At 38.1% G+C, this 1,082,715-nt stretch overlaps 6 protein-coding genes and 1 pseudogene across 11 annotated transcripts; 4 read left to right on the top strand and 3 right to left on the bottom strand.

Moving 5' to 3' along the window:
• The first annotated feature begins 64,981 nt into the window (after positions 1-64,981).
• LOC150079789 (uncharacterized) lies at positions 64,982-90,044 on the top strand. Its single transcript, XM_090383849.1, has 3 exons — positions 64,982-65,461; positions 80,549-80,678; positions 89,928-90,044. Exons 1-3 carry the CDS (start codon positions 64,992-64,994, stop codon positions 89,964-89,966), a joined length of 639 nt encoding a protein of 212 aa, XP_090239975.1. The 5' UTR covers positions 64,982-64,991; the 3' UTR covers positions 89,967-90,044.
• A 34,763-nt stretch (positions 90,045-124,807) lies between these two features.
• Positions 124,808-126,869, bottom strand: LOC150079788 (cleavage and polyadenylation specificity factor subunit 3-like). The gene has a single exon (XM_090382577.1). It carries the CDS (start codon positions 126,867-126,869, stop codon positions 124,809-124,811), a length of 2,061 nt encoding a protein of 686 aa, XP_090238703.1. The 3' UTR covers position 124,808.
• A 3,285-nt stretch (positions 126,870-130,154) lies between these two features.
• LOC150079787 (cleavage and polyadenylation specificity factor subunit 3 pseudogene) lies at positions 130,155-135,777 on the top strand (annotated as a pseudogene).
• Positions 135,778-142,551: 6,774 nt separating this feature from the next.
• On the bottom strand, positions 142,552-194,488 carry LOC150079786 (alpha-N-acetylgalactosaminidase). 2 transcript variants are annotated; one of them, XM_090383695.1, is made up of 8 exons: positions 194,464-194,488; positions 187,677-187,869; positions 181,470-181,644; positions 181,192-181,366; positions 175,127-175,221; positions 166,056-166,217; positions 162,714-162,911; positions 142,552-143,326 (listed from the first exon to the last, which is right to left on the bottom strand). In XM_090383695.1, the coding sequence occupies exons 1-8, from the start codon at positions 194,480-194,482 to the stop codon at positions 143,027-143,029; spliced, it is 1,317 nt and encodes a 438-aa protein (XP_090239821.1). In that variant the 5' UTR covers positions 194,483-194,488; the 3' UTR covers positions 142,552-143,026. The 2 variants fall into 2 exon arrangements, with proteins under 2 accessions (XP_090239821.1, XP_090239822.1); XM_090383696.1 differs by lacking the exon at positions 194,464-194,488 and adding an exon at positions 194,129-194,257.
• A 44,924-nt stretch (positions 194,489-239,412) lies between these two features.
• Positions 239,413-904,084, bottom strand: XNP (ATRX chromatin remodeler XNP). 3 transcript variants are annotated; one of them, XM_090383634.1, is made up of 28 exons: positions 903,939-904,084; positions 875,503-875,537; positions 856,521-856,576; positions 837,695-837,790; positions 811,137-811,249; positions 785,577-785,658; positions 760,721-760,830; positions 742,309-742,393; positions 738,413-738,632; positions 716,737-717,049; positions 692,983-693,129; positions 650,715-650,856; positions 637,581-637,837; positions 605,141-605,321; positions 585,554-585,691; positions 549,534-549,709; positions 532,738-532,986; positions 491,413-491,525; positions 481,631-481,710; positions 450,146-450,302; positions 442,842-443,054; positions 417,152-417,329; positions 368,910-369,080; positions 327,749-327,923; positions 317,410-317,513; positions 281,580-281,690; positions 265,711-265,821; positions 239,413-240,071 (listed from the first exon to the last, which is right to left on the bottom strand). In XM_090383634.1, the coding sequence occupies exons 1-28, from the start codon at positions 903,939-903,941 to the stop codon at positions 239,556-239,558; spliced, it is 4,332 nt and encodes a 1,443-aa protein (XP_090239760.1). In that variant the 5' UTR covers positions 903,942-904,084; the 3' UTR covers positions 239,413-239,555. The 3 variants fall into 3 exon arrangements, with proteins under 3 accessions (XP_090239760.1, XP_090239762.1, XP_090239761.1); XM_090383636.1 differs by lacking the exon at positions 903,939-904,084 and adding an exon at positions 903,376-903,446; XM_090383635.1 differs by lacking the exon at positions 903,939-904,084 and adding an exon at positions 903,158-903,244.
• On the top strand, positions 576,696-583,067 carry LOC150079785 (dnaJ homolog l(2)tid, mitochondrial-like). The gene is given in 5 exon segments (XM_090384010.1): positions 576,696-576,995; positions 577,141-577,284; positions 577,947-578,001; positions 581,843-582,115; positions 582,118-583,067. Coding segments are annotated over 5 exon segments (1,722 nt in total).
• A 237-nt stretch (positions 904,085-904,321) lies between the features above and the next one.
• On the top strand, positions 904,322-1,073,075 carry LOC150079783 (uncharacterized). 3 transcript variants are annotated; one of them, XM_090382694.1, is made up of 10 exons: positions 904,322-904,855; positions 937,484-937,632; positions 952,686-952,754; positions 960,883-961,131; positions 970,919-970,963; positions 980,623-980,715; positions 992,258-992,389; positions 1,034,953-1,035,110; positions 1,060,236-1,060,453; positions 1,072,926-1,073,075. In XM_090382694.1, exons 1-10 carry the CDS (start codon positions 904,512-904,514, stop codon positions 1,073,005-1,073,007), a joined length of 1,539 nt encoding a protein of 512 aa, XP_090238820.1. In that variant the 5' UTR covers positions 904,322-904,511; the 3' UTR covers positions 1,073,008-1,073,075. The 3 variants fall into 3 exon arrangements, with proteins under 3 accessions (XP_090238820.1, XP_090238819.1, XP_090238821.1); XM_090382693.1 differs by having other exon boundaries at positions 1,060,233-1,060,453; XM_090382695.1 differs by lacking the exon at positions 992,258-992,389 and having other exon boundaries at positions 1,060,233-1,060,453.
• The last annotated feature ends 9,640 nt before the right edge of the window (positions 1,073,076-1,082,715 follow it).

The raw sequence follows: 1,082,715 nt of genomic DNA, 5'->3' as shown, positions 1-1,082,715 counted from the left end.
GATGGAAGACAGAGAGTGTGTTATGAGAACCTCATAAAGCAATGTACTTGGAGGTTATACCCTCCTGGGTATAACCTCCATGCACAAGTACATGGTGGATGACCACTCAGGTGTGAACCAACGTAAGCAGGGATTGAGGTGTGGCACCCACACCACATGGAGGAATGCCGCCCCTCTATGTTACCAGGCAGTACCAGGTGGTACTGTCTGGTACTGCCAACTCTCATCAACCGGTGCAATACCACCACTTTGCTTATTGGAGGCTTCAAGTGGTGGAACCCATGTTTAGTCTCTAGAGCTAAGTTCCAGTCAACTCTTCCCTATCTCTTCCATCATGCAGTATGATTGATGACTTTTGAGGTTATGATGAACATCGTGGCGAGATCCAATATTCCTTACATTTCGAGGGTACAGCTCTAAAACGGTGTTCGCAGGTCGGCCACTAGTTAGTACACTGGACTGAACCTATTGGTAACTCTTTAGAAGGCTTCCACATCAGCTAGTGTATAATCTTGCTACCTCTACTCTACCAGATAGTGACTGGAGGGAGTCCGAGTAGTGTGTATGCGGGGAGCATTGTTGAGGCCACGTTATGTCAAAGATCTGGGTATATTCTTACCACGTGTACGCCATATCCAAAAATTTCACTACTTCATACAGCATGTCCCACCCACTTTTTCTTACTATTGAATACACCATGAATTGTCAAACTAATAGAGCAATCTTATCTGCGAAAAGATCTAAACCTCCCAATCAATTCCTAATTCATTTCACAAATATACGTGGTCTCAATTCTAATCTTAACGATGTCCATTTCCACTTGCAGTCTGCCAAACCCCATGTACTTTTTCTGACAGAATCTTAGTTATCGGTTGATTCAACTACTGCTCATCTCAGATACCCAAATTATTCGCTATATGATTCCTTTCACCTCAAAGGTGGTACTTGTGCATATGTCCATCCTGATATTCCCTGTAAGAGACTTGGCAATTTGGAATCTACTCTCTTTGATCTTCTCTGGCTTAAAATCTCTCTACCTCATTGTGTCAAATTCATCTGTTGTCTCTACTGTTCTCCCAACTCCACTAATCACTTGGAGCTCTTTGACTTCCTCTCTTTGCAACTTGACTTTCTCCAGTCCAACTTTCCTAACAGTGAGGTAATTTTCCTTGGTGATTTTAATGTTCACAACTCCAGCTGGCTTCTGTTTCCTAGTCACACTGACCCAGCTGGTCGAGATGCTGAGGCTTTTGCAATTACTAATGACCTTGCACAGATTGTTCATTTACCCACAAGAATACCGGACAATCCTAATCATACAGCCAATACGCTTGATCTTTTTCTCACAAACAACCCTTCTAAGTACACGTTCTAAATGAGAGGTCCTTTAGGCACTTCATATCACAACTTGGTGATTGTCTCTTCTCCAATGGAGCCTTTATCCCATGGCTATTCCCAACCCCGTGCTGTTTGGCATTACAAGAATGCAAAATGGGATGACCTGCGAGATTTCTTTTCCTTGGTCGGATTACTGTTTCAAAACTTCTGATGTCAACGTTTGCTCAGATCGTGTCAGTGAAATTATTCTTGCAGGAATGGAATCCTTTATCCCACACTCCACTTTAAAATCTCGTCCTTTATCTAAACCTTAGTTTTCCAATAAATGTGCTAAGGCTGTTCAAGAGAAGAATGTTGTATATCGTAATTGACATGTTTCTTCAGTTTCATTTTCTGCCTACACCAAAGTTCGCAACAATTGTAAAGCAGTTATTAATCAGTCCAAACTAGAGTTTGAACAGGCTAAGAGTGGAAAACTTGCTTCTTTCCCTAATGGTAGTCGAGTATTCTGGTCCATTGCCAAAGCTATTATCACTTCAGCCAAGGATAAAGCTGACGCTAGCATCCCATTTTTCTTCCAACTTATATATTAATGATCTTGGTAAAACACCTCCCACCATTCCCAACACGCTCCATTCAATGCCTCCTGTGGTCTTCTGTCAAAAGGATGTCAGAAGGATTTTGACGAATCTTGATGCTAAGAAAGCTCGAGGTCCTGATGGTATTTCTCCACTTGTTCTCAAAACCTGTGCTCCTGAACTTACTCCCATTCTTTGCCGCCTTTTTTCACTTTCTTATTCCAATGGTGTTTTTCCTTCTACTTGGAAATTTGCTCATATCCAGCCAGTTCCTAAAAAGGGTGACAAATCCTTCCCATCCAATTATCGTCCCATTGAAATTACTTCTACTCTTTCTAAAGTAATGGAGAAATCAATTAACCGCCAACTCTTTAACTACCTAGAAACCTTCCATCTGATCAACAATCGCCAGTATGGATTCCGTCAGTATCAATCCACTGGTGATGTTCTGGCTTATGTTACCCATTTATGGACCAATTCAATGGAAATGTTCGGTGAAACACAAGTAGTTGCTCTTGACATCTCAAAGGCTTTCGATCGTGTTTGGCATAAAGGTCTTCTAAACAAGCTTCCATCTTATGGTTTGCCAACTGTTTTTAGTAATTGGTTATCCAGTTTTCTCTCTGATCACTCACTGATGGTGATGGTAGATGGCTCTCTGTCTTCTAACTTCTCCACTAATGCTGGTGTTCCCCAAGGTTCAGTTCTTTTCCCCACTCTTTTCCTCTTGTATATTAATGACCTTCTTCCATTGACTGGAAATCCTATCCATAGTGTTGCCGATGATAGCACATTGCATTCCACTTTCCATTTTGAGAAACCTTGTCCTGCTCAATCAGCTTCAACTTCTCGAAAATCTGCTACCAATTCCTTAAATGCCAATCTTCAGGTAATTCTCCAGTGGGGCAAAGGCAACTTAGTTGATTTCAACTCTTCTAAAACTCAGTCTTGTCTTATATCTCGCAAAAAGGATTCTTCTGCTCCTATGCTTATCTTTAGTGACACTCCGATTTCTAGGCAAAATGATATATATTTCTTTTGGGGATTATCCTGACTTCTAATCTCTCTTGGCACAAGCACATTACAAATATTGCTTCCTCTGCATCTAAAAAACTTGGTTTTCTCTTTCGCTCTCAGGGTTACGTTTCTTCCAAACAGCTGCTCACTCTGTATAAATCGCAAATCTGCCCTGCCATGGAATATTGTTCCCACATCTAGGGGTGGTGCCTCCAAAACCTCTCTCAGGCGTCTTGATTCCATTCAGAAGAGGGCAGTTAAGTTAATTAATGATTCATCTCTAACAGAGTCTCTCCACTCGCTGTCTCATAGACGTACTGTTTCTGCTGCATGCCTCTTCTACAGATACTTCCACGGGCACTGTTCTTCTGAATTGGCCTCTATAATTCCCGCTCTTCCTTTCAAAACAGTCAAAACACGTGCCGCCACCAGCCAACATCCATTTACTGTCCAACTTCAAACTCATGGAACCAACTTTTCATCTTCCTCGTTTTTTCATTCAACTGCCGTTTTCTGGAACAACCTTCCTTCATACGTATTTCATGAAAATTACAGTCTTCAGAAGTTCAAGTCCAATGTCAACAAATATCTTCTTTTGCCTTCTCAACCTCCAACACAAGCACAGTACTAAGTACAATAGGTTCTAATACCTCCTATGTTTGGGGTTTACATAAAAAAAAATAATAATAAAAAAATAACGGGATAATCACTTAAATGGATGTCATACTTAAATTCCATTTTTCCATTTATTCCCTTTATACTTAAACTAATGAGACTAGTAATAAAAAAATAAAATGCTTGGGATGATTATAAATAATCAGGAAGCACACAAAAATAAACCAGTCTGCCATCCAGTCACTAGGAGGGGCTAGTCAGGGTAAGTATAGATTACGAGATATCTTTGGCTAACAATGCAAAAAAAATAGCAAAGAATTCTTTGCTTATATAACACTAGAAGAAAAGGGATAAACAGAGTTGGTCCACCAAATATGAATGGCAGAACTATTGATGATCCTATTCAGATTGTTGAGAAACTGAATTTTGCATCTACATTCACATGGGAAGAAGTGTTTAGAGATGGGTATACCAGAATTCTACCAATTTATAACTGGGAGTTAAATGATTTTGTGATGGCTGAAAGGAAAATGGAACAGAAATTAAGGCTAAAAGTAAATAAGGAGCCTTAGGCTTACAGAATTTATACAATTATATTAAAAGAAACAGCAAAAAAAGGTAAGCAAGCTATTAACCATACTTATGAAAGCAACCTCGAATTCAGGAGAGATGTGTAATTTTAGATGTACTAATGTGTTCCTTATTTACAGAGGGGCGATAAAAGGGTGAAGTGAGTAATAAAGACCTGTAAGCTTAATTTCTCTAACAGGTAAAATAATGGAGTCAAGGGTTAAAGAAGTAAAGCAAAATCACCTTCACAAAATGCAGTTATATGGCAATCACAGCACAGATTTCTTAATGGAAGATCTTGTCTGACCAATTTGATTAGCTACTTTGATATAGTAACAAAGAAACTAGATGCAAAAACAGAATCCTGACATCATATACTTATCATTCAGTAAATATTTTGATACTGATCTACATAAAAAACTGCCATAAAAATTGGAGTAGTGTAGTATTGGGAAATAGTTTGTGCTCTGAATATAGGGATTGTTGAGTAGCAGAAGACAGTGGTTATTTAATGGATACTGCTCTTCTTGGAATAATGTCCTTAGTGGAGCCCCTCCGTATTTATTAACAATACTAACAAAACAGTGGCATATGAAGCTTAATGTGTGTGTGCAGATGATGTGAAGGGTGGCAGCATAGTTAATGACAGTAATCAAGGTATGCTATTGCAACAAGATCTCTAAAATTTAGGCAAATGGGTTGAGAAGTGGAAGATAAAGTTTAAAATTGACAAATTCTTCAAGGTATGGCATTATAAGTTGCAGTAATCCTAGCATAACATACCAATTATGTATTACATTCAGTAGTGGAGAACAAAAAAGACATTGGGATAATTGTGCAGTAAGAAATTGTTTTCTGAGGCAGCTAGGGCAGCTCATGTGGTGTTGTCAATGATATATAGAAATTATGCAGTACTCAAGATGTTGCCTGACCATTGCCTTATACTGTTCTTCTGAATTGGCTTCTATAATTCCCGCTCTCTCTTTCAAAACAGTCCGAACACGTGCCGCCACCAGCCAACATTCATTTACTGTCCAACTTCAAACCCACAGAACCAACTTTTCATCTTCCTCATTTATTCATTCAACTGCCGTTTTCTGGAACAACCTTCCTTCATACGTATTTCCTGAAAATTGCAATCTACAGAAGTTCAAGTCCAATGTCAACAAATATCTTCTTTCGTCTTCTCAACCTCCAACTCAAGCACGGTACTAAGTGCTATAGGTTCTAATACCTCTCGTGTTTGGGGTTCACATAAAAAAAAAAATATATATATATATATATATATACAACAGGATAATCACCTCCTTATCCCTTGTAGCAAAATTCCTGTATGTCATTGACAAAAACCTCATGTGCTGCCCTGTCTTCCTGTTTGCACTGCTCAGAGAACTTCATATCTGACTGCACAATTACCCCAGGTCTTTTTCATTTTCCACTACTCTGAGTGTAGAGTACCACACAGATTATATGTTACTGTGGTGTATGCTCCAATATGCAGTACTTTGCCCATCTTTCTAATTTTTCTAGACCTTGTTGCAGTAGCATACTGTCATTTCTGTCATTAACCAACCTGCCAAACTTTATATCATCTGCAAACTGAGACATTAAGCCTGTTATACCTTCATCAATTTCATTGATAAAAAAAAGAAATCAACAAATGGCTCAACATTGAACCCTGGGGCACTCCACTAATAACATTAGTCCATTGATTGTCAGTTTTCTTTTTCAACTATCCCTTTATCCAGGGCAGTAACTTGCCCCCTAATGCTACACTGCTCCAGTTTGTACAGCAATCTTTTATGTGCAACAGTATCAAAAGCTTTCCTGAAATCCAAGTAAACCCAAGTATATAATATCAAAATTATTTTTTGCATCCAATTCCTTTGTTATTTCATCATACTAATCTTGTCTGACCAATGCAATCAGATTGATCAGACAAGATTATCCCTTAATAAATCCATCCTCTGTCTGCACTACAATTGCATGCCTGTCTATATGATCCTGCATTAATTATTTAACCAGTGACTCCATTATTTTCCCTGGAACAGAAGTTAAACTAACAGGTCTGTAATTACTTGTCACCCTTTGATCCCCTTTGTGAATTTGTGATAATTTGCACATCTCCATTCTGTGGGGACTTCATCTGAATCCAAGGGTGCTCTCATAATTATTAATTATGGCTAATTATCTACATTTGTCATAAGTTTTTCTTCTGCCTTGCTTTACCTTGAATATTCACACTTCCAGTAACTTTAAATGATGATTTTCTTTTGCTAACAATGTGTTGTATGCAAGTTACCTACTTTTCATACCATTTAACTAATTTGCATGAGTGATGTCGTAGTGACTTTGCCATTGTTTTACTGTATTTCACCACCATTCATTTTCCTGTTTTACAGCAAATAAGAGTTTCAGAAGTGGGTGATTCTTTAAATTGTAGATAATTCATTAAAAAGTTTAGTGGCAATGATTTATATAATGGTGGCACAGTGTTGTTTTGTTAAGTATACGAAATGTAGTAAATTACAATAAGAAGTAATTTGTTACTTAGTATTTACAAATTTTAAACTAGTTGCCTTTCTCTGTACTCTTTACAATGAATCTATCTCCTTCCTAAAATGAGATTTCCAAACATATTTGCCCGTTAATTCAGATGTGGCCTTTATACAGTGGGATAATCATCTCTGACAAAGTTCCTTTATGTCATTAACAGAATGTCATGAATTGTTCTAGCAGCCTGTTTGCACTGCTTACAAAAATTCATGTTGACCATAATTAATTTAAATAAAGCCATAAATATCTGTTCTGCAGTATTAGAGCCTATTTTGAATTTTTATTTTGCCTACCTGCTTGCTTTTTTTTTTTTTTTTTTCTTTTTTTTTTTGTACCTGAACATCAGAGCTTTACTAAACAGCATCTCTTAATTTTTTAAAATAATCACACATCACACTTACTTATTTATTTGAGGAAACAAGATTTGTCAGTACCTAAAACATCTGGCTCCTTTGACTGGTTTCCATGTTATATGTTTGATTCATTCACTGTGCTTATTTGCACTTAATTCATATTATTCAAGATATATTAGAATCAAATGCAAATTATTGAAAATAGGTAACTGAAACAAAGTTTTCCTAATTTTTTTAAGAACAACTATGCTTTGAGATTTATCTGTTTAAACCTGCTCAAATAAAATGCCTAGGATGGATTTTTAGTAGAAACAATTTGACCATGAACTAACCTTAAACTTTAAATTTTGTTACTAAGCACATCTGTTGCTAATGCTGAGAAAGTTGAGGAACTAATGGAGTTCAGGTAAAATAAAAAGTTCAAAAAATTAATACTTTTAATTTAGTGCTTTTAGTATTAGCCATAAAGTACAAGGAAGCCACAGGCTTTTGTTGCACCAGCCAAAAAAAAAAAAAAAAGAGAGAGAGGGAGAGAAAGTAGATAAGAAAATACAAATCAAATTAAGTGCTTACCTCCTCACGTAGTAGATAACCATCCAGTTGACCTTTGAATTTCTTCAAACTGTCAGCCTCAACTACCTTCAGAGGCAACTTCTTCCAGTAACCAACAATTTTCTGGCTAAACAAAAACTTCCTACAATTTGTCTAAACCTGTTACCCCTGTAATTTGAATTTATGGTTCCTAGTTCTGGAATTCTGTATAACGGTGAAAACTCAAGGCTTCATTCGTTTTACTAACACCTCTTTTGGAGGCGATTATCCCTTTGTGCAAGGTCATGGTCAGGCCACATCTTACGCACTACACACAGGTCTGGAGGCCCACTCAGGAAGTATGCACATCTGCTGGAACCAGTTCAAAACAATTAAGTTAGAAACAAACAACCATACAAAACACTACTGCACATGTACTAATAGAAACTAGTAGCCACATGGAGAACTTAGTTGGAACTTCTTGCACAACCTGGTGCTGAGGTTATGAACTAAAGGCATTACTTTTCAATTTGCCTTTGTATGTAGCAAGGTTGTGGTGTAAATTTGTTACCATTAAAAGTGAAAACTAAAGAGTGTATCCCATTGATAATATGATAACTGAAAGCATGTTTTTCTTATTTCTTAATTTCAGAATTATTCTAATTTGAAGATATATCTCCCACAAGAAATGGCATTCAATCCTCCAAAGGTACAGTGAAGAAAATATTTTATGATGAATTTTTTATATCTGTTCTCAGAAGTATTCAGATATTTATTTTTAAAAAGCATGAACTGACGTGCTGTAATTTGCTGTATCTTTATTATATTTTATACACTTTCAATGGAGGAATTTTCTGATAGTATACTCTGAGTTTACATAGATAATTCATATAAATGTGTATTTTATTAACTAGCCAAGAATTATGGGAAATTATGCAAGGTGATTTGATTTATTTTTATGAGTAATATGTATATATAAATATTAATATATTTTATATGTAACCAGAAAACTGTAGAATCCAGCTTTGTATAGAATGACTAGAAAAAGTATGAAAACAAAGGGAAAAAAAAGTTTTTTTTTTTTCAATAGATATTGTATCTTGATACTGTATCCTGATACTGTTATGTAAGCAAATCACAGTTCCTAACTTTTATATAGGGGCACAGGGTGGGAAACAACACTCTCACTGCCATATTTTGCTCTAAATGAATCAGAAGAGATATGAAGTGACAGCCAAAGTTATAATGGATATACCATATTTGACGGCATATAAGACGCATGGGCATATAGGATGCACCCCCATTTTAGAAAGGAAAATTAAGGGAAAAAAGTTTTAGTGTATTCAGGCATTTAATATTTATTCTAATGTATTATATAGTATCAGTGTAAATACACCATAGTTAACCCATATATTTGAACTACGTATGTAGCATAGAGGGCGTTTTAATTGTATCTCATAATGTGGTTGCCTTCGCAACGAGATAGCTACTATTGCATTACTTCAAATAAATATCGCTTCTCTAGTAGAGAAGACTACTGTTATTTATTTTCAGCGGTACCACCACCCAGACGATCGTTTTGAAGCTGTGCGGCTTCATCATCAGTGGGCGGGCAGGTACTCAGGTAATACAACAAGCCATCACAGTTGCAAAGTTATATCCACATTATGAGAGATGCCAAAAGGGTGTAGTGGTAATGTATTTGGAAAATTAAATGCACAGGGCATAATCCTTATGGGTTTTGATAATTAACTATATAGTATCGGTGTAAATACACCATATTTAACCCATATATTTGAACTATGTATGTAGCGTAGAGGGCATCGTTTTAATTGCATCTCATAATGTGGTTGCCTTCACAATGAGATAGCTACTATTGCATTACTTCAAATAAATAATGCTTCTCTAGTAGAGAAGACTACTGTTATTTATTTTCAGCTCGTTGTGAAGGCAACCACATTATGAGATACAATTAAAACGATGCCCTCTACGCTACATACGTAGTTCAAATATATGGGTTAACTATGGTGTATTTACACCGATACTGTATAGTTAATTATCAAAACCCATAAGGATTATGACCTGTGCATTTAATTTTCCAAATACCACCACACCCTTTTGGCATCTCTCATAATGTGGATATAACTGCGCAACTGTGATGGCTTGTTGTATTACCCGGGTACCTGCCCGCCCACTGATGATGAAGCCGCACAGCTTCGAAACGATTGTCTGGGTGGTGGTGGTGGTACCACTGAAAATAAATAACAGTAGTCTTCTCTACTAGAGAAGCGTTATTTATTTGAAGTAATGCAATAGTAGCTATCTCGTTGTGAAGGCAACCACATTATGAGATACAATTAAAACGATGCCCTCTACGCAACATAGGTAGTTCAAATATATGGGTTAACTATGGTGTATTTACACCGATACTATATAGTTAATTATCAAAACCCATAAGGATTATGCCCTGTGCATTTAATTTTCCAAATTTTAATGTATATACACTTGGTCGTCGACTTACGACCACAAAAAAAATAATAAATAATAAATAAATGAATAAATTAATAATAAATCAGGAAGTCACTACTGAGGACACCCATAATCCAGATGAGGAGGCACATCAATGACGGGAGGCCTGAGGACACCACCAGGCACATACACTCAGTCGCTTTCAAGCATCTGTTGCATGTGGTGTATTAATTAAAATTCTACTGAAATACCCATAAAATGTTTAGTAAAAGGAAAATGCCTTCATCTACATATACGCCAGCTAAGAAGTCAAGGAAAACTATTGATTTAGAGTGTAAAATGAAAGTTATCCAGCAATATGAAGGCGGAAAGAAAGTGAATACGATAGCACATGATTTGAAGTGATCACATTCCACGGTATCGACGATACTTAAGGACAAATAAATAATTCGGGAAGCTGTGAAAGGTTCTGCACCTATTAAGTCTACAATTTTAACCAAACAATGACAGGGACCCATCCATGAAATGGAGAAATTGTTGTTTATGTGGATGGAATATTTAATACAAAAAAATACACCCATGAGCCTTCACACAGTGCAAGCGAAGGCTAGAAGTTTGTTTCAGAGTTTAAAATCACGCACCGGAGGCGATTACGCAGAAGATTTTCAGGCTAGTACTGGGTGGTTTAAGCATTTTAAAAAAAGATTTGTTTTGCATAATGTACATGTCACAGGAGAAGCAGGAAGTGCAGATGAAGATGGAGCCAAAATATTTGTTGATAGTTTCGACTCTTTAATCAAAGAAGAAGGTTATCTACCGGAACAAATATTCAACGTAGATGAAACCAGCTTGCAATGGAAACGCATGCATAATCGTACGTACATACACCAAGAAGCAAAAAGGATGCCAGGATTCAAAGCTTTTAAGGATCGGTTATCTTTGTTGCTTGGTGGGAATGCCACTAGTTTTAAGCTGAATCCTTTTCTCGTTTATCATTCAGAAAACTGTTGTGCATTTAAGCACATCAACAAGCACACACTGCCCATTTACTACCGTTCAAACCCTAAAGCTTGGATGACTCAAGCACTGTTCGAAGACTGGTTCATGAACTGTTTCATTCCCCAGGCTCGTGAATATTGTGCAGAGAAAGGTATCCCTTTCAAGATTTTATTGGTTATGGACAATGCCCCTGGCCACCCCCCCTCATCTGGACGACCTTCATCATGATGTTAGAGTGGTTTTTATGGCACCTAACACAACTGCTCTTATTCAACCCATGGATCAGGGTGCTATTTCAGCATTCAAGGCTCACTTATCTCAGAACGACATTCGCACAAGCCATCGAAGCGATAGATTCTGATGCTGATTTATCTTTGCGAAACTTTTGGAAACAGTACAACATTCTTCAGTGTATCAAGAATATTTTGACTGCATGGGAATATGTAACAAAGAATTGTATGTTGGGAATTTGGAAAAAGTGTCTAAAATGTTATGCGAATGAACTGAAGGATCTGAAAAAGGAGAGGAGCTGGAGGTGATTACAGAAAAAATAGTTAAACTTGCAAAAAATCTTAAATTAGAATGTGAAATAGAAGACGTTGAGGAGTTGCTAGATTGTGAGACAAAAGAACTTTTGGATGAAGAGTTGATTGAATTGGAAGCACAGAGAGTGGCACAAGAAAAAGCAAGAGAGGAAGAAGAGAAAGAAGAAGAGGAGCCAGAAAAGAAATTCACTGCAAAGGGTTTATCAGATTCTTTTTCACAACTGAATAAAGCTCTCGCCAGTTTCAAAGCAATGGACCCTAATGTCGAACGATTTACAAAGGTTGAACGTATCATTCAAGATGCTGTACGTTGCTCTCGTGAGATATATGAAGAAAAAAAGAAACAAACTGTTCAAACAAAGCTCAGCATGTTCCTCGTCAAGAAAACATCTCCTACCTCAACCCAAGAACATGACCCTGACGATCCACAACCCAGCACAAGCAAAGATTAAAAATTGATTTTGTAAATTTCATTTGTATTAATTTTTATATTAATTTTAGATTGTATTTTTGTGTTTACAGTATTATTTTTCACATTGTGTACAATATAATCATAGATTGTAGTTTATATTTTTATAAACAGTATCAATAAATAAACCAATTAAAATGTAGAGAACGTTTGAATTTAACCTCATAGAGAGAGAGAGAGAGAGATAGCCTAGGCATATAAATGAAGGTATGTACAGTATCGCTAAGTAAAAGATAAAAACATTACTGTATTTAAAATGAAAAATAAAAGATGATAAAAATTTAAAAGATTATAAAAATAAATTATAAAGATGATAAAAAGATTAGAAAGGTTAAAAAATACTGTTAATAAATATATGGCCGATATACGACCTGTCAGTCAGAACAGAAGTCGGTCGTAAGTCGACGACCAACTGTGGTAGAAAAAAGCTCATCCTAAACATGTGATCAGAACAGCAAGAAAAATACTAATACTGTACAGGCAACCCCCGTATAACGCGGTACTTCTACAACACAGTTTCACTCTAACACGGTTGATAAATTGGGGCAAACCTTGCATAACATGGTATTTTTGAGCATTTTTGCAGGGCAAATCCTGCTATATTGGATGTAATTTTTCAACATTTCCATTCTTTTTTGTGAATCCCCGCTGTTGACTCTAGTTGTTATGCAAAAAAAATTATTGGGAAATCCCCATATTAGGTTCTGTGCTATTGAACTTCTGCTTGTTTGAGACCACAAAAAATTGACTTCGAAGTGTGCAGTTCATGACTTTTAAGGTTTTTGTAAGGTTATTTTCACTTTTATTTGATCATTTATAAATTTTTCTGGGTATGTATTATTAAATTTTGTTCTTAAGAACCTTATTGGAATAATTTCTTTGTTGTGAATTAAATTCCAGCCCTAAATTATGCGTAAGGAAAGTAAAAAAGCACCCCTCAAAAGACATATTTCAATTGTTGACTGTATTGGAATCATAGCTTTATGGCTCAAAGAAGTAAAACCGTCAACATTAACTGCATGTTGAAAAAATATATGGCCAGAGTCAGCTCATTTAGGAAATATGGTCGAACCGGCAGAATATGGAATCAATGTGATAGTAGAACTTGCTAAGTCGGTAGGAGGGGAAGGTTTTGATGATAAGACTACTGAAAACATTCACGAATTACTGGTAGAAAAAGAGGCTGTCAAAGCGGATTTGGTGGGAATGGCATCGGATGTAAACCAAATCAATTAAGAGGATGATAGCGCAGATCAAAATTCTGAACTTCCAAATTTTATACTAAAATTGTATGCGTTCCCGTATTTTATACTAAGTGTGTGCCTTCCCGTACACTTAAAAAGTGTACGGGAAGGCATACACTTAGCTGAGCAATTAGAATCTTATTTTTTGAATGCAGATTCTTTGACTGAAAGGAGCACAAAGTTCAAAAGGGAGCTTCGATCATGCTTAGCTCCATACCAAGGAATTTACAAAGATCTATCAAGCAAATGCAAACAAACCGAGATTGCGGATTTTTTAAAGAGAGCAGAAGATACAAAAAATGTAGATGCTGCAGAAGAAAGTTCAGAAGGTGAAGATATTCTGCAACAGAGAAAATGTTTTCGTTTGATTGTGCTTAGTAGCAATGAAGAGGAAGAAAATTAAATGAACGTACGTTATCTGAAATATATGTATTATAATTTGTAAGACATTTGTTCAGTTATTACTTTTTTTAATAAAATGTAATTTTCTGATTTATAAAAATGTGTATTTTTGTTAGCTTTTGGAAAGTAATACCCCCTTTTTGTACTGGTTTTTAGTCCCGTATAATGCAGTTTTGCACTACACTACGTTTTATAGGAACCTAACTACCATGTTATACGAGGGTTATCTGTATAATAATATATTATTTAATTATTATTGTTAATTTATCAATACAGCAATTTAAAAAAGAAATAAAAGAATCTTAGCTACATTAGAAAATATTTTATATGAAGCAAACTACCACTAGAATTTAAAATGAACAAAAAGACAGTGAGGGAATGGCAAAAAAAAGTGTTCTGCAAAGGGAAAGTTCAGTCATTTTGAAAACCAAAAAAATCATCGCCTTCGCCTTCAGATCCCAAAAACTCTTCCTCACTAAGGTTGGTATCACTGTCTTCAAATAACACAGTGACTTCAGTGCCATCAAAGGCGTTACTAATTCCAGTCTTCTTGAAAGATTTTATAATTATTTTACCACTTATATTTCTCCAAGATTCCTTAACCCATTCACGCACCTGTGCAATGGTGGGCCTCTTCATTCTTCCTGTGGATGTGAGGTCATGATCAGGTTCTCTCATTCATTTGTTCCACTGTTCTCTCATATTTTGCTTAAATCGCTTGTTTATGGACACATCCAAAGGCTGCAATTGGCTTGTCAGTCCACCAGGAATGACAACTGCCTGTGTATTCAATTCCCTTACCCTCTATTTACCCTCTTTTAAATGACTTCAGTTCTATGGGCTCTGAACTGGTCCCAAATGAGAAGAGATGGTTTCCTTAAGAGACCACCAGGATGCCTTGCCCCTATTTTTTGGGGCCATAAATTCATTACAGATTCGTCCATCCATCCTTTTGGATGAACATGAACAAATACACCTTCTGGAATTTTTTCCCTTGTTGGAGTTTTTCTTTTAAATATTAAAAATGGTGGTAGTTTTGTGCCATTAGCACAGCAGGCCAAAACTACTGTGTAATGTGTTTTCTCATGCCCAGTGGTTTTTATTGACACCATTTTAGACCCTTTGATATTCACAGTTTTGTTGGATGGTGCATCAAAAGTTAGTGGGACCTCGTCATATTTCCTATTTGGCCAAGTTCGAAAGAAGTTCGTTTTCATGCCTTTATTACAAATTTATGGAATTCCAGTATTTTTTCTTCATAATCTGCTGGTAACAAAGGCCCTCTCACCCTGATACTGATGAGGGAGGACTCATTTCCGCATATAGGATGCAGGGTGATTTTTCAAGGAATTTTTTCGGAAAAAAAGTGTGTCTTATATGCCATCAAATATGGTATATTCATTTCAACAGCTAGTTAGGGTGGTATTCGTTCATATCAAGATAGGTTGGGTGGTAATATTTCTCCCCTGTGCCCTTGTATAAAAGTTCGGAATTGTGATTCATGTACATATCATACGACGATTGTAGTTTTCCTAGATATACATCTATGGAGTGGGGGAAGCAGGATTTTTTTTTTTTTCATGCTCTGCCCAGTCACAATGCCTAGGAATTTTATATATTACCTAGGCCATCGATGAAAGCTTATTTCATACTTTGCCAGTAACATACACACAAGGAGACTTGCCATCCACTTACCATATGCAAATATTGAAAAGGTTCAATGTGCAATTTTTCCTTAAACAAATAGACTATTCAGTCACATTATATAAATGCTTGCAGCGAATTAGATCATCCATCTCCAGGGACTGTCAAACAGATTAAAAGATCCTTGGGGGTGATTTGTTATATAAAATTCTTAGAATTTCTCAACAGTCCCATTACAAACTGACTTGAAAGAATGGAAAAGAAGATCAGTTTCATTGGATCATGGAAATACAGGAGTCATTTAAAAAGTAAAAGACAGCAGTAAGTTCTGTTGCATTTTAAGTTTAAACAGCCATATTCCATTTCTCTACAGACATAGTCACTATTATCTAGAAATTTTTACAAGCAAAATTTTCTAAATAATTGAACACATACAAGTTACTGTACCACCATAGAGTAATTTAATTTGATTATATTGTGCAACTTCTACAATTGAGTTGTGTTTTGAGATGTTTAATCATGTATTAGCAATATTCATGCATAATTGGATAATCTCTGCTGATTTCCAGTGTTAAAAAAAAAAAATCTTTTTTGTTTTGCTTGTTAAAATTGAGTGATCATTTTTAGAAAAATGATTTAATATCAAATTTTGCTTGAAGTTGGGAAATTCTATAATAAAGACAGAGTTATGTTTAGGACAACAGTTTTGAATGATTTAAAGAGGCCAGGATGAATTTCAGTGTTGGTGAATAAAGTGGTTATTACAGGTCAATCTACACTTTTTGTACCATCAGATGTGTCAATTCAAAATTTTGAATGAAAATTAAAAAAACAGATTTTTTTGCCACAGCTCCACCTAGCAAGTGGTTCATACACTGGGTTCATACACTAAATATACAAATATATATATTTGTATATTTAGTAAATATACAAATATATTTATTTTTATTATCAGTACAGAGATATGAAGCTAATAGAGTTTATAACTTCATCATAACTGCTTATGGCAGCTGATATATCAGTACCACAATTAAGAATGGACTGTGCATTTTTTGTGATGGCATACAGGGTCATACTTGCAACGTGTGTACCACTGGTCATGTACACTATACCAAGACCACAGAAAGTTCAAACATGTACATAGTAATGACTATACCCTTGTATGCAGTGCTATATCTATTTATTTACATTTGTAAACATTGAGCATAACCTTAACACTCTCATTGGCATACTGAGAATTTCAAGTAGTCACACTTTTTTCAAGTAGTCACACCTGAAGATCATTGTGAGAGCTTTAACAATGACCTTAGTGTTTTATTTTTCAATATCTTTTATGTTTGTTTTTGATCTCCTTTGGCTCAAAATCTCATTCTGTAAAATACATTTGCCATCTCTATCTCTTATGATTTTTTTTTTCAGAATAGTCAGTTGGTAAACAGACCTATCATAAAGAGGTTCTGGTTTGATTGCAGGAAAAAAAAAAAGTCAGAAAGTTTATTTTATTACTGTTATTTACTTATTTCATTGGTATTATTTATTTATTGTTCAATTTCTTATTACTTATTTATTTGTTTTATTACTATTATTTTTTTAGTCTTAATTAATGAGTTAGAAACTTGTGATACCAGATCACCCATTGACCCATGGATCTTTGGTTTCTGCCCACTGATATACACCTAGACTTATTAAATTTTCAGGTTTCAAGGATTAGAAACCTAATCCTTGAAAGATTAAGCAAGAATTAGAAAATTAGTGCAACAAAACTGGTTCAATGAATAAAAAAATTCCAATATATTTAACAGATATGTCATGAAAAGAATACTGTAATGAACTGAAGGCTAAGCTGACTTTAATGTAGCCCTGTTTAATAAGTTAACAAACTTATGATTAGTATCTGAGGTCTTATCAAAAAGTTAATTAGGGTACATACAATGTTTTTATATGCAGTTCCCTTCAAATTATTATTATTTTTTTTTTTGAAAACCCTAAACAAGAGAGGTATTAGAACCTATTATACTTAGTACCATGCTTGGGTTGGAGGTTCAGAAGACGAAAGAAGATATTTGTTGAGGTTAGATTTGAACTTCTGTAGACTAATTTTCAGGAAATACGTATGAAAGAAGGTTGTTCCAGAAAACAGCAGTTGAATGAATAAACGAGGAAGATGAAAAGTTGGTTCCATGAGTTTGAAGTTGGACAGTAAATGGATGTTGGCTGGTGGTGGCACGTGTTTGGACTGTTTTGAAAGAGAGAGCGGGAATTATAGAAGCCAATTCAGAAGAACAGTGCCCATCGACATATCTGTAAAAGAGGCATGCAGCAGAAACAGTACATCTATGAGACAGCATGTGGAGAGACTCTGTTAGAGAGCAGTCATTAATTTACCAAACTGCCCTCTTTCGAATGGAATCTAGAAGCCTTAGAGAGGTTTTGGGGCCACCGCCCGAAATACGGGAACAATATTCCATGGTAGGGCAGATTTGCGATTTTTACAGAGTGAATAGCTGTTTGGAAGAAAAGTAATGCCGAGAGAGAGAGAGAGAGAGAGAGAGAGAAAACCAAGTTTTTTAAATGCAGAGGAAACAATATTTGTAATGTGCTTGTGCCAAGAGAGATTAGAAGTCGGTAATCCCCAAAAGAGATATATCAGCTTGCCTAGAAATCAGAGTGTCACCAAAGATAAGGATAGGAGCAGAAGAATCCTTTTTGTGAGATATAAAACAAGACTGAGTTTTAGAAGGATTGAAATCAACTAAGTTCTCTTTGCCCTGCTGGAGAATTACCTGGAGATCGGCATTTAAGGAATTGGTAGCAGATTTTCGAGAAGTTGAAGCTGATTCAGCAGGACAAGGTTTCTCAAAATGGAAAGTGGAATACAATGTGCTATCATCGGCAAAACTATGGATAGGATTTCCAGTCAATGGAAGAGGATCATTAATATACAAGAGGAAAAGAGTGGGGGGAAAGAACTGAACCTTGGAGAAAACCAGCATTAGTGGAGAAGTTAGAAGACAGAGAGCCATCTACCATCACCCTCAGTGAGCGATCAGAGAGAAAACTGGACAACCAATTACAAAAAACAGTTGGCAAACCATAAGATGGAAGCTTGTTTAAAAGACCTTTACACCAAACATGGGCGCCTCAGTAGCCAGGTGGGAAGGAGCACCACTGCGTAGCATATGCTTCTTGATTAGACCGGGGTTCGAGCCCGTCACCACCAAATACGGAGGATGCGGAAAGGTCAGGGAATGACCACTGCATATTCCCGGAGCAATATGGCCTTAGTTGCTAATGCTCCTAAAAACCAAAAACAACAACAACAACAACACCAAACATGATCGAAAGCCTTTGAGATATCAAGAGCAACTGCTTATGTTTCAATGAACTTTTCCATTGAATTTGTCCATAAATGGGTAACATAACCAGAATATCACCAGTGGATCAACACTGATGGAATCCACACTGGTGATCATTGATCAGACGGAAGGTTTATAAGTAGTTTAAAAGTCGGCAGTTAATTGATTTCTCAATTATTTAGAAAGAGTAGAAGTAATTGTAATGGGACGATAATTGGATGGGTGGGATTTGTCGCCCTTTTTAGGAACCGGCTGGATATGAGCAAATTTCCAAGCAGAAGGAAAAATACCTTTGGAATAAGAAAGTGAAAAAAGGTGGCAAAGAACAGTAGTAAGTTCAGGAGCACAGGTTTTGAAAACAAGTGGAGAAATACCATCAGGACCTAGCTTTCTTAGCATCAAAATTTGTCAAAATCCTTCTGACATCCTTTTGACAGAAGACCACAGGAGGCATTGAATGGAGCATGTTGGGAATGTTGGGTGGTGTTTTACCAAGATCATTAATACATGGGTTGGAAGAAAAATTAAATGCTAGCAGGTTAGCTTTATCTTTGGCTGAAGTGACAACAGCACCATCTGGTTTTTACACAGGCGGGAGCAGACATGGGCAAAAGTTGCCAATAGCTTTGGGAAAAGACCAGAATGCTCGGCTACCATTAGGGCAAATAATAAGTTTTCTGCTCTTAGCCTGCTCAAAATGTAGTTTGGACTCATTAATAACTGCTTTACAATTGTTGCAAGCTTCGGTGTAGGCAGAAAATGAAACTGAAGAATTGGAAATAAGCCAATTACTATATGCAACGTTCTTCTCTTGAACAGCCTTAGCACATTTATTAGAAAACCAAGGTTTAGATAAAAGACGAGATTTTAAAGTGGAGTGTGGAATAAAGGATTCCGTTCCTACAAGAATAATTTCACTGACACGATCTGAGCAAACGTTGACATCAGATGTTTTAAAACAGTAATCCGAAAGGAAAAGAAGAAAAGAAATCTCGCAGGTCATTCCATTTTGCATTAGCATTAGTAGAGGTATATGATACAAGGTGCCTCCATAGCCAGGTGGGCAGGAGCAGCAGGCATAACACATGCTTCTGGATTTGACCGGGGTTCGGGCCCGTGACCACCAAATACGGCGGATGTGGAAAGGTCAGGGAATGACCATTGCATATCCCCGGAGCAATATGGCCTTAGTTGCTAATGCTCCTAAAAACCAAATAACAACAACAACAACAACAAATGATGCAAGAAAGCAAGCTTATGCAGCATCAGCAAAAAAAAAAAAAAAAAAAAAAAACTCCCATTTCATCCCTCCTCCGTTCATTCGAAATACCTGTCCAGCTGAGCCTTAAATTTATTTAGGCTATCAACTTCCACAAGAGATGGAAGTCTGTTCCACCAACCAACTACCCGCTGGCTAAAGGCAAATTTCCCCACATCTATCCTACATCTGTCTTTCCTCAATTTGAATTTATGCACTCTCAGGTGATTATTCTGAGCAAGAGGAAGGATCCCATCTGCATTGAGCATGCTCAAACCATTCAAAGCTTTATACACCTCTTTCAGATCACCTCACCAGTACCTACTCTCCAGACACTGTAATTTGCAAATCTTAAGCCTTTCTTCGTAAGAGCAACTCTTTGTTCCATTCACTAATCTTGTTGCCTTTCTCTGTACTCGTTCCAGAAGTTCTACATCTTTCTTGAAATGAGGCCTCCAGACCTGTATGCAGTACTCAAGGTGTGGCCTGACTATTGCCTTATACAAGGGAATAATCACCTCCTTATCCCTGCTAGAAAAATTCCTGTATATCATTGACAAGACACCATGAGCTACTCGTGCAGCCCGTCTGCACTGCTCAGAAAACTTCATATCTACCTGCACAATTACCCTCAGGTTCTTTTCATTCTTTACCACTGTCAGTGTAGTACCACAGAGTTGATACGTTGCTCTGTTGTTACTGTTTCCTATATGTAGTACTTTACATTTGTCAATTTTAAACTTCATTTGCCACCTCTCAGCCGATCTGCTCAACCTTTCCAGATCCTGTTGCAGCAGCATACAGTCAGTAGTGGCCTTAACAACCCTGCTAGCCTTTGTATCATCTTCAAACTTGAACATTAAGCTTGATATACCATCATCAATATCATTTATAAATACAGAAAACAACAATGGACCCAACACTGAACCCTGAGGGACTCCATTAATGGCGAGCAGTGTCCATTGATTACCACTTACCAATCTCTGTCTTCTCCCCCTCAACCATCCATTTATCCATAGCAGCAATTTGCCTCCAATGCCACACTGCTCCAATTTGTGCAGCTGTCTTCCATGTGCAACAGTATCAAAAGCCTTAAGATCCAAATATATAATATCAAAGTTATTCCCTGCATCCAGTTCTTTTGTGACTGCATCATAGTATCCAATCAAATTGGTCAGTCAAGACTTTCCCTTCCCAAGACTTTCCCATTCTGTGTCCGAGCTATAACTGAAGTCTTGTCTAGATCATCCTGCAGAACTTCTTTACAAAATGCCTCCATTAATTTTCCTGGAACAGAAGTTAAACTCACAGGTCTATAATTACTTGTGTCAGCCTTTGATCCTCCTTTGTGAATTGAGGTCACATTTGCACATCACCAGGCTATGGGTACCTCCCCTGAGTCCATAGAAGCTCTCATAATTATGGCTAAAATTTTTCTTACTTCCTTTGCTGCCTCCTTTAACATAACTGGATAGATTCCATCCACTCCGGGTGCCTTTTTTATATTTATCCTCAACAATTTCTCCACCACTTTCCTCTCAGTTATTACAAAATCATCTAGCTCACTGCCCGAATTTACTTCACCTCTGGCATTCCCCTTCCTGAATAACTCCTCATGTGTGAATGTAGATGCAAAATACTTGTTTAGTTATTCAGTGGACCAATATCCAGTGGACCAATCTGATTCATCCCTTTCCTTCTAGACTTTACATAGGTTAAGAACTCTTTTCTGTATTTCTTTGCATCCTTTGCCAAGGATTTCTTATAAGAATTTGTATGCTGGATTTGTCATGATTAAACCCTCAAAAACAAATTATCATTATGGGTGATTTTAAAATATCTTATCCCAAGCATTCTGCTATTTGGCATAAGCTAACCAAAGAATTTGAGATAATTTAATGCGTGTCCATCTTCACTTCCTTCGCCCATTTGCAGGCATCTCTGGCCAGAGTATTTACTAATGGTTCCATTTCAGAACCCTTTACTTCTGTGTTCATTAAATTTAAATCTGACCCACTCCCCTTTGGTCTTTCACTACACATTTCATATAAAAGCCAATTGTACATCCTCTACCAGTCACCCAGTCTATCACTGTTCTTCAAATCCAAACAAAGGACGTACCATGTCTTTAGATTAAAACAATTACAAGATCCTTATAGGAGTTTTCTCTGAATTCCAATGCTACTTCATTGAGGAAAAGAAGATGACTTACTGAATTTATAAAATAAAAGGCAATTCAAGGCAAAAGAATATCTTCTACCAGTGTGAATTCTGAGGTTGCTAAGTTTGATATTAAAAATGGGCCGATCATGTTCTTTAGTGTGCATAACAAAATCTGACTTCTTTAACCCTTTTGATCCCAGTCTTCAAAGAGAGAATCTTTAGTCATGTCTCTTCATTCCCCCTTTTTTTTTTTTTTATGAATAATCTTGGGCTCACCTCTCATGTGAATGTTGTTGCTTGCTTTCTTTCTTTCTTTCTTGTGTCCACCATTAGTAATTGTACTTTTTTTCAATTCCTACTATTAGTTCACACTCTCCCTATATATATTTATATATCTTGTTCAAATTTTCAATCATTAATAAAATACTTTTTATTCATCCACTCAAGTTCAAATAAATTTTTTTAAACTTGTAGTGGATGACACTTGATGTTAATACAGTTTTTTCAAATATTAATTCATTAATTCAATTTAATTAATTAATTTTAGTTTTATATGGGAGAAAAAAATTTCTCTTATATAAGATATTTAGCAGGATATAAATTTAGGAATAAAATTGAAATCAACAGGCAGTAGCTCAATCGGTAAAATGCAAGGATTTCAGTATTTTTCACGTGAAGGTGAAGAATGCGAGTTCAATTCTTACGAAAATCAATTTTTTGATAAATTTTTGTTATTCATCCACTCAAGTTCAAATACATTTTTTTAAACTTGAAGTGGATGACACTTGATGTTAATACAGTTTTTTCAAATATTAATTCATTAATTAAATTTAATTAATTAATTTTAGTTTTATATGGGAGAAAAAAATTTCTCTTATATAAGATATTTAGCAGGATATAAATTTAGGAATAAATACCGTCAGTGGCGAAGCGTGTAGATCGCTGGAAAAAAATTTCTTTTTCAGATTCTTTTTTCATTCTGGGTTCTAGTCTGAGTCAAGGAGGGAACAAAATGGAAAATGAAACATGTGAATAAAAATAATAGTCCAACACCATATATAGAAAGGAAAATGGAAAATTGCAAGGAAATTCGCTTTCTATTTTGCCACTTAATATTGTGATTCTGTCATATGTATATACATATTTATATTAATTGTAATTATTTAATAAAAAGTAACTAAAATAAAATTTTTCTTTGTTGACCTAAGTAGGAATTGACTTTAAAATTTTTTTTTTTATATTACTTGTTTTTATCTATTTATTGAACTAGGCAATCCCAGCCAGCTTTTCTGGCAACCCCGCCACCTATTTACAATACTATACCGATCATTTCAAACATATACTGCTACTAGTTGGTTACCATCCCTGACATGTAGAGCCAGCTGCAGACCTACTATCTGTATACTGATAATACCACATAGAGAAATAGAAAAGAATAGCAAAAACAGGAAAGAGAAATGAGAGAAGGAGAAAAAAGTAGGAAAGGAAAACAAACTCAGTACAGAGTTTGAGGCAACAGCAATCAGTAAGTCTGTACATTCTGAAGCAAAACCTAAAAGGTCTTTGGCCTGCTCCTGACCAACTGCAGTATGTTCTGGAATGATGGACACAATGTGCTTCAGACAGAATGCAATGAAAGATGATTCAGTTTGCACAAGTAGGTTTCATGTTCTTATATGAACATTCCTGATAAGAGTGTCTGCTCTTTGCACAGTGAGAACAAACTATTTCCTTTACATAACAATGTCCCACTTATCTCCATAGTGAAGACAACTGTACTGCTGATTTTCTCCAAAGTGATCAACAAGCCCAGCCAGCAGAAGTATCTTTTTGCATCCGTTTGAAAAATTGTGGATTATCTATGAGCTTACTTAAAACTAAACATTTTCTCTTTGAATCCCACAGCTGAATCATTCAGCATGATAATTAATGATACTAGTATTTCTTTATCCAGTGAGATAAAATTATTTGGCACCATCCTTGGTCAAAAGTTTTCCTTTCATTTTCAGATTAAATGGCCTTGCCTAATGCAAAATATATATATTTTGAAGGCCCTCTAACAACTTAAATTGGATTGAAAAGAAGTTTTGGTCTATAAATATCATCAGGAAATACTTTTTACCTAACACAATGCTCCTTCTCTGTGTAATGAATATTTGGAGTGCTGCGAGACTAGCTTTGATCAGTATTAAAGACTGTGAATTCTGGATCCTCAAATGGTGTTTGTAGAAAGCAGAATTTACACACACACGTGAGGACATGTACAAATGTACACAGACTACTTCAAGATCACAACTCATAAAGAGCTTTTCATGCTCCTTCATTCTGCATCAATGACCGACAAGTATTTTGACTCCTTTCTTGATCTGTTAGCAAAGACCCCTTTTTTTGAAATCAGATTCTTCACTGCCTGATGCATTTCTCCTCCATCTGTGCAAAGCCTTCCTGTTAGAACCTGTACTTTATCCATATTAAAGGCATCTAAATGTTTCTATGTGATTAAAATGGCATCATTCTTAGGCAAGACCCTTGGGTTCCAAAATGCCTTCTTGGACTTGTGCTGTATCTCATTTGTAAACCCCTCTAGATGCCTCTTCTGTTCTAAGATCACCATTATATAAATAAAAGTTCATCTCCATAAAGCATCCCAGACGTGCTCAGTATAATTGATGGCCAGAGGCCAGTATAATTGATGGCTGATAAATCAATTTGAATAATATCCCGCTTCTGTGTAATTTGTTGACTAGCTGAACCTAATGCAGAAGACTGTTATTGTCCATGAAATGAGTTCAGAACCTATGGCACCTCTGGTAAACATCACACGAGCTATAGGTTCTCATTGATACATCTGTGAACAGTGAAAAATCTGGAAATGGCAGCTTTTTTTTTTATCATGATGCATTCCTAGACCATTGAGCCATTGCCATAATTGAAATCTTTATCTTGACTCATCTATAAAGAGAACATTGGCTAATAATTGTCTTGGCCCTAGAAACTTTATCAAATATGCTATCCTGTGTGGGGGGGGAGAGAAATAAAGAGAGAGAGAGAGAGAGAGAGAGAGAGAGAGAGAGAGAGAGAGAATTCCATGAACATCCATTCCTATAATTACTACTGTCATAAGAAAAAGCTGCCTTATGACAGTAATAGTTCATCCTTGGATGTTATTGCTCTTAGCATTAGTAGTGGCATATGATGCAAGAAAGCAAGCTTATACAGCATCAGCCAAAAAAAAAAATTTCCCATTTCACCCATCCATTCACTCTAAAAGTTTGTCCACTTCTTCCTTGAATTTATATAAGCTATCAACTTCTTTCTGCAACTTTCTTTCCTACATTTGAATTTATGACCCCTCAGTTGTGTAATCTGAGCAAGAGGAAGAATTCCATCAGCACTGAGTTTGCTCAAACTATTCAAGGCCTTATATACCTCAATCAGATCACCTCACAGGTGCCTAGTCTCCAGATGCAATTTGCAGAACTTAAGCTATTCTTGGTAAGAGCAACTATTTGTTTCCCTCACCAATCTTGTTGCCTTTCTCTGTACTCATTCCAACAGCTCTACATCCTTCCTAAAATGAGGCCTCCAAACCTGTATGCAGTACTCAAGGTGTGATCTGACCATTGCTATATACAAGAGGATAATCACCCTTAGACTGACCAAAATTTCATGAGGCCAAAACAGTACAGGAAACAATGAAAACAGAATGATGAATGAGCTGATGCTTTCAACCGAATTCCAAGTTTTCTCAGCATCCTTATGTTTCTGGCTACATAGATGTTGATTAATGTCACTCCTACCTCCATGAGCAACAGAAAAATAAACATTACAACGTTGACAAACCACTTTTGTTTTATTACTATACCATTTATCCAGTGTAATAAATTTGAATTCTTTTTGAAGGTCTTTGTTAAATGTGCAATTTATCCTTTTTGACATTTTAAATTTTGAGGCTTAAAACTTTTAAAATTATAAAATCAAAACTTTCAAGTGTGCCGTATGCAACAATCAACAAGCACACAGAACAAATGCCGACTACAGACTACTGATCAAAAATGGACATTAAGCCTAATATACCTTTATCACTATCATTGAAAAACTACTGACACACAACACATTGTTGAACTGATGTTAAAGGCCTATGACAAAAAATTGTCGGTCTCTTTCCGTTGTGCTGATAATTACCAGAAGATGGAATTCTCGGCATTCAATCGATGCACCTCTAACAGTGGTTACACAAATGATTACTACCTATGATGGCAGCCATCCTACAATATAATCATGATTATAGGTTATGTTGTGCCAATATTTAAGCGTTTTTTAAAGTTAAAAAAAAAATAAATTGGTCAACTACTGAATGCTGGGCACTCAGGATGAAGGGTCCATAGTCACGAACAGTCAATAGTGTAGTATTTCAAATAGAGAGCTTTATGCTAACTGCAAATAGTTTCTAGTACCCCGGCTTGGCCTACAACTGAGGAACTAACGAAAACGTTGTCTATTTGAGTCTTTCCAGCTGTTGTGAATGACAAGGGTGGGAGAAGCGACTCTGACTTCTTCCTGGAAAAGCGATTAAAGTCTTGGGGAAGAAGCGACTGGCAGGTGAGGTCCGTGCAAGACTCTGCGCAGGCACCTCCCCACCACTGCCATCTCAACACTGGCTCTCCATGCCGGGACAATTCCAGTTTTGAAAATTGTTAAAAAATACTTCTCGTCACAAAATTTATAAATGACCTTTATAGAATTATTAACTAACTATTTAGCAAACTTTTTGTCACCAAAAGGAGAGTTACTTAGTAAAATGTAGCACGCTATCGAAGTGCAATAAAAATTTGATTTTTTAATTTTAACACAAAAAGTAAATGATAAATTTCAATCTGAATAGTTTTTCCTTGATAAGCATAGAATAATGCATAGCTAATGTGATTTTTAAATTTTTAGCTCGTTAGTGATTGAAATAGAGGGGGGGGGACAAAAATTATACACATTTTCCTGTCTGGTGCTGCTATTTTTAATTTTAAAAATATTTTAAATTTATATTTTAAACTTCTTTCCATTGAGCTCTTTCCAACGGTGTATAATAAGCTATAGGTTGTCAAAAACATTTTGTACCCCCCCCCCCACATCTGAACCCCCATTTCTCAGACAAATTTTTGTCAACAATGATCAATATGGCGTTATGTCAGTGCACGTGATATACAAACCCATGCAAAATTTGAAATCAATAGGTTGAGTGGTTCCAGAGATACAATGCTGTGATGGACAGACAGACAGACAACCGAGTGACATTATAAGGGTCCTCGTTAGACTACGGACCCTAAAAAACTGGAAAAAATGATATTTTTCCTAAAACGATGGGACGTCCAGGACATAGCAAAAACAGCAGTGTCTCGTCGAAAAACGGGAGATACTTGTTCATCAGAATTCTTGTATATCATTGAAAAGATCTCATGAGCTGCTCTGGCAGCTTGTCTAAACTGATCAGAGAACTTCATTTCTGACTGCACAATTACCCACTGGTCTTTTTCATTTTTCACTACCCTGAGTGTAGTACCACCAGTTGGTAGGTTACTCTAGGGTTTCTACTACCCTTAGCATTTGTCAATGTTAAACTTCAGTTGCCACCTCTCAGCACATCTGCCCAACTTTTCTAGATCCTGTTGCAGTAGCATACTGTCATTAATGTCATTCACAACCCTGCCAACCTTCGTATCTTCTGCAAACTTGGACATTAAGCCTGATATACCTTTATCACTATAAATGATAAATATAGAAAACAACAATGGGTCCAATGCAACTGTGGAGGACTCAACTAATAACATTAGTCCATGAAGAGCAGTGTCCATTGATTACCACTCTCTGTCTTCTCCCATTTAACCATTCCTTTATCCATAGCAGCAACCTGTCCTTAATGCGATATGACTCCAATTTGTACAGCAGTCTTCCATGTGTAACACTATGAAAAGTTTTCCTGAAATTATTTTTTGCATCCAGTTCCTTTGTGACCACATTGTAGTATCCAACCATATTGGTCAGACAAGACTTCCCCTTAACAAACCCATGCTGTGTATGAACTATAACTGCAGTCTTGTCCAGGTGATCCTGCAAAGCTTCTTTAACTAGTGACTCCATTATTTTCCCCAGAACAGAAGTTAAACTAACAGGTCTGTAATTACTTGTGTTGCTCTTTGATACCCCTTTGTGAATTAGGAATACATTTACACATCTCCAGACCATGGGGGCCTCCCCTTAATATAAGAATTTTCTTATAGTTATGGCTAAGGATTTGCTTACTTTATTCGCTGCCTCCTTTAATATAAATAGGTCATCATCATTAGCCCATTTTCAATCCACTGCAGGATGAAGGCCTCTCCAGCAACTTTCCAGTTCCTTCTGTTTTGAGCACTGGCCATCCATTTACTTCCCAAAATCTCATGAATTTCGCTTATCCATCTCCGCCTTTGTCTTCCAGGTTTTCTTCTAGCTCCTCTTGGGTACCATTCTGTTATTTTCTTAGTCCATCTGTCATCATGTCTTCGAGCTATGTGTCCTGCCCAAGACCATTTTAGTTCTTTAGTTTTGATAAGAATGTCCTTTACTTGAGTTTGCTGCCTAATCCATGTGTTTCTCTTCTTATCTAACAGTCTGATTCCCAGTATAATTCGTTCCATTCTTTGCTGTGTAGTTCTCAGCTTCTCTTCCATTCTTTTGGTGAGTGCCCAAGTTTCACTTCCATAAGTCATGGTGGGGAGTATACATTGGTTCATTATTTTAAGTTTCAGGCAAATTGGGATATTGCTCCTCAGTATGTGACTATATTTCCTGAATGCTATCCATCCAAAATTTATTCTTCTCTAGACTTCCAGCCATTTATAATTATTACAGCTAATAACTTGTCCCAGATAAGTATATGACTCCACCTTTTCAATTACTGCTCCTTCAATCATTATGTCCCTTTCTGTGGCAAACTTGTTCATCATTACGTTTGTTTTAGCCATATTCATCTTTAGTCCAAAATCCTTACTAACTGTGCATAACTGATTAAGATTTTCCTCTAATTCTTTGGGATCGTGGCTTATGACCACAATGTCATCTGCAAATCGTAAATGGTTTAGGTACTCTCCGTTCACATTGACTCCTTTCTGCGACCAGTCTAATATTCTGAAAGCTTCCTCAAGGGCAGCAGTAAACAGTTTCAGAGATATTGTGTCTCCTTGTTGAACTCCTTTCTCGATTTTAAATTTCCTACTGTCTTTGTCTTGTCTAATAAAGGTTGTAGCGTTCTCATATATTTTCTTCAAAATCATAGTATATGGGGTATCTATGCCTTGTTTTTCCAGTGCCCGAAACATTGACTTATGCTGTATGGAGTCAAATGCCTTTTCATAATCCACAAATGCCAGGCATAATGGTGTTTTATATTCATTTGCTTTCACCATTAGCTGTGATATTATGTGAAGGTGATCCATAGTTGAGAATCCTATCCTAAAGCCAGCTTGCTCTTTCGGTTGATTCTCTTCAAGTATTCTTTCTAATCTGTTAGTAATGACCCTTGTGAACAACTTGTAGATATGGGATAACAAGCTAATTGGTCTATAGTTTCCAATTTCTGATTTATCTCCTTTCTTATGCAGCAAAACTATGATTGCATTATTCCACTTCTTAGGCGTCACACCTTTTCTAATGCACTTTGTGAAGAGCCTTGCCAGTTTTTGTGTTATATCTCTTCATCCCGGTGTACATTTCTTCAATACATTCCTTCAATTTCAGTGTACATTTCTTCAACCTCTTCATCATCATGGCTCAATGTTGGTGCATAAATAATTATAACCTTTAGCTTGTACCTCTTAGAAATCTTGAGTATTAGTCTTAACACCCTTGGTGATGTACTTTTGAATTCCAAAATGTTGTTTTTTTAAATCTTTATGGACCAGAAACCCAACTCCTCCTTCACTCCTTTCACTGTTTCCATTGGTGTACAGCAGATTTCCGCTTGATAAACTTATAAGTGATCTATCCATATAAATGGATAAATCCCATCAACCCCAGATGCCTTTCCTATGTTTAACTTTAACAATTTCTCCTCCACTTTGCTCCCATTTATTATAAAATCATACTCACAGTTAAAGTTTGATAAACTTATGGCCTCCCCTTCCCCTCAGAATTCCTCATGTATGAATGTAGATGCAAAATACTTATTCAGTGTGTCAACCACCTTTGGTTGACACACCTTTGGTTGACAACTACGAATCATTGATATCAATTGGACCAATCTGATTCATCCCTTTCCTTCTAGAGTTTACATAAGTAGAGAAGTCTTTACTGTTTTTCTTTGCATCCTTTGCCAAAGATTTCTTGTAATCTGCCTTCGCTTGCCTAACCTCCTTTGTGACTTGATTGCAGATTAGCTTTTATCTACCTTAGGCTTCTGTGTCACCTGATAGCTTATGTGCATCCCATACATTTTTCTTCTCTGCCTCATTAGTTCATCTGACATCGATTTTGGCCAAAACTTGAACAGTATTTCTTAGTTGGTATGAAAAGCCTAGTTGCTTCCAAGATTAATTCCTTGAATGTTTCCTTCTCATATAAAATTTGCTGTTGGTAACATCGTCAGTTGGTCCCACTGCATAGAATTTAAAAACTGTGTGAGATCACTGTAGTCTCCTTTGCGAAAGCAAACCCTCCCCCCTTTCCTTTACCCCTGATGGTAGTTATCACACATCAATACACTTGATCACTGCCACCGAGTGGTTCCTTTATCTGCAGATTCTTAATGCACGAATAATCACTTCACTGCTGATAATCAGATCAAGGGTATTACTCGCTTTTGTTTCCTCTTGAACATGCTGCTGTAGGAAACAGTCATCCAATAAATTCACCAAAAGTCTTGCTAGTCTGTGAGTGGCCAATCCACAAGTTACAGTCAATATCTGGAAAGTAAAAATCCCATTATAAAATATTTTGATTTACTGGCTTAATCCATTTCTTTGCTCAGTTGTTCATTGTATGCATCAAAGTCATTAGGCCTATATAACACATACATACTCTCATTTTTACTTTCCCACTGCTTATGTCACACCACTACCTTAGATCTTATGTGTTTCTTAACTAACAGCATAACCCCTCCTCCCTTCCTATCCTGTCTATCCTTCCTGTACACATTGTACTCCCCAAATTCCAATTTTGCATTCCTTATATCTGTGAGACACCACACTTACATACTCTCATTTTTACTTTCCCACTGCTTATGTCACACCACTACCTTAGATCTTATGTGTTTCTTAACTAACAGCATAACCCCTCCTCCCTTCCTATCCTGTCTATCCTTCCTGTACACATTGTACTCCCCAAATTCCAATTTTGCATTCCTTATATCTGTGAGACACCACATCTATGATATCCCGACGATATCTGCCTTTGATTCTAATAGAAGTAGTGCAAGAATTACTTTCGCCTCTGCCAGCGGCTACTGTTAATCTGTTAGTCTGTGTATCCCCCCCCAAGCTAGCAGTTTTCTGACCCGCCTAACACTGCCTCAATAGTCAGCAAATATTCTCGCACCCTTTCAATTTAAGTGTATCTCATCCCTGTAGAAGCAGTCTCTCCTGTTAACAAGCACAGACGAGCCCGAGAAAAATTCTACCCCATGAGCCTTGAAAATCTCTCCAGGGCCGAAATGATTGACAAGGCTCTCATCATATACTCCCTCCTCTCGTGTCTGGGCAGAATTGCAGACACCTTCAAATTCAACTTTAACTCGCAGCTTTTTTTCAACAGTGACCTCTACTTGTTAAGTAATTATGCCTCAGCTAATGCTAATCTCCTTGTTCCTGCTGTCAAAATCTTTGTATAATTTGCAACCAGGCTAAATAATATAGGTTGTCAAGTATTGGCATAATTTGCAACCAGGCTAAATAATATAGGTTGGCAAGTATTGGCAAGGTTAGCTAGTATTGGCAAGTATAAGTTGGTTTTGGTCACCCACCATTATTCAAGCTCAAATCATTATCAAGCTTTAACAGCTTCCCTTATAATCACTTGTCTCTGATATTCCAACAATATCCACCTTTGTTGTCTTTACCAGCACTTCAAATTTATAAAATTTATTTACTGTACTCCTGGCATTGGTGTACATGCAAGTATACATGCACCTATTCTTACTCTTAGTTACTCTAACACAGCCCATGTATTCACTTGTTTCATGATGACTCAGCAGTTCTTGAAATCCACAGCACCTTGCTTTCAAGGCTGCTGCTCATTCCAGTAGAAGCTGTGCAAGAATTCTTTTACCTCTACCTGTGGCTATTGTTAATCTGTTCATCTGTGTATCCCCAAGCTAGCAGTTTTCCGATCCACGTAACACTGCCTTGATAGCATTATCAAATATTCTTGCACCCTTTCTACTTAAGTGTATTCCATCCCTGTAGAAGCAGTCTCTCCTGTTAATGAACACAGACCACACTGAGAAAAATTCAACCTCATGAGCCTTGCACAATCTCTCTAGTGCTGAATTGATTGACTAGGCTCTCATCATATGCTCTCTCCTATCATGTCTGGGCAGAATTGGTGACACTTTCAAATTTAACCCTAACTCACGACTTTTTTTCAACATTGCCCTGTAATTGTTAAGTAAGTCAGCAGATCTCCTACTCTTAATGCCATTGGTACTAACCTGTACAACAGTATCACCCTTTGTACTCTTAAAAGATGATATCTGCTGTACAATGTCATCAACATTTGCCCCTGGCAGACATTTCCTGTTCCACCTATCCTCTTTGCACAATATATTTCCCATTTCCCTCACAATTGAATCACCAATAATAACTACCTTTTGTGGAACCAGTGCATTCTGTCTTGAAGATTGCTGCTGTGTTGGCTAATGCACAAGAGTAAGACCTGGCATTGAGTTGGGCAGCTGAGTTTGATTGGCCTATCCATTTTAATTCCTTGAAGGGCATCTACCCTACTCCTCAGACTCTCATAGATGCTCATCAGAACACTGAGTCAGCGCCTAATTTCTTACATTTCATACACCTCTCTTATCTTTTGATGTTTCTACCATAATCTTGAAATTACCATTCTTGGCATTTTATATATCTGGCCATCTCAGATTGCAACCTATCATCATTCTGCTAATAGCTGTTCTCCTCTCCACATCTTCCAGACATCTATTTACTATTCTATACTGAATAGAAAATCATAATGTGTTAAATCAGATGAGGGGGTTGCATTTTGTGTAAAAATTTATACATTACATTTAAAAAATAAAAAAACCTATGTCTAACAGGTTTTTAATAATTTTAAAAAAAATAAAAAACCTGTGTGTAACATGTTTTTTAATAAATAATAAAATGTGCTTATAACAGTATACCAGAATGCTTCTTTGTGCTCTGTTAATTTCTGCCACACAAAATTAATTTGTGTGGTAAAATGTCTTTGAATTAATCTGAGTATAATTCCAACTAACTAATTTTTTCCAATAAGTACATCCTAGTGTAAATTTAATCATACGTTTAAGTTAAGTCAATCTAAATATCATTTTATCAAATTATTATCTTGTATAAAATTTTATGATAATTTTTTGTAGACTATTGTAGAAATAAGAACTCTGATTATATCACAGAACCAAATGCAGCAAATTGATGCAACATTTAGGGTTATACTTGGCAAGGCACAATTCTGCTGCCTGAACACCAAGGTATTCCAACAATTAAATTAAAATAAAACATTAAAAAAAATTAAAAGAAACTATGGTGACACTCACCCTTAACAGCATTGACTCCTCACGCACTAAAGAAAGAGTACTACTTCCACAATGAATGAAATAAAATATAGATATAATCTTCAAGCACTGTTCCTTGAAGGAATATTTGCACTTGTGGATTCCAGAAAGGTTATATTTCAGTTATTTCTGCTATCCAGCAAAAAGTCAATGGACGTCCCTAGAATATTTAGATTAATAGTGTCAACAAATGAAATATGATACTTTTGGAATTCACAAGTCTGATTTTTCCTGAAGAAGTAGTTGCTTGTGAGTTCCCTGTGTTTATTTTATTTCATTTGTTGTGGAAGTGGCACGTTTCCTTAAGTGAATCAAGAGGATTTATGCTGCTGTGGGTTATTGTCTTTTTAGGTTCTTTTCTTTTTATTTTTATGACTTAAGTTTATTAGTATTAGGGCTAATATTAATCTGACCAAATGGTATGCAAAGTTGAACTAGCGTTTAGGTACCTCCTTACATAAGATACTAGACCAAATGATATAAGGAAGCAAACTTATTTTGCACCAGCCAAAAAAGAACTCTGAGTCAGTTTGTCCATTTCTAAAATGTAACAACCCATTCCACCTTGCCTATCAGATTGTTAGAGTATATTGCATTAAGGTACCTAAATTACACTTTTCCAAGTATAATCTTAGTCATTTCATTAATTTGCTGCATCAAGTTCCATGGTATAATTAGTGCTCTTATTTATTTAATAGTCTGAGACATAACTACATTTGTCTCTGTGTTAAAATTAATTTTGTTTAGAATTTTAATCTGTGGTTTTTAAATAGGAACAGGTATTTGTATGTATTTTACACTATACTGCATTGAATTTGAAGAAATATTTTGGAAAACACTTAGCAAAGTACAAAATACTTTCTTTGACTTATTAACTCTGTAGCCAACACCTTGTGAGAATTTGTAAAAATGCAGTAAAATAAAATAGAATATTTTTTTTATTTCTTTATTAATTTTTATTGTTTTATTTCATGGCATTTTATTTTAAATTCTCACTCCGTTTGCAAAGTTTTTGTTACAGAGAAGACCAGATTGTCTCAGCAAGCATTGTACACCTTAGTAAATGCTTTTCAAATATTCTTTCAGATTCAACACAGTGCAGCATAAAATATACAATTGTAATTTCTGCATATATCCTTGATATACAATTCTATATAGGAACAGGTAATTTTTATGGGTTGAAAAAAATATACAGTAAACAATTCTTAGACTTTTATAAAGTTGTCCTTACTGAATTATTTTTATTCCATCATGTGCACTTTCACGCTTCGAAATAACAGAATAATTTGTTTCATTGTTCAGAAGTGTGGAATGGAAATTGAGAACATGGGAACCATTTTCAAAATGGGTTCATCGGCAGATAGGTCAGATCATTCATCAGAAAATAAATTAACAAGTAACAGAAATGTGAAAGGTGATAATATAGATTTGGAAAGCAATCTGGATATCAAGGCTAATAAGGAAAAAAAATACACATCCAAGGAAAATGATGGACCACATGGAATATCTAAAAATAATAGGTTCGTATCTAACTGCTTCGATTTTAGCATGGCTTTTTATTCTTCTTTTAGGGATGCCTCAGGACTAGTAAATAATACTTCATATTTGGATTATATAATATGTTAACTGTAAATGGTCTTCATATGATTAAGATATTAGCTCTTAAGTCAGAATATCAGAAAAAGATAGTGAATGCACGGTAGAATATTATTAGAAGACGTCAGTTTAAATTTAGCATTTGATAAAATTGCATAATTATTATTAATAATTACTTAATATTATTATTATTATTATTCAAATGAGCATTATCTTTACAAAATAGCATATATACTCCACAAACATCCGTGCATGCCCAGAGGAAATGTATTTCTGTATGTGAGTTTCTAACATTAAGAACATAAGGATTACTATGATACAATTGATTAGTTTCCAGTTAAGTACATACATTAGTTAGTGTGAGCATGTTTGCAATTAGGTATACAAAGTTGATTTATACAGTTATGCCTATGTCTATACTCAACTCAGGAAGAGGGATCATTTTAAGTGAGAATCCTTGAAACTATTAATAAATTTGAGTAGTTTGTTGTTTGTTATTTGGTTTTTAGGAGCATTAGCAACTAAGGCCATATTGCTCTGGGATATGTGGTGGTCATTCCCTGACCTTTTCGCATCCTCCGAATTTGGTGGTGACAGGCTTGAACCCCAGTCTAATCAAGAAGCGTGTGCTACGCACTGCTGCTCCTTCCCACCTGGCTACGGAGGCACCTATTTGGGTAGTAAAGTGTAGGGCGTATGCACTCTGGTGAATACTATCACTGCCTGTCACCATCAGCAGGCAACACAATGCATGCACAATGCATGCACAATGCCACACAGTAGTTCACAAACACAGCATTTAATATTCAGAAATATATGTTTATTGTAGGAGTTTATCTGAAAACTTTAATTGGTTAAAACAGGGCAAAGTAATGTTTGTGCATGGTCTAATCAAGAAGCGTGTGCTACGCACTGCTGCTCCTTCCCACCTGGCTACGGAGGCACCTATTTGGGTAGTAAAGTGTAGGGCGTATGTACTCTGGTGAATACTATCACTGCCTGTCACCATCAGCAGGCAACACAATGCATGCACAATGCCACACTGTAGTTCACAAACACAGCATTTAATATTCAGGAATATATGTTTATTGTAGAAGTTTATCTGAAAACTTTAATTGGTTAAAACAGGGCAAAGTAATGTTTGTGCATGATTTGAACATCATAAACAACAAAATTAGTCATCTGGAAGCTTTTGAAAAGGTTTGGGAAGACTGGAAATATCAATGTTCCACAGTACATTCACTGTTTATTTGTTGTGATTGAGGATTGCATTTCAGAAGTTTGTGTGAAATTGGAAGCGTCACTATTAAACTTGTGCAACAGGGCACAAGTTTAATAGTGACATAGCAAGGCTTATTGAATATGTTTTAGAGATGTGAAGAAGTTCAGCATACTTCCATGCAAGTTGTATCAACTGCAGCCAGCAGAGCAAAACAAAACAGCAATGTAAAACAAGCTCATTACATTGAATGGCTGAAAAAAAAAAAAAAAAAAAAAAAAAAGCTGTAGGATGTCACTTTCTTCTCTAATGAGGCATAGTTCCATCTTTCAGAGTGTTTAAACTCTCAGAACATTTTCATATAATTAATATGATTAATGCAAAATCCTTGTGTTATGTAGGAAACTTTCCCAAACCTCCCCATAGTAGAAGTGGTATACACAGTCACTTAGTGCTGGATTGTGGAACTCATAATTCATAAATGCCATACTCTTTCACATTTTGACATTTTGACATTTTCTTTGACATATTGACATTTTCTATCTGTTTCTTGGATATCTGATTGAAAAGGAGGTTACTAGAACATACTAACTGCAGCTGATAACTCTCAGCAGTACATAGACCATTAGTTGGTATTGGTAGTGGCAAATGATGCAAGAAAGCAAACTTATACACCATCAACAACAACAAAAAAAAAAAAAAAAAACTTTCAATTTCACCTATCCATCCCTTCCAATAGTTTATCTAGTTCTTCCTTGAATTTATTTAGGCTATCCACCTCCACAAGACGTGGAAGTTTGCTCCATCAATCAACAACCCACTGGCTAAAGGCAAATCTCGCATATCTGTTCTGCAACCATCCTTCCTCAATTTGAATTTATGCCACTCATGTATGTAGTCTAAGCAAGAAGAAAAAAATCCCATTAGCATTGAGCTTGCTCAGTCCATTCAAAGCCTCAAGCACCTCGCAGGTGGCTAGTTGCCAGATGCATCTACTTAGAAAACTGAAACCTTTCTTCATAAGAGAACCATTTTGTTCCCCTCTCTCATCTCGTTGCCCTTCTCTATACCCTTTCAAGGATATCAACATCCTTTGTGAAATGGGGCCCCCAGACCTGTATACAGTACTCAAGATGTGGCCTGGCCATTGCCTTATACAATGGAATAATCACCTCCTTATCCCTGATGGCAAAATTCCTGTATACCATTGAAAAAACTCCACGAGGTATCCTGGCAACCTGTGTACTTCATATTCAGAGGACTTCATTTTTTAAAATTTTTTTTTTTGTCCTCGCCTTTTTCCCATTATATATACGGAGTCAGCGTTTTTATTATTTTGGCATGCAATTTACAGCACGATGCCCTTCCTGATGCCAACCCTCACCCTTTATCCAGGCTGGGGATATGCGGTGGTCATTCCCTGACCCTTCCGCATCCTCCGTATTTGGTGGTCATGGGCTCGAACCCCAGTCTAATCAAGAAACGTGTGCTATGCACTACTGCTCCCGCCCACCTGGCTACGGAGGCACCTTTCAGAGGACTTCATATCTGACTGCATAATTACCTTCAGGTCTTTTAAGTTTTCCATTACACTGAGTGTAGTCACTGAATAATTACTGCTGATAGTCAGATTACCCTGACTTCTAATCTCTCTTGGCACAAGCACATTACAAATATTGCTTCCTCTGCATCTAAAAAACTTGGTTTTCTCTTTCGCTCTCGGCGTTACTTTTCTCCCAAACAGCTGCTCACTCTGTATAAATCGCAAATCCGCCCTGCCATGGAATATTGTTCCCACATCTGGGGTGGTGCCCCCAAAACCTCTCTCAGGCTTCTTGATTCCATTCAGAAGAGGGCAGTTAGGTTAATTAATGATTCATCTCTAACAGAGTCTCTCCACTCGCTTTCTCATAGACGCACTGTTTCCGCTGCATGCCTCTTCTATAGATACTTCCATGGGCACTGTTCTTCTGAATTGGCTTCTATAATTCCCGCTCTCTCTTTCAAAACAGTCCGAACACGTGCCGCCACCAGCCAACATCCATTTACTGTCCAACTTCAAACCCACAGAACCAACTTTTCATCTTCCTCATTTATTCATTCAACTGCCGTTTTCTGGAACAACCTTCCTTCATACGTATTTCCTGAAAATTACAATCTACAGAAGTTCAAGTCCAATATCAACAAATATCTTCTTTCATCTTCTCAACCTCCAACCCAAGCACGGTACTAAGTACTATAGGTTATAATACCTCTCGTGTTTGGGGTTCCCATAAAAAAAAAAAAAAAAAAAAAGATAAAGAATATTACTCTCTCTTGTTGCCTATCTAATAAGCTGCTATAGAAAACAGTCATCCAATAAATCCACAAAAGTCTTGCTAGTGTGTGAGTCAATATCTGGAAAATTAAAATCTACCATTATAAGACATGTTGATTTATCAGCCCACACTGTTTCTCTGTACAGGTGTTCATTGTACCATCAGAGTCATTAAGCTTATAACATGCTTGCTCTCACTCATTTGAGCTTGCCCACTGCTTTTGTCACACCAAATTGACTCAGCATTGCACTGGCGACCTATGTCAATTGAATGCACTGCCTTAGATTATATGCTTCTTAACTAAGAGTATAACCCATCCTCTCAACTATCCTTTCTGTACTCATCATCATCTCTCCATGTTCGAATTCTGCATCCCTTATATCTGAGTGGCACCACCTCTGATATCCCCACAATGTCTACTTTTGATGACTTGACTAGCACTTTAAATTCATCAAATTTATTTACTGTGCTCCTAGCATTGGTGTTCATGCAAGTACACCATGCATCTATTCTTACTCTTAGTTACTCTAACACAGCCCGTATATTTCCTTGCTCTAAGATGACCCACAGCAGACCTCGAAATTCCCAGTACTTTGCTTCCCAGGCTGCTGCATGTTCCAAAAGAAGCAGTGCAAGAATCACTTTCACCTTTGCCTGCAGCTATTGTTAATATATTAGTCTATTCTCCCAAGCTTGCAGTTTTCCAACCCACTCAACACTGCCTCAATAGCATCAGCAAATATTCTTGCACCCTTTCTGTTTAAATGTAATCCATTCCTGTAGAAGCAGTCTCTCCTGTTAACAAGCACAGACTACACTGAGAAGAATTCTACCTTATGAGCCTTGTATAGTCTCTCCAGTGTTGAATTGTGCAACAAGGCTGTCATCATATAATCCCTCCTGTTGAGTGTCTGGGCAGAATGCAGGCACTTTCAAATTTAACCCTAACTTGTGACTTTTTCTCAACATTGTGCTGTTCTTGTTAAGTAAGTCCACGTATCTCCTGCTCTTAATGTCATTAGTGCCAATATGCACAACAGTATCACCTTTTGTTTCCTTAAAAGATTATATCTGCTCTACAGTGTCATCTACTTTTGTCCCCTGGCAGACATACTGTGGTACTATTCCACCTATCTTTCTTGCATAATATATTTTCCGTTCCCTGACAGTAGTCACCGATAATAACTACCTCCTGTGGGACCAGCACATTCTGCCTTGGGGATTGCCACTGTGTTGCCTGATGTGCAAGTGTGAGCTCTATGTTGAATTGAGCAGCTGAGAGCTTGATGGGCCCATTTTAATTCCTTTGAGGGCATCTACCCTACTCTTCAAACTCTTGTAACCACCCAGAATGCTACATTGGGACCTAATTTCTTTGCACTACTTACCGAACATACATGAAGACATTCCTCTTGCCTGTTTCATGTCTGTTCCAGAACATGAACAGACATGAAACTAAACCAATGTTTCCATTTAAGTTGCATTTAAGTATATTAGTTTACCACACTAAACTAATATACTTAAATGCAATAATAGCACTACGCTGTTCGACAATTATGTTACATATTATATAACATAACTGTTATTATATTATATAACATATAATATACATATTATGATACATATTATGTTATTGAGTTTACATTATATGTATTATTCTATAAACGTTACGTTATGTGTTTCTTGGATACCTAGCTGAATAGGAGATTGCTAGAACATACTAGTTGCAGCTAATATCCTATCTTTCACTTATTAAAATATTTTTGAATGTAAGCCCAGTAAGGGAAATTTAACGTCATTTTGATTTTGGATATGGTGTAACTTAATCTGGAATTTGTGTTTGCCTATTTGAGTTGGCAGACATGCCCACACTGGCTTTGTGCTATCCAGGCACAAACCAAAAAATACTTACATACAAAAATTATAACATCATAAAATCTGGTATACATAGCTCAGTCACAATTGAATAAACAATGAAAGCTACAATAGAATATTTAGGAATATGCAATGCAAAATAAATAAATAACATTAAACATTACACAACAAAAGAGAGATAAAAGAGCTGCCAAAATACATAGCATTTAATATACAAATGGAGAACAGCTGCATCACAAAGATAATACTCGGAAAAAGTCTCATAATAAATTGAATTAATAATTTTTTTCTGTAAGTTGTTACACATAACAAAGAGGGATCATTTATTAATGCCAACCAGGGACCAGAAAACATTCTGTCAGTAAACTTAATCTGATTTTCTAACAACACCAATTTAGGTTTTTGCTGGGTGTTTTTAATAGGAATATGCTAGGGAGTTACTGACCAGAGAGGAAGGCACAGCCATTCCTTTGTTATTTGTATTTTTCCTAATTATTTTGGAGAGAGTAAGGGAAATTTAACGTCATTTTGATTTTGGATATGGTATAACTTAATCTGGAATTTGTGTTTGCCTATTTGAGTTGGCAGACATGCCCACACTTCTGAAGTATATAAGAAATAGCTTCCATTATAAAAAAATATATAGTCACATTATTGTTGTCATCTGTTGATGAGAACATTATATTCATTATATATATTTTATTTTTATTTTATTTAATCTTTATATATAGTCATTATATATTTTTTTTATAATGTGAGCTTTAGACATGTGGATCACACTTTCTGTTTAATAAGCCATATTTTTTTCAAAATGAGGAAGCCCTCAGCATTTGTAGGTGAGATTCAAACAGAAAAAAAATTTTTATCAATCAGTAAACTCAAGAAATATAATAATCAATCTTTCTCTCATTTGGGAAGTGCATGGTTTGTAAAGGACTATCACTCCGCATTTACCATATATGTCACCTCTTCTTCCTGTGATACTACATCGAGGGCTAATTCTATAATCCACATTCCAAAGGAATGAAAACAGCAACCCACATACCACTTTAAAGGTAGTATCTTTCATCATTCCCCATGATGTATAGATGTATATTCAAAATGGCAATGTTCAATTTCAGCACTTTTTGCATATAATTATTACACAGTGTGCCTTTTGAGACACTGATACATTTTACTGTCAATTTTCATTCTCCTTGCGCATGCTCTCCCACCTGAAGTTACTAATAGTTTCAAGGTTTTCGTTTCAGTTTACAATACAAAAATTGAACAATAGCTGTTAGTATAGCTACCTTTTGCTACTATGACAGTTCCCCATTGCACTATTATATGCTGAAAATCAAATTTCAAATGTAAGAAAGATCCACTCAGTGATGGAAAACATAAATTGTCTCCTGCAGGTTTGCTCTTTCTCCTGGTGTATGTCTGTGCAGCTACCTTCTCTATCACATGCTGACATTTTTCAGTAAGGGTTATAGTTGATAATGTTAGCAGGCTACTTTAAGCATGAAACATTATTTTATTGCATACAATCTTTGACCTAACACAAGTCAATTATGTGTTATATTGTTAGAAGTAACAACAGAATATTGATTTAAGTAATAATTTTAAAACCTTTTCTTGCATGATAACATTATTCACAGTCTTCTTGAAATAAATATTATCCATTTGATGGATATTGATCCCTTCTTATAGGAATTAAACAATGATTCAAAACCTGGATAAAAAGCATGTTGCTAGTTAAAAATTGAAATTCTTACACACACTTGCTAAAAATGCATCCCTGAACCATTTGACTACATAGGAGTTTCACTGTTTCTTGAAAACAATCAAAATATAATTACTCAAATTTCTGCCATTTGATGCTTCATCAGAGCCATGAAAGTTAAACTGATTTATTAGAGAAAATATTTCTGCTGTTGAACATGTTTAAAAGAAAAGGAAAAATAAAGTGGGCTATTAAAGTTAGTTTTTTTTTTTTTTTTTGTTTTTTTTGCTGATGCTATATCAGCTTTGCTTCCTTGCATCATTTTGTCAATACTGATACTAACATTAGATCTATTGGTGCATTATATGAAAACCACTTTAACATGTTTCACATACATTTTATTAATATTGGCTTTTTCCTAAGATGTTAGAAGAACTAGCACTTATAAATGGCCTTGACAATTTCTTCCCATTAACTTCACTCAAGGTTGCAATTAATTAGTTTCAAGTACAGCTGGACCTTCCCCCAAAACTAATTTTTCCTCTCACAATACATGAAAGCAACCTAGAATTTAGCAATTTAAAGGTATGATGTGCCTTGTGACCTCAATTTCCTCGGTACTAATTTTAAACAACTCAACTTCTGGACCAAATTAAGATTTCTTTATAGTTTTTAAGAACTACTCTATTCAACAAATAGAATAGTTCTGACACATTGTTTGCTGCTGACTTTCCCTAACAGATGGTTTCTTGATCATTATATAGGAAGTAGTAGAATTATATCACATTGTTGAGACATTCTTTGTGAATAACTTGTGGTAAAGAGAAATTCCTACAGTGTTAATTTAATCTGTGACTAGCAGAAAATATGCTGAATTGTATGATTTAATTAAAGTTGGCATGATCTTGTTCTGATGACATCACAAAGTTATATTTTGCATAAAACTGTGTTAAGGAACTATGATCATTTTAGCTAGTATTACACAATTCCAAAATTATATTAGGTATTGCAATGTCTTCTGCTTTAGTATAAAATGATATTTAAGTACATTCAGGCAGTCAACTCCTAAACACTGATGATACTAAGGTGATAGTACTAAGTCAAGAATACAATTCCCAATAATGAATAATCAATATGCCATGGTGGTGAATATTCATATGCTTATCTATCATATGCTTTATCTATATTCATATGAATATAGTATTAGTATTAGTATTAGTATTAGTAGAGGCATTTGATGCAAGAAAGCAAGCTTATGCAGCATCAGCCAAAAAAAAAAAAAAAAAAACCCACTTCCACTTCCCCCTCTGTTCGTTCAAAATACCTGTCCAGCTGAGCCTTAAACTTATTTAGGCTATCAACCTCCACCACAAGGGATGGCAGTCTGTTCCACCAACCAACCACCCGCTGGCTAAAGGCAAATTTCCGCACGTCTATCCTACATCTGTCTTTCCTCAATTTGAATTTATGCCCTCTCAGGTGATTTTTCTGAGCTAGAGGAAGAATCCCATCAGCATTGAGCATGCTTAAACCATTCAAGGCTTTATACACCTCTATCAGATCACCTCGCTGGTGCCTAGTCTCCAGACACTGTAATTTGCAAAACTTAAGCCTTTCTTCGTAAGAGCACCCCTTCGTTCCATTCACTAATCTTGTTGATCTTCTCTGCACTCGCTCCAGCAGCTCTACATCCTTCTTGAAATGAGGCCTCCAGACCTGTATACAGTACTCTAGGTGTGGCCTGACCATTGCCTTATACAATAGAATAATCACCTCCTTATCCCTGCTGGAAAAATTCCTGTATATCATTGACAATACTCCATGAGCTACTCTTGCAGCCCGTCTGCACTGCTCAGAGAACTTCATATCTGCCTGCACAATCACCCCCAAGTCCCTTTCATTCTCTACCACTGTCAGTGTAGTACCACAGAGTTGATACGTTGCTCTGGGGTTGCTGTTTCCCATGTGTAGTACTTTACATTTGTCAATGTTAAACTTCATTTGCCACCTCTCAGCCCATCTGCTCAACCTTTCCAGATCCTGTTGCAGCAGCATAGTGTCAGTAGTGTCCTTGACAACCCTGCCAACCTTTGTATCATCTGCAAACTTGGACATTAAGCTTGATATACCATCATCAATATCATTTATAAATACAGAAAACAACAATGGACCCAACACTGAGCCCTGAGGGACTCCACTAATAACATCAGTCCACGATGAGCAGTGTCCATTGATTACCACTCTCTGTCTTCTCCCCCTCAACCACCCCTTTATCCATAGCAGCAATTTGCCTCCAATGTCACACTGCTCCAATTTGTGTAGCAGTCTTCCATGTGCAACAGTATCAAAAGCCTTTCTAAGATCCAAGTATATAATATCAAAGTTATTCCCTGCATCCAGCTCTTTTGTGACTGCATCATAGTATCCAATCAAGTTGGTCAGGCAAGACTCCCCCTTAACAAAACCATGCTGTGTCTGAGCTATAACTGAAGTCTTGTCTAAATGATCCTGCAGTGCTTCTTTAACCAGTGCCTCCATTAATTTTCCTGGAACAGAAGTTAAGCTCACAGGTCTATAATTACTTGTTTCAGCCTTTGATCCTCCTTTGTGAATTGGGGTCACATTTGCACATTTCCAGTCCATGGGTACCTCCCCTGAGTCCAAGGAAGCTCTCATAACTATGGCCAAGGGTTTGCTTACTTCCTTTGCTGCCTCCTTTAATATAACTGGATAGATCCCATCCACCCCGGGTGCCTTTCTTGTGTTTATCTTCAACAGTTTCTCCTCCACTTTACTCCCAGTTATTTCAAGATTCTGTAGCTTACTGCTAGAGTTGAATACACCTCTGGCATTCCCCTTGCTGAATAACTCCTCATGTGTGAATGTCGATGCAAAATATTCATTTAGTTTGTTAGCTACCTGAGCAGGATCATCAACAGTTGACCCATCAATATCAAGTGGACCAATCTGATTCATCCCCTTCCTTCTAGAGTTTACATAAGTAAAGAACTCTTTGCTGTTTTTCTTTGCATCCCTTGCCAAGGATTTCTCGTAATCTGCCTTCGCCTGCCTAACCTCCTTTGTAACTTGGTTGCATATCAACTTGTATCTATCATAGGCTTCTGTGTCATGTATTAATTTGTAAGTATCCCATGCATTTTTCTTCTCTGCCATATGCCTCATTAGTTCATCTGACATCCATTTTGGCCTAAACCTTGAACAATATTTCTTAGTTGGTATGTAAAGCCTAGTAGCTTCCAAAATAAGTTCTTTGAATGCTTCCCATTTTGAATTTGCTGTTGGTAACATCATCAGTTGGTCCCACTGTATAGAATTTAAATACTGTCTCAGTCCATCGTAGTCGCCTTTACGGAAGCAATAACCCTTCCCTTTACCCCTAATGGTAGTTACCTCTTTCAGTAAATCCCACTTCAGCACACTGTGATCACTGCCACCTAGTGGTTCATTTATCTGCAGATTCTTAATGCATGAAGAATCACTGCTGATAATCAAATCAAGAGTATTACTCCCTCTAGTTGCCTCCTGAACATGCTGATGTAGAAAACAATCATCCAATAAATCCACAAAAGCCCTGCTAGTGTGTGAGTAACCAGCCCCCAAATTCCAGTCAATATCTGGGAAATTAAAATCTCCCATTATAAGACTCTCTGATTTACTGGCCCACTCTATTTCCCTGTACAATTCCTTATTATACTCATCAGAGTCATTAGGCCTATAGCACACTCCTACTTACTCTCAATTTTGATCTCCCAATGCTTATGTCACACCAAACTGACTCAACACTGCACTGTCCAGCGATGTCGACTGGCTTCACTTCCTTGGTTTTTATGTGTTTCTTAACTAATAGCATAACCCCTCCCCCCTTCCTATCCTGTCTATCCTTTCTGTAGACGTTGTACTCCCCAAATTGCAGTTCTGCATCCCTTATATCTGTGTGACACCACGTCTCTGATATCCCAACAATATCTGCCTTTGATGTTTTGAGCAATACCTCAAATTCATCAAATTTATTTACTAAACTCCTAGCATTGGTGTACACGCAAGTATACCTGCACCTGTTTCTAATCTTAGCTACCCTAACACAACCCATGTGTTTACTTGTACCACAATGGCTCCCAGCAGTCTCTGAAATACCATGCATCTTGTTTTTCAGGCTTCTGCTCATTCTAATAGAAGCAGTGCAAGAATCTCTTTCACTTCTGCCAGTGGCTACTGTCAATCTATTGGTCTTTGTCTCCCCCCAAGCTAGCAGTTTTCCGACCCACCTAACACTGCCTCGATAGCATCAGCAAATATTCTTGCACCCTTTCTATTTAAGTGTATCCCATCCCTGTAGAAGCAATCTCTCCTGTTAACAAGTACAGTCCAGGCTGAAAAAAATTCTACCCCTTGAGCCTTGCACAATCTTTCCAGGGCCGAATTGATCGACAAGGCTCTCATCATATACTCCCTCCTATCGTGTCTGGCAGAATTGCAGACACTTTCAAATTCAACCCTAATTCTCGGCTTTTGTTCAACAGTGACCTGTACTTGTTAAGTAATTCTGCCGGTCTCCTACTCTTAATATTATTAGTGCCAACGTGTACAACTATATCATCTTTTGTGCCCTTAAAAGATGATATTCGCTCTACAACGTCATCAACCTTTGCCCCTGGCAGACATACCCTGGTCCTGTTCCACCTATCTTTTTTACAAAGCATGTTCCCCGTTTCCCTGACAATAGAGTCACCAACAACTACTAGTTCCTTCGGGACCAGCGCATTCTGCCTTGGGAGTTGTCTCTGTGTCACGCGATGCCCAAGTGCAAGCTCTGGCGTTGATGTGGGCAGCTGAGAGCTTGATGGGCCCCTCAATTTAGTTTCTTCGAGGGCATCCACCCTGTCCTTCAAGCTCTCATATAGGCCCACAAGAACGCCGAGTTGTTGCCTGATATTGATACACTCCTTGCATCGCGCACACACAAAGACATCCCCCTTGGCAGTATCATGTCCCGTACCCGATTGCTCTGCAAACATCAAGCAAACAGTGCATTTTATAAGGCTGTGAGTCAGAGGACAACTGCACCCCTCAGTTCTGCTCTGAGCCACAGCGCTTCCATTAGCTTGAGCCTTTTGCTTTGCTGCTCTGGTCTGAGTCATGATTCTATTAATTTATTAATTAATTATAATTAATTATGTTATGTTATTAATTATGTTAAATATAATTAATTATATTACGTTTGTAATCTAAGTCGTTATATGTATTTATTTAAACGTACAATTTAACTGCTAACGAAGTTCAACTAACGCTATCTAGTACGGCATACAACTATCGTATCACAATGGCGGGAAAATTTACGAACGGTAGCGGAGTTGAAACACGTGGAAACCTTTACCGATACTTTTATGCAATTACAAGGCCGAGTAAAGAATAAGAGGGATCTGGATTATCTAGTGTATAATCCTGCTGCCTGTAATCTGCCATTGACTTTGCAATCTGACTGGATTAATGTGTATAGTTTGTATGGGGGGGGAATGCTGAGAACATGTTATATTAAGCAGTTAGGTATCCCCTGCTGTGCAAGATAAAGCATATGAAAGCATATAGATAGATTCATATGAATATAGATAAAGCATATGAAAGCATATAGATAGATTCATATGAATATAGATATTCATTTTCATATGCTTATAAACTTCTTCTGTCATACAGTATGATCCATCAGTTTTGAGATTGAAGGCATAATGCTGACCAACATTCATTACATCCAAGGGTATAGCTGTAAAACTGTTTTTGAAGGTAGGCTGTTAGGTATTCCACTGAACTGAACCTAGGTTATGCACTAAGAGGGATCTGGATTATCTAGTGTATAATCCTGCTGCCTGTAATCTGCCATTGACTTTGCAATCTGACTGGATTAATTTGTATAGTTTGTATGGGGGGGAATGCTGAGAACATGTTATATTAAGCAGTTAGGTATCCCCTGCTGTGCAAATGACTTGTCTAAAAACTTCGTTGCTTTGTACAAAATGCCCCTTCCCAACCTTTACTTCATCTGTATCAGTGCATCATAAATAGTCGGGTTAATATGGAGCAAATTTATCTATGAAAAGAAAATATGTGAAATGAAAGTTCAAAATGCTGCTATGCTACACTTACTTTTTTCTGATAAACTGTTTTCATTTTTCTTAATCACCACTCATCCCATTTTTCCTTATTACTTGCTCTATCACTCTTCCTGCTTTAAAGGTGCTACATAAAGGGTATATAGTCTCCTCTTTTTGACCTATGGCTCAAAATCTCTTTAACCTATTCTGGTAAATTCATTTCTATCACTTTCCCAATCAATTTTGACTTACTTTCTTTTAAACTCTACTTTTTCTAGTGAAGTTATTTTCCTCAGTGATTTTTATTGTTTCACATTTCCAACTGGCTTCTATTTTTTTAGTTATGTTTTTGTTTGTTTTAGGACCAGGTTATGTCTACTGGAGGCAAAAGTTGATAACATTGTAGAGCAGATATCATCTTTTAAGAGCACAAAAGGTGATTTCATTATACACATTGGTACTAATGACATTAAGTGTAGGAGATCTGCAGATTTACTACGCAAGTACAGGTCAATGCTGAAAAAAAAAGTCATGATATAGGGTTAAATTTGAAAGTGTCTGCAATCCTGCCCAGACACAATAGCAGGGAGTATATGACGAGAGCCTTGTTAATCAATTCGGGCCTGAAGAGATTGTGCAGGGCTCATGGGGTAGAATTTTTCTCAGCATGGTCTGTGCTTGTTAACAGGAGAGATTGCTTCTACAGGGATGGGATACACTTAAATAGAAAGGGTGCAAGAATATTTGCTGATGCTATCGAGGCAATGTTAGGTGTGTCGGAAAACTGCTAATTTGGGTGGATTCACAGACTAATAGGTTAACAGTAGCCACAGGCAGGGGTGGAAATGATTCTTGCACTGCTTCTGTTGGAATGAACAGCAGCTCAGAAAGCCAGTTGCTGGGGATTTCAGTAACTGTTTAAATGCAAAGTACTGCATATGGGTAGCAATAACCGAAGAGAAATGCACCAACTGCGTGGTACTACACTCAGGGAAGTGGAAAGTGAAAAAGACCTGAGGGTAATTGTGCAGTCAAATATGAAGTTTGCTGAACAGTGCAGACGGGCTGCCAGGGCAGGTCATGGAGCCTTGTCAATGATAAATAAGAATTTTGCTAGCAGGGACAGGTAGGTGATTATCCCATTATACAAGGCAATGGTCAGGCAACACCTAGAGTACTGTGTACAGGTCTGGAGGCCTCATTTTAGGAAGGATGTGGAGGTGCTGCAGCGAGTGTGTGGAGCGGCAGCAAGATTGGTGAGGGGAACAGAGGGGTGCACTTGTGAAGAAAGGCTTAAGTTCTGTAAATTGCAGCACCTGGGGAGTGGGCGCCTGCGAGGTTATCTGATTGAGGTGTATTAAGGCCTTAAATGGGTTGAGCAAGCTGAATGCTGATGGGATTCTTCATCTTGCTCAGACTAAGAACCTGAGGGTACACAGTTTCAAATTGAGGAAAGATAGTTGTAGAATAGATGTGCAGAAATTTGCCTTTAGCCAGCAAGTAGTTGATTGGTGGAACAGGCTTCCATCTTTTGTTGTGGAAGCTAATAGCCTAAATAAATTTAAGGCTGAGCTGGACAGGCATTTGGAATGAATGGAGGGGTGAAATGGGAGGGGTTTTTTTTGTTTTTTTTTTCGGCTGATGCTGCATAAGCTCTCTTTCTTGCATCATATGCCTCTACTAATGCTGGAGGCCGTGAAACAAGTAAATACATGTGCTGTGTTAGAGTAACTAAGAGTATAAACAGGTGCATGTATACTTGCATGTACACCAATGCTAGGAGTATAGTAAACAAATTTGAAGAATTTGAAGTGCTGGTTAAGACATTCAAGGTGAATATTGTTGGATATCAGAGACTTGGTGCCACTCAGATATAAGGGATGCAGAGTACAATGTGTACAGAAAGAATAGGCAGGGTAGGAAAGGAGGAGGGGTTATGCTGTTAGTTAAGAAACACATACAATCTAAGGAAGTGCATCCAGGTGACATAGATGGACAGTGAATTGTTGAGTCAGTTTGGTGTGACATAAGCACTGGGAAAGCAAAAATGAGGGTAGGAATTTGTTATTGGCCTAATGACTCTGATGGTTACAATGAACAGTTATACAGAGAAATAGAGTCGACCAATATATCAGAGTGTCTTATAATGGGGGATTTTAACTTCCCAAATATAGACTGGAACTTGTAGATTGGTCACTCGCACACTAGCAAGACTTTTGTGGATTTATTGGATGATTGTTTTCTAACGCAGCATGTTAGAGAGGCAACAAGAGGGAGTAACACTCTTGATCTGATTATCAGCAGTGATTATTCATGCATTAAGAATTTACAGATAAAGGAACCACTATGTAGCAGTGATCACAGTGTACTGATGTTGGATTTACTTAAATGTGTAACTACCATCAGGTGTAAAGGGAAGGGTTTTTGCTTTTGTAAAGGTGACTGCAGTGGTCTCAGAGATTTTTTAAGTTCTATACAATGGGACCAACTGATGATGTTACCAACAGCAAATTCTAAATGGGAAGCATTCAAGGAAGTAATTTTGGAAGCTACTAGGCTTATTGTTCCAACTAAGAAATACTGCTCTAGGTTCAGGCCCAAATGAATGTCAGATGAACTAATGAGACTCGTGGTAGAGAAGAAAAATGCATGGGATGCACATAAATTATCTGGTGACACAGAAGCCTATTGTAGATACAAACTAGTCTGTAATCAAGTCACAAAGGAGGTTAGGCAAGCAAAGGCAGATTATGAAAAATCTTTGATAAAGGATGCAAAGAAAAACAGCAAAGACTTCTTTACTTATATAATCTCTAAAAGGAAGGGGATGAATCAGATTGGTCCATTTGATATCAGTGGTTTGACTGTAGATGATCATTCTTAGATAGCTGCCAAACTAAATGAGTATTTTGCATCTACATTCACACATGAGAAGTTATTCAAGGAGGAGAGAGCCAGATGTTTATCAAACTCTAACAAGGAGTTAAATGATTTTGTAATAACTGAGAGCAAAGTGGAGGAAGAATTGTTGAAGTTAAACATAAGAAAGGCACCTGGGGTGGAAGAAATCTTTCCAGTTATATTAAAGGAGGCAGCAAAGGAAGTAAGCAAGCCCTTAGCCATAATTATGAGAGTATCCTTGGGCTCGGGGGAAGTCCCCATGGACTGGAGATGTGCAAATGTATCTCCAATTCACAAAGGGGGATCAAAGGGTGAGACGAGTAATTACAGACCTGTTAGTTTGACTTAGGTTCCAGGTAAAATAATGTAGTCACTGGTTAAAGAAGTATTGCAGGATCATTTAGACAAGACTGCGGCAATAATTCAGACACAGCATGGGTTTGTTAAGGGGAGTCTTGTCTGACCAATTTGATTGGATACTATGATGTGGTCACAAAGGAACTGAATGCAAAAAATAATTTTGATCTCATATACTTGGATTTCAGGAAAGCTTTTGATACTGTTGCACATGGAAGACTACTGTACAAATTGGAGCAGTATGGCATTAAGGGTAAGTTGCTACAATGGATAAAAGGATGGTTGAGTGGGAGAAGACAGACAATGGGTACTGCTTTATGTGGACTAATGTTATTAGTGGTGTCCCTCAGGGTTTGGTGTTGGGCCCATTGTTGTTTTTTATATTTATCAATGATATTGATGAAGGTATATCAAGCTTAATGTCAAAGTTTGCATATGATACAAAGGTTGGAAGTGTTGTTAATAACAGTAATGATAGTATGCTGCTTCAACAGGATCTGGAAAAGTTGGATAGATGGGCTGAGAAGTGGCAACTAAAGTTTAACAATGAGAAATGCAAAGTACTGCATATGGGTAGCAGTAACCTCAGAGAAATGTACCAACTATGTACTGTTACACTCAAGGTAGTAGAGAATGAAAGAGACCTTGGGGTAATTGTGCAATCAAATATGAAGTTTTCTGAGCAGTGCAGATATGCAGCCAGAGTAGGTCATGTGGTCTTGTCAATGATATATAGGAATTTTGTGAGCAGGGATAAGGAGGTAATTATCCTCTTGTATAAGGCAATGGTCAGGCCACACCTTGAGTACTGTGTACAGGCCTGGAAGCCTCATTTTAGGAAGGATGTAGAGTTGTTAGAACGAGTACAGAGAATGGCAACAAGACTGCTGAAGGGAACAATGGGGTGCTCTTATAAAGAAAGGCTTAAGTTCTGGAAATTGTAGTTTCTGGAGATTAGGCACCTGCGAGGCAGTCTGATTGAGGTGTATAAGGCTTTGAATGGATTGAGTAGGCTTAATGCTGAGGGGGATTCTTCCTCTTGCTCAGATTACAAACCTGAGGGTGCATAGATTCAAACTGAGGAAAGACAGTTGTAGAATAGTTGTGCAGAAGTTTGCCTTTAGCCAATGGGTGGTTAATTTCTGGAACAAATTTCCATGTGTTGTTGTGGAAGTTGATAGCTTAAATAAATTCAAGGCAGAACTAGACAAACATTTGGAATGAATGGATCAGTGAAATGAGAAGGGGTTTTGGAGGGGGGGGGCTGATGCTGTATACACTTGCTTTCTTGCATTATGTGCCTATGCTAATGTTAATGTGACACCCATAGAGATTCTGGAACTTTTGCTATTATTAATGGCCTCACATAACCTCTTCATTTACATAGTAGGAAGCCAAGTAATCCTAATCATATACATCTAATGATCTTTTCTTCACTAAGAACCCTTCAAAGTACACAATTAAGTGCACAGAATATACAGTTAATGTCATTTTTCCTTTAGCACCTCAGATCGCAATGTGGTGGTCTCTTCTCTAGTGACTTTACCATAGAAATTCTCATCTTCTTCTTTTTCTTGTTGTTTGGCATTATAACAGTACACTATATGATGATTTGCTTGATTTCTTTTCATCCATTTTCTTGACTGGGCTACAACTTTAAATCTTTGATCAATCTTGCTCAGATCATGCCATTTAAATTTTTCTTGTAAGGATGAAATTCTTTATTCCTCATTCTGCTATAAGTTCTTGTCCTCCTTTATTTAAACCATAGTTTTACAAAAAAATCTTGTTAAGATTGTTCAGGATAGGAATATAGCTTATCACAATTGGCTTGTATCCAAAACTCAAGATTAATTTTTAGTTTATACTAAGCCTGTAACACTTATAAATGAAAGATGAAACAGTAAACCTTCGATTTAGTGGACTTCAGAAATAATGGACAGCATCAATATGAGACACAGTGATGCCTCAGTCTGATTGTGTTTACCATCTGCAAAAATATTTTCATAATAAAGCAGCAGAGTGCCAAGGGGTCAGAATTTACCCCCTTCTGAACCTTGAGCAAGACCTTGAGAGCTCTTCATATTGAATAAGCTTTACTCAGAGTTTCTACTGCTGCTATTTGATACAGCAAAATTTAAGCTCTTCGCTATATAAATGCAAAATAACTGCAAAATTTTAAGTAAAATTTTAAGCTTTTACTCTACACAATAAGTGCAGCAAAATACAGTATTACATTGAATATTTTTTATTTCACAGTACACCACTTTTTCATAATATTCTGGTAACTTCAGTGGCTGTTTATTTCTTTGTTTAACAAGCAATCAGATTTATTGGGCAGGTCTTACCATGTAGTCCATTAAATGGAACATTTACTGTGTTATAAAATCTAAACTTCATTTTGAAAATCCCAAAGGCAAAAATTTCCAAATGGTCGTTGCCAAACTATTGCCAAAACCAAACAGATTTTTTCTCCAAAGTTTCTTTTCTCTATAACCCACTTTATATTTTCAAAAGTACTATTTTAATTGGTTACAGTGATGCTCAGCCATTAGTGCATTCACTTTTCATTTTTATCATTTAAATGTCATTGATCATGTTAAAGAATAAAAATGTTAGTAAACTGGTTCTCATGCCATGAAACAGCATGCAGTTATAGGATTAAAAGAAAAGATTGTTATTTAGACAAATTAAATAATGTTAATAGCACTTCCTCAATTGCACTTAAATATGATGTTAATAAATCGATTATTCGTCTTATCAAAAAGGGTAAAATTTGAGAAAATTCATTCTGCCAAGGTTACTAGCATTAACCATTTGTGAATAGTTTTCCGATCACCTGAAGTGAGTTTTTCAAGGAATTTGGAAGTTTTGAAAAATTGAAAAATTATGTACATAAATGTTTTAAAATATAAATTTATTCCCATTTTGACTTTATAGCTGAACATTAGAGTGAGATTATTATAAAAAAAAAAATTAAAAATTTTGTAAAAAATGATAAAAAAATAAGTTTTTATTCATTTATTTATATATTTTTTATGCTGTAATTATCTATATATGTACATATACAGGGTGTCTCAAAAATATTGGTACAAACGTTTAGGGGAGGTAGGTAACATCTAAAGGAATATGAATCACATAGGAACCCATAACCGGAAACGTCACCGTAAGTCGGTAGACGAGACGGCGCTGTTCATCAGTTCGCGAGAGGGAAAATTTCTGGTTTACTCATTCAAGCATTAGTCGCCGCACGAAGAGCATGCATCGACATGCGAACTGTGAGCTGGCAGACATGCACCTAGTGTATGGATTAGCAGAGGGCAATGGACGAGTCACTCAACGAATTTATGGAGAACACTTCCCAGACAGACATGTACCGGACCACCATTTGTTTGCGCATGTGCATCAAAATTTGTGTGATTATGGGTCATTTAGAGTAACAGGAGTAGTGCGGGCAGGCCACATTCGACGCAAACTCCCGCCATAGAAGAAAGTGTGTTGAATGCCGTCCAGAATAATCCTACTACCAGCACACGTGTCATTGCCTCTGTCTTAGGAGTGTCTCATTGCAGTGTACAGCGTGTCTGGCACGACGATTCCTTACACCCCTTTCATCTCCAAAGGGTTCAGTTATTGCTCCCCCAAGATCATCCTGCACGTGTGGCTTTTGCGCAGTGGTTTCTCCAAGAAAGTGTTCAAGACTTGAATTTTCCAGCTTATGTTTTAGTCACAGATGAGGCTTATTTCACTCGGGAAAGCATTATTCAATCAGCACAATGCTCATGTATGGCTCACGACAACCCACACGGTGTGCGCCCCCATGCAGCACAACATCGCTTCGCAATAAATGTGTGGGCAGGTATGGTCGGTGACTGCTTAGTCGGCCCATACCTGTTAACATCCCGCATGAACTCCGCTAAATATCAGATCTTTCTTGAACAAGTTCTACCAGGGTTACTTGACATTGTTCCAGTAAATGTGAGATGCAACATTTGGTTTCAACATGACGGGGTGCCTGCCCATTATGGAAGGTGTGTTCGTGACCTTGAACAGGTGTTTTGGGCTTCGATGGATTGGCCGTGATGGACCCGTTGCCTGGCCCCCACACTCACCTGATTTATCGAGCCTTGATTTCTTTTTGTGGGGGCCCTCAAATCTATCGTGTATGAATCACCTGTGGAGACAGAAATGGATCTCGTGGTGAGACTCGTCTGCGCTGCTGCTACTGTCAAAGAAACTCCAGGTGTGTTCGACCGTGTCCGCCAATCCACGCTGTCACGCATGCATCGCGTCTCATGGTGGAACCTTCGAGCATCTGTCGTAACATCATGAAATGTATCCATCTCGTACTCCATTGTTAATATTATGTCAAATAAATGTTTGCCACTAATTACTGTCTTGTGTCATTTCTGCTTCTTGTGCCTCTGCTACTACTTTCCCGTGACGTTTCTGGTTATGGGTTCCTATGCGATTCACATTCCTTTAGATGTTACCTACCTCCCCTAAACGTTTGTACCAATATTTTTGAGACACACTCTGTATATATACACTTGATTCAGTCATCAACTTATGAATCTGAATTTCAGAGAATTTTTTCAATTTCAGCTTTTGTAAGCTAACATCATCTTGATCCATATTGAAAGGTTGTATCCTAATATAAAAGTGAATACCTGTTATTGGTAAACAGGGCTAGTAGATGTGACCACATATCTGTAGAATAACCATTGTTAATAGAATGGCTCCCTATCCCTCAAGACTGTGTGTGTGTGTGTGTGTGTGTGTGTGTGTGTGTGTGTGTGTGTGTGTGTGTGTGTGTACAGGAGGGAGGATTCAAAAAAGATTTGTATTCAGCCAGAGGTAGTTGTGATTGAAAGTAAATTTATTTTTTTGTTTGATACCTTGAAATCTCTGTAGCAACCACACAAATTTTGCTTTCAATGTGATAATTCATTTTTTTTTTTTTTCTTTGCACTGTATGAAGTGAAGTATCACAATGGATAAAGTGAAATACAAATCAGTGATTTGGTTCCTCTTTCTGCAAGGGAAAATACTCAAAACAATCCACGAAGAAATGATCACTGTTTATGGAGAAGACTTCCCAGGTTACAGTGTTGTTGCACATTGGTATAAACGATTCAAATGTGGAAGAATCTTAAGTGCATGATGAAGAAATCCCAGGATGCCCAGCAACTGCTGTAACAGAAGAGAGTGTTGCAAAAATTGCAGCATTAATCCTGGACATTTGCCATATTAGTGTCAGAGAACTAGCTGCAGAGCTCCAAATTAATGTAGGGTCTGTGGAATACATCAAAAGTCAAATCATCATCAGTTACATATGAGTAAATTGTCTACTAGAGGGATTCCCAGACTTCTGACCCCTTATCAGAAGAAGGAAAGGGCACAGTGTGCATAAAATGTCTTTGATATGCCAGGAAAAGCAAGAAGAGTTTTTTCTACAGCTAGCCACCATGGATTAAACTTGAATCCATCACTATGATCCCAAAACTAAACAGATGTCAAAACAATGGAAGCATGCAGACTCACCTCCCCCCCCCCAAATGGCAAGGTGATGCTGTCAGTTTTTTGGGATCAGCATGTAATACTAACAGATTACCTTCAAAAGAGCTGTACTATGATGGCAACATATTATTCCAAGCTCCTCATAAAGCTACATGCTTCTATAAAAGAAAAAAGACGGGGAAAGTTGTCAAAAGGTGTGTGCCTGCTCCACAATAGTGCCCCTGTGCATTCCTCACATGCTGCAGTGAGGTGTGCCAACAAATATGAGTTTGAAATATTGCTGCATCCTCCTTATTCTCCAACCTTGCACCCGCAGATTTCTTCCTCTGAACTCATTCTTTATGGAAAACAGTTTGTTGCTAATGATGAGGTGATTTCTGCTGCTTAGTTGTAGTTTGAAGGACAGTCAAAAGACTTCTACAAAACTGGTCTGCAGAAGTGTGTTGAAAGCAACAAAAATGTGTCACTTTTGTGTGGTGACTATGTTGAAAAAGTGTAATACATCGTATTTGTTTCAGCCCTCTATCACAACTACTGGATGAATGCAAATCTTTTTTGTACTCCTTCATATATATAGACATAATTTGTTGATACTACACTAAAACAATCTTCAAAAAAAAATAATAAAATAATATATATACATTAGAGTGTCGATAATCAGAAATAATTGGGACCAGGGTAGTTCGGACTTCCAATTTGTTCGGATTTTCTAACTTATCAAAAATACTGTTCTGGAGACTAAAATAAAAAAGTTTAGTAAGTTTAGAAATAAAAACACTAAGTTGTACTTATGTATTTTTATTCATGGGTAGCAAAATAAATGGAACTTTCAGCCACAGTATCACATATACAGGGTGTCTCAAAAATATTGGTACAAACGTTTAGGGGAGGTAGGTAACATCTAAAGGAATGTGAATCGCATAGGAACCCATAACCGGAAACATCACGGGAAAGTAGTAGCAGAGGCACAAGAAGCAGAAATTACACAAGACAGTAGTTAGTGGCAAACACTAAGTAACATCGTTTCATGATGTTACAACAGATGCTCGAAGATTCCACCATGAGACGCGATGCATGCGTGACACCGACGCAGCATGGATTGGCGGACACAGTCGAACACACCTGGAATTTCTTTAACAATAGCAGCAGCGCAGACGGGTCTCGCCACAAGATCCATTTCCTTCTCCACAGGCGATTCATACTTGATAAATCAGATGAGCGTGGGGGCCAGGCAACAGGTCAACTACGGCCAATCCATCGACGTCCGAAACACCTGTTCAAGGTCTCGAACACACCTTCCATAATGGGCAGGCACCCCATCATGTTGAAACCAAATGTTGCATCTCACATTTACTGGAACATCATCAAGTAACTCTGGTAGAACTTGTTCAAGAAAGATCCGATATTTAGCGGAGTTCATGCGGGATGTTAACAGGTATGGGCCGACTAAGCAGTCACCGACCATACCTGCCCACACATTTATTGCGAAGCGATGTTGTGCTGCATGGGGGCGCACACCGTGTGGGTTGTCGTGAGCCATACATGAGCATTGTGCTGATTGAATAATGCTTTCCCGAGTGAAATAAGCCTCATCTGTGACTAAAACATAAGCTGGAAAATTCAAGTCTTGAACACTTTCTTGGAGAAACCACTGCGCAAAAGCCACACGTGCAGGATGATCTTGGGGGAGCAGTAACTGAACCCTTTGGAGATGAAAGGGGTGTAAGGAATCGTCGTGCCAGACACGCTGTACACTGCAATGAGACACTCCTAAGACAGAGGCAATGACACGTGTGCTGGTAGTAGGATTATTCTGGACAGCATTCAACACACTTTCTTCTATGGCGGGAGTTTGCGTCGAATGTGGCCTGCCCGCACTACTCCTGTTACTCTAAATGACCCATAATCACACAAATTTTGATGCACATGCGCAAACAAATGGTGGTCCGGTACATGTCTGTCTGGGAAGTGTTCTCCATAAATTCGTTGAGCGGCTCGTCCATTGCCCTCTGCCAATCCGTACACTAGGTGCATGTCTGCCAGCTCACAGTTCATATATCGATGCATGCTCTTCGTGCGGTGACTACTGCTTGAATGAATAAACCAGAAATTTTCCCTCTCACGAACTGATGAACAGCGCCATGTACCAACTTACGGTGACGTTTCCGGTTATGGGTTCCTGTGCGATTCACATTCCTTTAGATGTTACCTACCTCCCCTAAACGTTTGTGCCAATATTTTTGAGACACCCTGTATATATAGCCCTTGAACAAAAATAATTAATTTTTTCCTGCACCATTTTCAAGGTGCCTCCGTAGCCAGGTGAGCGGGAGCAGCAGTGCGTAGCACACGTTTCTTGATTAGACCGGGGTTCGAGCCCATGACCACCAAATATGGTGGATGCGGAAAGGTCAGGGAATGACCACTGCATATCCCGGGAGCAATATGGCCTTAGTTGCTGATGCTCCTAAAAACCAAATAACAACAACCATTTTCAAACTTCATTTCTTTATTGTCAGATCTCTCTCTTTTCAGCAAGAGTAGTTGAGTTGGACAGCATTCTGTTTGTTGATCATTTGTTGATTCTTCATTCAGTTTGTTTGTCGATTTTCACATGTCATTTAATTTTGTCTATTGGTAAGGTAATAAAAGTGTAAATTGGTGCTTTATATCTTCATTTTTATAGCCCGTGGATAATATTTTTCAGATTTTCACTTATTAGAATTGCTGCTTAAAAGAATCAAAATCCAATTCGAAAATATGATCACAATAATCGCTGCTTACTGTAATTATTTTATGGCACCATCGTAAAAAAAATAATGATAATAAATTCTGGCACGTTCAGATTTCTGATGTTTTGAATTATTGACGTTCAGATTTTTGACTCTCTACAGTATACTCCACAGCACATAGGAAATTCTACCCATGTAAATTTGCTGTTTCAATTCTTTGGATTAGTGGTAAGTTAAAAGCAGTATTTTTTTTTCTTTTCATGGATACAAGTATAACTTATTTTGATTGTTTAAAAGTCGTGTTTCTGTATTTTCTGACTAACCAGGAATCTAATTCCTCTTTTCCCATTTCTTGAAATACTCAGTTTGTGGTTTTATTGTCTGTGCGAAAGAACTGGTTCAAAACCCCTGCAACTGGCAAGGAATGATACTTGTGTATGCTATCAAAAAGCACTTACTTTGTCTCCTTTTACTAGCAAACTGTTTTATATCCTTACTACAAACTGTTGTATTGGCTTGTGCATTGGTGCACATGATTTATCAGTTTTCTTTCCCAAACACAAATTTTGTAGAGTAGTATTGACCCAAAGCAATGGACAGTGGTGCACATATGTTAAGGACTTCACCATGTTTTGAAACAGTCAACAGCATTTAATCAGTTATCATCAATGAGAACATACATTTCACTTTCATTATCATAAATATCACTGGCAGCATAGATAAATTAATATGTGTGAATGTACATATGTTGTATAACTTAATCATGTTTCACAGAATCCTGCCAGACCTTAATAAAATGTATTGTTCCCATTATCATACCTTATTATACTAGGTCTGGAGTCCTCATTTTAGGAAGGATGTAGAGTTGCTAAAAGGAGTACAGAGAAGGCCAACAAGATCAGTGAGGGGAACGAAGGGGGGTCCTCTTACCAAGAAAATGGCTTAAATTCTGCAAATTTCAGCATCTGGAGACTAGGTACCTGTGAGGTGATCTGATTGAGATGTATAAGGCCTTGAATGGGTTGAGCAGGCTCAATGCTGATGAGATTCTTCCTCTTGCTCAGATTATGAACCTGAGGGAACATAAATTCAAATTGAGGAAAGACAGGTGTAGAATAAATATGTGGAAATTTTGTCTTTAGCCAGCGGGTAGTTGATTGCTGGAACAAACTTCCATCTGTCATTGTGGAAGTTGATAGCTTAAATAAATTCAAGAAGAACTGGACAAACTTTTAGAGCAACTGAATGTGTAATTTTTTTTTTTTTTTTGGCTGATGCCATATAAGCTTGCTTTCTTGCATCATATGCCTCCACTAATGCTAAAGCTATTTCTGTGTGTCTTCCCTCTCCCCATTCAACCTGACCTTGGGTGGTATACTTCCAAGTTTCTACAAATTTATTGTGCTGCACCCTAAACAGGCATGTGTCAAACCTAAAAAGGCTGTAGTACAATACCTTAGCATATCATAATGAGTTTTTAGTTTTTATTTGTTCAAGTGCATGCCATCATAATTTTTAATGCATTAATAAGAACACTTAATAGTTAGGGAAGGACGTTACGTGGTTGTTTTCCATTAAGATTATTACTATATTTAGTACTACTCTTATGCCATGTGAAATTAATAATATAGTATTAATTTCGCTTGGCAGAATATATTACAAATTGTATTTGTAATATATTCATATTTGTAACCCTTTCTATTTTCTGTTTCCCCCAACAGCATGGTCTGATGACGAGTATCGGTAAGATGTCTGAAACGTCACCTTAATGTATAGTAGTTTAGGTGAATAGCTTAATAAACTATATTATTAATTTCATGTGGTATAAGAGTGGTACTAAATATAATAATCTTAAAGAACACTGAACCCTTTCAGCAGTAAATTTGCTGAACGTGTGGCCTTGGGACAGCAAGTTCTCTGATAGAAGTGGAATGTGAATGGTTTTTTCATGGAATTTTTAAATGTTTTAAAAATTAAAACTTTGTTCATAAATATCTTTCAAATATTAATTTGTTTATATTTCGACTTTATATCCCAACATTAGAGTGAAATTATTGTCAAAATACATCAGAATTTTTTTTAAAAAAAATTTTAATTTAAAAAAAAAATATATATATTTTTTTGATAGATTAATCTACATCTGTTTAACAGATATAGATTAATCTGTTAATCTACTCTGTAGATTAACAGATTCATGTTAAACAGAGAATTTCAGCTTTGTTAAGTCCAAATCAGACAACAGTCACCAACAGAGATGTTACCTCCTCTTCCTAATTTTAAAAGCTATATTCATTAGTTCGGCGGTGCACTATGGCCATAGTTGCCGAATAATTCCGAAACAAACAAACAATTATTAGTTCGAAACATAGATAAGAGATGATAGCCAATACTGGAAGATTTCAAGACAATTCATACGTAATTAGATACAATATTTGAAGCAACCGTGAAAAATGTAAATATATTTCCATACTCTGGAGGCTCACACGAGTTATATGAATATACAGTCAGTCCTCGTATAGCACGATAATTGTGTTCCTAGAAACCCTCGTGCAATGCAAAATCGTGCAATATAAACAACAGGCCCTATGGGAAAAATAGGGTTAGGTGCCGACCACCCAAGATTGAACACACATTTGTAACCAAAACATTACCAAACACAATAAATTATCATAATAAAATACTTACGTATTTTATTGCAACTATTACGTAATAAAATATTGTTAATACTTTTGCTTCTATCGTAAGCAAACTTGTTTTTTGTTTGATTTTCTATCAAAACAGATGACAGCCGTTCCATCTCTTCCAATTCTTTGTGCCATAATCTAATGGATTTTAATTACACTTTGAGTTGTTCCTGCTATGAAAGTTGTTTTTATTTTCTCTACATTCTTTGTAATTCTCGGCGTTGCTTTATTTAGGGCTGTAGCACGTGCAATATCACATGGTCTTTCATTTTGCTCAAAGCGTTTCACAATTTCATATTTTTTCTCTATATACAGAGGCGGATTGGCCATAAGCCTTACCGGGGAAACCCTGGTGGTGGGCCGGAGGCCATTGTGTGATTTTGGCCATAAATGCTAGTATGAGGCCACTACAAATTTTCCCGGGTAAGATTTTTTGACCTAGTCCGCCTCTGTTTATCGATATTGCTTTTCTTTTTCTCTCTGAATCTGTAGTGTCTTCAACAGGACGCTTCCATTTCACACCTTTCAGGTATTTTACTCATTTTTAGGGAATAAAGCACAATTACAAAATGAGGAGGCATGCTTGATACACATAAACAAAGCTGCGCACATGTAGCACCTGAATAAACAACACAGTAAAGGCAGAGATACACTATTAACACCTCGCATTTTACTAAAGCACATTTCTGGGGGTTACTACCATAAGACAAAAACAAATTCCAGTTGCATTTCTGCTAGTGGAATCTGTTACAAACTGGTATTAAACTCGATCTAATGGCATTTGCGATAATACCGATAGCTGGACTTGTGGGGGTTTTTTACCTTATTATGGTGAAATGTGTTTCCCCTTCACTGATATAAAAAACAAAAATACATTTTCAGAATCTTCTCTTCATTCCTATCGTGTTGCATTCAGTTGGGGAGATTCTGCGTTCAACTGCCATTTCTTACAAACACAAAGGCGAATCGTGCATAAGCGAATTCGGTTCGTGTTATATATGATATCATTCCCCTATTTATAAATCGTGTATGATCGAATTCGTGTAGTGTAAACACATGTTATACGAGGACTGACTGTACATGTGTACTCCTGGAAGGGTTAAGATGAACATTAGTTGTTTTTAAATTTAGAGTCAATACTATTAATTGAGGAAATTGCTTTATAATTGTTAACTTAATCAAGGCTAGAACTATTGATATTTTACGTTAGAATGACCAAAGATACATCCCTTGCACTTGCTTGTTTGTTTGTTTGTTTGTGTGTGTGTGTGTGCGTGTGTGCATGCACGCGCTGAATAAGAAAATATATCATTAAATATATCTTTGTAAATCTGGAAAATAAATATAACAATTTTTCATTATTTCTGTAGGAATGATACTTTAGTACGAAAAGTTTTCAAGAATATCAATACCCAGAATACCCCACTACTGGGAAACAAATCATTGGATAACATTTCTAGCACTCTTGTTGAAAATGACTTGGAAGCCAACTCAGTAACAAATGAGAATAAATCCTTAAAATCAAAGGAAAAAGGTAAATATTCTGGTGTAAAAATAATTCAAGAAAGATTGACTGTGGAGCCAGATTTAGCAATTGACCATTTTAAGAGCAACAGTAATAGCACACAAATTGTGAGACGTCGCCAAATGCCAACAAATGTACAGACTAAAAATCCCCTATGTACGAAGTCATCTGGTGAAAGAATTGGTAGAAATGATTCTCTTAAAGGTGAGAGCACTAAAATTGAAGAAGCCAAATATAAGCCAAAAAAGCACGACAAGCATCTGAAAGTTGAAAATAGGTATAAGGGTCCAAATGAAAAATCCAAGTTCAGGCAGCAGGGAAAAAAAGGAGGTAGGAATGCAAAATTTAAGGGGTATCGCACAAGTATTAACCAGAAACGTTCAAAGAAATATAGGAAAAATAGTAAATTGAATGTTTATAATATTAGGTTAAATTCTCTTGAATTTAAACAAGACTATACAAATGTTGATATTTGTAAATATTCATCCCAGACAAAAAAGCATGGTAGAAGATCAAAAAGTGAAGAATCCAAATCCAGCCACTTATACCTTACAGCCATGCATTCGGGTTCAAACTCTTTTGAAGGGAATCTACACCAGAAAAGTGTAGGTTCTCAGATTGCCTCTAGGCAACAAAGTATTGAAACAAGGAACAGCAATACTAGCCGAACAAATTCTCGTGTTCAGAGTCTTGTAGAACAATCTGAAAATAAAGCAGTGTGCACCAGAAAACAGTTAAAACAAAAAGACTTTAATGTAATGCATTCGAACGAAAGTTTATCAAATGTTACCCATTCTTTAAGGCAAAGAAGACATAAATTTAAAGATATTGAATCAGATGAAAACCACTCTGTGAAAAGGAGAAGATTTTCAGATACCAGTTCCACCCCTTCCCAGAATGTACAGAGCAAGTCCATAAATAAACTCAAGTTGAACAGTTTAGGTGTCAGTTCAAGTACTGCTACTTCTAGTGACAGAGCTTCTCATGACAAACATGGAAAGAATAACAAAAACAATATCAAACCAAGGTAAGTGATTTGGTTTTATTGCTTTTAACAAGTCAAAAAATAGGTACTTGCATAACCACTCTTTATAATTATGATATAACCATAATTAATGCAGCACAGAAGTTAATATAATAAAACGTATATAATAAAATGTATATCAAGTATTTGATATAGTTTCATTGCACACAAGCTTCTGGCTCCAGTGTGTAATGACTGAATTTGCCATCTGCTGTATATAATGTATATACTTTTCTTAATTTTATTCTTTCATACTGTGTAGTTTTGATAATTATCAAGTCAATTCACATATTTTCATTGTTTGGATATAATGATTTGCTTGTACCTTGTGCTAAACTTGTGGAACAGATGTTTGAGATTCTTTTCATATAAGCTTAATCTGCCTGTAGTTTGGCTCTGTGCCAGCTAAATTATTAAAAAATGCCTGCTGCCAGTCAACTGTTCTACTATTGTAGTATTTTCAAATAACATTCCTATTATGTTAATGTTGAAGATGATTATCTCCTACAAGTGCTAGTCAATGAACCCTCTTTTAAATTGTTATGATTCTGCTGAAAGACTGGTATACCCACTGCCATGGAATTCAAGTAGTACTTGCTCTTTCATAAATATATTAATTTTATAACCCCCGGCACCTCCGTAGCCAGGTGGGCAGGAGCAGCAGTGCGTAGCACACGCTTCTTGATTAGACCGGGGTTCGAGCCCGTGACCACCAAATATGGAGGATGCGGAAAGGTCAGGGAATGACCACCACATAATAAAAAAAAAAAAACTACCCGCTGGCTAAAGGCAAATTTCTGCACATCTATCCTACATCTGTCTTTCCTCAATTTGAATTTATGCCCTCTCAGGTGAATATTCTGAGCAAGAGGAAGAATCCCATCAGCATTGAACATACTCAAACCATTCAAGGCTTTATACACCTCTATCAGATCACCTCGCAGGTGCCTAGTCTCCAGACACTGTAATTTGCAAAACTTAAGCCTTTCTTTGTAAGAGCAATCCTTTGTTCCATTCACTAATCTTGTTGCCCTTCTCTGTACTCGTTCCAGCAGCTCTACATCCTTCTTGAAATGAGGCTCCAGACCTGTATACAGTACTCAAGGTGGCCTGACCATTGCCTTATACAAGGGGATAATCATCTCCTTATCCCTGCTAGAAAAATTCCTGTATATCATTTACAAGACACCATGAGCTACTCTTGCAGACCGTCTGCACTGCTCAGAAAACTTCATATCTGCCTGCACAATTACCCCCAGGTCCTTTTCATTCTCTACCTCTGTCAGTTTAGTACCACAGAGTTGATACATTGCTCTGAGGTTACTGTTTCCCATATGTAGTACTTTATATTTGTCAATGTTAAACTTCATTTGCCACCTCTCAGCCCATCTGCTCAACCTTTCCAGATCCTGTTGCAGCAGCATATCGTCACAAGTGTCCTTAACAACCCTGCCAACCTTTGTATCGTCTGCAAACTTGGACATTAAGCTTGATATACTATCATCAATATCATTTATAAATACAGAAAACAACAATGGACCCAACACTGAACCCTGAGGGACTCCTAATAACATTAGTTCACGATGAGTAGTGTCCATAGATTACCACTCTCTGTCTTCTCCCGCTCAACCATCCTTTTATCCATAGCAGCAGTTTGTCTCCAATACCACACTGCTTCAATTTGTGCAGCAGTCTTCCATGTGCAACAGTATCAAAAGCCTTTCTAAGATCCAAATATATAATATCAAAGTAATTCCCTGAATCCAGTTCTTTTGTGACTGCATCATAGTATCCAATCAGATTGGTCAGGCAAGACTTCCCCTTAACAAAACCATGCTGTGTCCGAGCTATAACTGAAGTCTTGTTTAGATGATCCTGCAGTGCTTCTTTAACCAGTGCCTCCATTAAGTTTCCTGGAACAGAAGTTAAGCTTACAGGTCTATAATTACTTGTGTCACCCTTTGATCCTCCTTTGTGAATTGGGCCGACCAGGCTAGCCGAGTGGGTAAAGTACCTGCCCGGCAACCCAAAGGTCGTGGGTTCGATTCCCGCCTCGGGCTTGGATCAAAGTACTGCAAAAACCTTGGGAGGTGCAATATGGCCACAGAAGCCGATGCGCCAACAACTACCAAATCAATCAACCTTTGTGAATTGGGGTCACATTTGCACATCTCCAATCCATGGGTACCTCCCCTGAGTCCAAAGAAGCTCTCATAATTATGGCTAAGGGTTTGCTTACTTCCTTTGCTGCCTCCTTTAATATAACTGGATAGATCCCATCCACTTCGGGTGCCATTTTTATGTTTATCCTCAACAATTTCTCCTCCACTTTCCTCTCAGTTATTACAAAATCATCTAGCTCACTGCCAGAGTTTACTTCACCTCTGGCATTCCCCTTCCTGAATAACTCCTCATGTGTGAATGTAGATGCAAAATACTCGTTTAGTTTGTTAGCCACCTGATCAGGATCCTCAACTGTTGAACCATCAATATCCAGTGGACCAATCTGATTCATCCTTTTCCTTCTATAGTTTACATAGGTAAAGAACTCTTTGTTGTTTTTCTTTGCATCCTTTGCCAAGGATTTCTCATAATCTGCTTAATCTCCTTTGTGACTTGGTTACAGAGCAGCTTATATCTATCATAGGCTTCCATGTCACCCATTAATTTATATGTATCCCATGCATTTTTCTTCTCTGCCATATGTCTCAGTTGATCTGACATCCATTTATGCCTAAACCTTGAACAATATTCTTAGTTGGTATGTAAAGCCTAGTAGCTTCCAAGATAAATTCTTTGAATGCTTCCCATTTTGAATTTGCTGTTGGTAATATCATCAGTTGGTCCCACCATATAGAATTTAAATACTGTCTCAGACCACCATAGTCACCTTTACGAAAGCAAAAACCCTTCCCTTTACCCATGATGGTAGTTACCTCTTTGAGTAAATCCCGCTTCAGCACACTGTGATCACTGCCGCCTAGTGGTTCCTTTATCTGCAGATTCTTAATGCATGAAGAATCACTACTGATAATCAGATCAAGAGTATTACTCCCTCTAGTTTCCTCCCGAACATGCTGATGTAGAAAACAATCATCCAATAAATCCACAAAAGCCTTGCTAGTGTGTGAGTGACCAACCCACAAATTCCAGTCAATATCTGGGAAATTAAAATCTCCCATTATAAGACTCTCTGATTTACTGGCCCACTCTATTTCCCTGTACAGTTTCTTATTATACTCATCAGCATCATTAGGCCTATAGCACACTCCTACTCTCAATTTTGATCTCCCAGTGCTTATGTCACACAAAACTGACTCGACACTGCACTGTCCAGTGGTGTTGATTGGCTTCACTTCCTTGGATTTTGTTTCTTAACTAATAGCATAACCCCTCCTCCCTTCCTATCCTGTCTATCCTTTCTGTACACATTGTACTCCCCAAATTCCAGTTCTGCATTCCTTATATCTGTGTGACACCACGTCTCTGATATCCCAACAATATCTGCCTTTGATATTTTGAGCAATACCTCAAATTCATCAAATTTATTTACCAAACTCCTAGCATTGGTGTACACGCAAGTATACATGCACCTGTTCCTATTCTTAGCTACCCTAACACAACCCATGTGTTTACGTGTACAGCAATGACTTCCAGCAGTCTCTGAAATACCCTGCATCTTGTTTTCCAGGCTGCTGCTCATTCCAATAGAAGCAGTGCAAGAATTATTTTCACCTCTGCCAGTGGCTACTGTTAATCTATTAGTCCTTGTATCCCCCCCCCCCAGTTTAGCAGTTTTCTGACCCACTTAACACTGCCTCGATAGCATCAGCAGATATTCTTGCATTAAAGGCAAATGCTGTTTTGTCAACAACTTGCTGGTTGGACACTGGAAGACTGGAAATGAGTGTGCTAGTCAGATGAGTCCAAATACCTGGTGCAACACCCTGACAGACACCTTCGTGTGTGGCATAAGCAACATGAGTTTGTAGATCCATCATGCATAGTCCCACCATTCGGGCTGTTTTGTCAACAACTTGCTGGTTGGACACTGGAAGACTGGAAATGAGTGTGCTAGTCAGATGAGTCCAAATACCTGGTGCAACACCCTGACAGACACCTTCGTGTGTGGCATAAGCAACATGAGTTTGTAGATCCATCATGCATAGTGCCCACCATTCGGGCATATGGCAGTAGTTGCTCGATATGGTTTGTTGATGATAGCCTGTTGTATTCCACCTTCCAGTTTGAGAAACCTTGCCCTGCACAAAAAGCTTCATCTTCTCGAATATCCATTACCAGTTCCCTAAATGCTGATCTCCAGGTAATTTTCCAGTGAGGCAAAGATAACTCAGTTGATTTCAATCCTAAAACTCAGTTCTGTCTTATATCTCACAAAAAGGATTCTTCTGCTCCTGTTCTTATCTTCGATGACACTCAGATTTCTAGACAAGATGGTTTATCTCTATTAGGGATTATGCTGACTTTTAATCTCTCTTGGCATAATTACATCACAAATATTGCTTCCTCTGCATCTAAAAAACTAAAAAAAAAATTTTTCCCTTTCATTCTCAGCATTTCCTTTCTTCCATAAAGTTACTCACTCTGTACAAATCTTAAATCTGCCCTATCATGGAATATTGTTGTCATATCTGGGGCATTGTCCCTATAACTACTCTCAGGGTTCTAGATTCCATTCAAAAGAAGGCAGTCAGGTTAATTAATGACCCGTCTTTAACAAAATCTCTTCACTCCCTGTCTCATAGACATTCTGTTTGTGCTGCATATCTTTTCTGCAGATACTTCCATGGATGCTGTTCGTCAGAATTCACTTACATAATTCCTCCTCTCTCTTCCAAACCACTCTGAACACATTCACTTACTGTCCAACTTCAGACTTACAGAACAAATTTTCTTCTTCCTCATTTATCCCTTCAATTGTCATTATCTGGAAAACCTCCCTTCACATATATTTTCTGAAAATTACAATCTACAGAAATTCAAGTATAATGTCAACAAGTACTGTCTTTAATATTCTCAACCTTCAACCCATGCACAGTACTACTATAGGTTCTGTTACATTTCGCATTTGAGGTTTTCATTAAATATATACAATATATATATAAACTAAAATAAAATATATGCCAGTAGCATGGCAAACCAGTAGAGGGAAAATGAACATAACCAATAAAATAAAAGTAAAATGGGGGGGGGGGGAATAAAGAAGAAGAGGGTACTGTTCCTAAGCAGCAACATTCCTAAAATAATTTAGAAAATATAAGCCAATTCAAAAGAAATTTAGTGGCGCCCTGAAGGCACCCATTTCCGAATTATGTGAAATCTCACTAAAGTAGAAACATGGACTACCAACAATATGTGACCAAATGAACTGAAAATAATAATTAATAAAATAAAATAGACTGGCCATTATGCCCCATCTTGACGGAGGACCACAAGGCCAATAACAGTCAGGGAATCACTGCATTTCGAACGTTAAACAAATCCATGCAACAACGGAATGATACTAAAATCAAACTGCTGATGCAATAGATTTGCATAGCGATGGTCCTTGTACAGTGAAAAAATAATAAGATATTGGTCGAGACTACTAGTATATATATATATATAAGCTAAAATAGGATATTTGCCAGTAGCATGGCAAACCAGTAGTTCGAAAATGAACTCAACCAAATAAAATAACAGAAAATAGGGGGAGGGGAATAAAGAAAGAAAAGAGGGTAATGTTGAAGCAACATTCCTAAAATAATTTAGAAATTTAAGCCAATTAAAAGAAATTTAGTGGCGCCCCTAGTAGGCACCTGTTTCCAAATTATGTGAAATGTCACAGCTGGAAACATGGACTAACAATATTATGTGACCAAATAAACCGAAAATAATAATAAAATTAAATATAAAAATAATTATTTTTAATACTTTTCTTTTTTGGATAATGTATTTCTATACTATTTTTTATTATTTTTCTTATTTATTTTTACTATATATTTTTATTATTTTTTATCTCTCTATTTAATTTTTGGATTAATTGGATTATATATATATATATCCTTTGCCCTGATGTTTGTAATTAGAAGTCTTTTCAGGCTTGAAAATGCATCAATATTTTCATATGAACTGATAATTATTTTAAAAAAATGGCAGTTCTGATCACTTCAATCTTTATAGGCATACTGAGGGTGCCCTTTCTGCTCAGTTTAAGTATTTGTTTTAATTAATAAGCTGGACTATACAGCATTCTGCTAAAGTGTCTGATTATTTGATTATTAAATGCAGTTAATAACTTATGATAATAATATTTATTTCCTTAATTCTTATTAATTAATTATTTTAATTTAAATATATTACTTATTGTAAATTCCATTGAAATCAGTTCTGTTGTGTAAACCATGCTGATATGCTGTCAAGGCATAATGATGCTGTTTTAATATTATTATTATTTTTCTTGCTTTGGTAGCACATGAAAACCCTCTAACTGGTGGCTGTTTCTGGGAATTGAATGTGCTATAGATGCAGGTTCAATTCAATAAATATTATACATATATGTAGATTATATATAAATTTAACTGCTTTATATGCTGCATATCACTTCATATAGAACTGTTTCTTATTCATAAGTCATCAGGGATTCATCGGTCAAGACTACCAGTAAATTTTGAAATAGTCACTGCAGTGTACTTTAAACAAATACTAAACTGCCTTTCAATATGTTATTTGCTTAAAAGTAGTGGGTTTTTTTTTTCTTCTTTCTTTTGGCTGCCAGGGTTTATTCTGAGCAACAAAGCTATAAGATTACATTTGGCATCTGAAATTTTTCTGGGTGCTAAAGGTAAAGATGGTCATCAGTTTATTTGTTTTTTTTTTTTTTTTTTTATTAAAATATAACTGGTCTTCAGTATTTTTATCATGTTAAAGATTTCCTCATTCATTGTCACTTTTTTTTTTCTTTTTTTTTTTTTTTTTTTTATCCAAAAATGTTTAAATCATAAAAATGTTTTTTTGCAAACAATGTTTTCAAAAAAACATTGAGATGGCATGCATATCTTTGATAAATCACACCATATAATAGAAACTGCATATTTACAGCCCATTCCATTACTTCAGTTGTTCATTCTTGGTATATGAAGTCAGAGTGTTAGGAGTATTAGAATGGCCAGATCATCAGGTGATGCAGATAGATCTACTTATTTGTGATTTCTCTGATGCTTCACATTTTATCATGTCCAAAAGTAGAGGACATTGTGTACACACACATTGCATTAGCATTTTTTTTTTTTTTTTGATTTGGTAGTTGTTGGCGCATCGGCTTCTGTGGCCATATTGCACCTCCCAAGGTTTTTGCAGTACTTTGATCCAAGCCCGAGGCGGGAACCGAACCCGCGACCTTTGGGTTGCCGGGCAGGCACTTTACCCACTCGGCTAGCCCGGTCGGCTCATTAGCATTAGTAAAGGCACATGATGCAAGAAAGCAAACTTATATAGCATCAGCCAAAAAAAAAAAAAAACTTCTCATTTCACCCATCCACTCACTTCAAATGTTTGTCTAGTTCTGCCTTGAATCTATTTAAGCTATCAACTTCTACAATGACAGATGTAGAAGTTGATAGCTTAAATTATAGCTTAACATTGATTATAAATTAAATTTACATATGTTTTTTAAAAGGGTCCAGAATTAAGTCCAAGAATTATAATCCTATTAATGGTTATAGGAACTTTTTAGGAATTTTCATTCTATGATGAATTAGACCCACTTAATCTTGAGTGAGATTCTTAATTATTATGATCCTCAACATTTGCCAGTCCACTGTTGGATGAAGGCCTGCCCTAGATCTTCCTGCCAGTTTTTAGTTTTGTATACTCCATAAATGTTTGCATTTCTTTTTTTATCTCATCTCTCCATCTTGATACTGGCCTTCCCTGACTTAAATTACTACCCCCTGAGGTCTGTTCACTTGTCTTAACCATTTTTCCTCCTCATTACACATCCTTTCCATTTCCATTTATTTTCTTTTATCTTGTCTGTGACTCTTGTTTGCTGTTTTATCCATTGATTTCTCTTTTTATCTAGTTTTATTTCTAGCTTAACTCACCCTCTGTGTTGTTTGTAGCTTCCTCATCTGTCTTTTTTTGTCAGAGTCCAGGTTTCACCATCATGTGTTAGTGTTGGCAGTGTGCACAGGTTATATAACATCCTCTTCAAACAAGGTGGACATTCCCCCTTTTGAAAAACTCCATATGGATTAAAGGCATGTCTTCCCATTGATATTTGTGATGACATTTCTTTGTCCATATTGTGAATGTTATCTGTTGTCCACCTGAATTAACCATTTATAGCTGCTTTTGGTTTACTTCAGTGTTTTGAGTTTGTTACATTTATTGCGTATCACTTTTGATATATACATATTAATTTTTAGGCTTATGTTTATGCTTTCTTTAACTAATTTGTTGGTAATGTCTTCAAGTTCTTTAGTTGATGCTATTAATACAGTAATGACATCAGCAAACCTTAGGTTATATAATATAAATACAGTTATACAAATATATAACCATAGGTTATTTGTTTATTGTTCAAGTGAAATTATGAAAATTATTTAAAAAAAAAAAAAAAAAAAAAACTTCTTACTTGTAATTTACCTGTAAGCAGTCATTTCAAAAGTTACATAAATGGTCACATGGGGCTTTCTCAGAGCCCCATTTACAGTATGTCCATTTATGAATTTTTCAGTTTTTTTTTTTCTTTGTTTCCTAGTTAGCAATAGCATGAAAAATCTAAAAGTTGAACAATCATTTGTTGCAGTAATTATTTTTTAAAAAATAAAATATTTCACAACCTAAATGTTTCCACAGAATGTTTACTGCAACCTTTATAAATTTATAATATTGCCACAAATAAATATTTCTGTGACTACTCTTTCCTCATTAGTAATACAATAAGAAAATACTTATTGTATAATACTAATGAGCCTGTCTCATATATAAAAAAAAAAAACATTTATCATAAAGGCACTAGTTATTTCTTTAAGAAACTGAAAACAAATGTGCATTTATTATTAAGTGTATAATCAGTTACATATTAATATTTCATAGTAGTTATTAAACACTCTCTTGTTCTTCACCTCATTTGAAAATTTTGACATCATGTCCAGTATTCCTCTATCAATGTCATTTAAGAAAATAGGAGTGGGCCAAGTACTGATCCATGAGAGAGCCGACTTCTAATCCCAGCCCATCTTGAAGTGTAACTGTTAATTATAATTAATGTTTACACTTTTTGTGTAACCTTCATAATAAAGGTTACACTTAACCTCCAGTTGTGTAGCCATCTGTAATCCATCCAAGGATTATGGTGTGGCTGCACAGCAGGATCTTAATCTGTAACATATTGGGATCTTACCTGTGCAATCCCAGTATGTTCCAACTTATATTGCAGTCTCTCTGTGTAGAATCAAGTCAGATGCTTTGCTCAAGTCCAAATAAACAATGTAAAGGTATTTCCTACATCCAACTCATGAGTAATACTGTCATAATAATATACGAGGTGAACAAGATTTTTTCCCTTTACATAACCGTGCTCTATTCTCTTGAAAAAACTATATTGTGTATTGCCAGATAGTGTATTGCATTCTTAATCATTGCCTCCATAATTTTTTCCTACTACTGAAATCAGGTTGATTGGTTTGTATGTACGCACTTCATTCATTTTTTTTTTTTTTTATCATATGATGTGAGCAATACACGAAGGAACCAGTTTTTTCCTGCTTCCCTCGTGTATCGTGGCTGTGAGGTCCAACCGGAGAATACGGCACCATCGTAATATCCAAGCCCGAGGCGGGATTCAAACCTGTGACCTTTGGGTTGCCACGCAGGCACTTTACCCATCCGGCTAGCCCGGTCAATCATCTTTAATGCTTATCCAATCCAAGGGAATGCCCTGAATCTGATAGCATTTTTTCAGTGTCAGTTTGTGTGCAGTTTATTTATTTAATTTAATAATGCATTACAGAGGATTAGCTTTATTTGCAATGTATATGGTTTTTTTTTTTTTTTTTTTTATATGCAAACCCGAAACACAAGAGGTATTAGAACCTATAGTACTTAGTACCATGCTTGGGTTGGAGGTTGAGAAGACGAAAGAAGATATTTGTTGGCATTGGACTTGAACTTCTGTAGACTGTAATTTTCAGGAAATATGTATGAAGGAAGGTTGTTCCAGAAAACGGAAGCTGAATGAATAAACGAAGAAGATGAAAAGTTGGTTCTGTAAGTTTGAAGTTGGACAGCAAATGGATGTTGGCTGGTGGCGGCACGTGTTCGGACTGTTTTGAAAGAGAGAGCGGGAATTATAGAAGCCAATTCAGAAGAATAATGCCCATGGAAGTATCTGTAGAAGAGGCATACAGCAGAAAAAGTACATCTATGAGACAGCGAGTGGAGAGACTCTGTTAGAGATGAATCATTAATTAACCTAACTGCCCTGTTCTGAATGGAATCAAGAAGCCTGAGAGAGGTTTTGGGGGCACCACCCCAGATGTGGGAACAATATTCCATGGCAGGGCGGATTTGTGATTTATACAGAGTGAGCAGTTGTTTGGAAGAAACGTAATGCTGAGAGCGAAAGAGAAAACCAAGTTTTTTAGATGCAGAGGAAGCAATATTTGTAATGTGCTCATGCCAAGAGAGATTAGAAGTCAGGGTAATCCCCAAAAGAGATATATCATTTTCCCTAGAAATCGGATGTCACTAAAGATAAGCTTAGGAGCAGAAGAATCCTTTTTGCGAGATATAAGACAAGACTGAGTTTTAGAAGGGTTGAAATCAACTAGGTTGTCTTTGCCCCACTGGAGAATTACCTGAAAATCGGCATTTAAGGAATTGGTAGCAGATTTTTGAGAAGTTGAAGCTGATTAAGCAGGGCAAGGTTTCTCAAAATGGAAAGTGGAATGCAATGTGCTATCATCGGCAAAACTATGAATAGGATTCCCAGTCAATGGAAGAAGGTCATTAATATACAAGAGGAAAAGAGTGGAGGAAAGAACTGAACCTTGGGGGACACCAGCATTAGTGGAGAAGTTAGAAGACAGAGAGCCATCTACCATCACCCTCAGTGAGCGATCACAGAGAAAACTGGATAACCAATTACTAAAAACAGTTGGCAAACCATAAGATGGAAGCTTGTTTAGAAGACCTTTATGCCAAACACGATTGAAAGCCTTTGAGATGTCAAGAGCAACTACTTGTGCTTCACCGAACTTTTCCATTGAATTAGCCCATAAATGGGTAACATAAGCCAGAATATCACCAGTGGATCGACACTGACAGAATCCATACTGGTGATCGTTGATCAGACGGAAGGTTTCTAGGTAGTTTAAGAGTTGGCGATTAATTGATTTCTCCATTACTTTAGAATGAGTAGAAGTAATTGCAATGTGACGATAATTGAATGGGAGGGATTTGTCACGCTTTTTAGGAACTGGCTGGGTATGAGCAAATTTCCAAGCAGAGGGAAAAACACCTTTGGAATAAGAAAGTGAAAAAAGGCGGCAAAGAATAGGAGTAAGTTCAGGAGCACAGGTTTTGAGAACAAGTGGAGAAATACATCGGGACCTGGAGCTTGCTTAGCATCAAGATTCGTCAGAATCCTTCTGACATCCTTTCTCAAAATCCTTCTGACAGGAGGCATTGAATGGAGCATGTTGGGAATGTTGTAAGGTATTTTACCAAGATTACTAATACATGAGTTGGAAGGAAAATGGGATGCTAGCAGGTCAGCTTTATCCTTGGCTGAAGTGACAACAGAACCATCTGGTTTGGACAGAGGTGGGAGCAGAGATGGGCAAGAGACCAGAAGCTCGGCTACCATTAGGGCAAGAAGCAAGTTTTCTACTCTTAGCCGGTTCAAACTCTAGTTTAGACTGATTAATAACTGCTTTACGATTGTTGCAAGCTTTGGTGTAGGCAGAAAATGAAACTGAAGAATTAGAAACAACGATATGCAACATTCTTATCTTAAACAACGATATTACGATATGCAACATTCTTCTCTTGAACAGTCTTAGCACATTTATTGGAAAACCGAGATTTAGATAAAGGATGAGATTTTAAAGTGGAGTGTGGGATAAAGGATTCCATTCCTGCAAGAATAATTTCACTGACACGATCTGAGCAAACGTTGACATCAGAAGGTTTGAAACAGTAATCCGACAAAGGAAAAGAAGAAAAGAAATTTTGCAGGTCATCCCATTTTGCATTCTTGTAATGCCAAACAACACGAGGTTGGGAATAGCCATGAGATAAAGGCTCCATTGGAGAAGAGACAATCACCAAGTTGCGATCTGAAGTGCCTAAAGGACTTCTCACTTCGACTGTGTACTTAGAAGACAGTTGTTTGTGAGAAAAAGATCAAGCGTGTTGGCTGTATGATTAGTATTGTCCAGTATTCTTGTAGGTAAATGAACATTCTGTGCAAGGTCATTAGTAATTGCAAAAGCCTCAGCATCTCGACCAGCTGGGTCGGAGTGACCAGAAAACGGAAGCCAGGTGGAATTGTGAAAGTTAAAATCACCAAGGAAAATTACCTCACTGTTAGGAAAGTTGGACTGGAGAAAGTAAAGTTGCAAAGAGAGGAAGTCAAAGAGCTCCAAATGATTAGTGGAGTTCGGAGAACGGTAGAGACAACAGATGAATTTGACACAATGAGGTAGAAAGATTTTAAGCCAGAGAAGATCAAAGAGAGGAGATTGCAAATTGCCAAGTCTCTGACAGGGAATATCAGACCGGACATATGTACAAGTACCACCTTTGAGGCGAAAGGAATCATACAGCGAATAATTTGGGCATCTGAGATGAGCGGTAGTTGAATCAACCAATAACTGAGATTCTGTAAGAAAAAGTACATGGGGTTTGGCAGACTGCAAGTGGAAATGGACATCATTGAGATTAGAATTGAGATATATTTGTAAAATATATTTGTAAAATGAATTTTTACAATATTTGTAAAATGAATTAGGAAGTGATTGGGAGGTTTAGATCTTTTCGCAGATAAGCTTGCTCTATTAGTTTGACAATTCATGGTATATTCAATAGTAAGAAAAAGTGGGTGGGACATGCTGTATGAAGTAATGAAATTTTTGGATATGGCGTACACATGGTAAGAATATGCCCAGATCCTTGAACATAACTTGGCCTCGACAATGCTCCCCGCATACACACTACTCGGACTCCCTCCAGTCACTATCTGGAAGAGTAGAGGTAGCAAGATTATACACTAGCTGATCCGGAAGCCTCCTAGAGAGTTACCAATAGGTTCGGTCTGGTGTACTAATTAGCGGCCAGCCTGCGAACACCGTTTTAGAGCTGTACCCTCGAAATGTAAGGAATATTGGATCTCGCCACGATGTTCATCATAACCTCAAAAGTCATCAATCATACTGCATGATGGAGGAGATAAGGAAGGGTTGACCGGAACTTAGCTCTAGAGACTAAACATGGGTTCCACCACTTCATGCCTCCAATAAGCAAAGTGGTGGTATTGCACCGGTTGATGAGAGTCATCTACCACCTAGTACTGCCTGGTAACATCGAGGGGCAGCATTCCTCCATGTGGTGTGGGTGCCACACCTCAACCCCTGCTTACATTGGTTCACACCTGGGTGGTCACCCACCATGTACTTGTGCATGGAGGTTATACCCAGGATTACTAACAGTCCCACCATCGTGAAGGTGCAAGCAGAGGGTTTGGCTGTCACAGACCGTCCAGACTTTGCAGAAATTGGGTCCACTTGACTTGAGTGTCACCCGAATATCAGTTCCATCAGCATTTTGGACTCCCAGGTAGCAAGTACAGCTTGTCTGGCATATCTGAGAGAATGTCTGTGACAACCTCAAGGACCAAAGTATCTGAGAATACTGTTAATTCAGTTAGTAACACTAGTTTCCACATAAATAATGATACTCTCTTTAAATACCCCCCCTCCCAAAAAAAAGTTTGGTAACTTGTCAGTATTAGCATCAATTATAACCTCCAGCAGGTATTACTCTGACCTAGTCCACCTATCTTTATTACAAAATCAAATCAAAGTGGGGCATGATTGGCTTTCATAGCCAGTTGTGCCCCCAAGCTCCCCCACCATAGAAACATTGCTATAAATTGAGAATGGCGATTCCAATTGTTTTTAAAATTTTAAACTTATTTAGATTGTTCTCTGGACATACATTCCTATTAGGTTTTGACAGGTTAATCCATTTTCCCTGTGTCTATCCCCCCCCCCCTTCAGAAGTCATCATCATCATCAGCCATTTTCAATCTACTGCAGGATGAAGGCCTCTCCTGCAACTTTCCAGTTCCTTCTGTTTTGAGCATTGGCCAGAAGTATTGTTACTTAATTCCCACCTCATGATTACCCATCACTTGAATATCAGGTGATGAAGTTTTGATAAATGCTCTTGAATACAGTGTTAGAAGTTTTTAACCCCTGAGGTATTTGATAATCAAACATGCCTGGAATGTAATGCAGTGCTTACATTACTTAACTTGTTTAATTACTGTCATCATTGTGAATATGATATTTTATTTTTCCCATATCAATCAGGAAAAAATAATGAGAAATGTTCATACTTATCCACATTATAAACTTATCATGATTGAAGCATGAAAATCATCAGCCTGTGCAATAAAGAAATAAATAATCATTGTTGTTGTTATGATTTTATTTTTGCAGTACTTATAGTATTATTGACCAAGAAAAATAATGAGATATTTATGAGTATGCCAAAAGGGTTTAATGAATTAGAATTAGTGATTTCCCCATACCTCATGCACAACTTTCTGTTGAAACTTGGTAACCTCACTGAAAAACTCAATATATGTGATTTTATATTGTATGTACTATAAAGTTGGTGCAGCTTCAACTTTTCAATTTTTTAACCTGTCTGATTTATTTTGTCTTTTTAATTTATTTCAGTAAAAAATATTTTTGTTAAAATTATATCCAGTTAATAGCTAATTTGAATGGATTTTATTTACTTTTGTACCTTTTATCACTTTTAAGGTGATTTAACCCTTTTTCTTTTATAAAGGGAAACAAGGTTATCTAGCAGTTCAAGAAGTTGTGCACCCGAGACAACAGGAATATCTCAGAGGGAATCTAAATCTCTACCTCTCAAACGAGCAATTAGACCATCCTCAAATTCCATGCTTAAGCACTGTGTAAGTTATATCATATAAATATATGAAAATTATTTTAATGATAAAATTTATCATATTATTGGGTAATTTTAAATAAACTTTTCCAGCTCAATATTGAATGTCTTGATAACATTTGTGTCTATACATCTTAAATTTTGTAAGTAGGTAAGTAGAGAGAAGGTGCAGCAATCATTCATTTTGCATATGGTTTGGATCAGTGTAAATAAGCATATTACTTAATATTTTAGATCATATTCTTGATATTAGTAAATAAGAAAATGGCTGAAATTGCAAAAATTAATATTACATCTGAGGAGGCAACACTGTGATCACTGTCCCTGTAGCCTGATTCATTCTGAAGAAACACCAGTCATTATCTACTGCGCCAACCTTTACATCATCTGAAAATTTTGACATCATGCTCGCTATCCCTCCATCAATTTCATTTAAGAAAATCAAAAATAACAGTAGCACCAATCCTTGGGGAACCCCACTTCTTATATTAGTACAGTCTGAAAAATAACCTTTAACCCACAAATGGTTAATTTGTGGGTCACAACCCACAAATCCACAAATGGATTGCAGGATGGCTACAGGATCCTGCAGTCCATCTGTGAATTTTTTCTATTCCAACATTCCAGCTTATACAGCAACCTCTCATACAGGACTGAGTCAGTTGCTTTGCTGAATTTCAAGTAAACAGTGTTCAAATTATTTGCTATATCCAGCTTATAAGTGACTCTATCAAAATAGCTAACCAGGTTAATTAAAATTATTTTCCCTTTATAAAACTATGGTGTGTTTCATTGAGAATTATATTTTTATCTAAGCAGTCCTGTATTGCACTCTTGGTTATTGCCTCCTTGATTTTCCCTACCACTGAAGTCAGACTGACCAGTTGTTATTCACCCACTTTGCTCTTAGAACACCCTTTATGTATTGGCAGTACACCCTTAGAACACCCTTTATGTATTGTCACCTTTCCTGTCCAAAGGAATTCCACCTGAGTTCAGTGATGCCCTCATAATTAATCTTAATGGTTCAGTGAACTCTCTTGCTTCCTCACTCAAGTTACAGAGTATAGGTCCAGGAGCCTTAATGTGGGTCACATAGATCACCAATAGGACTTACAATACCGAGATTCCATGATCCTGAATACCGGGATCCCAGTAATTTTTTCTGGGTATTCAAATCCTGGTATTGATACAAAAATACAGGTTTTTGGTACTAATTTAAAAAATAATTATCCATGATTTATTCACATAAAGGTTATAAAATCGACAACAATAAATCATTAATACTGCTGAATTTGCAAATGAGGAATTATTATACACAGTACAAATGCAATGGAAAGCTGAAAACGTCATGAAACTGTAAGACATAAAATCTTATAAATATATTTCTTTAGTAAGTATTGTGTGTGTGGAAGTAAAGCACTTAAGGAATAACGGAAATATTTCCATTAGTGGCAGTAGGCCTGGTAGTGCAATTAAGGAATATGGTGAACAATGGTATGGCAGGTGCGGAAGGGTTAAAATTAAAAGTTTCTGAACAATAGTTTAATCCCTCTATTACACCGCTACTTGTGGATGCAACACTTAGTGCATTTTGAGAAAGGGTGTCGGTATGGAGCAGTTCAAAGGTATTGTGAACAGGTGATCTTGAGGTAAAAGATGAAAGCATTTTGTTGTGTGGGAAAAATATTCTGTTTTTCCCACCAAAGGAAGAAGAGTGAGTTAAGAATAACACCGTGATTGGGTCAGGTTTAAATTAGATAGGGAGAGATACGTAAATGCATGCAAACCCTTCTGGGGTTTGCACATATGCTTGCCTATAAAAAAGTAGTACAGGGGGCGATTGTAACTTGCAATCAATTCAATAAATAAATAAATGAGAATGAAATAAATAAAGTGCTCGCACCAAAAGAAGGGTTTGTGGTTGTTGTTCAGAGGGGTTGGGTGTAACTAATTCAAGTTACACCCAGGCCACAGTGCTGGAAATGACATGCCTTCTCCAAGTAGTTAACACAGATTACTTAAGGTTAGGAAGAAAAAGAATAATCATCATAACATCTTAGATCTGGTAATGAGAGGAAGGGGAGATACTACACAATCTGGTTTCCAGCAACAGAGCCTTATCCCAGAATTTACAAAAGATAATAATAAGATAGGCATTCTATTTGTAAACACCAGTAACTTCAGGTTTTCCCATTTGCCAAAGGCTGTGGTTTGCATAGGAGTGAAAATTTTACAGTATTGTACTTTACTTATTTTAAGAGTTAACTTAGTGTTAAATTTTTTTGAATATTTTAATTGTTCAAGATAGCTTAAAATAGTGACAATAACTGTACAATCCTACACCAACCATTATTAAATAAATTAGCATTGTGTTGTATTAAAATAATAATGATACAAATAAAATGAAATAAATAGAATGATATAATTACACTGGATAAAACTGATAAAAAAGGTAACTGTCTGTACCATACAATATGGATTTTTTTTAAAATACAATAAAATAAATTACAATAAACACTGTAGATAAAACACAGATGATAAAACCGATAAAAGCACTAAAATACCAAAGCTCTCGGAGGCATCTGCCTCCTTTTTTTAACAGTGAAGCTTGTCGTACAGCACATCCTTAAATAAACTTAAAATAATGCATTTTATTGCAAGATAGATTAAAATAGTACATTTTAATACCAATCAACACAGTGTTTACTGTTTCTTCTGAAATTCAAACATGGATTCTGTTATGAGAGAGAGAGAGAGAGATGACCAATGCTCCAGACAAGAAGGCATCGCTACTGTCATGTATGTCACACAACATATGAAATATAATCAGAATACTGAAGGAACTTACATTTTAAACATGAAAGACTCCTTCACTATGAAATTAAAAGTGCAGACACATATCAAGTCGCATGTAACGTTACAAAATGGAAAACCTCTAGAGCAAAATCTGAAAATTTTCAGATATGAGACCTACTCTTGACATATTCAACTCCCATGTGCCTTAGCTCTTTCTTAACTATCCTGTTATAGTTCAGAATCTCGTAATATTAATTTTAACAGATATTTGGGCATTGCCATCTTATCCGAAAAATGGTAAGTTTGTGTAGAAGTAACTTATCCCCACATCTCATAATTTTTTCCAAGTCACATTTTGACATTATGGCACACACCCAGCAAGTTGAGAAATATATTTTGCATCATAATATGAAAAAAATTAAACAAACAACATTAGGCTTGCATGTTACCTGAGGGTTGTACCTCAGGTAACATGCAAGCATAAAGAGAAAATCAGAGATTCATATGAAATTGTTTCAAGTCTTTAATCCTATCATTATAAATATTTATCGAATGAGATATAAAAACTATTATTTTGTGGAATACACCTTGTTTATCTGTAAATAAGAACAAGAGTTCCATACTTGCAAAAGCATGTAAAAAATTTAATTTAAGTAAGTATATATTAATAATAAAACACACTTTACTGTGTGAAATGTTTAATTAGTTTATTGGTATGCAAAGGATAAATTGATACAATTAGACCCAGATAGTCCCAATGACTAAATAAAATTAGCTGTTTCAGATTTCAGTATAGAAATCCAATAAACTAATTAAATATTTCATGTGGTAAAATGGTGTTTTATTAAAATATTCTTACTTAATAATATTTCCAAATTGAAGAATGCAGTGAAACGTTTTTAGAAATGTGAACAGTTGCAAATCATAATATCTCACATAGAATATGGCAGCATATTATCATTTGTACAGAAAATCAAGGTGTTCACCCATATGGACCACCTTGACCAGCTGAATCATTCTGTTGATTATTTTATTCAGTATTGTATACAGTGGATGTTGCTTATTGTGATCACTTTAGGATTCAGCTAAAGTGACAGCAATAACTGAGGGAACAAGAATGCAGCTGTTCAGTATAGTTTATTGATGCAGAGAAGAAATGCATACATAAAAAGGTGGAAGTGGGCAGAAAGAAAACATTAAAATCAAGCAATACATAATACTTCAATTTGATTGTCCACTATTTGGCATTAATCCTGTCTTTGCCCTTGGTTAAGTTATCCTATATTTATTTCACATGAATATATATAATTAATTAATATTAATTAATAATGTATAATTAATATAATTTCCCATTAATCCTATATTTGCTCTTGGCATTAAGGGCAAGTTGCTACAATGGATAAAAGGATGGTTGAGTGGGAGAAGACAGAGAGTGGTAATTAATGGACCTTGCCCTTTGTGGACTAATGTTGTTAGTTGAGTCCCCCAGGGTTCAGTGCTGGGCACATTGTTGCTTTGTATATTTATCATGATATTGATGACAGTATATCAGGCTTAATGTCGAAATTTGCAGATGATACAAAGGTTGGCAGGGTTGTTAATGACAGTGTGCTATTGCAACAGGATCTAGAAAAGTTGGGCAGATGGGCTGAGAGGTGGCAACTGAAGTTTAACATTGACAAATGCAAAGAACTGCATATGGGTAGCAGTAACTCCAGAGAAATGTACCAACTGTGGAGTACTACACACAGGGAAGTGGAGAATGAAAAAGACCAGTGGGTAATTGTACAGCCAGATATGAAGTTTTCTGAGCAGTGCAGACAGGCTGCCAGAGCAGGTCATGGGGTCTTGTCAGTGTTTTATAGTACAGGAATTTTGCTAGCAGGGATAAAGAGGTGATTATCCCCTTGTATAAGGTAATGGTCAGGCCACACCTTGAGTACTGTGTACAGGAAGGATTTAGAGAATGAGTACAAAGATGGGCAACAAAGACTGGTGAGGGGAGGCGCCTCCGTAGCCAAGTGGGGAGGAGCAGCAGTGCATAGCATACGCTTCTTGATTAGACCGGGGTTCGAGCCCATGACCACCAAATACGGAGGATGCGGAAAGGTCAGGGAGTGACTACCGCATATCCCTGGAGCAATATGGCCTTAGTTGCTAATGCTCCTAAAAACCAAATAACAAACAACAACAAACAAACTGGTGAGGGTAACAAAGGGTTGCACTTATAAAAAAAGGCTTAAGTTCTGCAAATTGCAGCATCTGGAGACTGAGTTGTGTAAGGTCTTGAATGGTTTGAGCAGGCTCGGTGCTGATGGGATTCTTCCTCTTGCTCAGATTATGAACCTTAGGGGGCATAAACTCAAACTGAAGGATGATAGTTATAGAATAGATGTGCGGAAATTTCCCTTTAGCCAGTAGGTAGTTGATTGCCGGAACAAACTTACATCTGTCGTTTTGGAAGTTAATAGCGTAAATAAATTCAAGGATGAACTGGGCAAACTTTTGGAGCGAATGGATGGGTGAAATGGGAAGGATTTTTTTTTTTTTTTGCCAGTGCTGTATTAGCATGCTTTCTTGCATCATATGCCTCTGCTAATGCTAATTTCTTTCAGAAAGTCATCAACAAAAATGAACATATCATAATGTTTCTTGAAATCCCTACAAACCATTTAAAAACAAATAATGAAAGTATTAAAATGAAGAATATAAAAAGGTTAATGCCTTACTGTAAAACAGTCAGATTGGTAGGAGTACAGATACAGTACTTTCTTTCATCGACAGGCATACAAAATTTTTGAAGCAAAATCAGTAGCTAGCTACACATTGTGTTGCAGTTCAAGAACAAATTGCAGTGGTACATAATCACTTTGCTTGCATGTGCATAAACCGCAATATGGCAAAAAAGCACTAACATAAAATAAATGGTAATTTTTCTATGTATTTGTTTACTTCCGATCAGGACTTCATAAAAATGATAACATTATTCATGATTACAATAAGTGGCAAGCACTATATATGAATAATTATTTTCCATACTGCACTACATGCATTCAATTTTTGTAATGGATAACAAAAATCTGGAATTATCCTGTATGCTAAAGATTACTAGTAGTGTATACATTTGATTACTAGTAGTATACATTTGATGTGATAATTCTCATAGTAGTAGTAGTAGTAGTGGCATGTGCTGCAAGAAAGCAAGTGTATTATGAGCTTATGCAGCAATCCAGTTAATTGCTGGAAGTTTGTTCCAGCAATTAACCACCCGCTGGCTAAAGGCAAATTTCCACACAACTATTCTACATCTGTCTTTTCTTAATTTGAATTTATGCCCCCTTAGGTTCGTAATCTGAACAAGTTGAAGGATCCCATCAGAATTCAGCGTGCTCAACCCATTCAAGGCCTTATACACCTCAATCAGATCACCACGCAGGTGCTAGTCTCCAGCCACTGCAATTTGCAGAACTTAAACCTCTCTTGGTAAGAAGATCCCTACATTCCCCTCACCAATCTTGTTGCCCTTCTCTGTACACGCTCAAGAAAATCTACATCCTTCCTAAAATGAGGCCTCCAGACCTGTACGCAGTACTCAAGGCGTGGCCTGACCATTGCCTTATACGGAGGGACAATCGCCTCCTTTTCCCTGCTAGCAAAATTCCTATATATCATTGACAAAACCCCATGACCTGCCCTGGCAGCCTGTCTGCATTGCTCAGAAAATGTCATATCTGACTGCACAATTACTCCCAGGTCTTTTTCATTTTCTACCACCTTAAGTGTAGTACCACACAGTTGGTACGTTTCTCTGGGGTTACTTCTACCCATATGCAGTACTTTGCATTTGTCAAGGTTAAACTTCAGTTGCCACTTCTTAGCAACTGAAGTTTAACCTATAAAGTGTGCTACTGCAACAGGATCTTTTATCTAGATCCTGTTGCAGTAGCACACTGCCATTACTGTCATTAACAACCCTGCCAACCCTTGTATCATCTGCAAACTTCGACACTAAGCCTGATATACCTTCATCAATATCATTGATAAATATACAAAACAACAGAGGACCCAACACAAAACCCTGTGGAACTCCACTAATAACATTAATCCACGAAGAGCAGCACCCATTAATTACCAACCTCTGTCTTCTCCCACTCAACCATCCTTTTATCCATTGTAGCAACTTACCCTTAATACCATTCTGCTCCAATTTGTACAATAGTCTTCCATGCGCAACGGTGTCAAAAGCATTCCTGAAATCCAAATATATATCAAAATTATTTTTTCCATCCAGTTCCTTTGTAACCACATCATAATATCCTATCAAATTTATCAGACAAGACTTTCCCTTAACAAACCCATGCTGTGTCTGAATTATTGCTGCAGTCTTGTCTAGATGATCCTGCAATGCATCTGGTCTGTAAACTAACTGGTCTGTAATTACTCGTGTCACCCTTCGATCCCCCTTTGTGAATTGGGGATACATTTGCACATCTCCAATCCTTGGGGACCTCCCCTGAGTCCAAGGATGCTCTCATAATTATGGCTAAGGGTTTGCTTAGTTGCTTTGCCACCTCCTTTAATATAACTGGATAGATCCCATCCACCCCAGGTGCCTTTCTTATGTTTAAATTCAACAATTTCTCCTCCACTTTGCTCTCACTTATTACAAAATCATTAAGCACCCTGCTACAATTTGATAACCTTCTGCCATTTTCAAACCTTAATAACCTCTCATGTGTGAATGTAGATGCAAAATACTCATTCAGTTTGTTTGCTATCTGAGCAGGATCATCAACAGTCGAACCATCGATATCAAGTGGACCAATCAGATTCATCCCCTTTCCTTTTAGAGTTTATATAAGTAAAGAAATCCTTGCTGTTTTTCTTAGCATCTTTTGCCAAAGATTTCTCGTAATCTGCCTTCGCCTGCCTAACCTCCTTTGTGACCTGACTACAGACTAGCTTATATCTGCCATAGGCTTCTGAGTCGCTTGATAATTTATATGCATCCCATGCATTTTTCTTCTGTCACGAGTCTCATTAGTTCATTTGATAACCATTTAGGCCTAAACCTTGAACAATATTTCTTAATAGGTATGAAACTTTTAGTAGCTTCCACGATTAATTCCTTGAATGCTTCCCACTTAGAATTTATTGTTGGTAACATCGTCAGTTGATCCCACTGTACAGAATTTAAAAACTGTCTGAGACCACTGTACTCACCTTTCCTTTACCCCTGATGGTAATTATATCTTTAAGTAAATCCCACATCAGTACACTGTGATCACTGCCACCTAGTGGTTCCTTTATCTGCAAATTCTTAATACACGAATGATCGCTGGTGATAACCAGATCAAGAGTATTACCCTCTCTGGTTGCCTCTTGAATATGCTGCTGCAGAAAACATTCATCCCATAAATCCACAAAAGTCTTACTAGTTGTTTGTTTGTTTGTTTGGTTTTTTTTTTTTAAGGAGCATTAGCAACTAAGGCCATATTGCCCCGGGATATGCGGTGGTCATTCCCACTGACCTTTCCGCATCCTCCGTATTTGGTGGTGATGGGCTCGAACCCCGGTTTAATCAAGAAGCGTGTGCTACGCACTGCTGCTCCTTCCCACCTGGCTACGGAGGCGCCGTCTTACTAGTGATGTTGGACCTAGCAAAGTAGACTGGAACCATAGACTTTGAGAGAGGGAGAGAGAATAATTTATTGCAAACATTCAGTTGTAAACCTAGACATATTGATTTGTGTTGCAAAGACCATTCATGGCCAGGGGTTTACAAAATAACTGGTCCAGAGATTATAATAAAAATTACAGAGAGAAGTTATTAATTGTAAAAATAATAAAATCTCAGTTACAGGTAAAGATAAATAAATAAAATGATAAAATTGGTACAAATGAAAATGCATGTCATTATCAATGCAGTTCATGAGAGAGAGCGGGATAAGCAGTAGTTGATACTTGAACTTCGTGGCTCAGTGTCCATTATGATCATTTATTTAATCAGCTGATATACAAACATAAAATTAACAGCAAGCCACATATTTTTTCTGGCAATGTATGGACTCAATCATACATGCACACTGTATCCACATGTTACCCTTCACAAGCCATCCCAAAGATAAGTACTCCAGACTAATTTACTATTTTTATTGCATTTTTATAAGATCATTTGAAGTGGTATGATATTTTGCATTGCATCAGTGGTAACCCCCTCCACCTGCATTTTTTTTGTAAGTAGGTATGTAATGTAAGGAATTACATTACATTCAAATAAATTTGATGTCTACCAAGAATAAAACATTAAAATGAGTAGTTTTTGAGTTTTTAATACGATGAATAGTTTTCATTTCCTAGTAGATAATATTTTTAAATCAGCTCCAAGTTGCAGTTTTAATGAATTTCCTTCATTTCTTTTTGGATATTTTTTAAAATAAGAGTTCTCTCCCTTTAGGATGAGAAAAGTGTTCAGCAAAGACAGAAGAGGAATTAACATTGATGAAGTTTTGTTTCCTTTTTTGCTTCATTGGAATTTTCTTTGGAACTTTCAAAAAATCAAATCTTTTGTGTATGTGTGTGTGAATACATAATGTGATGTATATCTAAAGTCACGTGGCTCCTAATTACAGGTGTGCCTTATCTAAACATATGCTGCCTCTGAGTAAGACAGTCTCTGAGCTTTCTTTTTTAATTTTCTGCTATTGTTTTTTTAATATATACAACTTTATTAAGAAATGTTGAAGAAATGACGAAGTATTCTTTCCAAGCATATGTATTTTAGGCACATTTTAGGCTTTCTTTGACTTTAGATTGTAGAATTGTATAATTGTTTTTAGTTATTATCACGACTTTACCTTGAGGTAAATTAGCTTTACAGGCTAAAAATTGATAAGAGCACAATTTTCATCAGTGTCTGTTTAACTTCATATTTCAGTTTTTATAAAACTGCAAGTTTAGTTTTAATTCATATGCATAATCATTATGACTGGCACCACATTAAGTAACTTATTCCATAATTTTTTAATTGGTAACTGAAGTTGTCCGTAAATATCAGTGATTAGAAACTGATGAACAATACATAGCTGTGATAAAGTTTTTCATAATGCTGTTGGATAGTATTGATAGGTCATTCCATTTGCATAACAGTTGCATTTACTAGTAGATTAACACAATATTTTGTTGAAATACATAATTTTAACAAAATAATATGAATTAAAATTTTTATGTAGATAATTCTTCTTTTAATGCAATATTTGCTTTCAATACATGTTAATCCATAATCATGTAATTTTGTATCAGTGAATATGAAACAACTTGATAAATCACCAGCTGACAGCATGGTGCATACTCAAGTAAAATATGGATACATTCACAAAGAGTATGTACTTGTAATTTGATAGACACTTTCATTTCAAGTGTGATAGTCCGTAAAGTGTCAGCCTTCTATTCTAAAAGTACTTTAATTTTTGATACCTTATTTTTTTTATTTTTTTGTCAGTTACCTTCTAATCATTTATCACATACTAAGAAAAAAATTTTAAGAAAATGAACTTTTCATTATATAACAGATGTTATATTTAAAATGGAATAGAGAATAGACAAAGAAAAATGTCTGCTACTTTAAAAAGGTTTGGTGAATGAATTGTATAAGTGATTCAAAACATTTAGATATATCACTATTTTCATTTTGCTCACATCTTTTGCTAAAGTTTTATTTAAAAAACTAATTTTATAACATAGTGTTATAAAAATCCATCATCAAAACATGTAATGTGGGCTTTGAGGAAATGACAACTGAATATGTCCATATGTCCATTGCTTTATTAAATCACGTGACTTTGTTCAAATGGAATACCACTACCTGAACATTACTGTTAAAAGTTGTAGCATATATGTGGTTGTATATGTTATCAATTGCTCATTTAAATGAAAAAGGTGTGGTGTATATTTGATTGCTCTTGATGTGAAGTACTTTGTGTTTTTTTTTTTTTTTTTTTTTGTAAATCATCTTCATGTATTGGTAAATCATCTTCATGTATGGTACATGTATGATTGATATTGAGAAGTTGTTTTTCAGATAAAGTATTTTCAATTAAAAACTGTTAGATTACAAAATTTTGTTATTAGTATTTACAAACCCCTGTGTAAAATTATGCAAAAAAAAAAGTTAGATTTTTTTTTTTTTTTTTTTTTGCTAATCAGGACATGGTAAACTATTACCATAATTGTGTGTACTCAATATCAGAACAGTACATTAGAAATATTCAAAATATTTACTAATGAAACTGCCTCATTACTTGTATACACAGTTAAAATTCTGAGAAATATTGAGTTCATATTTCCCATCTTTGGTCCAAATGAATTAATTAGCTGTGTGTTATGCTATACAAAATATAAAGTTTGATGTAGTTAGCCAAGATGGCTCTTATCCCTGAATAATTTTACCTGCAGAGTGGTAAAAAAATCTTTAAAAAAAACATATAACCTAGAAATTGTGTTTTTGTTTATATATTTATGTATATATAGTATTTATATTTTACGAGTAAATTCTTTTGAAAATAGAATTAATTTATGGTTCTTTGTTGCAACCAGGTAAAGTGGTCCTTAAAAGAACGTATGTTTTTGATCTTAATACAAAAATATGTATTTGGAAAGTTATATTAATAATTTTTGTAGTGTGTTTGTACTCATGAATTTTGAAACTAGTATCTAGTTTTCCCTTCTTATCATGTGAGTTTTAAAATGATAATTATTTTTTGTTATTTTTATGAAAAGAGATGCCAATTCGATTTTTGTATATAGTTTTGCTTTTTATTTTTTAATCCTGTTGCATAAATTTTGCTGCTGTTTAAATTTGACTGTAAGGTACAATTCAATGGTTAGCATTTTAGCTACATATGATTATCATACTTTTTAAACAATAGATATTTTTGGGTTTTAAGTTCCAACACTAGCTTAGTGTGACATTACTTGTACTTGAATTATTAGAATGAAATCTGTATGTAAAAAGTTAAAAATGCACTTGGCTATTGATATTGAGGGTATCTTTTCCTATTATTATCTTATGAATTATATACTCTTACTTCTACAAAACTATTTTATGCGATACTCTCCATAAATTTTCCACTTGCCTGTTAGTGCAGGGTCCTGGAGTAGCTGCTTAGACAATATAGCATTTAGACAGTTATTTAAAAATATATTAAAATGATTTAACTTCTTGAAGTTGCATAAGTTGCTTATAGCAGCAGACTGGGCATTTCTTATCATCTTCATCTTATGTACAGGTAAGTCAAATTGACTTCATGCATTTTAAATAATTGTTTTTAAATGCCAATTTCCTAAGAGACTTCCAAAGAAAAAATTATGGTTGGTTTTTAATAATTGAACTATAAATTGAAACAAATAGTAAATAATCTTAGTCCATGTCCAAAAACCATCTAAATCATTTTCCAGTTGATTACACATTTAAAGATTTCATCAAAAATAGGGAAATATTTATGGTATTAGAATGACCTTATTTTAGCTAAAAATAAAGAAAGTTCATTAATAGACATTTAGATGTTAAATGAAAATAAAAGACTGTTACACCACATGAGAATTTATTTTAAAATATTTATTGAGATGTTACCATGTCAATCTACACTTAATACAGGTTGGCTACATTTCAAGTTTCTGTTGGACCATACCTTCTAAATATTTGATTCATCGGATACTCAATTAGTGATAGAAAATACGTTAGTGTGTCAGATACATTGACAAGGAATACAGATGTTGGTATTGAAAGAAAATCCAAAATATATTATAAGCCTATGCATTTTGAAGAAAAATTTCTTTTGAAAAATAAATCACATTCTATTATAGTAAAAATACAAAAACAGTACTTAAAGATTAAACAAACAGAAACTTTTGAAGAGTCTAATTTTTGTTCAAGTGCTACATTATAAAATACTATTATTACTATACACCATGTCCATGAAAGTAAAGATTTACAAAAAATTTAACCACTGAATGATATAAAGGATCTTTCCATTGAATTTTTTTAATCAGTGAAGATATAAAGATTTTGATTCATTTGTGATTGTTCAGTTTACACACACACACACAATTAGCACGATTAGGCAAATTTCATTAAGATATTTTTTCCAGTGTCACCTTATTGCAGAATCATAGTCACCACTTTGATAATGTTAAAGCATTCAGCTTCAACATTATTGTCTGTTTTCAGATTTAGTTCCAGTGTTGTCAAGAGCCAGCATGGGAATCCCCTAGGATAAGCAGCCTTACTGAGCCTGACTTTCTCCTCTGGTTCTGTTTTCTGTAACTCATAACAGCAATCTGGGCATCGTTTTCAATGGCCCAGAGTAGCTGACCCTCCCATTGTCCCTGTTTAGTTCATAATCTGTATATTCACTAATCCACTAACAGTTGCATTCACTCTCAGCACTAATATCACCTATTCCAATTCTTTTAGAATGGGTGGCAGCATGATTTGTCAAAAATTCATTAAGTGATTACACAGTAGATAGGAATATTGCATTCTACAATAAAAATTGATCTTAAAAACCTGTCTTGCTAATATTTTCCACTTGTTCTCCATGGACTTCAATTCAGCAAGCATGGTGGCCAGTCCAATACAGGAATACCATTTCTAAGTGGAAGTTGCCTTGTGGATTGGAGCTTTGCATTGTTAAAATTGGTAGGATGTTTTTCCCCTAAGATTCAATAAATGGCATGAGATGCCGTTTGAGAAGCTATTGATATGCAGCAGCAGCAATTGCAGAACCTCCTCAGGCTATTACACTGCCACCTTCTTGTTGGCACTTTGAGAATGTTGCCTTGTTCTTTCAGATATCATGACAGTAGAATTTCTATCGTGTAATCCATCAAGGTTGGGCTTTTTGTCCTCATTTCATATGACTTGCTTCCATTTTCCTCTCCAAGTCATGGTACTACACCCACTACATTCTGCATTCTCTTCTTCGTATGGGGCCAGTCAGGTGCAGTTTACACTTCATTTTCCTGGGACACAGTTGGTCGAATAACTGGATTATGCAATGGATAGTAGATTATGGTGTATTAATGTCAGCTTCAGCTACTGCTTGTTAGATACTCACTGCAGAGTTACTCATTCATCACAGTATGACGATACTTAAATACTGCCAGGTGACCTTTCATTTTCCTGTGTCCATATATTCTATCAGAATTAAAGTAGTTTTATACTACTTGCTGGGAATGATGCAATGCTTTTCATTAGACATTTATAGAATGTTCATCTCTGTACAGTTCCTGAATTTGTGCTTGTTCTTATAGAGCAAATGCTTTATCTCTCCTGATTTATTTTTGTCAGTCTTTATTTCTAATAAATGCAACTATTTATAATCACACATTTGTTCATTTGCATGGGACTGTATATTTTTATTATAGAAGTGACTCTATCACTGTGGGACATGTTCATTACTCAGAAATAGATTATTTTATTCACCTTCATTTTGTTTGTTGTTAGTTTGTCTCAAAAATCATTGCTACATACTAAACGCCTCAATTCTGCCCTGGCTCTGTCATTTTGAAACACACCTGACATAATGCATAAATATAATTCAGGTATGGTACATTAGTTTCATATTTTATTTAGTATACAAAAAATTTATCACCTTTTTTATTATAAAAATAATTACCAAATTACTGCACATTTTAGTAAGAACTGTGATTAAAATAGAATATTCCATATTGATTGAGCTGCAGGTTACTCTGAAGTACTGCACTGCACTACAGTTGTTGATAATATTTGTGGAGAGTATCTTAGAATACATCTGATAGAATTATGATAAAAACTTTAGACACATTCCTGAGTTCTGTATATTACTTTCAAAATTTTCTTTATTAACTTGTAATTTGGTGCTTTTTTCCTGTTATTTGTGATTGTTATTCAGTTAGCAGTTAGTGTCTAACTCAAATAATTTTGCAGATTATTAAGCTTACTCTTTTGCATGTAATAAATGGCAAATTACATAAACTTACTTGTATCAGAACTGTTTAGATGATTTTGAGAAAACAGGGATGACATTAAACTTGTGTCCTTAAAGAGTTTAAAAAGATATGATTTATCCTTTGTATCACATAACAGATTGCTAGCAACCCCTGTGTCTTTTTAATTCTCTTAGACTGGGCCTCTACCATTTATATAATAATAAAAGAAGCGAGAAGTTGAATATTTAATTTATTACGTGCTTAACTGTTGACAGACACACTGTTATTGCATGATCTCATCTGCAATTACTTTTATTACAAACCCATAATGTACCAAACTTACTTCAGTTTATCACATAGTACTTTGCTAAACTATAATAAAACTATTTTGAAAAAAAGGTCAGGCTCATTTATTAAAGATGGATTTATAAAACAATAAAATATAATGCTGAAGGTAGGCTTTAATTAAAAATCACCACCTTCATATAGATATCTATATATAACTCATAAACCATTACGGTTGAAACCTTTAATTTTATATCATGTTCATAGTGATAAAACATTTTCATCAAGATTGAATACTTGATCTAATTTAAGACAGTAGCACAACACTTGTAAATAGTGTGCATGCATACACACACAAAATCATGTGCAATTTATCTTTCATTGTTTCATTGGAAGCATCATGTAAATCCACATTACCAGTTAATAAACTGAAGGAAATACCCTTCAGACTAGTTACATTGGCTGAGATGTGCTTTTTGCCAGGTACACCCATTGCATATTTTGAATCATCTCACTGTCATGAAAAATGTGTGATCCATTGTTAGCCAAGCGCATTGTGTAATTGCTGTAAAAATGAATTTAAAACTTTTTTTTGTTTTGAAGCACATTGATTTAAATAAGTCATAGTAACAGCTTTTTGAAAACTGCAAGTTTCAATTATAATACAAAAATTTTTATGAGAAGTTTAAATTAAAACTGTGATATTTTAATTGTAACATTAATGAAAATATAAACCAGTATTCAATATTTAGTGTCTGTGTAAAGTTTTTTTTTATATAATAAAATAAATTCTTAGTTCTGGATTCAGCCAGTAATCATGCTTGAGAAAATTGTATTTCTTTATGTCATTTTAAAAATATTGGGCCTAATACTGCATAAGACTATTTCTGGAAATACAGTTGTGGTTGTATGGTACATTTTATGGTACATGTGGTTTATGTACTTCAATGTTTAAAAGATATTCACAGTGTTATGCTTTACACTGCCAAATATTCATTAATATTTAATATATTTGATGTCTATGTTCTCTAAAGTATTTTTGGTCACATATGAACAGTAATAAGATCCCTTATGCATAGAAAGTATAAAGATGGTTATTTCTCATCTAATTAAATTAGTTGTTAAACTGAGATAAAAAAAAAAAAGATGAAGTTTAATTAGATAGACACCAAAATAAAAACTGTTAGAAAGATGTAGTGTTTAAATATTTTTTACATTTCTTTGTGCTTTTGGCTAATAATGTACTAATTACAATTGCATTTTATCATTAATAGATTAATCTTACATTTATTGTTAAATAGGATGCTGTTGAACGATGGAACTATTAATTTCATTATCCTTGTTTATTTTGCAAAACATTGTTTGAACTTAGATCCCATATCCTTTTGTCATTCTTAACTCCATTGATGTTTTATTGCAAATGTTATAATTTAAATGAAAAAAAAAAGAAAATCAGAGATAATCCAGAAGTCATCAATTTTGAATCATTTACGTTGATGCTTGCTTTCTTTTTTCCCCTGTTGCAAAATTTTAATTAAATCAGTTTTTACATTTGTTAACAGATTAAAGCAAAATCTTTTTTAGTAGTATGCTTATTAAGAAGTTAAGTAGTATGCTTATTAATGCTGTTAGCATATGGGGTAATAGCAGTGCATACTTGTAATGTGTACCAATAATGACCATGTGATAAGTTAAATGCAATATATTTTTGTAATTTCATATATTTTACATGCTAGGTGTATTCAGAGTTAAATGTTAATATTCCTGTTAAAAATTTTATCTCTTATCTCATGAATTGTACAGGGTGTTTCATTAGATCATCTTTATTGTTATTTAGTCATATCTTTTATGTTATATGCAATCACAATAAATGTGTAAAAATTTTAACACAAACTTTGATTAAATAAAGCCACCTTTCAGACACCAGTATTATCTTGATGTGCATTATTACTTATTACAAATTAGGATGTTTCATGTTCTTTAGGCAAGCAGTGGATGGTAGTAATATTGACTTTCTGGGAACTTATATTCATTTATGCTAATTTTAGAATGTGGTTGGATCAACTATCTGATCAGAGTTGATCATCATCAGTTATCATTATCTCAGACAGCACATATATCAGTTATCAATGACTGATATATGTGCTGTCTGAGAGTTATCCAAACTATTTCATTGGGAAGGTGGTATTCAAAAATTGAAATGGGGAAAGAAATAAACTGGAAATATAAATAATTAACTGGGATATATAAACATTTTAAAATGAACCATGTGCCCTACCAAAACTGTTCTAATCACTTGGTTATGTTAAACAAAAACAGATATTTCGGTATACATAGTATCAGTTATACACAAGGCTGGTAATTGGAAGGAGGGTGCCATCCCATAGTTCTCAGGCTGTTGTGATCGTCAATACCGATTTTACCAGGAGTTGGGTCTACCTTCCTAGAACTATGTAAATAAAGGTCACTCCTTCCTCATCCTGAAAAAAAAAAAAAAAAAAAAAACATTTTCACCCCTAGTTATACAGGTATTCCCCAAGTTATATCAGGGATACATTCTTGGAAAAATATGTTTGACTAGTATAGATTGGAAGTCATCAGAAATATGGTGGCAGTATCTGTGTAATGTGAAGTAGGAGGACTTTGTGAAAGTGGAATTATTAATTAATCTGGCTGTTCTCTTTATGAATGGAAGTAACTTTACCTTCATGGTAAAGAAGGTATAATTTCATATTAGTGTTAGTATTGGCAATTTTATGCAAGAAGGCAAGACTTATACAGCAAAAAAATTTAAAAAAAAAACCTTTGTTTGCCCATACCTTCCAATAATTTGTCCAAATATTTAAATTTATTCAAACTGCTCATGTCCACAGCAATAAAGTGAATATTATTCCAACATTTGATTACTCTTTGGCTGAATGCAGATTCCCACACATCTATTTGGCAGCCAATTTAAATTTATGCTCTCTTCTGTGTTTCATTCTAATGTTTAGTTTACATAACCCTTTTAGTCTTATAAGCATCAATTAGATCACCCTCACAGATACCTATTTTTCAGAGACTACAATTTACAGAATCTGTTTTGTTTCATTAGATCATCTTTATTGTTATTTAGTCATATCTTTTATGTTATATGCAATCACAACAAATGTGTAAAAATTTTAACAGAAACTTTGATTAAGAATATTCTTTTGTGCAGAGACAAACGACAAATAATCTTGTTGTTCGTCTCTGCACAAACAGATCTACAACTTTCCTAAAATGAGATTTACAAACCTATATGCAGTATTCCAGATGTGGCCTGACCATTGCCTTATACGAGCTAATCACCTCTTTGTTCCTGCTGGCAAAGTATTAAGATATATATATTAAGAATGCTTTTACTTGAAAGTGTCTTTTGGACCATCTTTTTTTGTATCTGTCAATAAACATAAAAATCTTTCCCACAATGCCCATTATAATATCCAGTGGCACTAAGATGTTGGTAGGCTTCAATGCATGTTCGCTGAAGTTACTTGAAGAAAATAATTGGCATCACATTTGTATTATCAGATATTTTTAATATTACAACATTTAATATTTAAATTTATTCAAACTGCTCATGTCCATGGCAAGAGGTGGAGGATTAGACATACACTAGACTTCCGATTTTCCAGGGATGAATTATCTCTAGTCTCTATAATCCATGGAAGTCTAAGAAAACAAGAGGAAATAAGTGTATCCATAATCATGCAATTTTGTCTCAGTGAATGCAAACAACTCGATAAATCACTAGCTGATAGTATGGTGCATACCCAGTAAAATATGGATACATTTGCAGAGTATATACTTTTAATTTTTGATAACTTTTTTTTTTTTTTTTTTTTTTTGTCAGTTACCCTTTAATCATTTATCACATACTAAGAAAAAAAATTTTAAGTAAATGAGCTTTTCATTATATAACAGAGAATAGACAAAGAAATATGCCTGCTGCTTTAAAAAGGTTTGGTGGATGAATAGATGGGATCCTTTAATTTTTCTGAAACCTCATCCCCACATTTGTTTTCTGTCTATTAACTCGCTCTAATCCTAATCATACTTTACTTTTACTACACATGGTTAATTTTAATTTTTGTTAGAGTTATTTGAAAAGTTGCATCCATGTATATCTGTCATGTTAAAATGGAAATGGGTTGTTCTTTCTCTTGAACAGAAAAGTTCAACTGATACAGGTCTGGAAGCCTCATTTTAGGATGGATGTGGATGTGTTAGAACAGGTGCAGAGAAGAGCAATTAAATTAGTGAGGGGAACAAAAGGAAAAGCTTCAGTTCTGCAAAGTGCAGCACCTGGAGACTAGGCACCTGCAAAACCTGAGTGAAGCATTTAAGGCTTTAAATGGATTGAGTAAAGCTCAGTGCCTGATATCTGTCCTCTTGCTCAAACTGTGCACACCTAAGGGGGCATAAATTGAAACTGAGGAAAGTGGTTGCAGGATGAATGTGTGTAGAAATTTGCCTTCAGTTGATTGTTGGGACAAACTTCTATCTGGTGTTGTTATAATGGATAATCAGCAAAATAAAATTTTGCCATTTGAATAAATTTGAGGAGGAACTAGATAAGCTGTTAGAACGTAAGGACAGGTGATATGGGAAGTTTTTTTTTTTTTTTTTGGCTGATGCTTCTTGCTTCTTGCATCGCTGCTAATACTATACTAAACTTTAAAAAATGTGCTAAAGTGTTAACTTTAATGAAAGAGTACACTATTAATGAGCAAATTATACATGACATGTTAAAAAATAAGGAAAAAATTAATCGTTTTCCAGAGTTACCTATAGTTGTTAGTTGGCATGTCAGAATGCAAATCATTGAAGATTTTAACTTTAATGAATTGGATAAAGTGAAGAATATGCATGTAAATAAATTTATATTTTGTCACTTTTATAAGATATTTTTTTATTTTGCCAATTATCCAGGAAACTTTTTTATTTATTTACTAACCACCATGATAATCACAGATTTATCACATTACCAATTCTTTTAATTTTAAATATATATGATGCTGACACCAATTAATATTTGTAATTAGACTTTTCAGTTCTAGTCGGAATAACAAATATAATTTTAAAAATATGAAAAACACTGATTGGATACTATATTTTAATACATGATGAAAAGCAAAGAAACCAAGGCTGCCATTACCTAGTTGTCAAACAAGAGAGTAAAGTAGTACTGTACACACATTTCAGTTCACTGTGCCTCTAACCAAAGTGTCATCTTGCAAATGACACACAAGTGCTATACGTGTTGCTTTAAAAACAACCACTCATGAACAAAGCTGTTCACAAATGCACAGCACTGCTGTTTATGCATATGCCCTAACTAGTGATGGGTATAATCGATTATGGCAATAATTAAGAGAAAGGGAGCGACTACTACTGAAGCAGGGAGAGGACTTATCTTTAGTTTGGATAACATGGGATCAAATCCCTTCACTCTCTTTTTTTTTCTCTTCAGTTTTCAACCATATTGATTTCATAATCGACTAATTTACATATAATTGATTATATTTCAATTATTGATCGATTATACAATATGATTTCTTGAATACGTCGCTAATTTGCAGAAGTTATTAATTAACTGGACAGCAAAAACGTTTGCCAACTCTATCCTGGACTGGAAAGGCTAAGCCCATTTCGTTGCCACCACACTCACCTCATGTAACAACCGTCAACTTCATTATCATTATCTATTACGAAAGTAACAATGTTCTACTTCAGTTCAGTTCTCAAATAAAGGAAAGAATTGCTCTTCATGAGTAATCACCATTCGTCGGTAATTCTTATGATCAACTTATGAAAACTCCAAGTTCAAATGTTGCCCCACATTCTAACAAGAGAGGGGTATGTATGGAAGTTTATCTGAAAATGCAGAGCACTGCTCTTCACTCTTTTATAAGAAGTAATTTGAACACTACCAAGTTTTTAATTGATTCTTTTTTCAGATATTCTGTATTCGCACATTTGAATATATAAGAATATGTAAGCCGGTGGGAATTTTTGTTCAGTATTTCTAATTATAATTGCAAGAAATTTAAAATTAAAAGATGTTTTTGTCGTAATTAATTTCCTATAAACAAGATAGACAGCACTACTCAAAGCAGAAAAGTTTTGCTACTGACATAAAGAACAGCCAGCACAGCTTGGGTAATCACAAATATTAGCATTAGTAATGGCCATATGGCACAAGGAAGCCTAAGGCTTATCTGCACCAGCCAAAAAGAATGAAGAAAAAAAGGAGTAAATTAATAATAATAAAAAAGTAAATAAAATAAATAATTAATTAATAATAAAAGAAAAGGAAATAGACACCCTATGCATTACCCTCCTCCCATAGGTAACTTACTCCAGTAATTTATAACTTGCTGGCTAAAATAAACTTCCTGCAATCCAGTCTAAACATTCCTGTCCCAGGGAGATGTTTAGATTGGATTATAAATTAGATCTAAACTTTAATTTGTGACCCCTGGTTCTAGAATCATTTATAACCATGAAACTTTCATCCTCATTCATTTTACTTTTGCCTCTCAGAGCCTTAAACACCTCAATCAAGTCTCCTCTAAGATGCCTAGTTTCCAAGCTGTGCAACCACTATATTTGAAGTCTTTCCTCATACGGACACCCTTTTGCAGATCTCACCAGGCGAATTACCCTCTTTGGACTCTTTCAAGAATTTCGTATTTTTCTAGGTGCAGTCTCCACACTTGAACACTGTGTTCCAAGTGTGGTCTAACAATAGCCTTATATAATAGGATTATGACATCTCTACTTCCAAATGTTTGTTAAATCGATAGGACACTGTGGGCTTTCCTTGTAACCTGTCTACAATGCTCGGACAACTTTGTCTGACTGGTATGGTATATATGCATTCAAGGCTTCTGTGATTAATGTTTTAAAGGTATGCCATAATTCAATTGTATTCACTCTCTGCAAAATATCTACCCAGTTAATAGAAGCCATGTAGCAACTTAAGCTGTTGTGATTTCCTTTCCTGAAATTATAACCCATTCCTTTGCTTACTGCTACCTCTCTCTTCATCGTCCACTGTAGAAATCCATGATTACTTCCTGCTACTGGTTCTTGTACTGTCAGCTTTATTATGTCATCTGTTTCATGGGTGATGATCAGGTCTAGAATATTCTTTTCACTAGTACTTTCCCTGACATGTTGATACAAATAATAATCATCCATCTGATTTAAAAATTTTGTCCCTGATATGGAGTTTCCTTCCCATTTGCTCCAATCAGAGAAAATTAAAATCACCCATAATAAGACATTCGTGCTTACTTGCCCATGCCATTTGCATGTAGAGGCTGTCATCATAATCTTCACAATCACCTAGTCTGTAGATTATTCCTACTCTCATTATACCTTTGCTTCCATCTATTTCACACCATGAAGATTCTATACTAGCATACGAAACATCTGAATCTGGGAAAGCTTTTGTCACTCTCAGGCTGCTTTTGATAAAGAGCATCACCCCTTCTATCTACCCTATCTTTCCTTAATACATTGCACATACCATACTGAAACTCATCTCCTATCTCCAGGTGGCACCACATTTCCACAAGCCCTATTATATCAGTGTTACTTGTCCTAACCAGCAGTTCGTATTCACTCATTTTATTGACACTTCTTGACATTACTGTATAAACAATTAAGACTTAGTGTTCTTGTATAGTTAACTACCCTGACACACCCCTTGAAATTATTTAAGCTTGCTTCCCTTGCATTAGTTATCCACTCATTTGAAAAGTTTCTTCCCTCAGAACATCTTGCTAATATTATCTGTTGTGGTAACAAACTAGAACTCTTAGGTATATGCACTTTGACCAATATTGTTAGATAAACGTGTATTTATATTACCCTTGTCCCCTCCCAAACTAGCAGTTTCCCTGAACCTTTAAGGTATCCTCAATGATACTGGCAAAACCCTTGCACCGCCTTTGTTTAAATGTGTCCAGTCTCTACAAAACATATTCCTTCTACCTACAAGTGTGGGCCAAGCTCATAAAAATTTCTCCCCAAAGCCTTGCAGTCCTTCAAGTCTTGAGTTAATTCACAAGGCTTTCAGAATATAATCCTTCCTATCGTGCCTGGGCAGAATTGCAGACACATGGACCTTCTGACCTAACTCGTAACATTTCTCCTATATTTGTCTAACAAATCATCAGATCATGTGTACTTAATATAATTAGTCCCCACATGAATAATAATATTCTCTTTATCCCCCTTAAAATCTGACAATCTGTTGGTGACATCATTAATTGTTGCTCCCAGTAAACATACCCTCGTTCTAGTCCACCTATCCTTATTACAAAAAAATATTTCCCTGACAATTGAGTCTCCTAATAGAACTAAGTCCTTCTGAACCAGAGCAGGTTGCACTTGGTTATTCTCCTCTGGGGCCTTGGTAGGTTACTAATCTTGAGTCCCTGATGAGCTTCCAGTTACATTATTCTCCGGGGCAAGCACCCATTTTTTCTGTGACTCAAATTCTTCTAGCAATGCACCAAATTTTAACTTTAGATCAGTACACTCCATACAATGGTGACAAAGAAAAGAATCACCAGGTGAGCTATGATTATCCACTAAACCAGTGGTTTTCAACCGGGATGCCGCAACAACATTCCAGAGGTGCCATGTAATTTGGATTTAAGTTACTTGAATCTATTTTTAAGTATTAATTTCATGATAAATAGGTACATCCTTATAATTATATTATTATAATAACTATCATATATATATACAGAGAGAATCGGATCTAACAGGCAGAAATTTGAGTAGGGATGCCGTAAAATAAAATAAATTACTTAAGGGTGCCATTATTTAAAAAAGGTCGAAAACCACTGCACTAGATCAATCTTGGAATACGTGCCACAGGTACTGCAAACGATGAAATCATGATTCACCCGGAAATCGCCACCGACTACTTCTGCATGAGTCGTGATATCCTCTGACGAAGTGTTCGAGGTGGATCTTGTCAAATGCATGTGTAGAGCCTCTTGCAGTTCAAATATTCTGAAGAGTAAATTTTGTCAGATTTAAAAAATGTAAATATACTTTTGATTTTAGAGTGTAGGGCCCAGATGAAACCACTCTGTTGACACTGCCATCAAGCCAACCTTGGCTAAAGGTTATTACATCTTGTATATGAGGGCCAATTAAAAAAGTATAGAAACAATCTGTGAAAACTAAGATATCATTCTTATAAGGCAGATGGGGGCAGCAGGAGCCAGCTTGGGCCTCCAGTCAAACAGCCTTACCAAGACTGCCTTTCCCCTCCAGATCTAGGTCCCTGCATGATGACTGGGATGCTGACCAACCTGTCCACCCGTTAAAAGTAGATACTTTCAGTGTGCACTCACCCTTATTCTATTCTTCCTGCCAGTCACAGAAGCATTTATCACACTCAATTTTACCTCCTCATTCTGTTAACTACTGGAGATGGAGATACAAACCTTAGCACCAGTATTCCATTCGTTGTCTTTCAAAAATTAACAAAGATGTTTTGAAATGTCAACTCTACTGTAAACAGGTCTTGATTTTAGATTTGGTAAGATGCTTAACCTAGATATATATACTTACAAGTTCCCATAAATTAATGTATCAAAAATTGTGTGTAAAATAAGTGTTTCATTAATTTCCAAGGTAAATTATTAACCAGACTTAGATGAATTATTTGGACAGGTTGAAAAATGGTATCTGAGATATAACACTGGAAAGTCTTGCACCTGGGTAGCAGCAATCCTAAAGTAACATAATACTTGGGTAGTATGTTACTTTAGTACCAAGGTCATTGATAATGAAAAAAAGATTTGGGAGTAATTCTGCAATCTGATATCAAGTTTTCTGAATATGTTGTTTGTTTGTTATTTGGTTTTTAGGAGCATTAGCAACTAAGGCCATATTGCTCCGGGGATATGCGGTAGTCATTCCCTGACCTTTCCGCATCCACCGTATTTAGTGGTCATGGGCTCGAACCCCAGTCTAATCAAGGAGCGTGTGCTATGCTCCTGCCCACGGAGGTGCCTTGAGGGAGGCAGGGGTCCCAAACATTTTTTTTTTTTTTGGCTAACATAAGCATGCTTCATTGCAAGATTTTCCAAAACATTTCGGCACTTAAAAGTCTCCATGGCTCTGGGGAGCTATGGACCGCAGTTTAGGAAACTGCTGGGTATTAGTATTTGGAAAATGTTGCAATGACCAGAATGAAGACAGATGTTTTTAGGTAATATGTCTTGGGGCAACACACACATTACAGAATGGCACAAGGCAAGCTTTATCCGATAAGGCCTAAGCCATGTCCAATAGGGCCTTATTGAATAAGGCTCTCCTCCAATGTATCACCTCTAATGATACACTGGAGAAGATTAGACATTTCACAGTGGAACTCAAAAGTGGCTATCCCCAGAGGAGAAAGAGATTACCCTTGTTGCTACTGCCTGTATTCCTTACTATCTGATCTCTAATGGAACTCTGAGATCTTAATAGATCTCAGAGTTCCATTAGAGGTGATACATTGGAGGAGAGCCTTATTCAATAAGGAGAATAAGGATAACGCTTGCCTTGTGCCATTCTGTAATGTGTGTGTGTGTCAAGATGGAAGATCCTGTACCCATCAAGGGTACAGGATCAAACATCTGGATTGTGGAAATGTTGTGTAGGAAAATCAGTACATATATTTAAAAATTGCATAGAGGAGCATATTAGAGCATTAGAGACAGCTGATTACAGAAAATCTATGCAACAGTGCACATTTAGGAGTAAAATTGCCAATTTCACCAGGAGGTGCAATCAGTATTGATCATTCACATAGGTATTAACACTGGAAATGGCTTGAGAACTTATGGGTTTGGTCTTTGGAGCACACCACTGATAGAGATGGAGGGGCTTGAATTTTTTTGTGTTCTTGGACATGAAAGTTTTCATTCAGTGTGCTATTGAATGAAAACCTTTTGAGCAAATGTGAAAGTAACTCCCATAAACCTTCAGTAATAGTCACCAAGCCATAATTGCTGTTTTATTTAAGGGTGTTCCATTACTGTAAATTTCACTGTTGACAAAGAAGAAGACAGTTGCCTTTAAATGCTTCTGTGTTTTGGTATTTCCTCACTTTTCACTCCAATTTTATCACTTTATCAATATAATTTTATTAAATTATTCTCTCTTTTATTGGATTGGTGTATATTACTGCAATTATTATGAGCTAACCCCAAAGGCCCACTTGAAGAATGAAAAGCAGCTTTTACTGCTTTGAAATAATATCACCCAGGGGGTTTTATTAAGCAGCTAGATCAGAAACAATATTATATTATTTTTGTATGCACATTTGTATTCCACAACTACTAATATATATCAGGTAGTGTGCTAAGGCATCATTTTAATGTGCAGTAAAATCAAGAAGCACTCAAAGTTTGCAATACAGAATCATTACTATAACATTGTACATTATGAAACCCTATACAAGTATATGCAGTAAAATCAAGAAGCACTCAAAGTTTGCAATACAGAATCATTACTATAACATTGTACATTATGAAACCCTATACAAGTTTCCTAGCCTTGTATTGCCTTTACAAGCTGAATAAAGAGAAAACTACTGTTATTCGTAGAAGGGCATCATCACCCAGACAGCAATGTTTTAGGAATATCTGTTCCCTCCTCAGTGGATAGGAACCAGACTGAAAGAGAAGACAACCTAGAAGTGAAATATTTTAATAATATTGAGAGATGCCAAAAGGTGTATGAATTAAACATGAAGTCAACACTTCCAAAATAGTCTTCTCTTTGGGAAGTGTTACTTGTTCAAAAGTGTAAGGCTAGGCAGTTTGAGATGTTACAGTAATGATGCCCTTATTAACAGGTTGTGTGTGTGTGTAATTCACAGGTCATATATATATATATATAAAACTCCAAATGGGACATATTTCAGAAGCTGTTAGTATCACTTTAGTTTTTTTTTTTTTTTTTTTTTTATGATTTTATTTTATTGTATTTTGAATGTTAAGGTATCTTGGGATTCAGATATCAGAACTGAAGCTTAATTGATGCTTTAGTATACTTTACTAGTTTAACAGTGTTATTTCTCTACAATAATCTTACAGACAACTGTTCCATATTTGTAATTGAGGTACCAAACGTTTTTCTACAATTTTGGCATTGCCATCAATGTACCTGAGAGAGTAAGGATACCATCAGCATTTAGTTTACTCAATCAATTTAAAGCCTTAAACACTTTAATTAAGACTCCTTGAAAATGCCTAGTGTCCAGATGATGCAATTTGCAAAACCGAAGCCTTGCTTGGTAAGAGAAAACCCTTTTATGTCCCGAACTATTGTTGCTGCTCTTCTCTGAACCCATTTCAACAGATATACCTCCTTCCTAAAATGAGGCTTCTGCCCCGTATGCAGTATTCAAGAGATGGCCTAACTGGATCTTGAATACTGCATATAGAATATAATCACCTTCTTGTCACTTCTCACAAAATAATTGACATGAAGTTCTCTGAACCAATCTGCACTGGTCAGAGAACACACCAAAATGTACAATTACCCTTAGCTTTGAGTGTGGTACCAACCAACCAAATGGTATATTATTTTAGTATTTTGCCCATATCCATATAAATACTTTGTATTTATTTGTTTAACCTCAGTTGCCACTTCTCACCTGCCTAATTTGCATTTAACATCATTAGGTCTGGTTGCAGTGACAAAGTCGGATTCCTGTTATGAACCAATCTGCCAATCTTAGTATCATCAGCAAACTTAGACAATAAACTTGATATGCCTTTATAAATATTGAAAGCAATAAGTTGTCCGGCACTGAACTTTGAGGGGCTCCACTATTAACAATCCAAGAAGTGCAGTACTCATTAATAAAGGGAAGGTTACTACCCAACCATCCCTTCATCCATAGCAGCAACAGCCACTAATGCCACACTACTCCAATTTATACAACAGTATTGTGTGAAACAATATCAAAAGCTTTTCAGTAAATATCACAACAATGTAGCTATACAGTAATCCATGCTGATTACTGTATTGCTACATTCCTGTCAAGATGATCCTGCATTACTTCTTTAACTACTGACTCCATTATTTTTCCAGAAATAGAAGTAAAACTAGCAGATCTCTAATTACTCCCTTCACCATTTGTCCCCCTTGGTGAATATGGGAGACATTTACATATCTCCAATCTGTAAATATCCCCTGAACCTAAGGATGCTCTCATAATTATGGCTAAAGTTTACGTACCTCTTTTGCTGCTACTTTTAATATAATATAATTGGATAGGTTCTAATTAACTATAACTGGAATCTATTATATTATTCACTTTTAGTTTCGACAATTTCTCTTCCACTTTTCTCTCAGTTATCAAAAACTCATTTAGCTCCCATTATAACTTAGTATATTTCTGGTATTCCATCCCTAAAAACTTTTTCACATAAGTTGCTCTAGAGACTAAACATGGGTTTCACCACTTCAAGCCTCCAATAAGCAAAGTGGTGGTACTGCACCAGTAGATGAGAGTTGCCTACCACCTAGAAACTGTATAAGCAGGCTTCCTTGCATCATTTGCCACTAGTAATACTTTTTTTGTAACTGTTTTCTGTACCAGCATATTATAAAGGCAACAAGAGAAAGCAGTACTGTTGATCTGATTATTAGCAGTGACGCTGCATTCATTAAGAATCCAAATAAAAGCACCACAAAGTGGCAATGATCGTAATGATGTGGGATGTACTTAAAATACAACTACTGTTGGGGGTAAAGGGAAGGGATTTTCCTTTCATCAAGGTAACTATAATGGTCTTAAATTGTTTTTAAATTTTCTTCAGTGGGACCAACTGCAAATTCTAAATGGGAAGCATTCTAGAACGTTATCATAGAAGTTACTAAGCTTTTTATATCTAATGAAGAGCTACTGTTCAAGGTTCAGACGTTAAACAATACCTCTCAGCTACTGTTCGAGATCAATTTACACAATTGGATGTCAGTTCATTTTACATCCAACTGCCTATATGGATGTGAGATGAATTGATGAGACTAGTGACAGACAAAAACACAGTAATGGGATGGTTATAGATTATCAGGGGATACAACCTATAACCATCCCATGTAAGTATAAACTAATCTAAAATCAAATCATTAACGTGATTAGATAAGCTAATGCAGATTATGAGGTATTTTAAAAATAGAATTCTTTGTATATGTTCTTATTCTTTGTTTATACAAAGAATGAATAGAAGGAAGAATAATGAATAGAATAGAATAGAAGGAAAGGGATGATCCACATTGGCCCACTATATATAAATAGCATTACTATTTATTATCCTGTCTGTGTTGCTGATAAACTGAAGAAATATTGTACATTTACATTTTTAAGAATATTCTACATCTACATTCATACATATTTTTAGGGATGGGAATACCAGGAAACCAAGTTATATCTGGAAGCAAAAATCATTTTGTCCTAACTGAGAATAAAGTGGAAGACAAATTGATGAAGCTAAAAGTAAATAAGGCACCTGGAGCATACAGAATCTATACAATTATATCAAAAGAAGCAAACCCATGGCCAATTATAACAGCATCCCTATATTAGAGAAGGTCCCCAGAGATTGAAGATCTTCAGATGCTCTCCTATTCACAACACAGGATCATACAAAGGCAAGTAATTTACAGAACGCTGTCGGCTTGACTTCTATTCAGGGAAAATAATGGAGTCAGTGCATAAAGAATAATGCAAGATCACCTCAAAAGAAAACATACAATATGAGAATCACCGCAATCTAATCATATACAATGATGCAGAAACAAAGGAACTGGATGCAAAAAATAATTTTGACATTTTAGGAAGGACGTCAATTTGCTTGAGTGTGTACAGAGAAGGTCAACAAGATTGGTAAGGGGAAAGAAGGGATCCTCTTACCAAGAGAGGCTTAAGTTCTGCAAATTGCAGTGGCTGGAGACTAGGCACCTGTGCGGTGATCTGATTAAGGTGTACAAGGCCTTGAATGGGTTGAGCACACTGAATTCTGATGGAATCCTTCCACTTGTTCAGATTACAAACCTAAGCAGGCATAAATTCAAATTAAGAAAAGACAGATGTAGAATAGATGTGCGGAAATTTGCCTTTAGCCAGCGGGTGGTTAATTGCCGGAACAAACTTCCATCTGTCGTTGTGGAAATTGATAGGTTGAATAAATTTAAGGAGGAACTGGACAGGCATTTGGAGGGAATGGTGTGATTTTTTTTTTTTTTTTTTGCTGCATAAGCTCATACACTTGCTTTCTTGCATCACATGCCACTACTACTACATCCTACACTTAAATTTCAGTAATGCTTTTGGCACTGTTCCACATGAAATACTGCTGTACACATTGGAATAGTATAGTATGAAGGACAAGTTACTGCTATGGATAAAGATATGGCCGAGTAGCCAGAACACAGATGTTGGTTATAAATAAACATTGTTTTATTGGACTAATGTTATCAATGTAGCTCCTCATGGTTCAGTGCTGAACCCCTTACTGTTTTTAATATTTACTGATATTGATGAAGACACAAAGTTTAATGTCTAAGTTTGCAGATAATACAAAGGTTGCAGAGTGGTTAATAACAGGTATACTACTACAACAAGATCTAGAAAAACTAGGCATATGGGCTGAGAAGTGGCAATTGAGGTTTAACATTGATAAATGAAAAGTGCGGCATGTGGACAGCAGTAATCCCAGAAAAACAAACTAATAAGATGGTACCAAACTCAAGGTGGTAAAAAATGAAAGAGACATAAGGGAAATTGTACAATCTGACACAAAGTTGTCTGAACAGTACTGATGGGCAGCTATTACAGCTCATGGAGTTCTGTCAATGATATAGAGGAATTTTGCTAGCAGATTATATAAAGAAGTGATTAGGCATCTGCAAAGAGTCCTCACTGAAGTGTTTAAGGTTTTAAATGTACTGAGTAAACTACATGCTGACGGCATCTTTACTTTCTCAGACAACACACACATAAGAGGGCATAAACTTATATTGAAAAACAGTTGCAAAAATTTGATTTCTAAAATATTAAGTGATTATAATGTACCTAAAATATTAAGGTTCAATTACTCCTACAATGATTATCAATGTAGTTTTGATATTTATATATAAAAACAAGAAACACAACATATTAGATTTGAAATGATTTATTAAAAACAAATTACAACACTTAGTGCCATTCATCTTATACTATGGAAAAGTTTATGTTAAAAATCACAACTTCAGTTTTAAACTTTCTTAGGAAAGGATGCCCCATGCAATAGATACATACAATTAGTTTAATGCAATACATTTATAACTAAAAATTCCAGAGATATAGAGGAAACTAAGGAGGTTTGAGTATTAAAGAAGCTTTCTTTTGAGCTTTTCTCGTTCTACAAGACATATATAACATCTCTTTACAGCACACTTCATTGAGCTTGTATTCATGTAATATTCTAGTGAAATTTGGAATACATTTTTTACTTTATAATAAAATTGCAATATACAATAATGCTGATGAAATCTTCCCATTTACAGGTGATTTAAGTTATATCAACAGTTTAATTTCTGCAATATTTTGTTAACATAAATTCTGTAATATACTGTAAATTTAAATTTCATAATCTTTGTGCGGAAATTTGCCTTTAGCCAGCAAGTATTGATTGGTGGAACAGACTTCCATCTTTTGTTGTGGAAGTTGATAGCCTAAATAAATTTAAGGCTGAGCTGGACAGGCATTTGGAACGAATAGAGGGGTGAAATGGGGGGGGTTGCCTGTGCTGCATAAGCTTGCTTTCTTGCATCGTATGCCTCTACTAATGCTAATGTTCAAATTTTACTTAAATTATGGTTACTACAAGATCCACTTACAATACAAAGTTCGGGGACATTACTCAAACCATATGCCTGTGGGCATTTCCAGTATGAGTTATGACTTTGTTTGTATAGCTTGTGGCATGTATTCTAAGGTTGGTCTAGTAGACAGACCAACCATCTGGAAAATATTTTCTTTGCAACCAATGTAAGGAGTGCACCGATCTCAAATTACAACTTGATGCATTACAAGAAGAATTTGAGTCACTGAAAAAATGAGTGCTTGCCCTAAAAACAAACGTAACTGGGAGCTCATCGGGGACTCAAGTACCTCCTGACGTGCCAAGTGATGCACTCCCAATTCTGGTCCCAGAAAAGGATAGTCAAGTGCAGACTGCTCTGGTCGAAGGCAATCTAGCTTTACTGGGAGACCTATTGCCAGGAAAATGGGTAACATTTTTTGTAATTAAGACAGGTGATCCAGAACTAGTGTGTTTGCTGGGAGCGAAAATAGATGATGTTACTCATTAAGGATAAGCATTTGGAATAAGGACATTTGGAATACTGTGTTCAAGTATGGAGACCTCATTAAGGATACCTAAGGGTTAAGGCAAAGGGTGATTTAGATCTGCACTTATCTGATGATATGGCTCAAAGTAATGTTTGCACTCATCTCATGAATTCTTGTTTGTTGCCACAACAGCCAACATTGATAAGATGTTCTGAGGATAGCAATGTTTCAAATGAGGGAGAAGATAAAGCTTGGCATACAAACCTAACTAACTTCAAGGAGTGTGTCAGGGTAGTAAACTATAGAAGATTACTTAGTCTCAACTGTGTCTTCAGTAATGTCAGGAGTGTTGTCAATAAAATAGCTGAATTTGACCTCCTGATTAAGACAACTAATTCTGATATAATAGGGCTAACAGAAATGTGTTGCAACCCGGAAACTGGTGATGACGAGTTCCACTATGCTATGTATAATGTATTTAGGAGATATGGAAGGGGTGGAGGGGTCATGCTTCTTAAAAGGCAGCATGAGCACAAAAAGAGCTTTTGCTGAGTCTGAAGTTATGTCTGCCAACATTGAGTCTATGTAGTCTGAGTTGCTAGAAGCAAAGGAACAATGAGAGAGGGAGCAATCTACAGATCACAAGGTTGTGAAGAATATGACGAGTCTTTACATGCAGATGGAATGGACAAGCAAGTGTGAACGTCTTATTATGGGTGACTTTAATCTGCTCCAGACTGATTGGAATAACTGGAAGGGAAACTTACCATGGGGGAAAAACTTTTATAAATAAACTAGATTATTATTATTTGTACCAGCATGTCAGAGAAAGTACTAGGGGTAAGAATATTCTTGACCTCATCATTACTAACGAATCAGATGACATCACAGAGCTAAAAGTACACAAACTACCGTCAGGAAGTGATCATGCAATCGTCGGTTGGAAGACAAAGAAAGATGTTGTAGTAATTAAAGGTAAAGGCACGGGTTTTAACTTCAGAAGAGGGGACTTGGACAATTTAAGGCACTATATATCATCTGTGAACTGGGAGGATTACTGAGGGATGGCAGATGCATTGGAATTATGGAATAGTTTTAAAGCAAAAATCACAGAAGCCATGAACGCATACACACCTTTAAGAAAATAGTGCAGGAGGAGGATGCTGAAATGGATGACTGCAAAGCTGGCTGGTCAAAAAGAGCAGAAAAAGATAGCATGGGACAGTTACAGAGTGATGAAAAGTACTGAGGCCTACAACAAGTACAAACTGATCTGAAATAGTACCACAAATAAGGTCAGGGAGGCCAAGGCTGCATATGAGAAAGCATTGGCTAAGAAAGAAAAGAATGGGGACAAGGAATTTTTCAAGTATGCGAATACAACAAAGAAGAAAGCTAATCAGATCAGACCATTGTGCACTGGGTGTGGGAAAGTCTTAGATAACCAAGCCGATGTTGCAGATGAATTGAATAGGTACTTTGCATCAATCTTTACCAATGAAAGACACTTCACGCTGAGAAGAGATTGTGTGAGTATGGCTAAGCCATATGAAATTAGTGATGTTGTAATTACAAATGACTGTTTATTAGAAAAGCTTGTGAGCATAAAGGCAAGTAATGCTCCCAGAGTTAATGGCACCTACCCTGTAGTTTTGATGGAGAGCACAAGGGAGTGTATTGAACCATTGAAGTTAATTATTGAGGGCATCTTTGGACTCAAGGGAAATTCCACTGAATCAGAGAAGTGCCAATAAATAAAAGCAGTTCTAAGAGTGAAGTTGGTAACTATAGACTGGTTAGTCTGACTTCAGTGGTAAGAACGATCTTAGAGACAATGATTAACAGTACAATCCAGGGACATTTAGATTGATATGGCATTCTGAAGGATACACAACATGGCTCTATTAAGGGTAAATCATGCTTAACTAACTTAGTAGGCTATTTTGACATCATGCTTAACTAACTTAGTAGGCTATTTTGACAAAGTTACTCATGAGCTGGATTTAGGGAATAATTTCAACACAGTTTATTTGGATTTTAGCAAAGCATCTGACTCGGCCTCTCATGAGAGGTTACTGTATAAGCTTAAACAAGTTGAGATTACTGGTAAGATTCTAAGATGGGTGGCTGCAGGGCAGAAGGCTGTGATTAATGGATATTCTTCAGATTGGTGTAATGTGGGGAGTGGGGTCCCTCAAGGATCGGTTCTTGGACTTGTCATTTTCATAAATGAGATTGATGAAGAAATAGAAGGTGTGATGTCAAAATTTGCAGATAACATTAAAGATTGGCAGAGTCATTAATGATCACTGCCAAGCAGCGTGCTTAAGGATGACTTGAACAGACTTCAAAGATAGTCAGAGAAGTGGTAGCTATGTTTTAATGCTGCTAAATGTAAGGTCTTACACTTGGCAAATAGCAACCTACAAATAAATTATACACTTGGTGGGGTAGAATTGAAAACAGTGGAGGAGGAACGGGATCTGGGAGTTAAAATACAGGCAGATATGAAGTTTTCTGGACAGTGTAAAAAGGCAGCCAGAAAAGCCATGGTGTTCTATCAATGATTTATCAGGCAGATATGAAGTTTTCTGGACAGTGTAAAAAGGCAGCCAGAAAAGCCATGGTGTTCTATCAATGATTTATCAAATGTTATCCAGATGTCATAATCCCACTGTATAAAGCAACTGTAAGACCACATTTGGAATACTGTGTTCAAGTATGGAGACCTCATCTGAAAAAAGACACTGAGCATCTTGAAAGGGTGCAAAGATGGGCAACTTGAATGGTGAGATTGACAGAAGGACAACCATATGAAGAAAGACTGAATATGTGGGCTACAGAGCTTGGCAACCAGGCACATCAGAGGTCACCTAATTGAGGTTTATAAGGGATTAGTACAATGAGTGAAGGTGGAATTCTTGCTGGTATACAGAACTAGTGATTATTAATTCAAATTACAAGGGTTGAGGTTTAGATTAGATTGTAGGAAGTTTTCTTTTAGCCAGCAAGTCGTTGATTGCTGCAACAAGTTGCCTCGCTGGTAGTTGAGGCTGACAGTTTGAATAAATTCAAAGGTCAACTGGATAGTTACTTGTGTGAGGAGGGAAGCATGTAATTTGTATTTGCTTATCTACATTGGTTTTTTTTTGGGGAGGCTTTTTTGCCAGTGCAGCAAAAGCCTGTGGCTTCCTTGCACTATATGATGAATACTATTACCTGACCTGTAGTAAGGGAAATGTGACTTACAGTATTAAAATAAGCAGGAAATACCACTACAAAACAAGAATTCAAAATATTATTTGTTAATTAATTTTTGTCTGAAAGGTGTTTGAATTTTTTTGTTTAGAAAAGGGGGGGACTAGTACTGGCAGTTTATACAAGCATCAACAGACAACACATGTTCACTGATGATACAAAAGTGGACAGAGTGATTAACAACAATAATTGGGGTATGCAACTTCAAGAGGATCTATAAACTCAGCAGATGGGCTGGAAAATGGCAATTGAGCTTTAACAGTGATAAATGCAAAGTACTGCATTCAGGCAGTAATACCAGAATAATATACCTTCTTTACAGTACCAAACTAAAGGCAGTGGAGTGAAAAGATCCAAAATCAACAGTCCAATATGAAATTCTCTGAGCAATGCAAGCAACCTGTAGGAATAGCCCATGGAATTCTGTCAATGATATACAGAAACTTTACTAGCAGGGATAAAGAGGCAGTTATCCCATAGTATAAGGAAATGAGTAAGCCAAATCTAGACTACTTTATATACAGGTTTGGAAACCTCATTGTAAAGGACATATATCTGTTAAAAAAGTTGCAGAGAACAGCAACAAAATTAGTTGGGTACACAAAAAGATATCATTACTAGGGAAGACTGGGGTTCAATAAATTGTAGTCTCTAGAAACCAGGCATCTGCATGGTGACCCAAATGAAGTGTATAAGGCTTTAAAAGGGTTACATAAACTAAATGCAAATGGCATCCTTACTCTTTCTCATATGAAACACATAAGTGGGCAAAAATTAAATTGGAAAAGGAATGTTGAAGAATATATATACTGGTGTGGAAAAAATCACACCAGTTTACCTATTACTTGAAAATATGTACATATAATTTACTATTCTTTCTGTTTTTGGCACTTGTAACTTTTTTTTTTATATACTATAAACAAAAAAAAAAAAAAAGATTTTATTAAATTAAACTAAACATATCTTGAGTATTATCATGAGTAGTATCAAATTTACATAATAAAATTATATTGATGTAGTAATAATAATGTTGTCATTAATGAAATTTATTGATGCATGTTACACACGAACAATGTTGATTTTAAAAAAATTTATGAGTGTACAAATGAGTGTAAAAAGGGTGTACAAATGGAAAGACATTGAGGTGTAAAGAGTGGCTTTTCTACCTTCAAGTAAAATATGAAATAAACAAATGTCATGTAACCTCTACAAGAAACAAAACGTTTTGTGAAGTAAACAGACTACACCATTATTTCTAGAATTTAATCTCTATCATCACTTTCTCACAAACCAAATTCACTCCTTCTTGGAACTTAAAAAAAAAAAAAAAAAATGTATGGCACTTCACAGGAGTGATTGTGGGACCAGAAGAAAAGAATTTTAAAATCAGGATGTTGTTACTAGTGGGAATGTTATAATGAGAGTTTACTGTACTATGCATTAAAAGTTTTTTAAATAGTTAGATAAATATCATATATATTATTTTTAAAATGGACAACTTGATTTCTGAAATTGCACAAACAAATGGAATATGGCTAACAGAACATAATAGAACAAAATAGAATATGGCTAATAGAACATAACAGAACAAAACAGAATATGGCTAAATGCTAAAACTCTCAAATGAAAGGCTGATAGCAAAGAAAAAAAAAAAAATCGATAAGTTAAACCTTCTAAGTTTCCTGCTACATTTAATCAGTAAAAATTCTTTGCTAACACCACATGCTATACTGTCACAAGCAATTACAATTACCACTGGTAACACAAAATACATTGAAGAGCACATACAAATATTAAAATTTAATGAATGGCTTAACTCCAATATATTAAATTACAGTACTATTAATTACATCATCAAGATGATCACCTATCTGCAATACGTGATCCTTCAATAAAGCTATAGCTTGCACAAGTCATAACTATATGATCAGAATCTATAATTGTGTTATAACCCAATGATCATCTGATGCTCACAGAGGCAATGAAAAACAAAAATGGTACAGAACAGGCCTCAACTAGCTATGTAAGTAGGTGCTGTAATTCTTTCCACTTCATCTGCTAAGAATTCTAGTGATAAAGCTTTATCCTCTGAGTGGTTTTCATTTTGACTCCTATTTAAATATTTATATATACCCTATTCCCCACTCATTTGCTTTTTCCCTTACTCTTGCATCTAATTCTCAGGTGTTCCTGCATTCCTGTTTTCCATCAATTACTTTGTGTCCATACTTTTAATATCCATTTCTTGGGGAGGTATCCAGCTTTACATAATTTTGCCATCTTCTGCTATCATGACTTGGAAAAAAATAATTAAAAAAATAAATAAATAAAAAAATAACTGGTTTCTTCCTAGTTAAAGCTTTTGGCCTGCCTGCTGTCTATCCCAACATCCCTGTCCTCTATGTCTTAGGTTATCTGAATACATCTCACTCCTGGTTATGGCACTGTCTGGGTTCCCATTCTAACAGTCTCTCCTTTAACCTACTAATTTCCGAGTTTGTGTGCGTGTGTTTGGTAGTGTTGCTATTTCTGGCTAGCCATGAACACTCAGTAGCATGAATGTTCCATATTTCTGTCCAGAAACATAAACAGTAACTTTTGCTTTCTTTCTTTTTTAACATTGGGATGACTAGGCTTTTTTGTTTTGTTTTTTTTTATCATTACGATATATTTAATTTAAAACTAAAATTTGTTTATAACCTATAATAATTGCCTATATAAATGCTATTAACATATATAAACTGTATTATTAAAACTACTTCCCATATCTGATAACTTTGTAAGTAAAGTTTCATACTCTATAAATTTACATAACTCAATATATTTCTTACAAGTAAAATAACTTAACATATTACTTACAAAAAAAATAATTCGTATATTTATTATGGACCAAATCTGATTCCCAAATGCAATTACTACTGAGCTTACAAGAGAGAATCGCCTATACAAGCATCAATATGATCCTGCTATAAACTGAAAGAAGAAAAACCAAGAAAGGTAGTAACTGTCCACATTTTTAGAAGAATGTGTCCAAAAGTAAAGGTAAACTGAAGCCATTATCAATCCACTGCAAAATAGAAGCCTCCTCAACGATTCACATTGAGGGAAATGGACCATAATCTGCCACACTGGTCCAGTGCAGGTTGTCAGATCAACCGTATTTAGCAGTCTGGGGCTTAAACCCAGTCTACTCAAAGAGAGTGTTACTGCACTCCCACTCCTGACCACTCAGGTACTGTTTCTCCAATGCCACATTCAATGGCACAAAAGGCTTTGCATATCTGCATGCATACATTGTAGGAACTTCAATGTGTAAAATTCCAGATAACATTAGGGCAATCAGGAAAACACTTGTCATACCCTGTCTCACAAGTTTGCGTGAATAGAGAATAATGAAGACTCAAACAAATAACTGGATACTTCAAGAGATACCTTGAAGTCCTTTTTTTTTTTTTTGGCAAGTTGGAGTACCACCACAATGGCATTTAGTCTGGAAATTAGCAATTTAACCAATTGCTAATTTCCAGATGGAACATTATACATGGGGGGGGGGGGTCTAACCTAACCTAACCATTTTAACCCTTACTGTTTTGCTCTTTTGTACCCTAACCACTTTGTTTATCCAGCTGTATATCACAATACCTTTTGGGATAGTTTTTGCTGGTTTTCTATTAGAAATTTCAGAAATCTCCATAGAACAGGGTCAAAATGCCCACCAACATGCCTGTGACTTTTTGCATAAGTGCCACAAGGTAGTAACAAATAATGTAAAATTTTTCTTGGGTATATACAAGATAGAAAAACATTCCCATTATGATGAACAAACAATAATAGCCTTTACAAAGTAACTCAAAATGCAAGAAAAGGTGTTTAAAAAAATTACAGATTTTTAAAATTTCATTTTAGTGGAATTTGAGAGGATGAACTCTACAAATCCCCTTTGCACATAGTTCTACGTTATGATACTTATATCTAATAAAAACATTTAATTAATATATTAAAACTGCTAGCTGGCTAAAATAATAATTTTATTTTAATTTGTTCATTAAACTCACAGAATTTGCTAATTAATATATTAAAATATTAAATACATTTAATTAATATATTAAAACTGCTAGCTGGCTAAAATAATAATTTTATTTTAATTTGTTCATTAAACTCACAGAATTTGCTAGGGCAGTGTTGGCCAATTTCTGTGCATTTGTGAACCAAAGGACAAGTTTCATGGTCTGAAAACCAAACCCTGCCAGTCCTCTTTTATACATACATAATCCATAACAAATATTTGTTATACATTACTATAAACTTGAAAATATTTAAAAATAAAAAAATATTTCTCAGTTGGCTAACTGTATTCTGAAAGCATTCAACCCATAATTCGATAACAAAACTAATGCTAACAAAACTATACAAAACAAATTTTATTTAGCATTTTCAATGCTATTATTTATTATACAATAAAAGGACAATCTAACAATAATCAGTGAACAGAAATATAGAAAATCAGAAAATAAAGATTCTAACAATAATAATCGGTGTATACACATTTTTTTTTTTTTTTTTTGTTATTTGGAGCATTAGCAACTAAGGCCATATTGCTCCGGGATATGCGGTGTTCATTCCCTGACCTTTCCGCTTCCTCCATATTTGGTGGTGACGGGCTCAAACCCCAGTCTAGTCAAGAAGCGTGTGCTACACACTGTTGCTCCTTCCCACCTGGCTACAGAGGCACCTGTATACACATTGGTTATCATTATATTATTTTTATGTTTTAAATTTCGTCCAGTTCACAACTTCCCTTTTATTAATCATCAAAATCCAACAATATTCCATTTAAAAAGATTATAAAAAGGTAATTCCTCATGCGTGTACCCTACAGTAAACAGAGCACAGTAATTTAAATGCACTTATAATAACAGACACTAATAGGAGTTAATGGATGTGACCAAAGGATAACCAACCTGAAGAGTGATCATAACTGTGCTAAAAATTTCTTTGATATATACTGCACTGCTTGACAAAATTAACAGAACAAAATGTTTTTCATGGATATTTTATTGTGAACGATGTTGCTGAAAGCAAATATTTGATATAATAGACACCCTGGCACACAAATTCTGAATATCCAATAGAAATCAATCTACCACCTTACAAAGCCACACATTATGCAAATTATTCATGTCTATAAAAAAAACGGGTTGCAACCACATAACTTCATTCCCATTTTTTTGGCTTTCTCAGTGGGATAGCCACATCTCCATTACTAAGGATGTCAAACATTGCATAAATATGTGTACACTGACTGTAATATTCCTAAGTTTTATTTTAAAGTGACTCTAACAATCAGCAAGTCATTGTCGGTTAGATGATTCTTTGAGATGACAGACAGACCACTGGACGGCTTTAAGCCGGGCAGTCGCAAGCAAAGGTATCACATTGGCTTAATGTGTCACCGTGTCGTCTCAGCACTATGAAAGCAGTTTTGGGAGACAGCAACCATTACAAGAGCTACGTCAACCAGAACAAACCACTATCTAGCTCTAACAGCAAGACAGAACCCTGCTGTCATTAACTGTCTCCTCAGGTTGCTGCAGTCACAGGTGAAAACATTTCCAACCGAACTGTATTAAGAAGGCACAATTCAAGTAGACTCTATGCAAGAAAGGCAGTGGTTTGTATCCCATTAATCCCAAACCACCAAAGAACTTGTCAAAACTGGTGCCATGAGCATGTGACTTGGAGCCCTGGCAAATGGGATACAGTGTTCTCTGATGAGTCCCTTTTTAGCCTGCACACAGATGTTAGATGTTATTTCATCTGGAGACAACCAGGAATGCGGTACTAACCCTCCAACATCAGAGAAAGGGACACACAGTGGAAGTGATGTTCTCGTGTGGGGTGGAATAATGATCACCAGCCTCACCCCGCCATGTTTTTGATAGGGGTACCATAACTGCACAGAGGTACCAAAAACAGATCCGTGTACCCTATATGCGACTTTTTTAGAGGTGCAGTTGGTCCAGATTTTCTTTCCATGCATGACAGTGCATCGCACTGCTCATAGAATGCAAGTGGTGGAGGAAAATCTTGAAACTGAAGATATCCAATGACTGCCGTGGACAGCACAATCACCAGACTTAAATCCAATTGAACATATGTAGGAGCCCATCGGCATTGCATTGCACACCAACAGCCAACTCCTTGATTACTTGGTGAGCTAAGGTCTGCGCTGGTGGAATGGGATTTGTTGCCATAGAATCTTATACACACCCTTATATCAACCGTGATTCACCGCTATAAGGGATGTTTAGCCATTGGAGGAGATCATACGCCATACTGTGTCATGTAACCATATTTTCGAGCATCTTGTATCAACTTTTGTAATGTGACCTTTTTTGGTAATTCTTATAAAACCCCTATAAATGTCCCTTATACCTGTACAAAGTTTCTCGCTGTCTCATGTCAACATTATTTTATGGTACACAACCATATCTTTGTATCACTTATGATACACAACCGTATCTTTGCATCACAAGCTGCACAAGTTACACTACATTTTCTGTGTTCTGTTAATTTTGTCGAGCAGTGCATTAAGACACTTATATTTATTAACTCTGTATTTGTCATGTGATTGAAAATTTGTGCTTTATCTACTCTATCTACACAGCTGAAACTCCTAACACCTGTTGTTGAAAATGGTTTCTTTAAATTAGTTGCAAAAAATTCCAGAAATGTCTGTTAATTATTGCGGAATTAATAAATATTCATGATTAAGTTAAACCTAATTATATGCAAACATTGACGTGTCATGAAGAGATATTGACAGTAATTTCGCTTAATTTTGGCATGCATTTTCCTTCAAATAGTAATGCTCCCTAGCTTTATGACATTGATGTTTGGAATCACGCTGTTTACACATGCACTTCATGTTTCGTGAAGCAAGCACCGCTGTTAGTAATGCACGCTCCTCGAATCAAGGCACAGGTTGAAGGGCATAATTTTTAAATTTGCATTCCTCTCTGATAGGTCCAAAGTGAGTTTTAATTTTCAAAAATTAATTTACCACATATGTTTTTAATACGGGACACGAATTTTTCACAGTTGTGTTCATAAAAGCTTGATATTATAGATGGTATCAAAAAAACAAAACAAACAGTTTTGAATTATTTTTTTGCTGATATTTCGAATTTTCGTAGGCACAGAGGAATTTTGCATTTTCACACCACCAACACAGGGTTAAACAGAATTACCCATTAACCCATGGATCAATGATCTACACTATGGTAAATATGGCAACAAAGCAATGTTATTGGATATGGAGTAGATATTTTTAGATATGTGGTAAAAAGAGGTTTCTAAAACTGGCAACAATTTTTTTTCAATGGATGATTGTGGAACTGCCTTATCACAACCATGTTTTGAAGGCCATTTCGTTGTGACAGCAGTAAGAAGCATTTGAGGAGCAGTACAATATTATTATTTTAGAACATTACCTTGCAACTAAATCATTTTTGCTATGCCAAGGGACATTCATTAATAAATATCCAAACAGGCCTGTACCAAATAGCATAACCACCCAATTCAGGTGGGCACTTCTAGCACATTTTCTAATTAATTAAGTTTAATTAAATTCTGAACTCATTTTTAATAACATTTTGTGCTATAAATCTGGTTGCAATTTAATTGGATTTTTGCAAAATGAGTTACATTTTAACAAGATTAGTGCAAATTATATTGCATTTTAATTGTATCACCTGGTATAATACCAAAATTACTGCTGCTGCTCTGTTTATGATAGGAACTATATCTGTCTGCCATTTCAAGCAGTAATATTTTTGTATAATAAAATCCTTAAAAATAAAATATTTCCTAGTTTTTGGTTACATGGACTGCACAAGAGAAAAAAAGAAATTGGTGGCATGCAGCCAATTGACCATCACTGCGCTAGGTGCTATTATGACAATTAAAAGTTCATTACTCCCCTTCTAATGGTATTTTCACAAGTTGGTTAATCTCCCCCCTCCTTTGCATCAAAGCACTTTGCTTTGACACAATAAAACTAAGAGTGCTAGAAAGCACAACCAATTTTTAACTTAAAATATCACATTTAATTTCCAAAATGTTTAATCTTGGAACTTACGATTAGACTAGGCTAGATCTGCTCTCAATTTTTTTTTTTTTTTTTTTTTAAATTAAAAGCCTTCTCAAGAGTTTCTATCATTATTATAGCAAAAACGTCTTTTGACTATATCTGAATGTTCAGTATATACGTGCTATTTAGCAATATACAATAATAGGGTGGTTTAATGACTATATTTCTAAATACTCAGCTCATTAATATGTTATGTATGTCTTGGAAGGCTAAGTATCTTAAAACTTTTAGACCCATGTTGGTATTTCTTTGTAAACAATGCTAATTTCTCTTAAGTTTCATTATGTTTGGGGATTAAGAGAGTTATGTAGCTTAGTCACTGCTGTATATACCATTTGCTTCAACCCTTCATCTTCCTCACATTTCACATCTTGAGTTCTAACATTTATGGAAATATTTTTTCCATCAACTGTCACAGTCATTTTCTCACCTCTCACAACTTTACTCACAGAATCCTCACCAAACATTTCTAACAGCATTTCAATTAAACATTCAGTAAAATGCATTCTGTCTATTTTAACTACTGGAGGAAGATTTTTTACAGTCAGAGAACCTTTTCCTATTTGTAATATAACAGCAACTATAGCATCAGCATACATGTCGTTCACCGGACTGGCATTCCATTCCAAAGTAATTACAGGAATTTCATAAATGAGTGTAATCTTTTTGAATATGCGCAAAGCTTTTCTACCCTGATGCTCAATAACTTCAACATCTCCAGAAAGTTGATGAAGGAAAAACTGAAGAACTTGTAATGAACCAGTATAGTATAAACTTAATCTCTGGCTTATAGTACTCATTACCATATCAGTGTATTTAGATAGATCTTTCGGTGCAATTAAGTGATAGCTGAAATTCCTTTCAACAAGCACACCAGAGAGTCTATGGCCAGGTTCTGGTTGATCAATAGCTAGGCTACCCATTACTTTAGCAGTTTTTTCTCCACGAAAATAAAGTTCAACACTTTGAGTGTTTCTTGGATTATGCACCTCTATACGAGTATCAGGATCATCTTCATACTCTCGTATAATTGCAGCTTTTAACCTACCCATTTCATTCTGTTCACCATGGACAAGGACAATATGTGGTGGCTTTAGACTACGAATAAATTCGCTAGTTTGCTGATAATCTGTGTGTGCAGAAAATGATATATAATCAACTGACATTTTTAGGGGTAATTTCTGCCCTGTCATCGTATTAATTTCTTCAGGTTCTGACAAAATATGTTTTGCTAAAGTTCCTTCCACACAGTAACCAGCAATAATCACTCCATTTTTGGGATCTGTACACCAGCTTTCAAAAAGTTCTCTTGACAAGCCACTTTGCATCATTCCAGGAGTTGCCATAACAACACAAGGTCCTATATCTTCAAAATGATCAATGCTTTTTAAATTAGAAATATGCTTAAAAACAAAGGGATTATTTATTGCAATCTGATGACGAATTCTTTCATTCATTGCATTAATATATGTCTGGTATACTGACATACATTTTTTAGCTAAAGAAGATGCATAATAAATAGGCATATCGTGTAATTCTGGATGATTTGACCAATACTCATCTAAAATTAGAAGCAATTCCTGTGCCCTACCAAGGGCAAAAACTGGAATCAGACACCTTCCCCCTCGATTTACAATGTCGTGTACTAAACCTGTAAAACGAGCTTCTCTTTCTTCTCGTTTCTCGTGTATATGTGTACCATAAGTGGATTCAATTATTAATACATCAGCATGCACACTTGGAATTTCAGCAGCCATTAAATGCCTGTCTTCCTGACGAGAAAAGTCTCCTGTGTATAAAACTTTTACACCAGCAATTTCTACCATAAACATTGCTGCACCCAATACATGACCTGCATTGTAACACCAAAATTTTATGCCATTCACCTCTTTCTCCTCATGAAAATTAATTGTTTCAACTTTTTCCATGCTAGCTTCGAGATCTGATTCTGTATATAACATTTGCTCAGTTCCTATATTGCTAACTTTAATATAATCTGCCAAAAGCCACCGATATATAGCTTTGGTAGCATGAGTCATAAAGCATCGCCCTCTGAAAGCGGTTTTTTGGAGAAACCAAGGTAAAGCACCACAGTGATCTAGATGAAAATGACTAACAAGTAAGAGATCGATCTCAGATGCCTCAATCAAGTCAACAAATGGCAAAGCATCCATGCCAGACAAACCTGGATGGATTCCGCAATCTAGCATTATTTTCTTTCCTTTAAATTCTAATATAATGCACGACCTCCCTACCTCTTGACCAGCTCCCAGTGGTTTAATGATCAGTAGATCACTTTCTTCTGGTGGAATCTGGCTTTCGGCACTTCGTTTTTCAGCCATAATAATTCTATACAAAAATTACTCTTGACTGGCAAACATATAAATTGGGAAATCAAACTAGGTGTATCCTTAGATATCACATATTAACATATATTAAAATGATGTACCTAAATGTTAAAATGGGGCGATGACTATAACATTATGACCTCTGTACAGCGTAAACATAAATCAAGCTCATAAATTTCGTTACAAGATAAAAAAAATCCTTGAAATCCAAGATAACACAAACAAACATAACCATATGCAAGAGAACCAACGCCGTCTTCCGTCCAAACATTATATATATATATATAGCAATACCCAATATATATATATATATACTGTATATATATATATATATACAGTATATACACACACACACACACATACTGCTCCACAAAATTAAGAGAACACGTAAAAATACCAAAAGGACTCACATCTGGTAAGTATGGGTGGTGTGCCTCTCTCTCTCTCTCTCTCTCTCGGTAATTCAGAATTTTTTTTTTTTTTTTTTTTTTTTGCTGGTGCAGCATAACCCTTAGGCTTCCTTGCGCCATGTAATTATTATTATTATTGTTGCACTTATATAATTTCTCCCTGATGGGGGGATTCCACTCAGTGAAGGGTATTGCTACCAACTACACAGGGTGGTTGTTGTTAAGTTTGGTGTTAACTATTGATCGAGGAACTCTCTGACTATCCTACAGGTGTTCGGGGCTGCGACTTTCTGGAGTTCCTTGTAGGTGTTCTCTGAGAGACCTATTGCTGCTAGACTGCTCTGTAGGAGTCTTTGGTACCATACCGGTGGTCGACACGATGATCGGGATGATCGTTACTTATTGCATATGCCACATCTCCTTGACCTCATATCTCAGGTTCGTGTAGTTGCTAATTTTTTTCTCGTGGGTTTTCTGGACATTGCTATTGTTGGGCACCGCTATGTCAATCACGTAGCTAGCCGATCAGTTGTGCGGGATTGTCCTATCAGTTATTATGGCGCGGTCCCAATATAGCTTGTGGGTTGGGGTCTCTAGTACTGCCTGGAGTTCATACTTGTAGTACTGTACACTTTCTTCGATCAATGGTATTTCTTTGCTAGCTTCTGATGTATTATCCTGGCTACCTGGTTGTGCCTATAAGGGTACTCGATCTGTGCGATCACCTTGCATCCCGCAATGATGTGTTGGATCGTTTCTGAGGCCAGGTGTAATCGTCGACATGTGTCATTGAACACTCCGGGCTCCTTGGCGATGTATTTTCTATAGTTTCTGGTGTTGATTACCTGCTTTTGGATGGCAAGCATGAATCCTTCAGTCTCGGGGAAGAGATTAATAGAATCTCTTCCCCGATTCTACCCCAGTGGATAACGCTGGACATCATGGCAGAACTGAAACTCACCTCAACCATACTCACTTCCTTTTCTCTGCAAATTGACTCACCGACAGGACATGGCTCCCAAGGGCAACCTCCAAACAAAAGAGCAAGCACAGCCTCCGTGCACAATATACGACCCGGACTTGCATTCTGGTTGACAGATCCATTCTCCCAAACAACAACGGAATCCGCCCTAATGGACAATAAATCCTACTCTTCCAAATATCCATGGACGGGACATGGGTCCCTTGAGCGACTACTCAACAAATGCTGCATTAACTGAACTGAATTGACAGACTTATTGAACCTACATCTCCAGCATCAAATGGACCAGGATTTGCTTCTTGAATACTCAATCTTGACCTACAGACGGAGTATACACCAAAAGCGGCGAGCAGCCCTCTACGCATTATCCTATGGATGGTAAAATCTGATTAACTGGACGGGTCCCATTTCCAAAGAGCGACCTCCAAATAGGCGACCAAACTTGGCTCACACGGACATCAGAGAAGAGGAGTTAAATCCTACAAGCGGCTCGATCCTACTAGTCTATACCAAATGCCACATGAACAAATCGCAGTCTCTGCATGCACGCCGTATTGGCGACCTGAGCCAGCTCCCTTGCCTGGCTCAACTATTCCACCCCTCCCCGGCGGGTGGGGGAGGTGACGGTTCCACCGTATCCGCCCCACGCGCCACCTCCTCTGGTGGGGCATAGGCTTTCCCCACTGTAAACTGGAGCTGTCTTCTCTATCGGCTCCATGTCTCTGCCTTCCCCCCCCAGTCTTCAACTCCCCCACTCTACCTGCACGCAATGCCCCACACAATCTAAAATCACCTTCGCCCACTACTTTCGGCCTCTCATTCGTAGCGCCTCCCTGCCACGCAAGCGCATAGAGGGTGTGTATATGTGTATATATGTTTGTGTGTGGCATGTATATGTATATATATATATATATACACCTGTGTGTATTGTATATGTATGTATATATGAATATATATACATATATATATATATATATATATATATTTTTTTTTAAGGTCCTAGTCACTGAAATCTCAGGAAATTAGGTGGCAGGACCTGCCAGAGTAAATCTTAGTCGACTGGTGTTTCCTGGTCTGCCTCCACGGGGCTAAAGTGGGGCAACGTTGGGCCTCAGTAGGGGTCAAGCGGCTAAATAACCAGATGAACAACGGTACACGACACTACACATGTACAATATCCATACACTTTTGAATCTCTGGCATTTCCAGTAAACTGGCACACCCATCACAATGAAAGCAATGCGGAGATGGGGGAAACCCCTGGTGCCGCTTGACACCAAACACACTTTACACTTTAATCTCTTCCCCGAGATTAATAGAGATAAATAGATTGCATTGAAATTAAATGGGAAGTGCTAATAAATGAGAAAAGATAAAATTTAAAAAAAAAGTAAAGTGCAGCCATTATCAACCCACTGCAGGATTGAAGCCTCCTCAACAATTCATGCTGAGGGAAATGGACCATAATCTGCCATGCTGGTCCAGTGCGGGTTGGTAGATCGACCGTATTCAGCAGTCAGGGGCTTGAACCCCGGTCTACTCAAAGAGCGTGTGCTACTGCACTCCCGCTCCTGCCCACTCGGCTACGGAGGCCCGTAGAGAAAAGATATTATGTGTTAAATTTTTGGACGGAAGATGGCGTTGGTTCTCTTGCATATGGTTATGTTTGTTTGTGTTATCTTGGATTTTTTTATCTTGTAACGGAATTTATGAGCTTGATTTATGTTTACGCTGTACACAGGTCATAATGTTAGTCATCGCCCCATTTTAACATTTAGGTACATCATTTTCATTATAATGATATTATGTGATATCTAAGGATACACCTACTTTGATTTCCCAATTTATAAGTTAGCCAGTCAAGAGTAATTTTTGTATAGAATTATTATGGCTGAAAAACGAAGTGCCGAAAGCCAGATTTCACCAGAAGAAAGTGATCTACTGATCATTAAATCACTGGGAGCTGGTCAAGAGGTAGGGAGGTCGTGCATTATATTAGAATTTAAAGGAAAGAAAATAATGCTAGATTGCGTAATCCATCCAGGTTTGTCTGGCATGGATGCTTTGCCATTTGTTGACTTGATTGAGGCATCTGAGATCGATCTCTTACTTGTTAGTCATTTTCATCTAGATCACAGAATCAGATCTCGAAGCTAGCACAATTAATTTTCATGAGGAGAAAGAGGTGAATGGCATGAAATTTTGGTGTTACAATGCAGGTCATGCATTGGGTGCAGCAATGCTTATGATAGAAATTGCTGGTGTAAAAGATTTATATACAGGAGACTTTTATGTTGGAAGATAGGCATTTAATGGCTGCTGAGATTCCAAGTGTGCATGCCTATGTATTAATAATTGAATCCGCTTATGGAACACATATACTCGAGAAACGAGAAGAAAGCGAAGCTCGTTTTACAGGTTTAATACACGACATTGTAAATCGAGGGGGAAGGTGTATGATTCCAGTTTTTGCCCTTGGTAGGGCACAGGAATTGCTTCTAATTTTAGATGAGTATTGGTCAAATCATCCAGAATTACACGATGTGCCTATTTATTATACATCTCCTTTAGCTAAAAAATGTATGTCAGTATAATAGACATCATCATCATCATCAGCCATTTTCAATCCACTGCAGGATGAAGGCCTCTCCAGCAACTTTCCAGTTCCTTCTGTTTTGAGCACTGGCCATCCATTTACTTCCCAAAATCTCATGAATTTCGCTTATCCATCTCCGCCTTTGTCTTCCAGGTTTTCTTCTAGTTCCTCTTGTGTACCATTCTGTTATTTTCTTAGTCCATCTATCATCATGTCTTCGAGCTATGTGTCCTGCCCAAGACCATTTTAGTTCTTTAGTTTTGATAAGAATGTCCTTTACTTGAGTTTGCTGCCTAATCCATGTGTTTCTCTTTTTATCTAACAGTCTGATTCCCAATATAATTCGTTCCATTCTTCGCTGTGTAGTTCTCAGCTTCTCTTCCATTCTATTGGTGAGTGCCCAGGTTTCACTTCCATTAGTCATGGTGGGGATTATACATTGTTTCATTATTTTACGTTTCAGACAAACTGGGATATTGCTCTTCAGTATGTGACTATATTTCCTGAATGCTATCCATCCAAAATTTATTCTTCTCTTGACTTCTAGCCATTTATCATTATTACAACTAATAACTTGTCCCAGATAAGTATGACTCCACCTTTTCAATTACTGCTCCTTCAATCATTCTTTTCCTTTCTGTGGCATCTTGTTCATCATTACTTTTGTTATAGCCATATTCATCTTTAGTCCAAAATCCTTACTAACTGTGCATAACTGATTAAGATCCACCATGAAATACGATAAGGAAATCAGAGAAAGTCTTGATCTCGAACTCACAAAATATGACATACTTCAAGAGCCTACCTTACCATCTTGCATCCCCCAAAATACCACAATAAATTTGGATCTCGTGGAACACTGTACAAAAAAAGAAATCGAGACCATTGTCAAAGCTATAGGAATCAAAACAATTGAGACTTATTCGAGGCGTGACTTAGTACAGATGTATACCGATGGATCCTCTGACGAGACTATCCTCAAGGGCGGAGCAGGCATACACACCACCCTGACAAATACTACAAAAATGCAACAAAGCATAGGTGCAGGCAGCATCGCCTCTAACTTTACATGTGAGCTAAGGGCAATCCTTGAGGCCCTAAATAGTTATATTTCACTAAGAGACATAGACAGAGCCAGAGGGCTTGTAATCTTCTGCGACTCAAGAGCGGCCCTGCTGGCAATAAAACATGGACGCACAGGACTCACACAGGACATTCACCGACACTTGGAGACAGTTCATCAATTGGGAAAGAGCTGCACACTACAGTGGATGCCTGCGCATGTGGGTATAGAAGGAAATGAGGCGGCCGATAAACTGGCAAAAGAGGCAAGAAACTTAAATCACAACACCTCAAAAACCATAACAGTAGATGATGCTAATGCCATCGCCAGACACAGACTCAGACAGAAACATATAGAAACTGATCACCAAATCTGCGAGATAAATGCAAATAGGAACATCACTAAGACCATTGCCAGACTGAGAACTCGACACATGACAGGTATGAAAATTAGTGCGGATGGTACCAGAACTTATAAACTTTGCAGAAACTGCCCGAGAGAATAGCTTACTCCGGAACACATCTTCAGCTGTCCTGCAATTCAGGCGACTTTGCAAAGCATGGACGAATCCCCTTTTCAGGGAGAACTTTACAACGAAAAGATCGTGGACTTAGCTAAAGCAGTGATATCAGCGCATGGCTCAATTTGACTTCAAATGGACACGACACCAACCAACCAACCAACTGATTAAGATTTTCCTCTAATTCTTTGGGATCGTGGCTTATGACCACAATGTCATCTGCAAATCGTAAATGGTTTAGGTACTCTCCGTTCACATTGACTCCTTTCTGCGACCAGTCTAATCTTCTGAAAGCTTCCTCAAGGGCAGCAGTAAACAGCTTCGGAGATATTGTGTCTCCTTGTCGAACTCCTTCCTCGATTTTAAATTTGCTACTGTCTTTGTCTAGTCTAATAAAGGATGTAGCACTCTCATATATTTTCTTCAAAATCATAATATATGGGGTATCTATGCCTTGTCTTTCCAGTGCCCAAAACATTGCCTTATGCTGTATGGAGTCAAATGCCTTTTCATAATCCACAAATGCCAGGCATAATGGTGTTTTATATTCATTTGCTTTCTCCATTAGCTGTGATATTACGTGAAGGTGATCCATAGTTGAGAATCCTGTCCTAAAACCAGCTTGCTCTTTCGGTTGATTCTCATCAACTATTCTTTCTAATCTGTTAGTAATGACCCTTGTGAACAACTTGTAGATGTGGGGATAACAAGCTAATTTGTCTATAATTTCCAATTTCTGATTTATCTCCTTTCTTATGCAGCAAAACTATGATTGCATTATTCCACTGCTTAGGCGTCACACCTTTTCTAATGCAGTTTGTGAAGAGCCTTGCCAATTTTTGCGTTATGTCTCTTCCTCCCAATTTTAACAACTCTAAAGTAACTTCATCTTCACCTTTCTGATTCTTCATTTTCTTTAATGCATGTTCTACCTCATCAGGAAGAATATCGGGTAAGTCGTATGTGTTGCTACTTTGCAATCCATCTTCCCCACTGCTGGCATCATTCCCTCGCTCCTTGTATAATTCTCTTTAGTAGTCTTCTGCAATTTGAATTATGCCTTCTCTCCTGTTTATAAGTACACGATCGCTATTCTTCAATTTTAGTATCATTTGTCTTTCTGTATTACTGCTCATGGCTGCTGATTTAAATCCTTTGTTTTCCCTTAATGCTTGTTCTACTTTTCTTGTGTTAAATCTTCTTATGTTCTCTCTGAGTCTCTTTCTAATGGCTTTGCATAACTCAGTATACTCAATTTTCTCCCTGTCAGTGTTTTTCTTGCTCTTCATTTGTCATCTTCGGTTCATCATGACAAGTGTTTCTTGACTAATTTTTTCTTCTTTGCATTTCTTTTTCCCTATAGGTTTCTTTGGCTTTATCACTTTCAGAAAGTTGTAGTATTCCTCGTCGATATCTTGGTCCTGAGCAGTATGCAGAAGCTCAAACTTGTTCTTAAGTTCCAGTACATACTGCTTTTTCTCCTCCTCTGTTATTTCAAAGACCTTTGTATTATTTACTCGAGTCAGTTTTTTCCTTTCCTTTCCTACATCTATATCAAGTGTACATCTTACCATTCTGTGATCACTTCCAACATTTACCTTATTCAGGACGGTAACATCATTCACAATATATCTTCTGTTAGTGAGGATGAAGTCGATTTCATTAGTAGTTAATCCATTTGGCCTCTTCCATGTCCACTTTCTGTTCACCCTTTTCTTGAAAAAAGTGTTCATTACTGACAGTCCTTGAGATTCTGCAAATTCCACAAGTCTTTCACCTCTTTTATTTCTTTCACCAATTCCAAAATTTCCCATAGTTCCTCTTTCTGCGCTGTTTTGCCTTTTTCCAACCTTAGCATTGAAGTCTCCCATAATAAGTGGGTTTTCTGCTCATCTAGAAGACTCTCAATTTCGGTGTACATTTCTTCAACCTCTTCATCATCATGGCTCGATGTTGGTGCATAAATCATTATAATGTTTAGCTTGTACCTCTTACAAATCTTGAGTATTAGTCTTAACACCCTTGGTGATGTACTTTTGAATTCCAAAATGTTTTTAAAATCATTATGGACCAGAAACCCAACTCCACCTTCACTCCTTTCGCTGTTTCCATTGGTGTACAGCAGATTTCCACTTGATAAACTTATAAGTGATTCATTTCTTCTTGTTTCAGCCAAACTGATGATATTCCAATTCACATTTTCTAATTCCTTTTCCGGCTCTAATATGCTGTCTTCAGCGATGAGTGATCTTACGTTATAACAGGCCAAGTTCGTTTCTGTGCATGGCAGCCTGGTCGTACCCAGAGATTCTCAACACCCTCTGCTTCCCTCTGATCCTCTCGCTGCTGTAAGAGGGAGAGTGAAAGCTGCTGGGGACTGAGGGCCATTTCTTTTGTTGTGCTGTCATATGCTGGAGGGTTTGGTGTTTTCCTCTTCATGCTGACCAGGAGTCTTGAAGAGAACCACTCTACACGTTCGTTGCCACCTAAGTGACATAACAGGGCTTACCATCGAGAAGGTGTGCATGAGTGGATTTTAGGGAGGCAGGCCAACCGGACTTCTCCTAAATCTTCTGTAATAGAGAGATATTGGATCCATCAGTGTTTCAGGCTGAGTGTCTGATAACACACAGGATACCTGTTCCCCTCTAAGCCCCCAGACATGCAATGAATGAAAGAATCCATCATCAGATTGCAATAAATAATCCCCCTTTTTTAAGCATATTTCTAATTTAAAAAGCAGTGATCATTTTGAAGAGATAGGACCTTGTGTTATGGCAACTACTGGAATGATGCAAAGTGACTTGTCAAGAGAACATTTTGAAAGCTGATGTACAGATCCCAAAAATGGAGTGATTATTGCTGGTTACTGTGTGGAAGGAACTTTAGCAAAACATATTTTGTCAGAACCTGAAGAAATTAATACGATGACAGGGCAGAAATTATCCCTAAAAATGTCAGTTGATTATATATCATTTTCTGCACACACAGGTTATCAGCAAACTAGTGAATTTATTTGTAGTCTAAAGCCACCACATATTGCCCTTGTCCAGGGTGATCAGAATGAAATGAGTAGGTAGGTTAAAGCCGCAATTATACGAGAGTATGAAGATGATCCTGATACTCGTATAGAGGTGCATAATCCAAGAAACACTTAAAGTGTTGAACTTTATTTTCGTGGAGAAAAACTGCTAAAGTAATGGGTAGCCTAGCTATTGATCAGCCAGAACCTGGCCATAGACTCTCTGGTGTGCTTGTTGAAAGGAATTTCAGCTATCACTTAATTGCACCGAAGGATCTATTTAAATACAATACTTACGTAAATATTTAATAAAAAATATTAAGTTTCCAGCATGAATCCATTATTCTTATCCAAATTCCAGGTTGAAAAGGCCATTAAAAGCTGTTTTAAACATGGACATATGTGAACAAAAGAATTCTAAAAAAATATTGTAAACGTACGTATATGTATATTATATATTCAAGTTTTTTCAAATTTTATTTCAAATTTGGTGCACTGTAAGCAGCAAATTTGAAATATTTCCCACTTCCTGCAGACTACCGTCCATCCTGACTGAATATTGTTTTGTCTTCCCATCTTTATTAATACAAAAGCAATAACAAATCTTTCAACAATGAGGTGTGGGAAACTGTAGATGTTTATGTATCTTGTGGGAGAGAAGATCCAGTAATCTTGGACTTTAGGCAAACATAATTCAAACCTTCATAATTATATTGCACCTATCATCATATAAGAGTTGTGAAAAGCTTCTACAAGAACTGCAAAAAAGGTGGTGCAGCTCCTATGCAGAACATTTAATTACTCTCAGAAAACTAAAAAAATTCAGCAATTACTACATTAAAAAAATGTGGGAAAGTTATTTTTGAGTAGCAAGTCAGGTCACCACAACTGGAATAAAATAGGTGGTAAATGTGGGCCTGGCAAGCATTATTTACATTGGTATAATGTAACCACGATAAATCTTGGTGGAGGGGGATCCTAGAGTGGTGCTGCTCATTATAATTAAACTCAGTCCATTATATGTAGTACAAAAACCATCAACCATCTCATACCAACTGTGCTGTACTACACTCAGGGTAGTGGAAAATGAAAAATACCTGGGGGTAATTATGCAATCAGATAAGAAATTTTCTGAACATCATTCAGAAAATTATGTGAAGACAGGCTGCAAGGGTAGCTCATGGGGTCGTGTCAGTGGTCCACCGACCCTTGTAGGTGATTATCCCCAGTGGTCAGGCCTTGAACACTGCGTGCAGGTCTGGAGGCCTCATTTTAGGAAAGATGTTGAGCTATTAGAACAAGTACAGAGAAGAGCAACCAGATTAGTGAGTGGAACAAAGGGTTGCTCTTACCAAGATAAGCTTATGTTCTGCAAATTGCAGCATCTTGAGATTAAGCACCTCCAATGTGACCTGATTGAGATGTATAAAGCCTTGAATGGTTTGAGCAACCTCAATGCTGATGGAATTTTTCCACTTGCTCAGATTCCGCAAGACAGTTGTAGAACAGATGTGAGGAAATTTGCCTTTAGCCAGCAGGTGGTTTATTGCTCAAACAAACTTCTATCTGTCGTGGAAGCTGACAGCTTAAATAAATTTAAGGGTGAACTTGACAAACTTTTGGAGCGAATGGATGGGAGAAACAGGAAGGTTTTTTTTTTTGGCTGATGCTATTATATAAGCTTGCTTTCTTGCATCATATACCTCTACTAATGCTAATGCTAAAATGGGCTGAGTCCACCAAGAATCAGATTGGTGACTATCTCAACTCATCACTAATAATACCACTGCTTGTTGCTTCTGGCTTGTTTGCATGTTGTTAATACCAATTCACATGGGCACTTGTGCATAAATGGACATGCAGCTGGTCATGGTGCATAAAGACAGCTCAAAGTTTCCTTTGAACAATGTACCTAGATATAAACTCCTGAAAATCCAGTAAGCCCTAAAGAAAGTAGCCACACTACAATTTCTCGGTGAGACTTGAAAAATACACTTGAATTTGAAAGTTCTTACAACACTGAGCCGCATTCTGCTGCATGGACACTTGGACTTGACAGTCCTTTCTACATATTCTCCAGCCTCATGGGTCACAATGGTCATAATCAGTGGTGATATTCAGCCGGTACGCACCAGTACAGTCATACCGTTTGTTAAAATGTCTAAAACCGTCCATATTGGTTGTTGGGCGGAGTCTGACAAGTTTACTCACCGAGAAAAAAAAAATGTCCCTGTTGATTTTGGCCCACACTAGGTGGGGGAGTGTTGTAGCGTTGCCATTCACACCATAATGTATAATTTCGAGGCCAGTTCCCATAGGTTTGCTTTCTAAGGTTGTTAATTCGGGTGGGGTGTGAACTCCTTGTGGCAAAGGTAAAGAACACCCACACAAGAACTACAAGAAATCTCAGCAAAGTTTACCCGTGAAACTAGTTTGCCATTATGGCATTTGTATTGTTGCTCTCTCAATAAACAGACGGTGGGTGTAATCAGTCTGAAGTATAAGTTGAATCCCTTGTAACCTTCCGGTTTCACTCTTTTCCACGTTAATAGTTTGAGCTGATTTCAGGGCACTAAGCTTGTGTGTGTGCTCCTTAATGCGTGTAGAGTTTTACTTTGTGAGTAGTGTTTTTAAATTGCATTTATAATAAATTGTTTATATCGTACCCCTTAGAATGAAGAGGCAACATAGTTGGGATAAATTTTTGAACATTTCTACTAAACATTCAACGTAAATGGAACAAACAAGAGAGCTATGATACTGTTGATATTGAACGACTTGGAAATTCATCTAACTGTACAACAATTAATACAGCCTGAAAGATTTTCTCATTCTGAGCAGAAGTTAGTACAAAACGCAATAAACAATTTGTATTTCTGAAATGAAAAGCAATTGGATTATTTCAAAAATAAGTATGAATGGCTTATTATTGCCAATGATGTGAATGTGGGATGCCAGTGATGCTCAAAGGCTTTGTCTTTAAGCACTTTCAGTGCTAAACAATTACATATTTCATCAGAGTGGCAATCATGTTCTGTCAAAGCTCACAGTTCTAATAAAAAGAATATGCAATCATAAATGAGAAAAAACTGATAGAACATCATGAGTCAGCTTCACATAAAAAAGCATTACATATAATCAAAACATCCAAAAAAAATATTATTTCAAACAGTATTGACATGGCTAATGAAAAATATTTAAACAGCAATATAAACATCTTTAATACCATTTATTCCATAATTAAAAGCAATCAACCATTCACTAACATGGAACATTTAATAGTTTTGCAAAAAAAGAATAACGTCGATTTGGGAGTATCTTTGCACTCTAGATTTATGGTCCCACTTGTCACCAAACACATTTCCACTGAAATAAGAAAGTTTTTGGAAAGCTGATAAGTCAATGCAGTAAAATTTCAGTTATTATGGACGAAGCTTCAACTATTTCACATAAGAGCACTTTAATAGTTTATTTAAAATCAGAAATTCGAAACTTTGAAAATGTTTTTGTTGATCTTGTGGAGTTAGAAGGAACAACTGAAATAATTTACCAAACTTTGATATCAGTTCTGGAGAAGTATGGTTTCAATGAAAATTATTAATGTGAAAATCTTATTGGATTTTGTGCAGATGGAGCTAGTGTGATGTTAGGAAAAAAGTCAGGAGTTTCTCCTAAAATTTTGGAAAAATTTCCAAATGTTTGAATCTGGCACTGTCTCACCCACTGTTTCAGTTGTCTCTTGATGATGCAATAAGAAATGTAAAACAAGTAAACCACTTTCGGCATTTTCTTGATAAACTATTTTCATACTTCAAATAAGCATCAAAGAGAGTTAAATGATATTTCTAAAGAGTATGGAACTAAAGTACTGAAAATAGGAAGAATATTTGGACCTCAATGGGCAGCCTACAGTGCCAGAACTGCAAAAGCTGTTTGGAAGTCCTATGAAACTTTGTATGTTCACTTTAATAAAAATCATGAAGTGGGAATGGTGAAACATTTCGAAAATGAAAATTTTTTTTAAAAATTTGGCCTTAATTAATGATATCCTAGCAGAGATTTCAATACTCTACAGCTTTACAAGAAAGAAATATTTCATTAATCAAAGCTGATAGATTAATTCATCAAACAATAAAATCAATTGAATATATGAAATCAAATAAAGGATCACATGAAAAATAAGCAAAAGATATTATGAAAAATAAGAAGTATAATATACCATTTGAAGTAAAGCAAAAAATAACATTGATTCCCAGAGAAAAATTGTTTGATCATCTAATACATTTTATGAGAATGCGATTGCTGTTCGATGATGTAAATAAAAAATATAACGAGCTTCTGGGCTATTTCAACCTATTAAACCCTGAAACTTGGCCAGGTCATGTTTGTAAAGCTACATGGATTGAAGGTGAAAATAAATTAAAACAATTAAGTCAACTAATTAAATACAATATTCCAGTAAACGACTTTCGAGATTTTGTTGATAGCAGAGATATTATGTATAATAATGTGCCTAGCCTGATTTTAAGGGCTAAAAGAATCTTAAAAGTTATCGCTGTTAATGCTGTGGAAGCTGAAAGAGGCTTTAGTACCATGAATAATATTATTGAGAATAAACGAAATTCTCTTACTATGGAAACAACAAGTCACCTAATGACCATCAATTTAATGGGGAAATCGCTGGAAGAATTTGATGCAATTCCTTGCACCAAATCATGGCTCAGGCAGGGACATCATCTAGCAAGCGATGATCATGTCAAAGAAAAGGCATCAAAAACAATTTCCCAAAATCAATCAATGATTTGGAAATTATTAGAATAATGTGTTGTTCAACATTGTTGGCTAAAAATTGTTTATTTCAATCTTATTTATGTTAATTAAAATTAGTTTCTTTCTCTTGCCATTACAGTTTGTTTTTCTTATTTTTGATTATCTGCATTCTCTATACATAATTTTATCTTAGAGTACCGGTTGTTAAATAATTTGAATATCACCACTGGTTATAATCACTATCCATCTACACCATGTGGAACAGGCCTCCTTCAAATCCCATCAAGTATGCACATAACTGTTAGGGGCATTTTAATACCGTGGCTGAATTTATGTATATATACATTGTTTTTGATAATATGAATGATTTCTGTTGATAAAGTTTGCTTTGTTTCTGTTAATGTTATTTATAGTTCTCATTAAAAAATCAATCACAGAGAGAGAGAGTCCTGCCTCCAATCCACATAATGGAGGTTAGAAAGAGGCTTCCTCTAGTGTTATTTCTTCAAAGGTCATCATGAAAATTTTGGATGAAAAGAAGTTGCCATGCTGTCATTTTACCTTTGCAAGGGTCTTTAAACATGAAATAGTATTTTCCTGGAACAGTTATGCAAATGATGTTCTTGTAATCTGGCCACATAGCAAGGCAGAACTTAGCCAATTTCACTTGTACATTAATGGGTTACATCCTATAATATATCATATAAACTTGAAACAGAAATTCAAATTGCTGTGAATAAGTGCTTATGATATTTACCAAATACACTTTGCAAAGGAATCAATCACTGGAGTAACCATTCAGATAGTAAATGATTATATTAATAAAATCAATAAGCATTTTCCTGGAATTTCCTTGAATAATTCACGTTATTAATTCTCACCTCTATGTTTGCTATGAGCCAATACTTTAAACAAATTAAGAAAATAATCACAGACTAGGACCAAACAACATACACAGTTCTGGACTTTATGACTGCAGAGAGTCAGCGCACAATGCAGAATGCATTTTTAATTGTACATTTGTGTAATATTTGCTTCTAATAAAATATGTATACAAAGGTTGCAATATGCAGAATTATAAATGTGCACCTTGCCCATTACACTGCAGTGATTTTTCAGAGAAAATTTAGCACTTAACAAAAGTACAACAGTCTACTGAAAGTCTTAGCTCTTTTTCAGCTAGTGCTTTCAAAAGTTTCTGAATTTATGAAATAAAATTATAAGAATATAAATTAAATGGAATAAGGAAGAATTAGTTAAATCAGAATAGAATTTGCAATTTAGAATACTGAACCACAGTCAGTAATTGAATACAGTGAATAATTTAATCAGTGAGTAACACCATCCTCCACCCATATTACAAATTCAAGAGTAACCAAGAGTATTAATCAAATTAAGAAGCAGGGTACTCTTTCAATGCAAGTTCTGAGATAGTTTAAGAACAACACTTGTACTACATTCTGTATTTCTGTTTATACTGCCAAGGAACAATGTTGCCCCTCCTGTGACAGAGCTCAGGCTTAGGCTCTTTGGAAACAACTATGTTAATCCATAAGTCAACCTAAAAAAACTGTTTTCAACTGGAAGTTTTATTTCCTAACACCATCTGGCTGCTTGTTTATATTCAATAATTTATTCACTATTCAGCACATGGTCACTAATTGAGACTAGCAAATGTCTGATAATGGGACTAAATAGTTCTGAAATAGGTACAACAGTGCCTTCAAATTTTTAATGAATAGCAGATTTACCTACTGGGTGTTGTTATTCGATTAAAAATGATATTAGTTACTTTAGGTTGACTCATGGGTTATAGTCATTTCTAAAGAGACCAGGCACAAACTCTGTCCACAATAAAGTCAGCATTGTCCCCTGGCAGTATAGACAGAAATATGGAGCACTGTGTGAACATTACTTCTCAAGCAATAAATATTTATTTGAAAGGCCTGTTTTCAGTACCAGTCTTTATGTGATTAGATGCTGTGTAGTCTGAGACCTACTAATCACTTAATGACTGCAAGAAACCAAGACTGCAAGGTACAGATCTGAACATTGACTAATACCCTTAATGTTTCAATATTTTAAATAACACTGCAGTGCATTGTGTATTACTACCTGGAATTCAAAAGTAAGGTAATATTAATATTTGGTATTTTGACTGTAATTAATCTAATAAATTTAAATCAACTGTTCTTCTACTTAAATGAAAAAACTAATAAGCACAACAATTTGTACAAAAATATTTTTATTTTATAAACAAAATATAATTATAAAACATTTCAAGCAGATTTAATAAAATGCAACTTATCCGGATTCTGCTTATTTACAACAAAACCTTTTGACTCTGTCATGCGAGTAAAAAAAAGATCACAGCAAAAACTGGCCTGGGGCCACACCAAATTGCACAATTTGCAATCCACAGGTAAATGCAAAAAATGTTATTATAATAATTGTAAACTCAAGTGCATTTTACAAATGTCACTATGAAGGTATTAACCATATTTAATATAGCATTTACGACAGAAAATCAATTAGTAGCAATTACTATTTGAATGCTTCTTCCTAATTTATTGAAGTACCCTGAAAAACATCAAGTGATAATTATGATATGTAAGTGGTTTTTATCTAAAACCTTAATTATAATTATAGGCACAGTTTATAGGTCAGAAAAACATAGTACCATACAGTCAACATTACAGTTTCCATTTCCACTCATATCCAACATTTAGTCTTTATACTGCATGTTTTAATTTTATCCATGGAACCTGTAAAGGTCTCCAATGCATATTTAAGGAATATTGTTTTCTGAAGCACTAGAAGTTAATGCAACTGCTTTAATCATAATTATTCCTGTGGGCCTCACAGCAACTTTGAATTTGTCTGTTGGACTTACTTTTCCATAGTCAAATTCCCCAAATACGTCTAACAATTCATAGCCAGCAGGATTTTTCAAGCCTAATTCTGATAAGGTTGTTGAAATATGTGTTGGAGAGCCATCTGTCCGACGATTTAGAAAAACAATGGCATAAGAATAGAAGTTCTTGTGAACCGGAGTGATGGGCCGTTTCCAAATTTCCACCTTGCCATTCTGTTCATTATATAATACAATATATGTATATTAACAACTTGGAATAAATATAAACCAAAAAAAAAAATAAAATAAAATAAATAATAATAAAATTTATTAATTTTCCCATTAAGCACACACACACATGCACACAACTGTTTCAGTTAAAAGACACTTGAGTCTATCTTGCTTTTTTATAATACATTTTGGCTATTTGTCATCTAGACCTTTTTCTGTGATATTTAAGCTTAAATTTTTTTTTAATTTTATGTTAAAATTGGACTAAGAATTACTGCCTGGATTTTACTAATTCTATGTTTAAATTTTGCCTAACCATTTGCTTTTTTTCTCAATGAAAATTGTTCTCCACCCCAGGTTTAGTCTAAAACATGTCTGGCATACTTCTGAAATGAACACAAAATTATTTTATCTTTTGTATAATAATACAAAGGTAGGAAGGTAGGTGTGGTGTGGAAAGTTTTGGCACAACTGCAATTGTACAGCTCATACTGTAGAGCAAACACTCATACTGTAGAGCAAAGATCTCATACAACTGTTGTAGTTCTTTGTATTTTTTAATTTTATTTATATTTGTTTTAGATGTACACAAATGATGAGTTATAACTTTTCCACCAATATCGTAAAATATAAATGGTAACACTTATTCCAATTTTAACGTCAAATTCAAATATTCCAGTCTAAATGTGACAAAAAGGAAACCATTTTCCAATACTTCCTTCTATCTGTATTGCAGATTTGCATTTTTATATAAACTTTTTATTTCCCTTAAATTATCCTTGATGCTTCATATTCTAAATTTGAAGAAGCACATTTCTAGGTGCAACTTCAAATTTTTTTTTATTATCATGATAATTATCTAAGCAACTGAATAACAACAAATTATAAAGAGCAAGATTTATAAATTTATTCATATTTTAATATATAAAATTATTTATTTAGAATATACAATGAGTGATCACTGAATTATAAATGCCTACCTAATATCATATTTGGCGACTGTGCGCACGGATAACAGCCACTATTTGTCTAAGCATTGACCACTAGATGTCTGAAAATGTCCTTAGGGATCTGCAGCCATGCTACCTGCAAGGCTTTCCACAGTGGTGGAATTGATGATTGTGTGTCCATATGCCTCACTTCCCATTCCACCCCAAAGGTGTACAATTGTGAGGTCAGGTGAATTTGGAGGCCAATAAAGATTGGGCTTCACTGTGTTCCTCAAACCACTTATATATACAGTGTGGGTCCAATGACACAGCACATTACTGTCTTAAAAGATCCCATTTCTGTCAGGGAAAAAATGCAACATGGCAGGGTGTATGTGGTCTCCTAAGAGCTGCTGGTAGGCCTCACCAGTGAAACACTGGTCCACACACAACAGGGGTCCTAGTTCTTGCCAGAAAAACATGTCCCACATTAAGTAACCACCATCACCTGCCTGGATAGTGGGTACCATGCATGAAGGATCTATGGACTCTTGTTGCTTGCACCACACAGAAAAGTGTCCATCGGCGTGTTGCACCAGGTATTTGGACTCATCTAACCAGCACACTCGTTTCTAGTTCTCTAGTATCCAACCAGCATGTTATTGACACCACAGCATTCACTGTTGATGATGATCAGCAGTAAGAAGAGGGTGTCTCTTGGGTCATGGAACCCCATTTGTCTCGGTATGCAGCACATCATCATCTCGGATATTGTTCTTGCATTCCCCATATTGTATTGCAATGTCAACTGTTGCACAGTGACCTGCTGTTGAGCCTGTACAATGTGCTGTATCCTCCACTCACCACAAACGTCCACCTCGCATAATCCTTTACAGTTCTGTCGGCAGAATGCAATTTGACCCATTTGACAACATTCTTTGCACACCTAAACCACAGTGGGCAATGGCCAAACAAGATGTGCTATTTCTAATATGGAAGCATCCAACTATGTCCTAAAAATGCTACTTTATCACTTTGACTTGCATGACCAGATGCAAATTACGACTGCTATAGCATACAAAGCTGTTTGGTTTTTTATACTGCAAGCTATGTTTTTATACTCCAAGTCCATTAGAGATGGGGGTCTTAATTTAGTGATTACTGAGTGTGTATTTCTTCTGCATGAGAAGATAACAAATAATATATATAACAACAAGTCATTTGCAACAAGCAGCAAATAAAACCTTTCAATCCCTAATGGAAACATAAGCCAAATACAAGGTAATTGAGAATACTTCAAATTTACAGTTTTTAAATTACTGCTACATGAACAATTACAAGGAATTTACAGGACTTGAGTTGTAGAGTTTCTCTTTAAAGAAATATTAAAATGGCTTACCCTCCTTCATTCTTAAAATAATGAATGGCTATAGTATATATATATATTTTTTTTTTATGAAATCCCCAAACACAAGCAGTATTTAAATCTAGCTTAGTACATTGTTGTTATTTGGTTTTTAGGAGCATTAGCAACTAAGGCCATATTGCTCCGGGGATATGCGGTGGTCATTCCCTGACCTTTCTGCATCCTCCGTATTTGGTGGTCACGGGCTCGAATCCCAGTCTAATCAAGAAGCGTGTATTGCGCACTGCTGCTCCTGCCCACCTGGCTACAGAGGTGCCACACTTAGTACAGTGCATGGGCTGAAGGTTGACAAAATGAAAGAAGATACTTGTTAACATTAGACTTGAAATTTGTATATTTAAATTTTCAGGAAATATGTATGAAGGAAGGTTGTTCCAGAAAACGGATGTTGAATGAATAAATAAGGAAGAAGAAAAGTTGGTTCTGTGAGTGTGAAGTTGGATAGTAAAAGGATGCTGACTGGTTGCAGTGTCCAGACCGGTTTGGAAGAGAGAGAGCAGGAATTAAAGGAGCCAACTCAGAAGAATCGTGCCCATGGGAGTATCTATAGAAAAGTCATGCAGCAGAAACAGAACATCAATGAGACAGAGAATGGAGAGATTTTTTTAGGTTTTGAGAGGTTTTTGGAGCACCGTCCCAGATGTGGAACACTATTCCACAGTAGGGGGGGATCTCAATTTGTACAGAGTGAACAGCTGTTTGGAAGATTGGTTGGTTGATTTAGAGATTTCTTAGGTGCATCGGCAACTATGGCCATAGTGCACTGTACATATCGTAAGAATTTATGCTATTTCCTATCAGATAGAGATAATTGCAAAAAATAGTACCAGCAAGTTAGTTTTTTAGCTAGTTAAAGGATGTGGTATACATTAATCATTTTGAAAAAGGTAAAAATGCTTGAGACATTTGTTTTATTGCCTAAAAGTGAAGCAGTGTCTTCTGTTGTGGCTGGAGTGAAGAGATTCTGGCATTCTCTTGCATATTTTGGGCAATCAACAAGGATATGTTTTATTGAAAGCACTGTGTTGCAGTGATGACACTCAAGGGGGGGGGATCTCCCCTCTTAATAGATAACTATGAGTGACTTATTCGTAGGTGTGCCAATATTACCTCTTTTGTCGAATTGAGCTGAAGCTTGAAAGCAATCGCTCAAGATTTGGCTTAATACTTCAGAGTTTATTGTTATATTGATTTTTCCATGATAATTGCCAATGGTACATGCATTTTGCCTGGATTATTGATATATAGTCTCGATATGGGACTTTCCAGTTGTCATCTGGTAGTAAGACGGCTGATTTTTCAGCATTGTCAGTCAATTTCCTGGTATTCCCATATGTCCAGAGACCCAGCAGAGGCGCATGCTTTTTCCAAGTTCAGATAAAGTATGCAAAGAGGAGGTTATTTCCTTTAAGACTGGGTGGGTGATATTCATGCTGTTTTTCAGGGCTTGAAGTGCACTTATAGAATCTGTAAAAATTATACTATTTACAATATCGGAGGACTCAATATGCTTCAGTGCAATCTGAACTGCCATTAGTTCGGCAAAAAATACACTGAACTCATATGACAATTCATGGGCCAAGTAATGTTTGGAAAAACTGCAGAAATTCAACATGGGCCTCATTCTTTGATCCATCTGTATGCACAACAATGAAGCTGGGGAATTGGTCCACTACTGCATGATAAGGTTGTAAGAACAGGCTACTCTTGTGAGAACGAGGGTAGCCTGTGCAAACGTACATTTTTGCCGCTCCTGGAACAGAGAAGTTTTTTCTGATTTATTTTCTGTTTTATTAGCTTAAATTGGCATATTAACTTATTTTCTAAAGTAGCTTTATATTCCTATTTATGATACTTAGTTTAAAGTAACTTAAATAGAGATTTTGTAGGTATTACTTAGTATCGGAAAGGGTATCAAATCCACGTGTTTACCGTTCGTAATTGCCGCCATTGTTACGCATAATAGATAGAATAAGCTTAATATAGTATAGCATAGTACATAATATTGTCAATTATTAATCTTGTTAAACTTCATTGTAAATTAAATTGTACTTTTAACTATACATATAATGACTTGGGTTACGTAACATAAATAATTAGTAAAAAATAAATAATTAATACTTAACTTGATACGGAAGTTATATAAAGGGATTTCGTAGATAACACTCGATACTGAAACATAAATATAGCGTTATAACTGTGTTGGGATATAAGTTTAGGGTTTTAATTTTGTACTGAAATTTTATTGAAATTAAATCGATATCATGACTCTGACCAGAGCAGCAAAGCAAAAGGCTCAAGCTAATGGGAGTGCTGTGGCTCAGGGGAGAACTGAGGGGGGGCAGTTGTCCTCTGAATCACAGCCTATTAAAATGCACTATTTGCTTGATGTCTGTGGAGCAGTCGCGTATGGGACATGATACTGCCATGGGGGATGTCTTTGTGTGTGTGTGCGATGCAAGGAGTGTAAGGAAATCAGGCGACAACTCAGCATTGTTATGGGCCTATATGAGAGCTTGAAGGACAGGGTGAATGCCCTCGAAGGATTAAAAGTGAGGGGCCCATCAAGCTCTCAGCTGCCCACACCAATGCCAGAGCTTGCACTTGGTCATCACGCAACACAGCGGCAGCCCCCAAGGCAGAATGCGCTGGTCCCAAAGGAACTAGTAGTTGTTGGTGACTCTATTGTCAGGGAAACATGCTTTGTAAAAAGGATACGTGGAACAGGAACAGGGTATGTCTGCCAGGGGCAAAGGTTGATGACGTTGTAGAGCGGATATCATCTTTTAAGGGCACAAAAGGTGATATAGTTGTACATGTTGGCAATAATGATATTAAGAGTAGGAGACCAGAGGAATTACTTAACAAGTACAGGTCACTGTTGAAAAAAAGCCGTGAATTAGGGTTGAATTTGAAAGTGTCTGCAATTCTGCAAAGACACGATAGGAGGGAGTTTATGATGAGAGCCCTGTTGATCAATTCGGCCCTGGAAAGATTCTGCAAGACTCAAGGGGTAGAATTTTTTTCAGCCTGGTCTGTACCTTGCTAACAGGAGAGACTGCTTCTACAGGGATGGGATACACTTAAATAGAAAGGGTGCAAGAATGTTTGCTGATGCTATCGAGGCAATGTTTGGTGTGTCGGAAAACTGATAATTTGGGGGGGATTCACAGACTAATAGGTTAACAGTAGCCACAGGCAGGGGTGGAAATGATTCTAGCACTGCTTCTATTGGAATGAGTCGCAGCCTGGAAAATAAGATACAGGATATTTCAGAGACTGCTGGGAATCATTGGCGTACAAGTAAACACATGGGTTGTGTTAGGGTGGCTAAGAAAAAGAACAGGTGCATGTATACTTGCGTGTACACCAATGCTAGGAGTTTAGTAAATAAATTTGATGAATTTGAGGTATTGCTCAAAATATCAAAGGCAGATATTGTGGGGATTTCAGAGACGTGGTGTCACACAGATATAAGGAATGCAGAACTGGAATTTGGGGAGTACAATGTCTACAGAAGGGATAGACAGGATAGGATGGGAGGAGGGGTTATGCTATTAGTTAAGAAATACATAAAATCCAAGGAAGTGAAGCCAGTCGACATTGCTGGACAGTGCAGTGTCGAGTCAGTTTGGTGTGACACAAGCATTGGGAGATCAAAATTGAGAATAGGAGTGTGCTATAGGCCTAATGACTCTGATGAGTATAATAAGAAATTGTACAGGAAAATAGAGTGGGCCAGTAAATCAGAGAGTCTTATAATGAGGGATTTTAATTTCCCAGATATTGACTGGAATTTGGGGGCTGGTCACTCACACACTAGCAAGGCTTATGTAGATTTATTGGATGATTGTTTTCTACATCAGCATGTTCGGGAGGCAACTAGAGGGAGTAATACTCTTGATTTGATTATCAGTAGTGATTCTTCATGCATTAAGAATCTGCAGGTAAATGAACCACTAGGTGGCAGTGATCACAGTGTGCTGAAGTGGGATTTACTCAAAGAGGTAACTACCATTAGGGGTAAAGGGAAGGGTTATTGCTTTCGTAAAGGCAACTACGATGGACTGAGACAGTATTTAAATTCTATACAGTGGGACCAACTGATGATGTTACCAACAGCAAATTCAAAATGGGAAGCATTCAAAGAACTTATCTTGGAAGCTACTAGGCTTTACATACCAACTAAGAAATATTGTTCAAGGTTTAGACCTAAGTGGATGTCAGATGAACTAATGAGACATATGGCAGAGAAGAAAAATGCATGGGATACATACAAATTAACACGTGGCACAGAAGCCTATGATAGAAACAAGTTGATCTGTAACCAAGTTACAAAGGAGGTTAGGCAGGCGAAGGCAGATTACAAGAAATCTTTGGCAAGGGATGCAAAGAAAAACAGCAAAGAGTTCTTTACTTATGTAAACTCTAGAAGGAAGGGGATGAATCAGATTGGACCACTTGATATCGATGAGTCAACTGTTGATGATCCTGCTCAGGTAGCTAACAAACTAAATGAATATTTTGCATTGACATTCACACATGAGGAGTTATTCAGGGAGGGGAATGCCAGAGGTGTATTCAACTCTGGCAGTAAGCTAGAGAATCTTGTAATAACTGAGAGTAAAGTGGAGGAGAAATTGTTGAAGATAAATACAAGAAAGGCACCTGGGGTGGATGGGATCTATCCAGTTATATTAAAGGAGGCAGCAAAGGAAGTAACCAAACCCTTAGCCATAATTATGAGAGCTTCCTTGGACTCAGGGGAAGTACCCATGGACTGGAGATGTGCAAATGTGACCCCAATTCACAAAGGAGGATCAAAAGGCGACACAAGTAATTATAGACCTGTTAGTTTAACTTCTCTTCCCGGAAAATTAATGGAGGCACTAGTTAAAGAAGCACTGCAGGATCATCTAGACAAGACTTCAGTTATAGCTCAGACACAGCATGGGTTTGTTAAGGGGAAGTCTTGCCTGACCAATTTGATTGGATACTATGATGCAGTCACAAAAGAACTGGATGCAGGGAATAACTTTGATATTATATACTTGGATCTTAGAAAGGCTTTTGATACTGTTGCACATGGAAGACTGCTGCACAAATTGGAGCAGTGTGGCATTGGAGGCAAATTGCTGCTATGGATAAAGGGGTGGTTGAGGGGGTGAAGACAGAGAGTGGTAATCAATGGACACTGCTCATCGTGGACTAATGTTATTAGTGGAGCCCCTCAGGGCTCAGTATTGGGTCCATTATTGTTTTCTGTATTTATAAATGATATTGATGATGGTATATCAAGCTTAATGTCCAAGTTTGCAGCCGATACGAAGGTTGGCAGGGTTGACAAGGACACTACTGACACTATGCTACTGCAACAGGATCTGGAAAGGTTGAGCAGATGGGCTGAGAGGTGGCAAATGAAGTTTAACATTGACAAATGAAAAGTACTACATATGGAAACAGCAACCCCAGAGCAACGTATCAACTCTGTGGTACTATACTGACAGTGGTAGAGAATGAAAGGGACTTGGGGGTGGTTGTGCAGGCAGATATGAAGTTTTCTGAGCAGTGCAGATGGGCAAGAGTGGCTCATGGTGTATTGTCGATGATATACAGGAATTTTTCTAGCAGGGATAAGGAGGTGATTATTCCCTTGTATAAGGCAATGGTCAGGCCACACCTAGGGTACTGTATATAGTTCTGGAGGCCTCATTTCAAGAAGGATGTAGGGATGCTGGAACGAGTACAGAGAAGGGCAACAAGATTGGTGAATGGAACAAAGGGGTGCTCTTACGAAGAAAGGCTTAAGTTTTGCAAATTACAGTGTCTGGAGACTAGGCACCAGTGAGGTGATCTGATTGAGGTGTATAAAGCCTTGAATGGTTTGAGCATGCTCAATGCTGATGGGATTCTTCCTTTTGCTCAGAAAAATCACTTGAGAGGGCATAAATTCAAATTGAGGAAAGACAGATGTAGGATAGACGTGAGGAAATTTGCCTTTAGTTGATAGCCTAAATAAGTTTAAGATCGTGGAAGTTGATAGCCTAAATAAGTTTAAGGCTCAGCTGGACAGGTATTTCGAACGAACAGAGGGGTGAAGTGGAAGTGGTTATTTTTTATTTATTTATTTATTTATTTATTTTTATTTTTTGGCTGATGCTGCATAAGCTTGCTTTCTTGCATGAAATGCCTCTACTAATGGAAATGCTAAAGAAATTTTCTTTATGTAATGTAGATTTATTCAATTGATGGAGGGATAAATCGCATGAAGGTGGAGTAATGTCCCAAGGAGCACAGGAAATTGGAAGGGTATTTGCAACATTATTTAAAGACAGATTAAGTTCTTCTGAAAGGTATTTTATTCGCATACCTAATGGACGGTTAGCGGAAGGGCGGTTTCGGTATAACATGTCGTGCTGGTGAGTATTGGTATTGTTATTTCTGGTGCAAGGCTACTAGGACCATATTGCGCCTATCAAGGGTATGGAGTTCAGATATTGTGATTATAAAATCATGTCAGATGCGATCATATAGCTGCATCTCTTTGAGGAAGAAGAAAAATTCAAGATTTGCATCATTGCTTATAATATGATGAAGTGTTAAAGGTTCTTGAAGATTTCATAGAATACTGAATGAGGCTTTTCTGGCAGCAGTATATAGTGTACAATCAACGAGAATGTGTTTGATTGTGAGAAAAGAGTTGCAGTGAGTACACTTCGGAGGATCGTCTCCTGTGAGTAGATAAAGATGGGTGAGGTGACTGTGACCGATTCGTGCTCTGGACAGGAGGACTTCTTCCCCTCTGTTTACACGGAAACTGGAAGCCCATAACTGTGGTTCAGATTTTATTGTTTTGTTGCATAATCCGCTTTTTCATTCCCTGATATCCCCACGTGACCTGGGATCCAACAAAAGATGACTACTTGCTGGTGTTCTTGGATATGCATCAGCCGAGATTTTATTGTTTCTATTACAGGATGTGTTGGCGAGGAGGAATTTTTCAGGGCTATAAGTGCACTCTGTGAGTCTGTATATATCACAGTTTTTTGGATGGACAGATGGAGGATATCTTCTAAGGCAAGGTTGATGGCACATAATTGTGCTGTGTAACTACTGCATTCAGTGGGCAAGGAAACAGAGATGGTGTTATAGGGAAAAACAGCTGCAGCCCCAACTCCACTTTCAGACTTTGATCCATCAGTGTATACTTTTGTAAAATGTGGATAATTTTGTGTGAGCCATATGGAGTTGTTGTATATTGATATTAGCAAGCGAATGTTTTCCCCAGTTTAGGAAATAGCTGTCACAGGATGCTTTAATAGAAGACCATGGAGGATCTGCACTGTTTGAATCTTGGAGGATTTTGTCAAGATGTATATTCCAGGTTTGCGATAATGCCTGCAATCTGATGCCAGTAGGTTGAACTGCTCTAGGTTTGTTTCTATAGTGCATAGAGAACTGTGGATCATTAAGTATTGGCCTAATGGGGTGAGTAGATATACTTTGAATTTTGGCTGCATAGTTTAGGAGTAACATCTTTCTCCTGAGTCTGAGGGGAGGTTCGTGGGTTTCAATATAAATACTTTGTACTGGCGATGTTCTATAAGCACCTACAGCAATCCTGAGGGCAGAATGTTGAATAGGGGCAAGACGTGCTAACACGCTTTCCCTAGTAGAATCTTACACCGGGGCACCATAATCAAGGCGAGATCTGATTAGGGCTCTATATAAGTGAAGTAAGGTGCAACGATCTGCACCCCACGATATAAATAAAGTTCATTTCTTACTAAGAAATGAACTTTATTAAGAAATAAAGAAATAAAGTTCATTTCTTAGTAAGTTCATTTTTTTCTGGCAAACTGTCCGTAGATGTTTAATGTGTTCTGTAAAGTTCAATTTATTGTCAAAAATCACACCAAGAAGACGAACGCTATTCACAACAGCAACAGGTTGGTTTCTTAAGTGTATTTCAGGATCTGGGTGCATCTTTCGTTTGTTACAAAAATGAATAACACTAGATTTCTGATAAGACAGTCGGTAACCATTCTGTGCCATCCATAGTTCGATATTATTGATTGATGTCTGAAGTTGCCTCTCAATAAAACTTATGTTTTGTGAACTGCAAGAGACCATCAGGTCATCAGCATATAGGTATGAATTCACTGTATTGGGAATAATTTTAGTCAACTGGTTTATTCTTATTGCAAACAAAGTTGCACTAAGAACAGAGCCCTGAGGGACTCCTTCTTCTTGTATATAATGTTTTGGAAAGGACCTGCTGATAGCAAACTTGAAAGGTCCTCTGCTGTAGGAAATTCTGTATGAAGTAAGGTAATTGACCTCTCAGATCCAGGGAATGAAGATCTCTCAGGATGCCAAAATGCCAAGTGGTGTCAAAGGCTTTCTCTATATCGAGACATGCCATGACGAGATGCTCATTTTGAATAAATGCATTCCTAATATTTGTTTCTGCTTTGATCATAAGATCCAGTGATGACCGGTTTTTCCTGAAACCAAATTGATTATCAGATATCATGTTTTGGGAATCAAGGTATCATGTTAGTCTACGGTGTATTATTTTTTCTAGCGTTTTACTTAAGCAGCTGGTGAGAGATGGGCCTATAATTATTAGGCATAGAGAGAGATCTTTCGCTGGTTTGGGTATTGCCAGTACAAAAGAATGACGCCAGGAACTGGGGAATGAATGTTCCATGAAGATGCGATTATAGAATGTCAGAAGCAAAGATAGCGATTTATTATCTAGATGCTGTAGCATTATATTGTATATTCCATCAGGGCCAGCAGCGCTGTTCCTTGCAGTGGACAGAGCCTCTTGAAGTTCTAGCATAGTGAGTGGTTGATTGTATGGTAGAAAGGATTTGGTTCTGAAATTCAGGTGAGATTTTTTGGCTGAAGTCTTAATCTTTTGAAATGATGGTTCATATGCCGTTGATTGAGATAACTGTGAAAATACTGCACCTAGGGCATCTGCAATCTCTGCAGGAGTAGACAGTTCCAACCCGTTCCAGGTGATAAGTGGAAAGGACAATGGGTGAAATCTGCCATTTAATTGCCTGATTTTTTTCCATATAATTCTTACGTCAGTATTTTTATTAATTTCAGTTGCAAATCGAATCCAAGAGTCTTTTTTTGCTTTCTTCCTAATATGGCGGGCCTTAGCTTTAAGTTTTTTGTAGTTTATCAGGTTAGCAGTAGTAGGGTATTTGCGGAATAAATTCCATGCACGGTTTTTTCTTTTTTTGCATTTCTACGGTCCTCATTCCATCAGTAGTTTCTGCTTTTATGGATGCTTAACTGTGATTGGGAATGGCAATAGATACAGCTACTAGGATCTGTTTTGTAATATGGTTGGCAGCTTTGTCAATTGGATGATATTCAATGGTCTGGTTATCGAAGGATACATGGGAAGCGTACTTTGTCCAATCTGCCTTAGAAAATTTCCATTTTGTGCTGGTTTCTGAAGTTATGCAGAGTGAAGTTTGTATTTTACAGATTATTGGGTAGTGATCACTATTGAGTGGATCGTCCAGAGCAGTCCACTCAATACTAGGGAAGAGGATTGGAGAGCAGATGGATACGTCTATTACAGAGACTGATCCTGTTGGGAGATGGAAATAAGTTGGCGAGCCTGTATTTAATATGGTTAGATTCTGTCTGTCGACAAGCATTTAAATGAGTTGTCCTCAGGCGTCTGTGTTGGGAGATCCCCACAATGGATTATGTTCATTGAAGTCACCCAATAAACAGAAAGGGGTTGGCAACTGCACAATGAGATCTTAAAGTTCTTGAAAGGTACAAGGATAACTGGGTGGCAAATAGATAGAAACCAGTGTTAGGTTAATGCCAATCACTATTCGCGTGGCAACAGCTTCAATGGCAGTTTGTAGTGGAATGTGTTTACAAGGGACTCGTGAGTCCACGAGTATGGCTACCCCTCCATGAGCATTAGTGGTTGTAGATCTGTCTTGCCGAAAGAGAGTATAATTTTTTATCGAGGGAGACAACTGAGGTGTTAAATATGTCTCTTGTAAGCAGATTCCAATTGGATTATGGTTCATAATTATTTCGTGGATGTCGTCAATATTTCTGCGAAAGCCTCTGCAGTTCCATTGTGCGATGTTTTTCATTGTTTGGATTTAAATGGAGTAGCTGCGTCTGCTTGCTTTTTGGAAATCTGTTTCAGGCGGTCAGCTTTCATTTTCTCTCTCTTTGAAAAAACAGGTCTGGTTTCTATTTCGTCTTCTGGATGAATTTCCAGTATAGTTTCATTTTCTTCTTGATTGCAAGCCTCATTTGTGTCCATAGCGGAAGAAGATTCAGCATGCTGCTTATTAATGGGATCACAATTTTCTTTTTGAGCGGGTCTTATGGAAGTTGCAGCAACAGGTGGTATCGTGACTGGCATGTTACTAGATTGGTTGAAGTCTGTTGCTTTGAGGACTGTGGTACAGAAGAGAGTATAGATCGAGCCCACTCAGAAATAGAAATGCTTGGTGGTATTGATGTGTCAGTCTGAACAGATATTGTATGAACTCTTTTGGTAGCATCAGCATATGTATGTTTTGGTATCAGTTGCTGTATTTGTTTCCTTGCTTCTAAAAATGAGAGACTTTTTTTTTCTACCTTGTACTTCTGAATTTTCTTTTCATATTTCCATTGGTCTCATGTTTTAGAGAAGGCTGGGTGGTTGCCTTTGCAATTAGGGCAGAGTGAGGACTGTGATTTACATTCAGCTTGGGCATGCTCCTTCGAGCCACAGTTAGGGCATACAGCATCACCTCGACAGACCGTTTGGGAGTGTCCGAATTTCTGACATTTATAACATCTTAATGGATTTGGAATATATGGGCGAATATGGCAGTTCAGATACCCGGCTTTCACCGATGTAGGTAGATTTGGTGAACTAAATGTCAGTATGATGCTTCGAGTTGGGATAAGTTTGCCATCTTTCTTCAGCATAATTCTTTTCACCTGTGTGACCTTCTGATCTTGCAATTCATTTACAATTTCCTCCTCTGAGACATTCATTAGGTCCCATTCTGAGATGACACCTTTGGAGGTATTGAGTGTAGCATGTGGTGACACCTTGACTGGAATTCCACCAAATGTGGAGAGTTTTAGAAGGGACTCAGAGTGTTTGGAGCTGGTGGTCTCAACCAGTAGGTCGCCAGATTTAAGATGTCTCACAATTTTCAGGAAACCTGCTACACTTTCCAGACATTTCTGTATGAGAAATGGAGATAGATTGTCTATGGCCTGATTTGTTAAAGAATGCAAGATCAGGAAAGTTGGATGTTCTATTCTGCAGGCAGCTGTCTTCAGTCTCTTTCTGGTGTTTGTGTCATCATCGGGATGGTGCAAATCCATTGAATTAGGATTTGCTGTCTGGATCGGGGGAAAGTTGTCGAAATCCATGTTTTGCTCCTTTTGTCCCTGGGGGTTTGCTTTACCACCCAGGTTTCTGGCACCGCCACAGGGAGACAGGAGCTGTGCAACGAGGTGACCAAGTGGCTGAATTAGTAAGTTAGTACTAATAGAAAAAGGAAACAGAAAGGTGGTTTTCCTTTCTGGATTTCTGCCTACTTCTTGTAGTGGGAGAGAGCTACTCTAATATAGAAATTAAGAAAACGGTGTTTGAAACTAAAAATATAAACTGATTGCTTAAATTCTCTTTTTAGAAAACTCTTTCAGAGACACACTATAATCGCTTGGCCACGGAACACTTGGCACCCGGGGCCTGCTGGTGAGTGAAAAGTACCTGCCAGTTTGGGTGTTCAGGCATAGATCTAATTTTGTATGCATAGTGTAATATAAGTTGTTGTCTTCTGATAGAGAGATGGGGTTCACATGCTTCAGCATATAAATAAATAAATAAATTTTCTGTTTATACTCCGGGACGACCAAACGGTCAGAGGAGTTTACAAGATACACAGAATACAAGAAACAGCACCGTATTCAGCAGTCACGGGTTGAACCCCGGTCACTCAAGACACGTATACTTATGCACCTGCGCGCCTGACCACTAGGCTACGGCGGCCTTCATAGACAATGTATTGGAGATGTGTGATATGCTCCTGTGACAATGCGTATTGCACTATGATGGATAGGGTCAAGCCAGCAAAGGACACTAGGTCTTGCAGAGTAATACACCGGTGCTCCGTAGTCAAGCTTTGATCTTATTAAGGCTCTGTATAATCATAACAAGGTAACTCGATCAGCTCCCCACTTAGTTGCTGAGAGAACCTGGATATTTAGCTTTTGCTGACAGGAAGTTCTTAGTTTTTTAATATGCCCTAAAAAAGTAAGTTTATGGTCTAATGTGATTCCTAAGAACCGTATGCTGGGATGAACCGCTATTGGTTGGCCATTCAGTTGTAGTTCCGAATGCGGGTGAAGTTTACATTGGCGGCAAAAATGGATGCACAACGTTTTTTGGGGGCAAAGTTGCAATTAATTGCAATTATAAAAAGTGTATCACTGAGTACAGAGCCTTGGGGGACTCCTTCTTGCAAGAATACATGGGATAACGAAGTTTTGAATCTAACCTGAAAAGTGCATTTGTACAGGAAGTTTTGTGTGAAAATTGGGAGATGACCCCGAAGTCCATGCTGATATAATTCACAGAGTATTCTGTACCTGCATGTGGAATCGTAAACCTTACTGATAACAAAGCATACCATGACATGATGTTCCGATCTAAGGAATGCATTTCAGATGGAGTTCTCAAGTCATACTAGAATATCTAGTGTTGATCTGTTTTGTCGGTAGCAAATTGTGCAGCATGTATGAGATTAAAATTTTCTAGATACCATATCAGTCAATGGTTTACCATCTTTTCAAGAATTTTGCAGAGGCAACTGGTCAAGGCAATGGGTCTATAAGCAAGTGGGGTTTTTTGGATCTCTACCTGGTTTAAGGAATGCAAGGACTGTAGCATGATGCCATTTTTTAGGGAATGTATCCTCTAGGTAAAGTCTATTAAACAGATCAAGGAGTGACTGTAATGATTCAGAACATAGTTCTTGTATCATCGAATAGTGAATATTATCTGGTCCTACCACACTGTGTCTAGTTGTTGACAGAGCTCTATGCAGTTCATGGACAGTAAATGGCAGATTATATTGTTCATTCCCTTTTGATGAAAAGTTTAATTTTTGTTTTTCTTTATTTGTTTTAAATCTTCTGAAGGTTGGGATGTAACTTTCTGTTGCTGATGTTTTGGCAAAAGTTTCCCCTAAGATATTTGCAATTTGAGCAGGGTCAGAAACATTCTATCCCCTCCATTCCATGATAGGCACAAGAGTTGTCTGATATTTACCACTCATTTTTTAAATTATTTTCCAAATTTTATGTGTAGGAATTTCTTGATTGATGGTCGAAGTAAAGCGAATCCAAGCTTACTTTTTATTGCAGCGTCTAACATACCTTGCTCTTGCTCTGGCACATTTAAAATGGATAAGATTAGCTGTTGCTGGACTGCGGCAAAATATATTCCAGGCTTTACTTTGCTCTTTTTTAGCTGCACAACATTCGTCACTCCACCAGATTTTTGAGTGTATCGGCAATTTTGAAGAGGATGTTGGTATGGTTTTTTCTGCTGCATGTAGTATTGTTTTTGTGACACATTCAACGGCTTCATCAGTTGGGGATTCTTCGATTAATTCCGTGTCAAATTTAGTCAGTTTTTTATACCTCTGCCAATCTGCTTTATCAGTGAGCCACTGCAGAATTTTAGTAGGATGATAAGATGGCTTGTTTAGTAATTCGATTTGTATGGGAAAATGATCACTGTGCAGTGGATCATTTTTTATTGTCCATTTTAGGGTAGGATATAGGGCTGCTGTACAGATAGACAAGTCAATTGCAGTATTTGTTCCGGAAGGAAGGTGAATATATGTAGGTGACCCGTCATTTAGGAGGAGAAGGTTGTTATCGTCTAAACATTTTTCAATTACTTTTCCTCTTTGATCAATGCTGTTGTTGCCCCATAGCGTGTAATGTCCATTTAAATCTCCCAGAATGAGGAAAGGTGTAGGGAGTTGAGCTATGAGATTATCAAGATCATTTTGTTGAAAGCTATAACTAGGTGGAATGTACAAGGAGCAAATTGTAATATGGATATCAGCAGCTATACGGACGGCTACTGCCTCAAGTGGAGAATTTGCTGGTGGCTAGTGGCTGCACGTGTTCGGACTGTTTTGAAAGAGAGAAGGGGAATTATAGAAGCCAATTCAGAAGAACAGTGCCCATGGAAGTATCTGTAGAAGAGGCATGCAGCAGAAACAGTACGTCTATGAGACAGCGAGTGGAGAGACTCTGTTAGAGATGAATCATTAATTCAGTAAGACCTGTTTGGTAGGTCCTGTCTTCTCTAAAGATATCATACTGAGACAGTTTTGGTGTATCTTGAGGTTTTAAATATGTCTCTTGAAAGCATATTGGTGTATTTAGAGGTGAGATCGTACAGATCATCAATATTGGCACGGAAACCACAAAATTCCACTGAATTATTGTGTTCATTATTAGTTTGTTGTAGAATTTTCAGAAAGTTTTCGTATTTTTTATTTATTTATTTTTTTTTATGTAAACCCCAAACACGAGAGGTATTAGAACCTATAGTACTCAGTACCGTGCTTGGGTTGGAGCTTGAGAAGGCGAAAGAAGATATTTGTTGACATTGGATTTGAACTTCTGTAGACTGTAATTTTCATGAAATACGTATGAAGGTTGTTCCAGAAAACGGCAGTTGAATGAATAAACGAGGAAGATGAAAAGTTGGTTCTGTGAGTTTTAAGTTGGACAGTAAATGGATGTTGGCTGGTGGCTGCACGTGTTCGGACTGTTTTGAAAGAGAGAGCGGTAATTATAGAAGCCAATTCAGAAGAACAGTGCCCATGGAAGTATCTGTAGAAGAGGCATGCAGCAGAAACAGTACGTCTATGAGACAGCGATGGAGAGACTCTGTTAGAGATGAATCATTAATTAACCTAACTGCCCTCTTCTGAATGGAACCAAGAAGCCTGAGAGAGGTTTTGGGGGCACCACCCCAGATGTGGGAACAATATTCCATGGCAGGGTGGATTTGCGATTTATACAGCTGTGCAGCTGTTTGGAAGAAAAGTAACACTGAGAGCGAAAGAGGAAACCAAGTTTTTTAGATGCAGAGGAAGCAATATTTCTAATGTGCTTGTGCCAAGAGAGATTAGAACTTATCTGAGGGCAGCGTGGTTTAGTATAAGTATTAATAGTGGCAAATGATGCAAGAAAGAAAGCTTATACAGCATCAGCCAAAAAATAAAAAAAATTAATAAATAAATAAATAAATTATAAAGATACATTTCACCTATCTATCCCCTCCAACAGTTTGTCTAGTTCTTCCTTGAATTAATTCAAACTCTCCACTTCCACTGATGGATGCTTGTTTCAGCAATCGGCTACCCTTTGGCTGAAGACAAACTTCCACACATCTATTCTGCAACAATCCTTCCTCAATTTCAATTTATGTCCCATCATGTGCATAGTCTGAGCAAGAGGAAGAATTCCATCAGCATGGAGATTGCTCAAGCTATTCAATGCCTTAAATATCTCAATCACATCATCTCCAGGTGCCTGGTCTCTAAATAGATGCTGCAATTTGAAGAACTGAAGCTTTCTTTGTAAGAGCACCCCTTTGTTCCCCCTCACCAACATCGTTACCCTTATCTATACCCATTCTGGCAGCTCTGCATCCTTCCTAAAATGAGGCTTCCAGAGCTGCATGCAGTATTTAAGATGTGGCCTGATAATTGCCTTATACAATGGGATAATCACCTCCTCATCCCTTATAGAAAAATTGCTGTATATAATTGACAAAACTCTATGAGCTGTCCTGGCAGCCTCTGCCTGTCTGCATTGCTCAGAGAACTTCATATTAGACTGCACAACTAGCTCCATGTCCTTTTCATTTTCCACTAGCCTGAGTAGTACCACACGGTTCACATGTTATTCTGGGATTACTGTTATCCATATGCAGTACCTTGCATTTGTCAATGTTAAGCTTAATTGCCATTTCTCAGCCCATCTACAGAATTTTCCTAGACTTTTTTGCAGCAACATACCTTCATTACTGTCATTAACTATCCTGCCGACCTTTGCATCATATGCAAACTTAGACATTAAGCCTGATATACCCTCATTAATATCATTAATAAATACAGAAAACAACAATGTGCCCAGCACTGAATCCTGTGAAACTCCACTAATTACATTAGTCCACTGAAGAGCAGTGTCCGTTGATAACTGTCTTCTTCCACAAAACCATCTGTTTATCCATAGCAGTAACTTTCCATTAATGCTACATTCCTCCAATTCTTACAGCAGTCTTTTATGTACAACAGTATCAAAGTTTTCCTGAAATGCAAGTACACGATATCAAAATTATTTTTTGCATTGCATTATAGTACCCAATCAAATTGGTCACAAGATTAATTATAGCCATATTCCTGTTTAGGTGGTCCTGCATTACCATGTCCATGTCACCTTCCGATTCCCCTTTGTGAACTGGGATACATTTAGCAATCTCCAGTCTGCAGAGTTTATTATCAGAGTTTTATTATCTTAGTACTATTAACAACACTATTTAGCATTGCAAATTATGATTGCCAGTTTTTCACTGATTCTCTTTGTTAATTCTGGAAGTTTTTTCTGTAATCGGATCAATGAATGCAGGCAACATTTGAAATTTCACAAGACTTATGATCAATCCAATTACACAACTGGATATTACACTTTTCATGGAGAAATTATATTTTTAATGAAACAATTTTAATTTCTCGACCATGGTTAAAGCTTAGAAATATTCATGTCTTAAAATTATAATGTACCTGCATGTTATTAAATGGCAATATTATGTGAAATTATAAAGTTTGAAAATAAACATGCTTTTCAATGAGATCTATTTATTATGGGATTGTTCTATTTATTAATTAAATAATATTTATATTATTTATTTATATTTATTAATAAGCATATTTACCTTGAAAATTCTTTTTCCTTGAATTCCCAGAGGATCTTGGTCTATGGCTATTACATGTCGGTTCAAGAGGATTTCTTTAAACTTGTGATCCAGACCACGAAGATCATTAGACATTAACAATGGAGCAGCAAATACTGCCCACATAGCCATTTGAGCCTTTGCCTGTTCATAACTTAAGCCAAAATTTCCTATTATTAACTGCAATAAAAAAAGCAGAATAAAATGAACTGATTACCTTTAATTCAGCATGCATTACATGCAAAGGATATTGAAACATTTTTTCTTAAAGCAATTTAGTCCCACACAACTCTGAAAATACTTCTCAGATTGCTCTTGTCCTTGGGACAAGATATGCTATTTTCACCAAATATACAACTGAGCTCACTATTTATACTTGAATGAATTGATCATTCATGAAAACAATTTTTCCATGAATGATCAAAGGACTAGGCTTTTTTTTTTTTTTTTTTAAATGAAAAACCCAAGCACGAGAGATAATAGAAGCTAGAGTACTTAGTACAATGCATGGGTTGAAAGTTGAAAAGATGAAATAAGATACTAGTTGACATTAGACTTGAATTTCAGTAGATTGTAATTTTCAGGAAATAGGAATGAAGGAAGGTTGTTCCAGAAAATGGATGTTGAAGAAATAAGTGAAGAAGAAGAAAAGTTGGTACTGTGAGTTTGAAGTTGGACAGCAAACGGATTCTACCAACTGGATGTGGAATGTGTTCAGACTGATTTTAAAGGGGGGGGGGATTATAGAAGACAATTCAGAATAGTGTCCGGATAAACAGCTGTTTGGAAGGAAATTAACACCAAGAGCAAGAGAAAACCCAGTTTTTTAAATGCAGAGAAAGTGATGTGCTTATGCCAAAAGAGATTAGAAATTAGAGTAATCCTTAATAGCGATATGCCATCTTGTCTAGAAATCTGAGAGAGTGTCATCGAAGATAAGCATAGGAACAGAAGAAGAATCCTTTTTACGAGATATAAGACAGGACTGAGGTTTAGAAGAATTGAAATCAACTAAGTTATCTTTGTCCCACTGGAGAATTACCTGCAGATCAGCATTTAAGGATTTGGTAGTGGATATTTGAGAAGTTGAAGCTGTTTGTGCAGGGGAAGGCTTCTCAAACTGGAATGCAATGTGCTATCATCCTTTACTTGGAATATTGTGTTCATGTATGGAGACTGCACCTAAAGAAAGACATCGTGCTTCTTGAAAGGGTCCAAAGACGGGTAAACTTGCCTGGTGAGATCGGCAAAAGGGTGTCCATATGAGGAAAGACTTTGAATATGTGGGTTGCGGAGCTTGGAAACTAGGCACTTTAAAGGAGACTTGATTGAGGTGTTTAAGGCTCTGAGAGGCATAAGCAAAATGAATGAGGACGAAATTTTCACAGTTATGTTGTTGTTGTTATTTGGTTTTTAGGAGCATTAGCAACTAAGGCCATATTGCTCCGAGAATATGCGGTGGTCATTCCCTGACCTTTCCATATCCTCCATATTTGGTGGTGACGGGCTTGAACCCCGGTCTAATCAAGAAGCATGTGCTACGCACTGCTGCTGCTCCTTCCACCTAGCTACGGAGGCGCCTTTCACAGTTATAAATGATTCTAGAACAAGGGGCCATAATTACAAGTTACGGGGGGCGATGTTTAGACTGGATTGCAGGAAGTTTTATTTTAGCAGCAAGTTGTAAATTACTGGAATAAGTTACCTACATGGGTGGTAGATGCTGATAATTTGGGGAAATTCAAAGGTTAGCTGGATAATTACCTACAGAAGGAGGGAAATGCATAGGTTGTCCATTTCCTTTTGTCTTATTAATTATTATTATTATTTTTAATTTTCTTCTTATTAATTTATTCTTATTATTATTTGTTTTTATGCTTATTTTATTTTATTAATTTTTATGCTTATTTTATTTTATTAATTTTTTTGTTATTTTCTTTTTTATTTTATTATTTTTATTTTTTTTTTTTTGGCTGGTGCAGCTAAGCCATAGGCTTCCTTGCACCATGTGGCCATTGCTAATACCAATACTAATCAGCAAACCTATGGATAGGAATTCTGGTCAATGGAAGAAAGTCATTAATATACAAAAGGAAGAGTGGGAAAAAGCATTGAACCTTGGGGAACACCAGAATTAGCAGAGAAGTTAGAAGACAGAGAGCAGTCTACCATCACCCACAGTGAGTGATCAGAGAGAAAACTGTATACCCAATTACAAAAAACATTTGGAAAAATATAATGGATGGAAGCTTATTTAGCTTTATGCTAAATACAATCAAAAGGTTTTCAAATGTCAAGAGTAACTGCTTGAGTTTCAAACTTTTCCATTGAATCTGTCTACAAGTGGGTAACATAAACCAGAATATCACTAGTGAATTGACAGTGACAGAATCTATACTGGTAATCACTGATCAGATATTTCAGGAGTGGGTGGTTAATAGATTTCTCCATTACTTTACAAAGATTAGAAGTAAGGGCAATGGGAGGATAATTGGATGGGAGGGATTTGTCACCCTTTTTTAGGCTGGATTTGAGCAAATTTCCAATCAGAAGGGAAAAAAGGGCAATGGGAGGGATTTGTCACCCTTTTTTAGGAACTGGCTAGATGTGAGCAAATTTCCAATCAGAAGGGAAAACACCAGTGGAATAAGAAAGTGTAAAAAGGTGAACTTGTTCAAAAACTTGTGCTCCTTGATTCTCAGGAGCACAGGTTTTTGAACAAGTGGAGACCAACTACACTTGTTCATTTGTAGAGCTTAATTCCTATAGCCATTATTAACCTTGACCATTCATAAATATGCTAATCATGCACAAGTCATTTATTGTTATAAATAATTATTTAAAATTTTTCTCTGTATTATAAATTACATTACTGTTTTGTTTTACACTGTAATACACAATGTTTTTTTTTTTATTTTATTTATATAAATACCACACATTGAAAGAAAGTTTCCTAATAACTGGAAGTACACATTGAACAATGAAAGAAAATTTAAAGCAGAACTTAACAATTGTGAAAATATAAATAATATAAAGAATATTTTTATTAAGAAAATAGTGTAAACATTTCTTAATAAGCTAACTGCTTAAATCCTAAAGAACAAACTAACCAATAAACTGCTGTTAATAATTTTTATATATAATAATAATTCAAAGAAAAAATAGTTGCTTTATTTATGGTATATTTATCTAAAAAATTCACAATTTACATTTGTTTTTTAAACACAGCAAAGACACCTTGATTATTAGATATTCTAATAATCCTAGCTGTCATGCACACTTTAATTTGTCTGCAAAATGAATAACACTGAATGAAGCTAATACCATGTCAGGGTCATTCCAATGCCCTGGTCCTGCATGAGGTACCATTACTTCTTGGTTATCTCCAAAAAAGTCTATAATTTTAAGAATACTATCCCAGGAATCTTGGATGTCATCATAATTCCTCCACAGGTTGCAATGTTCGGCAATAAGACTATAATTGGGCTAAAAGAAAAGAGAAAATATAAACAAATTTAGTTATAAATTAATTTTGCTATAGTCTTTCTGTTTGACTAATTAGAATTAAATTTAAAACACAACAGTATCATAAAAGTGCACTTGAACTGAATAAAATATTTAAAAATGATATTCTTAAAGATACTGTTATTTAAAATACAGGATTAAGTAGCTTTAGAACTTGCAAGACTCGGAATTTTGTACATCGTTTCTACAATACTAGGTAGAAGTTCATTCCAATAATCAATTATTGATTGTTAGAAAAAACTTTAACCAAGGTAATCATTATTCTTTGATTAAAGGCAAGCTTCCCCACATACATTTTACAAGTGCAAACCTGAAGTCTGCTGTAATTTGGTACACGGTTCTTTTTTTCCCTCTCTCTGCTGGCTGGTAGAAAATGCAGTGTATAAAAAAATTCAGTTGAAAGAAGAAAAAAAAAAAAAAAAAAAAAACACAAGTTAATATGTAATGTAAAATTTACATATTTTTATTATTTTTTTTCCCCTAAATCCTATCATCTGACTTAGTATTAAGAAGATCTCATCCGCAACACATTACTAAATGTTCCCGATGATAGGATTCAATGGAAAGATACCACCTAGCAGGAATTCAGTCTATGGATGACAAAATTTGGTTATTAAGACAGTCTGTGGTATTAGTATTACTAGTAGTATTATTAATGGCCATATGGTTCAAAACAAAGAAGCCTAAAGCTTATGGTGAACAAGCAAAAAATAAATAAATAAATAAATAAAATAAGAAAAGAAAGAAAGAGAAAAATAACAAAAATAAAAAAATAAAATAAATAATAAATAAAGGGTAATAGACAACCTATGTATTTCCCTCCTCGCGTAGGTAACCTGGCACCCTCTACCACCCGTGTATGTAACTTATTCCAGTAATTTATAACTTGCTGGCTAAAATAAAACTTACTGCAATCCAGTCTAAACATATCCCCCCCCACAACAACTTGAATTTATGGTCCCTAATTCTAGAATCATTTATAACCATGAAAATTTCCTCCTCGTTCATTTTACCTATGCCTCTCAGAGCCTTAAACGCCTTAATCAAGTCTCCTCTAAGGTGCCTAGTTTCCAAGCTGTGCAACCAACATGTTCAAAGTTTTTCCTCATATGGATGCCTTTTTTGCCGATCTCACCAGGTGAGTTACATGTCTTTGGACCCTTACAAGAAGCTTGATGTCTTTTTTTAGGTACGGTCTCTATACTTGAATACAGTATTCCAAGTATTCTTTGGACCTTTTCAAGAAGCTCAATGTCTTTTTTTAGGTGTGGTCTCCACACTTGAACATAGTATTCCAAGTGTGGAATACTGTGTACAGTAGCCTTATATAATGGAATTATGACATCCTTATCTCAACTAAAAAATGTCTGATAAATCATTGATATGACACCATGGGCCTTCCAGCCTGTCTACAATGCTTGGAGAATTTCGTGCCTGATTGTATCATAAGTTCCAAGCCCCTTTCTTCCACTACTGAATTTAGTTCAACTCCAACAAGTGTATGTTATTTTGGAGTAACTGTTTTTCAATTGTAAGATCTTGCACTTTGCTGCATTAAAGCATAGCTGCCACTTTTCTGACCATCCTTGACGTCTATCTAGATCACTGAAGAAGCTCTGCTTGGTGGCAATCATTAACCACTCTACCAATTTTTATAACATCTACAAATTTAGACATCAAGCCCTCTATCCCTTAATTGATGTGATTTAAGAAAAACAAAAACAACAGTGGTCCTTATACTGATTCTTGGCAACCCCACTTCTTACATTAATGCAAAATGAGGAATAACTATTTATCACAACCTTCTGCCTCCTGCCCTAAAGCCATCCATCGAAGGACTATACTATAGTTTCCCCTTTGTGAATTATAGATACATTTGCACATCTCCAGTCCATGGAGACTTCCCCTGAGTTCAAAGATGCTCTCATAATTATGGCTAAGTGTTTGCTTACATCCTTTAACACCTCCTTTAATATAACTGGATAGATCCCATCTACCCCAGATGCCTTTCTTATGTTTAACTTCAATTTCTCCTCCACTTTGCTCTCAGTTATTACAAAATCATTTAACTCCCTGTTAGGGTTTGATACACATCTGGCCCTCTCCTCCTCGAATAACTCCTCATGTGTGAAAGTAAATGTAAAATACTCATTTAGTTTGGCAGCTATCTGAGAATGTTCATTTACAGTCAAACGATTGATATCAAGTGAACCAATCCAATTCACCTGCTTTTAGAGTTTATACAAGTAAAGAAATCTTTGCTGTTTTTCTTTGCATCCTTTGCCAAAGATTTCTCATAATCTGCCTTCACTTGCCTAACCTCCTTTGTGACTTGATCACAGATAGCTTGTATCTACCACAGGCTTCTGTGTCACCTGACAATTTATGTGCATCCCATGCATTTTTCCTCTCTGCCACAAGTCTCATTAGTTAATCTGGCATCCATTTGGGCCTAAACCTGGAACAGTATTTCTTAGTTGGAACAAAAACCCTAGTAGCTTCCAAAATTACTTCCTTGAATGCTTCCCATTTAGAATTTGCTGTTGGCAACATCATCAGTTGGTCCCACTGTATAGAACTTAAAAAATCTCTGAGACCACTGCAGTCACCTTTACAAAAGAAAAACCCTTCCCTTTACACCTGATGGTAGTTACACATTTAAGTAAATCCAACATCAGTACACTGTGATCACTGCCACCAAGTGGTTCCTTTATCTGTAAATTCTTAATGCATGAATAATCACTGCTGATAATCAGATCGAGTGTTACTCCCTCTTGTTGCCTCTCTAACATGCTTCTGTAGAAAACAATCATCCAATAAATCAACAAAAGCTTTGCTAGAGTGTGAGTAACCAACCCACAAGTTCTATATCTGGGAAGTTAAAATCCCCCATTAGAAGACACTCTGATTTACTCGCCCACTCTATTTCTCTGTTCATTGTACTCATCAGAGTCATTAGGCCTATAACAAACTCCTATCCTCAGTTTTGCTTTCCCAGTGCTTATGTCACACCAAACTGACTCAACATTGCACTGTCCATCTATGTCCATCCAACATTGCACTGTCCATCAACTGGATGCACTTCCTTAGATTTTGTGTTTCTTAACTAACAGCATAACCCCTTCTCCCTTCCTATTTATCCTATCTGTACACATTGCACTCCCCATCCAATTCTGCATTCCTTATATCTATGTGACACCATGTCTCTGATATCCCAACAATATCTGCCTTTGATGTCTTAACCAGCACTTCAAATTCATCAAATTTGTTTACTATACTCCTAGCATTGGTGTACATGCAAGTATACATGTACCTGTTCTTACTCTTAGTTACTCTAACACAGCCCATGTATTTACTTGTTTCATGACTCCCAACAGTTCCTAAAATCCTCAGCAACTTGCTTTCCATGCTGCCACTCATTCCAATAGAAGCAGTGCAAACTCTTCAGATGTAAAGCATATAAAAAGCTAATTTAAGGCTACCTGATGATGATGATCCTCTTTGTTCAATTTGTTTATAACAAGTAATTTTGAGGTTATGTTTCACGATGTTTCAAAATACAGTCCACAAATAAGGAGACAAAGCATGGAATGACAATCAACATTCTTTTCAAGATGTACAAAATTTCATTTACAAAAATCAAAAAACAAAATGCTGATGCTTTCTTTGATAGCAAGGAAATCATTTACAAGGAACTTTATCCATGAGGTAAGACAATGGATAAGGAATACTATGCACAAGTTTTGGATCATTTGGTTAAAATAATTTATTTACTAAGGCCTCAGTTTCCAGAAAAAGGGAGCTGGTTTCTGTTGCACAACAATGTTAGATATTGCACTGATTATCAAGGGGTTTTTGGAAAAGCATTCGATTGTGGAGATAAACCATCTCCTTATTCTGCTGATTTAACTTCTCAGAATACTTCTAATTCCAAAATCTAATCCAAGCTGAAAGGACAACAATTTGACAGTGTAGGGGCCAAAAAGAAATTAGTGGGTCAGTTCAGAGAATTTAAAAATGCTTCCAACATCTCTACAATGCTAGTAGGGCTGTTAGAAACTACCTTGAGTAGTTATACACTTGTACCTGATTAAGGCTATTACTTTGAAAAATACTGAAAGCTCAATTTTTTTTTTTTTTTTTTTTTTTTTTACATACAGCAAAGCCTCGATTAGTACGAAATTCGATTTAGTATGAATTATAAAATGAGACCAGACCTTATTTATCACGAGTCAAAATTCAATCAGTACAAGTTTTTATTACAAATTGCACGAAAAATTACACTTGGGTTATCAACAACTCACACAGCATTGCATCGTCAGTCGGCCTCTGCCTATTGTTGCATGAAGACATGCTACAGCTTGTTATCCTACATATGTGCACGGCACTGTATTATATTTTAAATTCTGATAAACTGACTTTAGCAAATATGGACAAACCAGAAGAATACCTGTAGTGTGAATAATGCAAGCGCAAAAAAGCGGCAGCTTGTTATTACATTAGAACAAAAATTTGATGTAATAAAATGACATGCATATGGCAACAGCAATTCTAAAATAGGCTGAGATGCTGAAATGCATGAATCGATGGAATGTAATATTATAAAACACACAGATGAAATAAAAGAAAAATGTAAAGTTGCAGCAGCTTTTTTGTGGCTTGCAAACAACTACTATTAGGAATAGCAGCATTATAATGATAGAAATGGAGCGCATCTTATCTGTGTAGGTGGAAGACTGCAACCAAAAACGTATTCCTCTTAGCAAAGCAGAAATTGAAATAAAAGCTTTGAGTCTCTTTATGGCAGTGAAAGAAAACAGAGTTCATGCAGAAATTGAAGAAACTTTCATTGCAAGCAAAGGTTGGTTTGACCATTTTAGAAATCAAATTCAGTTGTATAATGTTAAAATTACTGGTGAGTGTCTGCCAGCGCAGATAAAGAAGCTGAAGCTAAATATCCTGATATTTTGAAGAAAGTAGTTGAGGAAGGTGGATACACAGACCAATAGATTTTTAATGTTGATGAAACTGGTTTATTTTGGAAAAGAATGCCATCCAAAACTTATATTTCCAAAAAAGTCAACCTGGATGCATAATGGCTAAGGATTGTTTAACACTTTTATTGGAAGGCAATGCAAAAGGAGATTTCAAATTGAAACCAATGCTCGTTTATTGAATCCTTGCTCTCTTAGAGACTACAATCAGCAATTGCTTCCAGTTTTTTGGCATTCAAATAAGAAAGCATGGGTGACCATAGCTCTTTTTGAAAACTGGTTTTCGTCATATTTTTTGGCCAGCTGTTGAAAATTATTGCAAGAATAATAATACTGCTTTTAAAGCGTTACTGATTTTAGATAATGCCCCTGTTCACCCAACTACACTTGGTACATTGTGTGAGAATGTAAAAGTTGTTTTTTTTACCAGCAAACACATCTTTATTGCAGCCCAGGGACCAAGGAATAATTGTAACATTCAAAGCCTATTACCTAAGAAGAGTTTTTGCATAGGGAATTGCTCGAACATGCTATTTCTTTAATTGACTTCTGGAAAAAACATAGCATCAAAGATGCAATTTAAAATATTTCCCATGCTTGGAAGAAAATAACTGCAAGCAATATGCGTGCAGTGTGGAACCACATTTTGCCTCATTGCACAAATAATTTTGATGGCTTTCCCTCTCAAGTGTAAGCTGTTGTTGAATAAATAACAGATATTGGAAGACGGCTTGGTTTAGATGAACTGGCCATTACAAATGTCCGTAACTTGTCTGAATCAATCTTGGAAGAAATGACTGATAGAGACCTTAATTTAGATCAACAGTGTGCATTTTAAGAGCTGACAACCCTGATGAAGAAGTAGACAATGTGCAAATGAAGGAGTTCACCATCAAAGAATACAAAAAATATTTCAAACTCTGGAAGTTTAAAAACAACCAGTTATGGATGCTGACCCCAATGTTTACTGAAGCATGCAAGTTGCCAAGTTTTCAACAACTACAAGTATGAAGACTTTTTTTTTTTTTTTTTTTTTGATTTGGTAGTTGGCGCATCGGCTTCTGTGGCCATATTGCATCTCCCAAGGTTTTTGTAGTACTTTGATCCAAGCCCGAGGCAGGAATCGAACCCGCGACCTTTGGGTTGCCGGGCAGGTACTTTACCCACTCGGCTAGCCCGGTCGGCTGTATGAAGACTTAAAGAAAGAGAAGACAGTTCAGTCAAGCCTTCTAAAATACTTTAATAAAATGTAATAACATTTTCTTTGCTTAGTTTATAATATGTAAACTTAAATCAGAAATACATTTTTATTATCCTTTGGTAATACTGTACAGCAGGGTTTCCCAAAGTGGGGTCCGCAGCCCTGTACCAATCCGCAAACAACTTATTTGAAATTTACCTACATAAAACTATAAGAAAATTTCCTGAAGAAATGAAAATGTAATAAAATACCAAATATCCAGTTATACTAAAAATACTCATTAAATAAATATTTATTTTCCCAAAAACAGACTCCAAAATATGTTAATTTTATATAAACTTTTGATAATAAACAAAGAAATGAATTACCTATCTTTTATTTATATTTACTGATGTTAATGAATACCTAATTGCATTATTACTGGTATGTTAAATGTCCTAATGGTAGTGTCATTATTTCCTGAACCTATGAGTATAATTATTGAAAATACATTAGTTTATTTGTTTAGGTGGGCTGCAAAAAAAAAAATCTGTAAATACCAGTCCACGCTTGAATAAGTTTGGGAAACCCTGCTTTACAGTAAATACATTAGATAGTATGAATATATTGAAGTAAACTTCTCTTATTATTTTACAAGTAAATACATTAATAAAAAAATTTTGCTTAAAAATTTTTATTGCATATTTTCATTGGGGTGGGACCAATTATCATACTTTATGTGTTATAATAGCTTTGAATAGTACGAATTTGATTAATACGATGGTTTTGCAGGATTCATTATTCGTACTAATTAAGGCTTTGCTGTATATATAGGCTGGCCTCGATTAACGGGATTAATTCGTCCCAAAAGCATGATGCACAAAATGGAAACGCGTTAATCAAATATAATAATCAACAGGAAAAATTATAATTGGTCTGTGACCTTCAGGAATGTCCATAAAGAATTTTAAAAATACCTTTTAAATGATTTTTTAACTGTATACTATGTTAGAGATAATGAAAATAATTATAGAATTAAATATTTATTGCATAAAATACACAATGAAGAAACTATTTGTTAAGGCAATATTTGAACAGAGTCATTTGAACAGTGTTGGCCTTCTTTATTTCATCAATCAATTTCCGAATACCGACAACAATCTTCTCTAGGCCCTGGCTAAATAAATATCACAGAAAACCTCAAACCTTTTGTTTGAGGTACTCTGGAATATGAAAGATTTCATTTAGTACTTTTACTGTTACCTCCTTTGCAGTAATGTTTCCATCTGGCTCATTTAAAAATTAAAATTTTTAAATACAAGTCAGCACGTGACTTTATTAGTGGGAGACAAACAAGTAACCTGTTTGCTTCTGACGGTTGATGGAATGCACCGAGGAGGGCAGCAGCAAATGCTTGTTTATTGCTCATCCAAAGCACGGTAAGTTTAGCATGCAATTCAAATCTTTTTCAACTATCACATAAAAAAAGATCGTGTTAACTGGAAATTTGCATCGTGAAAAGTGGTATACTTTTTTCAAATAGTGGCAACTGAAAAACGCATTAATCGAACTTGTATTATGCAAGGCCTGGCTGTATATATATATTCTAACATCTGGTTTTCTATAAACTGACTCAATCCTGGAACTGTCAAACCTCGTATATATTTAGCTATGTGTAGCTAAAAATATACTATAAAACACAAAAAATATACTATAAAACAACAGATAATATTATGAAGCAAATTAATATATCATATGTATTATAAAAATGTTTTGTTTATTGTAAAAGGCACAAACCAAAAGTTCCAAGACTGGTCCAGTAACAAAGAGTCGGCTTACATCAGTCACAGTAGTTCCCTACAGAATTAACAGATAGAGTCCAAAATTTTTGCTTCTGCTAGGACACCACTGAAACTTGTTTCGTGATTGCATTCAGCACTACCTGTGATTGTCTGGATACTGTAAACATTACTGCATCTTTGTCCTTTAAGCTGCAATTTCATCTTGGAGAATAAGAAGTTGTGAAGAGAGAGAGAACAGGTCAGTGGTGTGCAGAGGTTGCAGAGCCACAGCTAAATTGGTCTTGGTTAAAACTACTGTGCAGATATTGCTGTGTGCGTGCATGCCAGTACTTTGTTGTAGTGCAGCAACCAGTCCTGATTGCACCACTTTTTCTGACATTTTTGCCTAACATCTTTCCTCAAACAACTAAGGGCCTCCAAGTAGTAAATTCTTGATGAACAATTCCCTAAGTTTCAAAAAACATAATAAACATCCAGCTAACAGAACATCCAGGCTGTTCTGAGCCTTCAAGTAGTGTTGAAATTGAAAATTCACTCTAATATCTGCATTCTTTCCATACCATCAACATTAAAAACCATTTTTCAGCATTTCATCACTATCTAAAACATTTTGCTCACTTTGAAGCAAAACTTGATGCAAATTCTTTGCTCATTCACATCAGCCACTATAACAACACTGCTATTTAACCACACTTAAATGATGGTTAAATAGCAATGATCCCTATAAAGACAAAACTCATAAGATTAACCTATAATGAAGAAATACAACAGGACTAAGTGGCAAAAAGCTTTATTGCCCACTGTTTGCTCCTGGTCACCAGTCCAGTAATTATTAGCTCATACATAACATGAGAGCTAAGAAAGCAAAATAATAATACCATAACAATTTCATACCTCCATTCTGGCAACCAGTTGGTAATATGGCCAACTACAAGAATAAACCATTGGCCTTCCAGTTTTATTGAGATATTTTCCCATCTGCACATATCCTTAATAAAAAACAAATGAAATTAAAACAATCTGAAAATGGCATGATGCAAGTCAGATAATCATATATATATAAAACCTTCACACAAACACTGTATTGTTAATAAATGTTTAATCAAAAAAAGACAGAATCAAGAATATTAAGTTCTAAAAGTACAATGGAGCATCTTTAGTTGTAAAGTGAAAATAATATTTATTTATTTTTTAATGAAAACCCCAAACACTGAAGGCATTAGAACCTATAGTAGTTGTTACTGTATATGGGTTGAAGTTAAGAAGATGAAAGAAGATACTTGTTAACATTAGACTTGAATTTCTATTGATTGCAATTTTCAGGAAATATGTGTGAAGGGAGGTTGTTCCAGAAAATGGAAGATGAAATAATAAATGAGGAAGAAGAAAAGGACTGGGCTGGAAAAGACAGAGAGGGGGGGGGGGGATTATAGAAGCCAATTCAGAAGAACAGTGCTCACAGAAGTACCCATAGAAAAAGACATGCAACAAAAACAGAATGCTTATGAGACAGGAAGTGGAGAGACTTTGTAAGAAATGAGTCATTAATAACCTAACTGCAATCTAGAAGCCTAAGAGAGGTTACAGGGGCACTGTTTCAGACGTGGGAACATTATTCCATGGTAGGGTGGATTTGAGTTTTTGTAAAGAGTGAGAGGCTGTTTGGAAGAAAAGTAAAGCTGAGAAAAAAAGATGAAAGAGAAAACCTAGTTTTTAGATGCAGAGGAAGCAATATTTGTGACGTGCTTATGCCTAGAGAGAGAGATTAGAAGTCGGAGTAATACCTAATAGATATATCATCTTGTCAAGAAATCTGAGTGTCATCGAAGATAAGCATAAGAGCAGACCAATCCTATTTGCAAGACATAAAACAGAACTGAGTTTTAGAAGGATTGAAATTAACTAAGTTACCTTTGTCCCACTTGAGAATTACTCTAGTGATCACTATTCAAGAAATTGGTAGTGGATATTCTAGAAGTTGGAGTTGTTTGCACAGGGCAAGGCTTTTCAAACCAGAACGTAGAATGCAATGTGCTATTACTGGAAAAACTATGGATAGGATTTCCAGTCAATGGTAGAAGGCCATTAATATATAAGAGGAAAGAAGTGGGGGAAATAACTGAACCTTGGGGAACATCAGCATTAGTGAAGATGTTAGAATACAGAAAGCCATCTATCACCTTCCACACCAGTAATGTAATCACTAAAATATCAACCAATTGAAGTGCTGCTTTCCTCTTCTAAACTCCATCCATTGTTATATCTCTTATTTCCTCATCCTTCACACACATGACAAAGGTAAAATAGTTCCATACAGTGTCATCAATTCTGGAAACTTCTGAGTTTTTAGTACTTCACCTTTCAATGGAAACTGATTAACAATGTAGTAACAAGCAATGCCAAAGCAATCCCCAACTAATGAAGTAAAAATGATTTTTCTCTTTTCTTGAAAGTGTGTTTACTAAAGTCACCATTACCAAATGCCACACATTATCTTCTTTCAAACTTAGTCTTATACTTTCATATTCCAATGAGAATTTAGTAGTTTTAATTGGCACAAATTTCTTATATTTTATATGTTCTCTAATTGTTTCTTTAAATTCTTTGTACTGTCTATGATAAGGATTCCCAGATTACCTCATTTGCAGCCTCTGCTAAAGTCCTCTTAAATTTTTTCCACTCTTCACTAAAGTCATTTCATCATCACTAATGTCATTTAACTTTTGAGCAAAAAGTTTCTACAATTAATGGGTAGCATTAGCAGCAGCATATACAGTTGTGCCCCCCCCCCCGTATCCGCTGATTCAGTTACCCACAGTTAAACACGGAAAAAAAAATGAAAAAACTTAGCATGCACTACTCGCGTGTCCAATATGATGCTTCCCTTTATTTTTTACAATGTTGCATATGGTTTGGTCACCAACATTATAATGGTTCTTTAGAGATTTAACGGATGCACCGTTTTCGAACCTTTGAATAATTTCAAGTTTTTGTTTAATTTGAAAGCACAACTCTTGCGTTTGCCCATTATTTTCGCAATTTCTAAACAAAAAAAAAAAAAAAAAAAATTCTGACATCCCTGACATAAATAACGAAACAAAATTTGTCCTTTTGCGGTGCAATGGAACACAACAATCGACGCAACACACTAAATCAAACTAAACATTTGGTCTCTTTTTTTGTAGGTGTGAAGACAGCGGGGGTTGCAAGATAACAGCTACACTAATCTCCCAATGACAACTTATAACACCGGTTCTTGTCGCTTATTTACGACTTGCAAAATACCTATTCTAGTTATTACTTGAATTTTATGATTTCTAGTTGATTTTTTTTTTTTTTTTTTAATTTGGAGTCTTGAAGTGTCCCGGTAAATCGAGAGTCTGCTGTACTTTATTATTACCATATTTAATGTTGGTAATGTCTTGATGTATTTAATTTATCAATTAAACTTTATTATATGTATGTATTTGCAAGAAAATCACATTATATATGGGATCAGCAGGTGTTCGCTTGTATCCGCGGTTTCAGCCATCTACAGTAGGTCTTGGAATGTATCCCCCCGTAGATACAAGGGTCTTACTGTAATGCAATAAGCAAAGTTTATACAGTATCAACCAAAAAAATAAAATAAAAATAAACTGCTCACAACATTTGCCTAATCCCTTCTAATAATTTCTAAAATCCTTTCTTAAATTTATTCACTCCATCCACTTCCACAACACCAGAAGGAAGTTGTTCCAATGGCTACTCTCTGGCTGAAATCAAATTTTGTAAATCTATCCAGAAACCATCGTTTTTCAATTTATGTCTTACCGTTTGAGTAAGAGTAAGGATATCATCAGCATTTAGTTCACCCAATCAGATCTCCTCACAGGTGTCTACTTTCCTTCAATTTTGCAAACTGCAAAATTGAAGTCTTTCTTGGTAAGAGTACCATTTTATGCCTCTCACTAATCTTATTGCTGTTCTCTGCACCTGTTCCAACAGATCCACCCCTTTCTAAAATGAAGCTCCCAGACCTGTATGTAGTACTCAGGTCTCACATTATTGACAATTCTGAGAGAATTGTTTGTCTGTTTTATCACTCTTTTTATATATCCTACTTTTGGCTATAATTTTCATTTTTAATTGCCCATCATTGGAAGCGCCCACAATTTTTAATTCAAGATGATGGGCACTTCCATCTGAAATCATCCATGATCTTGTATTCTGCAAGTCATTGTTTAAGATCCTGTTCTAAAATGATACAGTCAATTATGCTTTTCTTGTTTTGTACTATGTTTCTTCCCCATAAACAGGTGGTTTTTTAATGCTGAAATATTGTTTTTGATTAAGTTTGTATCTATAATTAAATAACTTCTTTTAAATATTAGACTAGCCTTTATATAAAGCTACTAGACTTTATATACCGATTAAGAAATATCGTTCAAGGTTTAGGCCTAAATGGTTATCAAATGAACTAATGAGACTCGTGACAGAGAAGAAAAATGCATGGGATGCATATAAATTATCAGGTGACGCAGAAGCCTGTGGCAGATATAAGCTAGTCTGTAATCAGGTCACAAAGGAGGTTCGGCAGGCAAAGGCGGATTACGAGAAATCTTTGGCAAAGGATGCTAAGAAAAACAGCAAGGATTTCTTTACTTATATAAACTCTAAAAGGAAGGGGCTGAATATGATTGGTCCACTTGACATCGATGGTGGTTCGACTGTTGATGATCCTGCTCAGATAGCAAACAAACTGAATGAGTATTTTGCATCTACATTCACACGTGAGGAATTATTACAGCTTGAAAATGGAAGAAGGTTATCAAATTGTAGCAGTGTGCTTAATGATTTTGTAATAACTGAGAGCAAAGTGGAGGAGAAATTGTTGAAGTTAAACATAAGAAAGGCACCTGGGGTGGATGGGATCTATCCAGTTATTTTAAAGGAGGCGGCAAAGCAACTAAGCAAACCCTTAGCCATAATTATGAGAGCATCCTTGGACTCAGGGGAGGTTCCCACGGACTGGAGATGTGCAAATGTGTCCCCAATTCACAAAGGTGGATCGAAGGGTGACACGAGTAATTACAGACCAGTTAGTTTAACTTCTGTTCCGGGTAAAATAATGGAGTCACTGGTTAAAGATGCATTACAGGATCATCTAGACAAGACTGCAGCAATAATTCAAACACAGCATGGGTTTGTTAAGGGAAAGTCTTGTCTGACAAATTTGATTGGTTATTATGATGTGGTCACAAAGGAACTGGATGCGAAAAATAATTTTGATATCATATACTTGGATTTCAGGAAAGCTTTTGACACTGTTGCGCATGGAAGACTACTGTACAAATTGGAGCAGAATGGTATTAAGGGTAAGTTGCTACAATGGATAAAAGGATGGTTAAGTGGGAGAAGACAGAGGGTGGTAATCAATGGGTGCTGCTCTTCATGGACTAATGTTATTAGTGGAGTCCCACAGGGTTCGGTGTTGGGTCCACTGTTGTTTTGTGTATTTATCAATGATATTGATGAAGGTATATCAGGCTTAATGTCGAAGTTTGCAGATGACACAAAGGTTGGCAGGGTTGTTAATGACAGTAATGGCAGTGTGCTACTGCAACAGGATCTAGATAATTTGGGCAGATGGGCTAAGAAGTGGCAACTGAAGTTCAACCTTGACAAATGCAAAGTACTGCATATGGGTAGAAGTAACCCCAGAGAAACGTACCAACTGTGTGGTACTACACTTAAGGTGGTAGAAAATGAAAAAGACCTGGGAGTAATTGTGCAGTCAGATATGAAGTTTTCTGAGCAATGCAGACAGGCTGCTAGGGCAGGTCATGGGGTTTTGTCAATGATATATAGGAATTTTGCTAGCAGGGAAAAGGAGGTGATTGTCCCTCTGTATAAGGCAATGGTCAGGCCACGCCTTGAGTACTGCGTACAGGTCTGGAGGCCTCATTTTAGGAAGGATGTAGATTTGCTTGAGCGTGTACAGAGAAGAGCAACACGATTGGTGAGGGGAATGAAGGGATTCTCTTACCAAGAGAGGCTTAAGTTCTGCAAATTGCAGTGGCTGGAGACTAGGCACCTGCGCGGTGATCTGATTGAGGTCTATAAGGCCTTGAATGGGTTGAGCACGCTGAATTCTGATGGGATCCTTCCACTTGTTCAGATTACGAACCTACGGGGACATAAGTTCAAATTAAGAAAGGACAGATGTAGAATAGATGTGCGGAAATTTGCCTTTAGCCAGCGGGTGGTTAATTGCTGGAACAAACTTCCATCTGTCGTTGTGGAAGTTGATAGGTTAAATAAATTTAAGGAGGAACTGGACAGGCATTTGGAGGGAATGGTGTGATGATTTTTTTTTTTTTTTTTTTTTGGCTGATGCTGCATAAGCTCCTACACTTGCTTTCTTGCATCATGTGCCACTACTACTACTACTACTATTATATAGTTATTATAATTAAAAGGAATTTTTTTTGTAATATTATATGAAGTGTCATGCATCAATAATGACATGATACTATATAAAATCTCATCCCATTATAAACATTTATATCTACAGTGTTAATAGTATCACTACTGACTAGGAAAACAAAATTAGGGTATTTGCTTTCAGAAGGTTATAAAACCAGCAAAACTTCTTAAGCTAAAAGTTATTTTTTCTGTGTATTTTTAAATAAATATTGTCATTAATTAAGGTATTACTCTTTATTATGCTATCTGGTAAAAAAATTTACTCCATGGATCACTTATTTAATTAAATTTAATGTGCCTGCAGATGCTATAATAAATTCAGATTTGTTTTCAATACTGCAATTATTTCAAAAGTTGCAACATTATGCTTTACCAAGAACAGAAAATATCTTAATTTTGCCAAGTAAATCTTGATTATCATTTTTAATTTATCCATATTTCATACAGCATTCACACTAAATACATTTGATATCCAAGACAAAACAGTATACCTTTGTTCATATCTTTAGGATGTGAATGACACCCATCAAGTTTAACATAATCAACATCCCACTCCATAAAAGTCTTCGCATCCAATTCCATATGTCCCACTATTCCTGGAAATCCCATACAAGTATAGTTGCCAAAGTCCTGGTAAATACCAAGTTTAAGCCCTTTGGAATGCATCTATTAAAGAATTTTTCAAAAAAACATTAACAATAAAAAGTTTAGTGCTTATATTTAAATGTAAAAATCATAACTCACATGAAGCATAGTTTATATTACTTACAAAATTTGCTAAAAACTTTATACCTCTGGGAAATCTAACAGGATCAGGTAACAACCTGTGATTAGAGGATCTGTGAGGTGCCATCCAACAGTCATCTATATTTATATAAGTATATCCTGCATCTCTGAAACCATCAGCTACCAGGTGCTCTGCCATTTCCATAAAGAGTTTCTCACTAAAATAAAATAATTTAGATGAAAGCACCTATTTAGTATTATTATACTGCTAGTTTGAATAGAAAATCACATATTTTTCTCAGAATGTCTTATCCAATAACAGGATCTTTTTATATTTAGTACTAAGTATAAATAAATATACAGTACACATAAGCATACAACAAAAAAAAAAAAAAAAATACACATAGGATGCATGGAGATGATATTTTGGTCTTCCACCTTCAGGAAGTCCTCATGGTTCTAATAAAATCATTCATAAAATGGTAGCAGCATTAGCTTGAATAGGCACTAAGCTCCCCCAAGTAGTAATTTAAAAAATTTTTTAAATTACTACTTGGGGGGGGGGGCTTTGCCCTTTGCTCACCAACCCCCACACAAGCTTTTCTACCTAAAATGTGGAGGTATAACAGAGTAAGTCAAATCTTTTCTACACAAAAGACACACCTGTCGAAATGCACTGATGTTCCTCCCCCTCCTTTTTACTCCCATCCTTCAGCTATCTCCCTCAAATCATGCTTGCTTTTTTTTCCCTTTTGTTCTCTTCATCAGGAAGCTCAGAACCCACTGATGGAGAGCAGCCAGAGTACTGTGGATGCCTGGCTCATCTTCCAACTCCCAGTGACAGTGGCGGGCAATGTGGAGTCTCACTAGGGGCCCTATGGCTAAGAAGCCAGCACAAACAACAGAACACAACATTAAACTACACATAAACAACACTTTTCTGGCTTTTACAGAGGTTCTATATTCGTCACAAGAGTACTGATCGTGCAGATGTGGGAAACCAAAGGTGGTGCCTTACCCAAACACTATGCCACTATAATCAATAGCTAATCAGGAAAGGACCTATGTAATTATTTACCTGTGAATTTGTAGTGACGTAATTGCCCAGCCCACTTGTACCACATCCCTCCTCTCCCATTGGCTATCCCACCCCCACCACACAGCATTCTCAAGGTGGAATATATATCACTATGTAATTATTTACCTGCTTTTACATAGGTCACTTAGGAAAAGGCCTTTTGCTTCGGGTTCCATAATGCATGAGGAATATTGTTGCATCCAAAAGAGCAGGACTAAAATATTTAACTAAAATATTTACAAACTATACAAATATTTAAAATATTATAAATGATGATTAGGTGTTTAGCCAGTAAAATAATAATATCTTTAATATAAATAGATACTGAATATCTTTAATTACAAATAGATACTGTGGCTTTCGAGACAAATAGTGTCTCTTCTTCAACAGAAAATGGAAACTTTAGAGATAAAATAATTCTAACGGACACAGTTGTGTGTGCAGTGGGGTGTGTGAGGGCACGAGGTAGGTCATTCAATCATTAAACTGGTGTTTATTGTTGCTGCATGGATGTGCGTAGTTTTTCTCCAGCGCTTGTCTAAATTTAAAACGGTTGTCTCTAAGATGGGGTGTAGTCTCATGCCTTTGCAGCGGTTCATGGCTCTCGAATTACACAATATATTGAGTGACTCTAACCAGAGGCAGTGGCGAAAGTGTCGGGAGTGGTCAATTATTTCATAGTCCCACTTGGGATTGAAGTTGTGGTGGGTGGACCAGAAATGTTCCACGATTGCAGACTGGTCGGTCTCAGCAAAGCGAATCACTCTGTCATGTTAGGCAAGGCGGTCTTGAAGATATCTCGAAGTCCCTCCTATGTAGCAGCTGTCAGTTCTTTGCAGGCTATGCGGTATATTACACTGCTGCGTAAAAGAGGGGTGACCAGGGTCTTTACATTGGAAACTAGAGAACGCAAGTTTCTGCCAGGCAACTGCACACATTTTATGCGGTATTCTCTGAGTATTTTTGAGATCTGGCCTGATATGCCTGGATAGTAGGAAACGTAGGCGGTAGGTACATTGTCATGAGCTGATGGGGGTCTCGGGTAGACTGTGAGCTCCTGTGCTTGCAATAAGCACTTGTCTAATATGTGTGTTGGGTAGCCACAATTGATCAAGTCTGTCCTCACTCTAGAAATCTTGTTGTGCCTAACTTAATCTGTGCTGGAATGGCTCCAAGCCCTGGAGAATAGAGTGCGGGCAGTGCTGTTGAGATGACTAGGAGCATGGCCAGATCTGTAGTTCGTGAACTGTCTGAACCACATAAGCCTAATAGAGTGCGGGCAGTGCTGTTGAGGCGACACATGGTAGGAGCATGGCCGGATCTGTAGTTTGTGAACTGTCTGCACCACATAGGCTTATGGACAGTTCACAAACTGTGAATTACAGTTTGTGATTACAGAGGTGAAAGCGATTCTTGCACTACTGCTATTGGAATGAGCAGCAGACTGGAAAACAAACAAGATGCAGGATATTTCAGAGACTGCTGGGAGTCATTGCGGTACAAGTAAACACATGGGTTGTGTTAGGGTAGCTAAGAATAGGAACAGGTGCATGTATACTTGCGTGTACACCAATGCTGGGAGTTTGGTAAATAAATTTCATGAATTTGAGGTATTGCTCAAAACATCAAAGGCATATTGTAGGGATATCAGAGACGTGGTGTCACACAGATATAAGGAATGCAGAACTGGAATTTGGGGAGTACAATGTGCACAGAAAGAATGGAAAGGAGGAGGGGTTATGCTATTAGTTAAGTAACACACAAAATTCAAAGAAGTGAAGCCAGTCGACATTGCTGAACAGTGCAGTGTCGAGTCAGTTTGGTGTGACATAAGCATTGGGAGATCAAAATTGAGAGCAGGAGTGTGCTATAGGCCTAATGACTCTGATGAGTATAATAAGAAACTGTACAGGGAAATAGAGTGGGCCAGTAAATCAGAGTCTTATAATGGGAGATTTTAATTTCCCAGATATTGACTGGAATTTATGGGTTGGTCACTCACACACACTAGCAAGGCTTTTGTGGATTTATTGGATGATTGTTTTCTACATCAGCATGTTCAGGAGGCAACCAGAGGGAGTAATACTCTTGATCTGATTATCAGTAGTGATTCTTCATGCATTAAGAATCTGCAGATAAAGGAACCACTAGGTGGCAGTGATCACAGTGTGCTGAAGTGGGATTTACTCAAAGAGGTAACTACCGTCAGGGGTAAAGGGAAGGGTTTTTGCTTTTGTAAAGGCGACTACGATGGTCTGAGACAGTATTTCAATTCTATACAGTGGGACCAACTGATGATGTTACCAACAGCAAATTCAAAATGGGAATTTGATTGGATACTATGATGCAGTCACAAAAGAACTGGATGCAGGGAATAACTTTGATATTATACATTTGGATCTTAGAAAGGCTTTTGATACTGTTGCACATGGAAAACTGCTGCACAGATTGGAGCAGTCTAGCATTGGAGGCAAATTGCTGCTATGGATAAAGGGATGGTTGAGGGGGAGAAGACAGAGAGTGGTAATCAATGGACACTGTTCATCGTGGACTAATGTTATTAGTGGAGTCCCTCAAGGTTCTGTGTTAGGTCCATTATTGTTTTCTGTATTTATAAATGATATTGAATTTCTGTATTTATAAATACAGAAAACAATAATATCCATTATTGTTTTCTGTATTTATAAATGATAATGTCCAACTTAATTGGACATTAAGTTTGATATTGATATATCAAACTTAATGTCCAAGTTTGCAGACGATACAAAGGTTGGCAGGGTTGTTAAGGACACTACTGACGCTATGCTGCTGCAACAGGATCTGGAAAGATTGAGCTGAGAGGTGACAAATGAAGTTTAACATTGACAAATGTAAAGTACTACATATGGGAAACAGCAACCCCAGAGCAACGTATCCACTCTGTGGTACTACACTGACAGTGGTAGAGAATAAAAAGGACCTGGGGGTAATTGTGCAGGCAGATATGAAGTTCTCTGACAGTGTAGATGGGCTGCAAGAGTAGCTCATGGTGTCTTGTCAATGATATACAGGAATTTTTCTAGCAGGGATAAGGAGGTGATTATTCCCTTGTACAAGGCAATGGTCAGGCCACACCTTGAGTACTGTATACAGGTCTGGAGGCCTCATTTCAAGAAGGATGTAGAGCTGCTGGAACGAGTACAGAGCAGGGCAACAAGATTAGTGAATGGAACAAAGGGTTGCTCTTACGAAGAAAGGCTTAAGTTTTGCAAATTACAGCGTCTGGAGAGGCACCGGCGAGGTGATCTGATCGAGGTATATAAAGCTTTGAATGGTTTGAGCATGCTCAATGTCGATGGGATTCTTCCTCTTGCTCAGAATAATCACCTGAGAGGGTATAAATTCAGATTGAGGAAAGACAGATGTAGGAAAGATATGCGGAAATTTGCTTTTAGCCAGCGGGTAGTTGGTTGGTGGAACAGACTTCCATCCCTTGTTGTGGAAGTTGATAGCCTAAATAAATTTAAGGCTCAGCTGGACAGGTATTTCGAGCGAATGGAGGGGTGAAACGGAAGTTTTTTTTTTTTTTTTGGCTGACACTGCATAAGCTTGCTTTCTTGCATCATATCCCTCTACTAATGCTAAAGTACCACCTTTGAGGCAAAAGGAATCAATCATACAGAGAATAATTTGGGCAACTGATATGAGCAGTAGTTGAATCAACCAATAACTGAGATCTGTCAGAAAAAGTACATGGGGTTTGGCAGACTGCAAGTGGAAATGGACATCATTGAGATTAGAATTGAGACCATGTATATTTGTGAAATGTACATTAACCTCCTAAACCTCCCAAACACTTGCAAAGATATAGCAAGTGTTTGGGAGGTTTAGAACTTTTTGCAGATAAGCTTACTCCATTAGTTTGACAATTCATGGTGTATTCAATAGTAAGAAAAAGTGGGGGGGGGGACATGCTGTATGAAGTAATGAAATTTTTGGATATGGCATACACATGGTAAGAATATAACCAGATCCTTGACATAAAGTGGCCTCGATAATGCTCCCCACATACACACTATTCAGACTCTCTCTCCAGTCACTGTCTGGCAGAGTAGAGGTAGCAAGATTATACACTAGCTGATCCGGAAGCCTCCTATATGTTACCGATATGTTTGGTCCTGTGTACTAACTAGAGGCCGGCCTGCGAACACTGTTTTAGAGATATACCCTCGAAATGTAAGGAAGATTGGAACTTGCCATGATGTCCATCATAACCTCAGAAGTCATCAGTCATACTGCATGATGGAAGAGATGGGGAAGGGTTGACTGGAACTTAGATCTGGAGAATAAACATGGGTTCCACCACTTCAAGCTTCCAATAAGCAAAGTGGTGGTATTTTACCAGTTGATGAGGAAACAGCAACCCCAGCTGATGAGTCATCTACCACCTAGTATTGCCTAGTAACACAGAGGGGCAGCATTCCTCCATGTGGTTTGGGCACCACACCTCGACCCCTGATTACGTTGTTTCGCACCGGGGTGGTCACCCATAGTGTGCTTGTGCATGGGGGTTACACCCAGGATTACTAACAGTCCTACCATAGTGAAGGTGCAAGCAGAGGATTTGGCTGTCCCAGACCATCCGGACTTTGCTGAAATTGAGTCCACTTTGACTTGAGTGTCACCCGAATATCAGTTCCATCAGCATTTTAGACTCAGGTAGCAAATACAGCTTGTTTGGCATATCTGAGAGAATGTCTGTGACAACCTCAAGGACCAAATATAATCACATAATTTAATTGTGCTTTCCAGCACAATTAAATTATATGTGACAAAGATACATCTCAACTCACAAGACTGGTGAGTGTGGTTGTTTGTTGTTTAAATTTCAGCTTTGGTGTTATAACCAAAGCTGGTATTTAAACAGATACCACCATACTACATGTTGACCCCAATCATTTAATAATCAGTTATAAGAGAACTATGAAAATTATACAATGAATTAGTGAAGGAAGTGTGTGGAAACTATTTATGTATTTATTTATTTATTCTGAGAAAGTTAAACAAAGTAGAATGCATTGTAAGAATAAGTAAACGGTGCAAGGATCAAAACACATTACTTTATAAGAATATGAAGGACAACAATCTATTATTCTAATTAATATAAAAAAAAAAAAAATTAAATTCACTGACCTGATGCAATCATGTGGATCATGAAAACAATCCAAATTACATCTGAAACGCTCCCATGCTAACCAGCCCATTGGTGGTCTTAATGCTAACCCATTGTTTAAACCAGATGTAAACTGCACAAGCAGCAAAAATGATGATACTGAAATTATGAGATTTCTTCTGTTGGTCATGTTCCTGCCTGAAATGTTATTGTCTACAAAGAAAACACATGAAACATAAAGTGCACTAGTTACCTGTATAAGCTATTTTATCTACATATACACATTACAAATTAAAAGTAGTAATAACTTATTCAGATATGTAAGTACTAATATCAGTAGTAGCAAACAATGCAAGAAAGCAAGTTATACAGCATCAGCCAAAAAAAAAAAAAAAAAAAAAAAAAAATTCCCATATCACCTGGCAGAGGTAATATGGGAATTTTTTAGGCTTTAAGGTTGCTAAAGGCTTTAAAGGTTGCTATTAAAGGTTGCTACTGGTCAATTGGTTGCAAAACTGAAGTGGTGTTTGATAGCATGTAAACAACTTTGACATCCAGAGATGTTTTGGCTCCAATAAGGTTTGCAGGATGGCCAGGGCATTGTCCAAGAGAGGAGACATGGCTAGTAACTCATTCTCTTGACAAATATGGATCACAGTAGGGAAAAAATAGTTTGTGTACCAATCAAAGATTTCTTGTGTCACCCAAGCTCTCCTATTCCATTTCCAGTAGACTGGCAACGTGGCTTTGTTTAGGCCCCCTGAGAGCACACAGTATCTGTGAATGGTACACCAACATCGGTTTTAATTTTAAAGTGCCAAGACATTTGTGCCCAGTAGAAGCGTTAGCCTATCTTTTGCAGTCTTGAAACCTGGTGCAGACTGTTTTTCATGGGCAATTTCTTCCAATAAAGCCTGTTCTCATCAACATTAAAAATGAGATACGGAGGATAATTACCCTACTCTACAAATGGCTTGAAACTCTACAGGAAACGCTGCAGTTGCTTTAGCATCTGCACTTGCTGCCTCGCCACTTAATTTCACACAGCAGTACTTATTTCGAGCTTTAAATTGCATGAACCATCCCTTGCTACCTAAAAATGTCTCATTACCACCCTCTTTTTTTTCTTAAGATCTTCAAAAATTGATTTTTATGAGTAATAATAGTTGAGTGAATGGAATGTTTTTTTTGATTTAAGTCATCCACCCACAATGACAATAATTTCACATTATTTTCTAAACGCTTACTTCTGCTATAACTCACTTGCGTCACACTTACTGTCATAACATGTTGCATTCACTGTTTCATTTCATCTGTATTTTTCATTATAGTACTCACAGTTGATGGAGGCAATTTCATACTTCTACACACATCAGAACAGGTCTGACCATCTTTCATTCTATGAATTACCTCGGTCTTTATTTCCAACATGATAGATCTATTTGACTTTTTAGCCACATTTTCACATTCACTTGGCTTTACTGCACTTCTCTTACTAATCATGGCAGCTCTTATTTTATTAATTTAATCAACAATTTTTAATTAAAACTCACAAATTGTCACTGTAGAATGGTGGCCCAACAATAGTACACCAACAAGCAAACTGAGTGTTCCTCTCCTCTATCTCTGGCCACCTATTCCTGATTGGCTCAGATGGTAGATGTGGATAGCTCTCATCTTTGATTGGCTGTGCTGTTTATTTACATCATGTCCAGGATTTATACTTGTGCATTTCTGAAATTTTTTTATAGTTTTTGGATATTTTTGGCCTTCTGGTTTCAAAACCATCACTATTGTGAACTGTTGCAAAACAAACAACTGTAAACCGAGGGCTACCTGTATATACATTTAAAGAACAGACAGGACAGGAGGAGGGGGGGGGTTATCCTCTTGGTTAAGAAGGGCATAAAATCCAAGTCGGGGCATTCAGCTGATATGGGTGGCCAGTACATTGAGTTGGTCTAGTGTGATATAAACAATGGAAAAACAAAAATTATATGAGGAGTGTGTTATAACACACTCATCTGGATTTATTTATCACAGTCATATAGCACATAGACTGAATGACTGAGATGAGTAGAAGGAACAACTCTACGGAGATATGACTGGAACTTTTGGATTTGTCACTCGCACACTAGCAACACTCCTGTGGATTTATTGGATGACTGTTTTTTTATAGCAGCATGTTGGAAAAACAAGAAGAGAGAGCAATACTTTTGATCTGATTATCAGCAGTGATTCTTCGTGCATTAAAAATTTGCAGATAAAAGAACCACTGGTTATCAGTGATCACTGTGTATCGATGTAGGATTTACTTAATGATGTAACTACCATCAAGGGTAAAGAGAAGGGTTTTTCTTTCATAAAGGAGACTACAGTGGTCTCAGAGTTTTAAATTTTATACAGTGGCACCATCTGATGATGTTGCTAACAACTTCTAAATGAGAAGCATTCAGGGAAATAATCATAGAAGCCAATAAGCTTTTCATACCAACTAAGAAATAATGCTCAAGGCTTAAACTTAAATGTATATTAGATGAATGTGTGAGATAGTGGCAGAGAAGCAAAATGCATGGGATGCAAAAAAATTATCAGGTGATACAGATGGCAGATATAAACTAGTCTATGGTCAAGTCACAAAGGAGGTTAAGCAAGCTAAGATGGATTACAAGAAGTCTCTGACAAAGAATGACAAGAAAAGCAGCAAAGACTTCTTTACTTATATTAACAGTAGAAGGAAGGAAATTAATCACATTGGTTACTTGATGTTGATGGTTTAACTATTGATGATCCTACTCAGGTTGCTGACATGCTGAATAGGTATTTTGTATCTACATTCACATATGAGGAATTGGTTAGGGAGGGAATGCCAGAAGATTATCAAACTCCAACAGGGACTCAATGATTTTGTGATAACTGAGGGGAAAGTGAAAGAGAAACTGTTGAAGTTATACAAAAAAAAAAAAAAAGATATCTGGGGAGGATTGGGTCTATTAAATTATATTAAGTGAGGCAAAAAAGAAAATAAACAGAGCCATAGCTATAATTATGAGAGCATCTTTAAATTCAGCAGAGGTCCCTATGGACCAGAGATGTAGGAATGTATCCCCAATACACAAATGGGAATCAAAAGGTGACATGAGTAATTAGAGACATATTAGCTTAACTTTTGTTCCAGGGAAATTAATGGAGTTATTGGTTAAAGAAGTAATACAGAACCATTTAGACAGAAATGTGCAGTTACACTTCAGTAACATAATGGATTTGTTAAGGGGAGATGCTGTCTGACCAATTTGAGTGAATACTATGATAGACACAAAGGAACTGGTTGCAAAAAATAATTTCGATATATATCCTTGAATTTCAGGAAAGCTTTTGACACCATTATGTATAAAAGACTGCTGTACAAATTGAAGTAGTGTGGCATTAAGGGAAAGTTATAGCAATGGATAAAGCATTGGTTGAGTGGAAGAACACAGTGTTCTTCCACTCAACGGAAGAACACTCTTTTATCAATAGACTCCCGTTATTTATTAGTGGACATTATTAGTGTACTCCCTCAGGATTTGGTGCTGGGCCAACCTTTGTTTCTGTATTTATTAATGATACTAATGAACATAAATCAGGCTTACTGTCTAAGTTTGCAGACCATATAAATGTTGGCAGGGTATTTAATGACAATAATGAATGTAAGCTGCTGCATCAAGATCTAGTAAAATTAGGCAGATGGGCTGAGAAATAGCAACTGAAAATTAACATTGACAAATACAGAGTACTAAATCTGGGTAGCAGTAATCCCAGAGTAACGTATCAATTATGCGGTACTACTCTCTGGGTAATGGAAAATGAAAAGGACCTGGGGATAACTGTGCAGTCTGATATGAAGTTTTCTGAGCAGTGTAGACAGGCTGCCAGGGCAGCTCGTAGGGTTTTCCAAAGATATACAGGAATTTTGCTAGCAGACATAAAGAAGTGATTATCTCATTATATAAGGAAGTGGTCATGCCACATCTTGAGTACTGCATGTAGGTCTGGAGGCCTCATTTTAGGAAGGATATAGAGATGCTGGAGTGGATACAGAGAAAGGCAACAAGAGCTGAGGGGAACAAAGGGAGTGCTCTTAGCAAGAAAGAGTTCAGTTCCAATTTGCAGCATCTGGAGACTAGGCACCTGGGAGATGATCTTACTGAGGTGTTTAAGGCTTTGAATTACTTGAGCAAACTCAATGCTAATGGCATTCTTCCTCTTACTGATCAGACTATGCACATGAGGAGCATAAATTGAAATTGAGGAATGATGGTTGCAAAACATCATTGCTCATTGCTCAAAGCTTTCGCAAACTGTTTCATTAAACCCCAGTTTGATGTGCAAGGATGGACAGGTTGGGATTTACCAGTGGTTTATGAACTATGTTCTTTGATCCAGACAACAGACTGTCCTCCTCTGGCCAGAAATGCCCTACAAAATGTAAGGAATTTCTGTGTAGCCATACAGGCATTCTGCTACCTAGGCCTGTGTAGCCAGTCAAAGTAACATGCCTATCACTTTAATAAGTAGCACAGATCAACCAAGCATGTTCCTCATACTTAATATTTGTCAATGATTTCTTTAAGTTCTCATATGTTTCTTTCAAATGCACAGAGTGGGCTACTGGAATTGACTCATTTATTTCCATTGTTGAGCAACACACCTTTGAGACTGCTTTGATGACTCAACAAAAGGTCTCCACTGTGTAGGATTGCAACTAATTCCTAAATAGTTTCATTAAGTCATTTATATTACTACAAAAAACATAGAATTTTCCTCATAAAAGTAATGGATTAGTTCTCTTTCTCTGTGTCTATACCACAAGAAAAATATCCCATGAGCTAGAAGATTTTTTAACTTAAGTCTAGAACCAAGGCATACTGCAGATTCCTTTGGTAAATTTAAATATAAAATCAGATCATTGAGTGAAAACAGTTCAGAGCTAAACTCAATGTCTCTAGGCCTTTATACTTCAGTTTCATCTTCAGACTCTTCACTTTCAGCACTCTCTGCTGCTACATCCTCCAACATCAGTGGAGGGCGTGGAATTGGCAGTTTATCTCCATGTGGGACTGGTCTATTGGCAGATGGAATATTAGGACACACAATGCCCTTCTTACTCTTTGCATTGTATCCCTCTACATTAACTAAATAAAAACAGTCATCACAGTGGTATGACAGCCCCTGCCAAATCATGGGAATTGCAAATGGCATAGCCTTCTTTTTACAAATTTTCCACAATCTCAATGCTTCAACACAGGTTTGGCAAACTTTATGTGGAGCTCATTGTTTACCTTGGTCACCAAGTTTCATTCCAAAATAAGTACAATACAGGAACTCCCCGATTTATGTAAGGGTTGCATTCCGCAAAATGCTACATAAGTCGGAATTTCCCCCATGCTTGTGCAACACTTGCAACTGTGCTTGCTGAATTCATTGAATCAAAAAAGAAATATTCGACAAACATGTAAATAGAATTATTTATTGTATTTTTTCAATTTTTTTATCTCATGCGCAGGAAAAATTACAAAAGCGTGCAATTTTTAAAAAAAATTCAAAATTATAAAATTACAAAAAAAGAGAGGAGACTGCATAATGTCAGTAAGTTTTACCTCTCAAGCATTGTTGCCAGAATCAACATCTTCAGCTGATAAGTATGCCACTGCAGAGGTTGAGGGCTGTGGAGATTTTGAAGGGGGTCTGTCGCTCAACCTTACGAAAGAATATATTAATGGGTGACTGGACGGTGGCTTTTTCCTTTTCATCATAGATTTCTGCGATGTTACAGCACTCCGTTACAGTTTGATAAACTGTAACGTTCTTCTTCATTTTCTTCCCTTAATAACTTCTCATGTGTGAATGTAGATGCAAAATACCCATTCAGATTATTAGCTATCTGAGCAGGATCATCAACAGTCGAACCATTGATATCAAGTGGACGAATCTGATTCATTCCCTTCCTTCTAGAGTTTTATATAAGTAGAGACATCTGTGCTGTTTTTCTTAGAATCCTTTCCCAAAGATTTCTTGTAATCTGCCTTCACTTGCCTAATCTCCTTTGTGTCTTGATTACAGACTATCTTATATCTGCCATAAGCTTCTGTGTCTCCTGAAAATTTATATGCATCTCATTCATTTTTCTTCTCTTCTGTATAAGCCTGCTTCCTTGCATCATTTGCCACTACTAATACTAAAAGAACCAAAATCGTTAGTTTATCGGAAAAGATGAAATAAACACAGAAAAAATATTTAAATTTACACTGAGCCACCTTAAACGAAATTTTAAGAGTATGCTATGGCTAAATATAAAGAGAAAATATGACAGAAAATAAAAAACGTTAATTTTCCTAAAGTAAATTCAAGGAAAATAAAAATACCATGTCGTTTTTCAAAAGGCAGCAGTGACGACCATAAAAGGCGTATCACAAAATAAAATATCGCTTACCAGAGGAATATAAATACTCTTTCTCGCTTCCCAGCACATAATAAATACAACGTTCACTAAAATTCCAGTGGGAAATTAATCATCGTCTGGCCAAATGCGAGGTCAATAATCTAGGTCTAATATTACTGATGTCTGTATTACTTATGACATGGTATCTAATACAGTATTCATAAATACAAATAAAATCAGTATCATTACGTTTACATATAAAACTAATATTGTTTTTATGTCATCACTAACAAGACTGGGAACTTCACATCACGCACTTTTTTTTTCTTTTTTTTTTTATAGAAACAGCAATTCACATATTATTTCAAAAAATTAATAATACTAACCACGACATTTCCACGCCATGGGTAGTGTTGCCAACTCTTAATAATACTTCTCGCTAGCCGCATGCTCAAAATCCGCTATTTTTAACACTTAACCCGCCAACTTTTTAAAATTTCGTTTGGGTTAAATTCTATTAACGGGTGCCATAAAAAATAATGGGTGTCTTAAAAATTTTTAAAATTCCTACATTATGTCCAAACAAAAACTTCCAAATTGCATATCAAATGCAGTTTATTTTGAGGAAGAAGTCAAAAATAAGAACTACCATTAAAGAAAGCCCCCAGGGGCTCACATCTGGTGAGTATGGGCTTGGCACACCCAGGGTTCTGAGCTGGATATCATCATTCTTCTTTTTCTTGGTGATTCCTTTCTACTCTCTCTCTCTCGGGGTAATTCAGAAATTTTTTTTTTTTTTTTTTTGGCTGGTGCAGCATAAGCCTCGGCTTCCTTGCACCATATGGCTGATGATAATAATAATAATAATAATAAGGCAAAATACTTCCTCACGTTAAAAAAATCACTTCCGTATTGATTGTACATCATATGTAAAACGTTTTATTGTCATTATACCGGAGTTGATTAGTTTATGCAGTGGCAATATTGATCACGTGATTTCTTGGTTGGCAAAAAATCACATTTTGCAAAATACAGCTTTTTGTGAAGTTTGCAACCTTGAAATGCGGTTTACGAAGAGTAAATGTAAAACTAATATTATTATTAGCTATATGGTGCGAGGAAGCCTGAGGCTTATGCTGCACCAGCCAAAAAAAATTCCCGAGTTACCCTAATAGAGAGAGAGAGAGAGAGAGTCAAAAGGAAATGTGAAAGTGATTCTTGCACTGCTTCTATTGGAATGAGCCACAGCCTGGAAAATAAGATGCAGGATATTTCAGAGACTGCTGGGAATCATTGGGGTACAAGTAAACACATGGGTTGTGTTAGGGTAGCTAAGAAAAAGAACAGGTGCATGTATACTTGTGTGTACACCAATGCTAGGAGTTTAGTAAATAAATTTGATGAATTTGAGGTATTGCTCAAAACATCAAAGGCAGATATTGTGGGGATTTCAGAGACGTGGTGTCACACAGATATAAGAAATGCAGAACTGGAATTTGGGGAGTACAATGTCTACAGAAAGGATAGACAGGATACGAAGGGAGGAGGGGTTATGCTATTAGTTAAAAAACACATAAAATCCAAGGAAGTGAAGCCAGTCGACATCGCTGGACAGTGCAGTGTCGAGTCAGTTTGGTGTGACATAAGCATTGGGAGATCAAAATTGAGAGTAGGAGTGTGCTATAGGCCTAATGACTCTGATGAGTATAATAAGAAACTGTTCGGAGAAATAGAGTGGGCCAGTAAATCAGAGAGTCATATAATGGGGGATTTTAATTTCCCAGATATTGACTGGAATTTGGGGGCTGGTCACTCACACAGTAGCAAGGCTTTTGTGGATTTATTGGATGATTGTTTTCTACATCAGCATGTTCGGGAGGCAACTAGAGGGAGTAATACTCTTGATTTGATTATCAGTAGTGATTCTTCATGCATTAAGAATCTGCAGATAAATGAACCACTTGGTGGCAGTGATCACAGTGTTCTGAAGTGGGAGTTACTCAAAGAGGTAACTACCATTAGGGGTAAAGGGAAGGGGTATTGCTTTCGTAAAGGCGACTACAATGGACTGAGACAGTATTTAAATTCCATACAGTGGGATCAACTGATGATATTGCCAACAGCAAATTCAAAATGGGAAGCATTCAAAGAACTTATCGTGGAAGCTACTAGGCTTTACATACCAACTAAGAAATATTGTTCAAGGTTTAGGCCTAAATGGTTGTCAGATGAACTAATGAGGCATATGGCAGAGAAGAAAAATGCATGGGATACATACAAATTAACACGTGACACGGACGCCTATGATAGATACAAGTTGATCTGTAACCAAGTTACAAAGGAGGTTAGGCAGGCGAAGGCAGATTACGAGAGATCCTTGGCAAGGGATGCGAAGAAAAACAGCAAAGAGTTCTTTACTTATGTAAACTCTAGAAGGAAGGGGATGAATCAGATTGGTCCACTTGAGATCGATGGGTCAACTGTTGATGACCCTGCTCGGGTAGCTAACAAACTAAATGAATATTTTGCATCGACATTCACACATGAGGAGTTATTCAGCGAGGGGAATGCCAGAGGTGTATTCAACTCTAGCAGTAAGCTAGAGAATCTTGTAATAACTGAGAGCAAAGTGGAGGAGAAATTGTTGAAGATAAACACAAGAAAGGCACCTGGGGTGGATGGGATCTATCCAGTTATATTAAAGGAGGCAGCAAAGGAGGTAAGCAAACCCTTAGCCATAATTATGAGAGCTTCCTTGGACTCAGGGGAGGTACCCATTGACTGGAGATGTGCAAATGTGACCCCAATTCACAAAGGGGGATCAAAGGCTGACACAAGTAATTATAGACCTGTTAGTTTAACTTCTGTTCCCGGAAAATTAATGGAGGCACTGGTGAAAGAAGCACTGCAGGATCATCTAGACAAGACTTCAGTTATAGCTAGGACACAGCATGGTTTTGTTAAGGGGAAGTCTTGCCTGACCAATTTGATTGGATACTATGATGCAGTCACAAAAGAACTGGATGCAGGGAATAACTTTGATATTATATACTTGGATCTTAGAAAGGCTTTTGATACTGTTGCACATGGAAGACTGCTACACAAATTGGAGCAGTGTGGCATTGGAGGCAAGTTGCTGCTATGGATAAAGGGGTGGTTGAGGGGGAGAAGACAGAGAGTGGTAATCAATGGACACTGCTCATCGTGGACTAATGTTATTAGTGGAGTCCCTCAGGGTTCAGTATTGGGGCCTTTATTGTTTTCTGTATTTATAAATGATATTGATGATGGTATATCAGGCTTAATGTCCAAGTTTGCAGACGATACGAAGGTTGGCAGGGTTGTCAAGGACACTACTGACACTATGCTGCTGCAACAGGATTTGGAAAGGTTGAGCAGATGGGCTTCGAGGTGGCAAATGAAGTTTAACATTGACAAATGTAAAGTACTACATATGGGAAACAGCAACCCCAGAGCAACGTATCAACTCTGTGGTACTACACTGACAGTGGTAGAGAATGAAAGGGACCTGGGGGTGGTGGTGCAGGCAGATATGAAGTTCTCTGAGCAGTGCAGACGAGCTGCAAGAGTAGCTCATGGTGTATTGTCAATGATATATAGGAATTTTTCTAGCAGGGATAAGGAGGTGATTATTCCCTTGTATAAGGCAATGGTCAGGCCACACCTAGAGTACTGTATACAGGCCTGGAGGCCTCATTTCAGGAAGGATGTAGAGCTGCTGGAACGAGTACAGAGAAGGGCAACTAGATTGGTGAATGGGACAAAGGGGTTCTCTTACGAAGAAAGGCTTAAGTTTTGCAAATTACAGTGTCTGGAAACTAGGCACCAGCGGGGTGATCTGATAGAGGTGTACAAAGCCTTGAATGGTTTGAGCATGCTCAATGCTGATGGGATTCTTCCTCTAGCTCAGAAAAATCACCTGAGAGGGCATAAATTCAAATTGAGGAAAGACAGATGTAGGATAGATGTGCGGAAATTTGCCTTTAGCCAGCGGGTGGTTGGTGGGTGGAACAGACTTCCATCCCTTGTCGTGGAAGTTGATAGCCTAAATAAGTTTAAGGCTCAGCTGGACAGGTATTTCGAACGAACAGAGGGGTGAAGTGGAAGTGGTTATTTTTATTTATTTATGTTACTTTTTTTTTTTTTTTTTTTGGCTGATGCTGCATAAGCTTGCTTTCTTGCATCAAATGCCTCTACTAATGCTAATGCTAATGCTAAATCACCAAGAAAGAGAAGAATGATGATAGCCAGCTCAGGACCCTGGGTGTGCCAAACCCATACTCACCAGATGTGAGTCCCTGGGTTAAATATGTTTAGATGGGGCTGCAGGAGCGGATTAAGGTCGGTTGAGGCCCCAGGCGCAGAAGAAAATATTGGGCCCCTTAAAAAAAGAGAGAGACAGGGAAAATAAAAATACATGTTAACCATTTTTTTAAATAAATAAAAAATATTATGTACTATTAATGTTTTATTTCCAATAAAATTTGAATATAATATATGTATAATATAATTAATAATAGCATAATAATAATCACAAAAGTATTGAACTAATATGTTCAACTAATTTGTTGGGGTTTTGCGTGGGCCCTTCAGAAGTCGGGGCCCAGGGCGCGCGCCCGGTGCGCCCGCAGTTAAATCCGCCTCTGTGGGGATGTAAGAACCTTGCCGTAAAACAAAAATTATTAGACATAAATCATTTTTTGATGACAGTAGATTATCGTTATCTCAAAATTTATTGTTCCTAAACTTCTGGTCCCAAGATTGGTCTCAAGATCGCACTGCTCTTGATTTAAATATCAATAAAAACACTGTTATTGAAAAATGCAAAGATCTGAGGGAGATCTGAATGATATCAATAATTGATTCAGATAATTAACTAGGGGGGGATTTCAGAAAATGGAATACCTAATCAAAGTTGAAATTGATGAATCAGCATTTTTCAAAAGAAATAGAGGACGACTAATAGGAACACAATTGGTTTTTGGTGCATTCGAAAGAATTACCAAGCGATGTTTTTTTAGTTCCGGTAGAAAATAGAGATAAACAACTCTATTATCAATTATAAGAGAGAGAATAGTGCCAGGTACAAGAATCATCAGTGATGGATGGCCTGCATATAAAGATCTCTACTGAGACATTAATTATACCCATGATGAGGTTATTCATCGCTATAATTTTGTTTCTCCAGATGATTCAACATCTCTTACTCAAAATATTGAAAACATTTGGTTACATGGCAAAAGAAAATTAAGATACCAATTTGGAACACAGGATAGTCTACTAGAAGGTTATCTATATGAGTTTCTATTTAGAAGAAATTTTTCTAAAAAAAATTATTTAATTGCCTTATTTTAGGAATAAATAAATTAGAAAGGTAAATTTTTTTTTTGAATTTTTGATTTTCCCTAATTTTTTTTATTAATTTTTTTCTAACTTTTTAAGCATATATTTTTTATGGTACTCATTGTTTTTTACGGCACGCATTAATTTTTATGGCACCTATTAATAGGTTTAGCCTTCATTTGTTTGTAGGGATTAAAAAAATTATATTATATATAAATAATTATTTAATTTCTGTTTTTAATATAAAATAAATATCTAAATTAAAGTCGAAATTCAATACCTCCTCATCATATGCTTCTTGTGTACTTATTTTGCGAAGTTCTTCAGGTAAAACAATTTTTACAACTCTTTTGAGCCCGTATTGTATCCACATATTTCGATTGGATTCAACATTTTAAAGCTGTGACCAGTCATGTAGTTTGTCCGCGAGTGTAACTACGTATTGAAATTGTTGGTTCCCCTCAGGGAAATTCCTGAATAATATAAAACCGATTCTTCGCTTTATAAAAAAAAAAACTATTAAATAAGATATCCCTACTATGTTTACGATGTACTGTATATCAATAAAGCATTTCAATTATAAAATATTTATATTGTTAAATAAATATTTCTTAATTTAAATGTTACATTGCCAAAATATATAAAATGATAAACATATTTTAAATTTTTACATTTATACTCTTTCCGCTAAAAAATCCGCTATCCGATATTACATATTTTAATCCGCCAAACCTGAAACAATTCCGCTAAAACTAGCGGGAAAACCACTAAATTGGCAACACTGGCCATGGGGACCCATGCATTGTAACGCCCTCTATACATATTACTAATTTTTAAATTTCCGCTTCCAAAAGACAGAGCAATTGCTGGTGGCAGCCTTTTAATTTGAGAAACTAATGCTTTTCATTTGTCTGAGCGTGTTTTGTTTTCAATTAATCACAAGAACAGAAAAAAATTCTAAGGAAAAATGATGCTCACTTTACACTGTATTCTGTTTTGCTATAGCAGGACTTGCATCTATATTTGAAAGCAGAGGGCGGGGGAAGAACGTACACGGAGTTTTTCAAATTATTATTATAAGATTACGATATAGTTTAGGGCTAAAGCCCTAAAGTTAGTGCAATTGCATCATTTCTGTACATAGCCTCACAATATGAGATATACTTAATGATGCCAATTTACTGTATAACTACTTAAATAGTTGGCTATGTATAAAAATCATGCAATGGCACTAACTTATACATTAATTAAACTCTTTACGTAACCCGAGGCTTTAGCCCTAAACTATACCGTAATCTAACATACTCCACGCCATCACGTATCTCTCATATTGTGGATCTATTCTTCGCAACTGGGTTGTCATCATTGCAACACCAGGGCATCTGCCCACCCACCGATGATAGGCCGGTAAGCTTGGAACAGTGCTGTTTCGTTATTGGAGGACGTTCTCTAAGGTATCTGAATGAAGTTTTTCTGGATACTGCAAGTGTTAATTTTAATTCTTTTGCTAACGCTGGTAAAGTTTTCCAGGGTGGGATTAAGTACCTGTGGGCATGGGTTTTTTTTTTTTTTTCTGTTTAAAATGTGATTCTATATACGTGAGAGAACTTTGGAGTTCACTCTGGATACATAGTATGAACCAAGACAGATGATTGATTGAGGGATTAGCAAAATGCGTGAATTTATCGAGATTTCAGTGGTTTACTCTCCTGCCTTTGAGGAAATACTAAATAGTATGTAAGGACTGCATCACTAGAGATACATTGTTGAGAGGTTTTCCTTTTGAAAATCAAATGATAACACCCCCATATGGTGGATAGTATCAGAAAATATATAACTATAGAACGATATCCAATTGAAATGCCGAATATGTATTTGAAAAACTAATTAAAAGAATACGGTAAAGTTACGAGAATAGAAATGCATGCGTGGGAGGGCTTCCCAGAGCATATACGGGAAAAATCACCGTACAAATAGAAATGAGAAAGCCGGTTCCCAATATTATTTATGTCATGGGAAACCGACTACTTTTGAACTATAAGAGGGATAGAGAAAAAATGTTGAAGTGTGGAGGCTCGGACCATTTAGGTGCGCATTGTACGAAACCACGTTGTTTTAATTGTAAAGAAGTTGGGCACATTCAGTGGTGAGCTGTGAATATTTTAACAATGGGCTCGTAGTTTTGCCGACTCTTTGATGTGAAACATCCTTGGGGATTCCTTCCGCGGATGAGTCACTTCCGTGACATCTCCACTGCAGGCATTTTTCGTGACCGGTATGATATCTCGAGTCAGCCTGGTTATCATTCCCCCACCCCCTTCATGATAATACGAGATACGACAGTATCTCGAGTTTTAACTTTTTAGAATTTTTTAATAGCATGACGTCACAATCATACTTCCTGAAGTAAGTATGACTGCAACAATATAAATATTTGTCATATGACTGCAACAATACTTGTCAACAATTTATTTTTTCGTCTCGCATTTTCGTAACATTCCATTGTTAGGTTTCCCGAACAGCTGTCGTTTCAACTACAAGATCGGTATTTTAATCGACGCTGTTTTCTAGACATTTAGATATGTTTGAATCGGAAGTATACATCTCTTACTTTAGTTATCATCAATCCATCTTGTCTTCCAGAAATTATGAAAATTTGCTATGTTCAATAAAATATTTACAATACAAAAGCTTTTATTTCGTAATCAAAATACCTAAAAGAAACGCAAAGGATTAGCATAAATCCATCTACAGCGCGTGCTCGGTACACGCGCCACGTTTTTTATTCGTCTCCCTCATTTTTAATAACAGGAAAATATAATGGATACATTTTTTTCATGATAAAATTTTAATATTGCAAATGAAAAATAACACGAAATATTTCCCATATCACAAATAACAAAAACTGTCACAAAACATTCTACAATATAAAAACAAATGTACATAAAAAACAAACTCTTCTAGAAAAGGTTCACAGAATGCGTGAAAAAATTATTATACAAATATCCGAGAAAATTTTATTCTAAAAATTGCCATGTAGAATTTACTTCTTTATTAATATTTGTTGCCAATCTTCTGCTTAGCTCAATAGCTGAGCGGTGATTTGACGTAACAATCCGGATCTTTTTTTTTTTTTTTTTGATAGTTGTTGACGCATCGGCTTCTGTGGCCATATGCACCTCCAAAGGTTGTTCCAGTACTTTGATCCAAGCCCAAGGCGGGATTCGAACCCGCAACCTTTGGGTTGACAGGCAGGCACTTTACCCACCTGGCTAGCCCGGTCGGCAGATCCGGATCAACCTGAAGCAATGGTTTTCCATTTAGATGTATGGTCATCGTAATCTGCAACGTGTTTAATTGCCAACATTATTCATTCATTCAAACAATATTATTCATTACGCTGAAAGCTCGCTTAGCTTCAGCACTGATAATCGCAATGGTTTCAAAAATATTTCTGGCTTTCTTAATTTGAAAAGAGAATTTCTTTCGATTTTAAAGATAAACTGTCTTCGACAAAATCTCTGAAATCATTCATTTTTATTTCATATTTTATCAGTAAAATTAAATTTCTTATTCGTTTTCACTGTCTTGCCACGGAGACAAGTTCTTCCATCTTCCACAATTCCAGGTAGCATATGTTTAAAATTTCTTTCAATTCCTCAACTTCGATAGTATCATAATTTTCTTCATTTAATTTAAAATTACTCTGTTGCATTAATCACTTATCCCTAATAACCTGTCACGAGGTAATTTTTAAATGTGTTCTTACTTCAGAAACCTATGGCAGATTAGCATTAGCATTTCTGGAGGCATTTGATGCAAGAAAGCAAGCTTATGCAGCATCAGCCAAAAAAAAAAAAATAAAATAAATAAAATAAATAGTTAAATATATAAATAAAAAATAACCACTTCCACTTCACCCCTCTGTTCGTTCGAAATACCTGTCCAGCTGAGCCTTAAACTTATTTAGGCTATCAACTTCCACAACAAGGGATGGAAGTCTGTTCCACCAACCAGCCACCCGCTGGCTAAAGGCAAATTTCCTCACGTCTATCCTACATCTGTCTTTCCTCAATTTGAATTTATGCCCTCTCAGGTGATTATTCTGAGCAAGAGGAAGAATCCCATCAGCATTGAGCATGCTCACACCATTCAAGGCTTTATACACCTCTATCAGATCACCTCGCTGGTGCCTAGTCCCCAGACAATGTAATTAGCAAAACTTAAGCCTTTCTTCGTAAGAGCACACCTTTGTTCCAGATATAAGCTAGTCTGTAATCAGGTCACAAAGGAGGTTAGTCAGGCGAAGGCAGATTACGAGAAATCTTTGTCAAAAGATGCTAAGAAAAACAGCAAGGATTTCTTAACTTATATAAATTCTAAAAGGAAAGGAATGAATCTGATTGGTCCACAATGAATCTCATGGTTCCACTGTTGGTCCACAATGAAGCTTATGGTTCCTGCTCAGATAGCAAACAAACTGAACGAGTATTTTGCATCTACATTCACACATGAGGAATTATTAAGGTTTGAAAATGGCAAAAGGTTATCAAATTGCAGCAGGGTGTTTAATGATTTTCTAATAACTGAGAGAAAAGTGGAGGAGAAATTGTTGAATTTAAACACCTGGGGTGGATGGGATCTATCCAATTATATATTAAAGGAGGCGGCAAAGCAACTAAGCAAACCCGTAGCCATAATTATGAGAGCATCCTTAGACCCAGGGGAGGTCCCAACGGACTGGAGATGTGCAAATGTATCCCCAATTCACAAAGCGGGATCGAAGGGTGACACGAGTAATTACAGACCACTTAGTTTAACTTCTGTTCTGGGTAAAATAATGGAATCACTGGTTAAAGATGCATTGCAGGATCATCTAGACAAGACTGCAGCAATAATTCAGACACAGCATTGGTTTGTTAAGGGAAAGTTTTGTCTGACAAATTTGATAGGATATTATGATGTGGTTACAAAGAGACTGGATGCAAAAAATAATTTTGATATCATATATTTGGATTTGAGGAAAGCTTTTGACACTGTTGCGCATGGAAGACTATTGTATTAATTGAAGCAGAATGGTATTAGGGGTAAGTTGCTACAATGGATAAAAGGATGGTTGAGTGGGAGAAGACAGAGGGTGGTAATAATAATAAGTGCTGCCCTTCGTGGACTAATGTTATTAGTGGAGTCCCGCAGGGTTCGGTTTCGTGTCCTCTGGTGTTTTGTATATTAATCAATGATATTGATTAAGGTATATCAGGCTTAGTGTCGAAGTTTGCAGATGATACAAAGGTTGGCAGGGTTGTTAATGACAGTAATGGCAGTGTACTACTGCAGCAGGATCTAGATAATTTGGGCAGATGGGTTAAGAAGTGGCAACTAAAGTTTAACCTTGACAAATGCAAAGTACTGCATATGGGTAGAAGTAACCCCAGAGAAATGTACCAACTGTGTGGTACTACACTTAAGGTGGTAGAAAATGAAAAAGACCTGGGAGTAATTGTGCAGTCAGATATGAAGTTTTCTGAGCAATGCAGACAGGCTGCCAAGGCAGGTCATGGGGTTTTGTCAATGATATATAGGAATTTTGCTAGCAGGGAAAAGAAGGTGATTGTCCCTCTGTATAAAAATCAATGGTCAGGCCACGCCTTGAGTAGTGCGTACAGGTCTGGAGGCCTCATTTTAGGGGAATGAAGGGATCGTCTTACCAAGAGAGGCTTAAGTTCTGCAAATTGCAGTGGCTGGAGACTAGGCACCTGCGCGGTGATCTGATTGAGGTGTATAAGGCCTTGAATGGGTTGAGCACGCTGAATTCCGATGGGATCCTTCCACTTGTTCAGATTATGAACCTAAGGGGGCATAAATTCAAATTAAGAAAAGACAGATGTAGAATAGATGTGCGGAAATTTGCCTTTTGCCAGCGGGTGGTTAATTGCTGGAACAAACTTCCATCTGTCGTGGAAGTTGATAGGTTGAATAAATTTAAGGAGGAACTGGACAGGCATTTGGAGGGAATGGTGTGATTTTTTTTTTTTTTTTTTTTTTGGGCTGATGCTGCATAAGCTCATAAACATGCTTTCTTGCATCACATGCCACTACTACTACTTTCGATTTTTTTTTTTTTTTTTTTTATGAAAACCCCAAACACGAAAGGTATCAAAACCTATAGTACTTAGTACCGTGCATGGGTTGAAGGAGAAGTATGGGGGGGAGGGGATGCCGGGAACTTTGCTCTAGAGACTAAACATGGGTTTAACCACTTCAAGCCTCCAATAAGCAAAGTGGTGGTATTTCACCGGTTGACGAAAGTCATCTACCACCTAGATTCCTTCAACTTCAACATACTCTCAATTTTAGCTTCATAATTTCCTTCAAATTTTTCAAATTAGTGATAGCATTGATATTTAGAATAATTAATTTATTAATTATTCTAACTCAGTCGATCTCAGGCATAGATAGCAAGGTTTCTTCCCTAGGAACTGGGGTTTTTCTTCCAGCAAACAGACAAATCGACCATAGAACACACGTAATTAACAAACAAGATACAGCTCGGATTTTTTAATTGCACGGATGAATTAATTATTCGGGTGGCTTAAATATAATATAATAATAATCCTCCGACTGGATATGGAAAGCATATTAACTAGTGCCGCTTCTCGGAATGTGGCTGCATAGGTTTTACGGACACCAGTAACGTCGTGGAGCGGTAATCCCTTTCGCGTTTTCTAAAGGACAGAAGTAAGAACAATACGTACAAAGTTGTCTCTCGTAATCCGCCGTTCTACAGAAATTATTTTAAATGTTTCTGTAGAAAACAAGGTGAATTCAAAAAAATTCGCTATGAAGAAGTTCGTTAAACAGAGGTCCGACTGTAATTAACTCAAAAATTAAGAAATTTTAAAATACATAACTGGCTGATTGTGTCATTAAAATGCTGGGGGATGGGGATCCTGCTCGCTCCACCGTAGTTCCAGCTCTCGATAAAAACTGCAGCCATTATCAACCTACTGCAGGATGGAAGCCTCCTCAACAATTCACGTTAAGGGAAATGGACCATAATCTGCCATGCTGGTCCAGTGCGGGTTGGCAGATCTCGGATCTGGATACTCAATAATTAAATTCAGGATTTCATTTGTAAAATAAATAATCGTTTCAACAATGGGCTCGCAAATTTAAAAAAAAAAAACATAACAATGGGCTCTCCCAAGCCCATGCGAGCCCAATATAGCTAACCACTGGGGCACATTATTAGCGACTATCCAGAAGCATGCAGTAAATGTGGAAAAACAGACCACAAAGCGGGCAGCTGATTAGCTAGGTCATATGCAGATGCTATTACTGGAGGGGAAGGAAAGGTCCTTGAGGTTGTCACAGACATTCTCTCAGATATGCCAGACAAGCTGTACTTGCTATCTGGGAGTCTAAAACGCTGATGGAACTGATATTCGGGTGACATTCAAGTCAAGTGGACCCAATTTCGGCGAAGTCCGGACGGTCTGTGTCAGCCAAATCCTCTGCTTGCACCTTCACGATGGTGGGACTGTTAGTAATCCTGGGTATAACCTCCATGCACAAGTACATGGTGGATGACCACCCAGGTGTGAACCAAAGTAAGCAGGGGTCAAGGTGTGGCGTCCACACCACATGGACCAGGCAGTACAAGGTAGTAGATGACTCTCATCAACCGGTGAAATACACCACTTTGCTTATTGGAGGCTTGAAGTGGTGGAACCCATGTTTAGTCTCTAGAGCTAAGTTCCGGTCAACCCTTCCCTATCTCTTCCATCGTGCAGTACGATTGATGATTTTTGAGGTTATGATGAACATCATGGCGAGATGGTATTCCAGAGACTGGAGTCATTGCCGTACAAGTAAACACTTGGGTTGTGTTAGGGGAGCTAAGAAAAGGAACAGGTGCATGTATACTTGCGTGTACACCAATGCTAGGAGTTTGGTAAATAAATTTGATTAATTTGAGGTATTGCTGAAAGCATCAAAGGTGGATATTGTTGGGATAGCAGAGACGTGGTTTCACACTAACATAAGTAGTGCAGAATTGGAATTTGGGGAGTACAATGTGTACAGAAAGAACAGACAGGACAGGAAGGGAGGAGGAGTTATGCTGTTAGTTAAGAAATACATAAAATCTAAGGAAGTGCATCCAATTGAAGTTGGTGGACAAAGCAATGTTGAGTCTGCTTGTTGTGACATAACCACTGGGAAAGGAAAAATGAGAGTAGGTGTGTGTTATAGGCCTATTGAATCTGATGAGTATAATGAGCAATTGTGCTGAGAAATAGAGTGGGCCAGTAAATCAGTGTGTCTTATAATGAGGGGGGATATAATTTCCCAGATATTGACTGGAATTTGTGGTCGGTCATTCACACCCTAGAAAGGCTTTTGTGGATTTATTGGATGATTGTTTTCTACAGCAGCATGTTCTAGAGGCAACTAGAGGAAGTAATATTCTCGATCTGATTACCAGCAGTGATTCTTCATGCATTGAGAATCTGCAGATAAAGGAACCACTAGGCGACAGTGATCACAGTGTTCTGAAGTGGGATTTACTCATTGAGGTGACTACCATCAGGGCAAAGGGAAGGGTTTTTGTTTTCGTAAAGGTGACTATGGTGGTCTGAGATAGTATTGAAATTCTATACGATGGGACCAACTGATGATGTTACCAACAGCAAATTAAAAATGGGAAGCATTCAAAGAAGTAATCTTGGAAGCTACTAGGCTTTTCATACCAACAAAGAAATGTTGTTCAAGATTTAGGCCTAAATTGATGTCAGATGAACTAATTAGACATGTGATAGAGAAGAAAAATGCATGGGATGCATAAAAATGAACAGGTGACACAGAAGCCAATGATAGATATAAACTGGTCTGTAACCAAGTCACAACGGAGGTTAGGCAGGCAAAGCCATATTACGAGAAATCTTTGGCAAAGGATGCAACGAGTTCTTTACTTATGTAAACTCTAGAAGGATGGGGATGAATCCACTTGATATTGATGGTTCAACTGTTGATGATCCTGCTCAGGTAGCTAACAACTAAATGAATATTTTGCGTCTACATACACACATGAGGAGTTATTCGGGGAGGGGAATGCGACAGATGTATTAAAACTCTGGTAGTAAGCTAGATATTCTTGGATTAACTGAGAGTAAAGTGCAGGAGAAATTGTTGAAGGATAACATAAGAAAGGCACTCGAGGCGGAAGGAATCTATCCAGTTATCTTAAAGGAGGCATCAAAGGAAGTAAGCAGACCATTAGCCGTAATTATGACAGCTTTCTGCGAGCCATGGACTGGAAATGTGTAAATGTGCACTATTCATTTACATATTTCCACATTTCAATGGGAGACGCAGGTAATTACAGACCTGTTAGTTTAACTGTTAGTTTAGTTAAAACTGTTAGTTTTAACTGTTTAACCTGTTAGTTAGTTAAAGGAAATTAATAGAGGCACTGATTAAAGAAGCATTGCAGGATCATTTAGACAAGACTTCAGTTATAGCTTGGACATAGCATGGGTTTCTTATGGGGAAGTCTTGTCTGACCAATTTCATTGGATACTACGATGTAGTCGCAAAGGAACTGGATGCAAAGAATAATTTTGATATCATATATTTGCATCTCAAATTGCTTTTGATAATGTTGCACATGAAAGACTACTGCACAAAGTGGAGCAGTGTGGCATTGGAGGCAAACTGCTACTATGGATAAAGGGATGGTTGAGTGGGAGAAGACAGAGAGTGGTAATCAATACACACTGCTCTTCGTGGACTAATGTTATTAGTGGAGTCCCCCAGGTTCAGTGTTGGGTCCATTGTTGTTTTCTGTATTCATTAATGACATATAGACATGTATAGTATCTTCTGTATGGCGGCTCCAGGAACATAAGTTCATCTCCGCCCTGTTACTCCTGTTACTCTGTGATGATACAAAACTCTGTAGAGCGGCCAGAAATGCGTTGTGTTACGTTTGTGTATATTATTTGTTGTTGTTTTGTTTAGTTTTTCTGGCCTGTTTGTCAACGGCAATCTCCTGGAAAGCGTGCCCGATGCCCGTCTACCCCACGAGGAGGTGGGCCACAACTAGATAAATCCTTAGCGAAGCGGAGATAGACCATTACAATCTTTGTCTGCCCTAAAGAGGGCGAAGTCCCGCACCCACTGGAGATAGTGCTATACCAGTGGGTGCCAGCAAATCCCGTACCCACAGCTACCCAAACTTAGGGTACCAGCATTGAGGAAAAAATTAATAAATTAAATCATAATTTAAAAAAAAAGTTAGTTAAAAAAAACCAAAAAAAGTAACATAAAATAAACTAAGATAAAAATTTACAGAGAAGAGTAGGAAAAAAATAAATAACTAAAAAATAAATTTTAAAAAATTAACATAAAATAAAACAGTATTAAAAAAAGTAAATTAAAATAAAAAATATATATACATAGATACAAAGTAAAAAATAAATAAATAATGATATTCATGATGGTATATCAGGCTTAAGGTCCAAGTTGAACGATACGAAGTTTGGCAGGGTTATTAGGCACACTAATGAAGGTATGCTGCTGCAACAGGATCTAGAAAAGTTGAGTAGATGGGCTGAGAGGTGGCAAATGAACTTTAATGTTGACAAATGTAAAGTACTGCACGTGGGAAGCACTAACTGCAGAGTAACGAATCAACTGCGTGGTAGAGAATGAAAAGGACCTGGGGGTAATTGTGCAGTCACATATGAAGTTTTCGGAGCAGTGTAGACAGTCTGCAAGAGTAGCTCATGGTGTCTTGTCAATGATGTACAGGAATTTTTCTAGCAGGAATAAGGAGGTGATTATCTCCTTGTACAAGGCAATGGTCAGGCCACACCTTGAGTACTGTATACAGGTCTGGAGGCCTCATTTCAAGAAGGATGTAGAGCTGCTGGAACGAGTACAGAGAAGGGCAACAAGATTAGTGAATGGAACAAAGGATTGCCCTTACGAAGAAAGGCTTAAATTTTGCAAATTACAGTGTCTGAAGACTAGTCACCTGTGCTGTGAGGTGGTTTGTTTGAGGAGTATAAAGCCTTGAATGGTTTCAGCATGCTCAATGCTGATGGTTTTCTTCCTCTTGCTCGGAATAATCGCCTGAGATGGCATAAATTCAAATTGAAGAGAAAGACAGTTGTCGGATAGATGTGCGGAACTTTGCCTTTAGTCAGCAGGTGGCTGATTGCTGGAACAAACTTCCTTCTGTTGTTGTTATAGAAGTTGATAGCTTAAACATATTCAAAGCAGAACTAGACAAACATCTGGAGAGTGTGGATGAGTGAAATGAGAAGAAGGTGTGTGTGTGTTTTTTTTGTTTTGTTTTTTTTTGACTGAAGCTATATAAGCTTGCTTTCGTGCATCATGTGCGCTTGCTAATGCTCTAGTACGGCGCGTAGGCACATATTTAAAAACCTCACTTTATGTAAACCAATGTGCACTGTCCAATTCACCAACTAAAAATCGGCACGCTCCTGGACCCATTCCAGCTCCATAGACGCGATGAAGTTTTGAGAGTAAAAACAGATCTATCTAAGTTGCTACCTTGCTATTGCCCTAAACAAATGCGATCCGCAGGCCTGTGATCTTGCCGCACACACTAGTTCCTCCCACAATGATGACACGATCTTGACCGTCTTTATTCGCTGTTACCCTGGAGTCTCACAACGTCTCTAAAATTCTACATGCTCACCGGATATAATGTTTACAGCTTCCCAGTAAGAAACTGCTGTCCCTTTTCTCGATGGTAAAAAAGCCCAACTCCCCCTTGTTGCTTAGCGACTTGGTATATCGCATTGCTTGCCATGACTGCGGTAGTTGCTACATCGGGGGATCTGGCAGGAGGCTCCAGGACCGGATCTTAGAACATGAGAGAGCAATTGGGTCTGTTGATTCAGAGCACTCCACTGTCACAGAACACTATTGTTCCTCTGAAGACGATCTTGACCCATGCCGGTATATGGAAATTATCGATCGCTTTCAAAATTACCATCACTGAGTATGGCTAAAATCACTCCACATATACGGTTTCCATGGTAATTTTAACCGCAATAAAGATATATGTATACATCCAATCATGGAGAAGTCTTACAATGTGAGAAACATTGGCATGCACCCCATGTGTACCCCTGCATTCAGAGCCACAAGCATCTATTTTAACCAGTGATTGTTCCTACTGTTACTTGCACTGATGTCACGCTTTGTTTACCTAACCACCACGCCTGGGCATTATTTGTTTCATACTAACGTTTATATTCAGCTGATAAAGAATATTCTAGACTCGAAAGCTACTAAAACGTTTTGTTTATTTTTTTTAATTTAGTCTGAATTTGTACCTGTGTTTTATTAAAGAATTAAAGAATATTACTTTGTTTGTACTTGCAATTTCTTATTTCCGTTTCCCCCGAGGTGATCAATAAATTTATATTTTTATAAGGATCAACAACTTTCTATCCAGTGTGAACAAATTTCTTACTTCCAAAAAATTTATATTTGTGAAGGGATATACTCTATATGCACTTCTATTTTCATGAGGCAGTGAATACATCATTCTTCTCTTTTCTTATTTTACTCGGAGTTTGAAGTACCTTGATAAGATCAATCCCAGTATGTCTGGCCTCTAAACTCAGCAGACCACATCCAAGATTGTTCTCAAAGGAGAACAGTTATTAGTACTCCTAGGTTCATTGTCCTTTGGATACACTAGGACAGGGGTGGGGAACCTTTTTACATTGGAAGGCCATATTTTATTTAACCAAGATACTATTAGACCACGTGCTGAGAATTAAATGTATACAAAAAAAAAAAATAATTCTATAGGCTTATTTACAATTTTAATTATAGTCTGTAATTGTATGAGGAATTTAAACAAAAAAAATTATCGAAAAAATATTCATTTGTTTAGCAAAGACGATAGATAACAAAACTAAAAATGGATGAACTTAGACAACAAACCATTTAATGACATTCTTGCAACTACTTAATGGCAGATAGTAGTCTGATATTTGGTTTCAACATCGTTGAGCGTAGTTTTAATTGGTCGGTCCTCCAAGTGGACCAATTAATCTGAGATCTCAAGCTCATTTTAATTTGTCACATAGGAAATGTGTACAGTAGGTTGTGCCAAAACAAGATAGCGTTCCTGTGTGTGTGTTATGGATGTTTAATGGCACATAAGCTACAATGGCTATAGTGCGCCTTAAACAAACAAACAAGATAGCATTAAACGAGCATGTTGACTTAGACGTGGGTATTCAACAGCATTTTTCCATATTTGAAGAGGATCCTTTGTGTCAAAAAGAATATTAAAAATTCCATCTGTAAGTCATTAGGTGCTTTGGAGACATCAATCAGGTGTGGTCGAAAAGCTAGTTTCAGTGTGAGATCACATTTCTCAAAATTAGGAAACCTTTCATTGTATTCGTCAATCAGGAAGTCTAGAATAGCTGTGTATTCTTTGATGACTTGTTTGTGCCCAGTTCATTAATTACTTTTGCCAGTTCAGGAAAGTGTCCAGGTGAAAACGTTCCAATCGGGGAAGCAAGGTTTTGAAAAAAGGTCAGCTTTTTCTGAAATGCCTGTATTTTAAGCCTCATATCACATATATATTTGGTTTTACCTCGCAAAAAAATATTCAGATCAATTTGCTTTGACATTATATCACACAAAAATGCAATATCTGCAGAATTCCACTTTTGACAATTCACACTGTTGATTAAGTTTCTCAAAAAAAACTTGTGATATTTTTGCAAAGATAAAAATTTGACAAAGTTCCCTTTGGGACAACCAGCGCATTTCAGAATGATATGACAGACCCATACTGAGTGTTCCTACATCAAGCTGAAGCATGTTGCGAAATTGGCGATGTCGTGATATATTTGCTCGAATGTGGGTTATAATTTTTTTTTTTTTTTTGTCCTCGCCTTTTCCCATTATATATATGAGGGCAGCGTTTTTTTTAGTGTTTTGGCATGAAATTTTTACAGCCGGATGCCTCTCCTGACTCCAACCTCACCCTTTATCCGGGCTGGGGATGTGCGGTGGTCATTCCCTTTAGGGCTATACTAGAGGAGCGCTTGAAGGGCGATGTGAACTCCTCCAAAACAGCAAACTACATGTAGCGCTCGAAACATCAGATTGTTTCAAACTAGACGCGGCGCTTCTAACGGGATTTCACTTTTGATTTTACCGCACGGGACTTCTGAGAAAAAAGAGCTATGTCCCTGTCTTCCCATCACCAGACATTATTTCCAGATGGAACATTGACGGGTACTTTCCATCCATTTGAAGGAGAAAACATTCTCCACTACCCTGTAAAGGAGTACTTTTCGTGCAATAAAGAATGTGTTGTTTTATTTTACGAATGTTCATGAGAAGAGACCAGTTTTTGAAGTTTGTAACGCAGCTGTCAATAGAAATATTTTCTTGAAATTTCGTTAGAAGATCAAATATACACCGAGAAAAGGTGCTGTACCGATATTGATCCCTAAAATCAATTACAATAAAGCAAACTTTTTTTTAATCAAAAGCGCATTGTAGCGTTATCACTTTTACACCAATTTTTCCCGTGTCCAGTGTGGCTTCCAATGGAGGAATTTCCTCGATTTTGTGTTAGTAGATGTAATACACATTGAAGAAACGAAGTACGATCTTTTCGTTTTTCAAAAACAATCCGTTGCAATTATTTCGGTCATGTTTTTTATGCCAAGAAACAGTTGCGTGCATTATTTTATTTTTTTTTTCCCTGTATCATGCCGGCAACGACTCTGTACTTTGCGCCTTACTGAGTGCTATCATTGCTTTTACAATACTTTTCAAAAAAGAAAGACATCGAAGTTAAGTTTGAAAGGTTTTCAAAATTCGTTTTGGAAGAAGACAGAGACCTCACGTGATTCTTTTTTGTTAACGCCGATATTAGTTGAAGTGAATATTCTTCAGCAGTTTTTGCGATTACTTTTTTCATCTTATTTAATAATAATGAGGTTCTTTATTAACTTAAATTATGCACATTCGTGATTCCGTACACAGATAACCCACAAACTACCAATAAATTGTCTCTGCAAGAGAACAAACTCGTATTTCGTTAGCTAATTAACCCCGGTGGCCCACATCTGGCGAGTATGGGCTTGGCACACCCAGGGTGCTGAGCTGGATATCATAATTCTTCTCTTTCTTGGCGATTCCCTTCCCTTCTACTTCTGTCTCTCTCAGGGTAATTCAGAATTTTTTTTCTTTTTGGCTGGTGCAGGATAGGCCTTAAGCTTCTTTGCACTATACGGCTAATAATAATAATAATGAAACAGTACTAAAATATTTACAATAAATATAAGGTTCAGAACTGAGCTTTCTGATTCTTCTCATCATTACATAGTTCATCCCAGTTCGAAAACATTTCTTTTCCAATTTGGCCTTTATTTCTTTGCTGGAGTAGTCTTTTAATGACGTGTAGTACAGAGTGCAGAGTGTGTTTAGTGTCAAACGGCACCAGGGGTTTCTCCCATCTCCGCGTAGTATGCATTGTCCGTGTTAAACAGAACACTGTCAATGCCAGAGGTTTAAAGCTATATGGATTTTGTATATGTGTAGTGTCATGTACTGTTGTTCCTCTAGCCATTTAGCCGCTGGGCCCCTAATGGTTCCCAACGTTGCCCACACTCCACCCCGTGGAGGCAGACCAATTTGATGAATTTGAAGTGTTGGGCGCTGACTCTATTTAAAAGTTACAGCTGTCAGTTACAGGCTCCGCAAAAACGATAAGTGTTTGCCTTTTATTTACATGATTGTTGTTTTATATTGTACTTAATACGTAGTCATATAGTTATAGTTACGCTGGTTATTTTTTTATTTTAATTTAGATAAAGAGTTTTTGTGGATTTTACTTACGATAGGTAAAACCGTTATTTTGTTCGATTTTTGTAGCCATTGTTTTTGTATATAGGGAATTCAAAGTTTTTGTAGGGAATTCAAAGTTTTTTATTGAGGTAGCTAGGTAGCTCTAACGCATAATTACATAGTAATACGCTTCACTGTTTCTATTTCATAGTTTCTATTCAAATACTACTGAAATTTAATTTATTGATTTTATTAATTTAAACTACCATGCCCCGAACCCAGAGCAGCAAAGCAACGGGCACAAAGTGGCAGGAGTGTTGTGACTCGGGGGAGAACTGAGGGGGGCGATTCTCCAACGCGTCACAGCCTAAAAAAATGTGCAACTTGTGAAATGTTTGCCGAACTCTCTGGAACGGAACATGATATTGCCATGGGGGATGTCTTTGTGTGTGCGCGATGTAAGGAGTGTAAGGAAATCAGGCGACAACTCAGCGTTATTATGGGCCTATATGAGAGCTTGAAGGACAGGGTGGATGCCCTCGAAGGAAATAAATTGAGGGGCCCATCAAGCTCTCAGCTGCCCACATCAACGCCAGAGCTTGCACTTGGTCATCAGGCAACACAGAGGCAGCCCCCTAGGCAGAATGCGCTGGTCCCACAGGAACTAGTAGTTGTTGGTCACTCTATTGTCAGGGAAACGGGGAACATGCTATGTAAAAAGGATAGGTGGAACAGGACCAGGGTATGTCTGCCAGGGGCAAAGGTTGATGACGTTGTAGAGCGGATATCATCTTTCAAGGGCACAAAAGGTGATATAGTTGTACACGTTGGCACTAATGATATTAAGAGTAGGAGACCGGCAGAATTACTCAACAAGTACAGGTCACTGTTGAAATAAAGCCGAGAATTAGGGTTGAATTTGAAAGTGTCTGCAATTCTGCCCAGACACGATAGGAGGGAGTGTATGATGAGAGCCTTGTCGATCAATTCGGCCCTGGAAAGATTGTGCAAGGCTCAAGGGGTAGAATTTTTTTCAGCCTGGACTGTACTTGTTAACAGGAGAGATTGCTTCTACAGGGATGGGATACACTTAAATAGAAAGGGTGCAAGAATATTTGCTGATGCTATCTAGGCAGTGTTAGGTGGGTCGGAAAACTGCTAGCTTGGGGGGATTCACAGACTAAAAGGTTAAAAGTAGCTGCAGGCAGAGGTGAAGGTGATTCTTGCACAACTTCTATTAGAATAAGAAGCGACCTGGAGCGAGGGGTGTTGGGGGTTTCAGGGACGGATGGCAGTCATCCTGGAATAGTTGGGTATATGGGATGTGTTAGGGTAACAAGGAATAGGCATAGGAGCATGTATGCTTGCATGTATACCAATGCTAGAAGTATAGTAAATAAATTTGATTAATTTGAAGTGTTGGTCAAGACATCAAAGGCGGATATTGTTGGGATAGCAGAGACGTGGTGTCACACAGATATAAGGAATGCAGAACTGGAATTTGGGGAGTACAATGTGCACAGAAAGGATAGACAGGACAGAAAGGGAGGAGGTGTTATGCTGTTAATTAAGAAAAACATAAAATCAAAAGAAGTGCATCCAGTTGATATAGATGGACAGTGCACTGTAGAGTCAGTTTGGTGTGACATAAGCACTGCAAAAGCAAAAATAAGAGTAGGAGTGTGTTATAGGCCTAATGACTCGAATGAGTACAATGAACAATTGTACAGAGAAATAGAGTGGGCCAGTAAATCAGAATGTCTTATAATGGGGGATTTTAACTTCCCAGATATTGACTGGAACTTGTGGGTTGGACACTCACACACTAGTCAGTCTTTTGTGGATTTATTGGATGATTGTTTTCTGCAGCAGCATGTTCGAGAGGCAACCAGATAAAGTAATACTCTTTATCTGGTTATCAGCAGTGATCATTCGTGTATTAAGAATTTGCAGATAAAGGAACCACTAGGTGGCAGTGATCACAGTGTGCTGAAGTGGGATTTACTCAAAGAGGTAACTACCGTCAGGGGTAAAGGAAAGGGTTTTTGCTTCCGTAAAGGGGAGTACAGTGGTCTCAGACAGTTTTTAAATTCTGTACAATGGGATCAACTGACGATGTTACAAACAGTAAATTCTAGGTGGGAAGCATTCAAGGAATTAATCGTGGAAGCTACTAGACTTTTCATACCGATGAAGAAATATTGTTCAAGGTTTAGGCCTAAATGGTTATCAAATGAACTAATGTGACTCGTGACAGAGAAGAAAAATGCATGGGATGCATATAAATTATCAGGCGACGCAGAAGCCTGTAGCAGATATAAGCTAGTCTGTAATCAGGTCACAAAGGAGGTTCGGCAGGCAAAGGCGGATTACGAGAAATCTTTGGCAAAAGATGCTAAGAAAAACAGCAAGGATTTCTTTACTTATATAAACTCTAAAAGGAAGGGGATTAATATGATTGTTCCACTTGACATCGATGGTTCGACTGTTGATGATCCTGCTCAGATAGCAAACAAACTGAATGAGTATTTTGCATCTACATTCACACGTGAGGAATTATTACAGTTTGAAAATGGAAGAAGGTTATCAAATTGTAGCAGTGTGCTTAATGATTTTGTAATAACTGAGAGCAAAGTGGAGGAGAAATTGTTGAAGTTAAACATAAGAAAGGCACCTGGGGTGGATGGGATCTATCCAGTTATATTAAAGGAGGCGGCAAAGCAACTAAGCAAACCCTTAGCCATAATTATGAGCGCATCCTTGGATTCAGGGGAGGTTCCCACGGACTGGAGATGTGCAAATGTATCCCCAATTCACAAAGGAGGTTCGAAGGGTGACACGAGTAATTACAGACCAGTTAGTTTAACTTCTGTTCCGGGTAAAATAATGGAGTCACTGGTTAAAAATGCATTGCAGGATCATCTAGACAAGACTGCACCAATAATTCAGACACAGCATGGGTTTGTTAAGGGAAAGTCTTGTCTGACAAATTTGATTGGTTATTATGATGTGGTCACAAAGGAACTGGATGCAAAAAATAATTTTGATATCATATACTTGGATTTCAGGAAAGCTTTTGACACTGTTGCGCATGGAAGACTACTGTACAAATTGGAGCAGAATGGTATTAAGGGTAAGTTGCTACAATGGATAAAAGGATGGTTAAGTGGGAGAAGACAGAGGGTGGTAATCAATGGGTGCTGCTCTTCGTGGACTAATGTTATTAGTGGAGTCCCACAGGGTTCGGTGTTGGGTTCACTGTTGTTTTGTATATTTATCAATGATATTGATGAAGGTATATCAGGCTTAATGTCGAAGTTTGCAGATGACACGAAGGTTGGCAGGGTTGTTAATGACAGTCATGGCAGTGTGCTACTGCAACAGGATCTAGAAAATTTGGGCAGATGGGCTAAGAAGTGGCAACTGAAGTTTAACCTTGACAAATGCAAAGTACTGCATATGGGTAGAAGTAACCCCAGAGAAACGTACCAACTGTGTGGTACTACACTTAAGGTAGTAGAAAATGAAAAAGACCTGGGAGTAATTGTGCAGGCAGATATGAAGTTTTCTGAGCAATGCAGACAGGCTGCTAGGGCAGGTCATGAGGTTTTGTCAATGATATATAGGAATTTTGCTAGCAGGGAAAAGGAGGTGATTGTCCCTCTGTATAAGGCAATGGTCAGGCCACGCCTTGAGTACTGCGTACAGGTCTGGAGGCCTCATTTTAGGAAGGATGTAGATTTGCTTGAGCGTGTACAGAGAAGAGCAACACGATTGATGAGGGGAATGAAGGGATCCTCTTACCAAGAGAGGCTTAAGTTCTGCAAATTGCAGTGGCTGGAGACTAGGCACCTGCGTGGTGATCTGATTGAGGTCTATAAGGCCTTGAATGGGTTGAGCACGCTGAATTCTGATGGGATCCTCCCACTTGTTCAGAATACGAACCTACGGGGACATAAGTTCAAATTAAGAAAGGACAGATGTAGAATAGATGTGCGGAAATTTGCCTTTAGCCAGCGGGTGGTTAATTGCTGGAACAAACTTCCATCTGTCGTTGTGGAAGTTGATAGGTTAAATAAATTTAAGGAGGAACTGGACAGGCATTTGGAGGGTATGGTGTGATTTTTTTTTTTTTTTTTTTTTGGCTGATGCTGCATAAGCTCCTTCACTTGCTTTCTTGCATCAAGTGCCACTACTACTACTACTACTACTACTACTACTACTACTACTACTGTCAATGCCAGAGGTTTAAAAGTATATGGATTTTGTATATGTGTAGTGTCATGTACTGTTGTTCCTCTAGCCATTTAGCCGCTGGGCCCCTAATGGTTCCCAACGTTGCCCACACTCCACCCCGTGGAGGCAGACCAGGAACATCAGTATTATAGTTAATTACTCTGGCAGGTCCTGCCATCTAATTCCCTGAGATTTCAATGGCTAGCACCTAGGGAAAAAAAAAGAAAAAAAAAAAACCGCTACAGATAGGTGACAGCCGAAAGGAGTACTGGTTATGCGATTTGATGTGTTATTAAGTTTTTGGGTGTAGGGCTCAAGCAATTTGGAGATGGTTCGGACGGTGGTTATAAGTTAGAGAAGGGGAGGGAGACTGAAGGCTGGGAGGGAAAGACAGAGATAAGGAGTCCATAGAGAAGATGATCCCAAACAAGGAAGGCCTCCTTTCCACCTCACAAATAAACTCCTTTGTGTCAAACATCGTCTTCCCCAAAGTATAATAAACAAACCAATTAAGGCCATCCACCCCATGCACGGGGAGAATGTTTCCTCAGGCTATACAAACGCCAAGGCCTACGCGCCTGTAACGCGTCAGAAGACGTTGGCAGGTGTTTTACGCTAGCATACGTCGCCATACACGGCGTTCGAAGTGCCCGTCCAGTTTGCATCACAGAGGTTTGCATGCCATTACCCTCTGCTTCCTGTAAAACTGGGCATTGTTAGGCATCGCCGACGACTCGCCTGTCTAGAATAGCCCTAAAACAGTAGATTTGGCAGACCGATTCTGCTGATGAAGAATACGGTGAAAGTATCTGGATCAGGCTTTATAGTAATCAGGGCGCCTGCGACCCTATTATTATTATTATTATTATTATTATTAGCTATATGGTACAAGGAAACCTGAGGCTTATGCTGCACCAGCCAAAAAAAAAAAAAAAAAAAAAAATTCCCGCGTTACCCCCCCCTGTGTGTGTGTGTGTGTGTGTGTGTGTGTGTGTGTGTGTGTGTGTGTGTGTGTGTGTGTGCGTGTGTGTGTGTGTGTGTGAGAGAGAGAGAGAGAGAGAGAGAGAGAAAGAGAGAGAGAGAGAAGCAGAAGGCATCACCAAGAAAGAGAAGAATGATGATATCCAACTCAGGACCCTAGGTTTGCCAAGCCCATACTCACCAGATGTGAGCCCCCGGGGTGAAATGTTCCGCCAGTAAGAGAAATCAAATTTGCCGCCCCAATATTTGGATTAAAAAATAAAATACGGCGTAAATAAAATAGCATTCATTTATTAAAAGAGAAAATAATTACAAAATATCTCACATATTTAGTCTCTAGAGCTAAGTTCCGGTCAACCCTTCCCTATCTCTTCCATCATGCAGTATGATTGATGACTTTTGAGGTTATGATGAACGTCGTGGCGAGATCCAATATTCCTTACATTTCGAGGGTACAGCTCTAAAACGGTTTTCGCAGGCCGGCCGCTAGTTAGTACACCGGACCGAACCTATTGGTAACTCTCTAGGAGGCTTCCGGATCAGCTAGTGTATAATCTTGCTACCTCTACTCTGCCAGATAGTGACTGGAGGGAGTCTGAGTAGTGTGTATGCGGGGAGCATTGTCGAGGCCACGTTATGTCAAGGATCTGGGTATATTCTTACCACATGTGCGCCATATCCAAAAATTTCATTACTTCATACAGCATGTCCCACCCACTTTTTCTTACTATTGAATACACCATGAATTGTCAAACTAATAGAACAAGCTTATCTGCGAAAAGATCTAAACCTCCCAAGGATTTCCTAATTCATTTTACAAATATACGTGGTCTCAATTCTAATCTCAACGATGTCCATTTCCACTTGCAGTCTGCCAAACCCCATGTACTTTTTCTGACAGAATCTCAGTTATCGGTTGATTCAACTACTGCTCATCTCAGATGCCCAAATTATTCGCTGTATGATTCCTTTCGCCTCAAAGGTGGTACTTGTGCATATGTCCGTTCTGATATTCCCTGTCAGAGACTTGGCAATTTGGAATCTCCTCTCTTTGATCTTCTCTGGCTTAAAATCTCTCTACCTCATTGTGTCAAATTCATCTGTTGTCTCTACCGTTCTCCCAACTCCACTAATCACTTGGAGCTCTTTGACTTCCTCTCGTTGCAACTTGACTTTCTCCAGTCCAACTTTCCTAACAGTGAGGTAATTTTTCTTGGTGATTTTAATGTTCACAACTCCAGCTGGCTTCCGTTTTCTAGTCACACCGACCCAGCAGGTCGAGATGCTGAGGCTTTTGCAATTACTAATGACCTAGCACAGATTGTTCATTTACCTACAAGAATACCGGACAATCCGAATCATACAGCCAATACGCTTGATCTTTTTCTCACAAACAACCCTTCTAAGTACACGGTCGAAGTGAGAGGTCCTTTAGGCACTTCAGATCACAACTTGGTGATTGTCTCTTCTCCAATGGAACCTTTATCTCATGGATATTCCCAACCTCGTGTTGTTTGGCATTACAAGAATGCAAAATGGGATGACCTGCGAGACTTCTTTTCTTCTTTTCCTTGGTCGGATTACTGTTTCAAAACTCCTGATGTCAACGTTTGCTCAGATCGTGTCAGTGAAATTATTCTTGCAGGAATGGAATCCTTTATCCCACACTCCACTTTAAAATCTCGTCCTTTATCTAAACCTTGGTTTTCCAATAAATGTGCTAAGGCTGTTCAAGAGAAGAATGTTGCATATCGTAATTGGCTTGTTTCTAATTCTTCAGTTTCATTTTCTGCCTACACCAAAGCTCGCAACAATTGTAAAGCAGTTATTAATCAGTCCAAACTGGAGTTTGAACAGGCTAAGAGTAGAAAACTTGCTTCTTGCCCTAATGGTAGCCGAGCATTCTGGTCTCTTGCCAAAGCTATTGGTCGCAACTTTTGCCCATCTCTGCTTCCACCTCTGTCCAAACCAGATGGTTCTGCTGTCACTTCAGCCAAGGATAAAGCTGACCTGCTAGCATCCCATTTTTCTTCCAGCTCATGTATTAATGATCTTGGTAAAACACCTCCCACCATTCCCAACACGGTCCATTCAATGCCTCCTGTGGTCTTCCGTCAAAAGGATATCAGAAGGATTTTGATGAATCTTGATGCTAAGAAAGCTCCAGGTCCTGATGGTATTTCTCCACTTGTTCTCAAAATCTGTGCTCCTGAACTTACTCCTATTCTTTGCCGCCTTTTTTCACTTTCTTATTCCAAAGGTGTTTTTCCTTCTGCTTGGAAATTTGCTCATATCCAGCCAGTTCCTAAAAAGGGTGACAAATCCCTCCCATCCAATTATCGTCCCATTGCAATTACTTCTACTCTTTCTAAAGTAATGGAGAAATCAATTAACCGCCAACTCTTAAACTACCTAGAAACCTTCCGTCTGATCAACGATCGCCAGTATGGATTCCGTCAGTGTCGATCCACTGGTGACATTCTGGCTTATGTTACCCATTTATGGACTACTTCAATGGAAAGGTTCGGTGAAACACAAGTAGTTGCTCTTGACATCTCAAAGGCTTTCGATCGTGTTTGGCATAAAGGTCTTCTAAACAAGCTTCCATCTTATGGTTTACCAACTGTTTTTAGTAATTGGTTATCCAGTTTTCTCTCTGATCGCTCACTGAGTGTGATGGTAGATGGCTCTCTGTCTTCTAACTTCTCCACTAATGCCGGTGTCCCCCAAGGTTCAGTTCTTTCCCCCACTCTTTTCCTCTTGTATATCAATGACCTTCTTCCATTGACTGGAAATCCTATCCATAGTTTTGCCGATGATAGCACATTGCATTCAACTTTCCATTTTGAGAAACCTTGCCCTGCTCAATCAGCTTCAACTTCTCGAAAATCTGCTAAATATTCCTTAAATGGCGATCTTCAGGTAATTCTCCAGTGGGGCAAAGACAACTTAGTTGATTTCAACCCTTCTAAAACTCAGTCTTGTCTTATATCTCGCAAAAAGGATTCTTCTGCTCCTATGCTTATCTTTAGTGACACTCCAATTTCTATGCAAAAGGATATATCTCTTTTGGGGATTACCCTGACTTCTAATCTCTCTTGGCACAAGCACATTACAAATATTGCTTCCTCTGCATCTAAAAAACTTGGTTTTCTCTTTCGCTCTCGGCGTTACTTTTCTTCCAAACAGCTGCTCACTCTCTATAAATCGCAAAACCGCCCCACCATGGAATATTGTTTCCACATTTGGGGTGGTGCCCCCAAAACCTCTCTCAGGCTTCTTGATTCCATTCAGAAGAGGGCAGTTAGGTTAATTAATGATTCATCTCTAACAGAGTCTCTCCACTCGCTTTTTCATAGACGTACTGTTTCTGCTGCATGCCTCTTCTACAGATATTTACATGGGCACTGTTCTTCTGAATTGGCTTCTATAATTCCCGCTCTCTCTTTCAAAACAGTCCGAACACGTGCCGCCACCAGCCAACATCCATTTACTGTCCAACTTCAAACCCACAGAACCAACTTTTCATCTTCCTCATTTATTCATTCAACTGCCGTTTTCTGGAACAACCTTCCTTCATACGTATTTCCTGAAAATTACAATCTACAGAAGTTCGAGTCCAATGTCAACAAATATCTTCTTTCGTCTTCTCAAACCCAAGCACGGTACTAAGTACTATAGGTTCTAATACCTCTCGTGTTTGGGGTTCTCATAAAAAAAAAAAAAATAAATAAAAAAAATATATAATATAATGAAGCAAGCAAAAATAACAAAATCATTCTGAAATTCTGGAAATAAACTTTAAATTCTAAATCACAGTAATCGTATTCTATCACAATAATAAAATAAGAGGAAAATTATAATTAAAAAAAAAATTATACAAATTTATGTTTCTTTGCTTTACGAAATCGGAATTTATTAATTATTTCATTTATGTTTATTTTTTCCAAAAGGTCATTATCTATTGAAATTGTCGCAAAATTAGAAAGTCGTTGTTCAAACATTGTCGATCGTAAATAATTTTTGTTTAATTTTAATTTAGAAAAACTCAATTCACCTCAGGCAGCTGAAACTAGTAAAGTTAGAAAAATTTTATACACCTCAATCAAATCACCTCGCAGGTGCGGTGCGTAGTCTCCAGACACCGTAATTCGCAAAATTTAAACCTTTCTTCGTAAAAGCAACCCTTTGTTCCATTCAGTAAGCTTGTTGCCCTTCTCTGTACTCCTTCCAGCAGCTCTACATCCTTCTTGAAATGAAGCCTCCAGACCTGTATACAGTACTGAAGGTGTGGCCTGACCATTGCCTGATACAAGGGAATAATCACCTCCTTATCCTTGCTAGAAATACTCCTGAATATCATTGACAATACACCATGATCTACTCTTGTAACTGCTCAGAGAACTTCATATCTGCCTGCACAATTACCCCCAGGTCCTTTCCATTCTCTACCACTGTCAGTGTAGTACCACAGAGTTGATGGTACTACACTGACAGTGGTAGAGATGGGAAACAGTAACCCCTCTGGGGTTACTGTCAAATGTAAAGTACTACATATGGGAAACAATAACCCCTCTGGGGTTACTGTTTCATATATCTAGTACTTTACATTTGTCAATGTTAAACTTCATTTGCCACCTATCAGCTCATCTGCTCAACATTTTCAGATCCTGTTGCAGCAGCATAGTGTCAGTAGTGTCCTTAACAACCCTTCCAACCTTTGTATCGTGTGTAAACTTGAACATTAAGCTTGATATACTATCATCAATATCATTTATAAATACAGAAAAGAACAATGGGCCAAACACTGAACCCTGAGGAACTCCACTAATAACATTAGTCCACGTTGAGCAGTGTCCATTGATTACCACTCTCTGTCTTCTGCCACTCAACCATCCCTTTATCCATAGCAGCAATTTTCCACCAATGCCAAACTGCTCCAATTTGGGCAGTAGTCTTCCATGTGCAATAGTATCAAAAGCCTTTCTAAGATCCGAATATATAATATCAAAGTTATTCCCTGCATCCAGTTCTTTTGTAACTGCATCATAGTATTAACAAAACCATGCTGTGTCTGAGCTATAAATGAATTCTTGTCTAGATGATCCTGCAGTGCTTCTTTAACCAGTGCCTGCATTAATTTCCCTGGAACAGAAGTTAAACTAACAGGTCTATAATTACTTGTGTCAGCCTTTCATCCTACTTTGTGAATTGGGATTACATTTGCACATCTCCAGTCTATGGATACATCCCCTGAGTCCAAAGAAGCTCTCATAATTATGGCTAGGGGTTTGCTTATTTCCTTTGCTGCCTCCTTTAATATAACTGGATAGATCCCATCTACACTGGGTGCCTTTCTTGTATTTATCCTCAACAATTTCTCCTCCACTTTCCTCTCAGTTATTACAAAATCATCTAGCTCACTGCCAGTGTTTACTTCACTTACGGCATTCCCCTTCCTGAATAACTCCTGATGTGTGAATGTAGATGCAAAATACTCGTTTATAAGCAATGCTAAAAAACTGAAATCGTATAAAGAATCGAAGTTATAAGCATTTGCTAACAAATAAGTTGCACATGGTAACACAGAAAAATACTTACCCTGAGAAAAAAATTAAGATACAGTACCTTGTATAGTACGGTCAGTCCTCGTACAACACGCGTTTACACTACACGAATTTGATCATACACGATTTATAAATAGGGGAACGATATCGTGTATAACACGAACCGAATTCTCTTTTGCGTTTACAAGAAATGGCAGTCGAACTCGGGATTCACCAAAACTGAAAGAAGAGAAGTTTCTGAAAATGTACAGTATTTGTTTTTCATACGATTGATGATTCCAGTCAAGTGGAAACGCATTTCACCATAATAACCCACAATTGCAGCTATCGGTATTATCGCAAATGAAATTAGATCGACTTTACTACCCGTTTATAACAGATTTCACCAGCATGAACGCAACTGGAAATTGTTTTAGTTTTATGGTAGTGATCTCCAAAATGAGTTTTAGTAAAATGTGAGCTAGCTGAGGGGATAATGGTATGTTTCTGTTTTTACTGCTTTGTTGATTCAGTCGCTACACGCTGGCAGCTTTGTTTATGTGATAAACCATTTGTGTGCACAGCAGGGGTGTACCTAATAAAGTGTCAGTACAGTGTATATATGCAAAATAGCACCCTGGCGGCTCACATCTGGTGAGTATGGGCTTGGCAAACCCAGTGTCCTCAGCTGTATATATTCATTCTTCTCTTTCTCCTTTCTACTTCTCTCTCACACAGGGGTTAACTCGGGAATTTTTTTTTTTTTTGGCTGGTGCAGCATAAGCCTCAGGCTTTCTTGTACAATATGTCTAATAATAATAGTAATGTGTGTCAAGTGTGCCTACTCATTTTTGTCCTTTTTATACTAAAATTGTTTTTTCCACTAAAAATACTTGAGAAAAGTGTGAAAATGAAGCGTGCTGGGGAAGATACCACAGATTCAGAGAGAAAAAGTAAAGCAATACCGATAGACTGCTAAAAATTCTTACTGGGGAAAACTTGTAGCGGCCTAATACAAGTGTTTATGGCCAAAATCACACCAGCCCACCTGTGTGTGTGTGTGTGTGTGTGTGTGTGTGTGTGTGTGTGTGTGTGTGTGTGTGAGAGAGAGAGAGAGAGAGAGAGAGAGAGAGAGAGAGAGAGAGAGAGAGAGAGAGAGAGAGAGAGAGAGGAATCACCAAGAAAGATATCCAGCTCAGGACCCTGGATGTGCCAAACCCATACTCACTAGATGTGTGCCCCTGCATATATGTGATATTGCACGTATCGCTAAATAGAAATTTTCGCTATAAAGAAGTTCGTTGATTAAACAGAGGTCCTACTTGCATATGTCAAGTTTTTTTGGCATCCTCTTGAACTGCCGAACACAAGCGACGCTTCCCTTGCCTACCCACTTGTGGCGGCCCTGACTGTAGTAACGCAACAAATCCTTTGCTTTCCTATCTCGTGAAAGGTGCGGCATCTTTTTTTTTTTTTTTTTTTTTTTATGTAAACCCAAAATACGAGAGGTATTAGAACCTATAGTACTTAGTACCGTGCTTAGGTTTGAGAAGACGAAAGAAGATATTTGTTGACATTGGACTTGAAATTCTGTAGACTGTAATTTTCAGGAAATACGTATGAAGGAAGGTTGTTCCAGAAAACGGCAGTTGAATGAATAAACGAGGAAGATGAAAAGTTGGTTCTGTGAGTTTGAATTTGGACAGTAAATGGACGTTGGCTGGTGGCGGCACGTGTTCGGACTGTTTTGAAAGAGAGAGCGGGAATTATAGAAGCCAATTCAGAAGAACAGTTCCCATGGAAGTATCTGTAGAAGAGGCATACAGCAGAAACAGTACGTCTATGACACAGCGGCGAGTGGAGAAACTCTGTTAGAGTTGAATCATTAATTAACCTAACTGCCCTCTTCTGAATGGAATCAAGAAACCTGAGAGATGTTTTGGAGGAACCACCCCAGATGTGGGAACAATATTTCATGGCTGGGCGGATTTGCGATTTATACAGAGTGAGCAGCTGTTTGGAAGAAAAGTAACGCTGAGAGCGAAAGAGAAAACCACGTTTTCAGATGCAGAGGAAGCAATATTTGTAATGTGCTTGTGCCAAGAGAGATTAGAAGTCAGGGTAATCCCCAAAAGAGATATATCATTTTGCCTAGAAATCGGAGTGTCACTAAAGATAAGCATAGGAGCAGAAGAATAATTTTTGCGAGAAATAAGACAAGACTGAGTTTTAGAAGGGTTGAAATCAACTAAGTTGTCTTTGCCCCACTGGAGAATTACCTGAAGATCGGCATTTAAGGAATTGATAGCAGATTTTCGAGAAGTTGAAGCTGATTGAGCAGGACAAGGTTTCTCAAAATGGAAAGTGGAATGCAATGTGCTATCATCGGCAAAACTATGGGTAGGATTTCCACTCAATGGAAGAAGGTCATTAATATACAAGAGGAAAAGCGTGAGGGAAAGAACTGAACCTTGGGGGGACACCGGCATTAGTTGAGAAGTTAGAAGACAGAGAGCCATCTACCATCACCCACAGTGAGCGATCAGAGAGAAAACTGGATAACCAATTACTAAAAACAGTTGGCAAACCATAAGATGGAAGTTTGTTTAGAAGACATTTATGCCAAACACGATTGAAAGCCTTTGAGATGTCAAGAGCAACTACTTGTGTTTCCCTGAACCTTTCCATTGAATTAGTCCATAAATGGGTAACTTAAGCCAGAATATCACCAGTGGATCGACACTGAAGGAATCCATACTGGCGATCGTTGATCAGACGGAATGTTTCTAAGTAGTTTAAAAGTCGGCAGTTAATTGATTTCTCCATTACTTTAGAAAGAGTAGAAGTAATTGCAATGGGACGATAATTGGATGGGAGAGTTTGTCACCCATTTTAGGAACTGGCTGGATATGAGCAAATTTCCAAGCAGAAGGAAAAACACGTTTTCGATTAAGAAAGTTAAAAAAGGTGGCAAAGAATAGGAGTAAATTCAGGAGCACAGGTTTTGAGAACAAGTGGAGAAATACCATTGGGACCTGGAGCTTTCTTAGCATCAAGAGTCGTCAAAATCCTTCTGACATCCTTTTGACGGAAGACCACAGGAGGCATTGAATGCAGCGTGTTGGGAATGGTGGGAGGTATTTTACCAAGATAATTAATTAATGAGTTGGAAGAAAAATGGGATGCTAGCAAGTCAATTTTATCCTTGGCTGAAGAGTGACAACCGAACCATCTGGTTTGGACGGAAGTGGGAGCAGAGATGGGCAAAAGTTGCAGCCAATAGCTTTGGCAAGAGACCAGAATGCTCTCGGCTACCATTAGGACAAGAAGCAAATTTTCTACTGTTAGCCTGTTCAAACTCTAATTTGGACTGATTAATAACTGCTTTACAATTGTTGCAAGCTTTGGTGTAGGCAGAAAATGAAACTGGAGAAATAGAAACAAACCAATTACGATAAGCAACATTCTTCTCTTGAAGAGCCTTAGCACATTTAAGGTTTATTTCAAGGACGAGATTTTAAATGGGAGTGTAGGATAAAGGATTCCATTCCTGCAAGAATAATTTCACTGACACGATCTGAGGAAACGTTGACATCAGAAGTGTTGAAACAGTAATCCAAGGAAAAGAAGTTTCGCAGGTCATCCCATTTTGCATTCTTGTAATGCCAAACAACACGAGGTTGGGAATAGCCATGAGATAAAGTCTCCATTGGAGAAGAGACAATCACCAAGTTGTGATCTGAAGTGCCTAAAGGACATCTCACTTTGACCGTGTACTTAAAAGGGTTGTTTGTGAGAAAAAGATCAAGCGTATTGGCTGTATTAGGATTGTCCCGTTTTCTTGTAGGTAAATGAACAATCTGCGCAAGGTCATTAGTAATTGAAAAAGCCTCAGCACCTCGACCAGCTGGGTTGGTGTGACTAGAAAACGGAAGCCAGCTGGAGTTGTGAACATTAAAATCACCAAGAAAAATTACCTCACTTTTAGGAAAGTTGGCACTGAGAAAGTCAAGTTGCAAAGAGAGGAAGTCAAAGAGCTCCAAATGATTAGTGGAGTTGGGAGAACGGTAGAGACAAAAATGAATTTGACACAATGAGGTCGAGATATTTTAAGCCAGAGAAGATCAAAGAGAGGAGATTCCAAATTGCCAAGTCTCTGAGAGGGAATATCAGAACGGACAAGTACCACTTTTGAGGCGAATGGAATCATACAGCGAATAATTTGGGCATCTGAGATAAGCACTATTTGAATTAACCGATAACTGAGATTCTGTCAGAAGAATGGGGTTTGGCAGACTGCAATTGGAAATGGACATCGTTGAGATTAGAACTGAGACCATGTATATTTGTGAAATGAATTAGGAAGTGCTTGGGAGGTTCAGATCTTTTCGCAGATAAGCTTGCTCTATTAGCTTGACGATTCATGGTGTATTCAATAGTAAGAAAAAGCGGGAGGGACATGCTGTATGAAGTAATGAAATTTTTGGATATGGTGTTCACATGGTAAGAATATACCCAGATCCTTGACATAACGTGGCCTCGGCAATGCCCCCCCCCACCACACTACGCGGACTCCCTCCAGTCACTATCTGGCAGAGTAGAGGTAACAAGATTATACGCTAGCTGATCCGGAAGCCTCCTAAAGAGTTACCAATATGTTCAGTGCAGTGTACTAATTAGTGGCCGGCCTATGAACACTGTTTTAGAGTTGTACTCTCGAAATGTTAGGATTATTGGATCTCGGCACGATATTCATCATAACCTCAAAAGTCATCAATCATACTGCATGATGGAAGAGATAGAGAAGGGTTGACCGGAACTTAGCTCTAGAGACTAAACATGGATTCGACCACTTCAAGCCTTCAATAAGCAAAGTGGTGGTATTGCACCGGTTGATGAGTCATCTAGCACGAATACTGCCTGGTAACACAGAGGGGCAGCATTCCTTCATGTGGTATGGGCGGAACACCTCGACCCCTGCTTATGTCGGTTCACACCTGGGTGGTTGCCCACCATGTACTTGTGCATGCAGGTTATACCCAGGATTACTAAGTCCCACCATCGTAAAGGTGCAAGCAGAGGATTTGGCTGTGGCAGACCGTTCGCACTTCGCCGAAATTGGGTCCACTTGACTTGTCACCTGAATATCAGTTCCATCAGCGTTTTAGACTCCCAGGTAGCAAGTACCGCTGGTCTGGCATATCTGAGAGAATGTCTGTGACAACTTCAAGGACCATCTGTGCATATACTTACTAAAATACAAATTCAGTTTCGCTTCACAGAATATTTTTTGAAGATGGTGAAGATGTCAATTCCACATATCCTTGGCAGTGAGGATACCCCAAAGCCAGTAAATTTACCGCATGGGCTCACATCTGGTGAGTATGGGTCTGGCACATCCAGGGTCCTGAGCTGGATATCTTCTCTTTCTGGATATCTTCACTCTCACTGGGTACCTTGGAATTTTTTTTGGCTGGTGGTGCAGAATAAGCCTTCAGCTTCCTTGCACCATATGGCTAACAACATAATAATAACTCCTCATGACAATGAAAATACGCAGTTATTACATTAATAAAATATAACACCTGCTCTGAGTCAATGGATTCATCAAGGTGATGAAACAATGAATGTCATTGCTTTGGCATATTACATGAAGCTGTTCTGTTATATTACGGACTAATTCGTGTTCATGATCAGTTATGGTCCTCTTTGAAAGAGATAGTTGTTGGTACTTCTTAACCTTAGCTGCATATGACCATCCCACAATTTCAACAGTGCATTCTTTTATGATTTCCACACCGCTAAATGGTTTGCCCCTTCTTCCAAGTATACATGCTACTTTATATGTTGCTTCAGAGATGTCAGTCCCTTGTCCTGACATAGATTTAATTGAGGAAAGCCAGTTGTAGAATAGATGTGCGGAAGTTTGCCATTAGTTAGCCAGCAGGTAGTTGATTGGGTGAAATGGGAATTTTTTTTTTTTTTTTTGGCTGAGGCTATATAAGCTTGTTTTCTTGCATCACATGCCTAAACTAATGCTAATAAAGGCAAAATAATTCATGTAAGGATATATAAAAAAAGAGGATAAAATTTACCTTAAAAATATTTTGAGTTGGTGTTCTGTCATGAAATAACAGGCAGATTTTGCATTTGAGAGAAATGGACAAAAGGTTCAACTGGTACCCCAAAAGGCCACAGATTACCCACCCCTGCACTAGAATTTATATAAATTTTTTAAAGTGAGGTTAGCTGCAGCCATTATCAACCCACTGCAGGATGGAAGCCTCCACAATTCATGCTGAGGGAAATGGACCATAATCTGCCGCGCTGGTCTAGTACGGTTTGGCAGATGGACCGTATTTAGCAGTCAGGGGCTTGAACCCCGGTCTACTCAAAGAGCGTGTGCTACTGCACTCCCACTCAGCTACGGAGGCCACTTAAAGCGAGGTTTCAAGACTTGAATAAAAAATCAAGAACCAAGAATAAAAACTTGAAATTTGGTGGCCTGGGTACTACCTAAAAGTCTTTAATGTTCGGTGAACTACTGAAAAAAATACCAGCGTACGTTATCCTACTGAAACACCTGTGCATCTATAAAGGCACAGATGTGTTCCTAATCACATGCCATGAAGGTATGTACCTGAGTAGGTACAATGGACAGGCAGTTTGTAGCATTCAGAATGCAGTCCAGGGGAATGAGGATGCCGAGATTCCCAGGAAAACATCCACATCAAAACTGTTACCAACTGCCTGTTTCTGTTGGACCATGACATTGTAATGATTAATGTCCACGCTTTGCCACAGAACCCTCCTAGTCTTCGTGGCATTGAACGGAATGTGATTAATTGGAAAAGAGTTTTTTTCTGTCACTAGTCCAGTTGGACAGGCAACTTTAGTCGAGACCCGCTAATTTTCGTAAAATCTGACAAATGATAATTTATTGTTATTTTTCCTTGTAGAGGATCTGCGATCTCATTATGAATTTAAAATAAACTTTTGTGGATTTAAAAAAAAAAAAGGATAGTGTAGGCTATTTTTGGAATATTTAAAGGAATATTAAATTTTAGGAATATTATATATTTTATTTTTAGGAAGAATACTCTTACCTGGGGTTTTCTTCAGGAACGGCTGCACCCGGGTGAGGTGTAATTCGGAAAGTGTTGAAATTGCAATTATATGGAAACGGGATGAAGGAAAAAGCAAGCTTTTGTCCTAAATCCTTGCATGGGGAGTAATTGTAGGCATAAAGGGAGATATCCTAAAGCCTGATGTGCGCTTTTCGTTAATACCATCTTCAAAGGCTGTTGCTCTGTGTTCAAATTGCATGTGTTCTGAGGTTGATTTTCATTTTTTCTGGACGAAAAACCAGTTTCCAGGAAAGGGGGGAGGAAACACCATGCTACCCTTGCCGGAGACCGACTAACTGAGCCGTGTTGTAAAAATACGCATAAAAATTCCTCCCGTCATTGACGGGATTTCGAACTTTGGTCCTTTCCTCTTGGGTGGGGTGACAGTGATTCTACCAACTATGCTACCCATGAGGGCTTCAGTAGTCATATCATAATATGACTACTGAAGCAAGTTCTATTACCACATGGATTCCATTTTGTCAGTTCGACCATATTTGCTGATGAACTGACTCAGGCCATACATTTTTCCAACATGCATTTAATGTTGACAGTTTTACTTCTTTAAACAATAAACAATGATTCTGACACAGTCCACAATTGAAAAATGTTTCCATGCCTCTATCACTTCAGTTTTCCAAAATCTATTCTAACGATTTTCTGATATAATGCCTTGATCTAATTAAAGAAGTTGTACTAGGTGGTAAGAACATTACTTCAATGTTTGGATGGCTTGGCACGTTATCCAATAATAATAACACTTTGAAATCTAGATTTTTTCCACAAGTTCAACAGCACAGAACCTAACTTGGGGATTTCCCAATAATTTTTTTTTGCATACAGCAGGCCCCCGTTATAACGCGGTTCGCTTTCCGCTGATTCGCTATAATGCTCTTCTTATATTATAACCCGTATCTGACTATAACGCTGTCACAGATCACTATAACGCTCTTTTACAGATTGCATTTTTGGCATATTTAATGAAATCGTTTCATTTGATGGAGTCGATAGCTTGAAAATAAATAGCAAAATAGCATTAAAACGTTTCCCACACCAATTTGCAAAATTTTCCCACGCTTAGTGAAATTTTCTCGCATGCTAATTTAATTGCAGTACAGTCACTTGTTACATAGTTCCGAAATCAACATTTTAAAAAATGATCAAGTATATTGCTTGTAATATTTGCGTTATATGCATTTATCCGAAGTCTAGTCATCACTCAGTACAGTCTTAGACATCGTGCATAACAGACAGTTTACTTGAACATTGTATTGTAATTATTGCAACCAACGCAGTTACATTTTCGAAGAGCTAATAATGACTGACAGGAATGAAAAAGCAACGTCTGGGCGCAGTACGAAAACTATAAATGTAAGAAAAAGACTGAATTTGAAAATTAAATTAGACATTGAAGCGATTTGATTCCAGTCAACGACAAGTGGATGGGTGTCATAATTTAGGACTTGCAAGTTTAACTGTAAGAACAATTATAAAAAAATAAAGAATTAATTTTAACAGCGGGAAAGATAGCTGTTCCACTGCAAGCAATTAGGGCTAGGCTGGCTATTAGGATTGAAATGGAAAGACTAATTTTATCGAAAATAATATTCCAATGCCGAATTCAGTTAAGTTAAATATTTAAAAAAAAAAAAAAAAAAAGAGAGAGAGAAAAAAACAGATTAGCCAATATGAGGATCTGAAGAAAACTCGCCTAAAAAAAAACAACGTGGAACCATTTAAAACTGCTAAAGGCTGGTCGAATAGATTTAAAATCCAGGGAGAAGCTGCTAGTGCAGATCAAGGAGCCGAAACTTTCAAAAAAGAACTTGTTAAAATTATTGAAGAGGGATATTATGTGTTATACTTCTCAAATTTTTAACATAGATGAAGCAGGACTTTTGTGGAAACGAATGCCTAAAAGAAATTTCATATTGAAAGAAGAAAAAGACATGCCTGGTTTCAAAGCGGCGAAGAATTGGTTGACTTTATTGTTGGGTGGTAACGCTGCGGGGGATTTAAAATTAATACCCCTTTTAGTTTACTTGGTAGAGGGCCAAAGTTCAACTCAAAATCCACACATTTTTCATGATTAAATTAAATCCATTATTTTAATTGGAATTTTAAGTTTACTTTTGATACGTACGTAGTTAACACATAATTATATACATATGTAATGCAGAATATTTTATATGTATAAATATTTGAATATTAAATATTTTGACTGACATTTGTGCTTCTTTTCACTACCGTTTATTATTGATTAGGAAATATCCTATGGCACCGACCGCAACTCACAAATGCATATGTTACCTTATGGGAAAGTGGCGCTCGCTTAGCGCGGATTCACTTAGCCCTCTGTTTTTCTGGAACGAATGATCAGCGTTAAGCGGGGGTCACCTGTAATGATTAGTGAGCCAAAAGTGGGGATTCACAAAAAAAAAAAAAAAAAAAAAAAAAGGAAATGTTGAAAAATTACCCCCAAAGTAATAGTTTCCCCTCACACAAAAGTTTGGCAACCTCACAATTTTGAGGTTCCCAAAATTCTCTAACTGTATTGTAGAAGTACCGTGTTATATGGAGGTTGCCTGTATAAAACACTTGTTTTATTGTAGAGTATTAAAAAAATTACAATATAACTAGTCTAGCATTCATAATTACTTCATGGGTAAGTCTTACTAAACATTTATGTAATGACATGCATAAAATGAATACATATAAGAATTTACACGTTCAAATTTTTTAGAAATGATTCTGTTTATTATCTGACATCAAAACACCTGTACTTTTAATTGTCAAATATATACAAATATTTCAAATAGTGTTTTATGAAAAAAAGTAGAAACGAGTACATAAATACATTTTTAACAAGGAGAAAGAATAATAAAATTTTGTACAATACTATTTCTTCCCCTTCTTTTCTCTCTCTTACATACACACACAAACATGCTTTTAAATAATTTGTGTGTGTGTGTGTGTTTGTGTGTGTGTGGGTGTATATATATATAAGAATTATGTGTATTTGTTTAAAAAACATCAAATATAGATATGATAATTTACTACAACCTCACACATTTTAGTTTTCACAGAGAAGAGAAATTTCACAGTTACCATAAGGGAAACTGATCTACATCACCTTAATCATAAGAAAATTTGTTACTGTCTTTCCTGTTATGCAAGATACAAGAGCAGATCAATAAGTAATGCACAATTACTGACACACACACACGCACACGCACACACACGCACACACACATGCATAAGGAAGAGGGGGAATTATGATGTACACTTGTACTATCAATTCCTCATTAACACACTTAATATCATTTTACTGCTGTTTCTAGATCTGAAGGTAAGAATGGACAAAGTGACAGCTGTTTTCAGCAACAGTGTGTGATGGAGTTCCTGCTCAAATTGGCTGATCAGTCAGCCATATCTATCCATCAGAAACTCCTGGAAGTCTGTGAGGACTAGACAATTGATTGAAGTAATGTCTAGAGGTGGCTCCAACAGTTTTTGGGAATGTGATTTTGAAATCAAGGGCAAACCAAGGGCCCAAATATCAACTTCTGTTATAAACAGTGCAAATGAAGGACTCATTGACCAGCTCATTCGAAATGACAGGTGCATAACCACCAGACAAGTGATGGATTCTGCAAAAATGTCAAAGAGAAGTATTCTGACCATCATCAACACACTGGGGTAGAGAAAAATCTATTCTCAGTGGGTGACCATATTGCTCACACAAAAGATCATGGCTGTGAGGAAGGTGATCTGTGAAGATCTTCTAGGAGGTTTGGTACTGTTAGCCCTAAGTGCTTTAAAGGGGTCATCACGTGACAAAACATGGCTCTTCCATTATGACCAACAAATCAAATGACAATCCATTAAATGGGTAAACTCGACATCACCAGTAAACAAAAGGCCAAAATTTCCAAATTATCAATAAAACTTATGGTCACCTTCTTCTGGGATCAAAATTGCATAATTTTTATTGATTTTTTTGGAAAGTGGAAGAATCATCAACAAAGAAAGATACTGCTCATCCCTGGAAAAGCTTAATCGAGTTGTCAAAACCAAAAGACCTGAATTGAATTGGCAGGACATCAAGTTTCATCAGGATAACACATGGCTGCATATGACACTGTCAAAGACTGACCAGCAGGCGTGGAGCATAATGCCTTACCTACCCTGATCTCGTTCCATCAGATTTTTTTTTTTTTTTTTTTGTTTGGTAGACTGGAGGCATACCTGCATGGTAAGGTGTTTGAGAGGCATACCTGCATGGTAAGGTGTTTGAGAGTGATTGGAACTCATTTTCGATATTAAACATTGACTAGTATAAACATCAACCTTCCTGATTTTTACCAAAGTAAATCCACTGATTGAAAACATGCAGCTAGTATGGTGGTTCTTACATTGAATGATATTTTCACAAAGTTGAAAAGACTATTTTATGTGTATGAGGTATAGTTACAAAATCTCACATAATAATGAGGTTACAGCTTATAGTGTGTTACTTATTGATCCTCCTCCTTGTATTTAATGCTAAAGAACTGAAGTTTCAATTGGATTCAACAGAGCAAATATATTTTCACATCACAAAAGATATACTAACTGGCAAAGCATATGTGCACATCTGTCTTTTTACATTAAGGAACATACTATACTATCACATTTCAAATCGGAGGGCTTACTATTTATTACACTGAATAGATTAATGTTTTTCCAAACTAAAATAGTGCAAACACATATCTTAGATATTCTTTATTTTTAACGAATATATAAATATCAAATTCCCATGAATTTGCAGATATTATATGGATAGGTTGGTTGGTTGTTCTGTTCAATATAAATAGATATATATTTTTTAAAATAAAAAATACATTTTACATTTTTTATTTAAAAAAATAAATATACATATACAGTGTATTTATAAATATAAATAATATTTATAATAATATCAGTATAAATAATATTTACACTGCTTTTAGCTTACTTTATAGTTGAAATAATTTTTGAACTCTATAAAACAAGCTATACTAACCAAGCATGAAACTATAAGAATGTATATTTTAATTTTTAAATACAAGGCATCACACATAAATAAAAAAAAAATTTGAAGATAGATCTTATTACAACCGAAACAATTAGTGATCAAATTTGACTCCCTCTGGAATTTGATACAAATCAAATATAATTATCCCGAAACATAAAAAATTTCTATATATTCACGGATATTTGCTTCATTTGTAATTATTTATGAGAACAAGATACAATGATGTAAAAAAGAGCATTGCTTTTCTAATCAAGTTCTGTTAATCAAAATTTATGCCTTGCTAATGAACAAGAGAGTTATTATTCAAGCATAATGGCTAAAGGGAAAAAAGATACAAACCAAAAATAGTTACATCTGGACATTTAAAGACTATGAACGACAGTTAAGTTCATTAACAATAATAATGAAAAGTACAGAATCAGCTTTTGAGCCTCAGTTTCTCTTATTTGCACTGTGGTCTTATTTGGCTTCATATTTGCTTCATTTTACAGTATCCATCAAATTCAGTTGTACCTAATCTTTTTTATGATCAATGCATTAGTTTCACTGTTTAAATAAAGTCATGTTCAAATGTTTGATGTCACTATGTGCAATTTGTTTACACAGTTTGTGACATTAATGGCAATGATATTAATATTATGAATTCCTATCCAAGTTTTTAATTTAATACAAATAATGGGAATTTGAACTGGTATGTGAATTTACAAGCTGATAAAAATCAAAAACATTTTGTTCATATTAATAACAGAGATTAAAAACTACTTTTTATTTACTTAGTATTTCTAATTTCTATTATAGGAGGGTGCTCCAAAATATATTTTTTTTCATTAACAAAATGGCTACAGAAATGTAAAACATCCTGTTTTAATACACAGAGCTCATATTTAATGCAGAATATTTCACAGAGAAAGCCTCATTCAGTATTAAAGATGCAGAATTATAAAAAAATATTAAAAATATATACAATGTAGCTGTCCTGAATTTTAGGAAATATAATTAACACAAAGAAAGTTTTCAGAAAGAAAGGTTCATTCTGCATTAACCAATTAATACATTACATTTCCAACTTAAAATTTTTTACAAACATAAAGTTAATATTATTTTTCTCGGTAAACATTTGCAATATAATTACAACTGTTTAAAAGTAGAATAAAGGAACGTTCTTGTTTATACTTCACCTCTGAATATGTCAAAGCTACTTCAATCAGCTGACAAACAATTGATGTAACACTGGTCACTTTATTATTGTCTTTATATTATAACATTTTATAGAAGCAGCATCAGCTGCTTTAATCATTTCATCAATCTATTTCTGTAATAGTAACGGAGGAAATGCTAGCAGGATTATTTGTTGCTGATGTCTGATATTCTCCAGTATTAGGTTCTGCTTCATCTGCTTCTGTAACAATAGGATGTTGTGTGTTGGAGGCATAAGAGTAACCCGACTGGTTTTGTTGACTTTGAAATGTTGAAAATGGTTGGTTGCTACTTGTGAATAGATTATTAGAATTGCCTGTTGCTTTTCCATCATACATTGGTGTAACAGTGACAGATGAACCACTATGATTCTGATTCACTGGTATTTGTACTCCAGTTTGTTTTTCAGCATTAGAAGGTGTGATAACTACATTTCCAATAACAAATCGCTGATTGTTACCTAAATTTACCTGATTAAGTCTGCGTATATCTGACTGACTCTGAGCTGCATTTTTGGAATATGTTTTAAACTGCCCACTTGTATGAAATTGCTGATTTGCAGCAGTGTAAACTGGCCTTCTTTGTGCTGTCGGTTGGTTAGAAGCCTGACGAAATATTGTCTGAAAAATTAATGTGAGATTAATATAATTTTTATATTTTATTTTCTTAACATTTACACCAGAAATTCACAAATCATTCTTAAGATTTAAAATGGATAATTTATTTTTAATATAAAAAGTACTGCAAAATTACAAATACAAAAAAGTCAAAATTATATATAAAAACTTTGATATGCTGTAGCTCAGAAAGTTTACTGAATAAAAATGAACCAAAAAGGTCTTGAATATATTAGACACACAGAAATGGGACATATTACAAAAGTTTAACCGGATGTTCAAAATGTCCACAATGCATATACTAATGACACTGCACATATGTGTGGTGCACATATCAGCTGATATTTTTTCTTGCTTCCTATTATATCATCAACCACAAACCATGCGCTGTTTGTAGTTGTATCATTAGGACAGGCATATGATGCATGAAAGTCAGCTTATATAGCATCTGCCAAAAAAAAAAAAAAAACTTTCCCATTTCACCTATCTATTCACTCAAAAAGATTGTCCAGATCTTGCCTGAATTTATTTAAGCTATCAACTTCCAAATTCCCAGACCGAAGTTTGTTCCAGCAAACAACCACATGCTGGCTAAAGGCAAATTTCTGCACATCTATTCTGGAACTGCCTTTCCTTAATTTGAATTTATGTCCCTCGAGTGAGTAATCTGAGCAAGAAGAAGAATCCCATCAGCAATAAGTTTGCTCAAACCATTCAAAGCCTTATACACCTCAATCAGATTACCTCGCAGGTGGCTAGTCTCCAGATGCAATTTGCAGAACCTAAACCTTTTTGGTAAGAGCACCCCTTTGTTCCCCTCACCAATCTCATTATCCTTCTCTGTACTTGTTCCAACAGCTCTACATCCTTCCTAAAATGAGGCCTCCACCCTTGTATACAGTGCTCAAGTTAAGTACTGACCACTATCACCTCCTTATAAGGGTTCGAAAGTAGCCTGTGCGGCCGCAGCTATTTTGCAGCTCCTGGAGAAGAGAAGTTTTTTCTGATTTATTTTCTAGAGTAGTTTTATATTCCTAGTTACGATACTTAGTTTAAAGTTTAACTTGATAGAGATTTTGTGGGTATTACTTAGTATCGGTAATGGTATCAAATCCACGTGTTACAAATTGTAGCTCCGTTGAACGAGAGGTTTTTAACCGTATTTAGCCAATTTATTAACCAATTGCTATATCAAATTATTATCTATAAGTAGCTATAGACCTAGTCAGGATCCTTAGTTTATTTTAAATTGAGACAGCGAGATTTGGAAGTTAATCAATACTTAAGAGTCCGTAGAAGTACCATTCGTAATTACCGCCATTGTAACACGACAGAATATCCGGAATTCGATAGCATTAGCTTTGTATAGTATAGTGCATTGTCAATTAAATTGTACTTTTAACTATATATATATATAACGACTTAGAGTACAAATGTAATAAATAATTAATACATAACTTGATACGGAAGTTATATAAAGGGAACTCGTAGATAACACTCGATCCTGAAAAATAATTATAGCGTTATAACTGTGTTAGGATACAAGTTTAAGGTTTTAATTTTGTTCTGAAATTGTAATTTTTTGACATTAAATCAAAATCATGACTCAGACCAGAGCAGCAAAGCAAAAGGCTCAAGCTAATGGGAGTGCTGTGGCTCAGGGGAGAACCGAGGGGGGCAGTTGCCCTCTAAATCACAGCCTTTTAAGATGCACTGTTTGCTTGATGTTTACAGAGCAATTGGGTACGGGACATGATACTGCCATGGGGATGTCCTTGTGTGTGCACGATGCAAGGAGTGCAAGGAAATTAGGCGACAACTCAGCGTTGTTATGGGCCTATATGAGACCTTGAAGGACAGGGTGGATGCCCTCGAAGGAAATAAAGTGAGGGCCCATCAAGCTCTCAGCTGCCCACATCAACGCCAGAGCTTGCACTTGGTCATCTTGCAACACAGAGGCAGCCCCCAAGGCAGAATTCGCTGGTCCCACAGGAACTAGTAGTTGTTGGTGACTCTATTATCAGGGAAACGGGGAACATGCTTTGTAAAAAGGACAGGTGGAACAGGACCAGGGTATGTCTGCCAGGGGCAAAGGCTGATGACGTAGAGCGGATATCATCTTTTAAGGGCACAAAAGGTGATATAGTTGTAAACGTTGGCACTAATGATATTAAGAGTAGGAGACCAGCGGAATTACTTAACAAGTACAGGTCACTGTTGGAAAAAAGCCGTGAAGTAGGGTTGAATTTGAAAGTGTCTGCAATTCTGCCCAGGAAAGATTGTGCAAGGCTCAAGTGGTAGAATTTTTTTCAGCCTAGACTGTACTTGTTAACAGGAGAGATTGCTTCTACAGGGATGGGATACACTTAAATAGAAAGGGTGCAAGAATATTTGCTGATGCTATCGAGGCAGTGTTAGGTGGGTCGGAAAACTGCTAGCTTGGGGGGAGACAAAGACTAATAGATTAACAGTGGCCACTGGCAGAGGTGAAAGAGATTCTTGCGCTGCTTCTATTGGAATGAGCAGAAGCCTGAAAAACAAGATGCAGGATATTTCAGAGACTGCTGGAAGTCTTTGCGGTACAAGTAAACACATGGGTTGTGTTAGGGTAGCTAAGAATAGAAACAGGTGCATGTATACTTTCGTGTACACCAATGCTAGGAGTTTAGTAAATAAATTTGATGAATTTGAGGTATTGCTCAAAACATCAAAAGCAGATATTGTTGGGATATCAGAGACGTGGTGTCACACAGATATAAGGAATGCAGAACTGGAATTTGGGGAGTACAACGTCTACAGAAAGGATAGACAGGATAGGAAGGGAGGAGGGGTATGCTATTAGTTAAAAAACATAAAATCCAAGGAAGTGAAGCCAGTCGACATCGATGGACAGGGCAGTGTCGAGTCAGTTTGGTGTGACATAAACATAGGTAAATCAAAATTGAGAGTAGGAGTGTGCTATAGGCCTAATGACTCTGATGAGTATAATAAGATACTGTACAGGGAAATAGAATGGGCCAGTAAATGAGAGAGACTTATTATGGGGGATTTTAATTTCCCAGATATTGACTGGAATTTGTGGGTTGGTCACTCACACACTAGCAGGGCTTTTGTGGATTTATTGGATGATTGTTTTCTACACCAGCATGTTCGGGAGGCAACTAGAGGGAGTAATACTCTTGATCTGATTATCAGTAGTGATTCTTCATGCATTAAGAATCTGCAGATAAAGGAACCACTAGGTGGCAGTGATCACAGTGTGCTGAAGTGGGATTTACTCAAGGAGGTAAATACCATCAGAGGTAAAGGGAAGGGTTTTTGCTTTCGTAAAGGCGACTATGATGGTCTGAGACAGTATTTAAATTCTATACAGTGGGACCAACTGATAATGTTACCAACAGCAAATTCAAAATGGGAAACATTCAAGGAACTAATCTTGGAAGCGACCAGGCTTTAGATACCAACCAAGAAATATTGTTCAAGGTTCAGGCCTAAATGGTTGTCAGATGAACTAATGAGACATATGGCAGAGAAGAAAAATGCATGGGATACATACAAATTAATGGGTGACATGGAAGCTTATGATAGATATAAGTTGGTCTGTAACCAAGTTACAAAGGAGGTTAGGCAGGCAAAGGCAGATTATGAAAAATCTTTGGCAAAGGGTGCAAAGAAAAACAGAAAAGAGTTCTTTACCTATTTAAACTCAAGAAGGAAAGGGATGAATCAGATTGGTCCACTGGATGTTGATGGTTCAACAGTTGAGGATCCTGCTCAGGTGGCTAACAATCTAAACGAGTATTTTGCATCTACATTCACACATGAGGAGTTATTCCGGAAGGGGAATGTCGTAGGTGAAGTAAACATTGGCAGTGAGCTAGATGATTTTCTAATAACTGAGAGGAAAGTGGAGGAGAAATTGTTGAGGATAAACATAAAAAAGGCACCTGGGGTGGATGGGATCTATCCAGTTATATTAAAGGAGGCAGCAAAGGAAGTAAGCAAACCCCTAGCCATAATTATGAGAGCTTCTTTGGACTCAGGGGATGTATCCATAGACTGGAGATGTGAAAATGTAACCCCATTTCACAAAGGAGGATAAAAGGGTGACACAAGTAATTATAGACCTGTTAGTTTAACCCCGGTTCCAGGAAAATTAATGGAGGCATTGGTTAAAGAAGCACTGCAGGATCATCTGGACAAGAATTCAGTTATAGCTCAGACACAGCACGGTTTTGTTAAGGGCAGGTCTTGTCTGACCAATCTGATTGGATACTATGATGTAGTCACAAAAGAACTGGATGCAGGGAATAACTTTCATATTATATATTTGGATCTTAGAAAGGCTTTTGATACTGTTGCGCATGGAAGACTGCTGCACAAACTGGAGCAGTGTGGCATTGGAGACAAATTGCTGCTATGGATAAAGGGGTGGTTGAGGGGGAGAAGACAGAGAGTGGTAATCAATGGACACTGCTCATCGTGGATTAATGTTATTAGTGGAGTCCCTCAGGGTTCAGTGTTGGGTCCATTGTTGTTTTCTGTATTTATAAATGATACTGATGATGGTATATCGAGCTTAATGTTCAAGTTTGCAGACGATACAAAGGTTGGCAGGGCTGTTAAGGACACTACTGATGCTATGCTGCTGGAACGAGTACAGAGAAGGGCAACAAGATTAGTGAATGGAACAAAGGGTTGCTCTTACGAAGAAAGGCTTAAGTTTTGCAAATTACAGAGTCTGGAGACTAGGCATCGGCGAGGTGATCTGATAGAGGTGTATAAGGTTTTGAATGGCTTGAGCATGCTCAATGCCGATGGGATTCTTCCTCTTGCTCAGAATAATCACTTGAGGGCATAAATTCAAATTGAGGAAGGACGGATGTCGGATAGATGTGCAGAAATTTGCCTTTAGCCAGCGGGCAGTTGGTTTGTGGAATAGACTTCCATCACTTGTTGTTGAAGTTGATAGCCTAAACAAATTTAAGGCTCAGCTGGACAGGTATTTCGAACGAACGGAGGGGTGAAATGGGAGTAGTGGTTGTGTTTTTTTTTTTTTTTTTTTTTTTTGGCTGATGCTGAATAAGCTTGCTTTCTTGCATCATATGCCTCTACTAATGCTAATGCCTATCCATGCTAGCAAAATTCCTGTATATCATTGGCAAGACCTCATGAGCTGCTTTGACAACATGTCTGGACTACTCTGAAAACTTCATATCTGACTACACAATTACCACCTCAGGTTGTTTTTCATTTTCCAGTACCCTGGGTGTAGTATCACACAGATGGTACATTATTTTGGGGTTACTGCTCCCATATGCAGTACTTTGCATTTGTCAATGTTAAATTTCAGTTGCCACTTCTCAGCCCATCTGCCCAACTTTTCTATCTTGTTGCATTAGCATTAGTAGAGGCATACGATTCAAGAAAGCAAGCTTATGCAGCATCAGCCAAAAAAAAAAAAACATCCCATTTCACCCCTCCATTCATTCCAAATGCCTGTCCAGCTCAGCCTTAAATTTATTTAGGCTATCAAACTTCCATAACAAAAGATGGAAGTCTGTTCCACCAATCAATTACCTGCTGGCTAAAGGCAAATTTCCACATATCTAATCTACAACTGTCTTTCCTCAATTTGAATCTGTGCCCCCTCAGGTTCTTAATCTGAGTAAGAGGAAGAATCCCATCAGTATTCAACTTGCTCAACCCAACGGGATAGTGCGGCACCATCGTGATATCCAAGCCAGAGGCGGGATTCGAACCTGTGACCTTTGGGTTGCAAGGCAGGCACTTTACTTACCCGGCTAGCCTGGTTGGCGCTCAACCCATTCAAAGCCTTATACACCTCAATCAGATCACCTTGCAGGTGCCTACTCTCCAGGCACTGCAATTTACAGAACTTAAGCTTTTCTTGGTAAGCGTACCCCTTTGTTCCCTTCACCAATCTTGTTGCCCTTCTTTATACTCGTCTAGCAACTCTACATCCTTCCTAAAATGAGGCCTCCAGACCTGTGTACAGTACTCTAGGTGTGGCCTGACCACTGTCTTGTATAATGGGATAATCACCTCCCTGCCCCTGCTAGAAAAATTCCTATTTATCACTGACAAGACTCCATAACCTGCCCTGGCAGCCCGTCTGCACTGCTCAGAGAACTTCATATTTGACTGCACAATTACTCCCAGATCTTTTTCACTTTCCACTTCCTGGAGTGTAGTACCACACAGTTGGTACATTTCTCTTGGGTTATTGCTACTTTGCATTTGGGTAGCAATTTCCATTATCAGTAGCATATTAGCATTAGCATAGTTGCAGTAGCATACTGTCATTAACAACCCTGTTAACCTTCGTATTTTCTGCAAACTTGGATATTAAGCCTGATACAACTTCATCAATATTATTGATAAACATAGAAAACAACAATGGGTCCAACATCAAATACTTGGAGACTTTACTAATAAAATTAGTCGCACGAAGAGGAGTGTCCATTGATTACCACTCTTTCTGCCTTTTCATACTCAACCATCCCTTTATCCATAGCAGCAACTTGCCCTCAATGCGATACTGCCCCAATTTGTACAGCGGCCTTCCATGTGCAACAGTATCAAAAGCTTTGTGAAATCAAAAGCTACATGATATCAAAATTATTTTTTGGATCCAGTTCCTTCGTGATCACATTGTAGTATTCAATCAAATTGGTCAGACAAGACTTCACCTTAACAAACCCATGCTGTTTCTGAATTATTACTGCAGTCTTGTCTAGATGATCCTGCAATGCATCTTTAACCAGTGACTCCATTATTTTCCCCGAAAAGAAGTTAAACTAACAGGCCTGTAATTACTCGTGTCACCCTTTAATGTCCCTTTGTGAATTGAGGATGCATTTGCACATTTCCAGTTCACAGGAACCTCCACTGCATCCAAGGATGCTCTCATAATTATGGCTAAGGGTTTGCTTACTTCCTTTGCTGCATCCTTTAATATAACTGAATAGATCCCATCCACCCCAGTGGCCTTTATTTTTTTTTACTTAAATTTTTCTCCTCCACTTTGCTGTCAGTTATTACAAAATCATCAAGCTTCCTGTTAGAGTTTTATAAATTTCTGGTTTCCCTTAATCTTCAGAAATTCTCATGTGAATGTAGATGCAAAATACTGTTGTTGTTGTTGTATTTGGGTTTTCTGGCACAAGGGCCTCTTGGGCCATATTGTGCCTGTTCGATATTTGCTTATCACAAATTTCTCATGTTATTGTGATCATAGGCTATTATAGAGATTTATCTGTTTCAAATAAGTAAACAGTTCCTCCAAATTTGCATCATTGCCAAGAATCTGCAATAAGGTTATCGGTTCCTTCAAATGGGATAGGGAGGTAAAGGTTGATTTTCTGGTAGTTGAAAGTTGGGGACATTCAATGAGAATATGATATATTGTCAACTGCGACTGGCACAACAAACACCGAGGAGGGTTCTCTCCCATAAGCAAGTACAGATGAGTTGGATGTGAGTGTCCGATGCGGAGCCTTGCTAGAATTACTTCTTGTCGCCTACTTTTCCTGATACTAGATGTCCACAATTTTGGCTCTTTTTTTATCTGCAACAGTTTATTATTTATTTGAGCTTTCCAGAGGTCAGACCATTGCTTCCTACATGATGTTTCAATGATGGATTTGTAGTCGGTGTAGGGCACTGTTTGTTGAATGGAAGTGTTTGAGTCAGGGTGTTTAACGGCGGCGTCCGCTTGTTCATTACCTGGAATGCCTGCATGACCAGGTATCCAGCAGAAGGTAACCTTCTGGTTGGCTTTTTTATAGTAAAATAACTTGGACCGTATCTCTTTAAGAATCAGATGAGAGGGCGACATGGTAGTTTGAATGGCAATGATTGCGCTTAAGGAGTCTGTGTATATCAGAGATTGCTTTATACAGCTGTTGTGTATTCTATCTAGAGCTAGTTTAATTGCAAATAATTCTGCAGTATAGATAGTGCATTCCGTAGGAAGAGACACAGCAACTGAGAAGGCAGAAGAAACTGCTGTAGCACCAATGGCTGCGTCTGTTTTGGAGCCATCAGTATAGATAGGTACTTTATCTGAGTTTTCCAACAAATGAGTTTTATGGAGCTGTTGATAGTTTATATTTGCCAGAGAGGATTTTCCCCATCTTGAAAAGAAATTGTCGCAGAGAGGTGAGAGTTCAGTCCAGGGAGTTTCAGGAGTAGCAATGTCTTGGAATATGTTGTGAAATTTAAGATCCCAACTGATCGTGAGTTCTTGCAGTCGAATCCCTGAGGGGCAGTTTTCATTAGGCTTATTGTGATATAATTCAACATATTGAGGATCAAACAGGTACTGCCAGCTAGGGTGGAATGGCATGCTTTTAATTTTTGCTGCATAATTACACAATAAGGATTTTCTCCTGAGATGCAAAGGGGGTTCATTTGCCTCAATATACAGGCTGTGGACCGGAGATGTTCTGAAGGCTCCAACAGCTATCCTAAGAGCACTATGCTGTATGGTGTTTAGACGTAATAGTGAACTTTTCCTAGCGGAGTCATAGACAGGTGATCCATAATCTAATCATGATCTTATTAAAGCTCTATACAGATGAAGGAGAGAGCTTCTGTCAGCACCCCAGGACTTAGCAGAGACTGCTCTCAGGATGTTCAGTTTTTTAAGACATGTAGTTCGAAGGAAAGCAATATGGGAAGCAAAATTAAGTTTGTTATCTAAATATAACCCCAACAGATGGAAATTGTTAGTGACAGGAATCAGGTTGTTTTTTAAAAATATTTCTGGATCCGGGTGAAGTTTGCGTTTTTAAAAAAAATGAATTGCACTAGATTTCTTTTCTGATAGGGAATAGCCATTCCGCAATGTCAATGATTCAATTTTAGCGATGGAAATTTGAAGTTGTCTGAAAAGATTGGGTTGTAGGTGGATACGCCTGATATACTGGCAAATGATTCGGCTAAGGCATTTGCAATTTCTGCTGGAGAGGACAACTCCTTTCCTTTCCAGTTTAATATTGAGGCCGGGGACTGGACATATTTGCCATCAATTGTTTGTATTTTCTTCCAGATGAGTCTGATATCAGTGTCCTTGTTTATACTAGAGGAAAAGCTAATCCATGCTTCTCTTTTTGCTTTCCTTCTTATTTGGCGGAACTTAGCTTTCATTCTTTTAAAACTAATTAGGTTACTGGTTGTGGGGAATTTGCGGAACAAATTCCAAGCCCTATTTTTTTTCTGTTTAGCATATGTACAATCCGGATTCCACCAGTAATTATTGTGTTTGCTTTTCCCAGGCAAGGACTTTAGTATTGTAGAGTTGGCAGCTTGTAATATTTGATTAGTTATATGTTGTGTGACATAATCTATGGGTTGAAGTTGAATTATTTCATCATCTAACTGAATATTTGAAGCATATTCATTCCAGTCTGCCTACGAAATTTCCATTTGGAGCGACCCGGCAAAGGGGAGTTTACCCATGTTTGCAGCTTGCATAGAATTGGTAGATGATCACTATTTAGTGGAGTTTCAAGAACAGACCACTCCGTATTAGTACATATGGAGGGAGAGCAGATTGAAAGGTCTATTGCACTCATGGGTCCTGTAGAAAAATGTATATAGGTAGGCTCTCCAGTATTCAAAAGGGTAAGTTGGCACACATCGAGAAGATTTTCTATTTGTTTACCTCTTTTGTCGATTGTTGGAGTTCCCCACAGCGAATGATGAGCACTGAAGTCTCCGAGTAAATAGAAAGGAGGTGGTAGCTGGTCTATTAGATTTTCTAGACTTTCTGAGGAGATTGAGGAATTTGGGGGAATATATATAGATGCTATTGTAATAGTCATGCCAATTTCTGCGTGCATTGCCACTACCTCAAAAGGAGTCTGGTGCTGTCAGAAGAACAGGAAGCTAGAGAATTTTTTGAATTTTTTTGGTGAATAGTCATATGCACCTCTAATGGCTTGAATGTTTTTGGCTCTTTGTTCTTTTCCTCCCAGAGCTCGATGTCATGAAAAATTCCATGTTCTTCAAATTTATCATGGAAGCAGGTTATTAGCATTAGCATTAGTAGAGGCATTTGATGCAAGAAAGCAAGCTTATGCAGCATCAGTAAAAAAAAAAAAAAAAAAAACCCACTTCCACTTCACCCCTCTGTTCGTTGCAAATACCTGTCCAGCTGAGCCTTAAACTTATTTAGGCTATCAACTTCCACGACAAGGGATGGAAGTCTGTTCCACCAACCAACCACCCGCTGGCTAAGGCAAATTTCCGCACGTCTATCCGACATCTGTCTACCCTCAATTTGAATTTATGCCCTCTCAGGTGATTATGCTGAGCGAGAGGAAGAATCCCATAAGCATTGAGCATGCTCAAACCATTCAAGGCTATCTACACCTCTATCAGATCACCTCGCTGGTGCCTAGTCACCAGACACTGTAATTTGCAAAACTTAAGCCTTTCTTCGTAAGAGCAGAGCACCCCTTTGTTCCATTCACTAATCTTGTTGCCCTTCTCTGTACCCGTTCCAGCAGCTCTACATCCTTCTTGAAATGAGGCCTCCAGACCTGTACACAGTACTCTAGGTGTGGCCTGACCATTGCCTTATACAAGGGAATAATCACTTCCTTATCCCTGCTAGAAAAATTCCTATATATCATTGACAATACACCATGAGCTACTCTTGCAGCCCGTCTGCACTGCTCAGAGAACTTCATATCTGGCTACACAACCACCCCCAGGTCCCTTTCATTCTCTACCACTGTCAGTGTAGTACTACAGAGTTGATACGTTGCTCTGGGGTTGCTGTTTCCCATGTGTAGTACTTTTCATTTGTCAATGTTAAACTTCATTTGCCACCTCTCAGCCCATCTGCTCAACCTTTCCAGATCCTGTTGCAGCAGCATAGTGTCAGTAGTGTCCTTGACAACCCTGCCTACCTTTGTATTGTCTGCAAACTTCGACATTAAGCTTGATATACCCTCATCAATATCATTTATGAATACAGAAAACAATAATGGACCCAACACTGAGCCCTGAGGGACTACACTAATAACATTAGTCCACGACAAGCAGTGTCCATTGATTACCACTCTCTGTCTTCTCCCCCTCAGCCACCCCTTTATCCACAGCAGCAATTTGCCTCCAATGCCACACTGCTCCAATTTCTGCAGCAGTCTTCCATGTGCAACAGTATCAAAAGCCTTTCTAAGATCCAAGTATATAATATCAAAGTTATTCCCTGCATCCAGTTCTTTTGTGACTGCATCATAGTATCCAATCAAATTGGTCAGGCAAGACTTCCCCTTAACAAAACCATGCTGTGTCCGAGCTATAACTGAAGTCTTGTCTAGATGATCCTGCAGTGCTTCTTTAACCAGTGCCTCCATTAATTTTCCGGGAACGGAAGTTAAACTCACAGGTCTATAATTACTTGTGTCAGCCTTTGATCCTCCCTTGTGAATTGGGGTCACATTTGCACATCTCCAGTCCATGGGTACCTCCCCCGAGTCCAAGGAAGCTCTCATAATTACGGCTAATGGATTGCTTACTTCCTTTGCTGCTTCCTTTAATATAACTGGATAGATTCCATCCACACCAGGTGCTTTTCTTGTGTTTATCTTCAACAATTTCTCCTCCACTTTGCTCTCAGTTATTACAAGATTCTCTAGCTTACTGCTAGAGTTGAATACACCTCTGGCATTCCCCTCGCTGAATAACTCCTCATGTGTGAATGTCGATGCAAAATATTCATTTAGTTTGTTAGCTACCTGAGCAGGGTCATCAACAGTTGACCCATCGATATCAAGTGGACCAATCTGATTCATCCCCTTCCTTCTAGACTTTACATAAGTAAAGAACTCTTTGCTCTTTTTCTTCGCATCCCTTGCCAAGGATCTCTCGTAATCTGCCTTCGCCTGCCTAACCTCCTTTGTAACTTGGTTACAGATCAACTTGTATCTATCATAGGCTTCTGTGTCACGTGTTAATTTGTATGTATCCCATGCATTTTTCTTCTCTGCCATATGCCTCATTAGTTCATCTGACATCCATTTAGGCCTAAACCTTGAACAATATTTCTTAGTTGGTATGTAAAGTCTAGTAGCTTGCAAGATAAGTTCTTTGAATGCTTCCCATTTTGAATTTGCTGTTGGTAACATCATCAGTTGATCCCACTGTATAGAATTTAAATACTGTCTCAGTCCATCGTAGTCGCCTTTATGAAAGCAATACCCCTTCCCTTTACCCCTAATGGTAGTTACCTCTTTGAGTAACTCCCACTTCAGAACACTGTGATCACTGCCACCTAGTGGTTCATTTATCTGCAGATTCTTAATGCATGAAGAATCACTGCTGATAATCAAATCAAGAGTATTACTCCCTCTAGTTGCCTTCCGAACATGCTGATGTAGAAAACAATCATCCAATAAATCCACAAAAGCCTTGCTAGTGTGTGAGTGACCAGCCCCCAAATTCCAGTCAATATCTGGGAAATTAAAATCCCTCATTATAAGACTCTCTGATTTACTGGCCCACTCTATTTCTCTGTACAGTTTCTTATTATACTCATCAGAGTCATTAGGCCTATACCACACTCCTACTCTCAATTTTGATCTCCCAATGCTTATGTCACACCAAACTGACTCGACACTGCACTGTCCAGTGATGTTGACTGGCTTCACTTCCTTGGATTTTATGTGTTTCTTAACTAATAGCATAACCCCTCCTCCTTTCCTATCCTGTCTATCCTTTCTGTAGACATTGTACTCCCCAAATTCCAGTTCTGCATTCCTTATATCTGTGTGACACCACGTCTCTGATATCCCAACAATATCTGCTTTTGATGTTTTGAGCAATACCTCAAATTCATCAAATTTATTTACTAAACTCCTAGCATTGGTGTACACGAAAGTATACATGCACCTGTTTCTATTCTTAGCTACCCTAACACAACCCATGTGTTTACTTGTACCGCAAAGACTTCCAGCAGTCTCTGAAATATCCTGCATCTTGTTTTTCAGGCTTCTGCTCATTCCAATAGAAGCAGCGCAAGAATCTCTTTCACCTCTGCCAGTGGCCACTGTTAATCTATTAGTCTTTGTCTCCCCCCAAGCTAGCAGTTTTCCGACCCACCTAACACTGCCTCGATAGCATCAGCAAATATTCTTGCACCCTTTCTATTTAAGTGTATCCCATCCCTGTAGAAGCAATCTCTCCTGTTAACAAGTACAGTCTAGGCTGAAAAAAATTCTACCCCTTGAGCCCTGCACAATCTTTCCAGGGCCGAATTGATCGACAGGGCTCTCATCCTATACTCCCTCCTATTGTGTCTGGGCAGAATTGCAGACACTTTCAAATTCAACCCTAATTCACGGCTTTTTTTCATCAGTGACCTGTACTTGTTAAGTAATTCCGCCGGTCTCCTACTCTTAATATCATTAGTGCCAACGCGTACAACTATATCACCTTTTGTGCCCTTAAAAGATGATATCCGCTCTACAACGTCATCAACCTTTGCCTGATCACATTGAAAAGCCTAAAGACATGAGCGAATATAGATGGTGATCTACAAGTTACTATAGCTTTAACAGATGAAGAAATTGCCCAGTCTGTTAGCGATAATTTCACCAAGGAGGGGGAAAACGAGGATAGCTGTCCTGAGAGCGTTGGAAGAAACTGGTGCAATTGATTGTGAATATAGAAATTTCCACATAGAATATGGAAAAATCTATAAATAGACTTTGTAGTGATAATTTAAAGCAATCTAAAATAAGTGACTACTGTATTTTAAATTATAATCATATTACAAAGTGTTATGTTTAATTAATATGTATCTTAAGTTATGTACGTAAGTGTAAATTTAGTTTTATTTTGCTAACCCGTACACAATATTCATCCAATTTTCATGTATCATTTAATTGGTAATAAACCTTTGGTAATAAAGTGCAATTTCATGCTTTATATCTTTATTTCCATAGCTTGTGGATACTAATCGTTTATTTTCACTTATTAGAATCAAAATTCAATTTGCAAATGTGATCATAGGTAGTTCTACGAAACATGTAGCAGTGTAATCAGTATCAGCAGAGGATTATAAATTATAGCATTACTTAAGTGATTTAATAATTTAACTTTTCATGTAGATTGTAACGTATGACAGTAATATCCGTAGAGTTTTTAGAATCAGTGATTTGGCATAGATAGCTAGCATGAGAATTTGAACAACGTGGATGGCAATAGATAGTTAAATCTATTATCTTTTATAACTACAGCAACTCTCTGACTTACGTTAAGGGTTGTGTTCCGCGGAATGCTATTTAAGTCAGAATTTCCCCCATGCTTGCGCAGCACTCACAACTGTGCTCACTGAATTGATTGAATCAAAAAAAGAAATGTTCGACAAACATGTAAATAGAATTATTTATTGTATTTATTCAATTTTTTATCTCATGCGCAGGAAAAATTACAAAAGTGTGCAATTTAAAAAAAATTCAAAAAAAAAAAAAAAAAAGAGAAGACAGGCATAATGTCAGTAAGTTTCACCTCCCGAGCATCATTGCCAGAATCAATGGCTTCAGCTGATAAGTATGCCACAGCAGAGATTGAGGGCTGTGGAGATTTAGAAGGGGTCAGCTGCTCAACCTTACGAAAGAACATATTAATGGATGACTGGGTGGTGGCTTTTTTATTTTCATTGTAGATTTCTTTGTAGCAAGCAAGCATATCATTCACCCCCCCCCATTAACTTTTAAGAATCGTTCGCTGCCAGGATCCATCTTCTCAAACCTCACTATTGCCGATGGAATTTCATGAAATGCCACTGCCATCGCTCAGGTGATGAAGCGTCTCAGCTCTTCATTTGGTTCATCTTGAGCTTTGTCAGCATTTTCTTCTTTCACTATCGCTGCCTGCACATCAATAAGTTCTTTGTTAGATAATTCCTTCTCTTCTTCCTCTATTAGCTCCTTCACATCTTTGGCATCAACCTCCAAATGAAGTAGCTCTGCAACTTTTACAATCTTACCTGTAGCCTCTTCATATGATTCATCTTTTTCAAACCCTTCAAACCCTTTTTTGTGCCGTGGGCATATTTTGTTCCATGTGCCATTTAAACAACTTTTAGTAATTTCCACTCAGGCCTTATTAATGTTTAAGATGGTGTGGTAAATATTGTAAGATTTCCAAAAGTCTCTTAATGCAAAATTTTTCTCATCGTCTACTGCAGACAATGCCTAAGCAAATGTTGTGCATAAATAGTATGCTTTTAAATTTGAAATAATACCCTGATCCATAGGTTGGATGAGTGAAGTGTTTGGCAGTAGAATTATGACTCTCACGTTCGAACTGAAATCATCTAGATGTGTATAATGTCCAGGAGCATTATCAAATAGAAGCAAAATCTTGAAAGGAATTAGCATTAGCATTAGTAGAGGCATATGATGCAAGAAAGCAAGCTTATGCAGCATCAGCACAAAAAAAAAACAAAAAAACCACTCCCATTTCACCCCTCCGTTCGTTAAAAATACCTGTCCAGCCGAGCCTTAAATTTATTTAGGCTATCAACTTCCACAACAAGTGATGGAAGGCTGTTCCACCAACCAACTACCCGCTGGCTAAAGGCAAATATCCGCACATCTATCCTACATCTGTCTTTCCTCAATCTGAATTTATGCCCTCTCAGGTGATTATTCTGAGCAAGAAGAAGAATCCAATCGGCATTGAGCATGCTCAAACCATTCAAGACTTTATACACCTCTATCAGATCACTTAGCCAGTGCCTAGTGTCCAGACACTGTAATTTTAAAAAAAATTAAGCCTTTCTTTGTAAGAGCAACCCTTTGTTCCATTCACTAATCTTGTTGCCCTTCTCTGTACTTGTTCCAGCAGTTCTACATCCTTCTTGAAATGAGGCCTCCAGACCTGTATACAGTACTCAAGGTGTAGCCTGACCATTGTCTTATGCAAGGGGATAATCACCTCCTTATCCCTGCTAGAAAAATTCCTGTATATCACTCACAAGACACCATGAGCTACTCTTGCAGACCGTCTGCACTGCTCAGAGAACTTCACATCTGCTTGCACAATTACCCCCAAGTCCTTTTCATTCTCTACCACTGTCAGTGTAGTACCACAGAGTTGATACGTTGCTCTGGGGTTGCTGTTTCCCATATGTAGTACTTTACATTTGTCAATGTTAAACTTCATTTGCCACCTCTCAGCCTATCTGCTCAACCTTTCCAGATCCTGTTGCAGCATATAACGTCAGTAGTGTCCTTAACAACCCTGCTAACCTTTGTATCGTCTGCAAACTTGGACATTAATTGGAATGTTGGTGACGGGAGAAATGTGGCACAACACATACAGTATATCAAATCCTGCCGAAAATGAGGCTGCGTAGCCTCAGTCCGCTCTGAGTGCCCATGCTAATCACGGTTCACCGGCGACAACGCCTACAATCGGCATTGAAACTGGACTTTCATTGATTTGAAAGTCGTCTGGTCCGATGAATCATGTTTCCTGTTGCACCATGTGGATAGCTGAGTATGTGTGCGTCATTTACCTGGGGAAGTGATGGAGCCTGATGCACTGTGGGACGAAAACAAGCCGGTGGCGGCATTGTCATGCTTCAGGCAATGTTCTGCTTGGATACCCTGGGTCCAGTCTTCCATATGCAGGGCACTCTGACGTCTACCACCTACCTAAACATCATTGCTGACCAGATACACCCTTTCATGGCAATGGTTTTCCCCTCTGGCGGTGAGTCTTTCAGCAAAATAATGGGCCATGGCACACTGCCTGGATTGTTCGAGACTGGTTTGTGGAACATGAGGAAGACTTCCAGGTATTGCCCTGGCTTCCAAATTCCCCAGACATCAATTCCATTGAGCATCTGTGGTTTGTGTTCGAACAGCAACTCTGATCTGCGGCATCTCAACCACGGACCTTACAGGAGTTAAAGGATCTGCTGGTTACGTGTTGGTACCAGATACCACAAGATACATTTAGAAATCTTGTAGTGTCCATGCTTTGCCAAGAACAAGCCTGTTCTGGCTGCACGTGGAGGACCAACATCATATTAAGTAGGCGATCAGTATGTTTTGGCTTATCGGCGCAAGTCAGTGTTATATTTTTAATTGTATTGGAAATGAAATTTTAATTGAAATTATGCCTCAGACCAGAGCAGAAAAGCAAAAGGTTCAAGCTAGTGGGAGTGCTGTGGCTCAGATGAGAATTGAGAGGGATGGTTGTCCTCTGAATTACAGCCTTTTCAAATGCACTGCTTGTTTGATGTTTGTGGAGCAATCACGAACAGGACATCATATTGTCAAGTGGCATGTCTGTGTGTACTAGATGTAAGGAGCGTGAGGAAATCAGCAGGCAACTGAGCGCTGTTATGGGCCTATATGAGAGAGAGCTTGAAACACAGAGTAGATGGCCTCGAAGGATTTAAATTGAGAGGCCCATCAAGTTCTCAGCTGCCCACATCAATGCCAGAGCTTGCACTTGAACATCAGGCAACACAGCGGCAATCCGCAAAGCAGAAAGTGCAGTTCCTACAGGAACTAGTTGTTGTTGTCGATGACTCTACTGTCAGAGAAACGGGGAATATATTTTGCAAAAAGGATAGGTGGCATAGGACCATGGTAAGTCTGCCAGGGGAAAAGGTTGATAATGTTGTAGAGCAGATATCAACTTTTAAGGTCAAAAAAGATGACATTTTCGTACACGTTGGCACTAATGATATTAAGAGTAGAAGACTGGTGGAATTATTTAAAAAGTATAGGTCAATGTTGAACACAAGCCGAGACATCAATCCCATTGAGCATCTGTGGTTTGTGTTGGAACAGCAACTCTGATCTGAGGCATCTCAACCATGGACCTTACAGGAGTTAAATGATCAGGTGGTTACTTGCTGGTACCAGATACCACAAGACACATTTAAAAATCTTGTAGCATCCATGCTATGAGATTTAGGTTAAATTAGGGTTGAATTTTAAAGTGTCTGCAATTCTGCTCAGAAAATATATGATGAGAGCCTTGTCAATCAATTTGGACCTGGTGAGATTGTGCAGAGCTCATGGAGTAGAATTTTTTCACAGCATGGTCTGTTCTTGTTAGAGAGACTGCTTCTATAGGGATGGGATACACTTAAATAGAAAGGGTGCAAGAATATTTGTTGATGCTATCGAGGCAGTGTTAGGTGTGTTGGATAAATGATAGCTCAGGGGTATACATGGACTAATAGATTAACAGTAGCCACTGGCAGAGGTGATAGTGATTCTTGCACTGTTTCTACTGGAATGAGTAGCAGCCTGGAAAACAAGGTGTGGGGGATTTCAGAGACTGCTGGGTGTCATCGCAGAACAAGTAAATACATGGGCTATGTTACAGTAGCTAAGAATAGGAACAGGTGCATGTATACTTGCATGTACACCAATGCTAGGAGTTTGGTAAATAAATTTGATGAATTTGAGATGTTGGTCAAAACATATTGCTAGAATATCAGAGATGTGGTAGCACACAGATATAAGGAAAGCAAAATTAGAATTTGGGGAGTACACTGTGTACAGGAAGGATAGACAGGATAGGAAGGGGGGAGGGGTCATGCTTTTAGTTAAGAAACACAAAATCTAAGGAAGTGCAGCCAGTTGACGTGGGTGGACAGTGCATTGTCGAGTCAGTTTGGTGTGACATAAGCACTGGGAAGGCAAAATTGGGAGTAGGAGTGTGTTAAAGACCTAAGGACTCTGATGAGTATAACGAACAACTGTACAGAGAAACAGTGGGCCAGTTAATCAGATTGTCTTATAATGGGAGATTTGGGATTTCAATTTCCCAGATATTGACTGGAACTTGTAGGTTAGCATTAGCATTAGTAGAGGCATGTGATGCAAGAAAGCAAGCTTATTCAGCATCAGCCAAAAAAAAAAAAAAAAAAAACCACTACTCCCATTTCACCCCTCTGTTCGTTCGAAATACCTGTCCAGCTGAGCCTTAAATTTGTTTAAGCTATCAACTTCAACAACAAGCGATGGAAGTCTATTCCACAAACCAACTGCCCGCTGGCTAAAGGCAAATTTCTGCACATCTATCCGACATCCGTCCTTCCTCAATTTGAATTTATGCCCCCTCAGGTGATTATTCTGAACAAGAGGAAGAATCCCATCGGCATTGAGCATGCTCAAGCCATTCAAAGCCTTATACACCTCTATCAGATCACCTCGCCGATGCCTAGTCTCCAGGCTCTGTAATTTGCAAAACTTAAGCCTTTCTTCGTAACAGCAACCCTTTGTTCCTTTCACTAATCTTGTTGCCCTTCTCTGTACTCGTTCCTGCAGCTCTACATCCTACTTGAAATGAGGCCTCCAAACCTGTATACAGTACTCAAGGTGTGGCCTGACCAATGCCTTATATAAGGGAATAATCACATCCCTGTCCCTGCTAGAAACATTCCTGTATATAATTGACAAGACACCATGAGCTACTCTTGCAGCTCGTCTGCACTGCTCAGAGAACTTCATATCTGCCTGCACAATTACCCCCAGGTCCTTTTCATTCTCTACCACTGTCAGTGTAGTACCACAGAGTGGATACGTTGATCTGGGGTTACTGTTTCCCATATGTAGTACTTTACATTTGTCAATGTTAAACTTCATTTGCCACCTCTCAGCCCATCTGCTCAACCTTTCCAGATCCTGTTGCAGCAGCATAGCATCAGTAGTGTCCTTAACAACCCTGCCAACCTTTGTATCGTCTGCAAACTTGGACATTAAGCCTGATACACCATCATCAATATCATTTATAAATACAGAAAACAACAATGGACCCAACACTGAACCCTGAGGAACTCCACTAATAACATTAGTCCACGTTGAGCAGTGTCCATTGATTACCACACTCTGTCTTCTGCCACTCAACCATCCCTTTATCCATAGCAGCAATTTGCCTCCAATGCCACACTTCTCCAATTTGTGCAGCAGTCTTTCATGCGCAACAGTATCAAAAGCCTTTCTAAGATCCAAATATATAATATCAAAGTTATTCTCTGCATCCAGTTCTTTTGTGACTACATCATGGTATCCAATCAAATTGGTCAGACAAGACCTGCCCTTAACAAAACCATGCTGTGTCTGAGCTATAACTGAATTCTTGTCCAGATGATCCTGCAATGCTACTCACAGACTAGCAAGGCTTTTGTGGATTAATTGGATAATTGTTTTCTACAGCAGCAGCATGTTCTAGAGGTAACTAGATGGAGTAATACTCTTGATCTCATTATCAGTAGTGATTCTTCATGCATTGAGGATCTGCAGATAAAGGAACCGCTAGGTGGCAGTGATCACAGTGTGCTGATGTGGAATTTACTCAAAGAGGTAACTACCATCAGGGGTAAAGGGAAGGGTTTTTGCTTTTGTAAAGGTGGCGATGGTTGTCTGAGACAGTTTTTAATTCTATATAGTGGGCCCGACTGATGAAGTTACCAACAGCAGATTCAAAATGGGAAGCATTCAAAGAATTAATCTTGGAAGCTACTAGGCTTTTCATACCAACTAAAAAATATTATTCAGGGTTTAGGTGTAAATGGATGTCAGATGAACCAATGAGAGACATGTGGCAGAGAAGAAAAAAATGGTGGGATATATATAAATTAACAGGCGACAGTGAAGCCTATAGTAGATATAAGCTACTCTGTAATCAGGTCACAAAGGAAGTTAGGCACGCAAAGGCAGATTACAAGAATTCTTTGGCAAAGGATGCAAAGAAAAACAGCAAAGAGTTCTTTACTTATATAAACTCTAGAAGGAAGGAGATGAATCAGATTGGTACACAACTGTTGATGATCCTACTCGGGTAGCTAACAAACTGAATGAGTATTTTTCATCTATATTTACACATGAGCAGTTATTGAGGGAGGGAGAATACCAGAGGTATATTAAACTGTGGCAGTGAGCTAAATGATTTTGTAATAACTCAGAGCAAAGTAGAGGAGAAATTGTTGAAGAAAAACATAAGGCACTTGGGATGGATAGTTTCTATCCAGTTATAGTAAAGGAGGCAGCAAAGGAAGTAAGCAAACCCTTAACCATATTTATGAGAGTTTCCTTGGACTCAGGGGAGGTACCCATGGACTGGAGTTGTGCAAATGTGACCCCGATTCATAAAAGAGGATCAAAGGGTGACAAAAGTAATTGTAGACCTCTTAGTTTAACTTCTGTTCCAGGGAACGTAATGGAGGTACTGGTTAAAGAAGTACTGCAGGATCATCTAGACAAGACTTCAGTTTTAGTTAAGATACAGCATGGGTTTGTTAATAGGAAGTATTGAGTGACCAATTTGATTGGATACTATGATGTGGTCACAAAGGAACTGGATGCAAATAATAATTTTGATATTATATACTTCGATCTTAGGAAGGCTTTGGATACTGCTCTACGTGGACGACTGCCGTTCAAACTGGAGCAAAGTGGCATTGGAGGCAAATTGCTGCAATGGATAAAGGGATGGCTGAGTGGGAGAAGACATAGTGGTAATCAATGGACACTGCTCTTCATGGGCTAATGATATTAGTGGAGTCCCCATGGTTCAGTGTTGGGTCCATTGTTATTTTCTGGATTTATTAATGATACTGATGGTTGTATATCAGGCTTAATGTATAAGTCTGCAGACTATATGAAGGTTGGCAAGGTTGTTAATGGCACTAATGACAGTACACTACTGTAACAGGATCTACAAAAGTTGAACAGATGGGTTGATAGGTTGCAACTGAAGTGTAACATTGCAAATTGAAAGTACTGCATATGGGTAGCAGTAACCCCGGAGTCATGTATCAACTGTGTAGTACTACACTGAGGGTGGTAGAGAATGAAAAGGACCTCGGGGTAATTGTGCAGTCAGATATGAAGTTTTCTGAGCAGTGCAGACGATCTGCAAGAGTAGCTCATGGTGTCTTGTCAATGATATATAGGAATTTTTCAAGTAGGGAAAAGGAGGTGATATCACCTTGTATAAGCAATGGTCAGGCCACGCCTTGAGCACTGAATACAGGTCCGGAGGCCTCATTTTAGTAAGCATGTAGAGCTGCTGGAATGGGTACAGAGAAGGGCAATAAGATTAGTGAATGGAACAAATAGTTGCTCTTATGAAGAAAGGCTTAAGTTTTGCAAATTACAGTGTCTGGAATACTAGGCACCTGTGAGGTGATCTGATTGAAGTGGATAAGGCCTTGAATGGATTGCGCATGCTCAATGCTGATGGGATTATTCCTCTTGCCTAGATTTAATTGCCTGAGAGGGCATAAATTCAAATTGAGGAAAGACAGTTATAGAATAGATGTGCAGAAATTTGCTTTTAGCCAGCGGGTGTCTGATTGCTGGAACAAACTTCCATCTGTCGTAGAAGTTGATAGCTTAAATAGATTCAAGGCAGAACTAGACAAACATTTGGAGCAAATGGATGGGTGAAATGGGAAGTGGTGTTTTTTTTTTTTTTTTTTTTTTCCCTGATGCTGTGTAAGCTTCTTTCTTGCACCATATGCCTCTGCTAATGCTAAAAATGATAATAAGCAGCGCTTACTGTATATACACATTTTTTTTTTTTAAGAAACCCCAAACACAAAAGGTATTAGAACCTACAGTACTTAATACTACCGCATGTTGGTTGAAGGTTGAGAGGATAAATGAAAAAGAAGAAAAGTTGGTTTTGCATTCTGTGAGTTTCAAGTTTGGTAGTAAATGGATGTCGACCAGTTGTGGCACGTGTTTGCACTGGTTTGGAAGGGAAGGGGATTATAGAAGCCAATTTGGATGAATAGTGCCTATGGGAGTATCCACAGAAAAGGCATGCAACAGAAACAGAATGTTTATGAGGCAGAGAGTGTATAGACTTTGTAAGAGCTGGGTCATTAATTATCCTAACTAATTAACAGCCTTTTAAATGGAGTCTGAAAGCCTCAGGGAGGTTAATAAGGGGACACTGCCCCAGATGAGGGAACAATATTCTATGGTAGGGCAGACTTGAGATTTCTACAGAGTGCATAGCTGAAGTGAAGAAAAGTAATACAAAGAGCAAAAGAGAAAACTCAGTTTTTTATATGTGCTGATAAAGCAATATTAGTGATGTGCTTATGCCAACAGAGATTAGAAGTCAGGGTAATCCATAATAGAGATAGGTGATCTTGTCTAGAAATTGGACTGTCATCATTTATAAGTAGAAGAGCCAAAGAATCCTTTTTGTGTTGTAAGAGAGGATTGAGTTTTAGAAGGATTTAAATTAACTAAGTTATATTTGCCCCACTGGAGAATTACTTGGAGATCAGTATTTAAGGAATTGGTAGTGGACCTTTGAGAAGTTTAAGCTTTTTGTGCAAAAGAAGGTTTCTCAAACTGGAGGGTGGAATGCAATGTGCTATCATCAGCAAAACTATAGATAGGACCAACTAATGGAAGAAGATCATTAATATACAAAAGGAAAAGAGTAGGAGAAAGGCTGAACCTTGGGTAACACCTGAATTAGTGGAGACATTAGAAGACAATGAATCGTCTACCGTCACCCACAGTGAGCAATAAGAGAGAAAACTGGATATTACCCAATTACAAAAAACAGTTGGCAAACCATAGGATGGAAGCTTATTTAGACCTTTATGCCAAACATGATCAAAAGTCTCTGAAATATCAAGCATACTGGGATCATATGAGTTTCACTAATCTTTTCCCTTGAATTTGCCCACAGATAGATAATATAAACCATTATATCACCAGTGGATCAACACTGATGGAATAAATATTGGAGATCACTGATCAGAAGACTTTTAGACAGTTTAGGTGTTGGTGATTAATGGATTTTTACATTACATTGGAAAGAGTAGAAGTAATTGCAATGGGACAATAATTAGCTGGGAGAAATTTGTCACCCATTTTTAGGAACTCACTGGATATGAGCACATTTCCAAGCAAAAGGAAATATACCAGTGGAATAAAAAGTTGTAAAAAGGTGACACAAAACAAGGGTAAGCTCAGGGGCACAGGTTTTGAGAACAAGTGGAGGAATACCATCAGAACCAGGTGTCTTCTTGGCATCAAGATTCTTCCAAATTTTTATGACATCCTTTTGATGAAAGACTACAGAAGGCATTGAGTGGAGTGTACTGGGGATGTAGGAGTTGATTCACCATGATCATCAATATAAGAGTTATAAGAAAAGTAGAATGTAATTAAGACAGCATTATCTTTAGCTGAGATCATAATAGAACCATCAGGTTTTAACAGAGGTGGAAGCAGAGAAGGGCAAAAGTTGTGGCCAACAGTTCTGGCAAGAGACTAGAATGCTTGACTACTGTTCAGACAAGAAGAAAGTTTTTTATTCTTAGCATGTTAAAAATAGAGTTTGGACTGATTAAAACCTGATTTATTTACAATTATTGTGAGCTTTGGTAGGCAGAAAATGAAGCTGAAGATCTGGGTGCAAACCAATTCAAGATAAGAATGTTTGATAAATGTGCTAAGGCTATTCAAAGTATGAACGTTGTGATATGCAACAATCTTACTGCAAACAATGTTTTAGAGCTGTACCCTTGAAATACAGAAAGATTGGCTCTCACTATGATCCCATCATAAACTAAAAAGACATCAATCATACTGCATCATGGAAGAGATGGAGGGCTGCCAGTTTTGTTCTGGAGACTAAACATGGGTTTCACTATTTCAAGCTTCCAAAAACTTTTGTTTTGTTTTGTTTTAGGTAATTTTATAATTTTCTTTATCATTACTGTTTTATAATAATATCAATGAATGTTGTAAGCAGGGCCATGGTGATTATCCAGCTGTATAAGGAAATGGCCAGGTTGCATCTTGAGTACTGCAAACAGGTCTGGAAACCACATTTTAGGATGGAGGTGGATGATTAGTCAGGGGCACAAAAAGATATTCTTACCAAGAAAGAGTTACATATTGCAGCATCTGGAAGCTAAGGATCTGCAAGGAGACCAGATTGAAATCTTTAAGGCTTTAAATGGATTCAGTAAACTAAATGCAGTTGGCATCCTTACTTTTTCAGGTTGGCACACATAAGGGGATATAAATTTCAACTGAAGAAGGATAATTACAGGATAGAGATGCAAAAATTTGCTTTCAGCTAGAGAGAAACTGACTGTTGAAATACTTGGACAACTTTCCATCTGACGTTGTGAAGGTAAATAGTTTGAATAAGCCGACCGGGCTAGCCGGGTGGGTAAAGTGCCTACCTGGCAACCCAAAGGTCGCGGGTTCGAATCAACTAACAAAAACAAAAAAAAAAAAAGTTTGAATAAATTTAAGGAAGGATTAGATACATTATTGTTGGGGATGAATACGCGATGTGGGTAGTGTTTTTTTTTAAAGCTTACTTCCTCACATCATTTGCTACTACTAACAATAAAAACTAAGTTACACTAAAATGCAAGTAAATTTAGAGCAAAAACCTTAGATATATATAAGAGGTATAAAACATTATTTTACAAGTGGGGCAATAGCCTCAGTTTTGTATGTAGCAACAAGCTACATAAAAAACTATATTTGCTCACAGCTATACAAAACTGAAGCTACTGTCCTACCACAACAACAATATTCTACAATGTAATGATAAAGAGAAATCCAATATGCACCTGCTGTTGTCTCATATTTTGTAGAATTAGAGAAGTCTGCTGATATGTAGCACTTGATGTTGCAATCATTCTTTCAAGGTCTGGTGGAATAGGTTTATTTTGAGCAATAAGCTGAAAAAAAGAGTTTCAATTATGAGTCAATATGGGAAACTAACCAAAATCTAATAATCAGGGCCATTGCTGATAGTGTTTTTAACATTGTTTTATCATTTTTGTTTTTATTACTAACTCAATCACATGCAATACACTAAACTAAAAAAGAAGAGACACTGACAGATATAATCACATCCTATATTAATCAATAATTTTATTTTAAATGTAATGGAACACTGAAGGAAATCTAGCTATAGTAGTCAGAATATTCAGCAGGTAGCTAACTGTAGAGCTAATAAAATGAACAAATGTCTGCAAATTTTATATCGGTGTTAGACTTCTACTGCTGGTTGACAATAAAAAATGGCAGAAAGTGGAACAACTAAAATACAATCAAAAGAAAGAGTATGGGCGTAAAATATATTTTAACTACATATTTTATTTAAGGTCTAGTCTGAATGAACAAATTTATAACCAGACTATCTGCAGTCAGAAACAGTGGAATAAACAAATCTTCAATCTGATGTAACACTACTGGCTGAATCAGATTGAAGGCAATCTTATCTTTCTTTAAGCATTAGGTGCTATAAATCAGTGACAAATCTGAGAATGACTTTTCTGAGAACAAATTGCCAATTGTTGAAAAATTTCCATTCACCCAGATAATCTTGACAAAATTAGTGACAGGATGGAGGAGACAGATTGGTGAAGTTCATCTTCTTTACTCCATTACAACCCTGATCTTACAATTCATGGATCAGAATGTGACTACTAACTGCACTTTCAGAAGTTTAGGGCTATCCAAAGCCCTCAACTTCTAAAACCATTACTGCCATATAATCACATCAGCTAAATGTTTGGAGGACAGTGATGGAGAAAACAAACCCACTTTAAAGAAATTTTGAAAAGGCTCCAACTTCAGAATGTGATTGATAACTCTGCTGAATGCTACACAACAACGAGATCCTCCAACAACCACGGAAAATATGCCTCAGAAAAGGCTAGGAAACTTTAGATTCCTCTTAGGAGGATGATACCGTCAACGATCCACAGCAGCCTTCAGCTTTTTTTTAAGTACCTGACATGTTAAAGGACGATACTACAAGGAGTAAATTGTTAACTAGTCTTTTTTTTTTTTCTCAGATAAATAAACTAAAAAGAGTTTAGTGATCAAGTTTATGGCTTCTGTGAAACCAATTATCATTACAATATCTTTTGCACTTTTAAAGAACTGATTAATGATGAATATTAATGAATATTAATGGCCCATCGTATGGAGTGAATTGGAATGCCATTCCAGAATAATCACAAATTACAAGTCTTCTGCATGAAAACTGTTAGGAATTTGACATATTCATGTTAACTTCTGTGGACTTAAAAAGTCAGTATACCATGTTCATTGGAGATCAATCAATTGGAGTGAGAAGAGTTTGTGAATTCATTAACACGTAACTTGGTTTTACATATATTGAAAATAATTATTCATATATTTCATTCAGTAATAAAATATTTTTGAAATGTTGACAATATTAAAGGATATTTTCGAACACGTGTTGTTAAGTTAGTACTATGATTATAAGTTTAAAATGCTTTTAATACAATATATATGAATGAGGCAATCTTACCTAGCGGTATGCTAGGTTCTCTGACCAACTTGTCTGCTTCATCTTTCAAAGAATAAAGACGGCTGAACATGGTTAAAATTTGATAGGAAGGCATCAGCAATGCCATAATGTGCAATACAGATCATGCTAATAGACAACACGTTACATTATACAATACATTTAAGAAGCTTATGCTAGAAGAATGGTTAAATACATAGGAAGCCCTAGAGGTAAGAAACTTAAATTATGACTATGGTGAAAGGAACACAAACCAATGTACACTGAGTGGACAGAAATCATGGGATACCTACGTAGTAACAGGTAGACCCACCTTTAGCCCGGATAACGGCAGTCACACAGCGAGGCATTCAGTCCACAAAAGTGCTCCAGGGGTATTTCCATCCATGCTTGCTGCACCACAGACCATAACTCTTGCATTCCTGGGTGGAGGATCCAAAGCTCGAACGGACCTTTCCACAGCATCCCAAAAATGCTCCACAGAGTTTATGTCCAGTGAACAGTCAGGCCATTCCATGGTGGTAAAATCTGCAGAATGCACTTTGAACCATGTTCTAGTCACCACACCTCAGCGGAGGTACATTGTCCTGCTGTAAGAGTCCATTGCACTGTGGGTGCATGATAGTAGTAGCATGTGATGCAAGAAAGCAAGTGTATGAGCTTATGCAGCATCAGCAAAAAAAAAAAAAATCGCACCATTCCCTCCAAATGCCTGTCCAGTTCCTCCTTAAATTTATTTAACCTATCAACTTCCACGACAGATGGAAGTTTGTTCCAGCAATTAACCACCCGCTGGCTAAAGGCAAATTTCCGCACATCTATTCTACATCTGTCTTTTCTTAATTTGAATTTATGCCCCCTTAGGTTCGTAATCTGAACAAGTGGAAGGAACCCACCAGAATTCAATGTGCTCAACCCATTCAAGGACTTATACACCTCAATCAGATCACCGCGCAGGTGCCTAGTCCCCAGCCACTGCAATTTGCAGAACTTAAGCCTCTCTTGGTAAGAGGATCCCTTCATTCCCCTCACCAATCTTGTTGCCCTTCTCTGTACACGCTCAAGCAAATCTACATCCTTCCTAAAATGAAGCCTCCAGACCTGTACGCAGTATTCAAGGCGTGGCCTGACCATTGACTTTTATACAGAGGGACAATCACCTCCTTTTCCCTGCTAGCAAAATTCCTATATATCATTGACAAAATCCCATGACCTGCCCTGGCAGCCTGTCTGCATTGTTCAGAAAACTTCATATCTGGCTGCACAATTAGTCCCATGTCTTTTCCATTTTCTACCACCTTAAGTGCAGTACTACATAGCTGGTACGTTTCTCTGGGGTTACTTCTACCCATACGCAGTACTTTGCATTTGTCAAGGTTAAACTTCAGTTGCCACTTCTTAGCCCATCTGCCCAAATTATCTAGATCCTGTTGCAGTAGCACACTCCTATTATTGTCATTAACAACCCTCCCAACCTTTGTATCATCTGTAAACTTCGACACTAAGCCTGATATACCTTCATCAATATCATTGATAAATATACAAAACAACAGAGGACCCAACACCGAACCTGGTGGGACTCCACTAATAACATTAGTCCACGAAAAGCAGCACCCATTAATTACTACCCTCTGTCTTCTCCCACTCAACCATCCTTTTATCCATTGTAGCAACTTACCCTTAATACCATTCTGCTCCAATTTGTACAATAATCTTCCATGCGCAACGGTGTCAAAAGCTTTCCTGAAATCCAAATATGTGATATGAAAATTATTTTTTGCATCCAGTTCCTTTGTAACCACATCATTATATCCTATCGAATTTGTCAGACAAGACGTTCCCTTAACAAACCCAATGCTGTGTCTGAATTATTGCTGTAGTTTTGTCTAGATGATCCTGCAATGCATCTTTAACCACTGACTGCATTATTTTATCCAGAACAGAAGTTAAACTGGTCTGTAATTACCTGTGTCACCCTTTGATCCCCCTCTGTGAATTGGGGATACATTTGCACATCTCCAGTCCGTGGGGACCACCCCTGAGTCCAAGGATGCTCTCATAATTATGGCTAAGGGTTTGCTTAGTTGCTTTGCTGCTTCCTTTAATATAACTGGATAGATCCCACCACTCCAGGTGCCTTTCTTATGTTTAACTTCAACAATTTCTCCTCCACTTTGCTCTCAGTTATTACAAAATCATTAAGTACCCTGCTACAATTTGATAACCTTCTGCCATTTTCAAACCTTAATAACTCCTCATGTGTGAATGTAGATGCAAAATACTCATTCAGTTTATTTGCTATCTCAGCAGGATCATCAACAGTCGAACCATTGATATCACAAGTGGACAAATCAGATTCATTCCTTTCCTTTTAGAGTTTATATAAGTAAAGAAATCCTTGCTGTTTTTCTTAGCATTCTTTGCCAAAGATTTCTCGTAATCTGCCTTCGCCTGCCTAACCTCCTTTGTGACCTATTACAGACTAGCTTATATCTGCCATAAGCTTCTGAGTCACTTGATAATTTATATGCATCCCATGCATTTTTCTTCTCTGTCATGAGTCTCATTAGTTCATTTGATAACCATTTAGGCCTAAACCTCGAACAATATTTCTTAATAGGTATGAAACTTTTAGTAGCATCCACGATTAATTCCTTGACTGCTTCCCACTTAGAATTTACTGTTGGTAACATCGTCAGTTGATCCCACTGTACAGAATTTAAAAACTGTCTGAGCATGATGGGATGCAAATGGTCTGCAAGGATAGACACGTAACCTGGACCATTCAGATATGCATCTAGAAGTAACAGATGTCCCAATTTGTGCCACTCGAACATGCTCCAGACCATTACCGACCATTCCAGACCAGTAAGGCTCGTGGAGTTGATGGAATATATCCTATAATCTTAAGGGAGGCAGCAAGCGAGTGCACTGAACCATTGAGGCTAATTATGTGAGATCACTAGACTCTGGGGTGATTCCCTTGGATTGGAAAAGTGCAAACGTATCTCCCATACATAAGGGTGGCTCTAAAAGTGAAGTTGGAAATTATCAACCTGTCAGTCTGACTTCAGTAGTAGGGAAAATCATGGAGGCAATGATCAAGGGTGGAATTCAGGATCATTTGGATCGAATTGAAATTCTCAAGGATACTCAGCATGGTTTTGTAAAGGGAAAATCATGTTTAACAAATCTGGTTCGCTATTTTGAAAGGGTCACTCACGAGCTGGATTTAGGGAATAATTTCGACATTGTTTATTTAGGTTTCAGCAAAGCTTTTGACTCAGTCCCACACGAGCGGTTGCTTTGTAAGCTGGAACAGGTTGGAATCACTGGGAAAATCCTTAGATGGCTTCAGGGCAGGAGGCAGAGAATTGTGATAGATGGCAATTCCTCAGATTGGGTTGATATAAGAAGTGGGGGTTCCCCAAGGATCAGTATTAGGACCATTGTTGTTTTTAATTTTCATAAACGACATTGATGAAGGGATAGAGGGCGTGATGTCTAAATTTGCAGATGATGTTAAAATTGGTGAGTAGTTAATGATCACTGTCAAGCTGAACTTCTTCAGAGAGACCTAGATAGACTTCAGGAATGGTCAGTAAAATGGCAGCTATGCTTTAATCCAACAAAGTGTAAGGTATTACACCTGGGAAACAGTAATCCCAAAATAACTTCTTCACTTGGTGGAGTTCAACTAAACCCATTACTGGAGGAAAGGGACTTGGGTGTTACGATACGGTCAGACATGAAATTCTCTGAGCATTGTAAACAGGTTGCAAGGAAGGCCCATGGTGTCCTTTAGCATTAGCATTAGTAGAGGCATTTGATGCAAGAAAGCAAGCTTATGCAGCATCAGCCAAAAAAAAAAAAAAAAACCACTTCCACTTCACCCCTCTGTTCATTCAAAATACCTGTCCAGCTGAGCCTTAAACTTATTTAGGCTATCAACTTCCACGACAAGGGATGGAAGTCTGTTCCACCAACCAACCACGCTGGCTAAAGGCAAATTTCCGCACGTCTATCCTACATCTGTCTTTCCTCAATTTGAATTTATGCCCTCTCAGGTGATTATTCTGAGTGAGAGGAAGAATCCCATCAGTATTGAGCATGCTCAAACCATTCAAGGCTTTATACACCTCTATCAGATCACCTCGCTGGTGCCTAGTCTCCAGACACTGTAATTTGCAAAACTTAAGCCTTTCTTCGTAAGAGCACCCCTTTGTTCCATTCACTAATCTTGTTGCCCTTCTCTGTACTCGTTCCAGCAGCTCTACATCCTTCTTGAAATGAGGCCTCCAGACCTGAATACAGTACTGTAGGTGTGGCCTGACCATTGCCTTATACAAGGGAATAATCACCTCCTTATCCCTGCTAGAAAAATTCCTATACAGCAGGCCCCCGTTATAACGCGGTTCGCTTTACGCTGATTCGCTATAACGCTGTTCTTACATTATAACCCGTATCTGACTATAACGCTATCAAAACTCACTGTAACGCTATTTTACTAGCATACAGATTGAATTTTTGGCAAATCCGTCTTCAGTCCAGTCTGTTTTGAGCCTTTTTTTTTTTTTTTTTTTTTTTTTTGGCAAAAGGAGAAAATAGCCACCATGAAATTAACTACAGTAATTATTTTTTATAATTTCTACTCTATGTACAAAATTGAAACTTTCAATATGCTCTTATTTTCTTGGTGTGGATAGTTTCAAGGGAGAAATTCTTTTTTAGTACTTAAGTTGAAAAAATTTACCATCCAGTGTCATATGTTGTTACGAAGTCTGCATTTTCTGTTCTGACCTGTAATAGAAAGATACTAAAAATAGATTTACTCCCTATCTCTTCTTTTGTTTTACTGTGGGAACTATAACTTGCGAAATGTTTTTCACACAATCAATCCCATGAGTGCTAAATGCGGGGCTGTTTCTTGTACAGTATTCTCTTGTCTTCTGAACTCCTCTGACCTTGTGGTTACCCGAAGTACATAAAATTTGTTTGTTTTACTGTTTTGGAAATTCCATAAACATTCTCCATGAGTCACACCATAATTGATTTACGTACTTTTCCTGCAATAAACAACCATTTGATTTTACTGCACGGTAAAATCGAACTTTTCAGATAAATAAAACATTTGTCACCGTCTTCAGCTCACTTGCCAGAGGAATTCTAGATATCATTCAGTGCATACAGTGTTAGACATACAGACAGTTCACTGTACTCGAACATCGTATCACAATCAGTGCAACGCAGTTACATTTGCAGAGAGTTAAGGCGGATAAGAATGAAAAAGCAACAATGTCTGGACACGGTGCAAAGATTGGAAAGGTAAGAAAAACATTGAGTTTGAAAATTAAATTAGACGTTTTGAAGAGAATTGATTCCGGTCAAAGACAAGTGGATGTGTGCAATAATTTAGGACTGGCAGGTTCAACTGTAAGAACAATCATAAAAAATAAAGAATCAATTTTAGCAGCTGGAAAAACAGCTGTTCCCCTGCAGGCAACTAAATTGACCAGGGCTAGGCCGGCTATTATGATTGAAATGGAGAAACTTCTACATAATTTTATTGAAGACAACATTCAATGTAGAATTCCTTTAAGTTCAATTATTATTAAAGAAAAAGCGAAGATCCTATATGAAGATTTAAAGGAAGCTCACCCCGAAAAAAATGTGGAACCATTTAACGCTAGTAAGGGCTGGTTTCATAGATTTAGAAAGCGCTATAACCTGCACAACGTAGCAATACAGGGAGAAGCTGCAAGTACAGATCAACAAGGGGCCGTAACTTTCAAAAAAGAATTTGTTAAAATTATTGAAGAGGGATGTTATACTGCTCAACAAGTTTTTAACATAGATGAAACAGGTCTTTTTTGGAAACGAATGCCTAAAAGAAGTTTCATATCAAAAGAAGTAAAAAACATACCATGCTTCAAAGCGGCGAAGGATCGGTTAACTTTGTTGTTGGGTGGTAACGCTGCGGGTTTTTTTAAATTAAAACCCCTTTTAGTTTACCATTCCGAAAATCCAAGGGCTCTTAAAGGTTTAGCTAAATCAAACCTACCTGTAATCTGGAAGGCTAATAAAAAAGCTTGGGTAACCAGGCCGCTTTTCATTGATTGGTATGCTGAGTTCTTCTGTCCTGCAGTGGAAAAATATTGTGCAAAAAATAACATTGGTTATAAAGCTATTCTAATCATGGACAATGCGCCAGGACACCCAAGCAAAGAGAGCTTAGAAGACTTGAACAATCACATAAAAGTTTTTTACATGCCTCCAAACACTACGTCTCTGATCCAACCAATGGACCAAGGAGTAATTGCAACACTTAAAGCATACTACATAAGGAACACCTTTTCCCAAGCTATTAAAGCCATCAACACTGAAAATGTACCGAGCTTAAAGGAGTTTTGGAAATCCTATAACATTAAAACTGCCATCTACAACATTTCAAGTGCCTGGGATGAAGTGACTCAGAAAACCATGAATGGAGTGTGGAGGAAAGTTTGGAAAAATTGCATAAAGCATTCCCAGGAACCTGATGATTCCGTTGAAAATTTTAAAACACAAATTGTTGAGCTCGGAAAAGAAGCAGGATTACACGAAATTAATGAAGACATCGTACAAGAGATGATTGACAACGACAGGGATGGCCTCTCTAATGAAGAACTAATGGAAATTATAAAAGAACAAGAGCTTGCTATTGAGGGAGATGATGATCAAGATACTATAGATGAAGAACCGATGAAGTCGCTGACTGCAAAAGGACTTAGTGAAGCTTTTGAACACTTCGAAAAAATGTGTGATTATTTCCGGGAGAACGACCCTGACATGCAACGAAGTGCCAAGGTAATAAGAAATTTGAAGAAAGAAATGAATCCCTACATGATGTTGTACAATGAGAGGAAGAGGGCCAAAGCACAACCCAAAATTGACACATTTTTCAGTCCAAAGATACGAAAACTCGAGAGCACAGGGCCATCGAATTAATAAATTCATGATTTTCGTTAGTTAATTACCTCATAATTATATGTGTATATAATGTAGAATATTTTATATGTACAAAATTTTGAATATTAAATATTTTTAATCGACATTGGTGCATATTTTCACTACCATTTATTACTGATTAGAAAATATCCTATGGAATAGACCGCAACTCACAAATACATATGTTACCTTATGGGAATATGGCGCTCGCTTAGCGCGGATTGACTTAGCGCTCTGTTTTCCCGGAACGAACTATCAGCGTTAAGCGGGGGTCACCTGTATATCATTGACAATACACCATGAGCTACTTTTGCAGCCCGTCTGCACTGCTCAGAGAACTTCATATCTGCCTACACAACCACCACCAGGTCCCTTTCATTCTCTACCACTGTCAGTGTAGTACCACAGAGTTGATACGTTGCTCTGGGGTTGCTGTTTCCCATGTGTAGTACTTTACATTTGTCAATGTTAAACTTCATTTGCCACCTCTCAGCCCATCTGCTCAACCTTTCCAGATCCTGTTGCAGCAGCATAGTGTCAGTAATGTCCTTGACAACCCTGCCTACCTTTGTATCGTCTGCAAACTTCGACATTAAGCTTGATATACCATCATCAATATCATTTATAAATACAGAAAACAATAATGGGCCCAACACTGAGCCCTGAGGGACTCCACTAATAACATTAGTCCACGACGAGCAGTGTCCATTGATTACCTGTCCTATCGATGATCTATCGAACTTTTGCAAGTAGAGATAGGGACGTGATAATCCCATTACGTTAGACCACACTTGGAATACTGTGTTCAAGTATGGAGACCGCACCTAAAGAAAGACATCGAGCTTATTGAAAGGGTGCAAAGACAGGTAACTCGCCTTGTGAGATCGGCAAAAGGGCGTCCTTATGAAGAAAGACTTCGAATATGTGGGTTGCAGAGTTTGGAAACTAGACACCTTAGAGGACATTTGATTGAGGTGTTTAAGGCTCTAAGAGGGATCAGTAAAATGGATGAGGACGAAATTTTCAAGATTATAAATGATACTAGAACTAGGGGACAAAAATTCAAGTCATGGGGGGAAATGTTTAGATTGGACTGCAGGAAGTTTTATTTTAGCCAGCAAGTTATAAATTACTGGAATAAGTTGCCTTCATGGGTGGTAGAGGCCGACAGTTTGGGGAAATTCAAAGGCCATCTGGATAGTACCTTCGGGTAAGGGAAGCGCATAGGATGATAGGTTTAATTTCCCTTTTTTTTTTATTAATTATTATTATTTATTTTTTTGTTTTTATCATTGTTTTGTTCGGATATTTTTATTATTTTTTTTTTTGGCTGGTGCAGCATAAGCCATAGGCTTTCTTGCACCATGCAGCCATTACTAATACTAATACTAATCCACCTGCCTGAACAGTTCCTTGTTGACAAGGCAGGGGAAATAGCTTCGTGCAGTTTCTGTCAGATACGCAACCTCCCATCTGCTTGAAATAACTGGAAATGGGACTCATCGGACCAGGAGACCCGTCTCCAATCATCCAGGGTCCAGTGTCAATGTTCTTTTGCCCAGTTGAGGTGTAGAGTCCTGTGCCATGGTGTTAGCAATGGGACTCTGGTGGTTAGGCAGCTCCCATAACTATTGCGGCTAACGATTGACTAATGGTCTTCGTGGAGACATTTCTGGCACTTCCATCGTTGAAGTCGGTGGTGATTTGTGCCACTGTCGCTCTCTGGTTGGCTGAAACAATGCAAGATGGCCACGTTCATCTACCACCTTTCTCTGCCCACAATTAGATGTTATTAATGAAATGGCATATTCCCGATACGCTTTTGATACTGTTGAACGGGGATACTGCAATTTCTGTACCATCTCTGATATAGAGTGACCCATGTGTCGGGCACCTACTATCATCCTTCTTTCAAAGTCGGTTAACTGATGTTTATCCATACTGACATTGAATTACTGTCTACGTGAATGCAATGATGCAGTGTACCGATATAATCTGCCAAGCGGTGGGTTCGTCCACTAGCGAGAGGGGTGACAGCATAGGGTTAACCAGGAACCCCATAAATTCTGTCCTTTCAGTATACATACGATTAAAGGATTCAGGATATTGTTGTTGATGGGAGACAGCAATAACTCTGATAATAGGATACTTTATATTGAAGACAGTAAGGAAGCCAAAGGTTTGTTCACATATTTTTTTCTGGGAAAAAAAAAAAAAAACTACGTGAATGCAATGATGCAGTGTACCGATATAATCTGCCAAGCGGTGGGTTCGTCCACTAGCGAGAGGGGTGACAGCATAGGGTTAACCAGGAACCCCATAAATTCTGTCCTTTCAGTATACATACGATTAAAGGATTCAGGATATTGTTGTTGATGGGAGACAGCAATAACTCTGATAATAGGATACTTTATATTGAAGACAGTAAGGAAGCCAAAGGTTTGTTCACATATTTTTTTCTGGGAAAAAAAAAAAAAAACAAAAAAAACCCCATTACAGTAAGTGTCAACAAAATAAGCTCTATCATGTGTATCAGCAAAACTTCTGATTGTTTGGCAGATGTCATCATGCAATGATTTGTAATCAAAAAGTTCATACCCTGACTAGCTAAAACATCAGTAGGAAGATGCTGTTTTTAATATATTGTCTACATATTCAGCCATCTGAACGTGTCTAAGGACTCTGCACGATGGGTTCCAAGATTGCTGATGCCTTTGCAGAAGTAATGTCGAATGCAATGCTCTTGCCAACTGTTGGATTTGTGTAATGTGGATTTGAGAACTTTTTGATTGGTTGGTGACAAATGTTGGATGTACCCTGCTTTGATTTGTCTCAGGAAGTCATAAATGAAGTGAAATCGTGGTTTTAGGCAAAAAGTGCAGACTTCTATAATCAAGGCATTAAACAACTGATCCATAGATGGGAGAAATGTGTTATTATACATGGAGGGTACATAGAAAAGGATTAAAGTTCCAGTGAAGTTTCACCTTTCTAAGGCTATTATTTCTACGTAAGGGTATGAACTTTTTGATACCCCCTTGTAAAATAATATCTTTTCGAATATTCTAGAAAGATTGTTGATGGTCTGTTAATTAATAGAAAAAAGTTAGCAGGGCAGCAAAGCCATATTTTGGTAGGAAAAAATGGGAAAAGCAGGATGATTTCTGTATGTATTTTAATTATATGTAATATAATTTGTGGGTGGTAGATGACTCTCATCAAATGGTGCAATACCACCACTTTGCTTACTGGAGGCTTGAAGTGGCAGAACCCACGTTTAGTCTCCAGAGAAAAGATCCGGTAAACCCTACCTCATCTCTTCCATCAAGCAGAATGATTGATGTCTTTTGAGATTATGATGTGACATCATGGCGAGATCAAATCTTCCTTATATTTTGTGGGTACAGGTCTAAAACAGTCTTTGCAGGCTGGCCATTATTCAGTACAATGCACTGAACCTATCAGTAACTCTCTAGGAGGTTTCCGGATCAGCTAGTGTATAATCTCGCTGCCTCTACTTTGCCAGATAGTGACTAGTGTGTATGTGGGGGAGTACATTGTTGAGGCCACATTATGTCAAGGAGTTGGGTAAATTCTTACCATGTGTATGCCATATCCAAAAATTTCATTACTTCATACAGCATCTCCACTGCCACCTTACTCTGAAAACATCATGAATTGTCAAACCAACAGAAAAAACTGATCTGCGAAAAGATCTAAACCTTTCAAACACTTCCTTGTTCATTTCATACAACATATATGTGGTCTCAGTTCTAATCTCAATATGTCCATTTCCACTTACAGTTTGCCAAACCCCATGTGCTTTTTCTGAGAGAATCTCAGTTATCGGTTGATGCAACCACTGCTCATCTCATTGGTCTGAAATATTCACTGTACGATTCCTTTCGCTTCAAAGGTGGTACTTATGCATATGACTGTTCTCATATTCCCTGTCAGGGACTCAGTAATTTAGAATCTCCTCTTTTTGATCTTTGGCATAAAACCACATTCAGTCAAATTAATCTGTTGTCTCTATCATTCTCCCAACTCCACTAATCACTTGGACTTTCTCTCTTTGAAACTTGACTTTCTCCAGTCCAACTTTCCTAACAGTGAAGTAATTTCCCTTGCTGATTTTAATGTTCACAACTCCAGGTGGCTTCCATTTTCCAGTCACACAGAACGAGCTAATCGGAATCAATTACTAATGATCTCGCACAAATTATTTACCTACTAAAATATCAGACAATTCTAACCGCACAGCCAACACGCTTGATCTTTTTCTCAAAAACAACCCTTCTAAGTATATGGTCAAGGTGAATGGTTCTCTAGGCACCTCAGTTCACAACTTGGTGATGGTCTCTTCTACAATGGAGTCTTTCCCTTGTGGCCTCCTCAGCTAAAGATAAAGCCAACTTACTAACATCCTACTTTTGTTCTAAATCTTGTATTGAAGATTTTTGTAAACCACTTCCTATCATTCCCAGCATACTCCACTCAATGTGCCTTCCATAGTCTTTCATCAAAAGGATGTCAGAAGAATTTTGAAAAATCTTGATATTTCACTTGTTCTTAATATCTGTGCTCCTGAGTTACTCCTGTGTTGACTTTTTACAATTTCTTGTAAAAGAAATTGTAAAAAGTCAACACCTTCAAGAATATCAAGAATTTTGAAAAATCTTGATATTTCACTTGTTCTTAATATCTGTGCTGCTGAGTTACTCCTGTGTTGACTTTTTACAATTTCTTATTCCATTGTTGTTTTTCCTTCTGCCTGGAAATTTGCTCATATCCAGGCAGTTCCTACAAAGGGTGACAAATCTCTCCCATCCAATTATTGTTCCATTGCCTCTACTTGTAGTAGTAGTAGTAATAGTAGTAGTAGCAGTGGCATGTGATGCAAGAAAGCAAGTGTATGAGCTTATGCAGCATCAGCCAAAAAAAAAAAAAAAAAAATCACACCATTCCCTCCAAATGCCTGTCCAGTTCCTCCTTAAATTTATTCAACCTATCAACTTCCACAACGACAGATGGAAGTTTGTTCCAGCAATTAACCACCCGCTGGCTAAAGGCAAATTTCCGCACATCTATTCTACATCTGTCTTTTCTTAATTTGAATTTATGCCCCCTTAGGTTCGTAATCCGAACAAGTTGAAGGATCCCATCAGAATTCAGCGTGCTCAACCCATTCAAGGCCTTATACACCTCAGTCAGATCACCGCGCAGGTGCCTAGTCTCCAGCCACTGCAATTTGCAGCACTTAAACCTCTCTTGGTAAGAAGATCCCTTCATTCCCCTCACCAATCTTGTTGACCTTCTCTGTACACACACTCAAGAAATCTACATCCTTCCTAAAATGAGGCCTCCAGACCTGTACGCAGTACTCAAGGCATGGCCTGACCATTGCCTTATACAGAGGGATAATCATCTCCTTTTCCCTGCTAGCAAAATTCCTATATATCATTGACAAAATCCCATGACCTGCCCTGGCAGCCTGTCTGCATTGCTCAGAAAACTTCATATCTGACTGCACAATTACTCCCAGGTCTTTTTCATTTTCTACCACCTTAAGTGTAGTACCACACAGTTGGTACGTTTCTCTGAGGTTACTTCTACCCATATGCAGTACTTTGCATTTGTCAAGGTTAAACTTCAGTTGCCACTTCTTAGCCCATCTGCCAAAATTATCTAGATCCTGTTGCAGTAGCACACTGCCATTACTGTCATTAACAACCCTGCCAACCTTTGTATCATCTGCAACCTTCGACACTAAGTCTGATATACCTTCATCAATATCATTGATAAATATACAAAACAACAGTGGACCTAACACCGAACCCTGTGGGACTCCACTAATAACATTAGTCCAAGAAGAGCAGCACCCATTGATTACCACCCTCTACCTTCTCCCACTTAACCATCCTTTTATCCATTGTAGCAACTTACCCTTAATACCATTCTGCTCCAATTTGTACAATAGTCTTCCATGTGCAACAGTGTCAAAAGCTTTCCTGAAATCCAAATATATGATATCAAAATTATTTTTTTGCATCCAGTTCCTTTGTAACCACATCACAATATCGTTCCAAAGTAATGTAAAACTCCCTTAATTGCCAACTCCTACACTATCTCAAAACCTTCCATATAATCAATGATCACCAATAAGTATTCTGTCAGTGTCAATTCACCTAACGATATGCCAGTTTATATTATCCATTTATGGACAAATTCAATGGAAAAGTTTGTGAAACTCAAGCAGTTGCTCTTGACATTTCAAAAACTTTAGATTGTGTGTGACATAAAGATCTAAACAAACTTTCATCTTATGGTTGCCGATTATTTTTTGCAATTGGGTATCCAGTTTTCTCTTTTGATGACAGACGGCAGAGAATGATATATGCCTCTCTGCCTTCTAACTTCTCCACTAATGCTGGTGTTCCCCAAGGTTCAGTTTGTTTTCTCACTCTTTACCTTTTGTATATTAATGATTTTCTTCCATTGACTGAAAATCCTATCTATAGTTTTGCTGATAACAGCATATTGCATTCCACCTTCCAGTTTGAGAAATGCTGATTTGCACAAAAAGCTTCAACCTCTTGAATACTGACTACCAATTCCTTAAATCCTGATCTCTAGATAATTCTCCAGTGGGGCCATAATAACTTAGTTAAATTTCAATTCCCTCCCTCTCTCTCTTCCAAACAAGTCCAAACATATGCTGCAATCAGTGAGCATCCTTATACTGTTCAAATTCAAAGTCACAGAATCAATTTTACTTCTTCCTCCTCCTTCATCACTAACTTCTGTTTTCTGGAACAATCTTGTTTCATATGCATTTCCTGAAAATTACAACAGAAATTCATATCTAATGTCAAAATGTACCCTCTTCTATCTTCTCAACCTTCAAACCACACATGGTACTAAGTACTATAGGTTCTAATATTGTTTGAGTTTGTTTATATAAAAAAATAAAAACAAACAAACCAGAAATTGGACAGAAAACATTTATAGGTATCATTTATTGCATTTGTAATAATTAAGTTTCTTATTTGTTAAATTAATAAATTTGCATAAAAATTCATAGGAATAAATAAATTAACAATTATTTCTTTAAATGGAGATCATAATAAGGCAAAAATAATACAAAGAAGCAAGAAAGCATCTGACCTCTTGTTTCGTCTTAGATGCATGCAGAAAACGTTCTTGATAATAACCTCTGAGCATTAATAATGCATTCTGTAGTGCTGCAGCTAGCTCTGCCTGAGTCATATTAGGGTTCTGCAAAAAAACCCAAAATAATATAAAATAATGATACAGAAAATAAACTGAGTTAGATATCTGCTTTAAACTGTGTTCATTACTGTAATATATATATATATAAAAAAAAAAAAATGGATGTATCAATAATAATTCAGTTTAATATGAAGAGAGTAATCAACTTACTACAAGATCAACATATATTACTAATTTCTGTTCATAACATTTAAAATATACAAATCTTGGAAATACTGGAACTAAGAAAAATAAATAATTCAGAAAAAAAACAAAACAAAACTGGAGAATACTATTAAATACAAAAGGCATTATTTATACCTCCCAAACATATGTAGGTTATACATGTGATTAACAGCATAATTAGACCTTTGCCTACAAACCTTTATTCATTATAATCTCTGAACTATATCTTATCATTAGGATTTAATTATTCATTTATTTATTATAAATTAACCCTGGGTTTTGCATGTGAAAATTTAACCAGGAATAATTTAAAATTGTTCGTTTTTGTGAGAGCACCACTATTTTCAATATTTTCTGAACAAAACTGTGAAAAGCCATGTTCCATATGAAAAACATATATTTTTGAAGTTAAAACTCCCTTCAGACCTAGTTTTTTTTTTTTTTTTTTTTTATGTGAACCCCAAACACGAGAGGTATTAGAACCTATAGTACTTAGTACCGTGCTTGTGTTTGAGGTTGAGAAGACGAAAGAAGATATTTGTTGACATTGGACTTGATCTTCTGTAGATTGTAATTTTCATGAAATACGTATGAAGGAAGGTTGTTCCAGAAAACGGCAGTTGAATGAATAAATGAGGAAGATGAAAAGTTGGTTCTGTGGGTTTGAAGTTGGACAGTAAATGGACGTTGGCTGGTGGCGGCACGTGTTTGGACTGTTTTGAAAGAGAGAGCGGGAATTATAGAAGCCAATTCAGAAGAACAGTGCCCATGGAAGTATCTGTAGAAGAGGCATGCAGCAGAAACAGTGCTTCTATGAGAAAGCGAGTGGAGAGACTCTGTTAGAGATGAATCATTAATTAACCTAACTGCCCTCTTCTGAATGGAATCAAGAAGCCTGAGAGAGGTTTTGGGGGCACCACCCCAGATGTGGGAACAATATTCCAAGGTAGGGCGATTTTGCGATTTATAGAGTGAGCAGCTGTTTGGAAGAAAAGTAACGCCGAGAGCGAAAGAGAAAACCAAGTTTTTTAGATGCAGAGGAAGCAATATTTGTAATGTGCTTGTGCCAAGAGAGATTAGAAGTCAGGGTAATCCCCAAAAGAGATATATCATTTTGCCTAGAAATCGGAGTGTCACTAAAGATAAGCATAGGAGCAGAAGAATCCTTTTTGCGAGATATAAGACAAGACTGAGTTTTAGAAGGGTTGAAATCAACTAAGTTGTCTTTGCCCCACTGGAGAATTACCTGAAGATCGGCATTTAAGGAGTTGGCAGCAGATTTTCGTGAACTTGAAGCTGATTGAGCAGGACAAGATTTCTCCAAATGGAAAGTTGAATGCAATGTGCTATCATCGGCAAAACAATGGATAGGATTTCCAGTCAATGGAAGAAGGTCATTGATATACAAGAGGAAAAGAGTGGGGGAAAGAACTGAACCTTGGGGGACACCGGCATTAGTGGAGAAGTTAGAAGACAGAGAGCCATCTACCATCACCCTCAGCGAGCGATCAGAGAGAAAACTGGATAACCAATTAATAAAAACAGTTGGCAAACCATAAGATGGAAGCTTGTTTAGAAGACCTTTATGCCAAACACGATCAAAAGCCTTTGAGATGTCAAGAGCAACTACTTGTGTTTCACCGAACCTTTCCATTGAATTAGTCCATAAATGGGTAATATACGCCAGAATATCACCAGTGGATCGACACTGACGGAATCCATACTGCCGATCGTTGATCAGACGGAAGGTTTCTAGGTAGTTTAAGAGTTGGCGGTTAATTGATTTCTCCATTACTTTGGAAAGAGTAGAAGTAATTGCAATGGGACGATAATTGGATGGGAGGGATTTGTCACCCTTTTTAGGAACTGGCTGGATATGAGCAAATTTCCAAGCAGAAGGAAAAACACCTTTGGAATAAGAAAGTGAAAAAAGGCGGCAAAGAATAGGAGTAAGTTCAGGAGCACAGGTTTTGAGAACAAGTGGAGAAATACCATCAGGACCTGGAGCTTTCTTAGCATCAAGATTCATCAAAACCCTTCTGATATCCTTTTCACCGAAGACCACAGGAGGCATTGAATGGAGCATGTTGGGAATGGTGGGAGGTGTTTTACCAAGATCATTAATACATGAGCTGGAAGAAAAATGGGATGCTAGCAGGTCAGCTTTATCCTTGGCTGAAGTGAAAACAGAACCATCTGGTTTGGACAGAGGTGGTAGCAGAGATGGTCAAAAGTTGCGGCCAATAGCAAAAGAAGAAAAGAAGTCTCACAGGTCATCCCATTTTGCATTCTTGTAATGCCAAACAATACGAGATTGGGAATAGCCATGAGATAAAGGTTCCATTGGAGAAGAGACAATCACCAAGTTGTGATCTGAAGTGCCTAAAGGACCTCTCACTTCGACCTTGTACTTAGAAGGGTTGTTTGTGAGAAAAAGATCAAGCGTATTGGCTGTATGATTAGGATTGTCTGGTATTCTTGTAGGTAAATGAACAATCTGTGCTAGGTCATTAGTAATTGCAAAAGCCTCAGCATCTCGACCTGCTGGGTCGGTGTGACTAGAAAACGGAAGCCAGCTGGAGTTGTGAACATTAAAATCACCAAGTAAAATTATCTCACTGTTAGGAAAGTTGGACTGGAGAAAGTCAAGTTGCAAAGAGAGGAAGTCAAAGAGCTCCAAGTGATTAGTGGAGTTGGGAGAACGGTAGAGACAACTGATGAATTTGACACAATGGGGTAGAGATATTTTAAACCAGAGAAGATCAAAGAGAGGAGATTCCAAATTGCCAAGTCTCTGACAGGGAATATCAGAACGGACATATGCACAAGTACCACCTTTGAGGCGAAAGGAATCATACAGCAAATAATTTGGACATCTGAGATGAGCAGTAGTTGAATCAACCGATAACTGAGATTCAGTCAGAAAAAGTACACGGGGTTTGGAAGACTGCAAGTGGAAATGGACATCGTTGAGATTAGAATTGAGACCTCGTATATTTGTGAAATGAATTAGGAAGTCCTTGGGAGGTTTAGATCTTTTCGCAGATAATCTTTCTCTATTATTTTGACAATTCATGGTGTATTCAATAGTAAGAAAAAGTGGGTGGGACATGCTGTATGAAGTAATGAAATTTTTGGATATGGTGTACATGTGGTAAGAATATACCCAGATCCTTGACATAATGTGGCCTCAACAATGCTCCCCGCATACACACTACTCGGACTCCCTCCAGTCACTATCTGGCAGAGTAGAGGTAGCAAGATTATACACTAACTGATCCGGAAGCCTCCTAGAGAGTTACCAATAGGTTTGGTCCAGTGTACTAACTAGCAGCCGGCCTGCGAACACCGTTTTAGAGCTGTACCCTCGAAATGTAAGGAATATTGGATCTCGCCACGACATTCATCATAACCTCAAAAATCATCAATCATACTGCATGATGGAAGAGATAGGGAAGGATTGGCCGGACCTTAGCTCTAGAGACTAAACATGGGTTCCACCACTTCAAGCCTCCAATAAGCAAAGTGGTGGTATTTCACCGGTTGATGAGAGTTATCTAACACCTAGTACTGCCTGGTAACATAGAGGGGCGGCGTTCCTCCATGTGGTGTGGGCGCCACACCTCGACCCCTGCTTGGTTCACACCTGGGTGGTCACCCACCGTGTACTTGTGCATGGAGGTTATACCCAGGTTTACTAACAGTCCCACCATCGTGAAGGTGCAAGCAGAGGATTTGGCTGTCACAGACTGTCCGGACTTCCCAAAATTGGGTCCACTTGACTTGAGTGTCACTCGAATATCAGTTCCATCAGAGTTTTAGACTCCCAGGTATCAAGTACAGCTTGTCTGGCATATCTGAGAGAATGTCTGTGAAAACCATGTACTTCAAAGAATGAAGGAATTAGATTCCAGCTTGTCAGTATCAGGAGCACCTACTACATGAAATGTGAAGGATTCATGTCAAAATGCCCAGGTCAAGGTGTGTGAATACTACACATGGTTTGCAAAGCATGATATGGGCATACTAGTTGAAATTAATATATAATTACTTATGAGCTTCCATGTTACAGGAAAGATGATCTGATTTGTCACTATTGTCAATCGAACATGAAGTAGTAGAAGAAATCAATGTAGAAAATAATAAGAATGTTTGTTTCTGCAAAAACCAGAAAAGTGAAATTTTTGTAAAATTTTGTATTTTATTAATTTTTTTGTACTGTGTTTTTCTTATTGTTAGTAATAGATATATTGTAATATTTATACGATGTTCATTTTCAAATAGAGTAGAGCGTTGAAAATCTGAATGTTGGTAATTTGAAATTTGAATAATCCAAATGAGCCAGCATTTATTTATTTTTTATGCTGGTGCCATAAAATAATTACAGTAAGCGGCACTTACTGTGGTCACATTTGCAAATTGAATTTTGATTCTATTAAACAGCAATTCTAATAAGTGAAAATCAGAGGAATATGATCCAGAGGCTATAAAAATAAAGATATAAAACACAAATTAACACTTTTATTACCTTACCAATTAACGAAATTAGATGATACATTGAAAATCGACAAACAAACTGAATGTTGAATCGACAAACGATCAACGAGAAAAGTGAAATTTTTGTAAAATTTTGTATTTTGTTAATTTTTTTGTACTGTTTTTCTTATCGTTAGTAATAGATACACTGGTGTTCAAAGAAAGTGCATCACCTAGGAATTTCACATTTCTAACCCTCGATGGTATGTCACATTAATGACTAGCATCACAAATAGAAATATAAACAAAAGATATCTATTAATAGTAAAGGCAAAGCTAAGTAATATTTGACAGGTGCTCTCAAATATTCCAAAATGAGCATTTGCAACCTTTATACAACAGTTTTGGTAAACACAGTTTACCAAAACTGTTGTATAAATTATGGCTGAAATGTTATCAGAAGCCCTCAATTTGCTTATCGTTTTAAATGGAAAACCAAATATTCATTTGGTTTTCCATTTCAACTAAATATTAGTGCAAACTAATATTTAGTTGAACCGCCTCCCTGATGACAGCAGCACACCGTCAAGGGTTGACAAGATCAATTTCTGAAGATAATCAATTGATAGTTAGTGGTTCCAAACACGAATCATGGTTCCTGAAGTTCACAAAGAGTCTTTGTTTTCTTTCTGGCAACTGCAGATTTCACATTGTGCCAATAGTTCTCTACAGGATTCAGATTCAGGCTGTTTCCTGGTCAGCTAAGAGTTGTAATGGACCATTCTTCCAACCATTTTTTCACCTGTAACAAATTTAAACACATTACCGTCAAACCTCTAATGCAGAAATGAAGGTAAAGTAACTACAGAAGTGTCTACTTCACTTTTCGCCCAATGACAAGGAGCAGAGTCGTCCTAAAAGATGCAGTTACTTGGCAGGCTGAAATGGTCTCTAATGGTTGGCAGCAACATGCCTTCCAATATAGCTAGGTATCCACTGGCATTTAAGGAACCTTTTATAAAAATGCAAGTGACCTACTCCACAATACGAAATGCACCCCCATATCATTTGGCTGGTAAGGAATTTCACTGTAGACACCATACAGTCTAGATGGTATTCTCACCACGTCTATGGCGAATCGTTTGTCTCCCATCAGAGCCATGCAGGTTGAATTTTTTCTCATCTGAGCAAATAACTGACTTCCACTGCTCGGGAGTCCATTTGACATGCTCCTTACACCAAATTAATCGGGCTTTTTTAATTTTTTGTGTGAAGAGGGGCTTCTTCTTAGGACAATGGGCTACAAGTCCATTTTTGAAGAGGCGTCTTCTGACTGTTACTGCACTTGCTACCACTCCTGTATGTTCTTCCCATTCTCTTTTCAGCTCAGACGAAGAAGCTTTATGGTTTTTAAGGCATAAGAGCTTCAAAAGTGCGGTCCTGTTTTGGTGTAGAGCAGAGGTTCCCAACCTTTCTCGGTTCACGGCGCCCTTACTGTCCCAGTAATTTTTTCACTGCACCCCTAGGCCAAAAGAAATACCTAACACAGTGGTTTTCGACCTTTTAATATATACCTATATATAATAATTTTATTCTTTATATAGAAGTACTAAATAAAGATCAATATAGATCACCACAAAATTAAAAAGATACGGTACAATGGATATTGTACTGTACCCTTTATATTGTACCTTTTTTATAATGAAATAAATATATAAATTTTAAAATAACAATAACTTTAAGTAACTTAAACCCAAATTACACTGCACCCCAAGAATGTCGTTGCGGCACCCCAGTTGAAAAGCACTGGCGTAGAGACTCATTTACATCCGGTTCCTTTTTTCCTATCAGTAGAACCAGTATTCTTGGTTCTGCTGACAGGAAAGAAATCTACTCACTGTCAAAGGATTACAAGATACTCTATAAACAATATGATGGGAAGAACATCCTTATTCATGTAAAGCAACAATAGCACTCTTTCTTTGTGGCATCAACTGCACGTAACTCATCATACCGACACAAGTAAGGAATGACTGCAACTCTTGCAGATCGTGCTTAGATAGCTGAAAGTAACAGCTGATGCAATATTACACCATCACCTACATGTGTCAATCTTATCTGATGCAATCTGTAAGAAATATTGCCATATACTTACATTATTTGGACAATAATTACAATTTTAAAGGGTGATGCACTTTCCTTGAACACCAGGGTATATTATAATATTTATATGATCAATTTCAAGTGGAGTAGTGTCAAAAATCCAAACGTCAATAATTTGAAATTTCAATAATCCAAACGAGCCAGCATTTATTTATTTTTTATGCTGGTGCCATAAAATAATTACAGTAAGCGGCGGTTATTGTGATCACATTTGCAAATTGAATTTTGATTCTATTAAACAGCAATTCTAATAAGCAAAAATCAGTGGAATATGATCCAGAGGCTATAAAAATTAAGATACAAATTTACACTTTGATTACCTTACTGATTAACAAAATTAAATGATATGTGAAAACCGACAAACAAACTGAATACTGAATCAACAAATGATCAACAAACTGAATGCTGTCCAACTCAAGTACTCTTGCTGAAAAGAGAGATCTGGCAGCAAAGAAACAAAGTTTGAAAATGGTGCAGCAAAAAAAAAAAATGCCGTTTCACGTAGAAATAAGCAATTATTTCTGCGTGAAAGTTTAACAATATACAAGTTTGTGCAATAGTACCATGTAAGTACACAGCAAAGTCTAAAATGGCATTGTTTTAGGTATATCTCATATTGCGAATACCTTCACAATGAGTTTCCATGACATCGCACTATCCTGAATAAAGGGCTCATATCTGGTGAGTATGGGCTTGGCACACCCAGGGTCCTGAGCTGGATATCATCATTCTTCTCTTTCTTGGTGATTTCCTTCTACTTCTCTCTCTCTCTCTCTCTCTCTCGGGGTAATAGGGAAATTTTTTGGCTGGTGCAGCATAAGCCTCAGGCTTCCTTGCACCATATGGCTGATAATAATAATAATAAGTAACGCTTCACCAATGGAGAAGACTATTGTTACTTATTCTCAGCGGATGCCACCACCCAGATGGCACCATTTCAAGAATATTTGGCCTATCTTTGGTGGGTGGATAGGTACCCTGGTGATGCAATGACAGCAATTCATTTATTAAGCATAACTGCACAATATGAGAGATGCCTGATAGCGTATGAAATGAATCAGACTAAAATGGTTTTAGGGCTGAAGTCTCAGGCTGCGTGAAAGTTTAACAACATACAAGTTTGTGCAATAGTATCATGTTAGTAGGCAGCAAACTTTAAAATATTTGAAAATGGCACTGTTTTAGGTGTAGCTCATATTGTGAATACCATTGCAACGAGTTTGCCAGAGAGTGAATGGAGGCAGTCTGAGTAGTGTGTATGCAGTGGGGGAAGGTATTGTCAAAGCCACACCATTTCAAGGAGCTGGGTATATTCTTACCATGTGTATGTCGTATCCTAAAATTTCATTACTTAATACAGAATGTCACATGCTGTATTAAGTAATAAAATACAGTCGGCATTCGTATAGCACGTGTTTGCATTACACGAATTCGATCATACACGATTTATAAATAGGGGAACGTTATCTTATATAACACGAACCGAATTCGCTTATACACGATTCGCCTTTGTGTTTACAAGAAATGGCAGTCGAACGGGGAATCACCCCAACTGAACGCAAAACGATAGCAATGAAGAAGAGTCTGAAAATGTATGTGTTTTATATCAGTGAAGGGGAAACACATTTCACCATAATAACGTAAAAACCAACACAATTCCAGCTATCGGTATAATCGGAAATGCAATTAGATGGAGTTTACTACCAGTTTATAACAGATTCCACTAGCAGAAACGCAACTGGAAATTGTTTTTATTGTTTTATGGTAGTAACCTCCAGAAATGTGCTTTGGTAAAATGTGAGGTGTTAATTAATAGTGTATCTCGGCCTTTACGGTGTTATTTATTCAGTTGCTACACGCGCGCAGCTTTGTTTATGTGTATCAAGCGTGCCACCTCGTTTTGTAATTGTGCTTTATTCCCTAAAAATTAGTAAAATACTTAAAAGGTGTGAAAAGGAAGCATCCTGGCTAAGACACTGCACATTCAGAGAGAAAAAAAAAAAGCAATATCGATAAACAGAGGCGGACTGGGTCAAAAATTCTTACCCGGGAAAATTTATAGTGGCCTCATACTACGGTTTATGGCCATAATCACACCCGCCTCCGGCCCACCGTGGTTTCCCCCGTAAGGCTTATGGCCAGTCCTCTTCTGTCGATAGAGAAAAAAATACGAAATTGTGAAACGCTTTGAGCGAAATTAAAGACCATGTGATATTGCACGTGCTACAGACCTAAATGAGGCAACGCCGAGAATTACAAAGAATGCAGCGAAAATAAAAACAACTTTCATAGCAGGAACAACTCAAAGTGTAATTAAAATCCATTAGATTAAGACACAAGAATTGGAAGAGATGGAACGGCTGTCATCTGTTTGGATAGAAAATCAAACAAAAAGCAAGTTTGCTTACGATAGAAGCAAAAGCATTAGCAATATTTTATTACGACTTACGTATTATAATTTATACTTACGTATTATAAAATACGTAAGTATTTTATTACGACTATTTTATTTAATATAATAATTTTTTTACGAATAAAATACGTATTTTATTCGTAAAAAATACTTTTTTAGTATTAAAAAATACTTTATTATAATATAATATTATTTTTATTACTTATTTTAATCTTATTTAAAATTACCCGATTATTTATTGTATTTGGTAATGTTTTGGTTCCAAATGTGTGTTCAATCTTGGGTGGTCGGCACCTAACCCTACTTTTCCCATAGGGCCTGTTGTTTATATTGCACGATTTTGCATTGCACGAGGGTTTCTAGGAACGCAACTATCGTGCTATACGAGGACAGACTGTACAGCATGTATTTCATTACTCTGAATTATCCCCCCCCCACACTTTTCTTACTCTGAATACACCATGAATTGTGAAACCAATATAAGAAACTTATATGTGAAAAGATCTAAACCTCCAAATACTTCCCCATTCACTTCACAAATGTACATAGTCTCAGTTCTAATCTCAACAATTTCCACTTACAGTCTGCGAAAACCCCTATACTTTTATTGAGAGAATCCCAGTTTTTGGTTGATTCAACCATTGCTCATCTCAGTTGTCCAAATTATTTGCAGCATGATTCTTTTCGCTTTAAAGGTACTTTTGCATATGTTCATTCTGATTTTCCTGTCATAAACTTAGTAATTTGGAATCTCCTCATTTTGATCTTCTCTGGTGAAATCTTTCTACCAAATGAATTTGACAAAATGTAGTGAAATCTTTCTACCACATTTTGTCAAATTCATCTGTTGTCATTATCATTCCCCCAACTCCACTAATCACTTGCAACTCTTTGACATCTATTTGCAAATTGACTTTCTCCAGTCCAACATTCCTAACAGTGAAGAAATTTTCCTTGGTGATTTTAATGTTCACAACTCCAGATGGCTTCCAATTTCCAGTCACACAGACCGAACTGGTCAAGATGCTGAAGCTTTTGCGATTATTATATGTATATGATGAGTATATGACGAGTTTGCGATGAGTATATGATGACCTAGCACAGATTGTTCATTTACCTACCAGAATACGAGACAATCCTAACCATAAGGCCAACATGCTTAATCTTTTTCTAACGAACAACCCTTCTAAGTATACAGTATAAAGGTGAATGGTCCTCTAGGCACCTGAGATCACAACTTGGTGATAGTCTCTTCTCCAATGGAGCCTTTCTCTTGTGTCCATTTTCAACCTCCTGTTGTTTGGCATTGCAAGAATGCAAAATGGGATGATCAAGATTTGTTTTCTTCATTCCCTTGGTCGGATTACTGTTTGAAATCTTCTGATGTCAACGTTTACTCAGATCATGTCTGTGTCGATTCTTGTGGGGATGAAATCCTTTATTCCACACTCCACCTTAAAATCTTGTCCATTTAAACCTTGGTTTTCCAAGAAATGTGGCTGTTAAAATGAAGAATGTTGCATATTATAATTTGCTTGTTTCCAAATCTTCAGTTTCATTTCCTACCATCAATCAAAGCTTGCAACAATTTTAAAGCAGTTATTAATCTGTCCAAACTAGATTTCGAATAGGCTAAGAGTAGAAAACTTGTTTCTTGTCCAAATGGTAGCCGAGCATTCTGGTCTCTTGTCAAAGCTACTAGCCGCAACTTTTGCCAATCTCTATTCCAACCTCTGTCAAAACCAATGGTTCTATTGCCACTTCAGCCAAAGATAGAGGTGACCTGCTGGCATCCTATATTTCTTCCAATACATGTATTGACGATCTTGGTAAACCACCTCCCACCATACTCCATACGGAGTATGGTGGGATGTGGTTTACCAAAATTACATAATGCTTCCATCAAAAGAATTTCAATCAACCTTGATGTTTCTCCACTTGTTCTCAACATTTGTGCTTCTGAACTTAGTCCTGTTTTGTGTTGCCATTTTTCACTTCCTTCTTCTAAAGGTGTTTTTCTATTTGATTGGCAGGCTGCATTTTGAGTACTGTATACGTCTGGAGGCCTCACGTTAGGAAGGATTTATACCTGCTGCAACAGGTGTAGAGAGGGAAACCAGATTGGTGAAGGGAACAAACGGGTGCTCTTATTTAGTAAGGGTTGTTCTGCAAATTACATTATACATTATTAGCATCAGTAGAGGCATATGATGCAAGAAAGCAAGCTTATACAGCATCAGCCAAAAAAAAAAAAAACCCCCTTCCCATTTACTCAAAATGTTTGTCTAGTTCTGTCTTGAATTTTTTAAGCTGTCAACTTCTACAGTGATACATGGAAGTTTTTTCCAACAATCAACCACCCACTGGTAAAGGTAAATTTCTGCACATCTATTCTATAATGGTCTTTCCTCAATTTGAATGTATGTCCCCTCAGGCAATTAATCTGGGCAAGAGGAAGAATGTAATCAGCATTAAGATGCTCAAACCATTCAAGGCCTTATATGCAGAGTGAACAGAAATCATGGGATACCTACCTAGTAATGGGTAGGTCCACCTGTAGTCCGAATAACAGCAGTCACATGGTGAGGCATTGAGTCCACTAGTATTTCCATCCAAGCATGCTACACCACTGTTCACAATTCCGTTGCATTCCTGGGTTGTTGTTGTTTTGGTTTTTAGGAGCATTAGCTGCTCAAAGGGGAATGTTCAACTAAGGCCATATTGCTCCGGGGATATGCGGTGGTCATTCTCTGACCTTTCCGCATCCTCTGTATTTGATGGGCATGGGCTTGAACCCCGGTCTAATCAAGAAGCGTGTGCTACGCACTGCTGCTCCTGCCCATACTGCAATAATTAAAGACAAACACCAGCCAAGGAATAAAAAATTTTTTTCCTATAAAAATAATGTGATACACTATCGGGAATATTACAATAAATTACGATAAAATGTTAAAAATATAGTTAAAAATATACCGAAGCAATAAAATTATCTAAAATAAACTGGATTAAAAGCGATAAAACCTGAAGCTTTCGGAGACTGCTGTCTCCTTCTTCAACAGTATACTATCACTGCAATGACACATCCTTAAGTAGCAGACCCATGGCACTCATGCACGTGGTCCATCAGACACATGGTCGGCATTCCCCATGTGCTCCTGCCCACCTGGCTACGGAGGCGTCACATTCCTGGGTGGAGGATCCAAAGCTTGAATGGACCTTTCCACAGCATCCCAAAGATGCACCACAGGGTTCATGGATGGTGAACGGGGAGGCCATTCCATGGCGACAAAACCTGTGGGGAAGAGTCCGTTGCCCTGTGGGTGCACGATGACCATGAAGGGATATAGATGGTCTGCAAGTATAAACACGTAACCTAGACAGTTTAGAGATGCGTCTAGATGTACCAGAGGTCCCAACATGTGCCAGTTGAACATTCCCCAGACCATTACCAACTGTCCAGCTACCTGAACAGTTCCATGTTGACATGACAGGTGCATAGCTTTGTGTGGATTCTGCCACACACACACCCTCCTGTCCACTCGAAATAATTGGAAATGGGATGCATCAGACCAGGAGACCCATCTCCAATCATCCAAGGTCCAGTGCTGATGTTCTTTTGCCCAGTTGAGGAATAGTCCTGTGTTGTGGTGTTAGCAATGGAAATCTGGTGTGTCGGTGGCTCCCATAACCTAATGCGGCTAATAATTGCTGATGGTCTTGGTGGAGATGTTTCTGACACTTTCCTTGTTGAATTGCAAATTTACAAATTTACTCATCAAGTACAGGTCAATGTTGAAAAAAAGTCACTAGTTAGGGTTGAATGTGAAAGTGTCTGCAATTCTGCCCAGACACGATAGGAGGGAGTATATGATGAGAGCCTTGTCAATCAATTCGGCCCTGGAGAGATTGTGCAAGGCTCAAGGGGTAGAATTTTTTTCAGCCTGGTCTGTGCTTGTTGACAGAAGAGACTGCTTCTACAGGGATGGGATACACTTAAATAGAAAGGGTGCAAGAATATTTGCTGATGCTATCGACGCAGTGTTAGGTGGGTCGGAAAACTGCTAGCGTGGGGGGATACACAGACTAAAAGGTTAACAGTGGCCACAGGCAGAGGCAAAAGTGATTCTTGCACTGTTTCTATTAGGGGCAGCAGACTGGAAAGCAAAGTAATGGAGATTTCCAGGACTACTGGGAGTCATAGTGGAACAAGTAAATACATGGGCTGTGTTAGGGTGGCTAGGAGCAGGAACAGGTGCATGTACACCAATGCTAGGAGTATAGTTAATAAATTTGATGAGCTTGAAGTGCTAGTGAAGACATCAAAGGCAGATATTGTTGAGATATCAGAGACTTGGTGTCATACAGATATAGGCAATGCAGAGTTTGAATTTGTAGAGTACAATGTGTATAGGAAGGTTAGGAAGGGAGGAGGGGTTATGCTGTTAGTTAAGAAGCATAAAATCTAAGGAAGTGCATCCAATTGATGTTGGTGGAAAATGCAGTGTTGAGTGTGTTTGGTGTGAAATAAGCAATGGGAAAGGAAAAATGAAAGTAGGTGTGTGTTACAGGCCTAATGAATATGATGAGTATAATGGGCAATTGTGCAGAGAAACAGAGTGGACCAGTAAATCGGAATGTCTTATAATGGGAGATTTTAACTTTCCAGATATTGACTGGAACTTGTGGATTGGTCACTCGCACACTAGCAAGACTTTTGGGGATTTATTGGATGATTGTTTTCTACTGCAACATGTTCGAGAAGCAATCAGAGGGAGTAATACTTTTGATCTGATTATCAGCAGTGATTTTTCATGCATTAAGAATCTACAAATAAAGGAACCACTGGGCGACAGTGATCACAATGTATTGAAGTGGGAATTATTTAAAGATATAACTACCATTAAGGCTGAAGGGAGGGCTTTTGCTTTCATAAAGGTGACCACAGTGGTCTCAGACAGTTTTTAAATTCTGTACAGTGGGATCAACTGATGATGTTACCAACGTTGAATTCTAAATGGGATGCCTTCAGGGACTTCATCTTGGAGGCTACTAGGCTTTTCATTCCAACTAAGAAATACTGTTCAAGGTTTAGACCTAAATGGATGTCAGATGAACTAATGAGGCTAGTGGCAGAGAAGAAGAATGTATGGGATGCATATAAAGCATCAGGTGATACAGAAGCCTATGGCAGGTATAAACTAGTCTGTAATCAAGTCACAAAGGAGGTTAGGAAGGCAAAGGCAGAGTATGAGAAATTCTTGGCAAAGGATGAAAAGAAAAACAGCAAGGAGTTCTTTACTTATGTAAACTCTAGAAGAAAAAGGATGAATCAGATTGGACCACTTAACATAGATGGGTTGACTATTGATGATCATGCTCAGGTAGCTGATAAACTGAATGAGTATTTTGCATCTACATTCACATATGAGAAGTTATTCAATGAGGGGAGTGCCAGAAGTTTATCCAACCCTAACAGGGAGATAAGTGATTTTGTAATAACTGAGAGCAAAGTGGAGGAAAAATCGTTGAAGTTAAACATAAGAAAGGCACCTGGGGTGGAAGAAATCTTTCCAGTTATATTAAAGGAGGCAGCAAAGGAAGTAAGCAAGCCCTTAGCCATAATTATGAGAGTATCCCTGGGCTCGGGGGAAGTCCCCATGGACTGGAGATGTGCAAATGTATCTCCAATTCACAAAGGGGGATCAAAGGGTGACACGAGTAATTACAGACCTGTTAGTTTAACTTGTGTTCCGGGGAAAATAATGGAATCACTGGTTAAAGAAGCATTACAGGATCATCTAGACAAGACTATAGTAATAGTTAAGACACAGCATGGGTTTGTCAAAGGGAGGTCTTGCATGACCAATTTGATTGCTTACTATGATGTGGTCACAAAGGAACTGAATGCCAAAAATAATTTTGATATAAAATACTTGGATTTCAGGAAAGCTTTTGATACTGTTGCACATGGAAGACTGCTATACAAATTGGAGAGGTATGGCATCAAGGGTAAGCTGCTACAATGGATAAAGGGATGGTTGAGTGGGAGACAACACAGAGTGGTAATCTATGGACACTGCTCTTCGTGGACAAATGTTATTAGTGGAGTTCCCCGGGGTTCGATGTTGGGCCTATTGTTGTTTTGTATATTTATCAATGATATTGATGATTGTATATCAGGTTTAATGCCCAAGTTTGCAGATGATACAAAGGTTGGCAGGGTTGTTAACGACAGTAATGAAGGTATGCTACTCCAACTGGATCTAGATAAGTTGGGAAAATGGGCTGAGAAGTGGCAACTGGAGTTTAACTTTGACAAATGCAAAGTACTGCACATGGGTAGCAATAACCGAAGAGAAACGAACCAACTGGGTTGTACTACACTTAGGGAAGTGGAAAGTGAAAAAGACCTGGGGGTAATTGTGCAGCCAAACATGAAGTTTGCTGAGCAGTGCATACGGGCTGCAAGGGCAGGTCATGGAGTCTTGTCAATGATATATAGGAATTTTTCTAGCAGGGACAGTGAGGTGATAATCCCGTTGTACAAGGGATTATCACCTCACTGTCCCTTAATTCTTGAGGGGAACAAAGGGGTGCTCTTACCAAGAAAGGCTTAAGTTATGCAAATTGCAGCGCCTGGAGAGTAGGCACTTGCGAGGTGATCTGATTGAGTTATATAAGGATATTGAGTTGTATAAAGCCTTGAATGAGTTGAGCAAGCTGAATGTTGATGGGATTCTTCGTCTTGCTCAGACTAAGAACCTGAGGGGGCACAGTTTCAAATTGAGGAAAGATAGTTGTAGAATAGATGTGCAGAAATTTGCCTTTAGCCAGTGGGTAGTTGATTGGTGGAACAGGCTTCCATCTTTTGTTGTGGAAGCTAATAGCCTAAATAAATTTAAGGCTGAGCTGGACAGACATTTGAACGAATGGAGGGAGGAAATGGGAGGGCTTTTTTTTGGTTGATGCTGCAGAAGCTTGCTTTCTTGCATCGTATGCCTCTATTAATGCTAATGGTAAAGTGGGCAGCGATTTGTGCCACTCTCTCTCCAGTTGGCTGAAACATGTTAAGACATATGTCGACGGCCATGTTCATCCACCACCTTTCTTTGTCAACAGCACTGACATCGATTTACTGTCGACGTGAATGCAGTGTACCTATATACCGGTGGGTTCCTCAACTAGAGAGAGTGGTGACAGTGTCGTGTTGCCAGGGGACCAGGTTTCACACGAATTCTGTCCTTTCAGTGAACACCTCAATCCGATCACTCTGCAAGTGCTTATTCTGCAAACATTGCAATTTGTAGAACTGAAGCCTTCTTCATCTGAGCAACCGTTGTTCCATCCACCAATCTTGTGGCCCTTCTTTGTACAGATTCCAGCAGCTCTACATCCTTTCTAAAATGATGCCTCCAGACCTGCATACAGTGCTCTAAGTGGGGCCTGACCATTGCCCTATACAAAGGGCAATGGTGAATGGTTTTTAGCTTGGATAAGGCAATAATAATTGCCTTATCCAAGTTAAAAAGAGGATTATTGCCTTAGCATTAGCATTAGTAGAGGCATATGATGCAAGAAAGCAAGCTTATTCAGCATCAGCCAAAAAAAAAAAAAAAAAAAAAAAAACTCTCTCCCATTTCACACCTCCGTTCGTTCGAAATACCTGTCCAGTTGAGCTTTAAATTTGTTTAGGCTATCAACTTCAACAACAAGTGATGGAAGTCGGTTCCACCAACCAACCACCCGCTGGCCAAAGGCAAATTTCCGCACATCTATCCGACATCCGTCCTTCCTCAATTTGAATTTATGCCCTCTGAGGTGATTATTCTGAGAAAGATGAAGAATCCCATTGGCATTGAGCATGCTCAAACCATTCAAAGCCTTATACACCTCTATCAGATCACCTCGCCGGTGCCTAGTCTCCAGACTCTGTAATTTGCAAAACTTAAGCCTTTCTTCGTAAGAGCAACCCTTTGTTCCATTTACTAATCTTGTTGCCCTTCTCTGTACCCGTTCCAGCAGCTCTACATCCTTCTTGAAATGAGGCCTCCAGACCTGTATACAGTACTCAAGATGTGGCCTAACCATTGCCTTATACAAGGGAATAATCACCTCCTTATCCCTGCTAGAAAAATTCCTGTATATCATTGACAAGACACCATGAGCTACTCTTGCAGCTCGTCTGCACTGCTCAGAGAGCTTCATATCTGCCTGCACAATTACCCCCAGGTCCTTTTCATTCTCCACCACTGTCAGTGTAGTACCGCAGAGTTGATACATTGCTCTGGGGTTACTGTTACCCATATGTAGTACTTTACATTTGTCAATGTTAAACTTCATTTGCCACCTCTCAGCCCATCTGTTCAACCTTTCCAGATCCTGTTGCAGCAGCATAGCATCAGTAGTGTCCTTAACGACCCTGCCAACCTTTGTATCATCTGCAAACTTAGACATTAAACTTGATATCCCATCATCAATATCATTCATAAACACCGAAAACAACAATGGACCCAACACTGAACCTTGAGGAACTCCACTAATAACATTAGTCCACGTTGAGCAGTGTCCATTGATTACCACTCTCTGTCTTCTGCCACTCAACCATCCCCTTATCCATAGCAGCAATTTGCCTCCAATGCCACACTGCTCCAATTTGTGCAGCAGTCTTCCATGTGCAACAGTATCAAAAGCCTTTCTAAGATCCAAATATATAATATCAAAGTTATTCCTTGCATCCAGTTCTTTTGTGACTACATCATAGTATCCAATCAAATTGGTCAGGCAAGACCTGCCCTTAACAAAACCATGCTGCGTCTGAGCTATAACTGAATTCTTGTCTAGATGATCCTGCAGTGCTTCTTTAACCAGTGCCTCCATTAATTTACCTGGAACAGAAGTTAAACTAACAGGTCTATAATTACTTGTGTCAGCCTTTGATCCTCCTTTGTGAATTGGGGTTACATTTGCACATCTCCAGTCTATGGGTACCTCCCCTGAGTCCAAAGAAGCTCTCATAATTATGGCTAGGGGTTTGCATACTTCCTTTGCTGCCTCCTTTAATATAACTGGATAGATCCCATCCACCCCAGGTGCCTTTTTTATGTTTATCCTCAACAATCTCTCCTCCACTTTCCTCTCAGTTATTACAAAATCATCCAGCTCACTGCCAATGTTTACTTTACCTACATCATTCTCCTTCCTGAATAACTCCTCATGCGTGAATGTAGATGCAAAATACTCGTTTAGATTGTTAGCCACCTGAGCAGGATCCTCAACTGTTGAACGATCAATATCCAGTGGACCAACCTGATTCATCCCTTTCCTTCTCGAGTTCAAGTATGTAAAGAACTCCTTTCTGTTTTTCTTTGCATCCTTTGCCAAGGATTTTTCGTAGTCTGCCTTTGCCTGCCTAATCTCCTTTGTGACTTGGTTACAGACCAACTTATATCTATCATAGGCTTCCATGTCACCCATTAATTTGTATGTATCCCATGCATTTTTCTTCTCTGCCACATGTCTCATTAGTCCATCTGACAACCATTTAGGCCTAAACCTTGAACAATATTTCTTAGTTGGTATGTAAAGCCTGGTAGCCACCAAGATTAGTTCCTTGAATGCTTCCCATTTTGAGTTTGCTGTTGGTAACATCATCAGTTGGTCCCACTGTGTAGAATTTAAATACTGTCTCAGACCATCATAGTCGCCTTTACGAAAACAAAAACCCTTCCCTTTACCTCTGATGGTAGTTACCTCCTTGAGTAAATCCCACTTCAACACACTGTGATCACTGCCACCTAGTGGTTCATTTATCTGCAGGTTCTTAATACATGAAGAATCACTACTGATAATCAGATCAAGAGTATTGCTCCCTCTTGTTGCCTCACGAACATGCTGATGTAGAAAACAATCATCCAATAAATCCACAAAAGCCTTGCTAGTGTGCGAGTGACCAACCCACAAATTCCAGTCAATATCTGGGAAATTAAAATCCCCCATTATAAGACTCTTTGATTTACTGGCCCACTCTATTTCCCTGTACAATATATTATTATACTCATCAGAGTCATTAGGCCTATAGCACACTCCTACTCTCAATTTTGATTTCCCTATGCTTATGTCACACCAAACTGACTCGACACTGCCCTGTCCATCGATGTCAACTGGCTTCACTTCCTTTGACTTTATGTGTTTCTTAATTAATAGCATAACCCCTCCTCCCCTCCTGTCCTGTCTATCCTTTCTATATACATTGTATTCCCCAAATTCCAGTTCCGCATTACTTATATCTGTGTGACACCACGTCTCTGATATCCCAACAATATCTGCCTTTGATGTTTTGAGCAATACCTCAAATTCATCAAATTTATTTACCAAACTCCTAGCATTGGTGTACACGCAGATATACATGCACCTGTTTCTATTCTTAGCTACCCTAACACAACCCATGTGTTTACTTGTAACGCAATGACTACCAGCAGTCTCTGAAATATCCTGCATCTTGTTTTTCAGACTTCTGCTCATTTGAATAGAAGCAGTGCAAGAATCACTTCCACCTCTGCCAGTGGCTACTGTTAATCTATTAGTCCTTGTATCCCCCCCAACTAGCAGTTTTCCGACCCACCTAACACTGCCTCGACAGCATCAGCAAAAATTCTTGCACCCTTTCTATTTAAGTGTATCCCATCCCTGTAGAAGCAATCTCTCCTGTTAACAAGTACAGTCCAGGCTGAAAAAAATTCTACCCCTTGAGCCTTGCACAATCCCTCCAGGGCCGAATTGATCGACAAGGCTCTCATCATATACTCCCTCCTATCGTGTCTGGGCAGAATTGCAGACACTTTCAAGTTCAACCCTAATTCATGGCTTTTTTTCAACAGTGACCTGTACTTGCTAAGTAATTCCGCCGGTCTCCTACTCTTAATATCATTAGTGCCAACGTGTACAACTATATCACCCTTTGTGCCCTTAAAAGATGATATCCGCTCTACAACGTCATCAACCTTTGCCCCTGGCAGACATACCCTGGTCCTATTCCACCTATCCAAGCTAAAATGATTATTGCCCTATCCAAAAATTACTGTATATCATCGGCAAGACACCATAAGCTACTGTTGCAGACTATCTGCACTAACTACTCAGAAAACTTCATATCTGACTGTACAATTATCAACAGGTCTTTTCATTCTCATCCCTCCTTGAGTGTAGTATCACACAAAGTTGACACGTTACTTTGGGATTACTGCTAACAATGTATAGTACTTTGCATTTCTCAATGATAAACTTCAATTGCTACCTCTCAATCCATCTGATTTCTAGATTTTGTTACATTAGCATACTGTCATTAACAACCCTGGGTGGGGGCTAAAGTAATAAAATAAGTCCACAAAGAGCAGCATCCATTGATTACCACTCTCTGTCTTCTCCCACTCAGCCATCCCTTTATCCATAGCAGCAATTTACACTTAATGCCACACTGCTCCAATTGGTACAGTAGTCTTATATGTGGAACAGTATCAAAAGTTTTCCTAAAATCCAAAGATATATCAAAATTATTTTTTGCATCCAGCTTCTTTGTGACCAGATCAAAGTATCCAAATAAACTGGATACTACTGGTCAGACAAGACTTCCCCTAAACAAACTAATGCTGTAGTAGTAGTAGTGGCATGTGAGGCAAGAAAGCAAGTGTATGAGCTTATGCAGCATCAGCCAAAAAAAAAAAAAAAAAAATCGCACCATTCCCTCCAAATGCCTGTCCAGTTCCTCATTAAATTTATTTAACCTATCAACTTCCACAACAGATGCAAGTTTGTTCCAGCAAATAACCACCCGCTGGCTAAAGGCAAATTTCCACACATCTATTCTACATCTGTCTTTTCTTAATTTGAAATTATGCCCTCTTAGGTTCGTAATCTGAACAAGTGGAAGGATCCCATCAGAATTCAGCATGCTCAACCCATTCAAGGCCTTATACACCTCAATCAGATCACCACGCAGGTGTCTAGTCCCCAGCCACTGCAATTTGCAGAACTTAAGCATCTCTTGGTAAGAGGATCCCTTCATTCCCCTCACCAATCTTGTTGCCCTTCTCTGTACACACTCAAGCAAATCTACATCTTCCTAAAATGAGGACTCCAGACCTGTACGCAGTACTCAAGGCATGGCCTGACAATTGCCTTATACAGAGGGATAATCACCTCCTTTTCTCTGCTAGCAAAATTCCTATATATCATTGACAAAACCCCATGACCTGCCCTGGCAGCCTGTCTGCATTGCTCAGAAAACTTCATATCTGACTGCACAATTACTCCCAGGTCTTTTTCATTTTCTACCACCTTAAGTGTAGTACCACACAGTTGGTACATTTCTCTGGGGTTACTTCTATCCATATGCATTACTTTGCATTTGTCAAGGTTAAACTTCAGTTGCCACTTCTTAGCCCATCTGCCGAAATTTTCTAGATCCTGTTGCAGAAACACACTGTCATTAACAACCCTGCCAACCTTTGTATCATCTGCAAACTTCGACACTAAGCCTGATACACCTTCATCAATATCATTGATAAATATACAAAACAACAGTGGACCCAACACCGAACCCTGTGGGACTCCACTAATAACATTAGTCTACAAAGAGCAGCACCCATTGATTACCACTCTCTGTCCTCTCCCATTCAACCATCCTTTTATCCCTTGTAGCAACTTACCTTAATACCATTCTGCTCCAATTTGTACAATAATCTTCCATGCGCAACAGTGTCAAAAGCTTTCCTGAAATTCAAATATGTGATATCAAAATTATTTTTTGCATTCAGTTCCTTTGTAACCACATCATAATATCCTATCAAATTTGTCAGACACGATTTTCCCTTAACAAACCCATGCTGTGTCTGAATTATTGCTGCAGTCTTGTCTAGATGATCCTGCAATGCATCTTTAACCACTGACTTATTTTACCCAGAACAGAAGTTAAATTAACTGGTCTGTAATTACTCTTGTCACCCTTCGATCCCCCTTTGTGAATTGGGAATACATTTGCACATCTCCAGTCCGTGGGGACCTCCCCTGAGTCCAAGGATGCTCTCATAATTATGGCTAAGGGTTTGCTTAGTTGCTTTGCCGCTTCCTTTAATATAACTGGATAGATCCCATCCACCCGAGGTGCATTTCTCATGTTTAACTTCAACAATTTCACCTCCACTTTGCTCTCAGTTATTACAAAATCATTAAGCTCCCTGCTACAATTTGATAACCTTCTGCCATTTTCAAACCTTAATAACTCCTCATGTGTGAATGTAGATGCAAAATACTCGTTCAGTTTGTTTGCTATCTGAGCAGGATCATCAACAGTCGAATCATCGATATCAAGTGGACCAATCAGATTCATCCCCTTTCCTTTTAGAGTTTATATAAGTAAAGAAATCCTTGCTGTTTTTCTTAGCATTCTTTGCCAAAGATTTCTCGTAATCTGCCTTCACATGCCTAACCTCCTTTGTGACCTATTACAGACTAGCTTATATCTGCCATAAGCTTCTGAGTCGCTTGATAATTTATATGCATCCCATGCATTTTTCTTCTCTGTCACGAGTCTCATTAGTCCATTTGATAACCATTTAGGTCTAAACCTTGAACAATATTTCTTAATAGGTATGAAACTCTTAGTAGCTTCCATGATTAATTTCTTGAATGCCTCCCACTTAGAATTTAATGTTGGTAACATCATCAGTTGATCCCACTGTACTGAATTTAAAAACTGTCTGAGACCACTGTACTCACCTTTACGGATGCAAAAACCCTTTCCTTTGCCCCTGGTGTTAATTATATCTTTAAGTAAATCCCACATCAGTACACTGTTATCACTGCCACATAGTGGTTCCTTTATCTGCATTGAATATAATACACAAATTATATTATATACACGAATGATCACTGCTGATAACTAGATCAAGAGTATTACCATCTCTGGTTGCCTCTTGAACATGCTGCTGCAGAAAACAATCATCCAATAAATCGAGAAAAGTCTTACTAGTGTGTGAGTGACCAACCCACAAGTTCCAGTTAATATCTGGGAAGTTAAATTCCCCCATTATAAGACATTCAGATTTACTAGCCCACTCTATTTTTCTGTACAATTGTTCATTGTACTCATTTGAGTCATTAGGCCTATAACACACTCCTACTCTTATTTTTGCTTTCGAAGTGCTCATGTCACATCAAACTGACTCAACAGTGCACTGTTCATCTATATCAACTGGATGCACTTCTTTTGATTTTATGTTATTCTTAATTAACAGCATGACACCTTCTCCCTTCCTGTCCTGTCTATCCTTTCTATACCCATTGCACTCGCCAAATTTCAGTTCTGTATTCCTTATATCTGTGTGACACCACATCTCTGCTATCCCAACAATATCTGCCTTTGATGTCTTGACCAAACTTCAAATTCATCAAATCTATTTACTATATAGGCATACCTCGGTTAACGTTACCTCTGATAACGAAGCTTCAATATAACGAAGTCCGCAATTTCAAGCCCCACTTAACATAAAAAAAATATTCCAGTTTAATCACCTGAAATCTAAACAAACTGAAGAAATTACGGAAACCTTTGGGGCTTCTCGTGGTTGGTTCGAGAAATTTAAAAAACGGGCCAGGATTCATAGTGTAAAATTAACAGGAGAAGCTGCAAATAAGTTTCCAGGAAAACTAAAGGAAATAATTGAACGTGAAAAATTTCCACCAAATTTGGTGTTCAGTGTTGACGAAAGCAGTTTGTTCTGGAAACGGCTACCAACAAAAAGTTTCATTTCTATTGAAGAAAAATCAGCTGCTGGGTTCAAAGCAGCCAACGACCGTTTAATGTTACTCTTTGGATCAAATGCCTCTGGCGATTATAAATTAAAATTGTTATTAGTTTACCATTCAGAAAATCCGAGGGCGTTAAAAGGTAACATAAAAATGAATTTACCTGTAATATGGAAAGCAAATAGAAAAGCGTGGGTTACCAAGGAGTTATTTATTGATTGGTTTGTTAACCACTTTTGTCCTGAAGTAAAACGGTAATGTCAAAAAAACAACTTTGAAGAAAAAGCTATTTTGTTGTTAGACAATGCTCCGGGACATCCTACTGATCTTAACACGTTGGACACATGCATTCCTGTCAAAGTTGTGTTTCTTCCAGCAAACACAACTTCCCTGATTCAACCATTGGATCAGGGAGTAACAGCATCATTTAAAGCTTATTATCTGCGTCGAACATTAAGCAGTTTAACTGAACTAGAGGATAAAGAGGAAATGACAGTTAAAACTTTTTGAAAAACTACACCATTAAAAACGCAATTGAAAACATTGATAGTTCTTGGAAAGAAGTCACTAAGAAATGCTTAAATGGAGTTTGGCGCAAAATATGGCCAGAAGTTGTACTAGAAGAAGAAAATAACATCCAAGAAATTAGAAATGAAGTTATCCAGATGGCTCAATCAATAGGTTTCGAAAATGTCGATGAAGAGGATGTTAGAAATTTATTGAATGCAGAAGATGATGGTTTTTCAGTGGAAGATTTAGAAAACCTTGTTAGCAACGAAGACAAAGATAATGAAGACGAGGTTAAAGAAGTTCCTGCCGAAAAAGTGTTAACAACCAAAGATTTAAAAAGGTGCTTAAATGACATTGAAAACGTTTTAAATTTTTTTAGTGAAAATGATCCTGATTTAGGAAGAAGTGTTATTGTTAAGCGATCGGTGTTAAATGCAATAACTCCGTATAGGCAATTGTTAAATGAAAGAGAAAAAGAGCATAAACAATCAACTTTAGACTCTTATTTTAAAATGTGATTTCACTTTGTATGTAAGTTGACTGTTTATTTAATAAAACTTTTCTTTGTTCGAAAAAAGAGCTTTTCATTTTCTTTACGTAGGAACGTATCCCTATTCTGGCCACAGTATTTTTACCTCTGAAAACGAAGTTTCGCTTAACGAAGTAATTTCGTGGAACGCATCCTATTCGTTATTCGAGGTATGCCTGTACTTCTAGCATTGGTATACATGCAAGTATACATGTACCTATCCTTATTATTAGTTACCCTAACACATCCCATATACCCACCTGTTTCATGATGACTGCCATCCATCCCTGAAACCGCCAGCACCCCTCGTTCCAGGTCGCTACTTATTCTAATAGAAGTTGTGCAAGAATCAGCTTCACCTCTGCCTGCGGCTACTTTTAAACTTTTAGTCCACGAATCCCCCCAAGCTGGCAGTTTTCCGACCCACCTAACACTGCCTCGATAGCATCAGCAAATATTCTTGCACCCTTTCTATTTAAGTGTATCCCATCCCTGTAGAAGTAGACTCTCCTGTTAACAAGCACAGACCATGCTGAAAAAAATTCTACCCCTTGAGCCTTGCACATTCCCTCCAGGGCCAAATTGATTGACAAGGCTCTCACCATGTACTCTCTCCTATTGTGTCTGGGCAGAATTGCTGACACTTTCAAATTTAATCCTAACTCACGACTTTTTTGCAACATTGACCTGTACTTGTTAAGTAAATCTGCAGATCTCCTACTCTTAATGTCATTGGTGCCAACCTGTACGACAATATCACCCTTTGTGCCCTTAAAAAGATGATATCTGAGTTAATCTGAGTATATATCTTAATATCATCGGCATAGCAGAGTATGTCTTCTCTTCCGTTTGTGCAACAGAGAGAAGACATACTCTGCTATGCCGATGATATTAAGATATATACTCAGATTAACCCCGGCGAACATCTCTCAAACATCAATAAAAAGATCTGTGAAAAATTACAAAACTTAGGATCCTATCTCCATCAATTTGGCCTCCTCATTAACCCTGCCAAATCAGCACAAATTGCCTTTTCTCTGAAGCGCCAACCCACTGAAATCCAAGCCTCTCTAGACGGCATTCCCTTCCCAGTGGTCAAGATGCATACAGACTTGGGAGTCGTCTTTGACTATAAACTGAGCTTCAACCCCCCACATTGACAAGCTCACAGCAAAATTCTGTCAAATGCGCTGGACCACAAAACAACAACTGCTCCACGTTAGGGATCTGGATGTGACTCGTCGGTACGTATACACCTCAGTATACTCCGTCGTACTGTATGCCTCGGAAATTTGGGGGTCCGCGGCCCCTACCAACATCAAGCGCGTGTTCTCCGCCAAATACTGGCTCCTTCGTTGGATCACGCAAAAACATCGTCGTCCACCCCAGCAAAGAACAACTGCGATGGCAATGTCACTTCATTTTGCCCGACTTCCAGATCTTGTATTTGAAAAACGCCTCGTTCTCACTGTCAAGATGACAACCGGAATGGTCTCGGAGCCAAGCATCTGGGAACTGTGTGGCTGGAGGATCCCTCTACCCGGACTGAGGTCAGCTCCCACGCTCACAGCTCACTATAACAGACAATCGCTCAGTGACCGCTTTCTCCCCAGGGAGATGCTCCCCACAATCGTTTCAATTGACGGCGACCTCTGTAGGTTTGTGAAGGATCGGAGGTACCGAAGACAGATCCTTAAGAGCCTGACCTTGGCGAGGCAAAGTACACATTGATAAGGGCAGCATAATAATGCCCAATATATTGTAAATAATGTTGAAAGCACGATGTCTTTATGAATGTGTTGTAAATAAAGTCAACAATATCTTTATGAATATAAATAACATAATTTAAATATGAATATCTTTATTATTTCATTGTAAATACTGTCAAAAGTATACATCCTGTAAATAATCTGACACTGATTCCATTTTATTGTTGGTTCTGGGGGATGAGCCCGAACTTCGATGTGGGCCCCGTTCCCTCAAGGCTATTGTCCACCAACCAATGTAAAACCCCTGGCATTGCTGCTGTGAAGGGTCTATTGTATATACCATGTTTGTATACAATAAAGATTATATATATATATGTTTTACAACATCATAAACTTTTGCCCTTGGCAGACATATCCGTCCTGTTCCATCTATCCTTTTTACACAATATATTCCCAGTCTCCCTGACAATAGTCACCAACAATAACTAGTTCCTTTGGGACCAGCGCATTCTGCTTTGGAGATTGCCGCTGTGTTTCCTGGTGCCCAGGAGTGAGCTCTGGCTTTAAGTTGGGCAGTTCAGAGCTTGACATGCCCCTCATATTAATTTCTTCGAGGGCATCTACCCTACACTTCAAGCTCTCATAGATGCCCAGTAGTATGCTGAGTTGATGCCTAATTTCTAGACACTCTCTGCACCTGGCACACACAAAGACATCCTCCTTGGCTAGATCATGTTCTGTGCCAGAGAGTTCAGCAAACATTTCACAAGTTGCATATTTTTTTAGGCTGTGATGCATTGGAGAATCGCCCCCCTCAGATCTCCCCCGAGTCACAGCACTCCTGCCACTTTGTGACAATTGCTTTGCTGCTCTAGTCTGGGGCATGATATTTGAAATTAATAAGATTAATAAATTTAATTAATTAATTGTCAATACTACGCTATCTAATAGAATCCTAACTGCATTTAGGATTCTATTAGATAGCGTAGTATTGACAATTAATTAATTAAATTTATGATGCATATTACGCTATATAATTATACGTTAGAGCTACCTAGTTACCACAATTAAAAATTTGAATTCCCTACTACTCTATACAAAAACAATGGCTGCAAGATTCACACGAAATAACGGTTTTACGTATATTAAGTAGTAATCTACAAAAACTCTTTATCTAAATTAAAAATAAAAAATAACCAGTGTAACTATAACTATAAGACTATGTATAAAGTACAATATAAAATAACAATTTGATAAATAAAAAGGCAAAACACTTATTGCTTTTTTTGGAGCCTGTAATTTACAGCTGTAATTTTTAAAGAGACAGCGCCCTCTCCATGTCTGAACTATAACTGCAGTCTTGTCTATCCTGCAGTGCTTCTTTAACCAGTGCCTCCATTATTTTTCCAGAACAGAAGTTAAACTAAGAGGTATGTAATTACTTGTGTCACCCTTTGGATTCTCCTTTGTGAACTGGGGTCACATTTGCATATTTCAGTCCATGGGGGTCTCCGCTGAGTCCAAGGAAGCACTCATAATTATGGCTAAGGGTTTGCTTACTTCCTTTCCTGCCTGCTTTAATATAACTGGATAGAACCCATCTACCCCAGGTGCCTTTTCTATATTTAACTTCAACAATTTCTCTTCCACTTTGCTCTCAGTTATTACAAAACCCTTCAGCTCCCTGCCAGAGTTTAATACACTTCTGGCATTCCTTCTGTGAATAACCAGCTTGTGTGAATGTAGATACAAACTACTCATTCGGTTTGTCAGCTACCTGAGCAGGATCATCAACAGTCAAACTATTGATAACAAACGGACCAATCTGAATCATCCCCTTCCTTCTAGAATTTACATAAGTAGAGAACGCTTTGCTGGTTTTCTTTGCATCCTTTGCTAAAGATTTCTCATAATTTGCCTTTGCTTGCCTAACTGCCTTTGTGATTTGATTATAGACCAGCTTATATCTATCCTAGGCTTCTGTGTCATCTGATCATTTATATGTATCCCATGCATTTTTCTTCTTTGTCACATCTCATTAGTTCATCTGACACCCATTTAGGCCAAAACCTTGAACAATGTTTTCTAGTAGCCTCCAAGATTAATTATTTTAATGCTTCCCATTTAGAATATGCTGTTGGTAACATCATCAGTTGGTCCCACTGTATTGAATTTAAAAACTGTCTTTGACTCTTCTACACCTTTAAGAAAGAAGAAACCCTTCTCTTTACCCCTGATGGTTAGTACATCTTTGTGTAAATCCCACATCAGCTGTGATCTCTACCACCTAGTGGTTCCTTTATCTGCAGATTCTTAATGCATGGAGAATCACTACTGATAATCAGATCAAGAGTATTACTCCCTCTAGTTGCTTCCGGAACATTCTGCTATAGAAAATAATCATCCTGTGAATCCACAAAAGCCTTGCAAGTGTGTGATTGAATAACCCACAAATTCCAGTCAATATCTGAGAAGTTAAAATCTCCATTATAAGAAAATCTGATTTGTTGGCACACTATTTATCTGTACAGTTGTTCATTATACTCATCAGAGTCATTAGACCAATAACACACTCATACTTTAATTTTTGTTTTCCCAGTGCTTATTTCACACCAAACTCACTCAAACTGCACTGTCCATGCATTTCAACTGGATGCACTTCCTTAGATTTTATGTTTCTTAACTAATAGCATAACCCCTCCTACCCAGTCGATCCTTTCTGTATGCCCCAAATTCCAATTCTACATTCCTTATATCTGTGTGACACCATGTCTCTGATATCCTAACAATATCTGTGTGACACCACGTCTCTGATATCCCAACAATATCTGTGTGACAACATGTCTCTGATATCCCAACAATATCTGTGTGACACCATGTCTCTATCCCAACAATATCTGTGTTTGATATTTTGAGCAGCACCTCAAATTTATTTTCTAAACTCCTAGTATTGGCATTTATGCAAGTATACATGCAACTGTTCTTATTCTTAGCTACCCTAACAAAGCCAATGTATTTATTTGTTCTGTGATGACTCGCAGCAGTCACCGAAATCCTCAGCACCTTGTTTTACAGGCTGCTGCTCATTCCAATAGAAGCAGTGCAAGAATCACTTTCACCTCTGCCAGCGGCTACTGGTAATCTATTAGTCTGTGTATCTCCCTAAGCTAGCAGTTTGGGGAGATACACGGCCCACCTAACACTGCCTAGATAGCATCAGCAAATGTTCTTGCAATCTTTCTATTTAAGCATATCCCATCCCTGTAGTAACAATCTCTCCTGGGCCGAATTGATCGACAAGGCTCTCATCATATTCTCCCTCCTATCGTGTTTGTTATTTGGTTTCTAGGAGCATTATCAACTAAGGCCATATTGCTCCGGGGATATGTGATGGTCATTCCCTGACCTTTCCGCATCCTCCGTATTTGGTGGTCACGGGCTTGAACCCCAGTCTAATCAAAAGAAGTGTGTGCTATGCACTGCTGTTCCTGCCCACGGAGGCGCCCCTCCTATCGTGTCTGGGCAGAATTGTAGACACTTTCACATTCAACCCTAACTCGCGACTTTTTTTTTTCAACACTGACCTGTACTTGTTGAGTAAATCTGCATATCTCTTACTCTTAATTTCATTAGTTCCAATGTGTAGAAAAATATCACCTTTTGTGCCCTTAAAAGATGATACTGTTCTACAACAATTTTTGCCCGTGGCAGACATACCCTGGGCCTGTCCTACCTATCCTTTTTGCACAAATATTCCCCACTTTCCTGACAATAGTCACCGACAACCACTAGTTCCTGTGGAACCAGTGCATTCTGCCCTGGGAATTGCCACTGTGTTGCCTGATATTCAGGTCCAAGCTATAGCTTTGATGTGGGTAGCTGAGAGCTTGATGGGCCCTTCAATTTAAACTCTTTGACCCTTTGTTTCTAGCTCTCATAAAGGCCGATAACAATGCTAAGTTGGTGCCTAACTTCCTCACACTCCTTACATCGAGTACACTCAAAGATACCTCTCCTTGGCAATATCATGTCCCATTCCTGATAGCTCCACAAACATCAAACAAGCAGTACATTTTAAAAGGCTGTGATTCAGAGGTCAACCACTCCCTCTCAGTCCTCCCCCAAGCCACAGCACTCCCACTACCTTGAGCCATTCGCCTTGCTGTTCTGAGGCAAGATTGCAATTCAATTTCAATACAATTATAAATATTACACTAAACTTATATCCCAATGCAGTAATAACACTATATATATATATATATTGCAGTATCGATTTTAGCTCCTACAGAGTTATGTTATATGTATTAAGTTAAAATGTTAAGTTTGTAATATCTAAGTAGTAATAATAGATGATAAATTTAACTATCTATTGCCATCCACGTGATTTGAATTCTCACACTAGCTATTTGCGATATTATATCTATGCCAAATCACCGATTCTAAACGCACTACAAATTTTACTGTCATACATTATGGTCTACTCGAAAAGGTAAATTCTTAAAACACATAAGTAGTGCCATTTCAATTGCAGTGTCTTGAGACCAGGCACCTCCAGGGAGATCTGACCGAGGTGTTTAAAGCCTTGAACAGTTTTAGGAAGCTGAATATTAATGGTATTCTTCCATTTGCTGAGACTACACATGAGGGGGCATAAATTCAAGTTGAGGAAGGATGGTTGCAGGATAGGTTTGTGGAAGTTTGCTTTCAGCCAGCGGGTGGTTGATTGTTGGAACAGGTTTCCATCTGTTGTGAAAGTGGATGGATTGAATAAATTCAAGGGAAAACTAGGCAAATCCTTGGAGGGCACAAGAAGGGTGAACTGTGTTTTTTTTTTTTGGCTGATGCTATTTAAGTTTGCTTTCTTAACTTTCATAACTCATACAACACACAGAAACATATGCTACACACATTTGGCCCTTTTTGCAGTCTATTGCATCATCACAGAGGAAATGAGGCAGATTTGAACAAATTTTTTACGTGTTACCTCTACCTATACACAGACATGTCCATATGTCCACATGGGAGGTTGACAAAATATGTTTACTTTATGGGTAAGATCCTTACTTGCATCATAGGATGGGGACAAAGAAAATTCAAATTATTATTTTTAACATCACTAATGTTTGTATTCATATTCGTATTGCTTATTTTGCTTGTAGAAATGTACATTCTTTGGTTCATTTGCATGTTTTGTGGGCTTATAAAAACAGGAATAACTCACAGGGGAAAATCCTACTCCATCGGCCTGAGACTGACTAACTAGATCTTGATTAAGAGAATCAGAAATTTCTTCTGCCAATGGGAACTGAACGTAGACATTTCCATGTGCAGCTGAAATACGGGAGAATAGAGCACTTGTGATAAACAGGTACTCTTTAGATTGGTCTAGTGCAGCGGTTCCCCACCGGCAGTTCGTAAACTCCTGGGGATTCCGAAAGTGTCCCAGGGAGGTTCACACTAAAAATTCTGTAATGGCATCTGCTTAGATTTACACAGGTATATTTTCGTAAACTACAAATTAGTTCAATATTAATTTTAACTATTTTGTAATTATTTATATATTTAGTTGTGGTTTGGGTCACACACCCTTAGCGAGTATGTGCGACAGGATATTGGTAGGGGGATTGAGTGTAATATTTTATAATAAAAATTCATAACTATTATATGATTTCAGAGAATATAGGCTTAGTGCTTTGTGATAAAAATATTACATTGCCAAGTCAAAAAAGGTTGCGAACTGCTGGTTTAGTGTTAGCAGTGGGATTTCTCAGGAATTGAAGCTGGGAACACTGTTGTTCCTGTTTTTTTTTAGAATGATATTGACAAAGGGAAAGATATCAAAATTTGCAGGTAATGTTAGCAGAGAGGTCAATAACCAGTGGCCTGAAGGCTATCCAAGTCATCTTTCAGGACATCCTGGACAGGCTCAGGAGAGGTCAAGAAAGTGGCAACTATATTTTAATGCTGCACAGTGCAAGATTTTACATTTGGGAAATAACAATCGCAAAATAACATAATATAATAAGAATAAGGCACAATTGTGAGTTGGAATTCTGTGTCCACATGTGCAGAACACTCCTAAAATTAAGGGCATCTTCAAAATGTCCAAAGATGTGCAACATTGTCTGGTGAGATTGTCAAATGAATAGCATTAGCATCAGTAGAGGCATGTGATGCAAGGAAGCACGCTTATGCAGCATCAGCCAAATAAAAAAAAAAAAAAAAAAACACACTTCCATTTCATCCCTCTGTTCGTTCGAAATACCTGTCCAGCTGAGCCTTAAATTTATTTAGGCTATCAACTTCCACAACAAGGGATGGAAGTCTGTTCCACCAACCAACTACCCACTGGTTAAAGGCAAATATCCGCACATCTATTCTACATCTGTCTTTCCTCGATCTGAATTTATGCCCTCTCAGGTGATTATTCCGAGCAAGAGGAAGGATCCCATCGGCAGTGAGCATGCTCAAACCATTCAAGGCTTTATTCACCTCTATCAGATCACCTCGCCGGTGCCTAGTCTCCAGACACTGTACTTTGCAAAACTTTGTAAGAGCAACCCTTTGTTCCATTCACTAATCTTGTTGCCCTTCTCTGTATTCGTTCCAGCAGCTCTACATCCTTCTTGAAATGAGGCCTCCAGACCTGTATACAGTACTCAAGGTGTTTTTTTGATTGATTTGGTAGTTGTTGGCGCATCGGCTTCTGTGGCCATATTGCACCTCCCAAGGTTTTTGCAGTACTTTGATCCAAGCCCGAGGCGGGAATCGAACCCGCGACCTTTGGGTTGCCGGGCAGGTACTTTACCCACTCGGCTAGCCCGGTCGGCACTCAAGGTGTGGCCTGACCATTGCCTGAAAAATTCCTGAATATCATTTTTTTTTTTTTTTGGTAGTTGTTGGTGCATCTGCTTCTGTGGCCATAATGCACCTCCCTCGGTTTTTGCAGTACTTTGATCCTAGCCCGAGACGGGATTCGAACCCGCAACCTTTGGGTTGCCAGGCAGGCACTTTACCCACCCAGCTAGCCCGGTCGGCATATATCTTTGACAAAACCCATGAGCTACTCTTGCAGCCTGTCTGCACTGCTCAGAGAACTTCATATCTGCCTGCCGAATTACCCTCAGGTCCTTTTCATTCTCTACCACTGTCAGTGTAGTCCACAGAGTTGATACGTTGCTCTGGGGTTGCTGTTTCCCATATGTAGTACTTTACATTTGTCAATGTTAAACTTCATTTGCCACCTCTCAGCTCAACCTTTCGAGATCCTGTTGCAGCAGCATAGCATCAGTAGTGTCCTTAACAACCCTGCCAACCTTTGTATCGTCTGCAAACTTGGACATTAAGCTTGATATACCATCATCAATATCATTTATAAATACAGAAAACAATAATGGACCCAACACTGAACCCTGAGGGACTCCACTAATAACATTAATCCGCAATGAGCAGTGTCCATTGATTACCACTCTCTGTCTTCTCCCCCTCAACCACCCCTTTATCCATAGCAGCAGTCTTCCATGTGCAACAGTATCAAAAGCCTTTCTAAGATCCAAATATATAATATCAAAGTTATTCCCTGCATCCAGTTCTTTTGTGACTGCATCATAGTATCCAATCAAATTGGTCAGGCAAGACTTTCCCTTAACAAAACCATGCTGTGTCCAAGCTATAACTGAAGTCTTGTCTAGATTATCCTGCAGTGCTTCTTTACAAAATGCCTCCATTTCTTCTATTCCAGGAAGTTAAACAACCTCCTGGAATAGATCTATAATTACTTGTGTCAACCTTTGATCCTCCTTTGTGAATTGGGGTCACATTTGCACATCTCCAGTCTATGGGTACCTCCCCTGAGTCCAAAGAAGCTCTCATAATTATGGCTAAGGGGTTTGCTTACTTCCTTTGCTGCCTCCTTTAATATAACTGGATAGATCCCATCCACCTCAGGTGCCTTTTTTATATCAGTAGTGTATCATCAACAATTTCTCCTCCACTTTTCTCTCAGTTATTACAAAAATCATCTAGCTCACTGCCAGAGTTTACTTCACCTCTGGCATTCCCCTTCCTGAATAATTCCTCATGTGTGAATGCAGATGCAAAATACTCGTTTAGTTTGTTAGCCACCTGAGCAGGATCCTCAACTGTTGAACCATCAATATCGAGTGGACCAATCTGATTCATCCCTTTCCTTCTAGAGTTTACATAGGTAAAGAATTCTTTTCTGTTTTTCTTTGCATCCTTTGCCAAGGATTTCTCATAATCTGCCTTTGCCTGCTTAATCTCCTTTGTGACTTGGTTACAGACCCGCTTATATCTATATAGCGGGTCTGTAACCAAGCTTATATCATAGGCTTCCATGTCACCCATTAATTTATATGTATCCCATGCATTTTTCTTCTCTGCCATATACTTATATGAAGAAAGACTTTAAATATGTGGGCTATTCAGGCAGGTAACTAAGTATGTCTTACAGGAAATCTGATCAAGGTCTATAAGGCTTTGAGAGGAATAATAAAATGAATTAAAATGAAATTGTAATGGTTATAAATGATACTACAGCTATGAGTAATAAATTCAAATTATGGGGGAAGTTATAGATTGGATTGTGTAGTTTTTATTTAGTTAAAAATTGTTAACTACTGGAAAAGTTGAGTAGTAATCAGCAGCAACTTTATTAAAAACTAAATTAACACTTGGAGGGGGGGGGGCAATGCAGCAAAAGCCTGGGGTTTTCTAATCACATTTTGCACCATATGACTAATACTAATATTAAACAGCTGTATTACAAAATTAATAAAAGAGCTCTGGAAGAGCTACATAAAGTGATTGCTAATGAGTTAAGAATCATATTTAAATTATACAAAGAAAAATTCTTCCTATGTTTTATGTAAAAGCATGTATTAGACTAGTCTTGATAGAATGAAAAATATATTTTACCTTCTGCTTGATGTTTGCAATGATCTTTACAATTTCACTCTGATAATTAAACATTGATCCACCAAATGTAGTCCCTTTCATATATGAAGCAGTAGCATTCAGGCCTGAAATAAAATATTACAGAAATATAACTTTCCATTTGTCAATATGATAACTACAGGGTCAGGCAAAAAAAAAAATTAAAAAATGAAATAACTACTGTTCAAACTGGTATTGTTATTTCCATTTTTATAATATACATCAAAGCATTTACAATGTGCATTTGAATCAACTTGGGTTTCTTTGGAGGAGGAGAAGACCTATGTTTCCACTGTTTGGACTGCTTCTTTGTTTCTGGCAGAAAGTGATGGACCCATCCATGGTCACATACCTTGCAAGGAATATGCTGAATCAGTTTGAAAACAATTCAAATGTTCACTTGACTTGATACTCATGCATTTTTGATCTGCTGTCAGAAACTTTGGGCCCATCATGCTGATACCTTTTTTATAGTGAGAACATCTGTTGTTATGTGGTACAAACGTTTGGATAAGATGTTGGCAATGTACAGAATTGTCACTCATTGATCACATCACTAGATCATACACGCTGTCAACAACTTCTGGAATGATGGATGTTGCAGGTCTTTTGCAGTGTGGGTCATCTTTCAAGTTCTCCCTCCCTCTTTTAAATTCTGCTGTTCATTTGTTAATCATGTAATAGAAAAGGGCATCCTCTCCCAATATTGTAACCATATCCTCATGGTTAGCTTTTGGTGTTAGTTCCTTTTTTACCAAATACCGGATGGCTGCACAGTGACTGATTTTGTTCATCTTTCCTCATTCACACAACTTGGTTCACTTCAGGACCTATAATTAAAAAAAGATGTTATTGAAATTCCATGAAACTTGGTAGGCTATTATTATTTGAAGTGTTATACATTAAGTACAGAAATTTTTAAAACTGTACCACTACCCTTTCACATTCAGGCCACAAACATTTCAAATCCCTCTCACATGTTACATTCCTGTGTCTGAAAATGGTCTCCTAAACAGCCACCATCATTGCAGAGACAATCCTCTACTCATATTTTCATATGATCCATTACTCTGTGTAATGTTTCTGGTGACATTCTTTCAATTGCATAATGAATTGGTCAAGTGTTCATGGCTGGTTTACATAGACTTTGGATTTTAAGAAACCTCAAAAAGAAATTATGAACAGGTAAGGCTGATGATTGTGGTGGCAAATTTATGTTATTAAAATGAGATATAACGTGGTCAAGAAACATTTCCTTTAAAATGTCTATGGAAAGTCTTGTAGTATATGCTGTTTTACTATCCTGCTGAAACCAGACATTTTGTATGTCGATTCCTTTTTTGATGAAGATCCTCTCTATTTACATATAATATAAATAAATTTTCTGTTTATACTCTGGGATAACCACACAGTCAAAGGATCACAAAATATAGAAAATACAAGGAAGAGCTCCGTATTTATCAGTCATGGGCTTGAACCCTCTGGTTGCTCAAAGAATGTGAACTTATGCACTCTCACGCCTGGCCACTCGGTTATATAGGGCCGAAGTTACTGTGACAGCTGAACCATTATCATTTTCACAAACGTATGGATCGAAAATGCTGAAAGCAGACATTCCACACCAAATGGTAACTTCTTGGATTGTTCATGAAGGTGACATGGATTTTCAGCTGCCCAATATCTAAAATTTTATTTATTTACATAGCAATTCAAATGAAAGTGGGCCTTGTCACTCATGATTAAGTCTCAAATGTGTATTCAAATCAAAAACAAGTACGTGTTGAACTGGTTGCATTATATATAGACAGAACTTTAAATTGATGTTTGGGGACTAAATTGAAATTATGCCCAATGTATATGCAACAGAAGCAAAATTCATAATATAAAAAAATATACAGTTGAATCTCGTTAATACAAAGTTCAAGGTACCAAAATTTTCACGTTTTGTAATAACGAGGTTTGTAGTAATGAGTAGTGTCAAAATTTTTCCTTTTTTTTTTTTTTTTTTTTTTTTTGGAACATACTATACATCTAAGAATAATAATATCAAAATAAATTAATTTAAATTAATAAAATAAAATAATATATAATAAAAACAAAAGCCTTATCTAAACAATATAGTAATAGTAATAATACATTTTTTAAAGATTTTATTTTATTTGTAAGATAAACTAAGAAAAAAGCAATTAACGAAAATGAAAATATAAAATATTGTACAGTATATATTTTGATATGTACAATATTTTAGTATCACAGTAAAAAGAATTACAATCATAATATAAAAGGAGACATAGAAGTTTTTAATAAATTAATCTAATTTAAAGAAAGAATCCAATGGTGTTTGCACAGTTTTTGTCCTATATGCATTTTTAACTACAGCACAGACATTATCAAATGCAACAGTTGTTTCTTTAGCAAAGTTACTGCAGGCCAACACATTCTCTATTATGTTCAATGCATTTTGGACATCTTTTTTAGATGGCAGTGTGTATGCGTCTTCACTTTTGCTGTAGCTGGTAACAAAAACATCATTTTCTTTGGTGCTCAGCAGCTCTTCTTGGTGATGGCATTGCAGTGATAGCAACTTCATCATCCACCCAACAAAATCCATATGCTCCTTCAAATTCCTCCATTTCTCAATGTGGCTATCACTTTCGTCAGTTGGACCATGTTTTTTGACGATATTCTCTCCAAAGCCATTCTTTCTGAAGCAGTTGATTATTACACTTGATGCAATACTGTCCCAAACAATAACAAGATTATGGATAGCATCAATAATCTTGTCATCCAAGCCATTCCAATTTGGCAGAAAATTGTTCCCTCCTTCTACATTGTGGATCAAGTACCTAACCAGCTGGGCTCTGTATGCTCTCTTGAGGTTATAAATAATGCCTTGATCCAGTGGTAGCATAAAAGTGGTGGTATTTGAAGTTAAAAACAACAGCCATATATTTGTAAACTTAAGAGCCACAGCGGATGTGCTGTACAACGATATAGAATTGTCAAAATGTTCCTTTTTTTGAAGAGATTCTTCTGTCTACTCGATAACCAAGACTAAATTTTTACTGTAAGCCAAGCACTTCTGTTGGTCTCAATCACAGGGAAGTTGGTTAACTGCTTTAAAACAGTTTCCAGATTTGGAAAACTTTTCCGAAACTGGAAACTTACCAAAACTTTCCCAAACTTTTGGTAAGTTTTCCAGGCTTGGAAAACTTACCAATCACAAGTGGGCATAGTTTTGTACAGCAATCTGAATTGCAGCATAACAGAACAGTGAGGGGGCTTAGAGGGGAACAGGTATCCTGTGTGTTGTCAGACACTCAGCCTAAAACACTGATGGATCCAATATTTCTCTATTACAGAAGATTTAGGAGAAGTCCGGTTGGCCTGCCTCCCTAAAATCCACTCATGCACACCTTCTCGATGGTAAGCCCTGTTATGTCACTTAGGTGGCAACGAACGTGTAAAGTGGTTCTCTTCAAGACGCCTGGTCAGCGTGAAGAGGAAAAGACCAAACCCTCCAGCATGAGAGCACAACAATACAAATGGCCCTCAGTCCCCAGCAGCTTTCACTCTCCTTCTTACGGCAGCGAGAGGATCAGAGTGGAAGCAGAGGGTGCTAAGAATCTCTGGGTACGACCAGGCTGCCATGCACGGAAACTGAACTTGGCCTGTTATAACGTACGATCACTCATCGGTGAAGACAGGATATTAGAGCTGGAAAAGGAATTAGAAAATGTGAATTGGAATATCATCGGTTTGGCTGAAACAAGAAGAAGAAATGAATCACTTATAAGTTTATCAAGTGGAAATCTGCTGTACACCAATGGAAACAGTGAAAGGAGTGAAGGTGGAGTTGGGTTTCTGGTCCATAAAGATTTTAAAAACAACATTTTGGAATTCAAAAGTACATCACCAAGGGTGTCAAGGCTAATACTCAAGATTTCTAAGAGGTACAAGCTAAAGATTATAATGATTTATGCACCAACATCGAGCCATGATGATGAAGAGGTTGAAGAAATGTACACCGAAATTGAGAGTCTTCTAGATGAGTAGAAAACCCACTACACTATTATTATGGGGGACTTCAATGCTAAGGTTGGAAAAAGGCAAAACAGCGCAGAAAGAGGAACTATAGGAAACTTTGGAATTGGTGAAAGAAATAAAGGAGGTGAAAGACTTGTGGAATTTGCAGAATCTCAAGGACTGTCAGTAATGAACACTTTTTTCAAGAAAAGGGTGAACAGAAAGTGGACATGGAAGAGTCCAAATGGATTAACAACTAATGAAATCGACTTCATCCTCACTAACAGAAGATATATTGTGAATGATGTTACCGTCCTGAATAAGGTAAATGTTGGAAGTGATCACAGAATGGTAAGATGTACACTTGATATAGATGTCGGAAAGGAAAAAACTGACTTGAGTAAATAATACAAAGGTCTTTGAAATAACAGAGTAGGAGAAAAAGCAGCATGTACTGGAACTTAAGAACAAGTTTGAGCTTCTGCAGACTGCTCAGGACCAAGATATCGACAAGGATTATTACAACTTTCTGAAAGTGATAAAGCCCAAGAAACTTATAGGGAAAAAGAAATCCAAGGAAGAAAAAATTAGTCAAGAAACACTTGTTATGATGAACTGAAGGCGACAAATGAAGAGCAAGATAAACACTGACAAAAAGAAAATTGAGTATACTGAGTTATGCAAAGCCATTAGAAAGAGACTCAGAGAGGACATAAGAAGATTTAACACAAGAAAAGTAGAACAAGCATTAAGGGAAAACAAAGGATTTAAATCAGCAGCCATGAGCAGTAATACAGAAAGACAAATGATACTGAAACTGAAGAATAGCGATGGTGTACTTATAAACAGCAGAGAAGGCATAATTCAAATAGCAGAAGACTACTATAGAGAATTATACAAGGAGCGAGGGAATGATACCAGCAGTGGGGAAGATGGATTGCAAAGTAGCAACACATACGACATACCCGATATTCTTCTTGATGAGGTAGAACATGCATTGAAGAAAATGAAGAATCGGAAAGCCCCGGGGGAAGATGAAGTTACTGTAGAGTTGTTAAAATTCAGAGGAAGAGACATAACACAAAAACTGGCAAGGCTCTTCACAAAGTGCATTAGAAAAGGTGTGACGCCTAAGCAGTGGAATAATGCAGTCATAGTTTTGCTGCATAAGAAAGGAGATAAATCAGAAATTGGAAATTATAGACCAATTAGCTTGTTATCCCACATCTACAAGTTGTTCACAAGGGTCATTACTAACAGATTAGAAAGAATACTTGATGAGAATCAACCGAAAGAGCAAGCTGGCTTTAGGACAGGATTCTCAACTATGGATCACCTTCACGTAATATCACAGCTAATGGAGAAAGCAAATGAATATAAAACACCATTATGCCTGGCATTTGTGGATTACGAAAAGGCATTTGATGCCACACAGCATTTCGGGCACTGGAAAGACAAGGCATAGATACCCCATATATTATGATTTTGAAGAAAATATAATATGAGAATGCTACTTCTTTTATTAGACTAGACAAAGACAGTAGCAAATTTAAAATCGAGAAAGGAGTTCGACAAGGCGACACAATATCTCCGAAGCTGTTTACTGCTGCCCTTGAGGAAGCTTTCAGAAGATTAGACTGGTCGCAGAAAGGAGTCAATGTGAATGGAGAGTACCTAAACCATTTAAGATTTGCAGATGACATTGTGGTTATAAGCCACGGTCCCAAAGAATTAGAGGAAAATCTTAATCAGTTATGCACAGTTAGTAAGGATTTTGGACTAAAGATGAATATGGCTAAAACAAAAGTAATGATGAACAAGTATGCCACGGAAAGGGAAATAATGATTGAAGGAGCAGTAATTGAAAAGGTGGAGTCATATGCTTATCTGGGACAAGTTATTAGCTGTAATAATGATAAATGGCTGGAAGTGAAGAGAAGAATAAATTTTGGATGGATAGCATTCAGGAAATATAGTCACATACTGAAGAGCAATATCCCAGTTTGTCTGAAACGTAAAATAATGAACCAGTGTATACTCCCCACCATGACTTATGGAAGTGAAACTTGGGCACTCACCAAAAGAATGGAAGAGAAGCTGAGAACTACACAGCGAAGAATGGAACGAATTATATTGGGAATCAGACTGTTAGATAAGAAGAGAAACACATGGATTAGGCAGCAAACTCAAGTAAAGAACATTCTTATCAAAACTAAAGAACTAAAATGGTCTTGGGCAGGACACATAGCTCGAAGACATGATGACAGATAGATTAAGAAAATAACAGAATGGTACTCAAGAGGAGCTAGAAGAAAACCTGGAAGACAAAGGCGGAGATGGATAGATGAAATTCATGAGTTTTTGGGTAGTAAATGGATGGCCAGTGCTCAAAACAGAAGGAATTGGAAAGTTGCTGGAGAGGCCTTCATCCTGCAGTGGATTGAAAATGGCTGATGATGCTGATGAGAACAGTGAGTCTTTGTTTACTAAATTTTCCACCATGACAAGACTCTCGAATAGCAAATGTTTTTTTTGGTAACAAATTATAAAATAAACCTGTCTTGTCAAGATTAAAAATATCCTTTATGAAATAACATAATTTTATGGATTGATAAATGTTGTTCATGAAAGTGGTTTTGCTGCATGCTTTTCAACAAGTCAGTCATCAACCAATCAGTGGAGATCTGTTCTAAGCTTTCATTAGCAATATTCTTGCAAGGATTTGATCTGTCTACTGATAACTAACAGAATGGAAAGTGTTTTTTTTTTTTTTTTTTTGTGTCATAAAAATGAGCAGTCATTTTTAAAGTGAAGAATTTGGACAAGTCTATAATTGAGATGTTTCAGACATTAAATGATGCTTAGAGATAAGTTTGATCTTATTAAAAAGTTTAATTTAAAAGGTTAAAGGGAAAAAAAAACGGAATTTCATAAATGATATATGAAGTATAGCAACACAAAAGTGACAAAAATGTTCAGTGGGTACGACAGTTTGTTCCAATAGGAAGCTAGCATTACACTTTGGCTTTAGCATATGATGCAAGAAAGCAAGCTTATACAGCATCAGCAAAAAAAAAAAAAAAAAAAAAAAAAAAGTAATTTTCCCATTTCACCTGTCCTTGAATTTATTTACGCTAACAACTTTAGCATTTTAGCATTAGCTTTAGTAGAGGCATATGATGCAAGAAAGCAAGCTTATGTAGCATCATCAAAAAATAAATAAATAAAATAAAACAAAACCCACTCCCATTTCATCCCTCCGTTCGTTCAAAATACCTGTCGAGCTGAGCCTTAAATTTATTTAGGCTATCAACTTCCACAACAAGGGATGGAAGTCTGTTCCACCAACCAACTACCCACTGGCTAAAGGCAAATATCCGCACATCTACTCTACATCTGTCTTTCCTCAATCTGAATTTATGCCCTCTCAGGTGATTATTCCGAGCAAGAGGAAGGATCCCATCGGCATTGAGCATGCTCAAACCATTCAAAGCTTTATACACCTCTATCAGATCACCTCGCCGGTGCCTAGTCTCCAGACATTGTAATTTGCAAAACTTAAGCCTTTCTTTGTAAGAGCAACCCTTTGTTCCATTCACTAATCTTGTTGCCCTTCTCTGTACTCGTTCCAGCAGCTCTACATCCTTCTTGAAATGAGGCCTCCAGACCTTCATTTTGACCAGACCTTCAGTCAAAATCAGACTGTCATTTTGAGTTTATGCACTCTCAGGTTTTTAATCTGAGCAAGAGGAAGTATCCCATCAGCACTGAGCCTGCTCAAACCATTCAAGGTCCTATACACCTCAATCAGATCACCTCGTAGGTGCCTAGTCTCCAGATGCTGCAATTTGCAGAACTTAAGCCTTTTTTGGTAAGAGGATCCCTTCAATCCCCTCACAAGTCTTGTTGCCCTTCTCTGTGTTCGTTCTAGCAACTCAACATCATTCCTAAAATGAGACCTCCAGATCTGTATGCAGTACTCAAGGTGTGGCCTGACCATTGCTTTATACAAAGGGATAATCACCTCCCTATCCCTGCTAGCAATATTCCCGTAAATCATTGAGAAGACCCCATGACCTGCTCTGGCCGCCTCTCTGCACTGCTCAGTAAACTTCATATCTGACTGTGCAATTACCCCCAAGTCTTTTTCATTCTCCACTACTCTGAATGTAGTACCACACAGTTGGTGCAATTCTCTGAGGTTACTGCTACCCATATGCAGTACTTTACACTTGTCAATGCTAAACTCTAGTTGCCACTTATCAGTCCACCTGTCCAACTTTACTAGAATTACTGAAGGAGTAAATTTCACTAAAGAGCTGCTCACACTGGTGGAATGGAACACATAAACATAAGGAAAATTTTTGCCCATGATTCCACAAATTTTACATTTTAGCAAAGAAATTAAATTAGTTCTGATTTTTTAAAGCAGAGTTGAAAGCAGCATATATGTAGAAAGTTACGGATTCCATTTTGCAAACAGATATCAAAGCATTTTGATAACTATCTTCAAGTTTTTGAAATTTAATATTCTTTGCAATTCAGTACTTTTTTTGAGCTTTGGCCTATTTAGTGATAAATGACTCTTTTTCCTGTATATCCAAACATACAGATATATATAAAGGTTTAGACTAACTCTCCTTTGATGCACCAATTATACAATCCTTGGACTCAGGGGAGGTCCCCACGGACTGGAGTTGCGCAAATGTATGCCCAATTCACAAAAGGGGATTGAAGGGTGACACGAGTATTTACAGACCAGTTAGTTTAACTTCTGTTCTGGGTAAAATAATGGAGTCACTGGTTAAAGATGCATTGTAGGATCATCTAGACAAGACTGCAGCAATAATTCAGACACAGCATGGGTTTGTTAAGGGAAAGTCTTGTCTGACAAATTCGATAGGATATTATGATGTGGTTACAAAGGAACTGGATGCAAAAAATAATTTTGATATCATATATTTGGATTTCAGGAAAGCTTTTGACACTGCTGCGCATGGAAGACTATTGTACAAATTGGAGCAGAATGGTATTAAGGGTAAGTTGCTACAATGGATAAAAGGATGGTTGAGTGGCAGAAGACAGAGGGTGGTAATTAATGGAGTCCCACAGGGTTTGCTGTTGGGTCCTCTGTTGTTTTGTATATTTATCAATGATATTCATGAAGGTATATCAGGCTTAGTGTCGAAGTTTGCAGATGATACAAAGGTTGGCAGGGTTGTTAATGACAGTAATGGCAGTGTGCTACTGCAACAGGATCTAGATAATTTGGGCAGGTGGGCTAAGAAGTGGCAACTGAAGTTTAACCTTGACATGGTAGAAAATGAAAAAGACCTGGGAGTAATTGTGCAGTCAGATATGAAGTTTTCTGAGCAATGCAGACAGGCTGCCAGGGCAGGTCATGGGGTTTTGTCAATGATATATAGGAATTTTGCTAGCAGGGAAAAGGAGGTGATTGTCCCTCTGTATAAGGCAATGGTCAGGCCACGCCTTGAGTACTGTGTACAGGTCTGGAGGCCTCATTTTAGGAAGGATGTAGATTTACTTGAGCGTGTACAGAGAAGGGCAACAACAGTGGTGAGGGGAATGAAGGGATCCTCTTACCAAGAGAGGCTTAAGTTCTGCAAATTGCAGTGGCTGGAGACTAGGCACCTGCGCTGTGATCTGAATGAGGTGTATAAGGCCTTGAATGGATTGAGCATGCTGAATTCTGATGGGATCCTTCCACTTGTTCAGATTACGAACCTAAGGAGGCATAAATTCAAATTAAGAAAAGACAGATGTAGAATAGATGTGCGGAAATTTGCCTTTAGCCAGCAGGTGGTTAATTGCTGGAACAAACTTCCATCTGTCGTGGAAGTTGATAGGTTAAATAAATTTAAGGAGGAACTGGACAGGCATTTGGAGGGAATGGTGTGATTTTTTTTTTTTTTTTTTTTTTTTTGGCTGATGCTGCATAAGCTCATACACTTTCTTTCTTGCATTACATGCCATTACTACAACTACTACTTGTTCCAAGATGATATGTGGTCTCTTTGGTGATGTGATTGTTGGACTACACTTTCTACAAAGGGTATGAGCCAAAATGCATCTGAACAAGCAATGGATATAACTATATTGGATTGTTTTTATGATTTGCCACAATATATGACACAAAATGTTGTTTCAAAGCAGGGTCTTTGTTTCTGTTATATGTTGAGTCGTGAGTCACACACACACATATATATATATATACACACACATGAAAAAAAAATAATAATAAAATAATAATAAATAAATAAATTTAAAAAAATACCGGCATTGGCATCTTTAATTATTCCTTCCTTTTCAGCTTCATATTCTGCCCAAGCTGCTTGGCGTTCTTCTTCAGTAAGATCTTCTTCAGAAATGTTTTGAAGAAGAGAATCATGTTCATGGTATGTCACAATCCATTCTTTATGACGAATTAGCAATTCTGCTAATAAGCGATCCTAATATGATTAAAAAGTAATTTAAATATTTACATATATAACAGTGCATTTTGCAGTATGTAGAATATTGCAAAATGCAATATGTACAATATCTTAATGGTACATTGCCTCTATTGGCCTGTAATACAGAATGCAATCTTCACAAATCATGTTTGCCACTTTATTAGTATTAGCCGTATGGTGCAAGAAATTACCAAGGGTTTTGCTGTACCAGCCAAAAAAAAAAATAAATAAATAAAAAAACTATCTAGTTGACCCCCCTCCTCATACATGACATGACAGAAAAGGTTCGAACCCCCCTCCTCATACATGACATGACAGAAAAGGTTCGACAGGCAGTTTATGAGAAATCACTAGCAAACAGAGCAAAGAAGGGGGATAAAGAATTCTTCACATATATAAATGCCAAGAAGAGCAGGACAAACCAGATCGGACCTTTACGTAAGGGAAAGGGGATAGTAATAAATACACCAGCTGCCGTTGCAGATGAACTCAACAGTTATTTTGCATCGATATTTACAAATGAAAAGCCTTTTGTGGCAATGGCAAATTGTGGGAGTGAAGTTAAAAAATATGTAATTAATGATATTGAAATTTCGCAAGATTATTTAATGAAAAAACTTTCGAGCCTACAGACCAGTATGGCTCCTGGAGTTGATGGAATATACCCTATAATCTTAAGAGAGGCAGCAAGCGACTGCATTGAACCATTGAGGCTAATTATGCGAGCATCACTAGACTCTGGGGAGATTCCCTTGGATTGGAAAAGTGCAAATGTATCTCCCATACATAAGGGTGGCTCTAAAAGTGAAATTGGAAATTATCACCCTGTCAGTCTGATTTCAGTAGTAGGGAAAATCATGGAGGCAATGATCAAGGGTGGAATTCAGGATCATTTGGATCGAATTGAAATTATCAAGGATACTCAGCATGGTTTTGTAAAGGGAAAATCATGTTTAACAAATCTGGTTCGCTATTTCGAAAGGGTCACTCACGAGCTGGATTTAGGGAATAATTTCGACATTGTTTATTTAGATTTCAGCAAAGCTTTTGACTCAGTCCCACATGAGCGGTTGCTTTATAAGCTGGAACAGGTTGGAATCACTGGGAAAATCCTTAGATCGATAGAAGGATGGCTTCAGGGCGGGAGGCAGAGGATTGTGATAAATGGCTATTCCTCAGATTGGGTTGATGTAAGAAGTGGGGTTCCCCAAGGATCAGTATTAGGACCACTGTTGTTTTTAATTTTCATAAACGACATTGATGAAGGGATAGAGGGCGTGATGTCTAAATTTGCAGATGATGTTAAAATTGGTAGAGTAGTTAATGATCACTGTCAAGCTGAGCTTCTTCAGAGAGACCTAGATAGACTTCAGGAATGGTCAGAAAAATGGCAGCTGTGCTTTAATCCAACAAAGTGTAAGGTATTACACCTGGGAAACAGTAATCCAAAAAAAACTTATTCACTTGGTGGAGTTCAACTAAACCCAGTACTGGAGGAAAGGGACTTGGGTGTTACGATACGTCAGACATGAAATTCTCTGAGCATTGTAAACAGGTTGCAAGGAAGGCCCATGGTGTCCTATCGATGATCTATCGAACTTTTGCAAGCAGAGATAGGGACGTGATAATCCCATTATATAAGGCTTATGTTATGGAATACTGTGTTCAAGTATGGAGACCGCACCTAAAGAAAGACATTGAGCTTCTTGAAAGGGTGCAAAGAAGGGTAATTCGCCTGGTGAGATCGGCAAAAGGGCGTCCTTATGAAGAAAGACTTCGAATATGTGGGTTGCAGAGTGTGGAAACCTTAGAGGAGATTTGATTGAGGTGTTTAAGGCTCTGAGAGGCATCAGTAAAATGAATGAGGACAAAATTTTCAAGATTATAAATGATGCTAGAAGTAGGGGACATAAATTCAAGTTACGGGGGGGGGGGAATGTTTAGATTGGACTGCAGTAAGTTTTATTTTAGCCAGCGAGTTATAAATTACTGGAATAAGTTGCCTTCATGGGTGGTAGAGGCCGACAGTTTGGGGAAATTCAAAGGTCATCTGGATAGTACTTTCGGGTAAGGGAAGCGCACAGGATGATAGGTTTAATTTCCTTTTTATTTATTTTTTATTTTATTTTTTTTATTTATTAATTATTATTATTTATTTTTTGTTTTTATCATTGTTTTGTTCGGATTTTTTTTTTTTTTGGCTGGTGCAGCATAAGCCATAGGCTTTCTTGCACCATGCGGCCGTTACTAATACTAATACTAATTGATAGAAATATTTTTCATTCTCTAGTAGAACGATGTTACACCGAGCAAGTGATATTGGCATCCACAGACAACCATCATAAGTTGTTCCGATGTGTTTAGTGGTTCAACTGGATTCAAATCGGAGCTAGGAGCAGGCCAGATCATTAGTTTTACATTATTCTTAACAAACCAAGCTATTGTATATCAAGCTTTGTGATAGGGGCGCTGGCCTACTGAAATATGTTTAGTCATGAGTTTTAAAATTGCATCAATGTTGGAAGAACAGCAATACTGAGGTTAGTATTAGCATAGGCATATGATGCAAGAAAGCAAGCTTATACAGCATCAGCAAAAAAAAAAAAAAAAAATATATATATCCCACTTCACACATCCATTTGCTCTAAATGTTTGTCCAGCAATTTCCCGAATTTATTTAAGCTATCAACTTCCACAATGGCAGATGGAAGTTTTTTCCAGAAACCAACCGCCCGCTGGCAATAGGCAATTTCTGCACATCTATTGTACAACTGTCTTCTCTCAATTTTAATTTATACCCTGCTCAAACCATTTAAGTTTTAATTTGAATTTCAGCCTGCATAAACCATTCAAAACCTTATACACCTCAATCAGATCACCCTGCAAGTGCCTAGTCTCCAAATGCTGCAATTTGCATAACTTAACCTTTCTTGGTAAGAGGACCCCTTCGTTCCCTCACAAATCTTGTTGCTCTTCTCTGCACACGTTCAAGCAACTCTACATCCTTCCTAAAATGAAGCCTCCAGACCTATACACAGTACTCAAGGTGTAGCCTGACCACTGCCTTATACAAAGGGATAATCACCTCCTTATCTCTACTAGCAAAATTCCTGTATATCATTGACAAGATGTCATGATCTGCTCTGGCAGCTTGTTTGCACAGCTCAGAAAACTTCATATGTGACTGCACAATTTTGCTTGTAACTTTGATGGAGAGTCCTTTTCAGACTATTCTCCAGGTTAAGAGCGCATCTAGATGAAAACAACATATACGACTGCACATTATCATGGCAGGATATCCTTCTAAACTCTTTCAGAGGTCAGATCCTTGGAGCATGACATCACTGCACCCACTGTTGTACATTAACTTTCCCAATGAAAACTTTGTGAATAGAAGCTGTTATGTTATGTTGTTGTTGTTATTTGGTTTTTAGGAGCATTAGCAACTAAGGCCATATTGCTCCGGGATATGCGGTAGTCATTCCCTGACCTTTCCGCATCCTCCATATTTGGTGGTGCGAATAGAAGCTCATCTGTGAAACTCTCGTTGACGCAATATGATGAATGACTATGCTCTTATATCTTCTAGTAGGGATGTACAAGACCAGTTTATCAGAAATGGAGTAAATGGAGATACCATGCCATCAAAATATGCAATCCTTGATATAAACAATCAACTTTGGCACGGCCAACTGTCTTGCATCTGCATATGATGTTTTAGACAGAGGCCTTTGTCCTCCGTGAGAGTATAGTCATTTTACTACTTGTCACTCATTTGGAGAGACAAGGGTTCAATTACTGCTCAAAAGTCCTCTTTAATCAATGCTGTAGTTAGATGATCTCAGGTGTCAGAAGTAGCATTTTTCCTATGAGCAATTCCAGGTTTTTCAGCCTGCACCACATGCAAACTGCCTTGTGAATGTGCCCTTGTACACCATAATATACAAACTGCATCGATTAACGCGATTAATTCGTCCCGCGAGTGCATTGCGCAAAACGGAAATGCGTTAATTGAATACAATAATCAATAGGAAAATTTATAATTTGTCCTTGACCTTCTGGAATGTCCATAAAGAATTTTAAAAATACCTTTTAAATAACTTTTTATCTGTATACAATGTAAAAGATAATGAAAATAATCATGGAATTAAATGTTTATTGCATAAAACAGCGGTTCCCAAACTGCGCACTGCGGAATATTTTAAATTTTCGAGGGAAACACAGCGATACTCGACATCTGTCGGACACCGCGCGAACTGCTATCTCGAGGTAGTTCACAGTTTCACCATTTCTTATTAAGTTGTTTGGACCTAACTACTAAACGGAACTGTTAGGTATTTCTTTTGGTCTGGGTACACCTTGAAAAAATTACTGAGACACTAAGGGCGCCATGAACCGAGAAAGTTTGGGAACCTCTGACATAAAATACACAATGAAGAAATGACTGTTGCGGAAACATTTGAACAGTGTTGACTTTCTCTTTTCATCAATGAATTTCCGATAGCCGACAACAATCTTCTCTGGGCCCTGGCGAAATAAATATTGCAGAAAACCCCAAACCTTTTGTTTGAGGTTCTCTGCGATACGAAAGATTTCATCTAATTCTTTTACCGTTATCTCCTTCGCAGGTAACATTTTCAACTGGTTAAAAATTTGAATTTTTATGCAAGTGTGCATTGACTTTATTAGCAGGAGACAAACAAGTAACATGTCTTCTTCTTCTGATGGTTGATGGAACAAACCGAGGTGGGCAGCAGGCAAACGTTTGTTTATTGACCGTACAACTCGCGGTAAGCTTAACGTGCGATTCAAATCTTTTTCAACTATCGCATAAAAAAAAGATTGTGTTAACTGGAAATCTGCATCGTGTAAAGCAGCGATTTCCAAACTGGGAGGTGCAGACTAGTGTAAAAGGAAGCGCGAAAAGTTTAACAGGAATGTAATTTTCATAACATAACATATATAAATAAAAAAATATATACATATAAATAAACTTTCATAACATAATATTAAATTTTATAACCTATTTTTTAAAGCATTTATCACCACCTATCTCACTCTAACTTTGATATAAACACGAGATAAACATTTATTTGGAAAAAAAAATTATATTTTGCTGAAATGGATTGATGAATTATGATTGATATGATGTAATGTAATATATATAATTTAGTGCGTACTATATATGACATATACATATAGGTAGATTGCATAGAATAGATTGCATGGTTGAAAATATAGTTTCAGCGGTGTGCTATTGTGTTTTTTATTGTCTTTGTGGCGTGATTACTTTCTGATAATAATCGTTAGTTATTTAGAAGTTGTATTTTTTAAGAATATAAATTTAACCCTAATATTTTTAGACGAATGGATACATTTTTTAACTGGTTAAAAGAGAAAATCCAATAATAATGAAGATACTGATGCTGATACAAGTAAAGGTAGTGGGAATACAAGCAACAGGGAACAAGAAGGTAGAACTCCCAAGACAAGAAAATACGATTCATCCTATTTATCATTAGAATTCACAAGTGTTATTATAGATGGCTTGGAAAAACCAATGTGTTTGTTTTGTACGAAAGTTTTGGCTGCAGATAGTATGAGACCAGGCAAATTAAAACAGCACCTTAAAACTATGCATTCTGAATAAGTTGGTAAGCCCATAGAATTTTTTCAAAGAAAATTAGATGAGTTTAATAAACAAAAGCAAACGCTCAAAAAAAAGTTTCTGTTCCATCAAATGCATTGCTAGCATCGTACCAAGTTTCTTATAGAATTGCGAAATGTAAAAAAACCACACAATAGAAGAAACTCTAGTTTTGCCAGCAGCCATTGATATGGTTAAAATAATGTATGGCGAATCATATGCGAAACAGTTACGACAAATACCGCTTGCTGATAATATAGTTGGCAGAAGAATCGATGATATATCTGAAGATCTTTGCGATCAGTTAGTTTCTCGAATGCGTACTTTGAAATTCGCCATACAAGTAGATGAGGCAACTAAAGATGCTCATTTAATTGCACATGTTTGATATGTTGCAGAAACTAATATAATGGAAGATATATTATTTTGCAACCCCATTCCTGGAAAGGCCACATCCAATGAAATTTTTAATATAATTGACACTTTTTTTGATGAGAAGACATAAAGTGGAATAACTGCATTGGACTCTGTACTGATGGAGCACAGTCAATGTCAGGACACAAGGCAGGTCTTCAAGCATTAGTTAAAAAGAAAGCACCCGGAGTTATCTGGACGCACTGCATGCTTCACAGAGCAGCTCTTGTGTCAAAAAATATGAACGGGGAACTTAACATTTTTACAAAATGTTATTATAAACTACATACAAAACAGTCCTTTAAAAGTTAGGTTGTTTGCAAAGTTGTGTGAAGATATGGAAGCTAATTATACCTCACTTCTATACTATTGTGAAGTGCGCTGGCTATCTCATGCAAGTGATTCAAAGGGTGTTTGAATCAAAGAAGAGATTGCAATTTTTCTTGATGAAAATCATAATGAAGAGGCAAATTTATTTAGGAATGATAACTTTGTTAAACTTGCCTATTTTGGTTGAAATTTTTGGAAAATTGAGTGTTTTGAATAAATCAATGCAAGGACCACAAATGCATTCACTGATTCAAAAAGACAAAGTGAAAGCATTCATAAAAAATTGGAGCTATGGAAATCAAATTTACAAAAAAATAAGTTCGACATGTTTCCACTTTTAAATGATTTCTGTGGCAGAGTTAATATTGAAGCAAACAAAAATCTATTTACTGAACACTTGGATGGTTTGCATGGATGGAATACTTGAATGGAAATACATGGATTAGGCAGCAAACTCAAGTAAAGGACATTCTTATCAAAACTAAAGAACTAAAATGGTCTTGGGCAGGACACATAGCTCGAAGACATGATGACAGATGGACTAAGAAAATAACATAATGGTATCCAAGAGGAGCTAGAAGAAAACCTGGAAGACAAAGGCGGAGATGGATAGATGAAATTCATGAGTTTGTGGGTAGTAAATGGATGGCCAGTGCTCAAAACAGAAGGAACTGGAAAATTGCTGGAGAGGCCTTCATCCTGCAGTGGATTGAAAATGGATGATGATGATGATGGATGGTTTGCTAATGCACTTTTCACATTATTTCGAAGATCTTGATTTTACAAAGTTCGAGTGGATACAGAATCCATTTGTTGATGAACAAGGTGACGAATTTGGATTGACAACTATTGAAAAGGAAAAATTGATAGAATTATCATGCGATACTTCATTGAAACAAAAATTTCAGAGTGAAACCCTAGTTCAATTTTGGTTGGATCAAAGTAAAGAATATAATACTTTGTCAAGCAAAGCAATGCAAGTACTGCTGCCATTCGTAACATCATATTTATGCGAAACGGGATTTCCTGCATTAGCTGCAATGAAATCCAAATATCGAGCCCATTTAGTAGTAGAAAAAGAGCTACGAGTAGCACTCTCCTCAATGACACCTAGATTTGATAAACTTTGTGCTAATAAACAAGCACATCCATCGCATTAAAAACAAATTAATTTAAAAATGAATATATATATAGTAAAACCTTGTTTTTTTTGTCAATTACGTTTTTTAAATTTTTTTGTATTAATGCATTTTTTACCATTTAAAAATGTGTCTATTATTTTATGAAATAAAGGGGAGGAGGTGCTAAGATTAGATTTTTTTAAAAAGGGGGTGTAGTAACATAAAGTTTGGAAACCATTGGTGTAAAGTGAAAAGTGGTATAATTTCAAATAGCGTTAACTGAAAATCGCGTTGATTGAACTCGTGTTATGCGAGGCCTGGCTGTATAATTATAATAATTATTATTAGCTATATGGTGTGAGGAAGCCTGAGGCTTATACTGCACCAACCAAAAAAAAAAAAAAAAAATATTTCTCAATTACCCCAAGAGACAGAGAGAGTCAGAAGTAGAAGGGAATCACCAAGAAAGAGAAGAATGATGATATCCAGCTCATGACCCTGGGTGTGCCAAGCCCATACTCACCAGATGTGAGCTCCTAGGGTAATTGGTGCAATATGGACTAATTTGCTGATGTACCTAAAACCCAACAAAAACAAATGTCTTTTAAAATGTTAATAAGCTTCAAAATTCAATGTATGTGGAGTCGTAACCTATATAACTACCACGTTCCATGTTGGTTATAGATTAGGTCTATGTTTCCGCCACCTTTCCATCTGAACTTATTTCTGTAAACCATGTTGACTGTAAATGATATCTACAGCTTAATTCATGTCTGTATAACTACAGTGGTCTTCTACAATATCTACTTAATAAACAACTGTCAGTGCCCATTGCAAAAATTTCACAACTGATATTTTTCTCTAGCTGTCCTAAAGAAATATAGTTCGTGTTCTGTTGCAATCCCCAATCCTGGATGCATTTGCAGGAGCACGAAAATGCATGTTTCTTCTAAACCGCAAGCAGGGCCCACATGAGTATGGGCGAGCTGGGTGGTTGCCCGGGCACTGATGCTTTGGGGGTGTTGAAGGTTTGAGAGGGTACATATGCTTCGTGGAAGGGGGGGGGAAACAAAAGATTTGGGGAAAGATGTGGAGGCCCTTTCTTTCTCTATAGTGCAGTAAACAGTCAAAAATGCATCAGCCACATTGAATGGCATCCGATGCAAAGGTCCTCTGCCTTTCAAAGATTTTAATAAAAATTGATAGAGAACCCAGGAATACCAAACTAACCGAAAATTTTCTCTCACACCCCTCAGAGATGGATGGACTGAGTTTGCAAAACAATGGCAGCTCCCTTGAAAGGGGCACTTTAATTGCCTTCTTCCAGGCTCTAACCTGAAAGAGGTATCAGGGTAGAGCCTGGTTAATATATGTCTTGAGAAAAACATATGTCCACCCTTCCATTTGTATATCAACTTATTTGCAGCCAAGAAGATTTTATTTTCAAGTATCTTTACTATGGACTAGAGTTCACTGCTCTCATTTGGTTCCTTCTTGCATTTCCATTTATATTTTTTTCTGAAATAGCGATCACTTCTTTCCATGCATTCATTCAAGAAGCTTCTAACTATAAGTGTGTTGGCTGGTTGTCAGCAAGAAGGAAGTGCATATTTTTGGTTTATGTTTAGGAGTCTGCAGTGAAAACATCATATTCTTTCACTGCTAAGAATCAATACTGACACCTGATAAAGACTTTTGAAATTTATAAATAACAATAAATTACAAGATACGTTGCCAAATTTATGGGTAGCATTGAGAGTTATGCTGACAATTCCATTAACTGTAGCAAGTGGGGAAAGGAGTTTTAACAAATTAAAGCTAATTAAAATATTTGAGATCAATGTTGCAGGCAAGATTAAATTCATTAGCAATACTATCAACTGAAAATGATGTGGCTGCAAATTTGGGTTTTACCAATGTCATTAATAAATTTTCTGATATAAAATCAAGGAAAGGAATGCGTTTAATGGAATTTCGTTTGGCACTTGATAAAAATATGACATTTGTTGTTAATAACAAAAAATTCTTCTTAAATTTTTGTTTTGTATTTTTAAATAGTTTTGATGTAACTTGTGATGTAATGTAAAATATATATTTATTCTGTAAGCATTTACTATTAAGTACTGTCAAGTGTCAGTCTGTCTCCAAATTCTTCCACTTCCAGATGGGATACCGATTTGAAATTTGGTATAAATATAGGTGATTGGCTATAATCCTATGTGCATCCTATTTATTTCACACGAGTGGCTGAAATTTAATTATAGAAACTATTATTATTATATAAATTAAAGGCAAGCCTAACTGTAACCCGCTGCTAATATTGTGATAAATGTCCTTATAAAAAATTTACTCTTTTGTAAAATTTTTATTGTTAATATTTTAATATGACAATTAAAACGTTATAAATATTCTGGTTGTCTTTTTTTTTTGCATTTACATTTGTCTTTTTAACTTTTCTTTAGCAAAAATAAAAACATTAATTCAATAAAAACACCTTAAACCTTTTCTATCTGGAAGGGGGTGTGGCTCCCAGCCCAGGGTGTCAATATATGTCGAGCTGGCCCTGGCTGCAAGGTACGTTCAACACAACCAGTCAAAGTAGCATGGCGGTGGCCATCCACTTCTGCATGCTGACTGTGACATACTTTTAATTCCTTAAATTACTCACCTTAAATAACCTCAAAACAAAAAACAAATAAACTTGAAGTTGATAATGATAAAATGAGTTCTAAACGTATTAAACATTATGAATGGCAATGAGTGTATGAGCTTGTGTGCACAATGTGGGGACATATAGCGAGTGGTGCGAGCAGTGCAATGGAATCCTAATGATTAGTTCTTTCTTTTAAGATAGGCAGCGCTAGTAAAGAAAATTGGCCCATTCTATATAATAAGACTATTTGGAATTTTTACTATTTAGATATTTTATATTTTCCCATGTTTCTGCACACCTAGGAAGAAATATCTTCAATTTGAGACCAGATCGATTATGCCTACTGTACGGAATGGCTACAGCTAGCTGTACCCATTGCAAAAATTTCACAACTGCTAGCAGAATTTTTCTCTAGCTGTCCTATTATTATTTTTTCAGAACAACCAATGATTATGCAAACATGCAAATTGTTAATCAGAAAAAAAAAAAAGCCTAATCAACTTAGACAACTATTTGTTTAACAGTTGATGATATCTTCATGTGATTCCATCTATAAAGTGAATGAACTATTCTCATTTGTAATACAAAACTGGCCTGTTCTTTAAAATAAAAATAACCAGAATTTTAAAATTTTACCATCTTTCTGCACACCTAGGAAGAAATATCTTCAATTTGAGACCACTTTCAGCACGATTGGTTAGGCCTATTGTTCACAATGACTGTCTCAAGAAAATAGCTTCCACATTAATATATCGATTCTCAAAAAATGATTTAGCATTTAGCATTAGCATTAGTAGAGGCATATGATGCAAGAAAGCAAGCTTATTCAGCATCAGCCAAAAAAAAAAAAAAAAAACCCTCTCCCATTTCACCCCTCCGTTCGTTCGAAATACCTGTCCAGTTGAGCTTTAAATTTGTTTAGGCTATCAACTTCAACAACAAGTGATGGAAGTCGGTTCCACCAACCAACCACCCGCTGGCCAAAGGCAAATTTCTGCACATCTATCCGACATCCGTCCTTCCTCAATTTGAATTTATGCCCTCTGAGGTGATTATTCTGAGAAAGATGAAGAATCCCATTGGCATTGAGCATGCTCAAACCATTCAAAGCCTTATACACCTCTATCAGATCACCTCGCCGGTGCCTAGTCTCCAGACTCTGTAATTTGCAAAACTTAACCCTTTCTTCGTAAGAGCAACCCTTTCTTCCATTTACTAATCTTGTTGCCCTTCTCTGTACCCGTTCCAGCAGCTCTACATCCTTCTTGAAATGAGGCCTCCAGACCTGTATACAGTACTCAAGATGTGGCCTAACCATTGCCTTATACAAGGGAATAATCACCTCCTTATCCCTGCTAGAAAAATTCCTGTATATCATTGACAAGACACCATGAGCTACTCTTGCAGCTCGTCTGCACTGCTCAGAGAACTTCATATCTGCCTGCACAATTACCCCAGGTCCTTTTCATTCTCCACCACTGTCAGTGTAGTACCACAGAGTGGATACGTTGATCTGGGGTTACTGTTTCCCATATGTAGTACTTTACATTTGTCAATGTTAAACTTCATTTGCCACCTCTCAGCCCATCTGTTCAACCTTTCCAGATCCTGTTGCAGCAGCATAGCGTCAGTAGTGTCCTTAACGACCCTGCCAACCTTTGTATCATCTGCAAACTTAGACATTAAACTTGATATCCCATCATCAATATCATTCATAAACACCGAAAACAACAATGGACCCAACACTGAACCTTGAGGAACTCCACTAATAACATTAGTCCACGTTGAGCAGTGTCCATTGATTACCACTCTCTGTCTTCTGCCACTCAACCATCCCCTTATCCATAGGAGCAATTTGCCTCCAATGCCACGCTGCTCCAATTTGTGCAGCAGTCTTCCATGTGCAACAGTATCAAAAGCCTTTCTAAGATCCAAATATATAATATCAAAGTTATTCCCTGCATCCAGTTCTTTTGTGACTACATCATAGTATCCAATCAAATTGGTCAGGCAAGACCTGCCCTTAACAAAACCATGCTGCGTCTGAGCTATAACTGAATTCTTGTCTAGATGATCCTGCAGTGCTTCTTTAACCAGTGCCTCCATTAATTTACCTGGAACAGAAGTTAAACTAACAGGTCTATAATTACTTGTGTCAGCCTTTGATCCTCCTTTGTGAATTGGGGTTACATTTGCACATCTCCAGTCTATGGGTACCTCCCCTGAGTCCAAAGAAGCTCTCATAATTATGGCTAGGGGTTTGCATACTTCCTTTTCTGCCTCCTTTAATATAACTGGATAGATCCCATCCACCCCAGGTGCCTTTTTTATGTTTATCCTCAACAATCTCTCCTCCACTTTCCTCTCAGTTATTACAAAATCATCCAGCTCACTGCCAATGTTTACTTTACCTACATCATTCTCCTTCCTGAATAACTCCTCATGTGTGAATGTAGATGCAAAATACTCGTTTAGATTGTTAGCCACCTGAGCAGGATCCTCAACTGTTGAACCATCATTATCCAGTGGACCAATCTGATTCATCCCTTTCCTTCTCGAGTTCAAGTATGTAAAGAACTCCTTTCTGTTTTTCTTTGCATCCTTTGCCAAGGATTTTTCGTAGTCTGCCTTTGCCTGCCTAATCTCCTTTGTGACTTGGTTACAGACCAACTTATATCTATCATAGGCTTCCATGTCACCCATTAATTTGTATGTATCCCATGCATTTTTCTTCTCTGCCACATGTCTCATTAGTCCATCTGACATCCATTTAGGCCTAAACCTTGAACAATATTTCTTAGTTGGTATGTAAAGCCTGGTAGCCACCAAGATTAGTTCCTTGAATGCTTCCCATTTTGAGTTTGCTGTTGGTAACATCATCAGTTGGTCCCACTGTATAGAATTTAAATACTGTCTCAGACCATCATAGTCGCCTTTACGAAAACAAAAACCCTTCCCTTTACCTCTGATGGTAGTTACCTCCTTGAGTAAATCCCACTTCAACACACTGTGATCACTGCCACCTAGTGGTTCATTTATCTGCAGGTTCTTAATGCATGAAGAATCACTACTGATAATCAGATCAAGAGTATTGCTCCCTCTTGTTGCCTCACGAACATGCTGATGTAGAAAACAATCATCCAATAAATCCGCAAAAGCCTTGCTAGTGTGCGAGTGACCAACCCACAAATTCCAGTCAATATCTGAGAAATTAAAATCCCCCATTATAAGACTCTCTGATTTACTGGCCCACTCTATTTCCCTGTACAATATATTATTATACTCATCAGAGTCATTGGGCCTATAGCACACTCCTACTCTCAATTTTGATTTCCCTATGCTTATGTCACACCAAACTGACTCGACACTGCCCTGTCCATCGATGTCAACTGGCTTCACTTCCTTTGACTTTATGTGTTTCTTAATTAATAGCATAACCCCTCCTCCCCTCCTGTCCTGTCTATCCTTTCTATATACATTGTATTCCCCAAATTCCAGTTCCGCATTACTTATATCTGTGTGACACCACGTCTCTGATATCCCAACAATATCTGCCTTTGATGTTTTGAGCAATACCTCAAATTCATCAAATTTATTTACCAAACTCCTAGCATTGGTATACACGCAGGTATACATGCACCTGTTTCTATTCTTAGCTACCCTAACACAACCCATGTGTTTACTTGTAACGCAATGACTACCAGCAGTCTCTGAAATATCCTGCATCTTGTTTTTCAGACTTCTGCTCATTTGAATAGAAGCAGTGCAAGAATCACTTCCACCTCTGCCAGTGGCTACTGTTAATCTATTAGTCCTTGTATCCCCCCAATCTAGCAGTTTTCCGACCTACCTAACACTGCCTCGACAGCATCAGCAAAAATTCTTGCACCCTTTCTATTTAAGTGTACCACATCCCTGTAGAAGCAATCTCTCCTGTTAACAAGTACAGTCCAGGCTGAAAAAAATTCTACCCCTTGAGCCTTGCACAATCCCTCCAGGGCCGAATTGATCGACAAGGCTCTCATCATATACTCCCTCCTATCGTGTCTGGGCAGAATTGCAGACACTTTCAAGTTCAACCCTAATTCACGGCTTTTTTTCAACAGTGACCTGTACTTGCTAAGTAATTCCGCCGGTCTCCTACTCTTAATATCATTAGTGCCAACGTGTACAACTATATCACCTTTTGTGCCCTTAAAAGATGATATCCGCTCTACAACGTCATCAACCTTTGCCCCTGGCAGACATACCCTGGTCCTATTCCACCTATCCTTTTTACAAAGCATGTTCCCCGTTTCCCTGACAATAGAGTCACCAACAACTACTAGTTCCTGTGGGACCAGCGCATTCTGCCTAGGGGGCTGCCCCTGTGTTGCCTGATGACCAAGTGCAAGCTCTGGCGTTGATGTGGGCAGCTGAGAGCTTGATGGGCCCCTCAATTTATTTCCTTCGAGGGCATCCACCCTGTCCTTCAAGGTCTCATAAAGGCCCATAACAACGCTGAGTTGTCGCCTGATTTCCTTGCACTCCTTACATCGTGCACACACAAAGACATCCCCCTTGGCAGTATCATGTCCCGTACCCGACTGCTCCGCAAACATCAAGCAAACAGTGCATTTTAATAGACTGTGATTCAGAGGGCAACTGCCCCCCTCAGTTCTCCCCTGAACCACAGCACTCCCATTAGCTTGAGCCTTTTGCTTTGCTGCTCTGGTCAGAGTCATGATTCCAATTTAATTCAATAAAATTTAAAACAAAAATTAAATCCTTAAGTTATATCCCAAAACAGTTATGTTATATATATATATATATATATTTTTTTTTTTTTTTTCGGTATCTAGTGTTCCCTTATACAACTTCCGTATCACGTGTACCACTATAGTTATGTATTAATTATTTGTTACGATTAAGTCGTTATATATATTTATAGAGTTAAAAATACAATTTAATTGACAATAAAGTTTATCAAGATTAATAGATTTACTGATTAATTGACAATATTATATTATGCAGTATACTACACTAAGCTTATGCTATCGTGTAAAAATGGCGGGAATTCAGGAACGGTATTTCTACGGACTCGTAAGTATTGATTAGCTTCGAAATCTCGCTATCTCAATTTAGAATAAACTAAGGATCCTGACTAGGTCTATAATCTACTTATAGAAGATAATTTGATATAACAATTGGTTAATAAATCGACTAAATTTGGTTAAAAGACCTCTCGTTCAATTTGTGACACGTGGATTTGATACCGTTACCGATACTAAGTAATATCTACGAAATCTCTGTCTAAGTTAAACTTTAAACTAAGTATCGTAACCAGGAATATAAAGCTACTCTAGAAAATAAGTTAATATGACAATTTAAACTAATAAAGCAGAAAATAAATCAGAAAAAACTTCTCTGTTTGAAGAGCTTTAAGGAGCAATGTCTGCACAGGCTATCTCGCACCCAGGAGGGGTGCGAGATTTACTTGTTGGTATTTTAATACATTTGGTAAATCATGCAGAATAATAAAGTGCTGAGCAATAAAGACCATTTTTACAATTTATCTTACAAATATATTAATAAGTTACAAAGAAAAACTCCAACTTACAGCATATTACTTCACAATGAAACCTTGCTGAGTTTTTAAAAACAGACATGTTCAAAATATCTGATTTGAAGCATCTTAAAGACTCTACAATTGATTTAATTTTGAGTTAAATTGGATATTAAGTAGATCTATGTTTTTATTTTTAAGTTAAAATGCCATGTTATCAGAAATACAGAAAATTTTTACCTCCTCTCCACGGCCATTTTATCAATATTAGAAAACTACATATTATCATCTTAAATACTAATAAGAGAAAGTCTTACACAACCTTATATAAAATTTTACATTGAAATGGAACAAATAATATTCACATTTATTCACTAAATTTGTTATGATAGTTTTTATCAGTGGTTTTCAACAAAACACTAGTTAATTTTCCAAATTTTTGGGAAACTAAATTTCCTAAAATTTTTTAAAATGCAATTTAACCTCTCCCTGGAACATGTGCCATAACGGATCGACTTTTTTTATTTTACAGATTAAAAGTGTGCATCATGCGAATACTCATTGTATAGTTTTTTGTATTTTTTATTGATTTTTTCGTAGAAAATACATGGGAGTAATTAACCCATTTGGGCTATCCCGAGTTGTCTCGGGTATGGCAAAAAGTGTGCAAATTATACAGATTTTTTAAAATAAATTAGCGCTTGAGCTAAAAGAAAGACCCTTCATTACTCATTATATAAATAAATTAAAAAACTCAAGTGGAACACATAAGCAGTAACCTCCCGCCACACGCAATAATCGCAAACAAACTACATTCTGATGGCCGCAACAAGTGGATAGGCGAGGTAAGCGTTGCTTACAGGCGGCAGTTCAAGAGGGTGCCGAAATATTTTTGATATTGTTTTTGTGAATTATTTTCGTGGATTCAGTATTCTGCATTTAGGATGGCAAATTATATTTTGCTTACTGGCAGCACAGGAACGCGTGCTACTGTTCTTACACTGCTGTACAATATAAGTAAAATGAAAGCCAGTCGTTTGCTACCAGGCGTAAGAAAATCCTGAGAAATCTCAGTATTTATCTGGCTAATACAGAATTAGCCAGATAAATGCCCGAGAAAATACGTTTCAGTCCTAAATTTGGAGGTATTATTGTATACCGAGATATTTCGTGCAGTTCCAAATAACTTTTTAAACTAAAAACAAGATATCTCGGGATAATCCATGAAGGGGATAAGTTCATTTATAATCCTTTTTAATGAATTAATCTATATAATTTAATACTAATTATATTTGTATTAAAAAATTTTAATACAAAAAAACTTTCAAAAAATTATTTGTAATAAGATTGGTAGTCCAATTTTACTTTCATCATCCATAACCAAGTAATATGCATTCAGTTTAAAAGCTAATTTTAATCACAGTTTAAGAAGAAAGAATAAGTCATATCTCGTCAATATTCTTCAGCTTTGCCTTTTGATATTCCACAATGGGCTAGATGGGTTGGTAATCTAAATAATTTTCCGATCATGGGTAATTCTTATAGGAAGTAGTCATTACTCTTATGAGAAAATTTTTCTAGGTGTTTTCAAATAACATTTAGGATACTTTGAAATCTGCTGAGTTGAGAATGGTTATATTTAACTTAAATCAGAATTTTCTTAATGCACTCATGTTGTTATGAAAAACTGTAGTTAAGGACTGGCAGGGTCATTTAATTAATCTACAATGGGATCGAGATTTAACTTAATGAGTTAAAAATGCATAAAAATCCATTTAGATTAAAATTAAATTAATTGACTACACTACAAGTGTATATGTATAGGAAACTACTGAAATATTAAAGGCTGTATATATGGACTATTTCACCACAAAGTAGTGGTAATAATAGAGGCATGTGACTCAAGAAACCAAGCATATGAGCTTATGTGGCATTGGCCAAAAAAAAAAAAAAAAAAAAACAATTTCACACAACCATCTATTCTACAACAGTCTTTCCTCAATTTGAATTTATGCCCACTCAGGTTCGCAATCTGAGCAACTGGAAGAATCCCATCAGAATTCAGCATGCTCAGCCCATTCAAAGCCTTATACACTTCAATCAGATCAACTCACAGGTTTCTAAGTCTCCAGCTGCTGCAATTTGCAGAACTAAAGACTTTCTTGGTAAGAGAACAACCCATTCATTCCCTTCATCAATCTTGTTGCCCTATTCTGTACATGCTCAAGTAACTCTACATCCTTCCTAAAATGAGGCCTCCAGACCTGTATGCAGTACTCAATGCATGGCCTCACCATTGCCTTATACAAAGGGATAATCACATTCTTTTCTCTGGTAGCAAAATTCCTGTATATCATTAACAATACCCCATGCCCTGCCCTGGCAACCTGTCTGCATTGTTCAGAAAACTTCATATCTGACTGCACAATTACTCCCAAGTCTTTTTCATTTTCTACCACCCTAAGTGTAGGACCACACAGTTGGTACATTTCTCTGGGGTTATTCTACCCATATGCAGTACTTTACATTTGTCAATGTTAAACTTCATTTGCCACCTCTCAGCCCATCTGCTCAACCTTTCCAGATCCTGTTGCAGCAGCATAGTGTCAGTAGTGTCCTTGACAACCCTGCCAACCTTTGCATCATCTGCAAACTTGGACATTAAGCTTGATATACCATCATCAATATCATTTATAAATACGGAAAACAATAATGGACCCAACACTGAGCCCTGAGGGACTCCACTAATAACATTAGTCCACGATGAGCAGTGTCCATTGATTACCACTCTCTGTCTTCTCCCCCTCAACCACCCCTTTATCCATAGCAGCAATTTGCCTCCAATGTCACACTGCTCCAATTTGTGTAGCAGTCTTCCATGTGCAACAGTATCAAAAGCCTTTCTAAGATCCAAGTATATAATATCAAAGTTATTCCCTGCATCCAGTTCTTTTGTGACTGCATCATAGTATCCAATCAAGTTGGTCAGGCAAGACTTCCCCTTAACAAAACCATGCTGTGTCTGAGCTATAACTGAAGTCTTGTCTAAATGATCCTGCAGTGCTTCTTTAACCAGTGCCTCCATTAATTTTCGTGGAACAGAAGTTAAGCTCACAGGTCTATAATTACTTGTGTCAGCCTTTGATCCTCCTTTGTGAATTGGGGTCACATTTGCACATTTCCAGTCTATGGGTACCTCCCCTGAGTCCAAGGAAGCTCTCATAATTATGGCTAAGGGTTTGCTTACTTCCTTTGCTGCCTCCTTTAATATAACTGGATAGATCCCATCCACCCCGGGTGCCTTTCTTGTGTTTATCTTCAACAATTTCTCCTCCACTTTACTCCCAGTTATTTCAAGATTCTGTAGCTTACTGCTAGAGTGGAATACACCACTGGCATTCCCCTCGCTGAATAACTCCTCACGTGTGAATGTCGATGCAAAATATTCATTTAGTTTGTTAGCTACCTGAGCAGGATCATCAACAGTTGACCCATCAATATCAAGTGGACCAATCTGATTCATCCCCTTCCTTCTAGAGTTTACATAAGTAAAGAACTCTTTGCTGTTTTTCTTTGCATCCCTTGCCAAGCATTTCTTGTAATCTGCCTTCGCCTGCCTAACCTCCTTTGTAACTTGGTTGCATATCAACTTGTATCTATCATAGGCTTCTGTGTCATGTGTTAATTTGTAAGTATCCCATGCATTTTTCTTCTCTGCCATATGCCTCATTAGTTCATCTGACATCCATTTTGGCCTAAACCTTGAACAATATTTCTTAGTTGGTATGTAAAGCCTAGTAGCTTGCAAGATAAGTTCTTTGAATGCTTCCCATTTTGAATTTGCTGTTGGTAACATCATCAGTTGGTCCCACTGTATAGAATTTAAATACTGTCTCAGTCCATCGTAGTCGCCTTTACGGAAGCAATAACCCTTCCCTTTACACCTAATGGTAGTTACCTCATTGAGTAAATCCCACTTCAGCACACTGTGATCACTGCCACCTAGTGGTTCATTTATCTGCAGATTCTTAATGCATGAAGAATCACTGCTGATAATCAAATCAAGAGTATTACTCCCTCTAGTTGCCTCCCGAACATGCTGATGTAGAAAACAATCATCCAATAAATCCACAAAAGCCCTGCTAGTGTGTGAGTAACCAGCCCCCAAATTCCAGTCAATATCTGGGAAATTAAAATCTCCCATTATAAGACTCTCTGATTTACTGGCCCACTCTATTTCTCTGTACAGTTCCTTATTATACTCATCAGAGTCATTAGGCCTATAGCATACTCCTACTCTCAATTTTGATCTCCCAATGCTTATGTCACACCAAACTGACTCAACATTGCACTGTCCGGCGATGTCGACTGGCTTCACTTCCTTGGTTTTTATGTGTTTCTTAACTAATAGCATAACCCCTCCCCCCTTCCTATCCTGTCTATCCTTTCTGTAGACGTTGTACTCCCCAAATTCCAGTTCTGCATCCCTTATATCTGCGTGACACCACGTCTTTGATATCCCAACAATACCTGCCTTCGATGTTTTGAGCAATACCTCAAATTCATCAAATTTATTTACTAAACTCCTAGCATTGGTGTACACGCAAGTATACCTGCACCTGTTTCTATTCTTAGCTACCCTAACACAACCCATGTGTTTACTTGTACCGCAATGGCTCCCAGCAGTCTCTGAAATACCATGCATCTTGTTTTTCAGGCTTCTGCTCATTCTAATAGAAGCAGTGCAAGAATCTCTTTCACCTCTGCCAGTGGCTACTGTCAATCTATTGGCCTTTGTCTTCCCCCAAGCTAGCAGTTTTCCGACCCACCTAACACTGCCTCGATAGCATCAGCAAATATTCTTGCACCCTTTCTATTTAAGTGTATCCCATCCCTGTAGAAGCAATCTCTCCTGTTAACAAGTACAGTCCAGGCTGAAAAAAATTCTACCCCTTGAGCCTTGCACAATCTTTCCAGGGCCGAATTGATCGACAAGGCTCTCATCATATACTCCCTCCTATCGTGTCTGGGCAGAATTGCAGACACTTTCAAATTCAACCCTAATTCTCGGCTTTTGTTCAACAGTGACCTGTACTTGTTAAGTAATTCTGCCGGTCTCCTACTCTTAATATTATTAGTGCCAACGTGCACAACTATATCACCTTTTGTGCCCTTAAAAGATGATATTCGCTCTACAACGTCATCAACCTTTGCCCCTGGCAGACATACCCTGGTCCTGTTCCACCTATCTTTTTTACAAAGCATGTTCCCTGTTTCCCTGACAATAGAGTCACCAACAACTACTAGTTCCTTCGGGACCAGCGCATTCTGCCTTGGGGATTGTCTCTGTGTCACGCGATGCCCAAGTGCAAGCTCTGGCGTTGATGTGGGCAGCTGAGAGCTTGATGGGCCCCTCAATTTAGTTTCTTCGAGGGCATCCACCCTGTCCTTCAAGCTCTCATATAGGCCCAGAAGAACGCCGAGTTGTTGCTTGATATCAATACACTCCTTGCATCGCGCACACACAAAGACATCCCCCTTGGCAGTATCATGTCCCGTACCCGATTGCTCTGCAAACATCAAGCAAACAGTGCATTTTATAAGGCTGTGAGTCAGAGGACAACTGCCCCCCCCTCAGTTCTGCTCTGAGCCACAGCACTTCCATTAGCTTGAGCCTTTTGCTTTGCTGCTCTGGTCTGAGTCATGATTCTATTAATTTATTAATTAATTATAATTAATTATGTTAAATATAATTAATTATATTATGTTTGTAATCTAAGTCGTTATATGTATTTATTTAAACGTACAATTTAACTGCTAACGAAGTTCAACTAACGCTATCTAGTACGGTATATAACTATCGTATCACAAAGGCGGGAAAATTACAAACGGTAGCGGAGTTGAAACACGTGGAAACCTTTACCGATACTTTTATGCAATTACAAGGCCGAGTAAAGAATAAATACACCAAATTAATCAGAAAATCACAAAATAATGTTATACTACTAAATTTAAATCAAAAGTTTTAGAAAAACAATAATTTCAAATCAATAAATAAGAAAAATCCACTTAGCGGCTTTGAACACGACCGTCTCTCGTAGCCTCGCCAAGTAATGCAATTAGCTCATGATATGAAAGGCATTTATGATGGAATGGTGACTATGCAAATACTTGAACTTAGAATTAGATTGCGATGGTTAGAGTTTCATGCTGGTTCATTGTTAACTATTTTAACATTTGCTGGGAAGAGACTGAATGTTAGCCTTTGTAAAAGATTGCTCGTGCAACTGTGGTGGAAGATTAAAATTGTGACAATGTAGATGGTTAGCAGATGGGTTCTTTTGTATTTATATGCATCTGATGCATTTCTGTTCTCTGCCAAGAGTCTCATGAGTTCATCTGACATCCATTTAGACCTAAACTTTGAACACTATTTCTTAGTGGTTATGAAAAGTCTAGTAGCCTCCAAGATTAATTCTTTTAATGCTTCCCATTTAAAATATGCAGTTGGTAACATCAGTTGGTCCCATTGTATAGAATTTAAAAACTGTCTCAGACCCCTGTAGTCACCTTTAAGAAAGCAAACCCTTCCCTTTAACCCTGATGGTAATTATATCTTTATGTAAATCCCACATCAGTAAACTGTGATCACTGCCACCTAGTGGTTCCTTTATCTGCAAATTCTTAATGCACGAATAATCACTGCTAATAACTAGATCATGCTGCAGCAGAAAACAATCATCTAATAAATCCAAAAAAGTCATGCTTGTGTGCGAATGACCAACCCACATGTTCCAGTCAATATCTGGGAAGTTAAAATCCCCCATTACAACACAATCTGATTTACTGGCCCATTATATTTCTCTGTACAACTGTTCGTTGTACTCATTAGAGTCATTAGGTCTATAACACACTCCTCTCATTTTTGCTTTCCCAGTGGTTATGTCACACCAAACTGACTCAACATTGCACTGTCCATCTATGTCAACTGGATGCACTTTCTTAGTTTTTATGTTTTTCTTAATTAACAGCATAACCCATCCTTCCTTTCTATCCTGTCTATCCTTTCTGCACACATTGTACTACCCAAATTACAATTCTGCATTCCCAATATCTGTGTGATATCACATGCTGATATCCCAACAATATCCACCTTTGATATCTTGACCAGCAATTCAAATTCATCAAATTTATTTTCTATACGTCTAGCACTGCTGTACATGCAATTATATATGCACCTATTTTTATTCTTAGTTACACTAAAACACAACCCATGTATTTATTTGTTTCATGATGACTGCCATCAGTCCCTGAAATCCCCAGCACCCCAGCCTGCTTCTCATTCTAATAGAAGTAATGCAAGAATCACCTTCCCCTCTGCCTGCGGCTACTTTTAACCTTTTAGTCTGTAAATCCCCTCAAGCTAGCAGTTTTTGGACCCACCTAATGCTGCATCAATAGCATCAGCAAACAGTTTTGCACCCTTTCTATTTAAGTGTATCCCATCCCTGCAGAAGCAGTCTCTCCTGTTAACAAGCACAGATCATGCAGATATTTTGCAGTAATAGTGAAATGGTGTGACATCCTAATGAGATATCATTTCACATATATCAGCAAGTTACCCGCAGGTTTAAGATAATAACATTAAAAGTTTAAGTTGTTGTTGTTATGGAGGCTTAATGGCACATAAGCTGCTAAGGCTATAATGTGCCTATTCACTTATTATATTAAAACATGAGTTTTCCATAAATCAGAAATAATTAAAAAGCCCAGTTTGCCTGAGAAAGTCAAAAAATTCAGAAATATTATCCTTATCACCAATCAGGTTTTCAAGAGTAATTGGTTTATGTAGATTAACCAGTGAGATCAAGGATGAAGTTCTGGCTTGTTTATAATAGGAGCAGACAATAAGAATATGTTTTACAGTCAAATTGTTAGAACAATGTGTACATTGTGGTGGATCATCTCCTCTCAGTAAATGAAGGTGGGTCAGATGTGTATGTCCTATTCTTGCCCGTGAGAGGACTACTTCTTCTCGTCTCGATGTACGGACACTGGAGCGCCAAATTTTCGGGTCTTGTTTAAACTGAAAGAGTTTATTATTAGTCTGAGGGTGCCACAGTGCTGTCCATTGTGATAGGCAAGCAGCATGAATGGTTAGTGCATAATCTGATGCTGGAACAGGGATGTTGGTTAGATCTAAGGTAGTTGGATTTTTTGCAGCTTTATTGGCCAGTTCATTTCCTAAAATACCGGAATGTGCTGGAATCCAGCAAAAAGTGACCTGTTGATTGGGTTCTTTAATTTGCAGTAATAAGTTTCTGATTTCATCTAGAATAGAGTGAACTTTATCTGAGGAATTACATAACGACATGATTGAGCTGAGGGAATCAGTGTAAATAACAGATTTTAAGGAACAGTTAGAATGAACATTTTCTAAAGCTAGTTTTATTGCGTATAATTCAGCAGAAAATATACTAAATTCTGACGGAAGGGAAGCTGATACAATTGTATTTGGAAACACTGCAGCTGCTCCAACATTTGAATTAGATTTAGAGCCATCTGTATAAATTGGAGAGAAATCAGAATATCTTTGAATGTGAACTGCGTGAATTTGGTTGATATTTGTTGCTTGCAAGGAATTCTTTCTCCATTGACAGAGGTAAGTGTCACAGATTGGAAGAGGAGGAGGAGTCCATGGAACATGAGCATAAGTTGCTACCTGCTTTACGGAATGGATAGAAATATTCCAAACTTGCACCAGTTCAAGAAGGCGAAGACCAGCTGGTTTTACTATGCTAGGTTTGTTTCTGTATAGGGTTTCTAACGGTGGGTTAAAAAGGTATGACCGAATGGGATGAGAGGCACAACTTTGTATCTTGACAGCATATTTCAGTAACAGTGTTTTCCTGCGTAAAGTTAGTGGGGGTTCATGAGCATCAATGTAGAGACTATGTACTGGCGACGTTCTGAATGCACCAATTGCAATTCTCAAAGCACTGTGCTGAATGGGATCAAGCCAGCGTAATGCACTCTTTCTGGCAGAATCATAGATTGGAGCACCATAATCGAGACGAGATCTGATTAATGCCCTGTATAACAGAAGAAGTGAGGTACGATCTGCACCCCATGTTTGGGCAGATAAAGCTCTGAGTATGTTTAACTTTTTTAGACATGAAGTCCGTACATTTTTAATATGATCTAGGAAATTTAACTTATTGTCAAGGGTTAATCCTAGAAATCGGATGTTGCTGGTGACCGGGACAAAGACGTTAGAAATTTGAAGTTCAGGATCTGGATGAAGTTTGCGTTGTCTGCAGAAATGGATGGCAACTGTTTTCTGTTGCGAGAGCCGACAGCCGTTGAGGCTCGCCCATTGTTGAATTTTATTAAGTGATATCTGAAGCTGTCTTTCAATAGACCTCATGTTTTGAGAATGACAAGAGATGGAAAGGTCATCTGCATAAAGGTAAGTCTCAATTGTATTTGGAAGCTGCTTAGTAATAGAATCTATTCTCAGAGCAAAAAGAGTGGCACTCAGTACCGATCCCTGTGGGACACCTTCTTCCTGGATGAAAGTTGGGGAAAGGGCACGTTGATATCGAACTTGAAATGATCTAGTATGTAGAAAGTTCTGAATGAATATAGGAAGATTGCCTCGTAGTCCGAGAAGGTAAAGATCACTAAGTATACCATACCGCCAGGTGGTATCAAAAGCCTTCTCTATGTCTATTGAAACCATTACTAGATGTTCATGTTTGACAAAAGCATTAACGGATGGCAAATTCGGCCTTGACCATAAGATCTAAGCATGATCTGTTTTGACGAAAGACATATTGACTATGGCTCATTAGACGTTCCGACTCAATGATCCACACGAGTCTTCTGTGGATAATTTTCTCAAGGATTTTACTGAGGCAGCTTGAGAGAGATATGGGTCTATAGCTATTTGGGTTGGATGGATCTTTTCCAGGCTTCAGGAATGCCAAAATTGTAGAGTGATGCCAAGATGCTGGAAAAACATTTTCTAAAAATATGCGATTGTAAAAGACCAGGAGGCAGCGCAGAGCTTCGTCATCAAGATGTTGTAGCATGACATAATAAATCCCATCTGGCCCGGCAGCACCATTGCGGACGGTTTTAACGACATGTAAAAGTTCAGAATATTGCAGAGGTTTGTTATATGGGAGAAGACAAGCAGTTTCAAAATGAATAGCATGCTTTTCTTCAGTGTTTTTAATTCTTTGGAATGAGGTAGGATAGGCTGTTGCTGCTGAGATTTCGGCAAAAGTATTTCCCAAAGCATTAGCTATATCTGCTGGATTAGAGAGATCTTTCCCATTCCAAGAGAGGATTGGAGAAGGTATGGTAGGAAACTTACCAGACAGCTGTCTAATTTTTTTCCATATTATTTTGGAATCAGTATTTCTGTGAAAACTGGAGGCAAAACGGGTCCAGGATTCTTTCTTTGCTTGCTTGCTTTTGTATGTAGCGTGCTTTTGCCCTTAATTTCTTATAGTTAATGAGATTGACTGTGCTCGGACATTGCCGAAACAAATTCCAAGCTTTATTTTTTGCTCTCTTTGCTGTGGTGCATTTGTCATTCCACCAGTAATTATGATGCTTTCGGCCCGGGGGATTTGATAGTGGTATTGTGTTTTTAGCCACATTTAGAAGATGCGACGTGATGTACTCTGTGGCATCATCAATATGTTCGAGGCGGATTTTTTCCTCATCAAGGTCGATTGATGATTGAAATTTTGCCCAGTCTGCTCGGACAAATTTCCACTTTCTGCAGGGTTGAATTGAAGGAATTAGCATTAGCATTAGCATTAGTAGAGGCATTTGATGCAAGAAAGCAAGCTTATGCAGCATCAGCCAAAAAAAAAAAAAAAAACCATTTCCACTTCACCCCTCTGTTCGTTCAAAATACCTGTCCAGCTGAGCCTTAAACTTATTTAGGCTATCAACCTCCACCACAAGGGATGGAAGTCTGTTCCACCAACCAACCACCCGCTGGCTAAAGGCAAATTTCCGCACGTCTATCCTATATCTGTCTTTCCTCAATTTGAATTTATGCCCTCTCAGGTGATTTTTCTGAGCTAGAGGAAGAATCCCATCAGCATTGAGCATGCTTAAACCATTCAAGGCTTTATACACCTCTATCAGATCACCTCGCTGGTGCCTAGTCTCCAGACACTGTAATTTGCAAGACTTAAGCCTTTCTTCGTAAGAGCACCCCTTTGTTCCATCCACTAATCTTGTTGCCCTTCTCTGTACTCGTTCCAGCAGCTCTACATCCTTCTTGAAATGAGGCCTCCAGACCTGTATACAGTACTCTAGGTGTGGCCTGACCATCGCCTTATACAATGGAATAATCACCTCCTTATCCCTGCTGGAAAAATTCCTGTATATCATTGACAATACTCCATGAGCTACTCTTGCAGCCCGTCTGCACTGCTCAGAGAACTTCATATCTGCCTGCACAACCACCCCCAAGTCCCTTTCATTCTCTACCACTGTCAGTGTAGTACCACAGAGTTGATACGTTGCTCTGGGGTTGCTGTTTCCCATGTGTAGTACTTTACATTTGTCAATGTTAAACTTCATTTGCCACCTCTCAGCCCATCTGCTCAACCTTTCCAGATCCTGTTGCAGCAGCATAGTGTCAGTAGTGTCCTTGACAACCCTGCCAACCTTTGTATCGTCTGCAAACTTCGACATTAAGCTTGATATACCATCATCAATATCATTTATAAATACAGAAAACAATAATGGACCCAACACTGAGCCCTGAGGGACTCCACTAATAACATCAGTCCACGATGAGCAGTGTCCATTGATTACCACTCTCTGTCTTCTCCCCCTCAACCACCCCTTTATCCATAGCAGCAATTTGCCTCCAATGTCAAACTGCTCCAATTTGTGTAGCAGTCTTCCATGTGCAACAGTATCAAAAGCCTTTCTAAGATCCAAGTATATAATATCGAAGTTATTCCCTGCATCCAGTTCTTTTGTGACTGCATCATAGTATCCAATCAAGTTGGTCAGGCAAGACTTCCCCTTAACAAAACCATGGTGTGTCTGAGCTATAACTGAAGTCTTGTCTAAATGATCCTGCAGTGCTTCTTTAACCAGTGCCTCCATTAATTTTTGTGGAACAGAAGTTAAGCTCACAGGTCTATAATTACTTGAGTCAGCCTTTGATGCTCCTTTGTGAATTGGGGTCACATTTGCACATTTCCAGTCTATGGGTACCTCCCCTGAGTCCAAGGAAGCTCTCATAATTATGGCTAAGGGTTTGCTTACTTCCTTTGCTGCCTCCTTTAATATAACTGGATAGATCCTATCCACCCCGGGTGCCTTTCTTGTGTTTATCTTCAACAGTTTCTCCTCCACTTTACTCCCAGTTATTTCAATATTCTGTAGCTTACTGCTAGAGTTGAATACACCTCTGGCATTCCCCTCGCTGAATAACTCCTCATGTGTGAATGTCGATGCAAAATATTCATTTAGTTTGTTTGCTACCTGAGCAGGATCATCAACACTTGATCCATCAATATCAAGTGGACCAATCTGATTCATCCCCTTCCTTCCAGAGTTTACACAAGTAAAGAACTCTTTGCTGTTTTTCTTTGCATCCCTTGCCAAGGATTTCTCGTAATCTGCCTTCGCCTGCCTAACCTCCTTTGTAACTTGGTTGCATATCAACTTGTATCTATCATAGGCTTCTGTGTTATGTGTTAATTTGTATGTATCCCATGCATTTTTCTTCTCTGCCATATGCCTCATTAGTTCATCTGACATCCATTTTGGCCTAAACCTTGAACAATATTTCTTAGTTGGTATGTAAAGCCTAGTAGCTTCCAAGATAAGTTCTTTGAATGCTTCCCATTTTGAATTTGCTGTTGGTAACATCATCAGTTGGTCCCACTGTATAGAATTTAAATACTGTCTCAGTCCATCGTAGTCGCCTTTACGGAAGCAATAACCCTTCCCTTTACCCCTAATGGTAGTTACCTCTTTGAGTAAATCCCACTTCAGCACACTGTGATCACTGCCACCTAGTGGTTCATTTATCTGCAGATTCTTAATGCATGAAGAATCACTGCTGATAATCAAATCAAGAGTATTACTCCCTCTAGTTGCCTCCCGAACATGCTGATGTAGAAAACAATCATCCAATAAATCCACAAAAGCCCTGCTAGTGTGTGAGTAACCAGCCCCCAAATTCCAGTCAATATCTGGGAAATTAAAATCTCCCATTATAAGACACTCTGATTTACTGGCCCACTCTATTTCCCTGTACAGTTCCTTATTATACTCATCAGAGTCATTAGGCCTATAGCACACTCCTACTCTCAATTTTGTTCTCCCAATGTTTATGTCACACCAAACTGACTCCACACTGCACTGTCCAGCGATGTCGACTGGCTTCACTTCCTTGGTTTTTATGTGTTTCTTAACTAATAGCATAACCCCTCCCCCCTTGCTATCCTGTCTATCCTTTCTGTAGACGTTGTACTCCCCAAATTGCAGTTCTGCATCCCTTATATCTGTGTGACACCACGTCTCTGATATCCCAACAATATCTGCCTTCGATGTTTTGAGCAATACCTCAAATTCATCAAATTTATTTACTAAACTCCTAGCATTGGTGTACACGCAAGTATACCTGCACCTGTTTCTATTCCTAGCTACCCTAACACAACCCATGTGTTTACTTGTACCGCAATGGCTCCCAGCAGTCTCTGAAATACCATGCATCTTGTTTTTCAGGCTTCTGCTCATTCTAATAGAAGCAGTGCAAGAATCTCTTTCACCTCTGCCAGTGGCTACTGTCAATCTATTGGTCTTTGTCTCCCCCCAAGCTAGCAGTTTTCCGACCCACCTAACACTGCCTCGATAGCATCAGCAAATATTCTTGCACCCTTTCTATTTAAGTGTATCCCATCCCTGTAGAAGCAATCTCTCCTGTTAACAAGTACAGTCCAGGCTGAAAAAAATTCTACCCCTTGAGCCTTGCACAATCTTTCCAGGGCCGAATTGATCGACAAGGCTCTCATCATATACTCCCTCCTATCGTGTCTGGGCAGAATTGCAGACACTTTCAAATTCAACCCTAATTCTCGGCTTTTGTTCAGCAGTGACTTGTACTTGTTAAGTAATTCTGCCGGTCTCCTACTCTTAATATTATTAGTGCCAACGTGTACAACTATATCACCTTTTGTGCCCTTAAAAGATGATATTCGCTCTACAACGTCATCAACCTTTGCCCCTGGCAGACATACCCTGGTCCTGTTCCACCTATCTTTTTTACAAAGCAGGTTCCCCGTTTCCCTGACAATAGAGTCACCAACAACTACTAGTTCCTTCGGGACCAGCGCATTCTGCCTTGGGGGTTGTCTCTGTGTCACGCGATGCCCAAGTGCAAGCTCTGGTGTTGATGTGGGCAGCTGAGAGCTTGATGGGCCCCTCAATTTAGTTTCTTCGAGGGCATCCACCCTGTCCTTCAAGCTCTCATATAGGCCCACAAGAACGCCGAGTTGTTGCCTGATATCGATACACTCCTTGCATCGCGCACACACAAAGACATCCCCCTTGGCAGTATCATGTCCCGTACCCGATTGCTCTGCAAACATCAAGCAAACAGTGCATTTTATAAGGCTGTCAGTCAGAGGACAACTGCCCCCCTCAGTTCTGCTCTGAGCCACAGCACTTCCATTAGCTTGAGCCTTTTGCTTTGCTGCTCTGGTCTGAGTCATGATTCTATTAATTTATTAATTAATTATGTTATGTTATTAATTATATTACGTTTGTAATCTAAGTCGTTATATGTATTTATTTAAACGTACAATTTAACTACTAACGAAGTTCAACTAACGCTATCTAGTACGGTATATAACCTACGGTACGGTATCACAATGGCGGGAAAGTTACTAACGGTAGCAGTAGTTACGAACACGTGGAAACCCTTACCGATACTTTTACAAGGCCGAGTAAAGAATAAATACACCAAATTAATCAAAAAATCACAAAATAATGTTATACTACTAAATTTAAATCAAAAGTTTTAGAAAAACAATAATTTCAAATCAATAAATAAGAAAAATCCACTTAGCAGCTTTGAACACGACCGTCACTAGAATCTTTGCTATCAGAAAGTTGCATACTATTGGGAAGTGGTCACTGCCCATGGGATCATTTATTACATACCACTCTATGGCTGGGACTAGTACTGGTGAACAAATTGGGAGATCTATTGCTGAAGTGTGTCCTGCTGGGAGCTGTACGTGTGTCGGTGCACCAGTATTGAGTATACTGAAATTTAGTGCCTCTAAAAAGCTTTCAATTAGTCGGCCACGTCTATCCAATTTGGGAGAGCCCCATAATGGGTGGTGCCCGTTAAAGTCCCCTAATATACAGAGAGGTGGAGGTATCTGTATAAAGAGGTCTTCAAGGTCTTTTAAAGAGTAAGTACGGTTTGGTGGTAGGTAGATTGAGATAAGTGTTATTGCACTATGGAGAGTTATGCGAACAGCAACAGCTTCTATTTCAGTTTGGAGTGGGATATGTCTAGTTGGGATCTTCGAGTTTACTAGAATTGCTACACCACCATGGGCAGCATTAGCGGTATTTCGATCTCTTCGATAAAGGCAATAGTTCTTTATCGAAGGACAAATTTGTGAGGTCAGGTAAGTTTCCTGTAGACAGAAAGCAACTGGAGAATATCGGTTAATTAGGTATTTAATATCGTCAGTGTTGCAACGAAAGCCTCTACAATTCCATACTGAGGTTCATTTAGGTTTAGTTGAGGATGATTCATCAGACTGTTTTTTGTTTGAGCACTTTTTCCGGTCTTTTTTTGGGAAGCTGGGGCGACCAGTATCCATAGTGTCATTTGCATGAAGTTCTAGTATGGGTTCTTCAAGATCTAAGTGTACATCTACTTCCATACTATTGGTGGATGATTCAGGTTTCTTGTTGTCTTTGGTAGTTTTTAATTTTTCTTTATCATGCGAGACTGTCCGAGTATCAGTTGGGATGCTGATTGGAGTGTTGGTCGACTCACTGGTTTTAGTTTGATGTGTGTCTTTTCCTGAATTAGATAATGTATTTTTAACCCAATTAGCCATAGATGTGCTGGTGGGTATTGATACATCTGTTTGTACTGCTGTTGTAATAAAGCTTCGAGTGCGAGATGCATATGAACGACTGGGCATGGTCAACATAACCTGTCTGCGTGCCTCAGGGTTCAATTTTATATTTTTGAATTTTCTTCCCTGTTTTCCACATTTCACAGGATTTTGAAAAAGGTGGGTGACTTTCTTTGCAGTTGGGGCAAATGGGACTTGAGGCTGAACAGTCTGCTTGTGTATGTTCCTTGGAACCACAAATAGGACAAATAGCTTCTCCTCTGCATGCTTGTTGGGAATGTCCATATTTTTGGCATTTAAAACAACGAATGGGATTAGGAATATAAGCCCGAATTCGGCAGTTTAAATAGCCAGCTTTTACTGAGGATGGCAAATCTGGGGTACTGAAGGTTAAAATGATTGACCTAGTTGGGACGAGATTTCCATCTTTTTTAGTCATTATGCGTTTGGCGTTGGTTACTTTTTGATTACTCAGTTCTTGAACTAATTCCTCTTCTGATATTGCAAGTAGGTCCCATTCGGTTATAACACCTTTTGAGGAATTTAAGGTGTTGTGTGGAGTAATAGTTACTGGCAGGCCACCGAATGTCGTTGTTTTGAGCAGCCACTCGGAATGTTTGGAGTTGGCTGTTTCAATTAATAGATCTCCGGATTGCAGTCGTTTAACCATTTTTGGTGTTCCAGCAATCGATTCCAGAAATCTTTGGATGACGAATGGTGATAATTTTCCGACAGGTTGGTTGGAGAGAGAGTGTATGACCAGAAAGTTTGGCATTTCATTGCACTGCACTTCCCTTCGGAGCCTTTTTGGTTGATTCAGGTCTTCATCGTTTGGTTTATCTAGCCTTGAGTTTGTAGGCTCTAGAGGTGGATAGTCACTTTTATCCATCGTTGCTCCTTTTAGCCATGGGGGATAACTTTTCCCCCAGATTACCGGCCCCGCCACGGGGAGGCAGGAGCAGTGCCGCTCGGAGGCCAAGCGGTTGAAGTGTTAGTTGATTAATAGAACAAGAAAAATATAAGAAAAAGAAAGGTGTGTTTCCTTTCTGTGTTCTAACTAGTGGTTTTCAAGTATAGAACTAGTTTTAAAGAAAAGCTGTTGATAGAAATGTAGGAACTTAAAAGGAAATAACTTCAATCACTTTACAAGAGCTCTCTATATATCGCAAGAATATCGCTTGGCCTCGAAATACGCTTGGCACCCGGGGCCAAAAAGTTTAAGTATAAGACAATATTGTTAAGTGGAAGATTAATTACAATTACACAAATTATTACGTATTTGTTGTTTGTTTGGTTTTTTTAGGAGCATTAGCAACTAAAGCCATACTGCTCCGTGGATATGCAGTGGTCATTCCCTGACCTTTCTGCATCCTCCGTATTTGGTGGTCAAGGGCTCGAACCCCGGTCTAATCAAGAAGTGTGTGCAACGCACTGCTGCTCCTGCTCACGTGGCTACAGAGGCGCCAAATTACATATTTGTATATTACTTACTGATACTCATATCTACCATGTCCAGGGCCATTACTAGCATGGACAGGAAATCACATTCCCAGATAACCTGTGCACTAACTTTATATTCTTTAGTCATATACTATTCACGTTCCCAAAACTAAAATTTTTCACACTCTCGGCTATTAGTGTAATATGAGGGCAGAAGTGTCTATTTGTATCCTAAATACTTACTAATTTTGCCTCCAGTTACCTAAATTGCTATTACAATTGCTTATAATCACAAAACACAGCGTGAACACACACAAAAAAAAAAATATGTATATATCACATTATTAAACTGAATACCAAAGGGAACTATACAACTGATGAAATTTTATAAGAATTTGGAATATAATTATATCATTGTTCTACCCTATAAATCAGAGGTCGGCAAACTTCTTTAACTGTCGATCCCTTCAAGAGTTTCTTGACTTTCTATCGACCCCCTCTATTTTACTATTATGTAATTATAATAGGACAAGCAAAAAAGATGCTTATGTGGAGTTTTTAGATTGTTTATTTTATAGTTAGTGTTTATTGTATGTATAATATAGTATATGTTTTTGACGTCCTTTTTAACATTACATATTTGATAGGAGGGATAAATAATATATAAAATATAAAATTTAATTTAGATAATAAAATAACAATAATACAATCTTCCTTATTTATATGAAAATAAGACTTTTATTAACTTAGTATACAATTTACTAATGTCAATGTGACTGGTGTGCTTCATAACTCTTGACAATCAACCCCGGGGGCTCACATCTGATGAGTATGGGCTTGGCACACCCAGGGTCCTGAGCTGGATATCATCATTCTTCCCTTTCTTGGTGATTCCCTTCTACTTTTGACACTCTCTCTCTCTCTCTCTCTCTCTCTCTCTCTCTCTCTCAGGGCTACTCGGAAACTTTTTTTTTTTCCTGGTGCAGCATAAGCCTCAGGCTTCCTTGATGATAATAATAATAATAATAAGATTAGCAATGTTGGGTTCAAAATTAGTAAGTTTCAGCTTTAAATCGCCACAGAATTCTATATCTAGCTTATTTCTTTGTTTTGTTAAAATGAAATTAACAAGGCTGAAACCAGCTTCAACCATGTACGAGCTTGGACATGCAAGCAAAAAGGGGAGTACCAATTCAGAAAGTTCTGGATATTTTTCTACATTTATATTCGTCCAAAAGTAACTTAAAGTCCTATTTTTAAAAAGCGTCATAGCTTCAAGATCAACTGACAATTCAATAAGTTCATCTTGTAAGTTATATTCGATATTTTCAATATCTGCAGAAAATGGTGTGATAATCCAATCTGGAATGTGCATGTTTTCAAAGTCTGCAAAGTGCAATTTAAAATCATCGCTCAAATTTTGAAGATGTTTTGTGTATATTTCTAAGTCTTCATCTTTTACTTCCAATTGCCGTAGATTCAAAAAGTACTGAAAATCTTTTCGTAACAATGATGATTTAAATAAGGCTAATTTAGCTTGGAAACCAAAAAGAATCGTCTGAGCTTGAATAATCGTGACATCTTTACCTTGTAGACGGGTCTGTATGTCATCAAATTTTGAAAATAAGTCCGCCAAGTAGAAAATATGATTCTTATTTCTCTTCAGTCCATCACTCAAAAACAAATTAACATCTGTAAGAAACTCTAGGGTTGAGTCGAACAACTCAACAAATCTTTGTAGACTTGCACCTCTAGACAACCACCTTACTTCAGTATGCAAGAGTAATTGGTTTGATACTTCATCATTTTTTTCACAAAGTTTGGCAAACCATCGCGATTTAAGAGGATGAGCTCTAATTTGATTAATAGATTTAATACACACTCTTAGAGTATCATGCAGTTCGTCACTGAGAGTTTTTGCCACCAAATGGTTTCGGTGCAACACACAGTGAATAGTACGTACACTTTGAACTTTTTCTTTCAGAAAGGCAGCAAAACCTCGATAATGGCCAACCACTGCAGGTGCGCCAATTGTGGCTACTGCTATTATATTAGCAAATGGAATATCATACTTATTTAAATATTCCTCCAATCACTGAAAAATTGTCAATCCCGTTCCATCACTTTCAAGATATTTTGCAAATAAAAATTCGTCAATAATTTGCTGTTTGGTTTTACTATAATATCTTACGTAAGCCATAAGAATAGAAGAACTATCGAATGTAGATTCATCAAGTTGGATGGAGAATTTATTACTTTTGAGTTCTAATACTACAGTTTTTTCTACATTTTCAGTCATTTCACCAATACGTCTTTTCACGGTATTCGCACTTAATGGTAAGCATTTTAAAACAGAGCCAGAATCTTTTTTCATTATGGTTTCAATTACTTCTTTGATTGCAGGTATAACAATGTACTCTGCAATTGTATATGGTTTTCCTTTTTTTGCTATATTAAAAGAAATATTGTAGGAGGCTGTTAATCCTTGTTTATTTTCAGCTTCGACAGGTGCTTTCATAAATGATTTTATAGTTGGTCGATGTGTGTATTTCTCTTTCAGTCCTTTAAAAAAGTCAAGATCTTTATCTTTCTTATCGGGATGGAGTCTTCGAAGATGATCTTTCATTTTTGCTACTTTCATTGCATCGTTACTAAAAAAGTTTTTTCACAAAGAAGATACATAGGCCTTGTTTCGTTTGTTAATGAAGCAATAAACTCAAGTTTCAAATATTCTAATGAATATTGTCTGCATTTCTTTTTAGAATCTGAAGCTGCCATTGTGGTTACTGGGGTTGTAACAAAATTATTAAAATTGAAGTCAGTAAGCAAAAGTAATAAGTCTAAATGATATACCTACTCACGTATTTCTATAGGATGTATGAAACTACCAGCCCTGCTCAACTCTTCAACATGGAGGAGTTTAGTTTGTGAATGAATAACGATTGAATTATAATATGTATGTTGATGAATTTTAGAACATTAACGCTCACTTGTATGTCGATGCGCAAAAATGAGACTGGGATCGAATACGTGTAAGTATAAGTAAATAAGCAACCGCGCACGTGATACAATCTCACTCCCGCCGCACCGGCCTGGCGGAAACCACCGACATCCGTTTATTGTTAAATACATCATTTTGGCCTACTTGATTGGTCTCTGTAACTATTTTCATGTCCTTACTGCATCTTACAGGTCCTGTTCATGTCACTGTTCCCACAATTCAATCTTAATTACGTTGTCATTTAGGATGGAGGTAATCCAAGTTAACTGAATTAAATATTACCAGTACAATGATGTCTTATATTTTTCTATTGACCCCTGGGGGTCGATATCGACCACTTTGGCGACCACTGCTATAAATAAACACATAGATTATAATAAAATAGTAAAATTAAAACGATGTAGCAAAATTATTGATTATTGGATACACTGAAAGAAACGTTAATTAGGGCTAGCTCCACTCAATATATCCTATCAATAATTGGCTGAGACTATCTGTTTCTGTTTGCCATTTGTCAGTTTGTCTAGGTTCAAATAATTTTAATATAGTTTCTATACTGTAATATAATGATGCAATATGCGTTAAATTTAGCAGCACACTGGCAGAATAACTGCTAGCCCGACAGATAGCAGTGAAAATTAATAATAAAAATAATAGAAGTGAATCGAGAATAAAAAAAAAATTCCCAGGGGCACACATCTGGTGGGTATGGGCTTTGCACACCCAGGGTCCTGAGCTCGATATCATTATTCTTCTCTTTCTTAGTGATTCTCTTCTACTTTCTTTCTTTCTCTCTCTCTCTCTCTCTCTCAGGGTAATTCAGAATTTTTATTTTGCCTGGTGCAGCATAACCTTAGGCTTCCATGCACCAGATGGCTAATAATAATAGCAGAACCTCCTTGCACTTAGCAAGAAACTACACCGATACAAAGAGAGCTCCCAGAGGAAAATAAACAACCGAATCTTCGATGAGGACCAAAGAGGCTTCAACAGGAGTCTCGGAGAAAACAGGAAAGAAGGGAATGGACCACCTGAGCAGAAGACAATTGTGGAGTTCTGGGGAAAACATATGGAGAGGGAAGTAAGACATAACAGCCGAGCCCCCTGGATAGAACTAGAATGCAAGAAAACCAAGGACGTACAAGAAATGAGAGGGTGGGAGATTCGGCAAGAAGTAAAACAGACGATCAAAAACTCTCACAACTGGCGAACTCCAGGAATAGATAAAGTCCACAAACTACTTTACAAGAAGCTCCCTTGCACATACAAGCACATGGCAGAGCAGTTCACTTGAATGATAAGGCACCCAGAGACAATCCCAAAGTTTCTCACTCAAGGAATCACATATCTGAAGCATAAAGACGAAGATACAAGAAACAGCAAATTATAGGCCAATCACCTGCCTCCCAACAATGTACAAGATCCTGACAGCTTCATAACCAGGAAGAAAACCCCAGGGACTCACATCTGGTGAGTATGGGCTTGGCAAACCTAGGGTCCAGAGCTGGACATCATCATTCTTCTCTTTCTCACCAGATGTAAACCCCTGGGGTTATTTAAAAACTCATCAAACATGACCATAACAGCATTAGTCTGGGAATTTTATTGCCACACTTCATATAAGCTATTTTCCAGCTGGCACTATGGTCCTTTTACTTAAAGCAGTAAACTATTGTTTACTGTGTAAACAAATACTGGTTCAATACAAATGGGATGGCAAAATATTAAGTTAATCTGGTGAGGAACCAATGTCACATTAGCATTAGTAGAAGCATATGATGCAAGAAGGCAAGCTTATGTGCAGCATCAGCCAAAAAAAAAAAAAAAAAAAAAAAAACACGCTTAGCTTTTCACCCCTCCGTTCGTTCCAAGTACCTGTCCAGCAGAGCTTTAAATTTATTTAGGCTATAAACTTCCCCAACAAAGGATGGAAGTCTGTTCCACCAGCCAATCAACCATCCGCTGGCAAAAGGCAAACTTCTGCACATCTATCCTACATCTGTCTTTCCTCAATTTGAATTTATGCCCTCTCTATTGATTATTCTGAGCAAGAAGAAGAATTCCATCAGCAGTGAGCATGTTCAAACCATTCAAAGCTTTATACACCTCAATCAGATCACCTCGCAGGTGCCTAGTCTCCAGACACTGTAATTTGCAAAATTTAAGCCTTTCTTTCTTTGTAAGAGCAACCGTTCATTCCATTCACTAATCTTGTTGCACTTCTCTGTACTCGTTCCAGCAGCTCTACATCCTTCTTAAAATGAGGCCTCCAGACCTGTATACAGTACTCAAGGTGTGGCCTGACCATTGCCTTATATAAGGGAATAATCACCTCCTTATCCCTGCTAGAAAAATTCCTGTATATCAATGACAAGACACTATGACTTGCAGGCCGTCTGCACTGCTCAGAAAACTTCATATCTGCCTGCACAATTACTTCCAGGTCCTTTTTGTCTCTACCACTGTCAGTGTAGTACCATAGAGTTGATACGTCACTCTGAGGTTACTGCTTCCGATATGTAGTACTTTACATTTGTCAATGTTAAACTTCATTTGCCACCTCTCAGCCCATCTGCTCAACTTTTCTCGATCCTGTTGCAGCAGCGTACTGTCATTAGTGTCCTTAACAACCCTGCCAACCTTTGTATCCTCCTTTGTGAATTGGGGGTCACATTTACACATCTCCAGTCCATGGGTACCTCTCCTGAGTCCAAAGAAGCTCTCATAATTATAGCTAAGGGTTTGCTTACTTCCTTTGCTGCCTCCTTTAATATAACTGGATAGATCCTGTCTACCCCGGGTGCCTTTTTTATCTTCAACAATTTCTCCTCCACTTTCCTCTCAGTTATTACAAAATCATCCAGCTCACTGCCAGAGTTTAACTCACCTCTGGCATTCCCCTCCCTGAATAACTACTCATGGCTGAATGTAGATGCAAAATACTCATTTAGTTTGTTAGCCACCTGAGCAGGATCATCAACAGTTGAATCATCAATATCCAGTGGACCAATCTGATTCATACCTTTCCTTCTAGAGTTTACATAGGTAAAGAACTCTGTGGTTTTTCTTTGCATCCTTTGCTGCCAAGGATTTCTCATAATCTGCCTTTGTCTGCCTAATCTCCTTTGTGACTTGGTTACAGACCAACTTATATCTATCATAAGCTTCCATGTCATCCATTAATTTATATGTATCCCGTGCATTTTTCTTCTCTGCCACATGTCTCGTTAGTTCATCTGACATCCATTTAGACCTAAACCTTGAATAATATTTCTTAGTTGGTATGTAAAGCCTAGTAGCTTCCAAGATAAATTCTTTGAATGCTTTCCATTTTGAATTTGCTGTTGGTAACATCATCAGTTGGTCCCACCATATAGAATTTAAATACTGTCTCAGACCATCGTAGACACCTTTACGAAAGCAAAAACCCTTCCCTTTATCCCTGATGGTAGTTACCTCTTTGAGTAAATCCCTCTTCACCACACTGTGATCACTGCCACCTAGTGGTTCCTTTATCTGCAGATTCTTAATGCATGAAGAATCAGTACTGATAATCAGATCAAGAGTATTACTCCCTCTAGTTGCCTCCCGAACATGCTGATGTGTTAAACAATCATCCAATAAATCCCCAAAAGCCTTGCTAGTGTGTGTGTGTGTGTGTGTGTGTGTGACCAACTCACAAACTCCAGTCAATATTAAAATCCCCCATTATAAGACTATGATTTACTGGCCCACTCTATTTCCCTGTACAGTTCCTTATTATACTCATCAGAGTCATTAACCCTATAACACACTCCTACTCTCAATTTTGATCTCCCAATGCTTATGTCACACCAAACTGACTCGACACTGCACTGTCCAGCGATGTCGACGGGCTTCACTTCCTTGGATTTTATGTGTTTCTTAACTAATAGCATAACCTCTCCTGCCTTCCTATCCTGTCTATCCTTCCTGTACACATTGTACTCCCCAAATTCTAGTTCTGCATTCCTTATATTTGTGTGACACCACGTCTCTGATATTCCAACAATATCTACCTTTGATGTTCTGAGCAATACCTCAAATTCATCAAATTTATTTACCAAACTCCTAGCATTTGTGTACATGCAAGTATACATGAACCTGTTCCTATTCTTAGCTACCCTAACACAACCCATGTGTTTACTTGTACCACAATGACTTCCAGCAGTCTCTGAAATACCCTGCATCTTGTTTTCCAGGCTGCTGCTCATTCCAATAGAAACATACTAAGATTGCACTCACCAATTATTAGCGGTACATTTTTGCTGGTCAAATAAAATCATTACCATATCATTACGAACAAAATCATTACAATTACCTTATTGCTGATCAAATCAGTAATGCATCACACTATGCCACTAACTTTACAGTTTAGGTACAGTATGTTAGTGAATTTAGCAATATGAGGTTCAAAAATATAAATGACAACAATACAGCTAAATATTCAACAGCATAATTCTCATCAGAGTCAAAAAGACACTGAGTTATCACACTCATGTTTCAAGTAATCAACATCACTGAGAAAGAAGAATAAAAAGTAATGTTCTATTTCTTTTATAAAAAAAGTGATACATGTAGGAAATGTATCTTTGCCTACTTGAACAATCTATAGGAATCAATACAAAGTTTAAGAATTTCAAACGGATGATTTTACCTTTGGTACCATTGGTGTAGGTCTCTTGCTCTGCTTCTCTGGGTCAAAACTATAAAGTTCTGAAAGATCTTGTGCATTAAAATGCCTCTCAATTTGTTGTTCGTCTATAACACGGCAAGATAAAGACTGCTTTATGACTTGTCGATCATATATTTTTTCTTCCATTGTACCCTGAAATAAATATTAAAATAAAAATAAAATAAAATAAAAAATAAATAAATATTAAGGGAAAAAAAAAAAAAAATTAAATTCAAAAATAACAGAAGGGGGACCAAATAAATATTGGGGGTGGGGTCACTCTTAACATAATTAGTAAAAGTGTATATTATAAAATGTTAATTAGCAATCTTCTAGATTGGAAGTCTGTTACAGGCCACACTGTTCCATAAATCTCTTTAGGGAAATTGAATCGGCAAGCAAGTATGACTGTTTCAGTATGGGTGATTTTGCAACTAATAAACAAGAAATCATGGAAGCAGAGCAGGCTATCTTTCTTTCTTATTTTTAACACACTTATGCAAGACCTCCCTTTATAAAAACCCATGCTGTGTCTTAACTTTTACTGCAGTCTTGTCTAGATGATCCTGAAATGCTTCTTTAACCAGTGACCCCATTATTTTCCCCGCAACACAAGTTAAATAAACTAACAGGTCTATAGTTACTTGTTATTTGTTATTTTTGGCTTTTAGGAGCATTAGCAACTAAGGCCATATTGCTCCGGGATATGCGGTGGTCATTCCCTGACCTTTCCGCATCCTCCGTATTTGGTGGTGACGGGCTCGAACCCCGGTCTTATCAAGAAGCGTGTGCTACGCACTGCTGCTCCTTCCCACCTGGCTACGGAGGTGCATAGTTACTTGTGTTACCTTCTGAACCCCCTTTGTGAACTGGTGATACATTTGCACACCTCCAGTCCATGAGGACCTGCTCTTAGTCCAATGAAGCTCTCATAATTATGGCTAAGGGTTTGCTTATTCCTTTGCTGCCTCCTTTAATATAACTAGATAGATCCTGTCCATTCCAGGTGCCTTCCTTAAGTTTAACTTCAACAATTTCTCCTCCACTTTGCTCTCAGTTATTACAAAATCACTAAGCTCCCTGTTAGAGTTTGATAAGAGTTTGACATTCCTCTCATTGAACAATTCCTCATGTGTGAATATAGATGCAAAATACTCATTCAGTTTATTAGCTACCTGAGCATGATCATCAATAGTCAACCCATCTATGTTAAGTGGTCCAATCTGATTCTTCCCTTTCCTTCTAGAGTTTACATAAGTAGAGAACTCTTTGCATCCTTTGCTAAAGAATAATCTGCCTTTGCCTGCCTAATCTCCTTTGTGACTTGATTACAGACAAGCTTATATCTGCCATTGTCTTCTGTGTGACCTGATAATTTATATGCATCTCATACATTTTTCTTCTCTTTCAAGAGATTCATTAATTCATCTGACATCCATTTAGGCCTGAACCGTGAACAGTATTTCTTAGTTTGAATGAAAAGCGTAGTAGCCTCCAAGATGAAGTCCCTGAAGGCATCCCATTTAGAATTCAACGTTGGTAACATCATCAGTTGATCACACTGTACAGAATTTAAAAACTGGCTGAGACCCCTGTAGTCACCTTTATGAAAGCAAAAGCCTTTTTCCTTTAGCCTTGATGGTAGTTACATCTTTAAGTAATTCCCATATCAGTACATTGTGATCACTGTCACCCAGTGGTTCCTTTATCTGAAAATTCATAATGCATGAATAATCACTGCTGATAATCAGATCAAGAGTATTACTCCCTTTGGTTGCCCCTTGAACGTGCTGCTGTAGAAAACAGTCATCCACTAAATCAAAAAAAGTCTTTCTAGTGTGCAAGTCGCCAATCCACAAGTTCCAGTCAATATCTGGAAAGTTAAAATCCCCCCCCCCCATTATAATACATTCTGATTTACTGGCCCACTCTATTTCTCTGCACAATTTCTCATTATACTCATCAGATTCATTAGGCCTATAACACACACCTACTCTCACTTTTCCTTTCCCATTACTTATGTCACACCAAACAGACTCAACATTGCATTGTTCATAAACATCAACTGGATGCACTTCCTTAGATTTTGTGTTTCTTAACTAACAGCATAACCCCTCCTCCTTTCCTGTCCTGTCTATCCTTTCTGTACACATTGAACTCCCTAAATTCTAATTCTGCACTGCTTATATCTGTGTGACACAATGTCTCTGATAACCCAACGATATATCTACCTGTCTTGACTAGCATTTAAAGCTCATCAAATTTATTAACTTTAATCCTAGCATTGGTGTATATGCAGGTATACATGCACCTGTTTCTACTCTTAGTTACCCTAACACAGCCCATGTATTTATTTCTTCACTATGACTCCCAACAATCTTGGAAATCTCCATTGTTTTGCTTTCCAAGCTTCTGCTCATTCTAATAGTAGCAGTGCAAGAATCACTTTTGCCTCTGCCTGCGGTCACTGTTAACCTTTGAGTCTGTGTATTCCCTTAAGCTAGCACTTTTCCAACCCATCTAACACTGCCTCGATAGCATCAGCAAATATTCTTGGACCCTTTCTATTTAAGTGTACCCCATCCCTGTAGAAGCAGTCTCTCCTGTCAGCAAGCACAGACCAGGCTGAAAAAAATTCTACCTCTTGAGCCTCGCACAATCTCTCCAGGGACGAATTGATTGACAAGGCTCTCATCATATACTCTCTCTCCTATCGTGTCTGGGCAGAATTGCAGACACTTTCACATTCAACCCTAATTCGCAACTTATTTTCAACATTGACCTGTACTTGTTGAGTAAATCTGTAGATGTCTTACTCTTAATGTCATTAATTCCAACATGTACAACAATATCACCTTTTGTGCCCTTAAAAGATGATATCTGATCTACAACATCATAAACCTTTGCCCCTGACAGACATACCCTGGTCCTGTTGCACCTATCCTTCTTGCATAGTATATTGCCTGTCTCCCTGACAACAGAGTCACGAACAATAACCAGTTCCTATGGGACCAGGACATTCTGCCTTGGAGATTGCCTCTGTGTTGCCTGATGCACAGGAGTGAGCTATGCCATTGAGCTGGGCAGCTGAGAGCTTGATGGGCCCCTCATATTAATTTCGTCGAGGGCATTTTCCCTACACCTCAAGCTCTCATAGACGCCTATCAGAATGCTGAATTGCCACCTAATTTCTTGACACTCTAGGCATTTAGCGCACACACAAAGACATCCTCCTTGGCTAGATCATGTCCTGTTATAGAAAGTTTACCAAACATATCACACGATGTATGGCCATCATCCAGTGTGGACACACGTTTTCTGTGCTCATGGATTTTGTTCATGAATATGTGGTTACAGTGCCTACTAGTTTATGAAAAGTGTACTCATTAGAAGAATTACTATGGTGGATCTCAGGGTGAGAAACTTTTGCTTATTTGCTGGTAACTTTGCAGGTTATTTACTTTTTATATCTGCATCCTTTGTTGCCAGACCGTATTGGTCACCATGCGGCTGACAGCAGGGCTATAGAGAGGCAATTATACTGTGGTTGCCTTGGGAGGCTTGTGTGACAACGGAATGTGTAGCATTCCCCTCCGGCATAGGGATTAGTGAGTAAAGACATCTACTCCTTCAGCTGTGACCTTGACTGCTGCATTTTACTAATTGAAAATGTTCATCTGAAGGCACTACAGATTATTTGCACTTGACTATGGAGGTGTCCCAATCAGAGTTACATTGGACAGTGCTTTTGCCTCAAAACTGAAACGTTATTGTGGACTGAAATGCAAGGAACAATGATTATAGTGTCTTTCCCCCTCCCATCTGCCCTAGACTCTGATGGACAATTGAATCATCGTAACTACACCACTAGTGTAAAAACTGTTCAACATCACACGTCATAGAAATTAGTCTGATCTCTCTAAGACTATTTTCACTCTTTGGCTACCCCCCCCCCAATTGTAACGGGGTAAAAACTTGAACTGAACGTTGCCAGGCAACAAATTGCACCATGGACTCACAGTTTGCATCATTTGCTATCATCTCACAGCCCTTTCCCGACAGAGAGGTCCTGAACTCGTTAATCTGCAAAAGCCTCGATGATCCAAAGTCGGGTTGGGTTATTTGATTTTTAGGAGCATTAGCAACTAAGGCCATATTGCTCCGGGATATGCGGTGGTCATTCCCTGACCTTTCCGCATCCTCCGTATTTGGTGGTGATCCAAAGTCAGACACCAACTTGGACAAAATGAGCAATTCAAATCAGAAAATCACAGAACAAACTTTGGACAAAGAAAAACTAACAAGACATCACAAACAAGGTCAAAATGACGAATTGCAAATAACAGAGCAAAATGTAGATGGCAACGACGCACTGTCACAGCCAATCCCCAAAAAGAAGTACAAGAAATACTTCGCCCCGAAGTTGGGAAGGGAGACAAGATCTCAAGGCGAGCCTAAAGAACAACAAGATAAAGAGGACACCTGAACAGAAAACAACAAAGAAGCAAGCTGTTTGTTTCGGGATTTATTAGGCACATCGGCAACTATGGCCATAGTGCGCCATACATATGGTAACTATGCATGCCATTTCTTCTCAAATAGAGAAAATGGAAAAAAGGAACTAGAAAGTAATTTTTTTTTTTTTCCTTCCCTAAAGGAGGTGATATACTTTAATCAACTTGAGAAAGTTATAAATGCTTGAGACATTTGTTTCATTGTTTAAAAGTGAGGTAAGTGTAGGATCTTTTTTTGCGGCTGAAGTGCAAAGTTTCTGTCGTTCTCTTGTATATTTTGTGCATTCAACCAGAATGTGTTTCACTGAGAGCATTGTATTACAGTGATGACATTGAGCGGGTATCTCCCCTCTTAAAAGATAACCATGAGTAATATTTGTGTGTCCTATTCGCAGACGAGCCAAAATTACCTCCTGATGTCGGATTGAACTAAAGCTGGAAGGCCATCGCTCAAGGTTTGGCGTGATACTTATTGTTAGGTTGATTTTTCCATGATAACTGCCATTGGCACATGCATTTTTCTTGGATTATTGGTCGATAGTCTTGATGAGGCACTTTCCACTTTTTCTCGGGTGGTAGGTGGGCTAATTTGGCAGCATTGTCCGCTAGTTCATTTCCAGGAATTCTCATATGTCCGGGGACCCAGCAGAAGTGTATGTTTTTCCAAAGTTGTGATAAGGTATGTAGAGAGCTGACTATTCTTTTCACGACTGGGTGGGTGATGTTCATGGTGTTTTTTAGTGCTTGAAGTGCACTTAAAGAATCAGTAAAAATTATGCTGTTGCTAATGTCAGAAGACTCAATATGATTCAGTGCAACCTGAATTGCTATTAGTTTGGCAGAAAATATACTGAAATCACATGATAACTGATAAGCTAATGTGATGTTTTGAAAAACTGCGGCGATTCCAACGTGGACATCATTCTTTGATCCATCAGTATGTACTATGGAAAAGCTGGGAAACTGGTCCACTACTGCATGGTATAGTTGCAAGAAGTTTTCTCTATGCAATGTAGATTTATTCCATTCATGCAGATGTAAGTCACAAGAGGGTGGAATGATATTCCAAGGATCAAGAGAGGATGGGAGGCTATGTGCCACAATTGTCTAAGGTTAAATTTAGTTCTTCTAAGATGAGTTTTATTCTCATACCCAAAGGACGTTTAGCATTAGGGTGGTTTTGGTATAACCTGGTGTGCTGTGATAAGAAAAGTATCTGCCAGTTTGGGTGTTCTGGCATAGATCTAATTTTATAGGCGTAATGTAGTATCAGTTGTTGTCGCCTGATCGAGAGAGGAGGTTCGTGTGCATATAAGCTATGTATTGGAGATGTGCGATATGCTCCTAATGCAATGCGTATTCCACTATGATGGATAGGGTCAAGCCAGCGAAGGGCACTAGGTCTTGCTGAACTATGCACTGGTGCTCCATAGTCAAGTTTCGATCTTATTAATGCTCTATATAACTGTAATAAAGTAAGGCGATCAGCTCCCCAATTAGTTGCTTTTTTTTTTTTTTTTTTGATTTGGTAGTTGTTGGCGCATCGGCTTCTGTGGCCATATTGCACCTCCCAAGGTTTTTGCAGTACTTTGATCCAAGCCCGAGGCGGGAATCGAAACCGCGACCTTTGGGTTGCCGGGCAGGTACTTTACCCACTCGGCTAGCCCGGTCGGCCCAATTAGTTGCAGACAGAACCCGGATGATATTTAGTTTTTGTTGACATGATGTTCTTAGTCTTTTGATATGCTCAACGAAAGTGAGTTTATGGTCTAAAGTGATTCCTAAGAACCGCATGCTGGGATGAACTGCTATTGGTTGGCGATTCAGTTGTAGCTTCGGATTTGGATGGAGTTTGCGTTGGCGGCAAAAATGGATGCAAAATGTTTTTTTCTGAAAAAAGTTGAAATCCATTAGTCTGAGCCCATGAACAGATCTTATTTATTGCCCCTTGCAACTGTCTCTCAATAGTATTCATGTTTTTAGCACCACACCAAATACTAAGGTCATCTACAAACAGTGCTTTATCAATAGTGTTTGGAATTTGTCCGGCAATGGTGTTTATTGCAATTATAAAGAGTGTAGCACTGAGTACAGAGCCTTGAGGAACTCCTTCTTCTTGTGAAAAAACTTGGGACAGTGAGGTTTTGAATTGAACCTGGAATGTACGCTTGCATAGGAAATTCTGTATGAAAATCGGGAGGTGACCCCGAAGTCCATGGCAATGTAATTCACGGAGTATTCCATACTTCCATGTGGAATCATAGGCCTTACTGATATCAAAGCAGACTAACACATGGTGTTCCGATCTGAGGAATGCATTCCGAATGGAATTCTCTAGTCTGACTAGTATATCTAGTGTAGATCTGTTTTGTCGGACACCGTATTGTGCAGAATGCAGCAGATTGAGGTTTTCAAGGTACCAGATCAGTCGGCGGTTCACCATCTTTTCGAGAATTTTGCAAATGCAACTGGTCAAGGCGATTGGTCTATAATGAGCGGGATTTGTAGGGTCTTTACCTGGTTTAGGGAAGGCAAGGACTGTAGCATGATGCCATTGATTAGGGAATTTATCTTCCAGGAAGAGTCTATTGAATAGATGAAGAAGTAACTGTAATGATTCGGTACTTAGTTTCTGAATCATGGAATAGTGAATGTTATCTGGTCCTACAGCACTGCGTCTAGATGTTGACAAAGCTCTATGTAATTCGTGACTGGTAAAAGGTAAGTTGTATTGTTCATCTCCTTTTGAAGAGAAGTTTAACTTTTGTTTTTCTAAACTTGTTTTTAATCTTCTGAAGGTCGGTGTATAACTTTCTATTGCCGATGTTTTTGCAAAGGTTTCACCTAGTATATTGGCAATTCCAGCAGGATCATTTATTAATATAAAATGATACCCCTACCCATCATGGAATGGAGAGGGCAATTCCTGCCCTCTCCATTCCATGATGGGTAGGGGTATCATTTTATATTTGCCACTCATTTTTCTGATTGCTTTCCAAATTTTATGTGTAGGCGTTGCTTGATTAATAGTCGAAGTGAAGCGGATCCAAGCAGCCTTTTTATTGCAGCGTCTAACATATCTCGCTCTTGCTCTAGCATGCTTATATTGAATGAGATTGGTTGTAGTTGGATTCCGGCGGAAAGAATTCCAAGCTTTGCTTTGCACTTTTTTAGCCACAAGGCATTCATCACTCCACCAGGTTTTTGGATGAATAGGTAATTTTGATGAGGATTTCGGTAAAGTTTGTTCTGCTGCATGTAATATCGTTTTGGTGACATAGTCAACTGCTTCGTCAGTTGTGGAATTTTGGATTATTTCGGGATCAAGCTTGGTTAATTTTTTATAGGACTGCCAATCTGCTTTATCAGTAAGCCAATGTGGAATTTTAGTAGAATGATGAGGGGGCTTATTAAGTAATTCAATTATTATGGGGAAATGATCGCTATGTAGCGGATCGTTGTTTATCGTCCACTTTAGAATAGGATATAAGGTTGTTGAACAGATAGACAAGTCTATTGCAGTGCTTGTTCCTGAAGGAAGGTGAACGTATGTAGGTGAACCGTCATTTAGAAGAAGGAGGTTGTTATTGTCTAGACACTGTTCAATTAGTTTTCCTCTTTGGTCGATGTTGCTATTAGAGTGTGATGACCCCATAGAGTGTGATGACCATTTAAGTCTCCCAGAATGAGGAAAGGTGTTGGGAGTTGAGCTATAAGATTGTTGAGATAATTTTGTTGGAAGGTATAGCTTGGTGGGATGTATAAGGAGCAGACTGTCATATGGATGTCAGCAGCTACACGGACTGCTATTGCCTCGAGGGGAGATTTCAGTGAGGCTGTTTGGTAGGAGTATGTAGGTTTGTTAAAATAGCTACACCACCATGTGCGATATTCTGATTTGTTCTGTCTTTTCTAATAATGTTATAACGAGACAGTTTTGGTGTATTTTGGGGTTTTAAATAAGTTTCTTGAAGGCAGATACATATTGGTGAGTATTTACAGGAAAGATCATATAGGTCATCGATATTGGCACGGAATCCACGACAATTCCACTGTATTATTCTGTTCATTGTTTATCTCTTATTAGACTTTCTGAGTGTTTTCGGGTTGCTGAAGTTTTCTGTTTTCCACTTTTGTTTTTATTTTTTTTTTTTGGGAAGGAAGGCCTTTCGGTGTCCATGTCTTCTTCAACAAAAATTTGAAGAACAGGGTCATCTGCTGATTTTTCTTTAGTGTCCATTTGTTGTTGGTGACTAGAAGTTAGGATATGTTTTTCTTTAAGTCCTTCATCCGGAGTGTGTATGTTTTCTTGTGGTATAGTAATTGGTGTACTGACTGCTTGGGTTTGAGTTGCACTGTACAAAGATTTTACATAATTTGAGAAAGACTCTTTTGGGGGTACTGTTAGTTCAGTTTGCGATCCGGTTGATTGGAATTTTTTGGTGGCTTGGGCATACGTAGGTCTGTTTGCATGAGTTGGTGGTGAGATGATTCTTTTTGCTTCTTGGTAAGAAACATTATGCTCAGTTTTATATTTCTGGATAAGTTTCTCACTTTTCCAGTGCTCACATATTCTAGCATAAGCGGGATGATCTTTTTTGCAATTTGGACATACTAATTGAGGAGCATTACAGTTTTTGCAATCATGTTCGATTGAACCACACTTTGCGCAAGTAGGGATTCCCCGGCAAGCTGTTTGGGAACGTCCATACTTCTGGCATCGGAAACACCGTAGCGGGTTTGGGACATATGGTAAGAAGCAAGCAAACAGCCCGAATCCCCAAACATTGACCCCCAGGCTGCCGGAAGGCACTGTGCTGGACCAGGTACTGGCCCTTCAGGTAGAGCTCGAAAACAAATTAAAAGAGTCAATGAACAGATTCACGGCAGCCTTCAGAGGTGAGATTGTGGGAATCTGGACTAAACTAGAAACTGTCCTCCACAAAGTCAACAGCGAGGCAGAAAGAAATGTGCCCAAATTAGAGCCCTACCTGGAGTGTAGGGGCACACAAATGCAACAGCACACCCCTACCTATGCAAACGCACTGAGGAGCCCACCAACTGTAATAAATAAACCAGCCAAGGCATAACCAAGGAAAAAAAACTACTCCCAACGCCTAACCTTGTAATACTAAGACCCAAAAACACCGAGGAAATTGGTACAAGTGACGAAATCAAGAACAAACTAATAAGCACTATGAAGGACGACTTCCAGCAAACAAGAATTAGAGGAATATGCAAATATTCACATCTAAAGTGGGTTGAAGGGTACCCACACAATTACAAGGTGATCCATATGGATGACGACACCCTGCAGGCTGCCGTGCTGGTAAGAAACACCAACGTCAACGCAACTAAAATCACACAGCTGTGTACTCCATTGTGCACAACTTGGCACAGCATTAGGATCCCTATATGTCGTGGCACTCTACTGCAGACTGGGACAAGATATAGACTTTGTAATCGACTACCTCCGATGCCTACAGGGTAGCCTACCAAATCAAAGGGTCATCATTGGAGCTGACATTAACTGCCACTCCCCGGCATGTCACAGCATTGCCCCAGACAGGCGAGGCTTGAAATGGACAACTCTTAGAAGACTACCTTGCAGGATCCCATCTAACTGTACTAAATTGACCCCATCATCTGCCAACCTTTTCGAGCACCCTCTGGGAGGCTATAATTGATGTCTCCCTGGCCACCAGGAGTATGGCCAGACATGTGACTGACTGGAGGGTGGAGGATGCATGGACCATCTCAAACCATCAGGCAATAACCTTTTCAATAGAAAGACAACTAACAAGAATAACTCAAACAAACCAACCACAAAACAGATATGCAGTCGCAAATGCAGACCAGACACTGTATAGAGAGCTGCTCACCACGGCAATTAGACACAATCCGGAAAACATAAACCCCCGGAGCAACCTGGATGATCTACAAAATTACTACTGAACATCAGTGACTGAGTGATAAAAAGAAAAAAATCCAAAACTTGGCGTAGTACCCTGGTGGACACCAGAAATTGCTGTACTACGACAACAGATGCAAAAGACAAGAAAAGACTTCCAGAGAGCTTGCAGAACCTGGCCCGAAAATGAGGTGGTCCTGAGACAACATTACAGAGAAGCTAGGAACCGGTACACGGACACCATAAAAAAAAGGGAAGAAGTGTTCCTGGGACCACCTAGTGTCTACTTCAGGAAACACCGACCCCTGGGGCATAGTCAACACGGCATAGTCTGATAACTAATAAGCTTTATCAGCTCCCTAGGGGTGATGTATTTAGAAATGTATAAAGTATTCTTTGTACATCACAATGTACAAAGAATACTACCAGGACATTGGAGGGAAACCTAACGACCACCTGGGAGCAGTCGATGGGCAACATACTGGATAAAATCTTCAAGGAACCAGCAATACTAACCATGCAAGAACAACATGAAATTTGCAAGAACACAAACTATATCACCTTGGCAATCGAACCCCCTTCACCCTTGAGGAGCTCAGTGAGGCTCCCACCAAGATTAGAAATCACAAATGCCCAGGACCGGACATGATTGAACCAGAGATCTTGAAGAAAACAGCAGAATTTGCACTGCACTTACTCTATACAACAGATGCCTGGAAACAGGCAAATTCCCCACAGCATGGAAAATGGTAAACACCAAGTTAATACTTAAAAATAGAAATCTTTATTGCAATAAGCCCTTCACGGCCACAAGGCCAGGGGTTAACAGTAATATTACAATATGTAAGAAAAAGAAATTAATAAATTAAATATAAAAATACATATGTGAACGAATAAAAAGTAAATACAGCTCAACACTCAAAGTATAATACAATTATAAACATCACAATGTACAAAGAATATATAGGTGGAAAACTGCAAGGTTGGTTGGTAAGCCATCTTCATGTCGCATTGCTGGATTGCGGCGCTAAGGCGAGCTTCAAGGAGAAGAATCAGGGACAGGGAAGTACAATTTAAGGATGCGGCGTCTGTACTCCTTATCACTAGAAAACTTATTAAGGTCAGCATCCAAAGACTGGGCACATGAAAGTAGCTGATATGGCAGAAACCTATGGCAGATATGCCACATCTCAGCCGTCTCCACGGCTGAGATGTGGCATAGAGTTGGAGTCGCTCTGAGGGAAGGCTGAGGGGCTCTCCAAGAGCACAGGTCCCAGAATGATGGTGCCGAGATCTTTCCAGTGATCATTTTTACAGTTGTGGTAAGGCATTTTATCCTAATCAGCGTGGGAAGCCTGTGAATTTTTATCAAACTGGCCATTTCAGTCATCCTTAACTGTGGAGGAAGTTTGTTTGTTTATGGCCCATTTTAAGAGCCAAAGTGAGTGAGAAAAGAGTGGTAGAAAAGAGCCATTTTAAGTGAGAAAAGAGTGGTCGAATTGTCCTAGGGGCGGTAGATGCCCATACTTCTGCAGCATATAGAAGCGGAGAGTATACCGTGCTTTTTATATATCTTCTGGTGGTCGTTACTTCATTAATATAATGCAAATGCTGTTTGGCCATCCATCGGAGTTGAGCTGCCTGGGTGAGCAGCTTTTCCATGTGGTTACCAAAGCAGAGCTTAGGATCAAAAACAACCCCCAAATCAGTATGTTTCTTGACGATGGGAATAGGGGAATTGCATAATGTTGGCTGAATACAGGAAGGCGTTTTCTTTAATGAGAATATCATAAATTCAGACTTTTCTGGATTTATTTTTAGTCCAAACTGGTTGAGGTAGTTTGCAAATTCCAGGAGTATATTGTTAATTGATGCTGTTATTGTAAGAAGATCATGTGGAGAAATCAGTGTGAGGAGTTTTATATCATCAGCATGACATAGAGTACCATGCCTGGACTCAACAAGCAGCGAGATAAGCGCTGTAAATAAGAGGCCGGATAAGACACCACCCTGTGGCATGCCTGAAGAGACACATCGCTCGTATGTTTGGCCGTGGACAGTAAGCCGGATTATTCTATTTTGAAGGAGTGAAGTGAGGAACTGTAGAGTGTCTCCCTTGATTTGATAATGGTTTGAAAGTAGCTTCAGCATTGCAGGAACGTTTATTGAGTCAAAAGCTGATTCGAGGTCTACATAGGTGACTGCAAGCTCTGCATGAGATTCAAACGCAGAGAGGATAGAGCTGGTGGTGGCTAAGAGATTAGTCACAGTGGATCTATGAGGAAGAGAGTAGTGGATTTGATGAGGCTGATGGGGAAGAAGTTGTTTAGTTAGAATGGGGAGAAGTACCTTCTCTAGGAGTTTTAGAAGACTTGAGGCATTGGAGATTGGCCAGTAGTGCTTAAGAAGAGCAGGTGATTGAATTTTTGGTATAGGCTTCACAAGGTAGATGTTCCACTGCTGGGGAAAGAAATTACTTGACAAAATAGCATTAAAAATAGTTAGAAGGGGAGCCAAAATGTATGGGTTAAGACATTTAATAATGAATTGGGGTATTTTATCTGCACCTGCCTTAGCAGAAGCTGGTGTAGAATTTATGGCAGCAATAAGCTGTTCCCTGGAAATTGATACTGCAGATAGCATGTCAGGTGGGATTTCAGTTGTTGGTGTCTCAAGATGAGCACATTGTTCCGAGTTCGATGCAAATCTAGATATAAAGTCTAGCCACTGGTTAGGTTCAAGTTTTTGTGGGAAATCAGAAGGCCGTTCAAAGTAGGGGGTGTTTCCTCTACGAAGGGTGGTCCATATAATTCTTAATTGCTTGAGATTTCAGCCTGTTGAATGTTGCACGGGCTCTAGAGTAGGCTATCCTGTCTTGAACACTTTGCGACTGCTTCCACATTTTGTGGAGTTGCTGTTTTAATTTGAAGCTCATATTAAGATGGGGAGTCCACCATGCTCTGGACCGAGGCATAATAGAAATTCTTTTTGATGCTGCAAATGTCGCAATTGTCTTAAGCCAATTAGTAAGCAGATTTACTGCAATTTCAAGATCACAGTTTTCTAGGACTGACCACTGGATGGCAGAGGCAGCCTCAACACATTTAGCAATGCTCAAAAATCTGGGACTAACTATTACTCTGGTGTTAATTGAATTCACAACATTCAAGTTTGGAGCAGGTATCTGTAAAAGAACAATAATTGGCTTGTGGTCCGAATTAAAATAAGTCTCTGGCATGTAATCAGGTGTGCAAGGAAAAGAGGCAAGGATGAGATCTAGTTGATTGTTACCTCTGGTCGGAAGGTCGTTAATTATTTGTAACCCTGTACAAGATAGGTTTGACAGGAGCATTTGCTGAAGGTTAGCTAGTTGGGGAGGAAGATTAAAGTCTCCACAGACAAAGTGCAAAGCTGAAGGATGAAGCTGGTTAATGATCCAGTTTGATATTTCATGGATGGCGTCATATGAAGGTACTGGGGGTATATATATGGCAATTAGATCTATAAGAACGCCATGGTAGCTGAAAGTAACAGTGAGAGCTTCATATGCTGTTGTTTTGCTAGAAACTTGATGAACAAGTGAGGCATGTGAGCTCTTAAAGAAAATGGCAACGCCGCCTCCTCTTTGGCCAACTCTGGAAGTAAATGCTGATTTATACCCAGCTGGAGTACAAGATGTAAAAAATTCTTGGTCTTTATCAAGCCAGGTTTCTGTAACACAGAGAATATCGATATCATTAGCGAGCAGAATTTGATCAATGATATCCAGTTTGTTGCGGAGGCTTCTAACATTTTGGTACAAGACTCTGATTATGCAAGTTTTTTGGAAATCTTTTTAAGGCAGGTGTCTCTAGTATTTTTATTCAATAGTTTGTCGGTTCGTGCCCCATGTTGGGATGAGCATTCCCGAACTGTTATTTATTGGTGGTTGAAGGCTGATGGTACCAATTTGGTGATGCTGCTGTTTGTCACCACTTGTATAATTTTGAATTATGCTGCGAACATTTTGAGAAATTTCCCGGAATGTGGGGCATTCATGCTTGTTCCTGTGCAGTGTTGGTTGCTATCGAGGAGGGTGAATTAGTTGAGGTTGTTGATGGGGGCTCTTTTTCTCAGAAAATGGTCTGATATATATACCTTGGGGCCAGGAGGCTGGATCTATAACCTTTTGATAGACAGCGGGAGAACACATTATAAGGAAAGAGGTATAGCGTGTTTGCCGACTTTTAAGCTGAACTGAGAGGTTATGTTCCTCGTTAAACATTCTCATTATAGATTCGGGAGATGTTCTAGGTCCAAATCTGGATGCAAAAATCTTGGCTTTGGTGGAAACTACCGAGATGTTATATTTCTCGGCCAGTGTCAGACGAGATTTAGAGGCTGTTACTAGGCGGGGCAGGGAAATCTGGTTATGAATATTAGCGTGATGGGAAAGGCAATCAATATTGATATCAGAAAGACATCCAGAGGAATTTGAGGCAGGGTTGGCTGTAGTAATGAGGGAATTTTGTCTATCTCCAGATGGGACGTAAGTATCGCTACAGGGGCTGTTGGTAAGCATACCAGCATATGACATGGGAAGAGTTTGATGGGCGTTAATTGAATTACTGTTTAGTTCTGGGGCCTCTAGGGAGTGTTTATTATTTTCTGGTGGGTTCTCTTGTTGGGATACTTCTTCATGAGACTGCAGCTGGTCACCAGCCTTCTGCTGAGTGCATGATTGGGCCCTGCTAATGTGCTCTGTCAGAGTGTCTGAAGATCTATCTATTAATTGTCCTGAGTGAATTTGAGCATGGGAGCCAGGCTTTATAAGGCTAGGAGGTTTGACAGTTTGAGTAGATTTTGTCCGTTTATTTATTATTGGTGGCTGAGATGTCAGCTTTCCATTATCGCTCACCAAAGAGCAGAGGTCAGAGAATATATGTGTGATATGTTTATTTTGGTTCCTCAGCGAGTAAACTTCATCCTTCAGATCCTCAATTTGGGACCTCAACTGGTGAATTAGGAGGACCAAGAAGTCTACGCTGTAGCTTCGGCGTTAATCCTTGGAGATTCATCTTCATGTTGAAAAGTACCTGTTGTGATTAGCGTCTGGTTTGAGATGGAGGACACATTAACGACCAAGGCACAATTTTGATCACTGGTTTCCGGTGGAGAATTGGACTGATTAGCGCTGCATGCATCGTGGTTGGCAATTCCGTCAGGTGGTGTTCCGTTGACCACTGTTTCATCGCATGCGATGGTCATAAGTTCAGGCAAACCAGTATTTGAATGTTGAATGAGATCAGTTAACATCTGGTCGATAGGGCTAGTTTCAGTCTGGGATAGAGGGAGTTCAGATATTTCAGCATCTTCTCCAAGGCATTTGTCACATGCGAACCTTCTCCGACGTAGTTTAGAAAGATGTGCGATGTCTGTTTTAACTGAGCGGGCACAAAAGTTTAATTTGCATACATGACATCGAATGGTTGGTTCCTTCCCATCGCTGCAGGCTAGGCAGACAAATTGTTGCAAGTTATTCTGTTTCTGTGACATGCCTGATTTCGGGTCTTTAAATTGCTTGGAAGTAGTGAACAATGTTCAGTTTTATTAGTTAGTTTTTAATTCCGAGTAGTTTGTTTGCTCTGGCACTATTAAGCTTTCAGCTTTTATATTCGCGTTTCCAAAGAGATTACTGAGAAAACACAAGAAAACATAAATGGTTGTGACAGGTGTGCTAAGCACAAAAGACAGAAGAGAGGGAGGATTTCCATAGGGAACTCAGTAGTGGCGATGCTTTGTGAGTTGGTCAAGGTTGACTCATTATCCACTTAAGCCTTTGGGTAGTGGGGCGTTTGCTAAATTCTTGAGGGCTAAAGCGCTGTGCATACATCGTAATGAAGAACTTCAAACGTGAGCAGGAATAATTAAAAAATCAGAAATACAGTCTGTCCTCGTATAGCACGATAGTTGTGTTCCTAGAAACCCTCGTGCAATGCAAAATCGTGCAATATAAACAACAGGCCCTATGGGAAAAGTGGAGTTAGGTGCCGACCACCCAAGATTGAACACACATTTGGAACCAAAACATTACCAAACACAATAAATAATTGGGTAATTTTAATCGTTATAAAATATTTACGTATTTTATAACGAATAAAATATGTAATAAAAAATTAATATTAAAATATCTATTTTTTATTATTTATTTAAATAATAAAAATTTATTAATAAAATAGTAAAAAATTTATATTAAATAAAATAGTCGTAATAAAATACTTACGTATTTTATTACGACTATTACGTAATAAAATATTGCTAATGCTTTTGCTTCTATCATAAGCAAACTTTTGTTTTTTTGTTTGATTTTCTATCCAAACAGATGACAGCCATTCCATCTCTTCCAATTCTTTGTGCCTTAATCTAATGGATTTTAATTACACTGAGTTGTTCCTGCTATGAAAGTTGTTTTTATTTTCCCTGCATTCTTTCTAATTCTCGGCGTTGCCTCATTTCGGTCTGTAGCACGTGCAATATCACATGGCCTTTCATTTTGCTCAAAGCGTTTCACAATTTCATATTTTTTCTCTACGACAGAGGCGGACTGGCCATAAGCCTTACCCGGGAAATCCCGGTGGGCCGGAGGCTGGTGTGATTTTGGTCATAAACCGTAGTGAGGCCACTATAAATTTTCCCGGGTAAGAATTTTTGACCCAGTCCGCCTCTGTTTACCGATATTGCTTTTCTTTTTCTCTCTGAATTTGCAGTGTCTTCGCCAGGCCGCTTCCTTTTCACACCTTTTAAGTATTTTACTAATTTTTAGGGAATAAAGCACAATTACAAAAAGAGGAGGCACGTTTGATACACATAAACAAAGCTGCGCGGGTGTAGCAACTGAATAAACAACACCGTAAAGGCCGAGATACACTATTAACACCTCACATTTTACTAAAGTACATTTCTGGGGGTTACTACCATAAAACAATTTCCAGTTGTGTTTCTGCTAGTGGAATCTGTTATAAACTTGTAGTAAACTCCATCTAATTGCATTTGCGATTATATCGATAGCTGGAATTGTGTTGGTTTTTACGTTATTATGGTGAAATGTGTTTCCCCTTCACTGATATAAAAACAAATACATTTTCAGAATCTTCTCTTCATTCCTATCGTGTTGCGTTCGGTTGGGGTGATTCTGCGTTCGACTGCCATTTCTTGTAAACACAAAGGCGAATCGTGCATAAGCGAATTCGGTTCGTGTTATATAAGATATCGTTCCCCTATTTATAAATCGTGTATGATCGAATTCGTGTAATGTAAACACGTGTTATACGAGGACCGACTGTACCTGTTTATCATATCACGTAGACGATAATACATCAAGCTTGAGCAGAGGAAGAGGAATTCATTGGTAGGCAAATCATTTCATAACGTAAAGTATAACTAATCTAAAACTGAATTAATATCAGGAGCGTAAACGAACACCATATGCCACAACTCGCGCACGGTGCTAAGAAAAAACTGGACTGCCCAGTCATATAGACCTATCTGACTGCTCTCAGTGGTCAGCAAACTATATGAGAGACTGCTGCACAAGCGAATCAAAAACCACTACGAGAGGGCAGACCTGGCGGCTAGGAATCAGTTCAGATTTAAGCTGGGTTCCTCCCCAGTGGATGCACTTGGAAACCTGTTTCGGTAGGCGCAGGAATGCAAAAAAAAATACCTACTAGTCATTTCAATTGATTTTGGCAGGGCATTTGACTCACTATGGTGGCCGAGCATCCTGGGCAGACTAAGGGAGGCTGCAGTCCCTATCAACCTATACAAGGTTTGTATGTTATTTGTTATTTGGTTTTTAGGAGCATTAGCAACTAAGACCATATTGCTCCGGGGATAGGCGGTAGTCATTCTCTGACCTTTCTGCATCCTCTGTATTTGGTGGTCACGGGCTCGAAGCCCAGTCTAATCAAGAAACGTGTGCTACGCACTGTTGCTCCTGCCCACCTGGCTATGGAGGCGCCCTATACAAGGTAATGGAGGACTACCTACTTTGCAGGAAAGTAGAAATAAATGCCAAATACCAAAAAGTCACAAGATCTGTACACAGGGGGCCACTCCTTTGGAACATGGTCCTCAACAAGCTCCTGAACCTGGGGCTGGTCGGGGCCAAGGCCTTTGCAGACAACCTTATTCTTACCACTGAGGCTGACTGTAGAGCCCAACTGGAAACCACCGCCAACCAAGCTCTACAGAAACTACAACACTAGGCTACAAGAAACCAGTTAAAAATTTCACCAATGAAAATCACACCTATTCTACTAAAAGGAACCCTGCAAATACAGCTTCCACCCCAAATTAAAATAGAAGGTGTGACCATTAAACTCACCAACCAAATGAAATGTCTAGGAGTAATCCGAGACAAAAACTTATCCTTTCAATCTCACCTATAATATATAAGAATGAAGATAAGACGTTACTCGGCACTGGTGGCGAGGGTTACGAGAAAAGACTGGGAATTAAAAAAAAAAAACAACACTAATGTTGTATTATAATGCAACCTTCATCCGTGCGATAACTTATGCTGCAGCAGTGTGGTTCAGCAAAACGATGCTTACAGTCAATAGGAGAACCCTGGATATGATACAAAGGACCTTTTTATTAACAATCACACGAGCATGCAGAACAGTAAGCACACCAGCATTGCAGATGCTTACTGGAGTGCTCCTCCTTGATTTGGAGGCTGCAAAAGCTGGCTTGCTCTTCCTGCATGCTGGGGGGGGGGGGGTCGCTGCCACCTTCCAGGATTTCATAATTGACCCAGCGAGTAGTCAAAAAAAAACAGAAAAACTCTGATTACAGGCCTACCTACTCCAGGAATGGCAACAAACATGGACCAATACAACAAAAGGAGGAATCACATGAAAATTTCTCCCCGACCTCAGCAAAATATACCCCAAGCAACTGGCCTGGTACTTTCCAGGGATGCACTTGACTTCGCAGCTTACTGATCATGGTCCCTTTAATGAGAAGCTGCTCAGGTTGGGGCTTGTTGAAGACCCCAACTGCACGTGTGGGGAGGTCGAGAATTGGAACCACTTGGTCTATGACTGCCCAAAATACGAAGATCTCAGAGGCATCCTGATCACAAAGATACACTACCTTCCGAAAGGACTGGAATCCCACTTCATTGACATAGAAGAGGAATACAGAGCACTTTCTCAATATGCACAGGACCTCTTTGAGAGGAGAAAACTGCTAATTACCATAAATCGTGTCTGACGAAAGACCACCACAAATTAAACTGTACAAGACCATAAAATACTATCCAATGGAGTTACTACAGAGAAAAACCTTGAGATTAGAAAGTGAAAAACACAACAACGGGGCTTACCCCATGAGCGACTGGACTGAAATCGACAAGACCAGGGTATGTCTGCCAGGGGCAAAGGTTGATGACGTTGTTAAGCAAATATCATCTTTTAAGGGCACAAAAGATGATATAGTTGTACACGTTGGCACTAATAATATTAAGAGTAGGAGACCGGCAGGGAGTACAACGTCTACAGAAAGGATAGACAGGATAGGAAGGGGGAGGGGCTATGCTATTAGTTAAGAAACACATAAAAACCAAGGAAGTGAAGCCAGTTGACATCGCTAGACAGTGCAGTGTTAAGTCAGTTTGGTGTGACATAAGCATTGGGAGATCAAAATTGAGAGTAGGAGTGTGCTATAGTCCTAATGACTCTGATGAGTATAATAAGAAACTGTACAGGGAAATAGAGTGGGCCAGTAAATCAGAGAGTCTTATAATGGGGGATTTTAATTTCCCAGATATTGACTGGAATTTGTGGGTTGGTCACTCACACACTAGCAAGGCTTTTGTGGATTTATTGGATGACTGTTTTCTACATCAGCATGTTCGGGAGGCAACTAGAGGGAGTAATACTCTTGATTTGATTATCAGCAGTGATTCTTCATGCATTAAGAATCTGCAGATAAATGAACCATTAGGTGGCAGTGATCACAGTGTGCTGAAGTGGGATTTACTGAAAGAGGTAACTACCATTAGGGGTAAAGGGAAGGGTTATTGCTTCCGTAAAGGCGACTACGATGGACTGAGACAGTATTTAAATTCTATACAGTGGGACCAACTGATGATGTTACCAACAGCAAATTCAAAATGGGAAGCATTCAAAGAACTTATCTTGGAAGCTACTAGGCTTTACATACCAACTAAGAAATATTGTTCAAGGTTTAGGCCAAAATGGATGTCAGATAAACTAATGAGGCATATGGCAGAGAAGAAAAATGCATGGGATACTTACAAATTAACACATGACACAGAAGCCTGTGATAGATACAAGTTGATATGCAACCAAGTTACAAAGGTTAGGCAGGCGAAGGCAGATTACGAGAAATCCTTGGCAAGGGATGCAAAGAAAAACAGCAAAGAGTTCTTTACTTATGTAAACTCTAGAAGGAAGGGGATGAATCAGATTGGTCCACTTGATATTGATGGGTCAACTGTTGATGATCCTGCTCAGGTAGCTAACAAACTAAATGAATATTTTGCATCGACATTCACACATGAGGAGTTATTCAGCGAGGGAAATGCCAGAGGTGTATTCAACTCTAGCAGTAAGCTACAGAATCTTGAAATAACTGGGAGTAAAGTGGAGGAGAAACTGTTGAAGATAAACACAAGAAAGGCACCCGGGTGGATGGGATCTATCCAGTTATATTAAAGGAGGCAGCAAAGGAAGTAAGCAAACCCTTAGTCATAATTATGAGAGCTTCCTTGGACTCAGGGGAGGTACCCATAGACTGGAAATGTGCAAATGTGACCCCAATTCACAAAGGAGGATCAAAGGCTGACACAAGCAATTATAGACCTGTGAGTTTAACTTCTGTTCCAGGAAAATTAATGGAGGCACTAGTTAAAGAAGCACTGCAGGATCATTTAGACAAGACTTCAGTTATAGCTCGGACACAGCATGGTTTTGTTAAGGGGAAGTCTTGCCTGACCAATTTGATTGGATACTATGATGCAGTCACAAAAGAACTGGATGCAGGGAATAGCTTTGATATTATATACTTGGATCTTAGAAAGGCTTTTGATACTGTTGCACATGAAGACTGCTACACAAATTGGAGCAGTGTGACATTGGAGGCAAATTGCTGCTATGGATAAAGGGGTGGTTGAGGGGGAGAAGACAGAGAGTGGTAATCAATGGACACTGCTCATCGTGGACTAATGTTATTAGTGGAGTCCCTCAGGGCTCAGTGTTGGGTCCATTATTGTTTTCTGTATTTATAAATAATATTGATGATGGTATATCAAGCTTAATGTCCAAGTTTGCACACGATACAAAGGTTGGCAGGGTTGTCAAGGACACTACTGACACTATGCTACTGCAACAGGATCTGGAAAGGTTGAGGAGATGGGCTGAGAGGTGGCAAATTAAGTTTAACATTGACAAATGTAAAGTGCTACACATGGGAAACAGCAACCCCAGAGCAACGTATAAACTCTGTGGTACTACACTGACTGGTAGAGAATGAAAGGGACTTGGGGGTGGTTGTGCAGGCAGATATGAAGTTTTCTGAGCAGTGCAGACGGGCTGCAAGAGTAGCTCATGGAGTATTGTCAATAATATACAGGAATTTTTCCAGCAGGGATAAGGAAGTGATTATTCCCTTGTATAAGGCAATGGTCAGGCCACACCTAGAGTACTGTATACAGGTCTGGAGGTCTCATTTCAAGAAAAATGTAGAGCTGCTGGAACGAGTACAGAGAAGGGCAACAAGATTGGTGAATTGAACAAAGGGGTGCTCTTACAAAGAAAGGCTTAAGTTTTGCAAATTACAGTGTCTGGAGACAAGGCACTAGCGAGGTGATCTGATAGAGGTCTATAAAGCCTTGAATGGTTTGAGCATGCTCAATGCTGATGGGATTTTTCCTCTAGCTCAGAAAAATCACCTGAGAGGGTATAAATTCAAATTGAGGAAAGACAGATGTAGGATAGACGTGCGGAAATTTGCCTTTAGCCAGCGGGTGGTTGGTTGGTGGAACAGACTTCCATCCCTTGTAGTGGAGGTTTATAGCCTAAATAAGTTTAAGGCTCAGCTGGACAGGTATTTTGAACGAACAGAGGGATGAAGTGGAAGTGGTTTTTTTTTTTTTTTTTTTGGCTGATGCTGCATAAGCTTGCTTTCTTGCATCAAATGCCTCTACTAATGCTAATGCTAAAGACACTGAAAAAAGGGACTTAACGTAGTGCAGCTGCCAAATGCCGTTTGGCGACTAGAAGAGGGCACCCTAGCCGTCCTTCATCTTTAATACCCCTATCCATGGCAGAAGTGGGGGGAGGAGACGGTCTTACTGCCTTCTCCCCCTCCACTTTCCCTTCTTGTGGGGCATGCCCTTGTAACCTGTTGTTTATTTGTTATTTGGTTTTTAGGAGCATTAGCAACTAAGGCCATATTGCTCCAGGGAATATGCGGCGGTCATTCCCTGATCTTTCTGCATCCTCCGTATTTGGTGGTGACGGGCTCGAACCCTGGTCTAACCAAGAAGCGTGTGCTATGCACTGCTGCTAGGTGCCTCCGTAGCCAGGTGGGAAGGAGCAGCAGTACGTAGCACACGCTTCTTGATTAGACCGGGGTTCGAACCTGTCACCACCAAATACAGAGGATGTGGAAAGGTCAGGGAATGACCACCGCATATCCCGGAGCAATATGGCGTTAGTTGCTAATGCTCCTAAAAACCAAATAACAAACAACAAACAAGCACTGCTGCTCCTTTCCACCTGGCTACGGAGGTGCCTTTGGGGTCGCCTCATCTCTCGACTCCATACTTCTGTCTTTTCTCCCCAGACTTCAGTCTCTCCACCTACTCTACCTGCACGTATGCAAGCGAAAGCCCTACATGTTGGAATTGATTTAATCATCTCCAAATTATGTTTTTTGCCTTTCAGAAATTTAGCATTATTCCTCATTGAATTTACCAAAAAAAAATTAAGCGGCAGGACCTGCCAGAGTAAATCTTAGTCTACGGGTGTTTCCTGGTCTGCCTCCATGGGGCAACGTTGGGCCTTAGCAGGGGTCCAGCAGCTACACGACCAGATGAACAACGGTACGTGACACTACACATATACAATATCCATACACTTAAATATCCGGCATTTCCCAGCAAACTGGTTCACCCACAATGAAAACAACATGGAGATGGGGGAAACCTCTGGTGCCGTTTGACCCTATTTTACATACGTATCACATTTCACACTTTTTTTGAGACTGTGATGTGTTGGAGAATCGCCTCCTTTGTTTCCCACCCAAGTCACAGCACTCTCACTGGTCTGATCTTTGCTTCGCAGCTCTAGTCAGGGTCATGATTTCTGTTTAAATACAGTTTAATTAACAATGAAATTTAATGAGATTAGTAAATATTTTTGATTAATTGATAATATCATACTAAGGTAACAGATTCTTAATACAGTGCTTCGTATTACGCTATCTAGTTTTAAGTTATACGTTACACTATCAGTTCAAGATATATATGTTACTCTATTTCTTATTGATTACAATATGGTGGCTAGTTCAACAATATTGGCCCCAACACCGGGAGTTATAACTTCCAAAAATCACTAGTTAAATTCAAAATAAGAAGCTAATGAACACAACTAAACCTATATTTAATATCTTTGTAAAACACAATGTAGTATATTAATTAACAAAGAATACAGCAAAACTATCAAAAATACTTATCCCTTCACAGCAGCCAAAAATCTACCGACTGTTCTCTTCTGCAACCGTATCTTCCGTCAATCAGCAAAAATACTTTAGTATTGTTAACTATAAATATATATCCATGCTGGACAAGGACTTCAAACTAATATACAGGGTGTCTCAAAAATATTGGTACAAACGTTTAGGGAAGGTAGGTAACATCTAAAAGAATGTGAATCGTATAGGAACCCATAACTGGAAACGTCACCGTAAGTTGGTACATGGCGCTGTTCATCAGTTCGCGAGAGGGAAAATTTCTGGTTTACTCATTCAAGAAGTAGTCGCCGCACAAAGAGCATGCATCAATATATGAACTGTGAGCTGGCAGGCATGCACCTAGTGTATGGATTAGAGGGCCCACACGGTGTGGCCCCCCATGAGGAACAACATTGCTTCGCAATAAATGTGTGGGCAAGTATGGTCGGTGACTGCTTAGTCGGCCCATACCTGTTACCATCCCGCATGAACTCTGCTAAATATCGGATCTTTCTTGAACAAGTTCTACCAGAGTTACTTGATGATGTTCCAGCAAACGTGAGACGCAACATTTGGTTTCAACATGACAGGGCGCCTGCCCATTATGGAAGGTGTGTTCGTGACCATTTGAACAGGCGTTTTGGTTGGTTGATATGTTGTTTAATGGCACAAGGGCTGCTAAGGCCATATTGTGCCTGATTCTATTCGGTAGTGCAATTACCAGTTAAAATCTGTAAAATAATTCCGTCTGCTTTAAGAAATAAAAGAACTCAGCTAGATTTGCATTGTCTCCAATCAGATGGGGTAATGTCAAAGGTTCTTGCAGATGTGAAAGCGATTTGAAAATTTTGTTTCGATAATTATTATAATGATTGCAATTTATTAGAATATGCCTCACAGTAAGTGTAGTCTGACAAAATGTACAAATAGGCGGATCTTCCCCTTGAGTAGACAGATATGGGTTAGATACATATGCCCAATAAGCACCCTAGCCAGGATCACCTCCTCTTGCCTATTTGATCGCATGTTGATGGCCACAACTTAGGTTCCTGTTTAAGTTGAAGCAGTTTATCGCTGCGCTGAGTCTGCCAGATTTGCAACCATTGCTCTTCACACAGGTTTTTTATGACTGATTTGTAGTCTGTATATGGCACTTGGTAGTTAGGAGATCTTGCAATGATTGGATGTTTAGCGGCTTGATCTGCATATTCATTTCCTTTGATGCCTACATGACCTGGTATCCAACAGAAACTGACTGATTGGTTTACAGCTTGTAACGCAATAATCTGTGATCTAATTTGCTTCAAGATGGGGTTTCAAGATTGGTTTCAACATGACAGGGCGCCTGCCCATTATGGAAGGTGTGTTCGTGACCATTTGAACAGGCGTTTTGGTTGGTTGATATGTTGTTTAATGGCACAAGGGCTGCTAAGGCCATATTGTGCCTGATTCTATTCGGTAGTGCAATTACCAGTTAAAATCTGTAAAATAATTCCGTCTGCTTTAAGAAATAAAAGAACTCAGCTAGATTTGCATTGTCTCCAATCAGATGGGGTAATGTCAAAGGTTCTTGCAGATGTGAAAGCGATTTGAAAATTTTGTTTCGATAATTATTATAATGATTGCAATTTATTAGAATATGCCTCACAGTAAGTGTAGTCTGACAAAATGTACAAATAGGCGTATCTTCCCCTTGAGTAGACAGATATGGGTTAGATACATATGCCCAATAAGCACCCTAGCCAGGATCACCTCCTCTTGCCTATTTGATCGCATGTTGATGGCCACAACTTAGGTTCCTGTTTAAGTTGAAGCAGTTTATCGCTGCGCTGAGTCTGCCAGATTTGCAACCATTGCTCTTCACACAGGTTTTTTATGACTGATTTGTAGTCTGTATATGGCACTTGGTAGTTAGGAGATCTTGCAATGATTGGATGTTTAGCGGCTTGATCTGCATATTCATTTCCTTTGATGCCTACATGACCTGGTATCCAACAGAAACTGACTGATTGGTTTACAGCTTGTAACGCAATAATCTGTGATCTAATTTGCTTCAAGATGGGGTGGATTGGTTTGGATGGATTTTTCAATGATTTTATTGTACTCAGAGAATCAGAGTAGATCATAATTCGCTTCCTGGACAGATCAATCACGTGACCCAGAGCTATTTTAATCGCCCACAGTTCAGCAGAATAGACGCTGCATTCCTTTGGAAGGGACACAGAAGTAGAAAAGATAGAAGAAACTGCCGCTGTGCCCACTGTCATACTTAATTTCGAGCCATCGGTATATATTTGAAGACACCGAGAATTTTCTGCTACATGTGTCTCAAGAAACATGGATGATATAATGCAACCCAATGCACAAGGCCTGTTTTCTAACCTCCCCAAGTGTGTAAATTATTTTGGGATTGTTACTCCCAACCTTGAATTTTGCTGCATTAAAAGACAGCTACCACTTTTCTGCCCATCTTTGAAGTTCATCTAAGTAATCTTAAAGAAATTGTGCTTGATGCTGTTCATTAACTATTCTGTTGATCTAAAAATATTTCTTGGCTAAGTGCCAAGAGTATGAAGAAGTTGGTTACTGCACATACACTATTTCTACTACCAAGGTAGTATGACAATGTATTAAAATACCCTGGTAGTATAAATAATGTATGTGTAGCAACCATGCATACACCAACTCTTGATATGATCAGCAAATTTTTAAATCATGTCCTCTTATCCCTTTGTCGACGTCATTTAAGAAAATCATAGGCAAGAGTAGTCCCAGTACTGATCCTTGGGAATCTTACTATTAGGTTAAACTAATAATTAATCACAACCATCTGGCTCCTGCCCTGCAGCTATCCTGCAAAGGATTTTCCCTTAGAGTCAAATGCTTTACTAAAATCTAAGTAAACAGTGATGAAATTATTTCCTATATCCAGCTCATGAGTTACTTGTCAAAATAGCTAACCAGATGGATTAAGCACAATTTTCCCATTACAAAACCATACTGTATTTCTTACAGAACTTCATTTCTATCTAAATGATCCAGTATTGCATTCTTGGTCACTGTCTCCATGATTTTGTGGCCATTGAAATTAGATTGACCAGTCAGTAGTTACCCACTTCACACTTAGCACCAATTTATCTATTAGTGACACACTGGTACGTCTCCAATCCAAGGGAATCTCTCCTGAGTCCAGTGATGCGCTCATAATGAACCGTAATAGTGCAATGCACTCTCTTGTCTCCTTTTTCAAAATTAATGGGTACATTAATTTTGAATTTTAATTAATTTTAATGGGTTTATGAGAGTCATCTACCGCTAGGTGGTAGATGACTCTCATCAACCGATGAAATACCACCACTTTGCTTATTGGAGGCTTCAAGTGGTGGAACCCATGTTTAGTCTCTAGAGCTAAGTTCCGGTCAACCCTTTACTATCTCTTCCATCATGCAGCATGATTGATGACTTTTGAGGTTATGATGAATTGGCGAGATCCAATATTCCTTACATTTCGAGGGTACAGCTCTAAAACGGTGTTCGCAGGCCGGCCACTAGTTAGTACACCGGACTGAACCTATTGGTAACTCTCTAGGAAGCTTCCAGATTAGCTAGTGTATAATCTTGCTACCTCTACTCTGCCAGATAGTGACTGGAGGGAGTCCGAGTAGTGTGTATGCGGGGAGCATTGTCGAGGCCATGTTATGTCAAGGATCTGGGTATATGCTTACCACGTGTATGCCATATCCAAAAATTTCATTACTTCATACAGCATGTCCCACCCACTTTTTCTTACTATTGAATACACCATGAATTGTCAAACTAATAGAGCAATCTTATCTGCGAAAAGATCTAAACCTCCCAAGCACTTCCTAATTCATTTCATAAATATACGTGGTCTCAATTCTAATCTCAACGATGTCCATTTCCACTTGCAGTCTGCCAAACCCCATGTACTTTTTCCTGACAGAATCTCAATTATCGGTTGATTCAACTACTGCTCATCTCAGATGCCCAAATTATTCGCTGTATGATTCCTTTCGCCTCAGAGGTGGTACTTGTGCATATGTCCGTTCTGATATTCCCTGTCAGAGAACTTGGCAATTTGGAATCTCCTCTCTTTGATCTTCTCTGGCTTAAAATCCCTCTACCTCATTGTGTCAAATTCATCTGTTGTTTCTACCGTTTTCCAAACTCCACTAATCACTTGGAGCTCTTTGACTTCCTCTCTTTGCAACTTGACTTACTCCAGTCCAACTTTCCTAACAGTGAGGTAATTTTCCTTGGTGATTTTAATGTTCACAACTGCAGCTGGCTTCTGTTTTCTAGTCACACCGACCCAGCAGGTCGAGATGCTGAGGCTTTTGCAATTACTAATGACCTAGCACAGATTGTTCATTTACCTACAAGAATACCGGACAAACCTAATCATACAGCCAATACGCTTGATCTTTTTCTCACAAACAACCCTTCTAAGCACACGGTCGAAGTGAGAGGTCCTTTAGGCACTTCAGATCACAACTTGGTGATTGTCTCTTCTCCAATGGAACCTTTATCTCATGGCTATTCCTAACCTCGTGTTGTTTGGCATTACAAGAATGCAAAATGGGATGACTTGCGAGACTTCTTTTCTTCTTTTCCGTTGTCGGATTACTGTTTCAAAACTTCTGATGTCAACGTTTGCTCAGATCGTGTCAGTGAAATTATTCTAGCAGGAATGGAATCCTTTATCCTACACCCCACTTTAAAATCTCGTCCTTTATCTAAACCTTGGGTTTCCAATAAATATGCTAAGGCTGTTCAAGAGAAGAATGTTGCATATCGTAATTGGCTTGTTTCTAATTCTTCAGTTTCATTTTCTGCCTACACCAAAGCTTGCAACAATTGTAAAGCAGTTATTAATCAGTCCAAACTAGAGTTTGAACAGGCTAAGAGTAGAAAACTTGCTTCTTGTCCTAATGGTAGCCGAGCATTCTGGTCTCTTGCGCAACTTTTGCCCATCTCTGCTCCCACCTTTCCAAACCAGATGGTTCTGTTGTCACTTCAGCCAAGGATAAAGCTGACCTGCTAGCATCCCATTTTTCTTCCAGCTCATGTATTAATGATCTTGGTAAAAGACCTCCCACCATTCCCAACACGCTCCATTCAATGCCTCCTGTGGTCTTCCGTCAAAAGGATATCAGAAGGATTTAGTATTATTAGTATTAGTATTAGTAACGGCCGCATGGTGCAAGAAAGCCTATGGCTTATGCTGCACCAGCCAAAAAAAAAATAAATAAAAAAAAAAAAAAAAAAAAATATAATAAAAAAAAATATAAATCCGAACAAAACAATGATAAAAACAAAAAAAAAAACAAAAAAAAAAAAAAACAAAAAAAAAAAAAAAAATAAATAAATAAATAACTAAATAATAATAATTAATAAAATAAAAAATAAATAAAAAGGAAATTAAACCTATCATCCTATGTGCTTCCCTTACCCGAAAGTACTATCCAGATGACCTTTGAATTTCCCCAAACTGTCGGCCTCTACCACCCATGAAGGCAACTTATTCCAGTAATTTATAACTCGCTGGCTAAAATAGAACTTCCTGCAATCCAATCTAAACATTTCCCCCCGTAACTTGAATTTATGTCCCCTAGTTCTAGCATCATTTGTAATCTTGAAAATTTTGTCCTCATTCATTTTACTGATGCCTCTCAGAGCCTTAAACACCTCAATCAAATCTCCTCTAAGGTTTCCACACTCTGCAACCCACATATTCGAAGTCTTTCTTCATAAGGACGCCCTTTTGCCGATCTCACCAGGCGAGTTACCCTTCTTTGCACCCTTTCAAGAAGCTCGATGTCTTTCTTCAGGTGCGGTCTCCATACTTGAACACAGTATTCCAAGTGTGGTCTAACATAAGCCTTATATAATGGAATTATCACGTCCCTATCTCTACTTGCAAAAGTTCGATAGATCATTGATAGGACACCATGGGCCTTCCTTGCAACCTGTTTACAATGCTCAGAGAATTTCATGTCTGACCGTATCGTAACACCCAAGTCCCTTTCCTCCAGTATTGGCTTTAGTTGAACTCCACCAAGTGAATAAGTTATTTTGGGATTACTGTTTCCCAGGTGTAATACCTTACACTTTGTTGGATTAAAGCACAGATGCCATTTTTCTGACCATTCCTGAAGTCTATCTAGGTCTCTCTGAAGAAGCTCAGCTTGACAGTGATCATTAACTACTCTACCAATTTTAACATCATCTGCAAATTTAGACATCACGCCCTCTATCCCTTCATCAATGTCGTTTATGAAAATTAAAAACAACAGTGGTCCTAATACTGATCCTTGGGGAACCCCACTTCTTACATCAACCCAATCTGAGGAATAGCCATTTATCACAACCCTCTGCCTCCTGCCCTGAAGCCATCCTTCTATCCATCTAAGGATTTTCCCAGTGATTCCAACCTGTTCCAGCTTATAAAGCAACCGCTCATGTGGGACTGAGTCAAAAGCTTTGCTGAAATCTAAATAAACAATGTCGAAATTATTCCCTAAATCCAGCTCGTGAGTGACCCTTTCGAAATAGCGAACCAGATTTGTTAAACATGATTTTCCCTTTACGAAACCATGCTGAGTATCCTTGAGAATTTCAATTCGATCCAAATGATCCTGAATTCCACCCTTGATCATTGCCTCCATGATTTTCCCTACTACTGAAGTCAGACTGACAGGTCGATAATTTCCAACTTCACTTTTAGAGCCACCCTTATGTATGGGAGATACATTTGCACTTTTCCAATCCAAGGGAATCTCCCCAGAGTCTAATGATGCTCGCATAATTAGCCTCAATGGTTCAATGCACTCGCTTGCCGCCTCTCTTAAGATTATAGGGTATATTCCATCAACTCCAGGAGCCTTACTGGTCTGTAGGCTCGAAAGTTTTTTCATTAAATAATCTTGCGAAATTTCAATATCATTAATTACATATTTTTTAACTTCGCTCCCACAATTTCCCTTTGCCACAAAAGGCTTTTCATTTGTAAATATCGATGCAAAATAACTGTTGAGTTCATCTGCAACGGCAGCTGGTGTATTTATTACTATCCCCTTTCCCTTACATAAAGGTCCGATCTGGTTTGTCCTGCTCTTCTTGGCATTTATATATGTGAAGAATTCTTTATCCCCCCTCTTTTCTCTGTTTGCTAGTGATTTCTCATAAACTGCCTTTGCCTGTCGAACCTTTTCTGTGGCTCTATTACACATCACCTTGTTGATGTGTAATAGAGCTACATCACCATTTTGATGAATCTTGATGCAAAGAAAGCTCCAGGTCCTGATGGTATTTCTCCACTTGTTCTCAAAACATGTGCTCCTGAACTTACTCCTATTCTTTGCTGCCTTTTTTCACTTTCTTATTCCAAAGGTGTTTTTCCTTCTGCTTGGAAATTTGCTCATATCCAGCCAGTTCCTAAAAAGGGTGACAAATCCCTCCCATCCAATTATTGTCCCATTGCAATTACTTCTACTGTTTCTAATGTAATGGAGAAATCAATTAACTGCCAACTCTTAAACTACCTAGAAACCTTCCGTCTTATCAACGATCGCCAGTATGGATTCCGTCAGTGTCGATCCACTGGTGATATTCTGGCTTATGTTACCCATTTATGGACTAATTCAATGGAAAGGTTCGGTGAAACACAAGTAGTTGCTCTTGACATCTCAAAGGCTTTTGATCTTGTTTGGCATAAAGGTCTTCTAAACAAGCTTCCATCTTATGGTTTGCCAACTGTTTTTAGTAATTGGTTATCCAGTTTTCTCTCTGATCGCTCACTGAGGGTGATGGTAGATGGCTCTCTGTCTTCTAACTTCTCCACTAATGCCGGTGTCCCCCAAGGCTCAGTTCTTTCCCCCACTCTTTTCCTATTGTATACTAATGACCTTCTTCCATTGGCTGGAAATCCTATCCATAGTTTTGCCGATGATAGCACATTGCATTCCACTTTCCATTTTGAGAAACCTTGTCCTGCTCAATCAACTTCAACTTCTCGAAAATCTGCTACCAATTCCTTAAATGGCGATCTTCAGGTAATTCTCGAGTGGGGCAAAGACAACTTAGTTATTTCAACCCTTCTAAAACTGAGTCTTGTCTTATATCTCGCAAAAAGGATTCTTTTGCTCCTATGCTTATGTTTAGTGACACTCCGATTTCTAGGCAAAATGATATATCTCTTTTGGGGATTACCCTGACTTCTAATCTCTCTTGGCCCAAGCACATTACAAATATTGCTTCCTCAGCATCTAAAAAACTTTGTGTTTTCTCTTTCGCTCTCGGCATTACTTTTCTTCCAAACAGCTGCTCACTCTGTATAAATCACAAATCTGCCCTGCCATGGAATATTTTTCCCACATTTGGGGTGGTGCCCCCAAAACCTATCTCAGGCTTCTTGATTCCATTTAGAAGAGGGCAGTTAAGTTAATTAATGATTCATCTCTAACAGAGTCTCTCCACTCGCTTTCTCATAGACATACTGTTTCTGCTGCATGCCTCTTCTACAGATACTTCCATGGGCACTGTTCTTCTGAATTGGCTTCTATAATTCCCGCTCTCTCTTTCAAAACAGTCCGAACACGTGCCGCCACCAGCCAACATCCATTTACTGTCCAACTTCAAACCCACAGAACCAACTTTTCATCTTCCTCATTTATTCATTCAACTGCTGTTTTCTGGAACAACCTTCCTTCATACGTATTTCCTGAAAATTACAATCCCAACAAGTTCAAGTCCAATGTCAACAAATATCTTCTTTCGTCTTCTCAACCTGCAACCCAAGCACGGTACTAAGATTGTAATTTTCTATATTATTTTTTATTTTCTGTTGGTCATGTGTTGTGGTTTTGCTTTTGCTTCTATCAGTGATATTTCAGACAATTTGGACTTGGTGCTTTTGTTTCGGCACAAAATTTCATTGAATTGGTATATCCTAAATTTCTATTAATTGGTACTGTATATTTTGGCCTTTTCTAAATTATTTTGAAGTGTCCCTTCTACAATACTCTTTTCTTCATTCTCTTCTCCCCCCCTTTATTTTATTGTCTGTTTTAATTTATTATTCGCTCTACTGGCAATACATTCATTTATTTATTTATATTACATACACATATATATATAAAAAATGCATCTGCATTCACACATGAGAAATTCTTTAAGGGAGTGCCAAGAGTTTATCAAATTCTAACAGGGAGCTAAAGGATTTTGTAATAACTGAGAGTAAAGTAAAAAAATTGCTGAGGTTAAATGAAAGAAAGGCACCTGGGATGGAGGGGATCTATCTAATTTATTAAGGGATGCAGCAAAGGAGGTAGGCGAACAGTCAGCTATAATCATGAGAGCATCCTTGGATTCAGGGGAAGACCCCATGAACTGAAGAGTGCAAATGTATCACCAATTCAAAAAAAATTGGGATTTAAAGGTGACATGAGTAATTACACACCAGTTAACTTAACTTCTGTGCCAGGGAAAATAATGGAGTTACTGGCTAAAGAAGTAATGAAGGGCCATCTAGACAGGAATGCAGTTGTAGGCCAGTCATAGCATTGGTTTGTTATGGGGCGATCTTGTCTGACCAATTTCACTGGATACTATAATGCAGTAACAAAGGAACTCAACACAAAAAAATAATTTTGATATCATATACTTGGATTTCAGGAAAGCGTTTGATACAACATAACAGACTGCTGTACAAACTGGAGCAATGTAGCATTATGGGCAAGTTACAGCTATGGATAATGGAATGGTTGAGTGGGACAAGACAGCAAGTTGTTATTAATGGACACTGCTCATTGCAGAGTCCCCCAAGGGTGTGGTGCTAGGCCATTGTTGTTTTCTGTATTTATTAATAATATTAATGAAGGTATATCAGGCTGAATGTCTAAGGTTTCAGATGATATGAAGGTTGGCAGGATGGTTAATGACAGTAATGACGGTATGGTACTGTGATAAGGTCTAGTAATATTTGACAGTTGGGCTGAGATATGGCAATTGAGGTTTAACATTAACATTGAAATGGTGGAACCCATGTGTAGCCTACAAAGTTAAGCTCTGGCAATCCCCCGTCTCTTCCATCACGCAGTATGACTGATGTCTTTTAAGGTTATGATGGACATAACGGCGAGATCCAATCTTTCTTACATTTTGAGAATACACCTCTAAAATGGTGTTTACAGGCCAGGAACTAGATAGTCCACTGGATCGAACCTATTGGTAACACTCTAGGAGGTTTCCATATCAGGAAACCTCCTAGAGTGTTATCAAGAAGTTGGATATATTCTTGTGGTGCCTACACCATATTCAAAAACTCCATTACTTCATACAACATGTCCTCACTACATTTTCTTACTACTGAATACATCATGAATACTCAAACTAATAGAACAAATTTATCTATGAAAAGATATAAACCTCCCAAACACTTCATTATTCATTTCACAAACATACATGGTCTCAGTTCCAATCTGAATGATGTCCATTTCCATTTACAGACTGCCAAACCCCACTTACTTTTTCTGACAGAACTCCAATTACCGGTTGACTCAACCAATGTTCATCTTAGTTGTCCGAATTATTTGCTTTACTATTCCTTTTGCTTCACATATGGTACTTGCACACATGTTTGCTCTGATATAATGTGTCAGTTGTTGTTTGTTGTTGTTTGGGGTTTAATGGTGCAAGAGCAACTTCGGCTATATTGCGCCTGTTCAAGTTTTGTTATTTCCTGTTATATTGTTACTGATTTAACATATTAGATACGATTAGTTAAGTTTATTAAGCTGAGGTATGAAAAGAGTTCACTGACGTTTGATTTTTCTCCCATAATGAGTTCAAGGCTTAATGGCTCATTTGAATGCGATCTGAAAGCTGCTTGGCGGGCAATTTGGTATCGTGGACATTCTATGATGATGTGCTTCACTGTTAGTGTGGTCAGACACTGAGGGCATTGTGGAGGATCATCTTTCATTAGGAGGTAAGAGTGTGTTAAATATGTGTGTCTGATGCGAAGCCGGGCGAGGATAACCTCTTCATGTCTGTTTGACCGAAAACTTGATTTCCAGGATTTCTGCTGTTGTTTGATTTGGTATAATTTATTGTTTGTTTGAGATTTCCAGGTCTGCGTCCATATATTTTCAGAGGCTTTTCGACTGATGTTTTTAAAGTCATTGAGCGGTATTTTATGCAAGTGAGAATTTTTGTTAGACGGATGTTTTGCAGCATCATCCGCACGTTCATTGCCGAGTATTCCAGAATGTCCAGGAATCCAAGTGAATCTGACTCTTTGTTTGTTTTCCCTAAGGTGTGATAAGGAGGAAAGAATTTTTCTTACATACGGATGAGATGGATGATCTTCTGTCTGTAAAGCATACATTGCACTTATTGAGTCTGTGAAAATGATACTTTTTACGAGAGAAGTTTTGGCAATGTGATCTAGGGCGAGACTTATTGCAAACAATTCAGCACTAAAGATACTGCACTCTATTGGAAGAAACTGTGAGATTATGTTGTTTGGCAATACAACAGCAGCACCAACGTGTGTGGCTGTCTTGGATCCATCAGTATACAGATGGGAATAGTCAGAGAATTGCATTACATAAGAGGAATGGAGCTGTTTTATACGTTGACTTGGGATATTGCTCTGTTTCCATTTTATGAGGAACATGTCACAGTCAACTGAACTGATTTTCCACGGTGGAAGGGCTGTGGGGGTATCTTGGTAGATTTTATCCATACTTAAGTTCAATTGTGAGAGTATTTCTTTTAGTCGGATACCTGCAGGTTTGCATATATTAGGTTTGTTCGTGTATAAATTTTCCCATTTCGGTTTATACAGATATTGCCATGTTGGATGTCCAGGAAGGCTTTGAACTTTTGCAGCATAGTTCATAAGAAGAACTTGTCTACGAAGACTGAGTGGGAGTTCATGGATCTCTGTGTATAGACTATACACAGGTGAGGTATGGAAGGCTCCTGAAACAACACGTAATGCATTGTGATGAATTGGATCTAACCAGTTTAACACACTTTTCCTAGCTGAGGAGTAAATGGGAGAACCATAATCTAATTTAGATCTTATCATTGCATGATAAACATGCAAAAGTGAATAACGATCAGCTCCCCATGTCATGGCTGATACAGCTCGTAGAATGTTTAATTTCTTTAGGCACATTGTACGTAGATATTTTGTGTGTTCTAGGAAATTTAATTTTTGATCCATGATTAGTCCTAGTAGCCAGATACTCTGTTTGAGTGGAATTTGTTGCTTGCTTATCCTTAGTTCTGGACCAGGATGCATCTTTCGTTTTCTGCAAAAGTGTATTGCCGCTGTCTTTTGTACTGAGATTCGATATCCATTATAGATGGACCAGGACTCTATTTTGTTAATAGCACATTGGAGCTGCCTCTCGATTGTCCGCATATTCTGTGAGTGACATGATATTGTGAGGTCGTCGGCATATAGGTAGGTTTCAATTGTTGCTGGAATAACTTCTGTTACAGGGTTTATTTTGATAGCGAAAAGGGTTGCACTGAGGACTGAGCCTTGGGGGACCCCCTGTTCTTGATTGTATATTAGAGACAGAATATGATGGTAGCGGACTTGAAAAGTTCTTTTAGTCATGAAATTCTGAAGGAACTTCGGTAGATGGCCTCGAAGACCTAATTTGTGCAATTCATGAAGGATACCATATCTCCACGTAGTATCGAACGCCTTTTCAATATCAAGGCATATCATTACAAGGTGTTCGTTTCGGAGAAAGGCATTGCGAATATTTGATTCAGCTTTTGTCATTATGTCTATTGTTGATCTATTTTTCCGAAAACCATATTGACTAGGACTAAGGAGGTTATGGAAGTCAAGAAACCATGTTAACCGATCATTCACCATTTTTTCTAAAATTTTACCTAGACAGCTAGTGAGCGCAATGGGACGATAATTATATGGATTTGAATGGTCCTTCCCAGGTTTTGGAAAGGCCAGTACAAACGAATGTCGCCAAGAGTCTGGATATGTATCCTCAAGGTATATCCTATTATATAGCAGTAACAACATGCATAAAGAATTTTTAGGGAGGTGTTTAATCATTTGATAGTGGATTCCATCCGGAACTGCTGCACTTTCTTTAGATTTGGCTAGGGCTTTATGCAATTCATTTATAGTGAAGGATTGATTGTATGAAATCTCATGAGCTGCATGGAAATTAATTTTGTATTTTTCGATTTGAGCTTTGTATGTTTGAAAGATTGGTCTGTATGACGTTGTTGCTGACAATTCCTCAAATGTTTCTCCTAGTAGATTTGCAATTTTTTCTGGTTCAGTTATGTCATGACCTTTCCAGCTTATGATCGGTTTAGGGACGGTTGTATATTTGCCTGAAATTTGTCGAATTTTATTCCATATTATTCTGCTGTCCGTATTTCTATTAATTTTGCTTGCAAAAGATATCCAGGATTCTTTCTGAGATTTCCGGCGAATATAGCGTGCTTTTGCTCTGGCTTTCTTATATTTTATGAGATTAGTGGTGGTGGGATACTTTCTGAATTGATTCCAAGCCTTATTTTTTTCTTTCTTTGCTTCCAAGCATTCTTCATTCCACCACTGCTTGTAATGTTTATGAGACTGGTGAGCTGTTTTTGGTATTGCAATGTTTGCTGCAGAAATTATTTGATTTGTGATATGAGTAACAGCATTATTGATATCAGTATGTCTTATGATTTTCTCATCTAAAGAAGCAGCATATTGGTATTTTTCCCAGTTGGCTTTGCAAAATTTCCATTTTATACCTCTTATAGGTTGCTGTACATCATTTGCTAGTAGGTGACAAACAACTGGGTAATGATCACTGCTATAGGGATCATCGGAAACAGACCAGTCAAGGAGAGGAAAGAGAGCTGGGGAACAGATGGTGAGATCAATTGCAGAGGTAGTCCCTGTTGGTAAGTGGACATGGGTGTGAGTACCTGTGTTTAAGAGTGTTAGGTTCCTATTATTTATAAGTTTTTCAATCATCTGTCCTCTCTTGTCTGTACGAAGTGATCCCCAGATGATATGATGCCTGTTAAGGTCCCCCATCAAACAAAAAGGAGATGGTAATTGTTCAATTAAATCCTCAGTGTATACGCACGATTAGGTGGAAGGTAGAGAGAAATCATAGTCAAGGTAATTCCAGTCACGATGCGTACCGCGACTGCTTCAAGGGGCGTTTGTAGCTGAATATGCTTGGATGGAACATTAGAGTCAACAAGAATGGCGACTCCTCCATGATTTGTATTGGTTTTTCGATCTTGCCTATATAGATTGTAGTTCTTGATTGAAATACTTATGTGCGGAGTTAGCTTTGTTTCTTGCAAACAGATACATGCAGGAGCATATACGGAAATTAGATCTTTGATATTGCTTAGATTACTTCGAATGCCACGACAATTCCATTGTAGAAGTGTACGCATTATTTGGGTTTAGTATTTGATTCAGATGACTTACGATGAGCTGCTTGTTTTAATTGATCTGTTTTGATTTTTTCTTTTCTGGGGAAGCTTGGTCGGCCACCACTGTCCATGTCATCATTTGCATAAAGTTCCAGAACTGGTTCATCTTCTTTCTCCTTTTCATCAATATCCATAGTGTCAGTATTTTTTTGTGTTTATTCAACAGGTTTGGTGGAATTTGTACTGCTTGTTGGTGTTGGATCTTCAGCATCTGGTGAGATTACAATGGGTGTATTAATTGCCTGGTCAAGTTTATGTTTTGTTTGTAAAAGAAGATTACGTGCCCAATCTGCTATTGAGATGTTAGGTAGGACTGTGATGTCAGTCTGTATTGCAATTACCTTTGTTTTCTGCACTGTAGTTGCTGCTGTTGCTGCATATGTTCTCACTGCTGGAAATGGTGGTATCTGCTTTTTGGCTTCTTGATATGTTATCTTATGTTCAGTTTTATATTTTTGAACTTCCTTTTCTCTTTTCCACATATTACAGTCTCTGGAATAGGCAGGGTGGTCTCCTTTGCAGTTTGGGCAGCGAGGAGACTGTGTATTGCATTCTTTACAGGTATGTTCTTTTGAGCCACAAGTGGCACAAATAGCTTGTCCTCTGCATACTGTTTGGAAATGGCCATATTTTTGACACTTGAAGCATCTTATTGGATTGGGGATGTATGGTTTTACCTGGCAATTCAGGTACCCGGCTTTGACTGATGATGGTAGAGTTGGAGTGCTGAAAGTAAGTATGATGGTGCGGGTTGGAATGAGGTTTCAATCCTTTTTAATAAGGATTCTTTTGGCATGTATGACATTCTGGTTTTGTAGCTCTTGTACGATTTCTTCTTCAGAGCTGTTTAGGAGATCCCATTCCACGATAACCGCTTTAGATGAATTTAAAGTGGCGTGTGGAGTGACTTTGATGGGAATCCCTCCAAAAGTTTTGGTTTCAAGAAGAAGCTCAGAATGTTGATGATTTGTCGATTCTATCAGAAGGTCGCCTGATTTCAAGCGGCGAACCATTTTCGGAGGACCAGCTATATGTTCTAGACACCTTTGTATAACAAAGGGAGAAAGTTTACTAACTGGTTGATCTGATAGGGAATGAACAATTAGAAAGAGTGGCGAGATGGTTTGGGTCACATCTTTCTTTTGTCTTTTGGCAGTAGATGGATTAGGATCATCTTGCTGCCAATTATGATCAGTTTGATCCATAATTCCAGGAGAAGTCTGGTTTGTCAAGTCCATTGTTGCTCCTTTTAGCCCTGAAAGGATTATTTTTCCTTTCAGGTTTCCGGCCCCACCACGGGGAGGCAGGAGCAGTGCCACCTAGTGACCAAGCGGCTGGCGGATTAGTTTGTTAGTAAGAAAATGGATAAATATCCTAAAAAAGAAAGGTGATTTTCCTTCCCGGGTTCTACTTAAAATCTGCGAAGTGAAGAACCACTTACAATGAAAAGAAAAGAAAAGAAAAGAAAAGGCTAGAAAAGAAATAGAACAAAATCACTTGGAAGGATCACTTTAGAATTCGCTTAAGAAAAATCGCTTGGTCCCTATCGCTTGGCACTTGGGGCCATAATGTGTCAGAGACATAGTAATTTGGAATTTCCTCTGGCTTAAAATTTTTCTAACCATTCTGTCAAATTCATCAATTGATTCTATCATTCTCCCAACTCCACTAATCACTTGGAATTCTTTGGGTTCCCCTCTTTGAAACCTGGCTTTCTCTAATCCAACTTTCCTAATAGTGAGGTAATTTTCCTTGGTGATTTTAATGAACACAACTCCAGCTGGCTTCTGTTTTCTAGTCACATGGACCCAGCTGGTTGAGATGCTGAGGCTTTTGCAATCAATAATGACTTTTAACAGATTGTTCATTTACTTACCAAAATACCAACCAATCCTAACCATACAGCAAACACGCTTGATCTTTTTCTTACAAACAACCCTTCTAAGTACACGGTCGAAGTGAGTGGTCCTCTAGGCACCTCAGATCACAATTTGGTGATTGTCTCTTTTCCAATGGAGCCTTTATCTCATGGCTATTCCCAACCTCATGTTGTTTGGCATTACAAGAATGCAAAGTGGTATGATATGCGAGATGTCTTCTTTTCCTTAGTTGGATTACTGCTTCAAATCTTCTGATATCAGATTGTATCAGTGAAATTATCCTTGTAGGGATGAAATTCTTCATTCCACAATTTATCTTAAAAATCTTGTCCTTTATCTAAACCTTGGTCTTTCAAAAATATGTTCAGGCTGTTCAAGTTAAGAATACTGAATATTGCAACTGGCTTGCATCCAATCTTCAGGTTCATTTTCTTCCTACAACAAAGCTTGTAACAATCGTAAAGCAGCTATTAATCAGTCCAAACTAGATTTTGAACAAGCTAAGAGTAGAAAACTTGCTTCTTGTCCAAATGGTAGTTGAGCATTCTGGTCTCTGGCCAAACCTATTGGCCACAACTTCTGCTTTATCTATTCCCACCTATATCAAAACTGGATAGTTCTATTGCCACGTCAGCTAAAGATAAAGCTGACCTGCTAGCTTCCTATTTTTTTTTTTCTTACTCACGTACTGATGATCTTGGTAAACCACCTCTGCCATTCCCAGTACACTCCATTTAATGCCTCTCGTGGTCTTCACTCATAAGGATGTCAAAAGAATTTTGAACAGTCTTGATACCAAGAAAGCACAAAGTCCTGATGGTATTTCCCCCACTTGTTTTCAAAACCTGTGTTCCTGAGGTCACTCCTTTTCTATGTTGCCATTTTACACTTTCTTATTATGATTGCTAGTATGGATTCTGTCAGTGTCAATCCACAGGTGATATAATTGTTTATGTTACACACCTATGGACAAATTCAATGGAAAAATTTGGTGAAACTCAAGTTGATCTTGACATTTCAAAGGCTTTTGACTGTGTTTGGTATAAAGGTGGGTCTCCTAAATAGGCTTCCATCTTATGGTTTTCCAACTGTTTTTTGTAATTGGGTATCCAGTTTTCTCTCTGACCACTCACTACAGGTGATCGCGGACAGCTTTCTGTCTTCTCACATCTACAGTAATGTTGGTGTTCCCTACAGTTTATTTCTCTCCCACTCTTTTCCTCTTGCATATCAATGACCTTCTTGAATTGACTGGAAATCCTATCCATAGTTTTGCTAATGATAGCACACTGCACTTGACCTTCCAGTTTGAAAAACCTTACCCTACACAAACAGCTTCAACCTCTTGAATATCCACTACCAACTCCTTAAATGCTGATCTCCAGGTGGTAGTAGTAGTAGTAGTGGCATGCGATGCAAGAAAGCAAGTGTATGAGCTTATGCAGCATCAGCCAAAAAAAAAAAAAAAAAAAATCACACTATTCCCTCAAAATGCCTGTCCTGTTCCTCCTTAGATTTATTCAACCTATCAACTTCCACAACAAAAGATGGAAGTTTGTTCCAGCAATTAACCATCCGCTGGCTAAAGGGAAATTTCCTTTAAGGCCTTGAATGGGTTGAGCACGCTGAATTCTGTTGGGATCCTTCCCCTTAGGTTCGTAATCTGAACAAGTGGAAGGATCCCATCAGAATTCAGCGTGCTCAACCCATTCAAGGCCTTATATACCTCAATCAGATCACTGTGCAGGTGACTAGTCTCCAGCCACTGCAATTTGCAGAACTTAAGCCTCTCTTGGTAAGAGGATCCCTTCATTCCCCTCACCAATCTTGTTGCCCTTCTCTGTACATGATCAAGTAAATCTACATCCTTCCTAAAATGAGGCCTCCAGACCTGTACGCAGTACTCAAGGCGTGGCCTGACCATTGCCTTATACAGAGGAACAATCAGCTCCTTCTCCCTGGTAGCAAAATTCCTATATATCATTGACAAAACACCATGACCTGCCCTGGCAGCCTGTCTGCATTGCTCAGAAAACTTCATATCTGACTGCACAATTACTCCCAGGTCTTTTTTCATTTTCTACCACCTTAAGTGTAGTACCACAGAGTTGGTACGTTTCTCTGGGGTTACTTCTACCCATATGCAGCTTTGCATTTGTCAAGGTTAAACTTCAGTTGCCACTTCTTAGCCCATCTGCCCAAATTATCTAGATCCTGTTGCAGTAGCACACTGCCATTACTGTCATTAACAACCCTGCCAACCTTTGTATCATCTGCAGTGGGGCAAAGGTCAGTTGATTTAGTTGAAAGATAGTTGATTTCAATTCTTCTAAAACACTGTCCTGTCATATATCTTTCAAAAAGGATGCTTCTGCTCCTATGTTTATCTTTGATGGTTCTCAGATTTCTAACAATATCAAATTTCTCTATTAGGGATTACCCTAATATCTAACCTCTCTTGGCTTAAGCTTAAGCACATCATGAATACTGCTTTTTCTGCATCTAAAATACTGTGTTTTCTAGTTTGCTCTCAGTGTTACTTTTCTTCCAAATCTCTGCTTACTTTGTGCAAATCTACCATAATATGCATTCCCACATCTGGGGCAGTGCCTCTAAAACCTGTCTGTCTTCTAGATTCCATTCAAAATAGAGCAGTTAGGTTAATTAATGACCCATCTCTAACATAGTATCTCCACTCTCTGTCTCATATGTGTTCTGTTTCTGTTGCATTCCTTTTCAGATGGTATTTCCATGGGCATTGTTCTCTGAAATGGCTTCTATAATTATTGCTCTCTCTCTTCCAAACCAGTCTGGACATGGGCTGCAATCAGTCAGCAACATTTTACTGTTCAACTTCAAACTCACAGATCCATAATTTCTTCTTCCTCATTTATTCCTTCAACTTCTGTTTTCTGGAAAACCTCCCTTCATACATATTTCCTGAAAACTAAAACCTACAGAAATTCAATTCAACTCTAATGTCAACAACTATCTTCTTTCATCTTCTCAACTTTCAACCCATGCATAGTACTAAGTACTATAGGTTTTAATACCTTTCATGCTTGGGGTCTTCATTTAAAAAAACAAAGAAAAAAAAAATGAAAAGTACTACATATGGGGGAGAAGTAATTCCAGATTAATGTACCAGCCATTTGGTATTACACTCAGGGTAGTGGAAAGTGAAAAAGACTTGAGGGTAATTGCACAGTCTGCCCAGGACAGCTCTTGGAGTTGTGTTTATGACATAAGAATTTTGCTAGCAGGGATAAGGAGGTGATTATTCCATTGTATAAGGCAATGGTCAGGCCACATCTTAAGTACTCTATACAAGTCTGGAGGCCCCATTTTAAGAAGGGTGTAGAGCTGCTGGAGCAGGTATGGTGAAGAGAAGGGCAATGAGATTGATGAGGAGAACAAAGGGGTGCTCTTATCAAGAAAGGTTTCAGTTCTGCAAATTGCAGCATCTGGAGACTAGGCACCTACAGGGTGATCTGATTGAGGTATTTAAGGCCTTGAATGGATTGAGCTAGGTCAATTCTGATGGGATTCTTTCTCTTGCTTAGACTACACACATATGGGGGCATAAATTCCAATTGAGGAAAGATGGTTGCAGAATAGATATGCAGAAGTTTGCTTTCAACCAGCAGGTGGTTCACTGCTGGAACAAACTTCCATCTGATGTGCAAGTGGACAGACTGAATAAATTCAAGGAAGAACTAGACAAACTGTTGGAGGGATAGATAGGTGAAATGGGAAGGTTTTTTTTTGGCTGATGCTGTATAACGTTTTTTTGCATCATCTGCCTCTATGATTCTCATTGTCGTAAATCATTAACCACTCTACGTCAACTCTTTCTTCTTTCATAATAGCATATATGTGACTCACATGCTGAATTGACAGAACTGCTACTCTCACTCCCGGGTTACTTTTCTTTCAAACAGTTGTTCAATCTGTACAAATCGCAAATCACCATACCATGGAATATTGTTTCTATGTCTGGGGTGGTGGTGGTGCCCCCAAAATGTCTCTCAGGCTTCAAGATTCCAATCAAAAGAGGGCAGTGTTAATTATATCTTATATCTAACTGAGTTTTTCACTCTGTCTCACAGAAGTTCTGTTTTGGCTGTATGCCTTTTCTGTAGATACTTCCATGGGCACTGTTCTTCTGAATTGGCTTCTATAATTCTTGCTCTCTCTTCCAAAGCAGTCCAAATATGTGCCACAACCAGTCATACTGTTCAATTTCAAACTCACAGAACCAACTTTTCTTCGTCCTCATTTATTCATTCAACTTCCATTTTCTGGAACAACCTTCCTTCATACATATTTCCTGAAAATTACAATCTACAGAAATTCAAGTCTAATGTCAACAAGTATCTTCTTTCATCTTTTGAACCTTCAGCCCATGCACGGTACTAAGTACTAGAGATTCTAATACCACTCGTGTTTGGGGTTTTGATAACAAAAAAAAAAAAAAAAAAAAATACATATATATATATATATATATATATTTTTATATATATATAAAATCTTCTGCATTGGTGGTTTGATCTGAGGATCGGATGGCGGGCTGATCTTTCGATCGAGTCTCCTTTGCGGCGATTTGTCCAACAATCGAAATGCAGCGATTCCCTGACCATTATTGGCCTTGTGGGCCTCTGTCGAGATGGGGCATAATGGTCAGTCTATTTTTGTTTTATTTTATTGTAGTGGTTAACACCTCTGTTGGTGATATTTCACATATATTTGGACCTGGTACCCATTAGAGGGGGTACTGCTAAATTTCTATTTAAGTGGCTTTCAAAATTCAATGAATTATTATTCTTTCATTTAGATTTTCTAAATTATTTTAGAGAGTTTCTACTGCAATATTTTTACTCTTGTTACCCTTCTCTTCCCCCCCCCCCCGGTTTGATTTAGGTTTAATTTCGATTATTTTCGCTCTTGTCTTACCATACTGCTGGCATAATTTTATTTTAACTCTTATTCTTATTTATATGGTTATATATATATATATATATATATATATAATAAAAAATAAAAACAAACTACATCCTCAATGAAGAAAACAATACAATCCTCTTGCGTACATCCCTCACAATGTTGGCAGTAGAGTTTCCTATGACTATTAGAATCAATCCTTTTGATTTAGTCTGCTATGCTAGGCAACTTCCAAAACAAGATATAAAAATTGTTGTTAAAAGGAATTTGTACGCAACATTGTTCAACACGCCAAAGAGTAATGATCTCAGTATATGGATGTAGGACATGCTTGATTAAAGGATTATGTTCAGATTTTCAAGTGCAAGCATAATGTTTAAAAGCAACAAGCAAAATGTTTTATTGAAGCAAGATAGGCTTCAATAAAAGAAAGGAACATGGACAACCTTTTTGCATGTGAGAGGATAGCCTATTAGGGTTAACAATTTGTTTGGACTGTTTCGACTGCTTACACCAAAATGTGTGATTCACAGGTTCTTTTCCTTGAGGAGTTCATCAATTTGTCTTTTTTAGAAACTTCTTTTGGATTGCAAAATGAATTTGGACATGATCAATGCCATCAAGTAATTACTTATTGCATTTTTTGTTTAGTAATTCTGAAAAGCTCATATGGCTTTTCTTAGCACTAATCTCGTCTTTAAACAGGCTTCTCAGAGGTTGCCACAGTTTTACTGGTCTATATAACTATTTATCAAAAGACAGTCAATGTGTACATGCATGGATTAAAACCCTTTTCACTTCAGTGACATGCATTAATTTATACCGTGTCATTCCACCTTTCCTTCTTACATATATCTAGAGAAAAGTAAATGCCCACCCAATATCCATTCTTCTTCGGAGGAAGAAATGTGGCCCCCTTTTCAGTACACAAATTAATCAGATGACAAGGACAGTCTATTACCAGGCAGAGTTATCCAAGCATAATGCCATACCAGTCTGAATACAGACCAAGGGACCACAAGGGTAGTTATATAGCTCCAGCATGGACTCTTGCACGTTGCCTACTAGCTGATTGGCCTTTGGTAAGCCATTTCATGGTGTGTTGAACTGGGCTCCTCAACTACATGGATTTCCTTTTTGAATTTCCACAAGTTTCAGCACATAGAAAACATGTTGTATTGCGCCTTAAACCTAATGGCACTGGATCTCAATTATACTAATCTGAGGGACCAGAAATATCACTATGAAGTTCTCTCTCCATGTACAGGTACTCATATCATGTGGAACAAAAATGATGCAAGAAAGGGTATTAAATTGTACAAATTGGAGCAGAATGGTATTAAGGGTAAGTTGCTACAGAATGGATAAAAGGATGGTTAAGTGGGAGAAGACAGAGGGTGGTAATCAATGGGTGCTGCTTTTCCTGGTCTAATGTTATTAGTGGAGTCCCACAGGGTTCGGTGGAGCTCCACTAATAACACTGAACCCAGTGGAGTCCCATAGGGTTCAGTGGGACTCCACTGTTCTTTTGTATATTTATCAATGATATTGATGAAGGTATATCAGGCTTAGTGTTGAAGTTTGCAGATGATACAAAGGTTGGCAGGGTTGTTAATGACAGTAATGGCAGTGTGCTACTGCAACAGGATCTAGATAATTTGGGCAGATGGGCTAAGAAGTGGCAACTGAAGTTTAACCTTGACATATGCAAAGTAATGCATATGGGTAGAAGTAACCCCAGAGAAATGTACCAACTGTGTGGTACTACACTTAAGGTGGTAGAAAATGAAAAAGACCTGGGAGTAATTGTGCAGTCAGATATGAAGTTTTCTGAGCAATGCAGACAGGCTGCCAGGGCAGATCATGGGGTTTTGTCAATGGTATATGTGAATTTTGTTAGCAGGGAAAAAGAGGTGATTGTTCCTCTGTATAAGGTAATGGTCAGGCCACGCCTAGAGTACTCATTTTAGGAAGGATGTCGATTTACTTGAGCGTGTACACAGAAGGGCAACAAGATTGGTGAGGGGAATGAAGGGATCCTCTTACCAAGAGATGCTTAAGTTCTGCAAATTGCAGTGGCTGGAGACTAGGCACCTGCGCGGTGATCTGATTGAGGTGTATAAGGCCTTGAATGGGTTGAGCACGCTGAATTCTGATGGGATCCTTCCACTTGTTCAGATTACGAACCTAAGGGGGCATAAATTCAAATTAAGAAAAGACAGATGTAGAATACATGTGCGGAAATTTGCCTTTAGCCAGTGGGTGGTTAATTGCTGGAACAAACTTCCATTTGTCATTGTGGAAGTTGATAGGTTGAATAAATTTAAGGAGGAACTGGACAGGCATTTGGAGGGAATGGTGTGTTTTTTTTTTTTTGGCTGATGCTGCATAAGCTCATACACTTGCTTTCTTGCATCACATGCCACTACTACTACTGCTACTAATCTTATCACTGCTCATTCACTGTTGCAAAAAAGATTGGATATTAATATTACTGTGTTTTTCAGCAATGCATGATCACCAAGTTCGCCAGACACGTATATACAATTGATTAACAGTTCATATCTAAGAATGAAATTTGTTACAAAATTATCAACATTAACTTTAACCATTAAGGGCCACAAAAATTTTTTTATATCTATGGCACCCCAAATATAAAGGAAAATTAGATAGAAGTAGAATAAATAATAAACATATATTAAATATATTTACCTGTGCTAAAAATCTATAAACATAAACAGGTTTTACTTGTCCAAATCTATAGACTCTGAAAATTGCTTGAACATCATGTGTCGGATTCCAGGATGCATCCATAATAATAACTCTATTAGCTCCTATTAAATTAGTTCCTAATGAACCAGCCTTTGTTGAGACCATAAAAAGACGTGCTCTAAACAAAAATAACATTAAAATGAGAAGAGTATATTTTACTTAAAGAAAGGAAAACATCATCATTACTATCCTATACAATAAAACCAGGATAACATGTATAATGATTTTGTATCTGCCGCTAATGTAAGTGATACAAAAATAGTGATGGGTATAATCGAATAATAAATTATACACTTCAGACTCTTCAGTCTTCTACAATTTAATAAACAGATATAATAAAACTTTAACATTGTATAGAAAAAATGATTATATTACGATACAACAACTTAAACAGATTAAGGCTAAGGCATACAAGGTCTCCACCCTATTTGGTCAAATAAAATTGCATAAACCAGGTAACCCGATTCGTCCAATAGCTTCATACAAAAATTTTTATCTTTCGTCTTTATCTACATTCGTTTAAGCTATCATAAAACTGTTTAGAGAAGGTTTAAAATACAGTATAAAAAACTATGATTCTCTATTTACTAAACTGAAAAATTATAAAATTAAGGATGATCATAAATTATACTCGTTAGACATCACGTCCTTATATACTAACGTCAATGTTCCATATGCGTTAGACATTATTTGGGACCTTCTTAACAATAGTGATATTAAAATTAATAATACCAGATGCACTAAAGAAAAAATTTTTGATCGAATTAAATTATTAGTTTCTGCCAATTTCATCCTATTTCAGGATAAAATATATAAACAGATATCTGGCTTACCTATGGGCCTTAGTATTAGTGGTCTCATCACAGAGCTTTATCTAAATAAAATAAAGAACAGCTATTTAAACCCATTTACAGCAGACATCTCTTATTATGGTAGATACCTTGATGATGTCCTCATTATAACTAATCAGACTACAATAAATGCTGTCCTACAAGTATTTAACAACATCCATACCAGATGAAATTTTACCCTAGAAACCTTGATGATGTCCTCATTATAACTAATCAGACTACAATAAATGCTGTCCTACAAGTATTTAACAACATCCATACCAGATGAAATTTTACCCTAGAAACCTTGATGATGTCCTCATTATAACTAATCAGACTACAATAAATGCTGTCCTACAAGTATTTAACAACATCCATACCAGATGAAATTTTACCCTAGAAACAGAAAAGGATGATACAAGATCGACAAACTTTCTTAATTTTACATTACAGAGAGAAGGGGACATAATAAATTTTAATATTTATAGAAAACCTACGAACAAGGATATGCTGTTACATTATAAAAGTTACTACCCAGATACCTACAAGAAATCGGTCATGTTAAACGAGTTCTTAAATGCTTTTAAATATTCCGCCACACAGAGTGGACTTCAGGTAGAATTAAATAAATTAACAAAAAGATTTCTTAACAGAGGTTATCCTGGTATGGTGAAAGAGGCCTATGCGGTCCGGATTCATATTATTGAAATGAAAAAATTATAATTCCTCAGAGCGGTTTAATACTAGAACATACATACAAAGAACGGTTAATGTACAAAAGAGCTTTCGGCTGAGTAGACAGCCTTCTTCAGTTAAACAGAAAATATATTAAATGACAGTTAGAATGGAGATGTGCACTGCCAAGTTGGTGCGTGAGGCGCGTGGCTAATTGTTTGAGGTTGAAGTTTGTGGCTGTGACGTATGGTGGTGACACGGCCAGCGTTTGTCTATGGACAGAATTATTGCTTCTGTGATGGGGTTAACGTGACAACCACTGTTCCTGTTCAAAGAGGTATCTGAGCATTTTATGTTTAACGATTCCAACCAGGTGCGCCGTGCGTAATGGTGGGACCTGTCCACAACCACGACATCGCGGTGTGAGCCAATGCCGTGGTGGGTTGTCCAGACATGCTCGGCAATAGCTTTTTACGGCCTGCCGAAGGTACACAAAGAAGACACACCACTAAGACCAATTGTATCCTGCTGTGGATCACCGACTTACGAGTTGTCTAAGTTTGTCTCGAGGCTTCTTTCTCCTCTAGTTGGCAAGACCACCTACACCATCTCCAACAGTATTGAGTTCATAGAAAGGATCCGCACTATATCCATCTCACAAGATCAAGTCATGGCATTGTTCGATGTAATATCACTCTTTACCTCCATCCCAGTGGAACTTGCCATCTCTTGTGCAAAACAACTCTTGGACAATGATGAAACCCTTAGCGACAGAACCAGACTGACACCTGATGACATTTCTACCGCCCTCAGACTGTGCTTAACAGGGGGTGCAATCATGTTTAGCGACTCAATTTACCAGCAGGTGCATGGCACAGCCATGGGTTCCCCTGTCAGTTCGGTCACGGCAAACATCGTGATGGAGGAGTTAGAGGGACGTGCGTTCACACACGCACCAGATCACATCGCCTTTTGGTGTCGCTACGTAGACGATGTGTTCGTAGTTATACCTAGAGACTCAGGTCAGCGAATCCTAACCCACCTCAACTCACTATCGCCCTTCATAAAATTCACGATTGAGCTGGAGTCGAACAACACCATACCATACCTAGATACCCTCGTCCGGCGCGAAGACACATGCTTGAAGACGACAGTTTATCGTAAACCTATGTGTGCTAGCCAATTTACCAACTTCCGGTCAGCACATGCACGGGCTCACCTCCTCACCACTGCCCGAACCTTGCTAACTCGCGCCTGGACACACTCTAGCTCTGCAGGTGAAAGACGCACAGAGATCACCAGGGTCAAAGTGGACCTTGCGAGGTGTGGCTATCCCATCGACATCCTTGACAGGTGTGACCTACAGGCACGCGACAACGTGGCGACCAACAGTAACGTCAACAGTGGCGAGTCATCCACGAGGGCATTTATCCCATACTACCCCAACCTGTCACAACAGATTGGTAGAATCCTAAAATCACATGGGATAAAGTGCATCCAACTCCCAGGCAAGAATCCGCGTTCTCTCATTTCCAACGTGAAAACACCTGTCCCCACCCTTCTGCAGAGCGGTTTGGTCTATCGCGTCTCTTGCCGTGACTGCAGTAGCTGCTACTTTGGAGAGACTGGACGTCGACTCGAGAAACATCTCTCAGAACACAAAAGGGCGATCCGTTTGGCAGATGTGGAACACTCAGCTATTGCCGAGCATGTCTGGACAACCCACCACGACATTGACCCACACCGCGATGTCGTGGTTGTGGACAGGTCCCACCATTACCTACGGCGCACCTGGTTGGAATCATTAAACATAAAATGCTCGGATACCTCTTTGAACAGGAACAGTGGTTGTCAAGTTAACCCCATCACAGAAGCAATAATTCTGTCCATAGAAAAACGCTGGCCGCGTCGCCACCATGAGTCACAGCCACAAACTTCAACCTCAAACAATTAGCCATGTGCCTCACGCACCAACTTGGCAGTGCACATCTCCATTCTAACTGTCATTTAATATATTTTCTGTTTAACTGAAGAAGGCTGTCTACTCAGCCGAAAGCTCTTTTGTATATTAACCGTTCTTTGTATGTATGTTCTAGTATTAAACCACTCTGAGGAATTATAATTTTTTCATTTTAATAAGAGGTTATCCTATTACCTCTAACAACAAAATTAAATTTCTTCCTCAAGAAAAAATAAGAAATAACTACCAGAAAACAAACAGACATAAAACATTTTATTACAGTGCCATATGTAGAACATTGGTTTAACAGGCTGAACGACTTGTGTAATGTAAAGGTACTGACATGAGAATAACAGTAAAACCTATTAACAAATTGCATACTTTATTAAAACAACGGTCAGCAAATTCTTCTATGCATTTCTTGCAAATACTCGGCTTATGTAGGCTCTACGAGGGGGGGGGTTCTAGAATTTCGTATTAAACAACACATAGCTTCAGTTCAAGGGTCACAATTTGGCACATCTGAATTAGCATTTCATGAAGCATATGAGTTTCATTCATTCCTTTTTAATGAGGCCAAAGTTGTTAATATTCAACATAATTACAGCAAGTTGCTCATTGCAGAAATACTAGAAATTAAATTATACAAAAATGCCATTAACATTCGTAGACCGTCCCTAATATCCGATGATTGGTCCTATGAGTGCATGTGCAATAATGATTAAGATATTCTTTTTAAACCAGACACACCGGCATGTATTTTAGTGTTATTTCGACCTGTGAGCAAGTATCAACAAAAAGTTTCGTCCAACTTCAAGAAGAAAATATGCCATCATGTAATTTTAATAATTTTAAACCATTTTAGTATTAGACATGTTTTCCGATGCCGATGGCTGTGTCGGGGTTGGTGGTTTTGGGGTGTCGACATTGATCCTGGACTATTAATTTGTGTTCACTCTACCGGTACGGAACACATTAAGATGAAGTTAATATCCTTTTAATCATTTTATGTGTTGGACCTGGAGAGTTGGACAGAAGCTTCCCTATAAAAGAAATCAAGGTAATCCCTGTTTAATTACGTAATAATTGATTATATGCAAATTACTTGATTATAAAACTGACAGCAGCAGTGATAAAACGGAACTATTGCTATATACAGGCAGTTCTCACTTAATGAGTTCCCAGGTTTAAGTGCACCCCCCCATGTATCAAGTACCAACAAAATTGAAAATGTGAACATTAATTGTTAAAAATGAATGTTAACCATTCATAAATATCGCACTTCAAACCAAGCTTGTAGCTATACAATGCAGTGTACCCCGCTTTATGATATTAATCCGTTCCAGTGGCACCATCGTATTGTGAAAATATCGTAATGTGAACCCAATAACAAATTGTTTTTTGTTTATTCGTTCCAAGACCTTGGAAGTTGAAATTTTCGCTATATAACTAAGCTATTTATCTCTCTTAAATGGACTACACTTTCATTGTTATCATATGTACTGTTATAAGAATCAATTTTGAACACCTTTGTGATATTTTTCTAAAAGCACATTTCTGGAGGTCACGAATATAAACCAATTTGCAATTTCCAGTTTGTTGGGCTTTCCTGTTAGTGCAATCAATTGTAAACGGGTAATAAACTTGATGTTATTGCATTTGCAAAAATAATGATAGAAAGAAATGTGTGGGTTTTTATGTTATTATGGTGAAATGTGGTTCCCCTTCAATGCAATCTTCAATCATATAAAAACATAAATTTTCAGAATCTTCCTTCTCTTCATTCCTTTTTTTTTTTTTTTAAAGCTTTGTAAACTTGTTACTTTGTACAAATCTTATTAGTTGCAATCTAATACGGTTTGACATAAGCATTGGGAGATCAAAATTGAGAGCAGGATGTGTTGTAGGCCTAATGACTGATGAGTATAATAAGGAACAGGGAAATAGAGTGGGCCAGTAAATCAGAGAGTCTTATAATGGGGAATTTTAATTTCCCAGATATTCACTGGAATTTGTGGGTTGGTCACTCACACACTAGCAATGCTTTTGTGGATTTATTGGATGATTGTTTTCTACATCAGCATGTTCGGGAGGCAATTAGAGAGAGAGAGTAATACTCTTGATCTGATTATCAGTAGTGATTCTTCATGCATTAAGAATCTGCAGATAAAGAACCACTAGGTGGCAGTGATCACAGTGTGCTGAAGTGGGATTCACTCAAAGAGGTAACTACCATCAGGGGTAAAGGGGTTTTTGCTTTCGTAAAGGTGACTACGGTGGTCTGAGACAGTATTTAAATTCTATACGGTGGGACCAACTGATGATGTTACCAACAGCAAATTCAAAATAGGAAGCATTCAAAGAATTTATCTTGGAAGTTACAAGGCTTTACATACAAACTAAGAAATACAAATTAACACGTGACACAGAAGCCTATGATAGATACAAGTTGATCTGTAACCAAGTTACAAAGGAGGTTAGGCAGGCGAAGGCAGATTACGAGAAATCTTTGACAAGGGATGCAAAGAAAAACAGCAAAGAGTTCTTTACATATAAACTCTAGAAAGAAGGGGATGAATCAGATTGGTCCACTTGATATAGATGGGTCAACTGTTGATGATCCTGCTCAGGTAGCTAACAAACTGAATGAATATTCTGCATCGACATTCACACATGAGGAGTTATTCAGCGAGGGGAATGCCAGAGGTGTATTCAACTCTGGCAGTAAGCTAGAGAACCTTGTAATAACTGAGAGTAAACTGGAGGAGAAATTGTTGAAGATAAATACAAGAAAGGCACCTGGGGTGGATGGGATCTATCCAGTTATATTAAAGGAAGCAGCAAAGGAAGTAAGCAAACCCTTAGCCATAATTATGAGAGCTTCATTGGACTCAGGGGAAGTACCCATGGACTGGAGATGTGCAAATGTGACCCCAATTCACAAAGGAGGATCAAAGGGCAACACAAGTAATTATAGACCTGTTAGTTTAACTTCTGTTCCTGGAAAATTAATGGAGGCACTGGTTAAAGAAGCATTGCAGGATCATCTAGACAAGACTTCAGTTATAGTTCGGACACAGCATGGTTTTGTTAAGGGGAAGTCTTGCCTGACCAATTTGATTGGATACTATGATGCAGTCACAAAAGAACTGGATGCAGGGAATAAATTTGATATTATATATTTGGATCTTAGAAAGGCTTTTGATACTGTTGCACATGGAAGACTGCTGCACAAATTGGAACAGTGTGGCACTGGAGGCAAATTGCTGCTATGGATAAAGGGGTGGTTGAGGGGGAGAAGACAGAGAGTGGTAATCAATGGACACTGCTCATCATGGACTAATGTTATTAGTGGAGTCCCTCAGGGTTCAGTATTGGGTCCATTATTGTTTTCTGTATTTATAAATGATATTGATGATGGTATATCAAGCATAATGTCCAAGTTTGCAGACAATACGAAGGTTGGCAGGGTTGTCAAGGACACTACTGACATTGTGCTACTGCAACAGGATCTGGAAAGGTTGAGCAGATGGGCTGAGAGGTGGCAAATGAAGTTTAACATTGACAAATGTAAAGTACTACATATGGGAAACAGCAACCCCAGAGCAACGTATCAACTCTGTGGTACTACACTGACAGTGGTAGACAATGAAAGGGACCTGGGGGTGGTTGTGCAGGCAGATATGAAGTTTTCTGAGCAGTGCAGACGGGCTGCAAGAGTAGCTCATGGTGTATTGTCGATGATATATAGGTATTTTACTAGCAGGGATAAGGAGGTGATTATTCTCTTGTATAAGGCAATGGTCAGACCGCACCTAGAGTACTGTATACAGGTCTGGAGTCCTCATTTCAAGACGGATGTAGAGATGCTGGAACGAGTACAGAGAAGGGCAACAAGATTAGTGAATGGAACAAAGGGGTGCTCTTACGAAGAAAGGCTTACGTTTTGCAAATTACAGTGTCTGGAGACTAGGCACCTGCGAGGTGATCTGATAGAGGTTTATAAAGCCTTGAATGGTGAGGAAAGCCTTGAACGTGAGGAAATTTGCCTTTAGCCAGCGGGTTGGTGGAATAGACTTCCATCCCTTGTCGTGGAAGTTGATAGCCTAAATAAGTTTAAGGCTCAGCTGGACAGGTATTTCGAACGAACAGAGGGGTGAAGTGGAAGTGGTTATTTTTTATTTATTTATTTTATTATTTTTTTTTTGGCTGATGCTGCATAAGCTTGCTTTCTTGCATCAAATGCCTCTACTAATGCTAATGCTAAAATACTGTTCAAGGTTTAGGTCTAAATGGATGTCAGATGAACTAATAAGACATGTGGCAGAGAATAAAAATGCATGGGATACACAAAAATTAATGGGTGACATGGAAGCCTATGACAGATATAAGCTGGTCTGTAACCAAGTCACAAAGGAGATTAGGCAGGTAAAGGCAGATTATGAGAAATCCTTGGCAAAGGATGCAAAGAAAAACAACAAAGAGTTCTTTACATATGTAAACTTTAGAAGGAAAGAGATGAATCAGATTGGTCCACTGGATATTGATGGTTCAACTGTTAATGATCCGGCTCAGGTGGCTAACAAACTAAATGAGTATTTTGCATCTACATTCACCCATGGGTTATTCAGGGAGGGGAATGCCAGAGGTGAGTTAAACTCTGACAGTGAGCTGGATGATTTTGTAATAACTGAGAGGAAAGTGGAGGAGAAATTGTTGAAGATAAACATAAAAAAGGCACCCGGAGTGGACGGGATCTATCCAGTTATATTAAAGGAAGCAGAAAAGGAAGTAAGCAAACCCTTAGCTATAATTATGAGAGCTTCTTTGGACTCAGGGGATGTACGCATGGACTGGAGATATGCAAATGTGACTCCAATTCACACAGGAGGATCGAAGGGCAACACAAGTAATTATAGACTTGTTAGTTTAACTTCTGTTCCTGGAAAATTAATGGAGGCACTGGTTAAAGAAGCACTGCAGGATCATCTAGACAATACTTTAGTTTTAGCTCGGACACAGCATGGTTTTGTAAAGGGAAAGTCTTGCCTGACCAATTTGATTGGATACTATGATGTGGTCACAAAGGAATTGGATGCAGGGAATATCCTTGATATCATATATTTGGATCTTATAAAGACTTTTGATACTGTTGCACATTGAAGACTGATGCACAAATTGGAGCAGTGTGGCATTGGCGGCAAATTGCTGCTATGGATAAAGGGATGGTTGAGTGGGAGAAGACAAAGAGTGGTAATCAATGGACACTGCTCATCGTGGACTAATGTTATTAGTGGAGTCCCTCAGGGTTCAGTATTGGGTCCATTCTTGTTTTCTGTATTTATAAATGATATTGATGATGGTATATCAAGCATAACGTCCAAGTTTGCAGACAATACGAAGGTTGGCAGGGTTGTTAAGGACACTAATGACAGTACGCTGCTGCAACAAGATCTAGAAAAGTTGAGCAGATGGGCTGAGAGGGGGCAAATGAAGTTTAACATTGACAAATGAAAAGTACTACACATGGGAAACAGCAACCCCAGAGCAACGTATCAACTCTGTGGTACTACACTGACAGTGGTAGAGAACGAAAAGGAATTGGGGGTAATTGTGCAGGCAGATATGAAGTTTTCTGAGTAGTGCAGACGGTCTGCAAGAGTAGCTCATAGTGTCTTGTCAATGATATACAGGAATTTTTCTAGCAGGGATAAGGAGGTGATTATTCCCTTATATAAGGCAATGGTCAGGCCACACCTTGAGTACTGTATACAGGTCTGGAGGCCTCATTTTAAGAAGGATATAGAGCTGTTGGAACGAGTACAGAGAAGGGCAACAAGATTAGTGAATGGAACGAAGGGCTGCTCTTACGAAGAAAGAAAGGCTTACATTTTGCAAATTACAGTGTCTGGAGACTAGGCACCTGCGAGGTGATCTGATAGAGGTGTATAAAGCCTCGAATGGTTTGAACATGTTCAATGCTGATGGAATTTTTCCTCTTGCTCGGAATAATCATTTGAGAGGGCATAAATTGAGAAAAGACAGATAATCTGAGAAAAGACAGATGTGTGGAAGTTTGCCTTTGGCCAGTGAGTGGTTGGTTGGTGGAACAGACTTCCATCCTTTGTTGTGGAAGTTGATAGCCTAAATAAATTTAAGGCTGAGGATTCCTTCATTCCCCTCACCAATCTTGTTGCCCTTCTCTGTACACGCTCAAGTAAATCTACATCCTTCCTAAAATGAGGCCTCCAGACCTGTACGCAGTACTCAAGTGGCCTGACCGTTGCCTTATACAGAGGAACAATCACCTCCTTCTCCCTGCTAGCAAAATTCCTATATATCATTGACAAAACCCCATGACCTGCCCTGGCAGCCTGTCTGCATTGCCCAGAAAACTTCATATCTGACTGCACAATTACTCCCAGGTCTTTTTCATTTTCTACCACCTTAAGTGTAGTACCACACAGTTGGTATGTTTCTCTGGGGTTACTTCTACCCATATGCAGTACTTTGCATTTGTCAAGGTTAAACTTCAGTTGCCACTTCTTAGCCCATCTGCCCAAATTATCTAGATCCTGTTGCAGTAGCACACTGCTATTACTGTCATTAACAACCCTGCCAACCTTTGTATCACCTGCAAACTTCAACATTAAGCCTGATATACCTTCATCAATATCATTGATAAATATACAAAACAACAGTGGACCTAACACCGAACCCTGTGGTACTCCACTAATAACATTATTCCACGCAGAGCAGCACCAATTGATTACCAACCTCTGTCTTCTCCCACTTAACCATCCTTTTATCCATTGTAGCAACTTACCCTTAATACCATTCTGCTCCAATTTGTATAATAGTCTTCCATGCGCAACAGTGTCAAAAGCTTTCCTGAAATACAAATGTATGATATCAAAATTATTTTTTGCATCCAGTTCCTTTGTAACCACATCATAATATCCTATCAAATTTGTCAGACAAAACTTTCCCTTAACAAACCCATGCTGTGTCTGAATTATTGCTGCAGTCTTGTCTAGATGATCCTGCAATTCATCTTTAACCAGTGACTCCATTATTTTACCCGGAACAGAAGGTAAACTAACTGGTCTGTAATTACTCGTGTCACCCTTCGATCCCCCTTTGTGAATTGGGGATACAATTCACGAGAGGCTTAAGTTCTGCAAATTTCAGCAGCTGGAGTCTTGGCATCTGCACGGTGATCTGATTGAGGTGAATAAGGCCTTGAATGGGGTGAGCATGCTGAATTCTAATGGGATTCTTCCACTTGTTCAGATTACGAACCTAAGGAAACATAAATTCAAATTGAGGAAAGACAGCTGTACAATAGATGTGCAGAAATTTGCCTTTAGTCAGCGGGGTGTTAATTGCTGATACAAACTTCCATCTGTCGTTGTGGAAGTTGATAGACAAAATAAATTTCAGGAGAAACTGGACAAACATTTAGAGGGAATGGTTGTTTGAATTTTTTTTTTTTTGGCTGATGCTAAAGCTCAAGAAAGCAATCGTATGAGCATAAGCTCATACGCTTGCTTTCTTGCATCACATGCCACTACTACTATTACTATTATCATTGTTGTCTTGTCTAGATGATCCTGCAATGCTTCTTTAACCAGTGACTCCATTATTTTCCCTGGAACAGAAGTCAAACTAACAGGTCTATAATTACTCTTGACATCATTTGATCCTCCTTTGTGAATTGGAGATACATTTGCACATCTCCATTCCTTAGGGACTTCCCCTAAGTCCTAGGATGCTCTCATAATTATGGCTGAGGGTTTGCTTACTTCCTTTGCCACCTCCTTTACTATAACTGGATAGATCCCATCTACCCCAGGTGACTTTCTTATGTTTAACTGCAACAATTTCTCCTCCACTTTGCTCTCAGTTATTACAAAATCATTTAACGCCCTGTTAAAGTTTGATAAACATCTGGCCCTGTCCTTCTTGAATAATTCCTCATGTGTGAATGTAGATAGAAAATACACATTTGGTTTGGCAGCTATCTGAGAACAATCTTCTACAGTCAAAGCAATGCTATCAAGTGGACCAATCTGATTCATCCTCTTCCTTTTAGAGTCTATATAAAGTAAATAAGTCATTGCTGTTTTTCTTTGCATCCTTTGCCAAAGATTTTTCGTAATCTTTAAACAGTCAAACCATCGATATCAAGTGGACCAATCTGATTCAAGTCCTTCCTTCTACAGCTTATATAAGTAAAGAAGTCCTTGCTGTTTTTCTTAGCATCCTTTGTCCAGGATTTCTCGTAATTTGATTTTGCTTGCCTAACCTCCTTTGTGACTTGATTACAGACTAGCTTGTATCTATTATAGGCTTCTGTGTCGCCAGACAATATATGTGCATTTCATGCATTTCATCTGACATCCATTTGGGCCTAAACATAGAGCAGTATTTCTTAGTTGGAACAAAAAGCCTAGTAGCTTCCAAAATTACTTCCTTGAATGCTTCCCATTTAGAATTTGCTGTTGGTAACATCATCAGTTGGTCGCACTGTATAGAACTTAAAAAATCTGTGAGACCACTGTAGTCGCCTCTACGAAAGCAAAAACCCTTCCTTTTACCCCTGATGGTAGTTACATCTTTAAGGTCCTCGAGGTTGTCACAGACATTCTCTCAGATATGCCAGACAAGCTGTTCTTGCTACCTGGGAGTCTAAAACGCTTATGGAACTGATATTCGGGTGACACTTAAGTCAAGTGGACCCAATTTCGGCGAAGTCCAGACGGCCTATGACAGCCAAATCCTCTGCTTGCACCTTCACGATGGTGGGACTGTTAGTAATCCTGGGTATAACCTCCATGCACAAGTACATGGTGGGTGATCACCCAGGTGTGAACCAACGTAAGCAGGGGGTCGAGGTGTGGTGCCCACACCACATGGAGGAACGCCACCCCTCTATGTTACCAGGCAGTACTAGGTGGTAGATGACTCTCATCAACCGGTGAAATACCACCATTTTGCTTATTGGAGGCTTGAAGTGGTGGAACCCATGTTTAGTCTCTAGAGCTAAGTTCCGGCCAACCCTTCCCTAGCTCTTCCATCATGCAGTATGATTGATGATTTTTGAGGTTATGATGACTGTCGTGGCGAGATCCAATATTCCTTACATTTCGAGGGTACAGCTCTAAAACGGTGTTTGCAGGCGGGCCGCTAGATAGCACACCGGACCAAACCTATTGGTAACTCTCTAGGAGGCTTCCGGATTAGCTAGTGTATAATCTTGCTACCTCTACTCTGCCAGATAGTGACTGGAGGGAATCCGAGTAGTGTGTATGCGGGGAGCATTGTCGAGGCCACGTTATGTCAAAGATCTGGGTATATTCTTACCACATGTACGCCATATCCAAAAATTTCATTACTTCATACAGCATGTCCCACCCACTTTTTCTTACTATTGAATACACCATGAATTGTCAAAATAATAGAGAAAGATTATCTGCGAAAAGATCTAAACCTCCCAAGGATTTCCTAATTCATTTCACAAATATACGTGGTCTTAATTCCAATCTCAACGATGTCCATTTCCACTTGCAGACTTCCAAACCCCATGTACTTTTTCTGACTGAATCTCAGTTATCAGTTGATTCAACTACTTCTCATCTCAGATGTCCAAATTATTTGCTGTATGATTCCTTTCGCCTCAAAGGTGGTACTTGTGCATATGTCCGTTCTGATATTCCCTGTCAGAGACTTGGCAATTTGGAATCTCCTCTCTTTGAGCTTCTCTGGCTTAAAATCTGTCTACCTCATTGTGTCAAATTCATCTGTTGTCTCTACCGTTCTCCCAGCTCCACTAATCACTTGGAGCTCTTTGACTTCCTCTCTTTGCAACTTGACTTTCTCCAGTCTAACTTTCCTAACAGTGAGGTAATTTTCCTTGGTGATTTTAACGTTCACAACTCCAGCTGGCTTCCATTTTCTAGTCACACTGACCCAGCAGGTCGAGATGCTGAGGCTTTTGCAATTACTAATGACCTAGCACAGATTGTTCATTTACCTACAAGAATACAGCCAATACGCTTGATCATTTTCTCACAAACAACCCTTCTAAGTACAAGGTCGAAGTGAGAGGTCCTTTAGGCACTTCAGATCACAACCTGGTGATTCTCTCTTCTCCAATGGAACGTTTATCTCATGGCTATTCCCAACCTCGTATTGTTTGGCATTACAAGAATGCAAAATGGGATGACCTGCGAGACTTCTTTTCTTCTTTTCCCTGGTCTGATTACTGTTTCAAAACTTCTGCTGTCAACGTTTGCTCAGATCCTGTCAGTGAAATTATTCTTGCAGGAATGGAATCCTTTATCCCACACTCCACTTTAAAATCTCGTCCTTTATCTAAACCTTGGTTTTCCAATAAATGTGCTAAGGCTGTCCAAGAGAAGAATGTTGCATATCGTAATTGGCTTGTTTCTAATTCTTCAGTTTCATTTTCTGCCTACACCAAAGCTCGCAACAATTGTAAAGCAGTTATTAATCAGTCCAAACTAGAGTTTGAACAGGCTAAGAGTAGAAAACTTGCTTCTTGCCCTAATGGTAGCCGAGCATTCTGGTCTCTTGCCAAAGCTATTGGCCGCAACTTTTGCCCATCTCTGCTCCCACCTCTGTCCAAACCAGATGGTTCTGTTGTCACTTCAGCCAAGGATAAAGGTGACCTGCTAGCATCCCATTTTTCTTCGAGCTCATGTATTAATGATCTTGGTAAAACACCTCCCACCATTCCTAACACGCTCCATTCAATGCCTCCTGTGGTCTTCCGTCAAAAGGATATCAGAAGGATTTTGATGAATCTTGATGCTAAGAAAGCTCCAGGTCCTGATGGTATTTCTCCACTTGTTCTCAAAACCTGTGCTCCTGAACTTACTCCTATTCTTTGCCGCCTTTTTTCACTTTCTTATTCCAAAGGTATTTTTCCTTCTGCTTGGAAATTTGCTCATATCCAGCCAGATCCTAAAAAGGGTGACAAATCCCTCCCATCCAATTATCGTCCCATTGCAATTACTTCTACTCTTTCTAAAGTTGTTTGTTGTTTTTTTTTTTTTTTTTTTATGAGCATTAGCAACTAGGGCCATATTGCTCTAGGAATATGCGGTGGTCATTCCCTGACCTTTCCGCATCCTCCGTATTTGGTGGTGATGGGCTCGAACCCCAGTCTAATCAAGAAGCATGTGCTAGGCACTGCTGCTCCTTCCCACCTGGCTACGGAGACGCGCCCTTTCTAAAGTAATGGAGAAATCAATTAACCATCAACTCTTAAACTACCTAGAAACCTTCCGTCTTATCAACGATCGCCAGTATGGATTCTGTCAGTGTCGATCCACTGGTGATATTCTGGCTTATGTTACCCATTTATGGACTAATTCAATGGAAAGGTTCGGTGAAACACAAGTAGTTGCTCTTGACATCTCAAAGGCTTTTGATCGTGTTTGGCATAAAGGTCTTCTAAACAAGCTTCCATCTTATGGTTTGCAACTGTTTTTAGTAATTGGTTATCCAGTTTTCTCTCTGATCGCTCACTGAAGGTGATGGTAGATGGCTCTCTGTCTTCTAACTTCTCCACTAATGCCGGTGTCCCCCAAGGTTCAGCTCTTTCCCCCACTCTTTTCCTCTTGTATATCAATGACCTTCTTCCACTGACTGGAAATCCTATCCATAGTTTTGCCGATGATAGCACATTGCATTCCACTTTCCATTTTGAGAAACCTTGTCCTGCTCAATCAGCTTCAACTTCTCGAAAATCTGCTACCAATTCCTTAAATGCCGATCTTCAGGTAATTCTCCAGTGGGGCAAAGACAACTTAGTTGATTTCAACCATTCTAAAACTCAGTCTTGTCTTATATCTCGCAAAAAGGATTCTTCTGCTCCTATGCTTATCTTTAGTGACACTCCGATTTCTAGGGAAAATGATATATCTCTTTTGGGGATTACCCTGACTTCTAATCTCTCTTGGCACAAGCACATTACAAATATTGCTTCCTCTGCATCTAAAAAACTTGGTTTTATCTTTCGCTCTTGGCGTTACTTTTCTTCCAAACAGCTGTTCACTCTGTATAAATCCCTAATCCGCCCTGCCATTGAATATTGTTACCACATCTGGGGTGGTGCCCCCAAAACCTCTCTCAGGCTTCTTCATTCCATTCAGAAGAGGGCAGTTATGTTAATTAATGATTCATCTCTAACAGAGTCTCTCCACTCGCTTTCTCATAGACATACTGTTTCTGCTGCATGCCTCTTCTACAGATACTTCCATGGGCCCTGTTCTTCTGAATTGGCTTCTATAATTCCCGCTCTCTCTTTCAAAACAGTCCGAACACGTGCCGCCACCAGCCAACATCCATTTACTGTCCAACTTCAAACCCACAGAACCAACTTTTCATCTTCCTCATTTATTCATTCAACTGCCGTTTTCTGGAACAACCTTCCTTCATACGTATTTCCTGAAAATTACAATCTACAGAAGTTCAAGTCCAATGTCAACAAATATCTTCTTTCGTCTTCTCAACCTCCAACCCAAGCACGGTACTAAGTACTATAGGTTCTAATACCTCTCGTGTTTGGGGTTCTCATAAAAAAAAAAAAGTAAATCCTACATCAGTACACTGTGATCACTGCCTTCTAGTGGTTCCTTTATCTGTAAATTCTTACTTCATGAATAATCACTGCTACTAATCAGATCAAAGGTGTTACTCCCTCTTGTTGCCTCTCTAACATGCTTTTCTAGAAAACAATCATCCAATAAATCCATAAAAGCCTTGCTAGGTGTGCGAGTAACCAACCCACAAGTTCTAGTCTATATCTGGGAAGTTAAAATCCCCCATTATAAGATCAAGTAATTATTATTACTTGAAGCAATCACAATATTAAAGGAGGCTAAAACACACTACATTCGAATCACATTAATACAAAGTTCAAGGGACCTAAATTTTCATGTTTTGTTTTAATGATGTCCCCTAAAAGTGTCAAAATTTTATCTCTCTCTGTTTTTTTTTTTTTTTTTTGCACATACTATGGTTGTTGTGGTTGTTATTTGGTTTTTAGGAGCATTAGCAACTAAGACCATATTGCTCCGGGAATATGCGGTGGTCATTCCCTGACCTTTCCGCATCCTCCATATTTGGTGGCTCACGGACTCGAACCCCGGTCTAATCAAGAAGCATGTGCTACGCACTGTTGCTCCTGCCCACCTGGCTACGGAGGCGCCTGCACATACTATAAAAATAAAAATAAATATTCTATTTATATTATCCGGGATAACCAAATGGTCAGAGAAGTTCGCAAGACAGACAGAATATGAGAAACAGCACCGTATTTAGCAGTCACGGACTTGAACCCCGGTCACTCAAGGCACGTGTACTTATGCACCTGCACGCATTACAACTCGGCTACGAATAATAATAAATAAATAAAAAATTAATTAATATAAATTAATAAAATAAAATTATAAAAATAAAAAATAATAAAAACAAAAGCCTTGTCAAACAATACAGTAATAGGAATAACACACTCTTTAAATATTTTATTTTATTTGTAAGATAAACTAAAAGAAAAGCAATAAACAGAAATGAAAATATTGTACGGTATATATTTTGATGCATAGAATATTTTAGTATTACAGTAAAAAGAATTAATCTTAATATAAAAGGAGACATACAATCCATGAACATTTTGATAAATTAATCTAATTTAAAGAAAGTATCCAAAGTTCTTTGCACAGTTTTTGTCATATATGCATTTTTAACTGCAGAACAGACATAAAATGCAATTGTTGTTTCTTTATCAACAGTTCTGCAGGTCAATGTTCTTTGCACAGTTTTTGTCATATATGCATTTTTAACTGCAGCACAGACATAAAACGCAATTGTTGTTTCTTTATCAACAGTTCTGCAGGCCAACACATTCTCTATTATGCTCAATGCATTTTGGGCATCTTTTTTAGATGGCAGTGTGTGCACTTCTTCACTTTCACTGTCACTGGTAACAAAAACATCATTATTTTTCTTGGTGCTTAGCAGCTCTTCTGGTATTGCATAGCTGTGGTAGAAACTACATCAATTCCTTCACAAAATCTTCAAATCCGCCAACAAAATCCATATGCTCCTTCAAATTCCCCCATTCCTCAATGTTGCTATCACATTTGTCTGCTGGACCATGTTTTTCAATGATATTACCTCCAAAGCCACTCTTTATGAAGCAGTTGATTATTACACTTGATGGAATATTGTCCCAAGCAATAACAAGATTACAGATAGCATCTAACTCTGAATTGCTGCCAAGGATTCTTCCTTAATCTCAGGGGCTCATATCTGGTGAGTATGGGCTTGGCGAACCCAGGGTCCTGAGCTTGCTTGATATCATAATTTTTCTCTTTTTTGGTGACTCCTATACTTCTCTCTCTCTCTCTCTCTCTCTCTCTCTCTCTCTCTCTCTCTCTCTCTCTCTCTCTCTCTCTCTCTCTCTCTCTCTCTCTCTCTCTCTCTCTCTCTCAGGGTAACTGGGGAATTTATTTGGCTGGTGCATTAAGCCACAGGTTGCCTTGCACCATATGGCTAATAATAATAATAATAAGCAGACACTACAATGACCTCCATCAAGATCACATCGATAACACTGCTTCCAATGCATGGCTCACAAGCGAGATTGAAGGATTCATGCTGGCCATCCAAGACCAGGTAATCATCACCAGAAACTATAGAAAATACATCGCAAAGGAGCCCGGAATGCCAGATGACACATGTTCACGATGCCACCTGGCCTCAGAAACGATCCAACACATCAAAGGGGGATGCAGGGTGATCACCCAGACTGAGTACGCTTGTAGACATGATTACATTGCCAGGATAATACATCAGAAGCTAGCGAGGAAATACCCGTTGACCAAAGAAAGTGTACCATACTACAAGTACGAATCCCAGGCATTACTAGAGACTGCAACCCACAAGCTGTACTGGGATCCCACTATAATAACAGATAAGTCCAATCGGCACAACAGACCGGACATAACCCTTGTGGACAAGATGGAAAAGGCTACCTATCTGATTGACAGTGGTGCCCAACACTAGCAATGTCCGGAAAACCCATGAAGAAAAAATTAGGAAGTACATGAACCTGAGACATGAGGTCAAAGAGATGTGGTATATGCAAGAATGGTGCCAAAGACCCTACATAGCAGCCTAGCAGCAATAGGTCTCCCAGAGAACACCTACAAGGAGCTCCAGAAATTTGCAATCCTGAACACTTGTAGGATAGCCAGAGAGTTCCTCAACCAACAGTAACACCAGACATTACAACCCCCCTGTGTACTTGGTAGCAGTACCCGTCACAGAGCGGAATCCCCCAATCAGGGAGAAATAATATAACAACAACAACAATAATAATAATAATAATATATCCACTCTAGGAAAAAAATGTGTTATACAACCTTTTTCTGAGGTCTCCCACCTCCTTTGCCATTCTTGTATTAATTCACTTGGAATCCTTTTTTCTTCTCCAACATCCTCCCTTGTACATAACCTCTCTAAGTCTGGACAGGAACTCGCATTCAAGACTGACTTTCTAATGTTATTTCTTGTACAATACATTAATCTGTAAGCACTATTTGTAAATCAGCTGGTAATTTGCCAGACACCACCTGCAGACATCAGTTGATACCAGTCAACATACTCTTGTAACAGACAAGAGAGCAAATCTCTGTCTGCATTATATATTTTTTAATCATAGAGTTTGTTCTCCTATGAAGCCATGTTATAGATGCATAAGTTATAATAGGAACAAATAGGCAATCGTACAGTAACTTTAGAGCTCAGCACCTTATGTCCAATCAACTCTTATTACTCTTCTTAACTTGGCATAAAGAGTATGCACTTTATCTTTTAAATATTTAGCATGTGGGACAAAGTTTATTTGCTCTCCTATCTTCATTCTCAAGTATTTAACAACAGCATCATATTTTATTGATATTCCAGATGCTCTTACAAGTGGATGCCTATTCATGCTCAAATGACCTTTTAGCAGCATTTGCACTGTTTCAGCTTCTGAGATCTGAAGTCCATTTACTCCAGCCTATTCTAACAAATCACCCAAAATTTGAACTGCATGCTCCTCAATTTGTGACCGTGCACTGCCATATACCAATATCAGCACATCGTCGGCATATGCTATCAGATCAGTCCCAACATAGTGTTGTTTTAAAAACTCATCAAGCACAATACACCAGGCCTGAGGAAAACCTCTACCATTTCTTTCAATTTTTGTATAAGCTGTTCTGACAACAACCTTTCTTTCAAAAAATACTGCTTAAATACTGAAAACATTTTACTTGGACACTCAGTGGTTCTTATTCTGGATAGGATTCCCTCCCACCATAGCCTGTTGAACACAGCAAGAAAATCAACAAATACTCCTAAAACATACCGCCCATCATATTCCTGAGTGTACTTCATCTGGTAAACAGTGTCTTCTGTAGATTTTCCTTTTCTATAATCATATTGGTTTTCAGAAGACATATTTTTCTTTATATACATAATCATGACTCTGTTAATACATAGCCGTTTGTATGTTTCTGCTATTACCGATAACAAAGCAATTGGACAGTATGCTTCAGGCTCACTCGGCATTTTATTTGGACTCTTTATAATCAATCTTAATGGTGCCGTCCTCCAAACCAAGGGAAAGGAACTCTGTTCCAAACATTTATTAAACATATTTATCAATACAATTGGCCTTAATTGAAAGGCTCTCTTCATCACTTTCACCTCAATTAAATCAAGGCCCGGCAATCGGTCGTCCTTGGCCTGTGCAATCGCCTCTGAGACTCTGTTATACAGAAATGGTTGTTTTACATTCCAAGACTGATACGAAGCATTGCTGGCAATGATATTCCACTGTACTTCAGAGTACTTAATTTCTAACTCTGTAAACAGCTTGTCCAGAAGCATGGTAGTGGATTCATGCCAGTTTAAAGTATTTATATTTCTACAACTCACAGTATGATAAACATCATTAAAATTAACTTTATCAGTTATTAATTTAAAAATAGAACTCCATGGGTCTCTCGAACCTCTTTCTTTTACATGCTGCCGCCAAGAGCCTTCCTTAGCCTGACAAATGGCTTTTACATACTCTCTCCTTAACCTCTTATATTTTACTTTATAAACATCACCCATTAGTAAATCACCTACCCGACGATAGCACTGAAACTGTTTTCTAATGTCTCTTACTTTTCTTCTTTGTGTTTTTAAACTATTATTCCAACAATTCCAGGTCTTTTCCTAAATTTTTTCCTCCGCATACTGCACTTGAAGGCAGCATGCAGAATACTTTGCAATTTTTGTACACGTTGAATTTCACTCAATATATCCCAGTTTACATCAACTTGGGTACAAAAGGCCACGTTGAATCTTCCCCAGTTCGTAGTTTTTACTGCAAACCATTTTAACTCTTTATCCTCTCTGCTTCTTAATTCGAAAAGAATTGCTCTATGGTCACTTGTTGAGAAATCTTCCACTACTCTCCAGCTTTCTGTCCTATTATAAATAGCAACTGGACACACAGTTAAATCTATAAAGGACTCCCCATGTGTGGTGGAATACATTGGCTCGTGTCCTTGCACATTCAGTACCTCCAGTCCAGAAGCAGAGAGGAAGTCCTTGAGAATCTCACCTTTCTCATCAGAGTCCACACCACCCCAGAGTGTGGAGTTTGCATTTGAATCGAGAGCTATTATATATCATTTGGTGTTACCAAATGACAAATTCTTTCCAATTGATCCACATATGGCCCCATCTCCTCTGAGGGCAGACAGTACACTGAAACAAAATACACTTACCCATGCTCACCAATTATTTAACAGCATACCAATTCTGTATCCCTAACACCAATTCTGTATCCCTTATCCATATGGCAGCTTTTGTATGTTCTCCTTCTGAGATCTTCCTATAACTCATGGGATATCCCCTTATACTGCCCACAACCTGATAAGGTTCCTGAACCAATGTTACATCAATATTTCTTTGTACCATTTCTTTAAGTTACCTGTGCAGCTATACTTTTTGCTTTTTGTGAATTTATTTGGACAAGAGATAGTTTTTCAGCCATAGTTTATTTTTTGTTTGTACAACTCTAGCGCTCTCTTAAAATCTTGATAATTCCTGTCCACCACAGAATGGTTCATTGGCCTATTTCGTAACTTGCAATTAATACAAGATGGAATCTCACTTTTATATGTACAGTCTTTATAAGAGTGCCCAGCCGTGGCATAGTGTCTATATAAAAGATCTTTTTGACAATATTTTGATATGTGACAATTCAGACATTTATAGCACTGAGTTACAGATAAAATCTAACAATATTTTTATATGCCATCCAAAAGGCATATAATCGATTTTTTTTCTTAATTTCATCCCATACCTTCGACCTGACCTCCAGCACCCAATTCATCATTTCTGAATTCTTAGACTTATTTATAGATACAACTTCAATATTTTCATTAAACTGTGTCTTGGATATATCATATTCCTTACAGTTTTTAAACCATAACTGGTCTAGAAATTCTATTTGCTCAATTTCCTTTTCCACATCAAAAGTAACAATTCTAGGATATATCATTCTTCATATGCTAAATTTAAGCCCAACCTGTCGAATTTGTGAACAACCCCTGATCTTGTTTATGTCATCATCTCCCTCTGCCTCCACTAGAACACCACCACAATTTCTAATAGTCCTAATGTTCTTCACTTTAACATTCTTTAGTAATGGTCTCATTTCTTTTAATACAGTTCTTTTTACTTCTTCACTGGTTTTAAACTTTTCGCCTACAGACTTGATCAAGACAACTTTTGAACCCTTTTTCTTCTCCTTTGGCCTTACTTTCACTAAATTGGCATAAGAAACTACATCCCGAGTTTTTTCTTGTAATCTTTCTTTCAACAATAGATTTTCCATATACACAAATTGTTTTAATTTCCAACACATCCCATAATTCAAGGATTATCTGCATCACAGCAACTGTAATTTTGCTATGCATATCAAATAAATACGCCTTCAGCCTACTTCTTATTTCCTTTACATGTTCAAATTCTTGAAATTTTTTTTTTTTTTTTTTTTACTGTGGTCCATTCTTTTTCTTTTTATTGATCCATCTGAACTTCTACTATCAGACCGATCTTTCTTAGCACTATTTCCAGCTCCCAACTTCCGCTTCTTTGATTTACAGTTTCATGAGCTCTCTGACAGGCCAGAGAGAGAGAGAGAGAGAGAGAGAGAGAGAGAGAGAGAGAGAGAGAGATGATGATCCAAGACCTTGAGGGGAAGTTCTTTGCAAAGTTCTTCCTGAGAAAACCTCTATCTCAGTTAAGTTCTGTACCTCTGACAATATCTCCCTATAATTTCTTCCCGTTCATCATCAGCAACATCTGAGGTCGCTTCTTGTAGCTCCTCTTCACTTATTGTTTCTTCAGATTCAGTACTTTTTCCCCATCTTCATATACAATATATAATAAAACAATAAATACTATGTACAACTAAAAGTTGTATCTCAAAACAATAAGAAACAAACAACTATTTTAAAATTTACAATTTCAAATTCAAGGATCAAGAGCCTGCAGAGAGTACTTCGAATGGAAACTAAAATGCTTCCAAAATATATTTGAAACCACTAAAACCTCCCTCACCCAAGTTTAACAGATGAGGGTCCCACAAGCCAAAAACTCAAGGGCACAGAAATAGGGTTAACAAAGAAATCTCTGCTCCCACTACTTCTCAATACCCATTTAGCCAGCCAAACCCCTGACCGCCTGCCCCAGACTTTGAGAAAGTAGGACAGTTAACCTTAACAGCTGATTAGTACAACTCGTGTAATAAAATTTGTAAGTGAAATAGAAATTTCAAACATTTGTAAACAACCACAAAATTAAGATTCTCCAATCACTCACTTTATCAGCACTTCTTCATATTAGCCCCTGGGGCTCACTGGTTAGGGATTATTTAGAGCATCAAGCCGTAGTGGTGCATTGATTCATAAAGTTCTAGATATGATCTGTTTTTTTATTTTTTATAGCAAATTATGCCAGTATAAATATGAGCTCACAGGCTGAAACATGCATTGTGTAAGGCAAAAAAACCCAGAATAACCCATGGCAGAAACCCTACTTTCTCCGCCTCAGAGCAGCTTCTCTAACTGAAAAGGCCTTTATGAATTCCATTAGAGCCAGAAAGGATTTGAATCCAGACTTCTCCAAACATGTGACATGGTGAACCTGCTACACTGTCATGAGGCAACATGAATTTCAGCACATTTCTAATTAGAGAAAATATGATTTATTTTTCTTGTATCAAATTACATGTTGCAGTTTATTTTTTGTAATTAAGTAGGTGAAGATTATAAGGTTTGATTAACCACTTCATACATGCTGGACATCTAAAATCAGAATAAAATTATCATTCATTATATTTTATTACTGTGGATATAATTTTAACTGTTCTGATATGCTTGTTATTTTATTATTATTCTAATATTATTTTTTTTTTTCACTTAATACAACTTTGGAATGAAGCTTATAAGGAAGCTATGGGAAGATGTTAGAGAAGAAAAGAAAAGGATTCAAAGTGAATTAATACAAATATGGAAAAGAGGCGGGAGACCTCAGAAAAAGGTAGTGTAATTCACATGTTTTTGCCTAGAGTGGATATATTATTATTATAATTCAAATGTTGCGGTTAACTAATTTCTCAGTAACTCTTCCAATCTTCAATTGTTTCGGAGAACTGCATTGTTATTAATAGTATTATTATTATTATCCTTTGTCAGCTGCTGAATTTGTTTACAGTTTCATGTTTTTTAAACTTATAACTATTAAAAGACCCCACCCCAAATCATGTTTTCTAAATGGTTTTCATTTTATAACTTAATAATTCTAATATGCTTATTATGGTAAAGTCATAGTATATACACAAACTTTATTAAGACACGAGTTATATAAATTTACATCAACTGCCCTCGACAATAAGTTACAAATTCCTTGGCAGCTGCAAGTTTAAAAAAAGTTGTTAAGACATTATGTGGCAGGAGAATCTGGACAATAACGATGAAAATACTTGAAATTATGATAATGGTGTAGTGTGTGTGTGGTATTAACTATTATCTGTTGAAAATTACAGTCTACAGTAAGCCACTCAAGAGTGAAAAAAAAAAAAAAAAAAATTAAAAAGTCATTAAGGCATTTCAAAGTTCATTAAAACTACATCGCGTGCGCGCACGCACGCACGCACGCACGCACGCACACACACACGCGCGCACACACAAGTTATTTCAAAAGAAATCATACTTCAAAAATCATGCGGTACCCAAATGTTATAAACACTACAGTGCCACACACGCAACCACAGCTCATTATGCTCCAGTCAAAGTTTTTTACTACCTGGCTACACAAGATAAATAATATAAAATATAGAGGGGCTAACAATCACATTTTTTAAATCTCAACCTACAGGAAATTCTTTTATTAGCTGGTATGATTTTCCATCAAAAAATACAGCTAATGATAATTTTTCATATCATATGACAGAATCTTAAGAATGTTTATTTAAAAAATATATTTAAAAAGATATTTATTTTTCTGATAACACTGTCAATGGGCATGTTTTGATTTAGGTAAAATTAAACTCTAGTAATGGATACGTCACTGCATTCTTAAAAAAAAAAGTATGGTTTCTAATGTTAATTTAGTTGTAGTTTCCACAATTTCAAATTACCCCTTTCTTTTCTAAAGTAAACCACCACCTTAGGGTCCTGAGCTGGATATCATCATTCTTCTCTTTCTTGGTGATTCCTTTCTACTTTTCTCTCTCTCTCTCTCTCTCTCTCTCAGGGTAACTCGGGAATTTTTTTTCGGCTGGCGCAGTATAAGCCTCAGGCTTCCTTGCACCATATGGCTAAAAAAAATAATAATCCCCCACACATTTTTCCTTCCAAGGTTTGGAATCTAGTAATAAAGTATGCGCAGAAAATATTTGATGACGCGTTCGATATATAAAAAAATCTTCAGAAGTCAAGCATGAAGGTAACCTCAAAATTTGTGTTTCAACATAAAACTGTTCATTCCCAGAAAAAACAGAGGAAAGGAAATATACCTGTGATTTTCTGGATTATTAAAAATATCAATCCAGCACTTCCGAAGATCAACACTTGTGGATCCATCTAGACGGAAATAATCAATCCCAGAATCCCAATTGTTAAAGACATCTGATTCAACATTCTCTGGCTTTGTCTGATTTTTCTCATCTATATATGCAAGAAAATCCTCTATGAGATCCAAGGTCAACAGACTTTGGCTGAACAGTAAGCTGTAATAAAATAAAATAAATGTGAAAATGTACTATTTTAAAATGCAGCCTTAAGGACTTTCAATGAAGATTAGAAATAAAAACAATTTGCATTAAGTTGGTTTTTTCAGAAAAAATATTATAATCTGAATCACCATATTGAAAAATTATAATAGTATTTAGTACAGGAAAAACAAAGAAAATAGCAAACTTCTTATACCACTTATGTAGTTAATTTTAAAAAGTCAGTTAACTGTTAACTATAAAACCATGACACATTTCATTTTTGTAAATAAATTTTAAAAAAAATACTTACAAGTTAGTCTACTTTTTAGTATTAGTAGTGTCAAATGACAAGCTTATACAACATCAGAAAAAAAAAACACAAGCTTTCCATTTCATCTATTAGTCCTCTCCAATATTTTTTGTTTAGTTCTTTGAATTTATTCAAGCTATCCACTTCCACAACAACAACAACAGTTGGAAATTTGTTCCAGAATTTGTTCGTGGCCTAACCATTGCAAGGCAAATTCCCATACATCTGTATGAATTTATTTTGAATTTATGTCGCCTCGTGTGTAGTCTGAGCAAGAAGTACCCCATCAGCACTGAGCTTGCTCAATCCAATTAAAGCCTTACACACGTCAATCAGATCACCTCACAGATACTTAGTCTCCAGATGGAAAAATTTGCAGAACTGAATCCTTTCTTGGTAAGACCACCCCTTCCCTCAACAATCTGGTTGCCCTTCTCTGTAACCTTTCCAGGAGCTCTACGTTCTTCCTAAAACGAGGCCTCCAGACTTGGATGCTTGTTTGTTATTTGGTTTTTAGGAGCATTAGCAACTAAAGCCATATTGCTCCGGGATATGTGGTGGTCATTTCCTGACCTTTCCGCATTCTCCGTATTTGGTGGTGATGGGCTCGAACCCCGGTCTAATCAAGACGTGTGTGCTACGCACTGCTGCTCCTTCCCACCTGGCTACAGAGGAACAATTTGGATGCAGTACTCGAGGCGTGGCCTAACCATTGCCTTCAACAATGGGATAATAACTTCCTTATCCCTGCTAGAAAAGTTCCTGTATGTCACAGACAAAATGCCATGAGCTGTCCTAGCAGCCTGCCTTTCTCAGTGCTTCATATCTTACTACTACTCATTTACCCCCAGGTCTTTTTCACTTTCCTGAGTGTATTACCACACAGTTGGTACATTACTGTGGGATCACTGTTACTCATATACAGTCAATGTTAAATCTCAACTGCCATTTCTCAGTCCATCTGCTTAATTTTTCTAGCTCTCATTGCAGTAGCATACTGTCATTAACCACCCTGCCAACCTTTGTATCATATGCAAACTTAGACATTAAGCCTGATATTATCTCATCAATACCATTAATAAATACAGAAAACTACAGTGGGCCCAATGGACCCTGGGGGACTCCACTAATAACATTAGTCCACTAAGAGCAGTGTCTATTGATAACTACTGTTTTGTCCCACTCAACCATCCCTTTTATCCATAGCAGTAACCTGCTCTTAATGACACACCCACACTGTTGTAATTTGTACAGCAGTATTTTTATGTGCAACTGAAAAACTGTTGAAACAGTTTTTCACTGTTGAAAGCTTTCCTGAAATCCAAGTATATGATATCAAAATTATTTTTTGCATCCAGTTCCTTTGTAACTACATCATTAGCATTAGCATTAGTAGAGGCATTTGATGCAGGAAAGCAAGCTTATGCAGCATCAGCCAAAAAAAAAAAAAAAAAAACCCACTTCCACTTCACCCCTCTGTTCGTTTAAAATACCTGTCCAGCTGAGCCTTAAACTTATTTAGGCTATCAACCTCCACCACAAGGGATGGAAGTCTGTTCCACCAACCAACCACCCGCTGGCTAAAGGCAAATTTCCATACGTCTATCCTACATCTGTCTTTCCTCAATTTGAATTTATGCCCTCTCAGGTGATTTTTCTGAGCTAGAGGAAGAATCCCATCAGCATTGAGCATGCTTAAACCATTCAAGGCTTTATACAGCTCTATCAGATCACCTCGCTGGTGCTAGTCTCCAGACACTGTAATTTGCAAGACTTAAGCCTTTCTTCGTAAGAGCACCCCTTTGTTCCATTCACTAATCTTGTTGCCCTTCTCTGTACTCGTTCCAGCAGCTCTACATCCTTCTTGAAATGAGGCCTCCAGACCTGTATACAGTACTCTAGGTGTGGCCTGACCATCGCCTTATACAATGGAATAATCACCTCCTTATCCCTGCTGGAAAAATTCCTGTATATCATTGACAATACTCCATGAGCTACTCTTGCAGCCCGTCTGTACTGCTCACAGAACTTCATATCTGCCTGCACAACCACCCCCAAGTCCCTTTCATTCTCTACCACTGTCAGTGTAGTACCACAGAGTTGATACGTTGCTCTGGGGTTGCTGTTTCCCATGTGTAGTACTTTACATTTGTCAATGTTAAACTTCATTTGCCACCTCTCAGCCCATCTGCTCAACCTTTCCAGATCCTGTTGCAGCAGCATAGTGTCAGTAGTGTCCTTGACAACCCTGCCAACCTTTGTATCGTCTGCAAACTTGGACATTAAGACCGATATACCATCATCAATATCATTTATAAATACAGAAAACAATAATGGACCCAACACTGAGCCCTGAGGGACTCCACTAATAACATCAGTCCACGATGAGCAGTGTCCATTGATTACCACTCTCTGTCTTCTCCCCCTCAACCACCCCTTTATCCATAGCAGCAATTTGCCTCCAATGTCACACTGCTCCAATTTGTGTAGCAGTCTTCCATGTGCAACAGTATCAAAAGCCTTTCTAAGATCCAAGTATATAATATCAAAGTTATTCCCTGCATCCAGTTCTTTTGTGACTGCATCATAGTATCCAATCAAGTTGGTCAGGCAAGACTTCCCCTTAACAAAACCATGCTGTGTCTGAGCTATAACTGAAGTCTTGTCTAAATGATCCTGCAGTGCTTCTTTAACCAGTGCCTCCATTAATTTTCCTGGAACAGAAGTTAAGCTCACAGGTCTATAATTACTTGTGTCAGCCTTTGACCCTCCTTTGTGAATTGGGGTCACATTTGCACATTTCCAGTCTATGGGTACCTCCCCTGAGTCCAAGGAAGCTCTCATAATTATGGCTAAGGGTTTGCTTACTTCCTTTGCTGCCTCCTTTAATATAATTGGATAGATCCCATCCACCCCGGGTGCCTTTCTTGTGTTTATCTTCAACAGTTTCTCCTCCACTTTACTCCCAGTTATTTCAAGATTCTGTAGCTTACTGCTAGAGTTGAATACACCTCTGGCATTCCCCTCGCTGAATAACTCCTCATGTATGAATGTCGATGCAAAATATTCATTTAGTTTGTTAGCTACCTGAGCAGGATCATCAACACTTGACCCATCAATATCAAGTGGACCAATCTGATTCATCCCCTTCCTTCTAGAGTTTACATAAGTAAAGAACTCTTTGCTGTTTTTCTTTGCATCCCTTGCCAAGGATTTCTCGTAATCTGCCTTCGCCTGCCTAACCTCCTTTGTAACTTGGTTGCATATCAACTTGTATCTATCATAGGCTTCTGTGTCATGTGTTAATTTGTATGTATCCCATGCATTTTTCTTCTCTGCCATATGCCTCATTAGTTCATCTGACATCCATTTTGGCCTAAACCTTGAACAATATTTCTTAGTTGGTATGTAAAGCCTAGTAGCTTCCAAGATAAGTTCTTTGAATGCTTCCCATTTTGAATTTGCTGTTGGTAACATCATCAGTTGGTCCCACTGTATAGAATTTAAATACTGTCTCAGTCCATCGTAGTCGCCTTTACGGAAGCAATAACCCTTCCCTTTACCCCTAATGGTAGTTACCTCTTTGAGTAAATCCCACTTCAGCACACTGTGATCACTGCCACCTAGTGGTTCATTTATCTGCAGATTCTTAATGCATGAAGAATCACTGCTGATAATCAAATCAAGAGTATTACTCCCTCTAGTTGCCTCCCGAACATGCTGATGTAGAAAACAATCATCCAATAAATCCACAAAAGCCCTGCTAGTGTGTGAGTAACCAGCCCCCAAATTCCAGTCAATATCTGGGAAATTAAAATCTCCCATTATAAGACACTCTGATTTACTGGCCCATTCTATTTCCCTGTACAGTTCCTTATTATACTCATCAGAGTCATTAGGCCTATAGCACACTCCTACTCTCAATTTTGATCTCCCAATGTTTATGTCACACCAAACTGACTCCACACTGCACTGTCCAGCGATGTCGACTGGCTTCACTTCCTTGGTTTTTATGTGTTTCTTAACTAATAGCATAACCCCTCCCCCCTTCCTATCCTGTCTATCCTTTCTGTAGACGTTGTACTCCCCAAATTGCAGTTCTGCATCCCTTATATCTGTGTGACACAACGTCTCTGATATCCCAACAATATCTGCCTTCGATGTTTTGAGCAATACCTCAAATTCATCAAATTTATTTACTAAACTCCTAGCATTGGTGTACACGCAAGTATACCTGCACCTGTTTCTATTCTTAGCTACCCTAACACAACCCATGTGTTTACTTGTACCGCAATGGCTCCCAGCAGTCTCTGAAATACCATGCATCTTGTTTTTCAGGCTTCTGCTCATTCTAATAGAAGCATCCAGTTGAAAGCTTTCCTGAAATCCAAGTATATGATATCAAAATTATTTTTTGCATCCAGTTCCTTTGTAACTACATCATAGTATCCAATCAAATTGTTCAGACAAAATTTCTCCTTAAAAAACCCAAGATGTTACTGAACTATAACTGCACTCCTGTCTAGATGGCCCTGCATTACTTCTTTATCCGATGAGTCCATTATTTTCCCTGGAACAAAAGTTAAGCTAAGAGGTCTGTAATTACTTGTGTCACCCTTTTGATCCCCTTTGTGAACTGGGGATACAACTGCACATCTCCAGTCCACAGGGACTGTCCCTGAATCCAAAGATGCTCTCATAGTTATGGCTAAGAGTTTGCTTATCTCCTTCAGCAGTTGAACCATCAGTATCAAGTGGTTCAATGTGATTCACTTTATATGTTTCAGGACACTTTAACCCTTCCCTGAGTGTATATCATTATTATTATTAGCTATGTGGTGCAAGGAAGCCTGAAGCTTATATGTAGTGCTTCATTTTGAAAGATATTTGAAACAATATGCTCATTAATAAGAACAGCTTTGAAATTTTACATGAAGCTGTTCCTCATGTGTTTCCAAATAACAGTAGACAATTTTCAAAGATTGCAGCACCAAAATAGTTTTGAAATTTAGAAGAGGAGTTGCTGCCTGTTAGCCTGAGTTGCTGATTTGGGCTTACAAAAGCCAAAATTTAGGTAACAAATTCTCTGCAATTGAAATCCAGAAGATGAATGCTAAATCAAGTAATATATAAATTAGACGTAAAGCTTATTACTGCATTAAAAACAGTGACTTTTTTTTTTTTTTAAGTTTTTACTTTCTTTTAATTTTGATTTGATTTTTGAGGATAATTTCACTCTTATAGGTAATCAAGTCAAAAATAATAAATTAATAATTAAAAGCATTTATTTTTCACTTTTACAAATTTTCAGAATTCCACAAAGAAAGAAACATAGCACTTCACAGAAAACTGACTCTCCCAACTCAACACATTTGGCAAACTTACTCTTGAAAAGGTTAAACTGTTATTGAAATAACAGAAGGCATAACAAGGAAAGAGTAGAAACAGTTATATAAGAAAGCATAAAAGTTGTATGTACAATAAGAATAGAGGTGAAGGCAAATATTACTTCTGCAATGTCAAAGTCCACAATTTATACTACATAATAAAATTCAGATTTCTGAGAGTATTTTTCTGGGTGCCTAATTTCTGGGAGATAATACTGGTAATTAATATTATCTCCCAGGAATTCTATGAAATCCAATATCAATTTTCAGTCAATGTTTCCAGTGCACTAATGATGCAAAAGTCCCTTCACTATGTGAGTGCTTGTGTATACACGGGAACAGAACAGGAACTCTGCTGTCAAGGGATAGCCAGCATGAAAAGAGTTTTTGTTCCTGGGAAAAGCAATGTCAAATATGTACCATTACTGAATTCTAAGTTGATACTCCTTCCTCCATTGCATATGTAGCTGGGGTTAATGAAAAAATTTCCAAAATTAAGTTTTTTTTTGTGGTCCAACAAAGATTGATAAGAGAAGCAAACTTTTTTAAGGCCAAGATTAGAAAACTACTGCATAATAGCTGTCTAAAAACAAAAACTAAACCTCATTCAGGTAGTCTCATGGCAGTCTTTTAAATTCTTAATTTGAAGATTTTTACAAAAAAAATAAACTAAAAAAAAAAAAAAAAATATATTGAAAGAACTGTTGTATAACTAAAAAAAAATTAGGTTGCCTAATGTTGCTTAAAATAAATTTCCTACATTTGCATCTGGACTTTTTCCTTGATAATTTGGGTGCTATTGGTGATGAACAAGTGAAAGGTTCCATCAAAATATAAGCATAATGGAACAATGCTATCAAAGAAGGTGGAATCCAGTCATGATGGGTGCTATCAGTTTTTCCAAAGAGAAGATGAAACTATACATAAGGGGAAAATAATAATAATTCTTATTGAATTTTTAGCCACTTTTGTATTTTTTGTTTTAATATTTCTACACAATGTAAGAATGTCCTAAGCTGGATATCATCATTCTTCTCTTTCTTGGTGGTTCCCTTCTATTTTTGCCTCCCCCCCCTCTCAGGGTAACTTGGGAATTTTTTTTTGACTGGTGCAGCATAAGCCTCAGGCTTCCTTGTACCATGTAGCTAATAATAATAATAATATGATGTTTTATTAATGAATAAAAGTTTATATTCTTATTTCATACATGTAACCAAAAAAAAAACAAAACAAAACAAAAAAAAAATTTAAAAGAAATAAATATATTACAATGATATCCTCTCAAGCTAATTTTAATTCTCACTGTGTTCCAATTAATATCTATTTTGGGATTTACTCTCTAGCAAAGTACAGCCTTGCATGAATTTCATTTGTAAGTAATTATGATTAAACAATATATATCTACTTACACTTTATCACCAATAGCTTCACACTCTCTTAAAATGTCAAAAAGAACCACCATCTTCCCACTCAATTCAAGTTTAGTATCATGTTCCTCGTTAACGAATTGATGCCACCAATGTTTTTTCTCTTCCTTCTGAGGCGGCTCAATAATTTCCTCTTCACCTATGTTTATGTATGAAAAAAATTATGCTTTTTTTCCTCCTGCTGATATAAAGGCAATTTAGAAACAAGTGAAATTTAAGTTTTATTTCTCTTATGGATTAGTATCAAACACATTTGATTCAATAAAATCTGTAATAAGTTTAACTCAGACTATTATAGACAGCAGTTCTTAAATATTTTTTCACAGAATAAAATCCAGTCACAATGGTGAGCCATATTGTCGATTATAAGAAATTCATAAAATGAATGAAAGAATTATTAAAACTCTTCACCTCATATTAAAATGCATAGCTCACTGACTGCATAATGTCAACTGAGCAGAACTCTCTTTCTCTCTGCTTTTTTTAGCCTATATCGTATCACCATGTCCCTTAGACAGACACAGTGATAGAGGCTAAATAATTTAGTGGCATGCATTTTGTTTCTACATGGAAAATTAAATAAAATCACTTCCATCAGGATACTCTACCCACACCTATTCTGTAACTTTGTGTTTATTACAGTCTATTTCAAACCACATTCACCGAACAGGTTCAGGAGAAGAAGGGCACCCTGCTAGAAGTGATTTTATTTCAATGGCATTTTGAAACAACAACAACCACTAAATTAGAAATGCCACATGTTTAGTACTTAAATTCACAGTCTAATCCAAGCCAAATTTGCAGTACAGATATTTGACAGTAGGCAGGCAGGCACACACATACTATACATGATAACTGGCTGATATCCTTTAGCAACATTGAAATGAATACTATTGCAAAGAAATTTTTCAGCAAGTGAGTGAACAACTTTAATTCACTATATTGCATGGTACTGAAACTGAAAGGAATAATTTTAAAAGCACTTGCAAAAAACGTCGATTATTGCTAAAATTTGTGGACTATAATGCAAAGGATAAGGGATAGAAACACAAATGATTAAAATAAAGGATTTACAAACATTTTAAAATGTGTTTGTAAAAATTTTATTTTAGTTTCACTAAAATTTTAATCAAATAAAGTATATAAGAGTAAGATGAACAGTGGCTGCAAAATATTACCAACTACATGTAGAGAGAACATAATGCAAATTAAGAATAAGAAGTTAGCAGAATGGCAAGCCAGATAAAAAGTGGAGAGAGAAAGAGAAAAAAAAAAAAAAAAAAAAAACACAACACAATATAACTATAGACAAAAAAAGGAATGGGGGAACTAAACTGAGAATAAGGGTGTTATAAGAATGAATATGTTCATAAAATAACACTAGTCAGCAAATTTTCAATATATTTTTTTCTTTGATGAAGCTATTTTTTTCTGTATTGTTTTGCATGCAGAGTTGAGAAATCAACATTAAAAAAATAATTTTTCTCAAGTTTTGAAAATACGTGCTATGTCTTACATTCAATAAATTATGCTATGTAGGCCTAAAATGGGATAAATAAAGAATACCACCATACTGTTTTAATATAGCTTATACTGAAAAACGTTATACAGTGGATTCTGGTTATTTGGGCCACCGGTTAATCGGGGCAGCCGTTTATTTGGGGCAAATCTTAAAAAACAGAAACCAATCGAGAAAATAGTCAGGGTTTACTTTGCTTAATTGGGACAGCATGCTGTTTAATTGGGGCAGGAGACCGCAGCACTGGAGATTACTATACGATTGTCTCCGACGGTACCAGATGGTTCGGTCGAAATTCTGGAGGTCACAACCATAAAACAATTAGCAGTCACCTATTTATTGGGCTTTTCTGTTAGTGAAATTATCATAACCCTCTGACCGTTTGGTCGTCCCGGAATATAAACAGAAAATTTATTTATTCATTATAAACGGACAGTAAACTCGATCTTACTGAATTTGCGATAATACCGACAGCTGGAATTCTGTGGGTTATTATGGTGAAATGTGTTTACACTTCCATGAAATCTTCAATCATATAAAAAATTAATTTTCAGCTCTTCTCTTCATTCCTATTTTTAAAGCTTTGTAACTCGTTACTCCGTTCTCACTTGCGCGTATTGTGTTACTTGCAATTTGTTTGTGCCGTGTTCTTTGTTATTGATTGCTTATCTTTTTACTTTTTAAATTTTAACCCCCACCCACAAATGTCAACTAGTTTGTATGTACATATCACAGTACAGTCAGGCCTCGTATAGCACGATAGTTGTGTTCCCAGAAAACCTCGTGCAATATAAACAACAGACTCTATGGGAAAAATAGGGTTAGGTGCCGACCACCCAAGATTGAACACACATTTGTAACCAAAACTACCAAACACAATAAACAATCGTAATAAAATACTTATGTATTTTATTACGACTATTACGTAATAAAATATTTCTAATGCTTCTGCTTCTATCGTAAGCAAGCTTGTTTTTTGTTTGATTTTCTATCCAAACAATTGGATAGAAAATCAAACAAAAAAGAGCCGTTGTATCTCTTCCAATTCTTTGTCTTAATCTAATGGATTTTAATTACACTTTGAGTTGTTCCTGCTATGAAAGTTGTTTTTATTTTCTCTGCATTCTTTGTAATTCTCGGCGTTGCCTCATTTAGGTCTGTAGCACGTGCAATATCACATGGTCTTTCATTTCGCTTAAAGCGTTTCACAATTTCATATTTTTTCTCTATCAACAGAGGCGGACTGGCCATAAGCCTTACCGGAGGCCGGTGTGATTTTGGCCATAAACCATAGTATGAGGCCACTATAAATTTTCCCGGGTAAGAATTTTTGACCCAGTCCGCCTCTGTTTATCGATACTGCTTTTTTTTTTTTCTCTGTGAATCTGCAGTGTCTTCACCAGGATGCTTCCTTTTCACACCTTTTAAGTATTTTACTCATTTTTAGGGAATAAAGCACAATTACAAAACGAGGAGGCACACTTGATACACATAAACAAAGCTGCGCGCGCGTGTAGCAACTGAATAAACAACACCGTAAAGGCAGAGATACACTATTAACACCTCACATTTTACTAAAGCACATTTCTAGGGGTTCTTCTTCTTCTTCTTTGGTCCTTAGCTGGCAGCTGGGGGAGGCGGTTGGCCACGCAACCAGTATGCTGCTGTAGGTGCCGCAGGGTTTCGGACTTGCTCTGTGATGTTCTTCCATACCTTACGATCCATGGCTTCAGTCCTGGCCTGGTTAAGGTCGAGACGTCGGCTCTTCAAGTCATCTTCCACTTGCTTGGCCCACGTTTTCCTAGGCGCGGTCCGTTGGATGCTCCATTGGGTGGGTCGTTGTCTCCAAAGGAGTGTGGATGGTATTCTGTTCGTGCCCATTCTACATACGTGGCCAAACCATCTGAGCCTTCGCTTCTGGATTTGGTCGGCAATGGTTGGTTGCTGTTGGCATCTGGCGCGGATGGTATCATTAGTGATGCGGTCGCGAAGAGAGATGCCCAAGATCTGCCGCAGGCATCGCATTCGGAATACCTCAAGTTTGTTCAAATCTAACTTGAGACAAATCCATGTTTCCGATCCGTAAAGAAGAATGGGCAGGATCAAAGTCCGGAAGAGTCGGATTTTAGTCTTTGTGGAAATGTTGGTCCTCTTCCACAGACACCATTTGAGCGAGGCGAACGCAGTGGCCGCCTGTCCAATTCTGCTGTGGATTTCCATGGTGGATGCAACTTTCTTCTCCTGGACCAGCGACCCAAGGTATTTAAAGTCCTGCACTTGCTCGATCTGGACGCCTTCGAGATAGATGGTGGCTTGCGACCCATCTGTTGTCAGGGCCTTTGTCTTACCAGCATTGATCTTCAAACCGTATGGCCGGGCAATGCGGGCAATGTCGTAGAGGATGTCCGTGGCTTCAGCGTCGTTACCGGCAAGGATAGCACTATCATCAGCAAACATCAGGTCAGTCACATAGTGATCCTTGTCATATTGTATGCCCTGTCTGTTTCTGAATGCTTGCCTCATAATGGCGTCAACCACGATGTTGAAAAGCAATGGGGAGGCTACATCCCCTTGGCGGACTCCAGTTTGGATGGTAAATTCCTCTGATAAATCGTTCTGGATGCGCACCTGGCTGGTTAAACCGTTGTATGCAGTTTGGAGGAGTGTGATGACTTTTCGAGGTACATGTTCAACCTCTAGTAGTTTCCATAAGGCAGGCCGGTGGACACAGTCGAAAGCAGACTTAAAGTCAATGAAAACAATGACGGTTCGCTGTCCACACCGGATCCTCTCCTCCATCAGCTGACGAATGGCAAAGATTTGATCACAGCATCCTCGCCCGGGTCTAAATCCTGCCTGTTCTTCTCGACTGGTTTGCTCGCGATGTTTTTGCAGTCTTGACTGGATGATCTTCATAAAGACCTTTCCGATGATGGAAAGGAGGCTGATGCCACGGTAGTTCTTGCAGTCCCGGTTATCACCTTTCTTGTGGATCGGTACGATAATGGCTTTCCTCCATGTTAACGGAATTTGTTCAGTGCACCAGATGGTTTTGAGGAGTGAGTGTAGTCGGCGAAGCAGTACTTCTCCCCCGGCTTTGATCGCTTCTGTGGTGACTTGGTCCACTCCTGGTGCCCTGCCATGCTTCAGGGATTGTATGGCTGCTTTCACTTCTTCTACTGTAGGCTCAACATCGACCATGGAGACCTCAGGGGGGTCGATCGAGAGTGCTGTTGCTGGCAGTCCCTGAGGTGGGTCGTGATTATACAAAGCTTTGAAGAATTCACTCCACCGTTGCAGGCGTTCGGATGGTGATCGCACGAAGGTCCCATCAGCATTCTTGATGTTGTCACTAGTCAATTTGGTCTTTCCACTCAGACATCTGAGGGTGCGGTACAGAGTGCGGTACTCGTTTTTGGATGCCGCCACTTCAAGATCGTCTGCCACTTGGTTCCACTATGCTTCTCTTTCTGCTGTCATTCTTTGTCGGACTTCTCGGTTTAGCTGCCAGTACCGTTCAAAGTCGACCAACTTTGCCTGTTTCCGTTTGTCCACGAGGTCGAGGCACTCGTCTGATATCCATGGTTGCGTTCGACGTCGGGCAGGTGGACATAGGGGCTTGGCACATTCCAGGATGGCATCAGAGATCTGCTTTTCTTCTTCATTTATATCCTCGGGCACGGCCAGCATCTCGAAGCGGTTGGATAGGGCGATCTGATATGCCTGTTTGTTGGCAGCATTCATTAGCTGCCTCCAGTCCAGCTTGGCTGACCGAGATGATCTTTTTGCATGCCGTAATTTGAGCTGCACCTTAGCCCGGATGAGGTAGTGATCAGATCCGCAATCAGGTCCCCTCATGGCACGAACGTCCATGAGTGATGAGCGAAATCTGGCATTGATCAAAATGTAGTCCAGGATTGCTGAGTCCTTGCCAGATGGATTTCGCCATGTAAGTTGATGTTTTTGAGGGTGCTGGAAATGGCTGTTTCCAATGATCAGGTTGTTAGATGCGGCAAAGGACAACAAACGTAAGCCGTTGTCATTGATCTTCCCATGGCCAAACTTGCCCATTGTTGTTTCCCAACCAGATCTGTCCACGCCAATATGGGCATTAAAGCCCCCTGCGAGGATGATCACTTCTGTCTGCGGAATTGAATCCAGCGTATGTTGGAGCTGGTTGTAGAAGTCATTCTTGGTCGGGTCCAGGCTAGTCTCAGTTGGCGCATAGGCGGAGATAATATGGGTCTTGATGGTGCCCTTGACAGTAAGGACTGCCAGGCGGTCCGATATTGGTTGGAAAGCGATCACACTACTGGTGGCCTGAGCATCGACCATAAAGCCCACTCCTGCTTCTCACCACCAGAGTAGAAAAGCATAACCGCTTCATTAGGTGCTGGTGGTTGGATGATCATCGTTCCAGACCCGGTGAGCCTTAATTCGGATAATGCCGCGATTGATATCTTGCACCTAAGTAGTTCTTCGGCAATGATTTCCTTTTGTCCAACGTGGTGCCCCGTTCGAACATTCCATTCGCCAATGTTAATTGTCCTTTTTGGCGTAGTAAGCTTATTGCTGTGGCCAGTGATCCACTTCACACCAGCACCCTGGGTCCCCAGTGCTGGCGCATCGGCTACCCCGGATGCGGTAACATTGTTATAACAGCTTGTTCTGTGGCCAGTGGTCCACTTCACACCAGTACCCTGGGTCCCCAGTGCTGGCGCATCGGCTACCCCGGATGCAGTAACATTGTTGTAAGAGCTTGTTCCGAATTTCATGCGGTTTCTTGTCTAGTTTCCCCGGTTTCCTGGTTCTGGTCATTTCGGCAGGATGACCACCCTCCTCCAGTTGCGTTTCCGCTAGTGGAATCTGTTATAAACTGGTAGTAAACTCGATCTAATTGCATTTGCGATTATACCGATAGCTGGAATTGGGTTGGTTTTTACGTTATTATGGTGAAATGTGTTTCCCCTTCACTGATATAAAACACATAAATACATTTTCAGAATCTTCTCTTCATTTCTATCGTTCAGTTGGGGTGATTCCGTGTTCGACTGTCATTTCTTGTAAACACAAGGCGAATCGTCCATAAGTGAATTCGGTTCATGTTATATAAGATATCGCTCCGCTATTTATAAATCGTGTATGATCGAATTCGTGTAATGTAAACTCGTGTTATACAAGGACTGACTGTACGTATTAATTATTCCGATTACCAGGTATATTCTTCCGATTTTCACGTATCATTTAATTTTTTAATTGGTAAGGTAATAATGGGTGAATTTGTGCTTAATATCTTTGCTTTTATAGCCTGTGGATAATATTCCTCCTATTTTCGTTAATTAGAATCGCTGTTTAATAGAATTAAAATTCAATTCACAAATATGATCACAATGACCGGCGCTTACTGCACATCATATAGTAAACGGTACTTTGCTATGGTGACTCCATCGTAACATGATTTGATTGTGCAGTGAACCAATTGTAAAGGGTGGGGGGGGGACATTGTATTTTTAACTATTTACGTGAAACTTCGGATAATTGGGGCAGCCGCTTAATCGGGCCAAAATGCACTAGTCCCGATGTGGCCCAAATAACCGGAATGGACTGTATTATAAAAAACTTTACAAAACGGTTTAAAATAATAAGAATTGATACATTTTTAATTAGTAAAAATAAATAAAAAATAAAAATAAAAAATGGTGAACTACTGAGTGCCGGGAACTCAGGATAAGGGTCCCATAGTCACGAATGGTCATTAGCGTAGTATCATAAATAGAGAGCTTTATGGTAACCGAAAAAAGTTTCTAGTACCTCGGCTTAGCCTAAAACTGAGGAACCAACGGAAACGTTGCATATTTGAGTCTTTCCAGTTGTTGTGGATGATAAGGGTGGGAGAAGCGATTGGCAGGTGAGGGCCGTGCAAGACTCCACATAGGTGCCTCCCCAACACTGGCTCTCTGAGTACCTCCTTGCCGGTACAGCTCCAGCTTTGAAAATTGTTAAAAAATACTTCTTGTCGCTGTTGTTGTTATTTGGTTTTTAGGAGCATTAGCAACTAAGGCCATATTGCTCCGGGATATGCGGTGGTCATTCACGGACCTTACCGCACCTCCATATTTGGTGGTGACAGGCTCGAACCCTGGTCTAATCAAGAAGATTGTGCTACGCACTGCTGCTCCTTCCCACCTGGCTATGGAGGCGCCTACTTCTTGTAGCAAAATTTATAAATGATCTTTATAGAATTATTAACTAACTATTTAGCAACCTTTTTTGTCACTAAAAGGAGAGTTACTTGGTACAAAGAAGCGTGCTATCAAAGTAAAATAAAAATTTGTTTTTTTAATTTTAACACAAAAGGTAAATGATAGATTTCAATTGGAATAGTTTTCCCTCGATAAGCATCGAATAAAGCATAGCTAATGGAATTTTTATATTTTTAGCTCCATTAGAGACGGAAATAGATGGGGGGACACGAAAATTACCTGCATTTTCATGTCTGATGCCGCCATTTTTAATTTTCAAAATATTTTAAAATTATATTTTAAACCTACTTGTTGAGCTCTTTCCCAATGCTTAATCCAATGGTGTATAAGCTACAGGTTGTCGACAACCTTTTCTGTTCCCCCACATTTACCCACCCATTTTCTCAGACAAATTTTTGTCAACAACAATCAATATGGCATTATGTTGGCCCACATGATGTACAATCCCATGCAAAATTTCAAGTCAATAGGGTGAGTGGTTCCAGAGGTACAATGCTGTGACAGATGGACAGACAGACAGACAGACAACCGAGTCTGAAAAACCTAAATCACATTGATCAACAAAATACACCAAATCACTTGATTCACATTTTATGCTGCTTTTTCACCTGTAAATTGTAATCCACATCTGGGGCATCTCTTGTCATAGTCCAGCAATAGACAGCTAGCATTGCAGATTTCCATTTGCCTTGGTATCGCTTCTCCATCACTGAGATGTCCTGATGATTTTTAATTTAAAAAAAAAAAAATTAAATTATATTTTAAACCTACTCGTTGAGCTCTTTCCAATGGTGTATAATAAGCTATAGGTTGTCGGTAACCTTTTTTTGTCCTCCCCATTTCTCAGACAAATTTTTGTCTGAGAAATCTCTCGCTGTGCTCATCACTTAATGCGCCACAGTTGTCTGAGAAAAAATCCAAATGGGAGTGAAGAAAGTGTATCTTTAATGACATGTTGCAACCTAATTTGTGGTATGATAACAGAAGTCTTACAAGCTGTTTGTAGTCATCTGCTTTGTTGTTTCCCCAGAAAGTTTGTTTTGCTACAAGTTGAAAGCATCCCAGGCTGCTTTCTCATCACCATGGAGGATCTAATCAAAGTGTTCATCCTTGAAAAGGCCCAGTATCTGTAGGCCAATGAACACACCTTCCTTTATTTTTACCTCACTAAGTCCTGGAAAATTTCCTTGAGGTATAGGCTCGCCTCGATTAACGTGATTAATTCGTCCCACGAGTGCATCGTGCAAAACGGAAACACGTTAATCAAATATAAAAATCCATAGGAAAAATTATAATTGGTACATGACCTTCAGGAATGTCCATAAAGAATTTTAAAAATACCTTTTAAATAACTTTTGAACTGTATACCATGCAAAAGATAATGAAAAAATAATTATAGAATTAAATGTTTATTGCGTAAAATACACAATGAAGTAACTGTTATGGAAATATTTGAACAGAGTCGTTTGAACAGTGTTGGCTTTCTTTTTTGAATCAATCAATTTCCGATAGCTGACAACGATCTTCCCTAGGCCCTGGTGAAATAAATATCGCAGAGAACCTCAAAAGGCGCCTCCGTAGCCAGGTGGGAAGGAGCAGCAGTGCGTAGCACACGCTTCTTGATTAGACCGGGGTTCGAGCCCGTCACCACCAAATATGGAGAATGCGGAAAGGTCATGGAATGACCACCGTATATCCCGGAGCAATATGGCCTTAGTTGCTAATGCTCCTAAAAACCAAATAACAAACAAACATAACAAACAAACAGAACCTCAAACAAAAGGTTCGAAGTTCTCTGCGATACGAAAGATTTCATCTAGTTCTTTTACTGTTATCTCCTTTGCGGTAACATATTTATCTGGCTCATTTAAAAATTAAAATATTTTTTTCGTTTAAAAATTTGAATTTTTAAATGCAAGTCTGCACGTGACTTTATTAGTGGGAGACAAAATAAGTAAAACATCTACTTCCAATGAACACACTGAGGTGGGCAGTAGACAAACACTTGTTTATTGCCTATCCGACACGTGATTCAAATCTTTTTCAACTATCACATAAAAAAAGGTCGCGTTAACTGGAAATTTGTATTGTGAAAAGTGGAATAATTTTTTCAAATAGCAGTAACTGAAAAAACTCATTAATCGAACTCGCGTTATTTGAAAAAATGGACCACCTCGATCCATGGCCTTAACAAATTGTTTCATAAGTCCCAATTTTATATGTAAGGCAGGTAACAGGATTTTGTTTGGCTCAACTAGAGGACTGTAACGGACATTTTTTATCTTTGGATTGAGTAATCACTCAATTTGCCTTGAAGGCCAGTTTTTTCTTGCGTAATAAGAAGACTGTGCTCTACTGTCCCTTTCACATAGAAAACAGCAAAATATTGTTTCCTCACTGGCTCATTCCTAACAAGATTGCAATGACTTTTAAATCACTGCAAATCTTCCATTGGTTCTCGTTGATGGATTCAATAAAAAGTTTCATAAAAGAATCGTACGATTCTTTCATATGAATTGTATGATCTACTGGAATTGATGGTAGTACTTTGCCATTATGTAGTAGCACTGCTTTCAAACTCAATTTAGAAGAATCTACGAAGAGTCTCTAGTCCTTCTAGTCCTGAGGATTGTGGTAAATATTAACCATTGACGTCAGTGCAAGCAAAAAGGTTATTTTCCATTTTAAAAGACTCAGTTAAATCCTTTTGGTGGCACTGATATACAGATACTTTAACATTATCTTGAAGGAGATTCTACTGATACAGCCTTGAGCCTAAAAGCTATGCCTTATTTTTTGGTAAATCAAGATCTATGATAAAATCATTTAATTCGTTTTTTGTAATTTTGTGTGGCTGTAAAGAGGGGAAATTGGTAATAAAATGAGGTTATAAAACATATTCGGCTGGTGGCTCACAAACGGAAAGTCCTTGTCCATGGGGCATTGGTCAAAGCAGTTGGTATTTTTGAGTAGCTTAAGGTCCACTTTATCTTCTTGGAAATTCTTTGCTAAAGAGGTGGTACCATACAAAAATAACAGCCCATTATATGATCTGAAGGATCTTGCCATATCATAGGCATGGCGAAGGACACTGAGTGGCCAGCTGGTTTAACCAGCTGTGGATGAACAGCAAGTATTGCAGCAAATATGTGGGGCCCAGCTTTTCTCTTGGTCCCCAACCCTGCAGCCAAAATAATAGTTGTATGCTTTTTTTTATTATTGGAGTAATGGCATGCTTCTGTGATGCAAATGTCACTTCACCACAAACATAACAAAAATTATCCGCACTATTTAACACTTATGCGGCATGCTAAATTTTAAGTTTTTGCTCAGCTGAAAATAATGAGTGTAGCATGAACAGATTAGCATTAGCATTGGTACAGGCATATGATGCAAGAAAGCAAACTTATGCAGCATCAGCCAAAAAAAAAAAAAAAAAAAAAAACCCTTCCATTTCACCCATCTGTTCGTTCGAAATACCTGTCCAGCTGAGCCTTAAATTTATTTAGGCTATCAACTTCCACGACAAGGGATGGAAGTCTGTTCCACCAACCAACTACCCGCTGGCTAAAGGAAAATTTCCGCACATCTGTCTTTCCTCAATCTGAATTTATGCCCTCTCAGGTGATTATTCTGAGCAAGAGGAAGGATCCAATCGGCACTGAGCATGCTCAAACCATTCAAGGCTTTATACACCTCTATCAGATCACCTCGCTAGTGCCTAGTCTCCAGACACTGTAATTTGCAAAACTTAAGCCTTTCTTCGTAAGAGCAACCCTTTGTTCCATTCACTAATCTTGTTGCCCTTCTCTGTACTTGTTCCAGCAGCTCTACATCCTTCTTGAAATGAGGCCTCCAGACCTGTATACAGTACTCAAGGTGTGGCCTGACCATTGCCTTGTACAAGGGAATAATCACCTCCTTATCCCTGCTATAAAAATTCCTGTATATCATTGACAAGACACCATGAGCTACTCTTGCAGCCCGTTTGCACTGCTCAGAAAACATTAATATTAGTCAAAATTGACTAATTTTATTACTGAAACATTTTAGCTATTGACCAGTGTATTGAAATTTAGTGAAATTATACTGAAATCTAGTGGTACCCCCTTGATAGCATGATGGCAGAATTGCAGGAAATAGCACTATAATATAAACAAACCACAACAATGTGACCATTACTATGATTAAAAAACAAATTAAAACAGAATGACATCCTCCTCATTGATCTCCAGGCCCATGGAACTGCCCAGACACAATTTCCTGCAAAACAGGCTCTTCCTCCAACTGTTGAATGCCTTCGAAGTCCCTTGGAGCCCCAGCGTCAGGCCACAATGGCATCCAAGCCAAATTCAAGCACCTAACAGAAACCTCCTTCCAAGCAATCACAATTAGGAAAACAGCATCTGCAATATATTGAAGTTACCCTTACAAAAGTCTTTCAGAGTCACATCACTGGAAGAAGTGGTCATGAAAATTTATGATCACCTGCTGGTCCATAGGCTGGAGGAGAGGCGTCATATTAGGTGGTAAGAAGTGAACCTTAATAAAACTGAACTCATCTGGTAATTCTACCATCAAATTAGGAGGGTGGGTTGGAGCATTGTCCATGACCAAAAGAACCTTCAATGGAAGATCCTTTTCCCTAAGGTCATCATGGACAGTGGGCCAAACACCTCAGTCACCCAGTTGGAGAAAAGACTTCTGGTCATCCAAGCCTTGTGGTTGGAACGCCATGAAACTCCAAGGCGGTTTTCCTTATGCTTTTAAAAGCTCCGGGGTTCTCTGAATGGTACACGAGCAGTGATTTGACCTTGCAGTCATCCAAAATAGCACTGGCACAAAAGAGCAATGTAAGCCGGTCTTTCATTGGCTTATGGCCAGGCAAGGTGGTCTCCTCCTTCGTGATGTATGTTCTGCGTGGCATTCTCTTCCAGAAAAGGCCAGTCTTGTTGTAGTTTTTTCGCAGCAGTTAAACACCCGCTGGGAAAGATTAATTATTTAATTATTTTTTTAAATCATTTAAAAAATAATTATTTATTTTTAAATTATAATTATTTAATTATTTTTTAATCATTTAATTATTTATTTAAAATTTAATTAAGTAATTACTAATTAATTATTTTTTAATTATTTAAATTATATTTAAATAATTATTTTTTAAAAATTTCTCGTGATGTTGCTCAGCAGCGTCCCTATCTGCACTGGCAGCCTCACCATGCCCCACAACACTGTGTAATCCAGTCCTTTTCCTAAATCCAGTAAACCACCCCTTGGTGCCAAAAAATTCCTTCACAGAACTAGTACTTGTACTAGGAGCCTTAGTTCCTCAAACAATTGTTTGGCCTTTTCACAAATAATCGCCTCACTGACACTATCACCTGCCACTTGTTTTTCATTAATCCACACTAATAGAAGAGTTTCCATCTTTCCATGATATTACAATGTGAACTGCTTAACCTAGAGATTCCCTTTGCAACTTGTGCACTTTTTTTTCCTTCCTTGTTTTTTAAAATTGTACTGATTGTTGATTTAGCCATACCATATTCAGCACTTAGATCTCCTACACTTTTTCCACTTTCTTGCTTGGAAATTATTTCTTAACGTCTAAGTTAATTAGCTTTTTCACTCTATTTTGACCTTTTATGGCTAAAATTACATAGCAGAATACTGTAATTAAAAAAAATATTTTCACTGCTAAAGGGCAAATAAGCAGATAACTGAACTAAACCAATAACTAACTGAACCTTATAAACGATAATAAAGATGATAACTGATGCTCTAATCAAAGTGGGAAATTAGAGCAGGAAGCACTCTAATCAACATGTCAGGCACATGGCGTGCTACATCAGCCGATAGTATTTCTCCGCATTCGTTCATTGTAGCATCGTTCGTTGTAGCATACCTGGCTGTATATGATTTTTATCTCTGAGGTTATCTCAAAGGAGAGCATTTCAGAAGAATCCACTGCCATTCCTGCACTGAATAAAGTGATTGAAGATCAAATTTTTTCTATCAGAGGAAACACTGGAGCATGTTCCTCACAACTTCACACTCTAAACTGCAACACATTATTGATAAACATGGAGGGCATAATGAACATGAGGAAAAATTTTCCCAACACTAAAATATTGTTCAAGTGTTAATTTCTGCCTCTAAGCAATATTTTAATTTTATTAATTTCATTTCATTATTTCATCATTATTTCAGTACAATGATATTTTTAAATTGAAATATTTTTAAGTAAAAATACATATTAGATTGGCAAATGATGGGAAGTAATTTCATTATATTGACTATTTTGTTACTTGTGTTTGTGGCATTGATATTTTACTATGTGTGTAGGTAATAGAAAATAAGAAAATATGGAGAACTATAAAAAAAAAAATGGACTAAAGTTATGCACATTAGAAAGAAAAATGGTAGCTGAGAATTTAACAGCAGATATTATCCTCAACATAAGAAACAGGCTGGTTAATAATACTGAAAAGAAAAGGTATCAGTGCTCTGAGCTACAACCAAAAGAGAAACTCCTTAAAAAAATCTAATTAATAAAATTGCTAAAATATTAAAATTATTGTATTAGAAAAGAATACATTAAAAGATACGTTATTGAGGGTCAACACCATTCAATACATTCAAATAATAATCAGCAAAAGCTATGTATTTCAGTTTGCTACTTACCAGTATTTGAAGGACCTAATGATAGGCCTATAGGCTGTGGTAAGAAAAATGTATAATTTATCAAAATTTAGTGGCTTACTGGCAGAATAACAGCTAGGGCAACAGATAGCCGACTGAACAAATATATACACTCCTGCCTAAAAGTTTGGAATCACAACATATGACAACAGTTTTCATTAATGTTTTTGAAATTAGAGATGACAATATAAGCTTCAATATAAAAAACAACATACTAAAAAGTATTTTAAGATTTTTTATTAAGCACTGAAAAATTTACAACAAAAAATATTGAAATCATTAATATTAACAACTATGCTGATTTTCATCAAAATATTCTTCATGAGATTTTATCGCTGACTTACACAGACGTGGCATTATGACAAATTAATTTTATAATAGTGTCTTGACTAACATTATTCCAAGCAATGTGAAAGATTTCCATAAATTTTGTGAAGATGAGCAGAATTAATGGACTTGACAATCTAGATGATCCCATAAAACCTCTACTGGATTTAAGTCAAGCAATTGGGGTGGCCACACCATAATCTGCAATAACCCCCTCCTGTTGTTTAGTTGCTAGAATGCCCCTAGCACCTAAATAGGAGAGGGCATTGCAAAATATAAAATTTTTTTCACAAAGTTGAAGTCCAGAGGATATTGTATTATGTTTGAGAATGTTTTTTTAGTCTTATTTTCTTAAAATTCCTTCAATTCTGATGATGTCAGCCAATATAGAAAAACAGAAGCAACCCAATATAATGATGAAACCATCATCATGCTTGACTGTAGGTACCATTTTTTCTTCTTTTCTTCAGATTGGAATAATTCATCCATCCACAGCTTTTCAGATTGGAATTCATCCATCCAGTGGAATTCATTTTTCCACTCTTCAGCTGTCTAATGTTAATGGCTATTAGCTCAAGCCAACCATTTCTTTAAATATTCCAGTTTTAATAAGGGTTTTTGTCTACTATACAACCACGAAGTTGTTGTTTAAGATGAAGTTTTACAGTGGATGTAGACATGGGACTTTCTCAGCTAGATTTCAGGTATAATAAGTCACTGATTGCATTTAGAAATCTGTGTGATGGTCTTATCTTATGCTTCCATTGTTACATGCAATCATCCTGATTGTGATTTGTCCTTTAAACTGCCAGTCTCCTTAAAGTTTGTACTCCTTTAAATGAAACACCTAGTTTTTGGCCAGGCTAGTGGGAGCAAGATGTGTTCAAAGCCGTTAAGTGAACTTTTTTATTTATTGATTTGAAATTATTGTTTTTGTACAACTTTTGATTTAAATTTAGTAGTATAGTTTTTCAGTGATTTGCTGATTAAATTGGTGCATTTATTTTTTACCCAGCCTTGCAATCGCATAGAAAACTACAGGCAACTTCTGCCAGCATTGTATCGATAGTAGCATTCGAATCTGCTGCCACTGTTATTGTATGGATATAACAGGTACTGGTAGTTTCTACGTAACTTGTAGCAGTGTAATCAGTAATCAGTATCAGCAGAGGATTATAAATCATAAATTATAGCACTATTTATGTGATTAATAATTTAACTCATCACATAGATCGTAAAGCGTATGACAGTAATATTTGTAGAGCTTTTAGAATCAGTGATTTGGCATCGAGAGCTAGCGGAGTGTTCGAAGAGATAGTTACATTTATTATCTATTATAACTACTTAGATCTTACAAACATAATTTTTTAACTAAATACATATAACTCGATTGGAGATAAAACTAATAAATATATAGTGTTATAACTGCACTGGGATATAAGTTTAGTGTTATATTCCTGTACTGAAATCGAAATCATAACTCAGACCAGAGCAGCAAAGCAAAAGGCACAAGCTAATGGGAGTGCTGTGGCTCCGAGAACTGAGGGAGGTGGTTTTCCTCTGAATTACAGCCTTTTGAAATGTACTGCTTGTTTGATGTTTGTGGATCAATCAGGAATAGGACATGATATTGCCATGGGGAATGTCTTTGTGAGTGCACAATGTAAGGAGTGTGAGGAAATCAGGCGCCAGCTCAGCATTGTTATGGGCCTATATGAGAGCTTGAAGAACAGAGTAGATGCCCTCGAAGGATTTAAATTGAGGGGCCTATCAAGCTCTCAGCTGCTCCATCAATGTCAGATTTTGCACTTGAACATCACTCAACAAAGCAGCAACCTCCAAGCAAGAATGCGCTGATCCCACAGGAATTAGCTGAAGTCAGTGACTCTACTGTCATGGAAACGAGCAATATATTGTGCAAAAAGGAGAGGTGGAATAGGAACAGGGCATGTCTGCCAAGGGCAAAGGTTGATGACGTTGTTGAGCAGATATCACCTTTTAAGGGCACAAAAGGTGATGTTGTACACATTGGAACCAATGATATTAAGAGTAGCAGACAGGTGGAATTACTTAACAAGGTCAATTGATGTTGAAAAAAAGCTTGAAAAAAAATGTTGAAAAAAAAGCCATGAGTTAGGGTTCAATTTGAAAGTGTCTGCAATTCTGGCCAGATACAATAGGAGGGAGTGTATGACAAGAGCCTTGTTAAACAATTCGGTACTGGAGACATTATGCAAGGCTCAAGGGGTAAACTTTTTCTAATCTAGTATGTGCTTGTTAACAGGAAAGACTGTTTCTACAGGGATGGGATACTTTTAAATGGAAAGGGTGCAAGAATATTTGCTGATGCTATGAGGCAGTGTTAGGTGAGCCATAAAACTGCTAGCTTGGGGGGGGGAGACATGGACTAATAGATTAACAGTAGCCGCAGACAGAGGTGAAAGTGATTCATGCACTGCTTCTACTGGAACGAGTACCAGCCTGGAAAACAAGTTGCGATGGATTTTAGAGACTGCTGGGAGTCGCTGCAGAACAAGTAAATACATGGGCTGTGTTAGGGTAGGTAAGAATAAAAACAGGTGCATGTATAGTTGCGTGTACATGCTAGGAGTTGGGTAAATAAATTTGATGAATTTGAGGTGTTGGTCAAAACATCAAAGGCAGATATTATTGGGATATTAGAGACGTTGTGTCACACAGATATAAGGAATGCAGAAATGGAATTTGGGGAGTACAATGTGTACAGAAAGGATAGACAGGATAGGAAGGGAGGAGGGGTTATGCTATTATTTAAGAGACACACAAAATCCATGGAAGTACAGCCAATCGACATGAGTGGACAAAGTTTCGAGTCAGTTTGATGTGACATAAGCACTGCAAAAGCAAAATTGAGAGTAGGAGTGTGTTATAGAACTAATGATCGATGAGTATAATAAACAATTGTACAGAGAAATAGAGTGGGCCAGTAAATCAGAGTGTCTTATAATGAGGAATTTTAGTTTCCCAGATACTGAGTGGAATTTGTGAGTTGTTCACTCACACATAGAAAGGCTTTTGGGGGATTCACTGGATGATTGTTTTCTATAGCAGCATGTTCCAGAGGCAACTAGAGGGAGTAATACTCTTGATTGGATTATCAGTAGTGATTCTCCATGCATTAAACATCTGCAGATAAAGAAACCACTAGATGGCAGTGATCAGGATAGGAAGGGAGGAGGGGTTATGCTATTATTTAAGAGACACACAAAATCCATGGAAGTACAGCCAATCGAAATATTGTTCAAGGTTTAGGCCAAAATGGATGTCAGATGAACTAATGAGGCATATGGCAGAGAAGAAAAATGCATGGGATACTTACAAATTAACACATGCCACAGAAGCCTATGATAGATACAAGTTGATATGCAACCAAGTTACAAAGGAGGTTAGGCAGACAAAGACAGATTACGAGAAATCCTTGGCAAGGGATGCAAAGAAAAACAACAAAGAGTTCTTTACTTATGTTAACTCTAGAAGGAAGGGGATGAATCAGATTGGTCCACTTGATATTGATGGGTCAACTGTTGATGATCCTGCTCAGGTAGCTAACAAACTAAATGAATATTTTGCATCGACATTCACACATGAGGAGTTATTCAGCAAGGGGAATGCCAGAGGTGTATTCAACTCTAGCAGTAAGCTACAGAATCTTGAAATAACTGGGAGTAAAGTGGAGGAGAAACTGTTGAAGATAAACACAAGAAAGGCACCCGGGGTGGATGGGATCTATCCAGTTATATTAAAGGAGGCAGCAAAGGAAGTAAGCAAACCCTTAGCCATAATTATGAGAGCTTCCTTGGAATCAGGGGAGGTACCCATAGACTGGAAATGTGCAAATGTGACCCCAATTCACAAAGGAGGATCAAAGGCTGACACAAGTAATTATAGACCTGTGAGCTTAACTTCTGTTCCACGAAAATTAATGGAGGCACTGGTTAAAGAAGCACTGCAGGATCATTTAGACAAGACTTCAGTTATAGCTCAGACACAGCATGGTTTTGTTAAGGGGAAGTCTTGCCTGACCAACTTGATTGGATATTATGATGCAGTCACAAAAGAACTGGATGCAGGGAATAACTTTGATATTATATACTTGGATCTTAGAAAGGCTTTTGATACTGTTGCACATGGAAGACTGCTACACAAATTGGAGCAGTGTGACATTGGAGGCAAATTGCTGCTATGGATAAAGGGGTGGTTGAGGGGGAGAAGACAGAGAGTGGTAATCAATGGACACTGCTCATCATGGACTAATGTTATTAGTGGAGTCCCTCAGGGCTCAGTATTGGGTCCATTATTGTTTTCTGTGTTTATAAATGATATTGATGATGGTATATCAAGCTTGATGTCCAAGTTTGCAGATGATACAAAAGTTGGCAGGGTTGTCAAGGACACTACTGACACTATGCTGCTGCAACAGGATCTGGAAAGGTTGAGCAGATGGGCTGAGAGGTGGCAAATGAAGTTTAACATTGACAAATGTAAAGTACTACACATGGGAAACAGCAAACCCAGAGCAACGTATCAACTCTGTGGTACTACACTGACAGTGGTAGAGAATGAAAGGGACTTGGGGGTGGTTGTGCAGGCAGATATGAAGTTCTCTGAGCAGTGCAGACGGGCTGCAAGAGTAGCTCATGAAGTATTGTCAATGATATACAGGAATTTTTCCAGCAGGGATAAGGAGGTGATTATTCCCTTGTATAAGGCAATGGTCAGGCCACACCTAGAGTACTGTATACAGGTCTGGAGGCCTCATTTCAAGAAGGATGTAGAGCTGCTGGAACGAGTACAGAGAAGGGCAACAAGATTAGTGAATGGAACAAAGGGGTGCTCTTACGAAGAAAGGCTTAAGTTTTGCAAATTACAGTGTCTGGACACTAGGCACCAGCGAGGTGATCTGATAGAGGTGTATAAAGCCTTGAATGGTTTAAGCATGCTCAATGCTGATGGGATTCTCCCTCTCGCTCAGAATAATCACCTGAGAGGGCATAAATTCAAATTGAGGAAAGACAGATGTAGGATAGACGTGAGGAAATTTGCCTTTAGCCAGCGGGTGGTTGGTTGGTGGAACAGACTTCCATCCCTTGTGGTGGAGGTTGATAGCCTAAATAAGTTTAAGGCTCAGCTGGACAGGTATTTGGAACGAACAGAGGGGTGAAGCGGAAGTGGGTTTTTTTTTTTTTTTTTTTGGCTGATGCTGCATAAGCTTGCTTTCTTGCATCAAATGCCTCTACTAATGCTAATGCTAATGCTAATCACAGTGTGCTGAAGTGGGATTTACTCCAAAGAGGTAACTACCATCAAGGGTAAAGGGAAGGGTTCTTGCTTTTGTAAAGGTGATTACAGGGGTCTGAGACAGTTTTTAAATTCTACACGGTGTGACCAACTGATCATGTTACCAACAGCAAATTCAAAATGAGAAGCATTCAAAGAATTAATCTTGGAAGCTACTAGGCCTTTCATACCAACTAAGAAAGATTGTTCAAAGTTTAGGCCTAAATGGAAGTCATATGAATTAATGAGATGTGGCAGAGAAGCAAAATGCATGGGATACAAATAAATTAGCAGGTGACATGGAAGCCCGGGATAGATTTAAGTTGGTCTGTAACCAAGTCACAAATAAGGTTAGGCAGGCAAAGGCAGATTACAATAAATCTTTGGCAAAGGGTGCAAAGAAAAACAGCAAAGAGCAAAGTACTTATGTAAACTCTAGAAGGAAGGGAATGAATCAGTTTGATCTGCTTGATATCAATGGTTCAACTTTTGATGATTCTGCTCAGGTAGCTAACAAACTAAATAAGTATTTTGATTTAACCCATTTGATTTAACATTCATACCCAAGGAGTAATTCAGGGAGGGGAATGCCAGAGGTGTATTAAACTGTGGCAGTGAGTGAGATGATTTTGCAATAACTGAGAGTAAAGTGGAGGAGAGATTGTTGAAGATAAGCGTAAGAAAGGTAAATGGGATCTATCCAGTTATATTAAAGGAGGCAGAAAAGAAAGTAAGCAAACCCCATAATTATGAAAACTTCCTTGAACTCAGGGAAGATATGCGTGGATTGGAGATGTGCAAATGTGACGCCAATTCACAAAGGAGCATCAAAGAGCTACACAAGTAATTACAGACCTGTTAGTTTAACTTCTGTTCCAGGAAAATTAATGGAGGCATTGGTTAAAGAAGCACTGCAGGATCATCTAGACAAGACTCCAGTTATAGCTGGGACAAAGCATGGGTTTGTTAAAGGGACGGCTTATCTGACCAATTTGATTAGTACTATGATGTGGTCAAAGTATTCAAAGTATGTATTCTTGTATGTAAAGGTGGACCCAGGGTTTCCCCCTATACACCGCCAAGTCATCTAATGGCAAAGTGCCAAGGCCTGCATTAAAAAAAAAAACAAAAAAAGATCTAATACAATGTTTATGCATATATTAATGTGTGTTTTGTTGTATGTTGTAAGCCTGTTGTATGTTAGCAGTCAGAAAAAAACTGGATTCACAGAATATTTTTGATATCATATATTTGGATCTTAGAAAGGCTTTTGATACTGTTGCACATGGAAGACTGCTGCACAAATTGCAGCAGTGTGGCACTGGAGGCAAATTGCTTCTATGGATAAAGGGATGGTTGAGTGGGAGAAGACTGAGTGGTAATCAATAGACACTGCTCTTTGTGGACTAATGTTATTAGTGGAGTCCTCCAGGGTTCAGTGTTGGATCCATTGTTGTTTTCTGTATTTATTAATAACAGTGATGATGGAATATCAGGCTTAATGTCTAAGTGTGCAGACAATATGAAGGTTGGGTTGTTAAAGACACTAATGACAGTATGCTACTGCAACAGGATCTAGAAAAGTCAAGCAGATGGGCTGAGAGGTGGCAACTGAAGTTTAACATTGATGATTGTACTGCATATGGGAAGTAGTAAGCCCAGAGTAATGTATCAACTATGTTGTACTACACTGACAGTGGTAGAGAACGAAAAGGACCTGAGGGTAATTGTGCAGTCAGATATGAAGTTTTCTGAGCAATGCAGATGATCTGCAAGAGTAGCTCATGGTGTTTTTTCGATGATATACAGGAATTTTTCTAGCAGGGATAAGGAGGTGATTATCTCCTTGTATAAGGCAATGGGCAAGTCACACTTGAGTACTGTTTACAGGTCTGGAGGGCTCATTTTAAAAAAGATGTAGAGCTGCTTAAATATTTGCGAATTACAGTGTCTGGAGCCAAGGCACCTGCGAGGTGATCTGATTGAAGTGTATAAGGCCTTGAACGGTTTGAGCATGCTCAATGCTGATGGGATTCTTCCTCTTTCTCAGAATAATCACCTGAGAGGGCATAAATTCAAATTGAGTAAAGACAGTTGTAGGATAGATATGCAGAAGTTTGCCTTTAGTCAGTGGGTGGTTGATTGCTAGAACAAACTTCCATCTGTCATTGTAAAAGTTGACAGCTTAAACAGATTCAAGGTAGAACTAGACAAACATTTGGAGCGAGTGTGGGGGTGAAATGAGAAGGTTTTTCTTTTTTTTTGGCTGATGCTGTATAAGCTTGCTTTCCTCATATGCCTTTACTAATGCTAATGCAATACTTTTCACAGAATTATTTTCTTTATACAGTTATAATAGTACTTCTTTTTTTTTCAATACTCAATTCATTATGTTTGCTACGTTTATCACGAAACACAAAAACTTAGGTCCAACATTCTTTATGGATGACAAGTGTTCAATTTTATAAATTACAGCTCTTACTTACTCTTCAATTTATATTATTGCAAAACACTAGAATCATCTAAAATCTATAATATTGAAACAATACTCCCATTCTCTAGAATCTAGAAACATCTATAATGTTCAACAACATATGATGAGAGCCTTTTCGACCAATTTGGCCCTGAAGAGATTGTGCAAGGCTCAAGCGGTAGAATTTTTTTCATCCTGGTCGGTGCTTGTTGACAGGAGAGACTGCTTCTACAGGGACTGGGTACACTTAAATAGAAAGGGTGCAAGAATATTTGCTGATGCTATTGAAGCAGTGGGTCGGAGTAGCAGAGGCAAAATGGGCTCCCTAGAAGTTGTGAACTCAGAATGTCCATATGTTACATCATATTGCCTTGTAAAATATTTAATCATGTAAGGTACATGCCTACTTATTCTTATTTATATAATATCATTTATTATTTGTTAACTTATATTTAAAAGAGTAACAGATTATGTCAATCTTTTGCATAGAATGCTTCCAGTCAATGCTCTCCAAATTGAAACGAATAAAATAAACAGATAAAATTATTTTAATGAATCTTTCATGCACAGAGACATGACCGATCTGACGCACAACAGAATCGAAAGCTGAGAGCCCCAACCTGACCATGAAACACGTCAAACCAACTCACGAAAAACCATGAGTGCAAGAAGACATTCTGTCAGAATAATTAAAACAGTTAGTCGGAAAATTGTATACGAGAATAAATAATTAATATCACGATTATAAAATTTGGATAAACACGTTGATATACAAATTAATTTGTACATCATTAAAGTTGGTTTGATGTGTTTCAGGGTCAGGTTGGGGCTCTCTGCTTTAGATTCCGTTGTGCGTTGGATTGATCATTTCTCTATGAGTGAAAGGATTCATTAAAATCATTTTATCAGTTTATTTTATTCATTTACATTTGGACAGCATGGACTGGAAGCATTCTATGCAAATGATTGAGGCAATCTCTTACTCTTTTAAATATAGTGTTACAACATAGAAGTTATTGAGCCTAGTAGCTCTATGTGTTTTAAAAATATTATTTGTTACCATACAAAACTCCACAGCCATTTTTCAAAATTCAAACAGCCATAGCTACATAACGTTTTTACTTGTTTTGACACATAGAACTGCCCTATAATCTTATCAGTATAATTAAAAACACCCTGTATATCGGTCTACCATGAAATTATATTCTTTTTCCAGGTAAGAGCCCTGCAACTAGACTGTCCAGTATAGAGCCACAGCCTCTCATCCCTGCCACAAGTGAATTTAAGGGTAACTGAAATGCCATGTCCTTTCTTTTGTCCACTGAGATGGACAAAAAGGAAGTTGGCAGATGAAATTATATTTCACATATTCAAGGAATTTAGATTCAGTACACTATATGTTTTAGGCCAGGTATACAGTTTTAAATTTTTCACTTTATGGCAAAACAAAGTTATCTCTGAAGGTTTGAGAATTGTATAACATTCTGTTAGTGTGGTTCATAAAACTTCAAAAATTTTATGCACTTTTCAACGACACTCAGGCAGAAAAAACACAAAGGTGTCTCAGCAAGCATATAGTGTTAGTTCAAAGCTACTTTTCAACGTTTTTTATAATAAGAAATGCAGAGTAAATACACATAATAACAAGTACAGGTTTGATTTTAATTTCTTCATTACACCCATAATTTTACACACACATTAGGGAAGGGGAAGTCAGAAGTTAATTAAACTCTTAACAAGGAGCTAAATAACATTCTGATAAATAACTGAAAAGAAAGTGGAGGAGAAATTATTAAAGATGGACATAAAAAAGGCACCTGGTGTGAATGGAATCTAACCAATTATATTAATTGAAGCAGCAATGGAGGTAAGCAAACCCTTGGCTGTAATTATGAGAGCATCCTTGGATTCAGGGGAGGTCCCCATGGACCGGAGATGTGCAAATGTATCAACAATTAATAAGGGAATCAAAAGGCAATATGAATAATTACAGACCTGCTAGCTTAACGGCTGTTCCAGGAAATATAATGGATTCACTGGTTAAAGAATGCAGGACCATCTGAACAGGCATGCAATTATACTGCAATCACAGCACGGATTTGTTAAGGAGGCAATCTTGTCTAACCAATCTGGAGGTCTCACTTTACGAAGACGGCAGATCTGTTGGAATGGGTGCAGAGAGGAGCAACCAGACTGGTGAAGGGAATAAAAAGGTGCAGTTATCTAGAACTGCAATTAGGCACCCGTAGGAAAATCTGATTGAGGTGTTTAAAGTCTTGAATGGATTGAGTAAGTTGAATGTTAATGGCATTTTTCCACTTGCTGGGATTACACACGAGGGGGCATAAATTCAAGTTAAGGAAGGGTGGTTGCAGGATAGATGTGTGGAAGTTTGCCTTCAGCCAGCGGGTGGTTGATTGTTGGAATAGGTTTCCATCTGTTGTGGAAGTGGACAGGTTGAATAAGTTCAAGGAAAAACTAGATAAATTCTTGGAGGGTACGGATGGGTGAACCGTGTACGGTTTTTTATTTTTTTTTAATTGGCTGATGCTATATAATATGCTATACAGGGTGTCTCAAAAATATTGGTATAAACGTTTAGGGGAGGGGGGGGTATCATCTAAAGTAATGTGAATCGCATAGGAACCCATAACCGGAAACGTGACCGTAAGTCGGTACACGCACTATTCATCAGTTTGCGAGAGGGAAAATTTCTGGTTTACTCATTCAAACAGTAGTCGCCGCACGAAGAGCATGCATCGATATACGAACTGTGAGCTGGCAGACATGCACCTAGTGTATGGATTAGCAGAGGGCCCACGCGGTGTGCGCCCCCATGCGGCAAAACATCGCTTCACAATAAATGTGTGGGCAGGTATGGTCGGAGACTGGTTAGTCGGCCCACACCTCTTACCATCCCGCATGAATTCCGCTAAATATCGGATCTTTCTTGAACAAGTTCTACCAGGGTTACTTGACGATGTTCCAGCAAATGTGAGACACAACATTTGGTTTCAACATGACGGGGGTGCCTGCCCATTATGGAAGGTGTTTTTGTGACCATTTGAACAGGCGTTTTGGGCGTTGATGGATTGGCCGTGGTGGACCCGTTGCCTGGCCCCCACGCTCACCTGATTTATCGAGCCTTAATTTCTTTCTGTGTGTGTGGGGGGGGGGGTCCTCAAATCTTCGTGTATGAATCACCTGTGGAGACGGAAATGGATCTCGTGGCGAGACTCGTCTGTGCTGCTGCTACTGTCAAAGAAATGACAGGTATGTTCGACTGTGTCCGCCAATCCATGCTGTGTCGGTGTCACGCATGCATCGCGTCTCATGGTGGAACCTTCGAGCATCTGTTGTAGCATCATGAAATGCATCCATCTCGTACTCCATTGTTAATATTATGTCAAATAAATGTTTGTCACTAATTACTGTCTTGTGTCATTTCTGCTACTACTTTCCCATGACGTTTCCGGTAATGGGTTCCTATGCGATTCACATTCCTTTAGATGTTACCTACCTCCCCTAAACGTTTGTACCAATATTTTTGAGACACCCTGTATACTACTACTAAATGATCTCAGCTGCTTTCATGCCTTTCAATATCCAAATATTTTGATATGGTATTCAAGTTTTACTAGGTGGTAGATAACTCTCATCAACCGGTGCAATACCACCACTTTGCTTATTGGAGGCTTGAAGTGGTGGAACTCATGTTTAGTCTCTAAAGCTAAGTTCCGCTCAACCCTTCCCCATCTCTTCCATTATGCAATATGACTGATGACTTTTGAAGTTACGATGAATATCGTGGTGAGATCCAATATTCCTTACATTTCGAGGGTACAGCTCTAAAACGGTGTTCGCAGGCCGGCCGCTAGATAGTACACCGGACTGAACCTATTGGTACCTCTTTAGGAGGCTTCTGGATCAGGTAGTGTGTAATCTTGCTACCTATACTCTGCCAGATAGTGACTGGGAGTCTGAGTAGTGTGTATGTGGTGGGCATGTCGAGGTCACGTTATGTCAAGGATCTGGGTATATTCTTACCGTGTGTACGCCATATCGAAAAATTTCATTACTTCATACAGCATGTCCCCCCCCCCCCATTTTTTCTTATCATTGAATACACAATGAATTGTCAAACTAATAGAGTAAGTTTATCTGCAAAAAGATCTAAACCTCCCAAACGCTTGCTAGTTCATTTCACATATATATGTGATCTCAATTCTAATCTCAATGATGTCCATTTCCACTTGCAGTCTGCCAAACCCCATTTCCTTTTTCTGAAAGAATCTCAGTTATCGGTTGATTCAACTACTGTTCATCTGAGTTGCCCAAACTATTCTCTGTATGATTCCTTTTGCCTCAAAGGTGGTACTTGTGCATATGTCCGTTCCAATATTCCCTGTCAGAGACTTGGTAATTTGGAATCTCCTCTTTTCGATCTTCTCTGGCTTAAAATTTCTCTACCTCATTGTGTCAAATTCATCTGTTGTCTCTACCGTTTTCCCAACTCCACTAATCACTTGGAGCTCTTTGACTTCCTCTCTTTGCAACTTGACTTTCTCCAGTCCAACTTTCCTAACAGTGAGGTAATTTTCCTTGGTGATTTTAATGTTCACAACTCCAGCTGGCTTCCGTTTTCTAGTCACACTGACCTGGCTGGTCGAGATGCTGAGGCTTTTGCAATTACTAATAACCTTGCACAGATTGTTCATTTACCTACAAGAATGTCGGACAATCCTAACCAAACAGCCAACACACTCGATCTTTTTCTCACGAACAACCGTTCTAAGTACACGGTTGAAATGAGTGGTCTTTTAGGCACCTCAGATCACAACTAGGTGATTGTCTTTTCTCCAATGGAGCCTTTATCTCATAGCCATTGCCAACGTCGTATTGTTTGGCATTACATGAATGCAAAATGGATGACATGCAAGAATTCTTTTCTTCTTTTCCTTTGTCTGATTACTGTTTCAAAACTTCTGATGTCAACGTTTGCTCAGATCAAGTCAGTGAAACTGTTCTTGTAGGAATAGAATCCTTTATCCCACAATCCACTTTAAAATTTTGTCCTTTATCTAAACCTTGGTTTTCCAATAAATGTGCTAAGGCTCTTCAAGAGAAGAACGTTGCATATCGTAAGTGGCTTGTTTCCAATTCTTCAGTTTCATTTTCTGCCTACACCAAAGCTCGAAACAATTTTAAAGCAGTTATTAATCAGTGCAAACTAGATTCTGAACAGGCTAAGAGTAGAAAACTTGCTTCTTGCCCTAATGGTAGCCGAGCATTCTGGTCTCTTGCCAAAGCTATTGGCTGCAACTTTTGCCCATCTCTGCTCCCACCTCTGTCAAAACCAGTTGGTTCTGTTGTCACTTCAGCCAAGGATAAATTTGACCTGCTAGCATCCCATTTTTCTTCCAACCAATTTTATCCAGTTTTCTCTCTGATCGCTCACTGAGGGTGATGGTAGATGGCTCTGTCTTCTAACTTCTGCACTAATGCTTGTGTCCTCCATTCTTTTACTCTTTATATTAATGACCTTCTTCCATTGACTGGAAATTCTATCCATAGTTTTGCCGATGTTAGCACATTGCATTCCACTTTCCATTTTGAGAAACCTTGCCTTGCCCTGCTCAATCAGCTTCAACTTCTCGAATATCTGCTATGAATTCCTTAAATGCTGATCTCCAGTGGGACAAAGACAACTTAGTTGATTTCAATCCTTCTAAAATTCAGTCTTGTCTTATATCTCTTTGGTGACACTCTGATTTCTAGGCAAGTTGATATATCTCTTTTGGCGATTATCCTGATATCTAGCCTCTCTTGGCACAAGCACATTACAAATATTGCTTCCTCTGCATCTAAAAAACTTGGTTTTCTCTTTCCCCCTTGGCATTACTTTTCTTCCAAACAGCTGTTCACTCTGTACAAATCGCAAATCCGCCCTACCATGGAATATTGTTCCCACATCTGGGGCTATGTCCCCAAAACCTCTCTCAGGCTCCTAGATTCCATTCAAAAGAGGGCAGTTAGGTTATTTAATGACTCCTCTCTAACAGAGTCCCTCCACTCGCTGTCCCATAGAAGTACTGTTTCTGCTGCATGCCTTTTCTGCAGAGACTTCCATGGGCACTGTTCTTCTGAATTGGCTTCTATAATTCCCGCTCTCTCTTTCAAAACAGTCCAAACATGTGCTGCCACCAGCCAACATCCATTTACTCTCCAACTTCAAACTCACAGAACCAACTTTTCATCTTCCTCGTTTATTCATTCAACTGCCATTTTCTGGAACAACCTCCTTCGTATGTATGTCTTTCCTGAAAATTACAGTCTACAGAAGTTCAAGTCTAATGTTAACAAATATTTTCTTTCGTCTTCTCAACCTCCAACCCAAGCACAGTACTAAGTACTATAGGTTCTAATAACTCTTGTGTTTGGGATTTCATAGAAAAAAAAAAAAAAATAGTTTGAATGATATGCTTAATCGTTCGAGTTTGGATGACATACTTGGATTTGGATAATGCATTATGAAACATAGAAGACAAAGTAAAATTAAATTTTATACAAAAGGGACCAAAAAAACAGCTAAACACATTAAAGAACTACTCACCTTATAGTAGTAGATGATTGGACTTTATATTAGCATATGATGCAAGAAAGCAAGCTTATGCAGCATCAGCCAAAAAAAAAAAAAAAAAAAAACCCACTCCCATTTCACCCATCTATTCACTCCAAATGCTTGTCCAGCTCAGCCTTAAATTTATTTAAGCTATCAACTTCAACAACAAGAGATGGAAGTCTGTTCCGACAATCATCTACCTGGTGGCTAAAGGCAAATTTCTGCACATCTTTCTACAATTGTCTTTCTGCAGTTTGAATCTATGCCCCCTCAGGTTCTTAATCTGAGCATTATATCAACAGAAACAATGATCAGGCAATGCAAAAAGCAGTCCTGGCAGCACTTGGTCTCAATAATAGGAAACACTGACTCCTGGGGAGTTGTTTATAAAGTGACAACAAACAAGCTCCCCAGAGGCAAGGTAACACAGTCAACGAGAACCCCCACAAGGGCTAATGATCCCCACCTGGAGTGACTCAGTAACATTCTCAATACCTTCGAAATTCTCCTGACTAACAACAGATCTGTCTGGACAATGAGAACTACCACTCTACCCGGACGGAGGACCCTAAACTAACTGACGTCCATCTCGCAGTCAACAAGATAAGAAACAGGAAAACCCCCAGACTTGACCTGCCTATTCAGAAATCGTGACAAAAGTAGCAGAACACATCCCAAACCTCCTTCTAAACATCTATAACCACTGCCTACAATGCAGGTGGTTCCCACGAGACTGGCATATGGCAGGCATTCGCCTAATTCGGAAGAAACCTTCTAAGCCTCAAGAACTCATATAGGCCCCCTCGCATTACTCTTGGTACTGAGTAAGGTTTGAACATCTACTCTGTCAGAGAATAGACGATCACTACAGTGCTGCACCAATGCCTGCTCCGAATCAATATAGCTTCAAGCCAGGAAGATCAACTGTCGATGCATTGGAAAATCTCATCACCACAGCCAACAACCGTGACAAGAAATACTTCCTAGTTATCTCAGTCGACTTCGCTGGGGTGTCTGACACGTTTTGTTGGCTGAGTGTCCTTGGCCGACTGCGACAAGTGCAACTCCGTAACAACCTCTATAAATGCATAAAAAACTACTTAACAAGCAGAAGCATAATAGTCCAGGCACTTTATTGCCAAGTGAAGAGGAAATCTACCGAGGCTGTCCCCAGGGCACGGGTTCTTGGCCCGCTGCTCTGGGCCTACATCCTGGATGAGTTCCTGGGTATGGATCTTGGGGAGGTTCACACTCAAGCCTATACAGATGATCTGTTGCTAATACTGGCCGCTGACTCTAGGGCTCAACTTGAAACCTATGCAAATCGCACCCCCACCACCCTCATAGACTCGGTATGACTCCACCACCTCACAATATCACCCACAAAATCTCAACCCATCTTGCTAAAAGGCTCTTTGGCGTCAACAAGACCATCTTCCTCCCATCACGATAACAGAGGACAAACACCGAAACGGACTCTCCAATCAGACCGCAGCTATGCTGCCATCTTGTCAGTTGGTAGCCTGGGCTGAACACCTCGTCAAACCCACTTTGCTGGTCGAAGCCAAGACTGAAGTCCCGTCGTTGTCTTCTTATCACAATAAGACAAGGAAATCACTGAAATGGACACTTGCCAACCGAGACTTTGACTGCAGCTAAGCTGCCACTTCGCCATTGGTGATCTGGGCAGGGCGCCTAGCCTCGCCCACTTTCTTTCCCTATCCTGGTGTGGGGGGGGAGACGATCTCTTGTCTCCTTCCCTCCCTGTCACCCCCCCTGCTTTCTCCTGATGGAGCATGGACATGCCCCACTGGAAATCATTGGGGTCATCTTCTCTTTCGTCTCCATACTTCTGACTTTCTCCCCCAGCCTTCAGTCTCCCTCCCCTACTCTGTCTGTACACAAGTGCAGGTCCCACACGTCCAAATTTAAACATGACAAAATTAAACCACACTCACCATTCTCAGCTTTTCAGAGTAAAATAAATTACTGGTGTACCTGATCTGCCTCCAAGGAGCTTAATGTGGGCAACGTTGGGACCAACCAAGGGTCCAGCAGCTAAATGGTCGAAGAACAACGGTACATGACACTACACACCACAATATCCATATACTTAAATCTCTGGCCTATACAGTGTACTATATAGTATACTCACACGACAATGTAAACTACACAGAAATAGGGGAAATCTCTGGTGCCGTTAGACCCTAAACACACTATATCAAGAGAAGTAAAATTTCCTTACCTTGTCTAGTTCTACTTCTTGTATTCCATGTTTTGATAACTTCTTCTCCACTTGAGCTATTATTTTCTTCAGTCTCATTTCTATAAAATAAATTTTGTTATAATATGGAATTCAAAATATTTCTGCATACCTAATCACATAACCTTCCAAAAAATTCATTAAGAAGTCATTGTGCTAGTTAAATTAAAACTATTTTTACTATCAGGACAAAATCGCATGAAATATAACTTGCCATTCACTGCACCGATACATGATATATGACTATTCAAAGAAAAAACTAGTAGGTTTTGATTAAAAATGATATACTGTATGGTTAGAATAATATGAGCATGCAAATAAAATAAATTGCATTTAAACACTAAATTAAATTAATTTACTGGGCTCCAATCCTTGAGCCTTCATCAGACCTGGCATACAGAAACTGATCTCTTCCTAGAGCAGAGGCTGTAGGCAAGAATGAGGCACAGGTTGTGCACTGCTAAAAAATATATCTTTATTACAATCAGTGGTAATATTAATGAACGTTACATTAGTGACTGATGCATATCTTGCACCTATAATATTGTCAACAATGACTGGCCGTTTACACAGAAAAAATATTAGACCAAAGATTTTCTCACTTTACTACAACTTGTTATTCAGTTGGAGATATCTGGATTTGAATCCTGTCAGAGAGTGAAGAAATTCTTAAAAGAACGTTTTATTTCTGCTTTTGTTTCAGAACTGATGTCTGAAAGCAGCTTGTATACATTTTAGGGCTTTTAATGCTGTTATTTTTCAGTTTTACCTATTTTTAATGTGCTTATCAGCTTCATATATTTGCTATTTTAATTTACACTTATTCATTTAATAAAATTTTATTTATCATTTTTCAGTCAGTCATGAAAAGAATTTTTATATTATGTCTACTCCTGACAGTCAAAGGCTTTCTTCTAAGGAAAGAAGAAAGTTTTAGAAATAGGAAATAAATACTTTGTTGGTGTGCTAAACTAGTAATCATAAATATGAACAAGAGAATACAACAGTAGGAAATTTTGGGTTTTTGGTGGATATAATAGCATTCCCCTTAGCTTACAATTTAGGCCTTCACTGACTGAAAAAAAAAAAAAAAAAAAAAAAGAAAAAAAAAAGGAAGTTATTTCGGTATTCATTTACAAATTAAATTCTCAAACAGAACATCCTGCACTTTTTTTTTTTTTTTTTTTGAGTTTTCAGAGGTATGCACTATCAAAGGTGATCTTATAGTAAGAGATAGACAAATTTGCATATCACCTTTATACTCTTACATTTGATATTATGATGACTTTGTTAGCCAATGTAATAGACTTGAAAATGGATGCACGTATGATGGCTCCATTCATCACAAATGACTGTGATGTGGATGTTGAATACCAAGGGCAGATGGCAGAATTACACATATGTTGTAAAACTAGCAGAATAGAAGGAGATCTTCAATTTGAAGATCTAAATAACTTTAGATCTTCAAATTGAAGTCTAAAACTGTTTAGTAGGTATCAGCACAAAGTGCACACTAAATGTCTATCAAATGCCATTATATCTCTATCAAATAAAATGCTGAGGGTCATCGTGGAACAAAGAAATACATGAGCTGTGTTACAGTAACTAGGAGTAAGAACAGCTTCAGGTATATTTGCACATACTCTAATGCTAGGAGCACAGTAATTAATTTGATGAATTTCAAGTACTGATCAAGTCATCAAATGCAGACATTATAAGGATATCAGACACATGGTGTCATCACAGATATAAGGGAATCAGATATACAGAAAGGACAGACAGAACTGGAGGGGGAGGGGTTGTGCACTTAGTTAAGAAGCACAAAATCTAAGGCAGTGCATCCAGTTGACATGGGTGGCCAGTGCAATGTTGAGTCAGTATGGTGTGACATAAGCACTGGAAAAACAAAACTGAAGGTAGAGTGCATTATAGGCCAACTAACTGTAATGTGTACAATGAATGACCGTACAGAGAAATAGAGCAGGCCAGTAAATCAGGATGTCTTATAATGGGGGAATTTTAACTTCATAGATATTGATCACTCGCACACTAGCAAGGCTTTTGTGGATTTATTGGATGACTGTTTTCTGCAGGCAACAAGAGAGAACAATAACCCTGATCTGATTATCAGCTGTTGTTATTTGGTTTTTAGGAGAATTAGCAACTAAGGCCATATTGCTCCAGGGATATGTGGTAGTCATTTCCTGACCTTTCTGCATCCTCCGTATTTGGTGGTCACGGGCTCGAACCCAGGTAAAATCAAGAAGCGTGTGCTACACATTGCTGCTCCTGCCCACCTGGCTACGGAGGCGCCTGATTATCAGCAGCAGATTTACTTAAAGGTGTAACTACCATTGAGGGTAAAGGGCAAGGGTTTTTGGTTTTGTAAAGGCGACTACAGTGGTCTCAGACAGTTTTTAAATTCTATACAATGGGATGATGATGTTACCATCAGCAAATGCTAAATGGAAAGCATTCAAGGAAATATCAAAGAAGTTACTAGGCTTTTCATACCAACTATGAATGTCAGATGAACTAATGAGACTCACTGAAGAGAAGAAAAATGCATGGAATGCATATAAATTATCAGGCGATACTGAAGCCTATGGTAGATATATACTAGTCTGCCATCAAGTCACAAAGGATGTTAGGCAAGCTATAGCAGATTATGAGAAATGTTTGGCAAAGGAGGCAAAGAAAAATAGCAAAAACTTAAATTCTTATGTAAATACTAGAAAGAAGGGGATAAATCACACGGGTCCACTTGATATTGATGGTTATGATCCTGCTCAGGTTTGCCAACAAGCTGAATAATTATATCTTGCATCTACATTCACACATGAATTCTCTGGGGAAGGAGTGGATGCCAGACGTTTATCAAGTTCTAACAGGGAGCTGAATGATTTTATGATTACTGAGAGGAGAGGGAAGTTGAAGACAATTTGTTGAAGTTAAACGTAAAAATGCATTGGGTTGATGGGATCTATCCAATCATATTAAGCAAAGGAGGAGAGAAAACTCTTAGCCATAATTATTAGAGCATCTTTCTATTTAGGGGAGGTCCCCATAGACTGGAGATGTGCAAATTTATTACCATTTCACAAAAGGTGTTCAAAGTGTGACATGACTATTTACAGGACCATCTAGATAGGAGTGCAGTTTTACTTCAGTCACAGCATGGGTTTGTTAAGGAGTGATCTTGCCTGACCAATTTGACTGGATAATATGATGCAGTGACAAAGGAACTGGATGCAAAAAATAATTTTGTTATTATATACTTCAATTTCAGGAAAGCTTTTGATATTGCTTCATATATGAGACTGCTGTACAAATTGGAGTAGTGTGGCATTGAGGGAAAGTTGCTGCTGTTGATAAAGGGATGGTTAAGTGGGAGAAGACAGAGTGGTTATCAATGTACACTGCTCGAGAGAGAGAGAGAGAGAGCGCACACGCGCCCTGGGTATGCCAAATCCATACTCACTAGATGTGAGCCCCCAAATCTAAGTTTGCAGGATAGTTAAAGACAGTAATGAAGGTATGCTGCTGCAACAAGATCTAGAAAAATTAGGCAGATGGGCTGAGAAATGGCAAGTGAGGTTTAACATTGACAAATGCAAGGTAGTGCACACAGGAAGCAGTAATCCTAGTTGTGTATCAAATGTGTGGTAATACACTCAGGATAGTGGAAAATGAAAGGGACCTGGAAGTAATTATAGTCTCTGAGGTTCTCCGAGCAGTGCAGACATGCTTCCAGGACAATTCATGGGTTTTGTGAATGATATACAGGAATTTTGCTAGAAGGGAGAAGGAGGTGATCATCCCATTGTATAAGGCAATGGTCAGGCCACATCCAGAGTTGTTTTCCAAAGGGAATGCTCCAGAAGACCAATGCAAGGCATTAATTGTGCAAATGTATAAAAATCAAAATTAGGCTGAATTGGTAATTACAGAGGAATTTGCTCTTTGCTTTATCAGATAAAGTCTAACAAATATCTTAGAGTAGAGGGTTAGGAGTATTGTTGAATGTATCTTTGGGCAAGAAGAGTGGTTTTAATCCTATGATCAACTTGGTCCTTGAGGTTGTCACAGACATTCTCTCAGATATGCCAGACAAGCTGTACTTGCTACCTGGGAGTCTAAAACGCTGATGGAACTGATATTCGGGTGACACTCAAGTTAAGTGGACCCAATTTCGGCGAAGTCCGGACGGTCTGTGACAACCAAATCCTCTGCTTGCACCTTCACGATGGTGGGACTGTTAGTAATCCTGGGTATAACCTCCATGCACAAGCACATGGTGGGTGACCACCCAGATGTGAACCAACGTAAGCAGGGGTCGAGGTGTGGCGCCCACACCACATGGAGGAATGCCCGCCCATCTATGTTACCAGGCAGTACTAGGTGGTAGATGACTCTCATCAACCGGTGAAATACCACCACTTTGCTTATTGGAGGCTTGAAGTGGTGGAACCCATGTTTAGTCTCTAGAGCTAAGTTCCGGTCAACCCTTCCCTATCTCTTCCATCATGCAGTATGATTGATGACTCTTGAGGTTATGATGAACGTTGTGGCGAGATCCAATATTCCTTACATTTCGAGGGTACAGCTCTAAAACGGTTTTCGCAGGCCGGCCGCTAGTTAGTACACCGGGCCGAACCTATTGGTAACTCTCTAGGAGGCTTCCGGATCAGCTAGTGTATAATCTTGCTACCTCTACTCTGCCAGATAGTGACTGGAGGGAGTCCGAGTAGTGTGTATGCGGGGAGCATTGTCGAGGCCACGTTATGTCAAGGATCTGGGTATATTCTTCCCACATGTACGCCATATCTAAAAATTTCATTACTTCATACAGCATGTCCCACCCACTTTTTCTTACTATTGAATACACCATGAATTGTCAAACTAATAGAACAAGCTTATCTGCGAAAAGATCTAAACCTCCCAAGGATTTCCTAATTCATTTCACAAATATACGTGGTCTCAATTCTAATCTCAACGATGTCCATTTCCACTTGCAGTCTGCCAAACCCCATGTACTTTTTCTGACAGAATCTCAGTTATCGGTTGATTCAACTGCTGTTCATCTCAGATGCCCAAATTATTCGCTGTATGATTCCTTTCGCCTCAAAGGTGGTACTTGTGCATATGTCCGTTCTGATATTCCCTGTCAGAGACTTGGCAATTTGGAATCTCCTCTCTTTGATCTTCTCTGGCTTAAAATCTCTCTACCTCATTGTGTCAAATTCATCTGTTGTCTCTACCGTTCTCCCAACTCCACTAATCACTTGGAGCTCTTTGACTTCCTCTCGTTGCAACTTGACTTTCTCCAGTCCAACTTTCCTAACAGTGAGGTAATTTTCCTTGGTGATTTAATGTTCACAACTCCAGCTGGCTTCCGTTTTCTAGTCACACCGACCCAGCAGGTCGAGATGCTGAGGCTTTTGCAATTACTAATGACCTAGCACAGATTGTTCATTTACCTACAAGAATACCGGACAATCCGAATCATACAGCCAATACGCTTGATCTTTTTCTCACAAACAACCCTTCTAAGTACACGGTCGAAGTGAGAGGTCCTTTAGGCACTTCAGATCACAACTTGGTGATTGTCTCTTCTCCAATGGAACCTTTATCTCATGGGTATTCCCAACCTCGTGTTGTTTGGCATTACAAGAATGCAAAATGGGATGACCTGCGAGACTTCTTTTCTTCTTTTCCTTGGTCAGATTACTGTTTCAAAACTCCTGATGTCAACGTTTGCTCAGATCGTGTCAGTGAAATTATTCTTGCAGGAATGGAATCCTTTATCCCACACTCCACTTTAAAATCTCGTCCTTTATCTAAACCTTGGTTTTCCAATAAATGTGCTAAGGCTGTTCAAGAGAAGAATGTTGCATATCGTAATTGGCTTGTTTCTAATTCTTCAGTTTCATTTTCTGCCTACACCAAAGCTCGCAACAATTGTAAAGCAGTTATTAATCAGTCCAAACTAGAGTTTGAACAGGCTAAGAGTAGAAAACTTGCTTCTTGCCCTAATGGTAGCCGAGCATTCTGGTCTCTTGCCAAAGCTATTGGCCGCAACTTTTGCCCATCTCTGCTTCCACCTCTGTCCAAACCAGATGGTTCTGTTGTCACTTCAGCCAAGGATAAAGCTGACCTGCTAGCATCCCATTTTTCTTCCAGCTCATGTATTAATGAACTTGGTAAAACACCTCCCACCATTCCCAACACGGTCCATTCAATGCCTCCTGTGGTCTTCCGTCAAAAGGATATCAGAAGGATTTTGATGAATCTTGATGCTAAGAAAGCTCCAGGTCCTGATGGTATTTCTCCACTTGTTCTCAAAATCTGTGCTCCTGAACTTACTCCTATTCTTTGCCGCCTTTTTTCACTTTCTTATTCCAAAGGTGTTTTTCCTTCTGCTTGGAAATTTGCTCATATCCAGCCAGTTCCTAAAAAGGGTGACAAATCCCTCCCATCCAATTATCGTCCCATTGCAATTACTTCTACTCTTTCTAAAGTATGGAGAAATCAATTAACCGCCAACTCTTAAACTACCTAGAAACCTTCCGTCTGATCAACGATCGCCAGTATGGATTCCGTCGGTGTCGATCCACTGGTGATATTCTGGCTTATGTTACCCATTTATGGACTACTTCAATGGAAAGGTTCGGTGAAACACAAGCAGTTGCTCTTGACATCTCAAAGGCTTTCGATCGTGTTTGACATAAAGGTCTTCTAAACAAGCTTCCATCTTATGGTTTGCCAACTGTTTTTAGTAATTGGTTATCCAGTTTTCTCTCTGATCGCTCACTGAGGGTGATGGTAGATGGCTCTCTGTCTTCTAACTTCTCCACTAATGCCGGTGTCCCCCAAGGTTCAGTTCTTTCCCCCACTCTTTTCCTCTTGTATATCAATGACCTTCTTCCATTGACTGGAAATCCTATCCATAGTTTTGCCGATGATAGCACATTGCATTCAACTTTCCATTTTGAGAAACCTTGCCCTGCTCAATCAGCTTCAACTTCTCGAAAATCTGCTACCAATTCCTTAAATGCCGATCTTCAGGTAATTCTCCAGTGGGGCAAAGACAACTTAGTTGATTTCAACCCTTCTAAAACTCAGTCTTGTCTTATATCTCGCAAAAAGGATTCTTCTGCTCCTATGCTTATCTTTAGTGACACTCCAATTTCTAGGCAAAAGGATATATCTCTTTTGGGGATTACCCTGACTTCTAATCTCTCTTGGCACAAGCACATTACAAATATTGCTTCCTCTGCATCTAAAAAACTTGGTTTTCTCTTTCGCTCTCAGCGTTACTTTTCTTCCAAACAGCTGCTCACTCTGTATAAATCGCAAATCCGCCCTGCCATGGAATATTGTTCCCACATTTGGGGTGGTGCCCCCAAAACCTCTCTCAGGCTTCTTGATTCCATTCAGAAGAGGGCAGTTAGGTTAATTAATGATTCATCTCTAACGGAGTCTCTCCACTCGCTTTCTCATAGACGTACTGTTTCTGCTGCATGCCTCTTCTACAGATATTTCCATGGGCACTGTTCTTCTGAATTGGCTTCTATAATTCCCGCTCTCTCTTTCAAAACAGTCCGAACACGTGCCGCCACCAGCCAACATCCATTTACTGTCCAACTTCAAACCCACAGAACCAACTTTTCATCTTCCTCATTTATTCATTCAACTGCCGTTTTCTGGAACAACCTTCCTTCATACGTATTTCCTGAAAATTACAATCTACAGAAGTTCAAGTCCAATGTCAACAAATATCTTCTTTCGTCTTCTCAACCTCCAACCCAAGCACGGTACTAAGTACTATAGGCGCCTCCGTAGCCAGGTGGGAAGGAGCAGCAGTGCATAGCACACGCTTCTTGATTAGACCGGGGTTCGAGCCCGTCACCACCAAATACGGAGGATGCGGAAAGGTCCTTCAGGGAATGACCACCGCATATCCCGGAGCAATATGGCCTTAGTTGCTAATGCTCCTAAAAACCAAATAACAACAACAACAAGTACTATAGGTTCTAATACCTCTCGTGTTTGGGGTTCACATAAAAAAAAAAAAAAAAAAACTATTTGCTATGATCAACTATTTGCACTAAGACATACAAGGAAAGTAATGTGAACATAGCAAAGATATGTATTTGAAATTGATTGTGCTGACCTTGAAAAAGCATGGAAGCTTGAGAAAGCTCTTAGAAATCTGTTCTTTCACATTTTAGTTAAAAATAGCATTAAAGACTATCTTTAAGATGACCGAAGAAAGCAATGGAAAATGCTTTAAGATTTGTTTTTATGGAGTGGGGCACACCATATCCCTGCTTCTTTTTTTAAATTTTCAAATACTATTTAATAAAAGAGTACAAGATACTGACAAATTTTAGTGCGGCAAAAGCAAAATTGGAATTATATGCCAATGATAATGGCTGTTACATAGCTCACAAAATCTTCAAGAACCTTTGAATAATTTAGATAATGGTTGTAGAGAATCAGTCGGAAAATTAGTTATATAGAATCAAAAGTTATGAAATCTAGGAAAAAAAAGGAGAATTCAGTGTAGCTTAATTAATTAAAAATTGGAAGAAATTAGTAATTTTGTGTATTTAGGAAGTTTTAATGAAGATCAAAAATTAGATATATTACGAAGATATTTATATAAGGTAGAATATGTTTATCTGGCATTCAGTTTTGTACTTTTAATTTCTTTTCTGGTTAGTTTTGAAAGTTTCATATATATTTAAAATCTTGAAGTCATGAAGTGACAGACTTCTTTTCTGATTAATTTCTTTACCACTCCTTATTTCGACATCTGGTCTTTCTTTCTTGACTAGATAACATCTATCAAAACTGGGGTCAAAATGTCATCAAGAAATACTGACTATGGTATATCTGTTTTAAGAAACTGATTTAAAATTTCCAAAAATGTTATTTAATTAAATATTTATTGGTTTACAAGATTTGCACAACATATTTTAAATCTTCCATAGAAGATATATTATACAAACTTATTTTTTATATATGAATTATTTTCTCTTTTATATTATCCATGAATGAAGTACTTGTGATTAACTGACTTGCTGATATCCCATAATATAAAACTAAAATTTTTCTGTAAATTTTGTTTTTTATAAATAATTATATCTTGCATCTACATTCACACATGAATTCTCTAGAGGAGTGGATGCCAGACATTTATCAAGTTCTAACAGGAAGCTGAATGATTTTCTGATTACTGAAGTACGCGTATCCCCATATGAAAATGCTCAATTACAAGGAGCATATCAGAAACTAGCTTTAATTTCCCTATGTTTGCAGACAAAAATACCAAAATACAATACCATTATTATGAACCATACCAAATGCTCTTGCAAGCATTTGATACGGTTCATAATAAAAAGACAGCCATTTTATGAAAAATTCTGCAGATTTTTGACTCTTAATTACAGTAATATACACTGTCCTATAGGTTACGAGAACAATTTGGGAATGCAAGTTAGGTAATAAGAGTTTAATTCTGTTCAATTTCTGACTGAGAAAGGACTTTTAATATCATGTGCAAATATATAAAAGAATATTTTCTGAAGACCCTAGTTTCCAATAACAGTCCTTGGGAGGAAATTCATGCATGAAAATTTATCAGTTTTGGTTTAATTAAAATCAATTTTTCTTAAAAAATACTTGTATTTATAAGTAAAACTTCTTATGAAATGAGATTTATTTTATTTTATTATATAAAAAAGCAGTTTTCTTACCCTTTGCTGGTGCTAGGTTTTGGATTATCAAGACAAATTACTTCTTCATCATCTGACACATCATCATTAATAAATGAAGACTCCGAGTCATCATCATCATCAACAAAATCTCTCTGCAAAAGTACATGTGAAGAAATCTAATTATTACGAGTTACGCTAGAAAAATCATAATATTCTAGTTCTGTTATTATCATTGTAAACTCAAAACAACAATAATTCTTAACCTGGGAGCAGTGGCAAGAGAGAAAAAAATACCTTGCCATGTTTATTTCTTATGGCATCTTTTGTTTGTGAAAGTTTTTATTCCTATCATTTTTGGTACCCCTATTACCACTATCCTCTACACGTGAAAGCCATAACTCGTATTTTTGAATTATTGATTGTTCTGTACTGAGTTTTTCCAATACAGGAAAGTTGCAGGAGATGAGGTAAAACTACTAATCCAAGGAGAAAACACATTATGCTGCACCAAAAGAGCATAATAAATTGAAGCTTTAATTAATAACATAACAATATTAACCCATCTTGCAGGCTTGGTGACTTTTATTCAACAATCAGTTTTTTTTTGGGGGGGGGGGCAAGCAATAGTTAAAAATAAGAAACTTTTAATTCTTAGTATGACATTACATAAGATTACAGTACAGCACATCATTAGGAACAATAGTCTTGTTATATGTGGAAGAAAAGTCATTGCATCATTATGTTAATTATTACATCTGTATATCATATATAGGCCTAACTTTGGCAATGTTATGTTCTCTTCACAGTAGACACAAGAACATAAATTAACTTTGGTATTACATTTAGCAAATACCACAGAGTAACAGAACAGTTTACTTATCTTGTAAGTAGAGATCATAATATTTTGTAATTTTACACAAGAGAAAGTTTCCGGTTTCTTATAACTGGTGAACTCAGGTATATTTGTTATATAATAACAAGTTAGGAGGAAGAAGAAAAAAGAAAAGGATAAAATAAAAGTCTGTCTTAATCTGCTGTGGTAATTTGCATTACGTCTGAAATTCAGTACTGTTTACGGCTGTTGTATCCATGGGCCCTCTGACGAGAGTGGATGCAATGGTCATCTATTAATGTTCCTTGTTTGTCTTATATCTATTTCCTTTTGTACTGGTTTATTGCATCATTTTAGTGATATGTCACATTTTGTTTAAATACCTCAGCACTCTCTCCATAGCGCCGGTCTAAATTTATTATTTATTTGGCTATATTTAATATTTTTCTAAAAAATCTTTTTGACACATTCCTACCACGCATCTTCCATTTCCACTTCTATCTTTGTTATTATTTATTTCTTTGCTCATTTTCTGCTCCTTGTTTTTTCCTTTTTTCCTTTTTTCCTTTTTTTTTTTTTTTTTTTTCTCCACTTCTTCCTTTTTATATTTCATATATATATATATATATATATATTGATTCTGTATATATGAAATGACCAGCAACCTAGAGAGCAAGTTGCTGGGAATTTCAAGAACTGATGGGAGTCATCATGGAACAAGTAAATACATGGGCTCTTAGGATAACTAAGAGTAGGAACAGGTGTGTGTATACTTGCATGTACACCAATGCTAGAAGTATAGTAAATAAATTTGATGAATTTAAAGTGCTGGGCACGATATGAAAGGCAGATATTGTTGGGATATCAGAGACATGGTGTCACACAGATATCAGCAGTGCAGAATTGGAATTTGGGGAGTACAATGCACACAGAAAGGATAGACAGGGTAGGAAGGGAGGAGAGGTTATGCTGTTAGTTAAGAAACAAAAAAATCTAAGGAAGTACATCCAGTTGACATGGGTTGACAGTGTAATGGTTGGGTCAATTTGGTGTGAGAAAGTGAAAATGACAGTAGGAATGTGTTATAGGCCCAATGACTCTGATGAGCACAATGAACAATTCTGTAGAGGAACAGAGTGGGCAAGTCAATCAGAATGTCTTGTAATGGGGGATTTTAACTTTTCAGATATTGACTAGAACTTGGGGTTTGGTAACTTGCACACTAGTAAGACTTTTGTGGATTTATTGGAGGATTGTTTTCTACAGCAAAATATTCAAGGGGCAACCAGAGGGAGTAATACTCTTCATCTGATTATCAGCAGTGATTATTCATGCATTAAGAATTTGCAGATAAAGGAACCACTAGGTGACAGTGATCACAGTGTACTGATGTGGGATTTACTTAAAGCGGCGCCTCTGTAGCCAGGTGGGCAGGAGCAGCAGTGCATAGCACACGCTTCTTGATCAGACCGAGGTTTGAGCCCGTGACCACCAAATATGGAGGATGCAGAAAGGTCAGGAAACCACCGCATATCCCGGAGCAATATGGCCTTAGTTGCTAATGTTCCTAAAAACCAAATAACAACAACGACTTAAAGATTTAACTATCATCAAGGGTAAATGGAAGTGTTTTTGCTTTCATAAAGGTGACTACAGTGGTTCCAGACAGTTTTTAAATTCTATACAGTGGGATCAACTAAAGATTTTGAAAAACAGCGAATCCTAATTGGGAAGCCTTAAAGGAATTAATATTGGGAGCTACAGGCTTTTCATACCAACTAAGAAATATTGTACAAGGTTTAGACATAAATGGATGTCAGATGAACTAATGAGGCTCATAGCAGACAAGAAAAATGCATGGGATGCATGTAAATTATTAGGAGACACAGAAGCCTAAGGCAAATATAAGTTAGTTTGTAATCAAGTCACAAAGTAGGCTAGGAAAGTGAAGGATGGTTACAAGAAATCCTTGGCAAAGGACACAAAGAAAAACAGCAAAGGCTTCTTTACTTGATATTGGTGGTTTGACTGTTGATGATCCTGCTCAGATAGCGGACAAACTGAATGAGTATTTTGCATCTACATTCACACATGACGAATTCTGTAAGAAAGGGGAGGAGAAATAATTGAAGTTAAAAGAAAAAAGGCACCTGTGGTGGATGGAACCTATCCAGTTATATTGAAGGAGGCAGCGAGAAAAGTAAGCAAACCCTCAGCCATAATCATTAGAGCATCCTCAGATTTAGGGGAGGTCCCCACGAACTGGAGATGTGTAAATGTATCCCCAATTCAAAAAGGGGGTTCAAAGGGTGATACAAATAATTATAGACGTGTTAGTTTGATTTCTGTTGCGGGGAAAATAATGGAGTCACTGGTTAAAGAACTGTTGCAGGATCAATTAGATAGGACTGCAGCAATAGTTCAGAAACATCATGGGTTTGTTAAGGGGAGGTCTTGTCTGACCAATATGATTGGATACTACGATGTGGTCACAAAGGAACTGGATACAACAAATAATTTTGATATCATATACTTTGATTTCAGGAAAGCTTTTGATACTGTTGCATATGGAAGACTACTGTACAAATTTATTTGAATGGCATGGAATTAAGGGCAAGTTGCTACAATGGATAAAGGGATGTTTAAATGGGAGATGGCAGAGAGTGGTAATAAATGGACACTACTCTTTGTGGACTAATGTTATCAGTGGATTCCCCCAGGGTTTGGTGCTGAGCCCATTGTCATTCTGTGTATTTATCAATGATATTGCCGACCGGGCTAGCCGGGTAGGTAAAGTGCCTGCCTGGCAACCCAAAGGTCGCGGGTTCGATTCCCGCCTAGGGCTGGATATCACGATGGTGCCGAACCAACCGGTTGGTTGGATATCCCGGCCACAATACAAGAAGGAAGCAAGAAAAAACTGGTTTTTTCGTGTATTGATCACATCAAACGAAATAAATAAATAAATAAATAAATAAATGATATTGATGAGGTATATCAGGCTTAATGTCCAAGTCTGCAGATGATACAAAGGTTGGCAAGGTTGTTAATGACAGTAAAGACAGTATGCTACTGCAACAGGATCTAGAAAAGTTAGGCAGATGGGCTGAGAAATGGCAACTGTAGTTTAACATTGAAAAATGCAAAGTACTGCATATGGGTAGCAGTAACCAAAGAGAAATGTACCAACTGTGTGGTACTACACTCAGAGAAGTGAAGAATGGGGTTAATTGTGCAGTCAGATATGAAGTTCTATGAACAGTGCTGCCAGAGCAAGTCATGGAGCCTTGTCAATGATATACAGGAATTTTGCTAGCAGAGATGAGGAAGTGATTATCCCTTTGTATAAGGCAATGGTCAGTCCACACCTGGAGTACTGTGTACAGATCTGGAGGCCTCATTTTAGGAAGGATGTAGAGTTGCTAGAACGAGTACAGAGAAGGGCAACAAGATTGGTAAGAGGAACAAAGGAATGCTGTTATCAAGAGAAGCATAAGTTCTGCAAGTTTCAGTATCTGGAGACTAGGCACCTGCGAGTTGTATAAGGCCCTGAATGGTTTGAGCAGGCTCAATGCCAATGGGATTCTTCAGTTTTCTCAGATTAAGAACCTGAGGGGCATAGATTCAAACTAAGGAAGTTTGCCTTTAGCCAGCAGATAGTTGATTGCTTAAATAATTTAAGGCTGAACTAGAGAAGCATTTGGAGTTACCAGATTGGAGAAATGAGAAGGGTTTTTTTTTTTTTTTTTTTTTTATTATTATTTGGCTTATGCTGTATAAGATTGCTTTCCTGCATCATATGCCTCAACTAATGCTAATGCTAATATAGAGGGTGTCTCAAAAATACATGGCATAACTTCAGGAATGAGTTCCTCATATGTAGACAATAAAAATATTTTATATCCACACAGTTCTGGAAATGCTTGGTTCCCGAGTTATTAACCGGAATGTCTTATCCCCCGCAGGTGATTTCCTTCATCAAAAGATACTGACAGAATCTGGCGGTTTTCCATTCTAACCATGTAATCAAATCAGGAGCAAGCAGATATGCACTTTATGTACAGTTTGGCGGATGGCAATGCTCTGGAGGCTTGTCGTTTGTACCACGAAAGGTTCCCAGAACGATGTCCAGATAGGAAAACGTTTGAAGGAATTCATCGCCGCCTTTGTGAAGATGGGACCTTTACACCTTGTGCTGCCGACAGAGGACGACCAAGATCTACAACTTCTGAAGTAGAGGAAGAGATTTTGGATGTTGTGCATGCCACTCCTGGAATCAGCACACGCAGAATAGCAATACAACTGGCTGTTCAACGTTCGACTATTTGGAGAGTGTTGCGAGAACACCAACTGTACCCTTACCATGTGCAATAGGTATAGGCCTTGTCATCAGCAGATTACCCTGTGTACATAAAGTGCATATCCGCTTGCTCCTGATTTAAGTACATGGTCAGAATGGAATACCACCAGATTCTGTCAGTACCTACGGCAACACGGAACAAATTGCCCGCCAGGCACAACAGAAAGATACTGTATGGGCATGACCAGGACAGAAAATACCGAATACACAGGTATACCGGAGTACAACGTATGTACGTAACAAATGTACTGGGCTTCTCCACTAGGACAGGATTGGGCCCTGCGAGTGCAGAAGCCCAGTAACAACACACGGTTAACCAAACAATGGCCTGATGGGCCAGATACCTTACTGATAAATATGGAAAGTACTGTGAGGGCCGGGCTCCTCCACTAGGACAGGATTGGGCCCTGCGAGTGCGGGGGCTCGGGCCTTCAAGTATCAACCAAACGCCCACCTAGGGCTGGATTATGAGGTAAGCACCCCTGAAGTACACTTAGGGAATTGTAATATTAGTGCAGGCATGCTTTATAGATGCATGGGGAAACCTGTGCGTCGGAGTTATGCAGGCGCCTCTTATAGTACTGATTGCTTAAATTTGAAAGTAAGAGGGCCAGGCTCTGACACTAGGACAGGATTGGGCCCTGCGAGTGCAAGAGTCCTGGCCTCCAACAACATACTAAAGCCCGCTCCAGGACAGGATTAAGCCCTGCGGGAGCCTGGGCACAGATAGACAAAACTCAAACACCAACTCTCCGAAGTGTTAATTATTAGCATATCTTACTTTCTCTTATCCAAATTATATGCTACTTATGTTAATTATCATCCCTATATCAATTTGTCTATCCATTAGCTCAATGATGACTTTATTATAGGTTACTTACTTTACTTATTCTACCTCACCCTACGATATTTATTACTGTAATCTGTTACTCTGTTATACATTTTCCTCCCCTAAACTAATTTAATTATAAGTAAACTCCCACCAATTAATGAAGTAGAAACTGGCTGCCTCCTCGTGGCTAGGGATGGGAGCGGGGGGTTGGGGCAACCTGCCCTCAGCCCCCTGCTGCTAAATGCCAGTCGCCAGCCACAAACAACAACCACACACAACACACACCATAATGAACACCGAGTAATACCCTAAAAATTTAACCTTTAAATTATCTTCCCCCCCTTTTTACCCCTTCCCCCTCTTCTAAATTCCTTCCTCCTTCACACCCTTTCCTTAGAGGAATTCTAATTTATACTGCTGGCAAAAACTAGCTTAACAAACGGCGGACATAGGGGCCACCCTGGAAACCGCCAGTAACGTACAACAATACTTTGCAGTACCTTGTGATGAAGGAAATCACCTGTGGGAGATAAGATATTTCGGTTAATAAGCATTTCTGGAACTACGTTGATATAAAATATTTTTATTGTCTACATATGAGGAACTCATTCCTGAAGTTATGGCGTGTATTTTTGAGACACCCTGTATATAGATAGAGAGGACATCATGAAAACAGATGTTTGAAAGAGGGTGACAAATTAAGTTTATAAGAACCAAGTTAGTTGTTTATAAAGCCAATTTCAATCTCAGAAGAATCACTGTGTGCGCACGCGTGTGCGTGTGTGTTAGAGAGAGAGAGAGAGAGAGAGAGAGAGAGAGAGAGAGAGAGAGAGAGAGAGAGAGATACTTTCTCTTCTGTCATGATATTTAAGTTAAGCTAATTCTTTGGGTATTAGTGCATGTGTTGCTAGAAAGAAATATTGTAAGTCACATGAGTCAATCCTATGTGGTGATCTTGTGTTAATATTTCATCATATCATTTCTTGAAGAGAACTTGGTAACTCTTAATGAAGAAGTGGACCTGGATGTCACGGGTTATTCCAAGAGAAGGAAATCACATATTAATAAAGTTTCAACATCTAGCACTTGTGTACACACACAGTAATGGTATGAGACCATGTAATTTTAATGCTAATTTCAAACTTTGGTAAGTTTTCCTAATGGCTTGACAGCAATCAGTTAAGGTTAATTTTCCTCAGTCTGGGAAAGTGAATTTTCATATATATATCCTATTGATCAAAGAAGGAAAGAATTAATCTGATGGACCTTACTACTTGAATATTGGAACATGAGAATGATGTTTACTGATATTCATTATGTTTAGTTCTGTAAAATTATCATTTGGGCAAATGTCTTTTATCTCACTTAAAATAACCAATGAGAATATAGAACTAGGGGGGGAGGGGTGTTAGTATTAGTAGTGGCAAATGATGCTAGAAAGTAAGATTATATAGCATTAGCAAAAAAAAAAAAAGAAAACAAACCCACCTTCCAATTTGACCTATCCATCTCTTACAACAGTTTGTTTCTTCCTTAAGTTTACTCAAGTTACCCACTTCTAAAACATCAGATGAAAGTTCGTTTCAGCAATCAACCAATTGCTGGCTGGTAAAGACAAACTTCCACACATCTATTCTGCAATCTCCTTCCTCAATTTTAATTTGTGCCCTTAAGTGTGTAGTCTGAACAAGAGGAAGAATGCAATCAGCAATAAGCTTGCTCAATCCATTCAAAACCAGATACCTAGTTTCCAGATGATGTAATTTTCAGAAATTAAGCTTTTCTTGCTGGAAGCACTCCTTTGTTACCCTCACCAATTTTGTTGCCCTTCTCTGTATCTTTTCTAGGAGCTCTACATCCTTCCTAAAATGAGGCAGCCTGTCTGCACTGCTCAGAGAACTTCTTATTTGACAGCACAATTACCCCCAAGTCTTTTTCATTTTCCACAACTTCAGTGTAGTGCCACACAGTTGATATGTTCATATGAGATTACTTTGCATTTGTCAATGTTAAAACTCAATTGCCATTTATCAGCACAACTGCCTAATTTTTTTGGATCTTGTTGCAGTAGCATACCGTATTACCGTTATTAACCAATGTGACAACCTTCATATGTACAAAATTAGACATTCACCCTGATATATCTTCATCAATATCATTGATAAATACAGAAAACAACAATAGGCTCAAACCCTGGGGGATTCCACTGATAACATTAATCAATGAAGAACAGTGTCCTTTGATAACAAATTCTTGTCTTATTATTATTACTAGCCACATGCAAGGAAATCTGAGGCTTATGCTGCACCAGTCAAAAAGAAATTTCCGAGTTACTCTGTGTGAGAGAGAGAGAGAGAGAGAGAGAGAGAGAGAGAGAGAGAGAGAGAGAGAGAGAGAGAGAGAGAGAGAGAGAGGCGAAATTACCAAGAAAGAGAAGAATAATGATATCTAGCTCAGGACCCTGGGTGTGCCAAGCCCATAATCACTGAATGTCTTCTCCCACTCAACCGGAGTCTATATTGTGCAACAGTATCCCAAACATTTTGTGAAATCCAAATATATGATATCAAAATTATATTTTGCATCCAGTTCCTTTGTTACTGCATTATAGTTACCAGTCAAACTGATTAGACAAGTTGCCTCTTAAAATGAATTTCATGCCGTGACTGAAGTATAAGTGCACTCCTGTCTAAATGGTCCTTCAATACTTCATTAACCACTGACCCCATTATTCTCCTTGGAACAGAAGTTAAGCTAACAGGTCTGTAATTACTCATGACATAATTTGACCTCTCCTTTGTGAATTGGGGATACATTCCCATATCTCTGGTACACAAGGACTTCCCCTGAATCCAAGGATGCTCTAATAATTATGGCTAAAGGTTTGCTTACCGCCTTTGCTACCTCCCTTAATATAATTAGATAGATGCCATCCATCCTAATTTCTCTAAAACTTTCCTCTCGGTCATTACAAAATCATTTAGCTCCCTGGCAGGGTTTGATAAGCTTCTGGCATTCACTCCTCTAAAGAATTCCTCATCTGTGAATGTAGATCCAAAATACTTATTCAGCTTACGAACAACCTGATCAGGATCATCAACAGCTGAGCCACTGATATCAAGTGGACCTATGTGATTCATACCCTTCTTGTCAGTGTTTACATAAGAAAAACCTTTTATATTTTTCTTTGAATCCTTTGCCAGAGTTTTCATAATTTGCCTTAGCTTGCCTAACATCCTTTGTGACTTGACTGCAGACTATTTAATATCTACCATGGACCTGTGCAACACCTGATAATTTATATGCACTTTTCCAAGCATTTTTATTTTGTTTACTGCATTTTTCTACACTGCAATGAGTCTCAATTAGTTCATCTGACATCCATTTGGGTCTAAGCCTTAAATAGTATTTCATGGTTGGAATGAAAAGCCTTCTATGATTAATCCTTGAACACTTCCCATTTAGAATTTGATGATATTAACATCATCAGTTGGTTCCACTATATAGAATTTAAAAACTGTCTCAGACCACTGTGGTCATCTTTACAAAAGCAAAAACCCCTCCCTTTACCATCAAAGACAGTTAAATATTTAAGTATGTCCCATATCCATACACTATGTTCACTGCCACCTAGTTGTTCTTTTATCTGCAGATTTTTAATGCATGAAGTATAACTGCTGATAATCAGAATAAGAATATTGCTCTCTCTTGTTAGCTGTCTAACATGCTGCTGTAGAAAACAGTCACACAATTAATTCACAAAAGTCATGTTATGTTTGAGTGACCAGCCCTCAAGTTCCAGTCAATATCTAGAAAGTTAAAATCTCTCATTATAATACATTCTTACTTATTGGCCACTCTACTTTTCTGTACAGCTGATCATTATACTCATCAGGATCATTAAGCCTATAAGACACTCCTACTCTCATTTTTGCTTTCCCCTTCTATCCTCTCTGCCCCTGCCTTGATTCAGGATGTCAGAACAACAATTACAGATACTATCAAGAAAGTGTAGAAGGATATGAAGGTTAAAAGTATCTGCCTCCTTGGAAATAAAGGAGTTTTGTTAGAAACTACCAATCCAAAAGATGCTAACAGAATTACTAACATTTTGACTTTGAAAGAGGCTGGGCTTTCTATAGAGAAGCCAAAGTTGTCAAATCCTATTGTGCTAATTTATATAATTCCTAAAGAATATACAAAAGAGGAGATCCATTAGGACCTTTACAACAAAAACTTTAAAGATTATGAGTTTACTCAGGAGGAAGTAAACAATGAAACAACTTTTAGGTTTAATTCAGGATCAGGAATCAAAGTTACAAATTGGGTGATTGGATTTAGTCCTTGCCTTTATAAGTATTTATTTCAGATTAATAGAATTTTTCTAGGATTTGGCTCCCATTGGTTTTGGAAGTTCATGGTTGTGAACAAATGTTTTTGTTGTCTCGGTTATGGACACTCTGCACAGATGTGTTCTCACAAGATTGTTTTCTGTGGCCACTGTGCTAACAGTGGTCATGTCTTTGCTGAATGCCTTCATAAGGTTTGTTTGTTATTTGGTTTTTAGGAGCATTAGCAACTAAGGCCATATTGCTCCAGGGATATGCAGTGGTCATTCCCTGACCTTTCCCGCACCCTCCGTATTTGGCCTTCATAAGGAGGACCCTCTGTAGTGTAGTAGTAGTAGTGGCACTTGATGCAAGAAAGCAAGTGTAGGAGCTTATGCAGCATCAGCCAAAAAAAAAAAAAAAAAAAATCACACCATACCCTCCAAATGCCTGTCCAGTTCCTCCTTAAATTTATTTAACCTATCAACTTCCACAACGACAGATGGAAGTTTGTTCCAGCAATTAACCACCCGCTGGCTAAAGGAAAATTTCCGCACATCTATTCTACATCTATCCTTTCTTAATTTGAACTTATGTCCCCGTAGGTTCGTATTCTGAACAAGTGGGAGGATCCCATCAGAATTCAGCGTGCTCAACCCATTCAAGGCCTTATAGACCTCAATCAGATCACCGCGCAGGTGCCTAGTCACCAGCCACTGCAATTTGCAGAACTTAAGCCTCTCTTGGTAAGAGGATCCCTTCATTCCCCTCACCAATCGTGTTGCTCTTCTCTGTACACGCTCAAGCAAATCTACACCCTTCCTAAAATGAGGCCTCCAGACCTGTACGCAGTACTCAAGGCGTGGCCTGACCATTGCCTTATACAGAGGGACAATCACCTCCTTTTCCCTGCTAGCAAAATTCCTATATATCATTGACAAAACCCCATGACCTGCCCTAGCAGCCTGTCTGCATTGCTCAGAAAACTTCATATCTGACTGCACAATTATTCCCAGGTCTTTTTCATTTTCTACCACCTTAAGTATGGTACCACACAGTTGGTACGTTTCTCTGGGGTTACTTCTACACATATGCAGTACTTTGCATTTGTCAAGGTTAAACTTCAGTTGCCATTTCTTAGCCCATCTGCCCAAATTATCTAGATCCTGTTGCAGTAGCACACTGCCATGACTGTCATTAACAACCCTGCCAACCTTCGTGTCATCCGCAAACTTCGACATTAAGCCTGATATACCTTCATCAATATCATTGATAAATATACAAAACAACAGTGGACCCAACACCGAACCCTGTGGGACTCCACTAATAACATTAGTCCACGAAGAGCAGCACCCATTGATTACCACCCTCTGTCTTCTCCCACTTAACCATCCTTTTATCCATTGTAGCAACTTACCCTTAATACCATTCTGCTCCAATTTGTACAGTAGTCTTCCATGCGCAACAGTGTCAAAAGCTTTCCTGAAATCCAAGTATATGATATCAAAATTATTTTTTGCATCCAGTTCCTTTGTGACCACATCATAATAACCAATCAAATTTGTCAGACAAGACTTTCCCTTAACAAACCCATGCTGTGTCTGAATTATTGCTGCAGTCTTGTCTAGATGATCCTGCAATGCATCTTTAACCAGTGACTCCATTATTTTACCCGGAACAGAAGTTAAACTAACTGGTCTGTAATTACTCGTGTCACCCTTCGAACCTCCTTTGTGAATTGGGGATACATTTGCACATCTCCAGTCCGTGGGAACCTCCCCTGAATCCAAGGATGCTCTCATAATTATGGCTAAGGGTTTGCTTAGTTGCTTTGCCACCTCCTTTAATATAATCTGTAAAAACTGTGTATAAACTGTAAAGGAAGAAACAAAAATTGTAGTCACTCAGACAGGGATAGTAAGTGTCCCGAGTATATTACAGCAGTGGAATTAGTTAACAAGCATACCATTAATGAATAGTATACAATTCTTCTTGGATCATTTACAGGTAAAAATAAAATTCAGAGATCTTTAAAAGTTTTATAAATAAATTGTCAGAGATCCAGGGTAGTTGCAGTTGAAATAAGGGATGCAGCAATGGACTCTACCTCATGTAGAATTATTGCTTCTTGTGATTCTCCACCAAAGGCTGCTATCGTTATTTTCAACAATGATTTGGTTGTAACAACAATTACTGGGGAATGTTCTTCCAACATTGCTTGTATTTCTGTGTCTCTACAAACATTTTCCTGTTATTTAGTGTCTTTATATTGCCCCACCTGAGGATATTCAGCTGACCTTGCATCGTTTGGATAGAGTATGTACTAGATTTGCCTCTAGCAGTCTGGTTATAGCAGTAGACTTTTAACGCTGTTTTTATTTTGGCATAGTGGGAATACTGATGCCTGAGGGGCTCAGCTGGAAGATTTGATTTTGAATTTTATAATCTATGTCCAGAATCTGCCAAATAAGCCTTATACATTTTCAACGTGAAATGGAGATGCTAACATTGATGTTACTTTAACTTCTCACATGTTGGACGGCTGCATCCTAGGTTGGGATGTACTTCCTACTATGATTAACAGTGATCACAGTGCACTGACATTTTGTGTTACTCCAGATTCTGTGCATGAAATTTTGGCTGTGAGAGACTTAAGAAGGTTTTCTATGGACAAAATGAATTGGAGAAAATTTAAAGATTACCTCAGTGTAATTTATAATAATTACCTTAGTAAAATTTATAATGAGGAGCAGATTTCTTTACTTATTGCTCTTAATGCACATGAATTTGTGACCCATGTTGAGTACACTTGTGTCAGGCGATGCAGCACTTGACTAGATGACAACAGTGTAAAAAGACTCCTATTCCTTGGTGGACGTCAGCTATGTATGAACTGAGATCTCAGGTTCAAATGGAAGGAGAATGTATTAAAGGAATAGACACTTATAAGAGCTGGATTACAGCATTTGAATGATAATTATCGAGATCTGCATAAGTGGCATCATAGGGCTATTGCTGAAAGTAAGATTGCATGCTGGCAGAATCTTGTACACGAGGTTGGAAATTCTGAACCCTGGGGGTCCGATTTATAAGATCTCACATAACAAAATGTTGAGTCGAGAGGTGCATAATACTGTGGCATATGATAGTTGAAAAACTGATAATTGGCAGAATACAGTTGACATAATTGTCAGGAATCTTTTCCCTGAGGATTTGCCTCATTTGGATTCTCCTGATCAAACTAGGATCTGCTTAGAAAATTTTGGACACACAGGTTCTTCTGATATTGATCTCTTTTCTCTGGTGGAACTGGGCGCAGAAATTGCTAAACTTAATGTAAAAAAATGGTCCTGGCTTGGACTTAATTGAGAACCAAGTATTGATCAAATTCTATGAATGGTTTCAGTAGGTCCTGCTGAATCTTTTTAATAAATGTTTATTGGAGGATATTTTTCCTTATTCCTGGAAACTGGCTTTATTTAAGGTTTTGCACAACCCTGGGAAGCCTAAAGCAGATCTACACATGTACAGACTCATATCTCTTCTTGCAAATTTGGGTAAATTATTCAAGAGATTATTGGTTCAAGGATTCTTCAAATGCAATTTCAGTACTTTTAAATTACATAAGATCATCTCTAAGCAAGTACATGCTTACTGTTTTTGTGGAATTTGAAGGAACCTTTGACTCGGTCTGGCGGGGAAGTGTTCTTAGGTATCTGTGCATGGCAAGTGGGAACAATTATATATATATCAAGTGATATGCTCGCATTTTCAGAAGTGGACTGTTAAGGTCTGTTCTAAGCATCTGACATTCAGCAGAACTGTTACTAGGGGGTGTCCTCAGTGTTTGGTCCTGGGACCTCTGTTTTGGATCAATGGCTCAACCAACACAGAGTGTGATCAATTCCTTAAAGTGGCATATGCAGACGACTTGGTGATTGGCATGTCTGAAAGATCAAGATTAATTTTAGAGCAACGTATTCGGCATATATTAGATGATCTCTCAAGCTGGACTAGCTTGAATAAACTCAAAATCTCTCCTAAGAAAACAAATTTTATGGTCTTTAAAAACCACTTTGATTACAATTGACCCCCCCTAGGGTGCTGTTGGATGGTTCTCAGATTCTGTTTGTTGCCAAGGTTAAATATCTTGGACTCATTTTGGATGACGGTTGGATTTTTGAAGCATGTGTCACATATTAATGAAAAAAAACAGGAACTTTACTTTCTTGGTAGTACGAATTTCTAGAAGCCAATGGGGATTAAATAAAAGAACTTTATTTCTTTGTTATAAATCAATTTTTCTTCCAACAGCTTCATATATACTGATGGAGTATGGTTTGGTGCTGTGGTTAAAAATAAAATTACATCTAAATTGATGTCCTTACCCATGGTCTCTGCTCTTGACAATCCTTCTAGCTCCTAGAACAGTCTCTACAGTTGCGCTAGAAGTGATTGCAGGAGCTCTTCCTTTATTTGTTATCGTGGCATGACATATAGATTAAGATGAGGATTATATGCCAGTTTTGTGGACATTACTACTGATTCTACAAATGTCAAAGAGGAAAAACTTCAAATCTGGAATTAACTAATTGATATTTGGCGAACTTGTCGCATTTCAACGAATCTGGTAAGATTACAAGGAAATTTATTACTCAAGCAGATTTTGCGATGTCTAAATCAATTCTGTCATGGTTTTCTCCCACAATGTATACAACCAATCTGTTGACTGGACACACAATCAACAGATAGGTGGTAGATGACTTTCATCAACTAGTGAAATATCACCACTTTGCTTATTGGAGGCTTGAAGTGGTGAAACCCATATTTAGTTTCTAGAGCAAAGTTTCCAGCGCCCCCCTCCTCCCATACTTCTCCTTCAGCCCATGCACGGTACTCAGTACTATAGGTTTTGATACCTTTCGTGTTTGGGGTTTTCATAAAAAAAAAAAAAAAAAAAGTTGTTGACTCTGCACTAGCTGGCCACAGCTCATATCGAGCTCAAGTAATTTTGATAGGGTTTGAAGTTTCACCCCTTCTGTTCCTGTGGAGAGGAGGAGTTCTGGTCGAATGTACTTTTTAGTTGTGGTCAATATAACATGGAACGACAAATGTTTATGAATAGTGTTCCAGATCTTACAGAAGATAATGTGCTTATTCTGGTTGGCAGTCCTGCTAACTTTGAAACTCTTCAGATCTTTTCTCTAGCTGTCTTCTCAAAAAGAACTTGCTCAGACGTCTCTTTTAGAACTGGTAGACAAAAACTGGTGATGGCAGAGGATTAACTGCGATTACTTCCTGGACTCTTTAGTGCTAGACCTGACTGTTTTCTTGTCTGGTCTACATCTCCAGTGTAAATACCATTTTTTTTTTTTTTTTTTTTTTTTTGCGGGCTCCCTGGTATGGGTGACCAGGGAGCAGGATTGCTGGCACCCGTTGGTATTACACTACATCCGGTGAGTGCCATAAATAAGGTCACACTGCCAGAGACTGCAGTCAGAAAGAACCTGTCTGTGGTCACTGGGCAATAGCTGGCCATGATTACAAAAATAAGTCTCAGCAGCCAAAATGTGCTACCTGCAAGGCAGCACGGCTGACTATACATAGTATTAGGGATGATAAATGCCCCTGTTATAAAAAAAATGGTAAAACTTATAAAATCTAGAAGCAACTATGCACCAGATTGAAAACATAAATGTGACTAGGGTTCTAAATCTCGTCCAATTGAATGCTCAAAGAGCAAGAGCTGTTATAGATCAGATCAAACTAGAAGAAAATAATAGAGATCTAGTAGGGCTCCAGGAGCATGGAACCCTACACACATATGGGTAGGGAACAAGGATACCCAAGAGTATTAAAATAATAGAATACACCTCAAGTGTCCCTTCTACAGCAATAGTAGTTAAAAACACTGACCTTACAGTCACAAAGGTGAGTCACCTCTGCTCCCCAGTGGCAGTATGTGCCCATATCATCAGTGTTGTAAGACAGTTTTACATTACTTCACTATATTCCAGGCCAGGTGAAGATATAAATTCAACTATTGAATACCTACAAGCAGTCACAGACTTCCTACCCACTGCAAATATCATAGTGTGTGCTGATGTCAACTGCTGGTCAGCCTTATGGCACAGCTGTACGGAAGACAGAGCACGCACACACAATGGCAAGATACTTTCAGACTATACCGCTACATCATCACTTCAAGCACTAAACCAACCAAATAACCTCCAACTTTTAGCAGTACCATGTGGGAGGATGACAATGATGTTACTCTTGCCACCAATTCAATAGCTTATAAAATTACAGACTGGTGTGCCCAGCCAGTCTGGACCACATCAGATCATACCACCACCATCAAACTAAACAGGCAGTTACAAACAACCCAATACTCTTTGTTGGATATCAAAAGGTATAACTTTTTAAAGGTAAACTGGCAGATTTTCACAGAACATAAAGCAGCTGAGCTGCAAAAACAGGAAAATGAGTGGTCTAGATCAGGCAACAGTAGCCTGGACAAGCAAGCACTGACTATGACAAACATTTTAACAAAAACAGCAAACCTGTCTATCCCACAGAAAAAACCAAGGAAGTGGGCAGTCCCCTGGTGGTGCCTTAACTGACTATACTCAGGAGAAGGGTGCACCAGGCAAGGAGAAATTTTCAAAGAGACAGAACATCTTGGCCACAAAATGAGGTGGATGCACTGAGAGATTCTTATAGAATCTCTCAAGAATCAGTATACAGCCCCTATAAGAAACAAGAAAAAGGAATGCTGGGGGCACTTGGTGGAAACAATGACCCTTGGGGATTTGTCTACAGCATAGTGAGCAACAAGCTGCAAACAGGAGATGTCTTAGAAACTACTGTCAAACCAGATGAAATACCAACCCTGTTTTGGGCAGATTCTGTAAAAAACATCTTAGACGTATTATTCAGACTGAAACTGGAGATCATTCCCCCGCCCAGCTAGACATTATAAAAAAAAACACTGAATATGGCAATGCCAATATAGAATCTCTGTTTTCTATACAAGACTTAGAAACAGCACTATCTAAAACCAGGTTTTGAGCTCTTAGAGGTTGAGATTATCAAAAAATTAGTGGAAATAGCATCAGGCAAATTAATAGCACTATATTATAAATGTATGACAGAAGGTATATTATCTAAAATATTAGCATTAGCATTAGTTGAGGCATACAATGCAAGAAAACAAACTTATACAGAATATTGAAAAAAGCTGTGTTAAGATTAAATCTCAAAAATCTTGAGAAACCCCTTATTGATTGCAAATCATATAGATCAATAGCTTTACTCACTGCACTGGGGAAAAGATATGAAAGATTAATATATAGCAGATTAGCTCAATACTACACAGAAGCAGGTTTATATTACAACAATCAGTATGGTTTTAAGCAGGGAAACTCTATAGAGGATACTATGCACCATCTACTGACAATAGTTAAAAACTCAGAGGAGAAATATATGCTGGCAATCTCTGTTGACTTGGCTGGGGCATTTGACTTACTCTGGTGGCCTAGGGTCCTTGGGGGACTCTGCCAGGCAAATAGTAGTAGTAGTAGTAATGGAGGCAGGTGATGCAAGAAAGCAAGCGCATGAGCTTATGCGGCATTAGCCAAAAAAAAAAAAAAAAAAAAAAAAAACACACCAATTGCACACATCCATTCATCCATTCCCTCTAAAAGTTTGTCTGGTTCCTCCTCGATATTATTTAAGCTATCAACTTCCACGACAGATGGAAGTTTGTTCCAGCAATTAACAAACCGCTGGCTAAAGGCAAATTTCCGAACATCTATTATACAACTGTCTTTCCTCAATTTGAATTTATGCCCTTTCAGGTTTGTAATCTGAGCAAGCAGAAGAATCCCATCAGAATTCAGCATTTTTAACCCATTCAAGACCTTATAAACCTCAATCAGATCACTTTGTAGGGGTCTAGCTCCAGCCACTGCAATTTGCAGGACTTAAGCCTTTCTTGGTAAGAGGACTGCTTTGTTTCCCTCACCAATCTTGTTGCCCTCCTCTCTACATGCTCAAGCATCTCAACATCATTTACATTTGTTCTGTAAATTTTTTTTTTTGGCTGATGCTGCATAAGCTCATACACTTGCTTTCTTGCATCACATGCTGCTACTACTACTATTATTCCCAAAATGAGGTCTCCAGACCTATATACAGCACTCAAGGCGTGGCCTGACCACTGCCTTATACAAAGGAATAATCACCTCCTTTTCCCTACTAGCAAAATTCCTTTATATCATCGATAAGACCTCATGACCTGCTCTGGCAGCCTGTCTGCATTGCTCAGAAAACTTCATATCTGACTGCACAATTACTCCCAAATCTTCTTCATTTTCTACCACCCTTAGTGTAGTACCACACAGTTGGTATGTTTCTCTGGGATTACTTCTACCCATATATAGTACTTTGAATTTGTCAAGGTTAAACTTCAGTTTTCACTACTCAGCCCATCTGCCCAAAATTTCTAGACCCTGTTGCAGTAGCACACTGCCATTACTGTAATTAAAAACGCTGCCAACCTTTGAATTATCTGCAAATTTCTACATTAAGCCTGATTACCTTCATCAATATCACTGTTATATAAACAAAACAAAACTGAATCCTGGTGGACTCCACTAATAACATTAGTCCACGAAGAGCAGCATCCATTGATAACCACACTCAACCACTCTTCTATCTATTGTAGCAACTTGCCCTTATTACCATACTACTCCAATTTGCACAGTAGTCTTCCATGCACAACAGTGTCAAAAGCTTTCCAAGACTTACATCAAAAATTTTTTTTCGCATTCAGTTCCTTTCTAACCACATCATAGTATCCAATAAAATTTGTCAGACAAGACTTTCCCTTAAAACCCATGCTGTGTCTGAATTATTACTGCAGTCTTTTCTAGATGATTCTGCATGCATCTTCAACTAGTGACTCCATAATTTTCCCAGGAACAGAAGTTAAACTAACTGATCTGTAATTACTCGTGTTACCCTTATATTCCCTTTGTGAATTGGGGATACATTTGCACATCTCCAGTTAGTGGGGACTTTCCCTGAGTCCAAGGATGCTCTCATAATTATGGCCAAGGGTAAGCTTACTTCCTTTGCCATCTCCTTTAATATATCTGGATAGCTCCCATCCTGGAGCGGATGGGAACTATCCAGTTATATTAAAGTAATATTATGTTTAACTTCAACAATTTCTCCTCCTCCACTTTACTCTCAGTTATTACAAAATCATTAAGCATCCTGTTACAGTTTGATAAACCTCTGGAATTTTCCTCCCTTAATAACTACTCATGCGTGAATGTAGATGAAAACTCATTCATATTATTAGCTATCTGAGCAGGATCATCAACAGTCGAACCATTGATATTAAATGGACCAATCTGATTCAACCCCTTCCTTCTAAAGTTTATATAAGTAAAGAAGTCCTTGCTGTTTTTCTTAGCATTCTTTGCCCAAGATTTCTCGTAATCTGCCTTCGCCTGCCTAACCTCCTTTGTGACTCGATAACAGACTAGCTTATATCTGCCATAGGCTTCTGTGTCACCTGATAATTTATATGCATTCCATGAGTCTCATTAGTTTATCTGACATCCACTTAGGCCTGAACTTTGAATAAAATTTCTTAATTGGTATGAAAAACCTAGTAGTTTATAAGATTAGTTCCTTGAATGCTTCCCACTTAGAATTTGCTGTTTGTTACATCATCAGTTGGCCCCACTGTACAGAATTTAAACACTGTCTGAGACCACTGTAGTCACCTTTACAGAAGCAAAAACCTTTCCCTTTACCCCTGATGGTAATTATATCTTTAAGTAAATCCCACATCAGTACATTGTGATCACTGCCACCTAGTGGCTCCTTTATCTGCAAATTCTTTATATACGAATAATCACTGCTGATAACCAGATCAAGAGTTTTACCCTCTCTGGTTGCCTCTTGAACATGCTGCTGCTGCAGAAAACAATCATCGAATAAATCATCCAAAGAAATGCCCCACAAAACCGCTATAAGGTAATAAACAGCTACCTCACAGACAGAAGTGTCTCAGTATGCACAAGGTTCTAGGAATTGACAACCCTGTGAATAAAGGCTACCCGAAGGGTTCAATCCTTGGCTCTTTCTTCTGGAACAAATTTCTTGCCAAGTTTTACACAGGATCTGGGCTCTGGGGAATACCTTGCCTTTGCAGATGACATGATTTTCCTTGTAAAAGGTAATATGCGATCGACTGTAGAGCAGAGATCAAATGCCACCCTCTTGCAGCTACACGAGTGGGCACAAATGAACTCAAAAATATCGCTTAAAGCTCAAAATATCGTCTGAAAAAACCAAACAAATACTTCTAAAAGGCAATTTGGACATAAGAAGGCATCCGCAAATCACAATTATCACAACTACTATAAAAATGGTAACAGAACTAAAATATCTTTGATTCAAAATTTTTATCCCCATTTGACCCACTTGGCAAAGAAAGTCAGAAATTATGCAGGTATGGTTGCCAGGATCAGTTGAGCAGACTGGGGACTCAAAAGAAAGACCCTGGCAATCATATACTGTGCAATGTTCTTAGCAGTTATCACCTATGGAGCCGGTGTGTGGTTCACCCAGTCGGCCATAGTAAGAAATAAATTAGAATTGATACAAAAGACAATACTTCTCACTATTACCAAAGCATGTCCAACAGTAAGCATATCTGTGCTACAGTTGCTGGCTGGAGCTCTCCCACTTTACCTGGAAGTAGCCAAAAGAGGCTTGAATTATAGACTTAAAAAGGGCATTCCCACAGAATTTCTGGGGATAGCCCTTGATACAGCCAACACCTTCAATGCTGAAAGAAAAAAAATAGCCACAAAGCCCCATTACCTAAGGGAAACAAAGTGGGAGCAGGAAACCAGAGGTCTGGTTACAAAAAGGTTTCTGCAACAGGTGGCAATGGTTAGCTCAAAGCCACAAGGGTGGTATGCCCCTGGACTTTTTACAACATTTATATTGACAGGTCACAGCTCAATAAAGGCAAAGCTAACTGCACCTGTGGTGAGAGTGAAGACGGCACACATTCTATATGAATATATAATTTTTGACATTTCCAGAACACAGCGAATAGTACAGATTGGCCCAGATATGAAGAACATCTGTTCATCATAGAACAGGAAAATTACAAAGCCTTTATAACCATCAGGGGTAAAGGGAAGGGTTTTTGCTTTTGTAAAGGTGACTACGGTGGTCTGAGACAGTATTTAAATTCTATACAGTGGGACCAACTGATGATGTTACCAACAGCAAATTCAAAATGGGAAGCATTCAAAGAACTTATCTTAGAAGCTACTAGGCTTTACATACCAACTAAGAAATATTGTTCAAGGTTTAGGCCTAAATGGATGTCAGATGAACTAATGAGACATATGGCAGAGAAGAAAGATGCATGGGATACATATAAATTAATGGGTGATATGGAAGCCTATGATAGATATAAGCTGATCTGTAACCAAGTCACAAAGGAGATTAGGCAGGCAAAGGGATTATACGAAATCTTTGGCAAAGGATGCTAAGAAAAACAGCAAAGAGTTCTACCTATATAAACTCTAGAAGGAAAGGGATGAATCAGATTGGTCCACAAGTTATTGATGGTTCAACTGTTCATGATCCTGCTCAGGTGGCTAACAAACTAAATCAGTATTTTGTATCTACATTCACACATGAGGAATTATTCAAGGAGAGGAATGCCAGAGGTAAATTAAACTCTGGCAGTGAGCTAGATGATTTTGTAATAACTGAGAGGAAAGTGGAGGAGAAATTGTTGAAGATAAACATAAAAAAGGCAACGGGGTGGATGGGATCTATCCAGTTATATTAAATGAGGCAGCAAAGCAAGTAAGCAAACCCCTAGCCATAATTATGAGAGCTTTCTTAGACTCAGGGGAGGTACCCATGGACTGGAGATGTGCAAATGTGACCCCAATCCACAAAGGAGGATCAAAGAGTGACACAAGTAATTATAGACCTGTTAATTTAACTTCTGTTTCAGGGAAATTAATGGAAGCACTAGTTAAAGAAGCACTGCAGGATCATCTATATAAGACATGGTTTTGTTAAGGGAAAGTCTTGTCTCAGAAAGGCTTTTGATACTGTTGCACAAATTGGAGCAGTATGGCATTGGAGGCAAATTGCTGTTATGGATAAAGGGATGGTTGAGTGGGAAAAGACAGAGTGTGGTAATCAATGGACACTGCTCTTCATGGACAAATGTTATTAGTGGAGTCCCTCAGGGTTCAGTGTTGGGTCCATTGTTGTTTTCTGTATTTATAAATGATACTGATGATGGTATATCAGGCTTAATGTCCAAGTTTGCAGACGATACGAAGGTTGATAGGATTGTTAAGTATGCTAATGACAGTACGCTGCTGCAACAGGATCTAGAAAAGTTGACCAGATAGGCTGAGAGGTGGAAAATGAAGTTTAACACTGACAAATGTAAAGTACTACATATGGGAAGCAGTAACCTCAGAGTACCGTATCTACTCTGTGGTACTACACTGACAGTGGCAGAGAATGAAAAGGACCTGGGGGTAATTGTACAGGCAGATATGAAGTTTTCTGAGCAGTGCAGATGGTCTGCAAGAGTAGCTCATGGTGTCTTGTCAATGATATACAGGAATTTTTCTAGCAGGGATAAGGAGGTGATTATCCCCTTGCATATGGCAATGGTCAGGTCACACCTTGAGTACTGTATACAGGTCTGGAGGTATCATTTCAAGAAGGATGTAGAGCTGCTGGAATGAGTGCAGAGAAGGGCAACAAGATTAGTGAATGGAACGAAGGGTTGCTCTTACGAAGAGAGGCTTAAGTTTTGCAGATTACAGTGTCTGGAGACTGTAATCTCCAGCGAGATGATCTGATTAAGGTGTATAAAGTTCTGAATGGTTTGAGCATGCTCAATGCTGGTCGGATTCTTCCTCTTGCTCAGAATAATCACCTGAGAGGGAATAAATTCAAACTGAGGAAGACAATTGTAGGATAGATGTGCAGAAGTTTGCCTTTAGCCAGCTTTTGACAGGTATTTGGAAAAACGGAGGGGTGAAATGGGAGCAGTCTTTTTTTGGCTGATGCTGCATAAGCTTGTTTTCTTACATCGTATGCCTCTACTAATACTAATGCTAACCTTCACACAAAAAATATTCAAAAATGCACAGAACTATCCAAAGAAAGGCAATTCAGCACCACAGCAATTAAACAATAATCAACAGTTAAAACTGCCACGTCTCCCACCACACCTAGATGATGACTTAAAAACTGTCAGAATTGCCGTATTTTTTGCTCTGGCAGAAACCTGACATGACAAACCTGGACTGACCTGGGTACCACCTGCGAGTATCCTGCCATGTTTAGGAACCTGGGGCCCCCACATCAAATAAGTAACCATGTAGTAGGGGAGATATACAGGCAGCCAGGGGAGCAGATTAGCTGAAACATATCAGTAAGCTAGTAGTAAGTAGTAAGGAGAGGGGAGGAGGGAGGGAGAGAGAGGGAGAGAGAGAGAGAGAGAGAGAGAATGAGTCTTATGGTGAATGGAAATGAGTGGAACAGCAAATGTAATTGACCGAAAGAATAGAAAGTTAATAATAACTTACATTACTTTATATATACTAACAACAGAAACACTATCACTGCATTCTCTCCCGGCCTTCAAAAAACGTGTGGCTAGGCCTGCACCACAACTGAAGAATAACAGTAAGTCGAGGTGCCCAGAGAGTGCAATGCAGAAAGCAAGAGTAGAACAAATGAAACGGAAAGCCAGAAGAATGAATGAGAGTGTGAGTGTGTGATAAAGAATGAAAACCATAAATATTACAGTAGGTACACATTAACCCTAGTTTTAATCTTTTATATTCTTATTTAGATTAGTATTTAAATTTACGTTACACACCACTGCATCCCTGCCCCGGTGTGTGAGAAAAAAGATGAATGAGTGAAATATATATATATATATATAAAAAAAAATATATATATATATATAACAGAAAAACAAATTATAATAAAATATAAGAAAAAAGTATAAAAACAGAATGCAGATTATGAATGAAGTACAGCCACACCCTGACTTACGTAATTCGGAATTTCCCTAAATGCTTATGCAGCACTCACAAATTTGATTGAAGCAAAAAAGAAATGTTCGACGAACATGTAGATAGAATTATTTATTCAATTTTTTTATCTCGTGAGCAGGAAAAATTATAAAAGTGTACAAAATACAAAAATTTCAAAAAGAGAGAGGGGACAGTTGTTGTTGTTGTTGTTGTTGTTTGGTTTTTTTTAGGAGCATTAGCAACTAAGGCCATATTGCTCCGGGATTTGCGGTAGTCATTCCTTGACCTTTCCGCATCCTCCGTATTTGGTGGTGATGGGCTCGAACCCCGGTCTAATCAAGAAGCGTGTGCTATGCAGTGCTGCTCCTTCCCACCTGGCTACGGAGGCGCCAGAGGGGACAGGCATGATGTCAGAAAGTTTTACCTTTCGAGCATTTTTGCCAGAATTAACTCTCCAGCTGATAAGCACGCCACTGCGGAAATTGAGGGCGTGGAGATTTAGAAGGGGATTTTTTCAACACATTACAAAATTTCTCTGCAGCTGCAGAATCGGCACTAGTGACTTCACCATCATACTTTAATGTTTTGGAAACCAGCGTGATGCTTGAACCTATTAAACAACCCATTTTTTTCCACGAACGTGGCTTGGGGTTTCCTGTACTTATCCTTAATATCTTCATAAATACTTCTTGCTTTTGCTTGAATGATCATTGAACTCAGGGGCACTTGCTTCTGAATCTGATGTTCCATCTATATTATTAATAGCTTTTCCACCTTCGACAGAGCACCTGAATGCTGTTTTGTGATCACTGTTAATCTTAAGTGCATTGATCCTTTAACATGTTCTTTTATATGCGCACTGTCCCTTAAAATAGAATTCACTGTTGAAGCAGCAAAACCAAATTTCGTGCAATAGATGACAAACTTTGTCCTGCTTCATATTTCTTAATTAATCATCTTCATTTCTAAATCAATTTTGTTTCTTTTCCTAGCACTGCCAGCACTTGCACTTTCCATTGGTCCCTTTCCCTTCACCACTGTAATAAGTAAATAGGAATGAAGAGAAGATTCTGAAAATTTATTTATGTTTTTTAAATGATTGAACATTTCAGTGAAGGGGACCTCATTTCACCATACCGTAACATAAAAACTCACAGAATTCCAATTATTGGTATTATCGCAAATGCAATAAGATCGAGCTTACTACCCGTTTATAATAGATTATGCTAACAGAAAAGCCCAATAAACAGGAAAGTGCAAATTGTTTTATATTCATGACCTCCAGAAATATGCTTTGCTGACTGGGCTAACCAGGTGGGTAAAGTGCCTGTCTGGCAACCCAAAGGTCGCGGGTTCAAATCCCGCCTCGGGCTTGCATCAGAGTAAAATGTAAAAACTTTGGGAGGTGCATTATGGCCACGGAAGCCGATACACTAACAAAAAAAAAAAAAAAAAAAAAAAAATTTGCTTTAGAAAAATATCACAAAGGCTTTCAAAATTGATTCTTATAACAGAAGGTACGATAACGATGAAAGTGTAGTGCAATTTTCATTATAAAAATTACCTTTTAGGGAGATAAATAGCTTAGTTTTATACCGAAAATTTCAACTTCCGAGGTCTTGGAACGAATCACCACAAAAAAAAAAACAAAAAAAAAAAACAATGTGTTATTGGATCCACACTACAATATTTTCACGATACTTCCATTTATTCCTACGGGATGAAAAATATGTTTCCACAATTTTTTGAAGTTTGCACTGGCTGGCAAAAACTTATATAAAGTCGAATTTCTGTAAGTTGAGTATTACGTAAGCCGGGGAGTGCCTATAAATGTGTCTCTCTTCCCCCCACCAGGCGAGGATGGAGATTACTCCCTCTTTGCCTGGTAGGCTCCCCACAGGAAGCAACGTATCCCACCTCCGGAGCAGGATGGGCAGTTCTACCTTCCTACCGGATTCGACACTTACATGGACCTGACAGTGATCACTGACAGAGACATACTGAGCTCCACTGCCAACATGCCATTTGGCGATCTGAACCGGGTACTCGGTTCCCTTTAAAATCCCACCCCTAGGCAAGGGATTCAATGGGTCTCTTTCTATTCCCCCCCCCCATACTTCGCCTGGTTGGGCTCGTCTTCACTGCCTCTTTGGGGATGCCTACTCTATTGTCCCCATTCTTCTACTTGTTTTCCCCCAGTCTTCAGTCTTGCCCCCATTTTAACTAAATCAACCAAGTACATCCCTAACAATGCTGCCAAATTCTAATCGACATCTAAATTCAACTGCTTTCTTGTAAACCTCTTTCGGCCTTTCCAAATTCTAGTGTTTGCTCCTCCCCCTTTTATATATATAGGCCTTTCACTGAAATCCTTGGAAATTAGGTGGCTGGGCCTGCCAGAGTACTTAAACAGTCTACTAGGTGCATGACCTGCCTCCTTGTGGCAAAGTCTGGGCAATGGTGAGTCCCAATAGATAAATGGTCAAAGAAACAACACAACACAACACAAAATAACATTACACAACAAACCTCTCCCCCCACACTTTTTTAAATCCCTGGCCTCCACAGAGTTCTTGTGTCACACAGAGTACATAATGCAGAGATGGGAGAAACCCCTGGTGCCATCAGACAACTAATACACTTTACACTTTACTTTTCTGCCGGCAGGTGCAGGATTTTCAGCATTGCATATGCTTGACAGTGATAATAGACTCAGGTCCAGCTCCTTGTGCCTAGGGATGGGCACTAGGAAGCAGCTACCCAGGTGTTAGCTGCTCTCTGGTGGCGAAGTGGCCTGACACACACAACACAGAAACAGAACACACACACTCAGACTTCCATCTTTTAATGAATATACTTTTACAGGTCCATTTTGCAGATTTTCTGTACCATCACAGGAGTTAAAGGTGGAAACAGGCAATTGCCTAGGAGCTACCCACTACATGGACACACATGCACATGTCCTTTCTGTACCGGGTACTGACTGTGCAGCATGCCCTAGTTATTATGAGTAAATATGTTTTTTTTGCTTGGTGGATCCTATCACCATAAATGTTTTACTTTTCCTTAACAGCCCCATCCCATGTGAGGGTAGGTTCTTCTCACAGGGGCACCCTCTATTCCTTTCACTTCATATTTCCAGGTGGACAGCCTTCCTATTATCCACCTCAAACTTCTTCATCTGTTCCCTCCCTCTTCACTGTCACTCCTTTCACATTTTCCTCTTTTAGCATTCCTACCCCCCCCCCCCCCCCAGGGCCCTCCCTGGCAAGCTCAGACACAGTTCAGGGTTCACACCTGCCAGAACACTTTCTACCTACACTACATCCAGTTGCCTCTCCAAGGCCAGGACAGACAATATGGAGCCCCATTAGGGGCCCCCAGGTCAAATGCTGGAGGAACAACAAGCCAACACAACCTAACACTACACTATGCAAACTAACGCTAAAACTTACACTATCTCTGGCATTTACAGAGTTTGTAGCGTCATAATGTACGTTATGCAGTTTGTAGGGGAAACCCCAACTCCCAGTACTGCTTGACAATATACAAAATACACATTGTTCTCCCCATATTCAAATTCTGCATCCTTTATATCTGAATAACACCATGTCTCTGATATCCCTGCAGTGTCTGTATTTGATGACATGACCACACTTCAAATTCATCAAATTTATTAAATATGCTCCTAGCATTGGTGTACATACAATTATACAAGTGCCTGTTCTTAACCTGACACGGCCCATTTATTTATCTGTTTCATGATGATTCACAGTAGACCTTTAAATACGCAGCGCCTTGCTTACCAAGCTGCTGCACTTTCCAATAGAAACAGTGCAAGAATCATTTTCATCTTTGCCTGCAGCTACTGTTAATCTATTATTCTGTGTTTTCCCCCTATGCTAGCAGTTTTCTGACTCGCCTAACGCTGCCTCAATATCATCAACAAACATTCTTGCACCCTTTCTAACTAAACGAGGCTGATTCTACATCCCTGTAGAATCAGTCTCATCTGTTAGCAAGCATAGATCACAGTAAGAAAAAATTTACTCCATGGGCATTGCCCAATCTCTTCACAGCCGAATTGATTGACAAGATTCCCATTATATACTCCTTCCTATTAAGACTGGGCAGAATTGCAGACACTTTCAAATCTAACCCTAACTTGCAACTTTTCCTCAACATTGCCCTATACTTGTCAAGTAAGTCAGCAGATCTACTCTTAATGTCACTAGTGCCAATGTGCACAACAGTATCACATTTTGTGCCCTTAAAAGACGACATCTATTCTGCAATATCTTCAACTTTTGCCTCTGGCAGATATATCCCTGGTCCTATTCCATCTGTCCTTTTTGGACAATATATTTCCCGTTTCCATGACAATAGCTACTTCCTGTAGGACCAGTGCATTCTGCCCTAGAATATTGCTGATGTGTTGTCTGATGCGCAAGTGTGAGCTCTGACATTGAGTTGGGCAGCTGAGGGTTTGATGCCGTCCCCCCATTTTAATACTTTCCGGCGTATTTACCCTACTCTTCAAGCTCTCATAAAGGACCATCACAACGCTAAGTTGGCACCTCATTTCTTCACACTCTCTGCACCAGGCGCGCGCGCGCGCACACACACACACACCCACCCACCCCGGCTATATCATGTTTCCAGAAAGATCCACAAACATTTCTTCAGGCCATGATTCATAGGAGAACTTCCCCTTCAGTTCTCCATCGCGAGACACAGCACTTCTGCTGCTTTAAACCCATTGCTTTGCTGCTCTAGTCTGGGACATGATTTCCATTTCAATTCTAACAGAATTTAGAATAAATTAAACTAATACTCAAATGCAAGAATAACACTACTCTAATTCACCAGTTATGCAGCAACAATATGTTTTTTTTTTTTTGGTAGTTGTGGCGCATAGGCTTCTGTGGCCATATGCACCTCCCAAGGTTTTTGCAGTACTTTGATCCAAGCCTGAGGCGGGAATCGAACCCGTGACCTTTGGGTTGCCAGGCAAGCACTTTATCCACCCGGCTAGCCCGGTCGGCGCAACAATATGTACTAGCCTTATCAAGTTTACATTATCTGTATGTATGCAGAGCATTAGTACCTGCCTGGCAGAGGCTGTTACACAGCACATGTGCACTGTAAAACAACTGATTCATAAACTAGCTGTGCAATACTCTTCCTTAGCAACACTCTCCAGCAATTATACCTACTTGGTAGAGGCTGTAATATAGCATGTGCCAAAGTCACTGGTTGTCTAATCCTGCATCTCTCCCACCCCTAGGGGAGATCTTCACCTTTCTCTCCCTACTTTATATTGAACTTTAACCTCCTCTATTACTATTTCTTCCTGCTCTCTTCAAGTGTTTCTGTGGGAGAACAGGAGGTAATAGCATTCCACTACCTTCCTCTTCTGCTTTCCCCTAATCCCTCATTATTTTCCTCTTGACACTTCATCAGGACTTGCCTTCCAAAACTCTAAGATGGCAGAAGGAAGACCAAACAGCCCATTTGGCCTCCCTTAGCAACACAGCAAGTTGCTAAATACACAAACCTATACAACACACACACACACATGGCTGGCTACACAGAAATGCTCACTATTGAGAAATGGGACTTTCTTATGGTGATAGCTAAGGATTCCCTTATGGGAATCCTTAGGTATTACCATAAGAAAGATATATGCATATCCTGCAGCCATCCCACAATCCATATAAGGACTATACCCTGTGATATCAACATATGAAAGTTTATAAAGTAACCTCTCATATGGGACAGAATCAAATGCTTTGCAAAAGCCAAAATAAATAGTATCAAAATTATTTTGTACACCTAATTCATGAATGACTTGTAATAATTAAACAAGATTTATTTACAAAAGCATGCTGTGTTTCCTTCTATCAAGATGCCTTTGTATTGCATTTTTAATCAATCTATTATAGCATCACTGAATTGAATGAAAATTTTGCCTTCATTCACATTACTATCTCCTTCTGAGAGCCTCTCCAAAGTAGTTAGTTACTAATCTCTATATCCCACATATTCTAACTCTCTTATTGAATGAGCAATCCTTTGACAAATTCAACAGGCATACTGCCAGTCTTTGGACCTTTTCAAGAATGTTGACCTCTTTTATCAGTGTGGCCTCCACATCCACACATAGCATTCTAATCTGTAATCCCAATGTGATCCAACTTATATACCAAACATAGAGGTCTGAGTCAAATGCTTTGCTAGAGTCTAAATAAACACTGTCCAAGTTATTTCCTATATCCAACTCATTACTAGCAATGTCACTACGTTAGTTAAACAAGATTTTCCCTTTACAAAATAATTGTGTATTCCCTTGAGGAAACCATATATAGATGACCCCCCCCCCATACTGCATTCTTACTTACTGCCTCCAGCATTTCCCCCACCACTCAACTTTATGAAACAATGTTTTCCCCGAAAAAGGGAACACAGTACGATTTTGGAAAGTTCAGTGGTAATTTTTTTTTTTTTTTTGCTATGGATATGCAGAAAAACAGGACCAATAATGTTCTGTTGATGATTTATCAAAACCATTGGATATAATAAAATGATTCCACTGTATAATGCAACTGTGAAACCAAATTGGAATGCTTTGTCCAATAATGGAAGCCACACCTAAAAAGAGGTACAGTCGGTCCTCGTATAACACGTGTTTGCATTACACGAATTCGATCATACACGATTTATAAATAGGGGAACGATATCTTATATAACACGAACCGAATTCGCTTATGCACAATTCGCCTTTGTGTTTACAAGAAATGGCAGTCGAACGCGGAATCACCCCAACTGAACGCAACACGATAGGATGAAGAAGATTCTGAAAATGTATTTATGTGTTTTATATCAGTGAAGGGGAAACACATTTCACCATAATAACGTAAAAACCAACCCAATTCCAGCTATCGATATACTGTAATCGCAAATGCAATTAGATCGAGTTTACTACCAGTTTATAACAGATTCCACTAGTAGAAACGCAACTGGAAAATGTTTATATTGTTTTATGGTAGTAACCCCTAGAAATGTGCTTTAGTAAAATGTGAGGTGTTAATAGTGTATCTCGGGTTTTACAGTGTTGTTTATTCGGTTGCTACACGCGCGCAGCTTTGTTTATGTGTATCAAGCGTGCCTCCTCGTTTTGTAATTGTGCTTTTTTCCCTAAAAATTAGTAAAATACTTAAAAGGTGTGAAAAGGAAGCGTCCTGGCGAAGACACTGCAGATTCAGAGAGAGAAAAAAAAGCAATATGGATAAACAGAGGCGGACTGGCTCAAAAATTCTTACCCGGGAAAATTTATAGTGGTCTCATACTACGGTTTATGGCCAAAATCACACCGGCCTCCGGCCCACCGTGGTTTCCCCCGTAAAGCTTATGGCCATTCCGCTTCTGTCGATAGAGAAAAAATATGAAATTGTGAAACGCTTTGAGCGAAATGAAAGACCATGTGATATTGCACGTGCTACAGACCTAAATGAGGCAACGCCGAGAATTACAAAGAATGCAGAGAAAATAAAAACAACTTTCGTAGCGGGAACAACTCAAAGTGTAATTAAAATCCATTAGATTAAGACACAAAGAATTGGAAGAGATGGAACGGCTGTCATCTCTTTCGATAGAAAATCAAACAAAAAGCAAGTTTGCTTACGATAGAAGCAAAAGCATTAGCAATATTTTATTACGACTTACGTATTACGTATTATAAAATACGTAAGTATTTTATTACGACTATTTTATTTAATATAATAAATTTTTTACGAATAAAATACGTATTTTATTCGTATAAAATACTTTTTTAGTATTAAAAAATACTAAAAATACTTTATTATAATATAATATTATTTTTATTATTTTAATTTTTATTATTTTAATTAGTATTTTAATCGTTATAAAATACGTAAGTATTTTATAACGATTAAAATTACCCGATTATTTATTGTGTTTGGTAATGTTTTGGTTCCAAATGGTGTTCAATCTTGGGTGGTCGGCACCTAACCCCACTTTTCCCATAGGGCCTGTTGTTTATATTGCACGATTTTGCATTGCACGAGGTTTTCTAGGAACGCAACTATCGTGCTATACGAGGACAGACTGTATTGAGGTTCTTGAAAAGGCCCAGAGACTGGCACTATCAATTAGTAAGTAATTAGTAATTTACTTTACTTTTATTATTCCAGAAAATGGAAAAATTCTTTATGATGAAGGCTGTTGGAAATGTTTATTTTGCAGCCTTATTATACTGCTGAAATGATAAAGATCAACACACTGCACTGAGGAAAATTCAGTGTTTATTTAATAACAGAAGGATCTAGTGCACAAACATAGGTGGTAGATGACTTTCATCAACCGGTGAAATACCACCACTTTGCTTATTGGAGTATACCACCACTTTGCTTACCACCACTAAGCTCTATATCCCACATATTCTAACTCTCTTATTGAATGAGCAATCCTTTGACAAATTCAACAGGCATACTGCCAGTCTTTGGACCTTTTCAAGAATGTTGACCTCTTTTATCAGTGTGGCCTCCACATCCACACATAGCATTCTAATCTGTAATCCCAATGTGATCCAACTTATATACCAAACATAGAGGTCTGAGTCAAATGCTTTGCTAGAGTCTAAATAAACACTGTCCAAGTTATTTCCTATATCCAACTCATTACTAGCAATGTCACTACGTTAGTTAAACAAGATTTTCCCTTTACAAAATAATTGTGTATTCCCTTGAGGAAACCATATGTAGATGACCCCCCCCCCATACTGCATTCTTACTTACTGCCTCCAGCATTTCCCCCACCACTCAACTTTATGAAACAATGTTTTCCCCGAAAAAGGGAACACAGTACGATTTTGGAAAGTTCAGTGGTAATTTTTTTTTTTTTTGCTATGGATATGCAGAAAAACAGGACCAATAATGTTCTGTTGATGATTTATCAAAACCATTGGATATAATAAAATGATTCCACTGTATAATGCAACTGTGAAACCAAATTGGAATGCTTTGTCCAATAATGGAAGCCACACCTAAAAAGAGGTATTGAGGTTCTTGAAAAGGCCCAGAGACTGGCACTATCAATTAGTAAGTAATTAGTAATTTACTTTACTTTTATTATTCCAGAAAATGGAAAAATTCTTTATGATGAAGGCTGTTGGAAATGTTTATTTTGCAGCCTTATTATACTGCTGAAATGATAAAGATCAACACTGCACTGAGGAAAATTCAGTGTTTATTTAATAACAGAAGGATCTAGTGCACAAACATAGGTGGTAGATGACTTTCATCAACCGGTGAAATACCACCACTTTGCTTATTGGAGGCTTGAAGTGGTGAACCCTATATTTAGTCTCTAGAGCAAAGTTTCCGGCATCCCCATACTTCTCCTTCAACCCATGCACGGTACTAAGTACTATAGGTTTTGATACCTTTCGTATTTGGGGTTTTCATAAAAAAAAAATAAAAAAAAAAAAAAATAAATACATACACATATACAACTAGGACCCGTTTTACAACATGGTTAAGTTCCAGCAAAACAGGGTCGTAAAACAAGACCAAATTATAATGTAATTGAATGAGATAGGTTCCAAAATTCCCAAAATTTTTCCAAGTATGCACTAATATTTCTGTTCTTTATAAATAATTAAATGTTTTAAACATTTAATGCACATGTTTTATTTATACTTATATATAAAATAATTAATAAAATAAAATTTTACTTTGGTCCTGTGAGTCATCACTTGAGTATGTACATCACACATTAAAAAACTAAATCAGGGTGGTAGTTGCCTTCGTCTAGTAAGCGTTTAAATTCGGAAGGATACTCTTCCACCACTGCGTCAGCACTAGCAGCCTCACCAGACACTTTCACATTGTGAATTTTACAACAGTTTTTAAACTGATGAAATCACCCTTTGCTGGCAGTAAATGTTTCAGTGCTACCAGACTCCTCGTATTTCGTCAAATAACGACTTTGCCTTGTCCAGAATTACCACCTGTGTAACAGAAATGTTATTTTGGTTCATATCATCAACCCACAACACTAACAATTTCTCCATTTTTTCCATTGTCTCATATACACATGAATAAGTTGTTCTGGAGGATGACACACTTGTTATCCCTGTGTGTGCGCGCACTTTATTTTATCAACATTGTTCATAATCGTTGATATAGTAGAAGGTGCTAAACTCAACACCTTACATACATCCAACTGATGGTCAGCAGACTCCATGTGACAATCACATCCATTTTCTCCTTAATTGTTAGTGTTTACACTCTTTTTGCCCCCCCTCCCCCTGGCACAGAAACTGCCCTACGCTTAGAGCTCATGGTTACACAAAAATTATTATTAATGAGAAATAACACCATGTAACCCATTAACAATTGAGCGAAAATTCACAATTAAACGAACATGGCACACTGAATGTAAATAAAGAACCCCGTGGGCTCACATTTGGTGAGTATGGGCTTTGCACACCCAGGGTCTTGAGCTGGATATCATCATTCTTCTTTCTTGGTGATTCCCTTCTACTTTTGACTCTCTCTCAGGGTAACTTGGGAATTTTTTTTATTTATTTATTTATTTTTTCCTGGTGTAGCATAAGGTTTGGTTTGGTTTTTTTTTGGTTTTATTGGCGCATCAGCTACTAAGGCTATAATGCGCCAAGACCAGGTCATTTATAAATAAAATTTTAAACTTTCAGTGACCTAATTAGGTCACTATGTCAAAATGTATAACAAATATATAAAAGAAAAATGTAAAAATTTTATATATGAGTAAAAATATTTATTGATTTTAAAAAGCTAAAAACAGCAGACACGTTGTCATTGTCAGATAAAATCTGACTGAGTGTATATGGCTCAGTCAGATGGTTAAAAGCAGTAAGACGGATATTGCTAAAATCTGAACATTCGATTAAAATGTGTCTAATTGATAAAACTGTGCGGAGGGTCATCAGCCCTCAACAGAAAAGAATGTGTCAAATGACTATGTCCTATGTGGGTCCGGGCAAGAACAACTTCCTCCTTACGATTCCTGCGCAGACTAGACTGCCACGGTTCAATTACAGGCTTTATTTGATATAATTTATTCGCAGTCTGTCTATTCCACGAATCCTGCCATTGGGAATGTATTTTCTTGTGTATTATTTGCCTGTAGTCTGTATAGGGGACTAACAGGCAGCGGTTATTATTGGGAACTGCTGATTTGGCTGCGGCGTCAGCCAAATCATTTCCCCTAATCCCAATGTGGCTGGGAATCCAGCAGAAGCGGATATCATGTTCGCGTTCATGGAGAACGTGAATCTTCTGCTGAATGCTAGACAGAACTGGATGAGGATTATATCTCACAGATATTAAAGCCTGTAACATGCTAAGAGAGTCTGAATATAAAATGAACCGTTGGTATTGGCATTTACTAATGTGTTCCAAGGCTAACTCTACAGCGTGCAGCTCTGCAGTAAATATGCGGCATTCAGAGGGAATCTGCTCTGATATAGTGCTGTCTATAAAGACAGCAGCAGATCCCACATATGATTCCGACTTCGAACCGTCTGTGTAGACTGGCGTGAAGTCGGAATATTCAGTTCGGTGTGCTGAATGAAGCTGCAGGTAGACACGTGATGGAGTGTCCGCCTTTCCCCAGTTTCTAAGCGACAAGTCGCATGCCGGGACACGATTATGCCCAGGGTGGAAAGGGTTGCTTTGATGTTTGGGCAACCTTGTCTACCTTGATATTAATTTCTTTGAGTAGCTCTTGGAAACGAATACCAAAAGGACGATTGGCAGTCTTACGAGTATTGTATAAATTTTCCCATCGTGGTTCAAAAACGAATGGCCACGTAGGAGGGTCTGGCAGGGATTTCAGTTTTAAAGCATACTTTAAAGACAACTGCTTATGTCGGAGCAATAACGGTGGTTCATTTGCTTCGACGTATAAGCTCTGGACAGGAGATGTACGATATGCTCCAGTAGCAGTACGTAGCGCCTGATGATGGACGGGGTCCAGCCATCGAAGGACACTGTCTCTGGCTGAGGAATATACCTGGGACCCATAATCTAGTTTCGATCGCATAAGTGCACGGTAAAGCCAAAGAAGGGTCCATCGGTCTGCTCCCCAAGATGTAGTGGAGAGCGAGCGGAGAATATTAAGCCCACGTGTGCACTTTGTGCGGAGTTGACGAACATGATCCAAAAATGTCAGTTTTTTATCGAATATGAGTCCCAAGAATTTGGTGTTCGCTGCTACTGGAATAGCATTTTGTCCGAGCCTTAATTCAGGTTCAGGATGAAGATTACGTTTGCGACAAAAGTGTACGCAAACGGTCTTCTCCGGCGAGAACCTGAAGCCATTAGCAAGTGCCCAGGAATTCAGACTATCAATGGCTTTCTGCAGTTGTCTTTCAATAACCCTCATGTTGCACGACTGACAAAAAATGCTAAAGTCATTAACATAGAGGGCACTGTTTACAGTTGGAGGAAGTTGTTCTGTGATGGAGTTTATTTTGATGGCAAAAAGCGTGACACTTAATACTGATCCTTGTGGTACTCCCTCCTGTTGGCTAAAGGAGCGAGAGAGTGAGGATCCCACACGAACTTGGAACGATCGATTGGCTAAAAAGGTTTGAATAAAAAAGGGCAGATGCCCTCTAAGGCCTAGCCTATGTAAATCTTTTAAAATGCCAACTCTCCAAGTTGTGTCATACGCTTTTTCCATGTCAAAGAACACCGACACCAAGTGTTCGCGTTTTAGGAAAGCATCCCGGATGGATGCTTCCAATCTAATAAGATGGTCCAAAGTGGACTGGTTCCTTCGGAAGCCGCACTGCATGTTGGAGAGAAGGTCATTTGATTCGAGATACCATATTAAACGAGAATTAACCATTCTCTCCAGGATTTTGCACAGACAGCTAGTCAGAGCAATAGGACGATAATTGGTGGTGACTTTTGGATCCTTTCCTGGCTTAGGGAAGGCAAGAACGATTGCCTTTCGCCAGGAGTCCGGAAACTGCCCTTCAGTAAAGATTCTGTTATACAGAAGGAGCAGACAATCCACAGATTTTGGTGAAAGATGTTTAATCATGTCATAATGGATGCCATCTGGTCCAACAGCACTTGCTTTGGAAAGAGCGAGGGCTCTTTTCAGTTCCTGAATAGTAAAATCCCCGTTGTAGGGATAGAGGCCCTTGGACTTAAAATTAAGTGCTTCTCTTTCCAGTTTATGTTTCAGGACCAGGAACTCTGGGGAGTACGAGGATGTTGCGGAGATGTTAGAGAATGTTTCCCCAAGAGCATTGGCTATTGCAGTTGGATCTGCAATAGCGCATCCATTATAATCTAGGATTGAAGAAGGGTGGGGTGTATATTTTCCCTTCATTTTCCGGATTTTATCCCAGACTACCTTAGAGTTGGTAGACTGGTTAATAGATGATGTAAAACGGATCCACGATTCCTTTTGACTCTGACGATGGATGTAGCGTGCTTTGGCTCGTGCACGTTTGAAGGCTATAAGGTTGTTTGTGGTAGGATATCGGCGGAATATCCCCCACGCTTTGTTTTGAGCCTTTTTTGCTGCTGTGCATTGTGAATTCCACCAAGGTTTGGGAAATGGTGGAAACCGGGCAGATGTTTTTGGAACAGCATTCGCAGCTGCTTGGACAATATTTTCTGTGATGTACTTAACTGCATCATTGATAGGCTCTTGACTGACTGTGCTAAGATCAAAATTTGCCTGATGTTGGTAGGCAGTCCAGTCAGCCTGATCAATCTTCCACCGTGGTAACCTGAAGGGAAGACATGGTCTCCCGCTGTGTAACGAGGTTATCACAGGGAAGTGATCGTTTCCGTATGGATTCTCCTCCACTTCCCAAGTGAGTGAAGGGAGTAGAGAAGGGGAGCAGATAAAGAGATCAATGGCAGAAAAAGTACGGGTAGGCATGTGGAAGAAGGTGTTTGTTCCAGTATTTAGAAGGGAAAGATCATTGTCATTGAGCATACGCTCTATGACTCTTCCCCTTCCGTTCATGTTAGCACTACCCCACAGGGTGTTACGTCCGTTAAAATCCCCAAGAAGTAAGAAAGGGGGAGGCAGCTGCGTTAGAAGATCATCAAGGTCTGCCTGGGAGATGTCAGTCCCAGGTCGCAAATAAATGGAGCAAACAGTTAATAAGAATCCCACTGAAAGGCGAATTGCAACGGCCTCTATGCTGGTTGTAATTAGCAAGGGCTGCACTGGGGTCTGGTTACCCACAAGGATAGCCACTCCCCCATGTACAGAGCCATCCGCAATTCTATCCTTTCGAAAAACTGTGATGTTGTGCATGGTGGGATCATCATTTGCCTTTAGATATGTCTCCTGCAAGCAAAAGCAAACTGGCTCGTGCTTTTGCAGGAGGGCCTTGATGTCATCAATATTTTGCCGGAATCCACGACAATTCCATTGTAGGAATTTAGCCATTATTTTGGCTTGGTGGGTCCATCAGGCGGCTTCCGAGGTGCTGAGGGCTTACTTTTATCAGTCTTGGATTTATCTTTTTTGGGGAAGAATGGACGCTGTCCCGTGTCCATTTCCTTCTTGGCAAAGAGTTCCAAGACTGAATCTTCGGGTACCTCCTTCTGCTCGACATCCATCTTTTCTTGGGTACTAGGGGGGACTTCCCCTTTCTTATTCTTTTCTTTCACAATTACGTTTGTTATTTGGAGCATTAGGAGGTACCGATATAGGAGTGGCAGCTGATTGGTCCTTTTGTGCAGGTTTTTGAGAACTTAAGAGATACCGCGCGATGGGAGTGAAAGACTCCTTTGGAGGAATGGTGATGTCCGTCTGAGTTCCGACGGAACATCTCCCTGCTACCTTCCAGGCGTAGGTAGGTTTGTTGATATTCAGGGGTTTGACCGATTTCCTTGCCTCCTGGTATGATATATTCAGCTCTGCCTTCAGCCGTTGAATTTCTTTTTCTTCTTTCCACCTCTGGCATGCTCGTGAATAGGCCGGGTGTTCGCCTTCACAGTTAATACAGGTGGGTTTTGCGGCTGAACATGCTGTTGTTTCGTGGTCCTTTGCACCGCATCAAGCGCATGCAAGGACTCCACGGCAGGCCATTTGAGAAAGTCCATACTTCTGGCATTTGAAACACCGTAAAGGGTTCGGAACGTATGGACGCACTGAACAGTTGATGTATCCAGCTTTAATCTCATCAGGAGGTTTAGGAGTGTTAAAAGTCAGGATAACGCTCCTGGTTTTAACAATTCTTCCATCCCTTCGCGCAGTGATTCTCTTGACGGCAATGACTCCCTGTGGTTTTAATTCGGAGCAGATTTCCACCTCGGTTACGTCGAGAAGGTCCCACTCCGAAATGACACCTCTTGATGAATTGAGTGTTCTGTGTGGTGTCACAGTTATAGGGATTCCTCCGAGTGATGTTGTTCGGAGTAGATGTTCTGATTGCCTGTCATTTTTAGTTTCAATTAAAAGGTCTCCAGAACGAAGCCTTTTAACTGATTTGGGTGAACCAGCTAACCCATCTAACCCTTTTTGAATAAAAAAGGGCGACATTTTACCAATCGGTGTCTCATTGGTAGAATGCATGATTAAGAACCTTGGGACTGGCCCTGATGGTAATTCGGTTCGCTGCCTCTTATTAGCAATAATGCTATCTGGATCTTTGTCAATGGTTTCAGATAGGGACCGGGTTGGGGCCCCTGAAGAAGTTAGTTTATCAGGATTCATGGAGTTTATTAAATTGTTCAGTGCCTGGGCTCCCCACCCACCACGGAGCCCAAAGGGACGCCCACTACCCGGCATGCAATAAATGCGCTCGGGAGTGGGACGCCAGGGCTACCCAGACACTATACCCGCACTGCTGCCAGCCTGAATCCTGTCCCTCAGACCATGAGGGTAGGGGCGTGGCATTGACACGGTTGACCCTCGCAGGCGAGCCTACTAGCCGATTGATCCTAGCCGGGCCTTCCAGGACCACCTGTCTTGTCGAAGTAGGGGCCAAAGTGGTGTATTGAAGCTGGGCCCCTCAACCACCAGGATCCCCCTTTCCGAATTTCCACGGGTCGCAGCGCACGGCAAACACGCCGGATTCCATTGATGTAAGCCTGGAACCTGGGCTGTGGGCGTTGGATCCCAGTGATGCTAGTCTGGAAGTCCAGCAGCGTCACTGGGAGGTCCCCTCACCACGTACAGGTGCCCACGTCGAGGGGGGTGTAGCATAAGCCTCGGGCTTCTTTGCACCATATGGCTATTAATAATAATAACAACTCTTGGCGCAGCTATCATTCCACCCACAATGCACCACAAAAAACAAAAGAAACACCTAGTGCATGTTTGGACTTGCAGGTGTTGCTGCAACGTGTTACTGAGTTGTGATTTTTTTGTTATTTTCAATTTTTTCAGGTAATATTTTGAAACAGTCATTAATGTGAAAAGTCGTAAAATGGACCATCGTAAAACGGGACCTACCTGTATATATATATATACCATAAGCTCATAAAATTTGTTGATAATAGGGACATCACCCAGTCTATTAACACCAAATAAGATTATAAGTTCTAACATGGGTCAAGATTACAAGTTCTACTATGAATTTTATGGTCATATAATCAGTAGTCATTTGTAAAAACTATGGAGCTTCTGTAAATATTTATAAGACTAGATGCCAATATTCTGAATTTTAGTTTAACATCATGTTCCAGGTGTTATATTTACAGAATTTTCATAATATACATTTAGAATGTTATATAAAATAGATAAATAAATATAACTAAAACAATTAATTCAAGAAAAAAATTAATTTATCTGAAATGTAAAGTAATACATATATTACTTTATTTGTTTTTACTAACCAAAGCTTTTTTATTTTCCAATCGAACTTGATTAAGCTTAAGTGCATGAGGATGGGTCCAAATAAGTCTTAGTATATTGAAATCTGCAAAAAGCTGCTTCCCAATATATCCACCTTCAGCAGAGCGACCACGTGCAAGATTATCAAGATAATACTGGTACAGTTTAATCTGAACATCAGATAGTTTAATGCTGATGACATATTCTTGTTTTGGAGGAAGAAAGGTAGTTAAACAGCCATAATCACACCTCTGAGGAAACAAAAATTATTTTATTTGAATCTCGCACAATTAACACAATAAATAATAACAGTACTAATAACAATGTAAAGTTATATATTCAGCACAAGAACAGAACCCGACTTCTAGTTTATGAGAATACCACTAAAAATATTAGCAAAATAAATATGCTTTATTTCACTTTACTTCACAAGTAACATATCACTAATAATACTAATATAATACAATGCAATATTTATTAAATTTAAAGTTAAAAATAACAGGTTATAATCACAAAAAAATATTAAGAATGACATATCCTTATAAAAAAATTTAACAAATTCAAAAAATTGCATACACTTTAATACTTTTTTTTCAAATTTGAAACCCTAAACTGGAAACATCACTGATGATACAATGAGTATATCTTGAACCATCCTGATAAAATTAAATTCTGTTTTATCTTTTGAGTCAGAGGTAAAATTCTAAATGTCAATAGTATTTCCAGAAGTCAGGATGGATAATAACAGTAATAAAATATAATGCAATTTTATTTAGTTCATACACTGATAATGCATATTTTTTTAAAGAATTCAAGTCTTACCATTAAGTTTCAATTTAAATTACATAACAAAAAAAAAAAAATACATCTACACTTTAGAATGAAACCCCACCACCAAGCTAAATGAAATTCATAGAATTATTTATTTCTATAGCCCAATAAAACTATTCAGATCAACAGTAGGTTTCTTCTGTTCATTCTTTACAAATGTAAAAATTCTTAAAAGATAACATACTTCATTCTTAATTTGAGCAATAAATACTTGTAGAATTATTATCAGATATTAATAAAACTAATGTATTATAGTAAAAAAAAAGTGTAATGTTAATAATATCAGTTTATTCATCTAAAACTACTTATATCATGTGGAAGTTCTGTATTAAATACAATTAATATCGATGGTTCGATTGTTGATGATTCTGCTCAGGTAGCTGACAATGAGTATTTTGCACCTCCATTCAAACTTGAGGAATTCTGCAGAGGAAGTGGAGGCCAGAAACTTATCAAACTCTAACAGGGAGCTAAATGATTGTATAATAACTGAGAGCAAAGTGGATAAGAAATGATTGAAGTTAAACATAATGAAGATATCTGGGGTGGATGGATGAAGAAATCCTTGGACTCAGGGAAGTCCCCACAGACTAGAGATGTGCAAATTCACCCCAAAACCACAAGGGGGGGGATCGAAATGTAGTAGAGGCATGTAATACAAGAAAGCAAGCTTATGTAGCATCAGCCAAAAAAAAAAAAAAAAAAAAACCCATTTCACACATCCATTCCCTCCAAGAGTTTGTCCAGTTCCTCTTGCCAATTTGCCAGCAGGAGGGCTTTTTTTTTTTAAAATCCCAAACACAAAAGGTATTAGAACCTATAGTACTTTAGCACAGTGTATGGGTTTGAGGTTGAGAAAATGAAAGAAGATATTTGTTGCATTAGACTTGAACTTCTGTAGACTGTCATTTTCAGAAATAAGTAAGAAAGAAGGTTGTTCCAGTAATGGCAGTTGAATGAATAAATGAGGAAGATGAACAGTTGGTTCTGTGAGTTTGAAGTTGAACAGTAAATGGATGTTAGTGGCACACGTTTGGACTGTTTTGATGAGAAAGTGGGAATTATAGAAGTCAATTCAGCAGAACAGTGCCCGTGGAAGCATCTGTAGAAAAGGCATGCAGCAGCAAAATAATGGCTATGAGACAGAGAGTAGAGAGACTCTGTTAGAGATGAATCATTAATTAATCAAACTGCCCTCTTCTGAATGGAATTGAGAAGCCTGAGAGAGGTTTTGGGGGACACTGCTCCAGATGTGGGAACAATATTCCATGTAGGAAGGATTTGTAATTTGTACAGAATGAGCGGCTGTTTGGAGGAAAAGTAACACTGAGAGCAAAAGAAAAAAATCAAGTTTTTTAGATGCAGAGGAAGCAATATTTGTAATGTGCTTGTGCCAAGAGAGATTAGAAGTCAGAGTAATACCTAATAGGGATATATCATCTTGTCTAGAAATCTGAGTGTCATAGAAGATAAGCATAGGAGCAGACTAATTTTTTTTTGCAAGATATAAGACAGGACTGAGTTTTAGAATTACTGAAATAACTAAGTTATCTTTGTCCCACTGTATTATTACCTGAAGATCAGCATTTAAAAAATTGGTAGTAAATATTCTAGAAGTTGAAGCTGATTGAGCAGGGTGAGATTTCTCAAACTAGAAAGTGGAATGCAATATGCTATCATCAGCAAAACTATGGATATGACTTCCAGTCAATCGAAGAAGATCATTAATATACAAGAGGAAAACAGTGGGGGAAAGAACAGAACCTCGAGGGACACCAGCATTAGTGGAGAAGTTAGAAGATAGAGAGCCATCTACCATCACCCTCAGTGAGCAGTCAGAGAGAAAACTGAATTGATTGATTGATTATGAAATTCTTGGCGCAAGAGCTACTGTGGCTAAAATGAGCCTGGAAGGTTTTTAACAACAATTTTGTTTGTATTCGTATTTTTCTGCGAATAGTTTCCAAAAGTCACAGAGGGACTATAGCTTACTGCAGAAGTTATATTTGGTTTCATACTAGATACAGAAATGTATTTCCTTGAGGAACTGAAAAACGTGTGCTATATTTTTCCTATATTCCAGTATGGTTTTGAGAGTGAGAAAGTGATGTTTGCTTGTCAACTCTTTGAAGCAATTTTGGCACTCAACTGTAAAAGCTGGACATGTAATTAGTACATGTTCTACTGTTTGTTGTGTGTGACAGGCAGAACATAGAGGGGAATCCTCTCCACACAAGAGATAACAGTGGCTGAAATGAGTGTGTCCTATTCTTAACCATGGCGAGTATCGCTTCATCATGCTTGTTATGCTGAATTCTGGATTTCCATGGTTGGAGTAAACTTTTAATTTGGTGGAATTTGTTTGTAGTACTTGCTACTGCTGTCTGCCAGTAGCGTATCCTGCTGTGGTGAATAACTTTTTTGTAATCTGTGGAAGGAATGGATTCGGGTGCAGAAAGGTTGCTGTTGGCTTCCTTAGCAGCTTTGTCTGCTTGTTCGTTACCATATATTCTGACATGACTTGGGATCCAGCAAAATCTTATGTTGTGACCTTGTTCAAGGAGCTTTGATACTTGGCATTGAATTTGTTGTTGCAGTGGGTGTATATTAGAATTGACATTTTGTATAGCCATCATGGAGCTAACAGAGTCAGTAAAAATGATGCTGTTTTGTAAGCTTTAATGTCCGATTTGGTTTAGCACTAACATAATGGCTTGCAGTTCAAGTCTTTTTTGGGAGTTTTTGGGATGTGGTGATACCAGATGTGTAAACTGCCACTCCCACATGATATTTAGTTTTTGAGCCATCTGTATATAGGAAGCGATGATCTAAAAATTGCAACTTGTAAGCAGCATACAGATGTTGATAGTTGATATGTGGAAGTGTTTTTGTCCCAAAAGTGGAAGGAGAAGTCATGTGTAGGCTGTTTTATGATCCATGGCGGTGAAGATTGCTTCATCAGTGGAGTTATATTACCCAGGTTAAGATCTCTACTGAGGAGAAGGCTTTTTAATCTCATGCTCGCAGGTTTATTAATTCTTTGTTATTGGTAATGTTGTTCCCATTCTGGTGTAAAAAAAGATTTCCTGATGACCTACTAGGGATTTTATTTTAGTTATATAAGAAAGTAATTGATTATGTCCTCTGATTTGTAGTTCTTGGGCCTCTGCATACAGGCTCTGCACATGCGAAGTACGGAAAACTCCAAGGGCTATTTGGAGCGTGCAGTGATGTACTGGATCAAGTCATCTCAGGGCACTAGGTCTTGCTGAGTCATAGACTGGGGCACCATAGTCTTAACTTGGAATGAATGAGTAGGCGATATAATCGTAATAGTATTGTTCTATCTGCTCCCCAAGATATAGCAGACAGGACTTTAAGATATTCATTTTCTTTAGACACTGAACACTTAAGTGACTAATGTGCTCCAAAAAGGTTAATTTTTTTGTCAAACACAAGCCCTAAGAAATGGACACTATTTCTAACTGGGATGATCTGCCCTTTCAGCCTGAGTTCAGGATCAGGATGGAGATTCCTTTTCCTGCAAAAATGTATACGTACGGTCTTTTGTGTGTAAATTCTGTATTCATTTCTTTCTGTCCATTTTATAACTTTGTTTATGGCTACTTGTAACTGCCGTTCTATTGTCCTCATATGTTGTGCTTGCTAAGAAATGCTGAAGTCATCTGCATAAACAGTTGTGATGATGTCGGCTGGTATTTGTTCTATTATTGTGTTAAGTGGATTGCAAAATGTGTGGCACTTAGTATGGATCCTTGAGGGACCCCTTCTTCCTGAGAGTATGTTTTGGAAAGTGTATTGTTAAGTCGAACTTGGAATGTTTGATTTTTGAGAAAATTGCTTATGTATAGAGGTAGGTGTCCTCTAAGACCAAGTTGGTGTAGTCCTCTAAGGATGCCATAGTGCCACGTGGTATGATAATACTTCCTCAATATCAAAATTAACCAGGACTTGATGTTGTTTTCTGAGGAAAGCGTTTCTTACCTGATTTTCCAGATGTACGTGTACATCTAAGGTAGAGAAGGTTATTATTTTCTAGATATCATGTTAGTTTATTATTGACAATTTTCTCCAAGATCTTGCCCAAGCAGCTGGTCAAAGCGATAGGGCAATAGTTCTGTGGGTCTGATTGGTCTTTTCCCTGCTTCGGGAAAGCTAGTATTATTGCATGATGTCATTGGTCTGGAAATATATTCTCAAGTATAAATCTAACAGGGCTAATTGAGATTGTTCATCTAATTGTTGAATCATTGCATAATGTATTTCATCGGGACCAACTGCACTGTGTTTCATCTGTACCAGGGTTTGTTTCAATTCTGCTACCGTTAGTGGCAAGTTGTATTGTTCATAGCGATTAGTGGAAAATTTTAGGTTTACTTTTTTGGCTTCATTCTTGTAAGTTTTGAAAGCAGCTGGGTATGCACAATTGGCAGATATATTGGCAAAGTTTTCCCTGAGCACGTTGACAATGTCTGAGGTATCTGTGTCTAACTGTCCTTTCAATTTAGTAATGGAGATGGATTTATTTGGGAATTATTTGTCATCCTTCTGACCTTCTTCCAGATAAATGTAGCTGGTGTGGAACTGGTTATAGTGGATGCAAATTTGATCCAACTCGCTTTTTTGCTGATTTTGTGCACTCTCCTGACCTTAGCTCTGGCCCTCTTGAATTGTATCAGGTTGTTCGTTGTTGGATTTTTGCAAAAGTGATTCCAGGCCTTATTTCTCTCTTTTTTAGCTTCCTGACATTCACTGTTCAAATCATGGTTTTGGATATATTCTAATGTTAGGTATTGTCTGTTCCGCAGCTTGAAGAATGGTATTTGTGACATAGTCCACTGCTGTTTGTACTGATTCTTGTTTAATGACATTCTGATCTAGTCTTGCTAGTATTCTGAAGGTTTCCCAATCTGCATCATATATTTTCCATTTAGGATGTCTGGTGGCTTGGCACTGGGTTTTCTTTATAATTTTCAAAATTATGGGGTAGTGATCGCTGCTCAATGGGTTCTCATGCACAATCCATTGGATCTCTGGGAACAGTGTTGGGGAACAGATTGACAGATCTATTGCGGAGCTGCTATTTGATGGTAGATGGAATTATGTGTGTGTGCCGTCATTTAGAATCATGAGGTTATTCACAACTATTATTTTCTTGATTTTTTTACCTTTCTGGTCTATTTTGGGATCGTCCCATAGTGGATGATGCCCATTTAGGTCACCTGAAATGAAGAACAGAGATAGTAATTGAACAATCAGTGCTTCAAAATCGTTCAAGTAGAGTTCTTGACTAGCAAGTAATGGTAATATCGAAGCCTATTGCTAGACAGACTGCAACTGCTTCTAAGGGGGTATTCAATGGTATTACTTGGGATGGTACATATCTATTAACTAATATTGCAACTCCAACTCACATTGTTCCATCTGAGATGCAGTCCTTTCTGTATATGCTATAGTTTTTAATTGTACTGATGTCCTGCAATTTTAAAAATGTTTCTTGTAGGCAGATATTTAAAGGACAATATTGAGTAATCAAGTCTATAATCTTGTTAATGTTTGTACGGAAACTTCAACAGTTCCACTGAATAATCATGTCTGTCATTTCTGTTTAGATGATCCCTCGGATTGGTTCCTTGGGCCTGTTTTCACTTAGTCTGCCTTGATTTTGTCTTTCTTTGTGAATAGGGTCTTCCTATATCCATTTCTTCTTCCATAAAAATTTCAAGGACGGGGTCATCTCTGGTATTTCTTACCTCAATATCAATTTGTCCTGTATCTTTGTTTCTGTATTACTTTTCTTTTCTTTGTTTACTTTTCTTCTTACATTTTCTGCGTTATCTGGGGGAAAAGATAGAGGCATATTAACCATTTTTTCTTGTCACTTTTGTGGTGGAGAAGATTTGTAAAATTCACGTGCCCATTCTGAGATTGATTCTTTTGGGGAATTGTGACATCTGTTTGTGTTCCACAGCATTTTGAATTAAGAGGTCTTATTTTTTGGATCTTTTTGGTTGTGGTGATTTTAGCATAAGAAGGTTTGTTTTCGAGATTTATTGCAATTTCTTTTTTCGCTTCTTGATATGTAACTCGGTTTTTCTGCTTTGTACTTTTCTATTCTTTTTTTTTTTTCCTTCCAGATTTTACACTCTTTTGAGTATGCCATATTTTTCCCTTTACAGCTTGCACATTTATGATTTCCAGCTGTGCAAGTAGAGGTGAGGTGTTCTTGGGATCCACAGTTTGCACCCACCTAATTTTCTCTACACACAGTCTGTGAGTGTCCAAACTTCTGGCAGTTGAAACAGCGGAGAGGATTCGGGATGTACGGTCTAAAATTGCAATGTAGATATCCTGCTTTTACTGATCTGGGTGGTTTCGATGTGTTGAAAGTGAGTATCAGGTTCCTGGTGGGGTGACTATCCCTTCGTTTTTAATTGTAATTATTTCGACATTTATTACTCCTTGTTCCCGAAGTTCACTTTGAACTTCATCTTCAGGTACGTTTCATCATTACAAGCCATTTTCAATCCACTGCAGAATGAAGGTCTCTCCAGCAACTTTTCAGTTCCTTCTGTTTTGTGCAATGGACATCCATTTACTACCCATGAACTTGTGAATTTCATCTGTCCATCTCCATTGTTGTCTTCCAGGTTTTCTTCTAGCTCCTCTTGGGTACCATTCTGTTATTTTCTTAGTCCATCTGTCATCGTGTCTTTGAGCTATGTGCCCTGCCCAAGACCATTTTAGTTTTGTAGTTTTGATAAGAATGTCCTTTACTTGAGTTTGCTACCTAATCCACGTGTTGCTCTTCTTATCTAACAGTCTGATTTCTAATATAATTCGTTCCATTCTTCGCTGTGTAGTTTTCAGCTTCTCTTCCATTCTTTTGGTGAGTGCCCAAGTTTCACTTCCATTAGTCATGGTGGGAAGTAAACTAGTTCATTATTTTACATTTCAGACAAATTGAGATATTGCTCCTCAGTATGTGACTATATTTTCTGAATGCTATCCATTCAAAATTTATTCTTCTCTTGACTTCCAGCCATTTATCATTATTACAGCTAATGACTTGTCCCAGATAAGTGTATAAATCCACCTTTTCAAAAAAACAAAAAAAAAAAAAACATTTTGGAATTCAAAAGCACATCACTAAAGGTGTCAAGACTACTCAGGATTTCTAAGGGGTACAAGCCAAATGTTATAATGATTTATCCACCAACTTCGAGCCATGATGATGAAGAGGTTTAAGAAATGTACATCAAAATTGAGTCTTCTAGATGAGCAGAAACCCACTACACTATCATTATGGGGGACTTCAATGCCAAGGTCAGAAAGAGACAAAACAGCACAGGAATGCAGGTACGTTTAGGTGCTATTACACCTTTTGACATAGTTAAGGTATTGTGAGGGGATACCATTACTGCTTTTCCTTCAAAGGTTGTTATTTGCAAGTCTTTCAGAATGCTTAGAGTGGGATATTTCTACTAAAATATCACCTGATTTTTATCTCTTAACATTTTTTAGTGGGCCAGCATAACCCTCAAGAGTCTTTTGTATGAGAAAGGGTGACAATTGGCCTACCAACTTCTCATTATTTGAATTTTTTTATGAGTATGCTGGGGCATTTAAGGTGTTTATGTCAGTTTTCATTCTCGTTGAGGAGACAGAGTCATTTTTGTCACCTTTTACAGTCATTTTAGATGTATCTCCAAGAGAGATAGATTCTTCATGTCTAGGATCAGTTACATTTGAATCCATCAACCAAGTGGGTTTCTGGGTATTGGAGACACTTTGCTCCATTTCGCCCTGGAAGGGAGAGATTTTCCCCTCCAGGTTTCAAGCCCCGCCACGTGGAGACACGAGTAGTGCCATCCTGTGACCAAGCACTAGGAGGTTGGTAATTAAGATATATACAAGAAACGAAAAGGGAAGGTTGCTTTCCTTCTTAATCGAGTAAAGTTGATTTCTTTAACCATGTGTTAATAAATACTTTAAATAAAGATGTGATTTCTACTTCAAGAAAGAGTGCTAATTCAGAGCAAAGTCACTTGATCACAGAATCGTTTTGCACCTGGGGCCGAGAAAACTGGATAACCAATTACAAAAAACAGTTCCCAAACCATAAGATGGAAGCTTGTTTAGCTTCCATCTTATGGTTTAGCTTCCATCCTTTACGCCAAACGATTGAAAGCCTTTGCGATGAGATGTCAAGAGCAACTGCTTGTGTTTCACCAAACTTTTCCATTGAATTTGTCCATAAATGGGTAACATAAGCCATAATATCACCAGTTGATCGACAATGATGGAATCCATACTGGCAATCGTTGATCAGATGGAAGGTTTCTAGATAGTTCAAGAGTTGGTGGTTAATTGATTTCTCCATTACTTTAGAAAGAATAGAAGTAATTGCAATGGGAAGATAACTGGATGGGAGGGATTTGTCACCCTTTTTTGGAACTGGCTCATTACCAGTAAATTTCCAAGCAGAATGAAAAACACCTTTGGAATAAGAAAGTGAAAAAAGGTGCAAAGAACAGGAGTAAGTTCAGGAATGCAGGTTTTCAGAACAAGTGGAGAAATACCATCAGGACCTCGAGCTTTCTAAGCATCAAGATTGGTCAAAATCCTTCTGACATCTTTTTGACAGAAGACCACAGGAGGCATTGAATGGAGCATGCTGGGAATGGTGGGAGGTGTTTTAGATTATTTATTCTAAATCCTTAATACATGAGTTGGAAGAAAAACAGGATGCTAGCAGGTCAGCTTTATCCTTGGCTAAAGTGACAATAGAACTATCTAGTTTTGATAGAGGTGGGAGCAGAGATGGACAAAATTTGCGGCCGATAGCTTTGGCAGGAGACCAGAATGCTTGGCTACCATTAGGGCAAGAAGCAAGTTTTCTAATCTTTTTGTCTGTTCAAAATCTAGTTTGGACTGATTAATTACTGCTTTACAATTTTTGCGAGCTCTGGTGTATGCAGAAAATGACATTGAAGAATTGGAAACAAGCCAATTACAATATGCAACATTCTTTTCTTGAACAGCCTTAGCACATTTATTGGAAAACCAAGGTTTAGATAAAGGATGAGATTTTAAGGTGGAGTGTGGAATAAGGGATTCCATTCCTGCAAAAATAATTTCACTGAGGCAAACTGAGGAAAAGAAATCTCGCGGGTCATCCCATTTTGTATTCTTCTAATGCCAAACAACACGGGGTTGGGAATAGCCATGAGATAAAGGCTCCATTGGAGAAGAGACAATCACCAAGTTGTGATCCGAGATGTCTAAAGGAACACTCACTTCGTGTAGTTAGAAAGGTTGTTTGTGAGAAAAAGATCAAGGTTTGGATAAAGGATGAGATTTTAAGGTGGAGTGTGGAATAAAGGATTCCATTCCTGCAAAAATAATTTCACTGAGGCAAACTGAGGAAAAGAAATCTCGCAGGTCATCCCATTTTGTATTCTTCTAATGCCAAACAACACGGGGTTGGGAATAGCCATGAGATAAAGGCTCCATTGGAGAAGAGACAATCACCAAGTTGTGATCTGAGATGTCTAAAGGAACACTCACTTCGTGTAGCTAGAAAGGTTGTTTGTGAGAAAAAGATCAAGGGGGTTGGCTGTATGGTTAGGATTGTCCGGTATTCTGGTAGGTAAATGAACAATTTGTGCGAGGTCATTAGTAATTGCAAAAGCCTCAGCATCACGACCAGCTGGGTCTGCGTAACTAGAAAACGGAAGCCAGCTGGAGTTGTGAGCATTAAAATCACCAAAAAAATTACCTCACTGTTAGGAAAGTTGGATTGGAGAAAGTCAAGTTGCAAAGAGTTCCAAGTGATTAGTGGAGCTGGGAGTACGGCAGAGACAACAGACGATAACAGAATGAGACAGAGATTTTAAGCCAGAAAAGATTGAAAAGAGGAGTTCCAAATTACCAAGTCTCTGACAGGGAATATCGGAATGGACATATGCACAAGTACCACCTTTGAGGCGAAAGGAATCGTACAGCGAATAATTTGGGCAACTGAGATGAGCATTGGTTAAATCAACTGATAATTGAGATTCTGTCAAAAAAAGTACGTGGGGTTTGGCAGACTGTAAGTGGAAATGGACATCACTGAGATTAAAACTGAGACCGTGTATATTTGTGAAATAAACTAGGAAGTGTTTAGGAAGTTTAGATCTTTTTGCAGATAATTTTGCTCTATTAGTTTGACAATTCATGGAGTATTTAGTAGTAAGAAAAAGTGTGGGGGGGAGACATGCTGTGTGTGGCGGGAGACATGCTGTATGAAGTAATGAAATTTTTGGATAGGGTATACATATATGGTAAGAATATACCCAGATCCTTAACATGACGTGGCCTTGACAATTCCCCCCACATACACACTACTCGGAGTCCTTCTAGTCACTATCTGGCAGAGTACAGGCAGCAAGATTATACACTAGCTGATCCAGAAGCCTCCTAAAGAGTTACCAATAATTTCGGTCCGGTGTACTAACTAGTGGCTGGCCTGCAAATACCATTTTAGAGATGTACCCACGAAATGTAATGAAGTTTGGATCTCGCCATGGTTTCATCATAACCTCAAAGGACATCAATCATACTGCATGATGGAAGGGATGGGGGAGGGCTGCCAAGAACTTGTCTCTGGAGACTAAACACTACTTCAAGCCTTCAATAAACAAAGTGGTGGTATTGCACCAGTTGATGAGAGTCATCTAACACCTAATATTGTCTGGTAACACAGAGGAGTGGCATTCCTCCGTATGGTGTGGGCACCACACCTCGATCCCTGCTTATGTTGGTTCACACTTGAGTGGTCACCCACAAAGTGCTTGCACATGGGAGTTATACCCGGGATTACTAACAGCCCCACCATTGTGAAGGTGCAAGCAGAGGATTTGGCTGTCACAGACCGTCCGAACTTCGCTGAAATTAGGTCCACTTGACCTGAGTGTCACCAAAATAATCAGTCTCATCAGCATTTTAAATTCCCAGGTAGAAAACACAGCTTGTCTGGCCTATCTGAGAGAATGTCTATAACAGCCTCAAGGACTGGTTGATTGCTGGAACAAACTTTCATCTGTCGTTGTGGAAGTTGACAGCTTAAATAAATTCAAGGCTGAAATAGATAAACTTTTGGAGTGAATGGATAGGTGAAACTGGAAGAGTTTTTTTTTTTTTTTTTGGCTGATGCTATATAAGCTTGCTTTCTTGCATCATATTCCTCTACTAATGCTAATGCTAATATAACTGATTTTTTGACTTAAGCGTAAAAGGACATACAGATAATCCTCACTTAGTTTGCTCTTGGCCAATGCAGTTTATATTTCAAAAAATTAAAATTAAAAAATATCTGGGATGGAACTCAGCTCATACTATAATTGAAATTATTGAACATACAAAATTTCACTGTTGAAACAAAGTAATTAAACCAAGAACATGGGATTTGTAGAAAATTTTCGCATAATGAAGGCAATTAGTAACATCAATGAGGCTGGGAATGAAGCATTTTCATCTTATATAAAGTCTGGCAGCTGCTATACCCATAAGTTGTACAAGATGCTCCTGGTTTGAAAATGACTGGCCAAAGTAATTGAAAATATCAGCAACCATAAAAGGTCCTTTTTATGGTGGTTAATAAAATGGATCAAGGGATTTGGGTATGGATGACATAGGGGGAGTTTTTTTTTTTTTTTTAAATGGTAGGTCCCTTACCAATGAACTCCAGTAAATACGCCTCCACATCGCTTTTGAGAAAACACAAGGATCTGGGCCTGCCTCTATGAGAGTTTGACTATCAAAATCATCAAAAAGACACTCACTACAGTCATTGCAAATTGTTGGAGGAACATGATAAGACTAATCATAAATGAGAGCTGTGATGCAAAGCTGCAGCCACTTTTTTGAGTTTTATAGAAACTTTCTGCCTAATAAGCAAAATAAAAAAGTCAATCTGGATTCACTTAGTAATAGAGACACTGATGGAGATCCATTTCAGAAGTATTATATATTTCAATAAAATACGTATGCAATATAAAGCTTTTTGTTAATAATGTCCTTTCTTTAATAGTAAAGAAAATAAAATATGGTGATAATAAATTTTTACTTTGACTTTTCAAGCAAAAAATACCCCAGTTTTTCAAGAGGAGAGAGGAAGGGGAGGAAAAACCATACCGGCAAACATGGATTTCTGCTTAATGCAGAGTTACAGATTCTACACAGTGTACTTCTTGATGGTTTCAAAAACTATACCATTAGCATTAGTGGAGGCATATGATGGAAGAAAGAAAACTTATATAGCGTCAGTCAAAAAAAAAAAAAAAAAAAAACACCACTCCTGCCCGTTTCACACATCCATTCACTCCAAAAGTTTGTCTAGTTCAGCCTTGAATTTACTTAAGCTGTCAACTTCCACAATGACAGATGGAAGCTTATTCCAGCAATCAACAACCAGCTGGCAAAAGGCAAATTTCTGCACATCTATTCTACAACTATCTTTCCTCAATTTGAATTTATGCCCCCTCAGGTGCAGAATCTGAGAAAGAGGAAGAATTCCATCAGCACTGAGCTTGCTCAAGTCATTCAAGGCCTTCACCTCGATCAGATCACCTAGTACATGCCTTGTCTCTAGACTACAATTTGCAGAACTTAAGCCTTTCTGGACAACAATCCTTTGTTCCACTCACTCATCTTGCTGCCCTTCTTTGTACTCGTTCCAGCAGCTCTACAGCTTTCATAAAATGAGGACTCCAGACCCTGTATGTAGTACTCAAGGTATGGCCTGAAAATTACCACATACAAGGGGATATTCACCTTCTTATCCCTGCTAGCAAAATTACTATATATCATTGACAAGACCCCATGAGCTACTCTTGCAGCCTTTTTGCACTGCTCAGAAAACTTCAGATCTGATTGCACAAACTACTGAATTGTGGAGTTAGATACATTTTACTGAATAAAGAATAAAAGTTTATCAGATTACAAATAAAACATTTAAGCATTAGCAGATGGTTATAATGTAATAAAGCAAGCTTATACAGCATCAGCCAAAAAAAAAAAAAAAAAAAAAAATACAACCCTTCCCATTTAACCCATCCATTTGCTCCAAATGTTTGTCTAGTTCTGCCTTGAATTTATTTAAGCTGTCAACTTCTACAATGAAATATGGAAGTTTGTTCCAGCAATCAACCACCTGCTGGCTAAATGCAAATTTCCGCACATCTATTCTACAAGTCTTTCCTCAATTTGAATTTATGTCCCCTCAGGCAATTAATCCGGGCAAGAGGAGAATCCCATCAGCACGAAGCATACTCAAACCATTCAAGGCCTTACACAGTTCAATCAGATCACCTCGCAGTTGCCTAGTCTCCAGACACTGTAATTTGCAAAACTTAAGCCTTTCTTTGTAAGAGAAAGGCTTAAGTTTTTCAAATTAACCAGCAGAATGGAACCTTTTGTTCCATTTCACTTTGTTCCAATTGGTGAATCTCGTTGCCCTTCTCTGTACTTGTTCTAACAGCTGTACATCCTTCCTGATGAGGCCTCCAGACCTGTATATAGTACTTAAGGTGTGGCATGACCACTGCCTTATACAAGGGGATAATCACCTTCTTATCCCTGTATATCATTGACAAGACACCATGAGCTACTCTTGGTGCATCTAAGGTATCTAAGGCTTCTCTAAATTATGTATCCACTGTCATGATGTTTAATGAAAAAATGACCCTTGTTTACAAGTCTCCACTCCAAACCAAAATTCACCATGCACTGACAGTCAGTTCTGTGAACTGTGTACTGCATCTCCTAGGCAGGGCTCAGTGACTTAAAATTTGAGTTTCGTACTGCTAAACTCAAATTTTAAGTAATTCATGAACTGCATGTGATAGATATCATCAGGTATCCCAGCAGTGTGTTTTCTGAGCAATTCACCCTATGGTGATGAAGGCCCATGAATGGGAACAGGAAAGAGATTTCAGGATGTTGAGGACATAAAGAAAAATGCTGTTGTTGTTATTTGGTTTTTAGGAGCATTAGCAACTAAGGCCATATTGCTCCGGGGATATGCGGTGGTCATGGGCTCGAATCCCGGTCTAATCAAGAAGTGTGTGCTACACACTGCTGCTCCTGCCCACCTGGCTACAGAGGCACCTAAAGAAAAATATAATCACTAAATTGAATATCATCTCTTTGGAAGCCTTCGCTTTCTTTTTAGTGACTTTTAGAATGGTGTAATAAGTGCATTCAATCAGGTGCGATTACTTCGAATAAAAAATAAAACCGCTTTTGAGCTCCTTCACTTTGTGTTCATTTAATGCATCGATCCAGGAACTTTACTGCCACCTTGTATATGTCCTTTAATAATTTATACAAGCTAAGTTTAAAAATGACATCCGTTTTTCTCTATGAGATATAAATTTCTAGAAAAATGTCATATTTTAATTTTAACAAAAATATGCAAATTTTTCAAAAAGTTTGTATTTTGGTTATTAAAGAATTAAGATATTGGATTCTAGTTTTATGTGGAACTAATATGCATCTTAGGGCTGGGTGCCAAATTTTATGGTTTCTTAATGTGGCTTTCTTTTATATAAGCATTTGACTGTCAAGAGATCTACAAGTTGGTTACCAAGAATGCTTGACAGATGAGCAAAGTATGTTTGACAGATAATTCCACAAAATGTTGTTTTGTAGAATTATCTTTGTTAAATTGAAAATTGCATTTTCAATTCAATAAAGAACAATTTAAAATAAAACAATAGGCTAGAGAGATAAGACTGAGTTCTGTTGAGCTCAAGTAAAAAAGTATTAATAATGCAATGTCAGTGCATTAGCACCATGCAGTACATAGCTGTATAAATAAAAAGAAGACAGTTTGCAGAAGAGGCATTACTTTACTTGTAATGTGAATCCTTTAATCTGCTTAAATAAGTAGTGCTTTCCATTATTTTACAAGAACTCACAATGTGAATCCTTTCATCTACTAAAATAAGTAGTGCATCCCCCAAAGGAGAAGTGTATTGCTACTGTTATTTATTCACAGTGGAGTAGAAACACCCAGATGGCAATGTCTCAAGCATTAGCATAGGCATATGATGCAAAAAGAAAGCTTATACAGCATCAGCCAAAAAAAAAAAAAAAAAAGAAAGAAACCTTCCCATTTCACCCACCCATTCACTCTAAAAGTTTGTCCAGTTCTTTCTTGAATTTATTTAAGTTATCAACTTCCACTGATCATTGGGAGTTTGTTCCAGCAATCAACCACCTGCTGCCTAAAGGCAGATTTCTGTATATCTATTCTACAACTGCCTTCCTCAATTTGAACTTATGCCCCATCAGGTGTGAAATCTGAGCAAGAGGAAGAATCTCATCAGCACTGTTCTTGCACAAACCATTCAAGGACTTATACAGCTCAATCAGATTGCCATGCAGGTGAGGTGCTTAGACACTGCAATTTGCAGAACTCAAGCCTTTCTTGGTTAGGAGCCACCCTTTGTTCCCCTCACTAATCTCACTGCCCTTCTCTGTACATATTCCAGCATCTCTACATCCTTCCTAAAATGAGGCCGCCTTCAGATCTGTATGAAGTACTCACGGTACTGTCTCATTGGTGGATGGGTAGGCATCCTAAGTGTAGGGGATGGCAATCCAGCTGTGATGTGACGCAACAATTTGAGAGATGCTGAAAAGTGTAAGAAACTGAAGTTCTATGCATAAAATGATCACATTTAATTAATGGACCACAGTAAGGGACTACAATGTGGTAAGCTAAGAGATTAAAACATTTTAAATAACATCATAACTTATATTAAAATGCTCATATTCAAACTGGATAGATTATTTGCAGTTGGCTATAATTTTCTTTTAAAGTTTCTTTTAAGGAAGACAATGAAAATATAATAAATGATAAAACAGTGCAAGTTTTGGTAATTATGTTACTGACCTGGACACAGCCTTCCAGCAATTTGTGTAATATATGAACTCTTTTTTTCATTATCTTTACATCATGAGGTGTTGAATCTGCACATTGACCATTGCTAATAGGATTAATGAATCTATTCCTGAATTCAACTCTTGTGCCTAGCAGATGTGGTTTCACAAAATGTAACATACAATGGTCTGCAATTTCAAAAGGAAATGTGGATTAAAAAATCTTCTAAATATAAAAAAAATTATAAAACAATCATTAGTATTAACTATATGGCTATTAGTTGGTACTAGTAGTACAGGTAAACTTTAATATCATATGTTCTTTTAGAATGGGATATCCAGTATAGTGTGTTTGCTCGCTATTAAATTTAATTAAACTAAAGCTCTTTGTTTTCATAACTACAGTGCCCATATTTTTTCCAAATGTTCACATTCAACAAAAATGATGTGTACTACAAATTTGAATGTACTACAAAGCTATGTTTTCTTTGTTGCCAAATAACATGCAGAGTACAGTATTTACATTAAATAGATTATGCTAGAAACAAAAGACACTGAATCGGTCAGTTTGATTCAACTAGAAAGGGTGATAAGTTTTATCTGTACCTAAGGAAACAGTAGTAGAAAGTAAACAATGCTGCAAAACTTCTTTTTCTTAAAATTGGATAGTGCAGAGTAAATTGTTGCTATATCTTTTGAGAACAGTGAAAATCATTTGTATAAATCAGTTATTTTCATGTTTTAGCATGTGGCTTTTCGTTTTCTGTGCTTTGTAAATAGTGGCACAGTCTACTGCATACATTCTTGGCTATTAATTGTAATTCATGCAATAAAGTACTCTATTTGCATAGCAATAATAAAATTTTAAAATCTGTAAAATTTGTTATATAGGGTATGTCAAAATTATGTTAACACTTACATGGAAAAAACATTGTAATTATGTTAACACTTATATGGAATGAACATTTGAATTTTATTATTATTATATTTTTTTCAGATATAACGGCAGATAGGTTAATGCTAGAAGAAAGAAGAGTGGTGGCAAGCTTGATGGAAATGTTTCGTTCTCCAACCATAGTCAGCAACAAGTTCCAAGAACAATTTCAACAAGACCCACCAAGCCGTTTAACGATTTATTGTATATACAAATAAATGTTGATTTCAGTTAACGTTGATAAATGTTGATTACAATAAATGTTTTTTCCATACAAGTGTTAACATAATTTTGACATACCCTGTAATATGACTTCATCTTGAAACAGGCCTATGGGGCTGGGAATTTCCATACTATAATAATTAATGATAGACACCAGCCAGGAATTAGACTAAAAATTTACTATACAATGAAATAATATACAATGAAATATGATGCAAATAAAATAAAACACTGATTAAATTATAGTTAAAATATAGTTAAAAACAATAAAATTAATTAAAATAAACTAGGTTAAAAGCGATAAAACAATACAATCTGGAGCTTTCGGAGAACTGCCGTCTCCTTCTTCAGCATTTTATTGTTTTTAACTATATTTTAACTATAATTTAATCAGTGTTTTATTTTATTTGCATCATATTTCATTGTATAGTAAATTTTTAGTCTAATTCCTGGCTGGTGTCTATCATTAATTATTATAGCCTGTAATATGAATCTGTATATATATCATGGTTTGATGTAATGGGCCTCAATCACTATGCTTATTGGAGTTTACTTGTATTGGTATTAAAATGACAGAATAATGAAAGAAAATGAAGCTTTGGTAATATCTACTATCAAAAAAAAAATAAATAAATAAAAGAGCTTGTTCCTTATTTTGAATCTGTGAATCCTTGCCTTATTTTGAATCTGTGAGTTATGGATTTAACATCATAATCAGATCCTCAAGCAGATATCTAGTTTCGAAATTATGCAGTTTTCAGAACTATCATCTATTCCTGAATGAGTATCTCTTTGCATTACAACTAGTCTCTACAGGCAAAATTGCTGTATATCACTAACAGTATATACAGCAATAATAGATAATTTCAATATATATTATATTTATTATAATATACACTGAATGATCACTGAATTATGACCACCCCCTAAGAAAACTGAATGCGACCTGCTGACCACGTGAGGTATGAGAGTGCAGAGTTAGTTGACCTATGTAGCATAGATAAGGTGTCAGTGGTTCAGTAGGTAATAAAATCCTGAGCATGATGGATAAAAGGATTTATTGGACATTGATAAAGGACAGATTGTAGGTGCTCAACGAGCTACTGCCTCTATTTCCCAAATGGCTGAACTGATGGGGTGTTCAAGAGTACCAAGTGTACCAAGACTGGCGTCAAAATGGTCAAACAACAACCCGATGGCAAAACTGCAAAGGTCAGTGAAAGGCTGATGTTAGAGGTGAGCGCTGAGTTCAAAGACTTTTACAGGTGAACAGGTGCAGCACTGCTGAAGGGTTGACTATCCAACACAACATGGGCCAACCCGGAACAATATCTGGCATGACTATGCATTGCACATATGGGCTATACCAGAAGACTGGAAGGTGTGCTGGTCGGATGAGTCATGTTATTTACTCCACAGTGTTGATGGTCATGTTGGTTGGTTCGTTATTGGAAGTTTAATGGCACATCAGCATCTAAGGCTATTGTGCGCCAAGTCTAATGTAATAAAATATAAATATGTTAAAATATAAAATAGCATATCCAGTTAATATATTATAAACAAAAATAGGGCATAAGATATTTATAATATATTAAACATTAGAGCAATCTAAATAAAAGTATGTAGATTAATCAGTTGTAAAAACCTCAATACATCTGCCACATTGTCATCGTCGGATAAAATCTGCCTGAGTGTATAAGGCTCAGACAGATGGTTAAAACATAAACGGTGTTCATTACTAAAATATGTACATTCAACTAAAATATGACGGATAGTTAAATTTGCCTTACAACGTCTACACACAGGACAATCATCAGTCCTCAGCAAATACGAATGCATCAGGTGAGAATGTCCTATGCGTAGCCGAGCAAGAATTACTTCCTCCCATCAAACCCTGTGCTGACTAGAATGCCAAAGCATTATTACAGGCTTAATTTCATTCAGCTTGTTGGTAAGGCACCCATTCCAAGATTCTTGCCAACGCGCGCATGATTTTTTGTAGATCAGTTGCTTGCAGTCTGTATAGGGGACTGACAAGCGGATGCGACTTTGTGGCGTTGCTGATTTTGCTACTGCATCAGTGAAGTCATTGCCTCTGATACCAACATGGCTAGAGATCCAGCAAAAGCGAATATCGAAGTTTAACTCTAAGAGGGAGTGTAATATTTGCTGCACCCGACATAATACTGGGTGAGTGCTTCTCACATTGGATAAGGCCTGTAATACGCTTAGAGAGTCCATATATATAGCATGCACTTTTGGTACTGGTGGGTTTTTATATGATCCAAGGCCAGTTTTACTGTGTGTAGCTCTGCAGTGTATATGCTACATTCACTTGGAATACGACTGCAGATTGTTTTGCTTGGAAAGACACAAGCAGGATAGCCATATCCTGCTTTTCTTCTTCTTATTATTTTTTTTATTTATTTTTTGCATCAAACAACACGAGGCTCTTGATCCATCATGTATGGTATCAAAAGTGCAGGCCGGTGTATGGTGTGGGGCATGTTTCACTGGCAGGAACTTGGGCCCCTGATGCATGTGGAACAACATATCAGTGGTCTCCGCTATCGTCAACTGGTTGCTGACTCTGTACACCTTGCTATGTTACACTTTTTCCCGAATGGCGATGGTGTCTTTCAAGATGACAATGTGCCGAGCCATCGGGCACTTGTGTAGGAATGGTTTCAGGAACACAGTACTGACTTCCAGCATATCGATTGGCCTGCGACCCTCCCCTCCCTCCGATATCAATCCCATAGAACACTTGTGGGACACTATGGAGAGGCATATCAGGTGTCTGGATACACCAATCATCTCCCTCCATATCTCCTGCATTACTGACTGCATTACACACAGCTTGTTGGCCATACCTCCCGACATCTTGTTGAATCAATGCCACGATGGATAGCTGCTGTACTGAGGGCAAAAGGAGGACCTACGAAGTATTAGGTAAGTGGTCATAATTCAGTGATCGCTCAGTGTATATTATATTATATTAGATAATTGCAATATATACAGCAATAACGTTTTTTGTTATTATGGTACCTGATCCTTGTACTGATCTATTTATATGACAAAAAATTGAAAAATCACCTTTTCTTCTTATTTTTTTATTTTATTTATTTTTTGCGAGACACATTTCAGGTGTCATAAGGGCTGACAAAAAATAGCTTCAGGCCACGAGACATGTAGCGTGTATCACTCATACTGCTTGTTTTGTACCACCTGTTTATATTCATGCCATTTACTTCTGAAACTGATATAAGCTTATGAAAATATATCATGAATATAAATAATAATTATTTAAACATATGAAGGAAAACAGAATAATTGTAGTGTGAGCTCTCCAAACCATTACTTTAAGAATCTATAAGATACGATGAACAGAGTTGTAAGCAGTGTTACAGAGTGCAAACTACATATGAAACATTTTTTTTTTTTTATGAGCTTCTACAATAAGCATAAACTAAAAATGGATGATAGTAATATGTGGACAAAGATTTTTACAAAGAATGACTGGTTTTACAGAGCAAGTTTGTAAATAAAACCACAATTTGTGTATTTTATTTAGTTGGGAGTATAAATATTTTTTATAATTTTAAAAAATGCTGAATCAATGTCAATTCCTTTGCTCTACTGTATGAAAGTAAGTCCGGCTGACAAAGTCAACTTCAGAGGTGAAAGCGATTCTTGCATTGCTAGTCTGGAAAGCAAGGTGTCTGGGATTTCAGGCTCTGCTGTGGGTTATCGTGGAACAAAAGAATACATCGGCTGTGTTATAGTAAATAAGAGTAAGAACATGTGCATTTATACTTGCATATACATCAATGTTGTGAGCATTGTAAAATTAGATGAATTTGAAGTACAGGCAGTTTCTGCTTTACAAGTTCCCGGGTTTACGAGTTTTTTTTTTTTTTTTTTAAATTCAAGTATCAAAAAAATCGAAAATATGAACGTTAATTGCTAAAAAAATGAATGTTTTTAGTAATCGCTTTGTGCCTGAAGTAAAATAATATTGTGAAGATAAAAATATTCCTTTTCGGGTGATTGTGATTTTAGATAATGCACCTGGTCATCCAACATTTCTGCAACATCACCACCCAATGTTAAAATAAATTTTTGCCACCAAACACGACACCAATTTTTGCAGCCAGTTGACCAGAGCGTTATTTCAACATTTAAAGTGCATTATCTTCAGGAGACATTTGATATGCTATTTAATGCAATGGATAAGGAGGGAGGTCCAACTCGTAAAGAATTCCATATTTTAGATGCCATTAAAATAATACAATGAGCCTGTGATAAAATTATAGAGAAGAACATGAAAGGTGTTTGGAATAAGCTGTCTTCAGTTTATTGATAATTTTGAAGGATTTCAAGAACCAGCAGAGATCGTACAAAATGAAACAGAAGTGGTCATTACCATTGCTACACAATTCCAGCTTGACATTTCTACAACTGATGTCACTGATCTGCTTCAAACATACAATGGAGAGCTCAGAAATGAAGACCTCTTTGAAATGGCAAAATGTGAAGAAGCTGAGGAAAAAGAAGATTTAACAGTTGAAACTCCTATTTGTCCTTCACTCTCAAGGGGCTAGATGAAGCTTTTCAACACATAAAAAAAGCAACTGAGATTTTGGAGTCATAAGATTCAAATTTGGAGCATACTAGGAAAGTTGCTACAGATTTCAAAAATGCTTATGCATGCTTTCGTGAAATTTATAAAAAAGGAGAAGACTATCTTCTGAAGATGACGACAACTCTTTGTGTTTCCATCAAACCAACGAGTACAGAGCCAACAACGAGTGATCAATGAGTATGCATTTAGTCGATGATGATGAAGAATAAACACTAACATTTGTAAGTCATAAATAATTTCTTTATAATAATTTTCTTGATTTTTACAGGCTTTGCTTTCATTTGTTTGGATAAATCAGTCATTGTTTAAGCTTGAACAAATTAGCTAACTAATTACCCCTGTTTTAAACATTACACCTATGGGAAATAAATTCCCGCTTCATGAGAGCACGCTAGGAACTACCTGTACAGTCAGTCCTCGTATAATGCGTGTTTACACTACACAAATTCGATCATACATGATTTATAAATATGGGAACGATATTGTATATAACACGAACCGAATTTGCTTATGCACAATTCGCTTTTGTGTTTACAAGAAATGGCAGTCAAATGCAGAATCATCCCAACTGAATGCAACATGACAGGAATGAAGAGAAGATTTTGAAAATGTATTTGTTTTTTATATCAGTAAAGGGGAACACATTTCACCATAATAATGTAAAAATCCACACAATTCCAGTTATTGGTATTATTGCAAATGCAATTAGACCGAGTTTACTACCAGTTTATAACAGATTCCACTAGCAGAAACGCAACTGGAAATTGTTTTTATTGTTTTATGGTAGTAACACCCAGAAATATGCTGTAGTAAAATGTGAGCTGGTGAGGTGTTAATAGTGTGTCTCTGCCTTTATGGTGTTGTTAATTCAGTTGCTACACACGAGCAGCTTTGTTCATGTGTATCAAGTGTGCCTCCTCATTTTGTAATTGTCCTTTATTCCCTAAAAATGAGTAAAATACTTAAAAGGTGTGAAAAGGAAGCGTCCTGGTTACACTACAGATTCAGAACGAAAAACAAAAGAAATATCGATAGACAGAGGCGGACTGGGTCAAAAATTCTTACCCGGGAAAATTTGTAGCGGCCTCATACTAGTGTTTATGGGCAAAATCACGCTGGCCTCTTGCCCAAAGACGATGGAGGGGTTTCCCCAGTAAGGCTTATGGCCAGTCCACCTCTGTCGATAGAGAAAAAAATATGAAATTGTGAAACACTTTGAGCGAAATGAAACACCATGTGATATTGCACATGCTACAGGTCTAAATGAGGCAATGCCAAGAATTAGAAAGAATGTAGAGAAAATAAAAACAACTTTCATAGCAGGAACAACTCAAAGTGTAATAAAATCCATTAAATCAAGACACAAAGAATCGGAAGAGATGGAACGGCTGTCATCTGTTTGGATAGAAAATCAAACAAAGAACAAGTGTGTTTATGATAGAAGAATATTTTGTTACGTAATATTCATAAAAAAATACGTAAGTATTTTATTACGATTATTTATTGTGTTTAGTAATGTTTTGGTTACAAATGTGTAGATTTGTAACCAAAGAAAATCAAACAAAGAACAAGTGTGCTTATGATAGAAGAATATTTTGTTACGTAATATTCATAAAAAATACGTAAGTATTTTATTACGATTATTTATTGTGTTTAGTAATGTTTTGGTTACAAATGTGTGTTTAATCTCGGGTGGTCGGCATCTAACCCTATTTTTCCCATAGGGCATGTTATTTATATTGCACGAGGGTTTCCAGGAACACAGCTATCGTGCTATACAAGGACTGACTGTACTGATTAAGTCGTGGAATGCAGAAATTATAGGAATAGTGGAAATATGGTGTTACTCAGTCATAAGTGATGCTGAATTGGAATACGGGGAGTACAATGTATACAAGGACAGACAGGACAGGAAAGGAGGAGGTGTTACACTCTTAGTTAAGAAGAATATTAAATCTAAGGCAGCATATCCAGTTGACGTGGGTGACGAGTGCAATGTTGAGTCAGTTTGATGTGATATAAGGGCTGGGAAAACAAAATTGACAGTAGGAGTGTGTTATAGGCTTAATAACTGTACCAAACAGTTATACAGGGAAATAGAATGCACCAGCAAATCAGAATGTCTTCATAATGGGGAATTTTAACTTTCCAGATGTTGAGTGGAATTTGTGGGTTGGTTACTCACAAACTAGCAAGACTTTTGTGGATTTCTTGGATGACTGTTTTCTACATCAGCATGTTTGAGAGGCAAAAAAGAGGAAGCAATACTCTTGATAAGGTTATCAGGAGTGATTTTTCATGCATTAAGAATCTGCAGGTAAAAGACTCACTGGATGGCAGCGATCACAGTGTACTAATGCGAAATTTAATTAAAGAAATAACTACTGCAAAAGATAAAGGGAAAGGCTTTTGCTTTCGTAATGGTGACTAGAGATCTCAGACAGTTTTTAAATTGTGTGCAGTGGGACCAACAGCAAATTCTAATTAGGAAGTATTCAGGCTTGTTTGTTTGTTATTTGGTTTTTAGGAGCATTAGCAACTAAGGCCATATTGCTCCGGGATATGCGGTGGTCATTCCCTGACCTTTCCGCATTCTCCGTATTTGGTGGTGACGGGCTCGAACCCCGGTCTAATCAAGAAGCGTGTGCTACGCACTGCTGCTCCTTCCCACCTGGCTACGGAGCGCCGCAGTATTCAGGCAAGTAATAACAGAAACTACTAGGCTTTTCAGATCAACAAAGAAATACTGTTCAAGGCTTAGATCTAAATGGATGTCAGATTAACTATTAAGACATATTAGCATTAGTTGAGGCATAAGATGTAAGAAAGTAAGCTAATACACCATCACAAAAAAAAAAAAAAAAAAAAAAACCACTCTTCCCATTTCACCCATGTTACTCCAAATGTTTGTCTAGTTCAGCCTTAGATTTATTTAAGCTATCAACTTCCACGACAGATGGAAGTCTGTTCCAGCAATCAACTACCTGCTGGCTAAAGGCAAACTTCTGCACATCTATTCTACTACTGTCTTTCCTCAATTTCAATCTATGCCCCCTCAGGTTCTTAATCTGAGCAAGCGGAAGTATCCCATCAGCATTGAACTGATCAAACCATTCAAGGCCTTGTACACCTCTATCAGATCACCTTGCAGTTGGGTAGTTTCCAGATGCTACAACTTGCAGAATTTAAGCCTCTCTTGGTAAGAGAACCCCTTTGTTCCTCTCACCAATCTTGTTGCCATTCTCTGTACTCGTTCTAGAAACTCTACATCCTTCCTAAAATGAGGCCTCCAGACCTGTACACAGAACTCAAGGTGTGGCCTCACCATTGCCTTATACAAATGTATAATCACCTCCTTGTCACTGCTGGCGCCTCCACAGCCAGGTGGGCAGGAGTAGCAGTGTGTAGAACACACTTCTTGATTAGACTGGGTTCGAGCCTGTGACCACGAAATACAAAGGATGCGGAAAGGTCAGGGAATGATCACAGCATATCCACGGAACAATATGGCCTTAGTTGCTAATGCTCCTAAAAAAAAAAAAAAAAACCAAAATCAAACCTTGTCACTGCTGGAAAAATTGCTATATCATCATTGACAAAACTCCATGACCTGCTCTGGCAGCCCATCTGCACTATTCAGAGAACTTCATATCTGACTGCACAATAATCCCCAGATCTTTTTCATTCTCCACCTCCCTGAGCATAGTACCACACATTGGCACGTTTCTCTTGGGTTACTGCAACCCCTATGCAGTACTTTGCATTTGTTAATGTTAAACTTCAATTGTCACTTCTCAGCCCATCTGCCTAACTTTTCTAGACTCTGTTGCAGTAGAATACTATCATTAGTGTCATTAACAACCCTGTCAACCTTTGTATCATCTGCAAACTTGGACATTAAGCCTAATATAAATTCATCGATAAATACACAAACAAAAATGGGTCCAGCACAGAACCCTGGGGACTCTATTAATAACATTACTCCATGTAGAGCAGTGTCCATTTATTATCACTCTTTTCCATCTCCCATTCAACCATCCCTTTATGCAATGCAGAAACTTGCCCTTAATGCCATACTGCTTCAATGACGGAGAAGAAAAGTGCATGGGATGCATATATATGTTGCGCAGGTCTTTTCTCCGTTGTAGTATAAACTTGCTAGGGTTCCAACAATTCTCAGTTACGGTGTGATGTGTCAGTTAGGAATAAATGTTCTTTGCAAGAGTTACACTAATATTTGCATCCGGAGAAACCTGGCTTTCATGTAATCGTCTAGCAGTTAGTTAGGACAAATCCTGTGTTCTGAAAACTAACCCAGATGGACGTTGAGCTAGTCTGCAACATCAAAGATTGCGTTGTGTGATTTTCACCTTTGACTCCTTTCTATTTGATTAGAATCAAAAGCGCCGCCTTAACAGTTCTTTATCAGTAATCCATTCAAAGAAATCATGTGTCATCAGAGAGTAATCAATAGGCAAAAATTAGCAAACAAAACATGGTTTATTAAACATACTAAATTGTTACAAAATACAGTTAGACAAAACAGTGTATAAGGCTTTAGTAAAATAGCCTTGAGCTTTTATACCTTTACATATTTAGGTAACCAACGGATTAATTAATAATGGTATGGGTTTGCAAATTGTTATGTTCTTCATGAACAATCGACAGCCAAAGAGCGTTCATACATCGCGTAGCTGACGAATATTACACCACATTGGTGGAACATGTAAGATTGTAGGCCATGATTAATATTCAGTCTTAATATTTAATTATAATATTCAGTTATAATATTTAATTATAATATTCAGTTTTAATGTTAATTAGGATTATTCAGTTTTAATATTTAATTATAATTAATTCTAATTAAATAACGTCCGGTATTCATGTACAAGTTACAGTATCTATTAAATATGAAATGCTAAGTAAAATAACAAAACTCTCATCAAAGTATGAGTGTGCGTGAGGATCGATGTCTTTAAGCACAAAAAATATATAAAAGGGGGGGGATGGAAGTATGTTCGACTTAGCGCAATTAAGTTCCGTTTATAATTAAATAACGAGGGTTAACTTACCCGAATAATTCAGCATCGCCTCAGGAACTGTAGTTACCGGACAGTAGTTCATCTCGATTCCTTCCTATATCTCATTAACGAGTTTTTTGCCTTCTTCTTCTTCCGACTTTTCGTTTCCCCTTCTTAAGAATATTTTCTTCACAATCTAAAAAAGATTATCATTGCGACGGCTCTCTATCTTAACAAAATCCTAACTCAAACTCCGCTAACTGCCCTTACAAGTCACAGCTCTTTCACCGACCAACTCTCACTGTCCAAGGCTCGGCTCCAACTACCTAGAAACTCCGACTTCAACTATTCCCACACCCTAACTGTTAACCGAACTGCCTTCCCCCCTATTTCCCTTCTAGTTAGTTTCGTCAAGCGGAAAAACATCTGGGGAACTGTATTTTTACAGCGTTCAGACTCAACCGAAAATCCGATTTATGAAAGTCGTTGAAAGAATTACATGTTTGTATGAGGCTCGCCCAAAAGGCCAAAACGGACATAAAATCGTCTACTCCGACACAAGAAACTATGAAATAATAAACACTCTGCTGATGCCTGAATCAAACACAATACTAGTAGTGTTCTCCGAAAATCTAACTCCCCTGTTTTTATGACTAGTGCCGCGACTTTTCTGTTTTCGGTCAACAATACACTCGGACGCTTGCCTGCTCCAACGAATAAATAACGTACGGCAGGCGTCGGACGGTGGTTTTGGAATTTCGTGGGTGCGGCTCTGCTCCCATGCGAAAGCGAAAGTAATTCTGCCTTCTCCGGCGAAGTAAATATCGTATGACAGATACAGTGCAGCAAAAAAGTATGAGGCCCTTGTGCTCTCTAAGAATGTACCAATACGGTTAAAAATAAATGCATTTTTAACACCCCTCCGCGCCACCAGTAGATTTTGCGCAAGTGAAAAGAAAATTTCACATGCTCAAAATTTAAAGCATTACACAACTCTCAAAGATTGAGCATAGGGCCTTTAGGGGGGGAAAATCAGACATCTTTCCTCTTACATAATCAAATTAACCTAAATTAAACAAAAAGTGTGAAATATAACAATGTGTTCAACATATAGTGCACAATACGTAAATATTGTTGTCTGAGGATAATTACTGTTCATGTTTTTACACTTTTGCACATGACAACCTTACCTGGTTGGAGAAACAACAACAACAATCTTTGCCGCAAAAAAAAATTAACACAGTAAAAAAGTGGTAAGTGTTCTTGGAGAATTATGACAGTGTCTCTTGGTTTTACTCATTTCTGTTTATTAATTGTGCTGTAGAATGTTCTTTTGTTCACTATTGTTGGTTCTGGACCATCAAAGTTCTGTCGTATTGGAGAGACTATCCTTCATTATCTGAAGAATCGGTAAGAGTTCATCTCCTCTGGAACATGAAGGATGTAGGTGATGTGTGACATCCATCACCATTCGATGCAGTAACATGACATGAAACAAATAGAAGTACAAAAGTATTAATATCTGTCCTTGTTTCTAATATTGTTTACAAAATATGATGTATATCTAACACAAAACAGAATTCACATCTATGACAATTAACAACCAGGACAGTACATTGTATATATAATGTTATTTCAACCTTTGTGTAATTATATATTTAAGCTAAATTGAACGTAGATTAGCCATCCCTTACAATACATAATCAGGGTTTAATACAAAAAAAAAATGCTTAAGGAACAAACAATTACAATGGCTACATCCACAAAATATAAAGAAATAAAGAGTAACATATTAGATTAATTGATAAGTAATTGTCCCTGAGATTATATAACTATTTATGCAGTATAATAATAATCAGTGCATAAATACTTCTGACAGATGTTGCACTTCTGTCAGTCACTTCTACACCTGTTCAGAAATTGTACAATACTAATGTCTGACATTCAATGGTTATATATGTCTAATATATATATATATAGAGCTAAGATTACATACATGATAATTCAATACTGCAGTAACATAAACTGGTTACAAACTGTGATTATTATGAAAACATATTATGTAATTGTTCAACATGAACATCTGACAGTAATATATCAGTCCTTATTTATCTCAACATTCAATCTGGTCAGTAGCCTTCTCCAACTTCACTAGTCCTTTAAACTCAAGCTACTGAATGAAGGTATTGGTTGAGTGCACTGCACAGTGCTCCACCAAGCGTTTCCAAGGACACAAGAAAGGGTTGTCTCTTGGTAATGGTAATAGTTTCTTATCTGGGCAAGGAGAAGTCCCTTATGTCTATTACTGTTCTAAAGGCAAGGATCTCCTGTAGGAATTGTGCCTTTTCAACCCCTTTGGTGAGAATTGACTAGCACGGCATAGCAATCAGGTCGATCCATGACCCAGAGGGTCAAGAAGTTGAGAGCTCCTTGCTCTTGAACTGAAACCATGTACTGATTGTCACATCCAATTATGAGAATCTCCTTTGCTGAGGGTGCATCTTCTTCACCTCTAAACCACAGGATATCAACAAACAACCTGTTGTTGAAGGGGATGATTAACAATCTGCCGGGGTTTTCTTGGGCCGACTGAGCACCAAGGTCTTCAATGGTTTTGCATGGACAACAACTTGGCCCACATCTTTGTATGCCATAGCTCTCCACAGTCACAGCATCCGTGTGAGGAGGAAGGCTCTCAGTTTGGTAACAAAATTTAACACCTTCCTGACTAATAATGTTGATGTAACTGCAAGTGGGAAGAGAGAAAAAAAAAACACAAGCAAGGAGAATAATTCCACTTATTCACTCTTTCTCTCCTCACTCTTCCCTTTCAGTCAAAAGATTTGTTTCATTTACGTCTTCTCGTATTATTTTGAATCACAGGAGAGGGATATCTTAGATCATTTACACTTCTCATTTACTCATTTCATTCACTCTTCCTGTTCTCACTCACAACCTCAAATGTCACTTTCTCGATTTCCTTACATTTCATTTCAGAAACGAATCACTCAATTTATTTGCAAAACAACACATGTCATGCACGGAAAACTAACAAGATTCCCATCCCCAAAAAATATACTTAGAAACCATTCTCTTATTTTGAAAAATCGCCCCTGATTTTCCTAATTAACACAGTGTCTTATTCATCAGCAGTCTGGAACCTTGAAGGCATGAGCATGAGTACAATACTCAGCAGTCTTGTTTCCGTTTCCTTTTCCATTATAGTTGATATTAACTATGTGTTTGTTCTATATTGACTTATCTACATTCATATGATATCAATCACTCCCTTCATTTCATCCATGATGGAGTCCTCAATAGTAGGTAAACTTTATTTGAAAAAAAAATTTAATTATGGAACTAGAAATCTGATTCGTGTTGTTTCACATCCTTATCTGAGAGTAAAACTGAGAGGTGTTTTGTTTTGTTTTTTTTTCCAAAATAGCACAGGGAGATGGATCCCAAGTGTAGATCTTGAAATTCAGATGTTACCTTCTTTTCCTTTAGTCTTTTCTTCAGGAAAAAGACAAAACAAGTAGTACCTGGGTGGAACCAGCCGTTCCCAGGACAATTGCTTCACCTCGTCCCCAAAATGAAAGAACCAAATATGATTTTTTTTTTTTTTTTTTTCTGGATCCAATCACCTGAACTTAAATTTTAGCTATGCAATGAGAGAGAGAGAAAACAAAAGTGACCAGGGGCTTACTGGCCATGCCCTAGACAAAATGCACCCTTCCTCTCTGCATTTAATCCTGTATAATTTTATAAACTTGATATGTTTGTGCAAAAAAAATAATAATGTCTGTTCAATAGAAATATTCCATCACTGGTCATATTTGATCAGAAGCTGTAGTGCTAATCTCCTTTTACTCCCCTTTTCTTTTTTTTTTCGGATAATGATTCTTACTTTACATGGAATTTAGGTTTTTTTTTTTTTTTTCTTTCCTGTGTTTCCACCATCATCATTCAATACTCTGTGCTTGTTGCTCCATCCATTTACACAACTGCTGATAAAACATCCTGACAGAATCCGACAAAAATGATCAATATCTTCACCTCTATGGTTACGTTCTTTGATCCTTTGTTTGCCATAACTTCGCTTATCCCCTTTTTTTTTCTCATTAAGGTAACCTTTTCCATATGGTGAAAACTGGGCTTGCTCACCAGTCAACACATGTCCCACTGTGTCTAACCTGATCCACGTTTACATTGGTGGCATCAAACACATTCTGTAGAAAATAACTGGTGGGTTCCTAACAATCTACAATCCAACTCTGCTAGCCAATACGATTCGGCTGCTAGCCTCTGACATATACATAAGGCCTGCCAATTACACTACATATAAATACAGAAAAGAAATGTCACTCTCATGTGCCTCTCCTGTTCCAACAAAGAAAAATTGTCCTGTTCCTTCAAGACAGAGGAAACACAATAGTGAGCCTCCTCCCACACTGTTCTTTCATTCTTCAGGGTTTCTATCTTACCATTTCTCTCTTTTTTTTTTTCTTAATCTCTCCAAGCATCTCTAAGTGCGCCTGCCCAATCAAATCCTTCGCCTTCAACTCGTCGGTTTAGCCTCGCTGCCAGTGGCGCTCCTAGCATCCACTGAAAGGTCCTATCCACCATACTTGGCTGTTCATCTGGGTCTGCAGTTCTCTGTTCTTCACTATTTTGATCTGGAGGTTCACTCCTCTGATTCTCTGTTCCTATGGTAGGATAATTTTGTTCTGCCTCATCTCTTCTAACTGGAACTGACTCGGGCACTACTTCATTTTGTGGTGGAGAGATACTAGACACCACAGGAGGGGGGTGAGTCACACGGCTACGTAAGTTGTATGGGTGAGACTGGGTGGGTGCCTGTGTAATTCTGTCTGAACTTCCAGACGGCTCTGTCCTCCACTGATTCCTCGATGGGAGAGAAGACAATGGGATTGATACAGGCAAACTCACCGTTCTATCTGGTTGTAGTCTCACAGGTCTGGGGTGTATTGGTGGAATCAACGCACATTCTTCTAATATGGGCTCATCAAAGATCCAAGTTTCCTTCGGCACTGTCTCTGTACATGTTTGATCCAGTGATTCATTATCTTCGGGCTCTTCTTCCTCTCCTATTCTAAGTTCGGGAAAAACTTTCCGATCAACAACCTTTGTCAACCGATCCACATGCACTATCTGCCTGTCCTTTGGGTTATACAGATTTTGTATCTCATAATTGACCAAAGAAGTTTGACTAATTACCCGGTATGGACCTGAGCTTAATCGGGCCAGTTTCTTCGTAGTACCTGTCTTTATCTTAGGTGTGAACAGGTAAACTAAACTTCCAACACGAATATTTTTATCTACTGCCACAGCAGTTCTGCGTTCTTCTTGTTTCTGTAAAGCCTCTTCCAAATGTTGAGACACAATCTCATAAGTCCTTTGGAGACGTGCACACATTTGTTCTGAGTAGTTTTCTAACGAGGCATAGCTCCGTCTGGTTTTTCCATGCCATAGGTCAGATGGTAACACTAAATCTCTACCATAGATTAAGAAATTGGGCGATTCCTGAGTAGCACTATGGGTTGCTGCATGGTACACAGCAATCGCCAGTGGTGTCATTTCGTCCCAGTCTGTTTGAGCCTCATTTATGACATGTGACAAAATATTTGCTAAGGTGCGATTCAGACGTTCGACTTTGGCATTTGTTTGAGGATGATATCGGGACGTATGAATTTGGTGAATGTTCAACTTCTCACACACTTGTCGTAACAATGAAGACATGAAATTTGTGCCTTGGTCTGTGAGAATGTACTTAGGAATTCCATGCCTAGCGACCACATTATTAATAAAAGCTGTTGCAACTTCATCTGCCTTTTGGGTCTGGAGCGGAACCACTTCGGCATAACGAGTAAAGTTGTCAACTGCCAACAGCAAATACTTGTTTCCTTTCAGTGTCATTGGGAGAGGTCCCAAAATGTCTAATGACACCCTCACCCAAGGGGCGTTTTCGACTGGGACTCTCATCAGAGCCGCTTTAGCTTTAGGATTATAACCTTTTCGTTCCATGCAAGATGGGCAAGATTCAAGATAATTCCGGATGTCTGCGTACATGCCTGACCAGAAAAAGTCCCTTTTAACTTTTTCCAGTGTCTTCTGTAACCCTAAATGGCCTCCAGAAAGTAAATCGTCATGGCATGATTTTAAAATTTCCCCCTTTAGACCTTCTGGAACGACTAACTGTTCATTTGGGTCTTCTCGGGTGTTTCCAGAGCCAGACAGAGTATAGTGGTACAATAATCCATCATTACTCATATAAAAGGAATCTGGCACTCTTGTTGATGCCTGGAGTGTTCCTTCTAGCGCTTCGATTAATTTCCGCAAGATCGGATCTTCTCTCTGTAGAGTTTTGATCAAAGTTCTGGTTTGATTTTGAGGAAAAATCACTGGTTCCTGATTTGCCTCTGTTGATATTGGAGCGACTACCTTCATATTTCTTTGTTTCCTGTGCTTTTTCTGTGACTCATCTTCCTCTAACACAGGTCTAGAAAGGAAATCTGCATTTGAATGAACTCGACCAGGGCGGTAGACAATTTGAAAATCGTATTCTTGCAACAACATGCTCCAGCGGGCTAATCTAGGCGATGGGTTCTTTAAATTAAGCAAAAAGCTCAATGGTTGGTGATCAGTTATTAATGTAAAATGATTCGACACTAGAAAAGGTTTAAATTGCATGACTGCAAAGATTATAGCCAAGGCTTCTTTCTCAGTAGTACTGTAGTTCAATTCTGACTTTTTTAACAGTCTAGACGCATAAGCTACTGGCTGTCTAGAATTCTCATCTATCTGTACTTCTAAGCATGCTGCGACACAATATGAAGATGCATCAGCAGATACCACGAAAGGTCGGGAAAAGTCAGGGTAGACCAACAAAGGTGGGGTGGTCAGAACAGTCTTTAACTGGTCGAAAGCCTGCTGCGTTGAGCTGTTCCAGACGAATGGTGTTTCTTTCTTCGTCAAATTTGTTAGAGGTCTCGCAATCTCCGAAAAATTTGGAATAAATTTCCTGTAAAATCCTGCCATTCCTAGAAAAGATCGCACTTGTTTCGCAGTTCTTGGGGCTCGACACTCTCGAACGGCAGCCACGTTGTCGGGATCGGGGCGAATACCTTCAGAATTGATTAAATGCCCAAGGTATTTTAATTGTTCTTTTAGGAACTCACATTTCTTAGGTTTTAGCTTAAGGTCGTATTCTCTCAGACGCTGGAAAACCTTTCGCAGCTTCGAAAAATGAGAATCCAGGTCGGACGAAGCAATAATTATGTCGTCGAGGTAGGCGAAAATGGATTCCTTCCCAAGGTCATGAAGCACCAAGGAGAGGGCCCTTACGAACGCAGAGGGCCCGTTCTTCAATCCAAATGGCATTCGGGAAAATTCATACAAAGATTCCCCAGTGGTGAAGGCAGTTTTGTGCCGATCAGCTGGGTGCACCTCGATTTGGTGGAAACCACTTTGCAAATCGAGCGAAGAGAAATATCGCGCCTGACCAAGAGTTTGCAGTATTTGATCAATATGAGGGAGAGGAAAGCAATCAGAGAGAGTCTTAGCGTTCAATCTCCGAAAGTCCACACAGAGTCTGTAACTAGCATCTCGTTTCTTGACTAAAACAATTGGCGCCGCATATGGGGAATGGCTTGGTTGTATGATGTTGGCTTCCAAAAGTTCATTTACCTGCTTTCGAACTTCATCTTTTAACAAATATGGAACTCTATAAGCTGTCTGCTTGACCGGTATGTTATCAGTCAGTCTAATCCTATGCTTTAACACCTTCGAGTTTCCTAACTGAGCTAGTGATTTAGCGAAAATATCTCTATACTCATATAACAAATCGGACAGTTTATGCCTTTGATCATCTGTCAAGTGATCGAGGTCAAAGTCTTGCAAAGTCACAGGAGCTGTAGTTTTCTCATTAGCTTCCTCACCTGTAAAAACAACTGTATTATCCCTAACACCCTCAAGACTAGCAATATTCATCCCTTTGGGAAGGTGGAGGGTTTCGTTGGTCAGATTGGCAACAAGAACAGACACTCTGCCATCTGGACCTAATCTGTCTATTGAGCATTTGACTGCTAAGTCATCACGGCTTAAGTTAGAGTTAGGTTCTGTCAACACTAACTGTTCGGCAGAAGCAGCAAGATGGTTACAAACAGCCGTTACTACTTTTTCTGATGAGGAGGGAATCAAATGTTTGGAAGTTAATTTAGCTACCGACGGTTTTAAATTCAAATACTGGTCTCTTACGCCTTGCTCCTCGCTACCCTCTTCCCTTAAGCAAATGTTCAAAGGGGCAGAGTGTATAATTCCCTTACCCAAGTCTAATGTAAACGAAAATCGCCTTAAAATATTTAATCCTAAGATTACATCGTACTGGTCCTTAAAATTTCCTGAAGCTACCAAAATCTTATCCCGAAAAGTCGCCTGATCTAACTTAAAATTTACTGTAATTTCTGTATGTATTGGAACCACATAACCTGAGACTCCAGTTACAGTTAAATCTGGACGTCTGGGATTCAAGGAGCTATCATGCCTAATTTTTTTAAATAAGTCTGTGCTTAAAAGCGATACACTTGCTCCCGTGTCCACCAAAAACTTGGCTGGGATGCCTTGAACGTACCCATTAATTAGCGGCAGTTTGGCATCATTATTTAATATATACACCCCATGTTGTATATTTCTCTGATAGGCATAAGATTTATCGAATCTATGGAAATTCTGGCGAGGGGAAGCGGTTTTATTGCGTTGGAAGTTCCTTCCGTTTCGCACCATGTTCCTTCTTTGTCATAAATACCTCTCCCCATTTTGCCTATAGTCTACATGATTTGGTGATCTTCCCAAAATAGATCTGTGCTGAGTTTGATCAAAGGTACATTCATCTGTGGGTGTTCCCCTTCTTTCCCTTGTAAATGAGCTCATATTATCCCTATTTCGATTGTTATTATAGATTTTATCTGTTACTGTATCTCTATTTCTATTAAAATTACTACTCTTTCCATTAACATAGGCTGTCCCATTTTTTGGCACTGCAGTGTATTCGCGCGTCGAGCGCCAATCATGCCGAGAAGGAGAAAAATTCGGCACCGGCCGGCGATTGCTTGAACGGCCGCAGCCAGCAAAACGATTCTGTCCCTGCTCCCTAGCATCTATGTGATTCGGTAACCCATGCTTCCGGTCATAATTCGGTTCTCCATAGCGTCGGTACTCGTGACTGTTGACCCCATTCGTAGCGTCTCCTAGCAACGCCCTTCCCGACTGAGAGTGCCTTACGGGGAACGCTACGCGATCGCAGAAAGGGGGGGGTGCATAAGTTTCAGTATTAATATTTTGGCTTGGATGATACCTGTTATTTTCTGCGCCTAGTGTTTTTAAATTATTATGTGTAATATTATTTACAGCTAGTGTATGTAGCGATTGCTGTAGGTCTTTTATCTGGTCCTGTAATGGCTTAATGATTTCTTTAAGATAGTTTTCTTGTTGGTCCCATATTTCTCCATCACTGTTATTCTGACTATACATGGCATTAATTGGCCTGTGTTTTGTTTCTGTAATAAGCTCGTTGGTTTCCTCTCGTTTTGCCACTGCAATTGCCTGTGTGAAGGTGAGAGGATTTTGTGAAAGAACCAGCCTCCTGATCTTATTTGAAACGCCCCTGAGAAATTGAGCCAGCATTGCCTGATCTAATATTGATAATGCCTCTGGCGACTCACTTTTCGTATTAAACGCTAAACGGGCCAAATTTTTAACCCTCGTAGCAAAATTTGCTACAGTCTCATTAGGCAATTGTACAGCATGTGAAAAATTATGTAGACATGTCACACTAGGTTCAGTTTTTTCGAACTGAGCCAAAAATGCATTTTTAAACACACTATAATCTTTTTCTTTACGTAAGTCTACAGAATTTGCGAGGAATTCTGCAGCAAGAGAGCGAACTTTGGACTTACAGACAGCTATTAATTCGCAATTTCCCCAAAGTGCTAATTGTCCTACACTTTCTAGCATTTCAAAAAAATATTGAACAGACGGACCTTCATCTACTTTGCCGGAGAAAACTGGCACTAAACCCAAATAACCAGCAATATTTGCCAAATAAGGTCTGCCCATTTCGGGAGGGGGTTGTGTCTCCTGGGTTCCAAAAGGTGGAACAGAATTTTCTATACCTGAGGTTTGTGGGCTCTGTCCCTCCATTTTGACTTAATTAGTGTCTGTGTAAAATTAATGTCCCCCAAAATGGTGTAAAACCTACCTTTCCATTGAGCTGAAACAGAAATATATTGTTAATAATCAGCAATTCTAAAGCAAAAGGTGTTACAACATGTAGCAACTCATTTTATTCTTAATTTTTGATAAATTTTCTAGTTTAAAACATTACAAGTTGCTGCCTGTTGTTCAATATGAGTGTTTCTGGAGACGTCTGTGTTATTTGTATTGCTGTAAAAAAAAATATGCCTATGACTAATCTCTGTACACACAACAATCAGTGCTGTCCCAATCCTTTCTATTAGAAGTACTTTCCTCAGTCTACAACCATCAGAATCATTTACGGGCATTCATATAAATCGGGTTTTTCATCCCGCAAGGACACACTTCAATCCTGGACACAATTGGCACCAGTGTTGCGCAGGTCTTTTCTCCGTTGTAGTATAAACTTGCTAGGGTTCCAACAATTCTCAGTTACGGTGTGATGTGTCAGTTAGGAATAAATGTTCTTTGCAAGAGTTACACTAATATTTGCATCCGGAGAAACCTGGCTTTCATGTAATCGTCTAGCAGTTAGTTAGGACAAATCCCGTGTTCTGAAAACTAACCCAGATGGACGTTGAGCTAGTCTGCAACATCAAAGATTGCGTTGTGTGATTTTCACCTTTGACTCCTTTCTATTTGATTAGAATCAAAAGCGCCGCCTTAACAGTTCTTTATCAGTAATCCATTCAAAGAAATCATGTGTCATCAGAGAGTAATCAATAGGCAAAAATTAGCAAACAAAACATGGTTTATTAAACATACTAAATTGTTACAAAATACAGTTAGACAAAACAGTGTATAAGTCTTTAGTAAAATAGCCTTGAGCTTTTATACCTTTACATATTTAGGTAACCAACGGATTAATTAATAATGGTATGGGTTTGCAAATTGTTATGTTCTTCATGAACAATCGACAGCCAAAGAGCGTTCATACATCGCGTAGCTGACGAATATTACACCACATTGGTGGAACATGTAAGATTGTAGGCCATGATTAATATTCAGTCTTAATATTTAATTATAATATTCAGTTATAATATTTAATTATAATATTCAGTTTTAATGTTAATTAGGATTATTCAGTTTTAATATTTAATTATAATTAATTCTAATTAAATAACGTCCGGTATTCATGTACAAGTTACAGTATCTATTAAATATGAAATGCTAAGTAAAATAACAAAACTCTCATCAAAGTATGAGTGTGCGTGAGGATCGATGTCTTTAAGCACAAAAAATATATAAAAGGGGGGGGATGGAAGTATGTTCGACTTAGCGCAATTAAGTTCCGTTTATAATTAAATAACGAGGGTTAACTTACCCGAATAATTCAGCATCGCCTCAGGAACTGTAGTTACCGGACAGTAGTTCATCTCGATTCCTTCCTATATCTCATTAACGAGTTTTTTGCCTTCTTCTTCTTCCGACTTTTCGTTTCCCCTTCTTAAGAATATTTTCTTCACAATCTAAAAAAGATTATCATTGCGACGGCTCTCTATCTTAACAAAATCCTAACTCAAACTCCGCTAACTGCCCTTACAAGTCACAGCTCTTTCACCGACCAACTCTCACTGTCCAAGGCTCGGCTCCAACTACCTAGAAACTCCGACTTCAACTATTCCCACACCCTAACTGTTAACCGAACTGCCTTCCCCCCTATTTCCCTTCTAGTTAGTTTCGTCAAGCGGAAAAACATCTGGGGAACTGTATTTTTACAGCGTTCAGACTCAACCGAAAATCCGATTTATGAAAGTCGTTGAAAGAATTACATGTTTGTATGAGGCTCGCCCAAAAGGCCAAAACGGACATAAAATCGTCTACTCCGACACAAGAAACTATGAAATAATAAACACTCTGCTGATGCCTGAATCAAACACAATACTAGTAGTGTTCTCCGAAAATCTAACTCCCCTGTTTTTATGACTAGTGCCGCGACTTTTCTGTTTTCGGTCAACAATACACTCGGACGCTTGCCTGCTCCAACGAATAAATAACGTACGGCAGGCGTCGGACGGTGGTTTTGGAATTTCGTGGGTGCGGCTCTGCTCCCATGCGAAAGCGAAAGTAATTCTGCCTTCTCCGGCGAAGTAAATATCGTATGACAGATACAGTGCAGCAAAAAAGTATGAGGCCCTTGTGCTCTCTAAGAATGTACCAATACGGTTAAAAATAAATGCATTTTTAACACATATATATATTACCAGATGATACAGAAGCCTATGGTAAATATAAATTTGTCTGTAATCAAGTCACAAAAGAGTTTAGGCAAGCTAAGGAAGATTATTAGAAATCTCTGGCAAAGAATAACAGCAAGATTTCTATGCCTATATTAACAGCAGAAGGAAGGGGTAGAATCACACTGGGCCACAATGTTTATTTTAACTCTTGATGACTCTGTTCAATTTGCAGATCAATTGAATAGGCATTTTGCATCTACATTCACACATGAGGAATACTTTTGGGTAGGGGATGCCAGAAATTTATCAAACTCTAATGAAGAGCTAAATGAGGATGAAAATGCATTTAGGGCATTTTTAATGTCCGTCCTGGGGCAAATGGAATCTATCCAATTATATTAAATGAGGCAGAAAAGGAGGTAGCAAACCCTTAGCCATAATTATGAGAGCTCCCTTGGATTCATGGGGAGGTCTGTATGGACTGGAGAAGTGCAAATATATCCCCAATTTATAAAGGGGCATCAAAAGGCAACATGAGTAATTATAGACCTGTTAGTTTAATGTCTGTTACAGGGAAAATAATGGAATCACTGGTTAAAGACGTAATGCAGGACCAAATGGACAGGCATACAATTATACTGCAATCACAGCATGGATTTGTCAAGGGGCGGCACTGTGTAACGAATTTGATAGGTTACTATGATGCAGTGACCAATGAACTGTATGCAAAAAATAATTCTGACATCATATGCTTAGATTTCAGGAAGGCTTTTGATACTGATGCACCTAAAAGAATTCTGTACAAACTGGAGCAGTATGGCATTAAGGGCAAGTTGCCACTATGGATAAATGAATGGCTGAGTGGGAGAAGACAGAGAGTGGTTATCAACGGAAGCTGCTCTTCATGGACTAATGTTATCAGTGAAGTTTCCTAGGGTTCAGTGCTGGGTCCATTGTTGTTTTCAATATCTTTCAACAATACTGATGAAGGTATATCACGCTTAATGTCTAAGTTTGCAGATAGGCCTCCGTAGCCGAGTGGGCAGGAGCGGGAGTGCAGTAGCACACGCTCTTTGAGTAGACCGGGGTTCAAGCCCCTGACTGCTGAATACGGTCGATCTGCCAACCCGCACTGGACCAGCGTGGCAGATTATGGTCCATTTCCCTCACCATGAATTGTTGAGGAGGCCTCCATCCTGCAGTGGGTTGATAATGGCTGCACTTTACTTTTCTTTTTTACAAAGGTTGGTAGGCTGGTTAATAACAGTCATCAAGATGAACTACTGAAACAAGATTTAGGAAAATTCAGTCGATGGGCTGAGATGTGGCAGTTAAAGTTTAACATTGACAAATGCAAAGTAGTGCACATGGGTAGCAGTAACCTCAGAGTAACTTATCAACTGTGTGATAATACATTCAGGGTAGTAGAGAATGAAAAAGACTTAGGGGTAATTGTGTAGTCATGAAATTCTCTGAGTTGTGCTCAGAGAATTTCATGACATGCTGCCAGAACAACTCATGGGGTTTTGTCAATAATATACAGAAACTTTGCTAGCAAGAATAAGGAGGTGATTATGAGGTCTGGAGGCCTCACTTTAGGAAGAATGTAAATCTCCTGGAACGGGTGCAGAGAAGGGCAATCAGATTGGTGAAGGGTTTTTGATTTGATTTTGATTTGGTAGTTGTTGGCGCATCGGCTTCTGTGGCCATATTGCACCTCCCAAGGTTTTTGCAGTACTTTGATCCAAGCCCGAGGCGGGAATCGAACCCGCGACCTTTGGGTTGCCGGGCAGGTACTTTACCCACTCGGCTAGCCCGGTCGGCCTTGGTGAAGGGAACAAAAGGGTGTCTAACCTAGAAAGGCTTGTACAGATGGATGAATTTTTTTTTTTTTTTGGCTGATCCTATATAAGCTTGCTTTCTTGTATCATTTGCCATTACTATTACTACTAGAAATGCACAAAGTCAGAGTCAACTTTGTCTTGTGACAAAGTTGACTCTGACTTTGTTGACACTAAATTGAACATTTTATAATTTTCAGAATTTTTCTTTTGTTATATGGCATTATGTCCCACAGGGATTAAGAACTTTTCACTCAAGAAGTGTTTTCAAAACCCTCATCACACGATGTTCACATAAGTAACCATGAGTGTGTGTTTGTGGTGGGGGGGGGGTTCTAATGGTCCAGAAGAATATTCTTCTGAACTTTTGCACATTTGATTAGAGCTGTCTGTTCCAAATTTATTGCAATTGCAACGTTTCTGTGTGTATGCATACAGGGGAGGAAATGGAGCTATGGAATCAGATGTAAACTCATTCCCCCCCTCAATTGGATAGCAGGGCTGGGGAGTAGGAGTAAGGAGTAAAGGAATAAGAGGTTTTTACAGGAGTAGGAATAAGGAGTAACAAAATATATTTGTTACTCCTTATTCCTGTTATTATATTGTACATGCAAACACCAAAAAACAATTTTATTATATTGCACTGTCTAATATAAATTTAAAATTTTTATCTTTTGTTTTAGGTAATATGAATTTGTAAGCCTATTAAAGTTAATTTTGAGATAAACTACTTAATTTAATTAGTCTAAAATGGAACAAAAGAAAGCTGGAGTATTCGAATACTTTGAATTATCTCAAGAAAAAAATGTCTTCATATGTCAATTGATGAATGGAGATAAGCCATGCAATTCAGAAATCAGCACAGGCTATGCACCCACCAGGTCATACAATTTATAATGCCATTTAGAGTGCTTGCATCCAAAACAATTCAAGCTTATGGAGGAAAAGGAAAGCAACAAAAAGTCATCAAGTTCTAGCACAGGTTGTAAAGTAGAAGGAAAAAATATTCTAACAAAGTACTTTGAGAGCCAAAAAATTACTATGGCAATGACAGCTGCTAAATTCAAAGGGTGTATTATTGAACTTGTAAAGAATGGACTACCACTTAGTGTATTCTCTTTTTTTTTAGCATTAGTAGAGGCATTTGATGCAAGAAAGCAAGCTTATGCAGCATCAGCCAAAAAAAAAAAAAAAAAAAAACCACTTCCACTTCACCCCTCTGTTCGTTCAAAATACCTGTCCAGCTGAGCCTTAAACTTATTTAGGCTATCATCCTCCACCACAAGGGATGGAAGTCTCTTCTCCAGGTTTTGTTGGATTGAGTGGTGAAATGGCAGCCAAACTGACAGTATCTTTGGAACGACATAATATTAGGAAAATAATATTAAAGGAAGCTAACAATCAAAAAAATTTGTTGAAGGAGATGCTAAAGGGAAAGTATATTCATCTGAAGATGGATGCATGCACCCGTCAACTGGTAAATTATTTTGGAATAAATGTCCAGTTTGTGAATGAAAATAAAGAAACGATAATATGTACTTTAGCACTTAAAGATACCAAAGTGCAACATACAAGCGAATAGGTTTGCAAATTGATTGAAAATGTGTTCAAAGATTTTGGAATTAAGAAGGAAAATATCTTGACAATAGTTACAGACAATGCATCGAACATGATAAAAACTGTTGTGAAGCTTAATGAGGAAAAGACAGATTTTGAATCAGGAGAAAGCTGTGTGTGTACAGTGATTTAGATGAAGATGAGTGCTTAAATAAGACCTTGGATGCTATTGCAAACAATTTCATTGGCTTCACTTTCCCCAACGTCAACATACAACATATGAGGTGTGCATACTTTACAGCTCGCAATCCGTGATAGTCCAAAAGGAGCTCATGCAGCTAATCTCATAAGTAAGTTGCGCCAGGTTGCTGCAGCTGCTCGATCCCCCAAGATTGATGCTATTCTGAAGATGTGCTGCGGAAAAGGAGCTCTAATTGATCAAGCTACTAGATAGGGCAGTGTTTATTTAACGTCTTTTGGAATTAAAGCCTATATTTATTGATATGGCAAATCCCAAAATAACTTTATCTGATCATGAATGGGAAGAAGTTGAGCAGCTTGAAAGATTACGTCACCACCCATATAATGCGACTTTAAAGTTCCAAGAGTCTTACTTAACACCTGGATCATTCTACAAAGAATGGAAAAGTCTAGTCTTCAAGTTTTCCCAAATTGGTGGTCTCATTGCTGATGGAATCAAACAGTCTATGGAGCGCAGAGAAACTAATTTAATAGAAAATTATATCTTATTAGCAGCAATTTATGTTGATCCAAATTACAGAATTTTGCTATCAGAGGATCAGGTAGCCAGAGGAAAAGCTGCACTACTTGATTTAAGTGAAAAAATAACAGGATTAAAGCAAGAAGATTATGTGGCCTCCCCTGAGCTTGACACATCACCTTTCTCCTTCTAGTTCAGAATTTGATGAACGTGATTTTGAAAAACAGCTTGATCACCAAGAAAAAATAAAAAAGAGATGCATTCAAGCTAGTAATACAAATACCAACAAAGGAGAAGCTGCAGTGCTGGAAGCAATCAGTTACGAGAAGTTCCGCTTTGATTTCTATCAAGCTTTAACTTTGGTGGAGAAAGTAGGTCGTACATCAAAGTTATAGGTGATAGATGCAATAAAAACATATCCACTAATAGTTCAAGATGCAGCCTTTTGCGTTACTGATCTACCACCTACCCAAGTCAGTGTTGAAAGGCTGTTTTCAGTACTCTAAATAATAAAATCTGATTTATATGCTTCGATGAAAGAAGATTTGATTGAGTCTATACTGTTTTTGGGAAATAACTCAATCTAAAAGACAATTTATAGTTTAGTTTTAGTTTTTACTAGTTTTTTGCTCTTTTTGTATTAAATAAAATAAAAAATTAGCATTTTAGTGCATTGTATTGAATAAATAATGTTTGTATCAAATATACAAATTGCATAATTTCAAATATATATTGTGTAATTTCAAATTTGCGTTAAATAAAAAAAAATATAGCTACAGCCATTTGAATTCTGAATAGTGATTACAATATAATCATAATGTAATCAGAATTCCAAAAAGTAGCCTGATGAGTCATGCGGTAATGACGAAATATTTTTTATTGAGGAGTACAATAGGAGTAGAAGTAACATTAAGAAAAAATATCTTACTCTGGAGTAGGACAAAGAGTAACCCCAAAATCACCACTACTCCCCAGCCCCGTTGGATAGACCAACAAAAGGTGCTTTAAAGCAGTGTTTCTCATCCTTTTATAGATTGTAGACCAACATAAAGTATTCCCTAATTCAGGTGGAGTACCAGAACAAATAGGTATGTACATATGCAGTGTGATGCAAAAAAAAGAAGAAGAAGAAAAAGAAGAAAGAAAAAAAAAAAAAACAAAAAACAGTAATAAGAATGAATTCAAATAAGGCAAAATATCAGCATTAATATAGGGATATAATGAAAGAAAGGAAACTCATACAGCATCAGAAAAAAAAAAAAAGAAAAAAAAAGACTTCCCATTTCACCCATCCATTTGCTCCAAAATGGATGGATGAAATGGGAAGAATTCAAGGAATTCTTCCTTGAATTTATTTAAGCTATCAACTTCCACAACTACAGATGGAAGTTTGTTACAGCAATCAATCATCTTCTGGCTAAAGGCAAAATTCTGAGCATCTATTCCACAACTGACCTTCCTCAGTTTGAATTGATGGCCCCTCAGGTGTATAATCTGAGATAAGGATAATATGGATATGGAAATTTTTAACATTAGCATAATGCTAAAAATAGTCCTCAAAGAACTAAATACAATCCTCCAACACCAACTTGTGTGCCCAGTAATAATACTCTTTAGGAAACTAGGTTCATTATCAGCTGTTCAAACAAAATCTTTACAAGCACCCAGTCATCTGAGAATTTTGCTTATTGCACAAACAATGTGGAACAACCTTTGCACAAATTTTTATTTTTTCCAAGTCTGTGGTAATTATGGTCTTTACCAATTCCTTATTTGTATTTAACTCACTCCCTGGTAAATTGCGCACTTTGTCCACCAATTTGGGCTGCAGTTCATTTTATGTAATCCACTCTGAGGATCATCTGCTACATCCTCTCTGCCCTCTTTAAAAATAAATTTGTTGACGCAGTATTCTGAAGGCGTGCATGAATACTAGATAGTGGAAGTTCACCTCCACGAGGCAGGGATGGAAACTGTGCTCATGATGTGTAGAAATTTCGAAGCACATCATTCTAAGAATGGGCTAAGTGACTAATGTGTTAGTTTGTTCTAAAATTATTTATTTAGAGTTTATTACTAACAACTCAAAATTCTAAAACTCTGTTGCCATTAGAGTAAGAACCAAGCCACGGATGGGCTATTGCACAGGGAGTGGTCGGCTTAATACAATTCAAATGGAATGCCCTCTTTAAAATGCTTAAACCAAAATCTTGAGACAGATTTTCATCCCCATGAGCTGATCATGACATTTCATGTGTTTCAGCAGGACTTTTCCCTAGCTTTAGAAAACTCGATGTTGATCCATTGTTCTATTCTTTAGTTCTTGATGGTGACATCAGACATGATGCACAAAGAGCAACTGTTTGTTATTTGGTTTTTAGGAGCATTAGCAACTAAGGCCATATTGCTCCGGGATATGCGGTGGTCATTCCCTGACCGTTCCGCATCCTCCGTATTTTCTGGTGACGGGCTCGAACCCCGGCCTAATCAAGAAGCGTGTGGTACGCACACTGCTGCTCCTTCCCACCTGGCTACGGAGGCGCCCCCACAAAGAGCAACTGGTGTGGGTAGGTGAGACTGCCAAGGTCACTCTTCCATGCTTCTCTATCACCTTCTCCTAGAGTGATACTTGTATTAGATATATATATATATCTAATGCAAGTTATATATATCTAACTTGCATTACCTTGTCCATACTGTATAATAATATGCTAATTACATTTTTGTTCCTTTTGGCCTTTCACCTTCTTCTCTTGGACAAGTGCCGACCGGGCTAGCCGAGTGGGTAAAGTACCTGCCCGGCAACCCAAAGGTCGCGGGTTCGATTCCCGCCTCGGGCTTGGATCAAAGTACTGCAAAAACCTTGGGAGGTGCAATATGGCCACAGAAGCCGATGCGCCAACAACTACCAAATCTTGGACAAGTATAGAAACGCAGTTCCTGATATATGGTTAGGTGTAGTCCCCTGATGAAATACGTGATCATGTATCAATATTTGCTTCAGCTGACATCAGATTCTGCATATTTGCCTTACCTATATTCGACCTTTATCTAAATATGTTTCCCCCCCATATCTGATGACAGCTGTACCACTTTTTACTGTACTAATTTTACTTTATAGTTCACCTACCTTCTATTGGCTTTTTAATTCAGCCCATAATTTTCTTAATTCATCATAACATTTAGAATATTAACATTCTTTCGCCTTTCACATATCTATTACACTTCCTTTTCTACTATCCTCACCCTTCTAGTTTCTGGCACTTTGTCTAATTTTCACATCCATTTATGCATACTTTATTCAATATATTAATAGAAACTTCTATAACACATGAACGCACGCACACACACTATATATATTACATTAGCATAAAAACAATCCAGAAAATTAACAAAATAAGATTTCACTCATGTAAATATGAGTGCAAATGTTTACATAATTTATTCCTCAGCATGAAATGCCATGTGATGAGTACTCATACAGCACTAGCTGAGAAACACTGCTTTAAATTATTATTATTATTAGCAGCCATATAGTACAAGGAAGCATGAGGCTTATGCTGCACCAGCCAAAAAAAAAATTCCAAGTTACACTGAGAGAGAGAGAGAGAGAGAGAAGTAGAAAGGAATCACCAAGAAAGAGAAGAATGATGATATCCAGCTCAGGACCCTGGGTGTGCCAAGCCCATACTCACCAGATGTGAGCCCCGGGGCCATAACTTAGTGTTGATCTGATTTTTGACTTCTCAAATAATGCCTGAAAATCTGAGGCTTTCATTTATATAGTAACCCCCGCTTAACGCTAATAATTCGTTCCAGAAAAACAGAGTGCTAAGTGAATCCGTGCTAAGTGAGCGCCGCATTCCCATAAGGTAACATATATATTTGTAAGTTGTGGTCGGTGCCATAGGATATTTCTTAATCAATAATAAACAGTAGTGAAAAGATGCATAAATGTCGGTCAAAATATTTAATATTCAAATATTTGTACATATAAAATATTCTGCAACATACGTATATAATTATGTGGTAACTACTTACGTATCAAAATTAAACTTAAAATTCCAATTAAAATCATGAAATTAATTGATCTAAATTGATTTAATTTAATTGATGAATTTAATCATGAAAAATGTGTCAATTTTGGGTTGCACTTTAGCCCTCTTCCAAATAAATTAAAAAGGATATTAATTTTAAATCCCCCACAGCGTAACAATAAAGTCAACCGATCCTTCCCCGCTTTGAAACATGGCATGTTTTTTTTTTTTTTTTTTTTTTTTCTTTCAATATTAAACTTTTTTTAGGCATTCGGTTCCACAAAAAGTCCTGCTTCATCTATGTTAAAAACTTGTTGAGAAGTATAACACATAATACCCCTCTTCAATAATTTTAACAAGTTCTTTTTTGAAAGTTTCGGCTCCTTTATCTGCACTTGCGGCTTCTCCCTGGATTTTAAATCTATTCAACCAGCCCTTACCAGTTTTAAATGGATCCACATTTTTTTTTTTTTTTTAGGTGAGTTTTCTTCAGATCATCATACTGGCTAATCTCTCTCTCTCTCTTTTATAATATTTAACTTAACTGAATTCTGCATTGGATATTATCTTCAATAAAATTAGTTAAAGTCTTTCCATTTCAATCCTAATAGTCTGCTAAAATTAATTTTTTATTTTTTTATAATTGTTCTTACATATCAGTAAAGTTTTGGCCGGTGTTGTACGAGTCATAGTTTTTATAATCATATTTGTCTTATTTTTTCCTTTATGATGAATTTTCAACTTGTAAAACTGAAAGTATCCAACTGTTTTATTGGCATGTTTGCACAAACAAAGTAAAAATCAAAAACAATGATTACTAGGACTTAAGTGCTTTGTGCTAGATGTGCTGCAAAAATCATACCGTATTTTGAATGCAGATCTAAATGTTCAGTTTTGAGGAATATTTCTTGGCACTATTACTCATTTAGTGTAAATCCTTCAGTCTATACGCTAAAGAAAACATACCATCGGGATTTCTATACATCGAGTATAAACAACCCTCGATATTTCCATACATCAAGTATAAATTCAAAAAGAGACTATTATGAGGTTCTGGGAGTATCTAAAAATGCATCCCTTAAGGATATCAAGAAATCTTATTATCAGCTTGCAAAGAAATATCATCCTGACACAAATAAAGGAGATCCTGAAGCAGCCAAGAAGTTTCTGAGGCTTATGAAGTCTTAAGTGATGAAACAAAAAGGAAACAGTATGATCAGTGGGGAAGGTCACCTGATTTTGGTTCCACTGGCGGTCCTGGTGGAGGATTCCAAGGTTTTCAGTCAACAATTAATCCAGAGGAATTGTTTCACAAAATTTTCGGAGAATTTGGACTTCGTGGAGCATTTCAAGAATTCGATTTTGCAGAATCTGGATTTGGTTTTGGTACATCCAAAGAGGTAATAATGAATCTCACTTTCCAAGAGGCTGCAAAGGGAGTAAATAAAGAAACTGTTGTTAATGTTATGGACATATGTCCAAAGTGTAGGGGTACAAGATGTGAACTTGGTACAAAAGCTATTCCCTGCCCACAGTGTAATGGAACTGGCATGGAAACTATGAGTACTGGCCCATTCATAACGCGGTCAACTTGTCGCCTTTGTCATGGAACTTGGATGCACATTAAAAATCCCTGTATAGAATGTGAAGCCAAAGGGCAAACCGTGCAGAAGAAGAAGAAGATTACAATCCCAGTACCAGCAGGTATAGAAAATGGGCAGACGGTAAGAATGAACGCGAGCAATCAGGAGCTGTTTGTGACTTTTAAGGTTAGCCCAAGTACTTATTTTAGAAGAGATGGTGCAGATATACACACAAATGCGACTATTAGCCTTTCTCAAGCAGTTTTTGGTGGAAAAACAAAAATTCAAGGTCTCTATGAAGACCTACCAATTCAGATTGCACCTGGTACATCATCACATACCATTTTTACACTTTCAGGAAAAGGGGTCAAGCAAATGAACAGATTAAGTTATGGAAATCATTATGTGCACATCAAAATTAAAGTTCCTAGGAAGCTAACATCGAAGTAAACAGCTCTCTTAACTGCATATGCTGAATTGGAGGATGACACACCAGGATGTTGTCATTTGGTTTTTAAGAGCATTAGCAACTAAGGCCATATTGCTCCAGGGATATGCGGTGGTCATTCCTTGACCTTTCCGCATCCTCCGTATTTGGTGGTCACGGGCTCGAACCCCGGTCTAATCAAGAAGCGTGTGCTCCGCACTGCTGCTCCTGCTCACCTGGCTACGGAGGCGCCCAACACACCAGAATCAGTGGAAGGTCAAGCATCAAATAAACAAAGTGGAGGAAATACATATGCTGGAAAAGATACAGGTCACAGTGACAACAATAAAATAACAAATGTTTTAGGGAGAATTAAAAAGGCTATATTTGGTTAATACTAATTATTACTCTAAATAAAGGTAATTTTAAAACTATGTAATGTGGTTTCGTTGATTCCAAATAATTCAAATTCACTGAAGACTTGCTAATGAAGGTGGTTACTTCATCACTGAAGCTTTGGTGGTGATTCTGTACTGTACTGTGCCTTGCTCACTCAGCCAAGACATCATGGAGGACATGGATAGTCTGTGGAGTATTGTACAGTAACTGGAATATAAAGTTTATCCTCTTTATCACTTTATCTGTTATGTCTAAGTTAAACTTGCAAGTCCTAAATTATGGCACACATCTGCTTGTCATTGACCGGAATCGATTCGCTTCAAAACGTCTAATTTAATTTTCAAATTCAGTCTTTTCTTACATTTATAGTCTTCGTACTGCGGCCAGACGTTGCTTTTTCACTCTTATTGGTCATTATTAACTCTTCGAAAATGTAACTGCATTGGTTGCATTAATTACGATGCAATGTTCGAGTAAACTGTCCGTTACGCACAATGTCTAATACTGTACTGAGTGATGACTAGACTTCGGATAAATGCATATAACGCAAATATTACAAGCAATATACTTGATCGTTTTTTTAAAATGTTGATCTCGGAACTACGTAACAAGTCACTGTACTGCAATTAATTTAGTGTGTGAGAAAATTTCACTGAGCGTGGGAAAATTTCTCAAGTCAGCGTGGGAAACGTTTTAATGCTGTTTTGCTATTCATTTTCAAGCTATCAACTCCATCAAATGAAACGATTTCGTTAAATATGCCAAAGATGCAATCTGTAAAAGAGCGTTATAGTGATCTGTGACAGCGTTATAGTCAGATACGGGTTATAATATAAGAACAGCGTTATAGCGAATCAGTGTAAAGCAAAACGCGTTATAACGGGGGCCTGCTGTATATAGTTTTATGTAGAAGAAGGGATAATTGGGGAGGGTATGTGGAATCAGAATTAATCCTAAAACTATCTCAGGAACAAAATATGTGCTGAATATTTAGTGTTGATCTATCCTCCTTTCTTAATTGCCTGAAACATACTTTCATTTCAATCATGTATGTAAGTTTCTGGGGTGGGGGAAGTAATGAATTGTAATTAGGCATAAAATCTTCCAGGGGAACCAATGAAACACGCTGAAATTTGGTGTCAATCCAACTTTTCCCTTCTTAAGTAACGCAGAAACACCTGAAACTAACAGAAATTTCTCATTGTATCTATGGGGGGGAGGATATACTAAATAGGAACTATTCTAAAACTTTCTCAGTGATTAATAGAGCATAATCTGGAAATGTAGTATCAATATGACTTTTCCTTATTGAATGATGTCCAAACATCTGAAACATATTTCCATTCATGTATAGAGATAGTATAAAATTATACTTTTGCAAATGTGCCTAAAATGGAGTATATTCAATACAGCAGCCTGATTAACTACTGAAGGTAAAATCATAATTTGGGTTCCACAGGCCGCCTTCTTGAAATACTCATATGATACAATGCACAGTGTGAACTGTTTGTTGTCTCAAAATGCTCAAATGAATAAATAGCATGTGATACAGCAAGCAGGTCTCAAGGCCTGTCAAACTGAAAAGGCTGAGAAATCACTGTAGTGTTAACATATCTCTTATTTATATTTAATTCCAGATGACTCCATTCACCAAATATAAAATACTGATCTAATATGAGTCTTTGTTTGGAAAAGGGCACAAAAAATAATAAACCAGATTCTCCTCTGTATGGTTACAGAATGATTACTTTGAAAAAAATTGATTTTTATTTCTATTCATTTCAGAAGGTTTATCTGAACAGGTTCTCATATGACATACATGCTACCTATGGGATCTTAATCCCCATCCCAACCTTTAGTGTTAAGAGTACATCTCCACCATGTGATTCTTATTTTAGTTAATTATACAAATTTCTTATTTGTATAATTTCATTCCCAATGTAATTCTTTAGTATACTGCAAGATGTCTTGTGCTTTAACATTACGAAACTGTTTAATTTTAAATCCAGATTTTTAACAAGACAAAAGAATATCCACAATGGCATTTGATGTTCAGTGTTTTATAAACTTAATTGTAACATAGATAAAAAATGATATAGCTGATCAAAAGATAGCTATCTTATAGTAACATGTAAAATTGAAATCACCTGGCAGAATTAATGGCCTATTTAATATTATCAAAACACTGTCTTACATTCTTCCAGTCTATTCTGAAGTGGTGTCCCTGTAAGAACAACACGTCGTTTTGTCTTAATTTGGTTTGTAGCTTTAGATATTGCAGAAGTCTCATTTTTCAGGATATGACCTTCATCACACACTACAATATCAGGACCTATATGATACAAATTAAAGTTTTATAACCTATTCTTTTATAAATCAATCTAATATAAAGAGGACATACAAAATTCATACATGACAACACACATTCATATTGTTTTCTTTTCATGTTTTATAGATTAATTAAACACTGTTAGGAGAGTTAGTCAGTTATCAAACTAAAATTAATATCCTTCCCTAAACTAAACTACCAATAAGTCAAATCTATTTTGATATGAAACTCATTTCAATTTTTTCACTAAAGTGACATTACAATGATATGCAGGGTTCGGCAATAAAAAGGTGAAAGAAATAATATTAAACTAATGATAAGAAACAAACTTAATTATTATATATTTCAGGGTAACAGAATAATTACACTTGATAGAAAGCATACAGCACTTTTTTTCTCATTAAAATATCGTGAAATATTGATACTATTTTTGGAGTAATAATATCCCTCCCTAAACTAAACTAACAATGAGTCAAATCTACTTTATATGAAAATCACATTACAGTTTTTGCCCTAAAACTACATTACAATTATATGCAGGTTCAGAAATGAGAAGGTGAAAGAAACGGTATCAAATTAAAGATAAATTAATATAATTCAGAGGAATAACACAATAACTAAACTCAATAGAAGGCATATTGCATATTTTTCACATTAAAATATTGTAAAATACTGCCAGAAGATTTAGTACAAGGTTTGCCTAAACGGATGTCAGATGAATTAAAAAGACTAGTGGTGAAAGAAATAATATTAAACTAATGATAAGAAACAAACTTAATTATTATATATTTCAGGGTAACAGAATAATTACACTTGATAGAAAGCATACAGCACTTTTTTTCTCATTAAAATATCGTGAAATATTGATACTATTTTTGGAGTAATAATATCCCTCCCTAAACTAAACTAACAATGAGTCAAATCTACTTTATATGAAAATCACATTACAGTTTTTGCCCTAAAACTACATTACAATTATATGCAGGTTCAGAAATGAGAAGGTGAAAGAAACGGTATCAAATTAAAGATAAATTAATATAATTCAGAGGAATAACACAATAACTAAACTCAATAGAAGGCATATTGCATATTTTTCACATTAAAATATTGTAAAATACTGCCAGAAGATTTAGTACAAGGTTTGCCTAAACGGATGTCAGATGAATTAAAAAGACTAGTGGCAGGGAAAAAAAAAATGCTTGGAATGCATATAAACTATCAGGAGACAAAGATGCCTTTGGTAGATATTAGCATTAGTAGAGGCATGCGATGCAAGAAAGCAAGCTTATGCAGCATCAGCTAAAAAAAAACCCATCCCATTTCACCCCTTCATTCATTCCAAATGCCTGTCCATCTCCGCCTCAAATTTATTTAGGCTATCAACTTTCACAACAAAAGATGGAAGTCTGTTCCATCAATCAACACACGCTGGCTAAAGGTGAATTTCTGCACATCTATTCTACAACTGTCTTTCCTCAATTTGAATCTATGCCCACTTCAGAGTCTTAATCTGAGCAAGAGGAAGAATACCATCAGCATTCAGCTTGCTCAACCCATTCAAGGCCTTATACACTTCAATCAGATCATCTTGCATGTGCCTACTCTCCAGGCACTGCCATTTGCAGAACTTAAGCCTTTCTTGGTAAGAGCACTCCTTTGTTCCCCTCACCAATCTTGTTGCCCTTCTTTGTACTCGTTCTAGCAACTCTATATCCTTCCTAAAATGAGGCCTCCAGATCTGTAAACAGTACTCTATGTGTAGCCTGACCATTGACTTGTATAACGGGATAATCACCTCCCTGTCCCAGCTAGCAAAATTCGTTTATATATCATTGAAGACTCCATGACCTGCCCCAGCAGCATTTGCAATGCTCAGCGAACTTCATATCTGACTGCACAATTACCCCCAGTTCTTTTTCACTTTCCACTTCCCTGAGGGTGGTACCACACAGTTGATACGTTTCTCTTCGGATATTGCTACCCATATGCAGTACTTTGCATTTGTCAATGTTAAACTTCAGTTGCCACTTCTCAGCCCATTTGCCCAACTTATCTAGATCTAGCTGGAGTAGCATACTGTCTTTAACAACCCTGTCAACCTTTGTATCATCTGCAAACTTTGCCATTAAGCCTGATATACCTTCATCAATATCACTGATGAATAAAGAAAACAACAATGGGCCCAGCACTGAACCCTAGGGAACGCTGCTAATAACATTCATCCGTGAAGAGCAGTGTCCATTAATTACCATTCTCTGTCGTCTCCCACTCAACCATCCCTTTATCCATTGTAGCAACTTACCCTTAATGCCATACCGCTCCAATCTGTACAGCAGTCTTCCACGTGCAACAGTATCAAAAGCTTTCCTGAAATCCAAGTATATGATATCAAAATTATTTTTTGCATCGAGTTCCTTTGTGACCACATCATAGTATCCAATCAAATTGGTCAAACAAGACCTTCCTTTAACAAACCCATGCTGTGTCTTAACTATTACTGCAGTCTTGTCCAGATGATTCTGCAATATAAGATAGTCTGTAATCAAGTTACAAAGGTGGTTAGGTAAGCAAAGGCAGATTACGAGAAATCTTTGGCAAAGGATGCAAAGAAAAACAATAAAGACTACTTTACTTATGTAAACTCTACAAGAACAGAGATGGATCAGATTGGTCCACATGATACTGAAGGTTCGATTGTTGGTGATTCTGCTCAGGTAGCTTGAAAACTGAATGAGTATTCTGCATCTACATTCACACATGAGGAATTCTGTAGAGATGTGGAAGCCAGAAGCTTATTAAACTCTATTAGGGAGTTAAATGATTTTTTTATAACTGAGAGCAAAGTGGAGGAGAAATTGTTGAAGTTAAACATAAGGAAGGCACCTGGGGTGTTACAGGATCTATCCAGTTATATTAAAGGAGTCAACAAAGGAAGTAAGCAGACCCTTAGCCATGATTCTGATGGCATCCTTGGAATCAGGGGAGATCCCCATGGACTGGAGATGTGCAAATGTATCCCCAATTCACAAAGGGGGATCGAAAGGTGACACAAGTAATTACAGACCTGTTAGTTTAACTTCTGTTCTGCAGAAAATAATGGTGTCACTGGTTAAAGAAGCGATGCAGGATCATCTAGACAAGACTGCAGTTATTAGCATTAGCATTAGTAGAGGCATATGATGCAAGAAAGCAAGCTTATTCAGCATCGGACAAAAAAAAACAAAAAAACACACCACTCCCATTTCACCCCTCCATCCGCTCGAAATACCTGTCCAGTTGAGCCTTAAATTTGTTTAGGCTATCAACTTCAACAACAAGTGATGGAAGTCGGTTCCACCAACCAACCACCCGCTGGCCAAAGGCAAATTTCCGCACATCTATCCGACATCCGTCCTTCCTCAATTTGAATTTATGCCCTCTGAGCTGATTATTCTGAGCAAGATGAAGAATCCCATTGGCATTGAGCATGCTCAAACCATTCAAAGCCTTATACACCTCTATCAGATCACCTCGCCGGTGCCTAGTCTCCAGACTCTGTAATTTGCAAAACTTAAGCCTTTCTTCGTAAGAGCAACCCTTTGTTCCATTCACTAATCTTGTTGCCCTTCTCTGTACCTGTTCCAGAAGCTCTACATCCTTCTTGGAATGAGGCCTCCAGACCTGTATACAGTACTCAAGATGTGGCCTAACCATTGCCTTATACAAGGGAATAATCACCTCCTTATCCCTGATAGAAAAATTCCTGTATATCATTGACAAGACACCATGAGCTACTCTTGCAGCTCATCTGCACTGCTCAGAGAACTTCATATCTGCCTGCACAATTACCCCCAGGTCCTTTTCATTCTCCACCACTGTCAGTGTAGTACCGCAGAGTTGATACGTTGCTCTGTTCAGACATAACATAAGTTTGTTATGGGGAAGTCTTTCTGACCAATTTGTTTGGATACTATGATGTGGTCACAAAGGATGATGCAAAAAATAATTTTATCATATACTTTTATTTTAGGAAAGCTTTTCATACTGTTGAACACAGGAAGACTACAAGTTGGAGCAGTATGGCATTAAGGGCAAGTTGCTGCATTAAGGGCATGTGGTCACAAAGGAACTGAATGTAAAGAATAATTTTGATATCTTAGACTGTAATCCAGACTTGGATCTTAGGAAAACAGGATCTTTGATTCTGTTTCACATGGAAGACAGTTGTGCAGATTAGAGCAGTGTGACATTGGAGGCAAATTGCTGCTATGGGTAAAGTGATGGTTGAGTGGGAGAGAAGACAGAGGGAGTAATCAACGGACACTGCTCTTCATGGACTAATGTTATTAGTGCAGTCCCCCAAGGGTCGTTGTTGTGTTCATTGTTGTTTTCTGTATTTATTAATGATATTGATGATGGTATATTAAGCTTAAGTTTGCAGATGATACGAAGGTTGGCTGGGTTGTTAAAGACACAAATGACAGTATGCTACTACAACAGGATCTAGAAAAGTTGAGCAGATGGGTTGAGAGGTGGTAACTGAAGCTTAACGTTGACAAATGCAAAGTGCTGCATATCCATAGCTAAGTAATCCCAGAGTAACATACCAAATGTGCAGTGCTACACTCAAAGTAGTGGATAATGAAAAAGACCTGGGGTAAGTTTCCAGTGAGATATGAAGTTTTCTCTGCAGTGTAGAGAGGCTGGAAGAGTAGCTCATGGGGTCTTGTCAATGATATATAGGAATTTTGCTAGCAGGGATAAGGAGGTGATAATTCCCTTGTATGAGGTAATGGGGGCCACACCTTGAGTACTGCATACAGGTCTGGAAGCCTCATTTTAGGAAAGATGTAGGGCTGTTGGAACGAGTACAGAGAAGGGGCAACAAGATTAGTGTGTGGAATGAAGGGTTGTTGTTACCAAGAAAGGCTTAAGTTCTGCAAATTGCAGCATCTGGATTGTAGGCACCTGCAAGGTGATCTGAGTGAGATATATGGTTTTAGCAAGCTCAATCCCACGGGCACTGAGGTTGCTCAAACCTTGAATGGTCTGAGCAAGCTCAATGCTTATGGGATTCTTCCTCTTGGTCAGCTTCAACACCCGAGGGGGCATAAATTCAAATTGAGGAAAGACGTGCAAAAATTTGCCTTTAGCCAACAGGTGGTTGATTGCTGGAACATACTTCAATCTGTTGTTGTGTAAGTTGACAGTTTGTTATTTTGTTTATTGTTTGTTTGGTTTTTAGGAGCATTAGCAACTAAGGTCATATTGCTCCGGGATGTGCGGTGGTCATTCCCTGACCTTTCCGCATCCTCCGTATTTGGTGGTGACGGAGTTGACAGTTTAAATAAATTCAAGGCTCTATTAATGCTAATGACACCAAGAAGTACTGGAAACTTGTCCACAAAAAATTTCAAATCTGAAAATAATGAACTGCCAACTGATGAAATTTGTGCTACCCCAGCATTTATAAGAAAATTTTTCAATGGCATATTTACAAAATGCCGTCACATGCAGCTGTAACATACTAGGTCACCGGGCAAAAGAACAGAATCTTCTTTTCTTGTTTAGGCTCTCCTCAACTTTGGCAGAAGAAATGCCTATGACTAGGGCAATCAATTTCCAAAATGGAAGATTTTAAAACTATTGGTGAAATAAAATTGCATATAATCTCCTTCAACATATCTAGAAGCAGTGCTTTTTTTGGGATGGTACAGCATACCGGCACTTTTATTAACAGTGACGTGTGACATTTCGATGCAGTGCACTTCGAAATTTGTAATATTCCATAAATTTTTTTCACATGTTTTATATGCAATTTTATTTCACACTATTGGTGAAATAAAATTGCATATAATCTCCTTCAACATATCTAGAAGCAGTGCTTTTTTTGGGACGGTACAGCATACCGGCACCTTTATTAACAGTGACGTGTGACATTTCGATGCAGTGCACTTCGAAATTTGTAATATTCCATAAATTTTTTTCACATGTTTACCTACTATTCAAATAAGTTTAAAATTATTTAACTAAATGTGCATTTTTCGCTGCCTATTGTTAAGATATTTTCTATATAAAATTGTATAACCATTTTTATAATTCTAAATTAATCAGTCAGACCTCTGTTTAAAGAAGTCCTTTTATAGCAAATTATTTTGAATTCCCCTTGGAAGTTACATTTAAAATACTTTCCATTGAGCGAAGAAAATTTTCATATAGCGAACGGATTAGGAGAGAATTAACTCGGTAAGCACTGTTCGCATTTCTGGTCTTCAGGCTGCTGCGCAAATTAAGAGAGCTAAAGGGATTACCATTCTACAACTTAGTGGTACCTGGTAAAACCTATCCAACCACCTGTCCCACATATGGAGAAGTTGCACTAGTCAACAGTGCAAGCAGATCAAGGGGTATTCCCAATGGGCTCTGGTCCATCTTCTATTGCAGTGGTGTCCCAACTTTTCCCGTACAGGGGCCATATTGAAAAAAAATTCAAAATTCGAAAATTTTATTAAGTACAATACACAATTACATTTACTGAACAAAACATTTAATGAGAATATTTTTGTTAATTAACAAAATTTAAAATGCTGTTTTAGTTCACTTTCCGGGTGGGCCGTAGATTGGACACAACTGTGAATCAACTGTAAGCGTCCCATTCTAGAATTAGGAGAGGGTGATTTTCTTTTACCACAACAAATAATCATCTGTTGTTTTTCAGAAGTGTGTTATCCACATTTTTCCATAAATTTTTGCTATTTCTGTTTACATGGTCACAGAACCTGAATATTCGAATGACACTGACATTTTGGACAGTTTCAAAAAAAACCCCCCAAATTTAAGAACTAGTGACAATACGATGATGAGAGAAGGAAAACGAAAGTATTAAAACTTCTGAACATGAATTACTGGCATTTGATGAAAATACAGTTAGACAATTCAATTAGAAAATTACAGTCAAATGAAAGAGATACAATTCGTGGATTTCGGGATAACTTAATTGAAAAGATGGTTTTGGAAGAATTGAAGCATTTGATGGTCAATACCAATTTCATCGAGTGAATGTGAACAAGGATTTTCATAAATTAATCTGATCGCTAGCCCAACCAGAGCTTCACTGATGACAAAAACAGTTTCTTCACTAATGTTTCTTTAAATCGTAGGTCCACTGTGGACCTGCTTCGATCCAGCAAAATATGTCGATTCATAGCTGCTTCAGAAACATCATTCAGCAAGAGACACACAAACAGGAAGAAAGGAAGTTGGCAGAGGGTGTCGGATGAAAACTTAATAACAATTTGAAATATTCTACAAAAATTTTATTATGAAATTATTTTTACTTGTTATTCATTTTTACTTATTATTTTTAGGGTCCATAGTCTAACGAAGGACCCTTATAATGTCACTCAGTTGTCTGTCTGTCCGTCCGTCACAGCATTCTATCTCTGGAACTACTCAAAATATTGACTTGATATTTTGCATGGGTTTGCACATCATGTGGGCCAACGTAACGGCATATTGATTGTCTTTTACAAAAATTTGTCTGAGAAATGAGGGGGTAAAATGTGGGAGTGACATACGACGTCAACAACCTATAGCTTATTATACACTATTGGAAAGAGCTCAACTAGTAGGTTTAAAATATAATTTTAAAATATTTTTAAAATTAAAAATTGCAGCGCCAGGCAGGAAAATTTGAGTAATTTTCGTGTCCCCTCCCCTCTATTTCCGTCGCTAATGGAGCTAAAAATTTAAAAATCACATTAGCTATGTGTTATTCAATGCTTATCAAGGGAAAACTATTCCGATTAAAAACTATCATTTATGATTAAAGAGGCCTGTGTGCTCTGGACTCATTATTACTATTGTGGATTATTGCGGATACAGAGCAAAATGGAGACAGAATAAATAATGACAAGTTTAATATTAATTGTAAAAATATTCTGTCTCCATTTTGCTCTGTGTCTGCAATAATCCACAATAGTAATAACTATCATTTACAAAGAATGGAACGAATTATATTGGGAATCAGACTGTTAGATAAGAAGAGAAACACATGGATTAGGCAGCAAACTCAAGTAAAGGACATTCTTATCAAAACTAAAGAACTAAAATGGTCTTGGGCAGGACACATAGCTCGAAGACATGATGACAGATGGACTAAGAAAATAACAGAATGGTACCCAAGAGGAGCTAGAAGAAAACCTGGAAGACAAAGGCGGAGATGGATAGATGAAACTCATGAGTTTGTGGGTAGTAAATGGATGGCCAGTGCTCAAAACAGAAGGAACTGGAAAGTTGCTGGAGAGGCTTTCATCTTGCAGTGGATTGAAAATGGCTGATGATTATGATGATGATCATTTACTTTTTGTGTTAAAATTAAAAAAACAATTTTTTATTGCACTTCAATTTTTTGTACTAAGTAACTTTCCTTTTGGTGACAAAAAGGTTGCTAAATAGTTAGTTAACAATTCTAACAAAGGTCATTTGTAAATTTTGTGATGAGAAGTATTTTTTAACAATTTTCAAAACTGGAGTTGTCTTGGCAAAGAGTTACTCAGAGAGCCAGTGTTGATGCAGTGGTGGTGGGGAGGCACCTGTGCACTCTTACATTGCCCTCACCTGCCAGTCGCTTCTCCCCATGACTTTAATCGCTTCTCCAGGAAGAAGTTGGGGTTACTTCTTCCACCCTTGTCATTCACAACAACTGGAAAGACTCAAATAGACGTTTTCGTTAGTTCCTCAGTTTTAGGCCAAGCCAGGGTACTAGAAACTTTTTCAGTTACCATAAAGCTCTATATTTGAGATACTACACTAACAACCATTCGTGACTACGGACCCTTCAACCTGAGTGCCTGGCACTCAGTAGTTGACCGATTTATTTACTTATTTTTTTTATATACTTGAATAATAAATTTATGCTTAATAAACTGTGTTAATGTACTAAATTTTTGTTCTTATTAAAAAACATTACTACTAAAGTAACAATATCAGGAAAAAAAAAAAAAAAAAAAAAATTTAGAGTACTTTTCATATCCTTTCAATTTAAAATTTTTCCTGATAGCAAAGAATGAGTACCGGCACCTATTTTTTTTTACACAAAATGCACTGTCTAGAAGTAACGACAGTATATGGATGTGAGGAGGTTGGACTGAAGAGCTATATTCGGATTTTCAAATGTTGGTATAACATTGAAAAGAAACAAGCAAACTGCTTTATTGAAGTCAGAAGAAAGAAACATGAACAGACTTTCTGCACAAGTGAGGATAACATGTCTAGAATTTGGAATGTTTTAGGATTGCTTTTGCTAGAAGTTTGTAATTCAGCTCTTTATCTTGAGTTCATCAGTTAAAAACAAGTCTTCTTTCAAAACTTCTGGATCATGAACTGAATTGAAAATAAGCCAGTGCCACTCACAAGTGATGGCTTGTATTTTTCAATTTGGCCACATGTCAAAGGTTATGTACCTGCATGATCATCACAACTCAGAGGAAGATGCAAATAAATATTTGGTATCGCATGACAACACCATCATCACAAAATGCAACATCTAGTTTTGCATTTTTTCTAGCACTGCATGCTTATTAATTAATGCTTATTTGTTTGTAAATGTTTACTTTGCATTTTCAGCAGCTGAAAACTGAAAAGGTAGCACAAGGTAAATGTGTTACCTTTTTCGATTTTATAATACACAGAAAATCTTGTGTATATGCAATCTGAAATTTTTCATTGTATTTCTTTGGGAGAAATGCAAACTTACCGAAACATATTGTTAATTACCTTTGCACTATATAAGTACTAAGATATGACAGCACATATCTATTTTACAATGTAGACTACCAAGAGCACACATTATGATCAATTTGTTAAAGACATTCAGCAGAAATTTGCAAATTCTTTTTAAAACCAATATCAATGTAATTTTAGTTATTACTTTTGTGAAAAGAAAAAGACAGAGTTTTTGCAAAAAAGAGAAATGCTTCGTCGCCAACTACATCACAACAGCAAGACGGACATGGGACAAATCTAGTAAAGAAGACAGGGTCTCTGTCGTAAATCTAGATTTTTTTTTTTTTAATGTGAACCCCTAACACGAGAGGTATTAGAACCTATAGTACTTAGTATCATGCTTGGGTTGGAGGTTGAGAAGACAAAAGAAGATATTTGTTGACATTGCACTTGAACTTCTGTAGATTGCAATTTTCAGAAAATACGTATGAAGGAAGGTTGTTCCAGAAAACGGCAGTTGAATGAATAAATGGGGAAGATGAAAAGTTGGTTCTGTGGGTTTGAAGTTGGACAGTAAATGGATGTTGGCTGGTGGCAGCACGTGTTCGGACTGTTTTGAAAGAGAGCGGGAATTATAGAAGCCAATTCAGAAGAACAGTGCCCATGGAAGTATCTGTAGAAGAGGCATGCAGCAGAAACAGTACGTCTATGAGAAAGCGAGTAGAGAGATTCTGTTAGAGATGACTCATTAATTAACCTAACTGCCCTCTTCTGATTGGAATCAAGAAACCTGAGAGAGGTTTTGGGGGCACCACTCCAGTTGTGAGAACAATATTCCATGGCAGGGTGGATTTGGGATTTACACAGAGTGAGCAGCTGTTTGGAAAAAAAGTAACGCCAAGAGCGAAAGAGAAAACCAAGTTTTTTTAGATGCAGAGGAAGCAATATTTGTAATGTGCTTGTGCCAAGAGAGATTAGAAGTCAGGGTAATCCCCAAAAGATATATATCATTTTGCCTAGAAATCGGAGTGTCACTAAAGATAAGCATAGGAGCAGAAGAATCCTTTTTGCGAGATATAAGACAAGACTTAGTTTAAGAAGGGTTGAAATCAACTAAGTTGTCTTTGCCCCACTGCAGAATTACCTGAAGATTGGTATTTAAGGAATTGGTAGCAGATTTTTGAAAAGTTGAAGCTGATTGAGCAGGACAAGGTTTCTCAAAATGGAAAGTGGAATGCAGTGTGCTATAATTGGCAAAACTATGGATAGGATTTCCAGTCAATGGAAGAAGGTCATTAATATACCAGAGGAAAAGAGTGGGGGAAAGAACTGAGCCTTGGGGGACACCGGCATTAGTGGAGAAGTTAGAAGACAGAGAGCCTTCTACCATCACCCTCAGTGAAACGATCAGAGAGAAAACTGGATAACCAATTACTAAAAACAGTTGGCAAACCATAAGATGGAAGCTTGTTCAGAAGACCTTTATGCCAAATACGATCAAAAGCCTTTGAGATGTCAAGAGCAACTACTTGTGTTTCACCGAACCTTTCCATTGAATTAGTCCATAAATGGGTAACATAAGCCAGAATATCACCAGTGGATCGATACTGACGGAATCCATACTGGCGATTGTTGATCAGACGGAAGGTTTCTAGATAGTTTAAGAGTTGGCAGTTAATTGATTTCTCCATTACTTTAGAAACAGTAGAAGTAATTGCAATCGGACTATAACTGGATGGGAGGGATTTGTCACCCTTTTTAGGAACTGGCTGGATATGAGCAAATTTCCAAGCAGAAGGAAAAACACCTTTGGAATAGGAAAGTGAAAAAAGGTGGCAAAGAATAGGAGTAAGTTCAGGAGCACAGGTTTTGAGAACAAGTGGAGAAATACAATCAGGACCTGGAGCTTTCTTAGCATCGAGATTCATCAAAATCCTTCTGATATCCTTTTGACGGAAGACCACAGGAGGCATTGAATGGAGCGTGTTGGGAATGGAGGGAGGTGTTTTACCAAGATCATTAATACGTGAGCTCGAAGAAAAATGGGATGCTAGCAGGTCAGCTTTATCCTTGGCTGATGCGACAACAGAACCATCTGGTTTGGACAGAGGTGGGAGCACAGATGGGCAAAAGTTGTGGCCAATAGCTTTGGCAAGAGACCAGAATGCTCGGCTACCATTAGGGCAAGAAGCAAGTTTTCTACTCTTAGCCTGTTCAAACTCTAGTTTGGACTGATTAATACTGAGTTTTGGTGTAGGCAGAAAATGAACTGAAGAATTAGAAACAAGCCAATTACGATATGCAACATTCTTCTCTTGAACAGCCTTAGCACATTTATTGGAAAACCAAGGTTTAGATAAAGGACGAGATTTTAAAGTGGAGAGTGGGATAAAGGATTCCATTCCTGCAAGAATAATTTCACTGACACGATCTGATCTGAGCAAACATTGACATCAGAAGTAATCCGAAAAGAAGAAAAGAAGTCTCGCAGGTCATCCCATTTTGCATTCTTGTAATGCCAAACAACATGAGGTTGGGAATAGCTATGAGATAAAGGTTCCATTGGAGAAGAGACAATCACTAAGTTGTGATCTGAAGTGCCTAAAGGACCTCTCACTTCGACCGTGTACTTAGAAGGGTTGTTTGTGAGAAAAAGATCAAGTGTATTGGCTGTATGATTAGGATTTTCTGGTATTCTTGTAGGTAAATGAACAATCTGTGCTAGGTCATTAGTAATTGCAAAAGCCTCAGCATCTTGACCTGCTGGGTCGGTGTGACTAGAAAACGGAAGCCAGCTGGAACTGAGAACATTAAAATCACCAAGGAAAATTACCTCACTGTTAGGAAAGTTGGACTGGAGAAAGTCAAGTTGCAAAGAGAGGAAGTTTGTTTGTTTGTTATTTGGTTTTTAGGAGCATTAGCAACTAAGGCTATATTGCTCCGGGGATATGCGGTGGTCATTCCCTGACTTTTCCGCATCCTCCGTATTTGGTGGTCACGGGCTTGAACCCGGTCTAATCAAGGAGCGTGTGCTACGCACTGCTGCTCCTGCCCACCTGGCTACGGAGGCGCCTAAAGAGGAAGTCAAAGGGTTCCAAGTGATTAGTGGAGTTGGGAGAACGGTAGAGACAACAGATGAATTTGACACAATGAGGTAGAGAGATTTTAAGTCAGAGAAGATCAAAGAGAGGAGATTCCAAATTGCCAAGCTCTGACAGGGAATATCAGAATGGACATATGCACAAGTACCACCTTTGAGGCGAAAGGAATCATACAGCGAATAATTTGGGCATCTGAGATGAGCAGTAGTTGAATCAACTGATTACTGAGATTCTGTCAGAAAAAGTACATGGGGTTTGGCAGACTGCAAGTGGAAATCGACATCAAGATTAGAATTGAAACCACGTATATTTGTGAAATGAATTAGGAAGTGCTTAGGAGGTTTAGTTCTTTTTGCAGATAAGCTTGCTCTATTAGTTTGACAATTCATGGTGTATTCAATAGTAAGAAAAAGTGGGTGGGACATGCTGTATGAAGTAATGAAATTTTGAAATATGCCGTACATGTGGTAAGAATATACCCAGATCCTTGACATAACATGGCCTCGAGAATGCTCCCCGCATACACACTACTCGGACTCCCTCCAGTCACTATCTGGCAGAGTAGAGGTAGCAAGATTATACACTAGCTGATCCGGAAGCCTCCTAGAGAGTTACCAATAGGTTTGGTCCGATGTACTAACTAGCGGCTGGCCTGTGAACACTGTTTTAGAGCTGTACCCTCGAAATGTAAGGAATATTGAATCTCGCCACGATGTTCATCATAACCTCAAAAGTCATCAATCATACTGCATGATGGAAGAGATAGGGAAGGGTTGACCGGAACTTAGCTCTAGAGACTAAACATGGGTTCCACCACTTCAAGCCTCCAATAAGCAAAGTGGTGGTATTTCATCGGTTGATGAGAGTCATCTATCACCCAGTACTGACTGGTAACATAGAGGGGCAGCGTTCCTCCATGTGGTGTGGGTGCCACACCTCGACCCCTGCTTATGTTGGTTCACACCTGGGTGGTCACCCACCATGTACTTGTGCATGGAGGTTATACCCAGGATTACTAACAGTCCCACCATCATGAAGGTGGAAGCAGAGGATTTGGCTGTCACAGACCGTCCGGACTTCGCCCAAATTGGGTCTACTTGACTTGAGTGTCACCCGAATATCAGTTCCATCAGCGTTTTAGACTCCCAGGTAGCAAGTACAGCTTGTCTGGCCTATCTGAGAGAATGTCTGTGACAACCTCAAGGACCTAAGACTTGGAAGCTATGTAATATAATAAATAAAACAGATAATTTTATAAACTATTACAAACAGTCTTTATTTTGAGTACGAAATGTTGTCAAATGGTCAGGTGGTTCAGGAATGGGTAGTAATTCATTGTGAGGCATGGGACAAATTGCAGATGATATATTTGGGTACATCACTGTCCACTTCATTTTCATTGTCATCCCTTTTCTAACAGGATGCACCATACAGAAGTAACAGTCTGACATGATTTGTTGACCCCCCTCCATATCATAGGCACTGCGAAAAGCATAAAATGTCCCTTTTGATTGACCCATGTGTTGAGTTTTGATGAACAGATAGTGCAGCATATGTGTGGAGACCAGTTTTTGTCCTGGTCACCTACTTTACACCCAAAGTACAAGAAGTAGGCCTGTTTTATAACTCAAATTAAGAGATGCTTTCTTGAAGCTAACGTGACTTCTCCACATATGTAACTGAAGCCATCTGGACTATTCACACAATTACAGGGCATGTTAATCTTATACACAAATACTGTGCAAAAAGTAGGAATCTCACAGAGAACAACTGTTAACTGAGAACAAATCACACAGTACCTAGCTGTATTTGAGGGTTACTGCAACAGAGTTGAAGACACATTTGAGGTGACAACTTACCACGTGATGCAGAGCGAGGACACAGTTGTCAATAATGTGATAAGAGCGTGGTAGTACTGAAACTGCCATGTTTTTTTGCCACGAGCCGTAGTTGATAATGTAAAGTAACTCACTAATATGAAGTCCCAACTGAAATTTGAAAAAAAAAAAAAAAAAAAAAAAGGCAATTGACAAATTTTAATATGATTTTTGTGTTCAGCAGCATAAAATTAGTCAAAATTGGGTATTTTCGTTTTCGTAACATTTTATGTGTTGACCAGTGTTATATCATGACAGTACGATCACTCATCGGTGAAGACAGGATATTAGAGCTGGAAAAGGAATTAGAAAATGTGAATTGGAATATCATCGGTTTGGCTGAAACAAGAAGAAGAAATGAATCACTTATAAGTTTATCAAGTGGAAGTCTGCAGTACACCAATGGAAACAGTGAAAGGAGTGAAGGTGGAGTTGGGTTTCTGGTCCATAAAGATTTTAAAAACAACATTTTGGAATTCAAAAGTACATCACCAAGGGTATCAAGGCTAATACTCAAGATTTCTAAGAGGTACAAGCTAAAGATTATAATGATTTATGCACCAACATCGAGCCATGATGATGAAGAGGTTGAAGAAATGTGCACCAAAATTGAGAGTCTTCTAGATGAGCAGAAAACCCACTACACTATTATTATGGGGGACTTCAATGCTAAGGGTGGAAAAAGGCAAAACAGCGCAGAAAGAGGAACTATAGGAAATTTTGGAATTGGTGAAAGAAATAAAAGAGGTGAAAGACTTGTGGAATTTGCAGAATCTCAAGGACTGTCAGTAATGAACACTTTTTTCAAGAAAAGGGTGAACAGAAAGTGGACATGGAAGAGTCCAAATGGATTAACAACTAATGAAATCGACTTCATCCTCACTAACAGAAGATATATTGTGAATGATGTTACCGTCCTGAATAAGGTAAATGTTGGAAGTGATCACAGAATGGTAAGATGTACACTTGATATAGATGTAGGAAAGGAAAGAAAAAAACTGACTCGAGTAAATAATACAAAGGTCTTTGAGATAACAGAGGAGGAGAAAAAGCAGTATGTACTGGAACTTAAAAACAAGTTTTAGCTTCTGCAGACTGCTCAGGACCAAGACATCGACGAGGAATATTACAACTTTCTGAAAGTAATAAAGCCCAAGAAACCAATAGGGAAACAGAAATCCAAAGAAGAAAAAATTAGTCAAGAAACACTTGTCATGATGAACTGAAGACGACAAATGAAGAGCAAGAAAAACACTGACAGGGAGAAAATTGAGTATACTGAGTTATGCAAAGCCATTAGAAAGAGACTCAGAGAGGACATAAGAAGATTTAACACAAGAAAAGTAGAACAAGCATTAAGGGAAAACAAAGGATTTAAATCAGCAGCCATGAACAGTAATACAGAAAGACAAATGATACTGATACTGAAGAATAGCGATGGTGTACTTATAAACAGCAGAGAAGGCATAATTCAAATAGCAGAAGACTACTATAGAGAATTATACAAGGAGCGAGGGAATGATACCAGCAGTGGAGAAGATGGATTGCAAAGTAGCAACACATACGACATACCCGATATTCTTCCTGATGAGGTAGAACATGCACTGAAAAAAAATGAAGAATCGGAAAGCCCCGGGGGAAGATGAAGTTACTGTAGAGTTGTTAAAATTGGGAGGAAGAGACATAACACAAAAACTGGCAAGGCTCTTCACAAAGCGCATTAGAAAAGGTGTGATGCCTAAGCAGTGGAATAATGTAATCATAGTTTTGCTGCATAAGAAAGGAGATAAATCAGAAATTGGAAATTATAGACCAATTAGCTTGTTATCCCACATCTACAAGTTGTTCACAAGGGTCATTACTAACACATTAGAAAGAATACTTGATGAGAATCAACCGAAAGAGCAAGCTGGCTTTAGGTCAGGATTCTCAACTATGGATCACCTTCACATAATATCACAGCTAATGGAGAAAGCAAATGAATATAAAACACCATTATGCCTGGCATTTGGGGATTATGAAAAGGCATTTGACTCCATACAGCATAAGGCAATGTTTCGGGCACTAGAAAGACAAGGCACAGATAGCCCATATATTATGATTTTGAAGAAAATATATGAGAGTGCTACCTCCTTTATTAGACTAGACAAAGACAGTAGCAAATTTAAAATTGAGAAAGGAGTTCGACAAGGAGACACAATATCTCCGAAGCTGTTTACTGCTGCCCTTGAGGAAGCTTTCAGAAGATTAGACTGGTTGCAGAAAGGAGTCAATGTGAACGGAGAGTCCTAAACCATTTACGATTTGCAGATGACATTGTGGTTATAAGCCACGATCCCAAAGAATTATAGGAAAATATTAATCAGTTATGCACAGTTAGTAAGGATTTTGGACTAAAGATGAATATGGCTAAAACAAAAGTAATGATGAACAATATGCCACGGAAAGGGAAATAATGATTGAAGGAGCAGTAATTGAAAAGGTGGAGTCATACTTATCTGGGACAAGTCATTGGCTGTAATAATGATAAATGGCTGGAAGTCAAGAGAAGAATAAATTTTGGATGGATAGCATTCAGGAAATATAGTCACATACTGAAGAGCAATATCCCAGTTTGTCTGAAACGTAAAATAATGATCCAATGTATACTCCCCACCATGACTTATGGAAGTGAAACTTGGGCACTCACCAAAAGAATGGAAGAGAAGCTGAGAACTACACAGTGAAGAATGGAACGAATTATATTGGGAATCAGACTGTTAGATAAGAAGAGAAACACATGGATTAGGCAGCAAACTCAAGTAAAGGACATTCTTATCAAAACTAAAGAACTAAAATGGTCTTGGGCAGGACACATAGCTTGAAGACATGATGACAGATGGACTAAGAAAATAACAGAATGGTACCCAAGAGGAGCTAGAAGAAAACCTGGAAGACAAAGGCGGAGATGGATAGATGAAATTCATGAGTTTTTGGGTAGTAAATGGATGGCCAATGCTCAAAACGGAAGGAACTGGAAAGTTGCTGGAGAGGCCTTCATCCTGCAGTGGATTGAAAATGGCTGATGATGATGATATCATGACAGCAAATATATCCCAGATTTAGAAAGAAGAGTAATAAGATAAACAACACATAAAAATTAACCTGCAGCGGTAATACTCAAAATGTAGGGAAAACAGTGGTGTGTTATCTGACAGGTGGCCAACTTTCTTTTTTAATTTTTGCAAAATATTTTGGGTAAAATAGTGCCAATATTTCATCTTTTCTTAATAGATTATAGTACTTATCATATGTACTTTTTTAAAAGTTTTAATAAAAAATTAAATTTTTTTAAAAACGTGTGTTTTATACATTTATTTTCAGTAAAAACACAAAAACATTAATTCTGCTGAAAATCGTAAAAAAAAAAACAAAAAAAAAACACACATTCCTTTTAAACGCAAAACATAAACGTCAACCTCCTATTCTCTTCCATTTTCCAGTCTAAAAGACTATTAAGTGCACAAAATTTCAAACATGGGCATATTTCTGCTTATTATGTGTAAATAAATATTATTATTAAAAAAAATTAAGTAAACATATATATACATTCAATACTGTTAATTACTTCTGTTATCATTTTTCAGGTTTATTAGAAGTAAGTGAAACTCTTGCTATAAGTACAATATGAAATAAAATAATTTAAACAAACTAGTTATGATATCAAAAAAGGAGCTTAGGGCTGGTCAAGTGCAAACTTCCAGTCAATGTCCCCACAAATTTTTGTGTTGGGAAGACAGGTGGATTAAAATCCAGCATTTCTAATAACAAGGATGGGTGGTCACACCCATGGATAACTGAAAAACTCGAATCTATTTCTTATTTTATTTTTTGCTTTCCTCTAATATTTTAATTTCCCATTTGTTAGGGTTCTGGGAGGAAAGAAAAAATTCTTACTAGCCTCTTTCTTATCAGTTTTACCTTCCAACTTCAGTTGACCAAAACAACTTCCTCTTTTTAAAAGGGGACGTTGTTTTTGGAGAGTTCATTTCATGGCATGCTGTTCCAGGCTGTTAGAAGATATTTAAAGCCATTTGGCTTTAAAGTATTTTTTATATACACATCCTGAAGTGATCATTACATAATAATATTAGAAAAATGACCAAAGAAGGAAACATTATGTAGAATCAGGTTAAAAAAAATGCTCATTCTGTAAATTCAGGGGAGCATCCTATGCCACCAGTGTTAAAGGTGGTACCAGAGAATATCCCAAATGGCAGCACTGCATTTCAAAATTTCTCACTCACGTGGCACACACCCATTTTTGCAATTAGTAATTTCAGCACACACACACAGATACAGATTTCAAAAATTTACCAATGGCAGTGAAACTGGTGATGAACCTAGTACAGCACCTTGAAATGGGTGCCAACACTTCCAGTAAACCATACTATTACATCTCTCATTAATCACCTTAAGTTGTTATCTAAATTCTTTGATATAATCAATAATCAATATAACAATATTGCATTTTTTTCAGTAGGCTTGTTACAAAAAAAATGCTCCCCGGTGGATTATGTTTTTAATTATTAATTTTAAAATTTTGGGAATTGCTTTATGATCCATAATGTGCACAAAATAATTCTGCTCAAATCACGTAACTGGTTTAAATATTCAAATACATCCACATGTATTTGAACTGACTAAGTTTAACTTTGATCAATCTGTACTTTCATAGAAGAAATATATTTAAAACAAAATTGAAAGGCCAAAAAAGTTGTTATAGTGACCTGGATCTACAAGTTTAGACCTAAATTTTTCTCTTAATTTTTTTGTTATTCCTCTTGCAGTTTCTTGAGTTAAACGTCGAAACATATCATAACCAAGGATCATAACACCACCTCCATTATGCCAATCTTCCAACATATAGGATCTTGAATAATTATCTTTGATGCTTGATAATTCATATACCTAAAAGAAAAAAAAAAAAAAAAAAAAAAAAAAGAGGCATTTTAATTAGCTTATAAAATAGTAATAGGTAAAATAACTCAAAATATAACGATATAAAAATATTGCCAAGTGATTTTTATGTCTACTGCAAGCATGTTGAGAAATTTATAATAGTTTTATTTCTTTAGGAAACCTGCATTTTTTTCTTGTTAGATTCAAATGGAAGAATGACACTATAATGATATCATTTTCAAAAATTTATATAGAGTGATAAAAAAAACACAGAAGTTTGAATTGCTACATTTACTAAATGAATTTAACTTTCAATAATGGCTGTTATACATGATATACATTATTCAGTAATGTGCTTTTGATGTGAAAAATTTTGTCAAATTGGTAGTGGCACATTATTCAGAATCTGCAAATAAAGGAATCACTAGGTGGCAGTGATTAGCGTGTACTCATGTGGGATTTACTCAAAGATGTAACTACCATCAGGGATAGACGGAAGGATTTTCGCTTTCATAAAGGTGACTACAGTGGTTTCGGACAACTTTTAAATTCTATACAGTGGGACCAACTGATAATGCTACCAACAGCAAATTATAAATGAGAAGCATTCAAGGAATTAATCTTGGAAGCTACTAGACTTTTCGTACCAACTAAGAAAGGTTCAAGGTTTAGGCCTAAATGGATGTAAGATGAACTAATGAAACTAGTGGCAGAGAAGAGAAGAAAAATGCATATAAATTATCAGGTGACACAGATGCCTATGATAGATATGACAGTCTTTAATCAAGTCACAAAGGTGGCAAAGGCAGATTATGAGAAATCTCTGGCAAAGAATGCAAGGAAAAATAATAAAGACTTCTTTATATATGTAATCTCTAGAAGGAAGGGATGAATCTCATTGATCCACATGATATCCAAGGTTTGATTGTTGATGATTCTGCTCAGGTAGCTGACAAACTGAACGTGTCTTTTGCACCTACATTCACATATGAGAAATTCTGTAGGGAAGTGAAGGCCAGAAGTTTATAAAACTCTAACAGGGAGTTAAATAATTTTTTAAAAACTGAGAGCAAAGTGGAGGAAAAATTATTGAAGTTAAACATAAGGAAGGCACCTGGGGTGGAGAGGATCAATCCAGTTATATTAAAGGAAGCAGCAAACGAAGTAAGCAGGCCCTTAGTCATGATTATGATGGCATCCTTGGACCCAGGGGAGGTCCCCACGGACCGGAGATATGCAAATGCATCCCCCATTCATAAGGGTGGATCGAAAGCTGACACGAGTAATTACAGACCTATTAGTTTAATTTCTGTTCTGGGAAAAATAGTGGTGTCACTGGTTAAAGAAGCATTACAAGACATCTAGAAAAGACTGAAGTCATAGTTCAGACAGAGCATGGCCAGACAAGACTTCCCCTTAACTGGCCAATTTGACTGGATACTACGATGTGGTCACAAAGGAACTGGCACATCCGAGGTGATCTCATTGAGGTGTATAGTAGTAGTAGTAGTGGCATGTGATGCAAGAAAGCAAATGTATGAGCTTATGCAGCATCAGCCAAAAAAAAAAAAAAAAAAAAATTACACCATTCGCTCCAAATGCCTGTCCAGTTGCTCCTTAAATTTATTCAACCTATCAACTGCCACAACGACAGATGGAAGTTTGTTCCAGCAATTAACCACCCGCTGGCTAAAGGCAAATTTCCACAGATCTATTCTACATCTGTCTTTTCTTAATTTGAATTTATGCCCCCTTAGGTTCGTAATCTGAACAAGTGGAAGGATCCTATCACCGTGCAGGTGCCTAGTCTCCAGCCACTGCAATTTGCAGAACTTAAGCCTCTCTTGGTAAGGGAATCCCTTCATTCCCCTCACCAATCTTGTTGGCCTTCTCTGTACACGCTCAAGTAAATCTACATCCTTCCTAAAATGAGGCCTCCAGACCTGGACGCAGTACTCAAGGCGTGGCCTGACCACTGCCTTATACAGAGGGATAATCACCTCCTTCTCCCTGCTAGCAAAATTCCTATATATCATTGACAAAACCACATGACCTGCCCTGGCAGCCTGTCTGCATTGCTCAGAGAACTTCATATCTGACTGCACAATTACTCCCAGGTCTTTTTCATTTTCTACCACCTTAAGTGTAGTACCACACAGTTGGTACGTTTCTCTGGGGTTACTTCTACCCCAGATGCAGTACTTTGCATTTGTCAAGGTTAAACTTCAGTTGCCACTTCCTAGCCCATCTGCCCAAATTATCTAGATCCTGTTGCAGTAGCACACTGCCATCATCTGCAAACTTAGACATTAAGCCTGATATACCTTCATCAATATCATTGATAAATATACAAAACAACAGTGGACCTAACACCGAACCCTGTGGGACTCCACTAATAACATTAGTCCAAGAAGAGCAGCACCCACTGATTACCAACCTCTGTCTTCTCGCACTTAACCATCCTTTTATCCATTGTAGCAACTTACCCTTAATACCATTCTGCTCCAATTTGTACAACAGTCTTCCATGCTCAACAGTGTCAAAAGCTTTCCTGAAATCCAAATATATGATATCAAAATTATTTTTTGCATCCAGTTCCTTTGTAACCACATCATAACATCCTATCAAATTTGTCAGACAAGACTTTCCCTTAACAAACCCATGCTGTGTCTGAATTATTGCTGCAGTCTTGTCTAGATGATCCTGCAATGCATCTTTAACCAGCGACTCCATTATTTTACCCAGAACAGAAGTTAAACTAACTGGTCTGTAATTACTCGTGTCACCCTTCGATCCCCCTTTGTGAATTGGGGATACATTTGCACATCTCCAGTCCGTGGGAACCTCCCCTGAGTCCAAGGATGCTCTCATAATTATTGCTAAGGGTTTGCTTAGTTGCTTTGCTGCCTCCTTTAATATAACTGGATAGATCCCATCCACCCCAGGTGCTTTTCTTACGTTTAACTTCAACAATTTCTCTTCCACTTTGCTCTCAGTTATTACAAAATCATTAAGTATCTTGCTACAATTTGATAACCATCTGCCATTTTCAAACCTTAATAATTCCTCATGTGTGAATGTAGATGCAAAATACTCATTCAGTTTGTTTGCTATCTGAGCAGGATCATCAACAGTCGAACCATCGATGTCAAGTGGACCAATCAGATTCATCCCCTTCCTTTTAGAGTTTATATAAGTAAAGAAATCCTTGCTGTTTTTCTTAGCATCTTTTGCCAAGGATTTCTTGTACTCTGCCTTCGCCTGCCGAACCTCCTTTGTGACCTGATTACAGATTAACTTATATCTGCCATAGGCTTCTGAGTCGCTTGAAAATTTATATGCATCCCATGCATTTTTCTTCTCTGTTATGAGTCTCATTAGTTCATTTGACAACCATTTAGGCCTAAACCTTGAACAATATTTCTTTATAGGTATGAAACTTTTAGTAGCTTCCACGATTAATTCCTTGAATGCTTCCCACTTAGAATTTACTGTTGGTAACATCGTCAGTTGATCCCACAGTACAGAATTTAAAAACTGTCGGAGACCACTTTTACTCGCCTTTATGGAAGCAAAAACCCTTTCCTTTACCCCTGATGGTAATTAAATCCCACATCAGTACACTGTGATCACTGCCACCTAGTGGTTCTGTTATCTGCAAATTCCTAATACATGAATGATCACTGCTGATAACCAGATCAAGAGTATTACTTTCTCTGGTTGCCTCTTGAATATAGGGCTTAGAATGGTTTGAGCAAGCTCAATGCTGATGGGATTCTTCATCTTGCCCCGATTCTGCACCTGAGGAGGCATAAATTTAAATTGAGGAAAGACAATTGTAGAATAGATGTGCAGAAATATATTCCTTTAACCAGCACGTGGTTGATTGCTGGAACAAACTTCCATCTTTAATTGTAGAAGTTGACAGCTCAAATAAATTCGAGGCTGAACTAGACAAATGTTTAGAGTGAATGGAAGAAGAAGTTTTTTTGATGTGTAAAAATCTTTGACAGTATCTACTAAATTTCAGATGGTAGTAAAATCAATGTCATGATTGTGCGATGCAGAAATGATGTCATTTGATGTCATTTCCGTGTCATAACAAAGAAAAATGGAGTCGGGAGAGCAGATCGCACAAAGGATCACGGGAGGTGATTTTGTAGAATACCTGCTAAATTTCGGACGGTAGTAAAATCAATTTGTCACGATTTTGCAACAACAAGGAAATGATGTCGCTTCCGTTTCATAACAAAGAAAAACGAAATTCGGAGAGGAGATCGTGCAAAGGATCACAGGAGGTGATCTTGCAGATCACAAACTAAATTTTGGATGGTAGTAAAATCAATTTGCCACGATTTTGTGATGCGGAAATGAAGTCATTTCCGTTTCATAACAAAGAAAAACAGAGTCAGGAGAGGAGATCGTGCAAATGATCATGGGAGGTGATCTTGGATGTGCTCGGAACTGGCATAAGCCAGCTGGTTGTGGAAAAATATTTATGATTCGGGGCATACTACTTAGGTGGCTTTGGGCTAACCATTGCCACCTGTGGCAGAAACCTTCTGGTAACCAGAGAAATGGATATCTTGAGGGCAGTGATCTTGGATATGCTCAGAGCAGGCATAAACCAGCTCTGAGCACATCGGCGCCTCTGTAGCCAGGTGGGTAGGAGCAGCAGTGCATGGCACACGCTTCTTGATTAGATCGGGGTTCGAGCCCGTGACCACCAAATACGGAGGATGCAGAAAGGTCAGGGAATGACCACCGCATATCCCCGGAGCAATATGCCTTAGTTGCTAATGCTCCTAAAAACCAAATAACAACAACAACAACTGAGCACATCCAAGATCAATACATCACATGTATTCCTTACCAGTTGAAGTGCATGTAATGTAAGTGCTACAGTACCCATCTGTATTACTGAAGCAGTTGTATATTTCCATCAAGAGGCAAATCACAAATGTTTTTCCAGAAATGAAAGCTGTGTATGGGCAGAACTGTCCATCCTATGACACTGTAAAAAAATGGAAACAGGAGTTCCAGTGCGGTCGTACAAGTGTCTTTTACAAGCCAAGAGAAGGAAGGCCATCAACATCCACAGACAGTGAGACGGTTGCAAAGGTTGAGCTGCTGGTGCTGAGTGACAGATGTATGAGAATTAATTTCACTGCAAATGTAGTGGGAATTAGTTATGGGTCTGCACACAGCATTTTACACGACCATGTGCACATGTCCAAGGGCTCCACAAGATGAGTTCCAAGATTGCTGACACTTTTGCAGAAGCAATGTCAAATGCAATGTTCTCGCCTACTGTTGTATTTGTGTGATGTGGATGTTGAGAACTTTTTTGATCGGTTGGTTATGAATGATGGGTGTACCAGTATGATCCAGAGACTAAAGACATGTCAAAGCAATGGAAGCACACCACCTTCCCACCTCCAAACAAGGCAAAGACCACTCCATCTGTGAAGAAGGTGGTGATGTCTGTGTTCTAGTAGAACAAAGGGGTAATCCTGACAGATTACCTACCTCATGGTTCTACACTTACCACAGAATACTACAGTAATCTTTTCAAAAAGTTACATGATGCTTTGAAGGTGAAAAGGCGTGGAATGTTAACCATAGGTGTCCGTTTTCTGTCATACAATTCTGTCAGATAATGCATTGGCTCACACGGCTGTTGCCACCACCAACTTTGTTTCTCAGTGCAGCTTAGAACTACTGCAGCACTCACCCTCTCGTGACCTAGCACCATCAGACTTCATCTTGTTTCGAGAAATGAAGAAACCATTGCATAGACCATTCCATTATTCATGGTTTCAGGCAAAAAGTGGGGACTTCTATGATCAAGGTAATAAACAACTGATCCACAGATGGGGAAATATGTTACTATACAAGGAGAGTACACAGAAAAGGATTAATGTTCCTGTGAAGTTTCACCTTTCTAGGGCTATTATTTCTAGGTAAGGGTACAAACTTTTTGATGGCCCCTTGCATAAGGCAATGGTCAGGCCACATATTGAGTACCTCATACAGGTCTGGAGGCCCCGTTTTAGGAAAGATGTTGAGCTATTGGAGCAGGTACAGTGAACAAGATTGAGGGGAAACAAAGAGATGTTCTTACCAAGAAAGGCTTCATTTCTGCAAATTGCAGTATCTGGAGACTAGGCACCTGCAAGGTTATCTGACTGAGGTGTTTAAGGCTTTGAATGGATTGAGCAAGCTCAATGCTGATGAAATTCTTCCTCTTGCTCAGACTATGTACATGAGAGGGCATAAATTCAAACTGAGGAAGGATGGATGCAGAATAGATGTGCAGAAGTTTGCCTTTAGCCAATGGATAGTTGATTGCTGGAAAATTTGAGGAACGAACTACACAAACTGTTGAAAGGGATGGATAGGTGAAATGCAGAGTTTTATTTTATTTTATTTTTTTTTGCCTGATGCTGTATAAGCAAGCTTATACAGCATCAGGCAAAAAACAATTTCTCTTTCACTTTCCTCTCAGTTATTGCAAAATCATCTAGCTCACTGCCAATGTTTATTTCACCTACGACATTCCACCTGAGCAGGATCGTCAACTGTTGAACCATCAATATCCAGTGGACCAATCTGATTCATCCATTTCCTTCTTGAGTTTAAATAGGTAAAGAACTCTTTTCTGTTTTTCTTTGCATCCTTTGCCAAGGATTTCTCATTATTATTATTATTATTATTATCCATATGATGCAAGGAAGCCTGAGGCTTATGCTGCACCAGGAAAGAAAAAAAAAAAGTTCCCGAGTAGCCCTGAGAGAGAGAGAGAGAGAGAGAGAGAGAGAGAGAGAGAGAGAGAGAGAGAGAGAGAGAGAGTCAAAAGTAGAAGGGAATCACCAAGAAAGGGAAGAATGATGATATCCAGCTCAGGACCCTGGGTGTGCCAAGCCCATACTCACCAGATGTGAGCCCCCGGGGTTCATAATCTGCCTTTGCTTGCCTAATCATAGGCTTCCATGTCACCCATTAATTTGTATGTATCCCATGCATTTTTCTTCTCTGCCATATGTCTCATTAGTTCATCTCACATCCATTTAGGTCTGAACCTTGAACAATATTTCTTAGTTGGTATGTAAAGCCTGGTAGCTTCCAAGATTAGTTCTTTAAATGCTTCCCATTTTGAATTTGCTGTTGGTAACATCATCAGTCGGTCCCACTGTATAGAATTTAAATACTGTCTCAGACCATCATAGTTGCCTTTACGAAAGCAAAAAGCCTTCCCTTTGCCTCTGATGGTAGTTACCTCCTTGAGTAAATCCCACTTCAGCACACTGTGATCACTGCCACCTACTGGTTCCTTTATCTGCAGATTCTTAATGCACGAAGAATCACTAATGATAATCAAATCAAGAGTATCAGTCCCTCTAGTTGCCTCCTGAACATGCTGATGTTTAAAACAATCATCCAATAAATCCACAAAAGCCTTGCTAGTGTGTGAGTGACCAACCCACAAATTCCAGTCAATATCTGGGAAATTAAAATGCCCCCATTATAAGACTCTCTGATTTACTGGCCCACTCTATTTCCCTGTACAGTATCTTATTATACTCATCAGAGTCATTAGGCCTATAGCCCACTCCTACTATCAATTTTGATTTCTCTATGCTTATGTCACACCAAACTGACTCGACACTGCCCTGTCCATCGATGTCGACTGGCTTCACTTCCTTGGATTTTATGTGTTTCTTAACTAATAGCATAACCCCTTCTCCCCTCCTGTCCTGTCTATCCTTTCTGTACACATTGTATTCCACAAATTCCAGTTCTGCATTCCTTATATCTGTGTGACACCACGTCTCTGATATCCCAACAATATCTGCCTTTGATGTTTTGAGCAATACCTCAAATTAATCAAATTTATTTACCAAACTCTTAGCATTTGTGTAAAGAGTTTGGTAAATAAATTTGGTTTTGGTTTGGTTTGGTTTGGAGTTTATTGGCGCATCAGCAACTGAGGCTATAATGCGCCAAATACCGGTCATATATAAAAGTGAAAACATTCAGTGACCTAAGTAGTTAGGCCACCATGTCGAGATATAAAAGGAGTAAAAGTACAAAACATATGAACAAAGGAATGCCAAATGAATTTTAAATTCGATTAAAAAGGTTTACTGATTTTAAAAAGTTAAAAACAGCAGACACATTGTCATTGTCGGATAAAATCTGACTGAGTGTATAAAGCTCAGCCAGAGGACTAAAAGCGGTAAAATAGAAATCACGTTCGTGTCTAAAACGTGGACACTCGGTTAAAATGTGGCGTATGCTTAAATAGGTGTCACAATTCTCACACATAGGACAGTCATCTGCCCTCAGCAAAAAAGCATGTGTAAGATGACTGTGTCCTATGCGGAGACGAGCTAAAACAACTTCCTCTCTGCGATTCCTGCGCAGACTAGACTGCCAATGTCGGATTACAGGCTTTATCTGATAGAGCTTGTTTGTGACTTGCTCATTCCAGGATTGTTGCCATTGGGACAGTAATTTATCATGTATTAACTGCCTGTAGTCTGTATAGGGGACTAGCAGGCAATAAGTGTTGTGGGGTTCGGGTGACCTGGCCGCAGCATCTGCCAGTTCATTTCCCACTATCCCAATGTGGCTTGGAATCCAGCAGAAACGAATGTCAAATGAACACTCAAACAAGGAATGCAACGTCTGCTGAATCCGGGTCACAAATGGATGAGGATTATACCTCCTACCCGATAAAGCCTGCAGTGTACTTAGAGAATCAGTGTACACCATACACTTTTGATACCTATGGGTTTTAATGTGGTCCAAGGCTAACTCTATAGCATACAACTCAGCTGTATATATGCTGCATTGTTGGGGAATCTTTCCAGATATAGAAAGACCTGGAAAGATAGCAGCAGATCCAACAGACAACTCCGACTTCGAGCCATCAGTGAAGACAGGCAAGAAGTCGGAGTATTCGGCCCGGTGGGCAGCATAGAGTTGGTGGTAGATAGAAGATGGAGTTATGGACTTACCCCAATTTTTAAGGGAGAAGTCGCACGATGGTAGGCGAGCATGCCAGGGTGGAAGTGGTTGCCTTGGTGACTGGGCAACATTGTCTACCATGATGTTGAGCTCTCTGAGCAGCTCTTGGACACGGATACCAAAAGGCCGATTGGCAGTCTGACGAGTGTTATATAGGTTTTCCCATTGTGGCTTGAAAACAGATGTCCACGTAGGGTTGTCTGGCAGGGATTTTAATTTAAGCGTATATTTTAAAGACAATTGCTTTCGTCGAAATGACAGTGACGGTTCAGTTGCTTCAACATATAAACTCTGGACAGGGGATGTTCTAAATGCTCCAGTAGCGATACGAATGGCTTGGTGGTGAACTGGGTCCAGCCACCTAAGTACACTGTTTCTAGCCAATGCGTACACTTGGGACCCATAGTCTAGTTTAGATTGGACAAGTGCACGGTAGAGGCTGAGTAAAGTGGAGCGGTCTGCTCCCCATTTATTCGAGGAAATAGAGCGTAGAAGATTCAACCCTCTTGTGCACTTTGTCCGCAGTTGACGAATATAAGGTAAAAATGTCAACTTCTTGTCGAAAATGAGCCCCAAGAATTTTGTCTCGGGTGCTACTGGAATGATGTCTTGTCCGAGTTTTAGTTCTGGTTCAGGGTGAAGGTTCCGTTTGCGACAAAAGTGTACGCAGACTGTCTTCTGTGGCGAGAACCTAAACCCATTAGTCACTGCCCAAAAGATGACGTGGTCTATGGCATGCTGCAATTGCCTTTCAATGACCCTCATATTGCATGATTGCAAAAAGATGCTAAAGTCATCTACAAAGAGGGCACTGTTTACGGTTGGAGGAAGTTGTTCAGTTATAGAGTTAACTTTGATTGCAAAAAGCGTAACGCTTAAAACTGATCCTTGTTGAACTCCCTCTTCTTGGCAGAATGGCCGGGAGAGGGTGGATCCTACACGAACTTGGAAAGACCGGTCTGTAAGAAAGTTTTTGATAAAGAGGGCAATGTGTCCTCTAAGACCAAAGTTATGTATGTCTTTTAGAATTCCATATCTCCAAGCCGTGTCGTACGCTTTTTCCATATCAAAGAAAACCGACACCTGGTGCTCACGTTTCAGGAAAGCATCACGTATAGATGTTTCCAAGCGGATTAAATGGTCAAGTGTTGACCTGTTCCTTCGGAAGCCACACTGTATTCTGGAAAGAAGGTCGTTAGCTTCTAAATACCACAAAAGACGAGCATTGACCATTCTTTCCAGAATCTTGCACAAGCAGCTCGTCAGAGCGATAGGACGATAATTTTTTGGTATTTTTGGATCCTTTCCAGGTTTCGGAAAGGGAAGGACAGTTGCCATATGCCATGAGTCCGGAAATGTCTCTTCAATATATATTCTATTATAGAGACGGAGCAAATGATCCATAGATTCAGATGAAAGGTGTTTTATCATCTCATAATGGATGTCGTCTGGCCCAACAGCACTCGCCTTGGATAGCGAGAGTGCTGCTTTCAGCTCCCACTGTGTAAAGGGCTGATTGTATTCCTCGCGATTGTTAGAGGACAGCTTTAGGTGATGTTTTTCTGCTCTCTGCTTGTGTGCGAGGAACTCTGGGGGGTAAGCTGTTTCTGAAGACACTTTAGCAAATGTCTCCCCTAGAGTGTTTGCAATTGCAGTTAGATCTGCAATTGTACATCCATTATGTTCCAGGATCGATGAAGGGTGTGAGTTATATTTGCCCTTCATTTTCCGAACTTTGTCCCAGATGGCTTTGGGATTGGCGGCCTGTGTAAGGGAAGATGTAAATTTGATCCAAGATTCTTTTTGGCTCTGACGTCTAATGCACCGTGCTTTGGCACGTGCACGTTTAAAGGCTATTAAATTATCTGTGGTGGGGTAACGACGAAATATTCCCCATGCTTTGTTTTGAGCCTTCCTAGCTGCTGTGCATTCTCCATTCCACCATGGTTTTGGAAAACGTGGAAAGCGGGACGATGTCCTGGGAATTGCAACTGCTGCTGCCTGGACTATACTTTCTGTGATGTCTTTTACTGCCTCATTAATTGGCTCCTGGCCGACTATAGTGGTATTAAATGTTGCCAGATGACGAAAGGCATTCCAGTCGGCATGATCGATCTTCCAACGTGGTATCCTCGACTGATGACATTGTCTCCCATTTGAAATGGTGGATAACACGGGGAAGTGATCACTACCATAAAGGTTATCTTCAACCTCCCATGTACTCAGAGGCAGGAGGGAAGAGGAGCAGATGGAAAGATCAATGGCAGTAAATGTACGGGTAGCCGTGTGGAAAAAGGTGTTAGATCCCACATTTAGAAGGGCCAGGTCATTGTTTTCAAGCAATCGCTCGATAATCCGACCCCTTCTGTTGATGTCAGGACTACCCCACAGCGGATTATGCCCATTAAAATCCCCTAATAATAGGAAAGGGGGTGGCAGTTGCTTAATGAGATCATCAAGGTCTGCCTGGGTGGCGTCGTTCGCAGGTGGCAAATATATGGAGCAAACAGTTAAAAGGAACCCAACTGTAAGACGAACTGCTACAGCCTCCAGATTAGTGGTGAGAAGCACAACTTGAAAGGGGTTATGGTTACCCACAAGGAGAGCGACTCCTCCGTGGGCAGGTCCATCCCCAGCTCTGTCACTGCGAATAACTGAGCAGTTACGTAAGTAAGGGTCCTCGTTTGCCTTTAAATACGTCTCCTGTAAGCAAAAGCAAGTTGGTTCATGCTTACTCAGGAGAGCCTTGATGTCATCTCTATTTCTACGAAATCCACGGCAATTCCATTGGAGAAATTTAAATGTACCCATTATTTTGATTTACTGGGTCTGTCTGGTGGCTTCCGAAGGGCTGAGGGCTTCATTTTCTCAGTCCTGGGTTTATCTCTCTTTGGAAAGACTGGACGTTGGCCTGTATCCATTTCTTCTTCGTCTTTCGCAAAGAGTTCCAGGACAGGGTCGTCCTGTACCTCCTTATTTTCGACATCCATTGTCTCTTGAATTGTAGATGTCTGTTCCCCTTTCTTCTTGGTTTCTTTAGTACTCTGTTTTGGAAGTGGTGGAGCACTAGGAGGTACGGATATAGCAGTGGCGGCTGACTGTGATTTTTGGGTGGGCTTTTCGGAACTTAATAAATAGCGCGCAATGGGGGTAAAAGACTCCCTTGGTGGAATACTCATATCAGTCTGAGTACCAATGGTACTTTTCCCAGAAGCTTTCTGGGCATATGAGGGCTTGGCGCTATTTATAGGTTGGATGCGTCTTCTGGCCTCCTGATAGGAGATGTTTAGCTCTGTTTTTAGTTTCTGAATTTCCTTCTCCTCTTTCCACCGCTGGCATGCTCGAGAGTATGCAGGGTGTTCCCCTTGGCAGTTTGTACAACTTGGCTTGGAAGCTAAACATTCCTTGCTCTCGTGGTCTTTAGCACCACAGCGAGCACAGGCGGGGTTGCCACGACAAGCTGTTTGAGAGTGGCCATACTTTTGGCATTTAAAACACCTCAGTGGGTTGGAGATATAAACCCTCACTGGGCAGTTTAAATAGCCTGCTTTTATGGAACTTGGAGGCCGTGGGGTGTTAAACGTTACGATGAGAACTCGGGTAGGGACGAGATTCCCATCCTTCCGCATCGATATTCTTTTGACAGCCGTCACTCCTTGGTCTTTAAGTTCAGAGCAGATCTCTTCTTCAGAAACATGAAGAAGATCCCACTCTGATATGACACCGCGTGAGAAATTCAGGGTTTTATGGGGAGTAACGATGATCGGTAATCCCCCTAAAGATGTGGCTTTCAGTAGTTGCTGTGCATGTTTTTGGCTTGCAGCCTCAACTAAAATGTCTCCAGAACGTAGCCTTTTGACAGATTTTGGGGATCCTGTCAACCCTTCTAATCCTTTCTGGATGAAAAAGGGTGACATTTTCCCGAGTGCCTGCTCTCCGGTGGAATGGAGAATGAGGAAAAGCGGTGTGACAGATGGTGGTGTATCCTCAGTTCTGGCTCTTTTTGCACAAGTATTTTCTGTGGTTTCGTCTCGGTTAGGTAGGGGCCTTGTTGGGGCCCCAGAAGAAATAGAATTTAAATTACTCATAAGAGTAAAGAAAAAGTGTCTGATGCCTAAGTACCTCACCCACCACGGAGCCCTACGAGGGGGCGCCCACTCGTGAACTAGCAGGTACTGCGTACACGAATGGGACGCCGAGTTCGCTTAGAACACCATACCCACGTTTCCAATAGGTCTTTATCCCGTCCCAGGACCAAAGGGAGGGAGACTTATTGGAACGCAGTTGACCCTAGCAGTGTAATACCACCCGCCGATTGATCCCAGTCGGGCCGGTCCGGGACCACCCGTCTCGTCGAAGCAGGGGCCAAAGTGGTGTATTAAGGCTGGGCCCCTCAACCACCAGGATCCCCCTTTCCGCTTCCACGGGTCGCGGCGCACGGCTGCACACGCCGGATTCCAAAGATGTAACCCTGGAACCAAGGTATGGGCGTTAGATCCCAGTGATGCTAGTCTGGAAGTCCAGCAGCGTCACTGGGAGGTCCCCTCACCACGTACAGGTGCCCACGTCGAGGGGAAATAAATTTGGTACAGTATAATAAGATACTGTACATGCAAGTATACATGCACCTGTTCTTATTCTTAGCTGCCTTAACACAACCCATGTGTTTACTTGTTCCGTGATGACTCCCAGCAGTTTCTGAAATATCCTGCATCTTGTTTTCCAGGCTGCTGCTCATTTCAATAGAAGCAGTGCAAGAATCACTTTCACCTCTGCCAGTGGCTACTGTTAATCTATTAGTCTTTGTATCCCCCCCCCCAAACTAGCAGTTTTCCAACCCACCTAACACTGCCTCGACAGCATCAGCAAACTTTCTTGCACCCTTTCTATTTAAGTGTATCCCATCCCTGAAGAAGCAGTCTCTCCTGTTAACAAGTACAGACCAGACTGAAAAAAAATTCTACCCCTTGAGCCTTGCACAAACTTTCCAGGGCTGAATTGATCGACAAGGCTCTCATCATATACTACCTCCTATCGTGTCTGGGCAGAATTGCAGACACTTTCAAATTCAACCCTACTTCATGGCTTTTTTTCAAGTGACCTATACTTGTTAAGTAATTCCTCCAGTCTCCTACTCTTAATATCATTAGTGCCACCATGTACAACTATATCACCTTTTGTGATATAGTTGTACACGTTAGTGATTGTTAGATTTTTATATACTTTGTACTTCTGTCTTCTGTTCGTGTTGATTGTTGTTATTTTATATTTTCAAAATTAGTATTAGTAATTCCTTTATTAGTATTTGTAATTTGTATTAGTAATTTGATTAGATACTATGATGTAGTCACAAAAGAACTGGATGCAGGGAATAACTTTGATATTATATATTTGGATCTTAGAAAGGCTTTTGATACTGTTGCACATGGAAGACTGCTGCACAAATTGGTGCAGTGTGGCATTGGAGGCAAATTGCTGCTATGGATAAATGGATGGTTGAGTGGCAGAAGACAGAGAGTGGTAATCAATGGACACTGCTCAACGTAGACTAATGTTATTAGTGGAGTTCCTCAGGGTTCAGTGTTGGGTCCGTTGTTGTTTTCTGTATTTATAAATAATATTAATGATGGTATATCAAGCTTAATGTCCAAGTTTGCAGACGATACAAAGGTTGGCAGGGTTGTTACGGACACTACTGACACTATGCTGCTGCAACAGGATCTGGAAAGGTTGAGCAGATGGGCTGAGAGGTGGCAAATGAAGTTTAACATTGACAAATGTAAAGTACTACATATGGGAAACAGTAACCCCAGAGCAACATATCAACTCTGCGGTAATACACTGACAGTGGTAGAGAATGAAAAAGACCTGGGGGTAATCATGCAGGCAGATATGAAATTCTCTGAGCAGTGCAGATGAGCTGCAAGAGTAGCTCATGGTGTCTTGACAATGATATACAGGAATTTTTCTAGCAGGAATAGGGAGGTGATTATTCCCTTGTATAAGGCAATGGTCAGGCCACACCTTGACTACTGTATACAGGTCTGGAGGCCTCATTTGAAGAAGGATGCAGAGCTGCTAGAACGAGTATAGAGAAGGGCAACAAGATTAGTGAATGGAACAAAGGGTTGCTCTTACGAAGAAAGGCTTAAGTTTTGCAAATTACAGAGTCTGGAGACTAGGCACCGGCAAGGTGATCTGATAGAGGCGTATAAGGACTTGAATGGTTTGAGCATGCTCAATGCCGATGGGATTCTTTCTCTTGCTCAGAATAATCACCTGAGAGGGCATAAATTCATTGTTGAAGTTGATAGTCTAAACAAATTTAAGGCTCAGCTGGACAGGTATTTCGAACGAACAGAGGGGTGAAATGCGAGTGGTGTTTTTTTTTTTTTTTTTTATTTTGGCTGATGCTGAATAAGCTTGCTTTCTTGAATCATATGCCTCTACTAATGCTAATGCTAATACTAATTTGAGGAACGAACTACACAAACTGTTGAAGGGAATGGATAGGTGAAATGGAGAGTTTTATTTTTTTTTTTTTTTTGGCTGATGCTGTATAAGCTTGCTTTCTTGCATCATTTGCTACTACTAATACTAATTTTGAAAATATAAAATAACAACAATCAACACGAACAGAAGACAGAAGTACAAAGTATATAAAAAGCTAACAATCATTCTTCAGACGCACTGAAAAATGAATAAGAGTTAATTTTTCTATGTAAAGTGAAAAAGTATCTGCCATGAAAACAAATTTTTTCTGGGTCACAGAGGAAATATCAATTTCCAATTATAAATAATGAATCTCAGAGTGAGTAAAGTGAAACTTTAAGCAATTTTACTGTATTTAAACATATACTGCAATGAAAATATAGCTAAACATTTTAATTGCATTGCAAAACTAATTACAAAATTAATAAATATTATGATAGAGTTGCACATATGCTTATGGGAAAACAAGTCAGTGGTGTTTGACTTTCATTCTAGTGGCACAAATGATGCTGGATGATAGCACATTCTTTGAATGTGTAATACAACAGTTCAGCCATTCAATAAAAAAAATTTACAAAATGGGCAGTTAGCATTTATTTCAAATGTAAAAAATCCAATCTGTTGCTTGACTTATGGAATCATGGATTTCCAATTACAGAACAGATTTTACAATGAATGTCAGTACTGTCTTTTGTATTATTTGTGAAAAGAACGTACGAAGCAAAAATAAAAAATAATAAAAAATTACAGAGTGACCAATGGAAATCAAGTGAAAGCCACAAAAAACAAAAAAGCAAAGAAAAATTGCCAGATTGGTTGTCACTTCAAACTTTTCAAAGGATCTATGCCTCAATCTGGAAAGCAGTCACATCCCTTTCAATAAGTTAACACATTCACTGAGTCGTGATGCAAATACGTTGCATCAAGTTTTTAACCCACTTGGAGAGAAAACTACCTGACTTTTAGAAAATTTTCTTCCAATTTGACAGCAGAAAAACCAGATATTTTGTCAAGCAACCTTTGCCAGAGGCTGAATATAATTCAGTCATAGTGAGAAGAGAGTCCAAAAATGCCTCTGTCCTCCCCAATCCAATGGTCAAAAAAGGTTGCCGGAAAAAAAATGGGGGGCAAAAATGTTAAGCAATCCATTTTTTATATGATATTTGAAAAAAAAAAAAAATGTATAAATTAAACCATTCCAGAAGAATTATCTTCATGGTATTTATGATGGTATTATTCATGAAATTCTTCAAGATATTGGAGAATAAGGTTAAGTTTAAAAATGAAATGACATGCTCATGGTCATTATATTGTGCATTTGGTATGTGAGAGATTAGAGGAATAACTTTCTTGTCTGTATTTTCTTGCTTGTAAGGTTTTCAAAAACATTAATTATTTCGCAACTCAAAGTTTCAGGTTGATCCTTTGCAATTATTATTGCCAGACCAGGAATCGACTCAATGCAAAAAAGTTTGCATTTTTTGTTAGTGACACTAGTCCATATATGATAAAAATAACTTATGCAATACAGACTTTCAACCCAAATCTATTACACATTAATTGCTTAGCCCATTGTTTACATATGCTTGTAGAAACATTTGGGAGAATTTTAGTAAAGTTAATAAAGTTAGTTCTTGTATATATAAAAAAAATTGTAAAAGCCCCTACATACATAGCTATTTACAGATACAGGAAACCCCCGCTATTCGCGGTATCTGTATTCGCGGTTTCGCAATCGTCGATTTAATATAAAATGAAACCTAAAAAAATGTGAATTTTAAAGCGCCATGAATATTTTCCGCCATAAAAATACATGGGCGTGGCTAAAATCATCTTTCTCGGTCAAAACAGCGCTCAGTGGGTGGGGGGAGAGGGGTGACAAAATTGCGAGCGTGGATGTTTCTCGCTAAGCCTTGTTCAGTTTGTGTTATGCGCTTGTCATGGAAGGTTTTGTCGTTTGCTTTTAATTTATATGCTTATAAATTGAATAAATTTATCAATTTATAAATTGATATGCTTACAAAAATGATAAATCTACCATTTTGCAGTGTAAAACAGACTTTTTCGAGTGTGTTAACGGAAGAAAGTGACTTTATTGTGGACAAGTTCTTTCTAACCCGTACAAAAATATGGCTACGAATAACAAGAGAAATGTGAAAATATCAAAGAAAGTGATGACATTAGCGAATAAAATTGAGTTATTAGATAAAATTTCTAATGGTGAAAGTGTCTCCTCAGTGGCAAAACATAAAATCAATGAGTCAACGGTACGATCAATCAAAAAATCGGAAGAAAAAATCCGCCGTAGTGTCCGTGAAAACGTACTAATTGCTTCAAAAATTTGCTCTGTAACTTGTGATGTTATTCTAAAATAATTCTAAAATAATTAGAATAAAATAAAATATTCTAAAATATTCAAATTTGTAACCCTTTCTACTTTCTGTTCTCCCCAACACCTTGGTCTGATGGTGGGTATAGGTAAGATACGTGAAATCTCACCTTAATGTATAGTAATGTAGGCAAACAGCCTAATAAACCATATTATTAATTATCATGTACCACATGATAATTAATAATAAGAGTAGTTTCAATATAATAATAATCTTAATGTCAAATATCATTTTTATCGACATATAGGAATATCTAGTGTGCAGGATGTCCACAAACTTCCTTCATAAAACTAAAATGTTATTGCATGAATCGGTTACATAACAAATCTGAAACAAGTTCCAAGTAATAGAGGATATCTTCAAGTTTTTATTCACCAATTGGAAAATGTCCATGCTGCAGCACAGAGCAGCATAATCACAAAACTGTAATTGTGAAGAAATTTACCAACAAAATTTCAACCTCTTGGTTTTGTTGTCGATCAACAGCTTCTGTATGAGCTATAACTCGTATGTTTCGTTTTTGGATAGCAACATAACATGTTACTCACTGTTGACCTTTATATGCTAAATTCAAGAAGACTGGCATGTCATACGGATTTCCTGGGCTTTTCAAAAAAACTTCCTCAAATTAGTTCCACTGTGCTTTCATTGACTTTTGTTCAGCCACCACATCTGCCAAGATGAATGCACAAGCAAGCATCCTTTATGAATTTTCCACATCATTGCAGAATTGTGGATCCACTCAGTGGCTTTTTTTTAAACTGTGTACCTGCAGTGGCAGAGTGCAGCTTGTTGAACCAGGGTACATACTGCACCTGCTTAGGGTTGGTAAATTCTGCCATGATCAATGTTTGCAATTTTGTTCACCAACCAGAAAAGTGTAATGCACTTTTCTGGTTGGTGAACAAAAACTTGAAGCTATCCTCTATCACCTGGAAGTGGTTTCAAATTTGCATTGTGTACTCTATTCATACATTAATGTTTTAGTTTTGTAAATGAGGCTTGTGGATGCTGAAAATCCTTATGGGCTACTGGTAAAAATTATCTGTGCAGTCCATTAGTAGAGTTTTTTGTTATTGAAAGAAATATATTACAGCACTATTTCCACACTTTTTTTTTTTTGTGTGTACATATAGCAAATTGAATCCTGTATACAGACTTGTTACAGTACTTTTTTTCTTTAATTCTAGAAACAGCATTTCTCAGTTTGGCATTTTTATTTTCTTGCCAAATAATGCATAATAATGGAACTACATGGAAAACCAAAACAAGTTGGAAACATTCCTTACCAGCAGTGGTGAGCATATTAACAACAAATTGTGCCATCTGCTTCATGAGTAATCCATGGCCATCACAAGTCTAATTAGTATTAATATAATTACCTTGATCTTCACTTAATCTTGACTATTGTCATAGCTGTTCTATGACTAAAAAATACCCGCATATCATTCATAGAATGGCTATGACAATAGTCAAGATAGAATTGGGAAAAAGATTCAGGAAGAAATACCACCTTCTGCAAAAAGTACATCACCTTAAATTTGAACTCAAAAAAGAGATGCCACCCATGGGTTGGTCTCTATTCGTAAATTACAATAATACACGTATTAGGGCCAAGGTTAATTATATTGCACAGAGACACTCCAAGAAGTGGGATACACTCAATAAGAAAGATATCGAGACACATAAAACGTCTGTTGTAAACATCTCCACACAATCGTTTTCAACCGCAGTGTTGTCTGGTTTAAAATATTGCTTTAATTTTGCCATAAGTTGTAATAACTACCCTATTAAGGATGCAATAATTGAGATACAAGGCAAACTGGATAACCATCCAGATAGAAATCAGATTATTCACGAAATTTTTAACTCCCGATTAACTAATAAGTCTAACATTAGTCAACAACAACTGGTTGATATTCAGACGTTAAGGAAGAATCCCAATATCGTAATACAAAAGGCGGATAAAGGAGACATCATTGCAATTATGGACAAAAGCATGTATGTAGATAAAATGATACACATTCTTTCAGATACAACGACATAGAATAAATGACACTTTTAATATAAATAAACTTAAGAATAAATTAGACATGACACTAAGGAGACTTAGAAGTAATAAACAAATATGTTTATGCACCTTTCAACAAATTGGCATAAGCAACAATGTTCTCCCTCACATTTTCGATATTGTTAAACTGCATAAATTGGATTATCCTTTATGGCTCTTGTATCATTCAAACGTTGCGCATACGTGAATTTATCTGCATTTCTGGTCAAAATCATTTCACCTCTCATGAGGTCTTCCAAATTTTGAGTATATAAAACTGAACAAGTGCATGAACATATCAATTCCATTACCATTTCAGACAGTGATTTTCTTGCATCCTTTGACGCTGTATCTTTATACACGAACGTACACACACAGAAGGCGGTTTGCAAGCCTTAAGGGAATTATTAACCGCAGATGACACTTTGATTAAACAGACTATATTAAATATTAGTAGTATTTTGGAACTCAAGTCGTTCTTAATTAAAGCAAAACAATTTCGTTTTCAGGACAAAATTTATGAACAGGTATACGGTCTCCCTCCAGGTCTAGGTATATCAGCCCCATTGTCAGAAATTTATTTGGCTTCCATCGAACAAAAAGTGCTTCAACCATTTCCCTCTAATCTTAGACTTTACATCAGATATGCAGATGACATTCTTCTAATTGGTAACAAGGAAACTATAGATTTATTGCTTAACACATTCAATACGATACACGAGAGACTAAAGTTTACCCTCGAAACTGAAATAGATAAGTCAATCAATTTCTTAAACCTTACCATTTATAAAGTGGGCACAAGATTAGGTACTAGGATTTACAGGAAAAAAAAAACACACACGGGTAAATTTCTACATTTTCATTTGCATCATCCTCTATACATTAAAGAAGCGGTTCTTTTTAACCAGATACATAATGCCGTTAAATATAGTTATACACAGGATGATTTTGGCATTGAACTTAAATACATCACGGAAAAATTCTTAGATAGAAAGTATCCACTATGGTTGATAAATGATACCATTGTCAATGTTAATAACAGAATTAATAATAAATGTCAACGCAACAATCATGATGAGGGGAAACTAGGAACCCAAATCGTTCTCCCTTACCAGAGGCAATTTGGAAAACGTCTTCGGCAAGTCTTTGCAAACACAAATATTACTAATTTTTTTGTCATATAATAAACTAGATTCCAAATTCAATACATATAGAACAACACAAAAATACACTACACAGGATTATAATAGTATATATTTAATTCAATGCCAAATTGACTGTAATGCCTGTTATACTGTAAGCACAACGATTAAATTTGGTACTTCCAAAATCTCTAATACGCAAGGGAATTATCATTTAAATTTTTTTTATGAAAACCCCAAACACGAGAGGTATTACAACCTATAGTACTTGGTACTGTGCATGGGTTGGAGGTTGAGAAGATGAAAGAAGATATTTGTTGACATTAGACTTGAATTTCTGTAGACTAATTTTTAGGAAATACGCATGAAGGAAGGTTGTTCCAGAAAACGGCAGTTGAATGCATAAACGAGGAAGATGAAAAGTTGGTCCTGTGAGTTTGAAGTTGGACAGTAAATGGATGTTGGTTGGTGGCAGCAAGTGTACGGACTGTTTTGAAAGAGAGATCAGGAATTACAGAAGCCAATTCAGAAGAACAGTGCCCATGGAAGTATCTGTAGAAAAGGCATGCAGCAGAAACAGTACGTCTATGAGACAATGAGTGGAGAGACTCTGTTAGAGATGAATCATTAATTAACCTAACTGCCCTCTTCTGAATGGAATCTAGCAGCCTGAGAGAGAGGTTTTGGAAGCATCGCCCCAGATGTGGAAACAGTATTCCATGGTAGGGTGGATTTGCGATTTATACAGAGTGAACAGCTGTTTGGAAGAAAAGTAATGCAGAGAGCGAAAGAGAAAACCAAGTTTTTAGATGCAGAGGAAGAAATATTTGTAATGTGCTTGTGCCAAGAGAGATTAGAAGTCAGGGTAATCCCCAAAAGAGATATATCAACTTGCCTAGAAATCGGAGTGTCACCAAAGATAAGCATAGGAGCAGAAGAATCCTTTTTGCGAGATATAAGACAAGACTGAGTTTTAGAAGGATTGGTATCAGCTAAGTTGCCTTTGCCCAACTGGAGAATTATCTGGAAATCGGCATTTAAGGAATTGGTAGCGGATATTCGAGAAGTTGAAGCTGATTGAGCAGGGCAAGGTTTCTCAAAATGGAAAGTGGAATGCAATGTGCTTTCATCGGCAAAACTATGAATAGAATTCCCAGTGAATGGAAGAAGGTCATTATTATACAAGAGGAAAAGAGTGGAAGAAAGAACTGAACCTTGGGGGACACCAGCATTAGTGGAGAAGTTTTGAAGACAAAGAACCATCTACCATCACCCTCAGTGAGCGATCAGAGAGAAAACTGGATAACCAATTACAAAAAATAGTTGGCAAACCATAAGATGGAAGCTTGTTTAGAAGACCTTTATGCCAAACACGATCGAAAGCTTTTGAGATGTCAAGAGCAACTGTTTGTGTTTCACCGAACTTTTCCATTGAATTTGTCCATAAATGGATAACGTAAGCCAGAATATCATCAGTGGATCAACACTGACTGAATCCATACTGGTGATTGTTGAGCAGACGGAAGTTTCTAGGTAGTTTAAGAGTTGGCAGTTAATTGATTTCTCCATTACTTTAGAAAGAGTAGAAGTAATTGCAATGGGACGATAATTGGATGGGAGGGATTTGTTACCCTTTTTAAGGAACTGGCTGGATATGAGCAAATTTCCAAGCAGAAGGAAAAACACCTTTGGAATAAGAAAGTGAAAAAAGGCAGCAAAGAACAGGAGTAAGTTCAGGAGCACAGGTTTTGAGAACAAGTGGAGAAATACCATCAGGACCTGTAGCTTTCTTAGCATCGAGATTTGTCAAAATCCTTCTGACATCCTTTTGACGGAAGACCACAGGAGGCATTGACTGGAGCGTGTTGGGAAAAGTGTGAGGTGTTTTACCAAGATCATTAATACATGAGTTGGAAGAAAAATGAGATGCTAGCCGGCAGCTTTATTCTTGGCTGAAGTGACAACACAACCATCTGGTTTTGAAAGAGGTGGGAGTAGAGATGGGCAAAAGTTGCAGCCAATAGCTTTGGAAAGAGACCAGAATGCTCAGCTACCATTAGGGCAAGAAGCAAGTTTTCTACTCTTAGCCTCTTCAAAATCGAGTTTGGACTGATTAATAACAGCTTTACAATTTTTGCGAGATTTGGTATAGGCAGAAAATGAAATTGAAGAATTGGAAACAAGCCAATTACGATATGCAACGTTCTTTTCTTGAACAGCCTTAGCACATTTATTGGAAAACCAAGGTTTAGATAAGGGACGAGATTTTAATGTGGATTGTGGAATAAAGAATTTCATTTATACAAGAATAATTTCACTGACACAATCATAAGCAAATATTAGTAGAGGCATTTGATGCAAGAAAGCAAGCTTATGCAGCATCAGCCAAAAAAAAAAAAAAAAACGCTTCCACTTCACCCCTCTGTTCGTTCAAAATATCTGTCCAGCTGAGCCTCAAACTTATTTAGGCTATCAACTTCCACGACAAGGGAGAATCCCATCAGCATTGAGCATGCACAAAGCATTCAAGGCTTTATACACCTCTATCAGATCACCTCGCTGGTGCCTAGTCTCCAGACACTGTAATTTGCAAAACTTAAGCCTTTCTTCATAAGAGCACCCCTTTGTTCCATTCACTAATCTTCTTGTCCTTCTCTGTACTCGTTCCAGCAGCTCTACATCCTTCTTGAAATGAGGCCTCCAGACCTGTATACAGTACTCTAGGTGTGGCCTGGCCATTGCCTTATACGAGGGATTAATCACCTCCTTATCCCTGCTAGAAAAATTCCTGTATATCATTGACAATACACCATGAGCTACTCTTGCAGCCCGTCTGCACTGCTCAGAGAACTTCATATTTGCCTGCACAACCACCCCCAGGTCCCTTTCATTCTCTACCACTGTCAGTGTAGTACCACAGAGTTGATACGTTGCTCTGGGGTTGCTGTTTCCCATGTGTAGTACTTTACATTTGTCAATGTTAAACTTCATTTGCCACCTCTCAGCCCATCTGCTCAACCTTTCCAGATCCTGTTGCAGCAGCATAGTGTCAGTAGTGTCCTTGACATCCCTGCCTACCTTTGTATCGTCTGCAAACTTCGACATTAAGCTTGATATACCCTCATCAATATCATTTATGAATACAGAAAACAATAATGGACCCAACACTGAGCTCTGAGGGACTCCAATAATAACATTAGTCCACGACGAGCAGTGTCCATTGATTACCACTCTCTGTCTTCTCCCCCTCAGCCACTCCTTTATCCACAGCAGCAATTTGCCTCCAATGCCACACTGCTTCAATTTTTGCAGCAGTCTTCCATGTGCAACAGTATCAAAAGCCTTTCTAAGATCCAAGTATATAATATCAAAGTTATTAACTGCATCCATTTCCTTTGTGACTGCATCATAGTATCCAATCAAATTGGTCAGGCAAGACTTCCCCTTAACAAAACCATGCTGTGTCCGAGCTATAGCTGAAGTCTTGTCTAAATGATCCTGCAGTGCTTCTTTAACTATTGCCTCCATTAATTTTCCTGGAACAGAAGTTAAACTCACAGGTCTATAATTACTTGTGTCACCAAGGAAAACATGACATCAAAAGTTTTGAAACAGTAATCCGATAAGGGAAAGAAGAAAAGAAATCTCGCAGGTTATCCCATTTTGCATTCTTGTAATGCCAAACAATACGAGGTTGGGAATAGCTATGAGATAAAGGCTCCATTGGAGAAAAGAATCACCAAGTTGTGATCTGAAGTGCCTAAAGGACCACTCACTTCGATGGTGTACTTAGAAAGGTTGTTTGTGAGAAAAAGATTAAGCGTATTGGCTGTATGGTTAGGATTGTTCGGTATTCTTGTAGGTAAATGAACAATCTGTGCAAGATCATTAGTAATTGCCAAAGCCTCAGCATCTTGACCAGCTGGGTCAGTGTGACTAGAAAACGGAAGCCAGCTGGAGTTGTGAACATTAAAATCACCAAGGAAAATTACCCCATTGTTAGGAAAGTGGAACTGGAGAAAGTCAAGTTGCAAAGAGAGGAAGTCAAAGAGCTCCAAGTGATTAGCGGAATTGGGAGAACTGTAGAGAGAAAAGATGAATTTGTGACACAATGAGGTAGAGAGATTTTAAGCAAGAGAAGATCGAAAAGAGGAGATTCCAAATTACCAGGTTTCTGACAGGGAATATCGGAATGGACATATGCACAAGTAGCACCTTTGAGACGAAAGGAATCATACAGTAAATAGTTGGGAAACTGAGATGAGCGGTAGTTGAATCAACCGATAACAGATTCTGTCAGAAAAAGTACATGGGGTTTGGTAGACTGCAAATGGAAATGGACATCGTTGAGATTTGAATTGAGACCACGTATATTTGTGAAATGAACTAGGAAGTGTTTGGGAGGTCTAGATCTTTTTGCCGATAAGCTTACTCTATTAGTTTGACAATTCACAGTGTATTTAATAGCAAGAAAAAGTGGGGTGGGGGACATGCTGTATGAAGTAATGAAATTTTTGGATATGGCATACACATGGTAAGAATATACTGAGGTCCTTGACATAATGTGATCTTGACAATGCCCCCCCCCCCCCGAATACACACTACTCGGACTCCATCCAGTCACTATCTGGCAGAGTAGAGGTTGCAAGATTATACACTAGCTGATCTGGAAGCCTCCTAGAGAGTTACCAATAGGTTCGGTCCAGTGTACTAACTAGCAGCCGGCCTGCGAACACCGTTTTAGAGCTGTACTCTCGAAATGTAAGGAATATTGGATCTCACCATCATTCATCATAACCTCAAAAGTCATCAATCATACTGCCTGATGGAAGAGATAGGGAAGGGTTGACTGGAGCTCAAGAGACTAAACATGGGTTGCACCACTTCAAGCTGCCAATAAGCAAAGTGGTGGTGTTGCACCGGTTGATGAGGGTCATCTACCACCTAGTATTGCCTGGTAACACAGAGGGACAGCATTCCTCCATGTGGTGTGGGTGCCACACCTTGACCCCTGCTTACGTTGGTTCACACCTGGGTGGTCACCTACTGTGTGCATGTGCATGGAAGTTATACCCAGTATTACTAACAGTTCCACCATCATGAAGGTGCAAGTAGAAGATTTGGCTGTCAGAAACCATCCGGACTTTGCCGAAATTGGGTCCACTTGACTTGAATGTCACCCGAATAATAGTTTTTAAGTCGAACATGCATGTTTTTTCACATAATCACAATCCACTGATTCATTCAGCTATTACTATAATTAAATTGGAATCTAATTATAAAATTCTCCAAAATGAAGCTTTAATTATTGAATGGTTTTGTCGACACACATCATTGAACGTATTAGACAAAAAACACTCCCAATCAACCTCTCCCCTATTTGGGACTTGGCACAAATAAAGTTCCCACGTGCATTGAATTGCATCTTGGGTAATAGCTCTTCTTATTAATAACGTTAACGTTAGCCTTTTCACAAAGCTAACTGAAGATGAATATCGAAAGTTGACCGTGCACAACTATTGGCTTTTCATTAATAATTAATCTATTCAAGGTTATTCCCACCTTTATGATTTTAATTGTGAAATGGAATGTACATTCCCTTTCTTATGCGCATATTTTAATGAGTTTAATTAATTTTATGTTTTAATTTTTTAAAATTTAAATTGAACCACAACTTCAGTAATGGTTTAGTACAACTAAGTCTCTCATTCTTATTAACTATGTGTCTTCTATAATCTCATCACATCCAAGTGAATTTGTCGAGAGGTGTGCTGAAAATTAAGTGGTGCTACTTTAATATATTTAGTCATTATAACACAGCACATAAGGAGTCCTTAAATTTAAAGAGTTAGTGGTTTTTGTAAGGTTATTTTGTTTTTTTATTTGGTTGTTTGTAAATTTTTCCAGATGCATATTACTAAACTTTGTTCTTAAGAACTGTATTAAGTAAAAAATGCCAACATTAAATGCGTGTTGGAAAAATGTATGGTCATCCAGGAAATATGGTAGAACCAGCAGAAAATGGAATCAGTGTGATAGTACAACTTGCTGAGTCGATAAGAGGGAGAAGATTTTGATGATATGACTACTGAAGACATTCAATTACTGGCAGAAAATGAGGCTTGCAAAGCAGATTTGGCAGAAATTTCATCGGAGGTAAACCAAATCAATACTGAGGTTGTTATTTGTTTTTAGGAGCATTAGCAACTAAGACCATATTGCTCCGGGGATATGCGGTGGTCATTCCCTGACCTTTCCCGCATCCTCCGTATTTGGTGGTTCACAGGCTCGAACCCCGGTCTAATCAAGAAGCATCTGCTAAGCACTGCTGCTCCTGCCCACCTGGCTACAGAGGCGCCACCAATACTGAGGATAACAGTGCAGATGAAAATTCTGAAGTTACAAATTTTACACTAAAAAGCATATGGGAAGGCATAAACTTAGCCGAGCAATTAGAATCTTATTTTTTGAATGCAGATCAATCGACTAAAAGGAGTACAAAGTTCAAAAGGGAACTTCAAAAATGCTTAGCTACATACCATGAAATTTACAAAGATCTGCATTCTTGTTCTTATTTCATTGTGCTTAGCAGCAATGAAGAAGAAAATTAAATGAATGTACATTATCTGACATATATGTATCACGGTTTGTAAGACATTTCTTCAGGTATCATTATTTTTTAATATAAATTAAGTTTCTGATAGTTATCAAAAAATGGTATATTTTTCTTAGCTTTTGGAATGTAGCCTCCCTTTTTGTACTGGTTCTTAATCCCATATAACACGGTTTCGAAATACACAAGATTTTATAGGAACCTAAATATCATGTTATACGAGGGTTACCTGTATATGTGTCAATTACCTTGAAAGTATCACATATAGGGAGGTTGAAAATACCAAAAGGGGGGGCCCCCTATTAAATTTTTGTGTTCATATTAGAGAGTTATTGTATGTTACACAATCTCTCCACAATGTTGATTATACAGAGGTCGTCTAACACAATTTCTAACACTTCTGGTTGTAATCCAAACCTGAGTGTACACAACAAGAGGTGTCTGTTAAGTGAGATTTCATTATATTTCTTGTCTTTTTGGATTTACACAGTTCTTTTTCTTCTTACATACAGTAAGAAGACCTGCCATACAGCAAATGAAATGATGGCCACGTTACAGGAATTTTTCGGAGATCGCTTGATCTCTCAAAAAAACTTGTGGTCCCCAAGAGCTCCAGATTTTGTTTCTTTGGGGACAATTAAACGGTGAACTGTTTCACAAAAATCCTCATACTCTTGACGAATTGAAGGCTAACATTGAAAAAGAGATTGCAAACATAACTGAGCAAACATTACGTAAGGTGGCTGCAAATGTCACGAAAAGAGTACAAACCAGCATCCAGATGAGTGGAAACCATTTCCAACACTTGTTGTAAAGGTTGTGTAATTTCTTTCCGTTGTAAAGATGAAAGTACAGTCAGTCCTCGTATAGCACGATAGTTGTGTTCCTAGAAACCCTCGTGCAATGCAAAATCGTGTAATATAAACAACAGGCCCAATGGGAAAAATAGGGTTAGGTGCCGACAACCCAAGATTGAACACACATTTGTAGCGAAAACATTACCAAATACAATAAATAATCGTAATAAAATACCTAAGTATTTTATTACAATTATTTATTATTATACGTAATACGTAAGCAAACTTGTTTTTTGTTTGATTTTCTATCCAAACAAATGACAGCCATTCCATCTCTTCCAATTCTTTGTGTCTTAATCTAATGGATTTTAATTACACTTTGAGTTGTTCCTGCTATGAAAGTTGTTTTTATTTTCTCTGCAATCTTTGTAATTCTCGGCGTTGCCTCATTTAGGTCTGTAGCACGTGCAATATCACATGGTCTTTCATTTTGCTCAAAGCGTTTCATATTTTTTCTCTATCCACAGAGGTGGACTGGCCATTAGCCTTACCGGGGAAACCCTGGTGGGCTGGAGGCCGGTGTGATTTTGGCCATAAACCATAGTATGAGGCCACTATAAATTTTTCCCGATAAGAACATTTGACCCAGTCTGCCTCTGTTTATCGATATCGCTTTTGTTTTTCTCTGTGAATCTGCAGTGTCTTCACTAGGACGCTTCCTTTTCACACCTTTTAAGTATTTTACTCATTTTTAGGGAATAAAGCACAATTACAAAAGGAGGAGGCACGCTTGATACACATAAACAAAGCTGCGCGCGTGTAGCAACTGAATAAACAACACTGTAAAGGCAGAGATACACTATTATCACCTCACATTTTACTAAAGCACATTTCTAGGGGTTACTACCATAAAACAATAAAAACAATTTCCAGTTGCCTTTCTGCTAATGGAATCTGTTATAAACTGGTAGTAAACTCGATCTAATTGCATTTGCGATTATACCGATAGCTGGAATTGTGTTGCTTTTTACGTTATTATGGTGAAATGTGTTTCCCCTTCACTGATATAAAAAACAAATACATTTTCAGAATCTCCTCTTCATTCCTATCGTGTTGCGTTCAGCTGGGGTGATTCCGCGTTCGACTGTATTTTCTTGTAAACATAAAGGCGAATAGTGCATAAGCGAATTCGTGTAGTGTAAACACATGTTATACGAGGACTGACTGTATGTGAAATTTATTTTTCTTTTGTGTGATTTGTTAAAATTCCTATAATATGGTTGTGTCCGTTACGAAACACCCTGTATATTCATATGTTTTAAACGTATACTGTTCACCAATTTTATTCTAAAATTTAAGCATATATCAGTTCACTTACGTAGTTTAGTATTAGTGAAGAAAGCTGACATATCTGAGCTAGAAACCTAATTCAAAATGAACTGTAAAATTCTACATTCCATTTGTTAGTTTATGAACATAACACTAATATTACAGTAAACTAATACTATGGCATGCATTAAAAGTAAAAGAATAATAATTAACTTAATAAGTTAGCACTTACCTGGTTGTTGCTTGTTATCCAAAACTACTGTACAAATTGGAGCAGAATGGTACTAATGGTAAGCTGCTATAACGGATAAAAGGATGGTTGAGTGGTAGAAGACAGAGGGTGGTAATCAATGGGTGCTGCTCTTCGTGGACTAATGTTATTAGTGGAGTCGCACAGGGTTCGGTGTTAGGTCCACTGTTGTTTTGTATATTTATCAATGATATTGATGAAGGTATATCAGGCTTAGTGTCGAAGTTTGCAGATGATACAAAGGTTGACAGGGTTGTTAATGACAGTAATGGCAGTGTGCCACTGCAACAGGATCTAGAAAATTTTGGCAGATGGGCTGAGAAGTGGCAACTGAAGTTTAACTCTGCATAGGGTAGAAGTAACCCCAGAGAAACATATCAACTGTGTGGTACTAAACTTAAGGTGGTAGAAAATGAAAAAGACCTGAGAGTAATTGTGCAGTCAGATATGAAGCTTTCTGAGCAATGCAGACAGGTTGCCAGGGCAGGTCATGGGGTTTTGTCAATGATATACAGGAATTTTGCTAGCAGGGAAAAGGAGGTGATTGTCCCTCTGTATAAGGCAATGGTCAGGTTACGCCATGAGTACTGCGTACAGGTCTGGAGGCCTAATTTTAGGAAGGATGTAGATTTGCTTGAGCGTACAGAGCGTACTCTGTGTGTACAGAGAAGGGCAACAAGGTTGGGGAGGGAATAAAGGGATCCTCTTACCAAGAGAGGCTTAAGTTCTGCAAATTGCAGCGGCTGGAGACTAGGCACCTGCGAGGTGATCCGATTGAGGTATATAAGGCCTTGAATGGTTTGAGCACGCTGAATTCTGATGGGATTCTTCCACTTGTTCAGATTACCAACCTGAGGGGGCATAAATTCAAATTGAGAAAAGACAGCTGTAGAACAGATGTGCGAAAATTTGTCTTTAGCTAGCGGGTGGTTTGTTGCTGGAACAAACTTTCATCTGTTGTTGTGGAAGTTGATAGGTTAAATAAATTTAAGGAGGAACTGGACAAACATTCAGAGGGAATTGTTTTGTAAATTTTTTTTTTTTTTTTTGGTTGATGCTGCATAAGCTCATACACTTGCTTTCTTGCATTACATGCCACTACTACTACTACTACTACTACTACTTTGCTAATATAATGAATTAATTTTTATACTTGTATCCTTTGGTGGCTGTATTTTTCACTGCTTGTGTAGCACTGAAGTGAAAACAAAATGATCATCTGTAATCATAGAAGTCAAAAAGACATGTGACTGCTGTACATATGACGTGCATTTATAATGCTATCATTTAAAGTTGAAAATACTTGTTTTGCTTAATTTGTTTGCAGTTAAGATAGTTAATGAAGAGACAGTTAAATGTAGAAAGAAGAGAGGTAATGTTGAAATTATAAGGTTGAATTTATGGTGTATTTGCTGCAAAGCTTTCTAATGTTGGGACAATGGAATGTACTATTTTCCTCTTTTTTTTGTGTCAGTTAGTTTATTTATTTAATGAGAATTACCCTGGTCTTAGTAGTTTGTATATTTTCTTAGCTCATGTGATTTGCAAAAATGTTTGTTTTAATGGCTTACATTTTTAACTGCTAAAGGTATGTTTATACAAACTAAACAGAAAGGCACATTTACACATTACCCATGAATAATAGTAGAGTTGAAGAAATTACAGAACTTTGGTAAACCATTTCAGTTTCATTTAAAAATGAGCAGGATTCATTTAAAAGTCACAATTTAAAAAATATAAATAAGACAAACTTCATGCATTAATTTTCTCAAAAATAATAAAAAAAAAAAGTGTAGAGTGGATGAAGTGTAGAGTGGACAAGCTAAGAGAACAAAAAAAAAAAAAAAAAAAAAAAAAACCAAGATTTTTGGACTCAAATTGAATGAAGGAATATGCAAAATGCAAATACATCCATTAGCTTCTATAAGGACCCCAAATGGAAAGAGGGAAAAATATGATACTGTGTTTCAGGTGTTTACAGCCTAACAATTAATTAAACTATTAATGACTGATGATATATTAATGAATCCTTATGTGCTGTGATGTAATAACTAGATCATAGGTATAGCTTAGCTTAACACTGTTAATGTTAATGATTTTAACTCTGATTACAATATAATAATCTGGAAATTGAAAACTGAAAATAAAAGTCAAAAAATGCAGAACACTTACATTCATTTCCAGTTCTTCATCATCTAACCATATTTCAAACTCTTTAACCCAATTCAGAACTGTGTTATAAGGACATATTATTAAGGCAGTACGTAAATGTTTGGCTGAATGCTCATTCTTCAATGCTGTATATAGATAAACAACAACTTGAAGAGTTTTACCTAATCCCATGCAGTGAGCTAAGATGCAACCAGAACCAGTAGTTGTTTCAAGTTGTTTTAGAGACTCAACAGTACATTCCCACATGAATTTTACTCCTAGGAAGGTAAATGAAAGGATTATTAATTCTCGAAATTACTTGTAAGAGAAAAAAAAAATTAAAAATATAAATATTGGAACAGCCAAATGATTAAAAAAAAATGGACTTTTTCTGGGAAAAACAAAAAAAACCTCATATTTTCCCTATCACCAAAAAGTAAACACCAAATTCTGCTCTGAACTATACCAAACTTCCCATTTCAAACCCTTAGAAGGTAAACTTTTATATTAATGATCCCTTGTTCTTGTCCCTCCTACAAGTGAAAAAAATATCTCCTCATTAATTTTATTTATTTCCTTTAGGGTCTGACCACATCCCAAACACAAGGCATATCTGAAAAGACCTATGGCATTGTAGCAATAAACTTATTTCAAAAAAAGAAATACTCAATGGTTATTAAGAAACTATTGTTCATCAACTATCCTGATCATGGATATAAATAGTAAAGTGTGGTAATTTCTATTATACCAGCATAAGCTGTCAGTTTTAAATTTTTTATATGTTAAACTAAAATTGAAATAACTTGAAAGCAAATAATATTTATTTGTGCTGATAACTGGTTTAAAATTGTAACACCTATACAATAGAATCCCAGTTATACGAAACTAACTGGGACTGATGATGGCAGTCAATTTTAAGTGCACTCTATCTACAGTATAAATGGCAAAGCATGAGAAAATTATTAACAAAAAATGTAAAGCAATAGGCATTTATGATTTGCACATTATGTACTGTACATGCTTATAGTTTTAAAATAATTGCATTTTTTTTTTCTGTTTTAAATAGTTAATCTTTCTTTCCACTGCAAGATTCTGCATTTTCTTTCAAATATGTAATCAATTTGGATTCAATTCTTCTCATGATTCAGCCAAATTGGTAATGATTTTAAAAGCATTTAAACACCTCATTATCTGTTGGTTCTTGAAGTAGGTGTTCATCAAAATGTCTCCTTTCTTTTAAAATTTTTTCCCAACTGGACAAGCTACAGTTATCACAAAGTTTATACCCTGTCTCTAATTTTGTGTATTGCTGTTAAGCTGTTAAAATGTTCAAAGATATTTGTTACAGAGTTCATCAAACTGTACAGAGAATAGTGACCCTGTTATGAAAAGTTAAATTGAAGGAATAGAAATAAAAATTTAAAGAACAAGACATATCAGAAAAACTAGGATGTTTGATGTGTTTGGAAAAAAAACAAAGCAAGTTTGTTAAATTATCCATGCCACTCCACCACGATAGTGATGTGTAAAAATTCTGCTGAGTGAAAAAAAAACAAACAATCTATTTCATAAATTTTTATATGCAGTGGTGAATTTTGGCCTATTTTCTTTTACAGTGAAGTTTTCATGCACTCTATTGGAGTGGCAGGTATTAAATTGAAGTGACATGAATGAAATTTACTCTTCCTTGCGTCATTCACAATGCTTAAATGGAAACATGATTTTATTATATTCACGTGATAGCTTTGTTTCTTGCACATAAACATATTTATCTTTAAGTGAAATTGGGGGAAAAAATTGAAAAAAATTTCTAGTAATTGAAATAGCAGTAGAATTCCGGTTATCCGGAATAATTTGAAAGGCTGATTTTTCTTCTTTTTTTATTTGAGACAAATGTTTATTATGCTATAAGAGTATTCTGTCTGTTCTTTTTTTAAGTCATATATTTGGTGAAATGTTGGATTAGGACTGATCGGTTTTCTCGGAAACCATGAGTGATAAGAGTTTAGTCATTGCATCTGTGAACCCAATTTTCCATGACATATTTTGTTCTCTTCATTTCATATTATGTTTAGTTAAGCTCAAGATTCGGTTAGAATAATACTGGAACAAAACTGTGCAATTTATTATTTTTTATTTTAAAATATCAATGAAAAGAAACAGCACTGAAATAGGCAGAAAACAAGGAAGAATGCGATATAATCAAATTGATATCATTAAGGATTTTGAGAGATTTAGCAGCAAAAAAAATAGGTCACAACAAACGAAAAAAGAACAACTGAATATTTTAAAAAATTACTTTAAATTTTTTTTGCATAAAATTTGCAGTAAAATTCCTATTCAAATATACATACATATGTAAATGTGTGAATTTTTATAAATAAGTCATTATTATTTATTTAATTAAATAAATTCATTTTTTTCATGCTATTTAAAGTCTTTTTCTTTTAACTTAATACATTATAACAGAATTTATTTAATTTTGTCTTACGTTCAATTATCTGGAAGAGGTTCGACATTAATTGTTCCAGATAACAGATGGTTTACTGTATATTTTTTTGTAATAAAAAACATGTTTACAAAGGGTACTAGGAAAGTTTTGCAATATGACGCAACAATGAATCACAGGAAGCTGCTTGTTGCTGCATGTTGAGACATGTTCATACGTGCATAGTAGCCGCCGCACCAAGTCGATGGGCTCAGTTATTCATTAGTAGTGAGAGTGTAAAGTGCTTGCGATGGCATCGTGGTCACGAAATGAGATAAGGACAGTTTTGCGGTATAATTTCGTGCGTGGTTTAACCATAGACCAGTGCTTAGAAGAATTGACTCTTGCACTAGATGATGATTGTCCACATCGTACAACGATATTCAGGTGGTATAGAGAATTCCAAAGGGGAAATTTCACTCTGGAGGATTCTGAGAGGCCGGGAAGGCCACGAACGTCAGTTATGGAGGAAAACGTTACTGCTGTGAGGAAAATGCTTGACGAAAACAGGCGAGTGACCTACCAACAGATAGAGGATACTTTGGGCCTAGATGCACCAGCAATTCATTCGATTCTGCAAGATCATTTGCACGTGAAGAAACTTTGTTCTCTCTGGGTGCCGCATCAACTGACTGAAGAGCAGATGACACGACGTGTGACTTGGTGCCGGGAGATGTTAAAAAAGTGGTACGTGAACAACATCGTGACAGGTGATGAGACTTGGCTGTACTATTACGATCTGCCGACCAAGGCTCAAAACAAAGTTTGGGTCTTTCATGATGACGACACACCCGTAATTGTCAGAAAATCCCGATCTGTAAAGAAGAAAATGATAGCTGTATTTTTCAAATCGAGTGGAATTGTGGAACGTGTCGTTTTGGACACGCAGAAGACAGTCATAAGTGGTATACTGAACAATGCCTGCCTAAAGTCATTGGATCTATGAAGAACCTGCTTCCAAAGTCAAGAAAGGACACCTGGTACCTCCATCACGAAAATGCTCCAGCTCACCGCGCCAAAGCCTGCACCAAATATTTGACCACGACAGGACTGAAACTTCTCGAGCACCCTCCCTACAGTCCAGACCTTGCTCCCTGCGACTTTGCCCTGTTCCCGCATGTGAAAATGAAGCTAAAAGGGAGGCGGTTTTCCAGTGATGAGGACCTTCTACGGGCTTGGGACAACGAGTGTGCTTTACTCCCTAGTGAAACTTGGCAGAACTGGTTTAAAGATTGGTTTTGGAGGATGGAGAGGTGTATTGAATGTAGAGGAAATTACTTTGAAAAAATTAAATAAACAAAGCTGTATTGCAAAACTTTCCTAGTATCCTTTGTATATTAGCATTAGTAGAGGTATATGATGCAAGAAAGCAAGCTTATACAGCATCAGCCAAAAAAAAAAAAAAAAATCTCTACCCATTTCACCCATCCATTCTCTCCAAATGTTTGTCTAGTTCTGCCATTAGTATTGTAGTTCTTAATCTGAGCAAGAGGAAGAATCCCATCAGCATTCAGCTTGCTGAAGCCATTCAAGGCCTTATACACCCCAATCAGATCACCTCACAGGTGCCTACCCTCCAGGTGCTGCAATATGCAGAACTTAGGCCTTTCTTGGTAAGAGCACCCCTTTGCTCCCCTCACCAATCTTGGTGCCCTTCTTTGTACTTCTTCTAGCAACTCTACATCCTTCCTAAAATGAGGCCTCCAGACCTGTACACAGTACTCTAGGTGTGGCCTGACCATTGCCTTGTTTAACAGGATAATCACCTCCCTGTCCCAGCTAGCAAAATTCCTATATATCATTGACAAGAGTCCATGACCTGCCTTGACAGCCTGTCTGCAGTGCCCAGCAAACTTCATATTTGGTTATTGCTACCCATATGCAGTACTTTGCATTTGTCAATGTTAAACTTCAGTTGCCATTTTTCAGCCAATCTGCCCAAATTTTCTAGATCCTGTTGTAGTAGCATACTGTCATTACTTTTGTTAACAACCCTGACAAACTTTGTATCATCTGCAAACTTGGACATTAAACCCAATATACCTTCATTGATAAATATACAAAACAACAATGGACCCAACAACCCTGGAGAACTGCACTAAAAACATTTGTCCACGAAGAGCAGTGTCCATGGATTACCAATCTCCCTTGTCTCCCACTCAACCAACCCTCTATCCATTATGGCAACTTACCCTTAATGCCATATCTCTTCAATTTGTACAGCAGTCTTCAATGTGCAACAGTATCAAAAGCTTTCCTGAAATCTAAGTATTTGATATCAAAATTATTTTTGGCATTCAGTTCCTTTGTGACCACATCATAGTATCCAATCAAATTGGTCAAACAAGACCTTCCTTTAATTGCAGTCTTGTCTATATGATCCTGCAATGCTTCTTTAACCAGTGATTCCATTATTTTCCCCAGAACACAAGTTAAACTAACAGTCTATAGTTACTTGGGTCACCTTTTGAACCCCCCCTCCCCCTTTGTGAATTGGTGATACACTTGCACACCTCCAATCCATGGGGACCTCCCCCGAGTCCAAGGAAGCTCTCATCATTATGGCTAAGGGTTTACTTACTTCCTTTGCTGCCTCCATTAATATACCTGGATAGATCCCTTCTACCCCAAGTGTCTTTTTTATGTTTAAGTTCAACAATTGCTCCTCCACTTTGCTCTCAGTTATTACAAGATCATTTAGCTCCCTGTTAGAGTTTGATAAACTTCTGGCACTCCCCTCATTGAATAACTCTTCATGTGTGAATGTAGATGCAAAATACTCATTCAGTTTATCAGCTACCTGAGCATGATTATCAATACTCAACCCATCTATGTTAAGTGGTCCAATCTGATTCATCCCTTTCCTTCTACAGTTTACATAAGTAAAGAACTCTTTGTGCTCTTTTTCTTTGTGTCCTTTGCCAAAGATTTCTCGTAATTTGCCCGCCTAACCTCCTTTTTGACTTGGTTACAGACCAGCTTATATCTAACAGAGGCTTCTGTGTCACCTGTTAATTTATATGTATCCCATGCATTTTTCATCTCTGCCACATGTCTAATTAGTTCAAATGACATCCATTTAGGCCTAAATCTTGAACAATATTCCTCAGTTGGTATGAAAAGCCTAGTAGCTTCCAAGATTAATTCTTTGAACGTTTCCCATTTTGAATTTGCTGGTGGTAACATAATCAGTTGGTCCCACCGTATAGAATTTAAATACTGGCTCAGACCAACGTGGTCAAATTTAAAACCGGGATTTATTCAAAGAGGTAACTACCATCAAGGGTAAAGGGAAGCCTTTACCCTTGATGGTAGTTACCTCTTTGAATAAATCCCGCTTCAGCACACTGTGATCACTGCCACCTAGTGGTTCCTTTATCTGCAGGTTCATAATGCATGAAGAATCACTACTCATAATCAGATCAAGAATATTACTCCCTCTAGTTGCCTACTGAGCATGCTGCTGTAGAAAATCATCATCCAATAAATTCACAAAAGTCTAGTGTGGGAGTAACCAACCCACAAATTCCAGTCAATCTCTGTAAAATTAAAATCACCCAATATAAGACATTCTGATTTACTGGCCCACTCTTATTTCTCTGCACAACTGCTCATTATACTCATGAGATTCATTAGGCCTATAAAATACATCTACTCTCATTTTTTCCTTTCCCAGTGCTTATGTCACACCAAATAAATTCAATATTGCATTGTCCACCAACATCAATTCGATTCACTTCCTTAGATTTTATGTGTTTCTTAACTAGCAGCATAACTCCTCCCTTCCTGTCTTGTCCATTCTTTCTGTACAGATTGTACTCCCAAAATTCCAATTCTGCACTGCTTATGTCTGTGTGACACCACATCTCTGATATCCCAACAATATCTGTCTTTGATGTCTTGACTAGCACTTCAAGCTCATCAAGTTTATTAACTATACTCATAGAATTGGTGTACATGCAAGTATACATGCACCTGTTTCTACTCTTAGTTACCCTAACACAGCCCATATATTTACTTGTTCACTAACTCCCAACAGTCCTTGAAATCCCAATTACCTTGCTTTTCAGGCTGCTATTCAATTGCATTTCAATAAAAGCAGTGCAAGAATCACTTTCACCTCTGCCAGCAGCTACTGTTAATCTATTAGTCTGTGTATTCCCGCCCAAATGCTAGCAGTTTTCTGACCCACCTAACTCTGCCTCAACAGCATCAGGAAATATTCTTGCACCCTTTCTATTTAAGTGAACCCCATCCCTGTAGGAGCAGTCTCTCCTGTTAACACGCACAGACCAAGCTAGGAAAAATTTTACTCCTTGAGCCTTGCACAATCTCTCCAGGGCCGAATTGATCAACAATTCTCTCATCATATACTCCCTGTTATCGTGGCTGGGCAGAATTGGAGACACTTTCAAATTCAACCTTAACTCACAGCTTTTTTTCAGCATTGATCTTACTTGTTATTTCAGCACTGACCTGTACTTGTTAAGTAATTAGGCTGGTCTCCTACTCTTAACATCATTAGTGCCAAAGTGTACAAAAACATTGCCCTTTGTGCTCTTAAAAGATGATATCTGCTCTACAATATCATCAACCGTTGCTCCTGGCAGACAAACTTAGAAATACTGTTCATGGTTGAAGTCTAAATGGATGTCAGATGAATTAATAAGGCTCGTGGCAGAGAAGAAAAATGTATGGGATGCATATAAATTATCAAGTGACACAGAAGCCTATGGCAGATATAAGCTTGTCTGTAATCAAGACACAAAGGAGGTTTCGAAGGTGAAGGCAGATTACAAGAAATCTTTGGCAAAGAATGCAAAGAAAAACAGAAAAAAGTTCTTTACTTATGTAAACTGTAGAAGGAAAGAGATGAATCAGATTGGACAACTTAACATTCTTGGTACAAGTCTGCAGTAACCAAAGTTTGAATTAAAACCAAAGAAAGCTAAAGCCTATTATAGCCCTTGGTTGCATACAAGAAACCAAGGGCTATGATAGGAGGTTTTAGTTTTTGTGATAAATAGGCTTTATATGTTAAATAAAAGATGGTTTTAACTTCAAATCTCAAGTGGCATTGTTCACAGTTGATTGTCAGTTGATTCTTAGAAGACTTATGACCTAGGAAGCTCTTCTCTTCCTTTCTGATGAGTTCTGTTGAGCATCTTCTTCCAGAACAGCTCTATTTTTCTGATGCTGAAGACTTATTCAATAATTTTTGCAAACTCGATGCTCACTGACTCATAAACAAAAGAATGTTTCAATAAAGCCCAAGAGGGAAGAATAAAAACAGTAATAGTAACGGAGGCATGTGATGCAAGAAAGGAAACATAGGAGCTTATGTACCTTCAACCAAAAAAAAAAATTTCACACGCCCATTCCCTCTAAAAGTTTGTCCACTTACTCCTTGAATTTATTTAAGCTATCAACTTACACAACGACAGATGGAAGTTTGTTCCAGTAAATAACCATCCGCTGGCTAAAGGAAATTTCCGCATATCTATTCTGCAACTGTCTTTCCTCAATTTGAATTTATGCCCAAGGTTTGTAATCTGAGCAAGAGGAAGAATCCCATCAGCATTGAGCCTGCTCAAAGCATTCAAGGCCTTATACACTTCAATCAGATCACCTCATAGGTGCCTAGTCCCCAGATGCTGCAATTTGTAGAAATTAAACTTCTTGCAGTACTTCTTGGTAAGAGGACCCCTTCATTGCCCTCACCAATCTTGTTGCCCTTCTCTGTACTCATTCTAGCAACTCTACATCGTTTCTAAAATGAGGCATCCAGACCTGCATGCAATACTCAAGGCATAGCCCGATCACTGCCTTATACAAAAGGATAATGGTGTTCGCAGGCTGGACGCTAGTTAGTACACCAGACCGAACCTATTGGTAACTCTCTAGGAGGCTTCCGGATCAGCTAGTGTATAATCTTGCTACCTCTACTCTGCCAGATAGTGACTGGAGGGAGTCCGAGTAGTGAGTATGCGGGCAGCATTGTCGAGGCCACGTTATGTCAAGGATCTGGGTATATTCTTACCACGTGTACGCCATATCCAAAAATTTCATTACTTCATACAGCATGTCCCACCCACTTTTTCTTACTATTGAATACACCATGAATTGTCAAAATAATAGAGCAAGCTTATCCGCAAAAAGATCTAAACCTCCAAAGGACTTCCTAATTCATTTCACAAATATACGTGATCTCAATTCTAATCTCAACGATGTCCATTTCCACTTGCAGTCTGCCAAACCCCATGTACTTTTTCTGACAGAATCTCAGTTATCGGTTGATTCAACTACTGCTCATCTCAAATGCTCAAATTATTCGCTGTATGATTCATTTCGCCTCAAAGGTGGTACTTGTGCATATGTCCGTTCTGATATTCCCTGTCAGAGACTTGGCAATTTGGAATCTCCTCTCTTTGATCTTCTCTGTCTTAAAATATCTCTACCTCATTGTGTCAAATTCATCTGTTTTCTCTACTGTTTTTCCAACTCCACTAATCACTTGGAGCTCTTTGACTTTCTCTCTTTGCAACTTGACTTTCTCCAGTCCAACTTTCCTAACAGTGAGGTAATTTTCCTTGGTGATTTTAATGTTCACAACTCCAGCTGGCTTCTGTTTTCTAGTCACACCGACCCAGCAGGTCGAGATGCTCAGTCTTTTGCAATTACTAATGACCTAGCACAGATTGTCCATTTACCTACAAGAATACCGGACAATCCTAATCATACAGCCAATATGCTATCTTTTTCTCACAAACAACCCTTCTAAGCACACGGTCGAAGTGAGAGGTCCTTTAGGCACTTCAGATCACAACTTGGTGATTCTCTCTTCTCCAATGGAACGTTTATCTCATGGCTATTCCCAACCTCGTGTTGTTTGGCATTACAAGAATGCAAAATGGGATGACCTGTGAGACTTCTTTTCTTCTTTTCCTTGGTCGGATTACTGTTTCAAAACTTCTGATGTCAACGTTTGCTCAGATCGTGTCAGTGAAATTATTCTTGCAGGAATGGAATCCTTTATCCCACACTCCACTTTAAAGTGTCGTCCTTTATCTAAACCTTGGTTTTCCAATAAATGTGCTAAGGCTGTCCAAGAGAAGAATGTTGCATATTGTAATTGGCTTGTTTCTAATTCTTCAGTTTCATTTTTTGCCTACACCAAAGCTCGCAACAATTGTAAAGCAGTTATTAATCAGTCCAAACTAGAGTTTGAACAGGTTAAGAGTAGAAAACTTGCTTCTTGCCCTAATGGTAGCCGAGCATTCTGGTCTCTTGCCAAAGCTATTGGCTGCAACTTTTGCCCATCTCTGCTCCCACCTCTGTCCAAACCAGATGGTTCTGTTGTCACTTCAGCCAAGGATAAAGCTGACCTGCTAGCATCCCATTTTTCTTCCAGCTCATGTATTAATGATCTTGGAAAAACACCTCCCACCATTCCCAACACACTCCATTCAGTGCCTCCTGTGGTCTTCCGTGAAAAGGATATCAGAAGGATTTTGATGAATCTTGATGCTAAAAAAGCTCCAGGTCCTGATGGTATTTCTCCACTTGTTCTCGAAACCTGTGCTCCTGAACTTAATCCTATTCTTTGCCGCCTTTTTTCACTTTCTTATTTCAAAGGTGCTTTTCCTTCTGCTTGGAAATTTGCTCATATCCAGCCAGTTCCTAAAAAGGGTGACAAATCCCTCCCATCCAATTATCGTCCCATTGCAATTACTTCTACTCTTTCTAAAGTAATGGAGAAATTAATTAACCGCCAACTCTTAAACTACCTAGAAACCTTCTATGTGATCAACGATCGCCAATATGGATTCTGTCAGTGCCGATCCACTGGTGATATTCTGGCTTATGTTACACATTTATGCGCTAATTCAATGGAAAGGTTCGGTGAAACACAAGTAGTTGCTCTTGACATCTCAAAGGCTTTTGATCGTGTTTGGCATAAAGGTCTTCTAAACAAGCTTCCATCTTATGGTTTGGCAACTGTTTTTAGTAATTGGTTATCCAGTTTTCTCTCTGATCGCTCCCCGAGGGTGATGGTATTTGGCTCTCTGTTTTCTAACTTCTCCACTAATGCCAGTGTCCCCTAAGGTTCAATTCTTTCCCCCACTCTTTTCCTCTTGTATATCAATGACGTTCTTCCATTGACTGGAAATCCTATCCATAGTTTTACCGATGATAGCACACATTGCATTCAACTTTCCATTTTGAGGAACCTTGTCCTGCTCAATCAGCTTCATCTTCTTGAAAATCTGCTACCAATTCCTTAAATGCCGATCTTCAGTTAATTCTCCAGTGGGGCAAAGTCAACTTAGTTGAGCACATTACAAATATTGCTTCCTCTGCATCTAAAAATTTGGTTTTCTCTTTCGCTCTCGGCGTTACTTTTCTTCCAAACAGCTGCTCACTCTGTATAAATCGCAAATCCGCCCTGCCATGGAATATTGTTTCCACATCTGGGGTGGTGCCCCCAAAACCTCTCTCAGGCTTCTTCATTCCATTCAGAAGAGGGCAGTTAGGTTAATTAATGATTCATCTCTAACAGAGTCTCTCCACTCGCTTTCTCATAGACGCACTGTTTCTGCTGCATGCCTCTTCTACAGATACTTCCATGGGCACTGTTCTTCTGAATTGGCTTCTATAATTTCCGCTCTCTCTTTCAAAACAGTCCGAACACGTGCCGCCACCAGCCAACATCCATTTACTGTCCAACTTCAAACCCACAGAACCAACTTTTCATCTTCCTCATTTATTCATTCATCTGCCGTTTTCTGGAACAACCCTCCTTCATACGTGTTTCCTGAAAATTACAATATACAGAAGTTCAAGTCCAACGTCGACAGATATCTTATTTCGTCTTCCCAACCTCCAACCCAAGCACGGTACAAAGTACTATAGGTTCTAATACCTCTCGTGTTTGCGGTTCACATAAAAAAAAAAAAAAAAAAAAACGCTCCTTATCCCTACTAGCAAAATTCCTGTATATCATTGACAAGACCTCACGACTTTCTCTGGCAGCCTGTCTGCACTGCTCAGAAAACTTTGTATCTGACTGCAGAATTACCTCTAGTTCTTTTTTTCATTCTCTATCACCCTGAATGTAGTACCACACAGTTCGCAATATTCAGGGGTTACTGCTGCTTGTATGCAGTACTTTGCATTTGTCAATGTTAAACTTCAGTTTCCACTTGCCAGCCCACTGCCAAACTTTACTAGATACTGTTGCAGTAGTATACTGTCATTAGCAACGTCCAACCATTGTATCATCTGCAAACTACAACATTAAGCTTGATATTGCTTCATCCATATCATTGATAAATATACAAAACAACAATGGGCCCAATGCCGAACCCTGGGAGACTCCACAAATAACAGTGCAAGAAGAGAAGTCCCCACTAATTACCACTCTCTGTCTTCTCTCTTTATCCATAGCAGCAATTTGCCCTTAATACCATACTACTCCAATTTTTACAGTGGTCTTCCATGTACAATAGTATCAAAAGCTTTCCTGAAATCAAAGTATATGTTATCAAAATTATATTTTTGCATCCAGTTCCTTTGTAACCACATTATAGTATCCAATCAAATTTGTCAGACAACACTTTCTCTCAGCAAACACATGCTGTGTCTGAATTATTACTGCAGTCATGTCTAGATAATCCTGCCATGCTTCTTTAACCAGTGACTCCATTATTTTACCCAGGAACAGAAGTTAAACTAATAGGTCTGTAATTACTTGTGTCATTCATTGATCCGCTTTTGTGAATTGGGATCACATTTGCACATCTCCAGTCCATCGGGACTCTGGAGAGGTCCCCACGATTCCCAAAAAACATATATCACAAGAAAACTAAAAGAATCTTTACATTTTAAATAAAAAAATTTTGAGAAAATTTTGTACTGTAAATACGAGTCTCAAGCTAAAAATTTTGACTGATTAATAAGACATGCACTTATCGTATTTGAATACTGTGAACCCATTTAAATTGAAATGAATATATTTTGGTCCCTTGAAATTTGAATTAACAAGGTACTCTGATATACTGTAGTGCATTATTAACATTTGAAAATGTGGTTAATAAAGTGCTAAAAATGGAACTCTGCTGATTAGTTATTTCATTGAAGAGCATTTCATATTGTCAAAGAGGTAAATGGCAAAGTTACTGAAGTTGAAGGCTCAGATTTCGTTATGGTTAACTTGGAATTACTGATCAGAAAGGCAAGAGCTTTACCAATCAGTGAAACAGTTTTTATGAAATTATGCTGAAACTACACGTGTGGTAAACTAAGAAGCGAGTAGATATTTAAAATTCTGATTTCGTAAAAATAGTATTTTTTGGTTTTATTTAACATTATATAGGCCTTCGATGAGTCTTAATTGTACAACATCATAAACTTGCTGGAATAAGCTAAAATGCTTATACATCACCTTTATTAATACAATAAAAAAATATTCAGAATAACTCTGTCCTGCACAATAGAAAACCAGATTAAAAGCACACACACGCTGATTGTGATTTATAACTGTGAACAACGAGGCCTTATGAAAATATTAACCAATCATCCAAGGTGTTTTCCATAGAGCTACATTGGCCTGTCTTTTTCATTATATTCAAGCTTAATGCTAAATAAAAAAACAGGATTCAGCTGACCTTCAACCTGATGTGGTTTCAGTTTGGGAATGAGAAGTGGATCTATTTCTACTAGTTCTTCTTTACTTTCTGGATGAATTTCCAAAACAAGTTTCCTTGTTACTTCCTCCTGATTATCATTTTTTTCTACTATTTGATTGTACTGGAAAGCAAAAAAAAAAAAAAAAAAAAAGGAAGAAAAATATTAAATCTGGTGGATGATTCAGCATGAAATTTCATTTAAAATATATAAAAATAAGTTTTCCAATTATATAAAATAATCTCCCAATTCATGAACACTACCGCTCTTCTGAGTTGTTGTGTTTAACGACACAGAGGCTGCTAGGGCCATACTGTGTCTTCCTAATGGTGAATACGAAATACAGGAATACCTCGGTTAACGTTACCTCTGATAACGAAGCTATCAGAGGTAACGCAATTTCAATTTCAATATCAGAAGTCCGCAATTTCAAGCCCCATTTAACATAAAAAAAATATTCCAGTTTAATCACCTGAAATCTAAACAAACTGAAGAAATTACGGAAACCTTTTGGGCTTCTCGTGGTTGGTTCGAGAAATTTAAAAAACGGGCCAGGATTCATAGTGTAAAATTAACAGAAGCTGCAAATAAGTTTCCAGAAAAACTAAAGGAAATAATTGAACGTGAAAAATTTCCACCAAATTTGGTGTTCAGTGTTGACGAAAGCGGTTTGTTCTGGAAACGGCTACCAACAAAAAGCTTCATTTCTATTGAAGAAAAATCAGCTGCTGGGTTCAAAGCAGCCAAAGACCATTTAACGTTACTCTTTGGATCAAATGCCTCTGGCGATTATAAATTAAAATTGTTATTAGTTTACCATTCAGAAAATCCGAGGGCGTTAAAAGGTAACATAAAAATGAATTTACCTGTAATATGGAAAGCAAATAGAAAAGCGTGGGTTACCAAGGAGTTATTTACTGATTGGTTTGTTAACTGCTTTTGTCCTGAAGTAAAACGGTATTGTCAAAAAAACAACTTTGAAGAAAAAGCTCTTTTGTTGTTAGACAATGCTCCGGGACATCCTACTGATCTTAACACGTTGGACACATGCATTCCTGTCAAAGTTGTGTTTCTTCCAGCAAACACAACTTCCCTGATTCAACCATTGGATCAGGGAGTAATAGCATCATTTAAAGCTTATTATCTGCGTCGAACATTAAGCAGTTTAACTGAACTAGAGGATAAAGAGGAAATGACAGTTAAAAGTTTTTGGAAAAACTACACCATTAAAAACGCAATTGAAAACATTGATAGTTCTTGGAAAGAAGTCACTAAGAAATGCTTAAATGGAGTTTAGCACAAAATATGGCCAGAAGTTGTACTAGAAGAAGAAAATAACATACAAGAAATTAGAAAAGAAGTTATCCAGATGGCTCAATCAATAGGTTTCGAAAATGTCGATGAAGAGGATGTTAGAAATTTATTGAATGCAGAAGATGATGGTTTTTCAGTGGAAGATTTAGAAAACCTTGTTAGCAACGAAGACAAAGATAATGAAGACGGAGTTAAAGAAGTTCCTGCCGAAAAAGTGTTAACAACCAAAGATTTAAAAAGGTGCTTAAATGACATTGAAAACGTTTTAAATTTGTTTAGTGAAAATGATCCTGATTTAGGAAGAAGTTTTATTGTTAAGCGATCAGTGTTAAATGAATAACTCCGTATAGGCAATTGTTAAATGAAAGAGAAAAAAAGCATAAGCAATCAACTTTAGACTCATATTTTAAAATGTCATTTCACTTTGTATGTAAGTTGACTGTTTATTTAATAAAACTTTTCTTTGTTCGAAAAAAAAGCTTTTCATTTTATTTACGTAGGAACGTATCCCTATTCTAGCCATAGTATTTTTACCTCTGAAAACGAAGTTTCGCTTAACGAAGTAATTTCGTGGAACGCATCCTATTCGTTATTCGAGGCATGCCTTATTAGCTTAATTGTGATAACTATATTTTATGATATGTTCCTATATGATTTAGGAAAGTAAATAGTTCTTTCTGATTAAATTCATCTCCCAGAATCTGTAATAAATTTATTGATGACTGCATATTAGAAATTGACTTAAAGATGTCTAAGCGGATGGTTTCAAAGTGGGGACAGTCCACTAACAAATGTCGAATAGTCAGTTGAACTTCATATGATGTACATTGGGGAGCGCTGTCATTAATTAATAGATACAGGTGAGTGAGATGAGTATGTCCAATCCTTAGCCTTCCTAAAATTTTTTCATCTCGCCTGTTGTTTATGAAGCTGGATTGCCACAGCTTTGGCTCCGGTTTTATTTGGTAGAGTTTATTTCCTGGATATTCTTTCCAGATTAATTACCAGCTGTAGTAGTAGTAGTGGCATGTGATGCGAGAAAGCAAGTATATGAGCTTATGCAGCATCAGCCAAAAAAAAAAAATCACACCATTCCCTCCAAATGCCTGTCCAGTTCCTCCTTAAATTTATTCAACCTATAAACTTCCACGACAGATGGAAGTTTGTTCCAGCAATTAACCACCCGCTGGCTAAAGGCAAATTTCCGCACATCTATTCTACATCTGTCTTTTCTTAATTTGAATTTATGCCCCCTTAGGTTCGTAATCTGAACAAGTGGAAGGATCCCATCAGAATTCAGCGTGCTCAACCCATTCAAGGCCTTATACACTTCAATCAGATCAGCGCGTAGGTGCCTAGTCTCCAGCCACTGCAATTTGCAGAACTGAAGCTTCTCTTGGTAAGAGGATCCCTCCATTCCCCTCATCAATCTTGTTGCATTTCTCTATACACGCATTGAGGAAAGACAGATGTAGGATAGACGTGCGGAAATTTGCCTTTAGCCAGCGAGTGGTTGGCTGGTGGAACAGACTTCCATCCCTTGTCGTGGAAGTTGATAGCCTAAATAAGTTTAAAGCTCAGCTGGACAGGTATTTTGAACGAACAGAGGGGTGAAGAGGAAATGGTTTTTTTTTTTTTTTTTGGCTGATGCTGCATAAGCTTGCTTTCTTGCATCAAATGCCTCTACTAATGCTAATGCTAAAGTAAATCTACATCCTTACTAAAATGAGGCCTCCACACCTGAATGCAGTACTCAAGGCGTGGCCTGACCATTGCCTTATACAGAGGGACAATCACCTCCTTCTCCCTGATAGCAAAATTCCTATATATCATTAATAAAACCCCATGACCTGCCCTGGCAGCCTGTCTGCATTACTCAGAAAACTTCATATCTGACTGCACAATTACTTCCAGGTCTTTTTCATTTCTACCACCTTAAGTGTAGTACCACACAGTTGGTACGTTTCTCTGGAGTTACTTCTACCCATACTTTGCATTTGTCAAGGTTAAACTTCAGTTGCCATTTTTTAGCCCATCTGCCCAAATTATCTAGATCCTGATGCAGTAGCACACTGCCATTACTGTCATTAACAACCCTGCCAACCTTTGTATCACTGCAAACTTCGACATTAAGCCTGATATACCTTCATCAATATCACTGATAAATATACAAAACACCGAACCTTGTGGGACTCCACTAATAACATTAGTCCAAGAAGAGCAGCACCCATTGATTACCCCCTCTGTCTTCTCCCACTTAACCATCCTTTTATCCTTTGTAGCAGCTTACCATTAGTACCATTCTGCTCCAATTTGTACAATAGTCTTCCATGCGCAACAGTGTCAAAAGCTTTCCTGAAATCCAAATATATGATATCAAAATTATTTTTTGCATCCAGTTCCTTTGTAACCACATCATAATATTGTATCAAATTTGTCAGACATGATTTTCCCCTAACAAACCCATGCTGTGTCTGAATTATTACTGCAGTCTTGTCCAGATGATCCTGCAATGCATCTTTAACCAGTGACTCCATGATTTTACCCGAAACAGAAGTTAAACTAACTGGTCTGTAATTACTCATGTCACCCTTCGATCCCCCTTTGTGAATTGGGGATACATTTGCACATCTCCAGTCCGTGGGAACCTCCCCTGAGTCCAAGGATGCTCTCATAATTATGGCTAAGGGTTTGCTTAGTTGCTTTGCCGCCTCCTTTAATATAACTGGATAGATCCCATCCACCCCAGGTGCTTTTCTTATGTTTAACTTCAATTTCTCCTCCTCTTTTCTCTCAGTTATTACAAAATCATTAAGTATCCTGCTACAATTTGATAACCTTCTGCCATTTTCAAACCTTAATAATTCCTCATGTGTGAATGTAGATGCAAAATACTCATTCAGTTTGTTTGCTATCTGAGCAGGATCATCAACAGTCGAACCATCGATGTCAAGTGGACCAATCAGATTCATCCCCTTCCTTTTAGAGTTTATATAAGTAAAGAAATCCTTGCTGTTTTTCTTAGCATCTTTTGCCAAGGATTTCTCGTAATCTGCCTTCGCCTGCCTAACTTCCTTTGTGACCTGATTACAGACTAGCTTATATCTGCCATAGGCTTCTGAGTTGCTTGATAATTTATATGCATCCCATGCATTTTTCTTCTCTGTTACGAATCTCATTAGTTCATTAGATAACCATTTAGGCCTAAACCTTGAACAATATTTCTTAATAGGTATGAAACTTTTAGTAGTTTCCACGATTAATTCCTTGAATGCTTCCCACTTAGAATTTGTGTTTGTATTCTGTATATGGAACTTGAAAAGTCTGCGAAATAGTGGTTTCTGGTTGTTTGGCTGCATGATCTGCTCTTTCATTGCCGGCTATTCCAGAATGTCCCTGGATCCAGCAGAATGTCACAGTTTGGTTCAATTCCTTACAGGCAAGTAACTTAGAATTAATCTGTTTTATTACAGGGTGAGAGGAGTTGGTATTAGTATTTATGGCAGAGACAGCACTGAGTGAGTCAATGTACATTAAAGCAGACGGAATTAGATGTTCAATAATGTGATCCACAGCTAAGTTTATAGCATAGAGCTCAGCAGTGAAGATACTGCATTCTATTTGAAATGAGACAGAAGTGCTAAATGATGGGAAGACTGCAGCAGCACCTAATTGGGTCTTTGTTTTTGATTCATCTGTATAGATTTCACACGCGTTTGAATTAGAAAGGGTGTAAGTTGCATGTAACTGTGCGATATTGGAAGGAGACAGCGTGTTCTTTCCCCAATGTTGAAAGTAGTCATCATATATTGCACAGATATTTTTCCAGGGTGGATCTGGTGGTGTTTTGCCCTGAAATATACTGCTGATTTCTATGTTCCATGATTTTTTTTTTTATGTGAACCCCAAACACGAGAGGTATTAGAACCTATAGTACTTAGTACTGTGCTTGGGTTGGAGGTTGGGAAGACAAAAGAAGATATTTGTTGACATTGGACTTGAAGTTCTGCAGATTGAAATTTTCAGGAAATACGTATGAAGGAAGGTTGTTCCAGAAAACGGCAGTTGAATGAACAAACGAGGAAGATGAAAAGTTGGTTCTGTGGGTTTGAAGTTGGACGGTAAATGGATGTTGGTGGGTGGCAGCACGTGTTCGGACTGTTTTGAAAGAGAGAGCAGGAATTATAGAAGCCAATTCAGAAGAACAGTGCGCATTGAAGTATCTGTAGAACAGGCATGCAGCAGAAACAGTATGTCTATGAGACAGCGAGTGGAGAACCTCTGTTAGAGATGAATCATTAATTAACCTAACTGCCCTCTTCTGAATGGAATCTAGAAGCCTGAGAGAGGTTTTGGGGGCACCACTCCAGATGTGGCAACAATATTCCATGGTAGGGCGGATTTCCGATTTATACAGAGTGAGCAGCTGTTTGGAAGAAAATTAACGCCGAGAGCGAAAGAGAAAACCCAGTTTTTTAGATGGACAGGAAGCAATATTTGTAATGTGCTTGTGCCAAGAGAGATTAGAAGTCAGTGTAATCCCCAAAAGAGATATATCATTTTGCCTAGAAATCGGAGTGTCACTAAAGATAAGCATAGGAGCAGACGAATCCTTTTTGCGAGATATAAGACAAGACTGAGTTTTAGAAGGGTTGAAATCCACTAAGTAGTCTTTGCCCCTCTGGAGAATTACCTCAAGATTGGCATTTAAGGGATTGGTAGCAGATTTTCGAGAAGTTGAAGCTGATTGAGCAGGACAAGGTTTCGCAAAATGGAAAGTGGAATGCAATGTGCTATCATCGGCAAAACTATGGATAGCATTTCCAGTCAATGGAAGAAGGTCATTAATATACAAGAGGAAAATAGTGGAGGAAAGAACTGAACCTTGGGGGACAACGGCATTAGTGGAGAAGTTAGAAGACAGAGAGCCATCTACCATCACCCTCAGTGAGCGATCAGAGAGAAAACTGGATAGCCAATTACTAAAAACAGTTGGCAAACCATAAGATGGAAGCTTGTTGAGAAGACCTTTATGCCAAACATGATCAAAAGCTTTTGAGATGTCAAGAGCAAATACTTGTGTTTCACCAAACCTTTCCATTGAATTAGTCCATAAATGGGTAACATAAGCCAGAATATCACCAGTGGATCGACACTGACAGAATCCATACTGGCGATCTTGATCAGACGGAAGGTTTCTAGGTAGTTTAAGAGTTGGTGGTTAATTGATTTCTCCATTACTTTAGAAAGATTAGAAGTAATTGCTATGGGACAATAATTGGATGGGCGGGATTTGTTACCCTTTTTAGGAACTGGCTGGATATGAGCAAATTTCCAAGCAGCAGGAAAAACACCTTTCGGATAGGAGTAAGTTCAGGAGCACAGGTTTTGAGAACAAATGGAGAAATACCATCACGACATGGAGCTTCCTTAGCATCAAGATTCATCAAAATCCTTCTGATATCCTTTTGACGGAAGACCACAGGAGGCATTGAATGGAGCGTGTTGGGAATGGAGGGAGGTGTTTTACCAAGATCATTAATACGTGAGCTGGAAGAAAAATGGGATGCTAGCAGGTCAGCTTTATCCTTGGCTGATGCGACAACAGAACCATCTGGTTTGGACAGAGGTGGGAGCACAGATGGGCAAAAGTTGTGGCCAATAGCTTTGGCAAGGGACCAGAATGTTCGGCTACCATTAGGGCAAGAAGCAAGTTTTCTACTCTTAACCTGTTCAAACTCTAGTTTGGACTGATTAATAACTGATTTACAATTGTTGCGAGTTTTGGTGTAGGCAGAAAATGAAACTGAAGAATTAGAAACAAGCCAATTACAATAAGCAACATTCTTCTCTTGAACAGCCTTAGCACATTTACTGGAAAACCAAGGTTAAGATTAAGGACGAGATTTTAAAGTAGAGTGTGGGATAAAGGATTCCATTCCTGCCAAAATAATTTCACTGACACGATCTAAGCAAACGTTGACATCAGAAGTTTTGAAACAGTAATCCAACCATGGAAAAGAAGAAAAGAAGTCTCACAGGTCATCCCATTTTGCATTCTTGTAATGCCAAACAACACGAGGTTGGGAATAGCCATGAGATAAACGTTCCATTGGAGAAGAGAGAATCACCAAGTTGTGATCTGAAGTGCCTAAAGGACCTCTCACTTCGACCGTGTACTTAGAAGGGTTGTTTGTGAGAAAAAGATAGCATATTGGCTGTATGATTAGGATTGTCCGGTATTCTTGTAGGTAAATGGACAATCTGTGCTAGGTCATTAGTAATTGCAAAAGACTGAGCATCTCGACCTGCTGGTTCAGTGTGACTAGAAAACAGAAGCCAGCTGGAGTTGTGAACATTAAAATCACCAAGGAAAATTACCTCACTGTTAGGAAAGTTGGACTGGAGAAAGTCAAGTTGCAAAGAGAGGAAGTCAAAGAGCTCCAAGTGATTAGTGGAGTTGGAAAAACAGTAGAGAAAACAGATGAATTTGACACAATGAGGTAGAGAGATTTTAAGCCAGAGAAGATCAAAAAGAGGAGATTCCAAATTGCCAAGTCTCTGACAGGGAATGTCATAACGGACAGATGCACAAGTACCACCTTTGAGGCGAAAGGAATCATACAGCGAATAATTTGGGCATCTGAGATGAGCAGTAGTTGAATCAACCGATAATTGAGATTCTGTTAGGAAAAAAGTACATGGGGTTTGGCAGACTGCAAGTGGAAATGGACATTGTTGAGATCAGAATTGAGACCACGTATATTTGTGAAATGAATTAGGAAGTGCTTGGGAGGTTTAGATCTTTTCGCAGATAAGCTTGCTCTATTAGTTTGACAATTAGAATAAGTAGCAACCTGGAGCGAGGGGTGTTGGGGGTTTCAGGGACGGGTGGCAGTCATCGTGAAACAGGTGGGTATATGGGATGTGTTAGAGTAACTAAGAATAAGAATAGGTGCACGTATGCCAATGCTAGAAGTATAGTAAATAAATTTGATGAATTTGAAGTGTTGGTCAAGACATCAAAGGCGGATATTGTTGGGATATCAAAGACATGGTGTCACACTGATATAAGGAATGCCAAACTGGAATTTGGGGAGTACAATGTGTACAGAAAGGATAGACAGGATAGGAAGGGAGGAGGTGTTATGTTGTTAATTAAGAAAAACATAAAAATCAAAAGTGCATCCAGTTGATATAGATGAACAGCGCACTGTTGAGTCAGTTTGGTGTGACATAAGCACTGCGAAAGCAAAAATTAGAGTAGGAGTGTGTTATAGGCCTAATGACTCGAATGAGTACAGTGAACAATTGTACAGAGAAATAGAGTGGGCTAGTAAATCGGAATGTCTTATAATGGAGGATTTTAACTTCCCAGATATTGACTGGAACTTGTGGGTTGGGCACTCACACACTAGTCAGACTTTTGTGGATTTATTGGATGATTGTTTTCTGCAGCAGCATGTTCGAGAGGCAACCAGAGAAAGTAATACTCTTGATCTGGTTATCAGCAGTTTTCATTCATGTATTAGGAATTTGCAGATTAAAGAACCACTAGGTGGCAGTGATCACAGTGTACTGACGTGGGATTTACTTAAAGATTTAATTACCATCAGGGGTAAAGGAAAGGGTTTTTGCTTCCGTAAAGGCGAGTACAGTGGTCTCCGACAGTTTTTAAATTCTGTACAGTGTGATCAACTGACGATGTTACCAACAGTAAATTCTAAGTGGGAAGCATTCAAGGAATTAATCGTGGAAGCTCCTAAAAGTTTCATACCTATTAAGAAATATTGTTCAAGCTTTAGGCCTAAATGGTTGTCAAATGAACTGAGACTTGCAACAGAGAAGAAAAATGCATGGGATGCATATAAATTATCAAGCGACTCAGAAGCCTATGGCAGATATAAGTCAATCTGTAATCAGGTCACAAAGGAGGTTCGGCAGGCAAAGGCAGATTACGAGAAATCCTTGGCAAAAGATGCTAAGAAAAACAGCAAGGATTTCTTTACTTATATAAACTCTAAAAGGAAGGGGATGAATCTGATTGGTCCACTTGACATCGATGGTTCGACTGTTGATGATCTTGCTCAGATAGCAAACAAACTGAATGAGTATTTTGCATCTACATTCACACGTGAGGAATTATTAAGGTTTGAAAATGGCAGAAGGTTATCAAATTGTAGCAGGGTGCTTAATGATCTTGTAATAACTGAGAGCAAAGGGGAAGAGAAATTGTTGAAGTTAAACGTAAGAAAAGCACCTGGGGTGGATGGGATCTATCCAGTTATATTAAAGGAGGCGGCAAGGCAACTAAGCAAACCCTTAGCAATAATTATGAGAGCATCCTTGGACTCAGGGGAGGTTCCCACGGACTGGAGATGTGCAAATGTATCCCCAATTCACAAAGGGGAATCGAAGGGTGACACGAGTAATTACAGACCTGTTAGTTTAACTCCTGTTCCGGGTAAAATAATGGAGTCGCTGGTTAAGGATGCATTGCAGGATCATCTAGACAAGACTGCAGCAATAATTCAGACACAGCATGGGTTTGTTAAGGGAAAGTCTTGTCTGACAAATTTGATAGGATATTATGATGTGGTTACAAAGGAACTGGATGCAAAAAACAATTTTGATATCATATATTTGGATTTCAGGAAAGCTTTTGACACTGTTGCGCATGGAAGACTATTGTACAAATTGGAGCAGAATGGTATTAAGGCTAAGTTGCTACAATGGATAAAAGGATGGTTAAGTGCGAGAAGACAGAGGGTGGTAATCAATGGGTGCTGCTCTTCTTGGACTAATGTTATTAGTGGAGTCCCACAGGGTTCGGTGTTAGGTCCACTGTTGTTTTGTATATTTATCAATGATATTGATGAAGGTATATCAGGCTTAATGTCGAAGTTTGCAGATGATACAAAGGTTGGCAGGGTTGTTAATGACAGTAATGGCAGTCTGCTACTGCAACAGGATCTAGATAATTTGGGCAGATGGGCTAAGAAGTGGCAACTGAAGTTTAAACTTGACAAATGCAAAGTACTGCATATGGGTAGAAACAACCCCAGAGAAACGTACCGACTGTGTGGTACAGGTGAACCCCGCTTAACGCTGATAATGCGTTCCGGAAAAACAGAGCGCTAAGTGAATCTGCGCTAAGCGAGCGCCGCATTCCCATAAGATAACATATGTATTTGTGAGTTGCGGTCGGTGCCATAGAATATTTCCTAATCAATAATAAACGGCAGTGAAAAGATGCACAAATGTTGGTCAAAATATTTAATATTCAAATATTCGTACATATAAAATATTCTGCATTACATAAGTATATAATTATGTGGTAACTACTTACGTATCAAAATTAAACTTAAAATTCCAATTAAAATCATGAATTTAATTGATCTAAATTGATTTAATTTAATTGATGAATTTAATTGTGAAAAATGTGTCGATTTTGGGTTGAGCTTTACTAGTACTTAAATGGTTCCAATAGCTTACTAGTTTTAAATGGTTTCGATTTTTTTTTTTTTTTTTAGGTGAGTTTTCTTTTGATCATCATATAGGCTAATCTCTCTCCCTCTCTCTCTCTCTCTCTCTCTCTCTCTCTCTCTCTCTCTCTCTCTCTCTCTTTATTATATATAATATTTAACATAACTGAATTCTGCATTGGATATTATCTTCAATAAAATTAGTCTTTCCATTTCAATCCTAATAGCCGACCTAGTCCTAGTTGCTAGCAGTGGAAAAGCTATCTTTCCCGCTGCTAAAATTAATTCTTTATTTTTTCATAACTGTTCTTACAGTTTAACTTGCAAGTCCTAAATTATGGCACATATCCGCTTGTCTTTGACCGGATCGATTCGCTTCAATACGTCTAATTTAATTTTCAAATTCGGTCTTTTTCTTACATTTATAGTCTTCGTACTGGGCCCGGACGTTGTTGCTTTTTCATTCTTATCGGCCATTATTAACTCTTCGAAAATGTAACTGCGTTGGTTGCATTAATTACGATACAATGTTCGAGTAAACTGTTCGTTACGCACGATGTCTAATACTGTACTGAGTGATGACTAGACTTCGTATAAATGCATATAACGCAAATATTACAAGCAATATACTTGATCATTTTTTAAAATGTTGATCTTGGAACTACGTAACAAGTCACTGTACTGCAATTAAATTAGTGGTGAGAGAATTTCACTGAGCGTGGGAATATTTCTCAAGTCGGCATGGGAAACGTTTTAACCGTATTTTTATATTCATTTTCAAGTTATCGGCTCCATCAAAGGAAACGATTTCGTTAAATATGCCAAAAATGCAATCTGTAAAAGAGCGTTATAGTGATCTGTGACAGCGTTATAGTCAGATACGGGTTATAATATAAGAACAGCGTTATAGCGAATCAGCGTAAAGCGAACCGCGTTATAACAGGGGCCTGCTGTACTACACTTAAGGTGGTAGAAAATGAAAAAGACCTGGGAGTAATTGTGCAGTCAGATATGAAGCTCTCTGAGCAATGCAGACAGGCTGCCAGGGCAGGTCATGGGGTTTTGTCAATGATATATAGGAATTTTGCTAGCAGGGAAAGGGAGGTGATTATCCCTCTGTATAAGGCAATGGTCAGGCCACGCCTTGAGTACTGCGTACAGGTCTGGAGACCTCATTTTAGGAAGGATGTAGATTTACTTGAGCGCGTACAGAGAAGGGCAACAAGATTGGTGAGGGGAATGAAGGGATCCTCTTACCAAGAGAGGCTTAAGTTCTGCAAATTGCAGTGGCTGGAGACTAGGCACCTGTGCACTGATCTGATTGAGGTATATAAGGCCTAGAATGGATTGAGCACGCTGAATTCTGATGGGATTCTTCCACTTGTTTAGATTACGAACCTAAGGGAGCATAAATTCAAATTAAGAAAAGACAGATGTAGAATAGATATGCGGAAATTTGCCTTTAGCCAGCGGGTGGTTAATTGCTGGAACAAACTTCCATCTGTCGTTGTGGAAGTTGATAGCTTGAATAAATTTAAGGAGGAACTGGACAGGCATTTGGAGGGAATGGTGTGATTTTTTTTTTTTTTTTTGGCTGATGCTGCATAAGCTCATACATTTGCTTTCTTGCATCACATGCCACTACTACTACTACTACTATTACTAATTAACAAAGGGGGATCGAAGGGTGACACGAGGAATTACAGACCAGTTAGTTAAACTTCTGTTCGGGTAAAATAATGGAGTCGCTGGTTAAAGATGCATTGCAGGATCATCTAGACAAGACTGCAGCAATAATTCAGACACAGCATGGGTTGTCAAGGGAAAGTCTTGTCTGACAAATTTGACAGGATATTATGATGTGGTTACAAAGGAACTGGATGCAAAAAATAATTTTGATATCATATATTTGGATTTCACGAAAGCTTTTGACGCTGTTGCGCATGGAAGACTATTGTACAAATTGGAGCAGAATGGTATTAAGGGTAAGTTGGTACAATGGATAAAAGGATGGTTAAGTGCGAGAAGACAGAGGGTGGTAATCAATGGGTGCTGCTCTTCTTGGACTAATGTTATTAGTGGAGTCCCACAGGGTTCGGTGTAGGGTCCACTGTTGTTTTGTATATTTATCTATGATACTGATGAAGGTATATCAGGCTTAGTGTCGAAGTTTGCAGATGATACAAAGATTGGCAGGGTTGTTAATGACAGTAATGGCAGTGTGCTACTGCAACAGGATCTAGATAATTTGGGCAGATGGGCTAAGAAATGGCAACTGAAGCTTAACCTTGACAAATGCAAAGTACTGCATATGGGTAGAAGTAACCCCAGAGAAACATACCAACTGTGTGGTACTACACTTAAGGTGGTAGAAAATGAAGAAAACCTGGGAGTAATTGTGCAGTCAGATATGAAGTTTTCTGAACAATGCAGACAGGCTGCCAGGGCAGGTCATGGGGTTTTGTCAATGATATATAGGAATTTTTCTAGCAGGGAAAAGGAGGTGATTATCCCTCTGTATAAGGCAATGGTCAGGCTACGCCTTTAGTACTGCGTACAGATCTGGAGGCCTCATTTTAGGAAGGATGTAGATTTACTTGAGTGTGTACAGAGAAGGGCAACAAGATTGGTGAGGGGAATGAAGGGATCCTCTTATCAAGAGAGGCTTCAGTTCTGCAAATTGCAGTGGCTGGAGACTAGGCACCTACGCGCTGATCTGATTGAGGTGTATAAGGCCTTGAATCGGTTCAGCACGCTGAATTCTGATGGGATCCTTCCACTTGTTCAGATTACAAACCTAAGGGGGCATAAATTCAAATTAAGAAAAGAGAGATGTAGAATAGATGTGCGGAAGTTTGCCTTTAGCCAGCGGGTGGTTAATTGCTGGAACAAACTTCCATCTGTCGTTGTGGAAATTGATAGGTTTTATAAATTTAAAGAGGAACTGGATAGGTATTTGGAGGGAATGGTGTGATTTTTTTTTTTTTTTTTGGCTGATGCTGCATAAGCTCATACATTTGCTTTCTTGCATCCCATGCCACCACTACTACTACTACTACTACTACTAATTCATGATGTATTCAATAGTAAGAAAAAGTGGGTGGGACATGCTGTATGAAGTAATGAAATTTTTAGATATGGCATATACGTGGTAAGAATATACCCAGAGCCTCGACAATGCTCCCCGCATACGCACTACTCGGACTTCCTCTAGTCACTATCTGGCAGAGTAGAGGTAGCAAGATTATACGCTAGCTGATCCGGAAGCCTCCTAGAGAGTTACCAATAGGTTCGAGCCGGTGTACTAACTAGCGGCCGGCCTGTGAACACCGTTTTAGAGCTGTACCCTCGAAATGTAAGGAATATTGGATCTCGCCACGACGTTCATCATAACCTCAAAAGTCATCAATCATGCTGCATGATGGAAGAGATAGGGAAGGGCTCCATTGAGCCAGTTCCTTAAATCTAAGTGGAGCAGGTCGGTTTTCATTCGGTTTACTGATGTAAAATGACTCGCATTCAGTATTGTAGAGACATCTCCAACATGGATGAGAGGGCAGACTACGGATTTTTGCAGCATACATCAGAAGTAATGATTTTCTGCGAAGATGTAAGGGAGGTTCATGAGCTTTGATGTACAGACTCTGAACCGGGGAGGTTCTGAATGCGCCTAGAGCGACTCTCAAACCACAGTGCTAGATGGTGCTTAGTCGATCTAAAGTACTTTTCCTCGCTGAATCATATACTGGAGAGCCATAGTCCAAGCGAGACCTGATGAGAGCTCTATAAAGATGGATGAGGGTATGACGATCAGCGCCCCGTGACATGGATGACACACACCGGAGGATGTTTAATTTCTTCAAGCAGATGGTTCGAAGATAGGCCACATGTGTTTGAAAGTTCAGTTTCCTGTCTAGTATCAGACCAAGGAAACGGACATTATGAGCAAGAGGTACTGGCACATTATTTTTCTTTAGCTCTGGATCCTGAGTAGTTTGCAAATCAGGAGAAATTTTCCCATACATACATAGGAATGTGTGCCAATAATGAATTTCCTTGTAATTGATATAAAATCATTACATTTTTGAGGTAAAAAATGCATTTGATGTACTTTTTATTACACCCTCTTACAAGCTAGGTTATCAAATGTGTGAGACCCAAAGAGCAAGTTTCTTCGTGGAATTTTGATATTTTGAAAAATATCAAAACACTGTGCATAAATGCCTTTAAATATTAATTTGTTCTTATTTTTACTTATGAATTCAGTTGAATCAAATAATACATAAATAGATGTAGAGGATAATGCATTTTAAAAAAAGATTTTTGTTACTATTTTTAAATGCAATACACTCTACATCTATTTATGTATTCATCATCATCAGCCATTTTCAATCCACTGCAGGATGAAGGCCTCTCCAGCAACTTTCCAGTTCCTTCTGTTTTGAGCACTGGCCATCCATTTACTACCCAAAAACTCATGAATTTCATCTATCCATCTCCAACTTTGTCTTCCAGGTTTTCTTCTAGCTCCTCTTGGATACCATTCTGTTATTTTCTTAGTCCATCTGTCATCATGTCTTCGAGCTATGTGTCCTGCCCAAGACCATTTTAGTTCTTTAGTTTTGATAAGAATGTCCTTTATTTGAGTTTGCTGCCTAATCCATGTGTTTCTCTTCTTATCTAACAGTCTGATTCCCAATATAATTCCTTCCATTCTTCCCTGTGTAGTTCTCAGCTTCTCTTCCATTCTTTTGGTGAATGCTCAAGTTTTGCTTCCATAAGTCATGGTGGGGAGTATACATTGATTCATTATTTTACGTTTCAGACAAATTGGGATATTGCTCTTCAGTATGTGACTATATTTCCTGAATGCTATCCATCCAAAATTTATTCTTCTCTTGACTTCCAGCCATTTACCATTATTACAGCTAATAACTTGTCCCAGATAATTATATGACTCCACCTTTTCAATTACTGCTCCTTCAATCATTATTTTCCTTTCCGTGGCATACTTGTTCATCATTACTTTTGTTTTAGCCATATTCATCTTTAGTCCAAAATCCTTACTAACTGTGCATAACTGATTAAGATTTTCCTCTAATTCTTTGGGATCGTGGCTTATAACCACAATCTCATCTGCAAATCGTAAATGGTTTAGGTACTCTCCGTTCACATTGACTCCTTTCTGCGACCAGTCTAATCCTCTGAAAGCTTCCTCAAGGGCAGCAGTAAACAGCTTCGGAGATATTGTGTCTCCTTGTCGAACTCCTTTCTCGATTTTAAATTTGCTACTGTCTTTATCTAGTCTAATAAAGGAGGTAGCACTCTCATATATTTTCTTCAAAATCATAATATATGGGATATCTATGCCTTGTCTTTCCATTCCTGAAACATAGCCTTATGCTGTATGGAATCAAATGCCTTTTCATAATCCACAAATGCCAGGCATAATGGTGTTTTATATTCATTTGCTTTCTCCATTAGCTGTGATATTACATGAAGGTGATCCATAGTTGAGAATCCTGTCCTAAAGCCAGCTTGCTCTTTCGGTTGATTCTTATCAAGTATTCTTTCTAATCTGTTAGTAATGACTCTTGTGAACAACTTGTAGATGTGGGATAACAAGCTAATTGGTCTATAATTTCCAATTTCTGATTTATCTCCTTTCTTATGCAGCAAAACTATGATTGCATTATTCCGCTGCTTAGGCGTCACACCTTTTCTAATGCACTTTGTGAAGAGCCTTGCCAGTTTTTGTGTTATGTCTCTTCCTTCCAATTTTAACAACTCTACAGTAACTTCATCTTCCCCCGGGGCTTTCCGATTCTTCATTTTCTTCAATGCATGTTCTACCTCATCAGGAAGAATATCGGGTATGTCATATGTGTTGCTACTTTGCAATCCATCTTCCCCACTGCTGGTATCATTCCCTCGCTCCTTGTATAATTCTCTACAGTAGTCTTCTGCTATTTGAATTATGCTTTCTCTGCTGTTTATAAGTTTATAATTTATGTATTACTTGATTCAATTCTATCAACTTTGGACCTGAATTTCAGAAAATTTTGGCTTCTGTAATCTGACAAGTGAAATCTCTTCTGATTTAAGTTAGCATTAGCATTAGTAGAGGCATATGATGCGAGAAAACAAGCTTATGCAGCATCACCAAAAAAAAAAAAAAAAAAAACGCTCCCATTTCACCCCTCCATTCATTCCAAGTACCTGTCCAGCTCAGCTTTAAATTTATGTAGGCTATCAACTTCCACAACAAAGGATGGAAGTCTATTCCACCAACAAACCACCCACTGGCTAAAGGCAAACTTTTGCACATCTATCCTATATCTAACTTTCCTCAATTTGAATTTATGCCCTCTCAAATGATTATTCTGAGCAAGAAGAAAAATTCCATCAGCATTGAGCATGCTCGAATCATTCAAATCATTCAAGGTGTGGCCTGACCATTGCCTTAGCATTAGTAGAGGCATATGATGCAAGAAAGCAGCTTTTGCAGCATCAGCCAAAAAAAAAAAAAAAAAAAATCCATATTTCACCCCTCTGTTCGTTCGAAATAGCTGTCCAGCTGAGCCTTATATTTATTTAGGCTATCAACTTCCACAACAAGGGATGGAAGTCTGTTCCACCAACCAACTACCCGCTGGCTAAAGGCAAATTTCCGCACATCTATACTACATCTGTCTTTCCTCAATCTGAATTTATGCTCTCTCAGGTAATTATTCTCAGCAAGAGGAAGAATCCCATCGGCATTGAGCATGCACAAACCATTCAAGGCTTTATACACCTCTATCAGATCACCTCGCCGGTGCCTAGTCTCCAGACACTGTAATTTGCAAAACTTAAGCCTTTCTTCGTAAGAGCAACCCTTTGTTCCATTCACTAATCTTGTTGCCCTTCTCTGTACTTGTTCCAACAGCTCTACATCCTTCTTAAAATGAGGCCTCCAGACCTGTATACAGTACTCAAGGTGTGGCCTGACTATTGCCTTATACAAGACAATAATCACCTCCTTATCCCTGCTAGAAAAATTCCTGTATATCATTGACAAGACACCATGAGCTACTCTTGCAGCCCGTCTGCACTGCTCAAAGAGCTTCATCTGCCTACACAATTACCCCCAGGTCCTTTTCATTCTCTTCCACTGTCAGTGTAGTACCACAGAGTTGATACGTTGCTCTGGGGTTGCTGTTTCCCATATGTAGTACTTTATATTTGTCAATATTAAAACTTCATTTGCCACCTCTCAGCCCATCTGCTCAACCTTTCCAGATCCTGTTGCAGTAGCATAGCGTCAGTAGTGTCCTTAACAACCCTGCCAACCTTTGTATTGTCTGCAAACTTGGATATTAAGCTTGATATACCATCATCAAGGTTATAATGATTTATGCACCAACATCGGGCCATGATGATGAAGAGGTTGAAGAAATGTACACAGAAATTGAGAGTCTTCTAGATGAGCAGAAAACCCACTACACTATTATTATGGGGGACTTCAATGCTAAGGTTGGAAAAAGGCAAAACAGCGCAGAAAGAGGAACTACAGGAAATTTTGGAATTGGTGAAAAAAATAAAAGAGGTGAGAGACTTGTGGAATTTGCAGAATCTCAAGGACTGTCAGTAATGAACACTTTTTTCAAGAAAAGGGTGAACAGAAAGTGGACATGGAAGAGTCCAAATGGATTAACAACTAATTAAATCGACTTCATCCTCACTAACAGAAGATATATTGTGAATGATGTTACCGTCCTGAATAACGTAAATGTTGGAACTGATCACAGAATGGTAAGATGTACACTTGATATAGAGGTAGGAAAGGAAAAAACTGATTCGAGTAAATACAAAGGTCTTTGAGATAACAGAGGTGGACAAAAATCAGTATGTACTGGAACTTAAGAACAAGTTTGAGCTTCTGCAGACTGCTCAGGACCAAGATATCGACGAGTAATATTACAACTTTCTGAAAGTGATAAAGCCCAAGGAACCTATAGGGAAAAAGAAATCCAAAGAAGAAAAAATTAGTCAAGAAACAGTTGTCATGATGAACCGAAGACGACAAATGAAGAGCAAAAAAACACACTAACAGGGAGAAAACTGAGCATACTGAGTTATGCAAAGCCATTAGAAAGAGACTCAGAGAGGACATAAGAAGATTTAACACAAGAAAAGTAGAACAAGCATTAAGGGTAAACAAAGGATTTAAATCAGCAGCCATGAGCAGTAATACAGAAAGACAAATGATACTAAAACTGAAGAATAGCAATGGTGTACTTATAAACAGCACAGAGGGCATAATTCAAATAGCAGAAGACTACTATAGAGAATTATAAAAGGAGCGAGGGAATGATGCCAGCAGTGGGGAAGATGGATTGCAAAGTAGCAACACATATCACATACCCAATATTCTTCCCGATAAAGTAGAATATGCAATGAAGAAAATGAAGAATCAAAAAGCCCCAGGGGAAGATGAAGTTACTGTAGAGTTGTTAAAATTGGGAGGAAGAGACATAACACAAAAACTGGCAAGGCTCTTCACAAAGTGCATTTGAAAAGGTGTAACACCTAAGCAGTGGAATAATGTAATCATAGTTTTGCTGCATAAGAAAGGAGATAAATCAGAAATTGGAAATTATAGACCAATTAGCTTGTTATCCCATATCTACAAGTTGTTCACAAGGGTCATTACTAACAGATTACAAAGAATACTTGATAAGAATCAACCGAAAGAGCAAGCATTAGCATTAGCATTAGTAGAGGCATATGATGCAAGAAAGCAAGCTTATTCAGCATCAGCCAAAAAAAAAAAAAAAAAACACACACCACTCCCATTTCACCCCTCCGTTCGTTCGAAATACCTGTCCAGTTGAGCTTTAAATTTGTTTAGGCTATCAACTTCAACAACAAGTGATGGAAGTCGGTTCCACCAACCAACCACCCGCTGGCCAAAGGCAAATTTCCGCACATCTATCCGACATCCGTCCTTCCTCAATTTGAATTTATGCGCTCTGAGGTGATTATTCTGAGCAAGATGAAGAATCCCATTGGCATTGAGCATGCTGAAACCATTCAAAGCCTCATACACCTCTATCAGATCTCCTCGCCGGTGCCTAGTCTCCAGACTCTGTAATTTGCAAAACTTAAGCCTTTCTTCATAAGAGCAACCCTTTGTTCCATTCACTAATCTTGTTGCCCTTCTCTGTACCCGTTCCAGCAGCTCTACATCCTTCTTGAAATGAGGCCTCCAGACCTGTATACAGTACTCAAGATGTGGCCTAACCATTGCCTTATACAAGTGAATAATCACCTCCTTATCCCTGCTAGAAAAATTCCTGTATATCATTGACAAGACACCATGAGCTACTCTTGCAGCTCGTCTGCACTGCTCAGAGAACTTCATATCTGCCTGCACAATTACCCCCAGGTCCTTTTCATTCTCCACCACTGTCAGTGTAGTACCGCAGAGTTGATACGTTGCTCTGGGGTTACTGTTTCCCATATGTAGTACTTTACATTTGTTAATGTTAAACTTCATTTGCCACATCTCAGCCCATTTGTTCAACCTTTCCAGATCCTGTTGCAGCAGCATAGCGTCAGTAGTGTCCTTAACATCCCTGCCAACCTTTGTATCATCTGCAAACTTGGACATTAAACTTGATATCCCATCATCAATATCATTCATAAACACCGAAAACAGCAACGGACCCAACACTGAACCCTGAGGAACTCCACTAATAACATTAGTCCATGTTGAGCAGTGTCCATTGATTACCACTCTCTGTCTTCTGCCACTCAACCATCCCCTTATCCATAGCAGCAATTTGCCTCCAAAGCCACACTGCTCCAATTTGTGCAGCAGTCTTCCATGTGCAACAGTATCAAAAGCCTTCTCTGTACCCGTTCCAGCAGCTCTACATCCTTCTTGAAATGAGGCCTCCAGACCTGTATACAGTACTCAAGAAGTGGCCTAACCATTGCCTTATACAAGTGAATAATCACCTCTTTATCCCTGCTAGAAAAATTCGTGTATATCATTGACAAGACACCATCAGCTACTCATGAGCTATTCCCTGCATCCAGTTCTTTTGTGACTACATCATAGTATCCAATCAAATTGGTCAGGCAAGACCTGCCCTTAACAAAACCATGCTGCGTCTGAGCTATAACTGAATTCTTGTCTAGATGATCCTGCAGTGCTTCTTTAACCAGTGCCTCCATTAATATACCTTGAACAGAAATTAAACTAACAGGTCTATAATTACTTGTGTCAGCCTTTGATCCTCCTTTGTGAATTGGGGTTACATTTGCACATCTCCAGTCTATGGGTACCTCCCCTGAGTCCAAAGAAGCTCTCATAATTATGGCTAGGGGTTTGCTTACTTCCTTTGCTGCCTCCTTTAATATAAATGGATAGATCCCATCCACCCCAGGTGCCTTTTTTATGTTTATCCTCAACAATCTCTCCTCCACTTTCCTCTCAGTTATTACAAAATCATCCAGCTTACTGCCAATGTTTAGTTTACCTACATCATTCTCCTTCCTGAATAACTCCTCTTGCGTGAATGTAGATGCAAAATACTCGTTTAGATTGTTAGCCACCTGAGCAGGATCCTCAACTGTTGAACCATCAATATCCAATGGACTAATCTGATTCATCCCTTTCCTTCTTGAGTTTAAATATGTAAAGAACTCTTTTCTGTTTTTCTTTGCATCCTTTGCCAAGGATTTTTCGTAATCAGCCTTTGCCTGACTAATCTCCTTTGTGACTTGGTTACAGACCAACTTATATCTATCATAGGCTTCCATGTCACCCATTAATTTGTATGTATCCCATGCATTTTTCTTCTCTGCCACATGTCTCATTAGTTCATCTGACAACCATTTAGGCCTAAACCTTGAACAATATTTCTTAGTTGGTATGTAAAGCCTGGTAGCCTCCAATATTAGTTCCTTGAATGCTTCCCATTTTGAGTTTGCTGTTGGTAACGTCATCAGTTGGTCCCACTGTATAGAATTTAAATACTGTCTCAGTCCATCATAGTCGCCTTTACGAAAACAAAAACCCTTCCCTTTACCTCTGATGGTAGTTACCTCCTTGACTAAATCCCACTTCAACACACTGTGATCACTGCCACCTACTGGTTCATTTATCTGCAGATTCTTAATGCATGAAGAATCACTACTGATAATCAGGTCAAGAGTATTGCTCCCTCTTGTTGCCTCACGAACATGCTGATGTAGAAAACAATCATCCAATAAATCCACAAAAGCCTTGCTAGTGTGCGAGTGACCAACCCACAAATTCCAGTAAATATCTGGGAAATTAAAATCCCCCATTATAAGACTCTCTGATTTACTGGCCCACTCTATTTCCCTGTACAATATCTTATTATACTCATCAGAGTCATTAGGCCTGTAGCACACTCCTACTCTCAATTTTGATTTCCCTATGCTTATGTCACACCAAACTGACTCGACACTGCCCTGTCCATCGATGTCGACTGGCTTCACTTCCTTGGACTTTATGTGTTTCTTAATTAATAGCATAACCCCTCCTCCCCTCCTGTCGTGTCTATCCTTTCTATAGACATTGTATTCCCCAAATTCCAGTTCCGCGTTACTTATATCTGTGTGACACCACATCTCTGATATCCCAACAATATCTGCCTTTGATGTTTTGAGCAATACCTCAAATTCATCAAATTTATTTACCAAACTCCTAGCACTGGTGTACATGCAGGTATACATGCACCTGTTTCTATTCTTAGCTACCCTAACACATCCCATGTGTTTACTTGTACCGCAATGACTCCCAGCAGTCTCTGAAATATCCTGCATCTTGTTTTTCAGGCTTCTGCTCATTTGAATAGAAGCAGTGCAAGAATCACTTCCACCTCTGCCAGTGGCTACTCTTAATCTATTAGTCCTTGTATCCCCCCCCAACTAGCAGTTTTCCGACCCACCTAACACTGCCTCGACAGCATCAGCAAAAATTCTTGCACCCTTTCAATTTAAGTGTATCCCATCCCTGTAGAAGCAATCTCTCCTGTTAACAAGTACAGTCCAGGCTGAAAAAAATTCTACCCCTTGAGCCTTGCACAATCCCTCCAGGTCCGAATTGATTGACAAGGCTCTCATCATATACTCCCTCCTATCGTGTCTGGGCAGAATTGCAGACACTTTCAAATTCAACCCAAATTCACGGCTTTTTTTCAACAGTGACCTGTACTTGCTAAGTAATTCCGCCTGGCTTTAGGACAGGATTCTCAACTATGGATCACTTTCACGTAATATCACAGCTAATGGAGAAAGCAAATGAATATAAAACACCATTATGCCTGGCATTTGTGGATTATGAAAAGGCATTTGACTCCATACAGCATAAGGCAATGTTTCAGGCATTAGAAAGACAAGGCATAGATACCCCACATATTATGATTTTGAAGAAAATATATGAGAGTGCTACCTCGTTTATTAGACTAGTCAAAGACAGTAGGAAATTTAAAATCGAGAAAGGGGTTCGACAAGGAGACACAATATCTCTGAAGCTGTTTACTGCTGCCCTTGAGGAAGCTTTCTGAAGATTAGACTGGTCACAGAAAGGAGTCAATGTGAACGGAGAGTACCTAAATCATTTACGATTTGCAGATGACATTGTGGTCATGAGCCACGATCCCAAAGAATTAGAGGAAAATCTTAATCAGTTATGCATAGTTAGTAAGGATTTAGGACTAAAGATGAATATGGCTAAAACAAAAGTAATGATGAACAAGCATGCCACAGAAAGGGAAATAATGATTGAAGGGGCAGTAATTGAAAAGGCGGAGTCATATACCAGATCTCTTGCCAGTCATATTGCAGCCTGGAAGGTTCAAGAGAACTGGACCACTTCCGGCCACCGAGCTATCACATTTGACACGCAAAGGTCACTACACCGAGCCCCAGTCATTAGTCTCAAACTAAACAGGTATGCAGTAGATAAAGTGAATTGGGAACGATTCAAAGAGGCTGTCATCTGCAAAGCCAACAACCTACAAACCGACCAACTACTGAGCTGCACACCGGATCATCACCAACGTGCAATAACAAATGCCATAACAAGTGCTGCAAACCAGACAATCAGGACAAGGATCCCACAACCGGGAGCAGTCCCATGGTGGTCACAAGAACTTGAAGTACTGAGACGGGAAATGAACCAAAAGAGACGAGCCTTCCAGAGAGCTAGAAGGACCTGGGCCCCACCTGAGGTGGAGTTTCTCAGGCAGCAGTACAGGGATGGCAGGAATACATATACCGCGATGATCAGGCAGCGAAAGAAGCTGTCCTGGGAGCACCTGGTGTCTACTGTAGGCAACTCAAGCCCATGGAGCATAATATATCGCATAACCATGAACAAACTGCACAGAGGGGAGGTGACATCCTCCCTGATTACCCCGCAAGGCACTATGACAAAAAATTGGCAAGATTCAATCAACAACATCCTAAATACCACCTTCAAACCACTAAACGGAAATGATACTCCCGAACAACAACTACTTTGTCTGGCCAATGAAGCTTACCAAACCACCCGAATGGAAGAGCCCTTCACTCACCATGAATTACAAACAGCCATAAGCAAATTAAAAACCAAAAGAACTCCAGGTCCGGACATGCTGGAGCCGGAAGTAGTAAAGAAAGTTGCCGAATATACCCCTGACCTCCTCCTAGACTTGTACAACCACTGCCTCAGCTCTGGCTGGTTCCCCTCAGACTGGAAAGTGGCCAGCGTGAAACTTATACTTAAAAACCCATCCAAACAGCCACAGATACCAGAATCATATCGGCCAATAGCCCTACTTTCGGTGCTAAGCAAAGTATTTGAACAACTGCTCAAGCAGAGGATAGTAGAACACTACAACACAGCAAATTTAATTGCAAACAACCAATTCGGCTTTAAACCTGGAAGATTTACCCTTGACGCTCTGGAATGTATCCTGGACTTAGCAGACAGTTGTGACCGAAAATATTTCCTCCTCATCTCGATTGATTTTGCGGGGGCGTTCGATGCTCTATGGTGGCCGAGCATCCTTGTAAGACTCAGAGCAGCCCAATTACCAATGAATCTCTATGGCTGAATGCGGAGCTACTTAAGTAACAGAAGAATCTTAGTAGACGCTCCCTATTGTAGGGTGGAGCGCCGGGTCTGTCGGGGATGCCCCCAGGGCTCGGTACTGGGTCCCCTCCTATGGAACTGTGTACTTGATGAGTTCCTCTGCAAGGATCTAGAGAACGTCAAATCACTGGTGTTTGCTGATGATCTCTCCTTGGTACTGGCCGCTAACTCTAGGGCTCAGATGGAGATCATCGCAAACGAAGCACTAACCACCCTCCGAGACTGGGCGGAGGGACATCACCAGACCATTTCGTCAACCAAGACGAAATCAATACTCCTAAAAGGCTGCCTGACGCCAACCAGACCGCCCCAAATTAGAATCAATGATAGAACCATTAAGCGTGTCACTGAACTTAAATACCTTGGAATTATACTAGACAGAAACCGATCGTTTACTACCAACCTCAACTATATACAGACAAAGATCAAAAATTACGTAGCCATGCTTGCCATGGTCACCCGCCGAGACTGGGGGCCGAAGAGGCACACCCTTGCGCTCCTCTACGAGGCAGCCATCACCCCAGCAATTACATATACCTCTGGCGCCTGGTATCAAAAGGCCTCAACAGTGGTTAATCATCGACAATTGGAAATAATACACAGACCGATCTCCCAACCATCACCCGAGCATGCAATACAGTATCAACACATGCACTGCAAGTTATCACGGGAACCTTGCCTCTCGACTTGGAAGTAATCCGCACAGGAATGCAGCAGCAACTCAGGCGTGGAAAAGCCACAACGTATCTAGACCTTACCACAGATCCGATAAATAACAGACAGGCAGAGAAGAAAAGATTGGAAACATACCTACAAACAATCTGGCAGCAATGTTGGACTGACTCAACCAAAGGTGAAATAACTCGAAAGTTTCTACCTCATCTCCAACAGGTCTACCCACAATATCCGCAATGGTTCAACCCCCGGACGCTACACTACTTACCTCCTCATAGGACAGGGAGCGATTCGCAACAAACTGAACCTCCTTGGCATCACAGATAATCCCATGTGCACATGTGGCTCTCTGGAGACATGGGACCACATAATGCATGAATGTGAGCACTGTGAAGATCTACGTGGACACCTGATCACACAGATGCAATTCAACCCCAAAAACCAGGAGCATTATCTACTGGAGAATGAAGCAAATTACAAGCAATTCTCTAAATTTGCCCAGAGCCTCTACGCCAGACAGCAAACCCTCCCACCACCAGCAAACCCTGAGCAACCAGAACCAACATAGCTCACTGCTTGTATGACCACACCAAGCCGCACTGACCTGCGGAATAACCAGCACAACAAAAACAGGAGTCTCAAATCCCTATTTCCCCATTGTGACTGAATCCAAACAACCCGACTTTCACTCCCAGACAGGCCATAGGGCCCAGGGAGAAACCACAACTACCAAAGACAAGTCCAACCTATAGCGTGCAAATGTACATACCCAGGTTGGGACCAAAGCACAGAAATGAACATGTAAAGACTGCCACTATGACGAGAACAGATCCCACAAACAGTGATCATAGATTGGGCAACGACCAATCTATGATCACTATTTGTGATCATAGATTGGTCTATGATCACAAATAGTGATCATAGACCAATCTATGATGACTGTGCAGCACGACCAAGCAGCTGTCGTGCTGCACAGAAAACAAATGGACATGATTGGACCTTCAACTGTGATGAAAATCCTTCTCAACTGACACACGGACGGAACTCAGTCCCATGAGCGACTCTCACCAAAAGATGAAGAAGAACCTGCACAGTCGTTGTACGGACCTGACAAGAAAGCCCGAGAGAATTTCATTAGCCCTGGATGGTAGGCCACTGATGATAGACGGCCACTTCGCAGCCACAAGCTTTCAACGCCCTATTGGCGATCTGGGTCAACTCCCTTGTCTGGCCCACTATTACTCCCATTCCCCAGTAGGGGAGGGAGATGGCTTGCCATCTCCTTGACCCCCACCACCCTTCTCTTCTTTCTGGTGGGGCATGGGCATGCCCCACTGCAAGCTGGAGCTACCTTCCCTATCGGCTCCTTCTCTGACTATATCCCCCCAATCTTCAGCCTCCCTTTCCCCACTCCAACTATACACAAATGACAGTCCCACACAATCCAAATTTAACCATCAAAATAAATTTTGCCCAAAACTCAAGGCTTCTCATTCTAGCGCATTCACCACGCGAACTAACCTATACAAATTGATGTGCATGCATATGCATTTTTGTATGTCGTATATGTGAATTTTTTTTTTTTTTTTTTTTTTTTTTAAGTCCTAGCCACTGAAATCTAAGGAAATTAGGTGGCAGGACCTGCCAGAGTAAATAATTATAATACTGGTGTACCTGGTCTGCCTCCACGGGGCTAAAGTGGAGCAACTTCGGGCCTCAGTAGGGGTCCAGCGGCTAAATGACCAGATGAACAACGGTACACGATATTACACATATACAATATCCATACACTTTTAAATCTCTGGCATATCCAGCAAACCGGCACACCCATCACAATGTAAACAACGCAGAGATGGGGGAAACCCCCTGGTGCCGTATGACCCTAAATACACTTTACTTTACTTATCTGGGACAAGTTATTAGCTGTAATAATGATAAATGGCTGGAAGTCAAGAGAAGAATAAATTTTTGATGGATAGCATTCAGGAAATATAGTCACATACTGAAGAGCAATATCCCATTTGTCTGAAACGTAAAATAATGAACCAATGTATACTCCCCACCATGACTTATGGAAGTGAAACTCGGGCACTTACCAAAAGAATGGAAGACAAGCTGAAAACTATACAGCGAAGAATGGAACAAATTATATTGGGAATCAGACTGTTAGATAAGAAGAGAAACACATGGATTAGGCAGCAAACTCAAATAAAGGACATTCTTATCAAAACTAAAGAACTAAAATGGTCTTGGGCAGGACACATAGCTCGAAGACATGATGACAGATAGACTAAAAAAATAACAGAATAGTACCCAAGAGGAGCTAGAAGAAATCCTGGAAGACAAAGGCAGAGATGGATAGATGAAATTCATGAGTTTGTGGGTAGTAAATGGATGGCCAGTGCTCAAAACAGAAGGAACTGGAAAGTTGCTGGAGAGGCCTTCATCCTGCAGTGGATTGAAAATGGCTGATGATGATGATGATGATGACCATCATCAACATCATTTATAAATACAGAAAACAATAATGGACCCAACACTGAACCCTGAGGGACTCCATTAGTCCATGATGAGCAGTGTCCATTGATTACCAGTCTCTGTCTTCTCCCCCTCAACCATCCCTTTATCCATAGCAGCAATTTGCCAACAATGCCACACTGCTCCAATTTGTGCAGCAGTCTTCCATGTGCAACAGTATAAAAGCCTTTCTAAGATCCAAATATATAATATCAAAGTTATTCCCTGCATCCAGTTCTTTTGTGACTACATCATAGTATCCAATCAAATTGGTCAGGCAAGACTTTCCCTTAAAAAAACCATGCTGTGTCCGAGATATAACTGAAGTCTTGTCTAGATGATCCTGCAGTGCTTCTTTAACCAGTGTTGCCATTAATTTTCCTGGAACAGAAGTTAAACTCACAGGTCTATAATTACTTGTGTCAGCCTTTGATCCTCCTTTGTGAATTGGGGTCACATTTGCACATCTCCAGTTTATTTGTACCTCCCCTGAGTCCAACGAAGCTCTCATAATTATGGCTAAGGGTTTAATATAACTGGATAGATCCCATCCACCCCAGGTGCCTTTCTTGTGTTTATCTTCAACAATTTCTGCTCCACTTTACTCTCAGTTATTACAAGATTATCTAGCTTATTGCCAGAGTTGAATACACCTCTGGCATTCCCCTCGCTGAATAACTCCTCATGTGTGAATGTCGATGCAAAATATTCATTTAGTTTGTTAGCTACCTGAGTAGGATCATCAACAGTTGACCCATCGATATCAAGTGGACCAATCTGATTCATCCTCTTCCTTCTAGAGTTTACATAAGTAAAGAACTCTTTTCTGTTTTTCTTTGCATCCCTTGCCAAAGATTTCTCGAAATCGGCCTTCGCCTGTCTATCCTCCTTTGTAACTTGGTTACAGATCAGCTTATACAAAGGGTACTAGGAAAGTTTTGCAATATGACGCAACAATGAATCACAGGAAGCTGCTTGTTGCTGCATGTTGAGACATGTTCATTCGTGCATAGTAGCCGCCGCGCCAAGTCGATGGGCTCAGTTATTCATTAGTAGTGAGAGTGTAAAGTGCTTGCGATGGCATCGTGGTCACGAAATGAGATAAGGACAGTTTTGCGGTATAATTTCGTGCGTGGTTTAACCATAGACCAGTGCTTAGAAGAAATGACTCTTGCACTAGATGATGATTGTCCACATCGTACAACGATATTCAGGTGGTATAGAGAATTCCAAAGGGGAAAATTTCACTCTGGAGGATTCTGAGAAGCCGGGAAGGCCACGAACGTCAGTTACGGAGGAAAACGTTACTGCTGTGAGGAAAATGCTTGACGAAAACAGGCGAGTGACCTACCAACAGATAGAGGATACTTTGGACCTAAATGCACCAGCAATTCGTTCGATTCTGCAAGATCATTTGCACGTGAAGAAACTTTGTTCTCTCTGGGTGCCGCATCAACTGACTGAAGAGCAGATGACACGACGTGTGACTTGGTGCCGGGAGATGTTAAAAAAGTTTGATAAGGGACAATCTCGGTATGTGAACAACATCGTGACAGGTGACGAGACTTGGCTGTACTATTACGATCTGCCGACCAAGGCTCAAAACAAAGTTTGGGTCTTTGATGATGACGACACACCCGTAATTGTCAGAAAATCCCAATCTGTAAAGAAGAAAATGATAGCTGTATTTTTCAAATCGAGTGGAATTGTGGAACGTGTCGTTTTGGACACGCAGAAGGCAGTCACAGCTAAGTGGTATACTGAACAATGCCTGCCTAAAGTCATTGGATCTATGAAGAACCTGCGGCCAAAGTCAAGAATGGACACCTGGTACCTCCATCACGATAATGCTGCAGCTCACCGCGCCAAAGCCTGCACCAAATATTTGACCACGACAGGACTGAAACTTCTCGAGCACTCTCCCTACAGTCCAGACCTTGCTCCCTGCGACTTTGCACTGTTCCCGCATGTGAAAATGAAGCTAAAGGGGAGGCGGTTTTCCAGTGATGAGGACCTTCTACGGGCTTGGGACAACGAGTGTGCTTTACTCCCTAGTGAAACTTGGCAGAAATGGTTTAAAGATTGGTTTCGGAGGATGGAGAGATGTATTGAATGTAGAGGAAATTACTTTGAAAAAATTAAATAAACAAAGCTGTATTGCAAAACTTTCCTAGTACCCTTTGTATCTATCATAGGCTTCTGTGTCACACATTAATTTATATGTATCCCATGAATTTTTCTTCTCTGCCATGTGTCATTAGTTCATCTGACATCCATTTACGCCTAAACCTTGAACAATATTTCTTAGTATGTAAAGCCTAGTAGCTTCCAAGATAAGCTCTTTGAATGCTTCCCATTTTGAATTTGCTGTTGGTAACATCATCAGTTGGTCCCACTGTATAGAATTTAAATACTGTCTCAGACCATCGTAGTTGCCTTTACGAAAGCAATAACCCTTCCCTTTACCCCTGATGGTAGTTACCTCCTTGAGTAAATCCCACTTCAGCACTGTGATCACTGCCACCTAGTGGTTCCTTTATCTGCTGATTCTTAATGAATCACTACTGATAATCAGATCAAGAATATTACTCCCTCTAGTTGCCTCTCGAACATGTTGATGCAAAAAACAATCATCCAATAAATCCACAAAAGCCTTGCTAGTGTGTGAGTGACCGACCCATAAATTCCAGTCAATCTCTTGGAAATTAAAATCCCCCATTATAAGACACTCTGATTTACTGACCTACTCTATTTCCCTATACCGTTTTTTATTATACTCATCAGTCATTAGGCCTATAACACACTCCTACTCTGAATTTTGATTTCCCAGTGCTTATGTGACACCAAACTGACTCGACACCGCACTGTCCAGTGATGTCGACTAGCTGCACTTCCTTGGATTTTATGGGTTTCTGAACTAATAGCATAACCCCTCTCCTCTCTTCCTATCTATCCTTTCTGTACACATTGTACTCCCCAAATCCCAGTTCTGCATTCCATATATCTGTGTTACACCACGTCTCTGATATTCCAACAATATCTGCCTTTGATGTTGTGAGCAATACCTCAAATTCATCAAATTTATTTACCAAACTCCTAGCATTGGTGTACACGCAAGTATACATGCACCTGTTCCTATTCTTAGCTACCCTAACACAACCCATGTGTTTACTTGTACCGCAATGACTCCCAGCAGTCTCTGAAATATCCTGCATCTTGTTTTCCAGGCTGCTGCTCATTCCAATAGAAGCAGTGCAAGAATCACTTTCACCTTATATCACTAATTTCCAGTTTTGGATATACCTGCACACCATTCCACTAAAAGAACATTTAAGATCTGAAATTATTCTCGTTTATTATACTTTTAAAACATGACGTCTTGTGGAGCTGCTGAAATTGAGCAAAAGTAGATAAGATTAAATTTTCAGTCATAAATTAAATTTGTGGTTTCAAAATTGTTTTGCATAAGATCAAAAGTTCATGAGTATATACTTATACTGTCCAAAATATTGAAAACTTTACCTTGTAAGAGAAGAAAAGTATATGGGATACATATAAATTATCAGGTGGCACAGAAAACTATAGTAGATATACCCTAGTCTGTATTCAAGACACAAAGGAGATTAGGCAAGCGAAAGCAGATTATGAGAATTCTTTGCAAAGGATGCAAAGAGGAAAAGCAAAGACTTCTTTAATTATGTAAACTGTAGAAGGAAGGGGACAAATCAGATTGGTCCACTTGACATTGCCAATTGTTTGATTGTTGATGAACCTGCTGAGGTACCTGACAAATTGAATGAGTATTTTGCATCTACATTCACACATAAAGAAGTCTGTAGGAAAGTGGAGGCCAGAAGCTTATCAAACTCTGGCAGGGAGCTAAATGATTTTGAATAACTGAAAGCAAAGTGGAGGAGAACTTGACATTGAACGTAAAAAAAAAAAAAGGCATCTTAGTTGGATGTGATCCATCCAGTTATATTAAAGGAGGCAGCAAAGGAAGCAAGCTATAATTATGAAAGCTTCCTTGAACTCATGGGAGGTCTCCACGGACTGGAGATGTGCAAATGTGTTTCCAATTCACAAGGATGGGGGGGATGGAAGGTGACAAGTGTTTACAGACCTGTTAGTTTAACTTCTGTTCCAGGGAAAATAATGGAGTCACTGGTTAAAGAAGCAATGCAGGATCATCTAGACAAGACTGCAGTTATAGTTCAGATGCAGCATAGGTTTGTTAATGGTAAGTCTTGTATGACCAATTTGATTGGATACTATGATGTGGTCACAGAGGAACTGGATGTAAAAAACAAGTTTGATATCATATATGTGGATTTTCGAAAAGCTTCTGATCCTGTTGCATGTGGAAGACTGCTATTGAAATTGGAGCAGTATGGCATTAAGGACAAGTTGCTGCTATGGATAAAGGATGGTTGAGTGGGAGAAGACAGAATGGTAATCAATGGACACTGCTCTTTGTGGACTAATGTTATTAATGGAGTCTCCCAGGGTTCAGTGTTGGGGCAATTTTTGTTTTCTGCCTTTATCAACGATATTATTGAAGGTTGCCCCTGGCTGCCTGCCTGGGGGGGGGGGAACATAATGTATCTTTGCTGTACACTGACAATCTATGTAATGTGGATACCACCTACACAATATAGTATATCAGGGTTAATGTCCAAGTTTGCAGACAATACGAAGGTTGGCAGAGTTGTTAATGACAGGACAGTATTGCAACAGGATCTAGAAAGGAGGCCTCATTTTAAGAATGATGTAGAGCTGCTGGAACGAGTATAGATAAGGGCAACAAGATTGGTGAATGGAACAAAGGGTTGCTGTTACCAAGAAAGGCTTAAGTTCTGCAAATTGCAGCATCTGGAGACTAGGCACCAGCGAGGCGATCTGATTGAGGTGTATAAGGCCTTGTATGGATTCAGCAGGCTCAATGCTGATGGGATTCTTCCTCTTGCTCAGATTACAAACTTGAGGGGGTCATAGATTCAAACTGAGTAAAGACAGTTGTAGAACAGACGTGTGGAAATTTGCCTTTAGCCAGCAGGCAGTTGATTGCAGTAGGAAGGGATTATTTATTTTTTATTATTTTTTTTTTATTGCTAATGCTAATTTATTATTTGTTTTCCTGGTAACTCAGTTTAATGCATATTTCTTTTGTACATATGATTTTAATGTTTGTATCTATATCAATGGTTTACCTTACTGTTGGATTTCTTATTATCTTTACCAACTCTGTCAATTGTTTTGCTCTCAGATACACTGTTAATGGTTACCTGTTGTATATCTTGTTATTAATAAAAATAAAAAGTGCAATTATACATAATAAACAACACAGTGCTTGTTTTGATGTACAGTTGCGGTTAATATATAATACCAAACTGCACAAACTATTACGCCAGCAAAACTGAAACTCAGCAATTTTTGTTATTACTTGTGAGAAATTTAAAAAGATTTCATGTGTCATTGTGTTGTGAATTCCTTAAGAAGAAGAACTGTTAATTTTTTTTTAATTCTTCCAATGGAAAAGTTTTTTTCCCCCACTGTTGTTGTTTTTTGGGTTTTTAGGAGCATTAGCAACTAAGGCCATATTGCTTCGGGATATGTGGTGGTCATTCCCTGACCTTTCCGCATCCTCTGTATTTGGTGGTGACGGGCTCAAACCCCAGTCTAATCAAGAAGCGTGTGCTACGCACTGCTGCTCCTTCCCACCTGGCTACGGAGGCGCCTTTTCCCCCACTGAAGTAATTATTATCATTTATTACCATTCCCTTCAAATTGGCCACATATATTGGAACACTTGAATATGCTCAGTATTGATATCCTCTGTTGGGAAATTGCAAATTTTGGATTGTAGAAATAAGCACTTCCCCACCCCAGTTTAAAGAAATTGGATCACATGTGCACCTGTAATGTGAATTACAGTTAGAGAAATTCTCTGTGACTCTGAATGCATTTCTTAGGTAAGTGAATAGAATATAGAATTTAAAGGTACCATATATGATATAATAATACTAAATTTTGCAAGACACTAACAAATTTTCCTTTTAACGATATGTGCTTGTAGGTTCTGACAATTTTTTTTGATTATGTGGATATTCGCAAATTGTTGGACCCAATTCAGACTATGAATTTCATTACAGACGTATTTCAAATAATCTGTACAAAAATGTACATTCAAGCTACCCTATATATATTGTTGGTCATTGAATGGTAATGACTTTGAAATACATTCTATTCCAAACTACCTGCAATCAACTTTGGGGTCTTCTCAAATTGTATCAAAAATGCTTTCAGTGCAGAGGCCCAAAGAAAGAGCAACTCTGTATTCACAATTCTCAAACCACTCATGGTACAAGGTGAATGGATATGTGGAAAACACATATTACATAATTATGGAACTGCCAGAAGCTTTCATTGTTGAAATCAGCAGTGTCTGGTTTCAACATGAAAGATTCTGGCAGTTCCTTATGTTGTCACCACATATTCATTCTTCCAGAACAAGGTATAGGATAACTTGTCAGCCAACATCACATTCCACCAACTAGTAAGAAGTCCATAACCTTTGCTCATTGCCCTCATGGCTAGTGAAATAGTTACGACCGATGTTCAGGGAAAAAAACTACATCCCATCGAGATGGGAGGAATTACAGGCTTTTTACACACCAGAGCTAAAGCAAGCTGGTCTTGAGTAAAGATTTTTCATCCTGCAAGTCAAACAGAATACAGGAATCCCTCGATTAGCAAGATTAATTGGTTTCGTGAAAATGGCACTCTATGCGAAATCGTGCTAATCGAAGTTAATAATCAATACAAACTAGCCTAATTCGTTCCAAGACCTACAATATACCAATAAATATTTTTAAAAATATGGTTTTTATGGCAATGTAATGTACAGCAGTATAAAAGCAAGGGATAATTATAAATATTTGTAGTACAGTAATCAAAAGTTTATTGAAATTAAAAAATTACAATATATAACTCACTTTATTTCTTTGTAAAATATTTCAAAAGGCTGGTTTGCACAGACTTTTCTTTCTTCCTTTCATCATAAATTTGCTTGTATGGATACACATCTTTTTCGATGTTCCTGAAAATTTGTATACTGTGCTTGATATCTGGGTCTGCATCCATGATTAGTTGTTTCAAATTTTCAGCTTCGCGAAATATTCCTTCAAGTTCTTTTAATATCAACTTCTTTTCTTGAACATTTTCTGCCTCGCAAATTTCCACCTCGTCATATACTCATTGTTCATCAATATTAAGGAGGTCTGAATCACTTAATTGTTCTGAATGTGATTCCAGCAATTTGTGAACAACACTGTTGTCAATTTCATCAAAGCCCAGATCTCTTCCAATATTTGCTATTTCATCAATAACAGTGTTGACATGAGTGAAACTACAGAAATCATTTGTGCAATGTGGCAAAATATGCTTCCAAACTGCTCGATGTTACTTCAGATAATGACTCATGAATATTGTCTATTTGCTTTCCTGATGTAATTTCTCCAAAATTCAACTAAAGAAACTGCACCATCTCCAGTTGTTCCTTCAATCGCTTGTGCAAATGTTCTGCGTAAATAATAGACCTTAAAATTAGCGATTATGCCTTGATCCATAGGCTGTAAAAGACTTGTCGTATTTGGAGGTAAAAAAATAACTCAAGTTTTCACACAAATCAGAAAGAGCCAGGGCATTGTCTAAAATTAATAAAATTTTGAATGCAAGATTATAGGTAGGCCTTAACTTTTGGACAAAAATAGCTAGTGAACCATTCTTCAAATAAAGCTTTCGTGACCCAAGCTTTTCTATTAGAGCGCCAAACAACAGGTAGGCTTGCTTTATTAAAGCCTTTACCAAAAGATCTGGGAGTTTCATTTCTATAGATAACCATGGGTTTTAATTTCAAATCGCCCTCTGCATTGCCTCCCCATAAAAGTGTTATTCTATCTTTGGAAACTTTATAGCCTGGTCGAGCCTTTTCTTTTTTGTTTTTTTTTTGGCATTCGTTTCCAAAAAAGCCTGTTTCATCAACATTAAATATTTGTTGATCTGTGTAGCCGCCGTCACAACAATTTTCTTTAAAATTTCGGGACATTTTGTGGCTGCATCTTTATCTGCACTTGCCGCTTCTCCAGTCAATGCAACATTATGCAGTCCTTCTTTTCTTAAAACGTTTAAGAACTTGCTTGAACATTTTCTTCAGTTACCGCTCTACCCAACTTTTCTATTGTTGACTTTTCTTTTAACACTGCAAAAATACTGAAGACTTTTGCTTTTATGGTCACTGTGCAGATCGGATTTCTTTTTTGATTGCAGTCTTCTATCCAGATAGCTAAAAGATATTCCATCTCAATCATCGTAACACTTCTATTTCTTGCGGTTTGTGCGTATGCTGACGATGAAGCAAGCTTACCTTTTTCCTTACATGCACTGGCTTTACTTAAATCGTCCGAACTGTTGATTCAGGCACTCCAAGGTATCGAGAAATTTGTATTTTACTATCACCATCTTCAAATCTTTTTACGACTTCAATTTTTTTCATCTAACGTTATCACTTTTCTTTTCTTTTTACCAGAGGCACTATCAGGTACACTTTTCCTTTTATCCATAGTTAATAATTATGTAATATATAAAAAAATTAATAGAAATCAATGTAATTAACTAGTATGCGCCGTAGTTAATGTAACCAACTCGTAATGGCGGGAGATAACACGGGAGACTCTATGTTAACACGCAATGCAAGAACAACCGAAAGAAACTGATCTGCATGCATGTAATAAATGCAGTGTGCCCGGTGTTGTCCTTCAGAGTGCATAATGTTAGAAAATATTTCAATTGTTGTAATAATACACATTTGAAATAATCCGTTTCCTTTTTATTTTCTTATGGTAGAAAAACAAACCAGCTTCTCACACTGTATCTTGCATTTGTTTTTGTTTATTTCTCGATAATGCTTCTTGATGGAGAACGTATGACACGACCAAAATAAACAGTAACTCCCTTTTGTGAAAAGAGCTGTGCACTCACTAAGAAAACAAGCAATGTGTTTCTATAATGTTCTCTAACGTTATGCATACTTTAGCAGTGTATTTACATTCATAGCATAGTACTGACTTTCGTAGCATCACCAGTTTCAGTTTCTTTAGGCAAAGCCAAAATATTGCACTAATCAAAAATTGGTAGCTAAATATAAACCGCACTGATTTGAGTCTTGCACTAATTGAGGGATTCCTGTACATGTAATTTACAGACAAGATGTACTAATGACTCATAAACTTAGCTGCTGCTTCAGTAATTTTAAATTACTACTATATGATAAATCTGCAAACAAACATCATCCACTGGTATAATTTTATAATTATATCTTTATGTTGGTCCCAAACATATAGAGTATTCATTTGAACCTATACTACTCTAGGACCATGTACAAGTTAAAGGTCACAGAAGCAGCAGAAATTTGACAAATACATAGAAAGGAAGGAATAACAGAAAGAGATGGAACAAAGAAGAAGAAAACAGTTAGTTTAATAACTGTAGATTTGAAGTGCAAATAGATGGCACTGCTTGAAATGTGTTCTAACTGGTTTGAAATAAAGAGGAGGAATTACAGATGCTAACTCAAAAGAACAAGGATCACAGAAATTTCTCCAGAAAAGACATGCAGCAGGAGATGAATGTCTATTTGACAGAGAGCAGAGAGAGACAGTTTGTAAGAGATTGGTCATTAATTAATCTCACTGCTCTTTTGGACAAAATCTACCAATTTTTGTGGTAGATGAGTTTTAGTGGTAATCCAAATGTGGGAATAGTATTCCATGGCAGGATAAATATGTAAGTAACTGTAGAACATTAGTAGCTGCTTACAAGAAATGTAATGATGACAGAAAACTGTTTAGAAAAGTTTAAAAGAACTTTATGCTAAACATGAACAAAGGTCTTAGAAATATCAAGAGTAACTTCTTGAGTTTCTCTGAACTTTTCCATTAAATGTGTAAAACAAGATGAGTAATATAAACAGATGGAAGCTTGTTCAAGCAATCAAACACACACTGGCTGAAGGCAAACTTCTGCACATCTAATCTGAAACCATCCTTTCTCAATTTGAATTTCTCTCCCCTCACATGTGTGTAGTCTGAGTAAGAAGAATCCAATCAGCATTAACAACTCAATCAGATTACCTTGCAGGTGACTAGTCCCAAGATTCTGAAAACTGCAGGACTGAACCCTTTCTTGTAGAGAGCACCCTTTTGCTCCCTTCATGAATATATTTTCTCTTCTGTGTACCCATTCCTGGAGCTGTACAGCCTTCCTAAAATGAGGCTTCCAGACGACCAGTATGCAGTACTCAAGATGTGGCCTGACCACTGCCTTATATGATGGGATAATGACCTCCTTATCCCTGCTAGCAAAATTCCTGTACACCATCGACAAAAACTCCATGACATGACCTGGCAGCCTGTCTGCCGTGCTCAGAGAACTTCACATCTGACTGCACAAATACCTCCAATGTCTTTTTCATTTTCCATCATCCTGAGTGTAATAGCACACAGCTGGTATGTTAATCCAGATTACTGCTACCCATATGCAGTACCTTGAATTTGTCAACGTTAAACATCAACTGCTATTTCTCAGCTCATCTGCCTAAATTTTCTAGATCTGGTTGCAGCATCATATCTTCATTATTGTCATTAATCATCCTGCCAACCTTGTATCATCTGCAAACTTAGATATTATCTGATATACCCATGAAAGGCAATGTCCAATGATAACCACTCTCTGTCTTCTCAAACTCGACTATCCCTTTATCCACAGCAGTAAACTGCATTTAATGCTACATTCCCTCAATTTATACAGCAGTTTTTTATATGCAACAGTATCAGAAACTTTCCTGAAATCCAAAATATTGGCAATTATTGATTAGATGAAAGGTTTTTGCAATTAAGAGGTGGTGTTATGGAATTTTCACTACTTTGTAGCAGGAAATATGTGCAATGGGATGATACTTGCAAGACAGGATTTGCCACTCTACTTAGCAATTTCTTGGGTATGTGCAATTTCTTCCATTCAGTAAGAAAAATACAAATCAAACAAGAGATTGTAAAAAAGGCAATGCAAAATCCATTAATTTGGAGCACAGGTTTTAACAACAAGTGGAGAAATGCCATCATAACCTGGAGACTTCTTGACACTAAAGTTGTTTCAGGATTCTTCTAATGTCTGTGTTGAAAGACCAAAGAGGCACTGATGGGATGTGTTCAATATGGTAAAGAGTTCTAACGAGATCTAACATAGTCATCAATGCAAGAGTTAAAGGAAAAGTAAGATGCTAGTAAGTTGGTTTTAGCTTTAGATGAGAATTCAATAGAACCAAAATGCTACACCATTAAGAGGAATCTTCTTCAAGCAATAACAACAAAAGCATCTTCCAATGTCCATGACTGCACTTTCTGCAGATGTCAGAGGAGACTTCATTTTGATATCTCCAAAATGAAGTCTTTTCTGACACATGTTTATGATGTTTTTCTTATTTTGAACCCTAAAATATTTTCAGAACCTTCTGCACATACTCTTGAAACAGCCTGTATAAAAATAAAATTGTTTTTCTGTAACTCAAAGTATATTTATTTTACTGACCACAATCTCCCATCTATTGCATATTATTTCTTTTTGATAACTTGAATATTGTATAATTTTTTTTTCAGTAAGATTTATTTATTAATTTTTAAGACAAAGTTTCAGAAAAATATGAATGGATAAAGCTGAAAGATAGGCAATCTATTATTATCCAAGACCAATTACTGTAGATTCACAATTTCTCCCATGCCTCACTTCAACCAGAGATGTAATAAATAACTACAACTAAATAAAATTTAAAACTAAATATAAAACTAAAATAAATAAATCACCAGTAGAAAACAGTTTATGCTGAAAGGGCATTATTCTTTGGTTTACACTTAAAGGACTTCCCTGCAGTTTGTATGACAATTAGAGCCTTTAATGCCCATAAAAATGCACAAAACCTAATACTATAAGTACTTGCTGATATCTGTTGTCATTTAAACTGTACAATGTATATGTTCTTAATATCAATTACTCATGTGATAATCAGTAGTAAGATAAAGTTGATATTTTTTGTATAAAAGTTTTCGAAAATTTCAGATTAGTAGAGAATTTTTATTGTTTTCATTGTGATCAATTCAACATCTAAATACCTTTACACATGAATCAGAGGTATCCTCTTGGGCCATTTCTATATGCACTTGTCATTGCTACAGTTTATTCCATATGCCAGATGTTCCCTTGGGTCCTTGATTAAAAATGTAACAATTGTATACATGCTCATCAATGTTTCTGCATGTATTGCAACTATAAATTTGAAAGTATTTCTGTGGTAGCTTTCAAATGGTCTATAGTTTGAAGGACAAGAAATATAAATTATCTTAAAATGCAACAAAGTATATGATTCACGTATTTTGATGAGCATTAAAAATAGCCTGATAGTATAATGTTGATATTGTTAGGTTTTAGGCATATCAACAACTTAGACCATATCACAGCATTGTGTATTTTGTCTTAAGTGTGTATTCATGACCTGATTTGCATGGAATAACTCACGGGGGGGGGCAAATCCTACTCCCTCCGACAGAGATCGGCTAAGTAAAGCCTTAATTGAAGGAGATTTTAGAAATTGCTTCAGTTGCCAATGGTAATTCAACCCAGATCTCTCTAAACAGATAATGCTGATGGTAATAATAAAATATGAAGTTTTTTTTGTGCAGTAATATAAAGGGTTTTCAGTCTATATAAATTCAACTGAAAAATTATGTGACTGGCTGATCAATAAGCTTTGTGCACCATGTAATGTTTTTTCAACATGTTTATTTCACTTACACAGAGCAGTCAAGCACTGAATAAGCTGTATCAACAAGTGACAGAGTTATCTAATTTTTCAACATCCATTCTAACAAAATCATTGATGCAGAATGTAGATTAGAAACATACTGAAGGTATATTAAAATTCATAATGACATTGCTCTAACAGGTATTTTAATTTTTTTTGTACTTTGTGTAACAGTGCATATATGTGCTTGAACAACATATATAGAGTACGAGGGCGTATCAAAAAGTTCGCACCCTGACCTACATAAAACATCAGTAAGAAGATGCCATTTTTAATATAAGTTGTCTACATATTCAATAATTAACATGTAAAATTCCATTCCCATAGGTGATCATACACAAGAGATGGTGCCTGGAATCTGAGGAAAGTATTGGTTGACAAAGTGGAGTATTGAGTAGTGATAAAGTTCCTGCATTTGCAGGGCAAGCTAGCTCAGAAAATTGACAAAGAAATGAAAGCTGTGTATGGGCAGAATTCACCATCCTATAACAGGGTAAAAAAGTGGAAACGGGAGTTCCAGGGTGGTCGTACAAGCGTCTTTGAGAAGCCAAAAGAAGGCAGGCCATCAACATCCACAGAGAGTGAGACGGTTTCAAAGGTTGGGCAGCTGGTGTTGAGTGACAGAGGTGTGACAATTCATTTCATTGCAAATGCAGTGGGAATTAGTTACGGGTCTGCCCACAGCATTTTACATGACCATGTGCACATGTCTAAGGGCTCCGCACAATGAGTTCCAAGACTGCTGACACCTTTGCAGAAGCAATGTCGAATGCAATGTTCTCGCCAACTGTTGGATTTGTGTAATGTGGATGTTGAGAACTTTTACTTCTCTTATTTCTTTTTAGAAGTCCATTTACTTCTCTTAAATTCTGCTTGCATAACCTGAAGTTTCAATAGAGATTTTCTTGCCCTTCCATTGGGCTACAGTTACAGAAGTTCAACTGCACATACACATTAACCAGTAATTCTACAAAACAGGATAAAATAAGCTTTAAAATTATTTTATTTTTATTCATTTATTATTATAATTTCTTACATTAAAATATAATTTATATAAATTAATATAATCTATCACGATTTACTGGATATGCTGTAGTGAAAATTGCCAATTTTCATTTAATTTGCTAACTGTATTACAGAAATACAATCAGATTTTTTGAGCAGGAGTAAAGAAACATTGCACTTACCAATTTTTGCCGGTCGGCAACACGTTTTCGCCTCTCCTTTTCTTCTTGAGTAGCTTTTTTTGTTGCATTTTCAACCTTTTTGTCTGACATAACCTTACGAATATTTTTCCTGCCACCCTTTGTAGCAGGAGTATCAGCATCTTTAGCCTGGAAAAAAAAAAATAATAATAAAAAAATAAAATAAATAAACTAAAATTTGAACTATCTCACAAGGTCATATTCTCAAGCTTTTTTAATCGAGTACTCCTAAGAGTATAAAGATCCTCCTTAAGCAGAATGTCAAAAGCACTGCAAGGGAAAGTGGAGGCTAAAAACGGTCAGAAACTGGGGTTACTAAAAACTTTCAAGTATGCATACATATACTTCTATGTGAGAGTATTTATAAATTTAGCAGTCACCAAAGTTCTTCAAATATTCACAGGGCAACAAAAGCACCTACTGTATACTCAAATAAAATTAATCATTAATACATCATAAATACCAAAGTATAAGAACAATGGGTAACTTTTGGAAACCTACTGTTACTGAAGATGCAACCATGTTTGCTAGACCAAACACCACATGATTTCTGATTAAAAAAAAATTGTCTCACATATTGTGTTTAAAGAGGCATTTGATGCAAGAAAGCAAGCTTATGCAGCATCAGCCAAAAAAAAAAAAAAAAAAAAAGATTAATAACCATGACTAATATTATGCAATGTACTGTGAAGATCAGTGGCCTCCTATCAAAAAGCATCAGTATCTACAGCTGGTAGCTACAAATAATAATAATATAAAAAAAAACAAAAAAAAAAAAACAATTGAGTAGGCCACAAGTCATGTGATACTTTCATTAAAGAAAGTATAACATGACTTGTTCTGATATGTTGTTGTTGGTTTTTTGTTTAATGGCACAAGGGCTGTTAAGGCCATATTGTGCCTGATTCTATTTACTACTGCAGTTGAAATGTTAAAATCTGTTTAATAATTGCGCCTGCTTCAAGAAGCAAAAAATTCAGCTAGATTTGCATTGTCTCCAATCAGATGAGATAATATTAAAGGTTCTTGCAGATGTGAAAATTGTGTTTCGAGCATTAACGTATTGGTTACAATTTAATAGGATATGCTTCACCGTAAGTGCAGTCTGACAATATGTACAAATAGGCGGATCTTCCCCCATTAGCAGATAAATATGGACTGGATGTGTGTGCCCAATATCCATCCTAGCCAGGATCACCTCCTCTTGCCTATTTGATTTCATGCTTGATTCCCACAACTGAGGTTCCCATTTGAATTGCAGCAGCTTATTACCACCCTGAGCCTGCCAGATCTGCAACCATTGTTCTTCAGACGTTTTTTATGACTGATTTGTAGTCTGTATATGGCACTTGGTAGTTACGAGAGCAGGCAGTGGTCGGATGTTTAGCGGTTTGATCGGCATGTTCATTTTCTTTTGATGCCTACATGATCTGGTATCCAACAGAAAGTGACTGATTGGTTAGCAGCATGTAACACAATTATCTGTGATCTGATTTGCTTCAATACGGGGTGGATTGGCTTGGATGAATTTTTTTTAATGCTCTTATTGCACTCAAAGAGTCAGAATAGATCATTGTTTGCTTACAGGACAGATCAGTTACGTGATCTAGAGCTATCTTTAAAACAAAAAGTTCGGCAGTATAGACACTGCATTCTTTCGGAAGGGACACAGAACTAGAAAAGATAGTGGAAACTGCCGCTGCAGCTACTGTTTCCTTGTTTTTGAGTCATCAGTATATATATATATATATGAAAATACTGAGAATTTTTAGCTATATGAGCAGCATGGAGTTTCCTGATGGTGGGATCTGCTGCCTGTTTTTTCCCCCATTGTTGGAAAGAGAGATCACAGACCGGTATATAACTAGACCATGGAGGTTCATAAGTGTTTATGTCCTGAAAGATATTATTTATATGTAAGTTCCAACATTCTATTAACTGTAGAAGCCTTATTACAACTGGCTTATTTTCGTTAGGTTTGTTGTGATAAAAGGTGGACCATTGGGGCTCAAATAAGTATGGCCAGATAGGATGAAAGAGCAGAGTCTGTATTTTTGCAGCATAGTTGAGTAGCAACATTTTGCTCCGAAGATCGAGGGGAGGTTCGTGTGCCTCTATATACAGACTCTGTACAGGGGATGTTCTGAATGCTCCTAAAGCAGTTCTAAGAGCACTGTGATGGATAGTGTCTAGCCGAATTAGTGCACTTTTCCTGGCAGAGTCATAGATTTGAGCTCCGTAAAACAAGCGAGATCAGATTAATACTCAATATAGCCGAAGCAGAGTGTATCGGTCAGCACCCCATGTGGATGAAGATAGTACTCTGCTGAATATATTTAATTTTTTCAAGCAAATGGTTGTCAGGTATGTTGTAGTAGTAGTGGCATGTGATGCATGAAAGCAAGTGTATGAGCTTATGCAGCATCAGCCAAAAAAAAAAAAAATCACACCATTCCCTCCAAATGCCTGTCCAGTTCCTCCTTAAATTTATTTAACCTATCAACTTCCACGACAGATGGAAGTTTGTTCCAGCAATTAACCACCCGCTGGCTAAAGGCAAACTTCCGCACCTCTATTCTACATCTCTCTTTTCTTAATTTGAATTTATGCCCCCTTAGGTTTGTAATCTGAACAAGTGGAAGGATCCCATCAGAATTCAGCGTGCTCAACCCATTCAAGGCCTTATACACCTCAATCAGATCAGTGCACAGGTGCCTAGTCTCCAGCCATTGCAATTTGCAGAACTTAAGCCTCTCTTGGTAAGAGGATCCCTTCATTCCCCTCACAAGTCTTGTTGCCCTTCTCTGTACACGCACAAGCAAATCTACATTCTTCCTAAAATGAGACCTACAGACATGTATGCAGTACTCAAGGCCTGACCATTGCCTTATACAGAGGGACAATCACCGCCTTCTCCCTGCTAGCAAAATTCCTATATATCATTGACAAAACCCCATGACTTGCCCTGGCAGCCTGTATGCATTGCTCAGAAAACTTCATATCTGACTGCAAAATTACTCCAAGGTCTTTTTCATTTTCTACCACCTTAAGTGTAGTACCACACAGTTGGTACGTTTCTCTGGAGTTACTTCTATCCATATGCAGTACTTTGCATTTGTCAAGGTTAAACTTCAGTTGCCACTTCTTAGCCCATCTGCCAAAATTATCTAGATCCTGTTGCAGTAGTACACTGCCATTACTGTCATTAACAAATCTGCCAACCTTTGTATCATCTGCAAACTTTGACACTAAGCCTGATATACCTTCATCAATAACATTGATAAATAAACAAAACAACAGAGGACCCAACCCCGAACATTGTGGGACTCCACTAATAACATTAATCCACGAAGAGCAGCAGCACACATTAATTACCACCCTCTGTCTTCTCCCACTCAACCATCCTTTTATCCATTGTAGCAACTTACCCTTAATACCATTCTGCTCCAATTTGTACAATAGTCTTCCATGCGCAACAGTGTCAAAAACTTTCCTGAAATCCAAATATATGATATAAAAATTATTTTTTGCATCCAGTTCCTTTGTAACCATATCATAATATCCAATCGAATTTGTCAGACAAAACTTTACTTTAAAAAACCCATGCTGTGTCTGAATTATTACTAGTCTTGTCTGATGATCCTGCAATGCATCTTTAACCAGTGACTCCATTATTTTGCCCGGAACAAAAGTTAAACTAACTGGTCTGTAATTACTCGTGTCACTCTTCGATCCCCATTTGTGAATTGGGGATACATTTGCACATCTCCAGTCCGTGGGACCTCGCCTGAGTCCAAGGATGCTCTCATAATTATGGCTAAGGGTTTGCTTAGTTGCTTTGCCGCCTCCTTTAATATAACTGGATAGCTCATCCACCCCAGGTGCCTTTCTTATGTTTAACTTCAACAATTTCTCCTCCACTATGCTCCCAATTATTACAAAATCATTAAGCACCCTGCTACAATTTGATAATCTTCTGCCATTTTCAAACCTTAATAACTCCTCATGTGTGAATGTAGATGCAAAATACTCATTCAGTTTGTTTGCTATCTGAGCAGGATCATCAACAATTGAACCATCGATATCAAGTGAACCAATCAGATTCATTCCTTTCCTTTTAGAGTTTATATAAGTAAAAAATTCTTGCTGTTTTTCTTAGCATTCTTTGCCAAAGATTTCTCGTAATCTGCCTTCGCCTGCCTAACCTCCTTTGTGATCTATTACAGACTAGCTTATATCTGCCATAGGCTTCTTAGTCGCTTGATAATTTATATGCATCCCATGCATTTTTCTTCTCTGTCATGAGTCTCATTAGTTCAATTAATAACCAATTAATTGAGAGTCTGCTGACGGGGCTAGTAGGGGCCAGACGTGTTCAATGCCGCTAAGTGGATTTTTATTATTTATTGATTTGAAATTATTGTTTTTCTAAAACTTTTGATTTAAATTTAGTAGTATAGCATTATTTTGTGATTTTCTGATTAATTTGGTGTATTTATTCTTTACTCGGCCTTGCAATTGCATAAAAGTATCGGTAAGGGTATCCACGTGTTACAAGTTGCAACTCCGCTGAACGAGAAGTTTTTTTTTTAGCCATATTTAGCCGCTTATTGAATATTTTTTACATCAAATTATTTTTTGTAAGTAGTTTATAGACCTAGTAAGGATCGTTAGTTTATTCTGAATTGAGACAGCGAGATTGAAAGTTAATTAATACTTAAGTGTCCATAGATTACCGTTCGTAACTTCCCGCCTTTGTCTTTGTCATACGATCATTATATATCGAACCTAGTTGGTGTTAGTATAAGTATAGGTTATAATATTTTCAGTGATCGGTAAAATCTATTAAACTTGTTGAACTTCGTTGGCATTTAAACTGTACTTTTAACTAAATACATATACCGACTTAGATTACAAACGTAACATAATTAATTAATAGATAACTGATACGGAAGTTATATAAAGGGAACTCGGAGATAATTAATACTTGACACTAAAAAATATATATCCCGTTATAACTGTGTTGGGAGATAAGTAGGGTTATAAACTGAAATTTAAATTTTATTTAATTTAAAAGAAATCATGACTCAGACCAGAGTAGAAAAACAAAAGGCTCAAGCTAATGGAAGTGCTGTGGCTGAGGAGAACTGAGGGGGGCAGTTGCCTTCTGAATTACAGCCTTCTAAAATGCACAGCTTACATGATGTTTGTGGAGCATTCAGGTACGGGACATGATATTGCCATGGGGGATGTCTTTGTGTGTGCGCTGTGTTAGGGTAGCTAAGAATAGAAATAGGTGCATGTATACTTGCGTGTACACCAATACTAGGAGTTTAGTAATTAAATTTGATGAATTTGAGGTATTGCTCAAAACATCGAAGGCAGATATTGTTGGGATATCAGAGACGTGGTGTCACACAGATATAAGGGATGCAGAACTGCAATTTGGGGAGTACAACGTCTACAGGAAGGATAGACAGGATAGGAAGGGAGGAGGGGTTATGCTATTAGTTAAGAAATACTTAAATCCAAGGAAGTGAAGCCAGTGGACATTGCTGGACATTGCAGTGTCGAGTCAGTTTGGTGTGACATAAGCATTGGGAGATCAAAATTGAGAGTAGGAGTGTGCTATAGGCCTAATGACTCTGATGAGTATAATAAGAAACTGTACAGGGAAATAGAGTGGGCCAGTAAATCAGAGAGTCTTATAATGGGAGATTTTAATTTCCCAGATACTGACTGGAATTTGGGGGCTGGTCACTCACACACTAGCAAGGCTTTTGTGGATTTATTGGATGATTGTTTTTTCCATCAGCATGTTCGGGGGGCAATTAGAGGAAGGAATACTCTTGATTTGATTATCAGCAGTGATTCTTCATGCATTAAGAATCTGCAGATAAATGAACCACTAGGTGGCAGTGATCACAGTGTGCTGAAGTGGGATTTACTCAAAGAGGTAACTACCATTAGGGGTAAAGGGAAGGGTTATTGCTTTCGTAAAGGCAACTATGATGGACTGAGACAGTATTTAAATTCTATACAGTGGGACCTACTGATGATGTTACCAACAGCAAATGCAAAATGGGAAGCATTCAAAGAACTTATCTTGGAAGCTACTACGCTTTACATACCAACTAAGAAATATTGTTCAAGGTTTAGGCCTAAATGGATGTCAGATGAACTGATGAGGCATATGGCAGAGAAGAAACATGCATGAGATACATAAAAATTAACACATGACACAGAAGCCTATGATAGGTACAAGTTGATCTGTAACCAAGTTACAAAGAAGTTAGGCAGGGGAAGGCAGATTACGAGAAATCTTTGGCAAGGGATGCAAAGAAAAACAGCAAAGAGTTCTTTACTTATGTAAACTCTAGAAGGAAGGGGATGAATCAGATTGGTCCACTTGATATCGATGGGTCAACTGTTGATGATCCTGCTCAGGTAGCTAACAAACTAAATGAATATTTTGCATCGACATTCACACATGAGGAGTTATTTAGCGAGGGGAAAGCCAGAGGTGTATTCAATGTAGCAGTAAGCTAGATAATCTTGTAATAACTGAGAGTAAAGTGGAGGAGAAATTGTTGAAGATAAACACAAGAAAGGCACCTGGAGTGAATGGGATCTATCCAGATACTGTTGCATATGGAAGACTGCTGCACAAATTGGAGCAGTGTGGCATTGGAGGCAAATTGCTGCTGTGGATAAAGGGGTGGCTGAGGGGGAGAAGACAGAGAGAGTGGTAATCAATGGACACTGCTCGTCGTGGACTAATGTTATTAGTGGAGTCCCTCAGGGTTCAGTGTTGGGTCCATTATTGTTTTCTGTATTCATAAATGATATTGATGAGGGTATATATCAAGCTTAATGTCGAAGTTTGCAGACGATACAAAGGAAGGCAGGGTTGTCAAGGACACTACTGACACTATGCTGCTGTAACAGGATCTGGAAAGGTTGAGCAGATGGGCTGAGAGGTGGCAAATGAAGTTTAACATTGACAAATGTAAAGTACTACACATGGGAAACAGCAACCCCAGAGCAACGTATCAACTCTGTGGTACTACACTGACAGTGGTAGAGAATGAAAGGGACCAGGAGGTGGTTGTGCAGGCAGATATGAAGTTCTCTGAGCAGTGCAGACGGGCTGCAAGAGTAGCTCATGGTGTATTGTCAATGATATATAGGAATTTTTCTAGCAAGGATAAGGAGGTGATTATTCCCTTGTATAAGGTAATGGTCAGGCCACACCTAGAGTACTGTAAACAGGTCTGGAGGCCTCATTTCAAGAAGGATGTAGAGCTGCTGGAACGAGTACAGAGAAGGGCAACAAGATTAGTGAATGGAACAAAGGGGTGCTCTTACGAAGAAAGGCTTAAGTTTTGCAAATTACAGTGTCTGGAGACTAGGCACCAGCGAGGTGATCTGATAGAGGTGTATAAGGCCTTGAATGGTTTGAGCATGCTGAATGCTGATGGGATTCTTCCTCTCGCTCAGAATAATCACCTGAGAGGGCATAAATTCAAATTGAGGAAAGACAGATGTAGGATAGAAGTGCGGAAATTTGCCTTTAGCCAGTGGGTGGTTGGTTGGTGGAACAGACTTCCATCCTTTGTGGAAGTTGATAGCCTAAATAAGTTTAAGGCTCAGCTGGACAGGTATTTTGAACGAACAGAGGGGTGAAGCGGAAGTGGGTTTTTTTTTTTTTTTTTTTTTTTTTGGCTGATGCTGCATAAGCTTGCTTTCTTGCATCAAATGCCTCTACTAATGCTAATGCTAACCATTTAGGACTGAACCTTGAACAATATTTCTTAATAGGTATGAAACTTTTAGTAGCCTCCACGATTAAATCGTTGAATGCTCCCCACTTAGAATTTACTGTTGGTAACATCGTCAGTTGATCCCACTGTATAGAATTAAAAAACTGTTTAAGACCACTGTACTCACCTTTACGGAAGCAAAAACCCTTTCCTTTACCCCTGATGGTATTTATATCTTTAAGTAAATTCCACATCAGTACACTGTGATCACTGCCACCTAGTGGTTCCTTTATCTGAAAATTCTTAATGCACGAATGATCACTGCTGATAACCAGATCAAGAGTATTACCCTCTCTGGTTGCCTCTCGAACATGCTGCTGCAGAAAACAATGATCCAATGAATCCACAAAAGTCTTACTAGTGTGTGAGTAACCAACCCACAAGTTCCAGTCAATATCTGGGAAGTTAAAATCCCCCAATTTTAAGACATTCTGATTTACTAGAATATTTCTCTGTACACACTATTTCTCTGTACAATTGTTCATTGTACTCATTCGAGTCATTAGGCCTATAACACACTCCTACTCTTATTTTTGCTTTTGCAGTGCTTATGTCAGCTGGACAGGTTGACTCAACAGTGTTCATCTATATCAACTGGATGCACTTCTTTTGATTTTATGTTTTCTTTATTAACAGCATAACACCTCCTCCCTTCCTATCCTGTCTATCCTTTCTGTACACATTGTGCTCCGCAAATTCCAGTTCTACTTTCTTTTATATCTGTGTGGCACCACGTCTCTGCTATCCCAACAATATCTGCCTTTGATGTCTTGACCAATACTTCAAATTCTTCAAATTTATTTACTATACTTCTAGCATTGGTATTTGTGCAAGTATACATGTACCTATTTCTATTCCTAGTTACTGTGACACATCCCATATACCCATCTGTTTCACAATGACTGCCATCAGTCCTTGAAACCCACAGAACCACTTGCTCGAGGTCGCTACTTATTCTAATAGAAGTTGTGCAAGAATCACCTTCACCTCTGCCTGCAGCTACTTTTAACCTTTTAGTCTGTGAATTCCCCCAAGCTAGCCGTTTTCCTACCCACCTAACACTGCCTCGATAGCATCAGCAAGTATTCTTGCACCCTTTCTATTTAAGTGTATCCCATCCCTGTAAAAGCAGTCTCTCCTGTTAACAAGCACAGACCAGGCTGAAAAAAATTTTACCCCTTGAACCTTGCCCATTTCCTCCAGGGCCGAATTGATTGACAAGGCTCTCATCATATACTCCCTCCTATCATGTCTGGACAGAATTGCAGACACTTTCAAATTTAATCCTACTTCATGACTTTTTTGCAACATTGACCTGTACTTGTTAATAAATCTGCAGATCTCCTCTTAATGTCATTGATGCCAATGTGTACAACAATATCACCTTTTGTGCCCTTAAAAGATGACATATGCTTTACAACGTCATCAACTTTTGCCCCTGGCAGACATACCCTGGTCCTGTTCCATCTATCCTTTTTACACAATATATTCCCCTGACAATAGAGTCACCAACATTAACTAGTTCCTTTGGGACTTGCGCATTCTGTCTTGGAGATTGCTGCTGTGTTGCCTGATACTCAGGAGTGAGCTCTGGTGTTGAGTTGGGCAGCTGAGAGCTTGACGGGTCCCTCATATTAATTTCTTCGAGGGCATCTACCCTACACCTCAAGCTCTTATAGACACCCAGTAGAACGCTGAGTTGATGCCTAATTTCTAGACACTCTCTGCACATGGCATACACAAAGACATCCTCCTTGACTAGATCATGTTCTGTTCCAGAGAGTTCGACAAACATTTCACAAGTTGCACATTTTTTTTGGCTGTGATGCGTTGGAGAATTGCCCCCCTCAGTTCTCCCCCGAGTCGCAGCACTCCTGCCACTTTGTGCCCATTGCTTTGTTGCTCTAGTCTGGAGCATGATATTTTAAATTAATAAGATCAATAAATTTAATTAAATAATTGTCAATACTACGCTATATAATTATACGTTAGAGCTGCCTAGTTACAACAATTAAAAATTTGAATTCCCTTCTACTCTATACAAAAACAATGGCTGCAAGATTCAAACGAAATAAAGGTTTACTTATATTAAGTAGTAATCTACAAAAACTCTTTATCTAAATTAAAAATAAAAATAACCAGCGTAACAATAACTATAAGACTAAGTACAATATAAAATAACAATTAGGCAAATAAAAAGGCAAACACTTATCGCTTTTTCGGAGCCTGTAATTCACAGCTGTAATTTTTAAAGAGAGTCAGCACCCTCAAGTATTATTGTCAAGTATTAGGCCAAGAAATCTGATACTATTGGATAGAGGGATGGTGAGATTTTTAATTTGTAATTCAGGCTCAGTGTGGATCTTACATTTTTTACAGAAATGAATACATTTGGATTTTTGTGCTGATAAGCGGTAGCCATTACGAGACATCCACAACTCAATTTTGTTAATTAAGATCTGAAGCTGTCTCTCAATAGAATTCACATTTTTTCCATGGCATGAGATCTTGAGATCATCTGCATAATGATATAATTCTACTGTGCTTGGAATATCATGGATAATATTGTTTATTCTTACAAAAAAGTAGAGTAGGACTCAAAACAGATCCCCAAGGGATACCCCCTCCTCCTGTATATGGATTCTAGAAAGAACATTTAGATAACGAACCTGAAAGGTTCTGCCATGGAGAAAGCTCTGAATAAACAAAAGAAGCCTGCCTCGTAATCCAAAGGTGTCACGATCTCGTAAAATACCAAAACGCCATTTTGTATTAAAGGCCTTTTCTAAATCCAGACTTACCATAACTAGGTGGTCGTTTCTGACAAAAGCATTTCTGATGTTTGCTTCTGCTTTGGTCATCATATCAAATGCAGATCTCTTTTTCTGAAAGCCATACAAATTTTTATGATAGATGTTATGTGACTCTAGAAACCAGAGGCACTTGAGAACCATTTTCTCCAGTATTTTTCCCAAACAATTAGTTAAAGAAATTGGACGATAATTAACTGGATTAGAGAGTCTTTTCCTGGTTTAGGGATGGCAAATACAAATGAATGTCTCCAAGAGTAAGGATAAACATGTTCCTGAAAAATTCTGTTAAAAATATTAGTAGAATTAGTAAAGCAGTATCATTCAAGCGTTTTAAAATAATATAAAATATACCATCAGGGCCAGCTGCACTATTGGTTGCTCTATTAAGAGATTCTTTAAGGTTGATTATATGGAAGACAGAGACCAGTTTTGAAATTTAACTTCTGCCTTTCTGCTGCTTCTTTAATTTGTTGGAATGGAGCATCATATCAGTTTGCTGCTGAAATAGTAGTAGTAGTAGTAGTAGTAGTGTGGCATGTTATGCAAGAAAGCAAGTGTATGAGCTTATGCAGCATAAGCCAAAAAAAAAAAAAAAAAAAAAAATTTACAAAACAATTCCCTCTAAATGTTTGTCCAGTTCCTCCTTAAATTTAGTTAACCTATCAACTTCCATAATGACAGATGGAAGTTTGTTCCAGCAATTAACCACCCGCTGGCTAAAGGCAAATTTCCGCCTATCTACTCATCTGTTTTTCCTCAATTTGAATTTATGTCCCATTAGTTAGTAATCTGAACTAGTGGAATAATCCCATCAGAATTCAGTGTGCTCAACCCATTCAAGGCCTTGTACACGTTAATCAGATCACCTCGCAGGTGCCTAGTCTCCAGCTGATGCAATTTGCAGAACTTAAGAATCTCTTGATAAGAGGATCCCTTCATTCCCCACACCAATCTTGTTGCCTTTCTCTGTACACACTCAAGCAAATCTACATTCTTCCTAAAATGAGGCCTCCAGACCTGTATGCAGTATTCAAGGAGTGGCCTGACCATTGCCTTATACAGAGGTACAATCACCTCCTTTTCCCTGCTAGCAAAATTCCTATATATCATTGACAAAAGCCCATGACCTGCCCTGGCAGCCTGTTTGCATTCCTCAGAAAACTTCATATCTGACTGTATAATTACTCTCAGGTCTTTTTCATTTTCTACGTGTAGTACCTTAAGTGTAGTACCACACAGTTGGTACGTTTCTCTGGGGTTACTTCTACCCATATGCAGTACTTTGCATTTGTCAATGTTAAACTTCAGTTGCCAGTTCTCAGCCCATCTGCCCAAATTTTCTAGATCCTGTTGCAGTAGCACACTCCCATTACTGTCATTAACAACCCTGCCAACCTTTGTATCATCTGCAAACTTTGACACTAAGCCTGATATACCTTCAACAATATCATTGATAAATAAACAACTGATTACAACCCTCTGTCTTCTCCCACTCAACCATTTTTTTATCTATTGTAGCAACTTACCCTTAATACCATTCTGCTCCAATTTGTAGAGTAGTCTTCCATGCTTGTTATTTAGTTTTTTTTTTTTTTAGTTTTTAGGAGCTTTAGCAACTAATGCCATATTGCTCTGGGTTATGCGGTGGTCATTCCCTGACCTTTCCGCATTCTCCATATTTGGTGGCGATGGGCTCGAACCCTGGTCTAATCAAGAAGCGTGTGCTACACACTGCTGCTCCTTCCCACCTGGCTATGGAGGCGCCTGTCTTCCATGCGCAACAGTGTCAAAAGCTTTCCTGAAATCCAAGTATACGATATCAAAATTATTTTTTGCATCAGGTTCCTTTGTAACCACATCATAATATCCTATCAAATTTGTCAGACAAGACTTTCCCTTAACAAACCCATGCTGTGTCTGAATTATTGCTGCAGTCTTGTCTACATGATCCTGCAGTGCATCTTTAACCAGTGACTCCATTATTTTACCCAGAACAGAAGTTAAACTAACTGGTCTATAATTACTCGTGTCACCCTTCGATCCCCCCTTTGTGAATTGGGGATACATTTGCATATTTCCAGTCCGTGGGAACCTCCCCTGAATCCAAGGATTCTCTCATAATTATGGCTAAGGGTTTGCTTACTTCCTTTGCCGCCTCCTTTAATATAAGTGGACAGATCCCATCCACCCCAGGTGCCTTTCTTAGGTTTAACTTAAACAATTTCTCCTCCACTTTTTTCTCAGTTATTACAAAATCATTAAGCACCCTGCTACAATTTGATAACCTTCTGCCATTTTCAAACCTTAACTCCTCATGTGTGAATGTAGATGCAAAATACTCATTCAGTTGGTTTGCTATCTGAGCAGGATCATCAACAGTCGAACCATCAATATCAAGTGGACCAATCAGATTGATCCCCTTCCTTTTAGAGTTTATATAAGTAAAGAAATCCTTGCTGTTTTACTTAGCATCCTTTACCAAAGATTTCTCATAATCTGCCTTTGCCAGCTGCACTATTGGTTGCTCTATTAAGAGATTCTTTAAGGTTGATTATATGGAAGACAGAAAACAGTGTTGAAATTTAACTTCTGCTTTTCTGCTGCTTCTTTAATTTGTTGGAATGGAGCATCATATGGGTTTGCTGCTGAAATAGTAGTAGTAGTACTATTTCAGCAGCATCTCTTTTGTGACTTGACTACAGACTAACTTATATCTGTCACAGGCTTCTGTGTCGCCTGATAATTTATATGCATCCTATGCATTTTTCTTCTCTGCGACAAGTCTCATTAGATCATTTGAGAACCATTTAGGCCTAAACCTTGAACAATAATAGGTATGAAACTTTTAGTAGCTTCTACGATTAATTCCTTGAATGCTTCCCAATTAGAATTTGCTATTCATAACATCATCAGTTGATCTCACTGAACAGAATTTAAAAACTGTCTGAGACCATTGTAGTCACCTTTACGGATGCAAAAATCCTTTCCTTTATCCCTGATGGTATTTATATCTTTAAGTAAATCCTACACCAGTACACTGTGATCAGTGCCACCTAGTGGTTCCTTTATCTGTAAATTCTTAATACACGAATGATCACTGCTGATAACCAGATCAAGAGTATTACACTCTCTGGTTGCCTCTCAAACATGCTGCTGCAGAAAATAATCATCCAATAAATCCTCCTATTGGATGAAAATAATCATCCAATAAGTGATCACAGTGTGCTGAAGTGGGATTTAGTCAAAGACGTAACTACCATCTGGGGTAAAGGGAAGGGTTTTTGCTTTCGTAAAGGCGACTACGATGGTCTGAGACAATATTTAAATTCTATACAGTGGGACCAACTGTTGATGTTACCAACAGCAAATTCAAAATTGGAAGCATTCAAAGAACTTATCTTGGAAGATACTAGGCTTTACATACCAACTAAGAAATATTGTTCAAGGTTTAGGCCTTGATGGTCTGAGACAATATTTAAATTCTATACAGTGGGACCAATTGATGATGTTACCAACAGCAAATTCAAAATTGGAAGCATTCAAAGAACTTATCTTGGAAGCTACTAGGCTTTACATACCAACTGAGAAATATTGTTCAAGGTTTAGGCCTAAATGGATGTCAGATGAACTAATGAGACATGGCAGAGAAGAAAAATGCATGGTATACATATAAATTAACATGTGACACAGAAGCGTATGATAGATATAATCTGGTCTGTAACAAAGCTACAAAGGAAGTTAGGCAGGCAAAGGCAGATTACGAGAAATCCTTGGCAAAGGATGCAAAGAAAAACAGCAAGAGTTCTTTACTTATGTAAACTCTAGAAGGAAGGGGATGAATCAGATTGGTCCACTTGATATCGATGGTTCAACTGTTGATGATCCTGCTCAGCTAGGTAACAAACTAAATGAATATTTTGCATCGACATTCACATATGAGGAGTTATTCAGCGAGGGGAATGCCAGAGGTGCATCCAACTCTGGCAGTAAGCTAGATAATCTTGTAATAACTGAGAGTAAAGTGGAGGAGAAATTGTTGAAGATAAACACAAGAAAGGCACCTGGAGTGAATGGGATCTATCCAGTTATATTAAAGGAGGCAGCAAAGGAAGTAAGCAAACCCTTAGCCATAATTATGAGAGCTTCCCTGGACTCAAGGGAGGTACCCATAGACTGGAGATGTGCAAATGTGACCCCAATTCACAAAGGAGGATCAAAGGCTGACACAAGTAACTTTAGACCTGTGAGTTTAACTTCTGTTCCAAGAAAATTAATGGAGGCACTGATTAAAGAAGCACTGCAGGATCATCTAGACAAGACTTCAGTTACAGCTCGGACACAGCATGGTTTTGTTAAGGGAAAGTCTTGCCTGATCAATTTGATTGGATACTATGATGCAGTCACAAAAGAACTGGATGCAGGGAATAACTTTGATATTATATATTTGGATCTTAGAAAGGCTTTTGATACTGTAGCACATGGAAGACTGCTGCACAAATTGGAGCGGTGTGGCACTGGAGGCAAATTGCTGCTATGGATAAATGGATGGTTGATGGGGAGAAGACAGAGAGTGGTAATCAATGGACACTGCTCATCGTGGACTAATGTTATTAGTGGAGTCCCTCAGGGTTCAGTGTTGGGTCCATTATTGTTTTCTGTATTTATAAATGATATTGATGATGGTATATCATGCTTAATGTCCACGTTTGCAGACGATACAAGGTTGGCAGGGTTGTTAAGGTGTGCTACTGACGCTATGCTACTGCAACAGGATCTGGAAAGGTTGAGCGGATGGGCTGAGAGGTGGCAAATGAAGTTTAACATTGACAAATGTAAAGTACTACATATGGGAAACAGAGCAACGTATCAATTCTGTGGTACTACACTGAGAGTGGTAGAGAATGAAAAGGACTTGGGGTTAATCGTGCAGGCAGATATGAAGTTCTATGAGCAGTGCAGACATGAGGAATTTATTAAGGTTTGAAAATGGCAGAAGGTTATCAAATTGTAGCAGGATACTTAATGATTTTGTAATAACAGAGAGCAAAGTGGAGGAGAAATTGTTGAAATTAAACATAAGAAAAGTACCTGGGGTGGATGGGATCTATCCAGTTATATTAAAGGAGGCGGCAAAGCAACTAACCAAACCCTTAGCCATAATTATGAGAGCATCCTTGGACTCAGGGGAGGTTCCCATGGACTGGAGATGCGCAAATGTATCCCCAATTCACAAAAGGGGATTGAAGGGTGACACGAGTAATTACAGACCAGTTAGTTTAATTTCTGTTCCGGGTAAAATAATGGAGTCACTGGTTAAAGATGCATTGCAGGATCATCTAGACAAGACTGCAGCAATAATTCAGACACAGCATGGGTTTGTTAAGGGAAAGTCTTGTGTGACAAATATGATAGGATATTATGATGTGGTCACAAAGGAACTGGATGCAAAAAATAATTTTGATATCATATACTTGGATTTCAGGAAAGCTTTTGACACTGTTGCGCATGTAAGACTACTGTATAAATTGGAGCAGAATGGTATTAAGGGTAAGTTGCTACAATGGATAAAAGGATGGTTAAGTGGGAGAAGACAGAGGGTGGTAATCAATGGGTGCTGCTCTTCGTGGACTAATGTTATTAGTGGAGTGCCACAGGGTTCGGACCTCTGTTGTTTTGTTTATTTATCAATGATATTGATGAAGGTATATCAGGCTAAATCAAAGTTTACAGATGATACAAAGGTTGGAAGGGTTGTTTATGACAGTAATGGCAGTGTGCTACTGCAACAGGATCTAGATAATTTGGGCATATGGGCTAAAAAATGGCAACTGAAGTTTAACCTTGACAAATGCAAAGTACTGCATATGGGTAGAAGTAACCTCAGAGAAACGTACCAACTGTGTGGTACTACACTTAAGGTGGTAGAAAATGAAGAAAACCTGGGAGTAATTGTGCAGTCAGATATGAAGTTTTCTGAGCAATGCAGACAGGCTGCAAGGGCAGGTCACGGGGTTTTGTCAATGATATATAGGAATTTTGCTAGCAGGGAAAAGGAGGTGATTGTCCCTCTGTATAAGGCAATGGTCAGGCCACGCCTTGAGTACTGCGTACAGGTCTGGAGGCCTCATTTTAGGAAGGATGTAGATTTACTTGAGCGTGTACAGAGAAGGGCAACATGATTGGTGAGGGGAATGAAGGGATCCTCTTACCAAGAGAGGCTTAAGTTCTGCAAATTGCAGTGGCTGGAGACTAGGCACCTGCGCGGTGATCTGATTGAGGTGTATAAGGCCTTGAATGGGTTGAGCACGCTGAATTCTGATGGGATCCTTCCACTTGTTGTTCAGATTACGAACCTAAGGGGGCATAAATTCAAATTAAGAAAGGAGAGATGTAGAATAGATGTGCGGAAGTTTGCCTTTAGCCAGCGGGTGGTTAATTGCTGGAACAAACTTCCATCTGTCGTTGTGGAAGTTGATAGGTTGAATAAATTTAAGGAGGAACTGGACAGGCATTTGGAGGGAATGGTGTGATTTTTTTTTTTGGCTGATGCTGCATAAGTTCATACACTTGCTTTCTTGCATCACATGCCATACCACTACTACTATATCATGAAAATAACAGTGAATGGAAGGCCAACAGTTCAGAGGGGCTGATTATATAACACATTGCCCTACACCTATTGAGTATAACAGAACTGGATAATGATGAATATTCAAGAATAAAACCAGTTATTATTTTCCCCATAGTTTCATGATTAGTATTATAGGCTATAAGATGCAAGAAAGATGGGCATTTACTTTATCAACCAAAAAGAAAGAAATAAAACTTTATCAGTACAATTCATATCTTATTTATTTTATCATACTTTTCCCACTACCATCCAGTTGTACCTTAAACATTACAAGACTGTCAACCTCAATCACCCAGGAAAGCAGATGACATTCATAAAGAATGTCATTCATAGACTGGACCTTCATGAAGCACAAGCTTCATGAAGGTCCAGTCTATTAGTTTCCCAAAGAGTTTATATTTATGTCCACTTCCTATTTGAATGCAAAAATTTCAGTCACACAAAACACCCAATGTTGTGTACACCTCGATTAGATCCTTCTGAGGTGCCTTGTATCCATGCTCTGAAACATGCATTCGCAATATGCCTTTTCCTTAAATGCCAAGGTAAATCCACATGAGGAGAGATTAAGAGGGCACGGGTTGCAGAGCTTGGGGATCTGAGTGAGGTGTATAAGGGGGTAAATCACTGATAAAACACCATGCATCTTGCTGGCCACTTGCTAACACCATATGCTTAACCATTTGGGAAACAGAAATCCTGGAGTCACATATAAGCTAGAGGGGAGAAGAGCTAAAAGTGGCTGAAGGCAAAAATGACAGGTGTTATGATTCAATCTGACATGAAATTTTCCATGCAGTGTAAACAGGCAGCTAGGATGGCACATAGTCCTGTCCATGACTCATAACACCTTCGCCAAGAGGGAGAAGGACATTATTATCCCTCTATACAAGGTGATGGCTAGACATTTGGAATACTTTATTCAGGTCCAAAGAACACAACTAAAAAACAGACAGAACTTCTGGAGAGGGTTCAGAGAAGGACAACTTGACTGATGACAAGTGTAAAGCAATGTGCATATAAAGAACAGCTTAGGAGGTGTGTACTGCAAAGTTTTAAAACCATACATCTAAGGGGAGATATCTAATTGAGGTGTATAAGGCACTGAAGGGTTTGAATAAAATGTATAGGGAAGGTTTGTTTGCCGTCAGGGAGACACAAATCAGGGGACAGAAACATAAAATCTCAGTGAATAACAGAAGATGGATCTCATGAAGTTTACCTATGGGGAGCTGGCTGTTGAACACTGGAATAAGTTACTTCCCAATGTGGTAGAGGCAGTGAGTTTGACTAAGTTTAAAGCGGAATTGGATAGTTATCTTCTGAGTCTGAGAATAGTATGAATATTCTGTTTTACAAGAATTTTCTTTATTTTTACCTTGTCTAATGCAAATAAAAGTTCCCTAACTTGCATCATTTGGCCTTACTAATCTTTGTGTCTGACTGTATCAAAACTCCAAAGTCTCTATCCACATTTCCTCATTTGTGCACATCAGCTCTATCCCACCTAGAATAAGTTACTCAGGTTACTGTTTCCCAAACAAAGAATACATGTATGCAGGCACAAATTCATTGTGCCTGCATACATATTGAATTATTAATAGTGACTGGATTTTCAGCATCACATTTACAATGGGATGTGCATTTTTTGTGGCACTGTAGTAGTAGTAGTAGTAGTAGTAGTAGTGGCACATGATGCAAGAAAGCAAGTGTAGGAGCTTATGCAGCATCAGCCAAAAAAAAAAAAAAAAATCATCACACCATTCCCTCCAAATGCCTGTCCAGTTCCTCCTTAAATTTATTTAACCTATCAACTTCCACAACGACAGATGGAAGTTTGTTCCAGCAATTAACCACCCGCTGGCTAAAGGCAAATTTCCGCACATCTATTCTACATCTATCCTTTCTTAATTTGAACTTATGTCCCCGTAGGTTCGTAATCTGAACAAGTGGAAGGATCCCATCAGAATTCAGCGTGCTCAACCCATTCAAGGCCTTATAGACCTCAATCAGATCACCGCGCAGGTGCCTAGTCTCCAGCCACTGCAATTTGCAGAACTTAAGCCTCTCTCGGTAAGAGAATCCCTTCATTCCCCTCACCAATCGTGTTGCTCTTCTCTGTACACGCTCAAGCAAATCTACATCCTTCCTAAAATGAGGCCTCCAGACTTGTACGCAATACTCAAGGCGTGGCCTGACCATTGCCTTATACAGAGGGACAATCACCTCCTTTTCCCTGCTAGCAAAATTCCTATATATCATTGACAAAATCCCATGACCTGCACTAGCAGCCTGTCTGCATTGCTCAGAAAACTTCATATCTGACTGCACAATTACTCCCAGGTCTTTTTCATTTTCTACCACCTTAAGTGTAGTACCACACAGTTGGTACGTTTCTCTGGGGTTACTTCTACCCATATGCAGTACTTTGCATTTGTCAAGGTTGAACTTCAGTTGCCACTTCTTAGCCCATCTGCCCAAATAATCTAGATCCTGTTGCAGTAGCACACTGCCATTACTGTCATTAACAACCCTGCCAACCTTTGTGTCATCTGCAAACTTCGACATTAAGCCTGATATACCTTCATCAATATCATTCATAAATACACAAAACAACAGTGGACCCAACACCGAACCCTGTGGGACTCCACTAATAACATTAGTCCACGAAGAGCAGCACCCATTGATTACCACTCTCTGTCTTCTCCCACTTAACCATCCTTTTATCCATTGTAGCAACTTACCCTTAATACCATTCTGCTCCAATTTGTACAGTAGTCTTCCATGCGCAACAGTGTCAAAAGCTTTCCTGAAATCCAAGTATATGATATCAAAATTATTTTTCGCATCCAGTTCCTTTGTGACCACATCATAATAACCAATCAAATTTGTCAGACAAGACTTTCCCTTAACAAACCCATGCTGTGTTTGAATTATTGTTGCAGTCTTGTCTAGATGATCCTGCAATGCATCTTTAACCAGTGACTCCATTATTTTACCCGGAACAGAAGTTAAACTAACTGGTCTGTAATTACTCGTGTCACCCTTCGATCCACCTTTGTGAATTGGGGACACATTTGCACATCTCCAGTCTGTGGGAACCTCCCCTGAGTCCAAGAATGCTCTCATAATTATGGCTAAGGGTTTGCTTAGTTGCTTTGCCGCCTCCTTTAAAATAACTGGATAGATCCCATCCACCCCAGGTGCCTTTCTTATGTTTAACTTCAACAATTTCTCCTCCACTTTGCTCTCAGTTATTACAAAATCATTAAGCACACTGCTACAATTTGATAACCTTCTTCCATTTTCAAACTGTAATAATTCCTCACGTGTGAATGTAGATACAAAATACTCATTCAGTTTGTTTGCTATCTGAGCAGGATCATCAACAGTCGAACCATCGATGTCAAGTGGACCAATCATATTCATCCCCTTCCTTTTAGAGTTTATATAAGTAAAGAAATCCTTGCTGTTTTTCTTAGCATCCTTTGCCAAAGATTTCTCGTAATCCGTCTTCGCCTGCCGAACCTCCTTTGTGACCTGATTACAGACTAGCTTATATCTGCCACAGGCTTCTGCGTCACCTGATAATTTATATGCATCCCATGCATTTTTCTTCTCTGTCACGAGTCTCATTAGTTCATTTGATAACCATTTAGGCCTAAACCTTGAACGATATTTCTTAATCGGTATATAAAGTCTAGTAGCTTCCACGATTAATTCCTTGAATGCTTCCCACTTAGAATTTACTGTTGGTAACATCGTCAGTTGATCCCACTGTACAGAATTTAAAAACTGTCTGAGACCACTGTACTCCCCTTTACGGAAGCAAAAACCCTTTCCTTTACCCCTGACGGTAGTTACCTCTTTGAGTAAATCCCACTTCAGCACACTGTGATCACTGCCACCTAGTGGTTCCTTTATCTGCAAATTCTTAATACACGAATGATCACTGCTGATAACCAGATCAAGAGTGTTACTTTCTCTGGTTGCCTCTCGAACATGCTGCTGCAGAAAACAATCATCCAATAAATCCACAAAAGTCTGACTGGTGTGTGAGTGACCAACCCACAAGTTCCAGTCAATATCTGGGAAGTTAAAATCCCCCATTATAAGACATTCAGATTTACTGGCCCACTCTATTTCTCTGTACAATTGTTCATTGTACTCATTCAAGTCATTAGGCCTATAACACACTCCTACCCTTATTTTTCCTTTCGCAGTGCTTATCTCGCACCAAACTGACTCAACAGAGCACTGTTCATCTATGTTAACTGGGTGCACTTCCTTTGATTTTATGTTTTTCTTAATTAACAGCATAACACCCCCTCCCTTTCTGTCCTGTCTATCCTTTCTGTACACATTGTACTCCCCAAATTCCAGTTCTGCATTCCTTATATCTTTGTGACACCACGTCTCTGCTATCCCAACAATATCCGCCTTTGATGTCTTGACCAACACTTCAAATTCATCAAATTTATTTACTATACTTCTAGCATTGGTATACATGCAAGCATACATGCTCCTATGCCTATTCCTTGTTACCCTAACACATCCCATATACCCAACTATTCCATGATGACTGCCATCCGTCCCTGAAACCCCCAACACCCCTCGCTCCAGGTCGCTTCTTATTCTAATAGAAGTTGTGCAAGAATCACCTTCACCTCTGCCTGCGGTTACTGTTAAACTATTAGTCTTTGTATCCTCCCAAACTAGCAGTTTTCCGACCCACCTAACACTGCCTCGATAGCATCAGCAAATATTCTTGCACCCTTTCTATTTAAGTGTATCCCATCCCTGTAGAAGCAATCTCTCCTGTTAACAAGTACAGTCCAGGCTGAAAAAAATTCTACCCCTTGAGCCTTGCACAATCCTTCCAGGGCCGAATTGATCGACAAGGCTCTCATCATGTACTCCCTCCTATCGTGTCTGGGCAGAATTGCAGACACTTTCAAATTCAACCCTATTTCACGGCTTTTTTTCAACAGTGACCTGTACTTGTTGAGTAATTCCGCCGGTCTCCTACTCTTAATATCATTAGTGCCAACGTGTAGAACTATATCACCTTTTGTGCCCTTGAAAGATGATATCCGCTCTACAACGTCATCAACCTTTGCCCCTGGCAGACATACCCTGGTCCTGTTCCACCTATCCTTTTTACAAAGGATGTTCCCCGTTTCCCTGACAATAGAGTCACCAACAACAACTAGTTCCTGTGGGACCAGCGCATTCTGCCTTAGGGGTTGCCGCTGTGTTGCGTGATGACCAAGTGCAAGCTCTGGCGTTGATGTGGGCAGCTGAGAGCTTGATGGGCCCCTCAATTTACTTCCTTCGAGGGCATCCACCCTGTCCTTCAAGCTCTCATATAGGCCCATAAGAACGCTGAGTTGTTGCCTGATTTCGATACACTCCTTGCATCGCGCACACACAAAGACATCCCCCATGGCAATATCATGTTCCGTTCCAGAGAGTTCGGCAAACATTTCACAAGTTGCACATTTCTTTAGGCTGTGATGCGTTGGAGAATTGCCCCCCTCAGTTCTCCCCCGAGTCACAGCACTCCTGCCACTTTGTGCCCGTTGCTTTGCTGCTCTAGTTTGGGGCATGGTAGTTTAAATTAAAAAAAATCAATAAATTAAATGTCAGTAGTATTTGAATAGAAACTATTAAATAGAAACAGTGAAGCGTATTACTATATAATTATGCGTTAGAACTACCTAGCTACCTCAATTAAAAAATTTGAATTCCCTACCACTATATCCATAAACAATGGCTACAAAAATGGAACGAAATAACGGTTTTACCTATCGTAAGTAAAATCCACAAAAACTCTTTATCTAAATTAAAAATAAAAAATAACCAGCGTAACTATAACTATATGACTACGTATTAAGTACAATATAAAATAACAATCATGTAAATAACAGGTAAACACTTATCGTTTTTGCAGAGCCTGTAACTGATAGCTGTAACTTTTAAAGAGATTCAGCGCCATCTGTACTGGCTCAAACCCACAACCTCCTTATTTGTGGTCATGCAATGCTTATTTATTTCATTAACCACTAGACCACAGCCAGCCCAGAAGTTCTGCATTGTTAAACATACTTCTGAATTTTATATCATCACAAATTTCAACATTGTACTCTTTATTCCCTTATCTCTATCATTCAAGCTCTGAAACAAGATTGGTCCTAGCACCAAACTGTGGGGAACTTTACTTATGGTCTGATCCACTCTGAAGAAAAAAATCATCTACATTTGTATAAACCCTCAGCCTCCTGTCCTTCAGCCATCTATCAACCTACCTCATACTCAAATATTTATTCTTTGTCAAGCCTATCTTTTCTGTTTTCTTGATTTCACTATCAGATGAATCAGCTGCTGTTACTACCTACTAGTTTTTATCAAACTAGATCCTCAAAACAGTAACAATATATGTATCAAAAAATAATTCATTAATGCCTACCTTTGGTGAATTGTGTATGCTTTCTATATCTGATTCATCAGAAGAACTTGAGACTGTTTTTATCCTTTTGCGTTTTGTCACACGATCATAACTTCTTTGTGGCTTCCCATCATCTTGTCTTTTGCGTTTTCTTGATTTCACATCAGGACTATCAGATGAATCAGAATCACTGCTTCTGCTACTACTACTAGTAGAAGAAGATTTAGAATCTGGTTTTTTTTTGCTTTGGGTGTCAGTAGTTTTACTTTCATTAACTTGTTTTTTTTCACATTCTTCATCTGAAGACAGTATTTTCCTTTTTCTTTTCTGATTTCTAAAATAAAAAAAAATAAAAATAATAAAAAAAATTAGAATTAGTAGTTCAGAATACTGAAGTTAACTCTAATCTCTTACAAAGTAAGAAAATTAGTTATTATAAATTAGTTTTATCTGACTAATGAATTTACTATATGATCAGTGGAAATTTTGTTAGGAACACCACCCTAATATAAATATTCTGTATATTTCTATTTGCCACCCAAGTTTTGTCAAAATGGTCTCCACAAGATAGCATTATATTTAATTTCTAGAGAGTGAGCAAAGCAGTTTGACAAACCTGATTACTGAGGTCTATCTATTGAATTGGGTAACTGTGCAGACTAGAAAAACAGGAAGAGGTCCCTATCATCTCCTGGAATTACTTCAGCTCAAAAAGGGCTGAATAGTGTGGCATATTATTCTGATAGACATACCAATCACTAGGAGGACTGAGCGACCAAGATGGGCTAGAAACTGAAATAATGTTATTGTAGGTTCTATCTGGATGATTGCCCACAGTTATCAGAAGTTGCAATGTTCATGTCATTTCCAACATAAATTCATCTACTTTCCTTGCTCATACAATAATCAATGTCTTTTGTGTATCCAACTTTGCATTAATAATTTCCATTAATAACATTATTAATGGAAATTATATAGGGCAGTGTATAATAAATAAATAGCACTATTATAACATGGAAATTCTTGCCGAACCACACCTTCATTAGGGTTCGGCAAGAATGCAGAAACATCATCTGCTAACAAATTAGTGTAGTATTAAGCTTGTATTATATATATAAGTTTAATAAAACCTATTTGTTAAGCATTTTCACATGATATAATAGTGTTATTTTGTTATTAAATATATATTAATACATGTAATATAAATTTTACCATACGGATAGAAACCAAATAATGTGCTTCTCAGTCTCCGATGGTATTTTTCAAACAGGCGAGCATTGTTCTGCTCGTGTTCCAACCGTTGAGCCTGCATCATCTGGAATTTGTAGATCTCTCCTTTGACATTGAAGCCATGACAGAAGTCATGGCTTCAATTTCCTCACTACCAGTCTTCAGCCGATAGTTTTGGCCGATTGAACGTCCTTGATCTAATCCATTGGTCTTGCATATTTCTAGGCCAGATTGCACCCTGATGTCAGTGTTGAACTCTTCAGTGATCTGAAGTAACTGTTGGAGTTGATTCTCAGTTGCGACATAGAGGTGATGTCATCCTGATGCATTATGTATCAGGTGAGAGAGGGTGTACAGCTTCTTTCTCCCTTCTTTTATGATATATCCATACTTGCTGCTTATTGAGCTGGGTGGACAGTGGACTGACTGCTAGAAAGAACCATAGTGGGCTCAGAGCATCTCTCTGGAAGATTTCTCTTCTGATGGGGACTGGGCTAGTCGTGATGTTCTCAACCTTGATGGTGGACCTTCATTTTGCCATGGTTGCTTCTGGGAAGTGTGTCAGTGTCTGGTTGACTTTAGTAGTAGTAGTAGTAGTAGTGGTGGCATGTGATGCAAGAAAGCAAGTGTCACATTTACAAAACAAAATTTACAAAACAATTCCCTCTAAATGTTTGTCTCAATACATGTGTGTACAGGTTTGGGTGCTTTTTTTAGCCTTGCACCATAACTGCAGAATCAATTATCTATTGTTCATTGCATCTTTGCTCATCTGCTTACATTCTTTCTGCTGTTTGGCCATGAAGTTCTAGCTCTCCAAGTGGTCTAACATTTTCTTAGTTATGCAGCTGATTAGAATCTTGTACATTGGGAGACAGTTAATTGGCCTATATTTTGCTTGGTTTGTAATGTCTTTGTCCTTAACCTCCAGGGAGGTGATTCCTTGAGTCAGAGACTCTGGTATCGTGTCAGGGTTCCATATCATTTGGGTGAACTTTTCTATTGTGTGTGCATTGAACTTCTCGTAACAGTAGTTCTGGATGCTGTCTATTCCTGGGGCCTGCCAGCTGCATCCTGCTCTCAGTGCTAAACTCTTCAGTGATCCGGAGTAGCTGTTGGAGTTGATTCTCGGTTGCGGCATAGAGTTCGATGCCATCCTGATGCAGGAGGTGAGAGACTGTTATACTACTGTTGTACTCCTTCCTCCCAAATCTCCCTGTTCTGTCATCATTTCTGTCTTTGGTTTTCTTCTGTTCTATATCTATTCAGGGGCCATTAGGGCAAACATTGCTGCTCCACAGGTTACACCAGAATTCCTCAAGTGCCTTCTGTTAGGTGATCCATTGCCTCCTTTTCCTGTTGTCCAATGTTCCTGAAGAAGGCTAGATGGTTTTCTTCAAATTTCCGGTTGTCTAATGTTTCTGCAGAAGGATATCACGTTTTCTTCAAATCTCCAATTATAAGTCTGCCTACTGTGGATGTCATCTTTTCTTGAAGATAGTCTTCCCTTTTCTGATAAATCAGCTTCTTACTTCTGATACAGGTACAGGTGCCCTATTTTTGCTGTTGTACCATCTGCTGTAGCTTTCTCTCCTATGCTGGTGATGCACCTTGTTTTCTGTTCTCTAATTTCTCTTCCGTTGATCCTGGTGGCTGCAATAGTGGAACTGTAAATGGCTGTGCAGTTGGTATTTCGCATTATTTCGTTGTTGTTGACGGCAGAGAGTGGTAATAAATGGACACTGCTCGTGGACTAATGTTATTAGTGGAGTCCCCCCAGGATTCGGTGCTGGGCCCATTGTTATTTTGTGTATTTATCAATGATATCATTGATAAATACACAAAACTTAATGTTTAAGGCTTAATGTCCAAGTTTGCAGATGATACAAAGGTTGGCAGAGTTGTTAACGACACTAAAGACAGTATGCTAATGCAACAGGATCTAGAAAAGCTAGGCAGATGGGCTGAAAAGTGGCAACTGAAGTTTAACATTGACAAATGCAAAGTACTGCATATAGGTAGCAGTAACCCAAGAGAAACGTACCAACTGTGTGGTAATACTCAGGGAGATGGAGAATGAAAAAGACCTGGGGTAATTGTGCAGTCAGATATGAAGTTCCCTGAGCAGTGCAGATGGGCTACCAGAGCAGGTCATGGAGTTTTGTGAATGATATATAGGAATTTTGCTAGCAGAGACAAGGAGGTGATTATCCCTTTGTATAAGGCAATGGTCAGACCACACCTTGAGTACTGGGTACAAGTCTGTAGGCCTCATTTTAGGAAGGATGTAGATTTGCTAGAACAAGTACAGAGAAGGGCAACAAGATCAGTGAGAGGTGCACTTACGAAGAAATGCTTAAGTCCTGCAAGTTGCAGCATCTGGAGACTAGGCACCTGCGAGGTGATCTGATTGAGGTGTATGAGGCCTTGAATGGTTTAAGCAAGCTCAATGCTAACGGCATACTTCCGCTTTCTCAGGCTAAGAGCCTAAGGGGGGGGGGGCATAGATTCAAATTGAGGAAAGACCGTTGTAGAATAGATGTGCAGAAGTTTGCCTTTAGCCAGGTGGGTAGTTGATTGCTGGAACAGAGTTCCATCTGTTATTGTTGTGGAAGTTGATAATTTAAATAAAATTAAGGCTGAACTAGGCAAATTTGGATTGACCAGTGGGTAAAATGGGAAGCTTTTTTTTTTTTTCGGCATAGAATTTACTTGAGTAAAGGACACGCTGTATAAGCTTGCTTTCTTGCATCATATGCCTCAACTAATGGTATTATTATGTTAATACTACATTTACCAGATTTATACAGAAATATTCAAGATATATTCAGTTTAATTTAATAACATCTTTTAAAAATTTTTCATTACATTCTTTTTTAGCAAAAAACAAGGTAGAAGGTGGCAAAAAGGCAAGCATACTACATTAAGTGTATGATTTCTCAACTCATATAAACCAATGCTTCATAAACAATTTAAAAAAATCTAAAAAAAATAAAAGTTATCTAACACAATATTGATGAAAAACAAAAAACAGCCTCCAAAAAAAAGGAGAACCCACTTATATTGCCCTTTGGAGCTAGATCCTTTGAAAGTGCTATAACAGAAGTTTATTGTATTTGCATTTGTATTAAAATGATAAGCAAAATAAGGATGCAAAGTTTATGTAATAAATATATAAAATAATGGCATTTTTCACATGGTAAACATGGAAATTTTTTATTGGAATTTTACAACAAGAAATTAAAAATGCTGACGCTGAACAATTCCAATAGCAAAATTAATACGGTAATGGTTCTAATTCACTTTCGAAATACCGTCATCGCGCTGGAATAGGATTTTTAAATGATATCCAAATTAATATTTAAAATAAATTAATATTTAAAATAAATTAAAATTTAACATAATATAGAAATGGTAATATAATACAACATAGTAAAATACAGAATGTATAAAATAAAAGACTATATAATATAGAATAGCAAAATCTTTATTATCCAGCATGCACAAGATTTGGGCATTCTGTTGATCTAAATTTTCTGATTAGACTGGATTTCCTGGGCAATCCAATCAACCTATGAAAAAACCAATGAATAACAATAGTAAAACTAAAACTTTTGATGTGTACCAATATTGTAAATTGTATTGTAACCAGCTAAGAGAGTGTATAGGAAAAGCCAAACAAGTAAAATTTAATCATATTTTGTTTAAAAAAATGCAGTTATTATTATTATTGTACAGTACTATAATATCAATTCAAGCTAAACATTTGTTCATTCTCTTGATCAATATTGGTAATGTTGATTCTTTTTTCGGCATCATTTTTCTTAACTTACAAGAAATAAAATGCAAATAACTACAGTATTCAACTGTAACAAGCCAACTGGAATTACCAAATCAATGGTTAACTTTCTATACAGCAGGCCCCACCAAGCGTCACATAATTATTTCAGTTTTACATTTTGGTAAGTTCCTATACTTTAAAATGTTATATTTATAAAACCAATTGTACATTATACCACGAATAAGCACGTGTTCTGGAATAAAAGGAAATAGATATATGTTATCATAATTATTTACTTGATGCTTTATTAATTTCACGTCAAAAATGGATCAGGACTATAAGAAAAACTATTGTAATTGGTGACATTTATTCTGTAATATAAATACAGGTACTCCCAGAGGTATTGTAAAAATATCATAATGTGAACCCATTTCTTGAGATCACGACCATAAAACAATAAAAACAATTTGCACTTTCCGGTTTATTGGACTTTTCTGCTAGTGAAATCTTTCATAAATGGGTAGTAAACTCAATCTTATTGAACTTGCGATAATACTAATAACTGCAATTGTGTGGGTTTTTAAGTTATTACGGTGAAATTGGTTTCCCATTCACTGAAATCTTCAATCATAAAAAAAAAAACAAATTTTCAGAATCTTCTCTTCATTCCTATTTACTTATTACAATGATGAAGGGAAAGCGACCAGCAGAAAGTGCAAGTGGTGGCAGTACTAGGAAATGAAACAAAATTGATTTATAAATGAAGTTAAATGATTAAGAAGTACGAAGCAGGACAAAGTTTGTCATCTATTGCATGGGAATTAGGTCCAGCAGCTTCAACAGTGAATGCTATTTTAAAGTGCATGTATAAAAGAACACGTCAAACGATCAACACATTTAAGATCAACATTGATCACAAAACAGCGTTCAGGTGCTATATCGAAGATCGAAAAGCTATTAATAATATGGATGGAAGATCAGATTCAGAAACAAGTGTTTCATTTATTTCTGAAACTGATTTTCAAACTATTCAAGAAAAAGCAAGAAGTATTTAAGAAGATATTAAAGATAAGTATGGCAATTTCGAAGAAAATATATGAGAATACTACCTCCTTCATTAGACTAGACAAAGACAGCAGGAAATTTAAAATCGAGAAAAGAGTTTGACAAGGAGACACAATATCTCCGAAGCTGTTTACTGCTGCAATTGAGGAAGCTTTCAGAAGATTAGACTGGTCGCAGAAAGGAGTCAAGGTGAACAGAGAGTACCTGAACCATTTACGATTTGCAGATGACATTGGGGTCATAAGCCACGATCCCAAAGAATTAGAGGAAAATCTTAATCAGTTATGCACAGTTAGTAAGGATTTTGGACTAAAGATGAATATGGCTAAAACAAAAGTAATGATGAACAAGTATGCCACGGAAAGGGAAATAATGATTGAAGGAGCAGTAATTGAAAAGGTGGAGTCATATACTTATCTGGGACAAGTTATTAGCTGTAATAATGATAAATGGCTGGAAGTCAAGAGAATAATAAATTTTGGATGGATAGCATTCAGGAAATATAGTCACATACTGAAGAGCAATATCCCAGTTTGTCTGAAACGTAAAATAATGAACAAATGTATACTCCCCACCACGACTTATGGAAGTGAAACTTGGGCACTAACCAAAAGAATGGAAGAGAAGCTGAGAACTACACAGCGAAGAATGGAACGAATTATATTGGGAATCAGACTGTTAGATAAGAAGAGAAACACATAGATTAGGCAGCAAACTCAAGTAAAGGACATTCTTATCAAAACTAAAGAACTAAAATGGTCTTGGGCAGGACACATAGCTCGAAGACATGATGACAGATGGACTAAGAAATTAACAGAATGATACCCAAGAGAAGCTAGAAGAAAACCTGGAAGACAAAGGCGGAGATGGATAGATGAAATTCATGAATTTGTGGGTAGTAAATGGATGGCCAATGCTCAAAACAGAAAGAACTGGAAAGTTGCTGGAGAGGCCTTCATCCTGCAGTGGATTGAAAATGGATGATGACGATGATGGCAAATCCCAAGCCAAGTTCATGGAAGCAAGAGGTTGTTTAATAGGTTTAAGCATTGCACTGGTCTCCACAACGTTAAAGCATGCAATGAAGTTGCCAGTGCTAATTCTGCAGCTGCAGAGAAATTTTGTGATGTGTTGGAAAAAATTATTGATGAAGGTGGCTATTCAACGCAGAAAATTTTTAACTTTGATCAGACTGCTCTGTATTGGGAAAAAAATGCCGGATCGCAAATACATTGCCAAAGAGGGAAGGATGATGCCAGATTTCAAGTTTTCAAAAGACAGCACAACACTCTTGCTAGGGATAAATGCAGTGGGAGATTACAGATTGAAGCCACTGTTTGGGTACCAATTTGGAAATCCTTGTGCATTTAAGGGCATCAATAAAGCCATCCTACCCATGCATTTCTGGTTGAACCAGAGAGCATGGATAACAATATCTCCCTTTGAGGATCAGTTTAAATGCTGCTTCATTCCCGAGATTGAAAATTATTTTAAAGACAATGGTGTTCCTTTCAAGATATTGTTTCTATTGGTTAATGCCCCTGGACATCCTACACACCTAGATGATGTCAATTCGAATGCGAGAGTTATATTTTACAGTCAAACACAGCTTCACTCATCCAACCTATGAATCAGGGTGTTATTTTGAATTTTAAAGCATACTGTTTACGCACAACATTTGTTCAATCATTGTCTGCAGTAGACAGTGAAAAAAATTTGAAGTTAAGAGTCTTTTGGAAATCTTACAATATTTACCATCTCATCTTAAACATTAATAAGGCCTGGGTGGATATTACTAAAAGTTGTTTAAATGGCATATGGAAGAAAATATGCCCATGGCATGTTGTTGTTGTTATTTGGTTTTTAGGAGCATTAACAACAAAGGCCATATTGCTCTGGGATATGCGGTGGTCATTTCCTGCCCTTTCCGCATCCTCCGTATTTGGTGGTCACGGGCTTGAACCCTGGTCTAATCAAGAAGCGTGTGCTATGCACTGCTGCTCCTGCCCACCCAGCTACGGAGGCACCTCCCCTGGCACGTAAAAGGCTTTGAAAGATTTGATGAAGAAGAATCTTATGAAGAGGTTACAGATAGGATTGTAAAGCTTGTAGAGCTACTTCTGTTGGAGGTTGATGCCAAAGACATGGAGGAGTTAATAGAGGAAGAGAAGGAGTTATCTAATGAAGAACTTATGACTTGCAAGCAGCGATAGTGAAGGAAGAAAATGCTGGCGAGATTCCAGATGAACCAAATGAGGAGCCAAGGCACTTCATCAACAGAGAGATGGCAATGGCATTTCGTGAAATTGCACTGGCAATGGCGAAGTTTGAGAAGATGGATCCCGACAGCAAATGATTCTTAACAGCTAACAGAGGGGTGAATGATATGCTTATATGCAACAAATAAATCGACATAGAAAATAAAAAAGCCACCATACAGTCATCCATTAATATGTTCTTTCGTAATGTTGAGCTGCTGACCCCTTCTAAATCACCACAGCCCTCAACCTCCTCAGCAGTGTACTTATCAGCCGAAGACATTGATTCTGGCAATGATGCTCGAGAGGTAAAACTTGCTGATATTATGCCTGGCCCATCCCTATTTTTTTTTTTTTTTTCATAATTTTGAAATTTTTGTAATTGCACTTTTGTAATTTTTCCTGCCCATGAAATAAAAAAATTGAATAAATAATTCTATTTACATGTTCGTCGAACATTTCTTTTTTGCTTCAATCAAATTCAGTAAGCATAGTTGCGAGTGGTGCATAAGCTGCTATTTGTTAGTTATGTTATTTGGTTTTTAGGAGCATTAGCAACTAAGGCCATATTGCTCCGGGATATACGGTGGTCATTCCCTGACCTTTCCGCATCCTCCGTATTTGGTGGTGACGGGCTCGAACCCCGGTCTAATCAAGAAGCGTGTGCTACACACTGCTGCTCCTTCCCACCTGGCTACGGAGGCGCTTGGTGCATAAGCATTTAGGAGAATTTCAACATGTAAAATTCAGCTTACGTAGCATTCAGTGGAACACAGCCCTTTACGTCAGTTGGGGAGTGCCTGTACATAGGTTACTAGAGTTTCAAGTTATCTAAGTAGATAACAAAGCTTTCACCGTAAAATGAAAATTGAAGTAAAATAAAAAATAATACTAAAATCTGAAATAACATTAAAAGATAGCTACTGCATTCAAAACCTGATATAAATTGAAACTACATCATATAAAGAAAATAATATTAAAAAATAAGACTTCTTATCACCAGCAAAAAAAAAAAAAAAAAAAAGGAGCTTTCAGTTAATTAATTTGTGTTCAGTAATACATACAAAAATAAAAACAAATCCAAAGTCTTCCCTCAAAATAAAATAAATAAATAAATAAAATATAATAAAAAATAAAAAAAAAATATAAATAAAAAACATATAAATAAAAAAACAAAATATAAATAAATGAAACAAGTGTTTCATTTATTTCTGAAACTGATTTTCAAACTATTCAAGAAAAAGCAAGAAGTATTTAAGAAGATATTAAAGATAAGTATGGCAATTTCGAAGAAAATATATGAGAATACTACCTCCTTCATTAGACTAGACAAAGACAGCAGGAAATTTAAAATCGAGAAAAGAGTTTGACAAGGAGACACAATATCTCCGAAGCTGTTTACTGCTGCAATTGAGGAAGCTTTCAGAAGATTAGACTGGTCGCAGAAAGGAGTCAAGGTGAACAGAGAGTACCTGAACCATTTACGATTTGCAGATGACATTGGGGTCATAAGCCACGATCCCAAAGAATTAGAGGAAAATCTTAATCAGTTATGCACAGTTAGTAAGGATTTTGGACTAAAGATGAATATGGCTAAAACAAAAGTAATGATGAACAAGTATGCCACGGAAAGGGAAATAATGATTGAAGGAGCAGTAATTGAAAAGGTGGAGTCATATACTTATCTGGGACAAGTTATTAGCTGTAATAATGATAAATGGCTGGAAGTCAAGAGAATAATAAATTTTGGATGGATAGCATTCAGGAAATATAGTCACATACTGAAGAGCAATATCCCAGTTTGTCTGAAACGTAAAATAATGAACAAATGTATACTCCCCACCACGACTTATGGAAGTGAAACTTGGGCACTAACCAAAAGAATGGAAGAGAAGCTGAGAACTACACAGCGAAGAATGGAACGAATTATATTGGGAATCAGACTGTTAGATAAGAAGAGAAACACATAGATTAGGCAGCAAACTCAAGTAAAGGACATTCTTATCAAAACTAAAGAACTAAAATGGTCTTGGGCAGGACACATAGCTCGAAGACATGATGACAGATGGACTAAGAAATTAACAGAATGATACCCAAGAGAAGCTAGAAGAAAACCTGGAAGACAAAGGCGGAGATGGATAGATGAAATTCATGAATTTGTGGGTAGTAAATGGATGGCCAATGCTCAAAACAGAAAGAACTGGAAAGTTGCTGGAGAGGCCTTCATCCTGCAGTGGATTGAAAATGGATGATGACGATGATGGCAAATCCCAAGCCAAGTTCATGGAAGCAAGAGGTTGTTTAATAGGTTTAAGCATTGCACTGGTCTCCACAACGTTAAAGCATGCAATGAAGTTGCCAGTGCTAATTCTGCAGCTGCAGAGAAATTTTGTGATGTGTTGGAAAAAATTATTGATGAAGGTGGCTATTCAACGCAGAAAATTTTTAACTTTGATCAGACTGCTCTGTATTGGGAAAAAAATGCCGGATCGCAAATACATTGCCAAAGAGGGAAGGATGATGCCAGATTTCAAGTTTTCAAAAGACAGCACAACACTCTTGCTAGGGATAAATGCAGTGGGAGATTACAGATTGAAGCCACTGTTTGGGTACCAATTTGGAAATCCTTGTGCATTTAAGGGCATCAATAAAGCCATCCTACCCATGCATTTCTGGTTGAACCAGAGAGCATGGATAACAATATCTCCCTTTGAGGATCAGTTTAAATGCTGCTTCATTCCCGAGATTGAAAATTATTTTAAAGACAATGGTGTTCCTTTCAAGATATTGTTTCTATTGGTTAATGCCCCTGGACATCCTACACACCTAGATGATGTCAATTCGAATGCGAGAGTTATATTTTACAGTCAAACACAGCTTCACTCATCCAACCTATGAATCAGGGTGTTATTTTGAATTTTAAAGCATACTGTTTACGCACAACATTTGTTCAATCATTGTCTGCAGTAGACAGTGAAAAAAATTTGAAGTTAAGAGTCTTTTGGAAATCTTACAATATTTACCATCTCATCTTAAACATTAATAAGGCCTGGGTGGATATTACTAAAAGTTGTTTAAATGGCATATGGAAGAAAATATGCCCATGGCATGTTGTTGTTGTTATTTGGTTTTTAGGAGCATTAACAACAAAGGCCATATTGCTCTGGGATATGCGGTGGTCATTTCCTGCCCTTTCCGCATCCTCCGTATTTGGTGGTCACGGGCTTGAACCCTGGTCTAATCAAGAAGCGTGTGCTATGCACTGCTGCTCCTGCCCACCCAGCTACGGAGGCACCTCCCCTGGCACGTAAAAGGCTTTGAAAGATTTGATGAAGAAGAATCTTATGAAGAGGTTACAGATAGGATTGTAAAGCTTGTAGAGCTACTTCTGTTGGAGGTTGATGCCAAAGACATGGAGGAGTTAATAGAGGAAGAGAAGGAGTTATCTAATGAAGAACTTATGACTTGCAAGCAGCGATAGTGAAGGAAGAAAATGCTGGCGAGATTCCAGATGAACCAAATGAGGAGCCAAGGCACTTCATCAACAGAGAGATGGCAATGGCATTTCGTGAAATTGCACTGGCAATGGCGAAGTTTGAGAAGATGGATCCCGACAGCAAATGATTCTTAACAGCTAACAGAGGGGTGAATGATATGCTTATATGCAACAAATAAATCGACATAGAAAATAAAAAAGCCACCATACAGTCATCCATTAATATGTTCTTTCGTAATGTTGAGCTGCTGACCCCTTCTAAATCACCACAGCCCTCAACCTCCTCAGCAGTGTACTTATCAGCCGAAGACATTGATTCTGGCAATGATGCTCGAGAGGTAAAACTTGCTGATATTATGCCTGGCCCATCCCTATTTTTTTTTTTTTTTTCATAATTTTGAAATTTTTGTAATTGCACTTTTGTAATTTTTCCTGCCCATGAAATAAAAAAATTGAATAAATAATTCTATTTACATGTTCGTCGAACATTTCTTTTTTGCTTCAATCAAATTCAGTAAGCATAGTTGCGAGTGGTGCATAAGCTGCTATTTGTTAGTTATGTTATTTGGTTTTTAGGAGCATTAGCAACTAAGGCCATATTGCTCCGGGATATACGGTGGTCATTCCCTGACCTTTCCGCATCCTCCGTATTTGGTGGTGACGGGCTCGAACCCCGGTCTAATCAAGAAGCGTGTGCTACACACTGCTGCTCCTTCCCACCTGGCTACGGAGGCGCTTGGTGCATAAGCATTTAGGAGAATTTCAACATGTAAAATTCAGCTTACGTAGCATTCAGTGGAACACAGCCCTTTACGTCAGTTGGGGAGTGCCTGTACATAGGTTACTAGAGTTTCAAGTTATCTAAGTAGATAACAAAGCTTTCACCGTAAAATGAAAATTGAAGTAAAATAAAAATAATACTAAAATCTGAAAATAACATTAAAAGATAGCTACTGCATTCAAAACCTGATATAAATTGAAACTACATCATATAAAGAAAATAATATTAAAAAATAAGACTTTTATCACCAGCAAAAAAAAAAAAAAAAAAAAGGAGCTTTCAGTTAATTAATTTGTGTTCAGTAATACATACAAAAATAAAAACAAATCCAAAGTCTTCCCTCAAAATAAAATAAATAAATAAATAAATATAATAAAAAATAATAAAAAATATAAATAAAAAACACCACAGTCCAATAATATAATTCCAAAAGTAAATTTAGATATAGTGTGCTATTAGTTTTGCTACTGGAAATGTTCAGGTTCAGGAATTTATAATTCTTTTTGGAACATTTCAATAAACAAATTTTCAAGTGGAAACAGTTAATTTTATTTATTATTAGAATATTTGGCATAACATCCTTTTCAATCATGTTAAAGTTTATATAGCATCCACCATTAAAAAATAAATAAAATAAAATGTCTCCCTAGTAGTAGTGGAATGTGATGCAAGAAAGCAAGTGTATGAGCCAAAAAATTACAAAACAAACCCTTCTAAATGTTAGTCCAGTTCCTCCTTAAATTTATTTAGCCTATCAACTTCCACAACGAGAGATGTAAGTTTATTCCAGCAATCAACCACCCGCTGGCTAAAGGCAAATTTCCGCACATCTATTCTACATTTGTCCTTCCTCAATTTCAATTTATGCCCCCTTAGGTTCGTAATCTGAACAAGTGGAAGAATTCCATTAGAATTCAGCATGCTCAACCCATTCAAGGCCTTATACACCTCAATCAGATCACCTCACAGGTGCCTAGTCTCCAGCAGCAAAATTTGCAGAACTTAAGCCTCTCCTGGTAAGAGGATCCCTTCATTCCCCTCACCAATCTTGTTGCCCTTCTCTGTAAACGCTCAAGTAAATCTACATCCTTCCTAAAATGAGGCCTCTAGACCTGCATGCAGTACTCAAGGCATGGCCTGACCACTGCTTTGTACAGGGGACAATCACTTCCTTTTCCCTGCTAGCAAAATTCCTCTATAGCATTGACAACACCCGATGACCTGTACTGGCAGCCTGTCTGCATTGCTGAGAAAACTTCATATCTGACTGCACAATTACTCCCAGGTCTTATTCATTTTCTACCACCTTAAGTGTAGTACCACACAGTTGGTACATTTCTCTGGGGGTACTTCTACCCATACTTTGCATCTGCCGTACTTTGCATTTTTCAACGTTAAACTTCAGTTGCCACTTCTCAGCCCATCTGTCCAAATTTTTTAGATCCTGTTTCAGTAACACACTACCATTACTGTCATTAACAACCCTGCCAACCTTTGTATCATCTGAAAACTTCGATACTAAGCCTGATATACCATCATCTCTATCATTGATAAATATACAAAACAACAGTGTACCCAATACCGAACCCTGTGGGACTCCACTAATAACATTAATCTAATTTCTCTTTAAATCTACAAACTCTCTGCCTCTATATGGCTGGGCGGCAATGTACACGAACAAGATTTAATACTACTAGATCCTCAGAAACAGAATTTGCTGTCCACTTATTGGTTAGGATGGAGTCGATGGTATGTGGTCATGGAACACTCTATGAACTGATGAAGTGTATTTCTAGCTCAATGGTATGAATATATTCATAATCGTGGCACATGGTGATATGACCATGTGTTGTTATCATCCCTCATATCACAAAAATAGATTTGCTTGGACACAGAGTGCAACACTCCATATCATCAACTGTATCATTCGGTAATGATATAGTTGCTTCGGGGCAACTATTTTCCTGTTATTTGCTGTTTGCTTGGATATCATGCTCACTTAACCTGAATTTAGGCCTAAAACTTGAACAATATTTCTTAGTCGGTATGAAAAGCCTAGTAGCTTCCAAGATTAATTCTTTGAATGGATCCCATTTCGAATTTCCTGTTAGCATTAGCAAGGGCACATGATGCAAGAAAGCAAGCTTATATAGAAGTTTGCTTCTATAAAAGCTTTTTTTAACCCCCCCCCCTTATTTCACCCATCCCCTCGCTCCAAATGTTTGTCAAGTTCTGCCTTGAATCTATTTAAGCTCTCAACTTCTACAATGACAGATGGAAGTTTGTTCCAGCAATCAACCACCTGCTGGCTAAAGGCAAACTTCCGCACACCTATCCTACAACCGTCTTTCCTCAATTTTAATTTATGCCCTCTCAGGCGATTATTCTGAGCAAGAGGAAGATTCCCATCAGTATTGAGCATGCTCAAACCATTCAAGGCTTTATACATCTCAATCAGATCATTTTTGCAAATTACAGTGTATGGAGGCTAGGCACCTGCGAGGTGCCTAGTCTCCATACACTGTAATTTGCAAAAATTAAGCCTTTCTTCGTAAGAGCAACCCTTTGTTCTGTTCACTAATCTTGTTGTCCTTCTCTGTACTCGTTCCAACAGTTCTACATCCTTCTTAAAATGAGGCCGCCAGAACTGTATACAGTACTCAAGGTGTGGCCTGACCATTGCCTTATACAAGAGGATAACCACCTCCTTATCCCTGCTAGAAAAATTCCTGTATATCATTGACAAGACACCATGAGCTACTCTTGCAGACCATCTTCACTGCTCAGAAAACTTCATATCTGCCTGCGCAATTAACCCCAGGTCCTTTTCATTCTCTACCACTGTCAGTGTGCTACCACAGAATTGATACGTTACTCTGGGATTACTGCTTCCCATATGTAGCACTTTACATTTGTCAATTTTAAAGTTCATTTGCCACCTCTAAGCCCATCTGCTCAACTTTTATAGATCCTGTGGCAGCAGTGTACTGTCATCAGTGTCATTAACAACCTTGCCAACCTTCGTATCGTCTGAAAACTTGGACATTAAGCTTGATATACCATCATGAATATCATTTATAAATAGAGAAAACAACAATGGACCCAACACTGAACCCTGAGGGACCCCACTAATAACATTAGTCCACGATGAGCAGTGTCCATTGATTACCACTCTCTGTCTTCTCCCACCCAACCATCCCATTATCCATCGCAGCAATTTGTCTCCAATGCCACACTGCTCCAATTTGTGCAGCAGTCTTCCATGTGCAACAGTATCAAAGGCTTTCTAAGATCCAAATACAGCAGACTCTCGATTAACCGGGACACTTCAAGACTCCAAATTAAAAAAAAATCAACCAGAAATCAAAAAATTCAAATAATAACTAGAATAGGTATAAACAGATATTTTGAAAGACATAATTAAGCGACAAGTGGCATTATAAGTCATCATTGGGAGATTAGTGTACCTATTATCTTGCAATCCCCACAGTCTTCACACCCGGCGCTCAAAAAAAAAAAAAAAAAGAAAGAGACCAAATCTTTAGTTTTGTTTTAGTGCATCGCATTGATTGTTGTGTTCCGTTGCGCTGCAGCACAAAAGGACATTTTGTTTCGTTATTTATGTCAGGGATGTTGGAATTTTTTTTTATAGTAAAATTTTTTTTTGTTTAGAAATCGCGAAAATGATGGGCAAATGCAAAAGAGTTGCGTTTTCAGTTAAACAAAAACTTGAAATTATTCAAAAGTGTGAAACCGGTGAATTTCTAAGGAATCGTTGTAATAAGGATGTATAAAAATGGCCAAACATTAACAAGTATCGCGCAAAATTTGTCAATAATAATATAGTAGCAATATGTTATTAGTCATTCCCAAGTTACGCAAAACTCGACAAAGTACTGGAACGTATCTCTTTTGTATGAAGGGCACTTTTGTATTTTTGGATTAACTGGGAAATCAATTATCCGGGATTTGTTTTTTTACCATCTATCCGAGAAAATCGAGAGTCTACTGTATATGATATCAAAGTTATTCTTTGCATCCAGTTCCTTTGTGGCTACATCATTTTATCCAATCAAATTAGTCAGACAAGGCTTCCCCTTAACAAACGAATGCTGTGTCCGAGCTATAACTGAAGTCTTGTCTAGATGTTCCTGCAATATTTCTTTAACCAGTGCCTCCATTAATTTACCTGGAACAGAAGTTAAACTAACAGGTCTATAATTACCTGTCTCTCTCTTTGACCCTCCTTTGGGGAGGTCCATCGGTACCTACCCTGAGTCCAGGGAAGCTCTCATAATTATGGCTAAGAGTTTGCTTACTTCCTTTGCCGCTTCCTTTAATATAACTGGATAGATTCCATCCACTCCAGACGGCCTTTCTTATGTTTATCTTCAACAATTTCTCCTCCACTTTACTCTCAGTTATTACAAGATTATCTAGCTTACTGCCAGAGTTGAATACACCTCTGGCATTCACCTCCCTGAATAACTCTTCATGTGTAAATGTAGATTCAAAATATTCATTTAGTTTGTTAGCTACTTGAGCAGGATCATCAACAGTTGAACCATTGACATCAAGTGGACCAATCTGATTCATCCCCTTCCTCCTAGAGTTTACATAAGTAAAGAACTCTTTGCTGTTTTTCTTTGCATCCTTTACCAAAGATTTCTCGTAATCTGCCTTCACCTGCTTAACCTCCTTTGTAACTTGGTTACAGACCAGCTTATATCTATGATAGGCTTTTGTGTCACATGTTAATTTATATGTATCCCATGCATTTTTCTTCTTTGTCATATGTCTAATTAGTTCATCTGACATCCATTTAGGCCTAAATCTTGAACAATATTTCTTTGTTGGTATGAAAAGCCTAGTAGCTTCCAAGATCAATTCTTTGAATGCTTCCCATTTTGAATTTGCTGTTGGTAACATCATCAGTTGGTCCCACGGTATAGAATTTAAATACTATCTCGGACCACCGTAGTCACCTTTATGAAAGCAAAAATCCTTCCCTTTACCTTTGATGGTAGTTACCTCTTTGAGTAAATCCCACTTCAGCACACTGCGATCACTGCCACCTAGTGGTTCCTTTATCTGCAGATTCTTGATGCATGATGAATCACTACTGATAATCAGATCAAGAGTATTACTCCCTCTAGTTGCCTCCCAAACATGCTGCGTAGAAAACAATCATCCAATAAATCAACAAAAGCCTTGCTAGTGTGTGAGTGACCAACCCACAAATTCCAGTCAATCTCTGAGAAATTAAAATCCCCCATTATAAGACACTCTGATTTACTGGCCCACTCTATTTCTCTGCACAATTGCTCATTATACTCATCAGATTCATTTGGCCTATAACACACAGCTACTCTCATTTTTCCTTTCCCAGTGCTTATGTCACACCAAACAAACTCAACATTGCATTGTCCACCAACATTAATTGGATGCACTTCCTTAGATTTTGTGTGTTTCTTAACTAACAGCATAACCCCTCCTCCCTTTCTGTACACATTGTACTCTCCAAATTCCAGTTCTGCACTGCTTATGTCTGTGTGACACCGTGTCTCTGATATCCCAACATCTGTCTTTGATGTCTTGACTAGCACTTCAAGCTCATCGAATTTATTAACTATACCCCTAGCATTGGTATACATGCACCTGTTTCTGCTCTTAGTTACCCTAACACAGCCCATGTATTTACTTGTTCCACTATGACTCCCAGCAGTCCTGGAAATCCCCATTGCCTTGCGTTCCAGGTTGCTGCTCAATTGCATTTCAACAGAAGCAGTGCAAGAATCACTTTCACCTCTGCCAGCAGCTACTGTTAATTAATTAGTCCGTGTACCCCCCAAGCTAGCAATTTTCCGACCCATCTAACTCTGCCTCAATAGCATCAGCAAATATTCTTGCACTCTTTCTATTTAAGTGTATCCCATCCCTGTAGAAGCAGTCTCTCCTGTTAACAAACACAGACCAGGCTGAGAAAAATTCTACCCTTTGAGCCTTGCACAATATCTCCAGGGCCGAATTGATCGACAAGGCTCCCATCATATACTCCCTCCTATCGTGTCTGGGAAGAATTGCAGACACGTTTAACCAATGAGATTAATTATGAGAGCATCATTGGACTTGGGAGAGATTTCTTTAGATTTGAGAAGTGCCAACGTATCACCAATATATAAAGGCAGTTCTAAGAGTGAAGTCAGTGAAGTATTAACTTCAGTGGTAAGGAAATCTAAGAGGCAATGATTAAGACAGAAATGGCATGTTGGAAGATAAAATTTCTATCTAAATTCCGAGGGAACAATTTCTGCATAGTTTATTTGGATTTTAGAATGGCATTTGACTCAGTCCCCGATGAGAGGTTACCGTATAAGGTAGAACATGCTGGGATTACTGTGAAGATTCCAAAATCGACTGCATGGTGGTTGCAAGGCAGAAGGCAGAGGGTTGTGATTAATGGATATTCTTCAGATTGGTGCAACATCAGAAGTGGGGTAACCCAAGGATCGGTTCTTGGACCACTGTTGTTTATGATTTTCATAAATGACATTGCTGATAGGAGAGAAGGCATGATGTCAAAATTTTCAGACAGTGTAAAGTTTGGTATAGTAGTTAATGATCAATGCCAAGCAGTGCTCCTTCAGGATGACTTAAACAGTCTTCAGGAGCGATCAGAAAAGTGGCAGCTAAATTTTAATGCAGAAAAATGCAAGGTCATACATTTGGGGAATAGTGAAGACAGAGGAACCACTGGTGCCATTAGACACTAAATACACTTACATTTGGGGAATAGCAACCTCCAAAATTAATTATACACTTGGTGAGGTTGAATTAAAAACAGTAAAGGAAGAGAAGGATTTGGAGTTATGATATGGAAAGATATGAAGTTTTCTGAATAGCATAAACAGGCAACCCACAGTGTCCTATCAATGATTTATTGAACATTATCCTGCAGAAATAACAAGATTATAATGCCACTGTACAAGGCAATTGTAAGACTGCATTTGGTATACTGCGTCCAAGTATGGAGACTTTATCTGAAAAAGGACACCGAACGTCTTGAAAGAATCAAAAGACAGGCAACTTGCATGGCGTGATTGGCAAATGGGCAACTGTATGAGGAATACTCTGATTATGTGGGCTACAGAGCTTGGTAACCAAGCACCTATGAGGGACCTGATTGAGATTTATAATACTCTGAGAGGGATTAGTAAAATGAATGGAATTTTCACTGTTATAAAGAATTCCAGAAATAGGGGCAATAACTTTAAATTACAGTGGAAGAGGTTTAGATTAGAATGCAAGAAATTTTCTTTTAGCCAGAAAATTGTTGATTACTGGAACAAGTTGAGACTGACAGTTTGAATAAATTCAAAGGTGAATTGGATAGTTTCCTACATGAGGAGGGAAGCACATAATTTGAATTTGTTTTGTATTTTCTTATCTACTTTTTCTTTCTTTCATTCTTTCTTATTTATTTATTTATTTTTTTATTTCATACATTTATTTCTTTTTGCCAGTGCAGAAAATGCTGTGGCTTCCTTGCACCCTATGGCTGATACTGATACTAACTATTGCTGTAAAAGTCGACACATAAAATTGACAAGTGCTCAATATAAGCACACTGATTTAACTTTATGCCATTTGGCAATACAGTCGATTCTGGTTATTTGGGACACATTGGGACTAGTGCATTTTGGACCGATTAAGTGGCTGCCCCAATTATCCAAAGTTTCCAGTAAATAGCTAAAAATACAATGGACCCCCACTTTACAATTGGGTCACTGTGCAATCAAATCATGTTACAATGGACTCACCATAGTAAAGTACTGTTCACTATACGATGTGTAATAAGTGTCAGTCGTTGTGATTATGTTTGTGAATTGAATTTTAATTCTAATTAGCAAAAATACAAGGAATATTATCCACAGCCTATAAAAGTAAAGATATATTAAGCACAAATTTACCCTCTATTACTTTACTAATTAAAAAATTAAATGATATGTGAAAATCGGAATAATTAATATGTACTGTAATATGTACATATTCACTAGTTGACATTTGTGGGCGGTGGTTAAAATTTAAAACAGTAAAAAGATAAGCAATCAATAACAAAGAACACGGCACACACAAATTGCAAGTAACACGATACACGCAAGTGAGAACGGAGTAACAAGTTATGAAGCTTTAAAAATAGGAATGAAGAGAAGATTCTGAAAATTAATTTTTTTATATCATTGAAGATTCCACAGAAGTGTAAACACATTTCACCATAATAACCCACAGAATTGCAGCAGTCGGTATTATCGCTAATTCAATAAGATTGAGTTTACTATCTGTTTATGATAAATTGCACTAACAGAAAGCCCAATAAACAGGTGACTGCTAATTGTTTTTATTGTTTTATGGTTGTGACCTCCAGAAATACGACCGAACCACGTGGTACGGTCAGAGATAATCGTAGGTAATCTCCAGTGCTGAGGTCCCCTGCCCTGAGTAAATGGCATGTTGTCTCAATTAAGCAAAGTAAACCCTGGCTATTTTCTCGATTTGATCCTGTTGTTTAAGATTTGCCCCAAATAAACGGCTGCCCTGATTAACAGGTGGCCAAAATAACCGGAATCCACTGTACTTGATTTTTGTTTATAGACATGGTACACTGATTAAATTTGTTCTTTGCTTGTTTTAAGATTAGTTTATGTACATGGAATAAACTTTTGATGAAATTTTGAGGTGTTTTGATATACAGTTCAACCCAAAACTTTCACCTTTTAATTCTGCTAGTTAGTGTCTACTTTTAGCTATGAATTCCAGATTTTCACTTTTCAAGTTATATATTTTTATGAGGGTATTAAAGGAATTGCTCTTTAACATTAGGAAAATTATGGCACAATGAATGCACCCACTCAAATATAGGTGGCAGCAAACATGTTAACAGAAAAACCTAAAAGGAATAGAAAAAAATCATCATCTAAAAGTATATGTAATCAAATCAAACTAACTAGTAAATATCTCTCACAAAAAAAAAAAAAAAAAAAAAATTATAATATAGAAAAAGGAATAATTAAAGAAAAGTTTTATACCGCTTCTGTTTTTCGTCACTACTGCCTTCACTATCAGAGATACGTGTTGCTAACAGTCTGTCATATTTAGATTTCTTTTTCAATGGCACATTAATCTCACTGGAATCGCTCTCTGCTTCAGAACTTGATAATTTTACAACCTTCTGTTCCCTGTCTTTTTTTGCATCTGTTACTGGCTTCTTTTTTTTGTCATTTAAAATGACTAAATTATCTTCTGATTCTAAATAAATTCAAAATAGATGTTAGACTACATTAGGTTAAGTAATATTTATTCATTCACATATAAGCATGCACCATCAAACGGATTTAAATCAATATCTTCAAAAAGGCCTCTGATGTTGGGAGAATGATTCCCATCACAAATTTAAACAAGTACACCAACCGTTTAACTATAATAGTTTAATACTGAAAATTATAAAATGTACCAGACGATACAAAGTACTGCAAAATAATATTTACAAAAACTGACTTACAAAATAAAATGTATGATGAAATTTTAAAATGCAATAAAATATAATAAAGTTAAAAGCGATAAAACAATGATTGTAGCTTTCGGGGGCATCCGCCTCCTTTCTCAACAATAATGATATTTAGGCAACACATCCTTAAATATCAAGTTCACGGCACACGTAAACTTGATATTTAAGTGGCTGACCAGGCGCATGCTCAGTATTTCTTCCATGTGAACCAGAATCGGAAGTGGCTCGGGAGTGTGGAAACGCAAAGCACTCGTCTTTATCAAGGACCACAGCCTCCAGAAGGGGGTGGAGCAGAACACCCCTGTCCCTATTCATGCTATTGTTTTCGGATGAGCCAATCCACAAACTCTCCAGCCACTTACAGTCCGAGAACCTATGCGTCCGGTCAAGGATGACAGCATTCACTGGGGAGACCTGGTGTTGTTTTTCCCAATAATGTGCAGCAATGGCGGACTTATTAAACTCTGCGTTCTGTATGGCTCACATGTGCTCCCCCAGATGGTCTTTTAGCTGCCGTCCTGTCTCCCCCACAATCCGGGCATTTGATCTCATATATGACCCCACTACTGGAATCCCCAGTAATGGGGTCTTTGACCTGTGACACCACTGTGTGCAACCTCCGGCCCGGAAGCTAGTATGGTAATATGACTATCATACTACCGGAAGCTAAATTTGGTAGTATGACTACCAAATTTAGAATCTGACAATTAATAATAAGTAATTTTGGAAGAAACTATTACATTATGTTAACCTGGCTGTGGTAGCACTGCAAAGTGTAACAAACATCGTGACAAGTCACCTGACAGGATCCTAAATATTCTTTTTAATTTCTGGAAGATGTTTTGGGTTTTTCTGAATTCTGCTTGAAAAAATGCCAATATTTCATCTTTTTTGATCGAGTGCAGTACTTAATGTATCTTCTTTTTAAATTGTAAAAAGCGTTTTATAAAAAAGCTGATTAGAACAGAGAGAGCAACCAGCAAATATTAATATCTGAAGTTTTACACTTATCAAAAACAGTATATTTCATTTATTCTGAGAATTATAACAGTAGACAACCGATTAACCGGCCCCTATGGGACCGGATAAATGAATGGCCGGTTAATCCGAAAACACAGGCAAAATACTATTTATAGATTGTAAATTAAATAAAAAATATATATACAGTATGTTGTATATAAATGTTTATTAAACATTTACTTAGATAAAAATTGGTAATCGTCATTTGTCTTTTTGATTTAAATCATTTTTTGAAGCAAAATCATGCCACTTTTTCATAAGAATTATATCAATGGCAGATGAATTATCTTGCTGTTCAATATATCTTATTGCAGTTTCAAGCACTTTCTTTCCTTCCAATTGACTTATTCTTTTGTCATTTTTATCTCCACTCATTGCTTCTGGGTTCTCTGGTTCTTCATCTTCTGCCATTTCTCCTTGACTAACTGCTTTGATAATTTCATCATCTGTTAACATTTCATTCTCTAGAATATTATTGCCTACAAGCCATTTATCAATGTCTCTTTCTTCCAGGTCTTTGAACTCTGATAATTGTTTCAAATTGTTAAGCAGAGAAATGTTTTCGTGGTCTGTCAGATCCTCAGTGCACAGCTTTGTCCAGATGCAGTTAATTTGCAGTTTATAGTTAATTTTTCGACATCAGGCCACAGTTTTTTTTCCATGACCCCACAAATGTTGATGACGGAATTTCCTCAAAAGCAGATGCCAACATGAAAATCACATCTTTGATATTAATTTTCTTAAGGGCCACCACAGTGAGTTCCGTTTCTTTATTGGTGGTCTTCTCAAGAATTTCTGAAAGATGTTTTCTTCTGTAGAGACTTTTCAGAATATCACATCTTGATCCATAGGTTGCACCAAAGATGTAACGTCAGGTGGTAAAAGTACCACCTTGATGTCATCAGAAGGTAGGTCGATGTGATGCATTGGAGCATTGTCAAGGACAAGAACAGCCTTGAGCTGTAACTTCAAACGCGTCAAATGTGCCTTAACTTTTAGGCACATTTGAATTCTTCAAATAGAAAAGAATCCATCCAAGCTGACTTCTGGGCTTTGTAGTAAACTGGTAGAGCAAATTTACATTTTTGTAAATTTATAAATTTAAATTTACATATGCTCTTGGTTTGGCTGGGTTTTTTTTTTTTTTTCCTACAACAAAAAGGGCAGTTTGTGACTCCCAGCAGCATTTGTACAAAGGGCCACAGTGATTCTCTGTTTATTCATTTTGAAACAAGTAGCAAATGTTCCTTGTGGTGCTGCTAGTGTTTTTGTCAGAAGAAGCTTAAAATTTATGCCTGTTTCATCCAAATTGTAGACTTGTTCATGAGTAAGATTTTCCTTCTGTATAACGTCTAAAACTTTTTGGGAAAATTCACTTGCAGCATTTCTCGCAAACACCTACATAATGAATTCTGTGGCACTGTTTGAATTGTGAAAGCCATCCTTTGCTGGTTAAGAATTCTTCTCCGCTGTTGACTTTCTTGTGCAAGCGTATTGCCCTGTCCTTCAAAGCCAGTCCACTAAGAGGTGTTCTCCTTTGTCTTTCTTGCACGAATCATATCCATTGCATCATCAACGACTTCATTTTTTGGCTTCTTCATAGTGCACCTGTCTGAGAAAACTTTATCTGATTTTATTTGCATACTGAAGTCTTGAAGGGATTTCCAATTTCTCTGCCAATCATTCACTGTACTTTTTCTGACACCCAGTTCGTTACATATCTGTTTTACAGATTCTCCATTATCGATATGTTCCAACGCTTTTAGTTTTATTTCAATAGTTAACACATTCCGTTTATGCTCGTTTGAGCCTATCATTTCAAGTTAACGTAATTTAAAAAACAAAAATGAATGGCAAAAATATGTACACATGGAGTGACTGTGATCCAAATGGCACAGATAGCAAAGACTAACTGAAGTGAAAAAAGTTATAGGATCATTACAGTACACTGTACTCGTTCCCAGAATCTTTTAATTTTGTTTTCCTGCTAGGCCCACGACACCAGAAATCTGATTCACAAAAAAATCTCAATGAAAATATGGTTGGTTAAAGCGAGACCAGCTAAGAGGGAGTCTATGAATATAAGAATCATTATAAATTTCTAGGAATTTTGAGCTAATTAAAACTTTCAAATAATTTACTGATGGAAAGCATCAATGTGAGTGAATGTATATGATAAATAATTTAGAATCATGTATTTTTTTACAGAAACCATTTTTTCATTTACTTAATTAATGGGATAAAATATCCTTATTATATTATAATAAATATATCATTTGGATTTAAAATTTAACTGTGGTAGCAAATATCACATAAAAAGAGAAGAAAAATATAGAAGAAAAAAGCATTATAGAAAAATTTGACTGAGCAGTTCAAATAAATAAACTGTTATCTTACCAGCACTACTTGACGATGCCAAAATCTCTGCTAGTACAGTATCTTTTGCAAAATCATTCCAAGACTTTGTTTTTTCTGTTTCCTTCTAAATTAATAACAATTTTAAGAAAGGTTTGAAAAAAAAATCCAAGTGCCTAAAAAAAAATTTGTTTTATTAAGCATGAGAAACAAAATCTAAAGACCTAAGGCACAATTCTTATAATGGGGGATTTTAATTTCCCAGATATTGACTGGAATTTGTGGGTTGGTCACTCGCACACTAGCAAGGCTTTTGTGGATTTATTGGATGATTGTTTTCTACACCAGCATGTTCGTGAGGCAACAAGAGGGAGCAATACTCTTGATCTGATTATCAGTAGTGACTCTTCATGCATTAAGAACCTGCAGATAAATGAACCACTAGGTGGCAGTGATCACAGTGTGTTGAAGTGGGATTTACTCAAGGAGGTAACTACCATCAGAGGTAAAGGGAAGGGTTTTTGTTTTCGTAAAGGCGACTATGATGGTCTGAGACAGTATTTAAATTCTATACAGTGGGACCAACTGATGATGTTACCAACAGCAAACTCAAAATGGGAAGCATTCAAGGAACTAATCTTGGAGGCTACCAGGCTTTACATACCAACTAAGAAATATTGTTCAAGGTTTAGGCCTAAATGGTTGTCAGATGAACTAATGAGACATGTGGCAGAGAAGAAAAATGCATGGGATACATATAAATTAATGGGTGACATGGAAGCCTATGATAGATATAAGTTGGTCTGTAACCAAGTCACAAAGGAGATTAGGCAGGCAAAGGCAGACTACGAAAAATCCTTGGCAAAGGATGCAAAGAAAAACAGAAAAGAGTTCTTTACATACTTGAACTCGAGAAGGAAAGGGATGAATCAGATTGGTCCACTGGATATTGATGGTTCAACAGTTGAGGATCCTGCTCAGGTGGCTAACAATCTAAACGAGTATTTTGCATCTACATTCACGCATGAGGAGTTATTCAGGAAGGAGAATGATGTAGGTAAAGTAAACATTGGCAGTGAGCTGGATGATTTTGTAATAACTGAGAGGAAAGTGGAGGAGAGATTGTTGAGGATAAACATAAAAAAGGCACCTGGGGTGGATGGGATCTATCCAGTTATATTAAAGGAGGCAGCAAAGGAAGTATGCAAACCCCTAGCCATAATTATGAGAGCTTCTTTGGACTCAGGGGAGGTACCCATAGACTGGAGATGTGCAAATGTAACCCCAATTCACAAAGGAGGATCAAAGGCTGACACAAGTAATTATAGACCTGTTAGTTTAACTTCTGTTCCAGGTAAATTAATGGAGGCACTGGTTAAAGAAGCACTGCAGGATCATCTAGACAAGAATTCAGCTATAGCTCAGACGCAGCATGGTTTTGTTAAGGGCAGGTCTTGCCTGACCAATTTGATTGGATACTATGATGTAGTCACAAAAGAACTGGATGCAGGGAATAACTTTGATATTATATATTTGGATCTTAGAAAGGCTTTTGATACTGTTGCACATGGAAGACTGCTGCACAAATTGGAGCAGTGTGGCATTGGAGGCAAATTGCTGCTATGGATAAGGGGATGGTTGAGTGGCAGAAGACAGAGAGTGGTAATCAATGGACACTGCTCAACGTGGACTAATGTTATTAGTGGAGTTCCTCAAGGTTCAGTGTTGGGTCCGTTGTTGTTTTCGGTGTTTATGAATGATATTGATGATGGGATATCAAGTTTAATGTCCAAGTTTGCAGATGATACAAAGGTTGGCAGGGTCGTCAAGGACACTACTGACGCTATGCTGCTGCAACAGGATCTGGAAAGGTTGAACAGATGGGCTGAGAGGTGGCAAATGAAGTTTAACATTGACAAATGTAAAGTACTGCATATGGGAAACAGTAACCCCAGAGCAACGTATCAACTCTGCGGTACCACACTGACAGTGGTGGAGAATGAAAAGGACCTGGGGGTAATTGTGCAGGGAGATATGAAGTTCTCTGAGCAGTGCAGACGAGCTGCAAGAGTAGCTCATGGTGTCTTGTCAATGATATACAGGAATTTTTCTAGCAGGGATAAGGAGGTGATTATTCCCTTGTATAAGGCAATGGTTAGGCCACATCTTGAGTACTGTATACAGGTCTGGAGGCCTCATTTCAAGAAGGATGTAGAGCTGCTGGAACGGGTACAGAGAAGGGCAACAAGATTAGTAAATGGAACAAAGGGTTGCTCTTACGAAGAAAGGCTTAAGTTTTGCAAATTACAGAGTCTGGAGACTAGGCACCGGCGAGGTGATCTGATAGAGGTGTATAAGGCCTTGAATGGTTTGAGCATGCTCAATGCCAATGGGATTCTTCATCTTTCTCAGAATAATCACCTCAGAGGGCATAAATTCAAATTGAGGAAGGACGGATGTCGGATAGATGTGCGGAAATTTGCCTTTGGCCAGCGGGTGGTTGGTTGGTGGAACCGACTTCCATCACTTGTTGTTGAAGTTGATAGCCTAAACAAATTTAAAGCTCAACTGGACAGGTATTTCGAACGAACGGAGGGGTGAAATGGGAGAGGGTTTTTTTTTTTGGGCTGATGCTGAATAAGCTTGCTTTCTTGCATCGTATGCCTCTGCTAATGCTAATGCTAATGCTAATTCCTTACATTTGTAATGCAGTATTATTACTTAACTTTCTAAACTAAACTTGTATAAAATATTTACTGTAAATAACTACAAACATTAGCATACACAAAGAATGAATTGTTTAGATCGACAGAACTTAAGCTGTTAATCTAAACTTGCTATTTAGAGATACGGCATGGTGCAACTGTGCTGTATCCGTAAATTGCATGTTTTTAAAGTTAAGTTGTAGCTGCTAATTCCTGCTAATACTAAAAATATATAAAACTAAGTTAGAGAACGAAGTTATTTAGAAAGATTGATAAATTTCATTTCTAATTAAATAATGAATGTCCAAAAAATCATCATTAATAAAATAGGGGAGAAAAGATTGGAGTGGTTTGGCCATGTGAAGAGAATGGGACGACATACTGCCCAGAGGAGCTGTGGAATGGATGCCATGGAGAAGGAAAAAGAGAGGAAGACCAAGAAGGACATGGATAAAGGGGTGTGACAGCAGCCATGAATAAAAGAGGTGTTAAAAGAGATCATTAGTGCTAAATGGTTAAGAAATTCCAGATTTAAAAGTCGCTTTAACAATCCCAAATAAAAATAAATTTCCTGTTTATACTCCATACTGTCAGAGGAATTCACAAGGTAGAGAGAATACAAGAAACAGCACCGTATTCAGCAGTCAGGGTGCTTGAACCAGAGTCACCCAAGGCACGTGTACTTATGCACTCGTGCGCCTGACCACTGGGCTACGGCGGCATCTGATCCAAAATGTTTGCCAAAATGCAGGATAATTCTCTTAACCTGCAATTACCATTCGCAAGCTACAAGCTGCTCTTCATAGCCCGAACACATGACCAATCTTTGTAGTTTCCACATCAAGTTCTTTAGCAATCATCCTTAATTCGCACTAGTTTTTCGGAGATTGGAAATACAGTTTTTTTTTTTAAAATTATTGCCTGTGTGCCGCTATATTTCAGAACATTTTCTATGCAGTGAAAGGCTCGACAAAGCTTCAAAATCTGTCAACATTTCATCTTCTTAAAGTTTATATAACATCTTAGTTTCCTCAATTCCCCCCTACGTTGCTACTGTCACTAGTTCTTTGAATATTGTGCAAAATATTGGAATCACTCAGATATTCAGCTACTGTGAACATGTAAACATAGACAGGAGAAATTTACTGGAAGGCATGGATCACTCACTTCTCCGAAAAACATATGCCCGTTTGTCGGAGTAAAGGAGAACCACAACACAGGTTGACCAGAGGCTATTATCCATGTCGGGTATCTTCTTAATTCTCTGACTGGCTATGGAAAGCATACTGACTAGCGCAACTTCTCGGAATGTGGCTGCATAAGTTTTACGGACACCACGAATGTTTTGGAACGGTAATCCCTTTCACCCTTAATTCGCACTTTCTAATTACCTACAGGCCAGAGGTGAGAACAATGCATACAAAGTTGTCTCTCTCCTAATCTGTTCGTTACATGGAAATAATTTTCGTTCTACGGAAACTACTTTATTTTAAATGTAATTACCAAGGGGAATTTAAAAAAATTCGGTATAAAGAAGTTGGTTGAACAGAGGTCCGACTGTAATTAAATCAAAAATGAAGCAATTTTAAAATACATAACCGATCGATTGTGCCATTAAAATGCTGGGAATGGGGCCCCGTTCGCCCCACCGTAGTTTCGGCTCTGGATACTCAAAAATTGCACAAAGTTCAAAGTATTTTATTATCTGCGGGCTCCAGGGTTTCCCCTATCCGCCGCTGAAGAGTAACTTTACATTATTTACGATTTGTGGTTTTACAAAACATCTTGATCCACCAACTTCACAGGAATGATTACAAACATATTATATAACCTTAACACTTGCAACTAAGTTATTACAATTTGTTGAAGGCACCAATTTCTGTATTAACCTTCACAACTTATACAACTATACAGATAGTTAGGACCTACCAGTTGGGTTACAATGAGGTCCGGTATATCTTACAATTTATACAATTTATGATTTACAATTTATACAATGTAAGATTTACAATTTATACAATTTTAGATTTACAATTTATGTACCTTTTTTTTTTTTTACAAGCCGAAGTCCCAGGACACCGTCCACCCAACAGTGATCCTGGCACATCGACTGATATATTCTGAATGCTAATATTGCCTTCCGGCAATAAATACAAATACATTTCCTCATCAGAGGTCTTGTAACAATACGATTAATACCAAGGAGGCAACTATATACAGTGGTAGTACACTTATTACATTACATATTTATTCTCAGCCGGCAAGTCCTTTCCTTCTGCGGAAAGCCTTGTCTGCAAAGTTAGCCAGTGCCTCATAATTTTCTTTACATTCTAAAAACTTGGTGAAGTTATTTACATCGTAAACTTCGGTCAATGCCTGAAGTTCAAATCGAATGTCTACATAATATCGACATTCTAAGATTATATGTTGGACTGTCTCCTCTGAGCCACATTTACAGAGAGGAGACGCAGCCAAACCCAGAGTAAATAACTTTGAGTTTAAGCTACCATGCCCGGATAAAAGGAAAGTTAGGTGAAGACCCGGGTTAAACCAGGGCCAATGTTTTTTGTCAAATTCGGAAACTTGAGGTATAAAAAGGGTAGTAATTCTTCCAGTGTTGGCATTAGTCCATTCGTTTTGCCATTCCTGGAGGAACTGGTTTCTTAATCTAGTGTTGTCTTCTTTCACTGGCACGTCTAGGTTTACAGAAAACTGGTTGAACTGTGCCGCAATACCCTTCCTTCTACAATACTGAAAGTAATTGTACAGCACTTCGTATTTAATTGGTAGTTTGCCGTTGATTACCTGTAATGCCGACGTTGAAATTGTGCGACAAGCTCTTGAAGTTGCAAGCAGGAAGAAGCGCTGGGCTTGAGTCAAGATTTTTTCCACCATGACTCTGCGTATACTGGGGCCCCAAGCGCCCGCAGCATAACAGACAATAGGAATAAATATACATTTGTAGTACAGCTTGAGAGTAGAGGGTTTCAGACCCCAAGAACCTTTGGTAATTCTGATTATTTTGCCTGTCAAAGTCTTGATTTTGCTTAGTACGTATTTAGCATGTGTAATGAATTGAAGTTTGTTATCTAACATAATTCCTAGGTATTTGTACGAGTTAACTAATTTTATTGATTGTTCTTTAATCTTAATACATGGAGGTCTATTTGGGTCTAATTTTCCTTTGAGAAGAATTTGTTTTGTTTTGGGAACAGAAATAGTTAATTTATGTGTACTACACCACTCATCTAGGTCTGATAGGACTTCATTGGCACGGATTTCAAGTTGTAGTCTGGAGTTTCCAGAAACAAGGATAATTAAATCGTCTGCGTAAGCCATCTTAGTAGTGCAATTATGTTCGGTAGCCAGCCACCCATCAAGGACCACATTCCAGCATACTGGTCCGAGAACTGATCCCTGAGGGCAACCGCGAGTCACAGGTCTGGCAACAGAGCAGGATCCACTGGAGACCACAAGTGAGCGATTCTGGAACTAATCCGTGATGAGACGGTAAATAGGCACGGAGACCCCGGCCTCTCGGAACCTCTCCAGGACACTTTGCCACCAAACAGTGTCAAAGGCCCCTTTGAAGTCCACAAGGAGGCCGAGGACATACTTTTCATTGGAGGCTGAGACGTTATTAATAACTAGGTTAATGGCATCCACTGTAGACATCCCAGCAGTGAAGCCAAACTGATATTTGTAGTTTAGATTTCTTTCTCTATAGTGCTTTTGGAATCTCGCTACAATCAACTTCTCTAGTATTTTTCCGAAGACCGGAAGTAGAGCAATTGGGCGGTATGAATTTGCCAGATTTGCTGTTTTGTTGGGATTCTTAATGAGTAATTTAAGATTTGCTTTTTTCCAAGGAGAGGGGAAGGATCCATATTGTAGGCAGGCATTAAAGAGGTTCATCATCAGTTGGGGACAGGTGCTCCAGATTCTTTTTATTATGGTAACTTCTAATAGGTCCAGTCCAGGGCATTTTCCATCACGCAAAGTCTCAACAGCAAGGCCTACTTCGTTTCTGTCAAAATCATCTTCGTGGCTTTGGCCTATGTAGGAAAGATGTTCTAAACGAATGCCTGTTTGTACCGGACTTTCTGGTACAGTTTCATCCTGCATGATCAATTCATCCAAAATTGTTTCCATAGTCTCGGCCCATGTCAGGGTTTCGGAGTTATCAGGTCTAAGTACAGAGGAGAATATTTCCCCCGGATGAATTTTGTCTAGAGTCAGCTTGTAAATCAAGCCCCAGGGCTCCTGGTCCATAGTTTGTTTAACTAAGCGTTCCCAAGCGGAGCGTTTTTCTTTGTAAATATTGTTGAAATATGTCCTTCTCGCGTTTTTGTATATTTCATTCAATCGGTTTATCTCGTCTTCAGGTCTACCATCTCTCCTAGCTCTCTGAACATCTCGTCTTGCGCTCTTTGTATGATTCCTTAGAGTAGAAAGGTTCTGGGACCACCAAGGAACCGAATTTTGCCTTCTCTGTTTCTTCTTAATCGTCTCGTCGCATATTTCGGTGATGATTGCCATCAATTCTTTTAGATGCTGGTCCAAAGTAAGGTCTGTCAGATTTGTCAGTTTTTCCTCCGTAAATTTTTCCTTAAGTAGTTTTTCAAAAGGATTCCAATTGATTTGTCGAGTTTTGTATCTGGGGAAGTCATGAGTTCCCCTCAAAGCTGCTGCGTTTTCATTAGATATTATGTCAAAGGTTATTACATTGTGGTCGCTTACCGACCAAGAGGAGTGAACAGTCCAGTTTTCTATGCATCTCCCGAATGTTGCATTCGACAGAGTGACATCTATGTAAGACTGACCAGAAGGGGATGAATAAGTGGGCAAATGCCCAGGGGTGTTCCAGACAATCAATCCGTTAGTTATTATTAATTCTTCCAGTAATTCACCTTTATTATTCGTTATGGGGCTGTTCCACATGGTGGAAGAAGCATTTGCGTCGGTCATTATAACTATCTTTTTGCCTGATAACCTAATTAAAGCTGTCTCAAGGAAGTTTAGATAAGGCTCAATTTGTTGAGAATGCTGTGAGCACTGCATGTAGATTGAGATGAAGAATATTTGTCCAAAACTGCCTTCCAAGCATGCACATGCCGCATGCTCGGAGCAGAGACCATTTACCCTCGTGACCGTGATCCGCTTGTCCGCTATAACGAGAGCTGCCCACACCCTTGACACAGCATTTGCACCCTGTCCTGTAACAGATACATTAGATTGAACCACCCTACAGCCGTTTGGTAATCCTTTAACTTTGCCTTTGTAGGAGTATAATTCCTGAAGTCCTAGAATGTCAATTTTGTGATCCGTAATTAATTTGGAGATATCACTCATTGCAGATGCAGAACGCTGGCAGTTTAACTGTAATATTTTTAATCTCTCACCATGCTGTACATTTTTTATCTTACTGAATGTAATTTGTGCGAGATTTGGTAACCTCCTGAGCTCGCAAGAACTCGGGACACTTCGAGTCACGATATGAGTGATCTGATTTCCTCTTTTTTATTTTGCAGTTTGGGCATGTAACGGGTGATTCAGGAGTGGGACACGATTGCGACTGGTGACCTTGCAGTCCACAATGCCCACATGTGTAGTCCTGCTGTCTACAATATCTAGCCGAATGCCCATTGGCCAGACACTTAAAACAACGTGAAGCGATAATAAAATCCTTCACGTTGTGAACCGACCAGCCCAGGTAGACGCGAGCATTTTTTAATATTATTCGCCTGATATAGACAGGAACTTCAATTATCCAGTGTTTGTTGTTTTTGTTTTTAGCGTTAATCTTAAATCTCACCTTAACCCCCTTTTTGAAATCTTCCTCACTAACATTGTGCTCGCACAGGTTTTTGACATACAGATCCTCCAAGAACTCTTGGTCTGACATATCTTTTTGTACGTCATAGATTATCACAGTCGGGTTTAGTTTTCGGGGCGAGTCTACAATTAATTTGTGTTCCCCAAATTTCGGGCAGTTCTTTAATTTAGTAATGTCTTCGTCAGTGGCAGTTTCAATTGCAACGCCTTTTTCTCTAACTTTTGTGATAGATTTTATTTTAATCCGTTTAAGTTCGGATTTAAAATTCGTTGCAATCACCTGTTTAACTTCTTCACTCGTTTTTAATTCACACTTTTCACTAGCTTTAATCAACACTACATGCTTTGACCGAGTTCCCGAGGGAATCAGTTCAGCAGCAGTCTTTATGCCTGGGCTCACTGCAGCCACCTTAGCATAAGTGGCCACAGGGGTGGACGTAGGCAAAACTCTTAAGTCTAAATTTGTTTTTAACCTCTCATTGTCGATGGTGAGATCAATCACCAATCGTTCCATACTGTTCCAGATTTTACCAGCTTCCACCACCATGAGGGGGGTAACGGTGGATCCTGACTTAAAAATATCTAGAAAATTATTTTTCAGAACACTTAAGTAATCTAAATTACCCGGGTTATTTACCGACTGAGAGTCAGCTGCACATTCAGGTGATCCCAGTTGGGGTAATTCCTTCCCTAGCATTTCTATAAATTCGTCTATAGGTTCTTTCAACCCAGTATTTAAAAAGTCTGGAGCTAATATTAGATCTCCAGGCATGTCCGATAAAGAATAATCATCAGACATCATTACACTGGTTAACGGTTTTCCTGTGACTAAAACTAAACCACACCTGGAAGAAACACCTGACTTTAATTTAGTTCAGTAAGCCTTGAGATTTCGTTCACACCAGGAGCAGTCCACAAGAAGAATTAGGATTAAGCGATTTCTGGCCGCGCTGTATAGCAGTCACAGTCTTTGTCCTTGCAATCAGTCCAGCAAGGTAAGATCAGTTGGAGTAAGGCTACTTGACCCACATGCAGAATGGCATGTTAATCCGGACATGGTTCGTTTTACAGTAGGAATGTACTACAATTGTCTTTCCCATACTGTTTCAAATTCCTTATTTATGTGAAGGCAGTGAAGAAGCTTCAGGCAAGGATTAACCTGCAGGGGTCACTTCCAAGCCTTCTTGCGAGGCTCGCGACCTTGACCGCGTACCTTGAACAGTCTGACTATGCGAATATAGTCATTTATTAACATAATTTTCGAAAGCATTTATTAAAGATTTTACCTGTTGTATCTGTCCTAGAGGATGGAGATTAACACTGTATGAAGTGTACATTGCGTCCTCACGATAGGCAAACTTTCAACACCGTTGGCGATTTAGATCCGACAAGAAAACTATGTTGAACACAGAGCACAGTAAAATGCGACCGCACTGAACATTTCCTCAATTATACTCAAATCAAATTATACAAAAATTGCACATTTAGGATTTCATTTGTAAAATAAATGATCGTCTCAACAATGGGCTCGCAAATTTTCAAAAAAAAATAATAATGGGCTCTTGCGAGCCAACTATAGCTCACCACTGGGTATATCACATCACAGTGTAGATTATTAGTACTATTAGACGTACGATGCAATGAGGACCCTACACCTTTTCAGGACCAGCCAAAAAAATTAATTAATTAATAATAATAACTAATAAAATAAAATTAAACACCTATTTGACCCACTTCTCCCCTCTTGTAGGGATCCATTCAACTAAGCTTTGAAGTTTTCCCAAGTTTTCAACCTCAATTGCCCATGAAGGCAACCATTTCCAGTAATAAAGAACTCATTGGCTAAAAGAAAACCTCCTACAATTCAATCTAAATCTCTCTCACCATAATTAAAATTTATTGCCCCTAGTTCTAGAATAATTTTTAACAGTGAAAATTTTATTCTCATTAATTTTACTCCCTCCTCTCAGTGCCATGTATATATCGATTAAGTCTCCTCTCGGTGCCTCCGTAGCCAGGTGGGCAGGAGCAGCAGTGCGTAGCACATGCTTCTTGATTAGACCGGGGTTCGAGCCCATGAGGCACCAAATAAGGAGGATACGGAAAGGTCAGGGAATGACCACAGCATATCCCCGGAATAATATGGCCTTAGTTGCTAATGCTCCTAAAAACCAAATAACAACAACAAGTCTCCTCTAACGTGTCTAGCTTCTAAGTCCTGTAGCCCACATATTTCAAGTCTTATCTCATATGGATGCCCTTTTGCCAATCTCACCAGGTACTTGCATGTCTTTGAACCCTTTCAAGAAATTGCAATGTCTTCTTTACAGTACCTTATATAATGGAACTACACCGGTGTGCAAAACTTAAATACCAACACTATTTCTAAAGGTTACAAACACAAAATCAAACGAAACAGCCTGTGGCGATTTGCATAACTGTGGCCGTTCGGTAGAAAGCTGGTGCACATGCAAAAATTTGAATCGTGATGAGAGGGCGCATATAAACAGATAAAAACAGCAGTTCAGCAGTTATGTGTAAATTACCGAATGGTGAGCATGACTGTTACAGACATTCGATGGTTTCATAGAGTGCTACAGACAACAAAATGGCCAACAGACAACATCAGGATGACTTTACCCGGGATCAAATAATTGGGAAGCTTGAGGAAGGTCGAAGTGTGAGGAGTGCAGCTGCAGAGTTCGGTATGGCCCATAGCATTGTGTCACATGAAAATGCATTCAGAACCACGGCCTTCAGAACGACAGGTACACCTGTTCGAATGACCAGTGGCGGTCGTCCATGAAAAAAAAAAAAAAAAAAAACGCCCAATGATAACTGCTATATACTTCTACAGGCCAAGAAAGACTGACACCAGACAGCGGGATCCACTGCAAACCAGCTGAGCACAGGACATTGCGATTTACTGTGGCCTGGTGACCACAAAGGTGGACTGTTCGCCCGATAGCCAGTACGCTGGGTCCTTTTAACAGCTGCTCATCGGAGACACCGTTTACAGTGGTGTATCGAACACAAGGACTGAACAGCAGCGCAATGGCGTAAGGTACTCTTTACTGATGAGAGTAGATTCAGTCTCAGCAGCGATTCTGGACGTCAGATAATCTGGCAAGAGGTTGGAACATGGTATTATTATGAGGTAATCCTTCCCCATGCGCATCTGTTCCGAGTTGCCATTGGCCCCAAGTTCATGTTTATGGATGATAACGCCACACTCCATCGCACTGCAGCTGTTTATATACTTTTGGAAAGTGAGTACATTATTTGTATGGATTGGCCTGCCCGTTTCCCTCAATCTAAATCCTATCGAACATATATGGGATGCTCTGGGGCAACACCTAGTGGTACATTCACGCCCAACAAAAAAATGTTCACCAGCTGAAGATGGCACTGACAGAGGAATGGACGATGTTACCGCAAGAACTTATCAACATTGTTCTAAGTATGGACAGGCAGTGCAAAGCCTGCATTACATTAGGGGTGGCCATATCTCCTACTGAGGACCACTTCTTCCCTTTGTTCCATCTTTGGCTGTGATGCATCTGTATCATGGCAGCCAGCGCTATATTGCCATTTTTGAATAAAGTCCCTCTGTACTGTTTTGTTTCCGTTGTTATGGCGGTGTTGTTTCCTTCATTTCTGTACCTCATGAGGTTCCTTTGGTATGCTTTCCCCATATCCAGGCCACTCCTATGAGAAGCAGGTGGTCCTTTAGTTTTGCACACCAGTGTATGACTGCCTTATCTATATGAGCTAATGTACAATAAATTATTGATGGGGCATGATGAACCTTCCTCACCACCCATCTACAGCCACTCCCCAATTTATGTAAGAGTTGCGTCCCGCGGAACTCTACGCAAGTCGGAATTTCCCTAAATACTTGTGCAACACTCGCAACGGTGCTCGCTGAATTGATTGAATCAAAAAAGAAACGCTCGATGAACATGTAAACAGAATTATTTATTGTATTTATTAAATTTTTTATCTCATGCGCAGGAAAAATTACAAAAGTGTGCAATTTAAAAAATTTCAAAATTACAAAAAAAGAGAGGAGACAGGCATAACGTCGGTAAGTTTTACCTCTCGAGCATTGCTGCCAGAATCAACGTCTTCTGCTGATAAGTACGCCACTGCAGAGGTTGAAGGCGTGGAGATTTAGAAGGGGTCAGCTGCTCAACCTTACGAAAGAACATATTAACAGATGACTGAACAGTGGCTTTTTTTCTTTTCATCGTAGATTTCTTTGTAGCAAGCAAGCATATCATTCACTCCTCTGTTAACTTTTAAGAATCGTTCGCTGTCAGGATTCATCTTCTCAAACCTCACCATTGCCGATGCAATTTCAAGAAATGCCATTAATTCTTCATCTCTCTGATGAAGAAGTGTCTCGGCTCCTCATTTGGTTCATCTTGAGCTTCCTCAGCATTTTCTTCATTCACTATTGCTGCCAGCAAGTCAATAAGTTCTTCGTTAGATAATTCCTTCTCTTCTTCCTCGATTAACTCCTCCACGTCTTTGGCATCAACCTCCAGCTCAAGTAGCTCTGCAACCTTTGCAATCTTATCTGTAACCTCTTCATATGATTCATCTTTTTCAAATCCTTCATATTTTCTTCCTTGTGCCATTTAAACAACTTTTAGAGATTTCCGCCCAGGCCTTATTAATGTTTAAGGTCGGGTGGTAAATATTGTAAGATTTTCAAAAGTCTCTTAACATAAAATTTTTCTCACCATCTACTGCAGAAAATGACTGAGCAAATGTTGTGTGTAAATAGAATGCTTTTAAATTCGAAATAACACCCAGATCCATAGGTTGGATGAGTGAAGTCATGTTTGGCAGTAGAAATACCGTATGACTCTTTCGAATTGAAATCATCTAGATGCGTAGGATGTCCAGAAGCATAACCTTGAAAGGAACGTCGTTGTATTTACAATATATTTCAACCTCGGGAATGAAGCAGTATTTAAACCAATCCTCAAAGAGAGATATTGTTATCCATTCTCTCTGGTTCGATCAGAAATGCATGGGTAGGATGGCTTTATTGATGCCCTTAAATGCCGGAGGATTTCCAGAATGGTACACAAGCAGTGGTATTAATCTGTTATCTTCCACTGCATTAGCTTCAAGCAAGAGCGTGGCCCTATCTTTTGAAGCCTTGAAACCTGGCATTGTCTTTTCCTCTTAGGCAATGTATGTTCAATCCGGCATTTTTTTCCAATACAGAGCAGTCTCTTCAACGTTAAAAATTTGCTGAGTGGATTTGCTGCCTTCATCAATAATTTTTTCCAGCACATCACAAAATTTCTCTGTACCTGCAGAGTTGGTACCGGAGACTTCATTGCATACTTTAATGTTTTGGAAATCAGCGCAATGCTTGAACCTATTAAACCACTCATTGCTTGCCACGAACTTGGCTTGGGGTTCGCCATACTTATCCTAAATATCTTCATAAATACTTCTTGCTTTTGCTTGATGGCCATTGGACTCAGGGGCACTTGCTTCTGAATCTGGTTTTCCATCCATATTATTAACAGCTGTTCCATCTTCAATATAGCATGTGAACGATGTTGATCTTAAGTGTGTTCATCCTTTGACATGTTCTTTTATATGTGCACTGTCCTTTAAAATAGTATTCTCTGTTGAAGCAGCGGGACCTAATTCCCGTGCAATAGATGACAAACTCTGTCCTGCTTTTTGATCATTTTCATTTTTAATCAATTTTGTTTTGTTTCCTAACACTGCCACCACTTACACTTTCAGTTGGTCGATTTCCCTTCATCATTATAATAAGTAAATAGAAATGAAGAGAAGATCCTGAAAATTTATTTGTTTTTTATATGATTGAAGATTTCAGTGAAGGGGAACTCATTTCACCATAATACTGTAATGTAAAAAATCACAGAATTCCAGTTATTGGTATTATCGCAAATGCAATGAGATCAAGTTTATTACCCGTTTATAATTAGATGCACTAACAGAAAAGCCCAATAAACTGGAAGTGCAAATTGTTTTTATTGTTTTTCGGTCATGACCTCCAGAAATGTGTTTTCGAAAAATATCACAAAGGATTTCAAATAATAACCTTTGAGAGAGATAAATAGCTTAATAATCTATATAATATTGGTGTAAACACACTCTTAAACAAAAAACTACGTTAGTAGTTTGAAGGGCATCATTTTATCTGTATCTCATATTGTGCTCTTCCTTCACAAGATTTGCCATGTTTTGCACCACCTCTAATAAGCAAAGCTTCACCGAAAGAGAAGACTATTGTTACTTATTCTCGGTGGGCACCACCACCCAGACGGCACCGTTTCAAGGCTTGTACATGATAATATTTAAGTAAAATTAAATGCAACAAGACATCATATCTTTAAGAGTATAATAATCTATAAAATATTGGTGTACATGCCATAGACAACTCTTAAACAAAAAACTATGTTAGTAGTTTGAAGGGCATCATTTTATCTCTATCTCATATTGTACTTGAATTTCCATAAGTCGAGTATTACGTAAGCCAAGGAATGGCTGTATTGCGAGAGACTTAATTTTCTTATTGCTCCTTGTTGCATCTTGATATATATCATGGCATAGGAGCATGTGTTACTATCATGTACTGTATTGCAACACTGAAAGGACAGAATTCATGGGATACCTGATTCCTGGGGCAACGCAATACTGTCATTCCTCTTGCTAATGGACGAACCCACCACTTGGCAGGTACATAGATACACTGCATCACTGCATTCACATAGATGGTAATTTGATGTCAGTATGGATAAAAGTCGTGAGTTAACCGACTTCGAAAGAGGGGTGATAGTGGGCGCCTGACACATGGGTCACTCTATTGCGGTGGTGGTGCAGAAATTGCACCATCTCTTTTCTTCTAGTGATCTACCCAGAAAGGAAGAATAGAAGATGAGTTCGACTGTATCAAGAGTGTATCAGGAATATGCCATTTATGGAATAACAGCTCATCGTGGACAGCACTGCTTGCAGAGAAAGGTGGTAGTCATCATCTGTCTCGCATTATTTCAGCCAACCGGAGAGCGACAGCAGCACAAATCACCACCAATACATCACTGCAGCATGCAGGATGATCACCCACACAGAGTACACTGGTAGATGACCAGACAACCAGGATAATACATCAGAAGCTAGCGAGGAAATACAAACTGATCAAAGGAAATGTACCATATTACAATATGACCACCAGGCCATACTAGAGACCCCATCCCACAAGTTTTACTGGTTCTGCACCATAATAATGGATAAGAAAATCCTGCACAACCATCCCAATTGCTATCCGGTGTCACTCCTCAGCTGTCTGTTTTGTTTGTTATTTGGTTTTTAGGAGCATTAGCAACTAAGGCCATATTGCTCCAGGGATATGCGGTGGTCATTGCCTGACCTTTTCGCATCCTCCGTATTTGGTGGTCACGGGCTCGAACCCCAGTTCACTAGGATCAATGGAAGAGAAACAAGAGATCAGAAGCAGAAGAAATGAAAAAAAAAAAAAGGAATTGCCAGCTTAGGAAAAGGAAGCTTCAGCAGAAGATAGAAGAACTAAGAGTCAAGACAGGCTGATTGACCTGGTATCAATGGGGTAATAGGAGTAAGAAAAGTGAAGCACCCTCAAGAAACACATCCACATCAAACACGAGACCAAAAATCACAGAATAGGAGAATACTCAGACACCCTGAAGCAAAACAACCTTGCAATCAGCAAGAGACTATATCAATACAGAGAGAACTGGAGGAAAACAAACAATTGATTGAAGATGATTAGAATGAAGTAGAAGATGATTGAGGAGTTCTGGGGCAACACATGGAGCAGTGAATTAAGAAATAACAGACAATTTCCCTGCACAGAAAGAGAACAGAGGAAAACCAAGGATATAAAAGAGATGACAAAATGGGGATTCATCAGGAAGAAATAAAACAGGTGACCAGGAAGTCCCACAACTGGTGAACCCCAGGAATAGTTAATATCCATAGCACAACTGGTACAAGAAGTTCGCTTGCATACACACCCACCTAGCAGAGCAGTTCACCTGGATGATGTCATCCAGAGACAATTCCAGAATTTCTTACTCAAGGAATCACATACCTGAAGGCTAAGGGCCAAGATACAAAAAAGCCAGCGAATTAAAGGTTGGATACCTGTCTCTCAACAATGTAAGATCCTGACCAGCTGCATAACCAAGAAGATATCAAATCACTTTAAGAGCCAGAACATCATGAATGAGCAACAGAAGGATGCAAGGGCAATCAACCATTTATGTGACAGCAAGCTAGACTACAAGAAGCACCATAACCTGTACACAGCTTACATCAACTACTGCAAGACCTTTGACCATTTCACAGCTGGCTAACAGAGATGATCAAAACCCACAAAGTCAATCCAACGTTTTGCCATGGCTACTAAAAGAAGCTGTGGCGAAATGAAGTACCACCATCAAGGTCGAGAAAATCACAACCAGACCTATCCCAATTAAGAGAGGAATCTTTCAGGGAGAAGTCTTGAGCAAACTGTGGTTCTGTCTAGCACTCAACCCACTATTCACCATGATCAACAACAGCAAGTATGAATACACTTCAAAGAAAGAAGGAAACAACTGTATCCCCCTCTCCCGCCTGAAGTACATGGATGACATCGAGCTCTACGAGGGAACTGAAGTTACTACGGATTACTGAAAAATTCAGCAATGATATTAGGATGGAGTTTGGACTAGAGCAAGCTCCACAGACTGTATCAGGGAAAATTAGTTGGCCAAAACTACCAGTTTTTTATTTTTTTATTGTTATTTTGGTTTCTTTTTAGGAGCAATAGCAACTAAGGCCATATTGCTCTAGGGATGTGCTGTCGTCATTCCCTGACCTTTCCGTATCCTCTGTATTTGGTGGTCACGGGCTCGAACCCCGGTCTAATCAAGAAACATGTGCTATGCACTGCTACTCCTGCCCACTTGGCTACAGAGGCACCCCAAAACTACCAGATGCAGACTAATAAAGAGATTGAAGCTATGACAGCGGCAGAGATCTACAAATACCTGGGGATGATGTTGGTTCATCAGTTAGAGCAAAACGAGATTAAGGCCTGTCTGACCAAAAAATACCATCAGACTCAGATTTGGTTTGGTTTGGTTTGGTTTTTAATGGTGCATTGGCAGCTAAGGCCATAATGCGCCAAGTCAATCAGACTCAGAAACCTGCTCAAAGCAAAGCTGAATGGAGGGAACACAGTTAAAGCCAGAAACACCTATGTAGTCCCAGTGCTAACGTACTCCCTCAGGATCATAGATTGGACTAACACCGAGCTGGAGGATATCATTAGAAAGAAAAATGCAGAGAGACTGACAATAACTTGGAAAGGAGGAGGCAAGGGCTTGATAGATCTCATCAATGCAGAGAAGAAAGTGATAACCTGAAGTAATAATTACTGCTACTGCAGTAATTATCCAAGTTTTTTCCAGAGAAAAATGACAAAATATGGTGTACACAGAGTGCTATATTTAATTGCAAGTACAACATATATTACTTCTTAAGCTGAAGAAAGACAGTTCATTCTTATCACTTTACTTTCAAAAGGCAATGCTTTATGAAGTTTTAAAAAAGTTAATAAGATTAAGATATGAGTTTGCAAACTGAATATCCAGTGTTGAAAAATATTTGTTTGTAAGATCGCAAAACAGCAGCTCGCTGTAGATAAGTACAAGTTAACAGTAATAATGCATTAAGATACTGTTATTGCATACTGACTGCGTGTGCATGTTCGCTTGTCTGTGAGCGACAGAGAGAGTAATTATAATGAGCAATCGAGCAACCATTTTTCTGAATCGTATACAACTAAAATTGTTTCAAATTTGCCTTATCAAAGAAAAGAAGTTACTTACATGCAACACTTGTGGTAACAGAGATATGTTATCAAAATCTGAATCTGAATCAGAATCAAATGCAACTACTGGTTCTGCTTTCTTTTCCTTCTTTGGCAATTTTTGTTTTTCTAAAATAGCAAAAGTAGATTAACAGAACTAATCAATATTACTATTCAGAATGTGGAAATTACATATACATTGCTTTGAAAAAATAGACAACATACATTTCTTCAGTAATAAATGTGTAGATCAAAGTTAACACAAGTAACCAAAGAACCATAGCATTTTAGAGTAACCATCTGAAAAATCATTTGATTTTAATTTCACACATGAAAAGAAACAAGTACTTCTTGCAAAAATACTTCGGCAGCCTAAATAACAGATTAGACACTCCAATTATGAAAATGAATCACCACGCAGAAAAATTAACAATGTTAAAACACAGTGTTAGTGGAAAATATAACAGTGTTTACCACTCACCAGATATCAAGATATTCTATATTTATTCAAACTTACTTATGAAAGGAGTTAATACATCCATGGTGGTGACTTTTTTTCCACAGTGTGGGTAATTCTTCATTTTTTGGTTTTTAGTACTGTATTTAGTAATTCTGGGTTAATATTAAAGAACGAAAGCTTATACAGCATCAGACAAAAAAAAAAAAAAAAAAAAAACCCTTCCCATTTGAGACTATCCGCTGATTTCACCTATCCAACCCCCACCAATAGTTTGTCTAGTTCTTCTTTGAATCTGTTCAAGCTATCCACTTCTGCAACATGAGATGGAAGTTTGTTCCAGCAATGACCACTTGCTCACTAAAGACAAACTTCCACACATCTATTCTGCAACTATCCTTCTTCAATTGGAATTCATGACCACACATGTGCATAGTCTGAGCAAGAGAAAGAATCCCATCAGATTTGAGCTTGCTCAATCCATTTAAAGCTTTAAACATCTCAATCAGATCACTTTGCAGGTGCCTAGTTTCCAGATACTGCATTTTATAGAACTGAAGCCTTTCTTGGTAAGAACACCCCCTCTTTTCCCTACACCTATCTCGTTGATCTTCTCTGTACCCACTCCAGCAGCTCGAAATCATAAAATGAAGCCCCCAGACACGTACGCAGTACTCAAGATGTAGCATGCCCACTGCCTATACAATGGAATAATCATATCCTAGTAAAATTCATGTATATCATTAAGAAAACATCATGTGCTGTCCTAGTAGCCTATTGCACTGCTCAGAGAACATCATATCTGACTGCACAATTACCTCCAGGTCTTTTTAATTTTTCATTACCCTGAGTACAGTACCATGGAGCTGGTACATTAATCTGGGATTATTACTACCCATGTACACTATTTTGCATTTGTCAACATTAAACCTAATTTCCCATTTCTCAGCTAAGTGCCTAAATTTTTCTAGATCTTGTTGCAGTAGCATACTGCCTTTACTGTCGTTAACCGCCTTGCCAACTTTCGTATCATCTGCAAACTTAGACATTAATCCTGATATACCTCCATAAATATTATTAACAAATACAGAAAACAACAATGGACCCAGCACCAAACTGGGAAACTCCACCAATAACATTAGTCCACAGAGCAGAATCCACTGATAATTACTCTGTCTTCTCCCACTCAACCATTCCTTTATCCATAACAGTAAATACCTCTTTGTTATGGATAAAGTGATGGTTAACTTGCCCTTAATGCTACACTGCTCCAATTTGTAGAGCAGTCTTTATGTGCAACAGTATCAAAGGTTTTCCCGAAATCCAATTATGATATCAAAATTATTTTTTGCATCCAGTTCATTTGTTACTGCATCATAGTATTCAATCAAATTGGCCTGACAAGCAGTGCCAGATTAAAGCGGCTGGAGGTCCTGGGCTAGGAGACCCTGGGAGGCCCAAAATTAATAGCATCTGATCATGAGAAACAAACCCTCATTCTATTCTTTATCTACTCAATGAAAGTAGAACATTGCTGAAATTTTAGCATTGATAAAAAGATTATTTATAAAATTATTACATTTAATAAGTTTACAAAAGTATGGAATTAATGAAGATTCATAGGGGAATCTGTGTATGAAGATTCATACACAGAACATTCATAGGGGAACCATAGCTATGTTATAACATTACACTATATACAAAGGCATAAAAGTTTCTTTCAAGCTTTTTTGGATGCAAACTTATCAGTTATATCATTAAAATCAGTAGTAGTAGTTGTGGCATGTGATGCAAGAAAGCAAGTGTATGAGCTTATGCAGCAAAAAAAAAAAAAAAAAAAAATTTTTACAAAACAATTCCCTCTAAATGTTTGTCCAGTTCCTCCTTAAATTTATTTAACCTATTAACTTCCACAATGACAGATGAAAGTTTGTTCCAGCAATTAACCACCTGCTGGCTAAAGGCAAATTTCCACACATCTATTCTACATGTCGCAGTTTATCATTTCTATGCAGAGAATGCTTAGATCAGACAACCCATCTTGGGACATTGTTGACTGCAGATCATTCTTCATCCTTTTCAGTATAGAAAATGATCTTTTGCCAGTACAGTTAGTAACTATTAAACACAAGAACAATCTGAAAATTGTTTCAGCATTTGGAAAAGCTGTCCAAATTTTCTCCTGGAATATTATTTGATACACATCTTGGTGGCTGAAATTTTCTTTTTCAGGGTGAGCTTCATCGACAAGACTAAGGTCAACATCCTTAGGATACCCTTGCATCAGCATCTCAACACCATTGTGCATCTGTTCCTTAGTTGCCTGCAGGTTCATCAAAAATGAAAAATTCCCAGCTACACTCCTATACATTGTTGCACTTCTGTCTAGGTTGGCTTCAAGAGTATCCATAACAGAGATAAATGAATTTACCCTAAACTTGTCTCTTGGAGAAAGTTCTTCTAAGGCAGTCCCATCATTGTTTTTTTTTTTTTTTTTTTTTTTTTTTGTACTCTCTGCCTTCTTTTGACACTTTAGCATTAGCATTAGTAGAGCCATTTGATGCAAGAAAGCAAGCTTATGCAGCGTCAGCCAAAAAAAAAAAAAAAAAAACACTTAAACTTCATCCCTCTGTTCGTTTGAAATACCTGTCCAGCTGAGGCTTAAACTTATTTAGGCTATCAACTTCCACGACAAGGAATGGAAGTCTGTTCCACCAACTAACCAGCCGCTGGCTGATGGCAAATTTCCGCACATCTATCCTACATCTGTCTTTCCTCAATTTGAATTTATGTCCTCTCAGGTGATTATTCTGAGCAATAGGAAGAATCCCATCAGAATACACCTCTATCAGATCACCTCGCCGGTGCCTAGTCTCCAGACACTGTAATTTGCAAAACTTAAGCCTTTCTTCGTAACAGCACCCCTTTGTTCCATTCACTAATCTTGTTGCCCTTCTCTGTACTCGTTCCAGCAGCTCTACATCCTTCTTGAAATGAGGCCTCCAGACCTGTATACAGTACTCTAGGTGTGGCCTGACCATTGCCTTATACAAGGGAATAATCACCTCCTTATCCCTGCTAGAAAAATTCCTATATATCATTGACAATACACCATGAGCTACTCTTGCAGCCCACCTACACTGTTCAGAGAACGTCATATCTGCTTGCACAACCACCCCCAGGTCCCTTTCATTCTCTACCACTGTCAGTGTAGTACCACAGAGTTGATACGTTGCTCTGGGGTTGCTGTTTCCCATATGTAGTACTTTACATTTGCCAATGTTAAACTTCATTTGCCACCTCTCAGCCCATCTGCTCAACCTTTCCAGATCCTGTTGCAGCAGCATAGTGTCAGTAGTGTCCTTGACAACACTTCCAACCTTCATATCGTCTGCATACTTGGACATTAAGCTTGATATACCATCATCAATATTATTTATAAATACAGAAAACAATAAAGGACCCAACACTGAACCCTGAAGGAGTCCACTAATAACATTAGTCCACGACGAGCAGTGTCCATTGATTACCACTCTCTGTCTTCTCCCCCTCAACCACCCCTTTATCCATTGCAGCAATTTGCCTCCAATGCCACACTGCTACAATTTGTGCAGCAGTCTTCCATGTGCAACAGTATCAAAAGCCTTTCTAAGATCCAAGTATATAATATCAAAGTTATTCCCTGCATCCAGTTCTTTTGTGACTGCATCATAATATCCTATCAAACTGGTCACGCAAGACTTCCCCTTAACAAAACAATGCCGTGTCCCAGCTATAACTGAAGTCTTGTCTAGATGATCCTGCAGTGCTTCTTTAACCAGTGCCTCCATTAATTTTCCTGGAACAGAAGTTAAACTCACAGGTCTATAATTACTTGTGTCAGCCTTTGATCCTCCTTTGTGAATTTGGGTCACATTTGCACATCTCCAGTCTGTGGGGTATCTCCCCTGAGTCCAGGGAAGCTCTCATAATTATGACAAAGGCTTTGCTTACTTCCTTTGCTGCCTCCTTTAAGATAACTGGATAGATCCCATCCACCTCAGGTGTCTTTTTTGTATTTATCTTCAACAATTTCTCCTCCACTTTACTCTCAGTTATTACAAGATTCTCTAGCTTACTGCCAGAGTTCAATACACCTCTGGCATTCCCCTTGCTGAATAACTCCTCATGTGTGAATGTCAATGCAAAATATTCATTCATTTTGTTAGCTACCTGAGCAGGATCATCAACAGTTGAACCATCGATATCAAGTGGACCAATCTGGTTCATCCCCTTCCTTCTAGAGTTTACATAAGTAAATAACTCTTTGCTGTTTTTCTTTGCATACCTTGCCTTTACTTACGAAAGCAATAACCCTTCCCTTTACCCCTAATGATAGTTACCTCTTTGAGTAACTCCCACTTCAGCACACTGTGATCACTGTCACCTAGTGTTTCCTTTATCTGCAGATTCTTAATGCATGAAGAATCACTACTGATAATCAAATCAAGAGTATCACTGCCTCTAGTTGCCTCCCGAACATGCTGATGTTGAAAACAATCATCCAATAAATCCAGAAAAGCTTTGCTAGTGTGTGAGTGACCAGCCCCCAAATTCCAGTCAATATCTGGGAAATTAAAATCCACCATTATAAGACTCTCTGATGTACTGGCCCACTCTATTTCCCTGTACAGTTTCTTATTATACTCATCAGAGTCATTAGGCCTATAGCACACTCCTACTCTCAATTTTGATCTCCCAATGCTTATGTCACACCAAACTGACTCAACACTGCACTGTCCAGCGATGTTGACTGGCTTCACTTCCTTGGATTTTATGTGTTTCTTAACTAATAGCATAACCCTCTCCTCCCTTCCTATCCTGTCTATCCTTTCTGTAGACGTACTCCCCAAATTCAACTTCTGCATTCCTTATATCTGTGTGACACCACGTCTCTGATATCCCAACAATATCTGCTTTTGATGTTTTGAGCAATACCTCAAATTCATCAAATTTATTTACTAAACTCCTAGCATTGGTGTACACGCAAGTATACATGCACCCGTTTCTATTCTTAGCTACCCTAACACAACCCATGTGTTTACTTATACTGCAATGACCCCCAGCAGTCTCTGAAATATCCTGCATCTTGTTTTTCAGGCTTCTGCTCATTCCAATAGAAGCAGTGCAAGAATCACTTTCACCTCTGCCAGTGGCTACTGTTAATCTATTAGTCTTTGTATCCCCCCAAGCTAGCAGTTTTCCCACCCACCTAACATTGCTTCGATAGCATCAGCAAATATTCTTGCACCCTTTCTATTTAAGTGTATCCCATCCCTGTAGAAGCAGTCTCTCCTGTTAACAAGTATAGTCCAGGCTGAAAAAAATTCTACCCCTTGAGCCTTGCACAATCTTTCCAGGGCTGAATTGATCGACAAGGCTCTCATCATATACTCTCTCCTATCGTGTCTGGGCAGAATTGCATATACTTTCAAATTCAACCCTAATTCGTGGCTTTTTTTCAACAGTGACCTGTACTTGTTAAGTAATTCTGCCGGTCTCCTACTCTTGATATCATTAGTGCCAACGTGTACAACTATATCATATTTTGTGCTCTTAAAAGATGATATCCGCTCTACAACATCATCATCCTTTGCCTCTGGCAGACATACCCTACTCTACATCCGGTTGAGCATATTTTGCTTGCTGTTCAATTTCATCAAAATTACCCCGAGTGTTTGATATGATATGCAATAATGAGCTGTAAATATTTGCACATGTGCTCAATGAAATTTGTGAACTTTGGAGTGCCTTGTTAACTTTATGAAATTGATCTAGCAAATGTGGCCAAAGACTTAACTTTATGAAATTAATCTATCAAATGTGTCCAAAGGTGAAGAGTTAAAATTAATTCAGATTCTTCCATTTTCTGCAAAAGATTTTCAGCCTGTCATCTAGTATCTCCTTTTTCAGTTTCATCACAGTAAATATGACTGAGGACTTCAACAATGTTAGCATAACTTTAACAATGTTTAGATCAAAATTAACCTAAAGAACCATAGCATCTTAGAGTAACCATCTGAAAAATCACTTGATTTTAATTTGACACACGAAAAGAAACATGTACTTCTTGCAAAAATACTTTTTTCGGCAGCCTAAATAACAGGTTAGACACTCCAATTATGAAAATGAATCACCACACAGAAAAATTAACAATGTTAAAACTCAGTGTTAGTGGCAAATATAACAGTGTTTACCACTCACCAGATATCAAGATACTTTTATGTGGTGACAAAATTTTGATTTTCCTAAGATCCAAAAATCATATTTTGGGATCTTAGGAAAGCTTTTGATACTGTTGCACATGGAGGATTACTGTACAAATTGGAGCAGTATAGCATTAAGGAGAAATTGCTGCTATGCATAAAGGGAACATTGAGTGGGAGAAGCCAGGGTGGTATTTCATGAAGAGCAGTGTCCACTAATTAGAATGGGCACTGCTCTTCAAGGACTAATATTATTAGTGCAGTCCCCCAGGGTTCGGTGTTGGGCCCATTGTTGTTTTCTGTATTTATTAATGATACTGATGAAGGGATATCAGGCTTACTGTCCAAGTTTGCAGTTGATACGAAGATGGGCAGGGTTATTAATTACAGTATACTACTTGCAACAGGATCTAGAATAGTTGAGCAGATGAGCTGAGAGGTGGCAACTGAAGTTTAACATTGACAAATGTAAAGTACTGCTAGATGGCCTACTTGATTTGCTTTCCTGCGCAGAGTACGACTTTGTCATTCTGATTGAAACCTGGTTCAGAGATGAAATGGAAATTGCCACCTTCACCTCATATCTTGGCTATCATATTGTGGCTGCTAATAGAATTGGGAGACGAGGTGGCGGTGTAGAAATCTGTAAAAGGAGTTCACTCCCCCTGATTAAGGCATCCACTTATCCAGGAGGTGACATAGAAGCTGTTCTTGGAATCTACCGAACTGCTGGTTTGTCGATCTCTGTGTGTGCCGTTTATATCTCTCCACCGGTTTCTGAGGTCAGGGAATGACCACCGCATATCCACAGAGCAATATGGCCTTAGTTGCTAATGCTCCTAAAAACCAAACAACAACAACAGATATCAGTAGCAGCAATCCCAGTGTGACGTATCAACTATGTAGTACTGTCCTTAATCTGACAGCATGGTTTAGTAAAGGAAACCCCGACCATAACTGAGAACTTCCTCCCATCCGATCACGTTCCAATTGCTGCGATGATATCTCTGAAGGCACCTAAGGAGGAAAGTACACAAGTACAAACTACAAACACTGTCAGGAGAGTATACAATCCAAAATACATCAACAATGGAAAAGTTACTACCCTCTTCCAACTTTATCCATGGACATGCTGGCTGAGCTTAATATAAATGAGGCTGCCTACTGGCTTTCGAGATGGATGGAATTCATTGCAAGGCCTGCAATGTCCAAAACTTGCATCCTTAGTCCCCACTCAAAGCCATGGTGGAATGATCTTCTGACCAAGGCCTTTAGGGAAAAACAGGCAGCCCATGCCTCTTACAAGAATTCACCATCAGAAGAGTCATACGCCAAATTTTCAAAAGCAAGGATGGATTTCCAGAAGAGTAAACAATTTTCTATTGACAATTTCACGAATGGCCGGCTATCCAGGGGAAAACGTGTGTGGTCCACTAGTCATAATTGCACCCCTCTACCTTTAGATGTCCAGGAATGGTGTGAGCATGTGCTGCGTTTTAAGCGAGATCACTGTGTGTCCGAGCATATCCTTGGAACGAAGCATTTAACGTTTCTTCACTTTCTAGTAATACAGAAATTTCCGAAGAACAACTAATAAAAATAATAAATTCACTACCTGACAAGTCCACCATATGAATTGACGCAATACCTCTTTTTAGTCTAAAAATTGCTTCTTATTTCATCAGCAAAGAGCTCACTCAACTCTACAACAAAGTACTCAAATTTGCACAGGTGCCTTCAAGCTGGTTATCATACAGAGTTGTAGCAGTTCCGAAAAAGCCTCGTGCGAAAAGACCGGCTGACTTCAGGCCAATATCAATTGCCTCTGCCTTCCTGAAATGCCTCGAGAAGTGCATCTATAATGATGTAGCACTTGCAATCTTGCGCATAGGCCAGAACATACCCATTATGCCATGCCTAATAGATCTACTGTAATCTGCCTACAATCCTTATCACAGAAAATGCTTCATGCCTGGAATGACACCGAAGATCTTCACACCATTTTTCTGGACATGAAATCTGCTTTTGACTCAGTCCAAATAACACCCCTTCTTGCCTTACTTGAGAGATTCTACGGGATATCCGGAAATATGCTTGAGATCCTCAATAATTTGCTATCTAGGAGAATGCTTCACTTCAAAGATGATGGCATTACAGTCACTAAAAGCGTTGAAGTACGGATCCCACAAGGTGGTTCTCTCTCAGCCTTGTTATTTACAGCAATATTCGTTCCACTAATGGATCAAATTCCAGCTTTCCTATCGTATGATGATGATATTGTTTGCTACTTGCCATTCAAACGCCATGCTGGTGATTCACAAGATAGACAAACCACCTCTGAATCTGTAAACAGCTACCTAAATACATTCTGTAACTATGCTAAATTTTTTGGCCTGTCAGTCAATCCAGAGAAGTCAAACTATATCATCTTTACGCCAAGTTGGATGACTGCATACTGCATCTTCTCTACTTCCGGAATTGGCAGGAAATGTTCTGACTCCCACAGACAGGGTCAAATTCCTAGGAGTAATCCTTGATGCCAACCTCACCTATAAAAAACAAATCCAAGCTCAGTATTCCAAAGCCCCGAGAGCGTTCTGGGGAATGAAAATTGATTTGTGCAAAACGCACAATAAGCAAATAATCAAGAAATACCTTGCAACTTACTTCTGTAGTGTACTCTCCTATGCCATGTAAGTTTGGTCGGGGCACCACCCACCAGCCTCAGGAAACTATGGGACCTCGAATTCTGGGTGCTGAAGTAGGCCAACTTGTGGTCGCAACAGATCTACACAACATCTAAATCTACTCTCTACTGCAACCTGCAATATACGCCTATAGTCCACAGAGCCCATGTGCTAAAAATAAAGTCATTCCTTCATCTGTGCTCAGTTAAGCAGGATTATATCAACATCTGGAACACGGTTGGTTGGTTGGCGTTTGCCAGGCAGACATCACTGTAGTACCCCCTCCTTGTGCTCAAGGCTCCAGCGGTTACAGAATTTCAAGAGACACTTCCCTAATGTGACTCTGGACACTCTCAACTCGCTCAACAACGATATCGACCTGTGGACTATAGACAAGGCATATCGCGATGGCATCTTGTCCTATCTTGCTGTTTGTAAAGGACATTTATGTAAGTGCCGATCTTAGTTAGCCAATGTCATTTCATGTTCTGCTCAACTTAGTCCTTTTTCGCTGTAATTACTACTTCATTTTTACATTTTGATTATCATCTTTGCTTTGATCTAATAATTATTATTATTATTATTATTTTTTTTTTTTATAAAACAAAATCACTTGTATAAACAACAAATTGTAAGATTTCTCTGGCTTTCTGTGTAAGGAATCACTATTGTATAAAATTTATGTTAATAAAGAATATTATTATTGCCTACCGGGCTAGCCGGGTGGGTAAAGTGCCTGCCTGGCAACCCAAAGGTCGCGGGTTCGATTCCCGCCTTGGGCTTGGATCAAAGTACTGCAAAAACCTTGGGAGGTGCATTATGGCCACAGAAGCCTATGCGCCAATAACTACCAAAAAAAAAAAAAAAATTATTATTATATCAGTAGCAGGTGCTTCTGTAGCCAGGTGGGCAGGAGCAGCAGTGCATAGCACACGCTTCTTGATTAGACCGGGGTTCAAGCCCGTGACCACCAAATACGGAGGATGCGGAAAGGTCAGGGAATGACCACCGCATATCCACGGAGCAATATGGCCTTAGTTGCTAATGCTCCTAAAAACCAAACAACAACAACAACAACAGATATCAGTAGCAGCAATCCCAGTGTGACGTATCAACTATGTAGTACTACACTCAGGGTGGTAGAGAATGAAAAGGACCTGGGGATAATTGTGGCGTCAGACATGAAGTTTTCTAAGCTGCGCAGACAGTCTGCAAGAGCAGCTCATGGTGCCATGTCAATGATATATAGGAAATTTTTCTAGCAGGAATAAGGAGGTCATTATCTTCTTGTATAAGGCAATGGTCCGTCCACAACTTGAGTACTGCATATAAGTCTGGAAGCTTCATTTTAGGATGTAGAGCTGCTGCAACGAGTACAGAGAACGGCAACAAGATTAGTGAATGGAACAAAGAGTTGCTCTTATGAAGAAAGGCTTAAGTTCTGCAAATTACAGTGTCTGGAGACTAGGCACCTGTGAGGTGATCTGATTGGGATCTATAAGGCCTAGAATGATTTGAGCAAGCTCAGTGCTGATGGGATTCTTCCTCTTGCACAGATTATTCGCCTGAGGGCACATAAATTCAAATTGAGGAAAGACAGTTGCAGAATAGGTGTGGGAAATTTTCCTTTAGCCAGCAGGTAGTTGATTGCTGGAACAAACTTCCATCTGTTGTGGTAGAAGTTAACAGCTTAAGTAAATTCAAGGCAGAAGTAGACAAACATTTGGAGCAAATGGATGGGTGAAATGTGAAGGTTTTTTTTTTTTTTTTTGGCTAATGCTGTATAAGCCTGCTTTCTTGCATCATATGCCAATGCTAATATAACAGAGAGAAACTACTTTCTGCAGCAGAGACCTCTGCCACATGCTGTTTACAAGACGTTGAAAGCAAAACTAGCATGCTGAAATGAAAGACAAAAACAGTAAATAGTTACAGTGTACTTGACAGGTTTTTGAATGAATAATTTCAAGGAAGGAATAATTTTTTACTTCCAAATATCTCAAATAAAAGTTTCAGTATATTTAAGAAGGTATATCAAACTGAGATTTAAAAATCCGAATTTTAATCATTAATTAATAATTTATGAGCATTAATTATTAATTAATTAATAATTAATGAGCAACAGTGTGGTAGAAGTTTTGTTCTTCTGGAAATAAGTATGAAAAAAATTACATTACTGGAGAGTACTGAAAACCAATAATAAAAGGTCAAAGGGTGGCATAATCTAAGTATTCAAAAACACCAAAAACTTTTTTAAAAATTCTGATTAGGGTTACAACTCGTGGACTCATGGCTGTTGAATTAAAATTGCATATATCTGCTCGTAACATACACACCTTTCATATATTTTCAACCATTAATAATTTAAAACATGGCAAATTCTATTATTTAATTTCATTTATTAATATTTTAAATATGAATACATGTGATAAAAGCAAGGGTACCTGTATATTCTGAATATTTTTGTATATTTTGGATTATGCACATATGTAAATAATTTTTTTTTTTTTTTATTAGACTGTAAAAAATTATAGAAAGCTTCTAGAATTCTTTTGGAATTACGAATAGTTCCTTAGTTACATATTTAATAATTTTCTTAGTTATTACAAATTTGTGATTTTTCTAGGAAGGTTTAAGCTTTGGGGAAAGGGAAAAAATCACAGGAAGCTAAATCCAATGAATATGGCAGATGGAGAACTACAGTGATGGAGTTCTTTGCAAGAAATTCTTCAACAGAGGGCATTGAGTGTGCAGGAGCATTGTCATGATTAATATGCTAATTCCCTGAAGTCTATTTTTCACGCAAATTTTTTCCAAACAGCAATCACCATAGAACTACTTTGCAGTGTCCCTGGTTCACTGTTTAACAATGTGAGGCAAATTCAAAATGAACAATACCATGTGAATCAAAAAATACAATAAGTACTAGTAACGGCAAATGCAAGGAAGCAAGCTCATACAGAATCATCAAAAAAATAAATAAATAAAATAAAATAAATAAATAATAATAATAAATAAAATAAAATAATTACAACTACTCACATCATTTGTCTAATACTTCCTTAAATTTATTCAAACTACCGATACACACAACATCAGATGGAAGATTTTTCAACAATCACTCTCTAGCTGAAAGAAAATGTTCATACATCTATCCTGCACCCAACCTTTTTCAATTTATGTCCCCTTATGTGCACTACAAGAAATAAGGATGCCATGAGTATTTAGTTTACCTTTCTTTATGAAAACCTCAAAAAAGAAAAGAATTAGAACCTACAGTAATTAGTACTGTGCATGGGTCGAAGGTTCAGAAGATGAAAGAAGACACTTGTTGAGATAAGACTTGAATCTTAGGAATTGAAAGAGACTTGCAATCATAACAGAATTGCTATTGCAGGATTATATTATAATCTTAGAAAATGTGTGAACAGAGGTTGTTCCAGAAAATGGAAGTTGAAGAAAAATTGTTTCTGTGAGATCAAATTTGGAGAGTAAATGAATGTTGACTAATTCTAAAGACTAATGTTGACTAATTAAAAGAATCTGCAGATAAATGAACCACTAGGTGGCAGTGATCACAGTGTGCTGAAGTGGGATTTACTCAAAGAGGTAACTACCATTAGGGGTAAAGGGAGGGTTATTGCTTCCGTAAAGGCGACTACGATGGACTGAGACAGTATTTAAATTCTATACAGTGGGACCAACTGATGATGTTACCAACAGCAAATTCAAAATGGGAAGCATTCAAAGAACATATCTTGGAAGCTACTAGGCTTTACATACCAACTAAGAAATATTGTTCAAGGTTTAGGCCAAAATGGATGTCAGATGAACTAATGAGGCATATGGCAGAGAAGAAAAATGCATGGAATACTTACAAATTAACACATGACACAGAAGCCTATGATAGATACAAGTTGATATGCAACCAAGTTACAAAGGAGGTTAGGCAGGCGAAGGCAGATTACGAGAAATCCTTGGCAAGGGATGCAAAGAAAAACAGCAAAGAGTTCTTTACTTATGTAAACTCTAGAAAGAAGGGGATGAATCAAATTGGTCCACTTGATATTGATGGGTCAACTGTTGATGATCCTGCTCAGGTAGCTAACAAACTAAATGAATATTTTGCATCGACATTCACACATGAGGAGTTATTCAGCAAGGGGAATGCCAGAGGTGTATTCAACTCTAGCAGTAAGCTACAGAATCTTGAAATAACTGGGAGTAAAGTGGAGGAGAAACTGTTGAAGATAAACACAAGAAAGGCACCCGGGGTGGATGGGATCTATCCAGTTATATTAAAGGAGGCAGCAAAGGAAGTAAGCAAACCCTTAGCCATAATTATGAGAGCTTCCTTGGACTCAGGGGAGGTACCCATAGACTGGAAATGTGCAAATGTGACCCCAATTCACAAAGGAGGATCAAAGGCTGACACAAGTAACTATAGACCTGTGAGCTTAACTTCTGTTCCAGGAAAATTAATGGAGGCACTGGTTAAAGAAGCACTGCAGGATCATTTAGACAAGACTTCAGTTATAGCTCAGACACAGCATGGTTTTGTTAAGGGGAAGTCTTGCCTGACCAACTTGATTGGATACTATGATGCAGTCACAAAAGAACTGGATGCAGGGAATAACTTTGATATTATATACTTGGATCTTAGAAAGGCTTTTGATACTGTTGCACATGGAAGACTGCTACACAAATTGGAGCAGTGTGACATTGGAGGCAAATTGCTGCTATGGATAAAGGGGTGGTTGAGTGGGAGAAGACAGAGAGTGGTAATCAATGGACACTGCTCATCGTGGACTAATGTTATTAGTGGAGTCCCTCAGGGCTCAGTGTTGGGTCCATTATTGTTTTCTGTATTTATAAATGATATTGATGATGGTATATCAAGCTTAATGTCCAAGTTTGCAGATGATACAAAGGTTGGCAGGGTTGTCAAGGACACTACTGACACTACACTGCTGCAACAGGATCTGGAAAGGTTGAGCAGATGGGCTGAGAGGTGGCAAATGAAGTTTAACATTGACAAATGTAAAGTACTACACATGGGAAACAGCAACCCCAGGGCAACGTATCAATTCTGTGGTACTACACTGACAGTGGTAGAGAATGAAAGGGACTTGGGGGTGATTGTGCAGGCAGATATGAAGTTCTCTGAGCAGTGCAGACGGGCTGCAAGAGTAGCTCATGGAGTATTGTCAATGATATACAGGAATTTTTCCAGCAGGGATAGGGAGGTGATTATTCCATTGTACAAGGCAATGGTCAGGCCACACCTAGAGTACTGTATACAGGTCTGGAGGCCTCATTTCAAGAAGGATGTAGAGCTGCTGGAACGAGTACAGAGAAGGGCAACAAGATTAGTGAATGGAACAAAGGGGTGCTCTTACGAGGAAAGGCTTAAGTTTTGCAAATTACAGTGTCTGGAGACTAGGCACCAGCGAGGTGATCTGATAGAGGTGTATAAAGCCTTGAATGGTTTAAGCATGCTCAATGCTGATGGGATTCTTCCTCTAGCTCAGAAAAATCGCCTGAGAGGGCATAAATTCAAATTGAGGAAAGACAGATGTAGGATAGACGTGCGGAAATTTGCCTTTGGCCAGCGGGTGGTTGGTTGGTGGAACAGACTGCCATCCCTTGTGGTGGAGGTTGATAGCCTAAATAAGTTTAAGGCTCAGCTGGACAGGTATTTTGAACGAACAGAGGGGTGAAGTGGAAGTGGGTTTTTTTTTTTTTTTTTTTTTTTTTTGGCTGATGCTGCATAAGCTTGCTTTCTTGCATCAAATGCCTCTACTAATGCTAATGCTAATGCTAATTGCAGAATGTTTTCAGACTAGTTTGGAAGTGAGAGGAGGCATATAGATGCCTCTGACTTATCTTGTTATCTTTTTTGCATTTGTTCAAAGAGATCCACATCCTTACTAAAACAAAGCTCCCAGACATGTATGCAATACTCAACATATGACCTAACCACTGTCTTATACAATGGGAATGATCACTTCCTTGTCCTTGCTAGTGGGAAAAAAAAAAAACCCTTTCCATTTTGCCGATCCGGTCACTCCAGATATCTGTTTAGTTCAGCCTTAAATTTATTTAAGCTATCAATTTCCACAATAACAGATGGAAGTCTGTTCCAGCAATCAACCACCCGCTGGCTAAAGGCAAACTTCAGCACATCTACTCTACAACAGTCTTTTCTCAATTTGAATCGATGTGCTCTCAGGTTCTTAACCTGAGCAAGCAGAAGTATTCCGTCAGCATTGAGCCTGCTCAAACCATTCAAGGCCTTATACACTTCAATCAGATCAGCTTGCAGGTGCCTATTCTCCAGATGCTAAAATTAGCCTTTCTTCATAAGTGCACCCCTTTGTTCCTCCACCATCTCTTGTTGCCCTTCTCTGTACTCGTTCTAGCAACTCTACATCCTTCCTAAAATGAGACCTCCAAACCTGTATGCAGTACTCAAGGAGTGATCTGACCATTGCCTTATACAAAGGGATAATCACCTTCTTGTCTCTGCTAGCAAAATTCCTATATATCATTGACAAAACTCCATGACCTGCTCTAGCAGCCCATCTGCACTGCTCAGAGAACTTCATATCGTACTGGACAATTATCCCTGTCTTTTTCATTCTCCACCTCCCTGAATGCAGTACCACACAGTTCGTACGTTTCTCTTGTGTTAATGCTACTCATATGCAGTACTTTGCATTTGTCAACTTTGCATTTGTCAATGTTAAACTTCAGTTGCCACTTCTCAGCCCATCTGCCTAACATAAACTGGTTTTGTTTACACAAAAGTAAATTTTAACAAGACAGTGCTATCCATCGGGAAGCAGGGAATTGGGTAGCTATAGGTAATAATATAAGCAATAAGACAACATTCCAAAATTTGTATTAAACATAAAAAATAACAATATTTATTTCTCGCTGGACAAAAATGAACTTTGAAATACATATTAAATGAATTTTGTAATAACAAGATTTTACTGTACAATGAAAACCAGTGCTATGAATAGAGAAATAATCAAGAGTTGGAGGGGATGGGGAAAGAAGGGAGAAACTAAATTAAAGAATAAAGATACTATAAAAGAAAACACCTAATAATAATTTAGAATAGACCAATTTTAATTTTATGTCATCTCTTGATGAGATGGAATTCAATAATCACTCTTTTTTAATTTATTTTTGTTTTATTTGTAGAAGAGAAATTTACCTCAATATGATACGTAGAATATGATATTCTCCAGAAATTAAAACGAATATAACATTAATGCAAAATGATTATAGTACAAAAATAAATTGAAAACAATCAAAAAAATCAATTGAACAAACAATTAAAAAAATGAATAAAAATATCAAAAAATTAATTAAAAAATTGACAAAATCCGGTCACGCAATTTTACTTGTCCTTGACGGATTTTGTATTCAGCCCATTGTTTCTTACAGAAGCTTAGCATTTTCATCCTTAGCCACAAGTGTATATACTATTATAAAACCCTTTAGACAGGCGATACAATTTGGGATAAAAAACTACAATACATTATTTAATAATCTTAAGGACTGTAGACTCGGCGATAATGATCATTTATTCTCACTGAATATTACTTCGCTATATTTTTGGTTTTGGTTTGCCAATGGGATTGAGTCTAAGTGGCTTAATTTTGAAGGTCTACCTCTTAACAATTGAGCGTATACATTTTATGCCTTTTCTACTCCGTATCACATACTATGTTGTTGTTGTTGTTTTGGGTTTTAGGAGCATTAGCAACTAAGGCCATATTGCTCCGGGAATATGCGGTGGTCATTCCCTGACCTTTCCGCATCCTCCGTATTTGGTGGTGACGGGCTCGAACCCCGGTCTAATCAAGAAGCGTGTGCTATGCACTGTTGCTCCTTCCCACCTGGCTACGGAGGTGCCCTACTATGTGAGGTATTTAGCCAATATTCTTGTTATTACTGATAGTAGCACTATCCAAGACATTTTACATTCATTTAATAATATTCATCCTAGACTCAATTTTTCATTGGAAAGTGAAAATACGGATACTAAGTAAATTTTCTAGATTTAAAGTTTACTCGGGACTCAAATAAAATCCAATTTAACATCTATAATAAACCAACAAACACTGGTATGCTTCTGCATTATAACAGCTATCACCCGTTTATCTACAAAAGGTCTATTACCTTTAATCAATTTATCAATGCCTATAAATATTCAACAATGGAATCTGCTTTAGACTCAGAAATACAGATATTAACCAGCAGATTCTTAAACAGGGGTTACCCCCCCTTGCTACAATAAACCGAATTATGGTATAAGATAAGAGTTTTATTTGTTCTTTGTGTTGATGTTAGTTTTTATACATGAATAAACTCTTTATTAAATTTTGAAGATTTATTCTGATTTACAGCTCAGCACAAAAGTGTTCAGTTTTAGCAATAAATTCAAACTTAATTTACAATCATTAAGTAATGAATTTTTGGAATGCTAGGATGTCAGCTAAAATTTTTTTCAACATTCTGAAAATTACAGTACATTAAAAAGGTTCTCCCAAATTAAGGTGGCAGCAAATGTGTTAAAGCAAAGCGCTCTCCATGCTGTCATCCGGTTTCTATATTCTAGTTTAGGCAGGTTAGCATATACGTGTAAGGAGTCTTGGATGTCTTCATGTAATAACCTGATTTCCACTATATGTATTTTCACGAATTTTTATTTTTTTAAATTTATATTTTTTCTAAATTTATTAGATGCATATTCCTTCTGCAACACCCTTTATCTCAATTTTGCCTCCCCCTCCCTTGTTTGTGGCTGTGTTACAGACTGGTTTATTTTCTATTCTCCACTTACTTGGCTTTGAATGCAAAGATGCATTCAAATTATATATATACATATGAGATGGCCTCTATAGCCAAGTGTTCAGGAACTGAAGTGCAATAGCACATTACTCTTTGAATAGACTGGGGTTCAAGCCCCTGACTGCCAAATACGGTTGATCTGTCAACCTGCACTGGACCAACATGGCAGATTATGCTCCATTCCTTCAACATGACTTGCTGAGGAGGCCTCCATTCTGCAGTGAGCAGATAATGGCTGCAGATTTTTTTTATTTATTTATATACATATGAATGATGCTAGCCTTGATCCAGAAAGACATAGGCTGAAGCTAAAATCTTGATACAACATATCAGTTTTATAACTTTCTATCGACCAGAGCAGCAAAGCAATGGGCAAAAGTATAGGGAGTGCTGCGGCTTGGAGAAGAACTGAAGGGGGCAATTCTCCAACACATCACAGCCTAAAAAATTGTTCAACTTGTGAAATGTTTGTGGATCTTTCTGGAAAAGGACATAATCTAGACAAGGAGAATGTCTTTGTGTTTGCTAGGTGCAGAGAGCGTGAAGAAATTTGGCACCAACTCAGCATTCTGATGGGTGTCTGTGAGAATTTTAAGAGTCGGGTATATACCCCCGAAGGAAGCAAAATAGAGCTGCACAACTAAACGACAGTGCTCACTCTTCTGCACCAGGCAACACAGTGGCAATCTTAAAGGCAGAATGCGAAATGCTGGTCCCACAGGAGCTTGTTATTGTTGACTCTATTGTCAGGGAAAAGAGAAATATATTGTGAAAAAGGATTGGTGGAATAGGACTAAGATATGACTACCAGGGGCAAAGGTTGATGATGTTACAGAGCAGATATCATCTTTTAGGGGCACAAAATGTGATATTGTTGTACACATTGGAATTAATGACATTAAGAGTAGGAAATCTGCGAGCTTACTTAACAAGTACAGGTCAATGTTGAAAAAAAAAAAAAAAAAAAGAAATACTTTTTAAGGTTTAGGCCTTAATGAATGTCAGATGAACTAATGAGATTCATAGCAGAGAAGAAAAATGCATGGGATGCATATAAATTATCAGGCGACACAGAAGCCTATGGTAGATATAACCATGTCTATAACCAAGTCACAAAGGAGGTTAGATGAGCAAAGGCAAATTACGAGAATTCTTTGGCAAAGGATGCAAAAAAAAAAAAAAAAAAAAATTTAACTATATAAGGAAGGGGATGAATCAGATTGGTCCACTTGGTATCGATGGTTCAATTTTTGATGATCCGGCTGAAGTAGCTGACAAACAATGAGTATTTTGCATCTACATTCACACGAGAAATTGTGTGGGAAAGTGGGAGCCAGAATTTTTAAAACTCTAGTAGGGAGCTCAATGATTTTTTTAATAACTGAGGGCAAAGTGGAGGAGAAATTGTTGAAGTTAAACATAAGAAAGGTACCTGGGGTGCATGGGATCTATCCAGTTATATTAAAGGAGGCAGCAAAGATAGTTAGCAAACCTTTAGTCATAATTATGAGAGCATCTTTGGATTCAGGGAAGGTACCCACAGATTGCAGATGTGCAAATATATCCCCAATTCACAAAGGGGTGACATGAATAATTACAGACCTGTTAGTTTATCTTCTGTTCTGGGGAAACTAATGGAGTCACTGGTTAAAGAAGCATTACAGAAGCATCTAGACAAGACTGCAGTTATAGTTCACACACAGCATGAGTTGTGTTAAGAGGAAGTCTCATCTGACCAATTTGATTGGATACTATGATGTGATCACAAAGGAACTGGATGCAAAAAAAATAATTGTTTTTCATGCTATATATTAGGATTTCATTAAAGTTTTGATACTGTTGCACAAGGAAGACTATTGAACAAATTGGAGCAGTATGGTATTAATGGCAAGTTTCTGCTATGGATAAAGGGAAGCGATTGAGTGGGAGAAGACATAGAGAGTGGTAATCAATGGACACTGCTTTTCGTGGACTAATATTATTAATGGAGAACACCACAGTTCGATGTTAGGCCTATTGTTCTTTTCTATATTTATCAATGGTATTGATGAAGGTATATCAGACGTAATGTCCAAGTTTGCAAATGATATGAAGGTTGGCAGGGTTGTTAATGACAGTAATGCAAGTATGCTACTGCAAAAGGATCCAGAAAAGTTGGGCTGATGGGCCGAGAGGTGGCAGCTTAAGTTTAACATTGACAAATAAAAAGTACTACATATGGGTGGTAGTAACCTCAGAGTAACATACCAAGTGTGCTGTACTACACTCATGGTAATGGAGAATATTAAAAACCTGCGGGTAACTGTGCAGTCAGATATGAAATTTTCTGAGCAGTATAGACAGGCTGCCAGAGCATGTCTTAGGGTCTTGCCAATGATATACAGATATTCTACTAGCAGGGATAAGGAGGCGATTATCCCCTTGTATAAGGAAATGGTAAGGCCACACCTTGAGTACTGCATAAAGGTCTGAAGACCTCATTTTATGAAAGATGCTGAATGAGTACACAGAAGGGAAATGAGATTGATGAGGGGAATAAAAGGTTGCTCTTACCAAGAAAGGCTTAAGTTCTGAAAATTGCAGCATCTGTAGACTAGGCACCTGCATGGTGATCTGATTGAAGTGTAGAAGGCCTTGAATGGTTTGACAAAGGGGGACTGAAGGGTGACATGAGTAATTACAGACCAGTTAGTTTAACTTCTGTTCCGGGTAAAATAATGGAGTCACTGGTTAAAGATGCACTGCAGGATCATCTAGACAAGGCTGCAGCAATAATTCAGACACAGCATGGGTTTGTTAAGGGAAAGTCTTGTCTGACAAATTTGATAGGATATTATAATGTGGTTACAAAGGAACTGGATGCAAAAAATAATTCTGATATCATATATCTGGATTTCAGGAAAGCTTTTGACACTGTTGCGTATATGGAAGACTATTGTACAAATTGGAGCAGAATGGTATTAAGGGTAAGTTGCTAGAATGGATAAAAGGATGGTTGAGTGGGAGAAGACAGAGGGTGGTAATTAATGGGTGCTGCTCTTCATGGACTAATGTTATTAGTGGAGTCCCACAGGGTTCGGTGTTGGGTCCTCTGTTGTTTTCTATATTTATCAATGATATTGATGAAGGTATATCAGGCTTAGTGTCGAAGTTTGCGATGATACAAAAGATGGCAGGGTTGTTAATGACAGTAATGACAGTGTGCTACTGCAACAGGATCTAGATAATTTGGGCAGATGGGCTAAGAAGTGGCAACTGAAGTTTAACCTTGACAAATGCAAAGTACTGCATATGGGTAGAAGTAGCCACAGAGAAACGTACCAACTGTGTGGTACTAGACTTAAGGTGGTAGAAAATGAAAAAGACCTGGGAGTAATTGTGCAGTCAGATATGAAGTTTTGTCAGCAATGCAGACTGGTTGCCGGAGCAGGTCATAGGGTTTTGTCAATGATATATAGTAATTTTGCTAGCAGGGAAAAGGAGGTGATTGTCCCTCTGTATAAGGCAATGGTCAGGCCACGCGTTGAGTACTGCATACAGGTCTGGAGGCCTCATTTTAGGAAGGATGTAGATTTGCTTGAGCATGTAGGGCAACAAGATTGGTGAGGGGAGTGAAGGGATCCTCTTACCAAGAGAGGCTTAAGTTTTGCAAATTGTAGTGGCTGGAGATTAGCCACCTGCGCGGTGATCTGATTGAGGTGTGTAAGGCCTTGAATGGGTTGAGCACGCTGAATTCTGTGGGATCCTTCCACTTCAGATTACAAACTTAAGGGGGCATAAATTCAAATTAATAAAATACAGATGTAGAACAGATGTGCAGAAATTTGCCTTTAGCCAGCGGTTGGTTAATTGCTGAAAGAAACTTCCATCTGTCGTTGTGGAAGTTGATAGGTTAAATAAATTTTAGGAGGAACTGGACGGGCATTTGGAGGGAATGGTGTGATTTTTTTTTTTTTTTTTTTTTGGCTGAAGCTGCATAAGCTCATACACTTGCTTTCTTGCATCACCTGCCACCACTACTACTACTACTATAAAGGGTTGCTCTTACCAAGAAAGGCTTAAGTTCTGCAAATTGCAGCATCTGTAGACTAGGCACCTGTATGGTGATCTGACTGAAGTGTAGAAGGCCTTGAATGGTTTTAGCAAGCTCAGTGCTGATGGTATTGTTTCTCTTGCTCAGATTATGAACCTGAGGGGCATAAATTCAAATTGGGGAAAGACAGTTGTAAAATAGATGTGCAGAGATTTGCCTTTAGCCAATGAGTGGTTAATTGTTGGAACAAACTTCCATCTGTAGTTATGAAATTTGAGAGCTTAAATAAATTCAAGGAAAAACTGGACAAATTGTGGGTTTTTTTTTTTTTTTTTGATGCTGTATAAGCTTGCTTTATTGCATCATATACCTCTACTAATACTAATAAAATTTACTCCATAATAATTTGTGTGGTGTTTATTAACATGAACCTTTCACATTAATTCAAATTTAAAATATTCAAAATACCAAAGAAAGAAAAAATGCCAAACAAGATGGAATTACCTTACCTTCATTTGTACTATTACCCAACTGCTGGCTGTTTTTGTTTTCTTTAACACTCTCGTCACTTAATGAGTTAGACTTATTTTTCTTTTTTCTTAATCTAGGAAGTCTAGAAAGCCTGGCAAATTCTTTATCAGAATCCTCTACAGAAGAATTTGAATATTTCCTGATTTTATTCTTTTTGGACATGCTTCCTTCATGGGTTTCATCAGAAATAGTAGAGTCCGTCAAATGCTTTGAGATAAATTCAACCCTATCATTTAAAGTTTCTCCACACACATTTTCAATGCAATTTATTTTTTCTATCATAATACGCACTTCACTATTTAGTTTTGGATCATTGTAAATATGTTCCTGTGTTTTCTTTTTTGAATGTTTAAGAGAATCTGAACTACTGGAGTCTTTCAAAATATGTTTCTCATTATTTCTAAACTTTTTACATTTTTTTTTAATTCTGGATACAGAACTGTCAATGTCAGAATACACATCCTCTTCTTCTGTTGAAAATGAAGATAAAGAAGAAGATGATGATATTGAATTCAACATCTTGAAAAGTGCCTTTTTGGCATCCTCATTTTCATCTTCACTTTTAGAATAAATTTTGTGGCAGTTCACAGAAATTTTCTCTTCCTTACTCACTATGATATTTTTCAGATCATTTAAGAGAGACTGTACAGCCAAAAATGTTTCATCTTCATTCTCCTGTCGTTCAGAATGATCACAGTCCATAATTTTATTACTTTTTTTTTTATGTTCACTAGAAGTAGAATTTATATCTTTATTTAGATATGGTTTTTCGAAATATATGCCATCTTCAGTTACCTTATTAGAGGTATAATGCATTTTGCCACTTGGTGAAGTATTATCTTTCAAACATGGATCTATTTTAGTTAATTCTTTCAATTTATTTTCTTCACAAAAAAAATGTACATTATCAGTTTTAGGGTGATTTATTTTTAAATCTGTATCTTTTTTTTCACTAATTTCATCATCATTAAAACCATTTTGTAATTTATTAGTAAGAGGGGTATCTGGCGTTGAAATAAATTCTAAATTTTTATGTTTTTCAGCTTTAATTTCAGGTTCACTATGCACACTATGTAACTCAGTATTTTTAGAAAGTTCCAAATCCATTTCTGAATCACAAGGAACTATTTCATCCTGCTCATTGCAATTAGAAGGTTCATCTTCAATAAAGTTAATATGCTCAATTTCATTTGCATTAAGAATGCATTTTTCCATTTTCTCTTCATTTATGCTGCTACTGTTTTCTTTACTTTTAACATTTACATCATCCTTTAATCCTATTTCAGGGTAGTCGGTTGATAGTATATATTCAGGAGAAGAATTTCCATTAACATTTAGAGTTTCAATTTCTGGCCTAATTCTCTCATTTCCACACAAAAGTTTTTCCACTTTTAGCACTGAACTTTGACAATGAGTTTCACCAATATCACAGGAATTTTCTGTAGAAACTACATGATTATTTTCATACAATTTATCTTTTGATTCACTTAATGAGTCTTGTATAGTTATAGTTTGTATAGCTATATCATCTTCAGAAATATCCCCATTATTCTGCTTCAAAGTTTCAGCTTTTAATCGTTCTCTTTGTATACATTTATGCTTCTCAACAATGCTATTAACAATCGATTTAGTTCCTTTAGAATGTTTTCGCAAAACATCTTGTAATTTTGTAATTACTTCTCGTAATTCCTTTGAATTTGTTATACTCTTCATCTGTAGTCTTTTAATTCTTCTTGTTGTTTTTTCCAATAATTTCAGACAATCATTTACATCACCTTTTAACCACTTAGCAGTTTCAAGTTTATTTACTTGGGAATCACTCGAATTACTATTTATGATATTTAAATCACTTTTCTTTTTTCTTTTCTGATTATTTTTTACATAGTCTAAAATCATTGTACAAAATGCAATTTTACCAAAGAGTGGTTCAGGATTGCACTTGTAGCATTTCCATTTAATGATCTGAATGTTGCGAACTTCCCCTCGTCCAAAGTTTCGACGAATACAGTTATTACAGAAAGTATTATAGCAATAATCACACCCATTTAGTTTACCTCCTTGGGCACACCATCGACAGTATTTATCACCAGTTTCATCTTGTGAAAAATGACCGTCTCCATAAAATTCTGCACAATCCTACAAGATAAAACAAATTAAATGTAAGGTCTTTAAACTATCATAAGTTGTGCATAAAAAAATTATACTACATAAAAAATAAGAGCAGTTGTGATTATTATAGTCTTGATTATCTCCAAGATTCTGAATAGCATTATCTGAAGTAAAATATATGGCAATGAATAAAGCTGTTAATAAAAAATTTTTTTTCCTGAGACAGTGCTGTGCTGCATTAGTACAGTGGTCTCCTGCAGGCATGTCATCAGTTACTATTTAACTGACATTCATTTTCGCTGTAAGTACTTTCTGATTGTGTTTAATGTTCATTTTATAAGTTATATATATATAATACATATCTGAAATTAAAATCTGGAAACTAATTTTGATGCATTCTTTAAATTGCTGATTTTATAATCATATATCTTTTCATACTATTCACAGTAATTAACAATTTAAGCTTCAGACTAAGGTGCATTTAGGGCTAGAGCCTCAAGCTGCGAACAAATTTAGACTATGTATATAAAGTGCTTAGCATCATAATACACAGCCATTTCTGAATAAACAGAAAATTTTTAAGGTGGCATCGTTTTAGGTTATATCTCATATTGTGAATACCTTCACAACGAGTTGCCATGATATTGCACTACTTCGAATAAGTAACGCTTCACCTAAGGAGAAGACTAATGTTACTTATTCTCAGATAGGTACCACCACCCAGACAGCACTGTTTCAGGACTATTTGGCCCTTCTTCAGTGAGTGGGTAGGTACCCAAGTGATGCAATGATGGCAAAAACAGTTATGAAGTATAACTCCACAATATGAGAGATGCCTGATGGTGTATGATGTATTTAGACTAAGGTGCATTTAGGGCTAGAGCCTCAAGCTGCGAACAAATTTAGACTATGTATATAAAGTGCTTAGCATCATAATACACAGCCATTTCTGAATAAACAGAAAATTTTTAAGGTGGCAACGATGCCATTTTCTTTGACCTGAAGGTTAATATTTAATGTGAATAATATACATTTTTTTTTTCCTGCTTTGCTTTTTTAATATTAATGGTGAAAGAAAGCACATCAACATATGAGAAAGTGGAGACTATTTTAAGCGGTCTTGGGGTGGAAGGCTGAATGCTACAAACTGATTAACTGCTACACACTCAATGAACAATATACAGAAATGGTTCCATTTTGTTAAGAAGCTGCTAGAAAAAAATTTTAAATAGTAGAAGCATTGGTGATAGTTCTCATGCTAAGAGGCCAAAGACAGAATTAAAATATAAACAATATATAGGAATAAAAAAAAAATTCTTCAGGGTAAGCATCAAACCAAGCTACCACAACAGCTTTTAGCTCTTCCTCATCTTTAAAATGAGTTCAAGGAAAATGAGACTTGAGATTTCTGAACAAATAAGTAGTCACCTGGGAGCAGATCTGGGCTGTACAAGGAGTGTTTAATTGTTCAAATCTACATTCATGAATTTTAGCCTGTCCAGAAGTGCACTGTCATAGAGCAGCAAAACCTGATGACCCAACTTTCCTAATCTTTTTCCTCGAATTGCAGCTTTTAATTTTAACATAAGGCTGTCATAATATTATTCTATTGTGGTTTTAGGTGCAAAGGTAATCAAGCAACAACAATCCTTTTGTGTCCCAAACAACTGAAGCCAACACTTTTCCAGCTAATGGTTAGATTAAAAACTTTTTTTTGGGGTTGGAGATCCACTGTACTTCCCCTACACGCTTTCTAATTTTGATTTGGATTTAGGATCAATCATAAAAATGTAGCCAAGTTTCATCACTAGACAATAAAAAGGATAAAAATCTATCTGGATTAGCAAAAATTAATATTGAATTCTCTTTTAATGACTCCTGCTGATGTTTGTTATGAATGGAAAGATAGAACCCATCTCACACAAATTTTGGACATTCCCAAATGCTCGTATAATATTGTTAAAATGCTTCCATGGGAAACGTTGAGTAATTTTTCATGTTCAGGCACCTTAATTCTTCTGTATTCTAAAATTTTTGATTCAATGATGGCAATCGTTTCAGAACTGACTGCTTAGATGGCCAACCAGACCTTGGATCGACCTCAACTGAGTGCCATCTACTTTTGAATTGTGCTGACTATCTTACAAAAGCAGCATAACTAGGTGCTACACCTCCAAAAACATTCAAATCATTCTTTCATAGATTCCTTTAGTATATTTGCCCTTTTTGGTTAAAAATTGGATTATTGAATGATGCTTGATTTGCTGGATATTCATTTTTCTTCTACCTACTAACATAAAAAATTAAATTTTAGAAACTGCATAAGACAGTGACATACAATTTTCTTTTTATTTTATAAGGCATTAAGCTATCAAAATAACCTATTCTATAATTTATTAATACATTTTATATACCTTGTTTTAACCACCCCTTATACTCAAAACCTATTCCAAATTGAGCTAAACACATAAACTGGATATCAGAAGTTGCCAAAGCTCACATCACTTGGTGTGGATAGTTGATTCCTTCTGTCATTGTGGAAGTTGACAGCTTAAATAAATTCAAGGAAGAACTAGATAGAGTTTTGGAGCAAATGGATGGGTGAAATGGGAAGGTTTTTTTTTTTTTTTTTTTGGCTAATACATGGTCTTAATGATATTTATCAGTGATTCACTGATGGATGCCCGAAAGCTTCCCATAGCAGTTTTCTAGGCACATTGTCTATACCTTCTCTAGATCTATAAAGGTCATCGCAAAATATTGACATTTCTCATACTTTTTTTCAAGAATTTGTCTTAGTGTTAATATATGGTCTACACATGATCTGCCTGCTGTAAAACTACATTGTTCTTCTGATCCCGGGAATTCCTTTTCCAATCGACTTCTTATAATCCTTCCCATGGTTTTCATAATGCAGTTTATTTTGCAGATACCTTTACAATTTGAACAAATTCTTTTTTCTCCTTTTTTAAAAATTGAGACCATATATCCTGAAGTCATTTCCTTTGGTATCACCAACTGATGATGTTACCAACAGCAAATTCAAAATGGGAAGCATTCAAAGAATTAATCTTGGAAGCTACTAGGCTTTTCATACCAACAAAGAAATACTGTTCAAAATTAAGGCCTAAATGGATGTCAGATGAACTAATTAGACATGTTGTTGTTGTTATTTGGTTTTTAGGAGCATTAGCAACTAAGGCCATATTGCTCTGGGGATATGCGGTAGTCATTCCCTGACCTTATCGCATCCTCCGTATTTGGTGTGGTCACTGGCTTGAACCCCGGTCTAATCAAGAGGCGTGTGCTACGCACTGCTGCTCCTGCCCACCTGGCTACAGAGGCGCCAATTAGACATGTGACAGAGAAGAAAAATGCATGGGATACATATAAATTAACAAGTGACACAGAAGCCTATGATAGATATAAGCTGGTCTGTAACCAAGTTACAAAGGAGGTTAGGCAGGCGAAGGCAGATTACGAGAAATCTTTGGCAAAGGATGCAAAGAAAAGCAAAGAGTTCTTTACTTATGTAAACTCTAGAAGGAAGGGGGATGAATCAGATTGGTCCACTTGATATCGATGGTTCAACTGTTGATGATCCTGCTCAGGTAGCTAACAAACGAAATGAATATTTGCATTGACATTCACACATGAGGAGTTATTCGGGGAGGGGAATGTCAGAGGTGTATTCAACTCTAGCAGTAAGCTAGATAATCTTGTAATAACTGAGAGTAAAGTGGAACAGAAATTGTTGAAGGTAAACACAAGAAAGGCACCTGGGGTGGATGGAATCTATCCAGTTATATTAAAGGAGGTGGCAAAGGAAGTAAGCAAACCCTTAGCCATAATTATGAGAGCTTCCCTGGACTCAGGGGAGGCACCATTGGACTGGAGATGAGCAAATGTGACCCCAATCCACAAAGGAGGATCAAAGGGAGACACAGGTAATTACAGACCTGTTAGTTTAACTTCTGTTCCAGGAAAATTAATGGAGGCACTGGTTAAAGAAGCATTGCAGGATCATCAAGACAATATTTCAGTTATAGCTCGGAAACAGCATGGGTTTGTTAAGGGGAAGTTTTGTTTGACTAATTTGATTGGATACTATGATGTAGTCACAAAGGAACTGGATGCAAAGAATAACTTTGATATTATATATTTGGATCTTAGAAAAGCCTTTGATACTGTTGCACAAGGAAGACTGCTGCACAAATGGGAGCAGTGTGGCATTGGAGGCAAATTGCTGCTATGGATAGAGGAATGGTTGAGTGGGAGAAGACAGAGAGTGGTAATCAATGGACACTGCTCTTCATAGACTAATGTTATTAGTGCAGTCCCTCAGGGTTCAGTGTTGGGTCCATTGTTGTTTTCTGTATTTATAAATGATACTGATGATGGTATATCAGGCTTAATGTCCAAGATTACAGATGATACGAAAGTTGGCAGGGTTGTTAATGACACTAATGACAGTACACTGCCGCAACAGGATCTAAAAAAGTTGAGCAAATGGGCTGAGAGGTGGAAAATGAAGTTTAACATTGGCAAATGTAAAATACTACATATGGGAAGCAGTAATCCCAGAGTAATGTATTAACTCTGGGGTACCACACTGACAGTCGTAGAGAATGAAAAGGACATGGGGGTAATTATGCAGGCAGATATGAAGTTTTCTGAGCAGTGCAGACGGTCTGCAAGAGTAGGTCATGGTGTCTTGTCAATGATATACAGGAATTTTACTAGCAGGGACAAGGAGGTGATTATCCCCTTGTATAAGGCAATGGTCAGGCCACACCTTGAGTACTGTATACAGGTCTGGAGGTCTCATTTTAAGAAGGATGTAGAGCTGTTGGAACGAGTACAGAGAAGGGCAACAAGATTAGCGAATGGAATAAAGGATTTCTCTTAAGAAGAAAGGCTTAAGTTTGCAAATACAGTGTCTGGAGACTAGGCACCTGCGAGGTGATCAGATTGAGGCAGATAAAACCTTGAAATCTTCCTCTTGCTCAGAATAATTGCTTGAGTGGGCATAAATTCAAATTGAGGAAAGACAGTTGTAGGATAGATGTGCAGAAGTTTGCCTTTAGCCAGCGGGTTGTTGATTGGTGAGACAAACTTCCATCTGTCGTTGTAGAAGTTGACAGCTTAAATGGATTGAAGGCAGAACTTGACAAACATTTGGAGCGAGTGGATGGGTGAAATAAGGGTTTTTTTTTTTTTTTTGGCTCATGCCATATAAGCTTGCTTTCTTGAATCATGTGCCTTTGCTAATGCTAATGCTATTTTCTCTCCTCGAAATACGTCATTTATTAGTTTTGTGGTTAATGTAATCACTTTTTTTTTTTTCCCTGCATATTTCATCAATTCTAAGCTAATCCCTCCTAGTCCAGGTACTTTACCATTCTTCCCTGCCTTCAGCTCTCTCTCTCTCTCTCCACCTCCTCTTCAGTAACCTTTAATTCTGTGTCCTTATGCAGATGTTAATTCTCTTGCATGTACTTTTCCCTATCTTCTCATAGTAGTTTCTTATAATATAGTAGCCATTCCTCTGTCTCTATTATCTCAAAATTTGTCTTGTGCATTTTTGATTCTTTATATCCTTTAATACTGACCAGGCTTCTGTTGATCTTCTAAACCCTAATTTACTATTTATATTTGCACACATTCTTTGCATCCCTTACTACCTTTTGCCAATACTAATACTATTTCCCAAGGGAGTCCTCTTTACCTTTCATTCCCTTTCCTGAAGGGCCAACCTTACCTGTTTATTCCCTTTCCCAATGGCTCATATTACATGTTAATTCCCTTTATTACGATGAAATAAAACAATGTCAAGAAAACATGTTTGTTTTTCACATAAAGGAGGTGGAAATATATTTTTACTTTCCACAGAAAAAGAACTGTTTGCACTAAAATGAGGAGAAAAGTAAAAATGCTAAAAATGTCAACAAAGGCTGTGAGCCCATAGAAAGGAGGCACCTCCGTAGTTAGGTGGGCAGGAGCAGCAGTGCATAGCACATGCTTCTTGATTAGACTGGGATTCGAGCCCATGACCACCAAAATACGGAAGATGCGGAAAGGTCAGGGAATGACCACTGCATATCCCTGGAGCAATATGGCCTTAGTTGCTAATGCTCCTAAAAAACCAAATAACAACATTGAGAAGATTTATGGTATTCCAGACAATTTCAGGAGTATTTTGGTGAAGCCAGACAAAAACGTATTGGTAATTCATAGGCTTTAGATGCAATATGAAAAAATAGTCAAAACTTATTTCTGTCATAATGCAATGTTTAAAAGAAACAAATATAATACTTACCTGAAATTTCATAATAAACATGTAAGCAATATCATTCATTCTTTCAGGAATATTTCATGAAAAATATATTAACAGTTTTACTGCTAACGAAAATTTGAATAAAAAAAATGGGTTGAAATCGTTAACACAAAGAAACTAGTTTCAAAAATTAGCATTAGTAGAGGCATATGATGCAAGAAAGCAAGCTTATGAGCATCGGCCCAAAAAAAAAAAAAAAAAAAACCCTTCCACTTCACCCCTCTGTTCGTTCGAAATACCTGTCCAGTTGAGCCTTAAATTTATTTAGGTTATCAACTTCCACAACAAGGGATGGAAGTCTGTTCCACCAACCAACTACCCGCTGGCTAAAGGCAAATTTCTGCACATCTATTCTACATCTGTCTGTCTTTCCTCAATTTGAATTTATGCCCTCTCAGGTGATTATTCTGAGCAATAGGAAGAATCCCATCAGAATTGAGCATGCTCAAACCATTCAAGGCTTTGTACAAATCAGATCACTTCGCCGGTGCCTAGTCTCCAGACACTGTAATTTGCAAAACTTAAGCCTTTCTTCGTAAGAGCAACCCTTCGTTCCGTTAACTAACCTTGTTGCCCTTCTCTGTACTCGTTCCAGCAGCTCTACATCCTTCTTGAAATGAGGCCTCCAGACCTGTATACAGTACTCAAGGTGAGGCCTGACCATTGCCTTATATAAGGGAATAATCACCTCCCTATCCCTGCTAGAAAAATTCCTGTATATCATTGATAAGACAGCATGAGCTACTCTTGCAGCCCGTCTGCACTGCTAAGAGAACTTCATATCTGCCTGCACAATTACCCTTAGGTCCTTTTCATTCTCTACCACCGTCAGTGTAGTACCACACAGTTGATACGTTGCTCTGGGGTTGCTGTTTCCCATATGTAGTACTTTACATTTGTCAATGTTAAACTTCATTTGCCACCTCTCAGCCCATCTGCTCAACCTTTCCAGATCCTGTTGCAGCAGCATAGCGTCAGTAGCGTCCTTAACAACCCTGCCAACCTTTGTATCGTCTGCAAACTTGGACATTAAGCTTGATATACCATCATCAATATTATTTATAAATACAGAAAACAACAATGGACCCAACATTGAACCCTGAGGGACTCCATTAATAACATTAGTCCACGATGAGCAGTGTCCATTAATTACCACTCTCTGTCTTCTGCCACTCAACCATCCCTTTATCCATAGCAACAATTTGCCACCAATGCCACACTGCTCCGATTTGTGCAGCAGTCTTCCATGTGCAACAGTATCAAAAGCCTTTCTAAGATCCAAATATATAATATCAAAGTTATTCCCTGCATCCAATTCTTTTGTGACTACATCATAGTATCTAATCAAATTGGTCAGGCAAGACCTTCCCTTAACAAAACCATGCTGTGTATGAGCTATAACTGAATTCTTGTCAAGATGATCCTGCAGTGCTTCTTTAACCAGTGCTTCCATTAATTTTCCTGGAACAGAAGTTAAAGTCACAGGTTTGACTCACAGGTTTCACACAAAATTGCACCTGCAACACATAATAAATAAATTTAACTATTATTATTTATATATATTATCTTTTAGAATGCTGTCTTAATATTTGGCTATGTTTCTATATAGGTACTGACTCATTTTTTACTGATATTTACACTAACCACCAAATACACCATTTAGCATGACATAATATAAATTCACAGGAAAAGGAGGTAAGAGAGGATTTTAAACAGTTATTTTATCCATTCAGAAAGTAAATTTTGCATTCACCTCTACACAGGATTCAAATACCAAGAGTGTTCATATTCAAAAATAAGAGAGAATTATTAAAATAACAAAAAATAATAATAAAAACAGTTAAACTAATAGCAATAAATAACAACAGATAGATAAATAAACATGTGATATTTGGAAGAGTACTGTAGCAGAGAAGAGCATGCAGCAGAGCTGCCCACTTTAAATGAAGCTATCAGGTTACAAGTTTAGAGCCCAAAAAATTTTCTGAGTTCTGAGAAACACCATTTTTAGGGTCTGTAGTCTAACGAAGGACCCTTATAATGTCACTCAGTTGTCTGTCTGTCTGTCCGTCTGTCACAGCATTGTATCTCTGGAACCACTCAAACTACTGACTTGAAATTTTGCATGGGTTTGTACATCATGTGGGCCAACATAATGCCATATTGATCATTGTTGACAAAAATTTGTCTGAGGAATGGGGGGGAGATAAAATATAGGGGGAAATGTTGACAACCTATAGCTTATTATACACTGTTGGAAAGAGCTCAACGAGTAGGTTTAAAATATAATTTCAAAATATTTTTAAAATTAAAAATGGTGGCACCAGACAGGATATGTGAGTAATTTATGTCCTTCCCCTCTATTTCCATCGCTAATGGAGCTAAAAATTTAAAAATCACACTGGATATGTGTTATTCAATGCCTATCAAGGGAAAACTATTCCGAATGAAATCATTTACTTTTTGTGTTAAAATTAAAAAAACAATTTTTTATTGCACTTCGATAGCACGCTTCTTTGTACTAAGTAACTCTCCTTTTGGTGACAAAAAGGTTGCTAAATAGTAAGTTAATAATTCTATAAAGGTCATTTATAAATTTTGCTACAAGAAGTATTTTTTAATAATTTTCAAAGCTGGAGTTATCCCGGCAAGGAGGTACTCAGAGAGTCAGTGTTGAGGCAATGGTGGTGAGGAGGCACCTGCGCAGTCTTGCATGGCCCTCACCTGCCAGTTACTTCTCCCCCCAAGACTTTAATTGCTTACTGACGAAGTTTTTTTTTTTTTTTTTTTATGAAAACCCCAAACACGTAAAGGTATCAAAACCTATAGTACTTAGTACCGTGCATGGGTTGAAGGAGAAGTATGGTGGCGGGGGGGGGGGGGGGAGGATACTGGAAACTTTGCTCTAGAGACTAAACATGGGTTTCATCACCACTTCAAGCCTCCCACCCTTTTCAACAACTGGAAAGACTGCTGACCTATAATGGGTGTACTGGCTCCTATTATAGGTCAGCACAGACTGTGCAGCATAAAAACAGTGTGGCCAGGGCACTTTTGGGTAGGGTTAGGACACATTGTAGTACCTCTGAGGAGAGAGACAGAGAGAGAGAAATTGGGCAAATTAGGGTGGATCTTATGAAATGCGGTTACCCCCAGAGGGTCATTGATAAATATAATAGAGGCGTGGAGCCTAATCATGGAACACTGTCTGTTCCAGTCGCCACAGTTTATATTCCCTACTATCCGGGCTTGTCAGATCGAATTTCAAGAATGCTACGTGACTTTCAGGCACGCTGTGGGCAACTTCCGGGCCGGAGGTTGCACACAGTGTTGTCACAGGTCAAAGACCACATTCCTGGGCCGGGGTTCGAGCCCGTCACCACCAAATACGGAAGATGCGGAAAGGTCAGGAAATGACCACCGCATCTCCCGGAGCAATATGGCCTTAGTTGCTAATGCTCCTAAAAACCAAATAACAAACAAACATTCCTGGGGATTCCAGTAGTGGGGTCGTACATGAGATCAAATGCCCGGATTGTGGGGAATGTTATGTGGGGGAAACAGGACGGCGACTAAAAGACCGTCTGGGGGAGCACATGCGAGCTATACAGACCACAGAGTTCAATAAGTCCGCCATTGCTGAGTATTATTGGGAGAAACATCATCAGGTCTTCCCTGTGAATGCTGTCATCATTGACCGGGGCATAGGTTCTGGGACCGTAAGTGGCTGGAGAGTTTGTGGATAGGCTCGTCTGAGAACAATAGTATGAATAGGGACAGGGGTGTCCGATTTCACCCCCTGCTGGAAGCTGTGGTCCTGGCAAAAGACGAGCGTTTTATATTTCCATGCTCGCGAGCCGCTTCCGGTTCTGGATCACATGGAAATATTGAGCATGCGCCTGGTCAGCCACGTGTGCTGTGAGCCTGTTACTTACGGATGTGTTGCTTAAACATCATTGTTGTTGAGAAAACAGGCGGAAGCCCCCGAAAGCTTCAGTGAATGTTTTATCGCTTTTAATTTTATTGTCTTTTAAATATTTTAAAATTTTTATCGCATATTTTATTTTGTAAATCAGTTTTTTGCATATATTATTTTACAGTGTAGTATCGTTTGGTACATTTTAGTTTTCAGTATTAAACCATTATAGTTAAACAGTTGGTGTATTTGTTTTAAATTTTGGATATGTACTCTCCCAACCTCAGAGGCCTTTTTGAAGATATTGTCAGTGTTTATGGCCATACAGTTTTGCAACACATCCGGCAGTTTCAGAAGTGCAGCATAGGAGAGGTCAAGCAGCAACAACACCTAAGATTTGCGTATCGTTGTAGAGAACATGGACTCATTCCGCATGGATTTAGGATTAAACCACCGTTTAAGGATGTGCGAATGATGAGGATTATTGCGTAGTATCAGAAGAAGGTGTTGAACACTTGGATACAGAAATTGCATGATGACTTAAGATGCAATAGGAGATTGATTGGTGTATCTTTAGGTAACATTAGTAGTAGACTATCCCCTTTACATTTAGCATGTGTCAGGACGTTAGTTCATAATAGGGTTGGTAGGATTGCACATTTATATAAGATGAGGCACATTAGCAAATTCAACACATTATTGGAAGAACAGGCAAATATGTATTGGGTTAATAAATCTAATTTTATTCAGAATCTGAGTGGTAAACCCTTAACTACAGAGCAAGAGGGGGTACTGGCTTTAGGACCTAAGTGTGCCCCCTAAACCTCCGATCACTGAGACAGCTATGGGTATCGAGAGGGCAATTCGTAAATTGCCAGAACCCACTGCTAATCGTATCCGGGTAAAGGCCTCAGCCATCCTATGTCAGTCCAGAAAGGCTACCTCTAATCTTACACGTAATCAAATGAAAGCATTAAAGGAACTCAAGCAGGATGAAGACATTGCAGTTCTTCCGGCAGATAAGGGTAGATCCACAGTAGTATTAAACAGTGATGATTATCATAAAAAAGCCCTAGATGTATTACAGGATGATAATACATACAAGATCATCCGCAGAAATCCTCTAACCGGTTTAGAACAACGTGTTAATAAGATTTGACAGCTCTGGTTAAAAACGGGTAAGATTTCTAAAGAAAAGTACTGGTCTATGCATGCAACGGGGTGTCAGCTGCCCAGGTTTTATGGGCTGCCGAAAACACATAAAGTGGGGGTCCCGTTACGACCCATTGTTTATTTTATTGACAGCCCTACCTATGCTTTGTCAAAATTCCTGGCGCAGCTGATTTCTCCTATAGTGGGACGGTCCATGTTTGTTGTTAAAGACAGGATGGATTTTGTGAACTTCGTTAAAAGTCAAAATGTAGGGGAGAATGAAATAATGGTGTCGCTAGATGTGGTGTCATTATTTACTTGTATGCCCATGGGGTGGAATGTGTAAAGGTGGCACTACAAAGAGATGATACCCTAAGTACTAGATCGCACCTAAGTGTAGAGGATATATGCTGTGGCGTAGAATTATGTCTTTGAGTACGACTTTGCTATATAAAGGAGTGATGTACAAACAGGTTCACGGCACAGCTATGGGTTCTCCTATTAGCGCCATTGTTGCAAACCTGGCAATGGAAGAGTTAGAGAATAGGGTTTTTACAAGTTTGGAGTTCCCTATGCACAAGTGGAAGAGATACGTGGATGACACGTTCACTTTGGTGCAAAAGGGGAGAGAAGAGGATGTAGTTAGTTTTCTCAATGATTTCTCTCCTTTTATACAGTTCACCTCAGAGGTAGAAGTGAATGGTTCCCTCCCATTCCTGGATGTAATGGTGAGTAGAGAAGGCTCCAGGCTTAGTACAACAGTGTTTAGGAAGCCCATGTGTAAAAGCCAGTACACCCATTATAGGTCAGCACAGACTGCGCAGCATAAAAACAGTGTGGCCAGGGCACTTTTGTGTAGGGTTAGGACACATTGTAGTACCTCTGAGGAGAGAGAGAGAGAAATTGGGCAAGTTAGGGCGGATCTTATGAAATGCGGTTACCCCCAGAGGGTCACTGATAAATATAATAGAGGCGTGGAGCCTAATCATGGAACACCGTCCGTTCCAGTCACCACAGTTTATATTCCCTACTATCCGGGCTTGTCAGATCGAATTTCAAGAATGCTACGTGACTTTCAGGCACGCTGTGTGCAACTTCCGGGCCGGAGGTTGCACACAGTGTTGTCACAGGTCAAAGACCCCATTCCTGGGGATTCCAGTAGTGGGGTCGTATATGAGATCAAATGCCCGGATTGTGGGGAATGTTATGTGGGGGAGACAGGACGGCGACTAAAAGACCGTCTGGGGGAGCACATGCGAGCTACACAGACCGCAGAGTTCAATAAGTCCACCATTGCTGAGCATTATTGGGAGAAACATCATCAGGTCTCCCCTGTTAATGCTGTCATCCTTGACCGGAGCATGGGTTCTGGGACCGTAAGTGGCTGGAGAGTTTGTGGATAGGCTCGTCTGAGAACAATAGTATGAATAGGGACAGGGGTGTTCGATTTCACGCCCTGCTGGAAGCCGTGGTCCTGGCAAAAGAAGAGCGTTTTATATTTCCACGCTCACGAGCCGCTTCCGGTTCTGGATCACATGGAAATATTGAGCATGCGCCTGGTCAGCCACGTGTGCTGTGAGCCTGTTACTTAAGGATGTGTTGCTTAAACATCATTGTTGTTGAGAAAGGAGGCGGAAGCCCCCGAAAGCTTCAGTCAATGTTTTATCGCTTTTAATTTTATTGTATTTTAAATATTTTATTATATTTAAAAATTTTTATCGCATATTTTATTTTGTAAATCAGTTTTTTTGCATATATTATTTTACAGTGTAGTATCGTTTGGTACATTTTATAGTTTTCAGTATTAAACCATAATAGTTAAACGGTTGGTGTATTTGTTTTAAATTTTGGATATGTACTCTCCCAACTTCAGAGGCCTTTTTGAAGACATCCTACAACCCAAGTGGGGAGACATTAACTATCCAAATCTATTTCCTGAATCTGAGAAAAACAGGAAGCAAAGAAAGTCATATCTAGACAAAAGCTAAGTCAAATCTTAAGCCCATTACAATTCAATACTTGCATAGAATTAGAAACACCCATCCACAAGTACAGTGAGAAACAATAAAACAAAATTAGAATACATTTCCGGAACCAAAATCATTCCAGCCCCTCCCAACTCAGGAGAAGAAACAAGGACAATTTAAGGTCTCTCCACAAAAGCAAGTGAGCACAGAATAATTCCCAAAATGACATCTTCTATTTACATAACACATTGGCCCAAACAATTGGTAAGGGACAGAAAACCAATTATTTAACAATTTATGAATAAACATCCAGAAAACAATATATATCTTAATAATACAACTACAAATCACTAGGACAAATAAATAATGACATATCACTGTGTAGCCAACATATTAACTCCACAATATCAATCCTCTAAAGTTAGAGTTATTCACAATAACTTCCAGAACATATATACTTTTTACAGCCAATCAAGAGCCAGTCAATCACCAACTCTACATTTCAGGAGATCATCCTACCAAGCATTAACAACAAAGTACAATCAGTCCTCATATAACACGTGTTTGCATTACACGAATTCAATCATAGACGATTTATAAATAGGGGAATGATATCTTATATAACACGAACCAAATTCACTTATGGACGATTCGCCTTTGTATTTACAAGAAATGGCAGTCGAACACAGAATCACCCCAACCGAACGCAACATGATAGGAATGAAGAGAAGATTCTGAAAATGTATTTATGTTTTTTATATTAGTGAAGGGGAAACACATTTTACCATAATAACGTAAAAACCAACACAATTCCAGCTATCAGTATAATCGCAAATGCAATTAGATAGAGTTTATAACAGATCCCACTAGCAGAAATGCAATTGGAAATTGTTTTTATTGTTTTATGGTAGTAACCCCTAGAAATGTGCTTTAGTAAAATGTGAGGTGTTAATAGTGTATCTCTGCCTTTACGGTATTGTTTATTCAGTTGCTACAGCTTTGTTTATGTGTATCAAGGGTGCCTCCTCGTTTTGTAATTGTGCTTTATTCCCTAAAAATGAGTAAAATACTTAAAAGGTGTAAAAAGGAGTTGTCCTGGTGAAGACACTGCAGATTCAGAGAGAAAAGCAATATCGATAAACTGAGGCGGACTGGGTCAAAAATTCTTATCCGGGAAAATTTATAGTGGCCTCATACTATGGTTTATGGCCAAAATTACAGCGGCCTCCGGCCCACCGGGGGTTTCCCCAGTAAGGCTTATGGCCAGTCCGCCTCTGTCGATAGAGAAAAAATACGAAATTGTGAAACGCTTTGAGCGAAATGAAAGACCATGTGGTATTGCATGTGCTACAGTCCTAAATGAGATAACGCCAAGAATTACAAAGAATGCAGAGAAAATAAAAACAACTTTCATAGCAGGAACAACTCAAAGTGTAATTAAAATACATTAGATTAAGACACAAAGAATTGGAAGAGATGGAACAGCTATCATCTGTTCGGAGAGAAAACCAAACAAAAAAACAAGTTTGCTTACGATAGAAGCAAAAGCAGTAGCAATATTTTATTACATAATAGTCGTAATAATATACTTACATATTTTATTACGATTATTTATTGTGTTTGGTAATGTTTTGGTTACAAATGTGTGTTCAATCTTGGGTGGTCGGCACCTAACCCTATTTTTCCCATAGGGCCTGTTGTTTATATTGCACAATTTTGCATTGCATGAGGGTTTCTAGGAACACAACTATTGTGCTATACGAGGACTGACTGTATTGTGTCACCAATAAAGAGGCCAAAACACTATGGGAAGTTCAACCCTCAACAGCCAAAACTTCAAATATTCAGATAAGGTGCAAGTGAGTCCACACAAATCCACATTCCAAAACAGGCTCAGTTCAATACATAAGTTTGCTAGACAACTAATAATTAATAATCTTTTAGGAGAAACACACAACTCCAGCTCTTGCCAGAAAATAATTCATCAAGTCACAGAGATAGTAATAGTACCACCAACCTGGATACAAAGGATTATGAAAAAAACACAAGATCAGACACACAGTAAAAGCTCCAATCCATCCAGTTCACCATAAACAAAATGAAAACCTTATTGTATATACTATTAAATCAAATGTCTTTGGCCAACAGACATTTCCACCATGATAAATCAAGTTCAACCAGGGCAGAACCAATTCATCATATCAGTTCTTTTAAACACAACTAGGTTTTTTATTGCCAATGGCCATGAGATCCAATTGAAAACAAGTTTAAGTTGTAGAATCTACAACTTAGCATTAGCATTAGTAGAGGCATTTGATGCAAGAAAGCAAGCTTATGCAGAATCAGCCAAAAAAAAAAAAAAAAAACCACTTCCACTTCACCCCTCTGTTCGTTCAAAATACCTGTCCAGCTGAGCCTTAAACTTATTTAGACTATCAACGTCCACCACAAGGGATGGAAGTCTGTTCCACCAACCAACCACCCGCTGGCTAAAGGCAAATTTCCACACGTCTATCCTACATCTGTCTTTCCTCAATTTGAATTTATGCCCTCTCAGGTGATTTTTCTGAGCTAGAGGAAGAATCCCATCAGCATTGAGCATGCTTAAACCATTCAAGGCTTTATACACCTCTATCAGATCACCTCGCTGGTGCCTAGTCTCCAGACACTGTAATTTGCAAAACTTAAGCCTTTCTTCGTAAGAGCACCCCTTTGTTCCATTCACTAATCTTGTTGCCCTTCTCTGTACTCGTTCCAGCAGCTCTACATCCTTCTTGAAATGAGGCCTCCAGACCTGTATACAGTACTCTAGGTGTGGCCTGACCATCGCCTTATACAATCACCTCCTTATCCCTGCTGGAAAAATTCCTGTATATCATTGACAATACTCCATGAGCTACTCTTGCAGCCCGTCTGCACTGCTCAGAGAACTTCATATCTGCCTGCACAACCACCCCCCAAGTCCCTTTCATTCTCTACCACTGTCAGTGTTGTACCACAGAGTTGATACGTTGCTCTGGGGTTGCTGTTTCCCATGTGTAGTACTTTACATTTGTCAATGTTAAACTTCATTTGCCACCTCTCGGACCATCTGCTCAACCTTTCCAGATCCTGTTGCAGCAGCATAGTGTCAGTAGTGTCCTTGACAACCCTGCCAACCTTTGTATCGTCTGCAAACTTGGACATTAAGCTTGATATACCATCATCAATATCATTTATAAATACAGAAAACAATAATGGACCCAACACTGAGCCCTGAGGGACTCCACTAATAACATCAGTCCACGATGAGCAGTGTCCATTGATTACCACTCTCTGTCTTCTCCCCCTCAACCACCCCTTTATCCATAGCAGCAATTTGCCTCCAATGCCACACTGCTCCAATTTGTGCAGCAGTCTTCCATGTGCAACAGTATCAAAAGCCTTTCTAAGATCCAAGTATATAATATCAAAGTTATTCCCTGCATCCAGTTCTTTTGTGACTGCATCATAGTATCCAATCAAATTGGTCAGGTAAGACTTCCCCTTAACAAAACCATGCTGTGTCCGAGCTATAACTGAAGTCTTGTCTACATGATCCTGCAGTGCTTCTTTAACCAGTGCCTCCATTAATTTTCCGGGAACAGAAGTTAAACTCACAGGTCTATAATTACTTGTGTCAGCCTTTGATCCTCCCTTGTGAATTGGGGTGACATTTGCACATCTCCAGTCCATGGGTACCTCCCCTGAGTCCAAGGAAGCTCTCATAATTATGGCTAAGGGTTTGCTTACTTCCTTTGCTGCCTCCTTTAATATAACTGGATAGATCCCATCCCCCCCCCAGGTGCCTTTCTTGTGTTTATCTTCAACAATTTCTCCTCCACTTTACTCTCAGTTATTACAAGACTCTCTAGCTTACTGCTAGAGTTGAATACACCTCTGGCATTCCCCTCGCTGAATAACTCCTCATGTGTGAATGTCGATGCAAAATATTCATTTAGTTTGTTAGCTACCTGAGCAGGGTCATCAACAGTTGACCCATCGATATCAAGTGGACCAATCTGATTCATCCCCTTCCTTCTAGAGTTTACATAAGTAAAGAACTCTTTGCTCTTTTTCTTCGCATCCCTTGGAAAGGATTTCTCGTAATCTGCCTTCGCCTGCCTAACCTCCTTTGTAACTTGGTTACAGATCAACTTGTATCTATCATAGGCTTCTGTGTCACGTGTTAATTTGTATGTATCACATGCATTTTTCTTCTCTGCTATATGCCTCATTAGTTCATCTGACATCCATTTAGGGCTAAACCTTGAACAATATTTCTTAGTTGGTATGTAAAGCCTAGTAGCTTCCAAGATAAGTTCTTTGAATGCTTCCCATTTTGAATTTGCTGTTGGTAACATCATCAGTTGGTCCCACTGTATAGAATTTAAATACTGTCTCAGTCCATCGTAGTCGCCTTTACGGAAGCAATAACCCTTCCCTTTACCCCTAATGGTAGTTACCTCTTTGAGTAAATCCCACTTCAGCACACTGTGATCACTGCCACCTAGTGGTTCATTTATCTGCAGATTCTTAATGCATGAAGAATCACTGCTGATAATCAAATCAAGAGTATTACTCCCTCTAGTTGCCTCCCGCACATGCTGATGTAGAAAACAATCATCCAATAAATCCACAAAAGCCCTGCTAGTATGTGAGTAACCAGCCCCCAAAATCCAGTCAATATCTGGGAAATTAAAATCTCCCATTATAAGACACTGATTTACTGGCCCACTCTATTTCCCTGTACAGTTCCTTATTATACTCATCAGAGTCATTAGGCCTATAGCACACTCCTACTCTCAATTTTGATCTCCCAATGTTTATGTCACACCAAACTGACTCCACACTGCACTGTCCAGCGATGTCGACTGGCTTCACTTCCTTGGTTTTTATGTGTTTCTTAACTAATAGCATAATCCCTCCCCCCCTTCCTATCCTGTCTATCCTTTCTGTAGACGTTGTACTCCCCAAATTGCAGTTCTGCATCCCTTATATTTGTGTGACACCACGTCTCTGATATCGCAACAATATCTGCCTTCGATGTTTTGAGCAATACTTCAAATTCATCAAATTTATTTACTAAACTCCTAGCATTGGTGTACACGCAAGTATACCTGCACCTGTTTCTATTCTTAGCTACCCTAACACAACCCATGTGTTTACTTGTACCGCAATGGCTCCCAGCAGTCTCTGAAATACCATGCATCTTGTTTTTCAGGCTTCTGCTCATTCTAATAGAAGCAGTGCAAGAATCTCTTTCACCTCTGCCAGTGGCTACTGTCAATCTATTGGTCTTTGTCTCCCCCCAAGCTAGCAGTTTTCCGACCCACCTAACACTGCCTCGATAGCATCAGCAAATATTCTTGCACCCTTTCTATTTAAGTGTATCCCATCCCTGTAGAAGCAATCTCTCCTGTTAACAAGTACAGTCCAGGCTGAAAAAAATTCTACCCCTTGAGCCTTGCACAATCTTTCCAGGGCCGAATTGATCGACAAGGCTCTCATCATATACTCCCTCCTATCGTGTCTGGGCAGAATTGCAGACACTTTCAAATTCAACCCTAAATCTCGGCTTTTGTTCAACAGTGACCTGTACTTGTTAAGTAATTCTGCCGGTCTCCTACTCTTAATATTATTAGTGCCAACGTGTACAACTATATCACCTTTTGTGCCCTTAAAAGATGATATTCGCTCTACAACGTCATCAACCTTTGCCCCTGGCAGACATACCCTGGTCCTGTTCCACCTATCTTTTTTACAAAGCATGTTCCCCGTTTCCCTGACAATAGAGTCACCAACAACTTTTATATTTATTGTCAGTTTACATGCACTTTCTAACAGAGCCCCAACAATTCGGTGACACAGGAACTCACTTCAGCTACAACAAGAAAACATCAACTCATCTGTCCAGTGAACCAAATCCCAGAGAAGGCAACACATCCTCTCGAAAAGATCTGGGTCAACAGCCATCCTAGCAAAAAAAAAAAAAAAAAAAACCACCTCCAATTAAACCCTGACAATTAAATCAGGACAAAAGAAGTTCAATGAATTTTATCCAATCCCAATCAGGAACCATCACTAGGTAAAGTCTATTATTTAACCTATTTACAATCAGGTCAAAATTCCGTTCACAGCTTAAACATACCTTGATCAGCCCATCACAAGCAATAAAACCTGTCAAGGATTCCAATCTGGAATCCAAAAACCGACAGTATTAGTATTTACACATGATAAACATTTCCACGATTCACACATTTTATCAACATAATTTCATTAAATACTTATAATCAAGTAGTCATCATTCCCAGAAATCACAATACTTACAGAACACATCCAGTAAAATTAACCACGGTCATTGCTAGGCATAATACACTGACTTCTGCTGAATAATTTATCAGCAAACTCTGCTAATGCCATGTAATTTTCTCTATTTTCAATAAAATGAAACATTTCACTCTGGTTATATACATTTGCAATCAATTGTAATTTATATTTAAGGTCCAAGTAAGACACACAGTCAAAGATTAGGTGCTCCACAGTTTCTGGAGCACTGCATTGACAGTTAGGAGAGTTTGAAAAGCCAAAGAGAAAAAAAGCTTAGAATTTAAGCTCCCATGATCTAGTAGTAGTGGCATGTGATATAAGAAAGCTAGTGTATGAGCTTATGCAGCATCAGCCAAAAAAAAAAAATCACACCATTCCCTCCAAATGTCTGTCCAGTTCCTCCTTAAATTTATTCAACCTATCAACTTCCACGACAGATGGAAGTTTGTTCCAGCAATTAACCACCCGTTGGCTAAAAGCAAATTTCTGCACATCTATTCTACTTCTGTCCTTTCTTAATTTGAATTTATGTCCCCTTAGGTTCGTAATCTGAACAAGTGGAAGGATCCCATCAGAATTCAGTGTGCTCAACTCATTCAAGGCCTTATACACCTCAATCAGATCACCGTGCAGGTGCCTAGTCTCCAGCCACTGCAATTTGCAGAACTTAAGCCTCTCTTGGTTAGAGGATCCCTTCATTCCCCTCACCAATCTTGTTGCCCTTCTCTGTACATGTTCAAGCAAATCTACATCCTAAAATGAGGCCTCCAGACCTGTACACAGTACTCAAGGTGTGGCCTGACCAATGCCTTATACAGAGGGACAATCACCTCCTTTTCCCTGCTAGAAAACTTCATATCTGACTGCACAATTACTCCCAGGTCTTTTTCATTTTCTACCACCTTAAGTGTAGTCCCACCACTTTGCTTATTGTAGGCTTGAAGTGGTGAAACCCATGTTTAGTCTCTAGAGCAAAGTTTCCGGCATCCCCCTCCCCCCATATTTCTCCTTCAACCCATGCATGGTACTATGTACTATAGGTTTTGATACCTTTCGTGTTTGGGGTTTTCATAAAAAAAAAAAAAGTACCACACAGTTGTTACATTTCTCTGGGGTTACTTCTACCCATATGCAGTACTTTGCATTTGTCAAGGTTAAACTTCAGCTACCACTTCTTAGCCCATCTGCCCAAATTATCTAGATCCTGTTGCAGTAGCACAATGACAAATGATAAAAATAAAATGTTTTTTTCCCACTTTCTTTAAGTGTGTTTATTGAATTCACTGTTTGGTTACTAACTAACAAGTTGCTACTCTCTTCCTGGTTATGAATGGTATGATAACACACATCAGGCAATGGGTTACTTTTAACAGCATTGGTGTTTAAAAGTTTTGAGAATAGTTCTCTCAGCAATTTCATGAAGAAATGTCTTGAATTGTGAATCTCTGGAGATGCTGCCTGAAGAATTACCTACATTTTATATTGGAAATGTATAAAATGCCTTGTTCAAATTAAAAAAATAAATATATAAATTTTCTTCACAACTTAAAATTGGATTACCCCCCACCTCCACCACTGGCCATTTTCTATACAATTTTGACACAGCAATTTTCTTGCAGCTGTAACTTAACTTGTGGTCAGAAATGGTATTTCTCTTTTTATTTTCATTCACTTATACCTTACTTTAGCATTAGCATTTTTAGAGGCATTTGATGCAAGAAAGCAAGCTTATGCAGCATCAGCCAAAAAAAAAAAATAAAGTAAAAAAAATAAATAAAAAATAACCACTTCCACTTCACCCCTCTATTCGTTCGAAATACCTGTCCAGCTGAGCCTTAAACGTATTTAGGCTATCAACTTCCACGACAAGGGATGGAAGTCTGTTCCACCTAACAACCACCCGCTGGCTAAAGGCAAATTTCCGCACATCTATCCTACATCTGTCTTTCCTCAATTTAAACTTATGCCCTCTCAGGTGATTATACTGAGCAAGAGGAAGAATCCCATCAGCATTGAGCATGCTCAAAACATTCAAGGCTTTGTACATCTCTATCAGATCACCTCGCTGGTGCCTAGTCTCCAGACACTAATTCGCAAAACTTAAGCCTTTCTTGGTAAGAGCACCCCTTTGTTCCATTCACTAATCTTGTTGCTCTTCTCTGTACTCGTTCCAGCAGCTCTACATCCTTCTTGAAATGAGGCCTCCAGGCCTGTATACAGTACTCAAGGTGCGGCCTAACCATTGCCTTATACAAGGGAATAATCACCTCCTTATCCCTGCTAGAAAAATTCCTATATAACATTGACAATACACCATGAGCTACTCTTGCAGCCCGTCTGCACTGCTTAGAAAACTTCATATCTGCCTGCACAACAACCCCTAGGTCCCTTTCATTCTCTACCACTGTCAGTATAGTACCACAGAGTTGATACGTTGGTCCCACTGTATAGAATTTAAATACTGTCTCAGTCCATCGTAGTCGCCTTTACGGAAGCAATAACCCTTCCCTTTACCCCTAATGGTAGTTACCTCTTTGAGTAAATCCCACTTCAGCACACTGTGATCACTGCCACCTAGTGGTTCATTTATCTGCAGATTCTTAATGCATGAAGAATCACTGCTGATAATCAAATCAAGAGTATTACTCCCTCTAGTTGCCTCCCGCACATGCTGATGTAGAAAACAATCATCCAATAAATCCACAAAAGCCCTGCTAGTATGTGAGTAACCAGCCCCCAAAATCCAGTCAATATCTGGGAAATTAAAATCTCCCATTATAAGACACTCTGATTTACTGGCCCACTCTATTTCCCTGTACAGTTCCTTATTATACTCATCAGAGTCATTAGGCCTATAGCACACTCCTACTCTCAATTTTGATCTCCCAATGTTTATGTCACACCAAACTGACTCCACACTGCACTGTCCAGCGATGTCGACTGGCTTCACTTCCTTGGATTTTATGTGTTTCTTAACTAATAGTATAACCCCTCCTCCCTTCCTATCCTGTCTATCCTTTCTGTAGACATTGTACTCCTCAAATTCCAGTTCTGCATTCCTTATATCTGTGTGACACCACGTCTCTGAAATCCCAACAATATCTGCCTTTGATGTTTTGAGCAATAACTCAAATTCATCAAATTTATTTACTAAACTCCTAGCATTCGTGTACACGCAAGTATACATGCACCTGCTCTTCCTCTTAGCCACTCTAACACAACCCATGTGTTTACTTGTACCCCCATGATTCCCAACAGTCTCTGTAATATCCTGCATCTTATTTTCCAGGCTGCTGCTCATTCCAATAGAAGCAGTGCAAGAATCACTTTCTCCTCTGCCAGTGGCTACTGTTAATCTATTAGTCCTTGTATCCCCCCAATCTAGCAGTTTTCCGACCCACCTAACACTGCCTCGATAGCATCAGCAAACATTCTTGCACCCTTTCTATTTAAGTGTATCCTATCCCTGTAGAAGCAGTCTCTCCTGTTAACAAGTACAGAACAGGCTGAAAAAAATTCTACCCCTTGAGCCCTGCACAATCTTTCCAGTGCTGAATTGATCGACAGGGCTCTCATCATACACTCCCTTCTATCGGGTCTGGGCAGAATTGCAGACACTTTCAAATTCAACCCTAATTCACGGCTTTTTTTCATCAGTGACCTGTACTTGTTAAGTAATTCCGCTGGTCTACTACTCTTAATATCATTAGTGTCAACTTGTACAACTATATCACCTTTTGTGCCCTTAAAATATGATATCCGCTCTACAACGTCATCAACCTTTGCCCCTGGCAGACATACCCTGGTCCTGTTCCACCTATCCTTTTTACAAAGCATGTTTCCCTGACAATAGAGTCACCAACAACTACTAGTTCCTTTGGGACCAGCGCATTCTGCCTTGACCTAAGCATTCTACTTATTTTCAAAGTTTGACCGTAATGTATTTTTATCATGATTCTGGTATAAATTTGGACACCCTGACAAAGATGAAGCTTTCTGAGTGACTGTCTCCTTAAAAAAGGTAAGCAATAGTTCCCACTGTTCAATTAATCTTGACAAATTTGTGCTGAATGAAAGTCATCTTATTCATACATTTTGGTGTCTTCATATCCTCTGTTTTAAAGATTCTGAAACTTCTGCAGCCCATTTTATTTTAGCATTTCTAAAATCTCTTGGTTTAACTGGATGAAACCCAATTTCATTGACAAACTTGTTGCAGCTTTTACTGCAGCTAAATGAATTACATAAAAAAGAAATATAGGCGACCCATTTGTTTATCTTTAAATACTGATGAAATGCCATTCTATCACCAACCATAGTAGCAGCAATATTATCCACATAGGATGCAATACAGTTTGATCAGCATTTTTAATGTTCAAATTCAGCAAACATCAACTCGCCTACATTCTAGTCAGTAAAATCACCCTCCTCCAGGTGATTCTATCAGATGCTGGGTGAAGAAGAGCAGAATAATGATGAGTAAATAATATGAATAAATACACGTCTTTGCCAACTCTGAATATTTTCCTAAATAAGAGATCAGCATGATTAGCTAGTTACAGAACGATTGTATTGTACTGTATTGTAACAAAGATGAAATAAAAAGATAATCTTTTCCACTTAAAAAAAAAAAAAAATGGTTTTGATCTGTTCTGATATGTTTTGCATGCAAAAGGATAGCTTATCATGTTTTACATGATATTATTGCTGAAATGGCATAAACTACAAAATGGAAACCTACATCCTTTTCTGATTTTAAAATATAGGAAGAGCATATCAGTATGTGCATTCTAAACCATTGAAAATAATGCTTCTTGATTTGATCACCTCTAACTGTTGTTTGTATCAGAAGTAAAAGGAAACTAACTTCATTATTTCCAAAAACAAAAACTTTAAATTAAAAATTAAATAAATCAGAATACTCGCTTTCTGCAACTATTTAAAGGAAACATTTATACGCAGAAAAAGAAAGCAGACTAAAGCCAATTTGAGAGGCAATCATATATATATGCCTGGCATACATAACAGATGGTTTTAGATTTGGTTTGCTTCAACCAGACTTTGTCTGCAAAGCGATGTTTTATCTGGTTTCCTTCAAAACATTTCACTACTGGAAAAGAACTAATGGTAAAACATCAATAAGCGCAGCTAACTTCTGAATATTATCTATAAGCATAATTATGTTGATTGTGACTTCAGTATTTGGTTGACATGCTGTTCTGGATTTTGTGCAAAGACAAGAAAACTAAGGCCACACGACATTACTATACTGTCTGTAAATTAAAATCATATAAAGACATGGTTTGTAAATATTACAAAGAATTCAAAAATGCTGACAGGTGTATCTTTCTATTCAAAAATAAAGTTGCCCTACAGTCACTTTCACCAACTCACCGAATCTAATTCAAATAACTCTATTTCAAAACTTCTTCAAATATATATACTAATGCAACGTTTCCCAAACTGGTGTCCACGGACCACTGGGTGTCCACAGACTAGTTCCAGGGGGTCCGTGAAACGGATCCTCTGGAACTGGTGAAATTATTCGTTCTATGTATAGCAAACTGATGATAAATAAAGTTATTATTATATATTTATGTAAAAATAAGAATAAAGTTCAGTTGTTTTAAACATGTATGCTTATGTATATATAGGGGTCCGCAAACTTTTTTGATTTTTGAAGGGGTCTGAATATTTTTTTTTTTTTTTTTTTTTTTTGATTTTTGAAAGGGTCCGTAGATCTCAATAGTTTGGGAACAACTGTACTAATGAATGACATGCTTACATGACAAACCAAAACTCCAAGATCATGATGTCGGTGTGCATTATTTTTCATATGATGGTTAATTTGTTTTCCACAAGCAGTACATTTAACAATCAAATTTCGAATATCCTCATCTATAAAAAAAAAAAAAAAGTGTCAACATTATAATATTTGAACAGACTAAGTAACACAAAGCAAGGAAATATGTGTGTTTGAATTTAAATCATAAAAAAAATAAATAAATAAAAAATTAATGTTTAAGTAAACACAAAAATCACATGCCTTCAAGGACAAAAGCCTAAAACTAAACTAGGAAATAGATCCAAAGCTCCCCTGGACCAAAGAGATAAAAAAAACTGGGTGATAAGTCTAATATATAAAATTAAGCTATTTTTATAAATGTTTGAAATACTGTATTATCAGAACCAAGGGACAAGGAGATTGACAATCTCATAAGTAAACTAATTCAGGTTATTTTGGTTTGGTTTTTTTTTTAGGAGCATTAGCAACTAAGGCCATATTGCTCTGGGAATATGCGGTGGTCATTCCCTGACCTTTCCGCATTCTCCGTATTTGGTGGTGACAGGCTCGAACCCCGGTCTAATCGAGAAGCGCGTGCTATGCACTGCTGCTCCTTCCCACCTGGCTACGGAGGCGCCTGTAAACTAATTCAGATTAGTGGCAATAGCAGAAGGTTATGCACATCTTCTCTGTGAGTATTTACATGCAACCCTTACTTACCATATTCATAGAAAGAAGAAATTGGCATTCAAAATTCAAATCACTAGTAAAGGTCACAAAGGAAAGCTAGCTACTGGTATGCAAAACTTAAGGACCAGTCATGTAGCTTTTCATAGGAGTGGCCTGGATATGGGAAAAGCATACCAAAGGAACTGCGAGAGATACAGAAATGATGAAGGAAACAACACTGAAACAACAACGGAAACAAAACAGTACAGAGGGACTTTATTCAAAAATGGCAACATAGCACTGGCTACTGCTATGATACAGATGCATCACAGCCAAAGATGGAACAAAGGGAAGAGGTGGTCCTCAGTAGGAGATATGGCCACCCCTAATGTCGATGCAAGCTTTGCACTGCCTGTCCATACTTAGAACAATGTTGTTGATAAGTTCTTGCGGTAAAATCGTCCATTCCTCTGTCAGCGCCATCTTCAGCTGGTGAACATTTTCTGGTGACCGTGGACGTGCTGCTAGGTGTCTCCCCAGAGCGTCCCATATGTATTCAATGGGATTTAGATCGGTAGAACGGGCAGGCCAATCCATATGAACAATGTCTTCACTTTCCAAAAGCATATCAACAGCTGCAGTGTGATGGGGTGTGGCATTATCATCCATAAACACGAACTCATGGCCAATGGCACCTCGGAACAGATGCACATGGGGAAGGATTACCTCAGTACAGTAGCATGCACCAGTTACAGTACCACCTTCCAGTATTTGGAGTTGTGTACATCCATCCAAGATAATGCCTCCCCAGACGAGAACACCTCGACCTTCATATCGATCCCTTTCAGTGATGTTTGCGGGGTGATACCGTGTGCCAACCTCTTGCCAGATTAGCTGACATCCAGAATCACTGCCAAGACTGAATCTATTCTCATCAGTAAAGAGTACCTTACCTCACTGCGCTGCTATCCAGTCCTTGTGTTCGATGCACCACTGTAAACGGTGTCTCCGATGAGCAGGTGTTAAAGGGACACAAGTGTACTGGCCATCAGGCAAACAGTCCACCTATGTGGAGTCACCAGGCCACAGTAAATCGTGATATCCTGTGTCCTGTGCAGCTAGTTTGCAGTGGATCCCGCTGTCTGGTGTCAGTCCCTCTTGGCCTGTAGGAGTATATAGTGGTCATCATTGGGCGTTGCTTTTCGTGGATGACCACCACTGGTCATTCAAAACAGGTGTACCTGTTGTTCTGAAGGCCGACCATGCACGTAAGACGATACCGAACTTTGCAGCCACACTCCTTGCACTTCGACCTTCCCAATTATTCGACCCCCAGGTAAAGTCATTCAGATGTTGTCTACTGGCCATTTCTTGTCTGTAGCACTGAATGAAACCAATCGAACATCTGGTTTCGATTCATCACGATTCAAATTTTTGTGTGTGCACCAGCTTTCTACTGAATGGCCAGTCATGCAAATCACCACAGGCTGTTTCGTTTGATTTTGTCGTTGTAACCGTTAGAAATAGTGTTGGTCTTTAGGTTTTGCACGCCAGTGTATAAGGAATGTATCAGAGAAGAACAATAGTAACTGAATAAAAATTTTATTTACGTATACAGGAATTCTAGGGATATTGTAAAAAAAGAATTTGGACTTCTGGTTAGGTCTCAACTAACAGGGATACTGAAGAGCTGATTGAGGTGTGCTGCCAACTGGCGATGTATCACAGGCATAATCTTTACATCATTTGGATGATATAAAGAGAATGATGAAACTTTCTTTGTGCAACTTGAATGGGTAAGCATTCAAGTTTAATATACTTCTTACACAACAGAAACTGTAGAACATCACAAGTGGGATAAGACTTTCTGAAAGAAGAGTACTACAAAAGAAAGATGTCAAAATGGATTATGACAGCTGAAAAGTTTGAGAAAAATAAAAAAGAACAGAACAGTCAAAAAAGTGAAGTAAGCAGGTTATGCAGTGGAAGTAAGAAAACAGGTTATCAATAAGCTAATAATTTGCTCAGTAATAGCATTAGTAATGGTAAACGATGCAAGAAAGCAAGCAAGAAGCCAGTATTACCAAGCTTCCTGAAGAAACTGCCAACGAGATCCATTTCAGGACTGCCGCAATCCTCCGCAGCACTCAAAAAACTTACTCAAACCTTAACCATCGTCAACATGCTGCCCTATCATCTATAAGAAAAGACAACTCCATCGTCGTACTTCCTGCTGATAAAGGGCGCCGGACCACTGTATTAGAGCGATCAACCTACCGAGAGAAAGCCCTGACCCTACTACTAGACCCAAACGTATATGAACCTCTATCTGATTCACCCATTAAGGTCTTGAAACGTCGAGACACATGTCAATAAACTCGTCCACACATGGTTTAAAGATAAGAAGATCTCGACTACAACTCAGCGTCTTCTACATGCTACTGGCTGCCAACTACCGCAATTCTATGGATTACCAAAGATCCACAAACCGGGTATTCCTCTCAGACCAATAGTGTCGTGCTGCAGTGCCCCAACGTATGAACTGTCCAAGCATATCGTGCGCCTCCTCTCACCTCTTGTAGGAAATACCTTACACACCATTAAAAATAGCAGTGAATTCATCCACCTCATTAAGGACCTTTCAATCCCTGACAACACCGTCATGGCATCATTTGATGTGATTTCTTTATTCACTTCAATTCCCGTCCAACAGGCTGTGCACTGCGCCAGAAGGCTCCTTGAGAACGACTTAAGCCTCCAATCCAGGACATCACTATCCACTGATGACATCTGTACCGCCCTCAACATATCAGCATCTTCACTTTTGAGGATTCAGTCTATCAGCAGGTACATGGCACTGCTGTGGGTGCCCCTGTTAGTTCCGTAGTAGCCAACATCGCCATGGAAGATCTGGAGGAGCAGATACACCGGAACCCACCTACACCTATTACAACATGGTGTAGGTAGGTTGACGATATTTTTACTGTAATATCACGTGGCTCTGAAACAGCACTACTGGAATACCTCAACTCCCTATCTAATTTCATCATGTTTACTATAGAGTTAGAGGTCAACGATGCGCTCCTGTTCCTGGATGTCCTAGTGCATCGCGTAGGCCCACATCTAGAGACTTCAGTATACCGCAAATGTATGTGGTGCGGTCAATTCACTAACTACAGATCCGGCCACGCACCAAGTCATCTCAATAGCATTGCCCGCACCCTATTCTCCAGGGCTTAGAGCCATTCCAGCACTGATACAATTAGGAGTAACGAGATCTCCTGTGTGAAGGCGGACCTAACCAAATGTGGTTATCCATCCCATGTGCTAGGCAGGTGCCTATTACAGGCACAAGAACTCACATCCCACCCAAGACCACCGAACCAAGACAGTATATCATCCGCCTACATTCCCTATTATCCATACGTGTCAGGACGGATCTCGAAGGTCCTTAGAAATTACGACATCAAATGCGTGCAGTTACCCTGCAGGAACCTACGTTTGCTTGTCTCCAGTGTGAAGACCCTGTCACACCTGTCTTACGCAGCAATGTAGTATATCGCATCACCTGTAGAGATTGTGACAGTTGCTACATAGGAGAAACATTAAGGCGTCTCCAAGATCGGCTTATAGAACATGACAGAGCAATCCAGCTTGCCGAAACTGACCAGTCCGCGGTCGCGGAACATTTTTGGGCCACCAACCACGATCTTGATCCCAAACGTGACTTTGAAATAGTAGACACTCACGACACTTTCGCCACCACCTATGGCTAGAGTCACTTAACATATTAAACAATCCAAAGGCAATAAACCGCCACAAAGGCATACGTCTACACCCCATTCTAGAGACAACCGTTTTAATGCTAGATGATCAGTGGAGTAAAAGCAGCGCATGTCCATGCAACAACAATGGCACATGATTAACGTGCCTCACTCAGAGCTCATTGCACTTATCCGTTGTATTTTTGTATTTGAATTTCAGTTGATGAAGAGACAAGCCAGTCTCGAAAGCTACTGCCTGTTAGTATATATTTGTATTTTTACATTAAACTGGATTTATAACTTATACGTGTATGTTATTTCAACCATGGATCCCAGTAAACCAGGCCCATTCGTTACCAAGCATATACAGCATCAGACAAAAAAAAAAATTCCCATTTGACCTACCCATTCCCTCCATTAATTTGTCAATTTATTCCTGGAATTTATCGAAGTTATCCACTTCTACAAAAACAGAAGTGTTTTCCAGCCACTCAACCACCCACTGGCTAAAGGAAATCTTCCATATATCTATTCTGCAACCATCCTTCCTTAATTTGAATTTGTGCCCTTCATGTGCATAGTCAGAGCAAGAAGAATCCCATCAGCATCGAGCTTGCTCAATTCATTCAACGCTTTAAGCAACTCTATCAAATCGCCTTACAGGTGCTGCAAATATAACGGAACCTCTTTGTTCCCCTCACCAGTCTTGTTACCCTTCTCTGTACTCATTCCAACAGCTCTGCATCTTTGCTAAAATGAGGCCTCCAGACCTATATGCAGTACTCAAGATGTGGTCTGACTACTGCCTTATACAATGAGTTAATCACGTACTTATCACTGCTAGAAAAATTTCTGCATATCACTGACAAAACCCCCATGAGCTGTCCTGGCAGCCTGTTTGCACTGCACAGAGAACTTCATATCTGACTGCACTGTTTATCCCCAGTTCTTTTATCATTTTCCACTACCCTGAGTGTAGCACCACACAGTTGGTAAGTTACTCTGGGGTTACTTCTACCCATATGCAGTACTTTGCACTTGTCAATATTACTATTAATTGTCATTATTATATAATTGTCATTCCTCAGTCCATCTGCCTAACTTTTCTAGATCCTGTTGCAGTAACATACCATCATTACTGCCATTAACCATCCTTACCACCTCTGCATTATCTGCAGGTTTTAAGTATTTTATTTATATAAAATTTATAACTGTTAGTTACTTCCCACATTATGCTTTCATACAAGATTTAGATAATTAAAAAAAAAAAGCATATGGTCACAAAAATTCTAATTATTATTTTAGTGGTATCGGATCTTGTCACTCATACTCGTGTGTATTTAGATTGTAGAGTATGTGTGTTTTGAGCCAATTTACACATTATGAGGCTGAAAAACCTGGAAGAACACACAGGAGAAAATCCCCATTCCCGCTACCTGAGACTACTGAAAGTAACTTTAGAAATTCTAAGTCATCAACAAAAGTTGAATCTGCATTTCAGCAAATGAATGGCAGATGCCAATGCATCATGCTAACTATGCTGACATGGAGGAAAACATAGAGGCAGACCAAAAATTTTGATGTTACTCAGAGACCATAAATATTCATAGATAAATAGCGGTGCCTCCATAGTCAGGTGGGAAGGAGCAGCAGTGCGTAGCACACACTTCTTGATTAGACCGGGGTTCGAACCCGTGAGCCACCAAATACGGAGGATGCGGAAAGGTCAGAGAATGACCACCGCATATCCAGGAGCAATATGGCCTTAGTTGCTAATGCTCCTAAAAACCAAATAACAATAACAATAGATGAATAGCCAATAAACTGGAATATTTGAAAATCTGGCACTACAATGGTTCAGTGGATGCTGGACTTCTACTGTAATGAGCAAGTATTTAGTGATACCTGCAGGTGGTGCTATTAAATCCTACATAATCTCTGTACTGAATCCACTGAAGGTTCAGTCCTTCAACACTTTTTTTGGAAAGGTCTCAGTTTGTATTCTATTTAAAAGATTGGGCAAATTCTTAAAGGCCTATTCAATCAGGACAATTTGTGTATCATGTAATGGTTAAGGGGACACTAAAAGTTTCTTTCAATTCTGTATGACAGCTCTTGTGATGGTACAGAACTCTGTTCAGTTGGCAAATGTGGTGGGGGTGGCAGTATTGCATGTTGTATGACTAGCCTCTTAGCTTAGCTACCAGGGAGTAGTTATCACACAAACACAATGAGTAGCTGCAAACTAGTACCTGCCCTTAGTGATGAGAAGGAAGGCCATTCCTGCTCATCACTAAGAACAATCATCACTATCATTCCTGTACTTTCCTTCCATATGTCCCCCCTTCCCTGGCAAGCTCAACAAAAGGGGGAGGAGGACACATGGAAGGAAAGTACAGTAATGATAGTGAGGCAGGAGCTTGGTCCTCTATACACAAGTAAAGGGTCTGTTACGGGTTCTGGCAAGGCGACATATCCTTAGCTGCTGAGCTCTATAGGTGATTCCCAGACAATATAATCCCACACTGAGGAAGAGTACCCAAGTTCCAGGAGTATTTCTACCCTAAGGAGTTAGGATTAGCTGTATGTCTCTGGATGAAAGATCCCATACTGGGGTTAGCTCCAGCATCTACAGAAAATCCAGTCCCTAGATCTTCTGCAGGGTAGTAGAGAATTAGCAGAAGTGGCCTATTGGTAGTGATCTCACACTGGGTCAGGCATGCCACTGGTCTCAGCTGAAAATCCTACCCCAAGGGATTTGCAAGTTTGCTCCACGTGAAGCTTTCCCATGCTGGGATGGCTGGAATCTCAGTGTCAGCACAATTCTAACCAGGCAGTGCAGGGGTTAGTGATCAAGCCTTGGGATAATCCCACACTGGTTGTAAGGGGCTGCAGTGTCAGCAGGATTCATACAAGGGGAGCTAGCAACTACATGACCCCATAAAGGGCTTGAAGAAACAGCAGTAGAATTCTGCAATTTTGGTTTTTAGGAGCATTAGCAACTAAGGCCATATTGCTCCGGGATATGCGATGGTCATTCCCTGACCTTTCCGCATCCTCCGTATTTGGTGGTGACGGGCTTGAACCCCAGTCTAATCAAGAAGTGTGTGCTGTGCACTGCTGCTCCTTCCCACATGGCTACGGAGGTGCCTCCTATCCTGGGTAAATCAGGATTGGCAGAAAATTGCACAGTTAAAAGATCCTATACTGGGGTGCAAGAATCCTGGTGTCAGCAAGTAGCCTACCCTATAAAGAGGGTTTGGAAACTGGCTGAAGATCCCATACTACACATTACACCAGTGACAGCAATGGTGGTGTGCTGTATGACTGTGAGGGGTGGTTGAGCAGCGAGGGAAAGTGGGATGGGTCAGTGGAGAGAATAGAAGATAAGAATGCAGACTGGTGTGACTTACAGCAAAGGCTGCTTGTGCAGTCTGAGAAGTGGTTGTATGTCACTAGGTAAGTCAAGAAGAGGTACTCTTCATCTCTTGGAAGATTTCTCATTTAGGTGAGGAGTATGCTTCTAGGCTGATGATAGTTGTCACACCATTAGAGTACATGGGTCCAATCTCCAAACTCCCCACATGCAACAAGCCAGAGAGAGAAAATGGAACTTGCCATTGAAGAAGCCATGTCCAATAATGAGCAATATAGCACAGTCTTGGTGTAAGCCAGGGTTTATTCTTGAGGTTCACTGTAGTCACATTTTAGATAAACTTCCTAGAGGAAGCTCGCTCCTTTTAGTGTAGTGTCTCACCTCTCCTGCCACATGCAATACAGCTTGGCCAGAATGCCTTTCTTCTCTCATCTGACACTGTTAGCTAAACCAATGGTTATCCTTGAAATCTGCACCGGGATGCCTTTTCTGGGACAGCAGGCAAGTTCTCTGTAAATAACTTGGAAGTTGACTGTAGACTGAGGAAAGCATGCCAGCAATGACCTCTCCTGGGCTTTGGTGATCCCTAATAAGAAAAAGTCACTGCAGAGTTTCCAGTTGACATCTGCAGTTAATGCAATCAACTCTCTTAAACCACATACCTGCCTCAGTATGTAGTGATGGAAATAATGACATCAGTATAGAGGACTGCAAGAGATTTTCTTTTGAGGCCCCAGTCAGTCCTGGCAGTCCTAGATATGAGTCCAATGTAGTTTTTTCTGCTTGGTATATTTGATTTGCGGTAGAAATGTCAGTTCGTCATCTCAGTAACTCCAACGTATTTCCATTGTGTTGGATGACTGATGCACTGGCATGTAAGATTCACAGCAGGTGTTCTAGTTGTGCTACTTTTCCACAGATATATATATATATGAAGGTTATGAGCTAGAAACCATTCTTGAAAGTAATCAAGAACACTGTTCAAGGCACACACAAGACTCTGCACCAACAAGGATATTTTAATTTCAAGGATACTATCACCAGCGAAGGCACTATGTCCATCACATCCAGTTGTTGGTGAGCCACTCAATCCAGATGATGTTCCGTAAGAATGGCCCCAGGACAAAATCTTGAGTACAGTCTCTGGAAACCAGTTTGGTCAGGATCCTGTATCTAGCACATATGATGATAGTATACTTGGTCAGATAACTATGCATGAGCTTACAGATGTTGGAAGGAGTCATCATCTGACAAGAACACTTGAGGCCCCACCAAATGGTGTTGAAGGTTCCCTCAAAATTCATAGTGATGGCTAGTAGGTATTTGTCTAGGACTTGAGTCAGAATAGAGAACTTGTGGAGGACATTCTCAGTAGAGTGGCCCTGCTTGAACCAGTAACATGCCAGTCTGAGGAGAAGCTAGCTTAAATAGTGTATGGAGGCTCAGAAGAGAATAAGCTGCTCAAGAAGCTTACCCAGGACTGGGAGTATACTTTAGAGCTGGTTAGGGGTTTATCAGAGCTCTTAGAGAAGAGCTTCAAGACAGCTGATTTCCAGAGATCAGAGAAAACTGCTTTAGCAAGGCAAGCATTAAAATGGCAACGCATCATATCAGGGTGCAGCTCCCATAACTTTTTGATTATCTCAACTTTCATCTTTCGTCTTGGCCACAGCAGCTTTCAGTTCATCAGCAGTAATGGGTGGCTCCAGCTCACTGGGTGCATAGTTCAAGCTCCTGGCAACAATTCCTCTTAAAACATTAGGCTCAGCTATGTCAGTGAGAAAGAGTAATTCAGAGGCTTTCCATAGAATCCTTCCAGCTGAAGGTTTTATTTCAATCTATCCCTGGCATTAATAATATCTCGATTGAGCAATTTTTTTTATAAACAATTTTATAAATGATTCTGTAAGAGTCAGAGTTACTTTGTGTTGCAACCATATTACACCAAGATTTGCATTAACAGTCAGTAATAAGCCAATGTCAGTTAGGGTTAGTTAGTTAGTTATTTGGTTTTTAGGAGCATTAGCAACTAAGGCCATATTGCTCCGGTATATATGCAATGGTCATTCTCTGACCTTTCCGCATCCTCCGTATTTGGCAGTGACGGGCTCGAACCCCGGTCTAATCAAGAAGCGTGTGCTACGCACTGCTGCTCCTTCCCACCTGACTACGGAGGCACCGTCGGTTAGGGTAGTAACTAGATGACATCAGGCAGAGGTCAGCTAGCTGCTACTATAGTTGACATGCCAAAAACTCCCCCAAACAAAACAAAACTTCAACATATTTTCATTATTATGTGGATATCATTTAATCTTACAACATAAAACATACAAAGTTTTATTTATTTATTTTATTTTTTGTTTTGCTTGGGGACTTTGTGTCTGTCAACTAGCTTGGTCATAGTGAGTCAATTCATATGCTTGTGCCTGGCAACTTTTGAAAAAAGCTCAAGATCAAGCAGATGAAGGCATGAGGGAGATTTTTCAGAAAAAAGGAAGAATGCAGATTCTTTATAATACAGACTTTGGACTTGAAATTATATTTCACTGATAACATATGCATTTTATATTTAAATACTGTTTATAGGATTCTTTATCAGTACAGTTTGCAGACTTTATGAAGAGAGTAAAGCAGGGTTATTATTATAAACAAAACTTTTCTGAAGAGGGTAAAGCCTGCAAAAAATGACCCTGCTGTCCAGACTTGGCTGATACTCAGCATTGCTATAAAGAATTGCTAAAATGTGAAACATGACTTTCGATAATCGGTTATATTTTGAGCTTCCTTGTGCACTTGTCAGTTCTCCAATCACAGGTCACTAAACATAAATTCTTTTTTTCTCATTACAGCATTTGGTAGCTTTTCACACTGAAATTGACAGAACTGATACTGAGAAGTACTAGAAACTTGAACACAAAAAATTTCAAATTTGAACATGATGAACTGCTGGTTAATGAAATTTGTGCTATCTGAGCATTTATAAGATCATAATTTTGTTCAATGGGAACTTGCATATCACACAGTCCCATTCAGTAACAAAGTACCTCTTCATTAAAAAAAGAGAACAGAATCTTCATTTTTTAGATTCTCCACAATATTGGCAATAGAAATATCTGCAGCCAAGTTAGAATAGTTCTTCTAATTCAATCTAGTTAAGTAACCTACTTCCAAAATGGAAGTTAAAAGAGTTAACAACTACTGGTGTAACAAATTTAAGCACATTCTTCAACACTTCAAGGAGTAATGACCTTAATAAATGGATATGAGGTGTGATGGATTGAAAAGCTATGTTTTGATTTACAAATAATGGCATTAACATTTAGAGGAAACAAGCAAATTACTTTATTTAGGCCAGAGGAGAGGTACCTGAAACTGAGTATGTTACATACCTAGAATTATTAGCTTGCTTGGCCTGTTTAGAATTGTTTTCACCAGAAGTTTGAAACTCAGATGTTTTTTTTCTTGAGGAGAAAATTAACATTAATTTAACAAATAGATATTTATTGTATACCCAGTATAAAATGAAATATAAGTACAATTTCAGTTCAGTAGCTTTCGGAACTCGTGTCCCTTTATCAACTGACAAATTTGAATACATTACAAGCAAAGTGTGGCACGTTACTCATTCGTCATTGTTGTAGCACGGACGTGTGCTGCCTTGCGCCAGTGATCATCCATCAATAAAACGGTTGTCTCCAGGATTGGATGTATACGCATGCCTTTCTGGCGATTTAATGCCTTAGGGTTGTTTATTATGTTTAGTGACTCTAGCCATAGGCGGTGGCGAAAGTGTCGCACGTGGTCCACTATCTCAAAGTCGCGCTTGGGGTCAAGATCGTGGTTGGTAGCCCAAAAATGTTCTGCAAGCGCGGACTGGTCAGTTTCGGCAAGCCGGATTGCTCTGTCGTGTTCCGTGAGGCGATCCTGGAGACGTCTCGATGTCTCACCTACGTAGCAACTGTTACAGGCCCTACAGGTGATACGGTACACTACATTGCTGCGTAAGACAGGTGTGACAGGGGTCTTCACACTGGAGACAAGTGAACGTAGGTTCCTACCTGGTAATTGCACACATTTGATGTTGTAACTTCTCAGGATCTTCGAGATACGTCCTGACACTCCTGGATAGTACGGAATGTAGGCGGATGATATGCCGACTTGCTTCGGAGGTCTTGGGTTGGAAGTAAGTTCTTGTGCCTGTAACAAGCATCTGTTTAGTACATGGGATGGATAACCGCATCTGGTTAGGTCCGCCTTCACACGGGAGATCTCATTACGTCTAATTGTGTCGGTGCTGGAATGGCTCCAGGCCCTGGAGAACAGGGTGCGGGCAGTGCTATTGAGATGGCTTGGAGCGTGGCCGGACCCGTAGTTGGTGAATTGACCGCACCACATGGGTTTGCGGTATACTGAGGTCTCTAGATGTGGGCCTACGCGATGCACTAGCATGTCCAGAAACGGGAGCGAACCGTCCACCTCTGATTCTACGGTAAACTTGATGAAATTGGATAGAGAGTTGAGGTATTCTAGTAGTACCGTTTCAGTACTCCAGGCCCATTTGTCACTAACATTAATTTGTTTTCTTTAAAACCTTTTTCTGAATCACAAACTGGATTTGTACATGAAACAGAGCCACTTATCATTAGTGATTACATGCATTTTTTAAATTTAACTCCGAGGAGTGCCAACATGACTTTTTTCTTGCCACCTTCTAACTTCTTTAAATAAATTTGCAAGAAGCTGCCACTGTTCTATCAGTCTAGTTAGATATTTACTCAAAGACAGTCAACATGAGAACACATGCTTCAAAATCATATTTACTTCAGTGGCATGCATGAATGGAAACTCTAAGTCTATCCTGCCTTTCAATACTTCCTTCAAGGTAGTAATAAATGTTCAAAAAATTCATCCACTATCATAAAAAGGTAAGCAGCCCCTCTTTTCAGCACACATATTAATTAGATAACAAGGACACTATTTCAGTCCACATGTTTAATCTCCTATTTTAATACCCTCATTAACTCTTTTCACATCCTGTTGATAGGGGTATTATCAACATTAAATGCTAGATACTTTTTTAAAGAGATCCCTCATGCTTTCAGGTTGTTCAGAAGAAAACAACTAATCATAAACTTTTCACACTTTATACAATACGATAAATAATTTTAATAAATGAGCATCATGTTACAAATCCTTTACCAGGTTCTTGTTCACATGTATAATGAGTCAGAAAAGGATTACATAAAATTTGTAATCCTTGTTCTGACTCATCATGCACGTGAACAAGGACATGGTAAACAGTTTATAACATGATGCCCGTTTGTTAAAATTATATATCTTGATGTATAAAATGCTTGAACAGTATTTCATGATAGATAACACCCATGAAGAAAAAAAACATCCCAATGAAAGACATGACCGTATCCCCTGAGTCCAAGCAAGCTCTCATAATTATGACTAAGGGTTTGCTTACTTCCTTTGCTGCCTCCTTTAATATAACTGGATAGATCCCATCCACCCCAGGTGCCTTTCTTGTCTTTATCTTCAACAATTTCCCCTCCACTTTACTCTCAGTTATTACAAGATTCTCTAGCTCACTGCCAGTGTTTACTTCATCTATGGCATTCCCCTTCCTGAGAGTAGTAATCAATGGACACTGCTCATCGTGGACTAATGTTATTAGTGGAGTCCCTCAGGGCTCAGTGTTGGGTCCATTATTGTTTTCTGTATTCATAAATGATATTGATGATGGTATATCACACTTAATGTCGAAGTTTGCAGACGATACAAAGGTAGGCAGGGTTGTCAAGGACACTACTGACACTATGCTGCTGCAACAGGATCTGGAAAGGTTGAGCAGATGGGCTGAGAGGTGGCAAATGAAGTTTAACATTGACAAATGTAAAGTACTACATATGGGAAACAGCAACCCCAGAGCAACGTATCAACTCTGTGGTATTACACTGACAGTGGTAGAGAATGAAAGGGACCTGGGGGTGGTTGTGCAGGCAGATATGAAGTTCTCTGAGCAGTGCAGACGGGCTGCAAGAGTAGCTCATGGTGTATTGTCAATGATATATAGGAATTTTTCTAGCAGGGATAAGGAGGTGATTATTCCCTTGTATAAGCAATGGTCAGGCCACACCTAGAGTACTGTATACAGGTCTGGAGGCCTCATTTCAAGAGGGATGTAGAGCTGCTGGAACGAGTACAGAGAAGGGCAACAAGATTAGTGAATGGAACAAAGGGGTGCTCTTACGAAGAAAGGCTTAAGATTTGCAAATTACAGTGTCTGGAGACTAGGCACCAGTGAGGTGATCTGATAGAGGTGTATAAAGCATTGAATGGTTTGAGCATGCTCAATGCTGATGGGATTCTTCCTCTCGCTCAGAATAATCACCTGAGAGGGCATAAATTCAAATTGAGGAAAGACAGATGTAGGATAGACGTGCGGAAATTTGCCTTTAGCCAGCGAGTGGTTGGTTGGTGGAACAGACTTCCATCCCTTGTTGTGGAAGTTGATAGCCTAAATAAGTTTAAGGCTCAGCTGGACAGGTATTTTGAACGAACAGAGAGGTGAAGTGGGAGTTGTTTTTTTTTTTTTTTTTTTTTTTTTTTTGGCTGATGCTGCATAAGCTTGCTTTCTTGCATCAAATGCCTCTACTAATGCTAATGCTAATGTGTGAATGTCGATGCAAAATATTCATTTAGTTTGTTAGCTACCTGAGCAGGGTCATCAACAGTTGACCCATCGATATCAAGTGGACCAATCTGATTCATCCCCTTCCTTCTAGAGTTTACATAAGTAAAGAACTCTTTGCTCTTTTTCTTTGCATCCCTTGCCAAAGATTTCTCGAAATCGGCCTTCGCCTGTCTATCCTCCTTTGTAACTTGGTTACAGATCAACTTGTATCTATCATAGGCTTCTGTGTCACGTGTTAATTTGTATGTATCCCATGCATTTTTCTTCTTTGCCATATGTCTCATTAGTTCATCTGACATCCATTTAGGCCTAAACCTTGAACAATATTTCTTAGTTGGTATGTAATGCCTAGTAGCTTCCAAGGTAAGTTCTTTGAATGCTTCCCATTTTGAATTTGCTGTTGGTAACATCATCAGTTGGTCCCACTGTATAGAATTTAAATAGTCTCAGTCCATCATAGTTGCCTTTACGAAAGCAATAACTCTTCCCTTTACCCCTAATGGTAGTTACCTCTCTGAGTAAATCCCACTTCAGCACACTGTGATCACTGCCACCTAGTGGTTCATTTATCTGCAGATTCTTAATGCATGAAGAATCACTACTGATAATCAAATCAAGAGTATTAATCCCTCTAGTTGCCTCCTGAACATGCTGATGTAGAAAACAATCATCCAATAAATCCACAAAAGCCTTGCTAGTGTGTGAGTGACCAGCCTCCAAATTCCAGTCAATATCTGGGAAATTAAAATCCCCCATTATAAGACTCTCTGATTTACTGGCCCTCTCTATTTCCCTGTACAGTTTCTTATTATACTCATCAGAGTCATTAGGCCTATAGCACACTGCTACTCTCAATTTTGATCCCCCAATGCTTATATCACACCAAACTGACATAAGAAGCAATAAAGCGATACAGTAGCAATAACAATTTATGAAAGGTGAACAGATCGTATTTCCTATATCCAACGTGTATGGCTCCTACGAACAGAAGATCAAGGAAATTCATCTGTTGGAAACGGGCAAAACTGGTGTAAAACTGATAACACTGCAATGTGAATTGGATAAAAAAAAAGTTTACTTTATTGTAATTGTTTTTAGTAAACAATATCGGAACAGCAGTTTCCTGGGTTTGATCTAACCAAATTTCGAGAAAATATTTCTATTTATAGCTGCGTTATAAACTTCGAAAACTGGTGCATCAAAATAAAGAAAAAAAAAAATCATTCGCTATGAATAACGGTTCTTTCTTTAAATGTGTATTGTTCACATAACTGCAATATTTCTAACAATACAAAGCTAACAGATTACGACTAACGGCTGCTCAAAAAGTATCGTTAGAAGATATTTGCTTGTTACGCTTTTATGTCATCGCAAAGGGAGAAATTCTGTTTTAGTTCAGAAGCCGAATAAATTCACTATCCACGGTCATAAAGCTGTTCTGAGCTGCAATAAACAGATAAACTCTGCTGACAAATAGACTTACTCCCCATCACTTTTATTGTTTTACTGTGGTTTTTGGCAGATGAGTCGGTGACTGCTAAATGCAGTGCAGTTTCTTGTATTCTCTCTCTCTCTCTATTTCGGGATCTCTGAACAAGTGGTCATCACGGAATATAAACAGAAAATTTGTTTGTTGGAATGCTGCCCACCAATTATCAACTCTTTTACCGACCTTCTAATGTACGTTGTGTTCAAATAATCCACTTTGCGAAATTCGAAAGTGCTACATCAATTAGGAGCAAAAACGGTTTCCCCCAACATAATGAATTACTTTATAGGTATAATAATGATTTTACTGACTGGAAGGAAGTGTCCACAATAAAACATCTGTACAAGGTGAAAACATGCGGTCACTCAAAGGATAAGTGATGTTTGAAATTTATAATGCAGTTCACTAGCTAATATTTCCAGAGGAATTATTCTGGATTTTTTTTTATCAAATGAGCACCAGACCAAAATCAGACTAATTAGTAATTCCACATTCTGTGATGAAATGTCGTGCACGATATTGTTCGCTACAAAAATAACGTAAAGCAACAAAGCAAAACATTGTAACAGAGCAATAATGTGAAATATTGTTAGAAAGTAAAAATGCTAAATACTGTTCCCTAAAACAATTAGTACAGCAAAGTGTTTTTTTTTTTTTTTTTTTCCTCTCATTTCTACTGTGGCTTTCAGTTGAATTTTCTTGATTTTGTGTCAGTAGACACAATATGTATTGTAATTTCTTCGATATGAATTGTAATACATATTGAAGAAATTTACAATATGTAAATTTTTACAATATGTAAATTATTACAATATGTATTGAAATACATACTGAAGAAAGGAAATACGATAGTAAAATAAGCATTGGAAATAAAAAAATATTCCTGTGTTCAAACAATTTGGGAAAATTGTTTGAATACAATTACATTTGGGAAAATTACAACAAAAGACTGATTTTACCCGAAGACATCAGGTCAGTCCAAAGTAACTGTGTAGTCATTTGCAATCAAGGACAAACTATACAGTGATGTTTGAAATGTATAATCCGGCTTCCAATATATTTATAGCTAGTATATCCAATTGACGAAAAGGGGTTGAATGCCGTCCATTGTCCCTTCTAAGCTGAAATTATTCCCCTTTGGGAATATTGCAAATACTGATATCTGCCGAACAGAAGACAGTTTATGTTCCCCTACTGTAACGAATTACTTGCGGTAACATGAAGAGTAACTTCCTCTTTGATTTTACTGCAAGAAACTCTGAGAACAAAACATCTGTTCTAACTGCATACACTTATTGTTACTGTCCTGACATTATTTCTAGATGACAACTACTACCATGCAAAAAAAATTACTGTACTATGGTTTGATCTTACGGTAAGATTTTGATCTCCCCTACCGTAACAAATTACTGGCGGTAACATGAAGGGTAACTTCCTCTTTGATTCTACTGCAACGGACTCTCAGAACAAAACATCTGTTCTAACTGCATATGCTTATTGTTACTGTCCTGACATTATTTCTAGATGACAATTACTCTCCATGCAATAAAGGATTACTGTACTATAGTTTGATCTTACCATAAGGTTAGAATGAAACACTTCCCAATATTTCCAGAAGGATTATTGACTACTATTTGCTGAATTTACCGCAAAGAAGTTTTCACAATTATACATATGTAGAAGGCGAAAACACATACGCCACCCAAACAAATTATTTTCACTACAAGAAAGAGTTGCTAATGTGTATTCCCCCCTCAACGGATTTTCCACATTCCTTGCTTCTGTGCAACGCAAGAATTTCAATTTAAGTAGTGACAACCGTTGATATTTCACACTTAGATTTCAGATTTACCTTAGATTTAAAACATGCATAGGAGTTACTTGGAAGGGAATTATGAAGAAAGGCCAGCTGATGAGCAGTCATCATCGGAAGATGATAGCTCCTTCTGTGAGGAAATGGACCATCGGAGTAGCACTGAGACAAGCGATGGCAGTGACAGCGACTGGGAGCAGCTGGAGGAGGATGTTTATATCGGGAAGGATAAAAAGCACGGTGTGGAGGAAAGTTGCCCCTCGTCTAAATATTCGTGCAGCTCGAGGTAACATTATTCATTTACCAGGTGTGAAGGCTGCAGGTAAGTCCGCCAAATCACCAAATGATTGTTTTTTATTATTTTTCGATAATGAAATGATAACCCATATAGTGAAACATACTAATGAATATGTTGATAAAATATCTTCTAATTTTTCGTTGGCCAAGGATGCTAGAAGAACAGATAACGATGAAATGAGAGCTTTGATAGGTATTTTAATATTGTCAGGAATGTCTGAGCGTTCAATGTGGAAGTTTATGTGGAGAGACAACCTCCTGGGCCATATGCCCTGTCAAATTCGCCCCTCGATGTGGTTATGCGGCTTGTTCGCCCAATTGAAGGAACCAACCGTAATTTGACCACAGACAATTGGTTTTGCAGTGTGCCTCTGGCTTCTAAATTACAAGAAAAAAACATTACTCTTGTTGGCACACTAAGGAAAAATAAACGTGAGCTACCAGCTGAATTGGTCAATGTGAAGGAATGCGAGCCGACCTAGTAGTTTGTTCGCATTCCAAGATCAGACCACAGTTGTGTCCAATGTACCAAAAAAAAAAAAAAACAGAAATGTGATCCTAATATCGACTAAGCACCACAACGATACTATAGATCCTGACAGTGGCGACAAAAGAAAGCCGGAAATTATTACGTTTTATAATATGACCAAAGGTGGAGTTGATGTCTTGGATGAAATGTAGGGAACGTATACTACTTATCAGGAAACCAGAAGGTGGCCAATAGTACTTTTCCACAGGATTTTGAACATTTCTGGAATAAATGCCTTGGCTATTTTCCGTAGCAATAATCCAGAAGTGAGACTCCCTCGAAGCGAGTTTCTCGCAGAGATTGGAAAAAGTTTAGTGAATCCACAGCTCCGTAGAAGAGCGGCCACAGTAACTCTTCCAAAATATCTTCGTGCGAAAGCAGTGAAATATGCTTGTATTCCACCAGAAGAAATTCTTGGACCTTCCCAACAGTGTCCACCTAAGCAAGGTAGATGTTACAAGTGTCCCAGGAAGAAAGATCGTAAAACAAAGAAATTCTGCGAAGCATGTTTAGAACGAGTTTGTAAGGGGCACTCGAAGACTGTCTGTGAATTATGTTTTGGGAAGATACCTAAAGAAAATGTTCAAAGTAGTGACAGTGATGACAAAAATACACACTTATCACTTTTTTTATTTAGCTAAACTGCTTTATATTGGCACACATAATTTATATGTATATTTATATACACAAACATAGCAAAAATTATGTATGCTAATATAAAACAGTACAGCTAAATAAAAAAGTCTACACATGTGTGTGTGTGTGTGTGTCGCTACTACAACTTTTTCAGCAGGTCACTTCTTATGAGACATTCTTTCAGAAGTGGGGTGTTTCTTGCAAGTTAGTTTGAGCAACATAATGCAGAAGGCCTTAGTTTTATTCTATCTTCCTGGTGCACTAGTACATTATGACAAAGTAGATTTAGTTTATATTTAGAATTCAGCATAGCTTTTCATTATTCAAGCAGATAAGTTCAGATTTTTTTTTTTTTTTTAATTAATTTAGAAATTAGCTTGATACAGCTTATTTGTATTCATTTAGGGATTACACTATTACAGATATATATTCATTTAGGAATAAGACTAATAGAACTTTTTCATTCAGTTAGATTTACTAATAGAAATTTGCACACTTTTTTTGTTCAGTTAGAAATTAAATTTACACAACTTTTCTTATATTCCTTTAGGATTACACTAGCACAGTTTTTTTTATTCATTTAGGTTTAGGTTACCACATCTTCCTTATTTAGTTAGAGATTAGCTAAACATAGCTCATTATTTTTATTGCTAGAGATTAGATTGACACGTTAATTTTTTTAAAAAAATTCATTTAGGGATTATATTAGTATTAGCATAGCTTCTTGTTTAGGTGTGTACACTTCAGAAGGATCGGAAATCTTCTTTTGGCTGGATGCAACTGTACTTCTGCAGCTTTTACATGAAGTAGTTTTGACAGAGACCGAATGGCTACTCTTTTTTAGAGTTGTGTGATTTCACTACTGATGCCAATCTCTATGAGAAGCTTTTCTTGTGTATTATTCACTTCTGGATTTTTGTTCTGTGGGTTGTTTATGGTATTAATTCCTGAAACGTCAGGAATCAAAAAAAAAAAAAAAAAACGCCATTGGTCATTTTCTGCTTTCCTGAGGCATGAAGTAGATCATCACATTTCATTCTATGAGTATATTCCACATTCGATCATATTGAAGCGTAATTTCTGGCTTTCTACTGTCACCACCGTTGCTATCTATAGAGCTGTCAAAGTGGGTTGTGTAGGAGCACATTTCTGTTTTTTTTTTTTGTAATATTCAGCTGGCAGTTCTCTTTTTTTTTTTTTTTTTTTTTTTTCAGCGAGCCAACAAACAGTGTTTCCTCGTAAAATTTTAGTAGTCAAAGACATAATGCTAGAACCAGTTGTTATAGGAGCATATTGTGATTAGTTTATTCAATAGGGCAAACAAGCTGATTCATCACATCCGGACGTTCTTGAAAAGTTGTCTGGCTGTTGTCTTTCAACATAAATCTCCATATCCTTTGTGTATAAAATCATATTTGCATAGCATAACATGGTATGCAGTTCACATTTTGCTATTTTACTGGTACGTATTCGGGAAAAAAAGAACATTTATGGTTGAATGAAAATAGCTGTTTATCTTCAGGATATTACAACACTATGTAATTTCTTCAGCATCTATCTAAAAACAAAAACAAAAAAATCTGTAAATGCTGCTAATCGGTCTGTTTCTTTCTCTTTTGAGTCTGTTACTTCGGACCAACCATTATTATTCCACATATTTTTCAAGTTTTAACTTGCTGCATGATACGTTCCTAAAATGTTTGTTAGAAAGCTAATTTCATTGTTATCTGTTCTTCTAACATCTGGGGTGAATCACTATCTGGGTTAACATTACATTATCGAAAGGACAATCCTATAGTGATTGGTGTTCTTGCTGCAGCCCTCGTACCTGGCAGATGACATATAATGTTCTGGGCTGTGTGGATATTTTTGGAGGTCAGCAGTTTTTCTTCATTCGGTGACGTTATTCTTTCCGACATAGTCACATTTTGTCTGTGCTGTTGTGATGTTCACTTTCTCGGCAGTCATCTTCATCAGTGGATGCTGAAGTTCTAATAAGGCATCCCTGTTGTAACCTTCAGCGCTGGAGTCTGGTTTCAGAGGTTACAGAATAAAACACTTCAAAATAAATTAATTTCTATAAAAAGGAGCATACTACTAGCCCTGATGCGTGCCTATTGTACAGTTTTATCAGCTCCTCTTCAAGTGCTGGCAGGATCTATTCCGCTAGATCTTCACATAGTTTACAGAGGGTTGTGTTACAGATTGAAAACAAGCACCGACCGACTTTTTTGATTTTAGAATCAACATGAATAATCATAACATCTAAGGTGAGAAGAAAAACAACAGGAACAAACTTTCTACCTTATGACAGACACAATGGGACATATTACTGACCGGGCAGGTTACTAGAAAGTTTTCTCCAGAGGTTACCTACCTAACGGATAAAGGCAGAAGATAATGGTTCTCCCTATCGATGCAGAAGTCATATCTCATCACTGGACACTGTCGCTAAACGATAAACTGTGCATATTCGGACTTTTTCATACTAACTTCTGCTCTTGCGGACAACGTGAAGACTGACAGCATGTGTTATTTGACTGTGACATTTATGAGGACTTGAGAAGAAAATTGTGTTAGAGATTTTCGTCCTGGATTGGAACATCATCTTGTGGAAAACAAAGAAATTCATTCCACCTTTAAGAACTTTGCTTCTCTTGTTTTCGAAAGATGCTGATCTATTGGACAAACACCAACTGCTTCCATCTGATTGTTTTTACTTGGGCACTATTTGTGTTATACGCAGAATGTAAATATGTACTGATGAACCACATACCAGCTTAGTTTCAGTTCTACTATTATGTTTTATGCTGAATGTAAATATGAGTGTTAACATATTATTATAAAATTAAAAATATTTATTTGAACTTCATTTTGCTTTGCTGTGTTAAAAATATGACAAGCCAAAATTTACTTTTTTTCATTTTTTTTGGTAGAAAATATCAATAAATTACAGCTATTAGAATGTCATAAACAAGAGACAAATTAAAAAAAAAAGTAGTATACCCTAATCAAAAATAAAAAAAGAGAACGCTATCTATCAGATTTTGGAAAGCCTTATCTATTCAGATCAAACTCAGTAAGAGGAAACAACCATTCTGTGGAACAAAACTTTCAAATGCAACATTGCATATTGCAATTCAATAGCACAGCACAGGAATACACTGAACACAAACATTATTCATGATAACATTGTTTATTTATAAATTACTTGCATTTCATACACGTAATAATATAATATTGTCTACTAATAATTAATGATTACACTATTTTTTCTAAAATTGAAAAAGATTAGGATTTCATTTATTATAACATTGCCAAGTAGTTAGCTCTGGACCTTTGACAACCTCCTGGCCTTCTTCCCACAAAAAAAGAAAAAATATTTTTATTTTTCTCTCTCTCTAAGGTAAAAATGCAAAATATTGTTCCCTAAAACAATTGAAGTAAAGCAATGTGGATTTCTCAAATGCGCACCAGACCAAAATCGCACTAATTAGTACTTCCGCATCCTAGGATGAACTGACTAATTAGAACTCCAGCATCTGTGATGAAATGTCATGCACACCGATATCGTTTGCTACAGCAATAATGTAAAGAAACGAAACAAAATATTGTAACAGAGCTATAAAGCAAAATAATGTTAGAAAGTAAAAATGCAAAATATTGTTCTCTAAAACAATTGCAGTTTCACCATCCTAGGATGAAGCTGACTTAGAGCTGCAATGCTATTTTTTTTTATTTATTATGTTTTTTGTGTTTTTGTATGGGCGGCTCCTAGAACAAAAGTTCATCTCCGCCTCTTTGCTCTGTTCAGTTTTTACACACTGTCAAGGTGTGTAAAAACTCCACGACACAACAGTGTGTGTTGTGTCGTGGAGAAAAAAAAAAAAAAAAATCATCCCACTTAGGAATATCCCATGTTGGATGAAGACAGATGAAAAGGAAGGCAAGAGAGAAAAGTTTTTCATCCTGCATGGGAGAAAGTGACAGGAAAGAAAAACTGTGTTTGTGAGCTTATGTGTGTGTTCTGTATTGTGATGTTGTGTTTTGGCATTTTGGCTACCTGGAAGCAGTGATCACCTGGATGACTGCCTCCAGGTACTTGTCCCTAGCAGGAGGGTAAAGCCTTCCCTACTATCTGCACACCTTCCTCCCTGGGGAACGCGTTTCCCAGGGAGGAAAGAAAAACTTGTATAAGATGAAGGAGAGGGAAGGAGAAAAGAGGAGAAGAACTATCCCGGCTCAGGAAAGCCCCAATCCAGGATCGATTGCTAGAACAACACAAGAAAAAAAATAAATAATAAATAAATAATAATAATAAATTTTAAAAAATAATAATAATCATAAATAAATTAAATGAAAGTTAGCTCTCTAGACCTTTGACAATCTCTTAGCCTTCTCCCCACAAAAAGGGTATTTTTTATCTCTCTCTCTCTCTCTCTCTCTCTCTCTCTAGGGACGGACTAGAAAGGGTGGACTCCCTCCCCTAAGGAGTTTTTTTTCCCTCAAGTGAAAGAAGGGAATTGGAAATTTCATGAAAATGAACTCTGTTTTTCTTCATTTGGTGAACAGCTACTCAGTCAGTGCAAGAGAAGTGACTTTATTACAGTTGCAGCTCAGAATGGAATTCAAGCATTGAAACATGGCATTTTACGTTGAATTTTTCGGGCGTTGTGTGATAATGAAAATTTAATTTTTCTCTGGAAATTTTTTGATGGTATCAAATGCATATCAAGGAAATATTGAAGTATTCAATAACAATTACTTACAATTTCCCAATCCCTCACTATGAGTAATGGATTGTTCTCACAATCTGTTACTAGCTGCGCATTTTTTTTTTCCGTTTGTACACCAGGTGAGATGCATGTGAAGTTCCTTCGATATCAGTTTTCGAAGTTTATAACGCAGCTATGAATAGAAATATTTTCTTGAAATTTCGTAAGAAGATCAAATATACATCCATGAAACTGCTGTTCCGATTTAGTCCTCTAGAAACAATTACAATAAAGAGAACTTCTTTTTTTTTTTTATGAAATGCGCATTGTAGTGATCAGTTTTACGACAGTTTTTTTTTTTCTTTTGTTTTCCTTCCATTTCCAGTATTGCTTCCAGTTGATGAATTTCCTTGATTTTTTGTTAGTAGATAATACATACTGAAGAAAGGAAATGCAACATTTTAGTTTTTCAAAACCAATTCGTTGCAATTCTTTTGTACAACAATTACGAAAAGCAGTAAAGCAACTGTTGTGAGTGAGCCATGCAAATTAGTGTTCGCAAGTAATGATGCTCAACTGTTTGTTTTCCACGAAAGTCGTTTACTTTTTTATTTTCTCCTTGGATCACCTTGGTAACGCTAATGACGTAAGCTTGACCAGTCAATTATCTCTCCGCATGTGTTGATTCGTTTTAGCCAGAGGCGCCGAGCTGAGGCGCGAATTTTTGAACTAATGATGTAACGCGTTTTATTTTCAAAGCTTGGATCTTGTTTTGCCGACATCAAAATTTAATAAATTGAAATGTGATCGTACATTTTTGCTGTTTTAGAGTGAATCAATAGTTTTTGCTGAGCGCTAAAGGTAGGAAATCAAAGAATATACTTCTGTTTATGTATATTGAGAGTTTCAATTTTGTAAATTGAGTAGAAACTATGGAAATTATTAGTTTTCTTCGGGGGGAGAAACTTTCAAGTTAGGGTTAAAAATTTGACAAAAACAGGGCAGATTTAGACCGGGTTACTATACTGGCATAGACTAATAATCAAACAGACTGCAGAACACTTTATTTTGGCAGGCTTTGCAAAGAGAAGTATGCGTAGAGGTAATGACATCTACAACAGAGTAGCGATGTAGCGATCTAATATGCCATTCGTATGCAATTTAGCCTGGAGTACATGGGTTGAAGGAGAGGAGGAAACGAACCGATATAATAACTAAACTCACTTCCTTGTATAATTTTTTTTGATAATTATTAGTATTTCGAAGTATTATTACTAAAATATATGACCATAGATTAGTGGTTGAAAAAAAGGAACTTTAAAACGAGAAGCAAAGTACTTCTAGCAGTGTAACTGTGGTCAATGAAAACGAACACAATATTGCCACACTTCAAAGTGAGGATGAACAATCACAGCCTTTTGTTCCCCAGAAATCCGAAGTGAAAAAACAAGAACCAACTAATAAAAGACCAAAACGAAAGTATAATGACAATTATTTGAATTTCAGCTTTACATGTGTTGAAAATAAAGATGCTCCTGATGCACAGTGCGCCAAATGGAATAAAATATTAGCAACAGTTCTTTGGCTCTTGCTAAACTTGTGTTTCGTAAGTGTTCCGTGAATATCATGTGAGATGAAAAGTGTTCCGTAAATATGTTGTGAGATGAAGTGTTCCGTAAATATGTTGTGAGATGAAGTGTTCCGTGACTAAAAAAGTTTGGGAAATGCTGCTGTAGAGTCACCCTTCAATGGTGGAAAAATTATTATTGCCACCAAACACATCAAAAGTGGCAAATTTTTCAGAGCCATTAGTTCCTCTTCTAACAATGCCTGTTTTTTTCCTTCTTCTGCAACAGTATTTTTTTGATATTTCACTGTCAAGAAACATTTCATACACCTGCATGATTATCACCATTCAGAAGAGACTATGTTCTATGGAAAATGACTTAAATCAACATTCAACACATACAACAGCATCACGTTCACCGTGAATGCCACATCTATTTTTGCATTTATTTCTATGCAGTGCACATTACACAAGCAAACATTACTTTTTCCAAATTTTATAATATGAGAAAAATCTTATGTACAAGTCTTCTGAAACTTTACACATACAATTCTTCTGAATCTTATTGAAATACATTGTTAATTATCTTCTCCCCTTGAGGGAATGAATTTAACATTCTGAATTTAAAGGCAAAGCCATAGTTTTACTATAAAGTTTAGGAAAAGATAGAGAAATACTACATTACAATGGTGACATGAAAAGGGAGTCAAAACAAGTCAAAAAGATGGATTTGCCATCATAAACCTGGGGATCTGGCAGATACATATGCTCCCTCCCTCCCTCCCTCCATACATGCCCTCTGCCGGAGATGAGTAAACTATTGCTACAATTAAAGAGACTATTAAGAGATAATAGAATCTTTACATAGATTTGAACCCGGATTTTTCTACACAAGTGATGAACGCACAACACCATCGTGGACGATAATATGAATGGCAAAGAAATTAAATTAATTACTAATGAAACAAGAATCACTTGAAATGTTTAATTCTATAATCACCTGAAATTTTTGCTCGTTGGATAGAAGAATTTGCTGTACCTAAATCAATTATATGCTCAGGTTTATCTTCCAAAAAATTAAAAAATGGGGCCACACCTAACATTGAAAAACAAACTTTATTAGACATTTAAACAAAATAACCATAGCTGGGATATATATAAAATGTTTAAAGTGACACATATAATGTTATGTGGGATATTCAAAGGAAACACAGCATATGTGCACATTTTACTTTACATTGCAAAATATAATATAAAATCACTTTTAAGTAATCAAACATTTGTGTCAACAAATCCAATTCCAACCAAAGAATTTTGGTAGCTATTCACCTGAATTATAACTGTATTGTTACTATAATGTTCATATCACTGTCCATGTGAAACATATAACTTTAAAAGATTTTTTCCCAAAAAAAAAATATTAAAATCATAAATATAAATGGATACAACCTATTGAAATGCGAGCAATACTTTATCGAAAACAAAGAAAATTGAAGACGCTGATTTTTTCTTTTTTTTTAATTGGAAAATTCAAAATTTAGTTTGATATAAAATTAATTTTAAATCATGAAGAATTTACAAAGGATCAGTAGGAGTGAGGGTTAAATATATTCTGGATCATATTTAATCCTCAAAGTTCTGGGTTCAAAGCTGACTGTGAAAGTAATTGGGCTAAGGTAAAGAAAGCCAACACGAGAACCACGGCAAACTGGTTTGCTGCTACCACAGTTTCTCCCTGCATTCTCATTAAACAGATGGTGCGTGTTATTGGTAGTCAAGAACAATATATTGATTGACACATAGGCGTGACAAATGATGTAATGATTAGTTTTTTTTTCATTATTAAAAGCAGATTATTAGAGTTCATGAGTGTTTTTGCTATTAAAATAAAAAAAAACTTTATCACTGATTTCTTTGTACGGTTTAAGGTAAAAAAGTAAAAAGTAAAGTGCAGCCATTATCAACCCACTGCAGGATGGAAGCCTCCTCAACAATTCATGCTGAGGGAAATGGACCATAATCTGCCACGCTGGTCCAGTGCGGGTTGGCAGATTGACCGTATTCAACAGTCAGGGGCTTGAACCCTGGTCTACTCAAAGAGCGTGTGCTACTGCACTCCGGCTCCTGCCCACTCGGCTACGGAGGCCGTCTAAGGTAAGGTTTCCTAACCTAACCTTAAAGGATAGGTTAGGAAAAAATGAAAAGATTTCTTTATTTTTCTTTATATTTCATAACCTGGCCTTATATGTTAGGTTAGGAAATAACAGGAAAAGAAAAAGATTCTTTATATACAGGGTGATTCACTACCAGTGCGACAAACTTGCAGGAGGTGTAGGGGGCACAAAGACGAATCGGAATCACATAGCATTGCAGGATCCGAAATGCCTTCATCATGCGGTAGAGGACGTTGAACAGGAGGTCGCGTGAACAGTGATCCCGCTGGAAGTCAGCATTTGCGAACTGGTTCCCGAGGCAGTAGGATGGACGAGTATTCAAACGTTGAACTGGCCGACATGCACCTCGTGTATGGAGCTGCGGACTGTAACAGGCGTGCCGCTCTGCGCTTGTACCAGGAACGTTTCACGCACAGGCGTGCTCCTCATCGTACGATTTTCGCACGTGTGCACAGAAGGTTACGTGAGACTGGTTGTTTCACGAGAGGTATCATGAATCGAGAGCGAACGACGAGGATGCCAGACAATGAGGAGAAGGTGCTACATCTTGTAGAAGGCAATCCGAGTATGAGTACTCGAGCGATAGGCCAACGATTGGGTATTTCCCAATCCACTGTATGGAGGATACTGTCAACAAACCAAATGAGTTCATACAATCTGCAACGCGTCCAATCATTGGAGCCTGCAGATTATCCACTCTGGAGGACTTTTGCTACTTGGTTTCTTCAACAGAAACAGTTCGCAAATGCTGACTTCCAGTGGGATTGCTGTTCACGCGACCTCCTGTTCAACGACTTCTACCGCATGACGAAGGCATTTCGGACCCTGCAATGCTATGTGATTCCGATTCGTCTGTGTCCCCTACACCTCCTGCAAGTCTGTCGCACTGGTAGTGAATCACCCTGTATATACGTATCATAATGTCAATGAATCACTTAACGCTATGATGTTATCGTCTGCCATGCGTACGTGTCGATCAATATATCGTTCCAGACTTCTACTGCGGATACCGCTAACACGCACCATCTGTTTACCGAGAAAGCAGGGAAACACTGTGGTAGTGGCAGACTAGTTTGTCTGGTAAGTTTATAGTAGTCTGCCGTGGTCTTGTGTTGGCTTCCTTTATCTTTGCCAGTAATTGATCTATAAAAATAAAGTTATCAAACCAAATCTCAGTCAAACAATAAAATTAAAGACTTTAACCTATTAAGCACAATAAAATGTTCGATGTAGAAAAATTCAAACTGAGTGATAAAAAATAAATCATTAACATATGAGACAAAATCACAGTGTCTCATATATTCAACTTTTGTTTAAAGATAAATAGCACTGGATCTGGTCCTGGGGTAACATATATGAATACTGCACAATTTGCAAGAATAAGAATGTATTGCTGTCACAAAAGTGCATACTTAAAAGTCAGCTGTTGTGCTGTATACTGGGAGGCTTCAATAAAACAGTAACAATGAAGATGTAAATGCTTCTAGTTCATATCAAATAAAGTACAAGCAGAAATTTATTTAATCATATTATCTGTATTTTTACTGAGATTAAAAATACCATGAAATTGCAAGAAACACCAATAAATATGGTAAACAGTACCAGATTTAAAATTTTCAATTATAGTACATCTGTTGTTTCAACTCTATAAAAATTGAAAAGTTCATTATTCAGAATTCAAGAGTGTTTCTTTCAGAGAACAGGCACATCATCACCGCTAATTGGAGTGTGATCATCAAGGCTAAAACTTTTCAGAAATAAAAAGTGAGCAAATCATTTCTCAGAGGTTTAAAGAGTGTACAATTCCCAAAGATAACATTTATTCCAAGCTTTAGGAGAAAAAAAAAAAAAATCCCTGTCAAAAAACTTAGAACTGAATAAGAAAATAAGGGGTAGAAAAGAACAATTAATTAAATTTAAATCTAGCAACATTCCTATCAATATCATACACAGTAATGTAGATTCTCTACACAGTACTAAATTAATCAAACCTTACAAATACTATAATTGAAATTAGTTTAATTTTATTCAAAAATGTTTGTATTCACAATGTTTTATGGCATATTTTCCATAGTGTATATATGGGCGCCTCCGTAGCCAGGAGGGAAGGAGCAGCAGTGCATAGCACATGCTTCTTGATTATACCGGGGTTCGAGCCCGTCACCACCAAATACGGAGGATGCGGAAAGCTCAGGGAATGACCACCGCATATCCTGGAGCAATATGGCCTTAGTTGCCAATGCTCCTAAAAAAAAACCAAATAACAAAATAACAATAGTGTATATAATGTTAGGAGCTTAGAGGGGAACAGGCATTCTGTGTGTTATCAGATACTCAGTCTAAAACACTCATGAATCCAAAATCTTTCTATTTCAGAAGATTTAGGAGAAGTCTGGTTCGCCTGCCTCCCTAAAATCCACTCATGCACACCTTCTCGATGGTAAGCCCTGTTACGTCACTTAGATGGCAAGGAACGTGTAGAGTTGTTCTCTTTGAGAAGCCTGGTCAGCATGAAGAGGAAGAAACCAAACCCTCCAGCACATATCAGCACAACAAAACAAATGGCCCTCAGTCCCCAAGGGCTTTCACTCTCCCTCCTACAGTAGCAGAGTGGAAGCAGAGGGTGCTAAGAATCTCTGGGTTCGACCAGGCTGTCATGCATAAAAACTGAACTTGGCCTGTTACAACGTAAGATTGCTCATCGGTGAAGACAGAATATTAGAGATGGAAAAAGAATTAGAAAATGTGAATTGGAATGTCATTAGTTTGGCTGAAATAAGAAGAAGAAATGAATCACTTATAAGTTTATCAAGTGGAAATCTGTTGTACACCAATGGAAACAGTGAAAGTAGCGAAGGAGGAATTGGCTTTCTGTCCATAAAGATTTAAAAAACATTTTGGAATTCAAAAGTATATCACCAAAGGTGTCAAGACTATTACTCAGGATTTCTAAGAGGTACAAGCTAATGGTTATAATGATTTATGCACCAACATCAAGCCATGATGATGAAGAGGTTGAAGAAATGTACACAGAAATCGAGTCTTCTAGATGAGCAGAAAACCCACTACACAATCATTGTGGGGTAGTTCAATGCTAAAGTTCGAAAGAGACAAAAAAGTGCAGAAAGGGGAAACTATAGGAAATTTTGGAATTGGTGAAAGACTTGTGGAATTTGCAGAATCTCTAAGAATGTCAGTAATGAACACCTTTTTCAAGAAAAGGGTAAATAGAAAGTGGACATGGAAGAGTCCAGATGGATTAACAACTAATGAAATCGACTTCATCCTCACTAACAGAAGATATATCGTGAATGGTGTTACCGTCCCGAACAAGGTAAATGTTGGAACTGATCACACAATGGTAAGATGCACACTTGAAATAGATGTAAGAAAAGAAAGGAAAAAAACTGACTTGAGTAAATAATACAAAGGTCTTTGAGATAGCAGAAGAGGAGAAAAAGCAGTATATACTGGAACTTACGAACACCTTTCAAGACCAAGATTTCAACGAGGAATACAATTTTCTGAAAGTGATAAAGCCAAAGAAACCTACAGGGAAAAAGAAATCCAAAGAAGAAAAAATTAGTCAAGAAACAATTGTCATGATGAACTGAAGATGACAAATGAAGAGCAAGATATACACTGACAAAGACAAAATTGAGTATATTGAGTTATGCAAAGCCATTAGAAAGATACTCAGAAAGGACATAGGAAGATTTAACACAAGAAAAGTAGATGCATTAAGAGGAAACAAAGCATTTAAATCAGCAGCCATGAGCAGTAATAGAGAAAGACAAATGATACTGGCACTGAAGAATAGTGATGGTGTACTTATAAATAGCAGAGAAGGCATAATTCAAATAGCAGAAGACTACTATATAGAATTATACAAGGAGTGAGGAAATGATGCCTTCAGTGGGGAAGATGGATCGCAAATTAGTAACACATACGACATACTCGATATCCTTCCTGATGATGTAGAACATGCTTTGAAGAAAATAAAGAATCAGAAAGCTCTGGGGGAAGATGAAGTTACTGTAGAGTTGTTACAATTGGGAGGAAGACACATGGCACAAAAACTGGCAAGACTGTTCGCAAAATGCATTAGAAAAGGTGTGATGCCCAAGGGTGGAATAATGCAATCATAGTTTTGCTGCATAAGAAAGAAGATAAATCAGAAATTGGAAATTATAGACCAATTAGCTTGTTATCCCACATCTACAAGTGGTTCACAAGAGTCATTACTAACACATTAGAAAGAATACTTGATGAGAATCAACTGAAAGAGCAAGCAAGCTTCAGGACAGGATTCTCAAATAGGGATCACCTTAATATAATATCACAGCTAATGGAGAAAGCAAATGAATATAAAACACCATTATATTTTTGGTTTGAATTTAAATTTTAAATTTTGTAAGCAATCGTCGCAGCAAACTGGGATAGGTGACACAAAGCCCAACGGGTATGTATCTGAATAAATGAGAAGGTTCTTTCTTACTGCAACCTGTCTTGTGGTGGTCGTCAGTCAGAAAGGGGTAAGTTCCCGCCTTCTTTTTGTTTTATATATAGTAAAGTGATTACTGTGCAGTTGTGCTAATTGTATATAGTGGTGTGATGTTTAATTAGCTTCAGGGCCCGATATCCTATGTCATTGCGTGTATGGGGGGGGGGGTTTGGAGTCAGGAGAAACATTCCGAAAAGAAACGATGGTAGAAGTGATGTTTAATATACATGAAATATGTTTATGAAAATGGGAAAAAAATTACTTTTACAAATGTTTTTACAAATGTTATGCCATTCCTTGGACTGAGCCGGTATAGCTTTTCTAAGGCATAACAACCCATCTATGTCTAATGGAATAGCTATTTACATATTTACAGCCTCCTTCTAAGTGAATAATTACCCCATGTCACTATGTGTGATATTGTCATGTTGTTTTGTGGGAGTAAGCTTCCGGTGGTATTTTTCATTACTAAGTTTGTCAGTTTTAAAATTTCATAATTTTTGATTTAACCTGAAGGGGGGTTTTGAATTTGGGTTGTAGTGCGGTCAGAAGACAAGCCTCATCTGAGTGCAATAAACCCATGTAACAAACCTGCGCATTGATTAACTTATTGCATTGGTGTTTTTAGACAACTTAGTTTAAAAATGTTTCATAGCGTTTTCAATGAATGTATAGGGGTTGACGTTAGGGTGGTGTGTTTTGAGATTCGAATGTATGGCCACTTTAATATGATGCCTGCTGTAGTTGGTGGGTATTTTATTTTTGATGGGAGTTTTTATGAGTTTTTCAATAGCTTCCGTGGTACTTTTTATATTATTGCATATGTGTATCAACCTGTTTGTTTCATTTCTGATGGTTGTTTGTTTGTTATTTGGTTTTTAGGAGCATTAGCAACTAAGGCCATATTGCTCCGGGATATGCGGTGGTCATTCCCTGACCTTTCCGCATTCTCCGTATTTGGTGGTGACGGGCTCGAACCCCGGTCTAATCAAGAAGCGTGTGCTATGCACTGCTGCTCCTTCCCACCTGGCTACGGAGGCGCCTCATTTCTGATGGTGTTTCCATGGATGTGTTTAGCTATGTTGCTCTCCCAGTGGGCAAGTTTTATTGCTGTGAAGTTGAAATGGTCTCTCTTATCATAGTGTTGTGTGTAGACATTGTCTTGGGTGATGGTAATTTCGCTGTCGAGGTAGTAGGCTTGCAGGTTGCTATCCGGGTTTGTGCGTTCAATAGTTAGGTCTGTAGGGTAAATTTCCTGGGCTAATGTGCCGAAATTGTTATGGTTGATTACCAGGACGTCATCGATATATCTGTAAAAGGTAATATTTTGTTTGATGTTGCTTTCGAAATGATACAGGTAAAGGTTAGCTATGGAGCAAGAACTGCTAGATCCCATAGCTACCCCCCTGTTTTGTATGTACATTTTGTCTCCCATAAGTACGTAGTTGTTTTTGATACTGAGCTTAATGAGGTCGTGCCAATATTGTTTATTGCATTTCATAACGCTTTGATGTTTTTGGTAGTATTGCAAGAGGACTTTAATTAAATTGTCGTGAGATATGCTCGTGAAAAGGTTTTTAAAGTCGTACGTGTATATGCATCTGATGTTATTGCTTTAGTTTTTGATGTATTCAAAATATTTTTTGTTGTTGGAAATAATTTTGGTGTCCTTGATTTCAATAGCTATGTTATTTAATTTTTCTTCCATTAACCTACTGGAGTGTTTTATGTAACTGTTTCTGCCTGATGTGATAAATCTTTTTCCGGTTGGTACCTTATGAAATTTGGGGATCCAATAAATGTAAGGATATTGTATCTTGTCTATTTTTATTTTGGGTTTTTTTTTTGAAAAAACTCAAAAGTTCAGTGAAACACAAGCAGTTACTCTTGACATCTCAACGGCTTTCGATTGTTTTTGGCATAAAGGTCTTCTAAACAAGCATCATTCTTATGGTTTTACAACTGTTTTTTGTAATTGGTTATCCAGTTTTCTCTCTGATCGCTCACTGAGGGTGATGGTAGATGGCTCTGTGTCTTCTAACTTCTCCACTATTGCCGGTGTCCCCCAAGGTTCAGTTCTTTCCCCCACTCTTTTCTTCTTGTATATTAATGACCTTCTTCCATTGACTGGAAATCCTAACCACAGTTTTGCCGATGATAGCACATTGCATTCCACTTTCCATTCTGAGAAACTTTGCCCTGCTCAATCAGCTTCGACTTCTCGAATATCTGCTACCAATTCCTTAAATGCCGATCTCCAGGTAATTCTCCAGTGGGGCAAAGACAACCTAGTTGATTTCAATCCTTCTAAAACTCAGTCTTATCTTATATCTTGCAAAAGGATTCTTCTGTTCCTATGCTTATCTTTGGTGACACTTCGATTTCTAGGCAAAATGATATACCCTGACTTCTAATCTCTCTTGGAACAAGCACATTACAAATATTGCTTCCTCTGCATCTAAAAACTTGGTTTTCTCTTTCGCTCTTGGCGTTACTTTTCTTCCAAACAGCTGTTTACTCTGAGGCCCCTCCGTAGCCAGGTGGGAAGGAGCAGCAGTGCGTAGCACACGCTTCTTGATTAGACCGGGGATCGAGCCCGTCACCACCAAATATGGAGGATGCGGAAGGGTCAGGTAATGATCACCGCATATCCCGGAGCTATATGGCCTTAGTTGCTAATGCTCCTAAAAAAAAAAAAAAAAACCAACTGTTTACTCTGTACAAATCGCAAATCTGCCTTACCACGGAATATTGTTCCCACATCTGGGGCAGTGCCCCCAAAACCTCTCTCAGGCTTCTAGATTCCATTTAGAAGAGGGCAGTTAGGTTAATTAATAACTCATCTCTATCAGAGTCTCTCCACTCACTGTCTCATACACGTAATGTTTCTGCTGCATGCCTTTTCTACAGATACTTCCGAATTGTTCTTCTGAATTGTCTTCTATAATTCCCACTCTCTCTCTCTCTCTCTCTTTCAAAACAGTCCAAACAAGTGCCACCGCCAGCCAACATCCATATACTGTCCAACTTCAAACTCACAGAACCAACTTTTCATTTTTCTCGTTTATTCATTCAACTGCCATTTTCTGGAACAACCTTCTTTCCTACGTATTTCCTGAAAATTACACTTTACAGAAGTTCAAATCTAATGTCAACAAATATCTTTTTCCGTCTTCTCAACCTGCAACCCAAGCATGGTACTAAGTACTATATGGGGTTTTCATAAAAAAAAAAAGATCAGAAGATGATTTGCTCACTACAACATTGCTAATACATCGGAGATACCTCAGATATTTAGTTTATTACAGGATACGGAGAGGTTACATTAATGAGTTTTATTTGGGTCCCTAGCAAGATAGATAACAGTAAAACACTACTAGTAACAATAATATTTCCATTTTTAATCCCATCCTGGTTCTTGCCACAGTGGCATCTCTGAGTGCCATTAGAGTTGGCAAAATGCCCGGACCCAAAGTCCGACTCTCAAACATAGATTTAATAAAACTACTCTAAAAGGAAAATGTTTTTCAAGGTATACTTACAATGGATAATTTATGTGATAGTTATTGTGCTGAAATAGTAGCAGTTTGTTTGTGGTGAAGAAACTGGAGGCTTTTGAAAGATTTGGAGTCATAATCATATATTTTTATTTTTATCATTCTTATGATATTAAATTATACGGTTACATTTAAATACCAGTTTAATTTAATAATTTTATATTGTGTAGAGATATTTATTTAGTAACAGTGGCAATGGAGTATACAAGAAAGTGATACGATGGTTACTCCTGATGCAAGAAGGCTTTATTAACAATACAGATAATTTAAGTACTTAACTTTTATTCATTCTGAAATGGAATTATTAGTCTTTCAATATCCTATCAATCTGCACCAGTAGCATATTATAAGTGTCCCAAATAAAAGAATATTTGATTCATATGGTTTTACCCTTCTTATTTTTCCCAGAAAAAAAACAAAATATATCCAAAAAAAAAAAAAAAAACAAATTCTATAATAGTAAACCTTTGATATTCAAGAGAAATATTCATAGAAATTTCTGCAAATGTAAACACTGCAAACATCAAGTCAGATGGATTAGAGAAGTGTCTATTCCTGAAGATCTTTCTAGGAAAGTGACTTAAGAGTTTACTGAGAAAAAAGGCACAGTTGTTCTTAAAAAAAAAAAAAAAAAAGCAGAAAAAAAAAAAAATCACCGTGGACATATGCTTCATCTTTCATTGCAAATGCCTGAAGGTTCACTTGTAAGGGGCTACAAGAGCCCCCCAACCTTCTTGCAAATTTTAAATTATGATGCATCAAAGTCTATTTCAGACACCTTGTCAGCAGCCAGAGCCTTAGACAGATTTAAAATCTTTGCCTGTCTTAATCATCAGTGTCTGAATTACATCTTTCTCTTCTTCCTCACTTTCTTTGAGAGTGTCAAAATCCCCTCCTCCTATAACATGTGCCAGATTTGCATTCCCCATAGCTCTTCTACCAATGAGATGAATTTCAGCTATTTCACCATATCTGGCAACAGCTTACTCTGGTAAACATTCAAATCTGATGAATTTTATTTTATCTAGAAATTCCTTTATATGTAGTATGCAGTCAGCAATGTGGTACTTTTTCCCTAAATCACTGACTGACAGAGAAATCATTCTCTACTTGGTCAAGAATTCTCACAAATGTGCAGCGTGTGCAATACAACTTAAATGATGCAATGAGACCAGGTTCTATCAGTTGGATCAGATTCTAAGCTACATCTCTGATGCACAGCAACACAGAGACCAATATTAAGACTTGTCAGTCTGTGGCAAAGTCCAGTCGTTCTGCAACAACCAATATTATGCTTTCACTTTCAAGCTGGCAGGAACATTAGTAACCTTTGGTATATCTCAGGGAATAACTTTGATATTATATATTTCGATCTTAGAAAGGCTTTTAATACTGTTGCAAATGGAAGACTGCTGCACAAATTGGAGCAGTGTGGCATTGGTGGCAAATTGCTGCTATGGATAAAGGGATGTTTGTTGTTGTTGTTATTTGGTTTTTAGGAGCATTAGCAACTAAGGCCATATTGCTCCGGGAATATGCGGTGATCATTCCCTGATCTTTCCGCATCCCCGTATTTGGTGGTGACGGGATCGAACCCCGGTCTAATCAAGAAGCGTGCGTTACGCACTGCTGCTCCTTCCCACCTGGCTACGGAGGCGCCGATAAAGGGATGGTTGAGTGGCAGAAGACAGAGAGTGGTAATCAATGGACACTGCTGACACTATGCTGCTGCAACAGGATCTGGAAAGGTTGAGCAGATGGGCTGAGAGGTGGCAAATGAAGTTTAACATTGACAAATGTAAAGTACTACATATGGGAAACAGTAACCCCTGAGCGATGTATCAACTCTGTGGTACTACACTGACAGTGGTAGAGAATGAAAAGGATCTGGGGGTAATTGTGCAGGCAGATATGAAGTTCTCTGAGCAGTGCAGACGAGCTGCAAGAGTAGCTCACGGTGTCTTGTCAATGATATACAGGAATTTTTCTAGAAGGGATAGGGAGGTGATTATTCCCCTGTATAAGGCATTGGTCAGGCCACACCTTGAGTACTGTATACAGGTCTGGAGGCCTCATTTCAAGAGGGATGTAGAGCTGCTGGAACGAGTACAGAGAAGGGCAACAAGATTAGTGAATGGAACAAAGGGTTGCTCTTACGAAGAAAGGCTTAAGTTTTGCAAATTACAGAGTCTGGAGACTAGGCACCGGCGAGGTGATCTGATAGAGGTGTATAAGGGCTTGAATGGTTTGAGCATGCTCAATGCTGATGGGATTCTTCCTCTTGCTCAGAATAATCACCTGAGAGGGCATAAATTCAAATTGAGGAAAGACAGATGTAGGATAGATGTGCGGAAATTTGCCTTTAGCCAGCGGGTAGTTGGTTGGCGGAACAGACTTCCATCACTTGTTGTTGAAGTTGATAGCCTAAACAAATTTAAGGCTCAGCTGGACAGGTATTTCGAATGAATGGAGGGGTGAAATGGGAGTGGTGTTTTTTTTTTTTTTTTTTGGCTGATGCTGAATAAGCTTACTTTCTTGCATCATATGCCTCTACTAATGCTAATCACCAACGTACCAAGTCTAAAAACAATGCACTACTATGTTGGAAGTAACCCCAATTGTGAACCAAATTAAACAGTAGGTAAGGTGTAGTGTCCACACCACACTGAGGAATGACTGTCCCTCCCCCATGTCACAAGGTGACAGATGATTCTCATAATATGATAAAAACTGTTTCTTCTTCAGAATCAAGCTCCAGAATCTTCCATTTCTTCTATTATGCATTATGGTAATGTCTTATAAAGGGCATCATGGTAAGATTCACTATTACCGTGATGGTAATCCTGCTCATAATGCTCTCAGAGTCATCTACATCAGCCAGTGTATAATCTAGATGCTTCTATTGTCAGCTGTGAGTGGAGGGAGTTTGAGTAGTACATATGCAAGAGGCACTGCCAAGGGGAGGAGCCGTGTATATTCTTGCTATGGACAGACACACCATGTCTAAAAATTTGATCAACTGATAGATAAACCAAACACGGAGGACGCGGAAAGGTCAGGGAATGACCCCATATCCCGGAGCAATATGGCCTTAGTTGCTAATGCTCCTAAAAACCAAATAACTAACTAACTAACTGATAGATAACCTCCCAACTCTTATTATGAATAGTCAAACTAATGGAACACACTTTTTTTTTTTTTTTTATGGAAACCCCAAACACGAAAGATATCAAAATCTATAGTACTTAATATTGTGCATGGGTTGAAACAGAAGTATGGGGGGGGGGGATGCTGGAAACTTTGCTCTAGAGACTAAATATGGGTTTCGCCACTTCAAGCCTCCAATAAGCAAAGTCGTGGTATTGCACCGGTCGATGAGAGTCATCTACCACCTATTAATCATGCATTAAGAATTTGCAGATAAAGGAACCACAGGGTGACAGTGATCACAATGTACTGATGTGGGAATTACTTAAAGATCTAACTACCATCAAGGCTAAAGGAAAGGGCTTTTGCTTTCACAAAGGTGACTCAGAGGTCTCAGACAGTTTTTAAATTCTGAATAGTGGAATCAACTGATGATGTTACCAACGTTGAATTCTAAATGGGAAGCCTTCAGGGACTTAATTTTGGATGCTACTAGGCTTTTCATTCCAACTAAAAAAATACTTTTCAAGGTTTAGGCCTAAATGGATGTCAGATGAATTAATGAAGCACGTGGCAGACAAGAAAAATGTATGGGATGCATATAAATTATCAGGTGACACAGAAGCCTATGGCAGATATACGCTTGTCTGTAATCAAGTCACAAAGGAGTTTAGGCAGGCAAAGGCAGATTATTCTTTAGCAAAGGATGCAAAGAGTTCTTTACTTATGTAAACTCTAGAAGGAAAGGGAAGAATCAGATTGGACCACTTAACATAGATGGGTTGACTATTGATGATCATGCTCAGGTAGCTAATAAACTGAATGAGTATTTTGCATCTACATTCACACATGAGGAATTGTTCAATGAGAGGAATGCCAGACTCTTACTGAACTCTAACAGGGAGCTTAGTGATTTTGTAATAACTAAGAGCAAAGTGGAGGAGAAATTTGAAATTAAACATAAGAAAGGCACCTGGGGGGGGGATGGGATCTATCCAGTTATATTAAAGGAGGCAGCAAAGGAAGTAAGCAAACCCTTATCCATAATTATGAAAGCTTCCTTGGACTTAGGGAAGGTCCCCATGGACTGGAGGTGTGCAAATGTATCACCAATTCACAAGGGGGTTCTAAAAAGGTGACACAAGTAACTACAGACCTCTTAGTTTAACTTGTGTTCCAGGGAAAATAATGGAATCATTGATTAAAGAAGCATTGCAGGATCATCTAGACAAGACTGCAGCAATAATTCAGACACAGCATGGGTTTGTTACAGGGAGGTCTTGTCTGACCAATTTGATTGGATACTATGATGTGGTTACAAAGGAACTGAATGCCAAAAATAATTTCATATACTTGTATTTCAGGAAAGCTTTTAATACTGTTGCACATGGAAGACTGCTGTACAAATTGGAGAGGTATGGCATTAAGGGTAAGTTGCTACAATGGATAAAGGGATGGTTGACTGGGAGACGACTTTGAACTAATGAGACTCGTGACAGAGAAGAAAAATGCATGGGATGCATATAAATTATCAGGTGACGCAGAAGCCTGTGGCAGATATAAGCTAGTCTGTAATCAGGTCACAAAGGAGGTTCGGCAGGCGAAGGCGGATTACGAGAAATCTTTGGCAAAAGATGCTAAGAAAAACAGCAAGGATTTCTTTACTTATATAAACTCTAAAAGGAAGGGGATGAATATGATTGGTCCACTTGACATCGATGGTTCGACTGTTGATGATCCTGCTCAGATAGCAAACAAACTGAATGAGTATTTTGCATCTACATTCACACGTGAGGAATTATTACAGTTTGAAAATGGAAGAAGGTTATCACATTGTAGCAGTGTGCTTAATGATTTCGTAATAACTGAGAGCAAAGTGGAGGAGAAATTGTTGAAGTTAAACATAAGAAAGGCACCTGGGGTGGATGGGATCTATCCAGTTATTTTAAAGGAGGCGGCAAAGCAACTAAGCAAACCCTTAGCCATAATTATGAGAGCATCCTTGGACTCAGGGGAGGTTCCCACGGACTGGAGATGTGCAAATGTGTCCCCAATTCACAAAGGTGGATCGAAGGGTGACACGAGTAATTACAGACCAGTTAGTTTAACTTCTGTTCCGTGTAAAATAATGGAGTCACTGGTTAAAGATGCATTGCAGGATCATCTAGACAAGACTGCAGCAATAATTCAAACACAGCATGGGTTTGTTAAGGGAAAGTCTTGTCTGACAAATTTGATTGGTTATTATGATGTGGTCACAAAGGAACTGGATGCAAAAAATAATTTTGATATCACATACTTGGATTTCAGGAAAGCTTTTGACACTGTTGCGCATGGAAGACTACTGTACAAATTGGAGCAGAATGGTATTAAGGGTAAGTTGCTACAATGGATAAAAGGATGGTTAAGTGGGAGAAGACAGAGGGTGGTAATCAATGGGTGCTGCTCTTCGTGGACTAATGTTATTAGTGGAGTCCCACAGGGTTCGGTGTTGGGTCCACTGTTGTTTTGTGTATTTATCAATGATATTGATGAAGGTATATCAGGCTTAATGTCGAAGTTTGCAGATGACACAAAGGTTGGCAGGGTTGTTAATGACAGTAATGGCAGTGTGCTACTGCAACAGGATCTAGATAATTTGGGCAGATGGGCTAAGAAGTGGCAACTGAAGTTCAACCTTGACAAATGCAAAGTACTGCATATGGGGAGAAGTAACCCCAGAGAAACGTACCAACTGTGTGGTACTACACTTAAGGTGGTAGAAAATGAAAAAGACCTGGGAGTAATTGTGCAGTCAGATATGAAGTTTTCTGAGCAGTGCAGACAGGCTGCTAGGGCGGGTCATGGGGTTTTGTCAATGATATATAGGAATTTTGCTAGCAGGGAAAAGGAGGTGATTGTCCCTCTGTATAAGGCAATGGTCAGGCCACGCCTTGAGTACTGCGTACAGGTCTGGAGGCCTCATTTTAGGAAGGATGTAGATTTGCTTGAGCGTGTACAGAGAAGGGCAACAAGATTGGTGAGGGGAATGAAGGGATTCTCTTACCAAGAGAGGCTTAAGTTCTGCAAATTGCAGTGGCTGGAGACTAGGCACCTGCGCGGTGATCTGATTGAGGTCTATAAGGCCTTGAATGGGTTGAGCACACTGAATTCTGATGGGATACTTCCACTTGTTCAGATTACGAACCTACGGGGACATAAGTTCAAATTAAGAAAGGACAGATGTAGAATAGATGTGCGGAAATTTGCCTTTAGCCAGCGGGTGGTTAATTGCTGGAACAAACTTCCATCTGTCGTTGTGGAAGTTGATAGGTTAAATAAATTTAAGGAGGAACTGGACAGGTATTTGGAGGGAATGGTGTGATTTTTTTTTTTTTTTTTTTTTTGGCTGATGCTGCATAAGCTCCTACACTTGCTTTCTTGCATCATGTGCCACTACTACTACTACTACTACTACTACTACTACGACAGAGAGTGGTAATCAATGGACACTGTTCTTCGTGGACGAATGTTATTAGTGGAGTTCTCCAGGGTTCGGTTTTGGGCCCATTGTAGTTTTGTATATTTATCAATGATATTGATGAAGGTACATCAGGTTTAATGTCCTAGTTTGCAGATGATACAAAGGTTGGCAGGGTTATCTCCAAAAAGATCTAACTTACCAAAAGGCTTCCTAATCCATTTCATGAATATACACGGTCTCACTTCCAATTTCAATGATGTCGATTTCCATAAGCAACATGAGGATGGATTGAAAAGCAACACCTCTTAGCTCATAACCTCAGGGCTAGATGGCAGTAAGTTCCACCTTGATTGTTCATGTAGCTAATTACAAGCTACATGCTACAATGTGCAGTTTCTGGCACAAAAATCTACAACAAATTTTTTGGGGGGAAAAAAAAAAAAAAAACGAACCACAATCAATTCAGTCAGTATACTGAGACATTGAACAAGCTCAAAACAAGAATCAAATGGGGAAGGTCTGGCAATAATTTTATTTATGGGATTTGAAGCTGTCCTACATATTCCCAATAGACCAGATTTGATCCCATGTAACTTTAAGGAATATTTCTGAGGCAACATATATGACCACAATCAAGAATTAATAACAGCCAGCCAGCCATGAAAAGATGGTTAAACTCTGTCAAAAGAATGGCATACAAAAACTTGTCAAGTGTTGGACAAAATGCATCAGGTTAGGTGGAGAATATACATAAAAATTATATATATCAAATTAATGATAACTTTTTTTTTTATCTACAAGTATGTTTTTTTTTTTTTTTTTTTTAAGTTTATTGCTATTCCTTCAAAAATTATTTTTAAATCAACCTCAAGAAATCTCTATAAAAGAAGCAAAACCTTTTAATTTTAGTCCAGTATAATCAAAACAAGATATTCCTCTTTATTGTAATATGACTAATAATAACAAATACAAAACAAGCACTATGTTTAGGGATCATAGGATTCCTTCCAATTTAGGTTTTAAATACACGTACTTTGATGGTTCATCTGAATTGAAATTTAAAAAGTAAACTTTCACTTTCAGTATAAATGAATTTTAATTATTATTTTCCAATTAACATGGTGTGGGTAGTTTATTTTTTTGTTGATGATGTATAGCTTGCTTCCATACATCATTTGCTAATACAGCAGACTCTCGATTTACTAGGACACTTCAAGACACCAAATTAAAAAAAAAATAAAAAAATAAAAAAATCAACCAGAAATCATAAAATTCAAGCAATAACTAGAATAGGTATAAACAGATGTTTGGCAAGTTGCATATAGGCGACAAGAAGCGGAGTTATAAGTTGTCATTGGGAGATTAATGTACCTATTATCTTGAAACCCCCTGCTGTCTTCACGCCCACTGCTAAAAAAAAGAAAACAAACATTTAGTTTGCTTTAGTGCACTGTGTCGACTGTTGTGTTCCGTCGCACCTCAAAAAGACAAATTCGTTTTGTTATTTAGGTCAGGATTATCAAAATTTTTTTTTCATAGTAAATATTTTTTTTTCAAAAGAGTTGGACTTTGAAAACGGTACATTCGTTAAATCTTTAATGAACCATTATAATGTTGGTGACCAAACCATATGCAACATCGTAAAAAATAAAGAGAAGCTATTAGATTTAAAATCAACATCGTAAAAAATAAGGGGAAGCATCGTATTGGACATGCAAGTAGTGCGTGATAAGTTTTTTTATCTAGCACTATATTTTATATGTAGGTTGCTGAACATTTTTCGATAAAGCAAGTTCCCGACTTATGTATTTTTTTTGGATTGTAAAATTTAAAACAGTTAAAAAAAGCAATTAAGAATAATGAACATGGCACGCACAAATTGCACAAGTGAGATATGGAAAACAAGCTTAAAAAATAGGAATGAAGAGAAGATTCTTAAAATTTATATATGTTTTTTTTTATATGACTGAATATTTCATTAAAGCGAATACATGTTTCACCATAACGTAAAACCCAAAGAATTCCAGTTATCAGTATTATCGCCAAATGTAATAAGATCGAGTTTACTACCCGTTTATAATTACATTGCCTAACAGAAAAGCCCAATAAACCAGAAACTGAAAATTGTCTTTATTGTTTTATGGTAGTTACCCCCAGAAATGTGCTTTAGTAAAATGTGAGCTCGTGTGGGGTGATAATAGTGAGTTTTCGCCTTAACCCCGTGAAATTCTTTACAGGAAATTTAACCTTAACCGTTATCATGATGCCGACTAAGAGAATATCTGAGAGCAGTACTAGTAAATCTACCAAGAAAAGGAAAGCAATCGAGTTGGATCAGAAAATTAAAATAATAAGGATGTACGAAAATGGTCAAACATTAACAAGTATCGAGTGGAATTCAGATTTGTCAGTGTGAACAGCGAACACAATAATAAAGGAGAAAGACAGAATACAAGAAGCAGTGAAGGGATTGGCACCAATGAAGCCAACTATAATAACCAAGGCTATAAAATACATATCACTTTTTACAGTACAATAACATGCATTTTTTTTCTTCCTTTTATGTGTTATGTGCCGCTCCGGCTACTTCACCGCTGTCCCCAGATAAAGTTTTTTTTAACTGAACTAATTAAAAATATATTACTATTTTTCTATAAATTTTATATTATTTTTCTGCATACCAGGGATATAGTAGCAACATTTTATTAGTCATTCCCGAGTTACGTAAAACTCGACTTACGTAAGAAGTCCTGGAACGTATCTCTTACATTTGTCTGGGACTTACTGTATTTTTGGATTAACCGGGATATCGATTATCCGGGTTTTTTTTCTTTTTTTTTTTTAACCATCTATCCCAGAAAATCAAGAGTCTACTGTACTTGCTAATATGATCACTTGCAGTCTGATTAAAAAATGAGAAAAAAAATGCCATTGTATAAATAAGCATGAAATTAATATTAGTAAATTCTAAGCTAACTTACCTTCATCATCAGAAATTTTTATGACTGAACATTCTGTGGGACTTTTAGGCTGAAGCCTACAAAAAAGAAGGCAATATGAAACAATGCAAATAACCAAACAAGAAACAATAACTACACTGAGATTATAGTAGTAATATTTATTTATCCATTGTTTTGAAGACATATTTGTAAAACTGTTACAGATACTGTTTTAGAAATCTAAAGCATGTTAATAATGTTATTCAAATCAGCCTGACAGAATATTCTAAACTAGGCCTGGACAATTTTTTTGATATTTAGGTACCACCAGGGATAGTTAGATGCGAGATTTAAAATCACAGTAAAAAAGAAACATAAGAAAAAAGGAAAGGAGTTCAATAAGCAAACTAATAAATCCATCACCGCCAGAGCATTTAGAAATGTTGAAAACAGTGGCCAGTGGGATGCAGAGGACGTTACCATTAATACAAGCTTTCTGTTCTTAGCCAATTCTGTCTTGGGACTGCTTGTTTCTTCTCATTAATAGCCATCTATGTGCTTTTACAAGGGGCATTCAATAAATCATCTACCTACCTATGAAGGAAATGAGATAGAGGCAAAAATCCGTTTTTATTTTTCAATGTAACTCCCCTGAACTTCAATACACTTGTTCCATTTTGTTGGCAATGAGGAAATACCAGACAAATAAAATTTTTTGTCGTGTCCATCAAAGAATGCAGAAACAGCAATGTCAGTTCGGCTAAAGTAAAGAAAGACAACATGAGAACCACAGGAAACATCACTAACTTACCCGGAAAATTAGTTTCCTGATACCGCACTCTAGCACTGCTTGCTCAGTAAACAGACGGTAGGTGTTATCGGTTTGGAGCAGATGCCGAGAACAATATATTGATTGACAAGAAGGCGTGGCAAACAATGAAATGATTGGTGGTAGGCAGGACAGACGACAAGCCACTGAGTAGTCATTGGTTGGCATTATGATGTGTATTTATGAATAAAGAACAGTGCATAATTAGTTTTGTAATGAATGGTAAACAGGTAATAATAGCGATGAATCTTTTTAAAGATGGAAAAATTTGTAAGGAAAATAAAACGTTGCTTGATTTTTTGATGAAAACTAAATTAATAAGCCAGAAATTGTACTGTTTTAAGTGCAATGATTATTTTAAAATAACTGAATCATGAAGAGAGTCATGTGGAAAGTTCTGGTATTGTAAAAAATGTTCTGCAGGAGTTTCTTGATTAAAATATAGGTTTTATGGAAAATGCAAAACTTCCATTAAAAAAGATAATGTATATTATATACTTCTGGTCAACGTGCATGCCAGTGACTATGACAGCATTCCATCTGGAGATTTCGAAAGTAACAGCAATTAAGTTTTATAAGAAGCTAAAAGATATTTGCGAATTGCAGTTGTTAAAAAAACCCATTAAGTTGGGTGGATCAGGGAAAACTGTAGAAGCAGACGAAACTGTATTGGTAAAACCAGAACATCAGAGAGGACGAAACTTAACTGCTGAGAAGAAATGGGTGTTTGGAGTATTTGAAAGAGAATCAAAATTTGTCTTCATGAAATTCATAAAAAATCAGAAATCAAAAACTCTTTTATGCATTATTAGAAAAGTAGTGAAGAAAAACACTACCATCATAACAGATGAATGGCACGGATATAGGCGTATTACAGCCTTAGAAAAAAAGAATTACAAACATTTAACGGTGAAACCCAAGGAACATTTTGTAGATCCACATACAGGAACACATACGAATAACATCGAAGCCCAGTGGAAGAGACTAAAAAGTGTGACTAAAAGACTAAATGGCTGCTGTAAAGATGATGATGGGTAACATGAATGAATATACATGTCTTCAAATTTATGGGAAAAATCATGAAGATACTTTACAGAATATTATTAATCAAATTACAAATAGCTATTGAGGTCCAACTATATGATTTGTATTCATGAAATTGGTTCCCCCCCCCCCCCCCCCGAAAAAGTTCTGTTATTTGCATTTTTAGGTCATGTTTTTTTTCTCATTATTAAAAGCACATTTTTGGAATTCATGAGTGTTTTTACTATATTATTGATTTGGTTTGGTTACGAGAAAAGGAAAAGGTTTCTTTATTTTTTGTTATATTCCATAACCTGACCTTAAATGGTAGGTTAGGAAATAACAGAAAAGGTTTCCTTATATTTCTGGTGGCTCTGTAGCCAGGTGGGCAGGAGCAGCAGCGCGTAGCACATGCTTCTTGATTAGATCAGAGTTCGAGCCCGTGACCACCAAATACGGAGGATGTGGAAAGGTCAGGGAATGACCACCGCATATCCCCGGAGCAATATGGCCTTAGTTGCTAATGCTCCTTAAAAAAAAAAAAAAAAACGACCAAACCTTATATTTCTTGACCTAACCTTAAAGGTTAGGTTAGGAAATAATAGGAAAAGAAAGAATCTTTATAATATATATATTGTGAATAGCTATTGAGGTTTTGATTGACGTTATGATACGTGTGTATCCGTGCGAGTGTCTTTAAAAATAAAAATATAAGCACAGATTGTTCATTTACCTACAAGAATACTGGACAATCCTAATTATACAGCCAATACGCTTGATCGTTTTCTCACAAACAACCCTTCTAAGTACATGGTCGAAGAGAGAGGTCCTTTAGGCACCTCAGATCACAACTTGGTGATTGTCTCTTCTCCAATGGAACCTTTATCTCATGGCTATTCCCAACCTCGTGTTGTTTGGCATTACAAGAATGCAAAATGGGATGACCTGCGAGATTTCTTTTCTTCTTTTCCTTGGTTGGATTACTGTTTCAAAACTTCTGATGTCAACATTTGCTCAGATCGTGACAGTGAAATTATTCTTGCAGGAATGGAATCCTTTATCCTACACTCCACTTTAAAATCTCGTCCTGTATCTAAACCTTCGTTTTCCAATAAATGTGCTAAGGCTGTTCAAGAGAAGAATGTTGCATATTGTAACTGGCTTGTTTCTAATTCTTCAGTTTCATTTTCTGTCTACACCAAAGCTTGCAACAATTGTAAAGCAGTTATTAATCAGTCCAAACTAGAGTTTGAACAGGCTAAGAGTAGAAAACTTGCTTCTTGCCCTAATGGTAGCCGAGCATTCTGGTCTCTTGCCAAAGCTATTGGCCGCAACTTTTGCCCATCTTTGCTCCCACCTCTGTCCAAACCAGATGGTTCTGTTGCCACTTCAGCCAAGGATAAAGCTGACCCGCTAGAATCTCATTTTTCTTCCAGCTCATGTATTAATGATCTTGGTAAAACACCTCCCACCATTCCCAACACGCTCCATTCAATGCCTCCTGTGGTCTTCCGTCAAAAGGATATCAGAAGGATTTTGATGAATCTTGATGCCAAGAAAGCTCCAGGTCCCGAGTTAGTTAGTTAGTTAGTTAGTTGAGTTTTATTGGCGCATCAGCAACTTAGGCTATAATGCGCCAAAACTTTGTCAGCAAAATTAGTAAAACATTCAGTGACCTAATGAATTAGGTCACTAAGTCAGAGTATAAAAACAATTATAAACTGTAAAAGACAAATATCTGTAAACGAGTAACAATAGTAAACCTTAGAATAATAAGATTTTTTTTTTTTTTTTTTAAATACGAGTAAAAAGGTTTACTGTTTTTAGGAAACTAAAAATAGCAGACACATGGTCATTGTCGGATAAAATCTGACTGAGTGTATACGGCTCAGTCAGATGGTTAAAAGCGGTATAACGAGCATTTCTAAAATTGGTACAGTCACATAAAATATGTTTGATGGATAAAATGGTGTCGCACTGCTCGCACATAGGAGGGTCATCAGCCCTCAGCAAAAAGGCGTGTGTTAGATGACAGTGTCCTATGCGGAGCCGAGCAAGAACAACTTCCTCTTTGCGATCCCTGAGTAAGCTGGACCGCCATGGATGGATCATAGGCTTAATTCGACATAGTTTGTTTGTAGTAATCAGTCGATGCCACGAATCTTGCCACTGAGATTGTAGGTTACTACGGATCACTTGCCTGTAGTCTGTATAGGGGACTAACAGGTCAAGATTATCCGTCAGGGCTGCCGATTTGGCTGCAGTGTCAGCCAAATCATTTCCTCTAATCCCGATGTGACTGGGAATCCAGCAGAATCGGATATCGAATCCACTTACAAAGAGGCTGTATATTATCTGCTGGATTCGGGACAGGGTTGGATGATTAGTGTGTGACATCGCTGATAAAGCCTGTAGTGCACTCATTGAGTCGGCATATATAATACTCCGTTGGTAATGGTGTTTTCTTATGTGATCTAGAGCTAACTCTATGGCATGCAGCTCTGCAGTGTAAATGCTGCAGTCAAGGGGTATCTGCTCTGATACGGTATTATTTGGAAAGACAGCAGCAGATCCCACATACGATTCTGACTTCGAGCCGTCTGTGTAAACTGGCAAGAAGTCAGAATGTTCTGCACGGTGTTGTGAATAGAGCTGAAGGTAGACAGAGGCTGGAGTATTAGACTTCGTCGCAAGTTTGAGCGAGAAGTCACATGCTGGTGTTTGTGCATGCCAGGGTGGAAGGGGCTCCTTTGGTGATCGAGCGACCTTGTCTACCGAGATGTTAAGCTCATTGAGTAGCTCTTGAACACGAATGCCGAATGGGCGATTGGTGGTCCGCCGTGTGTTATAAAGATTTTCCCATCGTGGCTCGAAAACGGATGTCCACGTGGGATGGTCCGGCAGGGACTTCAGCTTGAAGGCATATTGTAGAGACAACTGCATTCGTCGAAGCGACAACGATGGTTCATTTGCTTCGACATACAGACTTTGGACAGGTGATGTTCGGAATGCACCAGTAGCGATTCGAATGGCTTGGTGATGGATGGGGTCAAGCCAACGAACGGCGCTATTTCTGGCAGATGCATACACCTGAGACCCATAATCTAATTTTGAGCGTACAAGTGCACGGTACAGACGTAGTAGAGTGCATCGGTCTGCACCCCAAGAGGTAGAAGAGAGAGAGCGGAGGATGTTAAGCCCTCTCGTACACTTCGTACGTAGCTGACGAATGTGTTGAACAAATGTCAACTTTTTGTCAAAAATGAGTCCCAGGAATTTTGCCTCTGATACGACTGGGATGGTGCTTTGTCCAAGTCGTAATTCGGGCTCAGGGTGGAGGTTACGTTTGCGACAAAAATGGACGCAAACGGTCTTCTCCGGTGAGAACCTGAAACCACTGGCCGTGGCCCAGATGTTAACACGGTCAATAGCTTGTTGCAGTTGTCTCTCAATAACCCTCATATTGCATGATTGAGAGAATATGCTGAAGTCATCGACATAGAGTGCACTGTTTACAGTTGGAGGAAGTTGTTCTGAAATAGAATTTATTTTAATGGCAAAAAGCGTAACACTTAAGACAGATCCTTGTGGTACCCCCTCCTCTTGGCAAAAAGGCCGCGAAAGGGAGGATCCTACACGAACTTGGAAATAACGGCAGGATAAAAAATTTTTAATAAAAATGGGAAGGTGGCCTCTCAGACCGAGATTGTATAGGTCTCTTAAAATACCAAATCTCCAAGTTGTGTCGTACGCTTTTTCCATGTCAAAGAACACCGACACCAAATGTTCTCTTTTTAGGAAAGCATCTCGGATAGATGTTTCCAGTCTAACTAAGTGGTCCAATGTGGACCTATTTCTTCGGAAGCCGCACTGAAAGCGGGAGAGAAGGTCATTCGACTCTAAATACCATAGGAGCCGAGCATTGACCATTCTCTCCAATATTTTGCACAGACAGCTGGTCAGAGCAATAGGACGATAGTTTTTTGGATATTTAGGATCCTTTCCTGGCTTAGCAAAAGCAAGAATAGTTGCCTTGCGCCAGGTTTCCGGAAAGTGCTCCTCGAGGAAGATTCTGTTGTACAGGAGGAGCAGACGGTCCATGGATTCTGGTGAAAGATGTTTGATCATTTCATAATGGATGTTATCTGGTCCAACAGCGGTAACCTTTGTACGGGCGAGTGCTGTTTTCAGCTCATGGATATTAAATGGCCCATTGTATGGGTGGGATCCCCTCGATGTGAATTTAAGGGCCTGCTGTTCAGCGTTGCGCTTTAGGACCAGAAACTCTGGGGAGTAAGATGATGTTGCGGAGATTTTAGAAAAAGTTTCCCCAAGAGCATTCGCTATTGCAGTAAAGTCTGCAATAGTACATCCATTATATTCAAGGACCGATGAGGGGTGCGCTGTGTATTTTCCCTTCATTTTCCGGATTTTATCCCAGACTACCTTAGAGTTGGTAGACTGGTTAATAGATGATGTAAAACGGATCCACGATTCCTTTTGACTCTGACGACGGATGTAGCGTGCTTTGGCTCGTGCACGTTTAAAGGCTATAAGGTTGGTCGTGGTAGGATATCGGCGGAATATCCCCCACGCTTTGTTTTGAGCCTTTTTTGCTGCTGTGCATTGTGAATTCCACCAGGGTTTGGGAAATGGTGGAAACCGGGCAGATGTTTTTGGAACAGTATTCGCAGCTGCTTGGACAATATTTTCTGTGATGTACTTAACTGCATCATTGATAGGCTCTTGACTGACTGTACTAAGATTAAAATTTGCCTGATGTTGGAAGGCAGTCCAGTCAGCCTGATCAAACTTCCACCGTGGTAACCTGAAGGGAAGACATGGTCTCCCACTGTGTAACAAGGTTATCACAGGGAAGTGATCACTTCCGTATGGATTCTCCTCCACTTCCCAAGTGAGTGAAGGGAGCAGAGAAGGGGAGCAGATAGAGAGATCAATGGCAGAAAAGGTACGGGTAGGCATGTGGAAAAAGGTGTTTGTTCCAGTATTTAGAAGGGAAAGGTCATTGTCATTGAGCACACGCTCTATGACTCGTCCCCTTCCGTTGATGCTAGCACTACCCCACAGGGTGTTATGTCCATTCATATCCCTGAGAAGTAATAAAGGGGGAGGCAACTGCGTTAGAAGATCATCAAGGTCTACCTGGGAGATGTCAGTCCCAGGTGGCAAATAAATAGAGCATACAGTTAATAAGAATCCCACTGAAAGGCGAATTGCAACAGCCTCTATGCTGGTTGTAATTAGCAAGGGCTGCACTGGGGTATGGTTACCCACAAGGATAGCCACTCCCCCATGTACAGAGTCGTCCGCAATTCTATCCTTTCGAAAAACTGTGATGTTGTGCATGGTGGGATCATCATTTGCCTTTAGATATGTCTCCTGCAAGCAAAAGCAAACTGGCTCGTGCTTTTGCAGGAGGGCCTTGATGTCATCTATATTTCGCCGGAATCCACGACAATTCCATTGTAGGAATTTAGCCATTATTTTGGCTTGGTGGGTCCAACAGGCGGCTTCCGAGGTGCTGAGGGCTTACTTTTGTCAGTCTTGGATTTATCTTTTTTGGGGAAGAAAGGACGCTGTCCCGTGTCCATTTCCTCCTCCGCAAAGAGTTCCAAGACTGACTCTTCGGGTACCTCCTTCTGCTCGACATCCATCTTTTCTTGGGTACTAGGGGGGACTTCCCCTTTCTTATTTCTTTCATAACTACCTTTGTAATTTGTGGAGCATTAGGAGGTACCGATATAGGAGTGGCAGCTGATTGGTCCTTCTGTGTAGGTTTTTGCGAACTTAAGAGATACCGCGCGATGGGAGTGAAAGACTCCTTTGGAGGAATGGTCATGTCCGTCTGAGTTCCGACGGAACATCTCCCTGCTACCTTCTGGGCGTAGGTAGGTCTGTTGATATTCAGGGGTTTGACCGATTTCCTTGCCTCCTGGTATGATATATTTAGCTCTGCCTTCAGCCGTTGAATTTCTTTTTCTTCTTTCCACCTCTGGCATGCTCGTGAGTAGGCCGGATGTTCGCCCTCACAGTTAATACAGGTGGGTTTTGCGGCGGAACAAGCTGTTGTTTCGTGGTCCTTTGCACCGCATCGAGCGCATGCAAGGACTCCACGGCAGGCCATTTGAGAATGTCCATACTTCTGGCACTTAAAGCACCGTAAAGGGTTCGGAACGTATGGACGCACTGAACAGTTGATGTATCCAGCTTTAATCTCGTCAGGAGGTTTAGGAGTGTTAAAAGTCAGGATTACGCTCCTGGTTTTAACAATTTTTCCATCCCTTCGCGCAGTGATTCTCTTGACAGCAATGACTCCCTGTGGTTTTAATTCGGAGCAGATTTCCTCCTCGGTCACGTCGAGAAGGTCCCACTCCGAAATGACACCTCTCGATGAATTGAGTGTTCTGTGTGGTGTCACTGTTACAGGGATTCCTCCGATTGATGTTACTCGGAGTAGATGTTCGGATTGCCTGTCATTTTTCGTTTCAATTAAGAGGTCTCCAGAACGGAGCCTCTTAACTGATTTGGGAGAACCTACTAACCCATCTAACCCTTTTTGAATAAAAAAGGGCGACATTTTACCAATCGGTTTTTCACTGGTGGAATGAATAATTAGGAATCTTGGGACAGGCCCTGATGATGATGTTTCAGTTCGCTGCCTCTTTGTTGCAATAATATCTGCCTCTCCGTCTATATTTTCAGATAGGGACCGGGTTGGGGCCCCTGAAGAAGTAAGTTTCTCAGGATTCATGAAGGTTATTTAGTTGTTCAGTGCCCGGGCTCCCCACCCACCACGGAGCCCAAAGGGACGCCCACTACCCGGTATGCAATAAATGCGCTCGGGAGTGGGACGCCAGGGCTACCCAGACACTATACCCGCACCGCCGCCAGCCTGAATCCTGTCCCTCGGACCATGAGGGTAGGGGCGTGGCATTGACACGGTTGACCCTCGCAGGCGAACCTACTAGCCGATTGATCCTAGCCGGGCCTTCCAGGACCACCCGTCTTGTCAAAGCAGGGGCCAAAGTGGTGTATTGAAGCTGGGCCCCTCAACCACCAGGATCCCCCTTTCCGAATTTCCACGGGTCGCAGCGCACGGCAAACACGCCGGATTCCATTGATGTAAGCCCGGAACCTAGGCTGTGGGCGTTGGATCCCAGTGATGCTAGTCTGGAAGTCCAGCAGCGTCACTGGGAGGTCCCCTCACCACGTACAGGTGCCCACGTCGAGGGGTCCAGGTCCCGATGGTATTTCTCCACTTGTTCTCAAAACCTGTGCTCCTGAACTTACTCCTATTCTTTGCCGCCTTTTTTCACTTTCTTATTCCAAAGGTGTTTTTCCTTCTGCTTGGAAATTTGCTCATATCCAGCCAGTTACTAAAAAAGGGTGACAAATCCCTCCAATCTAATTATCGTCCTATTGCAATTACTTCTACTCTTTCTAAAGTAATGGAGAAATCAATTAACTGCGAACTCTTAAACTACCTAGAAACCTTCCATCTGATCAACGATCGCCAGTATGGATTCCGTCAGATTTGGTTGATTTGGTAGTTGTTGGCGCATTGGCTTCTGTGGCTATATTGCACCTCCCAAGGTTTTTGCAGTACTTTGATCCAAGCCCGAGGCGGGAATCGAACCCGCGACCTTTGGGTTGCCGGGCAGGTACTTTACCCACTCGGCTAGCCCGGTCGGCGGATTTCGTCAGTGTCGGTCCACTGGTGATATTCTAGCTTATGTTACCCATTTATGGGAATTCAATGGAAAGGTTCGGTGAAATACAAGTAGTTGCTCTCGACATCTCAAAGGCTTTTGATCGTGTTTGGCATAAAGATCTTCTGAACAAGCTTCCATCTTATGGTCTTCCAACTGTTTTTAGTAATTGGTTATCCAGTTTTCTCTCTGATCACTCACTGAGGGTGATGGTAGATGGCTCTCTGTCTTCTAACTTCTCCACTAATGCCGGTGTTCCCCAAGGTTCAGTTCTTTCCCCCACTCTTTTCCTCTTGTATATTAATGACCTTCCATTGACTGGAAATCCTATCCATAGTTTTACAGATGATAGCACATTGTATTCCACTTTCCATTTTGAGAAACCTTGTCCTGCTCAATCAGCTTCAACTTCTCGAAAATCTGCTACCAATTCCTTAAATGCCGATCTTCGGGTAATTCTCCAGTGGGGCAAAGACAACTTAGTTGATTTCAACCCTTCTAAAACTCAGTCTTGTCTTATATCTCACAAAAAGGATTCTTCTGCTCCTATGCTTATCTTTAGTGACACTCCGATTTCTAGGCAAAATGATATATCTCTTTTGGGGATTACTCCGACTTCTAATCTCTCTTGGCACAAGCACATTACAAATATTGATCCCTCTGCATCTAAAAAACTTGGTTTTCTCTTTCGCTGTCTGCGTTACTTTTCTTCCAAACAGCTGCTCACTCTGTATAAATCGCAAATCTGCCCTGCCATGGAATATTGTTCCCACATCTGGAGTGGTGCCCCCAAAACCTCTCTCAGGCTTCTTGTTTCCATTCAGAAGAGGGCAGTTAGGTTAATTAATGATTCATCTCTAACAGAGTCTCTCCACTCGCTTTCTCATAGACGTACTGTTTCTTCTGCATGCCTCTTCTACAGATACTTCCATGGGCACTGTTCTTCTGAATTGGCTTCTATAATTCCTACTCTCTCTTTCAAAACAGTCTGAAGACGTGCCGCTACCAGCCAACATCCATTTTCTGTCCAACTTCAAACCCACAGAACCAACTTTTCATCTTCCTCATTTATTTATTCAACTGCCGTTTTCTGGAACAACCTTCCTTCATATGTATTTCCCGAAAATTACAATCTACAGAAGTTCAAGTCCAATGTCAACAAATATCTTCTTTCGTCTTCTCAACCTCCAACCCAAGCACGGTACTAAGTACTATAGGTTCTAATACCTCTCATGTTTGGGGTTCACATAAAAAAAAAAAAAAACAAAGTTTTTGTGTACACGAAAGGCAAAAAAACCTGTTTAAAATTACTTTTTCAATACTGTAAGTATAGAGACCTTACTTCTCGAACGAAGTCTGAGATACAAAGGAACCCGATTGCCAGTCTTTATTTTTTAGAGTGCTTTCACGTGTGATGCAGGCGGCTTTCTTACTTATTGTCCTTGTGGATAATATGGCTTAATTTGCTCACTGGCTATGGACGCACAGAAAGCAGCTGACTAATGTGACTTCTCAGTATGTATTAATACTTATCAGTACTACTCAATTGCTGAACAGTAATCCCTCTAGCTCTTAATTCGTGCTTCCTACAGCAAAAATTTCTGAAATTGCCTAAAGACCGGAGGAGAGAATATGCAGTGGCAGTTGGTTTGGTTTTTTTTTTTGGAGCATTAGCATCTAAGGCCATATTGCTCCGGGATATGCGGTGGTCATTCGCTGACCTTTCCGCATTCTTCGTATTTGGTGGTGACGGGCTCGAACCCCGGTCTAATCAAGAAGCGTGTGCTACGCACTGCTGCTCCTACCCACCTGGCTACAGAGGCGCCATACGGTGGCAGTAAATAGCAAGTTTGTTGCATGGACGCTTTATTCTGCTTCATAATTCGGTGCTTTCACGTCAACTTGGATGTGTTTTTCATTCTTCTGCTACTTTTTATATTATCGTTGTTTTTAAGAAAACAAAAAAAATTAACACATTTTTATATATTTTACCATGGCCAATTAGGTAATCAGAGCAAAACGGTTGAGGAGTGTCAACAATAATGTTGCTACAGATACATCAGAAACTGAAAGGGTAAGAAATATATCATGTGAAATTTTGGACACTAACGTTATTTCAAGTGTAGTCAACTCTTCAATGTGACTCCTACAGCAACCACCAATTTCTGATAGAGAGCCATCATATTCCAAATCAAAAAGAATGAAAATGAATAGAAAATATCAATTCAAGTGGAAGTAACCTAACCTTTTTTCACCATTACGAAAGAGTTCATTAGGGCAAGTTACCATTGAGGCAAGTGACTATTAATGCTTGTGAGATTAGGGCAAGTGATACTAAACCGATGTTATCATCTGTTGTGTTTGTGCACCAATCAGCACATCGTTTTCCAAGCCTACATGTCAATCAATATATCGTTCTCAACTTCTGATCCAGACTGATAACACCTACCGTTTGTTTACAGTGCGAGCAGCGCTAGGGTGCAGTATTGGGAAACTAATTTTCTGGGTAAGTTAGCTGATGTTTCTCGTGGTTCTCGGGTTGGCTTTCTTTATCTTCGACGTCAATTCATTATAATCAAAAAAGCGATGTCTATGTACGATTTTTTTAAGGTGTTGAAACAGGAAATAATCACTGGGGGCCCAGATCCAAACTGTAAGGTGAATGGGTGAGTTCAGTAAAGTCGGTGTCTGAAAGGAGCAGCAACAGCATATGACCTGTGCACTGGTGCATTGTCCTGAAGAAATAGCACATCTCTGGAAAGTTTTCCACAGCATTTTTCCTTTATGACGTCCCTTAGGTTGTACAGTAGGGATGCATATGACTCCCCAGTGACTGTCTGCTTGTGTTCCAAGTAGTGAATGTAAAAAATTCCCTCAACATCCCAAAAATTGGTGGTCATAATCTTGCCAGCTGAAGGTTGAATCTCAAATTTTTTGGATGGGAGACCCTTATGCTTCCATTGCATTAATTCTTGCTTGGTATCAGCAAGGGCATTCCTAGGGTATGTGGCGCCCAGGTCTCAACTGAAATTTGGCCTCCCACTTTAAAATTTTCTTCATATGTGTATGTAAGTTTCAGGTTTTCAGGTGCCCCTTGAATGTTGATACCCGGGTGCAGTGCACCCCATGTACCATCGAGACAGCCAACCCCTGGGTCATCAGGATCCACTGATGAATCCATGTTTCATCACCCGTAACAATTCTGGTGATGAAAATTTTCAGGATCCCTTCCATAAAGCTTTAAATTCTCCTCACAATGCCATATTGTGAATGGCTTCTGCACAGGGGGGTCTGAAATCTGGGGACTCACCTTGCACTGACCTTAGTCACCCCCATATGTTCATGGGGAAGAATTAACTGTTCCATCAGATATGTCGCATTCAGGTCATTCCATGTCAACTGGCCAAAGGATCCCTGCTTGACCATCTTCAATTTTGTTGAAACTTGGTGTGGATGTTTAAACAGGATTCAAATGAAGCTGTGCAAAATTTCAGTTAAAAATATAGTATGCTTGAGGCACTAGCACCTTTTTTGTGGAGGTCACTTGTGTTATGCAGAATAAATCATAAAAAATTTCAAGTTTTAAGTGTTACTGTTGCACAACTGCAAAAGGTAGTGCTCTGAAACTTGGTATACCTAGTTAACTTTTCACAGAGAATGCAAAACATTTGGTGTCCAGGCTCAAAAATCTTCACATTTATTACAATGTGGTCTAAAACTGGCACCAAAAATTTGTTGCGACAAATTTAAGCAAGACTTTTGAAAGTCATTAACTTTGAAATAAAAACCTTTGGTACCTTCTTCTTTGGAAATTCCACTTACCAACTGCATGAATTCAGCCTAACTAAATACTCAGCTCTTATACTTGATTTCTGGCTGAGATATTTTCCTTCAAAGATTGACTCAAAATTTGACCTATCTTAAGGGGCAAGTGTCTTAATGTAAGATACCTTCAATTCTCTTTTTTTTTTTTGCCACCACAGGAAAGAGCAGAGTTTCAGCTACAAGGATCATGGTTTATTTGTTTTGTGTCTTTGCAGTTAAGGCCTTAAAATTAAGCCTAAACGTCAAGTAGTTTTATGTGCCATATTGTTATTTTGTTAGATCTTTTTTGTTGCAGAACACTTCCTTAATCCTGCCTAATGTTTAGAATAATCTAGAAGCAGAGTATATTCTAGAATTCTGTAATATTCTAGAAGAATACCCAAGTATTATACAATATTCCAAAATTCTGGAATATTCTAGAATTCTGGAATATTCCAGAATCATACAAAAAATATATAAATAGCTAATATTTGAACCATGCTGTTATTAACGTGTGTTACTTCATGATGAACAGTTTGTTTATTTTGTTTCTCTATTTTTTATTGTTTTACTGTAATAATGTTAATTAAGTTTTTTAAGTTAATAAATAAAGTTAATTAAGTTAATTAAGGTAAAGGGAAGGGTTTTTGCTTTCATAAAGGTGACTACGGTCACCTTTACGAAAACGTACGGTGGAACCAACTGATGATGTTACCAACAGTAAATTCAAAATGGGAAGCATCCAAAGAATTAATCTTGGAAGCTACTAGGCTTTTCATACCAAAAAAGAAATATTGTTCAAAATTTAGGCCTAAATGGATGTCAGATGAACTAATTAGACATGTGACAGAGAAGAAAAATGCATGGGATACATATTTATTTATTTATTATTTTTTATGTAAACCCCAAACACGAGAGGTATTAGAACCTATAGTACTTAGTACCGTGCTTAGGTGGAGGTTGAGAAGATGAAAGAAGATATTTGTTGACATTGGACTTGAACTTCTGTAGACTGTAATTTTCAGGAAATACGTATGAAGGAAGGTTGTTCCAGAAAACGGCAGTTGAATGAATAAACGAGGAAGATAAAAGTTGGCTCTGTGAGTTGGAAGTTGGACAGTAAATGGATGTTGGCTGGTGGCGGCACATGTTCAGACTGTTTTGAAAGAGAGAGCGGGAATTATAGAAGCCAATTCAGAAGAACAGTGCCCGTGGAAGTATCTGTAGAAGAGGCATGCAGCAGAAACAGTACATCTATGAGACAGCGAGTGGAGAGACTCTGTTAGAGTCTCTCCACATTGTGGATTAAAACTGGGTGAAGAAGACACAATTTGTCTACATCATGAAGTTTTGCTTTCGACAAAATTTGAATTTTTGCAGCGTTCATGTTGCAATCCTTTCCAGAAGAAAAATCATATAGTGAAAAAAGTTTACAACCAAATGATTTGTCAATGGCAGACTACCTGAAAGACCTAACAAAGGTAGACATAAAACCAGGCCAGAAGCTGTTACCATCATGCCAAAAAGAGTCTAACAGCCGAAAAGCAGCAACAGGAACATCAACTTCATCTGGATCATACCATGATGTCAAAATGAGTGTGACTGAAAGCTTGAACACAAGTCTGATGGTTATTGGTATTTCTTCTCTGAAATTTCAGCAAATAGCTATGAGAGACTCACAAGGCTATGCCAAAAGGAAGGCAAGTCAAGTACGAGATGTAATTACCAATAAAATTGCATCTATTGGTGGCTTGGATCCAAATGACATAATGGAGCCAAGTGCAAGTCATCAGTGCGGAAAATGCTTAGATTACAATGAGCTGCTGAAAGAATTGAAAGAGAAGTTGATGATATCAAGTCATTCAGAAATACTTCAAATATTAACACTAGAGTTAGTTGGTAAATAAATAAAACAATGGAAGAGTTTCGTGTCTCAGAAAGAATGGTCAAGAAAGCTAGAAAACTTAAAGCAAAAGAAGGAATTACAGCCATACCTGGAAAAAAGCAAGTAAAAAAGCTTTCTGAGCAAGTAAAGCAAAAGGTGATTGAATTTTTTGAAGATGAATTTAGTCAGATAAGCCTTGGAAAGAAAGATTCCATTTCCATTATAAATGCAGATGGAATAAAATTGCAAATGCAAAAATGACTACTACTCAACAACTTGAAAGAAATGTTTATAGCTTATCGAGATAGAAATGGATCTGACATTGGATTTTCTAAATTTTGTGAACTTCAACCCAAGTTGTGTGTCACAGTTGGTGCACCAGGAACACATTCTGTATGTGTATGCACAATCCATCAAAATGTCAAGTTAATCCTAGCAGCAAGTCCTGTTGAATGTGATTACAAGGTTCTCATTGGTAAAACAGTGTGATTTGGAGTCATAAGATTGTAAGCTTCATCAGTGTGTTAAATGTTCAAGAATAGATGAATTAAAAAAGTTTCTAGAGAATATTTTTGAAAACAATGAACCAGAAGATATTATTAAATTCAAGCAATAGATACACACTGGACAGACAGCAATTAACAACAGAAGATTTTATTGAAGATATTTAACCTTTCCTGTCATCACTACATTGCTAAACATCAAAGCTACCATTTGAAGTCAACAAAGGAAAGCCTAATGATAGAAGAATTGGTCATCTTGATGGATTTTGCAGAAAATTATTTATTTGTTGTGCAAGATGCTGTTCAAGAGTTCCACTGGGAGAACAGTCAGGCTACATTGCATCCATTTGTCATTTATTACAAGGATGTTGAACTTCAGAATATAAGTTTCTGCATAATCAGTGACTGCCTTCGACATGACACAATTGCAGTGCATGTTTCTTCTAACCAACTTAATTGATATTTGAATAGTTTCATGACAGAAATCAGACACATTTACTACTTCAGTGATGGTTCTGCAGCTCAATACAAGAATTTTATTAACTTGTGTCATCATAAGAAGGATTTTGATATCAGTGCTGAATGGAATTTCTTTGGCACTAGCCATGGCAAGTAACCATATCATGGAATTGGTGGAACAATAAAACGATTGGCAGCATGTGCAAGTCTCCAATGCCCAACTGAAATCCAAATCCTGACACCAAGAAACATATTTGAATTTTGTGGCAAGCATGTGACTGGAATAAATTGTTGTTGTTATTTGTTGTTATTTGGTTTTTAGGAGCATTAGCAACTAAGGCCATATTGCTCCGGGATATGCGGTGGTCATTCCCTGACCTTTCCGCATCCTCCGTATTTGGTGGTGACGGGCTCGAACCCCGGTCTAATCAAGAAGCGTGTGCTACGCACTGCTGCTCCTTCCCACCTGGCTACGGAGGCGGCTGACTGGAATAAAATTCTGTTTTGTTTCTAAAGAGGAAATTGAGCAAGTAAGGCCATTTCAAGAGAAAAGATTCACAGATGCTCGTACTATTGCTAGAACAAGAGAAAATCATCACTTCATTCCTACTGATGCAAGACAGATTCGTGTTTGCAGAGTATCAAATGACACACCATCATAATTTGTAGCTCATGTAGATCAGACTAGTGAAACCAATATTCAATATGTGCCAATTGTTAATTTACAACCTGGCCAATACATTGCCTGTATTTATGACAAAAATTGGTGGACTGGAAATATTTGTGAAATTTCATTTGAAGAACATGATGTATTGGTAAATTTCATGCATCCTCATAGAGCAGCTCGTTCATTTCACTGGCCTGCTAGACAAGATGTTTACTGAATTCCTGAACAACAAATTATTGCCAATCTTCCAGATCCAAAAATAACAACAATGGGACAATAATATAGCTTGCCAGAAGTAGTAATATCCACCATCAATGAAAAATTCCAGTCCGTTACGAAGCAGTGATTCAATATCTTCACACTCACTTGCTTATTTCAAATTGTATTGAGCTATAAATAAATTTTGTTGCAGTTATAACTTCTTTCAAGCTTAGAAACCAACAGAACATCATCTTTATGCTTGGAATCCTGAATAAAGATCACTTTTCAGGCTTGGGAACTCGCACTAAAGAAATCCATTCAATTTCTTTTCTTGCCATTTGCACTCCAGTTGTAAAAAATATAGATCTTTTTGTGCATTGGCAATATATCCTTTCTCCTTAAACCAAAGGGCAGAGTAATTGCAGAAAATTTCACTCTTGTAAATGCAATAGTTCTGTTCCTATTGAGATGTGAAACTTCACCATCAAATAAGGTGATGGTGAAGTTTCACATAAAATGTGAAACCTTAAAAATATAAAATGTTTAAGGCCATTTTTTAGGGCTTAAGTAGCAAGACACAAAACTGAAAAGTGATGATTCTTGTTGCTTAAAACCTGCTCTTTCCAATGGTGGCAAAAACTAGAGAATTGAAGGTGTCCCATATTAAGATATCTGCCCCTAAAAATAGATCAAATTTTGACTTTCCAATTTTGAGTCTATCTTTGAAGGAAAATATCTCAGCCAGAAAAACAAGTATAAGAGCTCATTAGCTAGGCTTCCTTCTTTCTTTTACAACAGCACAACCTAAAAACATAGTGCGATCAAAATTAGTATGATTCAAGCTGAGATATGTAGGAATATGATAAATCATGAATCACTGAAATATAACTATGGGAAGTACCTTAGCAGATAATTTATTGAACACCCCTCGTATGATAGAATACCGTACTGTGTTCTTGTGAGTGCTTATAACAACCCTTTTTAATTTAGTCACTGTTGCATATTCAACACAGTGTTTAGAAACAGAACTAACAGTATAAACAGGAATTATTTCATGGTGTTTTAACTTTGTATCTTGAGAGAACTTTTTCTTGTTTTGGTAACACATCTGTTAGCAAAACAAGAAAAAACTGAGCAACCTGTATTTTTTTTAAACTAGTACCATTTTCTAGTAAAATGAAGGATTATTTAAATGGCTTGGTATTTTTCTAACTGCTATTCACCTTCTTTGCATAGATTTAACTCTTTCACAATAGTTCCCTATAGCTGTCCTGGAATATAAACTTTTTTTCGATTTGGCCAGTTGCTGCATTAGTTTCACCTATTAATGGCATTTGAAATGAATGGCAATAGTTTCAGCATTTGTTGTTTGAGTCATACTGCAAATATGCTAATTTTTTAAATGACAAATTCAATTCAAATTAAATTACTTCAATTCAGTTCAATTACTTACTTAATCACTTTTGAAATTTTGATATGTTAAAAAACATGTTCTTATGCAGCAACAAAAAAGTTGCAATAAAATTAATTACAAAATGCTCTTCAGGTAACTTTATTTTTCTTGTTATCCTAACAAAAGCCATGTAGGATTGGTTGGACTCTCATCATATTCCTTTAATCAATAAGACTTGTACCATAATAGATTGCTGTTAATAGTTTAAGGTCCATAATAAGAGTTCTTTGAATTGTACCTTCTAAAGTTGAGACAGTGCTTACTCAGAAAGATACAGACCGCTGCAATCGTAAAACAAAGTCTGAGTTCAGCCTCTCAACCATCAAACTGACATGGTAAAAAAAAAAAAAAATAGTTACTAGGCTACACGGTGACTGACACTGAGGTTTTATCATGTCCTGTCCTAACTCAAGATAAAACTCTAAAAAAAAAAAAGAGAGAGAGAGACGAAAGGAAGAAACTATTATCACCTGATGTCGGAATCTGAGGCTTTATCTTCTTCCATCTGAAAATAAATAAACAAATGATAAATAAAAAACTACAACAACACTGACATTTATAGTATAATTCTCATGTAAGTTTCTAGTAATACTTTAATCTCTTAGGTGAGCATTTCCCAAACTGGGGTCCATAGACCAGTTCCTGAAATTATTAGGAGTATCAAGTAATATGTGTTTATATATATATATATACACACACACACACACATGTGTGTGGTGTGTGTGACAAAATACTTAATTCAATGACAGTAATATGGTAAACCAAATGAGTGAAAATACAATAAACCCTATATCATAAAATAACACGGGGGGGGGGGGGGAGAAGGAGAAAGGATATGGCCGAACAATTTAGAACAAGCCAAGTGTTACAACATTATGTAACAGATTATAATTTAGAATCCAATTGAAGATAATTTAATGGCACCCTTTTCGAATTATGTGAATTATCACTTATAAATGAAACAAAAGCCAACTACAATACTGGCCCAAATGAAATCATTAACAAAATGAAAGACTGACCATTATGCAATATCTCGACAGAGGACTGCATGCCCAATAATGGTCAGAGAATCACTGCATTTCGAACATTAGACAAATCCAAGCATAAGGGAACCAATACACTGATTGATCCATGGATGTAATGGATTTGAAAAATGGTGGCCCTTATGCATGAGAAAATTATAACAGAAACAGAAAATAGCACTCACAAATCCAAGCATACATAAACCAATACTTTGATTTATCTAATGTTCGAAATTCTAATCTAATGTTTCCTTTTAAAATGCACAGCTTGCATGATGTTTGTGGAGCATTCAGGTACGGGACATGACATTGCCATGGGGGATGCCTTTGTGTGTGCGCGATGCAAGGAGTGTATCGAAATCAAGCAACAACTCAGCGTTCTTAAGGGCCTATATGAGAGCATGAAGGACAGGGTGGATGCCCTCGAAGGAACTAAATTGAGGGGCCCATCAAGCTCTCAGCTGCCCACATCAACGCCAGAGCTTGCACTTGGTCATCACGCAACACAGCGGCAACCCCCAAGGCAGAATGCGCTGGTCCCAAAGGAACTAGTAGTTGTTGGTGACTCTATTGTCAGGGAAACGGGGAACATGCTTTGTAAAAAGGATAGGCGGAACAGGACCAGGGTATGTCTGCCAGGGGCAAAGGTTGATAACGTTGTAGAGCAGATATCATCTTTTAAGGGCACAAAGGTGATATAGTTGTACACGTTGGCACTAATGATATAAAGAGTAGGAGACCGGCAGAATTGCTTAACAAGTACAGGTCACTGTTGAAAAAACAGCCGTGAAATAGGGTTCAATTTGCAAGTGTCTGCAATTCTGCACAGACACGATAGGAGGGAGTATATGATGAGAGCCTTGTCGATCAATTCGGCCCTGGAAAGATTGTGCAAGGCTCAAGGGGTAGAATTTTTTTCAGCCTGCACTGAATTTGTTAACAGGAGATATTGCTTCTACAGGGATGGGATACACTTAAATAGAAAGGGTGCAAGAATATTTGCTGATGCTATCGAGGCAGTGTTAGGTGGGTCGGAAAACTGCTAGCTTGGGGGGGGAGACAAAGACAAATAGATTAACAGTAGCCACTGGCAGAGGTGAAAGAGATTCTTGCACTGCTTCTATTGGAATGAGCAGAAGCCTGAAAAACAAGATGCAGGATATTTCAGAGACTGCTGGGAGTCATTGCGGTACAAGTAAACACATGGGTTGGGTTAGGGTAGCTAAGAATAGAAATATGTGCATGTATACTTGCGTGTACACCAATGCTAGGAGTTTAGTAAATAAATTTGATGAATTTGAGGTATTGCTCAAAACATCAAAGGCAGATATTGTTGGGATATCACAGACGTGGTGCCACACAGATATAAGGAATGTAGAACCGGAATTTGGGGAGTACAACGTCTACAAAAAGGATAGACTGGATAGGAAGGGAGGAGGGGTTATGCTATTAGTTAAGAAATACATAAAATCCAAGGAAGTGAAGACAGTCGACATCGCTGGACAGTGCAGTGTCGAGTCAGTTTGGTGTGACATTGGGAGATCAAAATTGAGAGTAGGAATATGCTATAGGCCTAATGACTCTGATGAGTATAATAAGAAACTGTACAGGGAAATAGAGTGGGCCAGTAAATCAGTGAGTCTAATAATGGGAGATATAAATTTCCCAGATATTGACTGGAATTTGGGGGCTGGTCACTCACACACTAGCAAGGCTTTTGTGGATTTATTGGATGATTGTTTTCTACATCAGCATGTTCGGGAGGCAACCAGAGGTAGGAATACTCTTGATTTGATTATCAGTGATTCTTCATGCATTAAGAATCTGCAGATAAATAAACCACTAGGTGGCAGTGATCACAGTGTGCTGAAGTGGGATTTACTCAAAGAGGTAACTACCAGTAGGGGTAAAGGGAAGGGTTATTGCTTTTGTAAAGGCAACTACGATGGACTGAGACAGTATTTAAATTCTATACAGTGGGACCAACAGATGATGTTACCAACAGCAAATGCAAAATGGGAAGCATTCAAAGAACTTATCTTGGAAGCTACTAGGCTTTACATACCAACTAAGAAATATTGTTCAAGGTTTAGGCCTAAATGGATGTCAGATGAATTAATGAAGCATATGGCAGAGAAGAAACATGCATGGGATACATACAAATTAACACATGACACAGAAGACTATGATAGATACAAGTTGATCTGTAACCAAGTTACAAAGGAGGTTAGGCAGGCGAAGGCAGATTACGAGAAATCTTTGGCAAGGGATGCAAAGAAAAACAGCAAAGAGATCTTTACTTACGTAAACTCTAGAAGGAAGGGGATGAATTAGATTGGTCCACTTGATATCGATGGGTCAACTGTTGATGATCCTGCTCAGGTAGCTAACAATCTAAATGAATATTTTGCATCGACATTCACACATGAGGAGTTATTTAGCGAGGGGAATGCCAGAGGTGTATTCAACTCTAGCAGTAAGCTAGAAAATCTTGTAATAACTGAGAGTAAAGTGGAGGAGAAATGGTTGAAGATAAACACAAGAAAGGCACCCGGGGTGGATGGGATCTATCCAGTTATATTAAAGGAGGCAGCAGAGGAAGTAAGCAAACCTTAGCCATAACTATGAGAGCTTCCTTGGACTCAGGGGAGGTACCCACAGACTGGAGATGTACAAATGTGACCCCAATTCACAAAGGAGGATCAAAGGCTGACACAAGTAATTATAGACCTGTGAGTTTAACTTCTGTTCCAGGAAAATTAATGGAGGCACTAGTTAAAGAAGCACTGCAGGATCATTTAGACAAGACTTCAGTTATAGCTCGGACACAGAATGGTTTTGTTAAGGGGAAGTCTTGCCTGACCAATTTGATTGGATACTATGATGCAGTCACAAAGGAACTGGATGCAGGGAATAACTTTGATATTATATACTTGGATCTTAGAAAGGCTTTTGATACTGTTGCACATGGAAGACTGCTGCACAAATTGGAGCAGTGTGACATTGGAGGCAAATTGCTGCTGTGGATATAGGGGTGGCTGAAGGGGAGAAGACAGAGAGTGGTAATCAATGGACACTGCTCGTCGTAGACTAATGTTATTAGTGGAGTCCCTCAGGGCTCAGTGTTGGGTCCATTATTGTTTTCTGTATTTATAAATGATATTGATGATTGTATATCAAGCTTAATGTCGAAGTTTGCAGACGATACAAAGGTAGGCAGGATTGTCAAGGACACTACTGACACTATGCTGCTGCAACAGGATCTGGAAAGGTTGAGCAGATGGGCTGAGAGGTGGCAAATGAAGTTTAACCTTGACAAATGTAAAGTACTACACATGGGAAACAGCAACCCCAGAGCAACATATCAACTCTGTTATACTACACTGAGAGTGGTAAAGAATGAAAGGGACCTGGGGGTGGTTGTGCAGGCAGATATGAAGTTCTCTGAGCAGTGCAGACGGGCTGCAAGAGTAGCTCATGGTGTATTGTCAATGATATATAGGAATTTTTCTGCCAGGGATAAGGAGGTGATTATTCCCTTGTATAAGGCAATGGTCAGGCCACAACCTAGAGTACTGTATACAGGTCTGGAGGTCTCATTTCAAGAAGGATGTAGAGCTGCTGGAACGAGTACAGAGAAGGGCAACAAGATTAGTGAATGGAACAAAGGGGTGCTCTTACGAAGAAAGGCTTAAGTTTTGCAAATTACAGTGTCTGGAGACTAGGCACCAGCGAGGTGATCTGATAGAGGTGTATAAAGTCTTGAATGGTTTGAGCATGCTCAATGCTGATGGGATTCTTCCTCTCCCTCAGAATAATCACCTGAGAGGGCATAAATTCAAATTGAGGAAAGACAGATGTAGGATAGACGTGCGGAAATTTGCCTTTAGCCAGTGGGTGGTTGGTTGGTGGAACAGACTTTCATCCCTTGTCATGGAAGTTGATAGATTAAATAAGTTTAAGGCTCAGCTGGACAGGTATTTCGAACAAACAGAGGGGTGAAGTGGAAGTGGTGTTTTTTTTTTTTTTTTTGGCTGATGCTGCATAAGCTTGCTTTCTTGCATCAAATGCCTCTACTAATGCTAATGCTAAATGCAGTAATTCCCTGACAATTATTGGACCTCTGTTGAGATGAGGCATAATGGTCAGTCTTTCATTTTGTTTATAATTTTATTTGGTGTAGTATAGAGGTTCCCAAACATTCTTGGTTCATGGCACCCTTAGTGTTCCAGTAATTTTTTCACGGCACCCCTAGGCCAAAAGAAATACCTAACACAGTGGTTTTCGACATTTTATATATACCTATATAAATATTTTATTATTTATATATAGGTACTAAATAAAGATCAATTATAGATCACCACAAAATTAAAAAGATACGGTACAATGGATACCGTACACCTTTTTATAATGAAATAAATGTATAAATTTTAAAAATAAATAAATAAGAATTAACTTAAACCGAAATTACACAGCACCCCAAGAATATTGTTGCTCCAACCCGGTTGAAAACCACTGGTCTAGTATCCAATCCTGGGCCGAATTACGTGATATTTCACATAATTCGGCCGAGGTCCTAGTAAGCGCCACCACTAAATTTCTTTTAATTGGCATTCTAAAATATTCTGTTATTTGATATTATTTTTGGATATTTCTAAATTATGTTAAGAACGTTGCCCTCTGCAATACCCTTCAATTATCTTCCCTTCCCCCCCACCCCACCTTTCGCTGTATTTTATGTTGTATGGTTTAGTTTATTTTCACACATTTGGTTTGCCATGCTGCTGGCAATTGAATTAATTATTTTAATTTGTATTTTAGCAACTTCTGGTGGTTCAAGCATTATAGGTTTGCAATATCTATTTTTTAATTTCATTTTATTTTCTTAATTTTTTGATTACACACACTATATATATATATATAGGCTGCCAATAAACTTTTTTGAATTTTGAAGGGGTCCATAGATCTCAGAAGTAGAAGTCGTTTATTCAGTAGTTATATTTTATAGTAATATGAATGATTACTAGCATAAGCTTTAAGTTCCAGAACACAATGAATCTAACACATAACTTACCTCCTAACTGTGTGTGTGTTAATTTGTGAAAATTAACCAACATGGTTAGGAGGTAGTTCCATCAATTAAGCTTTACTATTCTAAAATAGAATAGCAAAGGAACGTCGATGGGCTTAGAGGGGAACAGATATTCTGTATGTTATCAGACACTCAGTTTAAAACACTGATGGATCCAATATCTTTCTATCTCAGAAGATTTAGAAGTCCGGTTAGCCTGCCTCCCTAAAATCCACTCACGCACACCTCGATGGTAAGCCCTGTTACGTCGCCTAGGTGGCAACAAACGTGCAGAGTGGTTCTCTACAAGATGCCTGGTCAGCATGAAGAGGAAAAGACCAAACCCTCCAGCACATGACAGCACAACGAAACAAATGGCCCTCAGTCCCCAGCGGTTTTTCAATCCCCCTCTTACAGCAGTGAGAGGATCAGAGTGGAAGCAGAGGGTGCTAAGAATCTCTGGGTACGACCAGGCTGCCATGCACGGAAATTGAACTTGGCCTGTTACAGCGTAAGATCGCTCATCAGTGAAGACAGGATATTAGAGCTGGAATAGGAATTAGAAAATGTGAATTGGAATATCATCAGTTTGGCTGAAACAAGAAGAACAAATTAATCACTTATAAGCTTATAAGTGGAAATCTTATACAGAAAGACAAATGATACTGAAACTGAAGAATGGCGATGGCGTACTTATAAATAGCAGAGAAGCCATAATTCAAATGGCAGAAAACTACTATAAAGAGTTATACAAGGAGCGATGGAATGATGCCAGCAGTGGGGAAGATGGATCGCAAATTAGTAACACATATGACATACCCGATATCCTTCTTGATGAGGTAGAATATGTGTTGAAGAATCAGAAAGCCCCAGGGGAAGCTGAAGTTACTGTAGAGTTGTTAAAATTGGGAGAAAGAGACATGGCACAAAAACTGGCAAGACTCTTCACTAAATGCATCAGAAAAGGTGTGATGCCATAAGCAGTGGAATAATGCAATCATAGTTTTGCTGCATAAGAAATGAGATAAATCAGAAATTGGAAATTATAGACCAATTAGCTTGTTATCCCACGTCCACAAATTGTTCACAAAGGTCATTACTAACACATTAGAAAGAATACTTGATGAGAATCAACAGAAAGAGCAAGCAGGTTTCAGGACAGGATTCTCAAATAGGGATCACTTTAATGTAATATCACAGCTAATGGAGAAAGCAAATGAATATAAAACACCATTATGCCTGGCATTTATAGATTGTGAAAAGGCATTTGACTCCATACAGCATAGGGCAATGTTTCGGGCACTGGAAAGACAAGGCACAGACACCCATTTTTATGATGATTTTGAAGAAAATATATGAGAATGCTATCTCCTTTATTAGACTAGACAAAGACAGTAGTAAATTTAAAATTGAGAAAGGAATTCAACAAGGAGACAATATCTCCAAAGCTGTTTACTGCTGCCTTGAGGAAGCTTTCAGAAGATTAGACTGGTTGCAGAAAGGAGTCAATGTGAATGGAGAGTACCTAAACCATTTACGATTTGCGGATGACATTAAGCTGTAGAGGAGGAAAATCTTAATCAGTTATGCAGAGTTAGTCAGGATTTTGGACTAAAGATGAATACGGCTAAAACAAAAGTAATGATGAACAAGTATGTCATAGAAAGGGATATAATGATTGAAGGAGCAGTAATTGAAAAGGGGAGTCATTAGAATTAGCAGAGGCATATGATGCAAGAAAGCAAGCTTATGCAGTATCAGCCAAAATAAAAAAAAAAACCCTCCCATTTCACCACTCCGTTCATTCAAATACCTGTCATGCTCAGCCTTATATTTATTTAGGCTATCAACTTCCACAACAAAGGATGGAAGTCTGTTCCACCCACCAATAAACTACTCGCTCGCTAAAGGCAAACTTCCGCATATCTATCCTACATCTGTCTTTCCTCAATTTGAATTTATGCCCTCTCAGGTCATTATTCTGAGCAAGAGGAAGAATCAAAGCATTGAGCATGCTCATACCATTCAAGGCTTTATACATCCTTTCCAACAGCTCTACATCCTTCTTAAAATGAGGCCTCCAGACCTGTATACAGTAGTCAAGGTGTGGCCTGACCATTGCCTTATACAAGGGGATAATCACCACCTTAGCCCTGCTAGAAAAATCCCTGTATATCACTGACAAGACACCATGAGCTACTCTTACAGACCATCTGTACTGCTCAGAAAACTTCATATCTGCCTGCACAATTACTCCCAGGTCCTTTTCGTTCTCTACCACTGTCAGTGTAGTACCACAGATTTGATACATTACTCTGGGGTTATTGCTTTCCATGGGTAGTACTTTACATTTGTCAATGTTAAACTTCTTTTGCTACCTCTCAGCCCATTTGCTCAACTTTTCTAGATCCTGTTGCAGCAGCATACTGTCATTAATATCCTTGACAACCCTGCCAACATTCGTGTCGTCTGCAAACTTGGACATTAAGCTTGATACACCATCATCAATATCATTTATAAATACAGAAAACAACAATGGACCCAAAACTGAACCATGATGGACTCCACTAATAACATTAGCACACGATGAGAAGTGTCCATTGATTACCACTCTCTGTCTTCTAATACTCAACCATCCCTTTATCCATAGCAGCAATCTGCCTCAAATGCCACACTGCTCCAATTTGTTCAGCAGTTTTCCATGTACAACAGTATCAAAAGCATTTCTAAGATCCAAATACATGATATCAAAGTTATTTTCTGAATCCAGTTCCTTTGTGACCACATCATAATATCCAATCAATTTGGTCAGGCAAGACTTTCCCTTAACAAAACCATGCTGTGTCCAAGCTATAACTGAAGTCTTGTCTAAATGATCCTCCAGTGCTTCTTTAACCAGTGCCTCCATTAATTTTCCTGGAACAGAAGTTAAGCTAACAGGTCTATAATTATTGTGCCGCCCTTTGTCCTCCTTTGTGAATTGGGGTCACATTTGCACATTTCCAGTCCATGGGTATCTCCCCCGTGTCCAAAGAAGCTCTCATAATTATGGTTAAGGGTTTTCCTTACTTCCTTTGCTGCCTCCTTTAAATAACTGGATAGATTCCAATCCACCTCGGGTGCCTTTTTTATGTTTATCTTCCAAAATTTCTCTTCTACTTTCCTCTCAGTTATTACAAAATCATCTAGCTCACTGCCAGAGTTTAAATCACCTCTGACAATCCCCTCACTGAATAACTCCTCATGTGTGCATGTAGATGCAAAATACTCATTTAGTTTGCTAGCCACCTGAGTAGGATCATCAACAGTTGAACCATTAATATCCAGTGGACCAATCTGATTCATCCCTTTCCTTCTAGAGTTTACATAGGTAAATAACTCTTTTTTGTTTTTCTTTGCACCCTTTGGCAAAGATTTCTCGTAATCTGCCTTTGCCTGCCTAATCTTCTTTGTGACTTGGTTACAGACCAGCTTATATCTATCATAGGCTTCCATGTCACCCATTAATTTATATGTATCCCATGCATTTTTCTTCTCTTTCATATGTCTCATTAGTTAATCTGACATCCATTTAGGCCCAAACCTTGAACAATATTTCTTAGTTGGTATGTAAAGCCTAGTATCTTCCAAGATAAATCCTTTGAATGCTTCCCATTTTGAATTTGGTGTTGGTAACATCATCAGCTGGTTCCACCGTACAGAATTAAAATACTGTCTCAGACCACCGTAGTCAGCTTTATGAAAGCAAAAACGCTTCCCTTTATCCCTGATGATAGCTACCTCTTTGAGTAATTCCCATTTCAGCACATTGTGATCACTGTGACCTAGTGGTTCCTTTATCTGCAGATTCTTAATGCATGAAGAATTACTACTGATAATCAGATCAAGAGTATTACTCCCTCTTGTTGCCTCCTGAACATGCTGATGTAGAAAACAATCATCGAATAAATCCACAAAAGCTTTGCTAGTGTGTGAGTGACCAACCCACAAATTACAGTCAATATCTAGGGAATTAAAATCCCCCATTATAAGACTCTCTGATTTACTGGTCCACTATTTCCCTGTACAGTTTCTTATTATACTCATCAGAGTCATTAAGCCTATAACACACTCCTACTCTCAATTTTGATCTCCCAATGGTTATATCGCACCAAAGTGACTATACACTGCACTGTCCAGCGATGTTGACTGGCTTCACTTCCTTGGATTTTATGTGTTTCTTAACTAATAGCATAACCCCTCCTCCCTTCCTATCCTGTCTATCCTTCCTGTACACATTGTACTCCCCAAATTCGACTTCTGCATTCCTTATATCTGTGTGACACCACGTCTCTGATATCTGAACAATATCTGCCTTTGATGTTTTGAGCATTACCTCAAATTCATCAAATTTATTTACCAAACTGCTAGCACTGGTGTATATGCAAGTATACATGCACCTGTTCCTATTCTTAGGGACCCTAACACAATCCATGTGTTTACTTGTACCCCAATGACTCCCAGCAGCCTCTGAGATACCCTGCATCTTGTTTTCCAGGCTGCTGCTCGTTCCAACAGAAGCAGTCAAGAATCACTTCCACCTCTGCCAGTGGCTACTGTTAATCTATTAGTGCTCGTATCCCCCCCCCAAACTAGCAGTTTTCCGACCCACCTAACACTGCCTCGATAGCATTTGCGAATATTCTTGCAACCTTTCTATTTAAGTGTATTCCATCCCTGTAGAAGCAGTCTCTCCTATTAACAAGTACAGACCAGGCTGAAAAAAATTCTACACCTTGAGCCTTGCACAATCTTCCCAAGGCCGAATTAATCGGCAAGGCTCTAATAATCATATACTCCTTCCAATCGTATCTGGGCAGAACTGCAGACACCATATACTTATCCGGGACAAGTCATCAGCTGTAATAATGATAAATGGCTGGAAGTCAAGAGAAGAATAAATTTTGGATGGACAGCATTCAGGAAATATGGTCACATACTGAGGAGCAATATCCCAGTTTGTCTGAAATGTAAAATAATAAACCAAGTTCTGTCTCCCACTCATTTAATCTTGTACATTAATTACCTTCATCCATTGACCGGAAACTGTATCCATAGTTATGCTGATGACAGCACATTACATCTCATCTTGTAGGTGGGATGTAATGTGCTGTGAGGATGGAAAGGGAGGAGGAGTTATCCTGATAGTTAAGAAACACATTAAATCTAAGGAAATGCATCCAGCTGACATAGATGGACAGTGCAATGTTGAGTCAGTTTGGCATGACATATGTTTAGGGTTATAATTTTGTACTGAAATTTAAATTTTATTGAAATTAAATCAAAATCGCAACTCAGACCAGAGCAGCAAAGCAAAAGGCTCAAGCTAATGGGAATGCTGTGACTCAGAGGAGAATTGAGGGGGGATAGTTGCCCTCTGAATCGCAGCCTTTTAAAATGCACTGCTTGCATGATGTTTGTGGAACAATCGGGTACAGGACATGATACTGCCATTGGGGGATGTCTTTGTGTGTGCGCGATGGAAGGAGTGTAACGATATCAGGCGACAACTCAGTGTAGTTATGGGCCTATATGAGAGCTTGAAGGACAGGGTAGATGCCCTCGAAGGATTTAAAGTGAGGGGCCCTTCAAGCTCTCAGCTACCCACACCAACGCCAGAGCTTGCACTTGGTCATCACGCAACACAGCGGCAACCCCCAAAGCACAATGCGCTGGTACCACAGGAACTAGAAGTTGTTGGTGACTCTATTGTCAGGGAAACGGGGAACGTGCATTGTAAAAAGGATAGATGGAACAGAACCAGGGTATGTCTGCCAGGGGCAAAGGTTGATGACATTGTAGAGCACATATCATCTTTTAAGGGCACAAAAGGTGATATGGTTGTACACGTTGGCACTAATGATATTAAGAGTAGGAGACCGGCAGAATTACTTAACAAGTACAGGTCACTGTTGGAAAAAACCCGTGAATTATGGTTGAATTTGAAAGTGTCTCCAATTCTGCCCAGACACGATAGGAGGGAGTATATGATGAGAGCCTTGTCGATCAATTCGGCCCTGGAAAGATTGTGCAAGGCTCAAGGGGTAGAATTTTTTTCAGCCTGGACTGAACTTGTTAACAGAAGAGACTGCTTCTACAGGGATGGGATACACTTAAATAGAAAGGGTGCAAGAATATTTGCTGATGCTATCGAGGCAGTGTTAGTTGGGTCGGAAAATTGCTAGATTGGGGGGATACAACGACTAATAAATTAACAGTAGCCATTGGCAGAGGTGAAAGTGATTCTTGCACTGCTTCTATTGGAATGAGCAGCAGTCTGGAAAACAAGATGCAAGATATTTCAGAGACTGCTAGGAGTCATTGCGGTAAAAGTAAACACATGGGTTGTGTTAGGGTAGCTAAGAAAAAAAAACAGGTGCATGTATACTTGCATGTACACCAATGCTAGGAGTTTGGTAAATAAATTAGATGAATTTGAGGTATTGCTCAAAGGCGGAAATTGTTGGGATATCAGAGACGTGGTGTCACATAGATATAAGGACTGCAGACAAGGGACTTCCACGACAAGGGATGGAAGTCTGTTCCACCAACCAACCACCTGCTGACTAAAGGCAAATTTCCGCACGTCTATCCTACATCTGTCTTTCCTCACTTTGAATTTATGCCCTCTCAGGTGATTATTCAGAGCAAGAGGAAGAATCCCATCAGCATTGAGAATGCTCAAATCATTCAAGGCTTTATACACCTCTATAAGATCACCTCGCTGGTGCCTAGTCTTCAGACACTGTAATTTGCAAAACTTAAGCCTTTCTTCGTAAGAGCACCCCTTTGTTCCATTCACTAATCGTGTTGCCACTCTCTGTACTCGTTCCAGCAGCTCTACATCCTTCTTGAAATGAGGCCTCCAGACCTGTATACAGTACGCTAGGTGTGGCCTGACCATTGCCTTATACAAGGGAATAATCACCTCCTTATCCATGGTAGAAAAATTCCTATATATCATTGACAATGAACCATGAGCTACTCTTGCAACCCATCTGCACTACTCAGAGAACTTCATATCTGCCTGCACAACTACCCCCAGGTTCCTTTCGTTCTCTACCACTTTCAGTGTAGTACCACAGAGCTGATACGTTGCTCTGCGGTTGCTGTTTCCCATATGTAGTACTTTACATTTGTCAATGTTAAACTTCATTTGCCACCTCTCAGCCCATCTGCTCAACCTTTCCAGATCCTGTTGCAGCAGCATAGTGTCAGTAGTGTCTATGACAACACTGGCAACCTTCGTATCGCCTGCAAACTTGGACATTAAGCTTGATATACCATCATCGATATCATTTATAAAGAGAGAAAACAATAATGGACCCAATACTGAACCCTGAGGGACTCCACTAATAACATTAGTTCACGATGAGCAGTGTCGATTGATTACCACCCTCTGTCTTCTCCCCCTCAACCACCCCTTTATCCATAGCAACAATTTGCCTCCAATGCCACACTGCTCCAATGTGTGCAGCAGACTTCCATGTTCAACAGTACCAAAAGCCTTTCTAAGATCCAAGTATATAATATCAAAGTTATTCCCTGCATCCAGTTCTTTTGTGACTGCATCATAGTATCCAATCAAATTGGTCACGCAAGACTTCCCCTTAACAAAACCATGCTGTGTCCGAGCTATAACTGAAGTCTTGTCTAGATGATCCTGCAGTGCTTCTTTAACCAGTGCCTCCATTAATTTTCCGGGAACAGAAGTTAAACTCACAAGTCTATAATTACTTGTGTCAGCCTTTGATCCTCCCTTGTGAATTGGGGTCACATTTGCAAATCCCAGTCCATGGGTACCTCCCCTGAGTCCAAGGAAGCTCTCATAATTATGGCTAAGGGTTTGCTTACTTCCTTTGCTGCCTCCTTTAATATAACTGGATAGATCCCATACACCCCAAGTGCCTTTCTTGTGTTATCTTCAACAATTTGCCCTCCACTTTACTCTCAGTTATTACAAGATTCTCTAGCTTACTGCCAGAGTTGAATATACCTCTGGCATTTCCCGCGTTGAATAACTCCTCATGTTTGAATGTCGTTGCAAAATATTCATTTAGTTTGTTAGCTACCTGAGCAGGATCATCAACAGTTGACCCATCGATATCAAGTGGACCAATCTGATTCATCCCCTTCCTTCTAGAGTTTACGTAAGTAAAGAACTCTTTGCTGTTTTTCTTTGCATCCCTTGCCAAAGATTTCTCGTAATCTGCCTTCACCTGCCTAACCTCCTTTGTATGGTTACAGATCAACTTGTATCTATCATAGGCTTTTGTGTCACGTGTTAATTTGTATATATCCCATGCATTTTTCTTCTCTGCAATATGTCTCATTAGTTCAAATGACATCCATTTAGGCCTAAACCTTGAACAATATTTCTTAGTTGGTATATAAAGCCTAGTAGCTTCATAGATAAGTTCTTTGAATGCTTCCCATTTTGAATTTGCTGTTGGTAACATCATCAGCTGGTCCCACTGCATAGAATTTAAATACTGTCTCAGTCCATCGTAGTCGCCTTTACGAAAGCAATAACCCTTCCCTTTATCCCTAATGGTAGTTACCTCTTTGAGTAAATCCCACTTCAGCACACTGTGATCACTGCCACCTAGTGGTTCATTTATCTGCAGATTCTTAATGCATGAAGAATCACTACTGATAATCAAATCAAGAGTATTACTCCCTCTAGTTGCCTCCCGAACATGCTGATGTAGAAAACAATCATCCAATAAATCCACAAAAGCCTTGCTAGTGTGTGAGTGACCAGCCCCCAAATTCCAGTCACTATCTGGGAAATTAAAATCCCCCATTATAAGACTCTCTGATTTACAAGTCCACTCTATTTCCTTGTACAGTTTCTTATTATATTCATCAGAGTCATTAGGCCTATAGCACACTCCTACTCTCAATTTTGATCTCCCAATGCTTATGTCACACCAAACTGACTCGACACTGCACTGTCCAGCGATGTCGACTGTCTTCACTTCCTTGGATTTTATGTATTTCTTAACTAATAGCATAACCCCTCCTCCCTTCCTATCCTGTCTATCCTTTCTGTAGACATAAAGTAAAAAATTCTCTGTAGACATTGTTCTCCCCAAATTCCAGTTTTGCATTCCTTATATCTGTGTGACACCACGTCTCTGAAATCCGAACAATATCTGCCTTTGATGTTTTGAGGAATACCTGAAATTCACAAATTTATTTACTAAACTCCTAGCATTGGTGTACACTTAAGTATACATGCACCTGTTCTTTTTCTTAGCTACCCTAACACAACCCGTGTGTTTACTTGTACCCCAATGATTCCCAGCAGTCTCTGAAATATCCTGCATCTTATTTTCCAGGCTTCTGCTCATTCCAATAGAAGCAATGCAAGAATCACTTTCACCTCTGCCAATGGCTACTGTTAATTTATTATTCCTTGTATCCCCCCAATCTAGAGTTTTCCGACCCACCTAACACTGCCTTGATAGCATCAGCAATCATTCTTCACCCTTTCTATTTAAGTGTATCCCATTCCTGTAGAAGCAGTCTCTCCTGTTAACAAGTACAGACCAGGCTGAAAAAAAATTCTACCCCTTGAGCTTTGCACAATCTTTCCAGGGCCGAATTGATCGATAGGGTTCTCATCATATATTCCCTCTTATCGTGTCTGGGCAGAATTGCAGACACTTTCAAATTCAACCCTAATTCACGGCTTTTTTTCCCACAGTGACCTGTACTTAAGTAATTCCGCCGGTCTCCTACTCTTAATATCATTAGTGCCAATGTGTACAACTATATCACCTTTTGTGCCTTTAAATTGTCAGGAAACACAGAAGCCTATAACCCCCTAACAGGGAGTTAAATGTCTTTGTAATAACTGAGAGCAAAGCGGAGGAGAAACTGTCAAAGTTAAACTTAAGTCACCTGAGGTAGATGGCATTTATCCAGTTATATTAAAGGAGCTGGCAAAGGAAGAAAGCAACCCCATAGCTATAATTATGAGAGCATCCTTGGATTCAGACTGGAGATGTACAATCTCCAGTCTGAAGTCCCCACAGACTGGAGATGTGCAAATATATCTCCAATTCACAAAGGGGGATCAAAGGGTGACACGAGTAATTACAGACCTGTTAGATTGACTTCTGTTCCAGAGAAAATAATGGAATCACTGGTTAAAGAAGCATTGCAAGATCATCTAGAAAAGACAGCAGTAATAATTCAGACACAGCATGGGTTTGTTAAGGAGAAGTCTTGTCTGACCAATTTGACTGAATACTATGATGCAGTCGCAAAGGAACTGGATGCAAAAAATAATTTTAATATCGTATACTTGGATTTCAGGAATGCTTTTGATGCTGTTGAACTGTACTACTGTACAAATTGCAGCAGTATGGTATTACAGGCAAGTTGCTACAAGGGATAAAAATACAGTTGAGCAAGAGAAGACAGAGTGGTAATCAATGGATACTGCTCTACATGGACTAATGTTATTAGTAGTGTCCATCAGGGTTCGGTGTTGGGCCCATTCTTGTTTTGTATATTTATCAATGATAATGAAGAAGGTATATAAAGCTCAATGTCAAAGTTTGCAGATGATACAAAGATTGGCAGGGTTGTTAATAACAGTAATGACAATATGCTGCTGCAGATGATACAAAGATTGGCAGGGTTGTTAATAACAGTAATGACAATATGCTGCTGCAACAGGAACTGGAAAAGTTGGGCAGATGGGCTGAGAAGTGACAACTGAAGTTTAACATTGACAAATTCAAAGTACTGCATATGAGTAGCAGTAACCCCAGAAAAAAATATACCAACTGGGTGGTGTTACACTCAGGGTAGTGGAGAATGAAAGGGCACTGCAGACAGGCTGCCAATAAAGGTCATGGGGTCTTGTCAATGATATACAGGAATTTTGCGAGCAGGGGTGAGGCAATTATCCCCTTGTATAAGGCAATGGTCAGGCCACACCTTGAGTACTGCATACAGGTCTGGAAGCATCATTTTAGAAAGGATGTAGAGTTGCTAGAACGAGTACAGAGAAGGGCAACAAGACTGGTGAGGGGGAACAAAGGGGTGTTCTTAGGAAGAAAGGCTTAAGTCCTGCAAATTGTAGCTTCCGGAGACTATGCACCTGTGATGCGATCTGATTGAGGTGTATAAGACCTTGAATGGAGTGAGCAGGTTCAATGCTGATGAGATTCTTCCTCTTGCTCAGATTACAAACCTGAGAGGGCATAAACTGAAATTGAGAAAAGACAGCTTTAGAATAGTTGTGCGGAAGTTTGCCATTAGCCAGCAGGTGGTTGATTGCTGGAGCAAACTTCCATCTTTCATTGTAGAAGTTGATAGCTTAAATAGATTCAAGGCAGAACTAGACAAACATTTGGGGCAAGCAGATGGGTGAAATGAGAAGGGTTTTATTTTTGGCTGATGCTACATAAGCTTGCTTTCTTGCATCATGTGCCTTTATTAATGGTAATGGTAAAAAGAGAGATGGGCTCTATTGGATAAGAGACCATCACCAGCGGACCACTAATGTTGGCTGCATTTGTTGTTGTGAAAGTTGATAGCTTAAATAAATTTAAGGCAGAATTAGACAAACATTTGGAAAGAATGGATCTGTGAAAGGGAAGGTTTTTTTTTTCTTTCTTTTTTTCAGTTGATGTTGTATAATGTTGCTTTCTTGCATAATATGCCTCTAATAATTCTAAAGGTGTCTTCTGCTGCTATGCTTATCTCCAATGACACTGATTTCTAGACAGGTTGAGCAAGCTGAACGTTGATGGGATTCTTCTTCTTGCTCAGATTAAGAACTCGAAGGAGCAGATTTAAACTGAGAAAAGACGGTTATTGAATAGATGTGCAGAAATTTGCCTTTAGTCAGCGGGTAGTTGATAGTTGGAACAGACTTCCATCTCTTGTTGTGGAAGTTGATAGCTTAAATAAATTTAAGGTTAAGCTGAATAAGCATTTGGAGTGAATAGATGTGTGAAATGCAAGAAAGCAAGCTTATTGGCTGATGCTGCATAAGCTTGCTTTCTTGCATTATGCCTCTGCTAATGCTAATATTTGTGAAATTAATTAAAAACTTTTGGGAGGTTAAACTATATTTTCACAAATAAGCTTGTTCTGTTAAGTTGACTGTGCATAATGCATTCAATAAATGAAGAAGGGGGAGGGGAGCATGCATGAATTAATGAAATTTTTGGATATGGCATACACGCAGATCAGATGTCTAGTGTCTTTGTTGCAGGCTCCAGGGTTCCACCTATTCGTCGCTGAGTCCTCTGTACTGGACATAGCCCAAGCCTTTACTTCCGGCCAACACCAGAACAAGAATTACTTGTATTGCTGTTGGCTGGACCCAACAGGCATATAGCAGCCAGGGTGCACCTGAAACCAGGTCTAGCACCCCCTGAATCCCATCCATAGATGCATGGAGTCATATCTAGTTCTACTAATGACTCTTTACTGGGATCCCAGGGTTGCTGGGGGAGTAGTCTAAGTAATAAGTGAAAGGAGTTTCTGATAGTGCTTCCCAGCATAAGGAGTTTCCCAGCATATGTTTTGACTATTTACTGGGATCCCAGGGGGAGTAGTCTAAGTAATAAGTGAAAGGAGTTTCTGATAGTGGGAAAAGTTTTGGTGGGTTTTGGGGGTAATGGAAGGTCTTCCCTAGAAAACTACGTGATGAGAGTAGTAACAGGTTACAGATTGTAGTGATGGACAGTGAGTCAGTTCCACCAAGGAAAGGGGTCAGCAAGTCCACCTAGTGGTGGGTCCCCAGAGAGGTTGATATCCTACCCTCTAAGGGTTACGAAGTGGTTCTCTGGTAGGGTGCCTACTAGGCCGATGCCTGTTTCCCATTCAGCAAGACAGTCAGATTATGTAATCCCACCCCATTATGGGGTTAGCCGTCATGATCTTCTAAGTTCAGTAGTCATTGTCAGTGGGTTCCTCTTGTCAGGAATTCTGCTAGGATATGGGTGGAACCTGCAGGCTTGTCATGTCCGGGTAGGATGGCTCACCTGATGGTTCAGGTGAGCCATCAGATGTCGTTACCACTTGAATGCACGTTCAAATTTTTCCTTTGTTTGTATGAGCACAGGTGTCTGTTCCGGTGCATATGACTCTGTGACAGTTTGAAGAGGCGTTCACAGGTCTTGGCAAATTGGACAGGCGAAGGTAATGTGGTGAGCCGTCTCTACCATTCCACAAGTGCAGGCAGGGGTTTGTGCCAGTTTCAATGCATGAAGTTTTGTGTTGAGGCTTCCGTGTCCAGTTAGCAGAAAGTCATGTGTATGCTTGGTAAGAACCATTGGTTGAGCTATTTGGGGTGCTCCTGTACTGTTGGCATTGTAATTATGGGTGGTTCTTTCAAGTGGGTTGGTAGTCCAAGAATTCTGCAGATGGAGATCAGTTCACATCTAATTCTTTTCTTCTCTTCTTGAATGCTGTTGTTCAGGTGAATACTATGTTGTTGCTGCTCCAAAGGAGGTTCCGTCACTTATGGTATATTTCCTCTGGTTGCCTGTAGCGGGAATCGTGTCCTTGTACATTTCTATGAATTAAAATTTTTATTATTATTAGATAATGGTATGCCACCTTAAGATGAAGAGATAACTTGCAGGATAGGACCTACAGCATAGGAGTAGAAACTGTTCTGCAGGCCTAAGAGGTCATCAGGAGGATGGTGCAATGCACTTGGTTTAGCTGTCATTTTACTATGGTGTAGTCGACTCTATGGCCCCAGGCACCAGCCCAATAGGTGGCTATTGGGAGAAAGATGCATTCGTAGTAGAGCGTTAAGGTTCGCCCCTTCAGACCACAGTTCTCCAAGGTGACCCTCAGGAGTTTCCCAGCATATGTTTTGATCTTCTCCTTGATGTAGTTGGAGTGTTCTCTGAAAGATAGCTGCTCATCCAGGAGGACTCCAAGATATTTGTAAGTGTGACCTGACCATTGGCTTATGCGAAGGGATAATCAGCTCCTTAACTCCACTAGCAAAGTTCCAGTATTTCACTGACAAGACCCCAAGACCTGCTGTGGCAGCCTGTCTGCACTGCTCTGAAAATTCACATCTAAATGCACAATTACCCCCAGATCTATTTCATTCTCCACTACCCTGAGTGTAGTAATCTATAGTTGGAACGTTACTCTGGCGTTACTGATATCCATATGCAGTACTTTACATTTGTCAATGTTAAACTGCAGTTGCCACCTCTCAACCCAACTTTCCCAGATACTGTAGCAGCAACGTACCATTGTTAATGTCATTAACAACCATGTCCACCTTTGTATCATCTGCAAATTTGGACATTATGCCAGTTATACCTACATCTGATAAATATACAAAACAACAATGGGCCCGACACTGAACCCCGAGGACTCCACTAATACATTAGTCCACAAAGAAGTGTCCACTGATTACCACACTGTCTTCTCCCACTCAACCACCCTTTTATCCATTGTAGCAACTAGCCCTTATTGCCATACTGCTCCAATTTTTACAGTAGTCTTCTATGTGCAACAGTATCAAAAGCTTTCCTGAAATCTAAGTATATGATATCAAAATTATTTTTGCATCCAGTTCTGTTGTGACCACATCGGGTATACAATCAAATTAGTCAGGCAAGATTTCCCCTTAAAAATCCCATTCTGTGTCTGAACTATAACTGCAATCTTGTCTAGATCATTCTGCATTGCTTCTTTAACCAGTGACTCCATTACTTTCCCCCAGAACAAAACTTTAAAAAGGTCTGTAATTACTCGTGTCACCCTTTGATCCTCGTTTCTGAATTGGGGAAACATTTGCCCTTCTCAGTCCATAGGGACCTCCCCCAATCCAAGGATGCTCTCACAATTATGGCTAAGGGTTTTCTTACTTCCTTTGCTGCCTCCTTTAATATAACTGGATACACCCCAGGTGCCTTTCTTATGTTTAACTTTAAAAATTTCTCCACCACTTTACTCTCAGTTATTACAAAATCATTTAGCTCCCTGTTAGAGTTTGACAAACTTCTGGCCTCTATTTCCCCATGAAATTCCACATATGTGAATGTAGATATAAAATACAGTCGTGGCCCCGTATCCACTGATTCAGTTACCCGCGGTTAACCACGGAAAAAAAAAAAAAAAAAACTTAACACGTACTACTTGCTTGTCCAATACGATGCTTCCCTTTATTTTTTATGATGTAAATTTTAAATCTTTTTAATTTAAACTATATATATTATATACAGTTTAATTTAAATCAGGCTTTTTCTGATAAAAGAAAAGATGCTATTAAAAGTAGCTTTGTTTGTTTGTTTATTTTCGTTTTTAGGAGCATTAGCAACTAAGGCCATATTGCTCCGGGATATGTGGTGGTCATTCCCTGACCTTTCTGCATCCTCCGTATTTGGTGGCTCACGGGTTCGAACCCCGGTCTAATCAAGAAGCGTGTGCTATGCACTGATGCTCCTTCCCACCTGTCTACAGAGGCGCCTTTTAAAAGTAGCAAAGCAATAAAACAAATTTAAAAACAATAATTATCACACACAATATGTATACCAAAAGGTAAGGCACCTGCGTAGCCAGGTGGGCAGGAGCAGCAGTGCGTAGCACATGCTTCTTGATTAAACCGGGGTTTGAGCCCGTGACCACCAAATACGGAGGATGCGGAAAGGTCAGGGAATGACCACTGCATATCCCCGGAGCAATTATGGCCTTAGTTGCTAATGCTACTAAAAACCAAACAACAACAAACAAAAGGTAAACCCAGAACAATATGTACAGTTGAAAATCAAAGTTTACTCAATGATTTCCACAGTGAAAGTTCACAGAGAGAGAGAGAGAGAGAGCAACATACCTCATGTCTTCTAAAATTTAAAAGTTCATGAGGTATAAAGAAAATAATTTTTACAATTATACAAATCAGAGTTGTGGGTTCACTATGACAGCCAAAAAGATCAATCAAGCAAATAACTAATGCATTACTGTTCAGGGGCCAATGAATATCTTCTTTTGAAAGATCTGCCTGCAAAAGCATTGAAGATAACAAAGTTGTTCTGTGAGTGAACTAAGGCCGATTTGCTCCGATAAGAAAAATTTTCAATGTTAACCTCCAGATCCAATCTAAGATCAGAATACATGGGACAATCATAGAGGACATGGTCTGCTGTTTACTCATTCCCAAAGTGTTACAAATAAGTTGTTGATATGCCAAGCTTGAAAAGTTTGGAGTTCAAGCTACCATAACCTGTAAGCAAGAACATGCCATAAAGACTAGGTGGCAAACAGAGGGAATCCTTTTTCATAAATTCTTTGACTGTTGGGAAATATTCTCTGGTAACAGATCCAACGTTGAACGAGCTCCAGTCCTGTTGCCAATTAGAGAATAGAAAGGTACGGATTCTTTTCTTTTCCTGCAGTAGGTTAGAGCTTGGATCAAGATGAAATTCTCCAATTAAAGCAGGTATATTTTTCTTCGATTGATATTTAAAAAATCTGTACTGGACTTCATAATGGAGTGGGAGCTTACCAAAGAGCACTTGAAGAGCAGCCATGGATGTTGTTTGGCATGCCCTAGACATGAGTAATAGTGCAGCTCTCTGTGCCTGAAGCAGTTTAATTTTAGCTATTTTGTCGGCTCGGAAGCCCCAAGCTCCAGCACCATATGTTACAACAGCTAAGAAAATACAACTATAATATAATCTCAACATGTGAGCTTTTAAGCCCCATTCTTCTTTAGTTATTTGTTTGAGTCTGGCTAATAAGATTTTGCTTTTAACCTTTACAAACTTTACATGTGGGATAAAACTTAGGTGATCATCCAAAAGGATGCCAAGATAGTTGATGAGTACTGAATGGAGAACTGATGGTACTTGATAATGGGTGGACGTCCTGGGCCAAGCTTTCCTTTCAATAACATCTAATAAGTTTTATTAACTGAGACTTGCAGTTTGTCAGTTTCAGTTCATTTAAATAGATCACAAAGTACCATATTAGCAGTCCTCTAACATCTTTCTAGAGTTGCCATTGACCAAGACAGCAAGGTCATCGGCATAAGCAATCATGTCAATGTTTGGAAAGTTCCTACCAAGCCAAGTATCAAACACAATGTTCCAACAAATGGGTCCTAAGATAGACCCTTGCGGGCAACCTCTTGTAACAGATCTTGAGATTTCATGTACACCACATCTAACCATGATGGAATGGTCAGAGAAATAACCTCGCCAGGGCACTTTGCCACCAAAAGGCCCTTTTAAAGTCCACGAAGAGACCCTACCAGAACTCTGGTTACAGTAACTAAGCAGTTGGTGGACAGCATCTTCCGTTCCATGGCCTTTAACGAATCAAAATTGAGAAGATGATAGCTCACTGGCAGAATATGCTGTAAACAACCTAGTAGCAACCAATTTCTCAAAGGCCTTTCCCATAACAGGCAGCAACAATAGGCTTGTAGAGGATCATTAGTGGGTTTGTTATGACTTTTTATCAGGATTTTCAGTAGAGCATGCTACCAAGTTTTTGGAAAAACACTGGTGTTAAGACATGAGTTGAAAAGAAGTATGGCATCAGGAACGATTCACTAGGCACGCTTTAAGATATCAACCTCCAGCCCATCGATATCTGGGCATTTCCCAGATTTCATTGAGGAGATGGCTAAAGCAACCTCTTCTCTAGAGAAAGGCAGCTCAATGGGGGAGCCAGCATAAGAAAATTACTGTTAACAATAGCAGCTTGATCTTCACATTCGATGGAACCATCATCCTGATGAATGATAACATCCAGGATTTTATTTAGAGAAGAAGACCAGGAAGTGTTTCCAACCCATTATCCAGTTTAATGGAAGTAAAAGTTCACCGGGAGAAAGCTTGTTGTTAATTAACTTGTATATCAAGCCCCAGGGGTCTTTTCCCTGAGTATTAACGAGATTCTCCCACGATGCTTTCTTACTCTTGTAAATCTCTTGACGATAGACTCTTCGAGCATTTTTATATCGGTTCTGCAAGACAATGACATGTGATTTCTATCTCACTTAGCCTTTTGATATTCACACCGAGCCAAACGAGTAGATGACTTCAGACGAGACAAGTCCGTGGACCACCAAGGGACATGGTAGGATTTCCTTCTCCTGAAAGGAATGTGGTCGTCACAGGCCTGAAGTATATTCCTTGGATAAGTTTGACTTGATCTTCAACTCCACGGGAGTCCAAACCAGCAAGATTAAACGAGGAAAGAGATTGCTTCAGTGACACCTCAAATGAACTCCAATTTGCGTGTCTAGTCTGGAATCTGGCAAAGTCAATGTAGTCAGATCTTGAATGAAGAGTGTCACAACAAAAGGTGAATGTAATTGCATTATGGTCACTCATTGACCAGCTAGAGTGAACCAACCAGTCAATAATATCAGAAGTTACAGAGGAGGTAGCCAAGGACACATCAATGTGGGAAGAACCTTGAGGAGTAATGCATGTTGGAATATGGCAATACGTATTGAGCACTTTCAAATGGCGAGCAAGGTTCAAATCCTCTAGCAGCAGACCCTTTTCACCAGTCTGAGGACTGTTCCAAAAGATGGAATTGGCGTTTGCATCCATAAGAATTAATTTTCTTACCTTGAAGTATTTGAAGCACTTTTTCAATATACTCTACAACGGGATAGATAGGATCTTGATATTATGCGCATTGGCAATAAAGTGAAACCACAAACAACTGTCCAAAGGAGCCTTCAGTGGACGCACATGCCGCATGTCCAGAGCACATATGAGATAACTGAGTAACAGTATTCAATTTGGCAGGGATAACGACTGCAGCCCATACTCTTCTTTTGGCATTCCCAACAGCTCCAGTAACAATGGGGTTCGAGGCAACAACTCTAAACCGCAAAGGTAGACCTTTAAAGGTGTACAATTCTTGAATGGTAAGAACCTGGATGCCATGCTCCAAGATGATGGTTGTTAAGTCGTTCATTACGGAGATAGACCTCATGGAATTTAGTTGCAGAAATTGAATCTTTATTATACGCATGTACACGAAAATCACATTATATTGGGGTCAGCAGGTGTTTGCTTATATCCGTGGTTTCAGCCATCCATGGCAGGTCTTGGAACATATCCCCCACAGATACGGGGATCTTACTGTACTCATTCAGTATGTCCTCTACCTGAGCAGGATCATCAACAATCAAACCATCGATATCAAGCAGACCAATCTGATTCATTCCCTATCTCCTAGAGTTTATATAAGTAATGAAGTCTTTGCTGTTTTTCTTTACATCCTTTGCCAAAGATTTCTTGTAATCTGTGTTTGCTTGCCGGACCTTCTTCGTAACTTGATCACAGACTAGCTTATATCTACCATAGGATTCTGTGTTGCCTGATAATTTATATACATACCATGCATTATTCTTCTGTGTCACGAGTCTTATTAGTTCATCTGACATCCATTTATGCCTAAACTTTGAACAGTATTTCTTAGTAGATATGAAAAGCCTACTTTAAAGATTAATTCCTTGAATGCTTCCCATTTAGAATTTGCTGTTGGTAACATCATCACTTGGTCCGACTGTATAGAATTTTAAAACTGTCTGAGACCACTGAAGTCACTTTTATGAAAGCAAAAACTCTTCCCTTTACCCCTGATAGTAGTTACATCTTGAAGTAAATTCCACATCAGTACACTGTGATCACTGCCACCTAGTGGTTCCTTTATCTCCAAATTCTTAATGCATAAATAATCAATGCTGATAATAAGATCAAGAGTATTACTCTCTCTGGTTGTCTCTCAAACATGATGCTGTAGAAAACAATCATCAGGTAAATCCACAAAAGTCTTGCTAGTGTGCAAGTGACCAACCCACAAGTTCCAGTCTATATCTGGGAAGTTAAAATATCCCCCATTATAAGACATTCTGATTCATTGGCCCACTCAATTTCTCTGTAGAGTTGTTAATTACACTCATCAGAGTCATTAGGCCTATAACACACTATTACTCATTTTTTCTTTCCCTGTGCTTATTTCACACCAAACTGACTCAACACTGCACTATCCACCAATGTCAACTGGATGCACTGCCTTAGATTTTGTGTTTCTTAACTAACAGCATAACCCCTGCTCTATTCCTATCCTTTCTGTAGACATTGTACTTCCCAAATTCCATTTCTGCATTCCTTATATCTATGTGGCACGATGTCTCTGATCTCTCTCTCTTTTTTTTTTTTTTTTTTTATTCTATTTATGTTACTTTATTAATTTTCATATGTGTAAATTTATTTCCATATGAAAAGCATTTTGCTGTTTTTGTAAATAAATAAAAAAATATATATTACATTTGAGATACACCAAGCCAAGTGGTATAGTTAGAGATTTTTATAGTTGTAATGAACAAAATGGCACTTGCAAGGAAAAAAGGATGCTAACTCCTGGGCTACACTTAGTTTTCCAACTTTACTGAATATTTAAAGTATATAAATATCATTGAATTTGCTTGAAGCTGCTATTCATCATTAAAAGCCGGCATTCTTTTAATTTTCCACTGAGAATACTGTCAATAGTCTGTATATCATAATGAAAAATTAGTTCTCCATGTAATTCTTTTAAGGAATTGTATAAGACAAAGAGATCCAGAATAGAAGTAATCAGATAACAAAACAGTATGTGCAGGGGCAAATACAAATGTAAATGATAATAGCCTAAACACATTTTAGGGCTTATGCCTCAGGCTGCACGAAAGTTTAACTGACATACAAGTCAGTACAAGAGCATTGTGTTAGTATGCAAGAAAATCTAAAAAAAGCTGAAAACGGCATCATTTTAAGTGTATCTGATACTGTGAATACCTTCACAACGAGTTGTCATGATATTGCACTGCCTCGAATAAGTAACACTTCACCAATGGAGAAAACGATTGTTACTTATTCTCAATAGATATCATCACCCAGACAGCACCATTTCAAGGCTATTTGGTTTTTCCTCGGTGGGTGGGTAGGTACCCTGGTGCTACAATGATAATTCAGTTATGAAGTATAACTCCACAATATAAAGAGATGCCCGATGGTGTATGAAATGAATCAGACTAAACACATTTTAGAGCTTATACCTCAGGCTGCGTGAAAGTTTAACTGATGTACAAGTTTGTGTAAGAGCATCATGTTAGTACACAAAAAACTCTAAAATAGCTGAAAACAGCATCATTTTAAGTGTATCTCATACCGTGAATATCTTCACAAGTTGCCATGATATTACACTACCTCGATCAGCTGACAATAAGTAACAAGTCTTCTCCATTGGTGAAGCATTACTTATTCAAGGTAGTGCAATATCATGGCAAGTCATTGTGAAGGTATTCATAATATGAGATACACATAAATGATGCCATTTTCAGCTATTTTAGAGTTTGCTGCATACTAAAATGATGCTCTTGCACTAACTTATACATCAGAAGATAAATAGTTAAGAGTGGCAGGGAAAAAAAATATATCAAGATTGCTGCAAATTACTAATGAACTTACGGGTACACAAAATTCAGACACGTGGAGGTTAAAATTGTCTTTGCAAAACTGAGTTATTTATTTATTTATTATTATTAGCCATATGGTGCAAGGCAGTCTGATGATTTTGCTGCATTTCAATAAAAAATCAAGAACTCTTCTGAGTTATAATTGGATCAACAGATTGGGTTTAGAGTGCAAACTGAGCCCTCTAGGCAAGTGCAAGAACCTTTCATGAGGGTTTTGCATAACAAAATTGAATTTATTTTCACTAAAACTTGGAATTAGTTTTGAAAGCTGCACTAGTCCTTGTAATGGTTCCTGCTGACTCTGAATGCAAAACAGCTAAAATAATTGTGGTTAAAATTACCCATTAATCTGCTAGCAGGTTTTATTGAAGCATTACATGTGAAATTGCAAGGAAGAAGAAGATGAATGGGGAAATTCAATTAAGATAATTAGGATTCACCTCGAAAAGAAACTGCCGTAAAATCCCCGGCAAGGGATGACAGAAAATAACACACAGTACCGTGCAACAGTATCCTCTAATCTGAGTGTACAGTTGATTTTGGTTGGCATATCATTTCTTATAGCTACATTATAATCATTAAAACAAACACGTTTAGCGCCATTTCTATGTTGGGAGACCTCCCTTTTGCACAGCCACCGGATATACAAAATGAGAAAAGGAAAGGTTAATTCACCACACCATGATACTACAATACCGATGTAAAATAAAATTTTTACGCTGGTTGATATTCAAGTCTATTCAGCTCTTCGCGTGGTTTCATAATTATGACTACTGTATACGGTTTATGTACAGGGATTTTTCTGTATGCACCACATGCTAATTTCTTTCTGATGTTTTAAAGCAGTCAACCGGCATCGAGAAGAAAAGGAGTATATAAGTTCTACCAGACTGTCGTTTAAAAAAAAAAAAAAAGAAAAAAAAAGTAAGGAATCCGTAATTTGCTTTAGATAGTTAAAAACATCCGGCCCTCACTCCGATTACATATGACACTTGTCGACATGTTATAAAATAACTAGCTATACATGTACTTCGATGTATGCATATGATATCTATTTACCATGATATGCATTAAATAATATTTTTAAGTATAAAATTATGTAAATTAATTAAAACAAACAAACTTATAATAATTCGGTAACAGCAATATAATTTAAAAAATATATTCTTACTTGAATGACGATACAAATTTACAATCTTTTATTACCTTTTAAGGAGAATCTAATGCAAATGTAAGCATTTAACAATTCATTAAATTTAATGTAAACAAAAAATACTTAACCATTGAGCTGGTTGACTATACGCTGCATACCCAAATAAATACAGTATTATGCTGTCATCCTCACAAGCACGTAAAGCGCCATTTCTTGGTACTGTTTGTTAGTATAGTAATTGGAGGGGCTGGGGGGACGGGAAAAGATTTGATGTATCATTCTTGGTCTATATTAGCTTAAAACTTAAATAATTAAATTTTGCCGCATTATGTGTTTACCAGCCGATTTTGTTTATTCAAAGCAGCTATATACGAACTGATAAGATTTTCGCTTTATTTGGTTTTGTTATATACCACCTTTTCCTGTTCGCTCAGAAGTTACCTCATAGTAATTTTTACCTTTATGGTGTTCACCTGTGCCTTGAAGTTTGGGGTTGTGTATGTGTGACAGATGTGATATTTGCTTTGATTGGAATAATAGTGTCTAATTATACAACATCATTGTGATTTCTGTTTAAAGGTAAAATTTCGAATTGGTAACTATGAAAAGGTAACACTCTATTAGTGAGAAACCTCGATTGATAAAACATATGAATAGTGACGACCATTGTACAATTCGACTTTTTGGATGCTGTATTAGCTATGAGTCTTATTATGGACGAAATGAAAACTAACGTAAATATCGAAGAAATGAAAAAACTTCGGGACTTAGTGAGAACATTAGAAATACAGAATCAGCAGCTTAGAAATAAGCAAAATAAAATTTCAAAACTAACTAGGGATAAACATTCAGTCCATAGCAAAAGCTCCACTACTATCATTATCAAATCCGGCAAGGATATCAATATTTCTGAAGGTAGTATTGTTTCCGACAATAAACTGCAAGAGGAAAAGCATAACTGTTCGGAAAAACATAAAAGCGTTAATCTTGAGGATATCGATGTTATAAATCTTGAAGAGTTAGAACTATCAGATGAAGAATCGTGGTAAGTAGCCCCCACTCATTAACCACTAATAAATAACTATTAAATAAAGTAAAAAAAAAAAAAAAAAAGTGAATAGTAGTAGGCTGTTTTAAAATACTATTTTGTTTTTTTTTAAGGTGCCACAATAACTACTTTCATTGCAGTCCAGCAGTGAAATTCTTTCGTTCAGACTTTAGCAATAATACATAAGCAGTTTTCAGTGTTTCATGCAAACCCAAAAAATTAGAACATTTCACCTCTAATCCCAGGGGCTCACATCTGTTGAGTATGGGCTTGACAAACCCAGGGTCCTGAGCTGGATATCATCATCCTTCTCTTTCTTGGTGATTCCTCTCTCTCTCAGGGTAATTTCGAGAATTTTTTTGGCTGGTGCAGCATAAGCCTCAGGCTTCCTTGCATTATATGGCTAATAATAATATTTGAATTTCCCCTCCTGATTATGTTGCATCTGACTATTTTGCATCGACATTCACACATGAGGAGTTATTCAGCACGGGGAATGCCAGAGGTGTATTCAACTCTGGCAGTAAGCTAGATAATCTTGTAATAACTGAGAGTAAAGTGGAAGAGAAATTGTTGAAGATAAACACAAGAAAGGCATCTGGGGTTGATGGGATCTATCCAGTTATATTAAATGAGGCAGCAAAGGAAGTAAGCAAAACCCTTAGCCATAATTATGAGAGCTTCCTTGGACTCAAGGGAGGTACCCATAGACTGGAGATGTGCAAATGTGACCCCAATTCAAAGGAGGATGAAAGGCTGACACAAGAAATTATAGACCTGTGAGTTTAACTTCTGTTCCAGGAAAATTAATGGAGGCACTGGTTAAAGAAGCACTGCAGGATTATCTAGACAAGACTTCAGTTATAGCTCGGACACAGCATGGTTTCGTTAAGGGGAAGTCTTGCCTGACCAATTTGATTGGATACTATGGTGCAGTCACAAAAGAGCTGGATGCAGGGAATAACTTTTGATATTATATACTTGGATCTTAGAAAGGCTTTTGATACTGTTGCACAAATTGGAGCAGTGTGGCATTGGAGGCAAATTTCTGCTATGGATAAAGGGGTGGTTGAGGGGGAGAAGACAGAGAGTGGTAATCAATGGACAGAGCTGTTCGTGGACTAATGTTATTAGTGGAGTCCCTCGGGGTTCAGTGTTGGGTCCATTATTGTTTTCTGTATTTATAAATAATATTGACGATGGTATATCAGGTTTAATGTCCAAGTTTGCAGATGATACAAAGGTTGGCAGGGTAGTTAAGGACACTACTGAGGCTATACTGCTGCAACAGGATCCGGAAAGGTTGAGCAGATGGGCTGAGAGGTGGCAAATGAAGTTGACAAATGTAAAGTACTACATATGGGGAAACAGCAACCCCAGAGCAACGTATCAACTCTGTGGTACTACACTGACAGTGGTAGAGAATGAAAAGGACCTGGGGGTAATTGTACAGGCAGATATGAAGTTCTCTGAGCAGTGCAGACAGGCTGCAAGAGTAGCTCATGGTGTATTGTCAATGATATACAGGAATTTTTCTAGCAGGGATGAAGAGGTGATTATTTCCTTGTATAAGGCAATGGTCCAGCCACACCTCAAGTACTGTATACAGGTTTGGAGGCCTCATTTCAAGAAGGATGTAGAGCTGCTGGAACGAGTACAGAGATGGGCAACACGATTAGTGAATGGAACAAAGGGTCGCTCTTACGAAGAAAGGCTTAAATTTTGCAAATTACAGTGTCTGGAGACTAGGCACTGGCGAGGTGATCTGAACCCTGAGGAACTCAACACTGAACCCTGAGGAACTCCACTAATAACATTTGTGGATTTATTGGATGATTGTTTTCTGCAGCAGCATGTTCGAGAGGCAACCAGAGAAAGTAATACTCTTGATCTGGTTATCAGCAGTGATCATTCATGTATTTGGAATTTGCAGATAAAAGAACCACTAGGTGGCAGTGATCACAATGTACTGACGTGGGATTTACTTAAAGATTTAATTACCATCAGGGGTAAAGGAAAGGGTTTTTGCTTCCGTAAAGGCGAGTACACTGGTCTCCGACAGTTTTTAAATTCTGTACAGTGGAATCAACTGACGATGTTACCAACAGTAAATTCTAAGTGGGAAGCATTCAAGGAATTAATCGTGGAAGCTACTAAAAGTTTCATACCTATTAAGAAATATTGTTCAAGGTTTAGGCCTAAATGGTTGTCAAATGAACTAATGAGACTCGTAACAGAGAAGAAAAATGCATGGGATGCATATAAATTATCAAGCGACTCAGAAGCCTATGGCAGATATAAGTTAATCCGTAATCAGGTCACAAAGGAGGATTGGCAGGCGAAGGCAGATTACGAGAAATCCTAGGCAAAAGATGGTAAGAAAAACAGCAAAGATTTCTTTACTTATATAAACTCTAAAAGGAAGGGGATGAATCTGATTGGTCCACTTGACATCGATGGTTCGACTGTTGATGATCCTGTTCAGATAGCAAACAAACTGAATGAGTATTTTACATCTACATTCACACATGAGGAGTTATTAAGGTTTGAAAATGGCAGAAGGTTATCAAATTGTAGCAGGGTGCTTAATGATCTTGTAATAACTGAAAGCAAAGTAGAAGAGAAATTGTTGAAGTTAAACGTAAGAAAAGCACCTGGGGTGGATGGAAGTTATATTAAAGGAGGCGGCAAAGCAACTAAGCAAACCCTTAGCCATAATTATGAGAGCATCCTTGGACTCAGGGGAGGTTCCCACGGACTGGAGATGTGCAAATGTATCCCCAATTCACAAAGGGGGATCGAAGGGTGACACGAGTAATTACAGACCAGTTAGTTTAACTTCTGTTCCGGGTAAAATAATGGAGTCGCTGGTTAAAGATGCATTGCAGGATCATTTAGACAAGACTGCAGCAATAATTCAGACACAGCATGGGTTTGTTAAGGGAAAGTCTTGTCTGACAAATTTGTTAGGATATTATGATGTGGTTACAAAGGAACTGGATGCAAAAAATAATTTTTATATCATATATTTGGATTTCAGGAAAGCTTTTGACACTGTTGCACATGGAAGACTATTGTACAAATTGGAGCAGAATGGTATTAAGGTTAAGTTGCTACAATGGATAAAAGGATGGTTAAGTGGGAGAAGACAGAGGGTGGTAATCAATGGGTGCTGCTCTTCTTGGACTAATGTTATTAGTTGAGTCCCACAGGGTTCGGTGTTAGGTCCACTGTTGTTTTGTATATTTATCAATGATATTGATGAAGGTATATCAGGCTTAATGTCGAAGTTTGCAGATGATACAAAGGTTGGCAGGATTGTTAATGACAGTAATGGCAGTGTGCTACTGCAACAGGATCTAGATAATTTAGGCAGATGGGCTAAGAAATGGCAACTGAAGTTTAACCTTGACAAATGCAAAGTACTGCATATGGGTAGAAGTAGCCACAGAGAAACGTAGCAACTGTGTGGTACTACACTTAAGGTGGTAGAAAATGAAAAAGACCTGGGAGTAATTGTGCAGTCAGATATGAAGTTCTCTGAGCAAGGTAGACAGGCTGCCAGGGCAGATCATGGGGTTTTGTCAATGATATATAGGAATTTTGCTAGCAGGGAAAAGGAGGTGATTATCCCTCTGTGTAAGGCAATGGTCAGGCAACGCCTTAAGTACTGTGTACAGGTCTGGAGGCCTCATTTTAGGAAGGATGTATATTTACTTGAGCGTGTACAGAGAAGGGCTACAAGATTGGTGAGGGGAATGAAGGGATCTTCTTACCAAGTGAGGCTTAAGTTCTGCAAATTGCAGTGGCTGGAGACTAGGCACCTGCGCGGTGATCTAATTGAGGTATATAAGGCCTTGAATGGGTTGAGCACGCTGAATTCTGATGGGATCCTTCCACTTGTTCAGATTACGAATCTAAGGGAGCATAAATTCAAATTAAAAAAAGACAGATATAGAATAGATGTGCGGAAATTTGCCTTTAGCCAGCGGGTGGTTAATTGCTGGAACAAACTTCCATCTGTCGTTGTGGAAGTTAATAGGTTGAATAAATTTAAGGAGGAACTGGACAGGCAATTAGAGGGAATGGTGTGTTTTTTTTTTTTTTTTTTTTGGGCTGATGCTGCATAAGCTCATACATTTGCTTTCTTGCATCACATGCCACTACTACTACTATTAGGCCACGTTGAACAGTGTCCATTGATTACCACTCTTTGCCTTCTGCCACTCAACCATCCCTTTATGCATAGCAGCGATTTGCCTCCAATGCCACACTGGTCCAATTTGTGCAGCAGTCTTCCATGCGCAACAGTATCAAAAGCATTTCTAAGATCCAAATATATAATATCAAAGTTATTCCCTGCATCCAGTTCTTTTGTGACTACATCATAGTATCCAATCAAATTTGTAAGACAGGACCTGCCTTTAACAAAACCATGCTGTGTCTGAGCTATAACTGAATTCTTGTCCAGATGATCCTGTAGTGCTTCTTTAACCAGTGCCTCCATTAATATTCCTGGAACCGAAGTTCAACTAACAGGTCTATAATTACTTGTGTCAGCCTTTGATCCTCCTTTTTGAATTGGGGTTACATTTGCACATCTCCAGTCTATGGGTATCTCCCCTGAGTCCAAAGAAGCTCTCATAATTATGGCCAGGGGTTTGCTTACTTCCTTTGCTGCCTCCTTTAATATAACTGGATAGATCCCATCCACCCCGGGTGCCTTTTTTAATCTCAACAATTTCTCCTCCACTTTCCTCTCAGTTATTAGAAAATCATCTAGCTCACTGCCAATGTTTACTTCACCTACAACATTCTCCTTCCTGAATAACTCCTCATGTGTGAATGTAGATGCAAAATACTTGTTTAGATTGTTAGCCACCTGAGCAGGATCCTCAACTGTTGAACCATCAACATCCAGTGGACCAATCTGATTCATCCCTTTCCTTCTTGAGTTTAAATAGGTAAAGAACTCTTTTCTGTTTTTCTTTGCATCCTTTGCCAAGGATTTCTCATAATCTGTCTTTGCCTGCCTAATCTCCTTTGTGACTTGGTTACAGACCAACTTATATCTATCATAGGCTTCCATGTCACCACCCATTAATTTGTATGTATCCCATGCATTTTTCTTCTCTGCCATATTTCTCATTAGTTCATCTGACAACCATTTAGGCCTGAACCTTGAACAATATTTCTTGGTTGGTATGTAAAGCCTGGTAGCTTCCAAGATTAGTTCCTTGAATGCTTCCCATTTTGAATTTGCTGTTGGTAACATCATTATTTGGTCCCACTGTATAGAATTTAAATACTGTCTCAGCCCATCATAGTCTCCTTTACGAAAGCAAAAACCCTTCCCTTTACCTCTGATGGTAGTTACCTCCTTGAGTAAATCCCACTTCAGCACACTGTGATCACTGCCACCTAGTGGTTCCTTTATCTGGAGATTCTTAATGCATGAAGAATCACTATTGTGTGTGCACTCCTCATCGTGCACACACAAAGACATCCTCCATGGCAGTATCATGTTCCGTACCCGATTGCTCCGCAAACATCAAGCAAACAGTGCATCTTAAAAGGCTGTGATTCAGAGGGCAACTGCCCCCCTCAGTTCTTCTTTGAGCCACAGCACTCCCATTAGCTTGAGCCTTTTGCTTTGCTGCTCTGGTTTGAGTCATGATTTCGATTTAATGTCAATAAAATTACAATTTCAGAACAAAATTAAAACCTTAAACTTGTATCCTAACACTGTTATAACGCTATATTTATTTTTCAGTATCGAGTGTTATCTACGAGTTCCCTTTTATATAACTTCTGTATAAAGTTATGTATTAATTATTTGTTACGTTTGTACTGTAAGTCGTTATATATATATAGTTAAAAGTACAATTTAATTGTCAATGAAGTTTAACAAGATTAATAGATTTACTGATTGACAATATTATATTATGCACTATACTATACAAGCTAATGCTATCGAATTCCGGATATGCTGTATCGTGTTACAGTGGCGATAATTACGAACGGTACTTCTACGGACTCTTAAGTATTGATTAACTTCCAAATCTCGCTGTCTCAATTTAGAATAAACTAAGGATCCTGACTAGGTCTATAGCTACTTATAGATAATAATTTGATATAACAATTGGTTAATAAATCGGCTAAATACGGTTCCTAAATACCTCTCGTTCAACGGAGCTGCAATTTGTAACACGTGGATTTGATACCGTTACCGATACTAAGTAATACCCACAAAATCTCTATCAAGTTAACTTTAAACTAAGTATCGTAACTATGAATATAAAACTACTCTAGAAAATAAGTAAATATGCCAATTTAAGCTAATAAAACAGAAAATAAATCAGAAAAAACTTCTCTTCTCCAGGAGCTGCAAAATAGCTGCGGCCGCACAGGCTACTCTCCAACCAAACTGAGACAACAGATGAATTTGACACAATGAGGTTGAGAGATTTTAAGCCAGAGAAGATCGAAGAGAGTAGATTCCAAATTGCCTAGTCTCTGACAGGGAATATCAGAATGGACATATGCACAAATACCACCTTTGAGGCGAAAGGAATCATACAGCGAATAATTTGGTCATCTGAGATGACCAGTAGTTGAATCAACCGATAACTGAGAATCTGTCAGAAAAAGTACATGGGGTTTGGCAGACTGCAAGTGGAAATGGACATTGTAAAGATTAGAATTGAGACCACGTTTATTCATGAAATGAATTAGAAAGTGCTTGGGAGGTTTAGATATTTTTGCAGGTAAGCTTGCTCTATTAGTTTGACAATTCATGGTGTATTCAATATTAAGAAAAAGTGGGTGGGACATGCTGTATGAAGTAATGAAATATTTAGATGGGACATACACATGGTAAGAATATACACAGATCCTTGACATAACATGGCCTCGACAATGCTCCCCGAATACACACTACTTGGACTTCCTCCAGTCACTGTCTGTCTGATTACAGTTAGAAAGATTATACACTAGGTGATCTGGAAGCCTCCTAGAGATTTACCAATAGGTTCGGTCCAGTGTACTAACTAGTGGCCAGCCTGCAAACACCATTTTAGAGCTGTACCCTCGAAATGTAAGGAACATTGGATCTCGCCATGATGTTTATCCTAACCTCAAAAGTCATCAATCATACCACATGATGGAAGAGATAGGGAAGGGATGGCCAGAACTTAGCTCTAGAGACTAAACATGGGTTCCACCACTTCAAGAGGCGCCTCCGTAGCCAGGTGGGAAGGAGCAGCAGTGCGTAGCACACACTTCTTGATTCGACCGGGGTTTGATCCTGTCACCACTAAATACGGCGGATGCGGAAAGGTCAGGGAATGACCGCATATCGCGGAGCAATATGGCCTTAGTTGCTAAATGCTCCTAAAAACCAAACAACAACAAACAACAACCACCACTTTAAGCCTCCAAAAGCAAAGTGGTGGTATTGCACCAGTTGATGAGAGTCATCTACCACCTAGTACTGCCTTGTAACATAGAGGGGTGGCATTCCTTCATGTGGTGTGGGTGCCACACCTTGACCCCTGCTTACGTTGGTTCACACCTGGGTATTCACTCACCATTTACTTGTGCAAGGAAGTTATACCCAGGATAACTAACAGTCCCACCATTGTGAAGGTGCAAGCAGAGGAGTTGGTTGTCACAGACCGTTCGGACTTCGCCGAAATTGGGTCTACTTCACCTGAATGTCACCCGAATATCAGTTTCATTAGTGTTTTAGACTCCCAAGTAGCAAGTACAGCTACTTGGGAGTGTAGCCTATCTGAGAGCATGTCTGTGACAACCTCAAGGACCTATGCTTATCTTTGGTGATACTCCGATTTCTAGGCAAGATGATATGTTATGACTTTTGGGGATTACCCTGATTTCTAATCTCTCTCTCTTGGCACAAGCACATTAGAAATATTGCTTCCTCTGCACTAAAAAAACTTTATTTTCTCTTTTGCTCTCGGTGTTACTTTTCTTCCAAACAGCTGTTCACTCTACAAATTGCAAATCCTCATTACCATGGAATATTGTTCTCACATCTGGGGCGGTGCCCTCAAAACCTCCCTCAGGCTGCTAGATTCCATTCAAGAAAAGGGCTGTTAGTTTAATTAATGACTCATCTCTAACAGAGTCTCTGCACTCTGTCTCACAGACATACTATTTCTGCTGCATGCTTTTTTACAGATACTTCCATGGGCACTGTTCTTCTGAATTGACTTCTATAATTCCTGCTCTCTCTCTTTCAAAACAGTCTGAACATGTGCTGCCACCAGCCAACATGCATTTACTGTCCAATTTCAAACTCACAGAACCAACTTTTATAATACTCATTTATTCGTTCAACTGCTATTTTCTGGAACAACCTTCCTCTATATGTATTTTCTAAAAAAATTACAGTCTACAGAAGTTCAAGTCTAATGTCAAGAATTATCTTCTCTCGTCTTCTCATACTCCGACCCATTCACAGTACTATGTACAATAGATTCTAATACCTCTCGTGTTTGGGGTTTTCATAAAAAAAAAAAAAAAAAAAATACTTGTTTACATTAGACTTGAATTTTTTGTAGATTGTAATTTTTAGGAAACATGTATGCAGGGAGGTTTTTCCAGAAAACGAAAGTTGAATGAATAAATGAGGAGGTAAAAAAGTTGGTTTTGTGAGTTTGAAGTTCAATAGTAAAAAGATGTTGACTAGTTCCAGCACGTGTTTAGACAGCTTTGGAAGAGAGAGAGAGAGAGAGAGCGAGAGTTATAGAAGCCAATTCAGAAGAATAGGTTCTATGGAAGTATCTATAGAAAAGACATGCAGAAGTAATGTCTATGAGACAGAGTGGAAAGACTGTTAGAGATGAGTCATTAATTAACATAATTTCTCTCGAATCCAGAAGCCTGAGAAAGATTTTGAGAGCACTCCTCCAGATGTGGGAACAATATTCCATTTGAGGGCAAATTTGCAATTTGTACAGAGTGAACAACTGTGGAAGAAAAGCAATGGCGACAGCAAAAGAGAAAATCTAGGTTTTTAAATGCGTACGAAGCAGTATTCATAATGTGCTTATGCCAAGAGATATTAGAAGTAGAGGTAATCAACAGTAGAGGTGTGATCTTGCCTAGAAATCAGCATCATTGAGGAGCAGAAGAATCCTTTTTGCAAGATATAAGACAGGACTAAGTTTTAAAAGAATTTAAATCAACTAAGTTACCTTTGTCCCACTGAAAAATTACCTGGAGATCAGTATTTAAGGAATTGGTAGTGGATATTCAAGAAGTTGAAGCTGTTTGTGCATGGCAAGGTTTCTCAAACTGGAACGTGGATTGCAATGTGCTGTCATCAGCAAAACTATGGATAGGTTTAATGGTCAATTGGAAACGGTCATTAATATACAAGAGGAAAACAGTGGGAGAAAGATCTGAACCTTGGGGAACACCAGTATTAATGGAGAAGTTAGATGCTAGAAAGCCATTTCCATAATCCCCCCCCCCTCCAATATGTGATCAGTGAGAAAAACTGGATACCCGTTTACAAAAATACAGGTGTCAAGCCATAAGTTGGAGCTTATTTAGAAGACCTTTATGTCAAACACGATCGAAATGTCAAGCACAACTGCATGAGTTTCACCAAACGTTTCCATTGCATTTGTCCAGAGATGGGGTAACATAAGCCAGAATATCACGAGTGGATCAACACCGGCAGATTCCACACTGGCATCGTTTATTAGAAGAAAGGCTTCTAGATAGTTTAAGTGTTGGCAGTTAATAACTTCTACATCTGATAAATTACATTTTCAAAAAGGTATCACTCCTTGCAAGATTAAAGGAAACCACCATTTTTTAAAAAGGGTGCAAAAGACACCCCTGCCTCCTTTTGACCCATACACAAAGCTAACCCCCTAAGCAAGATCATTGAGAACATCATATACTCTCAGCTCTGCTGCTTTATGAAAAACAGATTCAGCCACATTCATCATGGCTTCGTTATGGGCAGGTCAACAGTGACTAACCTACTCTCCATAGAACATGATATCAAACATAGCCTTGATAATAACAATCAGATAGATATTTTATATCTGGACCTACAAAAAGCCTTTGATTCTGCACCACAATTTGCTTTGCCTCAAATTAAAGCAGATAGGTATATCAAGTAATGCCTTATCACTTATGGTAAACTTTTTCTACAACAGACAAAGCAGAGTTCTTTTTGAAGGAAGTTACTCCTCCACTTTTCCTATACAAAGGGGAGTCCCACAGGGTTCTCCTCTTGGACAACTATTTTTTGCAATATATATTAATGATATACAAGATTGTATGCAACATGTAGACATCAAAGTGCTCTCATATGCAGATGACTTGAAATATACAAAACTATCAAATTAACACAAGGCTGCGAAATACTGGAAAATGGATTAGACACTATCACCCGATTGATTACAAGCAATGGCCTAAAACTAAACAGACAAATGCTGCACCATCTCTGTTGCAGACTATCATAAAAAACACAAGATTAATTATCCCTATAAAACCAATAATCATGAGATAATGACAGTGCAACAGGTTTCATATTTGGGGGTATGGTTTTCTGCCAAGGGAAACTTCAACACACATGTAAATAAGACTACAGCAAAGGCCTCCAAATCCCTTGGACTGTTTAAAAGAATCTGCTTTGACTTTACCAATATACAGCTCATAAAAACAGCTTGCATAATGATAGTTAACCCAGTTCTAGAATATGCCTCACAGATCTGGAATCCTCACGCCAAAATTCTTATAAAACAACTGGAACATATTCAGAAATCCATAGTCAGATTCCTAGTGTACAAGTGTAGGTTGGAATTGAACACAAAATCTTATTATGAATGGTGCATTTACTTTGGGATGGTACCACTCTCTCAAAGAAGGGTACAAAAAAAGTCTCAAAAAAGTGGTACCATCTCAAAGATGGTACCACTCTCTCATCCAGCTTTCCAGCCACCTGATGCATCAGGTGGCTGGAAAGCTGGATGCTCCTGAGCTTCTCTACCTCATCAATTTTAGCTGTCCTCCAAGAGCCTTGAGAATACACAATCTGCTGGCATTAGAGCCATTCAGAACTGATCAACTTAAATTCCACTATTTCAATAGAACTGCAAAATTGCTAAATGAATCCAACATTGATATTCTCACTGAAGACATCAATATCAAAAAAGAGTTGCAAAGGTTCTACAATCAAGGATTTAGACAATGAGGATAAATGATTAATTTAATAATGATAGTAAAAATAAAACAAAAAATAGATATATATTGACTATAAATATTTCAATAAACAAAGAAAATAATAAATATAATAATAAGAAATAATACAAAAAAATGGATAACTATAATAATAATACAATTCAATCAATGTAACTGTTCATTGTGAGCAAACAAGAAAATATAGCAACAAAGGTCTCATCTCAGTCACCCAGCTTTGCTTAAATGCAAATCGCTTGTAACATAAGATATTCCATTGTATATGCTGTATATTGACCTTGTATATTTGACATGGTATACGGACTGTAAATAGAATTATTACTGTATTGCTATATTGCAATGTTATATTCCTCCTCTGTAAGGCTTCGGCAGTTCTGGAGTAATAATAATAAAAAAGATAAATAAATAATTGATTTCTCCATTACTTTAGAAAGAGTAGAAGTAATTGCAATGAAACGATAATTGGATGAGCAGGATTTGTCACCCCTTTTAGGAACTGGCTGGATATGAGCAAATTTCCAAGTAGAAAGAATAAAAAGGTGGCAAAGAACAGGAGCTCAGGTTTTGAGAACAGTTGGAGAAATACAAGTGTAATAGGCCTAGGGAAAAATGTTCATGATGTATAGAAACTCCCCCAGGGGCTCACATCTGGTGAGTATGGTCTTGGCACACCCAGGGTCCTGAGCTGGATATTATCATTCTTCTCTTTCCTGGTGATTCCCTTCTACTTTTGTCTTTCTTTCTTTCTCTCAGGGTAACTAGGGAATTTTTTTTTTTTTTTTTTTAGCTTAGGCTGAGCCAGCATAAGCCTCAGGCTTCCTTGCACCACATAGCTAATAATAATAATATCTTTTAAGGGGACAAAAGATGATATTGTTGTACACATTGAGTAGGAGATCTGAACATGATCTCCTACTTTTAATATACTTAGTTTAACAAGTACAGGAAAATGTTGAAAGTCATGAGTTTATGTTAAATTTGTCTACAATTCTGCCCAGATACGGTTTGGAGGGAGTATATAATGAGAGCCTTGTTAATCAGTTCATCCCTGGAGAGATTGTGCAAGGCTCGTGGGATAGAATTTTTTACAGCATGGTCTGTGATTGTTAACAGGCAAGGTGGCTTCTACAGGGATGAGATACTTATTAGAAAAGGTGCAAGAATATTTGCTGATGCTATCAAGGCAATATTAGGTGCATTAAAAAACTTCTAGTTTGCAGGTTTACACAGACTAATAGATTAACAATAGCTGCAGGCAGAGGTGAAAGTGATTCTTGCACTGCTTCTATTGGAATGAGTAGCAACCATGAATGCAAGATGCTGGGGATTTCAGGAACTGCTAGTAGTCATGAAACAAGTAAATACATGGGCTGTGTTAGTGTAACTAAGGGTAAGAACAGGTGCATATATACTTGCATGTAGACCAGTGCTAGGAGTATAGTAAATAATTTTGATGAATTTGAAGTGCTGGTCAACACATGAAATGCAGACAGTGTTGAGATTTCAGAGACATGGTGTCCCTCAGTGATAAGGGATGTAGAATTTGAATATGGGAATTGCATTGTATACAGAAAGAACAGACAGGATAGCAGGGGGGGTATAATTTAAATATTTTTAGTTAAGAAGCTCATAAAATCTAAGGCAGTGCATCCACTTGACATGGGTGGCCAATATAATGTTGAGTCAGTTTGGTGTGACATAAGCACTGGGAAAGTAAAAATAAGAGTAGGAGAATGTAATAGTTCTAATGGCTCTGATAAGTACAGTGAACAGCTATACAGAGAAAGAAAGTGGGCCAGTAAATTAGATTGTCTTGTAATGGAGGATTTTAACTTTCCAGATATTAATTGGAACTTGTGGGTTGGTTTATCAGGCAACACAGAAGCCAATGGTAGATATAAACTGGTCTGTAATCAAGTCACAAAGGAGGTCAGCAAAGAGAAGGTAGATTACGAGTAATCTTTGGCAAAGGATGCAATACAATAATTTTGTTAGCAAAGAAAAATGACAGACTTCTTTACTAATGTAAACACTAGAAGGAAAGGATGAATCAAATTGGTTCACTCAATATTGATGGTTTGACTGTTCCTTTCTGCTCAGGTTGCTGACAAACTAAATGTAGTACATATGTTGCATCATCAATAAACACATTGGAGGAATTCTTTAGGGTAGGTGATGCTAGAAGTTTTGTCTAGCTCTAACAGGGAGCTAAATGATTTTGTAATAAATGAAAAGAAAGGGGAAGAGAAATTGTTGAAATTAAACCTAAGAAACACACTTGGGGTGGATGGGATCTATCAAATATTAAGAGAGGCAGCAAAGGAAGTAAGCACACCATTAGCCCTAATTATGAGAGCATCCTTGGATTCAGGGGAGATCTCCATAGACTGGGGATGTGTGAATGTGTCTCCAATTCTCAAATTGTGGGATCAAAGGGTGGCACATTTATGTACAAACCTGTTAGTTTAGCTTCTGTTCCAGGAAGAATAATGGTGTTACAGGTAAAGGAAGTAATGCAGGATCAACCAGACAAGGCCTCAGTTATACTTCAGACCTAGTTGTTGTTATTTGGTTTTTAGGAACATTAGCACTAAGGCCATATTGCTCCGGGGATATGCGGTGGTCATTACCTGACCTTTCCGCATCCTCCGTATTTGGTGGTCGCGGGCTCGAACCCCGGTCTAATCAAGAAGCGTATGCTACGCACTGCTGCTCCTGCCCACCTGGCTGCGGAGGTGCCATTCAGACCTAGCATGGGTTTGTTAAGGGAGAATCTTGTTTGATTGGATACTACAATGTTGTCGCAAAGAAATTGGATGCAGTGTGGACTAATGTTATTAGTGGAGAACCACAGGGCTTGGTGTTTTGCCCATTATTGTTTTCTATGTTTATCTGCTATTGATGAAGGCATATCAGCTTAATGTAAAAGTTTGCAGATGATACATAGGTTGGCAGAGTGGTTAATGACAGTATACTACTGGAACAGATCTAGAAAAGTTAGGCAGATGGGCTGAGAAATGGCAATTGAAGTATAACTTGATAAATGCATGGTACTTCATATGGGTAGCGGTAACCTGAGAGTAATGTATGAACTGTATGGTACTATACTCAGGGTAGTGGAAAATGAAAAAGGCTAGGGGTTAATTGTGCAGTCAGGTATAACATTATATGATAGTGCAGACAGGTTGCCAGGACAACCTGTCTGCACTATCAACCTGTCTGCACAACCTTGTGCAGACAGGTTGCGGAGGTGCCATTCAGACCTAGCATGGGTTTGTTAAGGGAGAATCTTGTTTGATCAGTTTGATTGGATACTACAATGTTGTCGCAAAGAAATTGGATGCAGTGTGGACTAATGTTATTAGTGGAGAACCACAGGGCTTGGTGTTTTGCCCATTATTGTTTTCTATGTTTATCTGCTATTGATGAAGGCATATCAGCTTAATGTAAAAGTTTGCAGATGATACATAGGTTGGCAGAGTGGTTAATGACAGTATACTACTGGAACAGATCTAGAAAAGTTAGGCAGATGGGCTGAGAAATGGCAATTGAAGTATAACTTGATAAATGCATGGTACTTCATATGGGTAGTGGTAACCTGAGAGTAATGTATGAACTGTGTGGTACTATACTCAGGGTAGTGGAAAATGAAAAAGGCTAGGGGTTAATTGTGCAGTCAGGTATAACATTATATGATAGTGCAGACAGGTTGCCAGGACAACTTGGGGTTTTTTCAATGCTATACAATAATTTTGTTAGCAGGGATAAGAAGTTGAGTATCCCATTGTATAAGGCAGTCAGGTCACATCTTGAGCACTGCATACAGGATGTTTGGCAACAATATTTGTGAGCAGAACAAAGGAATGTTCTGCTACCAAGAAAGGCTTCAATACTGCAAATTGCACAGTATGGAGACTAGACAATATGAGATGATCTGATTGAGCTGTTTAAGGCTTTGAATGGATTGAGAAAACTCAGTGCTGATTATTCCTCTTGCTTATACCACACATATGAGATGGCACAAATTCAAATTGAAGAACGGATGCAGAATAGATGTGCAAAAGTTTACCTTTAGGCAGCAGGTGTTAACTGGAACAAACTTCCACTTGTTGTTGTTGTGGAAGTTAATAGCCTAAATAAATTCAAGGGAAGAACTAAAACTATTGGAGGGAATGAATGTGTGAAATGGGAGGTGTTTTTTTTTTTTTTTTTTCTTTTTTTCCTTCTTTGGTTGATGCTGTATATACCTGCTTTTTTGCATCATTTTCTAATGCTAATACCATCAGGACTTGGAGCTTTCTTTGAAATGGGATTGTTTTCAATCCTTCTAAAATGCTTTTGACAGAATACCACAGGAGGCATTGCATGGTTTGTACTGGGAATGGTAGGAGATGGTTTACCAAGATCATCAATACAAGAGTTAGAAAAAAAATAGGATGTTAGCTGGTCAGCTTTATCTTTGGCTGAAGTGGCAATAGAACCAATTAGTTTTGACAGAGGTGGAAATCTATTCCCACTAGTTGGGAAAAAAGTTGTACCCAATAGCTTTGCTGGAGACCAGAATGCTCAACTACTATTTCGACAAGAAGCAAGTTTTCTACTCTTAGCCTGTTTGAAATGATTAATAACTGCTTGTTTGTAGTGATTAATAACTGCTTTACAATTGTTGCGCACTTTGGCATAGGCAGAAAATGAACATGAAGATTTGGATACAAGCCAATTGCAATATGCAACATTTTTATCTTGAACAGCCTTAGGACATTTATTGAAAAACCAAGGTTTAGATAATGGATGTGATTTTAAAGTGTAGTGTAGAATAGAGGATTTCATCCTTACTACAATAATTTCACTTACACCATCTGAGCAGACTTTGGCATCAGAAGATTTGAAACAGTAACCCAAGGAAAGAAGAAAAGAAATCTCAGGGATCATCCCATTTTGAATCCTTGTAATGCCAGACTATATAAGGTTGAGAATACCCATGAGACAAAGCATTAGCATTAGTAAAGGCACATGATGCAAGAAAGCAAGCTTATATAGCATAAGCAGAAAAAAAAAAAAAAAAAAAAAAAACATTATTTCACCCATCCATTTGCTCCAAATGTTTGTCTAGTTCTGCCTTGAATCTATTTAAGATATCAACTTCTATAATGACAGATGGAAGTTTGTTCCAGCAGTGAACCATCCACTGGCTAAAGGCAAACGTCTGCACATCTGTCTTTCCTCAATTTGAATTTATGCCCTCTCAGCCGATTATTCTGAGCAAGGGGAAGATCCCATCAGCATTGAGCATGCTCAAACCATTCAAGGCTTTATACACCTCAAACCCAAGCACGGTACTAAGTACTATAGGTTCTAATACCTCTCGTGTTTGGGGTTCACATAAAAAAAAAAATAAAAAAAATCAGGTCACTTCGCAGGTGCCTAGTCTCCAGACACTGTAATTTGCAAAACTCAAGCCTTTCTTCGTAAGAGCAACCCTTTGATCCATTCACTAATCTTGTTGCAATTCTCTGTACTCGTTCCAACAGCTCTACATTCTTCTTAAAATGAGGCCTCCAGACCTGTATACAGTACTCAAGGTGTTGCCTGACCATTGCCTTATACAAGTGGATAATCACCACCTTATCCCTGGTAGAAAAATTCCTGTATATATCATTAACAAGATACCATGAGTTACTCTTGCAGACCATCTGCACTGCTCAGAAAACTTCATATCTGCCTGCACAATTACCCCCCCCCCCCCCCCCGATCCTTTTCATTCTCTGCCACTGTCAGTGTAGTACCACACAGTTGATACGTTACTCTGGGTTTACTGCTTACCATATACAGTACTTTACATTTGTCAATGTTAAAACTTCAATTGACACTTCTCAGACCACCTGCTCAACTTTTCTAGATCCTGTTGCAGCAGCAACAGGATCTAGATGAGGATGCATGAAATTTACCAATACATCATATTCTTCAAATGAAATTTCCCAAATATTTCCAATCCATCGATTATTGTCATAAATAATTGGCCAAGTTGTAAATTAACAATTGGCACCTATTGAATATTGGTTTCACTAGTTTGATCTACATCTGCTACAAATGATGGTGTGTTTTTTTTTTTACTTGCTTTACTTGCTCAGAAAGCTTTTTTCTTTGTTTTTTTTTTTTCCAGGTATGGCCATGATTCCTTCTTCTGCTTTGTTTTCTAGCTTTCTTGACCATTCTTTCTGAGACACGAAACTCTTCCACTGTTTTCTTTATTTACCAACTAACTCTGGTGTTAATATATGAAGTATTTCTGAATGACTTGATACCATCGACTTTTCTTTCAATTCTTTCAGCAGCTCATTGTAATCTAAGCAATTTCCATACTGATGACTTGTACTTGACTTGCCTTCCTTTTGGCATAACCTTGTGAGTCTCTTAGCCATTCGGTGAAATGTCGGAGGAAAAATACCAATAGCCATCAAACTTGTGTTCATGCTTTCAGTCACATGCATTTTGTCATCATGGTCTGATCCAGATGAAGTTGATGTTCCTGTTGCTGCTTTTCGGCTGTTAGACTCTTTTTTGGCATCATGATGGGCGCAGCTTCTGGCCTGGTTTTGGTCTACTTTGTTAGGTCTTTCGGATAGTCTGCCATTGACAAATGAATTGGTTGTAAACTTTTTTTCACCATATGATTTTTCTTCTGGAAAGGATTGCAACATGACCCTGCAAAAATTCAAATTTTGTCAAAAGCAAAGCTTCATGATGTAAACAATTGTCTTCTTCACCCAGTTTTAATCCACGACATCCACCTATCAGCTGTTATTCTTCAAATTCTTTAAATAATTTTAACCCAGTTTTGCATGTATAGGATAGCACATGACATTTAGAATTATCCATATGACTGATGGTGCATGAGTCCAGCTTATCTTCTGCAAAACTTCTGATTCCATGGCTTTCATGTTGACTAATAAGTGGACGTTTCTGCAAGCAATGAAAGCTTAACTTTATTAGTCAAAAAAAAAAAAAAAAGAACAAAATAAACAAACTGTTCATCATGAAAATAAAACATTAATAACAGCATGGTTCAAATATCAGCTATTTATACTTTTTTTATGAATCTAGAATGTTCATCAGTTTTTTTTTGGAATTCTAGAATATTCTACAATTCTTGGGTATTTTTCTAGAATATTCCAGAATTCTAGACTATACTCTATTTCTAGACTATTCTAAAGATTAGGCAGGATTAAGGAAGTGTTCTGCAACAAAAAAGATCTCACAAAATAACAACATGGCATATAAAACTACTTGATGTTTAGGTTTAATTTTAAGACCTTAGTGTAAAGACACAAAACAGATATACAATGATCCTTGTAGATGAAACTCTGCTCTTTCCAGTGGTGGCAAAAAAGAGAGAATTGAAGGTGACCCATATTAAGATATTTGCCCCTTAAGATAGGTCAAATTTTGAGTCAATCTTTGAAGGAAAATATCTCAGCCAGAAAACAAGTATAAGAGCTGATATTTAGTTAGGCTGAATTCATGCAGTTGGTAAGTGGAATGTCCAAAGAAGAAGGTACCAAAGTTATGACTTTCAGAAGTCTTGCTGAAATTTGTCACAACAAATTTTTGGTGCCAGTTTTAGACCACATTGTAATAAATTTGAAGTTTTTTTGAGCCTGGCCACCAAACATTTTGCATTCTCTGCCAAACGTTACCTAGGTATACCAAGTTTCAGAATACTACCTCTGTTGTGCAATAGTAACACTTAAAACTTGGAACATTTTTTTTTCTGATTTATTCCACATAACACAAGTGACCTCCACAAAAAAGGTGCTGGTGCCTCAACATCCTATATTTTGAACTGAAATTTTGCACAGCTTCATTTGAAACCTGTTTAAACATCCACACCAAGTTTCAACAAAATTGAAGATGGTCGAGCAGGAACTCCTAGGCCACGTGACATGGAATGACCCCACTGGTATCAAAAGCCTTTCTAAGATCAAAATATATGATATCAAAATTATTCTTTGCATCCAGTTCCTTTGTGACCACATCATAGTATCCAATCAAAATTTCAATCTTCGCTGGCTTAAAATCTCTCTACCTCATGCTGTCAAATTCATCTGTTGTTTCTACCGTTCTCCCAACTCCACTAATCACTTGCAGCTCTTTGACTTCCTCTCTTTGCAACTTGACTTTCTCCAGTCCAACTTTCCTAACAGTGAGATAATTTTCCTTGGTGATTTTTAATGTTCACAACTCCAGCTGGCTTCTGTTTTCTAGTCACACCATCTTGACATCTCGCAAAAGTCTCGCCATCTAGACCTCAAAAGTTGGTCGAGATGCTGAAACTTAGCAATTACTAATAATGTTGCACAGATTGTTCATTTATCTACAAGAATACCGGCCAATCCTAACCATACAGCCAACATGCTTGATCTTTTTCTCACAGACAACCCTTCTAAGTACACAGTCGAAGTGAGTGGTCCTTTAGGCACCTCAGATCACAACTTGGCGATTGTCTCTTCTCTAATGGAGCCTTTATCTCATGGCTATTTCCAAATTAGTGTTGTTTGGCATTACAAGAATGCAAAATGGGATGACCTACAAGATTTCTTTTCCTTGATCGGACTGCTGTTTCAAAACTTCTGATGTCAATGTTTTCTCAGATCGTGTCAGTGAAATTATTCTTGTAGAAATGGAATCCTTTATTCCACACTCCACTTTAAAATCTCATCCTTTATCTAAACCTTGGTTTTCCAATAAATGTGCTAAGGCTGTTCAAGAGAAGAATGTTGCATATCGTAATTGGCTTGTTTACAATTCTTCAGTTTCATTTTTTGCCTACACCAAAGCTCGCAACAAATGTAAAGCAGTTATTAATCGGTGCAAACTAGATTTTGAACAGGCTAAGAGTAGAAAATTTGCTCCTTGCCCTAATAGTAGCTGAGCATTCTGGTCTCTTGCCAAAGCTATTGACCACATCTTTTGCCCATCTCTGCTCCCACCTCTGTCAAAACCAGATGGTTCTGTTGTCACTTCAGCCAAGGATAAAGCTGACCTGCTAGCATCCCATTTTTCTTCCAACTCATGTATTAACGATCTTGGTAAAACACCTCCCACCATTCCCAACATGCTCCAATCAATGTCTGCTGTGGTCCTTTTCCCTCCTTTTCTTTACTAGAAAAATTCCTGTATATTGTTGACGATACTCCATGACCTGCTCTGGCAGCCTGCCTGCACATGTATGAATCTGTATTCCAAATTTCACAGGTCTCTTTCAAGCTTGGGCTCCAGTGCAGCTGCATTGGCATAGTTACGTCATTGAGTTCAAATCTTTGTCTTTTGTGGTCAGTGTGACTATTCTGAACCAAGAATCAGACGTGGTTACCCATCCTAGCTTCATCTTGCATTTCTTGTTATCTCTCCTTCATTAACAGTGTATCCTGGTGGGGTCCCTCTTTGTGATCTTAAATAACATGCCAGATTTGGTCTGAAAAAATTCAAGTGAGAATGCAAGTAATAGAGTAATTGATATTCTGTGTTCCACTTTTCTGTAATATTCACTCGTAATGTTATCAAGAAAGCCATTCACTATAAGTCAAAACAACTGCCAATCAATCATTCTGCTCACCATCCATTTGTATCAGACAATTTTGGAAACAGACTATATATACTTGAAGGTGCCACCTTGATGAACCAATACTTTAAGGTGATGCCTTCAAGCAGTTTGTCACCTTATTGATGATCCAGTGCATTTATTTATTCAATTGATTGCTATTTACAATCACCCCTTGTATGGTGTGCCAGCTAGAGGGAATAAAAAAAATTACAACTCTGTGAATAAATTTACAAAAAATTTGACAGTTTAAAAATAAAAAAGGTCCTTTGTGCTGGGTATCTAAAAGAGAGGTATCTACAACATGTAAAGCTTGACAAACTATGAGCACGAACTGCTTGATGGTAGCATAACACTAAGAAACAAAAAGATTGTGTTGCTAAGTCAACCTCCAAAATGACATCCAAAACAATTGCAGATATTTTGAGAGAACTACGCATTGGGACTGCCTTTGACAGCAGGTAGGCTTCTCAACTCACTTTTTACTTGCACCGCATGCAAGAGACTATGGGTTCTCTAGTTAGTACTTTTGTGACTCAGTTGTTTGTTGGAAGTAGTTGTTCCCTAGGTTTTACTGGAGCATAATTTTTCAGTTTACTTGAAATCAGTTAAGCTTTTCAAGGAGATTAGGTTGGACCAGACTTCTTTGATTTGCAGACTGCTTTATTGCCTCTGACTTCATGGGTGCGAAATGATGCCTGATTTTCACTTGTCACAGACAAGCACTCTCTCTTTTCAAGCCCTGTATATACAGTAGAATCCAGATGAGAAATTCACTCATAAGATTTCCCCTGAACTAGGTTTGGTTTCTTTATTCCCAATTTCAACTCTATATATTGTAATGTATTATTTTCCCACATAAAAAAATTTGTGATAATGAATACACAATGTATTACTATAATGATGTTTTCCTACTTAATACGTAAATATAGAAATTTGTTATTTTTATATTTAAAAAAATTAAATAATATAAGCATTTTGGTAATCGAACAAGTTAGTGCTAAAGCCTTCATTTCAGTTCGTAGTAAACCACCAAAGTAGGTGCAGTTGCATCGTTTTTGTTACATCTTGTAGTATGAATGAAATGCTTTCACATCGAGTTGCCCTGATATTGCGCTACCTCGAATAAGCAACGCTTTGCCATTTGGGAAGACTAATGTTATTTGTTCTCAGTGGATGCCACCACCCAGGGATGGTGGTATCTGCCGCAAATCCACTGGTGAAGTGTTGTCTATTTGAGAATCCACTGTCGCAGTGATATTGAACTACCTTATTCGAGGTAGTTCAGTATCAGGGCAACTCGTTGTTGAAAGCATTTGTTTCTGTTATGAGATATAACAGAAACAATGCCATTTCACCTACTTCACTTGGTGATTTACTATGATTACTACGAACTAAAATTATGCTTGACACTATCTTGTTCGATTAGTGAATTTTCCATAGTCTGGAGCTTTCGGCGCTAAAACCTTTTTAGTATAAACATTATAATATAATGAAAGTGACATATTGCAGTTGTTTTCGTCGATATCCATAGTTGGATATGTCGACCACATTAAGTTCTGATGGTTGTGAACAGTTCTAAATTACTTAGTGAATCGTTGCTCTGTCTTATTGTAATTGTGACCTTTTTTAAGGTATGTTGAAACTCCAAAGGAGCTCATTCTTCCAACTTGGTAATGAGTTTAATAAACAGAATGTTAAGCAATTAGATATCCTCAGTTTGAAAATGTTTCCCATAGTAAAATATTTATAAATTCTGAAATAGTACTTAAAAATGATCTTTAACTTGTGTATGTTTTCATTTTTGTGTAGTTAATATTTCATGCCCTTAGGTTATTTTCCCCCTCTAAGAAGTTTCCCCTTGTAAGAAGTTCTAAACCTCCAGTCCCTCGGAAAACTCCTTATCCAGGTTCAACTGTATATATATAATCAAATTTAGAAATAATAGTCATCCCAAAGAATACAAAAACAATGGTTATTATAGCAGGACAGAGGTATAGAAACCATGAAATATAAAATACCTTGCAACTAATTTAGAAATTAGTGTCTGCTGCTTTGCATGGGCTATTTCTTTATGGTTTCCCCGTTTGTTCATACAGTATCTTTTTTTTTTTTTTTTTTTTCTCTCATTCTATCATACTTATATATAATTAATATTATATATGTATATTATAACCCAATATACTAGGTGCTACCCAAATGTTCCCAAAATTTGAATGTTGCACTGGAACTACGTCTAGTATGGAATTGTAGCGCTAGGTAACACTGCATGCATCCTTTGTGGATCAGTGTGCCACGTGGTGGCGGGCTGGATAGAATCATTGAATATTTATGCACAGTTCTTTGACGATGTGTTTCGTGTAGTTTGCGATGGCTGATGTGAGGGAGCAACATGCTTGCACCAAGTTTTGTTTCCTTCTTAATGATACAGCAGCAGAAACCCATAAGAAGTTGAAACAAGCTTTTGGCGACAATGCTTTAGGCCAGATTTAGACCTACTACTGGTATAACCGCTTTAGAAATGGTTGAATATCAGTTGATGATGACAGTCGCTCTGAGCATTCATCATCAAGCACCACCCCAGAAAATGTCGCAAAAGTTTGGGCGGCGATCCGTGAAGACTGCAAGCGGACCATCCACAACATTTGTGCCATTGTAGGACTATCGTACGGCACATGTCAGTGGATTTTATCAGACGAGTTGAACATGAGAAGGATTGCGAGCAGCTTTGTGCCATGGTTACTGAGTGAAGACCAAAAGCAGCATCACATGTAAGTTAGCAAAGATCTTCAAGAACTGGCCAGGAGTGATCAAAACTTACTTTCTACAGCTGTCACTAGTAATGAGAGTTGGGTATATGGATATAACCCAGAAACCAAGCAACAATCATCCCAGTGAAAGAGCCCATCTTCGCCCCAACCGAAGAAAGCTCGACAAGTGAGGAGCAATGTGAAGTCCATGCTGATCTGTTTTTTGGATATTGACGGGATTATCCGTAAGGAATTCATCCCTCCTGTCCAGACCTTCAACGTAAAGTTCTGCTGCAACATCCTGAGGCAGTTGAGGGAAGCCATCAGGAGGAAATGTCCAGAGAAGTGGTGCACAAAGAACTGGGTCCTTCATCATGACAACATGCTGGCCCACATATCTTTTGCTGTGGTGCAGTTTTTGGCATCCAACAACATGGCAATTGTTCCCCCCCCCCCTTATTTGCCAGACAGCTCCCTGCAACTTTTTTCTCTTCCCAAGAATGAAAATCAAGCTGAAGGGTTGAAGATTTGACAGCATAGAGGATATCCAAACCGAATTGCAGGCGGTGCTGAACACTATGACAAAAGAGGACTTTCAGGACTCATTCAAATCGTGGGAGAAGCACTAGAATCGGTGTTTATACTCTCAAGGAGACTATTTCAAAGTTGACGGTAGCAAATAAGACCCAGGGTGTCTAATTTATTTTATAAATACATTTCAGGAACTTTTAGGTACACCTCATATATCAGCCACCAGAGCTAAATACTATACATATGATAGAATATAAGTATATGCTATCATATGCTATGGTATTTGGCAGGTATATCTCAGGAGTTCCCACAAATCAACTAACAAATCCAGTAGAAAGCATGGGAATCCATAGAAGTGTTTGGTGTTTTCTCAGAAGGCAACACTCCATGCACCCTTACAAAGTTTCTATATGCAAAATTTCTTGTGACATCCAAGAACTGTGTGATACAGTTGAAGATTTCACGAACAGATTGGTGTTTATCGATCAAGCCACATTCCGTCTCACTGGTAAAATGAATTGACACAACATTCATATCTGGGGTAGTGAGAATCCACATGAAACTGTGGGACACGAACAGGATATTTCAAAAGTAAGCGTTTTCTGTCCATGAAAAAGGTTTATGGGCCCTTCTCCATAGGAAGGTGCAAAAGTTTCTGAATGATGATTATCCTCGTCACTGGATTGGCTGTGACCTTTACTTCAGTGGCTACTGAGATCACTGGACCTCATTCACATAGATTTTTATATATGGGATTTTGTGAAAGATTTGGTGTTTGTGGCCCCCTTACTTGTCACTTTGCAAGAGTTGTGAAGATGTATCATTGCAGCCAGTACTCAAATTGATAACAAAAATGCTGGAGAAAGTGTGGCATGAATTTGATTACCACACTGATGTGTGCAGGGTTACGTGTGGGGTCCATATTGTGAAGGACTGTAAGGTAACTAATAAAAACTTTGATAATTTTTTTAACAGAAAATTATGTAGTTACTTTCAGATAAGCTGTCAAAGTTGTTGGCAACATTTTGACTAATTAATTGATATATAAGAATTGTGGGGGGTAAAATACTTCAGAAGTAGTCAGTGAATTGTGCATTACACTTCATAATTTATCTAATTTGGCCATTTGCAGTGATAAAGGCTACTAGCTGATAACTCTCTGAGAATTTTAAATAAATAAATAATCCTCATTGCTGTTAAGTATGGTACAAGTACAGTGGATCCCCACTTTATGATTGGTTCACTGTACATTCAAATCACTTTACGATATACTCTCCATAATAAAATACCATTCGCTATACGATATGTGGTAAGCTCCAGTCATTGTAATCACATTTAAGAATTAAACTTCAATTCTATTAAATGGCAATTCTAATAAGCGAAAATAGGAAAAATCCTATTTAGAAAGGAAGAATTATCCACAAGCTATAAAGGTAAAGATCACAAATTTTCACTTTATTACATTACCAATTAACAAAATTAACCGATACATAAAAATCGAAAGAATATTTTCCACAGGTTATCAAAATAAAAATAAATTTATGCTTACATACATAGCTTAATTAAAACGGTAATATGTACATGCTAACTAATTAATATTTCTGTTCACTGTACTCTCCATAATAAAATACCATTTTTGGGGGGTGTTATAAAATTTAAAAAAAATAAAAAAGATAAGCAATCAATAACAAAGAACACAGCATGTACAAATTACAACTAATACGATACTCGCAAGTGAGATACGGAGTAACAATTTTACGAAGCTTAAAAAGTAGGAATGAAGAGAAGATTCTGAAAATTTCTGTTTTTTGATTGAAGAGGAAGGGGAAACACGTTTCATCATAATAACGTAAAAACCCACAAAATTCCAGCTATCAGTATTATCGCAAATGCAATAAGATACTTCCCGTTTATAATAGATTGCATTAACAGACAAGCACAATAAACCGGAAATGGCAAATTGTTTTTATTGTTTTATGGTTTTGACCTCCAGGCGTGCTTTAGAAAAATATCACAAAGGCATTCTAAATTGATTCTTATAACCGAACATATGATAATGATGAAATGTTAGTGCATATTAATTATTTGAATTGGTTTTTTGAAATTAAAGCGGCTGATTCTACTAACCAGTGATCATGTTAACTGGTGCCTACTTATTTCACTTTACGATAGGATGGACTTATGATTGTCTCCGACCAGACCATGTGGTCCTTCCTTTCAGCCAATAGCAGCATTTTTAAGTGTTGGCCGCTGTTTCATTTTTTGCATTCTGTAGTGGAAGTGATTTTTTGTGTTGTGCTTTAATCAGTATATTATTTATAATCAATATATACATTTTTCCATTATAAAAATCACCTTTTAGAGAGATAAATAGCTTAGTTATATTGCGAAAATTTCAACTTTGAGGTGTCCGAATGAATTGCCAAAAAACAATGTGTTACTGGGTTCACATTGCAAGATTTTCACGATGTGATGGTGTCTCTGGAATGGATTAATATCATAAAGCTGGGCACAATACTGAATAATGACAGTGAATAAGAACATTAACAATAATTAAGGCTGAGCTAGACAAACATTTGGAGTGACTGGATGGGTGAAATAGGAAAGTTTTTTTGGCTGATGCTCTATAAGCTTGCTTTCTTGCATAATATACCTCAACTAATGCTAATGCTCAACATGCCAGCATGGTAAAGAGTTTTCATTGAGATAGGAAATGATAAAATTGATTAAGAAATTGGGAAAAGGAAAAGTTACATAAATACATATTAGTGTATACGCATTTTTGTGTAGAAATTATTATTCACAAAAATGAAAAGGCATATAAAAAATATGAAAATATAAAGAGATAAAAATAAGAACACTGTAGCACATAACAACTAAAAAACAATGGCAGGGAAGATAAATCAAACCATGGATTTTGATCAAACAAACAACATATGAAAAATAATTGTTGTTGCAACTCAAATTCAGCGTGTTTTTTGAATTGACGAGGTGAATTCCTTTAGTAAATCTGAAACACAGTTTAAACCACAAAGTTAGGAAGGAGTTATTCCAGTTGAATAGAAGTGATCCTCTCTAGGAGATTGTAAAAATATTTGTAATCAGTAGCCATTTTATGCAGGTTAATTCCAAGTTGCATAGTGCCTATATTTTAGGAAGTGCCTGTGCAGGTAGGAAACGATCACAAATTTTCAGATGAATGTATTTCAGGATTAGTGTGGGGTTAGACCTCAAGAATGGTGGAGGGTTCTGCCACTGACAGAAATTCCAGATGTTCTGGTCATTATCACTCCTATGAACATTTCTACCATAGTCATTAAATGTCCGATTCAATTAACTTTGGGAGCCTGGGTACATTTAGCTGTTCAGCCATGTCAGTGTTCTTAATTGGGGTGTCAGTGATGTGGGTCCAGGTTTTAATGAGTAGTGTCATTAGATGTGTGATGCAGTTTCAGATATGGTTGTCTAAATCTGAAGAGCAGTAAAGTATATATTCTGTTTTTGAATCTGAGTAAGATGACTCGTATTTCTGAGTATGCAGTTTCTTAAATCTTCTATTTTGTTGTCTTTGAGATTATTAATAAATTTGATTTATATAGGTTATTTACATCACCGAAACAAACTTCTTCAGAAGATAGCATTAGCATTAGCATTAGTAGAGGCATACGATGCAAGAAAGCAAGCTTATTCAGCATCAGCCAAAAAAAAAAAAAAAAAACCCACTCCCATTTCACCCCTCCGTTCGTTCGAAATACCTGTCCAGTTGAGCTTTAAATTTGTTTAGGCTATCAACTTCAACAACAAGTGATGGAAGTCGGTTCCACCAACCAACCACCCGCTGGCCAAAGGCAAATTTCCGCACATCTATCCGACATCCGTCCTTCCTCAATTTGAATTTATGCCCTCTGAGGTGATTATTCTGAGAAAGATGAAGAATCCCATTGGCATTGAGCATGCTCAAACCATTCAAGGCCTTATACACCTCTATCAGATCACCTCGCCGGTGCCTAGTCTCCAGACTCTGTAATTTGCAAAACTTAAGCCTTTCTTCGTAAGAGCAACCCTTTGTTCCATTTACTAATCTTGTTGCCCTTCTCTGTACCCGTTCCAGCAGCTCTACATCCTTCTTGAAATGAGGCCTCCAGACCTGTATACAGTACTCAAGATGTGGCCTAACCATTGCCTTATACAAGGGAATAATCACCTCCTTATCCCTGCTAGAAAAATTCCTGTATATCATTGACAAGACACCATGAGCTACTCTTGCAGCTCGTCTGCACTGCTCAGAGAACTTCATATCTCCCTGCACAATTACCCCCAGGTCCTTTTCATTCTCCACCACTGTCAGTGCAGTACCGCAGAGTTGATACGTTGCTCTGGGGTTACTGTTTCCCATATGTAGTACTTTACATTTGTCAATGTTAAACTTCATTTGCCACCTCTCAGCCCATCTGTTCAACCTTTCCAGATCCTGTTGCAGCAGCATAGCGTCAGTAGTGTCCTTAACGACCCTGCCAACCTTTGTATCATCTGCAAACTTGGACATTAAACTTGATATCCCATCATCAATATCATTCATAAACACCGAAAACAACAACGGACCCAACACGGAACCTTGAGGAACTCCACTAATAACATTAGTCCACGTTGAGCAGTGTCCATTGATTACCACTCTCTGTCTTCTGCCACTCAACCATCCCCTTATCCATAGTAGCAATTTGCCTCCAATGCCACACTGCTCCAATTTGTGCAGCAGTCTTCCATGTGCAACAGTATCAAAAGCCTTTCTAAGATCCAAATATATAATATCAAAGTTATTCCCTGCATCCAGTTCTTTTGTGACTACATCATAGTATCCAATCAAATTGGTCAGGCAAGACCTGCCCTTAACAAAACCATGCTGCGTCTGAGCTATAACTGAATTCTTGTCTAGATGATCCTGCAGTGCTTCTTTAACCAGTGCCTCCATTAATTTACCTGGAACAGAAGTTAAACTAACAGGTCTATAATTACTTGTGTCAGCCTTTGATCCATCTTTGTGAATTGGGGTTACATTTGCACATCTCCAGTCTATGGGTACCTCCCCTGAGTCCAAAGAAGCTCTCATAATTATGGCTAGGGGTTTGCATACTTCCTTTGCTGCCTCCTTTAATATAACTGGATAGATCCCATCCACCCCAGGTGCCTTTTTTATGTTTATCCTCAACAATCTCTCCTCCACTTTCCTCTCAGTTATTACAAAATCATCCAGCTCACTGCCAATGTTTACTTTACCTACATCATTCTCCTTCCTGAATAACTCCTCATGCGTGAATGTAGATGCAAAATACTCGTTTAGATTGTTAGCCACCTGAGCAGGATCCTCAACTGTTGAACCATCAATATCCAGTGGACCAATCTGATTCATCCCTTTCCTTCTCGAGTTCAAGTATGTAAAGAACTCTTTTCTGTTTTTCTTTGCATCCTTTGCCAAGGATTTTTCGTAGTCTGCCTTTGCCTGCCTAATCTCCTTTGTGACTTGGTTACAGACCAACTTATATCTATCATAGGCTTCCATGTCACCCATTAATTTATATGTATCCCATGCATTTTTCTTCTCTGCCACATGTCTCATTAGTTCATCTGACAACCATTTAGGCCTAAACCTTGAACAATATTTCTTAGTTGGTATGTAAAGCCTGGTAGCCTCCAAGATTAGTTCCTTGAATGCTTCCCATTTTGAGTTTGCTGTTGGTAACATCATCAGTTGGTCCCACTGTACAGAATTTAAATACTGTCTCAGACCATCATAGTCGCCTTTACGAAAACAAAAACCCTTCCCTTTACCTCTGATGGTAGTTACCTCCTTGAGTAAATCCCACTTCATTTTGATGAATTGACGAGGTAAATTATTTCAGATAAGCTGTCAAAGTTGTTGGCAACATTTTGACTAATTAATTGATATATAAGAATTGTGGGGGGTAAAATACTTCAGAAGTAGTCAGTGAATTGTGCATTACACTTCATAATTTATCTAATTTGGCCATTTGCAGTGATAAAGGCTACTAGCTGATAACTCTCTGAGAATTTTAAATAAATAAATAATCCTCATTGCTGTTAAGTATGGTACAAGTACAGTGGATCCCCACTTTATGATTGGTTCACTGTACATTCAAATCACTTTACGATATACTCTCCATAATAAAATACCATTCGCTATACGATATGTGGTAAGCTCCAGTCATTGTAATCACATTTAAGAATTAAACTTCAATTCTATTAAATGGCAATTCTAATAAGCGAAAATAGGAAAAATCCTATTTAGAAAGGAAGAATTATCCACAAGCTATAAAGGTAAAGATCACAAATTTTCACTTTATTACATTACCAATTAACAAAATTAACCGATACATAAAAATCGAAAGAATATTTTCCACAGGTTATCAAAATAAAAATAAATTTATGCTTACATACATAGCTTAATTAAAACGGTAATATGTACATGCTAACTAATTAATATTTCTGTTCACTGTACTCTCCATAATAAAATACCATTTTTGGGGGGTGTTATAAAATTTAAAAAAAATAAAAAAGATAAGCAATCAATAACAAAGAACACAGCATGTACAAATTACAACTAATACGATACTCGCAAGTGAGATACGGAGTAACAATTTTACGAAGCTTAAAAAGTAGGAATGAAGAGAAGATTCTGAAAATTTCTGTTTTTTGATTGAAGAGGAAGGGGAAACACGTTTCATCATAATAACGTAAAAACCCACAAAATTCCAGCTATCAGTATTATCGCAAATGCAATAAGATACTTCCCGTTTATAATAGATTGCATTAACAGACAAGCACAATAAACCGGAAATGGCAAATTGTTTTTATTGTTTTATGGTTTTGACCTCCAGGCGTGCTTTAGAAAAATATCACAAAGGCATTCTAAATTGATTCTTATAACCGAACATATGATAATGATGAAATGTTAGTGCATATTAATTATTTGAATTGGTTTTTTGAAATTAAAGCGGCTGATTCTACTAACCAGTGATCATGTTAACTGGTGCCTACTTATTTCACTTTACGATAGGATGGACTTATGATTGTCTCCGACCAGACCATGTGGTCCTTCCTTTCAGCCAATAGCAGCATTTTTAAGTGTTGGCCGCTGTTTCATTTTTTGCATTCTGTAGTGGAAGTGATTTTTTGTGTTGTGCTTTAATCAGTATATTATTTATAATCAATATATACATTTTTCCATTATAAAAATCACCTTTTAGAGAGATAAATAGCTTAGTTATATTGCGAAAATTTCAACTTTGAGGTGTCCGAATGAATTGCCAAAAAACAATGTGTTACTGGGTTCACATTGCAAGATTTTCACGATGTGATGGTGTCTCTGGAATGGATTAATATCATAAAGCTGGGCACAATACTGAATAATGACAGTGAATAAGAACATTAACAATAATTAAGGCTGAGCTAGACAAACATTTGGAGTGACTGGATGGGTGAAATAGGAAAGTTTTTTTGGCTGATGCTCTATAAGCTTGCTTTCTTGCATAATATACCTCAACTAATGCTAATGCTCAACATGCCAGCATGGTAAAGAGTTTTCATTGAGATAGGAAATGATAAAATTGATTAAGAAATTGGGAAAAGGAAAAGTTACATAAATACATATTAGTGTATACGCATTTTTGTGTAGAAATTATTATTCACAAAAATGAAAAGGCATATAAAAAATATGAAAATATAAAGAGATAAAAATAAGAACACTGTAGCACATAACAACTAAAAAACAATGGCAGGGAAGATAAATCAAACCATGGATTTTGATCAAACAAACAACATATGAAAAATAATTGTTGTTGCAACTCAAATTCAGCGTGTTTTTTGAATTGACGAGGTGAATTCCTTTAGTAAATCTGAAACACAGTTTAAACCACAAAGTTAGGAAGGAGTTATTCCAGTTGAATAGAAGTGATCCTCTCTAGGAGATTGTAAAAATATTTGTAATCAGTAGCCATTTTATGCAGGTTAATTCCAAGTTGCATAGTGCCTATATTTTAGGAAGTGCCTGTGCAGGTAGGAAACGATCACAAATTTTCAGATGAATGTATTTCAGGATTAGTGTGGGGTTAGACCTCAAGAATGGTGGAGGGTTCTGCCACTGACAGAAATTCCAGATGTTCTGGTCATTATCACTCCTATGAACATTTCTACCATAGTCATTAAATGTCCGATTCAATTAACTTTGGGAGCCTGGGTACATTTAGCTGTTCAGCCATGTCAGTGTTCTTAATTGGGGTGTCAGTGATGTGGGTCCAGGTTTTAATGAGTAGTGTCATTAGATGTGTGATGCAGTTTCAGATATGGTTGTCTAAATCTGAAGAGCAGTAAAGTATATATTCTGTTTTTGAATCTGAGTAAGATGACTCGTATTTCTGAGTATGCAGTTTCTTAAATCTTCTATTTTGTTGTCTTTGAGATTATTAATAAATTTGATTTATATAGGTTATTTACATCACCGAAACAAACTTCTTCAGAAGATATATCTTTAAATTCTTACAAGTGGCTAAGGAAAGACATAGAAGATCCAGAAAATAAAGAGCTACAGTTAGCAAGAAAAGCTCTTGTAAATAAATTGGATGAACTAGAAATATGTAAGTTCATTACAGAAGTACTTGATTTAGAAATTATCATCATTATACTGAATCATTAAATAAAAATCAAAACTACTGCCTCGTAAGTTTTTCAGCATGATATTTATTTTTTTATATTAATTGCATTTTGTAGTTTTAGCCATTTAAGTCATTAACTATATTAACAAATCAATATTTGTAGAAGAATAAGAGAAATTTACCTCAATATGATACATAGAGCACTTCCGTATGATACTCTCCAGAAATTAAAACGAATAAAAGATTAATGCAAAATGATTACAGTAAAAAATCCTTAGGAAAGAAAGGAAAATCGTTTTTTAAATTTACGTTTAACTTTAATTGATTGTAATTGTTTTTTTGTTTTTTTTTGAATTTTAGTTAATTTTTGAATTGCGTTCAATTGATTTTTTACTGTAATCATTTTGCGTTAATCTTTTATTCATTTTAATTTCTGGAGAGTATCATACGGAAGTGCTCAATGTATCATATTGAGGTAAATTCCTCTTATTCTTCTACATATATTGATATCAACATAGAACGTATTGAGCACCATAGCTCTGTAGTATATACTATAAAATTAACAAATCAAACAAATTGTTATAAGTACTTTGGAAATATATAGAATAGAAGAAATGTTTCCCTTCTGGTTTTCTATTCTAGATTGTCAAGAAATCTTGGTAACATGATTTAGTTCATATTTGAAGCTAACTTCACCTTTTCAACTAGTGATGCATCACACTGCAAGTAATAAGTTGTCATGTGATGCTCCCCTTCTGAAATAAACATCACTGTCCTTTGTTGAAGCATGTAGGAACTCTCATTTATTTAAAAAGGCATCACTGCTCTGATAATTATTTGCTGACTGATAACTATGATGCTGCATTCTCATCAGATAGTTTAAATTGAGAACACAGTTAAAAAAATAGTACAGCTTTATGAGATAGCGTGTAATGTCCAAAATTTTTCATTGCAAAAATTAGTCAAATGAAATGTATGGAAATATGCAAAACAGAGAGAACATTTTTATCCTTGTTTTTTTTTTTTTTTTTTTTTTCTTCTGTTCTTAGTCTGTGAAAAAGGCAAGTCTTTTCAGCATGGTCGTAGGTACTGTCACTGGGAACTATCTGCCATTTCGATGACTTGACCTGTATATTTTGATGAGTTTCCAGGCTTAGAGTTTTTACTTAGTATGTTGTTTACCTGACTTCAATTTTTTCAGTGGCAAATCATAAGCACTGCATGGTTGTAAAGTAATGTCGTCTTACTCATTCTTGTAACTATTCACAGAACTGAAACTCACTGTTAATACACCTCCTTCAAATTCTGTTATTATATAATTTCTCTGTGAAAACTGCAAATTATATGCTTTTTATACTATAGTAACCCTACTGTTTGTATGTGAAGGTATTGCACCTACCAAAGCCTCTCAATGTAGTGGTGAATATGTTTCTGTAGTGTGAAGTGTTGAAATGTGTTGTGGTTGGCCTCTTAGCCCAGCAGATAGCAGAATTTAACCATCCACTCCTTTTTGTCATAAAGTGGACCAGACTGTACAAACATTCCAAATGTATCACATACTGATAAATCCCACTCTGTTATCTATGGATAATGCACGGGGGGGGGGGGGGGGAACACAGTCAGATCTAATATAGTCTATAGGAATGAAGCCAGTCAGGCAAAGTCCAAGATTGCACAATGGTTGTGACCTCCAGATGAGTCTCCCTCATCAGTCAGGCAAAGTCCAAGATTGCACAATGGTTGTGACCTCCAGATGAGTCTCCCACAGTCAGATCTAATATAGTCTATAGGAATGAAGCCCAACATGACCATACCAGGTGATTCATCCAAAAAAAAAGTCAGGCAAAGTCCAAGATTGCACAATGGTTGTGACCTCCAGATAAGTCTCCCACAGTCAGATCTAATATAGTCTATAGGAATGAAGCCCAACATGACCATACCAGGTGATTCATCCAAAAAAAAAGTCAGGCAAAGTCCAAGATTGCACAATGGTTGTGACCTCCAGATGAGTCTCCCTCATCATAAAAAGGAAGTAACTGTGTGTGTGTGTGTGTGTGTGTGTGTGTGTGTGTGTGTGTGTGTGTGTGTGTGTGTGTGTGTGTGTGTGTGTGTGTGTGTGTGTGTGTGTGTGTTAGGATGACACAAGGAGCCAGTTTACAGCAACAGGAAAACTGTATAGGATAGAATGAGAAACACCAATACTCAGTGACCATAAGATACCAACAGCACAGTACAACGAGCCACACCCATCATGAAAAGGAGGTAGCAGTTAATCAACTACTATATAATCTCACTATGCTACTCTGACAGATAGTGACTGGAAGGAATCCAAATAGTAGTACGTATGTGGTGGGGCGAGCATTGTTGAAGCCGCATTATGTCAAGGAGCTGAGTATATTCTTCTGTGTATACACCATATCAAAAAAATTTTCATCACTTCATACATCACTCCCATCTTTTCTTTACCAACATTGGATTTAGTAAAGTATTTTATCGAGACTACAGGATTTTGTTCTGTTAGTCAAACTAATAGAACAAACTTATATGCAAAAATATCTAAACCTCCCAAACTCTTCCTCATTCGTTTCACAAATATACATGGTCTCAATTTTAATCTCAGTTATGTTCATATCCACTTACAGCCAGCCAAGGATTCTTCTGCTCCTGTGTTTATCTTCGATGACACTGATTTCTATTATGGTTGGCGGATTATAGCCTAGGTTGCTGTTGCACCAGTAAACCAAATCAAATCAAATCTGATTTCTATGCAAGATCATATATCTCTATTGAGAATTACCCTGACTTCTAATAAGAGCATAAATACATTTACAAATATTGCTTCGTCTACATATAAAAAACTGGATTTTCTCTTTTGTTCTTTGTGTTTCTTTTCTTCCAAACAGCTGTTTACTCTGTAAAAATTGCAAATCCATTCTACCATGGATTATTATTATATTGGCTATATGGTGCAAGAAAGCCTGAGGCTTTTGCTGCACCAGCCAGAAAAAAAAAAAAAAAAAAAAAAAATTTCTGAGTTACTCAGAGAGAGAGAAATCACTAAGAAGGGAAGAATGATGATATCCAAGGTGTGCCAAGCCGATACTCCCAAGACGTGACCCACATCTGGGGTGGTGCCCCCAAAACCTCTCTCGGACTTCTATATTCTGTTCAAAAGAGGGCAGTTAGGTTAATTAATGGCTCATCTATAACAGTCTCTCCATTCTCTGTCTTATAGGCATTCTGTTTCTGCTGCATGTGTTTTCTATAGTTACTTCCATGGGCACTCACTGTTCTTCTGAATTGGCTTCTATAATTCCTGCTCTCTCTCTCTCTCTCTCTCTCTCTCTCTCTCTCTCTCTCTCTCTCTCTCTCTCTCTCTCTCAAAGCAGTCCAAACACGTGCCACAACCAACCAACATCCTTTACTGTCCAACTTCAAACTCACAGAACCAACTTTTCTTTTTCCTCATTTATTCATTCAACTTCCATTTTATGGAACAACCTTCAATATGTGTTTCCTCAAAATTACAATCTACAGAAATTCAAATCATGTCAAGTATCTTCTTTCATCTTCTCAACCTTCAGCCCATGCACATTACTGAGTATTGTAAGTTCTTACACGTCTCATATTTAGGGTTTTCATAAATATAAAAAAGCCCCCCATTACTTTTTCTGATAGAATCCAAATTATTGGTTGATTCCACCACTGCTCATACCATTTGTCTTAATTATTCGATGAGCGATTCCTTTTGCTTCAAAGATGGTATTTGTCCATATGTCCACTCTGATATTACCTGTGAGAGAAGTAATAATTTGGAATCTCTTCTCTTCGATCATCTGAGTCTTAATCTTTCTACCCTATTCTTTCAAATTCTTCTATTGCATTAGCATTAGAAGGGGCATGTAATGCAAGAAAGCAAACTTATGCAGCATGAGCCAAAAAAAAAAAAAAAAAACTCCCATTTCACCCCTCCATTCGTTCCAAATGCCTGTCCAGCTCAGCCTTAAATTTATTTAGGCTATCAACTTCCACAACAAAAGATGTCTGTTCCACCAATCAACCACCGGCTGGCTAAATGCAAATTTCCACACATCTATTCTACACTTGTCCTTCCTCAATTTGAATCTATGCCCCCTCAGGTTCTTAATCTGAGCAAGAGGAAGAATCCCATCAGCATTCAGCTTGCTCAGCCCATTCAAGACCTTGTGCACCTCAATCAAATCACCTCTCAGGTGGTGCCCCCCCCATATCCAGGTGGGCAGGAGCATCAGTGCATAGCACACACTTCTTGATTAGACCGGAGTTCGAGCCTGTGACCACCAAATATGGAGGATGCAGAAAGGTCAGGGAATGACCGAAGCAAAAAAATAAAAAATAAATTTTTTATTTTTTTTTCTATTTATACTCTGGCACGACAACAAAGTCAGTAGTGTTTACAATAAATCGTCAATACAAATATTTATCGTATTTAGTAGTCACGGGCTTGGACCCCGGTCCACTTAAGGAATGCGTTCTATGCACTCTCGCTCCTGACCACTGGGCTACGTCAGGCCTAGTGCTCCTGAAAACCAAATAACAAACAAACCTCTCAGTTGCCTACTCTCCAGGCACTGCAATTTGCAGAACTTAAACCTTTCTTGGTAATAGCACCCCTTTGTTGCCCTCACAAATCTTGTTGCCCTTCTTTGTACTCGTTCTAGCAAATCTAGGTCCTTCCTAAAATAAGGCCTCCAGACCTGTAGTACTCTAGGTGTGACCTACCATTGCATTGTACAGTGGGATAATCGCCTCCCTGTCCCTGCTAGCAAAATTCCTATATATCATTGACAAGACTCCATGACCTGCCCTGACAGCCCGTCTGCACTGCTCCGCGAACTTCATATTTGACTGTACAATTACCCTCTGGTCTTTTTCATTTTCCACTTCCTTGAATGTACTACTACATAGGTGGTACGTTTCTCTTGGGTTATTGCTCAACATACTTCTCAGCTCATTTGCCCAACTTATCTAGATCCAGTTGGAGTAGCATACTGTCTTTACTGTTGTTAACAACCCTGCTAACCTTTGTATTATATGCAAACTTGGACATTAATCCTAACATACCTTCATCAATATCATTGATGAATACACAAAACAACAATGGGTCCAGCACCGAACCCTGCGGAACTCCACTGATAACGTTTGTCCACGAAGAGCAGTGTCCATTGATTACCACTCTCTGTCATCTCCCACAAAACCATCCCTTTATCCATTGTAGAAACTTACCCTTAATGCCATACCTCTCAAATTTGTATAGTAGTCTTCCATGTGCAACAGTGTCAAAAGCTTTCCTGATATCCAAGTATATGATATTAGCATTAGTAGAGGCATATGATGCAAGAAAGCAAGCTTATGCAGCATCAGCAAAAAAAAAAAAAAAAAGCCACTCCCATTTCACCCCTGCGTTCGTTCCAAATACCTGTCCAGCTCAGCCTTAAATTTATTTAGGCTATCAACTTCCACAACAAAAGATGGAAGTCTGTTCCACCAATCAACTACCTGCTGGCTAAAGGCAAACTTCTGCACATCTATCCTACAACTGTCTTTCCTCAATTGGAATTTATGCCCTCTCAGGTGATTAATCTGAACAAGAGGAAGAATTCCATCAGCATTGAGCAGGCTCAAACCATTCAAGGCTTTATACACCTCAGTCAGATCACCTCGCAGGTGCCTAGTCTCCAGACACTGTAATCTGCAAAACTTAATCCTTCCTTCGTTCCATTCACTAATCTTGTTGCCCTTCTCTGTACTTGTTCTGTTCCAACAGCTCTACATCCTTCTTAAAATGAGGCCTCCAGACATGTATACAGTACTCAAGGTGCAGCCTGACCATTGCATTATACAAGGGGATAATCACCTCCTTATCCCTGCTAGAAAAATCTTGTATATCATTAACAAGAGACCATGAGTCTTGTTAATGATATACCATTATTCTTGCAGACCATCTGCACTGCTCAAGAAACTTCATTTTTTTTTTTTTTTTTTTTTTTTATGAAAACACGAAAGGTATCAAAACCTATAGTACTTAGTACCGTGCATGGGTTGAAGGAGAAGTATGGGGGGGGGGATGCCGGAAACTTTGCTCTAGAGACTAAACATGGGTTTCACCACTTCAAGCCTCCAATAAGCAAAGTGGTGGTATTTCACCGGTTGATGGAAGTCATCTACCACCCCCAGGTCCTTTTCATTCTCTACCACTGTCAGTGTAGTATTTTTTTTTTTTTTTTTTTTTCAGGTCCTAGCCACTGAAATCCCAGAAAACTAGGTGCAGAACCTGCCAGAGTAACTTGTTGTGATACTGGACACACCCGGCTCCACGTGGCAAGGTGTGGGCAATGTCAGGCCCCACTAGGGGCCTGGCAGCCAATAAGCCGGACAAACAATGGGCACAACACATCACACTGCACAGACATGGCCCACACACTTTCAAGTCTCTGGCTTGACAGTGTACTGTTCTCGATACAGCGAACACACGCGGAAATGGGAGAAATCCCAGGTGCCGTCTGACACGAACATACCTTATACCTTGTTGGTGTAGTACCACAGAGTTGATACGTTACTCTGGTGTTACTGCTTCCCATATGGAGTACTTTACATTTGTCAATGTTAAACTTCATTTTCCACCTCTCAGCCCATCTGCTTAACTTTTCTAGATCCTGTTGCAGCAGATTATTGTCATTAGTGTCCTTTACAACCTTGCCAACCTTTGTATCATCTGCAAACTTGGACATTAAGCCTGATATACCATTATCAGTATCATTTATAAATACAGAAAACAACAATGGACCCAACACTGAACCCTGAGGGACTCCACTAATAACATTAGTCCACGAACAGCTCTGTCCATTGATTACCACTCTCTGTCTTCTCCCACTCAACCATCCCTTTATCCATAGCAGCAATTTGCTTCCAATGCCACACTGCTCCAATTTGTGCAGCAGTCTTCCAGGTGCAACAGTATCAAAAGTCTTTCTTTGATACCAAATATTTGATATCAAAGTTATTCCCTGCATCCAGTTCCTTTGTGACCACCTCATAGTATCCAATCAAATTGGTCACACAAGACTTGTCCTTAACAAAACCATGCTGTGTCCAAGCTATAACTGAAGTCTTGTCTAGATGATCCTGCAGTGCTTCTTTAACCAGTGCCTCCATTAATTTCCCTGGAACAGAAGTTAAACTAACAGGTCTATAATTACTTGTCTCTCTTTGATCCTCCTTTGTGGATTGAGGTCACATTTGCATCATCAACAGTTGAACCATCAATATCCAGTGGACCAATCTGATTCATAACTTTCCTTCTAGAGTTTACATAGCTAAAGAACTCTTTGCATCCTTTGCCAAAGATTTCTCATCTGCCTTTGCCTGCCTAATCTTCTTTGTGACTTGGTTGCAGACCAGCTTATATCCATCATAGGCTTCCATGTCACCCATTAATTTATTTGTATCCCATGCATTTTTCTTCTCTGCAGCATGTCTCATTAGTTCATCTGACATCCATTTAGGTTTAACCTTGAACAATATTTCTTTGTTGGTATGTAAAGCCTAGTAGCTTCCAATATAAATTCTTTGAATGCTTTCCATTTTGAATTTGCTGTTGGTAACATCATCAGTTGGTCCCACCGTATAGAATTTAAATACTGTCTCAGACCACCGTAGTCGCCTTTACGAAAACAAAATAAAAATTACGAATATCAAAATTATTTTGACATTCAGTTCCTTTGTGAACATCTCCTAACCATTATTTAACTATTAACTATTGTCCTAACTATTATTGCCTCTGTCATTCCTCCAACTTCACTAATTACTTGGAACTCTTTGACTTTCTTTCTTTGAAACTCTTTCTCCAGGCCAACTTTCCTAACATGGTAATTTTCCATGATCATAAATCCAGCTGGCTTCAATTTTCTACTTGCACGGACCCAGTTAGTTGAGATGCTGAGGCTTTTGCAATTACTAATGACCTTGCACAGATATCGTTCATTTACCTACCAGAATACCAGCACTCTTGCTTTTTTTCCTTTCAAAATATGCAGTCCTATAAGCACCTCATATCTCAACTTGGAGATAGTCTCTTCTCCAACAGAGCCTTTCTCTCATGGCCATTCTAATCCTCATGTTGTTTGGCAAGGATGCAAAATGAGATAATCTGTGAGATTTTTATTCTTCTTTTCTTTGGTGGAATTTCTTATTGAAATCTTCTCATATCAGTGTTTTCTCAGATCAAGTCAGTCAAATTATTCTTGTATGAATGAGATCTTTTATTCTACACTCCTTAAAATCTCAACCTTTATCTAAACCTTTGCATTTCCAATAAATGCACTAAGATTGTTCAAGATAAGAACATTTCATAATGTAATTGGCTTGCATCCAATTTTCCAGGTTCATTTTCTGCCTTCACCAAAGTTTGAAACAATTAAAGCAGTTATTAATCAGTCCTAGTTAGATTTTGAACAGACTAAGAGGAGATAACTTGCTTCTTGTCTAAACAGTAGTCATGCATGCTGGTTTCTTGCCAGAGCTTTGCCGATCTCTGCTCTCACCTTTGTTAAAACCAGATGGTTTTAACAGAGGTGGGAGTAAATATGCTGGCACGAGCACATTACTTTTCTTTGTATCAGAGATTTCTTGTTATTTGCCTTCTCCTGCTTAACCTCCTTTGTGACTTGATTACCAGCCAGCTTATATCTACCCTATGCTCCTGTGTCACCTGATACGGTTGAACTTCGTTATAACGAGCATGGAAATAACGAGATCACGGCTGTAACAAGCAAAAAGCCGTAATGATTTAATTTACACATATTCCCATACAATCACTCACTGTTATAACGAGCGTACTACACGGATATACTGTACAAATTTTAGTAACTATGCAAACATTTATAATTGCTCGGGTAGTCGAAATAACCCAATTCTTGGAATAGACAAAAATGAAAGGGGCAACTTAGCTTTTATGACTACCCGCATTGAATTACGGGCTTGTTTATGACCTAACCTTGTCCTTTCGTGAACAGGGACTTTACAATAGTGCATTGGCATTCCGCTTGTAATTTCTATGGTTGTATTACCCTATTTACAGATTGTCTTGTATTCACTGAACCGTAAATTTATTTCAAGACATCAAAGAATTTTGGAAATGATAATTGATTGTATGTAGATCACTTTACTATCATTTTAAAGTAAAATCAGTTAGTAGTAATGGCATGTGATGCAAGAAAGCATTGTGTATGAGCTTATACAGCATCAGCCGGAAAAAAAAAAAAATTACTAAACAATCCCCTGTAAATGTTTGTCCAGTTCCTCCTTAAATTTAATTAACCTATCAACTTCCACAACGACAGATGGAAGTTTGTTCCAGCAATTAACCACCTGCTGGCTAAAGGCAAATTTCCACACATCTATTCTACCTTTGTCCTTTTTCAATTTATGCCCCCTTAGGTTCGTAATCTGAACAAGTAGAAGAATCCCATCAGAATTCTGCATGATCAACCCATTCAAGGCCTTATACACCTCAAACAGATCACCTTTCAGGTGGTGGCGCCTCCGTAGCCAGGTGGGAAGGAGCAGCAGTGCATAGCACACGCTTCTTGATTAGACCGGGGTTCGAGCCCGTCACCACCAAATACGGAGGATGCAGAAAGGTCAGGGAATGACCACCGCATATCCCTGGAGCAATATGGCCTTAGTTGCTAATGCTCCTAAAAACCAAATAACAAACAAACAAACAATAACAAACCTTGCAGGTGTCTGGTCTCCAGCTGCTGCAATTTGCAGAACTTAAGCCTCTCCTGGTAAGAAGGATCCCCTTCGTTCCCCTCACCAATCTTCTTGCCCTTCTCTGTACATGCTCAAGCAAATCCTACATCCTTCCTAAAATGACGCCTCCAGACCTGCACGCAGTACTCAAGACGTGGCCTGACCATTGCCTTATACAGAGGGACAATCACTTCTTTTCACTGCTAGCAAAATTCCTGTAATCATTGTCAACACCCCATGACCTTCCCTGGCAGCCTGTCTGCATTGCTCAGAAAACTTCATGGCTGAGTGCGTAATTACTCCCAGGTCTTTTTCGTTTTCTACCACCTTAAGTGTAGTTCCACACAGTTGGTACGTTTCTCTGGGGTTACTTTTACCCATATGCAGTACTTTGCATTTGTCAAGGTTAAACTTCAGTTGCCACTTCTTAGCCCATCTGCCCAAATTATCTAGATCCTGTTGCAGTAGCACACTGCCATTACTGTCATTAACAACCCTGCCAACCTTTGTATCATCTGCAAACTTCGACACTAAGCCTGATATACCTTCATCAATATAATTGATAAATATACAAAACAACACCGAACCCTGTGGGACTCCACTAATAACATTAGTCCAAGAAGAGCAGCACCCGTTGATTACCACCCTCTGTCTTCTCCCACTCAACCATCCTTTTATCCGTTGTAGCAACTTACCCTTAATACCATTCTGCTCCAATTTGTACGGTAGTCTTCCATGCGCAACAGTGTCAAAAGCTTTCCTGAAATCCAAATATATGATATCAAAATTATTTTTTGCATCCAGTTCCTTTGTAACCAGATCATAATATCTTATCAGATTTGTCAGACAAGACTTTCCCTTAACAAACCCATGCTGTGTCTGAATTATTGCTGCAGTCTTGTCTAGATGATCCTGCAATTCATCTTTAACCAGTAACTCCATTATTTTACCCGGAACAGAAGTTAAACTAACTGGTCCTCTTCAACAGTATCGACGTTGTAGAAGAATAAACGTATCTACATATTGGCACTGTAATTGAACATAACTGGGGGGAAAAAATTTTAGAAAGTGTGTGTGGTTACTGCATGTGTCGATGAAGCATTGCTTTAATGGTTCACTACGCAATGAAGTGCTGGGTTTTCAATAGATGGTCCAATCTTGAAGGATTAAGTGGAAAAATTTGTTAAAAAACTTGATGCGACGATTTTGTATGTAACAACAGTTGACTGGATCAATTTAAAAACAGACATAACATTGTTTATGCAGAAATTAGTAGAAAATCTCGATCTACAGATCCAGTAATGGCAAATGAATGGATTGACTGTGTTTGGGCAGAAATCAGGAACGATTTCAATGGCGATGACATCTACAATGCCAACAAAAAAAAAAAAAAAAAAAAAATCATGATTATTATTAATTAGTTGCTTTTAATTACGGAGAAATAAACTGTGTTTAGTATTAAAGATATGGTTTCAAAATTACAGACAAATAAATTGTGTTTAATATTAAGTGCATTGTAGTTTATACAAGCATTATTAATACAAATACAGGAACTCCCCGACTTGCGTAATAATCAACTTACGGAATGTCGACTTTACGTAACTTTTTGCTGGCTGGTGCAAGTGCGTAGCACACGCTTCTTGATTGGACCGGGGTTCAAGCCCGTGACTACCAAATACGGAGGATGCGGAAAGGTCAGGGAATGACTACTGCATATCCCCAGAGCAATATGGCTTTAGTTGCTAATGTTCCTAAAAAACAGCAGCCGGCCGGTGCAAACTTTTAAAAAAAAATTGGGAAACTTATTTTGCATCCCGTTGAAATAAATATCGTAATGTGAACCCAATAACACAGTTGTGTTGTTGTGTTTTTTTTTTTTTTTTTTGTAATTCGTTCCAAGTCCTTGGAAGTTGGATATTTTGCTGTTATTACTAAACTATTTATCTCTCTAAAAGGTCATATTTATAATGGAAATTGCACCACCCTTTCATCGTTATCATATGTTTCCATTATAAGGATCAATTTTGAATGCCTTTGTGATATTTTTCCAAAGCACGTTTCTGGAGGTCATGACCAAAAAAACAATAAAAACAATTTGCACTTTCCAGTTTATTGGGCTTTTCTGTTAGTGCATCTAATTATAAATGTGTAGTAAACTCGATCTTAGTGCATTTGCAATAATATTGATAACTGCAAATGTGTAGACTTTTACGCTATTATGGTGAAATGTGTTTCCCTTCACTGAAATCTTCAATCATATAAAAAACAAATTTTCAGAACCTTCTCTTCGTTCCTATTTATGTATTACAATTATGAAGGGAAAGTGAGCAACAAAAAATTGCAAGTGGTGGTAGTGCCAGGAAATGAAACAAAACTGATTTAGAAATTGAGAGGAAAATGATTAAGTACAAATCAGGACAAAGTTTGTCATCTATTGCACGGGAATTAGATCTCACTGCTTCAACAGTGAATACTATTTTAAAGGACAGTGCGTGTATAAAAGAACATGTCAAAGGATCAATGCACTTAAGATCAACAGTGATCACAAAACTGCTATATTGAAGATGGAACAGCTGTTAATAATATAGATGGAAAATCAGATTCAGAAGCGAGTGCCCCTGAGTCTAATGGCCATTCAAGCAAAAGCAAGAAGTATTTATAAAGATATTAAGGATAAGTATGGCAAACCTCAAGCCAAGTTCGTGGCAAGCAGGGGTGGCTTAATAGATTTAAGCATCACACTGGTTTCCAAAACATTAAAGTAAACATTAAAAAATTAAAGTTGAACATTAAAGTTTCAACACATTAAATTAATGTGTTGGAAAAAATTATTGATGAAGGCGGCTATTCAATGCAGCAATTTTTTAACTTTGACGAGTCTGCTTTGTATTGGAAAAAAATGCCGGATCAAACATACAGTGCCAAAGAGAAACATACAATGCCAGGTTTCAAGGTGTTAAAAGATAGGACCACAGGGCCACACTCTTGCTTGGGGCTAATTCAGCGGGAGATTACAGATTAAAACCACTGCTTGTGTACCATTCTGGAAATCCTTGTGCATTTAAGGGCATCAATAAAGCCACCCTACCCGTGCATTTCCGATAAAAACAGAGAGCATGGATAACCATATCTCTCTTTGAGAGTTAAATGCTGCTTCATTCCTGAGGTTGAAAAATATTGTAAAGACAACAACGTTCCTTTCAAAATTTTGCTTCTATTAGATAATGCTCCTGGACATTCTACGCATGTAGATGATTTCAATTCGAACGTGAGAATCATATTATTACCACCAAACATGACTTCACTCATCCAACCTGTGGATCAGGGTGTTATTTCAAATTTTAAAGCATGCTATTTACACAACATTTGCTCAGGCATTGTCTACAGTAGACAAAAAGAAAAATTTTATGTTAAGAGACTTGGAAATTTTACAATATTTACCACGCCATCTTAAACATTAATAAGGCCTGGGCAGAAATTACAAAAAGTTGTTTAAATGGAGCATGGAAGAAAATATGCCCACGGCACGTAAAAGGCTTAGGAGAGTTTGAAAAAGACAAATCATATGAAGAGGTTATAGATAAGATTGTGAAGGTTGCAGAGCTACTTCAGTTGGAGGTTGATGCAAAGACTTGGAGGAGTTAGAGGAAGAAGAGAAGGAATTATCTAACGAAGAACTTGACTTGCCGGCAGCAATAGTGAAGAGTCGAGATGCTTTATCACCAGAGAGATGGCACTGGCATTTCGTAAAATTGCATCGGCAATGGCGAGGTTTGAGAAGATGGATCCCAACAGCGAACGATTCTTAAAAGTTAACAGAGGGATGAATGATATGCTTGCTTGCTAGAAAGAAATCTACAATGGAAAGAAAAAAGCCACCATCCAGGATTCCATTAATATGTTCTTTCGTATGGTTGAACGGCCGACCCCTTCTGAATCTCCACAGCCCTCAACCTCTGCAGCGGCATACTTATCAGCTGAAGACGTAAATTCTGGCAACAACGATGCTCGAGAGGTAAAACTTACTGGCGTTATGCCTGTCTTCTCTCTTTTTTTGTAATTTTATAATTTTGAAATTTTTTTTAAATTGCACGCTTTTTTTCCCTACACATGAGATAAAAAAAATTGAATATAAATACAATGAATAATTTTATTTACATGTTCATCGAACATTTATTTTTTGATTCAATCAATTCAGCAACACAGTTGCGAGTGTTGCATAGCATTCCATGGAACGCAACCCTTATGTAAGTCAGGGAGTTCCTGTAATATGTAGGTATATACTAGTGTTATTTTTTTAGATTCAAGTTATTGAATCTTTTTATAAAGTTATTGAGAATTGTAAAAAATAGGAGGAGGTAGATTTAACTTATCACTGATATAGTGAGTAATAGTTATAACGAGGAAATTTTGTTGGTGCCTTAATGCTCGTTATAACTAAGTTCGACTGTAATTTATATGGATCCCATGCATTTTTCTTCCCCACCACAAGTCCCATTAATTCATCTTGACATCCATTTAGGCCTAAACCTTGAACAATATTTCTTAGTTGGTATGAAAACTTTCAAAATTAATTCTTTGAATGCTGTTGGTAACATCATTCAAATTCTAAGAATTAATTCTTAGAATTTGCTGTTGGTAACATCATCAGTTGGTCCCACTGTATACAATTTAAATACTGTCTCAAACCACTGTAATCACCTTTACGAACGCAAAAACCCTTCCCTTTACTCCTGATAGTAGTTACATATTTGAGTAAATTGCATATCAGCACACTGATCACTGCCACCTAGTGGTTTCTTTATCTTCAGATTCTTAATGCATGAAGAATTGCTACTGATGATCATATCAAGAGTATTACTCCCTTCGAAGATTCTGCTGTAGAAAACAATCAACCAAATAAATCCACAAAAGCCTTACTAGTGTGCAAGTGACCACCTACAAGTTCCAGTCAATATGTGCGAAGTTAAAATCTCCCATTATAAAGACAATGTTTTATTTTCTTAACAGTTTAATATTTGAATGTTTTATGTAAGCTTTGAGAATTGTAAATAAAATAGGGCTTGAAGTTAATTTTTAGTTGGATATTTTTCAGTACTTTGTCATGTTCCTGACCAAAACATTTGATAACTAATAAGACTATATTAATTATAAAATTTTCCAGTAAAACTATTTTGTTTTATAAATAATTTTTGTAATTCTGTGTGTATTAAATATTTCATTTCCTGTTAAAATTACAGTGTCTCCTACAAAACCAGACTTGCATCTCATAGCAAGATTACAAAGGCCTCAGCAGGTGAAACCTTCAGGTAAACACTATCCTTGTAGTCACAAATATTTTTATACCAGTAGAATTAAAAACAAATAAAATAATTGCAGAAAGGAAAAATGGTACCTAGTGGTCTTTTTTTTTTTTTTTTAAATTTTATTATCTAAAACATTTTCTCCTTTATGGGATTTTTTCTGCCCTGTGACTTTTACTGGTACCAAGTACATGTGGCGGTTGATTGTGTTGAGTTACTATTATTGTTATTACTGTTGGTTGAGCAACTCTTACTAACCTACAGTTGTTCAGAATTGCAGCTTTCTGGAGTTCCATGTAAGTGGTTTTTGGGAGACCTATTGCTGCTAGCTTCTTATGGAAGCTCTTTGATACCATGCCAGTGGTTGACACGGTGACCAGGATGTTCATTACTTGTTCTCTATGCCACATATCTCTGACTTCCTGCCTTAGGTCTGTGGACCTCCTGATCTTTTCTTTATAGGTTTTCTAGAGGTCGCTGGTGTTGGGCTGCACTGTGTCAATCAGGTAGGTAGCTCTTTCCTTCTTGTTGATGAGGGTTATGCCTGGTCTGTTGTGCTGGATCGTCTTGTCCATTATTATGGTACAGTCTCAGTTTAGTTTGATTATGGGTCTCTAGTACAGCCTGGGGTTCATACTTGTAATATGGTACGCTTTCTTTGATCAATGGGTATTTCCTAGCTAGCTTCTGATTTATTATCTTAGTCACCTGTTCTTGTCTGTGAGTATACTCTGTCTCCGTTTGATCACTCTGCATCTCTCAGTGATGTGCTAGATTGTTTCTGGAACCAAAGATGACTTTGTCAACATATGTCATCTATCACTTCGAGGTCCTTGCAGTGTGTTTTCTGTAGTTTCTTGTGTTGATTACTTTTTATGCAATCCATGAGTCAAGCATGAATCCTTCAGTCTCGGGGAAGAGCTTTCCATCCGTGAACAGAGTATTGGAAGCCAACTTATATATGTATTCTTGATGGAGGTTATTGTAGTGTCTGCCATGGAATGCCTTCTTCACTCATCTTTCTTTGTTTCTTCTATCTGTGACTTGGGTATCCTTGTTATGGTTAAGTGTTGTGTGCCATTTGTCTACCTTTCTTATGGCTTGGTAGATTGGTGCTGTGTTTTCCTGGAAGTAATCCTGCAGATTCTTAATCACCGCCTTTTTTTGTTCAATGAGGTCAGTCAGTCCCCTCCATTCACCTTTCTGGGCTATGATCAGTCTCTCAATGGCCCACTTCGGGTGGTGTTGGCAGCTCTTCATCACCATCATCATTATCCTGGTGATATGGTGGTCCAATCTATGATCCCAAAGGAGTATGTTAGTACTTGGACTGTGTAATTTTTTTATGGCTGTGACCATGTTTCCTCCATTCAGCTTTGAATTTAGCAGACTTCTCAGTTTCTGATGGTATTTCTCAGTCAGGCAGGCCTTGAAGGCCCACATTATCCCCAAGATATGTGTAGGTCTCAACCTCTGTCATGGCTTCAGTTTTTGCTTGAGGGTGTCAAGGTATTCTTCGATTCTCTGATTATAGGCCTTCACTGGTGTTCAGCTGATAATTTCTTCCAACTGGATGTCCTTGATTGAATCCATGAGTCTTGCATTTGTCTGGGCCAAATTACATCCTGATGTCAGTACTGAACTCTATGGTGATTCAGAGTAGCTGTTGGAGTTTATTCTCGGTTGTGGCATAGAGTTTGAAGCATCCATTTACATCAGGTCAGAGAAGGTGTACAGGTTCTTCCTCTCTTCTTTTAGGGTATAACTCTCCTTGCTATTATTGAGCATGGTAGACAGTGGGTTGAGTGCTAGACAGAACCATAGTGAGCTCAGGACCTCTCTCTCTCTCTCTCTCTCTCTCTCTGCATAATTCCTCTTCTGATTGGGATTGGTCTGGTAGTGGTGTTCTTGACCCCGACGGTAGTCCTCTATTTCACCATGCTTCCTTCTAGGAATTGTCAGTGTTGGATCGCCGTTTTAGATCTTCAATGTCTCTATCAGCCAGCTATGGGGCATGGAGTCAATCTTTGTGGTAGTTGTAGGCGGTGTACAGGTTGTGGTGCTTCTTGTTAGCTTGCTTGATAACTGCAACATCAGTGGTCATTTGCTCCTTACATTCTTTGCTCATTTGCTTACATCCCTTCTGCTGCTTGGCCATGATGTTCTGGCTCTCCAATGGTCTGATATCATCTTAGTTATGCAGCTGGTCTGGATCTTGTACATTGTTGGGAGACAGGTGATTGATCTGTACTTCACTGGGTTTGTGGTGTTTTTGTCTTTAGCTTTCGGGTATGTGATTCCTTGAGTCGGACTCTGGGATTATGTCAGGGTGCCGTATTATCTGGGTGAACTGCTCCGCTCTGTGCCTGTGTGTGCAGCTGAACTTCTTGTGCCAGTAGTTGTGGATATTATTTATTCCTGTGGTTCAACAGTTATGGGACTTCCTGATTGACTGTACTTCTTCCTCCCAAATCTCCCATTCTGTCATCTCTTGTACGCCCTTAGGTTTCTTATGCCAGATATCTATTCACAGGGAACAGCATTTTGGCTAACTTTGCTGCTCCTCTTTTGCCCCAGAACTCCTTGAATGCATCCGTTGCTTTCCTTCTCCTATTGTCTATTGTAGAAGGCTTTCTGATTTTCATCAAATATCCTGTTGTTTGTTTTCCTCTGGACACTCTCCCTGTAATGGCAAAGTCTCTTGCTGAGCGTCAAGGTATGCCTCGATCCTCTGATTATAGGTCTCATGTACTGTTGATGCTGTCTTTTTTGAGGATGATCTTCACTTTTCTGACCAGCTTCTTACTTCTGTTACCCCATTAGTACTAGGTCAGTTGGCCTATCTTCTCTTATCTCTTCTATCTTCTACGCTAGCCTTATTTCCCAGGCTGGTGGTTCCTTGCCTTTGCTTTTTGTCTTCTGTTGGTGTCTGGTTTCTCTTCCATTCATCCTTGTGGCTGCTACAGCGCACGGTAAATGGCTGTACAGATAGTGTCTAGTGTTACTCATTGTCGTTGAGGTAATCTGGTATTATTTGCTAATTGAAATGGTCTGTGACTTGTCCCTGGATTCTGTTGGATCTCTACTTCGGTATAGTGTGGGTCACTTTGTGGAGTCTGTGCCCTCGAATTCTGCCAGAGCTTCCTTCCACTCTTCTGTTCTGGATGTCGCAACTTCATCTGTTTATACTTCAGTTGCTCAGGGTTGTAGTTCTTTTACTTGGTATTCCTCCTCCAGTTCTGGTTCAGCTGTGTTTGTATTCGTTGTTCTTTGTAATTGGTCACTCACATCGTGCTTATTGATTTTTTTTTTTTTTTTTTTTTTCCAAAATTGCAGTAGCTATCAGGTTCTTTGTGACCATGGTTTGTCTCTGGTCTGCTATTGACTGTTTGGTGACCTGAACAGCTGGGAACTATCCTAACCACTTGGTGTGTAATTTTGAACTGTATGTTGTTGTGTCTGTCTCTAGCTTTGTTACTTTGTAGTAATCTTGCATGATGAATGTATTCATTTCGAGGCTCCACTTAATACGTTGGCTCAATCTTCTTTACTGGATGTTCAGTTGTGCAGGAAGAACTTTCAGTTGGTTGGGCTTGGTGGTCTTGCCCTTCACTTGTGGTAGCCATACAGGCGACTGCCACTTGCTCCACTGTTGTCCACAGGAGACCTATCTCTGATTATTCACACCGACCCCTCTTTCTAAGGCCTAAACATGAGAGACTCTTCTGTGCCACACTCGATGTAATATGTGCAGTATTTCTACTCCTCATCTTCATCCAGCTATGGAAAGTGGACCTGTTTAGTTTTGACTTTTGTATCTAGTGGTGAGTGTTAGTTATTTGGATCGGCACCAGGTGGCACCACTTTCTGCCTCTGCCGTCACTTGGGGTGGTAGAGTCATTGAAGGGACTTTTGTATTTTTTATTTTTTTCGCTGCAGGATCAAGTTCTGGTCCATGATATTGCTGGTCCAACATTGTAACCACTGGGCTAATCACACCCTTTTATTATTATTTGTGAAAGATTTTATTTGTGGTGTTTTCACCTCTTAGATGTTGGTCTCCATAACAGCTTGGTCATTAGAACACTTATGTGTGGATATCAGATAGTTTTGATTGCCAAAGTGAAGTGGAGTGCTTCCTATCAGTGTGGCAGAAACTAAATTAAGAACTCAGTACCATACATGCTACAATAAATATACACAAAATTTTAATGAATTGGCGTATTAAGAATTGTAGAACATTCTCTTTATTAGAGTGATTGATTAGAACAAGTTTCTGCTTGTTCATAGGTAATACCATTTCTTTTAGCAAAGATGGAGATAGTTCCTTCTCTCCCTCCTCTTTCCTGTTTGTAGAGTCATGGCTTCCTTATTGTAACAGGGGCGATTTTTTTTTTTTTAAATTCCTTTCCACTAGGATTCAAATTACTATCCTAATTGTGCTATGTTAAATTCTACCAAGTTATTTCCCAGTGGCTTCTGTCACATGGTTGCTTACGAGCCTGCTGACATCACCTCCATAGCACTGTATATCAAAACCTTTTGCAGTCATTCTGATGATGAAATTTTTTAAATTTATTAATGTAGTATCAGATGTGTCATTCTTCTTGACATCAGTTTTGTGACTGCTAATATACATTAATAATATTCTCTTTAGCTACTTATCCTTTTTACTATATATATAAGTTAGTAATTGGAAGAGACTAGAAGTAATATACAGATTAGTAGGTAAAAACAAATGTTCAGATTGGTTGTTAAATATACCTGGGCATTGAATAAGAAAAAACTATCTTATTATGTAATCTAAATGTTTAGAATTTTTCACAGTAGGTAGTGATGCTAAAAACAACTTGCAATGGCTCCCACATTAGAAGCCATTTTTAGGTTAATCACTAAATTAGAATTAAAGCGATATCTTCTGAGGTCAGAATATGTGGAATTTGCCAAACTGTTATATGTGATATTTTGAACATGAAAAGATTGTCTAAACTTATTTGTTCCCAACTTTTTAACAGCAGATCATATTGAAATGGTCATTTTGAATGGACCTTGAAAAGAACAGGTTCAAATTCAAAATCATTATCCAGTATTTACAAAAACAGACCTTCAAACAAAACATCAGTCCGCTAATTGGAAGTTTTCCATGTTTCCTGTGTTTAAAAAAAAATAAGTAATAAAAAACAAATTGGATCAATAGGTCTTAAGGTTATCGAACATTCTTTGTATTGATATTAGTAGTGACAAACAATGCAAGAAAGCAAGCTTATACAGCATCAGCCAAAGGAAAAAAAAAAAAAAACCTTCACATATCACCTATCCACCCCCTCTAATAGTTTGTCTAGTTCTACCATCTGACTTCTTATAATAAAATAACTTTAAACAATAAACAAAACAGATGAGAAAATCTGCCTACATATGAACTTGGCAATTCTGAGGTTCAGTGCGTCCAACTTATTTAAACCTATGGTGCCTTAAATTTGGATAAGAATATTTTTAACTTTTACAGCAAAAAAACAGTTAAGTAATTTTTTCTGAAATTACTTTTCATATTTATACTTCACTGACTGATTTTTATCTTTTAATATTGTTTAAAAGGAATTAATAAGAAAACATGAACTGATATTTCCTAGACAGTGACTAACTTTCCATATTTCACCTTTAGTGAGAATTATGTAAAACATTTACTCCAAGACCAAATGATCTCTTTTCAAAACAGCATTAGAATATGAAATAGCAGTATAAATACCAATTAATGTAGTAACAGCTCATTTTAATATGTTGCTTTAATCAGTGCAGCTGTATTTTACTGAATTATCAGTACCTGATAATTCAGTAAAATACAGCTCAAAGTTTTATGCTTAAGATATGACAGTGATGATTATTATAGTATATTGATTATTATATTTGAACTGAAAGGAGTGATTTAAGAATTTAGTGCCTAAAATTAAAAGAAGAAATTCTCCAAGTAATAAAAATCATAAATATTGACAAATGTCAGTAGAGCCAATCACTAATTTAATCATGAATTTAATGAAAAAAATTAAAAAAGCAAGATCATATACATTGTGAATGTATGATTACAGTTATTAAAAATGAATGAGCTAGAATGGGTTTAAGGGTGGCCAGTTTTAATATTCACCCTTCTTAAAGATCCAGTATTCAAAACTAATCATTGTTTTCAGTTTGGTAAGTACTTGCCCTCCTTCAATTGTTTAACCTATTAATGTGTTTTGGAAATTGTTATATCCTTTATTTTCCAGAAAACTGACATTGTTTCACTATTTACCCCTTGTTCAAACAAGCTGTCAGTTCCATTCTTCAGTTGTAAGGATTGTTGCAATGTATATATTCAGTTCATCTGGATTGTCTCTAAATTCACCACTTGACCCTGTAAAGATGGGAATGGGGGCTGTCTGATTTGCTGTTCTTTTTTGTATTAATAGATGAGGAGAATTCTTTGTTCCCATTCTTAGCTCTCTGTGTCCATTTTACTATATATATAAGTTACTAGCGGGAAAAGACTGGGAAGTGATTGGAAGAAGCTGATTTATCGTATTTAGCTTTTGTACAACTTGCCCAATCAGAGAGAGAGAGATTACAAATATGCTAATTGTCCAGTTTCTCACTGTAGTCTAATTATCTGCATACTTCTCCACTGGAATGAATGTGTTATTGACTTTCAGGATAAATCCCTTAAACAATTTCCATTCATAATCCTTAATATATAGTTGCTTCTTTAGCTAATAGAGTTGAAGAAATATTTCATTCTGCTGTAGTCCCCCCCCACCATGTAATTGAAACCCATCTTTCTTTTGACCACCAAACTTTGCACATTACACTTGTTTGTGCACCCATTTTGTGATAGTGTGGTCTGCAGTCAGTTGCTGAACTGTAATGCCCTTGATTACTGCTGAGATGGTAAGTGAAAATCAGATCAGGGACCTTTTGAGCTCCATGAACCCCTGACATGCTAGAGTGAATAAGTTCAGTTAGTTCAAAATTCTTATCCCACTTCATGACTTCCATTCCACAAGAGATAGTCAACCATAAGGCAATTGCACTTGCTCACCCATTCTGTGGTAACAAATCCCATTCTTCCACCAGTGCACAGGAGTTGGCTGTCAGCATGCAGTGCGATGCTGATGATTGTATGCCATGATCATGCTGGTCACTGCAGTTGTTGGATATCTTTAGTTTATTCTTCCACTTTGAACTTTATGTGCAGTGGCATTATCATGTTATGATATGATGTTATGATAATGCCACTCAAAAACGTGAAGAGGGGTGCATCCATTGATCATTATTCTGCCCCACATGAGAATACTGCCTTCACAGTAAGTGTCCCTTTCTCTGATGTTGGAGGGATGGTATTGCATTCCTTTTTGTCTCCAGATGAAATAACATCTAGAATCTGTGACAGATTAATACAACATGCCACCTCCACTTGTGACTGCACGGCTTCTAGTCATCCAATGGCCCACCACCTCAAAGAATTATCTAAATGATGACTTGCCGTCCTGCATACTGGAGATGTGGCTATTCTACTGAGCAACCTGTGTTTTTTATAGGCATGAATATTATTATTAACTATATGGTGCACGGAAGCCTGAGGCTTATGCAGCACCAGCCAAAAAAAAATTATTCCCGAGTTACCCTGAGAGAGAGAGAGAGAGAGAGAGAGAGAGAGAGAGAGAGAGAGAGAGAGAGAGAGAGAGAGAGAGAGAGAGAGAGAGAGAGAGAGAGGAATCACCAAGAAAGAGAAGAATGATGATGTCCAGCTCAGGACCCTGGACATCATCGTTTGCATAATGTGCAACTCTGTAAGGTGGTAGATTGATTTCTATTGGATACTTGGAATTTGTATGCCAGAATGCCTATTATATCAAATATTTGCCTTCGGCAACACTTCACAATAAAATATTCATGTAAAACACTTTGTTTTAATTTTGTTGAGCAGTGTATAATGTAAGGATATCTAGCAAAGCATTGTCTCTTATTATTTATCCTAAGTGATATTTTTATGTATGAAATTACTATGATACTAAAATAATATTAAATGATAAAAAATTGTTATATCACATAAAACAGTATTATTTATTTATTATTATTTTTTTTTGTTTTATTTTTAATGCAGATTCTGAACAAAAGATTATAGATACTCGTACTTTTACCCGTTCAAAAAAGAAGAGAGGCCCTGGTGAAGAAGAAATAAGTATAGACTCACTTCCTGTTATAGAATCCCCAGATGATGATGATACTACTAATAATAATAGAGACCAAGAAATTAGTAAAGAAGCAGCAACAAATGAGAATATAGCTCAGCCTGTGAGCCCTGTTGCCGATGTTATTAATATCAAAGAGATAGCAAGGATGCAAGAGGAAAGTAAGTGTGTTTTAATTATCATGTATAAGGTGGTATTGTAAAGTTTTAGATCCACCTCACTTGTGATTGTTATATTAAAATCGAAACATTTTTTATATAAATGTGTCAAATTTGCTACCATATTAATAATTCAATAAACATTCTTGTTGACACTGACCAAAGAGGAATGTTGCTGAAAATTTAAAATAGTTAAATTAAGTCTGCCTGTATAGAAAAAGAAGTAGGCATGTTAGACGTGACCATGATCACAAAGAAATTAACGATGACACTGAAGAGACGCATCAGAACAACTCGTAGAAAAGCCAACTCTTGAAGAAATGATTAACGCTTTTAAAATGGTTCGTATGGGTCTACAATTTTGTGAAAATGTTCCTGATAATGTTTTTAATGCTCTGAATAAATGTGAGGTTTTCTTCGAAAATCAGACAATTTTTTAATTGTACTGTGCAAACGAAAATTAAATTTTTTTAATTTGTGATACTTTATCCTATCCATAGTTTTGCCGATGATAGCACATTGCATTCCACTTTCCATTTTGAGAAACCTTGTCCTGCTCAATCAGCTTCAACTTCTCGAAAATCTGCTACCAATTCCTTAAATGCCGATCTTTAGGTAATTCTCCTGTGGGGCAAAGACAACTTAGTTGATTTCAACCCTTCTAAAACTCAGTCTTGTCTTATATCTCGCAAAAAGGATTCTTCTGCTCCTTTGCTTATTTTTAATGACACTCCGATTTCTAGGCAAAATGATATATCTCTTTTGGGGATTACCCTGACTTCTAATCTCTCTTGGCACAAGCACATTACAAATATTGCTTCATCTGCATCTAAAAAACTTGGTTTTCTCTTTCGCTCTCGGCGTTACTTTTCTTCCAAACAGCTGCTCGCTCTATAAATCGCAAATCCGCCCTGCCATGGAATATTGTTCCCACAACTGGGGTGGTGCCCCCAAAACCTCTCTCGGGCTTCTTGATTCCATTCAGAAGAGGTCAGTTAGGTTAATTAATGATTCATCTCTAACAGAGTCTCTCCACTCGCTTTCTCATAGACGTACTGTTTCTGCTGCATGCCTCCTCTACAGATACTTCCATGGGCACTGTTCTTCTGAATTGGCTTCTATAATTCCCGCTCTCTCTTTCAAAACTGTCTGAACACGTGCTGCCACCAGCCAACATCCATTTACTGTCTAACTTCAATCCCACAGAACCAACTTTTCATCTTCCTCATTTATTCATTCAACTGCCGTTTTCTGGAACAACCTTCCTTCATACATATTTCCTGAAAATTACAATCTACAGAAGTTCAAGTCCAATGTCAACAAATTGGACTTCTCAACCTCCAACCCAAGCACAGTACTAAGTACTATAGGTTCTAATACCTCTCATGTTTGGGGTTCACATTAAAAAAAAAAAAAAAAAAATCATGATTTCTTTTGCATTTTTTTTTTATGCTGGATGTCATTGAAACTTTAACATAATTTTTCTTATAAAACGTGCCATTTTTGAAAAAAAAATCTAAAAAAAACATTTTCGATTCCTTTTGTTGTTTGTAATTCCCACTGTAGAATTAATAATATGCAATTCTGAATTTTTTTTTTTTTTTTTGCTCTAGATTTGGGAGGAGGGGAGTTCACTTTCATTTAACATGTACATTACTGTGCAGAAATGATACCCTCTCTCAATTTAGCAATAAAGATTAATAAATGAACTTAACATTTATTAAAAACTAATATAATTACAGATTTAATTTCAAAGAAAATAAATTGCACATTTTCATCTCCTAGGGTTGCCAAGTGTCTGGCATTTGCATTTACTGTCCAGTAAAGATATTGAGAAAAATTGGACATGTAAATGTCAGGTATTTTGTAATTATGTCAATTTTACAGGTATTATAATTTCATAAGTTTGTTAGTTTAATTTTAGTTACATTCAGCTTTATTTCTAGTTTTTCCTCAAATTTTAACAAATGTCCCTCCCCCCACATAAATTTTGAAATCTGTTGTATTAATCATCAGTTATTCTGTTTAGGTAGAACAGTATTCTTTAATCTTTAGTATTCTCGTAGTTTAGTATCTTTTACTATAATCTTCCAGTGAGGATGGAGATTTTTTTCTTTTTGTGTGCCAACCTTTCCTTGTCAGTGTCTGGTATTTTTTGTCAAAACCTGAAGTAAACTTCATGAATACACAAAACCACAAGCTGCAAATATGTGAAACAGAAAGCTGTTCAGTTTTTCTCAGGAGGAGGTTACTTGGCAACCCTCTGAACTTCTAATCGTGTTGCCAATAGGAATCTCGGAATATGAGCCAGAACACCAACCTTTCCTATCAATATACAGTGGATTCCGGTTATTTGGGTCACCAGTTAATCGGGACAGCCGTTTATTTGGGGCAAATCTTAAAAAAACAGAAACCAATCGAGAAAATAGCCAGGGTTTACTTTGCTTAATCGGGGCAGGAGACCACAGCACTGGAGATTACCCTACGATTGTCTCCGACGGTACCACGTGTTTCGGTCAAAATTCTGGAGTTCACAACCATAAAACAATAAAAACAATTAGCAGTCACTTGTTTATTGGGTTTTCTGTTAATGAAATCTATCATAAACGGACAGTAAACTCGATCTTATTGAATTTGCGATAATACCGACAGCTGGAATTCTGTGGGTTATTATGGTGAAATGTGTTTACACTTCCATGAAATCTTCAATCATATAAAAATATTAATTTTCAGGATCTTCTCTTCATTCCTATTTTTAAAGCTTTGTAACTCGTAACTCCGTTCTCACTTGCACATATTGTGTTACTTGCAATTTATGTGTGCTGTTTTCTTTGTTATTGATTGCTTATCTTTTTACTGTTTTAAATTTTAACCCCCCACCCACAAATGTCAGTGAACAGACATGTCAACTAGTTAGTATGTACATATTACAGTACGTATTAATTACAGTAATACCCCGACTTACGCGAACTCGGAGTTACGCGGTTCTTGATTTTTTCGTTTGGCAACGCTGCCGCCCACTATCTTCAAGGTCGTTTTTCATATGTTATCGATATACGGTGCGACGGCGGAGAATGAGAGCAAAAGATGAACAAAATTCAACTTTGCTGCTTTTATGTTTTTTATATCAGTGAAGGGGAAACACATTTCACCATAATAACGTAAAAACCAACACAATTCCAGCTATCGGTATGCAATTAGATCGAGTTTACTACCAGTTTATAACAGATTTCACTAGCAGAAACGCAACTGGATTTTTATTGTTTTATGGTAGTAACCCCTAGAAATGTGAGGTGTTAATAGCGTATCTCTGCCTTTATGGTGTTGTTTATTCAGTTGCTACATGCGCGCAGCTTTGTTTATGCGTATCAAGCGTGCCTCCTCGTTTTGTAATTGTGCTTTATTCCCTAAAAATGAGTAAAATACTTAATTAAAAGGTGTGAAAAGGAAGCGTCCTGGTGAAGACACTGCAGATTCAGAGAGAAAAAGAAAAGCAATTATCGATAAACAGAGGCGGACTGGATCAAAAATTCTTACCCGGGAAAATTTATAGTGGCCTCATACTATGGTTTATGGCCAAAATCACACTGGCCCACCGGGGTTTCCCCGGTAAGGCTTATGGCCAGTCCGCCTCTGTCGATAGAGAAAAAAATATGAAATTGTGAAACACTTTGAGCGAAATGAAAGACCATGTGATATTGCACGTGCTACAGGCCTAAATGAAGCAACGGCGAAAAGCACATGACAATTGCAAACTTGACAGGTTGAAAATTGAAAAGGGCTTAAAAATTTTAGAAAACATAGACTCCAATGAAGAACGCGTTATAGCTACAAAGCAAGTAATAAAAAAATTATTAGCTTGCTACGAAGAAATTCTGCGTGAAAAAAAGAAGGCGCTGTGTCGTCAGACGAATTTGTTAGATTTTATGAAGCCATCGACATCGAAATAACTTTTTTACGTAAGTCATTTGTTTTTTTAATACATATTTTGTATTAATATGTATAAAGAACTGCAATTTTATTAATATTTTTCTTCTAAACTAGTGTTTTTGTTAGTCCTTGGTCCCAATTAAGCAAAATTTATATGTATTTATATGCAAAGTTGTACCCCGACTTACGCGAATTCGACTTACGCGATTTTCGTCGGACCCACCTATCGCGTAACTTCGGGGTATTACTGTATTCCGATTATCACTTATATTCTTCTGATTTTCACAATATTTTTTAATTGGTAAGGTAATAAAGGATAAATTTGTGCTTAATATATCTTTACTTTTATAGCCTGTGGATAATATTCCTCCTATTTTCTCTAATTAGAATAACTGTTTAATAGAATTAAAATTCAATTCACAAACGTGATCACAATGACCGGCGCTTACTACACATTGTATAGTGAATGGTACTTTACTATGGCGAGTTCATCATAACATGATTTGATTGTATAGAGTGAACTAATTGTAAAGGGGGTACATTGTATTTTTAACTATTTACGTGAAACTTCGGATAATTGGGGCAGCCGCTTAATCGGGCCAAAATGCACCGATGTGTCCCAAATAACAGGAATGGACTGTATTAGTAAAAGTCACCTTCATTATCAATCATAATTACAAAAGAACAGTAAGAGAAAACTTTTGAATGCCAAAAGTTGATGCATTACCATAAGGTTTTTTTTTTTTATATATGAAATACAATTCAATGAAGCTTATGACTCCAGATATTTAATACACTTATAGTAAAAGTTGTACAACTTTATTAATTCATTTAGTAAGTTTTCAGACTTAGTTTGCCAGGCAGCTTTCTATTGTGAATTCCCAAGGCCAAGGCACACTTCCTTACAGCCGTTGAAAGTTTTGTTAGCTTAAAACAGAATTCTAGACAGTAAGTTGTCTAGCTAAGTTATCAGAAGCATTAAGTTAAATATTAAATATTATTTAATTTTAACTTAAATATAATTGTATTGGAGAACCAATTTGCCATCCAGTAATGCAATTCATAGAACAGGTTTTTATGAACCAAATTGAAGTTAATTGATTTTACTTAACAAGACAAAACAAAACAAAAAAGGTTCCAGTACTTCTCAATATCATTAAAGGTTAAAAAAAAAATAGATATTTTGAAGATCACTTGTATCAGTGAATTGATGTACAGTGGTCTTTGTCAATGAACTAACAAGTGCACAAAGAATTAAGAAATATAACAAGTTATCCCAAATCATTATCATTAGTAAAAGCGCATGATGCAGGAAAGCAAGCTTATATAGCATCAGCCAAAAAAAAAAAAAAATTCAAAAGAAATTTAATTTCACTCATCCACTTGATCCAAATGTTTGTCTACTTCTGCCTTGAATCTATTTAAGCTATCAACTTCTATGACAGATGGAAGTTTGTTCCAGCAATCAACCGCATGCTGGCAAAAGGCAAACTTCCGCACATCTATCCTAAAACTGTCTTTCCGCAATTTGAATTTATGCCCTCTCAGCCGATTATTCTGAAAGCTGTTCTTCGTAAGAGCAACCCTTTGATCCATTCACTAATCTCATTGCCCTTCTCTGTACTTGCTCCAGCAGCTGTACATCCTTTCTAAAATGAGGCCTCCAGACCTGTATACAGTACTCAAGGTGTGGCCTGACCATTGCCTTATATAAGGGGATAATCACCTCCTTATCCCTACTAGAAAAATTCTTCTATATCATTAACAAGACACCATGAGCTACTCTTGCAGACTGTCTGCACTGCTCAGAAAACTTCATATCTGCCTGCACCATTAACCCCAGGTCCTTTTCATTCTCTACTACTGTCAGTGTAGTACCACAGAGTTGATACTTTACTCTGGGGTTACTGCTTTCCATATGCAGTACTTTACATTTGTCAATGTTAAACTTTAGTTTCCACCTCTCAGCCCATCTGCTCAACTTTTCTGGATCCTGTTGCAGCAGTATACTGTCATTAACAACCCTTCCTACCTTCGTATTGTCTCCAAACTTGGACATTAAGCCTGATATACCATTATCAATATCATTAATAAATACAGAAAACAAAAATGGGCCCAACACTGAACCCTGGGGAACTCCACTAATAACATTAGTCCACGCAGAGCAGTGTCCATTGATTACCACTCTGTCTTCTCCCACTCAACCATCCCCTTATCCATAGCAGCAATTTGCCTCCAATGCCACACTGCTCCAATTTGTGAAGCAGTCTTCCATGTGCTACAGTATCAAAAGCCTTTCTAAGATCCAAATATATGATATCAAAGTTATCCCCTGCATCCAGTTCCTTTGTGACCACATCATAGTATCCAATCAAATTGGATACTACGATGTGGCCATGCTGTGTCCAAGCTATAACTGTCATCTTGTCTAGGTGATCCTGCAGTGCTTCTTTAACCAGTGCCTCCATTAATTTCCCTGGAACAGAAGTTAAACTAACAGGTCTGTAATTACTTGTGTCGCCCTTTGATCCTCCTTTGTGAATTGGGGTCACATTTGCACATCACCAGTCCATGGGTACCTCTCCTGAGTCCAAGGAAGCTCTCATAATTATGGCTGAGAGATTGCTAACTTCCTTTGCTGCTTCCTTTAATATACCTGGATAGATCCCATCCACCTCAGGTGCCTTTCTTATGTTTAGCTTCAATAATTTCTTCTCTGCTTTGCTCTCAGTTATTACAAAATCATCAAACTCACTGCCAGAGTTTAAGTCACCTCAGGCATTCCCCTCCCTGAATAACTCCTCGTGTGTGAATGTAGATGCAAAATAATCATTTAGTTTGTTAGCCACCTGAGCAGGATCATCAACAGTTGAACCATCGATGTCCAGCAGACCAATCTGATTCATCCCCTTCCTTTTAGAGTTTACATAAATAAAGAACTCTTTGCATCCTTTGCCAAAGATTTCTTGTAATCTGCCTTTGCCTGCCTAACCTCCTTTTTGACTTGGTTACAGACCAGCTTATATCTATCATAGGCTTTCGTGTCACCCATTAATTTATATGTATCCCATGCATTTTCTTCTCTGCCATATATGTCTCACTAGTTCATCTTGCATCCATTTAGGCCTAAACCTTGAACAATATTTCTTAGTTGGTATGAAAAGCCTATTAGATTCCAAGATTAATTCTTTGAATGCTTCCCACTTTGAATTTGCTGTTGATAACATTATCAGTTGGTCCCACCGTATAGAATTTAAATACTGTCTCTGACCTCCGTAGTCACCTTTGCAAAAGCCCTTCCCCTCTACTTAAAGAGGTAACTACCATCAGGTAGTTACCTCTTTAAATACAATGGGGGATCACATCTGGTTGAGTATGGGCTTGGCACACCCAGGTTCCTGAGCTGGATATCATCATTCTTCTCTTTCTTGGTTATTCCCTTCTACTTTTGACACACTCTCTCTCTCTTTCTCTCTCTCTCTCTCTCTCTCTCTCTCTCTCTCTCTCTCTCAGGGTTACTCGGGAACTTTTTTTTTTCCTGGGGCAGCATAAGCCTCAGGCTTCCTTGCATCGTATGGATAATAATATTAAATAAAATCCCCATCAGCACACTGTGACCACTGCCACTTAGTGGTCCCTTTATCTGCAGATTCTTAATGCATGAAGAATCACTACTGATAATCAGATGAAGGGTATTACTCCCTCTAGTTGCTCCTGAACATCCTGCTGTATAAAACAATCATCCAATAAATCCACAAAAGCCTTGCTAGCATGTGAGTGACCAACCCACAAATTCCAGTCGATATCTGGGAAATTAAAATCCCCAATTATAAGACTCTCTGATTTACTGGCCCACTCCATTTCCCTGTACAGTTGTTTATTATACGTATCAGAGTCATTCGGCTTATAACACGCTCCTGCTCTCAATTTTGATTTCCTAATGCTTATGTCACACCAAACTTATTTGACACTGCACTGTCCAGCCATGTCGACTAGCTGTACTTCCTTGGATTTTGTGTATTTCTTAACTAATAGCATAACTCCTCCTCCCTTTCTATTCTGTCTATCCTTCCTTTACACATTGTACTCCCCAAATTCCATTTCTGCATTCCTTTTAACTGCCTTTGATGTTTTGACCAACACCTCAAATTCATCAACCAAACTCCTAGCATTGGTGTACTCGAAGTATACATGCAACTGTTCCTATTCTTAGCTACCCTAACACAGCACTCTCTCCTGTTAACAATCACAGACCAGGCTGAGAAAAATTCTACCCCTCGAGCTTTGCGCAATCTCTCCAGGGCTGAATTGATCAACAAGGCTCTCATCATTTACTTCCTCCCATCGTGTGTCTAGGCAGAATTGCAGACACTTTCAAATTCAATCCTAATTCCAGAATTTTTTTCAACAGTGACCGGTACTTGTTAAGTAATTCCGCTGGTCTCCTACTCTTAATATCATTAGTGCTGTGTACAACAATATCGCCTTTTGTGCCCTTAAAAGATGATATCTGCTCTACGTCATCAACTTTTGCCACTGGCAGACATACCCTGATCCTGTTCCACCTATCCTTTTTACATATCATGTTCCCCGTTTCCCTGATAATAGAGTCACCAACAACTACTGGTTCCTGTGGGACCAGCGCATTCTGCCTTGGGGGTTGTGGCTGTATTGCGTGATGTTCAAGTGCAAGCTGTGGCGTTGATGTGGGCAGCTGAGAGCTTGATGGGCTCCTCAATTTTGATCCTTCGAGGGCATCCACCCTGTCCTTCAAGCTCTCATATAGGCCTGTAACAACGTCTGATTTCCTCACACTCCTTACATCGTGCACACATAAATACTTTCCCCTTGGCAGTATCCTGTCCCGTCCCTGATTGCTCCACAAACATCAAATAAGCAGTACATTTTAAAAGGCTGTGATTCAGAGGACAACTGCCTCCTCAGTTCATGAGCCACAGCACTCCCATTAGATTGAGGCTTTTGCTTTGCTGCTCTTGTCTGAATCATGATTTCAATTTAATTTCAATACAAAATTATAACCCTAAACTTATATCCCAATGCAGTTATAACACTATTTATTTTTTTTAGTATATAGTATTATCTCTGAGTTTCGTTATATAACTTCGTTATCTCCTATCAAGTGATATGTATTAATTAATAATGTTACGTTTGTAAAATCTAAGTCTTTATATGTATTTAGTTAAAAAAGTACAATTTAATTGACACTGAAGTTTAACGAGATTAATAAATTTTACTGATTAATTGATAATACTATACTAAGCTAACAGATTTCTAATACCATGCTATGTGTTTTGCTATCTAGTTTTACCTTACGCTATCTAGTACGGGTTATACGTTGTATCGTATAACAGTGGCGGCAAGTTACAAATGGTAAATCTATGGACATTAAATATTAATTCACTTTCAAAATCGCGTTATATAAAATCAGAATGAACCAAGGAGCTTGACCAGGTCTATGAGCTACTTATAGAAAATAAACCTGAAGTAAATTACATGAATACAAAAAATCAGAAACTGCAAATATATGAAACAGATAACTGTTCAGTTTTTCTGAGGAGGTTACTTGGCAACCCTAATCATGTTGCCAGTAGGAATCTAGTAATATGAGCCAGAACACAAACCTCTATCAATATATTAGTAAAAGTCGCCTTCATTATCAATCATAATTACAAAAGAACAGTAAGAGAAAAGTACAGAGACAAATTATTTTGGATGCTAATAAAAGTTAGTTACCAGAAACTGAAATATATGCTTTCAATTTACCAATTAACAAGTGTTTTAACAAATCCTTCTTATTGTTTTATTTTAGGATGTTTACTGACATTTACTTTATTCACAGGTTTACGACAGAGCTCTCCTATTTCAACATCTAGACGACAGTCATGTAAGTGTTGGTGCTTATATTTTTGTCATTGAAACTTCTTAAAATCAGTAGAAGCCTAAGATATTTTGGTATCCTAGACAGCGACATGTACAAGCACTCATTTTATATCACAAAATATTGAGGCATTTTAAACGTTTATTCTGATTTTTTTTTTTTTTTTTGTCTTTCAATAAGGTTCAATATTATACATTGTTGTTGTGGTTATTATCCTCCTCTTTCTTCTCCTTACGGTTTTTTCTATTCCTTGACCAATAATAATAGTCAGATATAACAACTATCTCATACACCTGATACAAGTACTCATCATACCACAGCTTTCTGGAGTTCGTTGTAGGTGTTCTCTGGGAAATCTGTTGCTCCTAGGTTCTTTAGTATAATCTTTGGTATTATGCTGGCAGTTGACACAGTGTTGGGCACTGAAATTTCAAATAGGTAGTCTCTTCCTTCTTATTAGTTGAGGGTCATGTCCAGTCTGTTGTATGGGATCATCTTGTCTGTTCTAACCTAACCTCTGGTAAGTCTGGATGCATCTCTAAACAGTCCAGGTTATGTGTCTGTCTTTGCAGACCATCTGCATTCTGTCATGGTCATTGTGCACCCACAGGGCAATGGACTCTTCCAGCTGGACTATGCGCCTCCCCACAGAGCTGTGGTGACTATAACAGGTTCAAAGAGCATTCCTCAGACCTTACCACCATGGAATGGCCTCCCCATTCACCGGACATGACCTGTGGAGCATCTTTGGGATGCTGCGGAAAGGTCCATTCGAGCTTTGGATCCTCCACCCACAAATGCAACAGAATTATGGACAGCAGTGCAACAAGTATGAATGGAAATATGTGTGGAACGCTTTTGTGAACTGGTGGACCCAGTGCCTCCGTGTGACTGCCCTTATCTGGGTGAAAGTTGGCCCTACCCGTTACCAGGTAGGTATCCCATGATTTCTGTCGACTCAGTGTATATTTATGTGTCTAAACTTTCCAAACTTTATGGCTATGGATAATTGTGACAACTTTTTTACCTATACTGTGGTGGTTGGTATTCCCCTCTCCATTGTGATGGGAAGGAGAAGGTCTCCCAAATTCATCAGTTGTATTTTTGATGATCCATAAGTTAAAATCTGCCTTTATTTCCCAAAGAACTAAACAGATTGGCACATTCAGACATTTCATCATGCAGTCCTATATCACTTTATCAGTCACTGCTGTCTTTACTTTAACCAATTTGAAATTTACTTTCTTGAGGATCATTTGTCAGAAAGTAAGTTTTATGATGATGAAAGCAGAGACAACAGTTGCTGACAAAGTGATACTGGAACATATCACAAAATAAATCGAACATGGAACAATGCTCTTCCTTTTTTAGGTAGGTGTGACCTACAGGCCCGTGACTGAGCAGCTAACCCTAGGGCCACACATAGCAATGACCCTGCCTCGACCGTCTTTATCCCCTAGTACCTGAATTGCAAAGTACCAACACATACGACATACCCGATATTCTTCCTGATGAGGTAGAACATGCATTGAAGAAAATGAAGAATCGGAAAGCCCTGGGGGAAGATGAAGTTACTGTAGAGTTGTTAAAATTGGGAGGAAGAGACATAACACAAAAACTGGCAAGGCTCTTCACAAAGTGCATTAGAAAAGGTGTGATGCCCAAGCAGTGGAATAATGCAATCATAGTTTTGCTGCATAAGAAAGGAGATAAATCAGAAATTGGAAATTATAGACCAATTAGCTTGTTATCCCATATCTACAAGTTGTTCACAAGGGTCATTACTAGCAGATTAGAAAGAATACTTGATGAGAATCAACCGAAAGAGCAAGCTGGCTTTAGGACAGGATTCTCAACTATGGATCACCTTCACGTAATATCACAGCTAATGGAGAAAGCAAATGAATATAAAACACCATTATGCCTGGCATTTGTGGATTATGAAAAGGCATTTGACTCCATACAGCATAAGGCAGTGTTTCGGGCACTGGAAAGACAAGGCATAGATACTCCATATATTATGATTTTGAAGAAAATATATGAGAGTGCTACATCCTTTATTAGACTAGACAAAGACAGTAGCAAATTTAAAATCGAGAAAGGAGTTCGACAAGGAGACACAATATCTCCGAAGCTGTTTACTGCTGCCCTTGAGGAAGCTTTCAGAAGATTAGACTGGTCGCAGAAAGGAGTCAATGTGAACGGAGAGTACCTAAACCATTTACGATTTGCAGATGACATTGTGGTCATAAGCCACGATCCCAAAGAATTAGAGGAAAATCTTAATCATTATGCACAGTTAGTAAGGATTTTGGACTAAAGATGAATATGGCTAAAACAAAAGTAATGATGAACAAGTATGCCACGGAAAGGGAAATAATGATTGAAGGAGCAGTAATTGAAAAGGTGGAGTCATACTTATCTGGGACAAGTCATTGGCTGTAATCTGTAATAATGATAAATGGCTGGAAGTCAAGAGAAGAATAAATTTTGGATGGATAGCATTCAGGAAATATAGTCACATACTGAAGAGCAATATCCCAGTTTGTCTGAAACGTAAAATAATGAACCAATGTATACTCCCCACCATGACTTATGGAAGTGAAACTTGGGCACTCACCAAAAGAATGGAAGAGAAGCTAAGAACTACACAGCGAAGAATGGAACGAATTATATTGGGAATCAGACTGTTAGATAAGAAGAGAAACACATGGATTAGGCAGCAAACTCAAGTAAAGGACATTCTTATCAAAACTAAAGAACTAAAATGGTCTTGGGCAGGACACATAGCTCGAAGACATGATGACAGATGGACTAAGAAAATAACAGAATGGTACCCAAGAGGAGCTAGAAGAAAACCTGGAAGACAAAGGCGGAGATGGATAGATGAAATTCATGAGTTTTTAAGTAGTAAATGGATGGCCAATGCTCAAAACAGAAGGAACTGGAAAGTTGCTGGAGAGGCCTTTATCCTGCAGTGGATTGAAAATGGCTGTGATGATGATGATGATGACCTGAACCTGTCGCAACTACTCTCTAGGGTCTTACTGGCTAACAGGATAAAGTGCTTGCAGCTTCCAGGCAGGAGATTGCGGTCCCTCATCTCAAGGGTAAAGACACGGATTCCCCCCCCCCATAGGGGCTGAGCGGTTTGGTGTGTACTGCAGTTCCTGCCATGACTGCACTGGCTGCTATGTTAGTGAATCTGGCAAGAGACTCAAAGATCGAGTCTCAGAACATGAGAGAGCAATCCATTCCGTGGATTTGAACACTCAGCGATCGCGGAGCACTTCTGGTCTACCCAACGCGACATCGACCCACACTGCAAAGTTGAGATTATCGACCGATCCCGCCACTATGTCATGTCTGGTTGGAATTATTCCACATCTCATGTTGTGGTGATTCCTTTAACCGGATCAGAGGAGGTCACATTCATCCCATCACTGAAACAACCATCCTCCTGAATGATAAATGTTGGCACATGCAGCATACCCAAGCATAGCAGTTACAACCACAAGCCTCTACTCTCAACTGCGGACTGTTGGCTGCACCTGTGTCATGCACTTTACCTTGCATGACCACCATAGCCAGGCTAGTGACGTTCTGTACTATTTTTTTTTGTATTAACATTCCCAACTGAGAAAGTGCAACTTATATCCGAAAGCTGTTGGTGATTTAATTACTTTTTTTTATTTTAACTTGTTTTTTAAAATCAGTTCATTCAGGAACTGATTAAGTTCATTAAAGAAATTTTTACCATAAACCTGTTATCATTTTTATCCATTTTTTTCGGTGAAACTGCATTATATTTAGTAATATAACAAAGGTCTGACTTTACCAATCTGTTCAAATCTTGAAAGCAAATTTTAACCTGTGCAGGGAGAAATTCTCCAATTTCTCTAATTATAATTCCAATTTACTTGTGCAACATACTTAAAGAACTAGGAAGTTAATGACACCATTACTGCTACAGAAACTCCTACAGGAGTTAAGAAAACAACTGGCTTTTAATGCATTTTTTTTTACGAAATCAGTGATGACCAATTTTCTTCAGTTAGTAGCTGTTTCTGGAGCACATGATGATTCAAAGAGCATATAACATGACCCCCATCCCCCTCACTTGCATATAGCAATAACATATAAGTGAATGAATGTTCAAAATACTGTAGTACAGCAGGCCCTCGTTATAACGCGGTTCACTTTACTCATTTGCTATAATGCTGTTCTTATATTATAAACCCGTATCTGATTAAAATGCTGTCACAAATCACTATAATACTCTTTTACCAGCCTACAGATTGCATTTTTGGCATATTTAACGAAAACGTTTCATCTGATGGAGTCGATAGCTTGAAAAAGTTGACAGCAAAACAGTATTAAAAGATTTCCCACGCTGACTGGAGAAACTTTCCCATGCTCAGTGAAATTTTCTCACACGCTAATTTAATTGCAGTACAGTGACTTGTTACTTGTTCCAAGATCAACATTTTAAAAAATTATCAAGTATATTGCATGTTATATTTGCGTTATGTGCATTTATCAGAAGTCTAGTAATCACTCAGTATAGTATTAGACATTGTGCATAACAGACAGTTTACTTGAACATTGTATCATAATTAATACAACCAATGCAGTTACATTTTCGAAGAGTTAATAATGGTGGATAAGAATGAAAAAGCAACAACGTCTGGACGCAGTACGAAGACTACAAATGTAAGAAAAAGACTGTATTTGAAAATTAAATTAGACGTTTTGCAGCAAATCAATTCTGGTCAACGACAAGTGAATGTGTGCCATAATTTAGGACTGGCAGGTTTAACTGTAAGAACAATTATAAAGAATTAATTTATTTTATCACCGGGAAAGACAGCTGTTCCACTGCAAGCAACTAGGGCGTGGCCGGCTATTAGGATTGAAATGAAGAGACTTCAACTAATTTTATTGAAGATGATATGCAATGCAGAATTCAGTTAAGTTAAATATTATATGTACAGTATATATAAAAAAGAGATTAGCCTATATGATGATCTGAAGAAAGCTCACCTAAAAAAAAAAAAAAAATGTGGAACCATTTAAAACTAGTAAGGGCTGGATGAATAGATTTAAAATTCAGGGAGAAGTCGCAAGTGCAGATCAAGGAGCCAAAACTTTCAAAAAAGAACTTGATTTTAAACACATAATACCCCTCTTCAATAATTTTAACAAAAAAAGAACTTGTTAAAATTATTGAAGAGGGGTATTATGTGTTATACTTCTCAACAAGTTTTTAAAGAAGTTTCATATTGAAAGAAGAAAAAAATATGCCAAGTTTCAAAGCAGCGAAGGATCGGTTGACTTTATTGTTGGGTGGTAACGCTGTGGGGGACTTTAAATTAAAACCCCTTTTAGTTTACCAGGAAGAAGGCCAAAGTACAACCCAAAATCGACATATTTTTCATGATTAAATTCATCAATTTAGATCAATTAAATTCATAATTTTAATTGGAATTTTATGTTTAATTTTGATACATAAGAAGTTACCACATAATTATATACATATGTAACGTAGAATATTTTATAATGTACAACTATTTGAATATTAAGTATTTTGACCGACATTTGTGCATATTTTCACTGCTGTTTATTATTGATTAGGAAATATCCTGTGGCACCGACCGCAACTCACAAATACATGTGTTACCTTATGGGAATGCGCCATTCGCTTAGCGCGGATTCACTTAGCGCTCTGTTTTTCTGTAACAAATTATCAGTGTTAAGCGGGGGTCACCTGCAAGTGAATACTCCCAAATAAGTTTTGTGAGTATACACTTATAACAGGATTTTGTAGAATTAATGTTTCATCATAAATATCAGTTATTTATTAAATACAGATATTTTTTTTGTTCTTTTATTCCTTAGTGTTATTTTATTATGCCCATGAAGAAAGGGGAGTAAACATTAGAAATCAGTGGGAAAAATAGGTTTCACTTAATGAAATTTCCATTAACTGAGGGATACCTGTAATTTTTTTGATCCTGGAGGAGAAAAATATCCACATATTTTGATTATCCACATATTATACGAGCATCCTTGGATTCAGGGTAGGTCCATATGGACTGGAGTGTGAATATATATTCCCAAACACAAAAAGGTGATCAAAAGAATATGAGTAAATACAGACCTGTCAGTTTGGTATCTGTTCCAGGTAAAATAATGGAGTCACTGATTAAAGAAGTAATATCAGGACCATCCGGATAGGAATGCAATTATACTGCAGTCACAGTATGGATTTGTTAAGGGGCAGTCTTGTCTAACCAATCTGATAGGTTATTATGATGCAGTCACCAAGGAACAGGATGCAAAAAATTATTTTACTATCATATACTTGGATTTCAGGAAGGCTTTTGATACTGTTACACATAAAAAACTGCTATATAAATTGTAGCAGTATGGCATTAAGGAAAAGTTACTGCTATGGATAAAGGGTTGGTTAAGTGGAGAAGACGGAGTGGTTATCAGTGGTGTTCCCCAGAGTTCAGTGCTGGACCCATTGTTGTTTTCGATATTTATTAATGATCTAAAATCATTGTTATCAATATTACTGTTTGATATTGATGATATCAAACAGTAATATTGATGAAGATATATCTGGCTTAATGTCAAAGTTTGCAGATGATCTGGAGGTTGGCAGAGTGGTTAACGATAGTAATGATGCTATACTACAGCAGCAAGATTTTTAAAAAATTAGGTCAGTGGGCTGAGAAGTGGCAGTTGAAGTTTAACATTGACAGTTGCAAGGTACTGCATATGGATAGCAGTAATCTCAGAGAAACTTATCAACTGTGTGGAACTACACTCAGAGTAGTAGAGAATGAAAGACCTGAGGGTAATTATGTAGCCAGGTATGAAATTCTCTGAGCAGTGCAGACATGCTGCCTTGACAGCCCATGGGGTTTTGTCAATGATATACAGAAACTTTGCTAGTAGGGTTAAGGAGGTGATTATTCCTTTGTACAAGGCTATGTTTAGGCTGCATCTAGAGTATTGTATACAGATCTGGAAACCTTACTTTGGGAAGGATGTAGATCTGCTGGAATGAGTGCAGAGAAGGGCAACCAGATTGCTGAAAGATACAAAAGAGCGCTCTTACCTAGAAAGGCTTCAGTTCTGTAAATTGCAAAATCTGGACACTAGGCACTTGTGGGGTGATCTGATTGAGTTGTTTAAGGCCTTGAATGGATTGAGCAAGCTGAATGTGAATATCATTCTTCCTCTTGCTGAGACTACACACGAGGGGTCATAAATTAAGCCAAGGAAGGATTGTTCTAGGATGGATGTTTGGAAGTTTGTCTTCAGCCTGCAAGTGGTTGATTGTTGGAATAGGCTTCCATCTGTTGTAGAAGTGGATGGTTTGAATAAATTCAAGGAGGAACTAGACATTCTGAGAGAGAGAGAGAGAGAGAGAGAGAGAGAGAGAGAGAGGGGCTGATGCTTTATAAATTTTCTTACATCATTTGCCACTACTACACACCCAGATAACTGTGCGATAATTGTCTATATGAGATGAGGTGGAACTAAAGTCTACATCCAGGCAAGTATTGTGAATGTATACTATACATTCATATTATAACATTTATGGCTGATCGCATTAAGCCTAGTCTGATTGTTGTTACAGTGTCTGTTTTGCCAGTTTTGAGATTTTCAGAGAATTTAGAAATTACAGACTTGAGCAAAAAGTTCAGCTCATTAAGAGGAAGACTCAAAGATTTGATTATTTGAATATAAAACTTGCCCAGAGCCTTAACTTTAAATTCAAATAATGATTATTAAAGACAAAGCAATATATATATATATATATATATATATATATATCCAATATTTTAAATTAAATAAAATAAAACATAAGCCAGTAGTATGGCAAAAACTGTAGAGCGAAAATTAACATAAAAATAACCCAAATAAACAAACAAGCGAAAAGAGAGAATAGACATAAATAGTAGCCCAGAGACCCTTATAATTTCGAACTTTAAATCCAATTAACAAAAACTAAACAAAATTTAGAATAATGCCAATTACATATTAATTTAGCGGTACCCCCCCCCCCCCCCCGAGAGGTGCCAGTTCCGAAACACGTGAAATATCACCAAAAAGAGGGTTAAAAGAACTACCAAACGATAACAAAATCAAAATAAATTAAAATAAAATAGACTGACCATCATGCCCCATATCGACAGAGGACCACGAGGCCAATAATGGTCATGGAATCGCTGCATTTCAATCGCTATACAAATCGTCGCCATGGTGAAAAGATCGAAGTACCAATTCACCCTTCCTCCTCCGATCGATCCACCAATGCAGAGGATTTGCATGGCGGTGGTCCTTATGCAGCGAAAAATAAATTATAGAACAGACAGCACTCTAGAGCAGAGCCACACCACTGACATACTGTAAGCTGAATCAGCTTATATAGAAGAAAAAAGAAAATAGATGGCGGCACAGGCGCTGCTAAATTAGCATATCGACCCATTACTATTGAATTATATTAAATGTTGACAAAGGTTAAATTATAATAAAAAATAAATAAATAAATTAATAATTAAGCATTCATTAGAGGCAGCGACATGCAATTCCTCCATATGAAGCCGAAATATATACTACCATTGAATTATATTAAATATTGACATAAGTTAAATTATAATAAAGTAAATAAATAAATAATTGAGCATTCATTAGAGGCAGCAACATGCAATTCCTCCATATGAAGCTGAAATACATCCAATATTTTAAATTAAATAAAATAAAACATAAGCCAGTAGTATGGCAAAAACTGTAGAGCGAAAATTAACATAAAAATAACCCAAATAAACAAACGAGCGAAAAGAGAGAATAGACATAAATAGTAGCCCAGAGACCCTTATAATTTCGAACTTTAAATCCAATTAACAAAAACTAAACAAAATTTAGAATAATGCCAATTACATATTAATTTAACGGAACTGGCACCTCTCGGGGGGGGGGGGGGGTACTGCTAAATTTATATGTAATTGGCATTATTCTAAATTTTGTATAGTTTTTGTTAATTGGATTTAAAGTTCGAAATTATAAGGGTCTCTCGGCTACTATTTATGTCTATTCTTTCTTTTCGTTCGTTTGTTTATTTGGGTTATTTTTATATTAATTTTCGCTCTACAGTTTTTGCCATATTACTGGCTTATGTTTTATTTTATTTAATTTAAAATATTGGATGTATTTCAGCTTCATATGGAGGAATTGCATGTTGCTGCCTCTAATGAATGCTCAATTATTTATTTATTTACTTTATTATAATTTAACTTATGTCAATATTTAATAATTCAATGGTAGTATATATCACAAACCACTGAAAAATGGGAATTGACCATTTTCAGTGACAATATTGAATTTTATGACTAAGTTTCGTGCACTTATGTTTTATTCCATCAATGACTGGGGAGTATCAAAAGAAGTATATACAACAGAAGAATAGCTTAGTAAACTGTAATATTAATGAATATAAAAGTATTTTGCTCTTATAAAGAAAATGCAGGAAGGCTCAAAATTAATTTAAATTTTGAAAATTAAAATTATGCAAAATATGTATTTTAATTATAAATCAGATTGAACAATTACGATTTTTTGTTTTAATTTATATATTTTTTGTTGATTAGCAAGCAGTTTGTCTAGTCGGAGATTTTCTGGGTCTTCAATGTCAGATACTGAAAACCAAGATTCATCTGTATTTGCTAGTTCCCCAGTGGAGAGTAAGTAGTATATATCAATTTTATCCAAATATTTCATTGTTATTTTTTCACTGCTCATCTTGATGTGTGCCCTTTCTCCAGTATGGAATAACACAATTTGCTTAAAATTCTATTTTAGCATGTTAATAATTTGCCTGTATGTGGTACACACACCACATGTTTTGATGTCTTGGTTTTGTTTTTTACAGAAATATTCACTAAACTGTCATAGCATTATGTGATTAGCTAATTAAAAAAAAAGATATTTTTTTTCTATAATTGTAATTTTGCTGTTATACATAGTTGGAGAGTCTTTTGTCTAATTTTTACTTTTCCGCATCAGAGTATTTGAGAACCCATAGGTGGGAATTTGGGAGGAGTGTTATTTCTGTTGTAAATTTGGTTTTGATTGGAGCTACATACTGAAATCTTATGAGAGTGGGGGGGGGGAGACACAGATGCACATGACAATTTCATAAACCAACAAACATTTGGAAAGTAGACAAAAATGGTGACAGTTTTTGGAATGTTTTCTTGAAAAAAAAAAAAAAAAAAAAAGCTGACTGTTAAGTGGTGAAATCTTATTTATCTATTCAGAGTCCAGACTATGGAAAATGGCAGACAAAACCATATGGCTCTTTGTACTCTGTGACTGTATAATGGTTTACCACTTGTCTGCCACTCCTTCAGAGGGGTCTGAGTTCAAATCATCAGACACTAGAGGTATTGGTATTCTTAGAGGCCTCTTAAGGGACAGAGAAGTTTTCTGAACTGAGATAGATAATGTACAGCCCTCCCCCAAGGAATTCTGGATATTTTGACCTCTGAAATGTGCTGATTGGTCTGTGACACATATGTATAAACACAGCATCTTTTTGAAATCTGTGTTTCTCTTTGATAGCAAGAACTATTGAAATGAATTATTGTGCCACTCTGACAAAACATTTTCAGCAGCATTAGCACTGATACTATTATTACTATGAAAAGCAGTCTACCTCATATCAATGTAATGATATGAGGTAAAACTACTTTTTTGCCATTGATATGATGGACATGACAATCTTTGTTAAACAGGTAGTTATGTGCCATAGGAAAAGCAGTCTACTTTTCACATGGCAGAAGTACTTACTCACTTTTGCAGTAAAGTTGAGTATGGACATTCGTTTTCAAGTAGAATGCCACATGGAGTAAAGCTCAGCGAATAAGAACATGGATACGTAGTTCATATTGTTGTAGGACTTACTATAAGACAAATTTTTAAGTTCCATTAACCATTGTATGGAACATTTTACAGAAGTGGAAGTTGAAAGGAGATGCAAAAGTTGAGGCACTAAAAACAGCCAATCATGTTTTGATAAAAAGGGTCTTCAGAACATTCAAACAGATTGCCAGTCAGTATCTCAACTACAGCATTAGAAAAATCACTTGAGAGATCCAGTAGCATATTGGAGGGATCAACAGCTTGATTCCCATAATAGGGCTTTGCACCTGGAATAGTTTTTAGGATTGAGCAGTGGAGTCAACAGCTATAATGCTGCCATACTCAAAAAAACTGTACATTAGAGGAGTGGAAATGCATTTCTCTGCAGCAATGAATCATAGCACATGCTCCTTCAACCTGATAGAAGAATCTATGTCACAACAGCCAGGAAAACATTTCTGTTATACCCTTGTTGATGCTCTTGTGGATTGCACAGTTGGTAATCACAGTCCTCCCACACACCAGCGAAAAATATCTAGTTCTAGTCCTGTCGATGACCATTCTGTAGCTATATCTTAAAATGAGACTACCTGTTTAACAAATTTCCAAAAAAGTTTTGTTTATCCACAAGAAATATAAACAATAAAAGTTTTGGAAATTTATTAAACAGTGTAGTCTCATTTTAGGATATAGCTGTAGAATGTTTCTTTATGAATTTAAGTATATTGATTCTGAATATGACCTTAGAGAAATGAAAGAAAACTAAACATACAATAATAGCATATCAGACTTATTAATATGATTGTATCTTTGATACAAGTAAACAAGCTAAAAAAAAAAAATCAAAACTTAAAAAAGGTAGAAACCCTCCTCCAATTAATAAAAAAATATATATATATATTCCTTAAAAAGGTACACTTGAACTTATTTGTTTTTGGTGATTAGTGTGAACATTTTGAACCAAAAATCAAATATCATATTGTCCATCAAAGATTCATTCCATCTGCCTTGATCTTCTCCATTGACTATATGTCCTGGTGCAATCTCTCCCTATGAAGGGCGATTTTAATTAAGAACATTCTTCATTAAAATTGCTCAGGCTTCATCTGAAAAATCCAGGTGCGATTACAAGTAATGGACCATGACTGACATTCTGTAGTTTTTCCTTATTATTTTATCAACTTGTGAACTAGTTCTTTGTATTATTACCAAGAAACCCATTCACTCTTAATGTGACCAATAAAAACATTCACTACAAGACAGAACGACTGGCCCTCCTAGGTAGCACCATTGGTAGGATCACCATTCTCCCCCAGACCTGGTGTGTAAAAGACCTGAGTTCGAGTCTCATCGATGATGGGAGGAATTTTTATGGACCTTTTTCACAACATGGCTGAGTTAGTCTGTCTCCAGCGAGGGTAACATGGTTTTCTTCTCCCAGAAACTTGGGTTTTTCATCCAGAAGAAATCCAAGACCGCAATTTACAATGTAACTGAGCAATATAGCCATAGTAGCTGATGCTACTGAAAACCATGCTTGATTGATACTGAAAACCATTTCTCTTGATTGATACTGACATGTTCTTATCTTGTATGGATACTTTGAATTAATGAAGTTTTAATGCCCACATTGGCGTGGACAGATCTGGTTGGGAAACAACATTGGGCAAGTTTGGCCATGGGAAGATCAATGACAACGGACTACGTTTGTTGTCCTTTGCCGCATCTAACAACCTGATCATTGGAAACAGCCATTTCCAGCACCCTCAAAAACATCAACTTACATGGCGAAATCCATCTGGCAAGGACTCGGCAATCCTGGACTACATTTTGATCAATGCCAAATTTCGCTCATCACTCATGGACGTTCGTGCCATGAGGGGACCTGATTGCGGATCTGATCACTACCTCATCCGGGCTAAGGTGCAGCTCAAATTACAGCATGCAAAAAGATCATCTCGGTCAGCCAAGCTGGACTGGAGACAGCTAATGAATGCTGCCAACAAACAGGCATATCAGATCGCCCTATCCAACCGCTTCGAGATGCTGGCCGTGCCCGAGGATATAAATGAAGAAGAAAAGCAGATCTCTGATGCCATCCTGGAATGTGCCAAGCCCCTATGTCCACCTGCCCGACGTCGAACGCAACCATGGATATCAGACGAGTGCCTCGACCTCGTGGACAAACGGAAACAGGCAAAGTTGGTCGACTTTGAATGGTACCGGCAGCTAAACCGAGAAGTCCGACAAAGAATGACAGCAGAAAGAGAAGCATACTGGAACCAAGTGGCAGACGATCTTGAAGTGGCGGCATCCAAGAACGAGTACTGCACTCTCTACCGCACCCTCAGATGTCTGAGTGGAAAGACCAAATTGACTAGTGACAACATCAAGAATGCTGATGGGGACCTTCGTGCGATCACCATCCGAACGCCTGCAATGGTGGAGTGAATTCTTCAAAGCTTTGTATAATCACGACCCACCTCAGGGACCGCCAGCAACAGCACTCTCGATCGACCCCCCTGAGGTATCCATGGTCGATGTTGAGCCTACAGTAGAAGAAGTGAAAGCAGCCATACAATCCCTGAAGAATGGCAGGGCACCAGGAGTGGACCAAGTCACCACAGAAGCGATCAAAGCCGGGGGAGATGTACTGCTTCGCCGACTACACTCACTCCTCAAAACCATCTGGTGCACTGAACAAATTCCGCTAACGTGGAGGAAAGCCATTATCGTACCGATCCACAAGAAAGGTGATAACCGGGACTGCAAGAACTACCGTGGCATCAGCCTCCTTTCCATCATCGGAAAGGTCTTTATGAAGATCATCCAGTCAAGATTGCAAAAACATCGCGAGCAAACGAGTCAAGAAGAACAGGCAGGATTTAGACCCGGGCGAGGATGCTGTGATCAAATCTTTGCCATTCGTCAGCTGATGGAGGAGAGGATCCGGTGTGGACAGCGAACCGTCATTGTTTTCATTGACTTTAAGTCTGCTTTCGACTGTGTCCACCGGCCTGCCTTATGGAAACTACTAGAGGTTGAACATGTACCTCGAAAAGTCATCACACTCCTCCAAACTGCATACAACGGTTTAACCAGCCAGGTGTGCATCCAGAACGATTTATCTGAGGAATTTACCATCCAAACTGGAGTCCGCCAAGGAGATGTAGCCTCCCCGTTGCTTTTCAACATCGTGGTCGACGCCATTATGAGGCAAGCATTCAGAAACAGACAGGGCATACAATATGACAAGGATCACTATGTGACTGACCTGATGTTTGCTGATGATAGTGCTATCCTTGCCGGTAACGACGCTGAAGCCACGGACATCCTCTACGACATTGCCCGCATGGCCCGGCCATACGTTTTGAAGATCAATGCTGGTAAGACAAAGGCCCTGACAACAGATGGGTCGCAAGCCACCATCTATCTCGAAGGCGTCCAGATCGAGCAAGTGCAGGACTTTAAATACCTTGGTTCGCTGGTCCAGGAGAAGAAAGTTGCATCCACCATGGAAATCCACAGCAGAATTGGACAGGCGGCCACTGCGTTCGCCTCGCTCAAATGGTGTCTGTGGAAGAGGACCAACATTTCCACAAAGACTAAAATCCGACTCTTCCGGACTTTGATCCTGCCCATTCTTCTTTACGGATCGGAAACATGGATTTGTCTCAAGTTAGATTTGAACAAACTTGGGGTATTCCAAATGCGATGCCTGCGGCAGATCTTGGGCATCTCTCTTCACGACCGCATCACTAATGATACCATCCGCGCCAGATGCCAACAGCAACCAACCATTGCCGACCAAATCCAGAAGCGGAGGCTTAGATGGTTTGGCCACGTATGTAGAATGGGCACGAACAGAATACCATCCACACTCCTTTGGAGACAACGACCCACCCAATGGAGCATCCAACGGACCGCACCTAGGAAAACGTGGGCCAAGCAAGTGGAAAATGACTTGAAGAGCCGACGTCTCAACCTTAACCAGGCCAGGACTGACGCCATGGGGCGCCTCCGTAGCCAGGTGGGAAGGAGCAGCAATGCGTAGCACACGCTTCTTGATTAGACCGGGGTTCAAGCCAGTCACCACCAAATACGGAGGATGCGGAAAGGTCAGGGAATGACCACTGCATATCCCAGAGCAATATGGCCTTAGTTGCTAATGCTCCTAAAAAAAAAAAACCAAATAACAAAATAACCAACTGACGCCATGGATCGTAAGATATGGAAGAACATCACAGAGCAAGTCCGAAACCCTGCGGCACCTACAGCAGCATACTGGTTACGTGGTCAACCGCCTCCCCCAGCTGCCAGCTAAGGACCGAAGAAGGATGAAGTTTTACTGACCATTGGAAAGGTGTTTATGAAACTAGTCATGTCGGTTCCATAAGTCTCAGGACTTTACCTGTTTCCTGCCTATTCAAGGTCTGATGATAATCTGTTGTTTCTTTTTGCTTGCTTTTTAGTTTTCCTGTTTGCTTGGTTCAGTAAATATTACAGATACCAGTCAATTTACAGTGGAAGAAAAGCTAACACCAGTGATGTGAACAAGAGGACACACACAAACAAGGCAGTAAAACAGGTGCCAGAGGTCTACAAAGAGGCATTAGCATTAGTAGAGGCATATGATGCAAGAAAGCAAGCTTATGCAGCATCAGCCAAAAAAAAAAAACACTCCAATTTCACCCCTCTGTTCATTTGAAATACCTGTCCAGCTGAGCCTTAAATTTATTTAGGCTATCAACTTCCACAACAAGGGATGGAAGTCTGTTCCACCAACCAACTACCCACTGGCTAAAGGCAAATTTCTGCACATCTATCCTACATCTGTCTTTCCTCGATTTGAATTTATGCCCTCTCAGGTGATTATTCTGAGCAATAGGAAGAATCCCATCAGAATTGAGCATGCTCAAACCATTCAAGACTTTATACACCTCTATCAGATCACCTCGCTGGTGCCTAGTCTCCAGACTCTGTAATTTGCAAAACTTAAGCCTTTCTTCGTAAGAGCAACCCTTTGTTCCATTCACTAATCTTGTTGCCCTTCTCTGTACTCGTTCCAGCAGCTCTACATCCTTCTTGAAATGATGCCTCCAGACCTGTATACAGTACTCAAGGTGTGACCTGACCATTGCCGTATACAAGGGATTAATCACCTCCTTATCCCTGCTAGAAAGATTCATGTTTATCATTGACAAAAACACCATGAGCTACTCTTGCAGCCCGTCTGCACTGCTCAGAAAACTTCATATCTGCCTGCACAATTACCCACAGGTCCTTTTCATTCTCTACCACTGTCAGTGTAGTACCACAGAGTTGATACGTTACTCTGGGGTTATTACTGTTTCCCATATGTAGTACTTTACATTTGTCAATGTTAAACTTCATTTGCCACCTCTCAGCCCATCTGCTCAACCTTTCCAGATCCTGTTACAGCAGCATACTGTCAGTAGTGCCCTTAACAACCCTGGCAACCTTTGTATTGTCTCCAAACTTGAACATTAAGCTTGATATACCATCATCAATATCATTTATAAATACAGAAAACAACAATGGACCCAACACTGAACCTTGAGGGACTCCACTAATAACATTAGTCCACGATGAGCAGTGTCGTGGACTAATTGATTACCACTCTCTGTCTTCTCCCACTCAACCATTCCTTTATCCATAGCATCAATTTGCCTCCAATGCCACACTGCTCCAGTTTGTGCAGCAGTCTTCCATGTGCAACAGTATCAAAAGCCTTTCTAAGATCCAAGTATATAATATCAAAGTTATTCCCTGCATCTAGTTCTTTTGTGACTGCATCATAGTATCCAATCAAATTGGTCAGGCAAGACTTTCCCTTAACAAAACCATGCTATGTTCAAGCTATAACTGAAGTCTTGTCTAGATGATCCTGCAGTGCTTCTTTAATCAGTGCCTCCATTAATTTTCCTGGAACAGAAGTTAAACGCACAGGTCTATAATTACTTGTGAGGATCAAATTACTTATTTGATCGTCCTTTGTGAATTGGGGTCACATTTGCACATCTCCAATCTATGGGTACCTCCCCTGAGTCCAAAGAAGCTCTTATAGTTATGGCCAGGGCTTTGCTTACTTCCTTTGCTGCCTCCTTTAATATAACTGGATAGATCCCATCCACCCAGGGTTCCTTTTTTATGTTTATCCTCAACAATTTCTACTCCACTTTGCTCTCAGTGATTACAAAATCATCTAGCTCACTGCCAGAGTTTACTTCACCTCTGGCATTCCCCTTCCTGAATTCTTCATGTGTGAATGTAGAGGCAAAATACTTGTTTAGTTTGTTAGCCACCTGAGCAGGATCATCAACAATTGAACCATCAATATTCAGTGGACCAATCTGATTCATCCCTTTTCTTCTAGAGTTTACATAGGTAAAGAACTCTTTTCTGTTTTTCTTTGCATGTGCATCCTTTGCCAAGGATTTCTCATAATATGACTTTGCCTGCCTAATCTCCTTTGTGACTTGGTTACAGACCAGCTTATATCTATCATAGGCTTCCATGTCACCCATTAATTTATATGTATCCCATGCATTTTTCTTCTCTGCCATATGTCTCATTAGTTCATCTGACATCCATTTAGGCCTAAACCTTGAAAAATTTTTCTTAGTTGGTATGTAAAGCCTAGTAGCTTCCAAGATAAATTCTTTGAATGCTTTCCATTTTGAATTTCCTGTTGGTAACATGATCAGTTGGTCCCACTGTATAGAATTTAAATACTGTCTCAGACCATCGTAGCCGCCTTTACGAAAGCAATACCCCTTCCCTTTACCCCTGATGGTAGTTACCTCTTTGAGTAAATCCCACTTCAGCACACTGTGATCACTGCCACCTTGTGATTCCTTTATCTGCAGATTTTTAATTCATGTAGAATCACTACTAATAATCAGATCAAGAGAATTGCTCCCTCTAGTTGCCTCCCAAACATGCTGATGTAGAAAACAATCATCCAATAAATCCACAAAAGCCTTGCTAGTGTGTGAGTGACCAACCCACAAATTCCAGTTAATATCTGGGAAATTGAAATCCCCCATTATAAGACTGATTTACTGGCCCACTCTATTTCCCTGTACAGTTTTTTTATTATACTCATCAGAGTCATTAGACCTATAGCACACTCCTACTCAATTTTGATCTCCCAATGCATATGTCACACCAAACTGACTCTACACTGCACTGTCCAGCGATGTCGACTGGCTTTACTTCCTTGGATTTTATGTGTTTCTTAACTAATAGCATAACCCCTCCTCCCTTCCTATCCTTTCTGTACACATTGTATTCCCCAAATTCCAGTTCTGCATTCCTTATATCTGTGTGACCCCACATCTCTGATATCCCAACAATATCTGCCTTTGATGTTTTGAGCAATATTTCAAATTCATCAAATTTATTTACCAAACTCCTAGCACTGGTGTATATGCAAGTATACATGCACCTGTTCCTATTCTTAGGGACCCTAACACAACCCATGTGTTTACTTGTACCACAATGACTCCCAGTAGTCTCTGAAATACCCTGCATCTTGTTTTCCAGACTGCTGCTCATTTCAATAGAAGCAGTGCAAGAATCACTTTCACCTCTGCCAGTGGCTACTGTTAATCTATTAGTCCTTGTATCCCCCAAGCTAGCAGTTTTCCGACCCACCTAACACTGCCTCGATAGCATTAGCAAATATTCTTGTTCCCTTTCTATTTAAGTGTATCCCATTCCTGTAGAAGCAGTCTCTCCCGTTAACAAGTACAGACCAGGCTGAAAAAAATTCTACCCCTTGATCCTTGCACAATCTTTCCAGGGCCGAATTGTTGATCGACAAGGCTCTTATCATATACTCCCTCCTATCGTGTCTGGGCAGAATTATAGACACTTTCAAATTCAACCCTAATTCACGGCTTTTTTTCAACAGTGACCTGTACTTGTTAAGTAATTCCGCTGGTCTCCTACTCTTAATATCATTAGTGCCAACATGTATAACAATATCACCTTTTGTGCCCGTAAAAGTTGATATCCGCTCTACGCCATCAACCTTTACTCCTTGCAGACATAACCTGGTCCTGTTCCACCTATCCTTTTTACAAAGCATGTTCCCCGTTTCCCTGACAATAGAATCACCAACAACCACTAGTTCCTGTGGGACCATTGCATTCTGCCTTGGGGGTTGCTGCTGTGTTGCGTGATGATCAAGTGCAAGCTCTGGCATTGATGTGGGCAGCTGAGAGCTTGATGGGCCCCTCAATTTAGATCCTTTGAGGGCATCCACCCTGTCCTTCAAGCTCTCATATAGGCCCATAACAACGCTAAGTTATCGCATGATTTCCTTACACTCCTTACATCACACACACACACACACACACACACACACACACACACACACACACAAAGAAATCCCCCATGGCAATATCATGTCCCGTACTCGATTGCTCCACAAACATCAAGCGAGCAGTTCATTTTAAAAGGCTGTGATTCAGAGGGCAACTGCCCCCTTCAATTCTTCCCTTAGCCACAGCACTTCTGTTAGCTTGAGCCTTTTGCTTTGCTGCTCTGCTCTGATTTCGATATAATTTCATTTTCAGTACAAAATTATAACCTAAACTTGTATCCCAACGCTGTTATAACACTATATTTCTATATATTTTTTTCAGTATCGAGTATTATCAATGAGTTCTGTTTATATAACTTCCGTATCAAGTTATGTATTAATTAATTTTGTTATGTTTGTAAAATCTAAGTCATTGTATGTATTTAGTTAAAAAGTACAGTTTAATTGACAATGAAGTTTAACAAGATTAGTAGCTTTTACTGATTAATTGACAATATTATATAATATACTATACTAAGCTAACGCTAATGTTACTAACGTAACTAAGCTAACGAGATTTTGAAAGCCAGTGCCATCCAAACTGAATCATCATCTTTAGGAAAAAGAAGGCATTTCAGACTGGAATCACACTGGACGGCACATGCAGCAGATGGCTGAAAATTTGTCATCTGGAAATGCAAAATATTCAAGCATTTGTTCTCAAATATCCAAAAACATCGTTACGAAAACAGTCTGCAGAGATGGGTGTTTCAAAGACATCATTATATCACACATTGAAACATGACCTTAAAATGAAACCGTGTAAACCAGCTATCATTTCTGAATTATCAGATGCAGATCATGAAAAGTGACTGATGACTTGTGACAGATTGCTGCAGCATTTTGATACTTTCCTAAAAGATCAAAGATCGTGTTTTAGTGATGAGTGTGCTGTTTATCTCAGTTCATCTCCATGCAGTTTTTTTCCTTTGGAGTGATGCCATCCACATTGTGTAAAAAGTGCAAGATCACCACCACATGTTATGGTTTGGGCGGCATTACCTGCCCACCACCTCATTGGTCCTTGCTTTTTTGATGGGTTTGAAATTATCTCAACCAGCAGTTATATCTGAACATGCTGGAAAATTACTTCATTCCAGAACTTGAGAGACATGGAATAGCTCAAAAAATTTATCTTCAGCAGGATGGGCTACTTGTGCATCATTTATTTGCAGTTCAGAGTTATCTTGACCAAATTTTCTGTAACTGTTGGATTAGCAGGTCTTCACCAGCACTTCTATGGCTAATGCACATTCCACTTGTGGTAATGCCTTGTGAGGGTATGTTAAAGCTAAGGTTTCAGAACATTGCATACCATCTGTTGATGAACTGAAACAATGAATTCAGAATGCATTTGCAATGATAACACACAGAATGTTGCATCATTCATGGTGAAGAATTGTCTTGAGCTATGACAATGGTGGATGTTTTACTGATGCACTTGATGTCTAAAGCACATGATATTGTTTTACTATTGTACTGAGTACTGGTATTAACAATTTGAAGTAATATGTTGCAGGAGCAGATTTATTTTTATTTTTTTGAAACATGGGGGTGCATGATGCGAGAGTCCATGAAAAAATGTCATGTTATGGAAATTTTTAAAAGACAAGGAGAAGCAAAAGCAAAGTTTAATGAATAAAAAAATTAGTATTAATGATAAAAAAGTAACTCATTATCATACTCATCTGTCTTATTTTACTCCGAACTCAGAGTTAGACTGTGCTTTTTTAACGAGTTGTCTTATGTATTACACTACAAATATTAGCTACCTTATAAATTAAATCACTTGTTATTTGAATAATTGGTACATGAAGTACATAAACTACAAAGTTATTTTTCTATTTAGGCTTCCAGTAAAAGTTACCTATATCTTCTAAATATGCTCTAGTTTCGTGAGTAACTAGAATGTATTAACTAAAAATGAATATATTCTCGTTATATACTTATTTCTTGTGCCTATATTTTAGATTTATCTAGACCTAATACTAGTACCCCTCTGAGTGCTCATGTCAACTCTTCAAATAGTATGAAGAATTCCAGTCCACCTTCCAGTCTTTTTGGTTCTAATATATCTTTAAATCAATCACGAAATAGCACTGGTATGTATATCAGTAAATCTTTTGACTCTGTTATTCCTATTACAATTTGAAGTAACATACATAAGAATTTTCTGTTTTATTTCATATATATTTTACTTTGCATTTTAGATCATACAGGATAAGTCAGAATTCACACAACTTAAAAAAATTGTAAGTGTTAATTTGCTATTGACAAATTGATGGAATTCAGTTCAGACTTCAAGAGTAGCATCAGTGGGCATTCCTAGATGTTCGACAGCTGTTATGTTTATGTTAGGTCTTCAGTCACTTTCCAATAGTGTTGTTTTTTTTTTTTTTTTTACAAGAAATGCAGAGTATTGTTTTTCCATATATAGTACTGTTCATAATCAAACATTATTTTATATACTAGTCATATGCTGCACATGCCCAAACAGATTATCAAAAGATATATCCCAATTCTCCTATTTGAAATATGTGTCCAATTTCAAGATTCATTAGCCGTTTCTGCAAACTGTGCATGTTGATTTTTGCAAATTCCCACAGCAGTGATATCAGAGAAGCAAATAACAGTTATCTTAACTCAGACTGTGTACTGTTAGTCTGCCCCTCATATTCCAATCCCAAACAAATGCAGTGCCTGCTCAGAACTACTACTCAAAGAGGACCAGAAAGATTCAAAGCCCAAAATTCATTAACATCCCATTGGCTCAATTTTTATTTGCAACACATTCGTGGAATCCCTTTTATAAATCTCCCTCTGTAGACTATCACATGTCAGATTTTACACTGGAACAATATAATTTTTCAAACACAATGTCAAAAATTTGCATAATCTTATATAATTCCAAACAGTGGTGGAATTACTAGCTCTCAGCTTTTTTAAAGAAAAAATCAATCTGCACACAGGAATTGCAAACAGTGCCCATTGAGCTACAGTTTCAGCGAGTTCATTGATAAAACGAAATTCTCTTAGCATCTGAAGATTGCATTCTGTTCTTATATAGACAAGTATACCAAACAAGGTGAAAAGAATTTTTTCAGCTCCTCTTCATCAAACTGAGCATCCTAAGCGCACTATGCTGAATGGAATGGATCAACCATATTTTTAGGTTCTTCTCGCTCAAAGTAATGATAGATCCAACCTGGGACAATTGCTCGGTTAATATGCAAGTCGTAGCATATTTTTTATCTTGACCAAATTTTCTGTAACTGTTGGATTAGCAGGTCTTCACCAGCACTTCTATGGCTAATGCACCTTCCACTTGTGGTAATGCCTTGTGAGGGTATGTTAAAGCTAAGGTTTCAGAACATTGCATACCATCTGTTGATGAACTGAAACAATGAATTCAGAATGCATTATTAAAGTAGGGAGCATATCAGTTCATTGATCATCTGTAATCATAATTTCAAGTTAAGAGTTGAAGCAGAATGACTGCCCTAGATGGCACAAGTCCTGATGGACTTAAAAAGAAACACTATTTAATAATTTGTGCATACATTACGTTCATTGTTGAATCTTTCGACAAGGGATGAAAGGACTTAAACACAAATTAAATTAATATAGAATTGAGAAAACCTAGATTTTTTCTCAATTCTTATAATAGTTGCAACATAAATTTTAGAGTTATACACAGAATAATTTGGTTCTGCAAAGAATTACTCAAGTAATATCTTAGTTGTCATTTTAGTGTAGTAACCTTTGTCCTGCAGAAATAAACATCAGTATCATATGTGTTTCCTATCTTATAACTGAAAGGTACAGAAAGAATCAGTCATAAGATTATTGTGGTTTTCCAGTGAACAGTGTGATCAGATATTTTTTGGAGGGACTCCAACTTTATCTCAAATTGAAGGGATTGGGAGAGTTGAGATAGGCATTCGCTGCACAAAATTTATTAGAAGAGAAGAAATTTTCAACTGGGAAATGGGGGTACTTTGTGTTTTTATATAATTCAGTTCTTGACCGGTGGTGTCCAGATTTTAAATTTTATCACTTTAAAACAGAATTCGATAGGATCAAGAAGCATGTGCTACGCACTGCTGCTCCTTCCCACCTGGCTACGGAGGCGCCTTAGAGGCGACTACGATGGTCTGAGACAGTATTTAAATTCTATACAGTGGGACCAACTAATGATGTTACAAACAGCAAATTCAAAATGGGAAGCATTCAAAGAACTTATCTTGGAAGCTACTAGGCTTTACATATCAACTAAGAAATATTGTTCAAGGTTTAGGCCTAAATGGATGTCAGATGACTAATGAGACATGGCAGAGAAGAAGAATGCATGGGATACATATAAATTAATGGGTGGCATTGAAGCCTATGATAGATATAAGCTGGTCTGTAACCAAGTCCCAAAGGAGCAAAGGCATATTATGAGAAATCCTTGGCAAAGAAAAACAGAAAAGAGTTCTTTACCTATGTAAACTCTAGAAGGAAAGGGATGAATCAGATTGATCCACTGGATATTGATGGTTCAACAGTTGAGGATCCTGCTCAGGTGGCTAACAAACTAAACAAGTATTTTGCATCTACATTCACACATGAGGAGTTATTCAGGAAGAGGAATGCCAGAGGTGAAATAAACTCTGGCAGTGAGCTAGATGATTTTGTAATAACAGAGAGCAAAGTGGATTAGAAATTGTTGAGGATAAACATAAAAAAGGTACCCGGTGTGGATGGGATCTATCCAGTTATATTAAAGTAGGGAGCAAAGGAAGTAATCAGATGAGAGCTTCTTTGGACACAGGGGAGGTACTCATAGACTGGAGATGTGCATATGTTTCCCTAATAAACAAAGGAGGATCAAAGGCTGACACAAGTAATTATAGACCTGTGAGTTTAACTTGTGTTCCAGGAAAATTAATGGAGTCACTGGTTAAAGAAGCTCTGCAGCATCATCTAGACAAGACTTCAGTTATAGCTGAGACACAGCATGGTTTTGTTCAGGGAAAGTCTTGCCTGACCAATTTGATTGGATACTATGATGCAGTCACAAAAGAACTGGATGCAGGGAATAACTTTGATATTACACAGGGTGTCTCAAAAATATTGGTACAAACATTTAGGGGAGGTAGGTAACATCTAAAGGAATGTGAATCGTATAGAAACCCATAACCGCCGACCGGGCTAGCCGGGTGGGCAAAGTGCCCACCTGGCAACCCAAAGGTCGCGGGTTCAAATCCCGCCTTGGGCTTAGACCAAAGTACTGCAAAAACCTTGGGAGGTGCATTATGGCCACAGAAGCCGATGCGCCAATAATTACAAAAAAAAAGAACCCATAACGGGAAAGTAGTAGCAGAGACACAAGAAGCAGAAATGACACAAGACAGTAATTAGTGGCAAACATTTATTTGACATAATATTAACAATGATGGATGCATTTTATGATGTTACAACAGATGCTCAAAGGTTCCACCATGAGACGCGATGCATGCGTTACATCGACGCAGCATGGATTGGCGGACACTGTTGAACACACCTGGAGTTTATTTGACAGTAGCAGCAGCGCAGAAGAGTCTCACCACAAGATCCATTTCCGTCTCCACAGGCGATTCATACACAATAGTTTTGAGGACCCCCCACCCACACACAGAAAGAAATCAAGGCTCATTAAATCAAGTGAGCGTGGGGGCCAGGCAATGAGTCCACCACGGCCAATCCATCGATGCCCAAAACGCATGTTCAAATGGTCACGAACACACTTTCCATAATGGGCAGGCACCCCGTCATGTTGAAACCAAAAGTTGCATCTCACATTTGCTGGAACGACGTCAAGTAACCCTGGTAGAACTTGTTCAAGAAAGATCCGATATTTAGCATAGTTCATGCGGGATGGCAACAGGTATGGGCCGACTAAGCAGTCACCGACCATACCTGCCCACACATTTATTGCGAAGCGATGTTGTGCCACACGGCCCCTCTGCTAATCTATACACTAGGCGCATCTCTGACAGCTCGCAGTTCATATATCGATGCATGCTCTTCGTGCGCCGACTACTGCTTGAATGAGTAGACCAGAAATTTTCCCTCTTGCGAGCTGATGAACAACGCCGTGTACCAACTTACGGTGACGTTTCCAGTTATGGGTTCCTATGCGATTCACATTCCTTTAGATGTTACCTACCTCCGCTAAATGTTTGTATCAATATTTTTGAGACACCCTGTATATTTGGATCTTAGAAATGCTTTTGATACTGTTGCACATGAAGACTGCTGCACAAATTGCAGCAGTGTGGCATTGGAGGCAATTTGCTGCTATGGATAAAGGGGAGAAGACAGAGAGTGATAATCAATGGACACTGCTCATCGCGGCCTAATGTTATTAGTGGAGTCCCTCAGGTTTGGTGTTGGGTCCATTGTTGTTTTCTGTATTTATAAATGATATTGATGATGGTATATCAAGCTTAATGTTCAAGTTTGCAGACGATACAAAGGTTGGCAGGGTTGTTAAGGACACTACCGACGATATGGTGCTGCAACAGGATCTGGAAAGGTTGAGCAGATGGGCTGAGAGGTGGCAAATGAAGTTTAACATTTACAAATGTAAAGTACTACATATGGGAAACAGTAATCCCAGAGCAACGTATCAACTCTGTGGTACTACACTGACAGTGGTAGAGAATGAAAAGGACCTGGGGGTAATTGTGCAGGCAGATATGAAGTTTTCTGAGCAGTGCAGACGAGCTGCAAGAGTAGCTCATGGTGTCTTGTCAATAATATACAGGAATTTTTCTAGCAGGGATGAGGAGGTGATTATTCCCTTGTATAAGGCAATGGTCAGGCCACACCTTGAGTAGTGTATACAGGTCTGGAGGCCTCATTTCAAGAATGATATAGAGCTGCTGGAACGAGTACAGAGAAGGGCAACAAGATTAGTGAATGGAACAAAGGGTTACGAAGAAAGGCTTAAATTTTGCAAATTACAGTGTCTGGAGACTAGGCACCGGCAAGGTGATCTGATAGAGGTGTATAAAGCTTTGAATGGTTTGAGTATGCTCAATGCCAATGGGATTCTTCCTGTTGCTCAGAATAATCACCTGAGAGGGCATAAATTCAAATTGAGGAAATATAGATGTGCGGAAATTTGCCTTTAGCCAGCGGGTAGTTCGTTGGTGGAACAGACTTCCATCCCTTGTTGTGGAAGTTGATAGCCTAAATAAATTTAAGGCTCAGCTGGACAGGTATTTCGTACGAATGGAGGGGTGAAATGGGAGTGGGTTTTTTTTTTTTTTTTGGCTGAGCCTTAAAGCTTGCTTTCTTGCATCATGTGCCTCTACTAATGCTAATGTCTGCTGGGAGCAACAATTAATGATATCACCAACAGATTGTCAGATTTTAAGGTGGATAAAGGGAATATTATTGCTGATATGGGGACTAATGATATTAAGCATACACGATCTGACTGTTTGTTAGACAAATATAGGACCATACTGAAGAAATGCTGCAAGTTAGGTCAGAATGTCTGTGTCTGCAATTCTGCCCAGGCAAGATAGCAGGGATTATATGCTGAAAGCCTTGTGCATTAACTCTGAAGGACTCTGCAAGGCATTTGGGGGGAAATTTTTTATATTAGCTTGACCGCACTTGTAGGTAGAAGGAATATGTTTTATAGAGACATGATACATTTAAACAAAGGTGGTGCAAGAGTTGTTGCCAGTATCATTTAGGATACCTTAAAGGTTCAGGGAAACTGCTAGTTTGAGGAATACAAGGATAATATAGATTCACATTTATCTGATGATATTGGTCAAAGTTTAGCATACACCTCAATAGTTCTTGTTTGTTACCACAACAGATCATGTTAGCAAGATATTCTGAGGGCAGAAAAATTTCAGATGAGTAGGTAGCAAGCTAATGTCAGAAGTGTCATTAATAAAATTTGTGAATTGGAATTGCTGGTTAGGACAAGTAATGCTGACATAATAGGGCTTAGAGAAACATGGTGCTACCCAGAAGTAGGGATGATGAGTTTCAGTACAGTATGTATAATGTATTTAGGAAGGATAGGGCAGATAGAAGGGGTAGTGGGGTCATGCTTCTTATCAAAAGCAGCCTGAATGTGATGAAAGCTTTCCCCTGATTCAGAAGTTTTGCATGCTAGTATAGAATCTGTATAATGAGAATCGGGGTAATGTACAAGCCAGGTGATTGTGAAGATTATGATGAGGATCTCTACATGCAAGTAAATGTGAATTATGTGATTTTAATTTGCCTCTAATTGATTGGAGCAATTGGGAAGGAAACTCGACATGATGGACAATTTTTAAATCAACTAGATCAGCTGTTCTCAAACTGAGTGTCAGATGCACTGGGGAGGTGCCATAATTTACCTGGAACGTTGTGGACGATGTAATAGTTTGTAAGATTTCCATGGCAAATATTAAAAAGGTATTGAGAATAATTTTTTTTACTATTAGATATCTACTACTATATGATCTGTATTATTAATATAAATAACCGCATATTCAGAATACAATCGCATTGTGCTCTGAATGTGCGTAGCCTCTTTCTCGTGGCAATGCCTTATCATGCGGCGCCTCCGTAGCCAGGTTGGCAGGAGCAGCAGTGCGTAGCACATGCTTCTTGATTAGACTGGGGTTCGAGTCCATGACCACCAAATACGGAGGATGCGGAAAGGTCAGGGAATGACCACCGCATCTCCCCGGAGCAATATGGCCTTAGTTGCTAATGCTCCGAAAAACCAAATAACAAAACAAGCCTTATCATGCATATATGAATTGAGAATGGAGCTCCATTCATATCTTCTCACAGAATCTGACTGCAATGCTGAAGAATTTGTAAACAATGATTTTGTTTCTAAGCTAGCTTATCTGTGCAGTATTTTTGATAAATTAAATTCACTTAATTTATCTCTTCAAGGAAATGACACCGATATTCTACAACTGTCAGACAAAGTTTTAGCCTTTAAGAGGAAACTAGAACTTTGGGAACAAAAATTAAAAGAAGGTAAAAATGATTGCTTCTCACTTTTACATCAGTTTTTACAACAAAATGAAGTTCATTTTAATGAAGAATTAAAATCAGTAATTGTTGAGCATTTATCACAACTCCATGCACACTTCGAGAAATATTTTACAGAAAAATTTGGGGAGTGCATGTGGATTAGAGATACCTTCGATACAGAGTCCCCAACAAATTTATCTACTGTCAAAGAACAACAATTTATTGATCTTGCATCAGACCTCACACTGAAAGCAAAGTTTTTGTTGTTATCTTTATATGAATTTTGGTGTTTAGCAAAACACGAATACTCGGAATGTAGCAATAAAGCTTTGTGAATACTAGTGCATTTGCAAGTTCTTACCTTTGTGAAGTTGGCTTTTCAGCATTGGCAGTCATTAAATTTAAGTACAGATCAAATTAAATGTTGAAAAACAAATACGTGTCACTATTTCGAAAATTATGTCTAGGTTTGATAAATTATGCAATAAAAAGCAAACACATATATCACATTGTGTTTTAAGAATAAAATAATATCCTGATTATTGTTTCATATATGTTTTACTTCAAGGGAGGTGCCGGGAAAATTTTACAGGTCAAGGGATGTGTGGGCTCAGAAAGTTTGAGAACCGCTGAACTAGATGATAATTTGTATCAACTTGTCAAGGAAAGTACTAGGAAAAAGAATTTTATAGACCTGATCATCACCTATGAACCAGATGACATAATAGGGTTGTGACAGTACAGGAACTGGTAGCAGTAGTTAAAAGCAAAGGAATGGGTTATAACTTCAGGAAAAAAATTACGACGGCTTAAGATGCTACATGGCCTCTTAACTGGGTAGATATCTCACACAGTATAATTGATTATAATTGAATTATGGTATACCTTTAAAATTTTAATCACAGAAGCCTTGAATGCATATATACCATTAAAAAATTACACCATGAGGAGGATTCCAAGTTGGATGAATAACAAAGTTTCCAGATTACTTGAGCAGAAAAAGATGGCATGGAGTGGTTACAGAGCAATAAAAAGTACTGCAGCCTATAAGAGCTACAAAATTATCTGTAATTGTGCCACAGAAAAAAGTTTAGGCTGGCAAAGGCAGATTGTGAGAAATCACTGGCAAAGAGAGCAAAGGAGGAGATAAGGAATTCTTCACATGTATAAATGCAAAGACGAGAAGGACAAATCAGATTGGGCCTTGTGTGATGGATATGAGATAGTATTAGATACCCGAGCTGTTGTTGCAGATGAACATAGCCGAGTGGTAAGCACCGCGAGTGCAGTTGCACATGCTCTTTGAGTGGACCAGGGTTCAAGCCCATGACTGCTAAATACAACTAACATTTGTAAAAAAAATAAAAAAAAGTAAACTGCAGCCATTATCCAACCCACTGCTAGATGGAAGCCTCCTTAACAATTTATGCTGAGGGAAATGGACCATAATTTTCCATGCTGGTTCAGTGCAGGTTGGCAGATCAACCATATTTAACAGTCAGGGGCTTGAACCCCGCTCTACTCAAAGAGTGTGTGCTACTACACTCCTGCTCTTGACCACTCTGCTATGGAGGCCTCGTATCAATTGATTTACTGTAAACTGCACTGCCCTGGTGATCGTGCTTGAGTATAAACAATAACTCAACAGTTACTTTGCATCAATATTTACAGAAGAAAAACCCTTTATGTCAATGAGAAATTATGGGAGTGAAGTTGAAAAATGTTTTTTTTTTTTTATGTGAACCCCAAACACGAGAGGTATTAGAACCTATAGTACTTAGTACCGTGCTTGGGTTAGAGGTTGAGAAGACGAAAGAAGATATTTGTTGACATTGGACTTGAAATTCTGTAGATTGTAATTTTCAGGAAATACGTATGAAGGAAGGTTGTTCCAGAAAACGGCAGTTGAATGAATAAATGAGGAAGATGAAAAGTTGGTTGTGTGGGTTTGAAGTTGGACAGTAAATGGATGTTGGCTGGTGGCGGCACGTGTTCGGACTGTTTTGAAAGAGAGAGCAGGAATTATAGAAGCTAATTCAGAAGAGGCCCCGAGTGCCAAGCAAGTGACTATAGCGATTCCTAAGTGATTTTGAAAGCGATTTACTTAAAAGAGCGGTTGATTATAGAATAGTGTTATTTTTCTGAGCTTATTTAATTTTGTGCTTCTGAAGTAAAGAAGTTAGCTCACTTGACAGAAAGGCAAGACACCTTTCTTTTTGTATATAGGAATAACTTATTAACACACTAACAACTAATCTCTTTATCGCTTGGTCACTGGTGGCACCGCTCCTGCCTCCACGTGGCGGGGCTGGAAGTCTGGGAGAAGAAATTCACTCTCCCAGGGCTAAAAGGAGCAGTAATGGAAAACACAAAACAGTCTAGCTGTGGATCTTCTGATCCAGATATAGATAGACATGACCTAGATCATGACTTAAACCCATCCCATGCCAAGACAAAAAAAAGAAGGGACAGATTATTCTGCTCCTCTCTTTTTAATATTGCATTCCTCCACAGACCAACCACTTAGTAAGTTATCTCCATTTTTGATTCAGAAATGTCTCGAAAATGTGGCTGGCCCTCCAAAAATGGTTCGTCGATTAAGATCTGGAGATTTATTAGTGGAGATGAACGAACATAGACATGCAGAGAGACTCCTGAAAATTTCTACCTTTGGTGGAATTCCCACAAAGGTTACCCCACATGCCACCTTGAACTCCTCTAAAGGGGTAATATCAGAATGGGATCTCCTAAATGTATCGGAAGATGAACTTGTCCATGAATTAAACAATCAGAATGTAATCCACGCCAAAAGAATTTTGATCAAAAGAAATGGAGAGCTCGTCCCCACTCGGACAGTTGTACTGACTTTTAAAACACCAATTCTCCCCACAACTATAAAGGCTGGATACCTCAGATGTCATGTTAGACCATACATTCCCAATCCGGTGCGGTGCTTCAAGTGCCAAAAATTTGGTCATTCGCAAACTGTATGCAGAGGTGCAGTCACTTGTGCTGCTTGTGGTTCTAAAGAACACACACATACTGATTGTAACAAGGAAACTCAAAATTGTCCTAATTGCCATGGAAATCATTCTGCCTTTTCTAAGGACTGCGATCAATGGAAACGAGAAAAGAATATCCAGAAATATAAAATAGAGCATAAGGTGTCATACCAAGAGGCAAAAAAAACAATTTACAATTCCTGTTAAATCATCTACGTATGCGTCAATTACTCAACGACTATACTCAGTATCAACTCAAACTGACTGCTCAATCCCTCCAAATATCTCTATATCTGGTTGGGCTAAATCAGTACTTTCTTCATCAAAGGAACCCTCTCCCTCCAGTTATGTAACAAAAGAAGTAAATACACCTGTATCAGTTCCTCCAGATAAGAATCCCAAACTGCAACAGAAAGAACAAATCAAGAGCTCTGAAAAAAGTGATAAATACAAACTCAGATCTGAAACCATGGACATTGATGAAAAAGCAGGCGATGACGATACAATTCTTGAAATTCACCCAGAAGATGACATCGACACAGGCAGACCAGTCTTCTCAAAGAAGGAAAAGGGGAAAATAGACAGGCGTAAGCAGACTACTTCACGGATGTTAGCAGACACCAGTTAAAACCAAATAATGAGTACAGTTATTCAGTGGAATTGCCATGGGCTCCGTGCTAACGTAGATGACTTTTACGATCTATTAAATAAATATAAGCCTGTTGCAGTATGCATTCAAGAAACCAATCTCACAAATACAGTATCTATGACAATTAAGCATTATACCATATATAGAAAAGATAGAAGTTCCTCTAATTCAGCTCATGGAGGAGTAGCAGTCATAGTGAACTCTGTAGTTCCCTGTAGACCTATCCCCATACAAACACCTTTAGAGGCAGTTGCAGTTCGTGTCACCATTGGTATAACAGTAACATTAGTTTCGTTGTATCTATCGCCAAACCATACATACAGCCTTGATGACTTAGATGATATAGTTAAGCAAATACCTGTTCCCTTCTATATTATGGGTGACTGGAATGGCCATCACCCCCTATGGGGTTCCCAACATCTTGACTCTAGAGGACAGATAATAGAAAAATTTTTAGGTAAACATAATCTAACTATTCTAAACACTGGTGATCACACATACATACACTCTCCATCTGGTTCAAGTTCAGCTATTGATCTTTCAATATGCTCCCCAGCAATATTTCCTATCGTAGACTGGACTGTTACTGATAACCCTTGTGGTAGTGATCACTTTCCTGTCATCTGTACTTTTAGCTCAAGTTCTCCTCCCCAGAGAGATATTAGGACAACCTGGAAATTTGAAAAGGCTAACTGGACTAAATACCAGGAAATAGCTCGAATAGATATTTCCGTCATTACAACCCTCACAATTGATTCTGCAGTCAGGTATACTACACGAAAAATAATGAAAGCCTCGGAGGTAGCTATTCCAAAATCTTCATTCAAAATTAGGCTTCATCCAAAAATGTGGTGGAATGAAGCATGCAACAATGCTAAAAAAGAAAGAAATAAGTACTGGAATCTGTTTCGAAAATGTCCAACCACAGCCAACCTCCTACAGTTTAAGAGAGCCAGAGCTAAAGCTTGTCATATAAGACGAGAGAGTAAAAAAGAAGCATTGGCACGTTACGCATCCACCATTAACAGATCCACAGATACTTCTATAATCTGGAAAAAAATTAAACGAATTAATGGCAAATACTCGCAAACAACTCCTATTCTACTTGTAAGAGGGAAGGAAATTTCTGAACCTGTAGAGATTGCCAATGTCTTAGGTACTTCATTTGAAACACATTCAGCTGTTGCCACATATGAATCAGCATTTCAATTGTTAAAATCGCGGACAGAAAAATAAAAACTAAAATTTAATACTGCCGTCCCATATTCGTATAATCTACCTCTGACCATGATTGAATTGCGCAGTGCACTTTCTCGATTGAAGAACAGTGCTCCAGGCCCCGATGGAATTTTTTATCCCATGATCTGTCATTTAAGTGAGGATTCGTTAACTGCCCTTTTACAATTGTATAATAGAATTTTCCTAGAGGAGTATTATCCTGCTAGCTGGTGCCATTCTTATGTGCTAGCTTTCCCGAAACCGGGAAAAGACCACACAGATCCCAGAAATTACCGCCCTATTTCTCTAACCAGTTGTCTGGGAAAAACATTGGAAAAAATAGTTAACGCTAGACTGACATGGTTTCTAGAAACGGAAAACATTCTAAGTCCAAACCAGCATGGCTTCCGCAGAAGAAGATCTACACTTGATCTCATTATTAAAGCAGAAACAAATATCCGGAACGCTTTCCTCAGAAATGAGCACCTAGTCATGATATGCGTAGACATAGAGAAAGCCTTCGATACAACTTGGCGATATGGGATTCTTCAAGACTTACATAAATGTGGGCTTCGGGGTCACCTGCCAATATTCATTAAGAACTTTCTAGGCAATAGATCCTTTCAGGTCAGATTCCACTCTTCATTGTCTCGAGCATATGTACGAGAAAAGGGAGTTCCCCAAGGTTCAGTGTTGAGCGCCACACTCTTTGCAATTAGGATTGATGCCATAACCAAGTGTATTCCTAATACAGTTGATACATACCTACACGCTGACGATCTTGCCATCTCATGTCACTCTCAAAATATGCGACTAATTGAAAGACAACTACAAGGTACCATTAACAGAATAGTCTCTTGGGCCAAAAACAATGGATATCGACTTTCTAAACCAAAAACAACTGCCGTACACTTCTGTTGCAAACGCTGTTTACATCCTGATCCAGACCTAAAGTTAGATTCTCATCGTATTACTTTCCAACCTAGTATTAGATTCCTTGGTGTAATATATGATAAAAAATTAAACTTCCTGGAACATATAAAACATATTCGTACAAGTTGTCTTAGAAAACTATATCTTCTCAGAGTAATTTCTTCTATGTCATGGGGCGCAGATTGCTACATGTTGCTACAGTTATATCGCTCGCTGATTAGATCCAGGTTAGACTATGGGTCTCCTGCATATGACTCGGCCAGACCGAGTGCATTGAAATGGCTCGATCCCGTACATCATAGTGCCCTACGAGTTGCACTGGGGGCTTTCCGTACTTCACCATTCTTAAGCCTATATACCGAAGCCTATGAGCCACCACTACATCTTCGACGACAAGTTCTGTTACTAAATTACGCAGCCAAAATCAGCAGTCTTCCACATCATCCCATATGGCAATATCTATTTATGCCCAAATGGAGTAAACTTTATGAAAGTAAACCACGGCTCAATAAACCATCTGGCATTAGTCTTCAAGCTCTTATCACAAGCTGGGACCTGAATTTTACTAACATTCTTCAGGATACTAGCATGGAAACCCAGCCATGGCAAATGCCCCCGATACATATTGATAGACACTTTCAGCAATGGGGAAAGAATAACCTTCCAGATTCCAACATTAGACAAATTCATAAGACCCACTCCTCTGAGTTTAGCACTTTCATTCAAATATATACAGATGGATCCAAAATTGGTAGTAAAGTTAGTACCGCTGTAGTATTACCAAATATCACCATCTCCAGACAGCTTCCGTCTGAATGCAGTACTTATACCTCAGAACTATACGGCATTGTTCTAGCTCTAGAGAATATATCAAAGAAGAGTCTTATACCAAATCCATCATATATACGGACTCATTGAGTGCTGTTAGTTCTCTACAGCGTCAATTCTGCTCTAGTCATCCGCTGGTACAAAACATTTGGGCACAGCTACTAGAACTTTACGGACATGGACAGCTAGTAATATTTTGTTGGATCCCTGGACACGCTGGAATACTAGGAAACGAGCAGGCAGATTTAGCTGCTAAATGTGCTACAAATGTGATACCATCTGATTTCAGGACTCCTTATATTGACCATAAATCCATTATCAAACAGATGTATAAACAACAGTGGACACGCATGTGTCAAGGTCAAGCAAATAATAAACTTCTTGAAATCAAGAGAGAACCCAAGCAATGGCAATCCAGTCTGAGACGAAACAGAAAAGAAGAAACCATCCTAGCCAGATTATGCATTGGTCATACATTCCTCACACATAGCTACCTACTAACAAACGATGATCCTCCACAATGCAGCAACTGCTTATGTTCACTAACAGTAAAACATATCATCCTGGAATGCCCGCTATATCTGCAAGAACGGAAATCTGCTTTTTTCTCTCATTTTCATAACTCCAGCCAGTTATCATTACAGAGTATTCTAGGAGATCGTGAGGACATGATGACATTTTTCTCTTTCTAAAATTGATAAATAAATATCACAATATATGAACCATATCACATGTAAGACAAACTAAGAAGATATTAGATATAGTCTAAGTTGCTGATGCACCAACAAATTTAACAACAACAACAACAACAATTCAGAAGAACAGTGCCCGTGGAAGTATCTGTAGAAGAGGCATGCAGCAGAAACAGTACATCTATGAGAAAGCGAGTGGAGAGACTCTGTTAGAGATGAATCATTAATTAACCTAACTGCCCTCTTCTGAATGGAATCAAGAAGCCTGAGAGAGGTTTTGGGGGCACAACCCCAGATGTGGGAACAATATTCCATGGCAGGGCGGATTTGCGATTTATAGAGTGAGCAGCTGTTTGGAAGAAAAGGAACGCTGAGAGCGAAAGAGAAAACCAAGTTTTTTAGATGTAGAGGAAGCAATATTTGTAATGTGCTTGTGCCAAGAGAGATTTGAAGTCAGGGTAATCCCCAAAAGAGATATATCATTTTGCCTAGAAATCTGATTGTCACTAAACATAAGCATAGGAACAGAAGAATCCTTTTTGCGAGATATAAGACAAGACTGAGTTTTAGAAGGGTTGAAATCAACTAAGTTGTCTTTGCCCCACTGGAGAATTACCTCAAGATCGGCATTTAAGGAATTGGCAGCAGATTTTTGAGAAGTTGAAGTTGATTGAGCAGGACAAGGTTTCTCAAAATGGAAAGTGGAATGCAGTCTGCTATCATCGGCAAAACTATGGATAGGATTTCCAGTCAATGGAAGAAGGTCATTAATATACAAGAGGAAAAGAATAGGGGAAAGAACTGAACCTTGGGGGACACCAGCATTAGTGGAGAAGTTAGAAGACTGAGAGCCATCTACCATCACCCTCAGTGAGCGATCAGAGAGAAAACTGGATAACCAATTACTAAACACGGTTGGCAAACCATAAGATGGAAGCTTGTTTAGAAGACCTTTATGCCAAACACGATCAAAAGCCTTTGAGATGTCAAGAGCAACTACTTGTGTTTCACCGAACCTTTCCATTGAATTAGTCCATAAATAGGTAACATAAGCCAGAATATCACCAGTGGATCGACACTGACAGAATCCATACTGGCGATCGTTCATCAGACGGAAGGTTTCTAGGTAGAGTTGGTGGTTAATTGATTTCTCCATTACTTTAGAAAGAGTAGAAGTAATTGCAATGGGACGATAATTGGATGGGAGGGATTTGTCACCCTTTTTAGGAACTGGCTGGATATGAGCAAATTTCCAAGCAGAAGGAAAAACACCTTTGGAATAAGAAAGTGAAAAATGGCAGCAAAGAATAGGAGTAAGTTCAGGAGCACAGGTTTTGAGAACAAGTGGAGAAATACCATCAGGACCTGGAGCTTTCTTAGCATCGAGTTTCGTCAAAATCCTTCTGATATCCTTTTGACGGAAGACCACAGCAGGCATTGAATGGAGCGTGTTGGAAATGGTGGGAGGTGTTTTTCCAAGATCATTAATACATGAGCTGGAAGAAAAATGGGATGCTAGCAGGTCAGCTTTATCCTTGGCTGAAGTGACAACAGAACCATCTGCTTTGGACAGGTGGGAGCAGAGAGGGGCAAGAGTTGCGGCCAATAGCTTTGGCAAGAGACCAGAATGCTCAGCTACTATTAGGGCAAGAAGCAAGTTTTCTACTCTTAGCCTGTTCAAACTCTAGTTTGGACTGATTAATAACTGCTTTACAATTGTTGCGAGGTTTGGTGTAGGCAAAAATGAAACTGAAGAATTGGAAACAAGCCAGTTACGATATGCAACATTCTTCTCTTGAACAGCCTTAGCACATTTATTGGAAAACCAAGGTTTAGATAAAGGACGAGATTTTAAAGTGGACTGTGGGATAAAGGATTCCATTCCTGCAAGAATAATTTCACTGACACGATCTGAGCAAACATTGACATCAGAAGTTTTGAAACAGTAATCCGACCACGGAAAAGAAATCTCATAGGTCATCCCATTTTGCATTCTTGTAATGCCAAACAACACGAGGTTGGGAATAGCCATGAGATAAAGGTTCCATTGGAGAAGAGACAATCACCAAGTTGTGATCTGAAGTGCCTAAAGGACCTCTCACTTCGACCGTGTACTTAGAAGGGTTGTGAGAAAAAGATCAAGCGTATTGGCTGTATGATTAGGATTGTCCGGTATTCTTGTAGGTAAATGAATAATCTGTGCTAGGTCATTAGCAATTGCAAAAGCCTCAGCATCTCGACCTGCTGGGTCGGTGTGACTAGAAAACGGAAGCCATTTGGAATTGTGAACATTAAAATCACCAAGGAAAATTACCTCACTGTTAGGAAAGTTGGACTGGAGAAAGTCAAGTTGCAAAGAGAGGAAGTCAAAGAGCTCCAAGTGATTAGTGGAGTTGGGAAAACGGTAGACACAACAGATGAATCTGACACAATGAGGTAGAGAGATTTTAAGCCAGAGAAGATCAAAGAGAGGAGATTCCAAATTGCCAAGTTTCTGACAGGGAATATCAGAACGGACATATGCACAAGTACCACGTTTGAGGCAAAAGAAATCATACAGCGAATAATTTGGGCGTCTGAGATGAGCAGTAGTTGAATCAACCGATAACTGAGATTCTGTCAGAAAAAGTACATGGGGTTTGGCAGACTGCAAGTGGAAATGGACATCGTTGAGATTAGAATTGAGACCACGTGTATTTGTGAAATGAATTAGGAAGTGCTTGGGAGATTTAGATGTTTTCGCATTGCTTTATTAGTTTGACAATTCATGGTGTATTCAATAGTGAGAAAAAGTGGGTGGGACATGCTGTGTATGAAGTAATGAAATTTTTGGATATGGCGTACACGTGGTAAGAATATACCCAGATCCTTGACATAACGTGGCCTCGACAATGCTCCCCGCATACACACTACTCGGATTCCCTCCAGTCACTATCTGGCAGAGTAGAGGTAGAAAGATTATACACTAGCTGATCCGGAAGCCTCCTAGAGAGTTTCCAATAGGTTCGGTCCAGTGTACTAACTAGTGGCCGGCCTGCGAAAACCGTTTTAGAGCTGTAACCTCGAAATGTAAGGAATATTGGATCTCACCACGACGTTCATTATAACCTCAAAAGTCATCAATCATACTGCATGATGGAAGAGAGGGAAGGGTTGACCGGAACTTAGCTCTAGAGACTAAACATGGGTTCCACCACTTCAAGCCTCCAATAAGCAAAGTGGTGGTATTTCACCGGCTGATGAGAGTCATCTACCACCTAGTACTGCCTGGTAACATAGAAGGGGCTGGCGTTCCTCCATGTGGTGTGGGCGCCACACCTCGACCCCTGCTTACGTTGGTTCACACCTGGGTGGTCACCCACCATGTAATTGTGTATGAAAGTTATACCCAGGATTACTAACGGTCGCACCATCGTGAAGGTGCAAGCAGAGGATTTGGCTGTCACAGACTATCCGGACTTCGCCGAAATTGGGTCCACTTGACTTGAGTGTCACCCGAATATCAGTTCCATCAGTGTTTTAGACTCGCAGGTAGCAGGTACAGCTTGTCTGGCATATCTGAGAGAATGTCTGTGACAGCCTCAAGGACCAAAGGATGTAATTAATGATATTGAAATTTCATATGATCATTTAATGAAAAAACTTTTGCGCCTACAGTAAGACTCCTTGGGGTGATGGCATATACCCTATAATTTCAAGGGAGGTGGTGAGTGCATTGAATCATTAAAGCTAATTATGCGAGCATCACTGGGCTCAGGAGAAATTCCTTTGGATTGGAAAAGTGCCAATGTATCACTAATACATAAAGCAGTTCTAAGAGTGTAGTGGGAAATTACCAACTGATCAGTCTAATTTCGGTGGTAGGGAAAATCATGAAGGTAATTTAAAGGGTGAAATTCAGGATCATTTAGATAGAAATGGAATTCTGAAGGATACACATCATGGTTTTGTTAAGGGAAAATCGTGTTTAAAAAATCTGGTTAGCTATTTTGACAGAGTCACTCATGAACTGGATTTAGAGAATAATTTTAACATTGTTTATTTAGATTTCAGCAAAGCATTTGTCTCAGTCCCACATGAGCAAGTTAGTTTATAAGCTGGAACAGGTTGGAATCATAGGAAAATGCTTATATGGATAGCAGGATGGCTTCAGGAAAGGAGGCAGAGGGTTGTGATAAATGTTTTTTCAGATTGGGTTAATGTAAGAAAGGGGGTTCCCCAATTTTTGGCACCACTGTTTTTTATTTTCTTAAATGACATTGATGGTGAGATAGAGGATGTGATGTCTAAATTTGCAGATAATGTAAGGATCGGTAGAGTAGTTAATGATCACCGCCAAGCTGAGCTTTTTCAGAGTACCTAGATAGACTTCAGGGATGGTCTGAAAAGTGGCAACTATGCTTTTCTTCAGCAGAATACAAGGTCTTACACCAGGGGAACAGCAACCCCAAAATAACTTATAACTTATCTACACTTGGTGGAGTTTAACTAAAGTCAGTAGAGGAAGAAAGGGACTTGGGAGTTACGATACAGTCAGACATGAAGTTCTCCGAGCACTGTAGACATGTTGCAAGGAAAGCCCATGGTGTACTATCGATGATTTATAGATCGTTTGCTATTAGGGATAAGGTTGTCATAATCTCATTATACAAGACTATGGTTGGACTACACTTGGAATATTGTGTTCAAGTATGAAGACCGTACCTGAAAAAAAAAAAGACATCAAGCTTCGTGAAAGGGTCCAAAGACATGTAACTCACCTTGTGAGATTGGCAAAAGGGCATCCATATGAGGAAAGACTTCAAATATGTGGCTTGCAGAGCTTGGAAACTAGGGACTTTAGAGGAGATTTAATTGAGTTGTTTAAGTATCTGAGATGCAAAAGGAAAATAAATGAGGATGTATTTTCACAGTTTTAAATTATTCGAGAACTAGTCTAGATTGCAGGAAGTTTCCTTTTAGTCAGTGAATTATAAATTATGGAATAAGTTATCTACATGAGTGGTTGAAGGTGATAGTTTGGGGAAATTCAAAGGTCAACTGTATAGTTACCTACAAGAGGAGGGAAATGCATAGGTGGTCTATTTCCTTTTCTTTTATTAATTATTTATTAGCATTAGCATTAGCATTAGTAGAGGCATTTGATGCAAGAAAGCAAGCTTATGCAGCATCAGCCAAAAAAAAAAAAAAAAGTAACATAAATAAATCAAAATAACCACTTCCACTTCACCCCTCTGTTCGTTCGAAATACCTGTCCAGCTGAGCCTTAAACTTATTTAGGCTATCAACTTCCACGACAAGGGATGGAAGTCTGTTCCACCCACCAACCACCCGCTGGCTAAAGGCAAATTTCCGCACATCTATCCTACATCTGTCTTTCCTCAATTTGAATTTATGCCCTCTCAGGTGATTTTTCTGAGCTAGAGGAAGAATCCCATCAGCATTGAGCATGCTCAAACCATTCAAGGCTTTGTACACCTCTATCAGATCACCCCGCTGGTGCCTAGTTTCCAGACACTGTAATTTGCAAAACTTAAGCCTTTCTTCGTAAGAGAACCCCTTTGTCCCATTCACCAATCTAGTTGCCCTTCTCTGTACTCGTTCCAGCAGCTCTACATCCTTCCTGAAATGAGGCCTCCAGGCCTGTATACAGTACTCTAGGTGTGGCCTGACCATTGCCTTATACAAGGGAATAATCACCTCCTTATCCCTGCTAGAAAAATTCCTATATATCATTGACAATACACCATGAGCTACTCTTGCAGCTCGTCTGCACTGCTCAGAGAACTTCATATCTGCCTGCACCACCACCCCCAGGTCCCTTTCATTCTCTACCACTGTCAGTGTAGTACCACAGAGTTGATACGTTGCTCTGGGGTTGCTGTTTCCCATATGTAGTACTTTACATTTGTCAATGTTAAACTTCATTTGCCACCTCGAAGCCCATCTGCTCAACCTTTCCAAATCCTGTTGCAGCAGCATAGTGTCAGTAGTGTCCTTGACAACCCTGCCAACCTTCGTATCGTCTGCAAACTTGGACATTAAGCTTGATATACCATCATCAATATCATTTATAAATACAGAAAACAATAAAGGCCCCAATACTGAACCCTGAGGGACTCCACTAATAACATTAGTCCACGATGAGCAGTGTCCATTGATTACCACTCTCTGTCTTCTCCCCCTCAACCACCCCTTTATCCATAGCAGCAACTTGCCTCCAATGCCACACTGCTCCAATTTGTGCAGCAGTCTTCCATGTGCAACAGTATCAAAAGCCTTTCTAAGATCCAAGTATATAATATCAAAGTTATTCCCTGCATCCAGTTCTTTTGTGACTGCATCATAGTATCCAATCAAATTGGTCAGGCAAGACTTCCCCTTAACAAAACCATGCTGTGTCCTAGCTATAACTGAAGTCTTGTCTAGATGATCCTGCAGTGCTTCTTTCACCAGTGCCTCCATTAATTTTCCGGGAACAGAAGTTAAACTCACAGGTCTATAATTACTTGTGTCAGCCTTTGATCCCCCTTTGTGAATTGGGGTCACATTTGCACATCTCCAGTCAATGGGTACCTCCCCTGAGTCCAAGGAAGCTCTCATAATTATGGCTAAGGGTTTGCTTACCTCCTTTGCTGCCTCCTTTGATATAACTGGATAGATCCCATCCACCCCAGGTGCCTTTCTTGTGTTTATCTTCAACAATTTCTCCTCCACTTTGCTCTCAGTTATTACGAGATTCTCTAGCTTACTGCTAGAGTTGAATACACCTCTGGCATTCCCCTCGCTGAATAACTCCTCATGTGTGAATGTCGATGCAATTTTTTATTTAATTTTATTATTACACTAGCCAACGATTTTAAATTTTTTTTGATTACTTGAACAAAATCAACTGATTTTGACAAAATTGTATGTGCTGGAAACAAAAATGACACTAGAAAGTTCGTAGCACGTCACGTTTTCATGTTATGGCTTCATGCTCCTTTTTTCCAAAAATTATGAAATTTTACTTATCTAAATATACTTGACTACTTTTCTTGTAAAGTAATTGCTTGAAATAGAAATTACGACCAGTAAACATGCCAAATGGATAAAAAATAAAATATTTAAACTTCATAAACACCTATTTGGATTTAAATAAGCAATTAACCCACAAAAGTGGAGGCAAAAATAGGAAATCTTACAGTTATTTTTTCCTCTTATTAGCAGAATGGTCCTCCCTTGTCAGAAACCAGCAATAGTCACCCATCATTGCTGGATCCCATCGTCTTTGATATCTCTGCTCCATAGTGTGGATACCTTGGTGGAATCGTTCCCCCTGCTCGTCACTGACAGATCCCAAGTTGTCCTGAAAGAACTCCAGGTGCAAATGTAGGAAGTGTATCTTCAGTGACGTTCGGCATCATAACTTTTGACGGTTATGCAACAATTCTTCTATCAACTCTTTATAGTTCTCTATTATTTTATTCCCTGAAAACCCGCTAACAACAGCTTTGAAAGATTTCCACGCAGCTAATTTATTGGCGTTAAGGTTAGTTTCAAAGATTTCATCCTTTAAAAGCTGTCGAATTTGTGGGCCTAAATATATCCTGCTTCAACTTTGCATCACTAATTTTTGAAACTGGCTTTTTAAATACTCAAAACCTTCACTATTTTTGTCCAGAGCTTTTACAAAATTTTTCATGAGACCCAACATAATGTGCAAAGGCAGAAGCAGCACAATTTCAGGTTTCACTAAAGGCATGCATTTGATGTTGAGTTTCCTGGGAACATATCCTTCTCTGAATGGCCATTCCTTCACAGTATAATGATGTTCTGCTCCCCACTCGACTATCTCGTAAACAAGGGAAACAACAATACTTAGTAAAACTACCCTGTAGTACAAGCAACAGAGTGATCACTTTTAAATCACCACAGATTTTCCAGCAATATTTCTTATAGTTTAAGACATTTAATAGGAGTGACATGCTGTCATAGGTTTCTTTCATAGCCACTGAATGAGCCACTGGGACCAACAGTTTGATATTACCATTGTGTAGCAAAACTGTGTTTAGAAGAATCAATGAATAAACTCCATTCTTAAGGATTGTGTTCAAACCCTATTTCATCCATCAACCCGTTTACATCTTTGCATACACAAAGAGAACTTCCATTTGATAATATCAAATGGAAGACAGAAATCCTTGTGGTTTTTGCCAGCAAATTCCACTGTTGCAACCTAAATCCTAATAGCTCAGCCTGTTGCTTTGAAAGATTTAAATCCCTAACCAAATCATTAAGTTCACTTTGCGCAATTAAGTATGGGGTTTTGTCATTTTCAGGATTGTAACTAGGATTGGCAGACTTTGAGGGTGCAGGTATGGACACTGCTGACCCTTGCTCTTCTTCCAGAATAGTGATGTCTTCACAACTAGGTGGAGGAATAGGGAGTTCTGGTGTGTGTGGCACAGGTCTTATTGCGGATGGAAGGTTGGGGTATTTTATTTTAACTCTATTTTTTCTTAGTATTTGTGAGGCAGAAATAACAATCTTCCAGGTGACTTGTTGGTTCTCATCAGATCAACAGAACAGCAAAAGGCATTTTAGAATTGTTCCCCTTCATCCATTCAGTCAAATTTACATAGCATGTTACACAGCACATATGCACCTTTTATCCTGATCACGCACGTGACAACCAAAATAAAAATAATAAGCTTGTTTTACCTTGTCTGTGATTGATCAATATTTGCGACTTCACTGTAAATTGTCCACAATCATAGCAAAAACTGTTTGGCAAATTAACGCGCGCATGGAGTTTTGCTTCATTTCACGAGTTTTTACAAAACCAAAATGGAACTTTAAAACACCACAATGTACCACTAGATATTATCTAAACTAACCCCAAAAATGTATGTTTAAGGGCTAAAAGACAGCTTGTAGAAAAGTTGTCTTTCACAGAGGCACCTGGCTGCCAGAAATACAGTAGGGTTCAAACGTACTACTGCATAATAAGGATTATAGCAGTATAACTCAGAGTGGCCACTCCTCATGACATAAAACTAAAAAGAGGTATTAGTATATCATTAAACAATACAGATATGTCTCATTTGTTGCAATAGATGGTCCTTGAGGTTGTCACAGACATTCTCTCAGATATGCCAGACAAGCTGCACTTGCTACCTGGGAGTCTAAAACGCTGATGGAACTGATATTCGGGTGACACTCAAGTCAAGTGGACCCAATTTCGGCGAAATCCGGACGGTCTGTGACAGCCAAATCCTCTGCTTCCACCTTCACGATGGTGGGACTATTAGTAATCCTGGGTATAACCTCCATGCTCAAATACATGGTGGGTGACCACCCATGTGTGAACCAACGTAAGCAGGAGTCGAGGTGTGGCGCCCACACCACATGGAGGAATGCCTCCCCTCTATGTTACCAGGAAGTACTAGGTGGTAGATGACTCTCATCTACTTGTGCATATGTCCTTTCTGATATTCCTTGTCAGAGACTTGGCAATTTGGAATCTCCTCTCTTTGATCTTCTCTGGCTTAAAATCTCTCTAACTCATTGTGTCAAATTCATCTGTTGTCTTTACCGTTTTCCCAACTCCACTAATCACTTGGAGCTCTTTGACTTCCTCTCTTTGCAACTTGACTTTTTCCAGTCCAACTTTCCTAACGGTGAGGTAATTTTCCTTGGTGATTTTAATGTTCACAACTCCAGCTGGCTTCCATTTTCTAGTCACACCGACCCAGCAGGTTGAGATGCTGAGGCTTTTGTAATTACTAATGACCTAGCACAGATTGTTCATTTACCTACAAGAATACCGGACAATCCTAATCATACAGCCAATACGCTTGATCTTTTTCTCACAAACAACCCTTCTAAGTACACGGTCGAAGTGAGAGGTCCTTTAGGCACTTCAGATCACAACTTGGTGATTCTCTTCTCCAATGGAACCTTTATCTCATGGCTATTCCCAACCTTGTGTTGTGTGGCATTACAAGAATGCAAAATGGGATGACCTGCGAGATTTCTTTTCCGTGGTCGGATTACTGTTTCAAAATTTCTGATGTCAACGTTTGCTCAGATCGTGTCAGTGAAATTATTCTTGCAGGAATGGAATCCTTTATCCCACAGTCCACTTTAAAATCTCGTCCTTTATCAAAACCTTGGTTTTCCAATAAATGTGCTAAGGCTGTTCAAGAGAAGAATGTTGCATATCGTAACTGGCTTGTTTCCAATTCTTCAGTTTCATTTTCTGCCTACACCAAAGCTCGCAACAATTTTAAAGCAGTTATTAATCAGTCCAAACTAGAGTTCTTGCCCTAATGGTAGCCAAGCATTCTGGTCTCTTGCCAAAGCTATTGGCTGCAACTTTTGCCCATCTCTGCTCCAACCTCTATCCAAACCAGATGGTTCTGTTGTCACTTCAGCCAAGGAAAAAGCTGACCTGCTAGCATCCCATTTTTCTTCCAGCTCATGTATTAATGAACTTGGTAAAACACCTCCCACCATTCCCAACACGCTCCATTCAATGCCTCCTGTGGTCTTCCATCAAAAGGATGTCAGAAGGATTTTGACGAAACTTGATGCTAAGAAAGCTCCAGGTCCTGATGGTATTTCTTCACTTGTTCTCAAAACCTGTGCTCCTGAACTTAATCCAATTCTTTGCCGCCTTTAGCATTAGCATTAGTAGAGGCATTTGATGCAAGAAAGCAAGCTTATGCAGCATCAGCCAAAAAAAAAAAAAAAAAAAAACCCACTTCCACTTCACCCCTCTGTTCGTTCAAAATACCTGTCCAGCTGAGCCTTAAACTTATTTAGGCTATCAACCTCCACCACAAGGGATGGAAGTCTGTTCCACCAACCAACCACCCGCTGGCTAAAGGTAAATTTCCGCGCGTCTATCCTACATCTGTCTTTCCTCAATTTGAATTTATGCCCTCTCAGGTGATTTTTCTGAGCTAGAGGAAGAATCCCATCAGCATTGAGCATGCTTAAACCATTCAAGGCTTTATACACCTCTATCAGATCACCTTGCCGGTGCCTAGTCTCCAGACACTGTAATTTGCAAAACTTAAGCCTTTCTTCGTAAGAGCACCCCTTTTTTCCATTCACTAATCTTGTTGCCCTTCTCTGTTCTCGTTCCAGCAGCTCTACATCCTTCTTGAAATGAGGCCTCCAGACCTGTATACAGTACTCTAGGTGTGGCCTGACCATTGCCCTATACAATGGAATAATCACCTCCTTATCCCTGCTGGAAAAATTCCTGTATATCATTGACAATACTCCATGAGCTACTCTTGCAGCCCGTCTGCACTGCTCAGAGAACTTCATATCTGCCTGCACAACCACCCCCAAGTCCCTTTCATTCTCTACCACTGTCAGTGTAGTACCACAGAGTTGATACGTTGCTCTGGGGTTGCTGTTTCCCATGTGTAATACTTTACATTTGTCAATGTTAAACTTCATTTGCCACCTCTCAGCCCATCTGCTCAACCTTTCCAGATCCTGTTGCAGCAGCATAGTGTCAGTAGTGTCCTTGACAACCCTGCCAACCTTTGTATCATCTGCAAACTTGGACATTAAGCTTGATATACCATCATCAATATCATTTATAAATACAGAAAACAATAATGGACCCAACACTGAGCCCTGAGGGACTCCACTAATAACATTAGTCCACGATGAGCAGTGTCCATTGGTTACCACTCTCTGTCTTCTCCCCCTCAACCACCCTTTTATCCATAGCAGCAATTTGCCTCCAATGTCACACTGCTCCAATTTGTGTAGCAATCTTCCATGTGCAACAGTATCAAAAGCCTTTCTAAGATCCAAGTATATAATATCAAAGTTATTCCCTGCATCCAGTTCTTTTGTGACTGCATCATAGTATCCAATCAAGTTGGTCAGGCAAGACTTCCCCTTAACAAAACCATGCTGTGTCTGAGCTATAACTGAAGTCTTGTCTAAATGATCCTGCAGTGCTTCTTTAACCAGTGCCTCCATTAATTTTCGTGGAACAGAAGTTAAGCTCACAGGTCTATAATTACTTGTGTCAGCCTTTGATCCTCCTTTGTGAATTGGGGTCACATTTGCACATTTCCAGTCTATGGGTACCTCCCCTGAGTCCAAGGAAGCTCTCATAATTATGGCTAAGGGTTTGCTTACTTCCTTTGCTGCCTCCTTTAATATAACTGGATAGATCCCATCCACCCCGGGTGCCTTTCTTGTGTTTATCTTCAACAGTTTCTCCTCTACTTTACTCCCAGTTATTTCAAGATTCTGTAGCTTACTGCTAGAGTTGAATACACCTCTGGCATTCCCCTTGCTGAATAACTCCTCATGTGTGAATGTTGATGCAAAATATTCATTTAGTTTGTTAGCTACCTGAGCAGGATCATCAACAGTTGACCCATCAATATCAAGTGGACCAATCTGATTCATCCCCTTCCTTCTAGAGTTTACATAAGTAAAGAACTCTTTGCTGTTTTTCTTTGCATCCGTTGCCAAGGATTTCTCCTAATCTGCCTTCTCCTGCCTAACCTCCTTTGTAACTTGGTTGCATATCAACTTGTATCTATCATAGGCTTCTGTGTCATGTGTTAATTTGTAAGTATCCCATGCATTTTTCTTCTCTGCCATATGCCTCATTAGTTCATCTGACATCCATTTTGGCCTAAACCTTGAACAATATTTCTTAGTTGGTATGTAAAGCCTAGTAGCTTCCAAGATAAGTTCTTTGAATGCTTCCCATTTTGAATTTGCTGTTGGTAACATCATCAGTTGGTCCCACTGTATAGAATTTAAATACTGTCTCAGTCCATCGTAGTCGCCTTTACGGAAGCAATAACCCTTCCCTTTACCCCTAATGGTAGTTACCTCTTTGAGTAAATCCCACTTCAGCACACTGATCACTGCCACCTAGTGGTTCATTTATCTGCAGATTCTTAATGCATTAAGAATCACTGCTGATAATCAAATCAAGAGTATTACTCCCTCTAGTTGCCTCCCGAACATGCTGATGTAGAAAACAATCATCCAATAAATCCACAAAAGCCCTGCTAGTGTGTGAGTAACCAGCCCCCAAATTCCAGTCAATATCTGGGAAATTAAAATCTCCCATTATAAGACTCTCTGATTTACTGGCCCACTCTAGTTCCCTGTACAGTTCCTTATTATACTCATCAGAGTCATTAGGCCTATAGCACACTCCTACTCTCAATTTTGATCTCCCAATGCTGATGTCACACCTAACTGACTCTACACTGCACTGTCCGGCGATGTCGAGTGGCTTCACTTCCTTGGTTTTTATGTGTTTCTTAACTAATAGCATAACCCCTCCCCCCTTTCTATCCTGTCTATCCTTTCTGTAGACGTTGTACTCCCCAAATTGCAGTTCTGCATCCCTTATATCTGTGTGACACCACGTCTCTGATATCCCAACAATATCTGCCTTTGATGTTTTGAGCAATACCTCAAATTCATCAAATTTATTTACTAAACTCCTAGCATTGGTGTACACGCAAGTATACCTGCACCTGTTTCTATTCTTAGCTACCCTAACACAACCCATATGTTTACTTGTACCGCAATGGCTCCCAGCAGTCTCTGAAATACCATGCATCTTGTTTTTCAGGCTTCTGCTCATTCTAATAGAAGCAATGCAAGAATCTCTTTCACCTCTGCCAGTGGCTACTGTCAATCTATTGGTCTTTGTCTCCCCCCAAGCTAGCAGTTTTCCGACCCACCTAACACTGCCTCGATAGCATCAGCAAATATTCTTGCACCCTTTCTATTTAAGTGTATCCCATCCCTGTAGAAGCAATCTCTCCTGTTAACAAGTACAGTCCAGGCTGAAAAAAATTCTACCCCTTGAGCCTTGCACAATCTTTCCAGGGCCGAATTGATCGACAAGGCCTTTTTTCACTTTCTTATTCCAAAGGTGTTTTTCCTTCTGCTTGGAAAATTGCTCATATCCAGCCAGTTCCTAAAAAGGGTGACAAATCCCTCCTATCCAATTATCGTCCCATTGCAATTACTTCTACTCTTTCTAAAGTAATGGAGAAATCAATTAACCGCCAAATCTTACACTACCTAGAAACCTTCCGTCTGATCAACAATCGCCAGTATGGATTCCGTCAGTGTCGATCCACTGGTGATGTTCTGGCTTATACAAAGGGTACTAGGAAAGTTTTGCATATGACGCAACAATGAATCACAGGAAGCTGCTTGTTGCTGCATGTTGGGACATGTTCATACGTGCATAGTAGCTGCCGCGCCAAGTCGATGGGCTCAGTTATTCATTAGTAGTGAGAGTGTAAAGTGCTTGCAATGGCATCGTGGTCACGAAATGAGATAAGGACAGTTTTGCGGTATAATTTCGTGTGTGGTTTAACCATAGACCAGTGCTTAGAAGAAATGACTCTTGCACTAGATGATGATTGTCCACATCGTACAACGATGTTCAGGTGATATAGAGAATTCCAAAGGGGAAATTTTACTCTGAAGGATTCTGAGTGGCCGGGAAGGCCACGAACGTCAGTTACGGAGGAAAATGTTACTGCTGTGAGGAAAATGCTTGACGAAAACAGGCGAGTGACCTACCAACAGATAGAGGATACTTTGGGCCTAAATGCACCAGCAATTTGTTCGATTCTGCAAGATAATTTGCACGTGAAGAAACTTTGTTCTCTCTAGGTGCCGCATCAACTGACTGAAGAGCAGATGACACGGCGTGTGACTTGGTGCCGGGGGATGTTAAAAAAAGTTTGATAAGGGACAATTTCGGTATGTGAACAACATCGTGACAGGTGACAAGACTTGGCTGTACTATTACGATCTGCCGACCAAGGCTCAAAACAAAGTTTGGGTCTTTGATGATGACGACACACCCGTAAATGTCAGAAAATCCCGATCTGTAAAGAAGAAAATGATAGCTGTATTTTTCAAATTGAGTGGAATTGTGGAACGTGTCGTTTTGGACACGCAGAAGACAGTCACAGCTAAGTGGTATACTGAACAATGCCTGCCTAAAGTCATTGGATCTATCAAGAACCTGCGGCCAGAGTCAAGAATGGACACCTGGTACCTCCATCACGATAATGCTCCAGCTAACTGCGCCAAAGCCTGCACCTAATATTTGACCACGACAGGACTGAAACTTCTCGAGCACCCTCCCTACAGCCCAGACCTTGCTCCCTGCGACTTTGCACTGTTCCTGCATGTGAAAATGAAGCTAAAAGGGAGGCGGTTTTCCAGTGATGAGGACCTTCTACGGGCTTGGGACAACGAGTGTGCTTTACTCCCTATTGAAACTGGTTGAACTGGCAGAACTGGTTTAAAGATTGGTTTCGGAGAATGGAAAGGTGTATTAAATGTAGAGGAAATTACTTTGAAAAAATTAAATAAACAAAGCTGTATTGCAAAGCTTTCCTAGTACCCTTTGTATTACCCATTTATGGACTAACTCAATGGAAAGGTTCGGTGAAATACAAGTAGTTTCTCTGGACATCTCAAAGGCTTTCGATCGTGTTTGGCATAAAGGTCTTCTAAACAAGCTTCCATCTTATGGTTTGCAACCATTTTTAGTAATTGGTTATTCAGTTTTCTCTCTGATCGCTCACTGAGGGTGGTGGTGGTAGATGGCTCTCTGTCTTCAAACTTTTCCTCTAATGCCGGTGTCCCCCAAGGTTCAGTTCTTTCCCCCACTCTTTTCCTCTTATATATTAATGACCTTCTTCCATTGACTGGAAAATCCTATCCATAGTTTTGCCGATGATAGCACGTTGCATTCCACTTTTCATTTTGAGAAACCTTGCCCTGTTCAATCAGCTTCAACTTCTCGAATATCTGCTACCAATTCCCTAAATGCCGATCTTCAGGTAATTCTCCAGTGGGGCAAAGACAATTTAGTTGATTTCAACCCTTCTAAAACTCAGTCTTGTCTTATATCTCGCAAAAAGGATTCTTCTGCTCCTATGCTTATCTTTAGTGACACTCCCATTTCTAGGCAAAATAATATATCTCTTTTGGGGATTACCCTGACTTCTAATCTTTCTGGGCACAACCACATTACAAATATTGCTTCCTCTGCATCTAAAAAACTTGGTTTTCTCTTTTGCTCTCGGCGTTAGCTTCCTCTGCATCTAAAAAACTTGGTTTTCTCTTTTGCTCTCGGCGTTAGCTTCCTCTGCATCTAAAAAACTTGGTTTTCTCTTTTGCTCTCGGCGTTACTTTTCTTCCAAACAGCTGCTCGCTCTGTATAAATCGCAAATCCGCCCTGCCATGGAATATTGTTCCCACATCTGGGGTGGTGCCCCCAAAAACTCTCTCGCTCAGGCTTCTTGATTCCCTTCAGAAGAGGGCAGTTAGGTTAATTAATGATTCATTGCTAACAGAGTCTCTCCACTCGCTGTCTCATAGACGTACTGTTTCTGCTGCATGCCTCTTCTACAGATACTTCCATGGGCACTGTTCTTCTGAATTGTCTTCTATAATTCCCACTCTCTCTTTCAAGACAGTCTGAACACGTGCCGCCACCAGCCAATATCTATTTACTGTCAAACTTCAAACTCACAGAACCAACTTTTCATACTCCTCGTTTATTCATTCAACTGCCGTTTTCTGAACAACCTTCCTTCATACGTATTTCCTGAAAATTAGTCTACAGAAGTTCATGTCCAATGTTAACAAATATCTTTTTTCGTCTTCTCAACCTCCAACCCAAGCACGGTACTAAGTACTATAGGTTCTAATACCTCTCGTGTTTGAGGTTTACATAAATAAAAATAATAAATAAATTCGATTGATGGCGTGTGATGTTGGACAATTTCGTTGATTTTGAAGCTATTTTGCAGTTTTTTTTAAAACTGTTTTTGCATATTTCTAAAAAATGTCATGTGATAGAAACTTTTCATTGTCATATTTATAATCAGCACATACAAATTAACAAAAAAAACGCTTATTTTCATCCATGTTAGCAAAACCTTGTTGATCAGTGTTGTTTGTATTTTACTCTTTCCTTTTCTTTTTTTTTGATGGTGCAGTATAAGCCTTAGGCTTCAGGACTAATAATAATAAAAAAAAAAAAAAAAAACTAGGATAAATGAGAAGTAGTAAGGATTAGGGGAGAAGAGTAAGGCAGCATACTACCCTGCATAATCTCTGGAGAGGTAGATTTGATCTTTGCCAGACTCCTGATTATTAGATTTAAAAACTAGGTCAAATGAGAGGTAGTAGTGATGAATGAGGCAAGGAATCATCTTGCATAACCACTGGTTTAACATATGTTATACTCTCTGAACTAAGGATTAGTCGTGTCAAAAATTAATTTTTCACAAAGGACAGAAGTGGGCCAGAGATGGAGTCCTGAAGAAGACAAATTGAGGAAATGGAGTTAATGTCATCAAATGCAGCTGAGACATCAAAGTGTACCAGGTTAACTGGGCACTGTCATTTATTGCTTTAGTTGTGAGAAAAGTGGCAGCAGTTAAGTTAGACTTAGAAACATCTTACCATAATGAATTTAGTCAGAATTGGAGGATAAAATTTGCAAAGTAAGTTCCTTGCCAAAGAAGGTTTTTTGGTGCAACTTGAGTAATGTAGAGATCAGTCGCCAGTCATCGAGTAGCACAGGAATCTTTTTAACAAGACAAAATGAATGTTCCTTCCGTTCGTCTTCCATTATTTGGAAAAAATTATTTTCTCCATTTTCCAAAGAAGTATTGCTATTCAGTGCATTTATTAAATGTAAAGAAAATTAAAACTAACTGAAAAGCAGTAGCTATTTCAGCATCATACCTACATATCAACGATATGTGGGTATGATGCTGAATTTAATGGAAGTGCATTGTGGCTAATTTTTTAATGGAAGTGCATCGTGGCTAATTATCTGATATTAGCAAAGCCTTTTGTTCATCCAGAAATTCACAATTTTGTGTCCTGAGTAATGTATGTCCTCTATGCCATCTTAGTCAGTATGGTACATCACCAACTGTTACTCATTTGAAGGGGGTCTGGGTTTGATACCCCATGTTCAAATGAAATAATTTTTTTAGGCCTCTTTAATTAGGACTGTAGGCTGCTTCTTACTGATGGAGAGAGCAGGATTTTCTCCCCTTGAGTTATTCCAGCTTTTTTTTTTTTTTTTTTTTTTTTTTTTTTTTTTTTTGTGTCACACAACATGCAAATCAGCCCATGAATATACATATATTTTATATTTAAAAAAAAAGGGGGGGGGGCTCTTATTAAGATTAGAGTCAGTCAGTCCTGTGCACAGTACTAAGTACAATAGGTTCTAATACCTTCTGTGTTTGGGATTTTCATTGTCACAGACATACTCTCAGATATGCCAGACAAGCTGTACTTGCTACCTGGGAGTCTAAAACGCTGATGGAACTGATATTCGGGTGACAGTCAACTCAAGTGGACAATATTTCGGCAAAGTCCGGATGGTCGGTCACAGCCAGATCCTCTACTTGCACATTCACAATCATGGGACTGTTAGTAATCCTGGGTATAACCTCCATGCTCAAGTACATGGTGAGTGACCACCCAGGTGAACAAATGTAAGTAGGGGGCGAGGTGTGGCACCCACACCACATGGAGGAATGCCACCCCTCTTTGTTACCAGGCAGTACTAGGTGGTAGTTGACTCTCATCAACCGGTGCAACACCACCACTTTGCTTATTGGAGGCTTGAAGTGGTGCAACCCATGTTTAGTCTCTTGAGCTAAGTTCCAGTCAACCCTTCCCTATCTCTTCCATCAGGCAGTATGATTGATGACTTTTGAGGTTATGATGAACATCGTGGCGAGATCCAATATTCCCTACATTTCAAGAGTACAGCTCTAAAACAGTGTTCGCAGGCCTGCTGCTAGTTGGTACACTAGTTAGTACAAGAATGCAAAATGGGATGACCTGCGAGATTTCTTTTCTTCTTTTACTTGGTCGGATTACTGTTTCAAAACTTCTGATGTCAACATTTGCTCAGATTGTGTCAGTGAAATTATTCTGGCAGGAATGGAATCCTTTATCCCACACTCCACTTTAAAATCTAGTCCTTTATCTAAACCTTGGTTTTCCAATAAATGTGCTAAGGCTGTTCAAGAGAAGAATGTTGCATATCGTAATTGCTTTTTTCTAATTCTTCAGTTTCATTTTCTGCCTACACCAAAGCTCGCAACAATTGTAAAGTAGTTATTAATCAGTCCAAACTAGAGTTTGAACAGACTAAGAGTAGAAAACTTTCTTCTTGCCCTAATGGTAGCTGAGCATTCTGGTCTCTAGCCAAAGCTATTGGCCGCAACTTTTGTCCATCTCTGCTCCCCCCTCTGTCCAAACCAGATGGTTCTGTTGTCACTTCAGCCAAGGATAAAGCTGACCTGCTAGCATCCCATTTTTCTTCCAACTCATGTATTAATGATCTTGGTAAAACACCTCCCACCATTTCCATCATGCTCCATTCAATGCCTCCTGTGGTCTTCCATCAAAAGGATGTCAGAAGGATTTTGACGAATCTTGATACTAAGAAAGCTGAATGTCCCAATGGTATTTCTCTACTTGTTCTCAAAACCTGTGCTCCTGAACTTACTCCTATTCTTTGCCGCCTTTTTTCGCTTTCTTATTCCAAAGGTGTTTTTCCTTCTGCTTGGAAATTTCCTCATATCCAGCCAGTTCCTGAAAAGGGTGACAAATCCCTCCCATCCAATTATCATCCCATTGCAATTACTTCTACTCTTTCTAAAGTAATAGAGAAATCAATTAACCACCAGCTCTTAACCTACCTAGCAACCTTTCGTCTGATCAATGATCGCCTGTATGGATTACGTCAGTGTCGATCCACTGGTGATATTCTGGCTTATTACCCATTTATGGACTAATTCCCTGGAAAGGTTCAGTGAAACACAAGTAGTTGCCCTTGACATCTCAAAGGCTTCCAATCATGTTTGGCATAAAAGTCTTCTAAACAAGCTTTCATCTTATTTAGATGGAAGCTTATATAGATTTACAATTACAACTGTTTTTTGTAATTGGTTATCCAGTTTTCTCTCTGATGACTCACTGAGGGTGATGGTAGATGGCTCTCTGTCTTCTAACTTCTCCACTAATGCTGATGGCCCCCAAGGTTCAGTTCTTTCCCCCACTCTTTTCCTCTTGTATATTAATGACCTTCTTCCATTGACTGGAAATCCTATCCATAGTTTTTCTGATGATAGCACATTGCATTCCACTTTCCATTTTGAAAAATCTTGCCCTGCTCAATCAGCTTCAACTTCTCGAAATCTGCTACCAATTCCTTAAATGCTGATCTTCAGGTAATTCTTCAGTGGGGCAAAGACAACTTAGATTTCAACCCTTCTAAAACTCAGTCTTGTCTTGTATCTTGCAAAAAGGATTCTTCTGCTTTGGTGACACTCTGATTTTTAAGCAAAATGATATATCTCTTTTGAGGATTTCCCTGACTTCTAATCTCTCTTGACACAAGCACATTACAAATATTGCTTCCTCTGCATCTAAAAAACTTGGTTTTCTCTTTTGCTGTCAACACTACTTTACTTTTCTTGCAAGCAGCTGCTCACTCTGTATAAATCGCAAATCCACCCTACCATGGAATATTGTTTCCACATCAGGGGTGGTGCCCCCAAAACCTCTCTCAGGCTTCTTGATTAAATTCAGAAGAGGGCAGTTAGGTTAATTATTGATACATCTCTAACAGAGTCTCTCCACTCGCTGTCTCATAGACGTGCTGTTTCTGCTGCATGCCTTTTCTACAGATACTTCCATAGGCACTGTTCTGCTGAATTGGCTTCTATGATTCCTTCTCTTTCTTTCAAAACAGTCTGAACACGTGCCGCCACCCACTAACATCTACTTGCTGCCCAACTTCAAACTCACAAACCAACTTTTCATCTTCCTCGTTTATTCATTCAACTACCGTTTCCTGGAACAACCTTCTTTCATACGTAATTTCTGAAAATTACAGTCTACAGAAGTTCAAGTCCAATGTCAACAAATATCTTCTTTCATCTTCTCAACCTCCAACCCAAGCACAATACTAAGTACTATAGGTTCTAATACCTCTCATGTTTGGGGTTTACATTAAAAAAAAACACTTTATTTTTCAAGTTATATACACGCAAATACTGTATCATATTCTACATTTATAGGTTTCACAATTATGATAACTGAAGTGAAAGCTGGATTAATTTTGCATGTGTGTGTATTATTTATGTTAAAAATGTTGGCAGTACAAAAATTTTTTTTTCATTTCAAGACTATATACGAGGAGTGGTACGAAAGTAATGCCTCCTATTTTTTTCCTCAGAAAATTTACTTCCTACAACTATGCCTTTTACATCAGTTAATCCTCAATCATTAATAAGCACACTGTTATTTTTCAAAGTCACCATTTTCTATGCACTTCTGCATCTCTGAGTTAGATGCTTCATTCCAATCCTGTAAAGGTCCTTACTTTTGCAATGGAGGGCTTCGCAAACACTGTGCGTTTGCTGGTCATCGCTCGCAAAATGCGTTTCCGGAGTGCATTCTTTAGTGGGCTGAAGAAGTGATAGTTGGAAGGTGCAAGATCTGGGCTATGAGAGGGGGTGAGGAAAAACAGTGCACCCCAGTTTTGCAATGACCTCCATCGTGCACAGACTTGTGTGTGGTCGTGCGTTGTCATAGAGCAGAAGAACCTCATTAAGGTTTTTGTCCAATTGAACTGTACAGATGCAAGTTTTCAACTTTTTCAACGTTTCCACATATCGTTCTGAGTTTATTATGGTACCACGCTCCAAGAAGTCCACAAGCAAAACCCCATCTTTGTCCCAAAACAGTGTTGCCATGACGTTACTGACAGAAGGCTGTCTTATGAACTTCTTCTTGCACTGTGAATTTTGCTGGTGCCACTCCATTGACTGTCTCTTCGTTTCAGGGTCATGATGGTGGACCCAGGTTTCATCACCTGTGACTATGCATGAAAGAAAAACTTCTCCTTCACTCTTGTAGCGCTGAAGAAGTTCCATGCAGATTACTTTCTAGGCTTTTTTGTGCTCATATGTCAGCATTTTTAGGACCCACTGGGCACAAACCTTGTTATATCCTATTTTCTTCATGATGGTTATCATAGCAGGTTTCCCTATACCGACTGCATCGCACAATTCGCGTGTTGTGATGTAGTGGTCCTCTTTAATCAATGCATTGATCTGGCTCTTGTTGTCTGATGTTACTGGCCGGCTGCTTCAGGGCTTGTCAACAATGTCACTCTCCTCCACCAGGTACTTTCAGGCCTTGATCGACATGCTCCCTGATCAAAGGATCATAATTGGGGCAGATGTAAGCTGCCGTTCCCCAGCCTGGCACAGTCTGACCCCAGACAGGAGAGGTACCAGAAATGAACAGATTTTAGAGGACTTTCTCTTGAACTCCCGGTTCACTATCCTAAACAGACCACACCAGATGCCTACATTTTGTAATACCCTGTGTTTTGTAATACCCTATTGATGTGTTGTCCACGGGAAACCTTGCAGGGTACGTTGAGGATTGGATCGTCAAAGACTCGTGGACGACTTCCGACCACAGGGTGATTACCTGCCAAATCAGAAGATCATTAAACAGGCTACTCATACCTAAACAAACACTAAATTGTTTCGCCATCCCCCGGGCGAACTGGGAAAGATTCTGAGAGGTCTTATTGCCCGCTGCGGCCCAACACCTGGAAACAACAAACCAGAATGGGGACCCAGATGAGAATCAAAAGAGGGTAACGGAAATAATACTTGCGGCAAGTGAAGCATCAATGAAGAGGAGAAATCCCAAACCAGGAGCAGTCCCATGGTGGACACACGAGATCCAGCAACTCAGAAGGGAGACCATGAGAAGAAAACTCTTTCAACGGGCAAGGCGCACATGGCCTGCTGCTGAGGTCCAGATACTGAAGGAGTGCTACAGAGAAGCAAGAAACAGATATACGGATGCGATAAACAAGAGCAAACAAAGAGCCTGGGAAAACTTGGCAGGCATAACAGGAAATAATGAGCCATGGGGATAGTCTATAGGATAATCACAAACAAACTCCACAGGGGAGCCAAACCAACACATGGTAACATTCAATCACAAATATTCCGGGCACTATTCTCCCGGAGACTGCCATGCCTGCTTCACCTGAACAGCATAGAATATGCTAAGAAAATGACATGTTCACGCTAGATGACATCAAATCCGCGGCAAATCATGTAAGAAATAATAAGTGCCCTGGCCTCGATTATCTCGAGCCGGAAATTATCAAAAAAGTAACAGACCTGACCCCCGAACTCTTCCTAAATCTGTTCAATAACTGTTTGGATCAAGGCATCTTCCCAAGAAACTGGAAGACTGCGGGACTGAAGCTGATCCCAAAAACACCCATGAAGCCTCCACAACAGCCAACCACCTACAGACCGATAGCTTTGCTATCGGTGATCAGGAAACTATTTGAGAGAATGCTATATGCCCGAATTGACACACATTACAAGAGTGCTGAACTGCACATATCTACCCAGTTTGGCTTTAAGCCCGAGTCTTCAACAGTAGAGGCACATCTGCTGCACGGTGTGGCCAGTTCCAACAGTAAATACTACCTAATCATCTCCATAGATTTTGCTGAGGCTTTCAACACAATTTGGTGGCCGAGTGTCCTGGCAAGACTAAGGCAGGCCAACCTTCCCTGCAACTTGTATCTCACTATAAAGTCTTATCTTACTGACAGGAGTATTAGTGTCGTGGCACCCTATGGTAGGGTAAACCGCCGTGTCTGCAGGGGTTGCCCCCAGGGTTCCGTCCTGGGGCCGCTCCTGTGGAACATTGTCTTAGATGAGTTCCTGGCCACGGACCTTGGTGACGTCCAAACCCAAGCTTTTGCCAATGACATTAGCATTAGTAGAGGCATATGATGCAAAAAAGCAAGCTTATGCTGCATCAGCCAAAAAGAAACCACTTCCATTTCACCCCTCCGTTCGTTCGAAATACCTGTCCAGCTGAGCCTTAAATTTATTTAGGCTATCAACTTCCATAACAAGGGATGGAAGTCTATGCCACCAACCAACTACCTGCTGGCTAAAGGCAAATTTCCACACATCCAACCTTCCCTGCAACTTGTATCTCACTATAAAGTCTTTCTGTCTTTCTCATCTGAATTTATGCCCTCTCAGGTGATTATTCTGAGCAAGAGGAAGAATCCCATCAGCATTGAGCATGCTCAAACCATTCAATGCTTTATACACCTCTATCAGATCACCTCACCGGTGCCTAGTCTCCAGACACTGTAATTTGCAAAACTTAAGTCTTTCTTTGTAAGAAAGTCTTGATCTCTTAATCTTAGACTTGATCTTGAAAATTGCTGCCAACAGTAGAGCACAGTTAGAGGTAAAAGCAAACCATGTCATCAAGATACTACAGGACTGGACCATCTTACACTTCCTAAAAATTTCACCGACTAAGACATCCTCAATCTTACTAAAAGGCTCCCTTGACCTATGCAGGCCGCCTCAAATAAAGGTGAACATCACCACAATTAAACTCCAAAGCCAGCTTAAGTACCTGGGGGTGATATTAGATTGTAATCTTTCCTTCAAGCAGCATCTCACACATCTAAGAACAAAGATAAAGAAGTACTCTGCACTGTTAGCCCGTATGGGCCGTCGTGACTGGGGACTTAAACGTCGCGTACTCTCCTTATATTATAAAACAACATTCCTACCAGCTATAACAGCTCTGCAGTTTGGTATCACAAGGCATCAACCACTGTAAATAGATGCATAATCGACTCAATCCATAGAACTATCCTGTTAACCTTTACCAGAGCCTGCAGTACCACTAGCACTGTTACCCGACAGGTCTTGGCCGGAGCCCTTCCCCTTGATCTGGACATCATATGCACTGGAATAGCCTATTATATAACCAAAGGAGTGCCTTGCACCCACCTAGACTACACAGTGGATAACAGTGCAACCCACAAGGCTGAAAAGAACAGGCTGCAGAAATACCTAAAACAAACCCGGCAATACTGCTGGACAAACACAGCAAAAGGGAATATCACCAAAAAGTTCATCCCGGATGTAGACAGAGTATATCCCATTCTCCCAACCTGGCTGCAACCCAGACTTTACACGACCTACCTCCTTACGGGTCATGGGGCTTTCAATGCAAAGCTTACAGCATTGGGAATAGTGGAGGACCCGTGTTGTACTTGCAGGGAACAAGAAAGCTGAGGGCACGTTATGTTTGAATGTGCCCAATACGAAGACCTTAGATGCAGACTAATAACTAGAGTTCACTATCTACCGAGGGATCTTGAGTTAAATCTACTAGATATGCAAGAGGAATATTTAGCCTTAACTGATTTTGCCCAGGGATTATTTACCAGGTGCCAAACACTAACCGCCATATACAGAAGGCCTTAATGGAATGAGACAAAACAAACCTGCAAATAGCAGCGAGACGACACAGAGGAGCCGACTATACAGACCTTGGATTGACTACAAAATGCACTGGAAAAAGACAAGTGACAATATATTGTCTAACCACAAGAGTCATGATTACCACCAATGGAAGCGAAAAACAACTTTAAATAGTCGTGACATCAGAACAAAGGGACACTGCCCCAAGACCTTGCACCATAGACCCACCACATAATGACAAAAGGTAGTGTAAGGACTAGCAAACATCACGGAAGGGATAAAACCCCATAATGACAGCCAGTAGACTTGATTATGACCCCAAGATAATGAACAGTAAATAGGACCCAGACCACATGCAGTCTTGAAGGATGACATCCCAGATTTAACCCCCTATTAGTGTCCCACCTAGATGAGACTCAATAGCCAGCTTTTTAGGGCCTGCAAACTGATGGAGACTACATACGGTGGCACTCTCCTGCGGGGACAGCCTATTGGCGACCTGCCTCTCCTCGCCTCCCCAATTTTCTCACTGTGGTGGGGCACGGGCATGCCTCACATACCTGCAGGGGCCATCTACTCTGTTGGCCCCTTATTTCCGATTTCTTCCCCCAGTCTTCATCCCCCCCCAAAAACTTTTGTCTTGCACAGCATTTATCCCTACATGTTAAAAGAGAACATCAAAATTCTTGCCCGAACCTATTTGGTTTTTAAAACTCACTTTCACCACACAGCCCCATGTCGCATACTATTAATACTAACTTGTTAAGTATCACTAATTCAAACTCGGGTTTTTTTTTTTTTTTTTTGTCCTAGCCACTGAAATCCCAAGAAAGTAAGTGGCAGGACCCGCCAGAGTACAAATATTGGTAACACCCAGCTGGCCTCCCCGTGGCAGGTATTGGTAACGTCAGTTCTCACTAGGGGCCCTGCGGCTAACAGGCCGGACGAAAAAATGGGCACAACAAACTACATAGTACATACCCCACACACTTTTAAATCTCTGGCTTGTCCGATACAGAGAACATACACAGAGATGGGAGAAATCCCAGGTGCAGTCAGACCCTGAGCATACCTAATAATATCACTCTTAAAGTGTCTTACCCAACGTCTAACTGTACTCACATCTACAATATTGTCACCATAAACATTTTTGAGATGCATATGGATTTTAATAGGCATTAGCATTAGTAGAGGCATATGATGCAAGAAAGCAAGCTTATTCAGCATCAGCCAAAAAAAAAAAAAAAAACACACCACTCCCATTTCACCCCTCCGTTCGTTCGAAATACCTGTCCAGTTGAGCCTTAAATTTGTTTAGGCTATCAACTTCAACAACAAATGATGGAAGTCGGTTCCACCAACCAACCACCCACTGGCCAAAGGCAAATTTCCGCACATCTATCCGACATCCGTCCTTCCTCAATTTGAATTTATGCCCTCTGAGGTGATTATTCTGAGCAAGAGGAAGAATCCCATTGGCATTGAGCATGCTCAAACCATTCAAAGCCTTATACATCTCTATCAGATCACCTCGCCGGTGCCTAGTCTCCAGACTCTGTAATTTGCAAAACTTAAGCCTTTCTTCGTAAGAGCAACCCTTTGTTCCATTCACTAATCTTGTTGCCCTTCTCTGTACCCCTTCCAGCAGCTCTACATCCTTCTTGAAATGAGGCTTCCAGACCTGTATACAGTACTCAAGATGTGGCCTAACCATTGCCTTATACAAGGGAATAATCACCTCCTTATCCCTGCTAGAAAAATTCCTGTATATCATTGACAAGACACCATGAGCTACTCTTGCAGCTCGTCTGCACTGCTCAGAGAACTTCATATCTGCCTGCACAATTACCCCCAGGTCCTTTTCATTCTCCCCCACTGTCAGTGTAGTACCGCAGAGTTGATACGTTGTTCTGGGGTTACTGTTTCCCATATGTAGTACTTTACATTTGTCAATGTTAAACTTCATTTGCCACCTCTCAGCCCATCTGTTCAACCTTTCTAGATCCTGTTGCAGCAGCATAGCGTCAGTAGTGTCCTTAACAACCCTGCTAACCTTTGTATCATCTGCAAACTTGGACATTAAACTTGATATACCATCATCAATATCATTCATAAACACCGAAAACAACAACGGACCCAACACTGAACCCTGAGGAACTCCACTAATAACATTAGTCCACGTTGAGCAGTGTCCATTGATTACCACTCTCTGTCTTCTGCCACTCAACCATCCCCTTATCCATAGCAACAATTTGCCTCCAATGCCACACTGCTCCAATTTGTGCAGCAGTCTTCCATGTGCAACAGTATCAAAAGCCTTTCTAAGGTCCAAATATATAATATCAAAGTTATTCCCTGCATCCAGTTCTTTTGTGACTACATCATAGTATCCAATCAAATTGGTCAGGCAAGACCTGCCCTTAACAAAACCATGCTGTGTCTGAGCTATAACTGAATTCTTGTCTAGATGATCCTGCAGTGCTTCTTTGACCAGTGCCTCCATTAATTTTCCTGGAACAGAAGTTAAACTAATTACTTCTTCCTTTGTAAGAAATGCAATCACCACTCTTTGCTTGATACACATGTCTGTAACGTCCACTATTTTGAACTGTCCATGTGTGCTGCACTCGTGAGATTGACCACAGCACCACTCAGTGACATGCAAAATGATTTACGGTGCCACATTTGAAAGCAAAAAATTAGGAGGCATAAGTTTGTAGTAGTCCTCATAATCTGGGAGGTGCAGAATATATTCACGCAAACATCTGGAAGTCACAAGTTTGATAACATAGCAAATATAATGATATTTTATAAAATAAATTTTATTAAAAAAAATCTTTTTTTAAATTATTTTTATAGGCATATATATTTTATTTATTTCTTTTTTAGATCGTCTAAGACATAGCTTTCCAAATCTGACCAAAGGATGTGGATTGGAGATTCCAAAAGGCAAATACTTAAGAGATACCAAGCGTCAAAACCCTATGCGTTTTCAAATGGGAACAAAACCTCGCAATTTGGAATCCAAGTTGCAGTATCCTTCACAGGTATTAATTTTATTTTATTTTTTATTTTTTCCCCCATAAAACCATTCCACATTTTCAGGGCTTTAGAAGCAGTCTTAAAAATAATAGGCAAACCTTACAGTAAGAAAATAGTATTAGCCTTTTGCTGAGAAGCTAATGAAATTTCGATAATTATTCTCGTCATTTTGTTTCTTTTTTCTTTTCCAAATTCATCTTAATGGACTATACCGCACATTGCACAAGTTGAGTGGAAATGAAGATTCACCCACGATACAGATAAGAGCTGGCCATACCACTTGGTAATCTGTGGCCCATTAGCATTGATAGTGGAGTAGGCAGCTTGAATAAATTAGCATTAGCACTGGAAAATGATGCCAAAAAGCAAGCTTATACTACATCGGCCAAAAAAATTTTAAAAAAAATAAACAATTCCCATTTCGCCTATCCATTTCCTCCAATACTTTGTCTAGTTACTCCTTGAATTTATTTAAGCTATCAACTTCCACAATAACAGATGCAAGTTTGTTGCAATGGTCAACCACCCAGTGGCTAAAAGTAAACTTCCATAAATCTATTCTGCAACCATCCTTGCTCAATTTGAATTTGTGCCCCCTCGTGTACATAGTCTGAGCAAGAGGAAAAATCCCATCAGCATTGAGCTTGCGCAATCCATTCAAACCTTTGAACACATCACTCGGATCATCTCGCAGGTCCCTAGTGTCCATACCCTGTAAACTGCAGGGTCTGGACACTAGGGACCTGCGAGCATTTCTTAGTAAGAAATGAAAAACTGAAACATTTCTTAGTAATAGTACCTATTTGTTCCACTCAACAATCTTGTTGCCCCCTCTCTGTACTTGTTCCAGCAGCTCTACATCCTTCCTAAAATGAAGGTTCCACACCTGTACGCAGTACTCTAGATTTTGCCTGACCATTGCCTTATGGTCAGGCAAAATATACAATGGGAATATCATTGACAAGACCTATGTGCTGTCCTGGCAGCTTATCTACACTGCTCAGAGAACTTCATATCTGACTGCACAGTTATCCTCTGGTCTTTTCATTTTCCACTATCCTGAGTGTAATACCAAACAGTTGGTACATTAGTCTGGGGTTACTGTTACCCACATGCAGTACATTGCTTTTGTCAATGTTAAAATTCAATTGCCATTTTTCAGCCCATTTGCCTAACTTTTCTAGATCCTGTTGAAGTAGCATGTCATCATTACTACCATTAACCGCCCTGCCAATCTTTATATCATCTGAAAACTGGAACATCAAACCTGATATACCTTCAACAATATCTTTGATAAATAGAAAATATAGAAAATAACAATGGGCCCAACACCAAACCCTGGGGACCCCACTGGGTTTGGTGTTGAGGTTCATTAGTCCATGAATCACAATATCCATTGATAACCACTCTCCATCTTCTTCCACTCAACCATCCCTTTATCGATAGCAGTAATTTGCCTTTAATGCCACACTGCCCCAATTTGTACAGCAGTCTTTCTGTGCAACAGTATGAAAAACTTTTCTGAAATCCAAGTATATGATATCAGAATTATTTTTTCCATCCAGTTCCTTTGTGACTACATTGTAGTATCTAGTCAAATTGATCAGAGAAAATTTCCCCAAAACAAACCCATACTGTGTCTGAAAGTATAATTGTAGCCTTGTCTAGATGATCCTGCATTACTTCTTTAACCAGTGATTCCATTATTTTCCCTGGAACAGAAGTTAAACTAACAGGTCTGTAATTCCTCATATCACTGTTTAATTTACCCCTTTGTGAATTGGGGATACATTTATATGTCTCCAGCCCATGGGGACTTCCCCTGAATCCAAGGATGCTCTCATAATTATAGCTAGGGGTTTGCTTGCTTCCTTCGCTGCCTCCCTCAATAAAATTGGATAGTGGAATCTATCTATCTATCTATCTATTTATCTATCGATCCCAAAAAAAAAAAATCACAATTTTTTTTTTTTTTTTTTTTTTTTTTTGGCTGATTTTGCATAAGCTCATACACTTGCTTTCATACACTTCATCACATGCCACTGCTACTACTACCACCACCCCAGCTGTCTTTAATATGTTTAACTTTAACATTTTTCCTCCACTTTCCTCTCAGTTATTACAAAATTATTTTGAGCTCATTGTTAGAGTTTGATAAACTTCTGGCCTCCACTTCTCAGAGAATTTCTCCTGTGAATGTAATTGCAAAATACTTATTCAGTTTGTCAGCAACCTGAGCAGGTTCATCTCAAAGGTTGAACAATCAATAGCAAGTGGACCAATCTGATTCATCTCCTTCTTTCTACTGTTTACATGAGTAAAGACATCTATGCTGTTTTTCTTTGCCAAAGATTTCTTGTAATCTGCCTTTGCTTGCCTAATCTCCTTTGTGACTTGATTACAGACCTAGCTTATATCTACCATAGACTTCTGTGTCAGCTGATAACTTATATGCATCCCATACATTTTAGAAATGAAAACTTCTTTAGGCGTACTCCAGGCAGTTTTCATATGGCAGTAACTTGCATCTGTCGATTGACAAAAATCGCCACAAAAATGCGACATGAAATGATTCATCACCCCCCACCGTAGCAGGCATGGTGCCGTATGTAGCAGCGATGCCTGGCACAATCAGTACCCCTACAGCACGGCCTTGGTGTAACTTGCATGTGTGTCACATTTACATTTTAAATCATTATATCTTAGCTTTTAGCAGTCCAATTTTAAAAATTTAAAACCAAATATTTCTTTCATTATTCTCTACTGTATTTTATAAAAAAATTTCAACAGAAAAAATTTATAACTCAACATGCCGAAGACTAATGGTGAGCATTGTAAGGCATATAGAGTACCTATTAACATTAGTAAAGGCACATGATGCAAGAAAGTATAGTTCTGCCTTGAATCTAATTAAGCTATCAACTTTTATAATAACAGATGGAAGTTTTCTCCAGCAATCAACCACCCCGCTGGCTGAAGGCAAACTTCTGCACATCTATCCTACAACTGTCTTTCCTCAATTTGAATTTATATGCTCTCAGGTGATAATTCTGAGCAAGAAGAGATGCAGTATGGCCTAAGTAGCCCTTGCGCCAGAAAACACCACCACCACAACAACAACAACTGAGCAAGACGAAGAATCCCATCAGCATTGAGCATGCTCAAACCATTCAAGGCTTTATACACATCAATCAGAATACCTCTTAGGTGCCTAGTCTCCAGACATTCTTGTTGCGCTTCTCTGTACTCGTTCCAGTAGCTCTACATCCTTCTTAAAAATGAGGCTTCCAGACCTGTATACAGTACTTAAGATGTGGCCTGACCATTGCCTTATACAAGGGGATAATCACCTCCTTATCCCTGCTAGAAAAATTCCTGTATATCATTGACAAGACACCATGAGCTACTCTTGCACTGTCTGCACTGCTCAAAAAACTTCATATCTGCTTACACAATTATCCCCAGGTCATTTTCATTCTACCACTGCCAGTGTGTAGTACCCCATAGTTGATATGTTACTCTGGGGTTACTGCTTCCCATATGCAGTACTTTGCATTTGTAAATGTTAAACTTCAGTTGCCACTTCTCAGCCCATTTACCCAACTTATCTAGATCCTGTTGGAGTAGCATACTGTCTTTACTGTCGTTAACAACCCTGCCATCCTTTGTATCATCTGCAAACTTGGACATTAAGCCTGATATACCTTCATCAGTATCATTGATAAATATACAAAATAACAATGGGCCCAACACCAATCCTTGGGGAACTTCACTAATAACATTTGTCCACAAAGAGCAGTGTCAATTGATTACCACTCTCTGTCGTGTCCCAGTCAACCATCCCTTTATCCATTGTAGCAACTTACCCTTAACGCCGTACCTCTCCAATTTGTACAGCAGTCTTCAATGTGCAACAGTATCAAAAGCTTTCCTGAAATCCAAGTATATGATATGAAAATTATTTTTGGTATTCAGTTCCTTTGTGATCACATCATAGTATCCAATCAAATTGATCAGACAAGACTTCCCTTTAACAAACCCATGCTGTGTCTTAACTATTACTGCAGCCTTGTCTAGATGATCCTACAATGCTTCTTTAACCAGTGATTCCATTATTTTCCTCGGAACACAAGTTAAACTAACAGGTCTATAGTTACTTGTGCCATCTTTTGAACACCTTTGTGAATTGGTGATGCATTTGCACACCTCCAGTCCGTGGAGAGCTTCCCTGAGTCCAAGGAAGCTCTTATAATTATGGCTAAGGGTTTGGTTACTTCCTTTGCTGCCTCCTTTAATATAACTGGATAGATCCCGTCCACCCCAGGTGTTTTTTTTTTACGTTTAACTTCAACAATTTCTCCCCAACTTTGCTCTCAGTTATTAGAAAATCACTTATCTCCCTGTTCGAGTTTAATAAACTTCTGGCACTCCCCTCATTGAATAACTCATGTGTGAATCTCGATGCAAATGTAGGGTTGCTGCTGTGTTGCGTGCAAACTCTGACGATGTGGGCAGCTGAGTGCTTGATGGGCCCTCAATTTAAATCCTTCGAGGGCATCCACCCTGTCCTTCAAGCTCCCATATAGGCCCATAACAATGCTGAGTTGGAGGCTCCTGCGTAGCCAGGTGGGTTGGAGCAGCAATGCGGAGGATGCGGAAAGGTCAGGGAATGACCACTGCATATCCCCCAAGAAAATCACTTAGCTCTTAAATGCTCCTAAACACCAAATAGCAATAGCAAATAGCTGAGTTGGTGACTGATTTCCTCACACTCCTTACAGCATGCACCTGCAAAGACATTCCCTTTGGCAATATCATGTCCCATTCATGATTGTCCACAAACATCAAACAAACAGTGCATTTCAAAAGGCTATGATTCAGAGGCAGCCCCCCCGGCCCCCGCAGTTCTCCCATGATCCCCGTCACTCCCGTTAGTTTGAGCCTTTTGCTTTGCTGCTCTGGTCTGAGTCATGATTTTAATTGGATTTCAAATAAAATTTCAATACAAAAATATTACCCTAAACTTATATCCCAATGCAGTTATAACACTATATATATATATATATATATTTCAGTATTGAGTATTACCTTCAAGTTACGTTATTTCTTATCTTCTGTCAAGTTATATATATTAATTTATAATGTTAAGTTTGTAAAATCTAGGTCGTTATATGTATTTAGTTCAAAAAGTACAATTTAATTGACAATTAAATTTAATAAGATTAGTAACTTTACTGATTATTTTATACTTCTATACTATACTAAGCTAACAGATTTCTAATACAGTGCTACATGTTTTGCTATCTAGTTTTACATTAAATGTTATGCTATCTAGTTCAGGATATATGTTGTATCGTATAACAATGGTGGCAAGTTGCAAACGGTAAATCTACCGACACTAAGTATTAATTAACTTTCAAAATCGCGTTATCTAAATTCAAAATAAACCACAGAGCATTCCTAGATCTATAAACTACTTACAGAAAATTATTTAATACAACAATTAAGTCAATAAAATGGCTAAATATAATTAAACTTAGCATTCGAGGGAGCTACAAAAACGTGTCCAACATGCAGATTAGATACCCTTACCGATACTAAGTATATCTGCAATGCCGAAATCACCTCCATTGAGTACAAAGGAGAGATCTGTAAAAACTTTATAATAAACTTGAAAAACAATTGTAAAATATTAAAATAAAGTAACATAAATAATAAACATTTCAAAAAATTCTAAAGAAGTTTTATTAACTTCCACTTTGCTTGCTCGACACGTACAATTTTTTCTTCTCTCCCACGAGTCTCATTAATTCATCTGACATCCATTTAGGCCTATACCTTGAAGAGTTATAGATGGTATGAAAAGCCTAATAGCTTCTATGATTAATTCCTTGACAGCTTCCCTTTAGAATTCGTTGAAGGTAGCATTATCAGTTGGTCCCACTGTATACAATTTAAAAACTGTTTGAGACCACTGTAGTCACCTTTACAAAAGCAAAAACCCTTCTCTCTACCCTTGATGGTAGTTACATTATTAAGTAAATCCCACATCAATATAATGTGATCACTGCCACCTAGTGGTTCTTTTATCTGCAGATTCTTAATGCATGAATAATGACTTCTGATAATCAGAGCAAGGGTGTTACACCTTCTTGTTGCCTCTGTAACATGCTGCTGTAGAAAACAGTCATCCAGTAAATCCACAAAAGTTTCCAGTCAATATCTGGAAAGTTAAAATCCCCCATTATAAGACATTCTGATTTACTGGCCTTATCTATTTCTCTGTAGAGCTGTTAATTATACTTATCAGAGTCATTAGGCATATAACAACACACTCCAAATTGGATTGTATTCCATTCATAATAAAAGTTGTGGTCAATATATCTCCCTTACTTGATGATTAATAAACATCAGATTATATGCATTTTTGTATTGCAGCCATTTTAATTAGTGCATATAACAAATATTTCTAGCAACACTACATATTTTGTTAAAATTTGATCAGTTTTTCTGATATTTTATTTGGAAATGTGATTTCGTGATTTCAATCACAAAAGTTAGCATGGGAAAACATGTCAACAGCTTTAATTCTTGTGTTGCCAGTGACTTTGCAGTTTCTGGCCAGATCAAGAATTGACCCATTGCAAAAAAAAAGTCTGCATTTTTGTTGGCAATGCTGTAATATAAAATCAAAGTTTCAGTTGATGGATAAAAAAAAAATTGTCTTAATCCTTAATTGTTTTAATTCATCTTGTCTTAATCCATAATTGTCTTAATTCACTATAACTTTTAGGATATTAACATTCTTTTGCCTTTTACAAACCTACAGTACTTCTTTTTTCTACTTTCGTTACCCTTCTAGTCCTTGGCACTTTGATTGGAGGTGTACTTTTCACCTCCATCTATGCAGACTTTTCAGACTATATATATAGATATATATATAAGTATGTAAGAATAGGTAAGTCTGAAATATATATATAAATAAGTATGTAAGAATAGGTAAGTCTGGAAAAAAAAAAAAAAATATATATATATATATATATATATATATATATATATAAGTCATGGAGCTCTGGCTGCCATAGAGACTAACATGAAGAGATCATATTTTCTTGGGCACACATTGGAAATTCCCATCTAACATATGGCACCTCCGTAGCCAGGTGGGAAGGAGCAGCAGTGCGTAGCACATGCTTCTTGATTAGACCGCGGTTCGAGCCTGTGATCACCAAATACGGAGGATGCGGAAAGGTCAGGGAATGACCACTGCATATCCCCGGAGCAATATGGCCTTAGTTGCTAATGCTCCTAAAAAAACAAAAAAAAAAAACCATCTAACATATCACTTCCTATTTACAGGCTTCATTTTGCCACTGTTCATAATGAAGCACATTCTTCTATTATGTACCTATCAGTCTATCAGAAATTGACCTTTCAGCTTTGTAATGGTATCGCACAAATCTGTAAGATTACAACACCTACTGGAAAATGATATTTAATGCAGCTGAAGATTTTAAAAATAATTTACTTTACTTCATTTTTGTTTACTCATAATTCTCCCCATATAAGAATGCCATCAAAACCTCATTGAAAAGCACAATTTGGCTGTTAAACGCCCAAATAAACAAACTACAACTACATATTCTTTGTGTAGTTGTACATCAAACACTAAAAGGTGAAAGTATATCTACATGACAAAGCATTGTTTGCATTACAGGTTTTTTGCCAAAACCTGACCCACATTACCTGCTTGGCCTGTGGCTTTTGTAAGCTTGCAGAAATAATACAGTAGAATTTACTGAGTTAGGTAACATGACCTTCCCCTTTGACCAAAGCTTATTTTGCCAAGGGGGCTAGGGTTAATGCAGCTTTTTTTTTTTTTTTTTTGACAAAAATTTTAATTCTATAAAAAAAAAAAAGTTGTCGATGCTTTGGCTATCGCAGCTATTGGACATTGTTAAGGCAATTCTTTTCAATCCTTTCATTAGAAAATATTTGCTATTCTTCTAATCTCTAAACATGGGACCTTACATTGAGCCGTGCATTTGAAGAGAAAGAAAAATTTCAACCATCCCTGTAGACATAGGAGAGATAAGGAATAAATTTGATGTTATAAAAAAAGAACTCTGGATTTCATATTTTAAAGAAAATAGATGACTTCGTTTTTAGAAATGAGCGAAACTTCCATTTCTAGTAGAGGCTTCAAAAGTTCACGTTTTGAAATTTAACCCAGTCACTTCTGATGTGGAAAGAACATTCTGTTTTTAAAATGAGTTTGGATAATAAATACCACATAATTACAGTAGATCATGGATCACATTGACAATACATATTTTTTTTTTTTTTTTACTGTTACAAAACTTATTCCATGAGCAAGTTGTAAAATAATCTTTATTCTAAAACTTTTTTCATTAGCCAGTTTTGCTACTTCTAAATACAGAGAAATTGTAATTCATTTAATTTTGATAAACTCTGAATAAATGTAAAAATGCTGTTGCATGTAATGGTTTGGTGTTTGTATTTGCATATATTTTATTGCATGTTTTGCCTCTTTTGTAGTGTATATTATCCAGTGACTAGTGATAATTTTTGCATAATTCTGCTGCCTTCTCTATTGGGAATCTCTTTAAGAAAAGTAATTGCTGACACTGGTGAATCAATCTTTAATGTAGAAGGTGATTTTGTTTAATGGCATACATAATAATCCTTATCAATGTACATATCCTTAGATTTTTTGGATTATGCACTAACTACACTGTTATTTTCTGATGTTTGGGATTTTCTCTGATTTGGAAAAAAAAAAAAAAAATTTGAATATAAACAGAAGCGATAATTTTTATCATTTTGACAAAAATACAATTATTAATATTTAGCAGTAATGTGGGCTCAAAACACAATCAACTGAAATGTGCTACTTCACTCCTGTGGTGACCACTTGAATACATTTTATGCTCTGAAGTCTTCAATTATGTTTTTTCTTGCTTCAGATTAATTGTTGATTTCAATTCACCTGACTGATAGCTGTAATAATTTTTTTTTCCTACTTTACTCCTCATGGTGTGGCAATAAATGATGATATTTTCTTAGTGGAATTTAAAAAGTTGTTCCAGCACTTTACCTTTTTAGCATATAAAAATACATACAGAAATTCAAACTTGATATAATGAATATGATGTTTAATTTCAATGAAGATACATATGCGGATATTAATATTACTTGTGCTGAACTATATACTGCTTGTAATTTTTTGTATTTCATTTCTTGGAGTAATTAAGTAAATTTTTATATATATATATATATATATATATATATATATAGGGTTGTTAAAGTATCCCTATGTAGAGGGCTCTGAAGCAAGTTCTAAGGCTTGTACTGAAGAGAAATTTGGACAACAGGTACAATAAAGAATGCGCTCGGCATTTATTGGGGGGAAAAAATTTTTACAAAATTTGTCGCTGTATGGCATGTAACTATCTTAGTTATGATTATGCAAATAACTTACGTTATTTTCATAATCATAAGTTATTGCCACAGCGCCACTACTCAGCTCTACTGTACTGAATAAAAGCAAAGGAGTCTCTTCAAAATTATACAGTAGATGTTTGTCTACTCTACAGCAGCAATGCCAACAACATTGCAGGAAAAGGCACTATTAGTGAAGCTGTACTATCAGAACAGACAAAGCAGCTATCAGAATTCCAGCATCAGAAGCACATAAAGCCCACATGGACCTAAGACTGTTTGTGCTGTCCGCAAAATTATTGCAAAATTTGAAGTGACAGGACATCTTGATGTTCAACCAGGTAGAGGTCGAAAACGAGTGGACTCCTCTCGTGTTGAAGATGTGGCTATGGCTTCGTGGATTTATCAAGACAATCTCCATGTGGTAGCACAAGTGTGCCAGCTGTTAGTATTAGTATTAGTAACGGCCGCATGGTGTAAGAAAGCCTATGGCTTATGCTGCACCAGCCAAAAAATAAAAAATAAATAAAAAAATAAATAAATAACAAATAAATTTTAAAAAAATAATAAATAATAATAATTAATAAAAAAAAAAAAAAAAGGGAAATTAAACCTATCATCCTATGCGCTTCCCTTACCCGAAAGTACTATCCAGATGACCTTTGAATTTCCCCAAACTGTCGGCCTCTACCACCCATGAAGGCAACTTATTCCAGTAATTTATAACTCACTGGCTAAAATAAAACTTCCTGCAGTCCAAACTAAACATTTCCCCCTGTAACTTGAATTTATGTCCCCTAGTTCTAGCATCATTTATAATCTTGAAAATTTTGTCCTCATTCATTTTACTGATGCCTCTAAGGTGTCTAGTTTCCAAACTCTGCAACCCACATATTCGAAGTCTTTCTTCATAAGGACGCCCTTTTGCCGATCTCACCAGGCGAGTTACCCTTCTTCGCACCCTTTCAAGAAGCTCGATGTCTTTCTTTAGGTGCGGTCTCCATACTTGAACACAGTATTCCAAGTGTGGTCTAACATAAGCCTTATATAATGGGATTATCACGTCCCTATCTCTACTTGCAAAAGTTCGATAGATCATCGATAGGACACCATGGGCCTTCCTTGCAACCTGTTTACAATGCTCAGAGAATTTCATGTCTGACCATATCGTAACACCCAAGTCCCTTTCCTCCAGTACTGGGTTTAGTTGAACTCCACCAAGTGAATAAGTTTTTTTGGGATTACTGTTTCCCAGGTGTAATACCTTATACTTTGTTGGATTAAAGCACAGCTGCCATTTTTCTGACCATTCCTGAAGTCTATCTAGGTCTCTCTGAAGAAGCTCAGCTTGACAGTGATCATTAAATACTCTACCAATTTTAACATCATTTGCAAATTTAGACATTACGCCCTCTATCCCTTCATCAATGTCGTTTGTGAAAATTAAAAACAACAGTGGTCCTAATACTGATCCTTGGGGAACCCCACTTCTTACATCAACCCAATCTGAGGAATAGCCATTTATCACAACCCTCTGCCTCCTGCCCTGAAGCCATCCTTCTATCCATCTAGGGATTTTCCCAGTGATTCCAACCTGTTCCAACTTATAAAGCAACCGCTCATGTGGGACTGAGTCAAAAGCTTTGCTAAAATCTAAATAAACAATGTCGAAATTATTCCCTAAATTCAGCTCGTGAGTGACCCTTTCGAAATAGCGAACCAGATTTGTTAAACATGATTTTCCATTTACAAAACCATGCTGAGTATCCTTGAGAATTTCAATTCGATCCAAATGATCCTGAATTCCACCCTTGATCATTGCCTCCATGATTTTCCCTACTACTAAAGTCAGACTGACAGGTCGATAATTTCCAACTTCACTTTTAGAGCCACCCTTATGTATAGGAGATACATTTGCACTTTTCCAATCCAAGGGAATCTCCCCAGAGTCTAGTGATGCTCGCATAATTAGCCTCAATGGTTCAATGCAGTCGCTTGCCGCCTCTCTTAAGATTATAGGGTATATTCCATCAACTCCAGGAGCCTTACTGGTCTTAGGCTCGAAAGTTTTTTTCATTAAATAATCTTGCGAAATTTCAATATCATTAATTACATATTTTTTAACTTCGCTCCCACAATTTCCCATTGCCACAAAAGGTTTTTCATTTGTAAATATCGATGCAAAATAACTGTTGAGTTCATCTGCAATGGCAGCTGGTGTATTTATTACTATCCCCTTTCCCTTACGTAAAGGTCCAATCTGGTTTGTCCTGCTCTTCTTGGCATTTATATATGTGAAGAATTCTTTATCCCCCCTCTTTGCTCTGTATGCTAGTGATTTCTCATAAACTGCCTTTGCCTGTCGAACCTTTTCTGTGGCTCTATTATACATCACCTTGTAGCTGTTAGAGGCTTCAGTACTTTTTATTGCTCTGTAACCTTTCCATGCCACCTTTTTCTGCTCAAGTAATGTGGCAACTTCACTATTCATCCAACTTGGAACCCTTCTCGTGGAGTATTTTTTTTAATGGTATATACGCATTCAAGGCATCTGTGATTAATGTTTTAAAAGCGTACCACAGTTCAATTGTATTCATTCTCTGCGCGATATCTACCCAGTTAATAGAGGCCATGTAGTACCTTAAGGCATAGTAAGTTCCTTTTCTGAAATTAAAACCCATTCCTTTTGCCTTTTACTTCTGCTACCTCTCTCGTCATCATCCACCGTAGAACTCCGTGATCACTTCCTGCTACTGGTTCCTCTACTATCAGCCCTGTTATGTCATCTGATTCATGTGTGATGATGAGGTCTAGGATATTCTTTTCTCTAGTACTTTCCCTGACATGTTGATACAAATAACAGTCATCTAGTTGATTTAAAAATTTTGTTCCCCATTTCGAGTTTCCTTCCCATTTACTCCAATCAATTAGAGGCAAATTGAAATCACCCATAATAAGGCATTGACGCTTACTTGCCCATTCCATTTGCATGTAGAGGCTTTTGTCATAATCTTCACAATCACCTGGTCTGTAGATTACTCCTACTCACATTATACCTTTGTTTCCAACTATCTCACACCATACAGACTCTATACTAGCATGTGAAATGTCTGAATCCGGGTAAGCTATCGTCGCACTCAGGCTGCTTCTGATAAGAAGCATTACCCCACCACCCCTTCTATCTAACCTATCCTTCCTAAATACATTATACAAGCCGTACTGAAACTCATCATCCCCAATTTCCAGGTGGCACCACGTTTCTGTAAGCCCTATTATGTCCGCGTTACTTGTTTTAACCAGCAGTTCGCTCATTTTATTGACGACACTTCTAACGTTACTATATAAACAATTAAGATTTACTGTTCTTGTATATTTAACGACCCTAACACAACCCTTGAAGTTTTTTAGGCTCTCTTCCCTGATATTAGCTACCCACTCACGTGAAACGTCTTTGCCCCCAGAACATCTAGATAATATGTCCAGTTGGGGTAACAGATAAGAACTCTTGAGGTATGTGCAAGAGTTACTTTGACCAATATTATCAGATAAACGTGTGTCAGTATTACCCACATCCCCCCTAACTAGCAGTTTCCCTGAACGTTTAAGGTATCCTCAATAATACTGGCAAAAACTTTTGCACCACCTTTGTTTAAGTGTATCCTGTCTCTACAAAACAAATTCCTTCTACCTACAAGTGTGGGCCATGCTGATAGAAATTTACCCCCTAAGGCCTTGCAGATTCCTTCAAGTCTTGAGTTAATCCACAAGGCTCTTAACATATAATCCCTCCTATCGTGTCTGGGCAGAATTGCAGACACATAGACATTATGGCCTAGCTCGCGACATTTCCTCAGCATGGTCCTGTATTTTTCCAACAAATAAAAACTGTTTCTCGTGAAGTGGACATGCTGTATTCCACTGTAAGGCTAGTAATGTGTCAGGTGTTGCGGTACTCTCCTTACAAGATGCACATGCTACAGCAGCTAAAGCATGGTGATGCAGATATTCGTTTCACATACGCACTTCAGTTTCTGGCACGAATGACAGTAGATATAACTTGGCCTTGGAACATCCTTTGGAGTGATGAAGCCCACTTCTGCTTAAATGGACAAGTGAATACGCACAACAGTCACATTTGGGCAACAGAAAACCCTCGAGTTATCCAAGAGGATAACTGTTGCATTCTCCAAAAGTGACAGTGTGGTGTGGATTTACGGCCACATTCATGATTGGGCCATATTTTTTTGAACAGGTAACACCGACTGGACCCTGCACCTCTTCCGTCACCGAACAGCGATATTATGAAATGTTGGCAAATTTCATAATACCAGAGCTGCAACGATGTGAGTGCCTTCAGGATACCATATTCATTCAAGATGGTGCACCGCCCCACATCCACTGTTGTGTCCCAAGATCGCTAAGGCAATGGCGCCTCCGTAGCCAGGTGGGCAGGAGCAGCAGTGCGTAGCAGATGCTTCTTGATTAGACCAGGGTTCGAGTCCATGACCACCAAATACAGAGGATTTGGAAAAGTCAGGGAATGACCACTGCATATCCCCGGAGCAATATGGCCTTAGTTGCTAATGCTCCTAAAAACCAAATAACAACAGCTAAGGCAAAATTTACAGACGAACAGGTCATCAGCCGTTGTTTCCAGACATCTTGGCCACCCCGATCACTGGACCTCACCCCATGCAACTTCTGGTTGTGGGGTTTTTTGAAGAACCAGGTATATTGGGAAGAATGTCAAACTCTGGCAGATCTGAAGGCCAGCATTAGACGTCATGTGCTGGTATTCCAGTTGACATGTTACGTTCTGCTATAGAAAATGCTGTTCTTCGAATGGAAGCTGTTGTTGACCTAAATGGAGGACACATTGAACAATTGAAGTGCTGTTCAAGTGATTTGTATTGCCACAGTGCCATACAGTGACAAATTTTGTAACTATTTTTTTTCTCCAATAAATGCCGAGCTCATTCTTTATTGTACCTGTTGTCCAAATTTCTCTTCGATACAATCCTTAGAACTCACTCCAGCCCTCTACATAGGGATCCTTAATTTTAACAACCCTCTGTGTATATATATATATATATATATAAAAAATATTAAGGATATATAAAAAATAATAGAAAAAGTAAATCAATCAAATAATAATACCATCAGGGACTTTTTTTTTTTTTTTATGAAACCCCCACACACAAAAGGTATCAAAACCTACAGTACTTAGTACCGTGCATGGGTTTGAAGGAGAAGTATGGGGGAAGGAGGGTGCCGGAAACTTTGCTCTAGTGACTAAACATGGGTTTCACCACTTCAAGCCTCCAATAAGCAAAGTGGTGGTATTTCACCGGTTGATGAAAGTCATCTACCTAAGAAAACGCAAAAAAAATATATATATATATATAGCTTTTTACCGACAGTCTAGATGACTTCAACTGGGGCCAACCACCCAGACTGAAGGCAAAAAACGACAAGAGGTTCTCTGTTTCTGTAATGATCAATATATGCTAAGTAATTTAAATCTAAATCGAATGTAAATAAAAAGTTAAGAAATTTTAAAATTATTAGAATCAAATGTGAGAAATATAAGTAAAATATAAATGTAAGCATATATTAATCATCGTTGACCCGACAGAGAACGTAATTTAATGATTAAAATAAGATTTAAATATATAATACATACTACATATTTACCGTATCTAGGACATAATGTAATAGTCGTCAAAATAATGTGGTGCCCCCTATGTGATGGATACAGTAAAAATAAATATAAATAAATAATTAATTTAAGTTGTGTTTTCTTATGTCCCTGATGATATAATTATTTTATTGATTTACTTTTTCTATTATTTTCTATTATCCTTAATATTTTATAGACATTATGGGTGTATTGCACGATTGCTTGCAACTGCATTGACCCATAAATATTAGTTACAGTTTCTGTCGTTTTAACTTTCTTTTCTTTTTTATCGCTAATATAATTATAAATATATATATATATATATATATATATATTAGTCAATTTTATTTAATGGAATCTATCTGTAGGGAGCATTACGTTGCACAACTAACAGGCACCTAATACGGTAAACTTTACCAAATATCATTTTTATAGTCTTCAGTAAGAACACAATACACACACACACAGGGTGTCCCAGGAGGAAAGGTCAATATTCCAGGAGGTGAAAGGATTTGGAGGTGAAAGTCATTAAGCAAAAGAGTTCATATAAAAATGTGCCCTATCCCGAATTGTTTTCGAGACAAAGGCATTTGAATATTTATTTTTCAGGTAATAAATTCGGAACAGTTTATAATAAATTTTCAAAAATGCCACCATCAACTTCAATGCACTTTTCTACTCTCATGAGAACATGGTGTGTTGCTTGTCTAAGTGTACCTTCATATTCCTTTATATGAGCAACAGCGTCCATTATGCGAACTAGCAGATCATCTCTTGTATCCACCTTTCTTCTCTACACTTCACTCTTCATCCAACCCCATAAACAAAAATCTAATGGGGTTAGGTCTGGAGATCTTGGTGGCCAGTTAATGGCACCACCACGACCAATCCACTGATTAGGGAAAATTCAGTCCAGATGTTGCTTCACACGTCTGGTAGAATGGGAAGGAGCTCCGTCATGCTGAAAGTACATAACACACCGTGTGACCAAAGGAACGTCCTCTAGTTGTTCGCCTAATGTGTTTTGCAAAAATTGAAGGTTATGTGTGTCCTATCATTCGATGTTCTAAAATAACGGGACCTATCAATAGATTATCGATCATACCGCACCACACATTGATTGAGAAATGAACTTGGAAATTTGTTTCCACTGTACCATGTGGATTTTTGTGTGACCATCCATGAGTGTTACGTGTGTTGTTGATTCTGTTCCGGATAAATGTGGCTTCATCAGTAAATGGTATTGATGGAAGCACTTCACGATTTTCATTTAACCAGTGACAAAATTCAAGACACGTGGCACTGTCACCTATGTGAAGATTTTACACACACTGTGAGTGAAATGGGTACAAGCTCTCCTCATGTAGTGTTCACCATACACGTGTTCGTGAAACACCGAGGCATGCAGAAAGTCTTCGCATGCCAATTGTAGGACTACGCAGGAAATGTGCAGGAACGGGAACACATTCTGAACATGGTTCATCATGTTCAGAATGTGTTCCCGTTCCTGCACATTTTCTTGACGTCCTCGTTAAGATGAAACATGAGCACTGGGAAGCATACCACACCAACACATAATGTGTTGGAAACTTTGGGAAAAAACTCTACAATCCGGAATTCAACGTGTAGGAAAGTGCCGACGGTGTTCTTCAACAGCAGCAGGGGCACTACCATTGCAGAAGCTGTAAACATACAGCATATAACTGCATATTCAGCATTAGTAAAAAATGTGCACCATTTTTAGCAAACACTTCTACAATTAGAACTAACAACTGATGCTACTCACTGATTCGCTCGCAGTCTGATTCACTTCTACAGTCACAACAATCAACTGATAACTGGCAACTGACAATCATATGGCACAGTCTGATGGGAGGGAAGGAAAATATTGCTTCCCCAATTTCAAAACAAATGTACATTAAAGTAGATCTATCTTGGAAACCATTCGGGATAGGGCACATGTTTATATGAACTTTTAACTTTTTTGCTTAAAATGACCTATCCTTTCATCTCCTGGAATATTGACCTTTACTCCTGGGACACCCTGTGTGTGTGTGTGTGTGTGTGTGTGTGTGTGTGTGTGTGTGTGTGTGTGTGTGTGTGTAATATTGTAAGTAAAATGCGTAAAGTAAATTTAATTGGTTTAAGTCTAATCAAAATACAGTATACACTGGGAGCGATATATGGAATGAAAAAGAGGAAGAAATGGACTGGAGATTAAAATAAAGATAAGAAGTGAAAAAGCAACCAAAATGAAATAACATTGTGGTATCTCCCCCCCCCCATATTAATTAGCTTCTTAGTACCATTATTCGTTATATATATATATATATATTTATTTTATTTTATTTTTTTTTTAACAGACACTTTATTTATTCTACAAACCACACATTATTTATATATACAAGCAGTATGTAGTTCAGCATGTGTTGCATAATATAATCCTAACATTGTATTTGTACATGATCAGCATAAGTAATATTAATATCAGATTTATGTATCTTCATTGAATTTAAACATATTCATTATATTAAGTTTGAATTTCTGTGTGTATATTTATATGCTTAATAGGTAAAGTGCTGGAACAACTTTTTAAATTCCATTAAGAAAATATCATCATTTATTGCCACACCATGAGGAGTAAAGTAGGAAAAAAATTTATTACAGCTATCAGTCAGGTGAATTGAAATCAACGTCAATTAATCTGAAGCAAAAAAAAACGTAATCGAAGAATTCAGAGCATAAAAATGTATTCAAGTGGTCACCACAGAAGTGGTATATATATTTTTTGTTTTTTTTTTTTTACACTTTTTTGTGTCATTATAAACCAGTAATTTACTTCTCTTTGTTAAAATAATTTGTTTAAAACTCTGACATTTCATACATGTACCAACAATCCTAATAGTATATAAGGTCTAATAGTATATGTATCCAGGGTTTGAAGCTTTATATATCTCATATATTTATTGGAAAGAATTTAAAATTTTGAATACTGCTGTGTTAGGCATGTGTAGAAGATGCTACATTTTGTAAAAAGAATTAGTTTTTAGGAATAAAGAAACAAAAAAGCATTTTTACCAAGATTATTTATGCTTTTATAGTTAGGAATTAATAATGTATGTTACTTTTGAAACATTGGCTTAATAACAGTACTATTTTTATTATAAATTGCTGAAATGTCAGATGAATAGAGAAAAACAAAAGATAAATAAGTTTAATTTCAGTTTTATCTTTTTCGTAGCCAGAGATTTATCTATTTATAAAGCTTTCTGTTATATTTGTATTATTATTGTGTAGAGACCCTAAATATTTTACTGATTCAATGCTTTTAAAATACACTTCATAAGAAAAGAAAACTAAATTGGCTACCTGAGTTACATGAAGAATTAGGCACATGCTGACACACATATATAATGTGGTTTTCTGTTAGTTGCAGAAAGCTACACTGTTTTGTTGTACAATTTCAGATGTAATTGCTTCATAGCAGTATTGTTTGTTGATATAGTAATATAGGGAGTATATGATGAGAGCCTTTTCGATCAATTCAGCCCTGGAAAGATTGTGCAAGGCTCAAGGGGTAGAATTTTTTTTAGCCTGGTCTGTGCTTGTTGACAGGAGAAACTGTATATACAGGGATGGGGTACACTTAAATAGAAAGGGTGCAAGAATATTTGCTGATGTTAAGTGGGTCGGAAAACTGCTATCTTGGGGGGATACACAGACTAAAAGGTTAACAGTGGCTGCAGGCAGAGGCAAAAGTGATTCTTGCACTGCTTCTATTAGAATGAGCAGCAGCCTGGAAAGCAAGGCAATGGAGATTTCCAGGACTGCTGGGAGTCATGGTGGAACAAATAAATACATGGGCTGTGTTAGGGTAACTAAGAGAAGAAACAGGTGCATGTATACTTGCATGTACACCAGTGCTAGGAGTATAGTTAATAAATTTGATGATCTTTAAGTGCTGCTCAAGACATCAAAGGCAGATATTGTTGGGATATCAGAGACATTGTGTCACACAGACATAAGCAGTGCAGAATTGAAATTTGAGAAGTACAATTTGTACAGAAAGGATAGACAGGACAGGAAGGTCGGAGGGGTTATGCTGTTAATTAAGAAACACACAGAATCGAAGGAAGTGCATCCAATTGATGGACAGTGCAATGTTGAGTTTGTTTGGTGTGACATAAGCACTGGGAAAGGAAAAATGAGAGTAGGTGTGTGTTATAGGCCTAATGAATCTGATGAATATAATGGGCAATTGTGCAGAGAAATAGTGCGCCAGTAAATCAGAATGTCTTATAATGGGGGATTTTAATTTTCCAGATATTGCCTGGAACTTCTGGGTTCGTCACTTGCACACTAGCAAGACTTTTGTGGATTTATTGGATGACTGTTTTCTACAGCAACATGTTTGAGAAGCAACTAGAGGGAGTAATACTCTTGATCTGATCATCAGCAGTGAGGCCGCCGTAGCCTAGTGGTCAGGCGCGCAGGTGCATAAGTACACGTGCCTTGAGTGACCGGGGTTCAAGCCCGTGACTGCTGAATACGGTGCTGTTTCTTGTATTCTGTCTATCTTGTTAACTCCTCTGACTGTTTGGTCGTCCCGGAGTATAAACAGAAAATTTTTTATTTATTATTCATGCATTAAGAATTTGCAGATAAAGGAACCACAGGGTGACAGTGATCCCACGTCAGTGACACTGATGTGGGAATTACTTAAAGATGTAACTACCATCAAGGCTAAAGGGAAGGGCTTTTGCTTTCATAAAGGTAACTACAGGGGTCTCAGACAGTTTTTAAATTCTGTACAGTGGGATAAACTGATGATGTTACCAACATTGAATTCTAAATGGTAAGCCTTCAGGGACTTAATTTTGGAGGTTACTAGGCTTCTCATTTCAACTGAGAAATACTGTTCAAGGTATAGGCCTAAATGGATGTCAAGAGAACTAATGAGGCTCGTGGCAGCGAAGAAAAATGTATGTGATGCATGTAAAAAAGTATCAGGTGACACAAAGAAAAACATCAAAGAGTTCTTTAATTATGTAAACTCTAGAAGGAAAGGGCTGAATCAGCTTAGACTACTTAACATAGATGGGTTGACTATTGATGATCATGCTAAGGTAGCTGATAAACTGAATGAGTATTTTGCATCTACATTCACACATGAGGAGTTAGTCAATGAGGGGAGTGCCAGAAGTTCAAACTCTAACTGGGAGGTAAGTGATTTTGTAGTAATTGAGAGCAAAGTGAAGGAGAAATTGGAGTTAAACATAAAAAAGCACCTGGAGCGGATGGGATCTATCCAGTTATATTAAAGAAGGCAGCAGAGGAAGTGAGCAAACCCTTAGCCATAATTATAAGAGTTTCCTTGGACTCAGGGGAGGTCTCCATTGACTGGAGGTGTGCAGATTGTATCACCAATTCACAAAGGGGGTTCAAAAGGTGACAAAAGTAACTACAGGCATACCTCGAATAACGAATAGGATGCGTTCCACGAAATTACTTCGTTAAGCGATACTTCGTTTTCAGAGGTAAAAATACTATGGCCGGAATAGGGATACGTTCCTACGTAAAGAAAATGAAAAGCTTTTTTTTTTCGAACAAAGAAAAGTTTTATTAAATAAACATACATACAAAGTGAAATCACATTTTAAAATATGAGTCTAAAGTTGATTGCTTATGCTTTTTTTCTCTTTCATTTAACAATTGCCTATAGGAGTTATTGCATTTAACACTGATCGGTTAACAATAAAACTTCTTCCTAGATCAGGATCATTTTCACTAAAAAAATTTAAAACGTTTTCAATGTCATTTAAGCACATTTTTAAATCTTTGGTTAACACTTTTTCGGCAGGAACTTCTTTAACTTCGTCTTCATTATCTTTGTCTTCGTTGCTAACAAGTTTTTCTAAATCTTCCACTGAAAAACCATCATCTTCTGCATTCAATAAATTTCTAACATCCTCTTCATCGACATTTTCGAAACCTATTGATTGAGCCATCTGGATAACTTCATTTCTAATTTCTTGGATGTTATTTTCTTCTAGTACAACTTCTGGCCATATTTTGTGCCAAACTCCATTTAAGCATTTCTTAGTGACTTCTTTCCAAGAACTATCAATGTTTTCAATTGCGTTTTTAATGGTGTAGTTTTTCCAAAAAGTTAACTGTCATTTCCTCTTTATCCTCTTGTTCAGTTAAATTGCTTAATGTTCGACGCAGATAATAAGCTTTAAATGATGCTATTATTCCCTGATCCAATGGTTGAATCAGGGAAGTTGTGTTTGCTGGAAGAAACACAACTTCCCTGACAGGAATGCATGTGTCCAACGTGTTAAGATCAGTAGGATGTCCCGGAGCATTGTCTAACAACAAAATAGCTTTTTCTTCAAAGTTGTTTTTTTGACAGTACCGTTTTACTTCAGGACAAAAGTAGTTAACAAACCAATCAGTAAATAACTCCTTGGTAACCCACGCTTTTCTATTTGTTTCCATATTAAAGGTAAATTCATTTTTATGTTACCTTTTAACGCTCTCGGATTTTCTGAATGGTAAATTAATAACAATTTTAATTTATAATCGCCAGAGGCATTTGATCCAAAGAGTAACGTTAAACGGTCTTTGGCTGCTTTGAACCCAGCAGCTGATTTTTCTTCAATAGAAATGAAGCTTTTTGTTGGTAGCCGTTTCCAGAACAAACCGCTTTCGTCAACACTGAACACCAAATTTGGTGGAAAATTTTCACGTTCAGTTATTTCCTTTAGTTTTTCTGGAAACTTATTTGCAGCTTCTGTTAATTTTACACTATGAATCCTGGCCCGTTTTTTAAATTTCTCGAACCAACCACGAGAAGCCCCAAAGGTTTCCGTAATTTCTTCAGTTTGTTTAGATTTCAGGTGATTAAACTGGAATATTTTTTTAATGTTAAATGGGGCTTGAAATTGCGGACTTCGTTATATCGAAGCTTCGTTATCAGAGGTTACGTTAACCGAGGTATGCCTGTATAGACCTGTTAGTTCTATAGTGTTCCAGGGAAAATAGCGGAATCACTGGTTAAATAAACATTGCAGGATCATCTAGAAAAAAATGCAGTAATAATTAAATCTTGTCCTTCATCTAAACCTTTGTTTTCCAATAAATGTGCTAAGGCTGTTCAAGAGAAGAATGTTGCATATCGTAATTGGCTTGTTTACAATTCTTCAGTTTCATTTTCTGCCTACACCAAAGCTCGCATCAATTGTAAAGCAGTTATTAAACAGTCCAAACTAGAGTTTGAACAGGCTGAGAGTAGAAAACTTGCTTCTTGCCTTAATGGTAGCCAAGCATTCTGGTCTCTTCCAAAGCTATTGGCCGCAACTTTTGCCCATCTCTGCTCCCACCTCTGTAAAACCCAGATGGTTCCGTTGTCACTTCAGCCAAGGATAAAGCTAACCTGCTAGCATCCCATTTTTCTTCCAACTCATGTATTGGCGATCTTGGTAAAACACCTACCACCATTTCCAACACGCTCCATTCAATGCCTCCTGTGGTCTTCTGTCATAAGGGCATCAGAAGGATTTTGACGAATCTTGATGCTAAAAAAGCTCTAGCTCCTGATGGTATTTCTCCACCTGTTCTCAAAATCTGCACTCCTGAACTTACTCCTGTTCTTTGCTGCCTTTTTTCACTTTCTTATTTCAAAGGTGTTTTTGCTTCTGCTTGGAAATTTGCTCATATCCATCCAGTTCCAAAAAAGGGTGACAAATCCCTCCCATCCAATTATCATCCTATTGCAATTACTTCTACTCTTTCTAAAGTAATGGAGAAATCAATGAACCGCCATCTCTTAATCTATCTAGAAACCTTCCATCTGATCAACGATCGCCAGTATTGTTTCCATCAGTATCGATTCACAGGTGATATTCTAGCTTATTTTACCCGTTTATGGACAAATTCAATGGAAAAGTTTGGTGAAACACAAGCAGTTGCTATTGACATCTCAAAGGTTTTCGATCATGTTTGGCATAAAGGTCTTGTAAACATGCTTCCATTTTATGGTTTGCCAATGTTTTTTGTAATTGGTTATCCAGTTTTCTCTCTGACCTCTCACTGAGGGTGAGGATAAATAACTCTCTATCTTCTCACTTCTCCACTAATGCTGGTGTCCCCCAAGGTTCAGTTCTTTCCCCCACTCTTTTCCTCTTTTATATTAATGATCTTCTTCCATTGACTGGAAATCCTATCCATAGTTTTGCTGATGGTAGCACATTGCATTCCACTTTCCATTTTGAGAAACATTGCCCTGTTCAATCAGCTTCAACTTCTCGAATATCCGCTACCAGTTCCTTAAATGCTGATCTCCGGGTAATACTCCAGTGGGGCAAAGACAACTTAGTTGATTTCAATCCTTTTAAAACTCGTATCTCGCAAAAAGGATTCTTCTGCTCCTATGCTTATCTTTGGTGACACTCCAATTTCTAGGCAAAATGATATATCTCTTTTGGGGATTACCCTGACTTCTAATCTCTCTTGGCACAAGCACATTACAAATATTGCTTCCTCTGCATCTAAAAATCTTGGTTTTCTCTGTCACTCTCGGCATTACTTTTCTTTGAAACAGCTGTTCACTCTGTACAAATCGCAGATCCGCCCAATCATGAAATATTGTTCCCACAACTGGGGAGGGGCCTACCCCCCAGAACTTCTCTTTGGTTTCTAGATTCCATTCAGAAGAGAGCAGTTAGGTTAATTAATAACTCATCTCTTACAGACTATCTGTCTCATAGATGTTCTGTTTCTGTTGCATGCCTTTTCTACAGATACTTCCACAGGCACTGTTCTTCTGAATTGGCTTCTATAATTCCTGCTCTCTCTTTCAAAACAGTCTGAACACGTGCCACCACCCACCAACATCCACTTTCTGTCCAACTTCAAACTCACAGAACCAACTTTTCATCTTCCTCGTTTATTCATTAAACTGCCGTTTTCTGGAGCAGCCTTCCTTCATACATATTTCCTGAAAATTACACTCTACAGAAGTTCAAGTCTAATGTCAAGATATATCTTCTTTTGTCTTCTCAACCTCTAACCCATGCATGGTACTAAGTATTATACATCTATACTATACCTAAGTACTATACTATAGGTTCCAATACCTCTCATGTTTGTGGTTTTCATAAAAAAAAAATAAATATATATAGTATGTAAAAAAGAAATTCATAGATTAAATGTAGTTTTAATGTAATATTGTTATCTTTAGACAATTGTGCATGCTTTGCATGTATTATTTTGTAAGACTTATAAACATGGTTTAGCTTATGAAGTGATAGTGAGAAGGAGAGATTTAAAAATGTGTTGGAGAATTGTAATTAAACTGAATGGTTAAGTTTATAGAACATAAAACTATAGTTTTATTAACTTTTCTGTAAAGTTATAATCTTAGTAATTAATCACAGAGAAAGAAAAAAAAATCAATTTAATTTTAAAAAAAGAAAACTTCCCTGAAATGTAGCACACTACATACATAATCTAACTTGTTGCTCTTCTCTGCATCATTCCAACAGATCTACTTCTTTTGTTAAAAAAAAAAAACTCATATGGGATAATCATCACCATGTAACAATATAAATATAGATTTTGGAACTTCTTTGAACATATAAACTACATTATAAAATGTGGAAATAGGTTAGCTCTCTCTCTCTCTCTCTCTCTCTCACACACACACACACACACACACACACACACACACACACACACACACACACACACACACACACACACACACACACAGATATTTATTTTCAGTCAGTAAGCAAGCAATTTCAGAAGTTCAGAATAGTAGTAGTAAATGCTGAAATTATACATTGTATGTATGTTTACAAAGCATCCTTTGGGCTTATAAGCTTAAAACTACTTGTGTGAGAAGAATTAGTTAAAATTTTCTTTTATTAAATATCTTTAAAACGGATAGTTAAAGAAACAATTTCTTTATTTTTTCTAGCAGAAAAGAGGCAGATTATCACTTTCTCCACCACATTCACGTGCAAAAGCTATAGATGCTCAACATTCCTTATCTCCACAACTTAGGTCTCCTGGAACCCTGCCATCTGTGATAAATCAATCCAGTCCATCACAAGTATCACATTCCCAGGCTGTCATATGTAAAACGATTAGAAGTGGTCTACCCCGTCCAACTAAAGTCCATGCTTCATCTAAAGTAAAGTAAGAATTTTATGTTTTAGTTGGTATAGGACAGAAAGTGCAAGAAAACCAATCCTTTGCTACATCTGCCAAAAAAAAAAAAAAAAACTTTGTATAATACAACCTATATCCACTAGGGGTACCAGTACAGTTGCCCTTATATTTTACCAGTCTATCAACCTGCTGACCCAGCATAAACTTCCTGAGGTCCATTGTATTAGTTTTGCCCAGGTGTCTGTATTTTTGTTCCCTCGTTTTGTTTCTCCCTTTTTAATTCCACCAACATTCATTTTGTCCTTCCTCCACCAGTGTCATGTATACCTCAATCAAACCCTCCCCCAAGGTGCTTAGTTTCCAAGCTTTGTAATCCATACCTTCATAGTATCTCATTTGGACATCTCTTTGCTGCTGTTCTCACCAGATGGGTCACTTATCTTTAGATGCTGCCTTCAAACCTTAATACAATATTCTGGAATGCATTCTCACCATTTATTTGTATAATGGGACAATAAACTCCTTCACAAAAGGATGCAAAGGTATGGTAAATCATTGATAAGATGTTGCCAATTTCCTGGCTATCTGATTATAACATTATAACTTCATGTCTGAGTGTACCATTACGTAAGCCCAAGTCATCCTCCTCAACTCCTCTGACTTATGTGGTTGTTATGGAGTATAAATAGAACATTTATTTATTTATGTAAATCTTTAGTTCTACCTCTACCATCTTGCCCTACCCCGTTTGTATAAAATTATTTCAACTACTGCTCATCTCAGTTGTCCAAATTATTCACTGTATGATTCCTTTCGCCTCAAAGGTGGTACTTGTGCATATATCCGTTCCAATATTCCCTGTCAGAGAATTGATAATTTGGAATCGCCTCTCTTCGATCTTCTCTGGCTTAAAATCTCTCTACCTCATTGTGTCAAATTCATCTGTTGTCTCTACTGTTCTCCCAACTCCACTAATCACTTGGAGCTCTTTGCAACTTGACTTTCTTCAGTCCAACTTTCGTAATGAGGTAATTTTCCTTGGTGATTTTAATGGTCACAACTCCAGCTGACTTCCATTTTCTAGTCAAACCGACCCAGCTGGTTGAGATGCTGAGGCTTTTGCCATTTCTAATTACCTTGCACAAATTGTTCATTTACCTACAAGAATACCGAACAATCCTAACCATACAGCCAACACGCTTGATCTTTTTCTCACAAACAACCCTTCTAAGTACATGCTCGAAATGAGTGGTCCTTTACGTACCTCAGATCACAACTTGGTGATTGTCTCTTCTCCAGTGGAGTCTTTATCTCTTGGCTATTCCTAACCTCATATTGTTTGGCATTACCAGAATGCAAAATGGGATGACCTGCGAGATTTCTTTTCTTCTTTTCCTTGGTCGGACTACTGTTTCAAAACTTTTGATGTCAACGTTCGCTCAGATTGTGTCAGTGAAATGATTCTTGTAGAAATCGAATCCTTTATTCCACACTCCACTCTAAAATCTCTTCCTTTATCTAAACGTTGGTTTTACAATAAAATGTGCTAAGGCTGTTCAAGAGAAGAATGTTGCATATCATAATTGGCTTATTTCCAATTCTTCAATTACATTTTATGCCTACACCAAAGCTCGCAAGGCTCCAGGTGCCAAGTGATTCTTGAGGCCAAGCGATTTTCTGTGCTAAATAGTACTGTGATTTTCTAAAGCGACTGATTGTTTTATTTCGTTCATAAGTCTTTCTGTTGATTAGCTCACTTTTTAAAAGTATAGAAAGAGAGCTAGAAAAAGGAAAGTACCTTTTTCTTTATTGTATATATTAACTGTACTAACTCCTACGCTTGGCCACAAGCGGCACTGCTCCTGCCTCCCCGTGGCGGGGCCGGTAACCTGGGTGGAAAAGCTAATCCCCCAGGGTGAAAAGGAGCCGACATGGATAAAGAAAATTATCCAGCCTTAGAGCCTTCAAGCTCAAATACCATAGATTTGTATAACTCTGATGAAGGTAGTGTGCAACATAAGCGCTTAAAAATAGATAATCATCAACCTGAGTATCCAACTTTACTGATTATCCATCCCTTAACTAGTCAACCAGTGAGCAAACTTTCTCCATTTATTATACAGAGATTTCTAGAAAATGCTACTGGGTCACCTAAAATGGTCAAAAGGTTACAGTCAGGGGATTTGCTTGTGGAAACTACACAGTCGAAACAATCAGAATTGTTGTTAAAGATGACAACATTTGGTGGTATCCCTGTTAAAATATCTCCCCACTCAACCCTAAATAGTTCCAAAGGTGTTATCTCTGAGTGGGATCTATTGAATGTAACAGAAGAGGAGCTTGTGCAGGAACTTAAAGACCAAAAGGTCATACAAGCTAAGAGAATTTTGACTCGTAGAGATGGCAATATCATTCCAACCTACAGTGTAATTCTCACATTCAATACTCCAAACTTACCAAATACTGTAAAAGCTGGATATCTAAATTGCCATATCCGCCCATATATACCAAATCCAATACGGTGTTATAAGTGTCAGAAGTTCGGACACTCTCAGGCAACATGTTGAGGAAACACAATATGCCCAAAATGTGGATTCAAGGATCACACTCAAACAGACTGTACTGCTACATCTCCAGTTTGCCCTAACTGCAGGGAAGATCATCCTGCATATTCTAGAAATTGCGGGTTATAGAAAGTTGGAAAAAAAATACAGAAATTTAAAGTTGAAAATAAAGTGACTTATCAGGAACGAGACGACAAATACTGAAAGATACTCCTGCACATACATATGCAGATGTTTCAAAGATATCGTTCAATTGCTACACAAACCAATGACTCACTTCCACCGAACATATCACTTGCTGAATGGGCTAGAGCTCAGCTTTCAGTTCCTCAGCCATCCTTGAAGCACAACAGAGACCAGACTTGTAATATATAATATATGTAATACTTGTAATATATGTAATACTCCAATTTCCATCCCCACTACTAGTGGCATCAAGTCACAAAGTAAGACCAGGATGACAAAGGCTGAATGTTCTACTAAAACTCAAATTAATACTGCAGAAATGGGATACAGATGACAAAACTCAACAAGAACCTATATTAGAAATTCATGCCGATGAAGTTATGGACACTGGACGGCCTACCTTTTCTAAAAAAGATAAAATTAAAATAGATCGCAATGAGCCTACTGCCTCTAAAAGGCAACCGGATCATCCTACCACTAAAACTAAATAATGAAGTGCATTTTACAATGGAATTGTCGAGGACTACGTACTAATACAGATGAACTTTATGACCTAATCCGAGATTTCAATCCAGCAGGCATTTGTTTACAGGAAACATTTTTAACTCCACAAGTGGACCCCCTCAATAAAGAAATATATTTTGTAAAGGCGTGACAGGAATGCAGCAACTGCAGTCCATGGAGGTGTAGCAGTTTTGGTATCCATTACTAATCCGTCTAGACAAATCCCCTTAAAAATTAATTTAGAAGTTGTTGCTGTAAGAATAGAAATTGGAATGTCTTTATCTCTTGTTTCTATTTATCTTCCACCAAACCAAACGTATATACTCAGATTTTGATGAGCTCCTTGTCCAGATACCACCTTCTTTTTGTTTGATGGGTGACTTTAATGGACACCACCCGTTATGGGGAAGTCTCCATATGGATAAAAGAGGGCAGGTAATAGAAATATTACTGGAAAAACAAAATCTAACTCTGCACGTACTCATGTTCATTTTCCCTCAGGAAATACTTCAGCCATAGATCTGTCTATCTGCCCCCCCCCCCCCCCCCCCCCCCCCCCCCCCCGCTCTGTACCCAAGTGTACATTGGGCGGTATTGGATAATCTTCCCAATAGTGATCATCTTCCAATTACTTGTAAATTCCAAACTACCCCCACCACCTATCCGGAAACTCACAGAAGACAGAAATTTACAAAGGCAAACTGGGAAAAATTTTCCTTAAGTACAGTTTTAGATAAAAACTTCATTCTGAACCAGTCAGTAGACGAAGCTAATGACCATATTACTAAACAGATACTAGCAGCAGCTGACAAAGCTATTCCTCAGTTGTCGACTCATCCACGGAGGTGCAAAAACTACTGGTGAAATGATGAATGTAATAGAGCAAAAAAAGAAAAGAACAAAGCTTGGAATATTTTCCGCAAGCATCCCACTATTATTAACCTTATAAATTACAAGAAACTAAATGCTAAAGCACGCCAAATAAGAAGGAAAGCCAAAAAAGATTCTTGGATTCAGTTCGCTTCCACTATCACCAAAAACACCAATACTAGATTAATCTGGAGGAAAATCCAACATCTGAATGGCAAATACCCATTGTCATCCTCTCAAATATTGATCTGTAATGGACGGGAACTGTCTTCCTCCAAAGACATTGCAACTGCTTTTGCTAAAGCCTTTGCAAAAATTTCAGCAGCAAATTCATATGATACTTCATTCCAACAAATTAAAGTGGTAGCAGAAAGGTATAAGTTAAATTTCAACACCGGTCTCTCGTCCATATAATCAGCCTTTTACTATATCCGAGTTAATGGATGCTCTTAACAGAGCACCCAATAGTGCAGCTGACCCTAATAGTATATTTTATATTATGCTAAAACACTTGAATGATACTGCTTTACAAATTCTTTTAATATTTTTTAACCGAATTTTTGAGGAACATGTTTATCCTCGCTCTTGGAAACATTCACTTGTATTAGCCATCCCTAAACCAGAAAAAGACCTCTCTAATCCAGGAAATTATCGTCCAATTTCCTTAACTAGTTGTTTGGGGAAAACACTGGAGAAAATGGTTCTCAAGTGCCTCACCTGGTTTCTTGAGTCACATAACATCTTACATAAAAATCAGTATGGCTTTCGGCAAAATAGATCTGCATTAGATATGATGACCAAAGCAGAATCAAACATCAGAAACACTTTTGTCAGAAATGACCACCTCGTTATGGTAAGTTTCGATTTAGAAAAGGCCTTTGATACAACATGGCGTTTCGGTATTCTACGGGATCTTTACACCTTTGTCTACGAGGCAGGCTTCCTTTGTTTATTCAGAGCTTTCTCCAGGGCAGAACCTTTCAGGTTAGTCATCTAAATGCTCTTTCTAGAATTCATATACAGGAGGAGGGGGTCCCATAAGGATCTATCTTGAGTCCTACGCTATTTTTAATAAGAATAAACAATATCATCCATGATATTCCAAGCACAGTAGAATTATATCACTATGCAGATGACCTCATGATTTTGTGCCAAGGAAAATCTATGAATTCTATTGAGAGACAGCTTCAGATCTCAATTAACAAAATTGAGCAGTGGATGTCTCACAATGGCTACCGCTTATCAGCACAAAAATCTGTATTCATTTCTGTAAAAAACGTAAGATCCTCCCTGAGCCTGAACTACATCTTAAAAATTTCGCCATACCTCTTTCCAATAGTATCAGATTTCTTGGCCTAATCCTGGACAATAAATTAAACTTCTCACAACACATCACATATCTGAGAACCATTTGCTTAAAAAATTAAATATCCTCCGAGTACTATCTTCATTGACGTGGGGTGCTGACCGATACACTCTGCTTCGACTAAATCGGGTATTAATCCGATCTCGCTTGGATTACGGACCTCCAATCTATGACTATGCCAGGAAAAGTGCACTATCCATCACAGTGCCCTAAGAACTGCTTTAGGAGCATTCAGAACATCTCCTGTACAGAGTCTATATATAGATGCACACGAACCTCCACTCCATCTTCGGAGGAAAATGTTGATCCTCAACTATGCAGCAAAAACACGGAGTCTTCCTTTTCATCCCATCTCCCCATATTTATTTGAGCCCCAATGGACCACATTTTATCAAAACAAACCTAACGAAAACAAGCCTATTAGGATAAGGTTGCTACAGTTAACACAATGTTAGAATCTAGACATGGGTAATGTCTTCCAGGAACTGAGCAATCACGACCCTCCTTGGTCTGATTATACACCGGTCTGTGACTTCTCATTCCAACAATGGGGGGAAAAAGAAAGCAGCAGACCTTACCATCAGGAAACTCCATGCTGCACATGTAGCAGAAAATTCTCGGTGTCTTCAAATATATACTGATGGCTCGAAAACAAGTATGACAGTGGGCACAGCAGCAGTTTCGTCTATCTTTTCTACTTCTGTGTCCCTTCCAAAGGAATGCAGCGTCTATTCTGCTGAACTGTGGGTGATTAAAATAGCTCTGGATCACGTGATTGATCTGTCCATGAAGTGAATTATGATCTACTCTGATTCTCTGAGTGCAATAAAATCATTGAAAAATCCATCCAAACCAATCCACCCCATCTTGAAGCAAATTAGATCACAGATTATTGCGTTACAAGCTGTAAACCAATTAGTCAGTTTCTGTTGGATACCAGGTCATGTAGGCATCAAAGGAAATGAATACGCAGATCAAGCCGCTAAACATCCAATCATTGCAAGATCTCCTAACTACCAAGTGCCATATACAGACTACAAATCAGTCATAAAAAACATGTGTGAAGAGCAATGGTTGCAAATCTGGCAGGCTCAGTGCAGCAATAAACTGCTTCAATTTAAACAGGAACCTAAATTGTGGCCATCAAGCATGCAATCAAATAGGCAAGAGGAGGTGATCCTGGCTAGGACGCATATTGGGCATACGTATCTAACCCATATCTATCTACTCAAGGGGGAAGATCCGCCTACTTGTACATTTTGTCAGACTACACTTACGGTGAGGCATATTCTAATAAATTGTAATCATTATAATAATTATTGAAACAAAATTTTCAAATCGCTTTCATATCTGCAAGAACCTTTGACATTAACCCATTTGGTTGGAGACAATGCAAATCTGGCTGAGTTCTTTTATTTCTTAAAGCAGACAGGATTATTTTACAGATTTTAACTGGTAATTGCACTACCGAATAGAATCAGGCACAATATGGCCTTAGCAGCCCTTGCGCCATTAAACAACATATCAACCAACCAACCAAAGCTTGCAACAATTGTAAAGTAGTCATTAATCAGTCCAAACTAGATTTTGAACAGGCTAAGAGTAGAAAACTTGCTTCTTGCCCTAATGGTAGCCGAGCATTCTCGTCTCTTGACAAAGCTATTGGCCACAACTTTTGCCCAGCTCTGCTCCCACCTCTGTCAAAACAAGATGGGTCTGTTGTCACTTCAGCCAAGGATAAAGCTGACCTGCTAGCATCCCGTTACTCTTCCAACTCATGTATTAATGATCTTGGTAAAACACCTCCCACCATTCCCAACACACTCCATTCAATGCCTCCTGTGGTCTTCCATCAAAAGGATGTCAGAAGGGTGATTTTGGCAAATCTTGACTCAAAGAAAGCTCCAGGTCCTAATGGTATTTCTCCACTTGTTCTCAAAACCTGTGCTCCTGAACTTACTCCTATTCTTTGCCGCCTTTTTTCACTTTCTTATTCCAAAGGTGTTTTTCCTTCTGCTTGGAAATTTGCTCATATCCAGCCAGTTCCTAAAAAGGGTGACAAATCCTTTCCATCCAATTATTGTCCCATTGCAATTACTTCTACTCTTTCTAAAGTAATGGAGAAATCAATTAACCACCAGCTCTTAAACTACCTAGAAACCTTCGTATGGATTCTGTCAGTGTCGATCCACTGGTGATATTCTGGCTTATGTTACCCATTTATGGACAAATTCAATGGTAAAGATTGGTGAAACACAAGCAGTTGCTCCTGACATCTCAAAGGCTTTCGATCATGTTTGGCATAAAGGGTTTCTAAACAAGCTTCCATCTTATGGTTTGCCAACTGTTTTTTTGTAATTGGTTATTCGGTTTTCCTCTCTGATCACTCACTGAGGGTGATGGTAGATGGCTCTCTGTCTTCTAACTTCTCCACTAATGCTGGTGTCCCCCCAAGGTTCAGTTTTTTCACCCAATCTTTTCCTCTTGTATATTAATGACCTTCTTCCATTGACTGGAAATCCTATCCATAGTTTTGCTGATGATAGCACATTGCATTCCACTTTTCATTTTGAAAAACCTTGCCCTGCTCAATCAGCTTCAACTTCTCGAATATCCGCTACCAATTCCTTAAATGCCGATCTCCAGGTAATTCTCCAGTGGGGCAAAGAAAACTTAGTTGATTTCAATTCTTCTAAAACTCAGTCTTGTCTTATATCTCGCAAAAAGGATTCTTCTGCTCCTATGCTTATCTTTGGTGACACTCAGATTTCTAGGCAAAATGATATATCTCTTTTGGGATTACCCTGACTTCTAATCTCTCTTGGCACAAGCACATTACAAATATTGCTTCCTCTGCATCTAAAAAACTTGGTTTTCTCTTTTGCTCTCAGCATTACTTTTCTTCCAAACAGCTGTTCATTTTGTACAAATTGCAAATCCGCCCTACTATGGAATATTGTTCCCACATATGGGGCTGTGCTCCCAAATCCTCTCTCAGGCTTCTAGATTCCATTCAGAAGAGGGCAGTTAGGTTAATTAATGACTCATCCCTAACAGAGTCTCTCCACACTCTGTCTCATAGATGTACTGTTTATGCTGCATGCTTTTTCTACAGATACTTCCATGGGCACTGTCCTTCTAAATTGGCTTCTGTAATTCCTGCTCTCTCCTTCAAAACAGTCCGAATACGTGCTGCCACCGGCCAACATCCATTTACTGTCGAACTTCAAACTCACAGAACCAACTTTTCATCTTTCTCGTTTATTCATTCAGCTGCCGTTTTCTGGAACAACCTTCCTTCGTACATATATTTTCTGAAAATTACAGTCTACAGAAGTTCAAATCTAATGTCAACAAATATCTTCTTTCGTCTTCTCAGCCTCCAACCCAAGCACAGTACTAAATACTATATGTCCTAATACCTCTTGTGTTTGGGGTTTTCATAAAAAAAAAAAAAAAAGAGGACCACAGCATGAAACCTTTAGTCATCTCCTATAGTCCTTTATGGGATGATGCCAAATTCCATTCTAAAGTCTGAGTATATAATGTAAAAATTACTGAAGAAGTGTTTACCAAAACCTTCACCTTATGAGTAGTTGAGATTAAATTTTTGGTCTTGGTAGTGGGGGAGGGAGTAGTGGGTGCACAGAAGACATGGGTTAATCTCTTGACATAATATTTGGTACAAAGGTGCAGAGAAATATTTTAAATAGATTTCTATACAAATGAAATTTGAAAAGGATCAGGGTGGCGCTTCCAGATTTATTGCAGTGTTTCCATGGGAGTGGTACTTTGTGGATTATGAAATTACACATAAAACCTCCACAGAGACCAACAAAAGATGCATTGAAAATTTAGTCTATTTCTGACATTTCCTTCCAGAGCAGTTTCTCAGCCTTTTTCAGTTACAGATCAGTTGAGATAAAAGCCACAAACCACAAAATATGTATGAAAATATATTAATAAAGTAATATTTTAAATACAATAATATTTAGTAATATTAAACATATGTAGTATAAATTAGATTGTTATAGGTATACCTGTATTTCCAGTCACAGTTAATAGGATTGTTGTTGTCCACTTCAAAAAAAGCTGTTTTATTTTCAAGGCCTGAAAACTGCTTTCATAAGCTATGTAGACCACAGGGAGGGAAACACTGTTTTAATGTTCATTTATATAGATTTTTATATAAATGAAATTGAGAAGGGGGTTTTATAAAATCGTAATTGGTAATAAAAGCTTCTCAGAGACCAACAAAATTTATACCGAAAATTTGGTGTTGATCTAACTTTTCTTTCTTGAGTAATCATCAAATGTCTGAAACTGATTTATCCTGAAATCTTCCTATGAACTTATAAAATATGGCAAAAATTTAGTATCCAATCTGACATTTTCTTGTAAAGTGATTGTCAAACATCCATAAAAAGAAGGTAAAGTGCAGCCATTATCAACCCACTGCAGGATGGAAGCCTCCTCAAGAATTCATGCTGAGGGAAATGGACCATAATCTGCCATGCTGGTCCATTGTGGGTTGGCAGATCAACTGTATTCAGCAGTCAGGGGCTTGAATTCCGGTCTACTCAAAGAGCGTGTGCTACTGCACTCTCGCTCCTGACCACTCGGCTACGGAGGCATTCAAACATCCATAACATACTTTCATTTATGCATAGAAATACTTTGAAATTTTATTAAATGAAATTGCTAAATTTCTGTTGATCTGGTTTTAACGAAACTTAAAATACTTGACAAATTATTTTTAAAGATCTAAATGTAAAATTTCATAAAAATCTGACCATTGGGTGTCAAGTTTTTACATACAGGACAGGCAAACAGGTGGGTGGGTGGTTGTACATGGTGAAGGCAGGCTCGTTTGAAAATGTGATTCAAAAAGAAAATTATTTGGTACACCAAATAATTTAAAAAACTAGTTATGTTGACTAGTGTTATTATATACATGTATTACATTAATAATAATATATTTGATATGCAAATGATGTGATATTTAGTATCCAGAGGAATATACTGAATAGTTGCTATAATTTTGAGAAGGATCAGAGTTGCCCTTCCATATTTATCACACTGTTTTCATGTGGGGTACATTGCAGACTTTGAAATTAGAATTAGAACTAAAACCGTCACAGGGACCGACAAACATGCAATGAAAATTTAGCACCTGACATTTCTTTCTAGAGCAGTTTTCCCCAACCTTTTTCAGATATTGATCACTTAAGATAGAAGTCACAGATCACAAAAATATTAAACTATATATGAAAATATATTAATAATTTGTTTTGAATAATTGACTGACTAAAATTATTCAAAACACTCTCTCAAAGAAGAATAAACAATCCGTAGTGAGAGAATAAGAATAAACATTACTGAACTGTTGACAAAGTAAATCTGTTAACCATAATCAAATGAATCAATTATAACCTCAATTATACTCATTAGTAGTTAGTAACTATTAATCATTCAAATAATACAAGTGTAATCAAATAATATTAATAATCTAATAAATTGAATGATTTGCCACGATCAAATGATAACTATTAATGATAAATGATCGAATTATGACCTCTTGATTATGCTCATCATTGCTTATTAGTATAAAAGTTAATTAATTATATTAAAAGTTAATTAATTGTGTATGCGGGGAGCATTGTCGAGGCCACGTCATGTCAAGGATCTGGGTATATTCTTACCACGCGTACGCTATATCCAAAAATTTCATTACTTCATACAGCATGTCCCACCCACTTCAACTTCTCGAAAATCTGCTACCAATTCCTTAAATGCCGATCTCCAGGTGGGGATTCTCCAGTGGGACAAAGACAACTTCGTTGATTTCAACTCTTCTAAAACTCAGTCTTGTCTTATATCTCGCAAAAATTATTCTTCTGCTCCTATGCTTATCTTTAGTGACACTCCGATTTCTAGCAAAATGATATATCTCTTTTGGGGATTGCCCTGACTTCTAATCTCTCTTGGCACAAGCACATTACAAATATTGCTTCCTCTGCATCTAAAAAACTTGGTTTTCTCTTTCGCTCTCGGCATTACTTTTCTTCCAAACAGCTGCTCACTCTGTATAAATCGCAAATCCGCCCTGCCATGGAATATTGTTCCCACATCTGGGGTGGTGCCCCCCAAAACCTCTCTCAGGCTTCTTGATTCCATTCAGAAGAGGGCAGTTAGGTTAATTAATGATTCATCTCTAACAGAGTCTCTCCACTCGCTTTCTCATAGACGCACTGTTTCTGCTACATGACTCTTCTACAGATATTTCCATGGGCACTGTTCTTTTGAATTGGCTTCTATAATTCTCACTCTCTCTTCCAAAACAGTCCGAACACGTGCTGCCAACATCCATTTACTGTCCAACTTCAAACCCACAGAACCACTTTTCATCCTCCTCATTTATTCATTCAACTGCCGTTTTCTGGAATAACCTTCCTTCATATGTATTTCCTGAAAATTACAATCTATAGAAGTTCAAGTCCAGTGTCAACAAATATCTTCTTTCGTCTTCTCAACCTCCAACCCAAGCACGGTACTAAGTACTATAGGTTCTAATACCTCTCGTGTTTGGGGTTCACATTAAAAAAAAAAAAAGAAAAGAAAAAATTAACAAACATCAGTCTGTATAATATTAAATTTCCTTATGTATATGCTGTCCCTAACTTTCACAATAGGAGATGTTTTAAAACATTCTATTGCTTTCATTTTATTAAAAACCAAATCAGTTAGAGACTATCTTAAAAATTTTCTACAATATTTGAATTATTAGCAGCACTGTACCTGAAGCTCTTCAGACTCAAACTGCTTAATACATACTGAATTGAAATTGTGTTAAAAATTAATTATACAAAACTGATTTTAGTCCTACAAAATAATAATTATTGAAACTACAACATATTTTTAATTCAGTTTTTGTAAATTCAATACTTCGTATATATTAAGATTAAAAATCATATGTAACTAGAAATGAAAAAATATTTGTTTATTTTAGGTCAGGAATACCAGTGCCTTCAAAGGAACCTTTGTCCAAACATAGTGTAGCTGAAGAGTCCTGGAGTGATGGATGCTACTGAAATATTTGTGTTGCTCTCTTACATTATAGCATAAAATGAACTTAACTTTTAACTTGAAGTTCTTGTTTAAACATGATATAAAAACATAAAGGGGGGAATCCAGATTATAGAAAATATCCTAATATTAGTTTCCATTATGAACAGCCACAATGTAATTTATACATCTGTTACTGGCAATAGCATATTCAGGGATTGGACAATTTATTGAGATGTGCTCAATTGTTACCACCCATACCACGGGACATGAGTGGTAACAATGATTGTATCAATATCAAGAAATGTGACAATCATGTAAATTCTTTATGTGAAGTACTATTATCAGCTTCATGGGTTAGATTTTTTTAGTTCACTGTTCTTTTCATTGACAAGATTACTGAAGCATTTGGGGTGGGCACATAACATAGACAAGAACACACACATGCAAAAAAAAAAAAAAAAAAATTGTTATACATTGTTGATGTTTCTTGAGTATACGATTAACCCCCTTCACAAGTGGGAGGGAGGTGGGTCTGAACCATATGCATGCAACTGGGGCAAAATTTATTTTAAGGAATTTGGAAGTTTATAAGAACTATGCATTTAAATTGTTTTAAATATATATCTTTTTCTAATTTTACTTTACAAACATTAAAGCTGGATTGTCAAAAATAAAATCAAATTAAAAAAAAGTAAGAAAGAAATCCAAAAAATATTAAAAAATCATAAAAGAATAAAAATTCATCATTAATTTGTTGGTGTTCCTTATATATGTATTATTTGATCCAGTTTTATCAACTACTGGAACCGAATTCCAGAGAATTTCTTCACTTTTCGCTCTAGTGAGCCCACATCATTTGAATCTTGTTAATAAGGTATGCCCTCCTATATTCATTTTAAAAACTTATAAATATATAAACGGTACTGTTATATGTAAACACAGTTGATAGATGGCAGTATGTCTCTAGTTTCAAGTGAAAGTATACATATACAAACATGATTTGTTAATACTATATTGAAAGAACCTTTGAACTGTATATATTTATTCCCACCCCTTTGGTTCCTTACATAAAAGAATATATATATGCATGCATACTCGTAAGAGGGTTAAGAGAGGTGTCTCGGGTAGATAGTCTCACTTAATATTTTAATTTCTGTCAAAGTAAGTTTATGAGATTAAGAAATGGGATGATATCTATGGTAGTATCTTAAAAAAAAAAAAAAAAAAATTCATTGGCCTATGCTGCGGGATAAACAGTTGGAATAAATATGTAATAGAAAAACATAACTGGTTTTCATCAAATGTTTGTGATAGACTCAGCCTTTGTGCAGCCCATAGTGAAAAAAACCTGATGAATAGTATCATGATAGCAGGATTTTATGATACATCATGACCTGTATATGGCAGAAATATTCCAGATAATTAAGGTAAAATGCTGATACAATGCTTTGAGGATAGCAGAAGGAAACATTGAGCTCATTGAATTCTGAGGTATATGTTGCATTATAATTTATTAAATTTGTTAGAATCTAAATCACTGTGCAGACTTTAAAAGCAACATGTTTTTATTTTAAAATCCACATCTCACAAGCCAGTAGATATTACTGTATTTTATAAAGTAGTGGCATTTTATTCACATTAGAATTTTCAAGCTGAAATATTTGATATCAGAAATTTCATAAAGCAGTTTATCCTTGAAATATTCTAATAATAAATAAAAGTAATTGAATATAAGGAATCACAGATCTTACATATAAGAAGCTTAATAGTATTCTTGTGAATTTGAAAAGCAGATGCAAAAACTATTATTTTTATTTTTTTTCCGTATCAAATGAACAAGCAGGGAAAACACACAGTGAAAACCCTTTTCACTTTGTGTTTTCCTTGCTTGGCAAAACTATGCCAGTAAATTAGCCACTGTAGTTAGAAGTTTTATTATTGACTGCAACTTCAAAAAAATATTGTCTCTGTGTTGGTTAATTAATATTTATTCCACATCAAAGAGAATTAAATGAATACTTTTTTCATCTGAGTTACAATTGCTCCTCTTCGTCGTAAAGACAAATATCTAACCATTTGGAAAATTAAGAAATAAAAATAGGATCTACAAACAAGATTATTCCATGAGTGTTGCTCATAAACAATGATACTGATGTGGTGTGAGCAGTTTATCTATTGTTTTGGTTGCTGGAATGGAATGTCCTACAAAGTGGCTGGGTAGTATAGCTCCACCTTGTTCTAGACTTTTTTTTTTTATTTTTAATAAGCAATGAATAAAGAGAAAATGTTTTGGGTTTTGTTCTTATTCTCCTCTCTCCTTCCAGCTAGCTTATATCCCTATCAGTGATCAGAATCAGTCCATTTATACTGACATCCAGCTGGGTGCCATCGTAAGCAGCTTTAGATTCATATAATGTCCCATAAATATCCCATCTGGTTTTTCAAAACATTCCTTTTTTTTTGCTTGGAGAATGTTCCTTTAAGTTTAAAGTCAAAGAGAAAACGGTTTTCACTTTGTATTTTCCTAGCAATTCTGACTAGTACATCACACCCTTTTTGTATATGTTATAGGGATTTTGTTGAATTTGATATGTACAGTTTTATGGAGTAATGATTTTTCACTGGAGGACATGATAGCTTTGTTTATGTTGTAGATTGGGTATTTATTATTCATAAACAGATGCAATATGTTAAGATTCTTCAAAGTACATTCTTCACACATTTGGATGTTTCACAGGATGTTTGGATGTTTTTGTTATCGAATCTTCTGTTTTAGGTGTGTCCTGGTGGAAGAGCTCCACATTAATCTTCTTTTGCACATAGAGCTTATAATGTTAGAAGGAATTAACTTGTAGACATACAGTGACTTTTAATTTATGTGAGGGTTACGTTCCAGAATGATTCACGCATAAATAATCGTCTTTTTTTTTTTTTCTTTTTTTTTTTTGTGAGGTAAAAAGTATGTTCTCTGTAACCAACATATACAGTACAACACAAACAACAATTGAGAGAGATTGGAGTGGAGGGTAGCCTTGGGCAGTTGATGAGAAGGATCATCATAGTCAGATTCCACTCCCTTGGATTCAGACCAGATGGGTGGGGTTATGCTGATCCAGGAGGTGTAGGGTTCACTTGACTCTGCTCCCTTGAGCACTTAAAAAAGGAATCCAGAGTTAGTTGCTTTGCACGTTGCCTCTTCTCATGCAACAACTCATAGTAGCAACCAAGTTCTAGCGTAACTTTACGTTGCACTTTAGAGCTTCATTCAAGATTAGGGTCTTCATCAACTAACAGATTTACAGATTTAGATTTTCATCTATAAGATTTAATGCTTTTGATATTCCTTTCACTGTCAGGCTCCATTCTCCTTCAACCTCTGGGCTTTTGCTCACTGCTGCCTCCTCCTCTTGAATACAGTTCAGTGCAAACAGATCTTCATTTGACAATTCTTGATGATGTGAATCAATTAAATCATCGACATCAGTTGCCTGCACTCCAGCAAATCCTATCTTTTAGCGAGTTTCGCACATTTGTCTTTAATTTGTGCATAATCTTCATCAGTATCAGAGCCTTTGAAGGAGTTTCTAAGATCTGGACATAACTTATACGACGAACTTTGAATACAATTATGTGGAACTTCACACCATGCAGCATCAATGAATTTTAAAGTATCTTTTATATTGAACACAATCCAATATTGCTGCACACTCATCTGTTCATGGTGGTCTTGTCAATGGATCAGCCAGATGCACTTTAAATACTGAGCCTTAAAAGATTTAATCACATGTTGGTCCATGGGCTGGAGTATTACGGTGGCGCCTCCGTAGCCAGGTGGCAGGAGCAGCAGTGCATAGCACACACTTCTTGATTAGACCGGGGATTTGAGCCCGTGCCACCAAATACAGAGGTGCAGAAATGTCAGGGAATGACCACCGCATATCCCCGGAGCAATATGGCCTTAGTTGCTAATGCTCCTAAAACCAATAACAAATAAGCATTTACGGTTGTATTTGCCGGGGAAAAACAATCTTGGATTGTTTTTGGGAAAAACAATATTGGAACAGACATCAACAATACTGGGTTTGTGGCATTATCAAGAATAAGTAAGATGCTGAATGGATTTCCTTCTGCCTTGCAATACACTTCCAATTCTGGTCTTAACTGATTTCCAAGGTAACTTCTGAAAATAACAGCAGTCATCCACCCTTTAGGGTTTGAGTACCAGTACATGGACAACCTGTTGTAACCTTTAAAGGCACAAGGGTTTTGATAGTGGCAGATGTGTAAAAGTGCACACAGGTTTCAGTTTATTACCCTCCATATTAGCACCAAACAGAAGTGTTAGCCAATCTTTCACCGCTTTAAAGCCAGGCAGTCTTTTCAGCAATGGAAATATAAACCAGTTTCATTGAGGTTATGGCCGAGGCCATAAGGGTAATAATAAAACAAAATAAGTAAAAACAGGTACAAAAGAAAAAGAATTATGCACTTCCAATAGACAACCAATCAACAATCTTCAGCAAAACAAAATGCAAAAATGGTAGGCTTTCATGCTGGCCTCTCGTAGCGCTTTCCATAAATATGGTTGCCGCATGTTATTTTAAATTTGCATAATTAAACGCATAAAGAAAGAAGTCACTGTATAACATATTTTTAAAATTCATTCAATGTAAAATAAATTATTGCAACTCTTTATGATTCACTATGGATATTTTTTAAAAAAGCATATGATGTGCATTTCATACATATGGATGTTATATTTACGGTTATGGTAAAATTTGCATGGTACCATTATAATTCCAAGTTTGTGTTTCATTAATAGTGTTCTGTTGAAATTTTTTTTTTTTTTTTACAAAATCTGCTTATAATTAAACATATATTTATAGAGTATAATTCCATGTCAAAGTAAAACTGCACTTATAATTTTTAACTTTGGATTGTGTGTGTGCATTCACATACGAGCTTATTATTTTTGTAAACTTTGAAAACAAATGCATTTCTGTAACTTATAAGAAATCACATTTTAAGATTCAAGAGCATAATAACCAAAAAAAAAAAAAAAAAGTACCACTTACTGCTGTATTCGCATTTTTAAATCACTAATTATCTGAAATGTTATTCAGTTCATTTATTTAATGTGCTGTCCACCATGCTGATTTAGCATCAGCCATGGATTCTGTATGCTGCTTCCATTAAGTTGTCCAATCACTGCATGCATTTTAATTGTGCATCAGACATATAAATTCAGTAGTATAAACAGTTTAGTAACTATTTCAAGCAAGACTGTATTTGTATGGATGATAATTTTGTAAATATTACAAAAACTTTTTTAACATTTGTCATATTTAATAGCAAATTGTTAGGACATAAATCTCTGATTATTTTAAAAAAATCTTTTTAATTATCTGTTCAACCTCTTAAGGGAAGACAGTGGTAAAACCAGTGTGCGTGTTTTTTTTTTTAAATTATCTGTTTTTGTTGTTGTTTTCAAATTACTCTTCATTGTTATGATGTAAACATTAGAATGTTAAGTGAAATTTTATATGCTTGTTTAAAATATTCAGTTCTTTATTTATAATTTATTTATACTGCAAATATTCAGTATAAATATTTATACTGATTATTAAAAACTGAACATTTATATAAATGTTTCAGCACAACTTACAGTTTTATAAATGTAGCAGATGTGCAGTTTTCTTTTTTTTATTTGCTTTCTTTCCTGTCTCCACTTTGTGGGAACAGATCATATTTTCTTAAATGCATTCCAGAAGACAGGAAGGGTCTGTTTTTTTTTTTTTTTTATTTCATACAAAACTGCTTTTTTTCCCCACTATTCTTCAATGACTGCTTCTTTTGTTATGTGACTTGTATCTTTTGCCTTTGAATGCTATCAAATTTGAGATTTCATCCCATTGTGTCAGAGCAAAATTGTACTTAAGTTTTTGAATTAAAAAAAAAAAAAAAAAAATCATTTCTAAGTGTGTGCTTCCAAGTTCTCATATTTGAAAGCATGGAAAAGGAAAGTTATATTAACTAAAGAATCAGCCTTTTGAACCTGTGCCTCCCCTTAAAATATAACTTCACATAACTTTGTAAAAATGGGTGTGCCTATCAAATGTAATAGAAAATTGAAGGTGTACACTTTTTCTTTAGTACTTAAAGTAAATAAAATGCAATTATGTTTGCTTTAGTGATTTGTACATATTGCAGTTTTACTTTTAGGTAAAACTGCCTAACTTACTAATTAACACATTGTTCATGCTCACTATTTTTTATCAGTTGTATATTAACAAAAGAGCTATTAAGTTTCAGACTTGGGCTACAATATATATATATATATATATATATACACACACATACATACATACACACGTGTGTGTGTTTTCCTGACATTTAGGATAATTTGGCAGCTGTCTCATTTTATATTTGTAGATATGCATTAAAAGCTCTTCCTTTCTTCTTTATCTATTACATTTATCATTTTTTTTTTAAATTTCACAGAGGCATTTTATAATATGATTAATATAAGTAAAAACATAATTGTAGATTCTATTAATCATTTTTTGATATGAATCTCTTAAATTGAAATGGATGTTACTAGTCTGAGATCAACAAAACCATGTTTATTTGATTTAATTGAGATTGAAAAGAATTCCATTTTTTTTTTTTTTTTTTTTTTTTCATAGTATGAAACAGTGTGCTTCTGTTGCTCTTATGTGGCACTTGGCTTGAGGAGTACTACTATATTTATATTTCAAACACTTTTGATATGAAATGTGCCAAAAAAAAAAAAAAAAATTATGTATAATGAATCTCTTCCCCCCCCCCCTCTATCTTTTGGAATGTTCCTTAGGCATATTTGTTCAACTGGACCAAACTTATGGCTGGCCAAGTCTGTTATATGTATTTATAACAGACAAAGGGTATAACACATTGCATGCCATATAGCATCTTAAAATATATTTATTGTAAATGGAAGTACTGTAGTAGTTAACTTTTCTATATTTGTTTAATATATATTCCTGGAGGGTTGACTGAAAATTTATATCTTGTAAACTAACAGTTGTTAAATGCTGAGAAAAGTTTATACTACTGTTACAACTATATAAATAACCTTTCACAGTGCAAATTTTTTATGTCATATAACCAATGGGGAAAAAATACTGTATTCATATAATTATTGAATAATCTTTTTAATGTTTCTTAGTGGAAATAGAAATCTATGGATTATTTCCTGGTTACTGATTTGGTCTGTGATAAATGTTATAAGCAGTTTGACTTCTGTTTGTTATAATGTCAACTATTGAAAATATGGCTTTCTTTGCTATTTATGTGGTCTTCATTTGTAAATAATTTATACTAGAAATTTGTGCTGTAACCTTAGGAACCATAAAAAAAAAAAAAAAAAAGCGAAGGATTTTTATACTCGTGTTGGTTAAATTCCTCACAATTGTTTATTTAATTTAATTAATATAAGTTGCCTTGTTAATCTAACTATGTATGGATTTTTCGACTTTTGTGACATTACTTCTAATTTTATGTGGAATGTGTATAACTAGTTTTCCCTCCCTCATGAACTAAGCAGTTCAGAAAGTGTGTTAAAATTGACTACATGCATAATTTTTTTATGCAACAGGGAAATCAGAAGTTAGATGTATTATTTTTATAAAGTTAAATTATTATACTAAATGACAGGGTTAAGAGTTTCGATTAAATTGTGAATGCAGTGTTTTTTTTAATATTTTAAATGTGTTATTTTACTTTCAGTTTGCTTTTAATGAAGAAATTTTCTGATAATTGGCATCTACTTGTTCTCTTTGTTGAAACATTATGGAATAAGTGGGGGAAGGAGGAGGGGCAGAAGATATGCCTGATTTTTAAACTGGCCAAATGAAAATAGTGCCTGACATCATTTGCATATAACTACTAACAAATTTAAAACTACACAACTGTATAAAAAAACATTGTGATGTCATAGTACCCTTCTTGAACATGATACCTTGATTTTCATTGCATTTATACCTGTGAGGTTGAAGGAGCTACACAATATGCACACAGAATAAGATAATGGCATCAACAGCTGATAAAAGATAATAAAAAAAAATCAGAAGAGCTTTCGAATGGTAATAAAATAAGAATAAGCAAACACCATCTATAGTCCATCTCATCTAAATTCAAATTTTCTGGAAGTTGCCAAATAGTAACTTCCAGATAGAAATTGATATAAAATTGATAATATAAATAGATTTTTGCTATTTGGCAACTTTCAAATAGAAAGTTAGCAAATAGTTTCCCATGCAGAAACTGCATAACTATCACAAAAATTTTTTGGTACCTTCCTTGTGTATTTAAAAATGCATATAGCTTAATAACATATTTAAATTTTTGTTTTACCAATTTCTGTGTTTAAAATTAAATAATACAATTAAAAATTACATATTTTATTATGGTTAATGTCTGAACATCGTGTTCAGGTCAGAATCATCCAGTCAGGATCTTTCCTTGGAATAATTTCATTTTAAAATAAAATATATATGATTTAATTGACCAGGGTTTTTGTTCAAAAAAACTTTGTATTTCATATATACAAGATTCAGACTTTGGGTACTGTCTTTTTCCCACAGATCCCATCATAATGCAGGACTAATTTCTATGGAATGGGTATATCAAAAAGTTAAGTTAGATGGATTATAGTAAAATATTTATTCTTATTCTTTTATTATTATTTTTTGCAATTCGAAAAGTCTAATTTTTTTTTTTATTCAACTAGCCATAACTACTGAGAATCACACAAATGTACATAAACTGTTTTTCTTTACATGTTATGAAACATCCTGTATACTGACAAGATTAATAGTTTTAATTAAATTGCAAATGTGTATGTCAACATAAGTACTTTTTACATCAGTAAAAAGTATTACATCATGCTTTATGGCTTTGGAATTTACTTTTAACCACCATTTACTTCATTATGCTTATACCACAGGGATTATCATGATGTATTTCTTCAACATTTTGGGGACAGAAAATTAAAACACAAAATTGTACATACATTGATTCCTGAGGGCTAGTTTTACAGTGATAATCGTCAAGGAAACTTGAAAATATTGCAGTGACAAACCAGATTAATGCCTGGAAGTAAAAAATCAGCTGATATTCAGGTAACGCAAGCCATGCATGCAGTTTTCCAGCCAAGTCCTGCTATTCTACAAGAACCAATCTTGTTGCCTCTACCTCCATCCCAGTAAGACTTATTATCTCTGCATAATGCCCAATATCACATGCTTCATCATTATCCAAATCTGTTACATCCAGTAGGTGTACAGGTCACTATAGTACAAATCAGTCCATCTGGACAGTCGGCCTTCCATTCTGTTCTCTTCTGCTATTCTGTATTTTCTCATTTGTAAATAACACTTCCTTTACAATTTAAAGGAAATTAAAAAAAACAGTGTAGATGTTTATTGAAGTAAATTGCATCAATTTATACACATTGACAACATTTCAAAGTTCAACTGAACTTGTCATCAAGCCTATAGGGGAAGTTAAAACAAAAGAAATCAAATTAGTAATTGTAGGGTTACAACAGTAGTGCATTATCAAGTTACATTAATGAATTTATGATAATGTAATGTCATAATGCAGTGGTTCCCAAACTACTGAGATCTGTGGACTCCCTATATACACACCGATGAGCCAAAACATTGACCAGTGCATCATTATGCAAATCA

Source organism: Mastigoproctus giganteus, chromosome 10 (genome assembly GCF_048544385.1).
Source record: "Mastigoproctus giganteus isolate SK-2022 chromosome 10, ASM4854438v1, whole genome shotgun sequence".
Taxonomy (NCBI): domain Eukaryota; kingdom Metazoa; phylum Arthropoda; class Arachnida; order Uropygi; family Thelyphonidae; genus Mastigoproctus; species Mastigoproctus giganteus.
This window is presented reverse-complemented; position numbering and strand designations above follow the sequence as displayed.

What these genes read in the sequence shown, in the direction of transcription:
- XNP (XM_090383634.1), bottom strand. An exon ending in CCAACGAGCAAAAATTTCAG is followed by an intron (nt 811,250 to 837,694) that starts GTGATTATAGAA and finishes TTTTTTTTATAG; the next exon opens with ATGAGGATATTCGAAATTTG. An exon ending in AAAATATGAGACAACAGCAG is followed by an intron (nt 240,072 to 265,710) that starts GTGCATATTGGA and finishes TTAATTTTTCAG; the next exon opens with ACAATATTTCGTCAGGCTTC.
- LOC150079783 (XM_090382693.1), top strand. Translation starts at nt 904,512, where the DNA reads ATGAGTCTTATTATGGACGAAATGAAAACTAACGTAAATATCGAAGAA. An exon ending in ATTGGATGAACTAGAAATAT is followed by an intron (nt 937,633 to 952,685) that starts GTAAGTTCATTA and finishes TTAAAATTACAG; the next exon opens with TGTCTCCTACAAAACCAGAC. An exon ending in AACATCTAGACGACAGTCAT is followed by an intron (nt 970,964 to 980,622) that starts GTAAGTGTTGGT and finishes TTTGTTGATTAG; the next exon opens with CAAGCAGTTTGTCTAGTCGG.
- LOC150079786 (XM_090383695.1), bottom strand. An exon ending in TAAAGTTTTTAGCAAATTTT is followed by an intron (nt 181,367 to 181,469) that starts GTAAGTAATATA and finishes ATTCTTTAATAG; the next exon opens with ATGCATTCCAAAGGGCTTAA. An exon ending in AACTGGTTGCCAGAATGGAG is followed by an intron (nt 166,218 to 175,126) that starts GTATGAAATTGT and finishes CTTTTCTTTTAG; the next exon opens with CCCAATTATAGTCTTATTGC.
- LOC150079788 (XM_090382577.1), bottom strand. Translation starts at nt 126,869, where the DNA reads ATGGCTGAAAAACGAAGTGCCGAAAGCCAGATTCCACCAGAAGAAAGT.
- LOC150079789 (XM_090383849.1), top strand. Translation starts at nt 64,992, where the DNA reads ATGCATTCGGGTTCAAACTCTTTTGAAGGGAATCTACACCAGAAAAGT. An exon ending in AAAAACAATATCAAACCAAG is followed by an intron (nt 65,462 to 80,548) that starts GTAAGTGATTTG and finishes TCTTTTATAAAG; the next exon opens with GGAAACAAGGTTATCTAGCA. An exon ending in ATTCCATGCTTAAGCACTGT is followed by an intron (nt 80,679 to 89,927) that starts GTAAGTTATATC and finishes CTCTCCCTTTAG; the next exon opens with GATGAGAAAAGTGTTCAGCA.